General features: G+C 36.7%; 19 protein-coding genes and 1 pseudogene across 51 annotated transcripts; 11 read left to right on the top strand and 9 right to left on the bottom strand.

Moving 5' to 3' along the window:
• The first annotated feature begins 61,531 nt into the window (after positions 1 to 61,531).
• Positions 61,532 to 129,940, top strand: BOC (BOC cell adhesion associated, oncogene regulated). The gene is made up of 19 exons (XM_034411867.3): positions 61,532 to 62,023; positions 96,230 to 96,410; positions 97,571 to 97,849; positions 107,192 to 107,338; positions 108,519 to 108,662; positions 111,287 to 111,580; positions 112,184 to 112,456; positions 113,053 to 113,351; positions 115,491 to 115,650; positions 116,099 to 116,209; positions 118,601 to 118,807; positions 122,011 to 122,192; positions 122,914 to 123,019; positions 123,589 to 123,711; positions 125,448 to 125,669; positions 126,863 to 127,065; positions 127,591 to 127,661; positions 128,405 to 128,607; positions 129,295 to 129,940. Exons 2-19 carry the CDS (start codon positions 96,326 to 96,328, stop codon positions 129,474 to 129,476), a joined length of 3,291 nt encoding a protein of 1,096 aa, XP_034267758.1. The 5' UTR covers positions 61,532 to 62,023; positions 96,230 to 96,325; the 3' UTR covers positions 129,477 to 129,940.
• A 1,816-nt stretch (positions 129,941 to 131,756) lies between these two features.
• Positions 131,757 to 191,208, bottom strand: CFAP44 (cilia and flagella associated protein 44). 4 transcript variants are annotated; one of them, XM_034411849.3, is made up of 35 exons: positions 189,786 to 191,208; positions 185,935 to 186,006; positions 183,947 to 184,030; positions 183,079 to 183,253; positions 181,920 to 182,082; positions 179,028 to 179,130; positions 178,551 to 178,767; positions 176,033 to 176,147; positions 174,232 to 174,396; positions 173,164 to 173,319; positions 172,539 to 172,586; positions 171,025 to 171,124; positions 168,720 to 168,814; positions 166,318 to 166,527; positions 165,855 to 165,965; positions 164,832 to 164,984; positions 164,003 to 164,230; positions 161,966 to 162,108; positions 160,082 to 160,352; positions 159,051 to 159,106; positions 157,291 to 157,453; positions 154,759 to 154,889; positions 153,518 to 153,720; positions 150,209 to 150,398; positions 148,123 to 148,300; positions 146,197 to 146,712; positions 144,915 to 145,118; positions 143,517 to 143,712; positions 142,876 to 142,986; positions 139,638 to 139,768; positions 138,884 to 139,000; positions 138,269 to 138,470; positions 137,248 to 137,408; positions 136,124 to 136,258; positions 131,757 to 132,186 (listed from the first exon to the last, which is right to left on the bottom strand). In XM_034411849.3, the coding sequence occupies exons 1-35, from the start codon at positions 189,823 to 189,825 to the stop codon at positions 132,001 to 132,003; spliced, it is 5,529 nt and encodes a 1,842-aa protein (XP_034267740.2). In that variant the 5' UTR covers positions 189,826 to 191,208; the 3' UTR covers positions 131,757 to 132,000. The 4 variants fall into 4 exon arrangements, 3 of the variants coding, with proteins under 3 accessions (XP_034267740.2, XP_034267747.2, XP_087750951.1); XM_034411856.3 differs by having other exon boundaries at positions 183,079 to 183,250; XR_015734408.1 differs by lacking the exon at positions 138,269 to 138,470.
• ILDR1 (immunoglobulin like domain containing receptor 1) lies at positions 190,510 to 205,798 on the top strand. Its single transcript, XM_034411879.3, has 8 exons — positions 190,510 to 191,859; positions 194,826 to 194,996; positions 198,305 to 198,454; positions 199,366 to 199,485; positions 201,222 to 201,368; positions 203,058 to 203,162; positions 203,859 to 204,676; positions 205,593 to 205,798. The coding sequence occupies exons 1-8, from the start codon at positions 191,802 to 191,804 to the stop codon at positions 205,632 to 205,634; spliced, it is 1,611 nt and encodes a 536-aa protein (XP_034267770.2). The 5' UTR covers positions 190,510 to 191,801; the 3' UTR covers positions 205,635 to 205,798.
• An 8,887-nt stretch (positions 205,799 to 214,685) lies between these two features.
• Positions 214,686 to 221,452, top strand: LOC117662416 (apovitellenin-1-like). The gene is made up of 4 exons (XM_034411838.2): positions 214,686 to 214,767; positions 217,430 to 217,539; positions 219,968 to 220,130; positions 221,187 to 221,452. Exons 2-4 carry the CDS (start codon positions 217,479 to 217,481, stop codon positions 221,287 to 221,289), a joined length of 327 nt encoding a protein of 108 aa, XP_034267729.1. The 5' UTR covers positions 214,686 to 214,767; positions 217,430 to 217,478; the 3' UTR covers positions 221,290 to 221,452.
• A 6,757-nt stretch (positions 221,453 to 228,209) lies between these two features.
• On the bottom strand, positions 228,210 to 229,468 carry GPR15 (G protein-coupled receptor 15). The gene has a single exon (XM_034415238.2). The coding sequence runs from the start codon at positions 229,335 to 229,337 to the stop codon at positions 228,324 to 228,326; it is 1,014 nt and encodes a 337-aa protein (XP_034271129.1). The 5' UTR covers positions 229,338 to 229,468; the 3' UTR covers positions 228,210 to 228,323.
• A 2,914-nt stretch (positions 229,469 to 232,382) lies between these two features.
• On the top strand, positions 232,383 to 245,293 carry CLDND1 (claudin domain containing 1). 2 transcript variants are annotated; one of them, XM_034411816.3, is made up of 6 exons: positions 232,736 to 232,897; positions 237,587 to 237,885; positions 240,328 to 240,375; positions 243,020 to 243,124; positions 244,132 to 244,269; positions 244,377 to 245,293. In XM_034411816.3, exons 2-6 carry the CDS (start codon positions 237,600 to 237,602, stop codon positions 244,592 to 244,594), a joined length of 795 nt encoding a protein of 264 aa, XP_034267707.1. In that variant the 5' UTR covers positions 232,736 to 232,897; positions 237,587 to 237,599; the 3' UTR covers positions 244,595 to 245,293. The 2 variants fall into 2 exon arrangements, with proteins under 2 accessions (XP_034267716.1, XP_034267707.1); XM_034411825.3 differs by lacking the exon at positions 240,328 to 240,375 and having other exon boundaries at positions 232,383 to 232,897.
• Positions 245,294 to 268,507: 23,214 nt separating this feature from the next.
• LOC117662388 (phospholipase A2-like) lies at positions 268,508 to 273,357 on the top strand. The gene is made up of 4 exons (XM_034411802.3): positions 268,508 to 268,653; positions 270,991 to 271,156; positions 271,763 to 271,869; positions 273,177 to 273,357. The coding sequence occupies exons 1-4, from the start codon at positions 268,614 to 268,616 to the stop codon at positions 273,326 to 273,328; spliced, it is 465 nt and encodes a 154-aa protein (XP_034267693.1). The 5' UTR covers positions 268,508 to 268,613; the 3' UTR covers positions 273,329 to 273,357.
• A 344-nt stretch (positions 273,358 to 273,701) lies between these two features.
• LOC117662383 (uncharacterized) lies at positions 273,702 to 291,252 on the bottom strand. Its single transcript, XM_034411795.3, has 4 exons — positions 291,029 to 291,252; positions 286,199 to 286,657; positions 279,466 to 279,606; positions 273,702 to 276,036 (listed from the first exon to the last, which is right to left on the bottom strand). Exons 1-4 carry the CDS (start codon positions 291,138 to 291,140, stop codon positions 276,032 to 276,034), a joined length of 717 nt encoding a protein of 238 aa, XP_034267686.2. The 5' UTR covers positions 291,141 to 291,252; the 3' UTR covers positions 273,702 to 276,031.
• Positions 291,253 to 298,749: 7,497 nt separating this feature from the next.
• LOC148113315 (phospholipase A2-like) lies at positions 298,750 to 308,934 on the top strand. Of its 2 annotated transcripts, none has more exons than XM_087894823.1 (6): positions 298,750 to 298,987; positions 300,259 to 300,474; positions 302,263 to 303,151; positions 305,680 to 305,845; positions 306,684 to 306,790; positions 308,736 to 308,934. In XM_087894823.1, exons 3-6 carry the CDS (start codon positions 303,112 to 303,114, stop codon positions 308,885 to 308,887), a joined length of 465 nt encoding a protein of 154 aa, XP_087750949.1. In that variant the 5' UTR covers positions 298,750 to 298,987; positions 300,259 to 300,474; positions 302,263 to 303,111; the 3' UTR covers positions 308,888 to 308,934. The 2 variants fall into 2 exon arrangements, with proteins under 2 accessions (XP_087750949.1, XP_087750950.1); XM_087894824.1 differs by having other exon boundaries at positions 298,752 to 298,987; positions 302,263 to 303,310.
• An 8,278-nt stretch (positions 308,935 to 317,212) lies between these two features.
• Positions 317,213 to 375,610, top strand: GRAMD1C (GRAM domain containing 1C). Of its 2 annotated transcripts, none has more exons than XM_087894820.1 (18): positions 317,213 to 317,431; positions 318,328 to 318,456; positions 338,399 to 338,483; positions 342,238 to 342,341; positions 342,746 to 342,841; positions 344,606 to 344,686; positions 355,861 to 355,979; positions 357,303 to 357,423; positions 358,805 to 358,976; positions 361,479 to 361,622; positions 363,102 to 363,220; positions 363,825 to 363,967; positions 364,469 to 364,572; positions 365,668 to 365,844; positions 366,750 to 366,807; positions 369,379 to 369,489; positions 373,038 to 373,140; positions 374,526 to 375,610. In XM_087894820.1, the coding sequence occupies exons 1-18, from the start codon at positions 317,429 to 317,431 to the stop codon at positions 374,601 to 374,603; spliced, it is 1,947 nt and encodes a 648-aa protein (XP_087750946.1). In that variant the 5' UTR covers positions 317,213 to 317,428; the 3' UTR covers positions 374,604 to 375,610. The 2 variants fall into 2 exon arrangements, with proteins under 2 accessions (XP_087750946.1, XP_034267672.1); XM_034411781.3 differs by lacking the exon at positions 317,213 to 317,431 and adding an exon at positions 317,480 to 317,772.
• A 4,470-nt stretch (positions 375,611 to 380,080) lies between these two features.
• On the top strand, positions 380,081 to 394,362 carry ZDHHC23 (zDHHC palmitoyltransferase 23). Of its 3 annotated transcripts, none has more exons than XM_087894822.1 (5): positions 380,081 to 380,348; positions 380,462 to 380,913; positions 383,048 to 383,752; positions 384,833 to 385,000; positions 391,370 to 394,362. In XM_087894822.1, the coding sequence occupies exons 2-5, from the start codon at positions 380,768 to 380,770 to the stop codon at positions 391,419 to 391,421; spliced, it is 1,071 nt and encodes a 356-aa protein (XP_087750948.1). In that variant the 5' UTR covers positions 380,081 to 380,348; positions 380,462 to 380,767; the 3' UTR covers positions 391,422 to 394,362. The 3 variants fall into 3 exon arrangements, with proteins under 3 accessions (XP_087750948.1, XP_034267652.2, XP_087750947.1); XM_034411761.3 differs by lacking the exon at positions 391,370 to 394,362 and adding an exon at positions 386,638 to 388,704 and having other exon boundaries at positions 380,249 to 380,348; positions 380,446 to 380,913; XM_087894821.1 differs by lacking the exon at positions 391,370 to 394,362 and adding an exon at positions 386,638 to 388,704 and having other exon boundaries at positions 380,255 to 380,348.
• On the bottom strand, positions 389,165 to 410,912 carry CCDC191 (coiled-coil domain containing 191). Of its 4 annotated transcripts, none has more exons than XM_034411751.3 (16): positions 410,609 to 410,912; positions 409,025 to 409,063; positions 408,107 to 408,248; positions 407,327 to 407,473; positions 406,295 to 406,473; positions 404,363 to 404,586; positions 403,071 to 403,233; positions 401,570 to 401,760; positions 399,726 to 400,472; positions 398,781 to 398,857; positions 397,788 to 397,870; positions 396,816 to 396,917; positions 395,772 to 395,912; positions 394,873 to 395,025; positions 394,393 to 394,547; positions 389,165 to 392,352 (listed from the first exon to the last, which is right to left on the bottom strand). In XM_034411751.3, the coding sequence occupies exons 1-16, from the start codon at positions 410,678 to 410,680 to the stop codon at positions 392,220 to 392,222; spliced, it is 2,748 nt and encodes a 915-aa protein (XP_034267642.2). In that variant the 5' UTR covers positions 410,681 to 410,912; the 3' UTR covers positions 389,165 to 392,219. The 4 variants fall into 4 exon arrangements, with proteins under 4 accessions (XP_034267642.2, XP_087750943.1, XP_087750944.1 ...); XM_087894817.1 differs by having other exon boundaries at positions 403,074 to 403,233; positions 410,609 to 410,906; XM_087894818.1 differs by lacking the exon at positions 407,327 to 407,473 and having other exon boundaries at positions 410,609 to 410,877.
• Positions 410,913 to 410,933: 21 nt separating this feature from the next.
• On the top strand, positions 410,934 to 425,441 carry QTRT2 (queuine tRNA-ribosyltransferase accessory subunit 2). Of its 5 annotated transcripts, XM_087894816.1 has the most exons (10): positions 410,960 to 410,999; positions 412,588 to 412,803; positions 413,405 to 413,455; positions 414,457 to 414,524; positions 415,484 to 415,560; positions 415,756 to 415,965; positions 417,240 to 417,439; positions 420,855 to 421,006; positions 422,693 to 422,807; positions 424,343 to 425,441. In XM_087894816.1, the coding sequence occupies exons 4-10, from the start codon at positions 414,521 to 414,523 to the stop codon at positions 424,572 to 424,574; spliced, it is 990 nt and encodes a 329-aa protein (XP_087750942.1). In that variant the 5' UTR covers positions 410,960 to 410,999; positions 412,588 to 412,803; positions 413,405 to 413,455; positions 414,457 to 414,520; the 3' UTR covers positions 424,575 to 425,441. The 5 variants fall into 5 exon arrangements, with proteins under 5 accessions (XP_034267604.2, XP_034267622.2, XP_087750942.1 ...); XM_034411713.3 differs by lacking the exon at positions 414,457 to 414,524 and having other exon boundaries at positions 410,934 to 410,999; positions 413,400 to 413,455; XM_034411731.3 differs by lacking the exon at positions 414,457 to 414,524 and having other exon boundaries at positions 410,939 to 410,999.
• Positions 425,442 to 451,721: 26,280 nt separating this feature from the next.
• Positions 451,722 to 452,678, top strand: LOC117664007 (olfactory receptor 51G2-like). The gene has a single exon (XM_034414694.2). It carries the CDS (start codon positions 451,722 to 451,724, stop codon positions 452,676 to 452,678), a length of 957 nt encoding a protein of 318 aa, XP_034270585.2.
• Positions 452,679 to 466,333: 13,655 nt separating this feature from the next.
• LOC117664307 (olfactory receptor 51H1-like) lies at positions 466,334 to 467,299 on the bottom strand. Its single transcript, XM_034415223.3, has one exon. It carries the CDS (start codon positions 467,297 to 467,299, stop codon positions 466,334 to 466,336), a length of 966 nt encoding a protein of 321 aa, XP_034271114.3.
• Positions 467,300 to 473,897: 6,598 nt separating this feature from the next.
• Positions 473,898 to 474,863, bottom strand: LOC117663999 (olfactory receptor 52N4-like). Its single transcript, XM_034414683.1, has one exon. It carries the CDS (start codon positions 474,861 to 474,863, stop codon positions 473,898 to 473,900), a length of 966 nt encoding a protein of 321 aa, XP_034270574.1.
• Positions 474,864 to 483,658: 8,795 nt separating this feature from the next.
• Positions 483,659 to 484,606, top strand: LOC117663991 (olfactory receptor 52P1-like). Its single transcript, XM_087871570.1, has one exon. It carries the CDS (start codon positions 483,659 to 483,661, stop codon positions 484,604 to 484,606), a length of 948 nt encoding a protein of 315 aa, XP_087727696.1.
• Positions 484,607 to 495,275: 10,669 nt separating this feature from the next.
• LOC117664302 (olfactory receptor 52M1-like) lies at positions 495,276 to 496,926 on the bottom strand. Its single transcript, XM_034415213.3, has one exon. It carries the CDS (start codon positions 496,745 to 496,747, stop codon positions 495,785 to 495,787), a length of 963 nt encoding a protein of 320 aa, XP_034271104.1. The 5' UTR covers positions 496,748 to 496,926; the 3' UTR covers positions 495,276 to 495,784.
• A 61,677-nt stretch (positions 496,927 to 558,603) lies between these two features.
• On the bottom strand, positions 558,604 to 1,089,853 carry ZBTB20 (zinc finger and BTB domain containing 20). Of its 18 annotated transcripts, none has more exons than XM_087894803.1 (12): positions 1,089,695 to 1,089,754; positions 977,788 to 977,839; positions 959,520 to 959,643; positions 925,387 to 925,468; positions 920,532 to 920,609; positions 835,220 to 835,339; positions 728,051 to 728,117; positions 648,383 to 648,513; positions 584,091 to 584,189; positions 572,854 to 573,038; positions 564,580 to 566,169; positions 558,604 to 559,528 (listed from the first exon to the last, which is right to left on the bottom strand). In XM_087894803.1, the coding sequence occupies exons 9-12, from the start codon at positions 584,150 to 584,152 to the stop codon at positions 559,110 to 559,112; spliced, it is 2,256 nt and encodes a 751-aa protein (XP_087750929.1). In that variant the 5' UTR covers positions 584,153 to 584,189; positions 648,383 to 648,513; positions 728,051 to 728,117; positions 835,220 to 835,339; positions 920,532 to 920,609; positions 925,387 to 925,468; positions 959,520 to 959,643; positions 977,788 to 977,839; positions 1,089,695 to 1,089,754; the 3' UTR covers positions 558,604 to 559,109. The 18 variants fall into 18 exon arrangements, with proteins under 18 accessions (XP_087750929.1, XP_087750928.1, XP_087750933.1 ...); XM_087894802.1 differs by lacking the exon at positions 1,089,695 to 1,089,754 and adding an exon at positions 1,054,642 to 1,054,906; XM_087894807.1 differs by lacking the exon at positions 977,788 to 977,839 and having other exon boundaries at positions 1,089,695 to 1,089,765.
• Positions 1,031,027 to 1,032,743, bottom strand: LOC148113314 (uncharacterized; annotated as a pseudogene).
• Positions 1,089,854 to 1,090,898: the final 1,045 nt, after the last annotated feature.

Genomic DNA, 1,090,898 nt, shown 5'->3' with positions numbered 1-1,090,898 from the left:
TATTCTTTGATTAATAATCTGCCTGCTGTTAGTGCATAGGGCATTCCACGTGTCTATGAACACAGCATGCTTTGGCTTGATCTGTATTAATGAAAATATTTGTTTAATAACTGCTTCAATCCAAAGGACCTCTCACAGCACACAGTAAAAAATAATCCATAAAAACAAGTAAGCAAAAGAGAACACGAACCTATAACAGTAACATCTGATACAAAACCAAAATAAATGTTCTGGACCTATTGGCCAGGGCCAAAGGCTCACTGAAATAAAATATATTTAATTAATTTTGGGAATATATTTTGCAGGGGAAGTATTCCACAGGATGGAGATTATACAAACAAAGTAATGTCTACACACCAGTGGTGGGTTTCAAAATTTTTTACTACCGGTTCTGTGGGTGTGGCTTGGTGGGTGTGGCTTGGTGGGCGTGGCAGGGGAAGATACTGTAAAATCTCCATTCCCACCCCACTCTAGAGGAAGGTTACTGCAAAATCCCCATTTCCTCCCGATCAGCTGGAACTTGGGAGGCTGAGAATAGATGGGGGCGGGGCCAGTCAGGTGGTATTTACCGGTTCTCCAAACTACTCAAAATTTCCACTACCAGTTCTCTAGAACTGGTCAGAACCCACTGAAACCCACCTCTGCCACACACTATCTACTTTGCAGGGATGGGACATTTTCAACAGGCCCTTGCTAGATGATTAGAAAAACAGAATCTGTTAAGTCCTCAGACTTACGACTGGTCCTCGGACATACGACGCAGCGCTCCCATTGGCTAAGACACACCAAGAGCCGGCAGGAGAATTCCACCCGCCTTATTGGTTGGGAGGTTTGACAGCTACTGTATAAATAGCTGTCAAACGCCTGAGTTGCTGTTCTAGTTCTGAAGCTGTTCTGTTAGCTGTTAGCAATAAACCTCTGTTCTGTTTACACCTGTCTTGCCTCAGTTATTGCCCACCGTCGCTCTACAGAGCACTGGCGACGAGGATGGGATTACGGGTGTGAGGTGACAGGTAGCTAAGTCACTACGAGCTGAAGCTGGCCGTGTTAGCCAAGGGCCATCTGAGTCACTTGCGACAATACGTTGCCCAAACAGCTTCGCTGAGAACTAGAACCCCGTCCTTGTCAGGATGGCACCTCCAACTTTCGCTCCCTTCAACCCGCTGACTGAGACCTGGAACTCATACGAAGCCCGCTTTGAATGCTTCCTTGAGGCAAACGACTACACAGGCCTGACCAGCAGCCGAAAAAGGGCTCACTTTTTGAACTCATGCGGCCCCAAAATGTTTACCACAGCGATGGCTTTGATGGCCCCTGTTCCTGTCCAGTCGGTTCCCTGGGAGGTTTTGAGGGAGAAGCTAAAGAATCACTATGCGCCAACTCCCTCAGGCATCACTCGCAGATTCAACTTCAGGCAGATTCTCCAAGGTGAAGGGGAATCTATACAACCAATACATAGCTACCCTCAGAGCTGCAGCTTTGAACTGTGAGTTTAAAGACTTGGAGGATTCCCTATTAGAGCAATTTGTATGCGGGGTTAAAGACATTCTAGTAAGGCATTGACTAATAAAAATGGGTGCTTCATAATGCCTTGAAAATAATAACCAGCAAGGCTACTAAGGTAGCACCTTTAATATAGATGGAAATGTACATTAGAAGCATCTTGCCAGCAGTCTCACAACAGCATTTGGTATCAGCTGCAGCATTTGGATTATCTCCAAAGGCAACACAGCCAGAAAACTTTGCTAGTCCAAATGAATGGTAAGCAGGATATGAATTACTGGCACCCTGAATCTGAAGCAAAGCTTTTCAGTCTTTATGAAACTTCTTCAGTGACAAAGCTCAGCTGCATAGTAGGGCTGTGTAAAACACTGGAAATGAGCATTCAGCCAAGCACATTGGTGTAAACAAAATGCAACACCTTGGAACCTTAAAGGATCTGAACCATGCAAATGTCCCCCCCCCTTTTCTCCTCACATCTGCTTAGTATGATAGGTGTAAGTGGAAGGGTTACTTTAGTTTAAATAGATATAATGTGTTTCTCTTGAAGGAGACTATTTTCATTGCAGAAGTCACTCTATGTTTCCTGTTTAGCATTCCTTTTAGAATGGTAAAACTCCCAAATGAGTTTATTTTATTATTTCAGTTCTGTTCTGAGAACAATGTATGAGAACGGAGGCGAGGCTAGGTAATTAGAACTTTTATTAAACAATAACAGCTAACAACAGACCCGCTCGGTGCTGAGGACCTTGGAGAGCAGGCAACTTCTGAGGCACTGACAGCTCTTATATATGCAGAGCTGTCAGCGGCTGGGCCAATCAGGAAGTGCCCATTTCCCGCCAGCTGGTAGCCATCGATTGGGCCAATCGGCTGCTCTGTCCTTGTCATGTGTGCGGCATCCGGATGCAACAATTTCCATTGGATTACTTTTTAAATAGAAGGACTGAAAAGTAGGACACTTCTATACAGTCAACAAATTATATTTTCTCTGTAGAAAAACACTCTTGCAGTATTGGAATACAATAATTTCCCCCTGTCTAGGACTATGTTTTTTGGGAATTCTGGGAGATATAAAATGGGTAGTAGAGGTAGTCTTCAACAGTTCATTTAGTGACCATTCAAAGTTACAACGGCACCAAAAAAAGTAACTTATGACCACACTTATGGCCATTGTTGCAAAATTCAGACGCTTGGCAATTGACTCATATTTATGATGGTTGCAGTGTCCTGAGGTCATGTGATCCCTTTTTGCAACCTTCTGACAAGCAAAATCAACAGGGAAGCCAGTTTCATTTAACAACAGTTTGACTAATTTAAAAACTACAGTGATTCACTTAGCAATTGTGGCAAGAAAGGTCATAAAAGGGGGCAAACTCAATATGTTTCACTTAGCAACAGAAATTTTGGGCTAAATTGTGGTTGTAAATTGAGGATTACTCATATTATATAGGGATTCCTAGAACAAGAAGGGATGGTACTTCTCCAAGCTGTAGAAAAAATGGAGTACATATGCACATGTTTGCTGTGTAAATGGATTGGCAAACATTCTTAAAATTCATGATTACTTGGAAGAATCATTCTATATCTATTTTCATATAGTTGGTGGCAAGATTTTTTTTTTCTTAATCTTTTAAATATTTTAAATGGGTTTGGTATTGTTCTTAAATTACGGGGCCAAATTTATATTTATTCTTTTAATACTATTTTAATGTTTGTAATTTATGTTTTTATTTGGCTGTACACCGCCCTGAGTCCTCAGGGAGAAGGGCGGTATATAAATTGGAAAATAAATAAATAAATAAATAAATAAATAAATAAATAAATAAATAAATAAATAAATAAATAAATGATTGCTGATTTTGTTTTTTTAAAAAATACTCCAGTAGCTTTTTCAAATGGAGAACATGATACAGAACATATAGAAGGAAGCAATACATTCCATAAGCTCACTATGGCATGCAATTGCATTTTCTTTTTATTTCTTGGTTGCTGCATTTTATTTATCAGCCCTTAAATATTAGTGGCATGGGGAAATAAATGGGTTAAATCTATTTTATTATTAAGTTGTATGTGTTCCACAACTGTTCCTTTTAGGTTCTGTGTAATTTCAAAATGCTAAAAACTACTGTATGCAAAGTAGCATGAAGTCAGAAAGAAAAATTTCCAATTATCAATGTGTCACACCTTTTTGTTACAGAAATTTCTATTCCATTGCTTTTCTAGAAATATCAATAGCACAAAGCTTTGCAAAATAACTCTGAGAAACACATTCTAGCTTGATTTCAGTACTGCTCATAACTACTTAGCTCATAAGCTCTCACACTGAGCTCTTTTGTTGTCTGGAGTTTTTATGAGACCGTATCTGTCAAACTAATCTATGGAGATAAATCAAGCCCACAGTCATGTCTGTTAAAGGCACTGTAAAGACTTTACTCGCTTTACCATTTATTGTGACTAGTTTATAAAGAAAGTGGGATGATATGGAATGGAAAGTAGGGATGGCAAAAGCACTGTCTTCCTTAAAATAGGGAATTTTTTTTTTAGTACACAATAATAGTAGTTTCAGGCTAGCATATCAAACAGTGAAGTGAACTACGATACTGTTTTGAATGCAAATGCTTTTAAGGGCACAGCCAGATGGCAACATTAATGTACAGTCCTTCAGTCCTTGAACCAACATTAATGTATATTAGCAGGCTATTTCTTGCTCTAATTCCTACTCTGATTCAGGAATGAGGCTAGTGAACAATGCTTTTTAAAATAGATTTAATACAAGATAAGTTAAAGAAATATTTGGTGGCTGCTACCATCACTGTACAAACAGGGACACAGTGGCTCAGTAGCTAAGACACTGAGCTTGTCGATCAGAAAAGTCGGCAGTTCGGCGGTTCGAATCCCTAGGGCCACATAACAGAGTGAACTCCCATTACTTGTCCCAGCTTCTGCCAATCTAGCAGTTCGAAAGCATGTAAAAATGCAAGTAGAAAAATAGGGACCACCTTTGGTGGGAAGGTAACAGCATTCCGTGCGCCTTCAGCATTTAGTCATGCCGGCCACATGACCATGGAGACTTCTTCGGACAGCGCTGGCTCTTCGGCTTTGAAACGGAGATGAGCACCGCCCCCTAGAATCGGGAACAACTAGCACATATGTGCGAGGGGAACTTTTACCTTTACCTTACGAGCATTGTTTACCTTCCCGTGAAGCATCACTGCAGCAGGGAAAACAAGTACCAATCACTGTCCCTAACATGAGCTGAGGCTCAAAAAGGAGGCAAGGCAGACAGCTAGACCCAAAAGTTGCCGTCCCCATCTTGCAGTTCAGTTGCAGATTGAAGACAAGGCAGGTAAAAAGTGATCACTCCTAGATTTGCCTTTCACCCTTCCCAGTTTGGAAAAAGAAGCCAAGCAATGGTTCATCAGCATCTGTTATCCAGCTCAAACAGCTGACAGGACAGGAATAGTCTTGTCAATTTATATCAGACTACTTTGAAACACAGATTTAGTACTCTTTCAGAAGAGCACTGAACTCTTCTGCTCTTTCCCGCATTACCTCTTCCCCACACACCCTGCACCTGTTTTTATTGCTATTTTAAACATAGGCTTTGTAGTCTCCTGAAAGGGACAATGGAAAACAATGCCCACAACTGAGGGGTGGGATTATGCCTACAGTACAACAGCTACGGTTGTCAATAGAAACTGAACAACCTTTGACTGCGTCAAGTATCCCAAGTGTCCATGGCAAAAGTTGATTGAGAGAAAATTGATTGGGAGACACTAGTTTAAAACTGAAACAGTTGAGGACAACTTTCAGCTGCATCAACTAGGGATAGGGGTGAGATGACAGCAACATCATGAGAACATGTGATATGAACCCATCATATAGAGCAGAGGTCCCCAACCTTTTGGACCCTTTGGACCTCAGGGACCACTAAATTCATAATTTTAAATCCTGTGAACCACTAATATGATCTGCCTAATGACTGGCTGGCTGGGCGTGGCTAGGTGGTCATGTGACTGGGTGGGCATGGCCAATTTGATGTCACTCACGTCAAGGGGCGCCTTGCCGGCCTCTACTCATTCCTCCCCTCCCAGCCACATCTCCCCTGCCCGCCCAGGCTCCTTAGGGCCCCAAGAGGAAGCAGTTGTTGGAGCTAAGCAGCCACCATGAGAAAGAGTTGGCAAAATAGCTGGCTCGGTTCAAATTGGATCTGACCGAAAATGAGGCTCAGCAGAAGCACCTCACGGAGGACTACAAGCATAGGCTTTCCAAGCAGAGGGAAGACCTGCGGGAGTGCAAGGCCAGGTACCAGCGCCTGGAGGCTCAGCAGACTGAGATGGACAGCCAGTTCCAGGCCATGATATAGGGGATTGTATATAATTTGATTTGATTATTATTATTATTATTATTATTATTGCCTTCTGCAAATTAATAAAACATTTTCCTCTTTAGGGAAGGCGGGCCTGTGCTGGCTAGAAATAATGGGAATTGTAAAACAATCATATCAGGAGAACTCTAAGTAAGAGAAGACTGATTCAGTACATTGGCATTACTTCTTTCCACTGGTAAGATTCAGGTTGACCTACAGATAATATACAGCACATTACAAGAGGAAACTCTGCTTAAAAAGTCTTTAATAACAGTCAGATATGTGGGTTTAGCTGCAAAGTAAATTAATAGAGCATATGGAAGAGATAGAAAAAACTTTAAGGATATGCATATAGCTATGAAGGTACTCAACAAGCGATTCTTGGAACTGGAGTGTTAAAAGTAGGCAGTGGTCATACCTCAAGGAAATTCTAGGAATTGTGACATGAGACTTCTGGAAGCCCCAGATTGACAAAACACGGGATGTGAGGTTGAGCAGGATTATGAGTTCCCTCCCAATATAGAGAAAGGACACATAATGTTAGTATACCACAAAGACTTACAAAATCTCAACCAAGAGAATGATATTAGTGCAGTGATCAATAAATCCAATTTTCCCCCACCATTATTTTTATAAAGCATTCAGTTTCAACAAGCTTGCTCATCAGTTACAGAATTTACTAGCTGCAAGTTTAGTAAAAAAAACACAAAAAATTATTTTGGCTCAAAATCTGATTGTGTGGCCATTGTGGGAGATACTATTAGAATCCATGTTCTCTTATAAATGATTTAGAAAAGATATTAGCTTTATATTATGACGAAAATCTGGGGATTATAGTGCAATCTACCCTGTAATCTCTGTATCGGGTTACAATATCCCTTTCCCTTGAATATTTACTTTACATACTTTATATTTGGCTACAGCTGCTGCATGAATAATATATTCCATGTGGCTGGACTATAAAATAACAGCAAAATCATGCATCATGTGGGAGATCTGTGATTAAATTTCCTGAAAGCTTTTGAAAAACTCAGTAACAGCTGCCTGCAGGAGAATTTATGAGTATGAGAACAGGGTTTGGGCAATGACACTGAGAGATGGGATATTTAACCTTTTCGCCTCCTCCATTTCCCAGATTGGAATCATAACTCCTCCAAAGGGCTAATAACCCCTTGATGTGAAATGAAAACAATTTGGGAATACTTGCCTTTTTTTATCCCAAATGAGGACAATGGCAGCTTGCATCAGGACTAATTTGGAATCCTGAAAGAGTAGTGATGCCTAAAAGTGTTAATGCGAACTGCCTCAGTTCAGTTTCTTCCCCATGTATCTTTACATTTGTTTGTTTTAAAGTTTGAGTCACTGGACTCTACCAGACAGTCTCCAGTGCAGCTCAAGTCCAGTTTTTCCCAGAAAATCTCACTCTCAGAGGATCCCAGATGTATCTGGAATAGTGGGGAGCTCAAACGGTAGTGATGCCTAAAAATGTCAATGCCACTGTGATGGGGCAGGTGGCACAGCAGCTAGCCATGGAAATTCACTACACTAATTAAGGAAAAATAGAAACACATAATAACACATGTTGCATCCAGCTGTGAGTCAGAAAGACATGAGAAGAAGCTGTTTCTCTACAGGAGGCCAAGATTCAGACTCTATTCATGTTTCCCTCCCCCATATGGGATAAGGCTCATAGTTATAGTAGTCTAACATCATATGCAATGTTCAGTCTTTAGGAAGAGTTTTGAATGTGGATAGTTGATGCTTTATAACATTTTCATTCTCAGTAAAGTATCATATATTTTCTATTTCTTGGCAAGCTCTTTTCAACCTGTCCATTGAGACCTGGGGAAGAGAAGTGCTTAGGATATCATCCGCAGGCCCCCTTCTTGGTGATGTTCCCTCATGTCTGGAATAGGCTACCCCCAACTATTCAGACCATCTACTGATATGTACATTAAAATGTGATTGCTTAGGAGAGCATTTGCGGACATGGTAGATTATATTATATCTGAAGATGCATTGGACTAGTTGTTAGGTTCTTTTTATGTGTTTGTGCACTTTCAAGTCATTGTTCACTTATGGTGATTGCCTAGACATGTCTCTGCAATTTTTTGGCAAGATTTCATTAGTTTGCCATTGGATGCTCCCTAGGGCTCAGAAAGAGTGACCAGCTGGCTTTGTGTCTAAGACAGACTGTGAATTGTGTGCCTTTACCATTACACCACCATTAGGAATGAATGCCTACAGACCGGGCCCAATATCGTCCTAAATGCTGAGAGAATAAATGGCACCTTTTACCATTCTGAGTTGGAATTCAAACTTGGATACAGATAGCTTAGTCACATTTAATGTGTAACCTTACATCTTACAAGTTTACTCACCTATAGATTTTAGATTTCTTTTCCTCCTATGGACCAATATGACTATGATTCCTTTTTATTTTAAGCTATAATTGTTTTATTATTGGCAGTATACCATGTATCCCACAATTGACATGATGATCCTTTTCCAAAAAGTATGGCCTATGGATTACCTAAGTGCATCCTGTCCATTTTTCCTACCAGTGATTTGATCAGCAGCCAAAGGTGAGAAATGGATCACTGTTGTTTCATTGCTAATTACATCATAATTGAGCAGGATCACAGGCAATTAGAGTGAAAAGTTTTTTTACATTGTGACTTTGTTCAAAATAGCTCAATATCCACAGTGAGAGTCATTGAACTGCAAATAGTTCACTTGAGAAATAGGAGAGCCCCTTGTTTCACTTTCCTACCAAAGTTCTTGTTCAAGCCTACCGAAAGGGATGGGATTAAAATCTGTGATTTGTGTATGTGTGTGCAGTTTGGGGTCATCTGCTGTGCCTTGGAAAGTAATGCTCTTTTTCTTTGCTCTTTTGTTTTCTTTTGTTTTAAAGGAGACAGTTTAATCAAGAGTTGAGCCACATAATACACTGAGATTATGGTTTGATGTCTTCCTTGACTCCTACAATGTCAAAAGCCCATTAAACCCCATTTATAAAGATTATTTTCAGGACTCTCTTGTTTACTCTAATCAGAAGGGATGGAAGAAAGAACTCTGTGTTCAGAAAATGCTTGGCAGGAGATAAAAAAATATTCAACTTTCAAAAGAGTGGTACAGAATACATCTACACTGATCTGTACACATTTAGATTTAGGGGCAGGGAGACAACTGGCTTAGCAAGCAGTCCTAGTTCAACTTATTAGACCCCACTGAAAAAGAGATAAATGTTTATAAAGTTGGGAGCTACAAGAAAAAGAGGAAACAAAACAAAACTGCTTGCCGGAGTCTATGTCTCCTTTTCTATTATAAACTGTTCATTCCTTCAAAAAAAGCACTTCCCTAATTTTCTACTGATTTCCATGTATGGCAAATATTCCATAATGTGGAGACACCAACTCCTTAGTGTCAGACAGTTCTTGCAAGCTTCAGCCAATCCTCGAAGTCTCTGCTACATTACTGTCCAAATTGAAGGGATCTCTTTCATTGTGAAATCCAGACAAGACCCTTGGAGTATATCAGTCAGTAGCTTCAGGGAGCAGATGGATACATTGGACAGTGTGTGTGTGTGTGTGTGTGTGTGTGTGTGTGTGTGTGTGTGTACGCACACACACAAATACACACACACACACACACACACACACACACACACACCATTATCTCTGTAATGGAACAGTCTAAGAAAGAGAAATTGCATGAGATAAAGAACAGTTTATCATTAATAACCATTTGGAAGTAAATAAATGTTATTTCTGAATGAACATAATTCTTTAAAACAATAGACTCCTTAACAGATGTGAACATGAAAAACAGTTGTCATGCATGGAAATTTCCATAGGGGAAATATTGGAGAAATATTGATTACATCCATAGGGAAAAATTGATTACAGCTTGATTTGACAAATTGTTTTAGAACTTTTTTTTTTACATCCTTCCTTCACCAACTGATACTACGTTCAGGTGAATTCTACATATGTAATTCTACTGAAGTGTAATTCTAGGGCTAGGCAAATCTATGCTTCCTGTTTGGCCTACCAGCAGAATTGGCTGCTCATTGTTGCCTAAGCGCAGGAATGGATGATGTCATCTCCTCCAATGCCAAGGCTATTGTGAATACATCTCACACTTGTCATTCCCAGCTACAATTCAAAACTGCTGTTTTCCAGTCCAAGCCATTCAGAGCAGATGGTCTCCAGTGCTTCATTTCATTTTAGTAGAGGGCCAGTTTCACTTGGATGTTGTCTCTGGTATATCCCTTCTCCTCCATTCCTGGGAGTTTCTGGTTGCTGACTTGGGCAGCCATTTTGTCCTGGGATGCCAAGTAGTCGGTGGTGGGATTCAGCCAGTTCGCACCACTTTGGGAGAACTGGTTGTTAACTTTCTGAGCAGTTTGGTGAACTGGTTGTTGGAAGAAATCATTAGGGCAGAGAACCGGTTGTTAAATTATTTGAATCCCACCACTGCAAGTAGCTATGTTCTTTCCTAGTTTGTGATTAATAATATTGTGGTTTATTCAATAGTTGGCTTCATGAGAGCCAGCTTCATGAGAGTTAGGGTTAGGGATAATTATCCAGAGCATTAGAAATTCATGCTCCATTCAACCTTCTATCTTCACTTGCTTCTCTTATTGCAAATTTTCCCTGCCCTCCCTCTTATCTCTCGCTCATCTATCTATATCATCTATCTATCTATCAGGGGTGAAATCTACTTACCTCCCCTACCGGTTCAGAAGTGCGTGCACCGTACCCATGTCACATGTGATTTTGGACCCTCTATGCATGCGCAAAGCTTCTGTGCATCTGCAGAGGGTAAAAAGCAGGTTACTTCCTGGCTAAAACCAGGCAGTAAAGATGTCCAGGCGGGTGGGCGGAGCCTCATGCCTGAACCAGTGCGAACTGGTAGCATTTCACCCCTGCTATCTACCTACCTACCTATCTATCTATCTATCTTTTTTTTTTGTAAACAAGTTTTATTAGAATTTTTCTTTCATCATACATATTTTATGAACAGAGTGTTGACCAAGTCACATTTTATACATCTCATATATATCAATCTTTATAATCTATTCCAATGTTCCCATTTTTTCCATATTCATCTCTTTTATATAATTCTTTATCACAAATTAATCATTTTTCACCATATCTTGTTAGTTCAGCTTCTGCCATATTGTTCTTTTTTTTCAAGTCCATTTTACATATTTCCAATTTCAGCCATAATATTCTTTTTCCATATTTCTTTATCTTATCTTAATTTCTTCTTAATACATAAACAGTATCACTATCCACCCTTAATTCTTAATCTCTTACAATAACATCGATTAATTATCTTATTTCTCCATTACAAAATATATTCCTCAGAATCCCATCCCACTTTTTAACATTTCAACTTTCTCTTAATCTAGATTACCCTCAAAATTAAACCAAATTACCATTTCACATTTCATCTGCTATTTTGTTTTACTATAAGCAATATACATCATCATATTCAAATCCTACATTAAAACCTTTTAACTTAGTTGACCATCCACAATTAATAATATTAATACAGTTCCTTTAAATCTACTAATATGTATCTTATTTCCCTTTCTCCTTTCCACTAATATTCCTTTCTTTAACCATTTTCTCTTAGTCTCCATTTCTTGATAATTTTCTACAATTCCACTTGATAATTTTCTCCTTTTATCCCATTCTCTTAACTTCTTCTTTTTCTTCTTTTTGCTTTTAATGTATATTATATCTTATAATAAATTATATTCTCTCCAAACTTTCTCCTAATCTCTTTCCACTCTTTCCTGCCTTACCCTTTGATTGATTCTTTTTGGGGGGATGTTCCCCCAACCACTCTTTTTTTGTCACTGTAAATCCCAGTAAAATCATCTAACTGCTTTTTGCATTCAATTCCTTTTCCTTCAATATTATTTTCTTGCTCCTCATTTATGGTCTCTTTTACCACCTTCTCCCTGTTTCCTGTTCTGTGTATTCCAACAAAATTTCTGACTTTTTATTATCCGTTAGTGATTCACACATATTTTTAAACATCTCAATTAATTCCTCACACATCTAAGTCTCCATATTGCCAATTTAAGAAATTGTTAAAACTTTTGAGTTATGTCACTTTTAATTAAAACTTAAAATCCATATAGTCTCTTTTTGTTTTCAAATAATGTCCAATTCAAATATTTATCTAGTCCATTCCAAGTTAAAGATTTGTTATCTTCCACAGCCATTGAGAATCAAAACCAAGCAATATAGAAAGACAAAATACTCCTTAAAAGTTCTCACAATTTCCAAATTATCTTTTAGTAGTCAAGGTCACAGCTGTACTTTTTTTTCTATCTTCCAACAAATATTGCAATACTCTCTTTCTGCCAGCAGATGTCTCTCTCAAATCTGCAATATTCTCAAACCAACTAAACGTCAAATCTGTCAAAAATGTTTTAAATCCACATAAAAAATGCTTTTCCTCGGGATTTTTTATTTTGTTATTTTTAGTTTCTCCAAATCCAATTGTAGATATGAAAACTTTCTTGGGCTTTAGTATTTTAGCCTCCTCTTTGATCTTCTCCCTCCATAAAATTTCCCAAATGCCAGTTAGCCACTCATTTCAGCTCCGGGACACCTTTTAATGTTCCAATTCGAAATTTTCCTTTACCTGTGAGTTGGCCAATCACTCACTTGGTAACAGCACTCTGTTCAATCACCGCTCCTGCACAAAAACTTAGTCCGGTTGCCCCAGCTTCAGAGCAGTCATTTTACAATGCCGCCACCCCTGCCTCCGGTCCGAAGAGCTGCCTCTGACCTTTCGAGGAACTTGCCTGTTCCTCTTGGTCGTCCGAGATGCCTCTCCTTCTTCACCGTCCCTACAGGATGGTTCCGCTCCAAAGACCTCCCGACAGCGGTTTGTCCGGCTGGATTTTTGCAGAGCATGTCGGAGCCCGCTATTTTTCCAGCCGGTCTTGCCGCGATGCTTCCGGTTTCCATCTCTCTCTCTCTCTCTCTCTCTCACACACACACACACACACATATATGTGTGTGTTTGTGTTTGTGTGTGTGTGTGTGAGAGAGAGAAAGATATGATACGTATGCATGTATGTATGTATGTATGTATGTATGTATGTATGTATGTATGTAAATTACAAAATGAGAATGTTACTTCTTTCCTTTCTAGCAAGTTCTTTCTTGCTGCAGAATTTCCTATAGACCTACAGAGGAATTGTAGGATTGAAAAACCATTCTACCACAATCTAAACTGTCAGACTGGAATTTCTGAAGTTGGCTTTTGAAAGAGCCTGGAGCAATATGGAAACCAGCAGCTCAGGCTGCTGTGTGGAATTGCCTTCTGGCAAGAATTAAATCAGCCTGAGAAGTTTCAGAGTAACTTGAAACTAGCCAGGCATTGCCATAGAAATGGTCAGATGGGATATAAACACATTAAAAAAAAAACTCACCAAGGATTCTTTCAGTTATTCTTTCAGCTTTTGTATATTTAATGTAGTGCCATTTTTAAAAATTGTTTGCTATGGCTGAGATTCTTTTCCAAAAAATTCCAAAAAGTAATATATATATATATATATATATATATATATATATATATAAATTCATTTCTATTGTGACTCCAAAGGAACAGTTCTATATGGGGTAAACAGAAGAATATATGACAATGACCATAAATTCACATGCTAGAAATAATAAGACATCCTGATTTTCTCTCTTATTTTTTCTTTCCATCTTGAAAACTTTGGTGCACGTTGTAAAACTAAGAAAATTGATCAGGTAGCATGTTTATATTTATTGCAGGATGACTATTATCATGCCAACTAATGTGTGGGTAGAACATAGCAGAATGCATATTTGTACAAGCAACCTACATGTGATAACAGAAAGCAAACCCTGAGTACAGTACAGTAATTTCAGACTGATCATTCATAATGAATCAAAAAGTCTTTGGCTGCTATTCTGTCTCTTCCTTCTCAACCCTCTGTTTGACCATGTACAGAATGAGGAAAAAAGTGAAAGATATTGTGGGAAAATATAGTTGAAACTCTATCAATGGGATTGGATGATTGCCGGATTGGATGATTGCCAGTAAAGATTATACCTGAGTTGTTGGGAAACTCTCATCCAGGAGAGGAAAAGGGTCAAGTGGGGAACTGAACTTCAATCCTTGCACATATACAAGAAGTATAAGCCTGACTCTTCCTAAGTCTGTATATAGCCCTACAGAACAAACAGTGCACAGTCCACATGTACTTTTCTGCTTAACTGCAACAAGAAAGTAGGAACCTTTATTCAGAGAAAAAGACATAGAGTATACCATAGATGCAACTGCAAATTTATAAACACTGCCATCTACTGATTGAAGAATATTTATAACTACTGAATACTGCTGTAGTTGTTGTACAAAATACATGAACACTGTATTCCAAAACCATGGGATCTTATATGTTTGTTCCCAAGAGAAGGCAAGCAAACTGGGGATATGCTTGTAATAGAAGTAGAATGCAATAAAATAACTGATTTGAACCCTTCAAGAGTGGGTTCGGTTGCTTGTGCCTGATAGGAGGTGACCTTAATGTTCTGATCTGCTAGAAAAATTCTGTTGATTCCCCTCTCTCCCCCCCCCAGACGTCTGCTCATCTTAAGTAGAAGCACAGAAGCACCCAAACAGAGACACAAACTCAGCTAAGTTTGATCCAGCCCATTAACCAAGCTGCCTTTCAATGCTTTTCCCCTTGTGTCACGTTCTACTGTGTATTTCTCTTTTGTCTCCTCCATTGCCTCAGGTAGGTCCTCTCTGCGTCTCCCCATCCATCACCAGGCTACATTATGCTGCTCTGCCCAATGAAATGTGGCTTCTTGGCACTTGGACAGCAGCCAGGGGTAAAAGGGAAAAAAGTTGTCTGTACATTGCCAAGCTCTTAAACTCAGATGCAAAAGAAAATTTAAAAAATGGGATTGGGCAGGCCTTAACTCTACAGTACACTCTGATTAACTAAAGGGCAACACACACACAAACACAAAACAGAGGAGGGAGAGAAGCAACTGCAAACAGAAGCAACAACAGCAGGAGCCCTTGAGAGCAAGAGAGTCCTCCTACAGGAGCCATCAATTATATGGCAAGGGGTTTTGTTCGTTTTTGTTGTGTGGGATCTGAACTGCAGCTCAGCTGATGAGGCAAATTGGGAAGGGAAGTGAATAAGGGATTTTCCCCAATCCAGTGACTCTGAATAGGACTTTCAGGCTAAATTGAGGGGCCTGGAGTTGTGCAAGTTTGGAAGGGAGAAAAAACTTCTGGGACTTATAAGAGAAAATGAGGGCGAGTGAGGGTGGGCCATGTCCAGAGGGTGGATAAGAAGAGTAAGGACTTGGGGGGGAGGGGGGCAATAGCACAATAATGAGAAAGGGGAGGCTAGGAACTCTCATTTCAAACAATGATTCCCATGTGGTTCTCTTTATCTCTTGCTATTCAGGAGTCAATAGAAGGGAGGTTTTTATTATTTTTTTTAACTTCCACTTTGATTGTGCAATCTTCATCCTTCCTTCTGCAATTTCCCTTTCCTCCCCAGAGTAAAAGGTGGTGAGAAGGAGATTTTTAACATCAAAGATACAAAATGAGCTTGCAATATTTTAGAGAAGAGTGCAATCCATAAGGATTTTTTGTTTGTTTGAATTTACTTGGTCCAACTCTCCCCATTCCCCTTTCGGATTCACACAATTTATCATTATATGGGTCTGTGATTTTTTTCCCCAGCACTTCTCCTTCTATTAAAATTGATCTATTTATTTATTTAGCTAGTTAGTTAGTTAGTTGTTTATTAGAATTTGTCAAACAAAAATGAGAATAAAAGAATAAAAATGCAATGACAGGGACGATAGGCGCGTTAGTGCACTTATGCACGCTCCCTCTACTGACCACTTAAGTATGATGTAAGGTCCACGGAAGTCAATTTATGACTGAAATTGTGACAATTTGTAGCTGAGACAACTGAATCAGGTAGGGCATTCCAGACTTTGACAACTCTATTACAGATATCATACTTTTTACAGTCAGGTTTAGAACGATTTACATTGCATTTAAAGTGGTTGCTATTAAAACAGAAAAAGTCATTTACAGGTAAAACATTACTACGTATAATTTTGTATGCAATATCTAGGTCTGACCACAAGCGACACAGTTCCAAGTTATCCAAACCAAGAATTTCGAGCCTAGTAGCATAAGGAATTCTATTATGTACAAAAGACTACAAGACTTTTCTCGTGAAGTACTTCTGAACCCGCTCGATTGTACTAATGTCAGATATACAGTATGGTGGGGATTGAACAATGCTCTAAAATTGGTCTAGCATAAGTTTTAGAAGCTCTAATTAGCAATACAATGTTTCTAGAAAAAAAGCTTTGCAAAATTAAGTTTATATACTACCTTTACTTTCAAATTTACCACTTGTATAATATGGGTGTTTTGACTGTGTCAAATTCTTAAATCTTTCTTCATTTGACAGATGAATACTCATGCCTTTATCTTGGCACCATAATAGTTAGTACTTCTTATGTACCCTTTTCCATTGTAATATGATAGCTGAAATATTCTACTAAAGAAAGGAGCATAGTTAAGTTAAAATCAAAGCTTCTTTGCTTTCTTTTTAAATAAGCACCTTGTTTCAAATTCCTAAGGTGACACAATATCATCTTAATACCATTCCATGAATTTCCTATTTCTATGAGAGCCACGGAAGATTGCCCAAACATGAAGAAGATTCTCATGGAGAATGAGTTAAAATATATATTATTATTTATTGATTGGTTCATTATATCAATTTATATAGTTGCCCATCTCTTTGTTGTGACTTTGGGCAGCACATGTAGGCAAACCTGACAAACAGACATAGGCAATATAGAAAAAATAATGGCGGCCAGAAGTAAACTTAATTCCAATCACAGAAAAGGCAAACTCACAAAGACACACTCATCTAACCTTCAAATCCCATGAACAAGCAAATATATTTGTGTTTTAGGCCTCAGACCCCACCATGCTATGCAAATTCATGGGCATAGTTATAGTTGGAGCTATATAGTTTCCACAATAATGTTTCTTCAGGATTTCCTCCTTTGTAAAATATATGAGGTGGATAAAGTTTGGGAGCCAGGATTTGATGACTTTTTTTAAAAAACAGCTTATTAAATCTCCAATATTTCACTTAACAGCTAAGGATCAGCTTTGCCCAGCTTTGCACCTTTTCTTGTTGGAGGGTAGAATGCCAGTTGAAGCAGGAAATGTATCCACATTTTGCTTGTAATAAAAACATTCTCATTTTAACTGTTAGTCATAAAAAATGTATACATTCTAAGGACATTTTAATATTACTGTTTTTGAACTGATGCAATTATATACAGTATGTCTGCCAAGGACCTAGAAGCCTATAAACCAGCCTTTGTCATCTATGGACTTTGCAAGTATATTGTGTCGTGGAGGTTTTGTAGACCGCAGACTTATCCGCTTACAAATGCAACAAACAGGCGAGCCAGAAGAGTTTAAAACAAACTAGTTTAATAAAAACAAACAAAACAAAATCTACAAAGAACATCGGTAATCATCTCCCTTTGAACAATGTCCATTCAGCTCTTTTTGCAGTTGCTCCATGCGATTGGAGCCCAGGATCTTCCTTCCTCAGAAGGAGGCTAAGTGACTTCAGCTCTTAAGGAGGTCAAAGGAAGACAAGGCAATCAAGTGAAGTTTCCCGCTGAAGAGCAGTTCCTTATATACTGAGTGAGTGTCAGTTACAAAGCCCGGAAAACTCAGAGTTAATAGCTGCGTACTGATTGGTCCGTTCAAACATTCAAACCAGAAACCAATCAATAGGCACAGCAAACCTTGAGAGAACTTTTCTCTCACATATTGGAACCACAATTCATTATTACCTGACCATTAGCTAAGTTCACACAACATTTTAGGCCATAAATAACAGAAGTGAGAGTAAATAAACCAAGTTATGGGCTAAGTATGCTCTGTGTTCTCCGTACCACATCTGAAACACAACAATACAGAATAAAAGAGTTGGAAGAGACCATGGTGGTATTCTAGTCCAACCCACTGCTGAAGCAGGGAACCCTATAACATTTCAGACAAATGATTGTCCAATCTGTTCTTAAAAACTTATAATGTTGGACCATTCACAACTTCTGGAGGCAAGTCATTCTACTGATTAATTGTTCTAACTGTCAGGAAATTTCTCCTTAGTTCTAGATTAGTTCTCTCCTTGATTAGTTTGCTCTCCTACATAGAGGGCTGTGTTTCATGAAAAGCCACAGTCAACTTTCTCCAAATCCAACTGATATTGCTTGTTTGTTTTTTTTTGCCAGATGGCAACTTTGCTCGGTTTGCTTAACATAACCAAACTGAATAAAATAAAAAGGATAAACACACTCAGGTTTGCTTGTACCCTGTTTCCCCCAAAATAAGACATCCCCTGATAATAAGCCCAATCGGGCTTTTGAGCACATGGCAATAAGGCCAAGTGTTTATTTCAGGGTTCAAAAAAATATAAGACAGGGTCTTATTTTTAGGAAACACGGTAGTTGTCAAGGATTGCTTGATTTTTGAAAGAAGATGTGTCTGCTCAGAAATGGTGGATTATATATGCAAAACATTTGCTAGACTTGAATATAGCTCATCTGTCTGGAACCTGCACTGCATATCAGACATTAATACAATTGAGAGAGTCCAGAGATATTTCATGAGAACAGTCCTCCATTCCTCTGCTCGCAACAGAATACCTTATGCCACTAGACTTGAAATTTTGGGATAGACAACTTAGTACTATGCCGCCTTCAGTCTGACCTAAGCATAGTACATAAAATTATCTGCTACAATTTCCTACCTGTCAATGACTACTTCAGCTTCAACCGCAACAATACACGAGCAAACAATAGATACAAACTTAAAGTAAACCGCTCCAAACTCAATTGCAGAAAATATGACTTCAGCAACAGAGTGGTCAATGCCTGGAATGCACTACCTGACTCTGTGGTTTCATCCCCAAACCCCCATAACTTTAACCTTAAACTGTCTACTATTGACCTCACCCCATTCCTAAGAGGTCTTTAAGGAGCATACATAGGCGCACCAGCATGCCTACCATCCCTGTCCTAATGTTCCCTTTTATTCGTATCCATCTCATGTATTCATAATTACGTTTATACTTATATCTGTTATCTAATACAGTGGTCCCCAACCCCCGGTCCGCGGACCGGTGCCGGGCCGTGGAGTACCTGGCACCGGGCCGCGCAGCGGCCGGGGGACATGAACGCTGCAGCGCAAAGGCTCCTGGGCCGTGCGCAATGGGCCGTGCGCAAAAGCTCCTGGGCCGTGCCCCCACCCCTGCGCGCGCTCAGCGGGCCGCGGTGATAAAAAGGTTGGGGACCACTGATCTAATACATTCTTGATGAAATTAATTAATTAATTAATTAATAAAATCAAACAGCAGTTACAAATATTTTCAGAATAGGTAGAATCATCTGAATGATCTATGAATCCTGTTACAACGTTACGATCCTCAGAACATTCAATCAGTAGGTTTAACATATTTTATTGAAGTAATTATTCATGATCTAAAAATTAGATAAAATGAAAGGATCCCTTCTTATATATAAAACACAGAAACTTACCAAACGTTATTCTAGTAAAAATAGTCATTTTGTATTGTAAATGTTTGTTTTCCAAGGCTAATATTTGTCAGGGATACAGAAGAACCCTGTATGATATGGCAATCATAGTTATTCATACCAGACAGATTGCCTCTGTAATCAGACTTAGGAAATCTATGCCTGCTGAGTACTTTATCATATTCATTACAATAACTGCCTGTCATGCTCCCTCGGAGTCTGAATCTGTGGGGGGAAGATGAGCTGGAACAAGAACTGACAGAGACTGAGAGGGCAGCTCCAATGGCCTTGGAGGAAACTGGGGAAGGGCAGAGTCAGTCCAGGCAAGACTTTTCTGAATTAGTAAGGCCTGCAGGCAGGGAGAGCTCTGGAGAGGAGCAAGGACTACCCCCTCCTGTTCCGAGACCACGAAGGGAAGAGAGATGGCAAGATCAATGCAGATTGAGCCAGCTACGAGGGAGGAGAGTGCCCTGTCCCCTTTCACAAGGCACACCTCGGGACTGAGATATAAGTAGGTGCCGGTGGGAGGGGCATTTGTCAGGAACGTTAAATCTGTGGAGCCTCGTGTGCACTTGCCAAAGCCTAGAGATTGCTGTACTCTGTCTTGTGGGGCTTGCCAGTTTGCCTGCTTCACTGAACTTCTTGCTCTGGTTACTGTTTAGCTAACCTGGCTTATTGGACTGCTAGCCCTGGTTGCTGCTTGGTTAACCTGGTTTACTGGATTACTTGCAACCAGAGCAGTGGTGGGTTTCAACATTTTTTACTACCAGTTCTGTGGGTGTGGGATAACCCTATCATCATTAATATAATCTAATCATTTTTACTAACATCATTGCATAAGCGCCTATTAGCTATTTTGCTTGTGGGAATTCAATTTACCAGCAATTCTGATAAACAGCTGAATGTTTGTAAGCCTAACTTCATGACTTCCAGAACAGGAAATAGTCACTGTAGTACATTGGTTGCTTCCAAATGGTTCTAGGAATATACAGAATTCCAAATTTTGGAAACTTAGCCATGGTATCTAGGGGAATGCCAGGCACAGAGACAATCTAAGATCTGTCCGATTTGTATATGCACAAAACATAAGGGATGGAATTTGGATTTACAAAGCTTGGGTCAACATTTTACAGAATTTTGCCCCTGCTGCAGAACCTGTTGGCCCTTAGAAATGCAGTTCAGCTCTGATTTGATGAAGGGTATGGTTTAAAAGCATCCTGACTGTCTTGGCACTGGTTAAACCTGGTGAAAAGACAGTGATACAGATCCCTTTTCCCTTTTGCACATACAAGAAATACTTGTGTCTGAGACAAGACGAGACAATATTAAAAGTTACTTATCAAGCTTGATGGATTGGCCCATCGCATGTTATTGTTTTTATTTTCTGTCTCTTATGAGACAAAACTTATTTTAAGAGAAGTAGAAATAGGTGGCTAAGTAACTCCCAGACACCTAGAACCTCAGAGCAGAGTAGTGTTTTCAAATGTGGTAACTTTAAGTAGCATGAACTTCAAATTTCAGAATTCCCCAACCAGTATTCTGCAAAATTCTGGGAGTTGAAATCCACACATCTTAAAGTTGCCAAGTTTGAAAAACATTAGTGCAACCTAAAGTGTAGGAAAAAGAGTAATGTTCCTCCAGGATCCATCTACTATCATGTTCAGAGCAGGGGTGGCTTCTGCTTACCTTTACTACCGGTTCGCAGCAGGGCTGCGCGCACTTTCTCCGCTCGCACAAGCGCAGAAGCTTCTGTGCATGCGCAGAAGCGTTTTGATGACATTGGGGTCGGTGGGCGGAGCCTCCCGCTGGTTTTACTACCGGTTCTATAGAACCAGTGCGAACCGGGGGCAACCCACCACTGGTTCAGAGTTTCTGATAAGCTGAAGAGATAGGAAATATCTTTTCTCTATAACTCTCTCAATATTTATTCCATACAATCCATTAGCACTCCCGCAGTTCTAAAGAATTTGCTATCTCCCAACTGGCCACCAGGTGGCAACACATTGACCCAAATGTTGAAAGACTCAATATGAAAACTATCCTCTGGAACAGAGGTTAAAATACTGTATACTGAAGTCTGGTGGGTTTTATTTAGCAGCAAACATAATACATATAAAATACATTCTAATATATGGTTTGGAAATGTTTCTCTATAGCTAGGATAAAGGTGACATGACCCAAAGATTAATAGCATTTGAATAAATATAACGTAAAAATGTTTTTTATCTTTTGTCTCTCATAATTCAGAGTCACTCGATAGAACCAGACCACCAGTGGATGCTGCTCAATCTAAAGTAAACATTTCATTCCCCCCCCCAATGCATAATGAACTTTGAAAATTAACTGTCACAAGATGAGAGACAGCCATTGGCTTAGGATAAACCTAGATATAATATTATTATATATAACATTTGGAATGACATCAATGCTTTTTAAATTGCATGTGTGCCATTGTATATGTCAAAGAAAAGTTCTATAATTGCCACACACAGAGATAATGGGTTTAATCTACTTTTACTTCAACATCACAATCCAATATTGCATGTAAAGCAGGTATTAATTGCAGAAGAAAAGCTTCCATTTTTTCTGACCATGGAAGTTCCAGTGAAATTCCACCATTTAAGAAGGAAGGAAGGAAGGAAGGAAGGAAGGAATCCACATGAGACTGACAGCGTCATTTTTAGCATTCTCTAAATAAGAATGGTTAAGGCTGAGGAACTAAATGCAGCTTAAGAGCTGAATGTCCCTCTGCATATAGGCTGCACTATAATAGAAAATATGGCTTCATGAAATTTGTTCCACCTTCTGGCCATCTTTCCTAAACACAGGTAGAGCAAACACTGGCTTCTGTTTAAAAGAAGATGGTCTTGAATTTAGAGGGGAGGATCTTTGCATCAGGGACCTTGCAAGCCATCTTCAGCAAAGTCCTGGAAGTTCTCTGTCTCTAGCTTAGAAAATCCTGGGAGCCCAGATCTACCTACATCTATTAACTACAGTAGCTGCATGAAACTAAGGTATAGGAGAGAACTGTTGGCTTGATTCTGAAGCGACTCAGGTAGTACAGGAGCCCATTTCTTCTATTATATGTATGAACTGGTTCCAGTCAAGAGGCCTTTTCAAGGTACAAGTAAATATGACATCTACAGCAAAGTCAAGATCTCCTCCAGAGTTGTTATTGTTTAAGAAAAAATGCATCAACTATATGCACTGATCATGCACTTGAGAGAAAATCATTACCCCCTGCTATTTTAATTAAAAATTTCTTTCAAGCAGTGGCAATTAAAGGGAATGACAACCTATGCAACTACATTAGACTCCACTCTTCCCAATTCCCTCTAACCACTAGAAAGTTTCCTCCCACAGCTGCTTCTGCAAGCAATCATTTACACTGTTGCAGTCTGAGCCGACCATTGTATTCTCTGGAGTCCTGGACAATCTGAAGGTTCAAGGCCAGCAGGTAACAGAGAAGTAGTAATGCAGAGGACTGCAAGGTGAGCGAGGCTAGATCAGTGGTGGGGTTTTTAAAAATGTATTACCGGTTCTGTGGGTGTGGCTTGGTGGGCCTGGCTTGGTGGGCGTGGCAGGGGAGGGATACTGTAAAATCTCCATTTCCACCCCATCCCACTAACCTGCTTTCCAGCTCCATTCTCCTGTGCAGAGCAACAAAAGAAGACCCAGCCGATCATCTGGGACTCGGACTCAGCGATGGGGGCGGGGCCAGCCAGAGGTGGTATTTGCCGGTTCTCCGAACTACTCAAACTTTCCGCTACTGGTTCTCCAGAACTGGTCAGAACCAGCTGAATACCACCTCTGGGCTAGATCTTCAACTTTATTAAACAGGCCTAAGTGTTGGTAAGTCCAAAAATGATACTATAGTTGCTGTCAATAAACAAATAGTAGATATATAAGGCAACCACATAATTGCATAACAATCAATCATGACAATTAACCATGGACAGGTCAAAACAGAATTTTAACCCAACAAATCGTTAATAATGCTGTGGGCAACCAACTGAATACAGCAGCCAGCACATTTTAAACCAACCGCAGAAAGAGGGGAGATGAAGACTAGCAAAGGCAAAAACTAGCAAAGTTGCTGAGGTTCATTTACATTTCAATGGAGTATACACCAGGGGTGGGTTCTACTTATCTTTACTACCGGTTCGCAACAGGGCTGCGCATGCATGCGCAGAAGCTTCCTGATGATGTCGGGGTCAGTGGGCGGAGCCTCCCGCCGGGTTTAATACCGGTTCTATAGAACCGGTCCGAACCAGGGGCAACCCACCACCGGTATACACATAATTCAGCTAAAGACAGAGAACTTAGAGAAATAAAAATAGAGACTCAACAGACCCTTAATCTTCTGGTCAAGGCGGAAGGTATGGAGGAAAGCTGAAAAGTACAAGCCTGGGAATTAATCCTTCTTGCCATACCTTAAGAGACTGGTTAAGAGGCAGCGTTCACACAAATACACATAGGGCTCTTCCTCATAACCATATTAATATATATTCCTGCTATCTATGAGTTGACAAAAAATATGCTGGCATGATTCGTGCTTTCCTAACTGTCAAATTCTAATCTAATCATCAGAGGTTCTGTCCCTGTATATTTTACTGTATGCTTTACTGTGGGACAACTAAAAGTAACTTTAATGTAAACTTTAACAGTAACTATTGATTGGCTTCATTTCTTTCTAACCATCAGGAAAATTCCTTGGCAGTCTTTCTCCTTAGCAAGTAGGACAGCAGCTTTAGAGATGTTTTTGTGCTACGTGAGTGACAGGATGTTAGCATGGGGATGTTTTCTGCCAATAATGTGTCACTCGAGCAATTTCTATACATAGATGTATGAGTTTTCTAGAACACCAGTACACCTGCATTGAAAAATTGGAGGTTGGAGGGGAAGAATGATGTGTAGTGAAGTGAAAGGAAGTTTGTATTATGTCAGGTGTCTAAAACATGCTCTCTAAAAATCACAGGGCATTTTCATGCTGCAATGAGAAAAACAAGTTGAGCTGCTCACTTACACACATGCTAAGGGGAACAGCTTGGGAATGGAGAATTATCAGAAAACGTTGTGATCTTATGAAGGGGAAGAGGGATTTTTTTTAAATTCAAAAAGTGAGAGAAAACAGAGTTAAGGACCATGTGCGTCATTTTTCCTGGCAGCTTCAGGCTGCAGTATATTGTTTGAGACTAGAATTAAGCAGGGAACTGGGGATTACAAATTTTACAAAAAAAGTTAGACTGGAAAAAGAAGCTACCCCTAAATGCAAGACTGGTGAAAATGAGTTCTACCTCTCCTTCTACTTCTATAAGAAGGATATTTTTGACCAGGGGCTATGCTGTAGTATTGTTAAGTGTTCCCCTGAGAAAAAAATAGGATGAAAAAAAAAATGGCAAGGATTAATAAAGGAAGTTAAGAAATGACAAGGTGTAGTAAAGAATAGTGAAGCAAAAACACACTTTATTCTGCTAGCTATCCCTAAAAACTGCAAAAAAAAAAAAAAGGTTAACTGTTTAGCTTGCTGGATCGTATATCCACCATCTAGCCTGACCTGCTCAGGTCAGACTCCTTTTCCTATCTGTCAGGACTGAGGAAGTTCTGAGAAGAATATTGCCCTGCCATCATGGCTGCCCTGCTACTGCATAGGCATAGCACTGGGAAGCTCTAATAGCATTTCAGCAGTAACAGACCAGCATTCTCCTTCTTCTATGCTATTTGAGGCCTTCTTTGCCTAGAGAGTAGGGGACAAAAGAAAGTTAGGACTATTTGAGAATATGACTGGCATGGAACTACAGATGAACCAGAGGATGCCATATTCCCAAAAAGCTTTTGACCGAGTCTCTCAACAAGGATCTTTGAGTAACTTTAGTAATTGTGACTTAAGGGATGAGGTCCTCCCATTGATAGACAGCTGGTTAAAGTCCAGGAAACTGAGGATAGGAATAAATGGATACTAACAAGGAAAAATCTCATAGAGGTGGATATTTCCTTGTGTGGCTTAAATGGCTATAACTGTTCTGTGGAAATGCAGAGGGCATATTTTGAAGAAAAGAGCATCTCATTTTGTAGAAACCCATCTACAGTGCTAATGTTGAGTCATGGGAGATTGGGGAAAGGCACACTGAAGTTCCATTTCACTACCAAATTCCTTAACAGCCATTTTCCCAAGTTGGCATTTGTCCTTCGAGTAAACATTTAAGATGACATTTGTGAGTTTTCTAGGGCAGGGTATATAGCAGCATAATTAGGGGGTGTTGAGAGGCAAATGGCAAGGAAGTATGGATAAAACTTTTCCCCAAACTAAAGTTCTCTTAATATATTTCAGATGGGTGAAGGTCTTTGCTAGGAAGTTTCTATAAAATTTTTGATGGGTGACATGGGACCTGGGTCTGAAAAACTCTCCCCAAAATCCAAACAAAAAGGAACTTGGTTGAATAGGTAGATGTTCTAGAAATGAAGAGAGAAGTAATAGAAATAATGCAAAAGAAGCCAATTTACATGAAACAAATAGCAACAAAGAAGTGGACATTTTCTCTCTATAACTTATTATAGGAACAAATTCTTACCCTTAATTTGAATTACATTCTATTGAAAAAGAACAGAATAACTTTAAAATTGGTTTTCCCCACAATCAGAAAGAGCTTGTACTGATCTAACCCCCCCCATCACCACCCAACCCAGGTGTTATTTTTGTAACTGAGTGGAATTCATGGACACTGAAGGAGATAAATGTCCTATAGCTGCATAATTGAGAGGAAGTTTTGTAATAGGAACCACTCATAAGAGTGGCCATAGAGGAGCTGAGGGAAACCAGGAGTCTTTACAATACTTTTATTTCAGCCCGCCAACATTTCTTCGGTTGGTTCTGTACCGTACCAAAAGTTCTCACAATCAGGCACAATATGCATGCACATATGTGTGTGGATGTGTGTGGATAGGGGGCAGGGGCAGCTGTGACAAAGCCTTGCTGAGAAAGGTATTTCTTGTGGAAGAAAGAAGGCAGGCCCCTTGCTCCCTACTGAGACCATTTCTCCAGCTTTGCCAGAGCTGTCAGGCATGAATCCCAGGAGCGTTCCGTAACTAATTGACAGGAATGGGGGGCCATTGGGAGTCTAAGAATACATGGCATTACCCAGCATGCCTGGGCAAGAAGGAGCAAGGGGGGCTCAGGAGGCAGCTGTGGGGAAAATAAAGAATGCCCTTTAAATTCTTTTCTTTCCCATTTTTGTAAGAGAAATCAGGGGCAAGAAAAGAGCTAAGCAGCAACATTACTTCTGGGAAACATGATTTCTCTAAAATTAAGCAACAAATCTGATGCAGGCTTTTTGTCTGCTTTCCATGGTAATTCAGTTCCACGGCAGTCTGCCTCCCTAAGGAAGAAACAGATGGAATTTCCATTTAAAGAGAATGCAATCCGAAGAAAGCATCCCTTGCTGGAATTTCCTCACACACACACACACCCCTCCAACTGAGAATAGTCTAAATTGGAAGACGTTTTGCTGACAACAGACCTCACTGGTTGAAAATCCCCTACAGGTGACCCTTTAACAGTAAAAAAATTAAAAACCTCCCAGACCTCAGATTTGGGGCAGACAGAAATGAGGACAGCGATACACACATAGAGAAAACCTATTGTTTGTTTACAGAGCAGATATGAAAGAACAGAGATTTCTTAATATTTTTAACATTTGTGAAGAAGCTGCTGTTGGGCTTGGACAGATGACATAAAGTGCTTCAGCTGAGATTCTTGTGGTTGGCAACTATTTCTCTTCAATAGCACTAAAGAAGAGACAGCTCTCTGCTTTTCAACCTCAGGGATGTAAAGCCTTATGGGTAGAAAATATTACATTATTACATTCAATCAACTGAAGAGCAGAAATAAGAGTTTTCTTGGGAGACCACAGCACCCTTCTGAGATGGCTGATGGGTAATTTCTAGGCTGGATTTAAACTGGGGCAGGAGGGTTCCCATACAAAAGCAAACCTAGTCATTTAAAGCAGGGGTCCCCAACACCCGATCTGTGGACTGGCACCGGGCCGAGGCATGCCAGAAACCGGGCCATGCAAACAAGTGAAGCCTCATCTGTGGGATGCAGGCAGCAGATGAAACCATGGCCCTCTGGTCTGTGGAAAAACCTCTCTCCATGGAACCTGTCAGTGGTGAAATTGAAATATTTTTACTACTGGTTCTGTGGGCGTGGTGGGTGTGGTGTGGCTTGGTGGGCGTGGCTTGGTGGGCATGGAAGGATACTGCAAAATCTCCATTCCCACCCCACTCCAGGGGAAGGATATTGCAAAATCTCCATTCCCACCCTATTCTGGGGCCAGCCAGAGGTGGTATTTGCCGATCTCCGAACTACTCAAAATTTCTGCTACCGGTTCTCCAGAACCTGTCAGAACCTGCTGGATTTCACCCCTGGAACCGGTCCCTGGTGCCCAAAAGATTGGGGGCCACTGATTTAAGCTCTGCCTACATAAAACAAGGGGATGCAGCTTGCTTTGGGTAACATTGGAAAGTATCTACAGAAACATGTTCCCATATAATTTTTAGGAGTGCTGGCTTCATGGAGGGGAGTCTGACTGAGGCAGCCAGTGTCTCAAGCCAGCATTGCTGTTCTTCCTTGTATGAGATCAGCCTGTTTGGTCCTATTGTCTCTTCTCCCTCCTCCTTACTTGTTGTCTCACTGTTACAGGCTGATTCCTGAATTCAATATGAGCAGCAGTTAAGTTCCCACATATAAATAGTAATGAAGCACAGCCCCCGAGGTAATTCTAACAAATAGAGAAACTGGTTAAAACCATTCCAAGGCTGGGTCCTCTTCAAGCTTCAGTTTACAATAAAGAGAAGACTTATCTATATGCAGACAATTAAATTTCAAAGCAAAGCATGCTATATGAACATGTAGAATGTTAGTTTTATACTTGCAAGGATACTAGTCCCTTTTCCCTGGAATTTAACCATGCCAAATAATTTTCTGCAGGCTAAAAGGTACCATCCAGATTTATCAAATTATTTATTGTCCACTTTAGAATGTTCAAATGTAGAATAAATGTGGGAAAATAAATCTTACGTTAAACTTGAGGAGTTTGACTGCTGTGGCTATTTCAAATGCACTAACCTTATCTCCCCTTGTAAAAAACTGCATTTAGTTTTATCCAGTTCTGTACAAAATGTAATTACACAATTTTTTTTTTATTATCCCTGCAGGCAATATGCTTGTTCGCATATCATGATAAACCACAAAACACTTGGTTTGGTGTTAGTGAGAGGTAATGAGCCCATGTATAAATTTTGTCACACATAAAATACCGAATAAAAGTCTTGGCATTGTAGAGTTTTTAGTACTCTCTGAGGCTGATTGTTTTCTTGCAGATGTTTCTTTATCCACTTAGGTAACATCAATGTTAGCATTACCTAGCACTGTTATCTAGTTAACTAATGAAACGTCTGCAAGAAAACCATGAAGGTCAGAGAACGCCAAGGATTACAACACCAAGCTACAAATATCCTGGGCTATTAGTCCTGGCATTACGATGAAATCAGCCCACCTTTAGGTAGAGTGAAACAGTCACTTCAGGCAGCAGATTGAAAAAAAGCAAAATGATGCTAGATTCTCACCAGCAGCTGCCAGTGGTTGTGGGGACTGCTTCATTCTGCCTCCATCCTTTCCAGGCAATGCATCTAGAGCAGTGGTTCTCAACCTTCCTAATGCCACTACCCTTTAATACAGTTCCTCATGTTGTGGTGACCCCCCAACCATAAAATTATTCCTAAAACCATTGAAAATATGTGTTTTCCGATGGTCTTAGGAGACCCCTGTGAAAGGGTCGTTTGACCCCCAAAGGGGTCGCGACCCACAGGTTGAGAACCACTGATCTAGAGTAACTAGCTGGAGACTAAGTGCCAGTGCTGTCACTGTGGCATAAGATTAAGTGTATAGCAAGCGATTCTCTTGCATCAAATGGCAAGTTGTCTTGGACCTCTTGAGCCACTTGTCATGTGTCCATGTGTGGATGTGATTCATTAGATGTGTGAAGGAGAAAAAAATCAGATCTTTTTCTAACAGCACTTAAAAAACATGAAGTTAAGTAATTTGTGCTTCTCTGTAGCAGAAAAATGCAGTTCCCAAAATAGTCTTTAAAAATTTGTAAGGGTAACAGCCACACAAACCTTCACCAACATACTGAACAAAGGTCGCCATACCACAAAACTTTTAGGCAACTTGGCATGAAGAATTCCACTGATGTGTCATTTTAAGACAGCTTGTCCAAGTTTAAGAACCACGGTATCATGCCAGCATCACTTGGCACTACCTGATGCATCATGCTGAAAAGTCTTTTTGCTACACATTCATGCAACATGAGATCATATCAAATAAAGTTCTTAGTTCTTAAACCCACCAAATTGGACTTATCCTGATTGCTGTAGCTTTTGTTTGTAGTTTTCACCGTGCAGCACATTATCGTGAGAAGCAGCTAATGTAACAAAGGTTGGGCATCAGCAAAGGGGATGGGAAGCAAGATTTTAAATAAAAAATGATAAGTGATGAATAGAACAGCTAATCCCGGGAAACTTTGGGAATATAGAGCAATGTCTGGGGGGCCTCCCTTTTTTCTTTTCTTTTTTTCTTTAATTTTTTTCCCTTTTCTTTAATTTCGTTGCAGCACATATAATCAATTATGGCCTGAATCGGGGATAAGGGGTGGGGAAGCACTTCATTTCATAAATCAATTTTATACGGTCATCAGTCAGGTTGTGAATGCAAATACCTCTGTCGGTTTAGGTTATTCAGAATTAATTGACTCCCACCGGGCTAGGCTGCAGATGGAGTGAAGTTTTCTCACAAAGTCTACTCAGGCTCAGCATGGGGGTGGGTGGGTAGCCTTCCTTGTCTCCTTTTCCCATTTCTCTTGTATTATGCTATAGTATAGAAGATGTGGAGGTGAGGGGTGTGTGTGTGTGTGTGTGTGTGAACTTGAGAAAGAAAGTGGTATGCCTGTTGCCTCTTCAGCTCATGGACTCTTATGTGTTGCTTTCAAGGCTTAGCATTTAAGACTTGAGTTTATCAAATAAGAAAACAAACAGAAATCCCAAGACTCGGTATTCAGAGTCTGAAACGGCCTCTCGTGTAATTAATAGGCCACATTGTATGGTCACTTTCACATCTGGGCTACTTTTTCAGAGTCAACCCAAGGTCAGAAGTGGCCATAAGTCATTAACCTCTGTGGTTTGTGTGTATGTGTGTATCAGGCTATGTGAACAGAAACCCATCTTCATGGAAATAGTGGTGTCTTAGTGATAAGAGTATTAGGGTAATTCCAGTGGTGGGAATCAAATAATTTAACAAACGGTTCTCTGCCCTAATGATTTCTTCCAACAATCAGTTCACCAAACTGCTCAGAAAGTTAACAACCGGTTCTCCCGAAGTGGTATGAACTGGCTGAATCCCACCACTGGGTAATTCTCATAAACATTTATCATATTAGACCTGTCATTTCCATATGGTGTTTAGTTCATTGCCACTATGGCCATGCAGCAGTACATGTGGGTAAGAGACCAGAATGAAATATAAGATTTTAGATATGAGAGGTACAGAAACCTAGTGCTATGTGTACCTGAATATTAGAATTTAAAGGAATACATTGTTATGATCATCAGTTTCTGTCCGTGTACTTTGAATAAGCATACACAAATAGCCTCTCCTTCAGCCCCTATTAACACTATGACAACTCAAGTTATTTTAAGAGAAACCAAGTTACTAGTACCTACCCTGTTTTCCCCAAAATAAGACATCCCCTGATAATAAACGGGATAACAATCAGGCTATTGAGCGCATGACAGTAAGGCCAAGCGCTTATTTCAGGATTCAAAAAATATATAAGACAGGGTCTTATTTTCGGGGAAACATGGTATTATTTTCCAATCATGCAGTCAGAAGTGTCATAACAATAATATGTCTAATTAGATGTTGGTAACAGGGATTCAGGCTGAAGTCTAAGACATTCAGGCTATACATCAGTAATGGGTTCCACTTACCTTCGCTACCAGTTCGAAATTGTGTGTGTGCGCGCACTTGCTTCACTCGCACATGGCACTTCCGCGCATGCGCAGAGCATCCGTGATGACATCCAGGCGGATGGGTGGAGCCTCCTGCCATCTCCCGAACTGGGCGAACCGGTAGAAACCCACCGCTGCTATACATGTATCTTCAGGTTTATATTCTTATTCATTCCTTTTTAAAACAATTCATGCATAACTTTAGAACGGGGTGTCAAACTCGTGTCATCATGGCCGTGTCATGTGAGGTATCAGGACTTTTTTCCCCTTCACTAAACCGGGTGTGGGCATGACCAGCGCATGACACATCCGACCCGCGGGCTGCGACTTTGACAGCCCTGCTCTAGAATATAATGCATATACTATACAACATGTAAGAAGTTTCCAAGTCGCTTACCTTCTCTGTAGACACTTCCCCTATATTGCTGTATGATTCACCTATATGATTTTACTGCCAGTTTAAGAGTAGAGGTGGGATAAAGATGGCCAAAATTGCCTCAAAGTGAGAATGCAGGCTTCAGATATTTGCTGACATCTTTATTCTCTAGAACATAGTTGAGATTATATTCATGAACAGAAATTCTTATAAATTGGGGGTGCCTAGGAGAACATTTGGAAATATTTCCAATTGGACCAATGTAAGTGGATCTATGTCTAAAGTTTATTTTATTTTATTTTTTTATTTTGATTTATATGCCGCCCTTCTCCGGAGACTCAGAGCGGTTTACGATGCATTAAGCAATAGCCTTCATACTTTTGTATATATTTTATACATAGTCAGCTTATTGCCCCCACAAACCGGGTCCTCATTTTACCTACCTTAGAAAGGATGGAAGGCTGAGTCAACCTTGAGCCTGGTGAGAATTGAACTCACAGTAATTGCAGGCAGCTGGAAACTAAATACTACCTTTAACAGTAGCATTAGTCTGCTGCGCCACTCAGGCTCTTAGTCAGTTAGTTAGGGGGATTTGAAGCTATATTAATTATGGGAGCTTTAATTTTTTTAATGTTATGAAAGGGAAGAATGTTGTAGACGATTTAGAAAGAGCAAGTTAGATACACAAATTGCAGAAACTGATTATTAGTTAGGAAATAAGTTCACTACTATATAAAGTTGGATTGCTACATTTGGATTACAAAGCTCTGGACCATTGGCAGAGAATTTTTATACTTTTTGCTGCCTGTCTGTTGGTCATTCATATTTTTGTGGGCTCACAAATTTGCAGCACTCATTAACAAGGAATGGTGCTATTCTTGAAATATTTTCTGATAATCTATCGGTAGAGGATTAACAAGGACTGTGTTGATTGTGTGTATTAGTGTATTAGTGGAAGGTAACTCAACTATCTCACCAGTGATCTCACTTTCTAAATTGGTGATTATCCATTTTAAGGACAAAAATTCTTTGAAACTTGTAGTAGCATAAGGAGGGGGCTACTCTGGATGAGTGGGACAAGGCATATCCAACCTCACTCTCCTCCTGCCCAGATATCATCTTACCCCTGCATACCATAAGGGATTTTGAAAATGTTTTTTTTTAAAGGGACAGAGCTAAAGTGTTTGGAAGGACTCTATTTTTGCAGGACTACTCTACTCTGTGATGTTTGGGTCTAGCTACTAGACCAGCATTTTTCAACCTTTGCAACTTTATCACATGCAGAATTGAACTCCCTATGCTGGCTAGGGAATTCTGGGAATTGAACTCCCAAATCTTAAAAGTTGTCAAAATTGAGAAACAGTGCACTAAACATTGCACTTTCCTCTTTCTTCATGGTTAGGACCAGGGGTGTCAAACTCAAGGCCCAGGGGCTGGATCCAGCCCGTGGGGTGTTAAGATCTGGCCTGTGGGGTGTTTAGATCTGGCCCGTGGGGCTGCCCTGGAAACAGTGAAGGACTGGCCTGCGGTGCCTCTGCCAGTGCATCACTCCCAAGTTCTGTTTTCACTGGCAGAGGGTTGCAGGAGGCTGTCACAGGCAAAAATAGAGCTTGGGAGCCTGTTTTCTCTGGCAGAGTGCTTGGGCCGCCACAGGCGATCCTGACACGAGTGACGTTGAGCTGGCCACACCCACCCCAGCCACGCCCACCCCGGCCCCCTGAGATCAAACATAACCGGATGCTGCCCTCAATAAAATCGTATTTGACACCCCTGGTTTAGACCATATGGTATATGGTGTTTAAGATAAATTGCCAATATTAATTGGATTGTGATCCAGAAACATTTAGATTTTCATGGCATGACAAGTCTTTTAATACAGTCTTAGAGGCAAGTGGTAGAAACAACTGAGTTTAAATAGAACACTTGTATTTTGTAAGACTCTTTCCTGATTCTGAAATGGTTGGAAAGATCACATAAAATGCCAGTTTTCAAAAACAAACAAACAAAGAAGCAACTGAATTTGTTAAGTGAAAGTAAGCTTAGACTGCACTTTTTCATTGCTATGAGTTGGCCAATGGAATACTACTGAGAACCATTTGTGAAGGGAGCTTTGGAGTTTAGGAAACAAAAGGAAAGTGAGAACAAAAGATCCTTGCAAATTCCACGATACTATTTCTTGTTGACATGTACAGGGAGTTTGCTGAAGCCAGAGAGGCTGGTTTTATGGAGAATTCTCTTCTAAAAACTGCAGAGTGGAGAGGAGGATATGATGCAAGAGAAAGGCTATGTCCTTTCTCGTTCTTCTGGTCCAAATCAGAAAAACTCTTCCTGCCCTCAAGTTTAGAGATATGCCTTGCCTGATTTTGCTACTAGATTGAGGCAAAATGAAGAAATTACTCTGGGAACAGTGTAATTGAGATGCATGCTTTATGGGGAGGAGGGGGAGGTACAGGGAGAGAGATAAATTGAGAAGGAAAGGAGAAAAGGAACTTTCTGCTGATATATGATTAGTCTTTGTTCTGGATAAATTGGGTAAAGCAAGGCAGGTCACCAAAGCAGATAAACTTTAACTGAAACAGAGCAGCTATGAAGGCTACTATTGTTTTAATTAAGATATTCATTATAGTTTTATAACCATTAGGAGACCTTTATGCACGCCTCTAAATTTCCAGTCGAGGATGGGGCAGATGATTATTATTAACCATTAAGCTTATCTGAGGTACAATTACACCAACCATTAATATGTTTTCTCTTAAATAGTGTCAAAGATTATCATGTAAAAAAAAGGAATGCATAAAGAAAATGTACAGTACTCGACTGAAGAAAAGTTAAAATGCACAGAGGGCTAAATATAGTTCTTAGAATTCAGATCCCATGCAGTCATGGTACTAATGGAATTGAATGTCACCTATGTCATGTTTTAATTTACCTCCTATAGATTAAAAAAGACAATGGATTGAATAAGAACCTCATATAGTGATCTGAAATCTTTGGGGAAATTGTGGAATGTAAATGTCATATTACTATGGTTAAGGTTATTGCTGGGTTTCTGAAGCTGAACATCTTATTTTAGCATATTGCATTGAGGAATTTATTGTTTTTATATTGAAATAAATTTATGCAGTTTTTTCCAAAGGAACCTGATTTATTAATATATAAGTTGCCTTATTTTTACAAATCATTCTTATGTTTGTTTCTACAGAAGGAAGTATTAATCTACCCAGGGGGTCTGGATAATTGTGCAGATGAGTGTAATCCTATAGATCTGTGATGGTGAACCTTTGGCACATGCCAGAGGTGGCACACAGCGCCCTCTCTGATGGCATGTGAGCCGTCGCCCCAGTTCAGGTCCGCTGTGCATGCGCGTGTGCCTCCTGGCGGCCACTTGGCCTTTGGGTCTCTGCCATGCATGTGCATGGGATGGGACACATGTGGGCGGGCCGCATGCATGCGCAGGGGCCAGGGCGCATGCAGGGGTGCACATGGCTGGAGCATGTGCGGGGGGTGCTCACACACTGCATTTTGGGGGTTTGAGTGCACACGCATGCATTCAAGCATGGTCACATGCTTTGGACACTCGGTCCGGAAAAAGTTAGCCGTCACTGCTATAGATTGTTAAGATTTTTTAAAATTTATCTACATTATCTACATTGCTTACCTTTTATTATATTAGGATACCTTTGTAAAACATTACACTGCATCTAATTATACTGTGTGTGTTAAGATTGTAAGAAATGTGTGGTTATGTAAACATGTACATTGGGGGAAGGATCCATCAAAGCAATGTTGAAACCTGTTCAAGAATAAAACTATGAATTAACATTTTAAGGCACATAATATTTGCTGTGCCAAAAAACCAAATGCTCAAATATATTAATGACATCTGCAGTTCCCAAATTTATTGCAGAGCCTCTTTCATGGCGCTTGGGGAAAAGAAAGAAATCTTTAACACTCTTGGTGGGAATTCTGAAGAATTTACAACCCTCTTTCCAATGTTTTTATAGCCTTGATATCCATGATTTCAGTGCCCTATGGAACTCAAATTTCAGTTAATGCCAGGGGCCCAGAGCAGAGCTCATAAGCTTCTGGAAAGCAGCCAATAATATTGCATGGAGCCATTTATTTCCAAGAACTGAAATTGAGGACAGGAAAGGGAGGACACATTGGAGGGGAGAGAATTACTCAAAACAGGTGGAAAAGAGGAAACATAAATTCTCATTTATCTTTACTGTCACATGGTTTTATCTTTCTGGACAAAGTTCAGCATTTTAAAAATGTTCTGGATTCTCTCTGACTAAAAAGAATTTTAAGATAGGAGAAAGATTACACTGGGTATAAACAATAATCAGTAAGTAAAGACTAATATAGTTTTCTAAAACTGATGGTTTCCAGATGTGGCCAGAAAACTATTTCAGGGCTTAAAGATCTTGATTTAGAACCAAGTTCAGAAACTTTAATAAAAATACAGGTTCAATTGTGATGGTAAGTCAGGGACTATCTGTATAGCTGTATGTCATATGCCACCATATTAACTACCGTATTTTTCGGAGTATAAGACGCAGTGGAGTATAAGACGCACCTTTTTTTCTTATTTTCATCCCCCAAAACTAAGGTGTGTCTTATACTCCGCTGCGTCTTATACTCCGAAAAGTACCCCAATCAGCTGTTCTCAGAGGTGAAGTTTAGCAACAGGTTCCTTGGTTGTGAGCTCTGTGCCTTGCTTTTTTTTCTGCCTCTGACAGCCTTAGAAACAGAGCTTCAGAAAAAAAGGCTTTTTTTCTGAAGCTCTGTTTGGAGGCTTTTTTTCTGAAGCTTCTTTCAGAGGCTTTTATTCTGAAGGACTATCTGTACTCTGTTCAATCTCCTTTCTTTGGTATTGGTATGTAGTTTAACCTCTTCTGATCTGTTGGTTATTGTGTCATTCTCCAGATTTGTTAACATAGTTTGGTTAGAACCTTTACTGATTCTTCTTTTGTTGCTTGCCATATTATTTTAGATAAAAGCCTTTTTTCAGAGGCTTCTTTCAGCCTCTGAAATCTCTGTTTGCGAGGCTGGGCGGGGCTACACTCAGAGTATAAAACACATTTAGATTTTCACTCTCTTTTTTGGGGGGAAAGGTGCATCATACTCTGAAAAATACGGTATATCTGAGTAGCCTTACACATATTAAAGCCTCCATATATCTGAGTTCTTAGACTGAGATGAGTAACACTTCCAGAAGCTGTAAGGCTGGACTGCATTTTTTTTTAAAAGTTCCATAGTGATGTAGCAGCAAACGTGCCTCACCTGAGTGGCTTCCAAAAAATAGTTTGATAGTAGAGTACAGCTGCATTTAGAAATATTTCTGTAGTTTCATGGCACTAAACCTACAGAAGTAGTGAGAAGCCAAGGAAGGTTAGCTGCAAACATGAGAACATGAGTGCTTCATCAACAAGCTAATGTATTAAAGATCTATGTGGGTGGAGGAAGGACAATTGGTTTATCCTTCCTTGTTTCCCATTGAAATGGGAAAGTCAAGCTGAGCACATTGATGCAAGAAACTGGCAAAAATCTCTCCAAGGGAAAACCATGGGCCAGGAGAAAGGCTAATAGATAACATAAGAATGTTGTAAAAGTTAAATTTGGATACATTCCCCTTTCAGAAAGCTATGTGAACCCAACCAAAGTCATGGGTTGCTATCCTACATTCAAATATGTCTGCCTAAGTTCCACTGTTTTAAGTCATTTTGCAAATTTAAAATTGTTGGTGTCTTAACAGCCTCCACAGGAATGCAACCTTCCCCCAGAGCCAAACACACAGAATTAAAAATGAACAGACAGAACAATGACAAGCTGCTAGCATGCCATGCTAAAGCCAGTCAGTTTCAAGATCTCAATTACAAACCTGTTTCATTGTATGGTAAATGGTTGGGTTCATATATCACATTAAGTCATTTTATGAAAAATATTGTATATTGAACATACTAGTTTAGTATGCTATTAGATCAAACCCAAAAATTGCAGTGAAACTCAAAGTTATATAGAGATTTGCTTGATATATTATTCAAAACCATAATATAGTTTGATTGGTTTTGGCTCTATATATTATTTTAAAACCCAGTTTTTATAGTTTATGGTTTAATATATTGTATGAAGTTACAGCAATATCACCTCCTGTGCCCCAACTAATCCCAAATAAAGGAGAACTACTGTAATATTTTATCTTCTACTTCAATCAGTCAAGGATAATCTAGAAGGATACTACAAACTATGGTACTGAACGCAGCTTAGACAAGTTGCCATATCCCTTTCCTGATTCAGACAGAAGACATTAACAAATATGATGTAATCTTAGTACTCTACCCAGGCCTGAACTTTGGCAGTAAAGGGTCCAAATCCTCTTTATCCAGGGCCTTCTATAGTTACAGCCCTACTACTTCCTCTACCCAGGAGTGCTATTCAGCAGGTTCTGACAGGTTCTGGAGAATCGGTAGCGGAAATTTTGAGTAGTTTGGAGAACCAGCAAATACCACCTCTGGCTGGCCCCAGAATAGGGTAGGAATGGAGATTTTGCAGTATCCTTCCCCTGCCACGCCCACCAAACCAAGCCCACAGAATCAGTAGTAAAAAAATTTGAATTCTACAACTGCCTCTACCACTTTCCTAAAAAGGGAATTTGAACACTAATTAAAAATTATCTGCTGCTGGGTCCACAGGTGGTTACCATGAAAGGATGCCACACCATTTCCTTCAAAGTTGGTGAAACTGTCCCTTGAAACCAAGGACAAAGATTTAAGATGCAAGTGGCAGCACTAACTCTGTCCATTTCTTCAAGACTGACAGTTGATGTTTGTTACAGGAGGGCAAATACATCTTACTGAAATAACATTTCAGTGAAAGGATATATTGGCAGTGGCTATGTTTATTTATTTTATGCCTTCAATTCAGTCTTGATTCCTGGCAATTGCCTGAACTAGTCACTGCAATTTTCTTAGCAAGATGGCATACATATAATATGTAACCCATAAAGAATATTCTATTCTATCAAAACTCATGAGCTCTATAAAATAGGAGTGCAATATGACTGTTTGAGGTTTAAAACTCTGGGAGTTTTCTAAAAAACACAGAAAACAGTTGGGAGGTTATGAGAAAGGGTGGAGGGGAGGGGATGGATAAGTCTCCCTTAAACTGTCAAAGTAGCATCAACACTAATTGTGCCACTGTTGTTGTGGGTTTCTAATTTTCCTCAGAGGGTGGGGGAGGGAACTGAAAAGTGAAATCCTCCCAGTGTCCTTAGCAGCTGCTGGGAGGATTAAAAAGATGGCTGTGAGACCACTGACTGAGTGATCTGTGATAATATGTTACCAGTGCATAGGTTCGAGGTTCTTGACCAAGGAAGCAGATGACTCAGCCAGTTGGTTCATCCAAACAGGTACTGAATCAGGGGGCTCTCCTTCTTCCCGCACAGTTTCTATTTATCTATTTATTTCTGATTTAGAACTGTTGAAGGATAAATCTAATTAAGCTGTCTTATTGGTTCACATCAGAGGTGGGTTTCAGCAGGTTCTGACCAGTTCTGGAGAACCGGTAGTGGAAATTTTGAGTAGTTCAGAGAAGTGGTAGTAAAAATTCTGACTGGTCCCACCCGCATCTATTCTCTGCCTCCCAAGTCCCAGCTGATCGGGAGGAAATGGAGATTTTGCAGTAACCTTCCCCTGGAGTGGGGTGAGAATGCAGATTTTGCAGTATCCTTCCCCTGCCATGCCCACCAAGCCATGCCATGTTCACCAAGCCACACCTACAGAACCGGTAGTAAAAAATTTTGAAACCCACCACTGGTTCATATGATTCTGATCTCCATCAAGTCAGCAATAACAGAGAAAATGTTATATTATAGGATTGGGAGAGAATGAGCAGCAGTAGATCTCTCAATGATGTGCTAACAGAATTAAAAGGAAGCAAATTGAGACAATGGTAGCTATTTTTTTAAAATAACCTATTTCCATTGTTTTTTTCTCTTGTTCCCTCCTCCCAACATTTTCTCTTGTTCCCTCATCCCACTACTTATAAAAGTAGTGGCTAAGGTAAAGGTTCCCCTGCAAATGCATGCTAGTCATTTCCAGCTCTGCTTATCTCCGTTTCTAAGCCAAAGAGCCAGCGCTGTCCGAAGATGTCTTCGTGGTCATGTGGCCGACATGCTAAACACCAAAGGCGCATGGAGCTCTGGTCCCTATTTTTCTACTTGCATTTTTTACGTGCTTTCGAACTGCTAGGTTGGCAGAAGCTGGGACAAGTAACTGGAGCTCACTCTGTTATGTGGTGCTAGGGATTCAAACCGCTGAACTGCCGACCTTCTGATCGACAAGCTCAGAGTCTTAGCCACTGAGCACCGCATCCCTTAAAAAGTGATTTTTAACCTGCCTAATTAGTTATACTAGTTACTATTTGTCCAGAAACTCCAGTCAATAATAATAAGAGAGTATAAACTCAATTGTTATAATTCTGAATTGTTAAAATAAATTTCTTACCTGGGTTGAGATGGCATGATGTTTTCTTTGACTGTTTATTTGTATAAAGGGTTGAGTTTTTCGTTCCCTCTTTTTTCAAAGCAAAGGAAAGTTTTCCAGAAGTATTTATCAAAATATTGGAATATATTTCTTTTATATTTTTTTCACATATTTTTATTCTCATGTCCCTCCTCCTTTTGCACTCAGAGATAATGATTTAGGATAATGCACCACACAACATTTCAAAAGTTTTAAGTTTAAATTTAATAATTATTTCTATATAACAAGAGTATGCTTTGTAATAACATTAGTAAAACAGTTCTTCTAAGAAAATTTCTCCAAAACATCAATTAGCCAAGTACTGTATCAATGTCTTTCAGTCATCCAGGTTATGGTTGTTTCAAAGGTGCTTTTACAAAAAGAACTGGACTATGTTTTTCTTTGAGGAAGAAAACTTTCCCTTCTCATCCCCAGAAGCTTCATCAGAACTGAATGAAGCTTCTTGGATGAGAAGCGAAATCAGGGTTGAAATCCAGCAGGTTCTCACAGGTTCTGGAGAACTAGTAGCAGAAATTTTGAGCAGTTTGGAGAACCAGTAGCGGAAATTTTGAGTAGTTCAGAGAACCGGCAAATACCACCTCTGACTGGCTCCAGAGTGGGGTGGGAATGGGGATTTTGCAATATCCTTCCCCTGCCACGCCCACCAAGCCATGCCCACCAAGCCACCCCACATCCTCCAAGCCACGCCCACAGAACCTGTAGTAAAAAAATTTGGATTTCACCATTGAGCGAAGTGTCCAGTTGCCTTTTGAAAAAGCACCTTTGAGATAATTAGCTATCAATTAGAATTGTGGTCTTTGAGGACTTAGAAAGATAATTTTATCCAGCTCAGGTAAGCCAAAAACAGTTTAGTGGGAATTATATTTGGGAAGCTAATTGGAGACACAATCATGGGCTCAAAGTCAGTGCATTACGTTTGAACTGATGTAGTCTTGGAAGAATCAAAGCATTTGCCTGTTTGCTTGATACCTGCCCATATAATATGTATATTACATATTATAAAAGAAACAATAATCCTTCATTGTCCTTTCATCCATAAAAGTAAAATCCCTATGTAAAATTGCCCAGAACTTCCTGTCACTTAGAAAGTGCTTGGGAGAACATCAAAAATATTTACATGCAGAGTCACATGTACACGTACAGGGATGGAAAAAACAAGTGGAGGCAAGGCAGCCTGGATTATAATCAAGTTAGAAAAATATATTTATACCTGTTTCCAAATGTACTGGTTGGAACTGGTCTATGAAAATAAGCCCAGTGCCAAAGAACAATTTATAAGATAGTTCAAGCTATATAGCTCACTGTCATGTTTTTTTAATTAATCAGAAATTACCTGAAGTTACTTGTACCTTGTTTTTTCTACCCTTCCCATTTTCATTCACTATCCCTTCAGTATTATCCATGTCTCAGGACAAAAATGCATGTGGGTGGATGTCTCTGTGGGTGGGTGTGCTAATATTTCTTTGGCACAGTCTCTGCTATCATGGCAGCTTAACTTGGCCTGCTGAGGCAGAATTTCCTTTTCTCTTTCATAGTCTAGAAATACAATAATGTCTGCCAATTCACTATGAAGGAGTCTCTCTCTCTCTTTCTGCTGCAGAATGCCAGTTGGCACTGAAACATCTGGCAAATCTGAATAAGTGGACCAAGGGAAGGCCTATGCAGCAACAGTTATAACTTCAAGCCCATAAAACAGAATATTCTTGAATGTGAAGGAGAAAGAAGTTCCTTAGAGAACATTTTATTTGAGATAGGGTAGGATTAGAGTCAGTTATAAAACAAATGGTACCAATCTATTGGCATAAAAGTTAGAGAACCTTGGACGCTGAAGCCTTTATGAAGATACCTGGGAGAGCCAATCTCATTCATTCACCTTGATAAGGCTACCTGAGCCACATTTCCAAAAATGAGGATAAAGGAAGAAATATGGGATGAATTTCCTGACATATGGTTGTCACTTAACCTGCTAGCCTTCAGTAATGCTGTCAAGATGCGAACTACATAAATAATAATTGTAATAATAAATAATGAAGAAGTTGTACACTAGATGAATTTGTGCAATTGGCTGCCCTGGATAGAAATGGAAACTGAAAGCCAATACATGTGAAGAGTAGCAGTGAGGCCTAGTATTAATTTAATAACACAAGCAAAACCAACTAATTTACTATCCAAAGCAAAATATTCAGCTGCAGCTCTCTTCTTTTTCTAAGTAATATACAGAATGACATATGGAATAATATGTTATGAAGTCTATGGACTGATAGCACCTACTCGCTACACTGTGGGTTGTTATCAGATGCGAGCTAAGGACTTTGAGTTCAAGTGCAGAATTCATCATATCTTAATAAACATATCAATTTAAAAACTCTATAATGTTGTATCTAAATACATTACGTTTTATAAAAAATGATACTGAATACAGAAAAATAGTAAAAAATTCAACATTTTCAGCTCTCCTGAAAAAAAACCCTTTCTCTCTGTTTCTGTCTCTCATACACATAAGGCCCCTTTCTCACAAGCACAGATGACTTTTCCATAAGTATTTGGTTATTAAAAATATAGTGCAATAAATCAAGAAAACAGGGTAATTTTAAAGAAACAGTGTAGCAAAACCTCAAAGTCTCTGAAATGAAGAGGGGAGAAAAGTTTTCTCAGACATACAATAATCTAGAGTATCTGAAGAACAATTTGGTATAGATTTTTCTTAATTCAAGATACTTAGTCTCAGTATAATTTAATAATCACTTATGAAAAAAGAAGATTCAATGAAACGGAGACAGCAAGTCCCATTCTGTTTACAATAACTGTTGGGCATTCTTAAATGACTTCATTGGCTTGCATGGGCTGCAATATGCATATCCAATGACACAATTCCTCCACCGGAGAGAGACTGGAAATATTTGATCCTTCTTTTTATTTTTTCTTTCTGGTGGTTTGGAAATGCAAAGTACAAAATAGTGTGAAGCCTTCCAAAAAATTAGCATCCCTCTTTTGTGTTTTTTAGTCAGGGGAAAAAAATGGAACACCATGCTGCCAACAATTGGTGGCTTTATTGCTAATTTTAGAGGGGTGATTTGGGGGGTGGGACTGCTTGGAGCTGTAATTCCATATGCATCTTTGAAAGTGCTAAAGTCTTTTGAAAATAATTGGAACATTACATGCTGCTTCTTATTCCAGCAAAGACTAAGTCTTTCTTAAATTTACCATTCTAATATATTGGATAATTCTACTCTACGTGCCAGTACCTCTCCAAACAAAAATCTATCACTAAAACATCCACACACCTCTCAGTGCAGCCCTAATTTTATGCCTGCTCCCACCAGGCCCCTAAGAATGCAGTGTCTCTCCCAAAAGTGAATTACGAGCTGCTATTCCTCTCCACCTCCTTTTACTCACATGGAGACACCTATAGCATCACACTCAACCTTTCCCAATCCATTTTACAATACTTCTAATCTCAGAACAAAATTCCTCCAGATAAAAGACCAGTGATCTCCAAAGGAAGAGGAAAAAGTCAATAAGGCTTGATATATGGCCAAACACACCCTGGGCAGGCCTTCCATTATACCCCACTCCAGGATCCACACTGTGGTAACAAAATGAACACAGTTCCAAACATAAGATGGTAAAGCAGCCTTAGGATGCAGGTCAAACCAGCAGCACAGATATCAACCCTTTCGCATAGACATCAACCCATAGAAGTCAGGTGCCCTAAGCCTCCCGCATTCCTGGTCTGAGCTACCTTATTTATTATATTATTATAATATTATTATATAATATGATTGCAAAATGTCCTTTGCGATCATATTATAAGCAACTGCGTTCTATTCGCTGATGATGTAAAACTATTCAACACCACCAACAATACTTCTGCCCTACAAAAAGACCTTGACTAAGTGTCAGAATGGTCAAACAATTGGCAACTCCAAATCTCAACCAACAAATGCTCTGTCTTACACATTGGCAAAAAAAATCAGAACACAAAATACAAGCTGGGCAGATATGACCTCGTAGACAACCCTCACTCTGTCAAGGACCTTGGAGTACTCATCTCTAATGATCTAAGTAGCAGAGCCCACTGTAACAACACTGCCAAAAAGGCATTAAGACTTGTTAACCTAATCTTGAGAAGCTTCTCCTCTGGTAATATTGTACTGCTAACTAGAGCATACAAAACATTTGCTAGACCAATTCTCGAATACAGCTCATCAGTCTGGAACTGCATATTGGACATTAATACAATTGAGAGAATCCAGAGATATTTCACCAGAGTCCTCTACTCCTCTGCTCACAACAGAATATCTTACGCCCCCAGGCTTGAAATGTTGGGCTTAGACAACTTAGAACTACACCGCCTTCGGTCTGACCTAAGCGTAGTACACAAAATTATCTGCTACAATGTCCTACCTGTCAATGACTACTTCAGCTTCAACCGCAACAATACATGAGCACACAATAGATACAAACTTAAGGTAAACCTTTCCAAACTCGATTGCAGAAAATACTACTTCAGCAACAGAGTGGTCAATGCCTGGAATGCACTACCTGACTCTGTGGTTTCATCCCCAAACCCCCATAACTTTAACCTTAGGCTGTCTACTGTTTTTTTTGGGGGGGGGTTGATTTATATGCCGCCCTTTTCCGGAGACTCAGGGTGGCTTACTGTTGACCTCACCCGATTCCTAAGAGGTCTGTAAGGAGTGTGCATAAGCGCACCATCGTGCCTACCATCCCTGTCCTACTGTCCCCATTTATTCGTATCCATTTCCTTATTCATAATTGTGTTTATCCTTATATCTGTTATCTTATACATGCTTGACAAAATAAATAAATAAAATAAAATAAATAAAAATAAAAATAAATTTCATCCACATTGCCAACTCCGCACTGAGGTCTGTTGTCTCTCAATTCTACACAGCTCTCTCCATCAAGAACAAAATGTATGCTCTACTGCCTTTTACACTGGGCAAACTAGCTGGTCCCTAGTGTTAATGAATATAGGCCTCAAACCAGCAATATGTGCCTTCAAAAAAACCCCATGATAGATCTCATGCCTCTGACGTAGGAATCTGTTCTGTCCCCAACCCCACGCACACACACCAACAGACATTCAGGAGTTAAAGACCAAACCAGCCAGCAAAATTCTTTTCCTTATGATAACGGAACTTGGCAACAACCTAGTGGCTCCCTGCCAAGAATTTATTATTTACAAAGAGGAGAGATAACTTCTCCCCACTTCTGATACATCAAAGGAAAGCAGCTCAATAATTACAATCAAGTCCAGAGATAATCCCATCTTAAAGCAAAAGTCCGGCAATGCAGAATGGCGTGGAAGCTTTCAGCTTTGTTCGTCACAAGGTTTGACTGGCCACCATGCTCCCTTTTATATCCTGTGGGGTGTGGTCCAGTGACTCAGCCTAATCTCGGGCACGCCCTTTCTTCTGTTGCACACGCTTATCTCTGCGACGCTGGCATGGGTCCAGCCAAGACTCATTACCCTCATCACTGTCCATCTGTGGCTGCGTGGACGTGCTTGGCCCTGGCCCTATCTCTTGCCCTTCGGCGGACACCGAAGGCATTGCCAGAGAGGAGGGTCCTGGAGAGGGAGGCCTTGCCAACTCCTCCCCTTCACTCTCGGAGTCCTCTCCTGACAATGACACAGGCTCCGGTAACGGAGCCACAACAGGAATCACTACTAAAGGAGGAAGGGCAAAACAAGATGTGGTAATAAGAAGACATGTCTAAGTCCTTAACCACAACACAGGTGAGGCACAGCCACTGATTCTGACTTTGCAGCTGCGCTCCGGCTCTTATTCCAACTCGCCAACTATTGACAGCATTGCTACCTTCATGTCCTTAAATAAAAAGCCAGAACAGGTGAAGAAGCACCTGGTAGCGTAGAGATCTGTCTTGAGGAGAAGTATGTTATGCCCAAATTCAATCAGAGCTGATTGAGTACCATTGCAGGCTGAGAACTTCCATGTAAGGACTCTGTCTGAGAACAGTGAAATGTTGGAACATTATCTGTGACAAAACACATTGTATGAACTCATGTTTGCCCACCTAGAAATTTCAGCCCTTCACCTTAATGTGACAAAACTTTCTGCTTTGCCCCTTGAACATTGGGTACTAAGTTTTGCTAATTTTGAATCTTGAACTATGAACCTTGGACATAATCTATATTTTTGACTATTAATACCCTTAATACTCTGCTAATGTTTACGCTGGACTGTTAACAACTTTGCTAAAACTTTAACAGTAGACCGGGGGGAATAGAATAACTAAAGATTTCCAGAGATGGACATTCTCAAGGGAAAAATAAAAGTATACAAGGCAATTTCATCATGAAAATTTTAACACCATTTCTTATATATTGAAGAGAGACCATTTTAAAAATCTTATTAGGTGTGATACTCATTAGATAATGCATACATACGTAAGTTTATTTATTTATCAACTATTATATTAGCAATACACTAGCAACTAACCAAGTTTAGATAGCTCTATGGTTACAACTATTGGAAAGAATGTCAATGTTTACAGAAATATAAATAATAAAGTTAAAAAATGTAAATATCAAGTGAATGCTCATCTGTAAAGATCAGTAAGAGTGAGATTGTTCGATACTTATAAAATATTAGTGTCTCTTTGTAGAGAGAGAAAAATGGATTGAAGAATCCTGAAAGATACACTGATTCATTAGGTACATACAAATATCTGCAGACTGAGCTGTTTCTGTAATCCTCTACTCTAGTATCCAAATATACAACTTTTACTCTTCTGATTGCCTTTTTTTTCTTTCTAAAATTTTAAAACTTTGTAGTGTGTCTGTCTGTTTTTCTGCCTCTTCCTTCTTACTGGCCAAGATCAGATTTCATCTGGTAAATGAATCACAGTCTACAGTGGAAACTCCCTATAAGATCTGCCAACAATTGCTAAGTTGATGAAAGAACATTTTTTTTTCAACCAAGAATATTTGTAAGTTTCTGTTGGCTTAGTATAAGTAAAGACATATGGAATCATGAATGTATGGTTTCACAGTTTGCTAAGATGTGTGCACATAAATATACAGAAGAGGTCTAGTGGTCCAGGCAGTGCAGGTTGCTACCCTTCAGGAATCACACCTGTCATTTTTAAATTATTAAAGTAGTGATTATACAGTGAGAAAAAAAATCAACATATATTGGTAGTGACTAAAGTATCAGTTAGAAAAATTAGTTAAAAAAGAAAAAAGGTCCAGGATATGTTCACTGCCTTGAGTTATTTTTAAAGTAATAAAGGCAGGATAGAAATAAATAAATACTCCCTCTGTAGTATCAGTACAAAATTAATTAAATCCTTAAGATTATCATTTAATTTAGACTATATGGAAACAATATTGCTTCATTTTCTCATTTTTAGAATATTAATTGTACTCAGAAGTAGAGAAGACTAGAATCCTGAATCCATTTCTTAGTATTAGGAGGAAATAAATTGTTTTTTTCTATTTACAAAAGATAGTTTATTTAATAAATGTATTTGCCACCTATGTCACCATGGCGCTATTCTAGGCAGTGTTGAAAGAAATGTCCATCTGGGTTCAGTTCCAGACATTGGAAACATGGAGGCTGTTTGGAAAGATGGTTTAATGGTGGACAGGACCACATAGGTTTTTTGGGTCCTGGGCAAATGAGCACATGGGAGACAGAGACAGAGAGAGAGAGAGAGAGAGAGAGAGAGAGAGAGAGAGAGAGAGAGAGAGAGAGAGAGAGAGAGATTTATACCCTCTTTTGGGCTTTGAATTTGAACTTCCTGTTCCTGTGGCAAGGGCATGTTTTCTGATTGGTTGTTAGACTCCCGGGGGCTATGTAGGAGTAACTTTGTAGGCTGTCTTGAGTCCCAGGCTTGGTTGAACCTTGCTGGGTGATACAATCTTCCCAAGTGCCATGTGGTGAGATGGGTAGAGGGCCTAATCATATTATATCTTGAGGGTGAAGGTCTTTTGTTTTGTAGATAAGATGGCCCAGCCTTTTGTCTTGTAGATAACCAAAATAACTGCTGGGGGTAAGGAGCTGGGGCTGAATTTCTGTTTTAAGATTTCTATTTCTCTTTTAGGGGAAATATTCTGCCTTTTTAATATTTCCTAAAACATTTCATTCTTCTAGAAGAGGAGCGGGTGCTAACTTTCTACAGCAGTTTACAATAATAAAAAGGAAGAAAATTGAAAAGGGTGTAAACAGAAGTAAAATAATAGAATCCCCTTACAATCTTTTCATTGGCATTTTTCTTCATTAGGGGCCACCCAATTCCAAGACAAGTCTAGGTGGCTCACAATTAAAAAAAAAAACAATAAGGAAAATTGAAAATTTAATACAAAGTATACAAGATCAGGCAGTGCCTAAACAATACACTATAAATCCAGAAACCCATCTAGCAGGAGGCCTACAATCATGATACCCCAAGTCCTGGGAGAACAGAATTAAATCTCCCTGGACTAATTTGATGTTATCTTCTGCTGCTGAGCTTACAAACAGCAATGAATGCAAGCAATTGATAAAAGGAAAAATGCTTTAGTTTCAGGTTTGCAAAACACACACACAAAACTACACCTTGAAAAGGCCTCTTTTTTAGCTCAGCTCCAAGAAAACCATTTCCAGTAGGTCAAGCCAGCAGAGGCCCTGCATGGGACTAGTATTCGTAACATCCAGGTGTGTTATAGCTCTGTGTGGCTGTCAGCTTTAGAACATGAGCCTCCCTCAGAGTAAAGTGTTTCTTGCCAAGTGATTGGAAAGAGCTATGGAGGGCCAGTTAAAGCAGGTGTCGGGTTTCTGCCTGCAGAAAGAAATGAAGTTGTGCTGTCTGAAATCCCACACATACCATTTCACTTGCAGGAGTCCCAGACCTTATCGGAATTCAGATTCTAGTTGTGCTAGACCCCCTCCCTTTTTTTCCAAATATCTTCCCCTCTCCCCCTCCAATGTGTTTTCTTTGACACAGGTCTCAGGGATCTCTGCCAGAACTCAGTTCCATTAGTGAGGTGCCGTGCTGACTGAAGCACAAATGAAGATGGATCCAAGTGCAATTACCAGCTGCTCACACCTCATCTGGAAGGCATTAGCTTGGATTAAGGCTGAAGAGAAGAAAAAAAAAAGGAAATGACTGAAGATACCAACCAGGATAAATGAGAGCTTATTTTACTATATTTTAAAAACTTTGTATTCTACTTGTCAATGACTCACATTAATATCAGCAGGTAGAGATGGAAACAAACAGTGCAGGAGACATTTTTCATGCTGCTCATATGTTCTTGTTTGATTCTATACCACACCTACAATTATATTTACAGGTTTGAAACGATGTCACACAGTAGCTATCATTAAAACTGAGTGCTTTGATCAAAGAATGAACAGCATGATTCTGGGATGGCAAATATTAGTCAAACTTTGCTAAAATATTTCCAAATGTGAACCTTCAGGCCTTCTACAGAAGACTGAACAACAAGACATTTGCTTATCTGGAAGCCGCAGAAAAAACTAATAATCAGAGCTGTCTCCTTTAACTCATATAGGCAGATGTAACAGTAACAGAGTTGGAAGGGACCTTGGAGGTCATCTAATCCAATCCCCTGCTCGCACAGGAGACCTGTATTAGGATTTGGCTGCCAACCTTTCTGATTGACAAGCTCAGTGTCTTAGCCATTGAGACACCTAGGCAGGCTATTATGTCAGACTCCAGTTCTCATCATCTCCAGATTAGGCAAATTTTTTGCAGTTCACTCCTATGCATGCCTAATCTGAGAAAAGCCTATACACTCAGTATTTTAACAACTTTAAGATGAGTAGACTTCAACTCCCCATGGCTGGCTGTGGAAATCTAGGAGTTGAAGTCTACTCCACTCATCTTAAAGTTGCTAAGGTTGAGAAACACTAGCTTACTGAATTTAAAACAATGGAGAGAGAGTCAAAGAGTCACCTTATAGGGCAGATGGGTGGCATAAAAATGTAATAAATAAATAAATGGTTTAAGAAATAGAATTCTAAATAAGCTTATCTTGGAAGCCTGGTGGTAAGAGGGATACCAATTAACAATTTGGAGGAATGCAGTTCCTAAAAGTTACTAAAATATGAATGATAGTTGAATATTACTCAAAAATATTCCTGATTATCCCTAGTCCCAATTAGGAGTTGTCTTTTGTCAAAAACAATTACAATAACAATTTTGTAACTGATACACACACGTTTATTTAAAAAAAAGATAGGCTGTTGGGTGCATATACGACAAAGAGTGAGCAACATCTCTCTTCAGCATAGATACCAATATTTCTAGTGTTCAATTTAATATTCCACATAACAGTAATAGAGGATAGGAACAGTGATTACAATAAATAGGTCCATGCAACTGCTCTTAGAATGCTAAGAAAACCAGTGGTCCAGAGTTTATATTGGTGAATGATAATCCAGAAAGTCTAACACAGTGTTTCTGAACTTGGCAACTTGAAGGTGTCTGGATTGCAACTCCCAGAATTCCCAAGCCAGCATGCTAACAAGGAAATTCTGGGAGTTGAAGTCCACATATTTTCAAGCTGTCAAAGTTGAGAAACACTTGTCTAACATGTATTCAGTTGGAAAGTTCACAATGAGTTGTGGAATCAGAAACTGGCTGCTATGCAGTTGCTTTATGCATAGGTTTTATATAACAGAAATGGGGTCTTCTCATTTACAAATGTTGCTATGGTTTATTCAGATGACATAGTTTTCTAAGTTTCCAAGATGCAATGTCCATGGATTGGCTTCACAGAATAAATCAGATTAAAATATGACCAGTTGATAGTTTGTGGCTCGTAGTATGTACCATATGTGTGTGAATTATGTATATTACCATTAGTTTTCTGGAAAGGTAAAAAGAAACAAATTTATTTATCTGATTGCTCCTAACCCATTCAATGTACAATAATTCCATAGGACAATTATTTATGAATAAAACAACTCAAATATGAGCGATTTTAACATACATACAAAGCAGGGGTGAGTTCTAAATTTTTTTACTACCGGTTCTGTGGGCGTGGTTTATTTTGTGGTCATGTGACAATTCTTTAGGATTTAGCAGAGGTACTGGTCTACCAGGCTTTTAACTGCTTGCAGAGCTGTACCAGTCTACTCATTTGTTTTTGGAGGCACTGCTCTACCCATTTATTTTTGCAGGCATCAGTCTACTCATTTGTTTTTGGAGGCACCGATCTACCACCACACTGCCTTTTAACACTGATCAGCTGTAGGGCGGCCCTTTGAAGCCCCGCGGCAAGAATTTAAACAGTTTTTTTCCTTATAGCCCATCAGCTGGGACTCAGGAGGCAGCAATAGATTGGGGGTGGAGCCAAATAAAAGGTAAGAAAAACGCGGGGGGGTGGGGGCCGGGGAGGGAGAACTGGTTCGGTGATGTCATATCATCACCACTACAAGTTCGGCGGAACCGGGCGGAACCCACCACTGATACAAAGATAAAGGTTCCCCCGCACATGCGTGCTAGTCGTTTCCGGCTCTAGGAGCGGTGCTCATCTCTGTTTCAAAGCTGAAGAGCCAGCGCTGTCTGAAGATGTCTCCATGGTCATGTGGCTGGCATGACTAAATGCCGAAGGCGCACGGAGCATTGTTACCTTCCCATCAAAGTGGTCCCTATTTTTCTATTTGCATTTTTTATATGCTTTCGAACTGCTAGTTGGCAGAAGCTGGGACAAGTAACGGGAGCTCACTCCATTATGCAGCGCTAGGGATTTGAACCGCCGACCTTCTGATCGACAAGCTCAGCATCTTAGCACTGAGCCACCGCATCCCTTTACATACATATATATCAGTGGTAGGTTGCTACCAGTTCGCTCCCAGTAGCGGTGGTGGCAGGAGGCTCCATCCACCCACTCGGACGTCTCTGCGCATGTGCAGAAGCATCGTGCGTGTGTGCCCATGAGCAAACCGTTGCGGCCAAAATTGAAACCCACTACTGATACATATATATATACACACAGACAGACAGACAGACAGATAGATACAGATCAATTATTGCCTAGAAGTGTGACCAGAGCAGATTACATACACAGTATCCAGGAACACTGAATTTTTAATATTACTTCCTCAACAGAGCTTTCTTGCTATTTTTAAAAAATTGGCACCCAAACAGTTTTACGTTTTTTATTTTTATTTTTTATTTTTTTTGCCACCCACCTCACTCTGGTGACTGGGCAGCTTACAATGTTAAAAAGAATAAAACAATACAATAACATGCATACACTAAGAATAACCATTATAAAAATATGAATACTATAAACATACATTAGAAATACAATTATGAAATGATAATCTTCCTTAGTTGAGATGAAGATATTTAAATGTCAGCTAATCATAGTTCCTACTGTTAGTTTGTTGTGAAAAATGGGCCCAAAGTTATCCAACCAGTATCAGTGGTGTGCTTTGAAATAAAGATATTTTCTTCATATGGACTTAAATTCTGAAAATAATTGTACATCTTGGACTTCACTTGGAACAAGGCGGTATAATATTACTGTACCAACCATTTTGAAACTTCAAAAGACATTTTATTCCCATTGCTTGGCTGAATTGTTGTGGTATTACATTTTGGCTTTCAAAGATGTCTAAAGTACAGAAAAATGACTTATTTATGTAAAAGCATTGTAAGGTGGGATTTTATTCTCTCTTCTCCTATATTATTTTATGTTCATGCCAATCCAAATTGACATTATTCCATAACGTTGAAGATGTAATACTTAAATAAACAAAGGTGACTGAGCAACTGTAGACATCAAGAAGAAAAAGCATTTGCTTTGGGTGGCCCTTATTTGTAAGAACTTGGAGCAACATGATGAAATGAAATGAAGCAAAGGAAAATGTAGGCAGAGTATCAGAAGTTCCTTAGAATTAAGTCCAAGACAGAAATATTTGTTGAAGTTTTGAAGAAATTTGATGCCCCTAGCAGCTTTGAAAGGGAGGCCTGAAAGGTATTTTAGGGTTGAGCCTAGTGGGTGGCATGGAGAAACATATGACCTCTTTTAATATCCTTTAACAAAGCATGCTGTATCCCTAAAGGACTCTAAGCTGATTTATTCTTCATTGTCCAGGAGACGGAGAGCACAAATTGATATAATGGACTTATTTAAGGTAGATTTCCCAACATTGTGTTCTTCAGATTTGCAGGGCTTTGAGGCTGGTTTAAGATTTTATTGTTGCTAGGAATGGGAGAATATGTTTGTTTGTTTGTATCCTGCCTTTATTATTTTGACAAATAACTCAAGAAAACAAACATAACTTTGGTTTCTTATTTTTGCCAAATTTAATTTAATTATTTTTAATTTAATAAAAAATTATTTTTTTCTGAGTTATCAGATTTGCATCTTTGGGAATTTGACATTTGTTTAAAAAAAATCTACAGTAAATTTTGTGTGTATTTTGATGCACGCTTGTCTAGACCAGGGGTCAGCAACCCGCAGCTCTGGAGCCGCATGTGGCTCTTTCACCTCTCTGCTGCGGCTCCCTGTCGCTCAAAATATGTGTCACAACCACCAATGTGCGACACCCATCGGCACGCAATTTATTGAGCTTTTCGACCCCGGTAGGCCAATCATGGATAAATCCAAGAAAAGAAAAGTTTCAGAAGAAAACAGAAAGTTTAATTCAACTACATATGCTAATTTTGTGGCCGGTCAGGAAACACTCAGGCATGGGAAAGGTTTTGTGGCTCCCAGTGTTTTCTTTTCTGTGGGAAATGGGTCCAAATGGCTCCTTGAGTGTTTAAGATTGCCGACCCCTGGTCTAGACATACACATTTCCATTTGTATTGGTGCCTAACGTCTGGTTGTTTACAGCCTCAACAGATATCAGATGCATGTGGCATAAAATAAGGGCATAATCATTCTTTTCAATGGGCAAACATTTCCTCATTAGTAATATACTGTCTTTAGAAAAAGTAAGTTTTATCTTCTAAGATAAGGTTAACAGTAATATTCTGTGTATGCTTGCTAGAATTTAGGCCTGCAGAATTCAAGCGTTTGTTCTCAAGAAAGTATGAACAAGACTGCAACTCCAGCAATGTTTCTTAACATATACCCTTCCTTGCTGGTCTTGTTAGATTTAATCCTGCTCTGCCCACCTAATGCTTCAACTGGGAATTATATCACATTGCTGAAATGCTGCAGTTATTAAATAGTAGCTGCTCAGTATCTCAGCCTCCTATAATAAAAGGAAGTGGCAGTAGAATCGTAGCACCTTCTTCTCCTTTCTCCATATAATATTCACACTTTGTGGAAAGAATATCAGCTGCATTTTTAAACTGAGGACAACCAGTTGCCTTGAGAAAACTAAGCATTTATGGATTATATTAAGTCAGAGGTCTTCAAACTTGGCAGCTTTAAGACTTGTGGACTTCAACTCCCAGAATTCTCCAGCTAGTATAGCTGGCTGGAGAATTCTGGGAGTTGAAGTCTACAAGTCTTAAAGCTGCCAAGTTTGGGGAGCCAAGTGGTTTGTGGATATAAACATTATCAAATAAGGGCTTTTCTCCATGGTTGCCTGTTGCCCCATCACTATAACATGTAGTATTTTTTTTCTGGTGGGCAGAAATGAGTGATATCACCCTTCATTAATCATCCACTCACCATCAAAATGACTTCAGGGTGTATTTCTCTGTTGTGCTTCCAACTTACACTTTGCTGGTGCCTCAAGTATTCCTACCCTTTCGAGACTAATTGCTCCTATCTGCAGGGGCATAGGGAAGAGGGGAGATTATAGAATTTATTACCCTTCATGATAAACCAAGGCTCAACTAAAGGGGCAGTGTCTGTGAACAGACCTGATCTGAGGCAAACTGAAGCACTGTAGCCCAGACAGGAGCACAAGAACAGAGATAGGGTAGAGATGTATACTTTTGAATAGACAACATAGCAGAGCAGGAAAATATGTACAGACATTGTTTTGAGGGTGAATAGGAAATGACAGGACAACTTCTGATTCTGTCTACCAGAAACATTTGCTAGCCAGTTTTAACACCAGGGCAAGAAGTAACTTTAATCTCAGAACAGGGTTTTCTTAAACTGGCATAAACACTAGACAGAAGCATCTTAAATAGATCTATCAGGCTGATTTCCAGGAATTTTAAGACAAAGGAAGTGAGACCCAAAAATAAGAGGCTCAAAGAGAAAACATCTAAAAGCAAATTAAGGTTCCCCCCCCCTCTTCACAAAATGGTGTTTCTCTGGCTAAAATAGCCATACCAGTCCTACAGGCATTTCTTTTTAACTTGCATAGGTGTGCAGGGCAGTAGTGAAATCCAATTTTTTTTACTACCGGTTCTGTGGGCGTGGCTTGGTGGGCATGGTGTGGGAGGGGAAGGATACTGCAAAATCTCCATTCCCACCCCACTCCAGGGGAAAGATACTGCAAAATCCCCATTCCCACCCCACTCTGGGGCCAGCCAGAAGTGGTATTTGCTGGTTCTCCGAACTGCTCAAAATTTCCGCTACTGATTCTCCAGAACCTGTCAGAACCTGCTGGATTTCATCCCTGATACAGGGATATCTTTGGCCTTGTTCATTTTGATTTGGGAGTAGACACTTTCTGCAAGGTTTTTTTTTTTTTTTTTACTGCAATCCCTGATCCAAAGTCGGACGACCACTCCTGTGGCAAAGCAACCACATTCAAATGAACAGTCAATATTTTTTTGTAAATCAGGTAACTGAAGCAGGCTCCTTTGTGTAGGGAGATCTGGCAAAGCTGGTGCACTGAAGCAGAACCAGAAAATGCAAAGAAAATATTCTCCATTTCAACATGAATTAAGAGACCTGGGACGTCTGTTTCACCTCCTATTCTGAGGGATTGGAAAACCTATTAACATCCCTGTATTACTTTCTCCCTAGTCACAACATAGAAAAGAGACCATTTAGGGCAGCTTTGCTGAGGCAATAGTCTGGTTGAGAAGTGATGGAATTTGATTTGACCTAGCAATTGTGCAGGTCATTTTGCAGTCTTTGGAATGTTTTGGATTAGTTGGAAAGAAAGAGACAGGTGTTTTTGCAAAGATTTTTTTTCTTCTTTTTTTGAGGTAAGCTGAGGGCCCTAAGAAGGAGGTGGTTTTTTTATTGCTTTCCCTCTTCTCCTCTCTCTTTTTCATGTTTTCTGGGAGACTGCCACAGCAGTATATCACATGAAGTGATGGGAGTTTTTCAACATTATTTCTGTGGGATGACTAACAGAAAACATCAAGGTTGCTTTTATCAGAATTCTACAATTTACTGAGTATTTATTTATTTATTTATTTTTAAATTTGTATACCGCCCTTCTCCCTGAGTATGCCATCATTGTACCCAATGTGCTTCCTGATGGATTAATTCAGCTATGATTCACATTCAAATGGAACAAAAGGAGAAGACATTTCCACATTGTCTTTTTTTAACACCCACTTTCCTTTAACCAGTTGAATCTACCATGTTTTCCCGAAAATAAGACCCTGTCTTATATTTTTTTGAACCCTGAAATAAGTGCTTGGCCTTATTGCCATGCATTCAAAAGCCCAATTGGGCTTATTATTAGGGGATGTTTTATTTTGGGGGAAACAGGGTAATTGCTAACAATTATTTTCATACAAATCTCATACTTTATTTTTTACATTTTATTCTATTTTCAGTTTAATTTATTGTGCTTATTTTTCCCATGTCTTTTTTTCTCAAGGTTCAGTCTTGACATTACCTAAAAATGGTTTGCCCACTATTCAAAACCTCTCATTATCCATGTACCTTTCAATAATTTTCTCAAACTCTCATCCTGAACAATCAAATCATTTTTTAAAGATTTACATTCATTCCTTTGCTATGTGTATATCAAAGTCTTCACAATGCTTTTTAGAAAGGCAAAGAAAAAAAATAGATGAGATTACACACCTAAGTTGTATCATGACAAAGGCTGCATACCTTGTAACATTAAAATGATAATGCTAGTCAGTTTGGGCGGGGGGGCAGAGATCCTCCCCAAGGCCCCTCACTTGTGCGGTGCCGCAGGGGTCGGTTCTCTCCCCCCTGCTCTTTAACATCTATATGAAGCCGCTGGGTGAGATCATTTGGCGTTTCGGGGTGGGATATCATCAGTACGCTGATGATACTCAGCTTTACATCTCCACCCCGAACCAATCCAGGGATGCCCTTTCCGTGATGTCCCAGTGCCTGGAGGCGGTACGGGTCTGGATGGGTCGGAACAGGCTCAGACTCAACCCCTCCAAGACTGAGTGGCTGTGGATGCCGGCATCCCCTGATCTAGAATCCCCATCTGCAGATGGGAGGGGAGTTGCTGACTCCCTCTGAAAGGGTTCGCAATCTTGGCGTCCTCGATTCCCGGCTGTCCTTGGTAGATCATCTGACGGCCGTGACAAGGGGGGCTTTTGCACAGGTTTGCCTGGTGCGCCAGTTGTGCCCTTTCCTTGACAGGGATGCCCTCCGTACAGTCACTCAAGCTCTCATTATCTCTCATTTGGATTACTGTAATGCCCTCTACATGGGGCTGACCTTGGGGTGCATTCAGAGGCTCCAGCTGGTCCAGAATGCAGCCGCATGGGTTGTTACGGGAGCTTCTCGTTACTCCCATGTAACACCTCTCCTGCGCAAGCTGCACTGGCTGCCAGTGGCCTTTCGGATCCACTTCAAGGTGCTGGCTCTCGCCTATAAAGCCCTACATGGCATGGGCCTGGGGTACTTGCGGGACCACCTCCTACCGGCCTCCCACAGCCCAGTGTGGTCACATAGGGCTGCCCTCCTCCAGGTGTCATCGGCCAGACAATGTCGGCTGGTGGCCCCCAGATTGAGGGCGTTCTCGGTGGCCGCGCCGACCCTCTGGAATGAATTACCCACCGAGCTCTGAACATCCCCGGATCTCCGTTCCTTCCGCAAAGATCTTAAGACCTGGCTTTTTACTCAAATCACCTGATCTGGTTGGGTGTTTTAGTTAACTGTGGGATTTTAAATTGGATTTTTAATGCTATTTAGTGATATTGTTTTTATTGTCATTTTGTACTTGTGAGCCGCCCCAAGTCCTTCGGGAGAAGGGCGGCATATAAATTTTAATAAAATAAAATAAAATAAAAAAATATTTTGACCAATATTCCACATGCACAACTAAAGTCCAGTTTTAGCCCAGGAATGCTAATGCTAATCTATACAAGTTGTCACCTTTAATCTAAAAACAACCTTGCAAGTCAACATTGCACATGGTATCTGCACTGTACTGAAACTCTGAAAATACTCCTTTGTTTAAACACTCACAATCTTGTTGATACCCCAAGTATATATGATTTAAATTTTCCTATTTATACTGATTGAACTACTACAGTCAAGATTTTGTGCAGTAGTCAAATGAAAAAGAAATTAATTATCTTTCAGGCCACTTATAGCCACTGTTTTAAGTTGCTGTTTCAGGGACGGGGAGAGTAAAAGGCTGATTTGATCAGAATTCAACAAAGATATGTACGGGACTTATTTGCCTTTCCTTCTATAACTTTTTCAGCTCACTGTTTCTTTACGTAAATGTTGAATACACTGTTCAGCCTTTTAGTGTACAGACATAGAACATGCATGGATTTATTTTATGTACAAGTAATCCTTATGACCATAATTGAGCCCAAAATTTCCATTGCTAAGCAAGACGGTTGTTAAGTGAGTTTTTACCCATTTTACAATCATTTATTGCAACAGCTGCAAAGTGAATCACTGCAGTTAAGTTAGCAACACAGTTGTTAAGTGAATCTAGCCTCCTAAATGATTTTGCTTATCGGAAGGTTGCAAAAGGTGATCACATGATCAGGGACAATGTAACTATCATAAATACATGCCAATTGCCAATTGCCCAAATTTTGATCATGTGACCATAGATGCTACAATGGTTGGAAGTATGAAAAATGCTCATAAATCACTTTTTCCAATGCCGTTATAACTTTGAATGGTCACTAAACTAATGTTCTAAGTTGAGAACTACCTGTACTTACTTAGATCAATGGCTTCGGTTTCACTGAAGGTAAAAAACCATAAATGAGTTTTTCAATGAAATTATTTTTTAAAGTAGTTTTACTACATACCAGATTTCTTCAATATAAAGCAAACACATTTAAATGTCATGCTTTAGGCTGTTTCTTAAAATCTGTGATATTGCTTGCTTTTTATAGGAATGCAGATAAAAATGATTAGATAGAATATTCTCACCAATGAATGATCTGGGAGGCATATAGCTGGAAGATACCGTATTTTTCGGGGTATAAGACGCACATTTTATAGCTAACTATAAGGCCTCCAGGGGCGTCCGCCTGCCCCGTGTGTTGAGAGAGAGAGAGAGAGAGAGAGAGAGAGAGAGAGAGAGAGAGAGAGAGAGAGAGAGAGAGAGTGTTACAATGGCACTGAAAGAAGTGACTTATGACTGTTTTTCACACTTATGACTGTTGCAACATTCCCATTGTCATGGGATCAAAATTCAAATGCCTGGCAACTGACTCACATCGATGACAGTTGCAGTCCTGGGGTCAAGTGATTATCTTTTGCAAAACTTCTGACAAGTCAATGGGGAAGCCAGATTCACTTAACAACCGCTTTACTAACTTAACAAGTGCAATGTTTCATTAAACAATTGTGGCAATAAAGGATGTTAAATGGGGCAACATTCACTTAACAAATATCTCACTTAGCAACAGACATTTTGGGCTCAATTGGGGTTGTGAGGACTACCAATATTGCCTCTGCTTGTTTTTACCAATTGTTTATTTGTTGACTGTATACTGCCCAGAGTTGCAATAGCTCAAATTGGGCAGCCATGCAGAATTCTTAGATTTTAAAAAAATCATCATCATCATCATGTTGGCACAGTGGTTAGAATGCAGTACTGCAGGGCCAACTCACTGCTCACTCCAGGATTTAGATTCTGAACAGCTCCAGGTTGACTCAGCCTTCCATCCTTCTGAGGTCCGTAAAATGAGGACTCAGATTGTTGGGGGCAATAGGCCGACTCTGTAAACCACTTAGAGCGGGCTGTAAAACACAGTAAAGCAGTATATAAGTCTAAGTCTAAGTGCTATTGTTATTGGTATGGCTATCATCATTGCAGAATGATGCATTTGGCCCAGTGGTGAAATCCAATTTTTTTTTACTACTGGTTCTGTGGGCGTGGCTTGGTAGGCATGGCTTGGTGGGCGTGGTAGGGGAAGGATACTGCAAAATGCCCATTCCCACCCCACTCTAGGGGAAGGATACTACAAAATCTCCATTCCCACTCCACTCCTCGGGGAAGGATACTGCAAAATCTCCATTCCCACCCCACTCTGGGGCCAGCCAGAGGTGATATTTGCCGGTTCTCCGAACTACTCAAAATTTCCGCTACCGGTTCTCCAGAACCTGTCAGAACCTGCTGAATTTCACCCCTGATTTGGCCCCCCATTCTGGTTAATTGATTCCATGATCAAATAGCTCTTACTGTTAGGAAATTTGCTTTTAACATTCATTAATCTTCTTCCTTCCTATGACTGAAATCTATTATTTTGGTTCCTGGTCTTTATCCTCTTCTGGGTCATCCTCTTTGGTTTAAAAAGGATTCCTCCTCTCTTATCCCTTATCCAAACTAAACGTTCCCAATGCCTGCAATCTCTCTTCACAGGATTTATTTTCCTGTCCAAAGCCTGCTTGCTAGGATCTGTCCCTCCATCATCACACTTAAATTACCTTTGCGATCCGTGGCCTGATTGGCCTGGCTTTTTTTTTTTTTTCCTAATGAAATCATTCATTACGCTAAAGAGAATCATTCACTATAGCAAACTTCTTCCTAACTTTTGCTATTCCGCCGCCTGTTGCTGGTCAATACGGATCAGCAGCTAGGAGTAAAGACCGCTGCATATCAAGTTGCAAAGCAAAGGACTGGCCATGAGAGACTCCCCTTCCTTCCCCCCCCTCCACCCACCCCAAACTTTTGCGTCTAACTTTCCCATCCTACCCCTCTCTCACATTTGGAAAATCGATTTTACAAGCAGCCTTTGAAACGTCGCCCTTTCCCTTTCTTTGAGGCGTCAGGTGCAAATGGAGGGCTCCCCTCTCTCGCCGCCGACACAGCGTGAAGGGGAAGGGTATTGTTGGGAGCCCCTTTGGAGGGAGCTCGGTTTCCCCTCTTTTCACTTCTTCAGCTCCTCCCCCTTTTCTCCTCCTCCTCCCTTTGGGAGGAGGAGGAGTGGGAGGTTCCAGAAGTGGGCGAGCAAAAAGAAGGGAATTGTTTGAGAGTTCAGTCATCCAAAAACCTTCTCCCATATGGAGGGTCCGGCTGCCTCGATTCCAGTGCCTTTCCGCAGTGTCTTTTTCTTATCTTGCTGGGCTTTTTAGGAAAGTTGCAAGTCTTCCTAAAAGCAACCAGCATCCAAGTTACAACAGTCTCTCTCTCTCTCTTTTTATTTTTTCCCCCTGTAAAGCCTCTCCATCCAGGTCAGCCGCTCCAGCTTTACTTTGGTGAGTGCTTCGCAGATCTGTCCGGCCTGAAACCTTTTTTCAGCCTCGGGATTTCAGCTTCTTTGTTGCTGTTTTATTTTTCCTCGCGTTCCCACTCCTCCCTTGTCGTTCCTTCCTTTTCCTTAGTTGGGTCTCCCGTTAGCATCAACAGAGATCTTAGGTGAGTCTGAAACATACCCCCCCCCAAATAATAGCAAAACAATTCCCGGGGCTGATTGAAACAACAACAAGGGAAGAACCAGATGGATTGATTTGATTTGATTTGATTTGATTTGATTTGATTTGATTTTACTTTGCTACTTTTCTAAGTCAGCTGCAGTTCGGTGCTTTGGTGCTCTGAAAATTTAAGGAAAGGAATAGGGATAGTTGGGAGAATTTGATAATTTGTGAGAAAAGAGGGAGTAGACTTCAGTGATTGTACTGTATTTGTGCACGTTTGTTTTCCCTCCTAGGCAGGTGGGATTGTACTGTGGTTCTCCTATTTCTTTTGGTATCTTGAGTCTTGACCAAAATAGAAGGCCTGGCATCTGTCCTTGAACCTCAATACTTGACTAAACTTCTCCAAATAATAGCTTCTTCTAAATGTGCTTTAAAAGAAAGAATGCTCTTGGAAATTCTCCATAGCAAGCCTGTATCTATTCCTCCGTCTCTCTCTATTTCTATCTATCTATCTATCTATCTATCTATCTATCTATCTATCTATCTATCTATCTATCTATCTATCTATCTATCTATCTATCTATCTATCTGCTTCTAGAAATGTTTTGACTGGGGATAGAGAAGTGAAGCATCTAAAGGCAGCAACATCCTTTGCTTCTGCTGGGCTCAAGAGTTGCTGTTACACAAAATGCATGGATGGGTTTGCTGTGAAGAAACACTTTTATTGCTTGCCTTCCCCCCTGTAGCTGCTTGGTCTTGGCAGACATTTTTAAATACAACAGAATTTGGAAACATTGCTTTTTCTTTATGTACAGAAGAATTTTAGATTTCATAACTAGATGTTTAGCTGTGTTGTCTAATGGATTGGAAGGAAATAATTGTTTACAGGAACATCTTAATCAAGTTGATTTAAGTACCAAAGTTAAGATTTAGTGGTTTCTGTAGGAGATTGAACAAAAGTGCATTATTGTCTAACATTTGTACAAATTGTAAGGCAGGTGTTGTTTTTATTTGAGTTATTTTATGAGTTTCACAACTTTTGAAACACTTATTAGAGATTCCTTGTGTTCTTTCTTTAGATCTCATTATTGCTACACTTAAGAATACAAGTCCACAGCTCTTATTAGATGCAAAACTCAATATGAATATTTAGAATATTGTATTATATATTCCTTATCCTTTTTAAGCAAAGGAAGACTATGCTAATCTATACATAACTAAAACTCTCCTGTCTGCCATCTTTAACTGGTTAAAACAGTGCATCATAGGGGAAAACCTTTTCAAGTGAGGTACCTCAAATGAGTTAACTTAAAGAAAGCATCCACACTATAGGACCCATGACTCTTGTGGAATTGAAATTTGCCCAACTTTATCAAGCATTTTATAACCGAAAATTATCATAAGGCATTTTATGACATCGTGCAAGATGTCATAACACAATTCCTGTGGTCTACTCTGATGTTTGACTGTGCTATACAGTTCAACATGGGCTACTTTTAAGGCACATTTCTAAATAACTTTGAACTTGTGAATTTTTAAGAACTTTTCAAATATATTAGAAGTTCTGTTATTGTTGAAAGCCTTGACCCAACAAGTCATGGATTGTTTAGTGTTTTCATAAAAGTACATAGGGTTGATTTGCATAGGTGGGAACTAAGTGCAATTTTACTTCCTGTTTCTTTAGGCTTCCCATCTGTTTTCTTAATGAAAGCTTTGAAATATAAGTGCGCTAAGGCACTAGCGAATGAAAAACAAAGTGTCTAAATTATAGGTAGCTATTTCTAACAAGGACTGAGACATCATGGTAATATTTCTGTGTCTATTCCAATGTGAATTTATGAAGTCTGAAGTCCATATATAATAGATCTGAGCTTCATAATCTTCTTTGGTTTCAATGTATTGTTATAACAATCCATCTTTTTCCTCCAATTATTTTGCTTTGTCAAGTTTCTTAAGGGGAAGAAGCAGAGAAAGGGTTTGTGTGTGCTGAAAATAGCTGTTTGTCCATCACTTTCTTGTTGGCAAATAAATTAATTTACAGAAAAGAGTAAGTTTTTAATGGTCTAAAATCTGTACATGCTCTCTGAATAAACCTATAATTTCTTCTAAAGTTATAGCAGAAAAATATATTTTGATATTTTATTATTTGGTCTTTATCCTGATCCCCACAAATAATTCAACCCCTTTATATAAGATATCATGTTTCTTTAACTCCATGATAGTGTGTATGTGTCTGTATGTGTATGTGTATTGTTTTGTACAGAGTGGCTTGGCTTTTATCATTTAAGGTTCATGGGATGCTTAGTTTCCAATCCAGTAATTTTGTTCTCCAAAACAGCATTCCTAAATTTATTTATTTAGTGTTTTTATTTCCCATCTTTATTACATGAACTAAATTGCATTTTCCCATCAACCTAACTGAAGAAATGTTAATCATATTCAAAACTTTGATATTTAAAGTATTAAAAATTGGATGTCCCAACATATTTGGAGACTGTAATGTTCAGGCCCTAGGCAACATGAGGAATCTATGAAGCCTAGCTACTGTACTGCTGAACAATAATTATAACTACTTCTGACCAATATGATAAAAAATTGTGGTTGATTGAAGTTTCAGCATCATCCTTCAGCAATGTCTGATCAAATGTTCTTTATTTTGGTAATTTTTTGCCATGAAATATATTGGAAGAGAATAGTCAGTAGGGTACAAAGAGATATTTCTTGCTGAAACTGTCATCTATGAATATTTCTTACCAACAAACACAAATGATGATGACATGCATTCTAACTGATGATTGGAAATGTATAGTCATTAAAGTTGGTTCTGTTAGTAAAACTGAAATATAAAAAAAGAACTATATTAAGAGAAGATGAATTTGTTACGTTATTGATTTGCACCGATGCTTAATTTTTAGAGGAGTATTATAGTCAGAGAAAATATGCATAAACACACTTAGTTAAAATGTCTGCTGCTTAAACAATTTAAGTCTTACAATGAGTCTCATAAGGTTATGTTTTCAATAGCTATGGAAAGGGGCATATATGCTAAAACTACTTTCAACGTATAGCACTGGATTTTCAAAAGCATATCACACTGATATATTTCTCCTTAACCTAGGAGTCATGGTGTCACAGTGGTTAGAATGCAGTATTGCAGGCTATTTCTGCTGACTGCCGGCTGCCTGAAGTTTGGCAGTACGATTCTCACTGTCTCAAGGTTGACTTAGCCTTCCATCCTTCTGAGGTTGGAAAAATGAGGACCCAGATTGTTGGGGGCAATATGCTGATTCTGTAAACCACTTAGAGAGGGCTGTAAGGCACTTAGAAGCGGTATATATGTCTAAGTGCTAATGCTATTGCTTACAATGTGTATCAGTGATCATAAGGAGAACCATGATATGTCTAGCATTAATCTAGAATCACATTTCTCAATGTCAGACCCTTTAAGATGTATGTACTGCAACTCCCAGAATTCCTCAGCAAGTGTGCTCTAGAGATTTCATTATTATTGATAGAGTTGATGCAAATTGTACAATTTACTCATACTGAATCTCTGGTACTCTCTTTATTCATGTTATTTGTGTGTGTAAAACTGCAGGGTATTAGGAAGTTTTGCCTATACTAATACTATGAACTTGGGAAGTTGTGTTAAATACAAGATCACTGAATTCTCAGGATGATAATGAGGTCATAAAAATGTAAAATGAGAACTTAAGTTTAAGCATTGCAAATGTACAATGTAACTATCTTATAAATAAATGGCATTGGCCTGTTTTTGATAAATAACTCTGCAGCTAACATCTACTAGTACTCTTCAAGAATTTCTCCAGAATCCATGACATAGGTGTGTTTGACTTCAGATAAATAAATTTCAAAGTAAGGACTTTGAAGTAGAAATGTGGGGTAGAATATTTGAAATCAATTTAAATAAAACTACATATAAATTTGACATAAACAGACTCAAGTAAGTGATCCTTGTGGTCTACTGTGATATTTTGGATTTAGATCTATTCATGTTTTGAGAAAATATCCTTTGATTACATTTTACACACAGCTATGCCACTTTCAAAGTTCCCAATTCTCCAAATGTGGAATAGAAGAGTTGACTGCTTAATAAAATGCATCCTTGAAAAAACAAAATAAAGCTGTGCACTAATTTGGATTTTTGACAATGTGACAGCACAAAGATTACACTTATCTGAGTCAGCTTCTTAAAACAGCTGAATAATATCCTGGAATCACACAACTATTGTCCACCACTGAGATTTAGAGATGATGGCCTACCAGCTTTTTGCTTTCAATCTGAAGTGGTGCGTAGTCCCAATGCACAAACCTTTGTGCTTTCATATCTTTCTAGACACAATTCAGATTCTGTATATTGTGGCCATCCTTTTAGAAAATAGCTAATAGTCTTATATCTCTGTTGTGATTTTGTTAATCATGGTTAACCTTATTTAAAAATATGTACCATCAGTTCAGTTTTAAATACTGCAGCTTTAGGTACCATTTTTTTTGTATCATCTTGCAGAAGCCTAGTTTAACTCTGGAACCTTTAAATTATTAAAGGCAAGAACCTTTTCGGAACTATAAAAGTCTTCAGCAGAGATTAAACAATCTGTTTGTAAACACACATTGAGAACTTAATTTAAGTCTCCAGTTGTAATCCAAACAAGTGGAGATGACCCATATGAGCTGCTAAATGTACTAGAAGTCTTTTCTTTGATGCATGTTCGAAGAAATATTTAATGATTTTGTGCTTTGTGTGGCTTCTGGGGATTTTCTGTACAAACTTTTTAGTACATGTAATCCATGATATGTGTACTCACTAGATTCTTGGAAGTGGTGTTCCAGTAAAAGGCCATATATGGGAGAGAAAGCAAAAAATTAAAATAAAGGCTCTAGCTGTGCTTCTCTGATTCAACCAAAATGAAACAATAGCTGAGTAACTTAAAATTGCATTCCTCAATGATGAACAATTTATTGTTAGATTTAATTGCGTCTGTCAGTCCCAAATCTGTGAAATGGTTAGTTCTGAATTTTCCTGTCCTTGCAAGAATTATAAAAAGATTAGGTGTGCAACTTTTGATTGTCATCTGTTCATATCTTTATAACTGGGATTTCCACCTATGCCTTTGGCTATAGGAGTATGAAGTGAAAGCAATGGCTAAAACATACAGTATTTTGAGAAGTGAAGTTTTGTCAGTCAACTATATCACTGTATACCCTAGTACAGTGATGGCTAATGTTTTTGCTGTTGCGTGCCAAAATAGTGGGGGGCATGGGGGGTTGCATGTCTGTGTGCCCACACTCACAATTCAATGCGTCCCCCCCACACATGTGTGCACAACCCCCCCATGCTTTCCCCGCTTTTGGCATGCGATGGCATGGTGGGCCAGGTAGGCCCATTTTTCACCCTCCTCAGGATCCGGAGGCTTTCTTGGAGCCTGGGGAGGGCGAAAACTACCTTCCCCACTGCCCAGAGGCCCTCTGGAGGCTGGAAACGGCCCGTTTCCTGACTTCTGGTGGGACTGGAAGGCCTGAAAATCACCTGGCTGGCGGGTGCATGCGCACTGGAGCTGAGCTAGGGCAACACTCACGTGCCCACAGATATGGCTCCATGTGTCACCTGTGGCATGTGTGCCATAGGTTCGCCATCACGGCCCTAGTAGAAGAGGACTCGGTTTGCATGCTTTTTAAAAACCAGAATCATTGAATAGAAAAACCTTAAATCATGATGAAGGCTGTGTGCATTAATATCTGGGCATGCAATAAAATTTTCAACAGGAGGCTTTCATGCTATGATCAAACCACCTTTAAAGTTAAGATAAGTGCCAAAGCAGTTTCTGATGCGGTGTCACAGGTAGGAAGGAGGGGAACCTCAAGTAAATACATTACACCTTTCATTTGTGTAAAAGGTGTCAGCGAATTTATGATCAGTTGAAATAAGGAGCTTAAGCATGTAGAAAGATGCCCAGGAAAATGCAAAGCCAATAGACATAACACCTTCCTAATACCCATTTCTCTGAAGTTGTTCCAATACATAGAGCGGTAAAGCAAGACTGAATACTGTACAAGTTATCCTCGACTTACGACCACAATTGATCCCAAAATTTCTGTTGTTAAGTGAAATATTTGTTAAGTGACTTTTGCCCCATTTGACCCCTTTCATGCCACAGCTGTTAAGTGAATCACTGTTAGTAACTTGGTTGTTAAGTGAATCTGGCTTCTCCATTGACTTTGCTTGTGAGAAGGTCACAAAAGATGATCACATGATTATGGGGATGCTGCAGAGGCCATAACTATGAAAAATGGCCATAAGTCACATTTTTCAGTGCCTTTGTAACTTTGAACGGTCACTAAATGAACTGTCGTAAATTGAGGACTACCTCTGCTAGGTCCCTTACTTTTCAATAATCCAATAATACAGGCGCTCATTATCTCTGCTCATCACTCTCCTCTTGCAGAGGAGTAAGTGACTCTGGTATCCTTATATGCAGAAGATGTAATTATCATGTCCATTTCTCATGTAGGAGTGAGAAGGACTAGGGACACTGGCATAAAACAAAAGATTATTTCTAATCTTATGTAAAAGAAAGATTATTAATAATTAATAAAGTATTAGAAAATGAACGTTTTAATATTTGCTTGATACTATAAATGGTAAATTAATGGAACTCCACTGAACAGGTGTATACCCTTAAATACTTCGGGGTGCTGTTCCATGTGCTCAGTCTTGGAATCCACATCTTTTCTATTGTGCTAGAATTGTTCAATGTAGGCCAAAGTATTCTGAGATTATTATTTTTTCATTCAAAGGGAGATCATTACTGTACGTCCCTGCAGCATCCGAAGTGTTCTTGGCCTTTAGCTTCTCTACAGTACTCAAGTCTGAACTCTTACTAAATTCAATATTTGTGAAATGGTTCAAACTAAGCTTATTAGAGCCAGTCTTGCAATCCCCAAATGTATTAAGAATGCTGCATTTATATTTGGAGATGGCTTTAGTTTTTGTGGAGCTTAGAGCTTAGTTATTGCCAACTTGGGTTAGGATTAAAATTGGTCTTCCTATTGGTTTGGTACCTTTGGCTCTTAGGGGCCATTTGAACAATATGGCTTAAAAAGCTATCAATAAAATCTTATTTATTGGGTTTGTCAATAGAGAGACTCTACTCTGTAGATTTTGAAAATGCCAGATGTGCTCACAAGAAATAGATCTGGGATATGGACCTTCGAACTGACCTAAGCCTAGTGTCTAGTCCTATAATTCAAGGGATTCTTCAAGAAGGATTTGTATCAGCCTCTTATTTATCATCTAGTATAGGGGTGTCAAACTTGCAGCCCGCAGGCTGGATGCGTCACGTACTAGCCACCCCATTCCCGGTTTAGCGAAGGGGGAAAAGGTCACGATACGTCATGTGACAACAACGTCATATCACGAGTTTGACACACCTGATCTAGTACAATATAAAAATTATGTAGGGCTTTTATTTTAGTCATGCTAGACACACTGCCCTCCTCAGCCCTCTTTTGACAGTGTAAGATTACTCCATTAAACTAGTGCCTATGCCAATGTGGTGATGGCTCAGTAGAATCTTTAGCCATATCTTTTTTCCTTTACAAGGACTCTAGGATGACTTTCAGGTTTCCAGACACAGAAAACAACATTTATTTGTCAGTTGTTTTATCTATATTTCCTCACAGGTTGCTCAGTTTTGTTCCTTCTCTGTTATTCATCTTACTTGTAGTGGAAGATTCTAATTTATTCAGTTATTCATTCTTATCTGCGCTTTATGTTGTTTTATTCTATTATCAATGTACTTATATCCCTGTACTTTAAAAAAAGGTTTTTGTTTTTATTTATTCATCAAATTTAGGTAGCACGTATCTGTCTCTCAGAGTGCCTTTGGCTAGTGTACAGCTTTATATTCTGTTTCATCCTCATTCTTTGTTATATATTCTATATTTATACATACCTGTCAATATATTTATATTCACTTACTTTTAGGTTTTATACTGTATCATATTGTGGCTTTATGGTGATAATAAAATTATTTGATTTTTATTTGATGATAATACTCTCCATTAAATGTAATTTTTAAAATGTTCCAAAGTGTTATAAATAATATAATAAAAATATGACAGTAAAAACTGTGGGGTAATCAATGTGGGAAATATAGAATAGTTTAATAACATGCTGTCATATATAAATATTATAGCAAGTCCTGATTTTTTGCAATAGTTAAATTTTAGGGATATCCACAGATATAGTCCCAACAAATGTCACATTTATATAAACAGTGGGATGAGAAAAGGAGCAAGATAATATTGGATAGATGTGTGTAAATGGTTACACTGACAGTATATAACTTTTATTACAATACAGGCAATACATGGCAATATTTAAAGGTGAACCAAAGGATTATCATAGAGTTTTGTATCGATTAGGAAGAAGATAGAGATCTGATTGTAATTTAATATTAAATTTTATCATTAAACATACAAACATACACACAAACCAGGTTCAACTTTTGGGTTTATGTACTACTTCTTTTGATATGTTTGTGAGTAGATTTTTAAAAAGAAAGCTGCTGCTATAAAATGGTTATATTTAAGTTTATAACCAAGACCATGGTTAGTGAACAAGTCAAGACACAAAATTTACAGTGTGTTCCAGACTTCCTTGAATTAATTATGATTGAAGCTTCCATAAGTTTACATATGTTCATATACAATAAACTATGGTTAGTTAAAAGTAGAAACATACCTTTCCATTTCCCCCTTAACTACACTGAAGAAGATGAAACATGTATTTGATGCCCACATTAATACTAGTCTATAGTTTAGTTTTATATCAGAAATAAATGTTTTAAGGGTGGCGTTAAAAGACAAAGACAGGGTTCATATATTTCTTTTAATTACAATACAATTTGTTTGACTTTAGTTTAAAATGGTGTGTGTTTATACTATATTTATACTAATTTATGACTTTGCACAATTTGTGAACCTATCATTGTCTTCCTGCAAGCATTTATTTCAAGTCATTCAATATACAGTCAATTAACTTAGTAATTATGAATCAATGAGAGAGAAATAAGAATATATAAAACTTATAACTACAGTCTAAGGAAGACACTTGATTTAAAAATGAGATAAAATTAATTTGTGAGACTCATTCTTAATAAATCTGCACTGGCTTCTGATTATCTTCATAAAATCATAGGCGTGGATGGGACCTTGATTATCTTCTAATGAGTAGTCCAACCTCCTTCCCAAGACAGGAGTCCTCATACCATCTTGGACAAATGATTGTAATCTCATGTGCTATGGAAAATAAGTCAATATCCTCTTCCCTATAGAGCCCTTCAAGTATTGGAAGATTGCTATCATGTCTCATCTCGGTCTTCTGTTTGTTAAACTAAACATACCTAGTTCTTTTAGTCATTCTTCATAGGATTTAGCCTCCAGACACTTTATCATCTTGTGCTGTACTCTGTACTCTGCACTTTTTATATTATGGGGACCAGAACTGGATGCAGTATTCCAAATAAATATGGCTTCACTAGTGTTGTGTTCAGCAGTTCTATTAGTTCCCATGATCGTGGTGTTATCTCTGTTGATGCAGCCTAGGATTGTGTTTTGGTAGTTGCAGTATACTACTGACTCATACTTAAACAGTGGTCCACCAGGATACATAGATCTTTCTCAAGATACTAGTGTTGAGTCAGCTACTGCCTATTCTGTACTTGAGCATATGATTTTTCTTGTCTAAGTTCAGGACTTTTCTCACCACTTTTCTGCATTTTGTTGGATAGAACCCAATGCTCAAATCTGTCAAGATCTCTCTGAATTTTGAGTCTATCTTTTGAAATGTTAACAATTTCTCTCTCACACACACACCAACTTCCTCTCTCTCTCTCTCTCTCTCTCTCTCTCTCTCTCTCTCTCTCTCTCTCTCTCTCTCTCTCTCTCTCTCTCTCTCCCTCCTTCCCTCCCTCTCCCCCCCCCCTTTAATTTTTCCAAATAACTCAAGCCAGTGAATGTACACACCTTCCTGGGCTGAGAGAGAGTGACTTGCCCAAGCTAACCTAGCTGGCTTTCATGGCTAAGGTAGGGCTAGAACTCATCGTTTTTGGATTTCTAGTGTGGTGTTTTAACCACTAGACCAGTGATGGCTAACCTTTTTATCATCGCGTGCCGAAAGCTCTGCCCACCCTCTGCGTGTGAATTGAAGTTTTTAGAGGAACTGCTGGAGACTCTCTGCACTGAATGAATAGGTCTCATGGGCCTTCCAATATGCTGTGGGAGGTATGCCAGAATAGAAAGGAAACTGCATATTTTTTTAATTAAAAAAAAGTAAGAAAATACGATTGATTGATTAAACAAACAAGCACAAAAATGGGGTAGAGACAGAATAGCAGTATCCCTAACCCTAACCATTCTACTGTCTGGTTTAAGAATAATCTTTGCATTAATAGTTTGATTATGTACAGGCAGATAGCCTTTTCAGCAGTTCTCAAAAGGTAGTTGAAATTGCTTATTGCTTTTATATTGTTTTTCAGACAAAGTTGAAAAACTGAGGGAGGTATCTTTCCCTCAATTTCTGGCAGGGAGGGAGGTTGTCTTGTTCAAAGATTTGCTGCCTGCTGAATTCCAGCTCCCTATCTAATCTGTTCAGAAGAAAGCAACATGTCTATGAGGAGAAGATAAATGATTATGTTTTTTATTCTGGAATTTAGCAAGCAACAAGAGAGATGGAGTGTATGGAAGGATGAAACCTTGCAGAGAATACTACATGGACTAAGAGCTGATGAAATATCAGAGCTTTCTTATTTCAGTTTAAAGAAATCTATGCATATTGGACACATTGTAGTAATATTGGAATAAAATATGGCTTGATTGCAAAACGTTCTTATCCAGATCAGATAAAGACTAGCATTGCATCCCCACAACATGGATTGTTTAACCTTAATTAGATTTTGTGGAGTAGGGGGTGGCTTAGAAACGTCTGGGTACCCAGCCTGTTCAGCTAGTTTACAATTTAATGTATCTTACAAATCTGGAAAAATTAATGAACATTAATTAAATTGTTCAGAATTGTTCAAAATTTCCCATGACTGGGAAAAATATGCTTGTGTCCTGATCACCAGAATTCCAAATTAATCATGGTGTGGCATGATACCATTATACCTACATTATAGGCTATGCTTCACATCGAAATTATTTCAGAACAACAGTGAGAAATTCCATAAACCAAAGAAGACCAATGAATGACCAATATCCAGGTATTGAGGCAATTACATGACATCATATTACAATTAAGTGAAAGGATAACATTGATATAGAAATAAAGGCTGTAAACAATGCATTGGGACAAATTACTGTACTTGATCCAGTAGAGCTTTTTCAGTTTGATTCCCTCCAGATATGATACAGTATAACTTTTATCAGCCCAAGAAACAAACATTGGCATACTAGTAGTAGCAATAGCACTTAGACTTATATACCACTTCATAGTGCTTTTACAGCCCTCTCTAAGCGGTTTACAGAGTCAGTATATTGTCCCCAACAATCTGGGTCCTCATTTTACCGACCTCAGAAGGATGGAAGACTGAGTTAACCTTGAGCCGGTGAGATTTGAACTGCTGAACTGCAGCTAGCAGTCAGCTGAAGTAGCTTGCAGTGCTGCACTCTAACCACTGCGCCACCTCAGCTCGGTACATAAGAAGTTGCAGCCCAATAGTTCTGGAGGGCACTCATGGTGGAAAGGGTAGACTATTACAATGAACAAATGTCATAACCAAATAATAATATAAAACCTGAACAACTCTGCATGCAGAATATAAACTAATGATAATTAAAAGTTATCTCTTTGTTTCATTGATACTGATATAATGACACAAGTACATCTACCAGGGATTGTCTGGCCCCATACTATTCCATATGTAAGATGGGAAGTTGTTTTTTGACCTCTTGTACTTCCCAAAACTTCAGATAATCCCACCAGTTTTAGACAGTTTATACAAGTAGCTTTCCAGTTACAACCATAATTGGGCCTGGAAGATCAATCATTGAGTAAAGCAGTCATTAAGCGAGATGCCACATGACTGCTTTGCTCAATGACCACAATCACAGCTCTCCACTTGTAGTAAATAAGCAATGCTTGGGTGTTTAAGTGGAATACCAGGAAGAGGGCCCAGGCCTCCTGGTGTGCGTGGTGGGGAGAAGACCTGGGCTTCCCACCACACCCAGGAGATCCAGGCCCGCTTTCAGCCACACCAGGGAGAAGAATCGTGAGAATGCTGGCATTTACTAGCATTTTCGCCACATATGGGGTCTGTCCTTCCAGTGTCCTTTGAGAAGCAGTCTGAAAGGCTCAATCCTCCTGCTGTTGCTGGCATTTTCCCCTCAAGAGGGGCAGAGTTGATGGCAAAAAACAGTATTCTGAAAGGCTCTGAGCTGTCATTTGCTAGTGTTTTTGCCAGATTTGAGGTCTGTTCCTCCAGCAAAGGGAAGGATTTCTCCTCATTGCATGGACAGGAAGAGAAAACTCTTGGCACATGAGGGGAACAGACTTCAGGTCCAGTGTCCCCTCCTCTTGCAACCTTCCTTGCCAACTTCTTGACTTTCTGGGGAAGCCAGCAGAGAAGGTTGCAAATGGCTATTACATGATTGTAGTGCACTTGGCAACTGGTTGTAAAAGTGAATAGGTCACCAAGTGTTCAGAGATGCAATTATGTGATGGGGGGAGGAAACTGTTACAATGTTTTACGATAGCTGGAAGTGCCTTATAGGCTGTAAAGTACCCATTCCAAGGCCATAATGATTGCAAACTGTTGTTAAACGATGGGTTGTAAGTTGAGGACTAACTGTATTTAGGACTCTTCTCATTCAGTACAGACTTGGGATTTGATTTAAGCTCAGTTTGCAATATGAAACGGAACTCTTAATACTTCTTTTTCTCTTCTAAATTATTTTTTCTTTTACTTGATCTGATGATTTAGTTTTGCATTCTTGTATTCCTCAAAAGATAGTTCTTGTAGAGTTGCTGCAGTGCACCTTAAGCAAGATCTTACAGAAGTTGAAGACAAAAGCAGAGAATATTTAGAGAATGAGAACACATAACCGCACATCAGTAATTTTGAAAGTCTTAGACAGACTTGAAGTGGTACGAAAGTATACAAAGAATGGGCTCACGTTAGTCATCCCTGCTTTGCCTCAACAGTACCTCCAATTCTGTTGGTTAGAGAGGGGCGGTTGAGTACCCAGAAAGTTGATTTTGTCTGATCACTCCTGAATCATCCTGGGCTTGTGGGAAAGTCAACCCTCTTGTTTTTGGCCACAGGAATGATCTTCGGAGACAGTTGTCTGGTTCTTAGCTTTTGGGTGTGGGGAGAGAATGTGTGCCAGTTTTGCTCTGCTCTTGGATGACAGTGGCTGGAATTAGGATGCAAAACAAGAAGAAAAAACAGGAGTGGGTTGGTGTTAGAGTCGAGAATATACATTTCTAAACTATAACTGTACAGGAAGGGAAAGGAAAGACAAGAGACTAAGTCGTATTCTCTTGTGGCCTGTTTGATACTGGCTTCAAACAGTCTCTGATCATCTGAGTAAAATCTCTACTCTCAGCTACTTCCAACTCCTTTCTATAGGGTAATCATCACACAGTAAGCTGCTCTCCTCTGTTCTTTTTACTTCTCCTTTTACTTACATAGAAACTTCTTTTTTTTAAAAAAAAGTCTTTTTGGCAGAAGTTGAAACATATCATGAGTTTGGACTAAGATGAAACTAGTTGTGAAGTGTGTTGGGCAATGAGATTCATTTGTTGAGCAGAGAAGGCGGAGGAAAAGAGGAGTGGATTGACTCTCCCCAGATGGGGAACATTGCCAAAAATGTGTTTTGCTTGGAAAAGGAAGCGAACGTTTTGACATTATTCTAGCATTAACCCTTTTATTAACTGAAGTAGAAGAAATGTTCAGGACTGCAACAAACTTGTTGCTGCTGCCACAAGTGTCCTGTAAATACTTTGACATGTTCTCATAGTTTGTTATCATCAACCTAATGTTTTTATGAAAATTAACAACCAGCAATAATCCTCAAATACATTGGCAGATTTTCCTTGATTAAAGGGAAACATCAATTTTAATTATATTTTAAATAATAAAAGATTACAGATTAGAGATCAAATATTACTCAAGGCACCCTTTGTCTTCCTTAAATTAGTTCCCTGTCTCTGAAATAGCTTTCAACTTCATTTTTTCTTGAAAAGGATGATATTCCTTGTATAGCTGGAGTGTTTGGACAGCAAACATTCTTATATCATGCCAAGAATGAGATTGACAAAAATGTAGTTTTTCACTGCCAAATTTATATTTTAATTGAAAAAGAGAGCTAAGTAGTGTTAGAAGAAAACAGATGATTACTATAAAATTTTAGTTGCTTTAATCAGGGAGGGTTGGATTATGCCTCAATAATGTTTTCTACATTAATAAAAAAAATGAATATGTGAAGGATAGAATGATACTTGATGCCATCAAAAGAGTAAAAGAATTGAAAAGGAAACAGGCTGGTCACATAGCAAGAAGAACTGATGGCAGGTGGACCAAGACAGTCATAGAATGGATTCTACTTGGTAAAAAGCATCCACAAAAGAGGCCTAAAACAAGATGGAGCAACGACATCAGCAAGTATTGGGGGCCCAATTGGCAAAGGAAAGCTCAACACTGTATTAGTTGGAAACATGCAGAAGAGGCCTTCATCTTGCAGTGAATAGACAATGGTTAGAATGATGATGATGAGAATGATATTGTGGGTAAATACAACTGAGAGAGAGACAATGTCATATGTGCTACTGTCAAAAAATGGTTGCCCTAGGGCACAGGTGTCAAACTCACCATGTCATGTTCCCGTTACGTGATGTATCATGACATTTTTGCCCTTCACAGAGCTGGGATGGGCATGGCCTGTGCATGACGCATCTGGCCTGCAGGCTGCCTGTTTAACACCCCTGCCCTAAGGGATGTGAATAGTCAGAATATCCATTTACAAAAAGATAAAGAACAGGCTGCATCTAAACTCACTTGTACATTTTTATGTTCCAATTTGACACCGTATGTTTTAAAACATCCAGAAAAGACACAGTAACAAGTTACATTTCAGGTTGGTGCATTCCTTTGCAGTTTCCCATTCATTTTCCAAAAAAAAATAAAATAATTTAAATATATATAATTAGGTACAATAGGGAAACTGAGTATACTAAGAACAGCAGATAGCACTGCTGCCCTTTGGCACAATTTTGGGGAATCATCTGGTGTAGGGAATCTGGATCTGATGAACCCACCTAAATTCAACATATACATATAGAAATGCACTGAGAAAATGATACGCCTTGGTGGAAAGCACAGGGATGGGTCTTTCACTTAATATTTATGAACCTTATCTTCCCTCACCCCACATTTTGTCTTTAGCTGATATTTTAGGAGATCACAGTGCAATCTGATTATTTTGTAATTTCTACTATGTCTGAAGTTTTCAGTCTATGTAGATAAAGTAAAGAATGATAAACTGAAATTAAGTTTACTGTAATTTAAGCCTAGGCCCTAGACCAGTGATGGTGAACCTTTTCGGTAATGAGTGCCAAAAAGGGAGTGCTTCACGCACACCGGGCCACCAAGTCTTCCAGTTACTGCCGCACATGCACATGCGCCGATCAGCTGGCTGGCGCTCATGCTCATGCCGGAAAATGGAAGATCAGCTCTTCTGGTTTCTGTCACTGCCATACGCACAAAGGCCAGCTGATCATCGCATGAGCATGCGCACCAGAAACCCGGAAGAGGAACGGGTGATGCCGCACATGCCAGGTGACATGGCTCCCTGTGCCACTTTGGGCACACGTGCCATAGGTTCGCCATCATGGCCCTAGACCAAGAATGGCTACTTTTTGTTTATTATTGGCCACTTGTAATATTTTGAGAAGCCCAATAGGTGCAGGGAGGGGAACAACAATTCATTCCTTTCAACCATATGAAAATTAATGTTCATATTTAAAGTATAATACAACTATATAAAAATCACAGAAAATTTCAACTGGATATTTTATTGAATGCATAAATGTATATCACAAACAATTGCATTTCAGTTTGCATATCATTTGATCCTACCAAATTATGAAGGTATTTATGAAAGGTGCTTTGATACATGTGCTGGATATTTTCCTGTAAATATTAGCATGAGCAGTTCTTTTTCAAAGTTGAACTTCCTCAAAGCTTGATAGGAGGAAGATCTCACCAGGTTTAACAACTATCCAAAACATAGCTTTAAAAAATCATCTGAGGGTGATTGGTGCATTATGTAGAAACCTCATGGAACTGGGTCACTCCACAATATTGAGACATTGAGACAAAAAACATTGAAGGAGTCAGGGGACAAGGTCAAGGGGAATGCAAGTTGCCACATTGATTAAGCCAAAAAAATTAGTGCAGGGCACTAGAGGCAAAATAAATTGCAACCAACAATGGTCTTTGTTTGCAGTCAGACATACTTTTGGACAACTTTAGAAAACTTAATTCTTCCCGTTTTGGGAAGAGTAATAACTATATAGAATTATGTTTTTAATTTAAGATGTGGGCAGGAACCCACAAAGAGTAGAATTACTTGGAAACAGAAGAAGTTGAGTTCAGAAGTTGAGAATTGAAGGCATTGTTCTCCCTATTTATACATACATGTTTTTTCTGACTGGTATATAATCCCAATTGACTTTGCTGTTTTTCTTTCTTCCTATTCGTGTGTTGTTTTTTTTAACAGGGCATGCTACATCCAGATTCATTGTTGGATATGCTCCACATGTTTGTTTTCTGAACATGTTCTGTTAATGCCACTTCTTTGAGTTTTGGCTGTGAGGGAAAAGGCAGGATGGAGGGATGGCAGAGAGAAATGGGAGCAGACTGTTTCTTTATAAACTGATATTTGTTTAAATCTTAAAGTCTGCTTCAGAAAACTTTTGGAGTGTGGGGAAAGTGGTGTGGAGGGAATGGGGAAATGGAGAATGTAAACTGTGTCAGTACAAGCAACTTTCCAGCTGGACCTTCTCCTGCTGCCTGTTTGAGGAGTTTGGAGAAGAGAGCATGGGAGGTTGGCAGGGAGGGAATCTTCATCTTATGAAAACTTCCAACAAAATGTGATACTATATGCTTTTCTGCCAACAGGTGTGCAGTCGTTCATGGTGGTAATCATCCATTTTCTCCTCATGTCTGTTTATTTTTTCCAGCTAAAGTTAACCATCACTGGCTATGCCAAGTTTCTCTCTCCCTCCCTCTCTCTCCATGCACTCATTGTAACTTCTCCTCAAGGTCCTCTTATCCCAACTTCTACTTTAATACTTTGTTATAAGCCAAGCACTCTAATATATCCTTTGGATTTTTTTAAAGTTTCCCCCTGAGTGAATTAGCTCTGTTGGTCATATTGGGAATCAAATTGTCCCTGAGAACAAATGGTGAGATTAATCACAGAACTGGATCAAATAAGTATATCTAGTGCCAAGATATAATCCCCCCATTTTTTGCACACAATAAAGTTCATATGGCATGATTTTCTTCCTCATCAAATGAAAATATATTATGCTAACTGCATTCATTTGTTTCTCACTGAATCAGCTAATCAATTACAGAATGCAGTTTATTTAGCATGGTATTTTAGTTAGTATGGCTTATTTCAAGAAAAAAAGATGTTAGCTTCAGATTCCCAAATGATTCACTAAACAAAACCAGTAGTGCTAAAGCCATTTATTGCTGAGCCTTAACATGATTCATTGCCCATAAACCAGCTTGAATGAATTGAAATAAAATCAAGAAGGTTCCAAATTAAAATATCATTTTAAAAAAATATTTCAGCTGAAATTAGAAGTTATATTTATCAAATTCAAAACAAGTTAGGATATAAAAGAACTATAAGCTGTGGTTTAACATTTTATTTTTTTCCGAAGCACAAAACATATTTTTCTGACAAGATGGAAACTATGGTTGATTAAAGGTTTCCTTGTTTGTGTGTCTGTATTAGGAAGGAAAACACTTGATGTGTAAATAAAAGGGTTCTTTTATTTACTTCAGTAGTAACATTGATGACCTAAATCGAGTACTACAATCAGTTGGATAATCGAGTTAATTGATCAAACTTTTAAAGAGGAGATGAATTTAGACTTCAGATGCTTTATAGGTGAAAGAATGTATAATTCCATACAGTGAGGCTCTTCCGGTTCATATAGACAACTATAATGATCTTAAAACCAGACACACTCATAGATAGAAAGCTTCTCTTTCAAAATCTTTGCAATCCGAAAGATTGAAAGATGAAAATCATAAAAGCAAATAGCTCATCAGCTCTTTCAAAATGTTGGCATATAGTGATTCCATCATTTCCTCACAGTTGGAAGTTTCCTTCCACAGATTAAAAGCTGTCTAATGAACTCCACAGACCTACATGATGGTCCATTCAGGAGGTTCTAAAAGCATGAACCATTTGGATTGGATTTATTTCTGTTAAGAGATAGCTGTACTTGTATATCCAACCAAAACTGATAAAAGGTCCTGTAATATACACAGTCCACTTGACTTAAGTAAAATGCTGGATCAAGGAACACCTCAAGTTATGCTACTGCTCTTTCACTAAAATGTAAGCCTATCTGGGACACAGAATCAATTCCTAAACATAAAAATCATGTGCTCATGGGGCTTTTTTTGTTGTTGCCTGGATTCAACTTCATTTTATTGACTTTACTTACCTCAGGATAATTATATATAAACATTATTCACACTACACAGCTTACCATGATGCAAATGAAAAGAAGGATTAGTGGGTTGGAGAATATAGAGAATATGGTGAAATTGAGTTCAAACAAAATGGTGGAGTTCTTGACTGGTGGTTTCTGAGTCATGGCTCTCAGGGAGACAGATTGTTCAGGGTACAATTGTACTTTCTCAAAAAGAACAATTGAATATTTTGGAAGTACTCCTTGCTTTTGTCACTGAAGACTCAAGCACAGCTGTATTTCTGACCACAACTCAGTCTGGATAAAGGTAGCCTATCTGCATACTCTACTAATCTGCTGATTAGAGTATTGCAATGCATTATATGTTTCTAGTGCTGCCCAAAAAGACAGTTTTTGAAAGTGTAGGTTGTAGATGCAGGGCATGATATCATGAAAGGCATGGTATGGTGGGACCATGTAATGTAAATCTTTAAAGATCTGCAGTAGTTCCGTATTTGTCACTTGGCTAATCCATTAAATTTATTATTTTACATATTAAGCTCTAAATGCTTCACTATATTAGTAAATTATTGTATAAATGTACAATTCTCATAGCATCCTATCATATCTTCAGACCTTCTGCTAAGTCCACTTAGATATACCAGTCATCATAGATTGGGACTCATAATAATAGACCTTTCTAAATGGTGGCACATTAGTTATGGGATTTATTTCTTTTCAAATTGATGCAGTTCCTTGCTGGTTTTAGGTACCTGCTGAAGATTATTGTTTTCTTCCAGATTCAATAAAATCTGATAACTCTAGAGCATGACAAGCTGGTCACACCCACCCTGGCCACGCCCACTCCAGCTCCCTGAGGTCAAACACAACCCTTAATGAAATCGAGTTTGACACCCCTGCTCTAGAGCATGATGATTGGAGATATGATGTAGTAGTAATAGTTATTTTTTCACTATTATATGTTTGAAAACATATATCGCGATCATCTTGGCATCATTATTACTTTAGGAGGTCCTCAACTTATCACTACTCACTTAGTGACCATTCAATGTTACAATAGACCTCCCTAGGGCTACTTTCAACTCAGTTCTGAAGTTCCAATGGGTAGGCCTCCTTTGTGGTCACATGTCTGCATGTTGGGCACTTGGCAACCAGGCCACATTTATGGTTGTTTGCAGCATCCTAGAGCCACATTATCATATTTTACAACATTTTTGTTGAAAACCAGCATTTATTTGTGGTTGGTTGCAAAAATGGCCCATTGTGAACAATGAGTTCTCTTTACAACTGTGGAATTCAATTAATGCCCACTGCAATAAAGGTTGCAAAATCAGACTGGTCATGTGGGTGCTTTATGATAGTTACTGACTCACAATTGAAATGGGCACGTTCCATTATGGTTATAAGTTGAAGACTACCTGTATAAACAAAGGGAGTACAGGAAATCACATCTTTAAGATTGTTTTTAGTAATAAAAGCTGCCAACCGAGAAATGTTAATCAATTCAGGTGAAATAGAACACCAGCATATTAAATACATCTCATTCCAATCCTATGATGAATCCCCCAGAGACTTCTTACAGATTTTAAAGAAGACTGAAGGTGGACCAAGGCAGGTCTCTGTAGTACAAGAGCCAAGCCATGATCTTCCTGCCCCCAAAAAAGTACACTTTGGAACAGGCCCTGTAGATCAAAACGGAATAAATGTATCAAGTCCCTGGGTTGGTTCAAATATGATTCCCTAATGGATGAACAAAAAGCCACTGAAACATGAACGGTTAACAAAGTAACATGTTATAAACTAATAAAAATAATCTGAACAAAACACTACCAACACCAAAAGCGGTTCTAAATTCAAATTAAAACTCGTCTCAATGATTTACTTCATACAACATGCCAGTACTGAAATGGAGTTGTCACTACCTGTACTAACTTCTTGCTTGAATAGACGATATTAGCTATTTTCCTATAGGATTACAAATCTCCGAGGTTTCGCAAGAGGACACTAGACCAGCACTCTTTAAAACAGGGGTCTCCAACCTTGGCAACTTTAAGACTTGTGGACTTCAGTTCCCAGAATTTGCTGGCTGAGGAATTCTGGGAGTTGAAGTCCACAAGTCTTAAAGTTGCCAAGGTTGCCAAGGTTGGAGACCTCTGCTTTAAATCATCTTCTGTAGAGTTTAATTCGTGTAGTCAGTGCATTCTCCCTTTCCCAAGTACCAGCTAGTTACTCAACCAAGGATAAGTGAGAGGTATGAATAATAATTCTGATAAGTATAGTGACTCAGATAAATTTTGGAACCTTTACAAAAGTTGCCCAGACTCCAACTGAAATAGAAGATTTTAAAAAACATTAATATTGTGGTGAACCAAGATTCTTGTCTGGCATAAAGGGGATTTATAGAGGACTATAAATCATTGCTGTTATGTTGGATATGTTGTAAGTCTATCATTACAGATAGACTTACAACCATTCATTTAGTCACCATTTAAATGGTGACCATTTAAAGTCACCATTGAAAAAAAGTGATTTATGACCGTTTTTCACACTTATGACTGTTGCAGCATCCCCATGGTTACATGATCAAAATTCAGATGCTTGGCAACTGACTTTTATTTATGATGGTTGCAATGTCCAGGGTCATGTGATCATCTTTTGAGGCCTTCTGACAAGTAAGAAGCCAGATTCACTTTACAACCTTGTTACTAACTTAACAACTGTGGCAAGAAAGATTGTAAAAATGGGGCAAAACTATAACAACTATCTTGCTTAACAACATAGTAACATAACAACTATCTTGCTTAACAACATAATATAACAACTATCTCGCTTAGCGACATAAATTTTGGGCTCAATTGTGATCCTAAACCGAGGACCATCTATATCTGCATGTAGAGATAGACAAGAGACAAAAATCTTAAGACATATCTGTCTGTCTGACTATCTGACATATTCACTAAATACCAAATGGTTTCTAAATCTACATTAAAAATTGTTCTCTAACATTACAAAATGTCACAAAATCTAGGCATAAAACTTTATAAGAACATAGTAGATGTACAGACATAGCAATTTTTATATATTTTATGGGATAAGTATTCTATTTTCCTCAAAATTATTGTGGATAAAGAATGCTAACTTTCATTGTAGATATTGTAGCATTTATATACAGTACTGTGAATTATTTGGTGACAGCATTATTGTTTGTTTATTTATTATTAAACAGATAATGGATAGAATGGTCCTTCCATCCTGCCAAATGGTAAAAGAATTTTGAGCAAATCCCTGCACTTCCCACAGAAAGCAGTTGTTTGCTGGGACTGGCACATATCGTGTGGCTCAATTTTGCTGAGATCAGGCTTTCCTCTGGCCTCCCTGCATCCATCCAACAAGGATAATGCAGGCAGACCTTGTTCACACTATCTAGGTCAGTAGTGAAATCCTAATTTTTTTTACTACGGGTTCTGTGGGCATGTCTTGGAGGGCGTGGCAGGGGAAGGATACTGCAAAATCCCCATTCCCACCCCACTCCAGGGGAAGGATATTGCAAAATCCCCATTCCCTCCCCACTCCAGGGTAAGGATATTGCAAAATCTCCATTCCCATCCCACTCTGGGGCCAGCCAGAAGTGGTATTTGCCGGTTCTCCAAACTACTCAAAATTTCCGCTGCCAGTTCTCCAGAACCTGTCAGAACCTGCTGGATTTCACCTCTGATCTAGGTGATCTCCACATCCTCTGGCTTCCCTATCCAAGACAATGATTCTGAGGGTGAACGACTTCTGCAACCGTGGCACACAGAGCTAGCCAGGACAAGGAGGCATCTTGACAGCTGCCCTAGAGCATGCTTATTAGTTGCTCCTTTGCTGTCCATTCCACTTCTTCATCTCCCTCACCTTCCCAGCTCTCTTTCTTCTTCCCTGCCAGCTCCAAACCTTGGCCCTTCACTGAGCCTCAGCCTCTCCAGATTAGAGCTCTCCAGGGACCTGGTCTTTTGAAAAGAGGAAAGAATGAAAAAAAGGGAGGGCAAGAAAGAAAGAAAGAGAACGAACATAAGAATGAAAACAGACCCCAGGGGCAATAGTCCCTCGAGCCATCTCACTGCATTACAATGAATATGGACTCTATTAAGCTCCGTTCTGCCTGTTAGCGTTTCCCAGGGCAACAGAGCTCCCATATGGCAAGCATGCAGCAGATTAGGGTAGGCCTCTGGGTCTCATTGAAGACATGGGGCTTGACTGGCAGTTGAACTCCCTCCCCCCTTCTCCTCACACTTGACACTGCCTGTGTTTATCTAAAGCGGGGTGGAAGGGGGGCATTTGGAAGGTTATTGTGCAGGGCAATGAGAGATAGGAGGGGAGAATATCTTGTGGGGGGGAGAGGAAGGAGGAACCTGGGTAGGGGGGCATTGGGAAAGAGGGAGGTGAGAGGTTGCTGAAGGAGGCAAGAAAGAGAGAAAGTTGTGATGGCGGTTGTGGCAGCAGCAAACCCTTCATAAATATTCAGGAAGGATATTGAATAGGGAGAGGAGAAATAAAGCAGATGGAATTCATGTTAAAGAACAGTCTCAATCGCCCTCCAAAAACAAGAAAAGAAAAGAGAACTGCTTTAAAGGAGCACAGGGAACGACGTTTATCCAATTAGCAGGGTTGTCAAATTGAATTTATACAGAATTGAAGGGGGGAGAGGAGTGAAAATTAAGTGTGTGAGGTTGCAAGGGGAGCAATATATAGAAGAAAGGACGTATGTAAGGAGAACTTACTCTTTACCGGGCTGCCACGGCTTCAGATTATGGGGGAGCTGGCATGATGAGGGGATGAGCTACACGTCCCATTTTAGCATGATGGTCTCTCTGGATAGGATAGAATGATAGGAAACGGGTTAGCTTTGCTTTCTATTAAGGTCTCCTTGTATCTAGAGAATACTTGTGGTGGATTTGGGGCTATATGTTAAATTGTGGATGAGACAATCCATCATTTGTACATATTTCTTGGTTGCAGTGCACTGGAGTCATTCCAGTCCTTAATCTCACCAGTAAAGGTACTTCTGATTGAATTCCATGATATTCCATGGTGATTCTGAAAATATGGACATTTTTTTTCAATAGTAGCAAATAAAATTAATATCCTAAACATTATCTATCAAAACTAGAGCTGATGGGGATTCTAATATTTAAAAAATTTAAATGGTATAGGATTGGAAATGGTTGGTGAAAACTATCAAAACAGCTGAAAACATTGTAATATTATGCATATTTTAATACTGATATTAAAGCACCTGTAGCACCTGTTTGTCTCATTTGGCATCATCTAATTTTGTAATTTTGCATGTTTATGGGTATAGTTATTTCCTATTTATTTCAGTCTACATCTCTTTATTTTATTACATTTTTTCCTGAAATTTCAAATTCAGATACTCTCCCAAAATGTATCCTGCAGTTATAAAGTAATATTTAATGTAAAATTCAAATGTAAAATAATGTGTTAAATACTTTCAAGTGAGGTCAATTGTTTAGTTAGTGTAATAATGTTTAATAGTTATTAATGTATGTATTTCATGAAGCAGCTACCACCATATTTTTTGGAAACCATATTTTTCTGTTGGAACGCTATCCTTGTTGGAGAGGGGGGGAAAAGTAGGCTCTCATTATAAAGATTTTAAAAATATTGAATCTTAGGCAGTTATGCACTTGGCAGGAAAAATCAAGTACAAGTATAGAATAGGCAGTACCTGGCTCAACACTTGTAATTATGAGAGGGATATAGGAGTCCTACTGGATCACCACTGAAGTATGAGCCAATAATGTGCTGCCAAATGAGCCAAAAAAATCCAATGTAATCCTAAATTTCATCAATAGTATCAAGATCATAAGAAAACATAATACCGCTCAATACTATACTAGTGAGGCCACACTTCTAATATTGCACCATGTTCTGGTTGAAATGATTAAAAAAGAGATACTAAGACTGTGGAAAGAATGCAGAGAAGAGCAACAAAGATAGTAAGGAGGTCTGGAGGCTAAACTGTTTGATGAACGGTTAAAGAAATTGGATATGTCTAGCCTAATGAAGAGAAGGATTAGGGGTGACATGATGGTTGTCTTCCAGTATTTGAGAGACTGTTACAGTGAAAAGGGGGTCAACTTCACAGCCCCTGAAGGCAGGAGAAGAAGCAATGGTTAGAAACTTGTTAAAGAAAGCTACAACCAGGAACTAAGGAGAAATGTCCTGACAGTGCAAACAATTAACCAATGCCTCTTGGAGTTATGGGTGTTCCATCATTGGAGGTTTTCAAGAAAAGATTGGATAGCCATTTGTCTGGAATGGAATAAGGTCTCCTACCTTGGGCAGAGAGTGGGTTGGACCAAGGTCCCTCCCCTCCCTATGATTCTATGAATAGATTTGCCATTTCTGTCCTTGTGTGTCAAATGAAACAGCTATTCCTAACAGACAGGAAGCAGTAGGAGAAGCTAGGCAAAGTCACATCAGATACCTGTACAATTAGCACAGGAGCCCCCCAGGGCTGTGTGTTCTCCCCACTTCTATTCTCTCTATACCAATGACTGCATCTCAAACAATCCATTTGTTAAACTACTGAAGTTTGCAGATGATACAACAGCGATTGGTCTCATTCGAGACAACAGTGGATCCACAAACAGATGGGAGGTTGAACAATTAGCCTCATGGTGCGACCGGAACAACCTGGAACTGAACACACTCAAAACTGAAGAAATGATGGTAGACTTTAGGAGAAACCCTCCCATACTATCACCTCCTACAATACTAGACAACATAGTATCAACAGTAGAGACCTTCAAATTTCTAGGTTCCATCATATCTCAAGACCTAAAAAGGACACCTAACATCAAAAACATCATCAAAAAAGCACAACAAAGAATGTTCTTTCTGCGCCAACTCAGGAAGCTCAAACTGCCCAAGGAATTGCTGATACAGTTCTACAGAGGAATTATTGAGTCTGTCATCTGCACCTCTATAACTGTCTGGTTTGGTTCTGCAACCCAACAAGACAGATACAGACTTCAGAGGATAATTAGAACTGCAGAAAAAACAATTACTACCAACCTGCCTTCCATTGAGGACCTGTATACTGCACGAGTCAAAAAGAGGGCTGTGAAAATATCTACAGACCCCTCGCATCCTGGACATAAATTGTTTCAACTCCTACCCTCAAAGTGACGCTATAGAGCACTGCACACCAAGACAACTAGACACAAGAACAGTTTTTTCCCAAACGCCATCACTCTGCTAAACAAATAATTCCCTCAACACTGTCAAACTATTGACTAAGGCTGCATTACTATTAGTCTTCTCACCGTTCCTATCACCCATCTCTTACCGCTATGACTGCATGACTGTAACTTTGTTGCCTGGATCCTTACGATTTATATTGATATTGATTGTTTCCTGATTGCTTATTTGTACCCTATGATTATCATTAAGTGTTGTACCTTATAATTCTTGACGAATATATCTTGTCCTTTTATGTACACTGAGAGCATATGCACCAAAGACAAATTCCTTGTGTGTCCAATCACACTTGGCCAATAAAGAATTCTATTCTATTCTATTCTATTCTATTCTATTCTATTCTATTCTATTCTATTCTATTCTATTCTATTCTATTCTATTCTAGTCTAGTCTAGTCTAGTCTAGTCTAGTCTAGTCTAGTCTAGTCTAGTCTAGTCTAGTCTAGTCTAGTCTATCCTATCCTATCCTATCCTATCCTATCCTTTCCTATCCTATCCTATCCTATCCTATCCTATCCTATCCTATCCTATCCTATCCTATCCTATCCTATCCTATCCTATCCTTTCCTATCCTATCCTATCCTATCCTATCCTATCCTATCCTATCTGCCATAATTCTAATTTTTGGCTATGGGACATAATACTAAATCACTAATGCTTGATTATACTTTTGCATTATTTATAGTATGCAATTTTTGGACATTAACACAAGCACATCAGAATCTTCTTGTTATGCAATCAAAGGGTTGTGGTGATGCTTTCAGGTCCCCAAATTAAATGATAAACCTACCTCCTTAAACGCAAGATTTTCAAGGAATGGTAGCGGTGGTTAGTGAGTCAAGCAGGTCATTTTAGAAGATTATGTCATTGTATCTGAAGCCTAAAAAGTTGACCAAGAAGAAGCTGCAGATCCTGCCAGTTGAAGGATGTAATCTTTTCAGCTGCTGTGCTGCCCTATAAAACACCTTTCACCCTGAGATTAGAGAGGCCCTGACCCTGCTGGCCTTTCAAAAGTTCTTAAGATATAAATGTGTTCCTGGACATGCAGGTTGGAGTGTTAATGGGAGTGAATCATGTGCTTATTGTTTTGTAATACTAGTTTGAATCCTTGGCCACTACTGTTCCTGTGTTTTATGTTATACTATACATATTATGTTTTATATTGTTTTTAAATGTTGTAAACAGCCTATAGTGGCTATTGTGAGATTGATGTCCATATAATTCCTATAAATAAATAGCTGTAGTGAGACATTGGCTTTATTCCCACAAACGAATGATAATATAGTTAAATTATTTCAGCCTTAGCTTTATGGGCAGAGCGCGTCCTTTTTCATGTGTTTATTGAGAAAATTTATTTGGTTGTCCAATTCACTGTGACGCTGGGCAGCTTACAAAACAAAATTCTAAATGCAAAAATCCAACAAATCCCATCTCCTTGGGAACAACAATTAAAGACACCACTTTATGGGCTTTGTATCACCTTGGGGTCCTCAAGTCTGCTGGCAAAACCATGCCTTCTGCGCCTTTTGAAAGAGTTTCAAGAGGGGGGCTAATTTTATCTTCACAGAGATGTGATGATCCACAGGCAGGGAGCCAGCGGTGGGATTCAGCCAGTTCGCACCGGTGCCAGCACCGGATGTTAATTTTAATCTGGTTCGCCGAACTGGTTGTTCCAAGGACTGGCTGACCCCACCCACACCGCCCCACCCCTCCCAGGAGTCTCCACGCAGCCGGTTTTGGATGCCAGGTAAGTGCAGGGTGTGCGGACACTCTGGGAGGGCGAAAAATAGGCCTACCGGAAGTCCAGAAACGGGCCTGTTTCCAGCCTCCGGAGTGCCTCCGGTGCCCGGGAGAGGCCATTTTCACCCTCCTGGAGGCTCCAGGAAAGCCTCTGGAGCCTGGGGAGGGCAAAAACCAAGCCTACCGGAAGTACAGGAAGTCCGGAAACAGGTCCATTTCCAGACTCTGGAGGGTGCGCGAAGCAAACCGATTGTTACAACCGGTGAATCCCACCACTGCAGGGAACACTTTTTCTTGGTTCCACTAGATGGACGTGCTTAATAGAGGGGACCTGTAATATTCCCTGCTCCCCACTTTGGTGAGTTGGGTACATGTAACTGGCGAAAGATGGGCTTTACAAGCAGTAGTAGGTTTCAAAAATTTTTGCTACCGGTTTAGTGGGCGTGGCTAGGTGGGGCATGTGACTGAGTGGGCATGGCCAACTTGACATCACTCATGCCCACGCCCACTCAGTCACATGACTTCCCCATCTAGCTACGCCCACATGAAAAGGTAGGAAAAAGTTTGGAATTTCCACCTATCTTCCCCCACCCTCCCTTTGCCAGTTGCCCCCATTTCCCCTCCTTTAGTGGCCCCGGCCCTAGTCCCGCTTCCTCCCCCACCACCGCCTCTTTGTTCAGGCTGCTTACCTTCCGCGGCGGCTAGTCCAGAGTCTGGAAGGCAAGCTGACTGGCGTTTTCAGCGTCCTCCAACCAGCCGCCGCTGCTGGAAAGCGGCTGGCAAAGAAGCCTCCAAAAAGGCTTCTTTACCAGCCACTTTCTCCACAGGCTGCTGAAAAGTACCGGCGGAAAAAGCTGCTGCCATTGCTGCCATGTTCTTCACGCATGTGCATCCCATTGGACTTGCAAGGCAATGGGATGCGTGTGCACGAAGAACATGGCAACGACGAACATGGCGGCCTGGGAGAGTGAGTGGTGACTAGGGGACCAGTTCGAGGGCATGGCCAGCCAGCTGTCGCTACCGATTCGGTGACCAAAGACAAATTATCGCTACCAGTTCTCCCGAACCAGTGCGAACTGGTAGCAACCCACCACTGTTTAAAAGTGACAATCAGCAACTTGAATTGGACCCAGAAGCAAATTGGCAACCAATGCAGCTCCTGCAAGAGAGGTGACATGTATGCAAATCATGATTGGCACAAAACCATATAGGCCACTGCATTTCGACCAACTGAAGCTTCTGGATATTTTTCAGGGGCAACAGGATTCCTCCCATCTTCCATTGTTTTATTCATTTAACTTGTTTTCCTGAAGACATTTGTTCTGAACGAGATTGTGCAACTTTGCTCTTTTACATTTTATTTATATGATTCACAAGAACCTATTTTTACTTTCGGGATTTTTTTCCCCTCACTCTTCCTTGCTGACAGTGAAGAACTGAAGTTGACAAGTGTTGAATAGCAAAATAGCAATCTGAAACATCTTGAACTTCTAAAATCAGCCATAATATCAAGGCAAGAAAGAAAGATAAAGGTTTTGGAATGGCTCCATACTTCCCAGATTATTATTATTGAAAATCTATGGGAGGAATTCAAACATCCTGTGCATGCAAGGAAATCTATAAATGGAAATGTTACTTCTTCGGAATGTGTTGAAAATAGTGACTGAAAGCTGTATAAATGTTTGCACTACTTATTTTACTGTTATATTATTCTGAATCTATAAACAATTTGCACATAAGTAGTTGTTTAACTTTGCTCCATGTAGACATTGTGTCAGATTCCATTCATATAGGAATTCATTGAAGTAGACTATTTGACCATAATATAATTTTCATCAATTCTTCATTTTTATCTGTCTTTATAAAGTTTCATCAATATTTGATGAAACGCTCTCGATCTGTGTCTACAATATCACTGCACTGGTTTTTTAAAACCATGATATTTTGAATAAAATATAATCAGATTGTCAGATAATCTTAATTCATAATAGATTAAATTACACTTGGAGCTAAATCAAAAGGGAATCAGGTTAAGGCTTAGTTTCAGATTTCTACTAATAATAATTATGGAATTATTAAGGAAAAAATCCAACCACTTAAATATTTTAAAAGTTTATTGATTTGAGTGGAAATTTTAGAATGTGTTAAACATGTTCCTTTGCTTTTTATATAATTAAGGAAGCGCATACTGATTTCCGTATTCTTTGGGTTTTTACATTTCTAGCATGCACAAATCTCTTGAGCTCCTGGTCCTTTTATAAAGCCAGCTTCATCTCCTTTTCCTTACAGGACTCTAATCTGCTTTAGATAATCCATTTTGCTAACATGTGAAATAAAGAAAATTATATGATACTTTATACAGTCTGTTAAGTCTCATTAGGAAATATCTACTAATGTATCTTAAATCTTTATAGTCTTTGGCTATACCCCTTCAATCTTTGTTTGATCCTCTTTGGATTAGTTATTGTCTATCCATCGGCATCTTTAGTATATCAGTTTGATGTTGGGACCTTATTCTGAGTTCAGAATTGGTGATGCAGCTATTCAGAGGTGGGTTTCAGCAGGTTCTGACCAGTTCTGGAGAACCGGTAGTGGAAATTTTGTGTAGTTCAGAGAACCGGCAAATACCACCTCTGATTGGCCCCAGAGTGGGGTGGGAATGGAGATTTTGCAATATCCTTCCCCCAAGATTGGGCAGGGAATAGGGATTTTGCAGTATCCTTCCCCTGGAGTGGCGTGGGAATGGAGATTTTACAGTATCCTTCTCCTGCCACGCCCACCAAGCCATGCCACGCCCACCAAGCCACACCCACAGAACCAGTAGTAAAAAATTTTGAAACCCACCACTGCAGCTATTGTATTCCCTGAGTACTTAATGTGCTGGAATTTGTTAGACGTGAAGATCTTTATAAAAGTAGTCCTCAATTTATGACTGTTTGAAGTTACAATGCACCCCACAAAAGCTACTTATCACCTGGATAAACTGGAGCTATGTATTTAGTACTAAGAAGAGGACTATTTTATTTTGCTCCAATCAAAATCCTGGTTAAGGTGATAGCAACTTAACAGTCACTCCAGATGGAAATTCTTCATCTGGAAAAATAGCAACATCCAGATACTGTACCTCAGAAGTCATGTAAATAGAGATGGGAAAGTTAAAATCTCAGGACTGAATATGGCAGGGTTATGTTATGTGGTAATAAATACAATGAGATGCCTAGAAAAACAGTTGGACTGAAGCTAAGATTACCAGACTTTGGATATGTACTAGGAATTAGCTCCAGTCCACAGAGTTCAACTTATATCAGAGTAAATATGCAATTAATTTGTGTTGTACATTTATTGATACAAGTGGGATTTAAATTGTAACTAACTTGCCCCAATGACTTTAATTAGATATATTTATTAACTTAATTAAATCTAGCATGTATCAATCAGATTTTAGTTTGGCATATACATTGATAAACAAACAAAAAAACTGTAATTGTCTGTTTAAAGTGACCTATTCCAGGAGCTTCCTAGGATTTAGAAAACAATAGTTCAACATACCTGCAGAACACCTGTTGGAGAAACAAAGGCATCTGCGGGAATAGTCACTGACTTCAAAATTCTGGGCATACCTGGGTGATCCCAATCCATAAAAAGAGCCCAAGAGCTGAAGAAATATTTTCATTTGTATTTCTGTTTAAACTAAAATATTTCATTTTAGTTAACCACAGCCAAATAAAAAGGTAACAAAACTTGGCAAACATTGTTACATTCTGCTTGTTTAGACATGTTTTTATTTATAGCTGAAGATATCCTTATGAATATATTCGATTGGTGGGATATTTGATTTGTGATACATAGATTTATATAAGCACTAAATACATGGTTCATATCTACTATTCATATATCCTTTATGAAATCATATGAGAAAAACTGACTTTTTATATAGAGTACTGGACTGATTTTTGGAAAATTGCTAAAAGCAGGACGTATAGCAGGGCATGTAGGATAAAGTTGATTAAAGAATAAATGAGCAGAATTCAGGAATATTTACTGAACCACTATTGTTAGTGATCAAAGCTGAGCTATTGACTTAGAATGCTCAAAACAAAAAAAGTCACCACAAAGTATGCTCAAAACAAATATTCCAAATATCTTGTACTATTGTAAAATTCTTAAGTATCTGGAAATAGTTATTGTACAGATAGTTCTTGACTTATAACCGGTCATATCACACCTGTTTTACGTTCCAATGGATCAATGGTCATTCCCATCATCACATTACTGCATCTTGGGTGCTCCATAACCATGTAGCATTTATGGATGCTTGCAGCAATCCCATGGTCACATAAATGTATTCTACGACAGTTTTGAAGAAAACAGACATGAACTATTAGTTCACTTAACAACCACAGATGCACTTAATGACCATGATGATTTGCTTAATGGCCATCTCAAACAGGTTGTAAAATCAGGTCAGCCACATAACTTATCTGCTTTACAATATCCTGAATTACTACCATGATGGGCAGGTTCTACAGGGCTACCTAGAGTATTTTGTTAATTCAACAAATGTTTATTGCATACATACTTATAAATCAGAACCATCATGGTATTCTTTTTCAGGATAAACAACATTGTGCAAAAGAAATTAAAGCTAGGAGATAGAGGAAGAGAAAAGAATTTAACTAGAACTATTTTACACCAATACATTCATTATGCTTTTCCATACTTTTCTATTCTGTAAGCCATCTTTACTTCCATTGTATCGATATACCACTTCAGGTCTTGATTTTAGTCTTTAAACTGAAGTTTAATCACAACTTTCCTGGCCTCTCTCTTCATTTTCCTTCATATATTTCCATTTGCAATTAGATGTTTATACATTTTTTTCTGTGTGATGAAGCTACCTCATTGTACCTCTTTTATACCAGTTCCTCATATTTTTACTCAATATTATTTATTCTAAATACTGTCCGTCTTGTTGTACCACATGTAATCCCACTAAATTCAATTCTGTATTTCTTTTGACATATCCCCAAATCGCACAGGGAAGCAATTAGACAACAAAGAAGTGAGAGGAGAATTCAAGTAGGCTAAGGTGATTTCAGAGAAATTGAATAAACTATTTGTTTTTGCCCTTACTACAGAAGATATTTGGCCTGTATTGACTTTCTCAGGGAAAGAATTAAAACAGTTAAAGCAAATTAAGTTTACAAGAGCAGATATTATAGAACAACTTGAAATACTACATAGTTTGAAAGCACCAAGCCCTGTTGGCATCCATTCAACAGATCTTAAAGAATTCAGATATGAAATTGCTGATCTTTAAGCAAAAATTATCTAACCCTCAAATCCTGTTCTTCCAGGAGTCCTGGAAGATAGCCAATACAATGACAATAACTTTAAAAAAGAATTCAGGGGGAGATTTAAGAAATTATACGCCAATCAGCTTGGCCATCTAAAGGTTTGAACTAGCCACGGAGAAGAATACGCCTTGCTGAAGGAAAATCAGTATGGATTCTGGAAAGATAAATATTGCTTCACAATGTATTAGTTTTTTGAGAGTTCAACAGGTACCTGAATAGAGGTGATCTATTTGCACTACATGCTTGGATTTTTTTTAAAAAAAATGACAGATTTCTTCATTAAAGAATTTTAAGTATATTTGGCTATGGGATAACAGGACCTACATTTTGTTAGTAACTAGTTAAAAAAGAGAAATAAAAATAAATTTAAAAATAGAAATAAAAAGATCCATTTCCTTAGTGAAAAGAAACAAGTAGAGCTTCTCAAAAATATGTATTGAATCATGAGTATCTGCAGGAGGGACAAGAGGCAAATGACAAAATGTATGTCATAACATTTTATACAAGTATGTAAGCAGTGGAGTTTATTTATGATGTGATGCATTTTGTCAACTTCATGCTACCCTGGTTGGGACCAGTTCTTTTTAAATTTTTAATCAATGACTTCAACCAGAGATATGCAGCTGTTTGTACTGAAATTGAAAAGGTGTCATGGAGGGGGGTTAAAGCACACACACACACTCATACATACACACACAGAGAGAGACATACATTGTATATATAATGATTGGATTAAATATAGTTGATTATTAATTCTTACATTGTTAACTACTGTTTACTTTCATTGTATTCCAAATCATATTTCAAATTGGCAGTGCCTTTGGAAGGACTCTGGAAGACCACACGCAAGTTGTGGTCAGCAATATAATTTTCCTACATTTTATTTAATATATTGTTTTATTTTATCTCTTCCTTTCCTATCCAGGTTGATCCATGAAGTTGAATTTCTATTATTAAGTGCTCTGTGATAGCTTATGGGAACTCCAGTTGGTATTTTTTGGTCCATATTCCTCTGCGTGGGATGACAATGATACCAGAGGGGGAAAGACTAATTATTGCTATTGCGTGTTTGCTTTTGACATCTGCTAACTGCATTACAAATTTGGGTGAGTGATTGTTTCCTCTATTTTTTTTATCTATGTAGCTGATGCATTTTCAGGTCCTTGGTTTTATTTGCAATTTTTGTTTGTAATTTTTAAAGAACCATGGTTTTATGTTTGATATTTATGAGTTTCTACCGCTGCATATAATGCCTATTCCTGAGTCATAATTCTTATCAACTTCCAGTAAACTGACTATTCTGCCTATGTATGATTAATTTGTTTACATTCAGTAATCATTGAATGAGCTCCTGAGTGAGCAACCAAACACATTTATCTAATTCAAAAGTACTATTAATCTGATTGTCCACTGGGAATGACAAAATAGCATGAGATTATTGTCAGTTTGTAACTGTTCTGGGGAATATGAATAACATTGTTTTAAAAAAAGATACTGGACCAAGGTTTTTGGTATAATACATATTTACTTTTATAACCCCTGTTACTCCAAGTTTCCTTAAATTGACATGGAAGCAAATGTGATTATTGTGGAGCAACATGTTCTCCACCTCCCAAAGATTTAGAGTGGACTCCTGTGGTGGGATTAAATTTTTTTTACTACCGGTTCCGTCGGTGTGGCTTGGTGGACGTGGCAGGGGAAGGATACTGTAAAATCTTCATTCCCAACCCACTCCAGGAAAAGCATACTGTAAAATTTCCATTTCTTCCCCACTCCAGGGGAAGGTTACTGCAAAATCCCCATTTCCTCCCGATCAGCTGAGACTCGGGAGGCAGAGAATAGATGGGGGCAGGGCCAGTCAGAGGTTGTATTTATCGGTTCTCCGAACTACTCAAAATTTTCGTTACAGGTTCTCTAGAACTGTCAGAACCTGCTGAATACCACCTCTGGTGGGCTTACATGCAAAGTTGATTGCTTAAGGACAGGCGAGACACAAAACAATGGAGCAGGAGATAGCAGAACATGCCAGTATTTACTTGCAGAGACATTCAGCATTGCAGTCTTATTTAGATTAGGATCATATATATCTGAAAGTTTAGTATTTCAGTAGATACCTTCACATTTTCTTGCCAAGAAATAACTAACTCTTGAATGCCATAAAACCTTAAGCTTGTAATTTCTTGTACAGGGGAAGTCAAATAGTTACGTAATTAAAGTGGAAGTAGCTGATCTACTTTATGAGGACTTTACCTGTCTTCCTTTGCAGGTGATTCTCTTCATGTCTCTGTCCAACCTGATTCTATTGTCCAGAAGCATGGTGGCTTGGTGACTCTGGGATGTGTGGTTGAGCCCTTGGGAATAAACGTTACTTGGAGACTGAATGGAAAGGAGCTGCTTCAATCAGATGATGTTCTAGGAATCCATATTGATCAAAGATTGCTCACCATTGCTGCCTTAAACAATCACACAGTGGGTCGATACCAGTGCATAGCCCGCATGTCTGAAGGTGTTGTTGCCAGTGTTCCTGCCACGGTAACATTAGCCAGTAAGTAGCTTTGAATTTGTTTTTTTCAAAATTTTTGACTTGCCTCAGCAAGGGAACATAGTTACATTGCTCAGAGTTAGATGAAACAGGCATCTCTTGTACATAGAGGAAGCATTTAAATTCTGTCCTTCTGTTGGATTGATGTCCATGTCAGAACATGGCCTTTGTCAAAGATACTTATCAGACTGGCCAGAGGAAATGTGTGTAAACAACAATATAACAATGATGATCTTAATCTGTAGGAGGACAGATTCAAGTTGAATATTAGGGGGGAAAAACTTCCTAACATGGGCAGCTCCTGTACTGAGCATGGTATTAGATTTGATAATCTAAATCAGTGCCTCCCAACCTTTTGGGCACCAGGGACCGGTTCTATGCAGAGAGGTTTTTCTGCGGACTGGAGGGAATGGGGTTTCTCATGCTGCCTGCATCCCATGGATGGGACTTCATTTGTTTGCATTGCCCAGTTTCTGGCATGTCAAGGCACCAAGCTTGTGACCGTGGACTGGAGGTTGGGGACCTCTGATCTAAATGGCCTCTTCCAATTTTAGGATTTGATATAAACACTTAACCGTGATGAAGGAGGCATCACAGAATTTAGCCCATATCAACACTTTCAAATTAGGATGTGCCTCCTATTTAGTAAATCATTTAGCACAATCAAATTGGGTTATGGACATTGTTCAAGAGTCAAGAGTTCTGAGGAACAGACCTGCAGGGTAAATGCTATTACCTGCATTCATGAGTTGACAAACTCTTCACGTTGTCTGTTTCAGAAATAAGAGGAGCTCTTTAGGGAAACGGGGAAATGAGAGTACAGAAAGAAAAATTGTTTTTAAAAGTTTGAAGGAGATACGTTTGTAAAATGGAGCCTGGTTTTGTTGCAATGCCAAAAAAATATTGGCTTGCTATCAAAATATTAATCAGAAATGAAATGTTTAGGCTGGGTTGGGATAAAAAGGGAGAAGCACAATAAGAGCGAAAGAGCAACTCTAAAGCTCTGTGGGAGAGGCCCACTATTGGACTGAAGCCTTTGGGGGATTTGGACTGAGCTCTGCAGCTAGATTAAGTTTCAAAGAACATGGTTTCCATTTAAGAGTAGAAATGTAGAAAGTGCTGCTTGCTCTGCCTCTTAATGCATTTATTTTGCTTATGGGCCTCCCTAGTGGTCACTTTTTTAAAAATATGGAAAAATAGTAATTGATTAGCCTACCTGCCTATGGCTTTTCCCCACTTCTGTTTGCTGAGTTCCTCTGAGATACTGAGGAGCTTTGTGCAAAGGTGGTTCTTCTAAAAAAAAGGGCATATTTATCCCAAATATTGAAAAGTATTTCATTCATGAATCTGGAGTAGACATGCTGCAATTAACCCTTTCAAAAGGCATCACTTGAGCATTAAACTTTGCCTCATCTGGTATCAAAGACAGTTAAGAATTCATGGCACTCATTCATTCTAATTAAATTGTATGCACCTCTCCCTGCCTGTCTTTTGAATATGTTCCTGTAGGTCTGAAATAAAAGGCAGAATTATTAACAATTTCCTAAAGGTTACATTGTTTAGAAACCTTTAAAAAATCAGCCTCCTTAGGTTAATTCTTTCAGGACTTTTAAAGTGTAACGTTACCACCAAATTGTAACCATTCAGGGTAACCATTAAGTTATATAAGATATTGCCTCTTAGCTAGACTCTGGGATTCTAGCTCCAAGGGATATAGTCACATATGGGATAAGGAGGCAATGTACTTGTTCCCTTTTCCCTAGAAACAACAGCAAAGTCTGTATACTTTTCTGGCAAGAAAGAGGGTTCAGATAACTGAGCAGGAGAGGAAAAGGGTAATAATGAGGAAAACTGTAGATGGTGCTGTTGGCATCTTTGAAATGAAAATAAATTCTTCCTTTCTCTCCCTATACACCTAAATTATGGGCTTGCAGCCAGTCAATGGCCAGCACAATGGGACTATCTAAAGAAATTGTAATATAGAATGGCAAGAATTTTGCATGATCATTTATTGTCAGTTTCAAAAGTGTTGTGTGTTTCAAAATAAGACCAGCTTGGGGTGCTTGCCTGAAAATAGTTTCCACAAGCATTGGTTTTTCTAATTACTATGTAGGCAGTTTAAATAATTGCACTGTGTCTTGTCTATGAAATTGGTTTATGCACCCAAATCTACAAGAGCTGCGAAAACCAGAAATTGAATGAAGAATAACAAGCATAATGAAATACACCTGCCTGATGTCAGTTAATTGTCTGAGCACCCTCCTGCTGAGGTCTTCATGGGAGCTGTGAAGTTTCCCAAAGACAAGGCTTTGAAGTTATTTGGGCACTTGCTTATTATATAGCCTGCAGCTCCACAGATATGGCAATTTGTAGCTGACTCAGAGGTCTGAACTTTAGTGGTGCAAGTCTTGGCTAGGTGTCCTGTGGCTCCACAGTAGAAAATGAACTTAGTTCTTTTCTCTGGTATTGACAAGAATCTTATTCTGGTCCTATTTGCTTGAGTTCCCTGATGTAGTCATCTAAGGAGGCCTTGTGGGTGGCAGGGATGGCCTTAACATTTCCTATTGTGCACTGACCAATATACAACATTGGAATAGTTCTTCCAAATTTTCTAGTATGAAATCTAGTAATCTAGAAATCTGGTATTTCATTAATTTATCTCTCAGTTCATCAGCAAAGACTCAAAACTAGTCAGTCAGAGCAAGATCATTCTACCCCACATCTCTGGCATACAATTGAAAATATAGTATGTACTGACAAATTTCTTTGGCTCCTTGTTTCAAATTTCTCAGTTTGCCATTGCTCTCCTAATCATATCCCAAAATACAGTTTTAAATATTTGCATGAAGTTATAATAATAATCCAATAACTAACTGATCACTGAGCAGCCCATTTCCCTGCCCCTTCTCTCATGAAACTCAGAACAAGTCATCCTGGAGCAATCTTTAAAAAATCCTGCTAGCTGATTTGCTACAGATAATTCATACTGAGGAATTGATCCTGAGCTTATATTCTATCAAAGATTATAAATTCTTCTATTCCCCACCAGTTAGTTAGAACTGAGGAAACTTCTTGGATGAGAAGCAAAACATTTTCAACGGAAAAAAGGAAGAAAGTCCAGTTGCCTTTTGAAAAAAGCATCTTTGGGACAACCATGACTTGGATGATCGAGAATCTCCATAGACAGAAAGCTGCTAGAATTTCCCTTTCTCTTCTCTTAGACCACACTGAATTAAGATTTCTTTTTAATATCTTTCTCACATTTAGTTTTTTCCTAAGGGTGAGATTTTGTTTCTTATCTCTTTTTGGTGCTAATAGCTTTTGCATTCCTTCACTATCTCTAGACTACTTTCTTTCTATTATATCCCCTCTCGTTGCCTCATATTTAGGACCATGGGTAGTTAAACTCTAACCAGGAACCAGTTGCACAGAGATGTAGAGTTGCTTTCAGCGTGGCATAGAGTGCAATCCATGGAAGTATTCACAGTTAAGTCTCAATATTTTTCAGTCTTTGGCCAAAATGAAATGAAAAAAGGCTTTCAAACTGTACAGACTACAGCTGTGAATTTATTTGAGTCCTTCAATGATATTTGGAGATCTTTCTTCAGGGGTCCTTGCTGATGTTCCTCAAACAAGGTCACCCATGCTACTAACTTACTGTCATAATCTTCATTTTCATTCCAAATTTTTAAAATAAGTTAAGAGTTTGGAATTTTAAGTGTCTGCTTTATACTGATATGTTGACTTTTATATGAAGGAAATAGGTGGTTAAGAAGTTTGATATAAAACTCCCTATTTACCACCCTGTTGTGTGTGTGAGTGAGTGTGTGTGTGTGTGTGAATAATACTTGGATTTCTATTAAACTATTCTTTGCTATCTTAATTTAATAGTTTCTATTAAACTATTCACATTCTATGAATAGTTTCATAATTGCTCAAGTTCTGATATTTGATATATTATTCAAAATATGATAAATATTTGTTGAAATAAAAATATATGATGTTTCTTCAGTAAAATCCCTTTTTCCCAAGATGAATTTTATTATCTCTGACAAACTAGCATAAGACTAGTTGTATATATACTATATAGAATTTTGGGTAACTAGTATAAATTCCATTTTAAATTCTTGAAATTTGAAAGCTACTGCATCTCAAAATTTCCTGAAATTAATACAAGTTCAGGCAAGACATGTATGGGAAAGCTTCAATGAATTCAATAAATATATAATTGACATATTTATCAATGCCCTTAAAACAGGCTAGTTCTAATGTAAGAAGAACTGATTCTGAAGATAATGTACCATTTTGATTCATACCAAGGAAACATTCCACTGCATTGGTATGGTTTGAAAACATTGGCAGCTGTCTTTAACTGTAATATGCTAAAATATTACAGTTGTAATTAGCTATCATCTCTTGTTATTAATTTGGTGCACAGTTATAATAGGATAGTGCAGTTCTACATTCTGATGCTCAGATTTGAAAGGATCCTCTCAAAACAATATTCAACTCATTTTATTTTCTTTCACAAAATACCAATGGGCAATGACCCCTACTCAAGATATCTTTGGGGACCTATGTGTATTTGCAGCTGTCTTTTCAATGACAACAAAATGCCTCATTCTTCACTTTGCTTCTGCCAGGGCCTCTAATCTAATCAATCCCTTGATGAAGGTTTTGGCTCCATATTGAAAAGCCATTCTGATCAAGTAGATGCTTTGATAAACCAACAATTTCCAGTGTAGAATGAAGAGGTGCATATATGCAGGATGAAGAAATATGTATGAAATAATTGTGGTTATATAACTTTTTTTAAACTTGGTGTGTAAGTGTGAATACAAGAAAAATTATGTACTCTGATAAAATTCAGTTTTGATACGACTTGCAAATAGCTGGATTGGATTTAGTCATAGTATTTTTATGATATATCAATATAATGGTCACCTATAGTTCTTTTAGTCTGAGACTGGTCTTTGTGTCACCTCAATTAGTCTACAAAAGTTATAGAATCAATACAGTAGTGTTGTATAAGAACTCTTTGGGCAAAAGAGCATTGGAAGGTTTAGAAAGATGTAATAGGAAGCTTCAAGCCTCTTCTTTCAATAGTATCATGATTTCTTACAAATATATATCCTATGCTAAAGGCCAGAGATTTCAACCAGAGATTTAAAGAAGTGAATACCATCAAAAACTAAGACAAATTATTTTTATTTCTTTATTTATTAAATTTATTTGCTGCCCATCTCAGTATTGAGTGACTCTTGATCGTGTTTAAAGTTTAATGGAAGCCATGCAGAAAGTCCCCCTATACTGTTTAAATGCTGTTTAGCTGGAGGTTATAGTGGAATATCTCATATCCTGCACTTCAAATTTTTCTCATTTGCCATTCTTTATTAACTTTATTTTTCAAAATGACCTTTTATTATTTTTCATATTGTGGTATATTTAAAAATCTGGTGACTTTATAATGCATTTTTAAGAACAGTTCTCTCAATCTAGTTCATTAGTCTTATAAAATGGCTGTCATTAGAAAATTTCCTATTCACAAAAAGCTACCATGGTAGACGTAATCACAAAATTTATCAGAAAAAAAGTGGACATGATTGCTAGCTGTCATCCAGTTTTTCTCCTCAGAATGATCTCTTTTATCCAAGCTGCTGGAAATACTTCTGAGCAAAGAATTGGGCTGTAGTCCTCATTATTCATATTTTTAAAAGTGACAGTTGAGCTTTGTTAAAGCACAAAAGCATTCCTTTAACTAAACATTATCTTAGAGGCTGATACTTACTTTACAGCACTGCATATTTCTTTTTTAATTAAAAAGACTTTTTAGAATAAGCAAAGACTAAAATTGAGGTCATTAATGAGGTAATTAATATCGTGGATTCCTGTTTGGGTCTGTGTAATCTTGTGCCGTTTCATTGTGTCATTCTAAATATTCTTTGCCAGAAAAAGGTGAAGCATCCATTGACAAGTGACATTTTTTACCAACAGATAGTAGAAATTGCAGACAGGTGCATCACCTACCTTTCAAGTTTCACATGTGTGGTGGAAAACTGGGTTCTGTTAAAACCCAGTTTTTACTTCAGCATGGGTCTACTTTTTACTTTCAAAGATATAGCTGAAAGTTAGCAGAAGAGGTAGGTTAGGCTGCATATCTAGGATTGTATCAAGTTTTGGACATCACTTATTAACTGGAACAGGATTAGAGAAGGGCAGTGAGGATAATCAGTGGGTTATAAGTTAAGTCGTATAAGAAAAGATCAAAGAAACAGAAAAGGTTGTTCTGAGAAGACTGAAAGCCGGGATGGCCACAAGATACCAAAGGGGAGAAATAACAATATATCTGTGATGAGGCCATTATTAAAATATGTAATCACAGTTTTCACTTGTGAATGGATGCTTCACCTTTTTCTGGGAAAGAATAGTTCATCTGTTTGCTACAGATGTTACTATGGAGAGGGATATGATAACACATACCTGAAATGATATGATCTATATTTTCTCTGATCCCAGAATTCAGGTCATAGAAGAGTGAATTTCAGTTATAGGAAGGCTGATTCCAATTAAGTGATGAGAAACATTTCCAAATAATGAATAGCATCTAATTGTAGAACCAATTACCCACATAGGTTTGATTTTACTGAATGTGTGCAGGTAAAGGCTACACAGCTATCGGTTGTGTATGTTTTAATTTGGATTCTTGGACAGGGCAAGAGATAAATGACCTAATTGGTTCTTTCCAATTCTGTAATTTAAAGACTTCTTCATGCATTGCTTCTTCTTGAAAAGAAGTTTACCTTTAAAATTATAATCTGTGATGGTCTGCAGATCGTTTCCTTTAGAATAAGAATTATGCTAAAATTGCTTTAATCTCCTCTTTTTGTATGCTTAGTAGTGGTTAGATAGATATTTTCCTATGGGCCTGCACCATCTCCAAAAAATCTTTATTGTACTAACAAGTTATTTGGAGGGGGAAAGGAGAACAGAATACATCATTACATTCTAGGAGTTTATTTTATACTTTTAAGATTATTTTATTATTGTGAAACTATAGTTTTCTCTTTCTAGAGCCACAAATGTCTTCTAATTGTAGAAATGTAAATTTTCTTTTGCAAAGAAAGTTTTCAAATTGTATTGCAAAACTCTGGAACTGTTATCTTTTCTCATGGATTCAAATACTTAAAAAGAAAACAAATTGGTGTTTTTTTTCTTATTTTTTTGCCAGTAATTCTGAAGCCTTCACAATACTCGTAGGGCTCAACTATCGCTGTGATGAATTTGGACCACCAGGATGGACATTTTTTAAAAAAAATCCGGCTCATATGTTGTTGATCGGAGAAATGTGTGCTGTGAACAGCCAAGCTCTATCTTTACTTTTTTTACTCTCCACTCTTACCCTTCTTTAAAACTTTATGGCATGAAAAAAGGGAAATGAGAGAATAATTCCAGCACTCTTCTCTTCCCAAACACCATTTTCACATTAGGAAGAATGGAAACTTTTGCAGAGAAGAATTAACTTTAATCTATCTGCAGTATCCCATGGAAACAGCTCTCCCTCCTAAATTTGACTTTAAAGGATTAATTATTTTAACTGAAGTTTACCTGCAACATCGTCTTTTGTTTGGCATTTATTAATTATTTTCAGTTGTACAATGCCAAGACATTCTTAAAGTATTAAACATGTTTGCTGCAAATCATTTTTATGTCTTTGTTAAGCCTTTCCCCTCCCTCTTTCCATGAATCCAGGCGCTAGCACTGAAATAGTCTCCTGACAGCTAATACATTTTGCATTTTGGAAGGCTTTTTGCTATACTGCCAAGGGAGCTGTTTTTTATTTTAAAATGTTTTTGAAGCAATCTTGCTTTAATTAGCCTGTTTGAGAAATTTCATGTCACTTTTCCATGAGCGTGGGTGGGAGAACCTTGGAGCCAGATCTGTCTTTTACTGTTGGAGAGCTGATATAAATCCCAGAGAATGAAAACAAAATTTTCCACTCTCCCATTCTGCCAATAGAGACTTGCAGTCTCTTCTGGTTTCTGCTGTCCAAACTCCCTAAATACTTGCCCTGAGCTAGTCCAACTTGTGATAGTAACACCTTCTTATTTTTCCAAGGCATATGAAGGGGAGTCTAACTCAATGTTATAAAATTTCCAAGCAAATGGGCCAGGTTCTCCAGCTATAAAAACAAGGAGAAACTACTGCTTTTAAAATTGTTTAATTTTTGGAAGAAATTCTTTGTTTTCAGAATATGTAATGGAAATAAAAAGTTGTGATTTAGAAACGGTAACTAAAATAATATTGAGTTTTATTTTCACAGTGATAAAGTAAGGAAACAACTGATACAGTGTTTCTTTTCAACGTAACTAATATTAAAATATAAAGTGCTTTGAAGCTGGTAATCCTATGATTTCAATTTGGAACATGAAGAAACTGTTGTTTTGCATGAAGTTCTGTTTATAGCATGTTTCTCAAACTTTTTTGAACTTACATTCTCCTGTTCTAAATATGGCAACTAGCATATGGCAACTTTCAACCAAAGAATTATCATTTAATCTTCAGATTAATGTTCAGTATGCATAAACCCTACAGCTGCAGGCAAAATTCTGGGGAGTTATATAGAACCTAAAAATTCCAAACAGACTTCAGAAGGCCAGTACAGGAAATATTTGGCCCTCACATAGGAATGGTATTTCTTTTTGAGCTCTTGGTTTTATTAATATTCAGTTAAGTGTTGTTATCAGATAAAACCAATGTTGGCTAGTGAGACGTTTAAGATCCTGCTGACCTACTGCATTGGAGCATACAGTCACTGCAGTCATGATTTATAGTAAAGGTTTACCTTTATCTTCAAGCATTTCGAGTGCTGGATTTTATGAAACATCTTACTCTAAGTGCAAAACTGGCTATTTTCAACATTTGAAGCTTTAGCTCAAAATGCTTTAAAATATATCAAATATCCTATGCTGCACACAGAAAAAATTATTTCACCAAATTATATGCTGGAAGCATTTCAGAATATTTGCATATTCTATTCGATAATCCTTAGAAGTATTTGTTTTCTAAAGTTTTCTAAATTAAAAAATGCACTAGTCAAGGTCATTAAGGCGTAATAACTACTTAATATATATCACTGCATTTTGCTGTCTACAAAAATATGTATCTGTTTTATTTGGAAAATAAGCATAGCATAGACAATGACTTTGGATTCCCTGGATTAAATTAAGTATATTTTTGGAAATGTTTATTCAATGATTATAGTTACAGTGCCTTGAATATATATATTCATTTGTTCTACTTTTAGAATGCATTGTTTCTTGTAAAATTTTACTGTAATTTTAATAGATCTCAAAGACTTTAAATATGATGGTCAGCATATAATAGAAGTTGATGAGGGAAATACAGCTGTGATTGCCTGTGACCTTCCTGAAAGCCATCCAAAAGCCCAGGTTCGCTACAGTGTGAAACAAGAATGGTTGGAGGCCTCTAGAGGTGAGCCTTGATTGATGGTGGAAAGAGAAGCAGCTGAATTAATCATGCTTATTTTATGCTACTTCAGCCCAGACAACCTGAAAATAAGTGGATTTCAGTTTTCAAAATTCTAAGCAGTGACATGCTGGCTATAGAAGTCAATGCATTTGAAGACATCCACATTAGGGAAGATAATAGTTCTGTTTTTCTAATCAATTTCAATACCCCCCTATATTTTCTTGTTTATCTGTGCAGTTGTTCTGAGCTTTAACAAAATACTCTAGGTATTATACACAAGACTCCATGGCTACACACACATTTCTGTCTATTATCCAGTAGCAATTTCATAACTTTATTATTATCTTTATCACATTAACATGATGTTAAACATAGCCTGTAAAAAGTACACTTGACTGCCAGAAAATTTTAGGAATGAGTGGATCATACCATACTTATGTCTGATGTCAAAGGAAGGTATAAGGAATCTTAGAGATGTTAGATACTGATTATTGAGTCATTTTTAAGCCAAGCTTTGTTCCATTCCACCAATCCACAACAGATATATCAGGTAACAGGAGGGAATATTTTAGTTGGAAATAAGTGTATATGAAAATATTGAAGTTGGGAATTTGACAGCTGTTCCAATCGCTTCTTGGCTGAACTGCACAACTACATACACACAGCCAGATGCAAGGGCTGGTAGAAAGATCAATATAATTCCAATTAAAATATATTTAGATACCCTGTTTTTCAAAAAAAAGGTCACAAAGTATATTAAATTTGCAAGTAGTTGACATGTACATTAGATAAACCTCCTGAAACCTCGTATTTTATGGAGTTCAAGGCTTTAGGAAGTTTCTATGCATTTTCCCCCATTTTCTTTTCCTTTTAGTTGACTTTGAGGCAAAAGTTATACATTACCACAATAGTATGAGAACTGTTCCACTATGGTCCATTTTAAAATAAGCATATTTTAATATGAGATAGACTGCTTTGTTACAGTTCTAAGCCCTATTTCTCCATTTATTGTTGTCTGAGATTTTCAAGTTAATAGGTAATTCAAACGATTTAATTTTTGCTGCAAATTACAGCAAACGTAGCCAAAAGATTTCATTTTCTATCCATATCATGGTAGAACTTGTGAAGTAGAAATGCTTCTTTTTTCAGAAAATAGTTCTGAATGATTTCTTTATCTTAATAGACAACTACTTGATCATGCCATCTGGGAATCTTCAGATAGTGAATGCCAGCCAGGATGATGAAGGAACTTACAAATGTGCAGCCTACAACCCTGTCACCCAAGAAGTAAAAACATCTGTGTCTAGTGAAAGACTCCGTGTGAGACGTAAGGCAGTATTTCTGAATATTCAGCTTATTTGGTTCAAAACTGTTGAATAATGGCATCCCTAGTCTGTAAAAGTTCCAGTAGCATTCAGCATAGGCTGTCTTCCTTTGTTCACCTTCTTTTATGATCTCATATTCATATGTGGAGTTTTTTGTGCAAGTCTATTAAATTTAGTATGACTGTTTTTAAGATTGCACTTCATTTTTGTAAGTATTTCTGTGAGTTACAGCCATTTCTCTCCCCTCCCGTTGCTCCTTGTAGTCTTATATTTTACTGTGCATTCCTGGATAGTCAAAATACAGTTGCCTGCCCTTAGGAAAAAGAAATTATAAAGATGCTTCCCAGAAAAAGTAACTAACAGAAGCTGTTGTAGCTTCTAAATCTTTTGGCTGCAGAGGTAAAACTAGATAAAGAGAATCCAGTTAAACAAATGAGTCAAAACATGCTTGTTCGCTTTGAGGAAAATGATCCCAAACTATATCTTTGTGTGTGGCAAAAGTATGTGAATCTCTAGGACAGGGCTGTCAAACTCCCGGCCCACGGGCCAGATGCGTCACGCACTGGCCACGCCCACTCCCTTTTTAGCGAAGGGGGAAAAGTCTCAATACGTCACATGATGCTGCCATGACGATGTGAGTTTGACACCCCTGCTCTAGGACTATCAGCTCATTTGAAGGTAAAATTAAAGTCAGATGTTTCAAATAATGGGAAGATAATCAGGTGTGAATGTGGGAGGACTTGCCTTACTTAAATCACAGAATTCTGAATATTCTCTATCAGGAACTGATCTTCACAACACAGGTGTGCTGGAAGTGTGGTGTGACTTCAGTAAAGGAGGTTTCTGAGAACATATGATAAACAGTTGTTGATGCTCACTATGCTGGAAAAGGTTATAAAATTATTTGAACTCTACCAGTCCATTGTTAGGCATATTGTGTACAACTGGAGGTAATTCAGTACAATTGTTACCTTCCCAGGAGTTTACCAACCACACCACATCACACCAACCACACAACACCCTCCGAGGAGTTCAACAACCACACCACACCAACCACTTGGTTTCAACTAGGCAAGGTGCTAGGTTTCAAACCATCAGGGTAATGTCTAGAGCTAAAGATCTTTCTTGCGTTCATGTGTTTGGTCTCACTCATTAGGAGAACACTGAATAAGAATGGTATGTATGGCAGGGCTACAAGGAAAAAAACATTACTCTCCAAAAAGAACATGGTTGTCTGTCTATAATTTGCAAAAGACTATGTGGAAAACCCAGAACACTATTGGACAAATAGTGGATGGATGAGACAAAATAGAATTTTTTGTCTTGAATCAAAAGCATTGTTTGGCAAAAGGCAAACACTGCACTCCAATCTGGTGGCAGCAGCAGTATCATTTTGGGGCCTGCTTTGCTGCCTCTGGACCAGGATGGCTTGCCATCAATGACAGAACTATGAATTCTGAATTGTACCTGCCAATTCTAAAGGAAAATGTCAGGTTAGAGGTTCCTGAACTAAAACTCAAGTTGTATAACCAAAGAATCATTAAAGCAGAAGAAAGTTAATATTGAGGTGGCCGAGTGGAAGTCCTGACCTTAATTCAATAGAAATGTTGTAGAAGGACCCAGAGCAGGACATTCATGTGAGGAAGTCCATCAACATCCTTGAATCAAAACTGTTCTGTGAAGAGGAATGGACTCAAATTCCTCCAAGCCAATGTACAGGATTGATCAACAGTTATCAGAAATGTTTAGTTGCTGTTATTGCAGCTTAGTAGAACATACCAATTACTGGAAGCAAAGGTTCACATATTTCTATCACACAGAAAGATGTAACTTTGGATAATTTTCTTCAATTAATCAATGAACAAGTATAATGTTTTTGACTGTTTTATTTAATTGAATTCTCTTTATTTAGAATTTATATAGAAGTCAGGTTTTAAATCATACTTATGCAGAAATATTGGACATTCAAAAGTTCACAAACTTTTAAGGTAGTAAATATATTTTAAAAAATCACAGAAAGGTGGGCAAAAGCTATCAGCATCTACTCTGGCTGGAGTGAAGTAGAGACATTTGAAAGTAGATGATTTACCACTTAACTCCCTATTCCACCCTTTCGATATTAATATGTTTCTTGTTTTCTATTACGTATAATTCACTGAAAACAAAAGCATGAATGGTTAGAAAGATGTGTGCCATAAGGGATAGAATGTTAAGTGTGCTGATCACTAGATTGTAAATGAGATCCATATACATACTAGTAACAATAAATCTGGTTGACTATTTAGAAACATTATCTGATCTTCCTTACATCATTTTTGTGAAGTAAAATAGAATGAAAATTTTCAAGTATAAAAAAAGGATAATTAAAGTAATATATGCTAGAGTGATATCTTAATTTTCTGAAGTGTCCATGAAATATTATGTGGCACCTTTCTGCAACACAAGTTACAAAAGCTGATGATATTACAAATGATTCTTTTTGGTAACTTGCAAAAAAAGTCCAAGTTTTAGATCTTTAGTACAAAGATGCTGAAACTTTCTAACTTTGTTTAGTATGTTTTTAAGAGACCATTTATTTTGGCAATCCTGTTTTATAATTACTTTGCTTTATCTGATTTTGCATTAGGCTCAACAGCTGAGGCTGCTCGCATAATTTATCCCACAGAGGCCCAGACCATCATAATCACCAAGGGCCAAAGCCTCATTCTTGAATGTGTGGCTAGTGGGATTCCAACTCCACATGTTACTTGGACTAAAGATGGCTCCAGCGTCTCTGGCTACAATAAAACTAGGTTCCTTCTTAGCAATCTTCTGATAGATGCAATCAGTGAGGAAGACTCAGGGACTTACAGCTGTATGGCTGACAACGGAGTCAGGAAAGCTGCAGCAAGTGTCATTCTCTACAATGTTCAAGTATTTGGTGCGAAGAGTTATAACTTCTTTTCTATTTTTGGTCTATTAATGATTGTATGGATTGTATATTTATATATTTCAGACAAAAGGTCTTCATTTATAATGCATTAATTTGGATTTCTGTATAGAGCAGAACATTGGACATAATATTGTCTCCAAAATCTGAAATTCTGGCCTTGAATATGCAGAATTTGACTTCACTATAATTTTCAGTGCAGTTTTAATTTCTCAGTTTGTTGGCTGGATGGGATTAAAGTGGGAAGGAATTTTTTCTCTGGTACCTCTCATTCATTCCCTTGATTTTGTAATACAAAGCCATTCCTATCTCTTGAGAGGCACTAACTTGTAAAATACACAAATACTGTATGCAAATATAGGCTTAACTGTGGAGGCTATTGTCTGAAATCACTTTTTATTACTGAGTAATCTAATGCACTTTAAGCAATCATGGCAGACAAATAGTGCCATAAGTCTATAAGTAAAAGTAAAACTATTTCTCTTTGTATACAACTTTGCCAGCACCATACTTCACAGAGTTCTCTATTTCAGAGATAGCTATTCTTTCATCATTCTCCAAATGACTGGCAGTATAATTGTATCTCCTTTTCAGAACCTCCAGAGGTTAGTATGGAACTATCCCAGGATATCATCACTTGGGGACAAAGTGCAAAGTTTACCTGCAGAGTTCGAGGGAATCCACAGCCTTCAGTTGTGTGGTTGCGCAATGCAGTTCCCCTCTTTTCCAGCCATCGAATGCAACTCTCTCGTAAGGCTCTTCGCCTTTCTAGTGTAGGGCCTGAGGATGAAGGAATATACCAGTGCATGGCAGAAAATGAAGTTGGGAGTGCACAAGCTATGATACAGTTGAGAGTTTCCCAACCAGGTAAGTCTCTAGTGAAGTTAAGGTAACAGAATAATCATCTTTGAGATCCGTCTCTCCTTGTAAGACTAAGAGGAGACATAACAGTTTTCCAATACTTAGTCTGTCATAGGGAAGATGGTGTGGTTTAGGGAAGGACAAAAGGGAAGGACAAAAGCCAGTGGGTAGAAGTTTTCCATTGAGTAGAAGTTTTCCATTGGGTAGAAGTTTTCCAGAGAGAGTTCCAAACTTAAAATAGAAAGAGCTGTTAGAGGGTAAAACAGCCTGTATCTTGGAATTGTGGGTGCTCCATCACTGGCATTTTTCAAACAAAAATTTGACCATTTCTGAAATCTGTGAAACCTCTAGTGTCCCTTCCAGTCCTTTGATTCTTTGTTTTTTCAGTGTTAAACTCCTTGCTGTTTCCATTCCTGATTTTGATTAACACCAAATTAAGGGGAAATATTCTAATGCCTGCTGAAGATTCATGTGACATTAAAAATTTGTTCTTGATTATTGAGACTGATGAGATGTCCATTGTAAACAAAATGGCTGGATTTGCCAAAATGTATGTTTTGCAAGTGCTAAACATGGCCATTGTCTTCCCTCTTATATTCCAGAAATAAGTCAGATATTACTGCAGGGACCTATTGGAGATTCAGCACAATCTGCCACCTCATCTACTAGGTTTACCAATAGTGAAAAAATGCCAAAAGGAAAAGCTGTTCTTTTGAAATCAAAACCAACAGCATCAGCAGCATCTGTCCAGTGTACCTCAAAAGAACTGGTTTCTCCAGCTGAGGCCCCGGTCATACTTAGCTCTCCTCGAACTACTAAAACTGATGGATATGAATTGTTGTGGCGACCACGGCATGATAACAAAACACCTATCCTCTACTATATTGTAAAGTATCGCAAGGTTAGTATATTCCAATTAGTTTTTTATATAACATCTCTATTAACAGCAATATCAATTTACAGTTTCCATGAAAATCTCTCCCTCCCTCTCCCTCCCTCCCCCCCTCTCTCTCTATATATATACATACATATACAAACATATATACACACACATATACATATACAAACATACATACATACGTGTGTGTGTGTATGTATGTATATATATATATATATATATATATATATATATATATATATATATATATATATATATATATATATATATATATATATATATATATATATATATATATGTAGGTCTTTGGTTATTCGGGTCTTCTCCCACGTAAAATTGGAAGTGTCTTGGCGACGTTTCGATGAAGTCTCATTCGTCATCTTCAGGCTGGTGTTCTCGGCTTCGTGCTTCCAGGAGCAATGTGAGATCGCAGCTGTCTCTTCCTTTTAACTGCTAGTGAGGGTGTGAGCTGATTGGGTGGGAACTTGGCTGTGTTCCCACCCAATCAGCTCACACCCCCACTAGCAGTTAAAAGGAAGAGACAGCTGCGATCTCACATTGCTCCTGGAAGCACGAAGCCGAGAACACCAGCCTGAAGATGACGAATGAGACTTCGTCGAAACATCGCCAAGACACTTCCAATTTTACGTGGGAGAAGACCCGAATAACCAAAGACCTACATACAAACACCTGCAAAAACCTGAGAAAACATATATATATATATATACCTGAGAAGAGGGTGTGGCTCACTGACGAAGCCTTCTAAGGCAGAAATAGCTATCTGAGTCTCCCAAAGGGCAGCACAGAGTCTGCTGTCTGTCAGCAAGAAACAAAAAGCCCAGAAACTTGTGAATGAGATTTCACAAATCAGCAGAGAAGAAACCTGAAGTGTTGGAAAGTGTCTCTCTTTTCTGATGGTTTCCTAAGTAGCATCTCCTGTCTTCTTTCCTCAAGGCTATTCATGATTTCCATTACAAATATGCCCCAAATAGCCAGGTGAGTCTAAACAACACAAGGTTTCTGGAGCTCAATTCATGAGGAAACTGGTTAAAAGAACAAACCTTACAGCCCCTTTCCTCACTCTCCTGCCCTTGGGAACTGCTCGCCCCAGTGCTAGGATAATGTTTGTATTTAGGAAGACAGTCAGCAGACACACAATGGGAAATACACGTAGAAAGGAATGCGCTAGTGCTGGCTGTTTGCCTAGTGCGCTCCTGCTTAGGAAGCAAAAAAAAAAAAAAAAGTCTTCAGTGTGAAATTGATTAGGATCTTGTCATTGTTAGGCAACAGATGCAAGTCAGCTGGCAGGTTCTAATCAACTAATTAAGGTCCCAGAGCTGAGCATGTTAATTTCCCCTGTGCACATTTTAGGGATGTGCTATGCGGAGAAGAAAAATACCTCAGGAATACATGACTTACTTAGGCAATCTCTGCACTGCGAGGAGAAAAAAAATAGGTCAGGATAATAAGTGCTAACTGACTGGCAAATGTGACAGAGAGAGACACTGAAAAGGTCATAAATAGAGCAATTGGTCACAAAGTTACTTTTTCATCACTGTTGTAGCTGTGAATGGTCACTGTCCAAGGCAGTCATTAAATGAGGACTATCTGTATTAAAATGTATATAAAAGTTCAGTTTTAAACCATGGCCTTATGTCTTGAATACAAATAACATTGACTAGCAATATTACTATTAACAATATTAATGTATATTGTATATTGTGATAACATTTGAATAATAATGTTGCTAATGTAACTATCATTAGCTTCTGCTTTTCCTGATCTATTTCTCTACTGATATTTTATTTTTTATGAAAGTGGACTTGCAAATATTGGGATTTGTCTACATTAAGTTAAGCTTCTTCAACTTTTCAGATATCAGTTTAAACTTTCCTAATAGTAATTTGAGGTTCCCCAACTTGGTGCCCTTCAGCTATGTAAAGCCCATAATTGCTTGATAGTCAAATATTGAAAAAGGTGCTATATATTCTGTTGTGCATCCTCAGAGCTGCTTGTTTGTGAGATATATGGCTATGCAATTTAATTTAATAAATATATAAATAAATCCCTCTTAGGCACACTCTTTTTATAGCCCTTTATCTGCCATAAAGCTTATTGTGCTCATCTTTTTTTTTAAAACAGGTAATGAATTTTTCAGATAACTGGATAATCCGAGATGTCCCTGCGAATCAGTATCATTTGAGCCTAACAAAATTGGATCCAGGAAGTTTATATGAAGTGGAGATGGCTGCTTATAATTGTGCTGGAGAGGGCCAGACAGCCATGGTGACCTTCAGAACTGGTAATGAATAACTGTATTTTAGAATGCAGTTGTTATAAAGTGATTGATTTGTCCTGATATTAAGGAAATATTTTCCAGGCTGATGTTCTCTTGATGTGATGGACTCAGCAATCATGTTGGTTGGGAAAAGCTATGTTGAATTGCTTTTAATATTAAGTTATCTATGCTTTCTTTCTATAAATACTTGTTTTTCCAGCTATCAGTTTTGATAGGTATTTAATGATGTGTTTTATTCATCCATACAGTCATATTTTTAAGAAAACTTAAAATGGAAAAGTTAACTGTGAAAATGTTTTCTCACAAAGAAAGCATTTAATTTGCCATATTCACGTTAACTAAAGCGATGTAATTCCTTGGAATGCAAATTCCCACAGAGTGGTGAAGTTTATGTAACATCAGTAGCCACTTAATATAATTCTCCTTGGTTAATTATTTTTGTCTTGCTTAGGACGACGACCAAAACCAGATATTGTTGCCAGTAAAGAACAGCAGTTCCCGAAGGATGATCCAGGCATTGGCTCTCGAAGTAGCAATCAGTCAGATAATAATCGCCTATCCCGTGAGTCATCTCAGAATCGTAGTAACAATATTTTTGGGATCTAGAAGCCAGTTTATTTGAAGAAAAGAATCGGAAAAGTCCAGACAGCAATATTGAAGAAAAGTCAGAAACAAGACTATACAAATAACAAAAGAGAGAATATTTATTCTTTCACTTGTCTCCAGTCCTTATTAGGTCATATCTCTCTCCAGAGACAGTGTTTTTTTTGGCATGAAGTATTTCACGTATTATTAGGGAACAACATTTATATATTTTTTTAAAAATGTTTTTAACTAAAAGGATATCGGCAAATAAAATAAACAATTGGGATTTCTAGCTGTTCTGTGATATACAGATCTGTTTACAGGGGCTGGTTGAGCATTTGATGAATCTAGGGCAGATATTGGCTATAAGTGGAAACTTTAAAAACTAATTCTTATTTATACCTTACACTTTCCTGACCCTAACCATCTCTTGTTACTAATATACTATATTTTTTCCAAAGGAAGAGAACTCTACATTTAAGGCAACATTGCTCCCCAAAAATAAACAGAAAAAATACATAAAAATTTGGGGGTAGAAATCCTATGCAGTGTCCAGTTTCCCCTCTTATCAATCAAAGTTTATAAATTCCAACTAAAACTGAACCTTGTGATTCTCTTACTGTTCCCCAAATAAAGATCTGTGTTTGTATCTGTGCAAGAAGGCATATTTGATTATCTAAGTCCTTGATAGGCATCACGCTTCAAAGCAGAGCAAAGTCAAAAAGAGAGATTTATTAATAACTATTGGTTAAAGATAATCAATTGCATCGCATGTATAAAATTATTAGATTCCCCTATGTATGCCAACCATTTTCTTATCTCTCAGAGAAACATATTCCCTTCCCTCTTTCCAACACTAACTTCAAAAACCAACACCATTACTAAAAGCCAGGATAGAGTGTGGATAAGAGAAACTGAAAGCAAAAGAAGAAAGGAAAAACAACCCAGGGTGGAGATCAGTTGAAGGATCATCCACCAAAAATGGACAGGGATTCCCCCAAAATTGAGAAATGCTATTTTTACAACCTACTGTATAAAAAAAGTTAGAATTCACCAGCCAAATGTCCCTTCCCAAGCAATGGCTAATTTAAAGGACGTTTGCAGCTCCTCTGCATTTGTGTTGTGGCTCCGTTGCCTGAGCCTGGGCTATCGACAGATGCAGACTCTGAGAGTGAGGGAGAGGAGTTGGCAAGGCCTCCCTCTCCAGGGCCCTCCTCTCTGGCAATGCCTCCGGAGGACACTGAAGGCCAAAAGATAGGCTCAGAGCCAAGCATGTCCCTGCAGCCACAGGTGGACAGCCACGAAGGAGATAAGTGCTGGCTGGACCCTCGGCAGAGGCACAGGGAGAAGCGTGCGCAGCAGAGGGGAAGGCGTGCCAAAGATTAGCTGAGTCACTGGACCACACTCTACAGAGTATAAATGTGGGTGTGGTGGCCGGTTCAGTTTGTGATGAGCAAAAACTAGAAATAATCCATGACCTCTGCGTTACTGGACTTCTGCCTGCCTTGTCGGACTACATTTGGACTAATCCTTGTATTGCGGAAACTTTGCCTGCTTTATCGGAATGCTTGCAGTCTAATCTTTGTTTTGTGTGAGTAAAGTCTGAATTGGCAGCTAGCCACTGGGTTGCTGCCAGCTTTATCTTCAAAGATTTTGTTGTGTGGCTTATTAACTCCAGGCCGTCTGTGGGGGTGCGTGTGTGGGACGGGGACAGAACAATTTGTTAGATTTGCTCGTCTTCCTCTTCAACAGTTTCTTGTTTATTTTTCAGTCAATATAAAATGTTCTAGCCCCTCAGACTGGGTTTGATTTAGGCAACAAGCACTTCTTGAGTAGGTAAAGAACATATGAGCTCTACCAAACTAACATCATGAACTTCATGAACTTTACCAAACTAAAAAAGGAGAATATTTGCAGCTCAGGGTTGAAAATGAGGAGTCCTTGGTACTCTCTGAGCTTGTTTGTTTTCTTGCAGACGTTTCATTACCCAAACTAGGTAACATCATAGGTGCATTAATGATTTGGGTAATGAAAGGAAACCATGAAACTCAGAGAGCACCAAGGCCCCTCACTTTACCAAACTGGCTAAATTCCTTCCTTTATTCACTTATTGGAGTACAACCCTCTTCTTTTTATGGGTAGTGATAGAAAGAAACAATGATTTTTTAAAAAAACTAAAATAAAATAACCACTCGGTGAAACAGTTATAAGATTTTCTGATTTTTATGAGGAAATTATTGATTTTCCATTCACAAATGCTGAATTTGACGTTTTAAACACGAAGCAAACCACAGTGATTTCAGCTTTACTCTTCCAATCTGAACCTGAGATTAATTTCATGCCTGTTATACTTTCTTATTCTTTACAGCTCCTGAGGCTCCAGATCGTCCCACTATCTCAGTAGCGTCTGAGACATCTGCCTATGTGACTTGGATCCCACGCGGGAATGGTGGGTTTCCTATTCAGGCATTCAGAGTGGAGTATAAGAAACTGAAGAAACTTGGTGACTGGATGTTAGCCAGGAATGACATTCCCCCTTCACGTCTCTCTGTGGAAATTAAAGACTTAGAAAAAGGTAGATTTACCCTTCCCAATGTGCATATCTTTTTGTACAGGTAATCCTTGATTTACAATAGTTCATTTAGTGACTATTCAAAGTTAAAACATCACTGAAAAACTGATTTATGACAATTTTTCACACTTACAAGCTTTACAGTATCCCCATGGTCACATGATCAGAATTTGGATGCTGGGCAACTGCTTCATATTGGTGACTATGGCAGTATCCCAGGGTCATGTAATCTCCTTTTGTGACCTTCTGACAAGCAAAGTCAATGGAGAAGCCAAATTCACTTAACAACTACTAACTTAACAACTGTAGTGATTCACTTAACAACTGTGGCAAGAAAGGACATAAAATGGGGCAAAATTCACTTAACAACTGTCTCACTTAGCAACATAAATTTTGGGCTCCATTGTGGTCATAAGTTGAGGACTACCTGTACTTTCTATAGTGGCTTTATATGTGTTTCTCCGAAAATAAGACTCTGTCTTATATTTTTTTGAACCCTGATATAAGCGCTTGGCCTTATTGTCATGCGCTCAAAAGCCCGATTGGGCTTATTATCAGGGGATGTCTTATTTTGGGGGAAACAGGTAATATGCTTGTACCTAGACATTTTATTATCCATACCAAGGAGAAAGAAATTCAGGTAGTCCTTGACTTATGACTACAATTGAGTCCAAAGTTTATGTTACTAAGCAAGAAAGTTCTGCCCCTTGTTTATGACCTTTCTAGCCACATTTGTTAAGTGAGTCACTTTGTTAAGTATTGACTGCTTGTCAGAAGGTCGAAAAAGGTGATCACATGACTCCAGGACACTGCAACAATCATAAATACATGCTAGTTGCCAAGCATCCCAATGTTGATCTTGTGACCATGGGGATGCTGCAATGGTCATATGTGTGAAAAACGGTTATGAGTCACTCTTTTCAGAACCTCTGTAACTTCAAACAGTCACTAAACAAATAGTTGTATGTCAAAGATATTTCTGCAATAGTTTTATTTTGCCTGAAGGCTGCTCTTGAATAGCTTCCTTAAACTTTGCCAATCTGCCCTTTTCTCAGTACTAGGGTTTTTCAGAGCAGGAGAAGGTTTAAATCAGGGGTGAAATGCTCCCGGTTCGGACCGGATCGCCCGATCCGGTAGCGATGGAGGCGGGTGGTTTGGAAAACCAGTAGCAAAAATCCCTGCCCCCCCCATGCCCAGCTGAGCCGTGTGATCATCAGAGGCTTTTTTTCTTTTAATGATGATCCAAGCTCTGACGATCCAAGCTGAGTTGCCTGATCGGCAGAGGATTTTTTAAAAAGCCTCTGACGATCAGGCAACTCAGCTGGGATCGTCAGAGCCTTTTGAAAGCATTTTTTTTACAACCTCTTCACTGAAGAGGTTGTAGAAAAAATGGTTTTAAAAGTAAAAAAAAAATTGGCCACACCCACCGTCACATTACCCCCACAACTACCAACCACAGAACCAGTAGTAACAAATTTTAGATTTCACCACTGGTTTAAATCCCTTAATTAAGTGAGATGACACTAACTCCCACCCTACATCCTTTGAATACTGTTATCAGTCATATGTGATTGCACCTTCCAGCTTTTTCCTCCGTTAGTCACATGGTGTTAACAACCCTGTTACTAACTTAACAACTGTAGTGATTCACTTAACAACTGTCTCACTTAGCAACATAAATTTTGGGCTCCTTTGTGGTCAAATTGAAGTTCTCTATCTGCTGGAAACCCACTGGTAAAGAAGTGGGGAAAAGTTGGCACCTAGTGATTCATGCGTGAGGGGTACTTGATGTTCTCTGAACTTGCTTGTTTTTTTGCAGGCGTTTCATTACCCAGCTAGGTAACATCATCAGTGCCAGATGATGTTACTAGCAAGCTTAGAGAGCACCAAGGACCCCTCATTTCAACCCTGAGCTACAAATATTCTCCTTTACTGATTCATATGTATTGCTAATGTGAAAGATGGGTTATTTCTCTCTATGGAAGGATGTATATCCCCATTTAGAACAATCAGCATTTTGTTTCTTCTCCTAAAAGCAAACATAGTTCCCACTTATGTTTTTCCTCCCTATTGCTAAATATTTATTTTTTATTCATTTATCATTTCCATCTGCCATCTTCCTCACATAGGGGCTCTAGGTGGTGAACAATAAAATATTAAAAGCATAAAAACAGTATATAAGATTTTAAAAAGGCAAAATAATGTTAAAATTAATTAAAAGGTGGGGGAGGGCTTCAGGTCGCAAATCAGCCCCAGGACTGCAGGCTTCTCTGTGCTCCCCAAGCAAGGCTGCAGAATCATGTTAACCTGGCTAGGTGGCTCAGTGGCTAATACACTGACCTTGTCGATCAGAAAGGTTGCCGGTTCGAATCCCTAGTGCAGGTCTCCTGTGTGAACAGTGGGTTGGACTAGATGACCTCCAGGGTCCCTTCTAACTCTGTTACTGTTAAATGTTTTTATTCCCTTCCCGAAGGCCAAGAGCCTTGGTGGTGCAGCGGACTAAAGTGCTGTTAAGTACTAGCACTTAGCTGCCAGCTGCCTGCAATTAGTGCAAGTTCGAATCTCACCAGGCTCAAAGTTGACTCAGACTTCCATCCTTTCGAGATAGGTAAATTGAGGACCCGGATTGTGGGGGCAATAAGCCAACTTTGTATAGAACAATACCACTTAGGGGGCCCCGAAAGCCCTAATAAGCAGGTATATACAAAAAAGTATGCAGGCTATTGCTATAATGCATTGTAAGCTGCCCTAAGTCTAGGGAGAAGGGTGGCATATAAATTGGACAAACAAACAAACAAACAAATAAATAAATAAATAAATAAATAAATAAATAAATAAATAAATAAATAAGAAATATCTATTCTTCAGTCTGCTTTTGAGGTAAAAAAAATAAAATAGTCATTAAGTACCTTCGAAACTTCACTGGCATGTAAGATATGGTCTTTTCATTTCATTTTTTATATGGTCTTTTCATTCAATAGAAGATATTAACTGTTATTATCTGACTATTAGGACAGACTTCATTGCCAAAAGGAAAAAAATGAAAATACTTTTTTTGCTATGTTGTTTATGTCAGTGAATTAAGGAAATGCCAATAGAATATAATGCCCAGTTTTAAGGAAGAAATTAAGAAACGTATTACAATGGTCAGATGTCATTTCTCTTGCTAACCATTTTTCTCAATTGCTTTTTGTCCAATCCTTTAGGCACATCTTACAAATTCCGGGTGCGAGCATTGAACATACTGGGGGAGAGTGAACCTAGTGCTGCATCTAAACCATATGTAGTATCAGGTTACAGCAATCGTGCATATGAGCGTCCTGTTACAGGTCCATATATCACTTTCACTGATGCCATTAATGAGACAACCATCATGCTAAAGTGGATGGTAAGTGTGAGACAGAAAACGTATAACTGGCGTGCAAAGATGGGGCTATTTTTTTAAACTGCAGTAGACGCTGTCTAATTAAAATTGTACAATATTTCTCAGAAGACGGTCCCTATGATGTTAGATTTATTGCTAATGCAAATCATGCATTGAATAATGCAAATTTAACACCTTAAATTTCTCTATTACCGTATATAACATGGCAATGTTTAGTGTTTTTAGACATATGGGAGCTTGATTAGCTTTCATGCTAATTGGCATGGAAAATATAAATTTAAACGAATTGAATATGAAAATAAATTAAATCTGAAAATATAAAGACAAATAATCTTCTGTACTAACAATAATCCTTCAGCCTTTCACACTTATTAATTGATTGTCTTTTATCAGAACTTTGTGCAAGTTTGCTGATAAGTCAATTAGTAAGTGTGAAATTTGCTCTTACATATGAGGGAGTCTTACCTCAAGATTTGGCTTATGGATGCCAATTAGATCCACAACAAAACCTCCACTTTCTTTCAAGATCCATCTTGACAGCTATTCTGCATCCACCATTTAATCAGGAAGTTCTAGAAAAGCAAGAAAATATTTCCTCCTCCTTCCCCTGAATAAACAGTTTCCTTGTAGTTATTCTATTACAAGAGTAGTTTTGAGAACTACCTCTGGTTTGGTTTGGTTTATTTCATTTTTTATTTTGCTGTTGTTGTTGTTTTTTTTACAGTATATCCCAGCCAGCAATAACAATACACCAATTCATGGATTTTACATTTATTATCGACCAACTGATAGTGATAATGACAGTGATTACAAGAAAGATGTGGTAGAAGGTAAGAAATGATTACTGGATTCAATTTCATTGAGTACTTCTACAAGATGCCTTTATTTACTCATTTGCTAAGGAGCAGAGCTGTTTATATAATAAAATATAAAGTGGTATAAACTAAGGCAGCTGATATTAAGAAAACAACTTTCACATCAGTGTTAAAGACAATATATGACAATTTGTAGATGTGTAACAATGTGTGATGGAAATGGTGGAAGCAAGGATATTTACAGGGATAGAAGGTATACAGCGGTGTAGTGAATAACGTTGATGTAAATTACTGTTATTTAGTTTCTTTTCTTATCTCAAGCTTTATTTCTTTGTCTTAGATTTAGGAGTAATTTATTATTCCTTTCTTGCAATCTGAGTAAAATTGCTTAGCCTGAAGGAGAATAGTGTGCTGGGTATGTATTTTCAAACAAGGGAGAAGAAAAGTTTCATGGTTTTCACTGATTACCGTAGAGTACAATGTTCATATTAGCCTTGATATCATAAATATCCATTTACTGTAAAGATTTAGGGTGGAATGAGGAGGAGACAAGAAAGTAATCATTGTGTATTGTTTTTGTTCAGGTGATCGATACTGGCATTCTATCAGCCACCTACAGCCAGAGACTTCATATGACATTAAAATGCAGTGTTTCAATGAAGGTGGAGAGAGTGAATTTAGTAATGTGATGATGTGTGAAACTAAAGGTAATTAGTGCTAAAGCATCTCCAGAGAATCTGTAATCACTAATTAATCTGCAATAATTTTTGAACAGAAAAGTCTCAAAATACACTGTGTTGCTGAGAAAACAGTATAAAACCCAAAATCTCAAAATACACAGAGTTGCTGAGCAAACAGTATAAAACCAACAAAGACAAAAGTTCAATTACAGATGCATTTATGTGCACAATTTGAGGTTCAGGAATAAGTTCCTACTGGTATTAGATGACGGAAAAAAATTACAAGCAAGGCAGGAAATAGCTAGACATTTCAGTTTAGTTGATGAACTAAAACTAAAATGGGAAAAAATGACAGTATAAAACCCAAAAATGACATTTTAAAATATTTACATATTAAAGATCAAAAAGATGGATTAACAGAATACATCATGTTTCAGTAACTTGAAACAAATAACAAATATGGTTTTTTTCCCTCTGGTGGCCTCACAGAGGCTCCATTGAATACATATGGTTTATAAGATGTTTAGCCTTCCTAATCTGTCTGAAACTAGTTATCAGCAGCCATAGGATTGGCCATGCTACTTAGAGCTTTTGGGCATAGATTTCACCAATCTTTGGCAGGACACAGATTCCCACTTCTTCAGTAAACAGACTTACAGTTTAATATCATTGAAATAGAAGATAACTACTAAGTGATCAGCACTAAATATTAGCAGATTGGCCTACAGAATGAGAAGATTGAATCTGTGATGCAGATGTAAACTCTTAGACAGTAATTTATTAAGTTTGAGATACAATTTCTTGTTGTTGATCCTAGTAATGAATAGCAGAAATGATTAAAATAGCAGACTACCAACCTCTTTGAGCATTGTGTTATGAATACTCCAAACAAGCAAGTATTCATGATCTGGGCATACAATGAAAGGGAGCATCAAGAAGGATGATAGTGTGGACTTTACTAGATGTTAGGTGTCAGAGTGAGAAAAGGAGACAGGAATTTCCAGAGATACACATGCAAATCTTCTTGATTTACTGTGTTATTAATATACACAGTGGCTTTAGTTTAGCAAACTATACATATATGGTGTTCTATAAAATTTCAAATGAAATTCTGTACAATTTCTTATCTGTTTCTCTCTCTCCCGTCCTCCTTCCCTCATGCAGTTTCTTTCTGTGCTATCACAGCAAGCTTTGCTTCTGTTTTAGGGAGAAAAGGAAAAAATAACTGTTTTCTGGGCTTTTGAGATTCCAGTACCTTTTTCGAGCTGTCTTTGCTGACCTCAGGTCTTTCCTTCAAAACTTACAGTTCTTCCACCAGCCAGTTCTCTCATGATAACACTAGGAATACCCAACAACCTTTCTCGCCATTATTTAAGACTTTCTTTTGTATGATTAAGACAGATGTTTTGATTAGGTACAAAACTTCCTGGTGTTTGCATATCACTGAACCTGATTTTGGTCCACAGGAAAAAAATATTTAATTTTGAGACCATGCCCATCAGGGCAACTCATGCTTTCTCATTTGGAAAGAAATACACATGATAATAATATAGCATTATAGGAAGTTGACTATATCTCCCATCATTCCAATCATCAGTATTTGTGCTAGGAGGAAATGAACATTTTGTCATTAAAATATAAATAATAAATTACACGACTAGAAAAAGAACGATTAAAAAAAAGTTTGGGCAGAAAGAAATTGAAGAATGGAGAAATGTTTATGTAACATGAGACTATAACAGTGTTTTTTTTTTCCCCTGAAGCTCGGAAATCATCCGGATTGCCTGGTCGTCCTCCACCATCTACAGTATCTACGATTCAGCACCCACCATTCAATAGTGGCCATACTGTCTTAGGAGCAGGAGCCATGGTGGCCCGATCCAGTGACCTGTCATATTTGATTGTAGGTGTGGTGTTGTGCTCCATCGTCCTCATTATTGTGGTTTTTATTCCATTTTGCCTTTGGAGAGCTTGGTCTAAGCAAAGTAAGTACCTTGAAGAGCCAAACTGTATAAATTTTTCCAGAGATTTTTTTTTCCTGCATGTACAGAATGTACATCTTTGATTTAAAATTTATAGTCTCTTAACATGAAAAGGTAGTTGGTTGAAATATTTTAATCTATATACAACCCCCAAATTTGATTACCTGCAGCTTATGTTAATAATAATTCAAAATACCCTGACACCCAGGTGCCCTCCATTAATTTGCAAAAAGGGGGGCTCATATTATTTTTCACAGCTGCCAAGCAATATTAGTGGTTAGAATGCAGTATTGCAGGCTAATTCTGCTGACTGCTGACTGTCAGCAGTTCAGTAGTTCGAGTCTCACTGGCTCAAGGTTGACTCAGCTTCCATCCTTCTGAGGTCGGTAGAATGAGGACCCAAATTGTTGGGGGAAATATACTGACTCTGTAAACCGCTTAGAGAAAACTGTAAAGCACTGTGAAGTGCTATTGCTGGTGCTATCTGCATAAATTGCATAGATAGCTAGATGATATATAGATAATGGATGAGATAGATTAGGTAGATAGGTAGATGGATTATAGATGATATAAATAATCAAAGTCTAACACAGAATTCTTGTATGGCAATGTAGGTAGTCTTCACTTAACAACTACAGTTGGGATTGGGAACTCCATCCCTAAATAATGCAGTTGTTAAGTGAAGCATCGCATAACCATGACTTGCAATTTTATTGCTGGCTTCTCTACCGACTCTGCTTGTCAGAAGCCAGCTATGCACAACTGGTGTAAACAGCTACCAGTTGCAATGCATCCAAATCTTGATTATGTAACCACAGAGACATTACACTAATTGTAAGTGGAAGGACCCCTCAAAAAGTTTCAGCATCTTCCTAGTTTTGAAGATTGCTAAACAGAGCAATTAAGCAAGGATTATCTATAAAATTGCTTGAAGATATAATCTAATAAATAGGGTAAAATGGGGTATGAGCAGGAAGGTAAGATTTAGCTGTTGGAACTTCTTTGTATTCTCTGCAACATAGTCCCAGAATTTTCAATTTTATACTATAAGAGTTAGAGGGCATGCTGTGAGGAGGAAAGGGGGAAATCTAATTGTGGGTACAAACACAAAAATATAGGCCCAGTTCAAATCTTTTGTTTACAGTTGTGCTAGTTGATCTGTATTCCCAATCTAATCTGTAAATTTCTTGTTTCAGAGCAGGCTATAGATTTGGGCTTTCCAGGAGCAGGACTGCTAGTACCATCTTGCCAGTATACCATGGTGCCTTTGCGAGGTGTTTCTACTCCTCAAGTTAATGGGCTACATTATGCAAATGGTGGAAATGGCCATTTTCCTTCTGCTACAGTTGGATATTCCTATGCGAAGTCATATGATTGCAACTCAGATGAAGCTCAACAGGTAAATTGTTCATCCATCTTTGGAAACTGTTAGGTAACCTACTTCTCATGCCTCTCATAAAATTTTGGCTAGTATTGAATGTTGGATATTTATACAATTTACCTTAGAAGTCGAGGGAAAATGTTTGCCAGAAATATGAGTTTCCTACTTAAATTAAAGGAGGATTCAATGGTAATAAGCAAATAAGTTTTGTACTTAAAAATACTGAATAGTTGATTAAAGTAGAATCTTTGAGTTTATAGCTAGAGAAACAAGCCCCAAATTAACTCTGTATATAAATAATAGAATATCTATTTTATTTGCATTCTAAAAGACACCAACATAAAGTTTCAGTGGGTATTTCCAGATTTACAAATCAGCTTAATTTTTGTAATGCTGAATCCAATTTTATTGCTAAATTCTTAAAATTGAGTGCCTGCTGCATCACTTGTTAACTTGGCTGATTTAACTGATTTGACATCTAATCCTTAATCTTTCTCTGGTGTTTATTTTTTTTAATGTGCTTATTTTTCTTTCTGTTCTCAGCAAAATGAAACCAATGCTTTTCTGCAAGGGAGGGGACTACAAAATGGAAACAATCTACCTGAACCCCAAAGGTATGGTTTATTTCTGTGGGATATTTTCCTCTTTGGTTTGATGGAGAACATATTTGATTATGGGAATCAGTTTGGTGTGAATTGTTGGCAACTACAGGTTTTCTCCAGGATGATCTGTCCCCAGCCTAATTCTTTAGCTGTTCCAATGGTACACCCATTTCTGCCTTAATTAAATCCATCTACCTTACTGCTGGTCATCTAATTCTTTTTTCTTCCATCTTTCCCAGAATTATAGCCTTCTCTAGAAAGCTACATCTTCACATATGTCCAAAGTATGATAATTTGAGTCTGATCATTTGTACCTGAAGTGAGAACTATGGGTTGAACTTTGGTTTTTTTGGCTAATCATATTTTCAGGGATCTTCTTAAACACTAACATTCAAAACATTAATACATTTTCTATCCAGTTCTTCAACTTTTGCTTTCATGGAATATCTGCATGACTTTAGTATAGAATAGACACATCCTGGCATTTGAATATTTAGAGTATATTTACTTTAGTTATCTATAGAACATTCACTTATACTATTCAAATCATGTGTTTTACAATGCATAGAAATAATTAGCATTTTAACACATAATGAATATCTCGATATTAATTTGTAAGAATACTTTTCATTTGGAATATCAAATGTGAAAGAAAATTAAGCACTTGACAATTTCTGTCTTACTTTTACTATCTGTATACATATGAAATTCAGTAATTGGATCACTGATGTCCTCATTCTGTCTCTTATAATTAGGCTTACTAGCCCTGGATTAGAACACAGTTCTTTTCTCTGTGGTCTACCAGATGACTCCATAAATCAACTGTTACAGCAACATGACAACTGCCAACACCAACACCATCATCATGAACAACTCCTTAGTCTGTGTCACTCGACACCAGAAAGAAAGATGGGAAATTCTACTATGGAAGACATGAGGAATCTTGTCTTCCATACAGGTCAGTGCCAGAGAGACCTGAGGTATTTTTTTAAAATCAGAAGAAAAAGTATTGATTTGAAGAATGAAGAGCAAAATAAGGGAAGATCAGTGGAACAAGATATTTCTATTCACACAGAGTTCTGTATTATGTATTTATTAAAAATTAAGCATTTGCAAAAGATAATTTATCAATAATCAGACTTGCTGATTAGGGATAGCACATTTATATTTCTTGTATTATGTATATTGCTAGCTAAAATCTATATATTTTACCAGTAACTCAAAACGTCAAACAAAGGATTTTCCTGTTAAGTTGTATCTAAACGTTTCAATTCTTACACCATCGGTAGAGCCACCAAAAATGTGAATAGATTGGTATGGCTTTGAAATAACTGAACTGTCAACAGTGCTTGTCAGGAAGCTTTTACTAATATTCATTTAGTAAACTATAGAAATGTAGATTAGATTTCTTTATTAATCAAATACCAGTGAAAATCACTGAAATTTATCTTCTTTTACCAGCAATTCTTAACATTATCAGCTCATGTCTTCTCATGTATAATGTAACAGTATATATTCTTATCTTGTTTCCCCCCAAAAAATATGCAGGATCTCAGTTTTTTACAATTTGGTTTCTCTTCAAAATATTTTGAATAGAAGAGTCTGATAAAGAATGCAGTTTAATTCTTATTCTTTGTATTTTCAGATTCCACTTGCTGTCTTGGTCTAGTACCTGTTGAACACACAGAGGGAACAGATTTATGCCAAAAGAGAAGACATGTGTGGCCCACAAATCCAGAGGATGTTTCTTCAGGAGAAAGCTCAGAGAAATATTTGAATAGCCTGCCACTACATAATTTCTCAGATACTTGTTCCAGCATCAGATAAGGAACAAGCTGCCTTACAAAGATTATTCTAAACAGAGAAAATTTTATTTATTTTTATATTACATTTTTATTTATATATTTATGCACTTGTAAATAGATGTACATGTGCCTTCTATAATTACAGAGAGGAATTATATCATGTGAAAATTACAGCAGGGAATAAACCAAGATTAAGTCAACCATATATATTTTCGTTAGGTCATGGACTTGAAAAGACAGATTACTGCTTTATGTCTTAAAAGGGCATTGGAGCTGTCTTCATTTTCCAATTGCTAGAGTTGTATTTCTAATGATGAAACTATGGGAAAATCTTTTTCTATAATTGTGTTGGAAGATTTTCACTGCAGAATGCCAAATACAAAAGTTAACCCACCATTTACCTACATTAAAAACAATATATATATTGTGTGCCAGTAATGAAAAAAACACCATGCTTCAGAAATAAATTTCTCCTTTTTTATTGAACTTGTTTTTGTAAATATCTTTGCTTTTTAAATCTTGACAATTTTAAAATGATCCCTACAGTTCTTTTAATTTAAAAAGTTCACTGTACTATTTCAGTCAGGAATCAACAAGAAATAGAATCATTCAATAAAAGGAAGCCACATTTTATAAGAATACCTGTATATCAATGCACTGACTACATTCTTACCAATTCCAGAGTTTTTTATTCCTCAAAAAGTTTTCAGTGGAAAGACAAGCAAATTTCTCCATATTATATTTAAATAACATCTTTTAAAATTACTGGGGGATAGTCAAAGCTTTTTCCTTAGTATATTTCCGCAAAACAATTCTTCCTCTGGATTACTCTAAATTCATGCATCCAATCCAGTCAAATAATAAATTCAGAAGCCCCTTCTGCAATCCTATAGGGTTGTGTGAAGGCCAGGAGGCAACTGCTGTTACAATGCATAGCCCAGAAATGGGGAAATGAAAGACCAAACCAGAAGAACTCTCCATCCTCATTTACTGGGTGTTTTTTCTCCTCTCCTGCTTCTCCTTCAGAGCACCTGTCAAGGTCTTTGGCAACTGTCACAAATTGAGAGTAATTATTTCCAAGCAAAATTTTTGGAGTGCTCTTTAGCAAGACGTGTAGAGATGCAGTTACATGAATTCAACAACTAAGCTATTTAGAACCGATTTATTTCTAAAACATTCAGTTGGAGACGTCTTCATTTTTAAGAGTGAGGAAGTCTTTTGGGGATAACAGAAGAACACGGCTTATCTCCTGAGGAGGAGGAAGGGATTGGCACCCAAGGCTTTCTCTCTTAGAGAGTTCCATCTAAGAGATTTATTTTGGGGTTAGCTAGTTCTCTGATCTCTCACTATGCTAAAGTTGTTCCCTCTTTCTGCCCCACTGTCTCCCAATACTTGCTTGGCTTGCTAGATCTATAGTATCTCTATCCCTCTGTGCCATTTCGGTTTGGTAAGTTACCTGCTTTCCTTTCCAAGTATCCCCAACATCAGCTACCCTCCTCTCTCCTTCCACTCCCTTCCTTTCAAGGGACTTGAAGAAACAGGGCTCTGGCTTCTACCTTTCCCCTTTTTCTGAAAAATATTCTAGACCAACATGGAACCAGACATGCTCAGACAGGGAAAGAAAAAGAAATACAGTCTACCAAGATGATGATGATGATGATTATTATTATTATTTAAAAAGGGATTGAGAAGTGAGACCCCCCAAGAGTCAACTGCTTAAAAATCAGATTACTATAAAGAATATGGTGGGACTCAGGCTCAATAGTGTGTTTAAAATTTAATTACTCCCATATGCTTTATTACATCATATAAAAGTTAAATTAAAACCTGAAAATATTTCCATATGTTAGCTATGAAAATTATAAGCAGTTCACATAGCTGAGCAGCCAGCAAGTGACACTGCCAATTTCAAAGTCTGTAACAGTTTAAGATACTGCAGAAGGAATAGTGATGACATGAGAACCCTCTGCTGATAATTTTTTTCTCAGACAACTGCATTTTGACCGAATGCAGTTGCCTCCATTTTCCAGGTTATTGGTGGCTTAGTTTGGGTCTGGGTTAGTCCAAAGTTTCTTATGTGCAGCATGCCACTGGGTAGCAATACATTATTGTTTCATACTGTGATAAAGGTGCAGTTTTACCAGCCAACTGGGAGAACAAATTCCCATTTGCAGACTATTGCTTGTTTGACATGTACAAATATGTATGTTGGATTAGGAAATAGAACTATCTGGAGATTTTTGAGACCCTTCATATATCTATAGGAAACCCAACTGATTAGAAGAATGAGAGATACAGTCTATTTTATCAAGAATGGTTCTATATCTTTAATAACTGTCATTCAAATGGTACAGGTTTTCTCAATCACTGCATCTCCAGAGAAGTTATAATCTTAAAATTCAACTTAAACAATAGTTCAAGGCAGAGCATTTCTTCCAAAATTAAAATAAACAAGGGTAAACTCTCAAGAGCACTTTGCTGGCTATATACATGAAATGAGACTGATTTTTATTTAAAAAAACAACAACCCAAAACTAGGATACTGTTTAATCTATAATCTCATCTCTCTGGAAAAGACTTTGAGAGGCTGGGAAGATACGACCATCCTTTCGACTCAGGAGAGTTATTTCTTCTTTCAAGACTTCAGCTTCTTGAGCTTGCAGCTGAACAAGTGCAATTAATTTTTCCTTTTCCTCAATATCTACTCTGCGAGGTCCTTGAAATTCTGCTCCCTGTAAAACAAAATCCAGAAACTTTTCTAAATCTCAATAATAATAATTCAGATTGGTTGTTGTCCAGGACAACAAAGATTGTGCTACCCTGTTTCCTCAAAAATAAGACATCCCCTGATAATAAGCCCAATCGGACTTGTGAGTGCATGTGCTAAAATAAGCCCCCTCTGAAAATAAGCCCTCCCCAAAAATATTTAAACACATGTGCAGTTGGTCCCCGCCATTTCTTCTGGTTTCCTCCATGCATCCCAAAATAATAAGATGTCCCCAAAAATAAGGCCAAGCGCTTATTTCGGGGTTCAAAAAAATATAAGACAGGGTCTTATTTTCGGGGAAACATGGTAGGTGTTGAGTTCCTGAATGTCTGGTGACAAGTGGGCTATGGGACACAGGATTGTTGGCTGAGCAGCCAGTGCCAGAAGCTGCAGAACTACTGGAAGAAAAGTTGTTTAGTGGTCATAAGTATAATTATACAAAGTATACAAAGGCTAAAAACAGAAATACTAATACTGCTAATACAAATAAAGTCCAATGAGAAGGCGATATCTGAAAAAAAAACCCTGCACAGCAGGAGTGGGTTCTAAATTTTTTTACTACCAGTTCTGTGGGCGTGGCTTATTTTGTGGGCGTGGCTTGATGGTCATGTGACAATTCTTTAGGATTTAGCAGAGGTACTGGTCTATCAGGCTTTTAACTGGTAGACCAGTAGCCCCAGACCCCCTTGGGATCAACCTGCAGCCCTCCCCTCTCTCCTAAGGTGGTGGAGCGTGTGGGGGGGGATGCTTTTCAAGAAGTCACAAGGAGGGCTGAGAGCTGGTTTCTGTCCACAAGTAAGATTTGGTCCAGAACCAACCCCAACATGAAGGTCTTTTATTTGCTCCTTGTACTCCTTTTCTCTGCATTTTTAACAGGTAATAAATTAAATTTCTGATGACGTAAAAATAGCTCATCACTCACCTTTCTAGACAGCTATTATCATGTCTAAAAGCAAAATACTCTTCTCCATCTTTTGTCTGGAGTACCATTTAATCCAAACCCTTTTAATTACAGAAGTCCAAGTTTAAAGAATGGACTTCTGGAATTAAAGCTCCATTTTTTAGCTAAAACTTAATTCACACCTGTTAGTTTTGCTTGAGCAGTGTGAACAATTGATAGTGTGATCCTCCAAAGGTCTGAAAAATATATCATTGATTTTTCTTTGGCATTTAAACTAGATAACCAATGTGAAAAAGTGCATCAAGGAAGGACTGGAAAGCCAATTCATACTGAACTGTATCGGGTTTTCTGTTGTTATTTGAATAAAATGAAAAGAAATCAAATAGTGGTACCTAGTGCGGAAAAAGAGACGAAATAATGGGTCATTCTCAACACTTGAATTCTCTACACTTAAAATACCTAGAAATTATTATGGTTAAGTGAGTTTTGCCCCATTTTATGATTTTTCTTGCTATAGTTCAAATCAAAGTTCAAATCAAAGATTTGATAGTTCAAATTAGAGATTTGATAGTTCAAATCAAAGATTTCTGAGACCAATGTTGAATACTTTAATTTCAGTAGTCACCAATCCCAGTCTTAAAATGAGTTTAGAATCAGTGGGAGTCACTGATAACAATGAATTAACTAGCTACTGATAATGAGTCCAGTCCTGTCTTTCTTTTCCTTCTGTCCAAGTTTTGCAAGTACTTTTTCCAGGTATATGTTTTATTGCAAGTATACAAACCATTATTATTAGGGAAAAAATGGGTCTTCCAAGCAATTTTAAAAGACACTGTCAGAATGACACTGCTCTCAGCCCCCCTTGTGGCTCCTTGAAAAGCATCCCCCCCCACATATGTAAATGAAAAGAATAAGCTTAAATATCCTAGCAACCCCAAACAAATATAAAGATATTAAGATAAAGAATGAATTGTTAAACTTTAAAGAATAAAAGAGAACAAATATGAATAAATAGCAATAATTAGAAACACACATACAAACATACAATGTATTTTCTTTTAACAGAATATTTGGCCGGTTCACAAATTTAAACAGTGTGTAGTCATTTCAATTAAATTTACAATTTCTATATTTCCTTTTTGCCATATTTATTCCTCATCTATTTTTTAAAAAAACCAATATTACCCTTCATCCTCATCTCTAATCTTAATCAAATTCAATTTTTCCCTTCTATTCTATATTATACCCCTTCCCATTGTCATCTATTTTTATATCCATCCTCACATTGGATAATTATGTAATATTACAGTTGTTTAATACCAATTCATTTTAATATAAATCAATTAGTTATATAACTATCTTTTTTGTATATTAATATGAATATTCCAATTATTTCCATGCAATCCAATTTCTTACAAATCAATTAATTATATTTACCAATAATAACAAACCAAATAATTTCCCCCATATATTCCTCCAAACCACAATTTAACCATTTCTGCTTTCAGCACAATATACAATTAATAGAATCTCAATTATTACAATTCCCTAGTTAAATAGAGCTTTTTTTGTGTGTGTGTTTTAAAATCTTGAACTCTCCTCTTTTGTCCTAAATTTCCCATTGTTTGCACCTATCTTTTTTGGTGAGGAAAAAGAAAAGAAATCTGCTTCTGCCTAATTTTCCAATGTTGCAGCAAATAGCAAAGCCAACAGCCTGCTTTACTTTCAGTTTTCTTTTCAGCTTGATTTGCACAAGGAGAAAAAAAATCTGCTCCAGCAATTTAGCTCTTTGCAGCAAGCAGCAGAGCCCTGCGCAAAACAGCTGAGAGCAAATCAGCTGAGAGTCGGGAGGCCGATCTAATCAATGGGCTAATTAGTTTATGCTGAAGCCGAAAGGAGTTGTTTTTTCTTGCTGTTTGCTTGCAAGGAGGTAACTGCACAGGCCAAAAGATGGGGGCCACCCTCCTTGCTACTTAGCGCCCTCCTGCCGCCCCCTTTTGCCTCTAGCGCCCCCCTGCCACCCCCCTTGCCTCTTACCGCCCCCCTAAGGCATCCCACCGACCCCTAGGGAGCAGTACCGCCCACTTTGGGAACCACTGGTCTACTCATTTGTTTTCTTTTAACACTGATCAGCTGTAGGGCGGCCCTTTGAAGCCCCACGGCAAGAGTTTAAACAGTTTTTTCCCCCTCTAGCCGATCAGCTGGGATTCAGGAGGCAGCAATAGATTGGGGGTGGGGCCAAATAAAAGGTAAGAATAATGCGGGGGGGGGGCAGAACCGGTTCGGTGATGTCATATCGTCACCGCTACCGGCTCGGCCGAACCGGGCCGAACCGGGAGGAACCCACCACTGCTGCACAGTTCTGGAAATAATCACATCCAGAATTAAAAACAAAGAATAAAAGCTAGCAAATCAATATTCTTTTATGATATATGTATAATACAAAATAAATATTCACAGAAGTAGAACTGGAAGAACACTGAGAAAATTGGAACATTGACAAAATTTCCATCTGTCAATTATAAAAGCTATTGGATCCACACGTATACTATGCCAATACAGTATAACATGCTAGGTTCTTTGGAAGAACTCAGTGCAAATTAAGGCCAACAGCAGCTAAAGAACTGCCAGCTATAATTTCACATTGTTAAATACACATTCTTCACAACAAAACAATCCAAATATGCTATCCCCTTTTTGGCTTGATAAAATTATGTTTTTGTTTGCTTGCAACCTAGATAAAAAGTCCAATGTGTAACTAGATTAAATATCTTAATTATGGAGATTAAATGGTCATATATACAATGGTCTTGTATACAGCGGTCTTATATATTAAATGGTCATATAAAATAAAGGTCATAGATCAATCTGAGAATCTTGAATAGTAGCTGCATACACAGATGGTCAACCTTTTGTTATAACCACTATAGAAATTTTAAAAAATAAAAGAAAATGCTTTTGGACTTACTACTCATGAATTTCTAAACAAAGTAACACATACCAAGTAGTTCTGCAGTGCATCCAATTTAGCTTCAAGTTTCATCTTTTCCATGCAAAATGCATTCATTTGCTTTAGTTTACTAGTATTTTCTTTTGTTACCATCATCTGCTGCTGACGCATCTCAAGGATTTTATCCTGGAACAGAGCAAGCATATTAATGAACTTATTAATGACAACATCCATATCTTATATTTGCACTTGAGAGCTCAAGATTTCCCCTCACTGATCATAACAGCCAATTTAGTACTGACTGAGAACTCAGTTAGTGTGCATTACTAGTTAGGTAGGGTTCTGAAGATGTACCTCAAAAACAGTGTCAATATTCGTAAATTACAATGAAGTCGACTTCTGAGTTAAGCATTCGTGTGTTTTTGGCAACAGCAAAGGTGAGAGCTTTTAACTTTCCTGATATTTTAAGAAAATTATCTTTTTAAATAAACTGTAATAAACCATTACAGATATGCAGTTAAATAAATCTGGAGAAACATGGGAAGACTAAATATTATATTATATTGAGTATCATATGTATGACTAGGGAGAATTCCTGCTATTGATGCAGAGCTGGAGCCGACTTGGCTTCCTCTCCAGTCCCCTGCAGCACACTTGATTTCTAATTTCTGACTGACCTCATGCGGGCCAGACAGAGACAGACAAAGGGTTGGATATGGCCCAGGGGCTGTAAAATACCCAAGTCTGCCTTACACAGTACACCAAACCATTTTCTTTTTAGAAAACTAGAAATAAAAACGAAGCATGAAGTGACTAAAATTAAAATTATTTAAGTTTGGCTCCATTTTTTCAAAAGGCAATGTCAACAAAAGATAAAAATTTCTCAAAATTTCGATTCCTGAGATATATTTTTGGTCCCTCACTTTCCTATCATCAATTCTAACAACTTCTCTGAGCCAATAGTTCATCATTAAAATTTTTGTTAACATTGTTTCCAACCTTGCACATAATTTCTACAAAATAAAATAGGTTACATGAAATGCAGTATGTGATTTAATACAGAGTGAAGTCTTTTTTTACTCCATTTTTTAACCATGCCCCAAGCATCTCCAATGCCAATCCATCTGATACTTTCAAAGGCTGATTCATAGTATTGCTTCAATATCAAGTCATACCTCCCATTTTTTAATTTCTATGGCTTGAACTCGCTCTTTCTCCATTACTTTCATCCTGAGTTCTTCCAGGTTTGTGTTAACAGAAAGAGTCTGAAGGGCTTCCAAGTCTACAATCCGGCCAAATTTCATCATCATCAGCTGATTGCATTTCTCTTCCAGTTCTAAAAAATGGAAGCTTTAAATTGAAGCCATTTGTCCATTGTTTTTCCATCTTTTAAACAACATTTTAAATATTGTCTTGAAATACTGAAGCCCAATATTATATTTTCAATAAATACAGAAAGCATGCGCACTAACATATCATGCCTAAAACAATCTTCAGTTGTCATTGTAAAAGTAGGAAAGAATGCTTACAGCTTACTATGTGCTATACCATTTTACTGTCTGAGGCGAAGTACAAGATGGCATCTTTTCCTGAGCCTCATATAGAAATTGAACCAGACAAACAGCTTTATCTTACTTTGAAAAAGTGAGTTCAGCGACTTTGATGAGAGATTTAAGTTAGTTAAGAATTTGAGGGAACACAAAATCACCCAACATCTTTTATTTCTTTAGAGCAGTGTCTCTCAACCTTGGCCGCTAGACAATGTGCGGACTTCAACTCCCAGAATTCCCCAGCCAGCAGAGCAGTGCAAGACCAGCTAAACTCATATTAGACCTAAGTCATTCCTTTTTAAAAACAAAATAATTGTGATAACTGAAATTGACAGGCTTGATTAGAAAGTGCAAGGCAGTCCAGAGGATACATAGCACTATGCACCAATGTCTTCTTTGAATCGCTAATTAAATATTACTGGTATTTGCTATCTCACTTTCCTAATGGTAAGTCTGCCTTAATGGTTCAATATCTAGGGTTGTATTGAATGTAGAAGCAATGTTGTAAGACATTTCCACCTTTCTGTGTCAGAAAACAGCTAAGTATATAAACTACACTTGCAGGAAATAGTAGTTCATCATCTATTTGCCCTGGACCAAACTGAAAAGTTTTTACATACTAATTAACTTGAAATTAGCAACTCACGCTCAATCGTATGTGCTATTTCTCTTCTGTCTCGAATTAGTTGTTTATGCTGTTCCCGGGCCTTCTTATAAAGGGACCTCTGTTCTAATTTCTCGTGCTGCAAAGTCATAATTCTTTGTTGCAGGTTCACTAAAGATAGATTGGTAAATACCAAAGACTGTGAGAGGTCAGAGGGAATTTCTCCATTCGATATATATTCCACCTGCAAATAAAAGTAGAATATACATAAATCTGGAGAGCTCTGTATTATTTTGCTAATTCTCACTGATTTTCTACAAGTGTCCAAGAGTTGCTCATATGCTTCTAGGTCCACAGTGAGTCTAGACTCTAGAGAAACAAAATAATTCTGTACAATTATTGCACAAGTTTCTTGAATGAACAGCGAAAAGTCTTCAAGGAAAAACAAAGTTTTTCCAAAAGGTGCCTTTTGAAAAAAACCACCTTTGGCACAATTCTGTCCAATATTTCAAATAGATCGGTTATGAAGATGGTTTGAAAGACGCTTCAATTGTACACTAGTAGCAATAAAGAAAAAAAATTACAAGCCATCATATACAAAAACAAGGATTTATCAAAAGTCCAATCAGAAACAGTAAAATCCATCTGAGTCATCACCTGGTGAAGTTTTAGAGGCACTACGACATGCAGCTCATTCAGTCTCTGCTGCTTTTCTCTCTGAAAGGCCTCAAGTTCCCATTCTGCCGCATCTAGGCTGGTCGCTACTACTTTCACCTGTTAAGAAATAGCCATGTTACAAAAGAAAGATCTTAGAATGCAGGCACTGACCACCACAAAATGATTTATTAGATTAAGGTAAAACAGGAGGAAGTGTTCCACTATTTTTCTACTATAGGAAAACTAATTTTTTTCTTTTTCTCAGTTTTTTAGCTTGAGGGAATAAGGAAGTGATAGTATCTGCAAAGCAAAGAATATTATCAAGCAACATGTCCCCTGCTCCCAAGATACAATTAAAGGACCTTTCTCTCCCTGCTAATAGCAGTTCTCCAAAACAAGCCTTTTCATTGCTACTTTTGTTTTTCAGTCATTTCCTGACTAGAAACAAGCATGTTGTCATGTAGCCCAAATGGATGTTTACTGTATTTCTGATATAGTCCATATTAAGAAAAGTTAATTGAGGCAATAAACATATCAATGATAACTTCAAGTCTCCACAGGACATCTCATCTGTTATTTCAGATTATGATTCCAAACTTCAATGAGTAGAATGAATACTTGTTCATTCTTGCTTCCATAAAATAATTGTTCCAGCCTTAATATTCTAACCCTCATCTAAGTAAACAGCAAAGGGTTTTCAGGAATGTGTTACTAGCTAGGGGACAAGCCTAGCTAGTTGAAAAAGCCATTGTACCTTCTTTGTCAATGCTTCATATTCTTTCCTGGCATTTTCAATAGCCTTTTTCTCCTCAGCAGAAGCCTCCTCAATATCGAGTCGTTTCTCTCGAAGCTGCAGAGTATTCTCAAAGAGTGACTCATCACAATCTGGCATAAGAAAGAATTCAAGTTAAATAACTGCTGCAATTTTAACTTAGCCTGAAGTTCAGTTATTTTAAAACAACAATCTAAAAACTAGACAGCTTAAAGATGTAAGCTGTGCATAGTTATTTAGAACTGTGCTACTACAAATACTTCCATGCCTTCTGGAATACGCTTCTAAATAAATATGCATATTTTTGAACTGCACAAATGCCAGCCATTAGGATCATCAATATTACTTTAATCATGAGTTTTAGAATTCCTGCTCTGAAATAAAAGTATCAAGATAAGCAATAAAGCCATGAAACTGTGAAATTCCTTCACCTAGGAAGTGTGGATTTGGAAATGCCTGAAATCTTAGCTGGTAAATTTCATGGGTGATTCTTTGTGAAATAGCAATTTGTTAAGATTAGGGAGGGAAGAGAAATTGATAGTGTGGGGATGAGAAAAATGGTAGAGTGGAAGTAGAAAACAGCAACAATCAAAGCTGATTGCAGAAGCTGTGATGGTTTGGGAAATGAAGTATTATGACAAAAGAAGAAGAAAGTAGAATATACTAATTGTGGGAAGATACTGGAGGAATTGAGAAGACCCAATACTGGCTCCGCCTTCATCTGTTTCTGTGCTCTTCTGTTCAGAGAACTGTGCCCCCCAAAAGTGTAAAGTCAAATCCTCAATATCAAAAGGAGAGAATATTTGTAGCTCAGGCTTTTGAACTAGGGAGTCCTTGGTGCTCTCTGAGCTTGGTTGTTTTCTTGCAGACATTTCGTTTCCAAACTAGGTAAGATCATCAGTGATTACCTAGTTTGGTAATGAAACATCTGCAAGGAAACATCCAAGGTCAGAGAGCACCAAGGACCCCACAGTCCTCAATAAGGTGTTGATTCACAACGTGAAGGGGGAGGGGGATCCTGACTCATAGCTCCTGCTAAAAGAACATAGCTGCCTCTGGCTGATCTTTAGTTGCACTCCTATCTGGACCACAAATGTGTTGGTAATGATAACTAATGTTTTGATCATCACACACTGCAAGTTTGGCGCAATTCACTACATGTACGGAAGTCTTTGGAGATGATTTGGAAGGTTCAATTGATCTAGAATGCAGTGGTCAAATTGCTGACAAAACAATTCAGCTGCTTCAAGATAACACTAATTTTGAAATCAGTACATGGTTAGCAACAATCTTCTGGGCCCAATTCAAGCCCTATGTGGCAAAGCACTGAGTTACACTGTGTACTGCCTTGCCAAAGTTGATTTTGCCAAGTCTGAATATCTTAGGCTGAGCTGCTAAAATCCCACCTCCCCAGAAAGTTCATGGAACTTGGGTCAGGAAATAAACTTTCTCTATAGCGGCCACATGCCCTGGAACATTGTACTTATAGAGTAGTAGAATTACTAATAATGCCCTTTCTTCTAATATACTACAAGGCAATGAAAATTTCTTTTTCCATTACACTGTTTTTCTAGCTGACCATGTACATTCTGCCTTGGTGTGTATGTCTTATTCTGTTTTGATTATTTTAATTTTTTATGCTCGGTTTTACACTGCTCAGAGTATAAAGATATTGCAAATAAATAAATACAATAAATACATCCACATTGGGTAATATATGAAAAAGAAAGTAATTAAAGGACAGAGATACTCAGCAATATATTCTTTTTTTCAGCTACTAATCTATTCTGGAAGTCCCATCAGTAATAATAATCATCACCAACTTTATTGCTATTATTATATAACAGAACCAAAACAATTAAAGTTAGATGGAGAAAAAGAGGGAAAGAGAGGGAGAAATCATAATGAAAAATTCAATCTACTGGGAATTCTGGGAGTCCACACATCTTCAGGGTTGCCAAGCTTAAAAATGCTGGTTTATAGTAAGAATGAACCTACTGAACTTTCCCTGGGACCAAAACAATAGTGAGAATTCCCAAGATTATAACAGCCTTTTACTACAGGTAGGTATCTCTATGTCTACAAAAACACGACTATAAGCTGAAAATTGCAAATACAAATAACCATAGAATGTCACAGAGAAGAATTTTAAGAACGCATAGTTTTCTCTGTGGTTTATATATAAAATTATTCTACAGAACATGGTTTTGAAATAAAAATATGGCTCAGGCTCTGGCTATCGTTATGTCACATTATGAAGATTTCTGTTAATAGGAAGTTATGGATTAAAATCCTAAAATGGCAGCAAAAGGCTTAGTTTGAATGTTGACCTCAAAGGGAGTTTAGAATTTAAAATAAAATTCATAACAATATGGAATTTTTCCCAGGAGCTTTTCTGTACTCTTAGGAAAAGCCATCAAGGTTTCATATCAGATAGCTGTTCTGACCTAGGCTTCCTTAGAAAGTAAACAGCACAAACTTAGTCCCAGCAAACCTCTTTAAAAACAGTCTTTCAGAGGAAGGTTATCAACACCCACCTATCTTACGTGGAACACTGCCAAATTTCAGATGCAGGGCAAGGCCAAACTTTGCACACAGTCACAAACTTATGTCTTATGGGAGGGGGCAACCATTTCCAAGCCTTACTCCCAAGTCGACCCTGTTTCCTTAATTGTTCCTGTCGCCTAGCAGCTCTGCGCATGCGCACACTGGGAACACGCTCACGCTGTTCTTCTGCCTCGCTGATGTCAGACTCCGGAGACTCCGGAGGCAGCAAAGAACTACCAGATGGCCTTGGCCCCCTCTCTGCCTCTGACTCAGAGCCATCGTCCGAACTTTCCCCAGACTCCAGGACTGGCCCATGTTCCTCCCCAACCTCCTGTCCGAGTCTGCTGCCAGCTCTGCTAGCTGCTGGCGGGCCACAACACTAGCTTGCTACTTATTCAGCATTAATTTCTTCACATAATTAACAAGAATATTTATTAGAACAATTGGATCATCACAACACACATACACTAATCAAGCAGGGATATAATTTGTGTTGCAAAGGATAAATGAAGCTAAATTTTGGGAATGTTGTGTTTTCCTGATACACAAGCACACTCTGACAATACAGATGAGGCTGCCATATATACTATCAAAATTTGAAGTTTCTGTTTTTGAAAAAAAGTATTTTATTGTTTCGAAATGTTGTATTTGCAGAAGAGATTACGCTACTTACTTTTTGGACAAACAGTATCGTCAAAAACTTCATCCTCAGATCCTGATTCCTCTTCATCACTCTCTAAACTAGATTCCTCTTCACTCTCTTCCTCACTTTCTTCTTCTTCATCTGAAATTAAACAATGTGATCATGGCACAGAAAATCAACAGAATCTAATTTATTGATTATAGTTTGACTAACTTTTCAGCAAAGAAAAGTTCAAAAACATGGCAATTATTAAGAATGGGAAAACAAAAAAACAGGAGGTAAGACATTTTTGCAAAATTTGGAGCTTATCATTTGCTTTCTTTTTACATGCCACTTTCAGTTTATATAGGGAATTGTAAGCAAAACATATATCAAGATGCACATACACAATATGGTATATCCTGGATTATATTAATTTCCACTCATGGTACGTGTAAGTGGATTTGTGTAAGAGAAAATAATAATAATAAAAAGTAATATTAAAATAATAATAATTACTATAGTTTATCTAACTTTTCTCTGTAGAAAACAGTACAGATGCTCTTTCCTAATAACTTAGACACACAGAAGAATTACTAGGTGGAACATGAAGTGTTTACTTTTATCTGCATTGTAATGTGGAACTTTCTAAAAAGTAAAAAGATAATCAAGAAACTATGCTTCTGACTTACCTCCTTCACCTTCCACTTCTTTCTTCTTAACACGTTTGATCTTCTTCTTGAGAACTTTAGTAAGGAATGCGGCAAACTTGTTATTTTCTCCCAAGGATGCTTGAAAAGTGGCATAGAGGATTTTTTCTTTTTCTTGGAGCTTTGCAATTTCTGTTTTTTTATTCTCTATTAGGGCAAGCCAGTCATTTAACTTGTTCTTTTATTTAAAAAAACATTGAAAACAACAAAGCTAATTAATATTGATGTAAGTATTAACAATATGATATACACAGAACTTGATTTAAATTCTTAAAGTGAAAATGTCACTACTATTCTCTATCCAAAAATATTAACACAAGGAATGGGGAACTAGAACAAATTCCTCCATCTTCGAATTATACTGTGAGAATTCTAGTCAGAATGCGTTAAAGAAATAAATCCAGACAATGCTTGTCTAACACTTCCATCTATACACTATCTCCATCTTTCCAGCCTATATAAGAACAGCCTATATATATATTGAATCTTCACAATGTAAACCATGATGGAACAGCTACACAGATTCACACCAATCACACAATTATCTTTTGGAATAAGCAATGCTATACAAACCTCATAAAAAGTAGGAAGCAAAAAAAATTAAACAAAAGAGAAAAGAAGATCACCTCAATCTACTTTATACGATGCCATTTGCTGTATCTCTCCTTTTCTAGCTTTCCAAACCATTCTTGCTTCCATCATGCCCATATATCAAATTATAAATCACGTTTTGTTCTTTAAACTTTTCACCTAATTCTTTTTTGAGAAACGTATCAATTCCACCCAATCTTCCTGTCCACCTTTTCACTATTCCTTTACATATGTTTTGCAATGCAATCCTTATTCAGCTACCCAGACTTGGTCTGGAGTTGGCTGACGCCAAAATCAAATCATATCAAATCAAACCAACCAACCAATCAATCCTCTTTAAATTAGTATTTCTTCCATACTTAATAATTCACTTTTGTGTTCAGTCTGCATTCATTCTACACAGTGGTGGGTTCCACTTACCTTTGCTACCAGTTTGCAACTGTGACCGGGCGTGCAGCGCTTCTGTGCATGCGCTGACCATCCGTGATGACGTCTGGGTGGGTGGGCGGAGCCTGCTGCCGCCATCAGTTTGTGGGAATCGGGGCGAACCGGTAGAAACCCACCACTGATTCTACACCCACCCATCCTAGGACTCTAGCTCTTCTTGTTTTACTAAACAATATTTGGTAAGTATCTCAAGTATTCCACTCTGATTGTATTCAATTTAGTTTTATATTTTTCTGACAAGAGTTCCAACAATATTCTCTCAACAAAATACATTTTTGTAGGTATTACCTATCTTAATAATAGGCTAATAAGAAGGCCTATATTGATGTATATACTACATACTTGCATTTCCTCTTCTTCACTGACAAGACTGTTGACACGTTCTTGGAGAATGTCCTCATGTTTTTCAAAATTCTTCAGGAGAAGCAGTTCTTCGAACCAAGTGATGTGGCGCAGGTCAGCTGTTTTCATTAGTATGTCAAGTTTCATCTTTTGGTGACGGAGAAGACAAAGCTCAGCATCAAAAGTGATCATCAGCTCATCTATCTGTAAAGCAAGTAAAGAAAGAAATCAGGAGACAAAAACAATAGTATAAATTAGACAACACACAATCTAAAAACTCTACTCTATGAAGGTAACAATTTCAGATAGTATTATTTGAATGTAATTGGGAACCACCCAGAGTTGGTTGAAAGATGGGCAGCTATATAAATGTTTTAAAATAAATAAATGGCATTTATATTGTATTTATTATTTATATTTATTCATTTGAATAAATGTTTATTACTTGTATTTATTATCAGAGTATAGTATCTTTAATTTTATTATTTCTTTATTATTTATTTATTTAATAAATTTGTTTGCCGCCCATCTTTCCACATGGTGACACTGGGCGACTTACAGTGATAAAAAGAATAAAACAATATAAAGCATGTATACAGTAAGAATAAAATACTATAAAATACAGCTAAAACTAAACATGGGGATAAAAAGTTGTTTTAAAAAGGTAAAAGCTGTTTAATTTGTCTGCAAACATTTCATTCCAACTTGGCTGCTCTCAAGGAAAAATAATATCAGAATTTCAGTTATTCTAAAACACAATCTAATTGATGTTTGATGCAATATTACAAATTCTGTCAGGTCTAGTCACAAAATTGGTATAGGGCAGCCTTTTCCAATATGTTAAAGCCAGATCTGTACAATTTCAGCTATTGTAATCCTTGCCAGCATGCCTTTCTAATAATGATTATGGGTGCTCCAACTGTATACATCTTAGGGAAGTCTGGTTTTAATACCAAATTTAGGAACTATTTAGTTGTTGATGTAATCGTATTTTCTGAGTTGCATAAATATGAATATTGCATACAAAGACAAAACATGAATGTGATAGTATATGAACCTTGATTTCAAAATCTTATTAAAAATGAACCGGTCGCTGACATATTTTATAAGATTTCTTCATTTTAGAATATTGTTTTAAACAAATCTGCTTCAAAATATATACAATAAGTATTGCTATTGTAATATTTTAATTACAATATTTTAATATTTTAATTAGCAGAAACAAAAATATAGAAACCGGAAATAATTTTGCATGTATAATATCTTCAAAGCAACTTCTCACCCTCTTAATCAAAGTTTCCTGCAGATGAATATTTCTTATCTCTTCCCTCTGTCTGATTTCCAATTCAAGCTCTGTTGGTTCTGCCTGCTGAAGCTCAAATATTTTAGGTGGTGCCTCAGAAATTCCAGACGGTAGTCTCCCTGGCCTTAAAACTGCAATCCGACCACTCTCTACTTCCTTGATTGAAGGACTATGTAGAAATCCTCCACCAAATCCTCCTAAACTTCCAGACTCTATAGAAGGAATCGATGACTTTATTCTTTTTAACTTCTCTTTGTCTTCTGCTTCTTGTTTGAACTTCAAAAGCATGTCATGGTCATACTGGAAATGTTTTTCTGGTGTCTCTTCTGGAAGTAGTTGAGGAACCGAAGGTATTGGTAGATGTTTGGATGGATCCAGAGATGACTGTATAGTTTTCAATTCTTGTACTACACACTGAATCTCTTCTATAATAGCAACTTTAAGATCTCGGAGAGACACAATCCATTTGTTCATCGTCAGCTTTTTCTCATGTATCTGCAAAGAAGAGAACAAGTCACTTTATTAGGTAGCAAATGCTTTATTAGATAGTTATTTTCCCCCAAAATGCAATAATTAAAATCTAAATAATTAAAACCCTATGCAAATGAAACCATTGTTGCTCTCTGTTATCTTTTATTGGATATCATAGAAAGTCAATGTACACAGGTGCTATATTTAATGGGATTTTTTTTTAAAAAAATTGTGCCTTCAACTCAGTTTTTGACTCCTGGTCACTGCATAGTCTAGTAGTTCATAAATGGATTCTCCATGCCCTTACTACAGCTAAAAGACTGATGTTGCAACATTGAAAAGGTAAGATCCGATTTACTCAATGACTGAAGACCTGATTACACTTACTACTTCTTAGCTGATTGCCTACAGATATAGACCTTGTATCAATAAGTATAATGAAACACTCAACTTACAACCACAATTGGGACAGGAATTTCCATCATAAATTGTGGTGGTGATAAATTGAACTGGTTACAAGATTAGACAAGATTTATGGCAGTCATTAAAGTGAATCAATGCTGTTGTTAAATGAATCACACAGTTAAGTAAATCTAGCTTCCCTACTAAGGGGAAGTTTGCCATTTTTTGCCGGAAATTGGCAAAAAGCTCTCAAACCATGATCACATGATTGCAGGATGCTGCAAGAGCCCTGGTAGCGCAGAGACTAAAGCACTGTTATTAACATCAGCTGCCTGCAATTACTGCAAGTTCAAAATCTCACCAGGCTCAAGGTTGACTCAGCCTTCCATCCTTTCTAAGATAGGTAAAATGAGGACCCAGATTGTGGGGACAATAAGCTGACTTTGTATAAAATATACAAAAGTATGAAGGCTATTGCTTAACGCATTGTAAGCCGCCCTGAGTCTTCGGAGAAGGGCGGCATATAAATCAAATTTAAAAAAAAAAGGGGGGGGGTCATAAATGGAGACAGTTGTTAAACTCCCAAATTGCAATCATGTGACAGTGAGGATACCACAGTCGTAAGTGCAAGTACAGGTCATGAGTCACTTTTTCCAAGGCCATTGTAATTTAATAAGCATGATTATATTACTATATTAGAAATACATACACACAAACAGTTGCTAAATGTTTGCATTAGATAATTATATATAAAATTGTAACTGTTCACTTTTGCAGTAAAATATATACAGTATATTTAAATGTATTAATTTTTGTCTTTTGTATTTTTCATTGATTTTTTTTAATAATGTATCTTTGTTTTTCATTCCTCTGTGTTCTTTTCTTTTCCTGTTACTATATTAAGAGCAATAAAAAAAATTATGGAAAAATCAGTCAATAAACATACATGTGGTATAGTTTTAATTTCACCGCAGTAAATGCTTTCCTGGGAGAAGAAGAGAAATCATGATTCAGATCAATTCTTCTACTTACAGCTGCTTCTAAAGCTTGCAGTTGGCTTGTTTTTTTATCGGCATTCATTCTCATATGCTCAGGAATTTTGTAGTTAGTGGCAGTTTTTAATTTGAAGTCCCCCATGTTCTCTTGAGCTTCTTTGATATTTGCTACATCTTGAGGATCCTCATAGTTATCACTTGGTTTGCTCTTGAATCTGCCAAGTTACAATCAAAAAGAGGGCTGTGAAAATATCTACAAACCCCTCACATCCTGGACATAAACTGTTTCAACTTCTTCCCTCAAGACACCATAGGGAATTGCACGCCAAAACAACCAGACACAAAGAGTTATTTCTCCCATAGAAAGTACTCCCATAGAGTGCTATCACTCTGCTAAATTACTAATTCCCACAACGCTGTCTATGCCCTAGGATGTCAAACTACCTAGTAGGACTGTATTACTTATTATCCTCTTATCTGTCCTATTACCTATTTCCTTAGATTCTTATGACTATAACAGAATGGAATGGAATGGAATGGAATGGAATGGAATGGAATGGAATGGAATAGAATAGAATAGAATAGAATAGAATAGAATAGAATAGAATAGAATAGAATAGAATAGAATAGAATAGAATAGAATAACAGAGTTGGAAGGGACTTTGGAGGTCTTCTAGTCCAACCCCTTGCTTAAGCAGGAAACCGTACACCACTTCAGACAAATGATTATCTAATCTCTTCTTAAAAACTTCTAATGTTGGAGCATTTACAACTTCTAGAAGCAAGTTGTTCCACTGATTAATTGTTCTGTCAGGAAAGTTCTTCTTAGTTCTAAGTTGTTTTTCTCCTTGATTAGTTTCTACCCATTGCTTCTTATCCTACCCTAAGGTGCTTTGGAGAATAGCTTGACTCCCTCTTATTTGTGGCAGCCCCTGAGATATTGGAACACTGCTATCATGTCACCCCAGTCCTTCTTTTCATCAAACTAGACATACCCAGTTCCAGCAACCGTTCTTTATGTTTTAGCCTCAAGTCCCCTAACGTCTTGTTGTATCTCATGATTTATGTTGATTATTCCTATTATCCTATTATGAGTTATGTTGATCGCTTAGAATCTTATGACTGTCACTAAGCCTTGTATCTATGATTTATGATGATTGTATCTTATGATTATGATTATCACTTATTGCTTGTATGTACACTGACAGCTTATGCACCAGAGACAAATTTCTTGTGTGTATCACACTTGGCCAATAAAGAATTCTAATTCTAATTCTAAAAATATTATATAATAATAATTTATCTGTTTTTTATTTTTCAATCATCCAAAAAACAAAACTATTATAATTATTCAGTTCTTCCTTAGTTCTCTATGAAAACATATTGATGCTCAGAGCAAAAAGTAGTTGAAGGTATTCAAATATTTGTAGAATCTACTGCACCATGGAAATGACAGAGAAATTCCAATGAAGCCTGTATGGCCAAACCTTTCAGATTGTCAAATTCTGTTTTATTGGAACTATCTGGTCTCACCCAAAATCTATTATCATCCAAAATATACAGCCTGATGTGATACACCACATAGGGTGCTTAGCTGCAACATCCAGCCCAATATAGGTCTTTAACCAGAGTCAAAGACTTCTCTATGGTTTCCCATGCTCATTTTTAATTTATATTAACCCAAAATGCTGGCCATTCTTCATTTGAGTGATAGAAATAACCATAAAGAATTTTTCAAACTTGGTTAAAGACTATGATTGTTTCTTGCTTAAGTGAGCTTTCAGTGGTGGTGTTAGCATGTTATATACTTCGGCATTTACTTATAATTTATTGTGTCTTATTGCTGTTATTTTTAATTATGAGCCACCCAGGGTAACATATACAAATCTAATAAATTTTTAAAAATTCAAATACCAGAGATTAGCTATATTTAGAGCTCTGTGTTGAAACAGAATGCTTTCACTCTTTAAGTACTTCAAATCAAATCACTTCAGATCAAATTGCCAAGTTGGGAACAACTGTATTTCAATATTATTATATACACTAAATAATTCAGAAACTATTCCTACTTTAAGAAACATGTTTTTAATCATGCCCCAAAGAGAAGATTATGCTTGACTCACAATTCATTCCACTCCATCTTTCTTTTTTGGATTTTAGCTTTGGCTTTGTCTGCTTTTTCAATAATTTTCCTAAGTTTTTCCATTCGATTTTCAACAATACGACTTGCTGCTGTATGAGGTTGGGATTTTCTCCTTACTTTATCAGCTTCTGGTTCTTCATCAATGGCAGCCTGGGCTGTAACTATTGCTCCTGTACAAATATATTTTAAACAGAATATAAGGTGCTTTTGTAGGCATTCCCCAAACAAGATACCATTTTAGCATTAGTTTAGTTTAGTTTAGTTTACTTTTATTAAATTTTTATACCGCCCTTCTCCCAAGGGGACTCAGGACAGTGTACAGCCAAGATAAAACCAACAATACAAAAGTTAAAAACAATTTAAAATTATTAAATAGTTTGGCCGATCGTCTAAAATACAGTAACCCATTAAAATAATATTTTAGGCCAGCCCGGCTTGATGGAATAATAGCATTTTAAGGGCGCGGCGGAAGGTACGGAGGTCGGAAATCCGACGAATCTCCGGGGGCAGCTCGTTCCAGAGGGCAGGTGCCCCCACAGAGAAGGCTCTCCCCCTGGGGGTCGCCAGTCGACACTGTCTAACTGACGGCACCCTGAGGAGACCCTCTCTGTGGGAGCGTACTGGTCGGTGGGAGGCTATCGGATGCAGAAGGCGGTCTCGTAGATATCCAGGTCCTATGCCATGGAGTGCTTTAAAGGTAGCAACCAACACCTTGAATTGCACCCGGAAGACCACTGGGAGCCAGTGCAGCTCACGCAGGAATGGTGTTACATGGGAGCACCGAGTCACCCCCATAATCACCCGCACGGCCGCATTCTGGACCAGCTGGAGCCTCCCGGTGCTCTTCAAGGGGAGCCCCATGTAGAGAGTGTTACAGTAGTCCAGACAGGAAGTGATGAGGGCGTGAGTGACCGTGCGCAAGGCGTCCCGGTCCAAAAAGGGACACAACTGGTGGATCAGGTGAACCTGATAAAAAGCCCCCCTGGCCACAGTGTTAATTTTAAACGTTAAGGGGTTGGTTTTTCTTTGAATTCATTTTAAAAATAAATCAATGAAAAACCTACTGATTCTACAAAACTAAGGCCATATTATAACTAGGTTTCCATTACTGCTTTCCCTATTTCAGAGATAGTACTATCTGGTTCTTGTTTCTTTACAGAACAGAGCTCTGGAGAATTTGTGGATTTTTATAATACATACTAGACCAGGGGTCTCCAACCTTGGCAACTTTAACACTTGTAGACTTCAACTCCCAGAATTCTGGGAGTTGAAGTCCACAAGTCTTAAAGTTGCCAAGGTTGGAAACCCCTGTACTAGACAACCCACGCCTTGTTGGATCATTGTTTCAGATATATTTCCTTACCTAAACAGGATGATTAAAAAAAAAAAAGTGGGAGTGACTTCAGATTTCCCTGGAAACTTTGAGTTCCCACTGAGTTTCCTTGTGGAAAGCTATGGGGAACACCTTCCTTCCTTCCTTCCTTCCTTCCTTCCTTCCTTCCTTCCTTCCTTCCTTCCTTCCTTCCTTCCTTCCCTTCCCTTCCCTTCCCTTCCCTTCCCTTCCCTTCCCTTCCCTTCTTCTCCCCTCCCTTCACTTCCTCCCTTGCAAGGGGGGTTGCACAAGAGGTGCTGCGCAGATCAGGGAAGGCACACTGATGGTGTGCAGTGGATCAGGGAGGGTGTATGGGGGAGTGCAGGATATACTGTATTGATCAGGGAAGACATGCTGGGGTGCAGTGTGTATTGGACAAGTCATGTGAGGGTGGCACAGGTCAGGGAAGCATGTGCGCGTGGCATGAGCCAGGAAGGGAGAACATAGTTCCTCCTCCCTGTTCCTCCATTCCTCTTTCCTGTTCCTCCCATCATCCCTTTCTTCTATTCATCCATCCATCCATCCACCCATCCTTCCTCCTTTCCTTTCTAGCAGGCAGGTAGGTGACTCCTGCTGTGGGGGAGAGGAGGAGCTAGGGATTGCAAAACTGGCTGGGAAACTGTCACTAAACATTAAAAATCAAGATCACATTATTGCAGCAGCTGCCCAGCAGCAGCCAATAGCACTGAAGCAACCACAATTTTCTAAAATGTCATCCCTTCAGAGTCATTGATTCCAGATTTTGGACACATTCTGTAATTAGTTCATTTGAGGTCCCTTGATTCAAAAACTGAATCAACTGTTTTGCCTAGTTAAAAATTATAATAACAAGAATTTTAATATATATGGATATATATTAATGAAAGTTAACCATGTATGCTTTCTTCCCAGGTAGCAGATCTATTACCCAAAAGTACTACTCTGGAGACTTGCCCAAGACATCTCAAATCCTTTTAACTTTTGCATGTCCCACACCTGAAACCTCTATTCTTTTGTAAACATATTCCCTTTCCAGTTTAGACACTTAGTATAAATCTAAAAATATTACTTAGTCTTTAGCTTCCATTAACATTCCCAAACAAGCCATTTCCTGGATAATGAAAGTTACACAGTCGCTACATAGTTAGCAATCTGTTTGTAATGTACAGTTCCATAATGTTTAGACAAATTCAACCATAGGTGTGATTTGGCAAGAAGTTCCTCCTGTGTTTATCCTGAACACAGATATACTATTTTTAGCAAAAACAAAAACAAAAAACCTGCTCATAGTTTGCCAAAAGCAAAGCAAATTTCTTTCCAACAGGGAGACCGAACAAAGCTTCAAAAATAACAATTTCCCCCTCAAATTACCCCCATACTTCCATTTATTGCTTAAAAATACTATGCTTTTACATTATCAAAATTATTTTCCCTCCCTAGCCCCATCTCTGTTTCCTCCTCTATCTTCCTCCCTCTGTCTTTCTTTTTTATACAGGGAATGTGTGAAGTAATTTATTACTACCTATTCCATGATGGCTCCTTAAGTGTCATTCACCTTATGCAGGGAAACACTAAAATAACACATAATGCAATAAACACTTTAAAAGTTTATCATAATAAAAAAAAATACAAAAGTATTAATAATAATGTCAATAGGAAAAATGTAAATAGAAGCCACAACTTGTTATCTCAGTACATACTTGCAGAAAGTAACTCACATTAATCAAGGTTTGAATAAATACTAAATGTTGGGATGTGTAGTTAATACTCCTACATGGAAAACTACATTCTAAGAAATGTTAGAGAAAAGTTGCAGGGCAGAGCAAAGATACCATCTGATGAAACGTTTGCTGATACGGAACCGTGAAAACGAATGCAAGGTAGGTATTGCGTTCATTATGATTGCAGTATTTCTGCCACACTTTTGTAAATCCTTACTAATATCTCTTTGGCTCTCTTTTCTTTGCTCTCCTTCTTTTCCTTTCCGTTCATATTTGCTTATTCTCTTTTTCCCTGGGTGAATTTGTTTTCTGGCTCTGTATAAACTCTCTGAGATTGCCAATAGTCTGTATGTGGAGATTCGGTGAGTACTTCTCATGGCACAGACCAAAATGGTGTCATACTCCAAATTGCCCCGGTATCTGTTAGGACCACAGCAAAGATAGCAATCTTGTTTTGTGTTTCTTACATATTTAAGCAGTCTTAGTTTAACAATCAATTAATTTAACAATAGACTAAGTGACAAACATACATACCCAGAGGACCCAGAGTTACCATATTTTTCAGAGTATAAGACTCTGAAAACAATAAGACTCACCTACCTTTTTGGGGGAGGAAAACAAGAAAAAAAAAATCTGCCTCTGCCTCCCAGCAATTTGGCTCCTTGCAGCAAATCGGGCACGCGGCAATAGGCAATGACAATCCCTGCAGCCTGAAACAGCTGACGGTTGGGAGGCCGATCCAATCAATAATCAGCTGCTTGTGCTAATCAGGTTGTGCTGAAGCTGAAACGGGATGTTTGCTGCAAGGAGGCAAATTGCTGGGAGGCAGAGGCCAAAGGGTGGGGGCCGACGGGTGGGTGGGGCTACATTCAGTGTATAAGACGCACCCAAATTTTCACCCTCTTTTGGGGGGGAGGGAAGTGCGTCTTATACTTTGAAAAATACGATATGTGTTTTCTAAAAGCTCAGGTTGCAATATCCAGAAATCTCCAATTCCAGTATTATCAAATTATTACAGTGTTGATGTGACAAAATTTATCATTATTAAACACTCAAATGAACAGTAATCATATTGACTATATTTAAGTAAATATAAATTTAATTTAATTTTTATTAGGATTTCATTTATTACTTATTTTATTTATATGGCTGTTCATAAGCTAATACAGCTGTTCTTAAGCTAATACAGCTTAAGTATCAATACAAATTACAAATTACAGAATAACAGAAAGCAAATAATAAAACAAAAACATCTTATACTGTTTGGAGCGTATCCTTCAAAGCCTTTCAAAACTGGAAAAAGATGGACTTTATTTATTTATTTAAAGTTGTTATCATTAAGGTTTATATCCCATCTTTTGTACAAAGCAGTATTCATGGTGCTCTCTTCTTTTTCCTTAGCAGAAAAATCTTAGGAAATAAAAGCATCTCAAAAAAAGAAAATAAAATGGTCCTTACCGTTCCTGTACTTTTCGCAACCCAATTTGATGTTTTTCCTGTTCCCAGGCCAGTTCTCTCATTACTTGCCTAATATTTTTTGCAGTCTTTCTGTCCATTTCTGCACGAATTCTCTTGTCCATTTCAAATTGCTATATATTGTAAAAGATAAAATCATATTTGTCTGCCACATTCTACTTTATTTGGTGAAAAGCATGCACTGTTTTAATTGTCCTTGGATTTTGTAAGCTAACCTGAGTTACCAGAGTGGGCAAGTATAAGAAATGTAAATAAATAAATGCATCTGGAATTTTTTTTTTTTTGCTTTACTGTGCATACATACCCAGAATACAAGGTTTGGGCTACTTTATATATTGCAATATCAGAGAAAGAAATCCTCTATTCCAGAATATGGACTTCACACTCTGTGAAGATGCTTCTACATTTCAAACTTCCATTTATATTCTGTACTGCGTTCATCCACTGTACATCAGTACCCTTTTTCTTCAGCTGGGTCTATCAAGTATGTCATCCTTTTACATTTTTAAAATTTTTTGATAGATCTTAAATTAAAAATTAGACTCTTTGCCATCTTAAACCCTTAAATGTATTAATATATCTTTATCAGGCTTTGCTTTAGATATATCTTCCCCAATTTGGTATTTATATGGTTTTCTTGTCAACTAGCAAGGTCAATAGTAATGGAAGATGGGCGTTGTGATCCACAGCATTGAAAGACCCATGCTAGGGAAGACTGCTTTGTAGTTCAAAGGCTCACATAAATGGTTCATTAATACATAGTACGTGAACAGCAGTTTTTCAAACATATTGTTGTGTTCTTTGCATTTTTTGGTGTCTTGAGAAGTTCTAGATGTTCTATTATAGGGTTTAGGTTTGTTTGGCAAAGATACTTATTCACTGGCTACTATATTTCATCTTTTGCTTTAATCAAATTATACCTACTAAATCTTCTTTAGAAGTATCTTACTAAATGCTCGCATTACCAAGCTAGCCTAGTATCTCCCATTATTTTCCTATTGTTATCTTTCAAAATTCATAATGTATATTTTACTCTGCAAGTACGGTTAAAAGACCAAGGGCATCACGGGGGAACCAAGTCACTGTCATCATGCAAGTGACTTGAATTACATCAGGCTCCTAAAATAATGAACTGCACACTATCAATTGCTAATTTTTGTCCCAAAGAGCTATTCTTTGGCCTGCTTTCATTAAATGCTTAAGCATCCAATATTTGATAGATTATATGTCATATGATAAAGCAATTCATATGCAGCTTATACTCCTGTCAAATTCTGACAAAATTGCCCAGTGCAGTCATGAACAGAAAGTCTTTTTCATCTAAGAAGATTCTGGATCGTGAACAACAAATTAAACAGTAAAAGAAATCATGTCTGGGACCACACACATATCCATATCAAACCCACAAATAAACAGGTTCCCTTAACTTCCTGGCCTAGTGTCCTGGAAGAAAATCCACATTTTTAACACTTTTGGAAAGTCCAGCAGGGTTGGAGCCATCTGAATTTCAGGAATTCTGTTCCGCAGGAAAGGTATAGTAACAGAGAAAACATACTTTCCTAGATCCCATCTGATAGCATTCTTTAATTAAAGGAACCCAGAGTACACTCAACCTGCCAGATCCACTGAGAGAAGCAGTTAGAGAAAAGCCTGCCCCTTTGCTATGAAGGTCTTTGTATATGATAACCAGCATTTTGGGTATCTACTGGAAGTCAATGAAATTCTCCCATTAATGTTGTTACATAGTGCACTAAGCAGTGGTGAAATTCAATTTTTTTTTTACTACCGGTTCTGTGGGCATGGCTTGGTGGGCATGGTGTGGCTTGATAGGCGTGGCTTGATGGGCGTGGCAGGGGAAGGATACTGCAAAATCTCCATTCCCACCCCATTCCAGGGGAAGGATACTGCAAAATCCCCATTCCCTCCCCACTCCTGGAAGAAGCATATTGCAAAATCTCCATTCCCACCACACTCTGGGGCCAGCCAGAGGTGGTATTTGCTGGTTCTCCGAACTACTCAAAATTTCTGCTACCGGTTCTCCAGAACCTGTCAGAATCTGCTGGATTTCACCCCGGCACTAAGATATCCATGCCACAACATTCTGGATCAGTTGCAGTTTCTGAGTGTCTTTAAGGGCTACCCCATGTTGAACAAATTGTAATAATCCAGATGGGAAGTGACAAATGAGCAGGACTTCTGTTCTAGAAATGGATCCAACTGGTGTCCAATAAAAATTTGTGCAAAGGTCCTTGTCACTACAGTTGCCTTTGAGCAAGGGCTAAGTTTAAAATACCCAAGCTGTATACCGGTTATATCTGGGTATGGAATAAGACAGAACAACTTTGTCCAACAATGTTAAGGTTGGTTTTTTTATGTATGCTAAAAAACAATTTAAGCAGTTAGAATAGAGTGGAACCCAACAATAAAAAATAAACACTAACTCATCGTAAAACTCAAGGTATAACCCCACATTAATCCCTATTCTCCATGAGGAAAAGAAATCAACATACATACTTCTCTAAGAAGCTGCATATGTTTGGGCAATTCGCTATTGATCCGGAGCAATTCCTGAAACTCCTGCCTCAATAAAATCAGTTCTTGTCTCTTCAAAAGTTTCTTATATTCTGCAGTTCTCATTATTTGATCATATTCTTTTTTTTGCTTGGCATTCTCAATACTAGAAATGTGAGAAAAATATGAAAAGGAGACAGAACAATTAATCTTTCCAGGAACCAATATACAGTGAAATTATGAAGCTTGACTAAAGAAAAGCAACATGTTTCATTAGGTGGAAGGGAGTCTATAATTATATTGAATGGAGATCTCTTTTAGACAGAGATTTATTTATTTAATATATTGTAGAAACAAAATATGTTTTTATATAGTATTGATCAGGCTGGGCATTAACACATGAATTTGGTTAACATAATTAAATGTTTGCTATAGTGATGAATATCTGCAGCTCAGGTAGAAGATGAGGGTGGAGGTGGGACAAACATTCTGTCAACTGAAAACAAGAATCCATGAACATCAGCTGGCAGACAATTGCTATGATACCAAATCCCTAATCTCTACCCACACTGACATTGAACAGCACCAATCTGATTGGAGCAATACAAGAATCATTGGCCACGCTACCACCTACCACACACACAAGTTTATTGAAGCCTGGCACTCCATAAGCAATTTCATCAACAGACACATTGACCTACAACCAGCCTACAAACCCTTAGAATTCAAATCAACTGCACAATCAACCAGCGACAGCACCGACCCTCAACCAACCCATGCAACCTCCCACAACCAACATTTCACCTCCAAATGACCCTTACCTGATGTGACTTCCCCATCACAAGATCTACTGACCACACAGAGCCCTTATAAGAAAAACACTGACACTGACATCCCCTAAATTCTGCAGAAGATGTTACTTAGCCTGGTAAAGAAATGTTTAGAAACCAACCCACAAGCATGGAGAACCCTCATAATTAAATGTGAATGTAGAAGACCACTGAGCCCAAAGAATGGAAGGCAAGAAGTCTCCAACTAGCATTCAGAATCTTCATGCTTTGGCCCTTCCTTCTATGGCAGAGGTGGGGAACCTTGGCCCTTTTATGACTTGGGACTTGTGAGCATGGCTGGCTCAGGAAGTCAGGGAGTTAAAGTCCACAAGTCATAAAAGGGCCAAGGTTCCATATCCCTGTTCTAGGGTTAGTGACTTGGTTGGTAGTCTCCTGAGGATGCATTTTATTTGGCATCTGCCCAGAAACCTGGCATTTGAGAGAAATAGGATTCTCTTAACCTGGTAAATAAATGTATTTCTGGTAATTAAATGGTCAAAATAGAAAAGTAGAAGTTTTATAATGTTAATTCCTGGACATATGGTGTATAGGTATGTGGCCAAAAAAATTAGCATTTCCCCTTCCATCCTTGGCGATAGATCCACACTTACGTTTTTAACAAGGTAAAATCTTTAAAAATTCTCACATTTTAATATTAAAATGCAAATATTCAAAATTATAGATAAAGAGCTACTGAGATCACTAGATGTTACCTTTATTTTCTAGAGAAAATTGCAAAGGAAAGTGTAATGCTTCAGAGAAACATAGAAACTCCAGATAGGAGTCGCAAGTGCCACTAAACTGACTTTATTAAAGACAAATTCATTTTGGAAATGTATTTATTTTCAAGGGATTGATTAAAAATAAAAGTAATCATAAAAAAAGCTAGGTATCCAACAACAAAGCTTAATGTTTCACTTTTAGCAACCTTACCTGTAGGCATAAATATCCTCAATATCATCTGCTGCTTTCTCTTTGTCTAATCCACTCTGCAGAAAAATAAAATTAAATAATCAGTGCTCTTTCTATAAGTGGCATGGATTCAACTAAAACTCAAATGGAATTCCAGATAAGTTCTCACAATGTTTTATAAATCACAGCATTTTTTTTGTAATAATCTTCTCTTCCCACTTTCAAAGCAAGCTAATATACTGTATATATAGGTAGTCCTTGACCTGTGATGGGGTAGTTTAATGATTGTTCTTCTATGATGAACTTCAAAAAAAGTTGCTTATGAACTATCTTTGAAGTTACAACTGCCAATCCCCTCCTGCAGTCATGATTGCATTCCAGGAAATTGGCAAGTGGTTCACTTTGCGACTGTTTGCAGCATTCTATTGTCATATGACTACAATTTGAAGGTTTTGTTGTTTTGCAGCGGAAAACAGCAAAAACTGCCCTTTGGATATGCTTGATTTGTTTAACAACCACAGGATTCACTTCACAACTGTGGTGACTTGATTTATGACCACCATAAAAATGGTTATAAAATCAAGTTTGGTCACATGGGCTTTGATTTATGATTTACAACTAAAATTCCAGACTCTGCTATAGTGGTAAATCAAGGATTACCTGTGTGTATGTCTATATGTTTACGTACTTGTGTGTCTGCCTGTCTTCCCTTCATCCCCACCAGTAATGGGTTTCACTTACCTTCATTATCTGTTCGGAACCGTGAGCACACGTGTGTGCGCGCACACTTCGCTTGTGCGTGGTGCTTCTGTGCATGCACAGAATCTTCTGTCCATGCGCAGAGCATCCATGATGACATCTGGGCGGGTGGGCAGAGCGTCCCGCCACTACTGGTTCGCCCAAACCAGGGCGAATTGGCAGAAACCCACCACTGATCCCCATCCTCTTTATCTATCTAGATTATGGAGAAAACTGTGAATATTTCCCAGTCAATAAGTACTTCAATGATAGGGGGAAACGTACAGAGTAATGCATTCCTGATTGTTACTTACTCTTGGAGAGGGCACTTTAGTCTTCAGGACTTTCTTAACTTCCTCAGCAGAAAGAATGTCATATGCAAAGATGTTGCCATCTGCTCCACAAGTTACTAGAAATCGATCATCAAAACTTGAGTATATCCCTTGAATTTGCCCATAGTCATTATCATGCAAACTAAATGACCAATATCCAGCTATGTTGTCCACACAGAGTTCTTTGCTGTGCAGGGGATAAATCCTCACTACTCCATTCTGCATCCCACAAAACATTAGTAAACCTGTGGAGCTGAAAAAATAATTAACACATGAATATGATGGTTTTTCTTCATATACTCTGCTGATATCTAAATCTGTTTATGTTGGGGATAAAACAGAAGACATAAGTCAGTCCCACTAGGGAGACTAGTCCAGAAAAAAAAACCACAGGAGTTCTAAAACTACTTTGTTTAGATTGGGTATAATAACAGAATCTTGCATGTCTAACTGAGCTGTGCCTCCTACCCCCTCTACACAACCTTGTGATACTTAGTGAATCAGAAAAGTGTCCAGCTAAGCCACCTCCAAATGTTTCTCAGGGCTTAAAAAATATTTAACCCCCCTTTGCCTAGGTAACAATTCTCACGTATTTCCATCAAGACAATATTCCTTATTATCCACAGCAGATGAGAAAAGAAATATCCTATGATGATAAAACTGGCAGAGAACTTAATTGCAGCTCTTGATAACAGACAGAAACTATAACAATATTATTTCTCTGCCAGGCAGCAGATTGCCATATTCTACTCCTTGCACATTTGGGGATGTCACTTGAATAATGTATGAACAAGTAGGAAGTTTCTGCATCTTCAAAACTCTTAAATTCCATATTCAATTTGATATCAAGTATACAAAGTCACTATTATACTCACTACTTTTGTCTCTCCTGGTACCAATAGTGGGCCAAAAAGAGACTTAAAATCTGTGACCCTGCAAGTAATCCACTGCTTATAAAAAACAATATGGTTTCTACTGTCTCATTACTGCTTTCCTTTGAGGACTCATTCACTTTACCTCTCTTATGTCTATTTGCATACAAAAACACACCATCCCCTTAAGCCCTCTCATGAATTAAAGGACCATTCTGAACTTCACTGCATGTACTTTGTATTCCACAGACAGACCTCTATGTGCAGAAAAATTATATCTTGGGGAGGTAGATGAGATATGAGACCATCTCCATGTTAGTACAGCATCATGAGAATGAGAGGAGATACACTGGGGTGTAGGACCTAAATTTGCCTTAGTTTTCAAAAAACTAGAAGCCAGTTTTCATATTTTTCATATCATTTTAATAGATAAAATGAATTTGAATCAGTGGTGGGTTGCCCCCCGGTTTGCACCAGTTCTATAGAACCAGTAGTAAAACCAGTGGGAGGCTCCGCCCACCGACCCCAATGTCATCAGAACACTTCTGCGCATGTCCCGTTGCGAACCGGTAGTAAAGGTAAGTAGAACCCACCCCTGATTTGAATCATATGTGACCAAGAGGCTTGGATTTGGATACAGTATGAAAAGGGGAAAAGTATATTTTGCCCTTCTATATGCTTGCTCAAAGAAGCAGAACTGGGAAAATAATTTGTGATTTCAAAATAACTTATATTTTGCTAAATAAATTTAAATACATTTGAGAATAAGGAAAAAGAATACTACCCAATCAAACACTATCAAAAACTTCCATAATATTCACCCCAAAATAAAATGGTTTTGTTTTTATCATAATGAATCTTCCATTGTATTTTTACATTATTTAGCAGTACATTTTAATGAATATATACATGCTGAAAATAAACAAAAAATATTTTTTTTAAATATCGGCCATAAAATTCTTTCTTTTTTTACAGGCTGAAAAAGCTTTGTTACCAAAACGTGATGCGGTGAATGGGATTGTCCTCTGCATCTTCAATAGGGATAACATCAAAGGGTTCATCCTGCCGAGTCTCAGGATCTTTTTGCTGGTCAGAGGAAAATGCACAGTGATATAAAAATCCTGTGTCATATTCTCCCTGGGAAAAAAGACAATGTTGCAAGAACTTATTGGAACAGTTTTGTGAAAGTATTATAATCATTTCATATTCATGCATTCATTCTACACCCAATTGTGAATAAACCTACTACAGTTGAATCCAGTCCTCTGCTTTTTCACAAAAGGGCTCCATTAAAGGTAACATTTCATACCATCTAATTAATACACAAATACTCTTTCTTTGGAGGTGCAAAGAAGACTGTGGAGTTTTTCCTTTCTTTCTTCTCTGTTTTTTTTTTTAAACAAACTTTTCAGCTCTGTTAAAACCAAAAGCAAGCTGGCTCAGCAGCATGGAAAGATATGGGCAACTCTTATATATCTGAAACATATGTTCACACTTAATGGTTTTTCCTTTTGCATTTTTCCATTTAAATATTAATCCTGTATTGGGGGTTGTGTGGAACAGTGCAATGTTGAATCAGCAATGGGAATGGTGTGCTAAGAAAACTAAAGATGATTTAATCCTTTCCCTACGTTAAAAACTGCCAATAAATCTGGAATGCAATGGAGTTAAATGAGTTTTCCAAAGCTACTTAAGGAGCTTATAAAGCAGAGGAAAAAACTCTTTTTTTTCTGCACCTAGGAATTTGTACGTTGTTTAAGGATAGAGACAGATTTAGGAACAGTTGCTTTTTATAGTTTGATAATTGCTGAGCAGGGCATCTATCTCGAAGCATTGTTTCTTCATCCCTGCAATTTTAAGCTTAGTTCTGAGCGCAGCCTGAAGCAATCATAGCACCTTATTTATTTATTTTAGCATATTTTATTTATTTTCTTTTTATTTTATTAAATTTCTATACCACCCTCCTCCCGAAGGACTCAGGGCGGTGAACAGCCACAATATAAAACACATAAATACAAAAGTTTAAAACAGAATAAAAACGAATTAAATAATTTGGCTGAGACAAATTTAAAATACCCCATAATTTAAAAACAAATTAAAATTTACATTTAAAAAGGGGAGAAGATTTAGGCCTGGCCAGCTTGATGAAATAAAAAAGTCTTAAGCGCGCGACGGAAGGTGCGCAGATCCGGGATCCTCCGTATCTCCGGGGAGAGCTTGTTCCAAATCGTAGGTGCCCCCACAAAGAAGGCTCTCCCCCTGGGGGCCGCCAGTTGACATTGTTTGGCCGACGGCACCCGGAGGAACCCCTCTCTATGGGAGCGTACTGGCCGGTAGGAGGCTATTGGTGGTAGCAGGCGGTCCCGTAGATAACCAGGTCCTAAGCCATGGAGCGCTTTAAAGGTGATAACCATAACCTTGAACCGCATCGGAAGACCACCGGGAGCCAGTGCAGCTCGCGCAAGAGAGGTGTTACATGGGAACTCCACGTCGCTCCCATAACCACCCGCGTGGCCGCACTCTGCGCCAGTTGGAGCCTCTGAGTGCACCTCAAGGGGAGCCCCATGTAGAGAGCGTTACAATAGTCCATATGGCGATGTTACATTAGCCAGGAGATTATAATGTTAAGACAGAGTAGTAGTTTGGCTTCCTAAGACTGCTAGCCCGTTGGTTTCATGCTTTTGCACTTTCCAAGGTATACCACAGGGTGCAAGCTAACTCACATCAAATCATAACAAGACTAACGTAAATGTCTCATCCCACATAGTTGATATCTAGACAAAATTGCTGATTTCAGCATCAAGCCGAAACTTTCACCCTTTTCAAATTTACATCTAAGCCTATTGAAGAGGTCTAAAAAATTTAAAACTTTATGTGCTATTTGAAGACATTTGGGTTTACTTAAGAAAAATATCTGAGTTCCAAGATTTGAAATTATTTAATTTATAAAGTATGCCCTTCCACAAAAGGAGAAATAAAATACATTTAATAAGTATAATTTAAATGAATAATTTAAATGAATAACACTTACCATTGATAACCAGAATCTCCCTGGATCAGAGTAAAAGCCACAAAGGATGGGACTTGGAGTTTCTGGGATGTAGATTTCTGGAAGTGGTTCCTCTTCGACAGGCACTTCTTCGGGCATTTCTATTTCTTCTAGTGTTTTCCCCTGATCCAGCTGATGTTTGATCCATTGCTGCTTTTCTTTCTCCTTCTGTTCTTTAATTTTTTCTCTGCGTTTAATTTCCTCTTCTCTCTTTATAGAACCAATGAAATTCAGTGTAAGATTAGGCTCTTGAAGGAATGAAAAACATACTACTTAATATGGTTCCACAAGACATAACAGTGAACTTCACTAACAGAAGATGCTACTCAAAGACTTTTCTTTTTTAAAAAAATATAAAATATTTTTCGTCAGAATGATCCTGTTTTCATGTAAAATACAATATTTGGATCTTAAATTACATATAAGACAAAAAACAAGTATTTAGAATGATTAACTCCTACTCCTACTGTTAATCTGTTAAAATTTCTAAAAATAAGTTCACAATATATTAGCCAAAATTGAAAACGTTATGTCTTGACACTACATTTTTACTACATAAATCACCTCCAGGATGTTCTGGAAGCAAGGCTGGCTTTAGGCTGAGGCTAAGTAGACACTGCCCTAGGGTGTGCCAAAGCTTATAGGGTGCCAATGCATCCCTCGCTCTGAATCATTCTGAAATGCAAATCTTTGCATTGGTGGGATATAATGTATCCCTATGACCTGGGGTGCCACTGTCTGGAAGGCAACAGAATGTTTCCCAAGCAGATTATCATGGAAGATTTTCCACAGTGTTAGAACAATATTTTACCAATATCCGAGATTTGATGCTCCAGAAACGAAAATATTCTGCAGGTAGATCTTTGATCCTATAGGTAGTTACTGCATCGTAGGCCATAGGGTCTGGGGCAGGAACCTGAACAACAATGCCGTTCTGACAGAGGATAAGGAGCTTGTTCTCTGGCTGTAGATCAGAACATGAAACAAAACTAGCAGGCACATATATACATACATACATACATACATACATACATACATACATACATACATACAGAATAGATTTTGAAAAATAGGACAAAAATAGGCTTTATTATAATGAAGAAAACATGCCATTATATAACTGCAGGTTCCACTTGTTTTTGTACTGTGTTTATCTAATTTTTGGAGCAAAGCTATAAATGCATAATGCAACAATAGTTTGCTTTTTAGTAGGCTTGCTGTAAAGCCTGATGCTGATTTGGGCTGAAAAGAGTGACCGGCCTAAGGTCACCCAGCTGGCTACTGTGCCTAAGAAAGAAAGTGGATTTCCCAACTCCTAGGCCAGCATCTTGACTACTACACCCTGCTGCCTCTCAAAACCAATTTTTGTGGAAGATTTTTATACACTGATGTACTTTTGGTATATGACTCCAGAACAATTATTAGAACATATAGATACTTCAAATTCATGTTTTCCTATTTCTTGGATCTGAAATAACAACTTTTAATTATGTCTGTTTCTGTATCTTCAGAGATGCAGTTTCCAAATGTAGTCTTTTTTAATATTACTATGATAGTGAAATAAAAACAAAACAAATCTCTTCCAGTTAAGTAAATGGGAAGACGACAGATGAAATATAAAAATACATGGAAATAAATGCACATTGGTCCAAAAATTATAATCTTTACTATATTAAAATGTTCATCAAGTTAGAATATATTTAGATCAATATTTAAATATATATATATATTTATTTAAATAATATAACTTAACTCTTACAACACTAGATAATTGTACATAGCAAAATTAACAAACATGAGGTTCATATACAATAAAAGCAAATTAGCTACTCACATGAGAATGGGGTGACCATTGCAATGCCTGTACTGGTCCTGGAACACTAATGAATCCAACAGGATCATATTTATCTTCAACAGTAAAGAAGAAAACAGTTTTATCTTTGCTCTGAAATAGAAAAACTTGATTATTAGTAAAATCATGCATTGCATATTTTGTGTATGTCCAAGACCAATCATTAGTCAAATTTCTTTGCAACAGAGGGTCATCAGAAAAGTGCCTCCATTATCTTAGCAAACTGCAAAGTAATTCATATGAACTCATTACTTCCTTCAAATTCATTTCAGGTCAAACTTTGTAATCACCTGGAGTCCATTACAAAATCAATATAGCTTAAGTTTAAAGCGTCAGATCCTACTTTAGAACTTGATCATAAAGCAAAAATACCAAGTCCTATTTTTCCCTGCATGTTTTCTCATGTGGCTTATTAACGAGTATTCACAGAAAAGTCAATACATACCCCTGTGGCTAGCATTTCCCCATTACGTTCATAGGCCAAAGCTGTAACTACAGACACATGAGGTTTAAAAGCTTGTTTCAGACGCAAGGACGCATCTCCTACATTTTCCCGTCCAGCAATGACAGGCAGTCCTTTGGGATTATAAAGTTCAATTATGCGAACAATGCCATCCTGGAAACCTATAGCAAATATACCTCCTTTGGGATTCACCTTGGACAAAAAAAATATGTTTGCATTAATATAAGGTACTTTGAGAAAACATCTCCTAAATCTGTGAAAATTTATGATACATAAAGTAGTTGATATGAATAAAGAACAATTTCGCAAAATTGTGATTGACATTTTATTTCCGAGAGGTAGTATTATTTATTTATTTTATTTATTTTATTGAATTTCTATACCGCCCTACTCCCGAAGGACTCAGGGCGGTGCACAGCCATGAAATAAAACACATAGATATACAAAATTTAAAATCGAATAAAATGAATTAAATAAATTTGGCTGAATTAGTACCCATAATTTAAGTATTATATTGAAATATAATGTGGAATACAAACTGTACTCTGCAGAGATACAAATCAAACTACTCAAACCACTCAAATGACTGTCTAACCTCTGTTTGAAATACATTGAGAGGAGATTCACTCCTTCTCTATAATTGGTTCTATTATCAAATTGCTCTTACTGTCATTTTTTTCCTACTTGTAGTCTCATTTCAACTATTTAAGTTTTTTTAAACTTTTTCCTGTTTCCCTGTTTCTCTTCAACTTTTCTCTTTTAAGCACTGCTATGAGTACTATTCATTGCAAAGATATGAAGGTTTTACTCAGGTTGTTATACAGACATACAACAATACTGACAATAAGATCCTTGGTTGCGCAGCAGACTCAAGCACTGTTAAGTAACACCAGCTGCCTGTAATTACTGCAAGTTCAAATCTCACCAGACTCAAGGTTGACTCAGCCTTCCATCCTTTCGAGGTAGGTAAAATGAGGACCTGGTTTGTGGGGGCAATAAGCTGACTTTGTATAAAAAAGAACACTTCTTTGGGGGGGGGCACGAAAGCCCTACTAAGCAGGTATATACAAAAAGTATGAAGGCTATTGCTTAACGCATTGTAAGCTGCCCTGAGTCTCCGGAAAAGGGCGGCATATAAATCAAACCAATAAATAAATAAAGAAATACTGCATGTCCCAGCTGTGATGCTTCTACGTTGGTCTTCACTTTTGCTTCTTCAAAAACACTATCCTTTTTTCTTTTCAAAAATATATTCTCTTTCAAGTCTTTATATACAGGTAGTCCTGCACTTCTGATTATAATTGGGCCTGGAATCTTGGTCGTCGAGTGAAGTAGTCATTCAGCAAGCCGCCAAGTGACCACTTCGCTCAATGACTGCAATCCCATCTCTCCCAGTTATGGTTCTCAAGTAACTGTGCAGGTAGCTGAGTGGCAGAGAGAGGGCCCAGGCCTTTGTGATGGTGGGTTGAGGAAAGGGCTTGGGCTCCAACCAGACACAGAAGGCCAGGCCCTCTTCTCCCAACACCAGAGAACAACTGTAAGAACTTGCATGCTGGAGGAACAAATTTTAATTGTGGCAAAAACACTAATGAACAACATTGTTCTAGAAGGCTCAGAATACTGGCATTTGCTAGCATTTTCCTCTATGGAGGAATGGAAATGATGGTGTTTGCCAGAACACTAGCATTTGGAAAGACTCAGAATGCTGTAATTCAGTAGCATTTTCCCATCTGGAGGGGTGGAATCATGGCATTCACTAAAATACTAGAAAATGCTACCATTCTGAATGACTCCGAATACTAGCAAAAACTAGTCTTTTGAAAGGCTCAGAATGCTGGGATTCACTAGCATTTTCGCCTCCTGAATACAGTACATGGCTAGCAAAGGCTAACAAATACCAGCATTCTGAAAGGCACACAAGGATGGCATTCGGCAATGTTTTTGTCAGATTTGAGGTCCATTCCTCCATTGTCCGGAAGGATTTCCAACTTTCTTTACAACAAAGTTACAAGTAAATTTGTCATCTATCCTTTCTCTTCAAGATTCCTTTCCATCTATCCTTTCTCTTCATTTCCCGTCTTCTAACATTTTTCCTTTTTTAATCATGAAATCCATAAATTATCAGGTTTTTTTCTATTTTTAGGAAAAACTCCAAGTGTTTCCTAATAAACATACTCACTCTCACATCTTCTGAAAATCTATACATTTCTCCAAAATCAAAGCACCAATAGTTCCTAGATCCAGATAATGAGAACATGATTTGGAGAAAAAACAAGCAGTCACTTCCTAATTTTATTCAGCCCCTTTCTTATAAATAATTGATATTTGACAATTTACACCAACCAGATTTAATTCATGTATTCTTTTTTTCTGTGTGTACTTACCACCGTTGGAGCCCAGGTAAGTGCTGTTCCTCCCTGTTTAAATTTCATATCAGCCAACTGAACCTTGCCAATGTAATCATAAATACGCACTGAACCTGTGTTAAATAGTTGACAGAACAAGAAAAAAGAAAGCTCTCAATGAAGTCTGAATTACTTATTATCTATGTATACAGTAAATCTACTGTATATGCTGTCCTCAGCTACCAAAATAATTCTAGTTGGTTTATATATTAAGAGTAAAACAATAATAGAATAATAAAATACAATAGTAATACATACTAAGTGCAGTACTTATACATAATTAGTAATGAGAACCAGTTTGGCGTAGTAATTAAGACATCAGACTAGAAACGAGAGGTTGTGATTTCCAATCCTACCTTAGGGACAAAGCTAACTGAGTGACCTTCGGCCAGTCTCTATCTTTGGCCCTAGAAAGGAGGCAATGGCAGAACACTCTTGCTAACAAAACTGTAAGGACTTGTCCAAGCAGTCTCCAACAATCAGACATGATGGAAGGTGGGGTGGTTAGTAATATACAGCCATACATTAATTTTCTTTCCTGTTTCTTCTCCATCAACATTCTTATAATACCCTAATTTCGCCCTTTTAAAACTGTTCAAAATAATTTCAAGAGATAGCTTGACTTAGAAAGTCAAGACAGTTTACTCAAAGAGGCCGTTCCAAAAAACCTGAGTAAATTTGAATTTTTCTATTTCCTTCCAAAAGACACAATTGCGATCTTATTGCTTCTTGGGACAGTGGGGTGGGGGGTGGGGGTGGGTGAGGGGTGGTAGGTTCTTGCCAGAACCTCACAGAAAGGAATCGTTGGATCAAATCCATTCAGAAAATTTTCTCCTGAGCAAAAAGAAAGCTACAAAAATCTGTGTCATAGGAATTGTAAAACTCAAAGACTGTTCAACCTTTTGCATTTGAAATAATGAAAACTGTAATCCTATATATTCAGGAAGTGGAAAAATTGGCATAGGTGGAATCTATACCACATTAATTATACCATCAGTGAATGATCCTCTTCACCACAACTAATTAATGTTATTAATATTTACTTTTAAATCCATAAGAAGAGGAATTAAGACAGACTAAATTGACACGTGACAAAATTGGTTTTATCAAGGAAACACTGTGGACATAGTTTAATTAGACTTCAGTAAGGGATTTGACAAAGTAGATCAGAGCCAATTTCTTGGTAACAGAACAATGTGGGACAGACAGCATTCCCACCAGATGGATTCAAAAATTGCTGACCAACTGCACTCATTGTATAGTCCTCTATGGAACTACATCTAATTGGAGGGAAGCATCCAGTGGGGTATCTCAAAGTTCTGTCTTAGGCCCAATATTCTTCAACATCTTCGTAAATGATTTGGATGAGGGAACAGAAGGAGAAATCAAATTTGCAGACAACACCAGATTGGAGAGAATAGCTAACACTTTAGAAGACAGACTCAAGATATGGAAGGATCTTGACAGACTTGAACACTGGGCCTTATTCAACAAAATGCAATTCAATGGTGAGAAAAGTAAGATTACACTGAGGCAAGAAAAAACAAATGCACAGGTATAGAATAGGTGATACCTGGCTCAACAGTTATGACTGTGAGAAGGATCCAGGTGTCCCAGTAGACAACCACTGAAGTATGAGCCAGCATGTGCTGCAGCTGCCAAAAGAATATATGCAGTCCTAGACTAAGTCAACAGGGATAGTATCAAGATCACATTAAGTGTTGATGCCAGTGTATACAGTTTTGTAAGACCAGAATTAGAATACTGTGTCCAGTTCTGATCATCATAATATAAAAAAGATGTTGATTCCAGAAAGAATGCAGAAAAGAGCAACAAAGATGGTAAGCGGTCTGGAGGCTAAATCATACAATGAACAGTTGTGGGAACTAGCTATGTCTAGTCTAACAAAGAGGAGGACTAGAGGTGACATGATAGCAATCTTCCTATATTTGAGGGGCTGTCACAGAGAAGAGGGGATCAACCTATTCTTCAAGGCATCTCAGGGCAGGACAATGAGTAATGGGTGGAAGATTGTTAAAGAGAGATCCAACCTAGAATTAAGGAGAAATTTCCTGATATTGAGTACAACTAATCAGTGCAGCCAGGAGTAGTGGGTGCTTCATCATTGGAGGTTTTCAAGAAATGATTTAACAACCATTTGTCCAAAATGGTATAGGGTCTCCTGCTTGGGCAGGGGGGTTGTACTAGAAGACCCCCAAGATCGCTTCCAACCTTATTATTCTATGTTCTAAAACCAAAATTAGAAGGAGGAAGGTATACTTACGGTCAAGAGCAGTAGTTGCCATGATATATGTAACTGGAGATACACTTACGGCTTCTATCTTTCCAGAATGAAAAGTAAACAGGCATTCTGGATCACGTGTCTATAATGGAAATAATTAAAAAGATCTTTAAAGGGCTATTGATAAAACTATTTAACAAGGTACATGTATTCCAGTGGTGGGTTGCTCCCGGTTCTCTCCGGTTCTTTAGAACCGGTAGTAAAAGCGGCAGGAGGCCCCGCCCATTCGCCTGGATGTCATAATTGATGATCTGCACATGCACAGAAGCACGCGCTACCGTTGCGAACCGGTAGTAAAGGTACTGTAAGTAGAACCCACCTCTGATGTATTCTCTTTCAATCATTTTGGTCTCCTAACACATCTATTATTCTAAACTTAACCTTTATTTTTAGCAATTAGTATAAAAGTTTGTTTGTTTACTGTCTGGATGTAAATTTCATTACATACAAACACTGCAAGAATTAGGATGAGGTTTTCTCAAGAATTATATATTTCCCATATCCTGAATCTATTGTAATGTAGAATCTTAACTTGTTTTCATATAGTAGATAAAATGCTGAACTAGAAACCAGGAAACCCTAAGTTCTAGCATGGAGCCAGTTGGGTGACTTTGGGTGAATCATTTTTCTCAGCCCAACTCAACTGTTAGAGCTGTTGTATGGGGGGGGGGGAAGGATATTGCATGTATTGTGCACAAGTGGACATGCATGTATTTGAAGTTATATAGTCTTTTAAAACTTATTATCTTGGGCCTGACATTCTTTCTCAGCACAACCACCTCACAGGGTTGTGGTTTTGGGGAAAACAGTAGGAAGAAAGAGTATTAGATATGTTCCCTGCCTACAGTTATTTATAAAAATAACAAAGGTTATAAATAAAACAAACAAACAAATAAATAAAAATATATACATTACTCATTTCACCTTAACTCTAGCTGTAGGCTTGATTAATTTCTTCATATACCTAGAAACATATTCTGTGAAATAGGTTTGTATATTTAAAAATGTCTTTCTGTCTTTTAATATCTCATAAATTATTATTGTTATTCAATTCCATATTGCATATAATTATTGCAACTGGAGCTTTTGCAGGATTGATATTTCTTCTAAACTTTTAAAGAAAAATATCCATCACTTGTAAAATATCTCATCTGTTATTATTTACATCTTAGCTTTCTACCCACAGGACCCTAAGAATTTGTATACATTCAAAAAGAACCCTGATTTTCTTTTATTTTTGTCCTTCCCATTACAGATTGTAATGTAACAGCTTGATAGTGCATAGCTTTAAATTTGGTACTTCTAACTTCTATTACTTTTTTCCATTTATAAATATGAAATACTAATCGTGTCGCTTAAAATTACTAGTAATTTTAAATATGCTTTAAAATAACACTAGTCACTAGTGATACTGTAAAAGTAATTTTATTTATTCATCACATATATCATATAATGGAAGGATACAGCAGAGAAAGGGAATATGAAGTAAAACTTACAACATTCGAGAAACTTAAATCAAGCTTCCATATAGCTCCATTGAAATCCTAAAGAAGCATAATTATAATAATACTTGGTTATTATTCCATTTTTCCTGTCTTAAAAGCATAGCTTTGATTTTGAAAAAAATAATTGCAAGTTTGTTATTTGTATACATTAATTTTATTATATATGTTAAATGTTGTCCAAGGCAATTTCTCTTCACTCAATGAAGCCTAGGTAAGTCAAAAGGTTGGACACCCATAATTTAAAAGCTTTTTTAAAGTTATAACAGTGAGGGTAAAAAATTTTGTCTTATACAATTTCACTTCGTTCCAATTTAAGTACTTCTTTATTAAAAGGAATATAAAGATACAGCATATAGAATCATCTAACATTTCTCATACTGATGCCATGGTAGAACTGTAAATTTTAATACCAATGAAGCATTGGTTTTAATATGCATTAGTCTGACAGTGCAAGTCAGTGGTTTGTAGAACTTGAATTTATGGTTGGGTGAACAAAGCCAATGGGAGTAAAAAGCTAGTGATATTTCAATTGATACTAAAAAAATTATTCCCTTTGGCATTCTTGACATCATCAGTACTGAATTGTCTATTCACTAATTATTAGAAAACCTCTCACCTGAGCATACCAATATGGTTCTCCCCGTTCATGAATTTTCATCATAAAATTCAGACTGACATTTTTGCCTACTAAAAGTTCATTTATGTGTTCCATCTCTACAAGTCCAGTATCATCCACAACATCAGCTGTGTCTATTGTTTCAAAATCCCAAACCTTCACAAAAGATTTTGAGGAAAAAATAGATTGTTATTGTTTTAAAATGCTAAAGCATCATGACAGAACAATCTCAGAAAAGTGTAATTCAGAAGGACTTTTTTCGTTTGTGCAGAAATAAAATAAGCAAGCAATCAGACAAATAAACAGATGTTATTCATATGCCCCAATTAACAATGGTTGAGGTCACCAAAAGAGCAAGAGCCAGAAATTTGTATTTCCAGGAGGAGGAGGAGGAGGAGGAGGAGGAGGAGGAGGAGGAGGAGGAGGAGGAGATCTATGAGTCCTGATATACTGATATACTGTAAAACAGCAATATTATTTGCCTTCAGACAAACAACATAACCTTTTAAATAGCAACCCTTAGAAAATCTGAGCAGCCTTGAAACTCAACTTTTCTCATGATACTGTCTGACAAATAAATCCATAGAGCTATTTGTATTTCAAGAGATGCTATTAGGGCAGTAACAAAAAATTAATATTTTAGCCTTAATATGCTAATAACAACATTTGAGGTATCATAATTTGCCAGGATACTGGCAAAAGAATTGAGATCTGTCTCTTCATCCCTCGCCCTAAACCTTACTGCAGTTGGAACAAGAAACTTTTCTGTGGCGGTATCTACCCTGTAAAATACTTCTCTGAAAAATACTTGGAATTAAAGTTATTAATTCCTAGGTATAAGTTTAATGAACAATATTTCCATAGAATTTATTAGCAAACAGCACTCTCTATAACTGCTTCTGAACAGAATAGTATTTATAGAATATGAATGTTATAAAATATGAATGATATAAATGTTATTAAATTTATATAGCTGCCTGATGATTCCTGCTTTTAATTTATAAATAAGCTTGAGTACAAATTTTTGCAGAGTTAGTACACTTATTTTGGAAAAAAAAAAACCCTTACCCTGATGTATCCATCTGCTCCAACAGTGATCACTTCTCCTTCATCCAGAATTAACTGATTAATAGGACCATTATGACAATTTTTACGGCCAGGTCGGCAGAGTTCCACTTTTATGAGTCCCCCTTCCCAAAGAAGCAAATTACCCCATTCTGAACCTGAAAGTACCTTGAGTACAAATGAAACAATATTAATTAGTATCATAAATCCAGATGTGCTTTCCAGTAGGGACATTGTAAACAACGTAATACTTGCTATTACTGAAGCAAGAATTTTTTTATAATTTTCCTATAAAAAGGACTTCTGTCTTTGTATGCTAGAAAAATTCTAAGAAGAAAACTTTGTACTGATGAAGAGTGTATCTGCCAAAGCACCACAGACATGTTCTGTTCAATGACATTAATAGTTGACATCAGCCATGATGCAAACAGCTGCCAAATGTATCAAAGACCTTGGATATTCCCAGTGGAATATTTTCAATTTCCCCCCATGATTTGTACACTCTATATCATAAGACAACCTGCTTTGGAAATTTCCCCACATTTTAGAATATATTTATTGGGTTTCAGTTGCTACATTTCCTCAAAAAATATTGTTAATAGCATTCTTCCCCTCAGATTTGAAGGTTAGAAGGGAAATATAGCTGGAAATATAAACAGAAGAACATCATACTGCACAGCTATTAGAATTTTGTAATATGATTTGTCAAATACATTGTACTAAAGAGGGATACATGGGAAACCCCAAGGAGAAAATTTGGTAGGAGGTAACAGGAGGTAATCTCTATCTGCTTGGCAATTTTATGTTATATGGGAGAAAGAATACCTGCAGTAATACTAATCTCTACCCTAATGGCCTGAGATTTTTATCTGAGTTTCTTCTCCAGATGTTTCTACCTTCAGAGATGGAACAGGTGCTGATGAATGTGTCAAGAAGTTTTTCTATTTTAGAGACCTAGAAAGAATTCTTTCAGCTAGGTAGTCTTAGTAGGCCATCTAGTTTTCTTTTTTTTCCCTTTTTTTTCAAATATACTTTATTAAACATTTTTTTAAAAAAAGAGAACAATACAAACAAACATACAAACAACAACACAACACACAAACAAATAAACAAAAATCCATCTTTACATCTTCCTTTCAACTTGTCGCCATCTAGTAGGCAATCTAGTTTTCATCTTAAGGAAAGTTACTCTATTACGGCTGATGTACTGCAATGCTATTATTTAGTGTCATTTTTAGTGCAAAATTGTCAGCATTGAAAGCCAGCATACTGTACAAATATAGGGCTACATCCAACAAAGCGTTACCACATCAGAAAGTGCATTTATTCATATAAGGTACTGTACATCATGCAGTGGTTTTTGTTTTTTTTTAATTCGATTTATATGCCGCCCTTCTCCGGAGACTCAGGGCGGCTTACAATGCGCTAAGCAATAGCGCATGTGGAGTTAATCTTCCTTACTTACTGCAGCCATTTCTGTGATATTGAATATAGTTCAGCCCTTGCTTTGGAAAGCAGTAGTAAATGGGAGGAAGTTAACAATAAAAAACTGCAAAATGAGTGTGCCATCTGCAGGCAACATAATTTCTGACTGAAGTCCACTAAGTTTTAGGTAGTAAATTTTGAAATAAATAAAAATGACTCATCACCCAATGTTACTTTATAGAACTATTTAAAAATTACATTGTTTAAGTCTAACTTTTAGCAATGCCAGAAAACAAAAATGTTATATCTTTCTCCATTTAAATCTGGATTCTAAGGGATTCATCATGTGGAAAAGTTTAAGGAAGAAAATGCTTCTCACCTTACCATCTGGCAGCTCCACATATCCTTCAATATCTGTTAGTGATGTCTTTCCAAACCTACCCAATGCCCCTTGTAATTTCAAGCCAGTAAAAGTGAGAGCCATTCTCCAAAACCTAGATACACAACCATGAAAATTATGTTTGAATTAGTTTTTCCAGTAGAATTATGTCTGCCTTTTTGTAGGCACCAAACTAATTGTAAAGATAGATCATTGTTTACAAAACAGCCCTAACTCTTCTACATACTTCTATACAGTTTTGAGGAATGATAAAAAAATTAATTTTTAGTCAACTACTGTACCATTTCAGCCAAATCAATAAATGTACTTATGGCTAAATATGATTTCCTCAAATTCTGATTTGGGAAAACAATCCAAAGTTTTAAACAACTAGAGTAGTTTATTTTTCCAAATTATTGTTAAAGATAGTATGCCTAGGATCAGACTAACAAAAAACCACAGTTAATTAAATACTAAAACAAATGAGTGGGAAAAAAAGCTTAAGAACACAAAACTCCAGAATGGACTTTTACCACTGTAATCAAAAAAAAATATGAATATAATCCATTGCATATGTTTGTCATCAATCAACAGGAATTAAGAGCATTTTCATTTATGTCTTAGTTGTTAGTGCTGGTTATGCTACGAACAAAAAGAAAAAATCACTGTCTATCCCAGTTATTGCAAATTATATAGCAACAAAAATCTCCTCAACTGCCAATTTTCACAACTTACAAGTTCTAAGAAAATTAAAAACAAAAAAGCTTGTTGAAAATTCTTTTCAGTTCCATTTTAGCTTTTTTTGTTCGGGCGACTTTGAAAGAGCTCCAAGGGACCATTTTATTTACACTACATGAAGCTCAGGAGTTAGACTAAGATTGAGGCACAAGCTCTTTTGCATAGGCCACACTATCTCACATTAAACCAAAACCTAGCTTCACTCAACTCTCCAATAGGACCTATGTCAAAGAAACACAGACAAGCGGAGTTGTTTTCAAAATGGATCAATTTTTTATTTGTCTTGTAAGCCACCCATCTCGCCTAGAGATGACTCTGGGCAGCTTATTACAATGTCTTTATGTACTTTATATTTCTTTAAATTATAGTCTATCATCTTTCTGTGATTCGGGATGTTTTATATACGCAATACTGCTATTCAAATATCAATACAACGATTTTCCGTGATATGTACGAAATAAGCAAAGCTATTTCTTTAAAAAAAATCAGGAAACAGCCCACTGGATTCTATGCACAAAAGTTAATTTGATCCAATGCTGATGCTGCCCTTGAATATCTGCACAAAACCAAATGGGTTTTCAGTTATCTTAAAAAGCTTGGCTGATTAACTTACACAGTTAATTAGCTAGACTCCTGCTACAGAGAAAGCACCACAACAATAATTGTGCAAAGTTTTCTTGGTTGGGTGGACTAAGGCTTCCAGTTAGCAAGCATTCCTGCTTTGTGTTACTTCTGGGTTTCCCACTTCCTGAAGACAATCATATTGCATTTTCACTTCCTTGCAGTACTTTATTTCTCCCCTTGTCAATGAACAGGAGAGAGGTTCTTTCATTTCCCTGGCAGTTCCCTGGCCTTTTCCCCTGTAAAAAAACTAACACGATAAGAAAAAAGCAAGGACTAGAGTGAGATTCTATTTTGGCTTTTGCTGATTGGCTTGGTGAAAGAACTACTAATGCTGCTAGGAATAGGAGGTTGGTGGGGTAGCTTGGGGTAACAGTAGCAGTGCACGAAGTATTATCATTGTGGGAGGACAAAGCTACAGCTGCTGAATCAGATTGGTCTCATCAGTTTGTTGGAAATGCAACGCTGCTATGGGAACTTATTTTCATAGCTGGTGGACCTGTCCCCGAGCAAAAGAATATTGGGCTAGAATTCAAAAATGGATTTTAGAAATCATAGGATGTAGGATAGAATTGAACCCGGAAACGTTTTTACTAGGTATGAAACCAGAGAACTTAAACAAATCTAATTGGTATCTTGCTCTCCACATCATCATTGCAGCCAGGATCTCGTTTGCGCAAAAATATTCCATCGGAGGCTACGTTAACCGCAAAGATCATGGACTGTGCAGAAACAGACAAGCTTACCGGACTTTTGCGAGATAGACAAGAATCGGGGTTATATAGGAGTTGGGACAGGTGGTATGCTTGGCTGCAAAAAAAGAAATCTTAAGAAGAATGTAAAATATTAATCTTAGTGTGAATGTGGGTAAATATTTATAGGAGCATTGCATGGCAGTTGAGAATTCTTTCTTCTGGATAATCTTTTCTTTTTTTGATGATTTGGTTTAATGGAGGTTTGTACTATTGCTAGGCGAAAACTGATGCCTTAAAACTCTATATGTATTATATTACTCTCTGCAATTCTACCCATATTGCTATATTTTTTTCTGTAATTTTTAATAATTTTCAATAAAAATTTTTTAAAAAAAAGATTGGTATCATTTCCTCATATGGATACCTTTTTGATAATCCATTAAAAAAATGGGTAGTTGGCTTACTTGATGTGGCCTGAACCAGATGTAGTAAGTTGTTCTTCATTTTCAGGAGAAAACGTGACTTTATAAACATCTTGTGAAAATGCTTTTGATCTCAATATGATCTTTTCCTGTTTCCAGTCCCAGACTGTCAATGTAAAGTCAGGACTACTCCCTACAGTGGCTATCAGGGAGCCAGAACGGTTAAAGTCAGCAAATGCATATGCCTGTTCTGTTCCACCTGGAAATAAAGCAAAACAATCAGTTTCTCACCATATTGTTCGTGACCAAGAAAACATCCCCATTTACCAGTCCTATTAGCTATTAGGTTTTATAAATGGCACATACGATCTTGAAATAAGAATTTTAAAAATACAAATAAACTACCAAAAAAAAGGAGAATAGTCACTTGCTTTCAAAGTATGTATGTGTGTACAGGGTGTGGGTGAGTGGGCGGTGTGAATTATTTCAAACTGTGAAATTCATTATATTTTAACCTACCTCGTAATATTCTGTATGGTTTTAAAGAAGGATACTCATAGATAACCATGTTGGGCTTCCAACCTTTTTCTCCTACTGCAAAATGAGTTCTGTCCGGGTGTGCCTAATTGAAGATATTTTTCATTTAATCATAATCTTCTTGCAATCTGAAAGGGTCCCATATTTGGCTTACATAAAACAAGAAAATTAGCAAAATCAAACTGTTCCTTTATTTTTTTCAGTAACCAATATAATCCTGAAGTACCATTAAGCACAAAGCTTTTCTCTTCAGAAAGTGCAGGTCCAAGGACAAAGAAAAAATTGGCCTTCTACTGTTTCTCATTCTAAAATAGGTTCTAAATTATGAAATGGATTCTATATATCAGCAGTATTTAGAAATAGAGATGGTCCTTATTATCCACAGTATTGCATATCCATGATTGGTATTTAGAGATCAAACATCAGTATACACATTTTAAAAAAAACATCCATAGTTTTGGCCTTATTTTTGTTACTTAATGCACATACAAAATAGCATATAGATTTTGGACAAGTATTAAGTAGATGTTTTAAGGGATAGGGTTATATCATCTGTGCACACATTAGACCAGTGTTTCTCAACCTTGGAAGCTTGAAGATGGATGGACTTCAACTCCCAGAATCCCCCAGCCAGTGCTGCTGGCTAAGGGATTCTGGGAGTTGAAGTCCACCCATCTTCAAGCTACCAAGATTGAGAAGCACTGCATTAGACCATCTCTACACTATCTTGGTGGAGGGGTCTCATGATCAAGCCAGTGAATGCTAGTGACAATAGCAAACAAATTAAGCAGCCCCCAGAGCAAGAGAAGGGAGCATGAGCTGTGCATGTAGCAAGGAAACTCCTTCATTGATATTTGAGCAAGTCAGGACAAAGGTGACTGGCTACCACAAGAAAACCTTACTGAGCCTTGTGATTGAGTTGACCCAACACTAATTTGCTGCACTGTAATGAAGAGCAGGAGCAAACACAAATACATTTACAAGCTATGGAAATAAGCTTGTATAATTTACTATGGAAATAAGACGGGAAATGTGTGTGTTGTTTTATGCAGGAATGGAACTTCTATGAGCAATGAGAACCAGTGGTCCATTTTCTCAGCGCTTTTCTCTAAAATCAATTCTTATTAAGTTTGGAACAATTGTTTTATTTTATCTTATTTCTACAATATTGTATAATTAGAGGTTAAGTTTGGTTATTGTGGTTAAGACACCAACACTCGGCTGAATGATCTTGGGACAGTGACTCTTTCTCAGCCCTAGCTTCCTACTTCCTAGTACAGGGGTGGGCAACTGTGGACTTCAACTCCCAGAATTCCTGAGACAGCCAAGCTGGCTCAGGAATTCTGGGAGTTGAAGTCCATAGGTTATAAAAGGGCCACAGTTGCCCACCCCTGTCCTAGTAGATAGTTAGGTACCACTTTGGTGAGCACATTAACAGGGACAGGAAAGGAGCCTCGACTGAGTGTCTCCCAAGCAATGCTGATATCACCAGCTAATCCTTTCAACCCAGAAGTGCCTTAGTTGCTTCCAACATGAACATGAGCATGAAAAAATAAAGAACAAAATGAAATTTTCCAAAAATGTGCCACATTATTCAAATTGATATAACAAGGTCAGGAGTTACAACTAATATACATTTACAACAAACTCACAACAATCCACTTAACTAAAGTTGCTATGTATGTTCTCAAAAAGCTTATGAAGAAAATTTATGCTGAATAAAACCATCCAAAATTTGTTACTAATTAGAAGACATGCACAATAATATAATTCAATATTCAGAAAACCAAATCCCTATCTTTAATTGACAACTGCATTTTTTCAAACGTAGCTTTGGAACTGAAGAACCTCATGGATATTTACAATGTACTGAGCTTTTGAAAATGTCTTCCATGTTTCTCTTTCTGTGTGTTTGTGTGTGTGTGTGTGTGTGTGTGTAAGTAAATACACAAATATACATATGGAAGACATTTTCAAAAACTCAGAATGTTTGTAATTTTGAATCCTATGCAAAATATATCCTAGAAATTATATTTATTATGACTGCTTATCTATGTGGAGTAAAATTTAAGCTCCAATGAAATAATATTCAAATAAAAATTATTATATATCTTATTCATATTTAATGTAATAATTTGAGAAATAAGTACCAAATCTTTTGAGATTAAAAATTCTACAATTACCATGTTTCCCCAAAAATAAGACCCTGTCTTACATTTTTCTGAACCATGAAATAAGCACTTGGCTTTATTGCCATGCACTCAAAAGCCCGATTGGGCTTATTATCAGGGATGTCTTATTTTGGGGAAAACAGGGTAGTCTTCTAAATATTTGTTATTAATAAATATACAAATTTTAAAGAATGAGTAAGCTGTTGGAAATCCCCATTTTATCTTTAAAAATGGGATACTATCTTAATGTCTAAATCAAAAATTTCAGAGGTTACAACTTATTCAACCCAAAAATAATAAATAAAAAAGTAATGTCTGTACTTTTTTAAATTACATTTTTACTACATGAAAATTAATACCTGGATAACAGAATCGGGTTCTCTTATACTCCTAAGAACTTATTCAACAGAAAAATAAAAATCAATGGAGTTGAGAACTGATGTGACTTTTGAATGAGATGCTTATAGATGTAAACTACGTATGGAAGATTATATTGAAATATAATAGTTCTTTATTGAAACTGTTGAGTAAAACTCTGCCTATATATACATGCATGAAACACTACTATATGCTTTTCCTTTTTCCTGTTTGTTCCGTTAAACAAAAGCAAAAAATATAAAGGGGAACAAAAACCATTAAAAATTCTGCATATTTTTCTCCCAAAAAGAATTTAAGCAAAAATTATTTAAGATATATATCATACCGTGATTACACCAATCCCTCCACCACCTGTGCTTCGAAGGTATCTCTGGTTGTTCAATTTCAAATCCAGAAGAACTAACTGACTGCCAGCTATGTAAAGGAGAATCTGACTATCCAGGATCTGGAGGTTTGCTCGTCTAGTGCAGTCATAGCCAAAAGAATGTCTGAAGAATGCATGCTAAGGAAATAAATGATGATGGGACCTAGGTTTATTGCATTTGAATAATAAATGTACCATTAATGAAAAACAGTAATATATTATGCATAATGAAAAAAGACAGCATGATGTGCTGGTTAGTGGACTAGATTAGGAAAGGGAAATTCCAAGATGTAGCTCATTGTAATCTGGAAAAATCACTTGGTGAGTTTCAGTTAGTCACTCATTTTAGCTCAGTCTGTAGTATAGGGTTGTTGTAGTTGGGAAAAGTGGAGTAAAGGAATCCTATATCCTAGAGGCACAGAGTTTTGAGTGGACCATTGAATCTAAGCCAGTGACTCACTGCAGGAATCCAAAGTAAATCATCTCCCAAACAGTTACTTAGTCTCCACCTAAATTCATCCAATGAAGAGGACTTCAATACTTCTCTTGGTAACTGTTGCATCACTGAAATGCTGCTAGTTTTTTCTAACATATAGTTGAAATTTTTCATTCTTATCTTTAAGTACTTTCAAACCGCGGGAAATAGGTTTTGCTGATTCAGATATCTAAAGGGCATTGTGTACATATTTGAACAGTAGTATAACATGCTCCCTCTGTAATATTTTCTCAAAGCTAAATATTCCCAATTACTTCTTTTCTTCTATAGGGTTTAGATTCTAGTTCTCTATTAACTCTTATTGCCCTTGGCTGAATCTGTTCACTTTATCTGAATACTTCTTAAAGTGCTGTACTCAGAATTGCACAAAGTGCTGAAGCAAATGTAAGCAATTTGTTCCACTTTATACTGCTTTCTCAGCCTTAACCTAATTTAATGCCCCCCCCATTTTTTCAAAACAAAACCAATACCTTATTTACTAAATCTGTAACTCATCCCACCATTAATATACCAAATGAATTATTTCCAATACTGTTTTTAAAAGCAAATACATTTGTTTCTTACTTTGGTTTATGATAAGAAACTCAAATCCTAAATACATGGATCCCTGGCAAAAATGGATACATAAGAGAGAGCAGGTTCACCGGGATGCCAGAATCTGGAGTTATATATGGATTTGAGCACAGTTCTTCATAGTTATAATAGAAATTTTCAGATATCTTCTTCTCTACTACTTCTTTTTTCTTCTTTTTCACTGGTTCTGGAGGTTTTTCTGGTTCTGGTGGTGGTTCTTCTTCTTCTGGATTTCAAAAATGCCATCATAAAAACAATATATATTGCTAAAAAAGAAACATTTTAAAAACAATTCCGGTGGACTCCTCAAACGTGTCTGTGCTTGGTTGTTTGCTTACAGACATTTCATTACCAACTAGGTAACACCATCACTGTTACTGAGTATTTTCTGGAGAGGATCCAGAAGCCAGAACTGCTGGCTAGATAGGGATTAACACCAGACAATCAATCAAGCAGAAAACAATACCCTAATCAAGAAACTACCAAAGAGAAAACTACACCATCATCAACATTGGCAGGGTAAGCTACTGTATATAAACAAGGAGCAAATCCCACACTCAGTAGCACTGATGTTACCTTAGCTGGGCAATGAAAAGTCTGTAAGCAAAAAACCAAGCTCAGACAGAACCAAGGACTCCACTGTTCAACTCTGAGCTACATATGTATATTCTCTTCTGTTGGAACAAATCTAATTTCAGGTGCCTGGAGCAGAGATAACTTTGCAGTCTCAACAACAATGACCTTGAATTTCATTGAAATATCAGTCTGGACTATAAGAGACAATGTCTAATGTTAATAAGATTTCAAAAGAAAGAAAGAAATTATAAAAGGAGATCACATAAGATTAAGAATTAATTGATAAGCAGAGAGCAGTATAAAAATGCACTTTTGAAGTCCATAGATTGCTAACAACATGCACCTTCACTTGCAGCGCTTCCCACATCCTCATATTCATCTTCAGCTAACTTTTCTCCTTCTTCTCCTTCTGGAGATGGTTTAGTTTCTACAAATAAAAAAATGGTGTATAGATACAGCATATATTAACACATACAGCATATATACACACATGCATACAGAGATTTTTCAGTCACCTTTCAGCCCAAAGGTGGTCCTAAAGTGCCTTATATTGGAAAACATTAAACAGTGCAAAAAATTAAAACAATTTTCACATGCAGAAAAGCATGAGTGACAAATATTTTAAAAACATAGATGCAGTGTACTTATAGTCATTCAATGACTCATCAGTAAGTACTGGTTTGCTTTCTTTAGAAAATTATTCTACCAACCAAGTGCCATTGCAGAAAAAGTTCTGTCACAGACTTAGAGTAATACAACTTCCCTTAGTAGTGGGTCATAGGAATAGCAATGTTCAAATGTTTTATCTGTTTTGCTTGGAAAAAAAATCTAGGCCTAATGGACCTACTCAATGCACATCTGAGAACAAGACAGATAAAAAACAATGCACAACATGATCCTAATATAGGCTGTCTAGGATGCATACAAAGTTGAAAAATAAAAATCTGGCTTAATTTATCTTTAAAAATTATTTGTGCCTCAGCTTTTCCATCCAAAGAAAATCTGTGGCAATTGGTAGCACATTCCAAATATATACTGACTAAAGTAAACAATGTTGCAACTATGTTTTTATAAACTGAGCAATAATTTGAGAAAGCTGGTGGCCTTCAATCTTCTCAAACCCACCACTAAACATATTCAAAAGAACTACAGATAGTTCTTGATTTATGACAGTAATTGGGACTAGAATTTCCATTGCTAAGCACCGTTGTTGCAAAGTGTGACCATACTACTTAGCGATTGCTGTAATTGCTGCAATTCTGATTGTTGTAACTAACTGAATCCCTCAGTTGGTATCATTGTTAGATGAGGTGACTTCCTGCTGGCTTCCTATGTCCATGTCTGTGAGGAAGCTGGCAGGAAGTTGTTAAGTCTCAAGCATCTTGTAATCAGGCTAGCAGGCAGGTATGTAGCTGCTATTATGTGGGGCAGGGCACGAAGGGATGTATGAGGATGCAAGAGAATCACAGCAAGGCTTGAGAAGGATGCACAAGGGTAAGGGTGTGTGTGAAGGTGGAAGGAGGAATGGCAAAGGTTGAGGGGTATGCAGGAGGTTCAAGTGTCGGGGAGATGGTGGTGCAAGGAGGTGCATGAGGGTATGAAGATGAGGCTCGGGAAGAGTGCATGACGTACACGGAGGAAGGATGCAAGGTAGTACAGCGAGGTTGAGACAAAGTTCAAGGGGGTGCACAAGAGTGCAAAGGAGGCACAGTGAGGTTCACAGAGGTGCACAAATGTAAATAGGCTAGGAAAAAGTTTGCAGGTGGGGGAGACTTACCAAGCAACTTGTGACCTTCCCTGCCAGTTTCACCATTGACTTTCTGGGAAAGCTGCAAATGGCAGTTATGTGATTGTGAGTTGCTGCAACTACTTGTAAGTGCAAGCTGGTTGCCAAGCACCCAAATCAAGATCATGTGAGTTGAGGATGCTAGGACAGCCAGATCTCCGAGGACCAATCATAACCACCATTCATTCAGTGCCATCGAACTTTGAATGGTCACTGAGTGAATGATCTTACGCTGAGGAGTAACTGTGGAGAAAAAAAGTCTACTGATTCTTATTACTGAATTAGTACATGCATTAATTCCATCACTTACACCAACACAACAAAAATGATAGCAATATATGGTTTAGCTTTTTTAATTTTGCTAAGACTAAATAGACTTACAGGATAAAGCACATTTAAACTAGCAGCTCTGTATCATCATCTATTTAGAAATGATTCCTAAAGTACAGCAATTATTGCATATTTCTATCTGTGGTATATCTTTATTTTAGTAGACATGTCACTTGAAATGACACTTCCTGTAATAATTGGTTAGCAATACTCACCAGCTGATGGTTCTTTGATCTCTTCCTGCTGTTCTGCTACTGTTGGTGCCTCTTCTGATTTTTCACTTGTATCTGTAATATCACAAATATTTAGATATCCCTTTAATAGGGCACATTTTAATCATCTAATCCACAAACTCTACATTTAACTGTCCAATTTGTTCTATGGTGCATAGACAATAATGTATATTTTACTATATACATTATTAGTTATATTAATGGAACTTTTTAAAATCAATTTTCAATCAAGTTGAAGGATTTCATGGAGCATTTCTGATAACAAAATCATTAGTGTAGTTAAAACTTTTATTCATATTACATATTTAGAAAAATATATAATCATCCTTACTTTCAAATACAGAAATAGAACATTAACACATTTGCATTAACAATTTATATTTTTTTAATCACAATGTGATTCTAATGCATAACATGAATTTACACATATTCACCACTTTACTGATTGTTAAAAATTCATACCTTGGTACTTGAAATTCCATGAAACCCACAAATAAATTTTGAGACTGAAGTTCTATATAATTATATATAACAATTACTTAATATTTCTTGCACAAAATTTTTCAGACACAGAAAACATTTGAAGACATGGGAAATTATTGGGGAAAAAAATATAATTTTTAAATAAGTTTCCATGAAGAATTCTTTATAAAATAGATTATCAGCCCTCCTTCCATTTGGGTTTCAGGATTGGTCATGATACTAAGTGGCATTGATCACATTAGTAGATGATCTCTGGCAGAAGCAGGATGAGGTGCTTCTCTTTGAACTCTCAATAGTTTTTGATACTACGGTATCAATCATGGTATCTTTTTGAACCATCTCCAGGGGTTGAGAATGAGCAGTACTATGCTTCCTTCCTCCAAGGAAGGTTCTATTCAGTTTCGTCTATGGCCCTTGCTTTGCAGGACTTAGTATTCTTCCCACTTCTGTTAACATCTACACAAATCCACTAGGTAAGGTCATCCACTGGCACAGGGTGAGATAGAATCAATATGCTGATGTTACCTAATTTTGCATTTGCAACCCAGGCTGCCCAGGTGATGTGCTAGATGTTGGTGTCTGGAAGCTAGGGTGGGAATTGGGGGTGTTGGATATCCATCTCTTTTCTCAATGGGGCTTTGTATCACAAATAGAAACAGTACACAGTTTCGAAGTCTTCCTCAATTCACAGCTTCTGTTTGAGGGATTGGTAGTGGATTTTGAAGCTAGACCTTTACATAGCTTTTCACTGTGTGCCACTCCTTCCTGGATCTGAAGGATTTTCTGTCACTCCGACCTTAGTCACTTCATAGATGAACTATTGCAATGCACTCAACAGAGGGTTGCCCTTAAAGAGTTGGTGCAAAATGTAAGTGTTGGCAGGTACATTATGAATGTTTCTTGATCTGCTTATTACGTATCTGCTCTGTGAGCTGAATTAGTGTTAATATGTTTTTAGGTTCATTTCAGGGTGTTGGTGGTTAGCTATAAAGCAATCCATGACATGGACCAGATTATTTAAAGGACCACCCCTCCCCAGTCATGCCTACAGATCCCATCAGATCCAGGAGGACAGGAGATCCCAATCATTAAAGAATACCTTCTTTTCTGTCACTGTTCCTACCCTGTGAAATATCACCCATATCAGATTGGTCTTATACATGACCCTGAATACATGGCTGTGTTCCCAGATTTGGGGGCTAGAATGTCCATTGGATCTTGAAAAACTGCTTTATTGAAATACTGGTACCTGTATTGATGCATTTTTTTAAAAAATCTCATCTGCAATTGTCTATTTTTGGGCTGGTTTTTAAAAATTGTTAGTTTCTCAGAGTTATTCATTTGAAATGAGCATCCATATAAATTGACTGAATGAATAAACAATTCCACGGTTTTCAAGCTACAATTGACCTGTTGCTTGACAGCAGAAGAGTAACTATCTAGTATCTCAGTGAGCTAAGGGATTAATTTGAGTGGTTAATCATATTTAAAACAAAAACTGCAATTTTCCTTTTCAATGAAAAACTACTGAATTGTATTTTCTTGAATTAAATTACTTGTATACTTGTTTCTAAGCATGCAGTTATGGCATAGTTTGTATGTACAAAAGTGTAATTTCAGTCTTTATTAGAACAGTGTAATGCTATAGGAACAATATTAATCGAAACTTGTCACAAAGCACAGAAACTCCAAAGAAATTCTTATGCATGCTGTTGTTTTTACTGTAAATTTTGATGGCTAAACTTTTGATATCCTAATGTGTTTATTATTTACAACTTCTGAAAGTCCCAAATTACTTAATATATTGGAAACTGCTTTGAAAGAGTTTTTTGGAAAGTTTAGTTCATTAATTTTTTTTGTAGAAAGTTCAGTTTATTTTATTTGTATAGAGTCACATTAACAGAGATATTAGTAATTTGCAAAACTTTAGAATATATGACAAATCTATGGTCTTGTGTTTTTAAAATGTAAAATGCATATCTAATGATCATGAGATGAATTCATTGACTGATTTGTATTTGTTTATTGCCCACCTCAGTGGATATTTAGGAAGGCTTAAATATCAGTGTTTTTATGCTAGAGATATAATATATTTGAGGGCACTCTGATATACAAGACCTGGATGTCTCATTTTGGTTTAGTATCCATCCTGCTGTTAAAAAGATTTGGGAAACCAAAGTGAGGTTTCAGGATGTAGGGTGATGATATTGAATTACATACCAAAAAATTATGAAGATGTGTGTGGACATTTTGTCTGCTTGGAATATACCAAAATAAAGATAATTCTGCACAGACAGAAAATTATCATTATGGAATTACAATCCTATATTGAAGAAATGTATTCATACTCCACTACTAAATTAGCTGTCCATAGACAAATGGAAAAATTGATCAATATGAATTCTGTGTGGACAATGATTAACTTATAATTTAAAAACTAAGCTACTTTACACATTTTCTTATTTCCTTTTTTTATACTTTATACTTGTTTTGTATTTTGTTGTATATTTTGTCTTTTTCCTTCCTCACTTGCACATTATAGCAATAAAAATTAAAAAATTAAAATTTAGTGTTTGGTACACCTCTGTATAGTAACTGCACTTGCTAGGAATGCCACTCATATATCCGCTAAAAAGTAAAGCAAAAGTACCAAATGTTGCATTTAGCAAAAGTCAGAAAGCAACAGCAAGAAATGTTAACTTAAAGCTATGTTGCATTTTTATAGCAAATCTGAGAAATACGCTTATTTCTGGATTCTGCATCCCCTTCCCCAAAGAGAGGAAAGAGTCGCCAATGGAGGTTACTCGATCATGTTTTAACATTCTCCCTCTTTTCAATTTGAAGATGTGATTTCCACAAAGTACTCCAATGACTCTGAACCAGTGGTGAAATCCAATTTTTTTTTACTACTGGTTCTGTGGGCATGGCTTGGTGGGCATGGTTGGCTTGGTGGGCATGGCTTGGTGGGTGTGGCAGGAGAAAAATACTGCAAAATCTCCATTCCCACCCCACTCCAGGGGAAAGATACTGCAAAATCTCCATTCCCACCCCACTTTGGGGCCAGCCAGAAGTGATATTTGCCAGTTTGCCAAACTACTCAAAATTTCCACTGCCGGTTCTCTGAACTGCTCAAAATTTCTGCTACCGGTTCTCCAGAACCTGTAGGATTTCATCCCTGCTCTGAACCTATTTAATATTTCAATACATGCATTTGCCTGCTTTTACTCTATTCTACTAATGAGCAGCTCTTTGCTATGAGAAAGGGACAGTTTCGGGGGCGGGGTATTTCAAGGTCAAGAGAAGTCAATTCCAAATTTAATGTCTTGGCGTGGAGAAAGCGGGAAAGTTACCTTTTGCATCGTCGCCCTCGGGCTCCCCACTCGGCTCCATTGTAGGTTGACACTGGTTGCTGAGCAACCAAAGATAGGCGCCCGAAGGTATCTGGGAAATTGAGTTTCAAAATTGCTCGTGCTTAAGGCGCCTGCGTAGAGTAATAGGATCCTAGTGGTGGCTTTAGTAGGTATTTTCCCGTAGCGATTCGATACTTGTAAAAACTTTGCTTCTGTATTAACTGGTGGACGTAGGAAGTTATTTTGTACAGGAAGGAGACGGAAAAAACATAAGCAGGTTTGGAATGGTGGCGATAGTCCCAAAGATGCTTTTTCAAGAAACAACTGGACCACCAACATGACCTGATGACTGAGAATCTCCATAGACAATGGTGGCGATAAATTGAAGCTTGAGGAATAAAAAGCAAATAACAATCAGTTTGTGTATTGAGGTCCTTCTTGCTTACTTTCTACTTCTGCTGGACTGCAACTCCCATAATCCCCGGCTGCTACTCCCATTCATTGAGATTTACGGAAGCGCGGAGGCTGTTATTTGATTAACCCGAAAATGCCTCCGTGCTCAAGAAGTTTCCTCTTTAACAGCGCGTTAAAAAGAGGGTGCTTGTTCCATTTGTTACTCAGTTTTAACAGTTGCTGAACGGGATTTTTTTTAAAAAAAATCCCAACACATTCCTAAAAAAAGGAACGGCTCGTTTATAAATTCCCATCTCCCACGGGAGTTGCCGCCATTTTCCAGCCGACAGGCTCGTAAACTTTCCAAAGAGCTGTAGAATACTCAGCAATGCAAATGTAGTAATGGGAGAAAGTTGCACCTGTTGATTTCTTCACTCGGTTAAAACATGCTGGAAACTTAAAAGCGGGGCGGGAGGATCAAGCAAATGAACTCATTTCTTCTACAGTTGCCAAAGGCGTGGCCGCTGCAACTCTGCGCTGGCAATTGTATTTTTTAATTTTACTAGGTTAATGGCAAAGTGTAACGCAGTTGAGGAAATATATTCGCCGCAGCAAAACCCCAAACTGTCCAGTTTTCTGTTAGGGACAATTAAAAGTTTTCAAAAGATCAAGTGTTTCTGGATTGAAAAGATCCAGATTGAAAAGATCGGGGCACAATCTTTTACGAATGCATGCCCAGTGAATAAATCGTCCCCTTGGGCACAGTAAGGAGAAAAATGTGCATGTTGATGGTGTGTCTACCCACACCCACACATACCTCTTTGGTTTAAATGCCAGTATTCGGGAATACATTTTCAAAGGGACTACACCAGTTTATTCAACACGAAGGGTGCAACCTTGTGTTCACCTACCATCCCATTCCATCAAATTTCTGCTGGTGTAAGGCGATATTAGAAAGATGGAAAGGGGAGGAAATAAGGAATCGGAACTGTCATATTAATTAGCACCAGATATAATAGTTGGATCCATAGAGTTTGCGACTCCTCGCCTTATGGGATTCCAACTAGTGTACTTAGCGTATGGCTTGCGGGGTCGCGCTAACCGAGACGATCGTGTTCATTTAATAACCGCGGTCCAGTTCCTTATACGTCGTGAGAACACCGCCGACATAAATTCCAATATAGGGAGAAGCTGCAAGCGGGGATGGTGGTATTGCATTCCAATCTTGCTCGCTACCTTCTCTTCGGCATCGGGCCCCAAGCCGTAGTTGGAACAGAATAATGGACGGCGCCCTTCGGTGTGAGCCAGCAGAGGTCTCTGCTCACGCTTTCCCAGCAAGCTTCAAGGAAGGAGGGACCCTTAGGGCGAGCGCGGCACCTGCAGGCATTCGCCGCGGAGTGCACCTACAGGGAATGGGAAAGTGCCTCAGCAACAGGTGCCGGAGAAGCCTTGAACGGAGGAAGTGGGCGCTTGCTTGCTTGCGCTGGGCCGCTCCTCCCCCGGGAGAAAGGTTCGAGGGTCCCTTCCTCGGCTGCAGAAAAACAAGAAAATTCGTGGAATTAGCTTTTAGGGAAGGGCGGGCTGAGGTTTACCTAGAAACTCCGGGCAGTGGGAGGAGACGCCATGGCCTGGATCTGGCAGTGGCAATTTCAAGCGCTTTTTATCGGCCTCACCTCGACAGGTGAGTCGACAAGAGGGGAGAGAAGTTGATAGCTAAACAAAAAGGACTCATCTCGATCTTTTCTCTTGCTTTTAGCTATTAAATTGAGGGAAAAAAACCCCTTACTTTTTTATTTTTATTTTTATTATTCGTATTTCTATGCCGCCCACTCTCCGAGGACTCCTTACCTGGTTCTTCCCCGCTTGTCTTTTTTTTTTTTAAACCAATTTCCTCATCAGACAGCCTGGAGGCTGAACAATTGATCAACCCTATTCAGATATTTCTCAACTGTTTTAAATTATTTAAACTTTGCTTGAAAGAACGGAATGTTTGCTGATGTAAAAATCGCACTTTGGGGGCTGGAGGAGGTTTGGCTAGGAACTAGAGATCTGGTTAATGTCACCTCCCTATATTCCAGTTGTAAACTTGCCTGTATGTAGAGATTTGTATATAGTACATAGATACTGTAGAAGTTTTGTCTAAGTGAAAATTGTTAGAAATTCATATATAGTAATTTTTCTTTAGATGAAAATTGTAAGTTAACTGAATGCATAACTTTGGATTCACAGAAATACAGTATGTGTGCAGTTTATTTTGTTTTACTATTATTGCTCCTGGGTGAAACTTTTCTCTTGAGGACAATACAGTAATTTGAGATGAATTCCAGGCTTTCCCCAATAGTGAAATAATTAAAGTCACATACCCTCCTAATGTACATGCATCACTTTTATATTTCCTGTTTCTCACAAATTCTTGCTTACACATCATATTTGCAAACACAGCATGCAAAGGAGTTTGTATAAAACATAATTTAAAAGTTTGGTGGTGGCTAATGTGATTAGAATATGTTTCAAGGTATGTGCTTTGCCAAGTGGTAGGAAAACAAAATATGTCGGTTCCAAAGATTATGTACTTTCTTCCATACTGAGAGAGGAATATCAAGAGAATGGAAGAGCTTTAAAAAATTATTTCTTTCTGACCATTATCTTAGAGCACTGACTGCAGAGGACTAACAACTACAATTTTTTTCAGAGTTGCTACAGAGATCTTTTGAGGTGTCATTTCCTCAATAGTGTCTTATAATATCACCAAGCCCGAGCTGTTGTGATATAAAATTTATGTTTGTTGATAATTTGTTACCATAGCACTGGTTAAATGATACAGTAAATTCTATAAAGCACTAAATAAAATTAGTCTATGGATGGATTTCCATCTCGGCCTAAAGAGAGTGTCACTATATTCTGTTCTTTCAAGGATATTCTTTATGGAATTGACTTCTCGGATCATATATGGAGGCCTGAGGTCCTTCAGATGTTATACAATTATGTCTTCCAATAGCTGTAGTTTCAATAGAGAAGAATGCAGGTAGATCAACAGTGTCTAGAAAGGGAATGTGTTCTATTTAATTACTGTTTTTCAAATCATGTTCCAGTCTACAATAATAATATACAGAGCTCTCTTCATAATGGTTATTTTTTTTAAGCCCCACCTTGAAAAATATTTTTCCCCAATTCATTAAAACTTCTCTGGAGGTATAATACTTAGATTATTTGCTGTCCAAATGTAATAGATTCAATAATGTGAAAAGACTAGGCTATTGAGGTATGCAGATGTTCCAGTTCAACAGCTGTAATAGCCACTCCATTGGAAAAGAGCAGTGTAGCCCGCAAACTCTATGGGATAGAGGAAGCATTCTACATAACTGAGAAACTGCTTTAATATCTCTCCTATAGAATTACTTTAAGTTCTGTCTGGAATTCAAAGGAACAAAACTGCTGAAATAAAATGAAATGTTCTAGTCTCTGTAGTCAGTACTATTTGAGTTATTCTACATAAGGCAGCATATATTTATATTACGTTATCACAAGTACTGTGATAGCTTTCATACTGGAATATTTATTTTATGTTATCTTGTATACCTATGTGATAGAGAGTTCACTGGATTATAGCTAAGATAATAGGTATTTCTAATATAACACTATAAGTATTAATAATTTATTTTACTTGAAAAAATTATAAAACCACCCAATTCATACTTTATGACTCTGGGCAGTTTCGATCAATACTTTTAAGATATTGCAAGTTTAAAGCATTCCCTTTTCAGTGTGCCCCTAGAATGATACATATTACACCTCTATTCTGCAATCATTGGTTATGAATTTGCTTTGGGATCCAATTCAAGCTGCTAATTTTGACCTTTAAAGGTGCTAGTTTTGACCTTCATGGCATAGGTTATTTGAGGGACTGCCTCTGCCTGATCACATCTGCCTGCCCCATCAGGTCTGCAGAAAAGGCATGTTGCAAGTACCATCTTTTAGCAAATCACATTTGGTGATCCCAGGAGGCAGACCTTCTCTGCTGTGGTGCCCACCTTATGGTATCTCCCCCTCCCCAAATAAGCTTAGCTCCTTCCCTTTCAACGTTCTACAAGTCTCAAGACCTGGCTATGTTATCAGGCTTGGGGGTGGGGGGAGGGTCCCAAGAAGATTTTGCAATTACTCTTCTACACTGCATTTGCAGTGTAGCAAAAAATCTGTAGAGGGAGATCAAGTGGTGATTTCAAAAATGCAACAGCTATTCCATGTTGCTGTTAATTTTTTTTGTGGGTAATGTAAGAGATGACCAGGCTGAGCCTGAGGGTGGGGTCAAATGCATCATCAGTCTGGAGTGAAAAAGATCTATGTCCAACCCAGCTTGAAGCCCTTTGTCTCTTGCATAGCTCCAATTTGGCGTCATCACTAGTAGATCAGATTCTTGTGTATAGATAGAGTGAAATAAATTTGTAGTACTTTTGAACCCTATGCTGGTTCCTGATTTCTTGAACCTGATAAATATTTGGAAACAAAATTGAAGCTTCTTTTTTTGCAGACACTAAAACTGACTTCACTTCTACTTTCTCTTCTTCACATCTCTTTCCTAGTCTGGAACTATAATATTCAAATAATATCCCAGAATACAATGTGATGTTTGTGTTTGTACCTGTATAGGTTGTTTCTCTGTTCTCGTGACAGTGCCGGATACTGAGAGATATACAACTTTATTTGCGTCTGTGACCCTCCGATGTGATTATAGTACTTCAGCACCACTGCAGGATGTAGTTGTTACTTGGCGCTATAAATCTTTTTGCAAAGATCCTATTCTTGATTACTATACTATTGGTGAGTACTTCTGCTAAGGATCAGCCAAGGATTACTATCTAGCATGATATAAGGAAGGAAATAGATTTTGTTTTCCATGCATAAAATCCCCAAATAGTTCCCCTGGAATATACCATGGCTGATGCATCAACAAATTGCTCAAAGAAAAAGATCTGAGCTCAAAAATAAGGATGGGACATTAAAAAGAAAAGACAGAATTTGAAATGCCTATATAGAATCAACCATTTACTAGGCTGCTTAGTTGGATATGATATGACTGTGATGGCGAACCTATGGCACGTGTGCCACAGGTGGCACGCAGAGCCATATCAGTGGGCATGCGAGAATTGCCCTAGCTCAGCTCCAGCGCCAACCAGCTGATTTTCGGGCCCACCGGAAGTCAGGAAACAGGCTGTTTCCAGCCTCTGGGGATGGGTGGGTGGGTGTGGAAGACCCATTTTTCGCTCTCCCCAGGCGCCAGAGGCTTTCTAGGAAAGGCTTTCTAGCCTCCCCTCCCCCCCCAAGGCCTTCTGGAGGCCGGAAACGGCCCGTTTCCCGACTTCCGGTCCCACCCCCCAAGAAAGCCTCTGGAGCCTGGGGAGGGCAAAAAACGCTCAGCATGCCAGCGTGCTAAAAGTGGGGGAGTGTGGGGGAGTTGCATGCGCGGGGCACATTAAATTAGGGTTGTAGGCATGTGCGTGCACAACCCCCCGCGCTCCTCCCACTTTTGGCTCACTACGGCAAAAAGATTAGCCATCACTGTGATATGATAAAACATGCATGACAAATTAGATGCAACATTTCAAAGAAATAGCCCCAATTTGGCGGTGGGAAGAATGGGAGAACACATCTATAAAATGTACTCCATGCTATTGTTTGAGAGAGAAGTGGTATAAAATTTTTACAAGTAGTATTCAACTTTGTCAATAATTGACAAAACAGAGAACATAGTAATAAATGTTGAAAATGCTATGAAACAGAAGAAAGTGTCTACTGTATGTGAGAGATATGTAGAAAATCCCTTAAGTACAGGTAGTCCTTTACTTACAAAGTTCATTTAGTGATTGTTTGAAGTTACAACAGCACTGAAAAAAGTGACTTATGACTGTTTTTCACAGTTATGACCTTTGCAGCATCCCCATGATCATGTGATCAAAATTCAGTTGCTTGACAACTGGTTCATATTTATTTATGACCATTGCTGTATCCCAAGGTAATGTGATCAACTTTTGCTATCTTCTTGCAAGCAAAATCAGCGGGGAAGCCAGATTCGCTTAACTATATTATTAAGAACTGCAGTGATTCAGTTAACAACTGTGGCAAGAAAGATTGTAAAATGGGACAAAACTCACTTAACAAATATCTCAACAACAGAAATTTTGGGCTCAATTGTCATAAGTCGAGGACTTACCTGTATTGGAAAAAAAATCTCTCATTCAGAGAATTTGTAGTTTTTAAAAACTACATTTTTATTAAGCATAATCACAGAAAATGTCAATAAAAAAATAACTGATTTATTAAGATACATTGCTTACAGCTGTAAGGATAAATTTTGGACAACACTGGAAGAAAAACAGTACAATTGGGAACTTAATTTTGGGGAATATGCAACAATGATGAAATTAACATTAAATATACATAACAAATGTTTAATTAAATTTAAGGAAGAATAAATTCCATATATTATGCAGCATGGTAAATACATTTAGAGTATAGTTTCTAATATCAAGAGTTAACTGTAAATCAGCTGAAATACAAAGAGGAAGGTCAGAAATTAACTATTTACGTATATTATTTTAAGGGTGGTTTACTCTTTTTTAACATTTATATACAACACAATGAAAAATTTGGTATTGAGCACAAAAACAGTATACTTGATGATAGTATACTTATGATAGTTTTTATATCATAAAAATAATGTAATACACCCTGCTTGTATTTTTTATTAATTGAACAGTTTTATAACTTCAGTAATTATCTCTTTATTCATAGATGATTTTTTTAAAAAAAACATTTATTTTGAATAAAATAATAAGCAGAGAGTACCGTTGATGCACGTTTTAAAACGGGGAAATGAATATATATTTGTTTATACTGTATTATTGCTAAATAAAGTTTTAGCTGTTAAAAAAATAGCCACTTCCCTGGATTGTGGTTCAGAAGTCCACCTTTTGTATCTAGTGAGGTTTTGGTACTACAAGGCAGATTGCTTGTCTCCAGAATGAGATTTTGAATGAGGGGAAAGCTTTATTATAAGCCAACCTGACATGAAGCAGCAGCACCTAAAGCCACAGCTGCCAAGAATCTAATGATTGTTTTTTGGAATTGAGAATAGGGGGTAAAAGATAGAAGCATACAAGACACCAAGAGCGACTATGCACCCCTCCTCCCTGTCACCCACTGTATCTGGGTCTGCTTTCCATATCCAGAATGCTACTCCCCATCCTCAGCAAATCACTCCCCTCCAAACTCTGCCAATTCACATACAAGATAAAAGATCCCATCTCTATCCAAACTTTCCAAGTCAGAGTTAGGAGAACTATACGAGTAATGGATTAAATTAAAATGAAACTCATTGTTTATTATTACTTAGAATTGTAATGGTCATTGTTTAAAAAGCCTACTAGGTCCATCATTTTCCATTTCCATTTATTGACAGATCCCAAGAGCTTGGCCTTTATTCAGTTATTAGTATGGTTGACATAACATACTGTCCTATATAATGTATTTGCTTGTTTGCCGTTTGATATGCTCTGTTAACCCATCAATTGTTTGTATAGTAAGACATGCTTCAAATGTAGGGCTTATATGACATAAGAGACTTATTCTGTTACAGGTTTGTCAGCTCTTGTTCCATTTTTGCCTACCAATGAGTGTGGCACACCACTTGTTTACATCTGCTTATTTCAGTTGTCTTCTGACTTTTTTGCACCAATGGGATATGGTTAGGATTACCAACCATTGGTTATCTGTTTTCTTTAAAAACAGCAACAAGGATATTGCGCCAACTGCTTAATTCGGCAATGAGCAAAAATGTTTTGGAAGTGAGATATTTTTTGGAAGTGAGATTTTAATGCTAGTGTGGTCAGAAAAGGCGGAAGTGATAGTTTTTTGACTTTCTAAATCTGTTGTAAATATTAGAACTTGCTGCAAACCTAAAAATCAAAATTAAAGAACCCCTAAAGAACATAAAGAACTTCTTCAAGAAGTTTTGATACTTAATATAATCCTATTTTTTCTACTGCATTCACTATTAAAGGAAATTATACAAAAGTGCAAGAAGAAATCGGTTCCCAAATAGTATAAATAATTTGATATTTTATTTACAGCCTACCAGGCAAGCCTAGATCTTGGCCAGGATCCTTCCAATGACTGCAATGACAACCAACGGGAAGTACGCATTGTTGCTCAGAAAAGAGGTCAGAATGAACCAATACTGGGTGTTGATTACAGGCAGCGAAAGATCACAATTCAGAATAGTAAGTGATATTTGGATATGTTAGCAGCCTCAAAAATCCCTTTCAATATAGTCTAATAAGTTATGTATTATTATGTAGTACAGTATGCTTTTGATCCTCCTTCTTTCTAATGCTTTATGCAATCCTCATTCAATTCTGTCATCATACCATGATATATACTAGTGTTGGCAAACCTTTTCGGCACCAAGTGCCGACACCGGAAACCAGAAGAGCAACTGCCTGGTGTGCATGCGCGCGCCGGGAAGATCATCTTCCAGTTTCTAGCGCGTCCATGGTCACCGGCCACCTAGTCTTCCGGTTTCTGGCGTGCATGCACCCGCGAAGACCAGCTGGCCGGTACACATGTGCACGTTGGAAACCAGAATATCATCTTCCCAGTGTGTGTATGCACACATCGGACAGCTGTTCTTCCAGTTTCCAGCACACCCGTGCATGTGAAGACCAGCAGGCCAGCACGCCGGAACCCGGAAGAGCAACGGGCAACAGCTTGCATGTCCGGAGAGATGGCTCTGCGTGCCACTTCTGGCACACGTGCCATAGATTCACCATCACGGATATATATGGTAGCAACCTTTGAATTTCTAATTTGATGGGCACCAGATTAAAATAAGAATTTTAAATGATTGTTACCAGTAAGAATTTACCAGATCAGTATTTATGCAGCTTAGAATTCTTTAGCACTATTTTATGTCCATTGTACAATAAATTTTCCTTAGGATTCTTTATCTGCATTAATGCAAATTAGCAGAGGGTAATATAAGCCTCCAATTACACTGGTGCCTGAGCACTGCTCAGGATTACAGTTGTTGACTTTTTATAATTGAAAATAATTATTTTGTTATTCAGAAATTTAGGTCATTATCTGAAACCAACATTGGTGGGGCTTCATTATGTTGTTTTCCATTTTATAGGAGCAGATCTTGTAATTAATGAGGTGATGTGGTGGGACCATGGAGTCTATTATTGTACCGTTGAAGCTCCAGGAGACACAACTGGTGATCCAGACAAAGAAGTCAAGCTCATTGTTTTGAGTATGTAGCATCATTTTGGGGGGGGGGCAAATTTTAGGATAATTTTTTCTCTCTTGGTGCCAACCATGGTGTTTTTTAGTAAATAAAGGAAATAACACAAGAATTGTACATGATCCTCAAGATGCATGCTATTAAGTTCAGCTGGAAATTCCTGATGAATACAGCTGGATTGCAGCATTCGATTAACTATGGATATGTTTTTTTAAAAGTCATACCTCATCCCTATGGGTGGTATGTGTCTTCTTCATTGTTAGGTTCTCTATCAGAGGCCTGGGAATTTGAGGGTTCTTAGTTGTTCTTAGCATTCTACTCTTTTGGACAAACAGCTCTGGTGTTGTTTCTGGGATCTATTCAAGCCATTCTCCCAGCCTAGGAGTCACAGCTCCAAGTGTTCCTTGCACCACTGAGATCACTTTGGCGATTACGTTCCACATCCTCTCTATTTGCTCCTTCAGGTCTTGTACTTCTTCAGCTTCTCATACTCCTTTCTGATGTTGCTGTCACTTGGCACTGCTGCATATATCACCACTGTTGTCCTCTAGTCCTTGTCTATTGTCATAATGTCTGATTAATTGGTTGGTACCAAGGTTGGTACTGACCAATACTTCATAGGATCCTGTGGACCAATGCTCCACAGGATCTTAACCCACAACTTTCTGTGGAATCTCATATCTGGAGTTGGGATATTCTAGCCCATAAATGTGCAGATGTTCCTACATATCATACCAACTACTTGGTTGTGCCATTCAGTGTATGCTGTTCCTGTCTGCATCTTACACCCTGGTACTGTGTGTTGGACTGTCTCCGGGTCTGTTTCTGTATCTTAGGTCCTATCTAGTGTGGAAGACCCTAGCTTCTACAGAATCTGAGGCTTAGTGCCTGTTTTGAGTTGCTATGATCAATGCCATCTTTTAGTCCAGCCATTGGTAGGATTTCCTGATGTCAATCATCTCAGCTATCTGTCAGTGATACATCCCCACGCCATGGCACTTCCTCTGCTTGATCTTCCTTCCCATGTCTGCTACTACTACAGGCATTTTCTCAACAGCTTACCTTTGGGTGCTATCTTACTGATGTATTCCTGGATGTTCAGGGTCTGTTGTTACATTAAGTTTTAATGTTGTCTTACTTGCCTGGGCTTAGCTCATGTGGTATTAACTGCTACTGCATTCTTTCAAGATCATCTATGTGATTCCTACATCTGTCCATGATTTCAATATTTGTTTTAGTGGATTAATGCAAATGTATATTGCTGTTTGGATACTTTGGAACAATATTGTCTAGCTCTTCTATGAGCATTACTTATAACAAGGCATTACAATAGAAAATATAATGACAGGGCTGAAATATCTAATTAATCCTGGAAGGAAATGTTTTAAAATCATATTAGTTACAGTAAATTATCATAATAAATAATGGTTCAGGATATTTTCATGGAACCTTAGGTGAACACCTTCAAATTTGATTTATCAAACTAGCTAATTTTAATAAGACTAAACTGTGTATAATTGAAGAAGAAAGGAATCGATTTCATTCTTTTCCTTACAACCACACTGAAAGATGTGGATGAACTGAGATTTGAATCATTCTGTCTGAATGTAAGCACTTGATATGAAAAATAACATCAGGAAAAATTGGGAACATTTTCTCTCAGACTGCGAGATGAGGTACCTAAGAATGGAGAAAGCAATGAATATTGAATAATTATTTGGGGGGGGGGCTTTTACTTGATGCAGATTGGCTTACAGTACTCTTCATCATCCTTGGTGCCCTCCTCCTTTTCATGGTAATTGGAATATGCTGGTGTCAGTGCTGCCCACAGCATTGCTGCTGCCATGTGCGCTGTGCCTGCTGCCCAACTCGTTGCTGCTGCAATGAAAAAGGTAATCCAGAATCCTTAGAAAAATAATGCATAAAAGAGGTGTATGAAATGTATGTCACTTCCATATGTACTTCAGTGACTTCGGGAAGTCGGAACCAAAAGAAATCATGGCAAGAAGGTACATTTTTCCAGATTTAATGTCCCTCAATATTTCATTTGTTCAGTTGTTTTCTATTTTAAAAAATATTTAGAACACACTTTATGTGTATAAAAAAGAAGTATCCCATATAAAAAATACAGTAACAGTAAACTTCATATAATTAAAGTTGACCCACTGCAGAAAAGACTTTAATTTCTGTGCCTACCAGTCTAATTCAGGCAGCAATATGAGGAGGACCTTTGCGGATTTTAAAGTATAGACAAGTAGCATGAAGGGAATTTTAATATCTCAATCCCTATGTTTTGCAACCATGTTTTGTTTGCCATTCCCTTTCTCTACATATTTATGCCATTTGTAGATTTAATCAGAGCTTTTGTCTGCTGTGAGGCAGCTTTTTGAAATAATGGTCTGCTTTTTTAAAAAAACTTGCTTGGGGATGAATGTTTGTAGTATTAGCATAGAAGAAATGCAGCAGGGCTTGCAAATGGTGTGGACACTAAGTACCTCAGAAAAAATGGTTGGCAAGGCCTCAGAAGTTCTGTAAGACTTCCTTCAATCTTTAAGTATATAGAACAGCTTTTTTTCAGCCTTTCTATTTTGGAGGAATCCTTGAAATAATGTTCAGGCCTCAGAAAACATCCAAATAAAAGTTGCAAAAAACTGAAAAACTTCACAGTAGAATTCACTTCTACACAATCCATGTTTTACACTGTTTGCAATGACAACAAAGTGGAATGCCAGTGGCTGAATTGCAATACATAAAAATCCTCACCACTGGAGGCACTAGCATTTGTGTAACAAAGTTTGGAAAATGATTTTTTTGGGGGGGAGGTTCATAGTCTCTCATGGGACCCCCACCAACCTGTCATAGAACCATCTACTGTATTTTCTGCAGTTCCTACCATATAATTGAGGTCTAACCATAATTGCTTTGTTCCTTCAATTAGATAGATTCCCCTGAAAAGGAATGTAAGAGGCTTTGGCTGGAATGCAAAAGTTGAAAGACCTGTCACTTTCATATTGATAAAGTGAACATGTATCTTAAATATATCTTAAATCGACAGGTAATCCTTGACTTACACAAGTCAGTTGAGCCCAAAATTTTCATTGCTAAGCAAGACAGTTAAGTGAATTGCATCTCATTTTATGACCTTTTTTCCACAGTTGCTAAGCAAATCACTGCAGTTGTTAAGCAAATCTGGCTTCCCCCTTTAACTTTGTTTGTCGGAAGCCAGCTGGAAAGGTTACAAATGGTGATCACGTGACTCCAGGACAGTGCAACTGTCATAAAAACATGCCAGTTGCCAAGCAGCCGAATTTTGATCATGTGACCATGGGGATGGTACAATGGTTTTAAGTGTGAAAGCCACTTATAAGTCATTTCTTTCAGTGCCATTGTAACTTCAAATGGTTATTAAACAAATGGCTGTAAGTCAAGGACCACCTGTACTTTAAAACAAGTGAGGATGAACCTGATAATTATTATTGTAACTCTGCAAAATACAAAGCTATTCAACCAACTTGACTGTTCTGTCAGGAGTATTTAAATTCATAAATGAACAATATCAATTTTATTTTTCAATTCTCTAGTCCTGGAACGGCACCACTTCGTGAAACAAGCTAAACAACTTCTTCCGTGGATGACACACCACTCCCAGTCATCTTCATACCAATTAAACCCACTTTTGCAGAGAGGTAGGAGCCCCAAGGGATGCTGTCCCTTTGTTGAAGCATTTGGTTTTTCACTTGATTTAGAGTGTTTCCTCTATGAAATTATAATGCTTCTTTTCCCAGAGGCACAAGAGTACAATGATGGAAAATATATGGGCGGTTAAAGGATGTTTTTTTTATCATTTGAAGCTATTTGTTCATGAAGATCAGATAATATTAAGTGTTCAGTTTACTCTCTGGGACAGATTATACTGTATCTACTGTCCTGAGTATTGGCTTTCTTTTCTGTCTATTAAATTTCTAACTTTAATGAATATTACACTTGAATATATTACACTTGAATATAACCAGAAAATATCCTGCCATTGGCTTTTTGCACCCCAATACTGCGGTGTTATGTACAATTTTTAGAAACTTTTATCCCTTTGAGACTTGGGGATAGACATGATTAAGTAGCACAATGCTGAATCAATTGAGAGAAGCTATCCTTTTCAGCTTGTGTTACAAAAGTGCCTTGTATTGCAGAGATCCTTTGTGCTCTGTGCAAAAGTAACTTTTTAAGTGTGCTGTACTCAGAAGTATGCCATCTATCAAAACAGCAGAAGCATGATTTGATCATTAAGATATTTATATCTTGCTTTTCTATCCAAAGGCACTCTCTGTAGCTAGTAATTAATTTAAACATTTTATATTACATTTTTTATCATTTATGTTCTTTAGACGTATCTCTCCAAAGCAGCCAACCATTAATGCCTCCATTTGCCCAAGTGCCCTCTAGCAACAAGATCTTGGATCATCTTGAATCCGAGATCAGGAACCTTAATCTGTCTCAGCCTGTACTACCTTCACATCACATTGGAAGCAGTCAGCATCCCAGCATTCTCTCTTCTCTGGGCTCAGAGATTGTGGAACGCAGAGTAATCCAGTTGCCTCCTATCATTGAGCGTATCCCGTCCTCTCAGAGATCTAGCAGTTCCTCACGACCAGGGAGATTTACACATATTCCAAGACCTCGGAGCAGCACAAATGAAAACCACAGGGAGGAGAGGAGATGGCATCGTCGTTCATCTTTGGATGATGATTCTCCGTCCAGCTATGATCAGGAACTATGGGATAGGCATAGAAACAAAACTGAATCACAAAGATATGGCAGCCATCATGGTAGATACCGGAGTTCTGCAACAGATGTAGTACCCACCTCGCGAGGCAGAAATAGTTCTGATTCCCATCTTGAGACAAGAAGAGGGTATTCTGGACAGCAACACTCTGAGAGAAAAAATCAACAATCACAACGACGAACGTATCAACGTGACAATAACTTTGCTCACCAGGATCGACGACGGCCTCGCAGCTATTCTCCACCATCCTCCGGGGAGTCATGGAGTTCCTCTGGAGAACAGGACTATTCCCGGAAAAACAATAGGCCTCAACGTCAGCATCGTTCCCCAGACTGGCAGTATGAAAAACCACCTAGTTATTGTTCTGTTGAAGTTACCCCAACCAAGAACAAGAAACTCCAAAAGTCGACAGAACAGTCGGTAAATTATGATATCATGGCTTTTATGATTACTTGAATTATTCTATCTTGAAACATACATGCTGGTCTGTAACAGAGACAGGAAATAGAGAATGGGATGGAGGGTGATGCTTCATAGGGGAGATGCGGCCACTAAGAGGGCAAAACTACAGGGTCCAATAAGATGGTGGTGTTTGATAGTAGGGATTCAGGACATGTCCTCTACTAGATCTGGTGGGGCAAATAGAAACAATGAAAGAAAGGTGGTACCTCAAATAGCCTGGCCCTCTGCCATGTAGCAAGGGATATAGTGGCTCAGTGGCTAAGATGCTGAGCTTGTCGATCGAAAGGTCGGCAGTTCAGCAGTTGAATCCCTAGTGCCGCGTAACAGGGTAAGCTCCCGTTACTTGTTCCAGCTTCTGCCAACCTAGCAGTTCAAAAGCATGTAAAAAATGCAAGTAGAAAAATAGGGACCACCTTTGGTGGGAAGGTATGAGCGTTCTGTGCACCTTTGGCATTTAGACATGCCGGCCACATGACCATGGAGATGTCTTCAGACAGCGCTGGCTCTTCGGCTTTGAAACGGAGATGAGCACCGCCCCCTAGAGTCGGGAATGACTAGCACAAATGTGCGAGGGGAGCCTTTACCTTTTATGCCATGTAGGGCTTTATAAGTAATAAAGTAAAGCTCTATAATGCGTTCCACCCAAATCAAAGAGAAGCTCTTCACTGCTGTCAGCTTCTTTACACTCTCAAAATTCAGTAACTATTAAATAGCATCAAAACGCTAAGGATTGGATGGCTTCAAATCATGCAAGTGTAAAATGTAGTTTAAATTAATCATCCCAAAATGATGAAGTGCATTATAAATGGCTGCTGACCTGTCATCTTTCCTGGCCTCTTACTAATGGCAGGTTTTTTGGTTTTTTTTCTTCTAGGAAAAAGGCAGCTCTCGCAGTGGGATGAGTGTCGTCATTTAGCCTCTTTATTCTGCTACTGTATAAAATGAGATTTTGATGGCTGCCTGAACAGCAGATTTTCATTCTGGCTTTTAATATTATTCACTAAGTACAGCAGTCAGTAACAGGTTTATTTCTCCATCACCACCAGACTGCACTTTCTTGTATTAAAAGTTTTTAATTGTTTTTGCACTTTGAAAATTGCAGTAAGATTTTTTTATTTTACAAAACAAATACTGAAACATTACGTAGATGATTTCCTTGCCTGGATCTTGAGGTCTTACCTGGATCTTAATACTCTTATTAAGAATACAAAGCTGCAACGCAGGTAATCCAGTTGCCTCCTTAATTGTTCATTAATTGGTGGGGTAGTTTCGGTTACTCCAAAAGATAATGCTTTTAATCTTGGGTAATGAACTACAGAATTCAGTCTTGCTTAGTACACATATTGTGTACTAGGATATTTTTTAAAAAATTGAGTCAGGAAGATTTCTAGAAAATTTTGAGTGAGAAAACTTTCAGATACTAGTGCATATATTTAGTATCCACAGTTTGCACAAGTCTCCGCGCTACATAATTTGATGTCAACAAAAATGTAGCCTAATTTATGAGTTTTGAACATTCAAAAAAACTAACAAGTTGATAAGTGAAAAACATTTTGCTGTAATGCTGGGCAGTAGGCAATAAAAATAACACAACAATGTACTTCTGGTACATCAAGGAAAACGGCTAGAGGACATCTCTAATGAGCCTTAAAGCATGTCCAATCACATTTAGACTGAATCATTCTAAGTCTGAGGCAGCTATTCAGAACTGCTCAAACTACTTTTGTTGTTAGGAAATAAGGTATAAAGTTGGGTGTAATTGTTGGAGTGATGCTGTTCAACTTAGTTATTAATGATTTACATGAGAAGTTGTGAATGATTATCAGGTTTGCAAATCATACAGAACTAGGTGGGAATTACTAATATGCTTAAAGAGAAAACTCAAAATGAGTTTTGTTTGTATAGGTAACGTAAAGCTAGAAAGCAGGTAGATAGTAACAGAATGAAACTAAATGATGGCAAATGCAAAGTTACTCATGAAACAAATCAAATGCACCAAGTGTAAGATAGGTGATACTAAGCTTGATTGTAATACTTGTGCAAAATATCAAGGAATAGTAGTTGATTAAAATCTAATTGTGAATCAGCAGTATGATTAGGTTGCAAAATAAGCAATCTGATGTTAAATTTCATGAAGTATAGTTTCCAAATTAGGAAATTTACTCATTTGGTTACATTGTATTGCTCAGACTCCATCTTGATTACTATGCTCAGTTTGGGCACAAAAAATTCAGAGAACCAGAGAAGGGCAATGAGGATGATAAGTTGTCTAGAAACTAAGTCTTTACAAAGAGGGGATGAGGAACCTATTGCACCTGGACAGAGTATGTGAATTTGATTAATAGTCTGCCTTCAGGATCTTTGTATCCATCATGCCTCCTCTGATATCACTACCTTCTCTAGATCGAGCAGGAAAGTCAACAAAAGGTTCATACGTAAGTATACTTGAATGGTAGTAGAATTGTTTATGAAGTCAGGGGTCTTGATAAAGCAGGATTTCTGATTGTGTGGAAGCCTCTAATCACAGTAAAGTTTAGGATAGGGAGGTCAAATATGGGTGAATTAGAAAACATATGAGGCCCCATCCTTCTTGCATTAATTTAGCTTAATTATAGATATAACATCACTATGTAGGGATTATGGACAATTGTACAGTATTGTAACATTGTGCACTGTGGAAACTGGCTTCTATCATTTGTCGATTTAAACCCAGCCATATTTGAAAGGAGGATTAAATAAATAATTTGAAATATGGTGTCTGAAAAGCTTATATTAGTAGGGCCTAATGTTGAGGTACTGTTTTGCGGGTGGATTTTTAATGCACTTTTTAATGGAAGAGATAAAGGATACAACAATGTTTGTTCATTATGTGTCCACTAAAAGGGAACTTAAACCTTACCTTTATCTCTCTCACTTTCACTCTGGAAGCTGATTCTGGTCCTGTTGTGGCATGTTCTTGGTGAATGCACTTGGGAGTATGTGTCAGCCAGGAAAGGAAGACAGTCTGATGTGTGACAGTGCTTGAGATGGTGCTATCACGCCATGGGGAGATTTTCACTAATTTCACCAATGTTCTTTTTGGGTCTTGCTGGTCCCTTGGTCAGTCCCAGAGGGGAGCAGGGAGCTGATCCTGTATAGACTGTCAAGAAGTGTCAATGGTTATTGCAACCAGAGTTTCCCTTCCCTTTCAATTTTGGTGAGCAGAGTGGGCCTGCCTGAAGAAATTGGTGGCCATTAGTTACCAGAATTTTTTTTTTTAACCTAGTTGGAAGTTTCTACAAATGATAACGTAAAGCACTAGTAGAAGGTTCTTGTATAGCTAATAGGGTTAAGGATTTATGTCTAATCAACCTGAAGCTACCCTGGTCTCTCCATATTTGAACCAAGTTCAAATATATCTGATTTTCCAGCTACTTTCAACATAGTATCTCCAACTTTCGCTTTCTATGAAGTGAATTCCCCCAGTATGGCCTTACATAAGGACCAGGGAATAGAAAGATGGTGGTGAATAAGAATGGGTGGGTGTGGATACTGCTGAGGGTCTGAGTACAGGAACAGAGTAATTATTGTTATTAAGAGTTTGGGATGTTTGTGCTTTATGACCTTGGAGGAGGTGATGAGATTGGGACAGGAGACACTGTGGTTCCATCAAGCTCATGACAGGGAAGGAAGCAGAGGACTGGCTGGAGATGGTGGGCTCAGTGGTTAAGATCTTCCTATCTTCCAGCCCTCAGTATTCATCCCAAAGACCTGTAACAAGCTGTAGGTATAATCTTGAGGAGCAGGAGAAAATCCGCAACAAGAAAAGTCAGATAGAAGTAATTTGAGTCCAAAGCAGAAATGTAACTTGAGAAAGCATTGAAGATAAATGGAGGAGGTACTTTCAGATTTTCAAGTTTCTGTTACTATAACCATATAATAAAAATATTAGTATTCATGACTAGTTTCCTAGTCCCTGGTGCCACCAAGGATCTAATGACCTGTTCTACCTTGAATGACTGACAAAATCTGGTGATCAGATCCATTTGATTCCCTAGCATCCAGCTGTTACTGTTGAACACCAGGGTGCTACGTAATAAGACTTGATGATTTGATTGTGGATGAGGCTCACACACACCTTCCCCAACAATAGGTATTGCTCTGGTCACCATTCTAGGACTTTGCAAGGTGATGTTGCTGCATAAAGATGTGTTCAAAACTCAGTCTTTTATACTCAGTCTGTTACACAAAAGTCTCATAGTCTATAAAATAACATATAACCTTTGCCTTCAAGATGTTATTGCAATAGTTGGGTGGAAGTGCTGTTTCAATGTGGTTGCTCCTTTTGTAGTTGCTGCAGGCAAAGCTCCTAGTCTCTGGCAGGACTCCCACCAAGCTGTACTGCTCATCATAACTTGTGGTCTTGGCAGTTGAAAGTCCTCTTGCTTGCTTATAATAGTTGTCAGTCTACAGATACAGCCTCTGCTTCATCTGTAGGCTGTTTGCTTTTATCTTTCCTACTATACACACACCTCTTATTAGCTTATGCTTTTGTAAGTTCAAAAGACTGGGTGGGGTTAAGCTACTGCTGCCCTGTATGTCCTTGAAAACACCAGGCTCAATTAGCCAGGCAGCTGGAACACTGGTTTGAATGCCTGGGAGTGCACATCTGAGGAAATGAATCAATGCATGCCTAGGGGAACGGAGGGGGACTGCTTGTCTGCATGACTGCAGCTGCTTTTCAGACAAGCAGAGAGCATTCCCTCATATGGTCTGAAGTCACCTCACTGGCTTTCATGACTAAGAGAAAGCTAGAATTCATAGTTGCCTGGTTTCTAGGCAAGCACCTTAAACACTACACCAAACTGTTTTTCTACGTATAATCAAGACCTGAGTGAGGCTGGAAAGGGCGGGGGGAGGAGTTGTGTTCTCTTTTTGGAGATATATGTAACTGTCCCCGTTCTTGAGCTCTCAGCAAATTTTGATACCTTAGACCAGAGGTTCCCAAACTTTCTGGCTCTGCAGACCGGCAGTGGTGGCTGGCAGGAGGAGGAGATGGTTTCGTGCGCGTGCTGCTTATGAAAACAGAGTTATGCATACATGCACACCACTTGCACAACTCAGTTCCCCACAGGCTGCAAACCAGTACCAGTCCGCAGACCAGGGATTGGGGAACCCTGCCTTAGACCATGAATTGCATTTCAGGACTAGTATGCAGTTTGAGGAACAAGTGACAACTCTGACCTGGAAGGCATTTCACCAATCAATTGAGTGTGTCGTGTCCATACCTAGACTTCAGGAGTTCCTTAAAATAGTCACGTGCTTTTTTACTTCATGGTTGAATTGTTATACTGCATTCTACATGGGACTGCAACTGGTGCAGAATGCACTAGCATAGGCAGTTACAGACATACCACTCTGTATTTATAAAATCTCTTTCACGACATGCGTTGGTTACTGGTAGGCTTTCAGGTGCAATTCAAGTATTGGGTAACACACATAAAACCTTTCATGGTATCAGGCCTGCTTGTTTGAGGGACTATCTATGGTTGCTATGGTTTCCTATGGTTGCTGTCCAATATGATCTAATAGCATTGGCATATTTTGGGTCCCATCAATTAAGCAGTGCCACCTGATGGAACCCAGAACTGGGTCATCTCGATCATAGCACCTGCCCTGTGGGGTGATACCACCATGGATCCCGCCTTGCTCTTATTTAAGCAATTGAATTAAAATGGAGCCCATCTCCCAAGGATAGGTCTAGAGTGGATGGTGGAGCCATCCAGCGCTGTAATGATATAAGGAAGTTTTTTAATCCAATAAATAAAAAGTAACTGAAAACATAATTAATTTTTGATACTTTTTAATACTTTTCCACCAGTATTTTGGGAATATTTTTGCATAACAAAATGTTACTATGTAATTTAAATCATTTGTTCAGAACGTCGATACAAAATAAAAGGAAAAATCTGGAAAAGTGTCATTTTGTTTTCTCCCCCTAAAATATTTTATGTCAGCAAATAGGGTAGACTGTTGATGCTTTTCTCTGTGGGGAGATCTATTTTGGCCACATGAGGACAAGCATTTGGAGAGCTGAAACGATGAGTTTCTGGTATAGGAATGCAACATCTGACATGGTTAGTCATAAATTGGATTGTCATAAATGCCATGGAAGAACTAGTTCATTAGCATTGAAGTTGTTTGCATACATTGATCTAAAAGTCTCTAGAATAGTTCTTGCTTCTATGACTGTGTCAGTGATGGGAGGAGAACAGGCAAGTGAGGAAAAGACAACCTTATCACAGCACTTAAATGTAGGGTTAGGAGTGTGACTGCACCTTCCATTCCCAAACAGATGTGTAACTTGAGCTCACCACCTGTGACTCCAGTGAATGCTACACAGCATTTGTACATCATCAGTCACCTGGTGCTCATCAGTGGTCGTGGGAGAATACAATAGCAGTGGCTCTATTTCTGGCAATTATCTCTTGCTGGATGTGATGAGGAAGGAGTTTTCTATTCTGGACTACAAATGTGCCAACACTCTTCTTTTCCATTAGCCCATCCTTTGAGTTTCCTCTTGCTTCTTGTGTTATAAGCACTGAAATGGGCACGGAGCAATGTTATAGCCTTTTAGCTTACCAGTTAAGAGGCGCATGCCCCATGTATATGCTCTGTTGTGGGCTGCAAAAGATGACGGGGGGGGCTGACTGTAGGTTTTAAGCAGGGGCGGGTTTCAAAATCCATCACTACCAGTTCGCTTGTGGACATGTGCTCACGCGCACACAACACTTATGCACATGCGCAGAAGCATCTGGGTGGGTGGATGGAGTCTCCTGCCACCACCGCTACCGGTTCACCCGATCCAGGGCAAACTGGTAGCAACCCACCACTGGTTTTAAGTCACAAAACTGAAATTGGCCCAGCTTGTTCATATACCCCTATTTATCTTATCAATCAGTGGCCCCCAAAATGGCCTTTTAGGCAACAGGGACCGGTTCCATGGAGAAAGGTTTTTCCGTGGGACAGAGTGGGCGTGGTTTCACATGCTGCCTGCATCCCACGGATGGGGCTTCGCTTGTTTGTGCAGCCTGGTTTCTGACATGCCGCGGACTGATGCTGGTCCATAGACCGGAGGTTGGAGACCCCTATTATAAATAGAACATTACTATTTAATGATGGATCACTTCAGAGTGAACAAGTGAACAAGGTACAGCACTAAATCTTCACATTAAGATTTTTTTCATGAGTACATTGAATCAAATGTACTCATGTACTAAAATATACTCATGTACATTTTCATGTAAAAAATGTACTCAGACTCATGTACTAAAATTTTTTACTACCAGTTCTGTGGGTGTGGCTTATTTTGTGGGCAAAGTTTGATGGTCATGTGACAAACAATTCTTTAGGATTTAGCAGAGGTACTGGTCTACCAAGCTTTTAACTGCTTGCAGAGCCGTACTGATCTACCCATTTGTTTTTGGAGCATTCTGGTCTACCTATTTGTTTTTGGAGTGCGCTGGTCTACCACCACACTGCCTTTTACCGCTGATCAGCTGTAGGGCGGCCCTTTGAAGCGCTGCGGCAAGAGTTTAAACAGTTTTTTGCCACTCTGCCACCACCGAGAGCATCGGAAACCGTTTTCAGGCAGCTTAGCCTCAATTACCAATCTACCATCACCAAGCGGTTTAGAAGGAGCGGCTCGGTTCTAGCTGATCATTTGGGAGGCTTCTTGGCTTCTCAATTTAAAGCTAAGGTGTCTTGTTTTTTTTCTCTCTTCTTTGTCAAGTGAGCCCTGATTTTTTCCTTCTAGCTGGGACTCGGGAGGCAGCAAATAGATTGGGGACGGGGCCAGGCAGAGGTGGTATTTACCGGTCTCCAAACTACTCAAAATTTCCACTATCGGTTCACAAGAACCCCGGGGAGAACCGGTAGCAATCCACCACTGCATTGAATCTTGAATATCTACAATATAATTTGACTAATGTACAATTCTTGTGCTGGGAAACAATTCTACAGAGAATCTGTGAATCATTAATTATCTCTACTACAAGATAACTAAGAAAGAGTCTAATACAAGTCCTTATCTCCATATAAAACAAATACTACAAATGAACTATACACTCTAAAGTTAATATGTACTAAATTTCTTTGACATATACATAGTCTAATAATCTATAGTGCTGGACTGCAGGACACATACAAAACAATATCTGCTTCAGCAATTATTAAATGAACTATGTAAAATAGTACATTAATAATAAAAGGTTTCAAATTCAATTTAACTGAAATAAAGATTCTCCAGTTTCATCACTATTTGTATAAAATTGGTTCAAATGTGTCCATATACCTATCACTTGATCATTAGCACATAATCTAGAAACAGTTCTATTTAATTTGGCATCAGGAGATGTGAAAGTTCTGTCTAACAAGAAAAATGATGTTGATCACTATATCTCTATGGCTAATAAAGTTTTGTAGTTAAAAAGTGTACTCAAGTACACTATCCTGGGTTGTGTCTAGGAAAGTGTGTTTGTGTGTCTGCAGTTACCTTATATATTAAGATTATTTACATAATGAACAACATTTATGAGGCAGTCCTGAACAAGCAAAAAGACATTTGGAATCGTATTTATAACAAATATATAGGAAAAAATATTTCATTATAAAAACTGTCTCTTGCCTGTTTCAGATGTTTCTGTATACAAACAATTTTATCTTTTACACAATTTGTTTTTCAATTGCATATTATATAAAGCCCACATATTGTCATTACTAGCAAACTGATCTGTTAAGGAAATGTAAAATAAAGCTAAAAAAATCATTTTCTAATAATGTTTATGAAATGTGTTTGGATTAGATTTTGAAACAATTATCTGCTCTAAAGCAGATCTAGATATGAAACAGTTTTAGAGTGCATTAAAGTTATTTAAATAGAAGTTACTATCTTGTACATATACTTACTTTCTGTCCACTGCACAGGAATTATATTTCAGCTATTAAATCTTTTCATTCACGGGTAATAAAGAGTATATTTGGAAAAGCAGCTGTTTGGCATTTTAGAAAAGTTGATAGTTGCTGCTTGCCATTTAAACTCAGAATGACAATTGAAAATTTCCATGCGCCTTGGGAATATTTATAGGCAGGGTACACTTTGATGATAGCTTCTAGTCTTCTGCTGCTCCTTTCAATTTGGCAGTTATCTTCAGGTAAAGGCATCAACACCACAATGAGTCTACCAGGAGACACTTAGAAGCTTGTTGTGTTTTAATAACACTTAACATTTAAATTTATATACCACTCCAAAGTGCTTTACAGCACCTTCTTAACTGCTTAAGTTTATAATGTCAGCATATTGCCACCCCAACAGTCTTGGTCCTCATTTTACCGACCTTCGAAGGATGGAAGGCTGAGTCAACCGGTCAGGATCAAACTCCTGGCTGCTTGCAGAATTAGCCTGTAATACTGCATTCTAACCGCCATGGCTCATAGGCCATGATTTTTTATCTAGTTTTTATCAGTTGTTCTAAACTACCCAGGATTACTCTGTAAAACAGGTGGCCAAACTTCATGTAGGTAGAAGCTGCTTGAAAACAGAATTTAGGATTAGATGGGGGGTCATTGTAATCTACTGAATCAGTTCTTATATAATGCAGTTTCACATAATTCCATAAAACCTACAGTCTACCTCCCCTCCCACCTGGCAATTCTGAATTTGAGGAAAAAGAGATATTATTCACTATATCAATCTTGTAAAGGCAAATCTACGTCACTGAAATAAGTTCAAATTTATGTCATCTGCACATGCCTTTATAGAAAATGGCACAGAAAACTACATTTTAGGAGTTGCTTTAGTTTTTTTTTTTCAAAGATAAACTTCCAATAACTTTATTATGTTGAGCTTTTTGGTATCTTATCAAGTCCAAGAGTACTTTTGTTAAGGTTTAACTAACTCTGTCTATTGTGAAAGAGCTGGTTTGAAACAAACTAAGACTTGGGTGCAACTATTTTGGGACTGAAAGGCAGCTGACATTTCAGAATCAGAAGTAACGGCAGCCAGTGAAGAGGTAGGTGATAATTCTAGCTCTGCGCAAATATATATATATCAAATGAGTAAAGAAAGAAATTAATTTTGTTGACAATGGGTGGGAGGGGGAGAACAGAATGGTAACAATAATCCGAAATACTCAGTTTGAGTTATGCTGTACATCCTAAAATGTAGCACTTAAATTAAGAATGATGTAGTTTCAGATAATTTTTCAATCCTAGACATCGTTATTGTTATGTAATTTCAAGCCAACAGTTGTTTTCTAAAACACCTTACAGGATTATTAGGAGGATAAACTTGAAGAACATCCCATAGAGCCTTTTGGCTTACTTGGAGAAATAAAGAAAGATACAATAATCTTAGCTGAACACAAAACATGAATTACCATGAGTGTTACACTTCATTTAATGTTATTGCTACCAACTTTTGGCCCTTTAACAATTATGATTTCACATAATTCTTGAAATAGTTTATGCATCTGATGAAGTAGATTCTTGTAAACAACAACAACAACAACCAAACATTTTACCATAGTAAGTGTGCCAGGCTTTCAAGTGCTTCAAGAATTTTATTTGCTGGTGTATTTCAAAATATATATGACAGAGATAATTTAACCACAACATGAATTTTTGTCATATCTATTATTTCATAGTGCTGCAGTCAGTATTATGGGAGCTCTTACTCCTTAAAATAATGTAGTAGTTGGGGAATCATTATAGAAGTTGGGAAGTAGTGGGCTCAATAGCAGTAACTGTGAGAAGAATCCAGGAGTTTTAGAGGGCAACCATTTAAGTATAAGCCAGCAAGGTGCTGCAGCTGCCAAAAAAGCTAGACTGCACCAAAAAGGCAGGGGTGGGATCCTACTGGTTTAACAACCAGTTTGCTAAGTGCAGGCCAGTGCGCAATTTGGAGAAAACTCACCTTCCGCATTGCTGCCGGCAAGGAAAACAGGTGAGGTGTGGCAATCCACTCTGCCACGCCAATCAGCTGGGCTTCGGAAATGGAAATAAAGGTGAGTATAACGCAGGGGCAGGCAGGTGGGCCTACTTCAAAATCAGAGTGAACCAGTTCGCTCACAGCTGAAAGTCGCAGCTAACGGTTCGCCCGAACTGGTCCGAACTGGTAGAATCCCACCACTGCAAAAAGGGATAATATCAAGTTCATGTGCAGTATTAGTATCACTATATATTTCCCTGGTAAGACCACCTTTGGAATATTGTGTCCAGTTCTGATCATCATGACACAAAAAAGATGTTGAGACTGTAGAAAGAGTGCAGGGAACAACAACAAAGATGGTTAGGAGTCTGAAGACCATAACATGATGAACGGTTACAGGAATTGGATGCCTAGTCTAATAGAGAAAAGGATTAGGGGTGACATGACAACAGTCTTCCAATATTTGAGAGGCTATCACAAAGAAGAGATGGACAACTTATTCTCCAAAGCACCTGCGGGCAAGACAAGAAGTAACCGATGGAAATTTATCAGAGATCCAACCTAAAATTAAGGATTAATTTCCTGACTGAGAACAATTAATCAGTGGAATGGATTACCTTCAGAAGTTGTGGATGTTCCATCACTGGAGGTTTTTAAGAAGAAATTGGACAGGTACCGTATTGGTCTGGAATGGTATTGGGCCTCCAGCTTGGGCAGGAGGTTAGACTAGAAGACCTTCCAATTCTATTATTCTGTATTTTTCAAATCAACTAATAGTGGATGTCTAATGTAATTTGCATTATATCTGTCCTCCTGAATACAGATACAGTATTCAGGAGGACAGATATAATGCAAATTACATTATTAAGAACATTATTTCCTATACTCTAGCAGACTTTATAAACAATCTTAACCAGGAATGGGTTCTAAATTTTTTTACTACTGGTTCTGTGGGTGTGGCTTATTTTGTGGGCGTGGCTTGATGGTCATGTGACAATTCTTTAGGATTTAGCAGAGGTACTGGTCTACCAGGCTTTTAACTGCTTGCAGAGCTGTACCGGTCTACTCATTTATTTTTGCAGGCACCAATCTACTTATTTTTTTTGGAGGCACTGGTCTACCCATTTATTTTTGCAGGCACCGGTCTACTCATTTGTTTTAGGAGGCACTGGTCTACCATCACATTGCCTTTTAACACTGATCAGCTGTAGGGTGGCCCTTTGAAGCCCCGCAGTAAGAGTTTAAACAATTTTTTTCCTTCTAGCCAATCAGTTGGGACTCAGCAATAGATTGGGAGTGGGGCCAAATAAAAGGTAAGAATAACGCGGGTGGGGTGGGGCAGGAGGGCAGAACCGGTTCGGTGACATCATATTGTCACCGCTACCGGCTCAGCGGAACCAGGCCGAACCGGGAGGAACCCACCACTGATCTTAACCCTAGATAGCATAGAGCATAATGGGATTTTCTTGCTGGGTAACAATGTGTAAGACTTTGAACAAACTGGAAGCTCATTTTCCTTCAATGTATGACATATATCAGCAGCACCTAGAGGAACACTTAGTTCCAATATACATTGTGAAGAAACAGAATCCATCAATGGATATAATTTGAACAGTGGGGACATAACACAAAATTATACTATCTTGTTTCAGTAAAGTACTGGCTTCTATATTTCTTATGGTTGTATCATGATATTATGTTATCCTTATGAAATAGCCAAGCATTAATACTTTTTTCCCCCCCAGAACCCTGCAAAACTTTTTGTCAGCCTCTACCAAAACAGTGATCGAAACTATGCTCCAACTCAAGCCTTTATCTCTTGTTCTTATCCTTTTACTTGCACATATGATGACTGGTAAGATTTGGGGGCCTTCCATTCATAGCTGTTTTGCTTGCTGAATCTTGCTTGCCTCAGCTTTCAGTTCAAGTTAAGTCCTGGTATTAAGTGTGGAATGTATGTGATTTATTATTGTTCCTATACCTAGTTACTGATGAACTAAATAAGGCTCAGACACTTTTCAGAAAAAGATAAAAAAAAGTAACAGAGTTGGAAGGGAACTTGGAGATTTTCTAGTCCAATTCTCTGCTCAAGCAGGATGATCAGCATCAATATTGGGTATTGCATTAGTCAAGAAATAGCTTAAACTTTGTTCTAGCAATAGGATTAGCCATGTGATTAAATAATATTTTAAAAATCAACATATCCAGATATTATTACGGTATCAGTCATGATGTTGGAAGGGAACACTTAGGCCATTAAGTGTTCCCTTCCTTGCCCTGTGCAAGAATCCAAATTAAAGAATCCCCAACAGATGACCATCCACTTCACATAAACATACCCAGATAAGAAAAGTCATCATATATCTAGCTAGGACTCTGGCAAATTAACATTACTATTGCTGTAATAGAAATTGCTGTACCATTCTGTGAGTACCTGTATTTCCTGCATTCTGGAATGACAGAGAGTAGGTCTTGAGTTCTTCTAACATCAGGTATTTGAAGAATACTATTGTATGCCTTCATTATTCTTTATTTCCTTAGCTACATATTACCAATCGTTTCTGTTTCCCTTCATAGAGATGTAGTTTGTAGTCCCTTGATCATTCTTATTGACCTCTTTAACCCTGATCCATTTTCAGCATCATACCCTGAAAAGGATTTAATCCCACAAAATTCAGGAATAAGAAAAATATAATCGTGAAAAAATACATAGGAGTTAACATTACAATGCAGGTAATTGATGTTGGAAAAGATCAATCACAATGCTGATCCAATCTGGGAATTCAGCAACTACAAACGAATGAAACAAGAAAACATATAAAAATCAAAAGTCCACATTCTGGACAAAGAATGTGGACTTGAAAAAGGGGTAAAAGAGGCCAACTATGTTAACACTGAATAGCCCTCTCTCAACAAAGGGGAATAGGACACCACCTATCTCTTACATACAACACAATCCTTTCACAGTTCCAAGAAAATTTCTTGATTCAGGTGACCTTGAGGGCACAGATAAACCCCACAGATAAACCTGGCTCTCAGAGAGAGTGCTAATGTCCAGATGACTGCAAAGAAATGTAATCCTTCCATTCCCCTACACATATACACCATTCAGCGAGAACTGAAGAAACTTCTTGGATGAGAAGCGAAATGTTTTCCTCAAGGAAAAAACAAAAGTCAAGTTGCCTTTTGAAAAAGCACCTTTGAGACATGACTTGGATGACTGAGAATCTCCACAGACATGTAAAAATAAAAATAAGGATTCTGCAGACCACAAGATGGCACCAATCTTCTACATAATAAAAGGAAACTTCCTGTAAAGAGACTATAGAACAGGATCTCAAGTTAGTACATTTTCTGAAAATTCTCAATAACAAAAATATTTTCCTTAAATTGTACCAAAAATTTAAAGACAATTTATATTACACAGAGAAAATTTAAAATAATAAATAAAATTGCTAAAAACAGTTCTTCATTAGAATGTTTGTTCCTGTTCCTGTAGAAAATAGACAACCAATGAAGAGAAACTCTATCTGTTCCAACTGATACCTGGGAAAAATTTTTTCCTGGAAATTCCACTTTAACCACATATTGTAAGAAAACAAAGTACTGTAGCTCTTTCCTTCTGTCCACCTTGGCAGGCAGCTTTGTACCCTGTTTCTTCAAGATCTGCCTCTGGTTTTCACTGGAACAGAGCTCTAGGGCAGGAGTATCAAACTCAAGGCCCGGGGGGGGGGGGAGATCCAGCCCGTGGAGTGCTTAGATGTGGCCCACGGGGCTGCCCTGGAAATAGCGAAGGACTGGTCTGCAGTGCCTCTGCCAGCAAAACGAGCTCCATTTTCACTGGCAGAGGGTTGCAGTAGGCGGTCACAGCTGTGTGCCAAATGTTGGTGATAAAAGGTGACTTACTACAGTCCTTGCATTTATGACTGCCCTTATGTCACATGATCAAAGTGTAGGCACTGTGCAACCAGAATGTATTTATATCAGTTGTAGCATCCCAGAGGCATGTGATTGCCATTTGTGATTTTCTCTGGGGGGTTTCCAGCAAGCAAAGTCAATGGGAGAAACCAGATTCATTTAAAAGCTGTGTGATTTGCTTAATGATCCCATAGCTAAAAAGGTTGTAAAATCAATCATGACCCATTTGTAAAATCAGGCATGATTCATTTAACAATTGCATCACTTAACAATAGAGGTTCCAATCACAACTGCAGTCGTAGGTCAAGGACTACATGTACACCTCATTCAGATGAAGTTTTAATTTTAATTTTGGTCTTTTCCAGAAACTGAAGCCAAAGCCATCTCAAAGAGGCATGTTCGTCGCGATTGGCTGATTATTCCTGATACAATTGCATTCAATATATTTTCATTAATAAATGAAGTGTCACCTAAAACAGCTGAGTATTTGTTTAATGCTGTCCAAACACCAGTTATTCTTGAAACAAGGTATGTCATGTCAGGTGATTGTCATCCACAGCTTGCTAGGTCATTTGTGAAGGTGCATGAATTGGTATGAAAGGCAAGAATGCGAGTAAAGGTGTTAGCTAGCTCCAGGGCCATTACACCATTTGGCAGAGAGACTACCTTGTCACAGGTGGTGGACACTGAGAAGCCATAAATGACAGATGTTAATGACATGTTATGGCTGTCACAGAGCCTGATTTACTTTTCTTTGCCTGCAGCCCAAAGATGTGGTAAAATAAGTGTCCTTTTCTCAATACTGAAATATTATTACTGAAATAAAACTCAGCTGATTGATTTTTACATATAGGACTATGGGTGGAGCTATATCGACCTTAATTCACGCAGCAAATGGTTTTCAATGCCCCTTTTATTAATCCATTACTTTTCTTAGCATATATCCACACATCCCTCTAACTGTGGCTTGAAGATACTTCACAAACCATTATTTAAGCTTCCATTGTCATGATGCAGCCTTTATCTCATTTCCATCCAAGGCCACCTAACTTTGGATTTATCTGAATTGATGTAAAGATGTTTTTTGTCTTTTCCCAACCCAAACCTTGTTATTTTCCCAGTGGGTACCACTCTGGTAGTCACCATGGCAAGGATGTAGTAGGAGAATGGGATGTCCCACCTTCCATTGACTCCTATTTCGGCAACATCATAACCACCTGTTCCCAATCACCAGGCTCTCTCACCATCCCTTACAACTTGGTTTGTGCTGTAATAGAAACAGCTATAGGTTGGAGGAAAAGCAGCAGCCAAATAGGAAGATTGCCACTACTATTACATGCTTAGGAGCAATAATGGACTTCAATATTGCTGTTGATTTTCTTTTAATCTGATTGCTGCTATGCTTCCATATTTCACAGTCCTTTCCTTTTTTTAGATTTCAATGTGCTACTCAAGTCAGCCAAAGAAGAAATAGATCCATGTAAATTAGCACATCAGGAGGGCACTAGACAATGGAAGTTTATTGGATGGGGTAGTTTTAGAACATTTCTCAAACTCTCTAACATAGGTATCTCTTTATGGCAGGAACTTCCTGATAAAAGAAACGGCTAAACTCAGTATGCTGTTTGAACAACTGCAAGACAAAATATCTCGATTATGGAAAGAATTGAAAGAATCAGCACAGTGATAACACCTACATGGATCTGTGAAGTATATCCTTGTGTTTTTGTGCATACAACAGATCTTTAAAAAATCAGTACTGCAAAGGGAAATCTTTGTGAAGGACGCTGGGAAATAAATAAGCTACACTCGGCAAGAATAAATTATAAAGCTGCTTTCTTCATAACAAATGTTACTTGCTTCTGCTATTGGAAATAATCACAATAGAACACTTAACTCATTTCATTAACACTTGATTCCTGTGTTTGTGTGAGTGCTTGCCCATCTTTTACAGTTATGGCAAACATTTCATACATTTGAATGATTGTGGTTCATGAAAGCTTATTTCTGGCCATGGTCACGCTAAACAAATCTGTCAACTTTAAGATATTATCTTTTGTTGGATTTATTGCAAATGAGAAAATGGCTAACCCTCAGGAAATGTAAGGGAAAAATAGGCAGTGCCTACTTCCTAGGTAGCATCCTGACGGGCAAGGAGTCAGAGTATAAGTGAGCTGGAAATAGCTCACTCATTCTGTGATGAGCTGCCTCAGAGAAAAAGAGCAGATTCAAGACTCTTCTGCACAGCAGATTTAATGCACTTGTTTTTCATGCTAAACAAATTAGGAAATTCCTGCCTGGATTTCATCCTATATTATAGCTTTGGCAACAAGACTGTTCAGACATGCATTACCACGATCCCCAGTGGTGAAATCACTGTTACTACCGGTTCTGTGGGTATGGCTTGGTGGGGGGGGTGTTAATGTGACTGGGTGGGCGTGGCCAATTTTTTTTTTACTTTTAAAACCATTTTTTACATGTAAAACCATGTAAAAAAATGCTTTTAAATGGCTGACGATCCCAGCTGACTTGCCTGATAGGCAGGCAACTCATCTGGGATCGTCAGAGCTTGGCTCGTCAGAGGCATTTAAAAGAAAAAAAGCCTCTGATAATTGCGCGGCTCAGCTGGGCATGGGGGCGGGGGCAGGGATTTTTGCTACCAGTTCTCCGAACTGCTGCCGCCATCGCTACCCACTCGCCCGAGCCGGTCTGAACCAGGAGCATTTCACTCCTGATGATCCCCAATTGGTCAATTCTTTGGCAAGAAAGCAAGCATCCATCACTTTTCTATCCAAGGGCAGGTTGTTAAAGCCATATGATTTTCATTGACATACTTCTGTATGAATCTATCTCTGTTGACTCCTCCTTGTACTTTTCATATCCCTCAGTGAACCATGAGGAAAAGAACCAGGGGTGGGTTCTACTTACCTTTACTACTGGTTCGCAACGGGGCTGCACACGTGCATGCGCAGAAGTATTTTGGTGACGTCGGGGTCGGTGGGCGGAGCCTCCCGCCGGTTTTACTACCGGTTCTATAGAACCAGTGCGAACTGGGGGCAACTCACCACTGAAGAAAACCCATTATTTTACTTTTCTTGTTGCTTAGGCCAGAAGGAGAAACTGGCAGAACTCTTGTCAACTTTACCTCAGAAAGACTAAATTATCATTGGGGAGATGATATGGTCATAAATGGTCATAAAGGGTAATTTCCAATGTCCAAGAGGATCAGAGATATTCTTGCCACCAGACACAGTGGACTTTTGGAGCAGAAGTGTTTGAAATGAAGTGCAGTGAACAAACCACACCAGAAGAAGTCAGCAATACTTTGGGTGCAGAGCAAGAAAATATCAGAAGCTACTTCACAGTAGACCAGGCAATTGGAGCCTTTTATTATACATAATGGTCTTTGAGAAAGAGCTTATGGGCTACCTTTTTGTGAGGCAGAGAGGACATGTGGATGAACCAGAGTGAGAAATAAAGAAGGAACAGGAAACAATTTAATTGACACCTCTCTGTCCCTTGTGCTCAGTAGATTGGGACATGCAGAAAGGTCACTGTGATTCAAAATACACTTTCAAGAGGACCAAAAAACTGGTATTATGTTGCATGAGGAAGAATTGGTTAGACATATAAGAGAGAAAGGTCCAATGCATATTAAAAGGCTTTATAATGTTTTGCTAGAAAGGGATTCAGAAACGGAATTAGTTAAAGATTGCATGATTAAGTGGGCACAAAATTTTGAAGAACCAGTGATGTTGGAAACATGGGAAAAAATTTGGGTTCAGAATGTTAAATTTACACAGTCGCAGAATCTGAGGGAAAATTTTTATAAAATGTTTTATAGATGGCATTTAGATCCTAAAAAGTTGTCATGTATGTACCCTAATGTTCAGCCAAAATGTTGGAGATGTGAATGTTTGGATGCTACGTATTATCATGTTTGGTGGACCTGTAGGAAAGTTAAGGTTTTTTGGATAAAAATATGGTGGGTCATGCAGAATGTTTTGAAGAAAAAAATTCAATTTTCTCCACAATTGTTTTTATTGGGCATAGTTAAGGGTTTTACACGGGATGAAACAAAATTAATATTGTATATGATAACAGCAGCAAGATTGTTGATAGGTAAATATTGGAAGAATGAAGCTTTGCCTACTATCGAGGAATGGACTTCGAAGATGGCCAGTTTTGCAGAGATGGCGAAGATTTCAGCATATTTAAAAGATTGTTCACAAGAGACTTATGAATGGGAATGGAAAAGGTGGATAGAATATGTTCAGAACAAATACCAAATTAGAAAGTATCAAATAGCTTTTATTTGAAAACAATGTATTAGAAATATTTTAATATAAAGAGACAAAGAGGGAAAATTATGTAGGGGGAGGGATGGGTTCAGGTATATATATCAGTGTTATTAGTTATGAGTACATAATAGGGAAGTCTGGGGGGGGGAGGGTTAGGGAGGGTTAGGGAGGACGGGAAGTTTGGGGAGGGAGGTGGGGGGGTGAAAAAAGGGGTGAAAATGTAATTGTAAAACTTTTGCAATAAAAAAAAAAAATACACTTTCAAAAATTTATTTGTTTCATTTATATTCTGCCCTTCATTTAAAGAATGCTTCATAGATAAAATGTCTTTTAAAGTATGTTGAATACATATTGTTGGAGTCCAAGGTTATTGTATACAATAAGTTCTATTTTTGCAGTGAAATAACCATTGAATTTAATGTGGGAAAACAAGTCTTTAATTCATATATACTCCATATATTTTAGTTATAATTTTAGTCATTATTTGGAAAAGCCACATTTTCCACATATCAGTAGGTATTAATGGGCTGAATCCAAAATGTTGGAGTAACCTGAAATGCTCTAATTGGTTTATGACAAGAATAGAAAAATCATATTTTCTCAAATTCAGATTAGAGATTTCCCATGTATTAAAGCAAATCAGAAAAATTGATTCTAGAAGATTTGTGATAGCAACAGTCATCACAGTAATATAAACATAGCTGCACTTGAATTGCACTTTCTAACTGCTTTTAATTCAGCGACTGTAAAATATAAATAAAATCCTTTAGGGTAATGTATAGTCATTGATATACATACGTTGACATTGATGTATATAACGAAAACTAAAAATTACATATCCTTGCAGGAATACTTTACCGGGATCTAAGAGGGCCATTCCCATTTCACAGGCTGTCTAGTGAGAGTTACATGCATAGCTTAGGTTTTCTGTGTGTTTTTAATTTTATTTATTTTTATTCTACTTTTATTATTTTTATAAAAAAACTCAAGGTGGCAAATATACGCAATCCTCCTTCTGTTTTCTTCAAAACAATTCTGTGAGGTAGATTGGGCTGAGAGAGAATGACTGGTCCAAGGTCACTCAGCTGGTTTTCATGCCTAAGGTGAGACTACTACTTAATTCTTTTCTGGTTTTGACTCTGGTGTCTTAATCAGTAAACCGAACTGTCTCTCATTACTTTCTTCAGGATTGCAAACATTACAACAGCCCAGAAAGATTGCTCTGAAGAAACTATTTTCTTCATTAAAACTCCAAAACCAGATTTCCTAGCTGTTTGTCAGTAGTCTCTTTCTGAAGAGGCCATAGCTCTGAAGCCCTGTGATGCATGACACTGAAGCTGGAAGTTGCTCTTGATCAGATTGATGCTTCAATTTTGGAAAGAAAAAAAAAAAAGGTTGTGGAATCTTGAAGTTGCATTCTTCAAAGTCACAGGACTTCATTTTTCAAAAGCACACAGGACTTCAAAAGTCAAAATCAATTGCAGCCTCTGTCCAGAGATCTGAGAACTTATATCCAAAAACCTCTTTACTAATTGACATATAACTGGCCTCCTTGAGAAGACTATGCGCTGCAGTTGTGAAAGTATATCTTTTCTCGGTTGCAGACCAATAGTTACCTTTACGTGCATGAGTTTAATGGTTTTTTATTTTCATCTGGCAAACAGCTTTTCTTGACAGGATTATTAAGAAGCATGTACCTCTCTAGTAGGGAACTTGTGGTCTGGTGGTGTGGTGGAATCTCATGCTGAGCTAGCAGAGGGGTTCATAAAAATGAACCATTGCTGTGCAGGAAGTGGCCCAGGAGGGATCCTCCCTAATTTCTTTTAGCATTTATCATATAGTTATGCAGAGTATGCTTTAGTTTCGTGAGATTTTGTCCATGGGTGAACATGCAATAAAGAAACTTCTTGGGCTTTTACATGTCATGTTCCCAGGCCTGACAGGTGGAAACCGTAAGAATCCCTGGAGGAATCGCATCCCAGAAAAGTAGGTATCATTAAGGTGCACTTCCTGGATCCTGCTACTGTTTAATCAAGGAGACAAAACAAACACTAACTGACAACTCTTACTTGCCAGGCAGAAACCATGGAAGATAAATAGTCCCTCAAATAACTGGCCCTATTCCATGTAGGACTTCATTGGTGATAAACCAGCAGCTTGAATTGCACATGAGCAATCAGTGCAGCTCATGAATCAGAGGTGTTATATGGGCATACCAAGCAAGCTTGTCACTGCCCATGCATTCCGGACCAATTGAAACTTATGTTGGGTCCAAGAATAGTCTACATGGCAGAGGGCCTGGTTACCTCAGGGATTTCCTATAATATCTACCTGGTGGATTCAATGTGCCAGGGTTGGTCCCTTCAATTAAGCAATGCCTTCTATCAAGACCCAGGAAGTGCAACTTCTCTGTAACATAGCCTGCCTTCTGGAATGAGGTTCCTCATGAGATCCAAATGGCTCCTATCCTGCTGATGTTTTGAAGATGCCTGAAGACCTTCACCTAGGTCTTTGGTGAGGATGATGGAAACTCCTAAATTCCTTTTTTGTTGTTGTTGTTTCTACTCAATTGTTATTCTGCCATCTTTTCTTGTTTTTATTTTTTAAAATAACCTGTATTTAATTTCAAATGCCCAGAATTACTGGGATATAGTGGAAGGTAAATGTGTAAATAATATGTTTAGAGTCCAGTTCACACCAAAATATTGTTTAGATCATTTAATTTCTCATTGTAGAAATTAAACCACATAAGAGGTTTTGCGTTTCTTTCCTGAAATTCCCATGTCCTCAAATTAGGGTCAAAGTCTTTTACTCCCTCCTGATTTTTTTTTGTTGGCAAGAGGTGGCCTCCAATTAGGTCCTCCTAACTTGTGCATGTCACAGCTACAGAAAACATGGCCTCAGATCGTAAGATAAAAGAACATTTCCCCAGCTCTACTTGGCATCATAACAATCAAGCACTTCACAGAAACTTTTCTTGTGATACAAATTTTGCAAAGTGGTGCAGAAACAACGTCCAAGATTTGTCTGAATTTAAAGAACTTGCTCATAAATTGCCAGTAATTATTTTAGATTTTCACTTTGCTGCTTATGTTCTGATTAACCTGCAAACTGCCTTTTCGGGAAGCCAAAATGTAGGTTTTGGGACTGGTACATGTGGACTGCAAAAATCCAGATGATCCAAGTTACAGTTCTCTATATTTCTTTGTTGCCATTTATTATTTGTCTGGATTTGGGGGCTTGAATTTGTAATCCTATGGTAGCATCTATAATCACTACTGGATTTGATAAAAAGAACCCTGTATACCATCGAAATGTGTAAATAAATCCATATATGGAATTTGTTTCAGTAGATTTCGGTTTCTGATAGTGCAGTTTAACCACATAGAAAAAACAGAACCATCACTTATAAACAAATAAGGGCAGCTACAAGTATTTTAACCTCTTGCTATTAATAAACATGTTGTTTTGCTGTGATACATTTATTATAAAACATGTAACATGTTTTTTACTTAGTGGGACGTTCAACTATTTAAATATATTTGAGTACATCAATATTATTCAGTAAAATCATTTGTAGTGATACTGATAGATCAAATAATTTCTTGTGTATTTAACATTGCAACACATCTCTCAATTGTTTCGTAGTAAGCTATTGCCTTTGTTAAGCAGCATAAAACCCTGAGTGTAGCATAATTTATGCCAACATAATTTTCAATTAACCTCAAAATCTGAGAAATACACTTGGACGCAGCTGTGAGGAAGAGCCCCAATTAGTTTGTTATGCATATATTTATTTTTAAAAATCAGAAAATAAGTATTTCTCGAAGAATCACAATAACACCAACAGTTAAACTGAAATAGTTTTTATACAATGTAAGAGATATAGATGTACATCCGAAAAAAGAGTATATTTTAGAAGACGCTTAAATAGTTTACAATTAACAGAAAAAAAGGCATAATTTTAAAACTTTGCATTCTAAACTAATCTATATAGATAACCATAATGAGTTAGGTCTAAATAAGCTTGACTGTTGAATAGCTTGAATTATTCTATAATTCCCAAGATAAAGATTTTAACAATTTCTGTTATTTTAGATCATATTAGTTTCAAGCACTATTTCATGCAATTACCTATTAACATTCAGGCATATATAATACTTACAGTATAAGTATACTCAACTTAATCTTTTCATTAACTATCCAATTAAAGATACATATCTTGTCTTCCATGTAACTCAAATAAATATTCAATAGCTAATTTAGTCATAATTCCTTTCTAATTCTTTATTTGCATTTCCTCACATTTCAACCTTTCCCTTTTTATCAATACTTCAAAATAGTGATTCTATGCAGGATGATAACAACTTCCTTCTCTTCCCAAGAATAACCTTTTCAGGCAGAAATGGACTCTGAAAATCTAAGTGTCCAAGCTTGAAAAACTGCTTCCAGGTTTATTGTACTTCCTGCATGGAAGAATACTTTGTATCATGGCCCTACCGATGCAATCATCAAAGAAGAAGTAGATGAAAGGGTTTGTGCAGCTGTTGGCAAATGCGAATAGACCACCCAGTTCCATGCCCAGATAGACAATTTTATAGTAAAGGCAGAAAGATTGCTTCAGTTCCAAGATGCTAGATATCAAAGCCAAGATTTTAAAAATGTTGAAAGGAGTCCAAGAGAAAAGAAAAACAATTGATATCGTGAAGACAATTTTGATGGATTTTCTCAGTTTTTTGTCATGTTTCCCAAATTTCTGATAGTGCACATAGAGTTTTTTAATTATGGAATAATGCAACGTTAATATGCTGAACAATGGTATAAAGAAAGCCAAAGTAAGCAACATCAATGATCCAATCCAATTGTTGGTTATGGTTTCCTTGTCCACACAATAAGTATTGTTGTTGTATCTTTTCAACTCTCTGGACTGTAGAGTATGCAGCCCTAACAGGCAGGATAATATCCAAACACTGATGCAAATAAGAATAGGATAAAGCTTTGTTCTAATTTTTTTAGCCATTGATGGGTACATGATGGTCAAGTATCGGTCACCACTCATCCACGTCAGAAGAAAGATGCTGCAGTACATGTTGACTGAGATAATGTAGGAACTGCCTTTGCACAGAATAGAGCCAGATCTCCAAAGTCCTGAGGCTAGTTCCTTGTCTATCCAGAAAGGCAATGTGATAAGAAAACTAAAATCAGAAATTGCCAAGTTGACAATGAAGGTATCAGTAAGCCTCCAGACACATCGTTTGAAGATTAATGTTCCTATCAGAAGACCGTTGCCCACAGTCCCCACAAGAAAAATAACAATATATAAAACACTCACAAAAATTTCCATATAAGGAAGCTTCAGAGTTTGGCAATTTTCTTCAGGAGCATCTGAACTAAGAGAATAGAAGTAATCATAGCTGGGAGTTGTTTCCTCCATTTCAAAAATAATTCAGCAGCTGGTTGGTAAAGGAGCAACTCTACTCTTGGTGCAATAAACAGCTCTTTCCTTCAATTTCTTCCAGATAACAATGACTAAGCAGCCACTTAAGTGGAGAACAGCATATGAAAACTGGTGGTTTCCTGAACCTAGACAAATTTATGTTTTTTTGATTTAAAGAAGTGTTGTGGTTTTTTCTTGTTTAGTAGAAGCAAAACAGGTGACCTTCTCAGAGGACCTTTTTTTTTAGTAATGTTTACTTGCCCATTTTTTTTTCACTTCCATAGCCTTTCTTGACCAAAATATACCCATCTTTGACAAAAACAAACAGGTATATATCTTTACATTTCACTCAGCTGTTAATGTTAATTTCAGTTCTACAGTGAATTACCATAGAACATTTACCACACAATGTTTAACCAGTAGCCTTTTTTTTTTACCTTCTGACTTGATTTACACAGACTTGTTATTTTTGCAGTTATTTTTTCAAACTACTTTAGTATAACATAGATTTTCTAGAAGAAACTATAATGTTAGTTTTTTATATATTTATGATATAAATTGCTGTTGTTTACTTTGTTTTCAAAGTCTCTCCAGGGCTGGTTTAAGTGAGTCACAGCATACAAAGTAACATAGCTCCTAAAAATATTCCCTCTCCCTCAAGCAGAGAGACGGTTGAAACAAGCCAGAGGCAAATGAATAAAAGCAGCTATGGTGACTACTTTTCATCTTCTTGTTCCCAAGAAAATATCTCATATTTCCTTCAGATTGACAGAATTTTGGGACCAATGTAAACTAATGCAACTCTGTGGTAGCCTTTGGATAGATAGAGTCAATGAAGTTTTTAAGTGAGGGATTAATCCATCTGCTAATGCAGCTCTGTGTTAGCCAGTTAACCAATTAGCCAAGTGGTAGATAGAACAACAGGACCATTCTTCTACATTTCTGTTCCTTTCCCTTAAGAATTATAATCTATGGGCCACAAGGAGTCAAGCTTTTCTGTTGCAGCCCCCATTCTTTAGAACAGTTTACCACCCCATATCAGACTACCTCCCACCCTCTTGTATTTTAGGAAAGCCATTAAGCCTGGAATTTAAAGAAATGCCTAAAAATTTTTTTAGTGTAAACAACAACCCCACCCTAGGGTGTGTTTCACTGTTTTTGTTCTTGATGACCTTAGTTTCTTTCTTAGAAACCCATTTCATTGTTATTTGTTATTTTATTATGCTGTTTTTGTATGTTTTATTAAAGTAATTACAACTGATTTCTTTCAAGTAAGGATGTTTAGGATTGCTGGCTTTTAAGAATTGCATTTAGTAACTAAGTGCTAAGAATTTAAAAAAACTTCGTTTTATGGAAATTCTCATCCCCAGCACTGTTTCTTTCTATAGCAGAATTATTCTTAATAACAACAGACAGACATTTGCATAGGAATTTTATTGAGAAAGTTTTAGAACAAACAAACACAATTTCCCCACAACCCTCCCACCCAACCCCCCCTCCCCCTCCCCGACTTCCCAGAGCAGAACACAAGGTATTTCTATTAACTTTAAACAGTAAACTAAATTGCTTAACCAATCATTAAACTAACACCCCCTAAAACAAATTCTTAATTTGCATAGGAATTTTATCTGACTAATTTTCAGCAGAAAATTCTTCTATTCATACAGTGAAAACAATACTCCTGACATATAGTAGCAAATTCAGATAAATTTGATAGAAGAGAATATGCAGTGGTGGGATTCAACCAGTTCGTACCACTTCAGGAGAACTGGTTGTTAACTTTCTGAACAGTTTGGTAAACTGGTTGTTGGAAGAAATCATTAGGGCAGAGAACCGGTTGTTAAATTATTTGCATCCCACCACTGAGAATATGTATAGTATATGTAAATCAGAATTGGAGTCCTTGGTGTTCTTTGAACTTGATTTTTGCTTCTGTTGTCAAAACAAAACAATACAGGAACAAGTTTTTCTTAATGACCATTTTGATTTAAGATTAAAAGAAAACTTTAAAAGCACCATAGTGAACACTCAGGGCTGATTACAATGAAAGCAACATGATGGGGATATAGCAGGGGTGAAATCCAGCAGGTTTTCCAGTTCTAGAGAACCGGTAGCGGAAATTTTAAGTAGTTCGAGAACTGACAAATACCACCTCTGGCTGGCTCCAGACTGGGGTGAGAATGGAGATTTTGCACTATCCTTATCCTAGAGAGGGGTGGGAATCGAGATTTTGCAGTATCCTTCCCCTGCCATGCCCACAAAGTCACGCCCATAGAACTGGTAGTAAAAAAAATTGGATTTCACCACTGGGATATAGCAATAAAAAAATGTTGCCAGGATTTGTGCCATAGTTAGATGCAATTAACATTTTTCTTCTTGATCTAAAATTATCATAGGACAGCCTGAAATGTGTAAAATCAAAGTTCTATTAAACATTATTAGGGAGAAAGGTTGTGTGAAGGCAGTGTGTGGGAACAGGCAGATACAGATTAGTAGTGGGAATCAATAATTTCCTGCCAGCACAGGTAATTTTTGTTAGGGACATCATTTTGTGTCATGATCATGATGCTAAAACAAGAAGTTACATATCTGCATCAGATGTCAGGATGCAAGTATCTAATGGCAAGATTAATGTCCCTTTGCTGGTATGTTTCAGTTTACCTGATCTTAGCTTGTTGAGCCAAACTTGACAGTATTGTTTTCTGCCCACTGGAGGATAGTGCTTAATACATCAATTCATAAGGGAACCACCCTGTGAATGAATATATGTGCAGGCTGTCAGTTCCAAATGGATATGGGGACAATAACTAAAAGGCATTCAGTGCCCGAAAAACTGCTACAACGTTTGTAACCCTAAGCAGGGGTGAAATCGAGCAGGTTCTGACAGGTTCTGGATAACCAGTAGCAGAAATTATGATCAGTTCGGAGAACCGGTAGCAGAAATTTTGAGTAGTTTGGAGAACCAGCAAATACCATCTCTGGCTGGCCCCAGAGTGGGGTGGGAATGGAGATTTTGCAATATCCTTCACCCAGGAATGGGGTGGGAATGAAGATTTTGCAATATCCTTCCCCTGGAGTAGAGAGAGAATGGGGATTTTGCAGTATCCTTCCCCTGCCACGCCCACCAAGCCACACCACGCCTACCAAGCCACGGCCACAGAACCGGTAGTAAAAAAAAATGGATTTCACCGCTGGTTTACAGATAATTTTACATTTAACGATGCCCTCATTTCCTCAGGAGAACTTTACCTGCTTTCCGCAACTCCCTTCCCGTTTGAATCTAACAATCCTGGCAGCGAATCTCTGATGCCCGGAATGCATGAATGCGCGCATTCATAAGTTAACAAAACCAATTATTTGTCCTGGAGCGAACATAAGCGGCTCACTTTGTCTTCAGAACGTGGCAGCCAACAAAATTCGAACTACACTTCCCAGAAATCTTGGCGGCACAGGGGCGGATAAGCGTCTGCGAAGAGGCGCTTCCCGCTCTCCCGGCTGAGCTGCTCTTGGGGGTGGGGGGTGGAAACGACGCCGTGGAGTCGGGAGAACGATGGGAGGTAAGTAGAATTGGGCCCTACCGAGCCCCGATTGTTTCCCCGGTGTTCCAAGGAAAGAATGTGTGAATGAAATAGTTAGGGGGACAGTGTAGAAGAGCACGGTTGGGTCCATTGCAGGGGATGTGGTTGCCTTAAAACGGGACCCTAAAAGAGCTGCAACCTTGTATTGTATCAGGAGTCGCTATCGCTAGATAGGAGGAAGACCGGGACCCCATATTGCTTGGAGAGTTGTCACATACCTCTATGGAAGCCGGATAAATCCTGCGGGTTTCTCCCTAGCCATGTCAAACTGGCAATGAGTTGTATTTATTTCAAGCCCTAAAAGATTCCCTTGAATAGATGTCTTTAAATTTCCTATGCAGTTAATATTTTCAAAATGCCCTCCTGCACGTATTTGCTGAGAACTTTCACTTCATTGCCTTCAGAGATGTAAGGAGAGTGGGATTGCATTTCTGGGAAAGCACAAAACTGAGTATTAAGTGGGTTTAGAAATGGGTGCATTTTGGTTGCCATTATCTTCTGTACTCATCCCGAGGGAAAAAAGCCTTGAAAAATACCATAGAAATGGACGTGAGTATTTGTTTTTCTTATTCAGATAGGGGTGGTGAATTCCCACAAATAGCATGTTTAATGAAAACAAACAAACAAAAGAACTGATGGACTTTGTGTTTTTCCCTTTAAAAGTCCCTGCCCTAAGTTGATATGATCAACTACAGGTCAAATGTCTTTCAATAACATAATGGGCCCTCCTAATCCAATTCTTCTGTAAGTGAAACTAATAGCTTGATTCTTTTTGAGCCTTTCACATAACAAGAAAAAAAAATAAGATCTAGTTCTATTGATATTTTGAAAAAAAAAGTATTCTAAATTGTTCCCATTATATACTTAAATTACATACTTACTAATTGTATTTCCACTAAGAGTGCTCATGTCTACATTCACACCCTTAATGTGGCAAGGAATGAATATAAATATAAAAGCAAGTTTGATTTGATTGTGATGAAAGATTGAGGAAAGATACAAAGAGAGACTAACAATGAAGATGAAAGGGCATGTAAAAAAAGGAAGGAAATGAAACAACAAAAATAAAGATAGCAAGGTTGCAGGAAAAGAAATGATGTGTCCTACATAAAACAATAGATTAATCTTCCAGCTGAGTAACTGGAAAGTAGATATAAAGGAACCTAATGTAAACCTTCTTGGAGCACAGTGAAAATAATACTAAATACCAGAAGCATGTGTTGATTCATGCCAAATAAAGTATAAAAGAAAGATGAAGAGAAACACTATGGATGAAAAAAATGCAGAGGAGAATGATTGCTGCAGAAATGAGAAAAGAAAAATACATAGAAGAAAATGATTGTTGCATAAATTATAAAAGAAAGATACTGTATAATGTATAGATGGGGAAATATATCAGCAAGGAATTTAATTAAGATTTAAGAGAGAAAGAAAATGCAGATTGAGAGGGAGGAGTGAGTTAAAAAGTCTAAAGTGAATGCAATTAAAAATAAAAGATGAAATGGTTTGGGATGAAAAAATAGGAAGGCATATTATGTATGTTTGCTCCCTGGAAGTATTTATAAAGTAGTAAAGGATAAAAAATCTATTTAAAAAATCAAGGAATACTGGAAAGGGTATTGAAAAGAAAGTAAAAACTGATATTAGAATGTTGCATAACAGTAAAACTACAATTGTTGATGGTATAACAGAAATGTTAAAATATAATTCCTCTCTTATTTCTCTCTAACATAAAAAGAAAATTGGATGGAATTAGTTTATTAAAAGTGCTTGGAAAAATATTTGGCAAAATTCTCATTGGCAATAAGACAATTTATTATATTATGGTTGATTTAGAAAAAGTATATGATAAAGTGAAACAAATTTGCTTTGTGGAATAGCTTCTTTAAATATAGCGTTGAAAATTAGTTGCTGAATGTAATAAAAGCGATATATGGTTCTTCCTTTATTACTATGGAAATAAAACATGCATGAGAATAAATGAATTAAGAATTAAAGCATGCTTAACAAATAGTTTAGTTTTAAACATAGAGTAAGACAGGGTGTAGAATAATTCTGGTTATTTAATGCATTTATGAATAATGTATGTGGTTGTGCTCATGTTAGAATTGCATTGGTTGGAGATCTGAATGGGCATGTATTCTTTTACATAGATAACATCATGTTGTTGACTAAAAACCCAAAGTATCTGCAGTGAATGATATGTGATGTGATAATGTGATGCAAGAAAAAGTATACATTGATGCAACAAAGAGTATACGTTTGAGAGGAACTACATTAAATATCAGGGAAGTTGTATTTGACAGGGAAAGTGGAATGAACAATTGCAAATTACATATACAATTCAAAGAGGCAGATCAAATGAATGCTTTTGTGTTTCTTGATAGACTGCTTTCTAACAATGGGGAAATGGATAGAAAGATTTTAAGACATACAAATGCTGATGTTTGTGTTTTATATTCTCTGTTGTGAAGAATAAATGAATGAATGCCAAAAGAAGTTAAAATAGCAGCTTAAGAATATGCTTTTGTTTTTTTTATATATGGAAGAAAGACTTGCTTAAGTCAGGAGAAACTTAAGTTCAGTGAACTGGATGCTATATATATGTAGTAAAATAAGAGCAGAGAGAGTCAAGAATGAGAGGGTGCTGAATGAATTTATATTAGATTCAGAGGTTAGTTATTACTGTGAAAGAAGTGTGTTGCTTGGTCATATTGAGAGAGTGACTCAGGACTAAATTTCAGAACAAATATAGGAAACAATAGTAAATGTGTCAGTAATAAGAGGAAGGCTGAGAAAGTTGTGGTTGGATGGAGATGATGATACTGTCAAAAATCGATAGGTGAAAAGGTCAAGGGAAAAGAACGCACAGTATATGAAGCTCTGTTTGTACTGTCTGGATGTGATGAAAGAAGGATAATTTGCAAAAATATAAAAGTATAGTGTTGGTATAAATACATTTAGGCACGATTTCCCTTTTCTTTGTCTTAGCTTATGCCTTTAACTTCTTTGGGTACTATTCTTATTCTCTTTCTCCACTCTGCATAATGCTACTTACCCAGAAAGGAAGGAGCACACTGAGTACCAAAAGTGGACTGATTTGAAAGTTTGGATTTGGCATCATCATGAGAATGTATTTGTTGATAGCTCTGCTAAATATCAGATGATGGTTTTAGCCCCTTTTTCTCTCTGAGATCTCAAACCACCACAATAAAAGGCATCATACGGAATGGATTCAGTTTATGGTAAATGGTTTGGGGGGCATTTTTTTAACTTAAATCACAGGAGTTAAACACAGTTCAAACAGCTGAGATATAGACTAAAAATCACTAAAGTTATATATTTCAGTTGTGCATAACTGAATATCTCAAGGGGTTGTTTTTGTATCTGCATTTTTTTTTGCAAAACATTTTGCAATGCATTCTTTTTTCACTACAAATCTAAAGCCTGCTCTCTGTACAGTTCTTTGCTCTCAATTAATATGTGAGTCCTGATTTATCAAGGTATTTTAGAGACGACTATGAGCCAGTCCTCAAACCTGAATAGACCAGCTTGGAGCCCTTCGGGCTTTTCAGCTGTATCTATTGCCAATCTGATGGAGGATTCACTCTCAAATTAAGTTTTCATTTCCATCATTGTTGCTTAGCTAACACCTGGAGGCTTTCTGAATCATGTATTTTTGTCTTCTGTTTAATCGGGCCTGAGGAGACTGCTTAGAGACTGCCTAAATAAGTCCTTATAGTTTTCCACAAGATTTTTCAGAAATGGTTTGTCATTGCCTTTCCTAGGACTGTGAGAAGTGATTGGCCCAGGTTTACCCAGGTGCTTTGTGCCTAAAGTGGGACTAGACTAAACGGTCTCCCCATTTCGAACTTGATGCTTTTACCACAAGACTGTCTCTCTTGATCATGTATTAGTAGCATTGTATTTATTCAATTGGTAGTTGACCCATCCCCCCAGATAATGACTTGAGATTGATGAGAAAAACAGACATCACAACTACTGCTGCTTTCCTGTTGAATTATAATTTAAACTCTAAACAGGTCTTCTTCCTTTTTTCTGTTTCTATTTTCAATCTTTCTCTTAATCTCATTTATTAAATATATGAATTTCAATTTCAGTTATTTAGGGGGGTTTTTTTGTCCTGGCCTCCTCCCCTTTTTTTGTTTTTAGTGACTAGGCCAGTCACTCTCTCAGCCCAACCCATCTCACAGGGGTGTTGTTGGGAAAATAGGAAGAGGAAGAAGTATTATATATGTTCACTGCCTTGAGTTACTTATAAAGTAATAAAGGTGGAATAAAAATGTAATAGGTACATACATAAATTAATAAATATTCCACTCCTTCCCCCAGCATCTGTTGTGCAAGGTTTTCAGAATTCTTCTTATGCAAAATTCTTGCTGTGTCCATGGAGGGAGATATTAGCTCTGTCTTATTAGAATACTACCTGCTATACCTTGTTGCCTCTTTTCTAGTTCTCTCCTTTTGATGTTTGAATAACTTTTTTTTTGGACTATTATAACTTAATGTAATGTAAAATTTGAAAATTACCTTAAAGATCATCTAAAAGAGAGTAACTGGAAAGATATGAATATATTTGCTAGCAGTCACGTATTAAAGTTCATTTGTTGATACAGACTTTTCTCCCCTCCCCCCTTTTATTGACAGTAACTGAGATACCATGATGGATAACCGTTTTGCCACTGCTCTGGTAATTGCCTGTGTGCTCAGCCTTATCTCTACCATCTATCTGGCAGCCTCAATTGGCACAGATTTTTGGTTTGAGTACCGTAACCCATCACCTCCTGAAAATAATAGTGAAAGTAAAGCCACTTGGGATGAACTTTTTGGGGAAAATGCAGATGAAAACTCTTACACAGAAGCCCTTTTTCGATGGAATGGCACCATTGGGCTGTGGCGGAGATGCATCACGATGTCTGAAAACTCTCATTGGTACAATTCACCAGGTAAGTTTGCTCTAAAGAGGTTCTGGAATGTATCTTTCTCTATGCTACAGTGTATGTTTTGTCCATGATGATATTTCTTTTTCTAAGTGTATCACTACTTTTTTTAAAAAATGGGTACGATATGGGGAACTGGAAATGTTTTAACAATCTCATTTCCTGCTCAACATTTCATCTCATATACAGTTTTTATAGAAAAGAGTTTAATAGATGCAACTGGCAACTGCTTTTTTTTTTTTTTTTTGCTAACATTGGAAGACAGAAAAAAACAAAGAAGAAAAATAGGTATAGATTTAGGATGTACAAAATATTAGTTAATCCTCAACTCATGACCATTCATTTAATAATGGTCCTAAATTACATTAAAGCCTCTAGAAGTTAATGGAAGATAGAGAATGAATATATAGGATCCCTATCAATAGCTGTTCACCAATGCCTTTTTATTAAGTTCATTCAAAATACTACTTAAATTCCTGAAGGGACAGTTTCTCTGAAGGTGGGAATTTGGACCAGATCAAACAATGGACATTGCTATATTGCTCCTTTGTCTGATCTGTAGTCAGCTAATTAGCTGAATTCTGTTGGCTCTTCCAAACTATGAGACTATGAAGGAAGGAGCCAGGAAAGAAAATTTTATGATGGTGAGTGCTGGTAGAAGGACCTTGAATAATATGTTGTCTTTCATGAATAACATCAAAAGAAGTAAACATCAAAAGAAGCAAACATGACTTTGGATAAGGGCATGCTACTGCATACTTTGTTATATGGAAGTGAAAGCAGAAGAAATATAAAAATAAGTTGAATTCATTGAGAATGGAACACTTAGGTGTATAGGGCAAAATAAGAAGTAGAATGAAGAATGAATGGGAGGTTTAATATAGAGTGAGTGCAAAATTGAGTGAAGTATGAAAGGCATATTTTGAAATGGTTTGATTATATAATAGAATGAATGAGGACTGAATCACAAAACTTATATTAGAAGAGTGACTGGGTCAGAGGAAGGAGAGACTGAAAAAATTGTGGTTCGATAGAATTGAGGACAACCTCAAAAAGAGTAAGACCAGATGTTTAAAGAACAAAAAAAAAAAATTAAGAATGAACTGACCTTGTGAAAGCAAGATTGGTTTTCACTATAGAAGTATTTGCAGAGATATATTTGATAGTCTTGATGTAAACTATTTTTAGCTGTATACTTTTTTCTTGCCTTTTTGTGGCTTAATATATTTCACTCCTTTTCTGTATTTTGTGTAATAGAAATATTTACATTAGGGGAATAATATAAATAAGATAATGTTGCATTTATGATTTTTTAATACAAATGAGCCTTTCAACAATGCTTATTCCATCTTTCATAATAGAAATAACATTGACATTTGAGGAAAAAATTATGTTTGCATAGAGTATTTTGTATAAGGATTGATATATGGTAATCCTATGTTTTCTTCAATATCTAACATTAAAAAGATTTTTCCTCTTGAATATGCCTAAAATTGTGCAGCATCAGGATTTCAGAGATGAGATAATCTCAGGACAATTAGGGAATTTTCTGATAATTGTGGGGACTTCATTGCAAATTCACTTTTTTATTTGTTTTATCACTTGCCTTTTATTCGGAGAGGATGAGGATGATGTATGTAGCACTTCTTCCTTCTATTTTTCCCCACAACAACAGTTTTCATGGCACAAAATCTCCTGGGTTCCAATCCAGCTCTTTAACTACCATGCCAAAGAGGCTCTTGTTGAATCATGATCTGATTATTTCTTATCAAAATGGATGATACTGATAGGTTAATCAACTTGTTTAATTAATAATAGGGTCTTGAAGTTATCTTACTACAGTGTACTAAAATAATCAACTTTCAGATTGTTCAATACTGCATACTTTTCATCGAGATAAATTTTCTTCATGTTTTTTGACAAAGGGGAATTAAGTTATTTTTGTTACACATGCAAAAGATTTTTAGTATAAGATTTGTCTTGGCTAAATCATTGCAAGAAACTTAATTCATTGGTGCGGCCAGTAAGTAACTGAGTCTTCATCTATGTCTTCTTGTTCATAGTCTGGAAAAGAAAGACAAGCTTTCTTACTTTTTCGGTTATCAGTGAATTAAAAATTCTCTTTGCATCTGTAGAAGTAGCTACTCTTATTAAAAGCTGGATTATTACTCCATTAGTCTCTGAAACCAAATGATTAAATGTCTCCTACCAGCTCACCAGTGTAGCGTACTTTAAAACCTGATCAAGGTCACCTTTAATCCTGAAATTCATTAAAGTGTGTTGTTAGAGAAGATGATTGCAGAGTATCCATATCATAGTCAACTTCTCTTCTCAGTAGTTAAGGATTGATCCTGGAGGAAGAATTGAAAGTATTGGCAAGAAGACGATCTTGTTTGTTTGTTTTTAATGCCCATAATTTAACTCTGTAATTACATTTTTCTTTTCAAGGTTTCAATCAATTTCTTCCAAACCTCAACACCACCAGCAGTAAAACAGGTATTTTTCAGTACTTTGTTCAAATCAGTGGAAACAAACTTGAGGACTGTCACATAAATTCATCGTTCTTTTTAGTCCTGTGGTGAGAATCTCGTCTATGACCGTTCTGTTTCTTCATGATTTCAGATTAGGCCAATTCTTGACACAGTGTTTAAAACATTCCATAGAGTTCTATCTGGCATCTTAATAAATAATTAAGTTGGTCCTCCTGCTTTCTTCTCATTATTGCAGAATTATTTTGGAGATTCACAAAATTGGTCTTTATTTCTGGGCACTGAAATCTCTTTCAACATCAAATAAGCATTATATCCATATCTTTTTAGTTTTAAGCTTTCTTCATTTTCTTCTTACCTTCTTTCATAAATACAAATTTGTTGCATTACTTGTAATAAGGCTCCCTACTTGAATTTGAAATTCTTTTCAGTTGTAGTGCTGCTACATCTCAGTATTCAAATAGTATATGCAATTCTGATGTGTAATTTATCTAAGAAAGGAAAACACTCCATTCTTCTCTTGACACACAAACTGGATTGTGTGGATTTTATTCCATCTATCACTGCTAGATTATTGGTATACTTTTCTAAACATTTTTCTACACTTTTTAAAATTACCTGAAATCCATTCTTTATTGTTGGGTTGCAGCCCCTTCTGAATAACACTCATGTCACTCAAATTAATGTTGTTAATCCTACGGAGAATTTGAGACCTATAAACAGGTGTTGTTGTTTTTTTTGCTTTTAATTGGTTCTTATTGTAAACACAATTTTGCTTATTCTCCAAACATTAACACTTTTTAACTTTTTTGTGCAGTTTTTTCCACAGATATGATGTGACTAGAACTCTCTTATCAGTTATTGGTAGGATATTCTCCATGGTACAAGTGGATAGAACCAAAGTCTTGTATTTTGAGAATAGATCGTCCAAAATAAATAGGTCAATGTATTTAATTCAGTTCATGCTGTTAATTTAGTATTACAGTGTGCACCATTTCAAAGCTGTAAAAAAAATAGACATTTTCTTTGAAGTTCAGTTTCAGATGTCTGATAAGTTAAGAAGCCAACAAAAACTGTGTTCAGGTTAGATAAACAGTTGTGGAAATGAAAAAGTTAGTCATATGACCTTTAACTAATTTGAAGATCCTATATATTTAGGCAAGTATCTTCAAAGGAGAAGAAATTCTTATGATGCTATTTTGTTTAGACAATCAAGTCTTGAATTCTTTGTCAAAATATTTTTCTTTCATATTCATGGCTTGTGACAAATATTCTAGAATAGAATTTTGTATATTGTTGTTGCCATAATAGATTTCCTCTTTTAATCCTTCATGCTAAATAGATATATTTAACATAAGAAATGTATTTTGGGGGACAGTACAAGTATATTTGCCTGAGTCTTGTTTCAGTTGTTCTGCATTTCATATCCTGAGACTTCTTCCTTACCCATATCTATTTTACCTGTCTACTGTTCTTTCACTGATTTCTTTTCTCTTTTGCAACTTTTAAAACAAGAAAGCTGATGACTGACTGTTATGTACATTTGTACCTGCTGTCCAGCTGATTATGAGCCGACCCTCCACATACTGTGATAAAATATAAATATTCATAGAATAAAATGAAGTTAAGATAATTCCTTGTGATACATTGGAGCTAGATTTATATTCTCAAAAGTATTTTAGGAAAATTCTAAATTCTTATTTTAAAAATCATGTGTGTTTAAAATTTGATTTTATTTTTAAAATCCAGTTGCTGAATAGATAAGCATAGAAATATATTTTAAGGGCCGATAAAATCTTGGAATGCCAAATGAAAATCCAGGAGTTTACAAGAAAAGTTATCTCTACTTTCAGAAAAACAAATTTTGCATGGCACTAAAACTAATCAAAAAGACAATATTTTGAAAGCCATCAAATATGTTTTCTCTTTTTAAAACGATGGCACCTAAAACTAAATTACATTTAAATCACTGATTAATTCTAGGAATCCTTTCTGGCTTGGGGAGCACAAAAGCAATGTTCAGATTTATATCAATCAATTGAAATAAATTTAAACATTTTTTAAAATTATCTAGCTTGTGTATCTTAAATTTCCAGAAGAGTTTTCTTGTTTCCTTGATTAGCATAATCAAAAATCTTGCAACACTCTAAAGCAGGAATTAAATACATTTGTAACTCTAGGACCATGTAAGACTTTTAATTCATTTCAAGTGGCTTCTGATATGATTTCAAAACTTGTTTCAAGTAATCAATTCAGATCCTTCCTAAGATTCATCAACTCCTGGCAATTTCCTGTGTTGGGGGGAAACAAAAGGATATTAGAAAAAAATAAAAATCAAATGAACAAAGAATGAAAAGAGGATATGAAAAATAGAGAATGAGTGGCTCTGGCCAAATCAGTTTTTTTCAGCATTGCTCACCAAGTGAGATCTGTCCTGAACGTATTACTTTTGAAGGATTGTAGGCCTTAAAATTAAAATATTGTCCATCCCTACCATAAAAGCCATTTCAGACAAATCTGTTTATCCTTATGCCAACTCAAGATAATTTAAAGCAGGAACAAAAGACCTTATCTATTAATATATATGTATAAAAGGCAGATGATCAAACAAAAATCACAGCCTAATAAAAATATCTATTTCATTCTGAAAGGTGAGATGGTCACAAAGTGTGTCAGTTTTTCTCTTTCGGATCAATTCATGGAAAAATACAAAGATCCTGGGAATCATAATAGTGGCATTGATCTGAACCGAACCTGTGAGTATTTTTGGTTCTATTTATTGGAAACAAATAGCTTAAATGTTTTTTTCTCATAAAGTTAAATGGCAAGTAGGCTTCCACCAATGAATATATGTAGTCTAATATTTTCTAAAATGGGCAAAATGTAGGAAGTTGACTAAATCTCATAATCTTTTAGCAATCTCACTGTTACGACTTTAGTCACATGAGAATGAAAGATTAAAGAGAGAGAATGTCTAAAATCTCATAAGATTTTAATATCTTTTTCTATAAGATCTAGGCTTATTTTTATATATATCTTTTTAATGGTATTTGAAGAGGTTATGGATGTTATGTGATACATAGTAGTTTTGTAGTTAGTGGTTAAGAATTTCAAAAATAATGTCATTTTATTTAGCATTTTAGTGCAAAATAAGTCTAGTGTTTTGAAACTCCTGTCAAGAAAATGACACTGTACTAGCAGTTCTGATAAGAACAAGTAGAAAGAGTACCTTACCACGATAGGTTGCTGGTCTAACTTCCCTATCCTTTGTGAAAGAGATGGGTGAAAGGGTATTGCTGCTTCAAATAATTCTGTGAGTGCTTCAGGATGCAAAATTTAGGGTGAGGCTGAATGGGCAGGAAGGATAGCTTGGAAAGCCAAAAATCCTCCGATATCGCTGTATTACCGGTATATCAAACAGTGGCAGAGGTGGGTTTCAGCAGGTTCTGACCAATTCTGGAGAACCAGTGGCAGAAATTTTGGGTAGTTCGGAGAACCGGTAGTAAAAATTCTGACTGGCTCCGCCCCCATCTATTCTCTGCCTCTCAAGTCCCAGCCCAGCTGATCGGGAAGAAATGAGGATTTTGCAGTAACCTTCCCCTGGAGTGGGATGGGAATGGAGATTTTACAGTATCTTCCCCCTGCCACACCCGCCATGCCACGCCCATCAAGCCACACCCACAGAACCGGTAGTAAAAAATTTTGAAACCCACCACTGAACAGTGGCATAACCTAATGATGCTCATTTGTCCATTTCTTTTAGATCTCTGGCGCTTGCAATTTCTCCTGCCTTTTGTCAGTTTAGGACTCATGTGCTTTGGGGCACTTATTGGAGTCTGTGCTTGTGCTTGCCACAGTCTCTATCCTGCCATTGCCACTGGAGTTCTCCATTTCCTAGCTGGTGAGTCCTCTTGGGGAACATCATCTGTTTGAAACATGGATGCCTTAATAATACAAGGCAAGTGTTTCCTGCTCTGATCTAACTGTTGTTTGATGATTTTTCACCAGGTTTGTGCACACTGGGTTCAGTTGGCTGCTATGTAGCTGGAATTGAGCTGCTCCATAAGAAACTACCTCCTCCTCCTGTGCAAGGCCAATTTGGCTGGTCCTTCTGTCTGGCTTGTGTGTCAGCACCTCTGCAGTTCATGGCCGCTGCCCTTTTCATCTGGGCTGCACGCACAAACAGGAAAGAATTCACACTTTTGAAAGCATACAGAGTGGCATAATAAGTTCCTCGTTTTTCCTCAGTCTCTTATCTTCATAACTTTTTTTTAAACTTCCTTGCTGTTTTTATTAGTTATTTATCTGTTTCAGAGGATGCATGCTTCTAATTACATTCAATGAAATGGCTTGGAACTAAAGAGACTTGGAGGACAGATTATGAGAAATTGCTTTTTTCTTGCCAGAGATCTATAGGATTTCAACACATTTTTAAAATACATCTGACGTAATTATATTTTCACATCTAAACTTTATCTGAAAAGCAAACTAATAGGATCCTTAAGGGAATGAAAGGTCTTGATGAAACTAAAATGAACAGAATGTGTATCGGATAAGTGAAGACCACATTTTTCACAGTGGTAAATACAGTCTACTTAAAGGTTGTGACATAGTTTTGTTCCCATTTTCAGACCTATTACTATGTCTTTTTCCATCCAGATTTGATCCAGATTGTTATAAAATGGCTGACAACTGTGGAATGTTTAAGTATTGTGAAATGATTACCAAGATTATGTGTGCATTTCTCTTTCTTGTAATAGAAGCATCCATAACAAGTTTTACTTTCTAATTTGACAAATATATCTGTATATAAATCTGACTTTTTAACTATTTTATTTATGCAATACTACATTTTGTAGAATTATTATTCATGTCATCTAAATGAACAATTTTGTCTTAAGAAAATAAACCTGAGCTAAGACTCATTAATTTTTCTGGAGTTGTATGTGACTGATGATAGAAGAAAATACATGTGATATAACAGTTAATTTTAATGCACTTATTAAAATTTTGGCATCCATCCTTTTCCTTTTCAAATCATATGATAAACATAGCAGGAAAATGAAGAGTGCATTGATTTTGCTTCAAATGATAAAACTAAGATTAGAAAAGATACACATTGAGTAAGAAAATTTATACAATGCTTCCACGTTTGTCAATATTTGCACCAGAATCCTTACAAATAAATAGCTACATTTAGGATATATCTTGCAAAGACTCTGTCCAGCCTTGCAGCTTGAAATTAAAATAACTTTTTCTTATTTTATACAGAGGACATAAAACGTATATGTGTGTGCAATAAAACTTCTGTAAAGTACAGTGTGGGAGAAAGGAGAGGTGGAATTATTCCTTCTTGCTGAAGAATTCAAAAATGCTAAGTCATATGTTTCAAATACATATTCACAGACATCTTTAATAAAGCAGTTAGTTTTGCATGCATTCTGAGAGCAAAGAGAATGCTATTGAAGTTTTCACTCTGGGAAAATTTGATATAGTAGAGAAGTGTTTGGTTCTCATAATGAATGGCAACTCTAGTTAGCTTTTTAGAGAAAAAGCTTTTCATTTTATTGAAAAATGAGTTTGAATTGAATTTTTGGTAAATAGCATTATATCAGCCTCTTATTTTTATTAGTTGAAACCTACTGTTCGTTTTTAATTGTCAGAAGTTTATCCTACTTTACTTCAAAATAGATGAGATTAATAATTTGCATACTTTAAACTCCTCTAGCCTGAGGCACAAAACATAAGTGTTCTAAAAATGAGAGCGTGTGTTGAATAAACATTGCTTTGCTGTGTTCTAGAACAGGTTTCCATTCATTTGAATATATGAATTTAGGCAGAACAGGAATGGGCAGTTTGTTTAAAAAAAGAAGACAGCTTGGAATACTACAGTATAAGATTTTGGAAATCCTTTGATATAGAATATTTTCTATGTAAATTGAGAAATATATTTTTTTTCTCCTAAACTATAGAAAATAAGGCTGTGCATACTTTGATTGGAAAGACTCCTTCAGCAGTCAAAAATTAAATCGCAACGTGTTGCTTAAAACACCCCGATGAATACTCATTTCAGGATTTCATTTCACAAACCATAAACAGCATTTTCTCACAGACACTTCCTGCCAATTGAAGTGAAAGAACAGATCTAAAGAACATACAGAAAAAATGTTGAGACTTTGGAAAAAGTTCAGAGAAGAGCAGCTAAGATGATCAAAGGCCTGAAGACCAAAACATATGAAGAACGGCTACAGGATTTGTGTTTAGCTAGTCTAAAGAAAAGGAAAATTAGTGTTGACATGATAGCAGTATTCTAGTACTTGAGGGGCTGCCTCAGAGAAGAAGGCATCAAATTATTCTCCAAAGTACCAGAGGGCAGGACAAGAAACAATGGTTAGAAACTAATCAAAGAGAGCAGCAACCTGGAATTAAGGAGAAACTTCCTAACAGTGAGGACAATTAACCAGTGGAACAGCTTCCCTCCAAAAATCGTGGGCACTCCATCACTAGATGTTTTTGAGAAGATTCTAGATAGTCACTTATCTGAAATTGTATAGGTTCTCCTGCTTGAGCAGAGGGCTGGTCTAGAAGACCTCCAAGGTCCCTTCCAGTTCATTCTTTCTAATTCGTAACTTTTAACATGTTAGTACCATCACTTGTTGGCAGTTTATAATATTGGAGGCATTACTTGTTATTCAACCCTCCAAGTTTTTGTGTAATATTTCTTTTTTTTTTTTTTGCTTTTTCAAGTTTAACCCTGGAACATACTTCTGCCTAGAAATGTATAACTAAATTGTGACTTAGACTTTAAATTGACTAATATGCTATCAATTTCGAAAGCATGTGAGTGCATGCTTGTTTATTTGTTTAATTTATCTTTTGAGGAACCCTTAATTGTTAAAATATTATAAACTCATGAATGTATTCTAAGGGAAATAATTGGGGAAGTCACAAAAGTCAAAATGTGAATTCATTTGCATGATTGTGGTTACCATCATGAATTTTTCATACCTCCCTCCCAGACATCTTTGATTAAAACTGATTTCCCCCCCAAATATTATGTTGTGGGATCATTTATATTCCACTGTTAAGCTATTCCTTCTTTATTGATTATGTGACATAAAGTCATTATTTTTTACTGACTACATAGATAGTTTTTCTTCATGATGATCTGTCCCTTACCTAAGACAGATGTCATGATTTTCTTTTTGATACATGGAATCCTTGATGGATTACTTTAAATTATCCAGAGAGCCATATCTTTCTTTTGCCCCTTTAGCAACTACACATCAGTAAGTTGAATTTTTTATGTGAAATAATTATTTTTGAAGCTAAATTAAAAATAGGATATGCTTTTGTAATTAAAAATTCCATGCTAATTTCCACAAAGAAGAGTTGTTCATTTAAGAATTCCATAATATGTAAAGGGAGTTTTGCGAGGGGTAAATTGGTCAAATATTTAAATGAGTTTAAAGCATTAATTGGAACTCTGAGTACAGCAAATATGTGTACAATGTTGGAACACAAAAAACAATTTTAATTTTAGAAGGGTGAAATGGGTGGAGATGCCTTGAAATAAAACTGAAACGTTGCTATTGAAGCTCTGTTGGGTGGGTTGCTCAATAATCTACTGACAAGTGTATGTTTGTGGTATTGTGGTACACTTTATGATATTGGGAATTGCTGGTATTTTCGGTAGCAGAGATAATGCATTTTTAATAGACTTAACTTATCTTGAGTATCAGTGTGCCTCCATTGTGTTGATTGGAGTTTGTTGCATTTAGTAAGTTTGTTAATATTAGTAAATACACCCTATTGCAATTTATGAAACAGATTAATTGACACTTAAATTTCCTCACTTCCATCAGACATACTGTATTGTAAGTCTGAGTCTATACATGTCAGATGATGTGTTAGATTTCTTTCCCAGATTAGTGAAAGTCACCTTAAAGTACAATTAACGTGCTGATATTCTCTGTTTTCTTCTCAAATCTGCTTTTGTTTTCTTGTTTTCTCATTTCATCTGTACAAATAAAGTTTCTTCTAAATGTGGATAGGAAAACTAAAGTATGTCAGGAAGAGGAGGAATAAGGAAAAGTAGAGTTATATATAGCATGCAGGAAGAGCCAACTTGTTTTAAAATTATACAATTCAAAAATTTCAAGTTTTTAAATTAAGCTTGCAATTTTTAAATGATAAAATATTAGACTACATTGCATTGCACTCCTCATACTTCACAAATGTAGTTTTGCAACTTATCCATGCACCTCTCTAGCAGTTCCTCTGGATCACTCCTAGTTAGTAAGTTGCTTAAATCAAACCAGAGAGATTTTTATTCTGAAAAATTGAACGACTGATGAGATACATATGTGAGAAATGAGATAGAAGAGGGATCTGTAATGCTTTCTGAGCTTGGTTGTTTTCTTGGTTGTTTCCTTGCAGACATTTCATTATCCAAATCAGGTAACATCTTCAGCACTAGTAGGGAATGGGGTTTGCGCTCATCTAGTGGCTTGCCCTGTCAGTGTTGGTGGAAGTAGTCTTCGAGGTTCTATGCTTGGACTGTTTGCTGTTTATTTTGTTTGGCAGTTTCTTGAGATATTGTTTACTTCTTGATTGTTGGTCTGAGGTTAATCTTGGTGTTAATCTCTGCTCATCTGGGTGTTGATTGCTGGTGGGAAGGTATTTGGTCTTTTTGTTCCTTTTTTGGCTTGTTTATTGTCTTTTTTGCATAGAATTTAGATGTTGTTTATATCTATGTACCTATTGAGGGCCGATTTGTCAGAGTGCTAGGCTTCCAGGAAAAATAGATTGAAAGATAGAGGTTACCAAGAAAGAGATACATGCAGCTTACCCAAAGTTGAGCTTATAAATCGACAGAAGGGCGTTGATAGTTCTCTGTTCCTCCTACCAGTTGCTTTCTATGCATGAATAGATCTTGTTTGGGGGATTGTTAAGGAGCATAATTCTATGCTTACGATAAAGATACAATCAGGCATAGTCAGTTCTAGACAAATTTCAATCCACTATTTAGAATATTGTTTGGTAAGTTAACTATCTGTAATTGGCTCTATAAGTAAGGTTTTGTGGATACTTTTAGACATGTTGTATATGTCCACCTCAGTTTTCTTAACTAATGAATTTCTGAAACATGATAAAGTATCCTTTCTTTCCCTTTCTACTTGGATTATGGGTCTCTTTAACATACAACATTTGCAACTTTCTGCCTTCTGCCTTCTGTTAATACCAACTGATTTATCTATCAAAGAATGTCACTGCTAGGAATTGAAAGAATTTAGTATTTAGCTTAAATTTATTAAAATGTTATTCAGTATGTGATTAAGATGTGTCGGGAAGTTCATGGGTAACTTTGGGTAAATCATTCCTCTCAGCCCTAGGCTGGGATCTCAAAAAAAAAAAAAATCCATTTACCATCTCACAGTAGTCCGTCATGTCATTGGCATCCTTCAGTCTCAAGAGACTATGGTATCGTGCTCTGGAAAGAGGTCCTAAAACAGCATCTAGTGTGACTAAAAAGGCCAATTCAAGACTGGCAATCCCTTCCACACTGAGGGCAGATATATTCTGTCCAGTGGTGGGATTCAATTTTTTTAACAACAAGTTCTGTGGGGGTGGCTTAGTTGGGGGCTTGGTGATCATGTGACTGGGTGGGCGTAGCTAGCTGGTCATGTGACTGGGTGGGCGTAGCTAGCTGGTCATGTGACACTGTAGACATGGTTAGCTGGTCATGTGACCAGGTGAGCGTGGCTATGTGTATAGGGACTACTCAGAGGGCTGAAAAAAGTCATTTCTGACTGGTCCTCACACTTATGACCATCCTCACATTTATGACCATTGTGCATTCTTAACAACCGTGTTAGTCATTTCACCATTACTTCTCTTCACCACAGTGACAAGATAGGGCGCAAAACGTAAAATGTGAGGACAGTCGTAAGTTCAAGGACTGGTCAAAAGTGCGAGAACCGGTCAAAAATAACTTTTTCAGCCCTCTGAGTAGTCCATTTACTACCGGTTCTGTGGGTAATGTGACTGGGTGGGCATGGCCAATTTTTTTTTTTAACTTTTACTTTTAAAAGCATTTTTTCTACAACCTTAAGAGGTTGCAGAAAACAATGCTTTTAGAAGCTTCTGACAATCACACAAATCTGCTGGGATCGCCAGAAGCTTTTAAGGCGATTTTTTTTCCTACAACCTCTTCAAAAAATCCCTTTAAAAACCTCTGACGATCTAAGCTGAGTTGCCTGATCCTCAGAAGCTTCTAAGAGCATTTTTTTTCTGCAACCTCTTCAAGCTTCTGCCTTTTCAAGGCAAAAAAGGGCGAGGGGGGGGGACACACATGTGTGGCAGTGAGATATTCCATAGCTCAAACCTCCCCCCACCAGAAACCTTGGAAGGTTTCCTGTCTCTAAACAAACAACTCCTGAAAATTGAGTGGCAGGGACAGGAAAGTCTCTCCCAGTGAGGAAACAGACTGGATTTCGGAGGAAACGCAGCTCGGTTTAAGGTTAAGGCAGGGCAGAAGGGCTGAGATGGCGATGAGAGGTGGGGGGAAAGCCTTTCCAACAAGCAAAGTCAATGGGGGGGGGAGCCGGATTCACTTAAGTTAACAACCATGTGAATCACACCTCCCTGCCTAGCCTAACACAACACACACATACATATCCAGGAGACCCTCTCCCCAGGCGAGAGAGACCCAACCCTGACACAGCCAAGACAGGCAGGGAAGCCAGCAGTACAAACGTTTGGGCAACCCATCCTTTTTCTGGGGGGGGGATCTTTGCAAAGAAAAGGAACACAGATAAGGCAGGTTTAAAGACCCCTCCGCTGCAAAGCCAGGAGCATCCGCTAGAAGTCCCAGTCATTGGAGATCCTGGCCCCCCACCCCAAACAAGCCAATCCACAGACTCAGATTCCCGCCCACCCCCCTCTCCCCGTGAGCCACACAAAACGCGCGTCGAGCATCAGAATCCCCAACTCGCACCTGTTTTGCAAAAGCCCAGTTGGATAGCACCCCCCCATGCCCACCCTCCCCACTCCCTCCGCCGGTTCCCTGGCGGCGTAGGTGCAGCAGCCCCGGCTGGGGAAAGGAGGTGCCGGCCGTGAGGCCACTTTGCAAAGACGCACCTGCACTGCGTGGCGCCTCCTGCGCTCTCACCTGTTGGATCTGCCCGGACGCCATCGCCGCCGCAGCCACTGGAGCCCGTCCGGAGCCGGTGGGGAACCACGTGGCAGCCCACATGGATCCCAGGCAACGGAACTCAGGCTAGGGAAGGGGTGGGCAATTGTGGCTCTTTTACAACCTGTGGCCTTCAACTCCCAGAATTCCTGAGACAGCCAAGCTGTCTCAGAAATTCTGGAACTTGAAGTCCACAGGTTGTAAAAGAGCCACAATTGCCTACCCCTGGCTAGGGTAGGCTGGCGCCGCGCGGGTGGGAGGCGGGGCAGGGCGAGGGGCGGGTGAGCCAGCAATTTAACAAACGGTTTGGTGTGCTGCGGGGCCAATAAATTACAAAAAAACACTGAACCGTTTGTTAAATTGCTGGCTCGCTCGCCCCATTTATTGGCAATAAATAGTGCGGAGGAGCGGGGCAAGCCAGCCATTTAACAAAGGGTTCGGCCGAACCCCCTAGAACCGGCAGAATCCCACCACTGATTCTGTCCCCTGCCCAGCCCCCATATTTCACTGGTTCCGGGACTGTCTCTTTGCATCAGCCTGCCGAACAATGTCTCTTCGAATTGGAGAAGGCCATGCTGCATCTTTAGCCTCCAACTACAGTAGTCCAGCATGATGAATTATAATCCATAACCTTCTTTGAAAAGACCTTCATCCTCCAGTAGACTGATTCAGCCGATATTCTAATCTGTACAAGATGGTTTTATTATAAACACCAGACTCGGGAGGGTTGTTAGGAAAGCAATAATTTTGTTGGCAGAAATACTGTTGAGCAATTTGGAGAAACCGCTCTGTAAAAATGAAACCACACATGCCCTTTTATTATGTACACCTTTCTCTTTAATAGCCTTTGTTAGTGCTCAAAGGCATTAAATTTTGTCTGTTTTTATTTCTCCTGTTGTGGTATGTGGTATGCATTTGGCATATGGGTTTTGTGGCCAAGCTGATTGTGGCTATGCTGGCACAAGTCAGCAGAAAGAAAAGAGAGAAAGCATAGAGGGGAAACTTTGCTTTGCAGGGTGGCTCTGCTGTCCCAATCCCACCCTGATTGCTTCCCAGGTCAATTGGTGGCAGAAGGAGGCAGCCTGCTCATTGACCAGACCTCAAATATGGAAACTACAACCTTGGAGAGAAGCCTGTCTCCTCAGCTGCTAATGCGGTGGCTTGAGCTGTAAACAAAGGGTGGAAGCAGTTGAAGAGACCAGTTAGCACATTTGACCCTGTGAGGCTTTAAAGCAGGGGTCTCCAACCTTGGCAACTTTACGACTTGTGGACTTCAACTCCCAGAATTCCTCAGCCAGCATGCGCTGAGTCCACAAATTGTAAAGTTGCCAAGGTTGGAAACCCTGCTTTAAAGCATCAAGCAAAGAGTGTTTTTGGGCCCAGACTCAAAGGGAGAAGTGGAAACCCCCCAAAGGAGAGGCTTCACTTGAACCTCACGGCAGTCAAGAACAGAGGGAGGTAGTTGCCTGCAGACAGACACCTGGAATCTATGAGGAAACCCTAAACAGGGAAGGGCTGAGAGAAGCACCAAAGGGAGGTGCAACCTCTACACAAAGGGCAGCTGTTGAGGTCTGGAAAAGGAAGGAAAGAGGCTTTCAGCGTATACCAAAGTAACTGCCGATTTCCTTCCTATTTTTCTCTCTCAGTGATACGCTGAGCGGGAGGGAGGAATAAGGGGAGAGTTGGTAGATGCTCAACAAAGTAGATGTTTACTAGGCTACAGCTCTGAGAAACAAGTAGGAAAGGTTAGAAATGGAAAAACACTGCTCTAAGGAGTTCTGGTTTTTTTTCATTTTCAACAAAGACCATAGTGTGTGGTGTAATGCAACAAATACTCTGGGCTGAGTCTGTTTCACACACCAAGCCCAATGATAAAATAGAGAAAGTAACAATCTATCCCTGTTTTTTTTTTCTAGCTGGGTGCCTCCAGAAATTGAGATTGCAACTCCAGTTACATTTTCAACACTTTTGAAAGGTATCCAGGTTAGGGAAGGCTGGCCTACCTGCAGAAGGAGCAAATCCGATAGTATCACAATATGATTGTCTTTCTCTAGATAGAGAGTAATTGAGTAAAAATGAACTGCTAGGATTTCATGCAAAATTATTGGCAGTGATATGGAACTGGATTGCCACTAGCTTCTTCCTGAGTGTTTTGACTTCTCCATCAAAGCTTGGATCTTTGATATATAGTATCTTGGTTTATTCCCACCAAAACATTGACTAAGCCTGCTAGTCAACGCTGCTTAGCTTTTCAAGGAATAAATAAATATAAATAACAATGGGGAGTCAACTGAAGACTCAGCATTGGTATTCTAAGGAAATGTCTTATGAAATTTTAGAAAGTATTTTATTTTGCAGATTATTGGTGAGTTGCATGTTAATGTGGTATTCTAGAATAGTTTCTGCTATTGCATTCAAGGTAAAGTTTTATATGAGAGTCTTCATATTAAAAAAAGTTCCTGTAGTTCACAGTTATAATTCTTATACACTACATATTACATAAGTACTTTCACTCCCATATGTAGAAATAAGTATATACTGTCAGTGCAGTTAATAACATCTATCACAGTTGACAACATAACTTTAAAATAGAATAGGAAAATGTATAGTGAAATATCACTGTTTTGGTTCTTAATACTTGTAGGTTACTTGGATATTGCATACATTTCATATTTTCCTAATATTGCCTTTTAAAAGACTCTTTGTAGAGTATGTCCCATAGATCAGTGACTGTAAATTCACATTCCATTGTAAAGCGCAATCTTTCCTGGTAATTTCCACTAGGTGGAAACAGAGTTTTACTGTTGCTGTATAGTAGACTACAATCTAGAGATTCTGTCAGTAAGTTTTAGTTCTTCAAGAAACTAAAGTCTTATTTTTATGCTGAAAACATCAGCACAACATTGGAGAAATACATTGCAATATTTCAAGGGACCTCTAAAATAACTCTAGCTGCTGAAAATAAGCCCATTCTGTTAAAAAACTTCAATCAGATGAAACTATGACTGACATGAAATGTATGTCCCAAAATATTCTAACTCTGGGCTGTCAAACGCCTGGCCATGCCCAGTTTAGTGAAGGGGGGTAAAGTCCCGATACGTCACGTGACACCACCGTGACGATGTGAGTTTGACACTCCTGCTCTAACAGCTTCCTGAATTCATCAGAAATTGTAAATATCTTATAATTACCAAATTGGTTTTACAACTATAACACTCATAAGTATTCATTACATAAATTCACATGCATATAGTGTACACAGTGCAAACATGCAAATAAGTACTATATATTGCAAAATTAAATTATGAGGGGTCCTGAGTGCTCTCTGAGTTTGATTGTTTTTTTGCAGGTGTTTCATTAACCAAACCAGGTAACATCATCAGTGCTAGTAGACTCTGGGATTTGCTCTCAATTTATATTCCAGTGGCTTGTTCTGTCAGTATTTGTGAGAGTGGTCTTGGATATTCTTTGGTTGGGCTGTTTACTGCTAACTTGTTTGGTAGTTGATTAGGATTGTTTACTTCTTCATTTTTGGTCTGAGGTTAATCTTGGTGTTAATCTCTGCTCATCTGGAGATTGATTGCTGGTGGGGAAGTGCTTTGGTATTTTTGCTCCCTTTTTGGCTTGTTGACTGTCCCTTTTGCACAGTATGTAGGTATTGTTTATGTGTCTATTGAAGGCCTTTTTTTCAGAGTGCCAGGCTTCCAGGAATTCTTTAGTATTTTTGGACTTGGTTTGGTCTAGGATGGTCAAGTTTCCCAGTTGAAACTAAGCCAAGTCCATATGTTGTGAAATTAAAGAGTTTTCGTCTGACTGCTAGTTGGCATTCGTGCATGCTTCTCCTAGTCTTCTGTCTGTTTGTCTATGTAGTGGCTGTTGCAATCTTTACACTGTATGTTGTAGATAACACATGTTTTTTCTTCTGGGGCTGTTGGATCTTTTGGATACTCAGAATGTTTTGGAGAACTTTAGTTGGCTTGTGTGCTATGCTGATTCCATGTGGTTATAATAGTCTGTTGGTACTTTCTGAGATATTTTTGATGTATGGCGCTGTTATCCTTTTTACAGCTTGCTTTGGTTGTGCTATATTGGGTTGAATGGTCAGGCACTTTCTGATCAAGTTGCATGGATATCCATTTTGTTGGAAGATGTTATATAGATGATCCGTTTCCTTTTTTGGCTGTTCAGGGTTGTTGCAGTGTGTTTGTGCTAGTCTGAATAGGGTTCTTACACAGCTTCTCTTGTGGGAGGTTGGGTTGTTATTTTGGTAGTGAAACACTTGATTGGTGTGGGTGGTTTTTCGGTACACTTGTATTTCTAGTTTGCCATCATAGTCTCTGCTGATCAGGATACCAGGAATAATGGATACTAGATGGCATTTACTAGGACTAGAAACTCAAGTGAACCGAAAAAACCATCCACACCCTTTTAAATTACTATTTGACTGAAAAGTCATGAACCCTTTTCAAGTGGCTAGGACAGTGATGGCTACCCTTTTTGCCATCACATGCCAAAAGTGGGGGGAGCGTGATGGGTCACACGCACGCGTGCCCACTTCCATAATTCTATGCCCCCCTGTGTTCCCCCCACTTTTGGCACGTGATGGCCCGGTGGGCCCGGTAGGCCTGTTTTTTACTCTCCCCAGGCTCCAGAGACTTTCTAGGAGCCTGGGGAGGGCAAAAACGGCCTTCCCCCCCCCCCGAGGCCCTCCGGAGGCCGGAAACAGTGTGTTTCCTGATCTCTGGTGGGCCCAGAAGGCCCAAAAATCAGCTGGCTGGCGCATGCATGCATGCCGGAGCTGAGCTTGCGTGCCCACCAATATGGCTCCGCATGCCACCTGTGGCACCTGTGCCATAGGTTCGCCATCACGGGGCTAGGGAAACTTAGGAAGGGAAGGACAAACAGCTCTCAACAACATCAAATATATCTTTGAAATGAGAATGTCTTAGATCAGCTGAGGGAACTGGCTTTGGAGAACCTTCTGTGGTCTCATGTATACCACAAACTGCAATGTAGTCCGCATTCAAATAGAACATAAAGTGCTGTTGCTCTTCTCTTCACTCTAATGATATAATTCAGTAACTGAAAATAGTATGTATAACACTCCTTCATTTTTCCCAACAAACATGGTAAGGTAGATTGGGGTGAAAGAGTTGACTGCTCCAGAATCATTCAGTTGGCTTGCATAGCTGATGATAGACTTCAGCTTTGGTCTTCTTGGTCCTATGCTATCACTACGCTATTCTGGCTCTTTTTTTAAATGGTGTCAGCAAAATTTAGTGGCAAACTCCAAACAATGGAGGCACAGTTTTCTACTTTACTTGTCAGAAAACAATTTTAAAAAAAAGTCGTGTGAACTCTCAGAAAGCTAAAGGGACATGAACAACAATCCTCTCCAAAATACATATAGAAATACTGAATAGAATATAAGATTTTGTCAGTGTGTCATCACTATGCTCTTCAGCAACCATAAACTGCCTTAAATTCTGTAGCATGTGTGTCTGCCTAACTATGAAATGACTTCTACATGATATCTAAACATAGCAGTTGGAATATTTATAACAAACAATTCCCCTTTCCTTCAAAATATGCAGAGTGGTTTGTCAGTAGCTGTGCTGCACTTTCTCCTCCCCATTTTTTCCTACAATCTGAGGCACTTCCCTGAAAAAGCTATTTCAGCAATAGACAGTGAACTTTGAAAACTATAGAAATTACCCACTAATAGATTTAGGATGAGATTCTCCCTCAAAATTTAGATAAACATATCTACACTAGTGAACATTTGCAATCCCAAGTCACTCCAAAGCAGGCAGGATAAGAACTAAACTGCGATCAGCTAACAGTCAGGTGGCCTGTTCATAAAGGAGGCCTTGTTACTTTGTGCTATGGTCTATAAACTATCACAATAAGAATTATAATAAAGTTACTTTTGTCCGAAAGCATTATAAGGGTATAGGATTGCTTTAATTAGCTTGGATGATGATCAAGTGTGATAAAGTTAATGTGTCAATCTCTTTAAAAGTATAGTCAAACATTGGTCATGTGTTCTATGATTCCTAATCTGCCAGGGCAGTTTACTTTAGAATTGGTTTTATAGGACAATTAAGGGAACACATTAAACACATTGCAGTTTTCTTCTGTTTGAAAAATTAAAGGAAGGAGATATAGCTAGCTAGCAAGTTTCCATAAAGCATGTCTTTTCTTTCTAAGCACTTCACATTGATTGATGACTTGGGTTCTCTGTTGACCTATAACCAAGAAAGCAAAGCTATCCCAGTGGATTTATTGTAAAGAAAAAGTAAATAGATTTGTTACAAAGAAAGAGGAGTTCTGTTACAGAATACTGGAAACTGGATATTTTAATTTACCCTTATATAACATTTGGTCCTTGTAAAATATTAAGGTGGAGCCTTACTATTGTTTGTTAGTTTATCATTTATTTTGGTCATAGACCAACATAAATCTAATAAAAACCACTCTAAAATAGAAGTAAAAAATAAATATATTGATAGAATAAAAAAACACCTAAAAATCAACATGGTTAGTGCAAAATTAGGAAGTATGGGTATTAAAATCAGGAAGAGACTTATAAAATTAGAGTCAATCTGAATACTATAAGTTATTAAAGCACATAACTAGATAAATATATACGTTGTGTCTTCAAGTATCCATTTATGAATCTATCCCCTTGTAAATGGGAAAAACGTAGGACTGTTGCTGAACTTTGAGTCATTTGGGCAGCTTCTAAATGAAATGAACGAGACGGAGGCGGCTGTGCTGCGGCTATACGAGCGGGGAGAGCACCCTCGGCGTCCTCAGCGTCTCCCCGCAGCTGCCGAACTAGTGGAACGGGCAGTGGCGGCGTCGGCGATGCAGCCCCTCCCTGGAGCTCCAGGGACTCCGAGGGGATGGCAGGGGCTTCCTGTTAGACCCAACGGTGGACGGAGGTGTTCTAAGAGCTGGCATCGTCGGGATTGGCACTCGCTTTAACACTGGGACGAGCGGCTGGGAGAGATAACATCAGAGTGGACGGAAAGGGACAGGAGCCTGAATAGGGAGAGAGGGGCACCCTGACCACGATTTGAATCAGACCATCAATGTTTATTTCTTGGAACTGCTGGTTACAGCTATGGATGGGAGACCCACCTGGAGGGGGCCCACTCCTGGTCCTTCCAGAGGCTCCCCCCCTTTATTTGGATGGGGGTGAGCTAGAAACATTGCTGTTTGATGGTCGCAAAAGACCTTGGGCCAGGCTTTTATGCCTTACATGGTCTGTCAGCCTCCAGGAGGCCACTTATCATCTGGAGATGCCTCTGAATAATATAATACAATACTTGCTATGATATGATACGATACCTGCCTCTCATCGACATGGACATCTATAGCCTCCCGATTCGCCTCCCTACTCGCCTAAGGTGCAGCCGCTAGAGTTATCGGAGTCTTCTCTGGGCCCGTGAACCTGTAGATTGGTGGTTTGTTATCAATGCCCCCAATTGTAAGAGGGAAATATTCAGATTTCAAGTCTTTCATGGTGCCAGTCGATGACTGCGGTTTCTGGCCCTTCCCAGCTTTCGTGAGAGGGCAGCTGGTGTTAACATCTGGCCTCGAAGTGGCATAAGACTCCATCCACTGCTGTAAGAGAGCAGTGGAGTTTACTGACTTGGAATTGATTGAATATCCCTTTCCAGACTTTGGACTATCTTGATTACCCCCAGGCCGTCGATTTTCCCCCGATTGATTGATTGATTGATTGATTGATTGATTAGATGTATTCACTAACAGAGCTTCTTGTTCTGCGAGACTCCCCCCTCTCGCAGGTGTGGCCCTCTACGTTATCAAGGGCCTACCTTTATGACGGGCGTTGGCACCCTGAGAGGTGGCAAGTTGCAAAAAGGGGATTGAGGGGTTTTTTAGGGAAACTTTTTGATAGATTTTTAAGGGATTTTAAGGGGCGGAAGGGTTGTGTGGGTTTGGGGGTTAACCCGCGGGGGGAGGGGTCCAGCCCAGCTGTCAATGGGGCCACGGAGGGTGCAGATTCCGGGGGTAAGGGGGACATTAGAGTCCATTCTGTTGAGGGCTTTTCCATCAACACATTGAGTGGGAGGGGCAGATATGGCGGGAGCAGGGGGCCGTATCATGTGGGGGCGTGCACTCGCTATCTTCGAGCGGTGGCGCGCCCTGGTCCCCATAGCCCTTCTCGCACCCCAGGCTGTTCAGTCTCTCAGGGCCCGAGCCTTCGGCTGCTGTTGTGCAATGCCAGGTCCATGGTAAATAAAGCCCCCCTCATTTGTGATCTTATTCAAGAAGGGGGAGCAGACTTGGCAGGTATTACAGAGACCTGGTTGGGCCAAGAGGGGGGAGTCCCCCTCGTAGATATGTGCCCATCAGGCTTCCGTGCATTCCATCAGCCGAGAGCCCAGGGCAGGGGCGGGGGTGTGGCGGTTATTATAAAGGAAGGTCTTGATCCGAGGGAGACCACTGTTCCACAGATAGCCGGATGTGAGTCCCTTTTTGTGAAGTGGGGCCATGGAGTACAGATGGGCTTGTTGATCGCGTACCTGGCTCCCTGTCACGTGGCAACGTCCCTGCCCGAGCTGCTCAACGTCATAGCCGAGGTGGCGGTTGGTACCCCCAGACTTTTAGTCATGGGGGATTTCAACCTGCCATCTATCGGTGAAACGTCTGAGGTGGATCGAGAGTTCATGGCTTTCATGACGGCCATGGACCTTACTCAGTTAATTCATGACCCTACTCACATAGGTGGACACACTCTGGACTTGATTTTTGTCTCTGGTCAGTGGTTGAGTGGCCTTGATATAGGGGATATAGTCATCGAACGCTTGTCATGGTCTGACCACTCGCTCCTTCGACTGGGCTTTCTAACTGCTGCACCTCGCTGCAGGGAGGCGGGACCGACCAGGTGGTTCCGCCCCAGGTGCCTGATGGATCCTGATAGGTTTCAGACGGAGCTTGGGCCATTTCCTGAGACTCTGGCTCATGACTCGGCTGAGGACCTGGTGGCTGCCTGGGATAGTGCGGCCGCTGGGGCTTTGGACCGTGTCGTGCCTTTGCGGCCTCTGACCCGGCACCGAACTCACCTAGCTCCTTGGTTCTCTGAGGAGCTGAGGGAGATGAAGCACCGGAAAAGACGCCTAGAAAGTAGTTGGAGGACCAGCCGCTCCGAATCCGACCGAACAATGGTGAGGTCTCATATTAAGACCTACCTAGTGGCGATAAAAGCGGCGAAATCTAGTTATTTTGCCACTCTTATCGCATCATCAGATAATCGCCCAGCCGCCCAGTTTAGGGTGATCCGCTCCCTCCTCCATCTGGAAGCGTGGGATGATCCCTTGCAGGGTCGACCTGAGGATTTTGTGCAGTATCTGTATGACAAGATCGCTCAGATTCGGGAAGGCTTGGCCTCTGACTGGGTAAGTCCGGACAGGATGACTGAGGCAGGTCCTGAGAGTGTTATCTGGGAGGAGTTTGATCCTGTTGCTCCCGAGGATGTGGACAGGATCCTGGGACGGCTGAACGTGACCACGTTTATTGGACCCGTGTCCCTCCTGGTTGGTACTGGCTTCCCGGGAGGTTACACGAGGCTGGCTCCAGGGGATTGTTAATGCTTCTCTGAGTGAGGGGATCCTGCCGACCGCTTTGAAAGAAGTGGTGGTGAGGCCCCTCCTCAAGAAGCCCTTCCTGGATCCGGCTATTTTGGCTAACTATTGTCCAGTCTCCAACCTTCGCTTTGTTGCAAAGGTTGTTGAGAGTGTGGTAGCGCGGCAGCTTCCCCGGTACCTGGATGAAGCTGTCTATCTGGACCCGCTCCAGTCCGGTTTCCGGCCTGGGCACAGCACGGAAACGGCATTGGTCGCGTTGGTGGATGATCTTTGGAGGGCTCGGGATAGGGGTTGTTCCTCTATCCTGGTCCTGTTAGACCTCTCAGCAGCTTTTGATACCATCGACCATGGTATCATGTTGCACCAGTTGAAGGGGCTGGGGGTGGGGGGCACTGTCCTGCGGTGGTTCTCCTCCTACCTCTCGGACCGGTCGCAATCCGTGTTGACAGGGGGGCAGCAGTCGACCCCGAGGCGCTTTGTTTGTGGGGTGCCACAAGGGTTGGTCCTTTCGCCCCTTTTGTTCAACATTTATATGAAGCCGCTGGGCGAGATCATCCGTGGCTTTGGGGTGAAGTTCCATCAGTAAGCTGACGACACTCAGCTGTACATCTCCACCCCAGGCCACCCCAACGATGCCCTTGAAGTGATGTCCCAGTGCCTGGAGGCCGTGCGGGCCTGGATGGGGAGAAACAGGCTCCGACCCAACCCTTCCAAGACCGAGTGGCTGTGGCTTCCGGCGTCCCGATATAGCCAGCTGGTGCCATCGCTGGCTATTGGGGGCGAATCACTGGCCCCCACGGAGAGGGCTCGCAACTTAGGCGTCCTCCTGGACGCACGGCTGTCTTTAGAAGAGCATATGACGGCCGTGGCCAGGGGCGGTTTTTATCAGGTTCGCCTGATACGCCAGTTGCGTCCCTTTCTGGATCGGGACTCCCTACGCACGGTCACTCAAGCATTCGTCACTTCCGCCTGGACTACTGCAATGCTCTTTACATGGGGCTCCCCTTGGGGTGCACCCGGAGGCTGCAGTTGGTCCAGAACGCGGCCACGTGGGGGATTATGGGAGCGACGGGGCGCTCACATATAACACCTCTCCTGCGTGAGCTGCACTGGCTTCCTGTGGTCTTCCGGGTGTGCTTCAAGGTGTTGGTGACCACCTTTAAAGCGCTCCATGGCTTAGGGCCGGGGTATTTGCGAGACCGCCTTCTGCCGCCGATAGCCTCCCACCGACCAGTTCGCTCACACAGAGAGGGCCTCCTCAGGGTGCCGTCGGCCAGGCAGTGCCGGCTGGTGAGCCCCAGGGGGAGAGCCTTCTCTGTGGCAGCGCCTGCCCTCTGGAATGACCTGCCCCCTGAGATACGCACGATATCAGACCTCCGGACTTTTCGTCGGGCCCTGAAGACACACTTGTTCCATCTAGCTGGGCTGGCTTGATCCCACCCTCTTAGTTTTTAATCGAATTTCGGTTTTAATTGGGTTGTTTTAAATTCGGGCCAAAATTATTTAATTGTTTTTTAAAATGTTTTTAAATTTTATATGCTATGTTTTATCCTGGCTGTACACCGCCTTGAGTCCCGCAGGAGAAGGGCGGTATAGAAACATAATTAATTAATTAAATAAATAAATAAATAAATAATATAAATGGATAAAACACTGCATATTCTGTGTAGGCTTTTAGGCTTCAAGATACTTGAAACAGTTTGTTCTATCTAAATGTGTGTCAGTTAATCAATTATGCAGGTTAGACCTTTTGGGGGAGCAAAGTCCATTAATTTTGTCCTTTGGTAGATAATTTATGTTTATTTTCTCTGCAATATTGGATGAGACTCTACAACAGGGGTGTCAAACTCACGGCCCAGGTGCCAGATGTTTCACACGGCCGCACGCAGTTTAGCAAAGGGGGGGAAAGTCGTGATACATCATGTGACAACGCCGTGATGATGCAAGTTTGACACCCTTGCTCTACTCTACAAGATCCTCCTAAGGCTGACTTGGTCATATGATAAAAGCAATGCATCCATAAGGATTGCTGCACCAATATGAGTAGGTGGGAATGTGGTCTATGGAGAGTCTTGTCTAGGATTGAACAATAAGGGTGCCAGAGCATTGGGCCAAAGACTTTCAAGTGGATTGCATCAATTAGTGTTAATATATAACTTGTTGATGAGCACTAGCCGTTTGTCAATGTTAGTGGCCTTAATCTTTTCCCACAGTTTAACTTGAGATGGAATACAAGCATTTTTTTGAAATCTAAAAGAGCTGATTATAACAATTTTTTTTTTATTTGATTTATATGCCGCCCTTCTGTGGAGACTCAGGGCGGCTTACAATGCGCTAAGCAATAGCCTTCATTCTTTTGTATATTTATACAAAGTCAGCTTATTGCCCCCACAACTGGGTCCTCAATTTACCTACCTTAGAAAGGATGGAAGGCTGAGTCAGCCTTGAGCCTTGGCGAGATTCGAACCTGCAGTAATTGCAGGCAGCTGGTCTTAATAACCAGCTTAATAACAGGGTGCCTTAGATCACTATACTACCTAGGCTCTTAAGTACATTAAGGAATATCAATTCCTTAATTTTTATATCACATGGTATGTTATACATAATGTAATTATCAGGACTCTTTGAAGTGAATTCAAATAGCTATAAAAGCTATTTTAAAATACACATGTACTGTTAATCCATTTTAAGTTTGTGGCAGCTAAAACAAGTGTGCATATTTAAAATGTTCACATTTCTACTAGATTAGTTGCCATGAGAAACATGAAACAGATTTTACTGAAGAGAGTTTAATTATCATGAACTGTATTATGCATTGTTATCATGCACTTAAATTTGTTCAGGATGGGCAGTTGACCCCATGAGCATAACTAAACAACTCTGCCAATTTTGGCAATATTATTTTGTGTGTATGGGGGGGGGATGACAAAATAAGGGATGTAATGAATTTGTTAAGCAGTTTATCAAACACATTACAGCAATCCATCACTTACATGGGCAATTGGTACTCCAATCCTAACTGTCATGCTATCAGTCTTTCTAGGTACTAAATTGCTGATCATATAATGTAAAACCAATACACAATTTCTTCACATTTTTCTTATTAACTGCAGATCTCAAATACTTTCAGAACGATGACAGTATGCTTGCCTGTCTGCACACCTTGCAGAAAATACCCTTTAGCAGATTCTCACTTTCTGTTTCAAACTGAGTTTTCACTGCTCTTTCAATTAACAAACAACTTTTTCCCTTCCTTCACAAAAAAATATGCACATTCATTTTAAGAGTTCCCACCCAGTGGGAAGGCACACACCCATGCCCATGCCTTGTTCACATATATTTGTACACATTTGATTATCTGCAAAGCATTCTCTTCATTAGGCTGCTAGAGATATGGCTGCAAGTATTTTTTGAAAATTATTTATAAATACACTGAAAAACCTTATAAGTTTTCTTTTCACTTTAGTGCTTAATCAGCAATGCACATGGTGTTCTAGCAAGCTGCGAGGTATGTTAATCCAGCAAATCTTGTGTGAGCAGTATGCCAGCAAAATTCCCTTTGAAGGCATTCCTTCGGCTAGGACTAGGTAAAAGAAGCATTAACTGGGAACTGGTAGTTAGGAGACATGGCAGGCAGGTTTTCCCCGTAAAAAAAGTAAGGCCCACTAACCAGGGGTGAAATGCTCCTGGTTCAGACCGGATTGGGTGATCCGGTAGCGATCATGGTATGTGGTTCGGCGATCCGGTAGCGATGGTGGAGTAAAGCTCCACCCACCCGCCCCGGTGTTGTAACTTCCTGGTTTTAACCAGGACATAATGTGTTTTTTACCTTCTTTGCGTGCAGAATGTGCATGGTCTGCATGCACATGTGAAGCGTGTGTGTACTTCCAAACCGGTAAGGAAGGTAAGTAGATTTCACCCCTGCCACTAACACAGGCAGAACTCGTAATGCAAGTTTTATTCAAATCTTGAGGGTGACAAAATGCACATTCATTTTCTCAGTTGGGATGAATCAGAGGTTTTGGGAATGTGCATTGTGAGTATAGTAGTTTATAGAACATCATGTCCATGTTATTGATCATGGCATGGCAGCCCAAACATTGCAGAGAAACCATCATCTGAGATACTCACTTTCCAAACATTCAGTCAGTATCTCATTTCTTGTCATTTAAAACCATTATTCTGAATTCTGCATTGTGAGTGGATTAAAAAACAGTAATACTTTATTTTTTGCAGTATTTAATATAACATTAATTTGATTCCCACACTCAGTCCATTCACATGAACAGTTCTAGAAGGCAGCTATATAGATGCATATAGAGATTACTAGCAGAGGTGGGTTTCAGCAGGTTCTAACCAGTTCTGGAGAACCGATAGCGGAAATTTTGAGTAGTTCGGAGAACCGGTAAATACCACCTCTGAGTGGCCCCACCCCCATCTATTGTCTGCCTCCCGAGTCCCAGCTGATTGGGAGGGAATGGAGATTTTACAGTATCCTTCCCGTGCCATGCCCACTGTGGCATAATTAGCCACACCTCTGCCCAGCAACACGGAAGTGTTGCCTATTGGCTGTGAAGTGACAGCTCGGCCGGTGGGAGAAATGAGTGCTTGTGATTGGCCACCTTTTGACAGCTGCTGTATAAATAGCAGCCTTGACAGAAATTGTTGCCTGGTTCATTCGTTCCTACTGTAATGGGTGTTTGCTGTTGTTATGGCCTGAGGCCTTGCCTAATAAAGGACATTGTTATTTAATACTGTCTCACCTCTTCTCACCTCGCTTCAAACAAAGCACCCACCAAGCATTGCCATGCCCACCAAGCCACGCCCACAGAACCGGTAGTAAAAAATTTTGAATCCCACCACTGGTTACTAGGTAACCAATCGACTTCTTATAATGGCTTCCAAGCAGGACTCAGTTGCACCGTAAGCAGGCTTAACTCTTCTGTCTCACCTTCCAATCTGTCCATTCTACTCTTTTGTGTGCATGGGCGTGTGTGTGTTTTAAAAATCGCAGCTTTCTCTTTGTTTCCTTCTTTGTCATCATCTTATTGCATCTAATTCAGAGATACCAACTTTTGGGGCTGGTGAACATTTCGGGAATTTAGAGAACATATTATCAGGAAGTAATATCGTTGCCATGAGGGACATAACTAGTTACCAATTATTGCTTTATTAGAGTACTATTTTACCTAAGGAAATGCCATACTTCAGAATGAAGAACTAGCCTGTAATTAGTAATCAGTTTTATTTTCTGAGAAAGATTGTAAGGCTACTTTATAGGGAGTGAAGAACTACTAAGTTCGTTTGTACTTATAATGAATATCAGAAGTCACTTCACTAAGAATTTTAATTTTGTTATTTTTTTCCTTTTCTTTTTCACATTAATATATTTAGGGTATAGCCATACCCTCATTTGTACTATTACTTCATATTGCAAGGATGAAATCCTTTCCCTTTTGCAATAAACCTATTTTAGTTTTCCCAGGGCCTTGGTTTTGATATGCATTAGCCTCATGTATCAAAGGACTTGATATTTCAACATATACACGTCACATTCTAAGGAAATCATTTTTTTCATGGGTCAAGTCATTGCAGGAGTTTCCAGCTTTGCTTTGTACATACGCACACCCATCCTTGAGTATTTATTTCCTGTAATTTAAATGCAGAGTTTAGGATAGTTCCAGAAAGAGCTGAAGAAGGTGTGTGCAATTACAAATTGCCTGTTGCCAGTAAAAACTTATATAATATTAATTTCAGATGACTGGTTACTTATTATTTTCAGATCCAACCGTAACAATCTGATTTTAAAATTCTTTTAAGCCATTTATATTTCTGTGAGGTAGAATGTGACAATTTGGCGCAAGGTGCTCAGTGCGGCCAGCTCACCACTGCCAAGTCACTTCTACAAACTCACCTCTGCCAAGTCATAGGACATCTTAACATGGCCAATTCACGGTGGGGACCACTCACCGCAGACAGCTAGTGGGACAACCAAACAGGCAAGTGGGTGGGCAGAGCATAGAGTGGCAGCTGGGGGCTTCCCATTTTCACATATGTACTGCCACTGCTGCTGCTGCCATGGGCCATTTGGAGGCAGAGGCGATGATTGGGCCATTCGGGGGTGGTGGGTGGGCCTGTCATTTTCACACACCCTGCCGCTGCTGCGCCGATTTCCCGGGTGGTATGAAAATGGGATATGCCCTGCTTCTGCTGCCACCTGTCCCTCTCACTACAATTGGCCCAAATAGCCCAAACACCGCTGCCACTAAACAGCTGCAGCAGCAGTGGGGTGTGTGAAAATGGTCACCACCACCGTGCTGGTCCCTGTCACCACTACCGCGCTGCATTCTGCCCATCTGCTCGCTCAATTGCCCACCTCTTCCTCTGACTATCTGCAATGAGTTGTCTCCACAGTGAATTGGCAGAGTTGAGTTATCTTGCGACGACTTGATAGTGATGAGTTGGCAGCGGTAGTGGTAAGCTGGCTGTGTCGAGTTGTCGAAGACTCATGTGAGGGTTACTAAACTAGGACAGAAGCAGAAGAACACCAATTTTAGAACTGTATTTTTCATTTCTGTTTAAATTTCATTAATCAACTAGATTAATCCCACTTTCTTTAGTACCTCAAGTCATTTAAACAATAAATAATTAATAATTCTATTTGAAGAATGCTAAAATTCATGGATTACATATAGCTGGCTCCAATGAGTAGATGGGGATATACATTGCAGCTTTGTTGCAGGACAGAGGAGACTGGAACATTCAATCATATGGACCTTTGAGGTATCTGTCATGGAAGAGGGCTTGTCCTTTCACAAAATGGCTATCATGGAGGAAGGAAAGTCCCAAATAAAAGTGAGGCATTTCAAGAAGTCCCTAGGCAAGGTTGAACCACGGATGATATATTGGGAAACCTAATATGACCAGATTTTGAACTACTGCACGTTTTTCATTTTAAACAGCTTGCTAAAATCTCAAGCATTAAAACAAAGGATCTTTATTTTAATAGTTCATTAGTTTAAATGCTGCCAATACCAGTTGCAGAAGTAAGTCTTTAACACTAAGATCTATGAAACAAATGGTGAGGTCAGTTAGGGACTGCAAACAAAAGCTTAGGAAAAGAACACCAGCTTTGTGGTTGTAATATGTCCAGCACATTCAGTCAAATTCCCTTTTACCAAGATTTGATGAATTATATGCAAATAGAAGCCCAGCCATCAAGAACTGCCCTTCTTCCAGCCTCTGAATAATGATCTCTTTTTGCTCAGAAGGAAGTGTTTGAAATTTATGGATTCATACATTTAGTTCTGAGAGTATCCAGTAAGATTATTTATACACACCCATTGCTTGGCTCAGTTTGACAGCAGAACTACAGGGAGAGTCTAAACAGACTGTAGGTGTGCAGGCACAGTGGAGTGATACGATTTCCACATGGAACACCGGTTGGTGACACTGCTGCTGTTTCAGGCAGGTGAGTGCAAATGAAATGTTAAATGGTGATAGATGCTGGCCTGAAAGAAAAGCCGATCCTTTTCCCCTTCTGTTTTCCTCACTTAATGTTGACAATGTTTATATGAGTCTTAAATTGCTGTATTCAAGTGAAACAAGAAAGACATGGATAGCACACTTTTTCATATTGTCCTCAGTTATGAAAACACTTAATAGTGTTATAATAATTTGTTTGAGCATTTAAATAATAAAGGAATAGGTACATTTGTTTTATTTGTCTGAAAACCGGCAAACAGAGATAAAGACTTGTATCTTGAAGTTTGTACATATTCCAGTTAAGTGAGTGTCACACCTAAACATTTTATTAGACAATTAAAACTACTTTGGTGGAACTAGTTCAATAGGTAATTCAGCACAAGGGCAAATAACAATTGTCATAGCTGAATATCTCCCCCATCTTTATGTGTTTGGGACTCTTTAAATATCACTTCATCTATTTTTCCATCCTCCTACAGTGATCTTTCTGTAGAAAAGTTCATTTAATGTGTTGGTTGAAATGGAGTAAACAAATGTCAGCAGAAAAAAATGTTGATTTAAATAATGACAGTAGATGCTGTCAGACATTAGAGGCATTGGTTTCACAATGTAGAACTTGCATGCAGAACAATAAACCCTGTAAGATGCAGAGCTTCTAGTTCTGGGACTTTAACATCTTTAGTTATGGATGAGGTTGCACTCCCCCAGACAAACCCCATGCACAATTGGGGGTTCTCCTGGACTCATGACTCTTGCTCAATGAGCAGCTGGCAATCATGGCTAAGAGACCCATCACAGAACTTTGTGTAGTGCACCAGTTGTGCCCTTGAATTGGGAGTACCTGTACTCAGTCATTGGATCTCTGGTCATCTCACACACGGACTGCTGCAGTGCATTTTACATGAGGTTACCCTTGAAGAGTATCTGGAAGCTTCAGCTGGCTCAGAACACAGCTGCATAGGCAGTTGTTGGGATCTTTAGGGCAGGGATGTCAAACTTGCGGCATCACATTGTTGTCACATGAAAACACAAAGAAAACACAAGGCTTTCTGTGCATTCTTAAACTTCTAAGGTTTTAGCAAAACTGCCTTGCTGAATAAATACTGTAACACAATAGCCAATTTTGAAACCACACTTAAGATTATAAAATGTGACTGAAACCATTTTGAAATGATACTTAGTTTTGAATTTGATGGGTGGCAGGAATCAATAAAAAAAGATGAAATTCACCCTTAGTTTCTTTTTAATTTCTTTGCGGCCAAAAGCTGTGATTTGCAATCTGTAAATATTTACAGATTGAATAATTCATCACTTTGTTTATCTTAATGTTGATGTAATTCTTTTAATAAACTTCTGTTGAAAGATTTTTTTTCTAGGGTCTGAGATTCTATACACACCCATTCGTATTTTTCTATCAATGAGTTAGACTTTTTTCTCTGTGACTTGAGGAATTCTGCAGCACACACACATACACACACATATATGCTTTAATGTTTATATATTTGAAGTAGAAGTAGACTGTTTCTGTTTAAGTGTATGTCTGCCTGTCAGAAATTGCAATCACTACTAAGTTTTTAATTTTCTTCTTACAACAAAGTCACATATTTGTCTTTAGTTTTATAGTTAAGGTTGAATATTGTGTAATAAAAAAAGAATATGATATTTTCAGGCATGCATATTAGAGAGTCAAGAAATCTCCTGGGCGAAAAAAAGCAAATAAATTTTAAAACAGTTCTTCAGTTTGGAGTTTTGTTTTTGTCTTGAAAATGTGCCCAAGATAAATGGCAAAGAATTCTATTCAAATCAGGAAGTTGGAAGCTTGCCCTTTCTACTTTGTTGTGTTTCTCATTCATTTGCTGTACTCCCAACATGGTTTTAATTTTCATATTTCTTGACACCTGTACAGACTAAAATCAATGCACAGGGTTCATAGCAAATGTTGCAAGATAAACAGTATATTCATATAGACTATAAGGAGTGCCTTGAAAGCCCTGTTCATCTTTCATCATCTACTGCAGGAAGGAAGTTTGTTGAAAGCTATTGCATGGAAAGTAAGAAGTTGGTTCCTCCAAAATAGCAATGTTGCTGTGCAACTTTCCTCATGCAGGCTTGCTTGAAGCCTTGACCAAAATTGAGGGGTACAGCAACCCAAAATTTAATCTAAACTTCCTCTACTTTCTAACAGCTACCCAACACTCCAGCCAAACACAGATATAATGTATATATTAATGCAGAAGCAGATTGTGTAAAAAGAGATAAAGCAATTATTGTATGGAGTTGGACCTACTCAAATGCAGTGAAATCTTAATTTCTGCCTTTGCAGTATGGAATGGTGTTCTTGGAAAAAACCATTTTGTGAATAAAAGAGGACTCATTGAATTATACGGAACCCTAAAATGTGGTACAAGCCGATTTTCTTTGGCCTATGTAGGTTACGGATGCTATTGTGGTCCAGGAGGAAGAGGTTGGCCCAAGGATGAAACAGATTGGTACGTACACCACTTCTTTATCTATTAAATTCATATTTCCATTACACTCTTCAATTGAATTAATCCCATTCTGTCTAATACATTTTAAATGAGGCCAAATTTAATTTGAGACAAGAACATATGGAAAAATAATAGTATAAGTAATTAAAAAAAGAAGAGCATGTAACAAAATAACTGTGAGTACTAGGAACAGTAACATGATATGATTAGGACAAACCCTGTCCTTTATTATTCTGGATGACAGAATAATGTTGCTAAATTGAGAATGCAATAGAGAAAAGATATGACCATGTGATCTCTTCTTGCAGTGGAACTAGAAAAGTATTTATTTTGAATTATTACTAACGTTTTCACCCTACATATATAGACAATATGTATTTGTGAACATCAAACCACAATTGCTGTGTTTTCTTAAGAGACTTCAGAGAAACGCTTACTTAAAATATCCAGACTGAACTGAGCTTCATGGAAGTACTTGTTAGGGCTTGTAAATTTCGCACGCACCAGAGCACTGTAAAACTAGAGATAGAGTTTCACAGTGCTGCACATACTGCTTGATGTTCAAGGCTCATATCAATGATATTAATCATTCTCTGTTGCTGAAAGGTGCTGCCATAGACATGACTGCTGTTATGACTTTGCACAACGACAAGGCTGTAACCCCATAACAGACAGATATAAGTGGACTTGTCAGGACAATACTGTGATATGTGGTAAGGTACAACTTGAATGTCCTTATTTTTATTTACCTTATCTCAGAGAGGCACAAGTACATACAGATGTTCTAGAGATGAAAAATTCAGCTTTTAATTTCAGAAGGTCCTATTGGTTTTCTCAGAGATCTTGGAAGATTCATAACACTGTTCTAACAGTGTTATGAATAAACAGTGTTGAATTGCTATAGATTTTTATACGTTGCAATTCATAAAACACAGGTGGGCAAAATCCAGTGATTTTAGGGATGCAGGCCATTCATTGTAGCCACCACTTGACTGTGATGGCTAAATAGTGATACAGTGTTGTTTCTTTGAGGTTCATGAAATATTGAAATTGTAGGGTACACTTCAAAATACGCTGAACAGAACTTTTTAAAAAAAACAAACCAATCCTGTAAACTCTGCAAAACCCCAGCCCTATCCAGTGCCCTGCCTACTGTGGCCCTTGTTCTTGGACACTTCTCAAATCTAAAGGGCAGCTCTTGATCATCAACCACCATAACAGCAATAGCAATAGCACTTAGTAGAGTTATCTACTACTCCATAGTGCTTTACAGCACTCCGTGAGCTGTTTACAGTGTCAGCAAATTGCCCCTAACAATATGGGTCCCCATTTTATTGACTTTGGAAGGATGGAAGGCTGAGTCAACTTTGAGCTGGTCAGGATCGAGCTGGCTGTTGGCAGAGTTAGCTACAACATTGCATTCTAACCACTGTACCATCATTCGTCGCAGAGTATCATGACTGTGGATTACAGCTTTTTACAGCTTTTTACCTCAGAGTACAGAAGAGCAGCAAGGCTTAAAATCCTTTGCCTACTTAGTGAAAGAGGTGTTTTCATTTTCATACTTCATATTACTAAGTTTAGATTTTCTTGTTTCTTAAATTTTAAGCTGACTTTTCACAGAAGGGCCTAGAAAAATATTTGTTTTAATATTTGTGACATAGGGCTTAATAAATAAAAATGAACATGGAGTGTACAATGCATTGTTTTCACCTTGATAAATACGTATTATGTAATTGTAAGATATAGTGGGTGAATGCATACTTGTTACACCCAGCCAAATCTTTAATCCCCAATCATGATTTTTTTAAATGTCCAAAATGGCCTTCAAGCAGTATGAATTTCATTTTAACCATTTTAAGGTGTTCAAAAAAGTTTCATACAGAACAATCCTTTATCTTTTAAGATTACCGTATATATCTTAATAAATGCTAGTTTCATAGATAAGCAGGACTATTTTGTTTTTGTGCTCTACTTCATCATAACCAGCAGTAGTATCTTCTTCATTCCTTTTTTTCAGATGCTGCTCTAAACAGATGTCAAAACATAATTTGCCAGTGCGACAAAGAAGCAGCTTGGTGTTGGAGATTTGCATCATTCAATCAGCGCTACATCTTATGGCCAAATTATCTTTGTGGCCAAATATATCCTTTATGTTGCTATAGGCATTAATAGATTTTGATAATAAACAATTAAAACCATTGAGGTTTTTTTTTTTTAATATTAGTGTCTTTATTTCCATGTTTTTCAAACTGAAAGCTACAAGTTTCCTGATCTTTTACACTTTTCCAGCTTCTGAAATTATGAATCATACTTTGGAATTCTGCAAATATCTAAGCAATCAGTTGATGGCAGCAGAGAAATCTAGCATTCTTGCCCTCTGGTGCTCTTCAGCAAGATACAGAGCGGCTCCACTGTTGCAGAATTATTTATTTAGAAATATATGCTGTAGCTTAAGAAAATGTGCATATGAACATTTGTGTTACTAAAGTGCCTCTACCAGTTTAAGAAGCTAATATAAGATATTCACCATATGATTCCATTCTGTTTAAAAAAAACAGTATTTTATACAAATATAAAATCATCTTTTAAAAAAGGAAGTTAAGTGAGAAAACAATATAAAACAGCAATGGAAATTAGTACAGTACAAAAAAAAAATAAGAATTGGGACTGTCATGTAACTTCAGTGCAAAACTAAGAGAAAAGTGCTCTCTTGCTAGTGAATGATCCATTTTCCACGGGATATGGTTTTGTACAGTAAATTTAAGAAGACTCACTAGAAACTAAACAGGGGGAGAGCCTTCTCTGTGGCAGCACCTGCCCTCTGGAATGACCTACCCCCTGAGATACGCACGATATCAGACCTCCGGACTTTTCGTCGGGCCCTGAAAACACACTTATTCCATCTAGCCAGGCTGGCTTGATCCCATCCTCTCAGTTTTAATTGAATTCGGTTTTAATTGGGTTGTTTTAAATTATTGGGCTGAAATTATTTAATTGTTTTTTAAACTGTTTTTAAATTTTATATGCTATGTTTTATCTCGGCTGTATACTACCCTGAGTCCCGCAGGAGAAGGGTGGTATAAAAATAAAATAAAATAAAATAAATAAATAATCTACAGAAGGATGACAAAATAGCCAGGTGCAATGTGGCACCTTCACAATCTTTTTAACTACAGATCCATAGCCAACCTACCAAATGATCAGGAATGACAATTGTCACCAAAGTATCTGTCACAAACATAAGCAGGGGGATGCTGATCCAAAACAAATTAATTTCTGCAACTGTTAGATATGATTGTCATTATAGAATCTTGAAGTTTTTGTAGTCCTGTTAATCCATATGAATGACAGACACTGATGTCAGTTCAGCCCTTCAGTAGCTGACATCCAGCAATGTCCATATGACTGACTGCATTAATGGGTTTTTAAAAAAAATTTAAACTGTAAAAAGAGTCCATTTTATGTATGTTGCTGCATTGGGCACTATGACCACTGATGTTCTTAGAATCCTGTCATGTCAGAAAATACCCATAATATATTTTCTGGAGAAAAGTTTGAACAACTTTTTTCTCTTTTGAAGTTTTCCTTGGAATAGCAGCTGGCTGGAGAGCAGGCCTGGAAGGGGGAAGCTGGATTCTAAACCTCCAACTTCCAAGATATAGGCAGGAATCTAGCCCCATAGAAATTCTAGGTAAAGCCTGCTATTTCTACCTAAATAGAATGACCCTACATTAGGATCCATTTTTATGTTCTATGTACTTAACTAAAATCTTTGCCGTAAAATTAGGAAAAGTGAGATAAGTTCGTCACCTTGAGTTATTTATAAAAATAAATAAGGCAAGATATAAATAAGTACAGAAACCTTTCTTTCAGGCATATTTACTTTCTCATGCTGGCTTTATCCAATTATAATTTGTTCCCACATGGCCTATTTTCTTTCTTTAAACCTAACACCGTGTTACTTTTTTGCTATTTATGCTCTTAATAAACTGTCATTACTATTTTAAACTGATGGTTTTGGAAGCATTTGCATGACCACATCATATATATCATCATTTTAATGTCAATGTGGTTTCTATGGGTGCCACTGCTTGACTATCATGCCCAAGCCTCTTCCCCTTTATGCAGAAATGAGATTGCTTTTGCAGATAATCGTAGCAATCATTGCTAATTCATACAGGTTTGTTCCCATTTTTTTTAGTTTACCTCGGTAAAATATCCCAGTCCTCAGCTATCAATATTTGACACAAAGTATGTATTGATATTTTGTTTTATCTGTTGCAAGTTTCTAAGTGCATGCTTTAATTAGAGAAATATTTGCACGTTTTACTCGTCAGAAAGTTTTATTCTCCTCATCCCCACCTTAACTCCATTTGCCCTATACAATGTGCAAATAGTAACCTGCATAGTACAGAATTGAACATCCATTTATATAAAAAAGTCCTGATTTCCAGTGTAGTCAGAAATGCAATGGCAGGAGAGGATACTCTGAAGAGAAGTTGTAGGGGTGCAGTCCTTATTCCTTCCTCCTTCTTCTGTCCCTTTCCCCTCAAACCACTTTTTTGGTTTCCCAGTCTCCATTTTTCAAAGTCTGTAGTACAATTATTAACTTATATTGACTAGAAGGCCACTGTCCATACTGACAAGTAAGCCATTGATTAAAATTAACCTAAAATTGTAAACTTTTTTCATACACTCATTCTATCAATAAACTTTATATTTTTCTAAAAAAGGCATATGAGCTAAAATGATGCTAAAATTTTATTCTATTTTTAAAAATAAGATACATGAACAACATGTAGTTTTTTTCCTACTGATTAACTATGCAATTCTTGTCATAGCTGATATTATTCTTTAGTCCATTGCTCCAAATTATGCTGAAGGGGGAAGAAAAAGAAGAAAGGAAGAAGAAAATAAATGAGCAGTAAAGTGAAAATAGTAACAAATAATATAAATCAATTGATCTTCAATCAATCAATCCAGATGCAAGAATCAATGCCAATCGAAAGGCATTGGGCAGCAAGTTTGCCTTTCCTCTCTTTGTGGTTATTATAAGAGAAAAGACTGGAGAAACAAGAAAACCAGGTATGGTGTTAGTCAGAGACAAATTCAATTTCTACAAATAAAGCAAGTCGAAGATCATCTAGAAATACCCAAAGCATTTACACATGAATTGTCACAGGCATGTCTGTCTGTATTCCTTTATCCATTCATGTACCATTATGATCTAAGACTTGTGGTTAAGAATGTAATAGTTTTGATCAGGTTGAGGGTCTTTTCAGTTCAGCATTCAGTTTCTTGCAGTGGCCAACCAAAAGCATTTTAGTACCTGGGATGCTAAGAAGAACATGAAGATGCAGCTCTCTCCAATTGTCCTCTTGCACCTGATATATTAAAGAGTGCTGCCTTCGTTGTAAGGTAGCACTGACTCTTCAAGACTAATAGCTCTTAAGAGACTTGTTCTCCAATTCTCTTTTAAAGCCATCCAAATTAGTGACCATCAGCAGAGATTATGGTAATTTTTTTAACAGATTAATTATGGATTAATTAAGTTAAAGTATAATGCCTATAGCCCACACTGATAATATGTACTGCATAGACATATTTGAAACTGAAACACTAATCCTTGGTTATTCTCCAGCAGTTATAAATGGACATAACTCAAAATGCATGTCATTCATGAACTAAACTATGTTATTCTGATTGCATTTTGAGTATTTGTATTGATTTTCTATTCTGCTTCAGAACTTCTGCTAATATTGTATTGGCACGTTTTTAAAAATGGAGTGAAAACATTGCAATAACAAAAGTAAACATTCATTGTATTTGCTAAAAACTGGAAAGGAGAGAAGATACCTATGGATGACGATGTTATTAAGAAAATTTTGGAGTGTGCTGAAATGAGTAAATTGACATTTGAAATTAGGGAACAAAAAGATAAACAATATTATTTGATATGGGATTTATTTTATCAATGGTTAGACAAGAAAGCATGGAAATGAAATATGAAACATGAAATGGATAAAATAATAAAACATATAAAGAGGTGTTTATTTCCCTTATGGAAGATATGCTACTTCAAATAATTGGTAAATGAGAATAATAATGTAATAAACTGTTAAATAAGAAAATGTTGGATAGAGGATTAAGCACAAAAGATTTGTAACCGATCAATACACTTTCTGTAATTATAATGAATGATAATTGTTTTATGTTTTAAGTTTTGTTTTAAAATTAAAAAAAAATTCAAAAAACAAAAACAAAAACAAAAGTAACCATTCAAAATTATTTTTAATATGCAGCATACTTTTAGAGTTATTTCCTTTGGGGATAAATACAGAATAACATGAAAAGATCTTGAATACAAATGCCTTCATAGCAGGCATTCAAACTTCTCTACAGAGCCCATCAGGATTTTGCAGGTGCAGCTCCTTTGACAGAAGGATGTTAACATGCCTGGAGAAGCTCCTAGCCAGAAGATGTTAGCACATTTCTATAAATCCAGTCATTGCTGATTGTAAACTGCAATATGCTTTAATTGGCTGTTATTTAGTCAATAAACCACAGTTAAACAATGGGTAATCCTGCTCTATGAACTCCATTTGTTTTATAGTTCCATCCTTTCCAGATATTTAAGTTTATTTAAATTGCAGCTTTGAACCTTTTCCCCACTAGTAATTTATTTTCTAGGTTCACACAGCCATCACTGAGGACATAATACCTGTCTTCACTAGTGTTATTATATTGACACAATTATAGTTGGATGATTTTATAGGTGAATAGGAAAACATGGTCTTGGCACAGATAATTTTAGCATTTAATTCTTCAATATAAGTTGTTTTTTATTTGTGGCTTGGGTGCTGTGTAGAATATCTAGACTTTCTCCTCATAATATTAAGGGTATTATATCAGAATGCTTTTCTTTTTAATTGCAGTATATTTTCTAGATAGTCAACAATTTAAAAATGCATGCAAACTGGTATGAAATGTATCCCCACCCCCCAAAAAATACGATTCATATAAATGAGATACAGATGCACACAGAAACAGAAGCAATTGCAAGTAACTTAAAATCAAATTTAGAGCTGACTAAAATAAACAGATTATAATCTACTCTTAATATAAATTTAATCATCTTTGGAGCAGGGAGAACTTTAAAATGTTGGGATCTTCTGGAATGTTATGGATGCTCTCTTAAAATGGGGTGCTCATATTGGGGTGCTCAATTACAAAATACCCAAGTTGTTCTCTACCTCTCCATTTTATTCTTAGCTTCTAATTTTTTATTTCTTTGGGAGATGAGCACATTTCAAAACAAAAGATTCTTTAAAAAAATCTATGAACCTTCTAATTTATTGTATGTTATTTATCTGTTAGAATTCCATCCCAATTTCACTTCAGGAATCTAAACTGCCATGTAATTCCTTCCTCTTATTACTTTTTCTCAGAATAACAGTCGGGTGGAATGGGAGGGGGGAGATGGAGAGAGAGAGATCCCAAATCATCCTGAGAACTTCAGTGGCAGAGAATCTGTTGGAATCTGGGTTTCCTGAGTTCAATTGCCAGCTAAGTGCACATAGTTCAAATTAATTATATCATGCCCCCCCCTCCTCTAAAGCAACTTTTGACCAGGGTATTTTCCTATACACGTTTAAAATCACATTATTTCAATTTGGGAAATGTCCAAATGGGTAGAAGGAGCAGATGGCAATCCAGGCTAGAGAAGAGATATTGAGCCTTAAAGTAAACCCAGCTATATTTATTGCTGGATCCTGATAACTGGGTCTTTCCCTTGCTGGCTGATAATTGGAAAGGAGATAGCAACAAAACTAGAGGAAGGAAACCAATCACTTTGGTTATAATTAGAATCACACTTACAAAACAGGATAAAATTTCAGAATAGAGATGGTATAGGGATTGGCAAGGGGGATGGAAACTGATATGCTGGCTTTGTTTATACAAACACATGGATGGGGAGATAGGACATCAGCTCAGCAGAGAGAAAATTCCATAAATAATATTGGTTTGGATAAATGAATAGACTAACCATGTAAAGACATGCTCCTATATTTTAGTATTCATTAACACTTCACATGAAAGATATCATATACTAGAGAATAATGTTACACTTAGATTGTTATAACTGGGCAAAACATCTTTAGGAAACAACAAAAATATGTTTACACAACTTTTTAGGTGACAATTCTGAACAAGCCAAAGAAAGTGCTTGGACCACATGGATGCCCTGCATTTATTAGTATTGCATATATTTAATTTATTAAATGATCATGCATTTCATACTCTACCTTCATGAGCTGTTACTTTAGCACATGGAAGACACTTTCGCAGTCTAGGAGTTAAGACTACAATCAGAACTATCAGGCCTCCAATACCAGCAGCCACCACGCCAATGATTGTTCCAATGGATTCTTCTATACCAAGCCAACCTAAGAGGAAATTCATGCCCTAGTCAGAAATGTATTGCATTCAACATAAAACACAAGAGAATCCACATGGTAAAATGTTGCTACTGTAAATGTTTCTGTGGGATCATCTTACTTGAGCCCATTACTACCGGAACTTGCTTAAACATTGAAAGTATCATTCTGTTCGAGCTTTGATGTTTATTCATATACAGAAGAAGTTAATGCATCCTGTCAGGACTGATCTACAGTACCCAATTAGGACAGGCAAGAGTGAACCCACAGTTAATGCTTTCAATAGTATATGTTACCACCATTTTTTCCTCCTTGCCAAACAAACAAACAAACAAATAAACAAAAAACGAGCAAAGCTAAAGGAAAGAAAATGGCTGCCCATTTTTGTTAATTAAAACAAAAGCAGGTCTTTCTCTTAGCATCCTGATAAGATTATTGTAGGAGAAAAATAGGAGGAGGTATGCTTCCTTAGCATATAAAGGAAAACTAGGATATGTATTCAATCAATACATAAAACTAATTTAAATCCAGCAACTGGAGGTCAACCTAAAAAGGCCTAAGCCATTTGAGGCCTAGCGATATGAAGCATATCATTGTAACCTCCAAGACACAAACTGGCATCAAAGTGTCTTCTTAAAATAGTTCTTAATTGTTTAATGGTTGATTAGGAAACACACAACAGCAAACCGAAATGTAGATGGGGATGACATTTAGAGAAAATAATTTGGCTTCCAATACCGTATATACACAAAAATAATGACTGTTCATCCAAAATAATCTCAGAGAAAAGAGGTGCCAAAGGAAATAGACAAACCCTGAGTACTTCAAGAATAAAATAACACACTCTTTAGTTGGCTACTTACTGAATCTGGGTAAATTTGGTTTTCTTTCCTAAATACAGATTCCTTCTTAGAATCTTTTCTTCCAAGCATGCTGGAAGAAAAGATTCTAAGAAGGAATCTATATTTAGGAAAGAAAACTCCCATGAAGCCTCCAAAAACAAAAGCCTCTAGTAAATTCTTTCCTGGCTATTTAACCTTAAAGGTGGGACTCATTGTATTCCTTGAGAATTTAGCCACTTAGTCCTTAAAACTTTACTGTAAGAAAGGTCTAACTTTAGATTGCCATGGAAGTCCAGTTAGAAGTTTCAATTAGTTAGAATATGGCTGCCCATGAGGTCATTAGGACTACCTGATATAGCCATGTAAGACAATATTGCAGAAATGTCTTTGGCTGACACTGTTAGATTCTGTGTGCAATTCAAAGTAATTATGAAAGGCCTAGTCATCTCCAAACTTTTTTCTCCAAATAAAATCTTGATTTTCAGGAAAATCAATTATTGAAGGCTTATTGTCTAGGCTTATTGAAAGCCTAGATCTTTCAAACAGCTTTCAGGAAGGAACAGCAAATACTGTATGTAAGGTATATGATTGTGCTATAGTATAGATGTATTTTATTGAATTTTATTACAGAAATATTTATAATACAGATGTTACGTTAAAACATTTGAGTTGTTGACAATTTTGTATTTGTTATGTTGATTTTTTTTTTTTTTTTTTTTTGCTGAAAGCTACTTAGAGTCAAAAGACTTGATATAGTATAAGACAGTATAGTATAAAAATGAAGGAGAGAAGCTTGCTTGGCTAGTGGTTCTTGTTACAATGTGTAACATTTATTTATATTTTTGAGCACTTAAACATGTACCCAGTCCATACAATAAAGCTTCTGTATGGCTTTGACATGGAAAGAGTGTGAAAGGAAGGGCATTTGGAAGATAAAGCACTGTTGTGTTTTCTCTTCCTTTTATGGTCCTTATTCTTACCATTTCTAAGGCAAATGGTATGATGATAATACTGCATAAGGAAGATGAAAAAGGAGAAAAGAACAAGAAAACAGAAAATCAGAAATAGAATAAAATAGCCAATCAGGCAGCAGCTAAATGACAGCGAACAAAAGCAGAGTACTTTGACAGTGACAAAGCACCAGAAGAAAATATCAAGTAAACTCTAAGATAACCCAGCCACGAAAGATACAGGAACTGAAAGTTCATTAAGTGGTCCACAGATATTGGCATATAACCAGATCACCTAGGTGCTAGCATTTGCAAGGGAGCCCAGGTTGTGATGAGAATTGCTAGACCAATTCTCGAATACAGCTCATCTGTCTGGAACCCGCACTGCATATCGTTAATCATTAATACAATTGAGCATGTCCAGAAATATTTCAAAAGAAGAGTCCTCCACTCCTCTGCTCGTAACAAAATACCCTATGCCACCAAACTTGAAATTCTGGGTTTAGAAAATTTAGAACTACGCCGCCTTTGGTATGACCTAAGCATAGCTCATAAAATCATCTGCTACCATGTCCTACCTGTCAATGACTACTTCAGCTTCAACCACAACAATACACAAGCACACAATAGATACAAACTTAAAGTGAACTGCTCCAAACTCAATTGCAGAAAATATGACTTCAGTAACAAAATGGTCAATGCCTGGAATGCACTACCTGACTCCGTGGTCTCATCACCAAACCCCCAAAACTTTAACCTAAGACTATCTACTGTTGACCTCACCCCATTCCTAAGAGGTCTGTAAGGGGTGTGCATAATAGCACCAGTGTGCCTACCGTCCCTGTCCTAATGTTCCCTTTAATTGTATTCATTTTATGTATTCAATTCATGCTTATACTTACATATATTATCTAATATGTACTCAACAAAATAAAATAAATAAATAAAATAAAGTCCTGAGTGCTAGCATCTGGCACTCCAAAAACAGGCAGTGAAGGAGCCAGTGGAAGGTAGACTGCAGTAACAGGCCCTTTGGCAGTCACAAATGAGCTACTGTCTTTCAGGAACAACTAGAAATGATGTCAACTCCCTAACCAGCAGCCAACTGAACAGAAGCCATGTAAGTGACTAAGGGGCTGTGGGTTTAGGAGTGTCATGCATACATCTGAAGTTCTATTGGGCTTAAAGAAAAAAGGTCAAGCAAAGCAAAACCGTGAAATAGAAGTAAATAAAAAGAAAACTTAGAGAAAGCATAGACCAAAGGAAATACAGGTAGTCCTCGACTTACAACAGTTCATTTAGTGATTGTTCAAAGTTGCAACGGCACTGAAAAAAGTGACTTATGATCATTTTTCACACTTATGACTGTTGCAGCGTCCCCCATGGTCATGTGATTTATATTCGGATGCTTGCCAACTGACTCACATTTATGACGTTTGCAGTGTTCCTGTGTCATGTGATCCCCTTTTGCGACCTCCTTACAAGCAAAGTCAATGGGGAAACCAGACTCACTTAACAACAGTGTTACTAATTTAAGAACTGCAATGATTCACTTAACAAATGTGGCAAGAAAAGTTGTAAAATGGGACAAAACTCTCTTAACAAATTTCTCACTTAGCAACATTAATTTTGGGCTCAATTGTGATCCTAAATTGAGGACTACCTGTATTTAAAGATAAGACAGGTAAGAATTAGTCAAGAAAGTAAAAATACTGTTCATGTAATAAAAAGAAACAACATTCTTTTGGCTATAAATAAATCTTTATTATGTGATACGTGTAAGAAAAATCATATTTATAATTGCATGTCTGCCTGCCTTTGATGGGTGCCATCTCACAAGCTGAACCTAACAGAGAGTTTTGCAATTTTAATCTATTTTGCCTCTAAATATAATAGCAAACATTACAGTGTTACAGATGCTTCTCCTAGCCAGCTACTAACCTTGTCAGATCTTTTGAATAGTGGCTAGCAATGTCACTAGCTTGATCAAAAGAACCAATCTTTTTGGAAATCTTTTGTCTCATAAATACCACAATCTTATACCACAAGATTACTACCAAGTCTTTACCACATCAGAAGCCCTTTTCTCATTGCTTTGATACACAACTGACAAACTAACCTTGGATTAGTCATGTGAATTTCTACATGTTTTACTTGTAGAACATGTAGAATATGTAGACATCAGTGGTGGGTTGCCCCCGGTTTGCACCAGTTCTATAGAACTGGTAGTAAAACTGGCGGGAGGCTCCGCCCACTGACCCTGAGGTCATCAAAATGCTTCTGCGCATGCGCAGAAGAGCGCACACATGTGCGAATGAAGCGAGCGTGCACGTACGGCCCTGCTGCAAACCAGTAGTAAAGGTAAGTAGAACCCACCCCTGGTAGACATGGTCTACATCAGGGGTGTCAAACTCAAGGCCCGGGGACTGGATCTGCCTCATGGGGTGCTTAGATCTAACCCACGGAATGCTTAGATCTGGCCCATGGGTCTGCCCTGGAAACAGTGAAGGACTGGCCTGCAGTGCCTCTGCCAGTGAAAACAGAGCTTGGGAGCCCGTTTTCTCTGGCAGAGTGCTCGGGCCACCACAGGTGACCCTGACACTCATGACGTCAAGATGGCCATGCCCACCCCAGCCATGCCCACCCCGGTCCCCTGAAGTCAAACATAACCTGATCCGGCCCTCAATGAAATTGAGTTTGATACCCCTGTTCTACATAATCAACCTTTTGTTCCCAAATCAGGATTGAAATTGGGACACTTCTATTGATTTGTAATCCAATGATCTCTGTGGATTACAGCTATGGTAATCAGATCTGGTTGCAAAACTCCACTTCAGAACATGGCAGCAAAGCAGTTAGTTCAATTGCAATTCTTTGCGTGTCATCTAATTGTCACAAGACTTTTGCAGTTCAGATCTATTAGCCCTACTGATAGAATATGACTATAATTGCACGTCATCTTTCTCTTGAAGTCCTCCAAGGTGTTAGACATGTGGATATTTTTATAGAAAAATTATTTTCAAAATTATTCACAACGGAAAGTTAATGACCTACTAATTTGAAAATGGACAGGTTTTAAAATATTATATCTATCTAAGTTTTCAGTTGTACCAGTTTCCAAGCTGTTTCTTGTATGAACCATTCTGTTCACTTGGAACTTTTAACTGACTCATGCAGTTGAGGTGAGGACTTTAAGTTTAAAATATCTTCATTTACTTTGAAATGTGGTTTCAGTTTCTTCCTACAAACAGTCTACAAACAACGAAAACTCTATTTTATGAAACTAAGGAAGATTTTTTAAAATTAAGTAACCAGCAGCGATGTAACCCATACCCCATTAGATCCAAACCCTTTGTGGAATAGTCACATCTTAAGTGAGTCCAGGGGATTCCATACCTCAGAAAATGAGGTGTTGCAGAATGGGGGGCTACGACCAAGAAGACCTAACATCCAAGCCCCCGTCCCCTTATCTCATGTGATTTGAGGATTCTCACTGAACCTTTTTTCAAGAACTCCAAATCTTTTCAGAAGGGATGGTCCTACAAATACCTGGAAAGCAAGACATTTAGGGCATTAAAGATAAAAACTGGTACTCTTAATTTTACCTAGAGCAAACCAGTAGCCACCACAATGACCATAGTGTTAGTTATGTGATCAAATCTGCTACCAGCAGGCAGGATGCTGCACTTTGAATCAACTGAACCTTTGTTTACAAGGTTCAGAGGCAACACAAAGTAGAGCTTACATGGTTTTCAGTTTTGCGTTTGCATTGTTCTCTTGTCTATTTATTGTAAAGCCTTAAAAACTTTGTTACGGAAAAATAAATATTACCCAAATATGCTGTTATTTTCTATTCTGATTATCTAGTAGTCTACCAGATCTTTGCAGCCCAGATCTATAGTCCGAGTGTAATTGTGATTTATTTTATATGGTTTACGTTATGTGCACTTTCTCATTGTAATTTATAAACCATATTTTATGGCTTAATGAGCTTTGTGAACCTAGCTTATTTTAAATTTAAAAATTAAAAAAAAGAACATGATTAAACATGTATTCTCAGGCTATGATCTTTAAAGCCAAGTGTCAGAGTTCCAAGTAACACCCCCAACGAAATAATAATAATAATAATAATAATAATAATAATTATTATTATTATTATTATTATTATTATTATTATTATTATTATTATTATTTCTATACCGCCCTTCTCCCAAAGGACTCAGGGCGGTGTACAGCCTATTAAAAACACAAAACAACATCAGTTAAAAGAAGGCTCCAAGGCTAGAAGTTCCTCAAAGTTGTATTTTATTAGAGATGTCATATTGGCACATCTGGGAAAACGTGCATCTGAAAGCTTCCAGGTTTTCCCCACCCATAGGAAAGTCCAAGTCCCTGCCCAGCACCCACATTTCCATCACATGGCCCAATCAATGCACCGTCCCAACTGGAGATGCCTCCCAGTCACACCACTCCAAGCGCAGGGCAGGATGTCCTTGACTCTCAGAGAAAGGAATGTTATTATGACTATATATCTCCCCTGCTCCATACAATCCCCCCTCCCAGTTCCTACAGCACTAAATGTGGCAGGCCTGAAGATCCAATGTAAAAGATGGCTTCCAGGCCTGACACCAAGTGGCTTACTTTTCACAATGCCCCTCGGGTGCTTTCAGAAAAGGCTTTTGTTAGGCCATCATTGAGTCAGAAGGAGGAGGAGGAGAGCACTATAATTTCTTTAACAGATAGTCTACTTGCAAACATTCTAGAAAATCTCTGAAAACATTTTTTTTAAAAAGCAGAACAAAATTTTACCTAGTGCTCTCTGGATTCTAAGTTTTGTGCCATCACCGGTCACCACATCACCATTGGAAAGAATCACTTGGCAGTAATAAGTGCCATGATCACTGGCTGACACTTTTAAGATAGTCAGCGAAGCATCACCTTCCGATAAATTCCCAGCCATGAAAATTCTAGTGTTGTTTTCCAGGGCAGTGACATTATTTTCCATGACATCCTTTTGTCCTTTTCCATCCCGCTTATACCACTTCACTGTGAGGTTATTCAAAGATGATCCGTGGGAACTGTGATACTGGCATCCAAAGACCACTGTTTCACCCTCCTTGGCTTTCTCTTTTTCTGGAGTCTGAGACAGAAACGGTTGCCATGGTTCAGCAGTCATTGTCTTCATCCAAAACTCTGTAGGGTGGTTAGAGGAATTGCTCGAAGTGGCTGCGTTCTCCTGTGTGGCATTAGAAACACCAGCATAAAGCACTGCAAAGGTAGAAAGACAGATCAACATTTTGGACTCTATCAGAATATAACAATACTCTGGGATAATCTTCCTCAAACTGGCACTCCCCTATCTAGCACTTTCCATAATTTCCAGTCAGCAAAGCAGTGTGTTTCAGAGGGAAGTTTTTGTAAAGGGAGGTGGGGGAAGGTTTATTATATAGTTTAGGGGTTCAGTGGAAGATCTCCTTCAGAATAGATTAGAAAAATCAAGAAATGAAGGGATGAGAAACGGATGCTTTAATTTATATGTGTTTGGGAAAGAAGTATATTTGAAACGTAAATCTAACCTACATTTTCAGGATTTCACAGGAAAGATCCTCAGAACATTTGCAGACAACTAACCATATTGTTATTCCATACTTTTGACTACACAATTTAAATGAAACAAAATTTGACGAAGGCATTTGAAGTAAAAGCACTTTTTCATGGGCCATTTGAAGTAGCATCCATCCATTCCTAACCAGCAGATAATTATCCAGACATAACATTTGTTGCCCATTTGCTGATTCCTCTCTTTCCTGTACATACTATTCTCAGATGATAGTCTTCTTAGTTGCTGGGTTCTGGACATATTTCATCCATCATTATAGAAGCTGAAGGGTGTGATTTCAACGTAATGTTGCCACTGCTCCCCATTTGGAAAGGCTACTATTTGCACCACAACAACTTTTAAAATTGGTTCTTTACAAAGAGGTCAATCATCATCTGTGCAACTATATGTAGCTCTGCTGGTAAGATCTGTTCTGTACTACCAGTACACTTTTATTTTTGTCAGTCTCTTGCAAATTCAAAGTTTGAATGTGGAGGTAGGTAGGAGTAATGTGGCAGGAAGGAGAAATTGCATGGTCTGAATAAGAAAATGCTTAAAATAGTTTTTTTTTTCCCAAATGCCTCTTATGGACAATTTTAACAGAATGAAATAAGAAATAACACATTTAGCTAATGACTCTTATGACTTAAGCATTTTTAAATAGGATAACAAGACATTCAAATTTAATCAAAGCAATAGCATTACCCTGAATATTAAACTGCGGTGTGATTTCAGCACAAATGTATTTAAATTATAACAATTTTTCACATTCCATAATGTTTGTACATGTCTCTTCATGTATACATGTGTTTGTGGGTGCACATGTTTATATCCCTACTAGACAACCTGTGCCCTGTTAGGTCGTCAGATATATTCCCTTACCTAAACCGAGAAACAGAATGACCATGGACAGGCAAAAAACCAGTGGGAGCAGGAGTGACTTTCAACTTTCTGCTAATTTCCTGACTGAGTTTGCTTGGGAAAATCTGGAAGGGATCATCAGAAATCTTCCTCTCTCCCTTATACATACTGATTGTCTCTATAGATATATTTTTAAATATAGAAATGATGTCTGAACATTATTGTATATTGATGATGCCCTTCTAATATTTAAATCAGTGCCAGGTCTGATTATGTTGCAATATCAGAACTTGTTGGAAGAGTGTGCATTTATTTGTGTGTGTTTAGCGTTGGAGGAAGCTTGTGACTCACATCTGTGATATCATATTCCAGCTCATTCTCTTGGGGCTTCATCATAAAGGTCACAATGCAGGGTTGGCTTTTAATATTGCAAAAGGTCAGTAGTCTAGAGGTATTTATTTCTATTGTCCATCTCCTATAAATATAAAACCAAGCTAGTGGATCCTATTTTCATCGGTGATGCATGCAATGATATGACTACACAGAGAGAGAGAGAGAGAGAGAGAGAGAGAGAGAGAGAGAGAGAGAGAGAGAGAGAGAGAGAGAGAGAGAGAATGGGCTACAGAAAAATATTCCTTGCTACTATTGATCCTACTTCTGCATTTTGGCATTCACTTCCTTACTTAAAATGTCTGATCCAAGGCTCTGGTTATAAGTGACAGATTTCTCTGTCAGATTTCAGAGGCAATTACTTATTTGTAAGGTTTTTGTTCCTTTTTTGTCCTTAACACACAGCTCTTCTTCGCATCTTTAGGAAGTTTTGACCAGCTATACATCATTCTTGAACTTAAGAAGAGCTGTACTCTTAGCATGCATCCAGAAAATACACATGCAGGCCATGATAGTCGTTCCTCCATAGCATTTTTTATGCATGCTCTCTGTGATTCAGAAGATGCTATTCTGACTTCAAGGCTAATAGCAATGACAGGCTCTTCCTATGTGAATTTGCCTAATCTTTTTAAAGCCACCTAAACTTTCCACACAAAGTTTCTCTTTTCAATTCAGAGTCTCCCTGCGTTTAGCTTAAGTGAATTATTTCAGTTACTTCAGTTTTTAATTTTGTGAAAAAAATCTTTACTATTTAAAAATTAAAATTATTATTTTTTTAAATCATGAGTTTCTTGCTTCTATTTCCTATAGACATTATTTTCTAGTTGGTTCCTTTCCATTGATTCCTTTTGTAGGGATTATTATATCTTGATTTATTGTTTGAACTTTTTCATTCTTTGTTCCTTTTATTCATAGTCTCCTGGACTCTCTTCCCAGTTCTAACCTTCTTCCTTCTAAGATTTAATTCACCACAGAAGAAAGATCCTTCACTCTGAGAAATCACACAGCCACTCAAAAGCAAAAGCTTCTTTTTTTACCAGCACTATCTATGAAGGTGCTGGTTTTCATCTACTACAAGGCAAGAGGGGGATGTAGCACAAGGTGAGTCCATAATGCCAATACTAAAAAGTCACTTTCTATACAGGTGATAGTCCCTGGCCCACTTCGTCTGCATTCAGAAATTAAACACACTCTGGTTTGCTTAGTACAGGTAGTTTGTTTAGTGACCGTTCAAAGTTACAATGGCACTGAAAAAAATAATTTATGACTGATTTTCACATTTATGACCATTGCAGCATCCTCATGATCAAAATTCAGATGTTTGGCAATTGACTCGTATTTGTGACAATTGCAGTGTCTCAGGGTCATGTGATCACTTTTTACGACTTTCTGACAAGCAAAATGAACGGGGAAGCCAGATCCACTTAACAACCATGTTACTAACTTAACAATTGCAGTGATTCACTTAACAAATGTGGCAAGAAAGGTCATAAAATTGGGCAAAACTTACTTAATAACTGTCTTGCTTGGCAACAAAAAAATTGGGCTCAGTTGTGGTTGTAAGTTGAGGACTACCTGTATTTGGATGGGAAGGCAACAATATCACAGAAAAATGCATTGGCAAGCTACTTTTCTTCTGTTCACAAGAACATTGCATGGCTGTGCTGTGTCCACATAGGCACAAGTAATCAATTTGACTTGAGTTTACTAAGAATACAAATAACTAAAACTACATCATGCATATCAATATAGCAAATACTGTTGCTGTATTTACAAGTAGATTGTTATCAGCAGTTAAAAACCTCTTGCATAGATAAAAGTGTACAGAATTTTGATGGGCAAAATATTGAATATTACTTATTATGGACAATGAATAAAGCTGAAATGACAGCTCTATATTGGTATGCAACATTTACAAAGTACTGTACTGTAAAAGAGAACCTTTAACTTTATATGTTAAGAATTTATTTTATGGGCTTAATCTGAGGATAAAATGCCCAGAGCCAATTCAAAGGGGGGATTTTTTAAAATGTTTTTTTGTTGTTGTTGCTTGAAGTATAATGGAATATTCAATCAGCTCACCAGTGAAAGTGCTTGCTATTCAAGACTAGCCAAATTATTCTGGCAGCTGAAACAGAAAACCTCAGATATAAAAGTACTGCGAGAAGAAATGGCAAATAGCTGATTTTTCATGAATCCAAAACCAACTTCCTGAGGTAGCTTGTCCTGTTTTATGACAGGGCAGGGTTTGTAAAATTCAAAGATATTAATACTCCTGTGCTTCATGGCTGTATAGAAGCTACATATTTTCTTAACCCTAGATAGGCAGCTAAACCTTTCAGAATTCCCTTAATTCAAGGACACAAATACCATCTAGCTCCTTTTTCTCTCCTTTCTAGGTCCCCATATGCTGCTAGGTCTGTGAAAAAACTGCTATGCCATTAAAATTTATAGAAGTATATCTTAGAAGAACAGGCATAAAATCTTGCGGGCAAACAAATGAACAAGTGCAAAGGTAGAAATTATAAGATAAAGATGTGAAAAATACAAACTTTTTCTACATTGTTCAAGTAATCTTTTATACAATAATTTATGAGGCAATTGGGTAAAGGAACCAGATTCACATACATTTAATAATCTTATTCAAAATTAATGTCCCTAGGGTTAGTGGAGCTTACTCCCAAGAAAGTAAAAATGCCTAAGGTTATCATAAACAATAATTTGATAATAAAAAGCCATTGTCACCTTTCTTAAGGTGAAAGAAAATAATTGCTAGAATCATTACTTACCTAATATGAGAGAGATCAGAAGAAAGGGCATTGCCCAGAGGTAACATTTGGGGATGTCCTGACGCATAGCTGAATATGTACCCATTCTTTTTTTACCTTTTGTATCAAGCATATGAGCAAACAAAAAAAAAAGTTTGCCTGTTGGTATTGCAGAAGAATAGGAACTCACATTCTGCCCAGCAAATGTCACACTTACTAATGTTACCACAGCTTTGACTTCATAGCTCTCTGTCTGTTGCCTAAATGAGTGTCACTTTTGGATTTGCTGAAGCTCCTTGCCTGAAAAAGCGCTAATCTCTATCAGCAAAGCTGCAGGGAGAGGTGGGGAATATGTTAAGAACAGTCTCTCAGCTAAACCCAGAATTTGCACTCGAAAAACAGATTTTCAAGCAGTCTCTTCTCAAAACCCCCTGTCCCCTAAATTTGTCGCAAAGTACATAAGTCCCAGTTATTATTTATATCATGAGAATTATAGCAGATTGTGTGCCCCTAAAATGAAACATGTATGATTCATATTTCTTGATGTTATTGTAATTCTATAGGGCATGTAAGGTAACCTACTTTTAAAGGAAAGATGAGACGTAACATTTCAAAAAGTAGACCTGAATATTTTTTTAGCTTCCTAAAGTGAATTTACTTCAACCTTCCCAATTAATTTAATTTTGCCTTTGTCCAACTGAGGTTTTGAAAACAGCCCAAGTAAACTTGCATATTGTCAGGGAAGACCAATAGTAATTAACAAATCTTTGCCCAAAGGAACAGCTGCGGCTTAATTTCAGTTTATTTTCAATGTCAGGGCTTTAACAATGTATTTAATTCACCATCAAGTAATTGCAACTAGCCCCCATGTCTGGGCTCTTACTCTAGATGGCATATAATTACACACCCCCAATACATCATTTATAGCAAATGGTTGTTAATTCAAAGCCTGTTTGGAGGTTGTATCATGTGACCTAGAAGACAAAGCTTCTACTTCTTGGCAGGTTTATATTTGTACATCAGTACAAATTTTCATGCATTTCATCCCTAACCTTAGCTATGTATCGTAAATTTAAACTGAGCTTATTTTGGAGAGAAACTGAGGCTGACTCATTCTGGATAAATCTCAAATTGTGTCACGGCAATTGAAAAGCTATTCTGTTTTTCAAATTGTATCCTAACATGTTAATACTATAATCTACAGATAATTTCAAACATTATGTACCATAGATTTAGTTTATTTCCAAAAATACATTGTATAGCAGAATAGAATCTTTTGCCCAAAGAAGCTATTCTTTGCCCATCACTATTTGCACATATTTGAAATCAGCAGCAACTTCTTAATTTGCTGAAGAAATTACCTGTTTGTTACCAGGTAGCACTTACAATTACATGAGGCTATCTTGAAACAAACCTCACCTCCCACCACTGCCAGGCAAGGTGCTATTATATGCACACTGCTCTGATTAGTAATTTAAAACTGGGCCAGTGGAAAGGATTTTCATAAATTTGTGTAAATCTGATCTGAAACTGTGAAATTGCAATTTGCTCTACATTTTCTCCACTGCCAGAATATTCTCTGATTCCATACTGTACAGATAGCCCTCAGCTTACAATCACAACTGAGTCCAAAATTTCCGTTGCTAAGCAAAACAGTTGCTAAGGGAGTTTTGCCCCATTTTACAACTTTGTTGCTACAATTGTTAAGTGAATCACTGCCATTGTTAAATTAGCAAAACGGTTGTTAAGTGAATTGGCTTCCTCATTACTTTGCTTGTCAGAAGGTCTCAAAAGGTGATAACATGACCCAGCACACTGAAACCATCATAAATCATGCCAAGCATCCAAACTTTGATTATGTGACAATGGGGATGCTGCAATCATCATGAGAGTGAAAATCCATCATAAGTCACTTTTTTCAGTGCCTTTGTAATTTTGAACAGTCACTAAACAATTGGTTGTAAATTGAGGATTTCCTGTATACCATGTCTGTCTTTTTCTGAAAAACTAAGTGCTCTATCCACTCATGATCCTTTCTTGCCACTGTCCTCCTACACTTGCTAAGGAACGGTCTTTCCCTTATAGAGGGTCTTATACTGTATAATCACCTCTGCCTGAGCTATAAAAGCCAGTCTCTATTTTTATCTTCTAAAAGCTTCCTATTTGTACTGCTGCTTTCCAGGAACGATGGTTTTTTTGGGGAAGATAAAATTGCAGAGATTGTAATATTTTAGCTTAAGCCCTTGCAATAACTTCAGTTGTTTATTCTTCTTGGTATTGTAACGTAATACATTTAGCTACCAATTGCCCATATATTGGCTGATCAATACCCAAAATTATTTCATTTGATAAATTGTTCACATTAACAGCAGTAACTTTCTATTTCTGACCAGAGATTTGAATCATGCTTTAAACCAACAAGATTATTCTAATTTGTTCAGATATATTAGCTGGTACCACTATGACAGTCCTAAATGCATATCACAACAAAATCAATTTAATTTAGAGTTATTCTTTTGGCAGAAGGACTGACTATAATATATTTGGTGACAAAGTGTTGGCACATAGCCATTCTGGTAAGGTTGTGAGTAATATAGAATAACAAAAATACCTATAAGGTACACATAGTCTTCATGTAGTAATCACAAATGGGATCAGCAATGCAATCATTAAGCAAAATAGTCACTAAGTGAAAAATCATGTGACCACAACTGTACTTACAATTTTACTTCAGCTTTCTTTTGGCTTACTACAGTATGTCAAAAGCCAAACAGCCAGGTTAGCCCAAATGGTTGGGACATTTGACTCACAAGAAGTCAGGTAAAAGGACAAATTTACCTCCACTCCCCTACCCTTTGAAATGCTCACTGTGGGGCTGGGGTAATTAGCAAGAAGAAAACTAATCTTTGTATTTACATTTATTGGAGAGAAAGAGGTTACAAGAAAGCAAACACACAATGGGGAACACAAATAAAAGGATTGTGATAGCACTGGATATTTGATAGGAGGTTTAGTGTGAAAGAGCATTTAGTGTGAAACTAATTGGGGTCTTGCAACAGCATAGGTTCTAGTTAAGGTCATAGAGTTGGTTAGCACTTTTTAAGGGATGTGCTGCCCTGCAGAAAAAAGTAGCTCCAGAAGCTTACTTGTGCAGTCTTTCCACTCTGTGAATGAAAGGAAACTACATACCATAGGACTACAAGTGCTAACTGACTGTAATGGCATATACATGACTAAAAGAAACAGCCAAATACATAAATGTAGTGTTGGTTGCAAAGTTACTTTTACATCTCCATTGTAACTCTGAATGGTTGCTGTCTGAGACAGTTGCTAAATGAGGACTACCTGTACCAAACTGCCTACAGCAGGAGTGTCAAACTCAATTTCATTGAGGGCCACATCAGTGTTATGTTTGACTTGGGGGTCCAGGGTGGGTGGCCAGATTGGGCATGGCCAGCTCAATGTGTTGGGGATGCCTGTGGAGGCCCAAGCACTCTGCCAGAGAAAACAGGCTCCCAAGCTCCGTTTTCGCTGGCAGAGGCACCACAGGCCAGTCCTTCACTGTTTCAAGGGCGATCCCACGGGCCAGATCTAAGCACTGTGTGAGCCAGTTCTGGCCCCCCGGGCCTTGAGTTTGACATCCCTGACCTACAGTGTAAATTTTGAATGTGTGTTTATCATGAACTAGTTAGCTATGTTAGGAACTTGACTCATAATTGAATCATGATCTATTGAATTAACCTAATTGAATTGGCATCACACTGAACCATAAACCAACCACAGTGGTTGAGCTTTCACAATATAGTAGGCTACTAACTTACCACCCATAATTTGGCCTACACATGTTTGCGGTGAACTCAGTTACAGTTGATAGTAGACCTCAGGATTAAAGTTCATAAGGGAAGAATCACTAATCAGACTTCCTTGTATATACTAGGGAGCAGCAGACAAGGACTGCAGCCAAACAACTTCATGAGCATTCAGGCCATAAATTGATGAAGTTCATCATAACATTTTTTTTAAAAAAATTGCAGTGACAGGTTCTTATTTTGCGATCCTTAGTAAAGTTACTCCTGAGTCAGATGTGATTGCTAGTGACTTCACAGACCCACCCATGCAATTTTCTGGGCACCATTACAAAAAGGGTCTGCCTTTGCCTTCTTAGGCATATTACTTAGGAATAAACACTGCTTTGTAGTGGAAATATTTACTACATTTCAAAAACAGGAAAACATTAACTGAGCGTGTGTAGCTATGTTCATGTCCAGGCATACACAACTCAACTACAAAATATTAACAATAAAAAAGTGCTGTCTGAGCTGTGTCAGGCACTATTGTGTCTAAATTATCATTTCCTCTTCCAAGACTTTAGACTAAGATCAACCTTATCCCTCTGCCCTTATTATGTTGTGATGCTTTGTGAGTACTTTAAAACCTGTGAAATATAAGCCGCTGGGGACCCTTCCCGCTAGACTGTTAGCGCCGGCCTTCTGCTGAACTACCAGACCCAGCATTCCCAAACAAGTGGGCCAGCCCCTTTCCCTTTCTTCAGTCAGGTTGGGATGGCAACGGCCAAAAAATTCCGGCTCTCACGCTGAAAGGCAATTCTGGGAGTTGTAGTTTCCATACTTTTCAAGCGCTCAGCTTAAGGAGGGCTACTTAAAATACAGCAAACCCCACTTTATTATATCCTTGATTCACTTGTTTCTCACTTGAACTTATTGTCTCACATGTGGAAACTTGTAGCTTTTGCCATTCTTGCTGAGCTCACAGCACTTTTCAAAGAAATTACTAGTTTATTTTAAAGTCCACATACTGGGCTGCTATGATCAGCTGTAGTTGAACAAACAGAAGCTCACATACTCATGTATGTTGTAATTTACAACATGTAAATTATTTTGGCACAGTGCATATGAACTTATGGTTAGCTTGGAATTTATGTCAATAAAATAGATAAAACAGCTCTTTATTTACTGGAAACATTTGTTCGTTTTTAAAACCTTATTTTCCCCTTTTGAACAAGTGCCAATATTCCAGGTCTAGATGTATATTTGCAGTTCTTTTATTAAATTCAATTAATTTACAGACAGAGTCTTATGACAAACTTCTGGTAACACTTTTTTAAAATAAATCTGTGAACATCAGCTTTTGTATAAATATATTCTAGTCATAATGCATTTATAGAAGAGGAGGGAGAACCCCTGAAGAATGAGAACTGAGAGCAGAAAAATGGTGCAAATACAAATATATACAGTATTTAAATACTGTTATTTTAACATTCTTGTTAAAATCCTCTTAGGCTGGTTAGCACATGATTTATGTAACACCTTTTTCTTTAGCTAGTCCTGAGTTATAGGCTGAAAAATAAAAATACAGCACCATGCCTTGTTCAATTATTAGTAAGCTTCACAAAACCCACAAAATAAAACCTGCATAAAGATACTGACAATGGATCTTAAATTTTTGCTGCTATCCTTTCTTGGGATTTGGGAAGTTGTACTTCTGTCTAGGGCTAGACCTAGGGACCCCCAGGTTAGGGAAGACCACTCTTGCTCAGTGGTTTGGAACCCAGAAACTTTTTTTCCTGCTGTAGCTCCTACATGAAGAATATGTTGCAGCAATGAATAGTACTTAATACTGGGAGGAAGTGATCTTTGAAATGCTCTGCTAATCAGGGAAAGTATTTATAAATCATATTTGTAAGGCTGTCCAACTCTAGGCAATTCTGAGGAGAAAACAATTGAAACAATATATGAAAACCATTGAGGGAGTCAAAATACTTAACCTAGAGAGAACAACCCATGACATGTGCCACACCCTCTCTTCCCCAAAAAAGCCTTCCATAGTCCAAGTCTGGAGGGAAATTCTAGGCTTGCTCAGAGAAGAGCAGAGCAGGCTGTTCAGATCTCTAAAGGATGTATTCCAATCAATCCATTCCAGTTCCAGTAAAGGCATTTTTCTGGGAGTTGATCAGACAATGTTTCTTAATGAATGCTGTGTAATCACTAGCATCTTCAATTGTGTCATGAGGAAGGCTTCTTCATATAAGAATGAGCACATCTGATACACCAGATGGATCCGTACAAAAGGTCTTCCTTGTCATAGCTGCCACCTGCTCTTTGAACAAGAGCTGAAATTCCAGAAGAATCCTAAATTGCACATCAGTCCTGAAAGGAGAAGTGTGACTCCCAACCAGAACTAAGGTTGAACATTTGGTAACCCTACACCCAGAGTCATTTGGTCTTGTTAGGGTTAGACATGAATCTGCTCCTTCCCATCCAGGCACTGGAATAAGAATTTGCATCCCTTGGTCAGCCTTGATTTGGGAAAAACATCTGAGTATAATTGGCATACTGATGATGCCTCTAAACCAATGGGTGACCTTGTTCATCAGTATCATGTAGGTTAAACACAAGGGGTGAGAACATTGAGTCCTGTGGCATTCCATTAATACATTAAATGGCTTTCAATTCTATCATTTCCCTCCTATTAGTATGGACTGAAACTAATATGGACAAAGGAGGAGAACCAGCACAATAAATGCAATCAGTACAATCTCCACATTATGTTCCCACCATCTATCCATTTCTTTCAGGGTTCTCTGAAGCTACAGATTTTGGTATTTAAGGCTTGCTTGTAGGAGAGGAATGTAGGGGCAGTCCATATCTAGAGAATCTGTTCTGGTCAACCCACTCCAGTTCCTAAGGTTAGTTATTGCAACAATAAAAGCACATTTCTGGGAGCTGATCAGACAACATTTCTTAATGAATGCCATGTTGGGCTAATCATATCTTGAATTGCCTAGCGGCTTACTAGCAACCAATTTAGTTTACATGACTTAACCTACCAGGTACCAGGATATACTTCACAGAAACCCAGAAGATAGTCCTGTGACCCATCCCTCCATACTAATGAGTGAGTCACTTTAAAAATACAGCTAGATGGATATCTATGAGTACAGTGAGAATGGAAAAATAGGTTTTGCTGGATTTGTCACCACAATGACAAGTGCCTAATATAGGCATACCCTTGTCACCTGCCCATTCCAGGCCAAAACTAAGGTCTCAGATCCTCAGGGAAAAAACCATGGGTTTCATCTGGAACCAAATAGTCCATAAACTATCCAGAGCAGAGCAACCCATCTCCCTTCCAAAAAAAGCAATCAAAGAATAATCAGACCATGATGAACAACAAAAATGGGTTGAGTAAACAATTGTTTGGTTAATTATGCTTAAGTGAAGTCTGAGGAAAAATTTAATCCGCTGTACAACCTAATAACATGCAAAAAGATTGTTCACTACTAGATGTAAGCAACATGGACTGGAAACTCGAATTCACTTTTATGTTTTAATAAATGAAACCTGACTCAGAATATTGCAAAGTCAAAAAAAGCATACAGGAAGAAGGCAACTGAAACTTTTTCCATGCTGTTGCTGAAGAAAATCATATGGCCTCGTTGCTGCAGTCCCAACTCTTCCTTGCTATGTTTCACCAAGGACAGTCACTTGAAAATGATGGATTAATTTTAATTTTACTCATTTACTAAATGAGTACAAAAAAAAGACAGAAAAAGAGCAAGAAAGAATATTTTTTCAAAAATTGTGTATGGTTAAGAAGAGGTACACCTATGTTCCTTGCTTTTTCAAAATAAAAAAGGAGAACTTACAGGTTGATTTCAACTCTATGGTCTGCTCAGACTCGGTGACGATATTTATTAAATGTGCCTGCCGCCCATCTCACGCAGGACCTTCTCTCCGGATCGTTTGGCCGGGGCAGGCACCGGGGACGCGTCACGCAGCCCTAGCAGAGCCCCGGAATCTCTCTGTGCAGTTGTGCCTCCCTGCTGGTCTTCGGCCCAGAGAGCTCATGCGTGGTCGCTCTGCTTGGGTGCTGCTGGCCCTTTAAGCTGCGGGGAAGAGAAGCGTTGCGAGCGAATGGCGCTCGGGTCCGCTTGCGGGTCGCATCCTTCTCTTCTCCATGGTAAGAGGCGCGGCATTCCCCCCCCCCCACATACCCCCCTCCATCTTTTTATGGGCAGCTGGATTGAAAGTTTAGCGTACAATCAAAGCAACTGACGGTCTTTGGGGATGTCAGGTGGCAAGTCTGCCTTCTCAGTCGCCCTCTGTCCGCTGCTGCCTTTCCGTCTCCCGGCGACGGTTGCTGAAAAAGTGGCGGAGACCGAAAAGAAAAAGGCGGAAAGTTGTTTCTCGATCGCTTTTCCCGCCCGCCACTGGCTAGGATCGCCCAAACTTTCCTTGTCCCGTCGGACTCTCATTCACCCCCGCCCTTCTGAGCGTGTAGCGTTACAAACGAAAGAAAACGGTACATATATTTCAAAAGGGGCAGATTTTCTGTCATCTGTCATCTGGGGAATGGGCAGGATTCCTGGTGCCTTTCTTGCCTTGCCAAAGAGGCGGCGGTCTTGCCAGGTGGTAGTTGTCCGCTACTCTTAATGTAAAGGCTATGATGTGATTTAGAACATATTGATTCTAACGGTTTTGGAAGGTTAACTGGTAAATGGAAAAATGCCCTTTTTGTTGGGATGTAAAACTATTGTTTGTGTGTAGATCTGCCCACACCCTATTAGCTTTGGATTGTCCAAAATAACATGGGAGTCTAGAAAGAAAACATATTTCTCCAGGTGTTTATTTCACTTTTTCAACTGATACCATAAGTTATTAAAACCTTTCAATGTGTACCTGAAAAATAAAAATAAAATTGAAGATAAACAATTGCAGAAAACAATTAAAATACAGAGGAGAGAAACCTATTAAATGCCCTAACCAAGGAAGAAAGCGATGTTTATTCTTTGATCAAATGTCTATGAAGAGTCTCAGCTATCAAGGTGGTAGTTGTATCAAAAGTTGTTTTTTATTTTGAAAAGGCAACTGGACTGATTTTTGAGGAAAAAACAGGACATTTTGGTTCCTATTCTGGAAGCTTCATCAGTTAGATTGGATGCTGTGGAAGATGGAATGATTTGTTACTATCAGGACCGGATTTTCCTATAGGCTAACTAGGCTTCAGCCTAGGGCCTCAAGATCAAGAGGGGCCTACATTCAAATTGTTAGCAAAATTAAAATTACACTTTCACTATAGGTGAAAGGGCCTCATAAGTGGAATAGCCTAGGGCCTCTTTTCATCTAAATACGGCCCTGGTTACTATTCTTTGATCTTCTCATTTTATTTCAGGACTTCTGGATTTTTATCTTTACCTGATTAAAATACCAATTATATTCCTTGTTCACCAGGGCCTTCGTGAAGTATATCATGGCCTCATCAGTCAAACACTGGTGGATAAAGAAGAGAATCTTTGTGTTTGCACTGAGAAAATGCAGTTCACATCTCCATGTAACTGGAATGCAGATTGGAGCTACTGAGTAAATTCACTTTCTCCTCCCCCACTTAATTATAGAGAAGTGCTTTTTTATTCAAGGATGTGTGGTTTTTATAGCTGTTTAATTACCGTAAGTCAATCTTTCTGCTTTGGAGAAAATGTCTACTTAGTAATACTTAATGTATTAGCGTGTCTCTTCGTTGAGTAACCGAAAAATAACTTTACTGTTTATATTTTATACAAAGTCATTGTTAAGTTGGCTACTCTACAGAGATGGGAGAGTGGGTGTTGTTTTCCTACTAACTTATCTTTATTGCTTTATATTGCACTTGAATATGGCTTTTTATTTTAGACTTTTTGTTGTTGTTGTTAGCCGACCCATCGCAACCCCATGGATGACCCAATCACGACCCCACCTTTATTATTTTCTCCCCAACAACAACCCTGCGAGGAGGGTTGAACTGAGAGTGAGTGAGTGTCCCAGTCATCCAAGCCGCTTTCATGTCTAAGATGGAAGTAGAACTCAATAGTCTCCCAGTTTCTGTCCTGGTGCCTTACCCACTAGATAAACTAACTCCTTGTGACTTTTGCTCACAAGGCAAGAAATATCTAACTTCTGAATAGATACTCTTATATTCTGGATAACTGGAATTTATGGACAATTGTACAGTTTATATCTGAAATAAATCAAATGTACCCATTAATTCTGAGGTTATAATCTTAAACACACTATGATATACTATATTGCAAGAGATAAAAATTATAATTGTACCATTAATTGCTGTAAAGATTGGAAGCTACTTCTTTGAATCATTTTTCCCCTTTTTCTTACTTTGTATTAGCATCTGTTAGTTTTTGTTTTTAAATTTAGATAGATAGAATGATCCATTCCCCTAAACTTGAGATTTAATTTTGAAATACCTGTAATCATAACAAGGAAAATTATTGAGTAGTCAACTATTTGATATTGAGATTCATTTCTATATAGGTTATCATGGTCAAGTGAGCCCTGGGTACACAATATAGCCAACTGGTACAGAGACTTTAGAACAAAATGTCCCTGGCAGTGAAATACAAGTAAACCACCACTGAAAAGTTATTATTATTATTAGTTATTAGTTTGATTTATATGCCGCCCTTCTCCGGAGACTCAGGGCGGCTTACAATGCTTTTAAGCAATAGCCTTCATACTTTTGTATATACCTGCTTAGTAGGACTTTTGGCTGCCCCTAAGCGGTGTTCTATTTTATACAAAGTCAGCTTATTGCCCCCACAAACCGGGTCCTCATTTTACCTACCTCAGAAGGATGGAAGGCTGAGTCAACCTTGAGCCTGGTGAGAATTGAACTCACAGTAATTGCAGGCAGCTGGCAGCTAAATACTACTTTAACAGTAGTTTAGTCCACTGCACCACCAGGCTCCTTAGAAAAGGAGGGTTAAGATGGTATCGTGCCAAGATTTTTGGAGATTACTTAAACTAAAACAAAATTTCACAGCATATTTAAAAACCCTAAAATGTTACTTATTAATAGAAGGTAAGGCAATCAAACCGGTCAGTCCTAGAGGAGATCAACCCTAACTGTTTTTTAGAATTGTGAAGATGAAATTCAAATACTTTGGCCACCTAATGAGAAGGAAGGACTCACTAGAGAAGAGCCTAATGCTAGAAAGATTGAGGGCAAAAGAAGAACTGGACGACAGAGAACGAGGTGGCTGGATGGAGTCACTGAAGCAGTAGGCATGAGCTTAAATGAACTCCAGAGGATGGTACAGGACAGGAAGGCCTGGAGGAACATTGTCCATGGGGTTGTGATGGGTCGGACACGACTTCGCAACTAACAACAACAAAAAATGAATAGAAGGTACTAAGGGATATTTTGTTCCTCCAAATTATACTGATTTTTTTTCATTTTGGCAGGATTGAAGAAACAAATCAATACCATACGTCTCATTAAAACAATAAAGTAATTAATAATTTTCCTGAAGAATATTAAACTTCATGGATTAGAAATAACTGTCTCCAAGGAAGAATACGTTGTCAGCCTCATTGCAGGAGAGATAGATTGGAACATTCAATCATATGGACCTTCATGATGCTGTCATGGGAGAGAGCTTGTTCTTTCACAAAATGGCTGTCATGGAAGAAGGAAAATCCCAAACAAAAACCAGGTGTTTCAAGGAGCCCCTAGGCATATAGAGAACCCCAGTAATTTTGAATTAATATTCAAAAATAGATATTGAACTACATTTTTTCACTTTAAACAGCTTGCTAAAATCTCAAGCATTCAGACAAAATATCTTTATTTTAATAGTTCTTTATCTTAGATGCTGCCAATACCTGTTACACAGAAATTAAGTATTTTAACACTAAGAGCTGTGAAACAAATGGTGAAGTCAGTTGGGGATTGCAAGCAAAAGAACCCCAGCTTTGTGGTTGTAATATGTCAACCTGTCCAGCATATTCAGTAAAATTCCCTTTTAACAAGACTTGATGAAAGGAACAAACTGCAAATAGAAGCCCTGGCATCAGAGAACTGTCCTTCCACAAGCCTCTAAATATTTATCTCTTTTTGCTTAGAAGGAAGTGTTTGAAATTTACAGAATCATATATTTAGTTTTGAGAGTAGACATAAAGGAGCATCCAGTAAGACTGTTTAGACACACCCATTGCTTGGCTCAGTTTGACAGAAGAACTTACAGGGAGAGTCTATTCTAAACAGACTGTGGGTGTGCAGACAGAGTGGGGTCATACGGAGTTGATCTCCACATGGAACGCCGGCTGGTGACACTGTTGCTGTTTCAGGCAGGTGAGTGCAAATGAAATATTAAATGATGGTAGATGCTGGACTGAAAGAAATGCTGATCCTTTTCCCCTTCTGTTTTCCTCACTTAATGCTGATGATGCATTACATGAGTCTTAAATTGCTGTTAAATTCAAGTGAAGCAAGAAAGACACGGATAGATGAGTAAGCTCACTTTTTTATATTGTCTTCAGTCCCAAAAACACATAATGATGTCATAATAACCTGTTTGAGCATTTAAATAGTAAGGGAATATGTACATTTTTTTATTTATAAGTGTGAAAACTTGCAAACTGAGATAAAGACTTGTTACTTGAAGATTGTACTTATTCCAGTTAAGTTGGTGTCACAGCTAAACATTTTATTAGACAATTTGGTGGAACTAATTCAATAGGTATTTCAGCACAAAGGCAAATAACAATTCTCATAGCTAAATATTTCTCCCACTTTTTTGTGTATGTGTTTGTGACTCTTTAAATATCACTTTACCTTTTTTTAAATCCTCCCGCAGTGATACTTCTGTAGAAAGGTTTATTTCATGTGTAGACTGTGGAGTGAAGTGAACAAATGTCAGCAGAAAAAGTTTATTGATTTAAAAAAATAACAGTAAAACTTGCATGCGCATTAATAAACCCTGTAAGATGTGTAGCTTCTGGTTCTGGGACGTTAACATCTTTAGTTCTGAATAAGGTTGCACTTCCCCAGACCTGATGCACAATCTGGGGGTCTTCCTGGACTCATGACTCTTTCTCAATGAGCAGCTGGAAATTGTGTCTGTTGCAAAACTTTGTATAGTGCACTAGTTGTGCCCTTTGCTGGATTGAGAGTCCCTGCACTCAGTCATTCAAGTCCTGATCATTTCACACTCAGATTGCTGAAATGCACTCTACATGGGGCTACCCTTGAAAAATATCTGGGAGCTTCAGCTGATGAAGAACACAGATGCATGGACAGTTCTTGGGGGCCCTAAGGTGGCTCATTTTACACTACTATTCCACAAGCTGCAGTGGTTGGCAGTTTGCTTCTGGATCCAATTTGAAGCATTGGTTGTCACTTTTAAAGCCCTTCAGGTCCAGGCTATCTGAGGAACTGGCTCACAGTGTGGGACTAACCCACCCTTCTATACTAGTAGAACGGGGATACTGCAAACCCTATTAATGAAGGAATTTTGGATGGAAGGATCCAGAAGAACATTTTCTGTCGTGACTGCCACCCTCTCCACACTGGTCAACTTTATTTTAACTGAATTTTAAATTTAAGATCCCTACTTACTGTTTTAATGTTATATATTGCATTTTAATTGAATGATTATAAGACATCTAAAGTTGACTCAGGAAACATGTGACATATAAGTTTAATAATAAAAAATAAAAGACCATTAGCACAAGGTATTTTAAATTATCCGAAGATTTCTAACTAATGCACTTGAAAATACATCAGTCCAAACTCCAGAATTAAGAAATCTGAGATTCCCATAAAGCCCAACAAAATTTCAGATTTTTTAGAAGAAACTATTAATAATTTTTCCATGTAAAAGAAAACATGAGGCCTTCTGTACATTCTTAAACTTCTAAGGTTTCAGCAAAACTGTCTTGCCAAATAAATACTGTAATACAATAGTCAATTGTGAAACTGCACTTAAGTGTTTAAAATGTGACAGACACTTTTCTGAAATGATACTTGATTGAACTGATGGGTAGCAGGAACCAGTAAAAAAAAAAGAAATTTTGCCTTAGTTCCTTTTTAATTCTTTGGAGGCCAAAAGCTGTGATTTGAAATATGTAAATATTCAGAGACTGAATTCAGTCCTAATAATTTATCACTTTGCCTATCTTAATGTGGATATAATTCTTTTAATAAATTGAAAGATTTTTCTAGGGCTTTGAGATTTTACACACACACACACACGTGTATTTTTCTATCCGTGAAATAGATTTTTTTTTCTCTATGATTTTTGAGCAATTCTGCAATGTATATTTATATGCTTTAAAGTTTAAATGCTTTAATATAATGCCTTAATATGCTTTAAGTCAATGGTCCCCAACAGGTCCCCAGAGACCTGTTCCATGGAGAGAGGTTTTTCCATGGACCGGAAGGGGCATAGTTTCATGTGCTGCCTGCACCCCGTCGATGGGACTTCACTTGTTTGTGCAGCCTGGTTTCTGGCAGGCTGTGGCCTGTGGCCTGGACCGAGGGTTGGAGGACCCCTGTTGCTTCACATTTAACAGTCATACTAAACTAAAGTATTATTTCAAGTAGGTTATTTTAAATACCATAATACTTACTTTGATTTATAGTTACCGGTAAATGCTATGTTAAATAACTGAGGTTAAGACAACCTCAGACGTGAGAAGGGTAACACCAACCCAGAGCTTACTCTAAACTTCCTCTTCTTTCTAACAGCTGCCCAACACTCCAGTCAGCCACAATATAATGTATATATTAATGCAGAAGCAGATTGTGTAAAAAGAGATAAAGCAACTATTGGATGGTGCTACTCCAATGTAGTAAAATCTTAATTTCTGCCTTTGCAGTATGGAATGGTGTTCTTGGAAAAAAACACTTTGTGAATAAAAGAGGACTCATTGAATTATATGGAACCCTAAAATGTGGTACAAGCCGATTTCCTTTGGCCTATATAAGTTACGGATGCTATTGTGGTCCAGGAGGAAGTGGATGGCCTACGGATGAAACAGATTGGTACGTACTGTACATCACTTCTTTCTCTATTAAGTTCATATTTCCATTACATTCTTCAACTGAATTAATCCCACTCTGTTTAATACATTTTAATGAAGTCAGCTTTACTTTGAGACAAGAATATCTAAGAGCCATGGTGGTGCAGTGGTTAGAAAGCTGTATTGCAGTCTAATTCTGCCGCCTGCCAGCAGTTTGATCCTGACCGGCTCAAGGTTGACTCAACTTTCTATCCTTCCGAGGTCAATAGAATGAGGATCCAGATTGTTGGGGGCTATATGCTGTAAAAATGCTTAGAGAGGGCTGTAAAGGATTATGATTTGCTATATAAGTCTAAGAGTTATTGCTATTGCTATCTGGAAAAACAATAGTATAATGTGATAGTAAAAGAAAAAGAAAAGCAAGTAACAAAATTACTGAGTATTCGGAACAGTAACATGATATAACTAGTATAAATCCAGTCCTTTTATTATCCTGGATGACATCATGTTGCTAAACTGAGAAGGAATAGAAGAAAAAGTATGACCATGTGATCCCTTGTTGCAGTGGAACTAGAGATGCATTTATTTTGAAAAATTACACTTAAGGTTTTCCCTCTACAATGTGCATTTGTGAACATCAAATTATTGCTGCTGTGTTTTCATAAGAAACTGAGTTTAGAGAAGTAGTTACTTCTTAAAATATCCAGATTGATGAGATTCATGAAAGTACTTGATTGGGCTTGTAAATGTTTCACAACCAGAGCACTGTAAAACTAGAGATAAAGTTTCACAGTCCCGCACATACTACTTGATGTTCAGGGCTCATATCAATGGTATTAATTATTCTCTGTTGCTGAAAGGTGCTGCCATAGACATGACTGCTGTTATGACTTTGCACAACGACAAGGCTGTCACCCCATAACAGACAGATATAAGTGGACTTGTCAGGACAATACTGTGATATGCGGTAAGGTACAACCTGAATGTCATTATTTTTATTTACCTTATCTGATAGTGGCACAAGGACATACAGATGTTCTGGAGGTGAAAAATTCAGCTTTAATTTCAGAACACCTATTGATTTTCTCAGAGATCTTGGAAGATTCATAACACTGTTCTAACCAGACTATTTTAAAAAACTTTAATACTAACACAATTTCTCATAGTTGCCTGAAGATTCAGTTTATAAAAAAACAATGTAATAGTCATTGAATTAAACCTTTCTCTGGGTTAAAAGTGATTATGAAAGGGTATTGATTTTGATGTTGGTTATTTTAATTCAGAATGTATCTGCCCTCAGTGTGGAAGGGATTGCCACTCTCGAATTGGCCTTTTTAGTCACACTAGATGCTGTTTTAGGACCTCTTTCCTGAGCACGATGCCATAGTCTCTTGAGACTGAAGGATGCCAATGACATTCAAATGAGATTTGACCAACAACAGTATTATACTGCTATCCTATGCCTAGCCAGAGTATCATTTTATTTTTTCCATTTTGCTAAGCATGGTGCTAGGAAATGCCAGTCCTTTTAGCCAGGCCACCACTGGGCTGGAAAGTTCATACTTATGACCTTAAGTTAAAGCAGTTTCAATCTTTTTGTGGAGACTAGTAGTGAGAAAAATGGTTGTATTGAATATTGAATATACTGTCTTGTGCTAACTTAATGCCATGTACTTTTACTCAAGATGTTCGTAGCATGTTGTCAGTTTTCCAAGGTCTGTGGTTAGTTTGAAGATGGAAGGGTAAAGTTTTGGACAGAAATCTTAATATGTAAATATGTAAAATATATAAACAGTGTTGAATTGCTGCAATTCATAACACACCGGTGGGCAAAATCCAGTGATTTTAGGGATGCAGGCCATTCATTGTAGCCACCACTTGACTGTGATGGCTAAAAATAGTGATAGTGTTGTTTCTTTGAGGTTCATGACATATAGAAACTCTAGGGTACACTTCAAAATAGGCTGAACAGAACTTTTCAAAAATAAACCAGTCCTGAAAACTCTGCAAAACTCCAGCCCTATCCAATGCCCTGCCTACTGTGGCCCTTGTTCTTGGACACTTCTCAACCTAAAGGGCAGCTCTTGATCAGCAACCACCATAACAGCAATAGCAATAGCACATAGATTTATCAGCTGCTCCAAATTGCTTTATAGCACTCTCTGAGCAGTTTACAATGTCAGCAAATTGCCTCCAACTATCTGGGTCCTCATTTTACTGATCTCGGAAGAATGGAAGGTTGAGTCAACTCTGAGCTGGTCAGGATTGAACTCCTGGCTGTGGGCAGAGTTAGCTACAATATTGCATTCTAACCACTGTACCATCGTTCATAACAGAGTATCATGACTGTGGATTTCTTAAAAATTACAGTACGAAAGAGCAGCAAGGATTAAAATCCTTTGCCCACTTAGTGAAAGAGGTGTTTTCTTTTTCATACTTCATATTACTCAGATGTTTAGATTTCTGGAGAGTCAACTGTTGCTGAGACACTGCTCTCCTGAATGACTTTTCACAGAAAGGCCTAGAAAAATGTTTGTTTTAAAAGAGGATGTGTGACATAGGGCTTAATAAATAAAAATGAACATGGAATGTAAAATATACTGTTTTAAAATTGATAAATACATATTATGTAATTGTAAGATATAGTGTGTTAATGCATACCTGTTAACCCAGCCAATGCTTTCCCAATCATGAATTTTGGTTTCTTAATGTCCAAAATGGCCTTCAAGTAATATGAATTTCATTTTAACCATTTTGAAGTGTTCAAAAAAGTTTCAAACAGAATAATCCTTTATCTTTTAAGATTATACATCTTAATAAATACCAGTTTCATAGATAAGCAGGACTATTTTGTTTTTGTACTCTACTTCATCATAACCAGCAGTAGTATTTTCTTCATTCCTTTTTTTCAGATGCTGCCCTAGACAGATGTCAAAACATAATTTGCCAGTGCGACAAAGAAGCAGCTCGGTGTTGGAGATTTGCACCATTCAATCAGCGCTACATCTTCTGGCAAAAGTATCTTTGTGGCCAAATATATCCTTTATGTGGCTATAGGCAGTAATAGATTTTTATAATAAACAATTTAAAACTGTTGATTTTTAAAAAAAATACTAGGTTTTTATTTCCATGTTTTTCAACCTGAAGACTACAAGTTTCCTGATCTTTTACACTTTTCCAGCTTCTGAAATTATGAATCATACTTTTGAATTCTGCAAATATCTAAACAACCAATTGATGGCAGCAGAGAAATCTAGCATTCCTGTCTTCTGGTGATCAGCAGCCAGATACAGAGGGGTTCCAGAATTATTTATTTAGAAATATGCTATAGGTTAAGAAACCGTGAATATGAACATTTAAATGTGTTACTACCAGTTTAAGAAGCTAACATGATAAAATATATATTCACCATATGATTCCATTTGTTTAGAAAAAATATATAATTTTATACAAATATCAAATCTTCTTTTAAAAAAAGGAGGGAAGTGAGAAACAATATAAAACAGCAATGGAAATCAGTACAGTACAAAAAAAAATCATTTTCCATGGGATATGGTTTTGTACAGTAAATTTAAGAAGGCTCACTAGAAACTAAACAGATCTACAGAAGGATGACAAAATAGCCAGGTGCAATGTGGCACCTTCACAATCTTTTTAACTACAGATCCCTAGCCAGCCTAGCCAAATGATCAATTGTCACCAATGTATCTGTCAAAACATAAGCAGGGGGATGCTGATCCAAAACAAACTTGTTTCTACAATTATTAGGTATATCTGCCATTATAGATTCTTTTAAGTTTTTATTGTCCTGTTAATCCATATGAATGACAGACACTGATGTCAGTTTAGGCCTTCAGTAGCTGACATTCAGCAATGTCTATATCAGTGGTGGGATTCAGCCAGTTCGCACCACTTCGGGAGAACCGGTTGTTAACTTTCTGAGCAGTTTGGTGAACTGATTGTTGGAAGAAATCCATTAAGGCAGAGAACCGGTTGTTAAATTATTTGAATCCCACCACTAGTCTATATGACTGACTGACAGAATAACACTAGGATCCCTTTTTATTTTCTATGTACTAAAATCTTTACTGTAAAATTAGGAGTAAGTAATTAAAAAGTAAGGCAGGAAATAAATACAAAAATAAATCTTTCTTTCAGGCATATTTGTTTTCTCACAGTAGCTTTATCCAATTTTAATTTGTTCCCACCATGCCCTAATTTCTTTCTCTAAACCTAACACAATGTGACTTTTTTTGCTTTTGTATGCGCTTAATAAACTGTCATTACATGACCACATCATCATATATATCACCATTTTAACATCAATGTGCTTTCTATGGGTGCCACTGCTTGACTAGCCTGGCCAAGCCTTTTCCCCTACATGTAGAAATGAGGTTGCTTTTGCAGATGATCATTGCAATCATTGCTTATTCATGCAGAGTTGTTCCCATTTTTTTTTCAGTTTACCTCTAAAATATTCCAGTCCTCAGCTATCAATATGTGACACAAAGTGTGTATTTATGTTTGGTTCTAATCTGAAACTGAAATACTCCTCTGAAAGTTTTATTCTCCTCTCCCCATCTTTCCTACATTTGCCCTATATGTGTAAATAGTAATCTGTATAGTACAGAATTGAATATCCATCAAATGCCCTGATTGCCAGTGTAGTCAGAAATGCAATGGCAGGAGAGGATATTCTGAAGAGAAATGGTAGGGGTGCAGTCCTTATTCCTTTCTCTTTCTGTTCCTTTCCTCTCAAACCACTTACTTGGTTTCCCAATCTCAGTTTTTCAGAGTCTGTAATATAATTAACTTATATTGTTTTAAAAGACCATTATGTTTTTATCCATATTGACAAGCCATTGCTTAAAATTAAAAACACATGCTTCACCTGAGCAACTACTAACGTCAGATCTTTTGAATAGTGGCTAACAATCTCACTAGCTTGATCAAAGGCACCAATTTTTTTGGAAAGAACCTACTGTCTCATAAATACCACAATCTTACACCACAAGATAACTGCCAAGTCTTTACTGCACCCTTGAGCGGTGGAAATGGCTGCTCATTCAAATGGAGCTGCATACGCGCTCACCTGCTGCTCGCATAGAACCATCTCCTCTCCCCACTGCCAGTCCACAATGCCAGAAAGGTTGGGGAACACTGCTTTACTGCATCAGAAACCCTTTTCTCATTGGTCAGGCACACGACTGACAAACTAACTTTGGGTTAGCCATTTGAATTCTACAGTATCTAATGTGTTCTACATCAGCAGTCCCTAACCTTTCTAACTCTGTGGACCAGCAGTGGCAGCGGGAGGGAAGGAGATGGTTTTGTACACATCACTTGCACAAATGGAGCTTCGCGTGCTTGCCTGCCGCTTGCTCAGCCCACTTTCAACAGGCCATGGATTGGGAGTTGTGGACTCCTACATGATCAACCTTTCCCTCCCAAACCATGATTGAAATTGGGACACTTATTTATTGGTAATCCAGTGATCTCTGTGGGATTATGGTTTAGTTTAGTTTATTGTCATTGCACCTCATACAACAAATTTAAATGCCATCTTCAGTGTACATTATAACTATAAAAATAAAACACAAACACATCCTTCACATTCTATACAATTGAATTGAAAACCTGATATTGCATTAATATTGCACTATACAGTAGAATTCAATATAGTTACTGCCTTGGGATAGAAGCTGTTTTTCAGCTTATTTGTCCTTGTTTTTATTATCCTGTACCAGGTGGTAATAGTTCAGAAAAAGGGTGCCCAGGATGAGATGGATCTTTAAGAATGTTTTGAACTTTCTTAAGGCAGCGGGAGGTATAAAGCTCTTCCAAAGAGGGGAGAGGGCAGCCAGTGATCCTCTGGACAATGACGTTAACCCTCTGGAGTGCTGTCCTATCTGTCACTGCAATTGGCAAACCATACACAGGTGCAGTAAGTTACAGTACTCTCCATGGTGCAACGGTAGAAGGTCACCAGCAGTTTTTCAATTGTTGTTTCCTGAGAAGTGTCAGGTAGTATAATCTCTGCTGGGCTGTTTTGACCAGTGCTGCAATGTGAGTGCCCCAGGTCAAGCCCCTTTTATGATCACACTCAGAAACTTAAAATTGGCCATTTGCTCCACACATTCTCCATTGATAAGGAAGGGCTGGATGTCTGATCTATTCCTTCTATAGTCCACTATAAGCTCCTTGATCTTATTGGTGTTAAGGATCAAGTTATTGTCTCCACACCATGAAAGCAACCGGTCCACCTCATCTCGATAGACAGACTCATCTCCTCTGGAGATGAGTCCTACCACTGTTGTATTGTCTGCAAGGGTAATCAGATCTGTTTGATTGCTTTTGTAACTATTTGCTTGTCATCTAATTGTCACAAAACTTTTGCAGCTCAAATCTATTAGCCCTACTGATAAAATATGACTATAATTGCCAAGTCAACTTTCTCTTGGGAGTCCTCCACAGTGTTATACCAACTGCAATGTAGTCCATACCGCATTAGATTCAAACCTTCTGTGGAATAGCCAGATCTTAAGTGAGTCCAGGAGATTCCATAACTCAAAAGAAAAGGTGTTGCAGAATGGGGGGCAACCACCAAAACGACCTGACACCTGCAATATATATATTAGCCAGCTTAAAGCTGCCTGATGTAGACTACAGCATCCAACTGGCCAAAGCAGCCATTCCTTTGCTGATCACCAATGATAAGGAGGAAAGTTTTTTGGTGGCAAACTGGCCAAGGCAGGAGGCAAAATAAAATATGACAGGACAAATTGACAGAGGATGAGAAGTGGATGGTGGCACTGATAGGAAGAGGAAGATGTGGTGAGGATAGGGCAGGTGAGGGAGGAGGAAATTATGGGTGGAGGAGGAAATTATGGGTGGAGAAAGGAGACAAAAATGGAGATGGGAAGGATTCTGAAAAGGATTCTCAAGATGTTTCCCTCTTGGTTCTACCCTTCTATTTTTTTATGTGGTTCCTCTGGACACAGAGAAGCAATGTAATTCAAAAAGATTGCCAGCTACCCTTGGTTTTGAAGAACAAAGTTAGCAACTTGAATCAGGCCAAACAGCAAATATATAGTGATTACAGACTGTCTCATGCAAAATATATAGGATCCTAATTAGGATCCCTTACAATAAACAAACTGCTGCAATATAAATGTTGCAGGTAGTAACACTGCAGTCTGTGATGAAGAAAATTACCAGTCCAGAGATAACTGTGCATAGATCATTCAAAAGGTAAGAGCTCATATCAGCAGATTAAAAGTACTCCTGGATGTAGATACTCTGGGAAAAATCCAAAAAGTACACTGGCTCCAAATTCCTGAAGATCTCATATCCATAGATGACCCCGTGAAAAACAGGCAAATATGCTTCCCAGGAGACATCTAACTTTCCACTATAAATACGGCTGTATCTTAATGTAATAAATGTAATAATGTAATAAATGTAATAAAATCTTAATGTAATCAATGTAATAATGTAATAAATGTAATCAAAGCAACATTTTTTCACTTTCTGCTTAAATGGAGAAAACCCAAGGAAAATGAAGATTATTCTAATTAATTTGCTCAAATATATTAGCTGGCATCCTATGACAGTCCTAAAATGCATATCACAACAAAACCAATTTAATTTAGAATTATTCTTATAGCAGAAGGACTGACTATAAAACGTTTGGTCACAAAGTGTTGGAACCATTCTGGTAAGGTTTATGAGTAACACAGTATAGACAAAAATATCTACAAGATAGAGGCAGTCTTCATGCAAACGGCATCAGCAACACATTAAGCAGAGCCTTCTCTGATTGGGGCAGAAATAAAAAGTTTCCACGGCGAGGAAACTCCGCGGGCTTGTTACGAAGGCAGCTGCGCGAGGCGCTTGTTTCTACCAAGTGCCACTTGGTGGAGATAAGCAGTCCTATTGTTGACTACGTTGATATAACAGCGCCATCTTCTGGCAGCCAGTCTCTCAGAGGATTACCCTGAACTCAACGTGCCCGCCGCCTGCCAAGCGTCGCCCATGACAGCTACTGAGGTCCAGAGCCTTCAGACAACATTGCAGTGCTGCCCTGAATATAAGCCGCTGGGGAACCTTCCTGTTAGCTCCGGCCTTCTGCTGAACTACCACTCCCGGCATTCCCAAACAATTGGGCCAGCCCCTCTCCCTTTCTTTAGTCAGGTTGGGATGGCAACGGCCAAAAAATTCTGCCTCTCATGCTGAAAGATAATTCTGGGAGATGTAGTTCCATACTTTTGAAGCGCGAGCTTGAGGAGGGCTACTTAAGATACAGCAAATCCCACTTTATTATATCCTTGATTCACTTGTCTCTCACTTGAGCTTATTGTCTCACCTGTGGAAGCTTGTAGCTTTTGTAATTTTTGCTAAGCTCACAGCACTTTTCAAAGAAATGACTAATAGACATGGCTTATTTTAAAGACCACATACTGGGCTGCTATGATCAGTTGTAGTTGAACACAATGAATATCACATAGGGGATTCATATTCCTCTGATATTCTCCACAGGTTCTTATAGTATGTCATGATTCATGAATACTGTAACGTGAATAATTCTGGTATGGTGCATAGGAATGTAGCTTGGAATTTATACTGTTTGTTATTTTAAGATTCTTATTAAAATCTTCTTAGTCTGGTTAGCACATCATTTATATAACACCCTTTTCTTTAGCTAGCCCTGAGTTATGTGCTGAAATATAAAAATGCAGCACCATGCCTTGTTCAATTATTAGTAAGCTTCATAAAACCCATAAAATAAATCTGCATAAAGATACTGACAATAGATCTTAACTTTTTGCTGCTATCCTTTCTTGGGATTTGGGAAGTTGCACTTCTGTCTAGGCATAGGGACTCCAGTTAGGGAAGACCACTCTTGCTCAGTGGTTTGGAACCAAACTTTTTTTTCTGTTGTAGCTCCTACATGAAGAATACGTTGCAGCAATGAATAGTACTTAATACTGAGAGGAAGTGGTCTTTGAAATGCTCTGCTAAATTTGTTTTCAGGGAAAGTATTTATAAATCATATTTGTAAGGCTGTCCAACTCTAGGCAATTCTGAGGAGAAAATAATTGAAACAATATATGAAAACCATTGAGGGAGTCAAAATACTTAACCTAGAGAGAACAACCCATGACATGTGCCACACCCTCTCTTCCCCAAAGAAGCCTTCCATAGTCCAAGTCTGGAGGGAAATTCTAGGCTTGCTCAGAGAAGAGCAGAGCAGGCTGTTCAGATCTCTAAAGGATGTATTCCAGTCAATCCATTCCAGTTCCAGTAAAGGCAGTTTTCTGGGAGTTGATCAGATAATGTTTCTTAATGAATGCCGTGTAATCACTAGCATCTTCAATTGTGTCATGAGGAAGGCTTCTTCATATAAGAATGAGCACATCTGATACATCAGATGGATCCATACAAAAGGTCTTCCTTGTCATAGCTGCCACCTGCTCTTTGAACAAGAGCTGAAATTCCAGAAGAATCCTAAATTGCACATCAGTCCTGAAAGGAGAAGTGTGACTCCCAACCAGAACTAAAGTTGAACATTTGGTAAGTCTCGCTTAACCCTACACCCAGAGTCATTTAGTCTTGTTAGGGTTGGACATGAATCTGCTCCTTCCCATCCAGGCACTGGAATAAGAATTTGCATCCCTTGGTCAGCCTTGATTTGGGAAAAACATCTGAGTATAATTGGCATACTGATGATGCCTCTAAACCAATGGGTGACCTTGTTCATCAGTATCATGTAGGTTAAACACAAGGGGTGAGAACATTGAGTCCTGTGGCATTCCATTAATACATTAAATGGCTTTCAATTCTATCATTTCCCTCCTATCAGTATGGACTGGAACTAATATGAACAAAGGAGGAGAACCAGCACAATAAATGCAATCAGTACAATCTCCACATTATGTTCCCACCATCTATCCATTTCTTTCAGGGTTCTCTGAAGCTACAGATTGACTATGCTCTTTTCAAACTTTGTCAGAAAGGAGAGGTCTAAGTCTGGACAAAATTTGTCAAGAGCCATTGGATTCAGTGTGTGCTTCTTGAGGATATATACTACATCATCTTTAAAAGAAGCTGTAGCTATACAATGGACCCAACCACTTCTCTTCTGAGAGGCTTTCACTGACCCAGAAGGACATGGATCTAACCAACAGGTGGTCATGTTAACAGTCCTGAGGATCTCGCCAGATCCTCAGGAATCATACAATCAAACTTTTCTCAGCTAGTGAAGGAAGACTATTATTCTGTCATCTCAACTAGATCTGCCCAGTTGGAGTCTAACTCTGGCTGAATTTGAGAAACTTAACCCACTAGGTGCCTAGGATATTCTTTTCTGGGAATATATCAGACATTTTTTAATGAATGCCATGTAGGGCTAATCACATCTTGAATTGCCTAGTGGCTTACTAGCAACCAATTTAGTATACATGACTTAACTCACCAGGTACCTAGGATATTCTTCACAGAAACCCAGAAGATAGTCCTGTGATCCATCCCTCCATACTAATGAGTGAGTCACTTTAAAAATACAGCTAGATGGATATCTATGAGTACAGTGAGAATGGAAAAATAGGTTTTGCTGGATTTGTCACCACAATGACAAGTGCCTAATATAGGCATACCCTTGTCACCTGCCCATTCCAGGCCAAAACTAAGGTCTCAGATCCTCAGGGAAAAAAACATGGGTTTCATCTGGAACCAAATAGTCCATAAACTAGCCAGAGCAGAGCAACCCATCTCCCTTCCAAAAAAAGCAATCAAAGAATAATCAGACCATGATGAATAACAAAAATGGGTTGAGTAAACAATTGTTTGGTTAATTATGCTTAAGTGAAGTCTGAGGAAAACATTAATCCGCTGTACAACCTAATAACATGCAAAAAGATTGTTCACTACTAGATGTAAGCAACATGGACTGGAAACTTGAATTCACTTTTATGTTTTAATAAATGAAACCTGACTCAGAATATTGCAAAGTCAAAAAAAGCATACAGGAAGAAGGCAACTGAAACTTTTTCCATGCTGTTGCTGAAGAAAATCATATGGCCTCGTTGCTGCAGTCCCAACTCTTCCTTGTTATGTTTCACCAAGGACAGTCACTTGAAAATGATGGATTAATTTTAATTTTACTCATTTACTAAATGAGTACAAAAAAAAGACAGAAAAAGAGCAAGAAAGAATATTTTTTCAAAAATTGTGTATGGTTAAGAAGAGGTACACGTATGTTCCTTGCTTTTTCAAAATAAAAAAGGAGAACTTACAGGTTGATTTCAATTCTATGGTCTGCTCAGACTCGGTGACGATATTTATTAAATGTGCCTGCCGCCCATCTCACGCAGGACCTTCTCTCCGGATCGTTTGGCCGGGGCAGGCACCGGGGACGCGTCACGCAGCCCTAGCAGAGCCCCGGAATCTCTCTGTGCAGTTGTGCCTCCCTGCTGGTCTTCGGCCCAGAGAGCTCATGCGTGGTCGCTCTGCTTGGGTGCTGCTGGCCCTTTAAGCTGCGGGGAAGAGAAGCGTTGCGAGCGAATGGCGCTCGGGTCCGCTTGCGGGTCGCATCCTTCTCTTCTCCATGGTAAGAGGCGCGGCATTCCTCCCCCCCCACATACCCCCTCCATTTTTTTATGGGCAGCTGGATTGAAAGTTTAGCGTACAATCAAAGCAACTGACGGTCTTTGGGGATGTCAGGTGGCAAGTCTGCCTTCTCAGTCGCCCTCTGTCCGCTGCTGCCTTTCCGTCTCCCGGCGACGGTTGCTGAAAAAGTGGCGGAGACCGAAAAGAAAAAGGCGGAAAGTTGTTTCTCGATCGCTTTTCCCGCCCGCCACTGGCTAGGATCGCCCAAACTTTCCTTGTCCCGTCGGACTCTCATTCACCCCCGCCCTTCTGAGCGTGTAGCGTTACAAACGAAAGAAAACGGTGCATATATTTCAAAAGGGGCAGATTTTCTGTCATCTGTCATCTGGGGAATGGACAGGATTCCTGGTGCCTTTCTTGCCTTGCCAAAGAGGCGGCGGTCTTGCCAGGTGGTAGTTGTCCGCTACTCTTAATGTAAAGGTTATAGTGTATTTTAGAATATTTTGATTCTACCTATTGTTTGTGTGTAGATATGCTCACACCCTTTTAGCTTTGGATTGTCCAAAATAACATGGAGTCTATTAATAAAGCATATTTCTCCAGGTGGTTATTTTACCTATTAAACTGATAATACCATAAACCATTAAAACTTTTCAATGTGCACCAAAAAATAAAACTGAAGATAAAATCCAATTGCGGAAAAAACATAACTTAGTAGATTGTTGATTATATACAAGAATAATAAAATGCATTGAACTGGAGGATAAAAATCCATTTAATGCTCTAACGTAGGGAGACTGGAATACTTCTTATTCTTTGATCCTCTCATTTTATTTAGGACTTCTGGATTTTTACCTTTGCCTTTTTAAAATACCAGTTATATTCCTTGTTCACCAGGCCCTTCATGAAGCAGATCATGGCCTCATCAGTCAAATACTGGTGGATTCAGAAGAGAATCTTAGTGTTTGCAGTGAGAAAATGCAGCCCACATCTCCATATAACTGGAACACAGATTGGAGCTTCTGGGTAAATTCAAATTTTCCTTCCCCCCACTACCCCTCCCCCATTTTAGAGAAGTGTTTTCTTTTTCAAGGATGTGTGTTTTTTACAGCTGTTTAATTAAGTCAATATTTTCCTCTGCCTTGGAGAAAATGTATACTTAGTAATACTTAATGTATTAGTTTGTCTCTTTGTTGAGTAACTGAGGAATGACTTCACTGTTATATTTTATACGAAATTATTGTTTAAATTGGCTGTTCTAGAGAGAATGGAGACTTGGTGTTGTTTTCCTATTAACTTAACTTTAGTTGTTTTATATTGCACTTGAATGTGGCTTTTTTATTTTAGATTTTTTTTATCCCACCTTTATTATTTTCCCCACAACAACAACCATGTGAGGAGTATTGGGCTGAGAGAGAATGACTTGCCCAGTAGTCCAGGCAGTTTTGATGTCTAAGGCAGAACTAGAACTCATAGTCTCCCGGTTTCTATCCTGGTGCCTTAATCACTAGACCAAACTGACTCTTTCTTGTCTTGTCACTATTGGCCACATGTTTGGGCTGCACGTTTTAGCATACTAGGAATTGGAATTACGTTCTGAACAGGTATTCTTATATTCTGGGTCACTGGAATTTATGGACATTTGTACAGTTTGTACCTGAAATAAATAAAAAATACCCATTAATTCTGAGGTTTTAATCTTAAAAACATTATGATACACTCATTGCAAGAGATAAATTTATAATTGTGCTTTTAATTGTTGTAAAGATTGGAAGCTACTTCTTTGTATCTTTTTTTCTTTTTCTTACTTTGTATTAGCATCTATTAATTTTTATCTTTTTAAATTTAGATATCGTAGATGAATGATCCACTCCCCTGAACTTGAGTTTTAATTTTGAAATACCTATAATCCTAGTAAGGAGAATCACATTATTGAGTGGTCTACTATTTGATATTGAGATTCATTTCTATATAGGTAAACATGATCAGGTGACCCCTGGGTACACAGTATAGCCAACTGGTACAGAGACTTCAGAACAAAATGTCCCTGGCAATGAAATACAAGTAAACAACCACTGAAAAGGAGGGCTACGATGGTATCGTGCCAAGATTTTTGGAGATTATTTAAACTAAAATAAAATTTCACAACATATTTAAAAACCCTGAAAGGTTACTTAATAATTAATAGAAGGTACTAACGGGCCTTTAAAAAGGTAATTTTAATTTGTGGCCAAATGAGAAAAAGAGCTAAGCACTCTCAAAGCCATATGGAGACAAGGATTATATTGCAAGAAATGTTAAATTGAAGAACAGAACAGGAGTTAGCAGGGTATGGACCCCAGGATCTGTTCGGGCTCCTAAAACACCTTTGAAATGAGTGGTGCTTACAAATTAGGGGTTTTTTTATGTTGGAAAGAAAAGATTTTAAGGGGCAAAGTGGTTGCCTTAAGCCTGTGCAATGCTTAAAATGTGTATTTTGTTCCTCAAACCCTTTCAAAATTATACTGATTTTTTTCATTTTGGCAGAATTGAAGAAAGAAATCAACACCATACATCTCAACAAGGGTTAAGGCCACCTCTTGGTTAAAAAGCTCAGCCCTTAAAAGGCAGCAAGTTTGATCCTCCCCACTTTCACAATGTCATGTCATTTGCTACTTCATCTTTAGCTTCTGGGAGACTAAAGCTTTGAAATGCAATTCAGTATCTACAAAAATAAAAATAGACCGTTAAATATTTTTCAAGCAGCAAACAAATTAAAGAAATCATTGGAACAGAGGAAACAAATGTTTTAAGGAATTGCTAAAGTAGTAGATAGATATTTCTAAAAGAAGTAGGCATATTCGTGTTAATCTCCACTGTAAAAGAATTGGATAGATATCCAAATCTGAACATTTTGGTGAGAGCCATTTGAGAAGTTAAGAGAAATCTATTTGTCCAAAATTCCAAGAGTGGCAGTTTCAAATTTAACAAAACATGAATAGACTATACCTGCATGTTTGGAAGGAGACAAAAAATTACAAACTTCACGGTATGCCATCTTGTGTCAGACAAACAGCTGGCAAGCGTTATAAGTGACAGAATAAGCCTTTCTTAGCTGATCCTTCACATGTACCTAAGCAGGGTCGGATAGGTTTGCAGATAGTCCTTGTTTAGCAACTACTTCATTTAACAACCATTTGCAGTTACAATAGTGATAAAAAAGTAACTTATGATCAATCCTCACTTTTATGAACTTCACAAGTTTGTAAAGCAAAGAAAAGCCGAAGTAAGAGCTGATGGACTGAAAGCAGCCTAAGCAGTTAGTGAGAAATAAAATGGAAAAATCTAAATCTTGACCGGAAAGATCTAAGCCCTAAAAAAGAAAGTTATGTCTAGGGGAAAATGGGGGCAATACTGCTACACTGCCTTTCCATAACAAATAGCTTATCACAGAATGCAACAGTCTTTTAGAGTTCTTTAATATGTTAACAAGCACTGGGTAGAAGTGGCTCAATAGGTTTCATATACTTAAGCATTTATAAATCTGTTGACAAAAATCTTTTACTAAAACTTATCAAACTTGGTGGAATTGGAAACTTCTTACAGACTACTATTATTACAGAATAGGCTATATGATTTTATGTATGATTAACAGGCAGTAGGTTAATCTTTCCTAATTCAGCACTCCAATTCTATTTTCCTAGCCCTGATATTTATATTTTTAAAATTTGTAATTATATATATGTCAGGTTTAGTTTGAAATGTAAGTTCCAAATGATTTCCATTTGCAAGATAACAAGAATCTCTCAAGTTTAAAATAGGTATTTTTTGTAAACCATGCAATACCCAGGATCTGTTTGTGCTAACAGTACAAACATTGAACTGCTCCAAGCATAGAAGCATTATCTGAGCTATCTGTTGATTAGAGTTTTGAATTATTAATCATACTCTGGGCATGGGAAATCTGAGTCAGTAGTTACGTGAATTATCCGAGTTGATGAAGTGAATCAGCTGCAACTTGGGATTTAGTCCCATGCTTGTTTCTCAGCATCCCACAGTTGCTCTTGGGCTGGAATTAGATGACTAACAGTAAGAGCTATTTTATTTCCTGAATTCAAGCTACAGGTAAGCAAACCTTAGGTATGGGAGCACTGTTGGGCTTCTGAGATAATGATGCTAGAGAATTAATAGAAATGCCCATCTATGGAAGCTGCTCATCTTTAGTCATTTTTTTCCTGGCAGGTGGGCATTTTAATTAAGTTATGTTGGACTAACATGTACAAATGAGACTACCAGTATTCTTTAAAATAAAAGCAATCTCCTAGATGGGATTGCAGTGTAGTGGTCATGGGCCTAGGATTGTTTCGAGTAGTATTTCTCAACCCCAGCAGTTCCAAGATATATGTACAGTTCTCAGTGGTTGGCTGGAGGAATTCTGAGAATTGAAGTCCACACATCTTAGAATTGCTAAGGTTAAGAAACACTGGTTTGGAGATACTGTACATCCCCAATGTTAACCAAGCTCCCTGCCTAGAATGATATTTTTAAAAGATTTTTTAAAAGAATACATTGGAAGCTGGCATGCTACAATATACTAGTCTCAAAGATTACTTTTATTTTGCTAAATTGCTATGAGATCCACTTGATGGGACATATCAGCTCAATTTGAAAATAAAAATGGTTGCAATAATGCTTTGTCCAGAAAATCAGAGGTATGCAACAATAGTGGAATACACATATCATAGAGGAAACAGTTTTTAGTAGTAAATATTTTGTGACCAGTTATCCACTGTGTGGTAGCCATTTTGTGAGATACCCCTGACAAGTTCTCAAAACTTTGAATGTATTTGCTCAGAAAAATTGCCTATATATTTTGAAGTCAACTTGAATTTTAGAATTAATAATAAGACATTTGTTTAATTTTGCATGTTTGCTAATGATGATTCTTGAATGGAATACTAGGAAGACATTCTGCAGAGAACATTGTTTTCAGCTATCCAATATAACTGTGGAAAGGAAGAACAAGAATTGTTAATTAAGTCCTAGTGGTAGGCCAGACTGTCTTTAAAGGTTTCCATAAAACTCTAATTGCTCCCTTGGAGACTTACTGTGGTTTAATCCATTAGAAATTAGAAAGAGACAATGCTGCCAACCTACTAACAGATATGAATTTTCAAAAGAGAGCTTTGAAATAGTCATGAGAAATAAGTGACAAGCCAACTGTCTTCTGCTTGGTGTGTATATATGTGTGTTTATATTTCTGAGGCTACTTAGAGAGTTTTATCTTGTCTAAAACTATGAATGGCTTTTTAAAGTGCTTTGTTGATGAGGCTAAATTTATGATATATCATTATTCTTGATTATCTAAAATATAAAAGATACATTTGATAATTTAATTATTAAAAGCCAATTATATATTTATGTTTTCCATTGCAAACAGCTTCTTATTTTTCTAAGTATTTAACTTGTCCATGTTATTATCAGTACCATGAAACAAGAATGCAAAGTTCTGGTCCCCATATAAGTCACCAAACCACGTCCCTCTGTTGATTAGCTCCCCATCTCCCTTCCCCCACCCTTCTGTTGATCCAAAGAAATATCAAGGGATAATCAAGAATGATTTCTTTTCTATTCCCTTTCTTGCCTGACAACGTGACTGATGACTAGACTAGTAATAAAATAACAGATTGAAGGAAATGAGCTAGCATGACTTAGATCAGGTGCTAACATTCCTCATTTAAAATACCGTATTAACTTTTGAATTCAGTCTACTTGTAGCAAACTGTTAATTTCTTTCATTTTATGTGATGTTAATTAGATGCTTCTGTAACGTTTGCCAGGTGAATAGCTGCTGACTACTGCATGTTCTTACAATTGATTCATAACAAACCTATGAATGTTAATCTCTTGACTGCATATTCTCAAACATAAAAAGCAGTCAGTTCCTAATGCTATAAACAGTATGTTGTTTTATGGCAAGCCCAGCTGTTCCATAAAGCAATTCTGATCAATCGGTGAAAAGCAAACAAAAAAGAACAATATATTCCCAACTCTTCTGTGTACTTAGCATGCCAATAGAACACTGACATGCCTACCACTGCACATACAGTATCTAATGCATTTGTAATGGGATATTTGCTGTGTCATTTCCCTGGATTTGTTGCTGATTTGCTTTTAGAAGACATATTCCTCTTTTCAAGGTAGGTTCTGTGAAATTTTATGACTCTATCAGCCATTGTTCTTAAATGAGGGAGGGGGATTCATCTTATTGTCAGGTCATTAGAAGTACATTGGATGGGATAGAGCCTGCTTACTAGGATCAGAAATTCACCTTACCAACAAGTTACTAATTGACTAATGTTCTGGTGTCAACTCTGAATAAGGTTTTTTTTTTTACCAGGGTCTTTATGAGAGTATACTAATTGTGATAATGAATATTGTTGATTATTTGTTCTCTCTGCTGGTTGTATGTTGTTTTGTTTCTTATATTTTAGAGGAGGCCTTTAATATTATTTTTTATGGGGGTGGAAAATACAGCATTTTTGGCAATATTTGGATGTGGATATTTTAGATAATTTGAGTCTGATAAATATCTAAAACTATGTGTTTTAATGCACCATAATTGACAAAAGCTGAGAAATTGTGACATTTAATATTCAATCTATAATATCTAAATTATAAATATTTATCTGGATTCATAGTATTTGATTCAATACTAGGGATAATAAACTGCAAAATTGTGATCTATTATTAGGGATAACATGACATTTTCCACCTGAATATTCTCAGTGGGTGATGGGAAAGCAAAAAAACCAATTGAAGATTTTGTATGGACTTTCCATGCCTACTGTATTTAAATAGAAAATACACAAGTTTGAAGTCAGTTTAAAATGTAGCTTTTCTGGATGTTTAAAAATTGGGAAAGGTAAGATTTTAGTGTCATCTGCTATAAATACTCTGCGCTTTAAAAGCTTTTTAATTCTGTTATTGCTAGACAGCTATTTTTCCTAATTTAATAATAGGATTTTAAAGGTGAGAATTTTAGAAAAGAACTAATGATGTAGAGCAGCAGAAGGGTGAGGCTATCCTTGAGGGCTCCTTTGTGCTCTCTGAGCTTGGTTGTTTTCTTGCAGATGTTTTATTACCCAAACTAGGTAATATTATCAGTGCACTGCAAGAAAATGATCAAACTCGGAGAGCATTAGCAACTCCACATTTCAACCCAAATTACAAACATTCTCCTCTATTGTGGCCATCCTTGTTTTAAAATGGGAACTAAGGAAAGTCATCCAGGAAAGCTGAGGGCTCTAAACCAGACTGAAAAGTCATGAAACCGTCCCAGTAGGCAGGTGCAAACCACCCCTTCTCTTGTTGCTATGAGAGATAGCCTGGTTGTCCTCATTACGTCAACAGGAGTCTAGCCTTGTCTTTGCTCAGTGTGGAACTGAGCAAAGACGAACATTTTAAAGCTTGGATTTCAAGCTCAACTTTGTAGATATATTATCAGAGAATATCTGTCTACCGCATATGAATTCTGATATCCAGGACTTCTAAGGAATTTGGTAATTGTCTGGCAATCCCCCCCCCCTTTTTTCCCTCCTCATTTGAGAAATGCTGAGAACTGGCAAAGTATCAGATTACATGGAGAGGGCAATGTTTTCTCTCCCTTTTTTAAAGAATAAAGGAGCATTTTAGGACTAGTGCATGCTCCCTCTCTCACAGATACACAAAGTCCCTTTGTGTAAGCAGCATTCCAGGAATTGAAGAAAAATAGAAAAAGGAATTAGCATCAGATGGGCCCATGAATATTGATTTTTGCCTCCCATCATGGCTTTAGTCAATGAAAACTTTCATGTAGCTTTAAATGGAACAGTGAAGAGTAGGTTAGGAACTTTATTTTGATCCATCTCATATGAAGCATTCTCTGCCAGTGATAATGGCATAAACTCATCCGTTTTACCAGGGGTGGGTTCTAAAATTTGTGATTGCGGTGTCATAAAAATGGTGCTACTGTGTGTAATACTAGCTTGTTAAAAAGCTATTTTCAGAAACCTTTTATCACTTTCATAAAAAAGTGAAAAGTGATTAAATACAAGTATATCTAAAAGAGTTTAATAATTTTATAGCTAGGGTAAAGTGCAAATTTGTTTATTACATTTTAAATTTGCTGAATAACTAAAGTACCTGGACAGATTGGGTTTTGGTTCTGCATTAAAGGCATCTGAGAGTCACATTTGAACCTGCATTTTGAAATTATTCATCTCTGTATCATGCAAAGAAAATCGTAGGTTTGGGAAGCTGGACAAAGTTTGCCTGCATATCTGGAAGAACTTGTTTTTATGTTTCCCTTAAGCAACCGGTCATTATGCAAAACACTTGGGTGGTGCTTTTGTCATATTCAGTTGGCATAGGGCCCTGATGGTGAATCTATGGCACGTGTGCCACAGGTGGCACGCATAGCTATATCAATGGGCACGCCAGCTCATCTCCGGCATGCATGTGCACGTTGGCCAGCTGATTTTCAGGCCTTCTGGGCCCACCAGAAGTATGGAAACAGGCTATTTCCTGCCTCTGGAGGGCCTGGGGTTGGGGGTGGAGAAGGACCGTTTTTCTTTCCCACCTGGCTCCAGATCCTCTGTATGCATCTGGGGAGGGTGAAAATAGCCTTCCCCACCCGCTCGGAGGTCCCCAGCCTCCAGAGACTTCTAGAGAGGCTGGGAAGATTTTTTTCTCTTTACATCAACAATTATATAGGGTTTGCGACATTTGGAGGTTTTCTAAATAACCTGCTCCTAGTAGCAAGAAATGATAAAGCTTTGCTAGCCATTTTGGCTGTGGGCTAAGTAACTTGTAGTCAACCATAATCATATCAAAGACCATTACCATTATGCAGCTGGTGCCTGAGTACCATATACAGTAGTGGCCAAAATTGTGGAAACCTTTTGGGAAAAGTGTATTTTCTAAAACTAGCTAATAACACCACTTTTTTTTTTGGAGTAGTACCATAAAATTATGTATCAGTGGAAAGATAATTTAATCAAGAATGTAATGCAATAACTTTTATGAAGGATTTGCTATTAGAATAGCAGTTACAGTATAAGAAGAAAAATGAAACATGTAGCAAAAATGAGATATACAAAAATTATCACTATAGAAAAAACAAGATATACAAAAATTATCACGTCAGTTAATACTTAGTTGGGTAACCTTTAGCATAAATTACGGCCTTACAACGTCTTCCCATGGAGTGAACCAAGTCTTTTAGTTCTGCAGCTGTTATAATGTGAAACCAAAATTGAATGATTGCTTCTATTAACTGGGTTTTATTGCTGGGTCGCTTCTGACTAACAAGTTTTTTTAGTCGGCTCCATAGATTTTCAATTGGGTTAAGGCCTGGACTATTCCCAGGCCCATTCCAGGAGTGGAATATGATTATCTTGAAACTCCAAAAAAAAAAAAGTGGTGTGATTAGCCATCAAACCTCAAAAATACACTTTTCTCAAAAGGTTTCCACAATTTTGGCCACTACTGTATGCATGTCTTGGAACATTTTCTAGTTGTTGCTTTCATCTTCTTCCCAGCCTATGAGTGAGACAAACTTAGTGTTTTTCCCCCTTATCCTGACACTGTCCAAAGACCACCTCAAGAACTAAAAAAATGATTAGGCTTTGTCACCCCCTACTTTGGAGAAAAGTCAAGTGACCAGCAGTGACAAAGAATTGAGGCTAGAGAGTCAAGTAAAGATTGATAGTGGGACAGCAACTTTCAGTGTTGTGTTGCTGATTCAAAGAAGGGTAGAAAGTGATATAACTCAATAGCAGTGAAAATCCTTCTGCTGAGGGGCAACAGCACAGACAACATTTCATCTCTTAATCTAATCTCTAGCTCTGAATAGTTAGAGGCATCTCCTTTAACATTTTCATCATGCTACACAATAAAGACAGAATTCTTCTTTAGATTAGCCTGCTCATTTATATTCACTGTGAACTCCTTGAGTACTGAAATCTATCTGAAGATTAGAAATCAGGAAGGTCCATGGAATTCAATTCTCTATTAAACCGGTGTTAAACACCGGTTTTTTTATGTCAAATCCAGAACCTGAATATGACCGGTTGAAAGAAAACCAAAAGCCAAAACATCTACTCACCAGGTAGAGGAGGAATGAGGAAGCACAGTGTGAATGTGTATCTTAAAGCAACAGATATCTTGCACTACAATAAGGAATGGATGGCATTTTGAAAATTAGAGTCCAAATTAAGTTCCATAGCCATCAGCTGCTTATCCCTCCACTAGTAGACAAACAATGAATAGAATAGAATTCTTTATTGGCCAAGTGTGATTGGATACACAAGGAATTTGTCTTTGTTGCATATGCTCTCAGTGTACATAAAAAAACAAGATACATTCGTCAAGAATCATAAGGTACAACACTTAATGATAATCATAGGGTACAAATAAGCAATTAAATCATACTAGGAAACAATCAATAGCAATATAAATTGTAAGGATACAAGCAACAAAGTTACAGTCATGCAGTCATAAGTGTTTTGCCTTTCATACTATATTTGGTTAAAATACAGTGCTTCCCCGAAAATAAGACCTTGTCTTATAATTTTTTGAACCCTGAAATAAGCGCTTGCTCTTATTGCCATTCGCTCAAAAGCCTGATTGGGCTTATTATCAGGGGATGTCTTATTTTGGGGGAAACAGGGTATCAAAAAGGAACTAAAAGAGAAACTTTTATCTGATGAAAATCTCTGAAGGGTTTTAAAGAAGGGTCATTTTGCTAATTTAAATCTTTTATGTGGGAACTTGTATGGAAATAAAAGGCTTTTATTAATTGAAGGCTTTTTCAGACTATCTCCAAGATTAATTTCTACAAAGGCTAGGTACAATAATATTCATTGCAATGGGAACTTCTCCTGTTATGGGTATCTGCTAGTTAGACTTATAAGGATACTCTATTGCAGTGATGGCTAACCTTTTTGCCGTTGCGTGCCAAAAGCAGGGGGGGCATGGGGGGGCGCGCATGCATGTGCCAACACCCATAATTCAATGCACCCCACCCCCCACACATGAGTGCACAAACCCCCTGCGCCCTCCCGCTTTTAGGACATGATGGTCCAGTGGGCCTAGTAGGCCTGTTTTTCACCCTCCCCAGGCTCCAGAGTCTTTCTAGGAGCCTGGGGAGGGTGAAAATGGCATTCCCCCCCCCCGGAGGCCCTCTGGAGGCTGGAAACAGCCCATTTCCCGACTTTCGGTGGGCCCGGAAGGCCCGAAAATTAGCTGGCCGGCGTGTGCATGCGCACTGGAGCTGCGCTAGGGCAACACTTGCATGCCCACAGATATGGCTCTGCATGCCACCTGTGGCACGCGTGCCATAGGTTCACCATCATGGCTCTATTGCCTTTCGCCGAACAAGCAAGATTTTTCAACCATTTTAATTTTTTTCAACTTTGGCAACTTATACCTTTAAGTTGCCACGGTTGAGAAATACTGTTCTAGACTATTCAATTCTGTCAAGGAAGATTCCCTCGGCATTATTCCTTATTTGCTTTCTATATGATTTATAACAACTGGGGTTTCTCTTTATAAGGCCAATCTTCAATCAAGAGTAATGTATTCAAAGTAGCACAATGGGAATAGATTATTGGAAGAATGTGGAATACTAAGTAGTTGAGAGGAAACTAGGATACATAAAATGGGGTGCTTGGAAATTTGAAATGATGTCCCTGATCCACTAGGCATCCAAGGGAAGGCAAGGAAAGGGGTGAGATGAGTAAAAGCTCCCTTTTTTTTGCAAGATTTGTGATGTCTTACTCCTGCTCAAAATGGACAGAACCTCTGGGGCAATTTTCCTTTCATCATTATGACCTCAGCTGTCTTGTTTCAAAAATTATGCCTTAATTCTAAGTTGAATCTTTCCTTGATCAACTTCTACTATTGCTTCTTGTCCTGCCTCTAGGTGCTTTGAAGAATAGATTGATCCCTCTTCTTTGTGGTAGCCCCTTAGATATTGGAAGATTGCTATCATGTCACCTCTAGTCCTTTTCTTCATAGGACTAGACATACCCAATTCCTGCCACCATTCTTCATGTGTTTTGGCCTCCAGTCTTCCAATCATCTTTATTGCTTTTTTTTGGTAAATCATTGCAATCTTCTCCTTCTTGAGGTTGATTTTATAACCTGAGAGACTTCAAGATATCTAAGAATTTACTGAAGAAAGTATCAATAGTATAATAAATAGACACAGCATATCTGATCTTTAGCCAAACCTTCAACAGAGTGCCTTATATTTTTGCTAAGAAAATAATAAAATATGACACTACTGTTAGATAGAATCACACTTGATTCACTAGGGGCTCTACTTCAACTTGGAAGGAATTATTAAGTGGATCATCACAACTCTCTGCCCTGGGTCCTGTGCTCTTCATGGTTTTTTTTCTAGATTTGCAGATCATGTAAAATTGAAAGGCTCATATATTAGATGCAAAATATAATGTTCAAAAAAAAAAATCAAGGTTGGCCTGAGCAGTGGACTTAAATGAATAGGATGGAATTCAATAGGAGAAATGTCAAGTTTAACATATTAATAGGAAATATGTAAGGTATGTGTGTGAGAGAGAGTATGATAGAATTACTAAAAAGGCAAATATTATTTTGGAATTCAATAACAGGAACATAGGATCACAGATCACAGGAAGTAATTTTTGCAGTAAATTTTGCCTTGTTCAGATCCCTTTGGAGTATAGTATTGCATCCAGTCCTAGGCACCACAGCTAAAAGGACAGTATCAAATTGGAGTAAATTCAGAAGAGGGCCTGAAACTAAGCACTGAGAAGAATAGACAATCTGTGTACAGAAAAGATGCCTACGGAGAGATATAACTCTTCAAGTTATTTGATATATCTGAGTGAATAAAGGTATTCTATATTGCCTCAGAGAACAAGATCAAAACCATTGAGTTACAACTACAAAGAGAAGGTTCAGAAGAGACATCCTGACTATGTACATTGTCAGCCAGTGGAACCTACTTGCCACAGATGTGATGAGTTGTTCACTAGATGTCTTCAACAGAAGCAGGATGGTCTTTTGTCAGATAAGCTGTACCAGATCTCACACTGAAAGTGAGTTGAACTAGATGACTTCCAATTGTATGATTTTATGAAAAAAAATCTATAAAAATAGGCCATATAAATTGAGGGCCATTAAAAAAGAATTCCAAGAAACTAAGCCAAAAAGATTTCTCCCGACTTAAGTCTTACTTACTTACTAATCTTATTTACTATACAGTAGGAGGAATTTACTATGCAGCCACACTATAAACACATTTGCACAGTAGGTTTCTGCCCTGAGAGGATTAGTAAATTTGGATGCAGCTACTGAAAATAACCATTTCCCAGAATTACTAGGATGTTTTTGGGACATTTAGCACAGGACTACATGTAAGGGTCTTAATAAGAAAAAATACTAATACTAATATTAAAACAGAAGGAATGTTCCATTCTCCTTTATTATTACACATATATAACCCCTTTTTATTTGTCTTCATATTATTCAGCATCTGATGTCCATATCTTACAATTCAACATCAATTGTTTTGCTTCTCTGGGTGAAGAATGATATTTCTACATTACTAATCTGTTGATCTGCATTTTAGAAAAATAATTAATTACACAGAAGTATCTGATTCCATTGAGCATTGTTTTCCCAGGTCACATTCTTGCTTGTCCAATTGGTACATAGTTAATCTGAAATATTTCAAAATCTTTCTCCTCCAGTCTCTACAAGTAAGAGTGAGGCTGGGCTATAGACGGAGACCAAATCTCACTAATGTCCAGACCTCTATCTGCCAGTGCCCCACAGGAAGAATACCTTCTGCTTAAGAGACTGCTCTTCCCAGAGCAACTCTGGGAAAATGAAGAGTCATGGAAAATTACTGTAAGTAAAGCATCCAGACCGAACTCTTGAAACACTTTTCCAGTAGTGATTGGGAAGAAATTGGATGTTATAAATTAGTTCAATATACGAAACGCAACAAACAGATTGTCCTCCGGTTGTCATTGGGTTCCAACCCTCACCAGATTAATTAATGGTGAGAATTGAAGGAAACATGATTGGAGCATTTTAGCACAACAAGGCAAAGCAGCTTAAGAAAGCATGTGCTTTCCCTTTCTCAGTTCCTGAGATGTTTGCTGTGTTCACATTATTTCCTTGGCCTGAGCTCCTTGATCTTTTATCATCTCTTCTTCCTTTCCTTCAAAGCTATTCTCTATGCCTTTTACATACCATCCTGATTTTTGTCCAGAGTGCTAGAGATGAAAGAAATTATGGTGAAGGAGGTAGTCTGAGGTGAACTGTGGCAAAAACTGTGGTTTAGAACTATAGTATTTGGGTAGCATTCCCAGAAAATTGGGAACATTTGATTGATTGTATAAAGTATTCCTCTACTTAGGCGCAGCAAGGAAATACACACATTGCTCATACCATATATCAGGGCTCCTCAAACTATGGCCCGCTGAAGCAATTTATCCAGCCCGCGCTCCTCTAACCGCCCCCCTCACTCCCCTCCAAGCAAGCAACGTTGGCGCAGGCAAAACCCCAGGGCAGCTCTGACAAGGCACCCGGAGGGAGCGGCTGGAGCTCCTAAACAGGTGGCCAAGCTAAGTGCCTGAAGGACCCCATCCCATCACTGGCAGTCAGGACACCTCAGCAGGCAGCAGGCGAGGTCTCGGCCAGGCTCCTCGGCAGAAGGGGGCTTTGCAGGGGGTCAATCTAGCGCCCGGAGCTGGCTCTGCCCTAAGGAGCCGGGTCCAGAAGGCTGAAACAGCCATGAGACTAATGTGCAGACAAGCACCCTTGGAAACAGTCTTTCAAACTATAGTCCGGGCCCCCAACAGTCTGAGGGACCATGAATTGGCTGCTTGATTAAAAGGTTTGAGGATCCCTGCCACATATGATGGCTAAACCAAAGGAATATTGTCAGTAGAAAAACTGAAAAGAGAGAAGATCATATTCCCCAATGTTTTTTAGTGTTCTGGCAAAATAGCCATCAAAAAAGTAATAAACTGGAGAGAACCCAAGCAATTGTTAATTAGTCCATAGCTAGTAGTTTACAAAGAGTGACTGATCTTAAGGATCTGAGACCAACACACACATATCACATACATTCAAAATAAGCAAGTGATTTCTTTGCACCCCAACCAAAATGCACCAAATTCCAGTAAGGAAATTAGCAATTCAATTTAAAGTATACACTTAAGAGTAAAATATATTAAAATATTAATGCAAAGCAAATAGCACCCCTCCACCCAATGTCTAAATTGTGATGTTGCTAAAGCAAGGAATAAGCATGCACAATCTTAATAGAAACACTAAACTGGAAAATCTGAAATGAAAGTAGTATAAATTGTGGGATACATAGTTCAGGAATACTCTTCTTTTCTACCAATCCCAGAATCTTCATACTGATAGCAAATATTATAAAGTTTATGAGCCACCAAGTGCATGACCCATCCATAATGTTCAATAATTATGTTGGTAAGAAATTAATTGTACTATTGTTATAAACTAAATATGAATCACTAAGATGATGGCCAAGTCAGGAAACAATGTGATGTGTCACATCCTTCCTCCGCATTCCCTATAACTCTCCACAGAATGTCGTCTACAGAAGACTTTATTCTAGTGTCGATGAAGATACACAATCATCCAGGTAGGGTTGTCTGAAGGTTCTTTGAAGGTTGAATCATTGCAACTGGACTAATTTTTGTTGTTATTTTAAGAGACGTTTCACTGCCCTTCCAGGCAGCTTTCCCAGTCAGAGCACGACAGTTAGGCAGAAGTTTTTGGGATGTACCAATTCCTGCCACACCAACCTCAATTCTCAATCATCCAGGTAGAGTTCGTACATTCCAACGACTCTCTGCCTAACTGCCTTGCTCTGACTGAGGAAGCTGCCTGGATGGGCAGTGAAACTTCTCTTAAACTAACAACAAAAAATTAGTCCAATTGCAATGATTCAACCTTCAAACAACTTCAGACAACCTTCAGACTTTATTCTAGTGTTAGTAAGGCTTTATTTTCTTGTATCATCTAGTAAGACACAAAGGTTAATAGGTAAGTATAAACTATTTATATTGACGTTTGTTATATATATGCACGGCACAGAAAGTACAGGAATGCCTTACCTTATGACTCTTCACAGCAGTTAGATCACTGAGTCAAGGCTCAGTTGATCCATGTATTCTACAAATCATGAAACAAAGAAACCTAATCACCGGTAATCTTTATTTGGAATTTATTATTTATTTATTTGTTAAATTTACTTGCCGCTCATTTCGCTGTGGGGCTACTCTAGGCAACTTACAACAGGAAAACAGGGGGGGGGGGAGATAAAAAATGTAAATATAACAATAACAAAGCAACGAAACAAAAAAAAAATAAACAATGAAAACACAATAATATGAATTAAAAGATGGGAAGAGGGAGGGTAGAAAGCATGGGGTGGGGGATGGGATCAGTTAATTAGTCCAGCAACCACATCCAGTGTGGTATTCTCCTACTGGATCCCTAGGCCAAACAGCAGAACCAGGTCTTGAGGTCTTCTATCCTGCAGAGGATAGGAGGAGGGCGGCAAACCTTATCCTGGACCAGCACTACAACAGCAAAGACTCTTCTCCTCAATTCTGCCAGTTGGAGTTTCTTGAATGATGGGATCTTCAACAGACCTTTTCTGCTGGCATGAGTAGGGCAGGCTTGCCTTAGTGGGATGAGACGGTTCGTCAAGTATTCTGGAGCTATGCCATGGAGGGATTTAAAGGTCATGACCAATACCTTGAATTGCACTGGGAAGCAAACTAGCAGCCAATGCAGCTTGTGAAGCAGTGTTGTCATTCTATGGGCCCCAAAGACTGCTCATGCTGCTGCACTTCGTATCAGTTGAAGCTTTCTAATGCATTTTAAGGGGTGCGCCATGTAAAGTGAATTGCAGTAATCCAGATCAGAGACGACTAGGACTTGAGTGACTGAGACAAGGGAGTTCTGAGCCAGGAAAGGCCACAACGATGCCCAAACCAAAGGTGTGCAAAGGATCTCTTAGTCATTACCATCACCTGTTCTTACAGCAGAAGTCACAAATCCAGGACAGTCCCTAAAATACGAACTGGACCTGTCCAGAACTAAAGATATCCAAAGCTGGATCTTGAAGCTCTATGCACCCAAAGCCCCTCAGACTTGCCAGGGTTCAGTCGTAGTCCATTGCCCTCCATCCAGCCCCTACAGGTTCCAGACACTGTAAGAGGGTACCGACAGCATCGCTCGGATCACCACATGTGGAGATGTAAAGTTGAAATCAGTATATTGATGACCTCTCAACCCATGGTGATGGATGATCTTACCCAGCGACTTCGTGTAGTTAAACAGGAGTGGAGCGTGTACTGAGTCCTGCAGTATGCCATAAGAGCCTGGCCGAGGGCTGGATCTCTTACTCCCTATCGGTACTGATTTGGAGCGGCTTGGAGAAAGAAGCTAAACCAGTGCAGAACTGTGCCACCCAGCTCTAAATTCAGCTGGCCACAAAGGTCATCATGATCAATAGTATGGAAAGCTGCTGAGAGATCAAGGAGAACCAGGATAGCTGTACTACTACCATTCTGCCCTTGCCAGAGATTATCCATAAGTGCAACCAATGGATGATTTGTCCCATAACTGGGCCTGAAACCTGACTGAAAATGGTTTAGGAAATCTGTTTCACCCAGGATCATCTGAAGCTGCTAAGCAACGACCTTTTCTATCACCTTCCCTAAAAAGAAAAGATGGGTGAATGGACAAAAATTGTCCAGGCAGGTGGAATCATTTTTTTTTAGGAGAGGGCAAATCAGGGCCTCCTTAAAAGGTGCTGGGAATGTCTCCTCTTGCAGTGAGGAATTTATCACTGCATTAACCCTGCTGTTCACTGTCCTGGAAGATTTTACCAAACATGAGGAACAAAGGCCCGATTGAAAGGTGGTTGCATTGACAGCACTGAGGACCCTGTACACTTCCTTAAGGTTCAACAGGATCAAACTGTTTCCAGATCATTGAGCAAGACCTTTCTCCAAGTATCTCACAAAGACTCTGCACCACACTTGGATTCCATGAATGTATGGAATACATGTCTCATTTATAGCCAGCATGTGGACTGATCTTTAGCCATTCCTGTTTATTCAGCACAACTCTTGTTTTCGGAATATCCTGAAACACCTCATTTACGATGCTGGAAACACTGACCTCTTTTTGATGTTGCTGACGTGCCCTCAAATCATTTGGCATAGCTATTTAAAATTATTTTGGGCAGGCTATATAAAAGATAGCGTCATTATGTGAAGAGGGCAACTATACAAATGTGATACATATATACTGGCTTCACAAAGAACCATATACCCTGTTTTCCCCAAAATAAGACATCCCCTGATAATAAGCCCAATTGGACTTTTGAGTGCATGGCAATAAGGCCAAGTGCTTATTTCAGGGTTCAAAAAAATATAAGACAGTGTCTTATTTTCAGGGAAACGCAGTAGGTATTATTTGTTATTAAATTTATTTGCCGCCCATCTCACCACAGGACTTCTTTGGGCATCTTAATTATTTAGGCTCTTTATAAATCTGTGTCTAGTATTTTTCTGGAAGAGCATTAAACCCAGGGGTGAAATGCTCCCGGTTCGGACGGGATCACCCGATCCGGTAGCGATGGAGATGGGTGGTTCGGAGAACCGGTAGCAAAAATCCCTGCCCCCCCCCATGCCCAGCTAAGCCATGCGATCATCAGAGGCTTTTTTTTTTATTTTTAAAAGCATTTTTTCTACAACCTCTACGGCAGAAAAAATGCTTTTAAAAGTAAAAAAAAACCCCCTCTGATGATCGCGCGGCTCAGCTGGGATCGTCAGAGGCTTTTAAAAGCATTTTTTCTACAACCTCTTTGGCTGAAGAGGTTATAGAAAAAATGCTTTTAAAAGCCTCTGACGATCCCAGCTGAGTTGCCTGATCGGTAGAGGCTTTTAAAAGAAAAAAAGCCTCTGCCGATCAGGCAACTCACCTGGGATCGTCAGAGCCTTTTAAAAGCATTTTTTAACAACCTCTTCACCAAAGAGGTTGTAGAAAAAATGATTTTAAAAGTAAAAAAAAAAAAACGTTGGTCACGCCCACCCAGTCACATTACCCCCCCAAGCCACGCCCACAGAACTGATAGTAACAAATTTTAGATTTCACCACTGATTAAACCTGCTTTAAATCATGTGACTAATGCTCTTTTCAAAGAGTGGCACACTTATAGTAAGTTTAAAAAAGATTGATTTACACCTTGAAAGAAAGGTTATCCCAGTTACATATTGCTGTTTCTGTATTAAATTTGTTAACAGATACTTTTCTACTTTGGCCAAAAGAAATGTATGGCTGTGTTTTCTACTATTATGTGAGTGGGAGCATGGTGTGTGTGTGTGTGTGTCTGTGTGTGTCTGTGTGTGTGTGTGTGTGTGTCATTTTACATCAGTGATGGGTTGCTTCCGGTTTGCACCAGTTCAGGAGAACCGGTAGTAGCAGCGGTGGGAGGCTCTGCCCACCTGCCCGGAAATCATCAAATACGCTCTGTGCATGCGCAGAAGCTTCTGCGCATGCAAACCAGTAGCAAAGGTAAGTAAAACCCACCACTGTTTTACATGCTCCATGAGATTTTTCTGAATGTTGCTGTCCCTTTTGGCACATATCAATTTGGAATATTTGAGAGGAGAGCAGAGCCTTCTGAGGTAGTCAGGTCAGAGAAATTTTCTTTAGCCTGGTTTCTGGAAAACCATTCTGTGGTTTTCTTTTTATCTGAAGGAAAATGAGATTAACCCTGTGAGAACAGGGACAGTTTGCTTGATACTTAAGGAAAGTGAGATTAAGCCTGTAAGAGCAGGGACAGTTTGCTTGATACTGATTTCCCTTCCAATGCTATTTTCTATTTTCCAAGCAGAATTGCAGAGGCTTGTATTTTTCCATTCTCCGATTAGTGGAAGTTTAGCACTATATTAGGATCAGAAGAAATGATGAAGAGGGCAGATATGGGGAGGGGGGGTTTCATTATTGTTTGGCTATGGTTGTAACAAAATGGGAGAATATAATTGTACATTATTTTAATTGTATTTATGTGTTCTTGAGGTGGATGGAAACACTCATAGTTAGGGATGAGAAAGATGCCTTTTAATTGTTTGAGCAGTTGTGTTAAAAATTATTTCCTTGTCCCTCCATTCTGTATGGGTTCTTTACCAAAAATGATTGTGCATGGAAAAATCAACTTGTGGATTACTCTCAAGGTGCATATCATGCCTCTAAGAAAACAAAAACATAATTTGAGCTACTTCACATTCCACAATCTTTTCTTGAGATAAGAATGGATAACCTGTATTCTTTACTTAAAAGAAGCATATGCTTATTTAAATGCACTTTAAAAAAAAAAGTTTTGTATTATCTAGTTCAGTGGAAAAAGACACAATGCTATAAAGGATTAAGGTGAGATACAATAGGAATATTAAGATATAACAAATATGGACATATGTAATGCTAGCTCCCCAGATGTTTTATTTTTATCTATATTGCCTTGGGTTCCCCCCCCCCCCACAAAGAAAAATGGCCAAATCAGTCTGTTAAAAGAATAAAATAGCCTTTGATTTGAAAGAATCTTTCTTGTAGTATTGGAAATTGATTATTTCCTCCATATGTGTGTTTGAATGTATAACATGCTCTTAATTGTCTTTTAGTCTGGACCAATGTTTGAAAAAAAAATCTATATCTTTCAATAGCAGTACTATAAATCAAAAATAGAAGATATTAGAAAACACTAAATTATCAACTAAAAAAACTGATAGTCTAAAATAATTTCTATAACCCTTCCTGGCAGTACTCTGAATGTAGCATCGTCTCTAGTAAATCAAAGGAAAGTTGGATTTGTTCTTAAAGTTCATTATTTTTGCAGATCTCAAGTTCTACTTATAAATATCGGAATGAAGAATTCAAGAAACAATTTGCCCACCTGCCTGATTTGGAAAGGCTCGTAGTAGGTAAGAAAAATGACATTATTCAGTAGAAGGGCAGTAAAATATAATTGAACTTTCCAATACAAATTTTAGGTAATGTGATGGAATGAAATAAGGAGGTGATTCTCAGGAGGCGGGGGATGCATTCCAGAGGAGTAAGAGGCAACTCAGTCCAGGTATTATGTGTGAGATAAAGAAGGTGAAGATAGCTCCACTCCCTCAATAATCACAGATTATATGTAGCTGCACATAGTGGAATAGTCACTCTGAACTCTGCTTGGAAGAATCACCATGTATCATTCTTGGTTTTGGACCTGACATGTAAATATTTTTTAATATGAACTATAATTAAAAAGGAAAAGAAATTATACAGTTCTGCCTCTGACCCTGTAGAATTGAGGCATGAAAGAAGGATATTAGCCCATTTCTTCCCCAGATATGGTAGATGATCCAATGTTACAAGAGAGAAAATAAACAAAAATCAACCATTATCAAAAGAAATAGAAAAAGTCAATTATGTAAATGTCTTATTTATAAATATCATAATTCAGATATTCAAAATTAAGGGGAAAAAAACCATTTCTGGTCTGATTAATTCACAGAGAGGCAACAACTTGTTAACTTAGAACACACAAAATTTAAAATAATATGCAATGTTATTCAAAGACCACATGATGGTGCTAGTCTACTACAACCTGCTTATTGTTTGATTTCAGATTTTACAGAATTACAGTTTATCAGGGAAAAATTATTAAAGTCTGTAAAGCTATATTCATTAACATAATTCAAAATATAATACTCTGTAGTCTATCCACCAATTAATATAGAGATGGAAAGACAAAAGTCAATAAAAGATTAATTAGGGTGGATAAAATCAAAATAAATCAAATGATTAATTGCAGATTCCTAACCAAATCTTTCTATATTTCTTTAAAAATAACTCTTGAAACAGTTGTATCCCTGGTTCCACTGTATCTAGTTTTCCCTTCCTCCCTTACAAATGCCAATCAGCTAATTCTATGGCTGTGGAGAAATGTTGAATTCCATGATGTTCAGCCTTGGGTTCAGAGTTTCTTTTGTTTTTAAAACAAAAACAAACCCCAACTTGAATTCCTTTTGTTAAAAAGGCTCATATAATCTGACTTTAAACATGATTCAAAGCATATCACTCTCCCTTTGGATGATGTAAATTCTACATTTGAGATAAGTGAATATGTTTTGAGAATGTATGCAGTCTGCCAGACACAGCAGACAGTCTGGAGTGTTGTGAATCCGAATTAGTTTCACAGTCATGCTCATTAGCCATTTAACATGTAATGCAAAGTCTGAGGTTATTGCAGGTCATTTTTTTAAAAAAAGAAAGAAATATATTCTGAAATTCCTTAGCACTTGTAAATATTTACGGTATTTTCATGTTTCTGGAGTATTTTCAAGAACAAAAAGAGCTGTGGCCATTTTAGAAACAAGAAGAAAAATTCAGGACTCCCTGAAGTCAGTCCTTCCTCGTAACACTTGTGTAATGGTCAGAAGTAATTTCTTTTTTGATAGAGACTCTTATAGCATAGAAAGAATATGAAACCTGTGTAGCTCCCAGGTAAAAGGAGACAGGGGTTATGATTCTGGACCCACAACTTGTTAAAACTCTGACTCTGAATCTTAAAACTCACAATAGGTTTGATGCAGAGGTGGGTTTCAGCAGGTTCTGACTAGTTCTGGAGAACTGGTAGCGGAAATTTTGAGTAGTTCAGAGAACCAGTAGTAAAAATTCTGACTGGTCCCGACCACATCTATTCTCTGCCTCCCAGGTCCCAGCTGATCGGGAGGAAATGGGGATTTTACAGTAACCTTCCCCTGGATTGGGGAGGGAATGGTGATTTTATAGTATCCTTCCCCTTACACACCCACCAAGCCACGCCCACCAAGCCATGCCATGCTCACCAAGCCACACCCACAGAACCGGAAGTAAAAAAATTTGAAACCCACCACTGGTTTGGTGTCCTGTTTTATTTATAACAGTAACTATAGTATGTCAAATATAGTATCCGAAAACATTCTTTTATAGCTGATATTTTTTAACTAGCAATACTAACACAGTTGGATTAACATGCCACTTTAGAACTTTTAAAATGTAGAAGCCAAACACAGATTCTGCCTACCATAAGAGATACATATACACACACACACTTTCATCATACTGTTCCCTTTTGGGTTAAAGACATTGTGCAACATGTACAAAACAAATAGGAGGTAGTAACCAAAGAAATTAAAGATATGAGATAAGAAAAAAGAAGGAATACATCTAATCTAAACCAACACTATTCATTATACTTTTCCATATCTTTCCACCCTTGAAAACCACCATATCTATACATTGCTTCACATGCTGTATTTTCTTTAAGATGCTGATCTTTCTTTTTTCATCACTATCCAATCATGAATTTCCAAATCTTTCTCTTTCTCTTGACCTTAGTACTGTATATCATTCTTCCTTGATGCGTTTGTTTCATAACTTGACTCACATTCATTTTCTCTATGTAACTAAACTATTTGAATTGTTTTCATATGGTTTACTCATATTTGTATTCAATCCAGTGCAAATTCATTCTAGAGTCTTTCTCTTTTCTCTCTTTCTCTTTTTGTTTTACACAGCAACTCATTCCCATTACATTCCCAGCAATGTAGACCAATGTTTTCCTTTAATGCTGCTTCTACAGCATTTGCATTTCTCCATCTTTAATAAATATTCTCAGAAACATGCATTCATTTACTTGCTTGGTTTTTCACCATTTATATATAATTTGCAGTTATCCATTCCATTTCCCTGTCAAACACAACTACTTTGGTTTTTGATAGATTTATGCTCCTAAACATATGATATAATCACTGACTGCAAACCATTCCAAATCTCAAATCAACATGATATTTTTGCATCCAAAAGTATGCACACACTCATGTTCCCAGCCACTACATCTGCAACCATTTCATACAAATACTGTAATTAAATTATGCAAGCAGGTGTGCATCTTTGTCTTATTCCGTGTATTTCAATCTTTTGGCTTTATCCTTTGAATCATGTTTCACAGTACTAATTTTCTCAAACAATAACACAGCAAAAATTTAGAAGCTGAAAGTTGTAATTAAAAACTCTCTTACTTAATATTTATAGTATTTTCTAATATAGCTGAGAAAAGGTGCTTGAAATTAATATAATAGTTAAATTTAGGGAGCTTTCTTGAGGGGTAATTTAACTCTAAAGCTTAGTTTATTACTTTTGATAATAATTTAGACTCACATGTCTAAGAGTGCCATAGCTGATAGCAGGTGAGAAAATTAAATCATTTAACAAACTTAGTTAGGAAGGAGTAAGAAATTTAAGTGAAGTCACTTTTTTGGAATTATTATTGTCAATTATAGTACAAACTCATCATTTGCTTTAAAAAAAATCTAGTTTCTCCTGAACTTAGTTATATGAGAGAGAAGATTGCACATTATAATAATATCCAATGAGTTTGCGCCCATAATAGGCTCTCCATTCAAAATCAGTTTTGTCTCTAGGCAATCTTGACTTTAAGCTAACATCAAGGTCTGTTTTAAGATGCATGTAAAGATCAGGGATCTGTATTTGAAGCTGTTCAAAATAAAATATAGGTAATGTAGGAATGATTTTATCAGTTAACAAAATAGTCAACAAATAAATAATGAATAAAAATATTATTGATGAACTTAATTGCTTGGCTACACTTTTAAAATGTTATAAAAACGTAATGCTTTTCTTTAGATTATGCCTGTGCCCTCCAAAAAGATATCCTTCTTCAAGGACGCTTATATCTGTCTGAAAACTGGATCTGTTTCTACAGTAACATCTTCAGATGGGAAACTATGGTAAGGCATGTGTGCTTTAAGAAATGTGTGTGTCCAAAATACATTGTGTATATTTTTATGTACACATAAATACCTATACACATTCATACACTTTACTGACAATATTGGTACAGATAGTATATTTTCACACTAAGAATTTTAAGTTTGCATTTTATGATAAGATTTCTATCTTAGTTTGTACACTTTTCATAAGGAAAAAAAAAGAAACACAATCTGTTTAGGTTGTTTTTAACTCTACTCCTTCAATTATTTTTAAAGGAATGGTTTTGATATGAGTAGTAATGCTGAATTAAATGAAATCATGTGAAAACTATTGCTTTAATTATAGTCATTTTAGTATTTTGTTTCTGTAGTTTCAGCCTTAGCTTTTAGATGCCTTATTTTATGTGTATTTCAAATTTTAGATTTCTATCGCTTTGAAGGACATAACCTTCATGACAAAAGAGAAGACGGCTCGGCTTATTCCAAATGCTATCCAAATTGCTACAGAAGGGGAGAAGGTACAGTATTCTTACTTGTACCTCTGTTTAATGGAGACATTTCTTGAGGCAGCCAATTCCTTCCTTCCTTCCTCCCTCCCTCCCTCCCTCCCTCCCTCCGTCCCTTCCTTCCTTACAAAGCCAGTCTTTCTTGTTAGTTAGCTTTTCTTCTGAGTGTGTGTATGCATGTGCCTTTGAGTCAGTGTTGATTCCTAGTGACTGCCTAGACTAGTCTGTGAAGTTTTCTTGCAATATTTTCAGAAGTAGCTTGCTATTGTCTCCTTCTTTGGGCTGGGTTGCCAAAGGTATCCCAGCTGTCTTTGTGCCTAAAGCTGAACTACAATCATGGTCACCTGACTTAACCACTACACCAAATCTTTTTTTTTCTCATCATGCCTCCAAAGTTATAGATTTACAGTTCCCATTACACTAATTTGACATGGCCATTATAGGTAGTCCCCGACTTATCACCACAATTGAGCTCAACCTTTCTGTTGCTAAGTGAGATGGTTGTTAAGTGAATTTTGCTTCATTTTACCACTTTTCTTACCACAGTTGATAAGTGAATCACTGCAGATGTTAAGTTAGTAGCATGGTGGTTAAGTGAATCTGGCTTCCCCATTGACTTTGCTTGTCAGAAGGTTTCAAAAGGTGATCTACATGATTCCGGGATATTGCAACCGTCATAAATGAGAGCCAGTTGCCAAGCATCTGAATTTTGATCACATGACTATGGGGATGCTGCAACAGTCATAAGTGTGAAATTGGTCATAACATAAGTCACTTTTTTCAGTTTGTAACCATTGTAACTTTGAACAGTCACTAAATGAACTGCTGTAAGTCGAGGACTACCTGTACTACTGGTATATGCCTGATGAAGGATGTTCTAGTCTATATGTCTAGGAGTCTAAAGAAGATTGTCCCAAACTAAACTAAAGACAACCAGTTTGGTGTGCTGTTAAGAAAGCAGGAGACTGTGAATTCGAGTCCTGATTTAGGCATGAAAGTCAGCTGGGTGACCTTGGGCCAGTCTCTCTCTCTCAGCTCAACCCATCTAAGAGGGTTGTTGCTTTGGGGAAAGTAGAAGGAGGAAGGATAAAGTAATGTTTGGGAATGTACCAATGCGTACTTTGTGTTGAGGCTCTTCCTCTGTCAATCAGGAATGTATCTAGGCTTTTACTGTAGAATATGTGAATGGGCATGGGGATATAAGAGCCAAAAATGCTTTATTATGTTGTACTTGGAAAGGAAAGTTTTGAATTTTAAAATACTGTTATTTAGCATTGCCGTGCAATGGGCCGCAAATAAATTGGTTAATAATAATAGTAATAATTGCAAATGATCTTAGAACTTATCTATATCTATATCTATATCAATCTATCTATCTATCCTGTCCGTCCGTCTGTCAGTCTATCTGTCTACATAAAAGACTATATCTCTTTTATATACTCATGAACCCATTAAGTTTATTGACACTTAATTTTATGGTAGTGTGAATATAAATTTGGAGTATACCCGTTTACTTGGAAGTAAATACTCTGTAACCAGGAAGGCAAACAAACAGATTGAATAAATAATAGTAAGCCGGACTGAACGTAATGAAACTTTTATCTAAGTAAATATGTATAGGATGATGAATGGCTGAAGACTGTATAATTTAGTCCTTCTTAGACACTTCTAAAAATCAATTGGCTCTGACTTAATATCTTTTTATTTGAAATAGGGTTGACTGACTTGTAGATTGCTTTCAATACTTTTCATGCAAATTACCATTTTGTTCTGCAGTTTTTCTTCACTTCCTTCAGTGCCAGAGACCGAACCTACCTCAATATATTTAGATTATGGCAAAATGCATTGTTGGAGAAGGTAAGTTCTTATTATAGCTGGGAAATATCTGAGGTCTTGACTTGTTTTGTTGTAAACAAGTTTTATTAACATTTTTCTTTCATCATACGTATTTTTTGAACAGAGTGTTGACTGGGTCACATCTTATACATCTTATATATCTTAATTTTAATAATCTATTCCAATCTTCCCACGTTTTCCAAATTCATCCCTTTTATATAATTCTTTATCATAAATTCATCATTTTTCATCGTAACTTGTTATTTCATCTCTTTTTTTTTCCCCCAGATACCTTTTACATATTTCCAATGTTGGCCATAATATTCTTTTTCCATATTTCTTTATCTTATCTTAATCTCTTCTTAATACATAATACATAAACAGTATCACTATCCACCCTTTAACTCCTAATTTCTTACAATAACTTCAATTAATTATCTTATTTCTCCATTTGCAAAATATATTTCTCAAAATCCCTATCCCACTTTTTAACATTTCAATTTTGTCTCTTAATTTAACTTGTCTTCATAATTAAACCCCATTACCATTTCATATTTCATTTGCTATTCTGTTTTGCTATAAGCAATATACATCATCATATTCACTTCTTACATTAAAAACCCTTTAACTTAATTGACCATCCACAATTAATATTATTAATACAGTTCCCTTAAATCAACTAATATATAGCTTATTTCCCTTCCTCTTTTCCACTATTCTTCCTCTCTTTAACCATTTTCTCTTGGTCTCTCCAAAATTCCACTTCTTAATAATTTCCTCCTTTTATCCCATTCTTTTAACTTCTTCTTTTTCTTTTTTTTCTTTTTATATTATATCTTTTCTCCTGAATCCTTTTTCTCACTTTTAAATATATTACTCGATTCTCCCCAAGTTTTCTCCTAATCTCTTTCCACTCTTTCCTTCTTTTCCCTTTGATTGATTCTTTTTGGGGGAATATTCCACTCTTTTTTTGCCACTGTTAATCTCAGCGAAATCATCTAACTGCTTTTTGCTTTCAATTCCTTTTCCTTCAATATTATTTTCTTGCTCCTCATTTATGCTCTCTTTTACCTGTTCTATATGTTCCAGTAAAATTTCTGACTTTTTATTACCCTTTAGTGATTCACACATGTTTTTAAACATCTCAGTTAATTCCTCACACATCCAAGACTCCATATTGTCAATTAAAAAAATTATTAAAACGTTTGATTTATATTTAATTAAGAGTTTACAGTTCATATAGATCTTGACTTATTTTGGATGCTGTAATCTAACAGTACCAGTATCAGTAATACAGTACCAGTAAGATATCTTTGAAACTGTTGCCTTAACATTTGTATTTATACAATGGTTATTTGCACTGATATTTCACAGCTTTTATTTTTTTTAAAAAAAAATTTTTCTCTTACATAATAATTATTTTAAAATTGAAACTCTATAATCTATGCATAAATATGAGCGGCAGAGATTGTAAATTTGGTGTACTTTAGAAATAAATGAAATTGGCCTGAGTATTTATTTAAAAAATATTTTGAGTTAGACATAATGCCCAAACTTAAAATCTCTCTAATCATGGCAAAATATGGAAGTGGTAGGATGATGAGTGGCACTTTAAATTTCCACATATTTTTTTATTTATTGTCAAATTAACATCTGACAAAACATGGGCAAATGAAATTTATTTTAAAAATATTGGACATCTGTTTGAGAACTTTCCTTACTTCGATGTGTTTTAGTATGAAAACTTTGAACCTTATCTTGATTTAACAATTTGACTGAGTTCTGCAAGGAATAACCTATGTTCAAGAAAAGGGAAAGCATAATGGATAATTTGATGTTTTTGTATGTGTTTACATCTATCATCGGCTCTTAATCGTTTATATACATATATCTCTGCACAGACTGGTTGATGTAGATTTTAATCACTTTTATGTAGATCATCTTGGGCTGATTTAGAGTGCTTTTAGCTGGAGAAATTCCAAAACCACTCATCAAAAAACAAGCAGCTTTTCTATCCTTCTCTGCTTGCATCCTTAGACTAAATTTTCACCTGATCCTAAACTCCAAATTCAGAAATATTGCATGGCCTTGCTTCCATCAGATGTATTATTTCAACCTACAATTATGAGTGAAGAGCTTATTCTGGGTTAGGTGAGATAGAACTTCAAAAGAAGTAATGGATGGAGCCAGATCAAAACCCAACATACATTTTATATTTATCTGTAATTAAAGTTAAATATAGTTACTATAGTTACTTTTGTTATGTTTTAATAACATTCCTCTTCTGTCATATTAACAATTGCAATTAAGTATAGGTAGTTCTCAACTTACAACAGTTCATTTAGTGACTGTTCAAATTTACAATGGCACAGAAAAAAAGTGACTTATGACTGTTTTTCACCCTTAAGGCCATTGCTGCATCCCCATGTTTACATGATCAAAATTTAACTGGTTTGACAACCGGTTTATATTTATGACACTTGCAGTATCCTGAGATCATGTGGTTACCTTTGGTGACCTTCTGAAAAGCAAAGTCAATGGGGAAGTCAGATGCATTTAGCAACCGTGTTACTAACTTAACAACTACAATGATTCACTTAACAACTGTGGCAAGAAACTCACTTAACATCTCAGCAACAGAAATGTTGGGCTCAATTGTGGTTGTGAGTTGAGGATTACGTATAACACATTCTGAAATCCAAATGTTGGAGGGAGGGCTGCATTTTTCAGAAGATGTTCTGTGTATAGAAGATCACAAGTTTGAAATATTTCTGACCTAAAAACTACATAGTAGTAAAATAATGTTAAGGTACCTTTTCCCTAAATAAGCCTTTATATGTGCAGGATTTTCCCAATTGTGAAACCTAGTGGTTCTTAAAACTGACGAAATGGGGAATTATCCCCAAAGGGGATATTTGGGCATATCCTAGGGGTCACCTTGCTGTGAGTTGAGGAGCTAGTTTGGGATTACCACTACCAAGACGCTTATGTAAAACAACAGTCTGCTTTGGGTGCGAGTGGGTGGGGGAGTAATGACTTTATTCCAGACCAAGAAAAAGAGTAATTGATTCAAATACCCTAAGAACCACTGTTAGCCTTATTCAGAACTGATGTAGTCCTATGTTTAGAATGATACTTTTTTATTATGTAATCCATCTTTTATTTGAAAGCAAATTTTATTTAATGAGTCCTTAATTTCTGGGTAAATCTGGGTGGTGCTTGTAGACTGCAATCCTATGTACACATACTATGTACACAATGGGCTTACCTTTGAACTTGATAGTAATTACATTTAAGTAGATGTGCATCGGATTCTATTCAAATGGAAAGGTGGAGGACAGACACATCAAATGGCATCTTATTACAGTTGATCACTTTCAGGGGAAAACTCAAGATGTTTGTTTTTCCAGAGGTGCGGGACTGGCATGTATGTGCATCATGGCAAAAGGGTTAAAGAGAAATCTGATGATGAGGTTATGCCTAGGAATGTAGATTGGGTTCTTCTCTTGCATCAAAGTACAGTTGATCAACTTTGGATGGAATTATTAGCAACATTATCACACATGCAGCTTTCAAATCGCTCCCAGGAGATGCTGCATTAACTCAATGCAGTTCTTAGGAAAGGAACAGAAGAGAAATTTCCCTCTGAATCTGTTCAATCTTATGCATATTTCGGTAACCTGTGCAAGAGACAAAAAAAAGCCTCGACAGTAATCTGTGTGCTTCATAGACTGTAGATTTGTTTCCTTGATGGGAGGAGCTGAAACGGGGCTGGTACAAGGAACAACTTACAGAACTAAAATCAGACCTGCCCACTTTTTAACAGCCTTCCGAGTGCCAGGAGTAGAATTTGTATAAATGCAACACTTTTCTCTCGAAGTAGAGTTTTGTTTTGATTCTTTTTAAGTGGTACCTCTATAGCTTTTGCCACTATTTGATAGAAACTTCTGTGCAGGCAAGGTAAGTTTAGATTAGATGTTACCTACCTTGCCGGTTTCTAGTTTGCTTTGTTAGTTAAATGGCTTGAGGAGGAGGCATTCTGACACTTCAGGAAGTGCTGATTTTCAATGACGGAAAGTTGCTTCAACCCTGAAGTTGCCTTGTTAACTTTGTCCTGATGATATGTCCAGTTTCCTGAGTATCACTATGAAGTTCACTGTGCTTCGTTATTGCAAATCTATGAATATGATCTCTTTTCATGCAGAGGACTGCAGGTAAATGAATGTGGAAGGAAAAAAGGACCTCAAGCTTACATGAGAAACCTGTTGCTCTTAAATCCATAATCTCTTTAGACTGAATAGATTTTTTTCTATTAAAGTTAGAGTTAAGTTTTCTTACTCTTAAGTTAGAAAGAACATCATTGTTATTTGAGTTGAAGAAAAATATTTGCATGGCTTAATCAAGTTTAACTGACACTTTACTAACAACTATATTTGTACATTAATTATGGTTGCTTTTAATTTTGTTTTTTATGGACATTTAATAAGTTTTTGGTTTAGGGATTGTGCAAATCCAGAAAGTGATTAGGATAAGCAAGTTATATGAACACAGCCATAGTGTATCAATATGTAGGATTGGCACAATGGTATGGGTTGCCTTTGAGCAAGCACTAATGCTGCTTCTTTGTAACTAGGGAATCATTAAAAGATGGCCATAAGGTAAGAGTAGATGCTTAGAATGCAGAAAGATCTAGATTCAATTCTTAACATCTTCAGATATAAATAGGAGATCTCTGTTTGAAATGCCTGTTGATGGTATTAAGAAACTAGAAAAAGTTATGGAGTGACTGAGTATATCACATCCTCCTCCTTGAATGTCATGCATTAATTACTTGCTATCTTTGCAGAATAATAGCAGTGACGCTACTGGGTTCATTTAATATACTAAGCTATTATTAGGTTTTGCTGTGGTTTATTGAATAAGACATATTGTCCTGATTCATGTGTAATTCTAACTTAAAAACATGGTTTATTGCAATGGTTTGTTTCATACATCGTGCTTAGTTAAAACTAAGCCATTTTCAGTAAATGTGGTATTGCAATGTGGCAACAAAAGCCAAACTAGTCGCATTGTGGGAACAAAGCAAAGATAGCTGCCTTCATCCATGAGAAAATAAGTCATCATATCCAGGGAGTACCAAAGGTGGTGAAGATTGTAGCACATCACAAAAATAAATCTGCTCCACCTTAGATGAGGTACATTAGATGCATTAAATGAGACTTTATTTGTTGCATGCTCAGCAAAATTTGAGTACAGTCTCATCTATGTATTTCTGCTTGTCTTTTCATTCAGAAGAGACTTAAGTACTTTATCCTCTCTTTGTTTCTTATATTGCTCTTCTACTTTTCATCTGTAATGGGAAGGCCAATATACAGTTTTTAAAGTACTCCCTATTTATCCTGCTTAATATATCTGTATATTAGACTATCAACTATTGCATACAAGGCTACCTTTTTCATGATTTCTGATGACTCTTGTATCTCGAGGCTGAGGGACAGTTTTTACATCTCAGGAAAATAACACAATAACAGAGCTGAAAGGGATCTTGCAGGTCTTCTAGTCTTACCCCTTGACTCAGGCAGGAAACACCATACCATTTCAGACAAATGGTTATGGAATCTCTTTGTAATAATGTGGAAACAATCCACATTATTACATAACTACAAGTGGATCAGGGGTGGGTTCTACTTACCTTTACTACCAGTTCGCAACGGGGCCACGCGCGCATGCGCAGAAGTGTTTTGATGACATCAGGGTCAGTAGGCGGAGATATAGAATACCTACTATTATAGCCTACTATTCTATAGAACCGGTGCGAACTGAGGGCAACCCACCACTGAAGTGGATCCTACTACCGTAATAGTGCATGTTTTTGCTTCAACATACAATGCAGCCCCATGCAATTATGGATACTGCAACTGCAGATAACAGGAGTTTGAGCCTAAGCTAAATTTTATTTATTTATTTATTTATTTATTTGTTCAACTTGTATGCCGCCTTTCTCCGAAGACTCAAGGCGGCTTACAATGCATTTAAAAACCATACATAAAACATTAAAAGTTAAACCATTAAAAACAATTAAAACCCATTCACACCATTCATGGCCGGATCTTGCCAAATCGCAACAGCAAGATCAACGGCCCCATGCCTGCCGGAAGAGCCAGGTCTTCACCACTTTTTGGAAGGCCAATAGGGTGGGGATGGTCCGGACCTCAGGAGGTAACTGGTTCCAGAGAGCTGGGGCATCCACAGAGAAGGCCCTCCCCCGTGGGCCCGCCAGCCGGCATTGTTTAGCTGATGGGACCCTGAGGAGACCAACTCTGTGGGATCTTACCGGTTGCTGGGAGCTATGCGGTAGAAGGTGGTCTCGAAGATACCCTGGCCCTGAGCCATGTAGGGCTTTAAAGGTAATAACCAACACTTTGAATTGTGACCAGAGACCAATAGGGAGCCAGTGCAGCTCGCGGAGAACTGATGTAATGTGGGTGTATCTAGGTGCACCCACGACAGCTCTTGTGGCTGCGTTCTGGACCAAGTGTAGTCTCCAAACACTTTTCAAGGGTAGCCCCATGTAGAGCGCGTTGCAATAATCTAACCATGAGGTGACAAGGGCATGAGTGACTGTGAGGAGAGCCTCCTGATCCAAGTAGGGTCGCAATTGGTGCACCAGGCGAACCTGTGCAAAGATCCTCCTAGCCACAGCTGACAGATGTTGCTCTAATCTTAGCTGTGAGTCTAGGAGGACACTAGGAGGACAAATTGCGAGCCCGTTCTGAGGGGGACAATTTCTCCCCCCCCCGAACCAAGGATGGACAATCAGCATGGTCTTTAGGAGGCAATACCCACAGCCACTCGGTCTCGTCTGGGTTAAGTCTGAGCCTCTTGACTTCCATCCAGACCCTCACGGCCTCCAGGCACTGGCACATCATATCCACCGCCTCACTGAATTGACGCGGGGTAGAGTGACTTTATCCGACAGAAACTGCACAAACACCTCAGCTCTACCCTGCAAGGGCTCCTCCACTCTCCCTGCATTAAGGAGGGAGCGAGTCACTCTAAATAGGGTGGCTGGGCGTGAATCAGTGGATGCAATAAGTGCGGAAAAATGCGAACATTTTGCTGCCCGTATTGCCACTAAATAAGTCCTAATAAGAGTGTTTGGTCAGATTCGGTGTTACTGGTCTTCCAGCGTCTCCCTAGACGTCTCTTCTGGCGCTTCATCTCCTGGAGCTCCTCGGTAAACCAGGGAGCTTTCCTGGATTTACTGCCATGGAGAGGTCGCAAAGGCGCAATCCGGTCCAGTGCCCCAGATGCCGCCCTATTCCAGGCAGCCACTAGGGACTCAGCCGGACTGTGGACAAGGGAGTCAGGTATCTCCCCAAGCTCCTTCTGGAACCCTTCAGGGTCCATTAGGTGCCTGGGGTGAAACCACTTAATCGGCTCCACCTCCCTGCGATGGAGGAGTAGCGTCCTGAAGTCTAACCTCAGCAGGAAATGATCTGACCACGACAAGGGCCTGGTGGCTCAGCAGACTAAAAGCATTGTGATTAACACCAGCTGTCTGCAATTATTGTAAGTTCGAATCTCACCAGGCTCAAGGTTGACTCAGCCTTCCATCCTTTCTAAGGTAGGTAAAATGAGGACCCAATTTGTGGGGGCAGTAAGCTGACTTCGTATAAATATACAAAAGTATGAAGGCTATTGCTTAATGCATTGTAAACCGCCCTGAGTCTCCAGAGAAGGGCGGCATATAAATCAAATTTAAAAAAAAAGGGGGGGGAGAAGCATCTATACCCCTTAATTCCAGATCATATCTCCACTGCCCCGAGAGAAACACCAGGTCAAGTGTATGTCCCCCCCTCATTTGTCGGACCCTGAACTACTTGGATCAGGTCCATGGTTGTCATGGAAGCCATGAACTCCTGAGCCGCATCTGAGGATTCGCCAAGTGACGGCAAATTGAAGTCCCCCAGTACCATAAGCCTGGGGAACTCCACCGCCAGCCCAGCTACGCCTCTAGCAGCACAGGCCGGGCTATTGTAACGCAGCTGGGAGGCAGATATATCAGCAACAAGCCCAACTGAACCCCTGAGTCCAACCTCAAGAGGAGAGACTCACACCCAACAATCTCAGGGGCAGGGATCCTGCGAGGGCAAAGACTCTTCCGGACAATAGCTGCCACTCCTCCATCCCTTCCCTGGAGTCGCGGCTGATGCAATATCTGGAACCCGTCTGGGCACATCTCTGAGAGGGGCACACCCCCCTCCTGGCCCAGCCAGGTCTCAGTTATGCATGCCAGGTCAGCCCCCTCCTCCAGGATTAAGTCCCGAACGACAACAGATCTGGCATTAAACAGCAGCAGCCTGAGGCCAGGGCCCTGACATCCTGAGTCACCAGGTATACGAGGCAAGCCCGGTGAACCAGAACCAGAGGGGCCGGAACAAGTAATCGCTTTGAGACAGCGAGTCCTAGTTCCCCGAGTGCGGCCTACCTCCCGCCATATCTATCTCTCCCAGTCATAACCGCAATACTCCAGCTCTCTAATACCCCAGAGATCCCCTCCCCCACCTCAACAGCCCCCCTCCTCTCCGGCAGGCAAGGCACCCCACTCACACTGAGCCGGGGGTCGTATCTGAGCCCCCATCTGCTTCTGTTTGCACACTCAGCAGAGGGGGCTCCATTTCTTGCCCCCAGCTCCCTCATTCTCCCCAAATTCAGCCACTCCAAACCCACTCCTTCCATCCAATCCATCCCGACACACACACACACACACACACACAAACAGGCATGTGTGTTTAAATGGGGGTTTAAATTCCGTAACTGTGGAAAAATTATCTGCTTTATTTTGTAAATAAAGGGAAATATTTTCTGTGATCATATGCCACTTTACTCAGCCGAGTTCTCCCCTGCACATTGCTTATTTTTCCTGTGGGAAAGTAACTTGCAGAAACAGGATGACAGTATAACATCAGAATGTTAGCAGTTTGCTAGGATCATCAGGAAATCAAAGAAGAATTCTATCAATGCACCAAATGATGGATGAAATGAAACTGCAAACCTAAAAATGCAGATAATACCTAAACCATTTACTATGGACAATTTATTTGGATCTTTGTTTTTTAACCATGGATACTCAAAACCTGCAGATAATGAAGTCCACTGTATTAGCATTTATTGTAAAAATTCCTTGCTAATTCTACTAAGGTGATTTAGTGTAATACTATGTAAATTGCATTTTTGCTTACATAGCATTTGTATGGCTTGTTTGCTGTGCTCTCATTATTTTATGACAGATAGGAGGATTGTGTTGCAATCATAAAAACTTAAGATAAACCTTGGGATCAATAAAGAACATCCACGTTAAACATTTGCTAACTATATACTTCTTCAAATAAATATTAACTCTTATAAACTTTATAAACTATTAGCATTCATGGCATATTCAGTATTATTAATTAGGGTACATTTTATTCTGTGTACATGGAAGTGGTTTATGGTTTAGTACTACTATTAAACTAATAAGGAGCCCAAGTTAAAAAAATCATTTTTGTATGCTTTTTATTTGTTCTGTGTAGTTGAAAAGAAGCATAAATTCAACTTTCTTTTCCCTGATTCCTTGTTTGTAATTATGAAATCCCCAAATTATTTAATGAAGTGGAATGAATATGTAGGAAGAAGGCTTGCCAAACTAACCTTGACTCATTTTTCAATCAGATAAATTCTTAATAGATTGTGGGAATGCTGTTGACAATACAGCTTAGCTTCAAAGAATTTGACAAAGTACCTCATGACATTCTTATCAGCAAGCTAGTTACACTAGGTGGATGGCATGATAATTAAGTGAATATATCAAAATGGCTCAAAAATGTAGCTCAATAGTACTCATCAATAGTTCCTCATTAAATTCAAGAGAGATTATTAAGCGTGGCCCCCCAAGGATTAGTTCTGTGTCCTCTAAACATCTATTCTTATTAATGGCTTGGATGAAGAAATGGAGGGAATCCTTATCAGTTTTTTAAATGAACCAAACTGGGTTGGCTAATTATCCTAGAAGAGAAAAATAACATTCAAAACTTTGATAAGTTAGCCTGAAAGTAACTGAAGGATACCGTATTTAACAGAAGCAAGTGCAAAATTCTTCATGTAGGAAGCTAAAATGAAAAACACATATATTAGTCATAATATTTATTCTACTTTGGTTAGCCCCAACTTTGAGCTCAATTTCTAGTTCTGCTTCTTACGTTTTTAGAAGGATTCAGAGAAATTAGAATGGGTTCAGAGAAAGGCAATCATCTTGAGAGGTAGACCAGATAGGAGACATGACCAAAATGAGCTAATTCTACTGTATTGTAATATAATGTAACAGGAACCTTGCCAAATGTGAAATAACATTTCCCTTTCTCACATCCCCTTTACAACTCAAAAAACTAGGAATAGGGTCCTTTCTGAGCTGCTTGCCTCATCCCTGTTGTGGGCTAAATTGCCTTTTATATTTCTTTCCAATGGTCATTCCCACATACCATTACAGCAGTGAGGGTGATTAGAGAAATAATGCAGTGCTGTGTTGGAAAAGGGATTGAAGGAGCTATGTGTTTAATCTCAAAACAAGACTACTGAAAGATAGTTTGATACAAGTGTAATATTATGGAAAGTCAAACGTGTTCTGTTCCACAGCACAGGACACAGGTGTTCTCCTGATAAGATAACAAAGAGTAAAACAATTTAGTAGAGGTTAGGGCAACAGTAGAATATTCTGAAACTGCAGATCTATGGAAGACATAGCTCTTAAGTCTACATTATTCTGCTTAACTTGCTATGTTGCTACAGGTCTTTGATCAGGGCCTCTTTAACATTTGAGGAGAGAGGCTTCTGAACCAAAGACAGCTGACTTAATGATTGTGGCCTTGTACAACTAATATGAGTTAAGAAGTTGCAGCTGTTCTCAATAGTTAAAATGTCTTGGGGTGTTATTTCAGGAATCGGTTGGGGGGGTGTAAGACCCTTGGGATGGCTAAACTGAATAGTTCTTGCAGCCCCAAAACAAGTTGTGTATACTAATATTGAGGTTATTGAATGCTCTTATGAAACAGTCCTTTTAGATTATTAGAATAATTTATTGACTTAAATAACAATCAATAATTAATTTGTGAACAACTTGCCATTGTTGTTAGTGTACATTTTCTTCTGTTTCCCAGAAATTAACCAAACAGGAATTCTGGCAGCTTGTCCACCAGAGCTATGGCTCTGAGCTTGGCTTGAATATAGAAGAGATGGAAAGCATTTATTCATCATCGGAAGAGAATGGACAATTAAGGTAAGGAAATATTATAGATTGCCACATTGTTACTGTATTTTTGCTTTTTTGGACATTGTGTTTTGTTGATAGGACCATCTATCGATATAAACTTGGTATAATTTATTCTGTCAGGGATATTTTAGGTACTAATTCTTGTTATGCTGGTTGCTGAAAACTTTTTATCTTTGGTTTCACTACATAACAAAGCAGTAGTATTTAAATGTTTTTGAATATGCAAATTGTTCAGTTATGTACAGAAGATTGATTTTACAGAATCTTTATAGAAGATTGTCATATAAACCCAACAAATATGGCATTGCTATGGTTGCTTGCAATTGTATTGTCAGGATTAAGAGCAGATCGATTCAGGTTATATAGGTTTTTGGCCCACTTTAATAGGTAGGTGATAAACCTTCAGTGCTGATGGCAAATTAAGACCTTGGACCTTATCAGATGCTGAACTAAGTCACTATCTTGAAGTCTGTTCCTCCAACAAAACTCAGTGGCCCTTCTGTCAAGATCACCATTGTCCTCTAAAATGAAGTTTTCATAAATAGATTTATTTAGCTATAAACTATTATGTTTTCCCCTGTTTCCCCCAAAATAAGACATTCCCTGATAATAAGCCCAATTGGGCTTTTGAGCGCATGGCAATAAGGCCAAGCGCTTATTTCAGGGTTCAAAAAAATATAAGACAGGGTCTTATTTCCGGGGAAACACGGTATGTACAGCAGAACTGAACATGCTTTCTATCCCGTTGTCTGTGCCCCTCCCGCCCTCCACCCCCCGCCCATCTGCCCCAAGTCTTTACAAGAGCTAGCAACAAATGGTATGTGCTTAGGTATTGGCTGGGAAATACTTTGCTTTCAAATCAAGCCTCTACTTAGGCTTTGTTCTACCAAGTACTATCTAGGTAGTTTGGATTTCAAGTCCTGCCATCCCAAACTGGTAAATTCAATAACTGCTAGTTACAGATCATATCTGATGAGCTTTAGTTTGGAGAAAATTATCCTAGAAACTTCCTATGTTTGTCCTTTTGCCTAATCATCCTAGATGTGAGTAATTATACAGAAGATATTTGGGAAAATAAAACTATAGATAAGCAAAGGGATTTTTTTCCCCTCATTCATGTAACAAAATATAACACAATGGTACTGCTTTTTGACAAGTTCTGAAAAATGATGTTCCTAAGAGATAAAGACATCATTTGATGGTAGAAAGATTAAATGTTTAAGGCAGATTTGTTTTCCAATCTGCTTTAAATACAATACTGGTATATCACTGTATTAACAAATGATTCTAGAATAAGTACGAATTAACATTGTTGCTATTTTTGTATAGATCTAACCTTAGCGATGAATCTGGAGATAAGGAACCAGCTAAGTCTGTTGGTATAGTTCAAGAATCCACTGCTCTGACTGACGTTGAGACAGAATTTCTTACTGGAAACTCACTTTTAGAAGTAAGCTTTTAAAACATTCCTTTTCACTATAAATGCATTATTTACTTTATTAACTTGTTTTATATTCCTGCATATAAATATATACTGTTTAAACCATTATATACACCATAGTTTAACAACAGAAACATAGTATAAATATTTAGAATTTATCATAACTAAATATAAAAATATAATCAAATAAAATTTTTAATGCAAGACAATCTATATATTTACATAAATGCAGATTGCCTCTCTGCTAATAGATTTCTCATATTCTTTGAGAAATCAGTTTTGTTAAATGAATTGTGTTATAAGCTATCCAAACTATGATAAAATAGCTGCTGTGGCCTCCATTCTCTGGAATATTCTCTCATCACAGGTGAGTTCCACACTCACATTCTTGGCTTTCTGGAAGAGCCTAAAAACTTTGCTCTTGTGCTTGGCTTGGGCACTGAGAGGGCCTATACATTGGGGATGACTGATGAGACAAAAGATTCTCATCACCAGACTACTCATCATCTTGGTTCTTAACTTTTAACATTTTTATTCTAATTTTAATTGGTTTTTTTTAGCACTTTTAAACTTTTTGTTATATTGTAAACTGCTCAGTTACTATATTAGTGAGTTGGGCAGCATTAAATTTAGTAAATAAATTGAATAGCTTTCTAGACTGAAAATAGTTCAGTGAATTCCTTATTGGTTCATAAATAAGCCCTTCTGATTTAATAACACATACTATATTTCCTAAAAAAAATTGTTATTATATTCTTTACTGCTACATTTTCTGAAGTTACTTATGTCAATTATTTTATTTTGAAATGAATTCTAATCTTACATACCATATTTGCTATTATTCAATTAATTTTTAAAAACTAACCTACAAAAATAAATGAGAAATAGAAATCAAGCTAGTCATATTCTTGTAGACTAAAATTCTTATTATTGTGGATATACTGAAAATATGTAGCATAGCATGGTGATAATTTGTACATAGTTAGAAATTTAGATTTTTAACAGGTTTCAAAATATTGTCATCATATATAACAAAATCCTGTTATTACATATAATATCACTATACTTGCACTCCAACCTGAATATCAAATCCTTTTTTTTTGGCATTTGATACTGCTAAGATACACACACAAAACCACAAATCTATATATATGTATAGTACACCAAAGGTCAGGCCCCACTTATAATATTATCTAAAGTATATTAAGTGTTTGGATTGTCGAGGACTATCTGTATTTGAAATGTGTGTAGATATGTGGGTTTTCAGGAGTTTGTGAGTGGTTTTGGAAGCATTTAGAAAGTTTTTGTATTTTCTTTTTGGAAAGCTAAGATTGTGAATTGTCACGTTATTAAATAAGATGGCTGTGAGAATGATATTTTATTTTATTAGGTTGCTGAACCAGAGGAATGTCATTATGATAAACAAGACAAGAGGAATTCATTGATTCCTTTAGAAAGGAAGCTCTCTGATGTTGTACCACACAAAGTTTCATTACAATCCTTGGATGTAAATGAGAATATTCCTAAAGAGAAGAGCAGTGCCTCAGAAAGTGATGAAGACGGTAAATAATGTTCCAGTCTTAATGTTCCATACAGTGCAAATTACAGCAGCAAAAGAAAACATAAATCATCTTATCTATGGAATCTGCTCGTGCTTATCTTACTGCTAGTAAAACTGATAGAAAATGGCCGAGTGTTGTGGCTGCCTTAGGCAATAGATCCCAAGACCTTGAGAGATAGTGTCAGGTTGGAGGACACAATCAGTACATGTAAACTGATCATCCTGTTTCTCCTTCAATAGTTCATTACTTACTGTCAAGTTTGAAAGAAAGACAATAGGATCAGTTTGGAAAGCTTCTGTACAAATAACAATGTGGAAATATTGTCTAAAGATCATTAAAAAAGATTTATATCTCACCTTTTTTTTTTAAATAGGAGGAAGGTGTATTGGATATGTTCACCACCTTGAGTTATTTGTAAAAATGATAAAGGTGGGATATAACTAATCAAATCAATACATAAATAAATAAATAAGTGAAGGAGAACGCACACAATAGTCCTTCCTCCCCCTCTTTTCCCCACAACAACCCTGTGCACTGAGATTGGACTGAGAGACAGTGACTAGTCCAAAATCATCTGGAACTCAGTCTTCTGGCTTCTACCCTGGTGCGTCACCACTCAGAATCATACTCTGCCAATGACTGCTATTTTATCTTTTATTTATTTATTAGTTTGTCAAACATGTACAAGATAGCAGGTATAAATATGAACATGGACATGAACGAAAGAAATGAATACAAATAAATGGGGACAGTAGGACAGGGATGGTAGGCACGCAGGTGCGCTTATGCATGACCCCTTTATGGACCTTTTACATCAACGTGATGTCATTATGTGATCTGCACAATATAAATTAGAAACAAAGCTGCTGCAGACATAGCATCAATTGTCCCCCCAGTATCCCTGGCTACTCCAAGGCCAACCACAATTATAGTATTGATGAAGCCTTTATCATAGCCATGGATGAGAGGCACTATTCAGCACATAATGATGGTGATGCAGATACTGCCTTTTACAGATAGTAAAGTTTCAGTAACAGACCACAAAATGTTCCAAACTGAAATCTTCCCTAACTCTAAAGCTTTCCATGACATGAGCACTAGATTGCAATGAACATAGGACATTTTATGCTACAATGCTATTTGCTTTATTTTTCTAGTAAATAATTCCAAAATTCTAGTAAATAATTCCGATTTGGACAAACCATTTTTTAAAAATGGTATAGGATTTCCTGCTTGAGCAGGAGTTTGGACTAGAAGACCTTCCAACTCTGTTATTCTATTTATCCATTTCTGCAAATACCAGGGCATGTATAATTCTTGGGAGATTCTTAAAGCAATAAACATGTTGCACTTAAAGCAGGAGAATACATGACTTGTGAATTATCTTCATTTATTTTAATCATATGGCCAGTGCTATTAATTACTCTATCAGCTATTTTTGCAAGGATTTTCAGTACTTGCCTGTCATTACTATAGAAAAACCTTCCACCTCAATTTCTCTATGTTATATTTTTATTTCAGTAATCATTATCATGCTGGCATTATAATCTGAATCCTAGTGTTGTGATATTGTTTTATTTTAATGATGAAGAATCTTCCTTCCATACTTACAGTTACAACTCAACTATTTTCTTTCTTTTCCAGTCCATTGATGAATTAAGATTAAATGGATTATCTGATAAAATCTCCTTCTCCTCCTCCTCCTCCTTTCTGCATATATTTCATAGTATCTTTGATTATTCTTTTGTAAGTTTTGTTCTTGTTTCTCCTGTCACCACCTTCAACATCAAGGGATGCTTTTTAAAGTCCTTCATACAGTGGTGAAATCCAATTTTTTTTACTACCGGTTCTGTGAGCATGGCTTGGTGGGTGTGGCAGGGGAAGGATACTGCAAAATCTCCAATCCCACCCCACTCCAGGGGAAGCATACTGCAAAATTTCCATTCGCACCCCACTCCAGGGGAAGGATACTGCAAAATCCCCATTCCTGGGGGAAGGCTATTGGAAAATCTCCATTCCCACCTCACTCTGGGGCCAGGTGGTATTTTCCGGTACTCCAAACTACTCAAAATTTCCACTACCGGTTCTCTGAACTGCTCAAAATTTCCACTACCAGTTCTCCAGAACCTGCCAGAACCTGCTGGATTTCACCCCTGCCTTCATAAGTATAACTGTAGATTTCTAGAATCCTTCACACTTTGTAGGCAAGTAAACTGACAAATTTTCATTAAGTCTTCTAATTCTAAACTGCCATAAATGCTTAAGGTGTTTTCTAAAATATATTTGGAGATTTCCATTTAGGGAATTTTGGCAGGAAAGTTGCTGGGAAGAGGAACTATTCTGTCCATTACCTGCATTTGATAAATTTAATCAAATTGTCTCACATAATTGTACTTTTGATGTCCTTTAAGTAGTGCAGACAATTTCATCTTTTGGGATATATTTTTTCTGAGGTAGCTGTTACCGAGTTCTTAACCTGTGTTTTAAACTCTTCTCCAATAGCTGAGGAAGCCATCCTTGAGTGTGAACTCCATGGAAAACTCTTTATTAATCGCATTTTCCATATTGGTGCAGATAAACTGTTTGAAATGCTTTTCACCAATTCCCATTTCATGCAGACATATCTGAGGACTAGAAATATAACAGGTAAATTATTTTAATTTGTACTGTCTACATTGAGAAAAAAACAAGTTAATCTCCCTTTTAACAAGATGAATAATATTGTGTTAAAAGCAACTGATACAAAGACTGGGTTCAAATATAATGCAAACCCATTTTTTTCATGGTTGCATTCTGATGACTATATACCACTTCTTTTGCTCTTCCCTTTGCTTGACTGGGCAAACAAGTAAAAAAAAAACATGTCTGGATAACATCTGAATTGAGAATCTATTAATAATTAATAATCATTCTGAAACGAACTATGGTTTAAATTTAGCTCAGATCTTGGTTTTTGAGAAGGTTATTCAGCCTTTAGATATAACTGAATGTTTGGATGCAATGGGGTTTTAACTGCAGTATTTTGGCTTTGTTTTCCTGTTCAGAACGATGCATATCTTGACTTTTTTTAAAGCTAGGAAATGATTATCTGAACACAGTCATTGTCAGAATATAAACATGCTCACAAGTTATGGCTTATTCGCAATCAACCCATGTGGATTTGAAATCACAATTTGATATTTCTTTGCAAGTTATATTGAATTAACAAAATGCAGATGGATACAATAGGTTATCATACTGTAGAGAGAAGAATGAATTTATAAAATGGAGCACTGATCACCTGAGTAGAGAAAGCAGAAGTGCATCCAAACATTAGGTGATTCCACGTTTAAATAGTTTTCATTCAAAAAGTTTTGCACACAACTAATGATTAACCCTCACCATAATTTTGTATTAAGTTTCAGTTCAGCTGATATCAGAGAACACCACTGATACGTTATTGTTATTGCACTGATAGATCTTACTTTAATTAATTAAAATTCTTTTACTATGATTAATGTTTCACATGCTTTTCTAACTAAATGGAAGGTTTGTGCTTTTTTAAAGAACTTTTTCTAATGTAGATAAAAATAGATTGTTGCAGAAAACAATGGTCCCATTAGTAGGTTTCTTTTAGGGCATTGCAATTAATTGTAGGCTGCTGTTAAAAATACCACCAACATTTTGCTTTGTTTTGTTTTATTGTTTATTTCATTTCATTGTTTTTTTTGTTTTTGTTTTTTTTGTTTTTGTTTTTTATTGTTTTATTTCATTTGCCTGGTTGCATATTTACTTTTCTGTTCTGAATAGTTTTTGCTGTATGTTTTCCTGCGTCAACACAACACTTATAGATTTAACCACTGCTATAATATGATGGGGTTAAACCCCAAATATATTTTAATATATATAGAAAAAAAAATCCAGAAGAAAGCACTCATTTATGGACACAATCTCAGTCTTTATCATAATGGTTCAAGCCAGTTTCAGAATAATAAATTTGGGGATTATTTAAAATCCATTACTGTATACCACATGTTATATGATAATTTCGTAGTTCAATTCACTTTGCCTTGCATGTATGGTTTAAGGTTGCTAAATGATACTGTATAAATAAATAGCGATAATGACTTATATTTTTGGCTTTAGATATTGTATCAACTTCGTGGAACCAAGATAATAGAGGCAATCAACTCAGGACCCTGACTTACAGAATTATACTTAACAATCCACTTATTGGAAAATTCACAACTGCAACAGAAAAACAGGTATAAAACTCAATTGTATCAGATTGCACTGAACTGGCGGAAACTACAGAATACAAAAAGTTGGGGTCTATGCTATGTAGAGCTTTATAGGTGATAGCCATTTGGTAGCAAATTAAAATAAGTGCAGTTTGTGGAGTGTTGATATTATGTGGACATGCTGAGGCAAGCCCATCACTGTTCATTCCACTACATTTTGCAGCAGATGAAGCTTTAAAAGAAAGGATTGCAAAGATGTGCTATCTATCTCTGGTTATCCATTGACAGAATATCGGGAAAAAAATAGAAGACGTTGGGCATCATTAAACTTATTCTAGACTTGCTTTCCCCAAAACTAGTGCTCTACAGCTGTCTTTGAGCAACAATTCTCATAATTTCTGATCAGTATTTTGGCTTGGAATTATAGAGAACTAAGTCCAATTTCCACTTGAGGCAATAGGTTGAGAAAAGCCGTTTTAGGATATACACAACTATGTAGTGCGATCATTTTAGAAGTATACTTTCTTTCAGGACTTCTACATTTATTGTGGTGCAAAAGTTTTCCCAGTTAGTTTTTGAACATCAGCATTTTTTTAAAAAAAAGAGTTCTTTTCTGCTTCCATATTAGGTGCTGCATAAACGAAGCCACAAAGATCGGTCTTACCAAGTAGACGCAGAGGTGGTGACACATGATGTGCCTTACCATGATTACTTCTACACTGTGTACAGTTACAGTATCTCTCATATGTCCAGTCAAAAATGCAGACTCCGGTGAGACATTTCGTTTAATGACAGTAGTAAAACTGGAAATCGTAAAAGACAGCTTTTCTCAGTTCGGTAAAACAAGGAAGCTTAGGAATGCCAGGCTTTGATTTGTATACTTAGATGATTGGAAAATGATCTCTTGATTGAAAAAATGTTTGCTCTTTTTTTAGTTTCACTTTTTTCCCCTATGAAAGTTTTAGTAGAATTTTTTTCAACAAACTAATATTGGCTCTATGATCTATATGCCCTACAAATCTATGGATGTATGGTGCATCTGTCATCCAAAGTTACATAGAGTTGTGAAGCAGCTATTTTCTCTATTTCCTCATTCAGCTCTCAGTGTTTGTGTTCAAGATGTTACCTTAGTGATCATGCTTTGTTTTGTGTATATAGCTTCTTACCTGAAGCTGAAAGCCTGCAAAAATTGCTCTCAAAATGGATGAAAATGCTGATCTTACCTATAGTTGTATTCCAATCAGTTGCTAGCTTTATTCTTGTTTGTTACAGGATTTCCTCAGATGTGAAATACAAAAAACAACCATGGGGGCTTGTCAAGAATATAATTGAAAAGAATACATGGGGAGGTATCCAGGAAAATTTTAAACAACTTGGTAAGTATGGTATTTTTCCATCATTCTTGACAATGGTATTCATGGCTTTTATATTTAATTAGCTTGGCTATTTAGAAATAGTGAAGAACTGCTGTATTCTGGGTCTATTGATCACAAATGTACTTCAATACATCAATGCAAAAGTATTTTGCTCCATTTGGTATTAATAAGTCAAATTTAATTGTAAATTTTTATTCATTCTGATCCCTCTAGTGTCCATCCTTCAAAGTTCCAAGCAATCATTTTTTCTTTTAAGAATTTAAAACAACAGCATTTTCCAGACAAAGGTTTTATAACTGATTTCAAAATGTTACTTCAAATTCATCTGGACCATTTATTCATTTGTAACTTTCCAAAATCAAAATCTCTTTGTCCAGAGAGGAATCATCTTTTTTCCATCATGGTCTTAATGGAACTATGTTCAGCTCGCCATTTCTTTCCTAGAAATCTTGAACCAGTTTATGATAATTCCAAGGTAGAAGATCCAAAAATAAAATAAAATCATATTACTATTCCAGTATTGTTTCTACTGTATGTAGTATAATGAAATTTTCAGGTTGATTCTGTATGAAACTCAAGATTTACTGAGTTTCAAAATCAAGTAATTGGGTTTTTTGTTTTTTAAAGAAAAGCTTATCTTGGCTTCATTTTCTTTCTCTTTTTTAAAATGTAACATTTATCAGTATATCAAATGTACATTTCTTGTTTTTTCTTAAGTGGAAAGTGCAGTTTCAGCATTTCAGTAGGCAGATCTGATTCTTGTCATACTGCTGATTTAAACTATCATTTTGTAAATATAAATGATTATTTGTTAAGAGAGAGAGACATAAAGAGAAACAGACATGAATAAAATTAATGAACTTCTTAGTAGTGGAGTTTGGGCCAGCAATCTGTAAATGTCATAAAACACTTTCCTTCCACTTGCCCGCCAGATATTATCAGACCAATTTCCCACAATTTTTAGCTGGTATTAAATTAAACTATGATTTCTGACAACAGAAATCTCAAAATACATGGATGCTGTTCCAGAAGGTTAGCTTAAAAAAAATAGAAACTATAAAGTAAAAACTGGAAAACTGATTCTGTCATTTGTAGAATCAGCATTACTAAAGGAAGAATATGGAATAAACAAACCTATTGAGGATCCTGCAAAACTTGGAGTCCTAAGAAGGAGAAGATGGATTTTACAGCGGAATTCAGAAGAAACACTTCCTAAACACTCTATACAAGATTCTACAGAAGACAAAAGAACAATACCTCTTGGGAATACAGGTGGGTTCAAGTAGAAATATTCCCCCCCCCCCAGCTATTTATGAAACTGAAGGCGTTGTTTATTTTAGTACTAGAGGTCATAGTATTTCTGCACAAGTGTCATACAGGCTTTTCTTGCTTGTCCATATGCAGCAAATCCAGAGTATTTCAACATAAATATGTGTGGTGCAGCTAATTGTAAATAAAGTTCAAGGAAAATGCTGTTGGCATACAAAGCCTTATATTCTGGATAATTGACATAAGCTACTTGATATATTACTTATGCAGCTATGGTTGTATTTTCCCATCTACAACCACCATTTTAAATTCTGAAATAATTATGAGCCTTTTTGTAAAATTGCACTTACTTTCTAGAATACTGAAGTTTTTCTTGCTATGTTAGTCATAGCACATTGAATGAGATTTGCATATGGCCATGTACTAACTGCTTTTAAAAATAATTGTATGTGTTGAAATCCTTATGGCATCATTTAATGTACCATCTCCCTTTGCCCCCTCCAACTCTAATTTTAGACAATTTAAGTGGCAGCATTTAGTGACCTTGGCTGCTCTGAAAAAGACTAAGGGTTCTGGCCTAGTTTATAGGTAGGAGACCTACCCAAAATATGAAGCTGTGGGCTAGAGTAGGAAATTTAAAAACAAAACCCAACATAGAAAAAGGCAGAGACAAACTAGAACTGTACCGTTACCAAGAAAATATCATGGGCCTGTCCATATAGTCACCAGATTCAAGTTTAAGTCAAGCGAGTTTTTATCTTATGTTCAAAAAGCATCCAGATCAGGCATAACCTTGAACTGTTTTCCTGCTTTGAGGGAGACAAATCTTCAGCAAAGGGATTTAGTAAAATCAGGTTAACTGAATTTCAAAATTAGAATGTTGTAAAGGTATTTTCCTTGCTTGACAGGAATGAAGAAGAATGCTACAAATAAAACCATCATCATCATAGTGGCAATGAGTATTTTGTAAGTACTTGCTTGATACTTCTTTTGGTTCAAGACTTCTTACAGCAACTAAATGAAGGCTGACTCTGACTGGACACGTCTTACAGCTGCTATTAAGACCTATAGTATGGCAGTAAAAGTGGTGAAACAATACCATTTCTCTGTTCCTATTGCATCTGCAGAGTATCACCCATCAACCCTGTTGCGGATCACCCAATCCCTCCTTGGCCAGGGTAGTGGTGGTCAGATGATCATCTTCAGGGACGTGCAGAAGAATCTGTTGAGCACTTGTCAGATAAAATTGCTTGGATTTGTAGTGCAAATCTGTATGAGATACCTAGAGAGTCATCTTGCCCAGTAATCTGGTAACAGTTTGACCCTGTTGGATCTAAGAAAGTGGACAGAACCCTCTGTATTTTCAATGCAACCACCTGTCAGTTAGCCCCTTATACTTTCTGTCTGGTAGAAGCCTCCAGGAGGGTGACTGGTAGTGGGTTCATGCAGTAATAAATTCCTCACTGCAAGAGGAGACATTCCCGGGACCTTTTAAGGAGGCCCTGGTTTGTCTTCTTCCTTTAAAAAAAAAAAAATCTCAACCCCACCTGCGTGGACAACTTTCATCCAGTCTGTCATCTTTCCTTTTTGGGGAAGGTAGTGAAATTGACAGCTCCAGAGGGTCCTGGATGAAATGGATTTCCTGGACCGCTTTCAGTCAGGATTTAGGCCCAGCTATGAGACACAGACAGCCTTGGTCGCACTTGTGGACAATCTCTGGGGGAATGGGATGGGAGTAGTGCAACCATTCTTACTTTCCTTGACCTCTTAGCGGCCTTTGATACCATCTATCATGGTTTTATGGTTTATTTAACAAACAAACAATTAAATATGAAGAAAAAGTTAATTTAGCTTACTGATATTTGCGTCTATTACATATGAAGATTTATATTGTATATGGACCCTTTCTCAAGCCAGGAGAGCAGAAAAGATAAGCTTTTTGTGGATATAGTGCACTTAAGAAGTGATATGAACCTCTGGAAAACTAGAGTCCTGTGTTGTACATAAAGCCATCAGGAGTAAAATAAGCTCTGTGCTTTAAACATTCACTGGACATGATGATTCAATTTCATTCAATTTCATTGTACACATGTTGTGCATTGACAATAAAGGTTTGATTTGATGATAGGTGATAGTGGTGGAATTGAAAATATAGGCTGTTTCTTCCTTCCTCATACTTTCCAAATAATGTTTGGAATGCTTAGAAAGGTTTGTTGTTATTACTCTGATAATTAGCTGCTCATCCTTCTTATCTGCAAGATCCTTTTCTTGCCCCTAGCGAGAACCTGAAAATTTGTAATTAAGATACAGAATTACTTCCAGATCTCACTGTTGCACTGGTCCATGCATTGTTTGATTTGCAAGAAGGTGTTTTCTTCAGGCTATAGAATGTCTCTGCAAAAGAGACTCCCAATTTCTTCAACTAACCCCCAGGATTGCTTATAAAGGGTCTGCATGCAAACACCCTGCTTACCAGGAAAAAACAGGAAAAAATTGTCTATATATCACAACAATTTATTCAGGGAATTTATACCTTGCATAGTGCATGGGGAAACCAGTTCAAGTGAAGTCTCGGCCAAAGAAGTTCACTGAGTGACTTTGAGCCAGTCATTCTAAATCCTCTTGAGATAAACATGGTGATTGTTATGGGAAAAATAAGAGGAGGGAATGCCATGTATATTGCCTTGAGCTTCTGAACAAAATATTCCACTAAAATAAAGAGCACCTAAAAGCTATCACAAAGGAAAATGCAGAATGTTTTGGAATTAGTCCTCTTCAATTTCACACACACAATCTCTTAATCTTTATTGTCAATATCATATGGCACATATCACCTACAGATTTGCATTCAGTCTTTTCTCCAAAGTGATCAAAATTGATTATAGTTGTGGCTTATCCTGACAATGTATATCAGGGGATTGGTCCAGGAAGATGAAAGGAGACATATTTAATTGCCTGAATTTGATTCTATTCTGTATGATCTGCAAACAGATTATATAAAGGAGAATATTTGTGGCTTGGGGTTGAAATGTGGGCTCCTTGGTGCTCTCTGAGCTTGCTTGTTTTCTTGCAGATATTTCATTACCAAACTAGATAACATCATCAGTGCTAATTAGGAGTGTGGTTTGCTATCTATTATGTTTTCTTTATCCACATTCTAAAGCAAGGGTGTCAAACTTGCCGCGTCACATTGCCGTCACGTGACGTTTTTCCCATTTGAGGAGCTGAGGTGGGCATGACACATCCAGTCTGTGGGCCACGAGTTTGACACCCCTGTTCTAGAGCCACAATTTAGTTTACAGTTGGACTCAAATGCCACACTTAGCCTGAATGTGAGATGACTAATGTGTTGTAAGAACACAGTTTGTATCATTTTTACAGTACTATATATACCTTACACTTCAAAAGCTTTAATTATCTTGCTAAAGTTGTCATGAAGCTATAAATATTTATATTATTTATTCTTGTCATTAAGAATGCTTTTGCAAGAATTAGTAATGATAACGAAAACTGTCCATTTGTTTGGATTTTTTCCAGTTTAGTTCTGCTGGTTTTTCTGAATGTGGCACTGTTCCTGAAATTGTCAAAGATTGAGCGTGCAGCTCAATCATTGTACCATGTTCAACTTCAGGAAGAAGGGTCAACAATGTGAGTATTTTTTGTTTTGTTCTGTCATTTGTCTCTTCCTCCATGCTCCCAGTGGGCTAATATTAGTTAATGCAAATGATAGGTTTACATATTGCAGTTCACCTGAAAACTGAAGCTAGTGAAAAATGTACAACTTAGCAAAAGCACTTTAAAATTGCTCAAAAGATCTGCATTGAAATTGGAATGCTGCCAAACCAGTTTTAGACATATTAAGCTCATTAAGCTCTTCATGCAGGATATATAATGGATAACTTTTTCCACTGAGATTCAACAGAAATGGCCTCTGGGTGGTATTTTATTGGTCAGAGATTTGCTGTGCAGTCACCTAAGAAAAGCATTAGGTCTCCTATAATTTTGTACTACCATATTCTCTTACTGATATTGCTGAGTTTTGTTAATTTTTGGAATTGGTTGATGATTTATCATAAAAATTGAGGACATTGATCCATCCATGGCAGAAAACGGTTAACATTCTCGGGTGCATGTCTATGTTGCCACTTTGCTTGATTGGGGGTGGGCCAGTTAAAATATTTCACTGAAGGCACCTAATCAGTTCAGATTGTCTTGGGGATGTCTAGATTTTTTTCCCAGCTGCCCACGAGGTTGTACTTTGGAACTCAGAGGTGAATAATTGCCCCAAGCCATCTCTCCTGTATTACAGATACCAGAAGAATTCCTTAATTCTATAAGGCCATGATGGCGAACCTATGGCACATGTGCCGGAAGTGGCACACAGAGCCATCTCTCTGGGCATGTGAGCCGTCATCCATTGCTCTTCTGGCTTGTGGTGCGCTGGCCAGCTGGTCTTCACGCACGTGGGAGTGCTGGAAACTGGAAGAGAAGCCGGCTGGTGACCATGCGCACACTGGAAAGATGATCTTCTGGGTTCCAGCGCGCACATGTGCACACGCCAGCTGGTCTTCATGCGCACATGTATGTTAGAAACCAGAAAACCAGGTGGCCGGTGCACATGCACATGCCAGAAACTGGAAGATCATCTTCCCGGTGCGCATATGTGCACTAGCCGGCTGCTCTTCTGGTTTCCGGCATGCACATGCTCACCAGAGAGCTGGTCTTTGTGCATGCATGCGTGCAGAAACCAGAAGATGACTGGTGTGCATGCGCACCGGGCAGCTGCTCTTCCAGTTTCCGGCAGACGCGCATGTGCACATGCACACTTCCATTTCGGCACTTGGTCCCGAAAAGGTTTGCCAACACTGCTATAAGGAGTTCCAGAAAATAAAGCTTAGGTCAATGCTGGGAGGAAATGAATTGTGATTGCAATTAACATGGTTCTATACTCAACATTATCAATATTTTTGGCAATAATACTGGCAAAGTATTCTTACCAATATCCATTGTTATTGCATCTGTAGATTTGAGTCTATTGACCCTAATGTTACCTTTACCCTTTATTGGTAGAGAGGAGGAAGAATGGCCACTATGATGTTTATGTGAGGTTTTTCATGGATAAAAGGACTTGCATTCATTTGGAAATTAATGCCAGACAGTATGTATATGCCTGGATTTGACAAGTGATCTAAACCTTTTTGAGAGAGGGGAGGTACCATCTACCTTGAAGGAGCAGAGATTTTTCCTCTCCTAAAGAATACAGCAGTATTTCTCCTCTCCTCTCCTCTCAATAAGAGCCTGGTGGCCCAGCAGACTAAAGCACTGTTATTAACAGTTATTAACATCAGCTGCCTGTAATTACTGCAAGTTCAAATCTCACCAGGCTCAAGGTTGACTCAGCCTTCCATCCTTTCTAAGGTAGGTAAAATGAGGACCCAGATTGTGGGGGCAATAAGCTGACTTTGTATAAAAATATACAAAAGTATGAAGGCTATTGCTTAACGTATTGTAAGCCGCCCTGAGTCTCCGGAGAAGGTCGGCATATAAATTAAATAAAAAAAAATAAATACAGCAGTATTAAACAGCATCCACAATTTCTGACCTTCCATTTTGGAGAAAGAATTTGAAAAAGGTATTCGGACTTTAACTATAGAAAATTCTAAACCCATTATCTAAACCTTTTTTCGGTCAGGATACAGGTCTCGTCCATTTTCTCACATTTCAAAACTCTGAAAACCATTCTTTTCCAGTAACCTTTTGGGATTGACTTGTGTATTTTATTGTATTGATTTTGGCTTGTTATTTTTTGTAAATTGCTCTTAGTTAAGAGAAATTGAGATAGTGAAGAAATATTGTATAAATACATAAATAAATTCTGATTAAGCCACACTCAAAAGACCCAACTCTGGCGAAGCAGTTCTAAGGGGAATTTCCTTTCATTTAAGCTTTGCTTTTATTTAAAAGGAAACTTGCATACTTGGAGTGCTTGGACATTATTTTTTTTTAATGAGAAAGTTCTTGGTAGTGGGGAAAGCCAGGAAGTCATAGCAGAGGATCTGAAAAAATATCATTACTCACTGCTCTGCATAGGAAAAAGTAAATTAGGAATCCCTAATACAACTGTTGTCACTGACAAGAATTCACTAGATAATGTATGCAAGATTTGAATGCATAATATTTATTTTTATGCCAGTACTGGCAATTTACTTGGGAAGTCACTTGATTATTTGTCATTTTGAATGATCCTATAATCAATTATTTTCACATCAGTATGGGAAATGATGGTGCACCCATATGGTACTCGTAGTAGAACAATGTCTTAGGTTTGCAAAAATTGTACAAAATGGTAATATTCACTCTTTGAAACTTTTCAGCCTCCCTTAATATATTTGATAATTGAAATTCTATCCATCATGTGGTAATCTAGGAACTTTACTAGGAAATCCACTGTGTGGATTTTTCTAGTAAAATTAATATAGAGATGAGAGCAGTGGTATAAAATTTTTTACTACCGGTTCTGTGGGAGTGGCTTGGTAGGGGGTAATATGACTGAATGGGTGTGGCCAACTTTTTTTTTTTTAACTTTTAAAACCATTTTTTCTACAACCTCTTCAGCTGAAAAATGCTTTTAAAGCCTCTGACAATCCCAGCTGAGATGCCTGATCGACAGAGGCTTTCTTTTTTTTAAAAAAGCCTCTGACGATCCCAGCTGACTTGCCTGATCGGCAGAAGCTTTTTTTTTTTAAAGCCTCTGACGATCCCAGCTGACTTGCCTGATCGGCAGAGGCTTTTTTTCCCTTTAAAAACATTTTTTCTATAACCTCTTTGGCCAAAGAAGTTGTAGAAAAAATGCTTTGAAAAGCCTCTGATGATCCCAGCTGAGCCGCGTGATCAACAGAGGCTTTTTTTTAATTTTTAAAAGCATTTTTTCGGCTAAAGAGGTTGTAGAAAAAATGCTTTTAAAAATAAAAAAAAAGCCTCTGATGATTGTGTGGCTCAGCTGGGCAATGGGGGGGGGCAGCGATTTTTGCTACTGGTTCTCCGAACCACCCACCTCCATCGCTACTGGATCAGGCGATCTGGTCCGAACCGGGAACATATCACCCCTGGATGAGAGCATGACTAAATAACATGAGAGCATGATTAAATTTGATGAAGCAAATATATTACATTTTAATGTTCTATTCTTTCTTCAGTCTAGCCCTTAATGTGGCATCAAAGGAGAAAACTCATCATAGTATGAATCAAGCCCAATATGTGAAAGGGGTGTTAAAGGATTCTATAGCTTTGCTTGAACAGGTAAGTATTCTGATCCTTATTGTTTTGAGCCACTGTATATGGAGGTACAGACATCATTGTGAATAACTAGAGCAGTTTTTCCCATCCTAGGAATTTTAAGTTGTATGGACTACAACTCCCAGAATTCCCAAGTCAGCATTCTGGAAATTACAGTCCTCACATCTTAAAGCTGCCAAGGTTGAGAAACACTGATCTAGAGGATTAAAAAACAACATTGCTTTTCATTTACTTTCTAATAATTCTTGATGATTATAGCAAGTTAATGGTATAAAAACTGGTTTAATTCAGAAGTCTCTTATATTCAGCAAGAATGGCCTAGCTATAACAGTATAAATATCTGCTATACTGTATCTGCTGTCATCTGAGAATAATGCTGAAGAATGCATTGTACAATCTTCAATTTGATCCACCCTAGAACAGGGGGATGGCATCAGTGGTGGGTTTCAAATTTTTTTACTACCAGTTCTGTGGGTGTGGCTTGGTGGGCATGGCTTGGTGGGCGTGGCTAGGGGAAGGATACTGTAAAATCTCCATTCCCACCCCACTTCAGGGGAAGATTACTGCAAAATCCCCATTTCCTCCCAATCAGCTGGGACTTGGGAGGCAGAGAATAGTTGGGGGCGGGGCCAGTCAGAATTTATACTACCAGTTCTCTGAACTACTCAAAATTTCCACTACTGGTTCTCCAGAACTGGTCAGAACCTGCTGAAACCCACCTCTGAATGGCATAGAACCAATCAATATCAGAAAGAGACAGCTTTTAAAAGCAGTTTGGAAATGAGGTGACCAACTAAAAATGTAGTGATCCTGCAACAGTCAAAGGTCTTCCTTCTGATTATCCTGACAAATAAGAAAGTCGTCTAGGCAAGCAGATCTAGAGGAGTCCTTAAGCATACGAGAATATAAATTGGAGAGTCTTTCAATGGCAGGACACTAACATGAATGGAGGCAGAAGTTGGACTGGTGAAGCCAAAATCAGAGAGATGGGAGAGCCTTTATCTTTCCCCATTTTCATTTTGCGTTGATTAGAATCAGGGAGATTTCTTAAAAGGGTCTGACTCTTAATAGGCAATTACCTTGGTGCCAATAATAGTACAGAAGAAACCTAGAGCTTAAATAAATGCTGGCTGACTTTCATTGGTGTTATATATGATGTTATCTCAGTCTGAGACATCGTTGATAATTAAAATAGCACTACCTACCAAGTAAACTGGTGTCCCCCCTTCTTTCTATCTTTGCAAGTCCTTATTAAGGACTCCAACTGAAAATGGGATATAAAAATACTTTCCTGTGAAACCTAGAACTGCTTTGGGTTGGAAATAATTACATTTCTGATTCAAAGTATAATTTGTTGCGTATTCCTTATGCAATCTTTATCACTCCAGCTGAAGACCTCATTGTCTATGCTCCAGCATAGTTTTGATCACCTAAACAGAATCAAAGATGGGGACCCTGAAAGTTGATGTCACTAAAACCAGCTACTAAGAAGAATGAAAATATATTGCTGCGATGATAAAGCTGCTTCTTTATTACAGTCTTTTCATCACAATACTTTCACATATAATAAATGTTGTTCTGGAATAAGCTTTTTTTTAAAAGAATTTTCTTGTGAATTTGTGAATCTTTGTGAATCTTCCTGACCCACTTGATGTCTTATATGTGTGTTTCTGTGTATATATGTATGTGTGTGTGTGTGTGTGTGTGTGTGAGAGAGAGAGAGAGAGAGAGAGAGAGAGAACACTTTCTTGAGCTGTGAATATTGGTGGAAATGAATGTTTGAGAACAAAATGAGAGCTGATAATTATATATACATTGCTGATAAACACTTCAGCAAACCACTGGACTCTACTGTATAAAGTAATAAACACTGGATTTAGATGGAAACAATCTTAAGTGTTATGAAAAATGCAATATAAAATGTTTGGTTTATCACATGCAAAGTTTTTCACATCATCTTCCTTTTATCTATGTAAAAAAATCTTAAAAAGTAAATTGTTTCAACATTTGGCTTATTTGTTCCAGATATCTATGAATAAATCTAAATTTTACATGTAGCTTTTTCTGTTTGGGGGGAATTTGTTTTATGGATTATAACATTTCTTCCTCTTAGTCGCTATCATTTCAATTCTCAGAATTTCTCAGGGAATTTTCATTCATGTCTGGAAGTCATATTTAAAAATGACCAACCCTACATATCTTTAAAAAGTAACTAATGTATAATTTGATTTATATATTACAACCTTAGAGAGAGATCTTTGTAAGAATATTTGTATCATTTTATAGTTTTATAGTTTTCAAGGCCTGGGGGGATCATGTTCCTTGTAACAATTAAAGATGCAGAATGTGATATGTAAGTTTTCCGTTCTGATGAAGAAAACTAACTATCCCATTAAAAAATTCTAACTGTACTTCTGATAAAAAAAGAACAAAAACATTTAAAGTGTGATGCAAATAAAATTATGAACATCCAGTACTGTGTAGTTTTGATTATGCTGCGTATCTTTCTGTTAGGAGGAAGTAATCCTATTTGTGACTTCTGTTTAGGAGTCTTTATTTTCATTTGTCTTTTGTCAAAAATGCTTTTTTAGTCCTTATATATAAAACTAGTTTAACTGATGAATCAGAAACACCTAAGGGATTTTGAAAAATAATTATTAATCACAGTACAACTAGTACTAATATGGATGGCAATGTATTAATAAGTGTAAACTATTAGTTTCTTAGTTTATAATTTGATAAAATAACAGTTGCTGTCTCATCTTTGCCAAGTGTCCTTACCATATTATGTTACTGAAATATGTTACCCAAATATAGAGGATGCTAGATTCCTTTAAAAAAGAAATGATTGAATATAAATGTGTTGTGTGTCATCTCAAAATATTGAACACAAGTCAAAGGGAATATGAATATAAGTGCTTCAAAACATACATTGCAGTTTTTGCCAGATTAATTTATGAAAAAAACTTAAGGAAATGATTGGTCCATTAGTGGGAGAAGATGTCAAGGAGGGTGATGGACAGTAGGGAGAAAGCAGAACTGCTTAACTCATTCTCTGCATCTATCTTTACACAAAAAGGAAAAAAAAACCAATCCAATCTCAAAAACAGTAGCATAAAAGACAGATTAGGAATGCAAATCAAAATAGGCAAGAAATGGTAAGAAAATATCTATCTACTCTAGACGAGTTCAAAACACCAGGTCCAGATGGATTACACCCTAGGGTTGTGAAGAAGCTGGCAGACATGATAGAACAATTGAACTGTATCTTTCAAAGATCCTGGAGCACCAGGGAACTATCAGTTGCCTGGAAAAGAGCTGACATTGTTCCTATCTTCAAAAACAGAAAAAATGGATCCAGGAAAATATGGACCAATCAGTGTGACATCAATTCCTGGGAAGATCCTGGAAAAAATAAATAACAAATCTGTGAACATCTAGAGGTAAGCAAACTTATAACCAAAACCCAACACAAGTTTGTCAAAAACAGATCATGCCAGACAAATCTTATTGCATTCTTTGACAAAATGACAAAATTAGTGGACCAGCAAAATGTTGTGGCCATAACTTACTTGGATTTCAGTAAGGCATTTGATAAAATAGATCACAACCTACTACTTGATAAGATAGAAAAATATGGGTTAAATAGCATCACCAGATGGATTCATAATTGGCTGACCAACAGCACTCAATGTGTAGTCCTTAACTACATCTACATGAAGGGAAGTATGCAGTACTATTTTAGGCCCAGTACTCATCAAAATTTTAGACGACACCAAGTTGGTGGGAAAAGCTAACAGTCCAGAAAATATGCTCAAGATCCAGAAGGAAGGATCTTGATAGACTTGAACACTGGGCCCAATCCAATAAAATGGAATTCAGTGGTGTGAAAAGTAAGGTTTTATACTTGGGCAAGAAAAACTAAATGCACAGGTATAGAATAGATGGTACCTGCTCAATAGTAACATGCATCTCGGAATTCTGGTGGATAACAACTTAAATATGAGCCAGCAGTATGCTGCAGCTGCCAAAAACACAAGCTTAGGCTGCATTAACAGAGGGGTAGACTCAAGAGCACATAAAGTGTTAGCACCACTTTATAATGCCTTGGTAAGATCACATGGAATATGGCATCTAGTTTTAATTTCTTCTGCAAAGAAAAGCAAAAAGATCATTAGGCTATTGGAGGCTAAAGGATATTAACAACACTTGCAGGAACTAAGTATGTCTAATCTAATGAAAAGAAGGACTACGGGTGACATGATGGAAACTAATCAACGGAAGATCCAACCTAGAAATGAGAAATTTCCAGACAAGGAGAACAATAAACCAGTGGAATGGCTTGCCTTCAGAAATTGTGGGTGCTCCATCACTGGAGATTTTTAAGAAGAGATTGGGCAGCCCTTTGAAATAGTATAGGGGTTGAACTAGAAGACTTCCAAGGTTTCTTCCAATTGTCATTCCATTCCATTCCATTCCAAAAGCAATTAGAAAACGAAGTCTCTACTTGGTAAAGAGAGAAACATTATTGAGCTAATTAATTCTGAATCTTTTAATGTAATTATTACTTTGTATCATGGACCTAGGCAAAAAGTTTCTATCTTCCACTCACCAGTATTAAATAGCTGTCTTGTATTACAAACAGGTGAAAAAAAAACTTAGATCACTTGCGTTTCTTCTACTGCCACTAACCCTAACCCCTAGAGTTGGACATGATTGGACAGCAGAAACCTTAACTTTATCTTATGTATTTACAACAGTTGTAGCATCCTGGTGTTATGTGATGGCCATTTGCAACCTTCCTAGATGTCTTCGAACAAGCAAAGTCAATGGGGGAAGCCAGATTTGCTTATTACATGATTCACTTAATTGCAGCGATTCACTTTAACAACCATGGCAAAAAAGATCATAAAATTGGGCCTGACTCACTTAACAATTGCCTTGCTTAGCCACCGAAATTCTGGTCTCAATTGTGGCTTACCAAGAACTACCTGTATATACCTAATGGTTGTTCAACTAACCTGTAATTACATTTTTTAAAAAAGAAAGGTAAATTAAGACCTTTTAATTCTTTTGAAAGGATTCATAAAATAAGAAATAAGATCTGACTCATCCACCTACATGGCAAGTGATGGTTTTTAGCCAAGGCATGGCTAAAAACCATCACTAGTTTATAATTTGAACTGTTTAAGATGAAATTGATTTTTCTGTTTTAGTGCATCTTAATGGCAGGAAATGGGCAAAGTACAGACATACCATTAGCTTTGCCTTTATGCGTGAATATTAAGAACTGAGAATAAATGTATGTTTTGACTACAAAATGGATACAAATAGGTTTCTTTTTTACAGCATTGTGTTCTTCCTTATAATTGTTCTTTTTTGCCTGCCACTAGCAAAATAGACCTGAAAAGTTTTTGCCTGCCGCAGATGTAATCGATCGGTCCAATATCCTTCTTGTAATTACGGCATGGTATCATAAATTTGCTGAAGTAATTTAACCATCAATCGATGAACCTAACTCATTTGATGGGGGGAGAAATGCAAGACATCCAAAATAAGCAGTCTTAATCGATTGGTGGGCAAAACTCAGGAACAAAAACTTTTGGGGCATGAAAGTAATAAGATCCGAATTGTGCATCAATTCAACATATTTTAGCTCCTGACAACATAATTTAACTACTGTACATGGGCTGGATCTGAATGCGAGACCAAAAAGTAGTTGGTAATAGTACTGTAATCTAGTATGTGTTGCTTAAATGATCTCTGCTCTCTGTATTTATAGTCAATGGACTCTTCACCATGTATATGGTGGATGATTATGGTGGACTAGTTCTCTAAAGACTACGCTCACAGTCTCTAGAGATTCTCAGTCATCCAGGTCATGGTTGTCCCAAAGGTGCTTTTTCAGGAGACTTTCTTTTTTTCTTTAAAGACGTTTCGCTTCTCTTCCAAGAAGCTTCTTCAGCTCTGACAGGATAGTGGAGAATGGAAGAATTTATACTCCTTGCAGATAGCTGGTCGAGTGTCTTTAAAGCACCTGGGAGTTTACCTGTGTCCTCAGGGTCACCTGAGTAGTGCTTCTGGTTCCTGTAGTCTGAATTTTTTCCTGTGGAAATCCATTCCTACTCCCACACCATTCAAAGAGCGTTCATTCCAAATTGCATAGCTAAAAGAGATTCTCAGTCATCCAGGTCATGGTTGTCCCAAAGGTGCTTCTGCAGGAGGCAACTGGGCTTTCTCGTTTTTTCTTTGAAGACGTTTTGCTTCTCATCCAAGGTTCTTCAGCTCTGACAGAATAATCAGATACAGATTAACAGAAGGGACCTTATAGGTCATCTAGTCCAACCCCACCCCCCATCCCCCGCTCAAGCAGGAGACCCTACACCATTTCTGACAAATGGCAGTCCAATCTTTTCTTGAAAGTCTCAAGTGATGAAGCTCCCACAACTTCCAAAGGCAACTTCTGTTCCATTGGTTGATTGTTCTCACTGTCAAAAAGTTCCTCCTCATTTCTAGGTTGAATCTCTCCTTGGTCAGTTTCCATTCCATTATTGGAAATATATCCTCCTTCCATTCCCCATCATGCTGTCACAGCTGATGAAGCTTCTAGGTCAGAGGTCTTGCTGGAGCATAGCTGGCTGGAGAATTCTGGAAGTTGAAGTCCACAAGTCATAAAGCTGCCAAGTTTGAAGACCTCTGTTCTAGGTTGAGAAGCGAAACGTCTTCAAAGAAAAAAAAAAAGACAGTCCAGTTGCCTCCTGAAGAAGCACCTTTGGGTCTACGCTCACAGATGTTCTCCAGGGCAAGCCTCGGCACTAACTGGGATGAAGGTAAACCACGCCTTCGCTATCTTCCCGGCTGTGGGCCGATCTCCGTGATGTCACAAAGGGGAAACAAAAAAAACAGAAGACAAGACCGGCGTTGTAAAGAAGCCGGAAGCTTCAGGTTGCCGTGAGGACACTTAGGGGAGAACTGCAAGAAGGGAGGGGTCGTGCCTAGAAAGCAGGAGTGCTTAAAATAAAACAAGGCGGAGCGTGTCGAGAATCCCACCAATCGCCGCGGCCAAAGGAAAGGGGGCTCTGGGAGCCTTCCTTCCTTCCTTTCCTTCCTTGCTTTCAACGGAGTTGAAACTCAGAACCGCCACGAGAGTCGCGGGGCGCGGGAGTCACGGACTTGGCAAGAATTGCTTACAATGAAGGTTTGCTCTCATGGTAACTGTGATAACGTATACTTATTATAATTATAATTAAATTATAATTATTATTAATACTGGTAACTGTAATAAGGAATCCTGTGCTCTTTCTAAAGGATCCATTCCTTTCAGGAATCCTGTATTGCTCGGTCGCAGGTAGTTAAGTGGAGTTACTAATAAGCGGAGTTACCCTGGAGAAAGTCTTTCCGCCCGGGAGCGTTTTACCGACGACTTTTGTCTGGGCGAATCTTTTTTCAAAATTCAGCGTTCGACGACTTAACTTTCACCCCAGAGTTTTATAAAGCGTTGAACGGTCCTCGGTCTGATCGGAAAGCTGGTGTCTCTACCCACCCACCCACGCACCCACCCTCTGTCACGCTCCTTTTCCGATGGTCGGAGCAAGGTCCCGTTGTTGTTGCTACCGTACGTGGCTGAAACATGGTCAAACGGGCAGGGAAACGAGCGAGAGCCCAGGAGGTGGAAGATACGCTCTGTTGCTGCGAGTATCTCGATCGGAAGGGCCAAAGGAGCCACCTAGCGGCGTGTCTCTGCGAATGCGAGGACCTCGACGAGTGCTGTGAAAGGTAAAGAGGGGGTGGGGGTGGGGGCTCTTTCTGAGGATTTCCTCAAGCTTGAGATTCGTGGCTATGGACATGTTACTGGCCTTGATGGGTAGCAGTGGTGGATTTCAAAAAAATTTACTACCGGTTCTGTGGGTGTGGCTTAGTGGGCGTGGCATGGCTTGGGCGTGGCAGGGGAAGGATACTGTAAAATCTCCATTCCCACCCCACTCCAGGGGAAGGATACTGTAATATTTCCATTCCTTCCCCAATCCCGGGGAAGGTTATTGCAAAATCCCCATTTCCTCCCGATCAGCTGGGACTTGGGAGGCAGAGAATAGATGGGGGCGGGGCCAGTCAAAATTTTTACTACCAGTTCTCCGAACTACTCAAAATTTCTGTTACTGTTTCTCCAGAACTGGTCAGAACCTGCAAAAACCCACCTCTGATGGATAGCTCTGGATTTTCATATGGTTTAGTATATGGTACCTGTCAGTGGTGAAATCCAATTTTTTTTACTACCGGTTTCTGTGGGCGTGGCTTGGGGAGCATGGCAGGGGAAGGATACTGCAAAATCTCCATTCCCCCCCACTCCAGGGGAATGATACTGCAAAATCCCCATTCCTACCCCACTCCTGGCGGAAGGATACTGCAAAATCTCCATTCCCACCTCAGGCCAGCCAGAGGTTGTATTTGCCGGTTCTCCGAACTGCTCAAAATTTCCGCTACCGGTTCTCCAGAACCTGCTGGATTTCACCCCTGGTACCTGTTAGGATAGATTGTCGGTCCCGCCCACATTGCTGATAGACTTAGACTAACTTTATTGTCACTTGAATGTACACTAATCAGCAAACATTAAAATGAAATTTCGTTGCATAGAGCTGTCAGAGGGTCCCCACCTCTAATATACTACATAAACACGACAAAATAAATAAATAAATAAAAATTATGCATATTCCCACATATATGACACAGAAAACAACATTGTCTAGTTTGGATGTATACGTGTACATGGTGAGAGAAACAAATCTTGTGAGTTTATCAGACGGATGGCATAGGGAACAAAGCTGTTACAGAATCTGGTAGTCCTGTTAGAAATACTTTGAAACCTATTCCCAGAGGGGAGCAACAGAAACAGACTGTGAAGTGGGTGTGTGGGGCCTCTAACAATGCTTTGAGCTCTAAGCACATAGTGCTTATAAGCAGTATCTTGAATGACAGGAAGCGAGCTTCCTATAATCTTCTCTGCTGTCCTTACACTCTCTGAATGGACTTTCTATCTGAGGCACTGCTGCCACCAAACCAAACAATGATGCAGTTTGTTAAAACACTCTCAATCATATCTCTGTAAAAAGTAGCCAGGACAGGAGGAGAAAGATGTGCTCTTCTCATCCAACAAGGAAATGCAGATGCTGGTTTGCACGCTTCACTAATGATGATGTGTGAAGAGACCAGTTCAGATTGTTACTTATCTGTATCCTCAGAAACTTAATACTGTTGACCATCTCTACAGCTGCATCCTTGATAACTCTACTACCTTTACTTGGTACTATTACCTGGTAGTCCAGGTGGATAAAAAAAGATTCTGTCTTCCCATACTGATGCCTTTCTGACTAATTAGGTCTACAGGTCCCTTCTTTCTGTGCAAATAGCCTTGTTGGTTAGTGATGCTATTGCCTTGCATAGGTTAAAATGTAAAAACAGAAGACGAACTTCCCACCAACTGTTGTATTTTTGCTGATAGCATGGATCGGTGTCCCCTGAATCATTGCCCTCCAAGTGTGTTGGGTTACAGTATTCATCACTGCTAGATTTGAAAGTGATGGGAATTGTGATCCAGTTCAATTAGCAGACAGTAGGGTGGAAGTGTTGAAATGTGACAGATGTTCTCTGCTGGATTATGATTCTACTTCCCTTGTGTGGGATGTAAAGAACAGAAACTTGTCTGGAGCTGGTGACTGTCCAAAGGTGCTATTGCTTTTTCTCATATGAACATGTCCTTAGAAAAGCATGCTTATCTCCTGTAAAAGTAGAATCTAAAGATTTTCTCCCTGTAAATTCTGATGTGGTGCAAGTTAATGTGACAGAAACTAGCAGAAATGTTATTTCGTGTTCTGTTTGGCCTAATATGAGCAGAATCTGTGCTTTTTCCTAACAGATGGATGACTTGCAAATCTTTACCTCCTGGAATATTGGAGAGAATCACAGAAACCTTCACCGATCGTTTCCATTTTCCATGGATTCGAGGGGCTGTAAAGATCGATATCAGCCTCCTTCCGCCAATCGTCTTGCTTCCTTTTTTCCTTCACATAGCAGCTTTGCACTTCCTTTTGGCCCTCGTCATCCTAATATCGCTTCCCATACTAGTACTATGGTATTACTACCTCACACATAGGAAGAAAGGTCAGACTCTCTTCTTCTTAAGCCTGGGCCTATTCTCCCTAGGTTACATGTACTATGTATTTCTCCAGGAAGTGGTTCCCCGGGGCCATGTGGCATACAGTCAGGTGGCTCTTCTTACTTGTGGGTTAATCCTGATGCTTGTAGCCCTACATCGAGCCAAGAAAGATCCTGGCTACCTTTTCAGCCAAATGAACAGCGACAAAGCACTTCACCAAGGCAGTTGCAGTAATAACATGTTCAATAAGAATGGCCTGGGAAACTCCAATGGGCTTTGCAGAGTACCTGCTTCGGGTGTTGCTGTACACACTAACACTGAGAGCTACTCCAGAATATTGGAAGCAGAGACAGGTCAGGGCTCAAAGGACTGGTGCACCAAATGTCAGTTGGTTAAACCAGCTCGAGCTGGACACTGCCGAATATGTGGCAGGTGTGTGAAGAGATTGGATCATCACTGTGTCTGGTACGTTCCTTAGTTGGCCTTGATGTTTTTTCCTAACGCTTCTGTTGCCAGCAAGCTGTAGTTCTCTCTGAAATATTGTTCTACCTTGGTTTTATCTATACGTGAGTGGTTCCATAGACTTGTTATCTCTGTTGAACAGACTGGGTTCCTAAGCCTTTATCTTTGGGCTGCCTTTTGTTCGCCGTTAGTTGGGGAATTTCTGTTCAAAGTTATAAATATCAGTGTTCCCATTACTACCCAGAGGCGGCAGAAGTGAAATACAGGGTTTTCTGCAGGTAAATCATACCATCAGGATGTAAGAGTTGAAGGGACTTTGGATATCGTCTGTTATAGCCCCCTGTTTAATGCAGTATGAGCTCTACGACCGCAGAGCATTATTACTAATTTTCCAACTCGCATGAAAGAAACCAGAATGATTTCTTTCAGAGCTTCACATATTCTGTAGGGTAGAAAAGCAGAGTTATCTGCACATTTAAATTGCTTCCATGGATATAAAGCTTATCAAAGATTTGGAATGATTTCCTTATAAAAAAACTGACATGGAACTTGGCAGAGGTGAACAGAAGAGCAGATTAAGGTAAGCAGACAGTGAATGGTGTGCAGCATCTGCTACATTGGACAATTCTTACCCAAGTTCATTTTATAAAGATTAGTGCAAGGCATTTGTTAAATAGCAAGCACATAGTCTTTGAAGCATATGAATAGAATTTATGCACGTTTGGGGCATACAATTTTTTGGAATATAGATCATAAACAATTCTGGTTGAGATTGTTCCTGTTTCAGCAATGAGATCTTTTTGGTAGCAGCTCCTCTTAAGCAATACAGCATGTTCCTCAGTTATATTTATACAAGTGTCTCTTGAATACCCCTCCCCATATCTGCTTCCTTTTCTGATTTGACACCTGTACCTTTTCTTTCATCCAAATCACAAAGTAGTTGTGTTTACTTTGTAAGCTGTGAATAGACGGTTATTTCAGATTTTTTAAAAAATGAAGTCAAGTATTTAATGGGCACTTTGGATTCTACCTTTTTCTAAATCATGTTACTATAATATCATATTTCTCCTTTGTTTCTTGGAGGATTAACAACTGTGTTGGAGAACAGAACCATCAAGCTTTTGTCCTTGCCCTCTTCCTTTTTCTGCTCACTTCAATATATGGGATTTCTTTGACTTTGGATACCATTTGTAGAGGAAAAAACACCCTCAGTGCTCTGTTCTACTGTCCTGGTGTCTATGGAGAATACAGGTGAGAGAAATGCTCACTAACTTGATAGGATTAAGTCAAGATAATCCCTAGAAGAAAATTGTGGGAATTCTGTGGTTTTTTTAGTCTATGGAATAGTTTTATTTGCTCATTTACATGAGAAATTTTGCATGTTCATAAGGAAAATGTAATTGCTTTCCAATGTGATGCATTGGGAGCTTAATGTTACATATTCTTCTGTGGAGGAAATTTCCATCTTCTCACTTTTTTTGACTGCTAGCGAGAGTTCTCATACTTTGTTCTTTCTTGTCTTTTTTAGTTGAAAAGAGTATAATTCTCTAGCTTCACTTATATGGGGTATGCTTCCACGTTGGCTTACTTTTTTTAATAATCCGTATTGGGTTAAAATCTTGAGTTTATTTAAGTTATTTCTGGAGAAAAAAGTTAAACCATTTATATGCAGTCATTTTAATTCTATCTTTCCTCCCTAAAATAGTCATAGATGTGTGCTAAAAAGAGTAAAATGATATCACATAAAGTAACTGGCAATAACATTGATAGGGCATTTAGAAAGGTAACAGGTGCATACCGAAGGACTGAAGTATCCTTCTAGATCAGTGGTCACCAACTGGTGGTCCATGGACCACTGGTGGTCCGCAAGAAAATTTTGGTGGTCCGCAGAAAAATTATTTGCATTTTTTATATTGCACTAAATCAGTGGTCCTCAATCTATGGCCCCTGGGCCGGATCGTGCAATGAACGTTTGTGTTGCTACAGAGAGTCTCCCCCTTCAGGGTATTTTTCTGCGGGTCAGAGGGGGGCAGAAATTTTGACTTGGGGTCTGCTTTGGCCTCCTGGTGCGGGGCTTTGGGTGAAGGCTGGAGGGAAGTGCCGCTGGTGGCGAAGAGCCCAAGGGTCTTGTTCCAGTGAGACAGCATCATGGCCTGGAACTGGCTGACCATCTTAGCCCGCTGAGCTTCCAGGCGCCGGTACCTGGAAGATCCCGCAGATCTTCCCTCTGCTTGGAAAGCCTATGCTCGTAGTCCTCAGTGAGAGGCTTCTGCTGAGCCTCCTTCTCGGTCAGATCCAATTTGAACTGAGTGGGCTGTTTTGCCAGCTCTTTCTCGTGGTGGCTGCTTAGCTCCAACAACTGCTTCCTGTTGGGGCCCTAAGGAACCCGGGCAGGGAGGCGAGGGGTGGCAAGTAGAGGCTTGCAAGGCACCACTTGTTATGAGTTACATTGAATTGGCCACGCCCACCCAGTCATATGACCACCTTGCCACCCCCACCCAGCCGGTCATTAGGCAGATCATATTAGTGATCCGTGGGATTTAAAATTATGAATTTAGTGGTCCCTGAGGTCCGAAAGGTTGGGGACCCCTGTTCTAGATCAGCTTTATACTAAAAAAAGGGAAACAAACACATCACCAGGGGGAGAAGTGATTTGGTGGCAGAGAGTCACCACAAATAATTCCATCTTGTATGTTGTTAGAATAAGAATATTCATTTTATTCCCATATTTAATCTAACAAATTAGGATTCGATGCTTTAAAATTATACACATGGCTTACTTGCTACTGCAGTTTACCAGAAATAGGAGAATGCTCCAGACTAGCAATGGGAAATAATTTTTGTTCATGAACTTTTGTATTAATCATGCCTTTCTGTTCCTTATTTAGTTCAGCCCTGACATTCACCTGTGTATGGTATTGCGCCATTGTAACTTCTGGTATGAGCTACATCCTTCTTCTTCAGCTCTTGAATATCAGCTGTAACATGACTGAGAGGGAAGCTCGCATTGCATTACGGGAGAATACTGGAAGGAGGTTATTATGGGGTACGATGGTTGATACGGGACAATATAATCAAGGTTTTCTATCCAATTGGATCCAGTTTTTCACGTTGCGCTCATCTGATCTGCAGCAGAGTGCTGAGGATGTCGTATGAAGGAATTTTTAACTATTAACTTTATCATGTATCAAAAGGCGTTCTGGGCAAATAGCTCTCATCTCTTGCAAATGAAGACTGGCGCACGAAGATCCTTTTAAAGCCATATAGCAAAGTGCAATACCACTTTCTCAAAAACATGCATATGCCAAATGTTTTGCAGGAAGACCTTGGTATGATTGGGATTGCTTATATTCTTCACTTGATACCTATTAGTGTCAGGTGAGGAAACAGAAATATAAAAACAACCATCACAAGTGAAAGAAGCAGAGACTTCCCTGTTGAGGTCGATGTGACCTTGAAGTTTTAGCATTTCCTTGAAGGCAGCACATACTTTCTGTTCTCAGCTCATTCTGTGGCATATATGGATATATGAATCAGGTGGTCAGAGTATTATGCTGGGAAGTCATAGATTTGAGAGAGGCAGTGTCATATGGTTACAACAAAATGAGTTTCCTTTAATACATTGTTTCTTTATAGAGCATTTATTGTGAGGGCAAAGGTATTCAACTCTGAGCAGAAGAGTTTCACTCCACAACTTTCCAATTTGTCAGTTATGAATTAGATACAGTATAACAGAGTTGGAAGGTACCTTGTAGGTCATCTAGTCCAACCCACTGCCCAAGCTGGAGGCCTACACCGTTTCTGAAAGATGGCAGTCTAGTCTCTTCTTGAAAGCTTCCAGTAATGAAGCTCCTACAACTTCCGAAGGCAAGCGGTTCCATTGGTTGATTGTTCTCACTGTTAGAAAATTTCTCCTTATTTCTAGGTTGAATCTCTCCTTGATCCTGTTTTTTTTTTTTTTTTTTTTTTGTGGAGACGCATGTTGGTTATAGGAGTGATCCTGATATGTTATTTTCAGGTTCTGATTTTTCTATTTGGAATTCCTGTCTTCTTTGGATTCACACCCCAAATTTAACAGGCTGCATACTTAATTTTATGCATTTCTCTGATGCAAAGATAGTTATTAACTGGATAGTGGAGAAGGTTCTCAGTGTCGTTTAATCATGATGTATTGTAGCCAAAACACTTGGATTTTTTAAAACTTGATTGTTATAAACCCTGAATTTTGTTAATGGATATAAGAAATTAAAAAGGGAACTTCCCTCATTTTTATGCTTTTACCAAAAAAAGGAAGAGCTCTCCAATGTTGTACTCTTTAATATCTTCGCATTACAAGAGCAGAGATATATAAGTGCCTATAAGATGGGCTTTTTTTAAAGCTGTGATTTGCATAGCTGATTTAGTATTTTTTTTTTATTACTTGCTTACTTTGAGAATATGATTGCTTTTAATTAATATACTTATCCCTTGCCTTAAAATGGCTCATAATGAACAATGTAAGATCAGAATTGCAAAAGCTATTTCTGCATTAATTTAATTGGTTCATATATTTATATGAACTGCCCAGAGTTGCTGAGAGTCAGATGGGTTATGTTTTTTTCCCTTCATTCATTTGTGTCTGATTCTCGAAGACTGCCTAGACAAGTCCCTGCAATTTCCTTGGCAAGTTTTTTTTCAGGGGCCATTGCCTCCTTCCCAGGGCTGTGATAGTGACCAGCCCAGGTCATCCAGCAGGCTTTGTGCCTAAGGCAAGAATAGAAGTCACAGTCTCCGGTTTCTAGCCTGATGTCTTAACACCAAACTCTAAGCTCTCATATATTAAATAAATAAATGAAGTAGCTAGTAAAAGCCCTTAAAACATCCAAATTCAAAAATCATGTAAAATCAACAACTACTTTTGATTGAAAAAAAATATTGCAAATTGCAAGTGATTAAAATCGCAGCTGATTATGGATCATCAGCCTAAGTGTGGTTTCTTGTTTGAGGGCCGTATAAAAAATCCATCAAACTGAATTTTAAACATTTTAAATCATACAAGTATGATTTGTAGAACTACAATGCAATCAAATTGTGAAAAAAAGTCCAATTATATTAAGAAAAACAGTTGTTTGGAGAATTAGGAACTGTAGAAAATGTAGCTCCAGTTCTTTTTCTCTGTTATAAAGATGAACATATGCTAGATTATTTTTTTGCAGTTGTTGGCATTTGCTAAAATTCGCAAAATATATATATGAATCATATATATTATACATGCACGCACACATCTCAACAGAAATATCATTCTAAAGATGATATTAACACCATTATAGGATTATATTATGTACATGCTAAAGTCTAATAAAAACCTGGTAATCTTCTAAGTAGCTAGCCAGTAACAAGAAACAAAATCCTTAAATTTTTAAAACACACATATAATTCCAGCTTCTCAGTTTTAATATTGGCTTGAAATGGTAAAATATACATATTTATAACAACCAAAAATATGTTTTAGATAGTGTAGATAGCTATACTTGGAAGAAATGATTACTAATAATGCTTAAGAGGGTTCCCTCCCCCTCCAAAGCACTAAAATGGCAAAGTTGCCTCCATGCCTGACTCTCACAGAACCCCAAAGGTGTAAAATATTGCTGTCAGAACACAATCTGGAAAGGCTAGACATTGACAATAAATATCTTGTAGTATGAAGGAATGTTGCAAGGAACAACGGAAAATGTTAAAAATCCCCAATCCCCAATTGTTTAGCTTTTCTTGGGAAAGTTGAAAGGACCTGTCTCCTGAATGTCAGAAATATAAAGCACAATTTTTTGAAGAAAAGAGTGGCCATGTAAAGACAATTCAATGTAGCTACAATTAAGCTAACTGAAAGTGACTTCTAAGCACTTATTGCGTATTGCAGTGAAGTAGAATATAATCTAGAGTGAAACTAGTCACTTAGCTACCGAGATGAGTAGTGCCTAAATTTGATAAATACCAACTAGCCTTTGGAATTCTACAATTCTGAAACACTTAAGATTGTATTACAGCATTTTCTATTTAAAATATCTTCTGTGTTACTCAGTCAATTCCAGTCTAGAGGTTATGGTGAACTTTGAAGGAGCAGGCTTCCTGTGTTGCTTTCGTTGATCAAGATCAAATGTTAGTAATATAGAAGTTTTACTGTGAGCTCATTAGGAAGCAGAAGCTCCTTCGTATTTATGCAATAATTGTTCCATTGCCATATTTCTGACTTAAGTAATATATATCATAGCTCACACAAATATTATTTTAATGGTGCTTTTTTATTTTATACCAAATTAGTCTTTAAAATAATTTGAGATAAGAATGCTTTCTAAAGCAAGAAATACCTGCCTAACAATCTAATGTCTTAAATGTTCTCTGATTTTAATCAAATCATGAATGTATTTTGCTCTTGCAGGATAGTATCAAAGTTTTTTCCCCATATATATAAATATCTTTTTCAAAATCTGTTTTTCCATCTCACTGTACAGTAGAGAACATTAAGAAAACAGGACATTTTCTTTCTTGTTGGTTTACAATTTTTAGATTTCCCCCCCACAGTTGGAATATGTGATGTATATTATAAAATTGCTTCTATCTGAACTATTTATTTAATTTTGAAATATTTTATCTATAAATTTGATTGCATAGTGGAGTATTTATTTTTATAACCTTAATGTTTGCTATTAATACGTTAAATGTTTAAATTATATTAAGTGAATAAAGCTATAGTACAATGTCATCATTAAAAACAGTGATTCAATAAACCACATTGGCTATCTTTTTCATTTGTTCTTTTTATGTTTTTTAAATATGAGGATGAGGGGAAAGATGGGTTAAGTTTTATATGTATACTGATAAACCTAATTGCTAATAAGTTGCAGGGAATGGAGGGAATTTAATGTTTTATACTCAGAATTTTTGAAGCTTGAAATAAAAAGTATGATTACTAACTATGCAGTTAAACATTATTTGATAAAAAATTAGGGTACTGAATAGGGATTTTTTATAAACTTCCCTAGAATAAACTTCCATATAAACTGTAGAAAAAAACTTGTATAAATTTATTCTATGTGTGATTTCTAATAATAGATGAATACATTTGAACTACAAATGGAAGAATAGCATTTAAAGCTGTCCCTATTTGTCCTTAAAGAATGAATATTTTTTGAGGCAAAGCAAACTTGTGGATGACCAGCAAATGGCTCTTTAGATTTAGAGGTCTTATATATGGATGGATTGTGAACCATCAAGCTAATGTGAACTCTTAGTGACCACATAAACCAATAATGATTGGTTTGCCACAATGGAGTATTATACTGATATATAATTAATAATCAAGGGCAAACTGGGCTACATTTTGCAAAGAGATCAGTGACTTGCCCATGGTACTATAAATGTGGCACAAAGGAAGCCAAAACTAGCTTCCAAAACTAAAGAAATTCCACATTTGAAAGCAAAGTTCCTGGCCGGAATTCTTGTATTAACACTTTTAACATTTTTCTTAATAAAAATTACTAATCCAGTTTTAGAGATAATTTATTTCTTTGCTGTTTTTCTATTATAACTTTTTGTAGTTATAATTGTTACTAAGGTGATTTGACCTTCATGTTTCTAATTCAGTTTTCAGCCAAAAATTATCAGCTGTAGAATGAAAATTCCATCTGGAAGTTGAAGTGTTAACAGTTTAGAAACTCAGAATATGTGAAGCAGCAACAGAATTTTGTAGGCAACAAGGGAGACTGACAACTGGCAAATTCCAGGGCTTCAGGTGGCTGAAGGAGGATGCATATGAATGTGAGAAACAAATCTTCCTTTAAAAGTGACTGACTTACAAATGTGTAAATATAACATACAGAACTTTACCATGTGCCTCAAATCTGGGATTAACTACTGCACTTTTCAAAATAGATATAACAATGACCCTTCTAGGCAATTGATGTTGTGTGTCATGAATGCCAAAACAATAGTTATTACAGTATTTCTAGTTACAGTAACAGTGAAAGGCATTTGTATGGATTACCTTAGTTGTCTAGAGAGCACAGAAGTGTATTCCAACATTGTGGAAACTGATTGTCTCACAGCAATTGGGGAAAAGACCAAGGGTAGCTGGTATTGATTAACTGGTTGCTTTTGCATTTATATTACAGCTGTTTGAGATAGATAACAAAATGTCTTGATGTGGGTGTATGCAGATAGTAAGGACCATAACTATGTTCACACCATGAGCTCTTAACAGCTGAACAGCAATAGACAAATTCTGTTTTTAAGGTCAATTCTGATTGCAAAGCAGACATTCATAGGATTTCCCTTGCAAACCAAAGATACTGCCACATTGTTGATAGAAGGAAAAAGGCAAACAGGAATGAGTTTACTGAAATGGTGCTACAGAGACAATCTCAAGAGGAAATTTGCCTCATGGACTTTTTTCCCCTTCCAAGTTTTATTTGTCCTCTAGTCTGAAATTCTTTTGTCATGCTTGGAAATCTGGCAAAATTTCAGATACTCTCTTTCTTAGCTTTTCTAGTCTTTCTTCTTTTTTTCTTTCCTCTTTCATCTGATCTGGGTACTGTTGCCAGGCTCTGAATGCAAGTAGTATCATTCTCCTGTATCACAAAAATGTTTAAAAGAGGGAAAATAACAACAGAATTGTAAGAAGGCATGCGTATGTTTATTTTTTAAAAAATATTCTCATACTTGCCCCATATTGAATAAACAGCTTTAAAATATGCTATTATGTTGAGGCAGAGATGTACTATAAACAATGTACTATTTCCTCCTTATTTTTTAGGAACATGTCAGCTTGTTGGATAGGGAATTTCCATAGAGAAAAGAGATGCTAAATGTCACTAGTCTCTAGACCAGGGCTGTCAAACTCCCGGCCCACAGGCCAGATGCATCACATGCTGGCCACGCCCATGCCCGGTTTAGCGAAGGGGGGGGAGAAAGTCCCGATACATCACATGACACAGCCGTGACAACTTGAGTTTGACACCCTTATATAAAAGATACTGAAAGTTTTTCCTTATCTATGTAGAGAACTAGTTGCCAAGATTTTATACCGTCTGAAACGGTATGTCAAACATAACAGTGGTTTCATTTTCATGAAAGTGAACTGAATGTTCAAGGGCCTATGTAATCCAGCATTCTGTATTATATCTCACAGATAGGGACAAGAGGGCAGTAACTGAATTTGCTCTAGAAAAACAGGTATTTAAATAGTTAAATATCATCAGAAAACTTTGATTCTTACATTGTTCATCATTCTTTACAAGTGGAATATATTGCTAATAGTTTTTAATTATTAGGTTGCATTTCACTTTTTCTTTCAAAAATATATTAATCCCACACCTTTCTATCCCTGTGAAGTAAATTAAACAGAGAATGAGTTTTGTGGCTACGTGAGGATGTGAGTCTCTCAACTCATTTTATCACTAATCAATCACACTGCCTTCCAAGAGACCTTTATGCATAGATGTTTCTTTTCCATTTATAATTTTTATTTGTGGTTTTTTAAAACTAAGTGATACACTCAAATAGACTGAGTCATACATTTAGTATTCTCTGTGGTTTGGTCTGAAAAATCTCAGAATCCTCTTCCTTTTTAATTCAACAGATTACAAGAAAAGGATTTGGAATCCTGTCTATATTTTGTAATATAATTTTCCCCATGAATAGTAAGATTCTGATTTTATTCAGTCTAAAATAAGGCTGTTCTGTTTAGCATAGAGCAAAGCCCATATATTAGTAAAAACACCTATCATTAGACACATATTTAGTCAAACATTAAACATACTGTCTTCAAACAGAAATGAGCCTTGTAAATAATGCAAGACAACTTTTGATAAATCTCAGTACTTTACAAGAAAAAGCTGAATACAGTAGATTCTGTTGCAAAGAAAGGACCATAGATGTTCCCATGAAAGACAGTAAATGTTATGTACAACTCTAAGGGAACTTTATTTAGTTTTTAAGTCTTGCATAAAGGCTGTTGCTTAGAATTTTTTTTCCTATGATGATAAATGAATATGGAGTTTCCAAATGAAGTGTGTTGATAGAGAAAATGAACTGAAATTAAGTTTATTAATTTCAATTCAGTACTACCCTGGTACTGGGTTTGCCAAATTTATTCAATGGCTGGTGATTCTCAGCATCTGCACCAAATAACAAGAGGATAGACATATGCTAGAGCTGCACTTCTACATTGTGTTATGTAGAAGTTAAACTTCTAAAAAAGCATTGAATTCAGTAGAGGATACCTTTGAATAGTATTGTATTGTTAGGAGTACTAGCTTTCTGTAGAGCGAAATATGGGCTGAACAGTAAGCAATAACAGCCTATAGCCCAAGCACATTGCTAGAAGAAGGGAAGAACCAGATTTTCTATCTGGTATGGTTCATTCTGTTTAGTGATATAGTTATATGGCTGGTTTGTACACAAAGATAAATTTAACATATAAGTTGTATCTAAATTACATATCCTCGAAGCATGATTTGCATCTTGTTTCCCAGAACAAAGAAATGAATGCATGCACACACACAATGTTCAGATGATTCCAAAGGAACCTAAAGAACAAGGAACATACTGTAGAATTCTTGCAATAAATACAATCTAAATGAAAATGCCTTTCGTATATTCATTTTTACCTATTAAAGTATTGATCTGCGGTCTTTTGTTTCGCCCACAATATACTTTTCTCCTCATTTACCAAATCAAACCAAGAGCCAAATAACTTCTTCTTTAGGGTAGTTTCATGCATTTTGCTCGCACTCTCTTCCAGAGTAAGTGTGTAATCCTTATACTGAAAGAAGTCCAATGAAAGGAAAAAGGTGTCACTCAATTACTGTATGTTTACATTTTATACAACAACATAGCAACAGAAGTAGGTGGAAGAAACAAAATATTCTACTGCATGTGTCAAAGGAAAAAACCCTCACAATGCACAAATGTGAATGTACAATTCAGCATGTGGTATGATACACACAAAAAAATATGCTTTATGCTCCCTCCGTCTTCATTACTTCAAACTCCTGGTCTCCAGTCTAGATTAGATTAGAATCTTTTAGAAAATGCCTACAACTACTTTTTTAAAAAAAATATATATATATACCTTCCCTCTTGCTCACCTTTATCCAACACCTGAACGATCTTCTAAGCAATTGAGAGCAATGGAGACCCTCAGCTTGAGCTATTTTCCTTGAATGTATTTCTTGCATATGATGAAGCCAGGCAAGAAGACATTTCTGCTGCAACGTAGTACAGTGATGACTTTGGGCCATCTAAATTCAGAGATCAAGAAAAGACATGGTTACTGGTATAAATGGATGCAAGGGCGGTCCTGTAACTAAGGTTGTGTCATTGAAACATCACTGACCAGGCCCCTTTTATTATGTCCAATGACCAAGCTGCATAGATTCCCAGAGCAAGCACATTCTTTTTTCTCCATTTCAACTTTATAGTCTGACAGCACAATTGCATCTTCAGTTATTTTAGCTGGAAATATGCCTAGAACTCAGGGCATTCATATGGATACTTGATTTGTGGGTAGTTCACATATTTTAAAAGCCATTCAAAATATATTGTTAATTTAAACACTAACTTAAACGTAAATGAGCTCCATAGCCCCAATTTTGGAAAAAATTGCTCCTGCTATACAAGGCATTTCTGCAAATGCTGTCACAGTCTGACATTTGTCTTTTGGGCCAGAACATTTGGGGATGCTAATTATAACACTCATTCTGGATTGCTATTATATTTTCCCTTCTTTTAAACTTGTCTTCAGATATTTTGTTGGATCCACAGAATTTTTTAAAGCTTTTTCCATCAAGGCTGTATAAACTAGGCTTAGAGAATGGTTCCTTTTTGCTGTGTTAGTCCATGCATTATCATCACAACACAGAAACCTGATTTGATGAAAAAACCTTTTCACTCACCAACACTTCACACACTGGAAAATAGCAGAGGATTCATCTTCAGCACATGAAACTATCTTTTCCAAGATGGCCAGTTTTAGTCTAGTTCTTACCACCATGTTTTCTTCAGATTGCTCTGTAAGTCTCTTCCAGGCCTTTAACCTCTGTTTGAGCAGAACCTTAATGTAATGGTCTTCAGCTTTGGATAAAAGTTGCTGTTCTCTCTCTAGCCTTCTCTGTTTTTCCAGTTCTTTCTGTAATTAACAAATCAGAAAAGCACAGTTTAGAGAATTTGACCAGTTCATTAAAAATAGTACTATTTCTTGGGCAAACAAGTAAAACTCATGTGCTCAGTTGTTGATTTCTTTCTGAACTGCAGGAAATGGAGATATTGTTGCGGTCATCTACATGGCTCCAAACGTCATTACCAAAAGCATTTCCTTCATGCCTATCTGCATCATTTTGAATAGGCCATCTTTTTGCAATTAGGGTGACTATTCTGTGTGACTATACATACAGAATGACCACTGCAGTTTCATGTTTGGGAAGTTGCAAAACCTCCGGCATTACCATTTTGAGCTTCAGATCTTCCAGGCCTTATTTCTGCCTTTGTTGTTGCTTTCTCTATCTACTATTTACCCTTGTCAACTCTAAGACTTCCAAAAAAAAAAAAAAGTCAACTAGCATTACCAGCAGTTTTCACTTGCTTCGCCCTTTCCCCCTAGACAGGATAAGATTGAAAGAGCAAGGGCATCAAATGACAGGGGCAAGAAAGTCACTCATTCATACATCAGAAGGTTCATTTGAGGGCATACAGTCTAAATATTCCTCCCAATCTGCCACCAACTGTTTGAACATAATCTCATTCAGAAGCTTTGAATCATTTAAGCAACAATGCCAGGCTGGCTTAATTCTAGAACACTGGACTGTTGTCCCATTACTTTATGTTACAGCAATTAATATGGCTTTGATGTAGGGGTGTTTAAAATAATTTTTATGAAATGGTGAAAGTATTTTTTTTCCTCAGCAGCTTTGACACTGCTTGAATTGAATTTTGTAATGGTGCCATTACAAAATCATACTGAAAAGCCAGTTTAAACTAGTGTTTTATCACTAATAGATCTGTGAGATAGTTGGTAGCACAATCTTCCACTCACCATTTGCTGCAATTTCTTCTCTTCTCGCCTCTTCTCTAATTTAGCCTCTTTTTCTGCTGCTTCTTGTCTTTCACGTTCTTCTTCTTTGGCTTGCATCTCAGCCTTAGGATTGTATAGAACAAGACAAGCTAAATCATATTTAAATCCCTGTCCCGAAGAAACACAGATGTTCCAAAGCAGATGCCTACCTAAATAATGATGTGTGTTTTACAGACAAAAGGGGTAAAAATAATATTTTACTCAAAATCCTTTTCAGCAATGGTGGAGAAAGAATAGGTTTACCAGCAGTAATTAGTCAGGAAACCTACACATTTCAAAGCAGGTTTTCACTTGTAAAATATAAATATCAAAAACAAGTAATCACCATTATAACTTGTTAATTGGAGATGAAGTCTAGTTAGGTAAAAAGTTTAATTTTTTAAGTCTAAACTAGTGGGTTGCAAAATTGTTTGCTGTTTTATTGAAGAAAAATAGAGGGATTTTAGATGCATCTTATACACTTTCTATTTTATCCATCTTCTCAGAAAATGTCTGGTTTCTATGCTGGGAAGAAAAAGATGAAGTGCCTTTCTCCCCAAACATGCTCTCTTGCTTGCATGCAGTGTCTCCTCATCTATAAAACTTATCATCTGCTCTTCAGTATAAAATGTTATTTTCATGTTAAGGTAAACCAAGTTCGGGGGCCAGGATATTAATTTATTAAAGCTCTGGCATGTGTATATAGTTTATAGAGTGAGACTGAAATTTTTATAGATGCCTCAGCTTGGAATGTGGTTTTATTTTGGTTTTAAGTGGTTTGTAATTTGTTTTATATTCACTGCCTAATTTCCTTGGCTAGATGGAGGGCCACAGAAATTTGATTAAAAAATAAAAGGCTAATAAATAAAATTTCATGTTTGTATTTTAAACATTATATTGGTCCTTTTATTGTCTACCTGCTGGATATTCAAGTCGGAAACTAGTTTTACTTGCCAGCTTTTCGTCTTCTCGCTTTTTTTTTGCTTCTTCCAATTGTTTCCTTCGTTCTGCTCGCTGAACTGCTCTCTCTTCCATAGCTAAACATTTAGGAGATGGCGTACAATGAGTATAAATTAAATTTGAAGCATGCAGAGTTTTGCTTTAAATTTTCTTTCTGACTGATCCATATCAAACTAGCTCAATATGTTCTCTCTCTCTCCCTCTCCCTCTCTTTCTTCCCCCACTCCCTTCCAAAGGTCACTAAACAAATGATTGTTAAAGACTACATGTATTTTAAGGCAACTTACTTACCAGTTAAAGAAGTTGGACAAGTCTATGCCATTCTTCATAACTAACCACAAGAATAATTTTCCTTTAATCTTAGGTGGTATAGACTATTAATAACTTATAACTAATTTGATATGAACAATAAAGGGTACTTAGATTTATGATATAGCACATTAAGAAAAACAAATTATTGATTACAATGCACATTACATGTATTTCAATGTGATTCTGAAAGCCATCAACTTAATTAAAACATTTAAACACATTTGTGTGTATATTTCAGGAAGAAATATGTATACTTACAATTATTTCTTGCCGTAGTTGTTTTAATCTTTCTGAGACTGGTTGAAATACACTGGCATTATTTGTCAGTGGTCAGATAAAAGTGTATGAATTATATTATACTGTCACAATGCTAGTGACCTCACCCTGTCCACTTAAAATTTTATTCAACAAGGTGTCCAGGAAAAAAAGAACACTTTAATTTTTAATTCAAAGAAAACCACAAAATTTAGGATTTGAGATAATTCACACATAGGAGTTGAAAAAGTTTGCCAAGAAGGCCAATTAAAAAAATCAGCCCTTCTGCTATATTTATTAAACATTTCATGACTGTTCCTGTGCTATAATATAGTATGCGTATTTGTATTATAACAGTCATATATTTCACTACAGCTTTTTATAGCCATCCAGGAAAGATTCTAGAAGTTAGGGACATACCTCTAAGCAAGGGATGTGGTGTTACTAATGCTTTCAAAGTCCTTCTCTTATGAGTGAATGGCTGCTGAACTTCTGACCTAAATAAACCAAGTATAGGAGAGAGGAAAGAAAGAAAAAAGTGACAATTGAACAGAAAGGTCTTGGGCATGGGATAAAGATTCTACAAAGCAAATACTTCAAATAGAAAAAATGTTCTGTGAATAATGTAGACTATAGCCAAAGCATGAGATTCAAAATGACTTTGGAAAGATTGAAATAAGTAAAGTGACCCTTATAAGGCTTGGTTTCCTGATCCTATCCTGGAAAGGATCCAGATACTAAGTCTTATGAAAGTCATTAGAGAACCTGTGACTCTAGCTTGCTATGGAGAAGTCTGAGGGGAGGATATGGCCTATACATTTCTTAAAGATTGTCATATCATGCAAGAGCAGCTTTTCTTTAAAAGTAAGGGAAGGACAAGGACCATCCAGTTGAAATTAAAAGAAAAAAGTGTCCTTTGCATGACAACAGACACCTTATTTCTTAGCCATGCATTTGAGTGGTAGGAATAAAAATTACAAACACCCTCCTTTGATTTTCTATAAGGCAACAAGCCACATGCAACTAAATAAAAATACAGTTTTCCTCTGCTTATTTTTATTGTTTGCCCGTAATTACTTTGGACTGAAAGTTCCTTAGACTACTCAATTACTACTACTACTACTACTACTACTATTACTACTATTACTACTACTACTACTACTACTACTGTTGTTTTATTATTAAAGCATTGGAAATAAATGATTAAAATTGGTCAAATAATAGTGAGTATTGAACCTGTATCATATTTGATACTGAGCTATTAATTACAACTAAAAACATCACAGTGCTACTTTGAAGTGTGCTGCTCCAACCACATTCTTTTAGCTACTAGATAACAAAATCCCGGTAATATTATTATTATACCTTACAGGTTTAGTATTCTTGTAATTTGACTGATTTTCTCTCATTTGCTTTTCTTCCTTAATTTTTGGAGTGTCAATGTTAAGTGCTGTGGTAGCTGTTGTAGTTTGCTCAACCTCCTCCCAAGCAGTGTGTGGCCTCTGAAGGCCCTGAAGTTTATGGATCAGCTCTTGCTGCTCTTGAAGCTGCTGTTGCTGTTCTTCAATCAGACGTTGCTGTTCCAGGGGACCCAAAATAGTGGAAGATTTCTTTTGTTTTGATAGATCAAGATGCTGCAGGGAATGCTTTGTTTCATTTCCAAACCTGGCATGGTCCTGAAGATTCAAAGCAGCATGTTTTCTGGTGATTTGCCATGGACATTTTGGTTGACTTGGGGAATGGAGATTGCATTTTTTACTTGTCCCTGGAGAGCAGGAATTTTCTCTTTCAGATTTTGCAATTGTGGGATTATTCTGAACAAACGGTACTTCAGTCAGCTGGTTAACCTCTATACGGTTTACCTCTGTATCACTTGCAGGTTTATCTTGGGTAACTTCTGTCTCAAGGATTTTATTGGTAAGTCTTGAGAAATCTGACGTTGGTTGCCCCAGTGATACTTCTTCCAAGAGCTTTGCCATTTTTCTCCTCATTTTTTCTTTTTTCGCTTCTAGCTCTCTCTTTTCCATCTCTAATCGGCTCCAGCATTGCCATTCAGCAAAGAAATGACGCAAAATGCATTTCCGGTTAAACTCTATAGCCAGCTGGTTTTTCCTAAATTAAGATATTTTTTAACATTAGTTTAGAATCCCTGGTTTCTGTTTGACTATTATTTATTTATAAAAGAGTTGAGCATGCATTACTAGATGTGGGCCTCTAGTACCCTATTTGCAGACCCCAGATCCCCTCCAGTAGACAAAACTGACTTGTTTACATAATAAAGTTCTTTTGGAGCTTAAGCGATAAAATGGATGCCTTAAATCTTGCATCCATTTGATCTCCACCTCCACCCAAGTAGACTAAAACTTTCAGTCCTCCAAATATCCTGATATCAGCAATCATGGCTGTTGCAGCCCTCAAAGGAAATTAAAATAAAATGCAGCCCTCAGACAAAAAAAGTAGAGTGTATTTATTTCTCTTGTAATGACTTCTTATTTTGATAAATATATTGTTCTGCTTATTGTAGTTTCCAGTGTATTTGGAATATGGGTCAAGCATAAAATAATTGCTGTTAGTAAGAGCTATATCAGCATATTTCTAAGGGAAACCATTAGGCCTTACACAAGCCTATTGAAATATTTTTTTCTAACAAGTTTTTATTCAATAATGATTGTGGCCATGATGCAACCTGCTGATTGGGACAGATCAAATGTACTTTGCTTTCCCTGCATTGGGTTAATGGATTCCTAATGTAATTTCTTGGAACTCAATGAAATAATAATAGATTCATCCAGGAACGGTTACTCATCAAAATTATAGGATCATTCTCATGTTTGCAAGAGTCAAGAAATAAATAAATGGGGAAAACGGGGAAAGGAAAACTTTGAAAAAGTTTAATAATCATAGTATTAAATATACTAGCTGAATTGTCCTTGAGTTTATATAAGTGGCACAGTATTCAAAAAACATCTTGCACACCAGTGGCACTAATTATATGTTAATGAATACTAATGTTGATGGCTTCTTCATAAAAGAGTGAAAGCAATAGTCCTGATGAAAAGTTTGAAAATATACCATAATTTTTTTTTCAGTTGCATTTTATATTTCCTTTTTTAAAAGCACTCCAATAAACAAACAAAAATCAAAATAATTAAACCAAACATAAGAGTAACTTTCAACTTCACAGGAAGGAATTGTGTTAATATTGCTACCTATTTTGATCCCGAAGCTGATTTTCCATTTTTTGAGTCTCCTTCTCCAGTTTGTGAGACCATGAATAATCCCTCCAGGCTCGCAAAATCTTCAGCTGGCACTTCCAGTCTGCAAGGGCTCTTGCTTTTCCCATTTTAATTCTGAGATCCAGAATAAACTTGTACCAGGCAGAGAAATACTTCCGTAGGCACTACATTGAGAATCAAGTAACCATGTTCCATTGTATCATATTTACATTTCTGATAATGTAAAATATTGGAGTATTGCAATAAATGCCTTCAATGTTCACTGACAACTGTACCTCCCTTCATAAATTGTAATGATTTGTTACTGTATATGTATGTGAAAGTGAATGTTAGATATGTCAGAATGAATAGAAAAATATGAAAGAAATATACTGGATAGGTTATGTAGAGAGCATGAGGACTGATATATGTAAAACAAATATATGAAGGTTGAGAAGCAGACTTGAGAAAGCCAGGGGAGGATGAAGTTGATATCATAAAAAAGAAATATATAAAATATATATGTATGAAGTAGTACGAAAAACAAGATTTGAAAGGTATTGTGAAGTATAGCAAATCGTATTAGTGCAACCTAGATTTTCTTTTCTCTTTTGTGTTTCATTTCTTTTGTTTTCTACTACTTTCTTTTTCTATGTTTTCCATAATATTGCCAATACTGAAAAAGTAGAAATTGGCGTTTTAAAAATGTAGATATAAAGAAGTAGAAGGCTCTCATCCCCCATGCCCAAACTCATAAGTGGTAAGGTTTTTTTTTTAAAAAACTCTTTTTTAAGAATATATCAATTGTCTACTTCAGTTAACTGTAACATTTTAATGCTATTTCATATGTATTGCTATCATAATTGAATGATCACATAACTAACATTTTAATGAGAACCTACATCTCATTTCAGCAAGCAATCCAGGATGCATCGTTAATAAGTTAAAGCAGGACAGTTATAAGTCTTCAAATAGCAAATATACTACAATTGTTATGCATGTCTATTGATTAGTAACTTCTAAGTGGCTAATAAATATAAGTAGATGCTATATAGCATCTGCAGACTGTTGTTTCCCATTTACTATTTTATTGTTGTTTTCAAGTCCATGCTTTAGTGGCATAAACGTGTGGCACTTTACAACACCAGATCATACTCAAACATATTGCATTTTAGCAAGTGTAAAAATGACTCCCTTGGTTTTCTTGCTTTAAAGAAGAAAAAAAGAAGTTTATAAGAAAACCTGGGCTGACATAACATTGTGCTTTATCCTCAGGTTTAAACTTAGTCATGAAGCAGTTTTCAGAGCAGGTTCCAGTTTTTGGCATCCATCTGCTCTCCTAACCTTCTATATCCTTTCAACCTCAAATCTATACATTTATCCCCAGTTCATTTTAACAAAAATGACACCTTGAGCATCTTTGTTTAGTGAAAACTGTTAAGAATTCTAGCTAAAGCAACAATCCATCTGAAGACAAGATCATGAATGTCCTCACCACCTGATCAGCAGTGTTGACTTTGCTCAGCAGTTCCTGCTTTTTGGCCTGTTCCTCCTCCTTTTGTTCTTCATTGTCACAATTCAGATAGGTAAGCTCAGCAGGAGGCAGGCCAACTTCTATCAGAGTCTGAATTTTTTTTAAATTGTGTCTCTTTCTTTCCCTAAAATAGGACAGTTTGTGAGAGGTTAGAGAGAAGTAGAAGAGTAAGAGGTGCATGTTAATCAATTTGTTATTAGTTAGCAATTCTTATTTGTTGTACTTTTTATTTGAACTGAGCAAGTTTTACAGGACTGTTGTAATACATTTAGTTACTGCAATGTTCTCCATTTCATAAGCTAGTATTACACAATATGTCCTTAAATAATTCTTAAAGAAGAATTATATAAATTATATAAAAGGAAAACTGCCTTAGTAGGCTCCCATAGTGTCCTAAAGAGGTACCTATAGTGATTTTCAGTCATCTTAATGTCATACGCTGCTGTAGCAGCTGACAATTTGAAGAAACAATTGTAATCAAATAGGGATACACATGAAAAATAGTTTGACTTCTGATTTAATTTTTACAGTTCATATAACATGGTACCTACTTGGTCGGTGGTTTTGAAAAGCATATAGAGATGATTTGGAAAAGAAGATTTAGTAGTTTCTTCTATATTTACAAATCTCAAATAAATTTAATTACACTTGGAAGTTAATTAATCTCCACAGCATCTTTGGAGATGAGGTTCTAAGTTGTCTTACGTTTATATGTTCCCTCACTCGTTAGAACTCACAATGATTTTTAGATGATCTTTCATCTAAAAATGACACCATCACTCTGCTAAACAAATAATTCCCTCAACATTGTCAAACTATTCATTAAGTCTGCATTACTATTACTATTAATCTTCCCATCGTTTCTAGCACCCATCTCCCCCCACTTATGACTGTTTGACTGTAACTTGTTGCTGTATCTTTATGATTTATATTGTTTCCTAGTATGATTCAATTGCTTATTGTACCCTATGACTTTGTGTTGTACCTTATGATTCTTGACGAATGCATCTTCTCTTTTTATGTACACTGAGAACATATGGACCAAAGACAAATTTCTTGTGTGTCCAATCACACTTGGCCAATAAAGAATTCTAATCTAATCTAATCTAATCTAATCTAATCTAATCTAATCTAATCTAATCTAATCTAATCTAATCTAATCTAATCTAATCTGTTGTATACAGTTGCTCTATTACGGTTGTTCGGATTCTGTTTTAGGATCTAGAATGAACTGATTTTTCTCCAAAGCTTACATTTTCCGTGCTTCTTCCATAAGATGTCTTTTTTCTCCCAACTCCTTCCGCAGTATTACCATTTGTTTTTGGATTGCTTCTTCTTCTTTTTTGGCTTTCAGAGCTTTCCTCTTTGTCTCCTCTTGCAATTGCTTTTGAGCCTCTGACATTGCTAACTTTTTCAGGGCTTTTTCTTGTTTTAAAAGTTCAAGCTCCTTCTGCCGTTTCAAGCGATTTTCTTTTACCTGGAAAACAAGTACAAAAAGAAGTGTTAAAGCACAGGCCAGTCATTGAAACTGATTGCCAAATAACTTCTAATCACTAGATGAAGGATTTATACAGGAAAGAGTTGACTCTTCTATCAGTAAAAAGTTCAAATCAAAATATGCATTAGGCTTCTGATAGCTCTACTGAGGCTGGAAGTATTCCACTGTGTTGGCTTCTGGTATAGACCTTAATTTCTCCATTCTGGAGGTTCAGTGCCTGATGAATTTCTTCAGCAGCCTGAGGTTCAAAATACATGCCAATGTCCATGTTCCTTTAGCATCTTGTAAACAGAAAATACACCAGACCAGAGGTTTCCAACCTTGGCAACTTTAAGCCTGGTGGACTTCAATTCCTCAGTTGACTGGGGAATTCTGGGAGTTGAAGTCCACCAGGCTTAAAGTTGCCAAGATTGGAGACCCCTGCATCAGAGCGTTCTTATGCAGTTATATTTTATATATTTCTAAAGTCTAATAAATGTATTATTCATCTTAAAATGTTTTTTGTTCATTCTTAGAGATAGGGGATTCTTGTGAACAATATATTCTCATTAAATTAGCTCTAACATCCACATGTCCATACAGGAATATTACAGGACATTAAAATTATTGCAGTTGCCCATCACCTTGCAGGTGAAGACAAAACAGTCTCAGGTATTTCCTTGGTTCCTGCCTTCTCTGCCTTTTCTATTGGGTGTGCCCTTCTGTTGCTGGACCTGGACACATGAGTTGGGCTTCTGCCTGAAAAAAAAAAATGGCTATGATCTTTAACCTGAAAGGTCAGGATAGATTCTTTTCTGAGCTACGGTGAATGATTTCTTCATTTTGCACAAAGATTGAATCAGCTGCTTCACCGAACAACTTCTTCCCTGAGAAAGATTTCACTGTATGCTAATCCATGTGAAGGCACCATTCAACGGTTATTCCTATCTCCATCTATCCCCAGTGCAGAATGAACTTCATATGCGTCTCATGTTTTTTTCCCTTGCTTCTCTATTTGATATAGGTGGCCTTCCTCATTGTGAAGGATGTACGCTTGAAGTCCCTGCACATAAGTTTTATCCTCACTTCACTTTTTTGTCTATTTGTCTGTAATGCTTTGAAGTAAATGCCCTTTCCATTCAGTTTTCTTTTCAGTGCCTTGCTCCCTGCTTTTTTCCTTTCCCGTGGGACTGTGTAAACAGACAGAGAATTACTGGATGGGCTTTTGGAACATTACATTTGTTTCCTCTGGCCCATCACCCTGGGTAGATCTGGAAGCAACAGCCTCAAATGTTGGTGAAAGAAGAACTAGTGAGACTCAAAATGCTTAGAACTGATGATCTGTCTTCCAACACTTGAATCATAGGGCCAAATACACTGTCATACCTGACGCCTTGGCCCTGGCAAAAACTGCAAAACTTATCCAGGAATGCAGGCGTCCTGGCCAACTTGCTCTGCATCCACTGCAGCCTCGAGAAATAGGGTGTGTGTATATATATATATATATATATATATATATATATATATATATATATATATATATATATATATATATATATATATCCATTATACTTTCAATTTATTATTTTTAGATTGTACTTCTTTCCCTCCTCTATGGGATTAATTTAAACAATATAAAGACTTAAGAAATTTATGAAGAAATATAAAGTGAATTTTAGAAGGTTTTCCATAAACATTATATTTTTACCAGCTTATGCCTCAGTTCCATGTTAATTCGTAAGTCTCTGGGTTCCTTTTTCTCTCTGACGGCTTTAGTTTTAAGGCCTTCCAGTATACCACTGTTTACAATTTCGCTTTGCAATAGATGCTGTAAAAAATCTTGTACCGTGGTGCCTTCCACTTCTTGCTCCAAATAACCATAGAAATCTAGAATACATAAATTATATTGAAATTGAATGTAAAATGGTGTCTTTAAACTTTCTGTCCTGAATCAGGAGTTGCAGCTTGCAGTCACCACATGTGCCATCCCCAAGGTTCTGTTTGTGCTTCCCAGAACACCAAAAACGAGCTACAAATGTTTGTTTTATGAAGGCATTTATTGTCAGGATTCCAAGTAACACCCCCAACTAAAGAAGACTCCGAGGCTAGGCATTCCTAGGTTTCCAGGCCTGACATTTATATTTAGAAATGGTGAAACCATAGTGAAAATCATAAGCCTCTGTGAGATGAAATACACCTATTCTATCCTTAAAATCTCTCCATACGCAGCCCAATTACACTGAGTTTTGAACTCTGAAATTCAATAGCAAAGTATCACTTTCCAGTAGCATGATTTTTCAGCTTAAGAATGTTAAAATAAGAGTGGAAAATACATGTACAAAGTCTTTGAAAACACGAGTGGTTATTTTTTTAATAGTTACTTTCCTTGATTGTCCTGTGGGTGGAAAAACTGGATACAAATCAAAGTAGTGTTTGTTACATCATTTTCTTAAAAATATTTTAATCTCTCTTTGTAAAATAGCCTATAAGGAACAGAACAAAAGGGAGAAGGGTTCTTCTGTGACACTCCTGTCTTTCTGGAAAATACTTTTTGGGGTTAGTTATGCCACAACAATGCAATTTTCTCAGAATGGTCTTTATTGACTATTTAGATTATTAGATACAATAATGTTTTACTTTCAATTTAATTGTTTGGTGTGAATTTTAACAGTATAATAGTGTAGCAGGAGACGTTTTGCTACTATATAATTTCTTAAAATAAATTTAAAATCAGTCTCACCATCAAATTTTTTATATTTCTGAAAGCCAGCAACAGGCTCTTGTAAAGGAACAGAGTTAGGGGCTGAATTTTGAACATCGTTGTCTTCATCACTTGCCAGTTCCAATTTCAATTTTGAATTCATCCAGTCATTAAGCAACTCTTGAGCTGCATTGATGAAAGCAATAAAAATATTACTAGATTCAGAATTCCCAACTAAAGCAAAAGTTTAAAATATGAAAAGGATTTTTACACCCAAACCTAAACTCTGCTCAGAGGCAAATTAAACTGGCTTCTGCAGTATTAGTCCCAAGGAGTTTTAGCCAAGATTTTTATTCTGATTTGTTAAAATTTCTTGGTATTATTTACAGTTGATCTTATATTTGAAAGCTCACAAGCCTAGGAGGAATTGGGAAAGTATGAATCTCATTAGTTAAAACAATCATAGATATTTAAAAACATCTATACAATATGGTCACCATTTAAAGCTATCCTCAGTTACATATACAGTAATCAGCACTTTGAAAAACTGAGCCATGCTTTGTCAAATTTCTCTATAAATTTAAATTGATATTACCGTCCACCATCATACATAAATCAGGTATTTTCACAATCTCTTGGCATAATGGAATGTTCCAACTCCATCTCCCACAAAATTACAAAATTGTAATAGGGGGATGGGAGAAGAGATATGTACTTTTCTAGGGATGGGTAATCTATTGTTCTTTTTCTACAATACAGTAAAAAAACCATAATTATTCTGCATCAGCTGGAGTCCATAACAAAATGTTTAGGTATTACCTTCTACATATGCTTCATCATGATCTAACAGCTGCTCTGTTGTCTCCAAATCCAGCACTGGACCATGAAGTCCATGAGAATAGGATGCCCTTTTTAATGAAAAAGCTTCAGAAACAGCAAATTCGGAGGCTTGTTCCACCCGCTGAATTTAAAAAAATAAATAATAGAAATGTTATTAAGATCGACTTATTTCGTGTAACACAAGAGAAGATATTTTGATCAGCAATAAGGTTGGAAGCACATGGTATTTATTCTGCTGGCTTTATCTTTTTGATTTTGATTGGTCCTTATATGTATTGAAGAGTATCTCCTTTATTGATACATTATTTTATATTAAAATTGTTAGCCACATAGAATTTTTTTGAAACTAAGAAGCATATTAATTCTTAAGATAGCATCCACTAAAATGCTAGAATTTAAGTTATCTGTCCTACTACAGATAGATGTGTACCCCCCCCCCCCCACACACAACTTCTTTCAAGAATTCAGGGCAGTTTACAAAGGGACTTTCCTTCATTTTATCCTTATAACAGCAACACTTTGAAGTAGATTGGGCTGAAAGAGTCACTGGCTCAAAATTTCCATTACTAAGAGGGGGCATGAATTTGGACTGTCCTAGTCCAATCCTTTACCATTATGGTTCTATCAGTAATCAGTAAAGTATATCTTTATACACATTTATACACATCAGTAGATTTATATAGATTTATACACATTTCTCAACATAATCTAATAATAATTGTAATAGACTTTAACATCTCTGCAATTAACAGTCCAGTATCATTCATAATTATTCAGAAAACAAGTCGCATTGAATTAAATGAATCTTTACTAGGGAACTCAAGATTTCTTCCCACTCAGCAAGAAGTATTTTTTTTCCAGATATTTGAGACTGAGCATTAATTTATTTTTCCTTACCTTTATCCAGTGCTCTATACTGTCAGCATCAAACTGTGGCTGGGAATTAAAGAATCAAATATTTTAATTTCCAGTTAAAGATCAAATTAAAGTAGAATTAGATCTCTATGGATGCCTTTATATAAGAGCTCCCATTTTGTAAAACTTTAATGAAACTAGTTAGTATATTTTTATTTACTATATTTATATAATGCTATTCAATAGGCATGTCTTTGATTTACATTAACTCACGTTTTACAACAAATATTCTCAAAATAAATGAGACAAAATATTAGTTATTACTCCAAGCATATTTAAAGGACCGATTGAAGTACACATACTTAGGTGCGCATAGAAAAATGTTTTATTCTGTTTTCTTTCATTGATCAAAGGGCTCTAGTGGTTATTCATAACTTCTGTAAGAAGGCCCACTTACATGGCAGTGCAAAGCTGGCTTTGATCTCAAAAAGTTACATAGGGTCAGATCTAATTAATTTTTAAATGGGAAGCCACTGAGACATTTTAGGGCTGTAGGATAGATTGAGAAGTCAAAAAAGTAACTCAGATGCTGGCTGCACAGAAAACTCATAAAACTGCTTCTGTATGGCTCCAAGAAAACCACATCAATGCATTCACATTAGTTGAGCTAGACTTGAAGTAGATGTGGCAACGAGTTCTGTATGCTCTGAGTACAGGTAGTCCTCGGCTTACAACAGTTCGTTTAGTGACGGTTCAAAGTTACAGTGGCGCTGAAAAAAGTGTTATAGGACTGTTTTTCAGTTATGACCTTTAAATCATGATAATTTGATCAAAATTGTTAACTATTTCATATTTATGACGGTTGCTGTGCCCCAAGGTCATGCGAATCCTTTGGATTGATTAATGGGGTCTCTTCAACTTTACTGAACAATGAGAGGGGGAATGTGACTGGGTGGGCGTGGCCATTTTTTTTTTTACTTTTAAAAGCATTTTTTCTACAACCACTTCCGCGAAGAGGTTGTACAAAAAATGCTTTCAAAAGCCTCTGACAATCCCAGCTGAGTTGCCTGATCGGCAGAGGCTTTTTTTCTTTTAAAAGCCTTTGATCCCAGCTGAGCTGCCCGATCATCAAAGGCTTTTTTTTAAACTTTTAAAAGCATTTTTTTTTTGGCGGAAGACGTTGTAGAAAAAATGCTTTTAAAAGTAAAAAAAAAGCCTCTGATGATAGTGCGGTTCAGCTGGGCGTGGGGGGAGGGGAGGGTTTTTTTGCTACTGGTTCTCCAAACCACCCGCCTCCATTGCTACCAGATCGGGTGATCTGGTCCAAACCGGGAGCATTTCACCCCTGAGTACCAACAAGCAAATGGATTCACTTAATAGCTGTGACACGCAATGTCATAAAATGGGGCAAAACTCATTTAACAAATGTTTCACTGGCTTCATTGTGGTCGTAAATCGAGGACTACCTGCACAGGCACTTCCTTGCTGCTCAGTTACATGAAATCAAGGCAGGCTTTAATATTATCCAAAAAATGTGACCATCCAATAGCCGGCACAAGCTGTTTGGAAAGTGACTTCAGCAATAAGCAGCGGACCAGGTCTACGTCCTTGTTTTGTTTTTTTTACCTTTTGCCGCGATGCTGGCTGATTGAAACGTCGCCAACGATAAAGCTCAGGACGGGATCGCACGACCGCCATTGAAAAAGCCCGAAGGAGACCCCTCGATTTCCTTTCCACCTCGCACTGTTCGAACTCCTTTCCTTAAAGCCGGACCGACAACCGACGCAGAAGGCAAAGCACCCCAAACGGGTCCGTTTCCCTCGCTCGAGTGGAGACCGGCGTCCCTAAGCTTTGTCATGGCAACATTTCCGCCAATTAGTGGGCGCGTCTCTCCCTCTTTCCTATCAAACCCGCGCCGTCGACTTTTTATGACGTACATATTCTTCATTGGAGAACCGGCGTTACGAAAAAATCAAAAGCCGTAACGGAAACGGCGTGTTATTGTGTGCGGGGATGTGTAAGTGTAATTGCGCGTGGTTCAATTGCTATTTACGCTCTAGGCCAGAGGTCTTCAAACTTGTCAGCTTTAAGACTTGTGGACTTCAATTCCCAGAATTCTCCAGCCAGCTATGCTGGCTGGAGAATTCTGGGAGTTGAAGTCCATAAGTCTTAAAGCTGCCAAGTTTGAAGACCTCTGCTCAAGGCCAAAAGCAGGTACCGGATCGTGGAATTCCGGTGCTTGCTAGTTTTGTCTCCTACTTTTTTTTTTAAATATAGTCTAGGACTAGATACTTCCACCCCCATCCCCACCCCCTAAAAAAAAACCCCTTTGCCTCCCGTTGCATCGTAATGATGGCTTCTATATCTCTCACCGCGCTGATTCTGGAGACGTTTCGTTACCTACCTCACGTTTGGAGCTATATGGAGATTCTCTCAGTCATCGGTCACGGTTGCCCCAAAGGTGCTTTTTCGAAAGGCAACTGAACTTACTTTTTTTCCCCTTGAAAACGTTTCGCTTCTAATCCAAGAAGTTTCTTCAGTTCTGAACAAAGTCCAGTTGCCTTTTGAAGAAAGCACATTTGGAGGGCATTGGATTGGGTTTTCTGTACATTACAAACGAAATACGCTTAAAAAAAAAGTTTCAAATGTATACTGGCTTTACTATTGCAATTTGGAATGCCGCTGATACAGAGAAAAGTATCAAGCCTTTTTTAAGATTTAATTAAAAACTTTTTTCATTTAATGGAATTAAAATTGTGGTGGGTGGGAGTGTGTTTGGGGATTATGTGTGTTGGACCTGGTCTTTGGGTGTTAAGTGAATTTCGTTGTATGGGTATACTGTGTATACTGTGTATACCCATACAATTTATTTTATTTTATTTTTATTTATTTGATTTGTATACCGCCCTACTCCCGAAGGACTCAGGGCGGTGAACAGCCAAGCAATAAAATACATAAGTACACAAAATTTAAAACCAAATAAAATCAAATTAAATCATTTTGGCCCAGACAGATTAAAACACCCCAATAATTTAAAAACAGATTAAAATTTACATATTAAAAGAGGCAATAAAGTTTATTATTTATTATTATTTATTAAAACATTCAGGATTATGAGGATTTCCAAATTTGGGTTGCAAAAATCCGGACGACCATGAGATGTTAATATAAAGAAACAAGAAAATATACCCCTTGCCGCCCCTTTAGTGCTGATATAGACTTTTGCATGAAACCCAGATTTAGTAGCCGTGCCACAGAGTGTTATTCCAATTCAGTACCGGTGTTATAAATATTTATTGTTTTCTAGTCCTTATAGGTGGCATGTTTTGGTGTATAAAGTAAGGTAACCTGATGTCTTTACATATTTTGGACTCTACTTCATGTAGTCCATTCACCTTGGTGCTTATGAGAGTTGAAAACAAAACTTGTGCATCGTAATTCATTGCTTTTATTTGAATGCAGGGAAAATAGTAATGCCCTCCATGATACAAAATGTCATGGAATATCAGTGTAAGATAAATAATACATCATGACCATTACACTTAGAGAAAACTGATTCAAGATGACTAAGGGCTCTGCTTATTGATCATTTGCTGTTGTCTCAGGTGTGTTGATGTGAAGATGAAATTAAATCTCTGCAAAATAGTTGATGGCTGTCGCCTTGGGACACTGACAAATCTCGGCAAGAAAGCGGTTCAGTCGATGGAAATTCCAGGGTGTCTGCTTTATACCAAAATGGGAACAGCACCACACCTTACCCATGATACACTACACAGTGTTCAAGGTGTTCCTGTGGTTGCCCAGATTTCACTTACAACACTGTGAGTGCAATTTCAGCCTTTGTAGGTAAAATAGATGAGGCAAATGCAGACTTGGATCTGATTTCTTTTGAGATGTGTATGTTTTATATATGTATGTATGTATGTATACGTATGTAGGTATAATTTTTGCATTCCTGATAGAATTACATTCAAATACTGCTGTCCTATTTGTGCAAATCTAGACCCCTTTAATTTCAACAGGATTCATTCTCAAAATTCTTTTTCTTTGCTCTAGGATTACAGCCTGAGATTTCAATGGTGGTTTTATATGCTAGCATTAAATTGCATAATCGTTTAGTTTGCTGATCATGTTTATCAACATTAGTAATTTAAGAGGAAGCTGTTTTGCACTTTGAGAAATTTTTTGCATTATGATTCCTCAACTATATTAGATTCAAAATATTTGTTGGATAGTGAGAAACTATAGGGGACTCTCTTTGTGGTTAGAATCACTCTGGGGTCAATGGCTAAACAGCTATCACTTAGTGAATTCATACACTGAGATGTTTTTCAAACTGCATTATTTACATATTGTGCATTAATGTCTAAAATGCATGAATGATATAGTTGTCTAACATATTTCTGTTTGGATGCAGAACAGATCTTCAAGAGGTCTTGCAGGAATATAAAGAAGGAATTGGAAAATTCATAGGTAAAAGTATAGGGGTGGCTTTTCATCATTAGTCTCGTCTGGACTATTGTAACGCTCTCTACATGGGGCTCCCCTTGAGGTGCACTCGGAGGCTCCAACTGGCGCAGAGTACGGCCGCGCGGGTGGTTATGGGAGCAACGTGGAGCTCCCATGTAACACCTCCTGCGCGAGCTGCACTGGCTCCCGGTGGTCTTCCGAGTGCTTCAAGGTTCTGGTTACCACCTTTAAAGCGCTCCATGGCTTAGGACCTGGTTATCTACGGGACCGCCTGCTACCACCAATAGCCTCCCACCGGCCAATACGCTCCCATAGAGAGGGGCTTCTCCGGGTGCCGTCAGCCAAACAACATCGACTGGCGGCCCCTAGGGGGAGAACCTTCTCTGTAGGGGCACCTACGATCTGGAACGAGCTCCCCCCGGAGATACGGAGGATCCCGGATCTGCGCACCTTCTGTCGCGCGCTTAAAACGTTTTTATTTCATCAAGTTGGCCTGGCCTAAATCTTTTCCCTTTTAAAATTTTAAAATTTAAATTTTAAACACTAATTTTAATTTGTTTAATTATGGGATATTTTTAAAATTTAGCCAAATTGTTTAATCTGTTTTAATCTATTTTAAATTTTGTATCTCTGTGTTTTATCTTTTGGCTGTTCACCGCCCTGAGTCCTTCGGGAGAAGGGCGGTATAGAAATTTAATAAAATAAAATAAATAAATAAATTAATTAATGAAGCATGTTAAAGTATGTGTTATAGCATCTAAAATTATTTGGAATAGAGTGTTATCCATATGTTACTAAAACTCTTATGTCTCTAACCTTTAACTGGGCAAAGAGGTGCATCATAGGGCAAACATTTGTCAACAAAGTACCTCCAATGAGCTAACTTACAGAATGCCAGGACCCAATTCTCCCAAAGGAATGAAATTTGGGGATGTTGTGACTGGTTCAGTGCTGCCGGGCTACTGTGTGATCCTGATTTTCACCAATTTTGTGATAATTTTCAGGCCACCTATCTGCCTCCTGGTGAGAGATGGAAGGAGGGAAGAACAGGGGAGAAAGCAAAAAAATATGTGTGAGCAGGAATTCATTGTCCCCCTTATTCTCCAGCCCCCATAATGGGAATAATAACAAATGTGAAGTCCTTGCTGCTGTCTCAGCTTGATTGTTCAGAGAGCATTAAGAACTCCACAGTTCAACTCTTAAGCTATGTATATTCTCCTTTATTGGAAATAGTAATTTTTTTTGCATTTTAACTAATTGAAAGAAAGTCGGTAAGAAATTTTGATGTTTTCTTGCAACGCTGTTAGTTGACGTTACAAAAGAAACGTATGTTTTTTGTCTAAGTGAAATCAATAAATGTGATACTCCCATTTGACAGTTTAGGGAGCTGAATCCCTGGAAATAGAATTAATTCTCTTTATGGGTGACCCCAATAAGGCATGCTTTTGGCAACCTTGTTTACTAATTTCTGATCAGTTATGATCCAGGAGGTATGCTTTTGAATTTAAATAAGGATAAGGTGGATAAAGACATGTTCCATTTGAAATTACAGGATAGAGATGGCATTGGTGATTGACTTTTGCTTGTTGCAAAGGATGTTGATGAAATGACTTAGGATTTATTTGGAATACGTTTTACATGTTTTTATTGTAATCTGTATGATGTTTCAAACCTAGAGTCCTCTCCATTTTTATTATTACATTTTAAATCCTTAAATCCTATACCAGTTATATCATACAACAGTCTAGCCATTCTGTGCATCTGATGAAGTGAGCTTTAGCTCCAGAAAACATACACTCTTTAAATTAAAAAAAAAGTTTGATAAGTTGGTATCAGATTCCTTCTGATTTTTTGCTACCAGAAACTGACAATGTAGATCTTTCTCCTACATTATCCTGAAAAGTAACTAGAAATGCTTAGTGGAATGTTATAATTTTTGGAGACTTCGCTATTAATAGTTTAAGTGATACAGCATTATGATAAAAAATTCATTGTCTCTATATTAAAGATAACATTTTATTTTGGATTTAGGTATGCCAGAATCAATATTATATTGTTCCCTTCAAGACCCTGCTGTTTGTTCCCCTCATGGCTACAACAGCAAGAAGGTATAGTAAACTGGAGTATTTTCGTGACTTTACAGTCTTGGCTATTCACTTCCCTCCCTACTATTTTTTAAGGAATGATAGTAATAGTGGCAGCAACTGAAGATTCTTGCATAGCCAGATGGAAAACAAATAGAAGAATGGAATTAATTCATAGTGAATAAAATCATTTTTTTTTCTTTTTTTAATTTCTGATAGGCTGTATCTATATGGAACAATAGAGGACGGAAAGAACTCACAGCATCAAAGTTCATGGACATCCAAAAGGCTATCCAGCCAGACTGGTTCCAGTGTTTAGCAGATGGAGACACTATTTCAGGAGACATATCCAGAAAGAAAGCCAGGAAATCTGTAGATCGATCATTGTGCTTTTTGGATGAATGTCTACAGCTGCAAGAAAATTCTCCAGTAAGAGTTAACTCTTTTTGAGGTGTATATACACATTGCAGTTACTTGTTAAGTTTTAGATATTTTGGTAAACACAGCTTGCAGAATTCCTGCATTGTTTCTGACAACTATATTATATAATCGATAGAACACTGTCTTTTTCTTTCTTTCTGTTTTCTTTTTGTTGTATAGAACTAAGTATAATGATTCATCCCCCTTGTATTATTAATTTAATTTTATATTGATAAACCAAATTATTTTAGGGCCATGTCGTTGTGCACTCTTCCACAAACCCCTTTGAAAAAATACGATAGCACTCTAATTGGAGCCGTTCCAGTTTCATTGTGTCAGAATCTGTGAATAGCATTTTATTTAAAATGTTTATATCTTGTATTTATAAAGCCCTTGAAGCTTGGAATAAGTATTCAAAATAATAATACCAAATAGATTTCATATGGAGTCTATATCTTTGTGTTAGCAGAAAGGCCAATTTTAATGAAAAAGTAATTTTAATGTATGTATTGAGAAATTAGTAACATACACTGTCTTTTCTTTCCAAAACAAAAATTGCTCTTGTATTAATCATTTGGTCTTTAAAAAAAAATAGTTTAAACTTCAGGTAGCAAAAATAATGCCCAGAAGCAGGGTGGATTTGACTTAAATCAACTCTATTTAAATCATAATTTTTAAAGACCAACTGTCATCTCTGTCCCACAGCGATGCATTGACATTCACAATATTGAAGAATATACAGCCTCATGCTACATAACTAAGCTCCATTTCATGCTGAATAAACTAAATTATTAATGTATCTTAAATAGAAAACTATCTTTAGATAGATTTTTACTCCAAAAGCATTTTATTAAAATAAATTTAATAAAAATAAATAAAATCTGATTTAAATAAAAAAATCTGATTTTTAAATTTTTTTTAAAAAAAGCCATCAATTTTTATCCACCCTGCCAAGAGGTCTTTTATAAAGAAGTGGCAATCTGCTAGGAAAAATAGTTAAGCAATAGTTAAGATATTCTTAACCAGAGCCATGATTCATAGGGCTATGAATCATACATGTATTTAAAGTATTGCCTAAGATCATAATATGGGATGGAAGAAAAAATTAATGTGAGCTTATTTTAAGTTTTATGTTCTTTGCTCACCCTATACTTTTTGTTTGATATCACTAGTGCAACAATCTGCAGGAAAGCAGACTACTTTCCGTTCCAACTCTGTCCAACATCTGTTGAACCAAAGGACGTATTCATATTTTACATATATATGACTTTCTTTCATACCAGGAATTGAAACAGAGTTTGATGATTGGGGTTATCGAAGGTGGAGATGTGTTGGAGGAAAGACTAAGATCAGCCAGGGAGACTGCCAAAAGACCGGTGGCTGGATTTCTTTTGGATGCCTTTCAAGGAAATACCATGACTAAAGAGACTAAATTGGAGCTCTTAACCTCAGTTACAGCTGAGCTGCCAGAAGATAAACCAAGGTCAGAGCTAAATGGGATTTTTATTTAAGCATATCTAATGTAGCACTTGGGTGGATTTTCACAAACACAGAAAACTTTTGAATGTATGATGAGACATTGTGTTAGGTGGTATTACAAAAGTAGATTTTAGTAACTTAAGACAGGCTCGAAAATTCTCAGCTGATGTTTGCTGCATGAACTGCCCCACTCCTTTGTTTTATTGCCCAGAGCACCCACAATTATGCAAGGAAGTAATAAAATGGCCATTTTTTAAAAAGCAATTTGGGGATATTTTAAAACTTATGTTGTGTCATTCATTCAATTACATTCAAAGTCAGGGGGAAAAGGTTGGAATTTGTGATCCCATTAAGTTTGAAATTATTGCCAACTCAATTAATACTGACACATACAATTATAATACACATTATTTTTCTTAATTCATTTAGCACCATAAAATTATCATTTTGAAAAAAATATCAATGTCAAATGTTACTAGTATATTTCAACTATTGTACTACTGCTTCAAATTGACAACGTAGCCTCAATCAAAAACTCATGCTGTGAATTGCAGATCTTTATTTTATGAAGCCATCTGCAAACAACCATGTTTAGTAAAGAATGTTGCCAACTGAAGCTCTGAATATTTTTTGATTTGATTTGATTTATACACTGACTGATTCCAAAATGATTCTACATAGTACACAATATCAAATAAATAACAAGACAAAAAACAATACAATAAAAATAAACAAGGTAACATTTGATCACTCAAAACATTGTATATACAAAGACTCAACCAACAAATGGAACCCATCCACCCCCCCTCTATCTGGCGTATACAACATGGGAAAACAACATGCTTTCCAGTGAGTATGTGTTTTTGCATGGAAAGAACAAGAATTGGTTTCTTTTGGAAGGAGACCATTATAATTCCAAAGAGTTGTCTAATTCAGCTTCTAATCTTATTGCCAATGTTCCTTAAGAAAATCCAATTCTCTTTTACTTTCACCAAAAAGTTTCAAAAATATTTTATATTGAATAATAATCCATTTTGCCTTCCTCATGATAAACAGGTCATTTTTACAATAATTATCATCTTCTGTCTCTCAGATTGAGATAAAGATATGTATTGTACAAATAATAGGGGATAACAGTATGTCAGTCAAATTTTGCAGGCCTCACTCTATTTTTAATAAGTATCTTAGATTGCTATTAGAAAAGTTGCATTTAAGGAACTACAAATGTTAATGAATTGTGTAATAGTTTTGTTAATAGAATGTAATTATCTTATTCAGCAAGCTTAAAAACTAGTTTATATAGTTGTCAGCACATTACTCCTGCGGAGAGCAAAATTGCTATTCCTTTACCTTTCCAGTCTTATCAGACGTGCCAAATGAATTTAGAGTCTGGCATCGTTAATAACAGTGCAAGAAGCTTGGTAAAGCCAGCTACATTTTCAAGCCCCAAGGAGACTTTTATGTATGCTGTTGGTAAAACATTGTTTCCTTTGTATTTCAAAACATTATTTTGATCACAGCAAGCTTAGGTTAAGTTAGAAATTCTGAAAGTCAAATTTGCAAATACTAATGCTGTGATTTATCCTTTTTCTTTGGTTTGGTTTTCCATTACAACAAGAGAATTCTAAAAAGTGAGTGCATTGTATAGTTGTGCGTAGGGTTTTGTTGTTGTTGTTTTTGTTTGCCTTCAACCAAACTTGACTCGGGATAATGATATGGACAAGTCTAGTCAACATATCAAAAGTGGTTTGCCATTGGCTTGTTTTAAGGCTACTAGAGGATGAGTGGTATAAAGTCCCTTGGTTAGTTTCCATGCCAAAGCAAGACTAGAACTTAAAAGTTTCCTTGCTTCAAGTCCAATACATTAGTCATTAAATCAAATGAACTTTCAGGTATATTTTTATGCTCAGTTTTGAGAAGCTCTGTATATTACAATACCATCATTACATACTGTATAGTTCTGTGGTGGTGTAATAATGCCAGGAGCCCAGTGCAGCTTTCCGTCCTTTCTGAATGGATTCTGGCAGTGCAATAATATCATTAAAATACTCTCTGAAAGTTGATTGAATTTTGTCTCCATTTATTTTGGAAAAGTAACCCCACTACCAAGAATCTGAGGATACTGGAATCTGCAACTGGAATGTTTAGGGCCACATTACACACATAAGTATGATATATCCTTCAGAGTTTTAGGCAATGAGAGTGTTCCATTTTCAATTTTCTTTCACTGTTAAGGGAACATATATCATGAATCAGCAATAGAGATAAACTAACATGTTTAAGAAATTAAAAGTTGGAAATTAAAAAATGGTTGTTACAATTTCATTACTTGTTCCAGTGTGCCACTAAAATAGTTACTGTCATTGGTCAAATATAATGTCCATTGGGATGCAAGGCAATTTTATATTCATTGGGGAATTTTGAAGGTCTTAGAAACAGAAAATAGTTATATTGTATCTTCCCTCTTACATTGTAGAGAAAGTTTCATTAAATCTAGTGAATTCAGCTACTATTCTCAAGATGTTCAAGATATGGTTGGTAACTTACAGATCCTTATAGCAGTGTCTCCCACCCCCAAATTAAGTGCCCTTCAGATGATTCCCTAGTGCCACATAATGGGGTGAGCTCCCGTTACTTCTTCCAGCTTCTGCCAACCTAGCAGTTCGAAAGCATGTAAAAATGCAAGTAGAAAAATAGGGACCACTTTCTTATAAGTAGATGCATGTGTTCCGTGTGCCTTTGGCGTTTAATCATGCCAGCCACATGACCATGGAGACGTCTTCAGACAGCACTGGCTCTTTGGCTTTGTAATGGAGATGAGCACCGCCCCTAGAGTCGGGAACGACTAGCAGATATGTGCGAGGGGAATCTTTACCTTTACAGAAGATTCCCAGAATTTCCATCCAGTCTTCCTTTCTGTAGCCAGATTTGGAAGAAGTACACTTCTGGAGGCTGTCCATTTTGAGAGAATGCTTTATACACAACATATACAACAAGGAGCAACTGTCACATAAATTATCTCATAATGTAGGATAGGAAGTTAGCCTTTGAGGTTTTTCTCATCTACTTCTGAATTTTGGAGCATGTTTGTTTTGGAATTCTGATAAATCAGAGTATGTGAATCCCAAGGTATTTAGAGAGGATGTAAGGCCTTTCACTTCTCTCAGGCTTTATAAGTCATGCCTCACCTATTACTCAGAAACTTTGTTGGTTGTTTGGGACTAGTTATAAATATCTACCTGACTTCATTATTAGACATAATTACTGTAAGTATAACTCAGAACTTGTAAGTATAACTCCAGAATTTATCAAGGTAAAATGGGAAAGGAGTGTATGAATAGAAGGAGAACAAAATGAATTGCAAAAATATGTATCAAGTATTATTTTAAAATGGCTTTTTTTTTTTTGGTCTACTGCAGATTAATCCATGGAATTGGTAAACCAGATGAAGTTCTGGAGTGCATTAAAAGAGGAATAGATATTTTTGACAGTTGTTTTCCTTATCAGGTGACAGAACGACACTGTGCTTTGTCCTTCAGTTATGATTATCAACTGAATCCTGAATCAGCAGGTATTGGTCTTGATAATCTTGTCTGCATGGGGATATTTGAATAAAATATTGGTAATGTGAGTTTTAAAATTCTTCAGATTCCAATCTGTACGCTTATTATGTTTAACATCCTTCTGAGAATGTTCTAATTATGTTGTTAATCATATTCTCTTTTTTTGTTCTATTGCACTGTAAACAAAACTTCATTTGTTATACTAGAAGTACAACTTCCAATTGAGGTTTAAGATTATAGTTAAGACCATTATTATTTATAGTAAAACGTCAGTTTAGCAGATCTCAGAAAAGCAGATTTACATTCAGAGAACTAAAGTACAACAGTTTACACAGTTACTGTAATAATTTCATTGTATAAATGATATAAGTAGATGCATGTGATCTAATTTCCATAATTTTGGTAAAGAGATTTTGGAATTGATGTAAATCAACCCAGTGACTTCATATTTGATATCTCTTTGAATGATAGGATCTCTTCCCCCCATTCATTTACTAAAACAAGGTTTTGCTGATGTTTAGCATCAGCAATTAGAACTCCATATGGTTGAAGAAACCAACATACTTTTAAGGCCTTTTTCTTTTTGACTTTGTGCTCCTGATGCTTTTTCTTAAAAAACAAACAAACAAACCTTATATGTTAATCAGAGTTATATGTGCACAATTTGTTGTTTTGTTCTTTGGCCTTCAAACCTGAAATACATAGGTTGATAAAGAAAATTCAAGGACTGTACTTTTTAAAAATGTAAATATTTTCCAAAAACAGTGAAGTTGCTGTCATTCATTGTTGAGGAGTGAAAAAAAGCAGTGGAGATCTTAATGGCTGTCGATTTTCATGCCTTGACAGCTCAGATCTTTTATATTTTTTATCACCATTAGTGAGCTGTTGGACAGTATTACTTGGTCTGTTGTGTGGATGTTTGGGTGGTTTAGGGGTGGGGAATTGTGGTGGGTGGGAGTGTGTTTGGGGATTGTTATGTGTGTTGGACCTGGTCTTTGGGTGTTAAGTGAAGTTTGTTGTATGGGTATACTGTGTATACACGTACAATGACAATAAAGTTATTATTATTATCACCTTTTTAGAAGCTTCTCATAATTTAATAAGTCATACAGATTCTACAGTAAAGTGCAAATATTAAATGATCTATTATTTTGCCACTATTATAAGACAAGCTGTCAAGTCTTTGTGCATTTAGTAAAGTATATACAAACACATAATCTAATTGTAGAATACTCAAAAAATGAATAGGATTTCTATGTATTTTATATCTTTTCTCCTGATCGTGATTATGAAAGATTCATCCTGATAGACATTTACAGTTGGAAAATAAAAAGCTTTCCTTTTTAAGATTATATCACTGCCTTGATGGCTCAACCTCAACTTTCTGATTAAATTGTAAGAGTAAATTGATAGAACATGAATCTGTTTTAATTGAAAATAAGTACAATGCCACATTGCATTTAATACAATTTGGTTAGAATGTTGTATTGCTTATTTTGTGTGGATGGATAGTTATAAAACAATGAGAAATGTAGCCATTTACATTTTAAGCTTTTAACATTAGATTGCCTCCCTTTCCCCTATTTTACTGCCTTGTAAATATCAAAATTATTTGATTGTATATTTTGTGACAAGTAGTTAAATATTTTAAATAGTGCCATAGCCTTTAAGTATGAACTTCTCCTTTATTGCAGTTATAAAAGAAGATGGAAAAACAGAGGTGAGGAAAGATGATGAAAAATCAAAAGATGAAACATGCAGTGAAGCTCAAGAAAAGACTTCATTTGAAATACATCTGAGAGAAATAAAGTATGTTGGTTTTTGATTACTTAAAATTCCAGTTTTTCCTATGTGTAGGTCCCGAGTAATATTATTGTGGTCTTTGCATTAATTGGGAAATAAGTTCTCCTGAACATTGTTGGCCTAATTTTATAAACAGGTGACTGCTTAATATTCCCCACTCCCACCTTTTTTTTGCCACCTTGAGAACTACTTCCGACCACAGTTGCTGAAAATTAATATTGTGGTTGCTTACGAATTTCACTCAAAAAATGAAACTAGCCCTAACAGAGGCTTAGCATTTGAAAAGAAAAATTCTCAATTTTTTTTCTCTGAGAAAATCTTAGCTCTTCAAATTTTGCATGAACTGACACATCACATGGAAACCTTTGTCATCAAAAGGGTCCTTTTTTATGCTAAACTTACTTATCTGAAAACAAGTCCCATTGAATTTAAAGAAACTGTTGAGTCATTTTGCAGATGAATTTACTGAGTCAAGTCATGGCTAATCAATAATTCTGCAGAATGCCACTGATCATTCATTCCTAGTTGCTATTGAATAAGTATTCTGTCTCCTATTTGCTACTAAATATTGTTGATGCTTTTAAAACTAAGTATGTTTGAGCCAAGGAAAAATTAGATCACAGCCTTTAAAAAAATTTTTTTTTCGTGGCTTGCTTTAGACATTCGCGGGGGATGATCTTATAGTTAGGACCATTCATGAAACCTTAACTGTCCTATTATATGATGTGTTGAGCTGTATAATTTTATGAGGTTAATAGGATTCCTAGATATCTTCATCATGTTGTTTTTGCAACTATGTATTTAACAGTCTGGTTACATGGATCTCTTATAATGTTAAAAATATAATAGAGCTCTCTCAGTGTTTTTTCTCCACATAAGTGACATTATTTAGATGACAGTAGGGTCATACTTGCTGGATCTGTCTTGTTACTTGTCTCCCACTACCTTGGTCCTGCTCTAATCATGTCATGTATTAAAAAAAGTTCTTAAAAAAAACCCAACATGTCAAATTTGTAGAGGCAGTTCCCCATATTAAACATTCCTTTTCATACTTTTTCTATGCAGGTTGGACCACTGGGAAATACAATAGAATAATATAATCATTATACAAAAAAAGTCTGAATAAAAGTAGAAAAGTACAGAGAACAACAATAATTCATACCGAAAAGAATGTGCTAAAATCTTTCATTGTGAGGGTTGTGGCAGCACATTCTGGTTGGGGTTCTCTTGATTTATAAGTCCTTTGTCAACTGATCTAGTATCAGTTGTTAATTTGAACCACAGTATTGCAGCACATATGTTAGCATGTCTTTAGATTGTAAACTCCTTAAACTGATGACCTGTTCTGACATTTTTGTAAAGTACCATGTATACAGATAATGGCATATAATGATGATAATATCAGTGATCATTAAGTGTTCATGCTGTGTTCAGCAATTAGGTTATAGTTAGTTTTTAGAGTTACTCCACTGGATCCAAAGTGTAACTTTAGCTGCATGGATGATTTACTTCTTATCCATGAATGTGCTTTTCTCTTTTAGGTACCAGGATGATTTTAATCCTTTAGTAAATGGATGCTCATGCTACTGCTGTCAAAACCACAGTCGTGCCTATATTCATCACCTCGTCATGACCAAAGAGCTGCTGGCTTATGTACTTCTTATGATGCATAACTTTCAGCATTACTTTAGCTTCTTTTCTTCTATCCGAAATGCTTTGAAAGAAGATAAGTTGGATCAGTTAAGCAAGATTATCAGCAGACAAGCCCTCTGAGGTCAGATATGTAAAAAAGCAGATTCCCCAACCTGGCTTCCCCTTCTGGATCAAGATTATGGAGAAGAGCTGTTATACCATGAGGGTAGATACCCATGATAAAAGAAAATCCATATTTTGCCTGCTCATATCTCATATCTGAGTATAATTTTCTAAGTCCTTATAATTTTAGGAAAGATTGACATTTTCCCCCCAGAGATATTAATCTTTGAAAAAGATAAAAATAAGGATATTCTCTAGAAGAATTCACATACTTTTCTGAATTGTATTAACTTATGGACATTTGAACTGCAATGAGAAGAAAAGAACTAATCGGAACAATGGGAAAACAATTCTGCATCTATTTGAGATACAGGTGTACTACTATTGTATATTAATTTTTTATTATTATTTTTAAATACATCAGGAAGAGGTGACATATAGTAGCTAAAAATCATAGGAAAAATAGTTCCTGTTATAAATTATGTCTCACTTGGACACTTCTGTGGTGGAAAGGTTTTAAAATAATGCATTCCTTAAAGTCCTCTGTGTTCTTGTTAGATAGAGAGCTTTTTTCATACGTTGTAAGCTGCTTGTTAGAGACCCTGATTTTAATAATATCAAAAGATAGCTGTTTTATCTCGAGGGTATGGATTGCACTCTTTCAACAATATCCTTTTACGATAATGTTTTGGGAGGGGGATGCATAAGGCTTTGATAGTAAAAGCAAATACAACAAATTATGTATTTCAGGTTTCTTTAGATTATTTGGTTCAACTTTCTTTTCTACTGGATTTTTATACTATATTTGAATGTCAAAAAGTTTTTATATTATTAAATTTATTATACTGCATGGGGAACTTTAATAAAACCCTTAAATTTTTGTATTATATCTGGGAAATGCAGTAAGGCATGAGGGAGAGAAAGAGGGAGGGGACTCATAAAATAGAGAAAAATTGTGAGAGTGGGAAGACCAGGCAAGATGATCCTGCAAAAAGCCAATAACTGGATAGATAGACTGAATTTGTCAAGAACAAATCTTAATGGACTTACCTTATCTCATGTTTTGATTGGGTATTCAAACATGTAACACCACTACAGTGTGAGCTGCATTGGTTACCTGTGTTTCCAGATGCAATTCAAGATTCTGTTTGTTATCTTTAAAGCTCTTCAGGCTTGGGACCAGATTACTTAAAACCATCTTCTTGCAGTGATTTCTACCTGTCCAAATTTGTCTGATAGGTTGAGCATGCTAAAGGTCCTGTCAGCCAAGGAATGTTGGCTGGCAGGGACTAGGAGAAAACTTTTCTTGCCGTAGTCCCTACCCTCTGGAACATTCTCCCTTCAGTTAAGGATGGTCACTGCAGAGAAGTACCACCAAATGTATTTCCTTAATAGATGAAACTCTATAGATCAGGGGTGTCAAACTCAATTTTATTGAGAGTTGCATCAGGGTTGTTTGACCTTGCTGGGGCCAGGGTGGGCATGGCCAGCTTGATGTTACTCGTGTCAGGGGCGCCTGTAGTGGCCCAAGCGCTCTGCCAGTGAAAAGGGGCTCCTGAGCTCCATTTTCAGCCGTGATGGCCTCCTGCAGCCCTATGCCAGCAAAATTGGAGCTGGGGGGGGGGTTCGTGCAAGGCCCCCCCCCCAAGCTCCATTTTCGCTGGCAGAGGCACCGTGGGCCGGTCCTTCGCTGTTTCCAGGGTGGCCTTGCAGGCCAGATTTAAACAACCTGCTGGCCGGATGCAGTCCGCAGGCCTTGAGTTTGACACCCCTTACTATAGATGGTGAGTCAAATAGAGGTAACTGGGGACAGGTAGTCCTTTAAATAACTTGGTTTCAACCATGTTGGGCTTTAAAGTTCAATTACACCCAGAAGCAAATCAGCAATCAGCGCAGCTCTTGTAAAAGGTGACAGGTACACAGATTTCACTTGCACAAAATTGTGTGGACCACTGTTTTGAGCCAACTAAAACTACCAGGTACTCTTCAAAGGTAGTCCCATGTAGAGCTCATTGCAATAGTCCAAAGGAGAGGTGACCAGGGCACAAGTGACTTTGAGAAGGGCCTGGTGATGAATGGATATAACTGGGACACAATACACAGTTGTGCAAAGGCTGTCCTGACCATTACTGCCACCAGTAGTTGTAAGTCCTGGAGAACCCCCAGGTTTTGAACCAGGTGTCTGGGGTACTGCTGTCCAGTCCAGAAGATGGCAATTCTTCAAGAACCAAGGAACCCTGCATCTAATACTATTCCATCTTGCCAGGGCTCAATTTTAACTTGTTGCTCCTCATTCAGACCTCAACACCCTCCAGGCTCCAAGAGAGGACAGTTACAGCATTGGAGTTAGTTGTTCTGGAAATTTCAGCAATGCAACTACAGAAAAACCTACTCAGTGGAAAAGACACAACATCCCCAATCACAGCTTTCATGTGAAATGACAGTATGTCTAAAACGATATCTAGGTCTCATTTCTAAGCTTGACTAAGCTTTGGAAAATCATGTAGTTGTTAATTTGTACAATAAGTAATCTATACATGCAAATGGTTTTAATTTTTTTACTGATTTCACTGCTGATATTTTTATAGTGCCTGTCTCCATGTATATGATTTCCAGAGTGATCTTTGTTAACATCTCATAACAAAAAGAAAAAAGAAAAAAAGATTACGGTTACCTCCCCTCACAAATGTTAGAAAATAATGAGAATCCTTTCTGTGAGAAATTTATTTTTATTTATTTATTTATTAAATGTATATTGCCGCCTATTCGCCATGGTGACTCAAGGCGGCTTACACAATATAAAACTACAGTTAAAACAGTAAAACTAATTCAAAAATCAAATAAATTAATATAATAAAATCACCTCCCACCCCAGCAACAGCAGATCACACGAGCCATTTAATGGCTCCCGCTCTGGGTTCTCCAGGCCCGCTGGCAGAACTAGGTCTTCAGCGCCTTCCAGAAGAGTATTAGAGTGGGGGCCATTCTAATCTCTGGGGGAATGATGTTCCAGAGAGGGTGCCACCACGAGAAGGCCGTTCTTCTGGGTCCCATCAGGTATATCTCCCTCGGGGATGGGATCCACAACATTCCCTGCCTCCCCGCTCTGATGGGTTGGGTAGATGTGATCGGCAAGAGACAGTCCCTCAGATAACCTGGTCCCAAGCCATGAAGGGCTTTAAAGGAAATGCTACATGGCTGAGGCTATTCAGAAGCTAACAGGTCAGATAACAGGTGTATAAACAATTTTAGGAAAATTAGGTAATAGTATAATATAACCTTAATATAAATTCTGAACAATAGTCCCTGAATCAATAGTCCCTCTCTGGAACTAGTTACCTCCTGAGGTCCGGACTATCCCCACCCTATTGGCCTTCCGAAAAGCGGTGAAGACCTGGCTTTTCCGGCAGGCCTGGGGCCGTTGATCTGGCTCTTGATCTGGCGTGATCCGGCCATGAATGGCGTGAATGAGTTTTTAATGTTTTTAATTTTTAAATGTTTTTTATAATGATTTTTTGAAATGTATTGTGAGCCGCCTTGAGTCTTTGGAGAGGGGCGGCATATAAATTGAATTAATTAAATTAAATTAAATTAAATTAAATTATATCATCAAGCCACATGAATATTGTTCAACTTCTGGAATTATTTCAGGGAGGATAGTGAGTAAAACAAGCTACTATTCTTCCTGGAAAAGCCACTTGGGACTAATACAAACTACTACTACTAAAAATACTGCACTGATGCAAATTTGATTTAATAGATATTTTATAGTCTGCCATAATGAACTGCATGTTTGCAATCAATTCCAATTCTTCAGAATCAAAGCCCTAAACAATGATATTAAATGATAGACACAAAATGACACTAGTAAGATTGCAGAGTAGCCAGCACTTTTATTTATTTTATTTATTTCGAATTTGAGGGAGCTGGGGAAATATTCCAACTATTGAGAACATGTGATACTATGAGAATATATTGAGGTTAAAGACATTCCCATTAATATGCATGCAGCTGGAGATTTGCACATTGCAATGTGCCAACTTCTAATAAATATTTATTTTAAAATTAAAATAATTATTTAAAAAATATCAAGTTGTGGAGCAAATAGTCTGGGGACAAAAGGGAAGACTTCTGAGGCATGGTGGAGGCCTTGGACACTGCTGCCTCCCCACATAAAGTTTGAACATTATATAGTCAATTTTTAGTCAAGGTTTTCAGAGGAATGGCACTACTATATGTAATAGAATTACATATTCCAAAGCTTTTATATTTGAATAACAAACATCGCTGTGTTTACAATTATCAGAACTGATAGAATGTGCACTGTAGTTCTACCAAAGCATCCAAGGAATCTGTGGAGGCTGAATGGATTTAAGAAGCAACAATTTTATGTATGTTCAGTTCTGGATGTACCCAAATTGTAACATAGGATTGTATTGTAAATAAATTATCTAGAAACATCACTGACATTAGTTCGATTTATTTTCTAATAAAATTAATCTTTAAAAGAGTTGTTGGTTGCACAGTCAGCCAGATGTCTAGACTGGATTTGGATTTTTTCCCACCTTGAGTTCTTCCCAGTAACAAGAGAGTTGTTATTTGTTGGTGTTCCATTTCAGAATGTAAGTTGTTCCAAGTAAAGCTGCCTTTTGTAGTAGACTGATTTTGTCAATGTCTTAAGTGTTCAAGTGGTACTCCAGATGTTTTGGGATCACAATACTATTGGTATTGTTTTTGCTTTCTTTTTTCTTTTATTAGATTTATTATAGCTGCCCATCCCATTGGACTCTGAGTGGTTTACAAAATCTAATAGTAAATTAAAACAATAGAAAACATAAAATGAAACAAGACAGCCCAAACTAAAACCAACCATTAAAATGAAACATGATAGCTTCACCATAAACATTAATTCCAGTCCTAGGGCCAAAGGCAGGTTTTAAGGGCTTTTCAGAACTCCAGGAGGGCACCATTGATGAATATTAGTATATAGACCTTATTTCGTCTGACTTCAACTCATACATTTTTTCAATGTACAGCTACAAATCAAAGATGTTTCAGTGAATAAGTCAGTCATCTGCAAACCTCTTCTTCCTTAGTACCTATTTGCTAGCATGTTATTATTTTCATACAAGAGCGTAAAATACCTTAAATTTTGAAGTATAGATAGTCCTCGATTTACTACTACAACTGAGCCCAAAATTTCTGTTGCTAAGTGTGAGATTTATTAAGTGACTTTTGCCCCATTTTACAACCTTTCTTACCACAGTTTACTAAAGGTTGTTAAGTGATTCACTGTAGTTGTCAAGTTAGTAACAATAGGCAACTATTTGGGACATATTGACCAAATGCATCATTTCCTGGCCTCATGGAGTTTTCTTCTGCAGCTGACCTTCAATTCTTGGAGAAGGTACATTTGGTTTCAAATTGTTTTGGTAAGTCCTGTGTACCCACAATCCAAATCACATTTTACTGTTTGAATTCAATTTTTTTATCTAGTAAATATATTACAAAGGGGACACGGTGGCTCAGTTGCTAAGATGCTGAGCTTGTCGATTGAAAGGTTGGCAGTTCAGTGGTTCGAATCCCTAGTGCTGCGTAACAGGGTGAGCTCCCATTACTTGTCCCAGCTTGGGCAATTTAGCAGTTCAAAAGCAAGTAAAAAATGCAAGTAGAAAAATACGGAGCACCTTTGGTGGGAAGGTAACAGCGTTCCGTGCGCCTTTGATGTTTAGTCATGCTGGCCACATGACCATGGAGATGTCTTCGGACAGTGCTGGCTCTTTGGCTTTGAAACGGAGATGAGCACTGCCCACTAGAGTTGGGAACAACTAACACATATGTGCAAGGGGAACCTTTACCTTAAATATATTACAAGTAATTACAATGACTTCTTTTTATGAAAAGAAGTAGCTAATTTGGTTGGACAAGTGGATTTATTAACATGAACAGATGTGTGCTTCAGGAAAAATAGTCTTTACAGTAACCTGTCTGACCAATTGTTCTATATGTGTCCTTATGAAAGCGTCCTCACGATGATACCCCATTAAGGTGGTTATAGAGTGTGCTCCCACAGGATATTTAGACCGATGTCTATAGGCAGCCAATGATGGTACTAAAGATGTTTATGGAATATGCATGCAGAAGAAAAAGTGAAGAAAGTACCGAAGGTCTTTTCATTTTAAGTGGCAAATCATCTGACTATAACACCTAAATATTTACGCTAGGAGATATCTTAAAGTGTAATTCTATTAAAGTGCTCAACAAGCAATCATAATAATATTGCATATTGGATTCATTAAAACAATGTCAGAATGTGTATTTGCCAGAGATGCAAATTCCTGGGCATCGGCTCTGCTCATCAAATTGTGTCCCTTGAATTCTATATCTAATGAAAATATATTACAATGCCAAATATGGCAGTAGAGGACTTTTCTCTACCACACATCATGAAATTCATGAATCCCACTATTACAAAACTATTTCCCACATTAAATGATAGAGAAAAGCCATAGAAAAATTAGTCCAAAATTCACCAAAAACAGAGAAAATTCATCCTGATGTACATTAATCAATCTCAGCTATACCTTCCTTTGCTGTTTCTGCAAGGAATACAAAGCTCCACAAGTTTTGCAGCAGTAGAGAATCTTAAGGAAAGCTTTACAGAACTCATTGTTGAAGGTGGTTTTAGATGATAGGTTTGAGGGCACTGTTGATGTAACCAAAGCCAAGTACTAACACTGTAGAGTTCTGGGGAGACATGGCAGGCTTGACAGTGAATATTCAATATGTGTGTCATGAACAAAGGCAGCCAGCAGACTATAAAAGTCCCTAGGAGATAAAAGAAAATGAGAAAGCAACACATTTTTGCTCAGTAGTGTTTAATTGTGGATATAAGTCTTCATTCACATAAATCTAAAGGCACTCATCTAAAGGCAAACTGCCACTCTGAAGATAATAAGTGAACAAGGTCAAATTAATTCTGTCTGTTTTTAAGGTAACTACACATTACTCTAGAAAATACTTGGAGATCCTTGATTGTCTTTTCACATATCTTATTAAAAGCAAAGCACATGTGGAAAATAGCAATAATAAAAATAAATATAATTTTAGCTGACCATCAGTAAATTTACTTTTAAAAGATAATGGAAAAACTATTTAAATGTGAGTCTTTTTGTTGTTAATTTATTCCCCTTTGAAGCAAGGTACTTCAAATTTCTTGGTAATCTGAATTACCAAATATATATGTGATTATTTTTTTCTCTATGATTGGAAACAAAATGGAGAAAAAACCTGATCTAAAAACAGTATTAAGTACCTCGTTCTTTGGCTTTATAAACTGCTATAGAGTTTGCCTTTTTGCTCTTGCTAAGAGCAAAAGTGGTGCACGGTACATATTTTTCCCCAGTCAGAAAAAGCAAACTTTCTTTTGTTAAACAGAAAGGGACAGAGATCTAGTCATATTTAGTCTTGGCCTTAGGGGTCAACACAGACTCTATAGCTTTCATTGGTGACCTCTTGCAGCCATTTAAGATAATACATTTCCCATGTTTAAAGTTTTGGCTTTTTTCTTAAATTAAAAAAAAAACCATCAAGTAATTTTTTTTCTGTAAGATATCAATCGGGATCACAGTTATTGCAACCCTTGGATCTGAAATGTTTTTTTTCAAAAGCATCTCCCAATTCACACAAATATATTATCTGCAAATACTGTATATTATCTCTTACCTCGATAACTATTCTTGGCAATCAATTAGTATAAGGCCAATATTAAGCTGACCCACAAAGTGTTGTTGATGATAGAGCTCTTTAATGCATCAGCATAAGGCTAGTAACTCTGATATTTAAAATGCAAGTATTCTGAACAATTTGTGTCTCTGGTGTAATTACCAATTATAAAGTTCATAACAAAACTTAACAGCTGCTGTCAAAAATATCCATCATCTCTTCTTCATTATATTGCCTGAGGCAGATTGACAGATTACTGCCAATGACATTCTGTGTTTCCAACTGAGATTTTAGTACTGCAATAATGTCATTTAGGATTATAAATCTAAAACAGTAAATAGAACGTTTCCTTCACAAAATGAGAAATAAGACTAGAACGTTAAAAGCAATATCGTTTATTTGACAGTTTTTCACATTGTTGAAGAAATCATTCCTATCAGATGGGGCTCTTAAATTGGGATTTGGGATCCTGTCGGTATTATATACAAATCTGAGGAAGCATAAAGAGAGGCTAGAAGCATAAGCAGAGAGCCTGAGTCTAGCCTTGTATTCTACCTCAGCATTTTACCTCTGGAGAGATTTTTAAAAAGTAAGGAAACTTTTTCATCATGTACTAAGACTGTGTTTACCAAAACAGAAGACTAAGATTTTTACCCATGTTTTGTAGAACAAACTGTAATGCTTTAATTAATGGTTAATGCTAATGCATAATGAGTGAGTTCCCACACTGAATGATGCCAAAACCTGAGCTTAGCAAGGTATCACTATAATTTTAAAAACAGTGACTTTCATAGTTCATACATGATCTCATGTCAATCATATAGCTGTCCATTTTTATTGTGATTTATTTTTAGAAAAATACAAATCAGAGCCCATAACAGATTAATTTGTAGCACAGTTAACCAAGATATTTCATTTAAAGTCCTAAATACTTAATTCATTGCCATATTAATTTAGTCAATATTGTTATCTTTCATATGAGCTTTTCCATATTTATGGATAATGTTTTTATTCCAATACATAAATTACAAAAAGGTTAGGATTATATTTTTCTAAAAAAAATATTGTTACTTAAAAGAAGTGACACACTCAGCATGGAATAGAACAGCTTGCCACGGCCAACTCACTGCAGCCAACTTGCAATGGCCAACTTCTCATGGCCAACTTTGAGAAAACTTGCCATTGCCTACTCACCATGGGGCAACTAGCTGTGGCAACAATTTCACAATTCAATTTTATTATTTAAAATAAATTTAAAAATTGTTTTATTTTTTATCATTCACATTTCATTTTGTCCCTCCATTTGCATCCTTTCTTTAATGATTCTATTCCACCATTTCTTTGATATTAGTGTAACTCTTGTCCTGCAGCAAGTTGTCCTGTAGCGAGTTGGCCATGGCAAATTGTCATAGACCCCACTCAGCATCCATTTATACTGTCATGAATTCTACATTTACTGTACTAATGAATGAATCTGATCAGATTTAAAGAGGAATGAAGATTTTGCAGATTGCCAACACAAAACGTATCATTTTGTCAAATTCCAAATCCCTAACTACCATTTATAGCCCATCAATAAATCTTGCATTGTACATGGGTTATGTGCTGTGCTAATATCAAGGCAAGATATATTGTATGTGGTTCATCATTTAAATAACTGTTTTATATGTTTCCTGGAGAAGATCTCTCCATGTTTATATATGTCATTTACAAATGTCCTATTCATGGGTACTATTTCTTCAGCTCTTGGCAAAATATACAATCTAATGGATTGGAGATGTATAATCTAAAGAAGCCTTGACAATATGCTGAAGATTTCTTCAGCCATGTTTTATAGACAAGATAACACATCAATAGTGAAACTGAACTTGAACCAGAATTATTTTCTATAGTCTTATATTACAAAATTAGGTATTGTCATTTCAAAAAGCAATGTTTTGGAACATTGTAGAACATTAGCATTCACAAAACAACCTAGTGTTTTTCTATTTATTTATTTATTTAATTTATTTGTTAAGCATAGATAAGATAAGATAAGATAAGATAAGATAAGAGTATAAACATGATTGTGAATACATGAAAGGGATACGAATAAAAAGGGACATTAGGACAGGAATGGTAGGCACGTCGGTGCGCTTATGCCCGCCCCTTACAGACCTCTTAGGAATGAGGTGAGGTCAACAATAGACAGTCTAAGGTTAAAGTTTTGGGGGTTTGGGGAAGAAACCACAGAGTCAGGTATAAGAGCCTGGTGGCGCAGTGGACTAAGTGCTGTTAAAGTAGCGCTTAAGTTGCCAGCTGCCTGCAATTATTGCAAGTTCAAATCTCAAGGTTGACTGAGCCTTCCATCCTTTTGAGGTAGGTAAAATGAGGACCCGGATTGTGGGGGCAATAAGCTGACTTTGTATAAAAAAGAACACCGCTTGGGTGGGCCGAAAGCCCTACTAAGCAGGTATATACAAAAGTATGAAGGCTATTGCTTAATGCATTGTAAGCCGCCCTGAGTCTCCGGAGAAGGGCGGCATATAAATCTAATAAATAAATAAATAAATAAATAAATAAATAAATAAATAAATAAATAATTCTATATGAGAATTTTATATGAGAATTTCTGTGAAGATCACTCCCTAGAACAGTTGTAGGAAATGTTTACTTTCAAATGCAGCATCTTGTAAAGTATCTTTTGTTTCTATAGTTCACTGGCATATGGTTATATGCAGTATTCTCTTTTGGTTCATTTATGTCTAAACCTGAAGTTAGAGAAAGGATAGTGTTTCAAATGTTCACTCGCCATCGACATAAAATATTTCAAAGGAATAGGATTATAGAATTGTCTGACAATTTGAAATTCATTTATTGGATGTCCACCAGTGCTTTACTAGAAAATATATAACTCAAATAAGAAGTTCAGCCACAGATCTTCTAGTTAAATGGATCTTTAGAAAGTAAAGTCACTTTTTATCCTTTATATTAAAATATTAGCAGACATAGCTATGCAAGTTCCTCTAAATACAACTACTGAGCATTCCTTACTGATTCTTTCCAAATTCTCTTTAAAAAAAAAGATTCAGTTACTTCCTTTGAAGAAGAGATTAGCTAAAGCATAATCTTCTCTTACCAATTATTGGATGATAAAAGCTTAACACCCCTCCCCTCTTTAGAGGTAAGTAGAAAGGACTTGATAACAATGCAGTGCTTTGAATTCTTGAGATGGAAGATGTTCTGGTTTACAATAGATTACAGCCTTTAAATCAGATCTTAGTCTCTGTTAATATCCCCACTTATATTCACAAAAGTCCTTTTCTCTTTGTCAATCCACTTTATGGCTTTTCAGCAATTTTATAGAGATAATTTCTTTTCCAGAACAGTTTAATATATTGGTACACATTTCATTGTGTGAACATAATTGGATTTGCATTATACTATTTCAATTTTTTATTTTGAGACTGTGACATGCTATGAATAATTAACTACCAGCATTTGTATTAGGTTGCCTATCAGCAATATAAGCCTTTAAGTTATCTTTTAATTAATGTTTCAGGGAAAAAAGTGTGGCATTCTTGCTAAAATACAGATGTTCCCAGTCTGATGACCTTCGTATATATCAGCTCCCAGAATTCTTATATATAATTTTATTACAAATTTTGATTATAATATTAAAATCTAATCCAAACTAAATTTAAAGACAAAAAGCAGAAAGCAGTAGAAAATCAAATGAAAAAGCAAAAAAAGATGAGAGAGAAGACAGAGACAAATAAAAATGAAAAAGGACAAAAGAAATATATAAAGAAATGACTTCCAAACTTCACAAGTTGAAAAAATTAGCAATATTTCACCCTCCCCCTTTGAGGTTACAAACATTTATCTCTTCATCCCATATCCCATGTCTTATCTATAAACAAATCCATAAAAGATCTTTTCAGTCCTAGTGTCAGAAGAATGTGCATAAAAGTATTTCCAGAAATAATAACATATCTTATTTTAATCTTGATGAAATAAACCAACTTTATATTTCTTCCTTTTACTTCTAACAGTCTTAATTTAAATATTGTCATAAGATTCAATTTCTCTTCATTACGTTTTTGTCCCATCATATAGAGTTCTTCAAAGCTAAAAAAATATCCAGGTCACACTCTTGGTTTATCTTTTCTGTTTCCCTTTTACATTTTAAAACCAACCTAAATATCCTTTTCTAAGTCATTCTCTTGGTCTATGAGTTACAAATCCACTTTCGAAACCATCTCTATCTTGTCAGATAAAATTTGTTCTACATCTGTAGATAATAACTTTTGGACATAGAGTATCATAGAAGCAGACATCACTGCTGACCCTGTAGTTATTGTGGCTACCAATTTCTAGCTCTGTTCCTCAAAAGACTTCTTCAGTATTTTCATAGTTATAATGTTCTGCACCATCTTATAGATTTGTAAATCTTTTCTCTACTGAAAATCTTTAGTCCCCTTTAGTGCCCACTTTCTGAAATATGAACTTGTTTATCTTTGAAATCTTGTAAATACCAAAATAGTATATATTTTCCATGATAAGCTATTTGTCTTTATAATTAATTTCAAAATCTTATAGTAAATGTTTCAATATTCCAAATTTATCTGGGATTTCAGTCTACTTATAACTTTCTAAGATAAAATTTTATTTATCTTTTTGCTGTTTAATTTCAGAGCCTTTAAATTCTTAAGCTTTTAATTAAAATTTTCTTTTCTTCAGGATTGAACTGGATTTTCAACCTTGTCATTCTGAAGATTTCAGAGTTTAGCTTAGAAATAGTTAATGAGCATTTTCCAAAAATGATTAGTGAGGGAGAGTTTGTGAATTTAGTCTCTCATTTAAGTAAAATGGCTAATCTCATCATTTCCCAGCAATTAAATCTTCCTAAAACCATTCTGAGGTCTCCTTGTAAGAAGCAGCTTTCCAGAGCACATGTGAGTTATTTCCTATCCTCTCCTTATCCAGAGAGGTTAAAAGAAACCATTCTACTCACCAGTTCTTTGTTCTTTGCTGTGGTTATTGGCTCTGCTTTGGTTAGTTTGCTATACCTTTTCCAGAAATCCTTAACTCTCAGAATTTTTAAAGGCCATACTAGCTAAGATTGAGGGCAACCAAATTCCAAAACTATATCATCTAAGCAACTTGAAAAGGTGCTAGAAATGATTTGCTCTGTTGAGCCCAAATAAAAACTCACATTTTGTTTACAGTTCCTTGCATACTATACAAGCTGTTTTGAGTTGTCTTATTGGAGAGATGGGCAGCATGTAAATTTAATTAATAAATTTTATATTTCTGAAATCTTATTTGCCACAGTTTAATTATCAATTATCTTCACCCAACTCTCCAGCTATGTTGGATGTTCAAATCACAGAATTCTTAGTTAATGGACCAACATAAAGGTGGGCTGCTGCTGGTTTGGAGTGGTTCGGGTGAACCAGTAGTTGCGACCCACAGGTGGGCCTGCTCACCTGCCCTGGCGCTATTCCATCCTACATCGTCATGTTTTTGAAGCCGCGTACATGTGCAGCATGCACATGTGCTCACATTTTTGGTGCTGGGCGAACCGGTTGTTACAACAGCTGTTACAACCATCAGCAGTCAACCACTAATCAACATATATGAAAAGCATCAACTAGGGAATGACTGATGAAGAAATTAAAAGTGCCATTTAACTGATTTATTGAATTTATATGCTTCCAACTCATATAATCAGGTGTATGACTGCAGTGTATAACCTTAACACAACTTGTCATTTTAAAATCATTGAATTAAATGGGGCTTATGAATATTAACATTCAGTGGTAGCAGTTTCTCAAATAGATATTTCCTAAAACTGTAGCAATCATATTGGAATAGAAGAAAGGCATACATTCAACACACTGGGACCTAAGTGCCTTCTAATTTATAGCTAAAGACTTCAAACAGGGCATGGACTACAGAGATAATGTAAAGCCAGTAGAGAAGGCTTTTTGCTGACAGGTCTCCATGCCTTCTATCAATATACTTCAGAAATTAAACATTCGTTGTTTCTTTATGTAAATGTGCTATAAGGAACACATATGCTGAACCCTGTACATTAAAAAAACTTATTTTTAAAATCCTATTATACTCAACATTACTGCATTCACATATGATAAGAACTACTGTCAAGCCAGGGAAACCAAACATTGCAACAACAACAAAAGTATTATAAGGACAAACAACCTCTATAGACTGAAAGTTGCTGGGATAATTAGTACGTAACTACCCAGCATATTCATTATTGTTTCTCTATCATGTATTTCCACATAGCTCATCAATTTTATACATTAGGAAGTTATATCCCAAATATTCCTTTGATAGATCAATTTAGCCGTAACCATATGACCTGCAAGTAATATTTTTTTGTTAGTAATTTAATAATTACTGAATTTGAAGCAGAAAAAACAATTTGGATTGCAGTATTGACTATTTGGTTTAAGGGGATTGAAATAAATGTTGAGAGTATATCAAGTGATGCCCGTGTACCAGCAGCCCGAGTTTTACACACCTCAAGATATATCACTCATGATATCACTAAAATGGCCACCAGCAGGTCTGCTATTGCTAGGTTTATCCTAGTCTGCCTATTCCCAAAACAATGACTAAAATAAAGATGGAGGAAAAGAGAGCATAGTAGGAATGAGGCTGTCGTAATTCAAGTCTGCTAAAGTTATTCTCCCAATTCATGGCTGGTATAATAAAATTTGGCAAGCTGAGGGATCCCATTGTGATGAAGGAGATCTACAAAACAGAGATATCTGTTTAAATGTTTGTATGAAATAACACGTACACAAACATTATAGCAGCAAAATAATTTCTTTAATGATAGATTAAATTCTAGAATGTTCAAACATGGATAGTTCGGCCTCCATTGACCATAACAGCTTCCACCTTTTCAGTGACCTTTTTGCTGAACATTTTGAAAATAGAGAATTTTAATAAAAATTCATTTTATTTATTGTTCATGGATTTGTAAATAACATAGATATGTTATGTTTTATAAAACCATAATCTTGGAATTCTTCTAAATACTGGAGTGCTTTCAAAGACTGAAGGACAGAAAAGTTGCATTTTCCAGATAATTTACTACCTCCATGATAGGCCATTCATGAAGAATTCTAGCACTGCTTTACTTAGGCTGCTTTGAAACACTCAATTTTGAAACCCTTTTTGCCACAATTTTTAAGCAATGCTGAATCACTGTTGAATCCAGTTTCCCTCATTGACTTTGCTTGTTGGAAGTTGGCTGGTAAGTTTGCAAATGGTGATCATGTGATCCTGTGATTCTGCACAATCATAAATATGCTTGCAAATGCTGGTTGCAAGGCACCCAAATTTTGATGACGTGGTAGGGATGCTATGAAGGTGATGAGGTCTGGTTGTCACTTTTTTCAGTGCCTTTGTAACTTTAAATAGTCTCTAAATGAATAGCAATAGCACTTAGACATGTATACCACTTCACAGTGCTTTACAGCCCACTCTAAGCAGTTTACAGAGTCAGTCTATTGCCCCCAACAATCTGGGTCCTCATTTTACTGACTTCAGAAGGATGGAAGGCTGAGCCAACCTTGAGCCAATGAATATTGAACTGCCAAACTGCTGGCAGCTGGCAGTCAGCAGTAGGAGCCTACAGTACTCCATTCTAAACATTGTGCCACCATGGCTCTTATAGAATAGTTAGAAGTCAATGACTACTTGAATACAGAAGCTCTTCAAAAGGCAGATTCCATGCTAGGAATCATTCCTTCCTTCCTCAGATTCCTAAGCATCTCATTAAAGTTATTAAAAGTTTCAAAGAAATCAGATATCTTTTATATACTATGAACTGTAAATTCAAGGCAGCATTCAGCAGGAGGTACACAGCAGGACATTCAAAAGCTCTTGTTCCCAATCAATTAATGATCATTTTCTGAAAATATTCAATTTAGCTTTGATCATCTTCTAAATGAATTTAGTTGCTATGCTTAATGATTTAGCTGCAATAATGAAGAGATTGGTAAGATTACCTCCTCCAGTTTAGCATCTGCGAGGTATGACTGCTTTCTCTGAAAGTAAGAAAACAGATTTCATAGATTTGATAGGATATGTGCATATGCAATTCTCTAGAATGAAGGTTTGAGGCTTGAAAGCCAAGCTGACCATGGGACATCACTAAAGAGATTAAATAACATTTCTCAGAATTAGTGGATTTTTGACAGATGAAACCAAGAAAGGCAAAAGGAATTATTAAAAAGTCCTTTGTGACAACATCATTGTAGCTTTGAAGTTAAATGTCTGCATACCTTTTTATACAGTAAGTGAAAATTATGAGTTGTTCTTTTTGTCCAAGAGGTCCATGGAGTCAGGGATTATTTCTAACGATACAGTAACTGCATTTAATATTATTAATGGACCCAAATTGCATTGTGCTCCAAAAGCAAACATAAAAACTTCCAAAACTGCATAAATACCTTTAAACATCTGGACATTGGTACATTTTGCATGTATTATGATGTAGAAGATATAAAGTTTCTGATTACGGTACTTCTTCTGTAAAGCTATTTTACATATACTGCAATCTCTAGAAACTGCTACAATCTACTATCCTTTCAGTTTGCTGAAATCACAATTTGGTAATTAAATAAATGTTAAGATTTATTGGCATCTGTGTATGATTTTACAGATCTAAAATGGCTTATCAAAACTGCAGTCTGCAAAAAACTGCAAACCATATCAACAACATTATTTTCTTCATTATTCTATATGAACTCCAAATCAAATTCCTAATTAAAAGTTTTGTTTACAATTTTCAACTTTTTAACTCTTAGCTTTTCCTGATAGCAGAATATCAGTCTGGCTAACAAACGTCAAAGAAACTGTCTTTAGTGCAAGAATAACTACCGGATGACATTGTTTGTGACCATGTTTTCAGGTACTATATATATACTTTTTCTGGTTTTAGATACAATGAAAAACCTACATGATTTTTAGAATCTCTTTCTTGAATAATTGTGACAATAGGGAGTGAGTGATCCCCCCTTTAATTGAACTTTAATTGAAAGTTGCAATTAAAAGCTCACTAATTGCCCCAGACTTTCTCTATATTTTCTTGATTTATTTATATTTCACTCTCATTTTATTTTTTACTTCATTCCCATACTGTTTATTTCCTCTCCAGATTCTTATATCCACTTCTTTCCACCACTAGTCATTCCTTTTCATAGATCTTCCTTAAAATGAGGAAGTGGAAGTTTCTACTTAAAATAGTCATTTTTCAATACACAATTCTTTCAAACAGGCAATCAATTTTTTGACTGCATTGAAAAATATAGTTTCAGGATAAAAGTATCTCAGCATTATTGGTGTCCCTTTGTCACTATTTAAGTAAAACACATGTATCTTTCTATTTTTTTTAAAAAAATATTCCAGATATTTACTTCTAGAAAGATGAAAACATTTGTTTAAAAAGTCATTTTCTTCAATTAAGAAAGGCAGAATATTGAGGAAAAAATGAATCTGTTCTTATTCCTATATTCTTTATGGGTGAATCCACTGCATTTTTTAAAAATTCTGCCTTCTAGATACACTCTTATTGGCTTTATATCTTTTAATCATATTTTTGTCCCAAGCTTCTTAACATTTGAAAATGTCTATAGGCAGCATTCTAAAACATAATAACTTAGCATTAAAATGCAAAACACTAAAACCATGACTTACCCTTCTTGGTCTGATTATGCTGTGAAAGAATGGAGAAAATATAGTAGATTCATGTGACTCTGGAACCATAAGTCACAGGGATGTGAAATGTTACCCTTCCTCCAGAAGCATAGCAAGTGTGTAAGAAAACAGGCATCATCCATGTTGCCTCCTAGCTTTTCACAATTTTATAGATAGTATTTACAATATGGGATCTCTCTGGATCTGATTTTATACCGCCAAATTTCCAATCAGCTTTCTGAGGATCTCTATAAGCCACCATCAACCAAGCTGCTCATATCTCTGTCCTTGGTGCTGATAGAATGCTGTAAGCTGATCCCTCTCCAAGCAATTCCCACGTGATTCTGGTTATATCTAATCTCTTTCTTTTAACTTTACAATATAAGCCTCTCTTACATATTGCTTGTATTCTCAACCAGTCTCCCCTCCTCAGATATTTTTAAAGCTGACTGTCTAGTGTCTTTGTTAACACATGTATAAAGCAGTTGTCTTTAAAACCCATTAGCTGGGATGTCTACTGAATACAAATTCACAATAACACGTTTTCTTAAGGAAACACTGTAATAATAAAAAAAAGGCTAGACCTGTGAACAAAACATTTGCTTTGCTTTTTACAGACCACAATTTTAAATGGTGTTGAGATATGGGCAGATTTGAATCAAATTCAGGTGTTTAATTCTGGTAAGTTTTGAATCGGGTCTTCACATTTTCTGGTTTAATTCAAATGATTTTATTCCTGGTATTTTAAAAGAGATCAGTGATTTTTCAAAGAAAAAGATTCACGAGAAGCCATTCTGTCCTTTTAAAATCAGAATTAATTTTAATACAATTAAAATTAAACAATTAAAGCGCAACATTTAAATTTAAAAAATTCTCAACATTGGAAAGTTACAAGTAGCTGTAGAGTTTGACACAGTTGTGTAACATTTTCTATACATACTTGAATTTTTACTGGTATAAAATAAAATGTAGCCAACATGCAGAAAAGTATTTCAGTGGGAGTACAAACTCTTAAGGAAAAAGAATGCTGTCTTTTAGACAAATATTTGTTTATTGCATTAAAACAGAGACAAGAAAATACTTATTACATGGTAGTGGGCTGGGCCTCTGGCCCATTGGGAACTGGGCCACACAAGTGGCAGAAGAGTGCACAAGCATGCAAAGCTCCATTTGTGCAAACGGCAGGCGCACACATGAAACCATCTCTCGCCCCTAACCGCTGCCACCGGTGCTGATCTGCACTGTCGGAAAAGTTAGGGACCGCTGTCTTACTAGTGTTTTATACCATTGTCTAAAACACTTACTAGTGTTTTATACCAAGGTGTTGGTTATTACCTTTAAAGCCCTACATGACTCAGGGCCAGATCATCTTCAAGACCGCCTTCTACCGCATAGCTCCCAGCGACTGGTAAGTTCCCACAGAGTTGGTCTCCTCCAGGTCCTGTCAGCTAAACAATGGTGGCTGGCGGGCCTGCGGGTGAGGGCCTTCTCTGTGGCTGCCCCAGCTCTCTGGAACCAGTTACGTCCTGAGGTCCGGACCATCCCCACCCTATTGGCCTTCCCGAAAAGCAGTGAAGACCTGGCTTTTCCAGCAGGCCTGGGGCCGTTGATCTCGCTTTGTGATCTGACGAGATCCGGCCATGAATGGTGTGAATGGGTTTTAATGTCTTTAATGTTTTTAATTTTTAAGTGTTTTTATAGTGATTTTTTGAGTGTATTGTGAGCCGCCCTAGGTCTTCGGAGAGGGGCGGCATATGAATTGAATAAATAAATAAATAAATAAATAAATAAATAAATAAATAAATAAATAATTGTCCATGGTAGCCTTTTCGATTGCCTGTTCTGACCTAGGCTTCCCAAGAGCATGAAGGAGACTCCTCGTTCTGATAAAACCTCTTTTATTTAGGTTAAAGGGAAATTCCTCTCCAGCAAAGTCCTGACAAACAGTCTTTCATGAGATTTCACAATTACAGACCTTTATCAGGCATGGAGAATTACTTGGCAAGAACAGATCTTCACCCTAATGAATTGAACTAATTGCCTCCTGCAAACTCCCCTCCCCTGTCGCTCCTCTTTATTCCCTATGGGAGGGGCCATTCACTGTCCACCTGTGCCTTTACTCCCGAGTGGGCCCTTGTTCCTTAGCTGTTCCCTTCTCCTGGCAGCTCTGTGCATGCGCACATTGGGAACAGACTCCAGCTGTTCTTCTGCCGCACTGATATCCGACTGCGAAGGCAGCTGATAACTGTCGGATGCCCTGGCCCCATCTCTGCCTCCGACGCAGAACACTAATCAGAGCCTTCCCCAGATTCCAGGACTGGCCCATGTTCCTCCCCAACCTCCTCACTGTCTGAGTCTGCCACCAGCTCTGCTGGCCACTGGTGGGCCACAACACTGCCTGTGAGGCAGGGGTGGGTTCTAAATTTTTTTACTACTGGTTCTGTGGGAGTGGCTTATTTTGTGGGCATGGTTTGATGGTCATGTGACAATTCTTTAGGATTTAGCAGAGGTACTGGTCTACCAGGCTTTTAACTGCTTGCAGAGCTGTACCGGTCCACCCATTTGTTCTTGGAGCATCCTGGTCTACCCATTTGTTTTTGGAGCGTCTTGGTCTACCCATTTGTTTTTCGAGCATCCCGGTCTACCCATTTGTTTTTCGAGCATCCCGGTCTACCACCACACTGCCTTTTAACAGTGATCAGCTGTAGAGCGGCCCTTTGAAGCCCTGCGGCAAGAGTTTAAACAGTTTTTTTCCTTCTAGCCATCAGCTGGGACTCGGGAGGCAGTGAATAGATTGGGGGTGGGGCCAAATAAAAGGTAAGAATAACGTGGGTGGGGCGGGACAGCCCAGCTCCCAAGCAAAGAGAACCAGTTTGGTGACGTCATATTGTCTCCGCTACCGGCTCAGCCAAACCGGGCCGAACTGGGAGGAACCTACCACTGCTGTGAGGAACAGGCATATTGGTCTACTCTCTCCTAAATGTACAACTGGTGATTAAGGGGATGAGAGGTTGGTTTACTGGGTACTCCCTTGTAGAGGTCCGAAGTTAAGACTTTCTCCTCTGCTGTTTAATAGCTACATGGAACTGCTGGTTATGATACACAGTGCCATCTACTTTTTATTTATTTTCATTATATTTTTGTGGATCTTGTATGCTTGTAAACGGAAGCCAATCATATCTACTTAGAACTATTCCCATTAAAATATGATAACGTAGAGATATGATAACATTCCCTACGTTCCCTAACGTAGGGAACGTAGACAAAACACAATAATAAAAAGACAAAATTATAATTTGGTGGCAATTTTTATAATCCAAATTCACATAAAAATAAATGGCAGAAATAGAAGTAAAGGCCAGGCTTCTTTCTTTAGAGTTGTCCCCTCAAGGATAATGAACAAAATGAATAGCATGGCTAAAGTTTTTAATTGCCTGGGTTGTATCAGCTCTGTGAGTTAATAGGAACTTTAGCTGTCAGTGTTGTCGCTCCGTTTCCCTTAGCTTAAATAATAAAAACGGAACAGACAATTGAATTCTTAATATGAGTTGGTTGGAGCTGAGGCTGTAGTCCAATCCTCCTACAGAACATCCTTCTCCATGCCAAAGTAGGAAAGAAAATACTGAATGTGTCATTCTGCTTTTTGGTAGCAACTATTTTATTTTTTAAAAAAAAAATTTGTCCTGATCAAGATCTGGGAAGACGGTTCTGGAAAATCTCCAGCATATAAAGAAAGTGATTCAAGATATGATCAAAAGTTTGGGGATTTTCAATTAGCTTTTTGTGATGACAGATGTGTTATTACCCTTTCAAAATTACAAGTAAATAATAAAATGAAATTGCGACTATGTTTACAATCTTACTTTAGCTTTTCTTTGCTTTATAGGCTTGTGAAATTTGTAAACATGAGGATTGGTCAAAAGTTTTTTTTATTACTGTCATAACTGCAAAGAGGCACTAAATGAGGCAGTGGCTAAATGAGGACTATCTGTATTATCTACAGTGTGTCCTTTATTCTATTAGACTGCATGCAATTTAAAGCAAATAAAAAAGGAAGAATCTTGTAAATATGGGATGATTACTGCAGTAGTGAAAAACTGTTCTGCTGAAAATATTTGATGTCTATAATTGCAGAAATAATAATGTAGATCTAGCATTATTTTAAAAAATCAGAAATTTCAAAATTGGAATTCTCAATGGTGATATTCTATTCCAGTCACAGATGGAGCAGTTGAGATAAAAAGTGATTTAGTGACGTGTCCTTGGTGAAGCAAAAAATCTGTTTCAGAATTATGAACAGGATCCAATTCTTGCTATAAGGAGAATAGCCAAAGATTAAGGTGGTTCTTTTTCAAGCACTCTGCCTTCTTGCCTACTAAAACAGCTGTATGATTAAACTATAGTTGACTTTGCACCTTCACTGTAAATGGAATATTTGTTTTAACTGTCTCTAAAATAGGGATGTCAAACTTGTGGCCTGCGGGGCCGGATGCGTCATGTGCTGGCCACCCCCACCCCCAGTTTAGCAAAGGGGGAAAAAGTCGTGATACATCACATGATGATAATGTGATGCCGTGAGTTTGACACCCCTGCTCTAGAGTATATTTACTAAAAACTGTGATATGCACTATTGTATTATTTATTTTATTCATTCAATTTTAGCCAACAAAATGACAGCCACGTTCTTAGATTCTTGATCATCATTCATATTTATTTTTCAATTCCTCTATTCTCTTACTGGACAATGCTTGGTCCTTCCTAAGAAATCCCTTTATAGCTTCTTAATCAAAGGCACAGAAATGACAAAGAAGATGATGCCTTCATTTACCACGATGTTGGGAATTAGGATACTATTCATTTAAACATTATTGAAAGATGTCAGTGCTTTGCAATGTTGGGATGTATAATGTTGGGGCAGAAACCAAAGGAAAATTAATGGAAAAGTGATGTTTATACCGTAGACATCAAAATATCTCCATTGGATCATTATAAGGGATGCACTTAAAGATACAAAGTTCTTGTACAGAAAACTATAGCCACCATAATGTTAGGGCTTGGAAGATATGTGTGCACATTATCACTGTTTCTAATATTATACTGGGCACAATGGAAATTGATGTTACCTACTATATTTATAAAGTCCTAAATAACTCTGGAACTTGATGTGTAAGAAGTTCATGGACATGTCCATTAGTGATCTTGGCAACAATGTGAAAGTGGATTTTTAAAGATTTCTTAGTTTAGCATATGATCCTGCTAGTCCCTAGTTTTCAACACCCAAGTATTAAGCAGGTTCAACCAGTGGTGGGTTGCCCCCAGTTCGGACCGGTTCACAAGAACTAGTAGTAAAACCAGTGGGAGGCTCCACCCACTGACCCAGACATCATCATAGGTGATCTGCACATGCAGGCACGATGCGAACCGGTAGTAAAGGTAAGTAGAACCCGCCTCTGGGTTCAACCTATTAACCTTGTGAGCTGAAACTAAATACTGGTATTGCCATATCCTGATAGATTTTATGGAAAGCAAGTTGGTTATGGATTTAAAAAGGTTAAGTGAATATCTTGTGTTAGGTCCTTTCTAGATGAATGTGATCTTGTGACTCTGTGACAACCATATCCTTTGTGTCATCATGAAATATTTGATTCACAAAAGCAACAGAGTTGCTTGCTACTGATTTTCTTCTTCAACAATTGGTGTTCTTTCGTCCTCTGTAAATATATTAAGATGATTGCTTACAAAATCTTGATTTCTGCTGTAATATCAAGAAATCCTAATTCAGCTTAATTGATTAACAAGTATTATTTTTTCTATTACCTTTTTTCTGCATACATAGAAGTATTTCCCCCCTAATTATACTTTTTTTCTTAAAAGCTTGTCAGAAGACTAAATTCCTTTTTACTATGCAGTGGTGGAAGCATTTAGATGGTCGAATTAATGTTCTTAAAATGGCTCACAATAAGCTAGAATAGTTCCATGTTTTGGAATTAATTTACCAGGCTTCAAGTAGCAGATATGACACTATGCATTGTCCGTAAATAACGGACACTGCCAAAATACAATCTGCATGAATTTAATTGTTTACCAAAATATTCATCGGGTCCAACTACTTAGCTATTTTTTAAGATCAGTTGATATAAACAAATAGTTGCTATTTGTAAAGAAATCACTTTGTAAATCAAGTATGCTTTAGATATAACAAGGTTTCAGGCCATATATTCCATGTCTATAGACATATTCCATGTCTATGGAATGACACTAAATGAGAAGGATTTTGCAACTTTATTTAAGCAAGACGGTACAGATCATCAGCCTGGGTATTAAACCAGTAGCTTGAAAATATTACAAGGGAACATGTTTCCTAAACATTTTCACAGTTTTCTTTTCATAATTTGATCCCTCTAGTTCTTTGGGGATGGGATAGAGCTGATGTTGATGCATGTTGGATAACAGAAAAAATATCAAAAAGAAGTCAATATCCATTTCATTAACTATAGCATTAGCAAGGCTGATAGTGTCAACCATGTTGAACTCTGGAATGTTGTTAGAAAAATGAGAATCCCAGAACATCTCATTGTTTTCGTGTAAAATCTACACACAGGACAAGTAACCACAGTCCAGCTTGAATGTAGCAGGACAGAAAGGTCGGTCAAGAAATGTGGTAAGGCTATATATTCTCCCTTTATTAATTCAACCTATATGCAGAATATATATCGAAAGAGGCTGGACTGGAAGATGAATGTGGTTTAAAATTGGAGGAAAAAAAATCAATAATACCCTGTTTACCCCAAAATAAGACATCCCCTGATAATAAGCCCAATCGGGCTTTTGAGTGCGTGGCAATAAGTCCAAGCGCTTATTTCAGGGTTCAAGAAAATATAACACAGGGTCTTATTTTCGGGGAAACACTGTATGTACTATGCTGATGATCTGAAAATACAAATGATCTGCAAGATATATCTGTAATAAAAGTCAATGGCATAGGGAAAATGGGACTATAATTAAATTGAAAGATGGTAATCAGTATAGTAATCAATTATAGAATTGACAACGAAGACATTGAAGTGGTGGATAACTTCTACCTTTTAGGATCAATTATCAACACTAACAGAAGTAGCAATTAAGAAACACACTGCGAATTTCTGTTTCATAGAATAACAATAAAGGCATGGGAAAGATATTCAAATTAACCTGTCAATGTGATGCCTGCCTTGTTTATGGTTGCCTGCTGCATTTTCAGGACCGTTTTCCCAAGTTGGGAGGAATGCTTTGCCAAAGAACTGCATCTTTCCAGCAATTAAGTTGAAATGATATGTCCTCATCTTTCATTCCTTGTGAGTATTTGTGTTTGGAGAAGAACATATTACAACCGGGGGGTGGTGGTAGGGGGTTGGAGGAGGCATCCTACCAATTTTATCTGACTTTGCAAACAGTTTTCCTGGATTTCTAAATACTTGGATAGGAGACCTTTCCCCCCCATCCCCCAGGAAGCCCAGGATATAGGCTAAGCCTTCATTCTTGAATAAAAGAATGACAAAGAGTCCCAAAGGTGTTTTTTTCAAGAGGTAATTTGGACTTTCTGGTTTTTCTTTGAAGACTTTCGCTTCTCATCCAATAAGCTTTTTCAGTTTTGACTGGATGGTGGGGAATGGAAGTATTTATAATCCTTGTAGAAGCTGGTCATTTGCATTCTTTTAATGAGTCATTGAGGCTACCTGGAGGTTTACCTGGGTCATCAGGGTCACCTGAATAGTGTAAATGGGTGTGGACCTTCGGGTGGCCTTAACTACTCACTAAAATAATGCAAATGACCAGCTGTTTGCAAGGAGTATAAATCCTTCCATTCCCCACCATCTAGCCAGAGTTGAAGAAACTTCTTGGATGAGATGTGAAACATTTTCAAAGAAAAACCAGAAAGTCCAGTTGCCCCTTGAAAGGGCATCTTTGGGATAATCTTGACCTGGATGACTGAGAATTTTCATAGAATGACAAGGAGCCACTTCAGCATTACTGCCAAGAAATTTATTTACTTATTTTTTTATTTTTATTGTCCTATATTTATAATTGTTTTTATACTTCTATTTGTATTGTATTGTAAGCCAGCCAGAGTTACTCTTGATAGTGAGCTGGCATCAGTGTTTCCTCTTCAATCTGCTGGGCAGAAGTCTGATAATTAGCTGGGTTCCATGGAATTCTAGCTACCACTGAAGATGTTACCTAGTTGGATAATGAAACCTCTTTAGGAAAACAACTAAGCTCAAGTGCACCAAGGGATCTCCAGTTCAACCCAAGCTACGTGTTTTCTCACTGTTGATCCCTAGAATTCTTTAGAGAGAACATGGACAAAGAATGTTGCCTTGAGCAGCCCCCAGAGGCAGTTTTCTCTGATGTAAGCAGCCAACACCTCCCTCATATAAAAACTCTTGCCTGGTGGATATTACAGGGTCTTTTCTTGGACCAGGGAGGAGTATTTTCTTCTTTGGTACCTTCTTAGCTAAGGTCAAAGAATTTCTAGGCTATAGCCTGGATCAGCCTCTTCCAAGAACTCTAATAGAGGCTCTTTAAATCAGTTGTAATTTCCTTGAGAAGTCCCCGTGCATCCCTCTTAATCAAGATAGCTACATGTTGTCTGGGCTGATGATCTCTACTTGGAAGGATGAACTGCTGCTTTACTGAAAAGAACAAAAAAGAGTACAGATCAGAAAAGATTTGAAAAAGGATCTTCTAGCTAATTTGAGTGCCTTCAGGTTCCCAGGTCTTATAGAGGACATTCTTCCTATGGGATACTAAAGGAACTGCCTGGAGAGCTGTTGGAAACTTACAGGACTACTGGAGAACTAAGGAGGTACTCTTTTTTTCCTCTCTTCTATTGAATTGTGTCTGATCCTGGACAAGTCCTTGCCATTTTCTTGGCAAGATTTCCAAAGTGGTTTGTCATTGTCTCGTTCCTGAGGCTGAGAGAGGAGGCCAGCCCAAGAGGTTCCAGATGGCTTTGTGCCTAAGAAGGAGAACTCATAGTCTTCGATTTCTAGCTGAGTGCCTTCACCAGCACACCAAACTGACTCTGAAGGAGATACTAGAGGAGACAAATAGACATCCAGAAAGAGGAAAAAAGAGTGATCCCCAAATCTTGGCCCACTACTATCTTTTAATCTTAAATTGTAATTAATAAGTCATTTACCTTCATTTTATTATATAATTATCAATTATATATTTTTGTTGTTCTCCTTTTTAAAATTTAAATTGTTATTGCATGGTTATGAAGGGTAATAAAGCCACCGTTAATAAAATATATTTTTTTAAAAACTGTAAGTTTGAGAAAATAGATTTTGTGTAGCTTTTGCAGCCTCCTAGAGTCACTGGAAGTCAGGTAATATAAAAATGTAATAAATCAATTGATTATGTACCATCAAGTTGGTGTCTGACTCTTAACAACTCCATTTGATTTCCATAGGTTTCCTCCATGATGATCTGTCCCCAACCCGTCCCTTCAGGTCTTTGAATCTCAGTTTATCTCCCCAGTTTATGTTCTCTTTCCTTCCACTTTACTTTTTGTAATGTGTCCAAATTAATATATTTCATGAAAAGTCTCAGTTGGGCAGCTAAAGAAGTAAGGATCTTTGAGTTGCTCATTTAACACATGACTTCTTTTTTTCTCATCTTCTTCTTTTTTTACAGCACACATCAAAGACTACAGGAGACCTGGCTTGGGAGAGCATTATGACATCCTCTAATAAGACTGACAGCCTTCCAATTTTCCTCCTGACAGGCTTTCCTGGACTAGAAAAACACCACTTCTGGATTTCCCTTCCTATCTGCTCCATGTACCTTATAGCCATTACAGGGAACTGTGCCATCCTCTTTGTCCTCAAGACAGATCAAACGCTCCATGAGCCCATGTACTATTTCCTTTCTTTGCTGGCCCTCTCAGACCTGGGCTTATCTTTTGCTTCTTTGCCCACCATGCTCAGTGTCCTGTGGTTCAATCACCGTGTGATATATTTTGATGCCTGCTTGGTCCAGATGTACTTCATCCATACTTTCTCCATTATTGAGTCTGGTATTCTACTCTCTATGGCCTTTGATCGCTTGGTGGCCATCTGGAACCCTCTGAGATACACAAGCCTTTTGACCTATGAGATGGTTATTAAGATTGGAGTGGGAGTGACCCTTCGAGCTGCTTTACTTGTGTTCCCAACCTCCTTTCTCCTGAAGCGTCTGGAGTATGGAAGGATGAATGTCCTCTCCTATTCCTTCTGCTTGCACCAGGATATTCTGAAGGTGGTGCTCTCAGACAGAAGAATCAGCAGCATCTATGGCTTGATGGTGGTGGTGTCTTCTATGGTTCTTGACTCTATATTGCTTGTTTTGTCATATGTTATGATCCTTAAAACTGTGTTAAGTATTGCTTCTAAGGTAGAGCGCTTCCGGGCCTTGAATACCTGCATCTCCCATATCTGTGCTGTCCTAACCTTCTATACACCAATGATTGGACTCTCCATGATCCATCGCTATGGGAAAAATGCTTCCCCGGTTGTTCACATCCTCATGGCCAATGTCTATCTTTTAGTACCACCCCTTATGAATCCCATTGTATACAGTATAAAAACCAAACAAATTCGGATGAGAATCTTTAAAAGTCTACTGAAAAGTAAAGAGTCAACTATGACCTCTTAGAATTAGTTTCTTGTGCCAGAGATCTTGAGAATATAGTAAGACATCTTTAAATAGAGAGTTGTCCAGAAGCAAATTGACTGAGGTACTGTCCTGACTTGGATTATGGTTATTACCATAGAACTTTGATTCATTGCATCACTCAATAGATGCCCAAATGAAGGTTCCATTGATTGATTCTTCTTTCCTCTCTAAAAGAGGCCCAGTTTCTCTTGGTCTCATGCCCATTTGATCTGCCTTCATTATAAAACTCTTGGCCAATTTTTCACCTTAAATGCAGGTTCTCCTGCAGGGAATAATAGTAGAATCCTCGAGGACCAGTATGGGATCTGTTGCCCATGAGCTTCAAGGAAGCAGCCATATGAAACAGCTTTGCGATCACGCGCAAAGTCCGGGCATGATGCGAACCAGTGGTAAAACTGATTATAACCCACCATTTCAAAGCACCTATTTCAAATAACATATAATTGTGGATGTCAGCACGCCAAGATGCATTTATCCTAGTGCTGAATAAGAAGGAGAATGCAGGCGTCTGCAACGGGACGGTTGCCTTTCACCTACTTATTTTCTCTGGAGATAATGTCCCCTAGGAGATGGATGGGAGGGGGGAAATTCTTTGAATTGGAGCAGTAGATTAGGGGTGAATGATTGGGAAGATGACCAATGAATGCAGAGGAGTGGGGGAAGGAAGAGGAGAGGTTTTGGGGCAGCACGTCAGTGCCGGCTGCAACGAGTCGGTGTAAAAAGTGCTGTGCTTAATAAAATGAAAGTTTCTTTTATAAAAGACTTTGTTTGCGATGCAATTTATTTGAAGACAGCCTGAAAACCTGACAGTGTATTCTAACTTGCCCTCTTGTACTGTACCACTGCATTTTGGATTCAAATGCAAAAAAATATATTTTGGAGAGCACAGAAAAAAGGAATGCTGCATCTGTTTGCAAACCTTTAAGGCAGCTGCATTCCCCCCCTCCCCCGGGATTATGCAGCTTCCTGGGATTATGCAGCTGCCTTTCTTCCCCAGAAAAGGCCATATTTTGTTTAAAGAATTGCAGACAAATGCATCCCTGTCCACCATAGCAATGCACAGTCCTACGCTTATAATTGTTCTGCTTTTTCAAGACAGGTGGACGCACTTCTAAACAAAACACTGGTTACAGATAGCTCTCTTTTTTCACATTGCAGGACAGTTCAGAAATGGTTCAGTTACTTAACAACTGACTGGCTGATTTTGGGCCAGTCATTCCTTCTCTCAGCCCAGCCTACCTCACAGGACTGTGGTGGGGAAAATAGGAGGAGGAGGGATATTTGGAATGTTTGCTGCTTTGAGTTACTTATAAAGATAATGATGAAATATAAATAAAGAAATAAATGATTTTTCTGGAGATGGTGTTTTGCTTTGTGACAAGTCAGCTTCCCATTTTTTAAAAGTTTAAACATATTTTGAAGAATATAGAAATACAGGTGGAGTAGATAAATTGCCAAGCAACCAGCGAGGTATGTACAGGCATACATTGGCCCTCTGGATGGTACAAATGGGGACCTCAGGCCTCAGATAATTGGTAGAGCATAGAGATCCAGTAGTCATTAAATCACTATTCTCTGTCTTCTTTTTTAATACTGTAAAATCCACCCTTCTCAGAGCACCCTTTCTGCAAATTCAGAGAGCCTATCAAAATAGTCAATATGAACAACTAGTAGTAAAAGTTACCACATGAGTTTATTTAAATAATTGGAAGATACAGTGCATATTTTTATTTTCATAAAGCATTGTTGCCAAAAATAGTTGTTTTCAATTCTAAGGTTCTTCTAACGTACTGCCATTAAATACTTTTTGCTGTCAGTCACCAAAAGTGAATACTTCCAAATGTTTCCAAGAGCTTAATTCTAACACTTAAAATCTATAGGGTCACTAGGAGTAGTTGACATATAATCCATTCCAACACCACAAATGTGCAGGCCTTTCTCCTCAAAAATCTCTCATATTATTTTCTAATCTATTAAAAAAAAAATCTTCCTTTCCCCCTCACCATTCCCCCCCTTTCCCACCCATCCTGGGGCCAAAACCTGGGTGACCACCGTACCCGCCAGTCTGTTGTAAGAGTTTGCCAGGCCGGTAGCCCCTGTGGAGGAGGCAGTTGAAGTGGCGTCCTCAGAGTCTTTCTGGGCAAGCAACAGCTCTTCAGCTCCAGCAATGCACTGTGATACTTGCTGATGGCTTCCTGGCACGTCTTCTTCTTGTAGCACTGAGCTTCTTGACTTTTGAAATCTAGCACTCTTGGATCAGCTGCTGGGGCTCGGCAGCTGGAGAAGCAGCCGCCGAGCTTCTTTCCTTGCACACGGTGTTGGGAACATATCAACTTACACAGAGCATAAGCTCCATATGGCAACTGATGAAAGTAATCAAAGGTCTTGGTTGCTTTTCCAGGTGAAATAAAAATAATACCAAGGAACTTAACCTCTGAGAAAGAAAATTTTGTGAACAAATGAATGACTGTGAAATAACAAAAGGTCTTTGGAAATATTTAGGAATTCATTTGACAGGATGAAATGCAGATAGATTTCAAAACATTTAAAATAAACTATGGAAAGAAATAAAACAAGACCTTGAAAGGAGGAAAATCTTAATTTTTTTCTGAATAGAGTAACAGAGTTGGAAGGGATGTAGATGCAAGTCATATACTCCAAACCTCTGCTCAAGCAGAAGATCCTATACCATTTATGACAGATGGCTGTCCAGTCTCTTCTTGAAAGCTTCCAGTGATGAAGCACCCACAACTTCTGAAGGCAACTTCTGTTCCATTGGTTGATTGTTCTCACTGTCAGAAAATTTATGCTTATTTCTAGATTGAATCTCTCCTTGATCAGTTTCCATCCATTATTCCTTGTCTGGTCTTCAGGTGCTTTGGAAAATAGGTTGACCCTCTCCTCTCTGTGACAGCCCTCAAATATTGGAACACTGTACAATTGTAAACTTCAATGTTAAGGCTTCTGTCTTCCTTAATGTGTACAGAAGTTTACAGAATGTGTAATGAATGTGTACAGAAGTTTACAGAAAGCCCATACACAGAGATCAATATTTACATTTTAATTCCCACCACCCACTGGAGCACAAAATGGGAGTCACTGAGCTGAAATCCTGCCTACCAGCAAAGACGGGAAAAGAAAAAGAACGAAAACACATCAAGGAAACTCTCAGAACATGTGGCTATCCCAAGTGGGCCTTCATCAAATCTCAAAAAAGACCCTACAGGAACTCCTCCATAACAGATAATGAAGAAAACAATAAATGAAGCAACATTATCATTCTGTACGTTGCAGGTATATTGGAAAAGCTCAGAAGGATCTTCAGCCAACATAACATATGTGCACACTTAAAACCCAAGAATACACTAAGGCAGGAGCTTGTCCACCCCAAAGAAAAAACACCCAGACAAAAACTGAGCAAAGTGATATATGCAGTACAATGCAGTGAGCCATTTGCAACTCTGTACATTGGGGAAACAAAACAACCACTTCATAAGCTCATCGCACAATATAGGAGAACAAACACATCAGGACTAGATTCAGCAGTCCATTGGCATTTAAAAGACACAGGCCACTCTTTTGAAGACAGCAAAGTCCTCATTTTGAACAGAGAGAACCGGTGGTTTGAAAGAGAGGTCAAAGAGGCCATCTATGTCAAAGTTGAACAGCCTTCTCTTAACAGAGGGGAAGGGATACAATATCATCTATCTCCAGTCTAGAACACAGTTCTTTCAATAGTTCCAAGAAAGCTCCACACTCATTTGCACCACTCAGGTGACCCTGATGACACAGATAAATGTCCAGGTGACCTTAACAACTTGCTAAAAGAATGCAAATGACCAGCTGCCTGCAAGAAGTATAAATCCTTCCATTCCCCACCATCCAGTCAGAGCTGAAGAAGCTTCTTGGATGAGAAGTGAAATGTCTTCCAAGAAAAACCAGAAAGTCAAGTTGCCTCTTGAAAAAGCACCTTTGGGACAACCATGATCTGGATGACTGAGAATCTCCATAGGCATAGCCATCTGGGATGTAATCTGTCAAGTCCCAGTGATTTATATTCATCAAGGTCAAGCAGGTGTTCTCATTTCTTTTGCTTATTTTAACTTTTATTTCTAGTCTGTCTTTTACAGTTATGTTTTAGGTAGGGTGGGCTACAGTTTCTTTTTGTGTGAAGACCGATAAAAAGAATGAGTTAAGCAGCTCTTCTTTCTCTTTACTGCCTGTTATTTCCTTGCCAGCTTCTCTCTTTAGTGGACTGACTGTTTCCTTTATTTATTTATTTATTTGTTATTTATATGTTGAAAGAAACTTTTTTTATTATCTTTGACTTCTGTTGCAAGTCTTTGTTCATTCTGAGCCTTTGCTTTCCTAACTTCTCTTTGCAGTTTCTGGCTATCTGCTGATATTCTGCCTCAGTTAGGTGCCCCTCTTTCCATTTTTTGTACTTGTCCTTTTTATATTTCAGTTTATCAGAGAGATATTTGTGCAGTCATGCTGGGTTTTTTTTGGATTTCTTATTTTTCTTTTTCTTTTTTGGTATTGTGCTGGACTAGGCTTTTATAATCAAATTTTTCAGAGTTTCCTAAGCTTCTTAAATTGTTTTCCCCTTTAGGATTTTCATCCATGGAATTTTTCCCAAGCTCTCTCTGAGTTTGTTAAAATCAGCTCTTTTAAAATCTAAGACCTTGTATCATTATGCTCTGTTGCTTGTGTTTGCATTAAATTGAATTCAAGTATGACATGGTCACTTTCACCCAAGGTTCCTGCAATTTCAATTCCCTGTATCACTTCTTCCCTGTTCATGAGAATGAAGTTCAGTATGGCTGTCTCTCTATTCCCTCCTCTACCTTTTGGACAAAAAATTATCACCTAGGTTAGTCAGGAACCTATTCGATTTCTCACTTGGTGCAGAATTAGTCTTCCAGTTGATGTCAGGGTAATTGAAGTCCCCCATTACTAGTGTAGCGTGTTTCCTACATAACATTTGTTAATTGGTTAACAAAAAATACATTTATTTTTTCTGTTTGGTTGGGTGGCCTGTAGTATATACCTATGGCAATGTCATTCCTTTTTCCTTTTATATTGATCCATATGCATGATAGGAAGTTTCTGTCTTTGATTTCATGCATTTCTGTAGCAATATAGTGGGCTTTTACATATAATTTTTTTGAACAGTTTGTATCCTTCTATTAGTATCTTCCAGTCATGATTTTCATCCCACCAAGTTTCAGTAATTGCAACTATATTATATCTACCCTCACATATTAATAATCAAGTTCACCCTGTTTGTTCCCCAAACATTGATCATTTGTATATACACATTTGAGATCTCTATGTCTCTAGGTATGCTTCCTATGTCTTCTATTTGGTGTTTGAGTATGTCATGACTTATGGTGTTAATAAAAATGAATGTATTATCAAGATACAGTTCTTATTTCAAATGGTATGAATTCAAAACTGAGAAAAATTGCTCCATTGATTAAAAAAAAACATGATGGGACCTCTCATTTCAATACTGAGCTACAAATATTCTCTTTTATTGATAAAGAACAATTAATAGATGATGTAAAATGCAAAAACCCCAAGAATAAAATTCATAATATTGCAATCAGATTTTCCCAAACTCAGATTATACATTATAGAGCAAGCTGTCCCTTATAAATAACAGAATGAATAATATTTCCTAATAGCAAAAAAACCCCATCATACACAATAGATAATAACATCAAGAACAGCATCAAGAACATCATACATCATACATAATAACATCAAGAGCAGAAGGAGCATGATTAGCCAATGGGTTTTACAGACATAGTATAAAGAAACAAAAGAAAACGAGATATATTGAAAGAAGACAAGGGATATATTACAAGAGAAAGTCTGTTAAAAATTTGGAATTTCCTAAAAGCAAGAGTAAGTCCAACTAGCATCATCATGAACTGTTTTCTCTTTCAAAGACGATTACAGCAAGAAAATTTGATCACATATGCTGATACCGAAACAGACTAAAGACGCAACACTAATATGTCTTTTGAGGAAGGAATAAATCTAGCATGTTAATGTCTTTGGAAATAATTAGAAAATTAAAAAGGAGGCATCCTGAGAAAGAATTTGAAATACTTACATAGAATCAAGATAATTTTTAAGAATTATTTCTAATTTCTACACATGGTATAGAAAACCCATTTGGGATTCCACTTGAACTTCCTCAGTCTTGTTTGCTCTTCCAGTTTGCTCACTCATCAAGTTTAGGATTCTTCAATTTATTAAAGACAAGAAAAGAGAAACATGTTAGAAATGTACACAAAATTATGCACACTGGAGAGAGAGAGAGAGAGAGAGAGAGAGAGAGAGAGAGAGAGAGGGAGAGAGGTGATCGGTGATAGGTGATAGATAGGTAAATAGATCCAATAGAGTCTAGATGAAACTGAATGAAGAAGCTGAAACTGGATTGCTGGAGATTCCAATGAATTTACATGGTGCAACTCTACATGAATTTTCTAAGTCAAGATATCATGATGGACTCCAATGTATGTAACTTCAAAAAGGCATGAAACAAATTCATGGTGAAGGAGTTCCACTGCATCTCTATATTATCTATATGATCATAATGTACAGGAGAAGTTGCTGTCCTTTCTTTGTGATCCTCACTTTACAGACATCTTGTTGCAATATTTTCAGGATCAGACTCAATAAAGATAATAGGAGTTAGAGCTTTAAATATATTTCTTTTTAATTATGATAGGCATTCTATATTCACTGAATATTCAAGGTAGAAGCGACGAGAATGGTGAGGGTGGCTCCTTATATATACAAGGGGTGGAGCTAGGAATGGGAGTGGTAAGTTATGAATACATTAAAGTCCAAAGAATAAGTTAACCTCTGATGTTCCATATATACATTATTTACACATTGGAGAATAAGGCATTTACATCTGACAAATCCCCCTCTAAATGCCGGTTCGTTACACAACACCAATTACATTCTGATTCAGGACAATATAATACATATAATTTAGAAGTTAAATATTTGTGTTGTTTAGAAGGTAAGGGTTTTGTTAATATGTCAGCTAATTGTTCAGAAGTATCGCAATGTATTGCTTTAATGAATCCGTCTTGAGACAGTTGTCTCACATGCTTAAACTTTATATCAATATGCCTGGACCTTTGTCCAATTGCATCGGATCTGGATATTTCAATGGCCGCTTTATTGTCTTCATGCATAATAAATGGTAAGGTGGGTTTCCTCCAAACATCAGTGATCAGATCATTGAACCATACAAGGTTATTTGCAGCCTTGGACAAACAAACATATTCCGCTTCTGTAGTAGAAGTGGCTACTAGTTCTTGTTTACCAGTATACCAGTAAACTGGACAATCATTCAATAGAAAAACATAACCAGAAGTACTCTTTCTGCATGATGTATCACCAGCCCAATCTGCATCAGCATAACAAGTAATTTTTGGTTCTCTGTCATTATTGGGTTCCAACATTAAACAAAAATCTAATGTACCCTTCAGATATCTTAGAATTCTTTTGACAGCTTCCCAATGATACAAGGTTGGTTTACTAACATATCTTGACAATAGATTGAGAGGTAATGCAATATCTGGCCTAGTCCAATTAGATATATAAAGGAGTGAACCTATAACTGATCTGTAAAATGTGTTGTCTTTAAACTCAGGGGAAGATTCATCAGTGTTTCTAAGAAAATCAGTTTGCATAGGGGTGTCACAGGTTTTAGCATTATTTAAGTTACATTTGTTTAGGAGTTCGATGATTTTATCTTTCTGTGTAAGTTTGAATCCCCTTTTAGTTTTGTTAATTTGCACACCAAGGTATTTATTCACTTTACCCAGAGATTTCAGTGAGAAGTGTTCATTTAACTTATTTACAAAGATTTCCCTGCTCTCTTTATGCTTTCCAATGTATAAAATATTGTCCACGTAAATTAATACAAATTCAATATGATCATTACTCTTTTTTACAAAGAAACAGTTATCAGCAGTGGTGGCGTTGAAATCCATGGTCTTAAGTACTTTTACCAAGCAATCGTACCATCTTTTGCCGGATTGCTTTAATCCGTACAGACTCTTATTTAATAACCAAATTTCGTTCTTATTAGTGTATTGACTGTGTGGTGCTCTTACATATATTTCCTTATCTAATTTTGCATGTAAGTATGCGGTCTGTATGTCATATTGGAATACGTCCAGATTGAGTGCAGATGCTACTACAAGGGCTGTTTTGACACTCTCTGTTCTCACTGTGGGTGAATATGTATCAGTATAGTCTTCTGGATATTTTTGTGCATAGCCTTGTGCAACTAGTCTAGCCTTGTATAAGGTATTGCCTCCTTCTAAGTTCTTAATTTTATAAATCCACCTGGTACCTATAATTGTTTTATCCTTAGGTGCGATCGCAGGTGTGAATACATTTAATCCTTGTAAACTTTCCATCTCTTTTTCCATAGCTAGTTCCCATTTTTCTCTTTCTTCATGTGGAAGTTTCAATACTTCTTCATATGTATTAGGTGTTATTTGTTCTCCATTCATATGCATTATGTAATCTTTGTATTTATTTGGTATTTGGTTTCTATTGTTTCTAATAGTTCTTTCAGGCTTGCTATGGTTATCATGCAAATATCTAGCTTCCTTTTTTGTTAATGTGTCTGTCTTTATTTTATGCTGACTATTAGTCCAAGTTTTGGTTTTGTTCTTACTTTTGTTAATATTTTGATTTTCTGTTGTTCCTTCCTCGCAAGATATCGTATCTTTACATTTATTAGGAAATATTTCATTAAGGTGCAATTTTGACCAATTGGCCTGTTCATGGAACACAGCTGTTCTGGATACTATAAATTTGTTATTACTATCAATAAATCTGTACCCTTTGGTTCCAGTTTCGTATCCCATGAATCTTAATCTCCTGGATACGTTTTCTCCCTTTCTCCTCAATTGTTTAGGTATGTGTACGTCTGCAGTGACTCCAAATATGTGCATGTGTGATAATTTGGGTTTTCTATTGTACATCACCTCATATGGTGTCTTATTCACAATACTGGACCAGGTTCTATTTTGAGTGTAATTCGAATAATGTAATGCCTCTGACCAAAATTGTTTGCCTAAACCAGCATCCTCTAATGTGCACCTAATCATGGTTTGTAGTGTGGAATTTTTCCTCTCTGCAACTCCATTTTGAAATGCAGAAAAAGGATTGGACGTGAAATGTAACATTCCTCTATCCTTTAACCATTGGGAGAATTCTTTAGACATGAACTCACATCCCCTATCTGTCATAATTTGCTTTATTCTGATATTATGTTGTGTTTCTATACGTTTGTAGAATTCCTTAAATTTCTGAAATGTTTCATCCTTGTGCTTTAATGTGTAAACAAAACCATATCGGCTGTAGTCATCCACTATTGTTAGGAAGTAACGTTTTCTATAGGTAATTGAGGGACTTAATGGACCAACTAAGTCCATATGTACCAAATCAAAAATATTGTTAGTTGATCTGTTAGATTTTTTTGGTCTGGGACTGGTTTTTAGTTTGGTGGACTTACATACTGAGCATTCCAAATAATTTTCACAATTTTTTATTTTGACACCTTCTGCGTGTTCAGTCATTTTTTGTACTACAGGAAAGCTTGCATGTCCTAACTTCCTGTGTAAGATGTGAGCACACTCATCATGAATTGGTTTACCTATTTTTGGTTTCTTTTCCTTGTATGTATTTTTGTGATCATGAGTTATTCTACACTCATCATTGTCACTGTTACTGACATTTTCATCATCTGCTTCAATACAATCTTCCATATTTGAATCAATGTTATGTAAACATCTTTCTTTAGTTATCAGATAGGGTAGACCTCCTTTTATCATTACAGTACCTACATTTGTTTTGTTCTTTTCTATAGTTGCTTTCCCCTTTGAGAAAACTATATTGATATCAGATTCTCTGCTTAATTTTATGGCACTTAGTATGTTGTGAGGTATTTCTGGGATTAATAATACCCCCTCTATTTTCCCTAGACCAGGCAAGGTCACATTTCCTTTGCCTAGTACTTGAACCTTTTCTTGATTAGCTACCTTTATCACAAACTTATCTTCTATAAATGAAGATAATATACTTTTGTTGTTGGTGGTGTGATTCGTTGCACCAGAATCAATAAGCCAATTGTTATTCTCATCCTGCTGTGTTCTGGTGCTGTCTTGTTTATTTAGCCCATTCAGTGACCCAGATTTCCTCTCTTTTGAATTTTCTCTACCCCTTCTACCTTCTTTGTAATTTGGTGGACTTCTATATTTGTGTCTATCTGTGGAAGATTGTCTGTAATTATATTTGCTCCTATATTCTGGTCTATGTCTCTCTCTTGAGACTTTGGGGCAGTCTCTTCTACTATGTTCCCTGGATCCACAATTGTAGCATCTAAAGGCCTCATTATGTTTATCTTGAAAGACTACTTTCCTGAAAGGTTTGTGGTCTGTTTGGTTACTGGATCGATTTTTTCTTGAATTGTCTTCTGCTATCAATTTGTTAGATAGACTTTCTATGGATAAATATCCCAAATTAATGGTATCTAAGTGTGACATAAAGCTATCCCATGATGGATCAAGTGAATTGATAATAACACTTTTCATTGTTTGATCTGAAATCACTTCCCCCCTCAATTGTAGCTCAGCTCTTATTTTGTTTAGATTTATCAAATGCTCACTTATAGAAACCCCTGGTTTTACTCTAGAGGAAAAGAAATCCTTAGACATTCTTGTGGTTGTAGCTACGCTATCGCTGTGAAATAGATTAAACATGCATTGAATTATTTCTGATACAGTTAGGTTTGGTTTGATGCTATGATACATTGCAGGAGACACGCTAGATATTATTATGAAAAATGCTCTATGATGTAAACAATCTATTTTTAAAGTCCAAGGTCTTCTTGGAGGGCTAGTTATAAAGAATAGTAAATTTTCTTTCATGAAAATAACCTGAAGCTGTTGATACCACTCTTGTAAATTAATGCCATCAATTCTAAGTTTTGGGAAGTCACTGGGTAAGTTACCTACATTATTCTGTCCATTACTTACAACCTGGGGCAGTCCGTGATCTCTCAAGTGCAGGAAATTACAGAACGGCATTGGGATGCTTGCAATGAGTCTGCGCGGTTCTCTGGCCAGTTCAAGTCCTTCTGGGTCGTCTACGTAGTTTCGCACATGCGCGTTGCTCATTTCTTCTTTGGTGGCGTCGTGGAAGGTTCTCTCCCTTTCAGCTCTCTCGATCCGCTCCTCCTCAGATGAGTCGGTCTCTGGCTCGGTTTTTGGGGTTCTGGTGGTGGCGACGGTTCTTTTCTTCTTTTTGTGTGCGTTGGTATTCGATTTTGTCTGTGGTGTAGGGCGAAATCGGCATGGCTCTCTGGGCTCGGGCGTCGTCGCTTTCGAAGTCAGGATGGGAGCGTGCAGGTCTTGAGTCGCCGGTTTGATTTCTTGCTTCTTCGTAGATGTCTTGGTAATTTTCAGTCTTGGCCCAAAAGCAGCAAAAAGCGTTTTCATTGCTGATTTTACTTGAGATTTTGTTAAATCGTCTTCACTTTCTGATTTTGGATCATCTGAAGAGTTTGAGACTTCTTTCTCACTTTCTTCGTCTGATAGTGTTTTTCGCGCCAGAGATTTTGAACTGAGCGTTTTGATTGGCTCTGCTCCATTCTCTTTTGAAGTTCGTTGAAACCAAGATGGCTGCCATTCAAAATTTCGCGCGGGATCACATCTTTTCTTTTTAACAACTATTTTCTCAGTAGTCATCTCACTTACGGTTTTTTGATCTTTGGGTTTTTCTTTAATGACGTTTTTCTCTCTCGCTGCTCCGCTGTTCTTCAGCATCTCCTGGAGGTCCGCGATGAGACTTTCATCATTCTTTTGGCTTTTTAGTATCTTTAATATCTCTGACCTGAGTTCGTTATTTTCTATTTCGATTTCTTTCTGGTCATTATTTTCACTCATTAGTTCTTCTTCTTCAGTGGTGTATTCTTCGGATTCTCTCGAAATCGCATTGGTGGATTCGTTGATCATCTCTTGATCAGTTTCTATTTCTTTGCTGTAGGCCCTGGTGTTGGGCCTATCTTTCTTGGACATTTTTAATTACTTATTGAGTCAATTAACCATCCTCTGCTACCAGCTTGTTGCAATATTTTCAGGATCAGACTCAATAAAGATAATAGGAGTTAGAGCTTTAAATATATTTCTTTTTAATTATGATAGGCATTCTATATTCACTGAATATTCAAGGTAGAAGCGACGAGAATGGTGAGGGTGGCTCCTTATATATACAAGGGGTGGAGCTAGGAATGGGAGTGGTAAGTTATGAATACATTAAAGTCCAAAGAATAAGTTAACCTCTGATGTTCCATATATACATTATTTACACATTGGAGAATAAGGCATTTACATCTGACACATCTGATTGACCATGGCAGAACAAAAGGCTGTGTTAGGCGAGTCTTTCACTTATTCCAGCTCAGCTGTTTCTCCACTCTTAGTTTGTCACCTTATTTGATCTGTTTACACAGATCATTTTCATGCCCAAGCTATTACCTGGAGTGCAACTCACTCTTCTTATGTCTAGTGAAGCAGAATTCCATGTATCTTCCATAATGATGGTATTTCACCAGAAACTTCAAGATGGCCTTTCACAGGGAAAAGGAGAGGAAGAAAGGAAGGGGAAATAAGAGTAGGAAAGAAGGTTAGAAAGGGAGGAAGGAATAGAGGAGGGGGGAAAGGAAGGGGAAGTAGAGAAGGAGTAGGAGAGGAGGAAAGGGGAAGTAGAAAAGGATAGAAGGGAGGGAAGAGAAAGAGAGGAGAGGAGAGGAGAGGAGAAGAAGAATTGTTGTAAAACAAGGGAGATGATGGTAGAAAGGCAACCCCAAGAATGTGCAAATTTATTAGGATGAAGAACGAATTAATATGAAAGTTTAAAGGAATATATATGATCAACAATGGATAAGATAACTAATTGAAATAATGTTAAGAAACTAGTATTTGAGGGCGGATGGTGATGCTGTTTATATAATAAGTTAGAAGTATTAAGATAAGATAAAAAAGTATGGAAAAAGAATATTTTGGCAAAAATGGTAACTATGTAAAATGAAATTGGATATGATAAGTTGTATAAGATATGATATGGTCAGTACTCTGTTCATAAAGTGTGTGTGTGTGTGTGTGTGTGTGTGTGTGTGTAAGAAAAAAATCAATAAAACTTGATTTTAAAAAAAGATGGCCTTTCCCATTGGCAGGCAACCAGGTACACCATAATTCCTACAAATTCCAGCCAGCATTGCAAATTTTCATAGTTTATGGAAAAGGTAGTCTAAGACAACTGTCTACCTCTTATGTTGTCCAAGCATGGAGAAAGAAACAGATTTTTGTACAGCGGAACCAGCATTTCAAGTACAGAACTATCATTAATGGTGCCTCTGCACACACTGAGTTCAGAGATGCTATCTGGAAGGGGGATGTGAGGGGGGTTGTCCATCATTTTTTATGTAGGAAAGAAATGCTGATTATGAGAGATGAGTTTCCATAACCTTATCTAGGAATGGAAGCACTTCATTTCAGTAAAATACAAATCCTTTTTTCTTATTCTCAGAATCGAATCCTGATTTGCTTCCTTGGAAAAAAGTTGCATATTCTGTGCCGAATCTGTTGGGTCTTCATGCCATACACAATGGGATTAAGGAGAGGTGGGACCACAATATAGACATTGGCCATCAGCATGTGCACAAGGGGGGAAAGGTGTTTCCCATATCGCTGAAGCAAACAGATACTGATGATTGGGACATAAAAAATGAGGATGGCACACATGTGAGAAATACAAGTGCTGAAAGTCTTGAGACGTTCTTGATGGGATGCAATGCCTAAAACAGTTTTCAAAATCATGATGTAGGACACAAGAATGAAGGCAACATCAAATCCCAATGTAAAAATCATCACAATCAAACCATACAAGATATTGACTTTTATATCTACACAGGATAGCTTCATTACATCAGGATGAAAACAGAAGGAGTAAGAAAGTATATTGGATCTGCAGAAGCGTAGACGTTTAATCAGAAAGGGAGCCGGGAAACAGACACAAATACATCTAACAGCAGCAGTTATTCCTATTTTTGCAACAATGGTGTTTGGGAAAAGTGTTCTGTATCTCAGTGGCTCACGGATTGCAACCACACGGTCAAAAGCCATTGCCACCAGAGTGCCAGACTCCAACCATTGAAAGGCATGGATGAAGAACATCTGGGCGAGACAAGCACTAAATGTGATTTCCTTTGAATTGGACCAGTAAACCTGCAGCATAGTTGGTAAGGTGGACATGGAGAGACCCAGATCTGAGCAGGCTAGGATGGAAAGGAAAATATACATGGGTTCATGAAGACTTTGGTCAATTTTAATGACAAAAAGAATGAGGCTGTTTCCAAGCAATATGAAGACACAGAGCACAAACAGAAGAAAGGCCATCAAAGCATTCTTCTCCTCCATCCCAGGAATGCCAGTCAGGACAAAGGTTCTCAGGTTCAGGCTGCTGTTATCGAACATCTTGACAGCTGACATGCTTCCCATAGGAACATCTGATACAGTCATACTGGAGAATCATAGAGATGAATAAAGAGATTCTTGTGCTGTTATGTATTTTGGAAACTATAGTCATTCTAAGCTGGTGAGTGTTTTGGTTTACTCAGATAGGCTAGCTTGTTAGAGATAACAAACAAATTTAAAGAATGGGGTTCATCCTGACAATTTGTTCAGCTTTCATCCTTCAGATCACCAGTGTACTTTCCTCTTTCTAAAATGTAGTCCTATTCCTTTTATCAATTCTTGGCATTATGAGCAGCCTAGAAATGTCAATGTTTTGAAATTCCTGATGCTTTGAGTTTGGATCCTGAATGTAAAGACTTCCTTTTTTAGCTAGGTATCAATCATATATCTGAAGACTGCTATCACATCTCCCCTCAGTCATTTTCTCTGTAGATTAAATGTACCAGATCCATTAGTTGCTATTCATATGATTTGGTTTGCAGACTGTCCTATATCTTGCTGGCCCTGCTCTGAATGTGATCTGTCACTGTCCTGGACACCACTTTTCAAAAAGGGCAGTGATACAGAACTCCAAGTGCAATTCGACCCGCACAGAGTAGAGAGGAACAATAACTTCTTATGGTCTGAAATCTATGTTCATTAGACTTTTTAGTAGCTATACTATTTGGTTTTGATTAACTTTGGCTAAACCAGGATACTGAGAGCTCCTTCACATGGGTTTTTACCAAGACAGGGACTCCCATCCTAAACATGTGCTTTCATTTCTCCTATCCAGATGCAAAACTCAATACTCTACATGGGGCTGCCCATTAAGAACATTTGGAAGCTTCAGCTGGTCTACAGTGTAGCCACATATGCAGCTTTGGGCACACAACTGTACTCTCATGTTAAAACACTGATATGTGACCTGCCCTGGTTCTCAATGGGATTTTGAATGCAGTTCAAGGTGTTGTTATTTTTAAGCCCCACAAGATGTTGGGTCAGATTGCTTCTGGTTTCTGCCTATCCCAATCAATTTGTAGGTAGAGGTAGGCATGCTCTAGATCAGTGATGGCTAATCTTTTCTGGACCGAGTGCCTAAAGCCCAAGTGCGCCCAACCCCCCAAAATGCAATGTGCATGCAGCCCCCGAGCATGCACGTGCAACCCCGCGGGCCCCCCACATGCGTCCCACCCCCATGCATGTGTGCACGGACCCTTGCACATGCCCCACCCATGTGCATGCATGGCAGAGACCTGAAGACCAGCTGGCTGGTAGGAGGCGCATGTGCATGCACAGCAAAGCTGAACTGGGGCAATGGCTTGCCTGCCATCAGAGAGGGCACTGCGTGCCACCTCTGGCACACGTGCCATAGCTTCCCATCACAGCTCTAGATTCTTCTTGAGAATCAATGAGTGGGACCTAGAAGTGGGTCTTCTTTTTTGTGGCACCTGCTACAGGGAACAACTTCACCTCTGACAGCCAGACAGCCTTGACTCTATGGCCTTCTGGAGCATGTTGAAGACTTTATGTCCCCGATAGTGCTGGGATGTTAGTGGAATCAGCATGTGTGCCTTTGTTTTCTTTTAAATAAATGTTTAAGGGGACATTGATTAGGCTTTTATAATTGATTCCATTGTGTTTTTATCATTTTGTTTGCCATACATGATTCCATTGATTACAATGAGCAGCCATATAAGTTGTTTATAATAAATGAATGCAACTTGATATTCTCCTTGTTCTATTCCATCTTATACATTTCAGCCCCACAGCCTTAGCTAGTCTAGATATTTTCACTCCTTTCTTTCTTGTCTTTTCTAACATTTGGAGCCCTTTCTGAACTTTGGGTCATCTGCAAATCAGTATTTATTTATTTATTTGCTGCATTTACATGCAGCTTCAATCTAACAGATTGAGATAATGCATGGCAATAATTCCCACTGGAGAAAAAAAAATAGATAAACATTAAAACCTTAAAAACTGCTAAGTGTAACCCTCAATTTGGATACAGAATGATGAGCAGCCCCATATGTATCACTCCATACACCATAAGGCTTAGCAGAAAAGGATCTTAGATGTTAACAGAAAGGGAGCTGAAAATCTCAGTCATTGAAATAGTAAGTGGTGAATCCACCCTACCTTTACCAAAGCAGCAGGATCCTTTTGCTTTTCAGACCCCTCCACTCCAAAATGGCCAGGAAAAAGTCCAAGCATCTGGTGCCAAACATGCTTATAAACAAGTATCTCCTTTGAAAGAAATTTCACTGGACATCTGGTGCCCAAACTTTGTTCTTCCCTTGATAAAAGTCCAGGAGATTCACTTCCTAGATTAACTCTTTAGGGACTCAGCAGACCTTAGAGAAATATTATATACTTACTTCTCTACAAGTACTTTATATTGCCAGCTCAATAAGACTCCTGATGGTTTGCAATAAATATAAAAAAAGAGCCTCACTAAGAACGTAGTATATAGAGGGTCACCTCACCAGCCAAATTCCAAGTCCTGTTTCAAGGGATGCAAACTTAATCCCAGCAGGGGATGCTAAAAGGGTGGGTACAGCTCCCCTCCCAGAGTACAGACTCCATCTCAGGGGTGAAATCCAGCAGGTTCTAACAGGTTCTGGAGAACAGGTAGTGGAAATTTTGAGTAGTTAGGAGAACTGGCAAATACCACCTCTGCCTGGCCCCAGAGTGGGGTGGGAATGGAGATTTTACAATATCCTTCCTCCAGGAGTGGAGCGGGAATGGGGATTTTGCAGTATCCTTCCCCTGCCATGCCCACCAAGCCCCGCCCACAGAACCGGTAGGGGAAAATTTTGGATTTCACCCCTGTTCCTTCTGAGAGTTCAGGTCCCCTGGAATTCTGGCAAGAGTAAGTTGCTCAGCATTGGAGTTTCAGAAAGTATTCTAACTTGAATAGTTTGCTTTTATTTATATTTTTAAATTAACAATATTTGTAATTCACCACACTTTAAAACAACTCTATCTTGGTAACTGCAAAACACGAAGCCTTTTAAAGCCATAGGACAGAAACAATATAAATACCATAAAGCAAAAATACTTTGCTAAATACTTTCTATAATGGCTACCCACAATAGATAGGTCTAAAACCATGCTGAAATGGTACTGATTTTATTGTGATATTCAACAAACATTGCGACTGCAAAATGCTCAGGGGAGAGGGGAAGAGTGAGCCTACCTTAGAGAAATCCCATCATCTGAACAGAACAGAATAACAAAGTTGGAAAAGGACCTTAGAGGTCTTCTAGTTCAACCTCCTGTTCAAGCAGGAGATCCTACACCATTCCACACAAGTGGCTGTCCAGTGTCACTTTTTAAAAACCTCCAGTGTTGGAGCACCACAACTTCTGAAGGCAAGTTGTTCAGTTGGCTAATTGTTCTCACTGTTAGGAAATTTCTCCTTTGTTCTAGATTGGTTCTCTCCTTGATCAGTTTCCATCCAATGTTTCTTGTCCTGCCTTCAGGTCAGTGGTGGGTTTCAACATTTTTTACTACCGGTTCTGTGGGTGTGGCTTGGTGGGCATGGCATGGCTTGGTGGGTGCGGCTTGGTTGGTGTGGTAGGGGAAGGATACTGTAAAATCTCCATTCCCACCCCACTCCAAGGGAAGGATACTGTAAAATCTCTATTCCCTCCCCAATCCAGGGGAAGGTTACTGCAAAATCCCCATTTCCTCTCAATCAACTGGGACTTGGGAGGCAGAGAATAGATGAGAGCGGGGCCAGTTAGAGGTGGTATTTACCGGTTCTCCGAACTACTCAAAATTTCAGCTACCGGTTCTTCAGAACCTGCTGAAACCCATCTCTGCTTCGGGTGCTTTGGAAAATAGATTGAGCCATTCTTCTTTATTGCAGCTGCTCAAATATTGCAACACTGCTATCATGTCATCCCTAGTCCTTCTTTTTAGTAGACCCAATTCATTCAACCATTCTTCATATGTTTTAACCTCCTGTCCCCTAAACAACTTTGTTGCTCTTTTCTGCACTCTTTCCAGAGTCTCAACATCTTTTTTATAATATGGTGACCAAAAATGGATGCACTATTCTAAGTGTGGTCTTACTAAGGTTTTATAAAGCAGTACTAATATTTCATGTGATCTTGATTCTATCCATTTATAATGCATCTAAGAATTGTATTCACTTTTTTGGCTGCTACTGCACACTAGTAGTGCAGGGGATTTCATGGGAAAATTAAACCAAAATATCCTCCTCATTTCTCTTTCTTACATCTTCATCCAGAAAACTGCCCTCAGTTTATCCCAAGGGACACACTTGAAGTACCTGAGAACCTTTTCCTCCCATCTCTCTGCTGTCTTTCCTATGTCCCTTCATTGGATTATCCATGGAGCACAGCTTTCAGGAGATTCATGACTCCAATAGCCATACTGTCCTAGTCAACCTATACCTTCTGCTATATCCATTATTGAGCCCTCTTGTCTATGGAATGAAAACCAAGGAAATCCAATGCACAGTCATCTGGCCATTCCATAGAATTACCTGAGAAGGACCTTCCAGGACCCAACGTTATAATGCACTCAAGGAAATTCTGGGGTTTGATCTACTTGGGTGCCATAGAGATACTTTCCTTTGGCTGCAACTCTTTTTTTCATGTACATGATGATTGTTAGGTTTTTCTTAATCCGATACAGGTCATAGATACAAAGACTGAATTTGTTGTTTCCACAAAAAAACCCATTTAATTGTAGAACAATCAATTTTTATTCCTTATATTGAAACCTAATGTTGATTCTATGCTTGGTTCCATTTTCCTACCTACATATTCCAATGTCTTCCTGTTACTATAAGTTTGCAACTTTTTCAGCCTTGTCTATATATACCAGCCCCCTTCCCCAAAACCAAGACAGACAAGAGAATCCAGAGATATTTTACAAGAAGAGTCCACCACTGCTTAAGAACTGCTTCCAAAAGACCATTGTCCATTCCCCCCATGGTCACCTGATTGCATTTAAGGTGCTTAGTAACTGCCCCACATTTACAGCCATTTGCAGCATTCCACAGTCATGTGACCACAATTTAGAATGTGTGTGTGTGTTTTGTTTTTTTTTGCGGGAAACCAGTATTCACTTCTGGTTTTTGGCAAAAATGCCCATTGAGAGCAACAGTTTCACATAACAATTGTAGTATTTGCTTTAGAAGTGCCACATTTGCTTTAAATGTAAACTTGTGTTGGTCAAATGGTGACCCCCTTCATGGCCTGCATGACTTACTACTGTAATTCTGAGCTCAATTATGGCCATGAGCCTGTGAAGTGAATTTCTCCTGCCCTACAAGCCACGCCTTCATCATGCAGGTTATATTCATTCATTCATTGATCAAATTTATATAGCCACCCATTGTCCTCCAAAGGGAGCTGTTGGGATAGGAAGATGTATGACATATGGAATCGATAGAAAACAGTGGCGGTGCTTCTTTGGTGAAAGGAACATTTTAAACTATCTCATGGTGATTAGTATTTAAACCCATAAAGGTCTACAGTGAGTTCTGTTGCAAATAGTTGTTGCAATATTGAATGTTTAAAACAGAAACAAAAGATAAACCAATAAAAACCATTAGCTCATGGAAAATATTTCATTCTTCTGAATTTGGGAAAGGGGCAGTAGAAGAGTTAAGCAGGAATGACTTCTGCTAACACATTGGGCACCCTACTCCTAGAGTGACTATCTCTCTGGGTAGTCTGGGAGGGCAGGAGAGGACCCTCCTCAACTGAAAGCACAATCTTCAATGTATCTTCATTGTTTTTTTTAGAGCTCCTTCTAATGGGCTCCAACTGCCTGAAAACACGCTAGAGTAGCTTATTAAGCTTAAACATCACTCTGTAAATAAACCAGAGCAGAAGAGAGAATTCTTAATTCTGTTCTCTGTACATCAGTGATTCCCAACGTGGGGCCCATGACCCACAGGGAGGCAATTTGATTTTTAATGGGGGCAATTGAAACTTTGTTTAAACAAAGTTAATAGCCTTTTAGGCTTCCTCCGTATGAGTAGGAGTCACTTTTTGAATAGTAAGAATTATATGTCACGGGGGGTGGGGCATCAGGATTTTAGAGATGCTTAGGTGGGGCATGGCCAGAAAAAGGTTGGGAACCACTGCTGTACATGGATATTTGGTAGGGGTGATTTCTGAGAGAAAAGCATCCCAAGTGTTCCCTTTGGGTTTCCAACCTGGTTCAGGTCTCATCCTATGGGAGCAATCTTCTCCTTGCATATTTTTGGAATAAAATATAAGGCAATGCCTCATCCCTGAGAATAGAAAACTTTACTTTCAGTGAGAATAATCTGCCACAAGCTTCTCAGCAAAGGTCCTTCCTCAGCATGGTTATTTATGCCAACACTTCTAGAAAGTTTACGAAATCATTGGGAATTAGTACATTCTTCTCTGGACATTTTAAAAATTATATGAGAAGGTGGAAGAATGGGGTCTTGTGAGCATCCTGATTGATGGCTGGATTTCCCTTCTTGCCAACCAGTGATGTAAGCTTTATTCCTTCATCAGCAATAAAGATGCTAATTTAAGTGCAAGTTTACCTATCATATGGCATTATCTATTCTGCTGATGGCATAGTTATGGATTTTCTCCATCAATGTTTTTCTCCATCAATGGTTAGGGGCTGCCATACTTTTTTCCTTATGGAACAACCTCAGGACACTTTCACGTATCTCTTTCGTCTTCACTCCATAAACAATGGGGTTCATCATGGGAGGCAGAAGAAGGTAAAGATTGGCCATAATGATGTGAACATGAGGAGTGATGTGATGGCCACCAAAACGGTGTGCAAAGAAGGTGAAGAAGGCTGGTGTATAAGAGATAGTAATGGCACAGAGGTGAGCAGTGCAGGTGCCAAATGCCTTGCTCCTTTGTTCCGGGGAGGAAAGGCCCACAACTGCCTTCAGGATCATGAAGTAAGACATTGTAATGCAGGAGATATCGAAGCCTCCAATCAACATGGCAACTGTCAGGCCATAGATAGCATCAACTTGGATATTGCTGCAAGCCAGCTTTACCACTGCCATGTGGTCACAATAGGTGTGAGCAATAACTCTGCTGTTGCAATATATCATTTTCCTGACTAGAAAAGGAAAGGGGAGGATGAGAACTGCTCCTCTGAGGAAGGTGAGGACCCCCACCTTAAGAATGAGTGGGTGGGTCAAGATAGTAGTGTACCTCAATGGATAACAGATAGCTACAAAGCGGTCCAAAGCCATGAGCATGAGGACTCCAGATTCCATCCCTGTGAAGGTGTGAACAATGTACATCTGGACCAGGCAGGCCCCGAAGCTGATCTCCTCCAGGTTTAGCCAAAAAATGCAGAATGCTTTTGGCATCGTAGAGGTTCCCATGACTATGTCTGTGACAGACAACATGCAGAGGAAGAAGTACATGGGCCTGTGAAGGGCCTCCTCGGTCCAGATGATGTAGAGAAGTCCACAGTTCCCCAACATGCCAATGAGATACATAGAGAAAAATGGGAAGGAGATCCAGAGATGAGCGTGTTCCAGACCTGGGATCCCTTTCAAGAAAAAGTGCATGAGGCCATCGTCAGTTTCATTCACTAGGGCCATCATGGGAAGAGAAAGGGCACATGAGAGCACCCTAAGAGTTAAAATGCCTGAGGAGAGAAACAGAAGGAATACATCAAACCAATGTTAGGCTTCATTCCAAGCACTTTAATAGAATAATATCTTTTCTAAGCAATTTTTTTTCACTTTCACAAACATATTAATTCCTGCAAGATGTGTACTTCAACTGTCCATCATGATGCCCCATGTTACCAGTCTCATCTTTATTGGGAACCATCAGATATGGGTAGTTATTCAAGTTATTCTATGGGTTTCAAACCTTCTTCTGAGAATTAAAGTCATAGACTTTTGCACCTGAATAATTATAAATAGAGTATTAGCTATAGGAGCTGTCCAGATCCTGGCACTCAGTAATTTCCAGGAAAGGACATTTAGAAGCTCTCAGAAAGGTCACCTTCCATGGCTTTCATAGTACAGAGATACAGAGAGATGATCAAGTCTGCTTATTTTCAAAGCTTAAACTGGTAACTGTTGTAGTCATGTAACTGAAAATATCAGACAGGATATACACTGTGCAAAAATAAAGGTTTTAACCCTCTTCTCCAAGAAGATTGATAGAAGTGATGTAAAGTCCTGTACATGCAGGCATGACATAAACTAACATTTGTGCTCTGAAAGCTTAAGGGGAAGTGGACTATATAAGCTATTCTAATAACCGTCACAATTTGTAGAATACCTTTGTTTATATATTCATTTGCTTGTCTGAGGCAGTCTTGAACTTCTGTCCCATTTAATGCACACTTTTACACATCCTGCTTTAGGATGCATAATGAAAGCAAACATAGTATATACTGCAATAGCTCTCTATATTTTTTTACTATCTCTTCCTGGGTACATGCACTGACAAATACAAATTAGCCAAATTATGACAAAGCCCACTCAAAAAAATTAGAGCATAATAAATGAAGTAATGATTAAAATGATGCATTTTTGTGTATTCCCAGAAGCACTCCAAATATGACTCACTTGACCCAAATGTTAGGGGAGAAACTGTCCGAGGAATGGTCTGGGCTTCCCTAGAATTGGCTGGAATGTTCAAAGTTTATGCAACAGAGATCAAAACGGAATGATACATCCCTAAAAACATTCTCACATAATACCTTTGCATTGTCAGCTGCAGCTCCTTCATGTCATCTAGACCTTTGTGATGCAGCCTTTGGAGAACAAAATTGCAGGAATCAAATTTTGGCTGGATCTGTTCACACTTCAGAACTCAAGTCTGTGTATCACACAGAGTTTCCTCTTTTGCAGTACCTTAGTGGCAGGTGGCCCTCCTTAAAGGAGCAAACTGATGCATAGGAGCTCAGAAAACATCTATTCATCATCAGCCAAATCCCTGCCAGCCAGTCTCTATCCTTGTCTGAAAAACAGAAGAGGGTTTATAGACCTTCAAGATACAGTGTCCCTTTGGGAGCCTCCTGGAATCAGCTGTGTGTGAGTCTGTAGAGAGCATTCGGAGACCGAAGCTGGACAGCAGGAAGCTTCTCACGGGAGTTTCCCTGTTATTCTGCCCCTGCCTAGTATTCTTCCAAGCTGAACTGACCCCTGACTTAAAGAACTGACTCCCTAATTCTGATCTAGAAGTCTTTATCCATTGTGGAAAATATTAACTGGCTGATTCTCCCGCACTTCAGAACGGATCTCCACATCCAACTTCAGTAGTTCATTTCTCTGTTCTCATTGATTGCAACCAGCAGTCTTCTCTTTCTCACCCATCCCAAAGCCAACTGCTCTTTCTGAAACTCCTCCTTCTCCAATATCTCATCATCTATTCTGCAACCTTCAAGCATTCTAAGTGAGCTTAACTTTTACAGGCATGGTGGGCTACTAGACAATCAATAAGCGCCTCTTCCTCCAAAGCCCTATTCGCTTTGTTTCATAAATTTAACTGTTTATGGGGTGGGTGTTGTGTACATATTTCCTGAAAGATGGAGTCAAGCATTGCACCTTTATGAGTCCTTTAAACCAATATACCTAATTCAGTAATACAGTAGCTGAATGACTAAAATTCCAAAAAATGTTCTTTGATTTGAAAAGAATACTATACTCTTGATCTCCTTCTTCAGGTCATGTGGACAGGGGTGGTTCTACTTACCTTTACTACCGGTTCGCATCATGCCCACACACATGTGCTCGGTTTGGTCATGCACGTGCTCTTCTGTGCATGTGCAGAAGCTTCTGTGCATGCACAGATCAACTTTGATGACATCCGGGTCAGCAGGTGGAGCCTCCCGCTGGTTTTATTACCAGTTCTTGCGAACTGGGGGCAACCCACCACTGCATGTGGAGCCATCACAACATGAGCATCTCTAAAGTCTTTTAAAATAAACAAAGTCCCATTAGCATAGAAACAAGGATGAGAAGCAATGGGTATAAATAGTGACTGCAGTGTTAATTTAAACAGGTGCAAAAACTTCCTGATGGAAAGATCTGTACCATACAATAGAGGAACAGGGAAAGTCTGGAGGTTGTGGGTTCTCTATCTCCAAAGGTTTTGAAGAAACCGAGAGGACAGCCATCTCTTCAGAATGGTTTAACTGGTTTTCCTGCACACTGCCTCTTTCTGGATAAAGTTCTTTGATTTTTGCCAGCTGGTTGCAGGTGATGGACTTTGTGTTACAAAATGTTTTAGTGTCTCAGGTGCTGAGAGTCGTGGCGGCACAGTGGTTAGAATGCAGTACTGCAGGCTACTTCTGCTGACTGCTGGCTGCCAGAGTTTGGCAGTTCGAGTCTCACCAGCTCAAGGTTGACTCAGCCTTCCATCCTTCTGAGGACAGTAAAATGAGGACCCAGATTGTTGGGGGCAATAGAGAAGGCTGTAAAGCACTGTGAAGTGGTATAGAAGTCTAAGTGCTATTGCTGTTCTAGTGAACACCACCTTTCTAAGAAAAATAGACTGGGTTTTGTATGGCTATGGATGAAAGCATGCAAAACTGGGTGGGAAAGAACAGAAATAAACTTCAAAATGATCTTGCTAGAGTAGATACATGACTGAAAACAGAAGAATGAAGTTTCTGTGGGGTGCAAAGTTCTTCACAAGGAAAAAGGAGTCCCTCACTGAGATGTCCATGCCTGGACTGCTGCTCTTTCAATGCATCTCAGACTTCAACTGGTCCAGAATGAAGCAGTGTACACAGTAATGGGCTCCTGAATTTGCCCATGTAACACCTCTGTAACACCTCACTGGCTTCCAGTTTCTTTCTGGGTGCAATTCAAAGTGCTGGTCATCACCTTTAAAGCCCTACCTGCCATTCCATGCTTTCCTAAAGCTTCAAAAATCTGGGTCTGAGAGAAGACTAGATAATTGCACAATAGAAGTTTGACTGGGTGCCAGGTCTTTGTTGTTTTTAATGTGTCAATGTTTCAATCTGTTTAATTTTATAGTTTCAGTATGACTTTGTATGTATTGCTTTAACTTTTAATTGGAAGCCACCTAGAATTGGTTAACAAATGGGCAGATATATAAATGCATAAATAAATAAGTTAAAAAATATAAAATAAAATCCTTCAGTCAAGTTTTCAGAGCTTTCATTCCGTTGTTGGTAAGCCTAGGATAGCCCCAAAGTTCTTCCTCTTGTCTCACAATTGTTTGCATCTGTGTGCAAGCATTAGAAGAACAGACCTGTTCTTCTGGAACCCCAAATAGAAGTTATCCCAGAAAAGCTTGTCAGAAGGAAAATTGAGAGCTGAATTCTGACTGGTTTCTGAACACATTAAGCCATGATGGCCTTTGTAGGTCATCTACAATTCAAGCACTTGAATTGCACCAAGAAGCCTACTGAGAACCAGAACAAATTGTGGAATAAAATTGTAACAGGCGTTTATCAGGATATATTAATATTTGCTTGCTGGTTGCTGAGCGCTGGACTAAAATGGGCCCTCTCAACTTTAACATAATATTTATGACATTGTGATTCTACTTTTCTGCCCACTCAAAGACTGGAATGAAGCACTTTGAAGTGGATGTTGGCCTGTGCCTTTTTTCTCTAACTGATATGGATAAATGATGTATGTTCTGCAAATCCATCCAATAAATTATCTTTGCCTATCAACAACCATCTTGTGCCATCTGACCTCATGAAAACACATTCAGAGCCCCATTTTGGAAAAGATATTGCTGTTGGACTCCAGAATTGATGTCTCAGCTTCCAGAAATCTTAGACTCAAGATTTCATGGCTGAGTTCGTACAACTCATTTAACTAGGCCAGTTAAAGGCCTAGTTGCCACAGACACATCACTTCTTAGTTTGGCAGACGTTAACTTTGGCAATCTGATTGTTTTCTGCAACCTGGGCTCATTTGGTTCATTCCATGTTGATAACCCCTTCTTCTGGCTGAGAAAGTGTGGGTTTTCCTGGGTGAAAGCTATTTAAAAGAAACAGGTCACTGCAGAAATGTAGACAATAAAACTGGGGGAAAAAAGAATATTGTTGGTTCTACACTTATAGCTTGAAAGGAAATCTTCCATTCTGTTTGAGTGTGATTTGGGTGCCTCTTTGCTTTTTAGAGCATATGTCAAATTGATTGAATGATTATGTGCCATCAAGTTGCTGTCAGTAATAAGCAACTTGAAAGATAGATGGGAGGGGACAAGTTATATACAAACAAATAATGATATTGTTATAATAAACACTATAAAGCATGCAGTTTAGTCTGTAGAGATGCTCAGTCATCTAGGTCATGATTGTCCCAAAGGTGCTTTTTTAGGAGGTAACTGGATTTCTTGTTTTTTCTTTGAAGATGTTTCCCCTCTCAGCTGAAGAACCTTCTTGGATGAGAAGTAAAACGTCTTCAAAGAAAAAAACAAGAAAGTCCAGTTGCCTCCTGAAAAAGCACCTTTGGGACATGCAGTTTAGTCTGAAGCAAATAGCCTGAAGGAATCCATATTTGCATTTCTCCAGAAGATCTCTAACAAATCTATTGCATCCTGTGGGCTTTCCCAAAGTTTGTTTTCTAGCAACCCACATGGATTTGTATTGCCGTCTGTATTTCCTTCTACATATGTATTCCCTCCTGCATTAGTTACCAGACATGTTGATTTTAGCCATGGTATTCCCTCCTGCAATGTGTGAGGACTATTGATCCCACAGGTGTCGGAGCCACACTATTAAGGCACCCTCTTCCTCCCAGTCTCCTTGTGGCTGGTTTGATGTGTACATCTGTAGACCCCCAGCTGTGACCCAGGAACAAGCTTCAGGTAAGCATGACCTACTGCAATTGTGGGTCTGATAATATACTAGTAGTGCCCCTGTTGTGCAAGAAATGGATTGTGGTATCTGGAGGGGTGCAGAAGCTAAGGCCCAGAAGGGTGAGAATGAGTAATTGTTGAATGGAGGAGATCAGCCTGAGTGGCTTCAGTCACACCAGGGGTATGGTCAGAAGCCATGCTAGATGTGCTCAACCCAAGGTGCCCCACTCCTCCTAGCCCCCTTGCTGGAATAGTATTTGTCCAGGGTTTATGGGTGATGGTAGCTCTAGTCATATCCAATTTAGTTAAATTTAATTTTTAAAGTAGATTTTTTAAATCAAATTTTTAAATTTGATTTTTAAAGTAGAATTTGTTAAGTACTGACAAAAGAGTAGCTTTTGCTGTTATACCATTCCTAATGTAGTACATCTGTAGTCTATACCATTAATAAGGGGATTGTAAACTGTCTCCCATGGAATCTAAATCTGCATACCTACTTGTCTTCCTCTCCTTCCCTCCCCCATCCCAATTTAAACCCTACATCAGCTCAGCCCCTCTCCCTATCGGATGAAGTGAGATACAGTTTGTGAAACTGTATCTGCTTTTTAATAAAATGAGTTAGTTGGAAAAGGGGCTCCCAGATGCTCCTTGAGTTGAGCTGCTAGAGCCTCAGCTGGCACTTCTCGTACAGTGCTGATCATCCTGAAATTAAAACAGGAAGGAAGGAAGGAAGGAAGGAAGGAAGGAAGGAAGGAAGGAAGGAAGGAAGGAAGGAAGGAAGGAAGGAAGGAAAGAAAGATATCACCCAGAGCAGGGGTCTCCAACCTTGGCAACTTTAAGCCTGGCGGACTTCAACTCCCAGAATTTCCCAGCCAGCAAAGCTTAAAGTTGCCAAGGTTGGAGACCCCTGACCCAGAGCACAAAACATCATGTTCTTTTCATTTAGGTTCTGAAACACCCAGGAAAGATGGGCTGGATCTAGCAAGGCAATCCCACTTTAGGATTGGAGGAAGAAAGCAAGAAAAAGTTCATTGAGTTTTTCTAATCCATTTTAGAGTTTTGGATGCTTTCCATCCTTTGTCATGATTGGACAGTGCCCATGTTCTTCTGGGTTGTGGTAGCACATGAGATATTCCTAAATGGGACAAGGTTTAAAAGAGACATGAGCCCTACCTGGTCATCCAAAGATGAGGTAGTACATGTTTTTCATAGGCAGTAAAGGAAATTGGAATAGTTTGATGCCTCTCCAAACTCATTGGACTGTGGGCTTCCCTGACTTCCTCTCCAATGTGAAAATCTCTTTGCTATTGCAGGACCCTAAAGAAGTTCTGCCAGGCTTAGTTTCCACTGAGAGAACACTACTTTTCCTGTCCTTTTATGCCATACAACACAAATGCACAAACACACACACACATCAATTTCCCATTGTTTGCATATGCTTCCTCTATGTTTCTAGAAGGCACCACTATCTTGAGCTGTAACCAGATTCTTTGTTACCAGCCAGTATATAGGAGCTTCTAAGCTGGATAAACCTTTTTCATCAACCCCTTAAGGATGTGGTGGAATCATTTCAGATGTCTACAGAGCTATTCCATGTGGGAATGTGTGCATGTGCATATACATGTATATGAAACTCTATCGAATTAGTAATCATCCTAGTGGTCCCAGCATTCTCAGATCCTTCTGAGAATACAGCGCCCTTCCCTTCCTGAGCTGGATGCTCCCAGCAAAAGTATGCTGCTTTGGCACCTTGCAATTTCATGAGAGAAAGCTCAAAAAAAAAATCTTCCCCCAAAAGTCAACAGCAAAGGCTAATAATGTACAGCAGTGGTGGGTTCCTCCCGGTTCGGGCCAGTTCTGCTGAGCCGGTAGCGGTGACGATATGACATCACCGAACCGGTTCTGCCCCCCCCGCCCCCCATCCCCGCATTATTCTTACCTTTTATTTGGCCCCATCCCCAATCTATTGCTGCCTCCTGAGTCCCAGCTAATGGCTAGAGGGAAAAAACCTGTTTAAACTCTTGCCGCGGGGCTTCAAAGGGCCTCCCTACAGCTGATCAGTGTTAAAAGAAAACAAATGAATAGACCAGTGTCTGCAAAAATACATGAGTAGATCAGTGCCTGCAAAAATAAATGGGTAGACCAGTGCCTGCAAAAATAAATGGGTAGACCAGTGCCTGCAAAAATAAAGGGGTAGATCAGTGCCTGCAAAAATAAATGGGTAGATTGGTTCAGTTCTGCAAGCATTTAAAAGCCTGGTAGACCAGTACCTCTGTTAAATCCTAAATCCTATTGGGGGAAAATACAGCAGTGGCTGCTGGAAATAACAGGTGTGAGCTTTCCCCTTCACCCAGACCTCTACTTACTCGGAATAAGACCGGACTACATTGACAAGAAGGATTGGTATATATTTGTCCATGTCTCAACAGCGGCGAGAATGGCATTTGCTCAACTGTGGAAAGATGCAGATACGCCCCCTGACCATCTGATAATAAACAAGATTCTCCGATGTGCTGAGATGGACAGGCTAACATATATCTTAAAAGAAAAGAAAGATTCATTATAATAGAAGTTGGGACAGATGCTTTGTCTGGCTCAAAAGAAGGTTAAACTTAGGAGAAGGGTGATAAGATCGTCTAATTAGATTAACTAGATATTTACTAGGCTTTATAACTCTTTATAATTTTGATAAAAACAGGCCAATTGTTTTGTAGTTAGTAAAAAGAACTTGATTGCATTGAAATGTTTGGCTGGGATGATATTAGTTAATATTAATTGGAGAGTGAACTTAACTCTCGGTTAGTCACGTTTGTTGCTTCGTTTTAGTCCTGTGTTTAGGTATTTCTATATTTCGCTTCCTATATTGCTTTTCAATCATTATTGTGTGTTAATTTTATTGTAAATATTTAATAAAGATTATTTTATAAAAAAATAATAATAAGCCACGCCCACAGAACCGGTAGTAAAATTTTTTAGAACCCACGCCTGATGTACAGAGCCTTGGTAGTACAGGGGTTTAAGGCACCCTGTTATTAAGCTGGTTATTAAGACCAGTTGCCTGCAATTATTGCAGGGTTCGAATCTCGCCAAGGCTCAAGGTTGACTCAGCCTTCCATCCTTTCTAAGGTAGGTAAATTGAGGACCCAGTTGTGGGGGCAATAAGCTGACTTTGTATAAATATACAAAAGGATGAAGGCTATTGCTGAGCATATTGTAAGCCGCCCTGAGTCTTCGGAGAAGGGCGGCATATAAATCAAATTAAAAAATAAAATAAAATTTGAGGATAGGCAACTTGGTTCCTATTTTCTTAATCCTGTGTATTTTAATAATCTATGTGACCACCAGAACAAACCACCAGAACAAATATATCATGTAGAAGCCAATCCCAATTATAATAAGTCAGGAAGAATTTTAAAATAAAGTTTTCAAGGACTTTGAATGATGGGAAAGAAAAGGGTTGATGACATTCCCTGGAATGGACTTCTCCAACTGTAAAGTTTCTGCAATTTCACCAGTGTGTCCCTTTCGCTGACCATCTTCTTGTCTCTGTTGCAGGTAGTGAAATGGTTGCTGAGGCCAGTTAGATGCCATGTCCTGTTACAATCAATCGAGAGGCATCTCCTTTTTTTTCCTAATGGGGATTCCAGGCCTAGAAAGTGCCCACTTCTGGATTGCCTTCCCCTTCTGCTCCATGTATCTGGTCTCTTTGGTGGGGAACATCACCATTCTCTTTGTGGTCAGAAGGGAACCAAGCCTTCACTTGCCCATGTATTATTTCCTTTGCATGCTAGCCATCCTTGACTTGATACTGACCACCTCCACTGTGCCCAAAGTCCTGGGCATATTCTGGTTCGACTCCCATACAATTGGCTTCAAAGCTTGTGTGATCCAGATGTTCTTCATTCATGGCTTCTCAGCTGTGGAGTCAGGCGTGCTGCTCGCCATGGCTTTTGATCGCTATGTGGCCATCTGTGCCCCTTTACATTACACTACCATCCTCACCAGTTCTGTCATTGCCAAGATTGGATGTGCAGCCTTCATGAGGGGCATTGGGTTCATGACCCCCTTGACTTGCATGGTTAACCATCTCCCATATTGTGGGCCTAATGTCATTGCCCATTCCTATTGTGAGCACATGGCTGTGGTAAAGCTGGCCAGTGGAAATACTACACCCAACAACATCTATGGGATCACAGCCGCCACCTTTGTGGTGGGCTTAGATTCAATCTTCATTGCTGTCTCCTATGTGCTCATTCTCAAAACAGTCCAGGGACTCTCCTCCAAAGAAGCACGGCAGAAATCCTTTAGTACTTGTGGCTCCCACATCTGTGTCATCCTGGTCTTCTACACACCTGCCCTATTCTCCTTTTACACTCAGCGCTGGGGACACAATATTCCTGCACATATCCACATCTTGTTGGCGGATCTATATCTTCTGGTGCCCCCCATGCTGAATCCCATTATCTATGGCATGAAAACCAAGCAACTCCGCCAGCAAATGCTAAAGCCATTCTTTGCAACCCAGTTTGAGTCTTGATTCCAACTGTTAGAAGTCAGAGTGTGAGAAGGACACCTTGCAGGTGTTAGATGTTATGTTTACATGTTAATATTCAGGTCATTTACTAAAGGGTTCCTTGGAGAAACTCCAAGTTTGGACTATATAGGACTATATAGGTGTATTTGCTGGTCTTTCTCTTCAGTCACCTGCCTTTCAGAACTTTCTTCTCCTCAGAAAACTTTGAAACTTCAGATCTAACAGAAAGCTTTAACAATCAGCTACTAAATCTTCCAACAACCTGGAGAATGTAACAATGCAGCTGGACTCAAAAAATCCTTCTATCGAAGATTTGCAGACAATTAAGCTGCCCAAAGGACAAATGTTGACGGTATAACAGTATAGAATTGGGCTGAGCTCTAAAATTGCATTATTACCACTGTTTCCCTGAATGGTTATGCAAAATTAATTTTAAAATTAAGAGTCAATTTGGAGTAGTGGTGAAAGTGTTGCCTAGAAATCAGGAGATGATGAGTTCTACTCCTGCCTTGGCATGAAAACTGGCCAGGTGACTTTGGGCCAGTAACTGTTTTTCAGTTCAACCCGCCTCACAGGGTTGTTGTGGGGAACATAAGGAAAGGGAAGTGTACCAAATATGTTCACCATTTTAAGTTGTATATATAAAGGCAGGATGAAAAATAAATCTAAAATAATTGTTATTGCCTCAGTCTCTGTTAATAGGACACCTTGTCAGGGTTAGTCTTTCCCAAGGTGGTGCCATCTGGGTAATTTGCCCATGTCAGCTGAGAACCTGGAGTTCTACAATATAACCAAAGGGTGCCTGTTACAAGCTGAGGAGGGAAAGTCAGGACAATTACGGAATCAAGTGCAGAGGCCCCATTGAAGTGTTTATTTATTATTTATTTTATTAGTTCAATTTATATGCCGCCCTTCTCTGGAGACTCAGCGCGGCTTACAATGCATTAAGCAACAGCCTTCATACTTTTGTATATACCTGCTTAGTAGGGCTATTTTGCTCCCCCCCCCAAGCGGTGTTCTATTTTATACAAAGTCAGCTTATTGCCCCCACAATCCGGGTCCTCATTTTACCTACCTTGGAAGGATGGAAGGCTGAGTCAACCTTGAGCCTGGTGAGAATTGAACTCGCAGTAATTGCAGGCAGCTGGCAGCTAAGTGCTACTTTAACAGCAGTTTAGTCCGCTGCGCCACCAAGGCGCAGATCTGCTGGTAATTACCATTTGGTTCCATACACTCCTGTCTTTGAACGTCCTTGATTAGGCTGACTATGGATTCACTTTCTATGCAAGAAGACACAAAAGATAAGGGGCAGACAAGAGGGTAGCAGCTTCTAAACCCTCTGAACATTCTTTTTTTTTTTTTTTTTTTTTATTGCAAAAGTTTTACAATTACATTTTCACCCCTTTTTTTTTTCACCCCCCCACCTCCCTCCCCAAACTTCCCATCCTCCCTAACCCTCCCTAACCCTCCCCCCCCCAGACTTCCCTATTATGTACTCATAACTAATAACACTGATATGTATACCTGAACTCATCCCTCCCCCTACATAATTTTCCCTCTTTGTCTCTTTATATTAAAATATTTCTAATACATTGTTTTCAAATAAAAGCTATTTGATACTTTCTAATTTGGTATTTGTTCTGAACATATTCTATCCACCTTTTCCATTCCCATTCATAAGTCTCTTGTGAACAATCTTTTAAATATGCTGAAATCTTCGCCATCTCTGCAAAACTGGCCATCTTCGAAGTCCATTCCTCGATAGTAGGCAAAGCTTCATTCTTCCAATATTTACCTATCAACAATCTTGCTGCTGTTATCATATACAATATTAATTTTGTTTCATCCCGTGTAAAACCCTTAACTATGCCCAATAAAAACAATTGTGGAGAAAATTGAATTTTTTTCTTCAAAACATTCTGCATGACCCACCATATTTTTATCCAAAAAGCCTTAACTTTCCTACAGGTCCACCAAACATGATAATACGTAGCATCCAAACATTCACATCTCCAACATTTTGGCTGAACATTAGGGTACATACATGACAACTTTTTAGGATCTAGATGCCATCTATAAAACATTTTATAGAAATTTTCCCTCAAATTCTGCGACTGTGTAAATTTAACATTCTGAACCCAAATTTTTTCCCATGTTTCCAACATCACTGGTTCTTCAAAATTTTGTGCCCACTTAATCATACAATCTTTAACTAATTCCGTTTCTGAATCCCTTTCTAGCAAAACATTGTAAAGCCTTTTAATATGCATTGGACCTTTCTCTCTTATATGTCTAACCAATTCTTCCTCATGCAACATAATACCAGTTTTTTGGTCCTCTTTCCATCTCAGTTGTAATTGATTATATTGTAACCAGGTTAAATTAATCCCTTCGTCCAACAGTGTCTGCAATGTCTTCAACTGCCATCTGCCCGCATCTGTAAAAAGAACCTCTTTGTATAAAAACCCCCCGAGTGACATTATATTTGTATTCCACAAGGTATGACCAAGATCCAGCCATAGCGGTATTTTATAATCCCATTTGAGTCGGTGCTTCTTCCAAACTCTCATCAAAGAATCTCTAAGTATATGACTTTTAAATACTTTATCAACTTTGTCATCATAAAATAGGTAAGCATGCCATCCAAATTCAAGATCAAAACTTTCTGCATTCAATATTCCAGCCTTTTTACTTCCAAACCAATCACTTGTTAAAGTTAAAGCTGCTGCATCATAATATAACTGTAGGTTTGGAAGTTTAAGGCCTCCTCTTTCTGGAACATCTTGCATAATTTTCAATTTCACTCTCGGCTTTTTCTCGTTCCAGACAAACTTATTAAGTCCAGTTTGCCAAACTTTCAGTTGTTTATCACTTTTAAGCACCGGAATCATTTGAAACAAAAACAGAAATCTTGGCAAAATGTTCATCTTAACTGCTGCTATTCTTCCAAGTAAAGACAGTTGCAGCTTTTTCCAAGTCTCCATGTCTTTCTGAGCCTCTCGCCACAACACCTCATAGTTATTTTGAAACAATTTCATGTTTGATTCTGCAACCTGAACTCCAAGATATTTTACCTTAGGTACAATTTCAAAACCTGCCCTCCTTTCAAACTCATATTTACGATCTTGTGTCATATTTTTGACTATCATTTTAGTCTTTTTTGAGTTCACTCTGAAACCTGAAACTCTACCATAGTCTTGTATAATGTCGTTCATCAAGATTATTGATTCCATTGGTTGTGATAGGGTAACCACCAGATCATCTGCAAATGCCTTTACTCTATAATCCTCTTGCCTTATCATTATGCCTTTCAAAATTTTTGAGTCCCGTATTGTATTTAGCAAGACTTCCAATGTTAAAATAAATAAAAGTGGGGACAACGGACATCCCTGTCTTGTTCCTTTTTCAATTTTAAACTCTGTCGTCAAACTTCCATTAATAATAATCTGTGCTTTTTGCTCTTGATAAATTGCTGAGATTGCCTGTGTAAACTGGTCCCCAAAGCCCATCTTTTTTAAAGTCTTTAGTAGAAAATTCCAATCCACTCTATCAAAGGCCTTCTCCGCATCCAAAAAGACCAGCACTGCAGAAATCTGTTTATTCTTATCAAGATATTCCAATAAGTCTATTACTTGCCTTACATTGTCCTTCATGTATCTACCCTCAATAAATCCCGCTTGGTCCTCATGAATCACCTTTTGGATTACTGGCATCAACCTGTTGGCTAATACCTTCGCGTAAATTTTATAGTCTGTATTCAAAAGAGATATTGGTCTGTAGTTCTCTGGTTTTTTAGGACCAACTTGTTCTTTTGGTATCAAAGATATATAAGCAGTTGTCCAGGATGGGGGTATTTTACCCCCTTGTTGAATATTGCAAAATAAATCTCTAAGTTGTCCCACCATTTCAGCTTGTAAAGTTTTATAGTACACTGCAGTCAAACCATCCGTGCCAGGAGCTTTGGCTGTTTTTAGCTGTTTAATTGCTACTGTTATCTCCTCCTCTGTTATAGGATAATTCATTCTTTCCTTTTGTTGATCAGTAATTTTTGTAACTCTCTTATCCTTTAAATATTTTTCTATAAGTCCATTCTGCACCTCATCTTTGGCATATAGTTTAGTGTAATAATCCACAAAAGCTTCTTTAATTAGTTTTTGTTGAAAGATTTCTTTCCCTCCAATATCAATACTATCAATAGTCCGTATACTTTGTTTTTTCCTCAATGTGTAAGCCAACCATCTGCCCGGTTTATTAGCATTGCAAAATGTATTATGCTTCGCGTATTGTAAACTTGTTGCAACTTGTTCCGCCATAAGCATTTGGAATTGATCTTTCAAAAGTTTTATAGCACTTCGTATTCTTTCATCTGTTGGGTTTTTAATAAGTAACTGTTCTTTATTCTTTATTTCCATTTCCAACTCAGATCTTTTCTTTTGTCGGAACAGTCTATGTTTAGAATTCATGTAGATAAGTACCCCTCTCATATAAGCTTTACTTGCATCCCAAACAATTTCAACTGGGGTACCTTTATTCAAATTTATTTCAAAAAATTCTTTCAAATGCTTTTTAAGTTCTATTATATTTTTTTCATATCTAAACAGGTTCTCATTTAATCTCCAAGAACGTCTCTCAACCTTATCCATCTCGATTTCTATCCATACAGGACTATGATCAGTCAAAATTCTTGGAAAAATCTTTGTTCTTTTTGTCTTAACAAGTAGATCATTTGACAACAAGATAAAATCAATCCTAGAAAAAGATCTATGTCTATCAGAAAAAAAAGTGTAATCCAATTCATTTGGGTTATGTATTCTCCAAACATCTTTTAGTTCCATATCTTCTTTCATATCAAAAAAGGTCTGTGGTAATCTAATTCTAGACTTTGCCAAGCTCTTTTTATCTAATTTAGAATCAATTACTCCATTCCAATCTCCCATAATTAAAATAGATCTGTAGTCCCATTGCAATATTTTAGTATGTAACATCTTGTAAAAATAATCCTGTTGTTGGTTGGGAGCATAAATTCCAATCAAAAGAATTTGTCCATTTGCTGTAAACAATTCAATTGCTACAAATCTACCATCTTGATCTACTTCTATAACTTTTGCTGTTAATTTTTTATTTACATAAATAACCACACCATTCTTTTTCTGCGAAGTTGAAGATATATAATGTGCTCCTAGTTTTGAGTTTATCAAATATTTTTGATCTTGAGTTGTAATGTGCGTTTCTTGTAAACATATTATATCATTATTAAATTGTTTCAAATATGTAAATAATTTTTTCCTTTTCTGTGCTGAATTCAACCCATTGACATTCCAAGATAAACACTTAAAGGTCATTGACCTCTTCATGGAGCGCGGAGCAATATGCTTGAAGTTCATCCACAAGCTTCGATCTCGCTCCTCCCATAGCGCCAATCTCTTGTGCAGTGCTCTTAACTGCCTTCTTGTCTTGTCTTTCCTGTTGTTGTTGTTGCTTCTGTTTAAGTAGCTTGGATTGAGCTCTAGTTATACGTTGATCTTTAACTTCAGTCAACTGAATCAAATCCAAAATTGGAGAAGAATCCAGCGATGGCTCACTCAGAATACCTCCTTCTGCACCTTGCACGTTTTCTAATTCCTGCTTAGACTGTTCTTTCAATTGCCTCTCTTCACTCTCCTTAATCTCCAGAACTGTAGATGTACGTGGAGATGGTGTTCTTTCCATAAGAATAGTACTGTAAAAGTGTTGCGCCTTCTCCACGGTATTCAACCGATATCCTTCTCCCTTATATCTGAAAATTACCCCAGCTGGTGCATCCCACCGGAAGGGTATCTGTAAATTTTTCAATTCCTTAACAAGAAAACCAAATTCTTTTCTAGCTTTCAGCATTTTAGGAGGTAACTCTTTAAAAATTACAAGCCGTGAGCCCCCCACTTGTATAGAGGTGTGGAAAGATTTTTGCAGGATATCATTTCTAATTTCTCTCTCAGTAAAGTATATGACCACATCTCTGGGTAATTGTCTTTGCCTGGCCACCCAAGAGTTCACTCTGTAAATTTTATCTATTTTATGAAATACCAAATCAGGATTAACTTGTAGAATCTTAGCCAGGGCTTCAGAGCAAACTTGTCTCAAGTCCTGTCTTTCCTCCTCTCGAATTCCCCGAAGCCGTATGGCAAATTCCATCGCCCGGAATTGTATCATAACAATCTCATCTTCAATTCTCTGCATTTTATTGTCAACTTCATCAATTTTATAATCATTGTCTTTCATCCTAACATTAACTTCTGATTTAAATTCTTCAACTTTAAAATCAACTTTCCCAATAAAATCTGCCAGGCCAGACGCCACTTCTGATATTTTTTTGGTCACCATAATTTGATTCTGTTTCACCATGTCTTTAATTTCATTAATTTCCTGCAAAAATTCCTGATGTGATTTTTGAAGTTCCTGTTGTGATTCTTGAAATTTATCATCCAAAGTTTTAGAAATAAATTCTTTTAAATCTGCCACATCAAATTCTTTTTTCTGAGTTTGTAGCTGTTGAGCAGGGGGAAGTTGCGTTTGCTGTTTGTGTGTGGGGGATCCCCCCCCTAATGCCTTCCCTTCCTGCTTCTTTGAAGCCATCCTGGCTCGTGATCTAGTTTTTCTAAAGAGGGAGGTTCCTTTTCCTTTCCCTCCTGCACAAAGACTTCTAAAAAAGTCCCCCAGATTTGATCAAACAAGGGTTAAAATAAAGCAAAGTCCAATATTGAAAAGGGAAAAAATTTCCGAGTTATTTCTCTTGTAACAAGCAAGGCAGCTTAGTAGCAACTTGGAAACTTTGTAGCAAAACAAAGTAACTTCACCAATCCACACTCGCTGGCTCGTTAACTCTGAAGCTAGGCGCCATGTTTTTTCAAAGCACTTTCACTCACTCGCATTTTCTCAAATTGAAAAGTCAACAAAGTGCTAATACTTGCGTTTCCAAATTTCAGGATTCAGGTAGTTTCGCTGTTTATTAAAGCTGGTTCTTTCGCTTTAAGTTTCCTGCAGCCGGCTTGTTCTGCAGAAGCAGAATCGTCCCACGCCGCCCGGAGTCTCAGCAGGTTGGAAGGGAGCCGCGCCTGTTTCCTCCCCAGAAACAATTCCCTGGGGGGTTACAGGGGCTCGACCTGTGCCCTGCTATCTCTCCTCCAATAATCCTCAGGATTTTGAAGTTTTCGAGCCGCTTCTCGATCGCGAAGCGGCTCTACAGGCGGCGGGGCTGGCGGAGCTTCAAAGAGCGCCGCCGTCGCCGAAGACAAGGAAACCGGAAGTTCCCCCTCTGAACATTCTTGTTTCTAATCAACACTTTGTTGGGGCTCCAGGACTGGAAGCAGTTGGAACAAGTTGAGCGTCCATCTCTTGGAACATTGCTAGACAGTGTGATCCAAAAGTAAAGATCTCCCTCTTGCTGGGCTCCCTTCATGCCACCTCTCCTTCTATGCCTCCTGATGCTTATGGAGGTTGACAGAGGGCTACTGGAGAGTACCCCTTTACTGCAGGAGGACCCAATCCAAGCCCAACAGCTGGGCAGCACTGTGTCCATCCTGAGCGAAAGCAGGAACAATATGGCTGTCAAAGAGACAGCCCATGGCTACAGGGCCTGTGGTTGGAGCACACACCTCACCCTTCAGTGGCTCCAGGCTCAGAGGCAGGTGCAGCAAGGACAAAAACAGGAAAGGAAGTCTCTTCTTCCACTGCCTGCTCTTTGCCAGTGTCCCCATCATTGAAATCCCAACTCTTTTACATGCAATGGGCAGGATTTCCACTACATGGTTGCACCACCATTCTGACCAGTGGTGAAATCCAATTTTTTTTACTACTGGTTCTGTGGGCATGGTGTGGCTTGGTGGGTGTGGCTTGGTGGGCGTGGCTTGGTGGGTGTAGCAGTGGAAGGATACTGCAAAATCCCCATTCCCACCCCACTCTGGAGCCAGCCAGAGGTGGTATTTCCCAGTTCTCTGAATTACTCAAAATTTCCACTACCAGTTCTCCAGAACCTGTCAGAACATGCTGAATCCACCCCTGATTCTAACTCTTTTTAGCTCCTGCAGACTGCTGCTTTGCTGCTCTTTGATTGCTAAAAATTGAACAACGAGACCAGCAGTGGGTTGCAAAAACCATTGCTACCGCAGAAGCGTCCGGCGCAGGTGGGTGGAGCCTCCCGCTGTCACCACTAGCAGTTCGCCAATCCGGATAGAACTGGTAGCAACCTACCACTGAACAAGACCTCCTTTAAGCCCATTCCCAGGGATGGGCTGGAGGGGGAGGGGCAAGAATCCATTTATTCAGCCATGCCATTTCCTCAGAAAGATGTGATATTATGTCATTGGCATCATTCTCTGTCCTTTGCTTGATGGCATTGTTACACAATTGGTGTCAATCACTATAGAAATATTATCCGTCGCTTGCAAAACCCATTGCATTGAGGACGAGTGGATCAGAATTACCTAGATCTTTTGCCACCCTGAGAGAGGAAGCCCATGAAGATTGAGTAGTTGATTGCTTAAACTCGGCATACCACAATTCAATTACCAAAGCCAAATGGCAAAACTTTACCCTAAAATAACCAACTTTCCCCATCTGTATGGTGGTTCCAACCACTTTATGGCCCTGAGCCCCACCTCAAAAGAATTTAAGCAGTTTTGAATTTGATGGGGGATTCAAAACCGCCCAATTTCTGAAATCTCACATCAATCCAGTTCTGTCTTTTGCGTTCATGAACCAAAGATATTTAGCCTGGTGCCATATGGGGCTACAATTCCCAGCACACTAAGGCAAAGCCCTTCCTGAATAGGATGATGGTATTGGCATTGCTACAGTCCCGGCATTGCAATTCCACAGTGCACCAAGTGAAGCTCATGATGACTTTGGAATTAAGAAACCCAAATGGGCTAGGTTTTCAACTAACCCATTTTAAAAATAGAATCGGGTTTGGTGTTGCAGCTTGTTTCTTCAGAAGACTTAAAGCCACTCCAGGCACCTGTTTTACTGAGCAATCAAGGAAATCATCTTGTGTGTGTTGGCCCAGTCCAAGTCTGGGTTCCTTTTATCCGACACAATTTGAGTCAATAATCATGCTGAGAGAGGAAACTGAGGTTCAACACTTTATTTCTGTGCAGAATTAAAGAGAAGTACACTTGGAACTCAAGTCCAAATCAAGCAGGCCTGCTGATATTCAGTTTTTATAGCATTAATACCACATATACACATCAGAATTTTCTGATATTGTATCACTTCTTCCTAATTTGCTGAAGATATGTGCAATTTAACATCTCGTAATATGCACAGGGATGTGTGTGTGTGCACTTACTTATTATTTATTTATTTATTTATTTATTTATTTATTTATTTATTTATTTATTTATTTATTTATTTATTTATTTATTTATTTATTTATTTATTTATTTATTTATTTATTTATTTATTTATTTATTTATTTTGTCGCATATCTATGCTGCCCAACTCCCAAGGGACTCTGGGTGGCTTACAACAAAGAATAAAACAATGCGAACAATCTCATAAAAAATGTTAAAAAGAAAAACATTAAAACATTAAAAACTTTAAAAACGTTAAAACACATGCACTCCAATTCGTGGCCGGGTCTCGCAAGATCATTATAACGAGATCAATGGCCCCAGGCCTGCTGGAAGAGCCAGGTCTTCACCGCTTTGCGGAAGGCCAATAGGGTGGGGGCATCCAGACCTCAGGAGGTAATTGGTTCCAGAGAAGGCCCTCCCCCGCGGGCCCGCCAGCCGACATTGTTTAGCTGACGGGACCCGGAGGAGACGGACTCTGTGGGATCTTACCGGTCTCTGGGAGCTATGTGGTAGAAGGCGGTCTCGAAGATAGCCTGGCCCTGAGCCATATAGGGCTTTAAAGGTAATGACCAACACCTTGAATTGAACCCGGAGACCAATAGGGAGCCAGTGCAGCTCGCAGAGAATAGGTGTAATGTGGGTGTATCTAGGCGCACCCACTATAACTCGTGCGGCTGCATTCTGGACCAACTGTAATCTCCGAACACTTTTCAAGGGTAGCCCCATGTAGAGCGCGGTGCAGTAAACTCTGCACCTCTGAGTGTGCTTTTTAGCATGCTAATGATAAGATCTTTACCTTGGGACCTTTGTCCAGCAGCTTAAGCTAAATGTCCAGTTTCCTTTCTTTGTTCCAGGTAATGGGCCCCTTGCAAAATTGTTCAGCAGTGTAATAAAGCCACAATCATCCAGCTAGACTAATAGTCCCTGTAACTGAAATGTTTATGGTCATCTTCTTTAGCTTCTTCAGTTAAGTGTCAGAGTAGGATTTTAGCTAATTGCTAAAAAAAAAAAAAAAAAAAAAAAAAGCAAATTCATAAAGTGATTCAGATGGACTATTCTAGTTGAAGCTAATTTATGGCTCACTTGCAAAAACCCCTTAATAGTTTGCTAATAAATTAATAGGCCAGGCCATCATATGAATGCAATCATTTTATTATTACTCAAATTTCAAGTCCAGGCCACATCAAAGCAGTTTTTGTGACATTACTGGCATCTCCAAACCTCTGGTTGGAGGTTGCCATGGCAAGCATCAACATTTTCAGTATTGTTTGTTATTCTGGACTGCAGCACTGGGAAACTGGAATAACTGGAAAGCAATTCCAGTTATTCTAGCACTTTGGGAATAGCAAATATATCCCACATATTCTTTTAGAAAAGTGACCAGACCTGCTCCAGTGATAACTTCCATACCTGTGATTAAATTTCTTCATCCATCATGTTGCAGGTACACATTTCCAGAAGGGGGCTGGGGCCAACTAATGGGAATGTGAACTAAGAAAAATCTGCAAGACAGAAGCCAAAACATTGGATTCAGAATGTCCCTAGTTGATGGGCATTGTGACCACAAAGGTAGAAGTTGCTCTGGCTCAATGATTTGGAGGAGATAAGGGGGAAGTTAACCTAAAAGAGACCCCATTGACCAGATATACTTCCAATCATGCAGTTGCATATTTGTTGAAACTATCATCCATTGCATGTCAAGGGTTTATATGTGATAACCAGCATACTGAATTACACCCAGAAGTGGTAACCAATGCAACTCATGAAGCACAGATGACACATAGGTTGATCATAGTAGGGCATCATGGCGTGCATCACTGCATTTTGGACCAGCTGTAGCTTCTAGATGGTTTTAAGGGCGTCTGATTAGCCTCTGAGCCCAGGATAACATCTTGACTAACTTCCTCTGCATTATTTGAGTCCGGACAGTATAAACAATGGGATTTAAGACAGGGGGAAAGATGAGATAGAAGTTGGCCAGAAGAATATGAGTTGGAGGAGACACCTGATGGCCAAACCTGTGGGTCAGAGAGGAGACTGCTATGGGGATGTAGAAAGCTAAGATGGCACAAATGTGGGAGCTACAAGTGCTAAAAGATTTGAGCCGGGCCTCTGCTGTGTCTAAATTCATCACTGCCCGGAGGATCAATGCATAAGACAGACCAATACCCAGGGAATCAACGATGAGTACCAGAAAGCCAATTGCCATGCCATAGATGTTGCTGATGGAGGTGTTGTCACAGGAAAGCATCACCACAGCCATGTGCTCACAATAAGAATGTGCGATGATGTTGGTGCGATAGTAAGTCAATCTCCTCACAAGCAAAGGAAGGGGCGAGATATAAAGGACACCTCTCAGGAGAGCTGCCACCCCAATCTTAACAACAGTCGAATGGGTTAAGATGGTCTTGTGTCTTAATGGGGTACATATTGCCACATAACGGTCATAAGCCATAGCCAAGAAAATTCCTGATTCCACAGTGGCAAAAGAATGAATGGTGAACATCTGGAGCAGGCATGAGTGGAAGCCAATCTCCTTGCTATTGAACCAGAAGATGGCTAGCAGCTTGGGCAGAGCGGAGGAGGAGAGCACCAAGTCAGTGACAGCCAGCATGGAAAGGAAGAGGTACATAGGCTGGTGGAGGCTGGGCTCTGCCTTGATGATGAAGAGGATGGTGCAGTTCCCCAACACTGCCATGATGTACATGGAGCCAAAGGGGATGGACAACCATGCATGGACTGCTTCCAGTTGAGGAACACCCATGAGTAAGAAGCTAGATGGGCTGAGACAGGTGTTGTAGAAAGCAGAGGTCATATCATCAACACATCCCAAGGCAGACCATCATTCCTGCAGCTGGAAACATGAATATTTAAAGTTTATTTATTTGTTTGCCTGATTAAAAAATGTATACCACTATCTACCTAACCAATGAAACTCTGGGCAGTGAACTATAATAAAAACATAATACAATTTTTAAAACAAGTTTAAAAGAAGGGAAAAACCAAGTCTAAATACCTTCTCTCAGTGTGATGGGATTATTTTTGAACTGGAGGTGTATGTTGCTTTGCAAGGGTGGCAATTAACAGAAAACAAGACATGGGGGGGGGGGCTTTTATGCTTTTTAAATTTACAGCAAAGCTATTTACAACAAGGATTTACAACAGGCATATATAACACAATCCTGTGGTTCACCTGGTGTCTGATTCCATCCTAACTTTCTCCCAGAGACTCCTCCCTTCTATTTCTCCCACTGGCTCTCTCTTTTCTCCATCTCCCTCCCCTGTTTCTGGACTTATCAAGAGAGAATGAAAAGAAAGCAAAGGGCTGGGATATTACTGTCTTGTGCTCAGTGTGGCTTGAACTTCTCCTGGAACCACTCAGAGAATCGTCTTCTACTTCTCTGTTGGGAGAAGAATCACTTTCAGAGTCTTCTGCCCAGTCCTTCTCCAGAGACCAGGACTTCGCCAATGACCAATGAACCCTTCCTTTGTTCCCATCTTGGGTGTAGATGTCATCTCTTTGAGTCTTTGTTTCCCTTCATTCAGGGAAGCCACCCATGGACCTTTGTTCTTCCTCACCAATCAAGAACTGAAGACTGCTCTGCACACTCGTGTAACTTCAAATTTTCTCTCCAGCCAGTTCTGTATTATTTTTTCCCCCTTCTCCCTCTCTCCAATTTTGGGTCAGATCAGTACTGTATTCCCTAGCAGCTAAAGAGGCGGATGTCCTCCAGGGCTCCAGGCTCTAGCAATAGCACTTAGATTTATATACTGCTGCACAGTGCATTACAGCCCACTCTAAGTGGTTTACAGAATCAGCATGTTGCCCCTAACAATCTGGGTCCTCATTTTAACAACCTTGGAAGGCTGGAAGGCTGAGTCAACCAACTGAGTAAATTCTAATTCTTACATACTAGAACAATGAGTCTGCAACCTCAACATCTCCCCATAACAGCTCTGGCTAGCTCATGAACCCCTGTGGCATCAGAACTGTCCTTCAACTAAGTTTCTTCTCCACTTTTCTCTCTCCATTTGCTAGTTCATGCCAACATGACAGCAGCCAGGTTAGATCACTAAAATCCATATGCTGCACACCTATACCTGAACTCCATTAACCCCAATTTTTCCTGGGGTCAAATCCAGGTCTTCATAGCTTTCCTCGTATATCCATATGCTTCCAATAATGGGGCTGTCCACCTACTCAATCCTGTTAGCCTCATCTTGCTTGGAGGAAAGGGAAAGTGGATAAAGATGGATTTCCAGCCTCATCTATAACTGAGATAATCTTCTTAGAAGTCCCTGTTCTGATTCTCTGCTGAGTTGCCCATAACCTCTGTATCTAGACATCAGCACTGCAGCATGTTCTTAACAATGTTCTTAACAGACCTTGTGCCCTCAGCCATTCATCAAACACCCCACAAAAAGTCTTTCTACAAATTTACTCTTATGCCACATTTTCTGACTGCCAGATAGACATGTGGACCCAAACAAGGTGGGAAAGAAATGAATTGAAGGAGCATCACACTAAAACAAACTGCCCAGCATATCCCACGCCCCCATCCCAATCCTTTGAAAAGGAAGGTAGGTTCGGTCCATGGACTTCTTTTGAGACCTCTAGGTAGCCAGTCCTGGAAGCAATAAAGCGGACAGATTCAGATTTATTATACTAAAATGTGGACCTTCAATGGAAAAAGTTGGATAAGAAACTCAGATGCATTCATTCCTAAAAGCGAAATCCATGTTTTTCAAGATATTGCATTTGTTACCCTAACCCATAATGGAAAACCATGCGAATGAATTACTTGGCACAATTCCGTGATTTTGAAAATCTTGGAGAGCAACTGCCTTTAAAATATCGTATGATGTCCTCTCAGTTAAACTGGCTGCAGGACTCCAGATCAGCCTCTTCTGAGGACAGCCACCGTCAAGTGCTGCCCCAGCTCTGGTTCCCAGACCACCTTCTTCCCTTGAGACCCAGCCCTCTTGCAGTTTCCCTTCCCCAGCAACCATGAAGGAATCAGCTTCTGATCAAGGAAACCAGAGCAGGGAGCAAGGCTGTCAACCTGGACAATGGATCACAGCAGCAAGACCCACCTTTGTGTAAACAGAAGCTGGCCAGGATCCTGGCACTTTTGCAAGGGGACCCATCCTTCCAAGCCGCCATCCCAGTCTGTGGAGATCTGAATTCTGTTTGCTAAAATTCCAGCCCACAAAGATGATCACCCATTTAACTTACCAAATTGTCAAGTCAGCTTGGTCACTTCTGCAAGAATGTTGGCTGGCACTTCTTGGTGAAATACTTATGCTGCTATTTCCAGCACCTTGAGGGATTTTACAAGCCAGCAGGGGCTAGCGGCAATTAAGGGTTGGTTTGGCTTGAAAACCTCAAAGCATCAATAAGGTCTAAAAAAATATTTTTTGAGCAAATCATTCTTTTGATAGACCCGCCTAAATGGAAAGTAAGATTCCCATAATTCCCTTAGTCTGGCTAAGTGTAAGCAGAATTCCTTAGTAAGCAAAAACCATATTAGCAGATTCTCCTGGTGAAAGATTTCCCACTCCAGGTCCACTTGCTTGGCAACTAAACTCTTTCTTGTCCTGTCTTTTCACTTAGAAGATAACAATGTGCTATCAGGGGTCCCTCCCCACCTAAAATCTCCCCATCTCAGAAGTGGCCAGATGCAAACTAACCACTTCAAACCTTCTGAAACATGGCTGGTAATCTGTGTTTTATTTATGTGCATTTTTAAAACTGCTGCTGTATCATACATTGCAGTGATGCTCTGGTCGGTAGTCTTGGTTTTATGCTGCTGCTTCATTTATTGATTTGTGTAGGGTCAATTTTTTTTTTTTTTTACTCTTCCTCATACTCAAGGCAGCTTTGTTATGATCTCTTCAAACATGGGTGCAGGAAAGTAGCATACAATGCTGTGATTTTTTTTCCTTCCTTCATCTCTTTGGAAAGGTTTGGTGTAACAAATCCAAGCACCGAACCCAGAAAATTGCCCAGTCCCATGCTTTGCCCATTCAGCCAGAGGTGGTATTCAGCAGGTTCTGACCAGTTCTGGAGAACTGGTAGTGGAAATTTTGAGTAGTTTGGGGAACCAGCAAATACCATCTCTGGCTGGCCCTGCCCCCATCTATTCTCTGCCTCCTGAGTCCCAGGTGATCGGGAGGAAATGGGGATTTTGCAGTAACCTTCCACCTGAAGTGGGGAGGGAATGGAGATTTTACAGTATCCTTTCCCTGCCATGCCCACCAAACCACGCCCACAGAACCAGTAGTAAAAAATGTTTGAATCCCACCACTGCATCCAGCCCCATCATCATTTCCTTTCTTGCATCTTCATCCTGTCCGGCTGAAGAAGTCTGGAATTCAGAAAGCTGCCTGCTAAGAAGTAATTGTCTCAGAACAGTGCTAGATCTAAATCTTTATTGAAACCCAGGCACTTGTCCATAGAGGGAAGTCTGACCCTTCGAAACTCTCTTCTTCCTATCACGTGGCCCAAACAAAACAGGAAGCCCAAAGCTGCAGTGAGTTGGGAGGATGTAAAGATGGAGGACAAATTTTGTCTTGGCCTCAGTAGCATCACATAGTAGGGTGAATAAGTCATCCTCCATTGGGCCCCAACTGTGCCCCACCTGGCTTATTTGCCTTTTTAGGCTTTTAGAATTTTATGTGGCTTTTTATGTGTACTGTATGTTATGGTTAGCATGCATCATTTGGCTGGTTTGATCTCTCTCATAGTTTACAATCAATCAATCAATCAATCATAATACAGCTGGAAGGGACCTTGAAGGTCTTCTGTGCAACCCCTGCTTAAGCAGGATACCCTATTCTATTTCAGACAAGTGACTGTCCAGTCTCTTCTTAAAAACCTCTAGTGATGAAGCACCCACAACTTCTGATGGCAAGCTGTTCCATTGGTTAATTGACCTCACTGTTAGGAAGTTTCTCCTTAGTTCCAAGTGGCTTCTCTCCTTGATTGTTTCCATCCATTGTCTTGCCTTACAGGAACTTTGGTAAATTGCCCAAAAGAGATCAAACCAGCCAAATGATACATGTTAACCATAACATTAACAACTTTAACACCAAAACAATTCCACATCAATCTACTTTTGGACATTGTTATTGCTATAACATACATTCTGGACTCAGAAAATAAATAAATAACTGCAACATCTACCAAGAAGCTTAGCATACTCTGAAACATGGGAGAGGTCATTCACAACCAATAATAATGTGCATAAGTAGATTGATGTGGAATTGTTTTGATATTAAATAGAATAGAATAGAATAGAATAGAATAGAATAGAATACAGAATCGAATCGAATCGAATCGAATCGAATCGAATCGAATAGGACAGAACAGAACAGAACAGAACAGAACAGAACAGAACAGAACAGAACAGAACAGAATAGAATAGAATAGAATAGAATATTCTTTATTGGTCAAGTGTGACTGGACACACACGGAATTTGTCTTTGGTGCATAAACTCTCAGTGTACATATAAACAAACAAAGTGATAAATCATAAATCATGATACAATAATAAATCATAAGATACAATCAACAAAGTGATAAATCATAAGATATCAATAGGAACAGGTTACAGGAAACATGAGAAGAATAAAAGCTGAGAAGAATATTTAAAGATGTAAATTTATGTTTAGCATTTATCGTTTGGCTGGCTTGATCTCTCTTGCAGATTACAGTACATATAAAAAGCTACATAAAATTTTAAAAGAAAAAAAATCTGAAATTTTGTAAGACCCTAAGCTGTAGTTTGTATATTTTAGGCCTAAATCCAGCACTGTTTTATGACATAGATTTTATATCTTGTGATGTTACAGAATCATAATTTTAGAATTCTTTTTTACAGAAAGGTGCTTAACATTTGATTTTTTTTCTTCCTAGTGTTTTCTTGCAAGTGCAGAGTCTGCTTTTTTCAAATCAGCCGAGTGTTGATCCATTGGTTGCAACATGAATTTCAATCAGACTTGTAGCCTGAGCCTAATTTTGTTCCAGATTTGATTAATAGGTGTGACCTAGAGGTGAGTTTCAGCAGATTCTGACCAGTTCTGGAGAACCGGTAGCGGAAATTTTGAGTAGTTCGGAGAACCAGTAGTAAAAATTCTGACTGGCCCCGCCCCCATCTATTCTCTGCCTTCGAAGTCCCAGCTGATCAGGAGGAAATGGGAATTTTGCAGTAACCTTCCCCTGGAGTGGGGAGGGAATGGAGATTTTATAGTATCCTTCCCCTGCCACGCCCACCAAGCCATGCCCACCAAGCCATGCCACGCCCACCAAACACACCCACAGAACCGGTAGTAAAAAAATTTGAAACCCACCACTGGTGTGATCTATTTTCCCCTTTCCCTCCTTTTTTGTTTTATTTTGTTTCGTGTTACCTTGGATAGCTGTATTTTTTGCAATCCTTTATATATATTTTTTTCTGAGGTTTTGTTGTTATTATTGTTATTTTTATATACCCAACGATGTGAAACCACAGCATCCAGTTCTTTAGCTGGTGTTGGCACATTGGCTCATACACATTGAGTTCTTCCCAATAATCTGCAATGTCCTAATGTATTGTTGTCGTATATGTGCAGTTCGAAAGCTGAGTGGCCTTTTGCAATTGACGGATGGAAATTTGGTCAATGTACAGATTCTCAAAGTGCCATCCGAGATTTTTTGGTTGTGCTGATAACTACTGTGACCACCACAATTGTTTTATGCCATAATCTTTCAATTTTGCCTTTCAGATTTTGATACTTCAGGGTTTCCATGGCTTTCTTGGCATCTATGTCTGGCACTGTTTGGCACTGTCCATAAAGGGTAAGCTAGGCAGCTGCCTAGGGTGCCAAACTTTAAGAAAGGAATCTACAAAAAATGCATTTTGTGTTTGTGAAGAGGCAACCTATTGTAAGGGTTGGTGGTGACTGACAGCTATGGGGCCACAAAGAAGGTTGATTTCCACTATCCCAATAAGCTTCAGGGGAGGGGATAGATTCGAGAGGTGTTTTCACATCCTTCCTGCTCCCCCCTCCCCAAAATGATATAAATAATTTGTCATGATTATGACAATGAAAATATGAGTCTCTGACCATTTCACCCATTCTAGAACACCTGAATAGAAGTGGGTAACATAGTTTGTACAGATCCTTGTCCCAGGAGTAAATAGGAAGACCTATATCTTGCATCTGTTTCCTACACAGAAAACTGGGTATGTGGAGTCAGTATAGCCCTGACTCAGTTTTCTAGTTGTCATCTCCTGTTACTCACAACCTTATCCATTTCATTTCCCCCCTTTTTGCTTTCAAACTTTTCCCACTAGCAATATGCAGAGCACAAGCTATTCTTGGCCGGTGGCATGATGGACGGACAGATGGATGGATGAATGGATGGACGGAGGGACACAGAGATATAAATATAATAGTGTGTTGGGGGGGATATACAAATGCTTTGCAGTGCTGACACAAAGACATGTACACATTTCCAAATATCTCCCATTCTGTAAATCAGCTTACATGCAGTGATATGTAAAATAATTGCAGGCCTTTACAAAATCATGTTTTCAACTTGCAGCAACAGAAAAGGAAAGTTGGATCAGCCTTGTTTGTAAAAATGGCTCCCTCAGGCAGAGAGCCTCATTAGCGTTTGCCATCTGATAGCTGGCAAGAAGAGCCATCATCCTCACAAAATGGGGTTGCAAGATGAACTCAGCAGTCAGCCATGTCCCTGGGGAGGTGTACATGGCCTGGGACAGGACAGGACAACTTGCTGATGTGGTGTTTCCAACATATATCCTTCCCTATATGATATGAACCTGTCCAGGGCCTGCTCCTTTTGTCACTTCAAGGGCCCTTGTGTGAAGGGGCCACAAAGAGCCAGGGTGGAGAGTTGGTGACAGATGAACTCCTTTCATTAGTAGACCCCCTCCCCCATTTTATTTAGTTATTGTTAATCTCATTTGTTTGGATGGATATAGAAAACCAAATCATTTCATATGTTACTCCTCTGGTCTTTTGGATGGCCAGCTTCAGGGACCTGTCTCTTCACCTGGGAGAACTTGGTAGTGGACCAACTCCTTTGAGGCCAGCAAGTTCTGTTCACCATTTAAGTGGGACCCCAAGGAGGTAGTGTGCTGTTGTTTGTTTCTTGCAACCGTTAATAGCCTGCCCCTCATTAGTGCCTGCTGGACCAAAGTGGCCAACTTGAGTTTAGCCAGAGAGTTAGAGGTGGTAAACCAGTAATTAAGCTCTGGACATTTCATCTCATTAGACATTGGAGAAACTTTACACACTTTCAATGTTCAGTATGTAAAAACAGCTACTGTTGCTTAAACCGGTGACTGAGGAACGTCTCCAAGTCCAAGGGAGACATTAGAAAGTGGTTGCCAAAGTGGCCAATCCCACCCCTTCCTTCTGCCAAGGCCCTGCAAAAGACACCGTTGGAGGGGAGATGGATGACATAGAGAAACCTGCAAATGCCAGCACATTATCTGGAGTTTACTGGTGTTGCTGTTACCACATCTTCGAAGACTCCACTTTGTCCAAACTTAACCATCCAGAGATTCAACGCTGGAATGGAATAGGAAACTTGTTATTAAATAAATGCATACATTTTCCTGTAAGCAAGAACAATCTTCTTACCACTTTAGCTCTATAAGAGCCATGAGGCTGGACCAGGCCTCTAGGCCCATAATCTGGTTCAGCCTTCTAGGTCCCTCAGACCCACTGTATAGATTTGGGTCTATATCTCTTTCCCAGAAACTGCTATTATGGAGCTGCTGCTGCTCCCTGGGATTCAGGAGCTGGAAGAAAAAGCTCTACAGACAATAGCCAGTGACTGCCTGATCTTCCAGGAATCACTCCAGATACCCTTTTACCACCCACAATCAATTGGTTGTCATTCCCACAACTGCTGAGAGTCAATTCTAAACTCTCCAGGCCAAATATACTCAGGCAAAGAAATACCGAAAACTATGGCACACTTTTTCAAGCTGAATGAAAGGTTAGCATTGCCTTGATAGGGAATTTCATTTGGGTTTTTTATATTTTTCCTTTCAAGGGAAGAAGGAAGTTCCTGAAGGATAACTTAAAATATTAAGTCCCATTGTGACCTCTCTGGTTTGGACATAGTGTGATCTTTACATCCTACCATTGTAGTTAATACAATGTAGTTTATGGTATTGTAGTTTATTGACTACAATACCACTGTAGTCAATAAATGATGACTAAAGTAACAATGGCTTAGCATGAAGTATGAACTCACTCAGTTAATAATGTGAACATTTTCACTTTGGCTTGTGTACAGGAGCTGCATCTGCAAATGCTAAAGAGATTTTGATGACTCTCCATTAAAAGATGGGTGAGAGATTTCTTATGTTGCCGTTGATCTGTTCATGATGATGGGTGATCACACACAACCAGACAAGTCGTCCCTCATTGAGCTGCTGCTTACTGTTCATGCTGGCAATTTTCTTGGTGCTAAACAGGGATGCAGGCACAATAAAGAAATAAGGGAGATTGGCACCAACTATCTCTGGATAAGTAGGCTTTTGATGGTTCCCCCATGACTCTCTAGGACAGGACAACTTGCTGATGTGGTGTTTCCAACATATATCTTTTCCTGCTGTGATATGAAAATGATGGAGTTGAAGGAGGGAGATGGCTGTTAGCTGCCAGGCATTTGTCATGATTCACCACCACCACCCCAGTGAAGGAGAAAAGGTCCAGAGGCTTCACATGTGGAGCATGAATATGAATATGATGAATGTAAAACATATGGGAGCCTGAAACTTCACAGCTTCCACCCAGTAGTTACCACAAGACCTTAGAAAGGTTAGAAAGAGCCCAGAAGTCTTTCCTCATCAAAAGCCCAACAGCTTTGGTGGCGCAGCGGACTAAACTGCTGTTAAAGTAGCACTTAGCTGCCAGCTGCCTGCAATTACTGCGAGTTCAATTCTCACCAGGCTCAAGGTTGACTCAGCCTTCCATCCTTCCAAGGTAGGTAAAATGAGGACCCGGATTGTGGGGGCAATAAGCTGACTTTGTATAAAATAGAACACCACTTGGGGGGGGGCAAAATAGCCCTACTAAGCAGGTATATACAAAAGTATGAAGGCTGTTGCTTAATGCATTGTAAGCCGCCCTGAGTCTCCGGAGAAGGGCGGCATATAAATCAAATTAAAAAAAAAAAAAAAGCCCAACAGCTATCTTGCTTGAATTGATCCTCAAGATGGTTTGGTCAAGAAAGTCTTCCAACCCCAAAGGAAAGACAAAATGAAACCGTGGGAGGGAATGTCACGAGGAGGGCAAAGAGGGCCCAGCCAGGCCTGTCCAGGACAACTTCCCACAAATTGTCCCATGCTTAGCTGACTCTTCATTTCTTCTGGGGTTTTTACCCTGTAAAACTGCTGTGTACTGCTGGCTGCAGAATTCCTTTGGAAATAATCTGAATGATCGGGAAGGTATGTCACTCCTCCTCCTCCTCCTCCTCCTCCTCCTCCTTCTTCTTCTTCTTCTTCTTCTTCTTCTTCTTCTTTAGCATTCTGGGTGCCATTCAGAGTTTTCTGGATAGCCTCTCTTCTCTCACAGCTGCCTTGCAGTCCTGGATTCAGCTATGAGGACACTTAGGGAATGAAGCAAGTCTGGAATTACTCAGACAGTCTTCTGACAAATGAGCCTTCCAGCTGTACCGCCATGCCTGGGGCTGCCCACATCCAGCCTGGCAGCAAATCCAGAGCTGTGGCTTCCTTGGCAGCTTGCCAGGAAGGCCCCAGGAAGGCCCTTGGCCCAGCTGTCCTTGGTCTTCTTGGCTGGGTGATGCAACCCATCCTGGTGGCCAAGAGGAGGCAGGTACAGCCAAGAGAGCTGGGAGTTGCATCAGGGAAGGAGAGATCCCCCAAGCCTTCAATTTCTGGAACATGAGCCCTTGAGCCTGTGGGAAAAACCATGTATTCATTTTGCTGAAGGATCAAAAGAAATCGTTTTTAATAACAACATATCCTGCTGTCTTTGAATGATTTCCTAGGCATCTTTAACTGCAGAGAGAGATAAATTTATTTAAATCATGACTTGACCAAGATTGTCATAAATTCAACCAAGAATAATTCTCTCTCTCTCTCTCTCTCTCTCCCCCTCCCCCCCTCTCTCACACACACACAGAGCACAGAGGCAAGGATAAGAAACAGAAATTTGAGATTTATGTTTTAATCCTGAAGTTTGTGGTGAAAACTTTCAGCCATAATAGAGAAATTTGAGAGAGAGAGAGAGAGAGAGACTAAATAACTGGTGGCATTAAGTGATGCAAATTAAATATAACGTACAATTGTTTTAAATCTGAAAAAAACTTTACAGGTTATGTATTTTGTACTGGAATCTTGATAAATGAGCCATACTGCCATCTGGTGGATTTTATTTAAATCAGTTTTTTTTTTAACTGGATAAAATCCTGCAGATGAGATTTTCCATTTGTAGATCACTTTATTTATATGTGTGGTATTTAGCTCCATATAGTATATTTATACATAAGCATTTTCAGACAGATATATTGTCTGTGTTCCTACAACACATTTATACCATACATTAAATCTGGATTAATGTTAACCTGGATGTGAAATGTGTGAAATGACCACCCAAAAGATAGATGAGTAAATGAAAACACAATTACAGTTATCATTGTGGTTGTTAAGTGGGTCACCATGTGACCAGACCAGACTTTTTGACATTTTTTTTTGTTGCAGTGTGTTAAGCAAATCCATTATAAGCAACAGGAGCTTTTTCTGGAAACTGAAATTAAATGCCAGAAACAGGCAAAAACATTAAAAATTGTAGTTACATGACTGTGGAACACTGCAAATGGCTGTAAACATGAGCCTGTTGCCAAGCAGCCAAAATGCAATCACATGACTGTGTGTGGGTGTGTGTGGGTGTGGGTGTGTATGTGTGTGCAGCCATCATAACTTTGAAATCAAGTTGCAAAATACCTTTTGGCAGATTCATCGTCACTTCAAACAGTCACTAAGTGGCCAGTCATAAGTGGAAGACTGCCTGTAATGTGCAACTCTGGTTACAATTTTTAAAACATAGTAAATGGAGTTTGAATGAACTACTAACTGCCCAAATCAAGAGAACAGGTGAATGTAGCACAAAGAATGAGAGCCGATGTGTCTCTCTTGCAAGAAAAATCCAGGGGGGCGTCCAGTGGAATTTCCTAAAAATCTGGATTACAGCCTGAGCTTCAAAATTTCAAGTGAAATCCATACAACTAACCCAGCCTTGAGATTTTGAGGAAGTTAATCAGAGGTGGGTTTCAGCAGGTTCTGACCAGTTCTGGAGAACTGGTAGCAGAAATTTTGAGTAGTTCGGAGAAATGGTAGTAAAAATTCTGACTGGCCCCACCCCCATCTATTCTCTGCCTCCCAAGTCCCAGCTGATCAGGAGGAAATGGGGATTTTGCAGTAACCTTCCCCTGGAGTGGGGTGGGAATGGAGATTTTACAGTATCCTTTCCCTGCCACGCCCACCAATCCACGCCCACAGAACCGGTAGTAGAAAATTTGAAACCCACCACTGAAGTTAATTCAATAAGGGAATGGTTTCTTCCTGCCCAGGGTCCCCCAAAAGAAATGGGAGGTCCTTTCTGGGGACAGGGTCCCACCAAGAAAGGGGAGGTTGCTGGAAAGGCCTTTGCTCCTCTTCCTCTTCCCCATTCAACAACCGCAACATTTAAAATGTGATCCACTGAATGCAGAAGAATCACATGCCATGAGCCCTACTCTATTCAGAAAAGGATTATTTGCAGCTTTAAATGACACTTGGAATACTTTTTGATTTCATCAGACATCATATCCATTTTTTTTTGTTTTTTCATTCACTGTAATATTTTATTTGCTTTTAAACTTGCTATTTTACAGTATTATTTGGTTGATTGTCAGATGTTATGACACTCCGAGGTAAAGTTCCCTAGATATCAGTGAGATGCCTGCATTGATGTATGGCTAAGAAGTACAAAAGCAGCCCCAATTAATAAAACAAAATTATATTCATTGTCCACATTCTATTCTATAATAGTCATCTGTGTTTTGCACTAGCAGTCCAAAAAGCATCAAAGGCAAGACATTCTAAAGCTTTTCTAGAAGAAAATAAGACAGGAGATCATAAGATCTGCTCCTTTTCCAAAGCCTGTCAGATTCCCTGCTAAGTCTTAGAGAGAGGAAGTGGAGGACAAGGTTCCACAAAATGTTCATCTGGGAAAAAGGCCTACAAAACCTGCCCCCAAAGGCACCTGAGCTTTAGGGGAACAGTTTGCAAACTGACGCAGAAAGAGTAATGGAAGTAAACTGGATAAATGGAGAACATAATGGCCAATGAAGATCCATTGATGTTCACCAAAGAAGAGGGAGGGATGGTTTCTCGATCTTCAAGGTTTGTGTTTGCTTTTTTTCCACACACGCGTGCCTGGAATTTGCTCCTAGAAAAGTTGCCCCTCCCCCCTCCGCTTCAAAGTCCTACTTTCCATGTTAGCCCTGCAACAGGAGCCCTCTTGACTCTTAGCAAACTTAACAAACTCTTAGCAAAAGCCAGAGGGGAAATGCCAGCTGGGACTCAGACAGGGCAGGTGCAAGGGAGAGAGCCAAGTTGTCTCACAAACATCCAGAAAAGTTTTCTCTATCAAATTAGGGCCCAAAGGAGAGGCTGGACCTGTTGGCCCTGGGAGACAGTGGCAATTGTTGCAGCAGCCCTGGTCGTCTGGAGCCAGCCAGCCCTGGATGGCTCAGCAGGATTGTCCAACTCATTAAAGCTAATTGGCCTCTGTGCGGCTCTCCTGGGAAGGCAATCCAGGCAGAAGAACTCAACTCTCCAGACTGCTTTCTTTGTCCAGTGAGGGTTTGCTGCCCTTCCAGAAACTCTCTGTTTGTAGGAGATAGGGAGGACAAACAGAGGCTCTCCTGAACCTCTGTGCAGAGCCCCATCCAGGCAGGAAGAGCCCCTTTGGTCTAATGGGAAACACACAAGTTACTCTACTTGGGATCAGGCTGAACAGAGAAGGATTTTAAATTCCACCCACTTGCTAGTTGTACAAAACAATCTAGAGTTTGCCCTGATACGTGTTCTGAAAACATGACATATTTGGGACAATTTGCATATGGCCAGTCCTTGCAAATGATCAGGAATGGCCGAACATGACCATAGATAAATGTCCAGGAGGTTGTAAAACTTTTAAAAAGGTGTTCTTGGGAAAGGAAAACCTGTCCCAATAAAGAGAACAAAAAGAGAGAACATCAGTGGAAAAACTGGTGGGGGCAAAAAGTAAGGTAACATAACAGGAAAAGGAATTGAAATAAATGAATTTGGATAGGAAATTCCCAGCTCTGCAATTTATTTGGTTTCTATGGCTTTAGAGCCTGGTCAGAAGATTGCAGGTCTAATCACTCAGAAAACTGGAGCTTCCAAAAGGTTTTTTTGTCCTATGGTTATCCTGATGCCCTTTTGGAATTGGGAAGGAAGGAGCAAACAAAATGGCAAGAATAAAAAAATCCTGTCTCAAGAGCTCAAAGTGTCTCAAAGAGTTAAAAATGAAAGACTTACCGGTAACTGTTTTCCATTAATCAGAGCTAGCTAGCCAGTCTAAATCAATACTATCAAACCTGAGAAATTCAAACTCTGAGCAACTTAGAACTAAGAAGACTTCTGGCTTGAGTTAATATTTAAAAAGGAGGGAAGGGGCGTCTGTCTTTCAAGTGAAGAGCAGTCAAAGTTCTAAGGATCTGAGAAGTAGAGATCCAAGAAATGGGCAGCAATTTAGGACATAGTAGAAGCTAGATATGAATCAGAACCCAAATAATGTGTTATAGGAAAGTGCCTGTGTTGTTTTATATAAATGCTATGTGTGTGTCCATCCTGATTAGAGGAGGCAGAGATAAACCTTGTAGACTCCAGTTCTTACGTCTTTTAATTTTCGGTTTCAGCTCCCATTTAGTTCCTTAGCCTTAATATTTCTATTAAGCATGGCTTATTGAATCAACTGTCTCGATTCTGAGAATCTAGTCCAGGCAGGGTATCAAACTCGATTTTATTGAGGGCCATATCAGGGTTATGTTTGACCTCGGGTTAGGATATAAACAATCCTACACCCCGAACAGATTCAGGCTTGGCAGACTGCTTGGAGCTGAAGCAAGAACAAGTTTTATTTCTCAAATTTAGAGACTGGCTTTCTTACTTACAGAAGACTCTTAATCCCACCCTTTATCTCCGGGACAGGTCTTTACTTCTTTATAAAGAAGTAAAAATAGAAATCTAGTTCTTTCCTCCAGGCCAGTGACCATTATGGAGCATATTAATTTGCAGTGTTTGCCTGTGTTTTAGGGGACCAGTTGAATAGGTGATGCCAACCAAGTTTCCCTAAGGGGACGAGAGCCCCCAAGATCTTGCAGTCAGCAATCCATACTGGCTGAATTGTGTTCATTGTTTCTCCATTGTTTCTTCTCCAGATGGCAAAGAGACGAGTGCAAATGTTTTGTCTTTCTTTCAACAGTCTTTTCTCTTGCAGTCACAACTTTCCTCAAGTCCAAAGTCCAAAGACCCTTTTCTCTTCTTTATTTATAGAATATAAAACTAAAATAGAGATCATTGGAAGCAACTTCAGACAGACACACAAGTTGCAGGATCCAATCTGCAACTTCAGTCACTGGGACCGAAGGTTTATTCTTCCAAGCTTTCAGGTTCATGCTGGAACTCATCATCAGGGAACTTCTCTCTCTCTCTCCAGAATATATGAACTGGGCTGTTCTGTGCATTGTATTGATAGGGTGCCTGGTTGTGTGCAGCTACTAGTTGTTAATTAGGGTGTTGGCTATAAAGTCATTGATTGTTGTTTCCTTGTGCGGCTGCACCCTTGGCTCCTAAGTACCTATAAACTGGTAGTAAATTAGTCCTGTTGACTGACAAGGGGCCTGCTTCCCAGGCTTCAATGATTTCTCTGGCTATTTTTGTTCCTGCTCTGCCAACAATTGTGGTGGCTGCAAAATTGAATGCATGTACTTGTTCATTGCAGTCTGAGTCTACCTGCATGAGGAAAGAACAGTTAATGACTTAATAGCCAGCCATCAACACCTAATTAACAACTGATAGCTAAACACAACCAAGAACCTTATAAATATAACACATAGAACAACATAATGCACATTTTCTTGAGAGAGAGAGAAGTTGCCTGATGATGGGCTCCAGCATGAGCCTGAAAGCATGGAAGAATAAACCTTTGGTCCCCAATTCAGATTGGATCCTGCAACATTATCCTGGGACACGTATATTTATCTTCATTTGAGACTCACAAGTATCAAGATCTTCATAGACATAGCATACACACACTCACACCCATCCCTTAGAAAAAGGCTCCTTCTTTAACTCTACATAAGCCATATCTGCATTTCTCTTTTGAATGGGACTATTTCCTCTCTCCCTCCACCGATAGAGGAAAACACAGAACACAGTTCTCTGCTTCCTTTGGTAGAGCTTGATATTGTTTGAATATGGGAAGTTTGATTTCTCTCCAAGAGGCCCACTCATCTCCTTGCAAAGATTCCTTGATGACAACCAGCTGGGGATCATTTGGAAGCAGAGAAAAAAGTGAAGGAGAGTCTGTTCTCCATCCTTTTCTTCGGGTTGTGGCTAGGAAATAAAAGGATTTTGGTCATTCCAAGAGCTGCCATAGCTCAGGAGGTGGAACAGTGTCTACATAATTACTGTTACACTCTTATTGGTTGTCTAGAGGGAGCATTGATTGAATTCTGGTCCCTCTTGTTGGTCCTCACCATTCCAAGATCAGCAGATGGGAAGATACTCACATGACTGACTTCTGAATACTTTGGTCAGGGGGCTGGAGAGGAGAGTATGCCAGGTGGATGCGATTGTGAAAGGATAGCAAATGTGTGATGCAACTTAATAGCCTCATGGTTTGCAGGTACAGCAGAGGTCAGGTAGGCAACCCTTTAGACAATGCCCTACTCCTGGCAAGAAACTTTCCTGTATATCCTGTGGGATACAACACTGGGCCTTATGCTAGTCCCACTTAAAACAATTTCTCTAAAGCAGCATTTCTCAACCTTGGCAGCTTGAACATGCGTGGCATGGCTGACTAAGGAAATCTGAAAGTTGAAGTCCATATCGCTTCAAGCTGCCAAGGTTGAGGAACATTGCTCTGAAAATGATTTTTTCCCTACTGCTTTATCATTCAGCAACATAAGATGCCTGATGAGAGCCAGAATATATTAGCAGAACAGCTAATATCTCTTACACAGATTTCCTCCTTTTTGCCTTCCCGAGCTTTCAAGAAGCCAGATATCTCCTTGCCAATCCTTTCTTCTGCCTTCACATCATCATTCTTGTTGAAAACTCCATTCTGATCTACACAGTGAAAGTGGAAGAGAGTATCCACACCCCCATGTGCTTTCTGATTGCTTTGCTCTTCTTGGTGAACATCTGTGGGACCACGGTTATCTTTCCTCACATGCTCATCAATTTCCTGCTTGGAACCAGCCACATCTCCTTGACATTGTGCCTCACACAGATGTTCTTCCTCTATTTCATGATCATGCTAGAATGCAATATCCTCCTCATCATGGCTTTGGACAGATAAATGGCCATTTGCCATCCACTGTCCTATGCAGACATTGTCACCAGGAAGCTCCTAATGGTGCTAATTCTTGTGGGTCTTGTTTGCAGTATGGCTGTTGTTAGACCAGTGGTGATCTTGGCTTCCCAGGTGCGATTTTGCAGGTCCAATATTATCAAGTACTTTGTCTGTGAGCATATGGCTCTGATGAAACTGGCTTGCAGTGATACTTCCAGAAATAAAGTTGTAGGCTTGGTGGCAAGATCCATCACTAATGTTTTTACTTCAGTGTCCTCTTAGACTACTACAGTCGTATTATCCATGTGGCATTATGCATATCATCTGGCCATCTCTGGTGCAAAATCTTTCACACCTGTGGCACTCATCTTATGGTCATCTTCATAATCTATTCTTGCAGTCTCATCTCCTCCATCGTGTACCGCCTGGCCAAGCCTGCCAGTCAGGATGTCCACAACTTCATCAATAGGTACTTTACCTGTTCCTTCCATGGATTGTCAACCCCATCATTTATGGTATAAGAACTAAAGAGATCTGGGTCAATGTTTTTAAGCTCTTCCAGAGAAAGATGTTCCTTTGATCCTAAAAAAAAGTTACTGCTATTAACAGAATCAAATGATGAACATGCCATGATGTAGCTGTCAAGAAAACCCCATTTTTTGTGGTCAGATGAAATTCTTGCCAAGGAACATTGTCCAGCTGGTCAATGGAAATTGAAGTCTCCCACGTTTGATGGAAAGCAGGAAAAGCAAATCTAGACCACTCCAAAAGATTGGTTAGTAGAGAATGGGGAATGTTCCCAGGATGTCTCTGAATCCAACAACATGAGTGAACAAGTGCACCACATTCTTCTGCAGGAGGACCTTTCCTCTGAAGGTCAGCTCTCTTCTCTTGGCAAGCACTGGACCAGGTTGACAAACCTATAGGAAGTGCCCTTTTTTCTCCCATTGACCTACCTGTGATTTTTTGTGGGTGCAATATTGTTTTTAACTTAGCACAGAAAAGTATGAGACATTAAGCAATCCATTTAATAAAATCAGTTATATACACATACACCCACTTCTGTTTTTCATGTACTTAATTGCTAGTCTTGGGCTCCTATTCACACCGACACATACATGGCCTTTTTTGGGAGGAAGATGGTTCTACTCCTAAGACAGCCTTCTACAAGTGCATTGTGTAGATCTAGCTCTTCCTTGTCAGGGCATTTATTAATCCCATGTTTGGCTCTGGGACTAATCACCCTGGTTTAATTAGAGGAGATGAATCGAGGCTTATTCCTTGTTGCAATATTCTGAAAAAGAAACGCGAAGAAAAGTTCTCTAATAAAACTCATTTATTTGTTATAAAGAAAATAAAACACCTCACTAACTAAGAAAAGTTAATTGTTACATTTTGAAAGTAAATTGGGCCAGCTGCCTTTCAGCAACCGGCACCCCCGTGGCATGAGAACAAAGGAAAGAGTGTGTGAAGCAAGTGAAAGAATGCGGACATGCGTAGTAAAATACTGATAAGGAACTTGGCAAACTACAGTAAGTCTATTAGTCCAAAAATAATGAAGCTCAGCTGGGAAATAAAAAAATGCAGTGACATTCCTTCTTTTGCCTCCCATAAGATTGTCTCCAGGATGCCTGTTTAAAGGAAATGAAAACAAAACATTTTAGATTAGATCTTTTCCCCTCTAAAACAGATCCAGGTGCATGGATAACATAGAAAAACCTGTACAGAGACTGTTGTTCTTCTCCAGGCTATAGCACTATGGGGACACCTGGCCACATATAACTCTTCCTTCACCATTTCTTCCTTCTCTTTTCATTCTTTCTCCTTCCTCTTTTAGCAGAATCTACATTACTATACTCACTTTCCCATTCTTCTGCTCTTCTCTCTTCTCCTTCTCCTTCCTTTCCTCAGCAGCATCTTCTCATCTCTCTTTCATTTCATTCCATCACCTTCTTTCCTCCTTCTCATACCAAGTCCTCACTTCCCCACTCCAAACATCTGAAGTGCTGGGACATGAAATGGTACCAGGAATTTTTCTTGCTCTGTGGTTGGCCACCATGGTGGTCTGTAGAATGGTGGAATTCTACAGTTGGCAACATTGTCGAAACACTGGCCATTTAATCACTGTGAAGGGGAAAAAATTGTTTTTATCTTCAGATGTTGGGACATCATGGAGATGTATACCCAGAATGACAAGACCCTGTTGGCCAACAATTCTCCGAGGACTTGATTCATCCACTTATAATTGTGTACAAGCTCATGATATCCCAATATCCTAAAATAAAAACAATAAAAGTCCTCAGAGAATTGTTGACCAATAGGATCTTATCATTCTGAGTAATAGCCGAGCACACAGAACAACCCAGAAAATCAATGCACACTTGCTATCTCTAACAATAAGGCATTGTCTTGAGTTGCTTCTTCATGAGGTTATTCAAAAAGAAACCCTCTTTTCCCATTTCACAGGAAGATACCACCAATATCACACCCTCTTCTGTCTTCAAGATACTTTTGTGAATATAGAAGCAAGTCTATTTGCGGGGAGGGAGGTTAAAAAAATAAAATAAAATAAAATAAAATAAAATAAAATCACAGCTATAATTTCAAATCTATGAGAGGAGTGATGGATTGCTGAAAAATGTCCTCAGCTCTTCCCAGCAAACCTGATGTTCCCTCTTGCAAAGGGATGTTTGTGTTGTCTTTGATAATGATGGTGGTGGTTCCAAAACCTTTACTTATTTATATAAACAAATCTATATTATAAATTTATATGTCACCCATCTCACTGTCCTGACTGACTCTGGATAGCTTACAATAGAATGAAATCTAAGTATAAAAGCATTACAATTAAGATTAGCAACAGTTAAATAAAAGTTTAAACCAAGAGCACAGACAATACGGAGATGGATTTGTGCCTGTCACTCAGTCAACCACCTCAGTGGTGAAATCCATTTTTTTTTTTACTACCAGTTCTGTGGGCATGGCTTGGTGGGCTTGGTTGGCATAGTGTGGCTTGGTGGGCATGGTGTGACTTGGTGGGCATGGCTTGGTGGGCATGGCAGGGAAAGGATACTACAAAATCTCCACTCCCACTCCACTCCAAGGGCAGGATATTGCAAAATCCCCATTCCCTCCCCACTCTGGGGTCAGCCAGAGGTGGTATTTGCCGGTTTTCCAAACTACTCAAAATTTCTACTACCGGTTCCCTGAACTGCTCAACAATTCTGCTACTGGGTCTCCAGAACCTGTCATAACCTGCTGGATTTCACCCCTGAACCACCTCCAGTTTAGTGTACTCTCACTGGGACCTCAAACCAACCAGCAGAGTCAGATTTTAAGGTTCTTCTGGAAGGCCAGAGTGATGAAGGCAGATCTCATCTCAGGACGGAAGATGATCCAGAGGGCAGAGGCCACTGCGGAGAAGGCTCTTCTACCTCCTTACTGAAGTAAGGATGCTCGTTTAATACAATTTTTATATTTCTACAGTTCCATTTTAACTTCTCACTATAGCTATGGGTAATAATTATATGGATATAAAGGACATAATACTATTCCTCTGGTGTAAAATTATAAAAAACAATGGGAATCCACCATAGCAGATTTGATGAATCATTCATTTCCAACAGCTTTTACCCTTGCCAGTTATTTTGGGAGACAGTCCCATTGTCCTAGCTATTGTTACCTGTATAGGTATTTTACTAAATGTGTGCTTAATATGTAGCTACAGCAATTATCCCTTAACCATAGCACTCTTCACAAGCTTTAGAAATTATTATAATAAAGATACATTTTTATAACATAAAACTGCAGGAGAGAAGTAATCTAAAATATATTAGAAGAGCAAATTTGACTCCTCAAAGCAGTGCATTCGACTAACTGATTTGGTTTAATGTTTTTCAATGTTTTTTATGATGTAAGCTGCCCGGAGTCGTTGGATATGAGATGGGCGGCAAATACATTTTATAAATAAAATAAAATAGAAATTGAATATTTGGTAATAAAGACCAAAAACTTTCATTAAAAGACTTTAATGAAAAGTAACAGTGTTTGTTCAGGCCATGCAGAATTTTTATCGTCAGCCAATTCTAAATACATTGTGAAAAATATGGTTATAAAAATGTTTAGCATCTCTATAGGCAGCTGTATCAGCAACCAAGTTCATTAGTTTGGGGTACAATTTCCCAACTGTTCACTATAGGATAGGTCAAAGTAACTCAGCATGAATAATAATGCATCATTAAAGTTACTTGTTGCTCTCCATATACAATAAGAAATTAACACATATTAGCCAAATTGAAATTGGATTGCCTAAAAGAATGTACAACAGGGGAGATATGTGAAAAGCATTTCGTTTGTTAAGTAGATGTTGTTTGCTGTTTGCCTTTATTCAGGTTTCAAATTGCAAACTATAAAACTGCAAATGTCTGTATTGATCCGTGCTGTTGTGGAAGCATCAATACATGTAGCCAAATTTTCTGCAAACTTAATTTTTAAAAATACCCCAAGTATATTTTCTTATCATGTATTTTTATGTATTTTTAATGCAGATAGGCTTTTGGTAGCTGGATCTGCAATAACAAACTCAGAGCAGTTGACGAGTGAGACAACTGAGACTAATATGAAGTAAGTATGAAGTGTCTAACATGAGCTTCATTGTACTGTGAGCCTATTTAATTTTGGCTGGAACTCAGCTGGACTGCTGTTTGTATCAGACTTTAAGTTTGGGAATCCATGTGTTCATCAAATCCTTGTCTGTCCTCGCTGTTTCATAGAATAGATAGTGAGAGAACAGCATTTAGATCTGGATAGCAAGAGCAATAGCACTTAGACTTATATACCACTTCACAGTCCTTTATAGCCCTCTCTAAGCAGTTTACAGAGTCAGTGTTGTGGCCTGTCGGGCTCTGGCCCCTCCAGTAGCCGAATCAGAGAAGGAGGAGGCATGGGTCAGCATAAAGGCAACCTGAGAGCTCCGAGGAGGAAGAGGGAATGGAGCTGGCAGAGAGAGAGAGAGACAGAGGCAGAGCCTGGGCCATCCGTCAGCCCTCAGATGGAGAGTCAACAGTCCCCAGATCTGGAGGTGGCTGATGATGAAGAGGAGAAACAGCTGGTTCCAGTGCCTGACGCGCAGATGCACAGAAGGCAGAGAAGAGGAGAGCAGTGGAAATCTGGGGAAGGAAGAGCCACCGCTGCTAGCGAAGCCCCACCCTAGCTCTGGGGATAAAAAGCGCGGGGTGGTGGTGGTGGAGATAAATAGATGTGGCAGACAACTATTCATCTTCCAGCTGGCTGGACTTGTTAGTCTGCGTTGAGAGAGAAACTTTTTGCCAGGGCTGCTGGCACTCCTAATAAAGAAATCTTTTTTTAAAAAAAAAAGTTTTATTTTAGATTAAAAATAAAAAATAATAATAAAAATAAAAAAACACAACAATAACATAAAAATATCATCCTTACAAACAGTTATAGACAGCATTTCAATCGGTTAAAATCATTTCGTGCTTACAATTCTCCAAATCTCCTTATATAACAATTATTCTTTACTTAAACTAAAAATACATATTTAAACATTTCATATATGCTATCTCATCTCCATACTTTTTTATCAAACCATTGATAAAATATCTCCCATATCATAGTATTGTTTATCTTCCTGTTCTCTTATTTCAAATGTCAATCTACTCATTTCAGCACAGTCCAACATTTTCATAATAATTTCTTCATCGGTAATGATCTTCTCTCCTTTCCAGTTTTTGGCAAATACAATTCTGGCCGCTGTTAAAATGTTCACAATTAAGTATTGTAATTCTTTATTAAATGTCTCTGGTAAAATTCCTAGTAAAAATATTTCTGGTTTAAAGTCAATATGTCTCTTTGTCATTTTTTCTAACCACGTATGTATTTTAGTCCAAAATCTCCTTGCTTCCACGCATGTCCACCACATATGGTAATACGATTCTGGAGTTTGATGACACTTCCAACATTTCTCCGATTTATTCTTAAATATCCTGGCTATTCTCGTCGGGGGTAGATGCTACCTGTAAAACATCTTATACAAATTCTCTTTATATGCTGTTGAGAGAGAAACTTTTTGCCAGGGCTGCTGGCACTCCTAATAAAGAAATCTTTGAGTTAACTTCAAAGGTTTTGTCATGTTTTGGGGAGCTGGGTCAGAACAGTCAACAGTCTGGGTCCTCATTTTACCGACCTTGGTAAGTCAACCTTGGTAAGTCAACCTTGAGCCTGATGAGATTCGAATTGCCAAACTTCTGACAGCTGGCAGTAAGCAGAAATAGCCTGCAGTACTGCATTCTAACCACTGTGTCCCTACGACTCCTGGATGGCTGTCTTTGCAGAAAGAGACAAAAGTCTTAAAGAGTCAGGCTTTTGAGTAGACCAAGTCATGTCCAAGAAATTACAATATTGCATTTCTGCTTTATTGATATAGACTACAATAACACTATGTTGAAAAGCTGAGAATTTTCCCTTTCCTCCCTACGCTTATATTTAGTTTCTTTCTAATTTTTCTTGTTTTCCTGGGAATAATTAATATTTGCTAACTGCTATGTTACTTCTGAAAGGTCTCTATATGACTCTCTTCCTGAAGGGAGCTGTGGCATGGTCTTTCTGAATAGATTGACTCTTCAGAAGCTCCAGAGCTTTGGATAACTATTGTCTGGTCCCCGACCTCCTTTTTGTGTTGATGGTTGTTGAGATGGTATTGGCAGATCAACTTTGTGGCACTCCAGAAGAAACAGATTATATTAATTTCTTTCAGTTGGGATTCAGATCTGGGAATGGGACTGAGACAGCATTGACTCTCTCTTGTGTATCTGGATGAGAGTAGTGTGACCTTTGTGGTCCTATTGAACCTCTCAACAGCTTTCAGTACCATTAAACATGATATCTTCCTGGAAATGACAGCAGGATTAGGAATTGGAGGCTGCTCCTTCCTCAGTGGAAACATTTTCAATTTCAGTATACTGGGTGGCGGATGAGAGAGTAATATATAAGGTGCTTTCTCCCCTACTGAAAAACCAGTGAGAGAGTTCATCTGAGTTTGGGAGGCAGTTCCATCAGCATATTTATATTGCAGCTGGACTGTAGAGGAGATGCAATTGATGTCCTCTCCTCATACATGAAGGCTATAAGGGTCTGGATGTGAATAAATAGACTGAAGCACAACTCAAATAAGATGTAGTTGCTGATGATACACTGGGTTTCTCTGTTGACACTTGTGTTATAGATGAGCAAGCATTACCTATGAAGAAGCAGTTTTGCAATTTGAGGATCCTTCTCCACTACAACTTCTGCTTCAACAGCAGACAAAGCCCAGGGCCAGAAGCCTTGCCCATCTTTGCCTGTTGTAGCAATTGCAACCGTATTTGGTGCAGGAATAGCCAGATAGAATAAACCAAGCCTTCATTGCAAGCCATCTGGACTATTGCAATGTGCTTTAATGGAGCTGCCCTTTGGTCAGAAATTGCGAATGATCCATTTGCACCTGCAGAATCACCTGTTTCAACTAGAATTGATTCAACCCACTTGATCTTGCAAGCTGAAACAATTACAGTTCCATATTTTTGGCAGATATGTGTATGTGTGTATGGGGTGAAGTTGCTCTTTTGTGGCAATATCGTGTTTCCCCGAAAATAAGACAGAGTCTTATATTTTTGGGCCTCCAAAAAAAGCACTAGGGCTTATTTTCAGGGAAACATGATTTCAGGGTGATCAGCCCGCCTAGGCACCTCTCCCCTGGTGCACACACAAGAGGTGGCAAATGCGTGGGGACTGATGGTATCTGGCAGCAGCTGCAGCCTGCCGGTCCCTTGGTTGGTGCACTCTGGGGCTGTGCAGCACAAATAAGTTGATTCCCTGTCCAAGCAGCAAGCAGAGGCAGAGGCGTGTGAGGGGGGAGGAGACAGACAATCCGGATGCACCACGTGGGATGCGGCAAAGCCAAGAGATGTGAAGATGGTTGCCCGCTCCAGCCCACCAACTCTCGGCTTTTCCGCATTCTGTGCGGCACATCCAGATCGCGTGCCTCCCCGCCTCTGCCTCTGCCTGTTGCTTGGACAGTTAATCAAGTCACCTGCACTGCCTGGGCTGCGGTTGCTGCTGGACACTGCCAGCCTGTGTGTGCTCACCACTTCCTGTTCTGGCCACGCCAACCCTGCTTTGCTAGGGCTTATTTTTGGGGTTGGGCTTACATTAGGTGCATGTTTAAAAATCAGGCTAGGTCTTATTTTCGGGGTAGGTCTTATTTTTGGGGAAACACGGGTACCAATGTTTTGAAAAAGTCTCTCAATGGAGATCAGGCTAGCCCCCTTCTTGATGGTCTTCAGAAAAATATTAAAAACAGTTTTTTCTAAGGGCTTTCACTTATTGTAAGCACTGTGCTATCATTTAATCTTTTTATTCCTTTTTGTTTGGTTGTTCCTTTGTTTTCTTTTTGTTTTAACTTGTTTGTGTGATTTTCCACTGATATGTTTTATTATTTTGTTGTAATATTTTAAATTGTAATTTTGTTATATTATCTCCTATGTAAGTTGCTGAGAGTTGTTAGATTGTGCCAGACTACCAGTTAAACAAACAACTTTTACTTGAAAGAAATCCATGATATCTATGCCTATTAATGCGATGATTTCAATTAACACATACAAATGGTTGGGTACATGTAGTATAGAGGCAGTAAGTTTGCTGTATGTCTGTTTTGGCTACTTATCTTAAGAAATCAAGCATTTTGCAAACTAACATTTCTGTAAATTCTTTGACAGATGACCTGCATTTATCTTTTGAAAATAAAGATCAGGAAAGTTTGCTAAAGAAGCTTCATTAATTAGATGCAAGAGGAACCCAATTTGTTTTCATCTCACATCAGGTTGCAAGAAATAATTAAACAGATTCCACATTTTATATCTACTTTTCAAAACTTGATATAATACAGATAAACAGGATACATGTTTCTGATATACTTCAGCAAAGCCCTCAAGAATGTAGATATTATGCCAGGATTGTGTATAGAACAAATCTTATTGTTTTATTTCCAAATATTACTTTATATGTATTTAAGGCAAGATCATGTATTATTAAATATGGTTTTTACAAGTATTTCCTAGAAGAAATCCTTATTGTCTTTATTGAAAACAGGATACAAATAACTATATCAAGCTGAGCAACTTGTTTAGTCACAGTTTCCATTTCACACTTTAGTTTCCATAATGAAAAATTCAATGCAACGATTTCAGTTTGCAAAGCTTTGTCTGGTTTGATCTTCACTTTTCAAGTATGTTGACTGCTTCTTTGTGATCCCACTGGGACACCATGTGGGAACTCAGAGAACTGCAAGACATTAAAAAGTTACTGCAAAAACTCAACACGAAGGAGGATTCAGGAACTACAATCAAAAATATGTCCTGAAATCATATGCTTTCTTACTAATTTCTCTGTTATATAATCTATTTCATAATTTAAAGAAAATGTTAGTATGACTGGATTCCAGATCCCCCTCTTTATTAGCAGGATGTTGGCATAAAATGTTCCTTCTGCTCAAGAAATCTCAGAGTTCGTAATCAGATTTCCACAAAGGACTTTCTATCTTTTTAATGTTATAGTAACATGTGCAAGACTCCCAACTCAGAATTCTCCTGCTGTAATTCAATAAAACATCAGCCTGTTCAGCAACTTTTAGAATATTGTTCAAAATGGGTGCAGGCTGCAGGAAAGATCAACTAGGTTAGGATGAGTGGAAAGAATCCATGTTGAGAGGAAGCAAGAAGAGCAAGAAAGTGATGGGGAAAGAAGAAGAAAAAGCAAAGAACCTTTAAAAAGGAAAAAAATGCTCTGAACCACAAAGAACTGACTTCTGAGGAGTGCCTTTTGATTACAACGTAGTTGGCTACTTGGCCCGTTCAGTAAATCACACAAAAAGATGAATTGCACATTGCTTTGTCATAAAAACGTTTCTCAAACTCTTCCTGTAATGTTTCCTTTAAAATGCAGTGCAAGTGGGAATTGCTTAGAAAGGTTAGAATAGGGTGAAAGGGAATTTGGCTGCATGGACCATCCCTTAAATAAACAAGCATAAAACCAACAATATCAGGACACTAACCATGACCTTGAACACTTACCAGTATTCTTCATGTATCTCTTCAAGAATACTATGAGTACTCTTTCTTCGTTCTAGAACAGGGGTGTCAAACTGGCGGCTCACAGGGCGGATGTGTCATGCACAGGCCACACTCACCCCAGCTCCGCAAATAGGAAAAATGTTGATGTGATGGCATGTGATGGGGCAAGTTTGACACTTGTGTTCTAGAATGTCTGCAAGATAGACCTTCTGCTAAAAAAGTTGGGAAAATGGCTTCAAGTTGCCTCACAGTAGCTACGACATATTATAAAAATAAAATATGTCATTATAAAATCCAAGCTGTAGCCTATTAGGACCCCAAGTTTTATTACAGCTCACATCTTGAAACAAGACCCCCTTTTTTAGTGGCTGTTGACCCATGAACTTGCCATACTTCAAAAAGAATAAATAACATCTTATAATTATGTTCCAATATAGCCCAGCTTCTCAGACATCCATATGGTCATGTATATAATCTTGGTCTTTGAAGGAACCCACTAAGTTGATGAATTTATGACCTTGTCATAAGTATAAGTTGGAAGGAAACTTGGAGGTCTTCTAGTCCAACCCTCTGCTCAGGCAGGAAACCCTACACCATTTCAGATAAGTGGTTCAGTTAGCCCACACTTGATTTGATCTTGGTTTTGAAATAAATCACATGGAAACATGGAAAACATGGGAGTATATTGTTGCCATTTCATTTACAAACTAGAGATCTTGGGAGCTATGGCCTTTCCCAGAGCTAATAGATCTGCTAGCATTATTCACCTATTTACGTAATGGATCCAGAAGATTTTATAAAGACTTGGCAATTTCCCTGACAATTTGGTAGGCAGCACCATCTCATTCTTGGTCATAGCAAGTCATAGCTATGAATTAGATTGCTCCCACAAGGCCTCTTTTCCAACACTGTTCCCAGGTGGCTCCTTAGTTTGTTGAATAAAATTAAGCAAGTGAAATGATGCCTCAGCTGATGATGCCATAAAACAAGAAGTGAATATGAGCATGCACTGTAAGAATTCATGTTCTAGCCCACATGGGAACAATAAAAATAGCAAAGCATAAATTCTCTGTTCTTAATGCATCTATGGATTCCTGCTTAGCCTTGTTCAGGTAGTGATGGGTGGAAAGATGTCTGCAGGTTAGTTAGATGATGTTGCTGGTTTTCTTGCAGACAAAGTCTGCTTTAGTGAGCAGATGGGTCAGTATTATAAAGTAGGATACTTTTTTTTTGAGCCTCTAAAACAGGGCTCTCCAACCTTGTCAACGTTAAGACTTGTGGACTTCAACTTCAACTTGTGGAGTTGAAGTCCACAAGTCTTAAAGTTGCCAAGGTTGGAGACCCCTGCTCTAAAACCTGAAGAAGTAGATAAGACTCTTGTTAGTATCAATTCTGCTGTGGCAACAAAGTGGGTGTGAAAGGCTGGGCTAAGGATTCATAGATGTTTCTGTGACGGAAAATGTGATGACATCTGATCTGAGAGTCATGCATCCTTCTCTTTCATTTCTTGATCCAGTCATGTTTGACAATTCTTCTCAGACACCCAACATTCTCTTGAATCTCAAAGACTAATCTCAAGACTAATTAAATTCCAGTCCCAGACTGGAAAGACAAGTACTTTGGTCTCCCTTCCTAGACAACATACTTGCATAGAATGATTAGCCAGTAGCAAATTTGCCCATCTTGTCATTTAATATACAAGACATATGATTCTTGTATACCCTCCAACCCCAGTAAAAAGAGGCAGAAAGAAATAACTGCAATTGGAAGTATCTTATTTTATCTCTTCTCTACTCCTTGAATACTATCAGTGAAAGGTAAAAGACCTATACCCAGGCCATATTTTTCAGCACTAAAACAACACTGTAAGAATCCCAGAATGTAGTAAAAAACAGATAGAAGCATTAGATCACCAAGGGCACATTAATAAGAAAACAACAGTCTAAGAAACAACAAGGAGATAGTACTGAAAGAGAGAGAGAGAGAGAGAGAGAGAGAGAGAGAGAGAGAGAGAGAGAGAGAGAGAGAGAGAGAGAGAGAGAGAATAACATCTATTCCAGACCACATTAATCCACTACAAACACTAAACAGCTCCCTAGCACGTAATCTCTCAATTTTCTAATTTTCTAAGTCTTAAATTGTATTTCTCACACCCAGGCAGTTACATATAGCTGGGGCTTGGCTCTTTAGTCCAGGGTTGTAACATTGTTTGGGAGCCTCAATTTAGTAATCTAGAAAAAAAAATAGATTGAAACAGATCAAGATAATTGGGCAATTAGAGGATTTAGTAAGCTATTTAAAAAGATCTCAAAATGTAGTCACTGTGAGAAAAATCTTTATTTAACTGCTCCATTGTGAAGCCCATGATGGCCCTGTCAGTTGCTGGCTCGAAGGAGGAGGAGGAGTTGGAACCAGGACCATCCTATGGGGATGGTATGGTTCCCTCAGAATGCCCTGACAGTCTGGGAACTGAAGACGACTCAGTTCCGTGCCTGTTTGGTATGAAGAGGGATGGTGATCAGACCAGGATCCACCTGCAGGAGAGGATTGGCTGATGAACGCCAGTGATGATGAAAGGCTACAGATCACCTCTGATGAGGAGCAGCTGCCTCCCCTGTCTGATCTGCAGGTGAGGAGAGCAGAGCGGTGGAAGGCATAGAGCAAGATCAGGGACGTTGCTTGTGGTAAAGCAGCCCCACCCCTCATTACATGGAATACCTTGGTGTGCGGTGATTTAGGCAAAGGCAGGGGAAGGTGCATTTGTCAGGAACAATTGTTTGCTTTGGCAGGCAACCTCCTGGCCTTTGTGGACCTTGAATCATATTTTCTGGCTTTGTGGACGCTGAACTTCGGACTTGCTTTGCTGACCCTGAGCTTCGCATGTGAACCTGAGTTTGTTTCATGTTTATCGGAATCTAGGACTTCGATTTGTGGACTCTGTTTGTTACAGCCTCAGGACTCAGGTTGTGGGACCATGTAGTACTGACAGTGGGAGTCTACTGCTTAGGGGGCTTGGAGTCTAGCCTTATTAATCCCACGGGAGCATGGGTTATCTGTCACTATGTAATAAACTGACTCTAACTAGCATCTGTCCTTGCCAGTGTGTCCCAGTTCAGAACAGTGAATAGACCGGTATAGCTTTTCCTCTGAATTTATCATTGTGTTGAGGCCTTAAAACGCAAGCACTGTTATTCAGTAATGGACAACCGAAATGGACAAAAAGGCTTGAATTCTAGACATTACAATGTAAGATTTCCCAAGAATGGAGGGATTTTGCCTTTGAATCTTTAGTATTACAATGCTGATATTTGTTGGAACTTGTTTGGCCCAATTCAATGTTTTTATCTGAATGATTTTTACTAGATAGACAATATTGCACTCTTTTCTTTATGTACCTGCCCTTTTAAGTCTGGAAGGTAGAATTGGTGACATAGTGTTTCTACCCTACTTAAAATTTGCACTACTCTGCAGCTTTTCAGGAAGACAGTCCATTTTGATCCCATAGTGGACAGACAATTCACTCCAAAAACTAACTCCTTCTTTGCAGAGGTGCAGATATGCAAACTGAGCATTTCCTTAAGTGTATATAAATGAAGGGATGTGTGAAAAGGCTTTTACCAAATTCTATTAAAATTCGGCTATGTTCTACGTCTTGGAAATTTTCTAGTACAGTAGACAACAATCTCTTTCACTTCATTTTACAGAAGCTTTAACAAATCTAGACCGTCTATAGCAGGGATGTCAAACTCAAAGCCTGGGGGCTAGATCCGGCCCATGAGGTGCTTAGATTTGGCCCGAGGGGGCCACTCTGGAAACAGTGAAGGGCTGACCCATGGTGCCTCTGCCAGAGAAAATGGCCCTTCCAACTCCGTTTTAGCTGGCAGAGGGTTGCAGGAGGCCTTTACAGCCGAAAACAGAGCTCGGGAGAGCTCTGGCAGAGTGCTCGGATTACCACAGGTGCCACCGACACGACTGATGCCCACCCCGGTGTCACCCACTCCACACACCCCCCGAAGTCAAACACAATCCTGATGCGGCCCTCAATGAAATCGAGTTTGACAACCCTGGTCTATAGTATATAAAAATGTGCATTTAAATCTCATGTATGCCATGGTTTAAAAAACGCTTTCTAAACTTTAAGATATATATTTATGTTATACTAGGAAGTTATACTTCCTATGCAGTATTCATATTCATGACTAACTGCTGTGGTACTACAGCAAGCTAGGCAAAATTTCAGAAATATAGGAGAAAGATATCCTTCTTCCATTGTATATGCCTGCAATCTATCTACCAATGTGACCCAAACATGATTGGAAACCAAATTTGTTGTTCAAGTAATGTTTAATAAATAAAATGACTTTATCGAGAGCTATTACAGCTCTAGAGAAGGATGGTGTATTAGTTCATTCAGAAACAGCCACAATAGTTGAGGTATCTGTAAACAGAATCCATCAGAATGAAAAAGGTGAATCCAAAAATATTTTGTACCAAGGCAACTTGCAGAGAGAAGTTCTATGTAAATGGAAGCTTGCAGTCCATCAACTGGCATACTACTAAACAGTCCAGGGGAATAGTTACAACCTACAATATCTGTGGACCAAGTGTACATGTGTAACTTAATGAACTGAGTACAGCATGTAGACTTATGCCCCAAGGATGCATAAATAGCAAGCATGGACCAGAGATGTGGTCTGTCAGAGAAATCCAATCTTTTCTTACCTTGCACGTTCACTTAGGGCTGATCTGCATGATTAGGTTGTCACAGAACAAATACAGGCCTTTGACTGTTTCTCCAGGACAGAAACACACATTATTCACTAGCCATCCTCAGCCCAGCAGAAGGTGACTTCAATTCGTCTGTTTCCGCTATACATGAAATACAATATTTTCTAACTTGTGCCCATAGAAGTTTTTTGAACCCTGAGGTACTTCATACGGTTTGCTTGCTGTGCTTCATTTTACTGTAGAAATGAATGTCCCCTTTCTCTGCTCACTGCCCTGGGTGGTCGATGTGTCTTGAAATACTTGCCTGACTATCCTCTTTTGAAGGTGCCGCTCTACAGTTTATAAGTGAATCTCCAGCTTTTTTACTTTGGTTTCACTTGTGGATTAGTGGTGATCAATTAGTTTTTATTTATTTGCATGGGAAAGGAAGGATGGAATAGTACAAGCTAGAGTTTGGTTCTTTAATGTCCATGGAATCTTAATCCCTTCTTCAAGCTAGGGACAAGCTCCTCTTCCTTCCTCCCCTTCCCTCCTCCTTTGTTCCCTGCCTAATTTGGTTGTTTCCTGGGCATGTCCCTTGAGTGGATGAGGGTACAGTACCCTTCATTCCAAAGAAAGAAAAAAGTAAGAAGCAAACAGACTTTCCTTACCTCCTTTGGAGCAACTTCTTAGTCTTTCAGTTCCGTTCTTTTCTCAGCCCTGCTCCATTCACCGTGCTGCTCAGTGTGTTTGGATCCATAGTGTAACTCTTAGATTTGGGTAGAAATCAGTGGTGGGTTGCTACCAGTTCGCCCCAGATCGGGCGAACCGGTAGCAGTGGTGGCGAGAGGCTCCGTGCAAGCAAGCACGCACGCCCACAAGCGAACTGGTAGCAAGGGAGTGAGGTGGATTGATGACTTTTCACAGAGAATCTCTCTCTTCCTCCATCCCTCTCCCTCTGTTCCTCATGTTCACAAGAGAGGGGACATCTGTCTCACACCAAAAGGGGCAGATGACAAGCAGCTTTTATAATGAGAGAGTTTGTTGTCAATATACAGACAGATGGAAAAATGACAGAAGAATTTGGTATGTTCAAAAGGAGTAGAGGTGGTGTGGTGGCTCAGAGGTTAAAACACTGGGCTTGTCAGCTGGAACCTAGCAGTTTGAAAGCGTGCAAATGCAAGTAGATAAATAAGTCGCATGACTGTGGAAATGTCTTCGGCAGGGCTGGCTCAATGGCCTTGAAACAGAGATGAGCACCGTCCCCTATAATTGGCAATGATTAGTGGAGTAAAATCTGCAGGGACTCCTTTACCCCCTCCCCCTTTTTTATTTTTTTTTTACAAGGAATAGAACTAGATGAACAAAGGCCAGGGGAAGGAATGGGCTAGACCAGGACATTGTTAAAGCATCCGAGTCCATGGCAGAGGTTGCTTACCTCACGTTTGAAATGAGCTCATTCAGTGCCCTGTTCTGCCTAAGCCTGACTCAAGGTCTCTCCTTTGTCAGCCTTGTCAACCCTCCATGGAGATGAAGTTTCAAAACAGGCCCTGCTGGCTCCACCATCTATTCGTTGAAACTCGGAACAGTTCACTTTTCAGCTTGAAAGAACCAGCAATATTACTTTCCCTGTGGCAACTGGGCATGATTTGCTATCCTTTTCTCCAGGCCGTGCTCTTCCCCATGCCCACCAAGTTATGCAGCACAGGAATAGCCTGATACAGTAGCAGAAGTTATGTTAACCTCGCTGCACCCAATTCTTTGGGTGGAAGCAATATTCCCAGTGGACAGGACAATGATGTAAAGAGGACAGAGCCTGATAATATACATATAGTTGAGACATTTCTCTCTTTGAGGTCTAATGGGTTGTTTTCTTTGTATTTTAAGCTATGATAAAGATACTTTAGGGTCTGTACTACAAGTGTTTATGTATTTCTTGTTTGTACCACCACCAACTGGCAATTTTAATTGGATGGAGTAGTATCCAGAAGCAACACAGGAAAGCCAATTCAAGATTTACATGGAGCCCCGAGCCTACAGGTTGTCTACCTGGGGTGGAGAGCAATTAATTTTTCCAAGGGGCCACATGAGAAACTGGGTCTGTTGAGGAGGGCTGCCACAGCCCTGCCTCCCTGCCCATTTCACAAGTGCCCCACCCTCCACTGCCATTATTCATAAAACTCAATTAAAGTTCCGTATGATGTATGGCAGCCCAAGGTAACACATACATACTACCCTTGGGTAGTTCTGATTTAGTAAACCTCTATATACTTGGTGCATCATCATGCTATTATTTAGCCAGTGATTTATAGCATGATTTATATTTTTAGCTAGAATTAAGAATACAAAAAATACTGGTTGACAAACGCAAATGGTATAGGTGTCATCCCATAAAATCAAGCTCAAGGGGATGATGTCTTTACATTAGTATTGGCAATGTTAATATGGGTGGATTTCAAATTCCAGAATTCTTTGGCCAGCATGTTAGTAAGGGGAATTCTGGGAGTTGAAGTCCACCCATCTCAGCATCCCCAGGTTGAGAAATACTGCTTTATATACAGTATATAAAAACTTCAGGTATAGAAAAACACAGAGAAAGAGTTCAGTTAGCTATTTTATTGCCCCAGCTTATAACACAAGAATCTTCTCAGACTGGTACCTGGGTCAGACTAGCTAAAGTTCAATGGCATTTGGACAGGGATCAGACTTTGCTCTCTTATGCTGCCATAGAGATTCCAGATTAATTCCTCATTTCACTATTCCCACTGGCTCAGCCAGTCTCACTTCAACATGAACATTAGAACAGGGAAAATTAATGTTCACATTTTTAGTTGTCACTCAGTTTTCCAGAAGAGAACTATATTCTGTTGCATAGTACAATCCTACCCTTGTATTTAGCAAGGCTCAAAGACAGTCAATGAAAGTCAGTTTGGTTCAGTGGTTAAGGTATCAGGGTAGAAACTGAGAGAATAGTCTTGCCCTAGTTTTTGAAGCCAACTGGGTGACCTTAGGCCAGTCACTTTCTCTCAGACCTAGGAAAGATGCAACAGTAAACAACTTCTGAAAATGGAATGGGAAAACTTGCCTCAACCAACTGGCTGTGGGACAACTTACCATGGCCAATTCACCACGGGACAACTTGATATGGGATAATTCAACAATTCATATATATATGAAAATAATTTAACAGAAGAAAAAAAATGATAGCCAAATTGTGACATTTAACATCTGATAGTTCCTTTGGAGACCTTGGTAACACTATTTCTCCCTATTTGGCAATCTGCACTTCAGATAATAAATTAGGTGGGATGATTTAACTGCTAATAAGATCCTAATAAGGCTGGAAATCATTGCTTTGACAAAAATGTTAATATGTAAAAATAGAATTTTAAAGTCAACATAAATAATCCACAATGCAAATAAATCTTTCCAGCCATTCTGATTACATGCTTAATGATGAGGAAGGGATTTTTAATAATCAGAAATAATTAACTATTTTGCGATGTTACATTGAATATCCGAATACTAAATATGGATCTATCAGCTCCCTTATTGTGTTAGTTATAAAAGGAAATTAGCTCAGTTGTAATTTGTCATTATTTTCATATTAAACTCAAGATGATAATACCAGATATTAATTTGGCACTGTTTGAATGACAAAAGCCCCATTGGGTGTCATCTTTTATGGTAAATACAGACTTATAATTATCTTAAACTGGGAAGGGAGGTGTTTTCAGATAGCCACTCATGACCTGGTCTAAAGTACTGCAATGCAGTCTGCATAGATTGGAACTCCAACTGAACCAGAGCATAGCACCACAAGCAGTGATGGGCATGCCTCAGTATGCTCATATATATATATACTAACTCTGCTTAGTAACTGCACTGGTTGCCACTTTGCTTCCAGGTATGATTCAAGATGGTGCTTCCAGTTGTGGTTCATGTAAAGCCCTACAAAGCACAGGACCTGGTTATTTGAGGGTCCATCTGTTTCCCAAAATATATGCCTGTTCAGTTCAATGTGGCAAGGTTGGTATGCTCCAAGATTCTTTGATTAAAGAATGTCATATATCAGGATCCCAAAAGTGTACTTCTCTGTAGCAGTGCCTCCCCTCTGGAGTGAAGTTTCCCGCAAGATCCAGGTAGTTCCCACCCTGCTCTTGCTGAGAAGTCCTAAAGATCTGGTTCTTCACCTAGGTGAGTGATGGCTAACCTTTTTGCCATCATGTGCCAAAAGTGGGGTGTGGGGGGAGGTCGCACGTGCGTGTGCCCACACCCATAATTCAATGTACCCCCCCTGCATGCGGGCGCACCGTCCCTGTGTTCTTCCCATTTTTGGCACACAGTGGCAAAAAGGTTACCGGTGGGTCCAGTAGGCCCGTTTTTCTCTATCTCCAGGCTCAAGAGGCTTTCTTGGCAACACTTGTGTGCCCACTGATATGGCTCTGCATGTCACCTGTGGCATGTGTGCCATAGGTTCGCCATTATGGACCTAGGTCTTTAGCTAGTGAGAAGGAGACTGCTTTGCTTCTGTCCAGTTTGTTTTTCTAGTCATTTTTTATCTTTTTTAAAAATTGTTCTTCTTGTAAATTCTTTGCTGTCTCTTTAATTGCTGTCAGTTGCTCAGAGTTTTTGGGAATTGGGCAGCTTTCAATCTTACAGAAAATAACAATCTGTCAATCAAAATCCTGGCATAATATATAAAATTATGTCTTTGTAGGTTTACAAACTAGTTTCTTGTGCAGTGAAGTTAGAAAGGTTAGAAAGGCTAGAAGCTTTCAATGTGGAAAATCAGCTCTAGAAATATACATTTTTGCACGAAGTTAAATCTTCAGGAGAATGTGCATAGATTGCATATGCCATTTTACCTTAAGCCAACAGAATAAATAACCAAGACAACCAATTTCTTTCTCTCTTTTTAATTATTCCTTCATATTCAAACTTCACAAACAGTGTGAACTTGTACAATACCTCAGAAAGTGAAACTTACAAAAAAAGTGCTGGTAACATTAAAAAAAGGAAAAAGAAAAACTCAAAATAACAAACATCATTCTTAGCAACATCGATTACTCTTCCACACAAAACAGAAACCTTGTAAAATTTATTTCCGTATCTTTAAGGCGTAATACTTCCGTATAAAGTATATGCAAGAGATAAAACTTCACAGTATTCCAAAATGTCACAATAATAATATAGTATAATGAAGCGCTACAGTTAATTTTCTTTTTTTTCCTTTTTTTTTTGTTTTAAATAACAAATACAAGTCACAGGTAAATATACGTGAGAAAAATACGAGGCTAATATTAAATGGCAGGTAAGGATACTCTCACTGTAAGAAAAAACTGGCAGGATGTGTGTAGTTATTCTATATTTTAAAGCACTTGATAGAAAAGGCGTATGCAAGGTTTCTTTTTTTAAAAAAATCTCAGTTTATTCACTTTATAACTGACATACCATTTACAGAGAGAAATGAGAGGAAAAAAAAGGAACTCCATATTTCCTCAAAACTTTTGACCTGCTCATCTCATTTTCTCAAACCATGTTGCACTGTAAAAAGGTGTGTGTGTGTGTGTTTTGTGTTTATATATAGATATATAGATATATATATAAGTACACTTACAACCACTACAACACACTTTGGATTAGGCAGAAAGTAGTTTGTTTAGAAGAAGCATCTTTGCCTCAGGGGAGACCATATCTTGAAGCCTTTACATTAGGTAAAGGCTGCAGGATTCAGTCTTCAGTATAATTTTTCCCACTCACTCAGTTATTGGTTTAGGAGCATTTCTTTGCTCAACAAATGAAATTATCCACTCCTCAGATATGCAAGAAATCTATTTTCTTTTTTTTACGTAGAAAGAAGTATAATTATTAAATTGCTAGCATTAGTCTCATGACTAGTCAGACTCTTTATTATGACGGACTGAGGAATGGGAAAAAGGGAGATAACTCCACTGATTAAAAACATTACTGGTTTGTGTTTGAACGTGTGCAAGTGTATATGCATTGTCTTGTATGATGGCTTACATGTGTAGAATGCACTGGACACACATATAGCCATACCTGCTCCTGCACACATGTATGTTAACAGCCAGCCATTTACCTAACAGGTAACATAAAGACAGCAGATAGCATAACACATCAATAAGGTGCTCAAAGGAAAAGAGTGGCTGCCACTCTTGGAATGGGAAGCCACATTAAGGTGCTTCAAAAGGTTTTTTTTTTCTTAAGTATTTAGTTTAGAAAAGTACAGATTTTTGCACGTGGTGATGGAGAGCAAGGCCAAAAGTTCAGAGATTTCTGACATCTATAAACAAGGACTTTTTGTCTTACGGTTACTTTTGTTGGTAGGCCAATGAAGAAAAACAAATCCAATGCGCGGAACCTGAACTGTGTGTTGACAGTAATTGTTTTGCCCGATCATTCAGTTGCTTTCATTTAGCACCATTCCTTTTTCTTCTGGTTACAATCCATTCCGTAGTTATTGAACATACAGAAAGGTCCAAGTCACTTGCAAGTAGCTGTTTGTATCTGTGATCTGTTTCAAGAATCCAACCATTTATTCCTCTGCTGCTTCTACATTTGTGTAAGATCTGGATTTGTTGCTATGGAAAGAGATGTTAACCTCTTCCACATTTCAGGCTTTGTGTAAGGACATCATACACAAGAGCATAGATTAACTGGAGATAAAGTGAACTGGGTTCAGACATTAGTGCACTATCTTTCCCCATGCATTGAAACAGTCTCTTAACTTTTTTCTTTTTAAAGTGCATTAACATGAAACAAACTGGGCATTCATTTGCCCTTTGGAAACACTTCAGAAAGTGAAAATGTCTAATTTCTGTAAATTCAACAATGCCAGCAGCAAATGGGCAATACCAGGATCAAACATGTGGCTATTCTCAAGACAAATATTTTCCAACGCAGCAGCGCTGAAGGTGATGTAAAAAAGGTGGAAGGGATTTGTTTTGATCCTTATTTCAGGACTATCCAGTAATTTGTACAGAGCTTCAGTGACTTCTCCTTATTTAGTTTACTTTTGCCATTGCAGCACAGTTGTCTCCCACTTAGCTAGTTCTAAAGAAAAAATCATTTTTCCAAGAGGTGTGTTGTGTGTGTTTCTATTTACGTGCCAACATCTATTAGAAATAAGGCACTATGGAAATCTCAGCATACTCTTTTCAACCATGCCAAGATATTGCATGCGATACAGTCTATTTTTGTATATTTTATATCAGAATTAAGTCTTGGAAAAGGGATTTAATCTTTAGCATCAGCACCAAACAGTGTTAGAAAAGCACTCTTTGCTTATACACACAAACACCCATACAACTACACAGCTGCAGTTGCTAAATAATTGCCAAAGAAACAATAGTAATTTATAATTACTACTGGGTATGTTTGTGAATTTTAATTTTTTTGTACAGAAGTTTGATCAGATTATCCATTAGGCCCAGTTTAAATTTCATATGTATATATTTTCTGATTTGGGGACCCAAATGAATTTGTAACATCACCGGGCAGCTAATTTACCCTTCCACCTGTTAGGTCTAGAATGAAATGAAATCTTGTCTTCTCATGCTATTTCTCAGTAGGAATTTCCCTTTGTTTTTCCTTACCCATTCACAAATACATGATATGATTCAGAAAGCACAGAGTGTAGTAGAAAAGTGAGAGAAGCAAAGAGGCAGCAAAGTTCTGGACTCAATTGGATTGGATTTAGTGAGGGAAGCACTAAGTCATGAAGCATAAGTATATTTGATCTCTAGGCTAGGTCTCAGAAGAGCCTGAGAGTAAATCAACATTTTGCTGAAGACAGCATCAACTAGGGACAAAAGCAGGAATGCCATTAAGTCTTATAAGGCCACAAACTGGGCAAAACATGAATTCCAAGAAGGAAAGGTTTACTGGGCAACAGTGAAAGGGGAGCAGAATGCCTCAAGCCCTTTAGTATTACTTTCGAATAAACTGAATAGTGTGCATGGGGTTTAGGGAAGATATTTCTATGGGAAGACCTAAATGTGAATATGAAGAGGGAATTAATTAGCACAGCTTCCCAAGTCATTTACAAAGCAGAAAGATGACAATATTCTCTGTCTCTTTCATGTGTAATGTAAAAGGAAAGACAGGAGTTTTATTATAAAATAGGGAAAGAAGGCACATGATTTCAACCTTTTCTGAACTCAAGTTTGGAAAACAAGGACAGTTTCGCTGGAAGATGGAAAAGTGCTTGTGACGGCATATAGCTATAAAAAAAGAATTCGGCAGCAGACAGAACAATGATGAGAAACTGAAAGAATCAGAGATTTTTTTTTTTTTAAAGGAAAGGAAAGGAAAATGAAGAGCACTCTTCTGCTTTCTATATGCATGACATGCTCAGGATTTGGCAGTGTTGTAGGTCAAAAAATGGAAAAGATTTTGCTTGGCCTTGATCATATCCCAGTTACATATCTCCAGTTTATGTTGTTATGACTGTTGGTGTTTCCTATTCTCTTCCTTCCTGCTAATAGAACTGTTCAATTACAGCATTTCTCTTTAAACATTTTAAATTTTATTCAGACATAAAATGCCTAGTAGGCTCTATCTCCCTAATTTAATCAGAAAATATTCATTTAAAGTAATTCTTGCAGTTGGACTAAAAGACCTCCTAGGTCCCTTCCAATTCTGATATTCTGATATTGCCCCATCAGTAACAAGTGAGGTTTGAATTAATGCTTTCAGAGAATCAGCAGAATATCAGAAATCCAGGTTGTTTATTTCATAGTGAATTTCATTAAAAAATGACAGTTTGGAATTAATCACACAGCTCATTAGAAAACATAATTCAGGGATGATAACCATTAGGGATGACTGTAAATAACAGATGTAAACAAATTATTTTCACCTTTGGAATTTTCCCTTTCCAAATATGAACTAAATATTCACATGTATCCTATGTATTATTTTCACCTAATTAAGCCTGTCTTAAGATCGAAGGAGAAAAATGGAATCACCAACAGTTTCATGAAGACACAGGGGTACACAAAGTCACAGTCCAGTGTTTTAGACATTTCATAAATAACTTTTTTTAAAAAAACAACAACCAAAAACAATCCCTTTACTTCCTCATCTGCAACAAAATAAACAGCAGTGGATACAAACTTCTTGTAACAATTACAAAAGAAAACAACAATACAATTCCCCAACTTTAACATTTCTTTTTTTTAAACTCAAGACTGCAGCATATCCTTAAGGGCAAACTTTTCAATTATTTTTTCTTTCTTTTCTTTTTTTTAAATAATGTTTTCACCAAAAAAATCCCACAAAACAGTCTTGTACCAAGAAAATGCATTCAAAAATAGAAAATATTACACAACAAAAATATGTACCCTTCCTTTCCAAAAAGAGTCTTCACAAAAATTTAGAAAAGATTCCAACTATTTGTTGCTTTCTTAAACATGTAACCTTCAACCTAGGGCACAAGTATTTATCAATTTAATTTTTGCATAAAACATGGAAGATATAAAGCAACTATTAAGATTGTGTAGTTAAAAACAGCCAACTTCCTTAGTCTGTTCTACATATTTTAGAAGAAAGGAAAAATGATATTTATGAATTAATTGGCTACAGTATAAAACCCAGATACTGTGACAAGTAGGGAAAATGTATCTTTTAAAATAATAGTTTGAATATATTAATTCAACGCATACAAGTCCACTGTACTTGACAGAGAGAAACAAGGAAGAAAACAGAAATTTGGTTTAACAATCTATAGGGAGAACAGCTGTTTTTAAATAGTTTACTTTCTAAAATCTTTGTAGCCATATTTTAACAATAGAGGATATATTTCCTTATACCCTCAAAGTGCAAGATAAAAGGGATCTTCTCTCGATCACAGTAGTTAAATAAGAGGATAAATCCATTTTCTATCAAGGACACAATCTCAAATTAAGGTCAAGTCTTATCAGTTTGTAGCGGGATATCTGATAACATAATAAATAAAAGGGGGATGCAAAATTGGAAGTCATTTCTACAACATCGTTTACTAGCCAAGAATCTTCTAGTGAATATTGTGTAATACTGCACTTTACTTCATTATTAAAATGGATAGGATGAAACTGATAAACTGCAATGTCTAAATGCAAACTAACTTATTAACCAGATTTACATTGGCTCAAGTAACTCATGTACTATTTCTTTCTACATTCCACCTGATACTTAAAATATGTACGGATTCTATTACTGGAAAATATCCTGGGTCTGTTACTGAAAACTTTCAGGAGTACATGCTTCAGGGATGCAAGACAGAACCAGCAAAGCTGTCCAAAATGTGGGAGTTTGTTTCTAGCCTCTAGTGCTTTGGATGATTTGCAAAGGAGGCCTGGGGAAAGAAAAAGGTGTAACTTGTTCCTTTAGTAACTGTGCATTTTCCTTTCTAAAACTTAAATATTTCAGCTTTTTAGTTTCCAGTGCATTCTTCCCTCAGACTATTTCAAAATGAACCCTCAAATTTAGAAAGATACAATACTATAAATCAGCTTTTTAAAAAGTGAATATAATGTGCAAATGCAAAGCCAAAACAAAAACAACAAAATCAACCTTATAAACACAGTAAGAATGATCTAAGAAAGCTATCTAACCCTCCAAATGGATGAATTATAAACATTGGTTAAGAAATGGGGTAAGGCTACTTGAATATTTCTCTTTCAGCATAATTAAGTATGCTCCTGTTTCCTACCCATTAGATTTCACGTTTCACTCACTGGCCTTTAGCTTTTGAAATTAACAACAACAACAACAACATTGTTTTTTGGTCTACGTATTAAAAAATTTACCAGTAGATCTTTGCTATTCTACCTTTGTGGATGTAGAACAGATTCTTTCAACAACAATAACTATATTCAAGGGCAAAACTATCTTGGAATAAAATCTGTAGGTTTGCATAAATTCCTAGTATATTCAATCTGACTTCTAATACAATTTTAGTAGTTTTAAAATTTCCTTCAAACTCAGTATGGCCCTTGTTTAAAACAGTAAGAAATGCCCTTGCAGGTCACTTAAACTATGCCACTTTAATGCCAAACAAAAATGAAACAGATTTCTAAAATACATTCTAAATGCTGGGTGTTTAAGGAAAACATGAATAAGAAACATAAAGATAGAAATTCCTGAATTTCCACTACTCTAAATAAGATAGCCTGACCTTTAAGGAAGAATACAATAATCAGTATAAAGAAATAATTTGCTTGAATTTAAATATAATGCTGTTTTTCAAGCATTATCCTTCTCTTTTGAAAAGTTGGTTTTCAATAACTTTCATTTATATTATAAAACTATCATGATGTTTTAAATCACTTCTAGATTACCAAGTATAAGAATACTAGTTAGACAAGTTTATACTTCCCGCCAATATACAGTATGTGTGTTTTTCATTACTTTGAAATTTCTGGAAATGACATTTTATCTCTGCACTTCCTGACAACTAAAACACTAAATCAAAATATGTAGAATAAGAATAACGCTATGCCATGCATTGAGGGATACTGTCCTTATATTTCAGCAACACATTCAAGAAGACACTGTATAAGTTAATAAAAAGTCATTTTAATTAAATCTTATTCCTTTGAGCAGAATGGAAATACTGTATTGGTTAGGCAGGATAAAAGATATGTAAAGGTGGAAACTGGTTATTAAAATCCTAGTTATAGATTCTCAATATCCTGTAAAACATATTTTAAATAAATGTTTGGCAAAGGTTGCAACTTTACCCCTTTAAACAGGATAAACTCAATGCTTTTCATGAGAGGAGTTAAATAATAGGAATGAGATATAGTTCTTCAAAAAGAATCAGCACAACATATCTACTTCCGTTGCAAGTCACAATCTTCCAACTAAATTGCATGATCTTAAATATTTACCTTTTTTTTCTTTTAAGACATTCAGAGATATTGGACCTCTTTGAGGATTTGTTGAATAAAATATTGAAAAAAAGCATAAAAATCTAGCTAGTTTCTTTCATATAACAGTCAGTAATATGCTTGCACTTAACACAAAAACTGTTTGTGCACTAGAATATATAATATACTCACTCTGCTAGCTTTCATGAACTGTGTTATTAAGTCAATTGCTATTTTGCAATCTTTACTGATCAAACTGTATATCAGCATATCAGGAACAGTCTTGAAGTTTTCCAAATTATGAAGCCTTGGATAGTCTTAGTGAATTAGCTTCATGCTGTAAAAGTCTGAAATTAATACGGATTACCATCTATGAAGTGATACCTTATATTTAATGTGATAAGCCCTTAGTAAGTCAATCATGTTAGCACTTTGAATTTTGGGAACTATTCAGAATTCAATTATGTTTATTTCCTAATAGGGTGTGAATAAATGGTAATATTTGTTATATAGAGACAATTTGCTTGTCTAAATTTGACTGATTATTTCTGAGAAAATTAAATTCAGATGTGTCAGACCAACAACTAGCTGCAGGATATTTCCATGCACACATACATGAACATAAATAATACAACATGTCTGAACAGACTGGATGCTTTGAGTTATTTCTGTTTCTACTTTTTCTGTTTATATTTTTTTTTCCTTCTTGTGGTTCTATGCATTGCATAGGACATCTTATTAGATGCTGATGTTTGCCTTTTAGACTAGATAGCCTTTTGGTCTCTTCCAACTCTATAATGCCAACTATACATTAAAAACTCCTTTGTTTCTGGACAGCAGTTCTTTATTTAGAAGAATTCATCTTTGGAAGCCAATTAAGTAAATATGTCATTTTTTAGATCTTATTCAATTAATTATAGAGAGAATAGCTATATTTTCATTTCAGTCTTAGCTTCTAGTTCTATAAATACAGACTGCTTTAGAGCATTCTTTTTTTTTTGTCTTGACAAATAAGATTGAATCAGAAACAATTATAAATGCTTTGTCAGACATAATTATTTCCCCATGCCTCTGTATAGACATAATGATCCCATAATAACATTACAGTGTGCAATACAGTGGTCTTAGTGCAAACCAAAATCTTATATCCCAGGTAAGGAAAATGTTTGTAGCCTTCCAAATATGAGAAATGTCAACAACTAATGCAGAAATTACAATTTCCCAATCATAATGTCATTCAAGTGATCACTGTTTCTTTCTATTCAGTCCAAGGTCCTCACATAATCCTTTCATAGCATTTTTAAAAAGAAGCCACTTTAAAGATGTAAAATATATGAAGCCTAGGAAAACATCATACAGGAATGGCAAATGAATGATAAAGGTGAGTGTTAGTGCAAAGTTCAGCTCAGTTCAGTATTTCTGTTAAAGGACTCAATTGCAGGGAAATAATGAAAACGTTTTTAACTTGAAACATTTTAAGAGTGCCAATTTTAAAATTCTGCAATGCAAACACCATCTCAAACTAATAACTCTCAACAGATATTCTAAAACAAATAAGTCAAAGTGAATTTTGCTAAAGCAAACAGTTGGTTTGTCTTTCTGTTTTTGAAAAATGGTTCCTGGAGTTTGGACTCTGGAGGTGCAGCAGCTTCCATCCAGTGCTGCAGACCAGTGAAAATAGTTTTGCGGTTTGCTCTAAGAAACAGCAGAGTTTGGTACAAGGAGAGATTCCTGTAAAAGAGATCTAAGTATCCTAGTGGACCATCACAGCAGTATGACACAGCAATGCCCTACAGATTCCAAAAAAGCTAATGCAATCCTGGGCAGCATCAACAACCAGGTAGTATCAAGATCACACAATGTGGTTATATCACTCTATTTTGCACTAGTAAGACCACACTTGGAATACTGAGCCCAGTTTTGGTCACCAGGATACCAAAAAGATGTTAGAAAGAGTGCAGAGAGGAGCAACAAAGATGTTAAAGGGTCTGAAACTAAATCATATGATGAATGATTGAGGGAGCTATGCATGTTTAGTCTATTGAAGAGAAGGATTAGGGAGGATGTGATAACTGTCTTCCAGTACTTGAGGGGCTTTCACAAGAGAAGAGGAATTGACTTATCCTCTAAAGCACCAGAAGGCAGGACAAGAAGTAATGGGTGAAAGCTTTTAAAGAGAGATCCAACCTAGGAGGAGAAATTTTCTGGCAGTGAGAACAATTAATCAGTGGAATATCTTTCCTCCTGGGGTTGTGGGTACTCCATCACAAGAGGTTTTTAAAAACAGTCTGGACAACCATTTGACTGAGGTGATATAAGGCTACTCCCTTGAGCAGAGGTTTAGACTAGAAGGCCTATGATTCTATGTTCTACACAAGATTCTATTTGTAGTGGAGTGGGAGAAAATTTCACTGCAATTATTGAATGGCAAAGTATATTATCCCTGGTCCATATTAAATAAACTCATGATTCCTATATTTTCCTCCCAAACTTTATTCAGGTGATAGTGCAACAATGCACATTACATATTTCCTACACTTATATGGGAATAGGATTTCAAAAGAAAAGCAAATTTAACTAACTAAAAATACCAGTGGATTAATAACCCTTATTCCTTTGTTAGTTTCTTTTTTGCATAATTAAATTCTTAGACTCCCAATTGTATTAATGACTAGTAGTACATTACTTTAAACCACTAGGAAGAGCTAGAGTTAGGAAATGTTTCCATTACTTCCCAGGCTTCAGAAATATGATTAATTGAACAATGGAAATATTAACATTATAGAAGCAGAACAAATTGTATTGCAATGAGCGTATGGGCAAATATTGTTGTAGTGAAGAAAAAATATTTATCCTCCATTCCATCAAATCATTTAAAGTTTTATAAAATAATTATTGTTTGGTATTGATTTCAATTTCTTTTTCTGATTTTGATATCTTTTTTCTTCAAGGGAACATATCTGATTTTTTAAAAAATTATAAAGAGGAACACTTGAAAATAATATAACGTATTGGTGTGAGATTTTCACTTTTCAAATTGATAACCATTAATTTATAGTTGGTTTTAACCAATTAAATCAGGGGAATACTTAAAGTTCATCAATGAGTAAAATACATTCTACAGATTTTCACTTTCAACTGCAGTCTGGCAAACTTCCAATGTTAAGGAATACAATCTATCCATATTGAAATCTGTAGCATAATTAGTTTCTATTATAAGTACAATATTTATGTATTTATGATTAGTATTTTAATGTTAGTATATGCTGTTATGACAGTCTTATTTTATCAAGAGAATAAAAAGATACCATGTCCTTGGAACAACTAATATTCCAATCTCATTGTTCCAAAACCTTGCTCAGCTCATTGGGTCTTATTTTATTTTTGGGCATTTAGAGATTTATTTTATTTTAGGACACTTAGGGATTTATTTTATCTTAGGTCATTTAGGGTTTAATTCTGGAGTTGATTAACAAGGAATGTGATTAATGAAGTTATGCATACTTTATATTTTAATGTATTATGTATTGTATTTTTTTAAATTTTTAATTTCATAATTTATATAGTGATTTTAGGTACATATAGATTCCAAATCATCGGGTATCTCCATGGTTTCTTAAGTAGGATAATTGGTAAACATAACATTACTGAAAGAATGGTTTTTCTGTGAAAAAGTATTCATTCTGCATTTTCTTGATTGCAACATAATCTTTGCAAATTAATATAACAATCTTTAAATAAGATAATTGAGGTGAATGTTAAAGTTGCATTAAGTAACTTTTAGACACACATATTGGAAATTGGCAAATTTTTGCAGTAATCCTTGTTAAGTTGTACCATCATTAATTCCTTTATTTGGTAAAGAGCGACATATGTACCAGCTCGGATAAGAAATATTTAGAAGGGAGAAGCAATAAAGTAGATATTCATTATTTGCCACCTCCAAACTACATATGACGACATAGAATATCCAAACTTTATAATGGAGAAACAGCTTGGAATGTTACGTAGGTTGGTGAGGGGAAATTCCTCCTCTTTTCATTTGTCACTTTAAAACTTTGTTCCTTTTTAAAGAATATTACTTCAAATAAAAGAATGGAAAAAAGAAAGACAGAGACATCACATCAAACTTTAAATTACATGCCAGGGTCAAAGATAAATATTTTAGAAGGATCTTTTTCCTTACTGAAAATGTCTCCCAATTAATTCTTCATTTACATAAACCAGTTTTATGTTAGAACTTCTAAATAGAAATTTAATAATTATTACCATGACTTTAGATATGAACAAAAGTAGAAAAATGGCTGTGCTAGTTTGATGAAACATTTATAATAATGATATTTATAATGATATTTATAATTTTGGTACAAGGGTTTGTATGTGTCAAGTTGTACAGATTATAAATGTTTCAACAAAGTTTGAGGGTTTCATACGTATTTCACAGCTCTATAATTACAAGGTGATCTATCCGTTACATTTTAGATGGTAAATGGGTTAGGAGCAATGCGCACAGTGGGTGTCACATTCAGTCCATATATCCCACTGAAGATATATTAGTTTTCAAAGACTACAACTTCATTCTTATTTATTCACATAATAAGAGGCCTGCCTGAATGTATGTCTTCTCTATTCAAAAGGATGCATTTCTATGGAAAAAAGTGCTGTAACTAATAACTTTAATTGGCTTTAAATATTATAGATGATTAAATTGAAACTATGCATGAAATCCAAATTTTCCTTCTACCTGGAAACCATTGTGTTGCTGTCAAAGACATCCTGAAATACATTGGAAGGGCATTGCAGACTTCAAGAGACCACCAATGCTGGAATATGAAGATCAAGGACATCTGTTGCAGAAAAGCTACTAAAATTTTCTTGTTTGTGACCTTCAATTAGCTGAAATAGTACATCATATTTTTGAATCAAAGTACCTTAAATGCAAGGGGAAAAGTCCATTAAATTGATGGAGAAGGCTCCTGTGTATATCTTGGATAGCAAAGGAGACTAACAAGCAAGTACTGGAGTGCATAACTCCAGAAGTGTCACTGGAAGGCAAAATCATGAAACCGTATTTCACTTACTTTGGCCATGTCATGTGTGGGGAAAATCACAACAGAAAGCAATTATGTTTAGAAAAGTTAGCAGTAAAATGAAACCATGCTGTCAAGGAACATGGTGTCTGGACACCATCAAAGTTGACACCAGCCACAGATAGAAAAACTCAAAGAAGTATTGCAAGAGCAGAAGATGTGTAGAGACCTGGCCCAAATAATTGCCACGAGTCAGACACAACTCAATTGATAACATCATCACCACCATCACCTTAAATGCACTAAAGTTAAAGAATGCATCCAAAATCTGGGACTTATTACTTCCACAGAATTATAATTTCAAGGATGTTCACGCTAGTTTTACTGGCAAAGTTGTGGCTGCTGCAGCACTGTTGTGTCACTATGGTCAGCCATGATCACTGATCATGATTCCTGATGCTCCCTTACAGCTTCCCACAAATAATGGGGAAGCTAACTGGAAGTTGTATCCATTCCCACTGCTTTTTTGCCCATTCATGGTAAATGGGCAAAACTTATATATCTCTTTAGGTAAGTGGGCACCCTATATATCTCTTTAGGTAAGTAAGTATTGATAAAAGAAGGCTAAGGGATTGTAGGCTGTCTAATATATTACAGCAATGTGTACCTGCAATACAATTTATACAACAGTTGAATCTACCCAAAGATTAAAAGGATATTAAGAATAAAGGATTTTGTAGACAAACTAAGGAAAAAATGTCAGGATTCAGACTTGATGATCTACAGAATAAACTTACATATCAGGAATTAAGTAAAAATAACCACATAGTTTTAGGGGCAAAAGATTAGGAATTTTCTTTTTTATATTTATTCAGGTAATAAACCAGAATAAAACCTCAAAACACTGTTATGAAAATTAAGTTGGTTATCCTTTGGTTATCCTTTGATTATTGTACACATCTTAAGGTATTTCTTTGTTAGTTTCACTTTCTTCTAGAAAATTGCCTCACGAACACACTGAAATCTGAAAATGCAAACTCTAATGCAAAATATTTACAAATTTGGTACCATCTGGTTTGCAAGACCAATCTTTACTTATGAACTGCAAGTAGCCAACAATATGCATGTAAAATATGCAAAGCGCAAAGGCTGTTAAAAAAATTATGCACTTAAGGCAGTAATGAGGCAATAAGACACATCAGAATTAGCTAATAACCTCTTTACAACAGTTAAATGATCAGTTGAATGATCATAATGCAAGCATGTTAAAGGAAGTGCACAGAATACTTAACCAGGCACCAGAAGCAGATAAGAAAGCATTCAACCAGAATAATGTACAAGTCAACAGATGGCAAGGTTCAGATAATGTTTATGAGAAAACATTGCTAAAGTTGCATGACTGAAGTCGCTGATTCAAGAACTATAAAACCAGTATATCACTGATGAAAAGGACTTTTCTTTGTCCAGACCTGATAAAGTCAGCCTCTTTTGACAGATGAAGCAATTAAACTAACTCAAACTTGTGCCAGTCCATATTGGTAGTTCACACTTAAATGATATATTACTTTACTGCATTTAGTATAATCAGAACTGTAAACACTGTATGTTTGACAGTTGAATATTACGTTTTGTTAACTCATTCCTAGCAACATTTATATAAAAAGGGCATTTGATCCAATGGATACTTTATTTCCATTTAATTAGTTCTAAGGATGAAACCAATCTTGCAGATTAGTCCATATAAGTATTAGTCTACAACAATCTCTACTAATGTTCCTGCTCACAAGGCTACTGTATATTACTTATTTGTAGTTTAAATGAAAAAAATAAAATAAAAGCATTGTTCAAAACTTCCAGTCCCTTATCGCTAACAAGCAACCAAGACTAATACCTACAAATCTGATCTGAACAATCAATGATTTTAAGTATAGGCAAAGGAGTTCATTAAAATTTGGTTTAATTAAAATAAAATGCCTTATTTCTAATTAGAAAATTCTAGAAATTTTATGAAATCACCATAAGACCTGAAATTGAGCCTGATTGTTCAATTCTATTTTTGTACTAGAAAGAATAAAATGGAAAAATCTGAAATGCCTCCAGAAATGTTGGATAAAGATACAGATATTCTATTCTCACATTTTACTGTTTCACAAACAATCTGGTAAAATATTTCACTAGGAAGAAAACTAATGATCTGAAACATAAGATAATTAATAAAGCAACTTCGATGTGCTTGAAACCACTATATAAAAAATTGATGGAGAGCTCTGTTAATATCTGATTATTTTTACAGATAATATAACTGTCTTTTAGCTAGTGTGGATCTAGTTGTTAATCCTAAAACAGCAAATGAAACAGAATGGCAATGAATCTAGGTTTTCTTTTAAATCCCCCCTTTCTTTATTCTTCACCATAGTGTCTTCAATTATGTATATGCTAGCAAATTTGAAGTTGCAATCTTTAATATAGTCATGACTAAACAGCACAAAATTCAATTGGATTTAGTTTTGACAACATGTATAGGACTGTTTTTCCCATCATTCTGAAGTTGGACTTTTTTTTTCTTTCTACCCTATTCCAACTCTTTACAGAACAGGTTTGGTGGAGTAAGAATCCATTTCATTAGCAGATGTCATTTTAAAAGCAAAATGACAACAGGGATGTAACTCATTTTTCATTTTGTTTTCATGTCCTTCTGATTCCCTAAAAAGATAGTATTTGGCTTTAAATAAGCATACTAGATTGATTTTATTTATAAAACTTTCATATTGGAGAGTTTTCTTTTTATTAGCCTCTCCTATATTAATTTTTTAAAATGGGAAATCTATAATATTAATATCTACATTCCTAATACAAATGCATTTTAATAATATGTTAATTCTTAGATTATCCTGATTAACTTCTGCAGGTGAAAGGAGAATAATAAATGCAAACATCTTTGTTATTCTATCATCACAAACAGATTCAAAAGCACAAATAAATATACTGTAATGTAGTGTGTATGTATAATATGTAAATATATATGGCTAGCAATGTACAAACTGTATATTTATGCTCTCAAAATATACTGTCCTATACTGCATGTGCTTAGCTAAGCAGAGCTAAATAGCAACTTGTCCTCTTCCACTAAATTATTACTTAAAAAAAACATTCCAGAAAAAAAAAAACCATTTAGATTACCAACATTTTAATTACAGAAAGAGTAAATGTATAACTAACAAAAATGCCCTTTCCTAATGAAGAAGAAAAAAAAAAGAATCATGTTAAAAAAATCATGTTTATATTAAAGAGGAAGGGAAAATGCCATAAACACAAAAAAATGGACTCGGCTTTCTGGAGAAAACACTAATGTCTAAAAATGTATAATAATAAACTAACCTTTTTGATAGGTGGAAGTTTGAGGAGCATAATTTATGGGGAATATACACTGACATCATTATTCTGATTCTTCCTTCATCTAATAAAAGTTATGACTGGGAGATTAAATAACCATCAGTTCATTTTAAGGGAAGTCTTAGCATTATTGTAAAAGAAAAAATAATTGATAATATTGTAATGTTGCATATAAAAAGTGCAACAGGACATAAATATTTGGGAAATACATTGTATCTATGTCTACACTGATGACCATAGCTAATTCTTACAATTTATTTAAACTTATGAACAAATGCCTATTTGTTCCCAATACAGAATGGGGTCATTGAACACCTGTAGACCATTGAAGAATTATTCTGCTGGTAATTCAAAAAACAATCTGTGAAACCTACACTCCTTTACCAGTACCTCACCTCTGCTTTCCAGTCTACAAACTTTCCTACATGTTTTGAAGAACAATGCACTTGTACTAAAATAAAATGTTTTATTAATGTAAGAGTGACAAGTGGCCCAAAATTTATCCATTGCTACTCTGAGTATTAGAATAAACAGCAGCATAATCTCATATATGTTAAGTAGTTTTGGAAGCTCAATAATGCTTGTGTGTATAGGATTGCTGCAAAATTATAAATATTTAGTTTGAATAAATTCCTCTGACTTCAGTATTACATTTTAAACATATTTAAATTGAGATTGGAAGTAGATTATTGTGGCAAGAAAATCTGTTTGCTTTTCTAGGTAAAAGAGGAAAATAATACTTTAACACATACAATCCTTGCTATTCCATTAACAGCTACACTATTATATGAAAGGAAGGCAGAGGTTCAAGGCAGTCAGCCAGATGTCTGTGAGTGTCACAAATAAAAACTGCTTCTGTCTATAGTTTATTTCGGATTTAATTGTGCCCTGACAATATACTTTCTTCCTGCTTTTCTTTGTTTAATAGAAGGCAGATGAAAAGAGTTCCCCACAAACACTACTCACTCCTCATCTTTTACATATTACAAAAGGGCCAAAGGGAGAGAGAAGCAATTATTTTTTCTCTTCCTGGAGTTCAGAAAAAAGAGAAGGATCATTATCTTCTCCATTTTCCACTCTGGTGCAAGGGAAAGGAATGCAGTGATCCTTATCCTTCCATTTTAATAGAGCAAGCCTTGAAAGGTGTGTTGTGCGCAGAGAAAGGATCACTTGTTCTGCAGAACTTTTTATTCAGTAATGCAGCACCTGGATCTGTCTGCACATGCGCTGTTTCAGGTGAATTTTATAGTGACAAATGATTTACAATACAACTTGCTAATATTTCCATATATAAAGCTGTGATTACAGCTTCTCTTTGAATATGAAAGTTTTACTTAGTCATCACTTTCATAAAAAGCCACTAACAGGAAATGTATAGAACTAGTATCTGCATCTGTTACAATTCATCACTTTCAAATATTGCAAAGTACATTATCTCAGTGTTCTTGGAAGTAATTCAGTATCAGAAAATCCTTAAATGATATAAGTGGCACATATTAGCTATGCAAAGCAAACTTAGAAGCACAGATCTTCCTAATTCTAAGTAGTAATGTAGAATAAGCTTGGCAATTATTAAAGATTAGGGAGTTATATAATTGTACAACATTCAAAGTGCTATATATATTTTGTAAATATGTCAGTTAGGATTTAGTCAGTGAAAGTATTTTTGCGACTTTACTCGCTGTAAATCAATTCATTATACTCTTAAATGTCTGATTATTATTCCTGTTTTGCTGGCCTAGCATTAACAGTAATACTACACTCTTGTTATTTTGTATTAACTGTAGCATCTAATTATTATCACATTGTTTTTTGGCTTGTAGTGTATCTTTACCATGGCAATAACTAGATGTTAGATGTTCTGTCACTGGTAACATCTTTTGGCTCTAATGTATAATTCAAATGTGAACTAAAACAAGTTTTGGCCCTTAAAATGTTTTGTTAGAAGAACAATGCAACTGTTTTTAACTTGGCTATACGATTTAAGTTTTAAAATGAAACTAAAAGGGAAAAAAAGCCCACAATAATATTGATTCAATTTCAGAAGAAATTAGCAAACAGACAGTAATTGATTTTCTCTTTTGTTCTGATATATTGCAAATGACAAGACCAAACAAGCTGTGAAGGTAACTAGTCTGTACTGGATGGAACTGTGAACAGATAACTGGCAAGTGAGAGCCATACCACCCTGAAACATTGCCTCTTTGGAACATTCATACTGTGAATGTTCGATTATTGGAACAGAATAATGATGACAACTATGCCATCTGTCCCAAAGATGCTTTTTCAAAATGCAACTGGACTTTCTTTTTTTTTCCTTGCAGAGGTTTTGCTTCTGATCCACAAAGCTTCTTTAGTTCTGACTGAATGGTGGAGAATGGAAGGATTTATATTCCTTGCAGTCATCTGGTCATTCTTGAGGTCTCTTGGAGGTTTATCTGTGTCCTCACGGTCACCTGACTGGTGCACTATTCAGAGACCCTGAGGCCACAGATAAACCTCCACGTGGCCTCAATGATTCTCAGAAACACTGACCAAATGACTGCAAGGAATATAAATCCTTCCATTCTCCACCATTCAGTCAGGACTGAAGAAACGTCTTGGATGAGAAGCAAAAAGTCTTCAAGGAAAAACAAAGAAAGTCCTTTTGAAAAAGCACCTTTGGGACAACCATGACCAGGATGACTAAGAATCTCCATAGACATTTAACTATGCCATCTGAGACATCTAATTGACTTACATCATGAAAGCTACAAATAGAATATGGATAAAACTATGATACGACACCAAATAGGGACTGGATATCATATTATGGTAACTGAAGGAAGCCATCCATTATTAATTCAAAACTGTTAGAACTTACTGTTAAACTCAGTTATTTTACTAATGCCCATCAGGCATAGTGCAGTGCAAATTCATAGCAGCTACCTTATTAGTAGTAATAATACTTCTCAGCAAATGATTTTTTCACAGCTCTTGTTGCCCAGGTATTGTACTACAGATTTAAATGAAAGCAAAAGTATGCCGCATTTCATATAAATGAAATAACAATTTAAAATTAGATATACACTTAAGTATGTATAAAAAATAATACTCACTCCTTTATTGTTTTAAGGCAGCAGTCCTGCATAAGGCTGCAATACATTATTTATTCCTCCCCCACTTAAATTAAGCTTGCCAACTTGTGGGAATTTTGTTATAGTACTAATATTTTAGGGACAACTTTATGAAACTAAACTTAATACTCTTAAGTATCTAAATGTGAAATAAATGAATACTTAAGTCACAGAGGAAGTGTTCCTTTTTCTTTCTCTGAAGGTATAATTCTCAAATTTAATCTCCTTTCTCCTGTCATATCCATAAATTTTATATAGGTGCTATTCCAAGGATCAATAACCAAATGCATAAGGGCTATAGCTCAGTGGTACTGTAGCAAATCTTTTGCAGGCTGAGAACCCAAAATCAATTCCTGTGTATCTCTAGCTATAGAAAACTATCATGGTAGCAGTACAATTGCCTGCCCCAAGAAAGCAATATTTGCCTAGGTAGTTAAATAGTCTGATAAATTTAAATTTGGATAATGTTTTTGTTCCCTTAGACAGGAACTCAGAACTTCCTAGGGTAACTTTTAAACTGTGATTGCAAAAGATTTTATTGGATGTGGGATAGAGAAAAAAAACAGTAAAATTATTTCAGCATTAGCCACTTGAAAAAGAATACACATTTATGTTCTGACTATGTCTGTCATGTATATCTACTAATCAGCAATCCTGTTGCATTGAATATGAGCAAAACAATCCTTTAGTTTTACTTCTGTTAATGTGTGTGTATGTATGCGTGCATGTGTGCCAGTTGGCAATTTAGTATTATATGACATATTTATTTGTTGTGATATTACAACAGAGTAAACTAATTTTAAGGGGTAATTTTATTTATTTATAATTTAGCTGATTACATGTTGTTTAGTCTTAAGAAATATTAACATTATTTACTTTAATTATTACCACTTACGGTGCCCAATGTCTAATGAATTAGGGAACTAATGTGGAAGTGAAAATAATCTATTCCATCTTCTAACTTTTGTATAATACAGAAGGATTTAAATTTTTAGATAAAGCAATATTATCCAGAAAAGTTTAAGTATCCAGAAAAATATTTGATATATCTTAAACATTAGTTTTTGAAGATGTTTACGTAGAAATAAGTTTTGTGTCAAGTGTCCTCTTTTAATAGCCATATATATGTCATCTACCAAATCCCTCTTTAAAATTCAGTCAATGTACATGCATATACTATAATCCAAATATGGGAAACAGAAGCTGAATTCCTTGTCTCTATTTGCTGATTCACTTGAATGTAATCATAAAAAATAAGAAATTTAATATTTAGAGGCCCTCTAAACATACTAACTAGTGATCTTACAAGTCTGGATTTCAAGACTTTAAAATACAGATATATCTACTTCAGAATTTCTGGCAAATTAAAAGCATAGCCTAAACATATACACATTTCCCATTAAGTAGCAACAAGGAAATGAACACCAGAGTTCCTCAAACCTTTAAGCAACACAAAATCATTGTGGATGCTAAGATAACTGGAAAATGATATTTCTGAGGGATCATGTTATTCTGAGAATAATGACTGGATCATTCTAGAGCTTAACTATTGTTCAGGAACACAGACCATCATCGCTGGGGCCTAAACTGAAAAGAGAGGCATGAGATAGCACTGAAATAGGTAAGAAAGGCACAGGAGAGAGCAGTATTAAACCACAAAGCTGCAAAATACACTCAGAACTGAAATCTCTGGCTTTGCTTCCAATTGCTTTCTCTTCTGTTTAATTAAATAAATTACTTTCATTAGCTCTACAGCTGAATCAGTTTGCACAACTTGTCAAATCTGTCCTCCAAAAATGTGGAATTAAACTCCAAAATGTCACAGATTTTATAGGTTAAGACACCCATCTTGCCTCTTAAAATACCCACAAAATATGAATAAAATGGTTAAACTCAGGATATGGGCTGGATGGTTACAGGGACAGAAACGGGATGATGGAAGTTGCATGTAGCACTTTGGCATCTATTTAAGTAGTAAAATGGTCTTAGGAAGGAGAGAAACCCTGAATCTAATAATACTTAGAGCATGGTAAGACCTGGAGTTTATGTGATGTGAATGAAATGTGTATCTCCTTGTTTCATATGGTCATATTTTTGATTATCTTTGGATAAACTTGCCCATTATTAATTTTACAGTGGCGACCTTAAATGTCATTTTCTAGTTATGAGTTGCATCCACTATATTTAAATTAAGTATATGTAGACATAATTTATTAATTCCAGCTTTTCTACCAAACATGGACCTTAATTTGAATTCTAAAATTCAAATACATTTTCCGAGCATTGGTTGAATTAATTTAGTATTCTGACTTTTACAAATCAAATGTCACTCTTGCTAACATTTTGCTGACCTCATTAATTCACTCTGTGAACCACAGAATCTATAATTCAGTAAGAGTTAGATCTGCTAGATCTGCTTTTCTATTAAAGTTTCTTGTTGTTTACGATGAGCTAAAATGTTTTGCACATTAAAATATGGGCCAAATAGCACTTCTGACTTCAAGGCATGTTACTTGCCCTGATAAGAGGATATGTATATATTCAGGTGAGATTTACTTAAAAATTTAAGAACTCACTTTTCCATATAACCAGAAATGGGAAAAAGAAATTTCAATATACAGAAAGAGTCTTGCACTGCTGTATATCATTTTTATATAACTTAACAATCTGCAAATAGGAAATTATGGGAGTATGTAGGTAATCACAAAATGCCAGCAAATGTGTTTCTCTTCTTTAAAAAGCAGTGAGATTTTAATCCTTCTATTCTTTATAAATAAAAAGCTTTCAGTGCAAACATTTTAAACAATATAAAAATGAAGATTATTTTCAGGTTTCTTATTGAGCATTTTAATTGAAAATGAAATAAATTGAAATTCAATTAAGTTCAGTGCAAATATACCTGAAACATTAAACATAAATAAATATATTAATATTATTGTAGAAATCATTGGGTCACAAAATTATACGCTTTTTGGACTGCAGTGACCTTTGGCTATAAGAAAGAATGTTTTTAAAGTAAAGGAAAAAATATTAGAAAACCATCTGGATAATGTACTTCCAATTATGTTCTAATTATTTATAGCATGAGCTATAAATATAGAGCTAGTATTTAGTCATAGTGGGAAAAATTGGATCCATACTGGGCTGTGATGTGACCATGGTAAGGAAACAAGTAAGGAAATAGTTATATAAAATGAAAATTTAGATATATGAATACTTGTCCTATAGCCACACATTTTTAACTATTGTTGTATTTGTTTTGAAATATGGTATTTATGGAGGCAAGAATAAAAAGTACAAAAAATGAACAGAAAGAATAAAAATAATAAGTGGCCTGACAGAACATTAACTGAGTAAAAATTAATTATTAGCAAGAATCTGATTAATTGGCTTCAATATGGATGGAAGGGAGTGGGATGAATAAATTTAGGATTTTTCTGCACATGACAATAGCTTTTCATTCACTGAAGAACCCTTCAAACCTTTGGATTTTATTTCACAAAACTGGAATTGTATCCATGCATAAATGCTACCTATCAAGACTAAATAAAAAGCTGTAGCATTAGAAAAGAGGCCTTAATAGAAACCAGAAAAAGAATTTTAAAAAGCAGTAATATAGTTAATGTAAAAAAATCACCTTTTAAAGCCATTGTATAATGAAAACTGCAGTATTTTTTTCATAAAGTTATAGATCACCAAAAGTGTGATTGTGACAGAGTAATTGGTTTCCTTATATCTTAAAACTACAGATTCAAATCTTGGTTTAGATAATTTGTCACTTGATTTATTTTTTTACAAATCTTACTTATTTATCCTCAAATACAAATGTTTACGGGAGGACTGATGCAAGTGTCCAATTTTTTAATATTCTCTTAAATAAACACGTGGCAGGTATAGCACCCAAAGGTTTGTATGAGTGACAAGGATTTTCTGCATAGAATACATTATTTTGAGGGCTATATATTATTTTGGGTCAATGAATGAAGATAATCTATACCTTTTTTCATCAAACAAATCTATTTTGCTTTGAGGCAATATTCATTTTCAATGAATAACACGCAGCAAGTTCTACATTAAACCTATTTAAAAACAGGTGTTTTTTTTTTCAAGAAGTGTTTAATTTGAAAATTTTGTTTTTAATTTTGATTTTGCACTAACATCTTCTACACTTCTTTTTTGTTGTCAGTGCTTATCTTAGGTCACAGAATTGTCCAATTTTTGACAACTGACTCAAACTATTGTTTCTGTTATTGGTAATCAATTTGTTCCTAAAATTCACCTAGAAAATGAACCATATAAAACCATGTTATTGCTTAAACAAATCAAAATTCTTGACTGATTTTCAGTAGTTATAAAAATGACATTCTTTCATCGTGTTGTAAATCCAGGTTCTGTCTTTTTTTACATTTTTGTATATTATTTCTGATGAAATTATTACTTTTTTATTTTACTCACTCAGACTCCTGGATGAAGCTGTTATGCTAATCATATTAATTTAAAATGACAATTCCATATGTGCACCCTTTTAATTAATCAGTACAGTTATGTGGAACTAATTTACACTCAAATCTATATAACTTTCTTCTGGTTAACTTGTTTATGGTCAAGAAATTATCATTCTGGACTCATGATTAGGATGATACCTAAATAATGTATGAGAATTTTCTCCCTTCTTTAATTTGTGCTCATATTTTTAACTTGTTTAAACAATGATAGTTTTAAAAATTATGCAGATTGTAGCAATTGTTAGTCTAAAAATGTGTCCATATTGCCATTTATAAATGACTGAGCAATTGTAATTACCTAAATTACAAATATTTAAGATCCCAATCCTATAGATGCTTTGTTGAAAATAAATCCCAGAATTCAATGGGACTTATTTCAGAATAGACATGAATAAGGTTGTGCTATATAACAGAAGTTGTGACCTACTCTGACAGAATTTAAATATCTAATAAATGATGTTCATCAAGGAGTGTCTTACAAAACATGATTAAATCTAGCATCCTGTCCCTGAACACTTTATATGAAGTTATAGAACACTTTATTTAAAGTTTTCCATTGATTTCTACACAGAAATTTAATCTCATAAGATTTAGTTGAAACAAAGATATATTTAAAATTTAACTAAATGTTTTATTGTTGACTCTCCATTTGCATATTATTTTCAGATAATTTTCATTTGAAATAGGAATTATGTACCATGATTCACAGGAAAGAAACTTACTATAATAGTTAGACATTAATCCAATGTAACTAGGTACATAAGAAGTACTGTTTAAGGTAATTCTCAAAAATCCGCTAAGAACGGAAGTGATCAATAAAAACGTGCAATTCTGAATGTCTTGCCCTATTTTGTGAAGTAGAAATTGCAAAGCATGGCCCTTATCTTTAATGTTTTTGCAGATGAAAAGGAGGAAGATTATCTGTACTTTTATAAGGAAAAAGAAGGTTTAGAATTTAAGTAGGAGATTTGATCTATATTTCAGGGAGGATAAAATATCTTACAAACCAATCTCTGGAAGCAATTCTTTAAATAAATGCCCTTTTTCTAGGTACTTCCAGAAACTATAGACAAAATGATATTTTATCATTCCAATGATATAAATAGTGTTAAAACACTTCCTTCTCAAACTAATTCATTTAAACTTTAGATGGAACTCAAAAGTCTTAGAAAATAATCTGACTTCCGAACAGCTATTCATCTGACACTACAATATGGACAGAATATGGTGGAAGATATCACATATATTATCACTCAATTTCAAGGTGCTATTCTCAAAGTAATAAAAGCATAAAGGAAACAACAGAAAATATGGTGACACATATTTTTCTTATCAGAAAGAAATATCAGGACCATCTCATCTTTACCCTCTTGCTATATGAAAGTAGGACATCTAACCTTAACAGTCTGTATTAACAATAAGGTATGAATGTGTGTGTATACACACATTCAGTTATATAACTGAGCAGATATTAGTGGCAGTGTACGCAAAAAAAGAAGAAAATTATGTTTAAAAAGTTACAATTTTCCTTCCTTCTGTTTTTGTACAGAAATACTGAAGTAAATATATATATATATATTTAAAAAATCAGCATTCTACCTGGTAAACACTTCTGTCCCCCTAAAAAAAAACTGAATTAAAAAAAAAATCTTGAGAACTCTTTTTATTCCCCCCCCCCCCAACTTGTCTATTACTTTACCTGTCTCATCATGGATAGGCTTGACACAGCCTTTTTTATTTTATCCCTAATTTTTTTAGGAAGTAATCCTTTCCTTATACCTAGACTAGTAGGTGAAAAAACCTCTCAATTTTTTCTTTTTGCTACTTATCTTTGACATTTGCAAAGTCCCACTATTTGGCTGAGGCTCTGTGTCATCCCTCCTCAGTCTTGCACTTCCAGAGTTGTTGTATTTGCAGCTCCCATCTAGAAATCTGGGAGTTGCAGTGCTTAACAGACCTGGAGGGTGCCAGATTGGCCAAGTTTGCCCTATGCTCAGCAAAGACAACATGTAATTGCAGAAAAGCTACTTTTGTTCACCTCATTCTTACTTATTGTTCCTAAGTCCGATGAAAGATGGTATTGGTGTTAGTGGGGGAGAAAGAAGTTGGGGTTATAAATCTGAACGGGTGGAATGGAACCGAATCCACAAGAGGAATCTATTATTCTCCTTCCCCATCCTGCAGGGACTCCACACCATCCAACCCAAACTCCCTTGCCATTTTCCACAGCCCTTTTATGATAGCAAGACTAATGGTGGAAACCAATAGGGCCCATTGTGTGTGTTGCTGATCGATTTTTATGTTTCTATTCCACAGTTTTAACTGGATATTGTGAAGTCCAAAACGGTCAGAATTGTGAATCTGTCCATTGAAACACTGCAAGCGGTGTACTTACGACAGTAGGCCTTGTAGATTTCATAACATATTTCTCGTTGTTGTTGTTTTTGTAGTGCTCTTCACAAGTGACAATTTTTTTAAGGTTTTTTTTTTTTTTTGTAGTAAAGAAGGGTTGTATTTAGAGGCCAGTAGCTAGAGATCCAACCAGTAGATCTCCTGAAACACTATCTGGCCTTAAGGCCACCATCAAAGGAAGGCTGAGATAATTACTATTCATCCAGCTTCCAGAAATGTAATGTACCAGCAGGCAAAAAACAGTTCATCATGTAGTACAAAAATGAAAATAAACAAACTAAAAATGAAAAAATGAAAAAAAAATCTAGTGCCATAGCTTTTCGTTGTTTCTCTGTTTGGGCTTTGTTGTTGTTCATAACAGAATAGATATTATTTACCCATCTGAAACATGCAGCCTCATGTGGTCGTTGAAGTGCTCAATTTGGTCAAACTTAGCTGGGCAGACAGAGCAAACATAGGTCGTTCCCTCAGTGCAGGCCATCACTCCAGCTGGAAGTGCCCTTGCCCCAGTGCTTGTTGTGTTAGATGTTCCATTTGTGGCACTATGTAGAGCCACATGTCTTTCAAGCAGGGTCTTGTGTGAAAACTTTTTCTTGCAAATGTAGCATTCATAAGATTTCTCCCCACGGTGGAGCCGCATATGCACATTTAGGGAACTCTTCTGCGTAAAACGCTTATTACAGATACTGCATTGGTAGGCTCTGACACCAGTGTGAGTCACCATGTGTTTGATTAGGTAATCTTTTAGGGAGAAGGATCGCCAACAAATGCTGCATTGGTGGGGCTTCTCACCTGCACAATGACCACAAATGGAAACACAAGGAGAAAGAAAAATAACATTTAATTAGGAAAAAATGCCAATGAATTCTCCTATAACGTATTTTCTAGTTATCCAGTATATGGTTATTTATTTATTAATCAAATTCATATGCTGCCCACCTCTGTTCATAAAGTGAATCTGGATAGCATAGAACAATCCAATAAAACAATAGAAATATAAAACAGTCATTATCTAAAGTTATTGTGTAATAATTATTTTAGAAAGCATTAAAACTATGGAAGAACCCAGAATCAATAATACTCATTAAGATGGATAAAGAAGGGAAGGAAGTGAGTTGTGTAAATGCAGATAAGGCCACAGATAAGCAACCTATTCTTGTGATCTCTGTGCTTATGATGAATAGCAAGCCTACCTGATTGTTGTGGGGAAATACTCTAGTCAAAAACTGACAGCACCACTGCTCTGCCCAACTGGGCATCAACTCTTGCCTGGACACCAAGTAGGTAAAGTTTAATAAAGCCCAAGAGCATGGACCAATAGTAGGCTGTTGAGATAAGGTAGTGATATTCAGTTATACAGCATTGTCCCCTCCTCTGTGACTGATCCTACGTGACATGGAGCTGCCCAGAGTTGATTGCAGTTGGGTGATGTCAAGTAAGTAAATAAATAAGTTCCAGTAAGTTTACTGATTCATGTGCATCAATATGAATTGGACTATTTATCGAAGAAGAAATATGCTTAACTGAGGGAAAAATGTTTTCCATCCATAAGAATGGTTTTTGTATGCTTTTGCATCCTCAGATGAACAACAGACAGACTAAGGATGCAAAATACGGGTTTCAATGTCTCACGTTCAGATTTGGAAGAATACTTTCCTTCAGGGCTTTATTTGCTGATCTTCATTTTGGAAGAAGTCTTCTTCCAATGCTGAATCCATACCTATATTACAATTTTATATTGCCATTAGAAAGGAATTGCTATTGTAGCCATGCTATGCAATTTTCTGACCTCTACGCTTGAACTGAATTAAAAATCTCAGTCATTTCTATTATCACCAGCCCCGCTCCCCATCTCTATTTCTTCTTTCTTCATAAATTCAGGGTAATGACTCCATCCAACATGACTCCTTCCTAGGTTCTTTTGCTCAAGATAGATAAAACGAATAATTTTCTACTGTTGGAGAATATGCATTCTTTAGAAACTTTAGATTAGGTTACTTTAATCCTATTGAAAGAGCATGCTGAATGGCAATGAAATCTGAAAGTTGTTGTGTAGTCTGTGGAAGGCTGGAAAAAAGAATAACTGAGGGCTAGAGCATTGTTGATTAGAGCTGAAGATACAGCTCTATCAGAGCCCACTCACAGAAGCTCTCACCAGTACAAATGCCTATGGTTTACTTTCTCCCTTGCAGACCAAGTCTATTTATCTTGATTACAATTGTAAGCAAACACGAGAATAATAAAGAGAGACTATTAGTCTGCAGCTACATAGCAAGAAAATACACAGAAAGTTCCTATGATGCAATTGCTAGAGTAGTTGGAAATATAGCAAAGGGAAGGCAAATAATTGCTTTTGAACGCATGTAGTACAGTCACCTCTGCTTTTCATGCCAGTCACCTCTGCTATATTGGGTTCCCAATAAAGCTTCAGCACAGAGTTCCTTATGTGGGATACAAATAGTCCATGATGAAGAATATAGCAACACAGGATACTGGCAGTAGTTGTTGAAAGGTTTAATATTCCTTTTTTCAGAATAAATGTCACTTTCATCAGTGTGAATGACACAGATCAGACTGACAGAAAAAAGGGAATAATGTGGTTTTCTACATATTTATCTTGCCTTGACACAAGTTCTCTAACCCTGTATCTTGGTAAGTTTTCACAATGAAGTATCAGAGTTAAACAGCTGTCAGCTTGTGTCACATAATAAACACTTGACTTTCATTGAATTGCTACTACTTCAAAATGAGAATAATGCCTGATAATGGTTGGAAGCCAGTCAGTCAATTTCTGTCATAACCAATGGATCAAAACTCAGTTGACCTGAAAAAATGGAAACTTCAATTGCAGAAAAACATTAAGAAGGAAAAAGAAAATTAAAGAATATGTGTCTAACGTGAGAGCCAGTTTGGTGTAATGGTTAAGGCATCGGGCTAGAAACCAGGAGACCGTGAGTTCTAGTTCTGACTTAGGCACAAATTCAACTGAGTGACCTTGGGCACTCACTTTCTCTCAGTCCTAGGAGGGAGACAGTGGAAAAATACTTCTAACAAACTTTGCCAAGAAAACTGCAGGGACTTGTCCAGGCAGCCTCTGAGAACTGGAAACAATTGAAAAGAAGAAAAAATAATCTAAATTAATATAATGTGTTTCTAGCTGATTAATAGTTTTTGAAATTTTATTTTAGTTTTTAGAGGCAAAAATATATTATAATTTATGCTAGAAGAAGAAAAGAAATTGCAGAGAAGCTGAACAGATTCTTTTCATCTTCACATGAGAAAAGTTGAGACAGATTTCTGAGCTGGAGCGCTTGTGTCAGGAAGGGACACAGATAAACTGAGCCATATAATAGTGTCAAGGGAAGAAGCATTGAACTTTTATTGATAAATTTTACATAAAACTGTGGATCTTCTGAATAAAATATGCAATCTGTCTTTACATTCAACCTTTGTAATTTGATGACCTGAATACAGGTTGTCCTTGATTTACAACCCCAATGAAGCCCAGAATTTCCATTGCTAAGTAAGACAGTTGTTAAGTGAATTGTGCCTCATTTTACAACCTTTTTTTTGCCACAGTTGCTAAATGAATCACTCACTGCTGTTAAGTGAATCATGTGATTGTTAAGTGAATCTGGCTTCCCCCATTGATTTTGTCACATGACCCAGGAACAGTGTAACTGTCATAATAACATGCTAGTTGTCAAGTGCCCAAATTTTCATTAAATGACGATGGGGATGCTGCAATGGTTGTGAAAACTAGTTGTCTCTTTTTTCAGTGCTGTTGTAACTTCGAAGGGTCACTAAATGAATGGCTGTAAATCAAGGACTTTAAGAAGGCTCACAAGGAAATCCAGAAAATTAGGACCTGTCAGTTTAACATGTTACAGATAAGATAAAATATCAACTATTTGGAGACACAGTCCTTGCTCATGGATACCCAATAGGATTTCACTAAGGGAAAGTCCCGTTTAACTAATCTATTAAGAGTTTTTCTCACAGGGTGAATAAACATGTGGGTAAGGATAAGTCAGTAGACCTAATTTACTTAGATTTTCAAAAAGTCCCAGATCAAAGACTTAATAGTAAGTTTTAAAGCCATGAAATGAAATGGCAAGTCTTCTTGTGGATAAGCAACTGGTTAAAGAATAGGAAACTAAGAATAGGACTAAGTGGTAATTTCTTACAATAATGGAAGGATATAACCAGTAGAGTGCCCCAGGTTTCTGTTCTAGGACCAGTGCTTTTTATCATACTTACAAATGATCTGGAATCAGATATAACCAGTTGAATAGCCAAATTTGCTGATGACACTAAATTGTTCAGAGTAGTAAAAACTATAAAGCACTACAAAGAGCTTTAGTATAATCTCTGCCCATTAGGGAATTGTGTATCAAAACGACAAATATTCAAGATGAGCCAATAAAAATGATGCACATTGGCGCCAAAAATCCTAAATATTCATACAAACTAATGGGACCTAAGAGAATAGTGACTGATGAGGAAATAAATCTTTGGATAATGGTAAACAGTTCAATGAGGGTGTCGATACAGAGCATCCACTGTAAAAAAAGAAAAAAGACCAGCAGCATGTTAGGGATAATAAGAAAAAGTATCTTCATACAGAAGATACAATAATTGGTATCTTCTGTAAATCTGTCCAATTGAGAATGAGAAAGTATAAGCAAATGACAAAGTATAGTACTACATAGGAAATTTTTGTGTGAACAGATTCTATGTTTTAATTTTTTTGGCCTTTCAGCACTGTAAGGAGATGGTTTGTGATGCCATGTATGTACCAGAAAAAATACTGAAGGTGCTAATTTTGCCCACTAATTACTCTAACTTACAGCCCCTTTGTAACAGCTTGGCCTCATTTTTGAGGACTGCATTCAAAATGAGGACACATTCAAAAACTAGACAGCTGGTGAAAGAATGCAATCACAAGTTCAAAGTGGAATGAAAAATTAGATGGATATGTACGGATGAGAGAATATCACTTCAAGAGTTAATAAAAATAACTGCTCTGTGACATGAATCTATGGTGTGGAACAGACTTCTGCAACCTTTCCAGTTTTGTGGACCGGGTGTGGGGGGAGAGAGAGGGAAAGTTCCACACAAGTGACAGGCGAGGGTGCACATGAAGGTCCATTTGGGTGGGCAGAGGGCATGCATGCTCACCTGCCACTTCTGCAGCCCGGTTCCGAATGGTTCAAGGCCCATGGTCTCTGAGAGACCCCGGGTCCCCAGGTGTGAAAAGTTAAATGTAATTTTAAGTAACTTTGGGAATCACTTTCAAAATGCAGAACAATTCACTTCTCTACAGTCCCCATAATCACATCCACGACTCTATTACAATATTTGATGCAATTCTGGTTTGCAACGTTTCTAAAGATAGCAAAAAAAAAAAAAAAAAAGGTAACCCTACTCAGATAACAAAAGGTAATGGGAAAATTTAGTTTTGTAAATGTATTAAGGGAGTATATATAGAAAGCCCAAAAGAATTTCAAAGCAAAGAAGATCAGCTATCATAGGATGGAATCAGAGTAAACCATTTAAAACTATATTATAGCAAACATTATGAAAAAACCCTCAATACTTTCAAAAGAACACTACATTCCTCCAGTGGTCAAGAACACTTAAACAGAGAGTCCATTTTTTTAAACATTGCTTTTTGCATCATATGAACATCTTAAAACAGCAGTAGAGGAATACCTCTCTAGATCAACAATATGTTATATCACATAATAATATAATATAATATAATTATATAATATGATGTTAAATGCTTTTTCTCTCTGGGTTCGTAGCTTTGCTCATATATCAAGTGGCCATATACTTACCTGTATGTACAAACATGTGCTTGACATAATTCTGTTTGGCTGTGAAAGTCTTGTTGCAGAGGGTACACTCATAAGGCTTTTTTTCACCCTGCCCACCTGCTGTGCTGTGGCCTGTAGAAGGAGCCAGGGGTTGTGGGGCTGGCAGTTGGGCAGTAAAAGTTGAAATTCCAGGCTGGGACACTGTCACAAATTGTGCCTGTTGGCCTAGGGGCTGGGGAAGGCTGAAAAGGAAAGGTTTAGGACCACTGCCAGCAGACTGTGTAGTAAAGAGAGCAGGCAAATAGGTATTGCCAGCTGTGCCGATGACCTGTGTGTTGCTGGTCAGGGTCAATGGCATCCTCAGGTTGCTGGTGAGGGTTTCTGTCTGGCGTAAGTAGAGCTGTGTACTTGGCAATGATTGGGAAACAGTTGTAGTGATAGGCTGTAAAGTCCCCTTTTCAGTACTGTTACAAACAGTTATTAGTGCGCTGTCCCTTTCAACGTCATTTCCTCTTTCTGGTGAAGAAGAGTTAGTATCTGTGTGCTGCTGCTGAATGCTTTCAGCACAAACATCATTTTGTTCTGGTTGTGTAGGCTCTTGTTGACCTTCTCGACTTAGGCCAGTCATAAATTGCTGCTCCACAGAGTCAGGTTCAGTGCCAATGGAGGAACTGACTCCAGAATCAAAACTTTCTCCCTTGGGCTCACTTTCAGCACCTTCTGCTTGATCAGTATCCTCAGTGCATTCTTCAGACTCATTACGCTCTAGGATTTGTACTCTCTGCTGTCCATAGTAGTCATAATCATCCTCCATCTCTTGCTTGATATGAATATTGCCCACTAAAGTTTGGATCCGAACTGGACGTGGTTGCTTCCTGCAGTGTGTGGTTTCTGGAGTGGTGGAAAGATACCGCTCCACCTGCTGTGAGCGTTCATGGATCCTTGTAATCCAGCTTGGATCTTCCATATGATGGTCTCTAGAAAGGCCTAGTGCTGTTTCATGGTGGCTGACCACTGCTCCACTGTAGAATGAACGCTCACCACTGCCATTCTGCATAGAACATGCATACAAAGCTGAATAGATCCTGTCCACGCTGTGCTGTGAGTGACTTTGCAGATAACCAGACTCTGTGTCACTGCTCTGTCCTGAAGTGGCTGATTCAGGAGTTCCTCGGGGTGTCTCTTGTGCAGAATCCTGAATCAAAGGGTAGATGTCACCCACATTCTGTGAGACAATCCGTGTGCATTCATCAATCACAGTTTTAATCTGCAGGATGCTGGCTGCTGTGAGAATTTGCAGGGCCTCTGATTGTGAGACCCGCAATACTCCACTGTACATGAAGTCAATGAGCTTTTGTACTGACTGGACTGACACCACAGAAGGAATTTCAATGTCACTGTAGCCCAGTAACAGCTTATCTTGGAAGAAGGGGCTGCCAGCCGCCAACACACAACGGTGGGCACGCAGCATGCTCCCGTGAATGCGGACTGTCACATCACAGAAGTGGCCACGGTTGCGTTGCTCGTTGAGGGTCTCGAGCACAGAATTGCTGAAGTTGTGGAGGTTGATGCTGTGAATGCGCTCTGTCATCCCCTTGCAACTGTTGTTACCTGCCATAGAAAAAAGTAGATTGGTGTTTGAAATATGTATATGGATTTCCCACCCTTCTCAACAAATGTAAATTTTGTGATGCTTTAAATCAGGATTTTGTGTCTTAGTTACTGAAAAACACATGATTATTAAGCTTGGGGTCCTTTACCTCTCAAAGTGTGTCAAGAACCATTTCATCCTAAATTTGTTCAAAAAAATATATCCAAGAATTTTTGTTATCCTTTCTTTCTTCTTAAATACAAGCATACAGAATGAAAAATGTGTAATTATATATTGTCTAAATAACAAAAGTACTTGTTACCAGTATTAAAACAAATTTAATGCTGATTTAAGTAATGTTTTGTTTCTTTCCCATTTTAATACCATACCAATGTAATTAGTAATAAAGTAATGGTTTCAGTATCTTTAAATAAATAACATTATAGCTCGACAATACTTTAATCTAGCTAGATTGTTTAATAAATTGATTATAGGTTCCTACTGAAGATCAATTAAACCCTATTACACATTTTTCATTAGCTTTAATTAGGATTCAAGGCCACTTTATGCTTTAGGAAATGTATTACTGTTATAATACACAGATTGTACGAAATATAAGAGACACTTTCAAAAAGTATGGGCATGAATGAGACATCTGTCTTTAAGTGTTAAAGCACAAGGCTGTTTCAAAAGCTTTCTCAAGTTGCCAGGCCATGTATGTGCATGCAAATGTCACTTACATAAGGACCACCAATGAAGCAAAGTGGTTTACATGGACATCATGTTGAGACAGCCAAGGGTTTTTGAAGCTGCCATATATGTCTTACTAAGGGTCTTTGTTTATGCTAATGTAGTTTCATGGCATCTCTTTGAATGTTTTGTCCAACCCAGGTTAATACATGAGAAAGGTACATAAAGGTACATTCACTACATAAAGGTAGTGAAACTCAGTTGTCAAAAGATTAAGCACTTTTGAAGAAAAAAAATTACCACCTGAAATTTAATTTTTTTTTTAAAAAAATCCAGCTCATTGAGACACATAAAACATCAAGTGCTCTGTATTTTTACACTGTTTGAAAGGAATGTTATTTCTGATTAAAATGTTCAAAATTATTAACTGTCAATCAGTCAGGGCCTGATAGCAAGAAAATGAACCAATAGTCTTAAACATTATAATTACAGTATACAGATTCTTATTATTCTAATTGTCATCACAGAATAGTATGAATGTATATGTGGAGATTTCTGACTCATTCTGTTCCCAGACCTGCCACTCTCATTTTAGTTAATACAGTGGGAAATGTTTCTGTGGAACTGAAGCAGCCTTTGTTAAACAGCTCTCTTCTGCCCAGTGCATTTAGCAATCGTAAAGGACCTCACATGTGAAGCTACTGTTAGAAGGGTTGGGAAAGCAGGTTGATTTAGAAATGGCACACAAATGAAAGAGTGTAAAAATGCAAAGGCTATTCTTATCCAAGCAGGCAATGAATGGGCAAGGAGCCCGAGGGAAAAATTGAACTTAACACTGATTGTTCACATGTACCATTCTTTTTGAACTGTAGCAAGACAAGAGATTTTATCCAAGGTTTAAGAGTCTATAAAATGTTTTTGTTATTCTTTACAACTTATTGATAGACTGGAATATGCATGTACTATACCACATTGAAGACAAATATCACAATATGTCACATTCTTTATGCTAAAGAACTAGGAGGTACTGAGTTCTGAATGATGGAAGAGTTAATTGTACAGTTTGAATGAGTGTGCATGGAATGTAACTCAAGAGCTACACAGAATCTAGTAATTATAATTCCCAAGCACAATTAAGGTTGTGGTTTCAGAAACTTGTTAAGACAGAATGCTGGATTTTGATAAACTGGAGTCTATATAAAAAGCTCACTAGTACCTCTTCAAAACACTGACATTCTATGTTAGAAAGAAACTATAAGGAAAGATTACTTCTATTTCAAAAGTTTTTTTTAACCTGATGCTTTCCATATATTTGGGACTAAGATTCCCAGCAGAATTAGCCAGCTGCATTAGTGATTGGCATATGGTGGACTTATATGGGTTCACATCTGGAAAGTTAGTTTCTATTTGATTATGTAAATATAAGGAATCACATGTGGTCTGCTTTTGCATTATTAACCTCCAGGAGCCAAGATTGAGAAATTCTTCATGGTGCCTATAGGAACTTTTATTTTTTACAGTGTCTACTTTGGGTCAGATTTAACTGAATGCATGTTTTCTGAGAAGTCTACAAACAAACAGACTGAACTCAGGTATGGATTAAAATCAAGGCTATCCCATGCAATAAGAGAAGTGAAGTGCCTACATTCCTCTTTCTTATTCTGCTCTCCAGGCCATTGTTTATGATGGTGTGTCTGACCTTGAGAAGGAGACTTATGGGAATTGCATCTTTTGATCCTATAAGACTTCTTGGCATCTTCAATTCATGCAGCCATGATATCCTGATTGCCTCTCTGCTCCTTCCTTAGTGAGTGGTTCCACTGAGAGAGAGGGGATTTGCTTGGTAGTCTCTCAGATCTTTCCCGCCTATCTTTTAGCATTTGTATTAATTTATTGGGAGAGGACAGCAATAGATTTGAAATATACAAACAAGACGGAGCTGCTACTTGCTCCTCAAGGTTTTCTGCTGGCTCTTTTGTTAAGTCCAAAAGAAGTAGTAGTAATGCTTTCAGGAGCAGATCTGCAGTTTGATAGTTCACCTGGACTATTGCTGATTGGCAAATGAAGTTCATGGGCAGGAAACCTTTATCCAGTTTCATCTGGTATACCAGTTGTAGGGCTACATTGAGCAAGAGCTCATCATAAGAGCTTGTCATCACCAGCTCCTAGAATTACTGCAGTGGGAGAGTGCATTTAAAGATCACCAAGTTGGTTCAAAATGCAGTAGTAGTTAACCAGAACTAGGTGCCAACTGCACATTATATCTGTATTGTGAATCTTCAAAACTGCCAGAAGGTTTTTCAAAGTGCTGATTTAACTTGTAAGGCCCTATATTTCTTGGCCTGGGTTTTTTTCAGGACTGCTTCCTGTAATCAAACAGTCTGATATGAAAATCTCAAGAAAAAAAATTGCTTGTGATTCCCCACCTCCATGAAATCATGGGGATGATAACAGGAGAAAGTATATCTCTCTCACGCCTCCTGTACCAAGTTATCTCTCTTTCAGAAAGTTGGATTTTATAATTGATGATCGTCTAGAAGAGTGGAATTCTTTTAACTTTAAATATGAAAAGATGCATCATACAATGTTTTTATATATTGCTTCAATTTATAATAGAATGTCTGATTTGTCTGACTTCAAAATTGATTTTACTGGATGCTTTATTATTGTGCCATGGATATTTTATGGGATTTTTTTTAATGTTTTGCTGAGAGTCTTATAATTACAGCAGTGTAGAAATCAAATAAATAAATGTCAGTGCCTCTAGTTTACTGGAAACTACTGCATAATAAATATGTATAGAAACAGTCTTTGAAGGTGGATAGATACACACACACACACACACACACACACACACACACACACACACACACAACCTTTTGTAAATTGTAAAAAAGATATTTCTCTTGTCAGCAGGAAATCTGTGTTTTTCCCATAACGACAATTGGCTGTTCTACAGCCAGTTGGAGGAGTTTTACAGCAACTTTCCCACATAGGTAGCCCACATGATTACAGCCACAGCAGCCTATTTAAGTACAGACGCATTAATGCATGGAAGCCAAACGTATGCAATGTTAGAGGGTAAACCATTTTAGAACATAATAAAAAGATAAGAGCAATGAGATTTTATCATTTATTTGCTGCTATGCAACTGGAATTATGCAAAGTAAAAAAATGAGGTTATTATCATGTATTTTATATTTTGGAATTTTTAAACTGTTGATTACTTAATAATTATTTTTAAGTTGGAATGTACAAGAAATTATAATCTTATGTACGTCAACTAATTTAAACTTTCCATCAAGTGTAATCCAGAATCCCTCCTATTCCAAAATATTCTCATGAAATAACCGTGCAAAAAAAAAAAGAATTCTCGAACATATATAAATGACAAAATGTTATTTTCAAAGGTATTTTAATCAGGACCACTCAAGGTTGTAGTTCTTATTGCTTCTGTGTTTATATATAATTTATGATGATTTTCCAAAACAAAAAAATTGTGAGCATTTTCTTGTTTGAAAATTTAAAAATAACATGCGTCCCAATTTCAACTGGTGTATAATGATTAAAGTATTTTAAATAAAGGGAAATTTTAAATAGCTTTATTTCTATAAAGGGCTTTTATATACACAAAATATTGCCACATGATGGCATCCTTTTTAGTAAAAAAAAGCTTATGCTTATATTTTTTCTATGATTTCAGAAAATTGCCATTTGGATTTGCCAATTGGGGGCAGTCTCTTTTTCTGGGCTCCAAGAGTTCAGCAAATCTGTAGAGATCTGCATGGCTATGAAACCTGAAGATGAAAATGGATTTCTACACTATATACAGTAAAAGGTGTTAAAATGTTTTTTATGCAGATGGACATACTGGTTATATAGTTTTAAGATATACATATGGATTAGGACGAAAAGGAAGTGGGCTAATGCGGTGTTGCTAAGGATTATTTACCATTAATTGGAGAAAAAAAATGAAAATAAGAAAATAGATTGCTGAGATCTTTTAGAGAACATTGTGTAGAAATAAGAACACATATGCTATGAAATGAAAGAAAACTTCATCTTGTTCTGGATAACAACGAAGTTGTTTAGCAGAAAGCTTAACCTAAGCCCTTTAGTACTGTACTAAAGTTTGGGATAAAGTTTTAGGAGAAAGAAGAGGTCCCATCCTCTGAGCCACAAAGAGCACAATGTCAACCTCAGAAGAGTTTCTAATAGAAACCTCAAGAAGGTAATAGAATTTCGAACTACTCTCTCAATTTGAAAAGCATAAATTGTTTCATTTGAATTTTCAGTGCTTTTTCAAATTGAGAGAGTAGTTCGAAATTCTGTTACCTTCTTGAGATCTGTGAAGGTGAAACAATGCATTACAAATCGTATAGTAGTAGGATTTTTTAATACTCCCTTCTTTTCAATATTGTTTAAAATATATATGTTGGAAATAGTGTTTTTGATTTTATAAATGATTAAAGATTTATATTGTTTACTGAAAAATATTTAAGTGAGCAAGAATATAGTAATTGAGTCTCTGAAGTAGCACACATTCAAGCTCCAAAATCAAATTTGAAATATTTTTGCTAGTGCAACCTAATGCAACACTTTCACAGCTTTTTAAAAAAAAATTACGTACACTGTACAGTTCATAATAAAATATGTTCCAAATTAAATATTTTTCCTGCAGTGACTTCCTGATAATTTATAATGAGAGCTACTTTGCTGGTTCCAGACTGAATTAGATGATGTTTTTCATTAGAAGATTTTGAAATCTGTGAAATCCTTACGCTTTTTATATCAAATACATTATAGCCCAAAATAGTGGATTGCCAGATTGTTTACAGTTCTTTTAAGTGTAAAGTCTCAGATTCAATATGCCTATGGACCAATAATATTCCTTTCTTTTTTCTTACTGAGAACTCCAAACTTCTTAAAAGTTATTTTCTGTGACCCAAAACCATTTGGTCTCCTTAAGTACAGCTTCAGTACAAATCTGAAATTGGTTACCTCCGCTCCTTCCAATTAAATTCATAAAAATATAAGAGACCTAGGGTTGGACCAATTTCAGCATACTTTATAAACTGGTCACTCTGATTATTAAGAAAATATGATTCTAATATATTTAATATTCAGATATTATACTAGCAGTTCTCAAAGAATTTATTTTGTCATTCTATAATTAAATTTTAAACAATTGCATTCCTAATTTTCTTATGATTACTTTTAAACAATACCTCAGATCTTGGAAGTTGGCCTTAATCTCTCTTTATTTTTGAAAATATTCATTTTTAAACCATTTCAGAGATGACAGAACACCGCTAATCATAAGGAAAAGCGAGATTTCACATACATACAATTCATCTCGCAGAATTAATTACTATAGTTATACTATTACAAAAGATATCCAATAGTTCAAATAGCTGGCTAAAGTTTAAGATTTCTTGAAATTTAGTTTAGGGTTTTGAATTAAAGACAACAGGAGAAAAGTAGCAATTAAATACAAGTGAGAGAGTTTATGAATTCCACAGTTCATGATTGCAATCTATTTCTCATAACTAATTCTGTGAATATGATTTATCTTCTGTTTAGTCCTATCTAAATTTGTTCAAGTCTTTTTCTTTTTGGCCATTACATAATGATAATAATTCCATACAGCCTGAAGTAGGCATCATCAATTTAGGAGATTCATGTCAAAATGACTTTGACTTCAGTACTGGAAAACAGCAACTAGACAGCAACAACACAAATATGCACAGTAAATAAATAAATGAACAGGGCCTTCCCCAGTTGCTTCCATTAATTTTTGAAAATGCAATTCCATGTTAGTAATTGTGCAGACTGCAGTGATCCAATTTTGTCCTCTTATATTACCACTTAATCCAAAGTGTAAAAATGTACTTCTTATAACCTTACTCCATCTACTAATTAGGTACATGTTTCAATGTTTTGAGAGGGTGGGTTGACACTGCAATTCATACTGTGTCTCACTCAGCCATCCGCAATGACACTATTGTACTTACAATCAGGTGACCCTGTGTATACGTGCAGGTTTCTTAGTGAATGGGATGAATGGATGAGATCTGGGCTCAGAGATGAGATAGCTTCAAAGTTCAGGCATGGAAGGCCTGACTTGGCAACGAAGGCACCCGTCTGCGTAATCTCATTCTCCTCAGACTTCGGTTTTTCAGTTGTCTTGGGTTTCTTTCTAAAAGGAAACAAAGAGACCTTTGAAGGTAGCAGTTACCTACAGTATGCAGGAACGAGAATAACTGTGCATTATTGTTTGTTTTCCTTTCAGAACATGTTTTATTGTTTGAGGTTTTTCTAATCTGTTTTTAATGTTGGTTGTTAGTGCTTGCAGGAGCTGTGTCTACAAGCAGTCTGACTGGGGGAAGGTGGTTTGTTTGCCCCTAGAACCACTGGACATTAGAGAGGCATGTATAATGGCTAATTTGATTCTTACAATGGAATTAAAATTTTTGACCAATTCAGTTCATTGTGTTTTGGGGTTTTCATGGCAGAGGTAAATGAATAGAGTTGGTTAACCCCATATAGAACTGGATTTAAGATTCATCCTTGAATGGATAGACTTGATCAAATAACCCCTTTTCAAGTACCCAGAACACTAATCATCTTCTCCCACTGAACACTAGGACCATATTCTAATATTTGTCTTCTTATATAAGCTGGTCAGTTATGTAAAGTAAGAAAGAATTGTCTTGGTATCTAACCAAGTATCGAATTCAGTTGGAGGACAATAGCTTTGCTACAACCCATTCCTGTGAAACAAAACCAAAAACAATTTCACAAACACAACAAATAAAGTGTGTTTAGCTCCCATTTGCTTAGTTAACAGCTCTCCTAGAGAGATATAGAACCATATTCCTTCTCACATTCTCCGTTACTCAGACCCAGAAATTATTTCCACCCTACTCCTTACATTCAGGTGTCAACAATGTAGCCTTGTAAATAAGGGTGCCTACAGTGTGGTCCCTGATGCCAATAACTGCCTAGCCTTACATGATACTGTGTATGGAACATTTAAGATGTATGTTTGTGCTAGAACATGAAGAGATCCTCCAGTCATCTACAAAAGACATTACAATTGTCCATGTATTTGCCTGTTCTTCTTGAAATTGCTGGTGGGCCCAGTCCCTCAGCGAGGCCTCTTTGCATGATATTCCTCCTAATTTATCATATTAATTACCCCTGCTTTCTATCCACAGGCTTTTCCTGTCATGACAATAGGAGCTTTAATTTCCTCATGGTAGCTGTAGCTACCATTCTTTTTTAAACTATAAAGATATATGGTTTTATAGCCAGCTCACCTTTCCATGGCTTGTTCTGGGAAGTCTCAAAGCACTCCTAGAAATAATGTTTTTTTTAATTTGATTTATTTAATTTGATTTAATTTCTTCTATATAAGAAGCATGGGATGAGGCGTTAGTACAGCTGCTGTTTTGCAACGCCATATCCACTGGCTTTTTTTATGGATATCAGTTTGTAGTACTTTGTGTGGTTATATCTGTATCCATCACCATCAGCTCCCCCTCCCATCTTCTTAGCTCATCTCTCTCTTTGTACCAGAGTGTCTGGTGCAATAAAACAGATCATCCAGTGACTGCTTCTGCAACTTCTGAAGATATCTTACCTACCAATTATAAAGGGCATTGCCAATGACTTTAACTGATGTGTAGCATAGGGCATCATATGTAAGACATTATCAAGTAAGAGAATGAGCACTTCTGTGCCAGTTTCTAGATACAGTTTCTGATGAAATATTTGTCCAGTTAACGTTTGGAACAACTCTTGAAGTATAATGGGTCTCTTAAATAACCACTACTCTTGATTCTATACAATAGCAATTAGCAATCTGACACCCACACCCACACCTGGGGGAAAACCATCATAGCCTGATGCCATTTTAAAATGAAACATATACATACATAGCATATAATCCAAAATAAGATTAATATAATTTATGGAACAAAGGACACTATAAGCTTCCCTTCCCTTCCACAGAAATATGTTTTAAACATATTGGATAAACATATTTTGTAGCACACAAAAATACAGAAAAAAACCACTCTATGCACTCAGAAAAAAAGCATCAAATTTCCAGACAGCAGCATAGAGAAAGGAAAGTAGTATTATGAGGCCCTTAAATTAGGATTAGCCATCCAAAATTGCTTGTCCATGTCAACGTGATATTCTGCATAAACCAAGTTAATAATAATAAATTTATTTACGGTCACAGACCAAAATGCAAGCATAGCTACAAAAAACATAGGGAAAAGAACATCACGAACAGCCGGCCACCGGAAGCCCCGGCTGAGAGGGACCACAGCGCTCTCCTCTAATGGTTACGGCTCTTAGAAAAAATTTTGAGACCTGAGAGGTAGTGTATGAGGAGCCATCCCCTAAACAATACAAGGCCAAATCACTATCATTGGGCCCACAGAAATCTGTCTCTAAGAGAGACATCAAATTAGTCCTGGCTACGTTGTACATGGGGCAGTGTAAAAGGACATGCTCCACAGTCTCAACCTCCGCTCTACCACAGGGACATAGCCGCTCGCCCCTCGGAAGCCTCTTGAATCGACCGTCCAGCAATGCTGAAGGCAAGACGTTAAAACGAGCAAGGGAGAAGACTCTTCTATACTTAGGGATGGTTAGAGTATAGAAATATGAGGCCATCCTCAGTCCAAAATTATTAAGTTGGCTGAAGACCAGAGGGGAGCAGGTTTTATTGGCTCTAGCTCTCAGATATTGTAAGTCTATGTCCACAAGCCGTTGGACTACCCTACATTGGGCATCTTTAAGGCCATAGTCTCCCATGGCATCCCCCGAAAAACCTAACAGGTGGAGTTTCTTCGTCAGATCCCTCTCCCACCGAGACGTATAGGGGTCAGCTAACACCAGGGAGAGGTAGCTGCCAGGGGCTGCCAAAAAGAGTGCCCGAAACCACCATTTAAAGGTGTTGATCCACGCCATGCATTCGACTGATCGAATGCCCAGTTCCAGATACATCGGAGCAAAGCCAACACAGGGAGGGAGACCCAAAAGTTTCCTTAAAAAAGCAGCCTGCGTTCTTTCAATACACTCCTTGAAGCCCTGTATCCATATCGGAATTCCATAAAGAGTTTGGGCCAAGGTTTTGGCTTTGTAAACATAACTTGGCATAAACCAAGTTATTCCGTGACTGAGGTCGATCAGCAGTAGTTGTCACTACTGTGTACTGCATTAAATCATTGTTTTCCTCATTTCAACTATTTTCTCCTATAACTTAGTTTATCCTAAGCCACCCTGAGTCTCCGGAGAAAGGCGGCATATAAATTGAACTAATAAATAAATAAATAAATAAATTTATTGTCTATGCTGAAAAGAAAAGTGAGTTACTGAGACTCTTAAAACAATACAATTCTGAATGGGACCTGTGCCATTTCAAAGCCAATATTAAAATCATGTTGTTATAGTTTTCAGGAAATCAGGATAAACTTTCTGGAAAGTCATGTCTTGTTCAAGCTTTAAATATTCCAAGCTGGTATTTCAAGTTTAGGATGTTTTGCACACTTCACAAAAATAATGCCGTTTAGAATGAACAGTGAAGCTAATGACAATAGTATGTTCAGTTTATAAACGCGATATAATAGTGCATGGAAAATCTTAAAAAGTGGACAAAAGTTAAAAAAGATTTCTGGCATACAGAGAAATTAAAAAAACAGTTTTGAGAAAAGAACTGTTTAGGGGCTATTTAGCATACCTTTGAGTTGTACACATAAACATAAATACACATTATATGAAGTATTGTATTTAACATTAAAATAAGATGGAATAGTACAAACAAAATCTGGATTTTATTATAAAAAAGAACATATTCAATAAAACAACAAATCTATTTTTTTATTTCCTACCTCTCTTCCGCCTCCCCCAAAGATTTTTCGTAGGAAAAAAAAAGATTTACAAAGTAATTCTGTACCCTCATGGAATCAGAAATGAAGAAATATGCAGAAAAACACATTATAGCATAACAAAGGGCAAGCCACTTTGCTATTAATCAAGAACATTGTCTCTGGTTATATAAAAGAATTATATAAGCTTGGTATGGTAAGAAAGAACACAGCACATGAAAGTTCTTGTGAAACCATGGTGGCTGACACTTATAAAATATAGCCTCTAGAGGGCAGCAGGCGACCAGCTGGTTTCAGATTACCTTAATTTCAGAACTTCAGATTTTTGCTCCAAGTATGTTAGTTTACTAAAAACCCTTTAAAGAATCTTTGTCATTAAGTATTAAAATTACACAATTCAATGAAATTCTTGCTCAGTTAGAAAATGGAAACTGAACTGAGACAAATTGACAGATAAGAATATTTTTTTCCTCTTTCCTTTCTTTAAAATTCATGGTATGAAAGAATCTACAAGGTAAATAAATATTTTGATTGACCATAACTAAAAACAATTAACAAACCCACAATTACAGGATCACTAGGCAATATTGAAACCTACCATAGTTAAATTATTTTTGAATTCGAATTCATTTTACCACGAGCAGCTGTGGGACACTCTGATCATTGCAAGATTCACCTTGTACCTGCTTACAGTCAAAGACTTAAAACCACAAAACCAACAATTAAATCAGTGAGGACCTGGACTGAGGAGGCAAATTTAAAGCTACAGGCCTGCCTTGACTGCACTGATTGGAATGTTTTTGAAAGTACCTCTGCAGACTTAGATGAACTCATAGTTACTGTAACATCATATGTCAGCTTCTGTGAAGATCTATGTGTACCCACCAGGAACTTTCGAATATACAATAACAACAAACCTTGGTTCACAGTTAAACTTAAGCAGCTATGTTATTCCAAAGAGGAAGCCTACAAAAAAGGTGATAAAATGCTGTACAAGGCCAGAAATGTATTAACAAGGGATATCAGAGCAGCAAAAAGAAGCTACTCTGAAAAGCTAAAGAATCAGTTCTCAACAAATGAACCAGCAAACATTTATTTTTATTTATTTATTTTTATTTTACTGCAATTTATATGTCGCCCTTCTCCCGAACGACTCAGGGCGGCTTACAAGATAAAAATTCAACAATATGAATTAAATATAAATTAATTAATTAATTAATTAATTAAATTAACATATGGAAAACTCTTAAAAATATCACCAGTTACAGCAAATCTCCTTTCCAGGCTGAAGGAAATCAACAACTGGCAGATGACCTGAACGTGTTTTACTGCAGGTTTGAAAGGAAACTACAGCCACCTATTTCCACAACCCCCATCTCAGACACAACAACAACAGCCAAACTTCCTACAACTGACCCCATCCTATTGGGTTCCCAACCCCTGGTGATCACAGAAAAGGAAGTACAAGCCCTATTTCACAGACAAAAGCCAGGAAAAGCTCCAGGCCCAGACAAGATGGTGCTTGCTTAAAAGTCTATGCTGACCAATTGGCCCCCATCTTCACCCGTATCTTCAATAAATCAGTAGAGATGTGCTATGTTCTTTCTTGCTTCAAACGCTCCACTATCATCCCAGTACCTTGATGGAAGAAGCCATCCATCAAGGAACTGAATGACTACAGACCGGTTGCTCTAACATCTGTAGTTATGAAAACCTTTGAAAGGCTAGTGATGTCCCACCTAAAAACCATCAAGGATCCGCTGTTAGACCTTCTGCAATTTGCATACCAAGCAAATAGATCAGTGATTCCCAAAGTGAGCGGTACTGCCCCCTGGGGGGCGGTGGGATGACGTAGGGGAGGGCGCTAAGTGGCAAGGGGGTGGCAGAGGGGCTCTAAGAGGCAAGGGGGGTGACAGAGAAGTGCTGGAGGTGGACTCACGCGGCGTTGGCCATTTCTCTTCCGGGTTCACAACCCGAAGCTCAGATCATCAGACTAGCTGGCCAGTGTGCATGCATGCACCAGAAATTGAAAGTTTGTTTCCTGTGCACGCATGCCCACTGGGCAGCTCCTCTTACCACATGTTCCTTCTTGCTTCAAACAGTCTACTATCATCCCAATGCAGAAGAAGCCCACCATCAAGGAACTGAATGATTACAGTCCAGTTGCTCTAACATCTGTAGTTATGAAAATCTTTGAAAGGCTAGTGCTGTCCCACTTGAAAACCATCACGGATTCGCTGTTAGACCCCTGCAATTTGCATACCGAACAAATAGATCAACAGATGATGCTTTTAATATGGCTCTACACTACATCCTACAACATCTTGAATCTCCAAAGACCTACTCAAGGATCCTCTTTGTAGACTTTAGTTCGGCATTCAACATCATCATTTCAGACATTCTTCTAACTAAGCTAAACTAGCTAGCGGTACCTGAACACACTTGTAAGTGGATCATAAGCTTCCTAACAGACAGGAAGCAGCAGGTGAAGCTAAGCAGAATCACATCAGAAACCTGTGCACAGGGGCCACCCAAAGCTGTGTGCTCTCTCCACTTCTCTTTTCTCTATATACCAATGACTGCATCTCAAACGATCCATCTGTTAAACTACTGAAGTTCGCAGATGACACAACAGTGATCGGTCTCATTCGAGACAATGATGAATCCGCATACAGATGGGAGGTTGAACAATTAGCCTCGTGGTGCAAATAGAACAATCTGGAACTGAACACACTCAAAACTGTAGAAATGGTGGTGGACTTTAGGAGAAACCCTCCCATATTGCCACCTCTCACAATACTAGACAACACAGTATCAACAGTAGAGACCTTCAAATTTCTAGGTTCTATCATATCTCAAGACCTAAAATGGACACCTAAAATGGAAAACGTTATAAAAAAAGCACAACAAAGATTGCTCTTTCTGCGCCAACTCAGAAAGCTCAAACTGCCCAAGGAGCTACTGATACAGAGAAATTATTGAGTCTGTCATCTGCACCTCTATAACTGTCTGGTTTGGTTCTGCAACTCAACAGACTTCAGATGATAATTAGAACTGCAGAAAAAACAATTACTATCAACCTGCTTTCCATTGAGGACCTGTCTATTGCACAAGTCAAAAAGAGGGCTGTGAAAATATTTATAGACCCCTCGCATCCTGGACATAAACTGTTTCAACTCCTACCCTGAAAACAACTCTATAGAGCACTGCACACCAGAACAACTAGACACAAGAACAGTTTTTTTCCAAACGCCATCACTCTGCTAAACAAATAAGTCCCTCAACACTGTCAAACTAGTTACTAAGTCTGCATTACTATTAATCTTCTCATCATTCCTATCACCCATCTCCTCCCACTTATGACTATATGACTGTAACCTTGTTGCTGGTATCCTTACAATTTATATTGACTGTTTCCTAATATGATTTGATTGCTTATTTGTTCCCTCTGACTATCATTAAGTGTTGTACCTTATGATTCTTGACGATATCTTTTCTTTTATGTTCACTGAGAGTGTACCAAGACAAATTCCTTCTGTCCAATCACACTTGGCCAATAAAGAATTCTATTCTATTCTCATAAAAAGTTTGGTTATGGAATATAACCTACTTAAGAAGATCTATAAAACTGCAACTTTTCCCATAAAATTTGACCATACAATTAAGGTAAAGGTGAAGTTTTTCCCTGTTCAGTCGTGTCTGACTTTAGGGGTCAGTGGTCATCTCCATTTCCTAGCTGAGGAAGCCAGTACTGTGCAAAGATGCTTCCATGGTCATGTGGCCAGCATGCTGAGGAATGCTGTTACCTTCCCACTGAAGTTGTACCTATTTATCTACTTGCATTTGTGTACTTTTGAACTGCTGGGTTGGCAGGAGGTGGGGCAAGAACAGGAGCTCACCCTATTGCAGGTGAGTTCAGGTCTTGAACTGCTAATCTTTCGGTCAAGAAGCACAGCATCTTAACCACTAGGTCACCGTGTCCGCTACCACACAATGAAATATTACCAAATTATGAATTATTTCTTGCAACAGACTAATTATTCTCCCCTCTGAAATTAATTGTCACAGGAGAGGGTGAAATTTACCTTGTGAGCAACTTCTGTCTCTACTTCCAAAGCAATCTTGCTAGTAAGCAAGGAGGTGATGGCATGCAAAAACAAAAACAAAAACAAAGGACCTATGGGGACAGCAAGGGATTCATACCCAAGTATCTGCCAAAATTTATAGCCACCTTAGTTAAAAACTCACCAAAATCAAAGGCCCTGTGGCCCTTTACAAAGACTGTCAAGATCGGCCTCCTTCCCCATTGTTTATAGTGTTATTTATTTCAATTTTATATTGTTTTCTTTAAGTTTTTTATAATCATTTTACCATATGTATTGTTTTAATTTTGTTGTGTGCTGCCCAGAATCACTTGCTTGTGAGATGTGTGGCTATATAAATTAGATAATAAATAAAATACTTGAAAATATTTTTGGTAAGTTTTTTATTTCAAGAATTTCATTCTAACTTGATCAGCTATTAATATATCCATATCTTAGATATCTATATGTATTGCTTATAAAAAAAAGTATTATTTTAGATGTGGAACAGAATCTAATGGGCACAATCACACAACTTATACTCCAGATAATGTAATTATTTGTAAAGATTGAGTGTAATATGATTCTGAATCTCAATATAGTAGAAAACAATGACTGAGTCAACTCTATTATTTGTTTTCCTTTTCTACATATAATTGTGATTATTTCAAAACAGGTCTTTACAGACAAGCAAGATAGGAAAGTATGCAAAACATAGCTTCTAGAATGTTTTTCTAAAAATTTTACCAGTAAATTTTACGTAACTTTCTGAATATGTGGGCAATGGAAAACATAACAGGCTGGGCAAATTCTGCTAGTCATGGCTATCAAACATCCAAAAAAATTTGCCAGGCTATCCCACTTTCTTTACATGGATTATCTAAAGCTGAATGTAAAAACACCATTTGAAATAGAAGCACTGCTCAGCATTGTCCATATGTACAGCCTAGATATTGCAATGGAGTTTGGACTGGATGAATGAGTCACTCTCACCATCAGTAGAAATAGAAAACTGAAGGAATCAGAATGCCCTATGGAAATAACTTCAAGAGTTTGAATGAAGACGATCACTATAAATACCTTCAAGCTGGCAACATCAAGCATAATGAAGACAAGAATAAGGTTAGAAATGAATACATCATGAAAGTGAAGAAGAAAGTCCAAACTCAGTGGAGGAAATATTGCAAAGAGAATTAACTGCTGGGCCCCTTCAGTCATTAGATACACAGCTGGAAGAGTTGACTGGACTCAAAGAGAATTAAAAATCCTGGATAGGATGGTCAGAAAAATAATAGTGGCACATGCCCTTCATCCACATAGAGACATTGACAGACTCCACTTAAGAAAATAGGTGAGTGTGGAGTGTTGCAAATTATGTCAGAAAATTGAAGAAAATAAATAGGCATTGGAAGACTATCTGAAGGACAGGAAAGAGGATGCACTGAAGCTAATATAACATGAAGGCTTATTTAATACTGGAGAGACCAAACAGTTCTCTCCAAATATTTGCTATTTAAGTGTAACCTGGAATTGTTCACTTCATTTTCTCTGTCTCTATCCCACAACTTAATGTCTTTCAGACATTAATTTTCAGATCCACCATACTCCTTATTGTATCACACAGTGTTAAGATCTACTGCAAATATTTTGGGTTCTTAGCTAATAACAAAGCATCATCCCTGCCTAGAGATAAGGATGACTGTGAATAATCTTTATTTTTATGACCATTGCAATATTTATATCAAATTACAGCTCCAAAATTCTGAAGAGCCATATCCTTAACTTGCTTTAATGTGCTCCTAGCAACAATCCTGGAGAGGATTTAAAAAAAAAACAACTTTACATTTCTAGACTTTACTCTTGTTGACCTGGAATCAAGTATTGTCTACCCCATGTACTCCATGTTTTATATTGGTATTCAGAATCATAATAAAGAATATACAAGAAATACAACATAATTTGCATTATATATATATATATATATATATATATATATATATATATAATCAACCAACACATCTCTAACATAACCACATTATCAACTTAAGAATTCCTAGTTTCATGAACTCCTGTAACAATCTAAATACATATTTTCCTCCACATACTGTAGTTTACCTTTTTTATTCATAATTACACCTATACTTTCATTTTCATGCATATTCATCAGCTCTACTTTAAAAGACCAGACTACCTTCATTCATATATCTAACATATATAAATCTATCTATATGTGTTTATTAAAAGTCAACATTGACTTGATGGCACAACATTAATCAATCAAGGCAAATATTGTTTTCTATATTCTACCAATTATACAGTACACTAAGTGCTTCTTTTTAATCTGGATTGGTAAACAAGAAATGCTGTAGAAAATACATACCTATTTTGTCAGTCAAATTTACAATTATCTTAGCTAATTGTTGGATAAATAATTCAGTGCATAAAATTGCTTGTTGATCTGGAACTCTAAAATTTAGAGTTATTTTCAAGTTGAGTTATTTTATCAATTATTGTCTGCCCTCGTTATTGAAGTGCTAAAATATGTGGGTTCACATACATATAGAAAGAATGGGTTCCATTCATGATGTTTTGGAATAATAACACATTAAGATTTGTAAGTTTTATTTTACAGATTTGGATTATATATGTTACTTTATTGACTCCAATGATACTATTAGTAAAGTCCTTACACAGAGGGAAAAGGTCATCAGACAACCCAATTTTTATTTTCTGAGAATTAGACAATGTTACGTGCATGATTGTTTGTTGTTTCTAATTATACAAATGTTTATTAAATTGATGGCCTTTATATTACACTAATTGATCATTAAGTTTGCTTTGTACATGATTTAATATTGGCTTTTCAGCTGACCTGAAATGCCAAAACCCAACTTCATTGAACAGCAGAAATCTCATAAAATGCAATTGAAACACTATTGCAACATTTTCTATGTTCTTTGGTAATGCTGTGAAAATACAAGATGTAGCAAAAATCAGGTGCCACAGACAGTTTTTATATGAATTACAATAGATGTTCAATTGGTTGTCATTTTCTTCTAAAATTTTCTTATTCATTTCAGACATGACCCTTGATCACAACTAAATATCAGTAATATTTTCTATGAAGCCCACAATTAATAAAATTAAATGACCCAATTTTTGATACATCATGCATATGCTGGCTTCTAGATTCTTACAAGGTTCTGAGATTTTCTTTTTGTCCTCAAGCAGTAATATTATGCTGAGTTTACAAAATTAACTTACAGTGGTTTCTGAATATCACTCTTCAGGTAAATCACTCCAAGCTTTGGACTTAGTGCAGACATTCATTGAGGCAGGGAAAGGGGAAAAGTTGTGCCTGCACTGAAAAGAAACAAGATGATGTATGAGGGAATTGCTCATAAATTATCTGGAGAAAAGATGAATAGTTAGCAAATGATTTCAAATCATTTTGGATAGCAAACTGCCAAAGAAATAATATCTTCCAAAATCAGTCTTCCACACTAAGTAATTGAGTAGATTCAACATGAGCTGATCAATAATGCACTAATGGTTTATTTGGCTATGACAGAACACTAAATTAAGGGATCATAATGGGAAAATAGCAAATTCAAACCTGGACATTATCTTAATAATGTTTTTCAATAATAATTGCAAACACAAAAAAGAAATATTCTAATACAAGTATAATTTTATATATAGTCACTTAGAATTCTTCTTATTGCTCCTTCTTAAATAAACGAAATAATAAGTTGAGACATTTTCATTGTGATCAAATGCTACAGATAATTAATAGTTTAAATTTAAAAAATTAGTTTAAATATTTTTATTAAAAAATAGATAATGCAAAGTACAACTATAAGTGTATGAAGTGTATAAAGAAGTAACAGAACTTGTCAATTAAACATTATTTTATATGTGTGAACTGGATCATCTCTATTTAGATCTATTATCGTCCCTGTTATGAAAACAATTATTTATTCTGTATTTTATCCATTGTGAAGAAATTTTATATTTGAATATAAGGAACTGTGTATACATTTTTAAAAAATATATTTGAATATTCTTTCAATATTGTTTCCAGGTACTGGTAATTCCTATTAAGAACTATGGAGGCCAAGAAGATTCCAGTAGGAGAATGCCATTTGGTTTAACGATATCTATTTTTTAGTACTTAGGGATGCTGTCATTCGTACAGTAGAACTATAGTGGCTATAGACAGATGTATTTTCTATGAATATCATTAATTGGTTTCAATTAATGTCTTTAACATAGCAGTGCCCAATCACTTACAGCATTAATATATAATAATGCACAATACTGTCAGAAAAAAACCAATAGTTCAGGACTCCCAGTGACACTAAAATACATACACCAACTAAAAATGTAAATTAAAGGCGTCACAAGTGAGACATCCATTGTTTTTTTCTTCTTCTTTCCCTTCTGGCAGCAAACGCTAACCTGCCATCAGCTCTTGGAGATAGGTCTACCAAATCAGACAAACAAAAGAACTCATCTTCTTGCACATAAGGAAGGATATATACGGTTGATGAAATTCTACCTATTTTGCTAAGAAGAATTAAAAAGCATTTGTTTTATTCCAGGAAGGAATTTAAAAACAAACAAACAATCACAACACATTTTCAGATATGTGTTTATTTCAGTGCTAGGTTTCCCCATCCCTCCCCCACTTAAGGAAGACCCTTCATTTTCTTATATAACATTGAGGCCCTCGAAGAGGCAGTTTCAATTGTTTACTTTGGTTTACACATGGGATGGGCTTGCAAAGGAATAAAGACAGCAAAAACATTTTTGGCCTCTTATAGAGGCAAGACTGATTAATGGCCTTTCTGCATAACTCCTCATACTAATACTTTGATACTTCTATTTCCCCTTTTCATAAATTGGATGGTGACCCTTCTTTGCTTATTGGCCTCCTTTTCTGAGCTGCTCATTAATCAGACCCACTTCTATGATATGGTCTGTCATATCATATTACTTACCATGCACATAAGCATAAGGTGCATTAGCCCTGAGACCACAGTATATATTGCACTGTCCTACACAAATAAACTGTAATAAATCTGCACTTAGTTAATACCCATTGCAGTATTATTACAGCTTACTGATAATTTTTATTCTATCTTCATCGTGACTTTTTTCACCTCTGAAATTATTCCTCATCTGGTCTCACTGACTGAGGGAAAATGCTTGTCCTCAATGCTGATGAACTAAAGTCATCCTGAGTTTTTGGAATCATGATTCATAGTTTGATAATATATTGAACCATAACGTAGGTAGCTCCTATGAAAAAGATAATTCCATGGTGAAGATAATTAGGAAAGGTACTAAAAATAGCCAAAATAACAATTCTTTAAACAAATTTACAATGCCACCATATTTGAAATGCTTCTTGTCCACTTATACAACTTTACATAGACACATTCACAAAGAATAAAATTAAATTACTATTATATGTGACATTATCCCTAACAAGAAGAGCAACATGTGTCCCAATTTTAACTCCCAGATACTAGATGTTATTTTCAAAATTGGTTGAAGGAGCATATATATTTAGTAATAATTTATGGGTACAGTAAAAAGAAAACAGATCAAGAGTAACAAAGTTAAGCTCATAAGATATTATATACCATCTCCAAATTAACATCAAGTTAATTTGTGAACTATGCCAAATTAATAGACCGTGTCTCCACTCAGAAAAAGTGTAATATTCAATAAAAGAAGGACCTGTATTTCTATCATACTATTTATTCATACAAACATCTAGCTTCTGTCTCTTTATTATTTGTTAATTATTATATTTATTATGTCTCTTATTAACTGCAAATGAACCGTTCAAATAGGATATTATACTGCTATGGTTTGATAAAAGTAGGAAGTTTCCTAGCAGCATCTACCAAAAGTCTATAAAAATACTTTCTTCCTGTTTTTGAACATTGTTTTATCGAAATCTAGAAACACAACATGTGCTTTCATACTAAACCTTAATATCATCTTCTCATCTTTTGTCACAGGTATGTGTGTGCAGGTGTGTGTGTGTGTGTGTATGTACATTTGATTTCTACAGATCAGGCAAGGACCTGAGGTATTTATTCAAAAGCTCCAAGAAAATTACTGCTTCTCTATGTATAAAATTGATTTTGAAGTACTATGTTATCTGGCTCAGAAACCTGTAGAACTTTTTATTGTGCATTTTAACTTTCAAAAGCCTTGACAGAAACAGCATCTTTAATAGTGTTAATCTTGGCCAGTACTTGAGAGTTCAAATCAATTATAATCTCAATTTATATGTATCTTCTAAATTCTGAACAGAGCCAATGACCTTTTAGTTCTTTTATTAGCATATTCTTTAAGTTCTATTGCATTCTCAACAGAAAACTACTTTTAATATAAATTGGGAAACTGTTGATTGAAACTCTAGTCCACAAAATTCTCTTCTGTGAATTCTGGGAACTGGTGAAGAAATATTGTAATATTAGCAACCTAAGAATTCTCCTAATTCAACACCCCAGGATAGAAAGAATGTACCACTTTTAAAGATGCCAGTACTATTCACCGGTGGTGGGTTCCTCCCGGTTCGGCCGAGCTGGTAGCGGTGACAATATGATGTCACCGAACCGGTTCTCTTTGTTCGGGAACTGGGCCCTCCCACCCCCCGTTATTCTTACCTTTTATTTGGCCCCGCCCCCAATCTATTCGCTGCCTCCCAAGTCCCAGCTGATTGGCTAGAAGGAAAAAAACTATTTAAACTCTTGCCGCGGGGCTTCAAAGGGCCACCCTACAGCTGATCAGCGTTAAAAGGCAGTGTGGTGGTAGACTGGTGCCTCCAAAAACAAATGAGTAGACCGGTGCCTCCAAAAACAAATGGGTAGACAGGTGCCTCTAAAACAAATGGGTAGACCGGAACGCTCCAAGAACAAATGGGTAGACTGGTACAGCTCTGCAAGCAGTTAAAAGCCTGGTAGACCAGTACCTCTGCTAAATCCTAAAGAATTGTCATTGTCACATGACCATCAAACCACACCCACAAATAAGCCACACCCACAGAACCAGTAGTAAAAAATTTTAGAACCCACCCTTGCTATTCACCCTCTGAGCAGTTTCAGGATGTTCACTGGTACAAATCTCTGCAGAGTTAGATGCTGTCAGATCAAATTCTGGTGAATACATGGGTTTTACCAACTTACCTTTTTAGTAAACTGTAGTTTGTTAAAGGGAAGTCCTGTAATATTTTTGATACCATCAGTCCATCTTATCTTTTTTCTCTTCTGCTTTCCTTAAACTTTCCTTAAACAATACACACACACACACACACACACACACACACACACACACAGAATGTGAAAATATATAATCACATGCCTGAAGAAAAGGACTTTCTGCTTTCCGATCATCATCTCAAAGGAGCAGTCCGTCCTTTTTCTGTTGTTGCCCAGGACTGATTGATTGGATCTTATAGTTCATGGTATTTCTAATAACCATCTCCAGATTCGAAGTTCAAAGGAGTTTTATTTTCTCATTCTCTGTGTCCAGCTTTCAAAAATTTACATTACCACTGGGAAAGCTACTGTGTTAACTATTCTGATTTTTGTTGCCATAGAAATATCCTTACCCTTCATAATCTTATCTACGATTTTCATTTTCTTCCTCCCTAGGATTAATCTCCTTCTTAATTCTTCAGCACAGTTTATATCTTTATCTATTCTTATTTCCAAGAAAATAATACTATGCTCTATTTTCACTACTTTGTTGTCAACTGTAAGGTCACAACGTACTAATTATCATTTCCCCCCCATGTACCTAATATTTAATGTTAACTCAAATGTTTTTTCGCTTTCTATCTTTGTTTTATTACCTTTCTTATCCTGAATAATCATGTTTCTCAATTCTTCACTACAAAGGTTCCACAAGGAAATAATTAAGCATTCTGACACACTATTTAGTCTTAATACATTTTATATACTGGCATGTATATATCTACACGATCAAGATATTGCTGCTGTCAGTGGTGGGATTCTGCCGGTTTGGCTGAACTGTTTGTTAAATTGCTGGCTCGCCCCGCCCCACCCCTTGTCAATAAATAGTGGGGGTGGGGCGAGCCAGTAATTTAACAAACGGTTTGGTGTTTTTTTGTAATTTATTGGCCTCGCAGCACACCGAACCGTTTCTTAAATTGCTGGCTCGCCCGCCCCTCGCCCTGCCCCGCCTCCCACTCGCGCAGTGTCAGCCTACCCTAGCCCAGGGTGGGCAATTGTGGCTCTTTTACAACCTGTGGACTTCAACTCCTGCCTAGCCCATTCTGGGGAATTCTGGAGAATTCTGGGAGTTGAAGTCCACAAGTCTTAAAGCTGCCAAGTTTGAAGACCTTTGTTTTATATATAATAAGCAGCCCCTCTTCTGATTTATGGGCACAGCTCTCTTATGGGCACAGCTCTATCATAAACTCATTTCAGCGATCAGGCTTTTAGCTGACATTCTTAAACATTTCAACTTAAGCCCAAGAACTTTCACCGGCTATTTCCCGAGAAATAGCCTTTCCTTCCTTCCTTCCTATTCCAGAAACCGAGAGAGAATTAATTTCCCGCTGGCTCTGACCAATTTAAAGTGGCCACTTCCAAGTTGGCCCCTTTTGCGTCGGCGGAGATTTGGGGTTTTTTGCCCCTTTCCACACCATCTTCCCCTTTAAGCAGGAACGCTGTTACTAAGGTGGTTGGAGGAGCGGGCAAACTGAATCCCTCTGGCGGCAACAATCGGGGCGGTCCTTGAGTTTCGCTGCGGCTCTCTCGGACGCAATGGCATTCCCCGTGCCTGGTAAGGGGCAATGCTGAGGGATGTTGGAGTTGGATCCACCCTGGGGGCAGGGAGAAAGTGGGGCTGGATTGATTGAGCCAAGCGAGGCACCAAATCTGCGGAGAGAGCCAGGCCCGCCGATCTGCAAGAAGCCAGAATTCGCACTTGGGCCACTGATTTGAGCCAAGTTAGGCTGATTCAGCCCCCCCCCAATCGTGAGCTGCTGACTCGGCATAGAAAGAGGGGGCGATCCTGAAGTTGCGCAACATCAATGTAGATCCCAATCTAGATCGCACTCTGAGTGTTGCGACTGAACTAGGGGAGATTCAGCCTTAGGAAGAGAGGAAAAGGCTCTGGGCGGAAAGCTGGGGGTGGGAGGCTTTGCTTTACCATCTTCTAAGGCTCTGGATGATTTAAGTAGCTTAACTGTGCTTGCTTGCCAATACCAGAATTACAGAGTTGGAAGGGACCTTTGAGGTCTTCTAGTCCAGAAATCTCCAACCTTGGCAACTTTCTCTGCCTGGGCCTGATGCTTCCTGAGAGGGAGGGGGTCTCTCCAAATGGGACCCCCTCCCCAAAAGGCTGGCCCCAAAGCCCTAGCTCAGAGGTCTTCAAACTTGGCAGCTTTAAGACTTGTGAACTTCAACTCCCAGAATTCTCTAGCCAGCATAGCTGGCTGGGGAATTCTGGGAGTTGAAGTCTGCCAGGCTTAAAGTTGCCAAGGTTGGTGATCTCTGGACTGGAAGATAAATGATGGCATAAATGATGACCGGTCAAAAGTGCAAGGACCTGTCAGAAATCACTTTTTTCAGCCCTCTGGGTAGTCCCTATGTGCATATGGACTATTCAGAGGGCTGAAAAAGTTATTTTTGACTGGTCCTCGCACTTTTGACCAGTCCTTGAATTTATGACTGTCCTCACATTTTACGTTTTGCGCCCTATCTTGTCACCGTGAAGAGAAATAGTGGTGAAATGACTGACACGGTTGTTAAGAATGCCGCAACGGGCATAAATGTGAGGATGGTCATAAGTGCGAGGATCAGTCAGAAATGACTTTTTTCAGCCCTCTGAGTAGTCCTTATGTACATAGCCACGCCCACCCGGTCACATGACCAGCTAGCCATGCCCTCCCGGTCACATGACCAGCTAGCCACACCCATCCAGTCACATGACCACCAAGCCACACTCCCAACTAAGCCACGCCCACAGAACCGGTTGTTATAGAAGTTGAATCCCACCACTGGCTGCTGTCCATAAAGAACATCGTCCTTATATTATCTTGCTCTGACCATTACTCATCTTATGCTAGTTATTTGATTTCATGTCCTTTGGCCTTTTGGGAAATCTTTCTGTTAATCTGGCACCTTTTGCCTGATATTTGTAAGATCCATAAACAAATCACAGAATCATAGGGTTAGAAGGACCTTAGAAATCTTCTAGTCGACGTCCCCGTTCAGGCAGGAATTACTGTCCAATCTTTTCATGAAAATCTCCAATGATAGTGCATCTATAACTTCTGGAATAGGGCTTTTCCCCTGCTTAATAATTCTCACAGAAAGAAAATTCTTGCTTATTTGTTGGGGGGAATATGCTGACTCTATAAACTGCTTAGAGAGGGCTTTAAAGCACTTATAAAGCGGTATATAAGTCTAAATGCTATTGCTATTATTTATAAAGCTTTCGTTCGTTGCTTTTTGCTTTACCCTTGGCGAATAAAGTCGCCAAGGGTAAAGCAAAGTTTACCCTTGAAAATAAAGTCATATTCCCTGTCTGTAATGTCCTTACTGAAGACATCTACAGTATCATGTGTCCTCTTAGGGTGAACATAGCTCATTTCTTTAACTGCTCCTTATAGAATTTAGCCCCTAAATTTCTTATCACACTTGTTGCTCTTCTCTGACTCTTTCTATTTCTTTAGTTACCTTTTTGTATTCTGCCAACCAAACTGGACAAAAGTATTGTCTGGCCAGTGCAGCATACCCTGGGGTGAAATCCAGAAGGTTCTGACAGGTTTGGAAAACGGAAATTTTGAGCAGTTCGGAGAACTGGCAAATACCACCTCTGGCTGGCCCCAGAGTGGGATGGGAATGGAGTTTTTGCAAGATCCTTCCCCCAGGAGTGGGGAGGGAATGGGGATTTTGCAGTATCCTTCACCTGGAGTGGGTTTGCAATGGAGATTTTGCAGTATCCTTCCCCTGCCACACCCACCAAGCTACGCCCACAGAACCGATAGTAAAAAAAATTGGATTTCACCACTGAGCATACCACAGTATTATCAATGTTCGTGATACTATAACTGTACTGATGCAGGTGAAAATTGCATTCTTTTCTACTAACCTAAGACTTTTGTTGACTAAATCAATAGGTTTTGTCTGGCATAACCTAATTTAACAAATCAGAGTTGTTCAGAGTTGTTACAGAAGATTGAAGATAAGTATGTTTAAATTACATTGAAATAGTTTTCAGTTGGACATCATGAAAAATGTAAACAATGAAACAGGACTAGTATGGTGAACTCTTTGATGAAGATTTCAAATAGACAGTACATAATAATCTTTTGAGCAAGCTACAATGCTAATTTCTGAAGTGGGCAACAGATTGGACTAGATGATCTCCAAGATCCCTTGTAATTCATACATTCCTTAATTCACTCATTTCATTCATTCATTAATTCATTCTCATTTCTCTTCATATAATTCTTCATGTTTTCTTTCACACAGATTAAGCAACCTGAACCTTTTGTTCCTTATATGAATTTTACATTTTGATGTATGTCCTCCAAGTCAATCTTACTGGAATATAATATCTGTATTTTCAACTTTAACTGGTATATTTTACATCAATAACTCATGACTTGCTGTTTCACAATCTGCACCTGGAAATGTTCTGGTTGTTTGGATTGAAATTTTCCTTTTTTCAAATTTTGTACTATGTAATATATTTAGTTCTGATGTGTGCATTGGGTGATATCCATTTACAGAGATTTGAGTTTACATTGCAGGAAACAGGAATTGGTTTTTATTGACTATTGTTTTATATTATTTTGATATATTATTATAATATATTTTATAGCTATGAACTATAAACTGTAAATTAGTCTGAGAAATTCCAGCACAAAAATCAGGTATATTAATATATTTAATATAAGATAATGTACTATCAACAGTTATTGTTAGCTCTAATGATTAGTTTATTACCATAATTAGAATTTTTTATGAATCACAAAACTTCCACAAAGCTATGATCTACATATTAAAAGTTTCAATTTTAGTATCATGGACCCAATAATATTTTGGACATATATGAATTTGTTGATAGCAGAAATTAAATACACTAAAAGATAATGAATTAAGTAGAACTTTGAGCCATTTTACACAAACATTTGAATTGTTAACAAATGACAAACAATGGAAAATTTCCCATTAGATGTGTTTGAAATGGATGTAAAAAACTAGGGAAAGAGCAATTAAAATTTCCTTACGTAATATATGGAGGAGAAAGAACCAATAGCATTAATTTAGTTTTATTTGTATATTTTAGTTTAATTTTACTTGTACATTTTTAATTGCTACATGAACATTCAGCTCTAATTCTAGTATAGAGAACTAGAGGACCAGTCGATGTTTGGAGCAAGGCAGATAAATTCAAAGATAGTTCAAGCAGGAAAATGCTGGGATTATGAATCCACAGATAAAGTAGTGAAGCAGGATCAAGGGCTATAACCAAAAATGAAAAGCCAATAGTGTAAGATGCATATAAATCACCATATTAGAGGGGAAAAACAATTAATTTAAGTGGTGAATTTGGACCATTGAGATCTGGGCATAGTGAAATAATCAGAAAAACTTGTTTTTCAAGTTTTCTCAAATGAGAAAAATGAGTTTGAATAATAATCAACTAAATTATTATTTAATATAAAAATGGTCAAAATATTTGAAAGAAATTAAGAAGATTAATTCTATGGTACCTTTGACCAACTAGTCAAATGACAGACTGTAGTTTACTTCAAAACTGTATTGTAAACTCTTTTATTACTGAAGAGATTGGGATTACAAACTTTCTTAATTGAATGAAAACACTATCTTCACCAAAAGCTGCTATTACTAGAAAGAAGATTGCTACTACCTGAAATAACCAAAGATTATGAAAATTAGTAAAAATTGGCAGTGTCACAATAATGTAGCTATCCATTCCATTGCTTTGGCTAGTTATGACAAATGAGTTTTAAGAACATTCCATTGCCAAGAAACTCTGTCAAAATATTGGTGATTTTTCCAAATCTGTTCAAAATTGCAGAGATGTCAAGTCTGAGATGAGGACATTATTTTCAAGAAGCACAAAACAACAACAAAAACAACATTGGAAGAGAATGGCTAGCCTATTTGCTGATAATACTTTATACTAATATTTTACCTAAACCAAAATTTCTTTGGGTTAATCTCTCTTGACCAAATTCATTTTAGGGCCAAAATATCTCTTGTTTTGTTTTGTTTTGTTTTTGCCTACTTCTACCCTTTCCTTGACACTAATGGCAGAACTTGAGACTATCTCAATTTAGTGGGACTGCTTTTTAAATAAAAAGAATAGGCAGTGTATTTTGCACATATATCGCATTGTCTTATTTATCATTATAAACTTGTTTTATCTAAAATGCTATTTAATAGGCTTCCTGGTTTCTGTTCCAATCCCTGTCATTCTCTGGATGGTCACTGCTGGGTTCTCTGAATAGTGAGATTTTGGTCTTGAGATTTGGTCCTAACTGCCCTTCCATTTGTTATGTGATTAGTTTTCAAATTTTGGGAAAGTATTGCTACTTTCTGTATGAATTGTTAAAAGTGATGTAGAACCTTTGGTGAAAACTAAGTCAGAGTAAGACTGTGTGTTTGTGTATGAATGCACCTGTTGAAGGATCCAAACTGGATTCTAATCTAGCTGAATTGTGTCTGAATGTTCTGCCAAGTAAAGCCAAGTGCTAAATAAGGGGTTAAATGCTTCGACAGCTGTGATTTGTTGCTATTGTGTACCTTCCTGTGTTGGGAGAACAAATATGAGCTGCACTGTCAGGTTTATCCTACAGGGAGAAGTGAACCATTTAGACATGCTCATAAGCAATTCAGGAATTACAGATAAGTAATATTTATTGATAATAGTAGGGATTCATAGTCAAAGAATTTCAACAACTTCTGGGATTTAATAACAAGCTTTCTCTCTTTAAACATAAATAATGTTAAAATCTCTTTTACAGTTATTCTTCCTTCCAGCCCTTTGTAAAATTATTTGCCCCCCCTCTTTTGGATGGGGGAGTCTCTCTTTTGTCTTTGTAACCATTAAATCTATTATCATGTTTTTTTGTTTTTACTGCCTTGTGTGGGAACCAATTCCCACATGCACAAAATGCAGCTTGTGCCCATTCTGTGACCTTGCATCTTCCTCGTTCAGAGAAAAAAATGAAGGACAACTGGTATGTGCAGAAGAGACAAAGCTCCCGTTTTCCTTCTGAACAGATGAACAGAAGTCTGGGTCCAGCACCCAGATTAGATTTAATTCCCTACTCTTGGTTAAAAGGAATGTCTGACATCCTACCTGAAGCATATCTACATGTGGAATAACAGAGTTATCACTTAAAACTTTTCCCCTACAATATAGATATTACCTTCCTCAAAGAAATGCAACTAACCTTTTATTATTATAATTCTGGGACTGATGACTATAGTATCTACCATCTTGAGCATGTGCTTAATTTGGGATTTAATTGTCAGCATTTCTTTTAGTTCTTTTTGACACACAGAGACGTTTTCCAAAAGCTGACTCAAATTATTAATATAAATGCTAGTCAGTTTTATAAAATCTTGTATATGCACTAAATTACCCTTTGTTCTTAATTTATTCCCTGAATATTTTAGTTTTGAAAAAGAAATATCCACTCGGTTTTTATTTATTTATTTGGGATCTAATCAAATACTGCAATAAATTTCACTTTTACTATAAGGCAGTATTAGAAACTACATAAAAGAATTTATTTCTATATTTACTCTATATTATTTTAATTACACATAAATTCTTTAGTAAATGATGTCAAACAGCCTTATTAGAAATAAGTATACTAATTGTATCTTTAGCTAATAGGACAGAAGAAGGGTCATTATTTTCATTATTTTTAACTGAGGATCACTTTTTCTCAGACATAATCTACTGAGAGCCTTAAAGAGTAAGGAAGATTACCTTGAATCATTACCTTGATATGCCTCTGTTGCCAGGAGAGCAAAGGATAAAATATTTTAAAATTCTGGAGTGTTCAGATAATATTTGGAAGTGGTTTGGATAGACATCTCCCTAATTCACTGAAATATGAGTAATGGAAGAAGCACCATGCAATCAGAATTTCAAAATTTGATTACTATATTCAGTCTCAAAAGCAGTAGCTTTAACTTTCCTGTGGAGTTGCTTTCATTGTCTGATCTATCTAAACAGGCTGACAGGACTGACCTAGAGAGAAAAAAATGGAAGAACTGCTATTACTTTTGGTTTCATTCTTAAGTATCAACACAAATTAAGAAAATAGTGCTAATCTGTTTATTGCTACTTCCTTCTGTACAACAAAACAAGGTCTGGGAAGCTGACTTCTGCAGACACAATTTCTTCAACAGAAAGTCAGTCATAGATGTCTCATGTTAGTGAATAAGAACCTAGAATTAGAAATAAACACCACTCTCAATCACTAAAATGTTATACAGGAGATGTATCAGCAGAATGGCTGTTTTCAGCCAAACTGATCTCTCCTGACTTTTATTTTATTTGGTTACTGTTACAAGTAGCTTGAATAAGTCTTTGTTAAAAACTGAGTTTCATTTATATTCAATTACCCACTAGTAACTGAATATTTACTAATACCAAGATATTTCCAGTTGCAAAATGTTTCTGCCTGCCTGGTCATCCTGATGTCTTGTGTTTTTTTTTGCATGTAATAGAAAATATTGTAAGATGAACATATTTAAAGGATATTGTTGTAATTTTCCTATTTAAAAGTTAATGTTATCTCAAATTTCTTGTTAATTCATGGCATAAAATGTAATATAGTACTCAAACTTTAACACAGAAATATTAGATTGGGCAATTTCCATTACAATGTTGTAATGGTTTGGGAAAACTGTGGGGTTTTCTTGGTGCCCTCTTGGTTATTGTTTTGCAGATGTTTTATTACCAAAGTAGTTAACATCATCAGTGCTGGTAGAAAGTGGGGTTTGCTCTCATTTTATATATAGTCCTGTCAATCTTGGTTGGAATGTTGGAGGTTCCTTGATTGGGCTGTTGTTTGCTATTAGCTTGTTTGTCTGAATTAGTAGTTTCTCGAATGGGGTATTGTTTGCTTCTTAACTGAGATTGGGTTGTTACTTTGCTAGTAAAGCACTTGGTTGGTACGGTTGGGAAAAGTAAAATAATCGTATTTATGGAAATATGCTTATATTACTGAAATACAAATACAGATAGAAGTTAACTAAGTGTATTTATAATTATAGCCTAAAGCTAACATACATTTACTTACATACATATATTTTGGGATTTTCCTTTCAATAAACATGGGTAAATGTAGATAGGACTCTTAATATACTACAGAATATGTGAGAATATGAGTGTTCAAACTTTTTTCCTATACAGTAGTACAGATTTAATAATTTATAAGAATTATACACCAATAACAAGCACATTCTTTTCCATACCTCTGAAGGATTATTGCCACATAGTGCCGTAGTCTATTAATTATTTTAATATATCCTCCCAAAATGGGTATATTAGGAAAGTGTACCCTCACATGATTAAAGAATATCAGGCACAAGAAATCAGGAACTAAAGTTGTTCAAATGAATAAAAGTTTAATCCATGCTAGCTTTCTACAAGAATCTGAACTACTAACAGTCACGGCAAATTGGCAGTAGGTAAAAATCAATGGATTTAAAATAGAGCTGGAATTAGATCTCTTGTGGGCATGAAGGGACTCCAAACTGATGATGCCCTTGATCCCTCCCTTAGGCTCAGCCTGGTCAACTCCTACAATCTCTATCATGTTCTAAACACATATGCTCAAATCTGAAGAAATTCAACTGAATTCTACAGCTTCCTTGCTTGTAGCTCTTTAATTAACTATAAAAGGTAGTTTACATGATGGGATGTATTTCAATCTCATTAGAGTATACGCAGAAAAATCATTAATTAAACCTTAACTTACACTTTTCTATTTCTTACTTTGGTTGTGATTTCTGCAAACAGATTTGAAAGCTATATAGCGAAAGAAATTGGATGGAAAAAAAATGCAAAACACAACTGAACTGTCCTCAAACATACAAGAAAAATTGGAGCATCAGGAAATTGGAATTTGTAACTAACAGTGCTTTACCATATGGTGTCAAGAACATATTCTACTTGAGAGTTGCATAAGTCATCAAAATAAGTACACAACTTTCTGTACTATGCTTTGTTTACTTGAAATGACATACTGCAAAGTTACCCAGATAAATATGCATAACTCTGTTTTATTCTAGATGATAATAATATGTTACCACAATTTCTGATACCAGATCCTTAAGTTAAAATAACATGATACAAAATATGTCTAATCATATTCAGATATAGATAATAAACGGATAAAATGTATATTTTAGAGCGTAGTAGACATGTAAATATTGTATATAGCATAAAGATAAGTAACTATGAAATAAGAACGTATTTGTATAAAATAATAGGCCTGTAGATAAATTGAAATTAAGAAAAAATTCCGATAATGGAAAGCTGTAATAGTGTAATTGTGATTTTAAAAGTTAAAAACGTTAAATAAACATTATTTTAAAAAAACAAAAACAAAATATGTCTAATCATGAATGAAGGGAAATTTATGTGTCCCAGAATAATGTTATAATTGAAACTGAACTATTTGAAATTAGTTCCCACTTGTTTCCAGGTATATGATCCAGTATTGCAGAATCCAATCTGGATCAGTTACTGGGACCAGAGGTTAGTCTTCTGAGCTTTTGGACTCATCCTGGAGCCCGTTCCCAGGGAACTTCTCTCTCACTAAATACTACACACAGAATAGCCCAAAGCATAGATTCTGGTGAGAAAGAAGTTCCCGGAGTTCAGCCCGAGAACTCCAGCCCGAGTTCAAAAGTTCGGAAGACTAAACCTCTGGTCCTGGTGACCGACCCAGATTGGATTCTTCAATATTGGATCATATAGTTGGGAGCAAGTGGAAACTAATTTCATATAGTTCAGTTTCAATTATAACATTTTTCAGGAATCAAAGACAGTTAAAACAATATGACTTGTATATCTTGCAAAGGAATTCTTAATTCAGAAACATTATAGTTGCAATTATTATGAGTAATTTAATTTTATGTTATGTATGATCCATAGACTGAAACAGAAGAAGACTGAAGACTGAATGGATGTAATACTAATGTCTTTAAGAAAATATTTAAAATAGTATCCAATCATATTTACCTATCTGACTCTTAATTCATAAGATTAGATTAAAATAAGTAATGAAATACAATGGGATACAAGTGGGTGGGGTATCAGTATCAAGACATTGAGATGTGGACAACATGTTGTCATGCAAGGTTGTCTCCAAATGGGACATCATATTTTGTGAGGAATAGTGGGTATGCTTGAGATAAAATGCTTGCATTTGTACTATTCTAACTTTTAAGAGAATGCTGCATTTGGCAGGGATGCACGTGGCACAGGGAAACTGTTTATCTAGGCTGTTGGTTTGAGCTCCAGGCTAGACAATTTGGTTGTAAACATTTTGTCACCATTCGAGGAGACATCGTCAATGCGTTTTGAATTGTGCTCGTCTGTCAGAACACAGGTCTTTAAATACCTTTTTATGAGATGTAAATTAGTTTGGATGTTGTTTGTTCGGATATTTCTGAGTCATGGTCTCATTTTGGACTGTTTGATTGGCTGTCTGGCTGTTGTTGCTAAAATCAAACTCGGACCATGACTCAGTAATATCCAAACAAACAATATTATGACTAATCTGCATCTTATAAAATGGTATTTAAAGACCTGTGTTCTGATAGACAAGCACACTTCAAAATGCATTGACGATGTCTCCTCGAATGGTGATGAAACGTTTGCAACTAAATTGCCAAGTTTGAAACTCAAACCAACAGCATACTAATATTCAAACACTGTTTTCAGCTGTTTATCTAACTTGCCAAAACATTATCCAAAAACCTTGTTCAATCAAAATCATGAGTATAGCAGAGGTCAACTCTGGGGATGATATTTGCATATATGAGAATGGAATTTAAGAGATAAGTGTGAAAGACAATTAAAGAATAAATGGTAATGAACAACAAAAATAGATGTACATTATCTATTTGTGATTTCAGCCTATAAAACTAAGAGAAAACAGAAGTATGCAATAGGGCCGAATGAAGATTTTCTGGGGTGTAATTGATGAATATATGCAAGGAAATGAAGAGTTTTAGCCTCTGAGAGTCTCTTTGGATAGTGAAATGGGTGGCATATAAATTTAATAAATAAAAAATAAAACTATGAAAGGGCAACATGTATATCAGATGGTATGAATTATGTATCACATATGTTTTGCATATAAAGATAGGAATTCATAGGTTGGTGATAGTTGCATGTTATGTTTTAATGAACAGTGAGAGTGAAAGAAATACAGATACATTCTGTGAAAAAATATGCAATGTTTTGAAAGAATGTGATCCATGAGGGAAAAAAGTATTTCGTTACATGACATGAATATATTGCTAGTACTGAGATGAGAGAATACTGAAAAACTAAATTTGAGAAAAATGAGCACAGAAAAAAAAGAATAAAATGTATTATTTCTACATTTTTAATGGCCTCCCATTTCAGAAGCCTCCAGGCTTGCAATATGCCCCCCTGAAAAAAACCCCATAAAAACAACTAAAATGGTTAAAACCTACTTAAACTGGCAGCCTGGACTAAGATATATACAAAAACAAACGGTACAAAAACAAGACAGGAGCATCACTAATGCATAACCATGTTAATTGCAGGCTTGGAAACAGAATCTGGGCTTTCTGAAAGTCTAGGAGAGCTGTAATTTTTTTTTTGGGAGGGGCGGAAATATGTTGTTAATTGAAGGGACTTAAAATGCACCTACTCTATGTGAATATAGCAGATGGACAGAAACAATTGGTGGTCCCTCAGATAATGAAGTCCTACACCATGAAGGGCTGTATAGATGGAGACCAAGTGGCAAAAATAGGAGTGCAGGAAGAGAATCCTATATGGAAAATTTTTATAAGGTTAATTTCCCAACAAAATGAAAAGAGAATGAAAAAACTGCTTTAAAACAAGTAAAAAGAGTTATGCTACGGAATGCCATGAATTGTGTACCAAGCCCCACTCACAGCAAAAGGACTCTTGGTGAAACAAGGAAAACAAAGTATGTCTGGATGACAAAAATGCTTATGAGAATGATTGTTGCCAAAAATAAGGATGTAAGAAATATATTGTGCAAAAAATAAAAATTGTTTGTAAGATGGCCATAGTCACCTCTGGATGAGTTGGGTGGTACACTAATTTAATAATTTAATAATTAAAAAAAGGATACGAGAAAGAAACAGTATATGCTCTTTTGCGAGGAATGAAGAAAACAAAAATGACTACGTATAAGAGCATGTTTATTTCCAATTTGTAATATGTAAATAAGGGGAAACAGAAAGATTGAGATGAATGTAATAGGGATTATACACTTAAAGTGTTTGTAGCAAAATGAGAAAAGATATGATCAAGAATGCATGGGTGCTAAATGAATGTGGACTAAATATAAAAGGTGAGTGACCAGTGTAAAATGGTGTGTTCAGAGGATTTGGTCACATAGAGAGGATGAATGAGGACTAAAGTGCAAAACAATATATGAAAGAAGAGTAATTGGGCTGAGAAAAAATGGAAGACTTAAAAAACTGGAGTTGCTGAGATTCTCAGAGAGATGTGACAAGTTTAAAGAATATATAAAGCCATATAAGCATATGTAGAAACAAGGTACTGTGCAAGGATAGAAAGGTAGAATGAATGGTGTGGGCAAAAACTGAATTTACCCATACTTTTTTTCTTTTTCAGCATTGTGCTTTTAATTTTTTTTCTCTCTTACTACTAGAGTTTCTTTTCTGTATTTGGTATAATATTGCTTAACCCAAAAGCTAATGATATACTACTGTATGTACGATTGGAACAATTGTGAACTGTTATAAAGATGGAATAAATGGCTAGAAACAACTTATTGAGCTTTATTCAGAAAAAAGACGGCTTTCTTGCCTATTCAAAAGTATCATTAATCTAAACTGTCACTAGTGTAATTTTATTATTTATTTATTTATTTATTTATTTATTTATTTATTTATTTATTTATTTATTATTTATTATCTATCTATCTATCTATCTATCTATCTATCTATCTATCTATCTATCTATCTATCATCTATCTATCTATTTATCAAATTTCTATACCGCCCTACTCCCGGAGGACCCAGGGCGGTGAACAGCCAAGATAAAATACAGATAATACAAACATTAAAAGTCCATTAAAATTATTAAATATTTTGGCTGAAAACAAATTTAAAACACCCAATTTGTAAACAGATTAAACGATTTAAAAATTTAAAAGGGAGAGTTAGGCCAGGCCAGCCTGCTGAAATAAAAATGTTTTGAGAGCACGACGAAACGTGCGCAGATCCTGGATCCTCCGTATCTCTGGGGGGAGCTCGTTCCAGATGGTAGGTGCCCCCACAGAGAAGGCTCTCCCCCTGGGGGCCACCAGTCGACACTGTTTGGCCGACGGCACCCTGAGAAGCCCCTCTCTATGGGAGCGTACTGGTCGGTGAGAGGCAATTGGTAGCAGAAGGCGGTCTCGTAAATACCCTGGTCCGATGCCATGGAGCGCTCTAAAGGTGGTAACCAAAACCTTGAAGCGCATCCGGAAGACCACCGGGAGCAAGTGCAGCTCGTGCAGGAGGGGGAGGTCACATGGGAGCGCCACGCCGCTCCCATAACCACCCGCGCGGCCGCATTCTGGACCAGCTAGTGCCTCCAGGTGCTCCTCAAGGTTAGCCCCATGTAGAGAGCATTGCAGTAATCCAGGCGGGAAGTAACGAGAGATGAGTGACCGTATTTAACGAGTCCCGATCCAGAAAGGGACGCAACTGGCGAATCAGGCAGACCTGATAAAAAGGTCCCCCTGGCCACAGCTGTCAAGTACTCTTCCAAAGACAGCTGTGAGTCCAGGAGGACACCCAGGTTGCGAGCCCTCTCCGTGGGGGCCAATGACTCGCCCCCAATAGTCAGTGATGGCACCAACTGACTATATCGGGATGTCGGAAACCACAGCCACTCGGTCTTGGATGGGTTGAGCCCGAGTCTGTTTCTCCCCATCCAGATCCGCACAGCCTCCAGGCACCGGGACATCACTTCAAGGGCATCATTGGGGTGGTCCGGGGTGGAGATGTCAATTTTATGAATAACAGCATTCTATATAATTGTTGTTTGATGCAGCACAATATTTCTCATATTCTTAAACAACAATACCTTTCAAGATTAACAAGGATTAATTATGTCTTAATGGAGTAGATCCTAAGGATGTACTCTGTCATTACACATATATAACTTACATAATATGTAAAACCAGTAAATAGAATGCACAATACTGAAACTGGACTAACACATTTCTAAATAGGCATTATTTAGTAATCTCTTGGAAAAAGAACTGCTTTCTTTTCTTCATCACCTGAGCACATTTCTGATTGATTTCAGTTGGAGTGCTACTCATGTGCATGATATATAACTCCCCCCCCTTTTTTTCCTAGGGAAGGATTATGATTAAATATTTTTCTCACATATCTGTTTCTACTTTTGCTGTTTTGTTTACATCGATTTCTGCTGCATAAAGTCACATTTGCTTTATTGATTGCAAATCAGTGCTACAGACTGTACATTATGTGCATATTGTGAGAAACAAAGTGTACTATATATTTTGTTTGTTTTGTAGAAACTTTCTTCAACAATCTTGTATGAAAGTTAACTCATATTTCAACCACACTAGGAAAACAAGAACAGTTTTACATTTTCAATTAATGATATTATTCTGATTTACAATCTGATTTTAGTCAAATATACCTTGAAGTACATTTGCAGAGATGGGAAAGAGTACAGGATCTTTGATAGTTTGAACACCTCATAGTCTGGGTATGAAGAACAAGGCTGCAGAAAATTGACATGATAATGAAGACAGTATAGAACAGTGTGACGAACCTTTTTGGCACCGAGTGCTGAATAGGAGTCGCGGGGGAGTGCCGGAAACCAGAAGAGCAGCTCCCTGGTGTGCATGCACAGGAGTGCCAGAAACCGGAAGAACAGCTCCCTGGTGCGCATGCGTGTGCTGGGAAGCTGAGCTTCCAGTTTCTGGCACGCACATGTGCGCTGGTCACCCGGTCTTCTAGTTTCTGGTGCGCATGCACGCACAAAGACCAGCTCGCTGGCATACATGCGCATGCTGGAAACCGGAAGCTCAACTGTCCAGCGCGTGGATGTGCACCAGGGAACTGTTCTACTGGTTTCTGGTGCTCCTGCATGAGTGAAGACCAGCTGGCTGGTGCGCATGTGTGCACCGGAACCTGGAAGAGCAACGGGCAACGGCTGGCGTGCTCGGAGAGATGGCTTTTCATGCCACTTCCGGCACCCGTGCCATAGGTTTGCCATCACTGGTATAGAATCAACATGTTTTCATTTGTAGGGGCTGTTGTCTTTTTAAGTTCATTTTAAGACTAACACTATTGTTTTTCCTGTTTTAAAATATTTTATTTTTATTTATTTATTTATAATTGAATTTATATACCGCCCTACTCCCAAAGAACTCAGGGCGGTGAACAGCCAAAAGATAAAATACACGTAATACAAACTTTAAAAACAATTTAAAAATTCATTAAATAATTTGGCCCACAAATTTAAAACACCCCTATTTTAAAACAAATTTAAAATTACCAGTTAAAAGGGAAGTTAGGCCAGACCAGCCTGCTGAAATAAAAATGTCTTGAGTGCACGGCGGAAAGTGCGCAAATCCGGGATCCCCTGTATCTCCAGGGGGAGTTCGTTCCAGATGGCAGGTGCCCCCACAGAGAAGGCTCTCCCCCTGGGGGCTGCCAGTCGACACTGTTTGACCGACGGCACCCTGAGGAGCCCCTCTCTATGGGAGCGCACTGGTCGGTGAGAGGCTACTGGTGGCAGAAGGCGGTCTTGTAGATACTCCAGTCCTAAGCCATGGAGCGCTCTAAAGGTGGTAACCAAAACCTTGAAGCGCATCCGGAAGACCACCGGGAGCCAGTGCAGCTCGCGCAGGAGAGGAGTCACATGGGAGCGCCATGTCACTCCCATAACCACCTGTGCGGCCGCATTCTGGACCAGCTGGAGCCTCCAGGTGCTCCTCAAGCAGAGCCCTATGTAGAGAGCATTACAGTAGTCCAGGCGGAAGTGACAAGGGCATGAGTGACCGTACGTAAGGAGTCCTGATCCAGAAAGGGACGCAACTGGCGGATCAGGCAAACCTGATAAAAAGTCCTCCCGGCCACAGCTGTCAAATGCTCTTCTAAAGACAGCCCTGAGTCCAGGAGGACACCCAAGTTGTGAGCCCTCTCCGTGGGGCCAACAACTTGCCCCCAATAGTCAGTGATGGCACCAACTGGCTATATCGGGATGTCGGAAACCACAGCCACTCGGTCTTGGATGGGTTGAGCCTGAGTCTGTTTCTCCCCATTCAGATCCGTACAGCCTCCAGGCACCGGGACATCACTTCAAGGGCATCATTGGGGTGATCCGGGGTGGAGATCTACAGCTGAGTGTCATCAGCGTATTGATGGCACTTCACCCCAAAACCACGGATGATCTCACCCAGTGGCTTCACATAAATGTTGAACAGAAGGGGCGAGAGGACTGACCCCTGTGGCACCCCACATACGAGGCGCCTCGGGGTCGACCTCTGCCCCCTGCCAACACAGACTGCGACTGGTCGGAGAGAAAGGAGGAGAACCACCGCAACACGGTGCCCCCCATCCCTAACTCTTCCAACCGGTGCAGCATGATACCATGGTCGATGGTATCAAAAGCCTGAGAGGTCTAATAGGACCAGGACAGAGGAACAACCCCTGTCCCGAGCCCTCCAGAGATCATCAACCAATGCGACCAATGCTGTTTCCGTGCTGTACCCAGCCCTGAAGCCCGACTGGAACGGATCTAGATAAACCGTTTCATCCAGGTACTGGGGAAGCTGTCGCGCTACCACACTCTCAACAACCTTCGTAACAAAGCAAAGTTTGGAGACTGGACGATAATTAGCCAACACTGCCAGGTCCAGGGAAGGCTTCTTGAGGAGAGGCCTCACCACCGCCTCTTTCAAGGCGGCGGAAAAGACACCCTCACTCAAGGAAGCATTAATAATCCCCTGGAGCCAGCCTCGTGTAACCTCCCAAGAGGCCAGCACCAACCAGGAGGGACATGGGTCCAATAAACATGTGGCCGCGCTCAGTCTGCCCAGTATCCTGTCCACATCTTCGGGAGTCACAGGATCAAATCTTCCCAGATAATATTCTCAAGACCTGCCTGCATCATCCCCCCTGAATCTACCCAGTCAGAGTCAAAGTCTTCCCGAATCTGAGCAATTTTGTCATACAGATACTGCACAAAATCCTTGGCCCTGCCCTCCAAGGGGTCCTCCCGTGCTCCCTGAAGGAGCAGGGAGCGGGTCACCCTAAACAGGGCGGCTGGGCGATTATCTGATGACGTAATAAGAGCAGAAAAATAATTACATTTTGCCGCTTTTATCGCCACTAGGTAGGTCTTAATATGTGACCTTATCAGTGTTCCATCGGATTCAGAAAGGCTGGCCCTCCAACTGCTCTCCAGGCGTCTTTTCCGGCGCTTCATCTCCCTCAGTGAACCAAGGAGCCAGGTGAGACCAGCGCCAGGTCAGAGGCCGCAAAGGCACGACCCGGTCCAAAGCTCCAGCAGCCGCCCTATCCCAGGCGGCCACTAGGTCTTCAGTCGAGCCGTGAGCCAGAGCCTCAGGAAATGACCCAAGCTCCGTCTGGAACCTATCCGGATCCATCAGACGCCTGGGGTGGAACCACCTCATTGGTTCCGCCTCCCTGCGGTGGGGTGTGGCGGTTTGAAGGTCAAAGCGAAGGAGGAAGTAATCCGACCATGACAAGGGCTCAATCGCTATATCCCCTATCTCAAGATCACTCTTGAGATAGGCTGTAGCTTTTCAGTAACTAAAGTCAGAACAAACTTCTGTCAAAAAAAAAAAAAGGAAACAAAGAAAGAAAGAAAGAAAGAAAGAAAAAGAAAAGAAAAGAAAAAGGCTATTTGGTGCTCTGGAGGAATCAGGTTTAGTACTGAGGGACATAAAGTGGGGTTATCCGAGACATTACTAAAAGTATATATTTGATAAGCAGGTTTGACTTTGCCCCTGGTACACCAAAATTATGTAGGATGAAATATAGTGTTCAGTTTAGACACTAGCTGAGTCTCAGTTCAAGCCTTCATTCAGCAAGAAGCATTAGGCACAAAAAACAGAGTGTACCTGCATCAGTGGTCTTATTCATTCACAGGAAATTTCTGTGAACAGGGACCATTGGCTGATGCCAAAGAACCAGAAATTCCAGCTCACTGTATTACCATAAGATTCCTTTTTATCTTGCTGTAGGACGAACACACATTCAGATGTACTTGCTGCCTCCCTTTGTCTGTTATCCTATTGAAGGAAAGAACGTTTAATGGGGATCCCAATTCTCATCCATTTTTCTAGCCTTTGAAGACTGCATTTTGTTCTGGGGGGGGGGGCTGATTAGCTTGCAATTACACCATATATATTAGGATTCAGTAACTTTTCATATGTTTATTGATGTTTCCACTTGTATCACTAAATGAAAAATTTCCAGCTGATAAATGATCTATGTATCTTTTAGTGATACATCACAATTTTTCATTTAGTGATACATCACATATATGAAATATGGGTGATATGGTATGACAGTGGCAGTGACTCTCGATAACTTGTTCCAAAGGCAGATTTAGTTTCCAGAAATACTATGGGAAGTGGCTTTTGCTCCAGTGAAGGTAAGAACAAATCAAAATAAGCCCTAAGTAGGAGTAGAAAGTACAAAACATCAACTTCTGCCTTTCAAGTTGGAGTTGGAGTTAGCCCACAGCTGGCTGCTTCCCAAAGAACAAGTAGTACTCTCTTTAGACTAGTTGGAAGCAGATTAATATTAAAAGTTCCTAGAGGCAGTCCCTGCTTGATCTTCTGATGAATTCCTCTGAACAAGAAGTGTGACATGTACAAAAAGTTAATTTAGATTTTTCTAAAGAAAATAAAGAAAAAATACTAGAGGTGTGCAAACCAGTAAAAAAATAGTTTATTTTACTATTCATATTACCAAAACTGTTGTTTGGACCATTAAAAGCAAGTTAAATTTTTATACCAGTTTAAATTTTTATGTCTTTTTAACATGCATGTATTTTTAATTACTTCCTTATTTATGTTGATTTAAATTTAATTTCCCACAAGAAAGCCTTTTTCTACTCTTTATTTTTAGCTGTTTTTTTCAAAGAAACTTTTTTAATGCATTTTTCTTGGATAAACTGGAGAGGGACATGTGGACTTCTGAGAGGCGGGGAGCAAATGAAAGATATAGTATACTGAAGATATAGTATCTATGGAGAACATGCCTAGATGAATTAATTGTCTTCTAATGATTTCACAATAGCCAAGGAAAGCATGCCTGGAACCAAACTGACAATCCAAACCAGTAACTAGAATTAAAATGCTAAGTAATTTGGTTTTGAAGCTGTTTTGAATATCTAAAACATACTAAGAAGGAAATTCTGAGTTTCAGTCTCAGAATTGGAAGGAGTTATTTAGACCACTAAATCCAGCTACTTGCCAAGAATCCAAATTAAAATATCTGCAATGATAGCTATCCAACCTCTGCCTGAATACATTCAGTGACAAACCACCCTACTTCCTGTCTTGGTAATTGGTTCCAATGTTTAACTGGTCATACACGTCAGATCCTCCCTTAACATTTAATTAAAATCGAGATGGGAAACCGGAAGCGTTGAGGTGAAACAGGCTGGAAATTAGCGGGCTCCAATGAGCCCAGCAAAAATCCAGCCAGACAAACCGCTGTCGGGGTGTGTGTGTGTCTTCGGACCAGAACTGTCTTGTAGGGACAGAGAAGAAGGAGAGGTGCCTCGCATCTGAGGAACAGGCAAGTTCCTCGTAAGGTCGGAGGCAGCTCTTTGATCTGGCAGCGGGGGCAGTGGCCATTAAAAATGACCTCTTTGAAGCTGGGGCAACTGGGAATAAGGTTTTGTTCAGGAGCAGTGTTTGGACGGAGTACTGGTACGGGTGAGGGATTGGCCATCTCACAGGTAAAAAAGGAAATTAAAAAAAAACAAAAAAAAAACCCTTTAAAAGATCCCAGTGAGGAAACGAATGGCTAATTGGCACTTGGGAATTTTAATGGAGGGAGAAGAACAAAGAGAAAGTTAAAGTACTAAAGCCCAGAAAAGAAAACTTTATATTTTAATTTAAAATTGGATTTGGAAAAACTAAAACTAATATAAGAAAAGGAAACTCGAGGGAAAGTACTTTTTAATGAAGATTTGAAAGAATTTTGACAGGTTTGAAGTATGAAGGAAGAACAAAGAGGAGGTTAACATATTAAAGCCCGAGAAAGGAAATTTTACAACTGGATTTCAAATAGAATTTGGAGAAATTAAAAACAATAAACAAATAAAAGCAATTTGAGAGAAAGTATTTTCTATGTGGATTTAAAATATTTTTGTAAATTGGATACTTTGTTGTTCTGAGAATTGTGGATTGGAGAGAGACATCTGCTGGTGGAAAGAGAGCACTACAACTGGCCTGAGAATTCAAGGAAATTACAACAGTGACCTTGATCACCATAAGAGCTGTGAGAAATTTTAAGGAGCATTTGTTTTGTCTTAAGCTGCTTGGTCTCGACTTCTAAAGGAGGTGGACAATAATAAAGCTTTAAATTGGAGTGGATTGGACAAACATTTGTACTAGATATTATCTGGAAATAAAAAAGAAACTATATGGACTAAAATTTTAATTAAATATAAGCGAAAATACTAATAATTTTTTAAACTAATAATATGGAGTCTTGGATGTGTGAGGAATTAATTGAGATGCTTAAAAACTTGCGTGAACCAATAAAGGGCAGTAAAAAGTCAGAAACTTTGTTAGAGCACGTAAAACAGGAAAAAGAATATAAATGAGAAACAAGAATAATATTGAAGGAAAAAGAATTGAAGGCAAAAAGTTAGATGATTACACTGGGATTTACAGTGGCAAAAAAAGAATGGATAGGAGAGAATATTTTCTTTAAAAAAGCGATCTAAGGGAAGAAAAGGAAATGGGAAAAGATTAGGTAACAGCGGGGAGCGAATTATGCGAGTGATGGACTCAAAAGTTAAGAGAAAGGATTCAGGAGATACAATAAATATAAAAATAAAAAGAGGAAGAAGATAAGAAAATGGGATGAAAAGAGAAAATCATTAAGAAGTGGAATTCTGGAGAGATCAGGAGAAAATGGTTAAAAGGGGAAGAATAGTAGAAAGGAGGAAGGGAAATAAGGTATATACTAATAGATCTAAGGGAACTTATTAATATTAGTAATTGTGAATGTAAAAAGTAAATATAGTGATGTATATTGTAAAATGGAACAGATGAAATATGAAGTGGTAATTAGGTTTAATTATGAAAATAATTGAAATTAAGATACAAAAAAAGTGTGATGGGATTTTGAAATAATATGTTGTAAATGATGAAACAAAATAATTAATGGATGCTATAATAGAAGTCAGAAATTAAGGGTGGATAGTGATATTGCTTATTATGTATTAAGAAGAGATAAGATGTGGAAGATCAATCGAGTTAAAGGGTTTCAATGTAAGAATTGAATAAAATGAAGTTTATTGTTTATAACCAAAAATGTGATGGGGATTATAAGAAACATACTTTATAAATGGAGAAATAAGTAATTAATTGAAGCAATGCTAAGAAATTAGGATTTGACAGGCAGATGGTGTTACTGTTTATATATTATGTATTAAGAAAAGATTAAGATAAGATAAAAAAGTAGAGAAAAAGAATATCACGGCAGAAAATGAAATAAATAAATTGTATTTGGAAAAAACAAAAAAGAAGATTGAAATATATCATTAAAAAATCAACATATAATTATGTCGTCAATTGTAAAAGATGTGACCCAGTCAATAATCTGTTCATAAAATATGTATGAAAAAAAAATTAATAAAACTTGTCAAAAAAAATTTTTAATTAAAATCTTGGAACTTAAATCAATTGTTTTATATTTCTCTAGGATGTTAAAGAAGTTCAAGCCATTTTCACTGTCGTATCTCAGAAATAGACCAATACACATCTGTACCAAAAGGAAATACAGATAAATTGAGTTTAGGAATTTAGGAAGTCTGCCTCTATTTATATAAGTATTTCCTCCCGTATTTTCTTTCTTTCTTTCTCTTTCTTTCTTTCTTTCTTTCTTTCTTTCTTTCTTTCTTTCTTTCTTTCTTTCTTTCTTTCTTTCTTTCTTTCTTTCTTTCTTTCTTTCTTTCTTTCTTTCTTTCTTTCTTTCTTTCTTTCTTTCCTTCCTTCCTTCCTTCCTTCCTTCCTTCCTTCCTTCCTTCCTTCCTTCCTTCCTTCCTTCCAGTAGTTTGGTTGCTAATTTACCAGCTCTATTGTAGGACACTCTCATACACTTCCTAAGGTGTTGCACCAGAAAGAAATATGAGCAGCTTTTCCCACAGCTTCAATCAAGGACCCCTCCTTTCCCCAGAGCCACCTTGCATATGGGAGCCAGCAACTATCTGATTGTCTGCACAGAGCACCAACTTTACTCTTTACTGAAGTGGTACCTATTTATCTACTTTCATAGAACATACTTTCAAACTGTTAGGTGGACCAAAGCTGAGTTGAGTGACAAGAGCTCACCCTGCCACACCGCTGGATCAGACACCATCTCCAACATCATGAAGCCACTGAGCCACTGTGCCTCTCCTATCTGAATGAATAACTTGTTAGTTTATATATTTATTGTTTTTTTAAAAAAATCTAATGAAGTAATAATAAAAAATACTTATATAAGTATTTATAATATTTTTCAATTATTTTACTAAGATTTATATTAAACAGATAAACTATATTCAAAAACATTTAAAAAAGGAAAAAAATATTTAGAAAATGAAGAAAATCCCTCAAAAGAAGGGAAAGAAAGAAAATATAGGAAAAAGAAACTGCCCCCCATCATCATTAGGAAGTATATTCAACATTAACAACTTATCACTGTCTCTTAAAATACAACCAAATATATCTTCATTCCATACCTCACTCTATTTTCCATAAACTCATCTCTAAATTCTCACCTCATTGTAGTCAGCAATATGTCCAGTATAAATTAACTAAAATTTCTGACATAAATACATTGTCCTACTTCAATTTAAAACTTAATGCTTCTCTGTAGTAACCAGTCTAATTGATTAGTAACATTTATTAACTAATTTATTAACATTAACATCAATTAACATTTAAGTATTTCAAAAATTAAAAAATGATTAAATATTACTATCAACTCCTATTATCAAAAGTACTAATATAGATATTGCAAATCAACCTATTATGCACAATTAAACTGTTTCAAAACAAAAACTAATGTCAAATTAACCATTAAACATCACCAGAGATAGTGACCCATTATTATAGTAACCCCTCATTTATATATCAAATATAATAAAATAGATGACATGGGCTGTACCATTACAAAATAGCCATTGAGGAACACCAGAAATAGCAACTATAGTCAAATACCAATTTTACATTTTTACCTTTAAATCCCAGTTATAATATCTACTTCCTTCTGCTATCTTTGTCTCTTCTCTCAAAGTCTTTGCCATGTTCATCAAAGTCCAGTTGTAATTTTTTTATTTAAACTTTTTAAAACATTTTATTAGATTATAAAATAAAATACAAAAATACAAAAGCAAATAGTTTAGTTTAGTTTAGTTTAGTTTAGTTTATTGTCATTGCACCTTGCAATATGCAATGTAAGGAGGGGAGGGAGAAAATAAAATAAAAGCGTTGACTTCCGACTCCCTCTGTTGCAGTAAAATAAAGCATTAACATCGAACCTCAAGTTTCTACTTTTCCATAATAATATAAACTAGTCATTTCTATAACAACAAATCAATCTAATCAGTAAAACCCAAAATCAAAATTTCATTTCTTTTCACGTCAAGCACAAGGTCCCGAAACGGTTTCCGTGTAGCAACAAAAGTACTTATATCCTTTTCTTTGATCAAAATGGTCAATTTAGCCATCTCTGCCAACTACATCAGCTGCTGTAGCCATTTGTCCATGGTGGGAATCGAAATGTCCTTTCATTTTTGTGCATACAGTAGTCTTGCTGCTGTCAACATATATAAGCTCAAAGTTCCAATTTTCCCCCCAATTTTTTTTCCATTAAACCCAAAAGAAAAGTTTCTGGTTTCATCTTTATCCTTGTTTTAAGAATTTTATGTATTAAAATATGAATCTTACACCAAAATTTCTTTGCTTTTTCACATATCCACCATAAATGATAAAAGGTCCCTTCTTTACTTTTACATTTCCAACATTTGTTTGAAATGACTTTATACATTCTAAATAACTTAGCCGGTGTTAAATACCAGGATACATCATCTTATAAAATTTTTCTTTTAAATTATATTTTTCTGTGAATTTTAAACCTTTCGTCCACATATTTTCCCATTGTTCAAGCATCACATCATATCCAAAGTCCTTGTCCACTGAATCATACAATGTTTTACATGTTCACTTTCCAAATTTAGTTTCAGTAACGTTTTATAAACCTTAGCAATAATATGTTCATCACTACCACAGAGTGATTCTCAATTCTTTTTTAACAAAATCAAACCCATAACTCTTTTAATTCTAGTTTAAATCTTTCTTTCAGTTGTTGATATGTAAACCAATGACAAACATAACCTTCTAATTCTAGCTCTTCCCTCGACTTTAGGGTGGGGACACCAGAGTTGAAAGATATTATTTTACCAAAAGTTCACCAGTCTGGCTTCGCCACCATTTCTTTTCTAAAAAAAGCTTCCTGGAAAGACACCCAAAGAGGCAACTTTGTAGAAAACCTTGTTTTATATTTATTCCAAACTCTTAGTATGGCACGTCTAGCAAAGTGATTGTTAAAATCAACATTAACTTGTCATACCACAGATAACCATGCCATCCAAACCTTAATTCAAGGCCCTCTAAATCAAGTAGCTGCTTGTTCTGGAGATTCACTCACTCTTTTAACCCAGGGCACACAGCATGCATCCAAAATACAATTTCAAATCTGGTAAACCCAACCGCCCTCCAAGTCCATTTGTAATTTCAATGCAGACACTCCAGTAAATCTCTGATATTTTGATTTAAATAAAATATCAGAAGAATGATGTGGATTACTTATTTGTGTATCTCTGCTTTGAATGATGTGTGGAGACAATAAAAAAATAAATAAAAGAGACAATAAAAAAAGCTAAGGAAACAAAAACAGAGTTCCCATTGGTTTAATGGGCTGTCATGTGAATTTGATTAATAAATAAATAAATAAAAAGACCAGAACATATTCTCTCCAGAAATCAATACCCTGATAAGTAGAAATTACATCAGAATCAAGCACAGATCAATCCCTAATCAAACAGAAAACCAACCTCCACCAACAATGGCAGTGTAAACTACTGTATATAATAGTGAGCAATCCAGGGGTGAAATCTGAACTGGTTTGCTACCGGTTCCTGGCTGCGTATGCGTGCCAAGTGCACACATATGCGGTTCGCAACAAACACATTTTTACTACCAGTTCGGGAGAATAGGTCCTAAAAAAATGCTCTAAAAATGTAAAAAAAAGGCTCAGACAATCACAGCTGTGCTGCGCCATCGGCCGAGCCTTTTTCTTACTTTTTAAAGCATTTTTAAAGCAAATACCTATTCACCCAAACCAGTAATAAAAAAGGCTTAAAAAATAAATAAAAAAGTAAAAAAGCTGAGCGACGCACGATCGTTGGAACTTTTTAAAAAAAACTTTAAAAAAAAACTTTTTAAAGCATTTTAACTACCAGTTCTGGAGAACCGGTAGTAAAAAAATGCTTAAAAAGAAAAAAAATACGACAATCTCGCGTCGCTCAGCTGTCCATAGGTAGGTATGGCTATTGTTTTACTATTGGGGTAACAGAAGTTGCAATCTAACACATCTGCAAGTCACCAGTTGTGTTAAATTATTTGAACTTCTTCCTTCAATCCACTATGTTTTATCTTCCTCAATATAACATGTATTATTTCAGAAAACAAGCATATACATATGTTACAGATGACACCCAAAATGCTTGTCTCTTTTATTTACCTTTGCAGACATATCCACAGAACTATTTTAGCAGCCTTATATTTTTATAGATGCATACATGTTGTTCCCTTTATACGATGGTTTTTGTAGATTCTTTCTTGAAGAAATCAAACTCATTCTTTCCAATTGTTTATTAGAAAACTCACCGTGGTTCTTTTATACCAATATAATACTTCATGGTATTTCATGGTAATCGCTCTATTTTGCTGTGTAGAAATAATACAGTATATTTAATTTTTCTACCAGGGCAACAGAGTTCAAATGATTTTCTTCTAATTTAAAGGCTTCTTTTTAATAGATTGAGGAACTTTCAGTAGTACCCTAATATTAGCCACTATTACCACTTGTCCTGAATGTAGTTATAATTTATTTTGGAAGATTATTCCCAGGATGTTATATCAAGGGTCTTCATTGGTTTATTCTTGTTTCTAGTTGATTTGTTTCAAAATACAATTCCATTCTCGTTTCTAAGGTCAGATTTGTTTTCCTTGTAAGAATATCCCTACTGCATTTTACCATGTTATTTTATTTATATCAGTCTTTAAGTCAATCACAAGTTCTTCTGTGTCAGACATCACTGCAATATCTAAGCATTTGGCCAGGGTGTTTATGTTTACATCTAGCTTTCATTTATTATGATAAATTCTTTCAGCTTTGCTTTCTCACCTTTACTTGACACTGATTTTCTCTTCTGCTCAGCTCACACCAAGCATGGAGGGAATTAAGTACTCATAGAGCCAAGTGTTATCTGTCACTGGCTGATTGACAGAAAGCACACAGCCTGAAAGCACCGAGACACTATGATTTGCAGAGCAAAGTACAACCTCTGAACTTGTTATGCCCTTCTTGACTGCATATACATTTATGGTGTACTGCTGATTTGGGATTAGCTCAGAAACTCTATCTTCTTTATTTCCTCTTTCCATGTTATTATACTAGTAAGACAAATAACATCTAAATAACATCTAAAAGTCTGTTTCCCAAATTTCCCATATTTATGAAAAGAAAATTTTCCATTTATTTGAGGAATTATTAAGAGTCTAACCTTTCTTTTATTCTTCAAGAACCATTGTGGTACATCAGCTAATGTGGTATATTACAGTATTTGGCTATGTTTCAAGTATCTGAAGATCAAATTCCTGTGTACCCATTGTGGTCACAGGGTGATTTTGGTTTAAGACAGAATTATAGTAGGAATGTAAAAATATTTTATTTGTTTTTATCCTGTCTTTACTGTTTTTATACATATTTCAAAGTGGTGAACATACCTAATGCTCCTTCCTCCTCCTATTTTTCTCACAACTATCCAGTGAGTTGATTGGGTTGAGAGTGTGATTGGCTCAAGCCATGAACATTGGAAAGCTCACTGCAGTGAAAAATGAAATTTATCAACTAGACAAACTTCTTAGATTTTAATGAAATGGATTGGAATTAGAAATTGAAACAGATTGGACTAGAATTAGGAATGTTCAGCCCAAAGATAATACTGTTTACAATTCAAGATACCAAAACAAAGAAAGAACAGTCTTGCTTTCATAATCAGGAAGGATTTATTAAGAACAAGTACATGGTTACAATGAAATATATGAGACGTTGGGTGACTTTTTAATATTATGATTGTCCACGTTTATGCTCAAATCACTAATGCAGATGAGGACTTGATAAATATCATGTTTAATTTGAAACTGAAAGAATGTGCAACCAAGATGGTTAAAGACTGGCATGCCAAAGTTAGAAATATTAAAGAGGAAAATGTGGTTGGACTAGATGGCTTAAGAAATCAAAATAAAGAAGATTGGTTTATCTTATAAATCGGCTTGTCAACTTATATCAATCCAATAATCTTTATTGCTAACAACCAAAATTACACCTAAAATCTAATCTTTTTCTTATCTTATTCATCCAATTTATATAGAGCTGCCCATCTCATTTGGGCAGTTCAGAGTTAAGAGTTAAAACCTATATAGATAAGTAAATAAAACCAATGACAACAAAATATTAAAAACAAGTTAAAACAATTAAAAATAAAAAAATAAAATGTGGGAGAGTTCTAACCAGTAATGTATAACAATTCAGCCATCTTACAGACTCTATACCTTAATGCAGGGGTGGGCAACTGTGTCCCATTTACAACCTGTGGACTTCAACTCCCAGAATTCCTGAGCCAGCTTGGCTGTCTCAGGAATTCTGGGAGTTGAAGTCCACAGGTTGTAAGAGAGCCATAGTTGCCAACCCCTGCCTTAATGGAACCCCCATTAATAGCAAAGCCATGTCTTCAGTGTTTTCCAAAAAGCCAAATGTTTTTTTTTGGGGGGGGGGGGATGGTGATATTCCAGAAGGCAGGTACCATAGCAAAAATGATTTTATTTCTGGAAGAGCTCAGTAATAATAGCAAAGACTTGGCAACCATAAACATCCAACTTCTAAATTATACTAAAATTAAGAAAGTCAGATAGTTTCCATGATATAATCTTGATCATATACCCATCATTTTCATGCAGAACATGAAGAATTGCTTTAAAGTCCTGAACTTGATAAGGAACCAGGAGAACTGTGGAATGAAATCAAGTAAGTTATTAAGGATAACTGGAAAAAGAGAATGTCAAAGACCAAGAAACAGAAGAAAGCACACAGGGTGTTAGAACAAACCACTGGAATTGCCAAAATGACAGAAGTAGCCAAAACCAAAAAGAAAAAGATAGTAACTGATTCCAAGAAGATCAAACTAAGAAGGAAATAAGATAAGTGTATTGAAATATTATGCAGTAGAGATGTTAACATCCAAGATACCTCAGAAGATATTTCATACTACAAGAACTTCTAGAAGTTTACTTTAGATCACTAAGTTGGAGGGTTACAGGAAGACCTGGCTATGGTGGCTCGCACTATCATCACTGTGTGCATAAACTACTGTAACATGATCTATACAAGGCTGTCTTTAATCAGGCTTCAACTGATGCAAAATGCAGAGGCTGAGTGGCACCTTGCTAATGGCAATTATTATACTCATTTTAGGGGCCTCCACTGACTTCCTATTAGTTTCGAAGTACAATTTAAAGTCTAGGTTTTTACTGGAATCGAACCATGCTAGGAAAATAGTTGGTTGTGTCCTCATTTTTGAGAAGTCAGGGTGGGGTAAAGAAGAGATTGGGCATTGGACTTACCTGATATGCCCTTTCTCTATCAGGCAGTCAGGCATGAGACATCGGCTGTTATCCAATAGGACCAAATCTACTGGAAAGTTTAAGCTCCGCCTCTTCCTGCTTGACTCGTTTTGAGACGAAGGTATCCAGCAGATTGAGGTGTCTATAGAGATAAAAGTAGAGAAGTAAAAGGACCACCCGCCCCGACCGGGCCCCGAACAACCTACCAGGGTGGGGCTGACTGCTGTGACTGCCTGATAGAGAAAGGGCGTATCAGGTAAGTCCAACGCCCATTCTCCTATTGGCTGTCACAGCAGTCAGGCATGGGACATACCAAAGCCAGATGTCCTATAGGGAGGGATCAGGTCGGACCCGTTGTAGCACCCTCCTGCCAAAGGCAGCATCAGCTGAAGCGTAAGAATCCAACTGGTAATGCCAGATGAAAGGGTCACCGAAGTCCAAGTGGCCGCACGGCAAACTTCTTCCAAAGGTGCCTGGGTAGACCATGCTGCCGATGTGGCCGCACTTCTGGTGGAGTGAGCCGTGATATGCCGGGGAACAGGCAGGGAGTGTGCCTCATATGCTGTAGAGATAGTGGCCCGCAGCCATCATCCGACGGTGGTGGCCATGATCCGGGAGCCCATGGACAAAGGCTGGAAGGAGATCAAAAGGGCTTCAGTTCTCTGGAAGGAAGAAGTACGGGCAAGGTAGATTCTTAGAGCCCTGTGGATGTCCAGTGTGTGCCAGACCTTTTCTAATCGATGGCGAGGAGAGGGACAAAAATTGGGAAGTATGAGCTCCTGAGATCTGGGAAAGGTGGAGTTGACCTTCGGAATGAAGGTGGGATCCAGGCGGAGCACTACTCTGTCCTTGTGGAAAACGCAGAGGTCCGAGTGGACTGACAGGAAGGCGAGCTACGAAATACGGAGGGCTGAGGTGATAACTACCAGAAAGGATACTTTGAAAGACAGGAATTTCAGATTGACTTCTCTTGGAGGTTCGAAGGGAGGCTTCGTGAGGGCCGTCAGAACCTTATTGAGATCCCACGTAGGGAACCTGTGGACGACCGGAGGTCGTAGGTTGGTAGCACCTCTCAGGAAGGCCCGAATTAGAGGTTCCTTGGAAAGTGGGGTCAAAGAGCCGCATGTCAGAACAGATGAGAGAGCTGCCACCTGGCAGCAAAGGGTGTTGGGCGTAAGCTCCGAAGCGAACCCCTCCTGTAAGAAATCCAAAAGCTGAACAACAGAAACTGGGGAGGCCTCTAGCTTGTGTCTGTTGCACCACCGGAGGAAGGACTTCCATGTTGAGTCATAAATACGGGCTGTAGAAGCCCAACGAGCTGCTTGGATGGTGGTGATGGCATCCGGAGAGACGAGGGACCTGGTCAGGAGGAGCCGCTCAACCTCCAGGTGGTCAGTTGGTAAGATTGAGGATCCGGATGGAATAGGTTGCCCTGTCGCAATGCGATCTAATCGTCGGGAATCCTCCAGGGAGGAGCTACCGAGAGAGACACCAGGTCCACAAACCACGGACGGCGCTGCCAGTGGGGAGCCAGGAGAATGAGTTCGCTCGTTCTTGTAAGAGTTTGCGAACTACCTTGGAAATTAAAGGGAGAGGAGGAAACGCATAAAGGAGGAGGCCAGGAGGCCATGGGCTGCACAAGGCGTCCACCGCTTCCGCTCTGGGCAACGGAAATCGGGTGAAAAAACGAGGAAGAAGATGATTGCTGCTGGAAGCAAAGAGGTCCACTTGAGGGAAGCTGAAACGTGTTGTCAGCTGGTTGAAGAGAAGAGGGAGGCTCCATTCCGCCTGATCTATCAGGTTGCAGCTTAAGGAATCGGCACGAACGTTCTCTGTCCCGGCGATGTAATCCGCTCGAAGAGAAGTTAAGTGAGTTCCGCCAACAGCCCGAGACGGAGAGACTCCTGCATGAGAGCCTTCAAGCGCGTCCCTCCTAGTCTGTTTATGTGCGCTTTGGCTGAGATGTTGTCTGTGAGGATCAGAACATCCCGGCCAAGAACGTGATGCTTGAAGCCAGGAGAGCGAGGTAGACTGCTCGGAGTTCGAGAAGGTTGATACTGAGGGATTGTTCTTGTAGACACCAACGGCCCTGCGTCATGTGGGACCCCAGATGAGCCCTCCAACCAAGAAGGCTCGCGTCGGTAGTGATGACTATCCACTGAGGCTCTAGGAATTTGCAACCCTTGGACACCACCGCTGAGGTCCACCAGAGAAGAGAGTCAACCACGACTGGAGTTAGCTGAATCCGATGGGTCGTCGCCGACGTGAGATCTCGTTGAAAGGGAAGTAGAAGCCATTGCAGCTCCCTACTGTGGAGGTGAGACCAAGGGACGATGCCATAAGAGGATACCATTTTCCCCAGTAGGGTGGAAAGATCTAAAAGAGAGGCTGACCGCCGCCGCCGGTAGCGGTGAGTGAGGCTGGACAGACTAGATTGGCGCTCCTGAGACAAGGAAAGTTTTGAGTGTCAATAACCGCCCCAAGGTGTTGGAAGCGGGTGGAAGCAGGAAGAGGCGGAGCTTAAACTTTCCAGTAGACTCGGTCCTATTGGATAACAGCAGATGTTTCATGCCTGACTGCCGTGGCAGCCAATAGGAGAATTTTCCATTTTCAACTTAGTCCTTTTGAATGGGCTCTCATGAGAAAGGTGCTTGGATCCAACTCTGGCCACTTTGTAGAAGCTTCTTAAAACAGTGCTTTTCCAGAGGATGCTTGTAGGCTGATCTTGGATGCCTTTTCAAGTTTAGATTTGTCTGTTTGAAATATTTGTCAGTTTTATTTTATATTTTTCTTAAATATAAAAGCCTCTGAGTTTGTATATGATTGCTTCTGAATATAAGTATGATACCTAAATCATCATCATCATCATCATACTTTATTGCGGTCATACACCAAAAAACCAAAACATCAAAGGCACATAGCTGGCACACAACCAGATTGAAGTGCAGTACAGCAACAAGATCAGTGGTGGAAACCACTCTGTCAAACTCACAGTTCATGTATTTTAAATTTTTAGCTCCAATCTATATGGACTATAGTCGATTAAAATTGTACATAGGTAGAAAATACTATATTGCAATTTGCATAAAATCCACACATCGGCACTTTATACAATCACCAGCTAACTCGACCGCTGGCGATCAATAAAGCTAACCTCAGTCAATGGGTCCAGCCCATTCCTTCCCCTGGCTCTTACATCCCAAGATTGCAGCAAAATTTTTTGCTACCTTTAATGTAATCTTAGAATCAGTATCTTGGAGTAAGAAGCAAAGACTAAGATTCTCAGATAATCCAGGAAATCTTTGGCAAATGGGAGAGATAAGTTCTGACCTTACTTCCCGATAATAGGGGCATGTAAATACAATGTGAGCCAACGATTCCGGAGATCGACCATCACATGAACAGTGGGTGGATTTCACACACCCCGAGCACCTGCTATCTAAAACATTCAAGGGGATCACATTAAAACATGCCTTTAGAAAGGCCAACCTGTATTTAACAAAGGATAGCATAGAGAGATATTTGGGGGGGTGCATTCGGAGAGTAATATCGAGAGAAAATGAAGAACAAAGTCCCACACCAAGTGCCAGATTCTGTTGTCTTTCAATATCATCCAATCGCTGAAATATCAGCGATTTGGCTGCATCTGGGCCAAGCATAAGGGCTTCAATAGGGGGAATACCTATCTTCATAAGTTTAGTGTGAATATTGCGGGCCCAAGAACTGTGGAAGTCGTCCCGCCATAAGCACTGGCCTAAATAGTAGTCTGGAAATCTGACCCACAGGGTCAGCCAGTAGCCAATAGCACACTTCTACAGAACAGTAGCAAGAGATGGTGTGCCCAGTTCCAAGTGGATTGCAGCATTACTCACACAGGGAGGGACTCCCATTAGGCGGTGTAAGAACTGGCTTTGAACTGACTCGAGGAGGGAAATATTTGTTTGAACCCAAAGGGGGGCGCCATATGATACCTAAATATTTAAAGAAATACAGCTTAAGTTCATTGCAATTAATAATCTCTTAAATTGGAAGCTTTGTGTATGCTCTTAATGCCTTTCCAGTTAAAACATGGAACTAATTTAACCATATATTCTTCTTTTGGCCACTTACAAGGCAACACATTTACATATTGTAAAGAAGGATTCAATATGATCCTCCTCTGTTAGTTTAGAAAACTTTAAACTTCTTCCTTTGGTGTAAGCAATAAGGGAGAAGAGGGGGAGAGATTGGAGGAGTTTAGGTTCCTTGATGACAATTAACTCCCTAAATTCTTCCCTTCTGGCCTTTCCAGCCAGCCAGCCTTTTCTTTTCTAACTAATCCCCAATCCCAGTCTCTTTCCAATAGTTTTTTCTTCCTCCCTTCTGAGTAGTTAAGCATTTTCCTCCTCGAGTAATCGCTTCCTTACTTCTTGCTCCTGCCTAAGCATTTCCTTTATGATTTCAAGCCATGCATCAGAGGAAGTCTGTTTACTCTGAACTTCTACAGGTAAGATAGGTTCTATCTTGGCCCCTGCTAAGTCCTTTTCCATGTGTAACTTTCTTATACAAGCTCCTGTGTAGGGCTAAGTATCTGTCGAAAATACCATTACAAACTTCAAGAGAGCTCTAGTCCCTCCGGGTCCAAACTAAAGACAGACTTAACAACTAGAAAAAGTCTGTCTTTTGTTTCATTCAGTGTTATGGTCTGGGTTTTTCCTCCAATATGGTACCATCCATAGCCAACACCAGTTGAAAGAAGGTTCCAATTAAGTTATGGTACAAACCACAGGTCAGGAGACAAAATGCTTTCCTTTTATACTTACACAAGGCTGGTTATATTATACAAAATATACCTTTCCAACATGTTAAACCTAACATATACCTTATCTGTAGCTAAAATGTGTGACAATGAATATTTTTTAAAAATGAAAATACTTAACAAAATCACAAGTTTCTCTTTTACCCTGCATTTTTTAATTGCCTATATTTTCTTTCCTAATCTTCATATTTAAGGACCAAGAGTTCTGTTCCTTTTATCCAGGGTTTAGTGTCCTTTACCCTACATTTAGCCCTTTATGATCTTCTACCTTTCAGCATTTATACTTAAGTAGGTGCTGTTGAAGTTTCAAGTAGCCTTGTAATTGTTCCCTTTTACTGAGCTGTTTCTTTGGCTCTCAGTCCTTATCAGTTCATAGTAAGGAGAAAACAATTACTTGTTGCTGGTCTGCATGTCTGGAAGACTTCTGAGGCCACAGTGTTCGGCTACTTATTTCTCAGCTGTACCAGCTTCTGAATCTCGTTGTTCTCTCATCTATTTTGCTCTGAACTCCTCTATGCATGACTAGTTACTTTAGCTTTCCAATATACTCATCTTTGTCTCTTCTACCAACACCCACCCTGTGCCTTCAGTGTACCACTTTTACCTCCCTGTAGTATAGATAGAGCTTCCAATTTTATACAATAGTCAAAATCAATGAAAATTATCTAATATCAATATGGAAAGAAGAAACCATGGACTAATATAGATTTAAATTTGTCTAAATTTGTGTCTTCTAAAGCCAGAGTGGACTGCTCTGACCATACCAGTATAAACCCACAAAGAGTAAGGACAATATTTAGATATTTGAAACCTTGTATTTTCTTACCAATCTATCACCATTTTCTAATTTCCATCATCTTACTTGCTGTTTTGTAAATTAAAAATAATCTTGATATTGAGAAGTTATATTAGTTTTGCTGCTGGGAAGCTTTCTCTTTATTCTTTGCTTCAGAAAACCCTGGAATGTGTTAATCATAGCCATGGAAGGTGGAAATGAATTATCAGACAGAAATCTGCTAGTAAGAATTCTTATATTGTAAAAATATGGTTAGATATTAAAAAACTGCTAAGTGTCCTTTAGGATTCAGAGTATGATTAATAAATAAAGAAATAATTTAAGTTAAGACACAATGTAGAAGTAAGTTTCATATGTTTTTGCTCAGTGGAAACAATTTGGTGAATGTCTTTTTATTTACACTACTATTTCATAAATTTTCATTTTTTTATAATTTTTCTGAATTGAAAAAATTTCCATCATCCTGAATTTTCCAGGATGATGGAAAATAGTAACAATAGAACACAGAAATACTTTATAAAAGAATTTATACTGAAATAGAAGACAAAGATCCTTCCTTAGCATCATACTTATTCATTCATTCAAAAGTTTTAACTCTTCATTTCACAATGAAGTTCTTTGCACTTTAAGTTAAAAATAAATTAAATATTTATATTAACAGAATGATATTAACTATCAAAACTTTATACAAACTTCAAAACTACTAAATCTGAAAAAGTTTCTAAATATAAATATGAATAAAGATCATATTCTTCAGAGTGAATTATATATTCTTATATTTAATAGTATTGTCTGAACACTTTCAATGATCAATGGATTATGATCAATGGATTATATTATAGTTGATCAGATGAGTTATACTTGTCTTGCACATATGTATACACAATGTCAGTATATACAGACCTTTCTAACTTGAATTTCCAATAACCATAAACTTTAATGCAACTCTTCACTTAAACCAGGGGTGGGTGTCAGCACTAGAGTAAATGCAAGTTGAAGTGCAATTTATTTGAGACGACCTCGAAACTTTACAGGTGGCAAATATGGCCCCTTTATGACCTGTAGACTTCAACTCCCAGAATTCCTGAGCTAGCTTGGCTGTCTCAGGAATTCTGGGAGTTGAAGTCCACAGGTTGTAAAAGGGCCACAGGTGCCCACCCCTGACTTAAACTATGGTAGTTTAAGACTAGTAATAATTAGTAACAATATCAGTACGTACTTTTTTATCAATCAGAACTTAATCTGGGCATGTGCTAAATTCAATTCATCATTTATCTGGAAGTACATTAGCAATCTGAGAGCATTTTGTTTTGCAATGAAAACAGATAAACAACCTGCTTCTTATATATATTTAAAATATTAAATAGTATTCATATAATAAGTTTCAGTTGAGACTTGAACCTGAATCTTCTATTCTTAATTTAGCTTCCTTAACCATTACTCTTACTGATTTCTGAGATAAAGTAATGTAATCTAGATGCATAAAAGATAAAGATTCCCCTTGCACATATGTGCTAGTTTTTTCCGACTCTAGGGGCCAGCATTCATCTCAGTTTCAAAGCTGAAGAGCCAGCACTGTCCAAAGACGTCTCTGTGGTAGCATGACTAAATGCCAAAGGCGCATGGAACGCTGTTACCTTTCCACCAAAGGTGGTCCCTATTTTTTCTACTTGCATTTTTTACATGCTTTCAAATTGCTAGGTTGGCAGCAGCTGGGACGGGAGCTTACGCCATTACGTGGCACTAGGGATTTAAACTGCTGAACTGCCGACCTTTCGATTGACAAGCTCAGCGTCTTAGCCACTGGCCCTAGCTATCTAGATGCATATATAGTATAAAAAAGTATGAATGCTTTTGCTTTTCACATTCAGAATTTTTTTCATATCTTTGTTAATATAGTCAGAAATGGTACGTTGGCTATCCAATGAAGATGATAATAGATAAGAATAAACATACTATGTTTATTATACACTGTTGCACTAGAATAAGAATACTTTCCCTCCATCCCTGCATTCCCTATATTATCATCTTCATTGCTAAGCTAAACTTAAAGGGAGGGTTTTTAAAAACATTTTTTAGCAAAGATTCACTTGAAATTATTGTTTAATTTAAATGAAGCATCAAGTGTTCTTCTGTACCCCCAAAAGTATAAAAGAAAGAGAGTATTGGTAAGCTGTATTAACAAAATGAAACTACAATTAAACATTAATTTATGAGCTTTTTCAGAAGCTATAACAATTTACTATGACATTTTAGTACATTATTGTTATACCAATCATTATTACAATTAATAATTTAATATATATTTTAAAGGAGCACTTCAGCTCCTGAAGACAGATTTTTTTTAAAAAAAAAATCAATTGAGTTTTGCAGCATTTTGAGACATAATCACTTTACAATGTAGAAAAGTGACCAGAATGCAGTTTTGCACTTATTGTGCATTTTAATTAATTCTTAAAATAGAGAAACAGTTTGCTACATAGTTGAAGAACTAGAAATTGTCGAAGTTCTATGACAATCTAGATGTTACTGAGCTACAGTTCCGGTACTGTTAGTCAACCACCCAACCATAATTACAACAGTTCAAAAATACCACAAACCACAGGTTCCCCATCCTTGCTTTATAGTGACTCTTAAAAGCTGCACACTGATCACAGGGTAGAAAAGAATTATTAATCTCTGAGAGGACAAAATACTTTTGCTATAGAAAACATTATTACAGACAAATGTTTAAAACAGCCATTCTCTTGGTTTTGTTCAACTTTACTTTTGCATTATAATGCTTTGGTAAAGCAATGAACATTCAATAAAGACTACACTACATGTTTATACAAGACCCTAAAACCTTGGCTTTATAGAATATGTTTGATGTTGAAGCATGCTCAAAATTAGTGGCCATATGTGTATTTTTATGCAAACTCTCTCTCTCTCTCTCTGTGTATGTGTATGTGTTTGTATGTTTTCACTCTTCACATGAGTCATTCAACTTGCTGGTATCTAAAACTTCCCTAATATAAAGTCTCAACTTTACATATCAAATATATACACTATGAATCAATTTCCAAATATCAAATAAGAATTTTTTCCTCTATACTTTGCCTAATCTGTGAATAAAAACTAACATAGATGCAAACTGGGAGAATTTCTGGGACAAAATTGCTATATTGACCTCTCATAAATCCTAGTAAGACAACATAAACTTTCTTTTTTTCATTTTTTGGTTGGCAGCACTTCAGAGCATTAAGTGTAAAAGAGAAGGTAAGTAATTCACCATACCTTCTCATTGTTATAATGGGGGAAGACATTTTGATACATTTACAGTGCTCCTCTGGGGATATTCCATCAGTTATAGCTAACTTTAATGGACAATAATTGATTTGAACTTTCTACTTAGCACAAAGCTGTAAACAATTTCAATCCAGGCTACAAAAGTGAGCTAGTGGTTAGTAAAATGGAAAAACATTTGAATTTTTTTTCTGGTGGGTCATGACACAGCTTAAGAATTGGAAAAGTAAGTATATTCAACATTGTTTTAAAATAGATGTTATAGGACTATGAATTCCTATATATCACAAATTTTAGGTGTGAAAGGTGCCAGTGTGTTGTATATGCAAACGGAGGTGCTATAGATGATTTCCTCCTTCCCAAATGGCAAACCATAAATTAGTCTGTGTGCATCTATAGATATGTATATATTACTTTATATGTGTATGGGTGTATGTGTATGCTGTATTAGTACAAGTAGTGTTTGACTTACAACAATTCATTTAGTGACCGTTTGAAGTTATAATGACCACTGCACATCCCTATGATCATGTAATCAAAATTCAGATGCTTGGCAAGTGGTTCATATTTATAACGGTTACAATGTCCTGGAGTAATGTGATCACCTTTTGCAAACTTCTGATGAGCAAAGTCAATGGGGAGCCAGATTCCTTTAACAACCGTGTTATTAACTTAACATCTGTAGTGATTCACTTAACTGTAACAAGAAAGACTGTAAAAATGGGCAAAGCTCACTTAACAACTGTCTAACTTAGCAAAACTAATTTTGAGCTCAATTATGGTTGTAAATTGAGAACTACCTAAACACTATGGAAGTTAACAGATAGTCTCACAGAATCATAGTTAGAATGACTTTATATATTATTTTAGTCCAACCCTCTATTACAGGATGTATTACAGCTTTTCTGACAACTGACCATTGAGGCCCTATTTGAAAACATTTAGCTAAGGAGAACTTATCACTTTGTGTGGCAGTCTATAGTACTGACTGACAATTCCTTCAGATGTTTAGCCCGGACTTCATTTGTTGTAATTTTAATCTGCTGGATATAGTCCTACCTTCTGGGGCAACTGACAATTTCATCCTTCAGATTTTAAAACAGTGATAGTATATTTCCTCAGTCATTTTTTCTGTAGGCTAAACATACCCACATTCCTTACCAATTCATTGTAGGGATTGATTTTCGGTTCTTCAAATCTTGTTTTTATTTTTCACTGTTCTTTCAGAATTGTAGTATTCAAAACTGGATACAAAAATCCAACATGAGGTCTGACTAGGGTACAGCAATTAATTCTGTGGTCTGTTCTTCTTCCTATACTTCAGATAGCATGCCCTTCTAGTGTCTGCCTCACATTGTATTTATTTTGTTATTATTGATGTGATAGCTGTGTTTGTCCTTGGTTAGTGAAGAGACAACAGAAAGGTAAAATCATGGTGACTCTCAGAGCTGCTGGATCCTGGCTGCGAATGAGAGAAGTGATGGTGATATAATAGAAAATGGAACAGTAGAGTAGTCCCAAGGTCTGGCATTAGCCTTCACCTTCTATAACAGATGATTATATCCTTGATAGCCCTGGGTTTCAGCTTCTACTTTTGAATGCCAATAAATCTGCCCTGATTCACAATTTAATTGTAAAGAATGGGCCAACTTGGCATGTATAACCATATGTGAATTCTCCCTGCAGAGAAATAGGTTCTATAAGATGAAACTTACAGAATTCCAGAGGGATCTCCACAGAGATGTAATTGATTTCTTGAAATGGATAATCTGTGACTACCTCAATCAGAGTGAGTGGAAATATAAACACTTGGAAAATGGAAAGATGTGAACTACAGCAACCTTAGGTTGAAATGAGATAAGCAAAGATGGGTTGGATTTAAATGAAGTCATCTCTTTGAGAGGATGATCTTTCTCTTTATGCCTCTTTTTTATTCTTGTGTGATTTTATTTTATTTTATTTATTTTTATTTTATTTATTTATTTGTCAAGAACATATTAGGTAATAAGTATAAATATGGATTGGATACATAAAATAGATACAAATAGAAGAAACATTAGGACAGGGACGATAGGCACGCTGGTGCTCTTATACACGCCCCTTACAGACAACTTAGGAATGGGGTGATGTCAACAGTAGACAGTCTTAGGTTAAAATTTTGGGGGTTTGGGGATGAAACCACAGTCAGGTAATGTATTCCAGGCACTGACCACTCTGTTGCTGAAGTCATATTTTCTGCAATCGAGTTTGGAGCGGTTCACTTTAAGTTTGTATTTATTGTGTGCATGTGTATTGTTGTGGTTGAAGCTGAAGCAGTCATTGACAGGTAGGACATTGTAGCAAGTGATTTTATGAGCTACGCTTAGGTCATACTGAAGATGGCATAGTTCTACGTTTCTAGGCCCAGAATTTCAAGTAAGGTGGCATAAGGTATTTTGTTGCAAGCAGAGGAGTGGAGGACTCTTCTTGTGAAATATTTCTGGACACATTCGATTGTATTAATGTACGATATGCAATGTGGGTTCCAGACAGATGAGCTGTATTTGAGAATTGGTCTAGCAAATGTTTTATATGCTCTGGTTAGTAGTGTGATATTACCAGAGAAAAAGCTACACAAGATTAAGTTTACAACTCTTAATGCCTTTTTGGCAATGTTGTTACAGTGAGCTTTGGCACTTAGATCATTAGATATGAGTACTCCAAGGTCCTTGACAGAGTGAGCGTCATCTACAAGGTTGTGTCCACTCAGCCTGTATTTTGTTTTCTGGTTCTTTTTGCCAATGTGTAAGACAGAGCATTTGTTGGTTGAGATTTGGAGTTGCTAATTGTTTGACCATTCCGACACAAAGTCAAGGTCTTTTTGAAGAGTAGCAGCATTGTCTGTGGTGTTAAATATTTTTACATTATCGGCAAAGAGAACGCAGTTGCCTGTAATATGATCACAAAGGTCATTTATGTATAGTATGAAGAGTTCACATGCAGATTTTATGGCTGCATTTTCTTTCCTTTTAATCTAAAGAAGCAGTCACACTGAGTCTGCTTTCTAAATCCCTACTAACAATCGCAAGAGTTAATTTTATGTTCTTCTCTAAGAATGATCAGACATAGGGTATGCAGGAGATGGTAGCCTACTATCTTACCTAATATATACAGATGGGAGGTTGAACAACTAGCCTTGTGGTGCAACACTCAAAACCATAGAAATGGTGGTAGATTTTAGGAGAAACCCTCCTATACTACCACCTCTTACAATATTAGACAAAACAGTATCAACAGTAGAGACCTTCAAATTTCTAGATTCTATCATATCTCAAGACCTAAAATGGACACCTAACATCAAAAACATCATCAGAAAAGCACAACAGAGAATGTTTTTTCTGCGCCAACTCAGGAAGCTCAAATTGTCCAAGGAGCTGCTGATACAGTTCTACAGAGGAACTATTGAGCCTGTCATCTGGACTTCTATAACTGTTTGGTTCTGTTCTGCAACCCAACAAAACAGACACAGACTTCAGAGGATAATTAGAACTGTAGAAAAAACAATTAAAATCAACCTGCCTTCCATTGAGGACCTGTATACTGCATGAGTCAAAAAAGGGCTGTGAAAATATTTACAGATCCCTCTCATCCTGGACATAAATTGTTTCAAGTCCTACCCTCAAAATGACGCTACAGAGGACTGCATACCAAGATAACTAGATACAAGAACAGTTTTACCCCGAACACCATCACTCTGCTAAACAAATAATTCCCTGAACACTGTCAAACTATTCACATAAGGCTGCATTACTATTGCTATTGGTCTTCTCATTGTTCCTGTCGCCCCTCTCCTCCCACTTGTGACTGCATGACTATAACTTTGTTGCTTGTATCCTTGCAATTTATATTGTTTCCTAGTATGATTTGATTCTTATTGTACCGTATGACTGTCACTGGGTGTTGTGCCCTGTGATTCTTGACGAGTGTATCTTGTCTTTTTATGTACACTGAGAGCATATGCATCGAAGACAAATTCCTTGTGTGTCCAATCACACTTGGCCAATAAAGAATTCTATTCTATTCTATTCTATTCTATTCTATTCTATTCTATTCTATTCTATTTATTCTATGCTATGCTATGCTATTCTATTCTATTCTATTCTACAGTGTCTTCAAAGCCTTAAAAACTGTATTCTTATGAACTAAGCTATGCTCAGAAAGAAAAAAGATAGCAGAAAACAAAAAAGCAAAATGCTGAGAAATATAGAGGAAGAAATAAATCAAAGAAAGTAGAATGAAGAAAATAAAAATAACAAAAAGAAATGTGAATAGCCAATAACATGTTCCAGAATACTATAGCAGCAGTCAAAAAGGAAATGAAATAGACAGGTCAAAACTCCACTAAAAGGTCAAGCTAGGAACAAGGTTCTGCCAAGAAGTCTCACACAAGCTCTGAATCACATAAGTATGAATCATAGAGACTATTATAAGATCTATGTCAATACTATATGTATCAAAATAGAAATGGTTTTGTTATAACATCCTAGCAATCTGTAGAAATCTAATGCCTGTGATAAAACTACCAGTGATTAGTTGATTAATTCAAGCCTGTTTTGTCACCCATACTCAGTTCATTTCTCAGATGACAAGAAACAAGGCTAATTTACCTGTGACTTCTCTGGTTTACTATGTTGGACTGTATATGGCAGTGGCATATGATCATCCCATTTGCTCCCTAAGATTTGGAGTTTGGTTGCTATGGTGTGCGTATTAAACATACACCATAGAATATCCTGACAATGCATTTCTTATTTTACAATATGTGAACACCTATGATTAGTTGCATGTATTTCGTTTGGCCTGCATGGAAGCAAAATTAAGTTAATAGATAACAGAAAGGAAAAGAAGAATTAATATTCAACTTTGTTAAGAGTAACAAACTGATGAAATCAAGTGAAATATTTTATTCCTGTTCCTTTTCATATAATGATACCTACAAAGACACAGAGCACAAATGTAAGTCATTAGACGTAACCATACATTAAAAAAAAAATCATCAGGAAAGATTATTATGTAGATTGTTGCAACAAGCAAAGTCTTGTACCATCTTAAACTTAACCAAGTAGCAAGTTAAACTCAGTCAACTTTATTATTGTGTATGATTCTCTATAATTGGCATGGTATCAATGATAATTCTTGACAAAGATTTTTATGAAAAGCCACATTGGCAAGTTAATCAAGGATGTATATAGCTTTTAGCACACATGATAAACTATACATAAACGATTACACATATACATACAGTACACGCACCAAGAGTTTTTCTCTTAGCAACTGGTGAACTGTAAAATCTGATATTAAACACTGAATCTATATAGGAATGGATCAATTCAAAAAGTTTACAATTCTTCAACTGAATTAGCAACCTTAATTCTCGATGAGTTACTGGATTCAGAATATTACTAAACTGTCAAAAGTTTCACATGTATAGTGCAGTGAATTAAGAGAATTTATAATTTCGAATACCGTACTGGTTACTTGATGGGCTTTAAAACAGTCTCAAATTACTGCCACAGTTCATTCAGTGAAGCATGGGAGGGTGGAGAGTAGAATGGGATTCAGTGGGACAAGAAGTTTCTTCTCAGGGAATTTTGGCTAAGCTCTTGTGAGAAACAGGCACAAAATCTATTATTTCAGGCTCAGGGACCAAAATTTCTGGGAGATCTGGAACTGTAAGATAAACTTGGGAGGGAAAATACAGAGTTTGAGGGATTTTTTCATTCAGTATTGGTCACTCAATTTTCAGCAATTTTATAACTGTCTTTATCACACTGTTTTTCTGTCTGTTTCTCATTGTTTGCTCAGAGAGTTTATAGATGACTATATGCCAACTTTAGTCTGTAGAACTCTCCATTTCACACAGCAGTGAAATTATTATTTCAAAGTATAACTTGATTACTCTTATTAAAATACTTTCCTTAAATATTCTAGTGTTGGTTTTATAATCTAGTTAAGTGTTGGGGTTAGTCTATGGAGATTCTCAGTCATCTGAATCATAGTTGTCTCAAAGGTGCTTTTTCAAAAGGCAACAGGACTTTGTTTTTCCTTTAAGATGTTTTGCTTCTTTAATTCTGTAACCATGCTAACATGCTATTGGAGTCAGTGTATTAGTATGGAGGCTCTGATATATTGGAGTCAGTGTATTAGTATGGAGGCTCTGATATATATATATATATATATATATATATATATATATATATATATATATATATATATATATATATATATATATATATATATATATATATATATATATATATATATATATATATATATATATATATATATATATATATATATATCAGAGCCTCCATACTAATACACTGACTCCAATATATATATATATATATATATATATATATATATATATATATATATATATATATATATATATATATATATATATATATATATATATATATATATAATTAGTGATTTTGTGGTTTTATTGAGCCTCAATGCAAGATTAGGGGGTTTGTTTGATTGATTTGCTTTAATAGATTTCTTTGTTTTCATTTTGTTTGCTGTCCATAATTTCTTAGGATGAATGGGTGGTCATACAAATTGGACAATCAAATATACACCTGCTTAAGCATAGTAATTCTAATGAGGTGATGAAACTGGAACCATTTATTTAAAAATGTATTTTGAAGAATTTCCTATTCTGTCACTCTTCGCCTCACTTTACAGACTATCAGCTCATTCGAGAATGGTGCCAGTATAACTATCTGAAACTCTTTCACCTAGCTAGAGGGAATGCGAAAATTAAAATCATAATGCTGTTGATTATAACATAGTCAAATACCTTGTTACTACAATATCCTATTACAGAGTTTCTTAAAGTGTTGTTCTAGGATCCTTGGAAGACCTCTTGGAAGTCATTAAAATCAGAATTATTTGTCATTCTTTGTTGAAAAATAATACAAAATCTCATCAAACAATTATGGGAAGTACTAGCAACAGTGAATCTATCAATTTTAATTTTTAATATGGTATATATTGATCAATATAGCCCATATAAACAGAAGCTCTCTATAATTTTAAAAATTGGGAAACAGTCCTGAAAGAAATACAGTTTAAGAAACATTATCCTATTAGAGAAAGCAAATGCCTAATTATGAACTTCAGAAAAAGCATGAGGGATAAAAACTTCACTAAGGTCTAACAGGTGACACCTCATCACAAAGTTATCCCTATGCTTTGCTCAGTCTAACAGATGACAGGTAAAAGTTTCTTCAGGGAAAAATCAAGTATACATAATTTCATTAGCAGAGTGATAGGTGACTTGAAAAGGAAGGAGCTTTCCCCAATACTTAAATGATGAATGTCCAAACAGGCATTTTAGAATGCCAGTATTTCTACTAAAAAGTAGAAATCAGAATAATTTTTAATAGATACTGGTAATACTAAGTTAATAGATAATTAATTAATTATTAAATGCATTTACTTCCAATTTAATTCAAATTCATAGTGGCTTTATTTTTTCCTTTCAAAAGCCAAACCTAATATTTTAGATAAATTATTTCTTATTTAGTCTTTCACTATAAAATGCTTTTCTAATGTTTTTTCTTATTCTAGTAATTTCATTATTACATTCTGGCAAAAAGTGGCTGGAGGTCAATAGCTCATATTTTTGTAAAAAAATTGGCAAATCCCATGTTATGTGTATCCTTGCCAATCTTTACAAAATAAAGAATTTTTCTTGATTCCTAGCAAGAATAACCAAGCAGACTTCTATTATCACATGCTATGTATTTAATGCTGGTTGCATTACAGACTTACACAAAACAATTCAATTTCCTTAAATAATTGTAGAGCTATTTATATTTTTACACATGTCTTAAGTCTTATTCATTCGACAGTAATCATACATGACTGCCACTAAAAACAATTCCAGAAAGGGTTAGACAAAAAAGAATTGTCAACATTCACAGAAAAAACACATACCTTAAAAATTATACATTTATCATATCAGCACTAGCAGAACTACCTCCTATGCCACTAGGGAGTAAGGAGCATGTTTAATCATAGTCCCTTTCTCTACTGCTAGTTCCATATAGTGCATGTAAGGGTATAAATTCCAGTCCTAAATTATGGATGCCTCACAGATTGAATCCCTTCATATTCGTGCAGATGCAACCAAAAATGCTGGTACCCTGCCACTTTTCACCAATCCAAATGTATACATTAAATTTATGTGGGGGCACCTGATATCTGGAATGAGCTCCCCCCGGAGATACGGAGGATCCCGGATTTACGCACCTTCCGCCGTGCCCTCAAGACCTTTTTATTCCAACAGGCTGGCCTGGCCTAACCTCCCTTTTTAATTGTAAATTTTAAATTTGTCTAAAACTTTAGGGATGTTTTAATCTGTTCTGGGCCAAATTTATTTAATTAGGTTTTTATACTGTTTTTAAATTTTGTAATCTGTGTGTTTTATCTCTTGATTGTTCACCGCCCTGAGTCCTTCGGGAGTAGGGTGGTATATAAATCTAATAAAATAAAATAAATAAAAAATAAAATGTACGGTGACTTGGACAGTTTACAACATTAAAGTATCACAATATAAGAATCCATAAAGCCATACTCCCCCAGTTCTCACAATCACTTGAGCTACCCGATTGGCTCTGTATCAATCTGGGGCCACCTGACAGAATCATATCTTTAGGGCCTTCCAAAAATGTATCAAGATGGGACCAAATCTTATTTATGTGGTAATGGTGTTCCAAATGGAGGGAGCTATCACAAAGAAAGCCCTTTTCCTTGATTTCACTAGATGTACTTCCCTAATAGATGGGAGCTGTAACATACCTTGCCTTTTTGCTCTGAGCCTCTGGGCCAGGAAGATGTGATCCTTCAAATAACCTGGCCCCAAGTTATATAGGACTTTAAAGGTGATAACCAGCATCATGACTTGGACCTGGAAGCAAATTGGTAACCAATGCAGCTCCTGTAAAACAGTGACACATCTTGACTTGCTCAGAAATATGCAGGCTGCTGCATTTTGAACCAGTTGAAGCTTGTGGATACCCTTCAAAGAGCACATTGCAGTAGTAGAAATGGGAGGTAACTAAAACATGGGTAACTGTGAGGGGGGCATGTTAGTCCAGGAATGGATACAACTGGTGAACAACTGGCAGTAGTCCATAGACTTTCCTGGCCATAATTGTCACCTGTCCCTTGAGAGGAGTTGTGAGTCCAAAAGAACCCTCAGATTATGCACTGGGTAGTTCTGGGGCACTATAATCCCATCCATGACCAATGGTGGTAATTTTTCAAGAAGCAAAGCCACGCCATCTTGCCAGAGTTCGGTTTTAGCCTGTTATCCCCATCCGGACCTCAATAGCTTCCAGGCATGAAGAAAGGGCGGTAACGCACGAAACATTGCTTAACTCATGACAGGTAGAGATGTACAACTCACAAGATGGAAGGTAAACAAATTAAACAAAGTATTATCAGCATATTGATGATATCCTCACTCCATTGTGATGGATGATTTCATCCAGCAGTATCATATATATGTTAAACAGGAACAGAAAGATCACTGCAGCACTAACTGATGCCTGTGAGATCTCACAAAGTAAGGGTCAAGAGCTGAAACTCCTGCTCCCAATCAACACCAATTGAAAATAGCCTTGGTAGAAGGAAGTGAACCAGGACAACATGGTATCCCTAAACCCAGGCCTTTTCCAGAAAGATAACATTGTTGACATTACTTAAAATATGGAGAGGTCAGGTAAAGCAATGATAGATGCACTATCCCCATACTGCTATCACCAAAGATCATCAAAAAGTGTGACCAGTGCAATTTCCATCCCATATCCAGGCCAGAATCCCAACTGAAACAGGCAGATAATCTGTTTTGGATCCTCTGATGCTGCAGTATGACCCCTTCCCAGAAAGCAAAGGTTGGTAACAGGACAAAAATTGTAATCACTAACACATCACACACCCAGAGGATTTTACCAGCCATGGGGGACACTGGTGGCCGAGCTCACATTTCCTAAAATCCTGTCTACTACCTCAGGAGCAATAGGGTCAAACTGTTTCCAGATAACTGGGAAAGGACCTACCCTAGGCATTTTCCTTGGACCAGTGTCCACACTGATATCTGATTCGAAATGAATCTGAATTACTTTATCTGTCAGAAAATCAACAAATTCCTCAGTATGCCCCTGCAGATAGAACTTATATCTCCTTACCAGAGGAACTTGGATCACCTTAAAGAGGACTGTAGGGTGATTATCTACAGATGCAATTTATGCACAGAAGTAATTCTGCTTCACCACATGAATTGTCACAAGGTAGACTTTAATAGCAGCCCTAACCAACATTTTCATCTTCTGCCAGTGGCATTCTAGACATCTCTTGATCTGTTTTATCCCTCTCAATCCCTCCGTATACCATATGGCAATATGAGATTCATAAGTCAGCAGTCCATGTGGCAGCAATCCTATTTATTCCAGATGACAACTAGAATCTCAGCAGGATTATGCAGATCTTGAGTTATAATCCCCAGCTCCCTGAAATCCACTGAGTGCATCAGCCATTGAGGGTGACCTGCTCCACTCCGCCTTCCTGCAAAAGGCAATGCTAGAAAAACTGATAACCACCAGATTGTGATTGGGCCAAAAATAGGTCCATCAAATCCAGATCACAAAGGCACCACCTTAACAAAAACAACAACCTCACATGTGACTACTACCCTTAGTTAGACCATGAATTATTTTGGACAGACTTGTGGAAGTCATGGTTTCCATGAATTCCAAAGCTACCTCCAATTCCATTCCAATGGAAGGCAAGTTGAAAAACCTCCAGAAACATAAGCCTGAGAAACTCCACCACCAACCCTGCAGCTAAGAAGAGGGAGGCTGGTATCAACTGAAAAAGAGTCTCACAGAGGGATAATTGTGGAGTGACTCTCCTAGTAACAATCAGAAATGCTCCAATAACAACAGCCGCACTACCTCCCCTACCTATAATCTAAGTTGCTGTCACCCTCAATATCAGCTGGGAACATTTCCAAGAGAGGAATCCCAGCCATGTCTTGGTGATACATGCCAGATCAGCCTTCTCCAGGATTTGATTTTTTATGAAATAAATGGAAATTGAGACCATTAAATGACACCCATTTTTTATTCTATAGTCCATAGAGCATGCATTTTGCTTTCGATGTATGATAACATATTCTTGTAAATAATAAAACCAATGAAAATGGCCTGGACTTAATGCCACCTTTTAATTTCCACCAATAACTATGTCTATATCATTTGCATTGGTTTTATTATTTACAATATGTTAAATCATACATCAAAGGCGAAGTATCTGCTTATGGAATAAAGAATGATAGATGCCACTTTCTTATATCAATTTCAATTTATTTCATGATAAATTGAGATTCTTTGGGAAAAACCAATATTTTGGGAAATATTAAATATGTATTGAATTGAACTATTTGTGTTTTTTAATAAGCTATATTTTACATATAATAATACACCAAAATAGGGTGTTGTCAATGATAGTGAACATCAATTTAGATTTGGTGATTTGGTGAGGAAGTCATTCTATTCTCAAATTACAAAATCATCAGCTTTGTATATAAGCTTGCTTGAAGAATCAAAAAAATACATCACAAGATATATTATTTGATCTCAGTTAAATTTATTTATTATACAAATCTCACTTGAATTACGTTGTTCAAATTTGTTAATATTTAATTCAGTAGCATTATTTTATACTTGCAGCTGTACAAATTAGAGATGACAGGATACCTTCTCTGACCTTAATATTTCGATTCTTTTAGCTTCTAGAAAAATGTCATGCATTACAGCCATAGTACATCTTTACTAATGTCACAAAACGAAAGAGTAATTGGTACCCAAAATCTATCAATGGTTATAAAGTTTTCAGATTAATGAGAAACTAAAAAGCGCTCAACTGTAAATGCATTGTCTGGAACAGGCACTGTTAGATACTTTCTATAGTTTAGCTATATACTTTAATGTGTATATACACAATGAACAACACCTCTATTTCTAAAAGATATGTACTTTCTGTTAATTGCTTTGAATTAATTTCAGTTGCTTTCTTATGGTGTTACCCTTGCATTTGAAAATATAACATCTCTATATAAATATCAGCTAAAACTGCATATATGATCTCTCCCTCCCTCCCTCCTTCCATCTATCTATCTATCTATCTCTCTCTCATTTATCAACACACACACACACATATATGTATAAAATCTGGCAGAATTTTCAGAAATTGCAAGCTTCTGAGATGAACAAATGGGCACGGTTTTCTTTTTAACTGTTTTGAACACCATGTGTTGAGAGAAAACAACAGAACGGAAACTGCTCATCCAAAATGCTAACTTGTGGTACAGCACAGCCAAAAAGCAGGTGTGTGCCACACAGTTTACTTTTCTAACATGCCTACCACATGTCACTCAATTCTGTTACCCCATTTACTTTATTTGGAAACTTATTCTGTTATTGGCAATAGTACATGGCTCATCTTAAGATCTTTAAGAAAGTGTATGACCTTTTATATTAAAATATAATTTGAGAAAACACTGACTAGAATAATAGAAGCTCATCACAAAATAATCCTTTGAATTATCTGTTCTGCCTCTAGTTTTCACAAATGTGCTTCAGATACTGTTATTTCCATTAGGATAATATACTGCATAAAATCCAGATATGCAATACAATCTTACTAATTTGTACTACTGACTGAGAAGCTAATCCATGAATTGACCTAACAAAATTTCAGAATATTTTTCCACAGAACACATTTTGTTGATTCATTTAACAAATTATCTTTATATGAAATGTTAATATAGAGAAAAACATACAAGATAGAAAATAGCAAGACTGTTCTGAGGTAAAACACCTGATATCCCTGGAGAAAAGAGGAGTGCAAATTTAACATTAAAAAAAATCTTCGTAGCTTCAAAAGGCATGCTTTTGATATTGCATCAGTATTGTAATGCCATTGTTTATAAAACCAAAATAAAAAAAACAGAAAAAATGTTCACCAATGTATGTCTATTACATATAATTTAATTTAAAATGCATATCTAAAGTAGGTTCCCTGACTTCTCAAATGCAAGCAGAGAACAAAAAAGAACTTCAAAGTTTAAAATATCTTTTGACCCTATGCCAAATCAATTCACTCTGTTTCATTCATTTGCAAACAGGTGGATGGAAAACAGACAATAGGGTCATAGCTCAATAGCAGTTCATTTGCTGCACTGGCAACTTTTTACTCCCTTCTCCTTCAGAATAAAACTTATTATTGTAGTTTTAAGTTATACCTTCATTTATACTTGTAACTGCACCTTATTTTTTCACTGTAGCTTTGTATATATGAGAAATAACGTTCATCTCTGGATACTGAAATTTTATGTTGACTGAAGGTAAGAAATAATACCGAACTAACCTAGAGAATCACAATTAATTGAAGTTGCTACTATGGGTATGGATTAACTACCCAAACATTACAAGCAAATGTTAGGTATGATTCCATCTAATGCTACAAAGAACACAATGATCCTTTGCTCCTAAAACAGAATTTAAGGGACAGGAAAAAAAATGAATAAAATCTCACCAATACTTGCAGAAGCAGGGATAAGAAACCTGTTGCCTTCCTGATATTTTAGATTAGAACTCCAACAATTCCTTGGCATTCTTCAGTCTGATAGGACTTGAAGTCCAAAACATCTAAAAAAATCTTGTATGATTTCAGAAGCCATTTTTTTCTAGGAACTGTACGTATAGATAAATATAGGCAAGTTGTTTATGCATATATACTGGCACTCTGATGTGTATTTCTTCAGAACAGCTACAGAACAACTAAAATAGAATAAGGATACATTCCATGTATTTATGGGACTGGACTTATTGAAAGAAAATACACTCCCTCAAAATAAGTAATGAATAATGCCTGGATTCAGTCTAAAAGTTTTATTAATTTTATTACTCCTTTTACTGCTGAAAAAGCTCAATTTTTTTCAAGCTTATAATGCTAGTAATCCATGAAACATAGCCTATGCTATGTTACTAATGGATCATCCCATTGCTCTCTGAGAATGTATGTTGATGTCACTTGCTCAATGCTCACTCTATAGTGTCAACCATAATGAAAATTTGGAGATTTAACTGTCTGCTCAACACCAAAACAACAGATTTTTTTCTGGATATGGAAAAATAATCAAATTGAATATGGTAGCCTATGGATTGTCTAATTACATAGTTCATAGCAATAAGAGATTCAGTGAGAATGAAGAACTAAAATGAAATAAAATTAGATTCTTGCAGTCAATGTAGGCACAGATCTTTGAATGCTTACAAATATGTGCAGCATCTTGTTTAACATTCTGATCTGGAGAAGAAAATCTGTAGGAATAATGTTTCATTCATAAAACATACCGAACCTGATTATTATGGATATTGACACCTTGACTATAGAAAATTGCTGATATTAATGCATACAAGGAAAGAATAACTTCTTTGCACTGATCTCATCGGAATTGAGATAGCTGAAATATGGTAACAAAACAAATTTTTTAAATATGTCTATAGGTACAGGTCAATTTTCATTCTCTTCTGCAGTCTATTTCTCATCTGACATTGCGGTCTTTCCTAAAATATCCCATATTCTACCCATATCCATACTCCCTAATAAAAATCACATCTAATTTTTATTCTTTCCAACCCAAGAGAATGTATCTGAAAACTAAAAGATAAGGACAAGACAAAAATAGATCTGTGGAAGATAACAAAAAACAAAAAAGCCCAGGGTTTACAGAGAAAAATATTCAGGAAAAAAAAACCTTAGTGCATTCCTATGAGAAGGGTAGTTATGTAGCAGGTCAGACTATTGGCAATGTTCTGTCTGAGCCCTGTCCCTCATTGTCCCTTTACTTTAAGTGAAGTCTGTCATATGCTTCCTAATACACTGATACATAAAGTCCTAATACACCTATATGCCCATATGGGTGCCACAACAAAGGGAGAACAGAAAAACACACATACATTATCTGTTATAAAAAAAAACCACATATATTTTTATCCCAACTGCTGTGTGAAAGAATTTCAGAATCCATGCTCTACATGCTTTCCCTATCTTTTCTCAGCATAAATGTTTCATAGTAATAGGAACCAAGAGAAGATATTTGAAAAGAAATGAAAAGAATGAATCGGAATGACATGATTGCAGTGTTCCAATATTTAAGGGGCTGCAACAAAGAAGAGGGGATCAACCTATTCGCCAAAGCACCTGAAGACAGAAGAAGTCGCAATGGATGAACCAACCTAGAACTAAGGAGAAATTTTCTGACCATTAGAACAATTAATCAGTGGAACGGCTTGCCTTCAGAAGTTTTTAAGTAGAGATTGGACAATTATATATTGAAATGGTAAGGTCTTCTGCTTGAGCAAGGACTTGGACTAGAAGATCTATTAGATTTCTGGTATATGTTTATATGTATGTATGCATATAAGAGCAATTCCCTAATAAATACATTTCTAAGGTGACCATATATTTAAATCATCTCTTTTAAAACATTAGATCAAAAATATTAACTTTATTTATTGAATTCCTTGTGGATATCAAAAATGACATTAAACTGTCTGCTAATTAGAAACAACTTATTCTACCAGAACCTTCTCTAGTCTATTAAATTATGAGAGAGACTATTAATAAACTTTGCAATAGAGAACTCTACCTTTGTATATTTAAGATGCTGTCAAAACCATGAATGTTTGACATCCTATCAGGTTGTTGCACAGTAAAATGCATATAGTATGAAGCCTATGAATAATCCAAGGTAGAATCAAGCATGAGTTTCCTGTAAATGGGAATTATGCTGTTTACATGGCAACTGCTTTGCTTTTGAGTTATGCAAAACATTTACTCCAAATAAAAAGCAGGGTGTGATTCTTAAGGGTATAATGATGTATACATAAATTGTACTGGACATTTAATTGGTGAAAAGCAGCATAAGTGAGAAGTACAATAACATTAATTTATGACATATTCATGTATTATAAAACAGTAGGTAATTAACTACTAGCCATTGCATTGTTATATAAACAGTTGAAATATGTGGTTGTCTGTACAATTTTTTTTATTAAAGACAGTCTTATGAATACAAGCAAATATACATGTCCCAGGATAATTTTGCAGGATCCAATCTGTATTGGTCACCGGGACCAGAGATTAAATCTTCTGAGCTTTTGGACTCTTGCTGAAGTCCATCCTCAAGGAACTTCTCTCTACCAGAATGTGTGGAATGTAGAGAAAAGTTTTCAGAAAACTTCTGTCTACATTCCGGTAGAGAAAAGTTTCCTGACGATGGGCTCCATCATGAGTCCAAAAACTCAGAAGACTAAATCTCTGGTCCCAGTGACCGACTCAGATTGAATAAAGACAGACTGCTACAATGCCTTCAATATTGTATAATTAGATTACCGGTATTTTTTTCCCTTTGTGATTCTAGGTCTCTATAGATTATAAAGTCTGTATAGATAATAAAATATAAAACCAGGATTGGCCATGCAAAGAGTTAAATACAGCAAAGTAAACAGTTCAGAAGTTCTCTGTTTAAAATAGCCAACTCTAATCCAAATGCAAAAGGAAGTAAATATGGAATTCCAAAGCAGAACCCTGACATGAGAAGCAGTTAATTACATGGCTGATGTAATTAAATGTAAAATATACTAACTAGAAGGCACAAGACCCATTACTTGCTTTGTACAATGAAACTTACCTTATAAAGTATCAAGCTACTGAGGCCAACTGAAAGTCTTACATGGATAATATAAGACTTTTAGCTGGCCTTAGTAGCTTAATACTTTATAAAGTAAGTTTCATGATACCAAGCAAGTAATGGGTCTTGTGTCTATTAGTCAGTATATTTTTCATTGTACATTGACAATGAATATATTGCAGAAAATAGTATAATGTAGTTGTCCAGGCTTGGAAAAAGTCAATTATAGCTGTAAACAAAATCACATCATACCGCCTACTATGGACCAAGAACTGACATGGATTAAGAATATCTACAATGTAGAAGTGTGGTATTTAAAAATGCAGTGTAGATGTAGTGTTTAAGATATTGGACTGGGATTGGGAGTTTCCATGTTTAAGTCCATCCTCTTTTTCAGCCTAATTATTCCTAAATATAGTTGTAGGAGAAAGCTGGAGGATGGAATGCTATCTATGTTATACTAATATTATGAACAAAAGATGGAATAGAAATCTGAGAAAACTTATTCAGAAAACAGTCCTGAATTGGTTCACAGCCTATTTTTGGGTCAGATTTGTGGGCCTGTACTTAATAAACTGTATTGCCTCTTAACATTCCAATTCTATCAATGCCTCTTATCCCTCACAGTTCTTTTTTAGTGTGCGTTTGTGTGTGTCTTTGAGTTCCCTAGTGACTGCCTGGACAAATCTCTGCAGTTTTCTTGGCAAGATTTTGGAAATGGTTTGCCATTTCTGGCTTGAGAGAGAATGACTATGCCAAGGCCACCCAACTAGCTTTCTGACTAAGGCAGTCTAAAACTCACTGTCTCCCAGTTTCTAACCAGGTGCCTTAACTACTAAACCAAACTGGATCTTTGGTAGTTCTACATACATTATAATCAAGTAATTCTCCTGGAATTTAAATATTGTGTTTATGTCTATATTTAACATGTTAGCATTTTTTTCACAACAGTCCAGCTTAGTTAAATTATTGAACCTAAGTCCCATTGCAAGCAATGAAATTCGAATTAGATGCTATGAACTTGCCGATTTATATTTCATTTTAACTGTAGATAGCTATAATATAGAAAATTTTAAACCCAGAAGTAATTAGAAGAAAATTAATCAAAGACCAGGATATTAATTTGAATAAGTAAAGGTAATTAAGAAAAGGTACAGAAATGGGATACAACTTTTTAGAAAAATTTCTAACATTATTCACACTAATATTGCAGAAATGGAATCTGTGGAATTACCTGTTAGCGCCTGTTTCTTCATTCTATCATCATTAATATACTACGTACCAGTAGCAAAAATGATTTATGTCACATAGAATCACTCATTTCCTTTCTACACCAATAATGTACTGTATCTCCCATACTTAAAATTATAACTCTTCCTAAACTAATTTTATTTTTAATCTCAGTAACAATCACATAGTGTAATATTCCTTGACATATTATGAAACAAAAAGAGATCCAAAGCAATTGCAGAAAGATGAAAAAAGTTAAAACTACTAGGGAATGCTCTGTGGAATTATCAAGACAGGAAAACTTTGCAGATGTTACTGTCTCTCTAGAGGAATAAATGCTTGCATTTTAATATTCTCAACAGCTGGTTCCTGTTGCATGCCATCAGGATGATTCAGCTACCTACCAGAAACATCAGAAGTAGCAAATATACTCATAAACATTTTTTTTTACAATTTCTAGGTTAGTCCAATTACTTTAATGAACTTATTTTTAATTAAATTATTACTAACAGCTTTAAACTATTCAACTGTATGGAAAGATGGTGAACCACACTTGTTCTTTCATAATATGGTATATATCTTAATCTTTACTTAAACCAACACCTGTCTTTTAGTATTTGTTTGCTTGTTTATTTATTTAGCAAATGTATATAGTCACCCAACTCACACTGAAAGTGTGACACAGAATTTAATGTTTTTTTAAAAAATATATCCTATAATAAAACTTATTAAACAATCCACCCCCAAACTTCCACTCCCTAGTTCCGTATGATTGATTGGCAAATGGCATCTTTTAACCTGAATTCTGGTTTAGGGGTATGTATACATGGCCATCTGAAATTAATATTCTTATTGCATACAAAATCACATTTTAATTTCTTTAGATCCTAATTTAAACTGGTAAGTAAGTTCATGATGAAAAGTGTATTGTTCTTATACATTGATCTCAGTTTAATATGGCTAGTAAATGGATCCTCCTAAATGAAGGATAGAAGCATAAAGGATGAATTGTTCAGTTGAATACTGAAAGAGAGACAGAAGTTGCTACTTTTCATCTTAGACTCCAAACCAATGAGTTTAACAAGTTAAATTATCACTTGATCATTCTCTGCTAATCATTAAAAAGAAATCAAAAGCAGAACCTTACAATGGGAAACAATTAAGTAAATTGCTATAGTAAAACTCTCAGGAAGGAAGGAAGGAAGGAAGGAAGGAAGGAAGGAAGGAAGGAAGGAAGGAAGGAAGGAAGGGTTTACTATAAATATCATAATATAATCTACCAGTGTTTTTTGCAATTATAAAGAAGACCAATATGAATTTCAGGATGCAGCAATATACCTTCCAGGACATAGAAATTACAAGTTCCTGTTATTCTTTGCTAGTCTGATCCTGGATACTTCCAGATTTTGCTTTGATTTTGCACCAATTCTGCTCTAGTGCTAGAAATGTAAGAAGAGTTAGGAATGTCTTAATGACACTATGATTAATATATAATTAGCTTGGATTTCCTCTTTGTTGGATCTATTCGTTTTCAAACTACTTAGAAAAAAAACAGTAATGAGGAAATGAGCAAAACAAGAAATGCAATTTTTCAGCAGGTGCAGACAAAAATGTAGAGTTAAGACAAGATAGTACATGTTGTTCTTGGATAAGATTGATTACATGTATCTTCTTTATCTATTGCTTGCTGTGCATTAATGAATGTGGATTCATATTGCAGACCTTTAAAATAAAATGTTTCTTTTCTTTCACATCTTTTTTAAAAGTACAAGCAGATATCTTACAGGCCTTCAACTTTGTAAACATTTTTGTTAGAAAATATGTACTAAAATTACATAAGAGATACCTCATTCAATAAAAAAAGGGAACACTTACACGTAGCTAGTCAATTTTAACTACTATCTTCTATTTTCCCTTTGAAGGAAATTCCTCTAAAAACGGTAGCCTAGAAAATAACAGACTGCTACAAGAAGAGGGCAAGGACCTGTTACTGAATTAGTCTAGGTCTAATGGTCTATGTTACAGAAGGATAGATTTTGAGTAAACAGTAGAAAAAAATGCTTCATGACAAGAGCAGTTTAACAAAAGATGGGGGAAGAAGGTAGACTAAGCTTTGCCGGAGGTTTGGTAGCAAACCATTGATATGCTTTCTCAACATCATACAATATGCTTTAGTTCTGGATTTCCTGCACTGAGTAAGAGATTAGATTAGATTAGATTAGATTAGATTATTTAAAAATCCAGTTTAATTTTAATCCTGAGTATACACATTTATTTTGTTCAGGATGCAATCATTGTAATCACTGTTTTACATTAATTGTGTAAACTATGCAATTACAACATGATTTGAGTAAAAAAGTAATAAAAATATTTTCATTTTTCTATACCATTATGATTTCTCAGTAAGGGAAAATTTCAAAATGAACTGAAACCATTTTGTTTTCTAGAATCAGAAAAAACGAATAAATTATGTTGGGAGAAAAACTCACATGTAACTTTAAAATATAAAAACTTATTTTTTGTTAAATGTAGTCTAAGAATGCCACCATTACTATCTTCATAAAATTATTCTGTAAGAAAAGCCATTATGTATATTCTGTGAAGCCAGCCACTACTAGTATTAATATAGATCAAATCTTATGTACTGAAATATTTTACCACAAAAGAATTTTGGGTTTTCAAACATACAAAATATATTACTAATGTTTGTACATGTATAGCATAAATATTGATAATATGAGGATGAAAGCCACAGTTTTAAATAGATTTTTTCCCTTGAATAGAGTCTGGATTAAGGTTGTATCTCTGCCAATTGATCTTCTCAACACTTAAGCACAGATAAATGGCAGTATCTTCACCATCTGCAAAACAAGCATTTCTATATACCATATTTCTGAATGATTAGGCATTAATGGCTTGTGGGGCGGGTTTAAAATAAATAAATGACATGAAATACATGACAAACAAATGTGTGGTTATAACAGCTGATCCACATGTAGATTCAAGACCAACTTTTTAATAGAACAAAGTTTAAAATATTGAAATAATAAAATGAAAAAATAAAAATACATGAATTCAAATAGAAAATATAACAAATGGAGTAACTCCAACTTACATTTGAAGAACCAGTGTGGGCCCTGTAATTAGAACAAGAACTCAGGATGAATGTCTGCAAATTCTGCTCTGACTCTTATGTAGTCTGGCCAACATGGACCTCAACAAAGCTGTGTGACAATGCTTGTTCACCTGTAAAATAGAATGTATTTTCTTTAGTACTTATATGACAACTTATATGAAATTTATTAATAATTCTAAAGAATTTACAGAAGTATCTAAATTGCCAATCTCAAACAAATATCTGGAAAAACATACTACAGCAAATTAAACAAAAACAGAATTGAAAGGTTTTTTTTAAACAATACTTTTATTTCAAATAGAGTATAACTAGGAGAACTTCTACAATTAAAGATTTATAACAAGAGTTTATAGATTATGAAAGGTAGAAAGAAAACAGGCCTTTCCTACACAACTAGTGACACCATGAACACAGAGTAAGGAAAAGCCACCACCTAATATATGCAGGATGTTCAATACTTTAAAAGTCTCTGCTAGCATTTAGAAATGGGTCTAGAAAGCAAACAGGCAATCAGTGCAGGTGTGTTAAGAAAAGAGTAATTTGCCTCTTATGGCTCATCTACATACGTTAGTGGGCTGCAGAATTTTGAATTAGACGCAATTTCTGAACAATCTTTAAAGATAACCACACCTAGCATACTGCAGTAATCCACATGGGAAATTTTTGTAACCTGAATTTCCTGAACCAAACCCTGATTTGATGGAAATGACTGCAGGCAACTTATCAGACTGATAAAAGGCACTAATCAAATACACAACTGCTATCTAGGAACCTTGCAACAATATAGGTTTTAACAAGTGCTCCAGTCTAGAAAATGTGTTCTTTATGGGAAATATAACCATATCAAAGGCACACCAGCTTTAGGCAATTTTGTCTTGTCTACATTAATCTTAAGTAGATATAGGTAGCTCACTTATATCTTCATTCAAGTATTTCCTCAAGAAAAATGTCTGTTTTTGATTTGATTGAAATCAAATCAGAAATGTTATCACAAAACTGATGTCAGAATTCTTAAGAAAGAGAAATAAATTCCTAAAAACTAAATAACTAAATACTAAAAAAATTCAAAAGTAATACAAATAACAAAATCATACAATGAATAAAAAAATTCAGTCAATATCACCATTATAGGATTGTTTGAAGGGTGTTGAACTTTATTCTTTTTTAAATGACGATTCTATCAAGTATTCTAAATCTGTAGTTGAAGTTACTGAACTACCACTTGCAAAATTCCCTACCAATGGCCAAGTTCATTCAACAAGATATGATGGATTAAAGTTCTCATTCAAGATTCAGATTTGAGATTATCATATAAGTCAACACAGCTAATTATTATAGAATTGTTGGAAGGGTGTTGAAGTTTTTTTTTAAAAAAATGATTCTATCAAGTATTCTGAGTCTGTAGTTGATATTACTGAAGTACAGCTCCCAACATTCCCCAACAATGGCCAGGTTGATTCAACAAGATATGGACGGGTTAAAGTTCTTAACTCTAAATGTGCATCCTTGTTCAGGTTATTCTATATTTGTGTTCTTCAGTGAAATGTAACCATTTTGATAGTAGCTTCTTATGTATATTCATAGCTTAGATATTTTTTAATAGTTTATCTATTTGAATTTTTTTAAATGTATGAAATTAAAAGTTAATATATAGTTTTTCTTAAGTTTCATAATTTTTCATAATTTTAAAGTGCATTTCATAATTTGAAACTACTAATTATCATGTAACAAAATTCTTAAGAGAATGATGCAGATATTTACATATATTTAGAACCTAGAATAGAAAAGGAATGTATAAAAGGAAGAAGAAAAAGGGATTCCAGTCAGTGAGAAAGTTAAAGTAAAAAGTAAAGTAAAAGTAAAGCAAAATGCAACTTTTTTTAATGAAAAACTTTCATGTATCCCACTATTATTTATGGGGAAAAAATGAGTGTCCGGAAGATAAAATGAATAGAATTTATCCTATTTTGCTTGTTATATCCTTAATATGTTGTCATATTTAAGATCGCTGTATGAACTCTGTAACGCTAAGAATATGTTCAGGACTCAGAAAGTACTTCATTTCTTTTTAAAGAAAAACAACAGCTGATCCCCTCCCAGGCAAAGCTTTTGGCAACTTTCTAAACACACATAATTTTCTTTGGTACATCCTGATTCTCTGGCCAGAAAAATAATTATAGAACTTATTTGCTGCAGGAAAGGAGAAGAAACTGTTTCTCACGCTACATCTGTACGCTTTCTGGGATACGTGGTAGAGATTAACAGATCACAGAGAAATTTTATTATTTAGAGTAATGAAAAGACTGCATTACTAGACTAGTTCCTTTGCTTCTCATAATATGGTCAGAACTTTAAAAGACTGGCAGAGTATAAAACAAGTCTTTCAGGTATGCCAAGAGAATTCTTAATAGAAGGACCCAGTTCAATTCAAAATTTCACTGAGAACAATAGAGAGTATATACCCTTACACATCTCAGCTGTAATATTTAAAATTGTATCCCGTAACTTCAGGGGGGGGGAAGTTAAGAAAAATAATGGACAATATACTGTACAACACAAAAAGAAGTTGAATAGTAAGATTTAAATCTGAACTTTTATTAGTCTCAAAACTTAAGGCAGTGTTGAAATCAACCAGTGTAAAATTATTAAATCATACCAAGTATTTTTCAAACAATATATCTGATCTTTTAAAAAAGGCAATGTTATATTAGGCTATATTATGAATTAATAATGGTGAAAAATTATAGTTTAATATAAAATCACAACTATACTCCTTTGACATCATTTTTCCAATATATTATTTTTAAATAGAAAGGAGAACATATTAGTGTGTAAGTATTACCAGAAAACAGTACAATCTTATGCAAAAATAAGCCTTGGTTTGAAGGAACCACGTATAGGTAAATAAGAATAAGATTACAGTCATTGATTCCTAGGAAGAAATGTTTTACTTATGTAATATTAAGAACAGCAAAACTGAACCCAAACTACAAAGCTTCCTGTGATAAGCCTCAATTGAGGCTTATCACTAGTGAATCACTGCTACATTTTATTTCTATAGAAGCTTTTATATTTCAGGAAAATATTTCATTATAAATCTGTGAAACTTTAATGCTTATCATGCTAAAGGAGAATCTATTATATTTTTAGTAGTTATCTTGCAACTGGCCTTTAAACTACATTGATGTGTACCAATGACACACATATAACATAAGCTAGTTTTCCACTTGGCAAAAATCCAGCCATATATATTTGGAAAGTTTATCACAGACTTCCATGTTCATTACTAAAAATCAAAACAAACTCTGTTAAGCATAACATATAGAACTTCTTTCTATTGTTAAAGGTGTCAATTGTAATTTTACTCTAATTTCTGTACTGATTGACAAATCAACAAAAGTAACACTTTATTGCAGGACAGGAAAATATTTACCTTTCCAAAGGACAAACTGAAGTTTTTCAAGGAAATATTATCAGATACATTAAGTGAGGAGTAAACATATACATTGAACAGGTGTCACTGTCGAATTGTTAGGTATTCAGAAAATCAGAAGACAGAATTTCTTTCTATCCTTGCTTATGAAAAATGTCACAAATATGTATTTATATGCTGAATAGTATAGACTAGTCACTCACAGCCTTGACATATATAGGCAGATAAATCAATGAATAATATAATTATGGTACATACCGGTGTAAAAACACATATGTACATCATGTATTGTAATTACTTCAAAATCATTTTTTCTAAGCAGGAAAAAAAGAATTGATATATCGATATGAAATGAAGCTTTAATGCAAAACCAAACCAAATCTCTGCATTTAATTACAGAGTTTCTACAGTCATAGTTATATGGCAGAGAATAGGTCAAGAGGGAAGAAAAGAAATATTTGAAAATGGCTTAAAATTATTACAAGGGGTCATAATTTCTGAAGAAAAGTCTGCTTTTCCAGGATAGAAGTATAATACTATAGTGAGTCAACACTGGACTTACTTTTTGTTAAAACAAATAAGCAGCACTAAGATGCTTCTCTTATATCTTCTTACTTCACAGCTTATACATTACTACTTGTTTAAGAACGGAGACTGTGGAAGCTGAATAAGGATACCTAATAAATATAGCTAAAGGAAATTTGAAATGCAGGTTTCCCAACTCCTTTTAAGATATAATATACATATACATATACATATATATATATTCTATAGTCTAATTTTATTATTTATTTGGGGAAAATCAGAAAAAGAAGTTATTAAAAAACGATGATCTTAGAATTTTAAACTAGTAGTGTTAATGGAAACAGAGTTAATAAAAGCCAGTATATAAATGATTAATGAGACACAGATGATACATATCCAATTTGGCTCACAAAATTAAAATATATCTCTTGACTCAAAATGGAACATGGGATCTTTTAATTTTGGGGGAAAATTAACTCTAGACAACTAAGTATTTGTTTTCTCAAATATATATAGATTGTATATAGTATACATATACAGTAACAAGTTGGATTTGAAGGAGCTTCATGCAAAAACAATTTTAGAAGACAGCATTGAAAATACCGGTAGTATTTGTTAAAGAAGATATATATTCTGTGATTTGTTATAGCTTTCTGATTATTATTCTGATTATCACATATCCCAATTCTGTACAATTTTATATAAAAGACTGGTTGGTTGTATAACTTTCAAGTAAATATACATAGGAATCAGAAGCACAAAATGTTTTCAGTGACAGCATCCAAATGGCAACTTTATCAATATTTGGATTTCCTGGAATTACATGTTAAATTATATGAAATAATAAGGCACATACAACATAAAAATTGATGTAGTAAATCAAATTTATAATCTCTAAATATACCCTATCATGGCAAAAACTAACTTAAAAACTTTTCTGGGACGTTCAGCAAGGGAGAAATAAAGATTAGAAACATTTCACTTTCCTAAAGTATTTTGGACTTCCTAAAACCTGTGATTAGAAACATTCACATACCTTTTTTTCTACCCGTGGGAATAAATATATTTCGAAATGCTAAAAATCCATACATTTTCATCTTACTTTAAGTAATATTATAAGTCCCCCCCCCCCTCAGCAGGACTTTACTTCTGGCTGAACTTCCACTATAATCCACTTGGATACATAGAGATCACAAATCTTTGGAAGTTAATTTTCAAAGCAAGGTGATATAAATTTTACACAGGTATAAATGACTATGCAAATCTAATTTATATATTAATATAAATTCTAGGATTATATCTCACATTAGCAATAATGACTCCTAGACACTGTTGCAAAGGAGGAATATCAGAAAGAATATGTAAACATATGAATATGTACACTTAAAAAAAGGCAATGTAAGCCCACACCTATATGAACTAAATTTGGGCAGTTAGCTTAAATCAAACTAGGGAATGAAATTGTTTTGCCTTTATGTGAAGCACATAAAAAAGTAAAGGAAAGCGAAGATTACACATAGGCAGAAACACAGAAGGGAGCAGGGAAAAGAGAATTAAAGGAAAACAGGCCCATTCTGCTAACAGGAGCCCAGCTAAAGTCATATGATATCTAAAAGCGCAGGACATGTCGCCAGGAGCTGGAAAGGATTGCTTGAAGGAAGAAAGAGCCAGTGTGTTCCTGCTCAAAGAGCTTTTCTTTCCGTTTTCTTTTTTTTTTCTCCTTCATCTGTTTCCCTCTCTTTTCTTCTCTACTGTGAATGCCTTAGTCTTAGGTTAGATTCAAAAAAAATCTCAGAAAAAAACTATTCTCTTTCTTCCTTTTCTGCGTGCAGGTATCTGATGAAAGATTACTCTTAGTGAGAAGGGGGTTATATAGATTTTGGCACTGACTATCCCTCCCTTCTGTTGCTACTTCTGAGATTCCAGATAGAAAATAGACATATTTTCTACATAACAAAATAAAGCTAACAAAAGAATAAAAAAGGCAGAAAATGTAAATAAGCTTCCTATTAATAAAGAAGTTCAAAGGTATTACTTTTTTTATTATATTTTAATGTAAAACAATAAATATGGAAATATTGCAATTTGGTATTTAATTTTATTTTCATGAAGATAATTGCAAATAATGCCGTTAGAAGTTACTTAATTTCTACTATTTTTAGAAAGCCAAATATATTAGCTTCCAGTATTTCTGAATTTGACTTTTCTTTTCACAAAATATTTCAGGTTCATTCATGAAGAGTCCTAAGAGTAGGGAGGGTTCCTAAGGTAATTTATATTTACATGGTGTAGCTAGTTTCACTTTTATTGTTGCAATAAAGTTATTGCAGCATTGTAGTAGTAAAATTACAACTTATCTTTCAACCTCATGTGTACACATATTTCCTCAAAAAAAATATCTATTAAGTATGTGAGATTCCAAAATGTGCAGAAAATGTAACTTCTCTTTAAAGAAAAAGATATTACTAGTAATATTATCAGCCTTTGTATTGTAAAACAATTTCTACAATTACTTCATATTTTTCATCTATTTAAAATTATATTTAACACAATGATAGCGATCACATACTCCTACTTGCTGTACTAAACTGCTATTTTTCCTATTAGAAATGGGTATTAGTAGGAATGACTTTCATTAAAAGCAACTCCTTTTGAGCTTATAAATGTTCCGAAGCTTGCATGGTTGAAATATATCTAATAGCATGAAAAACTATTGGTCTATTTTTTTTGACTAATAGATCATTTGATTCATTATCTTATATTACTAACCAAAGTAATGCTGTTTACGTAGACATCCAAATACATATTTTAATATATACAAAATATAATGTGTGCCCAAAACATGTAATATAAATATAACCAGGTGCAAAAGTGACAAGTAGATAGCAAAACAATTTACAATTCTGAAAAGACTTGCAAACCTTTTTATTCAGAAGCAGACAAACCATACACACGTTCCTTCCATACAGTACTAAGTTTTGAAGGCCAGGTGGCCAAAAGTGGAAGAATTTCCCATTCACATCCTAATTTTGCTTAATTGAATCTTTCCTATTCCCCTTACCTCTATTGCCCAGGTAAAATGCCTTGAGAAGTAGAAAAAAAGAAAACAGGGAGGAAGGAAGAGAAAAGGCAGAGAACAGCCTAACTTTTATGTAAGGAACCCCCATCAGGTAAAAGTTAGCAAAGCAACAGCTACATTTAAAAAAAAAAAAACACGTTATTTTGAAAAGGGCTAACAGGGAAAAAAAATGAAACTATTTCCTCCTTTTTTGCATTACGAAGTGGGGGAAAATCCTTTTTCTTTTTTCTTCTTTTGGTGCTGCTACGGATTCTTTTCTGTTCGAAAGGAGAGGGAGGACCTTAAAAACAGAGGGGGGAACATCTTAAGCGTCAAGCTCGCAGTCCCCTCTTTTCCTTTGTAAAGAACTCTTTGTTCTCTACTGAAAATGCTGGAGGAAGGAGAGAGAGAGAGAGGAAAAAAAAATCGCCGGGCAGCGACTCCCTGAAACAAGTGCAAAACACTTAGAGGCTTTTGGGCTGGCTAGGAGCCAAGAACCCTCCCGCTGTCTGGTTAGGAAAAGAGGAAAAAGAGAGGGGAGAGAGAGGCAGAGCGCGCGAGAGAGCGGGAAGCGCGGGGGGGGGGGGAGAGAGAAAGAGAAACATTGGCGCTTCCTTTAATAGACATAGGAAGCGGGATTTTTTTTTTTTTTTTGAAAACTGGCGGTCAAGCGTTAAGTAACTCCCCGCCTAAATCCACCTGCTCAGAATGAACTTGGGTAACCCCTTGGGGGGGGGGGAGGTTTGCCTGAAGAGAACCACCTACTCCAGACTCTTTTTTCCCCTCCGCCGCTGCTGCCCTGCTCCCATTCTTCTTGCTCCCGTCACACCAATGCCCACGGCTCTTCTTCTCTCTCTCCCCCCCCCCACCCTCGCAGCAATAACAAACACACAAAAATGCACGCTCGCTCCATCTCCTCAAAAAAAGAAGAAGAAAAGATAAAAGAAAAGGCGCCTTTCCTCTCGGTTGCGACGCGATGATAAGGGGTAGCGAACATCTCATACCTGGTGTGAATGCTAATCAGCCAGGAGTTCTTCTTTTCCCCAAGACAGGGAACTGTATCCTTCCAAATTTATTAGAACCTCCTCCACTGCCTCTTTCAAAAACCTCCTTTGTCACCCTCTTCCCAAGTCCTGATAGACTTTTTTTTTTTTAAATAAAAAAAATGGCTTCGGAGCTCCTTCTATTCTTGATATTGATTCTCTCTCTCTCTTTCTGTCTCCCCCCACCCCTCCTCCTTTCTCCTGTCTCTGTCTCTTCTGAGTGGTCTATTGATAAGTCCCCAGAGGCACTGGGTCAGCCTGCCCGTAGGAAACCAGACACAATGCACAAATCTCCGAGTGCCATTCTGCCATCAGCAAGCAGACCACGTTTAGGAGAGAAGAGGAAAAACACACACACACATACACACACACACACACAACAGTAGAGCAAAAGACTCTGTGTGTGAGTGTGTTTGTGAGTGAGTGAGTGAGTGTGTGCGTGTGTGTGTGTGTGTAAGAGAGAGAGAGAGAAAGACTGATTGGAACAGGAGGGAGTGAGAGAGCGATACTGCCAGTCAGGTTAATCATCCCTACTTTAATTAGCTGTTCGGCTTAGACATAAAACAATTGAATTTGAATGATCTGTCAGTGGGCTCGGCTGAACCAAAAGGGAAACGAGAATATTACAAAAAAGCTGTTGGTGGATTCTGATAAGCTAGACTGGAAATCCTCAAAGGGTAACTATTAAAACTTGCACAAAACAAAAAGTATAAATACAAATAAAATTATACCATAAGCTAATTCCCTAACTGCTGTAGATCCCCATCTTTCTCTGTGCCCCCCTTTACCTATGTTAGATGTAGATTCAATGCAAACATATAAATTCTAAAGATATTCAGATCTGTAAGTTGGCCAAGGAGAGAGGGGGGGGGGCTAATGTAGCCAATATTTTAAAAATAAAATTTACAAAAACTTTTCTGAATTTTCCTCTACAAAAAAAATTCAACACTATCAAATGCATATACCTAAATTATGGTGGGCTACAATCACAATAAAATAGCAGGGCCTCCTTTACTAGAAGGAATCAGATGGTCATTACTTAGTGTATTTCTGGAGGCTAAAACAATAAAGACTGGAAACAGTGCTTGTTTCACTTCTTCCTGAAACATAGCAGCCCTGCTCAGTAAGACCAAAGGCCCATCTTAGATAGCATCTACTCGCCATCTAGTTCTTGCACCTTGTGGTTGTTATGACTGATATATTTACTCAGTACAAAATCAGAATAAATTCAGTAGATTATCACTATTGCTGCCAATTGGACATTCCTTCTTGATACAAGTAGGCAACTCCAGGAAAGTGACTTTTGTTTCACACAGTGGAGAGAAAAATAAAATGCTTCCTCTTCACATATAATACCAATCTTGTTACTCCAATCCATAGACACATAACACAGCATAACAAGTGCTACTAGACCCTTTGCCTCCCGAAAAAAGTATTTATTGGTGGAAAAGAACCAGCTGCTTAGAGTTTGATTTTTCACTTAAGAGACAGAGCACTAGGGGAAAATTAGACAATAAAAGAAATTTGTGTCATCTTGTCCTACTTTTGGTTTCCATTTCCTTAATTGTTAGGAAATAGTGGCACTATATATTTTGGAATCATTGTTCATATGGTGAAAGGCCAATTGTCTTGTAGCTCCTTGTTTACAAAAATTCACAAATACAGGGAAAGGGATTTAAAACAATTGCGATGAAACCAGTGGAGTTCATTTATAATTGCCCCATATCTTTGTGAGTTGCTTGCAATTTTTTTTTAAATAAAGGGATAAGGATTATGTTTTCCACACCCTCCATTTGGTGGTCCCAACCTGGATCAGTTCACCATTGTTTTCACCCAATTGACAATTACTCTGGGAACAAAGAGCTGAATAGCAGCACATTCTGGCCCATTCTACTGGCCAGGAGACCGAGAACTATCAATTGCTATTTAAGCAAGAAGACTTAACATGGAAAAATCACCATAGCCCATCTAAATAAAAATGCACTTTATAATTTACCATTCTGGTCAATCTCTTACTATGCGCGACTTCTTTTTTAGTTAGTAAATTTATAGATATTATAACCTACCTTCTCAATATCTATTCACTTAAGCAAAGCAAACCATAGAATTAAAAAAGAGCAAAGTCTATGGTAATAAGTAGATAAGGGTTCATGAGTTCTATAGACTGAAAGGCAATGCTATGTAGTATGAATAAGCAATTTGTTATACTACAGAAAATCTTTCAGAAAAGTGGAAAATTCTTACTTTAAAAAAAGAAAAAACAGGTGCAGAATAATTTATTCATTCAGACCTTGGATGCAATCTGAGGTACAAATGGATTACTCTTGGTGATAAGACATCTTACTGAAGTGTGCTGCACAGCAAGCAGGTGAAATATTTATGACACCTGCCATAAATTGTACCTGAAACAGGGAAACATGTAACATGCTATTGCAAAGCCTGCTATTTGTATGTTTTATGATATATAGGCAAGATTCCATTTAATATGTTAATACCAATATGATACTGATAAATGCTACAAAAATATTTTTGTACCTACAGTTTATTATTAAGCTTCTGCTTCCTATCATTATCAGTTCAAATAAATTACGCTCAAGAAATGCAATACATTAATATTCTGAATAATGTTATGAAAATTATCTTAATTCTATAAATTTCAAATTCAGTAAATATCAGCCATAAATAAATAAATGCACTGAATTTATAAACAGTAATTCTGTGAAAATCAGTTTACAAAATATAATTGTACATGATAATACAAATCATTATGATCAGTTAAGAATCAATAAATATTTATTATATGGTTGCCTCTCTCGTAGAAATAACCTGAGATTACAACAAAAACCACAACATGAAACCCATGGTACCCAAGATAAAAACAGTTAAATCTCAGTCACAAAAACAAAACACAACAAACAACAGCACTGCTCATCTAACCTATTGGCCCAGGTTTACAGAACTTTGTGAAAGTGTAACAGGCTCAGGGCCATTCAAATTTTCCAGGAATTCTCAGATTTCCCTATGTTTAATAATGCATAGGGCATAATTAATTACACTCTTTTAAAAATACACAAACCAGCATTAAAGTTTAGTTAAAATGGTCAATCATTCTTATTTGCCCTACTCAAATGCTGAGACTCACGCAGCCTCAATGGGCAGAAAGATATACAATACACTGCTTCCCGTACTCTCAGTTTATAATACGGTCCCTCTTTTACTCTTATAATTTCTAAAACAGATGAAGACACAGAACATAGCTTCCTTACAGAACTGAAACCATAGTGAGGCATGTATGGGAAAAGGTACTCTTCCATGTGGTTTCCAGATGTTTAGGATTTTAATCACAGAAATCAACATTCTGAGTTACAGTAAACTAACTTACCCAAAAAACATTTTGAACTGAACTTGGAAGTAAAAGCAATCAACACAATTTAACTGTATTCCTATTAAATAGTGAACCACAGTACTCAGTACTCAGTTTCAGCTTTTATAACATCTCCAAAAGTTGTTCGGTATAGAATATAATGGACCTATCCAAGCAGGATATTACTAAATAAGTAAAGGACATACCCATGTACAACTAGCAAACAAAATCCCAAACTACTACAAAACTCAGGAACTCTATCAAGCAGTAAAACTTTAATCTCCAAAGACTGTGCTGCACTGGTTTTGAATTGAAGTAATCACTGTACTCAATATAAGAAATCAGCTACTATTCTTGAATCTGAGGAAACAGATAATTATTATTGTGTCCTAAAAGTTGCATAAAAATATGTAAACATATCTGAGAAGAGTTGATACTCCAACAAGTGACAAGAATGACAATTTCTCCATGTTGCTCTTGAGGTTGATCCAATTACTAGAAGTAGAGCCTCCAGCTCCGATTCTGTCTCTTAGTATCCCCAAGGCATTCAAGACATTGAGGGTTCTTAGAGAACAAGCAGGACCTACTCTCTTGTGTAACTCCAGATACAGATCACTGACCAGGCCAACTAAAGCAATTTCAGTACAGACCTCTGACTGAAATCGGTCTACAAAATTATATAATGTTTTGAATCCATGGTTTAAGTACTTATAAATTGAATAGATGAAAGTAGAAAACTGTTTTCTCAGGAGAAAATTTCAGTGAATGTAATCAAAGTTATCCATTGCATCTCTAATTTTCTCTCTAACTGGACATCTCATTTTAGGCATAGAAAAAAAGGAAGAAAGGAGATTTCATTCTACCAACAGAGGAGATCTTTGCTCCTCAAAATTTCAATTATGGAGGTCAGGACTTCCATGTTCCTATAGAGTACACATTTATCACTTTTTGGAAATATATATTAATTACATGATGGTTGCTAAAATAGAATTTATAGCTCTTTATATTCAAACAATAATATTTTAATTGTATCCAACAAAAATATAAGCTTCAAATTCTTATGGAATGCACCAATATTGTCTGTACGTTTATTACAAAATATTTGTTAAAAACTTTTGATAATTAGAATAACCAAAATTGAACACTTATTGTCTCACATGGCAATACCCAGAAGTATTGTCTCACATGGCAATATTCAGAACTCTGAACAGGATCCATACCCAAAATGGTGTCTGCCAGGATCATTGTTTAAGTGGGGTCTTGTCTCTACCCTTCAGCGTGACTATGGTGCTCCTTGACAAAATATCCATCACATTGTGTCCAAATGTCCATCAATGTCTGTTTTTTTTCAATATAGACCACGCTGTCCTTGAATGTCTGGGTGGACTGGATATTAACATTTGAACTACTATAAATCCATGTATTTGCCATATGCTAAATAAATAAATAAACAAACCCATAAGTACGGTAATTTCATTAATAAAGAAGTGCTGTGAAAAGCTATTCAGTGAGCCAAACATTCCAGTACTTTAAGTGAAAGCAGAAATTGCATACTAATGATTTAACTGAAGTTTTTCTAATCAATATCAATATTTTAAGCAGATAAATATGATAGTCAAATCAAAAGATACCAGCATATGCAACAATTTCAGTGTTTTAGTACAGAATAATATAAATTATGAACAATTCTTTTTATTATGTTTTATTTTTATTTTTAGTTGATATTTTTCATTGTGCTAAGCCACTTTGAATAGTCCCTACACAGAAAAGACTGGGCTACATTTAATAAATTAAAAAAATATTTATTCACTTAAATTTAATCCTTTTTTAAATTCATTGAGTACTATAGTCAATAATAATATTTTTTATGTTTTTAACAAGTAATCATCAGAAAAAGCATATGCTTCTTTAGATGTTGGGTTTGACAAATATGCATGTTTTATCAACTCCCTTTCTTCAATCTATGAATCTTATCATAAGTAAAGTCATCTAAGTTTACAGCTATCACTACATGTTGTAGTAATGACTCTTTTAACATTAACTATGGTCAGTGCGAAGCACTGTTCTTTGTCTCTTATAAATTATGTGTGTATTTTATCCAGCTCTATTTTCTTCCAAACAATTAGAACTTGCAGTTCCAGATGTGAAAATATCATAGATTACTATAAAGAAATTTCAACACTGACATTTTTATTTTAATGCTTATATAACTTGCCTTTCCCACAGCAGTCACATAAAGAGTTGACAAGTGAGTTTGGATCCACTAGCATCCCAAAAACATTTTCTGACTAGTTATACAACTTTGTCCCCGGTGTGTATATGCTTTGACCTGGGTCTTTTCTCTCTGTCAGCCAGGGCCATATGCAATATGTGGCATGGACTACTTCCATCTTGTCCTTCCTGGGTGTCAGGATTTTCTGTTTTGGCACTGACAGCTGCAAGCCAGCAAGACACTTGCCAGAATCCAGTGAGATACAAACCCAGTACTTTTTAGCAATATATTAAGACAACAATTATAAACATAGTCTCAAGGTTTGCACAAGCCAAGGCCAGGAATCCAACAAAAAAGCAACAAATCCATTGTCCATATACATTGGATGTATATATATATATATTGAGAGAGAGAGCCAAAAGATGCAGTGAGGTGGAATCCAGAGTTTGCAGGACAAGATCTCAGAGCTAAGGCTAAAAAAGAAGTTGGCATTTTCTTTCAGGGATGGAGGCTAATAAATATTCACATTAGGCCAAACTTTCACCCAAATGTACAACTAAGGCAGATTACATGATAGACCCTATTCTCCTGTTATCTGCTTTTGGCCAGTTGATATTAGACCTCTGCTGTTGTATCTTTTAAGCATATCTCTGCTTAGGGTCTTGATGATTGAACTTCAGAGTCTGAAAGACTCTCAGTGGATGCAGCAAAAAATCCTGGGAGCTTGCTAGATCTGGCCTAGCTAGAATACAGTCATAAGTTTCCACACTGCTGAAATAGTATTTTTCCGTCTATAAGATGCCCCCATGAATAGGACGCCCCCCCACACACACACACTTTTCTTACCGAAAATTCAGAAATCAATATTTTAAACATTAAATAGAAGACATTTATTTTGCAGAGTAAGAGATACCGGTACTGGTGTTGTTTTTTTCCTGACATTTTTATGGCCTCAGAATGCTTCAACATTACCACTCCCTGTCGCATCTGGACACCAGCTACATGCTCTCCATAGCATCAGCTGATGTCAATTACATAAGGTTCACAATTGGAGGAAACCTGTTAGCTTCTCTCTGTAATTGGAAGTTTTGCTCGTGAGGCTAGTTTGTAATATCAGCAGTTTCACAACCATGGTTCTCTTCTTGGCCCCCTGTGTATAAGATGTCCCTTCATTTTTAGGTAAATATTTTTAAGAAAAAGTATTGTCTTATACACAGAAAAATACAGTAATCCTCCCTTAGATGTCCTTAGCTATGCTTCTGTTGCTCATCTTTATCTACCTCTTTATTGAAAGAGAAGTTTGGCAGGGTCATTACACAAAATTTTGCAAGTGCTATTCTTCCTGTTTTCCTGCCTTTCAACTTTAGTTCTAGAGATGTTGTTTCATGCCTTGGTTGCATTTAGACAAAATGCAAAGGCCTCCTTGGGGGTGGTTTATTATGGGCTTGTTAATGACAGGTTATACAAGCTCATGTGTCTTGTCCATTCTGAATAAAATCTTGAAATGGCAACATGATGTTGGTCTTCTCCTGGTCAGCGGCCAACAAGACAAACAATCCCATGTAGGATTCTTACATGAATGACTTCAGGACCCATGATTTTTACAGTATAGCTTCTTAAGATGTCTTTGGATATAAACATTTAATTTAACTATTCTAATTTTTTCCTTGAGGAAGCAATCAGGACAGATATTTATCCTGTATCTTTAATATATGAATTTGTTCAGAAAGAATTTGTTCAGTTTCTCTACAATCTCCACATACTCCCAAAAATTCCATTCTACTCCATTATTATCTAATGGCCCAATTTCTTCCTTGATCTTGCATTAGTAAGATATCTATGGAACATAAGTGTTCCATAGATATTCAGGATGCAAAGATATGTTGAAAAATAATTTACATTTTTTCAATATGAAAGGTATTCAAAGAGCAAATACTAGTATAGAAAGGAAAATACTCTCAACTAGCAGCTTCAAATGAATTTTTTTTATGGAGAATAAAAGTAAATTGAGATATGAAAGAAGTCAGCTATTTTAAAAGTCCAAATTTATCCAGCAAATATGTGGAAATTAACTCTAAATTCTTTCCAATAAATTTTGTTCACTATAGCTTTTGAACTTTGTAGCTTGTAAAATTAGCAATTAAAAGTGTCAACACACTAATATCTATTAATATATTGTTTACAATGAAAAAATCCTTAACTTTTGGGTTCCAACTTCTAATGGAAGATCTATTAATCCAAGAAATCAGTCTTTTCTTAAAGTGATGCTATTATTGAATTACCAGCTATATTCTATGAGGCTTCACAACATCTATATAATCTTGCATTTAAAATAAAATATCAGTGGGGAAACACATTAAGAATATTAGGCTATAAAATCACATTTTATGACATCAAAAACTAATATAATATATAATTATCATCTTCATAGACCCAAGGGAACCCTAGAAAGGTATATGTAATAATGCTGACCTGCTTGGATTCTTCAGAAAATTGTATTCAGGAGTACATTGACTTAACCCTTGAAGTAATATACAGCCATCATGAATAGTAGATATTGACAGACTAAACCTATTGTTTTTTTAAAATTCTTTTTAAAAGGGTTAAAGTAAGCTTCATCATATCTTGCAGAAATGAAGCCCATACTTTATGTAAAATATGAAGAATTGTATCTCAAATCTCACTCCATTCATGAGTCCCGTTTCTCAAAACAGGGAAAATATATTCCAATGCCTTTTATTAGATGACCTTAAAGCCACTACAAATCTTGATCGGAACAGAAGTAGATTCTAATTTCCTTCCACTAATATTGAACCCATTAACTGTTTTCATGCAAGTAGCTAAAATATTTTCTTCATTTCATTTTTTTCCAGAAAAGATGGGCATCAAACAACTTCTATTTTCTATCATTGGAGGATTGAACATATTCTTTGTCTGATACAGATCCTTTAAATCTTTTTATATCTTTCACAAAATACTGAAAATGGATGAGCAAGTCAATCAGAAGCTAGCCAATCAGAAAGGAAGTATGCCAAACAGACAAAATCACCAGTGTTTTGGGCAGCTAAATGGTTATTCATGCTTTTAGTCATGAAATCTCCAGCTCAGAAATACTGGATTTTTCATATTCATTATTGGCAGTCATAAAAAAAATACAAAAAATGAATCTGTTTGAGTGTTGCACAGAAACAGATGCATTTTTTTTTTTACTCTACTGGTAAAAATGACAAAATCTTGCATCTCCTTCTACACAGAAAAATCTGCTGAAAGATTCAAATCAGTCTAAGGCTAAAATTCATTGAATTTTAAAATTTTGACAAATATTACAAGTCACTGAGAACAGAATGATATAACATGAGGTAATAATTCAGATATGTACACATGAGTTTGTTCATCCCAAAATGCAAGGCTAAATGTCTATTTGAGATAGTATTAACTTGACTGCAGAGTTGTAAACAGTAATTTCCGAAGAACTAAAAAAGAAGAAAATCTGTTTCAGGAAAAATGGCTGTCTTTGATAGGATACATGAAAACGAACGTTGTCTCACCTGAACGTCCATTTTCGGGGCTCTGCGGCTACACTCCATAGATGGGTTACTTCCTCACATTCTGACATCAACTGAGTGGACTTTAAATTTATTTCTCCCTTTCTCCATGCTCTGGCCATGCCCCTTTGTCCCATGATTCCTCAGTTTTAAACGAAGGTGCAGCACAGTAAACATGGAACTGTCCAAAGAACAATAACTGGAACAAACCCCAGAATGCCTGAAAAAAAACGGAACAGAGCAGGAAGCCCAAACCGAATAAAGAAAAATGGGGGGGAATGGAGTGTAGCTGCAGCGCCCCGAAAATGGATGTTCAGGTGAGACAATGTCCGTTATCCAGAGTGCTGCATCTACACTCCATAGCTGGGATATACCCAAGCCTAAACCACAGGGGCAGGAAGCTGACTGCTCCCAGAAGCCGAGGCCGAGATGATCGACTGCAACACCCTCCTTCCGAAAGACGCCTCCGAAGAAGCATACGAGTCAATTTGATAATGTTGGATGAAGGGGTACAAGGAAGTCCACGTGGCCGCCCGACAGATGTCCAACACTGATGCTTGAGTTGCCCACGCCGCCGATGTTGCGGGTGGAATGAGGTAGGATACTGCCCGGAAGGGGCCTTGCCTGAAGCTCATAGGCGGATGAAATACAGGCGTTAATCCAGTGCCCACTATGGACGAGGAAACCTTTTGTCCCATGAAGGCAGGGTGAAATGAGACGAGGAGGGCCGCCGTCTTTCTAAAGGAGGCTGTTCGACGAAGATAGCGAGGAAGTGCACGGCAGACATCCAGCGTGTGCCAGAGGACCTCCCGGTGATGTTTAGGGGAAGGGCAGAAGTCAGGAAGGATGATCTCCTGGGCCCAATGGAACGACAAGTTCACCTTGGGGGTGAACGCCGGATCAAGTCTAAGTACCACCGTGTTGGGCCGAAAGATGCACAGATCTTTCCTAACAGATAAGGCAGAGAGCTCTGAGATCCTCCGGGCTGAGGTAATGGCCAGGAGGAAGGCAACCTTGAGGGAAAGAAATTTCAATGAAACAGAGGCCAAAGGCTCAAATGGCGGTGCGGTCAGAGCTTGGAGAACAAGTGGAAGATCCCAAGAGGGATATCGGTGCACTGTGGGAGGACGCAAATTGGTGGCCCCATGCAGGAATCCCCAGATCCAGGGGTGATGAGACAGAGATTGATAAGGTTGACAAGAAAGGACCGTTGATAGGGCAGCGGTCTGACGCCTCAAGGTGGCTGGGGACAAGCCTTTGTCAAAGCCCTCCTGCAGAAACTCGAGAATATCTTGGATAACCGCCGAAGTCAGATCGACATGGTGTCCCGAACACCAGAGACAAAATGCTCACCAAGTCGCTTGGTACAGCCGAGTCATTGACGGCCGCCTGGAGGCTGGGATCGTGCCAATTACCTTGTCAGAAAGTCGATCTCTCTTCAGGATGACCCATTCAAATGCCAGAGGGCCAACTGGAGCCACTGAGGCTCTGGATGACAGATGGCCCCTCGCGCCTTGGCCCTGGGCGGGCTCTCTTCCCACTCGAGGTCGGAAGAAAGGGACGAGTCCGCCATGGCGGTATAAAGGCCTTCTGGTAGTCCTGTTGGTTTTTTTTTTAAAACAGGAAGGGGCGCCAGACAAAGACAGGTGGGACTAAGGATCCCCAAAGTTCGACCACCAGCACACAAAGTCAGCCCAAAGGCCCTCCAAAGACTTTCAGACTGTTCCTCATTAGGGAGCAGTGAAGGAGACTCAAGGTGTGACAAGATGCACAGTCCGGCCAGCCAGTAATCATGCAGAGGCACCTCAGAAGGTGTGGGGCACCTAGAGCTCCTGCTAGGTAGGGGGCTCCTAGAACAAGCCAGGGAACTCCCCTCCCCTCAACGCCGCCAATTCACGGAGTGGATGGCACACATAATGGCGGGTGAGGCAATCGGGCGACCAAAATGGCGGCCGCAACCATCACAGTAAAATGGTGGACTCACGTTGCCTAGACCTCGCTGCTGAGGCCTGGAGCCGAGCAGGACCGCTCCGCCGGTTGTCGCTGTCCTTGTCCCGTTGTAATTGGCGGTGCCCACAGTAGCAACTGACGGGACAGCCACCAAATTAGAGCCCGCAGTGAATATAACGGAGCGAACACGAAACTTGTGTAACCGCTCGGATGCCTCCTTTGCAATGCCGAGCCTCTGAGCGCCAATCTGAGGTGGTGGGGACCGTGACGGCGAGCCACCTAGCCCACGCACACACCGGCGGCAACAAGTTGAGCCGGATCCGCCCCGAGGGGTCAGAGTCCGGCTGCTGTCTTCACGCCGAGGCACGGGACGGCCTGGAGCCTCCAGACGCATCACCGCATTCACACAGCTGACTGTCGGCTCAAACAAACAGAAATCTTCCGCTCTCCACCATGAACAAAGGAAAAAAATAAATCAAAAATAACCAAGTTACCTAAGAGAACTAAGAAATAGAAAGAATTTCAGCACAGAGAAAAATTCCACCTCAGTCTGTCAGCAACTGAGTTGCTGAGACTGAGGAATCATGCGACAAAGGGGCGTGGCCAGAGCACAAAGAAAGGGAGAAATAAATTTAAAGTCCACTCAGTTGATGTCAGAACGTGAGCTATGGAGTGAAGACGCAGTGCTCTGGAAAGTGTTTAGCTAGCAATTATGAATATTTCATTTGAGTATGTGTGTGTTTTACTTTAATCTATTCATTTTGATTATGGTCTCAACGCAATTTCAGTATTTTACATCTGGTATGTGGAAATGATCTGGGGAGATAGGAAAAAGAGCCACAGACTGGCCAACTGACATGTGAAAGATTTCTCATTCAACAGAAGGAGGTGGGTGAGTGGAGAGACATTTTAGAATGGACCTCCTTAATTTTCCAAAGAAAGGAGGGGAGAAATATTTTCAACCTTGCAAGTTTCTGTTAAAGTAACTTTACAATAGAGTTACTGATATCTTTACAATAGAGTCCTGGTTCTGCTTCTTGTCTAGACTACTTTGAAGAGTGACAATATCAGAACTGCTTCAGTGTTCATAATCAGTCAATAACATGTGATCTCCTCAGAACCTTATATTGCCTTGTATATTTTTTCTATTGGAGGTTCTTCTCAAATTCTATCTGTGTTTTAAAAGGCTCTATATTTTTGTCTTCTTGGTCACTGAATGTTTTACACATGGCTATTTAAAACTAAAAGGAAATGTTTACTTTTTTCTTTTAAAAATGTATTCTATTCATCTATTGTGAGATTATTATTTCTCTACAAAGAAACATGGGGAGGAGCAATTGATTTTCTAGTTACATGACTCAATTCAGCAGGAAATGACTTTATACTTTATTTTTTTTTCTAATTCATGTGTTATCTTATTTTAAATTTCTACAAACTAACACAGAGTGAGAGAGCCACTTCAAAATCACATCAGTACCATGTGGTTACTAACTTTCAAATATCACACTATGGCTTTATATGACCTTAACTAATATAAAGGTCAGCATGGTGGCTCAGCAGAGAAGATGCTAAACTTGTAGGCAGAAAGCTGGCAGCCCAGATTTGAAATCCAAGTGACATGCAATGGGATGAGCTCCTGTCCTTGCCCCAGCTCCTGCCAACCTAGCAGGAGCTAGGCATGCAAATATAAGTAGATAAATAGGTGGAAGGTAACAGTGCTCTGTGACATCATGCTGGCCCCATGATTGCAGAAATGTCTTGAGATAACGCTGGCTCAATGGCCTTGAAACAGAGATGAGCACTGTTTCTATAATTTGTTTGTTTGTTTGTTTATTTAGTTTGTCAAACATGTATAAGATAACAGATATAAATATAAACATGATTATGAATACAGGAAATGGGTATGAATAAATGGGGACAGTAGGACAGAGACGGTAGGCATGTTGGTGCTCTTATGCACGCCCCTTACAGACCTCTTAGGAATGGGGTGAGTTCACAGTAGACAGTCTAAGGTTAAAGTTATGGGAGTTTGGGGATGTAACAACAATATAATCAGCAATTATAGTGAATTAAAATCTGGTAAAAGGTAAAAAATTTACCTTTTAAAAACCAATATCAAATGAGACTATGGAAAAATAAAATAAAATGTGTGTGAAGCCAAACCTTTAGACTCTACTTCTTCAGAACTTCATTACATTTCTGCCATACCCCCCACCATATATTTGTTTGTTTCAGTCTTTCAAAAAAGTATGCTTTCAGTTACATACACTGATGTATTCTCTAACACCAAAGAAAAACCTCCTGACTTTTCTATGATTAGGTATAGATTTTTTTTGTCTTGATTGATGTTTTAACATTATTTGGAACTTGTGGACTGTAAAGATTGATCATAGGTTCAAAACTGGACCTTTTTTTTTGACCTTGTGCTTTGGCCACATATTCCTATGCTAAATAATGTTCTAATTTCACATTGATCAACCATCGATTTATGTCCAAGTGGAGGACTTACCAAATCAGATAACATTTTTTTATTAATTAGTGTTCAATATATTAAATTCTACATTTAACAAATAAATGAATAAATAGCCTAAGCTATAATTAGTATTTTACATTATAACTTCAATAGTTGTACATTGATTCATTTTATGAAAACAAAATTAAAAATTAATAGATTATCCAAATTCACATAAGATAGTAAATTGCAGTTAGGTTAAATGGCATCAAATACTTCCAAATTTCTTATTATGGCTATGCTTAGTGCAAAAACCAGATCTAAGGCTTGCACAGGCTCCCTTTTTTACACTGAGCCATGGACTAGTATTTTTGTACAGTGTGTATGTATATTGTTGCAGTATACATTAGAACAATTTCTTGAAAGATAAAGAGAAGAAAAAGTACTATACTGTCTTTGTTCAAGAAGAATATCATTGTATAAAACAGGTCAGAGAATTGCATAGGACAGATAACATAGGAAAGATAAAAAAGTAAACTTCAGAAATAACATATAGTCAGTTCTGGAATGAAATGTAATCTTCCTTTGAGGTATTTATGTAGCTGATGCAAAGGATATCTTTGGCCGCTACAAACCAAACATAGGGTCATTTCATAAGGGTTTGATACCTACATTTCTAATAACACCCGCATCCCCACTCTCCACTTCTGAAAAGAAATGGCTAGCTTTATATAGTACTTTAAAAAATAAATGACCACTGATATTCCTTTTCTGATCTGACTTTCAAGAACCAAATGATTTAACAGGAGTAACACTTCACTTAACAAACTCAGCAAGTTTCCAGAAAGCAAATGCTTCTACAGCAAGTGGCTCTATCCATATATTTATCTTAAAGTCTTTCCAACATTTAACCTAGATGTCTTAAGTTTATCCTGAAAAGCAGTATAATTTAGCCAAAGAAGACCTATGAGTTGTTGAAAGTGGAATTTCTAATCAGCCCGAAGGAGACTACTGTCAGCGTAATCAACATTTATTTTAGCTGATAAAATAAATGTCATTATTTTGTTTCAGATAAAGTTACTGTTCTGAAGAAGCAAATCAGCTTTCTTTGGGAACTGCACTGTATTTTTGGAGCAAGACTAATGAAACAGTATTATTCCCTTAAATTAAAATTAATCTAGTTAAAGTTCTTATGACTCCATTTTTCAAGTTAATATTTTAAAGGAGTCAGTTAGCACAAAGCATTCCTCTTTCTTTTTACAGAAAAACAACATTTATATAACTTTTTAAAGTTTTCCAAAGAGAAAGAAAATGTACGTTTGTAACCATTGGTCATAGTAAGGCATAATGGGGCACTGTGTTTGCAAATCACAGTTTTTTATAAATTAGTCCTTGACTTACAACTCTAATTGAATCTGGGATTATGGCAGTAAATCATGCTGGTCGATAAGTGGGTCATCACATGACCGGTTCTGATTTTATAACCTTTTTTGCTGTGGTTGTTAAAATGATGCAATGATCATAAAGTGATCACATTAACATTTTCAATTTCAAGTATTAACATTTTCAATTTCAATTATTAAGACTCACGGAACAATAATTTGTTTTCTGAGTTGTGGTATGAAGGAACAGCTCTATTTTTTCTGGTACTCCCCACCTGCTATTAATTAAAAATAATAATAAAACTGACAGACTTCCTAATGATGTGTTTTGTTATGTCTAGTTTGATCTGTGAAACTGTGTAAGTTAAAAACCATATGACTGTGAATCAAACAGCCTGAGGAATCAAAAGTGGAAGAAGGTATCACCTTACTGACAGCTTCAGCTGTAAGACTTGTGCATATTTGTTGCTTGTATCTTAACAAGAGTGGAAATCATTTGGGCTCTGTGTGGCAAGAAAGTAAGAGCAGATCAAGGACAGAATGTACTTTATATGAGGGGGGAAATGCATTAGTCCCTTTCTACATTCCGGTACTGAAATGTTCTGTTCCCTGCTGCCCCTGCCAATCCCTTATACCAATCTTCAGATGCTTATATGCCTGTCCTCTACAGTCTGAATGTACCAGGCAACAGAGGTGGAACAGAGCAAGGCATTGTGTGGAATCATGGAAACAACTATTCTCCTCTGAAGTTTCTTCTAAGGGATACTAAGAGGCAGTTAGTTTACTGGATTGAGTTCCCAAAATCCAGCATAGGGCATAGCTATATGGCTGTCATCAGTCCAGCCAACGCCTGACTTCCACTGCCATTCTTTTGCTCAGGTCAGCCCCTATCCTCTTGCTTGTTAAGGCTGTTTGCAGGTAACTGAATCATATGGAAAATCAAATTGACCTGCCACCATAAATCTTTTGCCATTGCCTGGAGCCAAGTTACTAATGAGCCAAGCAACAGGAAGCCATGTATTTTCATCCTTTCATCCCATTTTTTTTTTCTTCCATGCTGTCCTGTTTGATTCACAGAGACTGCTGGGATAAGTCCTTGTAGTTATATTGGTAAGGTTTTTTAGAAGTGGTTTACCATTGACCTGTCCTAGGGCTGAGACGAGCCCAAGGCCACACAACCGGCTTTGTGATTAGAACTCAGGCTTTCCCGGTTTCTAGCCTGATGCCTTAACCAAACTATACCAAGCTGGCTCTACGTGCCATTAAAAGCTTGCTATGCCTGGAGATAAAGATAGAGGCAAAGGAGAGTAACTGTTTGAGAGTGTGAATGGGATTGAGCTTTAGACATTATTATAGTTTTGTAGCATTTGGGATTACACAACAAACTAGTTTTCAGAAGTGGGCCTAGATACTCAAGTATCACAACTCTATAGCTCTTTAGAGCAGGATAGTGTTTATTTACTTATTTAATTAATTTATATAGTTGCCCATCTCACCAGAAGTTACTCTGGGCAGTGTACATCAAACATTGCACAATTGCCCCTTACAGCTGCAGTGGAATCCTAAGAAGTGTTTGATGTAAGGAGTTATAGACAAGTGCCCTGTTCTGTCTTTGGATATGAAACTTACTGTTACTAGTACTCAATTTTACACCACTGAAGGACTTAAGTTATTGGATGGTTTAAAAATATAACAAGACTCTTGCAGCCTTCATAAAGATCACAGGAACTTAGGTTTAAAATGAAAAAAAAAATGTTTCAATGTCACTTTAAAAATGGAATATCATTCTTAAATTTCAAATAACATAAAGAGCTAATATGCGGTTTGGGCACAGTTATAGAACTGTGGGATGTAATAAATCAGGTATGTTATGAAAACAAATGTGTGCTTGGTTAAAGTTTAAGTATTGTATATTTTAGATTGTAAGAAGTTTCAGGCTGAACTCTCATGGCAAGTCTGACTGGCAAAAGAGAAATGATTTGTCCAGACAGTCAGATCTGCAGAAAGATGCCTTTCTTTAGGAAGCTCATTTATCAGGTCTGTAGACCTTCTTTTTTTTTCAATCCCAATTTAAGAGTTGAGTTGGGCATTTTTATTTTATGGTTATTTTTTAAAAATCATCATGTATCTCTATTTATTTATAGATAAATATATAAGTACTTGTATTTATGTGTTTACATATTTAATATCTAATGTTTCGTATAAGTATGAATATGCTTTACATTTGATGATGTCAGCTATGTTGAATATTCTGTGATTTAAAGGAATATAAATGCAATGCAAACAGATATGACAGATGAGAAAAATAATTGACAATGAGAAGGAGGTTGTATCATTAGAGGTTTGGAAACAGCCATTTAAATACTAATATCCTGAATCCTGACAAATGAGCCTGCTGAAAAGCCAGGAGGGGTTTTGGTGCCAGGCTTTTCAGGGTTTCAATTCAAAGAGTAGCAGTGTCAAAGTAATGGGGACAGGTATTGATGAATACGTTACAGGTATTCTTCATTTAGCAACTGCCTCATTTAATGACTGCTCACAGTTATAATGGTAGTTATGACCAGTCCTTGCATTTATAACCTTCACAGGTCTATAATGGAAAGCAAACCTGAAATTAGATCATAACCACAATTGTGGTTTATGACCAAGTTGCCAGTGCTAATTATGGTTGCTAAACAAAGACTAACTCTGGCTGATAAGAAATATGGAAGGATGCTCCCTACTACATGCAATAAAAAATCCCTTAGATCAGGGTTGTCAAACTTGTGGCCCGTGGGCCGGTTGCATCATGCACTAGCCACACCCACACCCAGTTTAGTGAAGGGGGGAAAAGTCACAATACGTCATGTGATGCCGCCATGATGACACAAGTTTGACAACCCTGCCTTAGATAAATGTCTTCTCTTGTCAGATTTGCAACAATAAAGTATGAAGATGGCTAGATAGTGTGTGATATATATGAATGGCAACAAATTAAAATGTTTCTATTTCAACAAACTCCATTTTGAGATTATAACCCATTCAACTTGCTTGAAATATTCTACTTGCTATTTGAAATAGTGATTTTTATAGTATCAAAAATTGATATAATGATGTAGCAGAGATACTAAAGTATTGAACTATGAACCAAAAATTTCCTAGTTCAAATGTAATATTTCACAATAAAACTGGTTACAAATTTAACAATTAATTATTCACAAACCTGCCTTTAGCAGCTATTCTTATACATGTCTTCCTTGATTTCTGAGTAGTTTAAGTAATGAATACTTTAAAAGATAAAATTGTCTGTATTTGCTTAATTCTATAGATCCATATGTAAATATGTCAACCGCACAATCTAGATTAAATTAAATTCGATGACTGTATGCTAAAGATTTGGACCGGTACTATTGGGTTTCATAAAATCAGGAAAGGTTTCTGACCTAGCTTTCATGAGAGACTATTTGATGCAATGATGAAGACACCAAGTTAGAAACCAGGAAAGCAACTTCTGCCTTAAGCACAAAGGTTACTCTTTCTCGCCCTAGAAGTAAGCAATGGCAAACCACTTCTGAAATCTTGCAATAAAACTGTAGGGAATTGTCCAGGCAGCTAGCAGGAGTCAACAATGATTTGAGATAATAAAAACAACAACAACAATAATAAACAAAAATACCCTAAGCTTAGTTGAAGAGGAACCTGAAAATGCTACGAAATAAGACAATCCCAACTAAACTAATCAAGATAATTTGTCAGAACTGTAAACTGATGTCTGGGCAAGCTACATTTTCGAATGAAAGAAATTTGCTTCCTTTAATGCCAATTTTGAAAGAAAAAATGCATTCTGACTCCAGCTATTTTCCTGGTCTTTTCAACAATTTTTGAGATCTCTAACCATACAATTTTTCTAGAAAGACTTTCTGTTCTGGATGATTCAGAGAGCTGTATATAACAGTTTGTCTTGTCAAATGTTTGATTTCAGAAAACTGGGTTGGCAGACTATTGCTTATCACAAAGTAAAAATTTACACATAATAAGGATGAGCAAAAATTTCTTATCCTAATCCATACCTGTCTGTCTATTACAATAAATTTAGAGCAATGTGATTGCCCAGAAGAAAAAAGAAATGATACAAACAGACAGACAGACAGACAGACAGTCAGTCAGTCCAAATAAAACTATTGTTGTAGTTATCTAATGACAACTAAGTTGGAAAGGCAGACAATAACAAAGGGACAGGACAAAGAAAAAATAACAGCAGCAGCAACAACATAATATAAAATAGTCACTACTTCAGCTTTACCAGTGTGAAAACAGGTACTCATCATTACTTAATTTGCAACATTTCAAAAGTGTTTCTTATGTTAAAGGATTTTTTTCCCATTTTAATATGACATTTTGGGGAAGTTTTATAATGAAATTAATTCATTTGTTTTTAAATCATGCAACTATGTGGAACTGTTTCCAGCTGTTAGATTTTCCATAATCTATTTTTCTTTTTTAAACATACTCAGCTAATTAAGAAGTGACTGTGTTTTAAAATGTCAGGTATGACATATATATATAGCTGTGAAAGAGAAGTAATAGCAGTGACTCTGGCACATTTGAAAGTTATTTTTTAAAAAAAACAAATAAATTAGCATTTTCAAAGAGGAGTTGCCATTTCAATAACATAGCTCAAAGTTGGATTTTTTTTTAAAAAAAAATAGCAACGTACATTTTATTAATGCACTGCAGAAGTATATGTAACTAATAATCAGCTGAAGGAAGTTGATATGAAAGAAATATCAAATATATTCACTACAAAATCTCTGATCTGTCTATATGTTTAAGAAGTGGAATCATTAGATGAAATGAGTGGAGACACTCAGAGTAATTTAAAAACATGAAAAAAATGTTTGTGATGTTCCAGACTTATTATTTTTGTTAGCCATAAAGCTATAGTCTATGCATATAATATCAGCACATCAAACATCTTGGATTGCCAACAATGTACACCTACATGTTATCAAGTCCTGCTTTGCCAAGTTTGCTTTATGTAGCCAAGGTGTCCATAGGCTGAGAGACTTTCATCAAAGTATGATGTCTTAATGTATAAAAAGGGCAGGCTATAATGCATTTATCATTTGCTTCCCTTGAACTGCCTTGTGGATTAAAAAAGAATACCGTGTTTCCCCGAAAATAAGACCCTGTCTTATATTTTTTTTAACTCCGAAATAAGCACTTGGCCTTATTTTCGGGAAGGTCTCATTATTTTGGGGTGTGTGGAGCAAGATGTCTTACCTGATTTCCAGTTCTGAGTTTATATATTTTGGGGGAGGGCTTATTTTCGGGATGAGGCTTATTTTAGTGCATGCACTCAAAATCCCGATTGGGCTTATTATCAGGGGATGTCTTATTTTTGGGGAAACAGGGTATTTGTTTTACTGAGTGAAAATTCAAGACTCTAAATACCAGAATCAGTTAATGGCCACTTTAAAGGACACATGTCTGAAACTTCCATACAAGTCACATTTAGAATGCAGCTTTGAAGAATCTTCACTCCTTTATTTTCCAGACCACTCGCAAGATACTCTACTAGAGCAATGTATGTTCCCATTTTGTACTTCCTCCAGATAATACATATGCTGAGCAATTTGGGGAAGTTGAGAGGAAGCAACAAGCTAGTAGTATAAAATTGAATCTTTACAGGAGAATTTCAGATACTTACCACTGAATCTTAGGTAGGTAAGAGGTGACTATGAAGTAACAAGCTCAGACAGAACTAATAGGGTATTTGCTGGAGAATGAATGTGAATCATTTTGGGTCCTGAATTTCAAGTTTACCTAAATGTTCTCAGATGGACTTTTAATTCCAACATCCTTATTCCATTATGTTTTTTTTTAAACCAAAAATAATAGAATTTAGAAATAAATGTTATATAATGACTAAAATAAATCATTTCTGATTTAATACTACCATTTATTGTCCAGTACACACACCACATGCTGAATAATTGTAAATAATGGACCTTAAAACCTTAGAACAGGGTTATCAAATTCTCAGCCCACGGGCTGGATGCGTCACGTGCTAACCACGCCCATGCCTGATTTAGCGAAGGGGGAAAAGTCCTGATACATCACATGACATTGACGTGACGACGTGAGTTTGACATCCCTGCCTTAGAGATTTTATGTTATGATAAATGAATTAAGTAAACTTTTTATTTAATAAATATTCTTCCCCATGTTTTTACTTTATTATGTATGAAGTATGACACTGTACCGTTTCTAAAATAAAAGTTATAAGAGCTATCTTTTGTCTTAATGTAGAATTGGTTAAATTAGTTTTCCTCAACTTTATTTTTAATCAACCTGCAAAATGTTTTCCCCCAAAAAGCTCACAAAATAAATAAACCTTACAGAATGTTATGTGCTCTGTTATTCCCAGCCTCAGCAACAAGACAAAAGAGGGAGACTTTGTTATTTGCTAGCTGTTAATAATCAAGAGAAGATCTGCCAGACAAGCTCTTGGAGAGCTCTGCCTGTCTGGGCCAGGTAGATGCTGCAATACACAAAGGACTTCATCAGAGAAGAAAAAGCATTCACGGACAAAGATTCAGCTTCTTTAATTAAGATTTTCATTGCTGATACATGAATTAAGGTTTTACAACTGCGTGTATTCAAATACTCATGTGCAGGTAGATATTTTTGATTCTGTCTTAAATGCAGGCTTCTCTACAAACACACTCCAGCCAAAGCTAAGAATCATGCTTGCCTGTTAGTTACTAACATGGAATGAGCTATTAAATAGTAATTTAAATTGTCTGTTAACAAAGATATTAACCCCTTTACAGATAGGAGGAAAACAAGCCACTGATGAATTTGATGATCTCATACATTTTCTTTAATAAAAAATCTAGTATAGAAGGAAAGGGTCAATAATACAAAAGCCACCTTTAAGAACTTTTATGTGCAAAACAGCTGTATGCTTACCATGTTTGAAAGTAAGAAAACATTTAGAGAACTGCTATATTTGATTTTCTGTAGCATGATTTTTTTTAAAATTGATAGTGATGTTGATCACATGGTTGAGTGTTCTACCAACTGTGGCTTACATGTATCTTAAATGAATCACATTTCTTACATGTTCCTTACATGAATCACTTATTCTGTGATTTGTGACTCTGTTCCAGTGATCAGTCATTGAGTCTGTCCTGATTTGGCTTGATATGAAAAATAATTACCCTCAATGAATCAATCTGCACCTGATTCTTTTTTCCTTTCCCTACAAATGGATTTTTGTTTTCTTTCTTCTCTTAAATTCTTTTTAGGTTAGAGATATAATTTTACTTGGACTTTTTTCTTTCATGATGTAATATTCTCATGTAATATTGCAATATTTAATTGCAATTGTACTTTATTGATTTGTCAGTTGAGAAGTGTGATATTTCTATAACTTGTGCTCATGTCTCTTTTCAACGATTCCAACCTCCTTTATATTAACAGAGTTGGAAGGACCTTGGAGGTCTTCTAGTCTAACCCCCTGGTCATAATTTGTATGTCGTTACTTTGTTTTTTCTCTTTGCATTGTTCTTACTACATCTAAAATAATTTGACTTTTAAACTTCCACTCCACTCCCTCATCCTGTTTTTTTTTTTCTTAATCGTTTTGTGGATATGTTTCAAGGGCAAATTGCTAATCTGAGGAAAGATGGGATTCCACACTTAACAAGCAATGCTTTGCATAAGTCTAGTTTATATCTGAAGTTACAACTGCAATGTATAAAGTGGGCAGAAACATAAAATTTTCATCACATTATTGCTGCATACAAAGAGCAAATATTGTGCATGTGATGTGATAAACTAGTAAATCTCTTCCTTGTCTTTCAAGATAATGTTGAACTTATTCATAACCTGATATTTCTAGACACAATCACAAAAACCATTATTAGAAATGGTTAAGCAACTGTCATATGTTTAATTACACATTTCTAATCTAAACCTGTACTGAATGTTCTATTCAGTTAGAAAGAATAAATTGCGTAAACTAGTTTTTTTACATACCATTATTTTCAACAGACCCCTAAGAATGATCCTGAAAGTATCAAGATTTTCTTATTGTGTTCTCTTGCAATAAAGTAAAATTATTTGTTTCTGTTACTAGGTCAATAATCTTTTCTTATGTTAATTACTGCAAATTTCTAAACTTTATACATTTTGTGTAAAAATAAAATTGTTACTATGTTTTCTCACTATAAACTCTTTTGTCTTTGTCAATTCCCCTATTGAATTAAGGTATCCAAATGGGGCATATTATTCCAGGTAATGTCTAAACAACGCCAGGGGGAACAGTGCTATTATTATTTATGTCTCAGGCAAAATGCCTCCACTAATCCACTCCAGGAGGAGAAAAAAAAAAACCTAAGGCTATTGGGATATATCTCAATTAATTCATTCATAGCAATGGTTGGTTTGGCATATTTATCTCCTAGGTATTTGTATACAAGCCAAATCTAATCACAATGAATGTGCATATAAGCTACCCTCACGTGAGCTGTTTTTTAACACTTTGGCTTCAATTCTCCATATTGGTTGACTACAGGACAATATGAATTAATAATAATAAGAATAAAAAAGGGGTTCCTTTGTCTTGCTATGTAATCCACAAGCCATTCTGGAACCGTTTCACTGAAATAAAATAGAAGCCTATTGGATGACTCCTATGTGAATTGCAGGCTATGGACACATTTTTTTAAAAAAAATCTTTCATAGCCATGCTTTTGCTTGTAAAATTATTTAGTACTATTTTGTGTAGTGTTGAAAAAGAAATTACTAAGGCTGTGAAAAGAGATTCAGCATTTGAGGATTTACCCATGCTTAAGAAATATTCCAAATTATCATCAGATTCTCTGAGCCAGTAGTGCTGACACAAAAAATATACGGGTTTTTCACAGTTGTTAGCCCTCATAAAATGTACTATCCAGGCTTTCAGAATTCTTTTCATCTTGCAAATGCAAATGAAACCATTTTTTTTTTTTGCAAATGTCAATTATTTTGCAAAGACAAAATATATGCCCACTACGGAATTTGCAAGAAGACCAACATTATCTTGCCCTAATCAGTCTCATAGTCATAGGAACTGATTTCTATGAATCAGCTCTTCACAAAATACTTGAAAACCTGGCTTTTTCTTAGCCTCTGGATTAGGATGAGCTGTGCATACTGTTTAAGATGTTTATGTTACATATATGAGTTTCCTACCCTGTGTATAGCAACTTTCATTATAAATTGTGGTGCCATCACTGACTATTGGGGGCGAGTCATTGGCCCCCATGGAGAGGGTTCGCAACTTGGGTGTCCTCCTGGACTCACGGCGGTCTTTAGAAGAGCACATGACAGCCGTGGCCAGGAGGACTTTTTATCAGGTCCGCCTGATTCGCCAGTTTCGTCCCTTTCTGGATCGGGACTCGTTAAATACGGTCACTCATGCTCTCGTTACTTCCCGTCTGGACTACTGCAATGCTCTCTACATGGGGCTCCCCTTGAGGAGCACCCGGAGGCTCCAGCTGGTCCAGAATGTGGCCGCGCGGGTGGTTATGGGAGCGACGTGGCGCTCCCATGTGACCCTCCTCCTGCGCGAGCTGCACTGGCTCCCGGTGGTCTTCCGGGTGCGCTTCAAGGTTTTGGTTACCACCTTTAGTGTGCTTCATGGCATCGGACCGGGGTATTTACGAGACCGCCTTCTGCTACCAATAGCCTCTCACCGACCAGTATGCTCCCATAGAGAGGGGCTCCTCAGGGTGCCGTTGGCCAAACAGTGTCGACTGACGGCCCCCAGGGGGAGAGCCTTCTCTGTGGGGGCACCTACCATCTGGAACGAGCTCCCCCCAGAGATACGGAGGATCCCGGACCTGCGCACGTTTCGTCGTGCTCTCAAAACTTTTTTATTTCAGCAGGCTGGCCTGGCCTAACTCTCCTCTTTTAAATTTTTAATTTGCGATTTTATAAATTGGGTGTTTTAATCTGTGTTTCGGCCAAAATATTTAATAATTTTAAGGGATTTTTTAATATTTGTATTATTTGTATTTTATCTTGGCTGTTCACCGCCCTGAATCCTTTGGGAGTAGGGCGGTATAGAAATTTGATTAAATAAATAAATAAATAAATAAATAAATAAATAAATAAATAAAATTTTAATATATTTATAGGAGACTCAGAGTTGTTGGCAAGCCCTACAAGTTTAAAAGATAAATAACAAAACAGAGGTCAGATCAAAACTACATTGTCTAATATGATGGCATGTAACCATACTGCCTTTCTTATGAGGTGACACAATGCAGTTCAGTCAATATCCATCTATATAACATTCTCATTTAAACGTGACTACAATAAGTTCCTATTATAAACTTATCTGGTTATTAAGATCAGCAGGAGAAAGCCTTCTGTACATGCAGGCATTTGACAAAAAACATTATTTACTGGGCATATAAGGAAAGGATCTGTTCTTGTGCAATTTCTAAACTATGAAATGATTCTGCCCCTGGCATAGATGTGAATACCTGTATGCTAAATTGAATCACCAGGAAATGTCAACTATTTCAGTGACCTGGCTGTTGACAGGTAGACACCAAAACCAGCACATTACACCTATGCCATGGGCTTTGTACTTGTTTTCCAATGGTTGTGGAGTGCAGTTCAATCTGCTGTTTTTTACCATTAATCCCTACATTGCTTGGCTCTGAAATAGCATCAGGATTATCCTCTCCAATCAGTCTTCATCTGCCTTTGTTTTAAGAGAACCACTTAGTCTTCCCTTAATTTTGCAAAGTAAAGGGGCTAGAGGCTTGTACAGTGTTGCTTCTCAGTTGTCACGCCTAACTGATGAGATGCAATCATCTTCTATGTCCTTAAAAGAAGATGATTTATTAAGTTGTTCAAAACCGAGTTTCCTAGGAAGTGTTTGAGTTGTGATTATTGCCATATACTTATTGGTTTCACTTTGTCTTACTGTGGTTGTTTTTTTATTTAATTTATTACATGCATATTCTGTGTTCAAATGTAATAAATAAATAAAGGTTCTATATATGAAGCCCTTTTAAACTTGCTATTTTATTTCCATAATTTTTATTGTTGTTTAAATATTTTTTAAAATAATTTTGTTGTTTCTGTTTTTCATGTTCCATTTTTCATTTATTGGCCCTATCTTTGTAGAAGGATGCTAGATATCATGCATCAGCAACTCCTGTTCACTTCCAAAATTTATTGCACAAAAGCAAAGGACTTTAACAGTCTGTCCTTCTTATCCCAGATGCACAATAGACAGATTTTCCAGCAAGGAATCAACACTTTTGCTTCCTGAATAGAACATGCTGGATAACATGTACACTGGGGGGAATGACTCACAACCCCTCCTCTTTGGCTAGCAGGAACAAAAGTTAAATCCTTCTTTGAATTCAAGTCTCAAAGGGGAGCAGAAAAAAGCATGACTTGTCTGGGCAAGCCCAAAAGGGGTTTCCTCCAGTTCTACCTTTTTTTGTTTAAAAAGCTGTTGTAAGAAGTGAAGAAGAGAGTATAGAATGTAGAACGGTCCCTTTTTATTCAATTTGTTGTTAACTGTAATGTATTAACTTTTAATACTCAATGTTTTCATGATTTTATTGTTCTACTTGTTTTATATTGTTATTTTATGATATTGTCAGCTAACTAGAGTTGCCTGATAGACAAGTGGAATATAAATTTAATAAATAAATAAATAATTGTTTAATAAATAAATAAAATAAATAGTGGACAGAGGAAATGACCTTGAGGAGCCGAGGAAGACCTGCTGCCAAGACAAAAGAAACTGAGCCTGGGGCAGAACTATGATCTGACAAAAAGGCTCAGGCAAGATCTTCCCTAGTGTTCACAAAAATAAAGGGAGGGAGGGGCAGTGCATATTCAGACTTTCAAGATCTGTTACTGTACTAACAAAAGCAGTATTGGCCAACATACCTTTGGTTTCCTAGTCTGATCTCTCTTGAAGGTCTGACATAATAAATTAAGACATTGCTAGAAGATGTGGGTAGAAAAAGAGCAGAAAATATAGGTAGCCTGGACTGGGATACAAGAAACCTCCAGGAAGAGTGATATTCAACTCTGAAAAGTGGAAAACAGTTATCCAGAATCACATGAAGGTAAAACTGTCTGTATTCATGGTAAGCAGTGGTAAAGTTGCTTCTTTGGCACCCGGAAGTGAGAACACGAGTTCTGGATTAGCCTAGAAGTCTCCAGAAACGCCAACATATAACGCTGACTTAAAACTGTCCATCTACAAGAAGCAAGGTATATCCTGTTAAATATTAAATATTAGGGACCGCCAAGTTAGAATGAACCATTAGTATTATATGATTTATTATCTGATCCATTCCCTTCATTTGTTTCTGATAATAATTTCTAGTAATGTTTCTATCTGAAGGTTATTGTATTTGTGCAAAACAAACTCACTTGGTACTTTTGTTCCATTTTAATAGATAGGCCTAAATTGTAGATTAATATCAAGTATTCTTATAGCATTTTATAGGAGATTGCTGAATAAAGCACTGCTTACGAATTTGTTAATGTTTAGTCCTTATTTTACCCATCTACATAATGTAATGCTTGTGATTACCTGAAAGTAAAAAGAAGGTTGACCTATTTTAAACTATATTTTTGTATCTGCCTCCCCTTTAGGAGTAAGAGATTCTTTTTTCCTGGCAAAATGTCTCAAAATGCAAGGCTTGGGAGATGGTGCTACAGAGTATTATTATTATATATACACAACAGTGTGAAATCATAGCTGCCAGTTCTTTAGTTGGTGTTGGCCTTCATACTTATCAAGTTCTTCCCAGTAACCTAAGATATCATAATATATTGGCATAATATTTGTGGAGATATAAGCCATGTTGGCCTTTTGTAATTGACAGATGGAAATTTTTATTATCATGATTATTGTTACCATTGATTATGAAGAGGCTGGAAAAGGAATGGAATGAACATAAATGTAAACAATCAGAAGAGAAAAGTTGAGTCTTTTAGCAGCTTATCTCAAGAAACCTTGGAAGAAGCTTCTTGTATTAAAGAGATTAATGAACATACTACTATAATTGAAACTTTTTATCCACAGAATAGCATTAAAGTCACCCTATTGTGTTTACTGTGTAGATTTTGCTTCCTTGAAACTGCCCAGTTAAATGGAGTGGAGCTCATGGTCAGTTTATTGGCACGAAATACTCAAACTCCAAAAGACGCTCCTTCTCTCTTTCTCATTAAGGGGAAGAAATGAGGTTGGGACATGTCCCTCTTCCAAAAATAAGTGATGGAGGAAGTACTACCAAGCACCAGAGCCAAGGCTGGGAATGATAAAAATCCGGTGGGTGGCCAGAGCCAGAGGTCAGGTGGGAGCTGAGGAGTAAGACCTTCTGGCTCAGGCAGCCTGAACCTTCCTTCTACCCCTGGATGCATGCATGCATAAATAAATAAACAAATAAGAGTCAGCATTATTGGGTAACAAAGCTGTCCATACTGCCCATACAAAGCTGGCAACAGTTTAAAGATTTAAAGGGATCTGTTTTTTAAAAGAAAATGGTGGTAAATATATTCCATTTTCTCAATCATCATCTCTGCCTCAGTAAGTCCATATGAAGCTGCATAGGAAATGGGCAAAACTATTTCAATTCCAAAGTGATTATTATTATTATTAATATTATTATTTTGCAAAGATAGAATTAAAAGAGCATTAAAACAATCCTAATATATTTCTAAGACATGTTTACCTAGTTCCTCAGAAATATCTATGGGCAGACACTTTATGTAATTCCCTATGTTCATGTCTCAGAACAGATTTTAAAAATGCACATTTTAAGACTATGAACACTTTCTATTGCTTTATAGCTGACAGAATAATAGGTTTTGTCAAGGGACATTATGATCCACTACTGCTGGATAAATACATAAAACATGATGGCAAAGGTCTGGTGGGACTTGAATCAATTTTCTTCTGCCATCAAATAAATGTCACATTAGATGTAAAGCATGCTGCATTCTATGTGGTCCTCTGCTTTCATTCATACTCATTTTGGAAATTCTGTTTCAGATGAAAAGTTTGCATCCCATCTGCAACAGGTATTGACAAACAAACTGGGCCAATATAATGAATAGAAGAATGGGATAATTAGAGAAAGTGGAGCAAAGATGTATCAGAAAAATCTCAGTATGAACTGACTTTTAATGGAACTAAATTAAGCAATTCCACATATAAATATGTATAATCAGAACATCTAAAACATGGGTGTCAAACTTGCTGCATCACTTTGGTGTCATGTGACATTTCATGACGTTTTCCCCATTTGCAGAGCTGGGGTGGGTGTGGCCGTACATGACACATCCGGCCGCCAGTTTGACAACCTGATCTAGAAGCTATGTATATCTGTGAGATCTACATCTAAGAATTTATCATTACAGTTGAGAAAGTTGCTTTTTACAGTTGCTTTTTTTTTTTTTAATTTAGGAAGAAAGTCAGAAATGTAACACTTTAGCCTTGTGTATTTTTAATTCATTGTGTTTTGTAGTGGTATGTATGCATTCTAGTTAGTTCATTTAACCAATAAACAGGTTTTTAAAATGGGCTTTTGAAAGGTACAGGTGAAATATTGAAAATTTTCACTGAAAGCATTAGCTATTATCATGAAGCCAATTCTAACATGAAGCATATATTTCTGAAAAGAGATATGGTTATTGTTTTTAGCATTAAAACCTATCATACCTTGGGAAAAGGGAACTGAGTCTTTTAAAAAGGGAGAAATAAAAATATAGATCTTCAGTTACATTTGGAAAACTTCTCTAAAGATAATCTACCACGTGAAGTCTTATTATTAAGGTAATATATTTGGGTTTGGATTTTACCATCACTGATGGCAAGTAGGAACTGACATATTAATATTCTTCCTTTTTTTTAAAAAAAAAAATCACCAATAAGGAGATACTTGTTCAGTTCTAGCCTGATACAGTATTTTCTTTTCTCCTTCATTTGAATTTTAAGTTAAGAACTTCCTTCTGAGGCTGAATTTTAGGGGAAGAGCATTTATCTTTGGATTCCTTATGTTCTGCTTTCTTTAGAGCATCCTACATGGCTTCTTAAAAGAAAAATCTAAATCACTTTTTTAAAAAAAATAGATACACACATAATATTCCTTTGATTTTCCATCCATGCTGACTGGAATATATAACTCAGAGACAGATGAGACCTCAAGTTATATTACACAATACTACATCTTACATATTGAAGTATATTTTGGATATGGTATTCATGGTTCACATTCATATATTCCAAACCTTTTCCATGCTGTAGCATAAGTGTAAAGAACACAAAGTTTCAAATACAACCTGTATGAAGAGAGAAATAGAGAAATAACAAAGGGAAATATATCTACCTGAAGATCACAAGATACTTATTTGGCTGTTCTTGGTTTGTTATTATGAAAGTTAGAAAATTATTCAGTTATTAATATATATCGTATTTCATTCTGCTCACTTTCATATAAAACGATGGTAAGTTTAGGCCCTTGCTTCCATTTACAGTAGCTTGTGCTCCTTGACAGAATTTTCTTCCTTGGTGGTTAATGGGATAAATATACTGTTATATAATAATGCACAGCTTAGTAATTGTAATTTTTCAGCAGTTAAAAAGGCAGTTTTCTTAGCATTCTGGATTCTTGGATTCTAGAACATAATAAGAGGCAATATTGTAGATTAAAGATATTTATGTCATAAGAAAAGTAAGCATTCTTAATATTTTGGGATGTTCTACATTGGAAAAGTACAGAAAATGAAATGATAAATAATACAAAAACAAAGACTTATGGAAAGAACTGAGTACATTTACTTAGAAAAAAGAAAATTAAAACATAAGATGGGTGAAAAAATGCTATGCAGAGACTGAAATACTATCATTCTTGTTCAAAAGGCCAGAATTAGAACCAACAAATGCAAATTAGATGGAAGTATAATTCAATTTAACAGTAGGCAGAAACTACCAACAGAACAAATTGCTTGACGATGGAGTATCTGTCTTGGGAAGTGATAGTCTCTTCCATCTGTCTGAGGACAAGATGTATAATAATTTGTAATGCTGTAATTTGTACATAGAACAAGTGACAGGAATACATGACCTTCAAGTTATTTTGCGCCTTGATGATTCTATAATGTCCAGATACCACCAAAAGTAGGCTGGGCCCAATCCAATTATTGTAATTCAGGACAAAATTTTATTGAAGCTAACAGAATATAGATTTCTCAATTAATACATTTGTTTCAAAATGAATCCGGAAAGGACATTTCCAATTGGTTAATATTGTTGAAACATTGGTTAATCTGTAAAATAATACATGAACCTGGGCGACTGGTATGATTAATTTAAGTATCTTCTCTTAACTTTCTGAAGAGAAATTAAATGCTTAGCTGAATAGCTAGAGCAAAGGCATTATTGACTGTTAATCTATACAACTGCTCAGTGTATATAATGCCTTTTCATAAAATCTGTAGCGATCCAGCTCAGGACTCTAAACTATAGATATAATTTGCATAAAACAGTTTTGTTAGCTCAGCTACAAGGCAATCAGGCACTAGGAATTCTCTGACACACTGAATGTAACAAGCACTAAGAAGATAAGTGAAAGTGTTAACCTCAGGAATTAAGACCTGGCTGAGAAGTATTAACAAAAGCGCTGGAAACTCATTCTTTAGTGGTCTTAAAAGTTCTATTAATTCTTAGACTTTTTTGTTTAAGCTAAAGGAGCCATTCTATATGCTTGTTACATATTCCAATTCTCATACGAATGAAACCATCAATAATGTTACTTTATCAATCACACTGAGCGCTATGTCCTATAGTGTGAATGAGGGCCATATTTAGTTACTTTTATCTTACCCTATCAAATAAAAGAATAAATTACATGATGGAGCTTGTAACTCCATCCTCTATAACCTTTACTATTCTCCTCCACAAAACAAATTTCTGCCTCAATGCAATTGTGTTCTGGTCTCCAGTTCAAACATACTCCTGGGAAATAGTCTATAAAACCTTGTTCAATTGACTCGTTTTCTTCGTTCTGAGTGCTTGTTGTACAATGCTAAATAATCAAATATTTCCTTATATGTTTACAATGGCAATTGACAACAATTGTATTACTGAATTGATTTATATTCATCTCTGTTCTCTATACATCTTGCAAAATTACAAATCATAAGCTAAGAACCAAAATCCCGCTAAAATACGAGTAAATAAACTGCCACTAAAGTTCTTGATTATTTGAAGTTGAGGTGAACCAGAAGAATATACTGCATTAGTGTGGACACTATCCTCTTAGCTTACAATTTATTTTGTAGTGTCCTTGATACTTGGTAACATCATCAATGCTGGTGAAATTTAGGTTTGTTATGTACAGTAGCTTGTCCTGCCAGTGTTGGTGGAGGTATCATTTTCTCCTTGGTAGGTCCTTGATTAGGGTATTGTTTTCTGCTTGACTGATTAGTCCTTCTTATTTCAGAGTTGGCTGCTGGGTGTTGGCTGTTGGATCTCTTCTCTTGGAAATAATTTATTTTCAAGCAATGAACAGTGGACCTACAGTACACACTTCACTTTTGCTCCTTCTTTCGTACATCCCAACTTCAGCATTATAAATCCTGAGACTTATTCTAATAGATCCTGAGATTTTTTTTCTATTTAGTAAAATCACATTGAACCTCAAAAATCAATTTCACAAATCTCTATTAAACTTCTGGACCCCAGATTTTATATGAAGATAGGAAAATGAATACTGATGTTAGCGTGGAAGGACCTCACTCAATCTCAATCAGAATAGAGCTGGAAGGCACCTTGGAGGTCTTTTAGTCCAACCCCCTGTTCAAGCAGGAGATCCTATACCATTTTAGACAAATGGCTGTCCAGTCTTTTATTCAAAATGTCCAGTGATGAAGCACCTACAACTTCTGGGGAAGGTTTTCCATTGGTTACTTGTCCTCACTGTTAGGAAGTTTCTCCTTAATTCCAAGTGGCTTCTCTCTTCGATTAGTTTCCATCTATTCTTTCTTGCCTTGCCTTCTGGTGCTTTGGAAAATAAGTTGACCCCCTTTTCTTCGTGGCAGTCCCTCAAATACTGGAATACTACTATCATGTCATCCCTAGTCCTTCTTTTCTCTAGACTGGCCATATCCAATTCCTGCAACCATTCTTCATGTTTTTGTCTCCAGGCCCTTAATAATCTTAGTTGCTATTCTTTGTACTTTTTTACCAAGTTTCAACATATTTTTTGTAATGTGGTGACCAAACCGGATGCAGTATTCCAGGTGTAGTCTTACTAAGGATTTATAAAGTGGTCCTAATACTTTGCTTGACTTTGATTCTATGCTTCTGTTTATACAACCAAGGATTGTATTAGCTTTTTTGGCTGCTGCCAAACACTGCTGGCTCATGTTTAAGTGCTGTGGTGGCACAGTGGTTAGAATGCAGTACTACAGGCTGTCTCACTGCTCACTCCAGGAATTTGATTCTTAATGATTCAAGGTTGACTCATCCTTCCATTCTTCTGAGGTCGGTAAAATGAGGACCCAATTGTTGGTGGCAATATGATGACTCTGTAAACTGCCTAGTCATGGCTGTAAAGCACTATGAAGGAATATATAAATCTAAGTGTTTATTACTTATTATTGCTTATTGTCCAGTAGAACTCTAACATCCTTCTCACAGTTACTGTTTTTGAGACAGGTTTTGCCTAATCTGTATTTGTACCTTTGGTTATTCCTGCCTAGATATAAAATATTGCTTTTCTACACATTAAATTTCATGTTGTTGGGCCCATTGTTCAAGTCTGTCAATATATTTTTGGATCCTAAGCTTGTCTTCTGGAGTGTTGGTTATTCTTGCCAGCTTAGTATCATCTAAAAATTGGATGAGTTCCCCTTCTATTCCCTCATCTAAGTCATTTTTGAAGATATTGAAGAGTATTGGGCCTTAAATGGAACCTTGTGGTGCCCCACTGCTTACTTCCCTCCATATAGTTGTAATACCATTAACAGCTACAAGTTGAGTATGGTTTGTCAGCCAGTTACAAATCCATTTGGTGGTGATGCTGTCTATCCCACATTTTTCCAGTTTACCAAGTAGGTTATAGTCTACTTTGTCGAATGCCTTTTTAAAGTCTAAATATACTATGTCCACAGCATTTTGCTGGTCTACTAATTTAGTCACTTCGGCAAAAAAATAAATAAGATTGGTTTGGCATGATCTGTTTTTAACAAACCCATACTGACTACTAGTTATGCTTTTATTTGTTTCTAGATGTTCACAAATCTTTTTTTTTTCCATTATTTTTTCCAGTATCACCCCAGGTATTGATGTTAGGCTGATTGGTCTGTAGTTTTTTTTTCTTTTCTTCCTTTTTTGAAGATGGGAACCATATCAGCTCTTTTCCAACCCTCTAATAATTTCCCGGTGCTCCAGGATTTTTGAAAGATATAGTACAATCTTTCTAACATCTGCCAGCTCCTTCACATAAACATGATTTAGCAAATAAAAAGAGAAAAAGAAATATTTGTGGAATTTCACAGGGAATATGGAAGTTTTTTTATGATAGAAATTGATGGAAGAACTATTCCATTATATATATGTGTATGTGTGTGTGGATATGTATGCATATAATACTACCTCTTACTGTATGATATATCCAATGTTTATTAATGTTCCAAAAATCTAAAATAAATCTGTCAGAGCAAAAAACTTTAATATCTTATACAACCTCTTAGAAACTAGAAATAATCCTTCAAATGAGCTCTTTGGTTACCTGTATTTTTCTATTCACACATATCAACAGAAACATTCAAAAATATATTGCTTTAATTGAGGAAAAGATGGAAGCCTCCTGGCACTAGATTAAATGAAATAAGACTATGAGATCAAACTTTGCAATTACCTCTTGGTGGTTCTTGGGATAAACATTTTCATATTGTATTTTGTGCTTTAAAAATCTGCTTAATCATTGTTTCAGGGTCATACTGTGCTTGGAGTTGAGAGTGCTGCCAGGAACAAGGAAACCATATGAATAATATCACCTGCATCCCAAACAACTAAATATGAGTTTTCCGACTGAAGCTTTGGTTCTGATTCTCTACCCTACCTCCATTCTCCCACTGATGAAGCTTTGTGATAATTTTCCACTGGCACTTTGTTTCTGGATCATAATGATTAGCTCACCTCTTGCCACTATCACAATGCTATGATGAAATTCCTGCTCTTTATTCTCCTAGTATGACAACAGCTGCTGGCAACTGGCAACTCTTGAAGCTTTCATCTCTGCCATCCTCAGGTGAAAAATCCATCTTGCTTAAACTTTCTGATACTGAAGTACATAAATATTGTGACCAACACATTCGTTTGAAATGTTAAGGTTGACAGCAATTTCTCTGTGAATGATGCATCAATTATTCTTAATCACCTCACCAACTTTTCTCATGTGAAAAGTTGTTACCACAGGTTGTCCCCTTTGTTTCTGGTCTAACAAATAAACTGTTCCCTCTCTCATTTTTATATATTTGAATCAAAAACTGCACACTACTCACATCAACAGTCATCACCATAAATAATCTACATTTGGCAGTAAATTTTAATTGGATCAAGGACTATTAATTCAAGCATGGCACCTTGTGTGAAGCCCAATGATAAATACTCAGGCTTCCATTTCATGAGCAATAGCAACACAACCTTCTTTCACAGCAGCGTTTCACAAATTCAAGTGAAAGAACAGTTTCTAAACAACATGTCAGAGCTTCAGTACTGTCATCTATGAGTGATTTATAACTTTGGATGCATTACTTTTCATTCAACTATTGTAGATTAATCTGATCTTCAATAGGCATTATGCCAGAATTTTTTTTTTTAAAGTTTTGAAAACATTTGTGTATGTCAAAATCTGGAGAAAAGGAGATCCATGGAAACACAGAATATTGACTGTTCTATGGAGTACAGGATCATGGAAATTATATTTCAATTTGCAAAATGAATAGAGCTTTTGTTGGACTGACAACCAAGAGGTATTATACTGTAGCTAAAATGGTTTTATATTACAATAGGTGCATACAAATATGTAGGTATATTACAGAAGCAGAAAATATCACTCCATGAAATTGGGCTTTGAATCATCCTAGTGAAGAAAATGACACAGTAGAGAAAGGAACACATAAATCTCCCTCTCTTGCCCCCATGGAACCCCCAAGTATGCAAAAAAAAAGGGGGGGGAATCTTCCACTGGCAGATCAGCTTCAATCTATTTTAATTCCACATTGTTGTTATTAGTTGCGAAGTCGTGTCCGATCCATTGTGACCCCATGTTCTTCCTGTACTCTACCATACTCCAGAGTCCATTTAAGATCATGCTGACTGCTTCAGTGACTGCATCCAGCCACCTCATTCTCTGTTGTTCCCTTCTTCTTTTGCCCACAATTGTTCCCAGCATTAGGCTTTTCTCCAGTGACTCCTTCCTTCTCATTAGGTAACCAAAGTATTTGAGTTTCATCTTCACGATCTGGCCTTCCAAAGAGCAGTCAGGGTTGATCTTCTCTAGGACTGACCGGTTTGATCATCTTGCAGTCCAAGGGACTTGCACGAGTCTTCTCCAGCACCATAGTTCAAAGGCCTCAATTCTTTGGCGTTCAGACTTCCTTATGGTCCAACTTTCACAACCATACATTGCAACTGGGAAAACCATAGCCTTGACTATACATACTTTTGTTGGCAGGGTGATGTCTCCGCTTTTTAGTATGCTGTCTACCTTTGCCATAACTTTCCTTATGGCAAACCATAACCTCCTTTCCATAATTCCATAACCTCCTTTCCAGGAGCAAGCATCTTTTAATTTCTTGACTGTAGTCTCCATGTGCAGTGATCTTGGAGCCCAGGAAAATAAAATCTGTCACTACCTCCATTTCTTCCCCATCTATTTGCCAGGAATTGAGAGGGCCAGATACCACGATCTTACCTTTCTTAATGTTGAGTTTCAAGTCAAATTTTGCACTCTCCTCCTTCACCCACATCAAAAGGCTCTTTAGTTCCTCTTCACTTTCTGCCATTAGAGTGGTATCATCTGCATATCTGAGGTTGTTGATATTTCTTCCAGCAATCTTAATTACAACTTGTGATTCATCTAGCACCATCTTTCTCATGATGTGCTCTTCATATAAGTTAAATAGGCAGGGTGACAGTATACAGCCTTGCCGAACTCCTTTCCCAATTTTGAACCAATCAGTGGTTCCATGTCCAGTTCTCACTGTTGCTTCTTGACCTTCATATAGGTTTCTTAAGAGACAAATAAGGTGGTCTGGTATTCCCATCTCTTTAAGAACTTGCCACAATTTGTTGTGATCCACACAATCAAAGGCTTTAGAATAGTCAATGAAGCAGAAGTAGATGTTTTTCTGGAACTCTCTAGCTTTCTCCATGATCCAGTGTATGTTGGCAATTTGATCTCTAGTTCCTCTGCCTCTTCGAAATCCTGCCTGTGCTTCTGGTAGTTCTCAGTTTACATACTGCTGGAGCCTAGCTTGTAGGAATTTGAGCATAATTTTGCTAGCATGTGAAATGAGTGCAATGGTGCAGTAGTCTGAACATTCTTTAGCATTGACTTTCTTTGGAATTGGAATGTAAACTGGCCTTTTCCAATCCTGTGGCCACTGTTGAGTTTTCCAAATTTGCTGGCATATTGAGTGTAGCACTTTTACTGCATCCTCTTTTAAGATTTTGAATAGCTCAGCTGGAATACTGTCACTTCCACTAGCGTTGTTGTTGCTCAGACTTCCTAAGACCCATTTGACTTCACATTTCAGGATGTCTGGCTCAAGGTCAGTGGCCACCCCATTGTGGTTAAGCTCCTTCTTATATAGTTCTTCTCTGTAATTTTGCCACCTCTTCTTAATGTCTTCTGTGTCTGTTAGGTCCCTGCCATTTTGGTCCTTTATCATGCCCATCTTTGCATGAAATGTTCCCTTCATATCTCCAATTTTCTTTAAGAGATCTCTGGTCCTCCCTATTCTATAGTTTTCTTCTATTTCTTTGCACTGTTCATTTAAGAAGGCATTCTTATCTCGCCTAACTATTCTCTGGAATGCTGCATTCAACTGGGTGTATCTTTCTCTTTCTCCCTTGCCTTTCGCTTCCTTTCTTTCCTCAGCTATTTGTAAGATTTCCTCAGACAGCCATTTTGCTTTCTTGTATTTCTTTTGCTTTGGGATGGTTTTAGTTGCTACCTCTTGTACAATATTGCGAACTTCCATCCATAGGTCTTCAGGCACTCTGTCTATTAGATCTAATTCATTAAATCTATTTGTCACCTCTACTGTATATTCATCAGGGATATGATTTAGTTCATATCTGAGTTGCCTATTGCTTTCCCCTACATTATTCAATTTAAGCCATAAATTTTGCTATGAGAAGCTGATGATCTGAGTCACTGTCAGCTCTTGGAGTTTTTTTTACTGACTGTATGGAGCTTTTCCATCTTTGGCTGCAGAACACATACTCAATCTTATTTCTGTGTTGACCGTCTGCTGATGTCCATGTGTAGAGACGTCTCTTGGGTTGTTGGTAAAGAGTGTTTGCTATGACCATCGTATTCTCTTGACAAAATTCTACCAGTCTGTGCCCTGCCTAATTTTATACTCCAAGACCAAACTTGCCTGTTATTCTAGTTATCTTTTGACTTCCTACTTTAGCATTCCAATACCCCATGATGATAAGGACATCATTTTTTGGTGTTAATTCTAGAAGGTGTTGTAGGGCTTCATAGAACCAGTCAATTTCAGTCTCTTCAGCACCAGTGGTTGGACATAGACTTAGACTACTGTGATGTTGAATGGTTTGCCTTGGATTTGAACTGAGATCATTCTGCCATTTTGGGGATGGTATCCCAGTACTGCTTTTCCTATTTTTTATTGACTATGGAGGCTACTACATTTCTTCTGAGGGATTCTTGCCTGCAGTAGTGTACCTGATGTTCATCTGAATTAAATTCACCCATTCCTGTCCATTTTAGTTCACTGATTGCTAAGATGTCAATGTTTAGTCTTGTCATCTCTTGTTTGACTACATCCAGCTTGCCTTGATTCATGGATCTTACATTCCAGGTTCCTATGGAGAATAGATCTTTACAGCAGCGGACTTTCCTTTCACCATCAGATATATCCACAGCTGAGAGTCCTTTCGGCTTTGGCCCAGTTGCTTCACTCTGGCACTACTAGTATTAGCCCCCTGGTCTTCCCCAGTAGCATATGAGACACCTTCCGACCTGAGGGGCTCATCTTCCAGCGTCATATATTTTTGCCTTTTGGTAATGTCCATGGGGTTTTCATGGCAAAGATACTAGAGTGGGTTGCCATTTCTTTCTCCAGTGGATCACGTTTTGTCAGAGCTGTCTGCTATGACCTGTCCGTCTTGGGTGGCCCTGCAGGGCATAGCTCATAGCTTCATTGCGCTGCACAAGCCCCTTGGCCATAACAAGGCAGTGATCCATGAAAGGGATTCCACATATGATCTGACAAATTATTATGGAAGTAACATATAGAAATGTCTAGAACTGAAATGGCCCTTTGCTGTACTGAATATGATGTGTTCTTGTTTTAATCAACAATTACCTTCTTTTAAAAAAATGATTTTTTTTCTAATGGTCATTTATTTCTAAAACAAAACAAAACAGAATTTTTTTTTTGCTGTTAAAAACAATCTCAAAGCAGGTTTTATTTAAAACTGTGACACCAGCGGAGGTATTCTTTTGGATAAATATTAAACCCATATTTCTTATAGACGTATCTCATTCAGAATATGCTTTAAAATGCTTGTAATATTATTACAGAGGTCACTGCAGAACACAAATGCTAAATATATACCAGGCAGAAAATAATTCAAATTTGGAAAAGAAGAAAAGAAGGACCTTAGTTTTGTTCATTTGGGGAAAGGTTCATTCACTACTGCCTACGTTTATTAACAGACATATAAAAACCAGCCAATGACTCAACAACTTTAACTATGATATGTTAGACTAAATGTACTATGATATATTACATTATATGAATTGTTTGCTTTAAATAATTCTGACAACTCTGTTTTTGCTTTAAAATTAATTAATTAGAAATGTAGTTTTGGTGAGATAACAATAACAAACATGAAAAAAATTGGGGGGAAGAAGGAAGGTAATAAAGCAGAATTATCTGGATTCCTTTCAGTCAGGATTCAGGCCTGGGTATAGAATGGAAACAGCATTTGGTTGCTGTTTTGGATGAACTCTGGTGAGAATGTATCCATTCTTGCCCTACTTGGTCTCTCTTTTTGAACATTCTCGACTGGGCAGTATGGTGTTATGCTGGTTCACCTCCTTCTTCAAAGGCTGATTTCACTCAGTGGTGGTTAGGGAGGACAGTTGCCACCTTCAGTCCCTGCTATGTGAGGTGGCCCAGGGATTGGTACTCTCTCGCCTTCTATTTAACAACTACATGAGGCCGCTCGGTGAGCTCATCCATCGACCTGCCTGAGGTATTAGCAACATGCTAATGATACCTAATTGTACATATCTGCCTCAGACAATTAAATGATTCTGTGAATGTCATTATTTGATGCCTGGACCTCTGAGAGTCTGGATGAGGAACAACATACTGAACTCCAGCAAGACAGAGTGGCTTTGGCTTTGGGCTTCTGATTCTAGAATTATGCCACTTTTGGTACTAGATGGGGTGGCATTGCCCCAGAGTGACCCTGTGAATAATCTGGGGCAGTTGTGCTAGAAGGGCCTATGCACACTTTTGTGTTGTGTACCAATTACACTCATTCCTAGATTGGAGGGTTCTGCTCACTATCACTCATGTTCTAATCACTTCCTGTTTAGTTTCTATAAGTCACTCTACATGGATATTCCCTTAAAGTACATCTGGAAGCTTCAGCTAGTGCAAAATGCAGTGGCACAGGCAGTTATGTGTGCTTCTAGATGGGTACACATCACATCTCTGCTTGGTATGCTGCATTGGTTGCCAGTTTGCTTCCAGGTCCAATTCAAAGGACTATTTTTGATCTTTAAAACCTTTCATGGCATAGGGCTAAGTTATCTGCCTGCCCCATCAAGTTGGCAGAGAAGGCATGTTGCAGGTCCTATCTTCCAGGGAATTACATCTGTTGGATGCCAGGAGGTGAGGTTTCTTTGCCACAATGTCCATTTTATGGAATCTTCTTCCCCTAGAAGCGAGATTAGATCTGTCCCTTTGCAAGTCCCTCAAAACCTGGCTATATTATCAGGCCTGGGAGATTTATTTATTTAATTTATATGCCACTCTTCCTACAGTCAAGGAGTTCTGGGAAACTTACAATGTCATAAAAGCAAAAGTAAAAAAAACCCATTAAAATATTAAATATTAAAATCAACAGATATTAGGTAAATATTAGGCTCCCCTTGAGGAGCACTCGGAGGCTCCAACTGGTGCAGAATGCGACCACGAGGGGGATTATGGAAGCAAGGGGGCGCTCCCATGTGACACCTCTCCTGCGTGAGCTGCATTAGCTTCCAGTGGTCTTCCGGTTGCGCTTCAAGGTGTTGGTTACCACCTTTAAAGCGCTCCATGGCATAGGACCTGGGTATTTGTGGGACCGCCTTCTGCCACCGATAGCCTCCCACCAACCAGTACACTCCCACAGAGAGGGACTTCTCAGGGTGCCGTCAGCCAGGCAATGTCGGCTGGCAACCCCCAGGGGGAGGGCCTTCTCTGTGGCAGCTCCTGCCCTCTGGAACGATTTGCCCCCGAAGATACGAAGGAATTGAAGGCTTATGTCAACTTGGGGGGCACAATATTCCAGAGAGTGGGAGGCATGGCAGAAAAGACCTTTTTCCTAGACCCCACTGACCAGAATACTTTGACTCATGGGGTCCACAGCATGCCACTTCTGCCATTTTATGATTGTCCCTTACTGTGGTTATTATCATCCTCTCCTCTTTTATGTGCATTCGCAATGCTTATTTTTTAATTGTGACTGATTTCATGTATTTTTAACTAAATGCTGTATGCTGCCCAGAGTAACTTTCATGTGAGATGGGTGACTATACAAATATCATAAATAAATTACAGAAATATTCTCTAATGTGTGGCTCTACAGATGTGTTTGGCTTTATTTTTTGAAGATGAAAAGTCCACACATAGTCAGGGAACATTTGGGAAGATTGTACCAAATTAACCACCCATATAGCTGGATAAATTATTATTCCAGTGAAAACTGAGGTATATACAGTAACATAGCAGGTATATCAGTGATACACTTAATGGTATGGATTCAGGTTTAACCAGTTAGAGAAGACTTATTTAAATCACTCAGAATTACAGTATGTCAGTGATATCAGTGGATCTAAATTGACTAAAACTAGATCCTATTGTTATTTCTTCATTCATTAAAGATGAATTTAACAAGCCATTGAAGATAAAATAACCTAAATGTAAGTAAAATATTTAAGTGTAAAAAAGTAAACATTGATATCAAAACTAAGCAAGATGCAAAGATGCAAGGCCATAAAAGCTACCTGCAATGTATTAAGTCTGCTGAAGTAGGAAGTAAATTCTGTTCATTGATTGGTTAAAGTAACGTTCTGTTCGTTGATTGGTTAAGCCGCCTGACAGCTGGCAATATAAGAGCTGTCACGCAGAGTTCCAAGCAGTTTCAGTTATAGCTGTGGCAGTTAGCCCAGCTGTTGTTAATAAACGGTTAATTACATGATCTTCACATTGTCCATTGTCCTTGATCCAGCCAATACATTTCAACTGGCGACGAGGATCAACTGGTCAATCTACCGGTCATAGTAATAAGGAAACAAGAGAGATTTAAACTGAAGAAGCAAAACATGAGTCAGTTAGGGGAAAAAAAGAAGAAGAAGAAGAGGAAATGGCATCTGCACAGACCTTTCCTCCTTTCAATCCCAGTGCAGAGACGTGGGAGGCTTATTTGGCACGTTTTGAAAGTTTCTTAATTGTAAATGATTATACAAAACTGACGCCTGAGCGCAAACGCGCTTATTTCCTAAGTTTCTGCGGTACTGAAATGTTTGATACTGCAATGACATTAATGGCTTTACAATCTGTACATTCGGGAACATGGGAAGACTTTATAAAAAAATTAAAAAAACATTATGCACCAGCCCCCTGAAGAATAGCCCGCCGCCAACACTTTTACCATCGTGATCAGGCCCCTGGAGAGACTATTAATCAATATGTTGCAACTCTGAGGAGGGCAGCCATGCATTGTGAATTCTTTGATTTAGAAGATTATCTCCTAGATAGACTTGTCAGTGGGGTCAGGGACCAAAGTCTTAAAAGGCGTCTGATTGCGAATCACGACCTCACATTTCAAATGGCATTGGATGAGGCATGTGCTCCAGAACTGGCAGCAATGTCACTAGCCGAGTTGCCCCGTGGATATACTACACCTAAGACGGAAAAAGACTCGTCTGCAAATGAGACAAATGAGAATCTGTCAGATTCTGATGGTGACTTTGAAGTGTGCCGTCTTAAAGAGTCTAGAAAACAAAACTCTGGCCCAACTAGCATGTCTAGGGGGCCGAACGCATGTTTCAGCTGTGAAGGAAATCACCTACGCGCTAATTGCCATTTTAAAAATGCAGAGTGCCGCTGCTGTGGCCGCAAAGGTCATCTCGCCAGAATATGCAGAGCCCCTCAGCCACAATTCAAATCACGTGTGCCGCAGGATGGGGGCCGACAATATCGTCCTAATCCGTCTAAAGTTCGTAATAGTAACCAACGATCCTCTTCTGATGTGAATTTAGTAACACTACCAAATATGTTGAGCCAGCAGAAGATTCGTCTTATGGTATTCATCGAACGGAAACCATGCACCATGGAAATTGATTCCGGCTCCGCTACATCCTTGGTGTCATGGAGTACAATTAAACGACTAGTTCCGAAACTGGCTAAACGACAACTAGACCCCTGCCATCTCCTGCTAAAAGATTGCCAAGGAGCCAACATTCCGATTGTCGGAAGTGGCACATTCCGAGTACAATTTAAGAAGTTTAGTGGATTATTATCATTAGTCATTGTGGAAAGAAAATTCCCCAGCCTGTTGGGCCTTAATTGGTTCGATGCATTAGGTCTAACTATACAAGGAGTTAATGCCATCTCATCATCTGAACTGGACATGTTATGTAATGAATTCCCCTCAGTTTTCTCTGAGGAATTAGGAAAATACACCGGACAACCGGTTTCGTTCAGTCTTGACCCTCAAGTGCAGTCTCCCCACCTTAAGCCGCAAAGAGTACCGTTTGCATTGCGACCAAAGGTGGATGCTGAACTTGACAAATTAATAGCACAACGTATCCTGAGCCTGTTGAGTACGCACCATGGGAAACCGCCATTGTTATTGCCATGAAGGCGGATAGTTTAGTGCACATCTGCGCAGATTACCGAACAATAATTAATCGTGCATTACAGGCGCATGCATACCACATTGCTATTGTGCAACATTTGTTGCACTCCTTGGGTAGTGGCTCCGTATTTGCTAAATTAGATTTAGCACAGGCATATCAACAACTGCCTGTGGATGACCAAACAGCAGACGCACAAACTATAGTGACACACCGGGGTGCTTTCCATTGCTGCCGCCTCCAATTTGGGGTTTCAATCGCCCCGGGAATCTTCCAGAGCATGATGGAGCGTTTACTTAATGGAATTCCCCGGGTTGTACCGTACTTTGACGACGTATTAGTATCGGCCACCAGCACCACCAAACTCCTTAAAAGACTCAGATCGGTTCTAACTGAATTCCAGAGAGTGGGGCTCAAAGTTAAGTGAAGCAAATGTATTGTAGCTGCTTCCAAAATTGAGTTCTTGGGTTTCCTAATTGATGGTAAGGGTATACACCCTACAGAGTCTAAGACGAACGCTATTTTACATGCCCCTGCTCCCACCAACAAGGCCGAACTTCAAGCCTTCTTAGGCCTTTTAAACTTTTTTGCAGTTTTCATACCACACAAGGCATCTATTGCGGAACCTTTGCATCATTTGCTGAACCGGGGGACACATTGGAACTGGGATTCAACTGCAGCCGCTGCATTTACTAATGTCAATACTCGTTTCAAACTCTGTCCTCGCTCACTACTGCGAGTCCCTACCCCTCATGTTAGCGTGTGATGCTTCTCCTTATGGCGTGGGAGCAGTCTTAAATCACCGTTTCCCTGATGGCCGTGAAGCCCCCGTTGCATTTTTCTCCCGGACTTTGGCTTCAGAGGAGCAAAATTATTCACAGCTAGACAAGGAGGCTCTAGCATTGGTAGCTGGAGTCAAGCGGTTTCATCATTACCTATATGGTCGACCTTTTACACTAGTGACAGATCATAAGCCTCTGCTTGGTCTACTAGCAGCTGACCGTCCAACTCCGCAATTCCTATCTCCGAGATTCACCAGGTGGTCTGTGTTTTTATCCGCCTATGACTACACGCTCCTGTACGTGCCAGGCGAGAACCTGGCCCATGATGACGCCCTCAGCCGGTACCCCATGACAACGTTGCTCTCTGACCCAGCTCCCGCCTCATCAGTCCTGATGATTGAAGACTCACCTTTCGTTTTGACAGCGGCTGACATTGTTCAAGTTTCATCCCGTGATCCAGAGATCTCTACAGTCATGGACGGGTGCTAACGGGGTGGCCGCAAGGGCCCGTGGACATGAAGTGGAAACCATACACTATCCGTAAAACAGAATTATCTACCATGGGGGTTTGTTTAATGTGGGGACACAGGGTGGTGATTCCAAAATCTTTACGGGATTCTGTGTTAAAATCATTGCATTCCGGACATCCAGGAATAGTCCGAATGAAGGCTCTAGCTAGAGCCTATCTCTGGTGGCCTACTCTTGATCAATGTATCACCAACTGGGTGGCCACTTGCCGCCCTTGTCAAGATTCTCGGCCAATGCCCCCTAAGGGTAAGCCCAGGGAATGGGAAGACCCCGCTAGCCCGTGGTCCCGCCTTCATATAGACTTTGTGGGGCCATTTCATGGTCAAATTTTTTTAGTGGTGGTTGACGCGTACTCTAAATGGATTGAACTGATACTTATGCACTCAACATCCTCAGAGGCTGTCATAAAGGCCCTTCGTACACTATTCTCAACCCATGGGTTGCCTGACCTATTGGTATCAGATAATGGGCCCCAATTAACTTCTACCACATTTGAGTTGTTCCTTGTCCAATTAGGTATCAGGCATGCCCTTATCTCTCCTTACCACCCGGCCAGTAATGGCCTTGTAGAAAGGGCTGTGAGATCCGCAAAGGAGGCATTAGGCCGCATGGCACCAGGGAAATGGCATGACCGTATAGCGGAGTATATGTTAGTGCAACACACCATCCCTTGTCAGGTTACCAATCGGAGTCCGGCAGAATTACTGATGGGTCGCCGGCTGCGTACAATTTTGGATAGGTTACACCCCCGTTACGCCCCTGCCAAGCCTTTGGATTCAAGTAGGACATCTAAACCTTTTGGTGTGGGTGATAAAGTGTACGCCAGGAATTATGGGGGTCAGCCGTTATGGTTACCAGGTAAGGTGGTGGATATTACAGGTCCATGCTCATATAAGGTTGATATGGGACAAGGCAAGGTTTGGAGACATCACCAAGACCAGCTACGGGTCAGATGGGGTACTGAACACGATATAACAGAAAGAGAGAACCAGGCAGGAGAAAGTTTCAGCCAAGGGTTAAGAGGCATACCAGAAGCTGAGAAGCTACCAGACGAGGAGCAGCAGATTTTGAGCCAACAGATTACTTCGGAAAATACAAACCCCGTGGGAGAAATTGAAACACAGGTCGAAAGCAGTAACGTACCTGTGTCAGCATTCTGATGCTGCCATAAAAAGGAGGAGACGAGGCTTGACTTTTCACCTACTTATTTTCTCTGTATATAATATCCCCTAGGGGATGGGATGGGAAGGGGACATTCCTGTGGGTTGAGATCAGAAGCTGGGGAGACTGACTTGGAAGATGGCCAATGAGAAGATGAGAATTGGGGAACGAAAAGGGAAGGGTTTGGGGGTCAGAGGGTTAGTATCGGCTACGACGAAGTCGGGGCCAGATCTGTCGTACTCAATAAATGGAATATTTCAGCAAAGATTAATTGTTTGGGAGTGCAATTTATTTGAGATGACATCGAAACCTGACAGACTACGATCCATAGGTTCATCCCAAGGCCTCAGCTCAGAGTTTCACCCGAGCACCAATGGGGGGGGTGGAGAGACTGAATGCCATGATAGAGCAGTATTTAAGATGCTACGTCAACTACCAACAGTCCAATTGGGCAGACCTCCTATCATTTGCAGAGGTCGCGTATAATAACACTGTCCACAGTAGCAGGGGATTAACCCCGTTTAAAATAGTGAGTGGTATGGATTTCGTCCCCATGCCAGAGTACCCAAGGGAGCCCCCTTCCTCAGTCAGCTTGACCGATTGGATGGATATGTTGAGAGAAACCTGGGAGAACATTAAGAGGGCGTTGGCCAAGGCGGCACAATCCTATAAGAAACAAGCAGACAAGCACCGAACTCCCCAAAGACCATTTCGAGTGGGGGAGAAGGTTTATCTTTCCACCAAGTATTTGAGACTTAGACTCCCGAGCAAGAAATTGGGCCCGAAATTTATAGGACCTTTCCCTGTAGTAAAAATAATCAACCCGGTTACAGTACAACTGCGGTTGCCCCAGCTACTAGGGAAGATACACCCCGTTTTCCACAGCAGCCTCCTGAAGCCTGTGGTGGGGTCAACTTTAAGGCCAGTGCCACGTGACCCCCTCGAGCCCCTGGTTGTTGGGGGCCACACTCACTATGAGGTACAGCGAATTCTCGATTCGAGGTGGCATAGGGGGCGCCTCCAATACTTAATTAAGTGGAAGGGTTACTCCTTGTCAGAGGCTTCCTGGGTGAAGAACATAAATATCCAAGCTGATCGCCTTATAGCCAAATTCCATGCAGATCACCTGGGCAAGGCGGGAGCGGTTGGGACACACCCTCGGATGGGGTAACGGTATTTAATTTGTTTTTTTTTCTTAAAACAGGCCTCCCTGGAAAAATGAAGGGAGAGGGGCCGGATGTCAGCATTCTGATGCTGCCATAAAAAGGAGGAGACGAAGCTTGACTTTTCACCTACTTATTTTCTCTGTAGATAATATCCCCTAGGAGATGGGATGGGACGGGGACATTCCTGTAGGTTGAGGTCAGAAGCTGGGGAGACTGACTTGGAAGATGGCCAATGAGAAGATGAGAATTGGGGAATGGAAAGGGAAGGGTTTGGGGTCTGAGGGTTAGTATCGGCTACGACGAAGTCGGGGCCAGATCTGTCGTACTCAATAAATGGAATATTTCAGCAAAGATTAATTGTTTGGGAGTGCAATTTATTTGAGATGACATTGAAACCTGACAACCTGTAGTTATTAGAACTGCTGGGGAAAGTAATTCCTCGCAAGAGTCTGTGAGTGAGGCAGGGTTAAGACGTTCGATCAGAAGCCAGCGCCGACTGGCATACCTCCAGGACTACATATGCGCCATCCAGGTGGAAAGGGGTGCAATGTATTAAGTCTGCTGAAGTAGGAAATAACATTCTGTTCGTTGATTGGTTAAAGTAACGTTCTGTTTGTTGATTGGTTAAGCCGCCTGACAGCTGGCTAGATAAGAGCTGTCAGGCAGAGTTCCAAGCAGTTTCAGTTATAGCTGTGGCAGTTAGCCCAGCTGTTGTTAATAAACGGTTAATTACATGATCTTCGCATTGTCCATCGTCCTTGATCCAGCCAATACATTTCAACACCTCTATTTGTCCACAACAGCATGGGCTTCATTTTATCAAAAGAACAGGATCTAATCTATTAAATATTAGGATATACCTTAAGAAAATCTTACAGCCCTATTTCCACCAGAGAGACACTTAACCTAATTACAGTACATTAACATCATAGATAACTTCAGGACATACAGCTATTGTATCAAAATTGAAATTTATGAAAATTGAAAATCTTTCCAGTATTTCATGTCTTAGGAAGAAAAATATGACTCATATGATATGCGTCTCTTTGCTTTTATGTCATTCATTTTCAAAGTTAAAGGAATGTAAAATACTTTGTGAAACTAAAAGAGAATGAGAAATGTTCATTTAAACGTCACAATTTTTTTTGAAGTCTTTCAGGATTAAAATGTAATCTACATATATGCTATACAATAAAAATGACAGCTCTTAATAGTGCAGTGTCTATGTCACTGGTGCTTAGGTATTTTACAATTATGTAATTATTGCTGCTTAAGAATTTTCCATATACCAATCAATACTGGATGTGAGAATTAGAAATATAGACCATAACCTGTTTGGTAAGGTGGAAAAGAAATATTTTAAAGCCTACTTGATTCCATTGCAATCTGGGCAGCATACATCATGAAACAATTAAAATTAAATAATATAAAATCACAAACATCCCACAAAGACTCCATCATCCATTGTAGTCCAAGGGACTACTCGGAGGGAAGAACTAGGTGACACTTTTTCATCAGTGGGACTTGAAGAATGTTGGACTCTGCTCAATTGTATAGAAATTACAGAAAACTGAGAGACCCTCAAAGAACTAGGTCATATACAACAAAGAACTTTATAAGTAACAATCATCACCTTGAATTGCATCCAGAAGTTTACTAGTAACCTGTACAACTTCCATTCTGAAGCATGCTCATAGCTGTCTCTGCTGCTATATTCTAAACCACCTGAAGAGTGGTTGCTGAGATGCAGCCCTAAATAGGACAGAGTAAAATAGCTCAAATGTGACACATAACCCCCATGAGTTGGGTCCTGATGATTAGGAGTGGATTGAAATTCCAAGCTTTGAAGTTCCACTGCCAACCTGGTGATAAAATCTAGCAACCCAAGTAGGGACGTTGCTGCTTAGCAGATAGGCCAGTACCACAACAATAAAGTCAACTGTTCTATAGCACTAAATTTCAGCTAGAGAAGCTCATTTATTATTTATTTATTTTACTTATTTTATTGGATTTCTATACCGCCCTACTCCCGAAGGACTCAGGGCAGTGAACAGCCACAGAATAAAACACATAAATACAAAATTTAAAATAGGATAAAAACGAATTAAATAATTTGGCTGAGATAAATTTAAAATACCCAATAATTTAAAAACAAATTAAAATTTACATTTAAAGGGGGAGAAGATTTAGGCCAGGCCAGCTTGATGAAATAAGAAAGTTTTGAGCGCGCGACGGAAGGTGCGCAGATCCGGGATCCTCCATATCTCCGGGGGGAGCTCGTTCCAGATAGTAGGTGCCCCCACAGAGAAGGCCCTCCCCCTAGGGGCTGCCAGTCGACATTGTTTGGCCGACGGCACCCGGAGGAGCCCCTCTCTATGGGAGCGTACTGGCTGGTGGGAGGCTATTGGTGGTAGCAGGCGGTCCCGTAGATAACCACGTCCTAAGCCATGGAGCACTTTAAAGGTGATAACCAAAACCTTGAAGTGCACCCAGAAGACCACCGGGAGCCAGTGCAGCTCACGCAGGAGAGGTGTTACATGGGAACTCCACATCGCTCCCATAACCACCCGCACGGCCACACTCTGCACCAGTTGGAGCCTCCGAGTGCACCTCAAGGGGAGCCCCATGTAGAGAGCGTTACAATAGTCCAGACGAGAGGTGACGAGGGCATGAGTGACTGTGCGTAGAGAGTCCCGATCTAGAAAGGGACACAACTGGTGGATCAGGCGAACCTGATGAAAAATCCTCCTGGTCACGGACATCAAGTGCTCTTCTAAAGACAGCCGTGAATCCAGGAGGATGCCTAGGTTGCGAGCCCTTTCCGTGGGGGCCAATGATTCGCCCCCAATAGTCAACGCTGGCACCAGCTGACTATATCGGGACGTCGGAAACCACAGCCACTCGGTCTTGGATGGGTTGAGCCTGAGCCTGTTTCTCCCCATCCAGATCTGTACGGCCTCCAGGCACCGGGACATCACTTCAAGGGCATCGTTGGGGTGGTCCGGGGTGGAGATGTACAGCTGGGTGTCATCAGCGTACTGATGGTACTTCACCCCGAAACCACGGATGATCTCGCCCAGTGGCTTAACATAAATGTTGAACAAAAGGGGCGAGAGGACCGATCCTTGCAGCACTCCACATATGAGGGGCCTTGGGGTCAACCTCTGCCCCCCTGTCAACACAGACTGCGACCGATTGGAGAGAAAGGAGAACCACCATAGTACGGTGGCTCCCACCCCCAACTCTTCCAACCGGTGCAGCATGATACCACGGTCGACGGTATCGCCGCTGAGAGATCTAACAGGACCAGGACAGAGAAGCAACCCCTGTCCCGAGCCCTCCAGAGATCATCAACCAACGTGACCAATGCCGTTTCCGTGCTGTACCCAGGCCTGAAGCCCGACTGGAACGGATCCAGATACGTCATTTCCTCCAGGTACTGGGGAAACTGTCGCGCAACCACACTCTCAACAACCTTCACCACAAAGTGAAGGTTGGAGACTGGACGATAATTAGCCAATACTGCCGGGTCCAGGGAAGGCTTCTTGAGGAGAGGCCTCACCACCGCCTCCTTCAGGGCGGCGGGGAAGACACCCTTACCCAATGAAGCATTTATAATCCCCTGGAGCCAGCCTCACGTCACCTCCCGGGAAGCCAGCACTAACCAGGAGGGACACAGATCCAACAAACATGTGGTCGTGTTCAATCTACCCAGAATCCTGTCCATGTCATCTGGGGTCATAGGATCAAACTCATCCCAGATAACATTCTCAAGACCTGCCTCCATCACCCTCACTGGATCTACCCAGTTGGAGTCCAGATCTTCCCGAATCTGAATGATTTTGTCATACGGATACTGAACAAAATCCTCGGCTCTTCCCTCCAAGGGGTCCTCCTGCGCTTCCTGGTAGATAGCTCATGCCTGGCTATCTGCTTAACATAACCTCTAAAAGTTATTAAGCTGTCACCAAATATTGTACTGCAGATATGTTTTGGAAATGTGACCTAACAATAAGTTTTTCAGAGTTAGGTAACAAGTGAAAGTGCATATAAGCTTACTAAAATCAATATTCCTTCCTTCCTCCCTCCCTCCCTCCCTTCATTTCCTCCCTCCTTTCTTTCTTCCCTCCCTCCCTTTTAAAATATCTTTTATTTCTTGATCTCTGTAAGCAAATTTATCAAGCATCAGTAAGTGTATCTTATTTTACAGTGTCTGTTTAATATAATTTTTCATATTAATAAGAGAAAATATGAAAGATACTTGAATTGGGCTATGCTACTGACAAAACAGTAATTAAATAACTGACAATTTACTATCCTCTAATGGAATGCTAAAGCTGTCATTCCAAACAAACTCTTAGTAGTGGAACAGTCCAAGATTATTATTAAGATTCCTGAAGATGATAAAAAATATAGTGTATTTGATGGGCACTACACTTTTCAGACTTGTCAAATTATTTCAAAACACTTCATCTTTCTGTAACTTTCTTCTCTACCTACACGATAGAATAAATGACAGCCATCTTTGAAAAGTAGCTTGAGAAGGATGCTAAAATGATTTTTTTTTATTTGTAGAAAGCAAATATTAATGAAATTAACTTAAACTAAACGTTAACCTACGCTAAAATTCAAATTTCATTTTGTCTACTTGTTAACTGGTAACTGTGAGCTCTAAAAAGTTTCACAACTAGCTTGGTATTGGTAATACAGGAATATTACAAATACATTGCATACAATTCTGCTCTTTTGATGCCATAAATGATTATTTACTCTCTCTGTTTCTAGCACATTGTCTCTACTGGTTTTTGAATAGCGCACCCTGTTATGAAGCAATATTCATCTCATTCTATAAAGACTTCATTTGGACTATGTTCTAGAAATGGCTAGTATACTAAGTATGTGAAAGAAAAAAGCTGAGGCTCTCCCTTGCTATTTTTATTTTACTGTGCTGAAAAAAAGTTTAAAAAAGGAAAGCTCTTTTCTTTGCCACCCTACACTTCAGTGATGGGTTGCCCCCGGTTTGCACCGGTTCTATAGAACCGGTAGTAAAACCGGTGGGAGGCTCAGCCCACTGACCCCGACATCATCAAAATGCTTCTGCGCTTGCGCAGAAGAGTGTGTGCGCGAACGAAGCAAGCACACGCGTGCGGCCCCACTACAAACCAGTAGTAAAGGTAAGTAGAACCCACCCCTGCTACACTTCTATGTTCCCCCTTTCCCATTATCATATTCCTACTATATTTATTTTCATTTGTATTTTGTATTATGAAGTTTAATAATAATAATAAAAGATCTCATTTGGAGTATAATTTTCAGAAGTTATATTCAATAAACAGTGAGGGACGATGCTGTATTGGAGGAATTCAAAGCCATTCTACTATGTTCTGAGTAACACCAAAGACTATGAACAATGTTCAGCTATTTACTGGGGAGGCAAGGAATAAAGAAAAACTCAAAAAAAAAAACAAACCCATAGTTAAGAAAAAAAAGATGAAATATAACTGGGGGACTGAATCAGGAATATTTTTTTAAAGAAGAAAGGGCATTCTCAGTGGTAACCACTTCCCTTTAAAGCAGGGGTCTCCAACCTTGGCAACTTTAAGAGTTGTGGACTTCAACTCCCAGAATTCCTCAGCCAGCAAAGTTCAGCAAAGCTGGCTGAGGGATTCTGAGAATTGAAGTCCACAAGTCTTAAAGTTACCAAGTTTGGAGCCCTGCTTTAAAGCAATCCATCCTCTGAAGTCAGGATGGTCCACAACTGTTTACTTTTTAGGAAGCAGACCAAAATCATCCTCTTCCAAAAGACATCGTAGGATTATTTAACAGAGACTGTTAAAATATTTGGATACTTTATTGATTTTTATGGATGTTTTAATATATGCAAGTTGAAAGCCATCTTAAGTTGTTTGAGTGGGTAGTATAAAATATTCCAGAAAATCAGAGATGATTATAAAGAGATTCCTTTGTTTCTATTTTAAATGTGCCCAGACCCGTGGAAAATTAATAACAATCCAAAGACAGATACGTTATGCATTAACATTAAGTTTGGCCCATAATCTTACATTCAATTTGGATCTCTACAGCAGAAACAGCAAGCATAAAGAGCATTGATTAAGCACATTACGGCTGCATAAATTAATGATTAATCATACTTTGCAACCAGTAAGAAAATAAGAGAAAGAGGTACAAGAAGTCCATCTATGTCAATTTAAAGCAGAATAATCATTGTGTTTTCATCACAATTAGGATTTCCGCACCAAAGTAACTTGAGACAAATATGTGTGTATGTTATATAAACTGTATAGCTGAAACAAGATGGAATTGCTTCCAAATCATATTAAAATCAAAATTAGGAAGAACCTTTTTAAGGCAGCCTGGTGATCTTGTATAAACAAAATGGCACAGATAATGCCTGTCTATGCCCATAAGTAGCCTTGCTCTATGGAAATTATCCATTTACTGCTGCTCAAAGGAAGCTGAAAAAAGAGATACCAGTTTTGAAATATGAAATCGAATCAAAACTAACATTAAATGATTAAATGATAAACACCAACTTGGAGAGAAGTTGTTTTTTTGTATTACAATACCAGTAATATGAAAAGAAGATGCGCTTGTGATATAACAACTACAGAATCGGATTTGAATAATGTTTCTCAATGTTAGCAAATTTAAGATGTGTGGATCTCAACTCCCAATTCAGTTCAGGAAATTGAACTATGGTAATTGAAGTCCATACATAATAAAACTGTCAAGGTTGGAAAACACTGGATTTTTAAAAATTTTTAATTTTGATTTATATGCCGCTCTTTTCCGGACACTCAGGGTGGCTTACAAGGCGTTAAGCAATAGCCTTCATACTTTTGTATATTTTATACAAAGTCAGCTTATTGCCCCCACAAACTGGGTCCTCATTTTACCTACCTTAGAAAGGATGGAAGGCTGAGTCAACCTTGAGCCTGGTGAGAATTGAACTCACAGTAATTGCAGGCAGCTGGAAGCTAAATACTACCTTTAATAGTAGCATTAGTCTGCTGCGCCACTCAGGCTCCTTTGAATACTTGGATTTGAATATTTAGAGCCATATTCAGCTATGAAGGAAAACAACTGAAAAACAGACATCCTATTAATCCTGAAAACACTCCCAACATTCATTATTCCTCTTTCAAAGTTTCCAAATATATCTAATGCTATATAAATCTTACTTTAATTGATATAGTCATCGGAATAATTAAAAGAAATAGCATTCAGATTCAGCAAATATACCTGTATACATGTAATTTTTCATCTAATTAACACGATGGAACTATGTTTAACCTCTTATTGAATGTTAGATACTTGTTATGTATGTAATAATATAATAATGAATCAATATGTATTTATTTATACCCAACATTGAACCCAGAGAGCTAGTTCGAAAGTAATAGAAATCTGATTGGAAGACTGGCTGCTATAGCTTTAAGAAAAACAAAGGAATGTAAAGTCCATCTTTAAATGGATGAAGGCACTGAACTGAAACATTCCTTGGCTATCTCCACCCACAAAAAGTCTAATTATGGTTTTCACAAAAATCAATGAAAGACAGATGCAATAAAAGCAGTTCTGTATCTTCAAACTGAACTCCAATTAACATCCATCAGGAATTTCCAGCTGTCTAAAAAGAATCCTCAATCAAGAGAAAGTCTCTATGCAAAGCACCTTTGAGAAAAGCATCAAAGACCTAGATGGAATTCTTGCAGAAACATCACATTCTCTGTTTCTGCAGGCAAGGAAGTTGGGGGGGGACGGGACCCGATGAATAACGGTTGCTTCAAGAAAACACCAGAAGGAGTTGTTTTTCTTTACTCAGGAGTCATTTCCCTACATTTTGTATAAGTATTTTGATTTAACATAGTGACATGATAGTTGTTAATTATAATTTACAATGGCACTGCTTGCAAAAAAAACAACAACAAACCATCCATAAAGGAATTTATTAAGAATTTCCTAATATTCTCTTTGATACTTTTAGTTTGCTGATTTTGTTACTCTTAATAGAAGAGTAGTCATTGGCTCAACTGATATTTGAAAGCACTTGAAATAAATATTAAATTTAATGAAGCCTCTAAAGCCATATTAAGGAAATAAAGCTCAATGTAGCGCCAAAACATTCATCAACCCAAATAATCAATACTACAAAAGGCATCAAACTTGATAAAAAGGAGGCAAACCTGATAAAAAGATAACCAGCAGGCATGTTGGAATAGGACCATGAAGGCTTGTTATTTCTCAGGCATCACAAAGATGGTATAAGAGCAGAATATGAGAGAATGTAAGAAAATTTACTATTATATAGCAGCAATAATATTCAAGTATTTTATACTGTTCATATTTTAAGTGAACTGAAATATCACTATACAAAATGTATTGTAAAAGTTTTTGGAATTTTGGAATAATTTTCAGCTCAAATGCTGAAGAAATTAGCATTAAACATAAGAATACATCAAAATGCAGATTTAGCATAAAATAAAAAAAATAAACATTTTAAAGTGCATTTAGAAAAAATATACATAGGGTGCATATTTGTCAAACATATTTTAAATAATATGCTTTTGTTTTGTTGTTGTTGTTTTGTGCCTTGAGGATGTAGAAATGGAATATGACAAATACACTGTATAGACTAATCTGCATTGATTTTACTGTCTTCTTCATCCTACATTATCCTACAGTAGGAAATAACATTTTAATACTAGAGTGGCCACTGAAATTCGGCAAAAAGTTTAGCAAATAAATCCATCCCAGATCCTTTTAAGAAACTCATATAGGGTATGACTTTCAAAACATGATATTTGAAGACAAAAGTAAAATTAATGGAATTTAGTATTCAGTTTTCATAAAAAACAGGTATATAGTAGAAGCACTAAAAGCATGAAAACTTTGTGCACACATTGTACCACTGAGTAGATTTGCTGATAGTTTAATAAACACAATAATTGAAATTTTGCTTGTTATTTATTATTAATAATAAGGTAATTACTCTAAAGGTCCAGTAATTCATATAAATAGGTTACTAATGTGAGAAAATGACCCTGGGAGATGAATTAACTCATTAGTTGATTGGTTCTTATTAGTAATTATCCTTTCCTTTGAGAGTATGAAGATTCCCCATAAGTAAAATAGCATAGCCAGCATAGCCTGATAACATTCTTAAAAGAATCATTTTTCAATTATACCAAGAGATGTTCTGGCATGGGTTAGTAAGCTGAGTTTTCTTGGCTATACGATGTTGGGAGGAAGTGAAAGTCATATCATTCACAGAAAACTGTATAAATGGCATTTAAAAAAAATTAAAATACTTTTCTTAAAAATGTGGTGTCATAAAGTATCTATAGGAAATAAGACTATTCAAACCAATGTTGCTGAGATTTCATTTTTAAAGGAAATTAAACAAACAATTCAACAAAGTCTTACTGAATAGATATAGACACATATCATACATATATTACTAACTTGTTGATATAAAGGCAATAATTTCCTGGAGCCTGGATAGCTCTGCGGACAAGGCACTGTAATTTAACACCAGCTGTCTGCAATTAAAGTAAGTTCGAATCTTGCCAGGCTCAAGGTTGACTCAGCCTTCCATCCTTTCTAAGGTAGGTAAATTGAGGACCCAGTTTGTGGGGGCAATAAGCTGACTTTGACTAAAATATACAAAAGTATGAAGGCTATTGCTTAATGCACTGTAAGCCGCCCTGAGTCTCCGGAGAAGGGCGGCATATAAATCAAATTAAATTTTTTTCCCCCCAAATTCTACCACTATTATTAGCACCTATTAAGGCTTGTCCTATGTTGTGGTTAAAAACACAAATGTAATTTAGCTGAATACATGTAAAGGAACCATACTATGGTTTAGTATTTGAAATTATTAGATATTAATATTTTTCATTCAAAGTACAAAAACAAAACAGATAAAATATATCATGAAGAATAATTTCTTTATATTTTTTGTTTGCCACACACATTAATTTACAAGGCAAATTGACTTTAATGGACAAGAACAGTAACAACAACAAAAGGAAGAAAATAATCATTGACATAGGAAAAAAATGGCATCAGTACAGAATTCAGTCTATCCTCAATGTAAAAATCATCTAGTGCAGCGGTTCTCAACCTAGGGGTTGCGACCCCTTTGGGGGTCGAACAGCCATTTCACAGGGGTCGCCAAAGCCCTCTCTCGTCCCCCCCCACGCCTTCACTCACCCTCTGCCTCTGTTGGATCGCCTGGTCGCCATTCGCTTACCCCGCCCACTCCCAATCTATTGCTGCCTCCAGAGTCCCAGCTGGTGGCTAGAGGGAAAAAAAACTTTAAATTCTTGCCGCGGGGCTTCAAAGAACTAGTTGCAAAGAGGTAAATTCCTGGAGCAAATTTTTTTCCCCCTAGCTATGCTGAAAAGCGAAATTGAAACTAAAGAAGGGTCTTTGTTGCAACGTGACAAAATGAGGCAGAGATTTCTTTTTCTTTTTCCTCACCAAAAAAGGTAAGTGCAAAACTGCAAACAATGGGAAATTTAGGGCAAGAGGAGGTTCAAGATTTTAAAACACAAAAGAAAAAAAGCTCTATTTAACTAGGGAATTGTAATAATTGAGATACTATTAATAATTGTATATTGTGTTGAAAGCAGAAATGGTTGTGGTTTGGAGGAATATATGGGGGAAATTATTTGGTTTATTATTATTGGTAAATATAATTAATTGATTTGTAAGAAATTGGATTGCATGGAAATAATTGGAATATTCATGTTCATATTGATTAATATACAAAAAAGATAGTTATATAACTAATTGATTTATATTAAAATGTTGAATTTGTATTAAACAACTGTATTACATAATTAACCAATGTGAGGATGGATATAAAAATAGATGACAATGCAAAGGGGTATAATATAGAAGGGAAAAATTGAATTTGATTAAGATTAGAGATGAGGATGAAGGGTAATATTGGTTTTTTTTAAAAAATAGATGAGGAATAAATATGGTAAAAAGGAAATATAGAAATTGTAAATTTAATTGAAATGACTAAATACTGTGTTGGAAGAAATATCCTTCTGGGTTCTGCTCCAAGTGGGGAAAAAGACACTGGAAACATGGAGATTGCTTGGAAAGATGGTTTAATGGTGGACAGGATCACATGGCTTGATGGGGCCTAGTTTCTGTTGCTATTGTGTTGCAAATGTCCTTTGACAAAGGATTGACTTTCTGCCTCTGGCCCATTAACAAAGGGTGGGGGGCAGGAAGGTGGGAGCTGCTTTGTCTGTAAAATATGCTTCTCCATTTCTCATCCAGGGAAATATAATATTCTGCCTTTTTAATATTTCCCAAAATATTTCATTCTTCTAGGAAAGGGATGGGTGCTAACCTCTTACAACTGTTTAAATTTGTGAACCGGCCAAATACTCTGTTCAAAGAAAATACGTTGTATGTTTGTATGTGTGTTTCTAATTATTGCTATTTATTGCTATTTGTTCTCTTTTATTCTTTAAAGTTTAACAATTCATTCTTTATCTTAATATCTTAATATTTGTTTGGGATTGGCTTTCTTCCTTTTCATCTTTTTTATTGTACAGCAATCTTTCTCCTCAAACCTACCACCTCTGTCTTTTCTTTCTTACTTACTTTCTCTCCCCCCTCTTCTTCTTCTCCTACTTCCTCTTTCTCCTTCTCCTCCTCTCTTCCTCCCTCTCTTACCTTCACTCCTCCTCTAATTTCCCTTCCCTTCCTTCATCCCTCTCTATTGCTGTATCCTTTTATGCATATGGACTACTCAGAGGGCTGAAAAAGTTATTTTTGACTGGTCCTCGCACTTTTGACCAGTCCTCAAACTTACGACTGTCCTCACAATTTATGTTTTTGCCCTATCTTGTCACCATGGTGAAGAGAAGCAGTTGTGAAATGAGTGACACAGTTGTTAAGAATGGTACAATGGGCATAAATGATGACCAGTCATAACTGCGAAGACCGGTCAAAAGTGCGAGGACCTGTCAGAAATCACATTTTTCAGCCCTCTGGGTAGTCCTTTTGTGCACAGGGACTACTCAGAGGGCTGAAAAAGTTATTTTTGACTGGTCCTCGCACTTTTGACCAGTCCTCGAATTTATGACTGTCCTCACATTTTACGTTTTTTGCCCTATCTTATACCATGTTGAAGAGAAGCAGTTGTGAAATGAGTGACATGGTTGTTAAGAATGCTGCACAGGCATAAATGTGAGGATGGTCATAAGTGTGAGGACCAGTCAAAAGTGCGAGGACCTGTCAGAAATGACTTTTTTCAGCCCTCTGAGTAGTCCCTATACACATAGCCATGGCCATCCGGTCACATTACCAGCTAGCCATGCCCACCCAGTCACATGACCTCCAAGCCATGCACACAAAATAAGCCACGCCCACAGAACCGGTAGTAAAAAAAAATTAGAACCCACCCCTGTTGGGGGTCACCACAACATGAGGAACTGTATTAAAGGGTCGCGGCATTAGGAAGGTTGAGAACCACTGATCTAGTGCATCATAAAGCATAATGCATTTATTCTAGTTTAATCTTTTCTGGAACAGAACCCACTTCATTAAATGCATAGCTCACTTCTGAAGTGATCAATAAACTGAATAGTTTTATGCAGCCTAAAAGACTGAAGGTAAACAAAAAAGGAATTTTTTTTTAGAAGTGAGCTATTTTGAGTATTAGTACACCGTCTGATCCTTTATATTGGTAGGTTAACTTGCATGGTGTTCAGAACAGGCTAAAACATTTTGGTTGCATTGGTGGTATATGAGTATATGAGTAAAATTTGCCCAAAAGTAAGGCTGCCAGGCCCGTCCCAGCTTGGGCATCTAGGAAAGAAAAACTCTTGACCACATTTATAGTGAAAGGTATACTTTTACTAAAAGCCAAGTGGTTACAGCATAAACAAAGCCAGATCCGAGGATTCTCATGTAAAGCCAGTAACTTTCTCTTCTCCCACACCATTTCCCCTTGGTCATCTTGTTAGTGTCCAATAAGGTTCAAACCAGTTGTTTTGGTAACAGTTGTAAAGTTTGGCACCTCTTTGGTGGGCATTTGCATTCTGTTCCCATATCTTTGTCCTTGGAACTGTTGTCTTCTGGCTCCTGTCATCTCCCTTCCCTATATCCTCCCATCCTCCCAAACCATTCTTTATGGCAGGATATCGTCAAAGCGAAGCAGGGCTGCAGCGGTGTGATGGCAGATTTGACACAGGCATTCTGGGAATGCCACTTTTGTCATGGATACATTAAACCTGGTGATATACCCTGCTCCTTCTTTATCTTACTAAAAAGCATAATGTTAACACTTTGATAGACTAAAAACATGAAAGGCAGTGGAGATCAATGTTGATCACCAAAACATATGGAAGATTGTAAATTGCAATGTAAGAAGAATATATATAAACATCATAAATTAGTTACTGAATTAATTTAAAACATTATATACACTGGTTGTGAAATGAAGTGAAAAAGGAAAGATGCAAGAGATGTGAATGTGTGAGTACAGGTAGTCCTGGACTTACAACCACAATTGAGCCCACTATTTCTATTGTTAAGTGAGTCATCTGTTCAGTGAATGTTGCCCCATTTTATGACCTTTCTTGGCCCAATTGTTAAGTGAATCACTGCAGTTGTTAAGTTAGTAACATGGCTGTTAAGAGAATCTGTCTTCCCCATTGACTTTGCATGTCAGAAGGTTGCAAAAAGTAACCCAGGACACTTCAACCATCATAAATATGAGTAACTTGACAAGCATATAAATTTTGTCCACATGATCATGAGGATGCTGCAATGGTTGTATGGGTGAAAAATGGTCATAAGTCACTTTTTTCAGTGCCATTGTAACTTCGAACAAACGACTATGTTAAATCAAGGACTACCTGTATAGAAAAACTGATTGGAAAGCTTGGAAAGAATGAATGAGTAACAGCAGTGATTGTCGCTAAGTATCTACATAGATAACTTCAGTGTCAGTATTTTGTATACTATGAATGTAACTATCTATATCCACGGCAAAGGAATGAATATAAAATCAAGGTAGATTTGATTGCTTATGACATAAGATGGACATAATTAGTGAGAATGCAAGGATGATGAGAAGTTTTCTTTTAAGAAATGGGGTAGGTCATTTTTTGGTAATGTTGTAAGTACACCTTGGGAAGAACAGATATGGAAGAAAAGGAAAATAATGAGCAAAGTGAATGCAATCCAAAAACAACAATAGAAAGAGTATGTAAGAGTCTTGCAGGAATAAGTATTAATCTCACTAAAGAATTAAGACATACTGTAGAAACTGCTTGGAAAAAAGTGGAAATAATTGTTTTCAAGGGCCGAAGAAGTGGGTGAAAGTTAAATTAACAGAAGCTAAGAAAAAGGAGGAGAAAAATAAAGTGAATAAGGATGAGAACACATAAAAAAGAATGGTTGTTGCAAAAGGGAGGATGAGAAACAGATATTGCATAACGTATTTCAAAAATGTCAAAAGCATCAAGGAAAAGGTAAAAAAGCAGAGGAACACGAAGTAGGAGATGTTGTGATGATTCAGTGTTTTTCAAAAGAATTGAAAATGATTATATATAAGAGTACATTGGGCATTTTAGGACAAACATAAAAGTAAAAATGCAGCCCAAATGGATTATGTAATAAATGGTATTGTGACACTAGAAGAAAGGTTGTATTGAGAGGAAGGGGAGACAAAGGAAGTCTTGTCATGGCTCCTGCAGCTTTCAGCCAGTCTGAAAATTGTATTATTAAAAATTACAGCCAATGACTAGAAAAACATCACCTTTTTCCAAAATATATTCAGGATGGGTATCGTATGACATTTAAACTATCATTTCTACTTCCATTTCTATCAGCACTTGTTTGCTACCACAGATTTCTTTGTAAATTTGTACAACACTTGAAGAGAAAACCAGTGTTACTTATATTCTAGGTGGCCCTGTGCTACATTTTTAGTGGAAAAAAGCCATTCTTTTCTCAAAAAACCTTCTGAATTTGAATCTAATTACTGAACCACTTATGCTAAATTGGAGTAGGTTATAGGATACAGTACAATCATTGTAGGTATTGTTAATATCTGAAAAAACACAGAAAAATGTATAGGTAAGGTAGGAGTACTCAGGAATTGTTATGAAAGAGTTCTAATAGACATAAATGAGGTTTAAAGAATATACAAATAGTATGCTGAAACTTTACAGAGAGTGTTATATAATAAAACCAATTTAGAAAAAGGATGTTTCTCCAAGATGTATTAAATAGGAATGTATTTGAATCAATAGGGCCAGTGTTAAACAGGAAGGTACCAGTAGCAGATAAAATACCCATTAAATTAAAGTTTAAGAAATGTGTTGGTTAAAGTTCTAACAGCTCTATAATAATGAATGTATAATCAAATAATATAGCCAGAAATTGGGAACAATGTGTGAATGCATCCCAAAGGAGGGAGATGGAAGAGAATATGTGAATTTATTTATTCAATTTCTATAGCTGACCCTCTCAATCAATGATTCCGAAAGTATAAAATAATTAAAAGTCTGTAGAGACTGAGAATCAATTTGGGGTGAACACTCTTTGAATGGTTTGGGAGTAAGAATGGATTTCCAGAGGAAAAAAAATTGCAGACTACAGGAACCAGGAGCACTACTCAGGTGACCCTGAGGACACAGATAGACCTCCAAGTGCTTCAAGGACCCTCTAAAAGGATGCAAATGACCAGCTGTCTGAAAGGAATATAAATCCTTCCATTCTCCACTATCCTGTCAGAGCTGAAGAAGCTTCTTGGATGAGAAGCAAAATGAAAAAACAAGAAAAAAACAAGAGAGTTCATCTGCCTCCTAAGAAAGCACTTTTGGGACAATTAAAACAATAGACATCATTTTAAAAACAATTAAAACTATTAAAAATAATCCCAAATAAATATATACTGTAATCAACATGCTAGGCCTCTTAACAATAAAACCAAGAAATGGGACCCTGAACATATTCAGCACCCCAGGCTCAGAACACAACCAGGCGTTTAAAGCCTTATGGAAGATCAACAGGATTGGGGCCAATCTAATAACTGAGCAAAGCATATTCCACAGAGCAGAGGCTACTGTAGAAAATACCATCTTCTAGTCCCTGCCAGCTGACACTCTCAGGCTGATCGGATCTGCAGCAGGTTCAATCTGCTAGGCTGAATTGGACAGGTAGAGACTTCTGGAAAAAGATAGTCTCTCAGATAAGCCACCTAGGTGTTGTGGCCCGCCAGAGGCCTGCGCAGATCGTGGCTGAGTCCGACGACAAGGAGGCTGGTGTGGGGTTGCGCCAGCAGCCTGCGCAGCCAGCGCTCGCGTCGGACAGTGAGGAGGCTGAAGAGGATGTGGTGCCAGAGGCAGAGACTCAGCCTGGGCCTTCAAAACCTGCAGAGGCTCCTTCAAGTGGAGAGAGCGAAGTGGAGGAGCCTCTCCTCAATGCTCGAGCACGCAGGGCTGCCAAAAGGTAGGAGTGGCTACTCAGGAGGAGGAGGTCTCTCGAGAGTAAGGATTGAGGATAATTGGCCACTCCCTTAGCCTATTTAAGTTGCATGCAGTTAGTAATTTCTTGCTGAAAACAACTTGTAATTATCATCAGAGCATTTTTGGAAAAGTCTTATCGTATCTTGTTTCTGGGCTGGTTGCCAACCTTTGCCGGACTTTGGTTTATTCTTGCTACTTAATAAATTTGATAAGGACCTTTGGTGTGTGTCAATATCCTCGGGAATCCGGAGCTGGGGCAGAACACTAGGGCTTTAAAGGTGACAACCATGAATTGCACCTGGAAACATACCGGTAACCAATGTAGCTTATGCAGTAGTGGTTTTACATGTGTCATATATTTGGCATCATTAACCACATATTCCACAGCACTTGAAGTTTCAGAATGCTGTTCAGGGGCGGCCCTATGTAGAAAGCATTGTAGTTATTTTATTTTATTAATATTTGTAATATTTATTAAATTTATATAGCTTCCCATCTCACTGCTGTGACTCTAGGCCAGTGATGATGAACCTTTTCAGCATCGAGTGCTGAAAAGGTCACACCGAAATGTCGCCCTCATCAGGGCTGTGCTCCAAAAAAGCCAAACTTCCAGATTCTAGCACACATGCGCACCCAATGATCAGCTGGCTGGTGCGCATGCGCAGACTGTTTTCAGCACTGCCACGCGTGTGAAGGGATCACACTCCAGAAAAGTTGAGCTTCTGGGTTCTGGCACGCATGCGCACTGACAATGAGCTGGCTGGTACACATGTGCACACCGGTTTTCGGCACTGCTGCGCGTGTGAAAGACAGCTGATTGTCGTGTGTGCATGCGCGCCGGAAACCCAGAAGACAAACAGGCAAGGCCTTGCGTGCTGGGTGATATGACTTTGTGTGCCGCTTTGGGCACAAGTGCCAATGGTTCGCCATGGCTCTAGGCCAGGGGTGGCAAATGTGGCTCTTTTAAAACCTGTGGACTTCAACTCCCAAAATTCCTGAGCCAGCTTGGCTGTCTCAGGAATTCTGGGAGTTGAAGTCCACAGGTTGTAAAAGAGCCACATTTGCCCACCCCTGCTCTACGCAATCTACAAAAACACAAAAGAATACAAACTTCTGAAAAGATCCCCCCAAACTGCAAAATCACTAACAATAAAATGATTAAAACCCTAAAAAAACATAACCCGTAGGAGGGCACCATTCATTTTCCTAAAAATATAACCATTTAGTAGGCTCTTCATGAGTGAATTATTAAACCATTACATAAAGTTCCTCACATAAAGTTTTTCATAAGAAGTGAAAAGTACACTGAGTGAGATATGCCAAATGAACAGACAGATTTCAGAAAAGACAATGGGACAATGTGAATTCACATAGCTAATGTAAGATATATAATGAAAAAAAAGCAAGATAATATAAACGGAATTTACTTTTGTTGTATGGAAAATAGACTTTAATTGTGCATATCATCAAGAACAGCTAATAGCTTAACACAGCCTATTTACAATGAGCAAGAATGGTAAGATCTGAGTTTGGAAAAACAGAATGGTCTAGTACAGAGGTCTTCAAACTTGTCAGCTTTAAGACTTGTGGACTTCAACTCCCAGTCAGCATAGCTATGCTGGCTGGAGAATTCTGGGAGTTGAAGTCCACAAGTCTTAAAGCTGCCAAGTTTGAAGACCTCTGGTCTAGTATAACAAAAAGAGAGACAAGGATTCCCATATTGGCATCTATTTAATATGTAAAAAATAAAAGAGCTCATTATAAAAGAACATGTGGAAATTAATGTTAAATATTAAGGGAAATTTAATGTAAAGCATTTTAAATGAATTTACAGTTGTTGACAAAGAAATTAAGGGGCGAACAGTTTTGTTTCCTTTGCTCAAGAACAGATATAGGTAGTTTCACTTAATGACTAGTCATTTAGCAACCATTCAAAGTTACAATTGACCCCACCCCAAAGGGACATGACCCAGTTCTGGAGATTTGATGGCAGCACCCTCCATGGTCACATAACCACTTTTTGTGCATTTGGCAACCAACTTTTATAGACAGTGTTCCATCATTATGTGATTATGATTTACTATTCTGTTTTCAAGTTTTACTATTCAAAACCAGTCTAGTCAAAAAGGTCCATAGGAATGAATGTACTTGCTTACAACCACTGCATTTGTTTTATTACTGCTGCAATAAAAGGTAGTAAAATCACGTCAGTCAGTGGGTGCCTTGATTTATGACTATTATGACATGGGCAGAAATTCCAGGCTTCATTACAGTCCTAAGTTGAGGACTATCTATAAAGATAGTTCAGTGGAGACATACATTCCTAGGGAATACGCTAATAATAAATTTTAAAAGAATATGCATATTTCTATATGTCAACGGAATAAGAATAATAAAAGTCATATTTTTTTCAGCATTTAGCTGTTAAAAGCTAAATTTTGTGAAAGAACAAAAGAAAAATAAGGTAGACATTTATCAGTATGGAATTAATTACAAGGAGGACACAGAGATTTCAAGAAGAACCAAACAGTCCGAGAACAAACAAACAAACAAACAAACAAAATATGTCTGGTGTTCTGAGGCAATGATCAGCAACTCTAGGTCTATGATGAAAGTGGATAAGCAACATAACAAATTATGGTCAGCAGAAGGTAATAATAACTAATAGGGATAATGGATAAGATCAAGGCAGCCACTGAAATGTTTTTGGGTTGTTGCTGGGACAAGTTGAAATAGCAGGCATTGTTATTGGGTCTAGCTGAGTAGCCTCTAACTCACTTATCAGATCCCATAATCTGAAGTATGCTAATACAAGCCTTAAACAATCCTAAACACACTTTGGGTATGCCAGAGTTACTATGCAACAACCTGGGTCCACAATTTTGTAGGTAAAATGTATCTGGAATAAAATATTTTAAAAGGTCTATCCAAGATTTGTTAGGCAAAATATTAACAGTGCTTGCAATGATTTTGTACAGTAGAAGAAAAACGTCAATGTTATTTTGCAACCCATTATTTCCATATGAATATGAATCAATGAAATAAACTATGTCAATTTTTTCCCAACATACTCATTATGGGATATTGTTTGAACCCTCACTAATGATTCCTTGAAATTAGTTATTACAATGATCAGAATCTAGAAGGACATTTCTGTGGCACAAAGAACAGGGAAGAACATACACACACATACACACACACATACAGATACACACACCGTTCATTAGCCAGTGACGATAATGGCCTATGTACAATAATTTTTTTCTACTGGTTTTAAAAAGGGAAATAAACTGAGCATAAGCTGAACAGCAAGGCTAACTAGGACTTTGTTCTTCCAATCAATAAGCTGTTATATCTGTGAAAAGTAAATGCTGCTTCAATAACTTTCACTCACTTTTCACCTCATCGTATTTTGCTTTTATAATCTACATTTTCCCATAGGTATTTATTAAAAAGCATGTATTTATTTGAAATTCAGTATTTTTGACGTCAAAAAACTGCTATATTGTACTGAATGATGGAGAAAACTTTCCCAATTATTTCTGTGGATATTTGTTATCTGAGTAAATAGTGGTATCCCATGTTTGGGTCTTTTTCCTGAAAAAAAGCTTAATTTTTAGGTAAGAATTTCCTACTTATTATTTTTCAAGTTCCTTAGCAAGTAATGTTACATAATCTCCCATTTACATTATACACTTTCCATTAGGAAGCATGAAAAATATCAGAATATAAAACTCTGTAGGACTCTTCCTTCTGAATCAGGAGTTATAAACATTTGCAGCCTCAGACCTTATTTACGTAACAGACGTACCAAGAGATAAGACTCTTTATTCAAATCCTTGTGAAAGAGAAATTGTTTCAAGGATAGAGAAGCATAAGTTCCAAATAAAATCAGAGAAGCTATACTGTATGTTTCCTCAATTTTCATATACTGTAGTATGTTTTATCATATAAGCCAGCTCCTTTATTCAGAACACTCACCGCAAATGTGAATGTGTGATTTGTGATTCAGGAATTGAAAATCATTTCTACTATGTGTGATACTCATTTGTGTATGTGTCATCAGCAGCAGCCAACCGCCTATCACTTCTTATACTTATTTGCATTAAAAAGTAACTGCTTTGCATTCAATGCTGCTAAATCGAAAAGTTGCTTAGCAACTAACTGGCCCTCACATCAGATAAATCTACTCTCAACAGATGCTGCAGCCTTTGACCTGCTATGAGGTACTCAAGGAAGCACCAAAGGGTAAAGCAGCAGTATAAAATAGTCTAATATTAAGAAATTAAAATATTGAGAAGCCACCAAAGCAAATTGCTTTGAATAAATGCACATTAAAAACAGAAGAAATTCAGTTACTGTTTGGGTACACTATTCAGCGAATATGTTAGATTTCACACCTATTTCTAGTGAATATAAAAACAAAACAGAAAAAAAAAAAGATGTAGCTCAAGGACCCTTTTAACCAGTATCTTAATTTTCTTAAGAGGGGAGGAGAGGAATGGGGCTTCTTGAAATATCCAAAAGCTATTATAAGTCTCCAATTGCTCTGGTTTCAAATTGCAATTGCAATTGGGTTCAAAGACACAATGAGATTATCCACATAATACTGTAATGGAATGTTTTACATGGACATATATCTGTCTTTGGTGATCTGTTTGCTATTCACCATTTACATTTCTTCCTCTTCCTTCCTCCCCCCCCCCCTTTAATGTTTTGGAATTACCATGATGATCCTACCAAGTTTAATGAACCTTATTATTCAGATTTTAGGTTGATTTATAAATTATGGTCTAAATAACATGATAACATGATAAAATGTCTACATAAATGGATCTGTTATGGAAACGTAAGGGCCAGCATTAACTAAACATGGAGAGCCTGCTTTTGATCTTGGGATTGCTTATAACCACAATGAGTATCAGAAATAAAGAGCCCTATCAGTACTGAAGGATTCGGATGGAATTGATGAAATAGCTGTTGAGACACTGAAATGCAACTCTGTCCTTTTTAATGCTTCAATATAAGTTCAGAACGGCTCTTTTGTTGTGACTTCATGAAGTACATGAAGCATTTCATCATTCTGGTCTTTTGTAACAGCACCATTCCTAAAAGGATGGGGTGCCACTTAATTGCTGCTTTTTAGTAAGTATTAAACCAACAAAAAAGTCCTCTGCAAACAAACAAATCTCTAAAAATAGATGATAGCATCCTTCATGCCAACTGTTGATTCCAAGCCTTGTTTAAAAAGATAAAACCCTTCAGATGATCTATTTTTTTCTAGAGACTACAAGGTCAAAACAATGCTGTTTTCTAAAAAAACAATATGGAAATAGTTTGCCTGCTGTCTTTTTTTTTTTTTTTAAGTTCCTAAATCTAGCATACAGATTTGGTATTCTCTGATGGTTTTGGGAAAGCAGAATCTAACAAAAGTTTGGTAAGATAGCTAACAAGCTTTTGGAACTGATTAGTAGCATTTAAGGACGCTTATTTGAGTAATTGGGCAGGGTTAGATATTCTTTTGATTAAGTAATATATGTGTCTGCTTGATTGTTGATCATACAGTCTGAAAAGAGGCTTATAGTTTCAACTGACTCCTTGACCAAGTAACTAGCCAGTTGATAGAGGCTTTAGAAAGATTTGTGACAAGTGTTGGTGTAAAACAGTATGAGCTATCTAGATAAACTACTAGACTGCAGTGAGGAGGAAGTAATAAATCTGATACATGCTAGTACCAATCATGCTGAGAAATAACAAGGATCAGATCTAGAAGCTATTTTGCGAAGTAGAAGATTGAAGTCCAATTCTCAGAAAGGTTACCTATTCCATGCAGAGGGCTAGCCAGACTGACAGAACTCATTATGAACTCAATGGTTGAGATGATAGTAAGTAGAAATAGATATTTGTTTAGGCGCTGGACAACATTTTGCTATAAGACAAACTCTCTGAATGAGAGAATTGGCCTTGAACCAAAATGGAAACATGGTGTCTAATTAAAAATGAGTATTTAAACTGACATCTGGGAAAGAACTAATAGGCACTGGAGTGTCTGGTTTCAAAGGTGTAAATATTTCAGAGATACTATGTGGGACAGAATGAAATTTGTCTATAGATCCATGGATGGCCAGGTTATTCAGGAGAGAAAAGTGCAACAACAATGCCATAAACAGGGCGGGGTTAATAAGCTGAGAAACAAAATATAAACTTGCTAGGCTTTGGTTTGATCCAGCAGAAGTGTTTATATGTTCATCCAAATACTAATTTGGCTCAGCCTTTCTTAACTTCCAAGCATTGGCCAAATATGGTTGCTGATCTATCTTTAAAAACTATCTAAGCCTGTGCATATGTCACCATATTTTGTGAAAGTAATTTTCATATATTACAAAGAACCATTTTTATGTATCCTAAATCTGCCCCAAGGAAGTTTTCTCGTGCTATATGAGAGAAAAATTGGGTCCTTTTTCCACACTTTGCATAATTTTAAAAGTTTCATAATACTTATTTAGCCTTAAAGCCAGCTGACCATTAGGACAAAACAGAGTAACAATACTATCTACTGTCAATCTTTTTGCTCGTCAAGAATAGAAATTTATTAGCTTAACAAATTAACATGTCAGATGCAAAGATACTACATTTTTATAAACAAGATATAAGTTTTGGATCGATGGATCAATGTGTAAGTTTAAAAATGTATTATCTATTCTCCATTTATGAGAGACTAGATCCATCTCTCTTCATATTCAGGAAAAGGGGATATAATCAGTATCAGCTTGAGAAAAGCTGGATCTGCTACAATAGTAGCAGAAAAATGCAGTTTTTCAGAGGCACTTTATATTTTACAATATATAAACTAAATAGTCAAGAAAATAGCCAAGAAAAACAAACAATTAAAAAGTAATTTTAGCATATTTTTGACAAAGAATTTAAGAAATCCAAAGTTACTATGGTTAATTGTTTCATAGTTTGCAAAGGGTGATTCCTGGATCAGAGACACGAGGATCATTGAGTAGTCAAGGACAAATCAACATTTTCAAAGCAGAGATTATAGGAAATGGACTTGGGTTTTCTTTCTGACTATACACATGACTTACCTTACAGGAGATAAAGCGCTTGGTGTTTGATTCTACGTAGCTCAGAAATGTTTGCTGTTTTCTGGAACTGAAAAAGTTAAAAGGAAACTGTGATGATCAGGCAACTTTAGTAGTAGTCACTTGTCAAAATGAAACAGAAAAAGCTTTTATAGAACCTGCTCATGACAAAAAAAAAACCTTTAACATAATATATAAAAGTGCAAAGTGGCTTTTGTCATTGCTCAGGGGGAAAAAAGCACTATGATTAATTTAGATACTAAGTGTAAGACTCTTTAGACAATCTCCTTGGGATAGTTCATAAACATATATTTTTGTCCAGATAAATGGAATCTGGCAAATCCCAATTGTTATTACATTCTTAATAAGATGCCTATCAATTCTGAAATCTGTCATCCCTACAGGGTTGTTGTTTTAGGATCTATAAAAACTGCAAAAATATATGTGCCCAGAAATGAAAATAAAACTCTAATTATTTTATTTATTAACTTTATCTTACTTGTTACTTCCTTCAAATTTAGTTGTGAAAAATTAACTTGTTTTAAATCTTATACTAAAAATATTGTACATATAAATACTCCTATTTTTCTTCAAATCATTCAGATCATAATGTGCTTGATTACTTGGTGATAATTCTCTGGTTTCACTATGTTCCCCACCAAAATAAAATAAAATAAAATAAAATAAACTTTAGGTCATAAATACAGATTTTACCTTTTAGTACCTTCTATCAGACAGTAATACATAAGCATGATAATGAGTTGATGTGTGGACAAGACCTTGAGAAACAGGGGAAGAGATGCTGCCTAAGCAATGGTCAGATAGGAGAAGGCATAGTTGGCAGCTGCATAACGGGTAGAGAAAACGGCTCAAAAGGGTCCTTTCCTATCTTTTCAGTCTGTAAAGGTGATGGCAAGAAATTTGTTCTTTCAGACTTGCAAGATTCTGTTTATGTAGCCTGAGCAACAACAAAGCTAGTGGAGGTGACAGTATTCCAGCTGAGCTATTCAAAATCTTAAAAGTCGATGCAGTAAAAGTGCTACACTCAATATGCCAGCAAATTTGGAAAACTCAATAGTGGCCACAGGATTGGAAAAGGTCAGTTTACATTCCAATTCCAAAGAAAGACAATGCCAAAGAATGTTCAAACTATTGCACCATTGCACTCATTTCACATGCTAGCAAAGTTATGCTCAAAATCCTACAAGCTAGGCTCCAGCAGTATGTGGACCGAGAACTACCAGAAGTACAGGTAGAATTTTGAAGAGGCAGAGGAACTAGAGATCAAATTGCCAACATATGCTGGATCATGGAGAAAGCTAGGAAGTTTCAGAAAAATATCCACTTCTGCTTCATTGACTATTCTAAAGCCTTTAATTGTGTGGATCACAACAAATTGTGGCAAGTTCTTAAAGAGATGGGAGTACCAGACCATCTTATTTGTTTCTTGAGAAGCCTATATGTGGGTCAAGAAGCCACAGTGAGAACTGGACACGGAACCATTGATTGGTTCAAAATTGGGAAAGGAGTCCAACAAGGCTGTATACTGTCCCCTGCCTATTTAATTTATATGCAGAGCACATCATGAGAAAGGCGGGGCTAGGTGAATCAAAAGTTGGAATTAAAATTGCTGGGAGAAATATCAACAACCTCAGGTATCATCAGATATGCAGATGATACCACTCTAATGGCAGAAAGTGAAGAGGAACTAAAGAGCCTTTTGATGCAGGTGAAGAAGGAGAGTGCAAAAGGTGGCTTGAAACTCAACATTAAGAAAACTAAGATCATCGCATCCAGCTCTCTCAATTCCTGGCAAATAGATGGGGAAGAAATGGAGGTAGTGACAGATTTTATTTTCCTGGGCTCCAAGGACTCACTGGGGAAGCGCCTAATGCTGGGAAAGATTGACGGCAAAAGAAGAATGGGACGACAGAGAACGAGGTGGCTGGATGGAGTCACTGAAGGAGTAGGCGTGAGCTTAAATGGACTCCAGAGGATTTTAGAGGACAGGAAGGCCTGGAGGAACGTTGTCCATGGGGTCGCGATGGGTCAGACACGACTTCGCAACTAACAATAACAACCAGCCTTACAAAAATAGAATTAGCTCATCTGGTCTGATTTCCTTCCTGGTTTACCTGTGAAGGCTGGCATAAATCATGCAAGCCTGAAAGTAGAAATCTCCTGCTTTCTACTTTACAGTCTGAGAAGTTAGAGCAGGTCCTTTCGGACCCTCTTTCTCCACCCATTATGTAGCTGCAGGCTTTGTCTTCACTTATCTAACAGTTTCCAAGTGACCATCTCTTTCATCCATTTCTCAAAGTTTTTTTTTCCACATGCTATTATATATAATAATCCAGATATAGGAAGGACACTATCAACATATAAGTGATATGTAGTCATAATGGATCTCAAAGCAAGATTATAAAAGTGTCCCAGATGATCATTTGGTTTAAATTAAGGCATAGGTAAAGCCAGAGGGTGAAATATAATGCTTTAAATTAAAACTAAACTTGATGAAATGTTAATATATATTGCTAGTCCATGTATGATATGTCATATGCCAGCAATTCCCATCCTTTCCAGCTTAGTGGTCTGGCGCGGGGGAGAGGGGATGGTTCTGTGTGAATTGTGGGCATGTGCATGCACACATATAGCTTCATATATGCAAGCGGTGGGTATGCACGTCCACCACTTGCGCAAAGGGAGCTTTGCATGTGAGCGCAAGCACACGCCACTTGTATGAGGGGAGCTTTGCGCACGCGTGGAAACATCCACCACTCTCATGAGGGAAGGTGTGCACGCATGTGCACTCGCCCAACACTTTCTGTAGCCTGGTTCCAAACTGGCAACAGCCTGGTAGTGGGCCATGATCCAGGAGTTGGGGACCCCTGCCATACACTACATAAATAATAAATAATGCTCTAAAATCAATAGAAATAAATATAATCTAGACAAACTATTCTGTAATGTCCATTATAGACACACATTTACTTTCTACCAGTTGAATTGTATTGTTTTTGTTAAAATATACAGAAGAGCCACTCTCCCTTATATTCAGCATTACATTGTGAAAGGAATATCTGTATTCTGTACTGTGAATATACATTTCAATAAACTTAATGAACTAATAAGGTTAAACACAATCTGTGTCAGTAAAAAAAATAAAGGGGAACAATTATTTAATATGGAACATGTATAGTACTTGTGAAGCAATGCATGGCTATAGAATATTTAGGGTGCTTTTTCTCTTATTTGTTTTGTTTTGCAAGCCACTTTGGATTTTATTCCTGCTCTCCCATAATTGTCCCTGTCTCTTTTAAACCCCGGTTCCAAGCTAGCTTCTTCTGCCCTTTTCTCAAACTGGCTCTTTTCCGAAGTAGAGGCTTACAACTCATATCATTCCAGCAATTACAGGAACTGGACATATTAGCTGCTAAGAAGAGAGTTCTATCCGAACACATCTGAGCATCACAAGATTAAAAAAAATCATGGTTTCTTGGCAAGTTATCTCAATATGTCCCTTATTTTAAGAAGTCATATCATACTCAGCCTGGCGTGATTTAGCATATATCTCGTATATCTCCTAATAAGGGAAAGAATTCTGAAGCTGCTAAAAGTACACAATATAGCCCCAAATGCTGTCACCCCAATTCCCCTTTCTGAAGAGACAGAAATTACATACTCTAAATTAATTTATCTTAGGTAAACAGCAAGAACCATGTTATAAACAGTATTGACTTCACTTCAACTTGTTAAACTTTTTCATCCTCATACTTTATAAACAGAAGTGGGGGAAAATTAATGTATGTACATAACAGCAAATGTTCTCTTACCATTTTACTTTTTAAAAAGCACTGTTTTTATCTTATATAAACAGTGGCGATGGAATTATAAACACCATTATTCCACCTCCATGTTAATGCTCTTATTATCTTGCATAAACAGAAGTGAACGCATATGTACATGACACTAATCAATCCTTTTCTTACACAAAAACCTAGATTCTTTTTATCTTTCATAAACAGTAGGGGAAGATTTACTGAATGAAAAACGCAGAGTTCCTGTTTTATATATGGGCAGGCGAGAGAAGAGGGAGAGAATATCAGCACCCTAGATACATATTCTAACAAATGCATCTCTGTGTTTATGTCTATCTCTAGTTAGTCACCAATAATGCTTTCCACAGGGTGTTGTGGAAAATATTTTCTATTTTTTTTTCTGTTGCTAAGGCTCAGAATGAAAAGATCTAGAACTTACAGGCCCTTTTAAAATCAATAACAGTTTAATAGTGGGCCCCACCTAACTCACAAATATTTTTCTGTAATAGCTTTTTCACAAGACATTTAAATAGGATGATCGCCTTTGCAATCTCTACAGTATTCAGTTTAAGCTGGCCAAATAAGTATATCCTGATAAAAAAGCAAACTTACAGAGATAATTTTGTGCTGTGGAAATCAATTTAGCAGAATGTTATTCCTCCAAATGATTTTACATGGATTACATAGTAACTATAAAGTTATGTGATTATTAGATGCTGTAAATTTCTGGAAAACTCTAGATTCTAACATAGGCATTCCTATGTACCAGTGCTGCATTTCTGTTGTTATTGAAATTACAACTTTTAAAAAACCATAGTAAGTTCTATTGTGCAGATGAAAATTAAATTATTTTTTTTCTAGACTGTGTGTGGCCCATAACTTCATTGAGTTCTTATCACTACTATGATTGGATCATTCTGTAATTTTTCTCAAGAAATAGCAGATTCTGTATATCTTTTTTCAGTATTAGGCTGGAGAGTGAGGATTCAAACATCAAAATTTGTGATTGTTCATGGCACTATGACAAGTATTTTATTAATAGGTGTGATCCCCCCACCAATATAACATTTGAATGTATGCAGTGACCAAAAGATTGAGGACCTGTATGAGTTGCTTGCATGAGAATTGGTTTGCTGGAGAATTTTTTTTCCCTGATCTATCCATCCATTTTAATCATTTGAGGATATATTTTTGTTTATAAACAAAACATGGAGATAATGACATCTCTTTAGATTGCATAATTTTTTCTAGTTAAAGTTTTCTTATATTTCATTACCAACATTAAATTCACTGTAATTACATGCAGCTCCAATTGAACACATGTAAAAAAATATATATAAACAGTAAGTTCAGTTTATTTTGTAAAACAGATAAACAGTAAATATTTACATTTTACTTTTGGGTTTCTTATTGATTTGATCCTGACATTTGCAATTCCTGGTTTTTCCACTTGGACAATACCACGGCTAACTTGATTCTACAGAGGCTTCCAAATCTAAGACATCTGCATTTAACCTTGTATTAGCTAAGTGTATTATTCCACATAAACCTGAGTATATAAACAAAGCATGGCTCAACTATTGGTATGATCTTCTATAACTCCTTTTTTCCTTCTTTTACTTAAATAAAATGAAATTTCAGGACTCAATTTTACTTATAGTTTTGTAGCAACAAGACAAACACCTACATCAAAATATATAAGCAGATGGACTCCAACACTCTAATTCTTCTGTAAACTGCAATTAGAGAATTTTCCAAAGCCTCATCACTGTACAGCTGGAATACAAATCACTCCAAAATTTTAACATGTTAAATTGAAATATGTAATATTACTGAAAGATGCTGCTCTGAGAAAAAAAAGGGAAAGAAATTTGAGCTCTATTTTTCAAGCAAAGGAACCTTTATCTCAACAGCTTATAAATTCAGTGCCATAATGCACTGTAAGAAAAAGGATTCCCGAAATCATGAGGACAGTGCATTATCAGATTAATATTAATCTCTAGAGTGCTAGATTAATTTCCTGTCCATGTTAATGTCTTTTTGATTAGGATGGAAAATAATAGAAAAAAAAATCAATTGCAAAAAGTAGAAAGATTTAAAATACTAACAACTTTTAGAGCTTTTAGCCCAATAGATGTAATTAAATGTTAAAAGCTAGATCAGTGCCATATTATCAATTATTTCGTGATGTAGATGTTGTACAAAAGTCACAGAAATCTAGGCAAAATTTTACATAATACATGACACATTTGCTTCCCATCAATGGAAATAATTTTTAATTTGCAGCAATGAAAATAAACAATTAAGAGTTTAGGTTGCCGATATAAGAGAAATTGATCGTGTTTGTAGAACTAGAAATAAACACATACACACGAAGTCAGTGGACGTGCTTTTTGAAATATATGAGAGCACACTAGGTCAGTATCAATATAGTTATTCAAAATAGTTCTCAAGGTTGCAGTTAGGTGCATTCACAGTTAGTTAAAATATATGCTTTTATATACAGTACATCTGACTTTAGTGAATAATCCCTCTGCACGGATTATTAACTGAGTGTGAAGTTATATTAAGGAAGCACTTTGCTACCTATAATTATTTTGCCTGTTTCTTGAATAGACTTGGCTAAAAATTAACACCATAATCAAAAAAATAAAGGATCCCAGAATACATGACTAAAATTTTGAGCCATCTAAAATACTCAGTGGAATAACAGAGGTGAGGTCAAATATTTTTTCCTGTAAAAAATAAAATGAAAAAATTATATGGCTGCTTATATTCCATGAAATAAACACAGTTAAACAAAATAATAAAATCACAAGACTAAAACTCTACCAGTGCTATAAGTTTATTCTCTCAACAAAAGAACAAATCCTTGGCTCATCTCTCACCTTGCCCCAATGCCTGAAAGAAGGCCCGGGTCTTGAGGGAAGGCTGTTGCATTGGGCAGAAGCAATTATTTAAAAAATGCTTGTTTCCTAGATCCTACCACAACCACTGATAAAGGACATGTCTCACAAGAGGTGGCTCTGCAAATAAACTGGCCCCATGCTATACAGGCCTTTGAAGGTGATAGCCAGAATTTTAAATTGTACCTGTAAAGAAACTGGGAGCTATGCAGCTTGCCAGCATCAATATAATATGGGCACAGTGGGAGAGATTTCAAATTGCATATATCACTGCATTCTCAATCAGTTAAAGTTTCCACTGGTCTTTAATAGCAACTCCATCTATAGTGAATTCATTGCAGTAGCCCAAAGGAGATGTATCTATAGCATGAAGGACCATGAGCAGGGTCTCCTGGTCCAGAAATGGGTACAATTGATGCACAAGATAAATTTGTGCAAAGGGTCCCCTAGCCATAGCTGCCACCTACTCCTTGGCTAGAAGTCACAAGTCCAGCAGGACCACCAAATTGCACAGGAATTAAATATGACAATTTTGCAGAGCTCAAGGGCACCCAACATAAGAGGAACCTAAGGCTACATCTATGCTTCCTCAATACTGGCTGCAATAGACTAAAGAGAAAAGAGAATCACCAAAGAATTGGCCAAGTCATTCCAGAAGGACACCATCAAAAGGTGCCAAGACATACAGGATCATCCACAAGCACAGACAATGCCATTTCTATAGTATAACCCAGATTGAATTCCCTAAAAAAGGATGGTTCAAGACAACACAAAAGTTCTCTTGAAAAGGGAAAAAACCAATTGGTCCTTAACGACAAACAGAAGCACCCTTTCCACAAAGAAAGATTAACATTCAAAGACGAAGTAAATTAAGGAAATGCTTTGATTATCTGGACTGTTCCTATCCTATTCCTATCCTGTAGACTGCACTCACTTCTGCTTTGGGATAGCATTGTGAGTGAGCATTTCTCCCTGATTAAAGATTTTTCAAACTTCAGAATTATCAGAATATGTAAACAAAAACTGATTATTGCACAAATAAAATTTTTCATTACATATTATTTTGTTTTTAATGAGCTATTGGAATGGCAACTAAATCCAAATGTTCAATTGCTAACTTAATTCCAGCTGTGTCACTGTCTGCCAAACTGAGAAAGATGATGGAAGAGGATAGTTCTAATTTCTTAAAAGAGAACCTGGCTCAGGTAAAAGATCTGGCAGAGCTTAAATGTGATTTAAAACAGATGCATGAAAAAATGACTTGCTATGAGGATTGATTGGTTGCCCACAAGATGATTACTCAAGCCAGTCATAATATTTTGGATAAACGAATTGCTTACTTAGAGTCACAATTACATGGGAAAAAAAACTATGTGTGATTGGCATTGAAAACTTTCCAAGTCAATCAAACCTGGCTGAATTTATGGAGAATTTTTTTAGAAAGCTTTTCCTTGCAGGAGCAGATTTTCCAGTCGAGATTGATCATGTGATTAAAATTCCTTTAATGAAAAGAAACTAGTTCCAATTCCATTATTGGAATTCTAGTGTTTTTCCACAGATAAAATTTTATATATATCACTTAAGACTCCACTGAACTGGGATTCTAGCTGAAGCAAGATACCAATTTGTCTTGATTTTACTAAAGAAGTCTCTGAAAAGAGAAGACTTTTCACAAATGCAAGATGTCTTATAGCTTCAAACCTCCATACATTTTCCAGCTATATTTTGTATTAATCACCAAGATCAGATTCACAGATTTGAAATCCTTAGAATGCAGAGGCCTTTAGCCTAAGTTTGAAATATGGTAATGGACAAGCCTAATAGTGTTTCATTGCTTGGAATCTGTTTGTATTTGAGTGACTTTTCCAATGGTGCACTGGAAAAGACTTATTTTTTAAGACTTTAAATTTCTTATCCTCTTTTGTACTCCTCCTTATTTTTATTACGGTTAACTTCATGATAAAAACTCTGGACATATTGCCAACTCTAACATTTATATACATAGTATATTTTTTTCAATTAGTACATTTGAAACCATTCTATATTTTTTCACTTAATAAACAAAGAGACAAAATCATAGTGCTATCCTGCTTAGGAAATCAAATATTTGTTTTCTTAAAAATATAGTATGGTTTGTTGCAGTCATCCAGATTTTTAAATTGAATTTGGTATTTTTATCCTACCAAGTACTTCTCAAAATGATGTTGCTTGATGGTGTTAAAGCATCCTCACAGGTGTAAGCTGTTCCAAGTTAAGCCCCCTTTTGCAATTGACTGACTGTGATTTTGTCAAAGCCAATGGTATTCAAGTGGTGCTCCAGATATTTTAGCATTGCACTCAAGGCACCTATTGCTATCTTTGTTTTCTTTTGCCACAGTAATTCTATTTCTATTTGCAGGTCTTTACATTTTGTGATTTTCTCCAGTTTGTTCTCTTCTATCCAGATATTTTTTTTCTGTCTTGTTCACAATTGTTAAATCTGGAGTGTTATGTGACAGGTACTCGTCTGTTTGAATTCTGAAGTCCCACCAGTTAACTTTTGTCTATTTTGTGGTTCCACCAATTCTTGTTTGCCGGCAAATGGTCCCACCAGTTTTTGTTTGCAGTCAAATGGTATTACTTGCAAATCTTCTAATGCACTACTATTATCACTTTTACATGTCCTTCTTTGTAGCCAGACTATGTAATATTCTTGCAGCAACTAACTTTGTTATCAACTGTTTCTTTAGCTTATTTGCAGCTGTCTATTGCTGTCTTCTCAATTCTGGCTTTGTATGTATTTGGTCTTAAGAACAAATGCATACATCTTAATCGCTCTGTCTCTTTCTTAAACTTTTCCTGCTGGTGGTCATTGCCAGGTCTTGTTGTTATCTGTTTTGTCTATTTTTTTTTAATGAAGTAGGCATGTATTGTTTTGCCTTGCCATGTCTCTTTTCTGTTCTTTATCTGATTTTGTAGGCCAGTTTAGTCTGTCCACTATTCAGTAAGGTCTCTTGTTATAATAGCTTCGGTGCTTCTTCTTCACTGTCCTTCAGATAGTCTTCCAATGCCCCTTTTACAACTTAAACTGTGTAATATACTTACATTACACACCCATATATTTTACTTGATACGTAGAGTAGGTTTTATTTGCATATATTATTCTTTTTTTCAATCTACCTTGGTCCTCAGCTGCTTTGAAACTCATCAAATTTGGTATTCAATCCATTTTGATGTGAAATTTTTGTCCCAGTATTCATCATTTGTTTAGTATTTAAGCTTAGATAACTTTGGAATATATACGTATAGCTCATTTGGATAGCATTAGGATCTAGGTATATTAATACTCTGGAAATTGTGTCGGTTAAAAAGTTATTATTTTCTATATAATTTCTAACCAGAAAAACATTTTTACATGTAAAATTGATGTTATGGGGAAACCATTGGGGAACATTGGAGAAAAGATGATGATTTGGAAAAATTGGATGGAAGCTGAGTTATTGATTTTGGACCAATTAATAGATGATAAAAATGAATTTTAAGAGATATCATCTATCAGATGTAATCTAATGATAATATTTACAGTTACAACATTTGTTATCAACATTGTTTGTATTAGCACCTTTTTACTTCTAAGACACCTGACATACTAGAACAACTAGTTAAATAGATAAAAACTATTAGTTTTTATAGATATTTGTTATCAATAAATTAATTTGATGTACAGATACTAAGAAATGAGTTTTTAAAAGAAAAGGGATATAATTACTGTAACTGGAACGAATAGTCATAGAAAATAAATATACTTTTATATATACTGAAATGTCTAGTTCTCATAAATAGTTTTACTTTTTTAGACTTTATAAGAACATGCATGAAAAATTCAGCGAAAATGTTATTATTGCGGAATGAATGTCATGAAAATGCTCTCTTAATTACAACTGCAATAAAAACAGCTCATACATTTAAAGTGTACTCTAGGAAAAAAAATAAACAAAATTTCCAATTGTGAAGGAGACAACCATTTGAGAAAACGTCAAATAGGGGGGAAATGGCAATAGTCTATATAAATAAATATTCTACATTGTTTCTGTGCATTTAAGAAGCCTTAAGAACTAATGACTTTAATATGTCTTTAAAAAAATCATTAAATTGTTTTTAATTCTTTAAAATTAAACAATACAAACTGTTTATTAAGACAACTTATTTAGTTTTAGTTTTAGTAAGTTTCTAATCGTTGCAGCAACCAAAGTGCAGTAGATCACATTTTATTCACTAGATTCCAAATGTTGTCTCCCCTGCAATACAATATGGTAAAATGGACCAAGCATTTGATTCAGAATAATATAACATTAGCTGGGATCACATTTGGACAAACTATTTATTGTAAGCAGTGCAAAATATGGTCTTTAAGCACTTGGTAGATTTTTTTTTAATAAATTCCATTTTAGTTCAGTTTATTGTAAACTGCAAATGTTCATGCTTACTGACAAAAGTTCAAAATGTCCTGCCAGGGAATACTGTTGAGATCAGAAACAGAAAACAAATAAAACAAAGCTTCTATTCCTTATATTTTTCCAGATTTTTTTCACATCTATTCAATTTAGCTTCATTAAAAAGCCATTCACTTAATGGATTAACAAACTTCATATATAAATCTCAACCAAAATCTTACTATAAATTGATAAACAAAGAAATACTTTGATAATAGTGGTGTGTCTAGCACCGAATAGCAGCATTTGTTTCTGGCACCGAATAGCAGCATTTGCAGGATTTTTTCCAGATACTCATTCATCCTCTCCCTCCCTCCCTCTGTATTGTTAGTGCATGCATACTAGGAAATCTCAATATATTACATTCTTAACTTTTACTGATCTTTATCTTCATGATTATCACAGCAGATATTTATCTGTATGATAGGGAGGTATGAACCTTAGATGTTGACCCAAAGCAGTGGTGAAATCCAATTGTTTTTTACTACCAGTTCTGTGGGTGTGGCTTGGTGGGCGTGGTGTGGCTTGGTGGGCATGGCAGGGGAAAGATACTGCAAAATCTCCAATCCCACCCCACTCCAGGGGAAGGATATTGAAAAATCTCCATTTCCAACCCAGTCTGGGGTCAGCCAGAGGTGGCATTTGCCAGTTCTCCGAACTACTCAAAATTTCCGCTACCGGTTCTCTGGACTACTCAAAATTTCTGCTACTGGTTCTCCAGAACCTGTCAGAACCTGCTGTATTTCACCCCTGACCCAAAGGGATTCATACTGGCAATTGACTCAACCAAGTAAACTGTAGCAGTAAAATGCTAATTTATTTCATCTAGTCTCATGACTATGCTCTATGCATGGTGACAACTGAGTGAAATCACACTCATTTCTCACTGCAAAATTTTAAAGATTCTGTTAGTATAACCTGTATCACTGATTCTCAAGCCTAGCATCTTCAACTTCAACTGACTGGGAAATTCTGGGAGTTGGTTTTCCGGACTCTCCTGCCATCTCAATGTCAAGGCTAATACCTCAAGTCAACTATTGCTAAAATAATCCAAGCACATTTGGAACATTCATATAAAGAATCCATCCTGCAACTTGATAATGGTATCAAAATTAATTTTAATATTGTTTCAAACATTCATATTCACAGAAACCATTCATTACGCTAGTACTTTTAACAGCAATAATGCTCCCTCAGCTTTCTTTTCCAAATCTAACATGCTTTTCCCTTAGAGACAAACTGTTCTTCATACGATAACCTATCTGCAAATTTAGTAAATGGTCTCAGTGCTACAGAAATCTAAATTCTAATACATGTCTCTACAGATTAAATATAAATATAAATTTTGCTCTTAAACAGACTGAAATTATCAGTGCTTTAGTACCTTTTCCTCTGCATTGTTAAGGGTACTAAATCTATAGAATCTGCAGTTTATAACTGTGGTATATCTACCATGTTTGATAGAATTTTAATTTTAAAAATAGTTTTTATTTTAAAATTTTCATGTTGAAATTAAAATAACAGTTCTTGCTTAATGACCACAATTGGAATTGGCAACTTCATCACTAAATGATAGGGTAGTTAAATGGGGTATTTGCATCCTTGAGGGAAGGGGCCTTCCCACAACCATTAAAGGAAGTGGTTGTAAGGCCCCTCCTCAGGAAGCCTTCCCTGGATCCAGCAGAATTAAAGAACTTTCGTCCAGTCTCCAACCTACCCTTTGTGAGAAAGGTTGTAGAGAAAGTGGTGGCACTTCAGCTCCTGCGGTGATTGGAGGAAACGGATTATCTAGACCCTTTTCAGTCTGGCTTCAGGCCTGGCTACAGCATGGAAACTGTCTTGGTCACGCTGATGGATGATCTCTGGTGAGCCCGAGATGGGGGTCATTCCTCTATCTTGGTGCTACTAGACCTCTCAGCGGCTTTCGATACCATTAACCATGGTATCCTTCTGGGACGACTAAGGGAGTTGGGAGTGGGAGGCATCGTGTTACGGTGGTTCTCCTCCTATCTCTCTGTTCGGTCACAGTCGGTGTTAGTAGGAGGACAGAGGTCGACCCCTAGGCTCCTCGTTTGCGGGGTGCCTCAGGGCTCGGTCCTCTCTCCCCTCCTATTTAACATCTACATGAAGCCGCTGGGTGAGATCATCTGATGATATGGGGTGAGGTATCAGCAATACACTGATGATACCCAGCTGTATATCTCTACCCTGCATCAATTCAGTGAGGCGGTGGATGTGATGTGCCGGTGCCTGGAGGCCGTGAGGGTCTGGATGGGAGTCAACAGGCTCAGACTTAACCCAGACGAGACCGAATGGCTGTGGGTATTGCCTCCTAAAGACTATGTTGATTGTCCATCCTTGGTTCTGGGGGGGGAGAAATTGTCCCCCTCAGAACGGGTTCGCAATTTGGGTGTCCTCCTAGACTCACAGCTAAGATTAGAGCAACATCTGTCAGCTGTGGCTAGGGGGACCTTTGCACAGGTTCGCCTGGTGCACCAATTGCGACCTACTTGGATCAGGAGGCTCTCCTCACAGTCACTCATGCCCTTGTCACCTCACGGTTAGATTATTGCAACGCGCTATACATGGGGCTACCCTTGAAAAGTGTTCGGAGATTACAGTTGATCCAGAACGCAGCCGCACAAACTGTCGTAGGTGCACCTAGGTACACCCACATTACACCAATTCTCCGCGAGCTGCACTGGCTCCCTATAGGTCTCCGGTCACAATTCAAGGTGTTGGTTATTACCTTTAAAGCCCTACATGGCTCAGGGTCAGGTTATCTTCAAGACCACCTTCTACCGCATAGCTCCCAGCGACCGGTAAGATCCCACAGAGTTGGTCTCCTCTGGGTCCTGTCAGCTAAACAGTGCCGGCTGGCGGGCCCGCAGGGGAGGGCCTTCTCTGTGGCTGTCCCAGCTCTCTGGAACCAGTTACCTCCTGAGATCCGGACCATCCCCACCCTATTGGCCTTCCGAAAAGTGGTGAAGACCTGGCTTTTCTGGCAGGCCTGGAGCCGTTGATCTCGCTGTTGTGATCTGGCGAGATCCAGCCATGAATGGTGTGAATGGGTTTTAATTGTTTTTAATGTTTTAATTTTTAATGTTTTTATATATGGTTTTTAAATGCATTGTAAGCCGCCTTGAGTCTTCGGAGAAAGGCGGCATACAAGTTGAACAAATAAATAAATAAATAAATAAACTATGACAGACTCATTTCAGCTGCCATTAAGCAGGTGATTTACTGTCATTAAGCAAGACATCACATGACCACAACTTGTGATTTTATTGCCTCTTTCTCCATTGCCTCTGCTTGTGTGATGGCATCATCGGTTGCTGACTCGGAGGAGTAGACCTTGAACTGGGGCTGTCAGACATGGGGACCCAGAGTCTCCAGGAGTGCCCAGAGAGCCTGGGTTGGAGCCTAGTGAGGAAGCAGCCTTGCCCCTCCCAATGAGGAATATTAGGTTATGGATTATTTAATCAGGCACATGGGAGCAGGCAAAGACAACCATTCAGTTTCTTATGTGTAATCTTTTGTTCCATGTTTCTTGTATCCTGAATTTCTGCTGTGATCCTTGTGTTTGTCTTGTTGGCTATTCCTGGACTGGATTTGGATCTGGTTTCAGACTTGGACTATTCATTCTGGACTTGCCCCAGGGTGTTTCCTTGTGGGGAGTGTTTGCTTGGGAATTTACTGCTTCAACTTCATTCGTGTGCTTTGACTTATTCACTGAACTGCTTGTGAGGGAGGGTTTGTGAAGGAGGATTTTTGGGGATATCACTATAACAAGTAGAGTGGTGCAATAAATGTATTCTACTCGCACCTATTGCCACGCCTGTGAGTTGGGTTAGAACAACTTGTTGGCATCTGGGTGTGAAGCATGCAAATAGACCACACAACAATCACAAATGACTCCCAAATCTCAGTTTGGGATCACTGTTTTATTATCATGATCGCTGAATGAGAACTCCAGAAAAAGTCTGTTGTGAGCAAAAGTTTACTAATAATTTACTAATCAGATTCACAACTTGCTGACCAACTACTCTATAGTGCTCAATGGAACTACATTTAAATGGAGAGAAGCAAGTGGTGGTATCACAATTTTCTGTCTTAGGGCCAACATCTTCATAAATGATTTAGATCAGGCAATAGAAGGAAAATTTATCAAATTTGCAGATGACATCAAATTGGGGGGATTAGGAAACACTTTAGAAGATAGACTCAAGATACAGAAGGATCTTGACAGACCTTAACACTGGCCCTTATCCAACAAAATACAATTGAATGATGAGAAAAATAAGGATTAAACTTCAGCAAGAAAAACCAAATGCACAGATATAGAATAAGTGGCTTACTGAAGATGTTCAAGAAGAGATTGAATACCAACAACTGGAATGGTATAAAGTCTCCTGCTTGAGGAAGGGGTAGGACTGGAAGGCCTACCTCTAAGGTCCTTTCCAACTCTCTTATTTTATGAGTTCTAACTTGGAAAGTCAATACATCATAGTTCCGTTCTTTAAGAACTTGAAGATTTATTATTGAAGATTATAATGTGAAGTCATTGGATCCAGACTTTAAGGAGATTCACATTAATAATGAATAAGAAATCTCCTTGCTTTAGCTAGGTCTACTTTAAATATAATTAGATCTGAATTCAGCTGAATTTGGGATTTTGACACTGTATTCTAGTTAGTTAGGATACTGATATGGCATTTTATCATCAGCACTGCTTTGTGAATAAATGTACAAAGTTTTCATTTTGATGAGATCAAATTAAAAGGCCAGAAGAGAAATATTTTAAAAATCATTGTTAACAATATAAGTGTCTATGCTTTCATTTTCTCTTTGACTTCAGAATTTAGAATCTGATCAACAAGTTCAGATATTTTACAAAATCACAAAATTATGAAATCGGAAATTTTCTTTTTGGTCCATCTGAGTCCATCCTCCTAATTAAAATATCCACTAAAAGATGGTTTATTCAATCCTAGAATATATCCAATGGAATAATTTTCTGCACTTGCAGTTATTCTGCTGTTTTTTCTAACATTCAGCTGGATTCTGCCTTCTTGTAACTTACATTCGTTATTCTATATACTGTTCTATTGAATAATAGAAAACAAATCCTGACCTTCTTTTATGTGATATCCTTTCAAGTATTTGAAGAGTACTATCATATTCTGCTTCTGCCCCCAGCCTTTACTTCTCAAGGTTAACCATTTCCAGTTTCTTCAATTTCTTTTCATAGAGCTTAATTTCTAGTCTACTGATAATTCTCTTTTACTAGCTTGGAATCTGCTTCCCTTTAGCTTAGTCCTAATTAAAATATGGTGCCCAGAACTAAAATATTAGGTAGAATTGACTAATGCAAAATAAAGCATTATACTTTAATGATCACTGCATGGTGGCACAGTGGGTAGAATATAGTATTGCAGGTTAATTCTGCCCACTACAGTTTGATTTTGATCGGCTCAAGGTTGACTCAGCATTCCATCCTTCTGAGGTCAGTAAAATGAGGACCTAAATTGTTGGGGTCAATAAGTTGACACTGTAAACTGCTCAGAAAATGCTGTAAAGCATTATGGAGTGGAATAGATCATGCTGTCTATGATTTGGAAATTATAATTCTCTTGATTCAGCCTATGTTGCATTTGCATTGTTTAAATAGCCATAGCATTGTGTTGTTACATGTTGTCTTGTCATCAACTATTATTACAGAAGACTCCAACTTCAAGTCCACCCTCGCAACTGAATCTCAATGGGTGACTTTAAGCCAATTAACTTGATTTTCAGATTCATGCTCTAGTTGCAGCAACGTAATATTTATTGCAAATCACTTTGCTTCTCAACCAACAATGCGGCATCATCTACAAACAAAAGTAGATGTGTACTGACACATACCAGCCAACATATCTTTAATGCCACCAGAAAGTAGTCCTTAAACTGTTGTTTATAAACATATTAAACAATCTGCCATAATTTTGCCATAATCAGCAGACTGATTGTGAGAACTGTAAAGACACTTTAATTGGGATGACAAAATATTCCATTTATATTCATGCCACCATCTCTTGTGATATATGTCCTAAATACTTTCTATTTGCCAATTCACCTTTGACAAACTATTATGAAACTTGTGATCTAACTTGATTGTTTTTTGCTACCTGTTGTATTCATAATTGTAGCTTCTGAAGGTAAGGGACTTCTGCTGTGTGTTTTAAATATTATCCCGCACAGCTACTATTTTCACCACTTTTGTCTGCTATTCTACCACAGACAGAAATATCCTTGTCCTGCTGGAAAACACTCAGTACTGAGAAGGCCCAGCTTTATGCTGATAACACTAAAATATAAAATAATGCCAACAGCTGGTGCTACAAATGGCTTTTAAAAAGGATGTTCATTCACTAAATTCCTCTTGCTACTTTTGACATGAAACACGCAGTCTCTAATTATTCTGATCAAGACGGTGAAATACAAAAACAAACTTTAATTGTGTTTAACAGATATTTAATCAGGATTCACTGAACTACAGATTAAAGCTGAAATTCATAAACCATAATTACCCGATTGTCGCAATCTTTTTGGTCCACATTCTGCTTCCGTCTGGGCGCCTGGCACTTTGCCCTGAATTTCTTTTAGTGTCTTCTCAGCTTCATTGCTGTTCATGTTTTTCCAGCAGAGATTTAGCACAGATCACAAAATATCTGTTCTTGGCAAGTTTACCATTTTTTTTTTTGCAAAAACTTTATCTCTTTTATGTCCAGAAATCCTACATCATGAATATAGTAACTATCTACAATTATAACTCAATAAAATATTGATTTTTTTATCTCTGCAACAGTCTGATAATATATTATCATTTTTTCTCTTTTTCTGTGTCAAACACACACAAGCACAAGATAGGTTTTACAAAAAAGGCTCAAGTAATGCTGTTTTAGTAAGAGCTCTTTGTATCAACAATGTTTGTTATAGTTATTAGATATTTGTATTACTCCTGTCCCTTGACAATACTGATAGTGTCCTTCTAGCAGATTATTTTAAACATAAATTACTTTAACTATTAAAGTACTAGTGTCCAGCATAGCTGTAAAGACATTCACAAGACTTAAACTAAACACTTGAGCATAGCAAAACCACAGCCTTCACTCTTCTGGATTATTTAAATACCTGGACTACGAAAATTGTTTTATAGTAAAACAGAATGATAAGAGTCACCTCTTTTAATATTTTTTTACACATGAATGTACACATTTAACTCAATATTGCCGACACACAGTGGCTCCTGAGGATCTCCAAAAAGAATTTCTCACTTTTCCCAGTACCTGATTGTTTATTAGCTGGAAATGTCAGATTCAACTGGAATCTTCACATGTAGCACTGAACACGTTTCTCTCTTAATTTCAAGATTAAATTTGAAGAGGTGAAATGTACTGCACCTGCTCAAAACTCATCCTCCTTAAATCATGCCTGCTCTTCATCAATAAATGAATACAACTAACTGGAATTAAGACAGATATCCTGATTTCCAAATTCCTTCACTCCAATTGTATAAGAATGTGCATAATAATCTTTTATATTTATTCCTTGTTCTTTCACCAATTAGTTCAGAGCAGTGAAATACAATCTTCAGGTGGTCTCCCATCTATATAGAAGAGAACTGTGTCACATGCCTCCATTCCATTCACTGACTACACAGCCAGAATGACTAATATGGTTTCCATGCACTAATGCTTTATAATGGAAACAAAGAAGCTTGAAGTGAGTCCCTGTTTGAATAGTCTACTTCCATTTCAATGTGGGTTGAGTGCCTTGTACTATTTCTAGGCTCTTAGAGCCAGCAAAGCTAATATGGGGAACATGGAGTCTCTTTTTTGCTAGTAATTCATGAAGGGAAGTACTAAGTATGTTCTTGGAATCTGTTTCGTTTAGTTTAGGATGATGAAGCCTAATTCTAAAGATATTTTATGCAGCAATATTTCCACCAGAGATTCATTTACTGTTAACCAAATCATATCTTAATCAGTCATTAGAGGCAATTCATGATACTTTATATAACTTAAATCATCTCAATGTTACTGTTTTCCCCAATTAGTTATTCACAAAGGTCATATTCAAACAAGCAATCCCTGTTAACTTTCAAAATGTCCCAACAAAGTTTGCAACTTCAACATTGTTTTATTAGTCTGATTCCAGACCAAATCTATATTTCTTCTGATTCATTGACAACTGATTTCATAAAAGTTATGAAAACGATAAATTCATTTTGGCAAATTACGTTAGTTGTTTTAAATGTACAATAAGGTAAGTTAGTTCTTTTAAATGTACGGTAAGATAAAAATATCATAACCATGTAAGTGCAAAAGCCTCTTATGCTCCTGTGGAGATTAGTTATACATCACTTCACATACACTTTAACTAACAAAGATATTATACAAACATTAATCCAATTAAATCAATAACGTGGCCCCTTTTTAAAAGCCAATACAAGTGATTAAGGCACCAGGCTAGAAATCAGGAGACTGTGAGTTCTAGTACCACTAAAGCATGAAACCAGCTGGGTGACTTTGTGCCAGTCACTCTCTCTCAGCCCTAGGAAGGAGGCAGTGGCAAACCACCTACAAAAATCTTGCCAAAAAAACTTCAGAGATGAATCCAGTCATTAAACAGGAGTCAACATTGATTTGAAAATACAAAACAAACAAATGAAGTTATTGCCTCCTTTTTGGGAATAATTCCAATGACCCTCTAAACCATCATTCTCTTTCCAGCTTTCCCAGCTTCTGTTCAGTCCAATATACTGGGTGTCTTTCTGTTTCTAATACTTCATGCTAACCACAACTTAATGCCATTATATTATCTTCTGGCAATTATATCTTGCACCAGCTGCAGTGTCCCAATAACCTTTGTTGTTAAACTAATGACTGATTATGGTTTAATGTGGCTAAAGCATCTTTTCTTGCAAGCTATTTACACAACACACTAGCCTGCGCAAAGATACTTCTAGAAATGGTGACCAACTTTATTCCTTTGTGTTAAGTTGTAATTTGTTAGCTCAATGATTTTATTGCTGTCAATAATTCAGAGCTTTTAAAGCTATTTTCTTAAATTCTTTATCCATTTTTACTCAATTCCAAGGCTTTTACATCCATATTAAACATGATACAGAATTTACTATACAGTGTGACTGTTACTCTTCATTCAAACTGTTCTTCTGAAAATAGTTCATAGGCCTTTGAGATGCAAAATTATGTAAATCTAGTGTAGCCAGGATCCTTCCCTGCAACACTGTAACATTTATTTAGCAGATTCTTCTTGGAATAATCTGTCCCCAGACCTGAAATTTAATGATTTTAAGTGTTTTATGTTAATGATAATGGTTAATACTGTGAACAGATGTACCTGACTCTAGTGTGATCTACTGTATTAAAGTTTCAGGAACACTATTCATATTGTTTTAAATTTTTATGTCAATTTTCAAGGTGTGACAATTGCACTGGGTATAATCAGTGCTAATCCCAACTGTGCAATATATCATTATATATGTTCCTTTTTACAATACAGCAGTATCTTACAAACAAATGAATGTATTTTCCACAAAGTCAGTTACTAAAAGTTGCTGAATGTGTGTATTACCTCATTGTGCGCAGGTACATTGGTATATTTAGATAAACATTGATACTAATTCTGTATTGGTAGCACTTAGTTACAGTATTTGTGGAAAAGCAGAAAAAAATACATTTTCCAATGAATATAGGCAAAATATGAGGTAGGCCAGCTTTTTCCAAACTGACTTTTTCCGACATATTGGACTGCATATCCAAATGAAGTCAGTCCAATGTAGTTGACAGACATATTTGTCTTTTGGGCTATAATAAACTTTACAAAATGATACAATAGTTGAAAGACAACTGATTGAGAAAAGCTAATATGTGCATCTGTCAACCAGCTGATGAAAGCACAATTTCAATGGCTACTTAGGTATGCTGTACAAGTCTTTATCTAAATGAGTAATTGTCGAACTGATTGGTCAGTGAAAATTTCTTTATTCAATGTACTGTGCACTTAGAAAAGCATGCTCATTTAAATCATGACATTATGAGTCTTTGTGTAGAAGTGAATTTTTCTGTACAAGACTGTTTTTAAGGTTTCAGGAATTCCATAGCCTTATTAAACATTCTCCATGATTAATTCTCTCGTATTGTTGGACAATGCAAATAGAATTTTTGTCTAACTTCTTGGGGCTGCTGCACATTTTATAGAATCAATGAGAGAGGATGCATTTATATATCCTCATTTCTTTTATAAAATCAAGAAGTGGTGCTGAATAAAAAATCCACACGAAGATTTAGGAAACAGGAAGCTTTTGAGCAAACTTAGTGTCAGGAATTGGTGAATTATATCTTCTTTGACAAACATACACTTCTGTTTCTCTCTCAGTATTTTTCAACAACCAAATTTAGGAAAAGTTTTTCAATTACTATTACTAGTTTCCTTGTGTTTACCAAACTACTGCGGATTATCTTCTACTGCAGATCTACCCATAAATCCTAATCTTGCTTCTGTCCAGCACATACCCAAACTGACACATTTTACTTCCTGTAATTATAAAGGCTTATCTTAAAAACAGCAAAATAATCTCCGTCCAAGCTTACTCCACTAACAGTCTGGGATGAAGTTAACAGATAAGAATAGATTATACTTCTCCAAAGCAAATAAGAAATAAACAACAGTCTGGTGATACATACTCTGAACTAATCAACTGCATGAATGTCTGCTAAAATATTTTTTTGCTTATATAGGAGCACTGATTTCAAATGAATGAAGAACGGATGGATTCCAGGTAGACGATAGAGATTCACTCAGAAAATAGTCAGTCAGACTAAAAGATAACAAATATTGCCACATTAATTTAAGGATTTTTTTTTTGTAAACAGAAAATAGATTGGCATTATTAGTTTACTATTCACTGGTACTAATTTTAGATTAGCAGCATAAAAGGAAAAGAGGGATGGTTTGGGAAAGGGAGCGAAATATGACTAATCAAAGATTGAGAAAAAACTTCTACTTCCTTTGACAGGAGTACAAGAATCTTCCATTTCAAGGATGTTGGGTGAGAATCTACAAACCAACTCTAGTTCTTCTTTATATCTGAACACCTCATCTCTGCATTTAGAAAAGCAACATGTCTAAGGGCGAGGTGGGTGAGACCAATAATATGCTGTTGCTTCCATCATATTTTTTAAACCCTAAGTATGCAAGTTCAATGCCTGTTAATAGAGTACAGTCCAACTGTTGTTCTGTGGAAACATCATTGCAAATCTTCATCAATTGAGAAATCTCTGAAAGAATTCCCCACACAACATCTCTTTTTAAAAGCTTTTATCTATGCAGTTTAGGGATGTAAAAGACTATACATATGTCTATTCACTGACATTCATTATTTTTTGCTGGAAAAATTCATTCCAACTTTTTTTTTTGTGACACTAACATACACAACAGCTTTTTATTTGGGGCAATAACATATCAACTAACACATATTTCTGAGATGCTTGGGGAAAAAAAATGATGGCACTTAAATGCATTTTAGTGCTACTGATCCAAATATCTCTTGTTCAAATTCAATCTTTTAAAAAACCAAGCCGACATGTGTAGTTGATCAATTGTAATTTGCCATAGAAATCTCTGGAATGTGGGAAGAGTCTAAATATTTAAATACATAAATACGCTGGACCATTTTGAGGGCTAGCATGGTAATAGAGAAAGGAAGATAGCAATCTATCCTTAAAAATATATAGGAATCATATTTTTTTAAAAAACAACAACCAAGACTAGCAGACTAGCAACAAACTCTATGGAGATTCTCAGTCATCCAGGTCATGGTCAGAACTGAAGAAGCTTCCTAGATGGGAAACAAGACATCTTCAAGTAAAGCAAGAAAGTCCAGTTGCCCTTTCTGAAAGAAAGCACCGTTGGGATTACCATGACCTGGGTGTCTGAGAATCTCCATAGACAATTTAGCTATGCACTTTGGGATGAACATCCTTTGAATGGTGCGGGAGTATGAATGAATTTCCAGAAAAAGAATTGCATACTACAGGATTCAGATGACCTTGAGGGCATAAATAAACCTCCAAATGGCCTCAATGACTCTCAGAAAGTGTACTATCGACCAGAGGAACTGCAAGGAATATATATTCTTCCATTGTCCACCATTTAGTCAGAAATGAAGAAACTTCTTGGATGAGAAGCAAAACATCTTCAAGAAAAACAAGGAAGTCCAGTTGCCCTTTGGGAAGAAAGCATCTTTGGGACTAGCAACAAAAAGTAAAGAAATGAATGTATCAGTTAAACAGTGCCCAGCCATGACAATCATACAAATCCAGAAGCACAATCTGGAAAGTTAGTCAATGTTCTCAATGGGGGCAGCTTGGTAAACCTCCAGGGAAATCCAGTTCCACATCATTACACAAAAAGACCCCTATCTGAGACCCACCACCAACAGTAATGCTGTTAATGGTGGCATCTGAAAGAGGACATTATCAGTTGGCATCAGAAAATAGGCATGCCCATGTGACAAAACCTCTCTATCAGACAAGAGGTATTTTTTAAAAAAGATTCTATAGAACTTGTATTTCTGCTCTCAAGGAAGAGCAAATAAACTATTGTGTAATAAGAAAAAATGAATATCAGGGTTGCAATAGTTGCAATTCTAAGCAATTTGATACTCTACTTGTATTTTTTATGCTTTAATATCTAAATACCTTCTCAGTCTCTTCTTATCCTAGTAAAATGCAAGCATATCTTAGTAAAGGACGTGCTGTCAGACTTAAGCATGACTAATAATAATAATAATAATAATAATAGCCTTTATTGTCATTGTACATCATGTATACAATGAAACAAAAGATTTCAATTTCATTGAATACATGACTAGCTTACATTATGTGCGTGGTGTATGTATTTCTGCCAGTTAAACAACTTTTGTGATTGTATTTTGATTGCTACCTAAACTTATAAAGAGCAGGCAACATAGAAAAAACAAAGGATATTTAAGATATAGGTTTGCTAGCCTTTGCATTTGATGGATACTCATTAACAAATACCTGATTTCATTTTACAAGATATAGAAGTGCAAGTGATAAAGGATGTGAAAACTGCAGTCCATTTTGTTTCCAAATTCAGAACTGGATTTCCTTCAAATGAATAGAAGATACATTATTAGATTAGCTTAACCATCTTTTCCCCTCATTATTGACCGAACTAAAATTGAAATTAAACAGCTAATGACCAAATATTATCCAAATGTACTATAGCTACTGATGACAATTTTATGATATAGAAGAACAGCTGTCATGTCATTATTTGAATGTGTAGTGTACATTCTGAACTGATTCAACTTCAGATTACAAATTACTTCTGTATCTCTTTCATCGTCAAATGTCTTCTAAGAAAAAATTATAATATAATATAATATAATATAATATAATATAATATAATATAATATAATATAATATAATATATTAGTATTACACACACACACACACATATTGTACGTATACAAACATATATATATACATATACATGCATACACACACACACACACACACACACACACACACACACACACATATATATATAAATACACATCAGGGTGAAATGCTACCGGTTCGGACCGGTTCGGGAGGACCGGTAGCAGAGGTTGAGGCTAGTTCGCCGTACCAGTAGCAATTGGTGGCTGGCCACACCCCAGAACTGGGCCATGGCCCGCAGTCCTGCCATGCTTCCCTGCCTTCCATGCAGCCTTCCCGTGACCAACTTGTGAAGACAGGCAAGCGGAAGGTCACGTGGAAGGCAGGCAAGCTTCGCAGGGCTGCGGGGAAGGGAGCTAGCAGCTTACTCCCTTCCTAGCGTGTCTGCCTTCCATGCTGCCAAACTCATTGTTCAGAACGTCAGCAATCTAAGGAAACATCTTCCAAGTCTTCAAAATCGACTTTAAGAGCACTGAGAAGCCGACAGCAAAAGTAGCGGCAGCGGGGGCAATGGTGTGTGTGTGTGTGTGTGTGTGTGTGTGTTCCCATCCACGGTCCTCCTCTCCCAGGTGACAGCCAGGGCTTCGCCGCCTTCTCTTTTCCTCAGAGGGACAGTGTCTGCCTCCAAGTCCTTGCAGAGGGAAGGACATATACACACACACAAACATACACGGCCCTGTTGCCCCGCACCACCACTACTTTTGCTGTTGGCTTAAAGTCAATCTTGAAGAGCTGGAAGATATTTCCTTACATCGCCACCAAACTCATTGTTGGGAGCGTCAGCGATCTAAGGAAGATCTTACACCTTCTCCTCCCCATCCCCCGCCCATTTTTCCATTTCTTTGCCTGGATTCTGCTAATTACACTTCTTCTCCCCATTCCCCCCCTCGTTTTTCCATTTCTGTGCCTGGATTCTGCTAATTACACTTCTCCTACCCATTCCCCCACTTCATTTTTCCATTTCTGTGCCTGGATTCTGCTAATTACACTTCTCCTCCCCATTCCCCCCTTTCGTTTTTCCATTTCTGTCCTGGATTCTGCTTCTGCAAGAGAAGGCTCCGATGTTCGCTTGGTTGGTGGAGGGAAACTCAAAGCATTGGGGGCTTCAGAAGGGCAGAATGAGCTTCAAAATGTGCAGCTCCTGGCTCTAACAGTGAGTGACGTCAAGTTGGCCATGCCCACCCGCTCACATGACCACCAAGCCACACCCACAGAACCGGTAGCAACATTTTTACATTTCACCACTGACACACACACACACACACACACACACACACACACGCAATGTGGAAAAGAAATTTATCGACTGTAATTTAATTTGCAGGAAATGGAGAAAAAAGCATGACAAACAGAATGCCTTGAAGGGTACTGTAATTACTTACATATGCAAACACCATTGTCTTAAGTTCAGGCATACAGTCAAAAATATTAACAATAAACATTCTGTGCCCTTTTATAGGGACATTCATTTATTCAGCTTGAGGCTCTTGGCAAATATGTATCAATGAAGTTCCAAAATATATCAGACGTACATATGTAGAATTCCATATTACAGCTTTAATGCCAAGGAGCTGTAAGTCAGAGCTCAAGGTTATTCAGAAATTGATATTCTGAAAAATGAATTCATCTCAATGTAAGGAATTAACGTTAATTTGAGGAAATCTAAGTTCAAGTTGCCAGCATTTCTTGTCTTCTGAATGTGCCAGACTATAATTTTTAATAATAATACCTCATTGGCTACGAAGGCTAGCAATGACATAAATTGTAGTATAACATATCTATAACGCACCAACTGAGAAAGGCTGTTATTGATTTTTTTTTTGGTAGGTATACAATCCAAAAGCCCAACAGCAACTGAGAAATCTATATTTACTGTGTGTAATAAAATTTTTAGCTTGACAAGAATTAAAGAACAACAACTACTCTGTCATGCACTGTCATACAAATCTCATTTTGAAAGCTGAAGACAAATTTTGTACAAAGAGAAATTAATCCTGCTATTATTTTCCCATACTTCTTTGAAACACGAACCTTCCAACCATTCTTACACACCTTGAAATAGTACAAAATAATTTGTTTTGCAAATTATTTAATAAAAAACTTCAGTTATTCCAGAATGATTTTATCTAATAATGAACTCTCTTCTTCGAGCTAAGGAAGATTGATCCCTATACCTTTTTTTTAAAAAAAAATCCAATGTTGCAATCCAATGCAAATTCCTCATTGTAACAAACTGTACTGTTCCCTCATATTGACTCAATCTATGTAAATAATTCAGTTTTCAAGCATTAGCTTCTAATGACAAAAGAATGTAGCCAAAGATAAATAGAGAAATTTATGAATTCCAATGAAACCCCATTGACAGGTTCTTCTCTTGAATAAGAGTCCTGCCAAATCACATTTTCATATATTTAAATTAAAGGCTATTAATCCCTAGAGACATATTAGAGCTAATTCTGTCTCTCAGGATTGCAGGCATAGTCTCTGATTTGTCATAAAGGTGGATGTGTTAATAGTAAATCTCAGGCATATAGTGGGAGAGAGTAAGAAAAAGTATCTGTAGAAAATAAATAAAGTTGTTTTACATACAATATCAGAATACAGCCTTTTACATATTCTTGTGTCTTGCAAAGATATTCACATACATTCACATGCTTGATATCTGTATGGTTTGTGCCTTATGTTAGTTGGATAATCAGTACAATTCTGATTGGGATGGAACAGCAAGCGCTTAAAAGCACTATAAAAGTTCTCGCTCAATTATAAATTCTGCATTATAAGGTTTCATATTTTATGAAAGCTTTACATGTATAGTTCTACACACTGCACACAACAGTTTAATTGTGAGATTAACATTTTATTGCTATTAACAACATGATTTTATAAAAGGGACAGAATGGTCCCTGCTAGTCTCAGGGTGAGTTATACTGAATGAATGAAGATAACAGATTGTCTTCCAAACTAGTAATCAGAGAAGGAACTGGACTGAAGGAAAGATAAGAATGCAAGAATGGAATGGAATATTAAGTCCAAAAGCTGATGATGTCATCAGGGAATGCCTTTGCAACAGAAGTCCAGACACTCAGAAGAATGAACAAGGTCTCAAATGCAGCAAGTAAGAAGTGGCTTAAATATACCGTTAATTATAGATTTTAAATGAAAACTAGTGTGTTGCTGAATGAATAATGAATAATATGTCTTTGAAAAAAAAACATAATTTTCCACTAGATCATCATTTAGTTGAATGAGGCACATTCAACTATTTTCAAGTTTCTCTCAATTGGAAGAGTATGAAAAGATGTGTTAAAAGCGAAAATAAAATTCTGTCCTTGTGTACCTGAATTCCTAAACTTGGATGTCTTGTTTATAATTTATTTTAGTACTAAAAATTTGGGATGCCCTGGGAATAGAAGACCTAGTAAGTTAGGTTAAGCTTCAGTCAGAAAGATGGAAAAATCTTTGTATTTATATAAATGCTATGTTAAAGAATTAAGAAACATTCTTGAACAAATAAAAATTATTTCTTTGTTTTCGATATATCTTGTGAATTGACATTAAACCATTTTCAATGAAATGGAAGGACAAAACTTTTTTGGGAAAGCAAATAGCAATAGAAGTGGATGGACCCAACTCCAATCCAAATAGAATCAGAGCTTATATAAAATATTCCTAGGCAGAGAAAATCTATGCGGACAAATTTGTTAAAACATTCTATAACTTATTCTTCCCCATCTATCTAAAACTCTTTATTTATAAACACGTAAGCCAATAGCTGCAAATGTATTCATTTATATTTCACATTTCTAAACCTCTAAATAATGGTGACATGGATGTCCCTTTAAAGATTAGACTTTGTTTGCGAAGCCCTATTTAACTGTGGATTGTAACTCTTTTTATTGCATAAATAGAGACTTTCCCCAACTTTTCTTTTCTCTTCAGTGATCTTCCTGTCATCTCACATTTAACTAGTTTTCTTTCCCTAGTTTTCCTTCCTTCCAAATCCAGCAACCATTTTGTCTTAAGCCATTTCTATCCTATTTTTTTCTTATTTCTTGTTCTTTCTATGGAAAGAAAGATGGGTACTGCTTTTTCTGTTAGTGAGAATGGTTGATATATTCAAAGAGAGAGGACCAATTTTATAAATGAGATGCCTTATTTTATAGGCAATTAATTTTAATTAGTAATTATTTCAATTAAACTTTTTTGTCCTAATTTTGCCCTTTTTTTGGATTGTGACCTCTGCAGATCTTTTTTTTTTCTCTCTCTTAGTAATGCTATGTATGACTGCAAAATGATTCATAAGAAATGCATTGGACCTTGAGCAAGTACAATACTACTCTGTTATTTATTACAGAATGGGTCTTTTTAAAAGTTTCCACCTGAACCCGAAAAAACAACAACAATCCACTCCTTTAAAGAATTTGCTCATTAAATTTAAAGTGGTGATACTGTTTTTAGGGTTTATGTGACAGCCTGAAAAAAGTCACAGTCCTTTAATGAACAAGATATCATGCTTACACAAAGTCTGAGGCACTTCTGAATTTTCCCCCAAGTGTACATAGCTTTAGTTTATATAAAACATATCTAGATGCATACACAGGAACACATTATTCAGGTTGTTTGGCACATTTCTGGGATATGTCACAACTGTGATCCCTAAAGCACCTGCTAATTTGACTTTATGATTAGAGACGAAGCCTGAATAGATAGAAATAATATATTTTTTAAAAGCCTTTCCTGTACAATCCTTTATATGTGATTGTGTAACAGGGGGAAATTAGTTTGCAGCTTTATCATTCCAACGAAGGTCACTAGAAGGGTGAGTTGAGTCATTAGGTAATTTCTGATTTCCTGGCTAGACCTAAAACATCAGAAATGCAGTTTTTTTCTTGACTGTGCTTTGGTCAGTGAAAGAGTGAGCACAAAGTCTGCAAAAACAGCAGCAACAAAGAAAAACAACAGGCTGGATGATTTCTGTCTAACTAACTTCTTTGTAGCTCCTAACATGTTCTGAAACCATTATCTAAGGAGGCAATAAGTAATTGTTCCTGTGACTGGGGTGGTGTTTTTTTTTTTTTTTTTTATAATTCTTTTCCCAATGTAGACCTTTCTATATGTAGAGATTACCTTTATTGGTTTAATAAAAGCATTAATTATTAAGCCTTACATATGTAAATATACATGTATCTCTTGTGTTGCAAAATCAGCATTTTTTTTTTTTAAAAAGTTGCATACTTCTGGACTTTGCCCAGGAAGGCTCAAAGCACCTTCATCCCTAGAGAAGTGCTGAAGGTAGATGTCCTTCAAAGAAGAATGGAAACCATCTAAATTGGATAAACTATAAATTTCAGGAGGCAGAGTTTTATGTGTAGCAGCTCTTTATAACAATACAGCACAGTGTTGTTATTGAGATTTCACTGAAGAAGGGTTCTCTCAATGTGCTCAAAAGAAGTCTGATATACAGTCTGGTTTGTGGGGAAAATTACAGAATTGATTTCATCTGGAGTTTATTTACATGATTCACATATCACTTAAATACAACAGAACTCTAAGTAGTGTATAATAAAAAAAAAATTAAAATTATAATTCAGAAATGAAATGAAACCATAATTTGGTATTCTTTTTTACATTCTGGAACCAACCTCAGTAAACTATTCCATCTCATAAAACTTCTACAAAAGCCAAGACTTGACTAGTCTCCAAAAGTCATGAGAATATAGCCATTCTCATTTGGCTAAGGTGACCAGACGTCCCGCTTTTGGCGGGACAGTCCCGCTTTTGAGCAATTTGTCCCGTGTCCCGCGGCGTTTCAAAAAAGTCCCGATTTTTCTTGAGCCCCAGCTGATGGCTAGAAGAAAAAAAAACTGTTTAAACTCTTGCCCGGGGCTTCAAAGGGCCGCCCTACAGGCAATCAGTGTAAAGCAGTTTTTTTCCCCCCTAGCTAAGCTTCAGAAACGAAACCGAAACCAGGGTCTCTGGTGCAACGTGACAAAATGAGGCAGAGAGAGATTTATTTTTATTTTTATTTTTCCTCCCCAAAAAAGGTAGGTGAAAAACTGCAAACAATGGGAAATTTAGGAGGAGAGTTCAAGATTTTAAAACACAAAGGAAAAAAAGCTGTATTTAACTAGGGAATTGTAATAATTGAGATACTATTAATTGTATATTGTGTTGAAAGCAGAAATGGTTAAGTTGTGGTTCGGAGGAATATATGGGAGAAATTATTTGGTTTATTATTATTGGTAAATATAATTAATTGATTTGTAAGAAATTGGATTGCATGGAAATAATTGGAATATTCATGTTCATATTCATTAATATACAAAAAAGATAGTTTTATAACTAATTGATTTATATTAAAATGTTGAATTTGTATTAAACAACTGTATTACATAATTACATAATTAAACAATGTGAGGATGGATATAAAAATAGATGACAATGGGAAGGGGTATAATATAGAATAGAAGGGAAAAATTGAATTTGATTAAGATTAGAGATGAGGATGAAGGGTAATATTGGTTTTTTTAAAAAATAGATGAGGAATAAATATGGCAAAAAGGAAATATAGAAATTGTAAATTTAATTGAAATGACTAAACGCTGTTTAAATTTGTGAACCAGCCAAATATTCTGTTCAAAGAAAATACATTGTATGTTTGTATGTGTGTTTCTAATTATTGCTATTTATTCATATTTGTTCTCTTTTATTCTTTAAAGTTTAACAATTCATTCTTTATCTTAATATCTTTATATTTGCTTGGGGTTGGCTTTCTTCCCTTTCATCTTTTTTATTGTACAGCAATCTTTCTCCTCAAACCTACCACCTCTCTCTTTTCTTTCCTTCTTACTTTCTCTTCCCCCCACCCTCTTTTTCTCCTCCCTACTTCCTCTTTCTTTCTCCTTCTCCTCCTCTCTTCCTCCCTCTCTTACCCTCACTCCTACTCTAATTTCCATTCCTTCATCCCTCTCTATTGCTGTAATCCTTTAATGCATATGGACTACTCAGAGGGCTGAAAAAGTTATTTTTGACTGGTCCTCACACTTTTGACCAGTCCTCGAACTTATGACTGTCCTCACATTTTACATTTTTGCCCTATCTTGTCATCATGGTGAAGAGAAGCAGTTGTGAAATGAGTGACATGGTTGTTAAGAATGCTGCACGGGCATAAATGTGAGGATGGTCATAAGTGTGAGGACCAGTCAAAAGTGCGAGGACCTGTCAGAAATGACTTTTTTCAGCTCTCTGGTTAGTCCTTTTGTGCATATGGACTACTCAGAGGGCTGAAAAAGTTATTTTTGACTGGTCCTCACACTTTTGACCAGTCCTCGAACTTACGACTGTCCTCACATTTTACATTTTTGCCCTATCTTGTCACCATGTTGAAGAGAAGCAGTTGTGAAATGAGTGACATGGTTGTTAAGAATGCTGCACGGGCATAAATGTGAGGATGGTCATAAGTGTGAGGACCAGTCAAAAGTGCGAGGACCTGTCAGAAATGACTTTTTTCAGCCCTCTGGTTAGTCCTTTTGTGCATATGGACTACTCAGAGGGCTGAAAAAGTTATTTTTGACTGGTCCTTACACTTTTGACCAGTCCTCGAACTTACGACTGTCCTCACATTTTACATTTTTGCCCTATCTTGTCACCTTGTTGAAGAGAAGCAGTTGTGAAATGAGTGACATGGTTGTTAAGAATGCTGCACGGGCATAAATGTGAGGATGGTCATAAATGTGAGGACCAGTCAAAAGTGTGAGGACCTGTCAGAAATGACTTTTCAGCCCTCTGAGTAGTCCCTATACACATAGCCATGGCCACCCGGTCACATGACCAGGTAGCCACGCCCACCCAGTCACATGGCCTCCAAGCCACGCCCACACAATAAGCCACGCCCACAATGGTGTCCTTCTTACCAATGTTAAAATCTGTTCACCTTACCCTATAGACATAGCCATGGCCACCCGGTCACATGACCAGCTAGCCACGCCCACCCAGTCACATGACCAGCTAGCCACACCCACAAAATAAGCCACGCCCACAATGTCCCTCTTTACCAATGTTAAAATCTGGTCACCTTACATTTGGCCCTCAAGCTGTTCCAGAGGAAGCAAAGTCCACCAAGTATGCCCATCTTTATATTCCTTTCTGTTGCACCAGTTGAGGTGTGGACCTTTAGTAGGCATTCTTTATTGTTCCCAAATTGAGCAAGCAAAATTAATCTGGGATAGGCAGTCTTGCAAGATCTTAGGCTTTTGGCCGTATGGGCTTTATAGGTCTTAGCAGTTTAAATTACATTGGGAAATCTAGTGCAAGTATCCCAGTCCACACCATTATTATAAGCACAAAGGCACTCTTCTTTAGCACTACATGCCATTTCCATATGTCTTCAAAAGCTTCATGTAAAGCGAATTACAGCAATACAGGTAAGAAGTAGCAAGCACGTGAGGGACCAACCTCTATGTTTCTGCTTCGTAGTCCCTATTGATATAGCAACTGAAGCTGAATAAAGATCTTCCTGGCTACAGCTTCCATGTGTTCTTTCAGGAGAAAGAATTAATCCCAGAAGGTCTACCAGAGTGTAGGCCTGCACAATTCATCAATAGCCAAAGATGCTATCACCCCAGTATTAATTGTGTTCTGAATTAATAGCCACTCAGTTTTGCTTGGATTGTATCTCAGCCTTTTTTAAAAAAATATCCAGGTCTTCAAGCTCTGAGCCTGGAGTGGAGATGTATAACTGGGTATAATCAGCATATTGATGATACCTAATTCTAAACTTTTGGATTATGTCTCCCTAATGGCTTCAAAGAGATATTAAATATTTTGACAAGCAGTTAGTTGACACAATGGAGAAGCATTACATCAGATTTTCATGTGTGTTTATTATTTATTTCTAACCACTATGTGAAAGGAAAGATAATTGTAAATTCAGAGTTATCTTCCTTTCAGGTTAATATTGTAAAACTTTATTAATGCAGAAGTTTTTATTAGGTTGATTGATGTGCAATTGCAAATCCATTAAAAATTTTCATCTACATTCTTGTCAATCTATCATCTCTTACATGTTTCATTCAAGTCATGTCATACCTAAATCAAAGAGAGCATGGCTCAAATGCATTAAAGGTGAGGACTAGGTAAATCTTTCAAGATTTGGGCTCCACCGAGTTGTTATCTTCCTACCAGCATAGTCAGGATTGGGCAAACTGAACTTGGATTTAAGAATCTCTTCCCTTTCTGGCTGCAATATCACTACACAAACTAATCTTTGGCTTAAGAAATGAATTCTGAAAACCAGATTGACCTCTTATTCTTTCAAACAAAATCCCAAGACACCATTATATAAATTAGAAGCCATTGTGGGAGCTTGTGCTAGCTGAATGTCTTCTGAAAACATATGTTCTGCAGGATCACTAAAGCTTTGAGAGACAGTTTAGAAACACTAAATAGAAAAGAAGCCAATACTTGGAGAATACACAATCAATTGTCTTTCTAGGTCAAAACTGCCTTTCTTTGGGATTAAAGACAGTATTGTTGCTAGCTTTGGTAAGATTTTCATAAAGAAACAAAGGTTTTCCTTCTGAGCAGATTTCCTATTCCACAGCTTTATATTTGATGCTTCTTGACGTTGGCCAATGATTTAAAAAGCTGAGAAACATTTCTCATTTGTAATGCATGAGATGGAAGAATAATGATATAAGATTTGATTTTACAGCTGGATTCAATGTCATTCACGTTTTTAAAATCTAAAAGTAAAACTACATAAGTATAGCAATTTACTTTTCTTGTTTACTCTTTTTTAATCCTACCAACAAAACTGTTTAAAAATCATGCTTATTGGGCAATGAAAAAAGTGCAGACATGAATACATCAAAGAGTTTAGAAGAAAGGAATGCAGGAACATATTAAACTTACTATAAACAAAAATTTTCATACCACATCAGTGACTGTTACTATAAGTCATCTGTCATATAAATTATGTCCATAGGGAAGCCTTATAAAATTAATTAGGCCAGAGACAAGGGGGAAACAAATAAAAAAAAATAAAAAACCCAATCTCAAAGCAGCAACAAATTCAAGTTCTGTGCAGAGAAGCATCAACAATATTAGGTAAAATACTTTTTCCATTCCCCCAAGGCTAATATACAGAGAAATTGCTTGGCCTTATCAATTTAAGGCAAGCCATACTGATTGCTCTAATAAAAGCAGTAATATTGAAATTTTAAAACAGAAAACAACAAAGCTTTATATGAGTTACAAATTGAATGTTTAAAAAAAATGCAGAAATCCAATGAATTAATTTTATGCTTAACACACACAAAAAGATACTTTTCTCTTTCAGATTAATCAATTGTCAAGAGTTTACTATACCCCAGAATATAGCACCACTACAAAATATTTATTCAGGTTAATCTATAGATTGGAGAATATAATTTTCAAATGTTTTAGTACAGTAAAATCCCTCAAGTTTTCTGTTAAAGAAATTAAACTAAAACATTTGTAATTCCATTTGCAATTATTTTCTTTCTAACTCTAACACTGTTACTCATGGAGAAACGTTGTCTATGTGGTTGCTAAGAATCAACAATGACTTGTGGCACAAAATCAATCAATCAATCAAAAAACTTTGTCTTGTTGTCTTCCAACGACCGTACTGCCTCTGTAGTGCCAAAAACAAGATTATAAGCATTCGCAGTTATGAACCTCTGTACACCTCAGAGTCCCATCATTACAATAGCCGCATTATCAGTATTTTTTTCTCATTAATCCAAAGTACCTCCAAAACTGCATTTTAACATGTCTTGGTTGATTTCAGTTGGAAAAAAAAAACACCTTTAAACAGTCTCTAAATTACATGCCAGGTTTCATAAGGTGATCAGGTAAAGCTGACAAATGTCAACAAAGGAATGTTCTATTTCTGCCAAATTCTTTTCATTTCTGATTTAATCTTGCTTTGAACACAGTTCTCTTTAGGTGAGCAGTTATACTTTATTTTTTCTCTCTGCACCTAAGGTTTGGCACTAAGAGGTTCTGATGGGACACAAATGTCTGCTATTCAATCGCTTCCAACTGGATTTGGTAAAGAATGAGTTGCCAGAAGATTTTAGATTATAAATCAATAGGTGGTTTGGCAACAAAACTAAAGCTGCAGGCTTTCACTTTTAGTTTTGGAAAAATAGGAAAAAGGAAATAAATAATACTGATCAAATCCTGCATTTCATGTTAAATGGACAGAGAGGAGTTTTATTCCAGCCAATTTGCCAAGTCTCATTCAACATGGGGGATTGGGTGGGGAGAAAAACAAAAACAAAAACCCAGTATTTTTTCCATCTGTGCAGTACTTCAGATACAATTCGGGTGGGGGGGGGGAATACTTTGGAATCCATGAGACATGGAGAGAGCATTTCGCTGCAGCTATCAGATGCTGTAAAAAATTGTAGCTGCTTTAAAGTGTTGTAGACAGATGCTGTATTTAAGCCGACACATTGGGAAGCATCTTTCTGAAACCAAATCTGAAGTATTTCATAGCCCTACTATTTCCCCCACGAAGCAGTAAGATAGATCAATAATCGCAAACCTATGACACTGGCATCAAAGATGACATGCCACATTTTGGGTTATAAACCAGCGTTCACCAACATCCAGCAACAACAATTCTTGAAAACATGCCCTATACTTGTGCGATTTTCAGAGGCTGCAGAGAAAGGGTGAGAAAGGGTGTGCTCTTGCACAGTTTCCAGACACTCTGAAAATTGCACGAGAGGGCTGTGCTCCTGCACAGCTTTTGAAGTCTCCAAAAATTAGTTTGTTTAACTTGTATTTCACTTTTGTAATTTGTTGAACTATATAATGCAGGAGGGATGCGGTGGCTCAGTGGCTAAAATGCTGAACTTGTCAATTGAAAGGTCGACAGTTCAGCTGTTCAAATCCCTAGTGCTGCATAACAGGGTAACGGGGTGAGCTCCTGTTACTTGTCCCAGCTTCTGCCAACCTACCAGTTTGAAAGTACGTAAAAAATGCAAGTAGAAAAATAGGGACCACCTTTGGTGGGAAGGTTACAGCGTTCTGTGCACCTTTGGTGTTTAGTCATGCCACATGACCACGGAGACGTCTTCGGACAGCACTGGCTCTTTGTTGTGGCTCCGTCCTCCGAGCCTATCTTATTGGAGGAAGAAGGCTCCGAACATGAAGGAGAGGAGACGGCCAGGCCTCCCTCTCCAGGACCCTCCTCTCTGGCAATGCCTCCGGAGGACACCGAAGGCCAAACGATAGGTTCAGAGCCAAGCACGTCCCCGCAGCCACAGGTGGACAGCGACGAGGAAAATAAGTGCTGGCTGGACCCTCGCCAAAGGCGCAGGGAGAAACTGCACAGCAGAGGGGAAGGAGTGCCAGAGATTAGCTGAGTCACTGGACCACACCCCACAGGCTATAAAAGGGAGTATGGTGGCCATTCCGACTCTGTGACGGACAAAGCTAATCTCTGGCGAAGCACTTTGCACCTTCGGACACAACATCTATTTGCCGTGGATTTAATTCAAACTGTGTATATTTTTGTCTGTGTTATTGGAGTAAAAACTCTTGGCAGGCAGCCACGGAGTTGCTGCCAAGTTCCTTATCACTGACGTTGTGTGTTTGAAGAGTTTATTTAACCGTCGGCTGGCTGGTTGGATGTGTGCGTGATACAGGGACAGAACACTCTTTGGCTTTGAAACGAAGATGAGAACCGCCCCCTAGAATCGGGAACGACTAGCACATATGTGTGAGGGGAACTTTTACCTTTTTATATAAAGCAGGGCTGTCAAACTCCCAGCCCGCAGGCCCGATGTGTCACACGCTGGCAACGTCTACGCCCAGTTTAGCAAAGGAGAAAAAAGTCCCAATACATCACATGAGGCCACCGTGACGCCGTGAGTTTGACACTCTAGATATAATACATAGCATCACCCATGACTGATCTGTAGTTGTTTTTTTTTTTAATAAATAAGAAATATTTGTCTTTTGTTCAGGGGGTGGTGATACACCAGCACAGTCAATTTAAGTATTTTCTAAATTTTTGACATACTAAGGCCCAAAGTTTCATCATCACTGAATTAGATGATTGGGAGAAAAAGAAAACAAAACAAATTATGGAACACAAATCGTTTTCAACAAATGACAATGACTATTTCATGTGTGACTAACAGTAAATGTATTTCATTATTTTATATTTTCCAAAACAAAACTTTTTGCACAGAATGATGTTAAAAAAACCACAAAGAGACTAAAGACTAGACCAGAAAATAATGAAATGAAGATCTGCAAATCTATCTCAGTATCATGAAAACATGGACCTCTGTTGATGATTTCACAAAAAGACTAGATTATATTTTGCCTTTCTTCTTGACAGAAGCTCCAATTTAAGTATCTTTGTAATTATTCACCTCTCAGTTTTGATAATTAAATCTCTCAGAATTGGATATGCTGATTTTTATAATTACACTGAAATGTTTACCAGAACAGTTAAACTGCAATGTGCTGTTACATTTCTCCTTCTCAGAATTAAATATTTGTGACCACTAGCTTATTGTTTAAAACACTTCTACCGTGTTCTATTTTACTAGATTTTCTAGATGATGGTTGGAACTTATGAATAGCAATGTTCCAACCTCACAAGTTAAAAAAAGTTTGCCAAACATTTTTTAATCTTAATTTTCCTAAACAATGTTTTAAAGAGCAACTTTTATTTATCCCATCATAAAATAATAAATATTGCTCTTGTTTGAAAATAGTCTCAAATATTTTCTTTTTATTGTAGACTTAGTTTTAAAGAAGTTAATTAAAACTTAATTAGTGCTAATGGGAAAAGCATGACTGAGTAACTGCCCATTCATTTACCAATATGATTCTAAAGTATGCTCTAAAGTGGAAACAAAATTTGGTGTGATTGGAGCAAAGAGGCCTTAATTGCTTTACATAGCTCTTCTAATATAATCTAGGTTCTCTGTTGGCTTGAAGAACTCAACAGAACACAATCAGTATAGAAATATATTACATAAAAATGCAAGCTTGCTGACTGTAGTACACAACACAAGACCCAGTGCAGTCAGACACTGTTACAGCCCCAAGTGTTAGTGAATCTAATCTTTTGATTGGAGGGTGTGCATACTTAGGTTGTTGAAAGCTGGAAAAAAGAATGAAAAACTAGACTGATTTTGTTTGTCTGGGAATACTAAAAGTCACAAGAAACCTATAAACTCAAGGCAATCTATTTCTACTGTTTCTAAGTTTTATCAATAACTTGGTTTAAATTATCTGGTTAGGTCATTAAGATCTAAAACTCTACAAGTTCTCCATGCTACTTAACTACAATACTAATATAACTGACTTATAGAATAGTAATAAAATTTAACTATAATTCTAATATAATAAAGCATTTCATTCATTATTTCCAGTCCACATTTCACAATGGCAATGTGTTGTCCTATTATATCCATTAGCTATAAGTTAGTGAACATTAAAGGTTATAAAATAAATCCCGACAAATATAATTAGTTTGACTTATTGGTAAGGTGACCAGACGTCCTGCTTTTGGAGGGACAGTCCCGCTTTTGAACAATTTGTCCCGCGTCCCGCTGCATTTAAAAAAGGCCCGATTTTTGGAAAGAATGCACGGCGCAGTGGTGGGTTGCTCCTGGCTGCCTCCTGAGTCCCAGTTGATGGCTAGAGGGAAAAAAAACTGTTTAAACTCTTGCCGCGGGGCTTCAAAGGGCCGCCCTACAGCTGATCAGTGTTAAAAGAAAACAAATAAGTAGACCAATGCCTGCAAAAATAGAAAAAACAGCCCCTTAAAGCTTCAGCATAGGTTAATTAGCACAAGTTGATTAGATCGGCTTCCCGACTCTCAGCTGATTTGCTCTCAGCTGTTTTGCTCAGGGCTCTGTAGTTGCTAGCTACAGAGTGCTGGAGATTTTTCCCCCCTAACTTGCATGGAAATAATTGGAATATTCATGTTCATATTGATTAATATATAAAAAAGATAGTTATATAACTAATTGATTTATATTAAAATGTTGAATTTGTATTAAACAACTGTATTACATAATTACATAATTAACCAATGTGAGGATGGATATAAAAATAGATGACAATGGGAAGGGGTATAATATAGAATAGAAGGGAAAAATTGAATTTGATTAAGATTAGAGATGAGGATGAAGGGTAATATTGGTTTTTTAAAAAAATAGATGAGGAATAAATATGGCAAAAAGGAAATATAGAAATTGTAAATTTAATTGAAATGACTAAACACTGTTTAAATTTGTGAACCAGCCAAATATTCTGTTCAAAGAAAATACATTGTATGTTTGTATGTGTGTTTCTAATTATTGCTATTTATTCATATTTGTTCTCTTTTATTCTTTAAAGTTTAACAATTCATTCTTTATCTTAATATCTTTATATTTGTTTGGGGTTGGCTTTCTTCCCTTTCATCTTTTTTATTGTATAGCAATCTTTCTCCTCAAACCTACCACCTCTCTCTTTTCTTTCCTTCTTACTTTCTCTCTCACCCCCTCTTCTTCTCCTCCCTACTTCCTCTTCCTTTCTCCTTCTCCTCCTCTCTTCCTCCCTCTCTTACCCTCACTCCTACTGTAATTTTCTTTCCCTTCCTTCATCTCTCTCTATTGCTGTATCCTTTTATGCATATGGACTACTCAGAGGGCTGAAAAAGTTATTTTTGACTGGTCTGGCCTCACACTTTTGACCAGTCCTCGAACTTACGACTGTCCTCACATTTTACATTTTTGCCCTATCTTGTCATCATGGTGAAGAGAAGCAGTTGTGAAATGAGTCACATGGTTGTTAAGAATGCTGCACGGGCATAAATGTGAGGATGGTCATATGTGTGAGGACCAGTCAAAAGTGTGAGGACCTGTCAGAAATGACTTTTTTCTATACACATAGCCATGGCCACCCGGTCACATGACCAGCTAGCCACGCCCACCCAGACACATGACCTCCAAGCCACGCCCACAAAATGGTGGTTGTCCCGCTTTACCAATGTTAAAATCTGGTCACCTTACTTATTGGAGATGATGAAAATGTTTCAGGAAAGTTCCAAATATTTCCCATTTGACAAAGAAAATGATTAGGCCTACTTTGATTTACTCTTAATACTTTTTATTATCTGATGATCACAGTGATGAATGAATCTCAAATAACTTTGGATCTACAACAAAAAGAACCCTCCATGAAGTGGGTTATAAAATAGGCTGTTGAAAATAGAACAAAATTAGTCAAAACAGAAATAATGAACAAGGTTTCTGTTTCTTGCCTAAAACTGGAAAACAATATGTGACAATGCAGAATTCAAAATTAACAGCAAAAGCAATTAAAAAGAGATCTTCATGCATTAAAACTGAGTGTGCATACAAATGTCCTAGCATTTGTCCCTTGCTATTTTTAACAATGAAAACATTCACACATAGACAAGAAAAGCCTTGAATATCTCTAAGACCAGAAATGTAAACACGAGCAAAACCTTTTAAAATCTAAATGTACATGGTCTGAGATTATTATCAGTCTTTTGCCTGATTTAGTTCAATCCAGGATTTCAGGACAATCCAGTTAGAGTAAATCTACTGCCTAAATCATAATTTCCATACTTGCTCCAAAGTTTGCATAATTAAAAAAATTAAGTAGAAATACAAAAAGCAACTCTAGTTTTGAAGGTTGTCACTATCTCAATCAGTAAGTACAATATTTACAAGTCCTCATGCAAGTCCAATATTTCTGTCCTCATGCTATAAAGCATGTTAATCTACCTGTTGGGAAACAGGAAAAAAATCTCAAATTTTACTGGTAGTACAATGGCTCTGTTTTTTAAGTCAAACTTGAAAAAAGTTGGGTTTCTTCTTAAGATTATCTAGACAAAAGCTTACTATATTGTATCATCTCCAGCAATAATCTGTAGTGCTTCCAAGGACATTCTGTCCATGGCATTCCTATTCTTCTATCTATCAAGTACAGTTATTTGTTTTAAACCATCATCTACTCCAACCCTACACAAGGAGTAGGAAAGCTTCTGTTTGTTCAAAGGACCTCACATTCTTTATTTGATATAGGTAAAATTGATCTCATCTTCTTGTAATCCATACTACTAATAGTTGATTACATGCCATCATTTTGGGGTCAACTCTTAATAAACACACGACCTGTAATATGGAATTTTCTTTTTCAAATTCTAATGGACAAATGGCATAAAGTAAAGATAGATTCTGATTTTGCGTTATATGATGGGAAGAAGTGTTAATATCAATATCGTAAGCTTCAACAGATTGGCAACAGAATTCGGCAAGAAAAAGTGTTTCAAATGTACTGGACTCCATTGCATTTATATCACAAAGGCTTAAATAAATTGTCAGGATCTTGTCAGGATCTTCAAGACACAATGAAATTAATGCTTTATTAATTCAAACATACAGTATGTTTGTACAATGTCCTGTAACTATTTTATCAGGGGAGGTGTTATTAGTTCAACTTTGAAGCAAAATTAGATGGATATATCCTTTTGAGTTATATTTTAATTGAAAGAAAATTAATATCTGGCAAAAAAATCCCTGGATTCTCCATGTTCTAAGAATAGCTAGATAACTATGCTTCAGCATTGGAAAGATAAACATAACCCCAACTGCTAAATAATCTGCAGAGAGAAGTTATTTGCAATTTACTGTACAAATATCTTATTTAGCAATGTATATTAACTATGGGTGATGTGATAAAATACAGCTATCATTCACTGAAATACTTACGTAGAACTTCTATATATGTGTACATATTTATGTATAATATGCATAATACTGCTGTTGTTATAACTAACATTTTGTTTTCTTTTTATCACAATCTATTTTTTAAAAATCAATTAATAAAGAAAAACCTCTGCTGTATATTAAGTTGATTCCTTCACTTCAACTATGATCCAATGATCTTTCTTCCCAATGTCTATGTGAAGGTAGAGTTTTTATTTTAGTGTGCATCACTTTGCATTTACAGTAAAGCTTTGATTTATCAGACCTTGATGTAATGGATACTGCACACAATTGGCCAAATTCTACCCCTATTTGTGTAATTTATGTAATGGCAGCATTACACAAATGATATCAGCTGATGCAAATGACCATTAAAATGAACTTTCACTATAGTTAAATTGAATTTCATTTGCTATTTAGTTAACCATTTATCCAGTTTAAAGAGATTCTCTGTAGCTCATCACAATCATGTTGGGGTTCTGCCACCTTAAATATTTTAGTGTCCTCTGGAAACTTGACTCATTTACTGGTACTACTTTCCACCCAAGGGATATTTTTCACATTGCCAATAATGTTTTTTTTTTGAAAAAAAAATTGGGAAGAAAGAATGTCAGTAGGAACCTCCATAGACTACCTTTATTGTGTCTTAGTAATGGGGCAAAATCAATATCCCTGCCTGTATAAACAGTACTATATCATGGGACAGTTTCAGAGCAGCAGCTGGAAGAATCCCTCTCCCATCACCCAGCATGAAAACGAACTGCAAATTGCTGCCCTATTTTTCTGAGGTTGTGTTGTGGCCCGCCAGCGGCCTGCGCGGATCGTGGCTGATCCCGACAACGAGGAGGCTGGTGTGGTGTCACGCCAGCAGCCTGCGCAGCCGGCGCTCGTGTTGGACAGCGAGGAGGCTGAAGAGGATGTGGTGCCAGAGGCAGAGACTCAACCAGGGCCTTCAGAACCTCCAGAGGGTTCTTCAAGTGGGGAGAGCGAAGTGGAGGAGCCTCTTCTCAATGATTGAGCACACAGGGCTGCCAAAAGGCAGGAGTGGCTACTCAGGAGGAGGAGGTCTCCTTGAGAGTAAGGCTTGAGGATAATTGGCCACTCCCTTAGCCTATTTAAGTCACACATGGTTAGTAAGTTTCTTGCTGGAAACAACTTGTAATTATAGAACATTTTTGGAAAAGTCTTATTGTATTTTGTTTTCTGGGCTGGTTGCCAACCTTTGCCGGACTTTGATTTATTCTTGCTACTTAATAAATTTGGTAAGGACCGTTGGTATGTGTCAATATCCTCGGAAATCCGGAGCTGGGGCAGAACAGGTTTGGGGAAGTGAAGATGAGAAGACAGTTCAAGGTTAATATTCTTCTAGGCACAATACACTGCTTATCTTGGTGGCCATTGGTTACTGCTTGGTTAGAATGACTGGCAGCTGAATTGTTTGTTTGTTTGTTTTTTAAAAAAGCATTATTCCAGGTGATCTTATAAATTTAGGAAATCTTGCAGTGAGCAAGAAGTCAAGATAGAGGACTTGTATACACTGGAAAACATTGGTTGCCCTGCAGTTCTGCAATACATTTAGCCCACCCTGCAACAGTTGAAATACTGACTCGGTACACCCTCCATCAGTGCATTTTGCTGTATGTATGTACGTATGCATCTATGTATGTATGCATCAGAGGTGAGTTCTACTTACCTTTACTACTGGTTTGCAGCGGGGCCATGCACACGCTCTTCTGCGCATGCGCAGAAGCGTTTTCATGATGTCAGGGTCGGTAGGCGGGGTCTCCTGCCAGTTTTACTACTGGTTCTATAGAACCAGTGCGAATCAGGGGCAACCCACCAGTGGTATGCATACATGCATATAAAGAAAAACCATTGAGATCTCCAGTTTGTCTATTAATTATAATTACCATAAATGTGGTAATTTAAAGATACCATGTAGGTATAGTAACCAATGGCCAGAAGGGTAAGGTTAGTTCTGGCAGATTGCTGCCTTTTTCCATGCAATATAGAATAGGATAGGGACTTCACTGTGAGGATATATTCTTGTAAATAGTGAGCATTTTCATGTTGTAACTAGGACATGTCGATAACCCCCACTTGTTATTTATAAACAAGTTAAAAAGCTTTAATAAAGTTCCTTCGGGGACTTTATTTGTTTCTACTTTTGAGACAATTGTCACTTAATCCTTTTTGTTTTTCAGCCAAGAGAAGTCTTCTTATCCCTTGGCCACTGAATTTACTAAGTTTAAGAACTTTTAATGAGAACTCTGCAAAGTCTTTCTCAAGTATGCAATGTCACCAGGGTCAAAACAACTTGAGACACCACCTCTCCAAAAGAGAACACAACTGGGGATTATGTTGTATTAGAATCTGCTCTTGCCCTGGTCCAAGAGAATAGAGGCAACTGAAGCTGCTAAAGCAAAATCAGCATGCATGCTGGAATTCAAGAATTGGCAGGATCAGGACTTCTTCAAAAATAATTGGGCAACAACTGGGGGAAACATCCTGCTCTATAGATTTATGATTTCTGAGTTCCTTTGGTGTTGTTTGTAACTAAAATTCTTTCCTGGGGATATCACAAAGTTTTCTTGTTTGAGTCTAAAGATCTCCTCTTCTTAAGAACTCTTTTCTGCCACTGAATTCTAAGAAAGTCTTGGGTATGGACAATATTATCATTTTAAAACAACGAGTTTAACTTGCTTCCCTTAACTTTCTTTTGCATTAGAACTGCTAAACCAATTTAGAGCTAATTATAAAACTGTAAATTTAAAATGGGACATCATCAATGAAGTGTAAGCATTTCATAGTATTAGTATTTCCACAACCATAATCCTCTAATAAGGACTTAGACTTGTGGTTGGGCAGCATGAAATAATCTTCATATCCCTAAATGTAGTCCTGGAATGTGGGGAGTGACCTTGATCGTTAGCAGGGTTCACAGTAGCATATGGCAGCTTCCTTTAATAATGAACATGATAAACCATAAAAACTTTAAGTAATGAGAGCTGCTTGCAATTGGTATGGAACTTTGCAAAATGTAGGCTACATGGTTGCTGGAAATCTTAGTTTCAAGCTGTCATGTGTGGCTTTTGAACCCTGTTCAAAGTGACATCTGTCTCATCATTGACAGTTCATCTCCACCAAAACACAGGCCTTCTACCTATGATCTAGAACAGGGATGTCAAACTCGCGTCGTCCCGTTGTCGATGCGAGTTTGACGTATCAAGACTTTCTCCCTTCGCTAAAACGGGGGTTAGCGTGGCCAGTGCATGACAAATCTGGCCCATGGGCTGCAAGTTTGATACCCCTGATTTAGAAAAGATTGGTAACGTGGAACTAAGAAAGTTGTTAAAATATTGCAGCAAAAGTTGTAATTAGATATTTGACTAGCATGTAATAGACCATACACTTCTTGCCAGTTGGAAAAAAATCACACCATTGTTTGCCAAACCTGTGGCCCTCTTTTCCCACTAAAAATGGACTAAATATCAAAACACAGCTATGTAACCTCAAGGAGAACTGCTAACGTACAATTTTCTACCAATTTTCTGTAGTAGTGAAGTGCTGCCTATACTAAGAATGAACCTGAGAAGCCTCCACCAGAGTGGGATAAAACTGACATTCCTTATCACGTATATGAATTAGAGGGCATCATGAATGACCTTATTCATTCCTGATCTAACTTGTATAATAACAATTGATCTGGAACTGTATCTTATATTAATAGTTTAAAGTGGAGATTCATCCTTGTTTTCTGAATCTTCTTAACTGTGATGTCTAGAATAGAATTCACTCAATTCTATTCTGACCAGGGCAGAATAAAGTGAAATGCTTACGCCCTGTGATATGAAAACATACACTTATTTTTAATATATTTTTTATCAAAATTTGGATCACAATAATAGTAAAATCTATTACAAATTTAGAGAAAGAGAAAAGAATGAGAAAAAAGAATAAAAAGTGCAGGGAAAAACAAAAAGGAAAAGAAAAGGAAGTAAAATAAAAATATATAAAGAAGTGACTTCCAACTTTAATCGCAACAAGTATAAACAACTCTCCACCCACTATAAGCAGACAAATAGATTTCTCTTCATCTCATACTCCATCACTTCTTTTTAGGCAAATCAATAAAACCTCAACTTTTCAATCCTGGTGTCAGGAAAAAGTTCATAAATGATTGCCAGACCTTTGCAAAATGTCTTAATGTAACCTTGATCAAATAAAGCAACTTTATATTCCTTCCTTTTAATACCAACAATTTAATCTTTCATTAAATTAAATATCTGAGGGATTTGTTTTGTTTTCAATTGTTTACAAGCCCAGTAGTGCTTCCCTGTTGATTCCCACTTATGCTACAGTAGCCTTTTCCAGTATGTCAGGTAGGTATTTCTCAACAGCAGAGTGGAGAGAAAACTTCTTCATTGATGGAGCAGGAGCTAAAGTTTTGGGTGCTTTTAAAGTCTACTCTCAAAGTGTTGCCTTAAGAGCTGAGAAATTATTTTAGTAGCCTTCTTCATGAAACAAAACAATGTAGGCATGTGTTCTTCACCAAGAAAGAAAGGCAGAGACCATAGCCATCATATGATGGGAGAATTTTCCTACAGATCCAGCAATTGAAGGAAGAGATTTTTAAAATAGCAATAGCAATAGCACTTAAGACGTATATACTGCTTCATAGTGCTTTTAAAGCCCTCTCTAAGCAGTATACAGAATCAGCATATTGCCCACAACAATCTGGCTTCTCATTTTACCAAATCCTTGTGAACTTAAAAATAAACACTAAACAGAAACCCAAAATATCCTATCACTAAAGCCAATAACACCAATACCACCCTAACAAAATAATGGGAAAGTTCCGTTAGTCATGAACAGCATGTAGGAGAATTGTGCTCTTTCAGCCCTATAAAACAGGGATTAAATTCAGTGCTATAAAACAGAGATCCCCAACACCTGGTCTGTGGACCAGCACCAGCAGGGGTGAAATCCAGCAGGTTCTGGAGAACCAGTAGCGGAAATTTTGAGTAGTTCAGAGACCGGCAAATACCACCTCTGGCTGGTCCCAGAGTGGTGTGGGAATGGAGATTTTGCAATATCCTTCCCCAGGAGTGGAGTGGGAATGGAGATTTTGCAGTATCCTTCCCCTGCCATGCCCACCAAGCCATGCCCACCAAGCCATGCCCACCAAGTCACACCCACATAACCGGTAGTAAAAAAAATTGAATTACACCACTGAGTACCAGGCCGCGGCATGCCAGAAACCGGATCATGCAAACAAGCAAAGCCCCATCCACAGGATACAAGCAGCACATGAAACCACGCCTCCTACAGTCCACGGAAAAACCTCTTTCCATGGAAACAATTGGGGGCTACTGTTTTAAGATACTGGAATAGTGCTTTATGTGTCAAAAGTCAGAAATAAGCCACCATTGGCTGAATTTAAATCTCATCCTAAACCAAAACCAAGGCTTACCAATTGCAAAAGCTTCTTTCACACATTATACTAAATCAAAACCCAAATTTTGCCATGAAATATCTATCTGTAAATGTACCATCCATTACCAGTACTGACAGCACATTTCTTTAAGGCACCTTTGAGTACAGTTAGGAAAATAAAATTCTCTTTAATTTCCTCATCATCAGACACTGAAACATAATGTCTAAACATAGTCCTGGAGTTCCTTTGTTTTATTTGATCCATATATAGAAGTATTTTCATATAATTTTTCAGCTCTACCAATGACTAACCAAAAAGCCGTTTGCAAAACAGAACTTCAAATATTATCAAGCAATAATTAAAAATCAAGATTTGAATCAAACGGAGCAGAGTTAAAATCTTCAGGCACATATTAAATATCGTTAAAAGTCAAATAGAATAAGAATGCCAGAGTGTTTTTAATTACTTTTCTTTTAAGTTTTGATTATGATATTATATTTTAGTTTACATTTAGCTGCGATTAGCTGCCTTGAATGTTCTTGTTAATGGAAATGAAATGTTTTCGCTGACCAACTAAATACTATTAAGGATGAAGCTATCTCATCCCCTTTGGGATGATTTCCCCCCCCCCTTTTTTTTTTGTATTGTTTGTAATATTGAACTTTCTTCCTCCTAATTCTTCATATCCATTTTAGCAATCTTCAGAGACTCCTCTAGTAGTAGGACTGTTACTTTTCATTGCAGCACTCAGGCTATTGCTACAATCCAATCAGCCACTCAGTCAAATTTCTTCATTTATTTAGCAGCTTATTATTATTGGAATGGTCAATCATTGGAATAAAGTGTCCTGCTAATATTTTGCTTCAAGAATGAATATATTCACACCACCGTCCCCTTTCTGACTGGACATTCAAGCAGCTATAGGAATGGCTTTACTATTTCACAAATGAAGGCGAATTTACTATTTCAGGTAAAGTTTAAGGTATGTGTTCTATATCATTGGCAATAAGCTTTTTAATGGATTGGGTTGTTTTTTGCTCTAACTCTTTTTCTTGGAAGACTAAGTACACAAATAACCAGATTTAAAAGCTGATTACTGGGTGATGTTAGCTTAACCCTATACTTCAGGCGCTCTGTTTTGGGTAAATTTTAGCCCTCAGTCCAATTTTGATGCTTCCATAGGATAGTAATTTCATCAGCCCCAAAGCTCATGTTAAGGATATTATAGGAATAGAGATAGGTCAATGAGACTAATGAGATTCCAGTAAAATTGTGTTCATCTTCAAAGTGACATGTTAGTTTGATCAAAGTTTTGTTGAAAGATCCCTTCAAAAGTGATGCCATGACTAAAGAGATATCCTGGAAGCAGCTAGACTCTGAGCCTGTAAGACTGCTATCTGCACATGCACAAAGAGTAGAAGGTAACATTGAAGTTATTCTTAATAAGATGAATTAGTAATCAAATCACGTTGCCCATCCTTTGATGAGTCATAGAAGTGAAGTGCCTGCAAATACAATTTACACAGGCCTATTATAAAACAATTTCAAGATGTTCTTATTTACATTAATATATTCTTAATTCTTAATGTCCTAAGTAAAATCGTTTCGGTCTTTAACCCCCTTTTTTTGCTTGTTTTTTGTAATTAGTGTAGCATATTTCTTTATGTCTCTTGCTTTCAGCTTCCCTTGATTTATCTTCACCTGGTGGTACATTCTTTTTCTGTCATCAAATCAATGTATCACTGATCCTTTCTACTTTCATAATAAAATCATCATCATTCTTCCTCCAGTTTTTTTTTTTAAAAGCACCATTCCCTTTCAGGATAAGGCTTTTTCCAGTAGACTGAATATTTCCTCTTCTTGCAGAACCTGTTCTTCCAAAGAGTGCGTACTAATTTCTATTTTTTCCAAGATTCAGACTGAGACATACAACTGCACAGTCTATGAAAATGAACAAGAAGTTGGATTTTTCCTGTCTCTCATAATACTCTCTCACCTACTCATGATACAGATTTAAATGATGGAATTCGCTTTCATAAACCATAACGAGGACTGCAAGTTTGGACAGTCAGATTAGTTCTAACTGCAGCTGCCATTATTAGTTACACACCAATAGAAGAGGACATGTACAATTATGTTCTGCTTGGGGTTTTCCTATTGGTATCTGGTTGACTATGATGAGTAACAAGATACTGTTGTCCAAAGGTTGGAAATGCCTTTGTTGTAAGCTTGACTTATTATGAAGTGTTCGTTACACTGCTAAATGTTAATGCTTCCTTTTACAGCAAGTTATCCTTCAGATATTTTGGACTGTAGACTACTATCACCTGGCATAGTCACTTCAGCAGGCATAGTCACTAACTATTTCAGTTATGTAGGAAGTAATAATTGTAAGTAATGCTTAAATGTCTCCTCACTATTATTCATTTGCAAACTGTTTCTCTCTGTGAGGTACAAAAGAAATATTTGCATATGTTTTCAATATGACAGAGGAAACCATATTGGGATAAGGAGATTTTCTCCATGCAGCACAATAAATTACTAAGATGTCAGACCAGTTTTAATAGTAATGTATTTTTCTATTAATATATAGGTTTAGCCAAGATTTAGCCAAGTGAAATATCTGGGTGCCTAACACTTTTGTTACTACCCTGTTTGATAACAGATTATTTGCAAGATACTTATTTCATTGAAATACTTGAGCCCCATCAGATAAAGAGCAGTTGAAAAAACAGAAAGCAAAACAAAGGCAAAGAGGTAAAGCTATCTTCTTCTTAAGTGTTTTGTTTCTAAAATTATTGTCAGTCACAAAAAGGTCTGACGGGCTAATATCTGCTCATTCAGACACTTACTGACATGCTAAGAGCATGATGGTTACAGGCACTGCATTTAAGGGCTGTTACTGAGGCCCTCACATATTGACAGAGTGCCAGACTAAGAAACTACTGATGTACGCAGCTGGCCTCTGCTCCAGACACCTATCAGACAGAATCTTTAAATGTCATGGATTAATGAATTTTCATGAAACTATGTGCCTGCGTGTGTATGTGTTTTATTGAAAAAAGGAAGAAATAAAAAAAAGTTTCAAAGTCTATACAAAGTCTATAGCTTTGATTTTTCCAAAATTTGACCCATAGATTTTTTTTAAAACAATAAAGCTGGAATATTATATGCAAGATCCTTTATACATATACTAATACGCCACCATTATGTTTACAAGATGTGATCTAAACAGCGTGTTACTTCTGATAAGGACAATTAAATAAATTTGTGATTGAACATGCTGTTAGGGTCAGAAGAACAGGAGAACATTTAATGTGGAGAGTTGGAAGAATTTTAGAGTAAGTTTACTGGTGTTGATATTTTAGACTGGATGAAGTAGGATGAGGAATGGACTTTATAGTAGGACAGTAATGGTTTTGAGAAGTAAATATTTAAGAGCAAGTGGACTGCTGACCGGGGTGTACCAGCAGTATAATATAGCAAATCTTGATCTCTGGCACTGAGTGTGTTGTTGTGATGGTATTAATAGGTAAATTGTCCCAGAGAGGACTGCAGTTAGTTCACTGAGCTATATCTGTTAACATAATTGTAGCTGCAGGAGGACACCTGGAAAAATGCATAATTTGCCATCATATTGCTGGCTAACAGTACCTAGCATAGCGTCATTGGTTAAGGTTAATGTTTCATGATCCTGCCTGAACACTAGATATTATGTAGAGGAGCACATGGACCTTGAATTTAGTGGAACTGGATATAGGAAAGTAGATGTGAAGACCCACTTAGTTGGAAAAATAAAAAAAGCAAGAGTAACATTGATTTCAGGAATGTAACATTAATCCTAATCTGGGTTAAATACCGAATGTTGCAAAGTGTAAGAATAAAATCCAAACTTCAGTTACAATGAGTTAATTAAAGCAAAGTGTCTTTGAAATGCTTTCTTTTCCATTAGTCCTTCAAAACAGGGCAGATCAGAAAACAAACTTGGAAAGAACTACTGAGAATATTGCTATAGGATATAATATCGGAAACTTGAAAACCTACTGTACCAGTATTTCCCTTGGCCTTTTCTTATAATCATGCAGAACCAAAATCGGGTTATTTTGAACCTTTTGCTCTATGCTCTGTCCTTTCCAAGGATTATGTTGTTTTATACATCTTACTATCTCCTCGAATTTGTCACTGCATATTCTCTGCATAGTCACTGCATACTCTCTCTCTATTGCTTCTAGAGTGGGTTGCCTCTACTGAGATAAAACAAACTTTTCATTCCATGCTTTCCCCCATCCCTCACCATGAATGGTGGAAAAGTGAGTAATGGGCTTATATAAATGGTTGGCAAAACTAATGGCCACCTCATGTGGTTTGATAAATTATCACTGCCACTTATGACTGTATGACTGTAATCTTGTTGCTGGTATCCTTACGATTTATATTGACTGTTTCCTAATATGATTTGATTGCTTATTTGTTCCCTATGACTATTATTAAGTATTGTATTTAGGATTCTTGACTAATGTTTTTCGTCTGTTCTTTTATGTACACTGAGAGTGTATGCACCAAGACAAATTCCTTATGTCTCCAATCACACTTGGCCAATAAAGAATTCTATTCTATTCTATTCTATTCTATTCTATTCTATTCTATTCTATTCTATTCTATTCTATTCTATTCTATTCTATTCTATTCTATTCTATTTTATTCTATTCTATTCTATTCTATTCTACGCTACGCTACGCAACTCTATTCTTTCTATTCTATTCTATTCTATTCTATTCTATTCTATTCTATTCTATTCTATTCTATTCTATTCTATTCTATTCTATTCTATTCTATAGAGACAGCATGTGTAAATATTCCGTGGTAAACATGAACTGCATTTTGGAGTGTGTGGCAAGTATTTCCTGGCTATTAAGGATTGAAGGAAATATGACATAAGGACTGGGCTTGTCATTTCAGGCTTCAGGTATTCATTGGAATACCAACATTTTAGTGTCAGTCTTCACTTTCAACCTGGTAGCCTCAGTCCTAGGTCCTGGTGGTTGGTTTGCAGATGTCACCATCAGCAGTTGCTGATGGTAAACAGTAGTATCTGTATTAACAGCTTGTTCATCCATGACTCTGGTAGATAATCAGTCAGAAATAGCATGTTGTGGGCATTTGGAGACATGCTAAATCAAAAAGCAGACTTTCCAGAAACTTCAAGAATGCTATTTTGTTATTATAAAATATGTCATAATTTTAAATACCTGTTAAATATCTTCATTGAGCTATTTAAGGGAAAAATCAAGAGAGTCTGTTTAGAGTCTTTTTTCTTATCCTTTCTACTTTACTAGTTTTTATTAGTCATATTTCTATGCCGCCCACTCTCCAAGGACTCTGGGCGGCTTACACCAAAGACAGTATACTAAATAGCATATTGCCCCTGGGTCCTCATTTTACCCATCTCGGAAGGATGGAAGGATGAGTCAAACTTGAGCTGGTGAGATTTGATCCGCTGATCTGCTGAACTGGCAGTCAGCTGAAGTAGCTGCAGTACTGCACTCTAATCACTGCGCCACCTCGGTTCTTGCCCAAATACCTAGAGGATTTTAGGATTTCAGTAAGGAAAAAATGGCTGAAATTGAACCCAAGCAAGCTGGAACTGATGTTTATTCATTGAAGCTTTTTGTAAGGTTTGGTCCTGGTTCTTGATGGGATGGCACTTATTCTGAAAGTGGAGGCCATGTCTTGAAAGCCTTTTGTCCAGTTTTGACTAACATACCAGCACAGCCCTATGAGGAGCATAAGAAATTTGCAATTATGACTTACAACATCATCTTCACTCAGTTAGATTAGTGTAATCTGTTCTATGTGAGCTACCTTTGAAAACCACAAGAAAGCTGCAATTGATGCAGAGTCAAATCAAATAAATCAAATATATTGTACACATATACAGGAACTGTGGTGGTGCAGTGATTAGAAAGCAGTATTACATGCTAATTCTGCTGACTGCCTACTGCCAGCAGTTTGGCAGTTCGAGTCTCACTGACTCAAGGTTGATTTAGCCTTCCATCCTTCCAAGGTCAGTAAAATGAGGACCCAGATTGTTGGGGACAATATGCTGACTTTGTAAACTGCTTAGAGAGAGCTGCAAAACACTGCGAAACTGTATATAAGTCTAAGTGCTATTGCTATATACATACATACATATCTACATATAAATAAATGATTTCAAGGGGTATAGTCTTGTCACTACCATCAGAAATACCAGTACCAGGAATATTTCTGGTATTTTTTGTATTATTTAATATATTGGTAATGCACAATGGACCCCTTCAAGAATACTTAACTTCACTAGATTGCAATGCAGAACAGAATCTGAGCTCATTCAGAGGAAACAACAGTAGTTAGAGAAACTATAGTATTTCTATACAATCAAGACCATCAGAAGGGAAATTCAGATTTGTTTCAGTTAGATATAAACTTTGCTCTGGTATTTTCAAACTTATTTTCTCCTCATCCTTTCTATTTCATGCACTCCCTTCTCTTGCCATTCTAATTTGAAATCTTTTTAGCTGAATCTGATTTTTTAATTGATGTGTACTACTTTGGCAGGAGGAGGGTGACATTTGTTTAAAAAAAAGTAGAATAAATGTAATGTAAATAAATAAATTTGTTTCTGTGCGTAGACAGATTTGGCAGTGTTAACATACTTGCAGCATTTGGCTTTCCGATTTGGAAAAGAAAGTATAGGTTGATTGATTACGGATAACTGTTTGAAACCTTCTTAAATCACTAACATTTTTAAGTTAGCGGGAAGAAATGGCTTTGTTTGTTTATGATAGCTGGATTTTTAAGTGCAGATGCTGAGATCACAACCGGTTTAATAATACCCAATTTTGAGTGTTTTAAAAAACCCTAAGTTTCTTTAGAATGAAAACAATAATAAGAATAACCTGCAAAGCATTGCAGGAACCCTCCCTTTAAATAAAAACATAAACTGACAGGTTCCAGTCCAATTTATAGCTTATGAACTATTGCCTTCAGGAAAATAGTATAATTATGCTCTCTTTCTGTCAAAAACACAGTTTTAAATATGTAATCCCAAACTAACATTGGCAAGATCACGGCCAAGAATTCTGTCATTCCTGAAAGAAAGCAGGGACATACTTAAACACTAATATGAACAACAGACCATTGAAATACCCATATAGGAACAATATACACATCTAAATACTTAATATAAAGGTTAGAGTGTTAGATTAGACAACTGTTAAGTTTCAGCATGGCTGACCTTGAAGTGTTATTATGAAGTCCAAAAGGAGTAGGAGAAAGAATTGTGTATGCCCATTCTGCATGAATAAATATACTACTATGAATGCATATGTTAGTGCAATTTCCCACAGATTCCGTGTGTGAACATCATTTGTGCACCTAGCAGAATGCTTCTGCTGGTGATTGTTACCAGCATTAAAAAAAATACAAGAGTAGTTTCTGTGCGCAGGAAAAGAATGTCAAATCATACCTTCTCAGTTTTACAGCTTGTAGTTATATATCTTGTTCATTACTTTACACTAAATCCTGCAGGGAGGAAAAATTGCTTGGTACCAAGAATGATAAATTTCCTCCAAACTAACTCAGAATTGGAACAGAGGTCTGGGAAAACTCAGAATTATTTCTCAAAATAAAATAAAAGAGCGATCTTGAAAGCTAACCATCTGTGAAGGGCAATTTCAACTGACCCGGGTGTACAATGGCACTAAAAGTAACTGCATCTTAGAGACTGGGGGAGGATATGAGTTCAGTTAGACATGTTGCCAGCTGTGAACAGTTTATACCCAGCAATTATATAACTGCACAAATGAAATAGATGTTTTCTCTGTCTATACACTGTAAATGTTTACATCAAGTGTGAAACCATAATAAGAATGGCCAAGACAAGATGACTCTGAGAATCTGTTCCCTATGGAAAAATAAAAGCCGCATCAAGTTATTTCAGTGGGCCCTTAGGTATTATATGATTTGGTGACTACCACTGAAGTTAATTTTAAAGACAAAATGGTATCATGAGTAACATTTGATAGAAATCTTATTTTCAGATTGCCTGGAAAATCCTTTTTTCTCTCAACATGAAGAACTAATATGAGAGGTTTGTAACACTTCATTGAGTTTATTTAACTAGGGAAAATCAATTCTTGTTCTATGGCCTTAGGCTTTAAGTACAATATCACTGCTTTTATAGCAGGTACACTTTCTTAGAAACTATGGCCACTGAAAAGCTGTAAGGTTTTATATAGGATTCTTAGTGCGACGCTCAATAACTCTTTAGAATTTAAAAATATGGTAGCATATTTTCCTTTCACAACCCAATGCAGATTTCTGAGAATTAATTACTATGAATTTCTGAGGTTAACTACTGATGAGATTTTAAATAAAAGTTAGTGAAGGTTGAAATACAAATTGTGAAAATAGAAATGAATTTAAGAACAGATGGGCAGGCATGTTCTTCCCCAAATCTAAAAATAGTAATTAACCAAGACTTTACTCTTTGAGTTTGTAAACTCAAAGCAGATGTATAGATATTTGTTTAAACTCATTCTTGCTCATTTAATTGGAAAGGTGTTGTGGTCTATTCTATCACTAAACAAATCCCATTGAAGATTGAATGGCATTCTTTCTCTCTCATCACTCCGATGGGCACTTCAAAAATATAGTTTGGAATACTGCAAAACTATCCAGGGAAGATTTTAGGACCAACACTCTTTATATTTTACATAAATGACCTTTTACATAAATGACCTTTGCGATCGTATTAAAAGCAACTGCATTCTCTTCGCTGATGATATAAAACTATTCAAAACCACCAACAATGCTATTACCCTTCAAAAAGACTATATGTCAGATTGGTCAAACAAGTGGCAACTTCAAATCTCAACTAGCAAATGTTCTGTCTTGCACATTGGCAAAAAAAATCAGAACATAAAATACAAGTTAGATGGACATGACCTTGTAGACGGCCCTCACTCTGTCAAGGACCTTGGAGTACTCATTTCTAAAGACCTAAGTGCCAAAGCCCACTGTAACAACATTGCCAAAAAGGCATTAAGAGTTGTTAACCTAATCTTGTGTATCTTATTCTCTGGTAATTGTACTAAGTAGAGCATATAAAACATTTGTTAGACCATCTCAAATACAGTTCATCTGTCTGGAACCCGCACTGCATATCGGACATTAATAAAATTGAGAGGGTCCAGAGATATTTCATGAGAAGACTCCTCCATTCCTCTACCCACAATAGAATACCTTATACCACCAGATTTGAAATTTTGGGTTTAGGCAACTTAGAACTACGCCGCCTTCAGTCTGATCTAAGTGTAGTACATAAAATTATCTGCTACAATGTCCTACTTGTCAATGAGTACTTCAGCTTCAACCACAACAATACACGACCACACAATAGATACAAACTCAAGGTAAACCGCTCCAAACTCGATTGCAGAAAATATGACTTCAGCAACAGAGTGGCCAATGCCTGGAATGCACTACCTGACTCTGTGGTTTCTTCCCCAAACCGCCAAAACTTTACCCTTAGACTGTCTACTGTTGACCTCACCACTTTCCTAAGAGGTCTGTAAGGGGCGTACATAAGTGCACCAACGTGACTATCGTCCCTGTCCTAATGTCCCCATTTATTCGTATCTATTTCATGAATTCATAAACATGTTTATACTCTTATCTGTTATCTTATACATGCTTGACAAATAAATAAATAAAATAAATAAAGATAGGTTGTGGTTACATATAGCAGGGAAAGAGAAAGGAAGGGAAAGAACAGGAAGGAAAAGCTCTGTTGCACCAGTGGAAATCTATTTGTACCATGTTAAATATCACTCTGTAAGTACTTTAAGTACTCTATTTTGCAATTGTATTAAAATCTATTTTTTCCTTCACTGGGGGTTGACAAAGTGTACTCACACACACAGTATCAGCTTATGCAATTGAGTTATAGCAACTAGAGAATTCGTACCCTTAATAAATTACTTCTAATTTAGACTTGTGCATCACAAATCTGACTCTTACAGCACAAAATATAGATTTCAGTCTTTATCATCAAGCACAGTGTTTCTCAGTCTTAAAAGCAAGCTGGCTGGGACAACCTGATGATTGAAATCCACACATCTTAACGTTGCCAAGTTTGAGAAATATTGTTCTAACCTATACTCTCTGTCCTACTTTGCATTCCTTGGCCAGTTTTACCATCTACTAATTCTTCAAGAGAATTTCATCAATGTTCTCCCCTGTCCTCCCCTTCTTTCAGGATCAATTTTCTTGTTCCTGACTCAGATATCAACTTTTTCCTGTATGATATTACCTCATCATAATTTACTGCAGATTAGCACTTGGTAGAGTAGCATGGAAGCTTTGGAAAACATATTCGAATGACATGATAGCTCTATATCTACAAAAATCAAAATCTCCTAGCCATGGTATTTCTCTATGACACCATAGGAAATGAAAACTGCACTTTAAAGAAGCAGGTATTTACACCTATGAACTTTGGTGTTGGTGAAGACTCTTGAGAATACTGAGGACAACCACGAAAACAAACCAACGGATAATCAAACAAATCAACCCAGAGTTTTCACTTGAGGCACCAACAACCAGGGTCAAATTATCCTTCTTCATACACATTATGCAAAGATTTAGCTCTCTAGAAAAGGCTCTAATGCTGGTAAAAGTGGAAGGAAAAAGAAGAAGAGGATAACCAGCAGCAAAGTGAATGAATTCAATTACAGTTGCTATGAGTGCACTGTTGGGAGACTTGAAAGAACAGGTTAGGGACAGATCATCATGAAGAAGATCTATTTATGTGGTTGCCAGAAGTCAAAAATAACTTGATGGCACATAATCAATGAATACAATCAATTTTCTTTAACACCGATTAAAATTTAATTAATAAAATAAATAATAGGAATAAACCTGTAAACTCTAAAAGCAGTTTACAAACATATTGTGATGCCACAGTAGTTCATGCAATTTCTACAATAGTCAAAGAACTGATTTTAAAATTCAGGTTTTTTAGAAGTACACTCACAAGTGAAGTATGGTCAATAAGTAAAATATACATTTTCTCAAGTTGAACTCAACCATTGATAAACTGTATGCATATATACATTCATGTCAATTTTTGGAAATAATATGCAAGTGCTTCGCCGATGCTCTTGTTTGAAGCTTTTTTGTTGTTGTTGTTAAACTTTCTAGTTTATCCTACAGAGGCAATTTGGTGTAGCAGTTAAGGCACCAGGAAAGAAACAGGAGACTGTGAATCCTAGTCCTGCTTTAGGCATAAAGCCAAAAGGGAGACATTGTGCCTGTCACTGTCTCTCAGCTCTAGGAAGCAGACAATGGCAAACTATTTCTGAAATCTTGCCAAAGCCCCAAAACTTTAACCTTAGCCTGTCTACTGTTGACCTCACCCCATTCCTAAGAGGTCTTTAAGGGGCGTGCATAAGCGCATAACCGTCCCTGTCCTAATGTTCCCTTTTATTTGTATCCATCTCATGTATTCATAATTATATGTATACTTAAATCTGTTATCTGTTATCTAATACATGCTTGACGAAATAAATAAAAATAAATAAATAAAAGGAAAGGAAAGGAAAGGAAAGGAAAGGAAAGGAAAGGAAAGGAAAGGAAAGGAAAGGAAAGGAAAGGAAAGGAAAGGAAAAGAAAGGAAAGGAAAGGAAAGGAAAGGAAAGGACATAAATTCCTGGGTTTCCTAGTGGCTTCTAGCCTAAATACTAAACTATGACTTTAGCCAAGATTAAGTAGATACTGCTATTTAATTGGCAGCTCAATACAGACAGCCATGAAAACTTGATATCTTTTGTATAAATGTATACGGTAGTTTTGCTTATGCTCTCATACTAAAACCAGAACTGTCATCTAATAACTCTCCTTTTTAAAAAAGCTTCTGTCTAGTCCAGGCCTGATTTTAAAATAAAGACTTTTAAGAAATGAGAGATGGGGCCTTCAAATTGCCAATTAATAACAGGCTGAAAAAGACTAAAGAGACATATGACTTACTTAATGAACCCTCTTCTCTGCTTTACATATATCACAGTAGACGTATAGTTTTTCATGCACAATATGAATTCAATTTTTTTTAGGGGATGCAGAGATTTTTTTCATTCTGGAAACACCACCTTATCTTTGTTGCTTTTTTTCTGATTTATTTTTTTCTTAGTTGAAATGCATTTTCAAAACTGCTCCCATCAAAGTGAGCATGCTGTAAGCCAGATCTTTCTTTATTTTACGGGAAGATGTCATCCTCTATAACAGAATGATCTGTTGCAAAGGCTGCGTGCAATGAGCTTTGCCATTATAAATGCTTTATATATCCTAATATGTCACTGATTTTTGCCTAAAAATGTGAACTATTTAAGTGGAGGGCTTTCAGATTAAAGTAGTACCTAGAGAAAGTCATGTTATTTATCCCACATCTCCACTCTAAACTACCTTGTCTTATAGTTAACCAAGTATTACTTGTATTCATTCTTAAAATAATTTTATAACAAAACCAAGATACCATGTGTATTTATTTGCCTACTCCTAGTATCTTATTTGTAAAAAGCTTCCACTGGTGCAGCTTTGATGACTTTTAGCACAGCAAGGTCAGACAGTGCTCTGTTAAAGCAGAAGTAAGAAATATTGCAATTTAGGATATCTCCAATTATTGGTGCGTGGGATAACACAAAAGAAATCAAAGAAGAGCTTCCAAATAAACAAATGAGATTTCAAAGGAAGCTCCTGGGTCATCAAAACAACTTCCATCACCCTTGCTCAGGATTTTCCCTATTGCTTAATCTCTTTGTTTTGTCTGCCCTCATCAATGAGTCCATTCATTCCCCATAATCAGCTCTGATTAGTGTTGCTTCACATCAGTCTTTTCCCTTTTCTTTTCTGTTTTGCCTGTAGAAGGATTGAAATCAGCTTCTACCACCCCTCCTTGTTAAAAGCCGCACCTCTCCTGCTGACTTACTGCTCTCTCAATCAAAAGGGCAAAAGGAAACAGTTGGGATTCATTCTTCCCTCTTTTTTTGAGAAACTGCACAAATGTCAACTTCCTCAGAGGATGTTTGGCATAGCTGAGTTCAGTCATGCAATGTACAAAGGACGGGATGATCAAAAGTTTGAAGGGCTGCCCACTGCTAAAGAGGGGAGAAAAAAGGAAAACGCGATCTTTTCTACAGTTTTAAAGAAACACTTGTCTCTGCTAGCAGTGTTACTTCTATTAAACCAGATATTTAAAACAAAATTCAAGTCGGGGATTTTCAGTTGTTAAAAGCCTGAGATTACTGCATTCAGATTAATTATTACTGTTCTTGATTCTTTTAAATTTATAATCCCATATCATTTATATGTTCAAGGATGCTAACTATAATGTGTATGCGTACATTCTTTAGTTCTGCAAGCCTTTGTTTTTTGTTTTGTTTGGACTTTTTTTATTAGTAATTTGTTTTCAGGCGGAGTTCTGTTTTCTTGAAGGAATTAAGAAGGCATGTCATTACAAACTAAATGTGAAATTCAAATAGAAAAAAAAAGTTGTCGATTTTAATGTCACCATGACCTCTTATTTTTTTGTTTGTTTGTGATGCTTTTATCTGTTCAGTTTTGAAGTCTTGTAGTTGTCAATGAAACGTGCCCACGCACTGCAAAAAGAGAACACTGTTTATGTTTTATAATTTTCGCTGCATTATTTAAAAAGCATATTTGCTTCTGTTTTATTTAAGTACACAAAATCTAGGTCTATACCAGATGCTGCTTGGAAGGTGCCATTAGACTGGATAGCTTTAAAAAGGGGCAAAGCAAAATTATGAATGAGAGAGAATGGTGGAATAAATTATTTGAAAGACAGTGAATCTATAAATGCTCAATGCAAGGAACAAACAATAGGGAGATGCTGCTGCTTTATATTCTGCTTATGTCCTTTCCACAAGTCCCTGCCTAAGTTAATATTTTAGGTTAAACTGTAAAAAGACTGGATAGGAGAAGGCAAACATTATCAGGGTTCTTTTTTTTTAAAGGTACCATATAGCTTTCTTTTTAGCCAGAACTTTTGAACAAGAGACATGGAACATTTTTTCTGAAATGCTACAATACAAAGAGCAGGATACTAGAATTTTTCATAGGATAAGTGTAGGTAAAGACTATCCTGATGAACTATTAATTTGAAGTTCCAGAAATCCATCTGTAAAATAAAAACAGTAAGGCTACTGCTAAGAGAATCTGAGTTAAAATCATACCAAAGGGAGCTTGTTAACCACTGCGCTGAAAATATTTAAGCAAGTCCCTTGCATTAAGCTTTGCATATGGCAATTTATACATATAAATATGCAAATTAAGGATTACTAGAATTATTAAAATTTTAAAGAGGGCAATCCAATTAATGTTCCTCAAATAAAACCAATTATTCAAATAATTTACATCCCACCCCTAGATCACACCAAATCTGTTCATTGAATTTCTCTTCTATTAATTTGTCCAAATTCTCTCACAGATGGATTTGGTTCAAAATCAAAATATCCTTTCAATTAATTCCCTTTTATCAATCATCATACCCATCTCCTTCCCCTCCCCTTAAATTGAAAAAAGAGAAGATGCACAATTCCAGTGGGTGGTGATCTATCCTGGTTTTCTTTTCTTTTTAAACATAATCAGCTCAGCAAGCTGTTAGTTGGCTCTGCTGCCACTTGAAGTCTTCAGTTTGAAGCCTTCAATCTGTAGATCTATCTCTGCAAGCTCTGCACTTTTAAGAGTTCAACCCCAGACAGCCGATCCCCGTATGGTATTAGAACTGGGATGGGGGTATCTTCAATTAAAAAAGAATGTGAAAGCAAGCTGAGGGATGGGAGAGATTTTGCTTACTTGCAAAAGTTTAGTTATGAAAGAAGCTCAGCCTTCCATTATAGACAGACTATTGAACTAAATTTTCTTGGCAGACAGCAGAAGAGAGTAACCCATAAGAAATACTGTGTGTTTGCTTGTGTCTCTCTGTCTTTCTATCTGCAAACACACACGCCTTTCGTACAAGGAGTATCTAAAACTATTTTGGGTAGTACATTTCCAGAAGGATTTTGACCAATTAGAAAAGAGAAGGGTAATAAAGCTTATACAGAGATTTCAGGACCTGCCCTGTGAGTATGGCCAAGAAACTTGGGATGTTCTATCTGGAGAAACAGTTCAGTTTTCAGGCACACATGATGACCAGGAACTGTTTTCCATTGTTACCAAACTGGGACCCGAAATAATGAGCATAAGTTTCAGCTAGCCACAGAATCATAGAATTGGCGGGATCTTGAAGATCATCTGATCCAATACCCCTACCCAGTACAGAAATCCTTATACCAAATTGCTGCCCAATCGTTTCTTGAAAACTTCAACTAATAGGGCACAAACAGCTTCAGAAGGCAGACTGTTCAACTACTTAACAGCTATCACAATCATGAACTTCCTCCTTATTTCAACTTTGAATTTTTCTACCCTCAATAAAGGAAAATATTTGTAGCTCAGGGTTGAAATGAGGAATCCTTGGTTCTCTCACAGTTTGGTTGCTTTCTTGCAGATGTTTCATTACCCAAATTAGGCATCATTATCAGTACTAGACTAGCCACTGATGATATTACCTAATATCTAATTTAGTTAATGAAATGTCTGCAAGAAAACAACCAAGCTCAGAAAGCACCAAGGACCCTCTTCTACCCCCAGTTGCTATGGAGAATAAGTTCACACCATCTGCCCTGTGATATCTATTCATGTTTTGGAAGATTGCTATCATGACTTCTCTTAGACTTCTTTTCTTTAAGTTAACTGTTCTTTGCAGGATTTAGCCTCTAAGTTTCTTTTCATACTTCTTGTTATTCTCTACACTCTTTCCAGTTCTTCAGCATTCTTTTTTCATTGTGGCAACAGAACCACACACAATAGTCTAGGCATGGTATGACTGGTGCAGCATAGAGTGGTACTATCATATCCTGTGATTGTGATATTATACCCCAAAGAGTCCCTCTTTGAAGGAGATGGATGGTTTAGAAATATGAAATACATAAATACTTCTGTCAATGCAGATTAAAACCACATTGGCTCTTTTGGAAGCTGTGGCACATTGTTGGCTCATGCTTAATGTGTGATTTACCAAGATATATATTTTTATTACAGATACTAGGGCTAAGCTAGACACTGTCTTATGTTGTACTTTGTACAGGTAGTCCTTGACTTACAACCACAAGTGAGCCCCAAATTTCTGTTGCTAAGCAGGACAGGATTTGAGTGAGTTTTGGCCCATTTAATGAACTTTGTTGCCACAATTGTTAAATGAGTCACTGCAGTTGTTCAGTTAGTAACACGGCTGTTATGTGAATTTGGTTTCTCCACTGACTTTGCTTGTCATCAAAGTGAACACATGACCCCCCCCCTCCCCAGGACACTGCAACTATCATAAATCCAACCCAGTTGCCAAGTGTCCAAATTTTGATCATATGATCATGGGGATGCTGTAAAAATTGTAAATGTGAAAAATGGTCGTAAGTCACTTTTTCAGTGCTGTTGTAACTTCAAATGGTCATTAACTGAATAGTTGTAAGTTGAAGACTCCCTGCAAGAAAAACCACTACCTGTTTTGGGTTTTTCCCCAGTCTTTTTTGTCTATATGAAGAACCTTTCTCACTATTGAACATTTTGTTGGATAGGTCTCAGTGCTGAATTCTGTCAATATTCTTCTGAATATTCCATCTATCCTTTGGGGCATTAGCAATACACCCAGCTTTATGTCATTTGCAAATGTTATGAGCATTCCTGCTAATGCTTTTTATGAAGATTTTGAAGTGTACTGCACCCAGGAGAGAACTCTAGGGTAGCCAGTATATACTTCCCTCCATTTGGACATAAGCCCATTAAGGACCATGCTTAATGGCATCCGACCACTTTTTTTCACTCTTTAAAGCAGGGGGATATGGTCTACTTTACCAACTGCCTCACTAAAATGTAAATATGCAGTACCCAAAGCTTTCCTGTAGAGACTAAACAAGATAATCTTGACAGAAATGTGCAAGAATGACTGCCTAAGCTATAAGGGATGAAGCATGTATTTTTTTAAAGTACAGAGCAATGAGATAACAGTTGGAAGTAGTTCAGGTTCCAACTGTAGTTCCTAATTCACTGGAACCTAAGAAAGAGGAAGAGGTACAATGCAATCAGACTTGAAGATTCTGTCATTATAGGCTATTTCAATAAAAATAGTTTTGGCCTTCCTGTGGAGTTGATTTTCTGCTCTGGTTTATCTAGCACGGGTATAGGCAACCTGCGGCTCCTGAGCTGCATGTGGCTCTTTGCTCCCTGCCAACCTGGTCACGTGACCTGCTCTCTGCCCCAAGACACTGGCCCAACCCGGCCATGGCCGGCACCAACCTCGCTAACATGAGGGCTGGGAATGGGATCTGGGAGGAAGGTATGACAGAAAGGGGGACAGGTCCGCAGCTGAGGAGAGAGAACAAGCCTACAACCCTCCTCCTTCTCCTCATGTGGCCGGCTGTTGCAGGGCTGAGAGGGTGCACGAGCAGGGATACCCTCCTCCAGTGAGCAGCCGGGCTCGGCCAAAGTGCAGTGAAGAGTGGGTTGACCAGCTGATTAGCAAGCATCTTTGGTGAGGGCACTCCAGCTTTCTCCAGGCCTGATCCCCTTGGAGGGTGGGCATGCAAGGTTGGACAGGACTAGCCCCTTTTCCTGCTGTCCTGAGCTTCTTTACTCCTCCAGCTGAGCAGTGCTGCCACCGGCATTGCCTGAAAAGTGTCTTCTGGGCAGCAAAAGTCTCCCATGTGAGATTTAAAGCTGCCCGGAGGACGCTTTTCAATCAACGAGGGGGGGGGGAGAGAGAGAGAGAGAAAGAAAGAGAGAAATGAGAAAATGATGCAGGGAGAGAATGAGAGAGAGGAAAAAGAAAGAAAAACAAAAATAGAGAAAGAGAGAGAGAAATGAGAGAAAGAAAAGGGGAGAAAAATAAAGAGAGAGAAATAAGAAAAGGATGGAGGGAGAGAATGAGAGAGAGAGAAAAGAGAGGGAAATATGAGAGAGACAGAAGGGGAGAGAAAGAAAGAGAGAGAGAGAAAAGAGAAAAACAGAAATGAGAAGAAGAGAAAGAGAGAGAAATGAGAAACTGATGGAGGGAAAAAACGAGAGAGGAAAAAGAGAGAGAAACAAATGAGAGAGAAGGGGGAGAGGGAGAGGGAGGGAGAAATAGGAGAGAGCTGAAGGGAGAAAATGAGAGAGAGGGAAAAGAGACGGAAACAAATGAGAGGGAAGGGGGAGAGAAAGAGAGTGGGGAGGAGAAAAAAACAGAAATGAGAGGGAGGGAGGAGAGAGGGAGGGAGGGAGGGAGGGAGGGAGGGAGGGAGGGAGAGAGAGAGAGAGAGAGAGAGAGAGAGACAGAGAGAGAGAGACCCATTTCCCACAGAAAACACCGGGACCCACAATACTTGGGTAGGCAAGGCTGGGGGGGGATGTCATGTGACTGGGTGGGAGTGATGAGTTGGCCACGCCCACCCGGGTTTTGTAGCTCCTGGTGTTTTCTTTTCTGTGGGAAACGGGTCCAAATGGCTCTTTGAGTGTTTAACTCAAACGCCTGATCTAGCAGGACTGATAATTCCTTAGTTCACTAACCTACTCACACTGTCAGAGAAAACAGTAACATTTGTCTGATACAATTTGTTTTTAATTAATCCATGCTGGTTTCTGGTAATCATCCTGTTAAGTTTCTATGTGCTTGCAACTCTCTGTTTGATTATGTTTGCTAGAGTTTTCCCAGATATTGACCTCTAAATGATTGATTTGTAGTTTTCTGGGTCGAGTCTTTCCCCCTTTTTAAAATATTGGAGTAACATTGGCTGTTCCCTTTATCCAGCTTTTGACAAAATGTAAAGTGAGAAAGTGTTTGTGAGAGTTAGAAAAAGAAAAAGGCTATGGGATGTTACAGCTCTCAGAGATCATGTATGTACATTATATTGTACCCCTGAACAAAAAGGCAGAACATACATATGACAAATAAATTAAAATTTATAAGATAATATATTTTTTTAAAAAAATTCAAGTTACAATACAACCCACGAACACACACTTAAGGGATCTTTAGTGAATGAATAAGAAAGATATATCTTGTTCCTTTCCTGCCTTGTTGTCTTCCTTTTCTCTTTCTCTACTTAATATATGTAAAGTAAACATTGCTTTAAATCATAATTGCTTTATTACATTAAATGTTTTATGAAACCCAAGAAATGCTGTATTCTTTGATCATTTATAACATATTTCTGTCTTATAATGTTCAAAGATCAACTGCCATTTGTCTCCAAAATGTGATAATCTATCTCTGCAAAAGTCCATTACAATCCTTGCTCGTTCTAATTTTATTATTATAGCCATAATTTTGAACATAGTCATAAAGTCAATTAGTTTCAATCAACTACTTCTGCATACATAGTTCAGCCCTACCCAGGAACACAAAACATCAGTGCAAGAAAAAGGAAAATGTGTTTATATAGTTTTGATTGCTAGGTAGGTTTAAAGAGGTCTTGAATATAATCTCATAATCAGTTTCTCTGCTAGCACTTGCTACAGGACCTAATAATTCAGGACAGAAATCTAGACTGCGGTCATATTTCTTATTAGTGCAACCTAAAAATATAACCACAGAAAAACATATTTTTTTTCTTTGTTCATATGCATCAAAGCCCAAAATTCACTCTTATGTTTTCCCATGCCATGTTTCTTTGGCATTATATTTTCTAGAAAGATATTCAATTGAAACTGGAAATTACTTCTCTTATCTTCTTGATAGCAAGTACAATATATTGAAACGAGTCACCTTATGGTGTTCAAAAGAAAAAAATATGTTTACGCTATTTATAATTCTATTAGAATCCATAGAAATAGTCTGACACCCATACCCTGACCAAAAATTAATATTCAAAGTTTATGCAGTTTTTATATTTTTAGTTGTGGAAGTAAAGAACTCCAATCATTACGTTTTCAGCTTAAAAGTTTTCCTTTTGCATGGTATGAATGTACATATGGTGTTTATAAACTGTCTTTTAACATTTAGATATTTTATTCATTTTTCCACATGGTACAAGTAGACACATATCACTGTTGAAAAGATAACAGTCAAATGACATAGCTCTATATCTCAGGAACTCAAAACTACTGCAGATTTCACTGGTGTTATGGTAAGCAGTTAAAAGTATATTAAAACATACATATCTGTTTTTCATAAAACAGGAGAAAACAGTTTTGTCCTCAAGATATAAGTATAGTTTATGAAAATTAATTATTGAATAATTAATTGATGCTTTTGCCAAAGTTGTGATTTTTCCAGTAAATAATTTTTTAGTCCTTGACTTTATCTGCCCTTTCTTGTTGTCTAAATGTATGTCAGTATGCCTGAAATAGAAACTTTTCTTGACAAAAAATTGAAAAGATTAAAAAAAAACCTATGCCACTTGTTCATCCTATCCTAATTTAAGACAGCATTCTAGCCACTAGAAGATTAAGTAGTCTGATCTTAAGAATGTTACTGTAATTGAAATTCTTTTGATAAAAATGTCCTTTTCTCTTTTAAAGGTTGAATTTGCTTGTCACTAGCTGAACAGTATACTCTTCAAATTAGTCACAGAAAAAACTCAACAAGAATAGTATCAGAGAACACTTATAAGTTAACAGACACAAGTGTTAGCCAAGGCATATTGCTATCATGCAACTATGGTTCATTCCCTCTGAAACAGATGTAGTTGTCTTACAAATACTGTTCCAATCCTTTTCTAAACTTTTAAATACTTTGGAATTCTTTGCAATGAGAAGCTAAACAATGTTGGCTGGCGGGCCCGCGGGGGAGGGCCTTCTCTGTGGTTGCCCCAGCTCTCTGGAACCAGTTACCTCCTGAGGTCCGGACCATCCCCACCCTATTGGTCTTCCGAAAAGCAGTGAAGACCTGGCTTTTCCGGCAGGCCTGGGGCCGTTGATCTTGCTCTTGTGATCGGCGAGATCCGGTCATGAATGGTGTGAATGAGTTTTTAATGTTTTTAATGTTTTTAATTTTTCAATGTCTTTTTATAATGATTTTTTAAATGTATTGTGAGCTGCCCTGAGTCTTCGGAGAGGGGCAGCATATAAATTTAATTAATTAAATTAAATTAAATTAAGTGCAGGAACACTTTGTGTATGTTTCATGTTAGATTTACTGCAAATTTATGCTGATAATCAGTGTAATTGTTTCTTGCCTATCTATATAATTTTGGTGAATCTAGATCAGGGGTGTCAAACACATGTCATCATAGCAATGTCACGTGACATAGCGGGACTTTTTTCCCCTTTGCTAAACTGGGCGAGCGTGTGATGCATCTGGCCCATGGGCCGGGAGTTTGACAGCCCTGATCTAGACCAATGTTTTTCAAACTTAGCAGCTTTAAGATTGTGTGCATTTCAACTTCAGGAATTCCACAGCTAGCCAGTAGAATCTCCTATCTATAGTTCTGAATTAGCAAAAAAAAAAAATTCTTATCATCTCCACAATAATGAAGTAAAATAACTTGCTAACTATACCCGCACATCTGGAGGATTGAGAAAGGAGGAAAATAATCTTCAGAGAGGCTGAGAAGTCAATCAGTGTTAAAACATGGAAATGAATAGCCATGGAGCCAAAGCCTCATGATAATACAGCAATAAATATTTTCAGTAATGTTTCCAGATAAGTAGCTATGACAGTGGCAGCATTTTGCTGAATCAGCATTGAAGAGCCATATATTTGAATGTGTGAATGACTGGAAAAATGAATGAAAGAAGAGTAGTTGTAAGCAATGTATACATAAATACGAAACCTGGATATTCCATAAGGAAGACTAGTAGAGGAAAATAAGAAAAGTGTTGGAAAATGCTTTATTTGCTTTGGTTTCAGACCCAAATTAGATTCTAAAGGTATCATTGGGGCCATGATGAGAAATGTTTTACATAATAATAGACATTTTCTAAATTGTAAAAATATATGAATCATGCTGCTATCATGGAACATTTCAAAAGAAAACTGCTTTCTTTTTATACAGAAAACGGAATGAGATAGAAGATACACAGGTAGTCCTCAGTTAACAACTGCCCTGTTTAGCAACCATTCAGATTTATGATGGCACTGAAAAAGCAGTTTAACAACTGGTCCTCAAATGTATGACCATCACAAACTCCCTACAGTCACATGATTGCAATTCAGGTGCTTTGCAACTGATATGCATTTCAGACAGTTGCAAAGTCATGTGGTCACAATTTGCAAGCTTCAGAGTCAGTTTCTAAGAGTCAAAGTCAACGGAGGAGCAGGCAGTAAGTTGCAAGCCGTGGTTATGTGATGTCACGCTTAAAGACTGCATGTGATTGCAGTAGAACAGTCATCTTAATTCTGGTCACACAACGTTTTGTGGGTCAGAACTGCGGTTATTAAATGAGGACTTAATACACTGAATTATGTAAAGGAAGGCTTCAGTCTCATTATCTTTGCCAGGAAATAGGAGTTCTGCTGGGAATTTTTAAAAAAAATGCCATTTAAAGAAAGATTTGGAACAATTCATTGAAATAATGGCTGCAAATAATTATGAACCCAATTTATGGTGTGATAGTTCAGAAGCAGTCGATACATTTGAATCAAGTTATAACCAGTCATAACTGGTTAATTCTTGTAATAAGCTACAGTAAATTGTCAGCAGCCCCTTCCTCATTTTGGTGCTATTCTCTCTCTTTCTCTCTGCCCCTTCTTTCTCCTGCCTAAACAATGGATGGCAGCTGTTTACAATACTACTTATTTAATGAAAAGACAGCAGTATCTATAACTGCAAAAAACAGAGAAACAAAGAAAGGGAAGTTATAATGCCAAAAGTTGTCCTAGTGAGAAACATTTATCTTCCTTTGTCCACTTCGGATTTTGCCGGCTTAAATGGATACCTGCCATGGTTTAGAAAGCACACCATTTTATTTTAAAGGTTATTTATTAAGAAAAAAGAAAATGAAAACTTTTGGCAACCTTAAGAAAAAGGGAAATTCCTGCCAGGCATAATTTTTTTTCCTTTTTGCTTAAACCCCCTATTTAAAATAACCACTTGAGCTTTATGCTCACAGTTTACCACTTCAATAGAACACCTAAAAGAAATTATAACCTTCTGATATACAGCGGGGTATCTTTTCTTTACCATGTAATATGCACAGGCAGTAGAAATTGTGCTATGCATGGCAGTTTGCTAAGGCAAAATTTATTGTAAGACTGTTTCTTTGAATATGTGATTAAGCCTTCTTGTTTTCTGCATAACACATCTAATGATGCAGGATGTGCATGATACCCATGTTTTAGTGAACTCAGAGACATGTACCCTGACGTACACTATGAAATTCAATGCCTTAAGGCCTCAGCGATGTAATTCCCCTGTAATCTGCACTGACATTATTTTGCCAGCAGCATAACCCCACGCTAGCTCAGGAACTTAGCACACATAATAGTAAATCCTAGAACATGCAGAGAGGAAAATAAAACTAAATAATATGCCTATAGGGGTGTTGTATTAGATGCCTTTATTACTCCATTTGATAGCACTAGTTATTAAAGCATCTGAGAATCTCCAGAACATGATGAAAACTCAGAGGAGTTTCAGAAGCAGTTTACAATAAAGAAAATAAGAGTTTGCTTTCCAAAACAATAGGAGAAACTGCTATTAAAATCACACATAATAGAACTGCAACGGGTGGGTTCTACGTTTGTAGCGGGGCTGTGCGCGCTCACTTTGCTCACGTGCGCGCTCTTTTGCTCATGCACAGAAGCGTTTTGATGACGGCGGGGTTGGTGGGCGGAGCCTCCCGCCAGTTTTATTACCGGTTCTATAGAACCGGTGCGAACCGGGGGCAACCCACACTGAACTGCAAACAAAAAGTGCAAAACGTTTCTAACTACGTATACCTACCCAAGGTGACATAATATGTAAGTAGTTTGCAACTTAGATATATGAACACCAGAGGAAAGTCAACTGTTTAAACAATATAGATCTAATCTTTACGTAAATGTTAGAGAGGATAGTTTTATTACACAATTTAATCAGTATGATTAAATCAAATCAAGTATAGAATAAAAAAAATCTTTCCTTCCCACCCATATTTTGGGTATGGGTTTTAAAATAGTTTTAAAACAGTATAGTTTTAAAAACTATGGAAAGTTTATGTTTCCTTCCTCCAAATGTTGTCTGTTGTGGGATAAAACTACAAACTAGTTACCTATTTATGAATCTGATTATTGTAACATCCAAGAAATTTTATAATTGTATAACATGTAATAATGATATTAATTAACATATAGATGACAATGATGATAATGTTGCATTGGAGTTGAGATAGATAGTTTGATTCTCATGTATAGCATCATAATATTGTGAGTGGAGTATTGATGCTCTACATAAAGTGCTATTACAGTAAGCATGATGGCAGCTAGCCAACCAACAGCTGCCACATATAATTTAAAAAGTGCAGCTTTCCCTCCCACCAGAACAAATTAATTCTCTTTGACCCCCTCCTAAAAATTGGCAGAATGCTTTCTCCTGATTTACCCCTGAAATGGAGATGTGAACTGGGAAAAGACATTCTGCAATAGTTGTAACAGTGAAATCTAAAAAGTTTATACACTCCACCATGAATACCATAAGAAAAAGCTTAGCTGTATATTTATGGAAAATTAGGTTGTGAAACAGATGGGAATTTGTTTAGTAATGATGCCAGGGCATGGCAAATCAAGTCTTTGCTGGTAAAGAAAAGATTGGGCTTCAGCTAGCTATTGCAACTTACTAGGAAAGAGGGGGAAAAACAAATAAAACCTAACATGACAATTACAGTCAAGCCCTTAGAAACTGTGGCTCCTTGACCAAATGATTACATAGAATCAGACGCAGAATTGGAAAAGGTATTGGCTGTGAAATCATCTAGTTCAGTGGTTTTCAACCTGTGGGTCGCGACCACTTTGGGGGGTCAAACTACCCTTTCACAGGGGTTGCCTAAGACCATCAGAAAACACATATTTTCGATGGTTTTAGGAATAATTTTATGGTTGGGGGTCATCACAACATGAGGAACTGTATTAAAGGGTTGCGGCATTAGGAAGGTTGAGAACCTGATCTAGTTCTTTCTGAACATAAGATTTAGAAAGCAGAATATAGCCAGTGTCTCTATGAGAGTTGGCTATGCAGTTGTTTCTTAAGTACCAGGAAAGAGTATGTCTTTATGGTGACACACACATTACACACACAAACACACACACGTGTGTGTGTGTGTTTGTATATGTACAGTATACTGTGTATGTCTGTATATAAAGGTAAAGGTAAAGGTTCCCCTCGCACATATGTGCTAGTCGTTCCCAACTCTAGGGGGTGGTGCTTTCAAAGCCGAAGAGCCAGCGCTGTCCAAAGATAATTCCGTGGTCCTGTGGCTGGCATGACTAAAACCAAAGGTGCACAAAATGCTGTTACCTTCTCACCAAAGGTGATCCCTATTTTTTCTACTTGCATTTTTTATGTGCTTTCGAACTGCTAGGTTTGCAGAAGCTGGGACAAGTAATGGGAGCTCACCCCGTTATGCAGCACTAAGGATTCGAACTGCTGAACTGCTGACCTTTCGATCAACAAGCTCAGTGTCTTAGCCACTGAGTCACCACATCCCTATTGAGCCACCACGTCCCTATATGTATGTATATATACACACATAAATATATACACACACATACTGTACACACAATCAGACACACACACATACTGTATATACATATATATTTCTTCCTGCAAATACAAATCCGCTTTTTTCAGAGCAACTGAATTTGACCAACTACTTGCTATAGGAATTAACTGAGTAGTTGACAGCCCAAGCCTGAGAGTCTTGGCTGAGAGAATGAATGTCGCAAACTCACTTTTGACTAGAATTTACAATCTTCTGCTTCTAGCCAGGTGTCTTAATCACTGAACCAACTAGGTCCCAAATATAATGTATAAATATTACATTTTAAAAATGTAATATTTTACTTTTTTTTTGTTTTATACATCTTAATTTTATCATATTATACTTTATTTATATAATTTATATCCTTTTGTTTTTACAAACAAAAATACAAGTATTATGTGATCACATGAACATTTTCTATGGAAAAATATTTTTAATAATGTTTCAACATTTCATCAATGAATTCTCAAGCATGCCATTTTAATGCATAGTAGGCCTTCAAGCAGCCAGTTTTAAACCTTTTCCAGGTTTTTTTCTATTTAAATGGAGTTTTTGAACCAAGATTTTTCTAGTACTGAATTCTGAATTATTTCAATTTTGAAGATTATAGATTTCTATTTTTAAAAATGCTATTCAGTTTTTTAAAAAAATATTTTTACTACTAAGTAAAAGTAATATGTATATTCTCTGCTTATTCTAAACCTCTAAATACACTACATAAATGTAGCTTTTAATATCAGAGATGTAACTAATTAATTGTTAAATATATGTTTTAATTAAGTAATTCCAATTTTACATTTTATGGATATTTTTAAATATTAAAAAATTCTATTTTCGTGTTTGTCAGGATATGCATGCACGCACACATACATAGATACTAATAGATGCACAAGTACACAGTTCCAGGGGCTGCAAACATGAAGGAAGGGCGGAGTGAAAAGAGTTGCGTAAGTCTCTTCTCGCTGGGAGTTTTCCTGTTCAATGCCTCCTCTTCCAGCTGCCTTTCTTCGTGAAGAGGAAAATACATAGCAGCTATTAAGCCTATATAGGAGGTTCTTTCAGAATAACACATGTGAATCATTTATATCATCGCACTAGGAAAAAGAACAGAAGGGATAAAGTTTTGGGGAAAAAAATGAAATCCTCCTGTATAGGCCTGTGGAAGTCTCATTTATAAATGGTTTCCCACCGCCTCGCCCTCTCTATTCCCAGAGGTTGCTTTCATGGAAGTATTTTCTTTTATCATGCATTCACTGGAGAGTTTCTTTTATGCTTGGCTGGACAATCAGGTCTTCAGAACATAATGTAAATGCTGAGAAACACAGGCATGAAAAGTTGCCAGACAAAGAGTCTAAGTGAAGGATTAATATTTTCCCTTTTTTCCAACCCCTTGTAGCAGCACACTCTTGTCTCTTTACAAGCACCTTGTTAGCTACTGCCAAGGCTGACACCCACTGGTGACAGCAGGAAAGCCCACCAAGGCAAACTAAAGTTAACCTAAACAGTATTGATTGTTCTGTCGCTAGCAATGAATATAAGGCAAAGTTTCTCAGCTCTGTGAAAGCTGTTAAAATGTTCAGCCTCTAGTGTGATATGAAAAACCGAGAAAGGGAGAGAGAAATTACTTCACCGCTAACAGCATCCGCATACTAACTTCTAAATCCACAGCACTCACCACAGTGATTGTAGTTCCTGTTCCAAGTGATGACGAAGGAACCTTTCTGCCTCCGGAGAGTGACAAGACTTGGCTGTGATGCCTGCCTTAGCTTTTTGAGTTCACAAGGATCCACAGGGAGTGCCGAGGCAAAAAAAAAAAAAAAAAAACACCCTTTAGGGAGGAAAGAGGTGGGAAGGAAAATCACTGGAGCCTCCTAACGATCAAACTTTTACTAACTAAAAGGAAATGTTTTATAAATAAACAGAAAGAAAAACAAAACAAAAAAAATCCACCCCATCCTGCCATAAGAATGTAAATTATTGCTTTTCATGGAGCATGTTACAGAACGGCAGAGAAACAGCAGAGAGAGAGAGAGAGGGAGGGAGGGAGGGAGGGAGAAAGAGAGAGAGAGAGAATGAGAGGGGGGGAGGGAGGGAGAGAAAGAAAGAGAGAGAGAGAGAGAGAGAGAGAGAGAGAGAGAGAGAGAGAGAGAGAGAGAGAGAGAAACTATAAAAAGAAAAAAATGTTCAGAAGTTCATGCAGTTTTCAAGTAGAAAAGCAAACAGCTCAAATTCAGCATAATCACAGCCTACTAAATTAAATTTCTTCAGCACTAATAATCACCTAAATGCTATATTTGAGGTCTACTGGGGATAGTATTCTAAGCCTTAAGCAGCTATGAATTTAAAGTCTAAAGGACAGACTTAGTCTAAAGACTGCAATATAATGATCTCTGTACAGACATTCCCACTTAGTTCTACTTTTGAACAGAACTACTAAACAGGTCAGCACAAATCTTAGCGTACTAATTTCTCTAGACATAACCCGAGAAGGCGTCTGATTAATTATTTTAAAAGGGTCACTCTAGATTTCAAACATGCAAAGAAAGTATAGAGTAACTGAATGGACAAAGATATAGAGAATGCAAGGCAAGATACATTTCCAAACCAGGATAATGGAAGTCAGGAATGATCTCTGTAGGATTCCTACTGAGGGAGCTTGTAATCAGAAGGAATATTTAGCTGCCCTTACAACTTTGATTTTCATAGACAGCAAGCAGGTATAACAGGATGACAGACCATAAAAACTCGTGTAATTCCATAGTTTCCATAGCTGTTGGCCTTAGCCTGGCTATTTAATTTTTCAGCCAGCCTGGCAGCCAAATACTGATCTAATTCTAAGCCATGGCAAAATTGCTGACCCCTCTGTTATCCGTCAACAAAAGACATACTATGCTTGTCCCAAAGAAAAAACACTGATTTTGACATGCCAACTTGCATAAAAAACAAAGTATTTAGAAAACGCCTGAAAGTGCCAAAGGAAGTACCGTATTACATATCGTAGTTACTATAAACTCATTTCCATGTTAGTTGCTGCATAGGTGTCAGTCTGTCTGTACATACAAGAATTGTTTTAAAATCCCTACAGCAGGAACCAAAACTCTGGTTCAAATCAAATCAAATGGTATTGATAGAGCACATTTGAATAAAAAATTATAAAAAATAAAAGAAAATGAAACAAAGTTTTAAGATTTCTGCAGAAAGGGTTTAAACAAATCAACTTCAAAAGTAAAAAATATGAGCTGTCGAAATGGAAAATCTAACTGCAATAGATTCTGCCAGACTTATTAATTGTACACAAAAGCATATGGCTTCTATGTGCTGTACAATCCCAAATTTCTCAACCTCCCAAGCGGTTATTGTAATGTTCTTATTGGCATCAGCTACTAAGCCAACCGTATGGAATAACTTGACCTGAACAAGTTCAGTGTAAATTTATTTACCCACACTCGATTATTTGTCCAACGAAAAATATACCAGTCTCTTCATTATATTTCTGAATAGCTGTCATCTGACAATGTCAGTATTTTTAACATTAAGTTGTCTACAGAAAATAATAAAACTGCACTGTGTAGGCTAAGAGATGCAAAATGGACTTATATTTGTACCTCTGGCAGTTCTGACAATTCCAATTCACCTTCTTAAGTCTGGATTACTTCCTTTTTCCTGCTTCCTTCTTTTCCTTGGCTATTTATTTTATTGATTGCAAATTGTGAGATATTTGGTAGAGAATAACATTGTGAACTTAAGCATCAGATCGCTAATAGCTAACTGGGCTTATTAATTTCATTCTGAAAGACCAATATAGGGGTCCAACAGTCACCGTAATTTTTACTGAATTAAATCTAAAATCTATGGAAAGTTGAATATGGATACCAAAAGAGCCTTACCCTGTCATTCATATACTTATAGTGATGAAATATATTTTAGTACTTGTATTACTTATATTTGTTACATTTATATTCTGCCCTTCCTTCAGCTCAAGATAAGTTGTATACCATTCCTTCTTCTATACCTTCCCCGCATAACAGCTTGGTTGGACTGAAACAGGGTAATTAGCTCAAAGTCAGTGAATGAGCTTCCATAACCGAGGGTGCACTTGAACCTAAGCATTCCTACTTCTAGTCCAACACCTTCAACACATGGCTTTTTATAGAGCTCTTATAAATTATCACCATGCTAACAAGTACAAAATGTACTGGTACAAGTATAAAATGTTTTCCCTTGTTTTATACTGCTTTAATATTTGACTTAATGTATTGATATTTATTCTTTGTTATTTGAAGATAACAATTATGCAGAGTGTGATTCCAAACATATGCATGTACACTCAGACATGTAAGTTAAGATCAGTTAATAGATCAGAAGTATTCAGAAGTATTCATTAAAAGATGTTTCATTTTGCTGCTTTGATCTTTTTTTCCTACTCCTAAAATACTAGCGGCTGGCATGGTGAACTCCTCCAAAGGACTAACTATGAGTAACTGATTTAGGATGATTACATCTTATAAATATATTACCTTGATTCACACATCAAAGAAAGGCACCGTTTGCTTCCCTATGTTGTGTTGAGCAAACTACAATTAGCTGAGAGTGCTATGCCAAAATCATATAGGCTACAATCTGGTTTACTGAAATCCGTGAACTCAGCCACTGAATGAGAAATATCCTTTGGAAGCAGTAATCGGCAGAAGTTTTTTCCAAGCGCATGGAAAAGCAGATGGGATTGTCAGGGAAACTGAAGCCAGGTTCAGAAATGAAGAGTGTCCTTGAGGAAAGTTAGAGAGCTTCCAAAGTTAGCAAATAAAGAGGATGGGGGAATATGACCTAAAAAACCATCCTTGTAGGAATGTGTAGGAACTGTAGGAAAAACGCATCCTTCTAGTTTCATCTGTGTTGCCGTGGGCATGGCTGCAACTCGCAATGCAATAAGAGACAAGAGGCCGATCATGCTCCTCTGGTGTTCTGAATTTCCCAGATGTGCTCTTCTCTAAAAGTTTTAATTTGGGAAAGCAGCTTTTAAGTTTGTCTCTTAACAGGTCACAAATAACTTGGGATGCAGAATCTCATATTTCACTGTGTCCTGATGGAGCCACTAAATATTTCATCTATCTTTAAAACAGCAGGGTGCTATAAAGGCCCCATATTTGCCTTCTCTCTGACATTGTTTACAGGTTGATTCTGGGAATTTGTTCCTCAGCATTAGACCAGTTTGTTCATACTTAATAAAGCAAAAGTAATCAAATAGCCACCTCCAATGCTGCTTGTTCTTGTGATATGTCCTGAGAGATTCATTTTGGAAACTTTTTTTAATGGCTTGAGATCAATGCATGCACTTAGAACCAAAAAATTAATTCTTAACTATAAGAAATTGTCTGATACATTTAGAGCCGAGACTGGAAACTTTCAATGACAAACATATGCACTGAAAAAGGAAGAGTTGAGGCAATGACATTGGCACTGATGCTGATAGCATGCAAGAAGATGGCAGTCAGAATTTACAAGTCAATGTTATTTTTTTTTTAAAATAAAAAGATGTGATGGGGCACATTGAATTAATTCACATACCTGTTTTATTCATTGTTTGCAAACATCTCAGCAAGACTATTCTGCCCTTTACTTTGATCACTCTTTTGCAATTAATAGGTAAATGTCTGAATTGTAATTTAATGCCCAAAGTTTAAAATAGGTTTATCATGCTACCTTAAGCATTAACAGCACTTTCTCTTACACACACACACACACACACACACACACACACACACATATATATATATATATCTGTCTTCCCATAGCTTCTAAACTAAACAAGAGCCTGAAGATGACAGGGTTGTAAGCCTGTCGAAGCGTTGCTAGAAAGAAAAACTTTTAAGGTACTGGTAGGATTTTAGTTGAGGTTTTAAAGGACCTTGCAGAGTGCTCTGTAAGGATTTTTGGAAGATTTTAAGCTAGGATTTTAACCAGAATTTTAAACATTTTAACTAACTTATTTAACATGACGCAGGAAAACACCCGAGATTTTAATTTTTTATATTAGCCAATCCAACCTCTGGACATGACAAAAATCTATTAATGGATATACCTGTTATGAGGTTATAGTTAAAGTAAGTGTTATATTGAGGTCTGTTCTACCTTTTACTATCAAACTTAACATTTAACAGGACAAAACATGAAAGTTTGCAAGCAAGCTTTTTCTTTTCTTTCATTATAACCTACTGAAAAAGCATATGCCTTTACATATTTGCATAAATAGAATAAGATATTCAAAATACAAAACAAATAGTAAAACATATATTACAAATTAATTTTTAATTAATAGCTTTATTGTGAGAATTGGAGAATTTCAAACATTTGCAGTCTTATTGAAACATGCCTCTTATTTTTGCAGCTCTCTGAATAGTTGAAACCATTCAAAGATATTCCTAAATGCAACTTTATAAATCCTAATTGCTACTCCTTGTCCCAAAATCTAGAGTGAATATGAGGGTCATTCACTGTGCAATGAATGCACAGACAGAGGATGCAAATCTACACTCAAATCCAAAGAAGGTATTATCATAAAAATTAATTAAAGGAAACATTATCTTTTCCTACCTAATTTAATGCAAGAAAAAATAATAAAATAAACAAAGGAATATGCTTCTTGGATTCCTTCCTCCAACTTCTTACACATAAAACTAAGTCATTTATTCCCCTCTCCCTAATCACTCCTATTTTGGAACAGTGGAAAATGAAATTTTATTCCACTGAGCTTTTCTATTCAAAACCAAGTTTTCTGCTGTGACCATCTATACTTACCCTGTCTATTCTTCTATCCAGCAACAGGCCTTTTCAATCTGCCTTCCTAGGGTCTGCATTTGATTACAGTATTCACATTCTATTTAGATTCTTTTGTACTATGCCCTGTGGTGCTAGTATGAAAGGTGTTATTTATAAAATGTAATTGTGTTGTATTGCAATTTGGTTCAATGAGGACAAGTAATATAAAATACTTAATTTATTTAATAATTCCTTGGATTTATTAAATCACGATCTTTACAAGATTAGTGCTGGGAGGTAGGAGGAGGTTATTAACTAATAAACAGGCTTAAGACAACCCCCACTAGTCAACAAAATATATATTATTTAAACAATTTCACACCAAAGAGCCAAGATGTGTATCCAACTAAAAATCATTTCAAGGTTTTTTAAAAAATATAACAATGTGTATTACAACTATATTTTGAATAAAATTAATAAGCTTGTGAATAGTGACAAATAAGTGATATAAACTGTTACATGTTTTGGGTCCTATGGTATGTGGAAAAAAGCTACCATTCCCCATTTGTTATGCAGATCACACATATCTCTTTTTCTAGCTGCAGATATACTGTGAAATAGTGATTGGCATGAATGCATGCCCTCTTATGAAAAAATATAATGTATGAAACAATACAACATATTTTTCTATAAAAATATACAGTTAGCATTGAGGCCAGAAGAACAGACACTGTTAATATCTATTTTGAAAGGTATTAGACTGAAAAATTCCCAGAGTTGGGGTAAGAATGACTGGCACTAGAGAGAATTCTAAGGACCAAACATTACAACGTCCTGCATTGTGTAATTATCCATCCATAATCAATTACTCCCAAACTAAACTACATAATACAGAAAACAATATGCCCTCAAAATCAAACAATCATTCTTGAATGACCAATAAAATATGCCAATGTTCAGGAGAACTCCACTGTTCTACAAATGCTTGCCAAAATAAAATGTACCAAGTATATTATGTGCTGCTGTGCCAAAAGGAGCTCACACATTAGATAATTTAAACTTTTTAAGAAATATGCCAATTCAAATTAACTTGGTTTGAAAAGTGATTATCTACATAATTAAAGAATATAAAACTTTATATTGGCCAAGGAGCATAGTCTTGTCAACATCATTTTTCCCTCATGTTTCCAAAGTTATTTCTTTTCTAACTTTTAATACACATAATTACTAAACTCAAATGCCTAAACCAATATGACTGGAAAATTTTAATAATCCCTAGAATATGGTGATATAGTTTTCTGTTTTTATATTACAAACAAAAATATCACAATTTCCTAAAGCTTCTCTTCCTGATAAAAACTTATTAATAGTACACTTATTCTTAAGCTTAATTGAATTCTGCACTTCTACGATATAGACCCACAGATTTTAGTATGTCCCCTAGAGCAGCAGGAAATGGATTTGCTCTCTCATCTGCAGAATAGCCCTTCAGGATAAATGTTATCTAGGAGGAAGTACAAACTTTCCATTAAACACTTTTATCAATTTTTTTTAGCTCTGCCCACTTTCTTGCTGGAAAAAGATGGAGGGGAAGGATTGCCCTATATATATATTTCAAAACTAAAGTTTCAGGTCAAAACTCCTTAAAATAATCATAACTATCAAAACTGGCTTCTAATGCCTGTTGCTGCTGTATCAACAAATGAAATGGATGACTTTTAAATAAATACATTTTAGCAAGATTAAGATTTATAAAATGGAAATTGTTTAAGAAATGATAAGGAATTAAAATGTAACTGTGTGAAGACTTGATACGTGAAGCAGGGGAGAAAGAACCAAATATTCGAAAGATCTCAGAGGTAATAAAAAATGCATATCACATAGTCATCTGTACGACAATTTTAAACTTCAGTGGAAACTAAACTTAAATCTGCAACATGTAACATACTGCAGACAAAATAGGATGAATAAAATTCATCCATTGAAATTACTCATTACAATTTGGGGAGGGGCAGAGATTAAATATTCGTCTTAGCCTGGGACAAGACAAAATGTTCTATGTAGCCTACACAAATGAACAGCCAGTTAAACTGTTTATACGCATTAAACTTAAGGTAACTCTTCTCTCCCTTGAGGTGTAATAGCAGAATATTGAGGTTATGGAGGAATGGCTCTTGTCCAGCAACTTAAAAAATGAAGGAACAAAATAGCCAAATCAAATAAAGTTTTCTTTCCCACAACAGGCATGCATGCACATCAAAATAATTCAAGCAAACATTATCCATCCATCAAGCATTACCCTTTTCAAATTGTCAGGATTCCCAGATTGTCATCTGCTTCAACCAAATAGACTGAACCTTTAATAGATAATTAAGAGCTCTCAAACCTTATTATTCTCAGGCAAAACATCTTCAACCAACTGCTTCAACCTCGGTTGGGTCTAACAATCACTTCTTGATTGGCAACACAACTATTCCTTCCAATCAACAAATACAGAAAGAAAAATAAACTTTTTTTCCTGACCAGCAACAAATGACCACCAATAGAATCATGCTGGAATTGTCATGTCTCCATGCTTCATAGCTGAACTGTCTTTATTCAAATTGATTCAAGCAGATATCATTTCCTTTTTCTAGAATTTTTTTAAAAATTATAAGTAGCATTTGGTTAATGACAGCAATTGGGAATAGAATTTTCTATGCTAAGTGACACAATGGTAAAATGTATGTCACTTACTGATGACAGTTCTGGTTGCAATTATTAAGTGCATGATGTCATTAAGATATCACATGGTCACCATTTACAACCCCTGTGTTGGCTTCACCATTGACTCTGCTTATTTGAAGCCAGCAATGAAAATCTCAAATAGCAATCACCTGATCCAAGTGCTTGGATCACAATCACATGACACAGGGACACGGAGATGGCTAGAAGTTCAATGATTGGTTATAAGTCTTCTTGTCGGCATTGTAAGTTCTAACATTAAGCAAGGCATTAAGTAAGGATAAACCATACCCAATCTAACCTCTTGCAAACCTTGCTGAGTTCCTGAGCCTAGACAATGCCAATTGGTGAATATTCAAAAACAGATGGAAGAAATTAATAAAGGAACCTGCATTCCAGGTCTTTATATATCACTCTTATATTTATCTTGATTATTCCAATTGATGAGCTGAGATTCATTACTGATTTGAATTGTTTGCCCTAATTATAAACCTGTGAAAGTAAATTTGGAAAGTTCTATAATATTATTTAATTCAGAACCAAAAGCATAAACAATTGATGTCTAATAGAACATTAAATGTTTCAAACACAAGCAACATGGGCAAATTAAAAATAAAAAGCCTAGATCCAGTATATTACAATTTAGGAAATTCAAACTATATAAAGAAAACAAAAATACTAGGATATTAATATCACTAAATAATCTTTAAGAAAATATTTTTCAATTTATAAACAAACAGAAACTTAATACAATGTATTAGAAATGCCTAATGTAAAACAATTGTTACCATTAAATGACCCAGAGATTGTGACCTGCAATAATATACATTTTAAGTGCAACTTTAATGTTTCTATTGATCAAAATAATCAAACCCATATGAGAACTTTTTGGATTGCATTAGAAAGCATCAGAGAAAAGCCAAAGATTGTAAGACACATTCTCTACTTATTCTAAATAGTTTATGTAAATATATGTGCTAGGCAACATTCACTAAACAGAATACAGAAACTTCCTAATTAGACCTAATTTTAGAAGAAAAGCTCGACTAGAAATAATTGGCAATCTCTATTGCTACAACTGAAAGCTTATTTTAGATTTTACGTTGACTAGCATTGATTGATTGATTGTTTGATTTAAATATTTCTATGCTATCCAAATTGGAGAATGTGTGTTCAGGTGGCATAAACAATTTTTTAAAAAATCATAACATCATACATAAAAATCCAAGAACAAAAAAATATTTGGATACCACCATTCCAGTTGTTGTTGGGACCCAGATTTTAAATTACTTTAAATTTTTTTTTGCAACATATGGATACTCTTTTGATTAATATATACACACTGTATTTTTCATTCATCTAACCAGCAGAGTTCATCACAAAATAAAATTAATAAAAAATTATAAGATGATATATATATTTCCATAAATAGCAAAGGAGGCAAAAAACTTGATGAAGGTGAAAAGGCTGAAAATCCAAAGATGCTGAGAGTTAAAAAGAAAACAATTTAGGATGAGCATCTACCAAGTTCACAATTTGCTCCATATTAAAATGTCAATGGATCCACAAGTGGTAGCTGTGCCAACTTTAACCCTTCTTGACTCTGTTAGATTTAGCAAGTTATCCATACTTTGATTTCATCTTATCTTAACAATTGCAGCATAGTTTTACACTTTAGCTGATACTTAAGAATGGACATTCACAGTGCTGGTCCAACAATTTGGAAGATATCCATTGGAAAGTAGTGTTTGCCTTTCAAAAAGCAACCATGATCTACTTACTTGCTATTACGTTTAAAATTAGTTTTAATACTAATCTGTGGGTTTGCATGGTGACCTGTTTAAATAGAGACAGAATAAATATTGAATAAATAAAATACTAATGGAGACCTTTTAATCAAAATGGCAAATCAGCTTTTTCCTAAATTTCTTTACACTGCTCTCTGTTCAGCGACAACACCTGAAATGGGAGCTTTCATCATTCCTAAAGCAATATGCAATTTCTACTGTATCATCAGCATCCCATTGAAACTGTCCTAAAAAAGAATTTGAAATGTCCTGGGAGGAGACAAATGCTAGCTGATTGGATGAATATAATGCTTCCTTGCTGGCATGAATTTACAACAGATAATACTGTTAGATGAAGGTAAGAAGGCATTTTTCTCCTTAAATTTTCCAATGAATGTTATGTGGGGTTGAATCATTGTGAAGTATTATAATTTTTTAAAATGATTAAATGACTAAGCATAGGCAAGTTTTTACTATAGACTATTTTTACTTCTTTGGACTGTAGTCATTAAAAATCACAAATTATCTTGTTACTTGGATTCTGAAAAGTAATATTATAAAGTAGCTGCTATATCTAATGCCCGGATAATATTTTTGTACTCTGACTTGCAAACATTGAAATAGCAATCTATCTGCCCTAAGCACTGAAGTGCTTTTTCTGTCCATACATGGTGAGAATGAATATATATTCTGAAGGCCAAAACAACAAGATGAAAGCCTCCACAAAAGAAATTAAGCACGAAAACAAACATTCCAATAATTTGAAGATATATTTAGAATTGTAATACAAATGTCTAGGTCCGTGATGGCAAACCTATGGCACATGTGCCAGAGGCGGCATGCAGCGCCCTCTCTGTGGGCACGCGAGCTGTTGCCCCAGCTCAGCACCGCCGCGCATGCTTGCGCACTTCCTGCCAGCCAGCTGGTCTTCGGATCTCTGCTCCGCATATGCGGGGGGGTGCATGCGGGGGACCATGTGTGCATGCGCAGGGGTGGGGCACACATGGGGGAATGTATACATGTGCAGGAGTGCATGTGGGAGAGCATCCATGCATGCACGGGGGCAGGGCGGGCATTGCATTTTGGGCATTCGGGCACACATACATGCATTCACCCGCGTGCACGCTTTGAGCACTCAGTCCGGAAAAGGTTAGCCATCACTGGTCTAGGTGGTAAAATGCAGGAAATAGTATTCTGGCTTGCAAGGTAGGTAGTCTCTTATTTTTAATTGGAGATCTTGGCTTGTATGGAATAGCATGAGAATAAAACTGGGTTTTCGCTGCAGTGGTAGCACACTGGCCAAACTGTGCCAAAATTTGTGATACTGTCCTTATTGTTAGCAAGAATGCTGTTTGTGGCACAGGTATGGCTACGCCTAGTAACTTGGTGTATAACCTTATATTCAATTGTGTCTTATTCTTGAAGACTGCAAGGACAAGCCCTTGCAGTTTTCTTAGCAAGGTTTTCTGAAGTGGCTTGCCATTGTCTCTTTCCTAGAGCTGAAAGAAAGAGATTAGCCCAAAGTCACCTGGTTGGTTCTGTGCCTGAAGTGGTACTAGAACTCAGAGTCTTCCCAGTGTCTAGTTTAGTACATTAGCCACTACACGAAACTGGCTCTCATTTTCCTTTTCTCCTAAAATATATAAGACCTCAGTTGCCTGGCTGAGGTGATATAGTGGGGTTGAACTCAAATTGATGCAAATTTGCAGAAAGTTATTATGTTTAACTTAGCAAAATAAGGATGTGGTCACTCCTGCTCAGTTAAGGATTCAATGAAAAAAAAATAAAACAAAAATGGGCATGTGTGCATTCACTTTTGCTTGTAAATGCAATAAAAAAATAATGATAGTATGAGAATGTTGAAAAATGGTAATGCTCAAGTATAGGTGGTATACCTGAAGAAATGGATATAGACATGGCTTACTTACAGATCCCCCCCCCCAACTTGTTTAACGTGTTTAGGAAGATTGCAGGATTAGGAAGAATTAGAAAAATGTGACCACTGTTGTCCTCTGTAAAGAGAAAAGTGATAAAATTTCATGTAAAAACTGCAGGAGCAATAATCTCTTAAGTATTGTTGGGAAGGTGTTTAGCAAAATTTTGATTGAAAGGAGACAAGGATGACAATCTGCAGTATGGCTTTATGCCAGACAGGTGATGTTCAGACTAGATGTATATTCTTCGGTAAGCCACATTTGACAGTCAATTTGTGAGATGGGCAGCCATACACATTTTGATGAAAAAAAATGTACGAATATAAGAAAGTTCATTTGCAATGAGAACTGTAACAGTCCTATATTAATTCTCTCTGGAACCAGGCACATTCAATAAAATCTAGGACTCTACTTGAACATACATAATCAGCCACAGCAACCTAAATGAGATGGCAAGTAACTATTACCAAACCAGCAACTATATTTGTGTAGAAATGTATGTCTGTGTGTATAATGCACATATAGTTTCAGGTGCAGTTATTTTGCACAAATACTGTCTGGAGGCATACATTTTCCATCCCCCAATTCAACAGTAAAAAATGAGCAAAGAAAGGTGCAAATATATTTAATGTTAATGAAATAAATTTAAAAAGATAATGAATTCTATTCTCACCAAACAATAAATGTGAAGAAATTAAGAAGTCCTAATAAATATTTCTGTTTTACTATGTTAAGTATTTTTTTTTTTACTAATTTTGACAAGGTCTTCTGAATTAGACTTTATCCATGGCATACCTGGTGTCTGCATTATTTATTCATTTAATATTCATGCTTTGTTCCTACAAAGCTATTTTTTTTCACGGTGATATGTAGTCTTTGTTGATGGCATTAAGCAAGGATCAAGGGTTGTTAACCAAGGACCTCTTCACAACTTCTTGCTGGCTTCCAACAAGCAAAGTCAATGGGGAAACCAGCAGGAAGTTGCAAGTTCTGGATCTCCTACAAGCAGACTGCAATACAGGTAAGTTTATGACCTACTGCGGCATGACATACATGCAGCCAGGTGGAATTGGCTGCTTCAGGTTGTGGGAGGGTGTGCAGGTGGCTGTTGTAGTACTGCATGCAGGTCGTGGAGAACGCACTGGTGGATACTGTGGCGTCACGCCAACAAGCTGGGAATGGATGCTGTCAGGTATAGAAGGGTGTGCCAGTGGTCACCAAAGTGTTATATAAGCACGGCTGAAGGTGGCTGCTGCTGAAGGTGGTAAGATGCAAGATGATCACCACAGTGTGGTGTGAGGACATCTGGACATGGCTGCTCCCTGGGAGAAGGAAGTGTGTGCAGGTAGCTGCTGCAGCACCACCCAAATACAGCTAGGTAATGCATGCACTATGGAGTGAGGATGGAGAGGTGCTCAGTGCAGACACACTTGCTATGGAATGCAAGATTCCTGGGATTCATATTCCATAGTCAGACTCTTCCAGAGAAAAAGTGGCAGGTGTAGGAGTGACTTACAGGAGCAACTTCCCTATCGGCTTCTCCACTGGCTTTGTTTGTGGTAAGCTGGTAGGGAAAGTTGCAAATGGCAATCATGTGTCCCTGGGATATTGCCACTGTTGTAATTGCCAAGCACCCGGATTACGATCATGTTGACCATGGGGGGGCAGGAACCTGGAGGAACAATCATTAAGTAGCACTCATTCAATGTAACGTCAAACAATTGTTCAATGAGTAGTTTAGTTTAGTTTAGTTTTATTTGATTTATATACCGTCCTACTCCCGAAGAACTCAGGGCGGTGAACAGCCACAAGATAAAACACATAAATACAAAATTTAAAAGCAGAATAAAACCGAATTAAACAATTTGGCCGAAGACAGATTTAAAACACCCCAATAATTAAGAACAGATTAAAATTTGCATTTTAAAAAGGGGAAAAAGGGAAAAAATTAGGCCAGGCCAGCCTGATGGAATAAAAAGGTCTTGATAGTGCGGTGGAAGGTGTGTAGATCCAGGATCCTCCACATCTCCGGGGGGACCTCATTTGAGATAGTAGGTGCCCCCACAGAGAAGGCTCTCCCCCTGGGGGCCGCCAGTCGACATTGTTTGGCCGACAGCACCTAGAGGAGCCCCTCTCTATGAGAGCGTACCGGCCGGTGGGAGGCTACTGGAGGCAGCAGGTGGTCCCGTAGATAACCAGGTCCTAAGCCATGGAGCACTCTAAAGGTGGTAACCAAAACCTTAAAGTGCATACGGAAGACCACCAGGAGCCAGTGCAGCTCGCGCAGGAGAGGTGTTACATGGAAAAGCCATGTCGCTCCCATAACCACCCGCACGGCCGCACTCTGTGCCAGTTGGACCTCCAGGTGCTCCTCAAGGGGAGCCCCATGTAGAGAGCGTTGCAGTAGTCCAGGCGGGAAGTAATGAGGGCATGAGTGACCGTGCGTAAGGAATCCCGATCCAGAAAGGGACACAACTGTCGAATCAGGCAAACCTGATGAAAAATCCTCTAGGTCACGGCTGTCAAGTGCTCTTCTAAAGACAGCCGTGAATCCAGGAGGACACCCAAGTTGCGCGCCCTCTCCATGGGAGCCAATGATTCGCCCCCAATAGTCAGTGATGGCACCAACTGACTATATTGGGACATCAGAAACCACAGCCACTTGGTCTTGGATGGGTTGAGCCTGAGCCTGTTTCTCCCCATCCAGATCCGCATGGCCTCCAGGCACTGGGACATCACTTCAAGGGCATCGTTGGGATGGTCCGGGGTGGAGATGTACAGCTGAGTATCATCAGCATACTGATGGTACTTTACCCCGAAACCATGGATGATCTCGCCCAGGGGCTTTACATAAATATTGAACAGAAGGGGCGAGAGGGCCTACCCTTGTGGCACCCCACATATGAGGTGCCTCGGGGTCGACCTCTGCCCCCCTGCCAACACAGACTGCGACCGGTTGGAGAGAAAGGAGGAGAACCACCGCAACACAGTGCCCCCCACCCCTAACTCTTCCAACCGGTGCAGCATGATACCATGGTTGATAGTATCAAAAGCCGCTGAGAGATCTAATAGGACCAGGACAGAGGAACAACCTCTGTCCTGAGCCCTCCAGAGATCATCAACCAACGTGACCAATGCCGTTTCCATGCTGTACCCAGGCCTGAAGCCCAACTGGAACGGATCCAGATACACCGTTTCATCCAGGTGCTGGGGGAGCTGTCACGTAACCATCCAGTAGATGGTTGGATAACGAGTAGTCGTTATCCAAAGATTACTTATATTAGCTCTGCTATGAAAGTCAGTAAGTAATTATAAATTAATATTATCTTAAATAATTTTCATAGCTGAGGTATTTGTGATCATGGCAAAATCCAATTTTGTTAGGAAAATCATAGCTGCCTTACTATTTTCACTTACTCTAGAAGCACTATTAAATCAAGGAGAGAGCTTTGACCCATCTACACATATCAGTACAGATGGGATGGGCCCAGGAAAACTTTTTTTGAAGTATTTCAAGTGTTGAAATATTACTGTTGTCAATGCTTTCAGCCTATCATTCTAAGTTAGACAAACACTTACATAAAAGCTTCACTTAGACCTCAGATAAAATGTTCTTGATTAAAAGGGGACAACTAGAAAAAAAGACATTCTTCAGTTTACATTTATGTACACATTTCAAAGCCAAGACCTTGAAATTCATTTTATTTGTTACACACAGCAGATTTCAGCTTCAGTATGCATTACATTAGCTGTCCAGGCAGATTAAAGCCTCTCTATTCCCTCGCCTTTAATTTTTGTGTGCTGCTTTGTGGAAGGTGCCAACTTCAGAACAGACAGTTCTGCAAAGAAGGACATGGGGGTGGGGAGCATAGCACTTTAGAAAATTTAAATAGGACTTGTGATCAGAATAATCCATAAAAGGGAGCATTTCAGAAGAACACGGTACATCTTTTTGCTTTATTTTAAAATAAATCTTAGTATATGTGCTAAGGCAAGATACCTGAATACAATATCAATGTATATGGCCTAAGTTTTCTACATCTGAATCCCAAAGTAGAGGCACAGCCTAGGAATCTGTCTCCCTCCTCTCCTCCTTTAAAAATCTTAATTTTTTTCTTTCCTTTTTAGCTTTGGAATAATATACGTATCTTCCTCCTTAAGAGTTGTATTTTCTCCTCCCCCTTTTTGAACGTATCATAGCACCAGGAAAAGCATTTCCTTTCGAACTAATCTTTGCGTGACAGAAGAGCAAGTATACAAAAGCAATGAAATTAAACTTAAAGAGTAACCAAATCCAACTTCCAAAAAACCTCTGGCTTCAGTAAAACTGCTTTAAATTCCTTTATCAAACTTGAGTGATAACTGCAAGACTTTGCCTATATATTGACAGAGCTCTTCTATTTTGGGGGCTTCCGTTCCTCCCTCCCCAGAGTTGGAGGAAAAAAGATACAGTGCACATTTTTACATTCTCTAAGCCTGCAGTTGTTTTTATGTAAGAAGCAATTTGTTTGGGTCGTATCAGGTCAAATGGGAAGCCTGCCCAGCTCTTGGTTTTAAAGGAAAAACATACAGAAAAACACAAAAACACAGCAGTTTCCTTCATTAAATTCCACTCTACCTGCTATGGGCATGAAGCCACAATGGAATTTCCCACCCTGGCTGAGGGCAGCAGAACTTATATTTTAGAGCATTTTGGCAATTTATAGAAAAATATTGCTTTCAAGCGAACTTTGAGGCAAAGCTATTAATACTCGGCATAGGAGTGTTCTAAAATTAAATAATGAAAATACAGACCAATTGGATCTGGTCTAAGTCTGAACGTTCCTAATTGGAGCTAGCCTCCTTTGGTGTTCCATAACCTGAAGTAGTTCCACAAAAAGTAAATTCACTTTTATTAGATTAAAATTTAAGACTACTGTAGGAAGTTAGCACCCACCCCTTTCCTGGAAGAGTGAAATATTTTAGGAAATATGAAAAAGGCAGAATATTATATTTCCCTGGATGAGAAATGGAGAAGCATATTTTACAGACAAAGCAGCTTCCACCTTCCTGCCCCACACCCTTTGTCAATGGGCCATTAAGGCCTGGGCCAGTCTATTCTACATAACAAAGATCTGCCTCCTTCAGGCAGAGCCATAGTAGGAATTGCGAAAGATAGGATTAGCCCTCTACACAATAGCAGCAGAGACTCACCACATGTGACCTGGGAAGCACATGTGACCATCAGCCAGCAAGACCCCCACCCCCTGGGAGTCTGACAACCAATCAGGATACTCTTTCTGGGCCCCAGGAAGTTCAAAGCCAGAGAGAGTATAAAACCTGAAAAACTCGCTGTATCTGCCCTTTTCTGTTCAGGAACTCAAGCCATGTGATCCTGTCCACCATTAAACCATCTTTCCAAGCAGTCTCCATGTTTCCAGTGTCTGTTTCCCCACTTGGAGCAGAACCCAGAAGGATGTTTCTTCCAACAATTGGCGACCCAGCGGGACTCCAAGCTAACCTAACCAATGGACCAGGCCCAGGTAAGCCTCCCTTGCTAGCAGCAGACCCATTGAGTCTGTGGGTATGCTTTCATGGACCTTGGCCATTTGGAACTAGGTTTTAAAGGGGTTTTGAGTTTGAGCTCAAAGGCTGCTTGGAAAGAAGGTGAGTACCTCTAAATTTTGATCTTAAAGTATGGAAAAGCATGGGAAATTTGTGTATGCCTGCATGTGTGTGAGTGAAGGCCCTTCTCCCAAGTACAGCTGGATCTTGCTTCCTCTGTGCATTTCCTAGCCGCAGAAAGACTAACAGTCTGGAGAGCATGGGGGTTTTGCCAGAGCACAGGACCTTCTGTTAGGAAAGGAGGAAGTGTGTGTGTGGGATTCCACCTGGAAAACAGTCTGATTTCACCTCTTTGAGTGACCTCTAGCCGCACCTCTGCCTACTGCTAGCTCCACCGAGCCATGATCGGTAGGATAGAGAAAGCAAGGGGGGGTCACCAAATGTGGAACTTTGTGTTTAAAAGGAATGGAAGTCAAGCGAAAGCCAAGCGTGTGAAAAAGGGGGGATTAATAAATTGTGAAAGGGAAACCCGGTTTTGTCCAGCCCAGACACGGGGCGAGCGTGTGTGTGTGAGAGGAGGTGCCAGTACCACCTGCTGGGGTCAGCAGGTCCTCCCGGATCCCCTTTTTGGATCCGAAAAACTACGGCGATTCCCTAAGAGGAAGGGGCCCATACTTCGTAAGGGAATCGAAGTCCTTCCCAGAGCTTTTTCTCTGAAAACTGACGGCGTGCCACCCGGCTAAGTCGAAGTGATCCTTCCGGAGAAAAGGAAAGGGTCATGGGTAGCGATAGTTCGCGGGTGGCGGGGACCCCTGTGGAAGAAGTGCTCGCGGCCTGGGACGCCAGGCGGGTGCCCATATTGAGGGGCATGGATAAAAGGAAATTAGGAAAATTGTGTCAAAAATGGGCTTTGCTAAGAGATAACACCGGGAGACAAATTTGGCTAAATAAAGGTACTTAAAAGAAAAGGGAAATATATAAATAGGAATGTTGGGGATTTTGTTTGTTTTGTTTGTTTGTTTGTTTGTTTGTCTCTCTGTCTTCTATGCAACCACGTGGTATGTTTAAGATTTGTGCCTTCCCTAATTTAACTGAGATTTATGGCGGGAATGATCAGTGTGTGTGAAATCTCAGAGTTCTGTTTTCTTCTCTTTATCTTCCTTGTTTTATGTGTGTGTGTCTTAAGTCTTTGTGCACCCTCGAGGTAATTGTAACTGTAAAATGTATCTGATCTCTAGAGACCAGAATTTTAAATTGTTAGAAAAGAAAAGAAAAAAAGGTTGAAACAATGAAAAATGGGAGAGAGAGAGAAAAAAAAAAGAAAGAAAGAGCCTTTGCCCTGTGTTTGTCTGGCCAACAAAGACAGAGTAAGGAGACATTTTATTTCTGGTTTTTTTTCTCCTTCCCTCTCTGTATCTTAAAGTAACAACTCAAGTTTATGAGGAAACGTTTTAAGTTCATTTACAAGAAAAAAAAAATCAGTCTTGCATTTACTGTATGTGTTTAAATGGGTTTACCTGTTCATCTCTTTCCTGAAGCATGTGAATCCAGTTTTTTCTTATCTGTTGTGTCTCCATTTTGTTGAAACTGCATTATCTGTTTAGTAACTGCAATACTGTTGTGTTGTTTCTTTTCAAACTCTGCCTGCAAGCTATCTACACCCCCCCCCCCAATCTGTAATCCTGTTACAATGCCTTTCCTGGGAAAATTACCCACAAAAAGGGGGAGGGGACCCTGTTCTAATGTCTTTCAGCCCTGCACAAAGGACTCTGCAACCTGTGAAAGCAGAGCACATGGATCCAGATGCTGTCTCCAAAGGAGACCCTCCATCTGTTTGAACCAGGAATTGGGTTTGAATCCAGCCTCCACTGAAAGTCAGCACAGCAACCAGAGTGGAGCAGACCTTTCCAAGCCTGACTGACCAGCCTTACCACCAAGCATGCTACCCAGCAGACATGAAAGAAAAGACCCTGAGATGTACAAGTAAAGACCAAAAGATTCTTTTCAATTCCCAGAAGACAGCTGGAAAGACTATGGGGGAGGGTGGAAATTCATTGTAAGGTTTTCTTTCTTGTCTCATTTATATTGTAATCAGTTTATTGTAAAAATTGTATTTGGGAGTGATTGCCACAGCAAGTTATGTACACTCTAGATTTCTGTCTGGTGGAGAGGAGAAATATGTCCAAAATGTTTGTATTGCCTGTATTGTAAAAGTAGCTGCATACACATGCACACACAGAGAGACACACATTATTCAGAATTAGACTGCAACTATTCCCTTCCCTTACCTCCACACAAAGCTTCTCCTAGGTTGATTTTTGCTCTGTAGCACTAAAAGCCCAAGAAGTCATATCTCCCTGCTAATTCCAAGGGGAGGAAGCAATACCCCTCAGGCAATTCCCTCACTTGAAGAGATAGCAGAAAAGTGATCTCCAAAACCCAAGCCCTGACTGTGACTCACAAATGATGCTGCCCAGTAAAGGAAGATATATTGCACTGGTGGTCTCATGAGTAGAAATCCCAGGGCTCATTATGTGTAACACCAAAAAAAAAAAAAAAAAAAAGAATGGATATTGTACACTGGCTAACCTCAATTTGGACTCACAAATCCTGGATGCACTAAACTAAGAGCTAGGACAGGTTCAGTAACCAACCCTTGGAAATGGGCAGCCTGCAATTTAAAGGAAAATCATGGCTGTGAAAAATTTTGGGACATGTTTTTGCTTGAAACCTGACTGGAAGCTCACAGAAAGTAATATCTGAAATCTGAAATTAATTGGCATGGAAAATTGGATACTATAAAATTCTTACCAGAACTTTTCTCCTGGCTGCTAGACCTTCATGGTTGAAAGCTTTCAAGAGCCACTGAAGGAATCCTTTTCTGTTGCCTCTATCAATGCCTCCCCTTTGCATTAGAAAATTAAAAGCACCCATTAAGGCTCCCTGATGTGATCAATTTTAATCTTTTGCCAAGAACTTGTTTCAAAACTCATGTTTTGAAAAAAAAAAGAGTAGGGATTGTAGGAAGTTAGCACCCACCCCTTTCCTGGAAGAGTGAAATATTTTAGGAAATATGAAAAAGGCAGAATATTATATTTCCCTGGATGAGAAATGGAGAAGCATATTTTACAGACAAAGCAGCTTCCACCTTCCTGCCCCACACCCTTTGTCAATGGGCCATTAAGGCCTGGGCCAGTCTATTCTACATAACAAAGATCTGCCTCCTTCAGGCAGAGCCATAGTAGGAATTGCGAAAGATAGGATTAGCCCTCTACACAATAGCAGCAGAAACTCACCACATGTGACCTGGGAAGCACATGTGACCATCAGCCAGCAAGACCCCCACCCCCTGGGAGTCTGACAACCAATCAGGATACTCTTTCTGGGCCCCAGGAAGTTCAAAGCCAGAGAGAGTATAAAACCTGAAAAACTCGCTGTATCTGCCCTTTTCTGTTCAGGAACTCAAGCCATGTGATCCTGTCCACCATTAAACCATCTTTCCAAGCAGTCTCCATGTTTCCAGTGTCTGTTTCCCCACTTGGAGCAGAACCCAGAAGGATGTTTCTTCCAACACTACAAAGTTACTTTTACTTTGTTGGACCATTAGATCATGTCGTTTCTTTGCATAATTTCTTTGATTGTTGTGAGCTGCCCAAAGTCATCGAGAGTCATTAGCATTAAAGTTTAATATATTAACACTGATTGCATAATCAGCCAGATGTTTAGACTGCATTTAGCCTTTTTATCCACCTATCAAGTCCTTCCCAAGGACCTGGGTTAGGTAGAAATTGTTTGATGGTATTGTCACAGGATATAAACTGTTCCAAGTAACACTGCCTTTTGCTAGTGACTGATATTATTATTATTTGTTAGCAGTAGCTCTCCAAGTTCAAGAAGGAGGTTTTTTTGCAGAGGTAACTGGTGATGAGTGTTTTACCAGGAATCTTATCACTTCCTATTTCCATGGCCATTATTGAACTACAATCCAGATGTTAAATAATGAATACTTTTAGGGGTATATGAGGTATGAAGAAATATCTCAGACCAAAAATCATACTGTACATTTTCTAACTAGAAAATATACCTTATAACAAAATCAGTATTGGCACCACTGCCCAATTTAGATAAATTACATTGGAGTATGAAACAAAACAAAGATCAAATGAATACACCATGTTTATTCTAATGCACAAGTGATACTGTATTGTCTATTTGTCTATTCTATAATGAAAAACAAAGGAAAAGACCTGATGAGACTAGTGCAAAATAGAAAAATAATGTACAATTCTTTTTTCACATATTATTTTCCCACTCAAAAGAACCTGTTTGTTATATTTTTCCTTTAGTACAACAAATAGTTTGATGGGAAGTAAATCTACATCTGTAAAATAATGGTAGGCTAAGTACCCTTCCATAGTAATGCTGAACCAAATGAATTGTCCTTCAAGCCCTACTTCAGAATTAAAATGAAAATGACAGAATCTCTCAAAGGGGAACTTTTATTTGCTAGTGCAGAAAAGTTAACCAACAGGCCTGGAATGCGGTCCCAAAAGCATCATTAAGTTAATCATGGATCCAATACTTTCTTTCAGTGAAATGCAAAAATATGAATTCCCATGAAAATGTATGTGCAAAGTATATGAAATTGGCACTTTGTACTGTAGGAAGTTAGCACCCACCCCTTTCCTGGAAGAGTGAAATATTTTAGGAAATATGAAAAAGGCAGAATATTATATTTCCCTGGATGAGAAATATGAGAAGCATATTTTACAGACAAAGCAGCTCCCACCTTCCTGCCCCCCACCCTTTGTCAATGGGCCATTAAGGCCTGGGCCAGTCTATTCTACATAACAAAGATCTGCCTCCTTCAGGCAGAGCCATAGTAGGAATTGCCAAAGATGGGATTAGCCCTCTACACAATAGCAGCAGAAACTCACCACATGTGACCTGGGAAGCACATGTGACCATCAGCCAGCAAGGCCCCCACCCCCTGGGAGTCTGACAACCAATCAGGATACTCTTTTGGGGCCCCAAGAAATGCAGAGCCAGAGAGAGCATAAAAACCCAAGGATTTACTGTATCTGCCCTTTTCTGTTCAGGAACTCAAGCCATGTGATCCTGTCCACCATTAAACCATCTTTCCAAGCAGTCTCCATGTTTCCAGTGTCTGTTTTCCCCACTTGGAGCAGAACCCAGAAGGATGTTTCTTCCAACAGTACCTTATAAAGAACCCTTGCAGAAACAAATATTATACATCTATTGTCAATAAGTAATCTTATATTTACAAGATTGTGATACTGCTTTGGAAACTGCCCTTTGTTGTCTCTACATGAATGGGACACAAATGGAAACAAATTCGGCGGCACATCTAAAGCCTGCAAATAAATTGGCTGCTTTAACAACAGGCACTCATGAATCTTTTTTGAAAACCTTTTAAAAATATTTTTCATAGCCTTAATGTCCAATACATGTGTGACCACTAGCCTAAGACACGAAAAGCTAATCAGTGCAGTCATAGTTAGGCATATCTTCTAACTATCATAGATGCCTTACTTAAGAACCAATTGCCCAAGACAAAGGATTTATTCATTGAGTATAATGATGTCACAAGAGAACTGAATGTTTTCAGCTTAGTAACTACTTAACATTAACAGATTGGCACTTCTCAATTCAAAAATCCACTCCATCTATGAGCTGAAACATTAAATGCAAGTTCATATGATTAATATGCTGCTGGGCTGTATCATTACTTCTCAAAAGTAATTTACAGATTACTTTTGTACCTTCTCAAAAGTTCTTCTCAAAAGTAATTTACAGATTGTAGGGCATCTGAGACGACAGAACACAAACTGGAATATGTTTAATGCACACACGCCCCATTATTTATGCTTACGTTTCTCCATGAAAGAAATAAATTATCAAAAAGTAAAAAAAAACCAAAATGGTACGTTTTTAAAAAGGTTTGTGCCTTACTGATTTTACAATATAGAACTGAAAGTCAAGAAAATGGTTCTAAAGAATTAGAAAAAAAAATAGAAAACCAATTAAAACATTAATTTCAGCACACTTAGAAACTCAAAGAAATTCATTTTTCCCCTGATTGGGTTACAGATCTCTATGAATGGGCTAAATGTGGGACTTTGAAAGTGACATGAGTTAAACCAGTTGAAAGAATACAGCAGGAGATTAACTAACTAATCCATCTTCACATCAATTTTTCCAAGATGCTGTTCTTTTGCTGTTCTCTTTTAACTGGTTGTTCTGACCTAGGCTTCCTTAGAAATTAAACAGCACAAACTTACTCCCAGAAAACCTCTTTAATTCATACGGCTGTAAATTACTTTCATTTACATTCCGCAAGGCTTGATAAACAGTCTTTCAGCGGAAGGTTATCAACACCCACCTATCTCATGTGGAACGCTGCCAAAGAGCTAATTTCCAGATGCAGGGCAAGGCCAAACTTGGCACAGAGTCACAAACAGAAGTTTCAAATCTTGAATCAGCCAGGTGAAATAATTGCTTCCTGCAAAAGCTCATGTCCTGTTCACTTCTCTTTTATGTCTTATGAGAGAGGCCAATCATCTCCAAGCCTTACTCCCAAGTCGATCCCGTTTCCTCAATTGTTCCTGTCTCCTGGCAGCTCTGCGCATGCACACGGGGAACAGGCTTATGCTGTTCTTCTGCCTCACTGATGCCAGACTCCAGAGACTCCGGAGGCAGCAAAGAACTACCAGATGGCCTTGGCCCCCTCTCTGCCTCCGACTCAGAGCCATTGTCTGAGCCTTCCCCAGACTTCAGGACTAGCCTACATTCCTCCCAACCTTCTCACATCTGAATCTGCTGCCAGCTCTGCTGGCTGCTGACAGGCCACAACACTGGTTTAACTCATGTTACTTTCCAATGAAAGAAACAAGGTGGTATTATTATTATTAACATTTATTCAATAAACATGAAACTCAGTCAACTGAACATTTTAAAATGTATCACAAATATTATTGACTGGTTCTGACGGTTGATATGGGTTGCTGCCAGCATCCTAGATATCAACCAAGTACCTTCTTAAGATGTGTGATGTTCCAAATAGTGCAGTTTTTTGCAGTTCCGCTGGTGTTATTGCAGGAAGCTGCAATTTATTGATCTATTTTGTAAAATTCTTGGACATGGTACCAAGTGTCCAGATGACAATGGGTATCACTGTTACATGTTTCATCCATAATCACGTAGTTTTGATGGCCAGGTCACAATATTTTGTGATTTTTTTTCAGTTCTTTTTCTTTGACACTGGCGTCTCCTGGTACAGCAATATTAATAAATTGTATGTTTCAGGTTTTTTCTTTTTATTATTATTATTATTATTAGCTGGGGTGCATCTTGATTTCAAGTGGTATACAGAGAATAACAACTTAAAACAATATAATATAAACCAATTCAAAAACATATATAGAAAAATAATCCAACTCTATTAGTCCCCTATCAACTCTAGCCCAAAGAACAAATTAGCCCAAAGTACATCAGACACAATTATGTTACATCTCGAGAAACTATCATGGTAGTTGTTCTTAGTTAGTACTTGCTACAGTAAATGAAGCTAGGTGATAGGTGAAAATAGGATAAGTTACAGGAATAACAACACTCATAAATATCCTTAAAATTATAAATCCTCAAAATGTTAGTCTTCCTGCAAAGGGTTCCAGATTGAGAAAGGTTGCTAATTCCCTACGGTGGTGTAGGAACAAAGCCTGGAGGGAAACAGGAAATATTTATTTCCTCATCACTAATATTTTTAAAAGGGAAAATGGGAATTCAATCCCACATGGATCCTTTTTATATACAAGACTCATATTAGGATTATTTGATGTAGCTTCAAAAAAAAAAAAAAAACAGATACAGTGTTGGGGATATTAGTATGATGCTGCTAAAAATACACAGACAAAAGGAAAGAGAGAGATTTTGAGAAAAATGCACATGTGACTTTGTGGCTGCTGCTAAACTTAATCGGTTTCTGTAGACCTTTTGCATTTTGTTATAAATAATAGAAGTTACATACTGCACTTTTATTATATCTTACATCTGAGAACTTCTTATGACTTAATTAAAAGGGATACTGCCAGGTTAAAAACCCCAGACTTTTTTATTAAGTAATTTCCTTACCTGTATTACTAATAACACTTTGGGTTATTAAGCAGAAACATTTTTTAAAATCTAATTTACTACTTTATGTATTTAGGCAATTGACTTTTTACAGCATCCAGGGAAATGAAAATAGGTTGTCAGCTTCCATTTCTGTTCATTATCAATTCTACAGCAGATTTTTTTTTAACACTAGAACTGGGTTCTGGATTTTGGAATTTTTAAAATAAAAGGGAGCTATAACAAAAAATATGGCTTTTATTTGTTTGCTTAAAAAACTGAAATTTTTTAAACTCTGTATTAAGGTCAAATAGACTTCAAGCTATCTCAAATTTTCTTTTCATTTTTGCAAATCAAATATTGCAGGCTGGACCATTCAAATCCACTCTATAGCTACCACATAAAAATGGCCATTCTATGTATCTTAGTGCAGTCCCAGAAAAAGTTTTAAAAACAAGATTGCATTTGGTAAAAGACATCACTTTGGTACACAGGGTTTACAGGATAAATGGGTATATGAAAATATGACTGGGTTAATTTTTGAATGGTTTTGCTTGGTATTTCTGTTAGCAAGGTTGTTTTAAATAAACTGAATCTATTTGAAGGCTTAGCACACCTTGTTTATCGTGAGCAAAAAAAAGAAGCTTAAAATGTATTGAATTAAATTTTTGCAATCTACTATCATGTTTCTATTCTCATTTTGGAAGTGATTGGTTTTAGCCAAGCATTATATTCAAATATAGTTATTTTTTGTATTTTGGGTTTTTTTCTTTTTTAAAAAAATTGGTTCTTGTTGAATGCAAGAACCAATAAAGCCCTCACACATTGGGCTGGTTAACAAATAATGATAGTGAGCATTATGGAAACTGAAATGTCAGAATAAACTTTTCACAGCCATTCCCAAATAAGACAACAATCCAACATAACATGGAGTCAATACACTGATGCACTGTTTAAAAAATTGGAAGTTACAGTTGTAAAAGTGCCATGGATTAAGAAAAGCAGTAATAAGTAGAAGTGGCACATTCCCCAAATTTGTAAACTACATATAGAATGAAGAATAATCGCAAAGAAAAGACAAACACTACTTCAACTCTAGTGGGAGACAGTTGATCGTTGAAATTAAAATTAGACAATTCACCAATTTACTGATCTTTTGAAAACTGAGAGGCGCATGTATTTCTGAAGACAGAACTACAGGTAGTCTTCGATTTACGATCACAATTGAGACCAAAATTTATGTGGCTAAGTGAGAAATTTGTTAAGTGAGTTTTGCCCCATTTTACGACTTTTCCTGCCACATATGCTAAGTGAATCACTGCAGTTGTTAAGTTAGTAACATGGCTGTTAAGTAAATCTGGCTTTCCCATTGACTTTGCTTGTCAGGAGGTCACAAAAGGTGATCATATGACAATGGGACACTGCAATAGTCATCAATGTGAGTCAGTTGTCAAGCATCCGAATGTAAATCGTGGAACCATGGAGATGCTGCAAAAATGATAAGTGTGAAAAAGTGTCTTAAGTTACTTTTTTCAGTGCCGTTGTAACTTTGAACAGTCACTAAATGAACTGTTGTAAGTCGAGGACCACCTGTAAATCTGACAATATACCCAAGTTAACTATTAAGAAGCATATCAATCAAAGACATATTGGGATGGACGAATGACATAATGTATCAGTGCTTATATTTAAATGTAATATATTTGAAAATAGAATGCTTCAAGCCAGAACTAATATGAAGAGGGAACTGGGTGTTCATTTCTATAGCCTTAGGCTGCTGCTGCTACTGCTGCTGCCTTTCATCTGAATACTCTTACACAACCAAGTGTTGTGGTCCGCCCGCAGCCTGCGGAGCTGGCAGCGGAGTCGGACAGCGATGAGGCTGAGGAAGAACATGGGCCAGTCCTGGAGGTTGGGGAAGGCCCGGATGAGGGCTCTCTGTTAGAGACAGAGATGGGGCCAGGGCCATCGGGGAGTGATGTGTGGACTTCGGGGCCTCCAGAGGCTGACAGTAGAGAGGCAGAGGAACAGGAGGTGCCTGTTCCTAGTGCACGTATGAGAAAAGCTGCCAGAAGACAAGAGCAGATAAAGCAGAGAGGACGATTCGGGAGTAAGGTCAAGAGATGATTGGCCCCTCCCATAAGGCTTAAAAGACCAGCAACGGCACTTGGCCTCTTTGCCGGAAAACAACATTGAGAGATTTGCTTCATGTTTCACTGTATTCATTTCTTGTCGGCGTCTTCTGCTTCTGAACTTTTGCCAAGAAAAGCCTTTGGCAGTTTGCCTAATTATGCTAAGGTCAGTGATAAACTGAGGAATGGTGTTTTGAAGAATTTGCTTTAATTTAGTTTGGCTACGCTGAGAATGAGTTAATTCTCAGCTGTTCTAATAAAGTCTGTTAGTTTTCGAACTGTTTGTATTTAATACTAAGTACTTGGGCCTGGGTCACAACCCCAAGATAAAGTGTGAAAAATACCTGCATCCAGAACATAATATGTCTGGATCAATGCGAACAATTTCAACTTGGCCATTTCTATTGGCATGCTATTTTTCAGTGTGATGGAACAGTTTTGCTTGTTCATTTGCAAGAGGAAAAGAAAAATGCAAGAGGAAAGTTAGTTCTATCTCTTTCCTCTCATTATGTTTATTTGTGGAGCTATGCTTAAATACAATAGGCAGAAAAGAAATGTAATGAAAGCATTCATAACAAGGAGAATGTTCCCAATAGTCGCTTCTAAAGATTAAGAAAAACGAACTGTTAGAATAACAATGCATGCTAGCAAAGATGTAGGATCAGAAAGTATCAAAGTATTATGCTATCTTAAAAATTTATTACACTTATACATTTTTGTTCAGAAAAGAGGTTATCAAGTTAACTATTAACTCAGGTTTACCATATTTTTTTAAAAAAATAATACAGTACTGTATTATTAATTATGGTTATTAAAATTAATAACCAATCAATCAATAACTAGGACAAAATGACATGCAGCTATGCATTAACTCACTGCTTTAAATAGAATTCAATGTGTTTTAATTAAATTTTTAGTAAAGGATCAGGCCACCAGCCCAAATGTGCATGATTGAATCTCTGCCTTTGTTTATTTCAGTCATAGAATGCACATTAAAACAGGCAGGGCCTTCAACTGCAGCCTCATAACTCTCATCTTGATTTTTTGACTGGACAACTTGTAGCAGGGAGTAAACAGTTTAAAATTACTTTTTCTGAAGGATACAATGCCTTTACACAGAATCATAATGATAATAACAGTTGGATGTGGAGGGCTTTAAAATGAATATATTAAATTGAATCAAAAATAATCAGTGTTTCACGCAGATCTTTAAAAATATAAAATGAAATTAGCACAGTGCCATGCAACAATTTTACTCCAGTATACTCCATTATTTTGCACCAGGAACAATTTCCAGTTACTCTTCCAAGGCAGCCTCAATAAAAGCAAACCTTTAACTGTGATGGAACCACAGCATACGTAACTTTTGCCAGCTCCAACCAACAGGCACTGTTTGTGTTTCTTTGATTCAAATATGTATTTTTCTTTGAAAAAATAAAGAGGTGTGGCTTTTTTAAGAAGGTGATCCATGCCCTTAACCAAGAGCTTTTTCTTCTTTGAATGTGAATAGCTGTATATTCGTGCATTTGCCCATCATTATTCATATTGTTCCTACTATTTCTAGACCTTAAGACCTCATTTATAGACCTTTGTTCTGGAGAGTAACAATCAATATATACATTTTGCTACATTCAAAATACTAAACATTTCACTACACCCTTAATTCACAAAAGCCTGTTAGTGGCTTATCTTGGCCATTTGTTTAAAACAGCACCCAAAATCAATGTTGAAAATAAATTGGTTGGCATAGAGTAGAAAAGAAAGATATTATTTTTTCTTGGTCTTTATCCTTCACTTAATATCTACTATAGGCTCTTCACAATTCAGCCTTGATTATTTTTAATAGTATCTTACGGACCAATATGCTGAAAATAAAGGTATAATTAATTTTCATTGTGGAATTCCTTTCTCAAAAAGCTTGTTAGGGCCTATATACATACTCACCACATTCAACATGAATTCTAAACTGTTTTCAGCAGTTACAATTAGTAATCCAGAACTGTTGAGGAAATAGTTAGACCGTGGTGGCCTACTTCCATAAATATCTCTGGATTTCAATCAACTGAATAAATATTGATCTTTTGTCCTTTGTCTATGTATGCTAAGCACATCATACACCGTCTGGAGCTCTTAGGAGATAATCCATTAAGACTACACCACATTAGCCACAAAGCAAATATTACGTTAAAAAAAATTCAAATGTTGATGGTAGTTTAGCTTGAGATGTATTCCCCTTTCCCATGATGAAGAAAGCGTACATCACAAATACTGAATTGCTTCTCTATGAAATGGAGAAAATCACACAGAAAGAATGGTAATTAAAAACCATTTCCTGGAAACAATTGTCTTACTTTAGCCCAATCAACTAATATATTCTGTATTATGGGGTATGTGAACTAACATCTTACTGCAGATCATTAGTGATCTCTAATTATTATTAATGTGAGTCATCTAAAATATGTAGTTGTTTTGCCAGAACGAGCTACTCCAAGTCAATATATTTTAGCAGAAAGATGGGCAGTTTCAGTCACTAATATGTCTACTTTTTCTAAAAAAACAAACAAACAAGATGTCTAGGAAGGATCTCATAGTCCTCAGAATGCTGAGTTTTGTCAGAGTAAACAAAAGACAACGAAGCATGAGCAAAAAGAAAGTCTGGGTTTGCAATCATGCCAACACATAATTATTTAAGGACACTTTGTTGAAGAAGCCATAGTGGCCTGGCTCAGATATAACACTTTTATAAACGGTGGTTTAGAAATGTAGGGGATGATCCCACATAATGCACTAAACCAATAATAAACAAATCATAATATAGTTTACAGCAATATGTGTATTCAGCAACATGTGAATTCAGACAGAGGACTAACGTAAGAAAGAACAAATAAAAAAGAAAGCTCTAAAGAAACACCTAATAATCTATAAGAGCTGAAGCAGTATTCTCAGGAAATAACACAATTTACTTTACAGAGGAACAAGGAGATAATTTTGAAGAAGGAATGTAAGGAAACAACTCAGTCCTGCAAAAGACACTCAAGGGGTGAAAAACAAAATCAATAACATGAAATAAAAGAATATTTTGGCAAATTAGCAAGATTCTATTATTATACGTACAAGAATAAAGCAGAGTTCCAGAAGTCCTTGTGTTGTCTGTTATCTAATCTGACCTACCTCAAAGGGCCAATGTATACAAAGTAATACATTTATGTATTATCATAAGCATTCTGAATATTGGTGATCAAATTGGTTCTGAAGTTGTAAATGGTCTTTATTGTTCACTATTCTTTTTCTAATTCATCCTCCTAGAAGACCACACAATACGCCACAAAATATTGTTAATTGAACACTGAAAGGGACTACTTCTCTTATGAAAAAACATCAATATGAATGATCCCAACATAATTATTTGGAGACAACACAATAATTTATTTTATATTCAAAATAAAATCTTGAATGCAAATTTAATAAATAATGCTCCATAACACATAACACATATTTTAAAAATTAGCCCCCTTCAGACTGCTAGTTTGTTTATGTAACTAGTACCTATATCACCCTCTTTAAATAAGGATCTTCAGTCTCTTTCTACAGTAACACCCAAAATGTTTGTCAAGTTCTGAATCATAATTTGACATCTGCATCAGATCAAATGACTACACAAATTAGAGCTAAATCTGAACCAAACAGAAACTCTTATAATCACTAAATCAAGGGAATGAGATTCAGGTGAGATAACATTGCTCTAAAAATCTAGATATTCTCTTGGATTTAGTTGTCAACTGCCCTTCAAGTTATGTCCATTAATGTGCTAATTTCTACCAATTTTGAAAGATATATTTCATTTGAATTGTAATATTTTCAAAGTGTTGGATTGCCTTTGAAAAAAATACAGATTACATATGATGCCGTTATAGAAAGCTTTTCTCAACAGTTTCACTACTGGTTCATAGACTGAAAATGATGTTTTTGATGTATAGAGTCAATTGATGCTGGTCTTTTTTTGCATTCATTACTTGCTTTGCTTTGCTATACAGTGCTGTTCATTCCTAATAATTTTATAAGTTTTGTAAAACTCCCAGTATAACTCCCAGTATAAATATCATTGTGGATTTTATTCCACAAACATATAGCATAAATGAAAGTAATAGAGCTATATGATAACCAAGGAGCTAATTGCAAAATTTAACATATACAACAGGTCAAAGAAACCATATCTGGACCATAATAAGAAACCAAATGTATTACTTCTTGGTATACATTCACACACAAATAATCTCATGTATGAGTTTCATGTCAGAAAGAAGGACTTCTACATGGTTTCTGATAGGTTTCTATTTATTACAGTCTAGGTTTTGAGAAATTCTTTAAAAGAGTTGCTTGAAAACATACAAGGACATGCAAAAAGCACCTCTTTTCCAAATGTTATAGCAGTTGCCTCTTTCTTCAGGCTTGTAGAACTGTCTCAGAAGATGCTTCTAAGCTGTTTCCATTCCAGGCTAGGTGGTACTTCTGAAGCCATCGTGTGAATCTGGAAAAAGATGTGGCTGCTTTATTTATTGAAAAAAAAAGTGATTCATACATACTCAAAAAACAATGATCTTGTAGGATTTGTCCCAACGTTTATGCATTTTTAGTGTAGGAGAAGCAGAAAACAAATAAGCAAATACTAATCTGAAGGAATATATCCCATGTGCCTGGATCCTGCTTTGATGAACACTATCATACAGCTAGAATGGTACAGCAGAAGCACAGATTTATGAGATGCATCTCAGTTTTTGTTTCATTCTCCTAGCAGCCTTGAAAAGATTTGATTTCCCAGCAGTACTACTAATACACAGGAAGTTGTTTAAAAAGTCACTTGTCCTGTACATGTGCCAGTTTTTTTACCTGCCAATGAAACTAATATTACACAAGTTTCTACCCAAGATGTCCATAAAGCTTTATCCATTAGTGACTTCAAAGTGCACAATATTCTCAAAAGCCTAGTGCTATGTAAGCAAAAATAATTCTCAGAGTTCTAAACTAGGTCCAAAGCTATTTCAGGTATTACCAAAATGCTCTGTTGAGGTACATTAAATTGCCATTGTACTGAAAAAATAATTAACAACCTACATTTTGGGGGATCCATTATGTGAACTATTTAACTGATCAGTGATTTACTCAGAACTTGGAGCAATCAAGGGAGAAAACATAAAACACTAAAGCCAAATCTTTGAAGAGATGCTTTGACAAACTAAAATAAGAATAGGGACATTTTATTCTGCTTATTAAGGCTAAAGAGCATATTAAAGCAAAGTAATTAGAAGTGCTGGTCAAAAGCATCTCTTCTGATGACTTATCAATGCAACTAAAGTTGGAACAAGACTGATTCTTAAAATCTATCACTATATAATGGCTTCACAGTCATTCAAGAAAAAAAGTAATGACAATTTTAATATGCCAATATAACGTACAAGAAAATCTAATATAAGCAAGTAAATTAATAACAAGTGGAATGAAAACAAGGTCATTGTTTCCAATCCAAGGGTAACTATGTATTTAAAAATAAATACAATATATTTTAACTTTTACTTTACTTGCCATTTTAATTGTGAAATTGAACTGTTATTTAATGATAGTTTCCTATTGGTTTATATTATATTATATATCTGACTATTTTTAATCTACACTATTTTCAACCTGACATAAATATTATCCATAGAATAGAAATGTCTTTATAAATGCCTTAAATGAATTAATAAAATACAGACAACTAAATCTTTATTTACAATGCTTGTTGTTTTATTTTACAAAGGGAAAAAAATCTGAAAAGGTAATCTGGAAGGTAATTCTAAGTGTATTTTGATTTTGTGACTCATTTAATTCAATTTCATTTATGTTATTTTACCTTAATATCATCTACACTGCAGACTGTCTCAAAGGTGCTTTTTCTTTCAAATGGCAACTAGACTATGCTTTTTGTTTTCCCTTAAGGAAGCAAAACGGATGTTTTGTTTTTCATCCAAGAAGCTTCATCAGTTCTGGCTTGATGATGGGGAGATGGAAGGATTAGTTCTGACAAGATAGGGAAGGGGGAATGGAAAGATTATATTTCTTTGCAGTCATCTGGTGATTAGCATTTTCTCTGCGAGCCATTGAGGCTGCTTGGGGATTTATGTGTGACCTCAGGATCACCTGAATCAGAGTGAAAATGGGTGTGGCATCTTTTTGGAACTGCTTGAAAGGGCTGCGTTGTAGACAGGAGATAAGTGGTGTCATATTCAGTTTGTTTTTATATTTTTTAAATCTTATTTTATTGTAGCTGTCTTGTTTCCTTTATGTCATACATTCTAAGCTGCCTTAAACTTTTAAATAGAAAGTCAGAATATAAATTGAGCAAATAAAATACATCAGCAGGAATAACCAAAAACAAATTAGTAGAGAAGCAATATGTGGTGGTATTCTTTAAACCTTTTACCATCTACTTCTTGGACATTTTAGGGTAAGTGAGTAAGTTCCATCAAATGACTGTATTCCATAGAAGATTATTCCATAGAAGATTATGACCTGTGATCTCATATGATACGTAGTTGTTGTCAACTTTCTTTGGCACCTCCAGAATTTTATGTTAATACTATTGTTGATAATCAGCAATACAATATTTCGCCATTGTAGTCAGAGTCTTATGAAAAGTATAGTGTAAATCTTAAAGAGACTTCAGGTAGTACAAGTAACAAAGAAACATTGCAAACTTTTCCTAAGGAAAAATGAGAAGTCTTGTGAAGCAAATATAGGATAAAGTAGGTTTTGTTGTTGAATTTTTTACTTCAGCAGATTTACAGAACAACTTCTATGCATCCTGCTTTCTTTCTTTTGTTTTCCATAGTTTCTGGTAGCATCTCAAGGCAAGCTTCTGCCCAATCCATCAGGCATCCAACCAGTGGGAATACCTGCTAGTAACACCACATGCTCTGTATTTCTTATCAAAGTGAAGAAACTGACAGCATTGCATGAAAGGCACAGCATGAGGTATTTGTGCCTTGTAATTTTCTCTTTCAATTAACATTATCATACTCTTTTCTCTGACAAAGATACTGTACTTTTCATGTTCCTAAACATTTAATCATACACAGGGATTATTTTTTCCTACTAAAATGGACATCACCTATACAGTGTGGAAGGGTGGTTTGAGAAAGTTCTCTTCATATATATTTTGTCATAATTATTGATTAAAACTACAATATCCAGAGTATATATGTATCAGGTATTTCACTGATGTTGGCATTTGCATTCTCCTCCACAGTTCTCCATATTGAATCCTGCTTCACTTTTTTCTCACAGATCTATGGGGATAGCTATGTTGAGAGAAGCTGGATGCCCTCCAATGGCCAAGTGGAAATTGATTTACTCCACAATCTGCATTGATTGATTTACTCCACAACCTGCACTAGTCTGTCCTCCAACAACCATGCTCTCTGTTAGCCATTACAGTTTGAACAATAAAACAATTGAGCCTACCACTTTTAATGAAGGCAGGAAACACAAAACAATAAAATACTATTAAATGTTGCATCCATCCCAACTGAAACATCTTAATAAAATAATATAATATTTGCTTTCCTCTTTGACTGCCAACAATACTCTTCAGCCAAAGTCCAACATTTAGTCGCTAACTGACAGAACAGGCCATCAATTTCCTATTTCAAGATACAAACACATTTTATTTATTTTTATTTATTTTGTTTATTTATTTATTTGTCAAACATATATAAGATAACAGATACACGTATAAATGTGATTATGAATACAGGAAATGGATACAAATAAATGGGGACAGTAGGAAAGGGACGGTAGGCATGTTGGTGCGCTTATGCACGCCCCTTACAGACCTCTTAGGAATGGGGTGAGGTCAACAGTAGACAGTCTAAGGTTAAAGTTTTGGGGGTTTGGTGAAGAAACCACAAGTCAGGTAGTGCATTCCAGGCATTGACCACTCTGTTGCTGAAGTAATATTTTCTGTAATCGAGTTTGGAGTGGTTTACCTTAAGTTTGTATCTATTTTGTGCTCATGTATTGTTGTGGTTGAAGCTGAAGTAGTCATTGACAGGTAGAACATTGTAAATTTTATGTACTACACTTAGGTCAGACCGAAGGCGGCGTAGTTCTAAGTTGTCTAAGCCCAAAATTTCAAGTCTGGTGACATAAGGAATTCTATTGCGGTAAAGGAGTGGAGAACTCTTCTTGTGAAATATCTCTGGACTGTTTCAATTGTATTAATGTCCAATATGCAGTGTGGGTTCCAGACAGATGAGCTATATTTGAGAATTAGTATAGCAAATGTTTTGTATGCTCTAGTTAGTAGTACAATATTACCAGAGAAGAAGCTACGCAAGATTAGGTTAACAACTCTTAATGCCTTAATGACTACGACATTTACAGCTAAAGCAATCCAACTGAGAGTTTCTTATCTAGATCAGATTGGGCTAACCTCTGATTTTATCAGATTATTTTATTGAATAGTTGTATATATTTTGAAACACCTTATTGTTTTTACCTTATTTTACTATCTTTATATGATGTTATGATTTGATATGGTTAACTAATGAATAAACAATAAACCAAAAGTTATGGATACAGTTAAACAACTTACACAAGTCTTTGTGTATGTGTTTGTGTGTGTGCCTGAACAACATCAAAAAAAGGCATTGTCAGTACTCTCATCCTATATCATATTTTATTCAGGAAGCCTATTGACTGAAGATGAGTGAGGGATTTAACCAGTTCCTTCCAGTATTACACTTAACATATGCAGCTATTTTCTGTTTCCATACAAGCTAAATAACACTACGATCATACGTGGTCATGCCAATATACAGGCCTAAATCATGTGGAAAATAAATATATTGAACCAAATTACCATGAAGCACTAGAAATAGATAAAGGGATAGTTTGTGCAGACACAACGACATGTAAAATGCTTATATGAACTTCAGAAGTGACATGTTGAGAGACAGAAAGAGAGAGACAGAGAAAGAGATAGAAAAAGATGGAAAGATGTTATCAACAATATTAACATAATGCAGTGCAATAGTACTGCAGTGCCAAAACAAAGAACTTACAGATCAGCCTTCCTTAGCAGTTTTTTCATAAATTTTATACAGGTGGTTCCAGCCTAACAATCAATCGCTTAACAACCATTCAAAGTTATGATGGACCCTCTATTTATGACCTGGATTCAAATATCTGATAGTCTATCTCTCCGTGTAGTCACATGAGTGCATTTTGGACACTTTGCAACCAGCCCACATTTATGGCCATTTTCAGCGTCCTGTGATATACACAATTTTTTGCTGAAACCTGTGTTTACAATGGGTTCTCTTAATGACCACCATATTTGCTTAATGACCATTGCATTCACAAAAAATATTGTATGATCAGACAAGTCACACAATGACCCACTTAATGACCAGCACAAATTATCATTGTAATGCTGGGTTCAATTAGTGTTGTTTAGTCAAATATTATCTGTAATATGAATTATCACAATTTAATGTGCAAAGTAATTACTTTGCCATGGAATCATATACCTTCTCCTTTTCCCACTCATTATAGATCTAGTTTTTAATAATTCTATTATTTCTCAGTTCAGGTTGTCACATTAGAAATAGGATTCATCCCATTGGAAACAATTGTATTCCTTAGTTTTTCATCTGAATCAAAAAAATTACTATTCTGAGAAATAAAAAAAAAATTACCCAAGAAAATAATCCTTCAATCCACTCTAATACTTACACCATAAGTGTGGTATGCATTAAATATATTGCTTAAAAGAAAATAAATATTTCAATTTATACTATGTCTTTTTCTATATATTTTGTATATTCTAAGACAAATGAAAATGTATGAATTTGTTCAGGTATCAGTACTGTGTTAGGTAACCATATTAATCCCTTGCCTTGTTTACCATGCAGAATCCTATAATTTCAATAATATTTAGAAACTAAAATTGTTAAAAAAGCAAACAAACCTATACTTCCACAAGTTCCATTTTCGAACATGAGGAAAAGAGACATCAGGTAACATTTCATACAGATAGCATCATAAATCATAATGTTGTTTAGAAAATTGTTTTGGGATAAGTGAACTAGATTGCTGGCAATTTCCCTGCCTTCCTTCCCCACAAGTTTATTATTATGTTCCATTGTCAAAATTCAAGAAAGTTAAAACAAGAATAAATACTATGTATGTATTTTAGAATGCTCACTTTAGGAAGCATGAAGCAGCTGAAAACTTTGGACCTACTATAATTCACAAAAAATAATTTTCATACAGTTATAAAGTTTAGTATATGAGTTTAAATCAAACTTATCCAGTTTTGATACTCTATCGTAGGAAAAAAAAAACTCTCTCTCTTTCAATTTCTAAAATCTTTAGCTAGCTGGAAAACAATATTACAAATATTGCACACTTCTATGAACTAATAAATAAAAGACCAGTTTTGCTGTAATCACTATCCATTAAATTTAGCGATGAAAAACAGCTGCCACCAAATGAAAGAATGTAGCTGCTAGAATCTTGCTTTTGACTTCAGATGTTATAGACATGCCTACACTTGAATCCAAAAACTAAAAGACTAAATAACACAGCCTCTTGCACTTAAATAAACGTCAATATTTCAGAAATAAGAAACAATAGCAACATTGGCCATGAGAAGAAAAATAATGTAGTCAAGTGATGTATTTATTAAGCAAATAAATAGGGTTGATTTTGGGTGAGGAGGAGAGGACAGATAAATAGAAAGAAGGACATTCCAGCTAGGTCGTATCAGTTTATATTCCTTTTTCCATTTAGTTGAATTTATCACACAGTGATTAATACAGTAAAATATATATAGAGCAAAATAAATGTAACTTTATTTTAATGGAACCTGGAACTGGGTAGTAGTCAATCATTTTGCTTTTGTTGTGCATTATTAATAAGTTTAAGCTAAGTAAAGTAAAAATAATCTATTACTTTATTGCCCTCTTTATTTGTTATCAATTTTTCCACTAAAGTGCTTTTCCTGCATATTTTCTCCCATGTTTTATAGTGTACCCATCAAATAAACCTTTTAATTAAAAAAGTTCTTTCCTTTCCCAACCTTGATACTGTTTATCTTCATATTAAAATCCATGATGAAATATAAAAGGTTGAAAGGGTAATCAGTGTGTAATTAATTTAGATCCCATTTTTTCCCAATTTCTGAACCTATTCAGAAGAAATGGATTTTGAATAAAATTATATTTTTTGGTAAAGGAACCTGCCCCAATTTTAACTTAAAGTCTATGCAGCCACTCCATCGATAGCCAAGGTGCATATGTATATATGTATTAATTCATTTGGCCAATTATCTCAAACAAAGTGAAACTGGCAGTGTACAGCCATTAAAATGAAGCAATAAACAGATATAACAAATTATTAAAAACAGTCCTAATTAATTCTGACATTATCATGGAAAAACATTATCAATGTCATTAACATTATAATAAGATTGTAATTCGTATTTTTTATTAAGAATCTTAGCATTTGTTCTTGATTTTTGACAATAGATACATTTACTAAACATTTTCTAGCATGAATTAAGAGTACTTTTTCATATACTATACTGTATACCCACACACAAACACAAACACACACACACACACACACACACAGAAAATATATGGAAAAAACTCAAGAAGCAAAATCCAAGAAGTTACATTTTTATTGCTGCTACTATATACCAGGCAATAATAGTGTTAATTTTTACCAATCTTTTAATTCCCCAAGTGATTAATTAATGATCTGGAGCTCAACTGAAATGATAATTCTTAGCAGTGTAAAATAAATTCGAAAATATGTTTATAGTTCTTTATTCCTGATTTATTTAAAACGTTTTGAATTGTATTTACACACAGAAATTCTGATTTAGGAAACTTAATACTTAAACTTGCTCATTTTTAAAAAATTGTGAAAGCATTAACAACCCCAAAAACTTACAAACAAAATTCCAGGGCCAGACTATGGCCATAAATCAAGGACTTGTAGTAAGGCGGTTTTGGTTGTACTTATTGAAGATCTGTGGAAAAGCCAAGATGGTAGTGGTGCATCCATTCTTGATATCTTGGTAGCTTTCAATACAGTTGACTATAGTTGGAGGTTTGGGGCACCATTTTATGTTGGTTCTCTTCCCACTGCCAGACCAGTTTCAGTTGGTGTTGGTAGCTAGAGAAAGATCATTCCCCAAGTCCCTCATTTGCAGGTGCCACAGGGTTCTATTCTTTGAATTCTTCTTTTAACATCTACAAAAGGACTGTCAAACTGGCAGCCCATGGGCTGGATGCCCACCCCAACTCTGCAAAGTGGAAAAACATCATGAAACATCATGTGACAGCAATGTGATGTGGCAAGTTTGACACCTGTGATCTACAAAAAACCACTGGGTGAGGTCATTTGCTGTTTTGGGGTTCAGTATATTGATGATACCTAATTATACCTTTTGAGTCCAGATCGGCCAAATTGAGGTTGCCAAGGTTCTGTCCCAGTACTAGGAGGTTGTGTGCATTCAGAAATTATATCTGATTCAATCCTACTACCAAGACTGAATTCCTGTGGTTATCTGTTGATAGTCCATTGCTGACCTTAGATAGGGTGGTAGTTCCATTCAAGGTTGGTGATAATTGGGGGACTTCATGGATTCACAGCTCCTCCTTCTCCATGGATGGCTCTGCACTGCTTCATCTGGTGTGCAAGTTGCACCATTTCCCAGATCCCCTTCAGATAGTCACTCATGCCCTGGTTACCTCACAACTTGATTACCGCATGTGGCAGCATTCGGAAGCGTCAAAGGCTCCAGAATGCAGTAGCATATCTTTACAAGCTGCATGGGTTCTATTTTTTCTTCTAATTGCAATTAAAGGTGCTAGTTGCTACCTATAAATATCTGCATGGTATATGGCCTGATTATTTGAGAGACCTGTTATCTCTCATAGTATCCATCTGGCAAGATTGATGTCCTCCAGGTTGCTTCAATTAAACAATGCCATTTATAAGAACCCAGAAGTGCACCTCCTCTATAAAAGAGCTTGCCTTCTGGAATGAGGAATTGTTTACCTTCTTTAATTTTTTAAAAAAATCTCAGTGATTTATTTACTGAAACTTAATATATTTTTCTTCTGTTTCATTTTAATGGAAAGTCCATTAAAATTAAGACATAAAGGTGGTGCATGATTTTTAAAGAAATACACATTAAAAGCAATTAGATTGTTAAAATCCAGAATGATCTGACTTTGTGTTCTGGTAATAGGGTCACACAAATCTCCTCTTGGCAGGATATTAATTACTGATTATTGTCAGTTAATAAAATTTTCTACAATTGTTGAATAGAAGAAAAAAAACCTGGGATATTTTTAAGTCCCTAATTCTGAGCCTTATATAATTAAGCTAACCATCATCAGTAACAAAAGCAATAAAACGAAACCCTTGCTTTAATAAAGAAACAGCCCCATTACAAGTTATAATAATAGCAAAGTAAATAGCATATCTCAAATACATTAAAATGAAGAAAAATAATTATCTGGGAAATATTTTGATTGAATTTTTCCCTCTTCTTCAGCGAAGAACTGGACATCCTATAATCATACAGAACATTTTCATTTTGGAATAAAATCTGTTCAGTTTGATTATGTCTGATATTCATTTTTTCAGATGCTGTTGTTTGCTGAAACGTTCAATAAAAAAATGCAAATGATACATGTAATATATATTCCATTCTTCTATACAATTAGTTATTTGCATATTTGCTTTTTATTAAATATGGAAAATATATTGATTGATTGGTTTGATTTATATATACACCCACTAGCAAAAGTGACTATGAACATTTTATAATCGGATAGAAAAATATGAGCTAAAAGAATACAATACCAGAAAAACAGAATGATAAAATATTGGAATAATAGAATACTGCCAACTACTATATAGTCCATTCAAATGACTTTCTTTCTGGAAAGATTGAATGAAATGTTGAAAATGACAATGATCCATTCATCCAGGCAAGAATGATTGATATTCTAGTACTAAAATAGACATGGCTTGGTTGAGGGATTTTTTTCTATCTCTAATCACTTCTCTGGAATCAACTTGGAATTCTGCCTGGAATCTGATTTATTAAAATATTCAAAGGTGCTCAGACATTTCTTTTTCGTGGGTCTCCATGAAACTACTTCTATTCTTTATGCAGATATGTGCTGTTATCCAGGTGAAGGATTTTATGATTTGTTTTTATGCTTGTTTTAAAAGTTATTCTGGTTACTAAAGTTCTTTGAAATGAATAACAAGTTTTTAAGACTTTGGAATAATGATTAAAGTGCTGGATTTTAAACTGAGAGCCCATGAGATGTGGTCCCACTTTAGATTAGAAAATTGACTAAATGCCTGGGCCAGTCATTCTTTCTCGGCCAAAATCACTTCCCAGCATTGTTTTTGGGGGGACAATGGGAACTGGGAGCATTATGTATACTCTGTATTGTAGAAATAAATATAATATATATATATTGTAAAAAAAAATAGATAAGAATCTAACCTTTTTAATTTAATTGTAATCTTAAATGATTATAAGGAGTCAGTGCATTCTTTTTTTATGTTGGAACTTATTATTCTGAGCTGGCCTAGTTACAGATGCATGAAAAACAACATTACTACTATTTTCAGCCCAGGATATACAAAGTCATTTGTGGGAAACCAGTAAATCCCACATATACTTTAAAAAAATTAAAGTATACACAAAGGTCTGTTGATGTCTCTGATAAAGGCTTTAGACATTTGAGACCTCAAAGAAATCAAATGGAAGTGAAAATATTAGAACATATCATATATGTCCAAAGATGAATTATGTATGAAAGTTTTGGAGAGCATCTTAAAACACCAAAATGTATTGGTAAATAAAAAATGTTTACCACATTACTTTGAAATAAATTTCTCCAAAGATTTGAAAGAGTTGGATATGGTATAAGACCAGAATTATGTGGTTTGAAAACATGAATTTTATGTATAGCTTGCCTATGTTTATATCAAGAGAATTTCCATATTTTACTTTTGAAGCTCTTTGGAAGATCTTATCACTTCCCAAAACTCAATCTTCTGACACGCAGAAAAAAAGTCTTATTTCCTGCATAAGAATATCCTGTTAATATTTAGGAAGTTGGCAAAAGCACATTTTGTCACCACCTGTTTAATTGTTAACTTACTCCAATGTACAATTCAGTTTCAATTGTATTAATGTTAGGTTATATTTTGTACTCGTTCATCACAATCAGGGTGGATAAAAATCAATGATTTTTTTAAAAAAATAAAAAAAATCAGATTTTTTTGATTTAAATCGGATTTTTTTTTATTTAAATCGGATTTTTTTGATTTTTATCAAATTTATTCTAATAAACTTTTGGGGTAAAAATCTATCATAAGATAGTTTTCTATTTAAGATACATAAATAATTTAGTTTATTCAGCATGAAATGGAGCTTAGTTATGTAGCATGAGGCTCTATATTCTGCAACACTGGGACTATCGGTGAGTCAACAGTGGGTCAAAGGAGCAGCAGAGATGACAGTTGCTCTTTAAAAATTATGATTTAAATCGAGTTGATTTAAATCAAGCCTTTTTACTAGTGATTTAAATCATGATTTAAATTGTGATTTAAATCAACTCGATTTAAATCAAATCCACCCTGATCATAATAAACTGTTTTGATGGTTGAAGAAAGGTATAGTAAGGCAGCATAGAAATTTAGAGATAAATTACATCAGTTAGTATACCCTCTTACAAAAAAATACATGGGAAAGAGAATTAAATGTTATTAATCTTCTGCTTTTTAAATCTTCCTTCTAAAATGTTCATTATATGTTGGCCAGTCAAATGGATGCATCAGTATATCCATCCTCCAAGACCAATGTGAAATGATTTTTCCTAGCTGGAAAAGAAAGGATGGTGGGAAATATGCAGTGCAGTGGAACAAAAAATCCATTTGGGAAATCACAGAGGCAGCTGTTGAAATGCTGTTTACTTGGATAAATTCATCCATTTTCCCTCCTGAGCTAGTGACATGAGGTATCACCTCTTCTGGATAGCATGTGAAAGTAAAAAATAAATAATGAATACATTTAACAAATGGAATTTTAGCTTCAATAGCATTTGTACAATCTTGTATTTCAGTTAAACTAGAATTTCTGCATCTTTACCACTAGAAACATCTGTTCGGTTTTAGACTCCCTTTGGATTCCCAACTTCAAAGGGAATATAAAGAATAACAAATATATGTACTGGCATAAAAAAATAGAGCAGCAGGAAAGAATGGTAAAATTGTCCTTACTTGACTGCTAATGACAGGCTCTGCAGGGAAAACTATAAGAAAATTTCTCAGAGGCTCAGAAACTTGGAAAGTGAATCTATGCTGTACACAAAAGTTAGCCTCTCATGCTCTATATGAAGAAGCCATACAATGAATTTGGTTAATGTGTACTGTAAATTTTCTAACAGTCTTACTGTATCTTCAGGACCTTCTGCTAATCCTCCAACTAATTTATTAATCTGTTTATCTATCAGTAAGCCACACCAGTAAGCCACATTGTACCTTTACAGGGAGGATACATGAGATGTGGGTGTGGCTTACTGATGATGGCTAACGAGCCAGAAATAGATCTATATAAGTCTCTCACTAGGCAGCATAGGGCAGCATAGGGCCTGCTGGCTGCCAGAAGAAAAAAGCCCAGAATCGAGTGGATGTGACTCCACTGAGCTAGGCTGTAGAAAAAAATCTTGGTTACGTAGGAAAAACCTGGCTAAAAGAAAAACACACGTAACACACGTAAAACCTACGAAAAGTAAGAAAATAGATATATGTGTATGTATATATATGTATATATATGTGTGTGTGTGTGTGTGTGCGTGTGCGCGCGTGTGCGTATATACATATATATACATATACATACATACATACATACGTATGTATGTATGTATGTATGTATGTATGTATGTATGTATATTTCTCTCTAGCCAGATTCCACCGTAAACCAAGATATTATGCAGCCCTAGTTCAGTGAAATCACAATTCACTAGTTTCTGGGCTTTTTTTCTTTCTGGCAGCCAGCAGACCCTTTGCTGCCCATTGGGAGACTAAGATAGATCTATTTTGGCCTTATAAGGCCTCATCAGTTAGCCACACCCTCATCTCATAGATCTGGTTTACGCATAATATCTTGGTTTACGTAGGTGAAACCTGGCTAGAGAGAAATACACATAAAACCTACGAAAAAGAAAGAAAAACATATATATGTGTGGGGAAGAAAGCCCGGAATCGAGTGGATGTGACTCCACTGAGCTAGGGATGTAGAAAAATCTTGTATGTATATATTCAGCCACAGGTAGTCTTTGCTTAACAACCTTTGTTCAGTGACCATTTGAAGTTATAATGGTGCAATTACAGAAGCCACTTGGCCACAGGAGCCTATCCACATTTATGACTGCACTTCAACTCCCCCCATCTGTATCTCTCATCATCTCTGCCCTTTTGGCCACTCTGCACCCCCTTCCCATATATCTTTACTGACCTTCACCATCTCTTTCCTCCCACTGATGAATTGTGTCTAGCTGAAAGCAGATGCTGGCTTTTTGCAATGGTCACCTAATTCTTTCTTGATCTCTGCCCTTTTAGCTGCATTGCTCTCTGCTGCCACTGCCTATCTCTGTCAGTCTAGGTCAGGAGTGTCAAACCCATGGTGTCACTTTGTTGTCACATGATGTATTGTACCTTTCTCCCCCCTTTGCTAAAACGGGGTGGGCGTGGCCAGCGTGTGACACATCCGGCCCGCAAGCCAGGAGTTTTACACCCCTAGTCTAGGGGAACGATCAACATCAAGATGAAGAACATAGCAAAGGTCAGCTGGAGACTGGGATGTGAACAGGACTAGTGGTGGTAGACTGCAGGACAGCCAAAATGTCAAAGTTTGGGAAGAGCCTTGGTGGCGCAGCAGACTAAAGTGCTGTTAAGTAGCACCAGCTGCCTGCAATTACTGCAAGTTCAAATCTCACCAGGCTCAAGGTTGACTCAGCCTTCCATCCTTTCGAGGTAGGTAAAATGAGGAAGCCAAAAGCCCTACTAAGCAGGTATATACAAAAGTATGAAGGTATAACGTATTGTAAGCTGCCCTGAGTCTCCGGAGAAGGGTGGCATATAAATCGAACAAACAAACAAACAAACAAACAAACAAACAAACAAATAAATAAATAAATAAAATGGATAAGAGAGCTGAAGTAGAGACAAATGTGTTGTCATGTGATGTTTCAGCTAACAAGCACTTTGTTTAGTGTTGGAAATTCCGATCCTAATTAGGATCATTTAGGAATAAGTACCTGTATAATGATATAAATTTAAATACAAACAACCACAGAAGCAATATATTGAAAATAATGAGTTGTATCAAGAATAAGGACAGTAACAGAGATGGACTTAATGTCCCACTCTCCTCAGCACAAATCCTGACAGTCCTAAATATAATATATTATTAGTGTAGATAAAATACAACATTCAAAAATTTTCAACATGCCACAAATTGTATAAACTTGTAGCCTAAACACTTTGTAAAATAAATCAGTCCCTATTGCATAAATTGGACTGTGACACAGGAAAGCTTAAATGGCAATACTTTTAGGTTAATGTAGGATAAAAATGTTTTAAAAAATCCAAGGAGGCATTTATTTAATCACCAAAGATAACTGAAAACATAAAAAAAAAAGAAAAGAAATAAAATTCTCCATGGTGTTCAACTTACTCATTTACTTGTTTTAGTAAAATCAGTGAAACAGTATAATATCCTATGTTAAGTTTTCATTTTCATTAAAAATGCATTTACTATAAAAGTAATGTCTATCAAATACATTGTGATTGCTTAATTCATAGTAGGAGTTAAAAACTGCTTCCATGGGAAAAGCATCAGAAACAATGATCAGCTGAAATGTTTTGGAAGAAATTGACTGTTTATGCTTATGTCATTTCCCATAGGAAGCAAATTCTGATTCCAGAGGATTCATAGCTCAAGGAGGCTGTCATCCACTTGTTAATATTGCATGAGTAAAATAACATTGTAACAGCATTAAATAAATAATTTGATACAAATTATTCATTAAATACTATCCTATAGTTGCTACAAAGATGCTTAAAATGCTTTTATGATGACACATAAAATAATAAACACACTGTTTTTATAGACCTATTTTGGGTTGTATCAAACTTATTTTTGTAATTTCTAGACTATGCAACTGAGACCAGTTCAAACAAGATTCCTACCTTAAATCTCTCAATATGTATTATTTGAAACTGTATAGATGAAATGTTGAATTGTTTTCATTCAACACATTCAAAATGCACACCTGGCTAATAATTTATCATTATATTATTACTCCAATAATTAACGACCTTTTGCAGAAATTTGAAATGGTGTTCATGTTTCTGAACTCTTTCCACAGTGATATCTAATTAGAGATCAATGATTTCAATCAACAACAATAATAAATTACATTTTGTCAGAGCAAATGCAAAACCATCTGGTTGCCTAAACAGGAAACTTTGTGATCAGTAAAAGTACTGATGAAGACATATACCATGAACATAAGGACATCACGTTAGATCACAAAGATATAAAATTGGAAGAAGCACAGAACAAACTTTTAGAACATGCTGCTTTGTATGAGTTTGGAAAGAATCACATCCTAACATATCCTTCAGAATTATAATAAGAGAAAAGGGGAGCAAAAGGGATAAAGATGGATTTGTAAGTTAAGTAAAAACTATAATTGTATGGAAGTCATAAAATATATGTTTTATATAGATTTATAATTGCTGCAAAGGAATACAAAAATTCAGGAAGAAGGGAAGGAAGGAAGGAAGGAAGGAAGGAAGGAAGGAAGGAAGGAAGGAAGGAAGGAAGGAAGGAAGGAAGGAAGGATAGAAGGAAGGAAGGATTTAATCCATCCTATAATTAGTTTATTTGGATTATATTTTTTCTAATTAATACAATACTTAAATATCATCCAATTTATTTAAGTGGCTGGTTTAAATACAGCACTTCTGTAAAGTACCATTGAACATAAGCAAGAGAGCTGTGGTGTATTTGATCTAAATTCAGCTTAATGAACCTTTTTTTAAAAAAAAATACATTTCAACGTGGTTTATATAATTAGATTATAATATTAATCATACATATAGTAGCACTTCAAATACTTCCTCATCCTTAAGTCTATCTTGAGTTTGAACACTGGATAGATTCCCAAGTAAAATATATATTTAAAAGAAATATCTTAATATTTATTTAAGATAAATGGGTCAAAAATGGTAAGAAACACATATTCACAGCATTTAAAAATGTGATCCAAGGAATAATTTTACAGATGTGCACATAAAAGTGGTTCCCATTTCTGTATCTGCTTAGATGCATTTCACAAATTAGAATAACTGAACAGAAAAAGAGTCCAAATATAAAATTCTATATTTCACTTTGCTGATGTCACCTCAGTGTTTCTTGGCTTAGAATTTTGCTTAGTTGTAACGTCCTTTAATCTGATTTTGAATTTAATCTCTAATTTAGCAATTTATATAATTAGTCATGAACAACTCATTGTCCTGAATGACTTTTTGCAAAAAGCAAAGCTAATAATATTATGTTACTTGGTTTTTAAAATTATTTTTTAATTAATTATCCATAGTCTGTTTACAGTATAAATCAATACATTGTACATTACAAATTATATGCACACTGACTTTACTTAAACCACATAAAGGACTTCTGCTTCTTAGTAGTTCGTATTCTATCCATAAATTACAAAGAGATATCTTGAATTTTTTTTTTTACCTTTTTCTACATAAGAAAAACACTAATTTTTAACTAAGAGGAGTTTGTTTTTATATATTCTGGAACAAATTTATATACTCATTTTAACTCTCAAAAATGAAATAACTTCTAAGATGCCAGGTTGATATTATATATTTATGAAATAAATTTACTTTACTTTACTTTACTTTACTTTATTCAAATTTCTATACCGCCCTTCTCCTTTCGGATTCAGGGCGGTGAACAGCCAAGATAAAAACATCTATACAAAACATCACAGTTAAAAAATAAAGTTAAAATAATTTATAAATTTGGCCCATAATTTAAAACTTGTCAATTAAAATCAATATTAAAATTTTAAAACTAACCCTAAAATCAAGACAGACCGGCTAACTGGAAAAAATGAGTTTTTAGGGCCCGACGAAAAATCCGAAGGTCGGAGATCACTCGTATCTCTGGGGGTAGATTGTTCCATAGGGTAGGTGCCACCACAGAGAAGGCTCTCCTCCTGGGGGTCGTCAGCCGGCATTGTCTGGCCGACGGCACCCTGAGGAGGCCCTCTCTGTGGGAGCGAACCGGCCGGTGGGAGGCTATTGGTGGCAGAAGGCGGTCCCGTAAGTACCCTGGCCCTAAGCCATGGAGCGCTTTAAAGGTGATCACCAACACCTTGAAGCGCACCCGGAAGTCCACCGGAAGCCAATGCAGCTCGCGCAGGAGAGGAGTCACATGGGAGCGCCCCGTCGCTCCCATAATCCCCCGCGCAGCCGCATTCTGCACCAGTTGGAGCTTCCGGGTGTACCCCAAGGGGAGCCCCATGTAGAGAGCGTTACAATAGGCAAGACGAGAAGTGACGAGTGCTTGAGTGACCGTGAGTAGGGAGTCCCGGTCCAGAAAGGGGCGCAACTGGCGTATCAGGCGAACCTGACAAAAAGCCACGGCTGTCATATGCCCTTCTAAAGACAGCCGCGCATCCAGGAGGACACCCAAGTTGCGGGCCCTCTCCATGGGGGCCAATGATTCGCCCCCAATAACCAGCGATGGCGTCAGCCATTTATAACAGAAACAAGAAAATACAATACAATTAAAGTAAATTATAAGCAGTACATTAATTTATGTAATATACAAAGGTATAATATTTACAACCAAGGTAAAATCAGAAGACAAAGATACATGAAATGTCTTTAAGATATTAATTAGTTACGGACCCACAAACATGATAAAAATTTAACTGGAAGAAAATCAGTATTCAGAGGGAAGTATTATCTATGTAGGAATTAATGTTTGTACCCAATTTATGTGTTTGTGTGATATTCCTAATAAAACTACCATACTTCATATGGCATTATTTCAGTAAACAACCCTCTATAAACAACTAGTTCATATCTCCAAAACTCTTGGTCATCAATATCAGAAAATATGCTGGCTATGAAGCCCATGTTTCACTTATTCATCTGTCTGGGAAAGAAATCATAAAATCATAGGCTACTGAAGATCTAAGAGTTGGTTGTTCAAACAGTATGAAAGCAGTTGCTGGCATTTGAATAAACATACAATAATATATTTATATACGGTAATAAAATATAATAATTTATATTATTTGAAACATTATAATCTCTACCTGCATTATTTGAGTTTTCTTTGGGACTCTGTAGTGCTTTAAATTTTATTTTAAAAGATGCTTTAAAGTGGGAGAAGTGTGAAGACAGCACCTTTTGCCATACCCTAGACAGCTGCATCTTTGCTTATCCTAGCTCTATTATTCTATTTGAAATGAATAGAAGATTTTTTTAAAAGTGCAGACTATGCACATTTAGAGTTTTCTATTAAGATAATGAAAATCATGGCCAGATTTGTAAGAAAGTCTTACCTTATTTAAACCATTTGTTTTAGTTAGCAAATAGTACTGCTACGTAGTAAATTTAGTCTATGATTCATGAGTAAAAACAAAAACAAAATAAAATAAAAATTACAAATGCTATACAAATAAGGTGCTAATAAAAGCTCAAAAATAAAAAGAAAGGAAACCAAAAAACATTATCCCCTAATCTGTAAAAGTAGAGAGTAAAAAGAAATTTAACTGTCAATATTAATGTAGGAGAAATAAAGTACACAACTGTCTTTATGTAACTGCTACTACCAAGAAGGAAGGAAAACAGCTTTATATTTTCACTGAGATTTGTGGATAAATGTATTTAGGATTGCAATATCATCAACAAAAATGATAGAGCTCTATAAAAATCAAAATGCCCAATAAGCACCGATTTTTAAAAGGAAACAATATATGCCTGGTATTGGAAAACACATTTTTTTTTCTGTCATATTTTTAGCTTTTTCATGTTTCTTTTTTTTTTAAAGTTGTTTAATCATTTTCCATAGGTTCGACTAATGTTCTAAGTGCTGCCATAGCTCCACTCTTAATGGCTGTGTGCAATGGGGTTTTAATGGGAATTTTAGTTTTTATTGTTGAATTTTAATTGGACTTGTTGTTGTTTATTGCTGTGAGCCGCCCTGAGTCCTTGTGGAGAAAGGGCGGCATATAAGTCCAATAATAAATAAATGAAAATAAATAACAAGGACACAGTTATGGTAATACTTTGTTTAAATTATTTATTTTAAAACCCCAAAACATTAGAAAAAGAATCACTGTGTTACAAATGACATAGTCTGGATTAGACAGAAGACATGGCATGTGAATTACATGAATCCTATTAATAAACAATTGAAATTACTCTGATCAAACTCTATATAGAACAGCCAAGGGTGGTTACATTTTATGGCCAACTTTTCAATAAATCTCACTATCTTGCTGGAGCAAATATTCAGCTGGGTTGCATGAGGTATATGCAAACATACATCTGTAACTGCATCACACTGTAAGCTTCTATAGGCTTCTTTAAACTAGGTATAAACCACTTCATAATTATTATTAATTTCTCTCCATCCTAGTTAATAGTCATGGGGAAATAGCCATATACTGGTGGTTTTCAAAGTCTTGTTTTTTCAGACAGTTTACAAAAATCAGCTTATATTATTAATGACAGTTCTACATATCTGTATATTTCTAACTAGTAAAATAGCTGTAAACATTAAAAATACGTGACATCATTAATTTAAACCATAATCCAAAAGGTGGAAAAATACTTCATTACACCATTTATTCTGAACAACTCAGACAATTAATCAGCTTGATCTGAAAGGGCAAAGACTCACTAAGTAACTTATATACGAGCTCCATGATTAGCACCTGAAATGCTAATTCCCATGAAGTCATTTTACTTTGAGGGATGATTCATAATTTTTCTGGCTTTGTGCCAGAGTTTATCTAAAACTGGATGATTTAAATTGTTATTGCTGCTTCATTCCTAGGATAGGATAGGATAGGATAGGATAGGATAGGATAGGATAGGATAGGATAGGATAGGATAGGATAGGATAGGACAGGATAGGATCAGAATGACAGAGTTGGAAGGGACCTTGGAGGTCTTCTAGTCCAACCCTGATCAGACACAAAACCCTATACTATTTCAGACAAATGGTTGTCTAATCTCTTCTTTAAAACTTCCAGTGTTGGAGCATTCACAACTTCTGGAGGCAAGTTGTTCTACTGGTTACTTGTTCGAAGTGTCACGAAATTTCTCCTTAGTTCTAGGTTGCATCTGTCCTTGTTTAGTTTTCTTCCATTGCTTCTTGTCTTGCCTTCAGGTGTTTTGGGAGAATAGCTTGACTCCCTCTTCTTTGTGGCAACCCCTGAAATATTGGAACACTGCTATCATGTCACCCCTAATCCTTCTTTTCATTAAACTAGACAAACCCAATTCCAGTAACCATTGTTTATATGTTTTAGCCTCCGGTTCCCTAATCATTTTTGTTCTCTTTTCTGTACTGTTTCTATTTTCTATTTGCTCTTGCATCACCATGGTTAAAAGCCTCTGGGTATCCTCAAATATCATATCTATCAGACAATTTTTAACAGAAAATGTTTTCCAATACAATAATTTCACACACACACACACACACACACACACACACACACACACACACACTTTAAAATGTGGTTGAGAATGAGGCACCACCAATCTAACTTTTCTTTTGCACAGTATGAGGATGAGTGTGGCAATTTAAGGGAGGTAGAGTCTTATTCTTTTAACTTCTCCTAAGCTTGGAGATATGATGATGTCCTTACCTCTCCTGGTCATTTTGAGAAAAAAGAAAATCAAAAGTCAGCTTCAAACTGGTTTGTGAGGGATCTGGAATGCAAGGTAGAAGCAGAGTGTATAATTGCTTCAAATTTAGCAAATTTGTTTTAAGAAGTATGCCTTCTCTTACCTATTAAGAAACCTTATGGCTTCTAGAGCAGAAAATTATTTTTACAGATTTACATACATTTGGAGTGGTATACTCAAATATGTACCTAGGATTATTGTCATCCTTTTACTTAAAACACTATTTTATATTGATTTCAAATGGAATAAAATAGAGAATTTTATAAAGCAAACTTAATTCAACAATTCAAAATATTAATGAAGCAGGTATTCCACAGGAACTCTTTTTATCACTAAGTGCACCCTTTTATCTCAAGGTGCCTCATGATCAAGTCAGAACCAATTGATACAACCACCAAAATTAAGCTGAGAAAAAATCACAAAGGGTGAATACTGAATGTTCGCATTCAATCACTATTTTTACATAAGTCTACAATTTGTAAAACTTCATTCATATTTCACTTTCTTCCTTTTTGTTACAGGATTTCATCCTGTAAGTTTTCTTACAGGATTTCATCCAAGAAACAAAAGATTTTTCAAGTGCAGTTAACGCTTTTAGGAAAATAGCATATTGTACTTACAAAAGAAAACATTGATCTGCTAAATACAGAGTTTCAAAAAGGAATGGAAAAAGGAAGTTTATGGTTTCTTGCATTTGGAATTTCCTACTATATAGGAATATTTTTTTAAAAAAATAATTGATCTGTATGCAAAAGGAAACATAACTATAAAAGTTTTCATTTGCAAGTACATAAAATATAATTGTGTTAACTTCTGCTAAGTACAATGACTATAAATCATCTGAGTATGTAACTTGTCATTTACATTCATAACTTCCTTTAGTTACAGGTGTGAAAATGCAGGAAATAACAAGTTTACAAAAAACAAAACAAAACAAGAAAACAGATAGCATATATCCAATACATCTATGTTGGCTCTTAATTTTATAATTTATCTTGTAAATCTCATAATAGTTGCTGTCAAATGGATATCCAAAATTTCATCACCTTGAAATCTATTATAACACAAGGGAAACTTTAAAGAAAACTAAATTAAAACATGGGCACCATATGTATTTTCATCCCAATATAAAAAACAATATTATTGAGTTATGTATTTGCAATATTTAAGAAGTCAATACTTTTAATGTGTAGTCAATACTTTTAATGTGAAGAATAAAAGTATGGTACATCCATATATATTATATGCTCACAAACACATGCACACATGATGTGGTTTTTTTAAAAATTCCAATGATTTGTTCTGAATGCATATTCTCATTTTTATAGGAAAAAAAATCTAAACCTGCCATAATATCAATGAGACTTCTGGACGCAAGAATGTGCACTCCTAAGCAAACATGGGAGCAATTATTTTGGTTTTTACAGTAAACTAGGTTCTCAATCCAAATTTCAAATTAAGCTCCCTTTTAATGCAGAAATTCAGTTAGGAATTAGTCACATGTCCAAATGTCTCAGAGATACTTTGAAATATCTTGTATGTCCTTTAAAAACATTTAAGGTTACATAAAGAAAAGACTTGAATATTCAGATCCATATAGTTCTTGTTGCTTATGTGATTCCAGTAGAAATGGATAATGCATTTATTAAGTACATGACTGATCACAAAGAATGTTTTTTGATGCAATTGATGCTTTTTAAAAGCTACTATTGTCTAAGGAAAAAAAGGAAGAAAGTAAAAAGTAATGTGAAGAAGGCAGCATTTTATTGTAGAAAGAACTCTAGCATCATCTGTGCTCAGTTCCATTTTACATTAATAACCTATAGTCAATTTATAGCTGAGGCCTAGCTATGTATTCTAAAGAGTTCTCAGAACAGACAGGATCAAAATGTGAAGAGTATAGCACTGATAATGTACACCACGAAGAGCCAATTATCTCTTTAAACCATGAAGAATTTTCTGCTTTATTATCTTTATCAATTACCACATAAACTCAATACAGCAAGTTTCTGCATCAGCAATAGAAGCCAAGTAATTTCAGTCACAACAGATAAAGCCTACCAAAATTAAAGAAATAGAACAGAGGAGTCTCCAGCAAGTTACAAAACCAGAATTGCTATTATTATTTAACTAATTTAGTAATTCATATTAGGACAGAAGAATTATTCATGCTTTGTTTCTAGCTTCTGATTGCAAAAATAAAATCCAGGAAGCAGTACTATATTAACGAAATAATGAAGGAGACTAAATTTTCCTGAGTAATTGCTCTTCAAACTGCTGGATAGGTTATTTTCTTACCTTACACTATGTCTTCTGCAATCTGACAGTGTCATTCAATCAGCCACTTTAATGTCAGCTGCTCTTTTATTATACAGAATACAAGCAATAATGAAACTGTGCTGATCTGCCTGTCTTCATTCCATATAGTGTCTATATTTATACACTTATGCTTCTATTTGAAACTATATTTATCTACTTTATCTGCCTACAGTGCATCTGTTTCTCATACACATAGACAATATATATATACACACTTACAAATATACATACATATATATATATATATATATACACACACACACACACACACACACACACATACTACACTGTTCTTAGCTACTTTTCTAAGAGCAGCAACAGAAGGATAATAAAAATGTTGATAGATATGACTAATTAATGTTATGCATACAGATAATGCATACAGTATACACACACTCACAAAAACATACAATATCTCACAAATAACAGCAACAAAACTGTTTTTAGCTAAGCAATGCAGTACTTGGAATGATACAAACTCGCCAGCATCATATGTGACATGGGATTTAGAATTGTTCACTATGTAATTCCCTTATGATGTAATTATGGATTGGTGCAAAGCAACAGCTGCTAATTCTTACACAGTTATATCACCGAGTTACTCTGGCTAATCCTCACTGTGACAATGCTAGAAGTACTGGCACATAGCCTCTGGTACTACCTCTACATAAAACCATTAGCAGGGCTATGCCAAAGAAACTGGCAGCTTTTTCTCGTAGCCAGTTTGCAATAGTAATTCTTTTTTTAAAAAAGTGTTGAGGTTGCATTTCCATGTAAGATCTCAATCTCAAACTAGGCTTTTTATTACGGACAAAATCTCCCAGCAGAAATCTAATTGTTCACTGAGCAAAAATTGTCATTAACTGTTGTAATAATACACAGAACATCAAGGCATTATTTACTAGCATAATAGTATAAATATTAAAATATATAAATTACTGCTGTCAATGGTTCTTAATGATTGAAAAGGCATTGTGATTTGACCTTTAATTGCAATGTCAATATCGTTTCTAATCATCCTTCTAGTTAGCTGACTCTAACTAATGGGTTAATTATATACCATGCCATAATACAACTGATTTTCTTAGTGGGTAGCTAGAATTTTTTTTTTTTTTGAATCTACAACCTCAGAGAAATCTTTAACTAAATAATAAAAAAACTATGAGTAAAATACAGTTTTCAAGATCCCTATATTCTTCAGAATAATCATTTCATATTTTCACAAAGAATCGTGGCTTTTACTAAAACAGAACTATAGTTATCTAGCTCTTGTTTCTTAGAAATTCCTGCAATCAATGGTACAAATAGTACTAAGAGATTGGCAAGAAACAATGATATTTTCCAATTTTCCTACTTCCAAATCTATATATCAAGTTTTATCTAAGGATGTGTAAAACATATGTGCACAGACTTATTTCAATTATAGACCATTTATTTTCTATTTCTACAGACTAATTTTCAAAAATATTAAATAGCTTTCATACTACAATTTAATTCATTCTTTAAATCACTTTTTTGAGATCTTTCATATTTCTATAAAATATCATTAATTTTGTGCTTGATAGAACCTGTATACATTCCTACAAAAGGTACTTACTATTTTTTATCAACTTAAATGACAAGAACTACATTGTAAAATAATAACATTGAAAACATGATGTTATAGTTTTATAATTTTAATTTAATTAATTAATTAATTAATTAATTATTCAGGGGTTGGTTATCAGTTAGTGGCATTACATACGAATAAAAACATAGGACAGTCAAAAAATTACTGTCTATACAATATGCATGTGAAGAAATATCACACTCTTTATTATTTTAAACCAAAACTGTAAAAATACAGAGCAAAATATGTTTTATATATTTTATAAAAATAGACAACAAATACAATTCACAAACAATAATGAATGCCTATTTCATAGGGGCAAACATCAAAAATAATTTCTAATATTTTTACAAGACTTTTAATTTATGACTGCATCAATATACTGTTATATTTCAAATACATGTTTATTTAAATAATTTTGTCTTTTCCAAATATCATGTAATGTCCATTGATATTAAATGCAATATCTATTTATTTATTCAGAACAACTGGCTATTATATCTAAATAATATCCAATTAAGCATATGTAGGATTTTTCAAACTTTGGCCAATTACTAGAAGTTCTCTTGAGTTCAGTATAATATTTGAGTATTAGCTAATGTACGTAAATGAAACACTGAAGAATTATAATCAAATCATGTCTAATAATATGAATTCCCTTTAAACAATTAAGACCGGAAAGATATATAGTTGACTTCAAATATATAAAGATGCAACTCTATTTTTCATATTGCTGTAGAAGTAGCACCACGAACTGATTGTAACGATCAGGTTTTAATCTCTAAAAATATTATTCTGGTGTTATGATGCTATCCTATCAAACATTCTATACAAAACACAATGTCAGCATTTGGCAATGCATATTCTCTCTGAAAATTTAGAAAAAGGAAATCTCTTCTTAATTTATCAGCGAAGCTAAACATGAAATAAGTGAGTGGAGGTCCCTTCCCCCAGATAATTTATATCAAATATAAGAGGAAGGCCATTACCTAAATGACAGAAACCAAAGCAGCCCTCTCGACAGATCATCCTGGAAAAGATGCTAAAATCTCTTCAACAACTGATCATTGATACTTCCCAAGAAACAAAAGCTAAAGCCGAAGATATTCATGTTGCAACTTGGCAACATTTTCATATCTCTAGGCACTAGCAGCCTTTTCATGTGCCCATTTTTTTTTTTAATTTGGAAGGATAGCCAACTGTATGCTTTCAAAATATGCTATCCCACTAATGCCCCAACCATTATACCCCCAACTGTACAGAATAAATTAATTAAAAGAAAACAGTAAGAGAAACATTTGTCAACATCAACAACCAAGTTTTGCACCCTTAGGAATTTCCACAGTGACAGAATTTAATAGTTTAGAATGCATAACTTTTTGGAAAAAAGTAAAAACTCCACCGTATAGAGAACAAACAGTTCCATTTGAAACAGAAATATCGACAGATGAAGTTCAAAATGGTATAAAGGACTGTCCAAATGGCAAATCTCCTGAGTCTGTGTGTGTGTGTGTGTGTGTGTGTGTGTGTGTGTGTGTGTGTGTGTGTGTGTGTGTGAGAGAGAGAGAGAGAGAGAGAGAGAGACAGAATTCTATAAATCTTTTCAAGAGTTTACAGTGCTGTGAGTACCTGAAGTGTTTTGTTACTACATAAACAGGCAAAATAGACTTATATGGAATGGAATTGTCTAAATTCTTTATTATATTAGACCATTATTAAAAAATAATATCACGCTTACAGGCATGATATTGTCATGAAGGGTGCCTAACTTGTATTAAACTAGAACATCTACCGGTAAATCAAAAGGTTTAGGGATAGGGTCTCTTTTCTCATTAGTCAACTAATTCACTAACAAACATGGCCTTTCTACAGCATTACACAGAATCTTTCATAACATGAGCATTCCTATTTCTATTTAAGAATGTTACATAAAGCAAATATACCGGTATGTCTTCGTGTTGTTCCAAATTTAACACACACACCCTGACTAACTTCAATGATTCACAACAAAACTGGGGTGACTGATTTAAAACTAACAATTTACCTTTTTGGGAAACAAGGCTGTAAGATTAAACGTCAAGTTATCATACTGTTATATATCCTCATTTTTCAATGTATATATGACATAATTATAAAAAAACTTTTCTGGGCTCTGCTGTTGCAGTGCACTGAGAAAAAAGCTAGCTGTTTTTAAATACTTTTTTCTCTTCTGCAAAAGGCCATTCATGTAACTAAAATATCTTAGAGGTCCAGAGGACTATATTTAGTTTTAATGTAAATATGACTAAATTGAACATGATGATCATCCAGGAAATGACAGTCAAATTTTCCATGTCAGTGGTACTATGAGAAGTTCACATAACTAGGGGTGCAAAGCTCATCCAATTAAATTATGCATTCTAAATTGAAACATGGAACAATTGTATATAGCATGGAATGATACCAAGAATAAAGAGCACCAAGATTCCAAAGACAGAAATAAATTATAAACTGTCAGAACTGGAAATTCTATAACTGGGCAGCTGTAATTTGATATGTTTGGAACTGTCTCTGTTTTGCAGAATTCATAACAGCTCCACATGGCAAGTTATGAAAGAATGATATTCCAGTGTCTTTCCAATCTGACTTGTATCAAATATGTTCTGTCTTCTGAAACAATTAGACAACATACCAATGAATCTATGAAGAAATACAGGAAAAGGGGAACAGATCACTGAGTACATAGCAAATTATACAGTAACCCATATGCAGATAACAAAATGTTGTCTAATACTAGAAATACTCAGTTTTTGCAAGAAGAATAAATTAAACTCCAAACTTCTATGTTCTATACTATAATTCTGTAAATCCCACCAAAAGAAATAGATAATAGAATCATCACCAAGTACAGGCTATGCCTCATAATATAGTCATGCTATATTATGACTATAATACCACATACTATAATACCACATGACCACAGAGGTATCTTCAGACAATGTTGGCTACCTCGGCTAAGAAATGCCCCCTAGAGCCAGACACAACTGGACAGGAGAAAAGTAAAGGCTACCTGAACAACTTGGACAGTGCTCATTTGCCCTGAAAAAGACTTTGCCAAGCAGCTTAACATGCATTTCAGGTCAACCTTGTCATAGTCAAGGTTGACCTATTTTAGTTTTCTAATTCAAAGAAAACATCTGTTTTTAATATTTCTCCCTTAGACTATAGAAATATTGCTTTCAAAGTATAAATGATTTATTTCTATTTTAGCAAGAACCTTGGGCTCTTTTACACACCATTCTATCTATTAGCTTTGATGCTTACTTTTGATAAGATTTTTTTTCATTTGTAATCAAGATATTACAAGAAAATTACAATGAACGTAAAATTTATTATTTCTCTTGTTTTAATAATATTGCATATTATTCCTCAAATCTCTGCTCACTAAACTATTTCAAAGTTATTTTCTGTATATTCTTTTTCTGTAATTATAAGAAGGGAACTTGATTCCTAAAATAAACACTAAATTATTATAGCAGGGTTTCTAAAGATATTACAGTTCATTATATGTTATATGTGTTTTGTACATTCTAAATATTATACACCTAACAACCAATTTAAATAAATTTCTACTTTAGTCTAACTGCTAAGGAATTTGACTATTGTTATTAATAACGGGCATACATGTTTTTAGCCCCATTAGATTTTAGAATAATAAGTAATATCTTTATCTGACAGAATGGTACCAAAAATTCTATTGTTTAATATATTTATTTAATCTCATTATCTAGAAGATAATAACACAATTTCTAACTTTAAAACACAAATGGACTTCCATTCTTAATTCCAGTTTATTTAGAAAATTATTGAATGCTTTGAGATAATGCACTTAATGTTAATGTGTACACAAATTTTAAAACTTTATGCAGTGAATTACCTTTCATATTATTTAGTTATTTTGATAATGTATCCAAGTTCTAAAGAGTCACTGATTTTAACCAAGTGAAAACAAACTACTATGGAATAATAAACAATATTAGATAGATGTGACTTACAAAACTTGGTGCTTTTTAATATAGTGCACTTCAACTTCCTAATGAATATTATTCAAAAATATTTGGAGGAGGGGAGTTCATACTGTGATCTTCAATAACAATATTTAAAAGTTTTTTTCTTGAACCGCAGAATCTTGGAGAAGATAAATGCAACAGCAAGTATTAAGTAGGCTATTTTTGAATCTTCAATCCTGGATTTTACCAGCAGTGCAATTTCATGTGACAACATTATTTTTTTTTAAAAAAAATACAAAAATCAAGCTCTCATTTATAATAATCCCAATATTTAGCAACAAATTCAACTATACTGAAACTATTTTTAAAAGTTTGTATTTAAAATTCAATACATCTCTAAAACATTCTCAGCAGGCCAAAACCTTAACTTCATTTTGTTGTATTTTCTTTTATTCTAATATGTATGTATTAAATAATCCTACATATCTATCCTATCTTCCAGCCATTTCTTTCTACATCAGAAAATTAACAGGCAACTAGATTCATAAATTAAATATAGTTTTAGAAATAATCTAAACTTTTTACCTTTTTGTAAAGAAAGAGATTAAGACTTATATGCCATTTGGAATGTTTATTTTAGATTATTGATAGTCCTTTTGCATTATACTATTAATACCTTCTTGGTACTGCAGTATCTTTCAGACATCAAAAGAAGGATCATGATATGTGATGATATGAACATATATACCTATTATGGGACTTTTTTAGAGAGTCAGAAAGTAGTTTCATATTAATAACTTTAATAACTTTGCTGAATAAATAAAACAAGAAAATAAACAAAGTAGATAATTGCTGAAGTAATAAAAAGATTGAATTGTGGAAAAAAAAAAGAATGAAAGATAGACAGGAATGTTCACATCAAGAGTGATTATGAACCATTAAAACATGTGTTAAATGTATTAAGTGCAGTTATTACCAAAACCATGCTGTGAAAAATTCAACAATTTTTGTGCAAAAATTCTAACTTGTTACATATTTGATGAAAAAGATATACCATAAATGAATGAATGAATGAATGAATGAATGAATGAACATATGCAATTAAAGGTTCTATGTAAGGCAACAAGCTTTCAAGGTAGTCAAATAGATGGACAGAAAGATATGCATTGTAGCTATTGTAGTTGCTGTATGAGTTAAAATTTGCTATGGCTTTGCCAATAGTAATATGAAAGAACATAAAAGCAAAATCTGCTTCACAGATTTTAAAGTGTGTTTGTCTTTAGTGGTTGCATTGGTTGCCATGTTGGTACCTAGTTTTTATACAACAAAGCTATCTATGGATAATGAATGAGGTGTTTATTGTTTAGTCGTCTTGTTGTAGAACCTAATCCTGTTTTGGAGTGAGTGCAAAGGCAGTGACTGGCCCATGGTTATCCAGCTGGGTTTCTGTGCCCAAGGAGGACTAGAACCTAGATTTCTTCATTTCTAGTCCTGTACCTTACACGTTATACCAAACTCATTCTCATGAATGCATACCGTTCAAAACAGTGGTGGGTTGCCCCGGTTCATACCGGTTCTATAGAACCGGTAGTAAAACCGGTGGGAAGCTCCGCCCACTGACCCTGACGTCTTCAGAACACTTCTGCGCATGTGCAGAAGAGTGTGTGCATGCGTGAGCAAAGCAAGCGCGCATGTGCGGCCCCATTATTAACCGGTAGTAAAGGTAAGTAGAACCCACCCCTGGTTCAAAGCCCATAAATTCATATATAATACTTGTTTCAATCGCATTGCTGAAAAGCGGACTTTAGCTATTATCACACTTATTTTAAAGTGTATAAGTGTTTCCTTAAAACATTGTCAAGCTAACATTAATTAATAAAGTGATGAATAATGAAAAGTAGCGTGCAAGTAAAGATTAGAAAGGACAATTTGTTAACTTTTCCAAATCAACAAATCTACACCAGGTCTAATGACATTTGGAAGAACAATGAAAATATTGTTCCCAGAAATCTACATTCTCTCAGGGAATCTAACTCACGCTCTGCAGATTTCCAGTTTCCTGAACACTGTACACAGTAACCTTGGAGACTATAACTTTATTAGTTTCTCTTCATTTGCATTTTGGTCAATATAGACCCACAAATCCCCATATAAGAACAGAAAACATTGTTAGACTTTTACATCAAACACATAGATATTCATACTTTTTTAAAGTAATCTTTAAACATTTTTATATGCCTGCAATTGCATGAATGTACACACACACACACACACACACACACACACACACACACACACACACACACACTTTTGGACATTCAATGAGCCAAAGTGAAAAAGACAGTAGATTTTAACAATCAAATTGCTTCTCTGTTCACCTCAAATACACTCATTTTCTTTCACCAGCTGTTAGTCCATTTCAATATTCCACATTTTGCACTTTATATTGCATTTTGTCACAGACCTATAAAAAGTTTGCCAGACAGAAAAGCAAAAGCTTGTGCACATTACTTCCCATCTTGTAGAGATGCAAAGAGACACTGTCTGTCACAAAGTGTTCCAAATGTTCATAATAAGCTCTGATCCTGGTTGCTGTGAAGTCCCAAATTAGCTTTTTAGAAGGCAATTATATGCATCAGGTGCATTAGATCAGAATCAAATCTTAACCGTCGTGTATGCGAAATACTATTTTTTACAGTGTTAATGTTATGAATATCTGTGAGATTTCACAAGATAAACACCACTGACTGCTTTAGATCCAAAAAACTCATTAAGAAGATAACATGTCTACACAGTTCAGAAATATACAGTGTATTTCCAGCATACCTTCTCCACTTTCACCCACTTAAATAGGTTGTTTGGGTTTAAATGCAGTAGCAAACAGAAGTCCAAAAGAGGAGACTAGAAGAGGAAAGGAGGAGCACAAAGATGCAGAAGAAAACTACACATACAAAAGCAAACAGAAACAACAAATGTTGTACAAGATGTTTTATGATACACTGCAGTATTTATCTTGCGCACACTAGTGTTTCAAAAGCAAGCAGCAAAAATACCCTATCCAATCCGTATCAATTTGGTAATACATATTAGTCATTATAAAAATTTTATGATCCATATATTTGGATTTTAGACAAACTAGATTTTAAGGGTTCTAGACAAAATCCCCAAACACAGAACTGATTTAATTTTGAATATATACTGCTCAAACAAATAAAGGGAACACAAGGAGAAGACATCCGAGATCTGAATGAATGAAATAGCCTTATTAAATACTTTGTTCTTTACATACATTAGTTTATACACTGCTCAAACAACTAAAGGGAACACAAAACTACTGTATGTAACGAACAAAGTATTTAATAAGGCTATTTCATTCATTCAGATCTCGAATGTCTTCTGCTTGTGTTCCCTTTATTTTTTTTTGAGCAGTGTATATTTATAATTTTAAAATTAATATGCAGATGATGTCATATGTTTAAAGGCATCATATGTTATAAAATAATCAATGTGGTCTTTCTTTGTCTAATTTAGCAAAACCTGTATAATTTAATGAATTACGGTTACTTTTATTACTATGTTCTTATAACACAGAAATATGTTTTTCAAAACTGGAGGAGCAGCATTGTTTCTACATACAGATTCCAAGATCATTGTTCAGTTTTGGTATGGAATTATTACTGTATAATATTATAATTATAACAACATAGTAATGATGTTTTGATAACTGCTATTCTTAGTTTACTATTACAATAGTTTTACTATTGCCTAGAAAATTTGGATTTCCTCTAATACCTTGGTTTTGTGTACTTCACAAAAGTATGATGGTATCAAGTTTTATTTGGACTTGAGTAGTATTTAACAAACCAATATTTCTTCATTAAATAGATATTTTATTGCAAATAGTGTTTTTTACGTATTAAGATCAATGATATCAATTGATCCAAATAAAATTTGGCATAGTTTTTAATAGGTACAGATTTCTATTAATTGCCTTAATTAGATATATTTAGGTGATATAACATTAAAAACGATTGAAAAAGTCACTTGCATTTCATGCAAATCAGAAAAAGGTTGTGGTTGTTTTAAGAAATTCACTCATTAATACAGAAGCATTATTTTTTCATTCTCATGTAAAGCTCAACTAAAGTGAATAATGTGAATAATATAATAATGTGAATAATATGAATGGTATAGGGTCAGCTATATGTACACTGGAGGACCCTCTCTATTCACATTATTATAAGAAAGGAAAGTGCTTGTTAGAGATTACACTAAGTCAGCTAAATTCCATTCTTGGTAATATATCTTCTAAAGGGCCTAGTTGGCAAGAATTCAAGGACATCCATATGAAACAAAAGTTAATTATTATCAAAGGAAGCCATAAATCTACGCATCAGCGGATACAGAACTAAGCAGGATGTTTAGGTAAAATTATCTCATGTACTATAAATTAATGTAGGAATTTGATAATTAAAAAGTGTCAATTGTCATGTAACAAATGTATGTTAACCATATATGGAAAACTGATGTGCTAGCAACATCCTTTGTCTTGGATATGTATAAAAGCAGTTGTATCAGAACTCTTCCTTTGTTCAGAATTGCAGATACAAATCTGGTTCTGAAACTGCGCAATAAAACTGTCTCTGGCTGACCCAGGAATGTTGTTTGGTCCCATCATTCCATAACACAACAACAAACAAAAACAACAACAACCCTTGGCTATTTTAATGAACAAATTTACCATGGCTTTGCAAGGTCCAAAATATTTATTTTCAAAGCAATCTAAATAGACATGTACAAGTTGTCGAGTTGTGCTTGGTCAAGAGGCCTAGCTAAACACTACATTAGGTTAACACAAAGAAATACTTTAGAACATAGTGTCTTTATAGCATAGCACAATTCTAGTCTTCTTAACATTGAGGACAGTGATATTATACAGATATCCTCATGAGACATATGCTGAAATCAAACCACTTTATTCTAAGTCTCTTGAGTTTCATTTTAGCAGCACAATATGTTTTGGGAAACTTACACACATAGAGTTTGTTAATAAAGAAACTATTAAATAGTCAATCATTTTCAAATCAGTGCTATATAATATTTCCCACATGAAGAACATCATCAAACAAATGAACAGCAATAAAGCTTTCCTCTATATCTTCTCAGCTATAATGTGTTTCCAATACCTAGCATGGAGACTGGTTATTTGAAGGAACCTCTCTCCATATGTTTCTGTCAATATAGTCGTTCAGCTGGAGGGGGCATATTCTAGGTTCCATCTATTAAGAAGTACCATCTTATGGGACCAGGGAGCATATCTTCTTATTGATGGCTTTTGCCCTATAGAATATATTCCCGAGATTTGATATTGCTCCTATCCTTCTTATTTGTCACAACCTGTTAAAGCCTCCCAAACCCTGAGAAGGATGGGAGTTGACACTATGATTAGCTATTTATTGCTTATTTTTTTGGGGGGGGGGGGCTTTTTGGTTATTGGCATCCTTTTTTTCATTATACATTTTGATACATGCACACACACACACACACACACATACACACACACACACACACACACTGTTGTGACTCCGGCCACAGAGGCCGATTTATCTTCGCATGCTGAGTCGGAGGATGATATGGAGGAAGCTGGCACAAGCTATGTGCCGGAGGGGCTGTCTTCACTGGTGAGTCAGCAAGAACTGACAGTTGCTGACATGCCTCTGGACCCCAGCCAAATTGAGGAGAAAACAGAGGCCGGTAACGAGGAGAGGGAGCCCCTATTGGATGCAAGAGAGAGACGCAGGAGACGTCGTAGAGAACAGCTATTGCCACGTCTCAACAGGTGTGGTCAGGAGATGTAGAGCCACACCCTACAAAGTATAAAAGGGGTGTGGCTGGGCCGGAAAGGCATGGTGAACAATTTGTTGGTGTTTTGGATGCAGTGGAGTTTAGAACTGCTAGTTTTGAGTTTTGAAAAGGAGTCTGCATTCCTGCATTAGCCTGCTGGCCGTCTGCCAAGACCTCTGGAACATTGCCCGGTAATTACTGAACTGATATACTTTTGAAAGAGAACTGTTTATTAAAGGGCCAGCTTCAATCTCTCTAGCCTGCGTTTGTTACTGTTGGGCTATGTGAGTTTCTGCAAGGCCATTCATGGGAGGGGACAGAACACACACACATACACACATACACACAGAGGCCACCCACAGTTACTCTGGAGTCGAACATTATCAAAATTGAAAAAAATAAATAAACATACCATTCTTTAACTATATATATTATGTTAAGTAACAAATTTGAAAGTTTGTAGCTGACAGCAGAATTATCAGAAGACAGAATAGCAACTCTGGAATTGTATTTTCTTTGCAGATTTCAAATAGATCATAGAATTATTATTCCAGGATATGTGGTTGAATTTCCTCTGTTATAGTGCACATAGAAGAGAAAATAAAACTAAAACTTTCTAAAACTATTAATATGATTGAAAAACACAAATGTATTGAAGTAAATATTATTTTAGCATGTTGCATGTTTGGTTCTTAGTAAAGTTGTAGGATTCTGACTGCAAGTTAATCTACTATTAAATATCAAACCACACAAGACATTGTTGAACTATTACTTTCACATTAGTGGATTTCAAAACCTGGTTTACATTGTACATAAATATGATTGGTAATTAGAAGAGAATTATGATTTGGACGTAATGTTCCTTGCCAGTGAAGCACAAAGGACAAAAATCTCTATACTTCAAATTCCCAGTCTAGGTCACCACCATCACAACTGTACAACTGATTTCTAGATTAGTCCTTATAAGAAGATAATTTAATGGAATAGAAAATCAAAAGATAAGGAAAAAAAATACAACAGTTTTCCCAGGTATTTCAGTTGTTTGTGCCAAGCTTAATTTACATATATGCAGATATGTCACACAAGCAGTGTTTTTAAAAAGAGAATTGATCATTTGTAGAAGAGACTAACCTTTAAAAAAAATACTGCCACTTGTTATTTTTGTAAATATTTATATTAAAATAGATGTAATATTTTAAAAAGTTGTCTGTTTCATTAAGATCGAATTGCAAAATATTTTAATTGGGGAACCTAATAAGAGAACTGTGATGGAGCAGTGGTTAGAATGCAGTACACATAGTCTTTGACGTACGACTACAATTTAACCCAAAATTTCGGTTGCTAAGTGAAACATTTGTTAAGTGAGTTTTGCCCCATTTTACAACCTTTCTTGCTAGAGTTGTTAAGTGAATCAACTGTGGTTGTTAAATTAGTAATATGGCTGTTAAGTGAAACTGGCTTCCCCATCGACTTTGTTTGTCAGAAGGTCACAAAAGGTGGTTAGATCCTGGGACATTGCAACTGTTATAAATATGAATCAGTTTCCAACTGTCTGAATTTTGATCACATGACTGTAGAGATGCTGTAACAGTTGTAAGTATGAAAAATGGCCATAAATCACCTTTTTCAGTGGTGTTGTAATTTTCAACCATCACTAAACGAACTGTTGCAAGTTCAGGACTACCTGTATTGCAGGCTAACTGCCCACAGCCTAGAATTCAATCCTGATGGGGATCGACGTTGACTTAAACAACCATGAGGATCCAGATTGCTGGGCGCAATATGCTGACAACGTAAACCGCTCAGAAAGTGCTGTAAAGCATTATGAAGTGATATATAAGTCTAGGTGCTATTGCTATTGTTAGGAAGGGAGGGAGGGAGGGAATAAAAGGTGTTATAAGAACAAGTTTTTATTACATTAAGAATGATCCCTAAACACATAATGCTAAACACGCCTGTGACCAATCCTAATTGAACTAATATGTTTGCATCCAATAAATATAATTTATTTTAATTATATCTATCCTGTCTCTTCAGAAAGGCCCCCACATGCAGAAGTGTATAACAAAAAGCTTTATAAGCTATAAAATCATAAAAATATAATCACAAGTATTTAAGCTATTAAAATTATATAATTTTCTTACATTCCAACACTATGATCCAAATTTTAACCAAAATTATATTGTGCAATCTAGATGTACTTCAGGACAAAGTTAATTCAAATGCTGAGAGTTTTGTTAAGCCAACTTTTAGAATAAGGGACAAAAGCCTTTTTCCATGAGTAACATAATGATTTTTATTTTATTTTTTTGCAACAAACCAAGTTCTATACAAACAAATGTATCCATAGATTAAAATATTTTAGCCTTTTGGAATATGGTTACATAATTTTAAAACCTTGTTTTCCAAGAATTAGATTTATTATGCTGATAATATTTAACCATAAAGAAATACAAATAGAGAAGTGCTTATCATGTTTTTTAGTTCTCTAAAATACATTACATGTCCAGCACAGAAAGTATGAGAATCATATTTAAAATAAATTCATATTTTTCATAATGTTTAGATTTTTTAAAAAAATTCTTAAAACTTGTAGCTGCTTATTGAATATACCTGATATTTAATAAAGGATACAACTATTCTCTAATTCAAATTATATACTGTCCAAATTTATTTTTGAAATTCTAAATCTTTTCCTAATAATAAACGTTCAGTAAAGGCCTTCTCTAACACACACACACTGGAATTTCAAAAGATTCTAGGTTAACAAGATTAAATCTTGTGCATAAAAGTGTTTTAACTATACTTAAAAATTCTAAGTAAATTGTACTACTTTTGTAAAACAGCAAACATTTTTAGTTTCATTATTTAACAGCTGACGCTGAGCTTGTTGATCGAAAGGTCAGCAGTTCAACGGGTTGAATCCCTAGTGCCGCATAACGGGGTGAGCTCCTGTTACTTGTTCCAGCTTCCGCCACCCTAGCAGTTTGAAAGCACGTAAAAAATGCAAGTAGAAAAATAGGGATCACCTTTGGTGGGAAGGTAACAGCGTTCTGTGCGCCTTTGGCATTTAGTCATGCTGGCCACATGACCACAGAGACATCTTTGAACAGCACTGGCTCTTCGACTTTGAAACAGATGAGCACCGCCCCTAGAATCGGCAACGACTAGCACATATGTGCAAGGGGAACCTTTACCTTATATTCCTTTATATGACCAATATTAACAAACAAGCCTAAAATTAAAACTACTATCATTATGAGGAAGATTTCCTAAAGATTTACAGATTTAATCATTAACTTCTAAATTTGTTCAAAATATTTAAAAACCAATTTAGAAACTGCTCTCAAAATCTCTACCAACCTTGAAATAAAATTCAGTCCTGGCAAACTTAAAGGTATTTATGTCATCTTATTATGTTTTCACCTGGCCGAAACATTTTGAAATGTTTTTATTCACTAAATTGGGTAGTTTCTTGGGGTTCACAATCCTCAAGTATTTAATAGCATCTGAACTATATATGAAACCTAATATTTTCTCCACAACCTTTGGAACCTTCCTGCCAACTAACATATTTGACTTATTCCAATGTATTCTATACTCTGAATATTTGCCATACAACTGTTCCACTTCTAGTTCTATAGATTATTACTAATCATTACAAAAAAACCAAAATATAACTTTAATGTTACCAAATATATTCAAATTTAGCTACAGGTGTTATTTTAACATATTAATTGTTTTTCTGACATGTGGAAGGTGCAGAATTTCTCAGCCAAAATTGAGGTCCAGTTACCTGTATTGAAGTCAATATATTTCTAAGTTGTTATGATTTGGAAACTGTGTTCTAAGATGTGTAGGACTCTAGATAAACAATATAGCCAATATAGTATATAGGTCTTTGGTTATTCGGGTTTTATCCCGCATAAAATTGGAAGTGTCTTGGCAACGTTTCGACGAAGTCTCATTCATCATCTTCAGGCTGCACGAAGCCGAAAACACCAGCCTGAAGATGACGAATGAGACTTCGTCGAAACGTTGCCAAGACACTTCCAATTTTACGCGGGAGAAAACCCGAATAACCAAAGACTTACATACAAACACCCGCGAAAACCCCACTAGTAGGAAAATAGGATCTTAGGATCTCTCAAGTCCCTGCAGTTAAATTTAATTTGTAGAAATTGTTTATATTTTAAGAGACTGATTGGGGCATTTTTAATCTGACTAAATTAAAGTTCTCTTATAAGAGCAAAAAAAGTTATTAAAAACATAGCATTCAGATCCTTTTTAAATTTTTTCTGCTATTTTGCACCTTCCTGTTCTCTTGATTTCCTTTTAAAGCTGTCTCTCACCAAGTATTTCAAGGAGAAAATGCTAAATAAAGATCACAGCCTGTTCCATTGTACCTCTTCTTTTTATTTTCCTTTCTTGCATTTGTGCAATGATATGGCACCTATTAACTACCAATGTTTTTAGAATGACATTATACAAGGTGCAGGCTGTACCACTGTGCCCTAAAAATATCAACAGCTGCATTAGTCTCACAATAATTAATGGCAGGCATTATGCAAATGACAAGTTTTTCACTGCAAAATAATGACATTTCTTCATTTTAAACAGAGTTATGCAAAACAATGAATTGGGAATGATAAATCGCAAAAGAGAATTAAGAAAACTGTAGTGTTCTTGCTCAGACAGGCCAGCAAAATACTGAAAAACAATTTAGGATTCATTGCTTGTTTTCAAGGCTCTATTAGCAGATAAAATCATAAATAGGCAAGCAGTCAAACCTATATGAGGTTTCATCTTCCATTATTTGCAAAAGGATTCTACTTAATTGCAAGTCAACACTCCATTTTTTTTCTTTATTAATTTAAGAAATCATTCATTCAGAAACTGAAATCATCAGGAAAATTAAAAGTTTCTCACGTCATTTTTCTACACATTAACTCATTTCTTATGCGGGCTTCACAATGTATAGCAATTACTGCCACTCAAAATAACAAAGTCATTTTCAATCTACTTTGTTGCTTTGAATTTGATCATTTTGGAGCATTTTTTTCTTATTCAGCAATAGATTTCAAAGCAACAGGAGGAACGAGCTAAGCAAAAAGTATTCATTTTTCATTTCAGGATACAGAAAACTGAAGTATAATTTTCTATATATATAATGAAAAAATTGTCTCTACACCAGTAGAATATAGGCTTATTTGTCTGCATTACTTTGAATTCAGTGAGAGTTTCTCCCAAAGAACTGTATAGAGGTTTGAAACTAAAAAAATTTGAAGATAATTTTTATGGTAATTTTTTCACATTTTTTACAATGCATATATGCATTGTAACTGAATCCTTCCTAGTATTGTAAGTTGTACTGAAATATTATAAAAAAGTAATAAAGGTGGGATATGCTTTAATAAATAAATAAAATAAATAATAAAAATATTAGTGCCTAAAATTGTGCAAAAAGAAATCATAAAGCTTTTTTTTTTTGCTTTTGTTTTTTATTGGTCACTATAAAATACTTAATATATATACTGTATAGGACGTGTAAAGCTATTCAGCTCTGAAACATTTCAAGTTTAAACTAGGTTGTTTCAATCATAAAGGAACTTCTGATGCTGTTCAAACTGTTTTAGAAATGTTATATCTCAAAATAACTAATGGACTATTTCCAGAATATTCAAAACTGTACTGGAACACCTCTGGCAATGTTAGAACAGCTATATTAAAGTTGAAATTGGATATCTGAATTCAAGATATTTTATTTACCACTCGAATATACTATTGCTCCTACACTAACCAGAATGCTTGTAATTGTCTATATAATATTCCTGTATTACCTAAAACTGGCTAACCACTAGGCTGGAAGCCAGCAGATACCTTCCATTGTGCTTGTAGGGTTTTGTTTTGTTTTTTGCGCTCACTACTTAACTTTTTAAAAATTTATTTTCAATTTGAAATATAAGAACATGGCAATATTTCTCATTTCCATTTTACCATTGCTTCTGGGTACTGTTACCAGATATCCAGCAAAAGACAGACATGTCCTTCTTTTTGTCTTCATGTCTCCATCTGGCAATCATAGCCTTAAAATCAAACATTGTCAAGATTTTATTTAGTAAAGCTTATCTCTTCCTGAATTACTTTTCTCTGTGGCACAGCACTTCCCTAACAAGTGCTAACTGGAAGTTAACAAACACCACTCTGTTACCTTACTAAGTTGATTAAATCCTATCAGGATGCATCATTACCTGAAACTGATAAGAGATTAATCAGTTAAAGAACACTAGTTTGGGAGGATCCAGTGTCTGGCTGTAACTACCAGAACCACAGTGCAGAGTTCAAGCTAACTACTTTATTATGTTCTTTCTATAATGCAGGAATCCCCCCAGTCTGAAGCTACTTGGAACCCTGACACTGGCAGCTTTTCCTTGAGAATAATTAGATCACTGGTATCATGTCACGTCACATATCGCGATGTATCACAATGTTTTTTTTGCCTTTGTGGAGCCAGGGTGGGCATGGCATGTGCATGATGCATCCGACCCATGGGCCGCCAGTTTGACACTCCCGAATTAGATGAAGGTCCAAGGAAGGGAGGTAAGTCTGGTTCTGAACCTTTTACAGTAGCATAGTGATTCTAGACTAGTTCCATTCTTAATCCATCCTCCCTGTGAGGCTGGGAAGTTCCCAACACTAAGTTATTTTTCTCTCTGCACATTAGTCTTCCACCTTGTATCTGATATTCCACCTTAGGCAGCATCCCCCGCTCCATCTTTTAAAGTCATTTTCAGATTTCACAGCTCTAGCTCATTCCTCGAATGAAAAACCAATCTGACTGATACTAAAAAAAAATAATTTCGTATTCATGTAGTTTTTCTTTTATTTGTTTGTTTGTTTTGCAGTTTTTTATTCAAATATGTGGTAAACCCATTCTGATGCCCCAATAGGTCCAGGGATATTCTTTCAAACTTTGCAAAGTAATGCTATATCTGAAACCTGCCTAACAAGAAACGAACAAACTAAAAAAAAAAAAAAAAAGAAGAAGAAGACTGGAGTATTAGAAAACATTATAGGAAATAAGACAAGATACTTGGAAGCAGTCTCACCTGTTTGCCTTTCAGTAAAAGGATATTTTGATTGGATATACCTATCATTTCTGAAATTTTGTGAATCTATGATCTTACACTCACAAAGTAGACAATTTGTTAACGCCTCTTATTTCAAAGGCTGTAGCTGAATTAGATAAAAAAAACTGTTTTTCTTTGTTCCTTTGTCTTTTATAAAGACTAAGTGAAAAGCAAAGCTAGCCTTGTTGCCATTTAAAAAAATCAAATTCATGTTAAGGTAATATTTTAATTAGGCTAACCAATAGGCTAAGAGTTAGGTACACAAAACAAGAAATGAACAGGAATATTGCTAACTAAAATCTTAAATCATATAGCTTATTATAATTATAATTGTATAATTTTAATTATAATTTTAATTGCATTTTAATTACAATTTTAAGATGCAATGTTGGAGGACTAGTAGGCATTCCTTTTACATTTCACTCAAGAAATGTAAATTTCTGAGCCAATGAATACATTTGGAAAAGTTTTGTGAGGATTTACATAATCTTGCTGTCCAGGTTGAGCCTCTCCATTCACCAAGTAACTATTGTTTAAAATATATACCCTATATTTCTTCCAAGAGCATAAGGAGATTTTATAACATTTATTCATACTACTTTTTCACAAGGCAATCTTGATAGTGGCTTCAAACAAAAAATTGAGGATCCATTTTCTGAAGCAGCCTTCAACTTTATGGGGAATTGTGGGTCAGTAAAAATGAGAGGAGAGGAGAGCAAAGGAGAGGAACAGTAACATAACTCCCTGAGTGTATGCTTAAACCTGTTTGCCCAAAAGGTATGTGTTATAGTTTTCCAAAACTACTATGTACAAATAGATTTTTTTTTTAAATCCACACTTATATAACTTATTAGTTACTTGAAGTACCTTGCAAATTCATTGAAAGGAATGATTCCATCTTCTTTTTCCCATGAGTCACTTTATGTCATTTTAAAATGCTCTGTACTTCCAGATATATCAGTTTGGAAACTCCAGAAATTCCAGTCTGTGCTGGCATACTAGCTGGAAAAGATGAAATTTGTAATCTAACATATTTGGAGGGTGCTATTTTGGAGAAAATGTTTTGCAATACATAGTTAGGGAGGGGGCAGGTAAGAGAATGGTTTTGCTTCTCATTGTGGAGTTAATAACATTTTGCAGTTCCCCTTAAATAAAATCCAGCCTATGCTAGATCAATAAGAATGATGCCTATTTCCCTAATGGCAGCCGATTGCCATTTGCTATTCAAATCAGACTAGATAAATTACAGTACATGTCAAGGAACAGGCCAGTGAATTAAGACAGGCCTCCTGAGGACCAGCGATATTATTAATCTTTTAAGACACTATCATATTTCTTCTTGACAGTGTGCGTAGAGGCACAGACATGCTGCATCCAGATTGAAATATCAGCTGCTGCTAAAATCAATAGCTTTAGAAACAATAATTCTCTGGCTGCAATGCCCTCAGTAAGCAATGTTCAGGTCTGTTCTACATCCCATCTCCAAATTAACATATTCATCAAAAAAAATAAGCCCAAAGATGTAAATCCAAATGTCAGTTGTTGAGAAGCTGTAATGTTCTGACAATACTGTCCCAATGCTAATTCTGTACATGGAACCAATTCCAAGAATCATTGCATGATTCTCAGCGTCCATCTTATAATCCTGATACACTCTCAGTTACCACAATATTTGGACACACACCCAAAGCTCCTGTTAGTACAGGAAAGATGATTACATGAACCCCAGATGCAGTGTTACTGAAGCAGAATGTGAGACAGGAAAACCATCAGATTAAAAATTGCCTTCCATGTTGGCCACAGTGAAGAATATTTCAAATTATGGTGGAATTTGTGCAATCAAGCAGTCAAAATTGCTAGGATTACTTTTTAAAAAAAAAATCTTCAAAAGATTTTGTGTTACCTTAGGAACTAAAAATATAGTGTATCTTTAATAAACTGCATCTCATTTGAAAATTTTACACCTGATTATAATAAAAACATCGGTTTAGAGACTGCAATGAGGGGTCATGTGTGTACTGCTTAATTGTTGGTCTCCAAATATTCATAAACATAGTTTTCTATATATTCCTCTATTTGTCAATTTTGGATACTATCAAATAGATCAAATTGTAGAACAAGAAAATGTGGAGGAACAAGAAAATCAAATAATCAGGGAACTAGAATAGCTAACTAATAAGAAAAGATTATAATGGTTTGGATGCTTAGCTTAATAAAAAGGAAAAGAAAATTATTGATGTATAGACTGAGCCATAGATGACATATGAAGTGGTGAGAGAAGAAAGAAGCTTTTTCCCATCTCTCACAGGTAGAAAGGCTTAGAGTTTCTGATCATTAAACTCACCACTAAATTCTCTAGTGACCTTAGGGGGGAAAAGCCTAACTCCATGACTATTATATTTCTAATTGTACATTGCATAAATATTTCTTTTTTCTATATGTCTTGAGCTTGTCCAATTTGAGCTTCAGTGTACATAGCCTTCACAACCAAGATTTTCTGTACCTGAACATGGTTCCTATGAATGTGCTGCCAAAATCAAACTTAATAATTTTAGTGTATTCTATGCTAGTTGGATCTTGCTCTGATGGAACTGGTTCAAAAACATGCAATGAGTATGATCAGAAGTTTAAAAGCTAAGTGTTATGATTGAAGAGTAAGAGAAACAGGGACTTTGTCCTTGGGAAAATACTCCTGAAAGAAGCTATGACACCTTGCTTAAAATACCTGAAAGTTTATAATGTAAAGAAAGGATATAGTACTATTACAGGTACCCCCAACTTAAATTTTATGGATTTACCCATTGCTTTGGAAAGGGTGTTTTATAGCCAGCAAAACTTAAAACTGGCTGTCATAAACTGTTGTGCCCCCTTCCCGCATGGTCAAATGACCCCATCTCAGATGTTTGGCACCTGGCTTGCCTTTATGAACACCAAGATTAACATTAAACTAACTATTAGAAAACAAACAATATCCCAATCAAGGAACTTCCAAGGAAGCTAACAATAAACAACAGTCCAATCAAAGACTCACCAAGATCACTACCAACAAACATTGAGAAGGCAAACCACAAATATATAAAATGAAAGTAAAGCACACTCCCTAACACTTGTATTACCTATTTTGATAATGAAAGAAAACAAGAAAACAACCAAGAGAGCACCAAGGATCCCACAGTTCAATCCTGAGCTACAAATATTCTCCTCTATCAGTACACTTATCACTCCAGCTATTTCCTACTTAATCTCCTTGATGAAATCATAAGCAGCCATGTACTGGCACAGAATAAGAGGATGCTGAGGTACAATTTCTTTAACAGTCACGCTTGCTTCTGTGTTCCAAAGCTGGCTCAGCCCTAATAGGATTGCTTGCCATTTTTCATAAAACTCCCCAAATTCTTTTAGAACTAAATAGCTTTATCAGGAACCTGGAATGGATCAATCAAATGACTCCATATCCCTGGAGATATGTTAGCATTGAAGCACTTCAAATAAATCAGCGAACAGGTAGCCACACAACAAGGGATAATAATACCCTGTCCCTCAGATTATGTCTCAGCTCTCCAAAACAAAAACAAAATCTAATGTACGGCCTTTGATATAGTTTAGGTCAGTGGTGAAATCCAATTTTTTTTACTACCGGTTCTGTGGGCGTGGCTTGGTGGGCGTGGCTTGGTGGCATGGCAGGGGAAGGATACTGCAAAATCTCCATTCCCACCCTACTCTGGGGCCAGCCGAGGTGGTATTTGCCAGTTGTCCGAACTACTCAAAATTTCCGCTACTGGTTCTCTAGAACCTGTCAGAACCTGCTGGATTTCATGCCTGATTTAGGTCCATGGCAATTTAGAATATGGTTACCATAGTAGCCATAATTTTCCAAGTTGCCTAATACTACTCATCAAAGAACAAAAGATTGAAGACCTCCAGAAATAAAAGCCTTGTGCAAATAAATCACCAACCTGGTTTTGAGGTTCTGTAGATTAGATAAGGATGAAGCTCCCCAATGAAGACCATTGTTGTATTCCTAGCTTCTCCCTTGAGCTTAACCACTCAAGCAGGCTCTACCATCCAGTTATTTTCATGACAGCACTTCTAGTAATTTGCCAAACTTTCCAGATAACTTTCTCTACTGCCTTCAGGTTGCAGCTGGTGCAAAATACAAAATCCAGACAGGCAAAGTTTAGAGAAGGGACAATGTCCCTTATCGTTTCAAGACAAGTCTGTCTTTTCATCTATAATTAAAATCACAGACAAGGGTAGATTTAATATAGGCAGAACTGTATATTTGCTGATATTCAATAGAAATCGCTAGAAGATTATTTGAACCACACTTAGCTCCTAGGGTAAAATAAGGCCAGAAGAGAGGATCAGCCTCACAGTTATCGTCTACAAATTTCTGATAGCAAATTTTTGATAGCAACCAAACTTCTAAGAACCCTAGATAAATGCCAAAGTATGCTAGAGATGTAATTCAGCAATATATGCACCCTAGAAGTTCACCATTCGAAAGCTTCAGATAGGAATGACACTGTGCACAGTAGTACTAATAACAACATAAAAACCCAAATGAATCCATTCCAGGAAAAAGGCTTTTTCACTGAAGATTATGGAGCAGAAAGGAATGTGTAACTAGCCTTGGGAAGGGGTAAGGAAGCAATAAACCATTAAAGCAGAAGAAAAGACAACTAACTCCGGGAAAGTAGAAACTACGTTACTTATATAACTATTTCTCTTTCTTAACAGTTCCTACATTGAAGTCCTGGCATCAGTGGTGGGTTGCCTCCAGTTCGCACCGGTCCTATAGAACCGGTAGTAAAACTAGCAGGAGGCTCCGCCCACTGACCCTGATGTCATGAAAATGCTTCTGCGCTTGCGCAGAAGAACACACACACGCATGAGTAAAGAAGGCACGCACGCACGGCCCCATTGTGAACCGGTAGTAGGGGTAAGTAGAACCCACCCCTGCCTGGCATGGACTACAAACTAGCATGCTGGTCTAGTGCAAACTGATGAGAGTGTTTTTATTGTTCTTCTTGTTGTTGTTTTAGTTTCTAGACTAGGACTGAGATTCAGAAACTTACTCAAAATTATCCAGCTGGTTTCTGTGCCAAAAGAGAAGGAGAGTTTGGTTATTATTATCCCTAGTCCAGCATTTTACTCGCTATTATGCTAGCTCTCAAGGTGTTTTAAAAATTGTTATTAATTTTTAAGTGAATTTTATCTAATGGCTTTGATTACAAATACAAAAAGAGAGATATTTCTTTGAAGATTTAAATAATACAGTATTCCGTGTCCTATGTCCCCAGACTGAAAATTTATATCAAAAGCTAAGCTTAGACTATAGATGCAATATGTTACTAGATCTTTCATTAAGTTAATTAGAGAAAAAATCAATGGATCGAATATGTATGCTGGTTTTGCATTTCAGTCTGGAAGATTATGCAGTGTCTATCACATAATACAATGAGTGTGAATGGCATCCTTCCAACCACTTATAAATAGAAAAAAAATCTTGTTTCTTCAGAAGCAGAAGTCTGTAAGCTATATTTACTTAGACAGTAAAGGTAGCTTCACTATTAAATGTTCAAACATGATTAACATGGTTGCCCTGGCTATTATCAATAGACCGCAGTTACTTTAAGAAAACTGAAGATTGAAAAAGATTTGCTCTTTATGCTCTTCATCTACATCTGTTAGGCTGCAGGCTCTTTAAAATAAAGAAAGGAGTGCTTTCCTTTTTATATAATTCCAGCAAAAGCTTAATGTTTGAATATTTGAGAACGTTTCTATAAAAAAAGCAATACAAGATATATAAAAATATTTTTCTAGATTTAAATTCTTTTCCATTTGATAATGAAAAGCACATATTTCCCTTATACAATGAAATGACTGCCAGATTATACAGTTAAGAAATATTTTCCAAGCTGTAAAAGTTTCTATATTAAGAGTTGCTTACAAGGCTCTCTGACAGATTGTAGAGTTCACATCTTAGTAATGTTTGCCTTTTTGCCTACCATCTTTGGAGATTATCACAAAACCTACAAACCAGTCAACACTGTAACAAGTTAATTTATTTTGCAAAAGAGCAATTTTTAAAAGAATAAATACAAAGGCTGTTGATAGTCATCTCATTCATAGGAATTGTAATATACAAACGGATTTTTTTTTCTCCTGTGCAATGGCCACCCAAAGTCTTAATCTGAATATTTTTTAGTAATGGATAACAAGAATAATATAGACAATCAGAGATGAAAAAGGATGCCAGGAGAGCAGAATAAAAGCATTATTATTCTTAGGCCTCTTCCATATGGCTATTGATTTTGCCATTTGCTCAACTGTTGGGAGCGTTTTGCTTCTGCTATCTCAAACTCCCTAATACCTTCACCAACCCCTTTGAGCAACTCTCTGCATGACTGGGCTGGACAAACAGAGGCAATACTAAGAAGCAGACCTAGATCTATACCTCATTGAGATAAGATTCGGACTGGAAAAGTGTGGCTAGATGGTAATTAAGAGAGGGAAGAGAGAGTAGTTAAGACTGATGGAGTGAAGCTTCCAGTGGGTCACAAAGTAGACATATAGACTGGCTACAACTACCTTGACTACTGCAGAGAACCCACAGGTCAAGAGTGAAGGTCGACAATGAGACCATTGAAACAGTAAAGGAATTCATCTTCATGGGCTCTAAAATCAACCAAAGTGGTGACTGCAGTCCTGAGATCAGAAAGTGTATAGCACTTGGAAGAACTGCAATGTCTGGCACGTATAACATCTGGAAGAGTAAAGATGTCCGCTTCACAACCAAATGCAGATTAGTTAATGCAATAATTTTTCCAATTGCTATTTATGGTTGCAAAACTTGGACTCGGAAAAAGAAGGGTGGCCACCTCTGAACTGTGGTGCTGGAAATGACTATTATGCATCCCATGAACTGCAAAAATTGTAAACAAAAAGTCCTAGACTGAGCCACACTTATCACTTGAAGTCAAGATTGCCAAACAAGGCTGTCATACTTTGATCACGTCCTGAGAGTTGACTCACTTGAAAAGTCAATCCATCAGGGGTGGGTTCCACTTACCTTTACTACCAATTCGCAGTGGGAGCACAAGCGATTCTGCGCACGCGCAAATCACCCATGATGATGTCATGGCAGGTGGGCAGAGCCTCCTGCTGGTTTTACTACTGCTTCTATAGAACCGGACTGAACCAGGAGCAACTCACCACTGCAATCCACGCTGGGAACGATCAGCTAGAAAAAGGAGAAAGTTCACCCAAGTACCCGCTGGCTGGACATTATAAAGGATGATCACAGTGGATCTGAAGGAGACAATGAGAGACAGAGGGGCATAGAGAATACTGATCCATAGAGCGTCTGAGAGTTGGACATGATTGAATGGTACTGATGATATCAACAACTGATGTCCTATTGTCACATGGGAATCACAATAAGGAGACAAGCTGGCATCCAAAGCTCAATGGGAAGAACAAGATCATACCATCAACACATAAACCCTGCCAGTCATCAAATTCCTTGTTGTTTACAAATTCTTCCTTGTTTACAAAAACATCCTTCCAACAGAACAAAATATATGTAAGTCAGGATTGAATTGCAGAGTCCTTGGTGCTCTCTGAGCTTGATTGTTTGCTTGCAAACATTTCATTATTCATTAGGTAACACCATCTGGCAAGAGTGGGAAGAGGTAGTTCATCTCTCATTGATCTTCTTGACTTCTCAGCAGCCTTCAATCCATTTACCATGATATCCTGATCTGGCTCCTTTCTGCAAGAATGATCTCAATTGGCACTGATAGGGAATGAGAGATCCAGTGTGCTGCAGGGTTTGGTAATCTCTCCATTCCTTTTTAACATCTACATAAAGTCACTGAGTGATTGAACTTTTTACCTCCCTCCCAGGGGTGGGTTCTAAATTTTTTTACTACCGGTTCTGTGGGCATGGCTTATTTTGTGGGCATAGTTTGATAGTCATGTGACAATTCTTTAGGATTTAGCAGAGGTACTGGTCTACCAGGCTTTTAACTGCTTGCAGAGCTGTACCAGTCTACCCATTTGTTCTTGGAACGTCCTGGTTTACCCATTTGTTTTTGGAGCGTCCCGGTCTACCATTTGTTTTTTGAGCATCCCGGTCTACTCATTTGTTTTTGGAGGCATCAGTCTATCTATTTGTTTTTCGAGCGCACTGGTCTACCACCACACTGCCTTTTAACACTGATCAGCTATAGGGCGGCCCTTTGAAGCCGCACGGCAAGAGTTTAAACAGTTTTTTTCCTTCTAGCCATCAGCTGGGACTCGAATAGATTGGGGGCGGGGCCAAATAAAAGGTAAGAATAACACAGGTGGGGTGGGAGGGCCCAGCTCCTGAACAAAGAGAACCGGTTCGGTGATATCATATCATCACCACTATCGGCTCGGCTGAACTGGGCTGAACTGGGAGGAACCCACCACTGCTCCCTCCTGGGTGATCCAGGTGTTGCTGTCACTGCCTTAGAGGGCCGGGGGATCTGGATGGGGGATAACAGACTTGTAAGACTGAGTTGCTATGGGTGCATGGGGCTCTGGGATTTGGGAGTTTAACATCTTTAGTTCTAAATGGGTTTGAACTGCCCCAGACAGAGCCATTGCACAATTTGGGGATTCTCCTCCAAGGGAAATTCCTGCTTGAAGACCAGGTGGCAGTTGTGGATAGGAGAGCCTTTGCATACCTTCATGTTCTGTGCTAGTTGCTTTCTTTCCTAGCAAGAGTCCCTGCCCTCAGGTTACTCAGGCCCAGGTCAACATTAGACTACTGCGGTGAACTCTACACAGAGCAACTGTTGAAAAGTATTCTGCAAGTACAGCTGCTGCAGAATGATGATGCATGGACAGTTCTGAGGATCCTTAGGGTAGCCCATATAACATCTCGAGCTGAACTGGCTGCCAGTTTGCTTACTGGTAAAGTGAAATCCACCCTCTTTGCCTTCCAAAAGGATCTTTAAACCTGGCTTTGCTGATTGGCATAGGGCTTGGATGGGAGTGTGCCATTTTGGAAGTGGTTGCTGAATTGAACAGAAGATCCTTCTTCCACCCATTTGTATATTCTCCCCTGAGTTAATGCTATGTTAATTCTAAAGTTAAGTGTACTATTTTAATGTTTTACAATATTTTTATCATGTTGTAAGCCATCATGTGACAGCATGACGGTCTCAATAGAATTTAGGAAGATACTGCATTCATTCCTATATTACTATGAACATCCACCACACAAATGCCAAACACGCAGGATAGTCCATTTAGTAATTTATAGTGAAAAGCTTAGTTCTGATCCTTTTCTTATATAATCTTGCATTATTCCATTGATTTCAATTAAATTGTTGCTGAGTGACACCATCTGAGGATCTGAATTCAGACAATGCAGCTAAAATAAGGAATTAAAACCATATTAATAATGCTTGCTAACATTAATTATAAAATGCTCTGCCAAATGGTACATAAAATCAATAACTCATGTATTGGGTTTCGTAATATTATACTTTTTGCACCTGTTTTATTAAGCATATATGTGCTAATTGCATCTTTCCATTTCTTCACTGATTTTTAATTAATAATCCCAAGTCAAGAGTAATTTTAGGAAGCTCAAATTATTTGCCACAGTAATGGAAAATAATTATAAAAAAGCAAAAGACCTGTAGTTAACAAAATACAACAGATGTCTCCAGTGCCAAATATACAGAATCTCAAAATAAGACTTCTAGTGCAACAATAAAGAACAGGCAAGAATAAAAGTCTTATACCATCTTATTTATCCTGGGGAAGCATTACAAGGCTAACTAAAAATAATAATAAAAAACCTTAATACTATCAAGTTGCAGGCACATCTTCTGTCACTATATTTCATTTTTATTCTAAAATAAAATAGCTACTCACATAAATAACTTATTTAAAAAAGATGCATCAAAGAAGCTCAAATAATTGCAGCTAGTTCTCCACCACTACACAATGTAGACAATGCCCCAGAACACAAATATCCCCAGTGCACTGTGGGAGAAAAAAATGGCAGGGATTGAGAACTAATCATAATTGCTTTATTTCCTCCAGCATCTTAAGCATCAATTGCAAACACCAAAAAAAAAAAAAAATGAAATTGAAGAAGAGATTTCACAATGAATGAGAGTACTGAGACTCAGAATATTATAATAAATTAAACAAAAATGAATTAGGCTTTTGTAAGAAAAATATGCAAAAACTCCTTAACCTAGTCTACATTTCTTTCACAGGAAATATAGCCACATAAATCCAAATATACCTGCATACATAAATGTGATACATACAGTATATGAAAGGATAGATCTCTCTATAAGGTGATTTTTTTTTAGAAAAACATTTCAAAATAAGAATCAGTTTTAATCTTCCTTATGCTAACCTATTGATGACAAATCACTAAGCCAATATAGTTGCTGGAGAAGACTCCTGAGAAGATTGTGGACACTGTGGACAGCCAAGAAAATAAACAACTAGATTATTGAACAATTAACAGTATTCTCACTGGACGTTGAAATGGCCAGGCTAAAATGATTCTATTTTGGACATTATGTGGACACTTAGCTAACTAGAGGAGACACCAATGCTAGGAAAAGTAGAAGGAAAGAGAAAAATAGGACAACCAGTAACAGTATAACAGAAATAACAAGTTAGGGATAGATATCATGGAAAAAACCAGAAACAGACCAAACAAAAGATGATGTGGAGTTGTATTTTATATAAAATATCACTATATCTCTACAGAAATGCATAAAACCAAGGATGAAAACCTCCTACAATACATATTGGTCAATATAAAAGGGAAAAAAAGAATGACATTGCTATAGTCATATACTACATGGCACCAAACCAAGCTGAAGAAATAGATGAACTTCTTGCTGAATCAAGAAAACATAACACAATAGCAATGGGAAACTTTAACTAGCCTGATATCTGGGAGACAAACACTACAGCAAGTGGGAGATCAAACAGATTCCTAACACACCTAGATAATAATTTTACCTTCCAAAAGGTAGAGGAGAGAACTAAGGAAAAATCTAATACTGTGCCTAATTCTTACTAATAGGAGAAGTGATAGAGGAGTTGAAAATACTGGAACTTTGGGCGAGAGTGACCACATCATATTGGAATTCAATATATTGCAAACACAAGCAATAGAACATAACCCAACTAGTTAAATGTTAGAAGACCTGATTGAGACAGACTAGAAAAGATCCCATGGATGGAAATCCTAAAGGGAAAAACAACTCAAGAAGCATAGGAAACTGAAAAATAAAAACCCAGTCCACCACAATACCATTGAAAAAGAAAAACAGAAATCCAACAAGAAACCAGCATGGTTGCACAAAGATCTCTCTGATAAACTAAAAGACAAAAAAGATAAGTATGAAAAATAAACGAAAAAACAAAGCACACATAACTAAGCCAGAATATCAGCAAATAGACAGAACCTTCAAAGATAAAGTCAGGAAAGCAAAGGCTCAGAATGAATAAGACTTGCAACAAAAGTAAAAAATAATTTTAAAAAGTTTCTTTCAACATATAAATAACAAGAAAAAAAGTCAAGGAAACAGTCGTTCCACTAAAGAAAGAAGACGGCAAGGAAGTAAGAGGCAATAGAGAGAAAGCAGAACTGCTTAACTCATTTTTTTGCATCAGTCTTCATGCAAAAAGAAAATATAGCCCAACCTACCAAAAACATAACCATAAAAATCAGACTATAAATATTAAAATAAGCAAGAAAATAGTAAGAAAATGCCTGACTGATCTTGACAAATTTAAATCCCTGGGACCTGACGGATTACATCCCAGAGTTCTGAAGGCACTGATGTTCAGTTTTCTGATGTTACCTCAGAACCATTGTACCATATCTTTCAAAAATCCTGGACTACCTGGGAACTACCTGAAGATTGGAAAAGAACTTATATGGTTCCCATCTTCAAAAAAAAAAAAAAAAAAAAAAAAAACCAGACCCAGGAAACTACAGATCAATACCTAGAAAGATACTAGTAAAAGATAATCAAAAAACAGATCTGTGAACATCTAGAAACAAATAAAGTTATAATTAGAAGCCAGCATGGGTTTGTTAAAAACAGATCATACCAAACCAATCTTATTTCATTCTTTGACAAAGTAACTGCATTAGTAGACCAGCGAAATGCTGTGGACATAATATTCGACAAAGTAATTCTTTGTAAGCTTGAAAAATGTGGGATAGATAGCATCACCACCAGATGGATTTGTAACTGGCTGACAAACTGTACTCAACAAGTAGTTCTTAATGGCACTACATCTATATGGAGGGAAATAAGCATCTATATGGAGGAAAATAAGGGTTCCGTCTTAAGCCCAGTACTCTTCAATATCTTCATTAATGATTTAGATGAGACAATAAAAGGGGAACTCATCAAATTTGCAGATGACACTAAGCTAGTAGGAATAGCTAATACTCCAGAGCTAAAGGTATAAGTACAGATGAAGCAAAACCTGGCTCAAAGGCAGTAACTGTGAGAGAGACCTCGGAGTCTTAGTTGACGATCACTTTAATACGAGTCAGCAGTGTGTGTCAGCAACTAAAAAAGCTCCTGCTTGAGCAAGAGGTTTGACACTATTCTGATTGATATCTATGTGGTTGCTAGAAGTCAAAAATGACTCGATGACACATCAAACAATCTAGTTATTATTGTACCCTAAGTAATGTCAGGAGACGCATGCAGGGGAATGGAAAGTTGGAAAAGATGCAGGAGATGCCATGTGGGTCAAAGAAGGTGCACCAGGGCAATACAGGTCAAGGAGGATACATGAGGGTGCTCAAGAAGCGCTGTATCGGTTGGACAAGGTGCATGGAAGATGGCACTGGATGAAAAGGGTGCATTGGGCTCCTTCTTCCCTGTTCCTCCCTTACTTTTCCTTCCCAGGAGGCAGGTAAGTAGCTGTTGATGGATAGGGGAGGGAGCAAGAGACTGCAAGACTGACTGGGAAATTATCACAGAATATTGAAAAAGAAGAACACATGACTACAACAGAGCCCAGCAGCAGCCAGTACGATGAAAGAGCCACAATTTCTCCAGATTTCATTCCCTTGACAGTCATGGATCCTGGATTTTGGATATATTTTGTAAATTAGTCCATTTGAGGTAACTTGGTTCAAAAATTGTTGCCCTGCAATGCACTACTGATGCACTAAACTACTAATTTTTACCAGTTAAAATCATGACAATGAAAGTTTTAGTAGTATATACATTAATTTTATTATTCTTTGCAGACACACAACTTACACAAAATATCACTCTTTTATCATGTCTTTATAATAATAGTAAGCACATTACAAGCAGTAAGCACAGTAATTAGTAAAAATCTGATCGTTATTGCAAATAGTTTAAGTAGAAAATACTTCTTAAAGAGCAAGCATCTATCACAAATTTGGATAAACTGGATAAAAAAATAAAATAGGAATAAAAGCCAACTGGGTGACTTTGGTCTTAATTTTATAGAAATATTTGGAAGGACACAAAGTTCATGTTAGAAAGCCTTCCAATATCACTGAGTTGCAGTTAAAAAAGTGGAAAAATGGTTAAAATTCCTCCAAACTGATGTGCAAGGCTAATCAACAGTTATCAGAAACATTTAATTGTTATTGTTGTATAAGGAGGGCACAAGCCTATTGAAACAAAGGTTCACATACTTTTACCACACATAAAATATGTAGCTTTGGATCTTTTCCTCAATAATGAACAAGTATGTTTTCGACTGCTTTGTTTTATTGGACTTTCTTTATCTAGTTTTAAGTAGAGAACCGATCATATTTTAGGTCATATTTCTGGAGATATATTGAATTTTCAAAAGGGTTCCCAAACTTTTAAGCACTACTGTAGTTATTGGAAATAAATTCTACTAAACTGAGTGAAACTTGCTATTGGAACAATATATACTGCAAGGTTCAATCTCATGTCTACTTACTGGTAAGTAAATTTTACTAAGAAGGATTTATTCCCAGTTAAATACAAGTACAGTAAGGAAGAATGTAAAATCTGTATTACTGAATCCAATCATTTACTAAATCATTCTCCAACATGGGGTCCTGCACATGTTGAGTTGGGGTGCTAAACTACTGTTCCTGTTATCTGGGGATGCAATGCATTTCAGTCCTAACCTAGAAATTATGGAATTAGGGAAAGTAACTAACATGCTAAAGGATATCTACATAACATTCATTATATATCATTTATTAGCATGGCTATATCTGACTTTGTGTTCAATGGAAGTATGAAAATGAATGTCAGCTCTTGGAGAGCAGCAGTACTTGACAGCCAAAGTTTTATCTTGTCTGTGAGCTTTCCAGAGGCATCTGGTTTGCCAGTGTAGGAAGCAGATGGCTCTTATTCTGAATGGTTATGGGGACTATATAATCTTTGATCTGATTCAACACAATTCATTGGGGAGGGGAGGAAGAGATAGAGAAGGGAGAGAGAGAGAAAGAGGGAATGGTTTCTCCTTTATGAACCCTGAGGAACTCAGATAGAGAGAAGGAAGGAAGGGAGGGAAGGTATATATGTAAGCACTTATATATACATGTATACAAGAATCTATACTCATTTCCTGTTTTCAGTTCAATACCCTAGTATCTTATAGTTTATCTAGCTTGATTTAAATATTGTTAATTGTTAAGTAAGAAGCAGATATCAATGTGATGCAATTATTAAAGTGTTAAACTAGAATTGGGAAGGCATGCATTCAGTTCCATCCTCAATCCTCATCCTGAATTTGGGCCAACCCCTTTCTTTTTCTTTAGCCTTAGTTGCAGGTTGTTGTGTAACATGAAAAGAGATGTCTCCTGTGAAATACCTGAGCTCTAGAAAAAAGTGCAAAATAAGTGCAACAAGCAAATTAAAAATTAGAGGTATTTAATATTCTGTCATTATAACCTTTCATTGTAGAAAATTATTTTTGCTAAATCACTAAGAAAAAAGCTGAACAGCAGATATAACTAACACAAAATACAAAGTAGAATAAACAAACAAAACTATTTAAGTGATGTTTTAAAGTCTTCTTAAAAAATATCCTGTGAGTGACAGGAATCTGAAGATTTTTACATGCATTATACATTCTGCAGTATTTATGCTTGCAGACTATCTTACAAAGCAAGCAATTTTTGAAACTGCACATTTTTTCAAAAGTAACTCACTTATTAAAATCTTGAAAGAAAATAACAAGTTCTAAGTTGTACCTAAATCTCAGGGTGTGTGTGTGTAATCCTATAAATGATAAAATGAAGTCCATATGCCACTGCACTGGCACTGCAAATAACTAGATTGCTTAATTAACATTTGGAAATCATATAAAACAAAAATGTAAAGGAAAATATTATCAGTAGAAATCATCTGCAGGGGAAATAAATTCACAGAAAATATCATATACCTGTTAAAATTTATGATGTCCAAAAGAACTAGTAAGTGTTCTTACTAATGTATTAGTAGTAAAAAAAATAGTAAAGGGGGTATACCTAAATAAGCACGATGAAGCAAATATATTTGAACATCTAGAAGAGAATCTCATGAACATCATAGATTACAAGGAATATAATTCTCAATTTATGACTATTTGTTCAGTGACCGTTTAAAGTTGCAGCATGACCCTCTTTGGTATAGCCAACCATTATGGATTCAGGTTTAGAAATTTGTCCTCATTAAGTGCCATCATGCAAAAATACTTTTTCAGTAACTTTTGCATGAAAAGCAAAATATTTAATAATTTTAAAATCCATTTTTGTCACCATTCAAAACAGTGTGATTAAAAATAGATCATATATAAATATTAAAAACTTACATTTTAGACAATATATTTAGTGAATCATGATTTTCTTTAAGTCCATAATAAGTAATCATTTTATTTATTATCTTTATTTTACCTATTTTTGTCCTGTGTTAAACTGAACAGAAAATGTTGCCCCGGTGTTCTCAAACTCCTTCCTCTTATGCCTTTGAATTTAATTTGTTTATAATTTAAAATGTTTATTAAACAAAAAAGTAGGGGAATATTGCAAATTGGATTTGAAGCCTCCTTGTAATCATGTTTATGTTTGTTTTTACAAATATAATGCTACTATATGTTTCTTCAGATTTATACTGTAGTTGTTCTTTACTATATTTTAACTCCTTAAGAATGGGAATTTTTATTATTGTGCCAATCTGTCCCTGTTAGTAACTAATTGATGGTAGAGTTCACACCTTAGCAACTCAAGGATTTATGTTACCATGGCTCCCTCTCTCTTCCTGCTGTAAATGCAAAAATCAGAAGGAGCCTGGTAGCACCTTTTCAGACTAACACATTTTATTAAAAGGCATAAGCTTTCCTGAACTGCAGCTCACTTTATCAGATGCATGGATGAAAAGTGCTACCAGACTTCTGATTTTTACTATTCAAATTAACAAAAATCTCCTTCTACAAAGCTGTAAATGTAGGGTTAGTCTACTTGTGTAATAATTAAGGCATTGCCTTGTGTTACATATCAAAGCTGCTATGTTGCATTTCTAGGAAGTTACCTGCAATGTTTTTATACCCTAAAATACCCTTGTCTCTGTTTGTGATCATCTTCTTTCCTTTTTGGGTTGGAAAGCAATTCTTTCTGTAATTAGGAACTGCTAGCCTGTGCACATGCTCAAAACTCTACTTGATCAAAAGTCTATACAAGATCTATATAGTCTTGTGGCTCTTGTTATTTGCTAGGTTGCAGGCAAAACCAGTGACTCAATCAACAAATTCTGCAATAATAATTGTTTGGGCCTTCTTCAGTTTTTTGTTTTCTGGATGGGTTACATTCAGTGGTGGGATTCAAATAATTTAAGAACCGGTTTTCTGCCCTAATGATTTTTTCCAACAACCAGTTCGAAACTGTTCAGAAAGCTAACAACCGGTTCTCCCGAAGTGGTGCGAACTGGCTGAATCCCACCACTGGTTACATTTGTAGGTACAGTAGGAACAAAACATGCCTCATTGTGCAGGATATTCCAAAACCAAGAAACCACTGAAAAGAGCCATTGCAAAGCAAATACTTGCCCATGCGTTAGGACAAATATATATATATATATATATATATTAGAAATCTATATTTTGAATAGAAATTGGAAATAAAATAGGATACAATAAAAGGATACATTAAAAGCATAATATAATCATTATTTCTAGTTGGTGCGCTTATTGCTATATTTTTTTAATAAGTGAACTTTCAGGACTTCAAGGGCAGTGTTGTGACTCCGACCCCCGAGCCCGTCTTATCGGAGGGAGAAGACTCCGAAGGTGAAGGAGAGGAGTTGGCCAGGCCTCCCTCTCCAGGACCCTCCTCTCTGACAATGCCTCAGGTGTCTCCCGAGAGAGAAGAGATTGGCCAGGAGACAGGTATCTCCGAGCAGTCGCAGTCGGACAGTGACGGAGATAAGTCTTGGCTGGATCCACGCCAGCGTCGGAGAGACAAGCACACGCAGCAGAAAAGGAGGCATGCCAGAGATTAAGCTGAGTCACTGGACCACACCCCACAGGGGATAAAAGGGGGTGTGGTGGCCATTCAGGCTCTGTGACAGACAAAACTAAACAACTAGCGAGTCACATTGTATCTCTGAAACTACGTTATCTGCCTGCCTTGGATTTAATATGGACTGGACTTGACAATTCTTTGACTTTGTGTATTTGTTTTGGTTTATCTGACGGAGGAGGAACACCTCCCTCTGTGAGTAATGTTTTTGGCAAGCAGCTACTGGGTTGCTGCCAATCCTGTTTTTGAAGGAATTTATTGTCTGCAAGTTTTATTTAACCCCTGGCTGACTGTTTGTGTGCATGTGTGAGACAGGGACAGAACAGGCAGATCCATGTATCACAGACTAAAGTAATTTGGGTAGGAGCCTGTAGAATGTCAATAATCAATAATTATGAAATTTAAATTTCACAAGAATCAAATCCATGCTTTTCCTACTGACTTTAATTCATGAACTGACCCTCCTAATAAATTTGCTTGTTACCTTAAGCAACCGTTTAGTACGACCATCTTAAATATTCCCACTTACGTTAGGCAATGAAACCTGAAGTTGCAATAGGCAAAGCTGGGGCAAATAAATGACATCCAGAAGCAAGATGCTTGCATTAATGAGTTGCATACACAGTATCCCACACAATCATGAATTTACCTTGTATTGTTTGTGGGCCAGCAAGCATCTCTCATTAATCACCCTGAAAAGTTCTACATTACCTCAAACTCTAGTGTAAGAAAAAAAATGTATTAAAATAAAAAAATCTTAAATTAATAAAATTGGCAAATGTAGAGAAATAAAGAAATTGACTTAATTCTTTGGTCCAGCATCTAAGTATACTAAGCGTAATATAAAGGATTGCCCTGGGATTTCTTGAGCCACCAAACGTTTCTCAGATAATCTTTTGCAGTTTGCTTGACTGCACAGTGTATTTATACTGTATAAGATGTATTAAAGTAATATATACCACCCTGAACCATTGTAAATGTTATAGGATCTAAGACAGGGTGTAATAATTGAAAATACCGTAGTTTTTAAAAAATCCTGATTCTGAATTGAAATTGAAATTAAAATTATGAATTAACTTTGCCTGCTTAGCTTTCTTCTGCCTAAATCCTAACAAGTTCTTAAATGACACCACTACAATGAGTTTGTTAAAACATTAAGAAATCCAATTCAAGTTTCAAAACAGATGATGAAGTGCATGATGAAAAAGTAAATTTCTTCCTATAACTCTGTCAAGCACAATTTAGCATCCTTATATTGCAAACAATGGCTCTAGATCTAAGTATCAGTTCCAAGGGAAATAGTTTTAGATGGCATTTGGCCAAAGAACCGGAAGACCTTAATTGAATACTTTTTTCATTGATGTGCTATGTAGAATGATTCTCCCTTTTCAACATAAATGATAAGGCAAGAAGTTTTGCATGTACATAGATTTATCGGGAAGCAAAAAAATACAAAACAAATGATGCATTATTGTGGTATAGGCTTTGTAGGGAGTAGTTTATCGTATTTCATAACTGGATACAGTTATTAAAGTTGTATATTAAAAATAAAGTGAAATAAAAAGAAATCTACTATATTCACAACATTTGAATTAATTATAATGTAGAAAAGAAGTCATGACCTGCTGATTAAAGTGTAGAATATGAAAACAACCAAACAACAAATTTTAAATGACAAAATGATACATGTTCCTATATCTGGAAAATAATTTGTGAGAATTCCAGGGTTTACACAATCCTAATTTTTATTCTTGCTTCAGATTTGAAACTATAGTAATTTCATCAGAACTAATTCAATGTACATGAAATCATGCCTTCATTCATTTCTGCTGGTTTCTCTTTCACTCATAATCCTTCCAATATAATGCACTCACTTTTTTTTTTACAATAGGTAAACATAGACCTTTCAAATTCATATCCTCAAAATAAATACTCACATGCTTCCAGTACATCTAATAATCAAGAATGTCATGTTTTCTTTTCCAGCCTAATGAACATAATTTCATTTTGGTTGCGTTTTCTGTTTCTATTATTTTAATATGACTATATCATATTTACTTAGAATTAATTCTCATTGTGTTCAATGGGGCTTACTCCCTAGAAGGCACATTTAGAATTGCAGCCTCCACTGTAAAAGAAGCTACATATTTATATCCAATTAGAATACAAATAAAGAAAATGTACTGTCAACACAACCCCTCCCCCCTGAAAAACAGAATGAGTAAGTAAAAAGAAATTGCCCTTCATAGTTTCTATGAAAAAACACCAACAATGATATTGCTCAGATCAAGCTAATTTTTTTTTACTCTTTATTCAGAGAGTCACCTGATATACCTGATCTTCAATCGGAGACTTTTCTTACCTCCTATTTCTTATTATGGTATTCCAGTTTGTATTAATCTACAAGGGCAAACTGTTAAAAAAATGCTAGCATACAAGCAATAAATAAATTTTACATTGATTCAGTTTACCATCTTGCACTGAAAAAATAGGTCTTTCCAAACTTCACAATCTTTGGCCTTAAGGTTAAAGCCTCATGTCTTTCCAGTCAATAATGAATTATAATGCCACTCTAGAAATATTCTCAGACCTTGCCTGTTTTTTCCAGTTTGAATGTCCGAATGGCTGATTCATACTTCCATTATATCACAATTATGTTTTTATTTGGTATCCCTGTGTCTCTTTACCAGTCTCCTGCAGATGGTCCAAAAGCCACAAAACAAACTGTACCTCATATTAGTTCCGTTTTATGGAATACGTTCCACTCACCACAGGGCACAGACACTTTCACACAAGTTTAAAGATCCTTCTTATGCTATTAATTATTTATTCCGAATGCTTAAAAATGAGGTCTGAATTTCTTACTTCCTCTGAGTCTAAATACATAAATACAAAGAAGAAATTGGATTTACCTTATAGCCATTAATTCTGTTCTCAGAACAATTTATGCACACTTGCTAGATTAGAACTGCCAGATAACCAAGGTATTATAACTTCACATTGAACACTACAGTGAATTTTAGTCAGTCCACTGTGGTACAAATGAAGCTTTACACATATTAAAAATTAAGAAAAGTTAACAGAAAACCAATTTCTAAAAGATAACATGGTGAAATGAATTATATAATTTATATTTTAGGGAATTTTACAATGAGATTTGTTTTCGATGTGGGGAAAGGTTTGGGTATAACAGCAGAATGGCAAGCAGTGAAAATGTCTTTTCTCTGAAAAGATCACTTATTTGGGATTTGTACAGGAGCTGACATTTTGACTTAACTGTTGCTCTACCTGAATATTCAAGGCTGCTCAGAAATTCTCATAGGTTTTATCCCTTTTAATTGTTCCAATGTCCTCATTTTATTTGAGATGATGATCAGATTAGGACATACTTTTAGAACCCACTAAATAGGTAGTTACCTAAATCTGGGATAGCTGTGGTATGGACAACATGATTCACTATGCAATGTTCTTATTATTTTAGGATCCAGATGTTGTCTTATTTCTCACATAGATAAGCAAGTCCTAGAATTCTTATCAAAGACTTTACCTTGAGCAATTTCACGTCACAAAAGGTGATCAGCGTAATACCTTATTTTTGAAAACTATTCCCAAGAAGGTATCCTTGCATCCTTGTAAGTAAATTTGATGAGTCCTTTTTTGGGAAGGAGGGGGTGCTGCATTTTATTATTTTACATTATTGCAATTATTATTTTCTTTTAAATCTGTTTTTTAAAACAATTATGCTGAAAATATAGTATTTCATTACATTTAACTATACTTTTAACTGAACTATAGCATTTTATGTTCTTGATTATTTAAATAACAGTACAATTGGAAGACCATATATAAATAAACTCAACAATGAAATAAAATTAATATTTTCAGTTATAATATTCATCTTTGACACTGCAGTTCTTTAACCTAAAGCTTTTTGCCTATTTTTCAAAAGTGGAAACAATCAATTATTATTATTATTATTATTATTATTATTATTGAAAAGTGGATGAAGATAAAACTTGGCAACAGCTTACAAGTCATGAAAAATTGGTGAGAATATAGAGTAGAAATAGTAGTCAAAATTAGCAAGTGAAAATATTGTGGGATTTCCAAATACAAACTGGTCAAATTTTGGCATATAACATAACACCATATTTAACTTTGGTTGAAAAAAAGAAATTATGAATAATTAATGTCACAATATGAGAAATAGTAAAATGGAAGACAAAGAATTGGAGAAGATGAGACAATTCTGAAAACTGAAGTTGAAAGATTATGTCAGAAACCAACTTTACGGGTCCCAATGGACCCGTATGGCACACTGGATGCCATACCAAAAAATCTTTGACAGAAAATCTGCACATTGACATTTGTTAATTACAAAAGGCCACACTACTTGGATTCACACATATTATATGCCAATACATTATGATATCCTAGATTCTTGAGAGGAACTCAGAAAGAACTTGATGTGTATGAAAGCCAAAACCAGTTAAAGTACTGGCAGCTGTGATTTCACACTGTTGTGTATATAATAATTTGTTAAACACCCAACTCTCAATGACTTTAGACAGCTCACAACAATCAAAGCAATCCTACAACAATCAAACAAATGTAACACACTTTAATAGGCAATAATAATATTATCTAAGTGAAGAAAATCATATATAGTTAAGATACACAAGTGATTCTCTCCAAACAGAAAGTCTTCTTCCACAGGCACAGAAAATTTACCAGATACTGCCTAAGTAAAGGACAGTATCTGGTAAAAAATTGGACAGAGAAAGTTCACAGTTTTCCTGACTCCTCCTTACTACAGATTTTAACAAGGAAAACAGGGAACATAAATATAAGCCATTGCTTTTTAATAGAGGTATCCTTCAAAAACTTGCTAAATCCTTTGCAAAAACACATTATGTATTGTGAAAAAAAATTCCTCTACTTCCTGTTATTTCTTCTCAGTGGATTTATTGCTTATTCAGAATTGTGAGAAAATAATCTCCCTGCATTTACCCTCCTCACATAACTCATAACAGTATCTTTATCACTATGTCCATTTGTCATCCTTTTCTTTTTAAATGAAAGTTCAACAGTTTCAGTATTCCTCCCTAGGAAAATGCTCCTCATCATTATCCTGCTGTTCTTTCTCACTTAGTAATAGGGCTTTACAGATGATTTTGTAAATTTTCCTTAGAAGGGAATAAACAAAATAAATTGAAAGTCATGTTTTATAAAACTGTAAGTGAAACCTAAAAACCACACAAAAGTTTCAATGTGTATCAGTCAATCTTGGAACTGCATTCTAAAAACACTGTATTAAGGATAAAACAAATAGATTATATCTTTACTGAAGAGAAATGGTCCAAGAATGATGAAAATCATACCAAGTGTAGTGGCAAAATTCAGATGATGATAGACAATTGGTTCAGCTTACCTAATCAGTACCATATCAATATTTTATACTCAGTATTTACTAGTTAAATAGGAGTCTCAACTTTTGTTTTAACAAAATCATTAGAAGTGTTTGGAACTTAAATGGGCAAGTCTTTTTCAAAGTTTCTGATAAGTATTAGTGGCTTGATATATTATCTACCAGAGTGGATGAGACTTGTTATTGATTCTTATGATACATTGAAGTAGCTTGGGTTATTGACAGTAGATTGAGACTCGTTTTGCACCTTCTTGCTCCATTCTGAGTACCAGAGAAGCTATGAATATTGTGCGGCGAGGGGGAATTTCAGGAGTCAATAATTCACAAATTGGGTTCTTATCTCTGTTATACCTACTTTTCATCCACCCATGAAGTTTATGCTTATTAAATAATAATTGTGCATGAATTAACTCATACTTTATAGGTTGCTTTAATAGTTGGGTCTGTCTTTCTAGACTTGGATATCTAAAAAGAATTTCAGTATTAGTGTCCAACCTATCTGTTTTAGCTATACATATATGGGTAACAGCCTACATATAGATAGTTTTTGCTCAACAACTGGTAACAGAGAATCTGTACTAGACTAGCATTCAAAATTCATAGAGCAAACTTGATTAGTATCTGTTGACATATAGATCAATTGTTTTAAATAAATATCAGCTTAATGTAGTTGCTTACAAAAATATGCATGACAATTTCTGATAAAAACAGAAATAACAATATTAAAGGAGAAACTTAAACTTAGCAATGATAGTTTAGCACTGTAGCATGGAATAGATGAAAGTATGTAATTAGGAATCTCTATATAGGAATGACCACAACTCAGCCTTGAGTCCAGAGCCTTGATTCAGTGACTCAGATTCATCTTTTTGACATGTTAAGACAAACACAATGACCATTTATAGGGAGAATGTCCCGTTTTTAGCCCCATTTCCAATAATTAGATTTTTAGATAGATTTTTTTTTAAGCCAGAACTATCCAGGAATTTGTTTTAAGAGTTTAAATCCTGGAGTCTGCCTGGACAAATCACTGAAGATTTTTTTGACAAGATTTTAGAAATTCAGGAGTGGTTTGCCATTGCCTCTTCTCTAGGGCTGAGAGAAAATGACTGATTTTGTGCTTAAGGCCACTAGAAATGGCATAGGGCCTAGCTATCTGCGAGACCGCCTGCTGCTACCGACGACCTCCCAGCGACCCGTGCGCTCCCACAGAGAGGGCCTCCTCGGGGTGCCATCAGCCAAACAATGCAGGCTGGTGACCCCCAGGGGGAGGGCCTTCTCTGTGGGGGCACCCACCCTCTGGAATCAGCTCCCCCCAGAGATAAGGAGAATCCAAGACCTCAGTGCCTTCCGTCGCGCCCTTAAAACCCATTTATTTAAACAAGCCGGGCTGGCTTAAGATGAAATTTTTAACTGTTTTTAAATGTTTTAAACGTTCTTAATTGGTAAATGAGTTTTAATTGGGCCAAATTTATATATCTTTTAATTGTTTTTAATATTTGTTCTGCATGTTTTTTTTAATCTGGCTGTACACCGCCCTGAGTCCTTAGGGAGAAGGGCGGTATAGAAATCCAATATAAAATAAAAAATAAAATAAATAAAATCATGGTCTCCAAGTTTCTAGACTGATGGCTTGACAGCTACACCAAACTGGTTCTCTTCCATTACATCTAGATAACAGAAAAACAAAACAAGCATTTCCCACATAATGTATCTTGATAATACCATATTCCAGGCAAAGAAAAACAATACTCAGAATAAAATTTAAATTTCAAAATATAATTTACATGGTACAAAGTAGCCCTCTGTAACATATTATGATGATTAAATACCACATCTTTTATCCAGGTATATTAGAATCAATGTTATTTTGGTTATTTTCAAATACAACTGCTTTCAACAACTACTAGTGGTTGATATTTTCTTTTTCTATATTGCACATTACTGGAACTGCTTCGGAATCTAAGAAATTTGAAATATATATGAAATTAATACATTAAGGAATTGCTGACTTTTAAAACTACAAATAATTCTCAAAAGAAAGCTTCCCAGGAATACAATATGTTTCCTATTTGTTCAGGAGATTTGTCTATTAAAGTATATCCATAACTAGTGAAACACAGTGTATGTATTCAGTCAGTAGAACAGACTCTGTCCTCAGGTAACCTCAAACAGCTGCCTTCAGCAAAAAGCGCTGTCTCTTCTTAGTCTCTGAAGCACTTAGTTCTCTCACATTCCTCCCCTTAGGAATGACAGTAATGCAAAACAGACCCTTCCTGTTGGTTGAGGAAGTGTCAATGCAGCATAACATCTAACAGCAGTGCTGAAGTTATGTATGTTATAGATATGTGTTAAAGATATATCTAAACCTTCCATTTGCTAAAAGAGAGGAAGCCCACAAACACCCATAATTTGTCAAACATGCCTTGGGATTTGATTATGTTTTTAATTCAAAGATATTGCTAAAAAGATTTAACAAATGTATCACGATTAAAATAAGGCATACTATATGATATAAAATATAAAATACAAGATTGAAATATGTACAAGTTAAACAGATCTTGCCCCAAAATTAGCAATATTAATTTTATTCTGTTGCATTGCCATGAGGTCCTCAAGTGTACACTGATCAGGGCGCAAAGGGCAGGTATACATATGTGTTGTTTTTTGCATATAACCTTAATCATAAAGGAAGCAACCAGATAGCTCCATTTGCTCAGAGTATCACTGGATCTTGTACCCATGCACAGTCTATTCAATGATACTTCCCAGCTTTTGCCAGATCCAGGTGCCAGCTCCTCCGTTGGTTCTATTCAAGGCTGGTTCTTTGTAGTTTTCCGTAGGTCCATAAGTATGTTTACTTTTCTTTAAAACATCTTTAAAGCACCTTGTGGTTACATCTGGATGAAAATGAATGTTTTAGAACTTTAGAACAAAAATGAATGATCTCTTTTTTTTTTTTTTTCAAATTCAAAAGCATGTTGCATAGAATTTTGGTGATGAAAGATTCTTAAGCTTCTCAAGAGATGAAGAATTCTCAGTGTTTTACTACAGCAAAGCATCTTTCAAATAATTCACATAATACTAATATGGCACTAAACATACCCATTTTCTTCTTCCTGATATTCTATTTCCATGATTAAACCTGTTGCAATTCTCTGAATTCTCTGTAGTTTGCCTGATTATTTTGACAGACCGGTTTCCCAGAACATGACATAGTATTTAAGGTGAGACTGACTAATGGACAATAGAGCAGAAATATTATTTTAACAAGAATTTGTATTTATTCAATTTAAAATTGCATTTGCTTTTTTAGTAGCAATATTTTATTGTTAACTTATATTCATCTTATAAATTCCTACAGATCCAGGATGCTTTACATATGACTTACTATCAAGCTAAATATTCTCCAAACTACATATTTATATTTAATTTGATTTTTTCTTAACTGAAAGACTTCTCATTTAATTTTATTGCTATTATGGAGATACAATAAAAGACTATTAATTTTTTTCACTTTTGTAAGTGTATATTCAGGATGCTAAGAAAAAGTACTTCTTCATACAATACATAAACTATGGGATCAACTGCCATCAGATTTGACAGATAGACAGATAAGTCTTATAATAAAATTTCATAAATTCATTGAGCATAAGGTTCTCAGTAGATAACTGATGGTCTGAATTAAAGGCAGCATGACTTAAACAGCAGTAATTAGGAAGTAAAAGTGAAAAAGATTATTGTCAATGTGTTCTTGTATCCATTTGCAATACAAAACTCATTATAACAAAAATCTAAAAATTACAACAAAATATAAAAGCAAAGTAGATTAAGGAAGGCTTGAATCTGATCACCTCCAGATGGGATGAACCTGGAAGTTACCTATTTGAGTATATCACACCATCATCTGGTACTATCAAGATAGGTTTGGTTTGTTTGATTTGGTTTTCTTTCATCCTAAAAAGGATTTGAGGATTATTTCTTTGAGCCTTTCAACATTCTGCTTTCCTTGGGTATCATGACTTCTTGTTCTGCAATTATATTCCACAGAAGTAACCCTTCAACTAATGTGAGGAATGGAAGAAAGAATCTGGTCACATTTACAACAATATTGAATGCATTTGCATATGCCAACAAAGATATTGGAATTTACAGACTGACAACCTCTACTTCTTGACACATTCTTCCTAGGAGATAACTCCAGGGGCATTATCTAACTGGGTCAGAAAGAAATCATCATCATCATTCAAGAATCCTGAAATATGAGAATCAGCATCTTTTTCTGAGTAGCAAAGTTCAGTCCCTCATAATTCACACGCCACTTAACTAAAAATCTGGGATGCCTTTTCATATACAAGAATACAGTATAGTTTCCCATGATTCTCAGAAACTAAGGAATACTCAGTGACCTCACAGTCTTGGCACACACATCTTAGCAAGGTGCCGAGGGCTATGCTTAATAAATTCAGATTCCATATTGATACTCCAATTAATTACCATTGTGGTAATTAATTCATAAAAACAAATTAATTATGGAACTGAGCCAATAGGCTCTGCCCATTCTTCTGATATTTATAATTACTGCAATTTAAATTTTATAATTTTCCTACAAAAATGAGGCAACTCATTTTTATTCATTGAATTCACTGAACAAAAATGAGTGTGTGTGTGTGTATATATATATATATACACACACACACATTCATACATATACATATATATATATACATACATACATACATACATACATATATAGATATATATTTCAGCGCATCCTGATAGCCAAGGAGTTCTTTCAGGGCAATTCATATTCACACCAAGGAAGTTTGCACTTAGTAACAATCAGCAAAGAGGAAGCTTTTACAAGATTTCTGAAGGACTGGGATCAGAACCAACTTCAGCATTCTTGTTTTACAATACAGTAGAGATTCACAATTATGCTCTAAGGCCAATTTTTACAATTTAATTAAAACTTAAATACGATATCATGTTAACTGGAAGAAAAGTTTGTTATTATTTTAATCATGTTTGCTTTTTAATCAATTATGAAACTACTTTCTCTGTACTTCATTGTGCATACTTTCTTCTCTTCATATAGTTCCCTGTGTCTCTTTGGATTTCAATTTGAGATAATTCTTTGATCTCTAACTTTTAGTAGTGTAGCTCATCTGGATTTTTTTTTTCCTTTCTCTTATTGTATAACCAATAGTTTACACTTCATTTCTCAGATGCTCACTTTTTTCCATTTCAGTTTATCCTTGTCTAGCTGAACCTTTATTTTTAACTTATAGTCCTTTTGTCCTATAGTTTTTTGATTCCCTCTTCCGGAAACAATCACAACACATATTGTTACTATTTTTCTACGTAATTTATAAATTGAGGATATTACAGGCAAACAGTAATAGATTTTTGATCTGTTTCAGCTAAAAAAGTTGGAAACGACTTCCTGCAGTTTCTGTAACTAAAGTATAGCAGAGTAGATATTGTTGCACTTTAGATTAACAAGTACAATATACTGATGGTATTAATATCATCGTAAAATAAAGCTGAATAAAATTACTTTTAGAAAGGATAGAAAGTGTAGGAGAGGTTCAGGCTGAGCCCGAGGGAAGTGTTCAAAACTCTGCAGAGTACTTGAAAAGACTTCTGATGGCCTAGGATGGCAGCAGACATAAAGGAATACATGTCTTCTTGCTATACATGTAAGGAGGGCCAAACTCTGCCATCAGAAGCCTGCAGCCACAATCAACACCCCGCCACAGAGACACCCATGGCATACAATCTCTTCGAATTTTATTACTGATTTACCCGTTCTAGGCTTCACTACCATTCATCAAGATGGCTCATTTCACACCCTGCAAGAGATTGCCCAATACCGTAGACACTGCCCAACTTTTTCTAGACCACATTTTTTACTACTATGGCATGATCTAGCATTCATTTCAGACAGAGGCATACAGTTCCAATCTAGATTTTGGAAAGCCTTTTTCCAGCTCCTAAATGTCAAGCTCAGCTCAGCTCATCATTCTGCCATGAATGGAGAATTCAATTCTTCAGAAGTGGAAACACCTTGAAATCCATTGACTTTTATCTACCACCTATTTGTTTTGACATTAGTAATTCAGATTCCTTTAGAGAACATAAACTTCAATAAACCTTTATAATAATTTAAACTGCCTGGACTTTCTGATTTTCCCTCACTTGGTAGAAAGGTATCAACTGATTGGTGTTCACCTTAAAATGATAATATATAATGTATGGAATGATGTCAATGTCAGTAAAAATTATTTCCATTAAAATGAAAATGTTATAATTACTCAGAAGGAAGACTGAAATAGCTAATATGAAAAAATAAGCATTACAAATCTAAGAAAGGATATACAAATTTCCCAATTATGAGAGAAGACATGTTTATTTCTCACTCTTGCCAACTTCCAAAATGTGAACTTCCAGAAATTCCCAGCCAGCATAGCACTGCTGAAAATTCTGGGAGAAGTCCACATTTTTGGAAGTTGCAAAATGGAAACACTAACTGACTTGCAATACAGCTGGAGTTCTGTAATTCAAGGCAGTATTTTTTTCCTTACTAAAAGGATATTTCTGTTATTCTTAATAGTGTAATATTTAGTTCAATTTGAGATAATTTATTAAAAGTTGTGACGGTCCTTGTTGCTCTATGAGCTTGTTCATTTTCTTGTAGACATTACCCAAGATAGGTAACATTACCACTGCTACTAAGTAGCGAGGTTTGCTCTCAGTTTATCTTGCTCTGTGTTGGTGGGAGTGGTCTTAAACGTTCTTCTCTAAAGAGTTGGCCTCTTTACTGTTATATTTTTTGGAAGTTCCTTGATTGGAATATTTCTTGATTGTTGGTCTGATGTTAATCTTGGTGGTAATCTCTGTTCATTTGAGTGTTGATTGCTAGTGAGGAGCTGTTTTAGTCTTTTTGCACCCTTTTCGACTTGTTGATTGTCTTATTTTTCACAGTATGTAGATGTTGTTTATGTCTATGTGTCTATTGATGGCCAATTTGTCAGTGTCAGGCTTCCAGGAATTCTCTAGCACAGTGATGGTGAACCTATGGCACGTGTGCCACCATATCAGTGGGCATGCCATTTCAGCTCTGGTGCGAATGCCAGCTGATTTTTGGGCCTTCTAGGCCTACCAGAAGTAGGGAAACAGGCTGTTTCCTGCCTCCAGGGGGTCTGGAGTGGGTGGGGGAAGTTCGTTTTTCTTTCTCACCTGGCTCCAGATCCTCTCTATGCATCTGGGGAGGGCGAAAACCCACCCCCACCCCCTCCGAGGCCCTCTGGAGGCCTGAAATGGCCCATTTCCCAACTCCCGGTTGGACAGGAAGTGACATTTTTTGCTGTCCCCAGTCCCCAGCATGTGCAGCGGGATGCCTAGAATTATGGGTGTGGGCATGCGTGTGAACCTCCTCCACCCTCCCCTCCTGGCATGCAATGGCAAAAAGGTTAGCCATCACCACTCTAGCATTTTTGGATTGGCTTGGTCTAGAATAGTCACAGTTTCCCAGTTGAAACTATGGTTAGTCTGTCCATATCTTGTGAAATTAAAAAGTTTTCATCATGTCTTCTGATTGCCAGTTGGTGTTCATGGATGCTCTCTGCCAGTCTTCTGCCTTTTTGTCCTACACAGTGGCTATTGCAGTCTTTACAATGCATGTTATAGATGACTCCTGTTTTTTCTTCTGGAGTTGCTGTCTTTTGGATTACTTAGGATGTTTTGAGGGCTTTAACTAGTTTGTGTGCTAGGCTGACCCCTAAACCCTAACCCTAACCTAAGACTACTCCCCCCCCCAAATACTGACAGGCCAAGCCATTAGAATATAGATTGAAAGCAAATACCACTCCTTACTAGCATTGATAATGTTGCTTATTTTGGATAATGAAATATCTGCAAAAAAATAACCAAGTTCAGAGAGCACCAGGGATACCTCGTTCCAACCCTTGACTACAAATATTCTTCTTTATCATCAATATTAATAGTTAACACAAAATGAGATGAACCCTACCAAAATCAAATAATTTTCACTGTTAAGTAAGTATGCATCTGATTGGACTGTTGACACAGAAATAAGAAAACAGACATAAGAAAATGGTAGGACATATATGGGATACAGCTAGTGGTCTTCTGTGTGTATTTATTATAAGATACTTTGTCCAAAAATGCTTTGTTTCCACTCAGAATCAACCAATCATTCCCAATAAATAGTGGATATGTTGAAGAAATTGGGTAGAAAAGTATCCTTCTTCCTATGATATGGTCTCCTATTTTGGAAGACAGTTAATAGATCAAAATCCATTAGCGTTGGCACCAGCATTTTACTGGTATCATTCATTTATTTATTCAATAGTTTTTCTTTTGAAAATACTTTAATCATGTGATATGCAAACTACCTACTGTATCCCTCTCATTAGTTTTAGACTGTGCATTATTCCAGTAGTCATAGTAGTAATGCTATTTAAATTAAATACAGTTCTAAGTGATAGAATATACTATCTGGGACTGAAATACAGAAGATTGAATGTGCTACTAATGCACGAAACATATTTTATAAGAACTTTATCAGTATAGACAGTGATAAACACATTTTTAAAAATGTTGAGACAATAATAAACTGCATTCATTCTTTTAAATTCCATCCTAAGATCCTCAGCACTTTTAACGCTATCACTGAATAGTATACTTTTTAGCAGAATGGAGTACCAATGTGTTTTCTTTGTTTCTATCAAGTTTACAAAAATTATGAGATTCATACTATTCATTTAAACAGGATTCTTAATAATACTCTTGATTCTACAACTAAAGTGAGAACACAAAAATATGTATTCAACTGCAATAGATATAAATATACTGCATAAGATATGAAAAATCACTATTAATAATGAAAAAATAGGACTACACTTCAAAAGTAGACAGATAATTTTCTGATACATAAAAGATAAAAACAAACAACCAGACAACTGTTAGCCTACACATCTCAATTTTAAGTTTATGCAGTTAAATTCAACTGTAAAATATAATTATTCCATGTATTAGCCAACAAATTATTAATAATTATGCTGCACCCTTAATTAATCAGTTTTTAAAATTGTATAGCAGTGAAGGCTGTCTCATACACAAGTCATTTTGTTAAATGTGACATTCAAATCCATCTTTGCAATACGCTCTGCTCTGGAGTTGGGCCATGGAATAAAATGCTATAAAAAACAAAATAAACCAAAACCCTGCTGTGGAAACAGGACAAAGCTAGTTTTCACATCTCCTGCACAGATAGAAACAAGACAGAAGTAAAAGGCACCAAATGGAGCTCAAAGCTTTAGTATGATATCCAGCCTCCACATTCTGGCAGAATCTGCAACCAAGATATCAGTCCCTCCAAGTCAAATCATTGCACATATTCTGAATGCCCAAAATTATCTTGCTTTCAGGGATTTATTCCATTTTAAACACATTTTTAGAAAAGGGAGTTATTAAAGGTGGATATACTGAAGTCTTTATTTTAGAATAATTAATTTTGCAGCTGTTATATTTATTCTCTAAGCAAAATAAAAACTACTTTTTAAATTAATTACATAACATTTCTTTGTTAGATGCTTCTGGCATGGAGATTCCCACCCAACTGGAATACTGCATACATTACAGACATTCATACATTCATTCTTTCTGCACAAAATACAATTAACTACATAGAAATAAAAATGTTGAGATGGAGATGTAACTCCAATTCTGTCTGAGATTAAGGTGTATTTGCTTTAATATCAGATGGATTATTTGCATCTATTATCGAGATCACCAATTTTATCTGAGTTGATTGAGGCTAGCAGAATTACTTTTATTATGAATTAATACTCCTGTGAGGAACAGCAGAAAAAACAGACCTCACAATAAAGATAATGCGAAATGTTTCAATTGATTCACTAGGATCTTTACATTTTTGTATAGTTGTAATTAATACTACTTAGTTCATTCATGAATAGCTTGGAGCTTGGTGCTCATTTTTGGTTTGTTTGTTTGTTTGTTTGTTTGTTTGTTTATTTATTTATTTATTTATTTATTTATTTATTTATTTATTTATTTTTCTTTTCTTTTCTTCCTTCCTTCCTTCCTTCCTCTCTCTCTCTTTCTTTCCTTAAACTAGTTCCATATTAAAAAAAAACTTTAGTTGTTACCATTAATGTCTGGACCACATGCACCAGAAGACTGGGAAACCCTATTCCCAATTTTACGCCTTTCAGATGAATTAATGGGTATTTCTGACTGAAAAATCTAGAATTTGTCATCCAATGCATATGGAGGAAACAAAATTGAAGAAGTAATTGTTCATATTCATCATACCAAGAGAGGAGGGGCATCATATTATATAACACTTAGGACAAAATTTGAATGAAATCTATGTGTGACATATAATTAATGTTTATGGATTCTCTAAAACCTTGTCCAGATGTAGGATTTATAATAATTCCATAATCTGTTATATAAGTGTCTTATAAGCAGGCAGATAAACCAGAACACTTTGTTTTCTAAACCTTGTATCTATTCCTATAATATACATTTATTTTACTGGCATTGAGATTCCTAAATATAAAATGATAAATATTCTATTCTAACTATATTATTCAGCCTGTGAAGTGCTTTTTAAAAAGAATATTCCATTCAGTAGCACCCAAAAACAAAATGGGATATAACATGTAATTTTACCTACTTAAAATAAAGCTTGCAAACAAAATATGTAAATTAGTGCTGACCTGTAATTCATTATAAATGTTCAGTGCTGGGATTGCTATTAAGCATGGTCCACCCTGATACTGATATTTGGCAGCGTATTTTGACTGAATCTGCATTCAGTAATATATTGTTATTTATCTCATCTGAAGATTTTTCCTTTTGACATAGAATAGCACAACTTGATTGAAAAACTCACAGTATTTTGATATAATAATTTAGCAAGTGCTTTGGGATAGCTTTCTTGAAACTAACTAACTAATATTTATTTATTTATAATCCATTAGCCTGTATACATTTTAGACTGCAATTCCCAGAAATGGTTGCTAGAAACTTTGGGAGATATTGCTTAAAATCAATGGATGATAGTAAATTAAAAAAATACTACGTTAAAATGTATTTCTGCAACAGAAAGAACATTAGAATATTTACTGCTACATTATGTTTTTTGAATAATATTTCTTTCTTAATGTATAAAATAGATAGATTTGAAGAAAAACATTGCTTTTCCAAACACACATAACTACCTCCATACCTGAAATAGAGTGGAAAACCATTTTCTCTCCAGGATTGAATGGGCTACTGGCAGATGTATTTCAATACAGTACTTTAATATAGAACATTTAAAAATATAATTGTTCATAACATCACTTCTTCATCTCATGGTATACCATTAACATATAAGGTGTTTTGGTTATATATAATTCTATAAGAGATTTTCAATAGATACATTATTCTTGGAGACACTCGCCATGAATATTGGCTATTACAGAAATATACACTTTCCTATTAATGTTTCTCTTCTATAGACTGTCTCCTGTAGGATTCACAGAAGTTTCTTTATTTTGTACTTAAAAGCTTTCATTTTTGCTTTACTTTTACACACTCTTTTCTTTCATTCCCATGAGTCAGCTTATATTACACTTGCTTTATTAAAAATTCATACAATTGTACCAATGTTCTGGATTCATATATCTCCCTTCTTTTCTTCCCTGCTTTTACAATGTCTTATTTTTAAGAATTTTTTAAAAACTGCTTTGATTTTCAATCCTGAATGCCAATTTCAGTTGAAATCCTATGCTTATTTGCCTGATAAACTACTATTGTTATAATATTAAAGTTTGAACTTGAATTTAGAGTAAATCACATAAATTGATAATGTTTCTGCAGGGACATTTTGGCATTACTAACTTTTCCAAAGCTTTAAGAGGTATTCCAAACAGAATGAATTCAGGAGTTCTTTTAAACCTATTTGTCATGTCCCTTCCTTTTCCAGAATTGAGCTGTTATTTATTTTCTCTTAATGGTTATCCTAATGACTGTTGTATTCCTTTGTCAAGGCTATCTCCACAGTCCTCTGCAATGATCTACAAAGCACTTATTCAGTACTTACTGTCAACTGATGCTTTGAGCAAGTTCTCCCTATGAGATCTGTTTGGCCATAGAGATGAGATTGTCATACATATCAATATTTATGAAAACAAGTATCCACATTTCACAGCTACACTGGTTTCAGGTTTATTTAGTTTTATATATTTATAGCTAATCATAGTATAGAAACATTTTACTTCATAAGATATAGCTCCAAGTTTTCCTATCCATGATGGGAAAATAGATCTCAAAATGCATCTAGAGTCATTAAAACTGCAAAGTGTATTCAACTGTCTCCATATTTGCCAATATGGCAAATATATTATGTCAAATCTACATAGTACATTTCTATATTTGGTTAAATTCTGGTTTAGAAACTGATCTGACAAAGAAAGAATATAAGAGTAAAATAATTTCATTCACCTATGGAAGGAATAAAATTGTGCTGAATGTTCTGTTTATTATGTAAATCTTTGTTAGGTATATCATGTTATGGCTTAGTTAAATCATAAATGTTGTGCCTACATTTTGTTATATTTTGATATTAGCAGAATGATATTCAAAGAATATTATACTCTCATTAAATGATTTGGTAACATATAATTACGAAAAATATACATTAAAATTCTACTTTCTACTTATATGAATTTCATTACATAAAAGTTCTCACTGGGGACGAATACACATACGGAACTGAAATAAAAACAAAACAGAAGAAATTCTATCTAGAGTGGTTCACTACAGCTGACTGTGAGATATTTAAGAAGTTTCAATGTGGATGGACTGAACTCATTTTTCTCCATGTCTATTTTGTACATATTTGTTATGTACATTTTGTCCCATTTTTAGCAGTTGCTGTTACCCCTTACAATGTTAAGAGGTCGATATTTTCTTCGGTTTTTTATACTTTGTGTTGAGAGCTATGAAGCACAGTATCTTCCATACTTATTCAAAGTGCATCTGAAAAAGTATTCTAGTAGATATTATGTGTACTGGCTTCTCCCTTCTTAAGGAACAATGTGTGAAAAAGGCAGCCATTTTCAGCCCCTGAAAATGACAGAGCCTCAGGAAAACTCACTTCTGGTGGATCAAATGCAATATAGTAAAATTAAAAGAAGCTTCAGATGATATGACATTTTATGTACTTAAAGCATAGTGTAAATATATATAGAATAGTGCACTAATCTACATATATATGTTCCAATCTGGGCCCTAATCAAAGTCAAGCAATAATGTTACTTCGTTAGAAATATGAAGCAAATTCTTATTCACATTTTGTTTATCACTGAAATGCACTGATTAAGTAATGAAAGAAAAAAATATAGAAATAGAATTTAATAGAAAATAAATCTTTCAAAGAGAAATCAGAAAATCAGAAAAATCACGTCAAGATATCCTGAAAAGAAAGTGCTCATACAGGAGAGAAAGAAAAATGTATTGGCACAATGATGGCAACAAACTGTAAAATGAAGTGACTCCTAAAGTTTACCTTTGCTAAAAATAATTATTCTGCATAGTTTATGAACTATATGAAATTTATCAGAAGTTGTCTTCAGAAATTAGCATCCTAAATCAATTATCACCTTTGATAATGACTGATTCAAGGAATAGGTTTTGACAAAATACATTGTACAAGGATACTTCAGATCACACCGATTTTCAATGAAAATGAAAATTAAGTATTCTAGTTGAGCATGAAAAAAAAAATCTGTAATCACATTTTACAGATATTTAATTTTAAGCTGCTTCAGAAATTAGACATGCTTTTAAAATGTTCATTTATTGCCATTTATATCAACTAAGCATTTGTTTGTTTGTTTCATTTGGACACCCAATATAAAGGAAGCATTCGTTCTTTACTGATATTTTTTAGACATTCATCTAGGTGTTGTATAAGTGAAGATGACACAACCACCCACACTGTTTTGATTTCTTTTTAAAAGGCTCTTAACAGCTTAACACAGCAGCTGCTGCTACTTTTCAGCACGACAATTTATTCTGTCTTACAAAGGCCATTGCATTTTGGGCATGATTTTCTCAAAATCCGTTTCAGGAACCTCTAGGCTCATGTCTTTCACCTATTCAGCCTGCCAAAATTTACCCTAAGTATTCTTGCTTTATGAATACTCCTGTTCTACTTGTTCAGATAGTCCAAGGTAAAACTGGCTTTAATGTTTTCCAGAAACTGAAATAGGATGATTCCAAATAAATTACTTCCCTCAAAATATATTCCATGCCATCTATATTAAACATTCATCCAGCTAGAATTAATTGTATCTAAAGGTTTCAGATAATTTTATATTATGGTGTTTAGCTTGGATTTTTTTAGCCTCCAGTTTAAAAGCAGTATCATAAATAAATTCCTCTGTCCCATGAAAAAAAGACAACATAGCTAAGTCTTTTCTAACTTCCAAAAATCTAGTCCAACCAAAATTGGGCTGGATAAGTCCAGGTACATCTCTTTTGAAGACACATATCTTTTGAAGATTTCAGGTAGAATAATTTATCTTCTATCCCAAACTTTTATACAGCATGGTGTTGGCTAAGAAGAACAAAATACTTGATAAATCATAATGACAAAAATAATCTAATCTCCTCTAAAAAAATAACCCAAAATAGTTTCTAAAAGGAGTCAAGCCTATTTTTTCCCATAATGCCCTCACATACTACAATTGCAAAACATAATTCACTACTGTGTTGAAGTGGGAACACTTAAAAAATCCATGACACTAAAGCTTGATATGACTTGACAAAAAAGCCTCTAAACTCCCCTAAGAAAAATACTAGTTCTACTTATATAAAAATCTATGAAGAGATATTTTACTTAGATCAGAGATCTTGTATTTTGCAGGACTTCAATTTGGAGTCCTTGGACTACTTGGAGAAAGACTGAAAAAAATGAAATGATAACTGATATTCTGAGACTTTCTCTGAAATGCCTATCAGGGTTCTCAGACTTGGAAAATGCAAGTTCTGTTGTCTGAATTTATCTTGTTAAGACACAGTGACAGGGAGTCAGCTTGATGCACTACTAAAGGTACCAGCTAGAAACCCAGAGATCAGGAGTTCTCGTGTCAGCTTAGACAGGAAGCCAATTGAATGACCTTGGGCCAGTCACTCTCAGTTTTAGGAGGGAGGCAATCAGTGGTGGGTTCCTCCCGGTCCGGTCCGGTTCGGCAGAGCCGGTAGCAGTGATGATATGACATCACCGAACCGGTTCTCCCCTCCGCCCTCCCACCCTCATCCCCCCACGTTATTCTTACCTTTAATTTGGTCCCATCCCCAATCTATTGCTGCCTCCTGAGTGCCAGCTGATGACTAGAAGGAAAAAATACTATTTAAACTCTTGCCGCGGCGCTTCAAAGGGCCGTCCTACAGCTGATCAGTGTTAAAAGCAAACAAATGAGTCGGGTCGTAAGTGCGAGGACTGGTCGTAAGTGCGAGGACCTTCCAGAAATGACTTTGACTAGCTAGCCACGCCCACCTAGTCACATGACCTCCAAGCCACACCCAAAAATAAGCCACGCCCACAGAACCGGTAGTAAAAAAATTTAGAACCCACCCCTGGAAGCAATGGCAACCTTTTCTGAAAAACCTTGCCAAGAAAAATGCAGGGAATTGCCAGGTAGTTGCCACGAATCAAACAACTGATTCAAAGATGCATACACATACACAAAAGCAATACAATAGTGCATATACAGGTAGTCGAAAGCACCAAAAAAAAAAACACCAACAGTGAGTGTACAGACAAGACTGCTGGCATAACTGAAAATAAGACATGCAAAACTTTAATATAATATCATGGATCTGACCTTCTGCCTTTCTCTAAACAACAAACTAGTATGTTATGCTTATTAACTCTCTGCTTTTAGTGACCTGTTCCTGAAATGAAATTTGAATATTTTCCTTGCTACATCGGCCTGGCTCAGCTTCATTGTGCCTACAATTCAACATTTTAGTCTTGGATATTCTTGGTTCATTATACTATGATAAAGATGCAGTTATTCTTCCAATTCAGCAAACAGGAAATATGGGAAGCCTATGCTGCATTAAGAGTATATCTCATTTTATTAAGCCTTGATTAACTGTTGATTAGAAATCCTACGGTACTGAATAAATATTTCAAAGCATACAAGAATACAATGAAACTCAGGCAGGTTTCCCATGGCTCATATTTTTAAGGAGTATGAATCATTTGATCTCAGTGGAATTAATTTTCCCTGTTTCTTCCATTATTTATTAGCCTGAGGGGGCAAGGTCTCAGGACCCAAAAGTAGCTTCAAGTTTTTCACCATCTGTGCTGAAGTGAAGCCAATGCAAATTCTACCTTCATCTCTGCACTTTTATGCCTCCTGCAATATTTCATTTCACACTTGTGATCTCTTGCTTTGGAAACAATAAAATATGCACATCTCATCAACTTGGAAGAACCATTTGTCACACATAACAAAAAAATGGCTCTCAAGTAATTCAAAATACGGTATCTAAAGAAAAGGCCAAGAAAGATGTAGCCTTAGGTGTCACAAAAGTATACCTTAAAAAGTCATATTGCCATACTATGTTAGTCAGCATGTACAGCACTAATATATCTTTGAACAATGCCTGTTGGGTAGCCAAAATTAATTCCTGTACAGTTTGCTGCAATATCAAGTTATAAGAAAACACAAACAGGAATATTGGTATAATAATACCACAGTGATATACAATGCTTTACTTTAAAGGTAAAAATTGGCATGCATGGGAGGATTGCTTATTAGAAATTTTGCTCTGACAGGGTGAAATTTGGCCAAAAATGACAGTATAGTATGCTATTTCTTCTAAAGGCATAATTGTAGCTATAATCTTGAAGTCATAAGGAAGCACAAATAAATATTGCAAGTGAGCAGCTAGATTCAAATCCTTTGTGGCCTCCTAGTTGCATGATTGGTTCCTCCATAAAAAGACTGGTAAGTTTTCTAAGAGCAGTTGGTCACAGAGTTGCATGACTCTCGCAGATGACAGAGTTGCAATCTTTCCATTCTGAGAAATTCTGATAAATTCTGAGTCATGACGAAGCTTCCAAGTTCTGGAGCGCTTTACCACATCTAAGACACTGCTGTAGGCATCAGATGGTAACAGTAAGAGAATCCAGCTACCCAGTCAATTAACAATGGGTTTTCAATAATGGGAGCCAATTCTGGGAGGAATGCATTCATAGTGGTTATCAACAACAGCAACAGTTCTTGCAGCAAGGATCAGTTGCCAAGGTAGCCAGGAAAATGGAGTAGCAAAGATCCTGATCAATGATGGAACCTAGGCAATTGTCTAGGTTTAGCAAAGCAAGCTCACCTAATGGAGTATACTAGTGAAAATGGCTAAGGTCCAAAAGTAGGAATAGAATAGAATAGAATAGAATAGAATAGAATAGAATAGAATAGAATAGAATAGAATAGAATAGAATAGAATAGAATAGAATAGAATAGAATAGCAGAGTTGGAAGGGACCTTGGAGGTCTTCTAGTCTAGACTGAGTCTGTGTGTTCAGAATAATGCATTTATTTTAATAATGCTTCAGGTTACCCATACATGTGATGTGTGTAGATGGGACCTGAAAGCAGGAGTTACATCAGAAACATTTTTACATTTAAACAAACTATTCTGATAGAGATATCAGTTAACTTTAATTCTTTTTACGATGTTATACACATATCAGATCATTGGAAATATACATATTCTATATCACGCTATCTTAGAATACATGTACTCCATGATTTACAACCATTTATTTAGTGTCTGTTCAAAGTTATAGTAACACTGAAAAAAGTCACTTATGACAGTTCTGACCATTCCAGCATCCCCATGGTCCCATGATCAAAATTCGGGCGCTTGGCAATTGACTCATATTTATGACAGTTGCAGTGCCCAGGATCATGTGGGTTACTTTTTTAATGTTATACCCAACTTTGCATGAAAAGCCAAACATTTTTATGCTTGTTCTATAGTCAACCTAAATTGTAACTAATATCGACGTAACTTTACTTTATATATATATTCAGTACTTTAATCTTTCTAAATAGTACAATGTCAATAATTTCTAATCAGGTTACATAAACATCACTGTAGTGAAACAGTAAAAAGTATTAAGGTTTATAAACTATAATAGAAAAAAAAAAAGATATATAGAGAGACTAACAACTATTAAGGCATAACATTTTATCCTGCACAACAGATATGCAGTTTTCGAAGGTTGTTTCCATTTTTGAGGAGAAGTATGGGATGAATGTAGAATTTCACAAGCTTTTATTTGAAACTACATCGTCCATTTTATTGAACTTCTTTATTTTGAAGTAAAATCCATTAAGTGTAAATGTATCATTCACTTGCCTGTTTTCCATAGTACATTTCAAAGTATAAGGAAGTAATAAAATTATCAGTAGTTTTGTCTCCTTAGCTAAATCAGAGATGCACAACTTCTGTCCAGGAATTATGAAGTATAACCTTTTTTCATCTTGAGTCTTTTAGGAACTATAGCTAATCAGACACGATGACACCACAATGACATATTTTCTTTACTTTTTTCTATTTCATTTTGAAGAGTTACAAACTTTTAAAAAATAGCTAGAATCTTGCAATAAGGTTCTGTTTTATTCTTTAGTCATCATCAAATGCAAAATGCACTACAAATACATCAGTAAAAGCACAAAAACTGTCTAACTTTTGTCCTGTCTATTCTGGAGATTCTACACACTAAAAAAATGTGTTGGGAAGCCATATTCAGCCCATAATTAACTTGTTTACTCCTTAGTTAGATTAACTCTGATGCAGTAAAATCAACTTTATATATTTTTACAAAAATTAATAAGTACCTGTAAAAACCAATCATTCTGAGTAGTCTGGGAATGACAATTTCAGTTTATTTTCATATAACCTTGCTGTTATAAAAGTAAAGGTTATCAATTGCTATGTTGCAAAACAATCAACAAATTGGGAATATAGAAAAGATAAGTATGAGATTAGCTAAAGGTAGATTTGTGAGTGCAAAGAAGAAGTGGAGATTAATAAAACAAGGAGAATAGGTAGAACAACAGAGTTAAATGTAATACTTTAGTATTGTCATTCCAATTTTAAACCAATCCTATATTATGTACTCCAAAGAAAATTCTGTTAAGTAAAGAAAGCTTTTATTCCTTAATATCAGACATAACATTTAAAACATTTATATAACCACCCATACATGTGGCTCCCTCTCAAGAATTAAAACAACATAAAACCATATTAATACTATTACTATTAGCATTCCTGCTATTTCAGAAGAAGCAGGTAGATTAACAGTATTTATTAAAAATTGATTTAACCATCATATTTTAGCCCTTCTTCAACCAGTAAACCAGTTGCTGAACATAAAGGCAAGAAATGTGACAAAGCAAAATTATATGGAACCTACTGATAAGAATAAAGGTGCTAAGACAAAGAAACAAGAATATGAGACAGTCATGAATTGCATGAAGTGATGGATGAGTTGAAGTCATGTACTGGAAAATGACATAGAACAAACATTCAAAGGAAGAACAGAAAAAAATGCAATTTTGTACTTTGCAATTGGAATAATTATGAAAGCACAGTAGGATAATGAATGTTGACATACACAAAGGTAAATTAGAAAGAAGGAAAAGAAACCAGCATTTTAAAGAAATGAAACCAAATAGCATCATGCATTAAGTGTGTAAAACTAAGTCCACTACTCCTGTATCCATCAAGAGGGAAAGGATAAAGATGTAGCACTTTGTATAAAAAGAAACTAAAAACACTGTGATAGTTCTGTAATTCCTGATAAATACATTTTCCCATTTAAGGGAGAAATTAAAAAAAGGCAAAAGAAGGAAAAATCATAGACTAATTTGCATTTTTAGCAAAGAAAATGTAAAACATAGTTTGGAATCTTTTAAAAATATATGGCCAACAATAAACAAATCTGCAAAAGTTACTATTTAATAACACAGACTTAGTGAAAATGGATTCCTCATATTAATCCTCTTGGGCATCATTTTGCCCATGGATTTACTTAGTGGAGCTAAAGAGTTCTAACAAGAAACTAAAATTAGATACTGCAATTTAATGTCCACCTATCGTTGATTTTGGAAATAATTTATTAATTGTTCAAAAGGAATGAACTGTACTATTTTGACTATTTTGTGCAATAGTTCAGATATCCAAAACAAAAACAACAAGGACTTCTGCATCTTCTGTTATTTAATATATCTGAATCTTCCTGTGACTTCCCAAGACACTCTTTCCTATTCTCGTTTCAGTTTAACACTGCTTTGACCTTGGGGAAAGAAAACTATTTCTAATGCCATTCTGATACTTTATAATACTTGCCATCATTGGAGTTAGGCTCACAAAATGTATACTAATGGAGACAAAGCTTTAAAACATTCATAATTACATATGAATCAGAAAGCATAAACAAAATATATAGGACTTGTAATAAGTACTACTAAAAATAATATAGAATAACTGCTGTTATGTATTGATATGTGCAAGTTTGTCTGTGTCAGTATATATATATGATGTATATTCCTAGATCCACATATTCTGCTAATGTGTGTTTGACAAAAAGTATTAGAAAATCTTTTACTTACAGGAATGCAATTCAATTCAACCTTTTTTTGTTTTTAAGGTGCAGTGATTTCAGCATCTAAAATGTAACTTCAGGCACTCTGAAAAGAAACAGGTTAAAATCTCTTTCAGTAATAATTGCTATTTCAGATTTAATTAAAAATTAAACTTTCATAATGTTTCACCATCCAAAGCAATGCATTATCAGTCAAGCATAGCTCTTTTTTTTTTTTAGTTAGAAAAGCTCTTTCAGAGCAGTTTGTAATGAAGAAAGGAAATAAAGAAGACACTTCAGACTAGAAAAATATAGCTCTGAAATAAAGGTTTGCAAATAGCATTCTGAAAGGAGAGGGGGGAGATGGGAACATTTCCCAAATCTTTATATCAACAGCTAACTTATTAAAATAATAGGCATTATGTTTTTTTTTAAAAAAAGATGAATTTACATAGGCATGATTGTGGGAGAAATGAACAATAAAACGCACACGCGCACACACACACACACGATTTTTAGGACAAAATTGCAATGAAAAAGGAATCGCACTTTTATACAGTTGTATGCACTCTATGGGAAATCTTCACAGTTTATTGATGTATTTCTGTCTCCAGAGCTGCTAAGGCAGATTACATTCACATTTTTAAAATTATAGTATATTTACCAGGAAATACTTGAACAAAATTGAAAAACAAAATATAAGGCATAATTTTATCTTAAACAACTGGATAAGAGCCTTGGTGGCACAGCAGACTAAAGCACTGTTAAGTAACACCAGCTGTCTGCAATTACTGCAAGCTCAAATCTCACCAGGCTCAAGGTTGACTCAGCCTTCCATCCTTCCGAGGTAGGTAAAATGAGGACCCGGTTTGTGGGGGCAATAAGCTGACTTTCTATAAAAAAATAACACCGCTTAAGGGGGCCCCGAAAGCCCTAATAAGCAGGTATATACAAAAGTATGAAGGCTATTGCTTAACGCATTGTAAGCCGCCCTGAGTCTCCGGAAAAGGGCGGCATATAAATCAAACCAATAAATAAATAAATAAATAAATATCTCTTTTCTCAGATAAAATTATGTAAAATCTATGTAAGAAAGCAAAGGAATAAGCAATAACTACTTACAGTTTGGGGGGGGTAGATGTGCTTATATAATTGCAGGATTAAAATATTGTGGCTTTTTAAAAAAAAAATGAAATATACAATACATTGGTGAAATAGGGGTGTCAAAATTTCAGGGTTGTCATGCCATTCTGGGCATAGTTCTGCATAGTTTTACAGATACAATGATACATGTAAAGCAGCAAAGCAAGAATAAAAAGCAAAAATAAAACTATGTCGTCAAAAACAAAATAATAGCCTGTCCTACTTGATTTTTACTATAGGCAACTCAACAAAATACCAGTTATTTACAAATATTAAAACACAAATTTCCCATTCGTTCATATGGCCAAATAATTTTTGGGATATGTAGAGACAGCAGACAACAAAGTCTCATGAGACCATTTATTTTGGTAAAAAAAAAAAAAGATTTTGGTAGGACATTACAATATACACCCATTTAATAATCAATATTTGCTTTTCTCTACACATAAAGATAGCTCCCATGAAACAATATATCTAGCATTACATGAATCTTATATAGCACCGAATTTTAACTTTGAAACTGTGCATTCAATCGTGTGCATATTGATTTAGTTCTGAAAATCCTCTCTGCCACCTACAATATTGTGTAAAGATAACTGGTAACAGACAATTTATAATCAGCACTACAAAATTTTCTCTTCATATTTTGCATTATTTGAGTGAGCTTAGATAAGTTAGAGTATTCAAAAAATATAGAATTTTTTTTGTATTTTGCCAAAGACAATATAAATATAAGCCACAAATTTCGTATTTCATTATTCCTATTTATTTACAGATGCCTATAAATTTATAGATTAGTTTTACACATGTTCTGAATTTGTACATTATCTATATGTATCTTGCCCATACCCACAAATACAAATACATTTGCCCATGCAAGATTTTATCTCCAGATTAACTGCATTACTTTTAGTAAACTAAAGGACAGTTCGGAATCAAATGAATACTTAATATGTACTTCAATCTGAAGAGAGATACTGGAGATTTGCCTTCCATGCCAAACATCTAATCTCTCCTGAAATCAAAGGATTTTTTAAAATTCCAAAAAAAGTATCTAATTTGTGTATCCAAAAAATTCCAGTATCTAATGGAATTCCAGTATTTAACAACCAGGTTTCACCAGAAGCCCAGATTAGTCCCCCTTTTTTGACCCTGTTCTATTAAAGAACAAAGCATATTAATGATTAACTGGCATGATTAACATAGCTTGAACTTGTAGGCACAATTTATTTATTTATTTACAATATTTATATGCTTTAAACTGATTTGTCTCCAAATTTTCTCTTTATTATTTATTATTTTATCATAGAAAATAAAACACAAAACAGGAAAACAAACAAGCAATATGACATTCAAACCTAACAATGACAAAAAAGAAAAAATGGTGTACAAAAAAAGTGGAAAAAGAGAAAAAAATAAATTTAACATGTAAGATCTAAATGTCTCTAAATTTTAATTAGATATTGTAATTTCCTTATATTTAGGCAGATGTGCGTTCATTAGTAGAAAAGCAAGATATAAATTTAATAAATACATTTTTGCATATGGGCTGATCTTTCATAAAACATCCTAAAGTTTTTTGGAGCTTGCTCTTGATTAATTTTGTAGCCTTTCCCCCCTTATTCAAGTCAATCCCATCTAAAATTCTAATAATATAAAAGAGAAAAAGCATAAAGGTTAAAATGATACATAAATATATCACAGTAAATGGCAACAGAAAAATGGGGTAAAAATTATATTTGAACAGTTGTTTCTTTATTAAGATATTGATATTCCATCAATAGGCAATTAAGATTCTGTCTTCTATCAACAGAATAACTCTGAAAGGTGCACGTTTGATGATGCAAGGGAAAATTAGAAAAAGAAAGATGAAATTTAAAAATGGGCTGGATCATGCTGAGACCTGCAGAGAAAAAAAATAAAGAAAAATACCACAAATGGATTCCCAGGAGAAAATATATTGGCACTGATTCAGAATGCTGTTGATTTCTCCAGTCTAAGCCCACTTTCCTTCTCCCTTCTGCTCACATGACCTAAAACACAGCATATGTGCTTCCCAATGTACTCCTACAAACATTCACACATAGCCACAACATCAGTGGGAAGCAGAAATGTTCACCCAAACACCTACACAGATGCAACAGTAACTTCTGTTAAGAGTTTTTGATTGCACAAAGAAAATACTAAAATCTCCAAGGGCCACTTCTAGTAAGTTGGCAAAAGCTCTACATGTGTTCCATACCTTGTTAAAATATTCACATTATATCAACACTAAAACTCAGATCTTCTTAATAATAGAATTTTTTAAATAGAAATTATTTAATGAGAATACATACTATTTCTAGCGATAGCAATAACATACAGTAAAAAATACAGTATCATGGATACCTTTCTCATTCATTCAGACTAAAGTAACTTTTATAAAGGCATTAAGTATAACAAAAGATCAAGTTAGTAAATACTAATACTATCACTGGAAGAATGGATAGTTTGGTAAGGGTAGCTGTACTGACTTAGAGCCTTGATAGTACAGTGGTTTAGTGCACCCTGTTATTAACACAGCTGCCTGCAATTTCTGCTGGTTGGAATCTCTCCAAGGCTCAAGGTTGACTCAGGCTTCCATCCTTTCTAAGGTAGGTGAAATGAGGACCCAGTTTGTGGGGGCAATAAGCTGACTTTGTATAAAATATATAAAAGAATGAAGGCTATTGCTTAACGCATTGTAAGCCGCCCTGAGTCTCCGGAGAAGGGTGGCATATAAATCAAATTAAAAAAAAAAAAACTGATTCAGTAATTTATGATATCTCTGTATTTTTCAAAATTAGTAATAGTATTATTCTCTTGTCTTGGTGATCAACAAATCACAACAATGTGGATTTGCACATGCTTATTCCATTTATAATCTTTATAAATATTCCGGTTATATTTTACATTTACAAAACAATGTTTTATATTTATATTATAGTTATATTTATTAATCTTTCATTAATATCTACAACAAAACTTGTATATTGTGTGTGTGTGTATGTATATATACAAACACCTTTAGCATTAAATAACTAATATATACCATACAGTTTCCCAAAACAACAGCCCCATTCCCAGTTTTTGCTATCATATTCATCTCTTTATTTATAACTTTATTTTAAGGTATTTATTTTAAAATACTTTTAACTCCAATAAATTATCAATTAGGTATTTAAGCAATAAGTAAAAAGAACTAGAAGAACAGAATTAGGATAAAAATACAGAATAAATGAAGAATAAATGAAGACTGTGTAACATGTACAGTTTTGTTACCGTAACTATTGTCTATTGTAGTTTACTCTTTCTTTTAAAAAAAAGAAATAAAGAATTTTACTGAAGAGTCCAGCTATTGAAGCATTGGCAGAAGAATCTTTTTAAAGTTTAATGTATGTGTTGAAAAATTCCAGGGTTGGAATTTTAAAATATACTAAATTATTCTTACAACTGCTGATTAAATGGGCTAAGAATTTTTCATAATACCTCTTGACACTTCCCTCGTACACAGGGTGATGACGAAAAATAAGCTGGCTACAGAAAAACTATAGTATTCCAGTATTCCAACTGTTTTCTTGCACAAGCTGTCCCTAGATCCTGTTTATGTTCCTAAAGAACGGGAACAGTTGACAGCATGCAGCTTTTGAGAGGCCTTGCACAAATATTTTTTTTAACTAAAGATATAAAATTTTTTAAGCTCGTAATATGTTAAGACTCACCAATTTCTCAAAGGTTGCTAATGCCCTGATTTTTATAACTTCACTTTATATTGAATGATATTGTCTCCCATGCTTCAAATTCCTACCAAAAAGAAATAATATGAGTTAATGCACAGGAGCTGCAATTCTTCTACATACATTCTGTTCCAATATAAATAAGTATTTCTGTAACAATCATTCTTCAGTAAGAAACTGGGTGGATGAAGGAAATGTGCTGGATATAAATTGTTTGGATTTTGGCAATGCCTTTCAGATTGGTTCAACCAAGGAAATACACTGAAGCAATGTAAAAAAAAAGGATCTGAGAACAGGAACATGAATTATATTAGCTGAAAATTGAGGGAAAATGTAATTGGAAATCACCATTAAGGCAATGAGAGTACTTCATTTTCATCAACGAAAACTAGAAAACAATTCAAATTAAGGGGTTTTATAACCTAAACTATTGCATGAAAGATATATTTGTATGAAAAGTGCCAAAAAATAAATGATAAAATCACTGTTCTTTCAGGATAGACCTTAGCTTTTTATGGAACATCTGTTTTTTGTTACATTTTAGCACTGAATTAGGTTAAAATATCTTGAATTGTTTCTCATGTAAAATGTCCTTTCAGAAAATGAAGATTCCTTTAATATTTCTTAATATTCTGTCGCACAATGGACTATAATACTGATGAATAAATAAATAACATTTATGCTGCAACATTTATGCTGGCCACCTTGTCCAGTTTATTTGGAATTTTCTCCAAGGAAAAATATTCATTAGAATAGGGTCATACTACTGCTTTTTCCTTTACTGACATAATGGAAATTGGTATTTAAAAGTTATTTAGATATATAAAAATTCTTATAATACATTTTCCATTCAAAAAAGCAGGCCTTAACTTTCTTTAGGCACATAATCATGTAAATAAAATAAGAGAATAGAGGGTTACAATTGTCATGTTTTATCATGTCCTTTTATAGGTTTTTTGAATTTCTGAATGAACTTCAGAATTTCTTTATTTTTACACAGTGTACATTTTTATGGTGTATTTTGTACATTATGTTTTTGTTTTATTTAAAAGCTTAAGGCACGGGTGTCAAACTCGATTGTGTCATGTGATGTATCGTGATATTTTTTGCCTTTGCGGAGCTGGAGTGGGCGTGGCATGTGCATGATGCACCCGGCCCATGGGTCGTCAGTTTGACAACCCCGGTTTAAGGCATTAATATCTTTTAGCTAGAATCTAGGCACTTTCTTCAATCATTCAGGCATGGCTTGATTCAATCATTCAGGCAGGTCTAGATTCTGTTATTTCAGCAATAGTTCTCCATGAAACAGCAAACTGACTTCCTATTTTGAAATTTCCCATATAATGTCTCATTGCCATATGTCAAAAGTTTCACTTTTACAGGCTAAACTTTTAATAATTAAAATGCATGAAAATGTACATAATTTGATTTTTATAATTTTGATTCTTCATGGGAAACAAGCAAGCAGAATTTTAAGGTCTAGGGAAGAATTTTGCAAATTGTGAACTTTTTAAAATATTAATTGTCATTCCAAATTTTAACACATCTTTAAACACAAAAGAAAATAAATAACAAAGGTTAAAATATTGGGACACTCATCTGTGGAATAATCAAGCTAGACAATTTGGAAAAAGTTTCTTTAAGCTTAAAAGTTAAACGTGTTAAAAACTGAAGCCACTTTTTTGTTGAGATGAATGAAAAGATACCCAGCCTTCATAAATCTTCTACATTTTGCATATATTTTGAAAGCTCATCACTGCTCAATTAGACAAAAAAAACCCTCATTTTTAAAAGGATAATAAGTTGCTGAAGGAAAAATGCCTTATGGGTTTAGAGAGCCAAAATTCATGGTTCATGCCCTAAGTAAACATAACCTCCTTTATCTTTCTTCACTCTCATTTTAATATTCACACTTATGGACACAATGTGAATTGTGTACCTAACCAGGATATGAAATATATTTCAGTACACTATGACAAAATTCACTGCACTACATTTTTCACATTTCATTAGACAATATTTGTTGTCTGAAATATTCAAGTGGATGTATATATACCACCAACATATCTTCTGAACTCTTACCATAATTTAAAATATAGATTCCTTTAATGGTCACCATAATGCTTTGATATAAAATCAAAATGCATAAAATAACTAATTAATTTTGTTTCTTTCCTTAATAATGAAAGCATCTTTACAAATATAACAGAGTTCTATAATTCTGCCAAAGACAATTTTAGATTTCACTCTCAGACACTGTATTTTAAAATGCTTCTTTCATTGGTAAACTGCAGGAGGAAAGTTATTTTCCTTTGCTTTAAACCACATGCTCCCCAGAAGGAGGAAGTCCCACACAGTAAATGTATACAGAACAGTTTCCTATGTCTCTGTGCTGCAGAAAATCCCACTGTGTTAAGTAGGGTTCTGCTAAGGCCACTAAAACATATTACCCTATTAAACTGTGTTTCTTTATTGTTCTCTAAATGCTAATGAAATGTTCCAGTGTAGTGTTTATACAAGATTACTTTAGAAAAGCAATATGCTAAAACTGGTTCTCTTAAAGTGACAGCAATTTAAGAGTGTGCTGGGTAAACTGTTAGACAAACATTTGTTGCTTTACTCCTCATACAATACTCTTAGATTAAATCATAATCCCAATACCATTTGATTGAGGTTGATGGGATTTTAAGAGAGTCCAATTTAATATTTTTATTTAATCTTGTCTTATAACTGATAGATGATGATAGATAAGATAGATAGATAGATAATATACAGATAAACAGATGATAGATTTGTGTAGTTTATAAATATAATCGTATTCCAAAAAGTATAATATATAATTTAGGAGTTAGATAGTACACTGTCAATATTAATTAACAAATTTTTGGGATAATAAAAAAAAATTCTGAAAATTTTCTTCCTTTCCTAAAGGAATCAATGCTTTTTTCCCCCTTTAAAATTGCTGACTATCCTTAAGCAATTCACATGGAAAGTTTTAAACTGCACTTATTAACAGAAAAGTTGCAAAAGTGATGGACAGTTCATTTAACTTTACTCTCTATCTTACAGTGGATTTATCCTGTAAGAGTACTGGAAGCTTAAAAATCATGTAAAATTAAAATTAGGAAGAGGAAAATAATTGATTCCAGAGATTTAAAAAATGATCATTTCAATTTCTTGTTCACAGTTCCTTCTAACAAAGGCTTTTGTCTATCCAAATTTCATTTACCTTATGCTTTTGCTTAGAACAGCATTTCATTACAGTAGAAAGTATACAGTTTTTTTGCTTTTTAGCAATTTAGCAGACTTTCATCTACATAAGAAAATGTTAAAAAAATCAAAATTTTTGATCTTGCATATGAACTTTTCATCTAAAAATGAATTGCAATGTTAACACTCCTGTTCGAAAACTAAGACCCCATGTGCAGTTAAATGTTTTTTGAGTTTATTCTCATACTTTGCATTACTCACTACCAAGTGAATGAAATAAATCAGAAATACCAAGGGTAGCCTACAAAATATTGTGTTTAGGGAGAAGAAATAAACAATTTAAACACTAACATAGCAACAAACTATTTGGTTTATGTACAGTGAATCAAATATATCCTTCATTACTACTAGCTTTGTTTTGAGTTTTTTTCTAAAAATCTAGATGATTGTGATTTTCACTGATAGCTGAGTGATTTGCAATTTATTTAAAATATTATATATTAGGAAAATACTTAGCAACTGGAATTAAATTTGAAAATAGTATTAGTAAGAGGCAGCAATATAACATATATGAAGAAGCTAAACTTTACAAAGACAAGCCTTTGAGATTATTCTGTTATTATTTCTGGGTTATATAGAATTAGAATGGAGACATACACACACACTCTCTCACACAGACACACCGAATAAAAATATGTATTACTAGCTGAATACCCGTGCTCCGCTACGAAACTATGTGATCGGGCTTGATAAATTGACACTTACAGCTTGAAAATTAATGAGTAGTTACAATCGCCTCGCCTCTCCCCTTCTCTCCCTCAGGCTTGCCCCATAGAAACATCTCCTATCCTATCCTATCCCCTTCCCTCCCTCAGGCTTGCCCCACAGATGCCTCTCCTATCCTATTCCCTTCTCCCCAGAGTTATTTCCAGGTTGGGAGTGGGAGTAGAATGTCTAACTAATTAGCATCAGAGCATGTTAATAATAATATAAGAAATCTGATGATCATTTTGAAAAATCCTTTTGTTAGTGAATACCTAGAAGCCAAGAGGAACATACATGCCAAATTTCAAGTTTGTAGGCTTTACAGTTCTGGAGATTTCATGATCATGGCATGAGTGATTTTCACTTTTATATATATATAGATGACTAAAATATGGGGGGAGGGGGGAGGCAGCAGAATGTATGGGATAGGAGGTGGAATTTGCTATTGGTCCATCAACTACCTTGAGTGTGAAATTACCCACTGAGTAATTGGCAGAGCCATGTCTTCAGGGCCCTAAGGAAGAACAGGAGAATGGGAGCAAAATGTTCCATCAAAGGGCAGGAACCAAAGCAGAGAAGGCTCTTCTCCTGGATGCTGCCAGCTGGAATTTCCTCACGATGGATCATCAGCATAGCTGGATCATCAGCATAGCTCTTCTGCTGGCACAGGTGGGCAGGTCGGTTTCATAGGGATGAGGTGGTTACTCAAGAAGCCCGTATCCATGCCTTGTAGGGCTTTAAGAATAATAACCAATGCCTTGAATTGCACCTGGAAGTAGTGCAATATTACGAAACAGCGGCGTAGTATGGGCCACTCTAGAGGCCCCAAAACCTGTCTGTGCCCCTGCATTCTGCACCAGTTGTAGTTTACAAATGCTCTTCAATAGTAGTGGTACATTAATATATCAATCTGCAAACTTGATTTTTAAAATATAATTGACTAAAGTAAGTAAGTTTTGTTTAATTAAAGATTTATATGGCTATCTATCTTAAAATAAAACAACTGAATTACAAAACCCATAAAAATCTAAGCACAAACAAAACCCCCATCATTCCCTTGCAACGTTCCACAACTATAGACTAGCCCCTGGGTAAAAAGCCAGATTTTGATGGCCTTCTGGAAGGCTAAAAGGGTCACTAGCCTTCCTTTTCTCATCTCTTCCCAATGTATTCACTAGATTTTTACTTCTGATAAGATATTACATACTTATTCTGTTTGGTCTTATATTACAGAGTTCCCCAACCAGTGTCGGGCAGGGGGGAGAGGGGGTGGTTTTGCACGAGCAGCGGGCAAGTGCGCATATGCATGCACTTCTATTGATTAAGTGGCAGATACATGCACCCACCACTCATGCAAATAGAATGTGCATGTATGTACTCGCCCACTGCTTGTGCAAGGGCAAATGCACATGTGCACGCTTGCCTGCCACTTCGGGCAGCCTGGTTTTGAACAGCTCACTGCCTGGTAGTGGTCCATGGCCCAGTGGTTGGGGACCCCTGTTATCTAGAATTACTTATAAACATTGTTCATCTGGACATTTGCAATCTGTTTAAATTCCTTACAAATATAATATAAATATAATGAGTCAGTTTTTCAAAGAAAGACAATCTGAATTTTACAGATAACTTTTTAAAATATATTGGATATCTTTTACCTCCCATCTAGGTGTAATTTTCATATCGTTTTGTTTGTTTCAAGCAAAGATACATCTGTTACTGACGTAGATAAATCTCTTTTCTAGGCCAAGTTTTTATTTGAATGTTACATTTTTCTACTTGGAAATTGCTAACTTAGAATGACAACTTTTACAACCCACCTGGACTGTTAAAAATATGTCTATTGTATTTACAGGACACATGGATATTTGTAATGTTATCTAATACCTAACACATTGGAAGAATAAGTTATTGATACTGCCAGTTACTCTAATAAAGATGAACATACCAAACTGATTTTTTTTCACAAATGTATATCTTGTATTTTGATTTATTATTAAAAATATTACCAGAACCAATTTCCTAAGTTACATGCTTTGGAAATGCTAATTTTTAAGAATTTGGTCCACAAATTGCATAACTAGAAAGCATCTAGAATCATAGTTCATGCATACCGGTTAGACAGCATTGATATTGTTGAAAAATTAGTTTTGCCACTAAATATAAAAGTCTGTGGAGTCTTTTGTGCTTTCTGAGCTTGGTTGTTTACTTGTAAACATTTCATTACACAACTAGGTAATATCATCAGTGCTAGGTATCAGTGCATGATCAATGCAATATCATTGCATATATGTAGAATACTATATGTATTTTCTTCTCATAGAACTAAATTTCAAGAACTCAAAATAAAGTTTTAATCTCAAAAGACATCAACTGAATTACATACAAGTATTACAAAACAGGTATTCCTGCCCTCATAATAATTTTTTTTTACCAAAGGTTTTTGGTGTTTTTTTTTTGCTTTAATTTATATGCCGCCCTTCTCCGGAGACTCAGGGAGGCTTACAATGCGTTAAGCAATAGCCTTCATACTTTTGTATATTTATACAAAGTCAGTTTATTGCCCCCACAATCTGGGTTTGAAGTTATGTCAGCCTTGTAAAAAATAATTTACAACCTGTTGTCAAGTTACAATTGTCACACGATGCCCATAGTCACATGGTCACAATTGAGGCACTTGGCAACAGATTTGCATTTAAAACAGTTGTCATGTTATCATAATTGTGATTTCACAGCTGGCTTATGGTAATCAAAGAGAGAAGCTAGATTTGCTTAACGACCAATGCATTTGCTTAAAAACTATCTTAAAAAATGGATCTAGTAACTTGATGATTTGCCTTATAACTGCACCAACTTACTATTTTTAAGGGTCCTTTCTTTTTGAAAAGTTAAAATTCTATGCACCATACACATTTTAGCTCTCTTTTCTCATTGTTATGCTGCCCCTATTTGCTTTGTTGTGATTCACTGGCAGCATAGAAAATAAATAAATAGACTGAATGTCAGTGAGAAAAACATCTGCTAATCAAAGAACACCGTGGATCTGGCTGCAGGACTGTCCATCATTTCTTGTGTATGTTCTCCACATTCCATTACATTGTAATCTGAACTGAATAATGTTAAAGGAAATAGTGAATAGAAACGTTACAAATCAGTCAAAAGCAGCATTTTTACTTAAATGACCTGCTCCTCTCTTTTCCTTAAGAGGTACCAAATACTTGCCTCCAAATTTCTACATTTCTGATATAGTAGAAATAGGTAGACAGCTATAGAAATAATGTGTTTACACTGTAGCTTCTTAGCGGGACAACAACAACAGAATGGGAAAGATTAGGCTACCCAGGAGATGAAGGAGCCAAAAGTGCTTAGAACAGCTTTAAATAAGAACAGGCACTATTCTTGATTCCATCCACCACTGGTCACTTGATTTTACTTTCAAAGTAATGCCTGGCAAAGCAAATAGATAATAGATACCTTGTAGTTTTATTGGATGCAATCAGCTAAAGGGGAAAACATTACTTTAATATTGGTACAAATAAGGACAATCAAAGTGCTGTCAAATTTCACAGCAAATTGCCTGGAAACATTTATGGTTTGCCTGAAGCCAAATGTAATTATAACTCAAACAATTGCTATTTCTCTGAGTTGCAAGCAGGAATTAAAAAAAAGGAAATACAATGATCCACTGAAGTGGACTGAACAGTACACAATAGAAGCAATTGAGTCTATTAGTGCCCATCTTTCCAAACTTAGAAGTAAAAAAACAAGGCAGCATTTATTTACAAATATGTATAAAATCAATTAAATAAATTGCATGAAATAAGCAAATAAGTTTTTTTTAAAAAAAATAATATACTGTGAAAGTTCAGAGAGGAAAGCATGTAGGGTAGATAGATCCTCACAAACTTTAGTACATTATAGAATTATGTCAAAAAATAATATATGGAAAATCTTCAAAATTTCTGATGATTTAAAAATTAATTCAAATTATTACCAATGCAAAATTATAAGTGATCAACTCAGCAGGTTTTGATTAATCTGTGAGAATGGCAGAATGCGGGCAGAAATAACAGAGCTTTGCTGAGACACAGATTTTTGTTGTTATTCTGGCCTTGGTTTTGGTTCTATATGCATCCCTAAAAATGCTTTGTAAAATTGCCTGCAACTGCTGACCTCAACCTCTCTAGACTAGAGGTAAGATCTCTAGGACATTTAAGTGATTTAACTATAACCATACAGAACAAAACCTATCCATGTCAGAGGCCGCGATGGTTCAGCAGTTAAGATGCTGAGCTTGTCAACTGGAAAGGCGACATCCTGGGATTTGAGACCTGAGACATGATGGAATGAGCTCCCGTTACTCGCCTCAGCTCCTGCCAACCTAGCAGTTTGAAAGCATGTAAATGCAGGAAGATAAATAGGCACTGCTTTGGCTTTTTAATTTTTATTTTTACTGCTTTCATTATTTTCATGCTAGCCACATGATAATGAAAATGTCTGTCAGGCTCCCTTGGTTGAGAATTGGAGATAAGCACCACCCCTTGAATCAGTCACGACTAGACACAGCAATCTTTTATCAATCTTCAATTTTTTATCAATGTCAGAAAAAAAATTGTTACTTTTTTGGTCGGAACCTGATTTGGTCGTGGTCAGACGTATTTGTGACCAGAGGTTCTACTGTAATCTCTTTGTTTTATTTACTGATCAGGGAATAAAGTGAAATACAACTAAATTTCACAGTTATAATCATGCATTCCTGATTATTAATCATCATATAATTGCAACTTTCACATTTCTTTCCATTACCACATTTTAAAGGGGTGCTAAGACTATAAAAATCACTGATGTAATGTTTCTGAATGTAAAATAAGATTATTGTAATTGGTAGTTGGGTATATCAAATCACAAATCACAAAACATAAAAATAATGATGTCATGTGTACTGGAGCAGATAATGGCATGTTACCTGCTTCCTAAAATGATATGACAGTTCAAAAGTTATTAAAGTTATTAAATGAACATGTATAGGAATCTGGAAGTCCCACATTTTGTCTCTGAAATAGGTCATTAGCTATATAGTATGAACCTGTGTAATGAACAGACTTTGTAATGTCTTGCAATAAGATACATACCATAAAGAGCCATATGTATCGTCTCATTCTGCTTGTGTAGAAGCCAAAACATATATACATGGAAATACTTATTTCCATTTAGATATACATATTGTAAAGCACATCAAATATGTTACTGGAGCAGCGCCTTAATGCTGAGGTTCACATAATGACTAGATTGCTGTGGTTAGAATACAACCTTCTTTAAAAAGGAGAATTAATGCTAAACTTAAAATTCCCATTTATACATTTTAAAACAGAAGACGGCAGTTATAAGCATGTAAATAGTGTTAAGTGTTTGCTGATTCATACAACTTTTATGCATACTTTCAACTTTACTGTATCACTGTAAATTTCTGAGTTAGTAATGTAATGCTAAACAAAATGAAACTAAACTCTCTTAACAATGAGATGTCCTTTATGTTAAATTTCATTGGATCTATCTATTGAAAAGTGAGATATCAAATATCATTTGTACATTACCTTCTACTAACATTATACTAGATGGAAACCCAATAAGGATATTAAGATAAATAATATCCTAATACTGCTTCCCAAGACAAGGCAAAGCATTGTATTAAATTTAAACATTTTTACAATAGTTTGTTGTTCTTTAAAGTACTTTAAAATCACTTTAAGAATACTGAATCTAATTGTGATTTGAGAAAAGAGACACAATAACATTTTCTTTTAAGTAGTAAAGTATGAAAATATTTCCCCCTCTCTATACATATAACCTTCTACCTGCATATAGCATATTTCCTTAGAAAAAAAATATTTCATGGCGTAGGACTATAAAAAAATATCCCTATTGATCATACTCTTAGGAGTTAATTTTTTACTGACCAATTTTGGATTTTTTAAAATATATCTGTCAATTGAAAACCATCAGTCTGTTCTGAACAGCTTTTAACACATTTAGATTTTTTTTGTCATAAAATATTCTATTTATTTCTCAGCAGCTGGTGTCAAAAAAGTTGTTGTTTTTAAATATTACTCTTAAATAAATAAAATCTGTTTTCATATTGTGTAAAATTAGTTTTGCCTGCTGTGAGTTTGTGGCATTATGAAGTGATCAGTTCTCTCCATGAATTATTTAAAGAAAGGCTATCAAATAAACTGATGGAGGCGTAATATAATATGTATAATTTGTATAAATCTGGCACTTGTGCATGTACACAGCATAGATCCTACTTGCTCCTTTCCCACTTGCTGTTACACTGCTTGTCCCATCTATTTTTCAAAAAGTGAGGGAACATCTTCCTTTTCTATAAATGAGAGCGTCACTTTTCTAGTACATGCAAAATATTTCTCTGACGATACTAAATATATATTTAAATAAGTTTATTGCCTGTTCATACAGGTAATTGTTTTTCAGCTGGTCTTCAGTGGCATTAAAGTCTTTATTTATCCTTTGTTTTAGTTTCTGGTTTGACAGTGCCTCATACTTTTATTAAACACTACTGGATTTGTTAGCAGTTCCTCTCAAGAATTATCTTGTCTTTCAGGAAAAATGTAACTGTATAGTCATAATTATTCTCACCACATTTTTTTAAGAACAAAGGAGTGTTGGTTTAAGAAATTTCTCTATTTTAATAGAGAGAAATCTAGCATGTCATACCTCAAATACTTTCAAGGAAAACTGACACTCGAAGGATTATACTGATAACAATTAAGCAGCAGCAGCAAAATAAATAAATGGTCATAAATTATTGTACTTAGAAAATATTGTTTTATTTACGTATAGAATTTATATGTCCATCATATTCACAAAAAACTTTGGTCGGCATACAACAATAAAAATAGAATTACATTAAAATAGCAACAAAATAGCAATCAAACATAGCTGAGGCACATCAGTATATACTATACTTCGTAGTTCTCCCATGCTATATTATTGGAACACAAACCCCTATATTACTGTGACAGCCTTCCCTTTGTTCTTTTTTATTATTCTTTGTGAATTCTTTTTTCTTTATAAAGCAGCTTATAAAGTATTATTAACTGAGGAAGTAGTGACTACAATCTGAATTCAAATTTTAGCTGTGGATAGCTAGTGCCATGTGAATAAATTATCAAACACCTGGGCCACAGTCCATAACCTGTCTTCTCTATACTATTTATTTTGTTTTGTATTTTCTGTTATGGATTGCACTACGGAGGCTAAACCAATTTCGTTGTTATTTATTTATTTATTTATTTATTTATTTATTTATTTATTGGTTCGATTATATACCGCCCTTTTCCGGAGACTCAGGGCGGCTTACAATGCGTTAAGCAATAGCCTTCATACTTTTGTATATACCTGCTTAGTAGGCTTTCGCCCCCTCCCCCTAAACGGTGTTCTTTTTTTATACAAAGTCAGCTTATTGCTCCCACAAACCGGGTCCTCATTTTACCTACCTCGAAAGGATGGAAGGCTGAGTCAACCTTGAGCTTGGTGAGATTTGAGCTTGCAGTAATTGCAGGCAGCTTGTATTACTTAACAGTGCTTAGTCTGCTGCGCCACCAAGGCTCTTTATGTACAATGACAATAAAGGCTAAACTATACTATACTATAAATAAGGTGCTTTATAATGCAGGTTAACAGAAGCTAAACATCTTTCTTTTTAAAGCAGTTCCGTCTATTATAATGTTTGCATTTTTATTGGTAATTCCAGCAGAAATACTGTCTGTGCAGGGAGATGTACACACATAGAGCTTTAGAGCTTTTGTTTCTTTTTTTAATTTTTGCACTTGTGAACAATGCTGACCTGCCCAAGTTCTTCACATGTTTCTTCTTGCTCTTGAACATTATTACAGTAGTTACAATTCTATTTATAACAGAAGAAAACCCTTTGGTGATTTAATTTTAGTATTGTGTGGAAATTAAACTTGTGTTCTCATTTTGCTAATGAAGGATGAGTATTTGATGACATACCTTGAGTTCCTTCAATAATTGCAAAACCACCTGCCCATAACATAGTTTGTGCCATACATATTTTCTTTACAGTTCAGTGACTAATTAAGGAGAAAAATACCAAGGTACATACATACCATTCTTAAGTCTTGAAAATTTATTGATTGTCTTTCTTTCTTCTACTTCCTTCTACTCTACTTTATAATGATTGAAATGCTGAAGAAAATTGAAGCTGATAAATACTGGCAAACATCTGGGAATTAAGATAACTAATCCAAAGAACTAAATTTTTGGAATTGTTTAAAAGGTCACATGTGAAAAAAAACTGATAATAGACTTAAAAATGATGTCCTTTCTTCTCTTTCAACAGGACATTTACCAACATTTTTTCATATCAAAAAGTATTATATTTTGTGTTTATAGCTCCATTTTTATTTATTATATGCTTCTGTTTGTTTTGTTACAGCTTCTAGTTTTCATGAATGAATGAATGAGGAAGGTGAAAGTGAAGGTGAAGGTGAGAAGGGAGGGGAGGAGAGGAGAGGAGAGGAGAGGAAAGGAAAGGAAAGGGAAGGGAAGGGAAGGGAAGGGAAGGGAAGGGAAGGGAAGGGAAGGTTTTCCCTTTCAAATTGAAGTTATTCATTTTCTCCTAAGGTAAATACAATTTTAAAAAAGAAAATGACAATTTTTTAAACCCATAAAGATTCAATATTTTTGGTGTTAAGTTGTCATATATACATAGCCCAATTATTTATCAAATCACACAACATTATTTTAACCTAAAACTCACCTTGACTATAGTTTTTCACAAAATAAAATATATTAAACAAGGTAAAGTAACATTTGTAACAGAAATATAGCATAGCAAATTAAACTTACAATAAATAAAAAGTGTCAAAGATAACTCTATAAAGGAATTTTATAATTTAGCAACATTTTACTGAGTCATCTGAAGAGCCTAACAATGTAAATAACAGTATGACCTTGAACTTGAAATTTAATTATATTTAAATTGAGTAAGAATCTTCTATCTATCTTTCATAGTTCCATTATTCCATTATTTTCAGTTAAGGTGCAAAAGTTCTAATGGTGCTACTAGCAAACAGATTCAATTTCTCATTAACTTCCAATACATATGCAATGATCAGACTGGTTTACAACTGAATAGACAGCTAGCTGAGTCAGTATGGCACATTTTGATTATTATTCACCATAGCAACTTTTGCAAAACCCTTATTTCATTGTTCCCTTTGGATTCTTTCAAAGCTTTCGGCAGATTAGAATGGTCCTTTCTACTCAAATTGTCGACTAAACTGAACTTTGGAGAAAAAACATGAACATAATCTAGCCATTATACTGCACCTCTACTGCTGTGATCTGTTCAAATGCTTTTGACTCTCTACCAACTGAACTGCATAGAAATACTAAGCAAGGCTTCAATTCTCAACTCTACCATTTTTAACAGACATTGAAAACCTTGCTAACTCCATTCAGAATAACGTGAAGAAGTTCATGATTAATAAAAAGAATCATGTTATAATCTTATTTATGAATGATGTTTTATTAATTTTCTCTAACTCATGGGAAGTGATCCTGGATTTGAACAATATACTTATGGAATTTGAGGAGGCAGCAATTTTAAAAGTCAATAATGCAAAATCCAAGCTAATATTTTTTAATAGTCCAAACTGAATACAAATGACTTTAGCAATTGCCTAACTTAACTTTCATTATAACCCATCAACTCTGTGGAATGACTCTCTCAGTTCCTGTTGCTGGAAGTCATTCCATTTTATTATCTGAACTATCTGCATCAACAGGGATAAACAATCCATTTCTGAAAAATGCAGTAATGGACTGGAGCTCATGTGCTAGAAACTGGTAGCCTTCTATATTGTTTTTATTCTCACTTTTTGATCATCCTCATATAAAAACTGGATAGTAATTGTGTGTGTGTGTGTGTGTGTGCGTGTGTGTGTGTGTGTATATATATATATATATATATAGTAATGCCACTGTCTAAGAAAAATTAGTACTCTCTAAGACCAATTACTATCATCATATAGAGAATCACTTAGGACATAACTCCAGAAAAATTTAGAATGTATAAAAATACTTCAAATTTATGTTGGAAATGTGGACAGCATGTTTTATCATGCCTGCTGCTAAAAAAAAAGCATAAAAACTGGTTCAAATACACACAGTGATACCAAGAATTTTTCAGATTAATATTGAATTGAAACCAGAACTTTTATTGAGACTAATGAATGGACAATCGGAAAACAGAAAATACTGATTTTATATATGATAATATATTATATGCTCAAAAATGGAAAGATGAAAGTATCCTGAATGGAAGAATAGCTGTGAAGATGACAGAATTAGCAGACATGGCAAAACAGTCATAGTGCTGTTTTGGATCGTCTGAAAGTCCTGAAATGGGTATTACAATGATTTCAGCCCTTAGTTGCTTCATATATTTAAATAATTGTACTTGCCTTTTTCCTATCTCCCAAATAGTGCTATTGACACAAAATCAGCATATACAAATACATTAAGAGCAGGATAAGGGAATGTATATGTCACAAACTACATGCAGAAGTAACTTTTTAAAAAATACAGATGATGCAGTATATTAGGCTAACAAATGGTAAACCTTACTGACTTAAAAGCCAAAAAGTATTCTATATTAAAATCTACAGATCATTTAATCCAGTTACATGGCTGTCCAGCTTGCAAATTTTGACTCCGGTAGCCAAGATAAGATTAAAACTGAATACAAAAAACAACAGGTAAAACCAGTGAAGGTATTATGTAATTGAGGCTAGCTCGCAGTTTCCAAAATTATAGAAAGCTCATCCACCATTGGCTAGGGAAAGTCATGACTTAAGGGCCAGCAGGATCAAGCCAGACAAACCTTGGTGGAGTGGCATACTGTACTAAAGGATTGGCACTGAGACAGAAAAGCATTTCTTATGAGTTCTGTCAAATATTACTGTTTCATAGAAAAGATCCAGAGCATGTCCATACTCTCAAATCTAATGGGACATATACACTCATTTAGAAATAGGTAGTCCTATAAGTAAAAGCACTTCTGGGTAATTGAGTAATCCTCCAACTACGGTGGAGGATTTATAGGTATTAACTTGAATTGTATCTGTGAAATTAGGAGAACATATCCCTAAGGCAACAGAAAAACAAGATATAACTCTGCATATCAATGTCATCCACAAAAAGCAATTCAGGTAGTCCTCAACTGAGTTCACTTAGTGACCATTCAACGTTCTCTTAGTGACCATTCAAAGTTACAATGGCACTGAAAAAAGTGATTTATGACCATTTTTCACACTTCAGCATCCCCATGGTGACGTGATTAACATTCATATGCTTGACAACTGGTTCATATTTATGACAGTTGCAGTGTCCCAGGAGTCATGTGACCATCTTTTGCGACCGTCTGACAAGCAAAATCAATAGGGAAGCCAGATTCACTTAACAACCATGTTACTAATTTAACAACTTCAGTGACTTAACAAATTTCTACTTAGAAACATAAATTCTGGGCTCAATTGTAGTCGTAAATTGAGAACTACCTGTATTATCTCATACATAGATGTTTTGGTTGTATTGTTCTGTTTAGTGTCTCAAGCTGTGGTAGCTACAATACTACAGAAGTAAATGTGTGTGTCTGTGTGTGTATGTGTCTGTGTCTACGTGTCTGCATATGTATGTGTGGGTGGATGGGTTGCAAATACCTACCAACACACACAATAGTTATGATTTAAAGAACAGGACATAAGATCAAACCCTTTGCACAATCTCTACTTTGATTTCACATTAAGACAACTTTGCATTTAGGTAAACAATTAAGCCAGGAACCTTAGGATGTCATGAGCTCCTTAACATGACATAGAGAAGCATCTACATTAATTATTTAATATGGATTGATGAGTCTCAATTAATGTGAACCAGGAAAGGATAATTTGCACTAGATTGAAACAATAAGGCAGAAGAATGTGTAAGTACTCAGACAGACTGACTGCTTACTAAAACTAGAAATGCTGTTAGTATACACCAAGCTATACTTTATACCCTGTAGCATTTTCAAAGTTTGAGAACTGCAATATTTGGCTCAATATATACTCTTCATGCTCTCTATAATATTTTGTATTGTATAAAAACAATGAGATTTGTATTTATTTCTCGGCTGGTGAATATCAGTTTATTAGCTAGTTTATGGTGCCAAAAAAGTCTTTGTTCCACTTGAAAATACAAATTCATTTTTAAATGATTGCTTCATCAAACTGCAAAATATACACTAAAGAGCCAACTTTCTAAGGTTGCTGGAAGGCCTCAAAAATGATCTAGCATCCTAAAAAAGTCCTCATAATATTCTATCATACAACATACATGCTGGGAAATCTCATTTTTAACAAAATTGGGAGGCTTAATTATTTGTTTTCTCCTGCTTCAATCTTTCTCTATTCTCAACCCATTCTTTACAGATTTATATCAATGAATGTCTTTAGCAATAATGATACAAAGATTTTCAATTTTCTACTATTTTGAACACTTTGTTTCTGAAAAATAAATTTAAAAAACATAGCACGTTGGTCATATTCTGCATACAGAACAGAATAATTGCTGCAATGTAGAATTTGGAACCTTAGGAAGGAACGGATACTATGCTTTTCATTCTATTCCATTCCAATTCTTTCTTAACCGTTTTAGCACCACCCTTGAAGCAATAGCACATCCAGCCACAATCAAACTTCCTAACGTAAGATGACAGCAAGAATTATTTCACCAAAAAAGAGAGAAAACCTGTTTAAGAATTATTCATTTTAATACCAAAAAAGAGGGAAGAGGGGCTGATTAAGGATCTGACTAAAAAAGAAAGAAAACAAATAAAAAAATCCACAATCAAAAGGAGAAAATGAGGACAATTTTCCTAGGCATTAAGGATGTCTGTAATATTATCTACTATGACAGTACGGTTATTGCTGCCAATACACTGCATGTTTGCTATATCAGCCAAGGTCCTGAGAGAATAATAAACTAAGAAGATTAGAGTTAGGCTGATGCCTCTGTGCCATTCTGACCTCCATATAGATACTAGGGTGTATCAAATACATACAGGCAGGGAGACCTGAAAAATGGGTATTCCATTTGATAGGACTGGAGAAGACACTGCCAATAACCAGGGTCTGTTTATTATTTAACAGTTGGTATTGCTAGAAGCCTGGCACTGCAGTAGAGCAATCTCTGTTTCAGTTTAAATCAGCCTGATTATAGAAGCATACAAGCCAAATCCTGTTTACCATAATCTAGAAGAACTTCTGTGCCCTGAACAGACATAGAAATTCTTACAATACTTCTTCTCCAAATGGAAAGAAATCTTCCTTAGCCAAGGGTAGGTAGACTTCCAATTAAAAACGCATAGGAAACAGGTTCACTAAGAAAATAAAGCAAAACTGAACTTGGTTCCATTACCTTGATTCCTTATTTCTAAGCTATAAAATAGTGAGGCTTTTGTCAGCCTATTTTCTTTCAGTTAAGTAAACCTTAAGTCATGCACATTATATACGGAGGCTCATAAAAAAGTTTATTTTTCTCGCTGTGAAATCAACCAAATCAAAAATCATTATATATAAATAATATCACAAAACACTGATAGTACTGAATTTACAAATTGTAAAGGTATCACTCAAATTCAATACTACTACCTCAGGCCTCCCCAACAATAATTTTGAAGAAATCCAATCTGTTACTTTTTAAGGAAGTCCAGATCCAAATTGAAGTAGATGCTTCTTTTTGAAATAAGTAAATATAATGAGCCAGGTTCATAAACCCAACCATTTCATGTTTATATTTATATAATGTTTTTCCATGTTTCATATCACAGCTATATAATATAATATAATATAATATAATATAATATAATATAATATAATATAATATAATATAATATAATATAATATAATATAATATAATATAATATAATATAATATAATATAATATAATATAAAAAGGCATTGTCTCTTAAGTTTAGAACCTGAAATAACTTAAATGTCAAGATTTTGGTGTTAGTATAATATATCGAAGCTATATTGTTATCAAAGGTGAAGTTTGAAGCACTAAAAAAATGAGAAATGTAATGATAGTCAAGATAAATGGTCAAGTTATTTCAAAATGTTCATGATAATACAATTATTTAAAAAATACAGTTCTACTAGCAATTTATAGAGAGGTGACAGAAAATTGCCAGTTTTAAAATTATTGTGTATAAACATTTCAGAAAATGGCTGCTTCCTACTAAATTTACCATAGAGTTTATACATAAGACAAAGGCTATTTATTTGTTTGAGCATTAATAAAACAAGCAAGCTGATATTTGATATGGAGTTTCCATTTGAGACCGTAACTATGCAAAATGCAACACTCCTTGTGAATAGGTCTTTACAAATAAAAATACTTAACTTGTATACTATCTTCAAACAGCAGGTATGGATCACGCTATACTTTGAAGAGTTCTTTTTATAATGCCAAAACAAGCTGTACAGATATAAGAGATTAGTAAGATTTTTTTTCACAATAAAATAAAATAGATTTGGATGGGGGAAAGACAATCTTGGCTTTTTAGCTAATGACGTCACATTTATACATTTATGCTGGAGGGAGAAATGCCCCAATTCTATCACCCTTTGTATTTCCAGAACAAGGAACCACCTCCAAGTTTCTCTTTAATTCTGTCATAGTGAGAATTGCTATTTGTTTTGCCACCTCAATTGCTGAGGCAATCCTAGGTAGTAAACAAAAAACTTAATATTATGGTTGGTTGCACAATTAGCCAGAAGTTTTAACTGGGTGTGGAATTTTTGACCTGGATCCTGGGACCTGGAATAGGAAGATGTTGTTGTTTAATAATGTTAAACAATTATCATTGCAGGATATTAGTTGTTCCAAATAAAGCTGCCTTTTGCAATTGACTTGATGGTGATTTTGTCAGTGCCAATGATGTTCAAGCAGTGCTTTAGATGTTTTGAAATTGCATCCAAGGCGCCTAAGATAGCAAGGTCAGGTTGTGTGGATGTCACAGGGTCTGGTGCAGCCATATTATTATTATTATTATTATTATTATTATTATTATTATTATTATTATTATTATTATTATTTTATTTCTATACCGCCTTTCTCCTGCGGGACTCAGGGCGGTGTACAGCCAATGTTTTATCTTACATATAAAATTTAAAAACAATTTAAAAAACAATTAAATAATTTCGGCCCAAAATATTAAAAACAACCCAATTAAAACCAAATTCAATTAAAACTGAGAGGATGGGATCAAGCCAGCCCAGCTAGATAGAATAGGTGTGTTTTCAGGGCCCGACAAAAGTCCGGAGGTCTGATATCGTGCGTATCTCAGGGAGTAGGTCATTCCAGAGGGCGGGTGCTGCCACAGAGAAGGCTCTCCCCCTGGGGGTCGCCAGCCGACACTGTCTGGCCGACGGCACCCTGAGGAGGACCTCTCTGTGTGAGCGAACCGGTCGGTGGGAGGCTATTGGCAGCAGAAGGCGGTCTCGCAGATAACCTGGCCCTAAGCCATGGAGCGCTTTAAAGGTGGTCACCAACACCTTGAAGCGCACCCGGAAGACCACAGGAAGCCAGTGCAGCTCGCGCAGGAGAGGTGTCATATGTGAGCACCCCATCGCTCCCATAATCCCCCGCGCGGCCGCATTCTGGACTACCTGTAGCCTCCGGGTGCACCCCAAGGGGAGCTCCATGTAGAGAGCATTGCAGTAGTCCAGGCGGGAAGTGACGAGTGCTTGACTGACTGTGCGTAGGGAGTCCCGATCCAGAAAGGGGCGCAACTGGCGTATCAGGCGAACCTGATAAAAAGCCCCCCTGGCCACAGCCATCATGTGCTCTTCTAAAGACAGCCGTGGATCCAGGAGGACGCCTAAGTTGCGAGCCCTCTCCGTGGGGGCCAGTGATTCGCCCACAATAGCGATGGCACCAGCTGGCTATATCGGGACGCCGGAAGCCACAGCCACTCGGTCTTGGAAGGGTTGAGTCGGAGCCTGTTTCTCCCCATCCAGGCCCGCACGGCCTCCAGACACTGGGACATCACTTCAAGGGCATTGTTGGGGTGGCCTGGGGTGGAGATGTACAGCTGAGTATCGTCAGCGTACTGATGGAACTCCACCCCAAAGCCACGGATGATCTCACCCAGCGGTTTTACATAAATGTTGAACAGAAGGGGCGAGAGGACCGACCCTTGTGGCACCCCACACTCAAGGCGCCTCGGGATCAACCGCTGCCCCCCTGTCAACACAGATTGCGATGTTATATACTATAACATCTACCACAGTGTTGATTTTCTAGCATCATAGTTAATGTAAGTCTCTCTGCAATGTAATATGGGCAAATATGAATGAACACACTGAAGCCAATGTTCTAGTGATACCTACGGGCATCTCCCCAGAAAGAGCAACATTCACCAATTGTGAAAACCTGCAACTAGAAATTGTGTAGAATTTTACTGGAAAAGCCAGTTTCACAACAGAATATTTGGAATTAAAAGTATGGAAAGTCATCTCATTACTCACTCTCTCTGGTCAAAAGGCTTCTGGATCCACACCAGGTAATTCCACTTCACCCTCAGTATAACCTGTTATACTGTAATGTTGTCTAGGCCACATTTTAAAACTACTAAAATCTAATATTAAAAAGATACAATAATTGCTACTGCACATTTTAATGAATTATTGTGTTCAAGGTTCCTTTGAAAAGTAATATTATACTCGGCTTATGTTTTAATTGATTTATTAATATTTTATCACAGGAATGTAATTTAAGCTGCTCATGATTTAGATCTCATAAACCTTTAGCATTTTGCAAATTCAAATTCCAATTTAAAGCCAGGGCGAGCAATTAACTTTTCTATCATCTTGTCAGGAGAGAAGGTTCATGTTTAATTTGAGACAAAGTGACAGAAATATATATACACTGTATGTATTACTCCAATTTAATTTATGAGTCAGCACCATCCATTCTCCAAATCTCGATTTAATAGAAGGGGGGAAAGGCTTGTTGTTGTGGCACTGCTGAGATATCTATCCTGAATTTGTGAAGGGAAAAATGCCCTTAATTTATTGAAATAGGAGGCTTAGATTGATTACTAGTCCATTTCAACCTCTTCATTTTAATTTCAATTCACTTGTCATGTTTCTTATAGACAGTTTACTCTCCTAAATATAATTTCATAGTAGTCATCTTCAGCTATTTCTTCACCTGGCTTTCCGAAAACATACACAAAAATACAAACATTTAGTTGATTACAAGCAGTAAACAAAGAAGATACCTGACAAAATAATCTTCAACTGTGTCGAAAGAAGGGAATACTGTCTGGGTGGATTTTACTTGGGCTAAAATACCCCTGGTATCATCCCATTGATAGAGTTAGAAGGGAGGGACAAAATAAATATGAAACAAAAGGTGCAAATAAATCTCATTATAAAACTGTCAAAATATCATAGAAGCATCACATGAAAGAATGAGAAACAATCAAGCATATTTCAAAGGCTATATGCCTTTCTTCATGATGGAAGCTGAATGTTTGATATTGCTGCTTTCACTGTGACTTAAAACATACATTTATTTCAGTAATGACAATGTTTTTATCTTGGACTACACCTATTTGGATTTTAATGTCAGAACCAGAACCAGAATTACTAGAAATTTAGATTTGTCTTGGTGGGGGGAGGGGGGGAATGTCAGAGGAAGGGGAAATAAAAAGGAAATCATACGAATGAGACATTTGTACTATGGTACCAAAAGCAACTCAGTGGATTATGTATTGCATTGCCTAAAAATATGCAATGAAAGAAAACTTACCCTATAATGGTTCCACAAAGATCTATGAATTAGTGTACCTAACTCAGCCTTTTCTTGACTCATACACAGATGCTACTAATTTTTCTGTATTTTGAGGGGAATGGTACAAGTATTTAGAAAGTAATTTTTAACATGGTAATTTTTCTCAAACTACAAAGTTTTTTGTATAAGCTGTAGTAAGAGTTAAGAAAGAGCATCGGGACCACAAATAATAATGACATAATTATTGGAGAGCCAGTTTGGTCTAATCACTAAAGCACCCGGGTACAAACTAGGAAACCATGAATTTTAGAACTGCCCCAGCCACTATTAGAGCCAGCTGGGTGATCTTGAGACAGTGACTTTCTCTTAGCCTATCTCACTTCACAGGGTTATTGTTGTGAGGAAAATAGGAGAATATCAGATATGTTTGCCACTTTGAAAGTTTATAAACATAATAAAGATAAGATAAAAATAAATAATTCAATAAAATTGAAACATAAATGAAAAAATGAACTTACTGAGACATGGACTAAAGTAAACCTTTCAATCTCTAATTGATCAATGCTAAAAATGCCACCAAAGTTGGTAGGACAGTAGAATTCTAACTGCCATAATGATCTATTCAGTTTCAGTATGACCTCCAATTTTGGAAAATTAAAAGCAAATTAATAAAAAAAAAATACCATGAGAAATTCAGATTTCTCTTGTGTCTATTTTCTCTTTATTACAAATATGGTAATTAATTTATGTGTGATATTGCTTATGTACAAAATGGATTGTACACAACTTCACATATAATATACCAATGGCGGGGGGGCTAGTGCTCTCTGAGCTTGGTTGTTTTCTTGTGGACATTTCGTTACTCAAATTAGGTAACATTTGTGCTAATAAGGGGTAGGGTTGGGGCTTTCAGTTTATATTTTAGTGGCTTGTCCTAGAATATAAACTCAGAACAAAACCCACTTCTTACTAGCACTGATGATGTTATCTAGTTTGGGTAATAAAATATCTACAAGACAACATGGTTTCATCATGCTAGAAACCAGGAGACTGTGATTTCTAATCCCACTTTAGGCATGAAAGCTAGCTGGGTGACTTTGGACCAGTAAATCTCTTAACCTAGGATGTCAGGCTCAAATAACAAGCTGGTCAGTGAATTTCCGCCTCAACCAATGTGGACTTTGATCAGGTTCGGGAGGAAAAGGATCTCTTGCTTACGGGGAAATGCTAAGAAAATAAATAAATAAATAAATAAATAAATAAATAAATAAATAAATACACACAAACGCATCTGTGTGAGTAATTATTCAAACTGAGATTCTACGTAGACTCTGTTTCTCATACCCACAATATAGTTTTGATTTTTCAATTCAAATAAATAGCATAACTTAGAACTCTCTTAATACCGTTCAAATTAATTAATTCTTTTTAAACATTATAAGAAGAAATCAGAAACAAGGATTTCTTATTTGTGTACTAATGGCACAACATTAGACAGGGTATGAACAGCTCCTATGGTTTTGTCTGCCAAATGTAGGTTAATCCAACTACACCATAACTGAATACCAGCTTCTAAAATCATACTGAATATGTGTTACAGCTGGTTACAATCATTAAATTGATTGCAACGTATTATTTCATATACTTATTGACTTAGTAAACTCAAATAGCTTTACTCCATTGAACATGCAGATAATACAACCAGTACTGCCATGTATATTTTAAGAACAATTATATCCGACTGCATTGCAATTTCCACCTTTTTGTGATGTCTGCAGAATGAGAAACTTCAGCCTACATTGCCACTTTTGAAGTGTCCACATACTTATCGGGGGGCGGGGGGGAAGGATCCTATTAACAGTGTCTTGCAGATACAGTATTTGAAGTGTGTAAAAATCATGTACGTTTATTTATACTTGAATACATGAATTTTTTCCCCTCAAAATTTGTATTCTTCTTAAAATGCTGACTTTTTAAAAATATGATTCTGAGATCTCAGGATTAGCATCACAAGGCCAAAGGTTCTAATTCTCCCTCTTGAGGGTAAAAGAAGAATTCCAATTTCAGAGGAATAAATATGATATTGATAATTCTTTCTATCCTTTTCTCAACCAATTCCAGAAGGGGAGTCTCCCAAGTCAGTAACTGACTTTTTCTGACTTTGCATACTCCTGAACCTTGGAAAATGTAGATAATAATTTTCAGCATTTTGTACATTTTTATTATGCTAAAGACAGGTTTTTATTATGTACAAAATTTTTACATACAATTTAACTAAACAGTTAAAAGTTTATATGATAAGCTTTTCTTCTTTTATAAACTATAGTTAAAACTAAGTATAGTTAATGTTGGTTCAAAAAGTCAACCTCCTTTAGACTACAACAGAAGTGCACAAGCCTTATGACAAACCCTTTGAATGTAGCCATTATCAACAGAAGTAGTAGTTTTAAAATACTATTAAAACATGACATTGCACACAGAAGCAAGGATTTATTACATTGTATATCTATAACATCATATCTCCTATATGCACCATATTTACTATATAAATCAAGACCCCAGTGGACTTGTGTTGCTTTTGTTTAACATTAGACAAAAAACTAAACTAGCTTGATTATGTTGCTTTTCTTGAATATCCACCTGCATTAATTTTAACAGAGTACACCATGTCCTGCTTGAATAAGCAGTCTCTCTGTTTCATCAGAATTACAAAGATGAATTCATTGCATTAGAAGGATGGGTGTGTGTGTATGTGGGTGGGTACAGAAAACTTCCACGCAGCCAAGATTGTACCACAACTGCTAATGTATATATTGCAAACATATACAGGTATGATGTTTACAATAAACAAACAGCAATGGAGCATCCAAAGATGTAAACAGTTGTTGGAGCATGAATACTCAGCCTGGCTGTCCCACACACAGGGTGTTTATTTACCCCATTACATATGATCAACAGAAGAAAAAATTCAAAACAAGTTTTTAAACAACGTGTCACTTTATGGTAGTTTTTGCCAATGGGGCTTCTTCCAAATGTGTGTGTCATAATAAGATATGTATGTGTTTAGAGAGTTTTCTTCTTTCATGTCTGTCACGGCAAAAAGACAAAGATAATTCCTAACATTTCTGCTTTCCATTTCTAAAGCAATATGAGCCATACAGTTTTAATCAGGATGTTTCCTTGAGATCTCAAACATTCCGTCACATAAACCAAAATTATCAACCCACAACCTATTCTTTTGAAATGATTTTATCCTGATATAAACTGAAAGAAAGACTAACTCAAAATTGTCAAGACTCACCTCCACAGTTCCCTGACTCTGAAGTTTCTGTTGTTTATGGGAAGAATTAAATTCTTGAAACAGATCTCCCTTTCCTTTTCTTGTATCTTTCCATTTCCCATTTCAATACTCTATGTACTGCCTACTCCCTAGCTATTGCTACTTGCTCAGATAAAACATCATAAGGGGCAGCTCTAAATTTTAGGGGGGAAAGATAGAAGTCCCGATATGACTAAGCATTTAAGTCCCTATATGAGGGTCCTTCAGGTTGTCCTCCAAAGAAAAGAGGAATGAAGGTGAGGGTAGATTGAAGGAGTGAATTTTCCAACTCTGGTTCAGCCGGCTGGAGATGGGACAGCAGGCACAGGCTGCTGCGAAAGACCAGGAGCAAAAAGACACACACACACACACACACACACACACACACACACACACACACACAAGCTGCGTGCACAGCAGTAATGGTGAGGTTTTTAGCGAGCAGCACAGGAAGCCAGACTTGCCTTCACGAAAGCTTCGTTACAAATGGAAAAACGTCAGGAGCAAGCAAGCGCTTCTTTTTGCGCTCCTGGCGTTTTTCCACTAGGAGATGAGGAGGAGGAAGAAGAAGACGAGGACGACAATCCCGGGCGTGTGAAGCAAGGCATGAAAATCCACAGCTGGAAGCTCGGGGTGAGTGAAAAGGGGGAGCAGCCAAGCGCTTTGTTTCTCTGGAACCAGTAGAAAAAAATGCTTAAAAAGTAAAAAAAAAAATTCCCATGGTCACACATCGCTCACCTGATCGTCAGAACTTTTTTTTTTAACTGTTTAAGCTACCGGTTCTCTGGAAGTAAAAGCAGGAAGTAATGACGACTGGGTGGGTGGGCGGAGCCTCGGGTTGCCATTGCTACTGGTTCTTTGAACCACCGGCCATCATTGCTACCTACTTGCCTGAGCCGGTCCGAACCAGGAGCATTTCACCCCTGCATCACAGTTATATGATGCATCTAAAAAAGGAAAGGGGTTTTGACTGCATGATTGCAATCACTGCTTTGATTTTTTCAACCTCTGTCACAGCGCACATGACATCACAGTATATAACAGTATACTGACAAATTCAGTTAATTTATTTCAACCTACTGAATACTAATACCTTAGTGCCAGTGGTGAAATCCAATTATTTTTACTACCGGTTCTGTGGGCATGGCTTGGTGGGCGTGGCAGGGGAAGGATACTGCAAAATCTCCATTCCCACCCCACTCCAGGGGAAGGATACTGTAAAATCCCCATTCCCTCCCCACTCTGGGGCCAGTCAGAGGTGGTATTTCCCGGTTCTCGGAACTACTCTAAATTTCCATTACCGGTTCTCCGAAATGCTCAAAATTTCCGCTACCTGTTCTCCAGAACCTGTCTGAACCTGCTGGATTTCACCCCTGCTTAGTGCAGATAAAAATGTTTTGAAAAAAGCAGATTTTGGGCCTTAACAACAAATAGCTTATTTAATTGATTTTTATCAACTGCAGGTTCTCTTTGGAACTATGCAGACCATTTTTGATTTTTAAAAAAGGATGCTAATTTAAATCATAATTTATGTTGAGGAAAAGCTACAATTGAGAAGCTGTGTACATAACACTGCACTATAAAATGCTTTTGAGGAGATGTATGATCTAAAATTGAACGTAAATGATCAAACTACTATGAAAGTAAAAATTTAACTTGCAGCAAAAGTATCAGGTGATTATGAACTGTTACACTTTTTCTTCAAAGGGCTACTTTTCAATAGAATACTCTGGATTGTTGAAGCAATTGCTTAAGTAGTTTGAAAAGAATGCCTATTAAAAGTGTATAGTAGTATATATACATAACAATTTAAAAACTTTAGATATCATTTTCAGGATGAAAAGAGTGGATATCTTAACTTACTGGCTTATAAGAAAAGAAGTCATCTTATATTTCAATTGTTATTGAATAAAAATGCAGAAGAAAGTGCTTGTCTAACGAACTTGTACTTTCTGCAGTTCATAGATAAAATGCTGGAAATCAGGAGAAGGTTTATGCTTTGTGAACAACTAGGTCAAGTAGCACATGAAAATTTTATAGTTATGTAACTAAAGAGGTTAGAAAATTACTTTCATTTTAAAGCTAAAAATTCAGAAATGTGGAACACCTTTGAATATCTCTGATTCTTCCTAATTATCCTAACACTCCTGATCTTACAAGGAACAAAGTAACAGCACAGAATATTTAAGAATAGAATTTGAAAGATATGAATATGACATATACAATAATGTCCTTGTGCCAATTCTGAAATTTGATCTAACAACTTCACTCTGTGAGTTTCAGTATTCCCAACATTGTTAAACATGTTAGTGGTCATTAAGTCTGTCCAAGATCTTAAGCTTTCAAGATCACAATAAAACATAGTGAAATAGAATTCAAATTACCTACAGGTTTAATTGCAAATGTATTCATATTTCAATAGAACTTCCATGTCTTCTTGCATCAGAATTTATATCACTCCTGGAGTGAAATTCAAAGGTAGAAAAAGAACAGACCCTGATTTCTAGATATTAATTTAAAAAAAAAAAGTCTTCCCACCTTATTTTATTGATATGCACACACACAAGCACAAAAAAGTGTGTATGTGAAAAGAGAATGCTTTAGACAATTTTTTTTTCATTATGTGTACTTATATCTTACATTATGTGTTACATGCCCACGTCTTAGCATTAACTGATCATGTATGAAGTATCACAACTACACTGCAACACGGTTAAGGACTTCATGTTACTAAAAGGGAACTTGCTTTCTTTTTATATTTATATTTTGTTTTTGTATAAATGGACCAACTGATTTTCTTACATTGTAAAATTAGAAATTTTATATCTTTTCAAAATGATATTTAAAAGAACCTGTTCACAATTATTTTAAAAAGCATAAATCCCACTTCACACTTACATTATCTTATTTTATTCTGGAAGCTGTATGTGTGACTGTAATTTAAACATATATTGAAACTATTGTCCACTTTATATTAACTTTAATGAGAAAATACATGAAGCTCCACAGAAATTCCACAGATTGGTAGAGTCTATTATCAAATTCCTAAATGCATTTTCACAGGATTAAAGCAACCAATAATCAAATCAGCACATCTATTTTAAAAATCCATGTCTAATTTTTTTCTCTGTCCATGTAATCAATCATCTTAAACTGAAGCATTTTTACAAAGGTTAAGTTTATAAAGGAAAAAATTATTAGCATTTTGTTAAAAACAAGTAGGCCTTTTTGTTCTCAAGATGCTGACTCAAAGTTTTTGGACAAGGGTTTTCCTTTCACTGAAAACTAAACTCTTCTTTAAAAAAATTAAATAAAAAACACAGATTATGGTAATCAGTGCATGCTTTTTTATTCAAAAATGAAATATTTGAAATCTTAATTTAGTCGAGAAAGGTAGCTTAAGATAAGAGAACAGATAACCTCACTATCCAAATCCTTTAAACAGAAAAATCCAATAATAAACTATCTAATTAATGACTTAAATCACTTAATTTCTATTATAATCTCATATCCATGTCTCTTATTATAGCACTAGAAGGAATTAATCACAAATGTTATTGTTATTGCTGCAAAAGATATACACAGACATATGGCCAAAATCCTGTACAAAAACATAACATGAATAGATTTAGAAATGTTGAATACTACATACATACTAATTTTCTGGAAATTCGTAATACCTGAAAAAAGTCGCTTTTTTTGTCCTAATCATTAAATTCAAACCTGCTTAATAAATGAATCAATTTAAAAGAAAGAGTATTTTAAACTCAAACTTCTCCTAGAACCCAGGTCCACACAGCCCTCTTCATTGTTGCGATTTTAAGAGATAAAATTCTGTGTCATTTCATTTGCTCTTTTTTAACAAAAAAAAAAAACTTGCTGTGACTACCCCATGTAGCAATTCTATTCACCATCAGCACCTCTGCACTCCCCATGTGCTTAGAGAACAACTGATTAGCACTTTGCATAATTAACCTGATTAGCACTGTGCATAATCAAACTGATTACCACTCTGCATAATTAAAAAGAAATAATAGCAACAACAACAATAACTAGTTAATATGAATAACTGCTATTCCAACAGGCAATTTACTAGAATCAAAATTATTTTAGTACACAACTACCATTCTTTAACATTGTTTTAATTGGTGAACACTTATACCTGTAATGGTTTCAATAAATTGACCATTAGCCAGAGAATAATAAATTCTAGGAATGATAACTAGAGACTAGTTATCCAAATAGATAAATCATTAAATGGAAGCATTTTCATGCATATTCCAACATCAATAAAATTTTTAAAAACATTCATTACAATTTATATCCTCCATATAGAGGCAAATATTAAAACTCCGTGTATTGAAAGTATTGTCTTTTATCTACATATGAAATTAGTAGTTTGTATTTGCTTATATAAAGGTCTATGTGTTTTTACAGATCATCCCATTTTCTAACTTGAGGGCTTATTCAAGCTCTGTAGTTGTCTTGTTGCCAAAAAAAGTTAAAAACTATTCTTGGAGGCAATGGTGTTGCTTTGTACTCAAACTCCTTTCATTGGAAATGCAATCTCTGTGTACATTCCTGATGTACTTTTAAAGTATTTTTCCTCTTCTTATCTCACCTCATGTACCTTAGTAGATGACTAGTGTCAGTTCACCAACTATTTCACAAAGCTGAAATGCACATTCAGCTGAGTCAATGGTTGCCATGGTCTCTAGCATCATTTAGAGATACTGTACTTCTACCAGGAATGCTATAACAATAAAAGAGTTTCAACACCTGCCTTGATAATAAAAAGTGATGAGTTTGGAATTTGCAATTTTTACTGTATTTCTTTCTAAGCTGCTTGGTTTTGTCAATGGTATACTATTTCATTGGGTTTTTTTGTCATAGAAAACAATGTACAAAATTTTTAAAAAATAGTAAATTAAAAGAATTCTGACAAATTTTGAACAAGTAAACTTCGGTTTACAAAGCAAACCATTCTGTTAGAGCATTTTTGTAAAAATAGAAAACATTAGAGACCAACAAGTCAGTAAGACATGACTTTTATTTAAAAATTCACTGTTACTATTCTATTTATGTATATTTTGATGCTTTAAATTTACATTTATAAATCTACTTTAATTTAGGGTATGTGGCCATATGGGAAAGTAAGAGAGTATGAAAGAAATACAAATACATTTTGGCGTGGTGATATAATATTATCTGCAACTAGTAAGAATTGCAATAGCAACAATAAACAGATTAACAAAGTTGGAAGATCATCTAGTCCAGGAGTGGGCAAATGTGGCTCTTTTACAACCTGTGGACTTCAACTCCCAGAATTCCTGAGATAGCTTGGCTGTCTCAGGAATTCTGGGAATTGAAGTCCACAGGTTGTAAAAGAGCCACATTTGCCCACCCCTGATCTAGTCCAACCAGTGGTGGGTTGCTACCGGTTTGCCCCAGATCGGGCAAACCGGTAGCGGCGAAGGCGGGAGGCTCTGCCCACCTACCCAGATGCTTCTGCGCATGTGCAGAAGCGTTTTGTGTGTGCACCCACGAGTGAACTGATAGCGACGGGTTTTGAAACCCACCCCTGAGTCCAATTCCTTCAGCCCAGCAGAAGACCCTACAACATTTCTGGCAGATGGCAGTCCAGTCTCTTCTTGAAAGCTTCAAGTGATTAAGCTCTAAGTCTAAAGCTTAAACAATTAAAGCAATTACTACATGGAGAAAATCTCCCTCAATTTACTTTTTAAATATATATATTCTTATTGCTATGAATGACGAAGCTATTGATTGTAGTATAAAAATGTTAAATTTGGTTGGCGAGCACTACGGTCAGAGAGATGATTCAACATTAAATAGTCCTGGGAAATTTTTCTCCAAAATTTCTAATAAGCGGGATTAAGCCCTTTCCTGGCTATATTTGCATGCATTAATATTTTTAAACATTATTTTAATACATATATATATTAAACATCCTTATCAAGCATTAACATCTTAATGTGGGAAAGAGGGCTCAGCATCTTCAATTACCGTGAAAGTAATGCCAGCATTATTGGAAGTTCTAAATAAGTTCACCTTTGTTAATAAAAAGAGCAGTGAAGCTAAGGATAATCTGCATTAGGGTAACGATAAATACACTGTGCAGATTTGAGGAAGAGAAAGTCAACTTGCTTAGGAGAAGGATCTCCAAAATCAAATCAAGAAGTAATGCCTAACTACTGTTAGAAAAGAAAGTGTACACACATGACTGAAATATTCAGTGGGAGTTTGATAGAAAGACAATGAGATCTGAAAATACTCTAATTACAAAAGAAGAGTATTTAACTTTCATAAACAGAGCTGGAGATTGTGATCGATGGCTATGTCTTTTGATTGGAGCGGTGCTGAAGAATAAACATGAGCAGGGTGATGAAGAACAAACAGGAAATTAATCCTGAGGAGAGATGCAATGACAAACTTAAACAAGATCAAGAAGTATAACTATACATTGAAGACATTTCCAGATCAGAATAGTTAGTCAAATTATCAGCAGTAATATATGAGTATGAAAACTAAAAATAAAGTGTGAGAAAATAGCTATATTCAAATTATGGATTATATAAACTCCCTAAAGTTTGAAGCACAAAACTGGTACTGCCTGAATTTTTTAAAATGCAGATATTATATTTTATGTATTGTATCATATTCTACAATAATTCCTTAGAAAGGCTGAAGCTAATAGAGAGTTCAGAAGATTTCTTTTTACCTATTCGCAATTATTCAACAATGGTTATGTTATAACATATCATAAAATAAGTAACATCACATCATTGGCTTACATTGAAAGAAAACTCCCATTTCTACAAATCCTAGTTACAATTCTTAGTTTTACTTTGACCAAAAGCCAAATTTATTATTTGTCTGCCAGGTCATGCCAATAAATAATAAATGAGGAGCCCTGGTGGCTCAAGTGGTTAGAATACAGGACTGCAGGCTAACTCTGTGCACAGCCTGAGTTTGATCCTGACAGGGCTCAAGGTTGACTCAGCCTCCCATGCTTCCAAATGAGGGCCCAGGAACCATATGATGACATTGTAACCTGCCCAGAGGGTAATGTAAAGTACTATGAGGTGGTATATATAAATGCTATTGCTATTGCTAGATGCATATTACAAATGTAAAAGTAACTATTTTCTAATCATATATTTCAATATTTCCCTCTTCTGTCACAATAAAGAAAATAGAATATTGGTAAAAAGTTTAGAAAATTTTTAGAGCCTATAGCTTTTCCAAAAATTGAAATTAGATATGTTGACCCTAACTGGAATAAGGATGCCAGATTTTTTGGGAGATAGACTACAAATAAATTTAATAAAAAAATAATAATTGGTATAGATTTTGGTTTGGACTGCAAAAACAGATGATTCCTCCTTTTACTGAAACTTCAGTACTATTGTCTGTACTGAGTTGATATGTGTTCCATTCTTGTGGAAAAGCTTAAATCTACAAATTCAGATGATTCTCTGAAATTTTTATTCAGGTCATCAAGACAAAATTGCTCCAGAAAGCTTTTTACTTCATGTCACTATTTTTTAACATGGAAGAGGCTATAGGAGATTATTGTTTTAACTACATAGTATATTATATTTTATGGTTTTCTTTATGTGGTATGTTATTGTCCTATGAAAGAGAGAGAAAGAGATCCTTGTTTATTAGTGTTTCTTCACTTTTTAGTTTTGTTGTATGCTGCCCAGAGTTGTTTGTTTTGTGAAATGGGTGGCTATATAAATTTGATAAATATAAGAAAGAGAGGGAGGGAGAGAGGGAGGGGGAGAAAGAGAGAGAGAGAGAGAGAGAGAGAGAGAGAGAGAGAGAGAGAGAGAGAGAGAGAGAGAGAGAGAGAGAGATAGATAATTTTATGTTGTCTGAACCATAATCTATAATCATTCTGCTATTATTAGTAATATATATTAGTAGTCACAATGGACACATTTAATTATATCATTTATGTTAACAAAATAGTTTTTACTGATCTGTATGAAAATTCTGTCCTATTTATTTAGGCCATCATGTTTATAAGTATGAAAAGATATAATAGCTGAAAGATAGACATATAAAAAGATATTGAATGCAGCATGTCAAAGATGTCAAATTTATATAATCATTATATGTATGTAATTTCATATACATATACAATGTTGGCAGAGAATGAAAGAACAAAAGAATAAACCTCCTTCAAGAATTTTAAATAGTCTTTTTTAGAAATCTACATCTAAAGTTGGAGGGCTTTTAGCAATTCATACATTTATTTCTTCCAAAATACACCTGCTTTCTTTTCCTCTTTTCTCTTCTTTTGCCAAACTAAATATTTTTCCATTTAATGCCTCTCTTTATTAGACAGCATCTAATTTGCATACATTTACATACAATTTAACTGCTTGCTTCTGAGAACAAAGAAATGGCTCTGTATTGTAGTAAGGGACAATACTCAGAAAAAGAAGGTATAAAAACCCGCTAGCTCAGTGGCTGTGTATTCTTTTTGTTTCAGAAATACTAAGATTTTTAAACACTCCACTTAATGGGTGAAGAAGATTATTCCAACAGACAATGCAAAAAGATACAGTGCAGCTTCCTCTTAACACATTTTCTCTTTGGCCTGGTTAATGGGATTTATGGTCCAAGATTTCTTTGCTTCTCTTTACTTCTTTTATTAGATTTGATGGATTTAATTTGTTACATATTTTAATTCGCATTTTATTTATATACAAAGGTATGCAAAAGCCTAACTCTGAGAGCTAATTCAGTATGTTCACCTTTCCCCTATCGTTAGGAAAGACTGATTGTTTCTGGATCGGCATACAATATTGATTTCAGTGCTCAATATTTCTGTTGTGAGAATTATAAAGATGATGAAGAAGAAAAAGAAGATTATTCAGCCTATGTACACAGCAAATTCATTGCTTACCATGTAACCAAAGAGAAATCAACAGGATGGGATGGGATGCAAGACTGAGCTCTGTTTGAAAATACAAGAAGGAATTGTCGCAGCAAAAGCAGGAAACAGCAGAGATGTTAAGCTCTCAAATTTCCTAAAAGATGAGGCAAAAGAAACACAAAATTACATGTGAAAAAACTTACCGAGGCAGAGTGTGAGAAAAACCAAATCTGAATATATTCAAGATTTTCACACTGACCACTCCCTAAATTTTTAAGATGACCAATTCCTCAATTATTAATTTGTATACAATTTAAGTGAATAAATCTTGCATAGGAAATGAATGTCACATCTAGCATAGTTTTTAGATAAATACAACTGCAGTGATTGGTAATATTCAGACACTAAAGAATGCAGCAGAAATGCGGGGGGGGGGGGCTTAAGTTCCATTTGTTAAGACACGAAGTTACTAATTAACCTATCTCATTTCCAGAATTAGTAAAATAAATTACTAATAAAAAAACTCATTAGTAATATATTCTAACTATAATTTTACATTTTATTTATTTATTTGCCTTTTATGAGACCCAATCCAGACTTAATACAACTATAATGTTCTCATTATAGGCCTTTACATGTTTAGTAAAAAGTTGTATTGTTTTATCAAGGTTTTGGTAATTAAGATTTCTTTCTTATCCTAACATCTGTATAATTTGTTCTATTTTTATAGCCTTATTATAATTTTATCATTGGATTAAAAGCAAAATATAGTTAAAAAATAAATGAAGATCATATAGAACTTTATTTATATATTGACATTTCCTTCTATAAGAAAAAAAACATGTTTTTCGCCAAAAGTTAAATAATATTAATAATATACACACTAGCAAATGTGGGAAATTGGAAAATAACTCACAACCACCATATTAAGTTCTACACTGGTAAAAAATTTAAGGCCCACCAGGAAACATAGGTTTTATTACTGTATTAAAAGATGATCCCATATTATAATAATCAAACTGCATTCACAGGAAATGGAGTGTTGTTGATACTCCATTTGAATACTGATTTTTTGAATATTGGTGCCATTCATCTCTGTTTCTCCTTATCAAACCTATGTCAGACATTAGTTTTTGAGTGCTTTTTTGCAATACATGGTGGAATGGATAAATAAGTATGCTTCGTTTATTTAAGATATAATTGATAACTGTTTCTATTCTTTAGAACTGCAAGGACAGTCTTTCATGTATAAGCATTTTAGCTGTGGTACCGCAGTGGTTAGAGAGCAGTATTGCAGGGTAACTCCACTCTATTCGCTGCTGGGAGTTTGATTCTAACCAGGTCAAGGTTAACTTAGCCTTCGATCCTTCCAAGGTGAGTAAAATGAGGACCCAGAATGTGTGGACTCTGAAAACTACTCAGGGAGTACTGTAAAGTACTAAGAAGTGGTATATAAGTGTAAGTTCTATTGCTATTGTTATTTATTATACTGTAACTGCCGAAGAGAAAGGCAGGAGCTATTACATTATGTCTAGCTCTTAAGGAGTCTTTCCTTACACTGGGAAGAATTAACATGCTCAGATAGCTTGCAAGCTTGCAGATATTTATGGCAATGAGCCTTCTGAAACTCTGTGTTAGGAAGCAAATTTTGGTTTATAATTATTCAATTCGATATCTCCAGCCTTTGATATATTGCCGTATATTGGTTTGAATGTATACAACAGAGATTGGCTGTTCTTTAGATGGGCCAATGGTGACTTATTTTCTACTGTCAAGGCCTATGAAAAGCACATTGAAATGTAAACTGGTTTATGAATGATTACTAAAACAAATCAAACAGGCAGTACAAGTCAGTAGTAAGTCATTACTCTATTGTAACATAATAGCAGGAGTTCAGGTGGATTTAATTAAACTGATAGTTATCAATTCTGTCCTGTCTACTATGTATTCTGAAGAATTTAAGTAAAAAAGTAAATATATAGAAGTAAAAAATATGTGAAAGTGTCTTGAGCTTTATAAATTACTGTAACAAATTTAACATGGTAGTATTTTAAATACTAGATGTTATCTCTCATTAAACTGGCCACACATCACTTAACCCAGAGACTTAGCCAAAAGTAAAGTACTGCTATTTCTATGCAGATTATTCAGTTGTACTGCCATTTGATGTGCCGTTAGGATAAATGGGTTCTCTGGGAGATCAACCCAATATAATACATTTCATGATTAAGCACAACTAGAGAATATTCCACATTTTCATACAACTTGCAAAGCTTCTAGTCATTTAAAATCCTCCTATTCCATCTGTTTGGTTATCAGGCCAAGCTGGAATCCTGGAAGTATCACCCTAATCCTAATAAGCTAAATTGTTAGCTGGGCTTCTCTTCCGGGAAGCAATGGGGCACGCCAAAAACATGATAAAACAGTATGCTTCTGTGTAATGAGATAACTTAAAAAATGAACATCTCATTCCATGCCTTCTATTTGGGTCGATTAACCTTCTCGGACCTCTGGAGATAAATGTATATATAATACATAGTAATAATCATTTTCTGCTTGATTGACACTCTTGTTTCATCATTTACATTTACAAAAGGTTATTTATATGTTTATAATTGTTAAATTATTTTGCTATTTAATATATGTCTTTGTCAGGGATGGACCAACAAATTATTCCTTTTACCTACTTTCCTAGCAAGCCTATAGTTTGTGTTTTTCTTTGACGGAAAAATGTAAATCATAGTGTTGCAATTCAGATGCATTAATCTTCTTAGGCTTGCCACAATACAAGAAATATAGAAAAGGAGTTATGTACATGTTATCTTTAGATTTGCTTTCATATTTCCAAATCAATTCTAATTTAATCAAAATTGCAAAAGTATTATATGGATATGTGGTCAATTATGTCATGTGTTACAGTAGTTCAGGAAATGTCAGACCTACATGAATCTCCTATTCGGCCATCTGCTCAAAGGACTTCAGAAATTAACTGCTCTTTTCTTGAAAAAGCTAACAACTCAAAACAGTATATAATTTTTTTAAAGAATGTTTTTTAAAGAAAATATAATTTTTTAAAAGACATTTTTCCACAAATCATACATTTATAATCTATGGAGATCTTCTTGTTCAGTGGTGTTAAACTGGATTTCTTCAAGGGCTGGATCAACATTGTAGTTCTCCTCCATGGATCAGAGGTGAGGGGGGGCAGGGAGGGGGGGATGGGACAGATACCTCCTGCAGCATTTTACGCCAAAATGGGGCACAGGGGGGGTGAAGGAAAAGTCCCCCGCATCTCATTTTTGGCCTCCATAGCCTCCAGCAGCACTCTGCCAACCAAAAAGGGACCACGCTGAGGCCCTGCAAGGCTTGCATGCTGCCCATTTTTGTCCGGCAGAGTGCTGCAGGAGGCCGTGGAGGCCAAAAAACAGGCCATGTGGGGATTTTGTGTGGCCTCCACGAAGCTCATTTTCAGCTGGCAGAGTGCTGCAGGAGGCTGTGGAGGCTGAAAATGGGCCACAGGGGGCCTCCCGCGGCTCCCCCATGTCCCATTTTGGCCAGAAAAGACACCACAGTCCTGTCCTTTGATATTTCCACGCCGGCCCCATGGGCCGGATTTAAGCACCCTGTGGCTGGATCTGGCCTGCGGGCCTTGAGTTTGACACTCCTGTTCTAGTTCAACTCCATGCCCAAAGCAGGAGTATTCATGCCATTTTGAACAAATGGTTAATCAATCTTTTCTTGAAACATACACCTCTGCAAAAATTAAGTTCCACTACTTTTTATACAAAATACATTTAAAAAGTATAGAACTTCAATTTACAGTGAGTTCCATCATCTTGATTTTTGATTCCCCCTGATAGATACCAGTGTTTCCAAATACATGAAATTATTGTAGATTTTAAGTGGATTCACTGAAACTGACAAGAAATCATGACTAAAGTCTCACTGATTTTAATAACTTCATTCTAAGGTTTACACATGTAGAATGCAAGTCTTACTATCCATAAAACATCTGATTTTTTAAAATCATAGCAACCAATATTATTATAATGGATGTTATTCCACAAAATGGGTGAATATAAAACCTACAGTACAATTATGAACTTACTAATGATAAATATTTGTACAGTGATCATATGACAACTTTATAAAGTTACATATTTGAGGATGGTAAAGATGGAAGACTGAAACAATAGCATTCTAAAGATGTATTTACCTAGTAGCTAGGAAACTTTCACAGTATATTTCAAATACATTTACACACAGCATGTACACACACATACAGAGAGAGAGAGAGAAAGAGACAGACAGACAGACAGACAGACAGACAGACAATCAGCACAATACTTTAAGATCAGAAACTATTAAGAAGCCTTCAAACTTCAGTGAATTAATTTAGGCTGATCATACACACACACACAAATATACAGTGTGCTGTAGCGATTAAAGCTCTGAACTAGTTCTAAGCATAGAAACTGGCAGAATGAGTTTGTGCAGTCTGCTGGTGGAGAGAATGGTTTGATAAAATATCTAACAGACTTTGGAAAACTGGAGGAAGAAAAAGAGATATTTTAATGTAAGAAAAGGAATACGTTTGAGAAAGAGACTTAGAACAACTCCACCTTAGTTATGCTTAAATAGGCAGAGAATCATTTTGGTAGGCTTCCAAGGTTAACATTAAAGCTTTCAGGGTTAACATCAAGCCCCCTGTAGTTGGCCAGCACAAGAGACAAGAACTACTTGAATTTTTGGAAAATCCAACTAATATATCTCATTCAAAAAGTAGTGTGGGCTGAGTAGTCGAACAGGTACCAAAAAGCCTATCCTTGATACAGTTTTCTCATTACAAAGCATGAGATTTATTGGGAAAAAATAGACATCAGAATCAAAGTTATTGTCTTCTTTACAAAAATCTGGGTTGTTGCATTGCTTAGGTCAGGACAGGTGTAAGCATTTATTTCCTGGAGATTACGAACCCCTAACTGTGCCAATAAGACTGTTCAAGCAGCAAATAAAATCTACAGTATGCCTTGAATTTGAATTAGAAATAGAAAAAAATGGATTGCACAATTTTCTAAAGAGGGCAATGAAATCCAAGGCACTTTGTCATAAAACTGTCAGTGCTTATGGAGAAGAGAGCATGTACTGGCAAAACATTTGTTAAGTGATTCTTGGATAAGGAGCAGGATAGGGAACAGCACAAGCCAATCCACACTCACTTCCAAATAATTCCTGCAGGTATTAAGTGCACAGCTGGATTTAACAAGAAACGGGATATAAGTTGCAAAATGCTTTATCCTATATTTGTCACAACCACTGTAATGGTTGAGTTTAAACAAACAAACAAACAAAATTGGTGCTAGCAATCTGAGAAACCCCATGTCAACTATAGCTGCTTTAGCCCAATTCAATGACATCTGGCTGAATAGTTCAGGCTGCTGAATCAGTTGAAACCATATAGTTAACAAACAAACAAACAAAAATCCTACATTCTGAAATTACTGTGTCCTGTTCAATAAAATATAATTCTGTTCTATGACAACAGAAAGGAAAATATGAAATCAAAGTAAAACTTGAAGCGGGTAATATTTTCCAGCATTGGAGGGAAAGGAGCAAGCTTGCTTATAATGTGATTGCATTAACATTTCATTGTGTTCAGAAAGCCTTTGGGAAATAAGGTCTTTAAAAGACTCTGCAATGGATTGCCAAGGTTGCCGACTTTCCAAAATCCTGGGTTCAGCACATTCGGTGACCATTCTCTCTGGGTCTGGATTTTACTTCAAACCCTGTTTGAATAAAAAGAGCCAAGCAGCTGGGGAATTCTGGAGTGCAGTGCATCTTTATTAGTTCCCATCTGCAGTCTGAAATCAGCTCATGGCAAGTCTGGCTAAATCCTGGTGTTCCCAAATCCAAATCTGGGTCATTTTAAATTACTCTATACAAAATCTGGTGTGCAAGACTTTTTGTGTGTGTGTGTGTGTGTGTGTGTGTGTGTGTGTGTATAAACAATCTTTCAGTAGAAGAGAATATATATGTAGTTCAGGGCTGAATAGTGAAATCCTTGATACTCTCTAAGATTGTTTGCTTCCAGATGTTTCATTACTTGACTAAGTAACATCATTAAGATGTTACCTGGTTGGGTAATGAAATATCTGGAAGCAAACAACCAAGCTCAGAAAGCACTAAGGATTCCATAAACATTCTTATTATTCAGCAAAGAAAAAATAAGCAGCTCTACAATTTTTAAAATAAAAATAATAATTTAAAATAAAATTTTTAAACCAGATTAGATGAAAAATGGAAAAAATACATTATGGCATAGATTGGTTAAAGGTTGGTTAAAGGTTGGTTAAAAAAAACCTGTTAACTAAAGTGGGTCACTATCAGTTCTGCCTTAGAACTCCAAGAACTGCATTACAGAAGGAAGAAATATTTTAATTTATAACATGGAAAATCTAGGATTTAAAATATCTACTTTGTTCAACCTGAATTTGGACACACCGGACTGTTCACAATTATTGCTACTAGTGGTAAATAAAAGAAAAGACACATAAATAGGTGCTGGGAAATGACCCACAGCATGAAGCTGCATAATAGCCAGTATAACATAGCTTTACTTAAACCAAATTTAAATACAATACTAATAGGTCATAGTCTTGCTTGTAGCCATTGTTCTCATCCTGTGCTAAAGAAAATTTGGTATTTTATTTGCTAGAACAATGTGTGAATCCAACCATAGTGGTTTGTCAGCTTGGAGTTTATAATTTACTATTTTGTATGAAGCAGACCACTATAAATATATGAAGCAAGTTATTATAATTTGATCAACTAGCTTAGTATAATATGTTGACTACATCCTGCACTATTTCTATACAATTAGGCATTGTATGTATTAAGTTAGCACAGCATGGAACTGTATCTAATGACTGCAGTTTTCTAGTATGATGCAATGAAATTGTTCAAGGCCATAAAAATATGGCATAGGTACATGGAAAGAATATGTAACATTTTTGCTTATATGGTGTTCTAATTAAAATTAGACTGAGTGATTACAACTTTATTCTGGATCAGCTGCTCCAGATGCCCATTCCTTTCTACTATTATGCTTTATTCACATTTTAAATCAACAGAGAAAAAATAAACTAAAGCAGTTTGAGGTAGTCTTTGCTGCTCCACAGTTTTTTAATTGCATGATGTTTACTATCACATATAACTGATTTATGTACTGAGCTATTAAATAACCATAAAAGTTTGTATTTCAATTTGACTATATGATTTACATGTAACTCCCAGGTACTGGGATCTCCAAATAAGGTTCTTGTTTGAATCTTTTCACAATCGCTGACATAGAATTAAGTCTCATTTAAATAAAAGACTTAAGAAATATCTCAAATATGGAAAACTGAAATGTTCAGAACTATTACAATGGCTGATCTATAAATAAACTCATGTCCAAATCCTTTGAGATACCCACTTCATACAGTAAATTTGGGAAAACACAGAGCAGAGCCTACATGATTCTGTGCACTGCCACAGATAAGGTGGGTTGATCCTGGTTCTGTCCAGTTCTATAGAACCGGTAGTAAAACCGGTGAGAGGCCCGCCCACCTGCCATAACATCACCATGGGTGATCATTGCATGTGCAGAAGTTTTGCGAACCAGTAGTAAAGTAAGTAAACCCATCCCTGCCCTGTTTCCCCCCAAATAAGACATCCCCTGATAATAAGCCGAATCAGGCTTTTGAGCGCATGGCAATAAAGCCAAGGGCTTATTTCTGGGTTCAAAAAATATAAGACAGGGTCTTATTTCTGGGGAAACACAGTAATAAAAAGTAATATTCTTTCAGTTGATCGATATACCTCTCTCAAAATTTAGCAAAAGAATAGCAGAATATAATCTTACATTACACTACTTCTCTATGGAATTGATTTTTTTATATCTGTTCCAGTTCAGCATTTTGTCAGCTCAGTAACCTGGGACAATAAGCAAAGCAGAGATGAGAAGAGGGTCGAGAAATTAAAAATAACCTATAAAAAGTAGTCAGTCTCAAGTAATGGTTTCCCTCACTTTAAAAACTAATCTTCCTTGCCATGCTCACTTTCTTATAAGGGGAAAACAGTTTTATCGTGACAGGTTTACATCTTCAAAAAAAAGCTATTTACCACCATCTATTCATCCAGCCTGACTTTGAAATGGACTCTCAGTTTCTACTGTTCTGTTGTTTCTAAAACTATAGATTCCTTTTCTAACTCCTTAAGATGTAAAGTCCTTCTGATCATATCTATTCAAGAGAAAACACAGCAGAAGTTTTTACACATAGTCCATTTCATCCTGGCATTAAAAGCTGCTGCTATACAAGATCAGTTCCAATCCTCAAAACCCATTAACATCTTAAATGTTTAAAAACGGTGTTTGGATGCTGTGCTCTTTAAAGACACTACTCATGATTTATAACCAAAGTTAAAGACATACAATGCATTTAACAATGTGCTTTACTGAAGTTGTTGCACTGAACATATGCCATCAAACCACAGGCCCCTAAATGTAAAACTATTTTTCACTGATGTGTAAAATATATATTGCATAGAAGAACACCCAGCTGTCGAGGTGGGGGTGGGGAGTTTTGCTATTAGCCTTAATATAGCTTTTATCACATTTTTGAGACTGAATGAACCTTGAAATATTTCTTCAGGCCTCCAGGAACCCCTGCACATTCTCAAATACAGGCTATTAATTACACAATTATCATCTTTTTTACATATGTAGGCCTGTCTATCTACATTTACACTGTTCTTAAATCAAAAATAAGGAATGAAACTTTTTCTTAACTTCCACTTCCTTCTGCCCCACCTTTGTGGGTGTGCCTGCTGCTGCTGGTGCCCAGGCCAATTCTCCTATGCTCGCCCTGTGATGGAGTCCTCCAGGCCCTGGCACTTGCAGAAAGGCAGGAGTGTGCACCAAGGAGAGTTCTAGCATGAAGGTCCTGGCAGCAGCTCCCTGATGTATGTTCCCTCACCACCTGCTGCACCTAACTTTTCTACTCACTACTTTGCTCATGTTTTCCTCACCTCCTCACTTGCACACACATGCACAATCCTCGCCCTTGCCCAAGATATTGGAGGTTGAAAGAATTATTTTGGTAATTTAGGTTTTTTTTTTACATAAATCATGATCTCCCAGATAACCCCTAGTGATATGAAACCCCATTTGAATAACCCTGTTCTAGGGTTTAAACTAAATATAGCATTTAAAAAACAGGAAATATGGTTATGGTATGCATCAAATTTAAGATTTCCATAAATCTTAAAATATTTTTATCATATGTGTGATATGGGTGGATATATATATATATATAAGAGCCTGGTGGTGCAGCAGACTAATAGCCTGTTATTAACATTCAGCTGCCTGCAATTACTGCAAGTTCAAATCTTCCCAGGCTCAAGGTTGATTCAGCCATCCATCCTTTCTAAGGTAGATAAATTGAGGACCCAGTTTGTGGGGGCAATAAGCTGACTTTGTATAAATATACAAAAGTATGAAGGCTATTGCTTAACACAAGCTGCCCTGAGTCTCCGGAGAAGGGCAGCATATAAATCAAATTTATATATATAGAGAGAGAGAGATTCTGTCGAAACGTCGCTTCTACCCTTTTAGGGATATGTTCACAATTACACGGGAAGAAACCCGAAATATTAACTGTACGTACACACACACACACACACACACACACACACACACACACACACACACACACATATATATATATATATATATATATATATATATATATATATATATATATATATATATATATATATATATATATATATATATATTCTGCCATAAAAGGCATATGCACTTCAATCTGCAATATTCTTGCAAAATATATATAGCCACCCATTTGACATATATGATCCTGGACAGTTTACAAAATTTTCTTGAACAAGGTGTCTTGAATTATTGGCAGGCCTTATCTGTTGCATTTTAACTGTTAACCTATGCTGAATTCATGCAACACACCAAGCACATCTTATTATAGCTTAAAATTAGGAATTAACCATAGTAAAGTAGTTGTAATTCCAGGAACTAGTACATGGCATAGACTCTTTAAGCTTATTCTGGTTATACTGTCAATTTGTATATCAGAACACAAAATTGTCAATATATCCCAATTGAAGAATATGTTTACTCGTCTAGATTTATTGATATCTAGACTTCATGAGAAATATAAGATAAGTTTATACTGTGTGTGTCTCTGTGTGTATATATATTTATAGTTTCTTCAAATCAGACTTCCAACAACTCATGGACAAACCATGCAATTTCATTGGCAAGATTTTTAGAAGTGGTTTGCCATTGCCTTCTTCCTAGGGCCAAGAGAAAGTGATTACCCGAAGGTTGCGCAGTTGGCTTAATGGCTAAGGCAGGATTTAAAAGTCACAATCTCCCAGTTAATTTGTTCACAATATATCCTATTACTAATTATAAATATTGAGAATCCTTTCTAAAAATAATGCTATTCACTTAATATTTTACTTTTCCTAATTCTGTTTTTCATTTCAATGGAAAACTGAAGTCTGAAGGTTTCCAAACTAACAAAAACAAAAGTCAATTCAGAATTTATTCAATGTAAATTGTGAGAACAAACGGAAACAAAGATTGGTGTGAGCAAGATCAAATACAAAAGCTTAACAAAAATAATGTGTAATATCTTAACCCAAATATACTTTCGGATGATTGCCAAGACGTTAACTGTAAATGTGGCAGGTTTAGTAGAATACAGTTTGAACTAAAAGTTTTCACATTGAATAGGAAAAGCAATTATAACTCCCTAAAACAACATATATGAATAACAAAAAGTATATCTTAAGTTTCTAGATTCCATGATGATAAATATGAATTTTATTTTGTTTTTATACTAGAAATATGAGGTAATACATTTGGACGTTTACTTGATTAAAAGTTGACATTCAGTCAGTACAAAATATCAGGAGAGAAAGTAAAAAAAAAAACAAGCTAACTATTCTTAGGAATGGAGAAAATTTCTATTTCAGTAGCTTGAATTCAGAGCAATAATATTTATGTAGATTTCAAAGCTGTTTTACTTTTTTCAAAAGGGCCTCTTCCATAGGTAACATGAGTGGATAAAAGAGTATTTTGGCTTTGGAATTTTTCTCCAATAATTATTATCATGACAGATCATAAATTCTAACTTTATTTCTCTCTTTCTCTCTCTTATAAACACATACATACATGTATACATATGTTTTTGAACATTGTGCTGTTGCTATTATGAGTTCTGTTTATGAATCTAATTATAATATAAACTATTCTGAGAATCATAAAGCATGCTATCAAACAATAGAAACATAAATAAACTCAATAAGCATACTAATTTTAATCAGTTGATTAATTTATTTGGAAAGAGAAACAATATTCTGAAAGAGGAAGGCCTTATATCTAGATGTTCATGTGCCTATATGACAGAAGAAAAGGAACATGCTCTGAGTATTTCTTTTGTATCAAAACATTTACAATAAAATGTTTCCTTTCATTAAAAATTCTTTAAAATGTTAATATAAGCATGGAATTATATACAAATTGAGGAGAGGAGGCCTCTGATCTTTTTTACAGCTGTTACAAATTTATTTTCTCTCCCTCCAATAACAACATGGTTCTCTTCTTCCCACATTGTCATATTTAATCAGCAAATCTATAAACCATCAATTCATGTTTTTTAATTTTCAGCAAAAAGTCTGTAAGATTTCCAGTCTTTGATAAAATTACTTAGAGTGCAGTACTGCAGGCTACTTCTGCTGCCTGCTGGCTGCCTACAATTCGACAGTTCAAATCTCACCAGACTCAGCCTTTCATCCTTCTGAGGTGGTAAAATGAGGACCCAAATTATTGGAGGTAATAGGATGACTGCTTAGAGATGGCTGTAAAGCACTGTAAAGCGGTATATAAGTCTAAGTGCTACTGCTATAATAAAGTTCTTCCAAAATAGATGCGGTGAATAAGATTGCAAGTACATATTCAGAGTGTCACAATCCTGATACCCTTAATCCAATAGAATTGGATTCCAGACCTGGGAAGTTTGGAGTTACCGTATTTTTCGGAGTATAAGATGCATCTTCCCCCCCCTAAAAAGGGTGAAAATTTAGGTGTGTCTTATACACCGAATGCAGCCCCACCAACCCACTGGCCCCCACCCTTTGGCCTCTGCTTCCCAGCAAGCAGCAAGAAGAAACAGCTCCTTTCAGCTTCAGCACAGCCTAATTAGCACAAGTTGATTAGATCGGCCTTCCAACTCTCAGCTGTTTTGCTCTCACTTGTTTTGTGCAGGCCTCTGCTGCTTGCTGCAAGGAGGTAATTGTTGGAGCAGATTTTTTTTTCCTTGTGCTAATCAAGCTATGCTGAAAACGAAAATGAAATTAAAGCAGGCTGTTTGCTGTATGATGCAATGAGGCAAAATTGCTGGGAGGCAGAGGCAGATTTTTTTTTCTTGTTTTCCTCACCAAAAAAGGTAGGTGTGTCTTATAGTCTGGTGCGTCTTATACTTCAAAAAATATGGTAGTCATTCTTCTGTTTGATTGAATGAAAGTGAAGCTCTCTGAAGAGGGAAGAAGTGTTAAAGCCAAATTAGTACACTTTGACTTAAGACATCCAGTGAAATGGTATAAAGTCAGTGAGAGTCTGAAATATGACCACCTATATGGGTCTTTTCTGTACCAAGCTTCGGCACACAATTCAATGCTGACCTGAACAGAGTTCATGTTTTTCATTTTAAATTTATGCTGAAAACTTAGAAACACTTTCATCTTCTCTGGTAGGGAACCATTATCCTAACATAGAACATAGAACATATGGGTTGACATTTTAATATCATTCCAAAACTCCTTTCTAAAAAGTCACAGAGAACTGCAATTGTACTTTCTATACTTTGCATATGCCATTTTTCTTCCAAAACACATTATTTTGTACTAGCTTGTACAGAACTTCATTTACTATTTACAGACCATACAATCCAAATTCTCTACTTCTTCAGTAATGACCTCCTTCCCTAAAGTTTTTAGTTTTCTGCAACTGTATAGTCTGGGTGCTACAATTCAATGCCTAAAAGTACTTCCCATAACTTCTATTTTTCAACTTCTTCCGGTATTTATCTTAATTTCAAATTTGTCCCATGAAAGCTAGGAGTACAACTCCACGCAATTTCTTCACACTTGAATGTAAGTTGGTATTATTATATAATGTCAAATATTTTAGCTCAGCATCTGCTGTAGCCAGTTAGATTTGGATGATCTGGTTAAAAAAAGAAGGATGTGTGAAGATTAACATGGAATGTAGATCAGCTATAATTCCTGGATATGAAGATCTGGTATCAATAAGAAGACTAAAGTGATATCATTGGAGATTTATTATGGAGAACATGGGTCTACAGAGCTTCTAGAATGCAAAGGCCTTACCCACTGCTATGCTCTTTTAAATTTTTATTTAGATTTTAAATTTAAACTTAAAGCTGTTTTTAAACAGAACTGTTATTGAAATGTTTTTTTTTAAATTAAGAGCAAAAAATCACAGATGCTTACAGGAATCAATTTTTAAATCCCCCAAAACTATTCTGCAATTAATAAAAGTTATTTTATTCAATTATCTTTTTGATATTACTTTATCCCAGATTCTTACATTCATACTCAAAGAGCCCATCTGCTCATCTACACAAACTACTGTGAGTACATCAGGCTAGTCCTTCAGTTATTACACTACAGATATTGACACCAATTCAAGAACACTCTGTTTCTCTCTGTGTGTCTTCAAGGCATTCAGTGGTCTGAGTCCAAGATATCTTACTGACTGCTTGAAGCACCAATATGAAGCACATGGTTGACAGGTTGTGTAGAGCTCATCCAACTTGGAATAAGGTTGTGAAATCAAATTGCACAAGCTTCAGAAAGCCACCTCACAATTCAACATTTTTTCTTCCTTCAATACAAAGCACATTTATTTGGACTTTGACTTAGTTAATAAGTTCCCATATGGCAAGAAGCAAAAACCCCATTAAAATGTATTGTTTTTATTTCTTGGAAGAGTAGAGGCAAGGAAGTAAAGAAAATAAATTATATATGACGGATACAAGTTTGGTGATATGATTATAGAAAACAGATAACATAGATCTGGGAGTATTAACATTTGAATAAAACTAATATGACTGAAAAGATATCTATATCTAAAAGATATCTATGATATTTATGAAGCTACACATACCTACAAATAGGACTACAACAGTGCTATTGTACTTTTAATACAATTGTGTTGTGCTGAATGAAATCTATGAAATCATTCTATACACTGTCTTCAAAGTAATTCTTCTGCTATTATATTTCTAGATACGCTGTGAGGATACTGTATGCTATTAAGAAACTTCAGAGTTTCTTCAGAGTTTGGTAAATATTACAGTCTTGTTCCATTTCAGTTCATGGCATGGAGAATTGAGCCTCTCTACTTTCCTCTCACAGAATATAGAATTGAGCTTCTGTAATTCATCCCACCTTATTTTTATGAAACATATGTAATTTTTGTTTAGAAATATTTGTTTTATCATACTTATTGCTGTAATTTGTAGCACACAGTGGAATTTCATACTAAAAACAAATGCAAATTAATGACTACAGACCTAAGTAAAGTTTGATAAAACTAAATTTCCTGTCAAAATTATTTCTTATATTTCCTAAATTTACTCTGTTACTTTAAAAAATGCTAGTTGTGGACTTATAAATACTGTGATATGATAATGAATGTTAGTAACTGAATTCATATAATTAACTAATTATTTATAATACAAATTAAATGACTGAGTAACCTGTTCTTCTTGTTGTATTTAATCTAGTTCTTATATTATTATTTAGTTGTTTCAGTTTGGTCTAGTGGTTAAGGCACCAGGCTAGGAAATAGGAGACAGTGACTTCTAGTCCAGTCTTAACCATGAAAGTCAGCTGGATAACTTTAAGCCAGTCACTCTATCTCAGTCCAACTCATCCACAGGGTTGTTGTTGTGGGGAAAGGAGAAGGAGGAAGGGTGTGTTGAATGTGTTCGCTACCTTGAGTTATTCTAAAAACAATAAAGGCAGGATACAAATAAAAATAAATAATTATTTATTTAGTAGCACAACTCCCTCTTCTGGTCACATGATTATCATTTGTCTTTGGCAACTGTTGGAGTCTAGTGACTGTGCATTACATTTTTTACAAATCTGCATTACAGCAGCAGTGAAGACAAAGTGATTACTCCAAGGACACCTGGCTGGTTTTGTCCTATGGTGGGACTAAAACTCATAGACTCACAGTTTACTACATTAAACTGGTTATATAGTTAAATATATAAAGAAACGTTAGAGAAGAAAAAAGCGAAAAAGCAATACAGTTAAAGAAAAAAAGAAAAAGATAATTAAAGAAGCAATTTCCAGTGTTCTTTGCAGCAGCTACAATTTATTATTATTATTCCTGGTCCCTTTTTCAAAGTACGTTACAGAGATCCCATCTGTTCCATAGTCAACCCCTTTTTCAATCAGCAAATCCACAAATCACTGTTTCATTTTTTTCCATTTTCAGCAAAAAGCCCCTAAAAAGTTTTCAGTCTTTTATTAAAGTACTTTTTTTTTTATTTTTTGACCAAATAGCTCAGATTTCGTCATTTAAGCTAATTATGTTTTCTTTACAATCCATTCTTCCATTGTGGTTTTCCATCGGGCTTGAGATATCATAAGCATTCAGTTAGGATACTGAGAAAACAAGCAATTCTTGTGAAATATAAGAAGGAAAGAGGCAAACACAATTCTATTTACCATCTTCTTGAAGCAGAGTTATTTTAATTTAATTAGCTTATTTTACATTGTCCTTCCATTATTTCAAAAGTAAAGTTACCTTTAGCGCAGAAAGCAGCAAGTTGAAAAATATATATTTTAATTCTTGATAAAAAAGATCAAAAACTATAAGTCTACGATTCATGCTATATAAATTCTTTAATACTTTGAAAAATAAAAATATTCGCAATTTCAATCCTTTCAGGACAAACAGACTGCACAATTAAGACAAGCTTGTAATAATCAAAGAAGTCATATACTGATTGTATTCCAATTATACATAAAAACTATATGAGAATCAATTTAAACTACAGGCTAGATTAAATACTAGGAGAGTATGAGTTCCAGTATGGTTTTAAGCATGAAGAAAGCTGGGTGACTGAGCTTCCAGTCATAAGAGGAAAGCAATGGAAAATCAGTTCTGAAAACCTTGCGTGAAAATTACAAGGATTTGTCCAGGCAATCATCAGAAGTCAAGACTGATTTGAAAGACAAAAATATAATAATTTTATTTCCAGGTTTGGTCGTTGTTCTGAAAATGTAATGAAGCAAAAATAAAAACTAATAATGTAAGGATTTGCATTTTCTTATAATTGTGGGAGTATTTGAAAAGATGGAAAATGACATAGTGTTCATTTAAAAAATTTTGCAGTCCCAACATCTGTAAGAAAACGGATCTTATCTATTGAAATAAAGATATATAAAAATATTTAACATGGCATTAGAAAAATTCTTTAAAAATCAAATTTCCAAGTACTTCATAAAGCATGTTAATTATAAAACATTTTAATTTTCTTTTCATTTCCTATAAGCATTCATCAATATCAAAATATAAATATTTTGTTAAAAAAGAAAAATGAGAAGATTAGTGTAACAAAGAAAACGATTTTAATAATCATAGAGAAAAAAATGAAAAAAATTACAAAGTTACAGTTTACAATAGTTTTCGATAATAAAATAATGAATATAATATTATGAATTTCTTAGGTTATTTGTCAGGAAATTTCAAGGCATATTACCTAGCTTAATGCTTGGTTTGGAACATATATTGCAATATCCAACCAAAAGGCAGATGTTGAGGTGATACATGTTCATGAGCACAAAATTGTAAGGCATAGAAAGCCTTTTCTATCTTAAATATTATTCACATGTGGCACATACTACTCCCTTAAAAATGATAATTGCTTGTATTTGTTAAGAAAAGGAAAGGAATGGAACCACGTTCAGCAAATGAAGCAATTTTGTATTCATATTAAAAGACTTGCCATAAGGTTTAGACATGCCAAATCAGATTGAGACTTGATATGGATCAATCTGTTCACACAACAGACTGATGTGATAAAATAGATATTGTCTGTGGGTAGACACAGCATGCATTTACATTGCTGTTTTTCTGGCAGAACCAGGTTTACAGTTTCAGATAGTTCTGGCAGCATCAACATCATAACTTTGTCCAACCTGTGTATTACAATTGCCCTGCTAGGACCTGCTTGTTATTAACCTGCCTTTGTGACCTCCAGATGGTTCAGTATAGGATTGATTGCTAATGGTATCCTAATTTTGGAACTCTCTCCATGTATTAGCATGATAAGTTCCCAAACTGTCTCATTAAGCATTGCAGTTTAAAACATAATGATATCCTGGCATCTATAGGACAAACTTTTTCAAGTAAATGATAGTCATCTGACTGCATATATATTTTTAGTTTCCATACTTGTCAGTATTATAGAACTAGATCTACCTTCATTGTTTTATTTGTTTCTGTGATTTATTGCTTTATAACCTTGCATTCCTTTATAGGAAACAGTGATATATAAAGAGTAGTGAAAATCCAAGTTCCCTGCAGATCCTCATTGCTTTCTTTTTCAGTAAGGGGGAAATTTTTACAGAGAACAGTTGCCCAGCTACCGAACGACATGAATTAAGAATGTGCAGTAATTGAGTTGAATCATAAGAGATTCTCCTGGATTTCAATATTAGCTTCTAGGAAGGGTAGAGTGTGTTCCACTGTATTTTCGTACCCAGGGGAGAGGCAAATTAGAACGTGCCTGCACCCTTAAACTAGCATTTCTGAGAGCTGCTGCCTATGATTGGGAAGACTTTACAAGATTGCAGCTCCTCAATCATGAGAAGATTCCACAGCTTGTCTTTGACTTACGACCACCACTGAGTCCTAAATTTCCTCGTTGGGAAGCAAGACGGTAGGTAAGAGAATTTTACCCCATTTTACAACCTTTCTTGCCACACTTATTATTTAAGTGAATTAAATAATTATAATAAGTAAGTGGTTAGATTTGCTTTTTTTCTTTTACAACACTACAGTGCTATGAAAGTTTCTTAGCTGAATCTCCTCAGTTTCATTTGATGTCAATTTCCTTAACACATAATCAGCATGACTATCACTAACTGGTCTTCATGGCTGAGTAGTACTTACAAGAATTTAAACTGTGTCTTCTTGTTTCGTATAGATGATTGTATTCAGGAAACTAAAATTTAAAAAGAACGAAACATGAAGTCTACATAAGTAGTTAACCAATTTCTTTCTCATAGATGAAATAATATAAGGCACCAAAGAAGTTTCCCATAGCATCACAAAACTCTTTTTTGTTAAAGTTTTTTTTTAATTCAGTATTTTCAATAGTTTCATACAAATCCAGAAAATAATACACAGTACATGTCAACACTAATTTTGTAAAAACCTGTCTCAGTTAACAAAAAATACTATTGTGAAAGTTACATCAATGGCAGGCTTAAGACAAAAATAATTCCTAATATGTCACTGATTTGGGGACTTGTATTTGTCATTCAATCTTGAATACTGTCTTAAAATAATAAAATAAAATCCAGCAATCTTGGCATGACTGACAGCAGGTAGGCAGGCAGAAGAGGTACCTTTTGAAATAAAGTGTTTACTCTTCTCACTGAAAAAAGCAACAGTACCTTTTATTTTCTATCCAAATATAATGAATGACCAAAAAAACCTATACTAAAGAATCATTAAAGTTTAGCATGCATTTTAATGAATGGACAGATAACAAGTTACATTGCAGAGTATAAAACAACAGTATACATTAAAATGCTCCTCTGACAACCTAAACGTCAGACAAGAAGACATTATTAATATAATCTTAAACGGATATGGAAAACATTACTAGACAGAATATGTATAATTCACATGCAACTCTTCTGCTCTTTAAAAGTTTCTGTTACAATACTATACTTTTGATTTTGATCAATACAAATTCTTATTATAACACAATAAATAACAGCCTATTTGTAATTCCATGATGTACAATTGTATTTATTGTATTTAACCCAAGTAATTTAATAAACAGCCACAACAAATATGTACAATTCCCAATAGATAACATATAATGCCAAAGTTTTTTAGAGTAATATATTAATAAACAATTCCTGACTAAGGTGACAAATTTAAGAATTATTCTACCAAAAATGTTGGACAAAATCATCATTACCAATCATTTCAAGTGAGAATAAAAGCCCTTTGATTCATAGATAAATGTTGTGTGCATGAATGAGGTATCATTTTATAACCATTAAAATTAATAAATAGAAACATTCCAAATTAGTTATATCTTTCCACTCACCTCTGAATTAAAGAAAAATGCTTAATTTAGCCTAACACAATTAATTTGGAAGGGACGCTTGATTAATTCTGATATGCTGGGTTTCAAATAAACTAGATGAAAGTAGTAGGCAGAAAAAAATATGTCCAATATGCTTCCTAGAGAAATTCTCAATGATACTTTTTTTTATCAAAAATGAACCCCAGTAGCCAAGCTTATACTTTATACTGTGAAGAGGAACGTATAAGGAAGAGCTTCAAGGAGAGCAGAAGGGATTCAGTAGAGTATGGGTGAGTGCCAGCGAATAACAATTCAGCAAGAAAAGACTCCAGACCAAAGCAATGAAATGCTAAAGTGATAGAGGCACATATAGAAGTAGCAGGCTTGGCAGCAAATTACCTGAGGCCCAAGACTAGCAGCAATCGGGGTAAACTAAATAGAAGTGTTGCATGGCCTATAAGAGGGGTCTCCAATCTTAGCAACTTTAAGACTTGTGGACTTCCCAGAATTCTGGGAGTTGAAGTCCACAAGTCTTAGAGTTGCCAAGATTGGAAACCCTGGCCTATAAGAAGAAGACATGATCCAGGGACAACTGCTAGCAATAGTAGGAAGAATCCAAGCTCCATCACAACTGAAAAATAATCATGAAATATATGAATTGTAAAATAGGATAGAAGGTAGAGCCAGAATAAAGTTTAAGGGAAATTGTTTCAGCTCGCCACTAATAAAATCTACTTTAGCAGAAAGGTAACCATGAAGCAGGGTAGTTTGTCAGCTGACAGCCCAAGCAGCCAGAATTTCCTACCTTACGAAAGGAAGTTAAACACTTAACTCTTGCTTATTGCATTTTATTTTGGGGAGCCAAATGTATAATTTAAGAAGCTTTATGCAACAGCAAGGGAATATTTTTGCATTCCCTCTTTTTTTCCTCTTGTGCTCCATTTTTTTGTACTGATAGTGATGCTAGTTTAAATTAGATGAAGAGGCAGCCATGCATGAAAAACTGCACTCAGCAGGTTCTATCAGTCAAAAGTCAAGGATATATGTCCATGATTTATCATGCTTTTCATGGTAATTAGTCAGAGTGCATTTTGCTTTCTTTAACATCACTCTCTGTTTCCTTTCCTTTTTGTTTTTTAACCTTTGGTCTCTTTTTCATGCATTACATTTACATATTTCTCATTCTCTTATCCCATACTATGTTTTATTTATGAATACAGACCTTTCTGATTATATCTTTAATGTAAAAGAGACTGTAGTTACTGTGTCTGTCTTCAGTTTAAGCTATTCCCCAAATCATATACAAAAAAATTAAAATAAGTAACAACTTACAGTCAGTATTAGGTTTAATTAGGTATAATGAGACTTACTGATTCACTGTACTAATAGTAGGTAGAAATGTAATTACCTCTCAATTTCATTTTGCTACCTTAATAATATTTTATAAGTTCCATTTTAATTGATAAAACCTTTGGTAAAATCAACATAGTAGCAAATAGCAGCATCCTTGCCTAGACAAGAAAGCTTTTTTATCTAGCATATTTTTGTACATAATATTATCAAGAAAACAATTGTCCTTCTACTATGCATACATTCTTTGTAGGAAGGTAACCCCACAGTTAACCACTTTTTACAATAAAATACAGTTTTACAAAACTTATTTCTACTGTTAATTAGTTAATTAAATAATTAGCTTATTTATACCCTATTCATTCTCACACTATTTACATATTTAAACAGACAAATTAAGAAAAATGAAAGCAACAACCAATCCAAGAAGAAAAATGCAACAAATTATTTCTTTGCTTTGTTCTTCTATACTTTTCAGACTTACTTAGGATGATGGTTAATTTTAAATGTTTTAAAAGAATTGAAAACCAAAAATTAAATATTCTGACTAAAACTACTCACTTGTTGCAACTGTAACAACAATAATTCAGATAACTTAAAACAGATTTTAAAGCAAAATTATTAATCATAACTACCGTTTCTCCAAAAATAAGACATCCCCTGATAATAAGTCCAATTGGCCCTCCCCGAAAATATTTAAATGCATACGTATCTGGTCCCCACCATTTACTCTGGTTTCCTCCACATGCCCCAAAATAAGACCTGCCCAAAAATAAGGCCAATCGCTTATTTTGGATTCAAAGAAATATAAGACAGGGTCTTATTTTCAGGGAAACATGGTAGGTTTTTGTATTAGACCAGAGAGTGTAATGGATTTTAGTCTGATACCTAAAAGGAAATGTTATACAGATATGAAAGTGAAAAACTACCTAAGTAATAAAAACATAGAAAGAAAGTAGAGAGATCTGCCTTCAGTTTAGTAAGTGACAAGAAAGATTTGTTTTGTTCTTTCACCAAAATCTTTTTGTTTTGTTCACCTATATCAAGGCATGTTAATGAATGATGGGACCAAAATCATGGTTTTTAAGTATCGTATAACTTAAACTTATAGTTTAACTAACTGTTCTCAGTTTGTTTTTTCTGAAAGCCAGTTTATGTATTCTCAGAACAAGAGGAAGTGGTGGATCAACAGTAGTTACACAACATAGCTAAAACAAACGAAGTATTTACTTTCATAATGGATGCTAACATTTTAAAGAAGTAAATAGTACAATCATGGCTATTTTATAAATAGATGAAGCAGTTCAACATTGAGTATAAGAAGGTGAGTGTAGACCTTTTGGAAAATCAACACAGCCAACTATTGGTTTCTCTCTATTAAGAGAGAAGCATATGCTTAAAATGTTGTTTATAGGTATATGAGAAACGTCCAACAAATGCACATAATTTTGTTGAATTCAGTGAGAAAAAATGTAGTTGCCCACATTCTCTAGGCAATAGTCAGCTTTGCAAATTTTTCCTTTTCCCTCAATGCCTGGGCATTCATGGCAGTAGAAGAACAGCAACCACAGCACAACACAGGTGGCCTCTTTCCGTCAATCAGTCCTTGCTATTACTCGTTCAGTGCTCAAAATAAAAAAAGCAAATATAAAAAGAAAAAACATCTTTCTGGTTTCTTATTCTTTTGCCATCAAAAGTAAAAGACAGATAACTTTCCCTATCCCATAGTTTGTCACAACAGAAATATTTTTGCAGCAATGAATGTTCTTTTTAAATGAGTACGTTTTGTTTGTTGACACGATGTTTTACACACGTGTCTTATTCTGCATCTATTTCACATAGCAGTAGTACAAGTAGTCCTTGACTTACAACAGTTCATTTAGTGACCGTTCAAAGTTACAGTGGCACTGAAAAAAGGACTTAGGACTGTTTTTCACTTATAACCATTGTAGCATCACCAAGGTCACATGATCAAAATTTGGGTACTTGGCAACTGGTTCATATTTATGATAGTTGCAATGCCCTGAGGATACGTGATCCCCTTTTGCAATGTTTTAACAAGTAGTCAATGGAAAAACCAGATTCACTTAACAATCGTGCTACCAATTTAACAACTTCAGTGATTCACTTAACAAATCTTGCTTTCCACAGGGTTTAGCAGAATTGTGATCATGAATCAAGGACTACCGGTGCCAGCTATGTGTAGCTTCCCAACAGTGCTGCATCTGTATCAGAACCAGTAAATTCTGTACATGAATATGTTGTTTCCACTCAGAGTAGTTATGATTCTACAGACTTGTAGAATCATAATATTGTAGATAGAGACCATTTATACCATTTAGTTAAGTTTACCAAAATCATTCCTTTCACTGGCTCAAATTCCGCAGAAACTCCAGAAGACACTTGACAGGGCATGCCTAGATGGCAATACATATTGCATACTAGAATTAAGCCATTTAAAACAGTTAATTGCTCTTTTATGAAGTGGAAAACCTTCTTGTACTTTTGGCTCAGAACCATTCCAGACAATTACAGGTGCTGGAGGAAACAAGGAAAGTAGGTGAATCAGAAAGATTAAAAATCTACTCCTAATTTGTCCTTCCCTTTTCCTGAAAATAGGGAGAATTACATCATTGCAAACAATTTACTTACTTACTTGTTAATATTATATGTCACCTGTCTCATTATACAAGCAATTATATACATACTTCCCCATAGTTTTGAAATTTTACCATGACAGCTGGCTATTTAAGTGTAAGACTGGTTACTTATATTTTGCTGCTCATGTCTCTCCCAAGTTACCATCTTCTTCAAACACTTAGTACTGTAATAAACCCACTGACTACTTAACCAACCAGTCTATTGTACATTTTGCCCTTTGCAAAAGATCTTAATACTGATTGACCATGTATTAATGAGCTGAGGGTTGTACTGATGTTGAAATATTTTTTAAAAAAGATGATTCTCTTCTTTCTCAGTAGCACCAGTTCAGCAAACCGTGCTCTCTGGCAAAGAGGCTACCCATTCAGTACAGGCAATTCAATTTATGGCTTAGTAGAGAAAGGCTCTGTTACACATTCTTGAGATTCTCAGCATATCACCTATAATTTGAAGATGAGAGAGAGAGAAAATGCTACCTCGTAATAATACCCATTGCCTGAATTTACCTATAACAATTCAGTTCATTCTACTGTTTGCATTTTAGTCTTTTTATGGCCAATACTCATGCATCTTACAATGCTTGCCATTCCTGGGCGTTCAAAGTTCCTATAAGAATTTAAAGCACTTTCCAAAATAAAGAACTAAATAACTGATTGGCAATGTCGAGAAGGTCTCTTTATTATTATTAGCTTTCAAATAAACTTCCATTCTCTAGATATCTGTCTAAACGTGATCTAAATGCAATGGCTCTTTCTCCAATGCAATAATAACACAATAACAGAGTCGGAAAACCTTGGAGATCTTCTAGTCCAGGCCCCTGCTCAAGCAGAAGACCCTATATCTGTGATGGCGAACCTATGGCACGCGTGCCTAAAGTAGCATGCAGAGCCATGTTGCCTGGCATGCACGGCCTCAGCTGTTGCTCTTCTGGGTTTCTGGGGCACATGTGTGCATGACAATCAGCTGGCCTTTGCCCGTGCAGCAGTGCCAGAAACTGGAAGAGCTGCTCTTCCAATTTCCGCATGTGCACCAGCCAGCTGATCATGTGCACCAGAAACCAGAAAAGGAGCTGCCTGGTGTACATGCATACACAAGCATGCACACCGGGCAGTTCCTCTCCTGGGTCATTTCCCTGAGCGCGAGCGCACGCTCCCTTTTCGGCACTCAGTGCTGAAAAGGTTCGCCATCATTACCCTATACCATTCAAGACAAGTGGCTATCCAATCTCTTCTTAAAAGCCTCCAGTGATGAAGCACCCACAACTTCTGAAAATAAGCTGTTCCACTGGTTAATTGTTCTGTTAGGAAATTCCTCTTTACTTCTAGGTTCCTTCTCTCCTTGATTAGTTTCCATCCATCGTTTCTTGTCTTGCCTTCTGGTGCTTGGAAAAATAGGCTTATCTCCTTTTCTTTCTGGCAGCCCCTCAAAAAGTTGGAAAAATGCTATCATGTCACCCTCTAGCCCTTCTTTTCACTAGACTATACAAACCTAATTCCTGCAGCCATTATTCATATGTTTTAGCCTTCATCCCCTTAATCAACTTTGTTGCTATTTTCTGCACTCTTTCCAGAATCTCTAAATCTTTTTTATAATATGGTGACCAAACATGGATTCAGTATTCTAAATATGATCTTATTAAGGCTTTATAAAGCGGTACTAATACTTCACGTGAACTTGATTCTGTCCCTCTTTAATACAACCTAAGATTGTGTTGACTTTTTTGGTCAACATTGCTGGCTCATATTTAAGTGATTGTCCACTAGCACTCCACAATCCCTCCCACAGTTATTGCTATTGAGCCAGGTTTCACCTAATCTGTACCTGTACATTTGATTAATCCTAATAGCCTTCTACTTGCAACATTCAGGTAAAATGAAGATAATTCCTAGTTCTCCACAGCTCTCTAGTGACACACACACACCCATGCTCTATATTCTCATTTTTCTCACCCTTTTAACTATTTTAGTTATGACTATAGATAATAGAATAATGCAAGGTGGAATATACTTTTTCCAGAAACAGCAGAGGCAAATTAGAGTATCGCATTCATTATGATACTGAAAGACCAAGGAAACAGTTGTCAATGTTCATCCTTCATTTTCTTCAATAATTTTATTTGCAGAACTAACATAAACTGAACCTAACCCTGATGTCCTATCTACCTGAAATATCTATAGACTCTTTACACTCAAAGAGGCAGAATCACAGTTCCCTACAGGATGTGGTGATATATTGTCAACTTAATTTTTTTTCTAATAAATCTTAGGCAATCAGAGCTCAGAGAAATTTTTCTTTGCTTGATTATTTCCAGTCCAGATTGCTGCTAAGGAGCTCTGACATTAGCTAACCTAGCAAGTTAACTGGCAGCTCCTATACCTCATCTGTTCTTTCAGCAGCTATTGTTCTGTGATATTTAATTAATAGCCTTACTCTTATGTGAATTATACTTTACTCTGATACCTAAGGACGTCCATCCATCTATCCATTCAATTGCATAGCTGCACATCTCAACAAGTGACTATGGGCCACAAACAATGGGAAAACAAATTAATGACCATCCCAATCACAAATACAAAAATTAAAATACAGAGCCTGGTACAGAACAGTTCTTCATGAAAGTCAAACAAAGTCAGGGCAACCCTAATCTCCAGAGGGAGATTATTCCATGGGGTAGGTGCTACAACAGAAAAAGCATGCCTACGGACCCTGACAAACAGACAACAGGACCTTGGCCAACAGGACCTGTAGCATGTCCATTCTGCTGGACCATGTCAGACTGGTAAGGAACCTGATTCTCCTTCCCACCAAGGAACCTGATTTTCCTATGGAACAATCTGAGTTAGAGTTATAATTGGCCTAATAACAGAGAAAACTAGAAAATGGGAAACTCTACTCCTGATGCAGGAGGGGATTGGACAAATATAATACTTTTGTGAGTAACATCAAACAAATGAAATCACTCACTCTGAAAGGATAAGCAACTTGTGAGAAGACCAGCACATTTATAGGCCAGCCAAGAGAATTTGCCTAAAATAATCCAGATTGCACAATTAGGTGATATTTTTTGTGCCTCACATAAAGAGTTCATGTCAAAATCTATGGTTTGTATTGTGACACTTATTATTCTGTGAAACCTATAACCAACAAATTAACTGTCATCAGACTTGCTGTGGAGAGCGAGACATTTCTACAACTAAAAGAGGGTGTAGATCTTTCCTAGGAGATCTGAATAATACAAGTCCCTGTTAAAGAAAGAAAGACATTGATATATATTGCATTACTTCTGTCTGATGTTAAGAAATGAAACAATGGTCCAAAAGGATGGAAATTATACTAATTCAACAAAATAAAACAATTCCTTCCTATTAGTCTTGGGAAAGAAGAGGAAGGCAGTGAGGTGTCCAAAATAGGAATATGTCACAGATTCAGCCAGAAAAGAAATGGAAAATGCAATATTATAGTTACCAATGATCATCAACCAGAATTAGGGAGTTGAAGATGTATCTGACACCTCCAAACTCAGAAGATGAGAAAAAGGAGAAAATAGACAGATAGATGTGATATAAGGAATTAAACCAATGAGGTGACAATCAACAGTTTTCAGACTATACAGAAATGTAATGTAAAAAAAACCTCCCAATTTTAAGATGTGCAGAGAACAGCCAAATTTCTATTTCCTTGAAAAATTTAAAGCTTTCTCTACATGTGCAGGTATGCATATGCACAAACAGTATCTCATACTCCCTATATTTTGCAAGAGCTATAGCTTCTATATATTCATGATTGTTATCTTGTCTGCAATAAATCAACATATCTAGTTATATCTTCTCCCTGAGCGTCTGCTGCTAAAGTACCTGCAGTGTTGATATTTATTATCAAACCTTGCATTAAATCTCACAATTATTTTCCTGTTAGTTCCATGTCATCCTCAGATTTGATAAACATATTTTTTTTCTTCTATTTAACCTATTTATATAAATTAGCAACACAGGGCCAGGACAGTATCCTCCAATATTCAACTTAAAACTTTTTTCTTCAGGCTAATACTTGCTAATGAGTACTACAGTACAATGCTTAAATGGCTGTGAAGTCATAAAAAATGAGAAATTTATCATGTTTCAAATAACATGAAATGCTTTCTTGAATTCAAGACTGATATTTCTACCACATCCCACAACTTCTGTAGTTTATAATCCTATCAACAAAGAAGGTAAGATTGAAGAATATGTTTTTTTCCTATTCAGAGTTATTATTGCTCAATTCTAGTCTCTTGGCATGTCACAAAATTACAAAATAGTTTGTCTTGATCAACTTTTATATTGTTCATATAATTTATATTGTTCAAACTGAAAAAAATCTTGCTATATAAAATAAATTTATCTGTCTTCTTTATCATCCATTAGCATTTCAGATTTTCTAACCAATTCTCTAAATATTCCATTGCTGTGCTCTTATTATACTTCATCTTGGGGTCATATTGTAGAAACAGACGAATTAATAATGTTTTAGAGTATAGCAAATGATCCAAGTAATCTTCTATTTCTTGTAATTCTTGTTATTCACTATAAGTCAAATGAAAATATCCTAAAATAATAGGTTCTTCCATTTAAAAAAAATGACAAGTAATGGTAATTTTCTAAAGGGAATCCCTGTGCAACTTGGACATACAAACTAGTTTTGTAATGGATTTTTATGAGTCAAATTACTGTTACATGTTTCAGTTAAATACAGGTAGTAAAATCAGTTTGATAGCAATATTAACACAAATATGATAGGATCCAGCACCACTTTAACAAAGATTGTGACTTTGAGGAGAGTTCCAAGGAATATCCATGGATCTTCTCTCCAAACTTCAGTTGAAACTGCAAGACTGTGCTAGGAAAAGCAGGGGGCTTGGGTGAATGAAAGTTATAAGAATATTATTGTTTTCAGCGTATTCTTTTTATATGTAGATTTATAGATAATCAAGATTAGACAGTTCAATAAAACTCATTGGCTTTGCTGGACTCTATTTGCCTGGATATTTTATAGTTGGTCTCTGCATTACAATAGAAAATTGGCAAGCTATTCTTCTAAATATTTTGACAGGATTACAAAATGTATACATTTTAAAAATCTAAAGGAAAGCTATTCGGCTTTTCATTTAATTTTCATTTGATTAAACACAAAGTAAATTCCAGGGGAAAAAATGAAAATGAAAAAATATATGAATTTGGGATTCACATTTTGCAACTCTGCAGACACTCACTGCTTGAAAATCAAAAAGGAGTCAGAAAAATCTGGAAAACTAGAAATTTTCTCTAAGTGCTCACAACAGCAGCTATATACAACAAATAATGCAGCTCAGTTTTATCCATTAATTAATTGTTTCCCCACATTTTCCTCCATCTTGGTTTTTTTATAAACACAGAGCGTCACAAACCTCACAGTTACATTCCAATAATTACAAAGACATAACACAAAAATAAAAAATATGAAAACAGGTTAAGCAGCTGTTCACCTGGTGCCAAACTTCTGAATCTTCAGATTTTCAACACATGTTGATGTAGGAATTTTGGTAAAGGATTAGTATCAGTTTTAGCATTCTATCCTTTAATACAAAGGAATGTAAAAGAATAAAAATAGTGTTTTCACTCAGTCCTTCTATCTCTCTTTCTTTGTTATAGTTCTATGTTTCTCTTTAACAATGGACTTTTCACTAAACAAACAAATGCAGGAATCAAAATAAAATAAAATAAAATCTAGCATTAAAATAAACAAATAAGTGCATATAAATAACTTTGCCGGATCCTTAATACAAAAAACTTGTTTCCAAGTGGATCCTTCTGGGGAAAGAATTACAGGAACAGAAAATTTCCTAAACAATCTCTGTAGTCATCAGCTGCCTCAATATATGGACAAAGGGAAATGGCCACAACTATTCTTTCAGGTACTTGGGTCCCAGGATGTTTTGGTTTTCAAAAGTATGCACTTTTTATTTCTATTGAGCATTTCTTTATTTCTCACATTGAGCACTTTATGAGAGAAATGAATTCATTCAATATTACTTATGAATAATAAACAGTACTTTGCTTATATTAAGACATTATTTTAATTATATTTCTAAGTCAAAAAATGATCAAATTGTTAAGAAGATTATTTTACATAGTATTAAGCAACAGCAAATCAAAATCAAGTAAAGAAACCAAACAAGTTTTCACTGATTTCCTGTTTTCCCAAAATGTTCTATTTTAAGATTCCAATTGTGTATCCCCATCCCATGGTGCTTCGGTTTATCGCCTCTGGTGGTTCTGATTCAAAAGATTAGCCAGAAATATCACCATTGCCCAGGGGATGCCCAGTGGGGGCACCTTTCATGTCCCCATTAATGGTACCTATTTATCTACTCGTGTTTGCATGCTTTCAAACTGCTCAGTGGCCATGAGCTGGAGCGAATGACAGGAGCTCATCCCAACACACGGCAGCATTGGATCTCAAATGCAGGCTTGTTGATTGTCAACCCACCATTCTAACACATGAGCCTCTGTGCTCCTGTTCAATTGTATATAGTTATCAGAGAGAGGGGGGGAGGCAGGCAGGCAGACACTTTTAGTGTTTATATTTAACAGTCCTAAATTAATCTGGAATATATTTCACAATATTTTTGAAGTTCACAACTGTAATCACATTCAAATTCAGAATTGTAATAAATTTTGAAATATTTAATGTATATCTAATGCACATAATGTATATGTACAACAATGTTCATATATGTTCAAGGCCTTCTAATGTTGATGAAAACTTACCACACTACAAAGACTGAATGTTTTATTTTCAACTGTGTTATGAGAAAAGGCTAGGAAGAATATATACTTGAGAAAGTATATGACATAATAATGAGAGAGAGAGGAAGGGAGGGAGAGAGAGATATGGATGGATGATAAGAGATATTTTTCAGGTTTTCTTCAATTTCAGTATTCAAAACGTTTTCTGCTACATCATTTCATAACACAATAGGCCACTTTACAAGATTAAGAAAAAGATCTCAGATTTCTATGTTATATCTTCAAGAAGGCTGGATCAACTCCCTGACCTATTTTAAAGGAATTTACTAAGATGACTCTTCACTCAAGGGATAAGTGCTTGCTTACAACATCTTCCTAAAATATTCTCAGTGGTCATATTAATACTACCCCTTTGGTTTCCAAAAGAGTTAAAAGAGATTCCTAACACTTTATTTCTGCACTGCTGTAAAGAAAAGAAATATTTGTATTTAGGCATCTACTTAAACAACATATTTCGTTTTCATAACATTTGAAAGACTCGGCATTTAGCTGCCTTACTGTGTGTGTATATATATCAACATATAGCCATCTGTTTGAGTAAGACAAAACAAAACTACATTCAGTCATATTTATTGTGCAGGTGATAAATACGTATGCATGAAAAACTAGCAATAACTCTGCCAGTTATATAACTGAGTTGGGGGGAAAAAGGCAGAGTACAGAAATAGAGTCATGTTATGGAGGCGGTAATAGACCATAGTTAAAACTGTAACTTATTTATAATTACAGGGAGGCTTATTTTTCTATTAGCTATGAAAGTAATTCCTTGTGGTAATGAAGATTATACTACTGTCTCTAAAGATGCATTTATCAGAAATGTTACAAGTAAATACTTCAAACAGTTTAAAAGCTAAAATCACATATTTTAAAAATCTGAATAATAGCATTTAGTGCTTTTAAAACCTGCCTACAAATGGTTTTATATTGAGCAGTGATACTTCATGAACATCTCAGATATTAGATAAAATGTTATTAGAAAGATTTTTTCTTTAGTTAAAGATGATTATTTTAAAAGCCCTCAAAAAATACCAGCACAAAATAGAAAAAGGTAAAATTATTTTTGAAAGTTCCTTATTTTGTAATTTACTCCTTGTATGCATTCCTAACAATATGTTCTATTATAGTCCCAAGCCATTTTGCAGCCAGAAACTTCAAAATCCTCAGAATTATTCAAAAACCAGAAACCAAGTATCTAATTTAGGTGAAACCAGGGTCTTATACAGGCCTAGTAATTTCTTGGCATTTCTCTTTTGCACAGTAGATCATTAAGCATTATTAACTAAAAAGAAACCTTTCTCTTCCATAAGCTTATGACAACAACGTAGAAAAAGGCTGTATGAAAAAGACAAATCCAGTGTTGTGGCCTGCCAGCGGCCTGCGCGGATCGTGGCTGATCCCGACGAAGAGGAGGCTGATGTGGTGTTGCACCAGCAGCCTGCACAGCCAGCACTCGCGTCGGACAGCGAGGAGGCTGAAGAGGATGTGGTGCCAGAGGCAGAGACTCAGCCAGGGCCTTCAGAACCTCCAGAGGTTCCTTCAAGTGGAGAGAGCGAAGTGGAGGAGCCTCTTCTCAATGCTCGAGCACGCAGGGCTGCCAAAAGGCGGGAGTGGCTACTCAGGAGGAGGAGGTCTACTCGAGAGTAGGGCTTAAGGATAATTGGCCACTCCCTTAGCCTATTTAAGTCACATGCTGTTAGTAAGTTTCTTGCTAGAAACAACTTGTATTTATTATCAGAGTATTTTGGTTTCTCATATCTTGTTTTCTGGGCTGGTTGCCAACCTTTGCCGGTCTTGTTTATTCTTGCTACTTAATAAATTTGATAAGGACTGTTGGTGTGTGTCAATATCCTCGGAAATCCAGAGCTGGGACAGAACATCCAGACTTCATACACACAGTTACCCAATTTTTATGAAATTGGGTTAAAGAGTTTTAAAAACTTTTTAAATATGATTGTATTGGACATATTTATTGTTGTATACTTTTTTGATGTATGCCACCCAGAACTTCTTATGAGATATGCGGCAATATACACATATCTATTCCTTCCTGAGGAATTAATTCTTGCTTACTTTACAATAATCTTCCCATGTTAAACATAAAAAAAAAGTTCAATCGATCCTTAAAACAGAGTATGATCTCATCCAAAGCAGTAGCTAAATCCAAAAATAAAAAGTATATGGCTGTTAATATGAGTATAGTCATGAAAAGTTATTACGTTGCATTTTGCCATGAAGAATTTTTAGCTAACATGAACGACAATATTTGGGACAACTTTGTGTAACTCAAGTATAAACTTATAAACACAGAACTTCAGTACAGAACTATCTTCCATCCACTCATTTCATCAAAAGAAATTCTTGTTTAAGAGTCTTGGGTCGCTGAATTCAAAGTTTCTGAAGATGTCTATCAGTAGTATGTAAATATTAAATAGCACAAGGGATGTGACTCAGTCCGATATATTCTTTTAAGCGGAATCACCACAATAAACTGAAAATCACAGAATGCTTCCATGTCTGACAGTACATCATATTTAGACTTCCAAGAAAATGGACAAATCATACTTTTCCTGACATCTAAAAGAAAACTGTTTCACATCCAGATGGTAAATTAGTAATTTTATCCGTATGAATACACAGTCAAAATTACACCCACTTCTAGGAAATGACACAGAAAATATAAATTTGAATGTGAAATAGCATAGTCAGATTCATCTTTAGAGATGACAGTTGTCTTTCAGTACCACCCATTTGAAAGCTTTTCTATTCCAAGACTGGCTGAAAGACAAAACAATAATAAGAAATAATGGCTCAAATGCTGCCCTAGTACCTGGCTTCAGCTGAAAAGGGGTATTCCCCAATATATTGACATATATGGGTTTTGTATTTAAATTAAACATATTGTTTAATTTGGCATGGGTCACATATTATGTGTTCATTTCATTATATACTGAACAATATATACAGTGCATTCAGAAACTATTCAAAAACCCCTTTTGTCACTTTTGTTGCTTCTGTGCTGCTTCTAAAATACGGTTTTACTTTGTCATTATGGGGTAATTGGTGTAGATTAATGAGGGAAAAAATGAATTTCAACAACTGTAAAATCAGGCTGCAGCATAACAAAATTGACAAAAGTGAGGAGGGTGTGAATACTTTCCTAAGGCACTGTGGATGAGAATTTGTTCCAGCATATTCTCTTAATATAAGCAAGAACTTATACTTCTAGATATATTGTTAACTAAGCTCTCATTTTCAGATTTAGTCTATACAATACAGTTAATTATGAAGTTCAGTTTGATATTATACTTATCCCTCCTTTATTATGTTGTCAGCTGTACTGAGGCCTCATGAAAATATGTTCACCAGAGTTTAAAATATGTTTTAAACTAATTAATAAGAAGTATTTTGCCATTCAATAAAAATGGCTATCATCTACTTTAAGATAACCCAAATCTACAAATCTTCTCTAACAGAAATGAGACAAATGAGATAGAACAAAGTTACTGTGAACGCCCCTTCATTCCTACATCCTTTTCCTTACTCTTTCTAGATTCTTGCTCTAGTAAAAAATAAAAAATAAAATTGAAATGCATTGTAATTACGACTCTTAAAAAACTGTATATATTGTTCAGTTATTTTCTACCACTTTCATCAAGCGTTATTTAATCTAATTCCATTGTTTGTACAGTGATGCTTTTGGAATACCTACGTATATATTTTTCTTCCGAACTACTCTCAGAATGTATATAGCACAATAAATTAGGTTCGATCTAATGGCTCAGAAAAAGAAAAAGAAGTGGAAACTGCAAGAAACCAAGCTTCAGATTATTAGAGTAATAGAAGCCATTCTAAAAAAATAGGTTTGGAGGTTTTCTCTGTCCAATTCTGTCCAACTCTAGGGTGTGGTGCTCATCTCTGTTTCTTGGCCAAGGAAACCAGCATTGTCTAAATAATTTTCTGTAGTCACATGGACAGCATGGCTATACCCCAAAGGCAGTGGTGGGATTCTGCCGGTTCTAGGCGGTTCGGCCGAACCATTTGTTAAATTGCTGGCTCGCCCCACCCCTTGGCACCACTATTTATTGCCAATAAATAGTGGTGGACGAGGGGCAGGTAAGCCAGGAATTTAACAAATGGTTCGGTGGTTTTTTGTACTTTTATTGGCCCGTGGAGCTTCAGCATAGGCTAATTAGCCCGTTGATTAGGGCCTCCAGACTCTCAGCTGATTTGCTCTCAGCTGTTTTGCCGAGGGCTCTGCTGCTTGCTTGCAAAGAGTGCTGGAGCAATTTTTTTCCCCCTAGCTATGCTGAAAAACAAAACTGAAAGTAAAGCAGGCTGTTGGCCTTGCTGTTGCTGCAACGTTGGAAAATTAGGCAGGCAGATTTCTTTTCTTTTTCCTCACCAAAAAGGTAGGTGCAAACAATGGGAAATTTAGGGAAAAAGAGGAGAGTTCAAGATTTTAAAACACAAAAGAAAAAAAGCTCTATTTAACTAGGGATTTGTAATAATTGAGATACTATTAATTGTATATTGTGTTGAAAGCAGAAATGGTTAAGTTGTGGTTTGGAGGAATATATGGGGGAAATTATTTGGTTTATTATTATTGGTAAATATAATTAATTGATTTATAAGAAATTGAATTGCATGGAAATAATTGGAATATTCATGTTCATATTGATTAATATATAAAAAAGATAGTTATATAACTAATTGATTTATATTAAAATATTGAATTTATATTAGACAACTGTAATATTACATAATTAACCAATGTGAAGATGGATATAAAAATAGATGACAATGGGAAGGGGTATAATATAGAATAGAAGGGAAAAATTGAATTTGATTAAGATTAGAGATGAGGATGAAGGGTAATATTGGTTTTTTAAAAAAATAGTTAAGGAATAAATATGGCAAAAAGGAAATATAGAAATTGTAAATTTAATTGAAATGACTAAACACTGTTTAAATTTGTGAACCGGCCAAATACTCTGTTCAAAGAAAATAAATTGTATGTTTGTATGTGTGTTTCTAATTATTGCTATTTATTCATATTTGTTCTCTTTTATTCTTTAAAGTTTAACAATTCATTCTTTATCTTAATATTTTTATATTTGTTTGGGGTTGCCTTTCTTCCATTTCATCTTTTTTACTGTACAGCAATCTTTCTCCTCAAACCTACCACCTCTCTTTTCTTTCCTTCTTACTTTCTTCCCCCCCTTCTTCTCCTCCCTACTTCCTCTTCCTTTCTCCTTCTCCTCCTCTCTTCTTTCCTCTCTTACCCTCACTCCTCTAATTTCCCTTCCCTTCCTTCCTCCCTTCTCTTCCCTCTCTCTCCTTCTTTCTTCCATCTCTCTTCTCCTTCCTTCATCCCTCTCTATTGCTGTAGCCTTTTGTGCATATGGATTACTCAGAGGGCTGAAAAAGTTATTTTTGACTGGTCCTCGCACTTTTGACCACTCCTCGAACTTACAACTGTTCTCACATTTTACGTTTTTCGCCCTATCTTGTCACCATGGTGAAGAGAAGCAGTTGTGAAATGAGTGACACGGTTGTTAAGAATGCTACAATGGGCATAAATGATGATCAGTCATAAGGGTGAGGACCGGTCAAAAGTGCGAAGACCTGTCAGAAATCACTTTTTTCAGCCCTCTGGGTAATCCTTTTGTGCATATGGACTACTCAGAGGGCTGAAAAAGTTATTTTTGACTGGTCCTCGCACTTTTGACCAGTCCTCGAACTTACGACTGTCCTCACATTTTACGTTTTACATTCTTGTCACCGTGGTGAAGAGAGGTAGTAGTGAAATGACTGACACGGTTGTTAAGAATGCCGCAATGGGCATAAATGTGAGGATGGTCATAAGTGCGAGGACCAGTCAGAAATGACTTTTTTCAGCCCTCTGAGTAGTCCCTATGCACATAGCCACGCCCACCCAGTCACATGACCACCAAGCCACACCCCCAACTAAGCCACGCCCACAGAACCGGTTGTTAAAAAAATTGAATTCCACCACTGCCCAAAGGTGCATGGAATGCTGTTACCTTTTCCACCGAAGTGGTACTTATTAATCAATTCACATTTGCATGCTTTTGAACTGCTAGACAGACAAAAGATGGGGCAAGGAATGGAAGCTCACCCCATTACGGGGCCATCAGGTCTTGAATGCCGGGCTGTCAGCTTTCCAGATGACAACCTCCGTGTCTAACTGCTGAGCCATAATGTAATCTATGCCTGTCTAATAATACTATGGAATTTAGGGCACTTCCTAAAAGATTATGCACCAATAGAATCTTTCTTCTTCTAGCATTGTTACTACTCATTCCAATTAAAGGAAGTGAATGCATGTAATTGTGACTTAGCTACAACACAATCAAAGCCAAAGTGTATCCAGTATTTTCTTTTGCAATACTTTGAAAATATTGATTCCAGTCCATTTTCCTACTAGAGAAAACAAGTTTTACTCTGCCTCCCAACTCCTGGACTTCAGCAGCCCTTGCAATCTTTTATATTAAAAAAGTGGCTTAGAAGTTCAATCCATTCAGGTTTTTACCAAGTGATCAGTTAACATGCAAAATATAAAATAAAGCTCCTAAGAGGAAAGCACTATTTATTTCACTTCCCTCTCCTATGGAAAGGGAATGAGGGGCTTGTTTGAATAATTGTTTGACATTGTTTCTTGTGCCCAATGTTTTGAAATCACTGGAGTTTCTGTTGACTATCTATCAGCCTGTTTCTGAGGATTTGGGGATTAGCAAAAATGGATTTATTTCATGTGAGTATATATATATGACCGAAGTCTTAGCCAAAGTGTTACCAAACTGGTCATAATTTCTTAAGCAAATATTAAAAATTAGAATTTTATTCTCACAAATGAAAGTGATCCATGCAAGAATTCTTTTTACCTCAGCTCATTTGTGTGCATCAAATTGATGACCTATAAGTTCATGACTTCTTCTGATCGATGCTCAAATCAGCCTTATTAAATGAACAAACAGATGCCAATATCTTTAAAAGCCCTTTAAATGTGGCATATGTTCCTTCCAGGTAACTCTCTTTGTTCTTCTTGTGTCATCTTTAAAAAATGCCTGAAAGCTTTTCGTATGCATGAGGTGCTTTCAAAAATGCATCATTAGTAACTCCCACTGTTTAATTTAAAAAAAAAAAACAAAGTCTGGTTACTTCCCCACCCCTCATCACCATGCACCCTTTAAAATGCTTTCATACTGTTTATTTAATTGTTGTATTATTTCCCTATAAAGGAGTCAAGCACATTTATAAATTTGGTAAACTACATAAATTTAATTATTATTCATTGTACAGCAGTAGGTGGGCAGTACAAGAAAAAGAAAAGTGGGGCTTCTTTACAGTTAGAAAGTTTGTAAAAGGAGTACAACTACCTCCTTCAGGCTGCAATTTCTAGGCAATATTAACTGAAAGCTATCAAATTTCACACATCAAATTAATATATGGTTTATATACGATGATCCCAAAGAGAATAAGCATAGCATGAGAACTAAGTATGCAAAACAATCCTATGCATTCTTGTGATCCTAAATGGTCACAAGAAGTAGCACATGCTAAATTTTTGTTGAAGTTTCACTCACTTATGCTATCAAAGCACCTTCAGAAATATTCTCCTCTTCCTGTACTTTCTGAACACCTTAGTCCTAGAATATACAGAACAAAACTGAAAAGATACACTTTTCAATCTATAATAAGAGTAATTATTCCTGCTTCAAGTGAGAAAGTATCGTAGTCATTTGTTATGCTACTGTTCCGTTTTTCCTCCTGCAGTCTTCATGCAATGTCTTGCAGTTTCTCATTCATGGAACTTGAACTTTTTAGCTTCAAAGCTCAACATATATAGTGTATTATTTAGGTTAGTGGTCTTTTAACTTTAAAAAAAATTACAGATCATTGCCACTGATAAAATTTCATTTGACATGTTCCCATTCTGTTTTAAAGATAATTGATTATTATAGATTAAAGAAGCAGCTTTCATATACCAAACCTTTTCTTTTTCTGGGCAGTCGACACTTGCATTTGATAAAACATATTATTAAAAAAGGAAGGTGGATAATTTTTTTTAAAAAGTCCTTTGTGATCAGATTCAAAGGCAAAAAATGGATTCTAACATTTATTTAACTGGGGAATGGTGGGTAATCACATTTCCATAATAAAATGACTTCTAAACTGGAGACAGCTGTATTCCGTTCTTTATATAAGCCACTGCATTAAATCTCTTTTTTTCATAGAAGGAAGGAGCTTCATTAACTTAAGAATCAGAACAGATGAACCAGAAATAAAATAAATCTAAAAAATCTATAAAAAGTACACAGAGAAACGTACTTAATTATTAACAGGTAAACACATCACATCCTGAATTATTTACTTAATCTTTTTCAACTACAAACCTCAGAGTTTTAGAGCATGAAATACGTGCTTCCTTAAGAATGCAAAACAATTCCTTTAGAAAAGCTTTTTTTTTTTTTTAAAAGTCTTTTATTAACTCCATGCTGCCATTGCCCATATTGTATTTCAGTATGTGTTAAAGTACAGTAGTGGTCATTGTTTAAATAAAATATATGCAAGTGCAGCCTGGTCTGTACCAAGAAACTTGTTTAGCAAGTGTATAATTCTTTTAGCAGTACTGTCAGATTTCTCCTGAATACAAAAATGTCTCTTCAAGAATCATTTCCCTAAGCAGCTAGACAAAAAGTAAGCTAGTAAATTGCAAAGATAGATGGGCAGAATAACAGCTTAAAGAAACATTAGTTGTGGTAAAGGAACATTGTGTTAATTATTCCAATAATTGTACACCTGGACAAAGGTGTAAGAAGTCTCAGGGAAAGTGGAACTTTTTTGCTCTTAAAAACAACTCGGCATTTCTTGGATTTTTCTTTATAAGACTATTTTTTTTTCTTTAACTCTTGTATAATTCCCCTTTCAAAGGGGAAAAGAGCTTTTCAAATTTCTCCCTGTTCCATAAAGAGAACCCCTCCTCACCCAGACACATTCAAAAATCTGAAAAAGCTTGATACATAACAAAAAGAGTTTCTGTAACAAAGGACATGAACCTTTCTCTCTTTCAATCTACCAGACTGGCCAGTCTTGAGAAGGATTCCTACTTTCACTTGTAAGAGATATAACCTTTGGAAAAATAGCAAGAAATTATAACACTGATTTGTTAAAAAATGTCCTCTTTTACTGAACTCATAACTTTGCTATTTTCCTTTGCCTTTTGTTGTCAGTTCATAACTTCTAAAGCAGAAAAGCTAGTTATTTTCAGAAAAAGGGTGAGGCTAAGCCATTTCAACAGTGTGTGTCCATGTGTGCATGTACACACAAACACACTCACACATATGTACACATACAGATCTACATACACATCTATCTACCCACTCATATACACTGAGCATGCTAATAAAATACATTTACTTTTATCTTGAGATGAGTGACATGGAGATTAAATCCATCATTCTCTATTTTGTTTGATTTTCTAACCATGATCAGTCACAGCAAAGAAGCCAAGGCAAAGACAGGAACTGAAAAGTCAATCTTCAATGCAAAATCAGCCAATGGATAAAATGGCTATATCAGAGAGTAAACAATGGATCACTTTTCCATAAAGATATCTGTGCTGAAGTCTTTGTATGAATGGTGCACGAAGGGGCAAGAATAGGAAAATACAAAACAAAATAGTGGAACTTTGATATAGCAGAATGCATTATAATTACTTCGGATTGTAAGGTATTAACATATTTTTATATGTGTCCTTACATAAAACATTCAATTTAATGCATATAGAAATCTAGCATATTAGGAAGCCTGTTTCAATCCAAATTTCTAATTTTCTACTTACAAAGTTTACAAAGCAGTCTCAAACAACTAAAAATACAATGTATTACACTGAATTCAAGAGAATGGAGGTGGAGGGAGATGAGTACAACACAGGATCCCTACAACCAAAAATCAAAATTCTTTTATTAAAATAATTATTAATACTATTTTTAAAAGTTAGTTCATAATGGCTCTAATCAGTGATCATTCTGACGTTCTATTCATGTATTCATGTATTTGACTGCTGGAATTATTTTTTAATAAAATCTATAGCTAATAATTTATTGGCCAGTTGAACTCAAGAGACGAAATTGGTCTCTGGACCAATGGAAAAAAATGTATTGTCCATGCAAATTAATGAATAGAAAATAGCACAATCAGAACACATTTGCAAGTAATCCACAAACAAATTGGTTATTTTGTCAACAAAAACTATACTTTAACATGCTGAATACACAAATGAACATTTTGCTTCCATTTTAATCTTAACAACATTACTAAAAGTTTCCAGGCAAAATTCCCAGAATTCTGGGGAATATGTCACTGAGATTATGAAAATGTATTGAAGTTGGTTGCTCATCAATAGAATCCCTTTTGTTTTGAGCTTTAGCCACATCTAAGGCTACTATATTTTCGGCATGAATAATGAGGCAATGTTTACCACCAATCAGTGGTAATGGAAAAAATGTACACTAATGTAGTAATTTCAATATAAGGTGATTTTGTGGGAGGCAAGAAATTTTATTTATTTTACAGTATATTATTTTTCTAAATAACTCAAGACAGCAAAGGTACCTCTCTTTCCTCCTCCAATTTTCCGTCAACAACAACCCTGTGAGACGAGTTGGGTTGAGACAGGAGTGAAAGACACTCAGCTGCCTTTCATGTCTAAGATGGAAATGGATCTCTGTCTCATGAATTCTAGGCCAGCACCTTAACCATTATACAAAACTGCTTCTCATCTTCTTAGAAATAAATTCAGAAGATACACACACCAAAAGCAGTAGGCTGGGAAAACATATTTAACTTCTTTAGTATGTATCACACAAACATAGTTTTTAATTGTATACAACTCAGAATTAGCATCGACTACTGTGCTCCAATAAATCTAAATTATAAAAAAATAAAAATAAAACAAATAAATAAATATTCAATCCCAAATGCCCAGGAATATGCTTCAGTTGTCCCCAATAGAAATAAAAAAATTATCTTTGCTAAACTGATCATAATGCTAACAGCAAGACAGAAGAAATGCTTTTTTCCAAGCATCTTTAAAATGTTGTATAGCCCCTGAACATATTACACAGCAGCAAACCCAGATGCAGAGTGCACACTCAGCTGGAAACCACAAATGGAACTGTGTGACACTGCACTCATTTCATTTCTAGATGAACACCTAAGATGCTTTATCTGGCTCACAGGAAATATGTTTAGCAATTGGACCACAATAATGCCCTCTAAATTGAACTGCCTTTGAAGAGTATCCAAAATTTCAATTGAAGTTAGGCTATTGTCCAGGGCTGGTTATAAGAAACACATGAGTCCCAGTTTCCATATTACATCAGTTTCATTAGCTACCTACCGCCTCTGGGTACAATTTAAAGTGTCTTTTAATACAATAGTTTAGACTAGATTAGATTATCCTTTTCTGAAAGATAGTGGTCAATCTTGCCCAGAGGTTTATCTGACTTGGGAAAACCCTTCTTTCTGACCTGCCAGCATCAAAAATATTGGAGGTGGAAAGATACACAAATTCCCACAACTGAAGAGTGGATTCTGAAATTAAGGGAATTGGCAGAGAAGGTAAAACTGACGACTTTGATGAAAGATCTCATCTCGAAGCCTATCTCGTTTTGTTTTTATTTAGAGACTACTTTTGGACTTTCTGTTAGAGGAAGATAAAAATGAAGTTTAGAAATTAGAACCTAATGATTAAATCTGTTATAAGATAAATATTATATCTTTACTATTATTAGATATGTATACTGCATATTTTTTTGTTTATATTTAAGCTTAAAGTAATAGATTATTTTGTTATATAATTCTAATATTATTTTGACTGTTTATGTATTTTTATTTTAACTTAGAATCAAAGCTTATGTTGCCTATATTTGTATATGTATTAAAGAAAATTGAAAATCAACTTTTTTTGTCCTTTTTAAATTTTTTCATCTTTTTGATCCTTTTCACCTACTTTTTCTGTAATTTTACATTTACTTTTTTTTATTTTTGAAACTGATCAAATGATTGGCCACCAATAAATAAATACTGTCCTTAATCTAAGTTCTCCAGAATTCTAGCTACCTAAGTACATCAATTTTCAGAGCAACTTCTTCACCAATTTCATTTCAAATCCATGAATCAATTAGTTGATTATTGTATTGAAAAAGAAAACTCCTTTTTTTTCTAGCCAGATTCTTCAATTACTTAAAATTATGCAACTTTTTTCAACTGAAGGATTTATATAAATTGCTCAAATAATTAAGTGGGGCCGGAACAAATCCAAAATTAGTTTGTATTTTGGATTTAAATTTAATCAATATATAATTATTATAATTATCATGTTGGATAACCATTTGTCTGAAGTGGTGTAGGGTTTCCTGCCTCAGCAGGGAGTTGGACTAGAAGACCTCCAAGGTCCCTTCCAACTCTGTTATTCTATTCTATTCTATAATTAATATTTATGTTATAATTTATGTTTCATAAATTCACCTTATTTCACAGTAAAATTACAATTACAACTTGTATGGCTCTTATAGTTGTATCCAAGTGCTGCTATGGTATAACTTTTAAGAGCTACACTTCAACTAGACTAGAGAGACTCAGGTTCAAGTCTATGGTCAGTCATGAATGTTCATTTGGTAACTTGGGCCATTCCTCAGTCCAATCTCCTTCCTAGAGAAAAGGCGAGATATAAATAAAATAATCAAATCACTCAATACAATTCTATATTAATCTTAGGGCCACCAGGTTGCCCAGATCTCTGGAACTTTAGTAGAAAATGGGCAAGGAAAAGTATTTATCCAACCCCTGTTATTCTTTCTATCAACCTTTTTCATAGAAGACTCCAGGGAGCATATTTTTTATTAGAAAGCAGGAGACAAGAAGAAACTCCATTCACTGCTAGGGGATATCTGGGCAACTCCCCTCTCAGACTATCCATACTATCTGTAAAGAGAGCAGAAAAGCTCTCTGTCATGGACAGATCACTCTTCTGGGCAATTTAAACCACCAGCTACTATAAACATTGGCAACTTTGGAAAGAAAAATAAAATGGTCTCACCTAGGACATGATGAATTTACACTAGGTGGTTTCTTGAATATGCTCCAGAAAATTGGAAATCTATTAGTATTCTGATTAATCTGTGGAACAAAAAGATGGCCCAGTGGTTGATACTATTCTTCAGTGCTCTTTTTCCTTTGGCAGATCTCATCCATCACCTTGCTTCACCTGAGAAGTATGAAACTGATAGCAGTAACTCATAAGTAGAATTGGATCAAATGCAAAGTGGGCCTTTTAAAAGACATATATGTAATCCTACTTCACAACAATGGATTCATTTAAGGAAGCTAACTTTTCTTCTTCTGCTGGGCCTGCACAATCAACATATCCTTCAAATTTAGGCAGGTCATGGGGGAAGAAGAAAATTTGGCAACTGCCTGTTCTGTTCATATGATTTTTTTTCAACGTATATGTCAAGGACATGAAAAGACTATATGCAGTAATTAGGACCACTTTGACTTGCTCAATCATTGTCCTTCCTGACTGATTTAATCAGTATGTAATCCATGAATAAAGGAGATTATCACTCTCTCCTTAAACATGGGATATATATCCATTTGCTTAATGGTGACAATTACAAGATCTCTATTGACCAAGTCCTTCTTTGACCTTCTTTATAGCTATAAGCTGCACAAACTAGTCTCAAATATTTGGGAGTACTCCTTGACCTCAGCTGTCAATGGATTTGTGGCTGGCAGCTATGGCATAGAGCACTTTTTAATAACTACATTTAGTATACCAGCTGTGGCCCTTTCTGAGCCAGTTGGATTGGCAACAGTTATCCTTCCCTTAGTTATTACCCATATTGACTAGTAAAACATTCAGAAATATATATGTCAGACAGGTTTCTAAACAATGCAAGGCATTACATGTCTCTTATAAAAATCTAAACTGCCATTGACATTTATTCTCACACTATAAGGTGTATTTTAAGAACTTTTTACTTTTTTCTGTCCAGTACCTACAATATAAAGAGGCATATACCACTGATAATAAATAAACATTTTCTCACAATCAGGATAACTTCCATGGCAATATGTTAATAAAGCAATAACTGTTACACAAAATCACAAAATGAAGCATTTTTGCCTACATTATGTTTCCTCATCACCTATGGCAGCTATCTGCATGCCACATTCATCTCTTAAACAAATAATTTCAACCCACTTAAAATACTTTTATTTTTCTTTTTTTAAGCAAAAGAAGATTATTTTTCTTGAAATCTTACTCAAACAAATCAGTGTGATATAACATATTTTAGTGGTCTTTCACATGTATCATGAGAAAAAGTTAACTAAGCAACACACAATGGTATACTTTAGCTTTCATTTGCAATAGGCCATATTCTTGCTTTTAATAGGATTTGTTTGTCCTTCTATATTTGATTGAATTATTATTACTAAAGTACCAGATTCTCAGTCCCTCTCTTCTCATCTGTTTGTATAAAGCAATGGTTAGGTACATGCTCAAAAAATTCACTGCTGCATTAACTTTAACTTTATGTTACAATTTTGTCAGTACCTGGAGTTGAGCAAGCTGATAGACATTTTTATTATTCTCTTTCGATGTACATTCTATTTATGGTTAGAGACTGTAAGTTCTGCAGACATTTTTATCAAATCAAAGTGACATCAAAGGATTCTCTCCATGGTATATATGGAAAGATTTCATCCATTTCTACCATCCATGGGACATCATTTATTCTTCACTGAATTTGTAAATCATACCACTGCAAAAAGAATTGCCTTTTGTATGGTATAAGAGAGAAATGTTTAATTAGGGCATCATATCAGTAAGCTATTCTGTTCCCAGCAATATATTCAATTATGTCATTTTTCTATGCATGAGCAGATGATGGAGGAGAAACATTTTGTGCAATTATATTTACAAAGGTGAATCTTGCATATATGTTCATTTCTGTATGCCTTTGATTAAAAAAACAGATATTTTTTTCCCTGACATAATTTTTTCCTCAGATCTTTAAAAGGTGGGTGAAGATAGATTGAATTAGCTGTGGTCATTATGGTCTCAATTACTTCACATTGTACTAGAAATACATACAAACAAATAGCATTGTCCAAATACTTTAACCAGAACAGCAGAATTTTGCAAGTGAAATGCATTCACTTTGCATAATTAATTCTGCTTATCATAACTCCTAGAGTTAAATTCTGAGATTCGCCAGCTATTGACCATTTCCTTTAAAATAATTTTCCATGAAACAATGTTGATCAATGTTGCTTCTGCTCACAATTTCAATTTTCATGTTTATGAAAGACAAATTATTAGAAACATTTTCTTCTTTACACCTGGTCTCAGAAACTGTTATTTAAAGTCCTTTTAAGTTTACAAAATAATACATTTTAGTCAGGGGTGAAATTCACTTACCTTCCCTACCGATTCGTCAATGTGCACGTGCCATCGTCTGTGCATGTGCAAAGCCTTCTGCGCATGCGCAGAGACTTAAAATGTTGCAAAAAAAGTGATGTCATGATGTCCGCACAGGTGAGCGGAGCCTCCCACAGCCACTGCTACTGATTTGCCCAAGTCGGATAGAACTGGCTAGATTTCATCCCTGATTTTAGTCAAAAATATTTAAAGCACTTTTCTTTATAAAAAAACTTTTCCTTTTTATGCAGTGATCAATTTTCTCCCTACTAAAAACAGTCCTCAAGAATCAGTTAACTAAGCAGTAGAAATAAATACAGATATTTCAATGTTTTGTAGATAAACTACATAGCAAATGTAGTCTGTATATTTAAAAATGCATGGAGACAAACAGGAGGAAGAAAAAAAAAGAATCGTTAATTTTTTGTCACTATAGGGTCAATATTAAAATGAGCATTTATTAACTGTCTATAGAAAATTGTAGAGAAAAAAGCACAAACTTATTTTACTATATTTATATTGTGATACTAAGTGAATTTTAAAATAACTTGCTTTATCCAGAGGAACCTATCCTTTATCAATGAAACTATATTGTTTAAAAGGCACATGCTGTTTTGACTCCAACCCCCAAGCCCGTCTTATCGGAGGGAGAAGACTCCGAAAGTGAAGGAGAGGAGTTGGCAAGGCCTCCCTCTCCAGGACCCTCCTCTCTGGCAATGCCTCAGGTGTCTTCCAAAGGAGAAAAGATAGGCCAGGAGCCAGGCACTTCCGAGCAGCCGCAGTTAGACAGCGACGGAGATAAGTCTTGGCTGGATCCCCGATAGCGTCGGAAAGACAAGCGCGCGCAGCAGAGAAGGAGGCATGCCAGAGATTAAGCTGAGTCACTGGACCACACCCCACAGGGGATAAAAGGGGGTGTGGTGGCCATTCAGGCTTTGTGATGGACAAAACTGAACAGCTAGCAAGTCATACTGCGTTTCTGGAACTTCGTTATATGCTCTGCTTGGATGGATTCTTGGACTGGACTTGACTATTCTTTGGCTTTTGTGGACTTACTTCGATGTTTTTGGAGGAGATAAACCTCCCTTTGTAAGTAAAAACTTTTGACAAGCAGCCACTGGGTTGCTGCCAATTCTGCTATCAAAGGAAATTCTTGTCTACTGGTTTATTTTAACTCTTGGTCGACTGCTGGTGTGCGTGTGTGAGACGGAGACAGAACACATGCCTGTATAAAATCTCAGAACTCAACTGCATGAAAGGAAACCATTTAAAAACCTACTTAGCTGAAATATGGTTGCGATGTGGTTAAAAATCTTTTGTCAGAATTTAATGCTGTAATCATATATCTACATCTGGTCCCACACACGCCAATTACTTAAGGATGTTAGTGAGATACTTACATGGATTATGAAATGCCCTTTTAGTAACAGAGGTGGATTCAGGACACCACCACTTTTGAACTCTGTATATGCAATTGGACTCTGACATTTCGTTTGGATATTTTAAGCACTAGATGTCATTGTACTTTGTAGACCTATATTAGCATGTTTAATGTAACAGATGGGAACTTGTTTATTACAGTAAACAGGCAGCCAGAAAGCAGATTTGCAGAGAAACAGTGCTTTCTACTGGGACCAAAACATTATTTTCTTTGCCCCTTAAAGAAATAATGAAATAACAGAGATACATGGGAAAAAACACACACCACATGATTGGCATTACAGTGCTGATCCTCAGAAGATTCAGTTTCTTTATAGAGCCCATGAATGCATATATTTGCAGAAGTCATGAGCTGTGTGTTCTCTTGCCCTTGGAGTACAGTTATTCTCCAGTAATTTCTTCTTATCCACTTCGCTTTATATTATATGAACAAAATCTTCCACACTGAGTCCTTGCACCAATCTATAATACTTTGGAAAAGAGGGAAGCAGTTGCTTTTCCATTTGTGAAAAAGAATCCATTTCATCCTCTCTCCCTTCAACTATACAGTTTTACTGCATAGCTGAAGGGAAGTTCAACTATGAACCTTCAGGTTCAGGTTCATGACCCTACCACAAGAATTCAGAAGAAACACACTCAACAACTTAGGGCAGTGATGGCTAACCTTTTGCGGACTGAGTGCCCAAAACATGTGCGTACCCAAACCCCCCAAATGCAATGCATGTGCAGCCCCTGCGCATGCACCCCACCCACTGTGTATGCGCTCATGTCCATGTGCCCAAACCCCAAAAATGCAATGCACGTGCGGCCCCCTACATGCGCAACACCCCCCGCATGCATGACCCCCATGCGACCCCTCCGCACATGTGCTGCTGCAGAGACCCAAAGACCAGCTGGCCGGATGGAGGCATGCGCACATGCGCAGTGGAGCTGAACTGGAGCGACGGTCACGTGCCCTCTTTGATAGGTTCGCCATCACGGACTTAGGGTTAGTAAGAAGCTAACTGGAACATTTCCACTGGCCTGCCTATACTGATCTTCCCAAGTTTTTCTTTCCCTACATTCTCTTAGCCAGCAATGCTACCAATATCCAGCTGACCTGCTCACTGCAGAAAATTTCCAGTGCATACTCTTCTCTCCCTCCTCAAGTAGGGAGAGAGCTTTTCTTCACCAAGGTTACAATGTAACTGTAATGATGTTGGGTTTAATTTTTCTACTGTTTTTAGTCCATTAAATCTGAGTTTCACTGAATTGATGTCTACTCAATCAAAAAAAAATATTTGATTCATGGTGAGATGGACAGCAAATACATTTAATAAATCAGTCAGTCAATCAATCAATCAATCAACAAAATGTATGGAAAATATCAGGTATGATTAAGATAAATGGATCTACTTGGTCAAAAGAAACCTACCTTCCTTGCTAGCTTCTTTGAGTACAGTTTGGAGGGGAAAGTGGCATTTAAATATATATTTTTAATTATTTTCTCTAATTTCCAACAATCTGATGGCACTTGGGCTCTTGTGCACTGTAAAACTGATATGACTAAACATCTCTAATTTTCCAGAAACTAAACACTACATTCTGAATCAGATAAATTACTTCAAGGACAGGATATTCAGAGCTGTGGTGACACAGTGGTTAGAATGCAGTATTGCAGGCTAAGTCTGCCCACTGCCAGAAGTTCAATCGTGACCAGCTTAAGGTTGACTCAGCATTCTATCCTTCTGAGGTCGGTAAAATGAGGACTCATATTATTGGAGGCAATATGCTGACTCCATAAACTGCTTTGAGAGAGCTGTAAAGCACTATGAAGCAGTATATAAGTCTAAGGGCTATTGCTATTCAATTTGCTTCATTCCATCACAGAATATGTCTCACCAAGCTCATTTATGATTCTCTGGTGTGTGTGTGTGTGTGTGTGTGTGAGAGAGAGAGAGAGAGAGAGAGAGAGAGGGAGGGAGGGAGGGAGGGAGGACAGAAGGGAGAGAGGGAGGGATGGAGGGAGGGAGGGACAGCCCTTTAATGTCAATGAATTTTTACCATTGATACTGGAATGTATCTGTCTTATGTTTATACAACAGTTTTGTCCACTCTGAACTGCATTGCTTCTCACCTTGCCAGTTTCAGTTCTTGTATGATTTGCTTATTGCCCTTGCTCTTTATGTAATACATAAGAGAATTTGATAATGTCACAACATAATTATTTATGGCGCCAAAGAAAGATTATTTTTTTTAGTATTGCCTCAACACCACTTGCTTTAATACAGAACAGGACACTCCACCAAGAACAGATAAAAACATCTTCATTTTGCTTATAGATACATATTACACAGATCTTCTCCAAGCCTTAAAGAATTGCAAAGCTATTCTCACACATGTATACAAAAGTCCAGCAAATTATGAAACTGGTTAACAAAACATAATTACTATGCAGAATTGTCATACATCAGTTTGCCTAGGTATAACAATAGCAGGACTATTGTTATCTTGCAGGACTGAAATAACTTCCAGACTTTCAGACATCATGCTAATTTTTGCAACATATATTGAGAAACAATGAATTTCATCTGCCAGGTACTAGCAGGATAATTTTCTTAATATTTGGAAACTCACAAAAATCTTCCATTTTTTTTTAAAAAAAACTTGATTCAAGAAATGGCAAACTCATAATTTTGCTCTTTTCATTTTAGGCAGAGACACTATTGTCTAATCACCACCTTATCAAAAGTCTGGATTTCTGATTTTTTTTTTTAAAGGGCCATATTTTTATCTAGGGAGCATGAGGAAAGACACAGAGCATGCTTGCATTGGATACTGTTGTGGTCTGCTGGCAACCTGTGGAGCTGGCAGCAGAGCTGGACAGCAAGGAGATTGGGGAGGAACGTGAGCCAGTCCTGGAGTCTGGGGAAGGTTCGGATGAGGGCTCTGCATCGGAGGCAGAGAAAGGGCCATCTGGGAGGTACGTGCTGCATCTGGAGCCTCCAGAATCAGAGCTCAGCGAGGCAGAGGAATAGGAGCCTGATCCCAGTGTGCACATGCACAGAGCTGCCAGAAGGCAAGAAAAGTTAAAACAAAAGGGACGACTTGGGAGTAGGGCTTGGAGATGATTGGCCTCTCCCATAAGACTTAAAAGAGGAGCAAAGGCACGTGGGCCTTTGCAGGAAACAATGTTGTTAATTCAGTTCAGTTTAAAGACTGAAGCTCTGTTTGACTCTGGACTCCATATGGCTTTGCCAATTAGGTCTTTGGCAGCCTGTCAAGGAGATAAAGGTGGGTGATTATCCCAAAGGAATTCTCCCAAAGGACTCTTTACAACTATTTGGGACTCATCTGTGAATGAACAGAATTCACAGCTGTTGCAATAAAAGAGGTTTTTAGGACTACTTGTATGTTTTACTGACTCAGGAAGCCTAGGTCAGAACAGATATTTTCTTTTCCAGTTTGTATATATCAATTATTACTGAAACCATTCAGAGGCTAAACACACAGAAAAGCAAGTTACAAAGTAAGCTGACTAATGAATAATAACAACTAATGTTGACTAATAGATAATAATAATAATAATCTTTAGCATCTAGAGGTCCAGCGTAGTTCTTTTTATAAATGAAAACAGGAAGCCTGGTGCTATGACTTTTCCAGGGCAAGCAAATATTTGCTTTTGTTTCCCCTCCACCTTGCAGGTATCCATGCTTATCAGATTTACTGATGTTCAAGCAAGGCATGCAAACACTTATATCGTGCACATTTTGGTTGCCCAGTATTATTGATCAACAATGCATCATATCAGCATCCCATTTTTCTCTCTAGATTTAAAAAACGGCTGTAATAATTTTTTTAAAGGAAAATAAAAAGGGAAGCGAAATGAGAAATCAGATGGTAGAGTCTATGAGGCATATGGATTAAATCAGCAGGCACATATAGCCCTTTGGGCATGATATTGAAAGCTTCAACAATACAAGGATTATTATTTCAGCAAAGTTTTTTTGTAATCTATGTTTTTGGTAATGCGTAAATATTACTATCTATAGGAAATCACTAATATAGGAATGTAGCATCAATGAAAAAATGTAGTTTGAATAATTATCCATACATTAATATCTCAACGTAACAGGGCATTTGGGGAAAAGAGGTGTCCATTAAATCCAATTTTTGTTAAATCCGAATCTATGTAATTTACATAATTTATGCCATTTACGTAATTATTCAATTGATGTTTTACATCATTTGCATCAATTTGTGTTATTTGTGTAATGATGTAACTGACATTTTACATAATGCAAATGACAAACTGACGCAAATGATGTAAAAATGACAATTATGTCATTATGCAAATGCTATAAATTATGCCAACTGTCTGGGCAGCCTGCAGAAACAGCAGACTTTTACATTATTTTGGGGATGAAATCCAAACACAGATTTAGTCTGTTGCATCCAAAGTCCATTAAAGATATAACTGTTAACTTGAGATATCACTGTATTTTAATATACTGTATAATGCTAACATTTTAATCACTCTCACAGGTTTGCTATTTTCAAAGTAGTAAAAGGGCTAAAATGAGAGAAAGGCCAGTGTTGTATTAAAGGTTATTGTGATAACAGATATATGCATGCACCATCTTAATAAACAGCAATTATTTGAATTCAATGGGCTTTCCATGGGTCAACAATGTAGCCCCATGATGGCACGCAGCCCCGAAGTGGCATGCAGAGCCATGTTGTCTGGCATGCATGGCATCACCTCTTCCGGATTTCTGGTGCGCATGCTCACGGGATGAACAGCTGGCCTTTGTGCATGCGGCAGTGCCAGAAACTGGAAGAGCTGGTCTGCGAGCCAGGAATGGAGCTTCTTCGAACTTCGTAATTTGGAGTGTCCAGAAAGAAGGAGAACCAATGGGAATTCTCCATTCTGAAGTGCTCCCTTTTTGGCACTTGGTGATGCCTGCGTGCGTGCATGCGCTCCCTTTTCAGCACTCAGTGCCGAAAAATTTTGCCATCATTGATGTAGGATTTTCTACCCTACAGAAAAATATACAATGTGTTACATGCCAGACTATGACATTATTAATTTTTATGACTATGGTAGCACTGATCAACTCACAACCTACCTATCAAGCATGCTTTATTTTGGATTCCCAGTAGCTGGACTTGATGGCCTAAATGTACTCTTCAAATTATAATTCTATAATCATTTTTCAAGGCGGTAGTATAAAAGGAGTATTATTTATTTATTTATTTTTAAAAACTTACATGACCACTCATTTTATATACCATAATTCTTGCTAGCTCACAAAACAATTATAAACCTCAAAAAGCTGTAAAACTATAACAAGAATTCCTTTTCCACATAGTCAATCTTCTTTCACATATCACGACTCCATTTTACTGGACACCAACCTCATTCAATCCTAATGCTTGCAAAAAAATCAGCTCTTCACAGCCTTCTGGAAGGCTAAGAGGGTCTGCTGGATGTGAGGAGCAAGGGTGTCCACAGGGCAGGGACTGCTATATAGAATATTTATTTAAATATATTTAGGGAAATGTCTATGGAGATTCTCAGTCATCCAGATCATGGTTGTCCCAAAGATGTTTTTTCAAAAGGAAACTAGACTTTATTTTCCTTGAAGATGTTTTGCTTCTCAACCAAGAAGCTCTTTCAGTTCTAACTGAAGAAGCTTCTTGGATAAGAAGCAAAGTGTCTGCAAAGAAAACAAAGTAAGTCTAGTGCCTTTTGAAAAAGCACCTTTGGGATATATTTAGGGAACATTTTATACAGTTTTCCAAAATATAATTAAATATATTTTTCAGTAAGTTTCTTTCTAGCAACCGAAAGCAATTTTATTTGAACAAGTTGCTTAAGCAGCAAAAAACAAAAAACAAAAAAAAAACAACTTAGAAAGCAAGTTTCTATATGGATAAAAAAGGAACTCTTGATGTTTTATAAAAGTAGTTGACCTGAAACTTCAATATATTATTGAAGATCAAAAGTTTGTTAACTATTGTCCCAAACTCTAAGCATAAAGGATTTAGCATTATATTTCTTCTTTTCTGTTCAACTGTGAGTTTGTTTTCTTTGCCATCATGGTTCTTTTGCTCTTGTACTGGTCTTTTGCGGGGTGGGGGTTATATTTTTTGTTTTTAAATGCTTTAGCAATCCATTGAGAGTTGCTGAGAGTTGGATGGCACCTACATTTACTGAATTATTTTTTTTATTTGATTTATAGTTATTACTATATGTTAACAACAATGTGAAATCACAGTTACTAATTATTTAACTGATGTTGGCCCTCATATGCATCTAGTTCTTCCCAACAATCTAAGGTGTCATATTGGCATAGTATATGTGCAGATCCAAGCAGTGTAGTCTTTTGCAATTGACAGAGTGGATTTTTTTGAACCCACAATTAAGCCAAGGCTTTATCCCTTTCTATTCAGAAATTATTATACATCAATGAAGGTAAATTAATATTATATTATTTAAAAGCTGATTTAATAATATAAAATTCAATTTACATCGAATAAAATAAGACTTCTTATTGTAGGATTATGCATATGATCAGAAAATAATTATAATCATAATCTATTAATTAGTCTAAACATCAACATCATCTCAAACTAGGAAACTATAAGATACTTTGATTTCTTGTATGAAACTATCATGTTTTCATATTGTAGTCCTACTTATTGTACATACTTCTGTCTGGATTAAGAATTAACAGTTATTTTTCCCATATATTTTTATAATATTTAATTTTACGAGACTTTAGTATAGTTAAAAATAACAATTCCAAAGAGTAAAATAAAAAAACCCAGTGTTAATGTATAAAAAAACATCACCATCAAAAAAGTGTGTGTGTGTGTGTGTGTGTGTGTGTGTGTGTGTGTGTGTGTAAAAGGGGTCAGGCAATCAAGGAAGACAACCACAGGTTGTCATCAAATTCAAGCAGTGATTTTTCTTGGTCTTCAAATTAATGTTCTACACTCAATGAAGAAGTTGGCTATTTCAGCAAAACCAGTTTCTGGTACGTATGTCTAATGTGCTTACAAAACAGAAAGAAAAGATTTGGGAATAGCTTTTCAGTTATAAGAATTCACCATTATTTTAAAATATACAGAGAGATCTTAAACATGCAGGCTAAAACTGTCAGAACTTCATCAACTAAAGATTCATCAAGAAGAGTCAGGAAAAATGGCCAAAAAGAAAAAAGAAAAGAAAGACAGAAAGGCAGCTGCTGGCCTCAGGAAACATTTGAAAACAGTTACTTGTTACAAAATTATCCAAGCTTCTGCACCTGTGATATTAACTGTATCTTTATTTTGAATCAATAAAGAATTTAGAATGCAAATCTAAATTTGCATTCAAATTTTCAGAAAGAGGCTAGGTTTGTAACTTTGTACCCTGCAAGGTTTGGTCAGCTTTTATTCACTCTGGGATTCATGGAAATGTATATTTAGAGGGGAAATAGTTAATCGTTTTCATGTAAATTAAGGGCATGAAATTGTATAGTTTTTAGAATGCCCTAACACATTATTCTGTTCACCAATTTGATTTTTGTTAACATTACCTGAAACTGATACAATTTAATAAACAATCAGGAATGGAAAATTGGGTTTCAACTTTTAAATGCGTTGGAATTTAATTCTAGGTTCACTGATCTTAAAGACATCAAAAGATTCTTGTTATAGAGCCATCTGATCTAGTGGTTAAGATAACAGGCTAAAAACTTCTAAGCCTGCCTTAGGCATGAAAGTTAGCTGGGCAAACTCACTGTCTCTCAGCCAATCCACTTCACCCTGTTATAGTAGAGAAAATAGGACTGAGTATTAGGTATGTGAGCCCCTTGAACTATTTATAAAAATAATAAAAGTGGGATGAAAATAAATAAATAACTTTGCATATAATATAAAATACCTTTGTCTTTTATTCTATTCAGGACAGTCAGAACCATACATAGTAATTCAATCAGATTACATCTTTAGCCAAGATCTTGATCTTATACTATTAGTTTAATTCAACATCCATCTTAAGCTATTTTTTTTCAGCAAAACACAATGGAAATTTAAAGAAATTGTTTGGACTCAAAATTAACATATGTGAAGCAACATTGCCCAATTATAGACAACTATAATTTTCCAAGTATTGTCTGAACAAACTGAAACAACTAAAACAAAGGGAAAGAAAATGTGTGCCTATTTGGCAGTGTCTGAAGAACATTAGTATGAGTGGGTGGATTTGAAGAGGACTAAACCAACTGGTCGGGTTTCTTTCTAGTTCTGGTAATATTCCACTTTTCTACAGATCACAATCTCACAATATGGGGCTTTTTGTTTAAAAAATTAAAGACAAAAATTTTGAGCATATATCCAAAAGTAGATCAATTGCCTTTAAAATACAAAAGTGTAAGGACAAAATGTTCTACCAGCAAATCAGATAAGAACCAAAGCCAAAAAAAAAATGAAATACATTCATTACCAATTTACTGCAGTCACCTATAAAATATTATAAGAACATTATGTATTGGGGTTCAAGCCAGCAAGCTATTAAAGAGGATTGCACTGATGTCCTCACAGCATGCTATTCAAGCATTAATACATCCTCAGGGTATTGCATTTATGATGGAAGAACCATCATCTAATCATATTTTTTTTAAAAAAACATTAGCTTTCTGTAGAGACTATGTGTCTTAATCTCTTTTCAAATTGATTAGTTTTCATTCTATATATACAAAGATTATAATCTTTCATGTTTCTATTCAATTAAAACTGAGGCACACATACAAAGACACATATCTATATCTATATTCTGTGGTAAATGAAGCTAACCAACATTGCTTCATAAGCACAGGATGTACTCATTTCCACTTTGCTTTCCATACTATATAATTTCTTTCTCTCTATCTCAACAAAGAATACATTAAAATGTACACAGATTTTTTAAAATGTTCAAAAGAGACATTTTGTACTGTCTGAAAGCAAAGGTGTACAATTTGTTTTAAAGTCCTGAAACAGCTAGAGATAAGTATTTATTTTAACCAAGAACCTTCAATAACTATGATCACATCAGGTGAAAGTTACAGGGCAATTTGTTTGAATAGTTAGTTTTTACATGCATAATCCCTCATTTGTTTTTTTTAAAGTAAACATTTCAATAATAATGACCATCAATTAATGCTTTCAAATAGTAAATCAGTACTTCTACTTTTGGAAAGAAATTTGCTTGAAATTTGTTATAAATGCAAACTTTTTGTTCTTAAGAACAAAATTTTCAAACTTTATGTTACAGGAACAGAAAACAACAGACAGCAACAATGTGTTAAATATTTGTTTGTTTGTATCCCACCTTACTATTTTTACAAATAACTCAAGGTGTGTATCCAACAGACCTTTGTCTTCTTATTTTCATCACAACAAAAACTCTATGAAGTGGGTTCGGCTGACACATAGTGACTGGTTCAAGGTTACCCAGCTGTCTTCTGCCCTTATGTATGTATGTATGCATGCATACATACATACATAAGTGCATACATACATATGTGCATACATACATATGTATGTTGGTTGAGATGGACTAAATTGATGCTAAATATTCTATCCCCATCATATTAGACATTTCAACTCAATTCAAAGGAGGAAAATAATGGGCAACAGGAACATCTTGCCCAGGAAACATTCCTCAATTTTATGAAGTTACCTTTAGAACACAGAGACATTTACTTCACTGAAACAGGGGCGGGGGGGGGGAGAAGAGAGAATCACTTTAAGTTAGAAAGTGAAGAAATTCATTTTTATACAATCATGTATATGTTATAAAAACTATTCAATATTTTATGTAAAAATAACATTTTTAAAAATGCACATTTTGTACAAACTTTACTTATTATGGGGTAAATAAGTGGATTATTACGGAGTGTTTTTTAAATTATTATTTCTATAGTTTTGCCAAGAGTTAAAATGGGATAATATTAATGTTGAAATGAGCAATAATAATAGCCTGAAAATAGTCACATCCCTGATAGTTCTATCAAGCTTACTATGTTTTTTCTATAATATATTGATTAATAGAGATGTTCATCACATTATTAAATAGCCATGCTTATGCATTATTATTGCATTATTTTACTTTCTATGTAATTATAAATACTCCTATCAAACATACTAAAAGGAAATAAAAACAATTTCTAACTGTACTACTACAATATAGAATATATGGGAGCCATTCTCCAAAATCTACCAGTATATACCTGTACATACTTTGCAAATGTTCAAAGAGGAAAGCCTTTATCCCAAAACCATACCTGTGCAGTTACAAGTTTAAAATTCTAATAGAAGCAATTGAGCTTTTATATGCCTGAGATATTCTAAAGATATAGTCTTTTAGGTTTCTCTCTCTCTCTCTCTCTCTCTCTCTCTCTCTCTCTCTCTCTCTCTCTCTCTCTCTCTCTCTCTCTCTCTCTGCACACACACACACACACACACACACGAAGTATTCCTTTTTTTAAATCTGCAGAACTCATTTAAAATAGTATTTCAGTTAAGAACAGAAGTGTTCATAAAAATAGAAAACAGACAAAAACACAAATCTTGCAACTCAGAAAAGCTTTACTTTCAATATTAGGGTAAGTGAAATTCCTCTCCATCTGCTGCATGTATAGGTCATTTCAATAAGTAACAAAGAGGTCTGAAAAATTCCTGCTATCAACAAAGTTATTTAGACATCTGTTAAGCAACCTGACCTGTTACAACAGAAAAGAAACTGGAAAATGCACGGAATTTCTATTTGAATTAAAGCTGCCCTGTTTTTATTAGACTATTTAAATAGGTATAACCATTAACACAAGTATTACATAAAATCAAGGCAGACAAGAATACATAAAATAAAATAGATGTTTTGATATAATGAGAATGGGGTATGAGACTGGGGATGGGGAGAAAAATAATCTTGCTATAACAGCTCCATTTAAACTTTGGCAGGCAAGACGAAGTTGGCAGAATATGACATAGAAAGAGTAAATATGTTTCATGGCATACACATTATTGAACATTATTCAAATTCTTCAAATGAAAATGTCGATACCATGAAATCTGTGAAAATGGTTAGATAAGATAGAAAAATGTAAATAAGCAAGCCTAAATACTCCTGTCTCAGTTAACAGGTCTCAGTTAACATTAAAATGTATCCTATCCCCATATCCTGCAAAGGAAATTTGCTGTAAATCAATTTTTGATTTTGATTAAGAGGAAGCACTTGAACTGAGTTACACCCTTAGGGCTACTCTGATGCTGTTTGCTTGATTGCATTACAAAAATATTTTGCCAGGACTTCTAGAATATTTTCTTACTTTCCACTTTAGGAGCTCTTTTTAAAAAAAAAAAATAGGTATATTATAAGAACTTTAATCCTGGATTAACTAGATATCTATCTTAAAATGGTCTCCCAAGGAGTGATAAGTTTGCTTTTGTCTGCTTTTGAAAATGTAAGTCTAGAAAAATGGATAATATAGCTCTGTAAGAGTCCAAAGAAATTTTTTGCAACATGCAGGAATACAAAGCTCCTCTTCAAAATTGTAAAGCAGCCATTTTTCTGCAAGGGTCACATGGCTGCTTCAAGAAATAAATGCAGTGGGGGGTGGGGGGAAAGTCAAAAACAGCTTTCAATGCAACTAAAGGTAACTTGCAAAAGATAAAACTGCTAGAAGAATTCAGAGAGATGTGCTTTGCTCATGCTCAGGAACCTTTTTAAAATGCATAGTTCTATCTTTAAAAAATTAGATTAGAAATGCATAAACATTCAGAATGTCACTGAACAAACTACAATAGCTTTCAGATTGGCTGACACAGTCCTGTAAAGTCAGGCAGTTTCATTCCCCATAAACTGTATTTACATTTTTAGTGTGATCTAGTATAGATGTCTGAATGATAGGAACATTCAGTTCTCCTACCAGGAAATTTTACTGGCTGTACACCTCTGAGTCTGAATCATGTACAGTAACTTAACATACCAACACATTTCACTCAGAGAAATTACACCAGTGGTTTCAGTTGACAGCTGTAATTTAGATTTAGATAGCAAGAGTTTAAAATACTATCCACAGTCTATCAAAAATCTCATCACTCAATAATTTCCTATGACTTCTGTGTATATAAACCTTTTCTTTCTATGCAATTCATCTAGTTATTATTGGCTTGAATAGGACAACCAAAAACAAAGTAGAAGGAATAAGGATCGGTCCTGTATAGTTTACAAGTGGCAAATAAAAGAAGGGAGGTAACTATTTACGTGCTCTAAAAGATGTGTAATTTTTAAAGTAATGTGCCCTATACCTCTAGATCAGTGGTCGGCAAACTCATTAGTCAACAGAGCCAAATATCAACAGTACAACGATTGAAATTTCTTTTGAGAGCCAAATTTTTTAAACTTAAACTATATAGGTAGGTACATTGTTATTAACTTAATTAGTTCTTTTTAACTACAATTAAAAAGTAGGGGGAGGGGGATGCAATCTGCGGAGGGCCAGGTCCGTTCCCGTTCACCTCCCCACACTTGTTTATCCATCCCAGAGAGCTTGGGCTACGCCTCCCTCTGACCCAGTGCCTTCCTTGTTGGCATCGCTCCTGAGCGAACTCTTCTGTCCTCGGCTGTTGCAAAGAAGCAGAAGCTCTGGGTGCGCCACGCCCGCTTCGTTCTCTTTGAGAGCTGCTTTGCACCTTGTTTGCACAGCAGCTCTCAAAGAGAAAGAAGCGGGCATGGCTCACCCAAAGCTGCCGCTTCTTTGCAACAGCTGAGGCCTTCTTCCGCTTGGAGGGGGGGCAGCTGCAACGCTGGCAGCTTCAGTGGGTTCCTTCCCTCAGTGGCTTGTTTTCTTTTACCTAATTAAAGGCTGCTCCGTGCCTTTTGATCCTTCTATCCAGCCACTGGCGCACAGCGCCGAAAAGACCTCCGGTCACTGCCGCCATCTTCGCGCATATGCAGATTTCTTCTCACCGGCTGAAGGACTTTTCAGCACTTTGTGGACTTTTCGGTATTTTGTGGAAGAGCCACACTCAAAGGGCCAAAGAGCCACATGTGGCTCGCAAGCCGTGGTTTGCCAACCACTGCTCTAGATAAATCATTAAGAAAATACATTTTAAAACAAAATCTAGAATGTTTCAACATCAACCTATATATGAGAAACTTATATAGCATAAAAAGGTTTCTAATGAGAGAGAGATGGTTCATTTCCTACACTTTGACTGAAACCCCATTATCACAAACAGAATTGCCAAGTTCTTATTGGCAACTATTGCTATAGGAAAGGTTAAGATGACCTAATCTTGGTAGGATATAATTAGGAAGTTCTTTCATTTTTTTAGTTTAAATTTGCTATTTATCTACTTTGTTTTGCTCGATTTTATTTTGCTTACTTTCTGTATATGTAAATTAACAGGTCCTTGGGGTTTTATTGCTTTTATTGTATTTGAGCCTGCTTTTAGGTTTTGTTTTAAAGTCAAAGCCTTTATTGTCATTGTACATCATGTATACAACAAAATTGGTTTTATTTAGTATTTTAGCAAGATGGTTGGCAATTGGATATAAATAAATGAAATAAAGAAGTACATCTCTACTAAGGGAGGTTTTTTTTCCGTGTGCTGGCACACATTTATGGAATTGCTCCCCAGAAAGGCTCAACTGATACCCACACGTTAGCATCAATTTGACAGCAGGTGAAGACCTTTCTATTTTCCCAAGCTTTTTAATTGGCTCATAATTATATTGTTTTAGATTTTGCTTCTTCTTGGCAAATGTTTTTGTTTTGCATTTTATTTAATTTTATTCTGTATGTTTTCATTTAAATTGTATTTTAGTGTGCTTTATTGTAAACCATCCAGAAAGGTTCACTTATTGGACAGTTTTAAAATAAAGTTAAATAAGTAAATGAAATGTCAAATGGACTCTATTCATGACCAGGAAATCCAAAAATGAAAAGTTATATGTAACCTTCTTCAAAACATTCCCTATGAAAAAATATTTTTCATTTGAATGAGGATTTGTTTATATATTTTTAAATATGGTAAAAGGAATTAATCTATGGAAATGTCTGTCTATATTCTTAAGTGGCAAAGTATATGTATCTACAAGCTTTGCATATAGTGGATCATGGACTTTAAAGTCTTATCATTCATCCCTTAAAATCATTTTATTAGTACCAAAGTGCCTATAGTCACCAAAATGTAATTGATTGTGCTTAAATGTATAATATTTTTAAATTAAAATGCTTGGAGGTATAAAACTATATACTGTTATAACAAACAATAATGAATAATGACATTTTTGTTCATAGTTCGTAGAAAATTACCTTACAACTTGAAATCTTAACTTACTGAAACTAGATTTCTTCAGTTAGTGTGATTTCCTTAAAAGTATATAGAATTAACTCTATTGGTAACATAAATATAAATGTTCAGTGGCTAAAATTTTGAAAAGTAAATAATATAATACTACCGGGTTCCAGTAGAAAAATTGAAGGATTATGTAAGGGAATACAATAGTAGACTGGCATGATTTCATGCAGTAAACTAATGATGGTACTTGACCCTGTCAAAAATTAGTAGATCAAATGGAATCATTTTCAAATAAAAAGTACTGTGCAAATCTGTCAGTAAGTGTACCTGTTATACTGCGAAGGCATGTTTCAACAACCTTCTTTTAAATAGCATACAGAATCAAACTATTATTTGTCTAAGTAGCAGTTAGAGAGCTTTTTCTATTAAATGATCTTGGCTTGGCTCCAGTACTAAATTCCGACTATTCTGGCAGGTTTTCATCTTTTGTTGTTGTTTATTCTTTAGGATGTCTCTGTGCCAAATTAAAAATGCATAGTTTCAATTCTGCCAAATAATTTTCTTCTTTTCCTATTCAGAACCTATTAATTCTGTATTTGCTCAGAAATATGGTGTAATTTCAAAATAAGCCTAAATAGTAGAATTCTCATAATATTTCATAGCATAATGTACAGTACTCTGACAATTTAACAATGGTTCAGACCATTAACTTATAGAAAGGTGTGACACAGAATCCAACAATAGTAAACACAACTTTGTGTTTTTATATCCCAAATCTGCATGGAATGGGCCTTTCTTCCTTTAGATGGGCTAAAATATCTTTCTGAGCAACCATGGTTCTCAACTTCCTTGTTGCATATATCCATAATGCTTCCATACCACAGTAAAATTATTCTGTCAGCAATGAGATGTGAGATTAAATATTAATCAAACCCTTCTTAGGTACAAACCGTATATAGGCCAAGAAGTACAGATTATTACCATCTACTAGGTTTGTGCAAATCATTCAAAGCCCTAGAACAGTGATTGAAGTTGCAAAGCTATTTAAACTTTGATAAGCCTGTTGTGCTTTGAGGGCCTCCTAATCATGCAAGTGCACACACAGAAGTTGCTTTCACCATAACAGTGGCTTCTACAAAAGACAAAGAAGATCTCAATGTATTTACATTAGACCTTTGATAGCTACTTCACAACTTCAAGAACAGATTCTAAGGACACTAGTGACTGCAATATTTTCTGTGTTCAATAATATCCTATGGCTCAAAAAACTTTAAAAGGTAAAATATTACTTACAAGGGCAGCAAGATCAGTAGGAGGAGAAATTATACAGAGTTGTGCTTAATTCTGCAATGAGCGCAGGATCACAAATGCAGACAATGCATTCATCCACCTATTACATCCCACCTTATTATGTCTTATGGAATATGTTATGGAATGCAACAGAATACTTCATATCTCTAATGTCAAATTGGAAGAATTATTGCTATGAGAAACAATGACATAATCTCATAGAAACTGACCTTATGATTCAAAATCACCTCAGACACACAATTTAAACATTCACAAAATTCAGTTACATGCTTTTCATAATGTCATTGAAAAAGTCAACAATTTCTATATTTAGACTTCTAATAAACACTTCTATTTCACTAATTTTGTCTTTGCTAAAGAAAGTATTTTTTCCAAATATTAAAAACTATCTGATATTGAAAAATGCAGCATTGGCCTTATTTCCATAATAAACAAGAGTATATTATTGTTTACTTACTTCAGAATCTCATACAGATCTCTCTTCCTGTATAATAGCTGTTACCTCTATCTCTACTTTGTTACAGGAAAGATGGAAAGAACATTTTCATTTAAAAGTGATTATATGAAAAGTTTAAATAAATTAATTGTAATGTATAAAATATTTTTTTGAGTACATTGACTGGATAAGAAGGCCTGTGCATATATAGAACTGACCAGTTTTGACAAGTTAGGATTAGTGTGGGGTACTGATCCCCTGATTTCCCAGAATAGTCTTTCTTGGGATCTTGTAACTCATTTAAAGACTAGTATTAAAGCAGATAGCTCTTTTAATCTCAACGACTTGATCTCCATGTCTTGAGGGATAATTCCAATATAACTTGTCAATTCATGGATTGCCATGGATTATTCACAAGACATTGTGGCCAAACTCATATGGTAAATCTATGGGAGATGCTATTATCTGGTTTTACATTACCTTACTTTGGATCAGATAAGAAGTGATCTGAATATGAGGACACTGGCATGAGTCTTTTGTTATGATCAGATTGGTGATTTATTACAGTATTACTTCATCAAACTGCAGATCATAAACAATCTGAATCTCTATATAAGGGCAGAAGACTGATTTAAATGGTCCAGCCTACTTGCCTAATGATTCCAGAGAGAGTATAGTCATAAATCATGACAAATATAAAGCAAGTCACTATGTGACCAGATCCAAGTTTAACAATTTTTGTCACATTGTCATTAGGCAATGCTGAAATCATTAAGAGAACCCACTGTCTGCTATGGGGCAGTTTTGATGAAAACTGAAAGTAAACGCTTGTTTTTGGCAACAGCATTATAAATCGCAGTGAGCAATGTAAGCAACCTTAAATGCAGGCTGGTTTCCAAGCACCCAAAATGCGGGTCATGTGAACAGGCAAGGGCCCAGACATCACAACTTTCAAATCCATTCATTTCACTTGAAGACTAAGCTAATACAGGTAGTCTTTGATTTACAACTGTAATTGAGCCCAGAAAGTATAGTCATAAATCATGACAGATGTAAAGCAAGTCACGACGTGACATCAAAACTTGGAAAGTTTCTGGAAAAGATAATCTTATTGCATTATTTGACAATGTTACAAAATCAGTGGATCAGAGAAATATTCAGGATATAATTTACTGAGATTTCAGTAAGGAATTTTATAATGTAGGCCACAACTACTACTTGGTAAGATAGAAAAATGTGGGATAGACAGCATCACCACCAGATGGATTTGTAATTAAATTTGTAACCGCATTCTAGTCTTTACTGGAACTGCATTTACATGGAAAGAAGAATGCAATGGGGTACCCCAAGGCTCTGTCTTAGTTCCATACTCTTCAATATCTTCATCAATGATTTAGACGAGGGGATAGAAGGGAAACTCATCAACTTTTCAGATGATACCAAGATGGCAGGACTAGCCAACAATCCAGAAGATGTGCTGCAGTTGCCAAAAGAGCCAACACAGTCCTAGGCTACATTAACAGAGGGATAGAAACAAGATCACATAAACTGTTAATACCATTTTATAATGCCTTGGTAAGACCACAAGAATGGAGGCCTTTGAACTATGGTGGTGAAGACTCCTGCGAGTACCTTGGACTTCAAGGCGATCAAACCAGTCAGTCCTATAGGAGATCAACCCTAACTGCTCTTTAGAAGGCCAGATCCTGAAGATGAAACTGAAATACTTTGGCCACTTAATGAGGAGGAAGGACTCACTGGAGAAGAGCCTAATGCTGGGAACAATTGAGGGCAAAAGAAAAAGAGGACGGCAGAGAATGAGGTGGCTGGATGGAGTTACTGAAGCAGTCAGCGTGAGCTTAAATGGTCTCTGGGAGATGCTAGAGGACAGAAGGGCCTGGAGGAAAGTTGTCCATGGGGTTGCGACTTCGCAACTAACAACAACAAGACCACACTTGGAATATTGCATCCAGCTTTGGTTGTCACAATGTTCAGACTCTAGAAAGAATGTAGAGAAGAGCAACAAAAATTATTAGGAGACTGGAGGTTAAAACATATCAAGAATGGTTGCAGGAATTGGGTATGTCTAGTTTAATTAAAAGAAGGACTGGGGTGACATGACAGCAGTGTTCCAATATCTAAGGAGCTCCCATAATGAAGTGGAGTCAACCTATTCTTCAAAGTATCTGGACAATGGATGGGAGCAATGAATGGAAATTGATAAACAAGAAATTGATAAAAACTAATCAAGGAGAGAAGCAACATAGAACTAAGGAGAAATTTCCTGGAAGTTAGAACATTTAATCAGTAGAACGACTTGTGGATGCTCCAACACTGGAGGTTTTTAAGAAGAGATTGGACAACCATTTCTTTGAAATGGTAAGGTTGGACTAGAAGACCTCCAAGGTCCCTTCCAATGATTGTTATTCTGTTAATAATGCACCACAAACAAAATTAATCTTTGATGTTTTAAATTAATAGAAACTGTTAAATCCATTTATCATCTTTTTGTTATTATGAAATGTATGATTTGTGTTACCAGTATATTCTAGCATCATATAGTGATTACAGATGATTACTTTAGGAGTCAATGCATAGAAAAAGATCCATAATAAGATATGAAAATCAAGTTTAAAAATATCTAGGTAATTCTAGAGTTCTGAATGAAGGAATAAATGAATGAATGGTACTGGAATAGGGCTCCAAAGGACTAAATATGGCTAATATTTTTTCAGTCTGCAGAAGCTTCTACAGAGAGTTAGAAATGCATTATCACATTAAAACGATACTTAATTGGAATTCTGGTTGGTTCTCTCTTCCTTCCCTCCTTTACTGAAGTAAAACATTTTAAGAATTGCTAGTTTACTTTTAACTTGGAAAAATCTATTTTAATCCAGAAATCAGAAAAATTAGGAAACCAGATTATTTTAATTCTCTGTCGTCCCTTTCTTCTTTTGCTCTCAATCTTTCCCAGTATTAGGTTCTTCTCCAGTGAGTCTTTCCTTCTCATGGGTGGCCAAAGTATTTGAGTTTCATCTTCAGGATCTGGCCTTCTAAAGAGCAGTGAGGCTTAAATTTCTCTAGGACTACTATCATGAGGACTCAGCAGTTTCCTTGTGTAATAATCACCACATGGAAGTGCCCTCAAAATGTTGTTTGGTGTAGCTCAGAAGCTTGGCTTTGCTAAAAAGACATATCTCAGACACTTTAGCTCAGGCGTGTCCAACACACAACCCATGGGTTGCATGAGACAACTAGTAACCTCATAAGATCATAATAAAAAATACAAAACAAAGAAAGTTTGTTATTAATATACATTAACTATACTATAAATTTTATATGCAGCCCAAGAAAATTCCACTTCACTTAATGTGCCCTAAGCACGCCAAAAGGTTGGATATACCTACTTTAGCTTATGTCACCCTGTTTTAAGGCACTAGCCTACTACTTAAATTCTTTAAGGTTTTTAGCAAACCGTATTGTGAATATTCTAAAAAGTACATAATTTTTTATGATTTTTCATATCAATCCCTCCTCAGGTGGTCAATGGAACATCTGCTTTTAGGTGCCATTATTTTCATTGCCCAATAGGAACAGTATCTATTCCATAATAATGTTTTCATGGATGAGGTTTTTTTTTTAGTTTCTCCTTTAAATGGAGTGATACCAAATGTGTTCACTTAAAAGATATTGGAGATTTTTTTTAAAATCTTACAAAATTTTTAACATATTTTTGTTTTCTAGTTTAGGCCTACTCATTTATAAACAATAAATTTCCTCATTAAGTCTTTAATAAATTCTTTTAAAAAATAATTATCTGTTTTTTCACTGCCCACTTTCCAATTTTTAATAAAAACATAGAAATTTGAGAACATAAAATGCAGGGGTAAAATGCTCCCAGTTCAGACCGGATCAGCCGATCCGGTAGCGATGGCGGCAGGTGGTTCGGACAACCGGTATCAAAAATCCCTCTCCCCCGCCAATGCCCACCCAATCGCCCGGTCACCTGCTTGCCCCTTCTTTTAAAAAATGCTTTTAAAAGGTAAAAAAAAAATGTTTTTAAATTGTATATTCAATAAAATTATCTTTTTTAAAAAAAGGTTTAAAAAAGGCTCTGACGATCACAGCTGAGCCGTGCAATCATCAGAGCCTTTTTTTACTTTTAACAGCATTTTTTTACAACCTATTCAGCCGAATAGGTTATAAAAAAATGCTTTTAAAAGTAAAAAAAAAAAATTGTGCACCACAGCTGATCACCCCCCTTCCCACATGCTGTTCTACTTACCCCATGCCTCCTTTTGGCATGTGTGGTGCGCAATGCGCATGCGCGCACACAGCACGCATGAGCAGCCAGCGAACCGATAGTAAACCGGTTCAGATTTCACCACTGATAAAATGTAACTATTAATCTTTTACATTATTACTATTATATATTTTATTGGAAAGTGAAAAAGTATTCTAAATAAAGTTATAAAAATTAGGTATTCTATTTAGTGTTTCAGTATTATAAAGAACATGGCACAACAGATATAACCCTGTACATCATGCACAACTTAAATCATTTTAAATTGTTCAAGGAAAAAACCTATTGAATAAATCTATCTCACATACACAAACTTGTTTTGCTTGTTTTCATTTCTAGAGATTTTGGCCACCAATGTGACAAATTCTGAGGTAATACAGCATAGAAGGCTTATTCCCAAACCATCTATCTATCTCTGCCTATGATGAATCCAGAATGCTTATTGAAAATAACAATGACTGGTTTTGCAAAGCAATATTCTCCAAACACATAAAATGAATGTGTCAGACAAAGAGATAAAAAGAACTTATTCCTCAGAATTTAGGTTACAGTTCCCATGTGTGCCAGAGGGTGTGCCAGCAAATATGTCAAACTTTCTTATTAAAAGAATGGTTGGAACACATAATTCAACATTGTCCATTAGTAAGAAAAGCATTTTACTGAAACAAATGGAAAACGTCTAGCTCTCCATAACGTAAATTTATAAAAGTATAAGATACTTTTATCTTAAAGATACCTGCCACAAGTAAAATACACACCCACAAGTAAACATAAAATGCAACCTACTCACAATGGCTATGCCTTATTTCAGTCACAGTGTAAACAATATGCTAAATCTAAACCATAAAGAGTATCTTACCCTATTATAAGAAGTGATATTTTCATCCTAAAAGATACTTTTATACATTTTTTGCAGAACTATCAACTATCTACTATCTAGTAAGTCCAGCACAGCATGTCAAAAGAATGCTGTTTTGTTGTTTTGTTTACTACAATCAATAACAATAAAATAACAATAGAATGGGCATAATAGACATTATAAGTTGATGTCTACATAATAACTGACATTACCTAACACCCACAATTCCCCTAAAGAATATTTTATTACAACATATATTTCTGGTAGGTATGATTCCAGAAAACATAAATGAAAAATGTCATAATTTACTAAGATGTATGTTGACTGAAACTGGGGAACAGTTGCAATTGAAAAATTGACAGGTATGGCCATTATTGAAATTTAAATAAATTTAGGTAGCATCAGATCTCTTATGGCAAATTTATATAGTAAATCTGGAGTATAATTTTTAAGTCTTAAATAGAGTTAAAGATGACTAACCTTCAATGTAAAATACAAATATTCAAATTATAGTTAGTAGTTGGGAATACAAATAAAAGGGAAAAGGACAATTTATCATCAGAAAGATTTTACTGATTATCTTTTTTTTAATCAATATACACATACAGCAGTCTTTTTTTTCTTTCTCTTTTCTTAGTTTTTTTATTTCAATATTTTAACATAAAATATATTAGAACAAAACATATTTTATTAAGATTTTGAGCTATTTTATTTATTAAAACAATTTATATAGCTGCCCATCTTGCAAGCATATAATTCTTGCTATATTTTTGTGATAGAAAATGCTTTAGTACAATATTCAAATACAATTTATTAAATTATTATGATCTCTAGATTACATTTTCGATATATTCAAAAAAATGACATGAATTGAATGCCAGAGCACAAATGTAATTTACCATATTAAACTTTTTATAATTAACTGAAATTATGCTACAAGAGAGAAATATATGAGGATTGTCATCCAATTACTGTACACTTCTGAATTTTATATCTTAGAAGCAAGCTTCATTCAATTCAGTGAGACTTTGTCCAGCTAGATCCTACAATTAAAAGATTAATTAAACATGCATTTTATGATGCATGCATACATTATAACACCATTATCTTAAGTTTCTGTTATATTTCTAAGACAATTCTGTTATATTTCTAATGCAATTAATATAAGTTTACTAATATAATATAAATACAACAGGGCCTGCACAACTCAAAAATATTATTCTATCAATCATAAGAAGACTGGATATTTTTCTTTTTCCTCCCTATTGATATTCATGGTATTTATTGTGGAGTGGAGATGGAAAGAGGGACTGATTACAAAAAGTAAACCCACCAAAAAAAAATTCAAGTTTTTCATTGAGAATTTTGCTAGATCCACCTGAGTAGAGAGACAACCTCTAATCTGCATTCAATGAAAAGTAGTGAACCCACATTTGATAATCAGAAATATTTTCATATGCTTATATGCAGTTCACCAAACCGAATTAACTTTCCCAGTCTTCTAAAACAGAAAGCTGGACAAGGAAGCATTGTAATATAGCAACATTTAAACTATGAACTATCACCAAAAAGTTCATTTTTGAAAGAGGATCTGAATAGCTGTATTTCCTTTCTTTTTTAAAACTATAGGCTTATGCACACTTATGGGATATATTTTATCCCAGTTTTATGTGGCAATCAGCCTTCATGTTTCCCTTAATTATACAATGCAATCTGGATAGCATGACTATTTGCCTTATGGAAAATTTTGACATTTATTAAGTGTTTACAGGGTTTTAAATGGTGAGCCTTGAGAACTAAAATATTCTGGGCTTTGGAAGGCGAAAAGAAGACTACAAACTTTTTCATCCAGATCAATAGCTGATTGCTTTGGATTCTGCATAATTTTTTCCCCACTTTCTTTTTTAGAAATTATATAAGCTAATTTTCATTAGACAGCACATTTGTGTTAGGGGAAAAAGGAACTAAATGCTCTAATGTACACAAGAGGGAACAACTGGCTTTTATACTCGGACTTCATAAATCTAAAACATTACTTCTATCATAAATTTGACTTTCAAGCCAGAGATTTTCTTTAAAAATCAGTTTGCAAAATGCATGGCACATGAATATTTGAATAACAGAAATAATAAATATTAATAATAATAAAGCTGCAGCAGCAAAGTAACAGAACTGGTTGCCTTGTGCCAACAAATGCAAGCCAATTCAGGATGTCATCTAGTACAGCAGAATAATTCACAGCCATTATTCAGAGACAGCCAATACTGCTAGATATGTAGTCGTGGCATTAAGGAAAAACATTATGTGCCACAAAAATGAACAGAGGAAGAAAATGACAAAGAAGAAAAATGTAGAATTCTGTGAAAAAGTATTTATTCCCTTTCAGTTTTCTAAATTTTTGTGTATCTTTTACACTGACTGTTACTAGGGCTTCATGCAGTGGTGGGATTCAAGTAATTTAACAACTGGTTCTCTGCCCTAATGATTTCTTCCAACAACCAGTTCGCCAAACTGCTCAGAAAGTTAACAACCAATTCTCCCGAAGTGGTGTGAACTGGCTGAATCCCACCACTAGCTTCATGTGAATCCAACTTAAGTAAATCTGAAATTGAACAAATTACAATGTTTGTCTTTATAAACTAAAGTTTATAAAGACAAATGCGTACAAAAACATACTGTTGTAGCGCGGGAATAACGAGAGGCACAAGCAAGCTAGTGACAACAGCTCTTTAATTCAGGGTGAGACTTCAGCAAAGAAACACAGGCAACAGTCCTCTTTATATACTTTTCAGAGGCAGCCATGAACCAATCAGAATTCACTGTACATTTGAATTTCCTGCACAAAATAGATACATACATAACACCCCTCCACTCCCAGAAGGCACTTATCCTAACTATTTACATATTTACATACAAAATCACGCAGGTGACCAGGGCGTGTCTTAGTTCTGGTTGACCTGCGCAGTTCAGTTGTTGGCGAGGTGTCGAGCCGGTCAGAGGGACCTCCCGTCTCTCCCGGCTCCGCCAATGGAACCTCCTGGATCTCTCCGGAGGTGTGGCTATCCCCGGCTGGGAATGTCGACTCGCTGGGGCGGTGCTGGACCCCTGGGTTGCCAGATAAGTATTCCAGCTTACTCGGGCTTGAGGTAGCTAGTGTCTCCTAAAAAACGTACCGAAATTCGTGAAGAAGGGTTTCTTTGAGAGATGGCCCACCGATGCTGTGGACGCCAATGAAGCCCATGCCGAGGGCTCGGAACCACGCCATGCCCAGAAGACTTGGTAGCGGCTTGCTTACGATGGTCAGGGGCAGCTCTTTCTGGAACTCGCCATAGGTGACCCGGAACGTGACCACGGCTTCTATGGGAGCTCGGTTTCCCTGGTAGTCGAGGAGGCGAACTTTCTGTCGAGACAGCTGGGCTTTCTGGAACTTAGGCAGGAGCGCTTTCAGTGTTGTCCAGGACATGATTGACAGTGTAGACCCGGTGTCGATTTCCATTTCGCATGGTCTGCCTTCGATTTCTACTTTTGTGTAGACTTTCTCATCGTCATTTGTGCTGGCTTGGCCGATTCTCATGCTGTAGGTTTCCCGCTTTTGAGATTCGCACCGTTTTCTCGCGCCGTCATCTTTGATTGGCTGTTTTGAACGAGCTGGTTCTGGTTGGTCACGGTAGTCACGTGGCTTGTGACTACGCGGAAATTGAGCTCTGCAAACTCGTGCTAGGTGGCCTTTCCTGTCGCAACGCCTGCAAATGGCGTCTCTGTATTTACATGATTGTCTCTCATGATCCCCACCACAGCTGGGACAGTTCTCGTGGCGGCGGTTCTGCTCGCTCTTTTTCTTCTCCGTGTGGAAGATGTCCTCGTCCGACTCTTCCTCTGTGCTGGTTCGCGCCTCCTCTCTATGGACGGGGGATGTTTTTGGGCCGTCTTTGCTTGGCAGAGGCCGCTGTAGTGCTTCAGAAGCTTTTGTAGACGCTTCGTGTGCTCTGGCTTCGTCAAGCGCACCGGCTAGCGTTAGATCTGGCTTGGCCAGAAGACGCCTCTGTAGTCGAGTGTCTCTAACGCCCCAAATCAATTGCTCGAGTAGCGCGTCGTCTAGGTCTCTGTAGTCGCAATGTGTTACGGCTTTTCAGTGCAGCCACATATGCGCTGACCAGTTCTCCTTCCCTTTGTACACGTTGCCGGAGCTCATAGCGCTGTACAAATTTCGAAGGAACTGGAGCATAGTGGGCTCTCAGGTTTGCTTGAAGGATGTCCCAGGGGACCGTCTGGACTGGGGTTGGCTCGCAGAGGGACTCGGCCATCTCAAAAACGTCTGGCCCGCAGTGGCTTAAGAACAGGGCTCTTTTTCGGTTCGCTGAGAGCCCTTGCATTTTGCTTGCTTCCAGGGAGCACTCGAACCTGGTCAGATACGATCCCCACTTCTCTCGGGTTGGATCGAAAGGTGTGGGCGGGACGTAGGCAGACATCGCAATATGTCTCCGTAGTCCACTCGTCACCCTGGCTGGAAGTCCAAGCTCTTTTAGTTTGCTTCTTGTGGCCTCAATCCCACCTTCGTCGCCAATATTGTAGCGCGGGAATAACGAGAGGCACAAGCAAGCTAGTGACAACAGCTCTTTAATTCAGGGTGAGACTTCAGCAAAGAAACACAGGCAACAGTCCTCTTTATATACTTTTCAGAGGCAGCCATGAACCAATCAGAATTCACTGTACATTTGAATTTCCCTCACAAAATAGATACATACATAACACATACATTTTTGTACGTGTTACTGAAAGCCAGCATTAAAACCATTCAATAAACGGTTGAATCACTTGTAACTACAATAACTGCAACTAATTGCTTCGAGGTAATCAGTATCTCACAACAGGGTCTAGAAATTTTGGCCCATTCTTTTTTCACTTATTTATGTTCTTGAAAGTGATTTTGACTAAAGGCTTCTCATAACTATTGTTCCATTTCAAGATTATGTATCTAACTAAAAATCAATGGATCTGGAATTTTTTCTGGAATCTTAATATCTCAGTGGTATATGACATTTATCTAGAATCTGTATAATGAAAACTTCATTGTAATGAGAGAAGCCAAAGAAGTATTAACAAAATCACCTCTGACTATATGCATTTTTTTTAATTCACAGGCTTTTTCACTTCAGCTTTTACAAATCATCTTTTTTCAAACCTCCCACTAGTTTAAATTCTTACTCTTCTTTATCAAATCTAACATAAGTTCTAAGCAGTTTGCATATCCTCTTCTCTTATTTCCACTTTACATTCATTCTGTGGGTGATTATATTATATCAATCAGCAGCAGCATTTTACATAACCATTTTTTGTAAAACTGAAAAGATATAAATTAGATTGCCAACTTAGTCATACTTGTGCCAACTGAAGCATTCCCTATATCTTGAACAGTCAGATTTGGAATATGAAGAGGTCCCATCATCCTGAGGGTATTCAACTGGAAGATTTGCATGTTACCTAGCAACCAGGAAAGGCAGCTATCACTTGCCTTAAAAGACAAAGAGGAGGAGCTAACATCTGCCCCTACTACAAGGAGTTGCCGTAAGAAGAGGAGGGCTGAAAAAGGCACTCAGCAAGACCACTGGACAGAAAGAATCCTACCCCGTCAAAGGAACCAATAAGAGTCATGCAACCGTATATAAGAGGATCCACATGCTGCACAGTTCTATTGCTGACAATTCTCCATTTAACTCACCATTGTGTTGTTCAACTCCTTAGCTGCCCTCTTGTTAATTCAACCTTTTTGTCATTATGTTTTAAAAACTTTTTAGTAAAGATATAATACTCAGCTTTGTGCCTTTGATTTCTGTAGGTCAGGACAGGACACCTTAACAAGGTACAGGTATAATCAAACATCAGTTGTTCCCCAAACATGTCCATGCTCTTCTATTCGAGCTAGAATCTGTATTTAAAGTTTGTCTTAAAGACCACTGTGATGTAGCCTATATCCCAGCGAACAGGAGATGTACACAGTAGACTGACACACACACTAAGGATATTCCTTAAATTTTAAAAATAGTAACAAATGTTTTTAATTTTTTAAAAGAAAACAACAGATTCACAAAAAACACTCTAGAGATTGAAATAATTTATTCAAAAACTGGTGGCACACTAATTACTTTAATTGTGGTCACTTGTACTCCAATCATGCTTTGTACTAATACTCAATGATGCACACTATGTAATTAAACAATTAAGCAGGATGAATTGGGTGGAGTATTATTTTCTAGTTCTCCAAAATAACTCAAGTCTGAAAACTTAATGCAAAGTTGTCTGAACACTTTTTAAAGCTCAGATGATTTATGGATATACTAGTTGAAAGACTTATAAATTGATTTATAAAATCAAGTTAAAAAATTAAAGCTACATCTTTTTTCATTTACATATCTGTTTTTCAAACAATTTATCTGCTTTACTAGCAGATGAACAAAACTACCAAACAACCTACTGAAGTATTACAATTCTTTGTTTCTATCTGTATTTAAACCCAGTGTCAGCGTTCCAGAAAAACTGCAACTCCAAGTAAAGACGCGGAAGCAAGCATTTTCCAAAGTCCTCTTTACTAGAATAGGCAAACTGGCACATCTGGGGAAACCTGAATCTGAAAAGACCGGGTTTTCCTTCAGTAAGTCAAAGGTCCCAAAACCATCCCCTTTTCCACCCAGTCACATGCTCCAATCAACATCCGTTCCATCCCAATCAAGCCCCCTGATCACTCCTTCTCCAGATGCTGGATCACCCTGACCTTGACTGACAGGAAGAATGCTATTATGTCTACTAACCCCCTGTCCTACTTTCCCACACATGAGAAGGTGGCAGCATTGGAGCTTCCAAAGCTGACACCCAGAATGTTTCTATTACTTAAGAACTTTTCAGGTTTTTTTCTGAATGACCACCATGAAAGGCAAATATTGTGTTCATAATAAACTGAACTGATTGGTGCAGTGGTCAAGCCCTACAGTTTGTATGAGGTATTAAATACACATATACCTTCAGATCAGGCACAACCAAAAAGAAAAGATACTGGTTTCTTTGACTCTTACCACACATAGATGTAAATGTTTTAAAAATATTCAAATTAATAACATGGTCAACATCTATTTTGCTGTATAATTAAAGTAAATGCAAGACAATTAACTGAGAATTATAAATACATAACTGGACAATTCTGTTTATTTTTTGTAATGGATACAGATTGTGGCTAAAAATTATAATTTTCTAAAATTAATTTATAATACTGGTTTAAAACATAAAAACAAATACTAGGCAAAACCAACGAGCCGAGCCTATCCTCCTATAAATACTATTTTACAAATATAGAATTCTACATGGTTCTGTCTGATCAAGAGCTTGCCTATTTATTTGAATAATCATTCAAATGGCTAAACAGACCTCTAATTTGAAAATAGAAATAAACTGGTGCAATCACAAACAACTTCTAAAATTGCAGTTTATTAAAAGAAAAAAAAAAGGAAATCTTGTCTAATCTAAAACACGCTCACAGTTACCTTTTTCTAATCAGAGCATTCATTTCTTCTCATTATGATCTCACAAGCACATTAAAATCTTATTAACATTAATTACTTCTGAGCCTCTATGCATGAGCAGTTACAGGCTTGTGTGTATGTATATGTGTGTGTGTGTGTCTGGATCATATCTACATTTATATACCTTGCTGCACTCTGCTTATAAAACATGTGAAAATATTGCTGCTAACACCAATTAGCTAATTTCACGCGTACACAGATAGTAACCTGATGTCTTGCTATACTGTTTAATGAAGACCAGCAGACAGATGGACACAAATGGAAAAAGCATCATGTTTTCTAATGTGGGAGAGGAGGGGAGGGCAGAGAAGGGGAGGGAAGGGACACATAAATAGTTTGCTCTCTACACTACTCTCTTCCAGCTATTTTTCAGGGCTCATCCTAAAGGCTTGATTTTTCTTACAAATCTCCCATCCAAGTTTTAACGAGGTCCAAACCTATTCAAAATTTCAAGAAAATCTAAGGTTAAGTAAGTGCTGTCATATGCTAACCAGCAGGAAATATACACATACATAATTGACTGGCATTCCATGTCAGTTTCTATTTCTCAATGGAAAAGAATCTATTCATAACCTCTCCTTGAACTGTTAAGAACATTTTTTTTCTTAAAATTAGCAGTCAACACTTCTCAAAATAATTGAAACAAATTACAAAATAAAAACTCTGACAGTAACTTTATACAATAAAAGATGAAAACACAGTATCCAGATTACAATCCGTTAACAATTAAAACTTGTGGCAAAAGTACGTATTTTAAGAGAGTGAATGAAATCACATCCACAGGGACACCTTCCATATCCCAGGCTACAAAGGAAGAAAAGCCTTTTATCAGTATTATAGCTGAGTTTTTGACAAGCAGGACATTTTCTAATAATCAAAATGAAAGAGCACTGATGATGTTACTTAGTTTGGGCAATGAAACATCTGCAAGAAAACAATCAAGCCCAGAGAACACCAAGAACTTCTCATTTCAACCCTGACATATGAGGTATGCCTACATCTTATCATAAAAATAAAACCATTGTGAAATAAAATTATGGTTTTCAATTGGCCTGATTTTCTTACCCTTGTTTTTTTCTTTAATCTGTGTTCTCCAGCCAGCAAGAAATAAGGAATAAAGAAGCATGATTCTATACCTACCGCAAGTGGTGAAAGTCTACTTCTAAAATAATTATGACATGAACTAGAACCAGACAATATAGCAGTTATGCATCTGTATATTTATTTGATTTATATGTCAATCCAATTCATAATGCAATTCTAAATGATTCACTTTTTAGAACCATACAACTACAAACAAAACAAACAAAATACTACGGTATACATATCTGAAACAGACAAAAAAATCAGAATAATAGAGTAATACTATAATTGAGGCCACAAATATACAGTTCAGTCAAGTTCCTTCACCATAGATAGGGTCATCCAATGATCTGCCCACAGCGGATAAACCAGTTTTTCAGATGTTTAAAAAAGACCAGTAGAGTCAGGGCACACCAAACCTCAGAGACAATGTTGTTCCACAAGACAGATATTGCAATATAGAAGGTTCTCACTAAAAATAGCTGTTTCATAAAAGGAACTCAAAACATGACCACCCTTGTTGGATGCAGGAACAAGCAAAGGTAACTGGATATAGAAAGTCCCAAACATAAATCAGCCTATACTATAAAGGGATTAGTTAACACATTGAGCTAACACACTGAATGGCACACATAAATCTTTCAGTGTTGCTTTGCAAAGTAGTGATGCTACATGGACACACATGATATGTGCTACTAAATTCTAGCCATCTACAACATCCAAATGATTTCAAGACAAGCTTCATGTAGAGCACATTGCAATAAATCAATTATGAGGTGATCAGAATATGAGAGTATATCTGCAGTACCCCCTGCTTCAGGAACAGTCACAACTGATGTATAATATCTTCAATTTATTTTCAGTTCCAAATTGACTATCCCTGTCTACCTTGAATTATATCTTCGCTTTTTTTCTTTTTTGTCATTCTGATATAGATTTGGAATTATTATTACGGTTTTCCTCTTGATGTTTTACGTGCACAGTCTTTTGAAATGAAGGCAGGATACAGGTACTATAGATGAATGAGTAATTTGGAAAGTTTTTTATTAATACAGTATATATTTTAAGTAATACTTCTATACTTCTATAAATTACTTTTAGACATTTCTATAAATTACTTTTAGGGTTAATTCTTGATCACTTATTAAAACTGATTTTAAAAGAATTTTGTACCATAGAGAAATCCAGTAATTTAAGTCTTGCAGGTTGAATAATTATTTAAATTTCAAACCCTTTCCCCATATTTTTAAGACTTTCAAGAGAGCCTGCTTTATATGAGGTTTATATAAAATAGATTTCTTTTTATTTTTAAATTATTTATAAATATCAATGGATGAACCATATTCAAAATACAGTAAACAATTCCTTTTGGAAAACTACAAATCATCCCAGATCAGTGATTTCACTATGTCAAGAAAGAAAAAATGAACATTTTGCTGATCCTCAGAATACTACCTTTTGTACATAACCAATGATATATACATCAATCTTCAAACATAATGTTCCTGATATGCAAAGTCTAATTAAGTTAAGAAAAATAAATACTTTTTTCTCATTTTCAAACCAGGTTGGAATTTGTGTCAAAAATCTTCTGCAAAGTATTCTCAAGGAAAATACACTTCCCAACCATAAAGGTATTTGCAAGTCTCTAAAGTCCTTTATGTTCCAGTCTTCGAGCTGATGATGTGAATCAATATGCTACCTCTATGTAATCAAACAGTGAAAGAAGAAGAATCAAATCATATCATGATACAAATAATGTGCAAGATGGAGGAAAATATTATGTAAATAGCATACATTACCACAACTGACATAATCTACAATTTAATGAAAATTCAGGAGTCCATTCAGTTGAAATATTATTGAATGAAACAAAATGAATATAGTGCTAACTAACGTTAGCTCTACACAGAAGTTCTTCTGGTTCATGAAATACAGAAACAAAAACAACCTCCCTTAAATTCCCCCTTGAATCCAAGAGTTTGTCTTACGGTTAGAAAAATTAAAGCAAATACAAAAATAAATCTGAATTTTAAAAAAGCAACTCTCTAACCTATTCCAAATAATATTTCAAAAAACTTAATTGTTTACTTGATGTATTATATTATATCACCAAATTCTATCTATGCATCTGACCAAAAGAATTTGAAAAATATTCCATACACACTTTTTAAAATGACAGATCTAGAATCACCAGTCTGAAAAAGTATTTTTTTAAAAAAGGCAGACCTGTCAAGCCTAACTTCTCTTCCATGTAAATTATTGTATTATTAAAGGATATTATTTTTTATTTGTAAGTGGAAGTAATCACAAACTACTCTTGAGAAACCTAAAAAAACAAGTTGGAAAAGAATCAGTGTAATTTCTACAATGCAGGCTTTTCACCAATGATTCAGAATTCATTGTGACTTGGATTTATAGTACGCAATTGTATTGTGCAGTTCAAATGTATCAATTGTATTTAGAAATAAGATGGGTTCTATGGGATCTACTTCCAAACATTTCATCATAATGTACTTGGGTGATATTTAAAAAGGTAAGCAGGATCAGGCCTGGTTAGGAGATGAATGGGATACCACCCTCAGTAGGATTTAACATTTTGGGAGAACATTTTGGGAGAACAATAGCTTATACAGTCTATGACTATAAAATCAGCACTGTAAAAATGTCTGAGTAGTGACAACAGTAATTAATTTTAATCCCAGAGAAATCTGACTAACTGTGTTAGAACACTTACATTCCCTTTGTGAAAGATTTCTTGATGTTGATCAATATCAAGAATGTAAAACTACAAAATTACAAAAAAATTACAGGAGAATATGGATATTGGTATCTAATCCAAATAGTTTTAATTTGGCAGATTGCCTATAATTCTGTTTAATTATGTTAAAATAATTTATTACTGAAAAAATAATACAAAGACTGAATAGCCAGTTAGTTAACTCTATTTTTCTTTATTTTTATAGCTTTTAAAACAGAGTCATGAGATCCTGTTAACACTTAGCAGAAACAGATGCATAGCAAATTATGTTTAATAGTCCTATCTATTAAACTATATCAGAAGTAAAACCTTTCTTCATGGTTAGTAAGAAAACAAAATATAGGTTATTTCAATAAATATTTCTAAAAAACAAGTGGAAGGTTGTTTCATGTTCACTGCAAAACATTAACATAGATTCCTAGATTTCATCTACTTCCCATTTCAGAAATGTTCTGTTTTATTTTAGCATTTCTAATTCGTGCAACCTAGAACTGGAAGTACAGTACTGATTCCTAATAGCAATCTTCAATCCCAAATAGAAATAATTTCAGACATTTGAAGAATTATTCCTTATTATTAAGATTACTACTATAGCATTTAAAAGCCCTATCTTTATCCTGTATATCTTTACGATCCCAACTATATATTACATTTACAGGAAGCTACCACACAGTTTTTAAAAGAAAAACTTGTAATCCCCGTATTTGCAGCATATATGCCTGTGCTCAAATATAAGAATGCACATTTCTAGTAAATTCCAGTGAAATAAATCAAGCCTCACTACTATATAAATAATTGATTAAACTATCTGATGAACAAAGGAATATCCTCCTACCATTTTTATATATAAAAAAAATCAGATCAAACAAAATCAAACCCTATGGCAAGAAAACAAAACATTTACTGGGAACAAGCTAAAAGAAAACTTAATAAAGTCCTTACGTTGGTAAGGAAAAACTAGACTTTTTCTTACATAATAGTTATGATTCAGCTGAACATACTGTGGAAAAAAATACTACAGACTTCTGAACAAGACAGGAGCAGCTGCCTTCACAGCAGTTAAACATTTTAGGCCAAACTGTCCTGGTTCATAGGACAAATCGTTTGAAGTCTGTATGTCAAAGAAAGAACCAGCTTATTTAGGAAACTTTACTACCTTAAAAATCTGAACAAAATAGATACACCACTTTATGTCAAATTGAACCAAGCTCTGAAGCATTAAGAAGCTGCCAGGAAGGCAAAAGAAGAAAAAGACAAAAATATATAGATACAGTACAAATGAAATACTGGAAGTTGCAAAACAGATTACTTCGATTTCAACCAACTTGTTTTTTTAAAAAGAGTTATCTATTGTTTCTAGCAATTACTATATATTGTACATCTTCTAGGTCAAAAAGTCTACATTATCAAAACCTCTTGCTTTCAAGAGGGAGGAAAGCTTCCTTCTGACTAATCCCCCTTTTTTAAGTCAACACAGGAACTGCAAAATAGAAAAGTTAAATGATAGCTTTTTCCAGTCTCCGTTTTGAGAACGCCACCATAGATTCTAAAAATCACTGCATGAAACGCTGTGTAAAAGAGAGCCAGTATGGTCTAGAAGTTAAAGCACCAGGCTAGAAAGCTGCAGACTGTGAGTTCAAATCCTCCCTTAGGAATGAAAGTCAGCTAGATGACTTTGGGCCAGTTACTTTCTCTCAGCCCAATCCACGTCATAGGGTTGAGAAAATAGGAGAAGGAAGGTGTGTTGGATATGTTTACCACCTTGACTTATTTGTAAAAATAATAAAGATGTGATACAAATAGAATAAAAATAAATAAATAAAGCCTGCAACTAAAGGAAAAAATAGCACTGCCATCTGAGGGATATTTTTAGAAACCTACCTAAATATTTTAAACCATATCATACAATAATCTTGGGTTATTTATTCTGACTGTAAAGTTTAAATGCTCATACAACCTGAAAAAGGATGCTCTTTTATAAGTGGTCCAATATAAAGAAGAATTTTCAGTTATAAAAGTATATTGTTATTGTGACTTTGAAAGTACAAGAACAGAAAAGTTATGCTACATAAATTAAATGTCTTGTTTAAGAGGCCATTTCTGGATATGGCTTCTGATCAATGAAATTGGTTGATGATATTTGTGGGCATTTTCCATCATCCTAGGTCTTTACTTCTATGACGTTTTGTGTGGATTAAATCCATGTTGGCAATGTCCTAAGGCTTCTGGAATAACAAATGTATTAAAAAGAGTCCATGTATAATAATGACAGATCTTGCCCTACTATAATGCAGAATTTATCGGTTTGAGCCTATCCATCCTTATCCAGACCCAGACATGTCAAGACACTGAGACAGCATCATCTGGTCAGCCCAGGGACACTACAGGCTAATCAGCATACTAAAAGAGAGGAGCGCAAACTGACAAGATGACCTCACCCAGTGACCTTATGAAGAGTGAAAGCATAAAGTTTTGAAGCACCTGAGATGAGAATCTGGCTTGATCTTTCCTTCCCAAAAATACTGACTGAACATGACCAAAGAGAAAGGAGAACCAGAAAGACATCAACCAACAGGGTCTAGTCCCATAGACCCTCCAGAGAGATAAGATAATGAATGGCACCCAAAGACATTAAGTGATCAAGAAGAACCAGGATGGTTAAACCACCCCATTCTGACTCTGGCAAAAGGTATCGAGTGCAACTAATGATCTTTCAATAATATTTTCTGGCCTGAAACCTCACAGAAAAGAATTTAGATAATCCATATCCTCCAATACATACTTCTGAAGCCCTTATTCAGCCACCTTCTCATCAATCATCCACTAAAAGGAAAGGGGATAGACTGCAAACAATTATCCAGAGCAATTAGCTCCAGCAAAGAATTTTGGGGGGCATACTACTAACCTCTTTCAAGGCAGGAACTCCAACAATACCAATTACACTTCACATACTCCCAGCTTTTTTGCCAGTAAGAGGCATGAATTAAATACAAAGGTCACTGATCTTGTCCATTTCTTCAGGAGTTATAGGTTCTAATTCCAGATAACTACACAAGACAGGAACCAAGAAAAAGGTTGAATGATAATACGCATTCCCAGGTCATATTGCAACTGCCCCAAGACATCACCCAGATCTATCATGTGACACTCCTTCTCCCAGAATGTATCTGGTTCCTGATAATTTGAGATATGCCTATAGTTGCTTTGAAGTCCAAATTCCAGACCATCACTGGACAAATTGAAGAGCCCAGAATATTGCCAACCCTGCGACAGAATCTAACACGTAGATGCTAACATATAGATATGCTGCTGCAATATCAAAAGGACTAGTATGTCAACAACAAGCTTAACTGCTCAGCTGATAAGACCCACATCAGGCAAGGGTCTCATATACAATCATCTGGGGAGTAGAGCTTCTAGAAGCCATTACAATATCAAAAGTCACAATTGGCACCCTGCCATGAGGTAGTGGTTAGTGCCAATCTCAGAAGTCAGGTTGACAAATCTGTATAGAGGAATTCCTTCCACTAGGCCCAACCATATCTTTATTATACAAGGTAGATCAAGTGCTTTTTCCACAATCCAATCATTGATGACAATGGTCCATTATAAATGAACTTGGCATTCAGCATAAGTCAGAGTACAAGCCCATTAATAATAATAAAAAAGTACACCTGGCTTTAGGGAGGAAATTTAAGATCTGGAGGGTAAGGTGGAGCAGCCTCCGATGGCCTGCCATATGTTCTTCTACTCTTCTAACCTTGATGAAACTACTTGCTCTAACTTCTTCCTCAATCTCTTCCTCATTCACACTGCCTCCTCCAGATCATAGCTTCTAATCACAGAAAACTGCATCAATACTCACACACACAGCAACCATAGCAATCTCCTCAGCTTTCCTGCACATAAGCATTTGGCAGCTTGGGGTTAAACCACTGCCATAGGTCACTTTGAAAAGCAATTTTTTTAAAAAAGCAACCCTTAAATATATCAAAATTCTCCTTTATTTTGCAATTAATACCATTTTAGGGGGGAAATATGACAATATAGATTTTTTTAAAAAAAAAAATACCGGTACTTAAAATTTGGTACCATAGTCTTGAGCATGTAAAAATTTACTTTTAAAAAAGCATTAAAATTTCATTTTGAAAGAAAAAATTCCACATTTTTTTCACAAAAGGTACAGAATGTTTCCTCTTTAACATAAGAGCTAACTGCATGAGACGAGGAGGCCAGGAGGCATAAAGGAAGGCCAAGGGAAGCACTGGGAGGCCTGGTGCAGACCGCTCGTGAGTTGAAGGAGGTCAGAGAAGTCTTGGGAGGCCTGGAACAGTAAATGTGTAAGTTTAGGGAGGCTTGAAATGTTTGGGAGGTCCAGTGCAGACTGCATGCAACTCAAGGGAGGCTGGGGAAGGCTGGCACAGCTTCCAGGTAAAAGCATCATAATGGGGAAACTTGTGACTTTTCCTGCCAAGCTCCGCATTGACTTTGCTTGTGGAAAGCTGGCAAAGGAAATGTAATGATATTGACATTGCTACGTCTTTCTGAGAAATCATGATTATGAGCCAGGCACCCCAGCACCCAAATCACATATTTGGTAGCATTGTGGAAAATGAGAGGCTGAACTTTTCATTGATTATTTTGACCTCTGGGATTGCAGAGTCTACAAACAGTGATACAGTGACACTAACAGGCCTGAATTTTTTTATTTAAAGAGGGATTCGTTAAACAGGAGATTTCAATTGATAATCATTTCAATGTCTAGAGGGCAAGCTGGGGTTCTCCATCCTTGGGTTACATTATCTGTAGATGAAAGTTTCTGTCATCAAATCAGTCAGAATCACAGTCCAATAGTCCAATATTAATATAGAAAATGGTCAACAAATACTTATATAATCACTATTTATGCTATACAAATACCTCCAAAGTAAAAAGCAAGTGTTCCCCACAAGAATTCACAATATAATATTATGCATTTGAAAGTAAAGTCTACTGAATTCAATGCAGTTGACATTACAAATAAAATCCAGAATATAAATTTCCTCATCATTCTTCCACATTTTTATTCTCTTCTAATAACCCTCTAATATCTGCCATGACTATAGCAACATAACCATTCAAGAATCATGAATTATCTTGGCCCTAAGTTACCCACCAGAGGTGAGAGGATTTAAAACATATAAAATATATAGGGAATTATGAGATTGTTATCCAAGGCAGCAACGGATTGGGAGAACTATCCCAAAAGCAAATGTATTTGCAGAATACATTTAAATTTTCTCATAGGAATCATATACAAATATTTTACTTTAACATAGCATATTACAGTTCTAATATACTGCAATATGTTTATATTTAAGTGAAATATTAGACTTCATTACAAGTCTATAATTAAATACTGTTTTAAAATGCTAGAAACAATAAAGAAGAAAAATGGGAGGGTTACATCTTGGCTATTCTGACAAGCAAGGAACTGGACTTAAAATTTCTTTCTCTATTCAAATTATATTAATTACATATTACTACAAAATTTGGGAGCTATCTGTGACTCCCTTCTCATAATCAGATCATGCTTCAGGAACCACAAGATCCTCTGGACTGCCCCCTATCCCAATTAGATTGGTCCACCACTGCTGACTGATAGATCTACAAAGGCTTCTGGAGAGAGCTGGGGGTTGTTCCTGAGAGTCTACTATATCATCTGACAAAGGCATTAGTTTGTTCTTGGAAAGAAAGGGCATCTGCGGCCTTGAATCAGACTGCAACCCACGCAACCTCACCTTCACGATGGATCCTGTTGCTTTCCATGGTTTACCAAGGAGCTGAGAGAAATGAAATGGGAGAAAAGACATCTACAGAATAGATGGAGGTCAATGAAAGATGAACTGCACCGAATACTGTAATGGTAAGAATTGTATTAAGGCCTACTTTTGGACAATAAGGGCTACAAAGCTACAATACTCCCACTCACTTTGTGCATCTAGATTGCTGTCCAGCAGCCTTGTTTCAGATTACCTATGCCCTTTGAGACAAAGGAACTTGTAGATTCATCTGCAAAGCCAGACGGAAAACATTTTTTTAAAAATAAATTTTATTAAATTTTCCAAGTTAAAATCAACATAAGACAAAAACATTGATTATACATAACAACAAAAACCATATATTCCCCTCCCTCCCTCCCCCATTCATAACACTAGACATACAAACACATCCATCCCGGCAGATTATATTTCTGCCCTCATTAATAAATAATTATGCCCACAACACAGAATAAAATAAATAATCCCCAATTATGATTTTCAAACAATTATCTTTCAATCCGCTTCAAGGTACTGGTTCTCATCTATAAGGCCCTACATGACTTAGGTCCGGGATATTTGCAGGACCTTCTCCTGCCTGCCTCCCACCGTCCTGTTCGCTCACATAGGGCTGCTCTCCTCAGGGTTCCGACAGCGAGCCAATGTCGTCTGGCGGCGCCCAGGGGTAGGGCGTTCTCTGTGGGTGCTCCCACCCTCTGGAATGAGTTGCCTATCAAGCTCCGGACGGTTCCTGATCTCCGCTCCTTCCATCGAGACCTGAAGACTTGGTTGTTCAAGCAAATAGAGCCTGTAGTACAGTGGACTAAAGCACTGTTATTAACAACTGCTGCTTGCAATTACTGCAAGTTCAAATCTCACCAGGCTCAAGGTTGACTCAGCTTTCCATCCTTTCAAAGGTAGGTGAAATGAGGACCCAGATTGTGGGGGCAATAAGCTGACTTTGTATAAATATACAAAAGTATGAAGGCTATTGCTTAACGCATTGTAAGCCGCCTTGAGTCTCCGGAGAAGGGCGGCATATAAATTAAAGCAAAAAAAATAAAAAATAGGCTGACTCTGATTCTGGGTTTTATTATTTATTATTTATTAGTTAATTTGGTTTAAAATGGGATTTTGTTGTACATGTTTTTAACTTGTGTTCGCCACCCTGAGTCCTTCTGGAGAAGGGCAGCATATAAATACATGAAATAAATAAATAAATAAATAAATAAATAAATAAATAAATAAATAAATAAATAAATAAATAAATAAATAAACAAACAAACAAATAAATAAATAAATAAATAAATAAATCTAGATAAGTATATCTTTCCTCATATTGACTTAGGCCCTCACTTCATCTCAATCCTTTTATTCAACCACATTTTAGAGTGTCTGTGGCAAAAATCACTTGAATTCGTTTCCAGTTACAGGTCCAGTGGAGATGGCTGAGACAGAGTTTTGCCCTGTTATATGGGAACAGTTGATAGGCCATAGGAAGTAGACATAGCCCTTATGAGTTCAGCTCAGTCACCTGGTCCTTAGATCTATGACCACCGGGCCGGGAGGTGGGATACGTGGCTGAATTCTAGTAGTAATTAATTCATCCTTGAGAGATCAGGTGGTTCCTTCATTTCTTAAGGAGGTGTTGGTTCATCCCTTCTCAAGGAGCTATTACCAAATCCCATCATACTAGACAGCTTTTGTCCAGTGTTTAATTTCCCTTTTTGGGGAAAGGTTGTGGAAAAGGTGACTGCACAGTAACTTCAGCACACCTTAGATAAAATGGATTATTTGAATCAGTGAGGATTCAGGCCTGAACATGGGATCGAAGTGGCACTGGTCACACTTTTTGATGATCAATGGCAGAAGAGGCATGGAGGTAGTTCAGTCATCCTGCTCTACTTGACTTCTTTGCATCATTTGATACAATCAACCATAGTATCCTTCTAGATCAGCTCCAAGGACTGGGAAAGGGTGGCACAGTATTGTGCTGTTTGTCTTCTCTACTCAGTCAGTGTTGATCAGGAGTAAGGATCCTACCTCTGAGCCTTACTACTAGGTATAACAGGCTTTGGTGTTCTTTCCACTCCTGATTAATATCTACATGAAACCACTGAGTGAGATCATCCAACTCATTATTTTATTAATTTATTATATGATTCTCTCTTTTATTAGCTTTATTGTTTTTTATATGAGATTTTTATATCCTTTTAAGCTGCCTTCAGTTGCCATGTGTGAATAGGTGGCAATATAAATTTCCCAAAATCAATCAATCAATCAATCAATAAATCATCACTATGCTAATGATATTTTATATTTTTCCATCCCTAGTTAATTGAATGATGGATATCCTCTCTTGGAATCTGTAGGGAACAATAGGCTTCAACTGAACTCTAGAAAGACCGAGTAACTTTGGGTTAAGGCCTTCCAGATCTGGGATTTTACTATCTTTGGTACTGGATGGGATGGCACTGCCCCAGACAGACCTGGCTGATTATAGGGGGATCCTTCTAGAGTTATAACTCTGCTCAAGGAGCAAGTTGCAGTCACTGCCAGGAAGGCTTTGCACAACTTTGTGTTGCCAATTGCACCACTTCCTAGATCATAAAGCTCTGCTCACAGTTCAACTCATGCCCAGGCAACTCCTGCATAGACTATTGTAATGCTTCTACATGGGGCTGGCCGTACACAGAACCTTCAAGTGGTGCAAAATTCAGCAACATAGGAAGTTATATGTGCTCATAAAATGACACACATTGCATCTTTTTATTAGCTGCCAGCTTCCATCCAGCTTGCTTCTGGATATGATTCAAGGTGCTGGTTCTGACCTTTAAAAATCTTAGATGGCATAGAGTCAAATTATCTGAGGGACCAGCTCTTCATGATTATATCTTCTTGTCCCATCAAATTTGGCAGGAGAGACGTGTGGGTCCCCATCTGAGAAACATCAGAAACATCTGATGGGACCTAAAAGATGAACCTTTCCTTCTGTGGCACCTGCCCTCAGTAACATTATCCCTCCCAAGATAAGTTTAGCCCCAATCTTTATTACTTTTCGGAAAGCCCTTGAAACATGGTTTTTTCCCCCAACAAATCTGGAGACACCCTGGCAATAGGGACCCCATATGTCGGCTGTATTATGTGTTTTATAGCATTTGTGGGTTTGTTTTTATCTATGCTTAAATTGCTTATAATTGGTTTTTGTAGTGCTTTAATAGTAAATTTTATTGTGTGCTGCTCAGACTTTATGTGAAATGGCCAGCCATATAATTTTAAAGATGGATGGATGGATTGATGGACAGATGATAGATAAGATAAGATAAGATAAGATAAGATAAGATAAGATAAGATAAGATAAGATAGATAGATAGATAGATAGATAGATAGATAGATAGATAGATCTAAATCATATGTTTCAGACCAAAATAATTCTTTGCAAACAAATGTCATATTCATTCAGAAAAAAAGTTAAGATTCCTTTTACTCCATGTAAAGTGTAGAAAAACTACAGTTTGAGCAAAAACAACCAAAAAAACACTCCATATTGACTAGAATGCAAATAATTTTCTGTCACAGATGTATGTCATTATGACTAGCCTTAGTATATATCCAAAACAAATATATGTTTCCAGTGATATATTCTTTCTATTCAGATATAAGTCCCAATTTCTAAAGCACAGAAACTTATTCCTTCTCATTTTGTCAAAATCCTAATTGATTGCAGGGTATTCTATAAACAAGGTTTCATGTTAATAGTACTAACTATAATGCATACAAGCCAATTACAGTTGCCTCAAATGATTTGACACCATGTTTGGGGAATCCTATTATCTGACTATAGTCATAATTAACACTAACTTATAAGAACAGAAACTCATTACATGAAGGAAAAAAAGCAGAGGGAGATTTTGCATAAAGGTAGGAATTTATAGAAGGATAAACCCTACAACTATACAAAATTACAAAATTATGTTCCAGAGATTGAATCACTCATTTAAATTTACTAGTTAAATTAGATACTATATGCTATCTTCACACATGTTAATCCTTTAAGCATGATTAAGTAATTCATTGCAATAGTAGTAATCCCATAATACATATAGTATTTGATTTACAACTTTTCATTTAGTGACTGTTAGAATTTACAACATCACTGCAAAAAGTGACTTATGACCTTTTTTCACACCTACAATTGTTGCAGCATCCCCATGGTCACGTGATCTAAATTCAGACACTTGACAACTGGCTTATATTTGTTACTGTTGCAATGCCTTGTCATGGTGTTATCGGATCACCTTTTGTGACCTTCTGACAAAGTAAATGGGGAAGCCAGATTCACTTTACAAAATTAACAACTGCAGTGATTCCTTTAATAATTGTGGCAAGAGAGGTCGTAAAGTGGGCAAAGCTCACTTAACAAATGAAACAACAACAAATTAGCACCAGAAAATTTAGGTTCAATTGTGGTATTAAGTCAAGGACAAATTGTATGCTAAATCAAATCAACAAACTACATTATGGTTTAATATCGTGGCTTAGTTGCTCATATGCTAAACCATAATGTGGCTTGTTTTGTTTCAGATTAACAACTATGGTAAATATGAAATTAATTCCTTTTTATATTGAATTCAGTCTTACACTGTTTACAATTTAAAGAAAATTACAGCAGATGATTTTCCAAAACTTGAATTAAATTGTGAATAGAGATCAAGAGGCAAAGGTAAGAACCCATTTCATCATATTTTCAAACATACACACTGCAGTAAAGTACTATTAGAACATAAAACATAGTATTACAGAATTGAAAATAACAAAGGTAAAAGCAACAAAACAAACTTCAATTTTTTAAAGAAACATAGTATTACAGAATTGAAAATAACAAAGGTAAAAGCAACAAAACAAACTTCAATTTTTTAAAGAAACATGGCTAACATTTATGTGACAGCCAACCCCAAATAAATATGACAGAACTCATAAAACAGAATCTGTCCCCCACCATTCTAGGCTCATTCTTGAATGCAATCTAGATGAAAGGTAATTCATGTGAGCCTATTTCAATGACATACAGACTAGTATAATTATATTTTGAAGTAACCCATACCAAAGGCACCAGATTAGATGTCATTCATAATTGTGCCTAATGAAATTTATAAACATCCATTCTTTTTATTGCTATATCTATTCTAACCCAAATTTATAGTTAAAATTGGTTTCACAAACTTCTTCACTTTAGTCTGAATCCTCATTAAAAAAAAAACAATTCCTATCAGGAGACCAAGGCTCAGTTACATTGAAAAATACAGTTTGTGGCATAGTTCATTTATACTCATCTTGTTATTGATATTGTTATTTGCAGCAGATATATTGATTTCATATTACTATGAAACTTCAAAATTTTGAGTAACAAAATACTCGTTCACATTGCAATCTGGCCCAAACACAAAAAGAAACTTTTGCTGATTATAAAATTGGTAAAAACGTGGCATAAACAAGTTATTTCAGCAACACAGCTCTCCAAGAAAACTTTAGTTTATTAGTGATGAAATACTTTTTTAAAACTGTTTTCATTTGTTTAATCTGTTACTGCTTGAGCTGGATAAGCATTTTAGCTGAAATCAGTTTCACTTTTGTTACTATTGTTTCTCTCTAGCTGCAGCAGCTGTACTGCCAAGTCTACACAGGGACAGAACTTGATAGTTACAAGAAAATAGTCTTCAATTAAATATTTTTAAAATAACAAAAACGTTTACTTTTCAAAAAAACAACTGAATAATTTTGTATAAAATATGAATTATTCATATGCTGAAGCTCCTTATCATTGGAATATCTTTGTTACAATATATCTATTCTATATCATCATTTAAGTATAACATTCATCAAGACAGGTCATTTAAATATCTTTTATTATAGACAAAATGTTGGTTAAAACCATTCGTCTTGCAAACTGTAATTCCTTAAGGAATGGACATGTGGTAAAGTTATTTTAAAGTGATTTAAAATTCTAACATAGAGATTCTCATTTTTATTACTGCTGCACAGCTATTTACTTGCAAGTTAAGGCTGAAATGTGATATAAATATGAAAGACATTTTAATATTTGCAGTAATTTTATAGAGCCATTCCAAAAAAGTTCAAAACAATCAACTTCATCAAAATAAAGAGCCTTTATTTTTTTCTAAATCATTAACCAAAGTCCAGCAACGTCAATAAACTGTATTTTGCCCAAATCCAGCCAAAATTCCTGTTTAAAAATTTTTGTTGACTAAATCTTACCATTTGGCATCTTTATATTCTGACCTTACTAGAAAATACACAGTAACCGAACTCTCAAATTTAAAAAGAAGTGAATGTGAATATGAATATACATATATAAATGTAGATACACATATACATACACATACACATACACATAATCAGCAAACAGAAATTATTTTAGCTACAGGGCATGGCAAGGGCACTTCCTCATGTGGGTGTGTTAGATAACTGTCAGTTCCAATGCTAAAATAAAACATGCTGTGACTGAACCAATCGTACCGTAGGATGCTCTAATTTTATATGGAAAGGGACTTCAAAGAGTTTCTAGGTACATAATTCATAATACCCAGCTTGGTTATTTTGAGTTACTGCTATACTGCTCATAACAAAACATTCTTCATTTCTTTGTGTAAATTATCAAACTTAACATATCTGTTAATAAATATATATATATTTAAAAAACTGTAGAGAAATCTTTTACAAAGTTAAAAGAGAAACATATAGAAAAAAATAAAATACGTTAAAAACTGTTAAAACAATTAAAAGCGACGGAAAAGAAAAAATATTTTAAAAAACAACTTACAATCTTCTTTAAAGCAAGTATAGGCATACCTGAAACCATTTCCCCATCTAAACTACATAACATGCTTCTCTTTTTCCCATACTAATAGCCTTATTAATTGACCAATCTGGAAATCCTCCGTTCATTTTTATCCATTTTCAGCATAAAAATTACAAACAATTTTCAATCTTTTACAAAAGTCTCTTCCCTCCCTAATTAAAGCATTTAGCCATTCCTGCAAGTTCTTCACAATCAAATTCTCTGATTACAAATTTTGGAAAAATATTTTGGATAAAAATGTCAGTATTTTATTAGTAAATTCACTTTTTATAATGGCAAGTTTTTAAAAATTTTGTAACTGAGAAAATATTAAAATTTTCAAATACAACTTCGCTTTCTGTAATGAAATATATCCTTCATCCATAGCCTGCATTAAAATAATATATTTTACTTTTTAATGGGGTGTAAAAGGTAGTTCATTTGGCATTTATTACATATAGCAATAAAAAAAATAAACATGAGAATCCCTACAAGTAAAAAACTAATCCCAAACAGTAGATATACCAACATCGGTTAAATTACATTTTGCTATTGGGATAAATGGCTCCCAATCACTGCTAAAACTTACCAAGTGGTCTAACTTCAACGACACTAAATGAGTGCATCAGAGCTCTCTTAATAACTTATCATGTCTGATCAACACTATAACATTTGAAATTCAGATTAGAACTACACATGTATATATAACGTAGTTAATATATATTTCAACTGAAGAATATTTGTAGGCAACTGTTGATGTGCTCATAAAGTATAGGAAGAATAAGGTTGTAAGGTCAGGTTGTATTACCATATCAAGAAATATATTGTGGAGATGGCAGATGCTACAGAATTGTACCAATAATCTCAGTCCTAAAACATTTAATCTAAATGGAGTAAGACAGCAAAAACTCCCTGATACTACACTTATATCAAAAAAGCAAGAAGGAGCTCTGTTTTCCAAGAAACATTCTGGATTATTTGTCATCCTAGAAGAAGTAGCAATCTCAGTAAAGGTGAGCAGTTTGTCTACTTTTTTCCCCCTCAAACCTTGCAGAGCTTTTATTTTTAAGAACATCAAGCACTTATTTTGGAAAAAAGTATATGGATGATGGAAATAAAGTCCATTATAAAGCTGAGTTAGCTTTCAGGCCTCTGATATCAAAAAAGGCCTAATACAATTCAAAATATAAAATCTCTTTTTATTTATTTTTGTTTTTAATGGATTATCACTGTTGAAAAATAAGGGGTTTTTCACTGCATTTAAATATAAACACAAATTAAAAATACTAAATATTAAAAACTTAACTTCTACTGATTAACATTTATTTTCCAAAGAATTACTCATAGTTTTTCAGAATCTTTTACATAATCCTCTTATAGTTTTTCTCGTTGTTTTTAAAAAACCAAGAGAGTAAAAGTTTTATTCTGTGGCAGCCCTGACACAAATTCAGGCTTAAAAGTCCATTAAATGGTTCAGTTTAAACAGACTTTAAAACAGGAGGGGGCGAAAGCTCATATGAAAAGTTGCTCAAAAAAATTTCAATAGGGTATATACATACTTCATATTTTTTTGGTAGAATAAAAATAAACTTACAACCATCTTCAGCGCCTGAAGAATATGCAATTTAGCAGATGAATTTTAAAAATTATGTAAGATATACCGGGACAGTGTAAAAGGTATCTCTTCTCTTCAGTAACACAGATCAAAACACACAGTGAAGGCTAGAAGGGAGAGAATCAGCTGAGAAGAGTTCTGTATATTAAGGAGGGGGCTGGAAAGGAAGAAACCAAGGTTCGTAGCTCCCCTTTTAAAAGTTTGAATTTTCACATTCTCTTTAATATCATAAATAAGCAAAATGAAGGACCTTTTTTCTATATAACAAATTGAAAGTAATGCCTTTTTAAACATAACATCAGAGAAAAATCCATTTGCATTCAGTCCCAAAATATTAATTTTATTTTATTTCTTTCAAAAACCTTTCTGAATAGTAAAGCCTACATACCAGGTTGAAATGTGTTTTTATATATAGTAAATATGGACTTTAAACTTACATACACCAAACAAAGAGCAGTCACTGTAATCTCTGGTTGCCGGCATTACAGTAAAACTCATTTACAAATACTAACACACACACACAAAAACCCTTCCAAAAACATGCAACAGTAAACAAGGAGTATATGATATATGGACAGACAGATGGAACTGCATAAACAGAAAGGGGGGGAAGCAGAAACCCACTAACATACGGAGAAGGTTGTTTTAAAGGAGTGAAAGATAATGATTTACTTGGAACTAGTGTTGGAAAAACAAACATATTTGTTTCCTTCACTGATTTAAAATAAAAAGTAATTAAAGTGAATTATAAAAAAAGCACATCTTTGAATAAGTGAGAAAGGGGCATGCATTTATGGAGAAGCAGGCCTATATATGTTCTAAAATCTAAGCCCATTAACAGGTCTCGCAAACTTACATCACTAAAATATAAACAAAAAAGCAACACGAGATGAGCTAACAGAGGAGTATCAAGAAGAAAGGGGTGTTGAGGGGGAGGAAGGAAATTTCTCTGTCTTTTTCTTTCTTTTCATTTTTTTATAAAAGTTGGCTGGCCTACCTTGCTCCCCAGTCCTCAGTCTGTCTCCTCATAGTCGCTGTCTCCCTGGAAGTGCAGTGTGAATGGTAATGACTGCCTGTCTCCCTAATGAGTCCATTTTCCTGCTCTTGATGTTGTGTATATACACACACTGCAACCTACCTTACAAACCACAGAGACGGGAAAGGGAGAGGGAGAGAGAGAGGGAGGGAGGGAGAGAGAGAAAAAGAGCAAGCGAGAGTGTGAGAGACAGAGAGTGAAAAAAAAAAGACAGAGAGAGAGAGAAAGAAAGAGAGAGAGAGAGAGAGAGAGAGAGACAAAGCCCTCCTACCAGACAGCAGACAAGCCTCCTTCCCTATCCAGCAAAATACAACTCGGCTAATGCAGCAACAGGTTCAGCGCTGCCAGACTGAGACTGTGTAACAGAAAGGATATATATAGTGGAGATCAAGATTGCTGGCAAACATATCGTTTAATGTCAGCTGGCCCCACCTTCCTTATTTATGTTACAGGATGTTGGAATGCATTGTTCCAGGCAGTCCATGTAATTACCATAGATGCATTTTTTGTGCATATTAGTAGGAAGGACTGAACTGCATCAGCCACTCTGCTTTGTAACCTGATAGCTTTAACACATGCATGGAAGGTGTAAACATATCTCTTTTGATAGGCAAACTACACAAAGCTCACAGACGCTGAGCATGAGATCTTTTAAGAAAGGAACTACTGAAGACAGATTTCCCAAGACAATAGTGAAGCATGGAAAAATGATCTTATTTGAGATGAAAGCTCTAAAAGATGCTGTCAGTGCAAATTAAAAAAGGCCATTATCCCAGCATTTCTTTCCACCCAAATTATAATATATATATCTTATGTTTGTGCATGTGTAATACTATATATAATAATGTGTATAATCACAGCCTCTACTTCTAACCAAAGAGGTGAAAACTTATTACAGTTTGTAGGGCAGGACATAGTATAAAAAGGCAGAAATAAACACCATTGTAAGCCCTAGGATCATGTGGTGATGTGCAAATACAAAAATCAATACATATTTTTCCCCAATCACAAGCTATTGCGGAACCCTTAGAGAATTCTACAGAACTGTAAAATTCCAAATAAGCCCAACTGAGAAAAGCTGGTCTGACAATGATCAGTCACTCTACAGCAATGTCAAATAGAGAAACACACTCAGGTATGTGTGTGTACACACACACACCTGAGTGTGTTTCTCTATTTGACGTTGTCAGATCAGCATATATATATATATATGCATTATATGTGTATCTCTTGATGAGATTCCCTCGAAGGTTCATTCATCTGCTCACAGACAGGCACAAGAAGTGAAGATGAGTCTCGTAAAGTCTTAACTACTGATCATGATACAGAAGCTGGGAGAAGTCCAACAACATACAAAGAACATACAACCCATATCTATAAGTTTATTAACTTCCACATAAATACATTTTTAAAAACTCAATAAACTTTTCTCTCCCAAATCATTGCTACCTATGCCTGTTCACTACTGTTAGAAAAATGAGAGCCATATTATAATAATTTTGCGGCATTTTTTACTTTATTTCAGATAAGAAATAGGCAACTATTTGTAATGTCATGCACAATATATTAAACTGTATATCAGGAATATAGTTCAGAATATTAAGCATGCCATATCTGAACTACAAAAATCCAGATGACTACTATGAGTTAAGGTTTTCTGAATTTCTTTGCTATCTTCTAGTCATCATCCAGATTTTTTGCAGTTCATAACAGATAAGCCTAATATACCTGCATGTATCATAGAATAACCACGACAGAATTCAGTATCACAAAAAAAATACAAGTTCAATATACAAGTTCAAAAAGAAAGTAGATACAGTTCCAAGATGTTCCAATTTTACGACAATCATTAACAAACTATCTTAGAAATGAGTGAATGTGAACAAACGCTATAGCTTTGGGGGAAAAAACCTCTTCCTTACTAAATCAGACAATGGGTTATGTGCCGTAGGAAAAAAGTTCACATTGATACCATCAAGACAGAGGAACACAGTTTGATACTTTTCAGCAAAGTTAATGATATATTTCATCCGACGATATGGGGGTGAGGTATCAGCAATACGCTGATGATACCCAGCGTCAATTCAGTGATGCGGTGGATGTGATGTGCCGGTGCCTGGAGGCTGTGAGGGTCTGGATGGGAGTCAACAGGCTCAGACTTAACCCAGACAAGACCAAGTGGCTGTGGGTATTGCCTCCTAAAGACTATGTTGATTGTCCATCCTTGGTTCTGGGGAGGGGAGAAATTGTCCCCCTCAGAAAGGGTTTGCAATTTGGGTGTCCTCCTAGACTCACAGCTAAGATTAGAGCAACATCTGACAGCTGTGGCTAGGGGGACCTTGCACAGGTTCACCTGGTGCACCAATTGCGACCCTACTTGGATCGGGAGGCTCTCCTCACGGTCACTCATGCCCTTGTCACCTCACGGTTAGATTATTGCAATGTGTTCTACATGGGGCTACCCTTGAAAAGTTTTCGGAGACTACAGTTGGTCCAGAACACAACCGAGCGAGCTGTCGTGGGTGCACCTAGGTTACACCAATTCTCCGTGAGCTGCACTGGCTCCCTATTGGTCTCCGGTCACAATTCAAGGTGTTGATTATTACCTCTAAAGCCCTACATGGCTCAGGGCCAGGGTATCTTCGAGACCGCCTTCTACCGCATAACACCCAACGACCGGTAAGATCCCACAGAGTTGATCTCCTCCGGGTCCCGTCAGCTAAACAATGCTGGCTGGTGGGAAGGGCCTTCTCTGAAGGCCAATAGGGTCGGGATGGTCCGGATTTCAGAAGGTAAGGCCCGCAGGGGAGGGCCTTCTCTGTGGCTGCCCCAGCTCTCTGGAACCAGTTACCTCCTGAGGTCGGGACCATCCCAACCCTATTGGCCTTCCGAAAAGCAGTGAAGACCTGGCTTTTCTGGTAGGCCTGGGGTCGTTGATCTCGCTCTTGCGTTCCTGCGAGATCCAGCCATAAATGGTGTGAATTAGTTTTAATGTTTTTAATGCTTTTAATTTTTAAATGTTTTTTATAATGATTTTAAATGCATTGTGAGCCGCCCTGAGTCTTCAGAGAGGTGCGGCATACAAATTGAATTAATAAATTAATTAATTAATAAATATCTGCCAAACTCAATCTTCAAATTGTATTTTTACATTGTCCCTTTGAGGTAGGAAATAACCCATCTTCTCATACTTAGATAAGTACAGTGTAATTTTTTATAAATAATAATAAAAAATTTATTAAAGTTTACAAATACAAAGATAAAAATTTAGTACAAAGTATGAAAAAAGTAGAAAAAAGAAAAGAGATAGAAAAAAGAAAATAAGAAAAAAGAAAATAAGAAATAAATATATATGTAAAAGATGGCTCATTCTCTAGACAAGCATAAATATTTTCAGTAACTCAATACATTCTGTAATAGTTCAATAAAAAGTTCATTTTTCTATAACTATATATATATATATATGCATACTTTAGTCAAATAAATCCAACGTATCACTTTGTCTAAGAAATAAAACAAAAGAAATATCTTCCCATTTATAAACAGATCTTTAAAAGCTTGTCATAGTCCTAATCAAATTCCATTAGTAGCTACCAGAAACCTTTATTTTAAGGTTTACATTTATTTTAAACCTAGTCAAATAAATTTACTTTATATTTCTTCTGTTTACTTTTAAAAAGCTTGATCTTTAATTCCATCAAATAATGTTCCACAAGTTGAGATGTTCCATAATCTCTTTGTTTCTTTTCAGAAAGAACTTTAGTAGTTTAATGTATCCCATTTGTACATCCAAGATAAGAAGGCTTTCCAAATCATTCATCCTATATATTATTTGTATGTTCTCTTTAGTTATCAGCCAGTTTCAAATGTAAATCCATTGTAGCATCTTTTTCTATATCACTCTTGTAGTCTGACATTTTTAAATCCATTTTCAAATCCACAATATCTTTTTCTGTATCACTCTTGTAGTCTAGGATTTTTTAAAAATCCATTTTCAAATCCATTCAAATCGACCTTAGTCTCAGTAAAATCTGTTCTTTTATATTGTCTGTTAAATTAGTTTTTATAGTATTAGGCAATCGTGTAAGTAATTTCTGAATACATTACTTCAAACAATATTAATTTCTTCTATAGTCAAATAGCACTGTTCCTTTTCAATGGGTCTCTTCCCCTTTAATTAGTGCTGTCTGGTCAACTTCAAAGTCTCTTCTTATCATGTTTATTTTCCAATCAACAAAACTTTCCCATAGGAGAATTTCTTAAATTTCAAGGTCTTCATATATTCTTTTATAAAATTTTAAACATCCCTCAGGACAGATTCTTTCAAGTCCATCTAGCCCTTTAACTTAATCTTTAACTTTCCAAAATCAACATTCTTGTTCACCTTTTCCTGTTTTTCAACAATCAAAGTTATTCTTTGTAATACTTAAACTTGCATAAAACATATTTCATCCAGAGTAGAATGACATTTTCCCGGTACGATAAAACATGCCTTTGAGAAAGTTCTTGACATTCATAAAATAAATAGTAAGCATGAAGAAGCTAATGAACTAAATAAGCTTCTTGGATGAGAAGTGAAATGTTTTCAAGGAAAAAAACCAAAAACCTCCGGTTGCCATTTTGAACAACGCCTTTGGGATAAATAATAAGCAATTTTCTAAAGTAGTTAAGAGACGAAGTGACCAAATCCAGTGTCAGTTGGAGGGTACCGGTCAATGGCTTAGATTCAATTATTTTCTCTCAGCTCCCAGAGTTCTTAAACCTGCTGGTTATCACTATTTTATTATCCCTTTGTGTGCAAACTCTTTATGGAGCATACCTGTGGGCAATCCTAGCCCCCTCCTTGTCCTGGAAAAAGTTCGGAGGATCTGATCTATTCATTGGTTCCTTATATTACCATGACCATTGATTCCACTCCCACAAAACCTATCTTTAATCCGCCACTGCTTTCTCAGATGTCCAACAAGGGCAAAATAGGTAAATTTACCTTCAAGTTGCACTTCTGGGATTTTTTTTATTTTAAAAAGTCTCAGTTTAGTCTACAACTCTAATATTCCCCGGATATTTCACATCCAAACACCAACCAAGGTTAATCTTCCTTGTTTCTGAGCTGAAAAGGTCAACCAGGTGCTGCCATCTGCTGTCTAACATTTCAGGTAAACCGGATAGAAGATCCAACTAGATGAACTAATTCTACTTTATTGTAAGACTACCTTAACAGATTGTTGCAAGTCTGAAAGTACAAACTTCCCATTACCTCTCTTAACTGCTTGATCCATTAGGGTGGGTTCGTCCTAAGTTTCTTTTTCTGACTGTTAAACCAATGGGGACTCCTGCCTCTTGTCTCATTGTTTCCTAGGCATCATATCTTCCCTTATTCCCTAAGGTCATCCACATATTCCATTTGCTTAGGCATTACAATAATATGCAAACACATATATACCAGCAGTCCTATTTCCTTTGCTATGTTTTAATAATTTAAGTAATTGATTTATACATTTTCTATTTCATCAACTTTGAAGAACTTCAGCAACTTACCAGTGACATAGTAACATTTCACGTTCCCTGCCTTAGAAATGCAAATTGTTATGTCTTAAGATTTCAAATCTCTTCCCAGATATCCATTCTGCTGTAGCAATAGAAAGGAAGAGGGAAAAAATGGGTCTTCCCACCTCTCTCAATTCTGGCACACAGTCAAGCACCAGGAACACTGGGAAATATCTTTTTTCCCAGGTCTGATAGAGCAATAATACAAGGAAAGGGTATTTTTGTTTACAGCCATAACAGCAGCCAGCCAAATAAGCAGGATGGTCAGAAGTAAGAGAGTGTGCAATCTCCATCCAGATGGCCTGGATTAAAATGAAACTTTATTATTAAAATCAAAATCCCACAATATTAAGTGTAAGGCATACATAAAGCAAAGATAATACTTGAACAGTAATTATACTTAGACAACCTGTAACTGAATTCTCAAATTTTACAGTACTATTACCATGTGCCTTCTGTTATTTCTTGTTGTGTTTTGCTTATTGCTGTACAGACTGTGGCTGCACTATATATAATGCCTAGAGCAAAAGGGCAACGTAATAATCATGTTTGGCCAGGAAAATTTGACAAAAATTAATTTACTCTGATTGTCCCTATAAGCGTAAAATAAGTCTTGGACAGCTCTTCTGACTACATATGATCTGTATGAACATGTTCATGTCTTATATAGAATCTTATTAAATTTGTTTTCTTGCAAGGCCAGTGCAATAAAGACCCAAGAGATAAATTGCACCTAGGTAACTATAAGGTATTAAGAGAGTCAATCAGCTTCACACCAATATTCAGTCTCCAAAATTTATAGTCGTTAGACCTTTGCATCATTTGTAATTCTGTGACCATAACTTGTTTAGAATCCCTCTAGCTTGATTTTATTTCATGGTTACAATATCTTCATGAAAACCATATGACGACAATTTGTTCAATGAGGCTTCTTTCCAGTCAGACTGATACTTGTCATGGATTGTTAAAGCAACAAAGCCTACTGGGCAAAAGTTGAATTTTAGCCAGAAATGGAAAATTTCCTGACAAGCACAAGCCTGCACTGTATTTTGCTTTTCTGGTTGCAAACTGCATTCAGCAAACGTTTTGGGATCTGGAACACATCTCAAAATTGTTGACTGAACTGCTCCGGCAAAATGTAGCTGGAATATGGGCCAACTGAACTCCAAAAAGGAGTGATGCCAAAGGCACAGTCACAAATGATTTTATACAATGGAAGCAAACTCTCTTTTGATTTTTTTTTTAAAAAGTCATCACTTCTTTGAACTATCAGCACTATGGATTCAATCTGAGCCTTTCTCTTGCCTGAGGCGCAAATAACTATGTATAGGTAGTTAGAACCTCCCGCTGATATTATTATTCTTTGTTATTTGCCATTTGCTTATTCTACATCTCTTGGCAAATCCTGTAATCACTGTTTCTTAGTAAATAATCTGGTGGTGATTATCAGAGCAATATTAGGACAGGTCCCTTCATATTCTCCTAAAACAAAATTGAGGTTGGGATAAAACCACCGCATGAGCATATCGCAAGTTACACTTACTAACAAGCTTGGATGTATGAAGATCTAATTTGAGCTAATGCCTGATTGAGCTGATGCTTGACTCTGTTGAGCTATGACACAGATTTTAAAGGGGTATAATATAAATCCCAATTTAGCTGCTTTCTCTATAGGAATAGAGTTTAAAAACTATCCCTGTGGAATTCATCTTACATGCATGCTTGTCTTTTTACACCATGTATAAATGTGATAAGTATAAATTCATTCATTCATTCATTCATTCATTCATTCATTCATTTATTTATTTATATTCTGACTTTATTATTTTTCATAAATAACTCAAGGTGGCCAACATATCCAACACACCTTCCTCCTCCTATTTTCCCCACAACTGAGAGTGAGTGACTGGTCCAATGCTACCCAGCTGGCTTTCATGGCTGCCGCTGGATTTCTTTGCAGATGGAAGTAAAAGTATATGTGAAGTCAGCAAAGCTTCATTGACAGATATGCAGGGTTTTGTCCACCATATCCAATACCAGTTCTTCTTGATTACAGACAACTCCCAATTTCTGATCTTGGAAAAAAAGTTTAATTTTTAAAACTCAATTCTAAACTGGAGAAATTTGCCCCATTGCTGAAATTTGAAGTATATTGATAGACAAACACTCTGGCCAGAGAGATATACAGTATCAGAAATATGTTCCAATCATATGTACCAGTATATATCACTAGCCTTGGTGCAGCCAATCTACTGACTAACTTAAATTCTGGACTACTGCTTAAGTACAATCTTTTCCTTGTAAAGGAAGACAAAAGCTGGCTCTTTCTTCTTTTCTTTTCCCCATTAGTTCTCCCAAGGAATTGCTAAAAGCTGAAGTCATTTCGTTTTCTCTTAATGAATTCGAAAATAATCCACCAGCCCAAGAGAAAGAAATAACAGGCCAGAGAAAGTGGGGAATGAAGCTTATTTCTTCAGCAACAACTGAGGAAATGATTCACGGGACTGCTCACCTCACTGTGTTCTTTGGAAGGTCAAGACAGGCAGCTCTGGAATAAATTCCATACATTCTTGCATTTAGAGTCTAATATGTGAATCAGCTCCAAATCAACATTTTTCACACAGTTCTCACAATTTTAACTAAATCATGCCCATACTTGTTCCTCATACTTGTAGCCAATCATGCTATGGAACTGACAAAGTTACCAGTATCTTTAAATAAGGTTCAGATGAAATACAAATAATTGTGTTTGTATGTGTGTATGTGTGCGTTGTGTATATTGAGTTGTTTAGGAATTTTTGGATGCAATCCTGCCTCCCTTATAACTAAAGATTGCAGAACATTTCTTCATGTTATCTTCAGCATGTCTTTTACATCTAAGATAAGCTATAAGTTACTTTCTTGATATATGTACATTTTAATTGTTTTTAACAGTTTTAATGTTCAACAGTCTATTTTTTACTTTAGTTTTATCCAGAGTTTAACAGAAAAATAATTTTAGACACTACTAAGTTAGTATAACCCATCTTGAAATATTATAGAAATAAGAAAATGCTGTAGTGTCATTGAAAAGATGATTTTAATGAATTCAAAAACTTTCATTTTAAATCTGATCAATTCTTTAATCTGATTGTGTATTTAAATAGCATCTAACTTGTTTTCTTGCACTAAATAATTATCAACTCCTCAAGTACATATTAGTAATTTTAATAGCCAAACAGGCTAAGATAATTAGCTCGGTATGCTCCCCAAACCTCTACCTCAAAGTATAAAATATTATTGTTAATAGAAAGAATCACCTTGGAGTGTAGTGCAGATTGAAAAGGTATCTTAGGAGTCCTTTTCCACATAAAAGTATATTGAACCTTTCATTCAAGTCTCATAGCATTTACTAATTTAGACTGTTTCAAGTTAACAGCATTCCTAAGCATGGCAACAAACTGGTGTAACCAAGTAGTTTTGTTTTTGTGCTAATAGTTAGATGTTCATTAAAAAAAACAAGGAAAACCAATAAGGCTGTTATAGTGCATTTATTTGAACATTTTCTTCCAAACTACCTAAACTTAAAATGATTGTAAATGGTACAAACATACTAGGAGAATAGCTACTAACATACATTCTATTTACTTTGGACTCTGTACTACAGTCTTAAGGTCTGCAACTTCCCTTTAGGTTAAATTGATGTTATATTTATCCCAAAATTGCAAACTTCGAATGCATGAAAAGTCATTAAAATGTAAGGAGAAAGTCTTGCCAACCTGCATGTTTTTTTAATAACTTATATAAAGTACTTACATCAAATATCAATCTAAGGTTGAGCTACAGCATTTTCTGTGAAGATGCATACCATCCTGTCTGCATTATATCATCTTAAGTTCCATGCACATAAAGTTGGGATATAAATAGGAATTGGATTTACTTTAATGTAAAACTATTTGGCCCTAACTTACTGTGAAATTTTATTTACATGCAAGCATTTTATATAATATTTTAATACCAGCCTAAAATAAATGCATTAAATTAAAATGACTAGTTGACAGAAGAGAAAAAAGCATATTAAGAGACTCAACATCCAAAAAGAATTTCACCAACTTTATAGAAAATGGTAGTTTAAATCAAAATTCTATACACTATTTTTCTGGTTCGGAAATATTAAAGCTAGTCCTGACAGGTAGAAAGAGCCAAGTGCTAATCAAGTAAGCTTGGTTTTTTTTCCCCTTATTGATTCTATAGTTTCAGGACACAAGGCAAAGAGTTAGATTTGACCTACAAAAGCTTTACAAGTCTTGGAACAATGAAACTTCAAGAGAGATTTGAATGTTACTCTACTTCACCAATATAAATTTTGCCACAGAAGCCTTCAGTTATTTCCAAATCCATCTTAATCCAAATCTGTTTTGGTATGCTTGATAACACTTTGTTTCAAGCAGTTTTATTTACTATGTATAGATATTTTTTATCTTGATAAATATTTTAATGCTCTAAGAATTTGCACAAATTCTTTATTAACTTGATGCCTTTTCAGGGGGGAAAAGGCTGTAACTGATCTTGACCCTACTTGTCATTTTCCCACCAACTAATGTAAAGCAGATGACAATTAGAAATGGGGCAGTGACACTCTGTCTTTGAAACTCTTCAAAGAGATATACTAAATTTTATTTGTTTCAATATAAATATACACCAACCTCATTTGAATGGTTTTATTTATATTTCAGAGGTTAATTTTAATTATTGATTCTATCTTACCCGACCCTTGTAGGTTTTTTTACTGATAATTTGTTGTACAGGCAGTCCTTGACTTACGTCTTCAATTGAAGCCAATTTCTGTTGCTACATGAGACATTTGCTAAAGGAATTTTGCCCCATTTTATGACTTTTCTTCCCATAATTATTACGTGAATCACTCCAGTTAAGTTATTAACATGGTTGTTAAATGAATCTGGTTTCCCCACTGACTTTGCTTGTCAGGTCACAAAAGGCAGTTACATGATCCTGGGACACTGTTGTAAGTCGAAGACTACCTGCATTTTATGTAAGCCACTCTGAGAATTGCCTTTTAATAAAAGGAAGAACTTAACCTGCTGTTGGATGGATAAAGAAAACCTGCTTTCTTGTGGGTAATGTACTGAAGTTTCACAGCCACAACTGAAAAGATCTGTGTTTTTCATCTTGCAATACAGTTCTTACGTAAGATCCACTAGAAAGTGGTTCATAAGGAAAATAATTCCTGATCCCCAAGTCCAGTAACAAAATTAACTTTTAAAAACATTTTTAAAAGGCCAACTGGACTACGGACAGTTTGATCTTCCAGGGATGTTGTCCCAATTGGAAAGTACCACTATAGAAAAGGTTATTTTTGGGGGCCCCACCAGAGGGTTATCCTTATCAGCTGGAACCCAGAACATTCGTGTTCTGCCAGACCTAATAGGACAGGTTGACATAATCCAGAAAAGGTGATTCCTCAAATATCATGGATCCCATACCACAAATGGCTTTATAGGTTACAACCAGCACCCTGAATTGAACCTGGAAGCAAACTAGCAATCAATACAGTTTGCAGAGCAGAGGTTTGACATACACTAATCAAAAAGCGCACAATTGTCTGTACTACCACATTTTGTACCATCTGGATGCTTTTTCAATCAAAGGCAAACAGATGTAGATGCTTTTTTCAAAGTGCAGATACATGTAGTTACATTTGGGATGTAACTAAAGTATGAGTGACTATGAAGCAGGGACTCATAAACCAGGAAAGGGCACAACTAATGCACAATGGTACATTGTACATAGGTTTCCCTGGTTACACCAAACAGGAGTTATGAATCTAAGACGATTTCCAGATTGTGCACTGACTATGTTGGGAAAAGTACAGCCCAGTCCAAAACTAAAGATAGAAAATCTCCACAACAAGGGGACCTTAAAAGAGCTACGGTGACACAATAGTTAGAATGCAGTACTGCAGGACTAATCACTGCTCACTTCAGGAGTTCGATTCTGAGCAGCTCAATGTTGACTCAGCCTTCCATCCTTCCAAGGTCAGTAAAATGAGGCCCAAATTGTTGGGGGCAATAGGCTGACTCTCTAAACTGCTTAGAGAGGGCTGTAAAGCACTGTGAAGCAGTATATAAGTATAAATGCTATCACTATTAATACCTAAAGCCACTCAAACTTTATAGGTTTGACCTAACACCTGTTGTTCTCTAACCAAACTCCTTCACATATAGACAGATCTGTTACTGCATAATTTAGGCAGCCAGGGATGGCAATATAAAGCTGAATGCCATTGGATAACATCACACAGAATCTTCATGTAGATATTAAATAGGAAAGAGAAGTGAATCCCAGAAAGCAGAGACTGTGGGCTTGATTTCTCCTTCCCAATCAATACCAACTGGAACCAACCACAGAGAAAGGAATAGCCAGCACAATACAGTACTATCCACTCCCAGTTCCCAAAGCTGATCCAGAAGAATACCATGACTAATGGTATCAAAAGCTACTGAGAGGTCAGGAACAAAGATGGATGCACCATCCATAAGCGCAATCACTGCTGTTTCAGTCCCTTATCCAAGGTGAATCCTGACTGAAAATGGTCCAGATAATCACCATCTTTCCCAAAAAGGAAAGGCTGAAAATTGGGTCAAAATAGTATAGCATTGTAGGGTACAGAACAGTTACAATGAGTGATATATTGCAACTGCGGCATACATAAACAAAAATATGCTTGTTACTAGAAATATATGACAACTGGGAACATACAGAGTTTCACATGAAATAATTATGACTTAAAAACAAATACCAAATAGTAGAGACATCTCAGGGAGTTGCGGCATTAAAGGGAAGTCAAAATTTGGCACACATTTTAACCAATCTGCTGTGATTATGGAACATCTGAAAGTGGAGTATTTTGGCTGTTAGCAAATATTTGCTGTCGGCAAAATCCAGAATCTGAAGTTTATCCAAACTCCAATAATGGACACCAGACCAGACCAGACTATGGTAATATTTTTGGGAAAAAACAATTTTATCTATTTTTCAGGATACTAAATTATATGAAGAGCCTCCACAGAGAGAAAATCCTTCCTGCTGCCAAACTTATTCCTTAACACCTGAGAGGTTGAGAAGATCTATGTAATCTTAGAAGTAGGCTAAACAGGCAACTTTGTGTAATATAGCAGCTATGAATAGGTTTTCAATGCAACCTGCTAGTTATAAGTGTCCGTAAAGTTGCAGTCAGATGGCAGATCAGGCAGAGAGAACCCCTAATCCTCAAATAATGATGAACTATAACTGGCATCCCTGTCCATTGACCAATTCTGGCAGAGGTTGTTGGATATTGTCCCAGAAAGTGTGTGTTCCTGTCAATCTTGGTAAAAAAAGATAAAGTCAGTCTGAAGTTCTGCCACATAAAAGTTTTATATACTTGTTGGCAGACAAAAACAATTTGCACAATACCTAGACATAAAACTCACTGTCTATAAAATTATCAATGCCACATACCATGTATGGAATCAGTCATGACAAGTAGTTTCCAAGAATTATGTATCCTCTCATAAAGGGGGGCGGGCACTTTAAAAAAAATCTATCTGATCCCAGCTTTTCTTTAGCTTGGCTGCATCTCACCATCCCGTTTCCAGAGTGACAGCCTTAACTATTCAGTTGTCTCTAGTGGTATCCTGCAGTGCATGTGCAAGTTCATTCAAATGTGATGAGAAAGATACCAATTAAACAAGCACAAGAGCCCTGCAGTTTGCCAGTCTGATTCAAATTAGATACCTGTATGAACAGATTAAAATTGGGGTTTCTATCCCCAATAAATAAAAAGAGGACAGTATATTTGATTTCTAACAGCAGGGCCCCACAAAAGTGTAAAAGTATAATGCAAATGTAAAATATCCAAATGGAATGTCTAGTTAAGGCAAAATGAGAATTAAAGCAGAGAAATAAAATGTACATGACACATTTCACAACAAATCCTATTTAAAATAAGTAGCATTTCACTTATTTCAGAAGAACATTCTTATCTTTCTAAATACTTCAAAATTTAAGCAAGAGGAATATTTTTTTAAAGAATCTGACATCAATATAAAATCTTCTGACATACAGGTTTAGAGAACAGAAACCAGTTAAGCTGAATTAGGAATATAAAGAAGTCGTCCAACTCACCTCTATGACAAAACAAAATCTTTTTGTGAATATTTAATTTGGATTTAGAAATAAGATATGATTTAACACATTTATCAAGATATAAGTTAATTCCATTTTGAATATAATTAACAACACATTAATATCTTTAAATCAGTTTGGAGACCTTAATCTTATTTTAAAAATGTAAGAAACACATCCAACATTTTTTTAAAAACCTGGGACTCTTGATATGGCCAAAAGGAAACCCCAGCTCTTAATTATGTCATTAAAAAAATGTAATAACAATAAAATTTGAATATTGATACTCATAATTTTGGGACACTGTTTCTGTCCTTTCAAAGGTTTTAATGACAAGAATTGATTGATTGACTGATCAAGGGTAATAATCCCATTCTCAACCCAAACTCTCTCCCAAAACATTTTTAAAATGGATTTATAAACTACAGTTTAGTAATTAGTTAACTGGTTTTTTAATTAACATCCATTAAAATAATTTTTTAATAATTTAATAATAATTTATTAAAATAATTTAAAAATATTTTCCAAATATTATTTATCCAAAAATGATTAATGCATTTTTCTTAATGACACATTCTGTTGCTATATTGTATTAATTTAGATAATACTTTGAGGTTCAAATATTTTTTGTGATTGCAATCAGTATAAAATAGTTCTGTGTAATTAAAGAAAAGATTGCCACAAGCATCCCGAAAAGTCAAAGTCACAAGAACTATTTATTTGTGCATTTCTATACATTGCGAAGGCAAGAACAATTTTACAAACAAAATTTACTACAGGCCAAATAAGGTTTGGGTTGAAGTCAATTTTGTATGTAAACTGGCTTCTTGCCCTCACAATGTATAGAAATGCACAACTAAATAGTTTGGTGATTTGGACTTTTTCGGGATACTTGTAGCAATCTTTTTTTCAATTCCACAGAACTATTTTATATTGATCACAATCACACTAAAAATTGTTTGTACTTCAAAGTGGGTCGCTCTTCATCCTTATCATCCAAATAAGCTAGATGAGGGAGAGAAAGCAGCATTTGCACACAATAATTGGTCCGAAGATAACTTCAATTTTTTGTAATTTACACAATTGCCTCCACAGGAAGTTGTGTTTAAAATAGGCAAGATGGAGTCATGGCATCATAACCAAAGCCCTTTAGCTCTTTCGCCCAATTAAATTACAACATTAAACATTTGATAATAGAAAGCTGGAACACCAAATTCATCAACTCCATATAAGACACAGGCAGAAATTTTAATAAATTATTGATGACTCTCCTAAGACACAGCTTTACATACAGCACAGGAGGAAGAATGTAATAATCCAGTGCTAAAACTATGCCATGATTATCTATAAACAAAAAGAAACTACAAACAAAATATAATTTAGACCCAATTTATTGTTGATTCACCACCCTTAGTAAGAAATGCTAACAGTGCTTACAGAACTGTCATGTACTGTAAAATGAGCAAAAGTTTCTCCAAGTAACATCTCCAATGTATTTGATGGAATGTATAGTCCAGCCAAAACTCAAGATGTAAGATGTGAACGTGTACACCCACACAAAAATAAGCTGTCTTGACATACAATTAAACTATGCATATATTGTAGAAAAATGTGCACGTGATACAATTAACATGTGTTTGTAAATGAACAAGTCAAGCTCTTGGAGCGTTCAACGTATTTCAGAAACATGGGGGTGGGGGTGGGGAGATGCAGTCTTAGCCAGGAGTAAAAACAAGGCTGCTAATGCTCCTCTGAAAAGCTTGATTAATTAGCGTTCATAAAGCTCTTATAGGTCTTCATGCAAACAAAAAACAAAAAACATCAGAGCAAAGCATTAACCTCAAATGCTAAAAAGGCTCCAGCTCTGCATCACAAGAGCACTGAAATACCTGTAGTTTCCATGACAGTCAATATCCCCAACATAATTTACAAATGATGGGAGCTATCCAAATAAAATAAATGTCTGCTCAGCAGAGTAAACAGAGACAGCTTTACCAGTCCCAATTTAAATGGCTAAGATGATCAATATGAGAATAGTAGTGGCCACAATGAAGCCGGTATTAATTATGAAGAGAGTTATGAAAGAAATTCATCATTATTATGGGAATCACTGGAGTAATTTAATAGACTTGGCCAGTTCTACACAACACTTAGGATATTTGGGGTCAAATATCCTGAGCCCAAAATAAACTTTAGTGTTAGCTAAACAGAGGATTGTCTAAGTTTTCAGAAATTCTAACTTTGTGTGCTAATCAACAACCTACCTTACTTTTCATAAGCAAATTGACCCATATTTATTTATTCAAAAGCTACCTGTCACCTATGTTCATTTTTAAGCTATAGCAACTTATACGTGTTCATATGCAATAAAAATAAAACTAACAAAGGATTAAAATCCAGCAATATAAAAAAAACTCTAATAAACTATGAAAAATCTGAAAGTTTGGTAAAATGAGATATGTCTAAAAATGTTTCCAGACCTGTCCTGAACCGTATCACAAGAAAAGTAGCTTTAACTTGATATCGGAATCAAGATCAGGCGCTACTATATAAAAGACAGAATTGCCTTTTGTTATTAAACATGTCACCAATGGAACTTGCTAAAGGTGCCTTGTTGAATATGAGTTTAGAAATCTGGAACAAATCAGGTAAGATATTACTCAACTATTTTTAAAAGAAATATATGCATTACTTAAAGGAATTCACGGCATAACATATTATTGCAACTATAGATTTACCTTTTTACAGTGACTTTGTTTCTAAAAAATAAAAACTCATGAATAATCAGCATCTTCTAAAAGCAAATTAATAGGAAAATACATAAACCACAAGAAACGGAGCTATTCAGAATGTCATTAATCTGGACTATCATTCTATATAGAACATCTAATTTGACTATCAATACCTTATTGGAATCTTATAAAAATAGAGTTTAAAAGTACTATAGACCAGAGTTTAAAAGTACTATAGTACTATAGTACTATAGACCAGCTGAACTGACATACTTTATGTCTAAATGTCCCAACAACTTCCTTAAAAATACCCAAGAGATTCTAAAGACAGTCATTAGATATCAGGAAATAAGACTATTTTAAAATGAAACTAAGTATGTGTTTATATCTTTAATTTCCTATTTCTTTAAATTCTTAAGTAGCATGACTTGAATGTTAATTTAAAAGTTAATTTCATAACAGGACATGGATATTTAATGCATAAAACAGATATTTTATGCATTTTTTTTCTTTTTCCATTTTTGCATATCATTTAAAAAAGAAATTAGGAGAGACCTAATGAACAACAGTGGGAAAATTTCCATGTTTCTAATAAATTTACACAAACAAATGTAGATGCAGTTCTTATTAAAATATATACATTTTCTAATACAGACGTTTACTTTTGTGCCGGATAAAAAAAAGTCTGCATAGCTGTATAATTAATGCATAATATTTTTATTCATACATTATACTGTTGGTGTCTTCATGTGGGTGTAGGAAGTGAAGAAAAGCTATGTAAATGGATGGATGTGCAACAGGAATATTAATTTGGAAGATGGTGAAAGCAGGGCTGTCTTAACAGCATTATGGGCCATGGGCAAAGCAGTGTACTGGGGCCCCTATGACAACTACTCACAGGAATAAAAATGTAATTTTAAAAATTAAACATGTATTTATTTTATTGGCACTTCCAACAAAATTGGTGTTGAAACATTAAAAACATGCTGTGCAGCAACAACTAAACATTTGAATAATAAACAAGGCTTGAAAAACACAATAATACTCAGTAAGCCATACAGTTGCTGTATTTATATGATACAAGGTACATTGAAGGGTTAAAATACACAGATTAATACGGGGCCCTTATGCTCGGGCCCACAGGCAAGTGCCCATGCGTTAAGATAGCCCTGGGTGAAAGGCCACCAACATAGGATGGCAGGAGGAAGATGATCATGCTGACAGAGGATGAACTGCTGAAATGAGCTAATGCATTTCGTTCTATTGATAATGATGGCCTAGATCTAAACTAAAAAAAAATCTGTAAGAAGGGAGATACTGCCCAACATTACTTGACAACCCCCGAATAAATGTATTTCACGTCCACAAATCACTGGCATGTTTTATTTTATGAACTTGAGGAAAAGAAGATATCATTCTGACAACATCAGAACAAGAAAATGTCTGACAAGATCATTTTGAAAAGAGCTATCCAATATAGGGCCAATCAAAGAGTCAAGTGGGAAATGTTTCAAAAGCAATAAATAAATGAGTTGAACAACAAAATCCTTCATGGGATTGTAGTTATGGCCCATGGTAATTGGAGGAGTCCTCTTCAGCAAGAAAGAAGGGCTAAACCATATCGCATAGTACCAGTGCTGTCTCTTCAGCAATTTCAAAGACAACCTTAGTAAAGTTATTGCATTCCATAAGTAATGGCAGGATTAGGATAGGAACATTAGGAACAGTGAGTTGGACAAACTCACAGTCTGGGACATATTCTTCTGTTCTTTTTCATATTTGAAGATACACACATACACACACACACACACACACACACTCAACCTCCCATCTCCCTCATATAGGGAGTAAACTACATTAAATAGTATTCTCACAATAAAACTTTAGCAATAGCACTTGGACTTATATACCATTTGATAGTGCCTTATGAAGCCTAAACAGTTTACAAAGTCAATGTAATGCCCCCAAAACAATCTGGGTCCTCATTTTACTGACCTTGGAAGGATGAAAGGCTGAGTCAACCTTGAGTCAGTCAGGATCAAACTCCTGCAGTGGGCAGAGTTAGTCTTCAATACTCACTGTGCCACCAGATCAAACATTGCACAAAGTAAATAAAGGATGTAAAAGAAATTTTTTTTAATGCAAATGTATGTATGTATGTATGTATGTATGTATGTATGTATGTATGTATGTATGCATGTATTTCTGGGTGTACCTGTTTAGAAATAAGCCTTTCCTAAAACTTACCTTCAACTTTAATGATGAAATGATGTTAAAATATATGCAAATAGATGCTTACTTAATTATTGATATATGACTAGTGATTTAAAATGTCATCAGATTTTCATATCTCCCCTTTGATAAATGGAATTGTATTTACTTATTTAATTTAATTTAATTCACAGTGAAAATTAAGGAACATTTTCTATGAAAATAGCCTGAAGAAATTAAGGCATGTTTGCTGCATTATTTCACTTGTAAAGAGATAACTGGCCAAATTTTGGGGAGGAGGGGGAAATGATATAAAATATAAGGCTTATATCTTACTTCCTTAAAAGGACATTTCCTAAGGTGATTGGCAAATACATAGAAACTTAGCCTAGGTAAGATCCAGAATGAGTACAATAATCTGTTGTATTATATAAACTTTCTTAGAATACAATTATATCCTTGGTGATAGTTTGACAAAATCATATGAACCCAAATATCACCTTTATTATGCTCTAGTATTGCATGTATATGACATGTCATTTCCAAGAAAGAGCATATCCTGAAATCTAAAGAAAGCTTTGTTGCAATAATCCTTACCAAGAGCTATCATATAAAGCTACAGTTTTAAATCCACTTATCATGGATTCCTAAATTTGTAATCAGCAGGATGAGCCTATTTTAAGCTAAAAGTTTGAAGAGATCAACATGAGAAAGCTGTTCTTGTATATACCATTTCTAACTACAATACTAACAACTGTTCTGTAGCTAACAATAACAACCACCACTATCCCACAATAGTTCTGTTCTATGACCATCAAAAATTTCTTTAATTTATGCGATGTCACATGGTTTATCACAGAAGCTTGAAAAAATGTAAAGCAAGGAGTTCTGATTTCTATAAGGAAATAATTGCTGACTTCTAAATTAATTGTTACATTATAATTTGCCCTAGATAATTCTGGTCAAGCATCTGTTCTCAAGGACACAGTTCTCAAAAACTTTGAATACTACTTTAATTTCACATAACTCTATTGAAGAAAAAAAAAAGCAAGCTAGCAATTAGACCAATTAAAGCCAGGACCTCTAACTTACTCTTCATTTTTGTTTGTTCTAGAGAAACAAACACAATCTGGTTAAAAATAAAGCTGAACTATCAATGATAGAACATTCTCATCTTACTTTAAAATTATTAACAAACATGTTAAACTTTAAACAGTAGATTTCATGGTATTGTTTTTATGATCTAAGAGTGGATGGGTTTTTTTTTTTAAGTACAAGAAAATACGTTTATTAACCATTATTTTTAATAGTCAATCTACATTGTTTGATAATATAATTTGCAACATTTTGCTTGCTTTTTCAGTAAGAGTCCAGATTCTTTGTGTTATTATTTTAAAAACAAATTATCATTTTTGTTCAGAGTTATTATGCAAAAACAAGATCGAGCCCTATCCCAAACAGCTGCACCATGTTCTGCCTTCAACATTAGACAAATTGCTCTGAAAGTCTGATTTTCCAATGCACAAAAGCTTAACCTGCCACTTACAGGCTGCTTTTAAAGATACGTATTTAGAAGTGCCAGTCACAAATTACTTCCATAATAGTGTATTTAGCATTGCAGCCATAGGATCCCAAAATTTCTCTTTTAAAATTCTAATGACTCACCCTTTTCTTTACATCTTAATTATTCTTTAGTACAATGAGAATAAAATATTCAAGTATCCTGTCACACATTTTACTGGCACTTCAAACCAGACCTTTTTATGTTTTGCTCTAAAAAGTGAAATATATATAGTCCAATAAAGATGGGAAAAAATAATAAATAAGAATAAGCCCTTCCTTAAAAGAGCTGTCTTTAGAGATGGTACTTTGGCCAATTAAAAAAAAAAACTTCTTTACGGTCCTCAACTGTACTGGTGTAATTATCATGGGTCATAACACAGAAGAGTTGTGTCAGCTTTTTGGATATCAAAGTTGACCATTAATGCAGCATCTGCCTGTGTGCCATATTTCTGTAAGGACATTTAAAATATTCAAGAAATAGAGTGAGAGACAATACTATTTTAAATGTTCTAAAAGCCACTGAATAAGATCACACCTAACTGGGGATTTTTAGAAGTGCTACATGTAGGAATTACAAAAGATAGGCAGTGTGATTCAGCATATTCTCCACACAATATCTAAAACAGATACATCATTCTCAAGCAAATTTGCACTTGCATACATACTCACATGTATGCAAACAATTTAGGTATAAAGCTCTGTATGTTTAGATATATGGATAAAGAATTATAGTTTAACATCTGCATTTTGCTTCCTATTCTGCAAAATATGCATTTCAATATATGAAAATACGTCAAGGATTACCACAGCAGCAGTGAAATCCTCTGAAGTCTGCTACTGGTTCTGTGCTACCGAGCACGTGCTTTGTGTGCGTAGGCGCACCTGAGGCGCGGCCGCGCAGCACTAAAAAAGAACATTATGAAGCCTTCCGAGTCTGCAAAGGTAAGTAGAACAATGAGGGAGGGGAATCCGCTGTGCCACGCGATTTAGATTAGCTAGAAAGCAGGAAATCCGACAATTCTAGCTAATATAAATCACGTGTCACAGCTGATCATCGCCCAGCTGATCATCAGAAATACCGGTTTGCCCAAACCAGTAGTATTTTTTACTACTGGTTCGTCTGAACCAGTCCGAACCAGTAGCATTTCACCCCTGCACCATAGTCCATTGATGCAGCAGAGTGAAGAAGGCCAATTCTCTATTCCTTTCTTATATCTCAATAGGGCACTATCTCTGAAAAGTATCAGGGCTACTATTTAACCTCTCTCCTCTCTTGCTTTAAACTTTGTTTAAATCTTTCTTTCTTTGTAAACTATGTAATTTACATGTGTTAACACTCACAATTGGGATTAGCAATTCCATCGCTAAGCACTGCGGTCACTAAGAACAAAATCACATGACCGTCATCAACATATGTCACTTTCCATTTGGCCATTACGCAAGACATCACATGAACATGAGTTGCACTTGTACTGCCACATTCTCCATTAACTCTGCTTGTCAGAAGCCAATTAGGAAACACACAAGTAGCAATCATGTGATCACTATGACATAAATGTGGGGATTGCTGACAAAATGTTTTTGTTTACACTGTCATAATTTTTAATGGTCATCAATCAATTTCAATCAGATTAGAGCTGGAAGGGACCTTGGAGGTCTTCTAGTTCAACCCCCTGCTCAAGCAGGAGAACCTATACTATTTCAGACAAGTGACTGTCTAGTCACTTCTTAAAAACCTCCAGTGATGAAGCACCCACTTCTGATGGCAAGCTGTTCCACTGGTTAATTATCATCACTGTTAGATGAGGTAGAGAGGGATACCTGTGTTGTAAACCCCAACCTTTGCGGCTTGTCAGCATAGCTAGGGCAGAAAAAAGGGGAACCAGGCTGCACAAGTGGCAGGCCAACGCATGTGCATGTGGGTAGATCAACTTGCACAAGATGAGCTGCACATGTGTGTGCACATGTGCTGGCCTGCTGCTCGCACAGCCCAGTTCCGAATAGGCCATGGCCCAGGGGTTGGGGACCCCTGTTGTAAACAACTTTGAAATTGTGTAATAGGACATTATACATGTAACATACAAAAGTTCTAAATAAATATATAAAATAAATATATCTCACCACATTCCTTATTAATACATAGACCCAGGAATGTTCATAGTATCACACACACGTAGAAGAAAATGCTATTTCCTCAGAATACCAATCAGGACAATTAGAAAAAAATATCAATCCTGAAGAAATTTCCTCACATACAGGATATTCATAGTATCTATGGATACAATAGCCATGTAATATAATATTAGTGACAATAATAATAATTAATATTATTCCTTCCAAATATTGCTTCCAAATTCAAAAACAAATGTTTTCCCATCTTGTCTTATGTATCTACTTTTAGGGTATTTTAACTTACAGCAATAAAAAGAAGCCCATGAATTTCTGATTAATTAATTAGGAAAACTAGACCATTTAAAACTTGTTCTCAAGTATAGAAAGTGAGTTTGAGACTATTAAGAATCTAAAACTTGGTCTAAAACATTCTCTGTAGCATTCTCTAAACATCACTTCCAGTGATATAACTTAGGCTACATGTCCCATCGGAGAGCAAGTGTCAGCAAAGTAAATGCATTAGTTAGAGCTTAATGGTAGTTTAGTGTTCAATACCTTGAAATATTAAATATGTTTTTTTCCCAAAGTAAACTGCAATTCAGTTTTAATGAAGACATTAACTTGCTTGATTTGTAAGCTCTTGTGGAAAGCCAGTTTAAAATATTGTCACAAGAGGTGAGCAGAAGTAGCAAGAGCTGCTGCAGAAAAAAAAGAAAATGTATTTTATGAAACAATTCGAGAACGAGCGTGAATGTGTACCCATTTCCTTTTACCTTTGGTTAATGTGATTTGAGCGTACCATAAGTAGAACCGCACCTGTACATGGCTTGCAATTATGAGTATTTAAAAGCAATGACACTTTCAACATTTCTAGATGTCCATTTTCCAGGATCACAGAGTTCACCAGAAGCATTCAAGGGAAAAGTCCAAAATAGATTTTCCCAGTAACTCAGTAGGACGTACTTGACAAAAGGGCTTTTTATGAATGGCGCTGATTTAAGAGATAGCAGTGAAAATGAACAAAAATCACTCTGCAGTATGACTCTGCAATACCTTGGGCAGGTTAGTGTTCTGTGTATACTAGAGTACATATTTGCAGCAAATGCAATCTTGTAGCACTGTCTTTTTTAAAAAAGTAAGCAACTATGTACATTTCACTCAGGAGACAGGGCAAAGATTTACCTGACAAAAAAAAAAGGAGGCACAATTTGAGAAAATCATAGAAGCAAGCCACCACTAAGAAAAGCCACTATATGTAGTTGCCACTTCTAAATCTTTGGACTTCAACTGTTTTGGTAGGAAGATGCTGGCATATTTAAGTTCTTTGAAAACTCCATGCAAACACATTTGAAAAAAAAATCATATTATTAAAAAGCACATGGAAGACATTACTATATTGCATAAAGAGTCTAATGTTCACGTGCCATCTGCAAATAAATGTTAACAAATATATTTTTTGGCTCTAATAGATCCTCCTGTAATATTTTTTAATAATCACCAAGATAATTATATGGGAACATCCTCTTTCCATTTTACTGTAAAAACAAAATCAGGGCAGCTTACAGAGAAAAATATAAAATAACGAAGAAAGTATAAGCAATGCATATAAGCATTTTGTAGTGATACATCTGTTCATATTTACTGAGGAACTTTTCTGAAGGATTTATTCCGTAGTAAAGTGAATATAAGATTGCAGCCAAGATTTGCTGCAGGCCATTGAAAAACTTTCAGACATATAATCATTATATTCAAATTTTCCACAAATTTGTTACATTAAAAACCATAGAGGTAAAAGACTAGACATCAAAATTACAACTTCTCCCATTCATGCTCTCCAAAAATTTTCTATGTGTCAGAAATCTTGAATTTTTGCAGCTATAAATTCAATTATTAAATTTAGGATAATGCTACAATCTTTGGTGATGTTCTTTCTGCATTACAAATGGCCCATTAAATCAGTGAAGTGCCAATCAAGTGCTTTTGTGTGCTGAAAAATGGTTTAACAAAAGCATTTTTGCAGGCCTCTCCTTACACTATAGTCAGTGTCACCTATATATGATAATTGCAATGTATTTTTTGTATCAACTCCAAATGGAAAGAATAAGATTCTTACCCCCTCCTTTTTTAAAAAAAATAGAAAGTCATAATCCTACATATTTGGAGTTTTATTAAGGTGTCTAAGGATATTTAATATGCCTAAGCAACCCTTTGTATAAAATTTCTGTTGTAACAGGAAGAAATAATGTGTTTAACAATCCCAATAGAAAAAATGACACCTTGAGCTTTGGATTCACTTCCCTGTTGTACAATTTAATCATACTCTTGTTCAGTCTCACACTGCTGACTGCTGGAGGATAGCCCTCCCTCTCAAATGAATAATTCTTCCACAGCTGAAATCTAATCTGCCACACATTTCGCTTCACATTTTGCCTTGTGATTTTATTTGTACTGTTTAAAAAACAGGACATACAGAGTTTGTTCTCTCTGCACTTTATATTCCTTTTGTTCATGTGATTTTTCCTTTCTTAGAAAAGCTATGTACAAAAGCAATTGTTGTTTTTTTTTGTAGCCACTTGTTATTGCTATCTTGCTATCAAATTACTTCCTGAAAGCCCTTTCTGCTTTACCAGAGCTTCTTTAGCAAAAGATATTGTATTAAAAAATCTATACAGACCACTACTAGATGATTACTAGCAAACCATAGAAATTTTGACTGGTGAATTAAAAGCCCAGTCATATTTTAGGAGCTATCATGCAAAACACTCCATCAATGTGTATATGTAAAAGACCACAATTTAAAGGGATAACATATATGCATACAGAAGAGAAATTATGCTTCAGGATTTGCTATAATGTGGTATGTAGGATCTTTCCAAAATGTTGATATATTCATGATTTAGCCACATTTTTTAAAAAAACTGAACAAAGTAAATGTGCCATACATAGTCATTTGCTAAGATGGCCGCTGTAAAAATTAAATAAAAAAATAAAGTGCACCATATACTTTGTTTTAAATGTATTTATTTCAAAGAAAATTTGTTTAGAAAATTTATATTTGTTTATTTAATTTTTTAATATAAATTTTTGTTTCACAAAATTTTAAGAATTACATCATTTTAATGTACTACATCTGTCCCAAATCATCTCTGCTGAATTAATCATCTTATTTGTTCAGATGGGAAATTAATAGAAACCAAATTTCCTTGAACTTGTGCTGATCCAAGGGGTAGGCATTCAGGGACCCCAGATATCAAGTTACCTTACTCAAATTTAGTTTCTATATATATCAATACTTTTAATAAATCATAAGTTTGGAAGAGGCAGAAGCCAGATTGAATGTCCAATTTTATATTTATTTCCAAAGTTGCCACTGGACTTCTACATAAAGGTCTGAAATACATTCTTAGAAAATAGAAATGGTTGGTGGCTACAGCAATACTTTATTTGGAAATGTTCCACCTACATAAAAAAGACGAAATAGACTAGCATCCTGATTGACTAGAAGGAATTACAAGGAACAATTTGCCAAGTTTCTTTCAAAAAAAAAAAAGAAAGAAAGAAAGAATGCTTTTGTATTGGCTAAACCAGTGGTGGGTTTCAAAAATGTTTACTACCGGTTCTGTGGGTGTGGCATGGCTTGGTGGGCATAGCTTGGTGAGCGTGGCAGGTGAAGGATACTGTAAAATTTCCATTCCCTTCCCACCCCAGAGGAAGGTTACTGCAAAATCCCCATTTCCTCACGATCAGCTGGGACTTAGGAGGCAGAGAATAGATGGGGGCGGGGCTAGTCAGAATTTTTACTACCGGTTCTCCGAACTACTCAAAATTTTTGCTATCGGTTCTCCAGAACTGGTCAGAATCTGCTGAAACCCACCTCTGGGCTAAACCCATACATAACAGCCATTTTATGACTCTTACCATAAAGCCATTTTGGCATGTCACAAGATACATTCAATATACCAAATGTGTTCATTGCCCCATTTCTAATAAATTTACTATCATGGAACAATAGTCTGACAATCTTACTACCAAAGCTTTGTATGTTGCATTTGTATAATATAGACAGGATTTTTATTCCTCCCAATTTTCATCAACAATCACGATACTTTCTCCAGCACACACTGGTAATAATCTACCATTTACAAATAAGATGTTTTGGTTGGGAGTAAGAGACAATGTGTTAGCTTACAGATACATTTCTTTGAGGCTTTTTCCTAGGATGACTTGATTGCTTCCTCTCTCAACTGCTCATTTCTTTGACTCCTATAATTCTTGCTCCTATATATGTTTCATTATACATTTATATAGAACCAAGAGATATATATTGTTAATATTTCTTCATAAATATAGGTAGTCCTCAATTTGGGACCAATTTAACCCGGAACTTCTGTTACTAAGTGATGTGGTCATTAAGTGAATTGTGACCTTTTTGCTGCAGTCATTAAGTGAATCCAGTTTCTTTTACTGACTGTGCTTGTCAGAAGGTTGTAGATGATAATCATATAACCCAAAGATGTTGGAACTGTCATACTGTATATGGATGCTGGTTGCCAAGTGCCCAAATTCTGATCACCTGACCGCAGAAATGCTGCAATGTTTAGAAGTGTGAGAACCAGTTGTAAATAATTTTTTGCACCACCATTGTAACTTCGAACAGTCATAAATCAATACCTGTGACCTAAAATGTTGTCCACACACGTCCTAAAACTAGATAAAGGAAATCTAATTAAACAAATAAATATCATTGATTTATTGAGAAAAATGATTGAAAGGTACATCTTTATGTATGGCAAAAAGGTGAACTTCTGGTATCAGTTCATTTGAAGAAGAAATTAGAATTAGATGGGTGTTTCAATCAATGGGATAATAATCAGATGGGAGTGTGGGAGATCCTGCCTTATTCAAAGAACAGTATTCTGGGTATTTATTGTTTAAGTTTGGTCTTCATAACACAACTACACAGAAATTGCTCAAAGGAGATTTCTGAAGACCTCCAAAAAACTGTTGTTGATGCACACCAATCTGGAAAAGATTACAAACAAATTTCTAAAGTGTTTGGTCTCCACCAATCCATTATCATCCAGATTGTGTAATTAAACACCATTACTACCCTCCCCAGAAGTGATTGACCATCTAAGGCAGGGGTATCAAACTCGTATTGTCACAGTGGCAACACGTGACGTATCGGGACTTTTTCCCCCTTTGTTAAACCAGGCAGGGGCGGGGCCAGCACATGACGCATCTGGCCTGCGGGCCACAAGTTTGACACCCCTGATCTAAGGTCAACAAGAGCAAAGTGTGTAACACTCCAGGAGGTCTCAAAACAGCCCAGAATAATGTATGGGTAATTAAAGGCCTCACTTACTTTGCTGAATATCAGTGTTCATTCATCAAGAAAACACTGAATAACAAAAGTGCGCATAACAGTGTGCAAGGAGAAAGTCACTACTGTCCAAAAAGAACATTGCTGCCCATCTACAGTTTAGAAAGACCATGTGGATAAGCCAGAGTGCTATTGGGAGTGTTCTGTGGATGGATGAGACCAAAATCTTTGGCTTGAATGAAAGAAGCTTATCCCATCTGTGATAGATGGTAGTAGTAATACCAAAGTTTGGGCCGGTTTTTCTGCCCCTAAACTAGAATGCCTTGCCATCATTCATGGAATTATAATTTTTGGATTGTACCAGCAAATTCTATAGAAAAATATCAGGCTCTGTGTCCATGAACTGAAACTCAAAGGAAAGTGGTTATGTATCAAATAATGGTTGAAGAAGAAGAAAGTTAATGTTTTGGAATAGGCAAATCAAAATCCTGACCTTAATTCTCTAGAAATATTGTGGAAGGACCTAAAGCAGTTTATGTGAAGAAGCCAACCAATATCCCTAAATTGAATCTGTTCTATAACAAGGGATGGGCTAAAATTACTCCAAGTCAAATGTGCAGGATTGATCAACAATTATCAGAAATGTTTACTTGCAGTTACTGCTGCCCAAGGAGGGCACACCAGTTAGTGAAAGTGAAGTTTCATAGATTTTTTACCAAACCTCAGTATGTAGCCTTGGAAACTTTTGTCTCAATAAATCAATGAACAAGTATAATGTTTTTGACTTATTGGTTTAATTGGGTTGTCTAGTTGTACAACTTTGTGGAAAACAGATCACATTTTAGGTGATGTTTATGCAAAAATTCAAGGGTGTTCAAAAAATTGTAAGTATCCTTCTAGAAAACATTTTTGTTTCAATGTATACAGAATTTCTCAGCTAATCCAATTCATTAGACGCACAAAGCAATTTTATAGGACTAACCTATAAGGAACAGATAAAAAAAACCCAATTCTTCTTTAAAGGAAGTAGGATATTGACTAATTCAGGAGTACCCTGATAATAACCAGGAACTCATTAACATTCCAATTACTTATGTAGATTGTAAGAATAGCTATACAATACTAAAACTCTTGTTCTCATAATCTTTAATTCAGTGAAATAGTGCATAATAGGCCAATATTTTTTGAACCAAGATACCTCAAATGGGCTATCTTATAGAATGTGTCAAAAATCCAAAATCCATGACTTCTATGTCATTAAAATTTGGCAAATTTTACAAAACATTTTATGACACAATAAACACCAACATGGTCTAGGCCAAAACCTGAACCACTACACCAAACAGGTTCTCTTTTCCACTCTTAGAATAACATTTTAAATTATCTAATGGAATGTTGGCTCTGTCTAAGAACCACTGGAAACAGTAAGCAAATTCATTTAGGGCTATGATGAGACAAAGTGCTATCCAAAGTTATCTTGCCTGTCTTGATCTAGCTTGGATTCAACATTATCATGCTTACTTACACCAGACATTTGCAAAAGAAAAACAACTTCCTATTGTTAACTTGATCCTTATGTCAAAATGCACTTTTTAGGTTGTAGGATGTTAATTGTAACAAAGTGAAGTGTCCAAGAAATTTCATATCAACATATTTTCACTTTAAGGGTATTCGTTGACTCCATTTACAGAATATGATTTGCCAATATGTGGCATTATTTCCCATTAACCTTATCTCCAAGTTTCAAAGAACAAAGTTTTATAGACAATAGTGCTATTAACCTTTCCATAGTTTAATTATCTATTGAAAATGAGCCTATTTTCTAATACAAGGGAGTAAGTTGTCTTAACTTACTAATGTTTGCAAAGCTGAACCCCAGAAACATGAATAAGTATTTAAATGCAGTTTACTCTGTTAATTTTATGTATAAAAATACATTTTAAAATCACCTAAATGTGTTTAACGTCAGGCTCCAAAAATCAAGAAAGACACGTTGAAGTTCTTCTAAGCAGTTTCCTTTAATTTTCCTTACTTATGGACAGAAATCTTGCCAAACTAAAGCAGACTACTTGCACCATAAAACACAGATTCTGGGAAACTATTAGGGAGGAGCTGATTTCACCCTCTATCTTCCACAGAACTTTGTTGTCTTTCACCCCTCTGGAATGCATTCCTCCCTCCTGGGAATCTGGACTACATTCCATAACAGTTAACTCTAATATAAATACTCCATTTTTAAATAAAGTTTGGGGTTTTTAAAAAGTTTTTAGAGCTTCTTTAAACCAGGTCTATTTTATCAGCTCACAATTCCTATTATGTCTAGGAATGCTGATATTGTCCCAGTGCTTTTACAAAAGAGAGTAACATAATTTTACAAGAATTGTTTTCATCACATTTTATTTCATATAAACATGAAAGTTTGCCTACTCTTAAGTACTTAAGCCACAAGTAATGCATACATACCAGTATGAAATATAGTAAATTTAAATATACACATTAAATAAACACATACAGTTTCATGGATCTTACTTCCAGGAATCTGGGTACAGAATCCAACCTTTAAAACTAAATGCCTAATTAGAAGTATAACAAAACTTTCCCTAACAAACCGACTGACATGATGGAGGGATAGATTTTTTTTTTAAAGTACGGCTATTGTAACATAGAGTTGGGTGGGGAAAAGATTTTTCAGCTTATGTAAATTATTGCATACTAGGGAAGGGAGATATTTTTAAATTGAAAAACACTGGGAAATCATACAATTTTCAAAATTCAGTAGTACAATTTCTGAAGGATCTAAGTACACCATATAAAGCTAAGTGTTTCTGGTAGCCATGTGGACTCCTTATCACTGCAGGTGTCTATCAATAAAAGATAAGTTACATGACATCCCCACTTCTTCCCTAAATGATCTTATAACTTTCTTATAATGTCGAAGTCTTAAAAATGCCAACCTATGGCCTCAAACCCACTTGTAGCTCCTGAAGGCTTGGGTAATATTTTAAAAGCATTGCTGCAAAATTGAAATATTTAATATAATGGAAGGGAAACATTATTTATTATATGTGATGTGGTTACCTTCACTCTCCCTCAAAAGAAATGTGTCAATCAAAAAGCAGGTTCACCTCTTAGCCTGAAAGAAGGGCAGTTGAGCCAAGGGATTGATGGCATTTGAGGAAAAAAAGAAAGAAAAGAACTAAGAGATTATTTTTGCATTTTCATACAGCATCCTTGATAGAAAGTGCTATATATGTATAAGGGACAAGAATATATATTTACAAGCATTCATAGCCCCTTGAATTTGACATGCTGAAAGAACTTTCAGAAAGAGGTTGGGGGTAGTGAAGGTGGAATATAATCCCAATGCCACAGGGTTCTGGTAGCTATCAGTATGACAAAATATAACTTTTCTGTTCTTTTTTAGATATTAGCAAGTTTCCTTATGGTGCTATAGAATAAACACCATTCTATTGTAAGAATGCGGATGATATATATGGCATTAACTTTAGCATTCTAAAACATAGATGATTTTTTAAGGATTGCTGCAGAGGTATGATCTCCCTGGGAGCAATTCAACTACTTATAGTCCAAGATTTCATTTTATGTATGGCTTGACTCACTACATGCTGGAATGATCCAAGTTAATTAGGAGACATTCTCAAGAATACTTTGTAAAAATGTTACTTTTTTACCATAGAAGTTTCATTGCGTTTTAGTTTACTTTAAGACACCAGAAGTGGGAATGATGTGACACTGGCAGATAATATATTTAAAAATTATTAATAAAATAATTTTAGAAGTTGCTTGGGATGTCATCTATTTTGGAATCTGTCATCAATAATTTGGAATTTTACCTGTCCCCCCCCCTTTTTTTTTTTAATGAAGACACTTTCTAAATCAACATTTCTAGATCATAATGTTATGGTAATTATTAGTATTTTAGTCAGTTCACAGATGAGTATACAATTTTACCAAAAAAATATCAAGGTTTATTAAGCTTTATCTTAACTGTATACTGAGATAAATTGGAAGTAACTTTCTTGTAGCAAACTATTTACAAATCTCCTGTCCTTCACAGACATAAAACTGCAACATGCACTATAGTTGCACTGCTGGGAATTAGTCCAGCACAGTGGAGAAAATGGCTTTTATGCATTCCAAACCCTATTGCATAATACCAACATTTTTCAAATACATTTCTTTTATAAAATGGGTGGATCACAATTGCCAGTCCTTTAAAATGTAGCTATTTGCTGAAAGAACAGACATACATAATCCACATTTGGAAACTGACTAAAACACTAATACTTACCATAAACATATAACACAGAAATAATTTCGAACACATATTTAAAAGACCCAAGTTATTAATGTATTTTAAAGCTTCCAAGGTAGATGACATCCCAAGACATACATTTATATATATTATTATATATGAAGTTTGCAGCAACTCCAGCTATGTCCAAGAATGTTAAAGTTTCTCCTTATTAGATTTATTCACAATGTATTTATTACAATTCATTCTGCAAGATATTAAAATTGTTTTTGTAAAACCCACAGAAAAGGTTTAATCTTTTTTCAGATATTACTGATGCTGCCTTAACTGCAGGCACACAGGGTTTTTTTTTACTACAAGGAGAATGGGAAATCTTATATCCTTTTCAGAGATCCTGATCCATATCAGGATGGGGAGGGGGGGCTTTAGCTGCTTTGCCCATTTCTTTCTATGATCTGTTTTCAGATTGCAGGGCAGCCAGAAATTTCTAGCTGTTTGCTGATAGAGAAGGCAGAAGCATAAGGAAAACAATAGGTAAAATTCCATACTAAATACAAATTAAAGGCACAATAGCAACCACAACAGTTGAAACAGCTGTACTTGCTGTTTTTTGAAAAATAATTTACTGAAGTCCAAATCTATTTTTTATATTGTAGAAGCTTTCAAATCTAATCCAGGAAGGAAGTGGATTTAGAACACTACTGATAAACGTTTACCTGATAAGTAAAGAAAAAAATCCTGTATTAATTAAAGAGGTTTCTCTAATCTGGATAAAACACGACTACTTAAAATATTTGTTTATTTAATTACTTGTTTACTTAGAAAGTAGTCCACTGAGTTCAATGATGCTTAATTCTAATCAATATGAAGGGATTTCATTTGTTAGTAGAGAATCGAGTTGTTTCTAATCTACATTAATCATTATATAATTAGTGCAGGAATGTCTATTTTTAGTAATAACATTAACATGCTTTTTTGTGTAACATTATTACGTTAACTTTTCAGGTTGCAAAATAAAGTAGTAACCACATTTAATGAAATTTATTCAGAAATATCCATACAATTTGTATCAATCACTTTAGGACTGATACTATTCTATCTTCTTTTTTAAATAAAATAAAAAAAATGAAAACTCTTAATAAGTACATCAGATAGATCCTTTTTTCATAGTACATCTTTGCTTACCCCACATCCAAAGTTCAAACAAGGGTAACTTCATACTTTTTCTTCAAGGGGCATAACTTTGCTTGCGACTTAGCATTCTAGTCCCCATTTTTTTTCCATCCGTAACTCAACACCAGTTTATTTTGCTTCCTTACATTCCTGGACCTCTCTCCTCCAACATACAGAATTGAATTTAACTATTTGAGTTAGGGATGGAGGGAAGGAACTGGAGCAAGGCCTGTTCTTTCCTAGTCTATCAAGAAGCAAAGTGAAGTGAAGCAGATCTTAGCTAATGGACAAGAGTGAAAGAATAACTCAGATCAAGCCACAAACTGCATTCATCCAATTAACCCACTTCCAGCCAATGTTTCAAACAGAAACTGATTTTTTTTATCCAAGCAGATTAACTTTAGAACTGAAAGCATCAATCTAGGTTCCAGTGGAAACCCAGCAGAAAGTATGCCCGGGTGGCTCAGATGATCTTCTGTTCTAATTCTCCTTAAGACAGTGAAATTAAAGATTTGATCACCAGCAGGTTTTTCATATGAATGAGTGTCTCCACATTCATTATTACCCTATTCTCTAGCCAGAGGCACTTTAGCCTCGGCTGAAATTTACGCTCACAGAGTATATAAATTAAGTTCACTATAAAATACTCACTGAAAGCATTCAAGTTCAATCCTGAACTTTCTAAATTACTTTTTTTTCTCCAAGTTACATTACTATTTTAAACCCATCATTAAGGAAGCATCTTTATTAAACCAGCTGACTGCTTATGAAAGAATTCCAGATCCAAAGAACTCTTATTGAGGAAGGTGGTAAAAACAAAAAGCAAAAAAAACCCTGGATTAATAGCGTGGATGAGGAAAAAAATGTAGGTGGTATTAAAGCCAATGTTCCAAGATGGAGAATAGGAGTCGGCTGCAAACATGCGAATTTGTTTTGTTTTGTTTTTTACCCCTGGGTTCAGTATACCCAAGACAAATCCTCCCCCCCCCCATCCCTACTGAAAAAGCATTCATTGGGTCCGGTTCGGCTAATGCCAAGTTTGTCCTGCAAGATCTATTTCGCTTTCTTTACGATCCAGAGTTTACAACCCGGGACACACCGCTCGGATATGAATATAAAGCTTTTTTTTTTCTTCTTTAATAAAGAGGAAAAAAAGCGCGCGCCTTTGAAATCAGCCCGACCCAAGAAAATTTGGGTGGAGGAAGCGGGATCCATCACTGCATTTCACGACTACTTGTCCAACCCGAGAATATTCACCATCCGTCACGAAACGTCACCCGACTTTATTCTGATTAAATGCAAGAAAGAGTTTTAAATTTTATTTTTAAAAGAGTCCCACCACTTATCGCTTCCGCGCGAGTCCGAGTGCGGATCCGTCAGGCACAGAAGAAGCGTTAACTGTGCACGGGGCGAGAAAGGTAACTCGGCATATGCAAAGTTGCGAGATAACCTGAAGACGGGATTCCTAAGCCAAAGTCCCAAGCCCGAGTATTTCCCGAGGAAATGAGCGCAGAACTGCAGCCTTACCTCGCTACCCCCGTTCCCACGGATCGAGTATGCACACGTATAAGGCTTATAGGGCAGCGCGCACTTTACCGCCCCCCCCCCACCCCGAAAGGAAATCCTAATTAAAACTCGGCGGGGCTTATTCCCGATCCAATACACGCAACTCGTGACATTCACACTTTCTCGGGAGTAAACTTCCCTGGCTTGCAGGCAGGAGAGGTTGACTTCCCACGAGATTCAACTTGCGCGCGACTCTTTCAGAGCTTTTATTTTGTTTTATTATTATTATTATTATTATTTTACACATTTAGCCCTAATTGCTTTCCCCTCTCACTACCCTCGGAGAGGGCGGAGTTTCAACCAACCACACCTCTTCACCCCCCACTGACCCCGGAAGAGCGATACCTCTCTCGTCTTCTGTCAGCCTCCCGCGCCAATTCAACTCTTTAATGTAGAACCGCCGCCACCCTCCCTTCAGGCGAACCTCTCATTGGCCCTTAGCCCCGCCCACCCGGCCCGCTCAACTTTTCGATTAGTTGGCTCCCCTGCCACTCCGGAGTGTGCTCCGCTTCCCCCAACAACCATACAATCCTTCCCTCTCATCCGCCTGTATTTACTGCTTTCTCATTGGAGTGGTTCCAGCCTTTAAGAAAATAAATCTCCGTTATGTCCCCAGTGTATTGGTCTTGACGTTTGTCAATCAGACATCAGTGATGCTTATCATTGGAGGATATACATATGATTAAGGCTGACCTTTTTAATAACTCGTGTTTCATTTGCCCGGGCTAGCTGCCAAAGTGACCCAAGCTTGCAAATGATTGGCTCGAAATGATCTTTTTCACGCTGCCTAGCATGTTAGGTTGCGAACCTTCGCCCGCTCCCCCTTTTTTTTCTACGCATTTCTATTTCTTCCTTTATTTATTTATTTCTTCCATAAACTTAAATGACCTCGGTAGGGAGGGGGAAGGGAGGCTTGCTGTTATACGGTGACCAATAGCAGAAAGGACAGAGGAGGAGCCTAGAAGGCTTTCACCAATCATAATAGGATATTACCTGCGTACTTAGCAGGTTGCCAGCCAATCAAGTTTTGAAGCTCCCGGCACCAGAGGCTGGCGGCGACGGGCGTTAATCACTGTCTGGATTTGGCGAGAAAACGGGCGATACCATTAGTAGATGCGGGGGGGGGGAGAGACGGAAAGTGAGAGAGGGAGGGAAGCCGCAGAATTTTGACTTTTCAAATGGCTGAGGAATGAGGAATAGGGGTTTTGTTTTGTTTTGTTTTGTTTGCTTTTGTTTCTTTCTTTTTCTAAAGGAGAAAGTATAATCCGAAAATGGGAAAGAGATAGACAAATAATGTGATTAATTTCCTTGTCTGCCTTGCATCCGAAAGAGAAGCTGAAATCTATTGCGCCTTTGAATTCAATGAAACTTATTTCAAGTAAATGGACAAACTTATACTATAACCCCGGCACTATTTCATATGTTAATGATTATCTAATTCTAAAGAGAATCCACTAAAATATGTCTGGATTCTAGAGAGAATCCACTAAAATCTGTTTTCTTCCAAGAAACACTTCAATTCTGTTTACTGTGGAACATAATTTAAACT

The sequence above is a fragment of the Pantherophis guttatus genome, chromosome 5 (assembly GCF_059756535.1).
Source record: "Pantherophis guttatus breed Tessera chromosome 5, ASM5975653v1, whole genome shotgun sequence".
NCBI lineage: Eukaryota > Metazoa > Chordata > Lepidosauria > Squamata > Colubridae > Pantherophis > Pantherophis guttatus.
This window is presented reverse-complemented; position numbering and strand designations above follow the sequence as displayed.

Bases quoted from the DNA above. Each gene is read 5' to 3' on its own strand.
- ZBTB20 (XM_087894799.1), bottom strand. From the start codon at position 584,152: ATGTCTGCACTAAGTCCAAAGCTTGGAGTGATTTACCTGAAGAGTGAT. The intron at 573,039-584,090 runs GTAAGTTAATTT...GTTTCCTTTTAG, and splicing joins AGTGATATTCAGAAACCACT to AAAGAAACCCAAGACAACTG. The intron at 559,529-564,579 runs GTAAGTATATGG...GTCATTGTGCAG, and splicing joins GCACATGTTTGTACATACAG to GTGAGAAGCCCCACCAATGC.
- GRAMD1C (XM_087894820.1), top strand. The intron at 318,457-338,398 runs GTAAATTCAAAT...TTATTTTTGCAG, and splicing joins ACACAGATTGGAGCTTCTGG to ATCTCAAGTTCTACTTATAA. The intron at 355,980-357,302 runs GTAAGGAAATAT...ATTTTTGTATAG, and splicing joins GAAGAGAATGGACAATTAAG to ATCTAACCTTAGCGATGAAT.
- LOC148113315 (XM_087894823.1), top strand. From the start codon at position 303,112: ATGGAACGCCGGCTGGTGACACTGTTGCTGTTTCAGGCAG. The intron at 303,152-305,679 runs GTGAGTGCAAAT...CTGCCTTTGCAG, and splicing joins ACTGTTGCTGTTTCAGGCAG to TATGGAATGGTGTTCTTGGA. The intron at 306,791-308,735 runs GTAAGGTACAAC...CCTTTTTTTCAG, and splicing joins GGACAATACTGTGATATGCG to ATGCTGCCCTAGACAGATGT.
- LOC117663991 (XM_087871570.1), top strand. From the start codon at position 483,659: ATGTCCTGTTACAATCAATCGAGAGGCATCTCCTTTTTTTTCCTAATG.
- CCDC191 (XM_034411751.3), bottom strand. From the start codon at position 410,680: ATGGCGGTCGTGCGATCCCGTCCTGAGCTTTATCGTTGGCGACGTTTC. The intron at 408,249-409,024 runs GTAAGGAAAAAT...TTTTAAATTCAG, and splicing joins GTATAGAGCACTGGATAAAG to CGGGTGGAACAAGCCTCCGA. The intron at 394,548-394,872 runs GTGAGCAAGAGG...GACTTCTTTCAG, and splicing joins CGTTCAGGTGTTGGATAAAG to TATAAGGATTACACACTTAC.
- ZDHHC23 (XM_034411761.3), top strand. From the start codon at position 380,768: ATGGTCAAACGGGCAGGGAAACGAGCGAGAGCCCAGGAGGTGGAAGAT. The intron at 383,753-384,832 runs GTACGTTCCTTA...TGTTTCTTGGAG, and splicing joins TTGGATCATCACTGTGTCTG to GATTAACAACTGTGTTGGAG. The intron at 385,001-386,637 runs GTGAGAGAAATG...TTCCTTATTTAG, and splicing joins GGTGTCTATGGAGAATACAG to TTCAGCCCTGACATTCACCT.
- LOC117662388 (XM_034411802.3), top strand. From the start codon at position 268,614: ATGGAACACCGGTTGGTGACACTGCTGCTGTTTCAGGCAG. The intron at 268,654-270,990 runs GTGAGTGCAAAT...CTGCCTTTGCAG, and splicing joins ACTGCTGCTGTTTCAGGCAG to TATGGAATGGTGTTCTTGGA. The intron at 271,870-273,176 runs GTAAGGTACAAC...CCTTTTTTTCAG, and splicing joins GGACAATACTGTGATATGTG to ATGCTGCTCTAAACAGATGT.
- ILDR1 (XM_034411879.3), top strand. From the start codon at position 191,802: ATGGCCTGGATCTGGCAGTGGCAATTTCAAGCGCTTTTTATCGGCCTC. The intron at 194,997-198,304 runs GTGAGTACTTCT...TTTTATTTACAG, and splicing joins TCTTGATTACTATACTATTG to CCTACCAGGCAAGCCTAGAT. The intron at 203,163-203,858 runs GTAGGAGCCCCA...TATGTTCTTTAG, and splicing joins AAACCCACTTTTGCAGAGAG to ACGTATCTCTCCAAAGCAGC.
- GPR15 (XM_034415238.2), bottom strand. From the start codon at position 229,337: ATGGAGGAAACAACTCCCAGCTATGATTACTTCTATTCTCTTAGTTCA.
- LOC117664007 (XM_034414694.2), top strand. From the start codon at position 451,722: ATGACATCCTCTAATAAGACTGACAGCCTTCCAATTTTCCTCCTGACA.
- LOC117664307 (XM_034415223.3), bottom strand. From the start codon at position 467,299: ATGTCAGCTGTCAAGATGTTCGATAACAGCAGCCTGAACCTGAGAACC.
- BOC (XM_034411867.3), top strand. From the start codon at position 96,326: ATGACAATGATACCAGAGGGGGAAAGACTAATTATTGCTATTGCGTGT. The intron at 122,193-122,913 runs GTAAGTGTGAGA...TTTTTTTTACAG, and splicing joins CCATCATGCTAAAGTGGATG to TATATCCCAGCCAGCAATAA. The intron at 123,020-123,588 runs GTAAGAAATGAT...GTTTTTGTTCAG, and splicing joins CAAGAAAGATGTGGTAGAAG to GTGATCGATACTGGCATTCT.
- QTRT2 (XM_034411713.3), top strand. From the start codon at position 412,604: ATGAAATTAAATCTCTGCAAAATAGTTGATGGCTGTCGCCTTGGGACA. The intron at 412,804-413,399 runs GTGAGTGCAATT...GTTTGGATGCAG, and splicing joins CAGATTTCACTTACAACACT to AACAGATCTTCAAGAGGTCT. The intron at 422,808-424,342 runs GTATGTTGGTTT...TTTCTCTTTTAG, and splicing joins ATACATCTGAGAGAAATAAA to GTACCAGGATGATTTTAATC.
- LOC117662383 (XM_034411795.3), bottom strand. From the start codon at position 291,140: ATGCTTGATACAAAAGGTAAAAAAAGAATGGGTACATATTCAGCTATG. The intron at 286,658-291,028 runs GTAAGTAATGAT...CTACCTTTGCAG, and splicing joins TCTGATCTCTCTCATATTAG to TGCTTTATGCTGGTGTTTCT. The intron at 279,607-286,198 runs GTAAAATTTTGT...ATTTCCTCTTAG, and splicing joins TAGAATCCAGAGAGCACTAG to GTTGGCTTGGTATAGAAGAA.
- CFAP44 (XM_034411849.3), bottom strand. From the start codon at position 189,825: ATGGAGCCGAGTGGGGAGCCCGAGGGCGACGATGCAAAAG. The intron at 164,985-165,854 runs GTGAGTAGCTAA...TCTGATCTACAG, and splicing joins AATGGTCACCCCATTCTCAT to CCAGAGAACAAGCTCCTTAT. The intron at 162,109-164,002 runs GTAAGTGTTATT...CTTTTTTCCCAG, and splicing joins GGAGATTCTGGTTATCAATG to GGAGAATATGACACAGGATT.
- LOC117662416 (XM_034411838.2), top strand. From the start codon at position 217,479: ATGCTCCAACTCAAGCCTTTATCTCTTGTTCTTATCCTTTTACTTGCA. The intron at 217,540-219,967 runs GTAAGATTTGGG...GGTCTTTTCCAG, and splicing joins ACTTGCACATATGATGACTG to AAACTGAAGCCAAAGCCATC. The intron at 220,131-221,186 runs GTATGTCATGTC...TCTTTATGGCAG, and splicing joins CCAGTTATTCTTGAAACAAG to GAACTTCCTGATAAAAGAAA.
- LOC117663999 (XM_034414683.1), bottom strand. From the start codon at position 474,863: ATGGCCCTAGTGAATGAAACTGACGATGGCCTCATGCACTTTTTCTTG.
- LOC117664302 (XM_034415213.3), bottom strand. From the start codon at position 496,747: ATGACCTCTGCTTTCTACAACACCTGTCTCAGCCCATCTAGCTTCTTA.
- CLDND1 (XM_034411816.3), top strand. From the start codon at position 237,600: ATGATGGATAACCGTTTTGCCACTGCTCTGGTAATTGCCTGTGTGCTC. The intron at 237,886-240,327 runs GTAAGTTTGCTC...TTTCTTTTCAAG, and splicing joins TCATTGGTACAATTCACCAG to GTTTCAATCAATTTCTTCCA. The intron at 243,125-244,131 runs GTGAGTATTTTT...CATTTCTTTTAG, and splicing joins CATTGATCTGAACCGAACCT to ATCTCTGGCGCTTGCAATTT.